At 40.0% G+C, this 1,147,654-nt stretch overlaps 1 protein-coding gene and 1 non-coding gene across 5 annotated transcripts; one reads left to right on the top strand and one right to left on the bottom strand.

The window, feature by feature from the left end:
* Positions 1 to 203,965: 203,965 nt before the first annotated feature.
* CTNND2 (catenin delta 2) lies at positions 203,966 to 1,132,158 on the bottom strand. Of its 4 annotated transcripts, none has more exons than XM_007961217.3 (23): positions 1,131,527 to 1,131,673; positions 958,866 to 959,002; positions 794,459 to 794,571; positions 639,446 to 639,480; positions 638,945 to 639,061; positions 624,141 to 624,313; positions 611,432 to 612,002; positions 592,428 to 592,622; positions 573,576 to 573,831; positions 467,094 to 467,226; positions 429,148 to 429,361; positions 388,792 to 388,975; positions 348,519 to 348,636; positions 342,262 to 342,447; positions 329,451 to 329,624; positions 314,747 to 314,821; positions 313,563 to 313,713; positions 254,205 to 254,415; positions 249,453 to 249,537; positions 223,952 to 224,078; positions 219,484 to 219,615; positions 213,195 to 213,268; positions 203,966 to 205,170 (listed from the first exon to the last, which is right to left on the bottom strand). In XM_007961217.3, exons 1-23 carry the CDS (start codon positions 1,131,561 to 1,131,563, stop codon positions 204,910 to 204,912), a joined length of 3,759 nt encoding a protein of 1,252 aa, XP_007959408.2. In that variant the 5' UTR covers positions 1,131,564 to 1,131,673; the 3' UTR covers positions 203,966 to 204,909. The 4 variants fall into 4 exon arrangements, with proteins under 4 accessions (XP_007959408.2, XP_007959410.2, XP_007959411.2 ...); XM_007961219.3 differs by lacking the exon at positions 1,131,527 to 1,131,673 and adding an exon at positions 1,130,875 to 1,131,043; XM_007961220.3 differs by lacking the exon at positions 314,747 to 314,821 and having other exon boundaries at positions 1,131,527 to 1,132,158.
* On the top strand, positions 258,619 to 258,726 carry LOC119620833 (U6 spliceosomal RNA). The gene has a single exon (XR_005237400.2). It is a non-coding gene; the product is annotated as a U6 spliceosomal RNA (small nuclear RNA).
* Positions 1,132,159 to 1,147,654: the final 15,496 nt, after the last annotated feature.

Raw genomic sequence — 1,147,654 nt, 5'->3', positions numbered from 1 at the left:
GCATGAGTGTCCTTGTTCACTACAAAGAGTACTTTTCTTGATGAAAATCTTAAATAAGAACGTCTACCTTTAGAACAATTATCATTCACTGAGAGGTGTGGAGTCAGCCTGGAGCACCTCTAAAAATAAAAGATGTATGAAATTCAGAGACGTATAAAGTTCAAGCATATTCCTTTTTCCTAGCAGGCAGTAAAATGACAGCCATGCCCAAACACGTGATTACAGTGAAGAAAGGAATAGAACGGAGGTCCCATTTGATCACTTTAGACCTGTCAGAAGATGCACGCTCTGGAAAAAGAAGCCAATGAAGAGAGCAAAAGGGCCGAGCAACCAGCATTGTTGCTGTTTATGTCTTTGTTGATCTACCCATCCATAATCATATATTTTGAGCACCAGCTTTGCACAAGGCATCACCTTAGAGGTAAAAAAGAAAAAAAATGAAATACAAATAAGTCTTCCTCTAGGCTTATCATAGTTCTGTGAGGTCTCCGGTCTTTGGGGAGGACAGAGAGACCCCAGCCCCAGTGTTCACATCACTTTGCCAATGCCTGCGCTTACGTGGGTATCTATCTGCAGCTCCACCATGCCGTGGAATGATTCTAAGACTTGCTTCTGTGCTTCTTGCTGCAGCTCCTCCCAGTGGCCAACAGCAATGATCTGTCCCCATCTAGGGGCTCCCATGCACCCACTCTCCACCCGCCAGCAGAGCCTAGTCTGCACCCTCACGTGGAGGGATGAACAGGAGATGGGCCTGAGCCGGGTTGGCGGAGCCTGAATCCAGCATTCTACCTTGATGAATCTCCCACTCTCTCAGCTTTTGATTCCCCCTGGGTACAGCAAGGGGCTGTGTTCAGAGATGGATGGCTCCTCCAGCTTTAACCTGCTGAGTCTGCACAGGGAGCCATCTCCTGGTTGCAACCAAGTCAAGACATAGAGTGGAGCAAGAGTTAGAGGCCCCACAGCAGGAGTGGACTCCACACCAAGATCCCCAGTCTAGCCTGGGAAGTTTGGATTTCTGTGGTTACATTTAAGACACAAAACTGATTGAAGAGACATTCACATTAGAGATTACAGAAACTAACCAATAAACGGAAATATTGCTTCTGGCCCTTGAGTGGCAGATTAGAGATTTAGCTGAGAACCTGGAACTTTGGCTTCCAATTCTGCTTCTGCCACTTGCTGGCTGTAAGATTTGGGGCAAGTTACTTCACCTATTCATACCTCAGTTTCTGCAAGAGTGAAATGGGAATATGAGGGGCCTGCTTCAGTGGGCGCTTGTTTAAAGAAGCTATTATGTCGAAAGACTATAGAACAATACAGCAAACTGTGAGCACATGTCAGGGCACAGAGAAAAGGCCAGGGCTCTGGCCCTCATCTCTAACTCTGAGTGGTGACTCAGGCTGCTGCCCCTAATGGGCTCAACAGTAGCTGCAGAGTCCTGACAAAACCCGAGAGCTATTACAAAGGCTTAGGTCCTGGAGATCAGTCTAGGTTTTCACTGGTGAGAAGGGAGAAGCCCTTCAGAAGATCCTAGATTAGCCCCCAGACTCTGACATCCATGGCCAGTCTACAAACTCTCTACCACTGCTAGGCAAACAGGCAGCAATGGCTTTCCCTCCTTCCTCATTCCCACAAGCTTCCCAGTCCAGGCATCTTTTTCTCTTTAAAGATTCCCAAATGTGAATTTGAAAGGTAACGAAGGAGAGGCAGACAAGAGAAGGGAAAAGATGTGGTAGGAGTTGCTCCTGATTCTCATGTTCTTCTAGAGAGAACCATTCCTCAGGCTTCCACTGTATGCAAGGCTCTGAGCAGCTGATTGCCCAGGCTAGTGAATGCTTAGCTCTGTTCTGATGGGCTGAGGTGGAAGGGAAAGATGTGTTAGGCAGAAAGAAAAAATGTGTGGCAGAGGACAGAGGCTGCTTCAGACAATTGCTTGCAGGAGCTACAGGGCATGCATGCACACACACATGCACACATGTAGGTATACATGCACACATATAGGTACACACATGCACACACATGGGCACACAGAGGCATACACCTGCACACATGCATGCAGTCACATGCCTGAATCCACACATAAACACAGGCACACACACAGGCCTTCCGCATAAATACACACACAGGTATACACACACTCAGGCAGAGCTACTTACAGCTGCATGGTGGCAGGCAGAGGCAGTGACAGTAGGAATGCTCAGCTTACTTATCTGCTGGTGAAGACCCAGATCAATTTCCTGGCTGGTGACTTTCTGTCCAACACTAGTCCTCTGTCTTCTAGGGTTTGAGGCATTGAGAATTGACTGCCAGGGGCACTGGGGGTCTGTAATTGTTTAGCAATTGGCTCTCTGGGGGTCAGGGATACGGGGGAGAGCCCTGATTTGTAGAGTTTGCCAATTTCTGTGGTGTAAACACTCCACTCATAAATGATTTTGGGCTATCAAAATGATGTCACTGAAAACAGTGTTGGTAAAGGCACTAGTAGTAGTAACTCTTGTAAACAATACAGCTAGCGTAGGTACTAAGGAATCACAAGTTGGGTAAAGTGAAGGAATGGTTTTCCATATCAAAGACCACCATGATACCAAACACCAACAAGAAACAGAACTGACACATCATCTCATCTACTAGCCAAAATCTACTGGTTCAATTGATAATATGTGCTCCAGTCAACTAAAACAAGGGAGAAATCTCATAAAGAAAACACCCGCTTTTGATTTATGACACCATGTATAGTTAACAAATGTAGAATTTTTTCCCGTCCAGAAATTGGCAAAATGATAAATATTACTGTATAAGCTCCGGGAGACATCTACTCTGATGAGATTTTCAGTTGTTTTGTTTTGGTTTTGTTTATAATAATTTTGAACAGCTTTATATCACACTGAGTTAGGGGAAAGGAAAATTTACTAGAAATGCACCCAAAGTGAGGCCCGTGTAGAAGGATGTGCCACCTCACCTGTGTGGGATAGTTTTGCAAGAGGAATTAATGGTCATCTGAACCCTCAGAAATGACTGACTGTAGTGGGCAGGAGCAAACTCCTCTTTCCTGAGAAATTGCTAAGTCCTTCTGTAAGCAACAGCCTTGTGCCATCATTCTGCAAAATCCTCATCAAACAACTTCTTTCATTCCTCTGCTTCCACCCAGTTGTTTGCAGCTCAAATTTTTATTAGGTTCTCTGGATGTAGACTTGAGATGGCTCTCAATGCAAACAGAGAAAGCTCCTGTTACAGTCCATTTAAAACACTGCCCACTTGAATAGGGGAAGAGAAAACACATTCTGTATTTATTCAAAAGCAATGGAGCCTCAAACAATAAGTTAAGATTATAATATTCTTGAGGGAGGCAAAATCTTCAGTTTCAATATAAACTCTACAACTGGTTATCTCTATACCATTCAGAAAGTATCCCAGCCAAATGAGTGAAATATGCTCTGGACAGCCAAGATCCTTTACAGAAGAGCAATCAAAACAAAGGAAAAAAAAAAAGATATAAATAGAACATCTCCCCCCTGACACTAGCCCCCAAGCAGAAAGCTATAAACCTATCAGAAGTGTAGGTTTATCATCTCATCCTTCAGGAAAATATTAATGAAGCTATAAGATGATCAGAGCTTGAATTTATGAGGCATCAGCTTCTTTCCAACTCCAGATAAACATTAAACTCCAGCTTCTAAGAAGAAAGGAGTTGATGAGTCTGGGTATAATCACTTTAAGTAAATGTAGTATCCAAAGTCTCAAAAACAAACAACTCAAAAAACAAATACATAAGAAAGGGGCAGCAAACAGCAGGCTACTTTACATGTAATCTGGTCAAGCTTCACACACCTTCACCTGCAAGAGGCTCCTGAGGGAGGAAACCAGGATTCACAAAGGTAAACTTCTACCCACGTTCTCACAGCTGGTCAGTGGAAGAGACAGAATCAAACCTAAGGCTCTTCTGCCTTTTGCCATGTAAATAGCATATGGGTCCAAAGGAGATAAGAAATTCTTGGAGCAGGAATAGGGCACCCAGAACTTGCCTCCTCCACAAAGAAGGACCAAAACAGCAAATAGATAACCACATATCAAACAGTGCATCTAGGATAATACGCTGGAACTCAGCAGGGAAGTGGCAGAGACACTTTGAGGCATGGAGGTGGGGAAAGCAAAACAGCCGGCCCACTTAAGATTGGTATAAAGCCAGAAGGAACTCCCCATTGTGGGGAAAAGATAAGCAAGAGATTCCCAACAGAGCCCCTTGGCCCTCACAGGCCCTGAGACTTGTACAGGGAGCTGCCTGGAGTATGCATGACTGCATTGTCCTCTAGAGGAAATGCTGGGTCCTCCTCACCCCCTAAGCCCCAAGCTGCTATGCCGTGGCATCATTTTGAGAGTCCAGCCTCCACCAGCCTACATTCTACCCTGGAGCTCAATATCCCCTGCATTTCCACATCCATGGAGCCCCGCCATGAGCTGACCCCATGTCCACCCAGAGGTCTTTAGCATTGCAACACCATCTGGATCCAGTGGTTTGGCTGGATCCTCAGCACTCTAGCCCATGCAGTGTCCTATTGCCACACAGACAACAGGCAGTGCAGCACACCAGGAAGGCTACTGTCAGAACAAAGGGAGCCCAAGTGCATGCTCTCCAGAGCCTGGGGGTCACCTGCCCAGGGCTGCTGCCACCAGCAGCATCCCACTCCTCAAGTAGTCGGGCCACTGCACACCTGCATGCTGTCCAGCTCCAGTCTACAGCTCCCAGCATGAACGATGCAGAAGACGGGTGATTTCTGCATTTCCAACTGAGGTGCGGGGTTCATCTCACTGGGGCTTGTTGGACAGCAGGTGCAGCCCACAGAGTGTGAATCAAAGCAGGGCGGGGCATCACCTCACCCAGGAAGTGCAAGGGGTCTGGAAATTCCCTTTCCTAGTCAAGGGAAGCTGTGACAGATGGTACTTGGAAAACTGGGATACTCTCACCCCAATACTGTTTTCCAATAGTCTTAGCAAATGGCACACCAGGAGATTATATCCCGCACCTGGCTCAGAGGGTCCCACACCCTCGGAGCCTTGCTCACTGCTAGCACAGCAGTCTGAGATCCAACTGCAAGGTGGCAGTGAGGCTGGAGGAGGGGCATATGCCATTGCTGAGGCTTGAGTAAGTAAACAGAGTGGCCGAGAAGCTCGAACTGGGTGGAGCCCACTGCAGCTGAAGGAGTCCTGCCTGCCTCTGTAGACTCCATCTCTGGGGGCAGGGCATAGCTGAACAAAAGGCAGCAGAAACTTCTGCAGACTTAAATGTCCCTGTCTGACAGCTTTGAAGAGAGTAGTGATTCTACCAGCATGAAGTTTGAGACCTGAGAATGGACAGACTGCCTCCTCAATAGGGTCCCTGAACCCTGAGTAGCCTAACTGGGGGACACTTCCCAGTAGGGGCAGACTGACACCTCATACAGCTGGGGGCCCCTCTGAGATGAAGTTTCCAGAGGAAGGATCAGGCAGCAACATTTGCTGTTCTGCAATGTTTGCTGTTCTGCAGCCTCCACTGGTGATACCCAGGCAAACAGGGTCTGGAGTGGACCTCCAGCAAACTCTAACAGACCTGCAGCTGAGGGTCCCGACTGTTAGAAGGAAAACTAACAAACAGAAAGGACATCCACACCAAAACCCCATGTGTACGTCACCATCATCAAAGACCAAAGGTAGATAAAACCACAAAGATGGGGAAAAAGCAGAGCAGAAAAGCTGAAAATTTAAAAAATCAGAGTGCCTCTTCTCCTCCAAAGGAATGCAGCTCCTTGCCAGCAATGGAACAAAGCTGGATAGAGAATGACTTTGACGAGATGAGAGAAGGCTTCAGATGATAAGTAATAACAAACTTCTCTGAGCTAAAGGAGGAAGTTCGAACCCACGCAAACAAGCTAAAAACCTTGAAAAAAGATTAGATGAATGGCTAACTGGAATAAACAAGCATATAGAAGACCTTAAATGACCTTCCTCAAGGTTCTTAGCTTTCTTGTATTGGGTTAGAACATGCTCCTTTAGCTCAGAGGAGTTTGTTATTACCAACCTTCTGAAGCCTACTTCTGTCAATTTGTCAATCTCATTCTCTGTCCAGTTTTGTGCCCTTGCTGGAGAGGAGTTGCGATCATTTGGAGGAGAAGAGGCATTCTGGCTTTTGGAATTTTTGGCATTTTTCACTTGTTTTTCCTCATCTTTGTAGATTTATCTACCTTTGATTTTCGAGGCTGATGACTTTTGCATGGGGTTTTTGTGTGGGAGTCTTTACTGTTGATGTTGATGTTGTTGCTTTCTGTTTGTTAGTTTTTCTTCTAACAGTCAGGCTCCTCTTCTGCAGATCTCCTGCAGTTGGCTAGAGGTCCACTCTAGACCCTGTTCACCTGGGTATCACCAGTGGAGCCTGTAGAACAGCAAATATTGCTGCCTGTTCATTCCTCTGGAAGCTTTGTCCCAGAGGAGCACTGGTCTAATGCCATCTGGAGCTCTCCTGTATGAGGTGTCTGCAGACCCCTGTTGGGAGGTCTCTCCCAGTCAGGAGGCATGGAGGTCAGGGACCCACTTGAGAAGGCAGTCTGTCCCTTAGCAGAGCTTGAGCACTGTGCTGGGAGAATCCTCCTTGTCAGGATCAAGTGATTTTTTTCAGAGCCATCAGGCAGGAATGAGTCCACTGAAGCTGCACCCACAACCCCCCTTCCCCCAGGTGCTCTGTCTCAGAGAGTTGGGAGTTCTATCCATAAGCCCATGACTGGGGTTGCTGTCTTTCTTTCAGAGATGCTATGCCCAGTGAGGAGAAATCCAGAGAGGCAGTCTGGTCACAGCCACTTTGCCATGCTGTGATGAATTCCACCCAGTCCAAACCTCCCAACCTCCTTAGCACTGCCAGGGAAAAACAGTCTACTGAAGTTTCAGTAATGGCAGATACCCCTCCCCGCACCAAGCTTGTTCATCCCAGATCAACTTCAGACTGCTGTGCTGGCAGTGAACATTTCAAGCCAGTGGTTCTTAGCTTGCTGGGCTCTGTGGGAGTGGGGCCCACTGAGCGAGACCACTTGGCTTCCTGGCTTCAGCTCCCTTTCCAGGGGAGTGAATGGTTCTGTCTTGCTGGGGTTCCAGGTGCCACTGAGGTACAAAAAAAGCTCCTGCAGCTAACTTGGTGCCTGCCCAAATAGCTGCCGAGTTTTGTATTTGAAACCCAGGGCCCTGGTGGTATGGGCACACGAGGGAATCTCCTGATCTGCGGATTGCAAAAACCATGGGAAAAGTGTAGTATCTGGGCCAGACAGCACAGCCCCTCAAGGCTTCCCTTGATTAGAGAAGGGAGGTCCCCTGGCTCCTTGCACTTCCTAGGTGAGGTGATACCCCACCATGCTTCTGCTTGCCCTCTGTGGTCTGCGCCCACTGCCTTACCAGTCCCAATGAGACGAACTGGGTACCTCAGTTGGAAATACAGAAATCACCCACCTTCTACATCGGTCTCGCTGGGAGCTGCAGACCAGAGCTGTTACTGTTCAACCATCTTGCCACTGCCTCCCTGAATGGGTTTTAAAAAAACAAGATTCAGCTGTATGCTGCATACAATAAAGAAATATCACCCATAAAGACACACATAGACAAAAGTAAAGGGATGGGAAAAAAATATTCCATGCAAATGAAAAGCAAAAGTTTGCAGGAGTAGCTGCTGTACTTATATTAGACAAAAAAGATTTTAAGTCATAAAACATAAAAAAGACAAAGAAGGGAGGGTGGTTCCAAGATGGCCAAATAGGAACAGCTCCAGACTACAGCTCCTAGCGTGAGCGACACAGAAGACGGGTGATTTCTGCATTTCCAACTGAGGTACCAGGTTCATCTCAATGGGGCATGTTGGACAGTGGGTGCAGGACAGTGGGTGCAGCCAATTGAGTGAGAGCCGAAGCAGGGTGAGGCTTCACCTCACCTGGGAAGCACAAGGGGTAAGGGAATTCCCTTTCCTAGCCAGGGGAAACTGTGACACACAGCACCTGGAAAATCGGGTCGCTCCTACCCTAATACTGTGCTTTTCCAAGGGTCTTAGCAAATGACACACCAGGAGATTATATCCTGCGCCTGGCTTGGAGGGTCCCATGCCAACAGGGACCCTCTCATTGCTAGCACAGCAATCTGAGATCTAACTGCAAGGCGGCAGTGAGGCTGGGGGAGGGGCACTGCCATTGCTGAGGCTTGAGTAGGTAAACAAAGTGGCTGGGAAGTTCGAACTAGGTGGAGCCCACTGTAACTCAAGGAGGCCTGCCTGCCTCTGTGGACTCCACCTCTGGAGGCAGGGCATAGCCAAACAAAAGATAGCAGAAACCTCTGCAGATTTAAATGTCCCTGTCTGACACGTTTTGAAGAGAGTAGTGGTTCTCCCAGCACGGAGTTTGAGATCTAAGAACGGACAGACTGCCTCTTCAAGTGGGTCCCTGACCCCCAAGTAGCCTAACTGGGAGGCACCCCCCAGTGGGGGCAGACTGACACCTCACACAGCTGGGTACCGCTCTGAGACAAAGCTTCCAGAGGAATGATCAGGAAGCAACATTTGCTGTTCAGCAATATTCACTCTTCTGCAGCCCTCGCTGCTGATACCCGGGCAAACAGGGTCTGGAGTCCATCTCCAGCAAACTCTAACAGACCTGCAGCTGAGGGTCCTGACTGTTAGAAGGAAAACTAACAAACAGAAAGGACATCCACACCAAAACCCCATGTGTACGTCACCATCATCAAAGACCAAAGGTAGATAAAACCACAAAGATGGGGAAAAAACAGAGCAGAAAAGCTGAAAATCCTAAAAATCAGAGCACTTCTCCCATTCCAAAGGGATGCAGCTCCTCACCAGCAATGGAACAAAGCTGGATGGAGAATGACTTTGACGAGTTGAGAGAAGAAGGCTTCAGACGATCAAACTTGTCTGAGCTAAAGAAAGAAGATCAAACCCATTGCAAAGAAGCTAAAAACCTTGAAAAAAGATTAGACAAATGCTAACTAGAATAACCAATGTAGAGAAGTCCTTCAATGACCTCATGGAGCTGAAAACCATGACATGAGAACTACAGGATGTACGAACAAGCTTCAGTAGCCGATTCGATCAACTGGAAGAAAGGGTATCAGTGATTGAAGATCAAATGAATGAAATGAAATGAGAAGAGAAGTTTAGAGAAAAAAGAGCAAAAAGAAATGAACAAAACCTCCAAGAAATATGGGACTATGTGAAAAGACCAAATCTACATCTGATTGGTGTACCTGAAAGTGATGTGGAGAATGGAACCAAGTTGGAAAACACCACAGGATATTATCCAGGAGAACTTCCCCAACCTAGCAAGGCAGGACAACATTCAAATTCAGGAAATACAGAGAATGACACAGAGATACTCCTCGAGAAGAGCAACTCCATGACACATAATTGTCAGATTCACCAAAGTTGAAATGAAGGGAAAAACGTTAAGAGCAGCCAGAGAGAAGGGTCAGTTACCCACAAAGGGAAGCCCATCAGACTAACAGCAGATCTCTGGGCAGAAACTCTATAAGCCAGAAGAGAGTGGGGGCCAATATTCAACATTCTTAAAGAAAAGAATTTTAAACCCAGAATTTCATATCCAGCCAAACTAAGTTTCATAAGTGAAGGAGAAATAAAATCCTTTACAGATAAGCAAATGCTGAGAGATTTTGTCACCACCGGGCCTGCCCTACAAGAGATCCTGAAGGAAGCACTAAACATGGAAAGGAACAACTGGTACCAGCCACTGCAAAAACATGTCAAAATGTAAAGACCGTTGATGCTAGAAAGAAATTGCATCAACCAGCGAGCAAAATAACCAGCTAACATTGTAATGACAAGATCAAATTCTCACATAACAATATTAACCTTAAATGTAAATGGGCTAAATGCTCCAATTAAAAGACACAGACTGGCAAATTGGATAAAGAGTCAAGACCCATCAGTGTGCTGTATTCAGGAGACCCATCTCACGTGCAGAGACACACATAGGCTCAAAATAAAGGGATGGAGGAAGATGTACCAAGCAAATGGAAAACAAAAAAAGGCAGGGGTTGCAATCCTAGTCTCTGATAAAACAGACTTTAAACCAAAAAAGATCAAAAGAGACAATGAAGGCCATCACATAATGGTAAAGGGATCAATTCAACAAGAAGAGCTAACTAACCTAAATATACATGCACTCAATACAGGAGCACCCAGATTCATAAAGCAAGTCCTTAGAGACTTACAAAGAGATTTAGACTCCCACGCAATAATAATGGGAGACTTTAACACCCCACTGTCAACATTAGACAGATCAACGAGACAGAAAGTTAACAAGGATATCCAGGAATTGAACTGAGCTCTGCAACAGGTGGACCTAATAGACATCTACAGAACTCTTCACTCCAAATCAACAGAATATACATTCTTCTCAGCACCACATCGCACTTATTCCAAAATTGACTACATAGTTGGAAGTAAAGCACTCCTCAGCAAATGTAAAAGAACAGAAATTACAAGAAACTGTCTCTCACACCACAGTGCAATCAAACTCAGGATTAAGAAACTCACTCAAAACTGCTCAACTACATGGAAACTGAACAACCTGTTCCTGAATGACTACTGAGTACATAACAAAATGAAGGCAGAAATAAAGATGTTCTTTGAAACCAATGAGAACAAAGACACAACATACCAGAATCTCTGGGACACATTTAAAGCAGTGTGTAGAGGGAAATTTATAGCACTAAACGCTCACAAGAGAAAGCAGGAGAGATCTAAAATTGATGCCCTAACATCACAAATAAAAGAACTAGAGAAGCAAGAGCAAACACACTCAAAAGTTAGCAGAAGGCAAGAAATAACTAAGATCAGAGCAGAACTGAAGGTGATAGAGACACAAAAAACCATTCAAAAAAATCAATGAATCCAGGAGCTGTTTTTTTTTTTTTTTAAAGATCAACAAAATTGATAGACTGCTAGCAAGACTAATAAAGAAGAAAAGAGAGAAGAATCAAATAGACACAATAAAAAATGATAAAGGGGATATCACCACCAACCTCACAGAAATACAAACTACCATCAGAGAATACTATAAACACCTCTACGCAAATAAACTAGAAAATCTAGAAGAAGTGGATGAATTCCTGGACACATACACCTCCCCAAGACTAAACCAGGAAGAAGTTGAATCCCTGAATCAACAAATAACAGGCTCTGAAATTTAGGCAATAATTAATAGCCTACCAAAAAAAAAAGTCCAGGACCAGATGGATTCACAGTTGAATTCTACCAGAGGTACAAGGAGGAGCTGGTAGCATTCCTTCTGAAACTATTCCAATCAATAGAAAAAGAGGGAATCCTCCCTAACTCATTTTATGAGGCCAACATCATCTTGATATGAAAGCCTAGCAGAGACACACACATAAAAAAGAGAATTTTAGACCAATATCCCTGACAAACATCGATGCAAAAATTCTCAATAAAATACTGGCCAACTGAATCCAGCAGCACATCAAAAAGCTTATCCACCATGATCAAGTGGGCTTCATCCCTGGGATGCAAGGCTGGTTTAACATATGCAAACCAAGAAACATAATCCAGCATATAAACAGAACCAAAGACAAAAACCACACGATTATCTCAATATATGCAGAAAAGACCTTTGACAAAATTCAACAGCCCTTCATGCTAAAAACTCTCAATAAATTCGGTATTGATGGAATGTATCTCAAAATAATAAGAGCTATTTATGATAAACCCACAGCCAATATCATACTGAATGGGCAAACCTGGAAGCATTCTCTTTGAAAACTGGCACAAGACAGGGATGGCCTCTCTCACCGCTCCTATTCAACATAGTGTTGGAAGTTCTAGCCAGGGCAATCAGGCAGAAAAAAGAAATAAAGGTATTCAATTAGGGAAAGAGGAAGTCAGATTGTCCCTGTTTGCAGATGACATGATTGAATATTTAGAAAACCCCATTGTCTCAGCCCAAAATCTCCTTAAGCTGATAAGCAACTTCAGCAAAGTCTTGGGATACAAAATCAATGTGCAAAAATCACAAGCATTCTTATATACCAATAACAAACAGAGAGCCAAATCATGAGTGAACTCCCATTCACAGTTGCTTCAAAGAGAATAAAATACCTAGGAATCCAACTTACAAGGGATGTGAAGGACCTCTTCAAGGAGAACTACAAACCACTGCTCAATGAAATAAAAGAGGACACAAACAAATGGAAGAACATTCCATGCTCATGGATAGGAAGAATCAATATCGTGAAAATGGCCATACTGCCCAAGGTAATTTATAGATTCAATGCCATCCCTATTAAGCTACCAATGACTTTCTTCACAGAATTGGAAAAAACTACTTTAAAGTTCGTATGGAACCAAAAAAGAGCCCGCATTGCCAAGACAATCCTCAGCCAAAAGAACAAAGCTGGAGGCATCACACTACCTGACTTCAAACTGTACTACACGGCTACAGTAACCAGAACAGCATGGTACTGGTACCAAAACAGAGATATAGACCAATGGGTCAGAACAGAGCCCCACAGAAATAATACCACACCTCTACAACCATCTACAAATATGTGCAAACTTCACGTTGTGCACATGTACCCTAGAACTTAAAGTGTGTGTGTGTGTGTATATATATATACACATATATATATATGAAATCATACCATTATCACAAAAGAAAAATAAAAAATAATAAAAAAAGACAAAGAAGGTAATTATATAATGATAAAGGGATCAATTCAGCAAGAGGATATGACAATTATAAGGATATATGCACCCAACACCAGAGCACCCAGATTTATGAAGTAAATGTTATTAGAGCTAAAGAAAGAGATAGACTCAATACAATAATAGTTGGGGATTTCAACACCCTGGTTTCAGCACTGGACAAATTATCTAGATCAAGATTGTCCAACACGTGGCCTGTGGGCAGGAGGCAGCCCAGGATGGCTTTGAATGTGGCCCAACACAAATTCATAAAGTTTCTTAAAACATGAGATTTATGCATGGACATTTTCTTTTTCTGAGCTCATCAGCAATCATTAGTGTTAGTGAATTTTATGTGTGGCCCAAGACAATTCTTCTTCTTTTAGTGTGGCCCAGGGAAGTCAAAATATTGGATACCCCTGATGTAGACAGAAAAATCAACAACAAAACATTGGACTTAATCTACACTACAGACCAATGGACCTAAAAAACATTCATAGACATTTCATCCAACAGCTGCAGAATACACAATCTTCCTCAACACATAGTCTATGTGTTCTCAACACATAGACATTCTCTAAAATAAACCATATGTTAGCCTACAAAACAAGTCTCAACAAATGTGTAAAATCTGAAATCATATCAAGCATTTTCCCTGACCACAATGGAATAAAACTAGAGATCAATAACAAGGTGAACTTGGGAAACTGGAACAATACATGAAAATTAAACAACATGATTCTGATTGACCACTGGGTCATTGAAGAAATTTAAAAGGAAATTTTAAAATTTTGTGAAACAAATGAAAATGAAAACGTAATATACCAAAACCTAATGGATACAACAAAAGCAGTGCTCAGAGGAAAGTTTATAACAATAAGTGCCTGCATCAAAAAGTAAAAATATTTCAAATAAACAACCTAATGATGCCCCAAAAGGAACTAGAAAAGAAGCAACCAAACCCCAAATTATTAGAAAGAAAGAAAGAAATAATAAATGTCAGAGGAGAACTAAATGAAAGGGACTTTAAAAATAGAAAGAATTCAACAAAATGAAAAGTTAGTTTCTTGAAAAGATAAAGAAAATCAATAAACTGCTAGCCAGGCTAACTAAGAAGAAAGAGGCAAGATCTAAATAAAGAAAATCAGAAACAGAAAAGAGACATTACAGCTCTCAAACAAAAAGAGACATACACAGAAATACAGAGAATTACTAGGGACTGCTATGAACAACAATGCATCTACAAACTGGAAAACCTAGAAAAAATGGATAAATTCCTGAACTCATAACCTACAAAGATTGAGCCAGGAAGACACAGAAAGCTGAATAGATCAACAACAAGTAACAAGATAGAATTGGTAACAAAAAGCCTCCCAACAAAGAAAACCCCAAGACTGGATGGTTTTACTACTGAATTCTACTGAATTTTTAAAGAAGAATTAATACCAATTTCCAAACTATTCTAAAAAGCTGAAAAACAGGGAATTCTCCATAATTCTTTCTATAAAGGCCAGTATTGTTCTGATACTAAAGCCAGACAAGGACACAACAAAAAAACCAAAACTATAAGCTAGTCTCTTTAATAAACAGAGATGTAAAAATCCTGAACAAAACACTAGCAAACTGAATCCAACACCACATCCAAAAGATGATATGCCATGGTCAAGTGAGATTTATCCCAGGGATGCAATCATAGCTCAACGTTTGTAAATCGATAAAGGTGGTCTACCACATCAATAGAATAAACAAAAACCATATGATCACAACAGATGCAAAGAGAACATTTGATAAAATTCAACATCCCTTTGTTATTAAAAACTCTGAACAAATTAGGCATAAAAGGAACATTCCTCAACACACTAAAGGTCATATACAACAAACACACAGCAACATCATTTCCCACTGAGCGGGAAAAAGCTGATAGCCCCTCCTTTAAGAACTGGAACAAGACAAGGATGCCCAGTTTCACCACTCTTTTCACCACTCTTATTTGATATAGTACTGGAAGCCTTAGTAGAGCAATTAGGCAAGAGAAATTTTAAAAAAGGCCTCCAAATTGGAAAAGAAGAAGCCAAATTGTCCATTTTTGCAGATGACATGATCTTATATAACCAAAAGGCTGCACCAGAAAATTCAGAACTGACAAATACATTCGGTAAAGTTGCATGATACAAAATCAACATTAAAAATCATTAGTATTTTTATATGAGAATAATGAACTAGCTGAAAGAGAAATCAAGAAAGCAATCCTATTCATGATAGCTACAAAAAAATAAAATAAAATACCTATTAATAAATGTAACCAAGGATGTGAAAGACTTCTATAAGGAAAACTACAAAACACTGATGAAAGAAATTGAAGAGGACACACACAAATGAAAATACACTTCATGCTCATGGATTGAAAACATTAATATTGTTACAATGACCATACTACCCAAAGCAATCTACAGATTCAATGCAATCCTTATCAATACACTAATGACATTCTTCATAGAAATAGAAAAAAAATCCTAAAACTTATATGAAACCACAAAAGACCCCAAGCACCCAAAGTAATACTGATCAAAAACAATAAAGCTAGAGGCATTAGACTATCTGACTTCAAAATATACTATAAAACTATAGTAACCAAAATAGCACAGTATTGGTATAAAAACAGACACATAGGCCAATGGAACAAAATCCAGAAATAAATCCACATATTTACAATCAACTGATTTTCAACAAAGGTGCCAAGAGCATACATTGAAGAAAGGGCACCCTCTTCAATAAACGGTGCTGGGAAAACTGGATATCTATATGCAGAAAAATGAAACTAGACCCCTATCTATTGTCATATACAAAAATGAACTCAAAATGGGTTACAAACTTAAATGAAAGACCTGAAACTACCCAACTACGAGAAGAAAACAATGTCCAGAGTTTCAGGACATTGATCTAGGTTAAGATCTTATGGTTGAGACTTCAAAAGAACAAGCAACAAAAACAAAATAAACAAATAGGACTACATTAAACTAAAAAGCTTCTACACAGCAAAGAAAACCACTGAGAGTGAAATGACATCCTGCAAAATGGGAGAAAATATTTGCAAACTATTCATGCAACAAAGGACTAATATCCAGAATCTACAAGGAACTCAAATAACTCAACAGCACAAAAACAAAACAAATAATCTGATTAAAAAGTGGGCAAAGGATCTGAATAGATATTTCTCAAAAGACGACATATAAATGGGTAGCAAATATATGCAAAAATGTTAAATATCACTAATTATGGGGAAAATGCAAATCAAAACCACAACGACATATCATCTCTCCCCAGGTAGAATAGCTGTTATCAAAAAACCAAAAAATAATAAAAGCTGGTGAGGATTCAGAGGAGAGGGAATTCTTATACACTGTTGGTGGGAATGCAAATTAGTATAGCCATTATAGAAAACAGTGTGGGGATATCAAAAAAACAAGAACAGAACTACCATACAATCTAGCAATCCTACTACTGGGTGTTTATCCAAAAGAAAAAAATCACAGATTGCTTGAGTTCAGGAGTTCGAGATCAGCCTGGGCAACATGGCAAAACCCTGTATCTACAAAGAATACAAAAATTAAGCAGGTGTGGCGGCATGCGCCTGTAGTTCCAACTACTTGGGGGGCTGAGGTGGGAGGATTGCTTTAGCCTAGGAGGTCAAGGCTGCAGTGATCCATATTATGCCACTGCACTCCAGCCTGGGTGACAGTGAGATTGGTCTTTAAACACACACACACACACACACACACACACACACACACTCTAAAGGAAATTAGCATATCAAAGGTATCTTAACTGCATCCCCATGTTTACTGCAGCACTATTTGCAATAGCAAAGATATAGAATCAACCTAAGTGTCCATCAACAGACAATTGGATAAAGAAAATCTGTATATATACACAATGGAATATTATCCAGCCATTTAAAAAGAATAAAATCTTGTAATTCATGGTAAATGGATGAGCTTGGGCACCATAATGTTAAGTGAAATGTCAGGCACAGGAAGATATGCACCACATGTTCTCACTTATATGTGGAGTTCATAAAAAATTTGAGTTCATGGAAGTAGAGAGTAGAATTGTGAGTATCAGAGGTTGGGAAGGGTAATGGGGAGAGGGAAATAGGGAGGGTCTGGTTAATGGATACAAAATTACAGCTAGATAGAATACGTTCTAGTGTTCTATATTGCTGTAGGGTGACTATAGTTAACAAAAATTTACTGTATATTTTCAAATTAGTAGAAGCAAGGATTTTGAATGTTCATGATATGAAGAAATGATAAATGTTCGAGATAATGGATATGCTAATTACACTGATGTGATCATTACATACTGTATACATGTATTGAAATATTTCTCTGTATCCCATAAAGATGTACAATTATTATATATAGAATAAAAAAAGAATCAAACCCAAGTCTTCCTGGCTCAAGATTACTTAACTTTTCACCATGTCAGGAGGGTGCCCCATTATCAAAAGTATTATTTATATAACAACCTTTTAAAAAACTAACTTCCCCCTCATCAATTTAAACGCTATAAGCATTTCATTTTGTGCACTTTCTAGAATCTTGTACCTTAGAAGCACTGAGGTGAATTTTATTTTCTAAGTAGCAGGGGAAACAGAACAGGGGTAGAGAAAGCTACAACCTTGTGTTCACCAGAAGGTTGAGACATTAGGATCCTGAGGCCTTCAAGTTGAGTCCTTCCTCCACCATTTTGAAGCTATGCAATCTTCTGCAAGTTAGTAAACCTCTCTGAATCTCAGCTGCCCTCCTTTGTAAACTGGAGTTAATAATAGATATCGCTGCATGTAATAGGCATCACTGTTTAAAATGTTTGATTAGATAAACTAGGTCTTGCTTGGCACATAGAGAAGGCTGTGATTTTCAGCTATTAATTCTGTATTCATCAATCCTAAGATGCATTTTTTTTCTACAATTTAACATTTCTTCAGTGCATCTGACTGCCTATGGCATCTGTGTCAAATTTTAATGTGTCATTGTGTCAAATTTTAATGATGCATCTTACAATCAGTGGAGTCTTGATTTGATGAATTGTGGTCTTGTAATTATCAGTACTATTATTACCAAAGAGATCTGGCCATAAAATAATAATGAGACTGTTTCCACAAGCTGTAGACAATAAGCACCTTATTATTTTATAATAGCATGGCACAAATTTCCTGCTGGAAGACTCTCCTGGGGGCCTCCATGTCATGGCTAAGATGGATGAATATTGCCTTCTGGCAGTAATGGACTTTCTGTAGATCTGTCTTACGTTAAGCAAGCACAATATGTGAAAATCCAGATTTCTGTTTTAAAAATTAATCAGAAGGTGACACTTCAAAATAGAAGAGCTTCACAAAAGTGTCCATTTGGAGTAGTATTTCTCAATATTTCTTTCCTCATTACTTCCCTCCCCAATAGCAAGGCTTTTTAGACATTTTTGTCCTAATCACTCCCCCAATGAAATTTTAATATTGATGACATACTGTGTACCTATTTATGTATTGTTTGTATATTTTTTACTAATACATGAAATGATATACAAAAGATATATAAAAGAGTACCATTTGTTGCACACACCCTCTCATTCAAATTCTCACCCCCTTGAGTACAATAACTCCTCTTTTAGAATGCATACATTAGAGACAGACCTTAAAGGACATTTAAAATACCATATGGCTTTGGAAATTTTTATTTGCACTCAATTTTCCTAGGACATGTCAACTACAGATAGGAAGGCATACAAGTATCATATTAGATAAAATGTCACCATGGGGTGTCCACTCCATGTTGATTACAGGCTAATGTCTGCCTAGTTGTTTTTTAGGCCATGCTACCCAACCAAAACACCAGAAGGAAGGGACAGGTATGAGCCATTTATAATTCCTATAATGGAAGAAAACTTGTCTCAAAGTTAAGTTGACTTTTTAAAATGTGCCTAAGTGTTATTCAATCGCAGCATTTCATTTATTAACATCATTTCTACAATGGCTCCCCAATATTTTTTCTTTTCTCACATTACTATTTAATACCAGAAATCAACACCCTGATCAACAGTTTCCAGAAATATTCTCTACAGTTGAACCCCAAGGGAAGGGTTCTTTATATCCATCATCTTAAGGGCCATGGCCAGACGAAAGTTCCCTGGGCCCTCACCCATCCTCCAGGCCCTGGGCCTTAGAGGAAGGACTCTTGAAGCAACACAAAAAGCTGCTTCCTGTTTCCCACTTCCCACTTCCTGCTTCTGGCTTCTCACTTCCTGCTTCCTGCTTCTGGCTTTGACTGAGCATCTGAGGGAGGAACAATGCTGGGTTCCTGGGCTACAGTGCTTTTGCCTCAGAGTGGATGGGGGAAACCCTGGCAGAGGCTTGGTCCCAAAGATGGGCAGAGGTACTCAGGGGGCCAGGCTCAGAGCAGCACCCCCACCCCACCCCATTGCCCAGGAGACAGGCAGTTTAGTTTGATGTTTGAAATACCATTTAAAGAGGCCTTCCACTCCATTATGAGGTAAATACCTAAAATGTTAAAAATAAAACAAACATCTCCACTAAAAATACAAAAATTAGCCAGGCACACATCTGTAATCCCAGCTACTGAGGAGGCTGAGGCAGGAGAATTACTTGAACCCAGGAGGCGGAGGTTGTAGTGAGCAGAGATTGTGCCATTGCACTTCAGCCTGGGCAAGAGAGTGAACCTCTGTCTCAAAAAAATAAATAAAAAATAAAATAAAATAAAAAATAAAAACAAAAATAAAATAACAAAACAAACAAACGAAAAACACAGCCTGTGAGAATTTTTACCTAGTTTTAGCTTAGTACAAGGACTCTGGAAGACTCTGGAGCATTCACCATGGCTATCATCTGTGTCTTTCTGAGCACTGGGAAAAACAAGGGACCTGCTTAGAGCCTTTTCTTCTTTCTGGGGCTTGATGGCCTTGTGTCACCCTTCCATGCAGTGGAAGGACTATTCCACTATGATGTGTTTACTCTGTTATGTACCCCAAACCTGGCTACCTCCATGCCTCACTGAAGCAGGCAGGGCCAGGGCTGTCCTTGACCTTCCTTTTTCCTTGTGCAATGCTGTGTTGAGGTCTCTGACTTGGAAGGAGGTTGGCCAAGTTCTAGGTTCACAAGGATGCCTGTGAAAAGCCATCCTGCCAGCGGACTGCAGACACATGAGCGAGCCAAGCTGAGAACCCCAAGCCTGGCCTAGGTCAGAAGAACCTCCCCAGCCAGCTCAGAAATGACACACTGACACATGGGGGTGTGTGTGTGTGTGTGTGTGTTTTTTTCAGAGTCTTGCTCTGTTGCCCAGGCTGGAATGCAGTGGCATGATCTCAGCTCATTGCAACCTCTATCTCCCAGGTTCAAGCAATTCTCCTGCCTCAGCCTCCTGAGTAGCCAGGATTACAGGCATGTGCCACCACGCCTGGCTAATTTTTGTATTTTTAGTAGTGACAGGGTTTCACCATGTTGGCCAGGCTGGTCTTGAACTCCTGACCTCAGGTGATCCACCCGCTTCGGTCTCTCAAAGTGCTGGATTACAGGCATGAGCCACTGCGCCCGGCCGGTTGTGATTTTAAGGCACTATATTTGGGGGTATTGTGTTGCTCATTGATAACTAACTGGAACACCTGGAGCACAATAAACATTGGGTAAATGTAGCTAGTATCTTCAGTTTTTTATTCAGCTCTCCACATAAGTATTGGTTTCTCCGTGGTGAGCCTTTGCCCCTTCCTGCGTGACTGTCCTCGCTGGTCCCTGCTGGCCTCTGCTGTCCGTGCTGAGCACAGGCATTGCCCAGCTTCATAGGCACTGAACATCCTCTGCATCCTGCTTTTCATTCCTGACACACAGTTCAAGGAAAAACAAACCCAAAGTGGCTTTTCCAAATAGAAGAAAGCATAGAATATATAAATTCCCGGAATCACATTAAATTCACATAACCAAGGCAAGGTGAGAGGCTCCTTGATTCCAGCCACTGCTGTTTGATGTCAGTTTGGCTTCCTTCTATTTCTTTTAAGCAGGGAAATGAACATTAATCCTCACCCTCCACAATTGTCTCAGGCAAGCCCCAAAGTGCTGAGCACAAGGGGAAGGCTGGTTAAGTATGTGTGGAGTGGAATTGGATTAGATGGGGAGAAACTCTGGTTAACTCTGAACTTGATTTCTACTTGGGCCAGCTATCTGCCGTTTGACCTTGGCCCAACCAGCTCTTCTCTCTATCTGTGCTTCTTCTTCTGTAAAATAGGAATAAGTATGTCTGCTCTACTTATCTCATCCATTGTTGCAAGGAGTAAATTAGATGGCATGTGTGAAAATGCTCTGTAAACTATTGAGAAATATGTAATGCAATGTAAGGCATTGTCATGATTGCTACTATTTCAAGTCCATTGGGGGAGATTGGATCGAAGAATGGCAGACAGCCCAGGGTTGTGGGGCAGTGAGGCTGACTTGTTTCTTTTATCAGTAGAAAAAACATTCTGACTCATCTCAGAAAAGAATCTTGGCAAGCACAAAGAAAATAGTCTGGAGAAAGCTGATGAGCCCACAGTTGGAATTCTGTATTGGGGTTTAGAAATGTGAACACCAGGATGCTGAAAACATGAGCACCAGGATGCTGAAAACATTGAAAAGACTCCAAGCAAAAGCAGTGCAGTTACGAGAGAACAGAAGGCTTAACTTGGGAAGAATTCAGTGTGAAACACATGGGCTTTGGCCACCAGGAAATTCTACTTGTTTGCCCAAGTTTTTTCCTGGAGGAAGATGCTTCAGGGATATGTAACATGCTCTTGTGGGAAGAATGCTGGTTTATAGGCCCCTGCACAGGGGCTTCCCTAAAACTCTACCCCAAGTCTGGATGAAGAAAACAGTGAGAGGTGCACCAGATGAGGAGCCAAAACTTTTCACAAGAACCAAACAATGTTTTGCCAGTTAGGGTGCTTTTGGATGTAAGTAATAGACCAGGTAAAAAGAAACTAAGGTCATTCATTATTTCCTTAACAAGAAGTTCAGAGATCGGCCCGTACCAGGCTTGGTTAACTCAGCAGTTCAACAAAATCCTCTAAACCTCAGTTCCTCCCCCTCCTCTCTCTGCGATCCTTGTTGGCTTGATTTATCCTTTTAGGGCTGGCTTCCCTCATGATGCAGAGATGGCTACCACAAATTCCAGGCATGCCATGTAGATGACAACATCTCTGTCCCTTTTTAAGAGCAAGGGATAATTTCCCAGAGGTTCCCTGGCAGATTCTCACTTCCACTGCCCTTGACCATGACTGTGACCTCTTTTCAAGCTGTATTAGTCTGGGTTCTCCCGAGAAACCGAACCAATAGGAGATGGATATATTTATATACATACATGTGAAAGAGTGTGTGTGTGTGTGTGTGTGTGTGTGTAAAATAAGGAATTGGCTTACATGATTATAGAGGCTGAAATTTCCCCAGATCTGCAGTGCAAAGACCTGAGATTCAGGAGAGCTAATGATATTAAGTTCTAGCATGAGTCCAAAGGCAGAAGAGAGACATCCCAGCCCAAAGTCAGGCAGGCAGAGAGAGCAAATTCCCTCTTGCTCAGTCTTTTGTTCTAATCAGGCCTTCAACAGATTGGATGAGGCCCATCCACATTGGAGAGGGCAATCTGCTTCACTCTACCAATTTCCATGCTAATCTTACCTGGAAACACCATCATAGACATAGACCAGAAATAAAGTTTACCCAAATATCCGGATGCCTCATGGCACGGTCAAGTTGACACGTAACAGTAACCATCACACAATCTTAAACTAGCCACCAATAAGAGCAGTTAAATGACTATGACTGGCGAGACCAATCCCAATTCACCCTGGGGCTAGACGGGGAGCTCAGACCCCAGAAGCTCAAGGCCTTCCAGTCCCTGGACATAGCTGAGGTTCTGCTGGTAAGTAATATGGGGAAGAGCTGTGGGGCAGTGACCAAGAATGGCTGCACCCTCTGCTCCATGTAACTCACCGAGGAGGTCCCCAAAATGTAATGCATGACAGGACTTTATTAGTGCCACAACAGTAGCTAACACTTGCTGGGCACGTTCTCTGCACTAGGTGTGGTGCTAAGCACTTTGTAGGAGTCATCTCATTCAATCAGTTTAACAATCCGAAGCCCCTTGTAGTGGGCTTTGTTGGGAGGTGAGATGGACCTCAATAACTGAATCTTCCTGGAAGAGCCCAGGGTTAATCCTCTTTATATCAAATTGCTCTCCATAAATAACTGTTTTGCTGTGGTTCCCATGAATTTCTACTTCTTTTCTTTCTAGCAGTTGACCTCACCTTAGACAACTGCAATTTCTACTCTGGCATGATTTCTCAGATGGGGTCCTCAACAAACATGCCTAGGGTTTAGGGAGAGAGTCCAGTGACATGAAAAACTAGCCCAGAATGGCAAACCCCTTGAAGTTCCACAATTATTTATTATTTCTTATTTTGGTTTTGATTTTTGAATTGAATTTGGTTTTTTGAATAAATTCAAGCAATACCAAAGTACTGTTGAGAGCTAGTGTGCTTCCCACCTAGTCCCTGCCCAAGTCAGATCTCCCATGGATCCATTCATCCTTCCCTTCCTATTTATTGATAAACTATTGTTCTGCAAAAGTCTGTGCCAGGTTCAAGCTGACTTGTGGAGTTCCAATGGAGTTATCTTTAGTTCTTCCCTCCCACACCCGAAGCACCCATCAGGTGCTGAGTTCTAAACATCCATCTTCACAAAATCTCTGAAGTCCTCATTCTCTGTTTGTTTATTGCTTCTTCTTGGACTCATCGTGCCAGACTCCACTGGACTCCGTGGCGCCATTGCCTCCTTCTCTGTTGTCTGCATCTTCTTTAAGTGCATTTTTAAAAAATATACACTATATTATAGGTGGAATTGTGTCCCTCCAAATGCATTTGTTGACTTTCTAACCCAGTAACTCAGAATGTCACTGTAGTTGCAGGTAGGGTCTTTAAAGAGGTAGTTAAATTTAAATGAGGTCTTTGGGGTGGGCCCTAATCCAATCTGACCGGTGTCCTTAATAGTAAGAGGTGATTAGGACACAGACACACACAGGGATAGACCATGGAAAGATACAGGGAGAAGATGGCTATCTACAGGCCGAGGACAGAGGCCTCAGAAGAAACAAGACCTAGTGATGCTTCGATATTAGACTTCCAGCCTCCAGAACTGTGAGAAAATAAATTTGTGTTTGAGCCACATGGTCTGTGGCACTTTGTTAAGGAAGGCCTCACAGCCAAACACAGACTACCTATAGTCCAGCCACTCTCTGGCTGAACGCTCTGTAGTGGCTCCTGGATGTTTAACAGTGGCAGCACTGGCCCACCTCTCAGGACTCTTCTGATCTGGTGTGGACCTGCCTCTACTGTCCTGCTTGCTTACCATTCATGCTCTGGGCTTGAGTTCACACTGGGCTAATTTCCATCCAGGGAACACGGCCATTCTTCCCTGACTTTCGCCTTTGCACAGGCTGTTCCCTCTGCAAAAGACATTTCCCACCATGCCCTTCCCATTTCTACCTGTTGAAATCACGTCCATCATTCAAACCCGCCACAGTGCCATCTCCCTTATCAAGGCATATGCTTTCCCAAAGCTACAATCTAGTGGGGTCACTCTTTTTCACCTCCTCCATAATCAGATGGCATGAGCAGGGCAGAAGAGGGCTCTCCCATCCACTGGGAATGTTGGGTAATGGTTCAGCAATGATCACATTGCCTCTCTGAAAGTGACAAATTGGTCGCCTGTGCCAGGGAGAGGCCATTTCCTGCTGGCCCACACCTGTTGCACTAAAGTATTCATTGAATGCAGACACCAGGGAGAAACAACTTCTCCTGGGCATGTGCATTGAGACAAAATGGCAGAGTATGACCTTCCGAGGGCACCCCACAGGAAAAGGGAAGAAAGCCTCAGATGGGCATGTGCACAGCTTCCTAAACACACTGCGGGTGCTCACTTCCCAAGGGCAAGGGGGGCACTGCGTGTGCGGGCAGCCCCCCCTAAGGGAAGAATTGTGGGAAAGGGATCGGCCTATAAGGCCCTAGGATCAAGGTTAAACACCGCACTTGTTCTTCAAGTCACCTGCTTGGGTTTCTTCCAAGCTACTTTCCTGTCTTTCCTGTTCTAAAACCTTTTTAAATAAACTTCCACTCCTGCTCTGAAACTTCCTTGGTTTCTTTTACTACCTTATGCCTCTCAGTCAAATTCTTTCTTTCTTTTCTTTTCTTTCTTTCTTTCTTTTTTTTTTTTTTTTTTTGAGACAGAGTCTCGCTCTATCACCCAGGCTGGAGTGCAGTGGTGCGATCTCAGCTCACTGCAACCTCTGCCTCCCAGATTTAAGAGATTCTCCTGCCTCAACCTCCTAAGTACCTGGGACTACAGGCGTGTGCCACCACGTCCAGCTAATTTTTGTATTTTTAGTAGAGACGGGGTTTCACCATGTTGGCCAGGATGGTCTCGATCTCCTGACCTCATGATCTGCCCTCCTTGACCTCCCAAAGTGCTAGGATTACAGGTGTGAGCCACTGCGCTTGGCCAAATTCTTTCTTCTGAGGAGGCAAGAATTGAGGTTGCTGCAGACCCATATGGATTCCCCGGTAACTCAGACACCTTCCACCAGGGTAACACCATCATCCATGGTAAAAGTCTCATGTCGGAATCAGGCCTGCCTGTGTTCTATCCGGGTGTGCACTCAGTTGCCTTCCTATTTGACTTGCTCACCTTTCAGCGTGTCATCTAGGAGGACTAGACAAGCAGCACATTTTCACAAACACGAATGGAATGAACATGACAGGCCAGATTAGAAAATAGGATCAAAAATAGGTCAAAAAATGAAAACTGTGTCCATAGAAAATAAGAAATAGGAAACACGACTCAAATTGTGTCAACCCTAGGATGACCTGCAGGAAGTTGAAACCCTGGGTGGGACAAGTACTAAATAGAAGAGAGAATGCTGCTTCCCTGACACTGCAGCTATATTGGAAAATGCATTCTAAGTCTACTTAAGATAGAGTTCTGGTTGAATATTCTGAAATATGTTCTTATATGGAAGACATTTGACCCCCGGAGACAACTCGAAGCTTCGCCTTGGAAAGCTGGTTGGATAGAGAGGTTTTATGAGGTCCTTTTACTCTGGAATCCAAGATGCCTCATAGAACTTGAGCAGCAGTGTTCAGCAGAGAGCAGGCCTCCAAGAGCGCACATATACCCTTAAAAACCATCTGCTCTGCAAACATGCAGAAATCATTAATACATTGCAAGCGTGGTTTTGCCCAGACGTGCTGCAAAATGATCAAAGGTAAAGTGGTTTGCGTACTCTCCCCCTCACTGATGACTCTTTGGGCCATCAGTTGAGCAAGGAACCCACACAGAGCTAAAACGTACAAACCACCAATAAAATGTTGCTTCTCTCTCCAGACTCTCACAAAATAAGGAAAAAAGCAAAAAACAAAAAAACACCTTTCTTTCCATTTCTCCAAGAGCGAAATGAGAGCTAAAACTGTTAGCCATGTGAAATCTAGTGGGGAAACATTTTTTTTTTTCCTGTGAGTCTTAAAGCAGTAATAATTTTTTCCCTTTCTTTTCCTTTCTTTTTTCTCTGCTCTGCCACATTAGAGAGGCTTGCTGACAAGGACTTGAGTAGGTTCTATAATGATCCCCAGGCATCCCCAGACACAGTGCACATTGAGATGGATGGAGAAGTTGTGTATGGCGGAGGAAAGGAGGAGTGCAGCAGGAAAGAAATCCACTGGGAATAAGACAGGTCGGTGTCCCTCTGGAATCTGTGTTGCTGCCACTGCTTGGTAGAGAAGGGTAGGTGGAGTCATGTCCCTGGAACCTGCCTGACAGTGTTGCCAGTTCTCTTGCTTCACTTCTGGGGCTGCCCCCGTGTCCCTGATGTCAAAACCACGAAGTGACTTCTGGGAGGGGAGAAGTCAAGCTGGAGACCCTGAGACAGGGGTGAAATCAGAACCTGCTGCACTGGTGGAATTTGGCAGATGCCTCCATGCTGTGAAGGGGCCGTGGGCACCAAAAGATCTCCCAACCCCTGCGCCCTCTCACTCTGATGCCAGGGCCTTAAGTTTAGTTCCCCAGAAGCAGAACTGGAGCTGGGGAAGACTACATGAGGGATTCATGAAGGCAGAACTCTCAGGAGGAGGAGGGATCAGGAAGACACACGGTGGAAGGCGCGGGGCTAGGTGGGGATGTGGCCTCTGCTGGAGACCAGCTTCTGTCGGATCCCATGGCAGCTCCATGGCAGGAATCCTGCCACATTGTGGGTCCCTTTTGAGGTGAGGACATCGTCCTTTTGTATCTCTATGTTTTGTCTTTGACCACTGGCCATGGTGATGGTGTTGGGTGACTGACAAGGTAGCTCTGTGCTGGGCTGCACGTCCTTCCACTGAAAGTCATTAGGATGCCTCGCAGCTCCTTGTGAGGTTGGACCTGGCGGGTGAGCACTGAAGATGGCAGGATGCTTTGGTACAGAGCCAGATGGTAGATATTCTGGTTTTTCAGGCCATCTGAGATGGTTAGGCTTTGTGTCCCCACTCAGATCTCATCTGGAATTGCAATCCCCATAATGCCCACGTGTTCAGGGAGAGACCAGGTGGAAGTAATTGAATAGTGAGGGTGGTTCCCCCATGCTCTTCTCATGATAGTGAGTGAGCTCTCACGAGAATTGATGGTTTTATAAGGGGCTCTTCCTCGCTTCACTCAGCATTCTGCTTCCTGCCACCTTGTGAAGAGGGTGCCTTGAGTCCCTGTTGCCTTCCACCATGATTGTAAGTTTCCTGAGGCCTCCCCAGCCATGCAGAACTGTGAGTCAATTAAACCTCTTTTCTTTATGAATTACCCAGTCTCAGGCAGTTCTTATAGCAGTGTGAGAATGAACTAATACACCACCTGTGGTCTCTGTTGTGTATTCTTTTTTGTTTTATTTCACCACTCTTTAAAAACAGAAATTCCATTGTTGGCCTGAGAGCCACAGAGAAACAATCCCTGATTGACTAAATCCATTAATTTATAAGGGACTGCAAAATGGTGATGGCCTAACTCTTCACGCTTCATTCACTAGCTGAATTATTTCCATAAAGAAAAAGGTTCCGCCAGTCACCTATTTAATACCCTCCAGGACAGTTCATTTAGGAAAGGCACAATAAACGCTTGGATTTTTCTGTTTACTTACTATCTTAGCCCATTCCAGGCTGCTATAACAAAACACGTGAGACTGGGTGATTGATAAAGAACAGACACTCATTTCTCACCGTTTTGGATGCTGGAAGTCCAGGATCAAGGCACCTGCAGTTTTGATGTTTGATGAGGACCTGTTTTCTGCTTCTAAGATAGAGCCTTGTTGCTAGAGGTGACCGATACTATATTTTCATGTGGCAGGAGAGACGGAAGGGCCAAAGGCCTGGCTAGTTCCCCAGAGCCCTTTCATAAGGGTTCTAATCCCATTCATGAGGGCAGAGCCCTCACGATCTAATCACCTCCCAAAGGCCAACTTCTTAATACTGTTATCACACTAGGTCTTAGGTTCCCATGTATGCATTTTGAGGGATACCTATGTTCAAATCATAGCATGTACTGATTTTAATAATGAGTTTGTTTCTAGACATTCTCTAAAGATAATCAGGATTTTTCTCTTTTAGTATAATTGTGAACTTAGGGATGTAAGCATATTTGACATGTTCAGGATCAAATTTGCCATCTTTGGGCAGGTTGGCCCCTGAATATTTTTCAACAGTTTTATTGAGATATATAATTCACATACAGTACAAACACTCATTTAAAGGGCACAATTCAGTGGTTTTTGGTATATTCAGAGTTGTACAGCCATCACCTCAATTAATTTTAGAACATTTTTGTCATCCCCAAAAGAAACCTTGTACCCACCAGCAGTCATTCCCCATTTCCCTCCACCTACCTCTTCCATTCCTGCACCCCACCCCCAGACCTAGGCAACCACTAATCCACTTTCTAGCTCCACAGACGAGCCTGTTCTGGATAATTCATATACATTGAATAATATAATATGTGGTCTTTTGTGCCTGGCTGCTTTCATTTAGTAAAATGTTTTCAAGGGTCCTCTACATTGTAGCATGTATCAATATTTCATTTCTTCTCATTTCCAGTTAATATTCCATTCTGTGGATGTACCACTTTTTATTTATCCATCCATTGGTTGATGGATATTTGGTTGTTTCCTCTTGCTCCTGTGTCTTTTTGATAGATCCCTAGCAGTTTTTAATGGCTTCCTTCCTTTCTGGCATAACACGAAGTTCCAGACTCTTCTTATACATGTCTACCCCAGGCCTGGAAGAGCTCATTCTCCAAGGAGCACATATTTGTTTTAATGGGAAATGCAATGTCAAGACAAAACCTAGATGTTAGAGATGTTTATTGCTACTGGGCTGGTCATTGATTCTAGGACTTGCAACAGAGAGAGACAAAACATTTTTTTGGTTGGTTGTTTGTTTATTTGCTGTTTAAGATAAACTTTATCTGGTGTATATCCTGAAGCTTACAGTTCAAAGTTAGGACCACAGAGTTTTTACTTAGCTTCATCAATCTTACAATTGTATTTTTTTCTATGCTAAAATTTCAGGTTCTCAGTGACACCAAAGTAATGACTCATTTGAATTATCCCATAAGACACACAGACATAAGTTTCGTGTCGCAATATCAAAACTTGTGGGAGCAATATGTTTACTGAAAACAGTTTAAAATGTGTTCAAAGTTATTTTTGCCTTACAGATTTGTCGCTGGAGATGTACAGTTGGAAATGTGTTTTAACGGCATTTGGAATAGTTCCTCTTTGTGGTTTTGCTATCAACTGGATGCCACTTAAGTTCATTTAGTTCACTTTATCTTTGATTTTTAGAGATTGCTTTTTTAGAAATTAATTCTGTTTTCTAATTATGTTCTAAAGTTAAAACTACAAGATAAGATTTATTCAAAGAAGTCCAGCTTCTATTCCTGTCCCTTCTATTTTATTCCCTTTTCTTTCGATAAGGCAACCACTAAAAAAATTATCTTCTTTTACTTTAAATTTTAAGCAAATTCTATATAAATGTTCAATCCCCCTTCTGTCTTAGACTACTGTATTTACTATTCTCCATCTTGCTTTTCTCATTTGACCGTAAATCTTGGAGATCACTTCATAATGGAAATCTTTCTTAGTCTTTTTTAACAGCTGCATACTACCCTAATACTTTGTATATGCACCCCAGTTAATTCACCTTGTACCTGATTGACAGACATTTGGATTGTTCCAAGTTTTATGCAGTCTCACAAATAGTGCTGCAATGAATTGCCTATATATTTCCAGATTTTTAGCAGTGTATCATTGGATAAGAGCATAGAAGTGGGATAGCCAAGCTAAAGCAGCATACATTGTGTAATTTGGGCTTTTCTAAGGCATGAATTCCGTTAGGGGCTGCAAAACGGTGATAGGTATTTTAATTTTATCATTCTTTATTTATTAGCTGGAACAGCTCTATAAAAAGAAAGCTCCCCTTACCACCTCTTTGACTACACTGAGGGACAGTCCATTTAGGAAAGGCACGACAAGTGCTTGATTCTTTTTACTTACGATTTTCACAATATGAATGGTTCTCAAGCAACCTCCAAAGTTGATCAGTGAAGATTTTTTTGCCCGTATGTATCATTATGAACATATAAATTCAATCATATTTGATGTGTTTAAATCCAGTGGCATCTTAGTATAATATTAATTTCCTTTATTATAAGTGAGGTTGAGCACCATTTCATTTGTCTAAAATCAGTCACATTAATTCTTATAATAAACTATTTGTTCATGTTTCTAGACTACTGTTGGTCAAGTTGTGAACCTTTTTTCTCTTTTTAGAATCTCTTTTATGTTGTTTATTGACTTTTGATACATGTGTTTTTTCTTTGTTTATTATTTCCCTTTTCTACTTCACTTATGCTGTTTCTTTTTCATACAAAAGGTTTTTTGGTGATCAAATTAATCAAGTGTTATACTTAATGCTTCAGATTTCAAGTCATAATTAGGAAAGTTTTCCTCATTCACAGGATAAAGAGGAATTCAGCCACATTTCCTTCTAGTGCCTTATGGTTTGGTTTTGTTTTTACATTTAAATATATACCATTTGAAATTTATCCTATCATACAGCACGAGTAAAGATTCCATTTTATTTTCTTCCATATGGCTATCCAGTTATCCTGACATCACCTGTGAAAGAGTCTATCTTTTCTCTGCTGACTTAAGATGTTGACTTTATTGTATACTACATTTTAACAATCACGTAAGTCTGTTTCTAGATTTTATATTCTGAATCATGTGTACGTATTTAAGCACTAATATAAAGCTTTTGAAATGATGGCAGCTTTGTAGGATGTTTTAACATCTGAGAGGTCTTTCCACAACTCTCCCTGCCATTCCTCTCCTTTCTTAAGCTGCTATACTTACTTGTATGTTAATCCAAATAAATTCTATATAATTGGCCTGTCTGGCCCAGGTAAAAACCTGGGAATATTTCAACTTTGTATTACTATTACATTTATATATTAGCTTAGTGAATGCTGATTTTTTTTTTTTTTTTTTTTTTTTTTAAGGCTGAGTCTTCCTATCTAAGGACATAGAGTATCTTTCCATTTGTTCAAGTCTACTTTTCTGCCACTCTCATGAGTGTTTTTTGGTTTTCTTCATGTAGGTTTTGGGTACTTCTTTGTAAGATTCATACCTAAGTATTTCCTTCTCATTTTTGCTACCACAGATGTGGTCTTCTATCTTCTTACTGGTTTTTGTTTACAACATATGATGAGCATTTATTTTTCTCTGTTAATTCTAAAAATTGCTCCCTTACTAAATTCTCTCAGTGTTATAGTATCTTTTCCTTTGATTCTTTTGAATTTTCCAGATATATAATCATAAAGAGAAAATTTTTTTATATTAGAAACTCCAAGGGAATGTTTGAAATATGAATCTCTGAGAAAGTAGGTCTCTTACGACCCATGGGAATGAAGTCAAGGCAGTTGCCACAATTTGTTGGCAACATGCTAGGAAAAAAATATATGCAAGGAAAGGAAAGATAGCTTTTTAAGTACTCTAATTACAGTCTCAAAGCTATAAGGTTGGAGACAACATTGCAAAAATATATAATTAATTATTAATTGTCTTTGTCTCTCTCCTCTTTCTCTGACATCCCTTCCTTCTCTATGTCCTTTACTCCTTTGTTTTATATATTGCTACAGCATCCAGAAATGTTCTGCCCTCACAGATCCTACATCTTTCTACCTTCTTAGCTTCTTCTTTTTGCTCCTCTTTGCTGTTTTGCCTACATCCTCTATTCCTTTTATTCCTCTATTTTTTTTGTCATATGTATTTGTTTATTTCCCATTGGTAAGGACATTGGAGTATAATTAGCATTAAGCAAAAAAAAAAAAAAAAAAAAAAAAAAAAAAAAAAAAAAAAGTCAAGTCCAGAAAATGTCTTGAAATGTTATTATAAAATATTACACTATACATGTCTTTAATATTGTTCCTAGAAAAACTTATTTTTGTGTAAAATACATAGTACATAGTACAGCTTATCCTAAAGATTGTAGATAATAAGAATAACAGTGAAAATCTCCATTTAGTGGGCAATTCATAAGTGCCAGGTACAGTGCTGGATATTATACTAAAAACTCATCTATTCATTCTATAAATATTGATTGAGTTCCAGGTACTATTCATTCTGCTGTGAATAAAATAGATGAAATCTCTGCCCCCATTGAACTTACATTCTAGGAAGAAGACATAAAATAATGAAATATTACAAATCAATAAGATACGATCAATGCTAGCTCTACTCTTTAGGAGGAAGAGGTTGAAGCAAGGATTTGGGAGGTGCAAGGCTGGACTTGGAGAATATAGAAAGAAGAGGAGAGAGACAAGAGATGTGAGGCTGGGAGACTGAGGCAGAATTGCTTGAACCCGGGAGGTGGAGGTTGCAGTGAGATGAGATCGCGCCACTGCACTCTAGCCTGGGTGACGGAGCAAGACTCCATGTAAAAAAAAAAAAAAAAAAAAAAAAAAGAGAGAGAGAGAGATGTAAAGCAATGTGATGTATATTGAGTTGGCTGCAGCATCATAAGCTGCCAATAGGCACAGCAGGTTGCATCTTCTTTGGCTTGTCAGAGTCCTAGGGAAGGATGGCAAGGAGGAACTGCATCTTGGTATATTCACAAAAGGCAGGGGTTTATCAGCCTGGCTCCCTCCCATATTCTCTTTTGCATTGGTGAAAGGCCACCTTATGTGGAATTAACTTCCTCACATTGCCAGATTGTACCTTCTCAACCTCTGGTGGTCTACCAGAAAGCCACACCCAACCCAAGTCTATTGGTAGATGGGTGACCCAGCAGAAGTAGGGTACTGACCAAGAGAAAGGAAGAAGGGTGAAGTCGAGGTGAACAAAATGTGCTGGCTTGTGCCCCAATGTGGCTGACACAGTCCTCAGGAGGGAGAGACACAACAGATGAAGTCAGAGAGGTAAGGAGGGTGGGGAGTGGACAGATCCTGTGGAACCTTCTAAGTTCTTGCAAGGACATTGCTTTTTACTTTACATGAGCTGGGAAGCCATTGAAGGGAGGTGTTGGAGCAGAGGAGTTACATGATCTGACTCCTGCTTTCAGAGGATCATGATAACCCTGAAAAGTTAATAATTCAGGCTTAAGAACTGAAATAATTTCCTGATGATCACAGAGAGAGGTAGTAGAGTCAGGATTTGAACCCAGGTCCTCTTACTCTAAAGTCCTTGCACTATCTAGTAGGGGCATTTCCTTTCTAATATATTGGCTGCAAACTTTTTATTTACTTATAAATTTATATATTGATTTTATGCCTCCTTTTTGGGCCTGTACATTTCTGCTTGATGGAGAGTTGAGTGGTGTTAGGTCTGTATTTCTTCATTCTTTCCAAAACTATGCGTTCATTCCCCGCTGTGTGCATGGCATCATAAATTGTGCTACAAAGAATAAAAAGGTGGACAAGGTCCCTTCTCTCAATAAATGTATAGACTAGCTATAAAGAGAAGACAGGATTTGTATTTAAATTATTTAAGTCCGATGATTTTCACTTTTGAGGGGGTTCTTGCTTATTTCATAGAATTCCCTAAAAGAAAATTGCTATTGCTTTTAAAGAACAGCCCTATCTGAGAGCTGGCAGCAGACAAAATATGGGATTCCCTCTTCGAGTTTTATAGATTTTGACTTCCAGCTTGACTGTTCAGTTAGCACATTAAAAGATGACTCCCTCCCTCCCCAAGCCTAAGCCTCGCAAACCCAACCTGTGATCAGAAAATCCAGCTGTGCACTTTCTATTTCTCGCCTCATTGCCAGGAATAAAGATTCAGCAATCTCTGCCTAACTGACAATGTTGTCAGTGACACCTGAGGCAAAGTAAAAACCAGCTCAGCAGTTCTGCAGCCGCTGAGCCGCTGTGGCATTGCATTAGCCAAAGCAAGGATTCCTAGGCTGCCCCCTCCTCCCTCCCATCTCTCACTGGGGGCAGCTTCTGCTGCAGTGGGCAAGAATATTCAGTATCAGAATCTGCTCCTCTCATTTCGATGAGGAACTGTGACAGGGATAAATGACAAATCTTGATCCAAAGACTGTTCTGTTTGCCTTCAGCCAGTATTTCAATTATTTTCAGGACTTGAGTCGTACAGTCGTGCCCTTGGTTTTCCTGCAGAAGACTCAGGCAAGCAACACATTTTAGGACAACAGCCCTGGATAAGGATTCAGGACACATGGGCTTCAGATCTGCCTCTGGCACCATCTGCCTGTGGACTGCACACTCTTCAAGGAGTACACCATGAAAGCCTCTTAAGTCCCTGTACCCTACATGAGCTTTGTTTGGGTCTTACAGAATTCCCAGCGGGAGGCCAACAGAATCATACCTGGCCTTTGCAGCTCTGAAAATTCCCACACGAGAAAGCACATCCGTATTCTGCTTGAGTTTGCCTTCCTTTTCTGTGTGAACATGCAAACTCTGTCTGGCTCTCCAGATTAGAATAAGCCCGCTCATGACCCTTACCAGAAATACACAACGACTTTCATCTTAGCCACTTTGTTCTCAGCTAATACATCCTTTCGAGCCCCCCCCTTTTTTTTTTGTCTTCATATGCATTTGTTTATTTTCCTTTGGTAGGAACATTGGAGTATAATTAGGACTAAGCTGTGGTTTTGTATAGCTACCCTCAACATTCTATATCCTGGACTTGTTATCCTTTGCTTATGACTGTTATCCACAGCTTCTCCTTACATGGCTGTGCAAGTCACTTATTCATTCGTTTATTTAATTAATATGTTTATTAAGAGTTTATTACATGCCAGGTGCTATGAAACCCAGCATCCACCCTGCCTCTCTTGGGAGGCTGATCGTTCTGGGGTTTATATATATGCTATTCGAGTATCTTTCCTATTTGAATACCTTCCTATCAAATAGATACTATTTGAGTATCACAGGAATAGGCATATATATAAACCTATAATGCCTATTTGAGCATCTATTCCTATTTGAGTATCTTTCTGTGATAACTTTACAAAAAAAGACAACTTTCAGAGAACTACAACTTTTTTTTTGTTTTGTTTTTTTACTGATCAAGTTTCTATACCTTAAAAATTCTTCAAGTTTCAGTATTAGAAGTTATTACAAATTCTTCATTTATTTGTATGGAAAAATCTACTTAGCAATGGTGAACTTTTTTTTTTATCCCCAAAGTACCAAAAATGATAGAAATGATTTAAAGAAAGATTACTTTTAATTTAGTTTTGTTGTTGTTGTTGTTATGACAGAGTTTCACTCTTGTTGCCTAGGCTGGAGTACAATGGCATGATCTCGGCTCACTGCAACCTCTGCTTCCTGGGTTCAAGCGATTCTCCTGCCTCAGCCTCCCGAGTAGCTGGGATTACAGGCATGTGCCACCACGCCTGGTTATTTTTGTATTTTTAGTAGAGATGGGGTTTCTCCATGTTGGTCAGGCTGGTCTTGAACTCCCTACCTCATGTGATCTGCCCGCCTTGGCCTCCCAAAGTGCTGGAATTATAGGCATGAGGCATTGTGCCCAGCCTTAATTCCATTTTTTAAAAAAAAAAGTTGTTTTGTCAAGTTCTTCTGAGCTGCAAAATCATAAACAATAGTGATAACAGTTTTGAAATAAAACTGAGGATTTCTACCTAGAATAAAATACACTTGAAGCATGCAGAACGTAGCCTGCCAACCAAGTGGTTTTGTACCGATTATGAAAAAAGCATCATTCTTTTTCCTGTGTAGCAACTGAATTTACTTATGTGTCTGCCGAGTCACATATAAGCATAAACATTTCGCTGTCAATTCTCATATCATTTCACTTTATTTGTCATTAAAAATGTATTTTTACTGTCAATTCCCATTCAAATTAAATTGTGCATGTGTGCGAAGCATGTATGCAAGTGAAGGTGATACAGTATATTGTGGTAGGAGAAGGATACTGAGGCTTGGGATGGAGAGTTTAACGGGTAGTCTAGACTACCACATTTCTTCTGATGGAAACTGTCCCACTTCTATCCTAAACCATCAGGCACTTTCAGATTTCTTCTTTCTTTTCTACGTGTGACTCAGCAGCAGTGTAGTGATGACAGAAGTAAGAGCAGAGCAGAACTAAATGCAGGGAGTGTTAACAATACAGGCATACTTGTTCTCCTCCACCTCACTGTGCTTTTAGATCGTGCGTTTTTTGCAAATGGAAGGTTGGTGGTAACTAGGCATGAAGCAACTCTCTTGGTAACATTTTTTTCCCAACAACACGTGTCTCTGTATCACATTTTGGTAATTCTTCCAGTATGTCAGGCTTTTTCATTATCATTATACCTGTTATGGTGATCTGTCATCATTGATTTTGATGTTACTATTGCAATTCTGTTGGGTTACCATAAACCATACCCATATGACAGTGAACTTAGTAACTCAAAATCAATAACTCAAAAACAAATAACTCTTGTGTGTTCTGACTGCTCCACTCACTGGCTGTTCCCCTATCTCTCTCCCTTTCTTTGAGCCTCCCTATTCCCTAAGACACAAAAATATTGAAATTAGGTCAGTTAATAACTCTACAGTGGCCTATAAGTGTTCAAATGAAAGGGAGAGTTGCACATCTGTCACTTTCAATCAAAAGCCAGAAATGATGGTGCTTAGTGAGGAAGGCATGTCAGAAACTCAGGCCAAAAACTGGGCCTCTTGCACCAAATAGCCAAGTAGTGAATGCAAAGGAAGAGTTCTTGGAGGAAATTGAAAGTGCTACTGCAGTGAGCACATGAATGACAAGAAAACGAAACAGCCTTATTGCTGAGATGGAGAAAGTTTGAGTGGTCTGGATAGAAGATCCAAGCAGCCACCATGTTCCCTTAAGCCAGAATCTAATCCAGAGCAAGGCCATTATTCTCTTCAGTTCTACAAAGGCTGAGACAGTTGAGGAAGCTGCAGAACAAAAGTTGGAAGGTGGCAGAGATTGGCTTATGAGGTTTAAGGAAAGAAACCATCCCCAGAACATAAATGTGCAAGGTGAAGCAGGAAGAGCTGATGGAAAAGCTGCAGCAAGTTATCTAGATCTAGCTAAGACAATTGGTGAAGGTGGTTACACTAAACAACAGATTTTCTTTTCTTTTGTTTAAAATTTATTATTATTATTATACTTTAAGTTCTAGGGTACATGTGTATAACGTGCAGGTTTGTTACATATGTATACTTGTGCCATGTTGCTGTTCTGCACCCATCAACTTGTCAGCACCCATCAACTCGTCATTTACATCAGGTATAACTCCTTATGCAATCCCTCCCCCCTCCCCCCTCCCCATGATAGGCCCTGGTGTGTGATGTTCCCCTTCCCGAGTCCAAGTGATCTCATTGTTCAGTTCCCGCGATTCCTCAAGGATCTAGAACTAGATGTACCATATGACCCAGCCATCTCATTACTGGGTATATACCCAAAGGATTATAAATCATGCTGCTATAAAGACACATGCACACGTATGTTTATTGCGGCACTATTCACAATAGCAAAGACTTGGAATCAACCCAAATGTCTATCAGTGACAGACTGGATTAAGAAAATGTGGCACATATACACCATGGAATACTATGCAGCCATCAAAAAGGATGAGTTTGTGTCCTTTGTAGGGACATGGATGCAGCTGGAAACCATCATTCTTAGCAAACTATCACAAGAACAGATTTTCAATGTAGATGAAATAGCCTTCTATTGGAGGAAGATGCCATCTTGGATTTTCACAACTAGAGAAGTCAGTGCCTGGTTTCAAACCTTCAAAGGACAGGCTGACTTTTTTGTTAGGGGCTAATGCAGCTGGTGACTTTGGGTTGAAGCCAATGTTTATTTACCATTTGGAACATCGTAGAGCCCTTAAGAATTGTGCTAAAACCTATTCTGCCTGTGCTTCATAAATGGAACAAGAAAGCCTGGATGACAACTCATCTGTTTACAGCATGATTTACTGTTGAGACCTACACCCACTGTTGAGACCTACTTCTCAAAAACAAAGATTTCTTTCAAAATATTACTGCAGATTTACAATGCACCTGGTCACCCAAGAGCTCTGATGGGGATATAGAAGAAGATAATGTTGTTTTCATGCCCGTGAAGATAATATTCATTCTGCAGCCCATGGATCAAGGAGTAACTTTGCCTCTTGAGTATTATTATTTAAGAAATACATTTCATAAAATTATAAGTAGGAATCTTACTGCTTGTTGATTGGTTAATTGTGATGATGCCTGTTTCAGCTTGGAATCTCCACCATCTCTAGTATATTGCCTAACACACACGTGGTAGATTCTCAAATATTTGTCACTGAAGGCAAATATTGATAAAATATAGGTGAATAATACTGAATTATTAATAACTTTAGAGAATGGTGCTAGCGAATTTAATTAGTTAGAATGGAGGACTGTCTGTCTAGGTTAGGTTAATAGTCTCATTTGAATACTTTTGAATCCATTTATGTGGTATCAACTTGTGGTCTCTGCTTCGGTCAGTGAATTAAATATACCCATTAAAACGTTTTCCACTTCCCTTAAATCTGAAAGTCTTAGAGATATTACTTTTGGGCCTCCAGAGCATTCTAGGTATGATGATTCCTGAGAAGTCAGCTGAGTTTTAGGATCAGCTGACAGTGAGAAGATACCTGAAGTCTACCTAGGATGGAGATGACTCCTAGGGGTGTTCAGTTAGCCCTCAAACAAAACAAAACAAACAAAACAAAACAAAAACACCTTTTGTGTGCCTCTCATGTGCATTGGGATACAGTGGTGAGCAAGACAGGTGAGGTCTGTGTTCTGGTGGAAGTGCAGTCCTAGAATGTTGGCATAATATATGCAAACACACCAGCGCAATGCTCACCATTCAGTAGGTACGCCGTGGGTGTTAGTTTCTTTGTTCTAGATAGAGTTTCCAAGCGGAAAATAGCAGGGAAACCAGCTTCTCCCCATCTATATTCTCAACTGGTTCTTCAGTCCCAGGGTACTGTTTTCTTGTGGCAAGACTTTTGCTTTGGTACTCTGGAAAAGACACGTGCCCGCTGCTGACGACAGCCTGGTGGGAAGAAGCTGCCGCAGACATCTGTACACATTAGAGTCTAAGAAAGTGCTCCTAATCCTTTAGGAAAACCATTACTTGGCTCACTGCAAGCTAATTGCATTTGTTCAGTCATTGTGAAAATGGATGCAGATGGAATAAGCTAAGAAATACCCTACTGTTAAATCACAAAATAGAGCCGCTTGTTCAGGAGACATCATGGCCTGAGATGAGGCTTTCTCCAAGAAGTGGGAAATTGATTGGTAACGTTCTCTTTTCTGCTTAAGTAACTCTTTTAATTAATTTTTACTGACCTACTCCTCCTCTGACATAAAGGGTGTGGGCATATAAAGAATTGGGCTTTGCTGGCAGCACCTTCCAGAGTAAAAAGTGAAGATAAGGGAGATGAATTTGCTCTTTCAATTTGAAACAGAGCTCTGGTGTGTTAGGATCTGCAACTTTGTTAATTAGCCACGATGGACACAATGTTGTTTTATTATCTTATTTCTGCAATCGTCTGATAAGAGCTTACTTTTGAAATAAAATGCTAGGATGCAGTAACAATCACATGTTAATGGAAAGAAGTACACAACATTAAGATAAAAATACTTGAGGTATCTCTATTTAAAGGAGAGGGGTTAAAGCACGTACATATGATTCACAGTCTGACCTTGAAAAGTGAGCCACCTTGTTAGCCTCAGGGATACTCTATTGTGAAAAGATTGCAAAAGTCCGGCTAAAACCTTGTTCAAAGTTTGCCCATATATAAAAACATGTATTATAATTTAAAACTGATGATAGTTTTGTACTGCTGACCAAATGAGACATACGGCACTGAAGTTTATGGACTTTATAATTATTTATGCTTTTCAGAGTTTTAATGATTCAGTAAAGGGTGAGGACAGTCTCTCCAAATCACAGCGGGTCTAACAATTCTCCTTTTTCCTGGGTAGCAAAGCCCATCTGTTTTTAAACTGTGAGGGAGCTGCTGACACTTTATTAAGCTGTTGTTTTGCTTAAATTGCAGTTATCTAAAGTGACACTTCCCCTCCACTCCTGCTTTTCAAAGTGCAGCAACCATAACATACACACACATACGTGGCTGTCCCTCCTGTTGATTAATATGGAGTCAATATTTTTGCTTTATTTTCAAGCATCACAGCATGTGGCTGTGTTTCTTGGATATTTACTTTTTCTACCTCTCTTTTCTCTTTTTTTCCTCTCACTCCTGACATAAGAGTGGATACACAGAATATTCTATTTCCAGCAAGAGGAAGTCTTGTTTGTTGTTTAGGTAAACACTTATGCTAATTACAACCTCCAGAGTCCTTAGACATATTCACCGTTGCAGGTCTCAAAATGATATAGAACAACGGACTTCTAGACTCAGTGACTTACCTTCTTAGTGAAGAAACCTCTTCCTGAAATTCCAGCTTCTCTCTTTTTCTTCTGACTTTGTGGTTTTCCTGCAGATTAATTTACGTTGATCTGGTCTGTGGACCTGTGCCTCTCTTCTTCAGAGATACCTTGCTGACCCATGTGGATGGACATTTCATGCACAAAGAGAGGTGCTTTAAGTGCTACAGTCTGGCCGAGCCACTGCATCTAAAAAGCATCTGCTAGGAACAGTTTTCAAAGGAATCATCAGATTCTAGAGATGCAGTCTCAGTTGCATGCTCTTGACACTTATTTGTATGTTTTTGATTTATAGATTTCTTCTTTCTTTCTTTCTTTCTTTCTTTCTTTCTTTCTTTCTTTCTCTCTCTCTCTCTCTCTCTTTTTTTTTTTTTTTTATGGAATCTCACTCTGTCACCCAGGCTGGAGTTCAGTGGCGCGACCTTGGCTCAATGCAACCTCCCAGGTTCAGGCTATTCTCCTGTCTCAGCCTCCTGAGTAGCTGAGATTACAGGGGCATATGACCACACCCGGCTGATTTTTGTATTTTTAGTAGAGATGAGGTTTCACCATGTTGGTCAGGCTTGTCTCGAACTCCTGACCTCAGGTGATCCACCCACCACCTCAGCCTCCCAAAGTGTTGGGATTATAAGATTTCTTCAGTCAACTTTCAGTCATTGTTTGCCGAAGAAAAACGAAAGCCATAAAATAAAATGAGGATAAGTACAATGGTCTTAGAAGAATCAGAGAAGATAAACACTCTGCATTCCAAATGTTTGGAATTTCCCTTTTCATTTACTTACTGGTCAAAGCCCACAGTCACTGTGCTGGTGGCAGAGAACCTAACTTAGATGGTTTTCAGTCTTCAGGTAAGAGGATTAACAGGAAAGATACATGGACAGGGTTCTGGGGACTTGGGTGTGTGAGAGGCAGGACTTGGCAGTCCAGGGAAGAACCTGGAAAATCTCATGGAGCCTGAGAAGCAGACTTTCAAGAGAAGGAAACTCCTGCGGCATGGCGTTAAATCCCCCAAGTGTGTTTGCAGATGTAGAAGTGTGTGTGAGTGAGATACTAGAATTAAATCATGCAAAAGAGTAGGCAAACTGTCCACAGAAGAAACCAGGGCACCAGCAAAGTGGGAATCCAAAAAATGAGCACACCCTTATTCCTAGCTATTGTGAAACCAAAATAATCCTTAGATATTGTACATCAGAATTACATTGCAAAAATTTATTTTTGCCTGCAATAATGCATTCTACACTAGTCTAGCTCCTGCATTTTAGAAAGGCACAGTCCCTTAGATGTGTGGACATCAAGGATGATATACTTTGCAGGTTCAGGCTCCAATGGCAAGAAGATTCTTCTCACATCCTGGTTCTCAGAATTCTTCCCACACTTCCTATCCTCCCAGGCCTCCCTTTCAGAAGGAATGGGGTTAATAGACAAGAGAAAGGGCAGGGAATTAGAGAGGTGGCAATCCTTCCCTCCACATTTCCTCTTTTGACCTAGCCCCACAGACTTTCTGAAATGATCCCAGTCAGGTTACCCACAGGGCAAGTCTTAGCAAGAGCTAAAAGGTAGTTCTTGTGCCTCTGCTGCTGTACATCAAGTCGCTACTCTTAGCTTTGGCAGAAACTCCATTCATCAGGATAAATGTAGACTTCAAGGCTTGCTCTATAAATATAATGGGAGACAGCAGGTTGGCATAAAAGGCTTTCCACCAAAGTACACATTATAGAATCAGATTCTATCCTGTTTTATAAAAATAAACTGTCTAGACAAAAAAAGGAGAAAAGAAAAGCTAGATTCTAGAGATCTTGGTTAAACCTAGGGACTTAACTATTTTCTTTTTATCAGGTTTGATTTATTGAAGGTCAGGGCAAAAACTGACCTTAAAGGTCAGCTAGTTCAATCCCATCATTTTACAAGTGGGGACAGTGTGCCCCTGTCTCAGGTTAGTACCTTTTATAGAACATTAGGACAGTGAGGTTAGTACCTTGCTAAGGATCATTGAGCTGGTCAATTGCAGAGGTGGGTCTAGGACCAGGTCCTCTGATTAGCAGTCCTGTTTGTTTGTTTGTTTGTTTTTTCATTGTAACATATTTCCAATGTCCCCAAAGATGAAATGAAAACCATGGGTTATCTTTCCTGCCCAAGCTCTTCACAGAGAGTTCCTAAATGGGGATCAGAGTGGGGAGGGTAATGAATTGGGAAACCTAAGAAAGAATTGCAGAGCAAACCCATCAGCCACTCCCCAACTACCTCTTTCTATAAATCCTCTCCAGGAGCCTGCATCTACCACTCAGCTGGGGCTTCATGGGACTATATTTGATGCTCTGATACCTATCTGAATTTGATAACTTTAAAGTTCTCAATGCTTTAATATCTGTCTAAATTTGATTAATTTGGGGCTATCTGTTCTCATTGGATTGGATTTTTAAAAAAAATTCTGACTTTGAACCATTGTGTTATACCTTGTCTTCCCCATCCTTCTTTTTTTCTCTTAGGTTCTTTGTTTTCAAACTCAGAAACCATGCAGAAACCCACAGATCTTTGCAACCCCACAGGTTAGAAGATCCTCTTGTGAGCCCTCACCACCAGGGCCTTGGGTCTGATACACAGAGCTGTGTGGAGTCTTAGCAGATCAGTCACTTGGGCTCAAACAGAGACCCAAGAGTGTTATAGACTCCGGCCCCAGGGATCCTGGCAAGGCCAGAGTTCCACCTGTACATTCTCCTAAGAAGAGGGCTGAATCCAGGGAGCCAAGCAGCCTTGTTCTGTAGGCCCTACTTCTATGGCACCCCACAAGTTAGGATCCACTGGCTTGAAATTACAGCCCACCAGTGCAGCAGACTGGAGACTCCTTGAGATGAATCAGGTCCATGGGGAAGGGGTGGCCACCATTTTTATGGTTAGGTCAACTCAGCTATTCTAGCCTGCTGGGTCTGGGGAGTCTGGGTGGTCCTGATGATGAGAAATCCCCCACAATGCAGCACAGCTGCTGTGCCAGATTGTGGCCAGACTGCTTCTTTAAGTGGGACCCCAATCCATCCCTCCTCACTGGGTGGGGCCTCCCTGTGGGAATTTCAGCAAGTCTAGTCAGGGTTATATGGACAGAATTTTGGTATCTCCTTGGGATGGAGGTCCTGGGAGGAGGGGTGGTTGAGGTCCATGCAGTCCAATTGACTCAATCTTTCCAGCCTGCTGGCTGTTAAGAGTCCAGGCAGACTATATTAGAAAGGGTTCTCCACAACACAGCACACCTACTCTACCAATAATCAGGCAGGCTGCTTCTTTAAGTGGTTTCCTAATCCCATCCCTCCTGGCTGAGTGAGACCTCCAAATAGGAGTCTCCAGACACCTCCTACAGAAGTGTCTAAGCCCACAACAGGTCAGTCCCTCCCTGGGATGGAGCCCCAAGAGAAAGGAGCAGGATGCTATCTTTACTATTTCACAGTCTTCACTGGTGATACCTCCAGGTAAGGGTAAACTGAGGCAACTAGGGTCTGAAGCAATCCCCCAGCAAACCACAGCAGCCCTACAGAAGAGTGGCTTGACTATTAAATGAGAAACAAACAAACAGAAAACAACAACAACATCAAAAAAGACTCCACAAAAACCTCATTCAAAGGTCAGCAACCTCAAAAATCTAAGGTAGAGAAGCCCACAAAGACAAGAAAGAATCAACACAAAACTGCTGAAAACTCAAAAAGCCAGAATGGTTCTTCTCCAGATGACTACAACACCTCTCCAGCAAGGGCACAGACCTGGTCTGAGGCTGAGATGGCTGAATTGACAGGATTAGGCATCAGAAGGCGGGTAATAGTGAACTTCACTGAGCTAAAGGATCATGTTGTAACCTAATGCAAAGAAGTTAAGAATCATGACAGGAGCTGATAATCAGAATAGCCAGTTTAGAGAGATGGGGAGAATGGACCAAATTATAAAACATACTTCAGGATATCATCCAGGAGAACTTCTCCAACCTAGCAAGACAGGCCAACACTCAAATTCATGAAATGCAGACAACCCCCATAAGATACTCCACAAGAAGATGAGCCCCAAGACACATAATCATCAGATTCTCCAAGGTTGAAATGAAAGAAAAAGACAGAGAGAAAGACCAGGTCACTTATAAAGAGAAACCCATCAGACTAACAGTGGACCTCTCAGTGGAAACCCTACAAACCAGAAAAGACTGGGGGATGAATTTCATATCTGGTCAAACTGAGCTTCATAAATGAAGGAGAAATAAGAATCTTTTCAGACAAGCAAATATTGAGAGTTCATCACCACCAGGCCTGCCTTGCAAGAGCTCCTGAAGGAAGCAGTAAATATGGAAAGAAAAAACTGTTACCAGGCACTACAAAAATACATTGAAGTACTCAGACAAGGGACACTATGAAGCAACCACATAAACAAGTCTACAAAACAACCAACTAGCATCACAATGATAGGATCAAATTCACACATAACACTACTAACCTTAAATGTAAATTGGCTAAATGCCCCAATTAAAAGACACAGTATGGCAAGCTGCATAAAGAGTTAAGACCCATAGGTATGCTGTCTTCAGGAGACCCATCTCATATGCAAAGACACACATAGGTTCAAAATAAAGAGATAAAGGAAAACTTACCAAGCAAATGAAAAACAGAAAAAAGCAGGGATTACAATCCTAGTTTCTGAAAAAAACAGACTTTAAACCAACAAAGATTAAAAAAAACAGGAAGATGAGCATTACACAATGGCAAAAGGTTCAATGCAACAAGAAGAGCTAACTGTCCTAAATATATAAGCACCCAATACAGGAGCACCCAGATTCATGAAGCAAGATCTTAGAGACCTACAAAGAGACTTAGACTCACACCCAATAATAGTGAGAGACTTTAACACCCCACTGACAATGTTAGACAGATTATTGAGACAGAAAATTAACAAAGATATTCAGGACCTGAGCTCAGCTCTGGATCAAGCAGACCTGATAGATATCTACAGAACTCCCTACCCCAAAACAACAGAATATACATTCTTCTCATCATCACGTGGCACTTACTGTGAAACTGATCACATAATTAGAAGTAAAACACTCCTCAGTAAATACAAAAGAACTGAAATTATAACAGTTTCACAGACCACAGTGCAATCAAATTAGAACTCAAGACTAAGAAATTCACTCAAAACCACAAAACTACATGGAAATTGAAAAACTTGCTCCTGAATGACTCTTGGGTAAATAATGAAATTAAGGCACAAATCAAGAAGTTCTTTGAAACCAGTGAGAACAGAGAAAATATACTGTAATATCTGGGATGCAGCCAAATCAGTGTTAAGAGGTAAATTTATAGCACTAAATGCCCACATCAAAAAGCTAGGAAGATCTTAAATTAACCTAACAACACAACCAAAAGAACTAGAGAACCAAGAACAAACAAACCTCAAAGATAGCAGAAGACAAGAAATAACCAAGATCAGAGCAGAACTGAAGGAGATAGACATGAAAACCCCTTCAAAAATCAATGAATCCAGAAGCTGCTTTTTTGGAATTTTCTTCTTTCAAAAAATGACCACTAGCTAGACTAATAAATAAGAAAAAGAGAAGAATCAAACAGACACAGTCAAAAATGATAAATGAGATATCACTATTGATGCCACAGACATACAGACAACCATCAGAGAACACTATAAATACCGCTATGCACATAAACTAGAAAATCAAGAAGAAACTGATAAATTCCTGAATACATACACGCTCCCAACACTGAACCAGGAAGAAAACGAATCCCTGAATAGATCAATAACAAGTTCTGAAATTGAGGTAGTAATAAATAGTCTACCAACAAAAAAAAAAAAAAAAAAAAAAAAAAAGGCCCAGGACCAGATTCACAGCTAAATTATACCAGAGGAAAAAAAGAACTGGTACCATTTCTACTGTAACTATTCCAAAAACTGAAAAAGGAGGGACTCGTTCCTAACTCTTTTTTTTTTTTTTTGAGATGGAGTCTCGCTCTGTTGCCTAGGCTGGAATGCAGTGGCACGATCTTGGTTCACTGCAAGCTCCGCCTCCTGGGTTCATGCCATTCTCCTGCCTCAGTTTCCTCAGTAGCTGGGACTACAGGCACCCACCACCATGCCCGGCTAATTTTTTTGTCTTTTTTAGTAGAGACGGGGTTTCACTGTGTTAGCCAGGATGGTCTCGATCTCCTGACCTTGTGATCCGCCCACCTCGGTCTCCCAAAGTACTGGGATTACAGGTGTGAGACACTGCACCTGGCCTCCTAACTCATTTTATGAGGCCAACGTCATCCTGATACCAAAACCTGGCAGAGATACAACAAAGAAAGAAAACTTCAGGCCAACATCCCTGATAAACATTGATGCAAAAATCTTCAATAAAATACTGGCAAACCAAATCCAGCAGCACATCAAAAAGCTTATCCATCACAATCAAGTTGGTTTCATCCCTGGGATGCAAGGTTGCCTCAACATATGCAAATCAATAAATGTGATTCATCACATGAACAGAACTAAAGACAAAAACCACGTGATTATCTCAATAGAAGCAGAAAAGGCCTTTGATAAAATTCAACATCCTTTCATGTTAAAAACTGTCAATAAATTAGGTATTGAAGGAACACACCTCAAAATAATAAGGGCCATATATGACAACCCCACAGCCAATATCATACTGAATGGAAAAAAGCTGGAAGCATTCCCCTTGAAAACTGGCACAAGACAAGGATGCCCTCTCTCACTACTCCTATTCAACATAGTACTGGAAGTCATGGCCAGGGCAATCAGGCAATGGAAAGAAATAAGCATATTCAAATAGGCAGAGAGGAAGTCAAATTGTCTTTGTTTGCAGATGACATAATCTTGTTTTTAGAAAATCCCATTGTCTCAGCCCAAAAGCTTCTTAAGCTGGTAAGCAAACTCTCAGGATACAAAATCAATGCTCAAAAATTGCTAGCATTCCTATAAACCAACAACAGGCAAGCAGGGAGCCAAATTATGAATAAACTCACATTCACAGTCACTACAAAAAGAATAAAATACCTAGGAATACAGCTAACGAGGCAAGTAAAGAACCTCTTCAAGGAGAAATATAAACCACTGCTCAAGGAAATCAGAGAGGACATAAACAAATGGAAAAACATTTCATGCACGTGGATGGGAAGAATCAATATCATGAAAATGGCCATACTGCTAAAAGTAATTTGTAGATTCCATGCTGTTCTTATTAAATTACCATTGACACTCTTCATGGAATTAGAAGAAACTATTTAAAAATTCATATGGAACAACAACAACAAAAAATTCCTATAGACAAGACAATCCTAAGCAAAAAGAACAAAGCTGGAGGCATTATACTACCCAACTTTACACTATTCTGCAAGGCTACAGTAACCAAAATAGCATGGTACTTGTACAAAAACAGACACAGAGACCAATGGAACAGAATAGAGAACTCAGAATTAAGACCACACACCTACAACCATCTGATCTTTGACAAATCTGACAAAAAGAAAGTATGGGGAAAGGATTCCCTATTTAACAAATGGTGCTGGGAGAACTGGCTAGCCATATGCAGAAAATTGAAACTGGACACCTTCCTCACATATACAAAAATTAACTTAAGATGGATTAGAGACTTAAATGTAAAACCCAAAACTATAAAAACTCTGGAAGACAACCTAGGCTATATGCCATTCAGGACATAGGCCCAGGCAAAGATTTCATGACTAAATTTTGCTTTTGTTGCAATTGCTTTTGGCATTTTATCATTTCAGACAAGATCTAATTAAACTAAAGAGTTTCTGCATAGCAAGAAAAAACCAAAAAACTATCATCAGAGTGAACAGACAACCTACAGAATGGGATAAAGGTTTTTTTTTTTTTTTTTTTTTTTTTTTTTTTTTTTTTTTCAATCTATCCATCTGACAAAGGTCTAATATCCAGAGTCTGCAAGGAACTTGAACAAATTTACAAGAAAAAAACAAACAACCCTATTAAAAACTGGGCAAAGGACATGAACAAACACTTCTCAAAAGAAGACATTCATGTGGCCAACAAACAAAAGAAAGCTCAACATCAGTGATCATTGGAGAAATGCAAATAAAAATCACAATGAGATATCATCTCATGCCAGTCAGAATGGCAATTATTACAAAGTCGAGAAACAACACATGCTGGCGAGGTTGCTGGGAAAAAGGAACACTTTTACACTGTTGGTGGAGGTGTAAATTAGTTCAACCATTGTGGAAGACAGTGTGGTGATTTCTCAAAGATATAAAGGCAGAAATACCATTTGACCCAGCAATCCCATTACAGTTATATATCCAAATGAATATAAATCATTCTATTATAAAGATACCTGCATGTGTATATTTATTGCAGCACTATTCACAATACCAAAGACATGGAATCAACTCAAATGGCCACCAATGATAGACTGGTACATATACACCGTGTAATATTATGCAGCCATAAAAAGCCAAAAAAGGGAAGAGATAGCGTCCTTTGCCAGCACAAGGATGGAGCTGGAAGCCTTTATCCTCAGCAAACTAACACAGGAACAGAAAACCAAACACTGCATGTTCTCACTTATAAGTGGGAACTGAATGAAGAGAACACATGGGCACATGGGGGGAACAACACACACTGGGGCCTGTCAGAGGTGGGGGTAGTGGGAAGGAGATCATCAGGAGGAATAGCCAAGGGATGCTGGGCTTAATACCTAGGTTATGGGTTGATAGGTGCAACAAACCACCATGGCACATGTATACCTATGTAACAAACCCACACATCCTGAACATGTACCCCTGAGCTTAAAAGTTGAAGGAAAAATAGAAAAAGAGCTGTGAAAGTATTAGATTCGGCATAACTGTGCCCTACATTTTCATTCATTGAGAGTCTCAAAGGTCTGTTGAAAAAACTTAAATTTAACAAAGGTTTTATTTGGGAAAACAAGTTAATTTTTGTAAGAACTAATAATGTTAAAGAAAAAAAACTATCATTTCAAGCAAAGGGGAATGGTTTTCTGTTTCAGAATTTTCTAGTACTTCTCTCCCTCTTGGAGTACAATCAAGTGTCATAATACTGTTAATTTCTCACTGTTCTTCTGGGTGCTGCAGTATATTGAGTAAAATGTTAGAATGTTATGGAGTCGATTACTAGTTTACTTGACTACAAATGAGAAGATGAACAAGCTGCTTTTTGTCTTTACTAACCATTTGTTCCAGGAGCTCCCATTTTCAGGTCATTTTAATGAGTCAGTCAAACCAGGGGGCATGGTGAAAGGAATAGGCAGCTGCACCTTGTGCCTGGGAAACATGGTAATTTTGGAACGTGGATCTCCACACTCAAAAATACTTCCATGTTATATGGGAATCATGGGATTTCTGAACTGACCGAATCCTCAGATTCTATCTGATCCTCTTTCATTTTAAAGCCGAGATTCTGAAGGTGTAGAGTGACTGCAAGTCCAACACAGACTATGAATCCGGAGCCCATTTCCTGACCTCTGTTCTGCTGATTGAAGGAGAGGGCTGTTGCCTTTAGTGTGGGGACAGGAAGGACACCCAGAACAGTGTCTTCCTATCTCCAGACTAAATGGAAGTGCTAGTGAGCTAATAAAACGCCAGTGGGCTTTTGAGATGTCTGGAGACAGTTTTTATTTGTTACAGCTGGGCAAGGTGCTACTGGCGTCCAGTAGGTAGAGGACAACGATGCCAATAAACATCCTCACCAGCACAGGAAAACCTCGAAGGCCAGAAGACCAGTAGTGCCCAAGTTGAGAAACCCTGCCCAGGGGGAGTTGTTGAACTTTGGAGTTGACAAGACTTGGGTTCAAACCCTGAATCTGCTGGTTGCTGGCTTTCTGGGTAGGCTAATCCATTTCTCTGTATCTCAGTTCCTCCTCTATAAAATGGGCACCACCATAGCACCAATTGCACAGGACTGTCAGGAGGGTTAAATAAGCTGCTGCACATAAGGCGCGGGGATTTGCACACAGCTGGTGCTAAATCAGTGTTACTTACTGATGTTATTAAAACCTGCAGAAATGAATTTTCAGATTCAGGTAACGAGATGTATGTCAGTAAAATCAAATAATGCCTCTACCCTCCCCTTCACAGTGTTGTAGGGCAGACAGACCCCTAAATTCTGGCTTCCACCACCCTGAGAGATGGCAGCCCAATTGTTTTGTAAGCCCTTTGGGTTTGTCTTTTTTCTTTCCCTGTCCCCAGGATCTAGCCCAGGGCCTCAATAATTAGCACATGAGTAACTGACTGAATGGAGGAATAAGGAAGCTTGTAGAAAGGGTGGCTTCTTGCTCAGATCAGGGAAATAAGAATTAACTGGGTGAACAGGAAACAGTGGCTTGGGCAGGAGCACAGCCCCTGTGACTTTCTGAGGGACAGAAAGGGCTGGAACCTTCAGGGAGCCTCAGAAGGTGCTTGAAGTATGAGCTTTCAGCCCTTGAACTTTCATAGATATAGACAAAATTACTCCCAGAAGAAAATGCCTCTGCTGTGCTAGCCGTTGACAGGTGGTGCTAACAGTCATTTGCTCAATGACTTCAGACAGGTGGATATAGGAATACGCACCTTTGGAACCTAATCTGTTTTTAAGGGGAGAGCCCTTGACCAGGTAGTCCATTAAGGCTGAAGGGTACTTGTGTGGGAATCTGGGGAGTTAGAGCCAAATGGGAGGACAGACGGAGTAAAAGATGGAAGGACAGATAAGCTGCTCAATTACACACTTCCACCAGGACAAGACTGTCTATAGTAAGGTCTTTTAAACATACTGTGGAGATACATTTTAGCCCATGGTTGTTACTTTCTAAAGACAAGTTTATTGTTTATTGGGGAATTACATCACCGAGTTTTTGACATGCGCAGTTTACATTTTTATGATGTCAGCTCTATTGATCATATTGTTGAAAGTTCTTCAGTTGCTTTTATGTTGATCAAAAAGACATTCTCCACACACAGGTTAATTTTTCTCATATTTATTTTATTTAATTTTTTCATATCCCTTTCTGCATTTAATTCTTGAAAGCATCAGAAATTATTTTGGGGTATGGTATGATTGTTTTTGTACCTTGACGCCCAGCTAATTTTTGTATTTTTAGTAGAGATGGGGTTTTACCATGTTAGCCAGGATGGTCTCCATCTCTTGACCTCATGATCCACCCACCTTGGCCTCCCAAAGTGCTGGGATTGTAGGCATGTGCCATCTCGTTTGGCCTCAATAGCTTTTTATATATTTCAGAATCGGTTTCAGATCCGCTTCTCTTTTTCCAGTAATCTGTTTAATTCTTGCACCAATACCATGCATTGTAATTATTACAGTTTTAAAATGTTTTAAGATTTATTGATGAAAATTTCCCTTCCTTCTTTTGTTTTTAAAAATTTAATTAATAATTCTCATCCTATTGAATTTCCATTTTTAAATTATTTATAAATATATAATGTTACTTATAAAACATATAACTAGGTAGATTTCAAAATCTCATAACTGCTTGGCTGTGGTGGGTGGATGAAGAGTAGTAGTCCAGAGTTTCTCCCAGGCCATCCCTCTGACATCCCTGGGAGGATGGTAGCACCCTTTCATGTGATAGAGAACAGAAAAGAGGAATTTAGGGGCAGAGTGGATGCTGCATAGGAAGGTGTGGGAAGGTGGTTGGGGTGGGAGATTGATATGGTCAGTTCTTGATGAGGAGAAATTTGTTGGAGAGCCCTAGACAGACATGTTTATTTGGAAGGCATCAGCATTAAGTGATAGTCGAAGCCATGGATTTGTGTGGGATTCATCCACAGAGTGCAGACGGCTCAGGGGTGGAGCTCTGAGAAACACTCATGTTCAAGAGGCCAATGGAGGACAAGGATCCCAGTAAGTAGATTGTGGAGAGGCAGGGTGGAAGTGGAAAGACAGAGGTGGCCCACAGAGGAGACAGGAAGGTGAATGGCCAGCCTTCACTGAGAGGGCAGATAAGAGGAGGAAGGAAGAATGGCTGTTTTATTCAACAATATCGAGGCCATTGGTGTGGAGTTTCAGGGGAGTGTTGTGCACGAAAACAGATTGAAGCATTGCAGATCAAGAGAAGGCAGTAGAGAGACCTGGCTGTGACAGAGGAGACAGAGGAGCTTGGCAGTTAGATGGCTTGGCGGCCATGTGTCTCTAGGCCACAGCAAACACTTACCAGGTTAAAAACTGGGAATATTTCCACTTCCTGGGGCTCAATGTCTTCACGATAGAACTATCTACTTCATTGCTACTTTTTTGATATTTACACTACCACTCCAACTTCCTTTTTCTTGTTTTTAGCCTGTGTGTCTTCTCTACCCCTCCATTTTCAAACCTTCTGTTATATCATGTCATGTTATGTATTTTGTAATATATTAAACTTTCTGTATGTCCAGGATTTTTCCTCACAAGTTCAGCAATAATCTAAACCTAGCAAACCAATGGTTCTTTCTTAGGACTCCTCTGACTTGACCTTTCCACAGATTTCAATATTTTTTGTAGTTGCTCAGGCCTTTATACTTGAAACACTGCCCAGGATTCTGAGTGAGAAAGAAGAAAAATAAAGATTTCCTGGAAGAGAGCAAATCTTTCTCCAAAAGTGGCATGGAGTCTGAATATAGACTGTCCATGTGGTTTAGGAATTCTAAGCCAAGAGATGAGCTTAAAATATGTCCCAGGTCAGCGAATCTGTTGGGATGCTCAGCAGAAGCCAATGCTAAACCACTCGGTAGGACATTTCCATAACCCAAAAAAGATAGAAGTCCCATTGAAGACGAGTTCACAATTAAATAAAGTGCAAAACGCAGGGAAAATGATGTACTATAATATGTATATTTAACTTTATCTGGCTTCAGACTTGGAGAGCTTCTTTAATCTAGACAGCATGTATTTCCTCAAAGCCGCAAAATGCGTAACCAGTCTTCTAAAATATTGTCCCTCTTCCATTTTCTCTCTTTCTCCTTTTGAAACTAGTTTTTTGGACATGTTGGACCTTCCTGTTTTATTTTACATGTCTTTTCATGAGATATATATATACACACACACTCACACACACATACATATATGTAGTTTTAATTTATTTTTATTGACGTAATACATATGTAATGTTTAAAAGCCAAATATCTCTATAAAACTTACAAGAGTAGTTCTTGACTCACGCCTAATTCCAACTCCTAAGCACAACCATTTTTAACATATTTTTTCTTCTGATATTTACCTCCATATTTACTACAATATGCTGATGCTATTGTAGGTTTTTCAGGTTTGGATATCAGCTATTTATTTCTTTTTTTAACTTTTAAGTGCAGGGGTACATATGCAGGTTTGTTAATAGGTAAATTTGTGTCATGGGGGTTTGTTGGACAGATTATTTCATCACCCAGGGATTGAGCATAGTACCTATTAGTTATTTTTCCTGATCCTCTCTCTATTCCCAACCTCCACCCTCCAACAGGCCCCAGTGTCTGTTGTTCCCCTCTATGTGTCCATGTGTTTTCATCATTTAGCTCTCACTTATAAGTGAGAACATGAAGTATTTGGTTTTCTGTTCCTGTGTAAGTTTGCTGAGAATAATGGCTTCCAGCTCCATCTATGTTTCTGCCAAGGATATGATCTTATTCTTGTTTATGACTGCATAGTACTCCATGGTGTATATGTACACATTTTATCTAGTCTACTGTTGATGGGCATTTGGGTTGATTTCATGTCTCTGCTATTGTGAATAGTGCTGCAATGAACATGCATGCATGTGTCTTTATGCTTGATATGTATTCCTTTCGGTATATATGCAGTAATGGGATTGTTGGGTTGAATGGTATTTGTTTTTAGGTCTTTGAGGAATCACCACACTCTTTTCCACAATGGTTGAACTAATTTACACTCTCAATCAATGGTCTATAAGCATTCCTTTTTCTCTGAAAACTCACCAGCACCTATTGTTTTTTAATTTTTTAACAATATCCATTCTGACTGGTGTGAGACGGTATCTCATTATGGTTTTGATTTGTGTTTCTCTATCAGTGATGCTGAGCTTTTTATCATATGCTTTCACTTTTTTTTAAAAGTATCTGTTCATATCCTTTGCCCACATTTTAATAGGGTTGTTTTTTTCCTTGTAAATTTGTTTAAGTTCCTTACAGACGCTGGATATTAGATCTTTGTCAGATGCATAGTTTGCAAAAATTTTCTCCCATTTTGTAGGTTGTCTGTTCACTCTATTGATAGTTTCTTTTGCTGTGCAGAAGCTCTTTAATTAGATTCCATTTGTCAATTTTTGCTTGTTGCAATTGCTTTTGGCATCTTCATAATAAAATCTTTGCCCATTCCTATGTCCTGAATGGTACTACCTAGGTTGTCTTCCAGGATATTTACAGTTTTGGGTTTTACATTTAGGTCTTTAATCCATGTTGAATTAACTTTTGTGTATAGTGTAAGGAAGGAGTCCAGTTTCAATCTTCTGCATATGGCTGGTCAGTAATCCCAGCAGCTTTTATTGAATAGAAAGTCCTTTTTCCATTGTCTGTTTTTGTGAATTTTGTTGAAGATCAGATGGTTGTAGGTGTCCAGTCTTATTTATGGGCTCTCTATTCTGTTCCATTGGTCCAGCTGTCTGTTTTTTGTATCAGTACCATGCTGTTTTGGTTACTGTAGCCCTGTAGTGTAGTTTGAAGTCAGGTAGCATAATGCCTTCAGCTTTGTTCTTTTTGCTTAAGATTGCTTTGCCTATTCAGGCTCTTTTTTTTTTAATTCTATATGAATTTTAAAATAGATTTTTCTAGTTCTGTGAAGAATGTCATTGGTAGTTTAATAGTAATAGCACTGAATCTATAAATCACTTTAGGCAGTACAACCATTTTAATGATTTTGAATTTTCCTATCCATGAACACAGAATATTTTTCCATTTGTTTGTGTCATCTCTGATTTCTTTGAGCAGTGTTTTGTAGTTCTCCTTGTCAAGATCTTTCACCTCATTGGTTAGCTGTATTCCTAGGTATTTTATTCTTTTTATGGCAATTGTGAATGGGACTGCATTCCTGATTTAGCTCTTGGCTTGACTGTTGTTGTTGTTGTTGTATAAAAATGTTAGTGGTCTTTGTACATTGATTTTGTATCCTGAGACTTTGCTGAAGTTATTTATCAGCTTAGGGAGCTTGTGAGCTGAGGTGATAGGATTTTCTAGAAATAGGATCAGGTTGTCTGCAGACAGGAATAGTCTGAATTTCCCTCTTTTTATTTGAATGCCCTTTATTTCTTTCTCTTACCTGATTGCTCTGGCCATGACTTCCAATACTATATTGAATAGGAGTGGTGAGAGAGGGCATCCTTGTCTTGTGCCGGTTTTCAAGGGGAATGCTTCTAGCTTTTGCCCATTCAGTATGATGTTGGCCATGCGTTTGTCATAAATGGCTTTTATTATTTTGAGGTATGCTCATTCAATACCTAGTTTATTAAGATGGTATGTTCATTTTGAGGTATGTTCATTCAATTCCTAGTTCATTCAATACCTAGTTTTTTTTAACATGAAGGGGTGTTGAGTTTTATTGAAAGCCTTTTCTGCATCTAGTGAGATAATCATGTGGCTTTTGTCTTTAGTTCTGTTTATGTGATGACATTTATTGATTTGCACATGTTGAGCCAACCTTGCATCCCAGTGAAAAGCCTACTTGATCATGGTGAGTAAGCTTTTTGGTATGCTACTGGATTCTGTTTGCCAGTATTTTGTTGAGGATTTCTGCGTCAATGTTCATCAAAGATACTGGCCTGAAGTTTTCTTTTTTGTGTTGTGTCTTTGCCAGGTTTTAGTATTAGGATGATGCTGAACTCATAGAATGAATTAGGGAGGAATCCTTCCTCCCCAATTTTTTGGAATAGTTTCAACAGGTATGGTACCAGCTCTTCTTTGTACATCTGGTACAATTAAGGTGTGAATCCGTCCAGTCCTGGGCTTTTTTTTGGTTGGTAGGCTGTTTATTACTGATTCAATTTCAGAGTTTGTTATTGGTCTTTTCAGGGGTTCACTTTCTTCCTGATTCAGTCTTGGGAGGGTGTATGTTTCCAGGAATTGATCCATTTCTTCTAGATTTTCTAGTTTGTGTTCATAGAGGTATTCATAATATTCTCTGATGATTGTATTTCTGTGGGATCATTGGTAGTATCCCCTTTGTCATTTCTAATTGTGTTCATTTGGATTCTTTCTCGTTTCTTACTAGTCTAGCTAGCAGTCTATTTTTATTAATTTTTTTTCAAAAAAAAGCAACTCCTGGATTTGTTGATCTTTTGAGTGGTTTTTCCATATCTCAGTCTCCTTCTTCAGCTCTGATTTTGGTTATTTCTTATCTTCTGCTAGCTTTGGGGTTTGTTTGCTCTTGGTTCTCTAGTTTTTTTAGTTGTGATGTTAGGCTGTTAAATTGAGATCTTTCCAACTTTCTGATATGGAAATTTAGTGCTATAAATTTCCCTCACAATCCTGCCTTAGCTGTGTCCCAGAGATTCTGGTATGTTATATTTTTGTTCTCATTAGTTTCAAATAACTTCCTGATTTCTGCCTTAATTTAATTATTTACCCAAAAGTCATTTAAGAGCTGGTTGTTCAGTTTCCATGTAATTGTATGGTTTGAGTGAATTTCTTAGTCTTGATTTCTAATTTGATTGAGTTATGGTCTGAGAGAGTGGTTGTTATTATTTCAGTTCTTTTGCATTTGCCAAGGAGTGTTTTGTGTTCAATTATGTGGTTGATTTTATAGTATGTGCCATGTGGCAATGAGAAGAATGTATATTCTGCTGTTTTTGGGTTCTGTAGGTGTCTATCAGGTCCATTTGATCCAGTCCTGAGTTCAGGTCCTGAATATCTTGGTTAATTTTCTGTCTCAATGATCTAATACTGTCAGTGGGGTGTTGAAGCCTCTCACTATTATTGTGTGGGAGTCTAAGTCTCTTTGAACCTCTCTAAGAACTTGCTTTGGGTGTTCCTGTGTTAGGTGCTTATATATTTAAGATAGTTAGGTCTTCTTGTTTAATTGAATCCTTTACCATTATGTAATGCCCTTCTTTGTCTTTTTTGATCTTTGTTGGTTTAAATTCTGTTTTGTCAAAAATTAGGATTGCAGCCACTGCATTTTTCTGTTTTACATCTACTTGGTAGATACTTATCCATGTCTTTAATTTGAGCCTGTGTGTGTCATTGCATGTGACATGGGTCTCTTGAAGATAGCATACCAATGGGTATTGGTTCTTTATTCAGCTTGTCATTCTGTGCCTTTTAATTGGGGGCATTTAACCTGTTTGCATTGAAGGTTAGTATTGATATGTGTGGATTTGATCCTGTCGTCATGATGTTAACTGGTTATTATGCAGATTTTATTTGTGTGGTTGCTTTATAGTCACTGGTCTGTGTACTTCAGTGTGTTTTAGTAGTAGTTGGTAGTAGTCTTTCCTTTCCATAGTCAGTGGAGCTCTTGTAAGACAGATCTGATGGTAATGAATTCCCTCAGCATTTGCTTGTCTGAAAAATATTTTATTTTTTCTTTGCTTATGAAACTTAATTTGGTCAGATATGAAATTCTGAGTTGGAAATTCTTTTCTTTAAGAATGTTGAATATTGGCCTCCAATTTCTTCTGGCTTGTAGGGTTTCTGCTGAGATGTCTTTTGTTAGGCTGATGAGCTTCCCTTTGTAGGTGACCTGACCTTTCTCTCTAGCTGCCTTTAACACGTTTCCTTTCATTTTGACATGGAGAATCTGATGATTATGTGTCTTGGGGATGATCTGAAATATCTTACTGGGGTTCTCTAGGTCTCATAAATTTGAATGTTGGCCTCTCTGGCTAAATTGGGGAAGTTCTCATGGATGATATCCTAAAATATGTTTTCCAAGTTGCTTACACTCTCCCCATCCCTTTCAGGGACACCAATGAGTCATAGATTTGGTGTCTTTACATAATCCTATATTTCTCAGATGTTTTGTTTGTTCCTTTTCATTCTTTTTTCTCTATTCTTGTCCTATTGTTTATTTTTCAGAAAGCCAGTTTTCAATCTCCAAGAATCTTTCCTCTGCTTGGTCTATTCTGCTACAAACACTTGTGATTGCATTATGCAATTGTTGTATTTTTTTTTTTTTTTTTCCCAGCTCTATCAGATTGGTTCCATCCCTTTCCATACTGGCTGTTTTGTCAGTTAGCTCCTATATTGTTTTATTGTGATTGGGTTTCAGTGTACTCCTGTATGTTAATAATTTTTTTCCTATCCATATTCAGAATTCTATTTCTGTTATTTAAGCCATCTCAGCCCAGTTCAAAACCCTTGCTGGAGAGGTGGTGCAATTACTTGGAAGAAAGAAGGCATTCTTTTTTTTAAGGTTTCAGAGTTCTTGCATTGGTTCTTTTTCATCTCTGTGGGCTGATGTTTCTTCAATCTTTAAAGTTGCTAACCTTTGGATGGCTTTTCTTTTCTTTTATCCTATTTGATGACCTTGAGGGTTTGATTATGGTATAAGGTAGATTCAGCTGACTGGCTTCATATCTGGAAAACTTTTAGGATCCAGTGCTCAGCTCCCAACTCCTGGACTGTGTGATCTAAGTCTGAGGAATGTGTATCAGGCCTGATTTTGTTCTCTGGCTTCTCGAGGTTTGAAATTCACTGCACTGGGGCGGGGCAGGGGTGGGGTGGAAAGGAAGTGCTGTCTGATCACTGGTCACTACACTCTCATGAGTGGTGTCTGCCAAAGCATTTCATAGTGTTGTGGGAATAGGATCCTTTTGTGTTCTCATACGCCAGTAGCAGCAGCAGCAGCAGCAACAGGATTGCAGAGAGGTGTACTCTTGTCAGTTGTGGCAGGGTGCTATTGGGTGCCTGGGTACCTGCCTCTGTGTGGGCATTTACCACAGTGGTGGAGCCATCATGGCTGAACAAGGCAGAGGGGCCCCTGCTAGTGACTGTGTATGTATTCAGGCTGGTGGTGGTGGTGACAGAGGGGTGAAAGGGACAGGTCTGTGTGTGTTCTCTGTGAGCCAGAGGCAGGGGTGGTGGCTCAGGGTAGGGGAGGGTCTGCTATTCTCTGTGCCTAGTTTTACTTCTGCAGCAGTGTTGGTGCAAGGGAAGAACACTGGAAGGTGCAGAACACTGCCTGCCAAGGCTCCGTCTGCAATGGCCACCCGGCATTGGGAGTGGGAGCAGGCTGCACTCCTGCTGCAGCAATGGCAGAGCAGGGTGCGTGTACCCATGTATGCTGGAGGGGCAAGGAAGGTAAAACTCACCTGCCCACGCATGCACCAGCAAAGTGATATGGGAGGTTAGTGTGGGCCTGGGAGGAAGCTGCAGTGTGGGGAGGGAGGGAGTGGGCTGGTGTGTGGCTATGGGGTCCACCACGCTGGAGCTCTCCACTGGTCAGGCATGGCCCATCAGTGCAGGAGCTATGATGTGGCCCCCAGGGCACCCTAGGTTGCCCTGCAAGCAGGCACAATGAGGCTGGGGTCCTGAGAGAGGCCAGCAGACCCAGGGGTGCTCAGGTTGGACCAGGCCCATCTGATGGAAAAGACCGCCAGGCAGAGTTCAGGTCTGACAGTTATCCTAGGGCTAAAGCCTCCTATGGGAGCAAGTTGAGCCTAGGGGGATGGTCATCCCTGGCTATGCTCTGCACCAGCTGCTCCCACACCAAACCCTCTGGGCCCCACGTCATCTGGCGTGCTGTTCCTACCACTTCTCTAAGCAGCTCTCGCTGCCAACTCCAGTGTCCACGGTGGTCGAGGAGTTTCCTCCTGCTGGGGTTCTATAGGCCCCGGGAGAGAGAGGGTTGCTCCTTGCCAGTTCAGCTCACTTGTTTCCCTGGAGTCACTGGGGGCCAAGAAAGAGTCCCAGGGCATGGTAGCCCCGTGCAGAGTTCTCCGCTTCCTCTCTCTTCAGCCCAGCTTCTGTGGTCTTCCCTCCATCCACTCTCAGTTCCTTCTCTCTGAAGATCTGTTAGGAGTGTGCCAGTCGTCTTGGTCCCTTGTCATGGCTGTTCTGCCTAGTTCCATCTACTTGGCCATCTTGCCCTGTCCCAGATTTCTTACTATAGAAACCTTAGCTCTTTTTTACACTTTTTTTGACAGCACTCCTCTTCCCTCTGTTATCTTTTGAACTGTTTCAGTTTGTCTTTCTATTGTCATATTCTTATTTTCTAGGAGATTGTTTTTGTTCTCACATTGTTTCTTTTTAAATTATCTCCTGTTTTTGTTTCATGCATGTGCTGTCCTTTCTCATAACTCTGAAGATATTATAGTTGTTTTTTGCTTCTTTTTCTGTTTCTTCTGCTTCTGTGCATCGCTTGTTTCCTCAGAATTGTTTTACTTTCTTTAGACACACAGAGTCTCTAATTAGCTTTTTAAATCTCACTTTAAAATATGCACCCCAAATTAACAGACATTTGAAGAATGTGTTTTTATATTTAAAAAAAGAGTAGATAAAACTATAGAACACTAAGAAAAGAAATTGAAGAGGACACCAAAAATGGAAAGATATTCCATGTTCATGGATTGGAAGAATCAATATTGTTAAAATGTCTATATTGCCTAAAGCAATCTACAGAGTCAATGAAATCCCTATTAAAATACCAAATAAATTCTTCACAGAAATAGGAAAAACAATCCCAAAATTTATACAGAACCACAAAAGACCCAGAATAACCCAAACTATCCTGAGAAAAAAGAACAAAACTGGAGGAATCACATTACCTGACTTAAAATTATACTACTAGCTATAGTAATCAAAACAGCATGGTACTGGCGTAAAAACAGACACATAGACAAATGCAACAAAATAGAAAACCCAGAAACAAATACACACACCTACAGTGAACTTATTTTCAACAAGGTGACAAGAACGTATATTAGGAAAAAGACAGTCTGTGATAAATGGTGCTAGGCAAACTAGATATCCACATGAAGAAAAATGAAACTAGACCCATATCTCTTGCCATATACAAAAATCAAATCAAAATTGATTAAAGACTTAAATTGAGGACATCAAACTATGAAATTACTAAAAGAAAATACTGGAAAAACTCTAGGAATTGGTCGAGGCAAAAATTTCTTGAATAATACCCCAGAAAGCACAGGCAACCAAAGTAAATACGGACAAATGAGATTACATCAAGTTAAAAAGCTTCTGCACAGCAAAGGAAACAATCAACAAAGTGAAGAGACACAGAGTGGAAGAAAATATTTTAAAACTACCTATCTGACAAGGGATTAATAACAAGACTATATAAGGAGCTCAAATAACTCTATAGAAAAATTCTAACAATTCAATTCAAAAATGTGCAAAAGATTTGAATAGATATTTCTCAAAAGAAGGCATGCAAATGGCAAACAAGTATATGAAAAGGTGCTCAGCATTACTCCTTACAGAGTGTTTTTGCATCTGTCTTTGCCGGTAACCACAGTTTCACTTCTCTGAGATTGTTGTTGTTGTTGTTGTTGTTATTTTTTGAGATTCCTGCACTATTTGAATAGTGTACATTTAGACTGCACACCTATACTGTGTACAAAATTACTGTTTTGATTTCTTAAACTTGAGACTTTAAAATTATTTTTCACCCACATCCACAGGCAGAGATAAGCCTCCTTTACACTTTCTTGCGTGGTTAGGAAGATATTTCTCATTACTTTTTGTGCTGATTATTAAGCTACGGGCCCTCAACTTTAGCCCCTCCTTCCACACTCTGTCTTATGATGCCAGGGCTGCGATTCTACAAAACACATTTCCCCTTTGCCATGTGGCTGTCTTTTAGCTTTTGCCAATAGGGGGTTCCACATGAAGGGGGAAGACAGGAGCGAGAAAGGACTTGCCACTTCCTGTTCGTTTGCTATTCCTGAAGCATCACCCTGATGATGGTCCACCGGTCCAACAATGGCAATGGTTCCAGTTCTTGGCTTCTTTACACCATCAGTGCCAGCCTCATTTCACCCCATCTCCAGAGACAGCAGTACCAGCCATGCAGCACTCCCTCCTTAGAGGTCTGGGTCTTAGTTCTGTGGGGACCCTCCTCCAAGGTTCTCATGACTACACGCCTGGGCAAGAACACATAGGTCCAGACCAATAACTCTGTGGTAGGCAGCTTCTAAAATGGCCCCAAATCATCTCTGTCTCTGGGTATTTACGCTCTTGTATAATTCCCACCCCTTGAGTGTGGCTAGACCTAACAAAAAATAAAATATGGCACAACTGATGGGATGCTACTTCTGAGATTAGGTTACAGAAGGACTCTGGCTTAAAACTTGCCCTCTCTTGGCTCTTGCTTGCTCTGATGGAAACCACCTGCCATGTTGCAAGATGCCTTATGGAGAGGCCCAGTGGTGAGAAGCCGAGGGAAGCGTCTGGCCAATACCTAGAAATGAATTGAGGCCCTCAGGCCAACAGCTTGTGAGGAACTGAATCCGGCCAACAGCCCCACGAGTGGGCTTGGAAGTAGATGCACCCCCATAGGACACCTGAGTGCAGCCTTGTGAGAGACTCTGAGTCTGAGGACCCAGCTAAGCCACACGAGGATGCTTCACCCACAGAAACTGTGAGATAATAAATGTTTGTGGTTTAAAACTGTAAAGTTTTGGAATAAGTTTTACACAGCCCTAGATAACAATACAACCTCATTCCTGAAAACAGAATAACTTTTGAATGGAGGCAGAAGATCTTCAAAGGTGCTGACTTTATGTGAGGCTGGCAGCTCTCTCTAGCTCCCACGGGTCTAAGACCTCATCACCTCTCCCAACATGGCCAATAAAACCCTGGCCCTGAGCTGTTGGTGCTTTTGTCTAACATCTGTATCTCCAGGGCGTCATCTCCCTGCAAGCTCCCTCTTAGTTTCTGGCCGTACCTGAAAATTTCCCTGACTTTTGAACTTAACTGTGTACTTTTAAACATTTTGTAATATTTATCCAGAATTTATCTGTGTTTTAGGAAGACATGGATGTCCCCATCAGCTCAGTTCTCCCCGTTGCCAGAAATCCAAAGGCAAGCAGAAGTCTCTGGACAGTCATACACAGGATAATTAAACCCAGGGAGTCTCTGTATTTTAATTCTCAGTATTGAAATGGATTGATCTTTACCAGTTGTTAAAACACAAACTTTAGTCCATAATATAAATGATCTCCCTGGGTGAATGCCATTAGGGCAATCGGGTAGCTTAATTGCTTCCTCCCTGATGACTTACAGCTTGGAACAGATAGGAAAGTAGGGTATCAAAACAAATACTTGAAGGCCAAAGATAAAAAATGTTAATAATTAGTAACAGCTAGAAGCAAAGTTGAGTCTCAGTGGGCCCATAATGCCAGCTATTTAATGCAAATCAATAAATGGCATTTTAATGTAAAGGACTTGAAAGCTAATATTCTAATTTTCCAAGTAAGATCAATAATTCAACAAACAATAATGTATTTGAGGAAGGAATTTAGAATTAGAACAATAACTTTATTTCAGAGATAAGTGAAATGCTATGTGAAGTTTATATTTGTGGATCCAAAATTAGACTAAATTAGAGTCAGGTGCCACATGCATTGGAAAGAAGGCCTCATAAAAATGAAAAGTGTGAGCATTAGTTGAACACAGAGTGATAAAATTTTGTGATATAACACTAGATAATGAGATGCTCTTATTTCTTTGATAGATTATGAAGGATAATTCTGAATTAAAGTGGTGTTGTTTTGAATTCTTGGATCTTGTGTTTCAAATAAAAGTTTAGTCAATGAATAATGAAATAGCATTCCAACTTCTGACGCTAGGTTGCTCTGGAAGAATAATTTTGACTTTAAGTATAAAAACACACCACTATATCCAGACTGTAAAATCACTGTGGCCAGGAATGACATGATTTTAGCATCTAGTTTATACAAGGTGCTAAATAAAACCACACAAAGTTGATAACTTCCATTTGTGTAGGACCTTGCAGTGGACAAACACATTCTCATACTTTCTCTCCTTTGATCCTTAAAACAAGCCTGCATGATAGATGCTCTTAGCCTCATTGGATAGGTGAGGGAATTGAGAAATTATTATTTACCAGAGTCATACAATTTGCAAATGAAGAATTCCTCCCTGGACCTTTGCAGTGTGTTGCTGTATGTGGAGTAATTTTTTAAAAATTATTTGTACAAATTTATGGGGTACAGGTGCAATTTTGCTGCATGCATAGATTGTGTAGTAGTGAAGTCAGGGCTTTTAGGGTACCGATTACCTGAATAATATACATCGTACCCATTCACTAATTTATCATCCTCTCCCTTCCAAGTTTCCATGATCTATTATTCCACTCTGTATGTCCACGTGAACACATTTTTTAGCACCCACTTAGGAGTGAGAACATGTGATATTTGTCTTTCTGTGCTTGGCCGCAAATAATGACCTCCAGTTCCAACCATGTTGCTGCAGAAGACTCGATTTCATTCTTTTTTATGGCTTTTCACTCCATAGTGTGTATTTACCACATTTTCTTTAATCATTCATCTGCTGATGGACCTTAGGTTGATTCCATGTCTTTGCTTTTGTGACTAGCATTGCAATAAACACACGAGTGCAGGTATCTTTTTTAATACAATGATTTCTTTTCTTTTGGGTAGATACCCCATAGTGAGATTGCTGGGTCGAATGGTAGTCCAACTTTTAGTTCTTTGAGAAACCTCCACACTGTTATCCACAGAGGCTGTACTAATTTACATTCCCACCAGCAGTGTATACGAGTGACTTCTACTGCCATAGACACTCAGTTCCTCCAGCTGTGTCTGTGCATTTGATCTCCATAATGGCTGGCAAAGCCAGATGAGTGCCCCCCTTTATCATCTTCACTGCTGTCAAGTGTGTTTGGTCCTGCAGCTGCCCTAGCACTGGTTTATAGTCTTTTGTTTTGAATGTGTTATTTATCAGACAGAATTCGTATCCAACTTCAATCACGGTGGACTACAAATACCTTCTTTTGTGGCACGTTCTCTACCCTCCTCCCACCCTGGTATTATTTTCTTACTCTAGTTAAAAAAAGAAAAACTTTGTATTGAAGTACACCATGCACACAGAAAAGCTCTATGCAATAAATAAATTTTCAGCAATGGAACATGCCCATATATTCAGGGCCCAGAGCAAGAAAAAAGTTACTAACACTTCAGAAACACCCCTGTATCCCTTCTGTTAGCACCTGCTCTAAAGGTAATGGTTGGTCTAACTTCTAATGGTCTATATTAATTTGGCCTATTTACATAGTTTATATAAATGAAATCTTTCCTGTCTGGCTTTTTTTGTTCAACAATATGTTTGAGAGACTCGTCCATGTCGTAGAATGTAGTTGTACGATGTTTGTTTGTTCTCAATGCTGCATAATATTCCATTGTGTGGACTCTATGATTTTATTAAAATGTTATTACATATAAAATATTATAATATACAAGAGAGTAGACATATATTCTAGAATAACTGTATTTATCCATTTTATAGTTGATGGGTATTTGGGTGGTCTCTTATATTTGGCTATTATTCGTAGTACTGATCTGAACATTCTAGTACAGGTTTTTCGATGAACTTAAATATGTAGTTTTTTGTGGTAAGAATGGCTCAACTTTTGTATCCTGACATTCTTCCACTGGCAGAAACAAAAATATAAAAAGAGCATAATTTTTCCTTGATACATTTTATGTTAATGTTAATAACCTAAATCATATTTTCTGGAAAGTTAAGATTGCTAATAACAAACATGCCTCATTTGTTTAAAATTTGCAACAATTCAGACTGAAGCTCAACTGATGTCTCCTATTTAGTAAACATTTTCTTTAAAAATAACATCAATTAATATTTTAATATAAAGCATATAGACCGGGCAAGGTAGCTAATGCCTATAATCCCAGCACTTTAGTAGGCAGAGGCAGGCAGATCACCTGAGGGCAGGAGTTCGAGAACAATCTGGTCAATATGGTGAAATCTGTCTCTACTAAAAATACAAAAATTAACCAGGTGTGGTGGTGCACACCTGTAATCCTAGCTACTCAGGAGGCTGAGGCAGGAGAATCACTTGAACCTGGGAAGTGGAGGTTGCAGTGAGCCCAGATTGTGCTACTGCACTCCAGCCTGGGTGACAGAGCGAGATGCCGTGTCAAAAAATATATATTAATATATAAGTAATATATAATATATAATACATAATATATTATATATAAAATATATAATATATAATATATTACATAGAATATATTATGTATTATAATATATAAAATATATAATATAATATATATCTGGTCATGAAATGCTTTAGAAACTACATTTACATATATATCTCACAAGATAATTACAAATGGATCTTATTTAAATATGAAAACTAGGTATCCAAGGAAGCATCGTTTATAATAAACTTGTTAGTCAACCTGAATTTGCCATACTTAAAAATGGACAATTTATTTTATTTGACACAGTCTTGCTCTGTCACCCAGGCTGGAGTGCAGTGGCGCTATCTCAGCTCCTCCATTTGACGACAACCTCCATTTCCTGGGTTCAAGTGATTCTCCTGCTTCAGCCTCCCAAGTAGCTGGGATTACAGGCATGCACCACCACGCCTGGCTAGTTTTTGCATTTTTAGTAGAGACGGGGTTTTGACATGTTGGCCAGGCTGCTCTTGAACTCCTGACCTCACGTGATCCGCCTGCCTCGGCCTCCCAAAGTACTGGGATTACAGGTGTGAGCCACTGGGCCTGGCCAAATAAACGGACAATTTCTTTTACAAGTTATGCTATAGTCCGTTCATTTCAAATCATCTGGATTTAGATGTGGCCCTGGTATTAATCTAGCTTGCACAGAACACTGATCTGAATGTAGAACTTTCCCGCCAATTAATCAGGAAGAATACAGTAGTAAAATAATCCTCATCATATTTAAACGTTCATGGAGCAGTTTGTACACGGAAGCATGGCACTGGCTGTAAAGGACTCTGGTCAGGGAAAGTATGTGTGATCAGGGCATGCATGTCCTCTCTCCTCCCTCCACCCAATGCTTCCGCAGACTTACAAACATGGATTTATAAATATGTCATTCCAAACCCTTTTCTCACTAAGCATCCCCTCCCACTTTATTATCTAGCCCTGTGGTTTAGTAGAGTTTTTTAACTAAACCAGCCTCTCTTTTCAAATAATTCTCTCACCACCTCCTAAAAATAAAGTTTTTTCCCTCTGCTACACAATGAATTGGAAGAGTCGGGTGCCCTGGGAGCCCAGGAGAAGAGCATTATCCTAGCTCTGGGAGGTGGGGAGATAGAGGAGAGAGGGCCTCAGGGAAGATGCTTCCAGGGGAGGTGAGCTTTAGATGGAGAACTTGAGCATGAGTACTCGTGCCGTGGGGGTGGGGTTTGGGTCAGAATGAGCTGTGTGTGGGAAACAGCAGGGTCCTTTTGACGAGCCAGTGGCCTTCCCCTCACAGCAGTGGACATGAGCATTGGTTGTCCATGTAGCTGACATTGTTGGAGAGGTGGCTCTGTGAGATATATATTTAGTAAAATTAATCATATTCTGATAAACTCTTGTGTACAATCAAGGAATGCAAATCTTAAAGGTGACACAGCAGTGGGGAGAAGGCCAGCTGTGGAGTCCACACACTTAAGTATGAAACCTGGGTTGTCACATCCTAGATGTGTGGTCCTGGGAAGGGTAGTTATATACTTCTTTACCTGTAAAATGGGAATAAAAATAACACATATCTCAGAGAATCATCCTGAAGGTTATACTGAAATTACATGTGCAAAAAGCTGTGCACAGCCCCTGGTCCACAGTTAGTACCCAGCAAATGGTGAACTTAAGTAATCAATTAAAAGTGAAACTTTTTTTTTTTTGAGACGGAGTCTCGCTCTGTCGCCCAGGCTGGAGTGCCGTGGCGCGGTCTCGGCTCACTGCGAGCTCTGCCTCCCGGGTTCAAGCCATTCTCCTGTCTCAGCCTCCGAGTGGCTGGGACTACAGGCACCCGCCACCACGCCCAGCTAAATTTTTTGTATTTTTAGTAGAGACGGGGTTTCACCATGTTAGCCAGGATGGTCTCGATTTTCTGACCTCGTGATCCACTCTCCTCAGCCTCCCAAAGTGCTGGGATTACAAGCGTGAGAAAAGTGAAACTCTTAACGGCACTTTATTAAGTTTTTCTCTGTTAAGTTCTTCAGAGAACTGATTCCTGAGAACAACACTGATGTCCCTCAGTCAGTTCAGGCTATCACAGAATACTGTAGACTGGATGACTTAAATAACAAACATTTCTTTCTCATAGTTCTGGAGGCTGGAAATCTAAGATCAGGGTGCCAGCATGGCTAGGTTCTGGTGAGAGCCTTCTTCCTGGTTATATCCTCCTCTGGCCTTCTTTGGTGTGGGTGGAGAGAGAGAGAGACAGAGAGAGAGAGAGAGAGAGAGAGAGAGAGAGAGAGAGAGAGAGAGAGAGAGAGAGAGAGAGAGATCCTGTGTCTTTTTATAAGGTTATTTCATCTCGCCTTCATGACTTAATCTAACTCTAATTGTCTCCCAAAGGGCCCACCTCCAAATACTATCCCATTGGAGATTTTCTGGTTTCAACATAGAAATTTAGTGGGTGGGGGGAGGCGGACACAAATATTCTGTCTGTAGCAACCCATAACATGTATAAAGTGTATTAAAATTCATAAAATGCTTTCATATACCTTCTTTGAGCCACAAAATAGGCAGAAAATAGGGATGAAGAAATTGAGGTTCAGAAATGTTAAACGTTTCCAGCGAGGTTATTCAGCCAACAAAGCTCACAGACGTCATCCATCTCTGGTGGGAATAGAACCATGCTGCAGATGCTCAGACTGGAAGTTTACAGTCAGGCCCCACAGATGCCCTTTCGAACTTTACCTTTCAAATTCCCCACAGAAGAGCATAAGGCGAACTGGGCTCACGCCCAACTGCCTCCTGAGCGTTTCAGAAGATGAAAGGAGATAGCGTGTGGAGAATCTCTTTCTGGAGTGTAGTATGCCACGTTTTTAGCTGTTTTTAGTTGCAGTCCTCTTTTGTTTAGTAGCAACTTAGCCTACCAATGTGATATGGCTCAGACAGCAACTTTTAACTCCTTAAAGTTTTGCAAAGAAAATTTGAATTTTCATATGTAAAGGCAGACATTATTAATAGCACGTCCACAAATATTTGGAATGAGTGGTTTTTCTGGCTTCACGTGCCAGAAAAACGACTGGTTTAATTTCACCATGACAAGTGTTTACCATAGTGATTTCACATCATGCCATTTTAGGTTGGGATCAGGGTTGGTCCAATTAAAACTTCACATCTTAAAGGAAGGTTTCCTTTCTTTCCTGAATTACTGATGAAGAAAGTTTGTGTGTGTGCATTCATGCAAGGATATGCACATGTGTGCAAATGTGTGGTGGAGCGTGGGAATAAAGAGATGATAGAGGAAGAGACCTGTTCACCTTTTCAGATATTCTGTGCTCTATCTTTTCAGCTCTCTGGTCTTTCTGATACAAGCTTCCTCTTTCTATCAAATGCTTGATTGGAAGGGGAATTTTCTGGATTCAGAATACCGGCTGTTCCCTCCCTGTGCCCTGATATGTCTCAAGGGCACACTTTTCTGTGGCTTTACCTGTTCTTTGCCTCAAAGGGGTAAAATAGCTGAGCCCTCCTTTCCACGTCACTGAATTCTAGCCTTCCTGCCAATGGAAGCTCCAGTCCTGCCTGCTCTGTCTCACCTCCTCTATCCACCAGAGCTAGAAAGGATCTTTTCTCCCTAATGAAGCCTGTAATTGCCTAGTGGCCCTTAGCTGCCAGCATAGGCAGTCTGCATTGTAGTTTTGTTTGTTTGTTATTTTAGAGACAGAGTCTTGTTCTGTCATCCAGGCTGCAGTGCAACAGTGCAATCAGAACTCCTGGGCTCAAGTGATCCTCCTGCCTTAGCCTCCTGAGTAGCTAGGACGACAGGCACGCAGCACCATGCCCAGCTAATTAAAAAAATATATATTTTATAGAGTGAGGGTCTCACTAAGTTACCCAGGCTGGTCTAGAACTCCTGGCTTCAAGTGATTCTCCCACCTTGGCCTCCCAAAGAACTTGGATTACAGGTGTGAGCCATGACACCTGATCTGCATTGTGTTTTAGATAATAATAGTCACATCAGCCAGCTTGTATTGAGGACTTGCATTTTGCCACACTCCATCCTAGGTGCCTTACTCAAAATAGCTCATTTAACTCTGAAAATAAGTGGACAAAATTTGTAGATGGCAAAGGGACTATTTTTGCTCCCTAGCAATATTTTAAAGGATACTGAGACTTACTATGTTTTTTGGGGTGGTGGATGGGGGAGTGATGAGATGAACCTTGGATGTGATAGGAACAGAATAATTTACCAGCAGGAGAAAATCTTCCACATCTTTCTCATCCCTTTTCCTCCTGAATTTTTCTTAATTATAACTTTGTTCAAATATACAGAAATATGGGATAATAGTAAGATAAATAGCTAAATCCTAAGCTCAACAATATTTAGTATTATACGTGTGCAATTTATACATATACATATATGTTATAAATATTTTTTTGTGGAATCATTCTAAAATGAATTGCTGATATCTTTGCATTCATCCCTAAGAAGTATAGCATGCATCTCCTTAGAATAAGAGCAGTCTCTTACATAGCCATGATACTGTTATCACACCTAGGAAGGTTAACAATAAAATTGAACGTGGATTGTCTTTGTCTCTTCATCCTTATTTGATCAATAAAAAGGCAATAGAACAAAACAAACTTTGGATTTCTAACAATCTAGCATTCCACATTCTTTGGTTACCTGTACGTGGTACAGTCAATCTTTCTATTTGCTTGGAAAGCACTTGCTACTTTGATGAGGAAGAGATACTATCTTTTAATACTTTGAAAATTTGATTTCACCTTGTTAATATGGTAAATATGGACATGCCCATGGTATGATTGGGAAAATTAACAATGAATGTTGTAGATTAATAATTTCAGCCCCTATAGATTGGAACTCTAGATTTTTCCCCCAAAAAATCCAGTTAAATTTAGGGATAATCAATAATTCATAGATACAACCTCTAACCAACGATTTAACAGTTTAATGAACAGGAAACCATACATGGGTGCAAAATTTAACAGTTAACAGATAGGACTTCAACCTCCATTTCCAAGAGTGTGCACCAACTGGGGATTCAATTACATTCGTGAGCTAGTGACCGATTATGGCTCTTTCCACTGATGAAAGAAATCACTGTTTTTGCTGACCCTAGAAAAAATATAACTTTAAAAATATTGAAGAAATAGGCCAGATGCAGTAGCTCATGCCTGTAATCTCAGCACTTTGGGAGGCTGAAGCAGGCGGATCACCTAAGGTCGGGAGTTCGAGACTAGCCTGACCAACATGGTGAAACCCCATCTCTACTAAAAATACAAAATTAGTCGGGCGTGGTGACACATGCCTGTAGTCCCAGCTACTAGGGAGGCTGAGGCAGGAGAATCGGTTGAACCTGGGAGGCGAAGGCTTCAGTGAGCTGAGAGCACACCATTGCACTCCAGCCTGGGCAACAAGAGCGAAACTCTGTCTCAAAAAAAAAAAAAAAATTGAAGAAATAATGTGTAAACTTTGCTTCATATTTATTTCCTGCAAGCCAACTAGTATCTCAAGACTTTTCATATTGGATATAGTTCTCTAACACAGTATATTATCTTCCAAGTATTCAATTATACTTGATTAATTTGCCTGAAAATTTTTTTCTGTGAATGACATTTGTGATTACTTTGACAATAATGATTGATATTAGCTTGTCTCTGGCAGAGACGATATTTGCTATTTGCTTCTTCCTTTCCAGGTTTGGAACTATGCTTGGTCATTCCTAGTACTAGTGGAAAGAGGTAAATATTATATCATATAAGTGAATATCCAAGTAACTAAGAAATATTCAATGATCATAGTGTGCTAACCTGGGAGGAAATACTAGTTTTTGCTTTTGAGAAGAGCCTGTACTTTTTGTGGTAGCACGAAGTGTTCCAGAAAGACATATGGTCTTTGCTAAGAAGCTTCTGAAACTTGTGAATTTTAGGGAACACCAACTGTGTGTTAAGTGCACATAAACTATCTGATATGACACCTTTCTAAAATGAAATCAAGCTTTTATGGGTTGAATTGTGTCCCTGCCAAAGGTATGTTAAAGTCCCAACCCCCAGGACCTTAGAATGTGACCTTATTTGGAGATAGTGTCTTTTCAGATCAAGTTAAAACAAGTCATTAGGGAGGGCCTTAATCCAGCATGACTGGTTTCTTTATAAAAAGGGGAAATTTAGATACAGAGATCAGGATAGCGTTTCTCCAGGCCAAGGAACACAAAGAGTTCCAGCGAACCACCCAAGACTAAGGGAGAGGCCTAGAACAGATTCTTCCTCACAGCCTCGGAAGGGACCAACCCTGCCAACGCTTTGATCTTGGACTTCTAGCTTCCAGAACTGTAAGCCAATTTCCACTGTTTAAGCCTCGCAGTTGTGGTGCTTTGTTACGGCAGCCCTAGCAAATGAACACCTAGGTCAACTACTTGAGCTCATGTATGCGGATGTGAGGTGTAATAGTTTCTCAGTGGCTGGGTTGCAACTAATGTTAGTATATAATTTCCTCTGGGGAATTAGGTAGTGTTCTTTATATTTACTTAAGATGCTCTTTTTCTTATAGTTCTACAAAGTAAAATTATTTTAAAGTGAATCATGTGGATATCCACATACACAACTAATTAGCTATTGATTGACCATTGAAATATTAGTAATGGTGATATCTTTCCCCTTGGGGTGGGGAAGCTGAATGTTTTAGTCTGCTCCACATCTCCTTATCTGGGAAACATTCTTGAGCCACTGTCTAGTCCCTACTCTGCCCATGTGGTATAATTAAAACTATGTATTCTAGCTGGTCCCAGGGAGAGCCAATAAAACGTATCCATTTCTCTGGTCACTGCAATTGGTTCAGCAATGAGAATACGACCCAAGGTAGACCAATCAGAGTATTTCCCAGGCATTTTGCTGGCATGATCAGGAAAAATGTTATTTTTATCACTAATTAGAAGTCCTAAGGTCAGTGAAGACTTCTGTTTTAGGATGGGATCCTCACTGAAAATGATGGACCCAAGCTGGGTCAGCAGGAATAGGGTCAGTCAGAATTCTTAATCCATGAATCAAACCCTTCCTGAAATTAGAAATATTCCTTGGACTTTCCACTTATACGAACCAATATCTTTTGTGCTTTAAGCCAGTTTGAGTTAGGCACTTACAAGGAAAAGTGTTTTAATGCATCTGTGATGTGTAATCTTTACTAATTTTTTGCCCCTTTATATCCTCTGGAAGCCTTGAATTGTTCCAGTGTCTGGAGCACAGTACACTGAGTTGGTTGAAATTTTTATCCTACATTGTCAGAATAAAATTAATATCCAAATTAAACAAAATGACACTGTGATGATTTTCCCTGTAATATGCAATGACGTCAAGCACTACTCACTATTGTCATTGTGGCAGGTGAGTTTTCCAGTGATGGCTACATGAATAGTATGTCCATATTTCGCCTCATATGCTCTTATTTCAATGCAATTGTCTATCTTCCCACAGAGAAGTCATGCCTGTGTTTCTTTTCCATGAATGTGAGACTTGTGACTGCTCCAATCATGAGAAAATGGTGGAAGTGATAGTATGTGACCAAAGCTAAGTCATATAAAGGGTACAACGTCCCTTTATATGGACCTGGCCCTCTCTCAGATGTTTACCCTTGGAACCACTTGCAGCACTGGGAGGAAGGACAAACAAGGAGAAGTCAACATGAAGAGGAGTTGGACTCCCAGACTCCACTAGCATCACCTACCAGACAAGTGAGTGAACGAGCCTTCAGATCACTTCTGCCTCCAGCGTTCAAGGTCCTAGATATCGCGGAGCAGAGATGAGTCATGGTCATGTTGTGTTATTTCAACTTCTAAACCCCTGAATGTTTGAGCATAACAGATACCTTTACATCACTGCTAGGGTAATTTATTATGCAGCCATCCTGAGATCATTCATTTGTCATGTGTCGTGTTGACTAGACTGAACTACGTTTCTCAGAATTCCCTTATGTTTTGGTCAGGGCAGGCCTCAGGAGAGAGTCTTATGGGAGATTTGGAAGGTGAAAGTGAAGTGGCAGCTTTCTTTTTTTGGCTCACACGCATGGTTGCTGGTCCACTTGGCTGACTGGCATTAGGCAGCACCCTGACCTGCAGCCTGTAGCTCTCCTGCACTAGTGTGTGCTTAGCTCCCTGACAAAGGCCCAAACTTCTTCAGGACTCCTGCATCATAAAGCTTAGAAGCAATAAAAACTGATATGTTATGAGATCCATTTTGTCCTCTGGGTACCCCCTTGCCCATGCCCCTCTTCTAGTTTACAGCCATCTTCTCTTCCCACTTGCCTGCCTTGTAGACTTCAAGCATCATCATCAGACTCCAGGACAACAGCTTTGCAGATGCCACTTAACCAGCTCCTGCAATTATGTAAGGTCAAATCCCTGTTTATAGGAGAGAGAGGCAGAGGAACATGGCCAAATAGAAGCTCACCGATTGTCCTCCCTGTAGGAACACCAAATTGGACAACTATCCACACCAAAAAGCACCTTTATAAGAACCAAAAATCAGGTGATTGATCACAGTATCTTGTTTTAATTTATATTACTGAAAAAGGCACTGAAGAGGGTAGGAAAGGCAGTCCTGAATTGCTGGTGCCACCCCTTCCCCATCCTCCAGCAGTGACCTTGTGGCATGGAGAATCTGTGCACTTAGGGGAAGAAGAGTGTAGTGATCATGAGACTTTGCGTTGGGACACTCAGTGCTTCCCTGTCAGAGCAGAAAGCAACATCTGGCAGAACTCAACTGGTGCCCACTAAAGAAACATTTAGACCAGCTCAAACCAGAGAGTAATCGCCCAATCTGAATTCAGGGAAGACTCATCACCGTGGGCTCAAGTGCTCTCGGGTCGTAAATAAACTTGAAATACAGTCTAGGCCACAAGGACTGCAATTGCTGGGCAAGTCCTGCTGCTGTGCTGGGCTCAAAGCCAGGGGACTTGGGGGACACGTGACCCAGTGAGATACTGAGTGGAGTGCTTACATCACCTTTAATCCAATTCCAGTCATTACAGCTCAAAACTCCAGGAGAGACTCCTTCCCTCCACTTGACCAGAGAAAAGAGAAGAGAAAAGAGGATTTATCTTGAAACTTGGATACCAGCTCAGCCACAGTAGGATAGGGTACCAGGCACAGTAGGGTAGAGTCCTGAGGTCCCTATTCCAGTATCTGGCTCCTGGATGACATTTCCAGACACACTCTGGGCCAGAAGAGAATCCACTGTCTTGAAAGGCAGGACCCAGTCTTGGCGGGATTTATCACCTGCTAACTGAAGAGCCCTTGTGCCCTGAATAACCAGTGGCAATACTCAGGTACTATGTCGAGGACCCTGGGTGAATTGCTGAGACTTGCTGGCTTCAGCCGAGACTCAGCATATTCCCAGTTGTGGTGGCTATGGGGTAAAACTCCTGCTTGATTGAGAAAAGTAAAGGGAAAAACACAGGGGGCTCTGTCTTGCACCTTAGGTACCAGCTTGGCTACAGTGGTGTAGATCACCAAGTGGATTCTTGGGGTGCCTGATTCCAGGACTTAACTTTTGGATAACATTTCTGGACCTGCCTGGGGTCAGTGGGGATGCCACCGTCCTGAAGGGTGAGTCCCAAGCCAGGCAGCATTCACCACAAGTTTATTTAAGAGCCCTTGGGCCTTATGGGAACATCAGTGATAGTCTGGCAATGCTCCCTGTGGCCTGTGGTGCTGGTGGCTACAGGGTGAGGCGCCTCTGCCTTTGGAAAGTGGAGGGAAGAAGCACTGCATCTTGTGGTTTGAGTGCCAGCTCAGCTGCAGTACAATAGAATGCCAGGTAGACTTCTAAAGATTCTGACTCAAGACACTGGCTCCTGGATGGCATCTCTGGATCTACCCAGGGCTGGGGGGAACTAGTTGCCCTGAAGAGAAGGACATGAGCCTAGCTGGCTTTGCCACCTGTTGATTGTAGAGCCGTAGGGCCTTGAGTGAACATAGGAGGTAGCCAGGCAGTGGATACCACAGGCCTTGGGTGAGACACAGTACCATGCTGGCTTCAGATCTGAACCAATGCAGTCCCAGTGGTGGTGACCATGGAGGTGCTTGTGTCATCCCTCCCCCAGCTCCGGGCAGTTCAGCACAGAAAGAGAGAGACTCTGTTTGTTTGGGAGAAAATAAGGGGAAAGAACAAGAGTCTCTGCCTGGTAATCCAGAGAATTCTTCCAGATCTTATCCAAGTCACCAAGACAGCACCTCTATGAGTCTGCAAGAGCCACAGTATTACTGGGTGTGGGATGCCTCCTAATGCAAATAAGGCTGCAATGACCAAAAAATAGATTTAAACACCCAAGTCACTTCAAATATCTGGAATGCCTTCCCAAGAAGGATGGGTACAAATACACCCAGACTGCAAAGGCTACAATAAATACTTAACTCTTCAATGTCCAGACACCAGTGAACACACACAAGCATCAAGACTATCCAGGAAAACATGACCTCACCAAATGAACTAAATAGTTACCAGGAACCAATCCCAGAGAGACAGATATCTGACCTTTCAAACAGAGAATTTAAAATAGCTGTTTTGAGGAAATGCAAAGAAATTCAAGATAGCACAGGGAAGGAATTCAGAATTCTATTACATAAAATTTAACAAAGAGATGGAAATAATTAAAAAGAATCAAGCAGAAATTCTGGAGTTGAGAAATGCAATTGCAACACTGAAGACTGCATCACAGTCTTTTACAAGTGGAATTGATCAAGTAGAAGAAAAACTGAGTAAACTTGAAGGCAGACTACTTGAAAATACACAGTCAGAGAAGACAAAAGGAAAGAGAATTTAAAAAATAAAGCATGCCAACAAGTTTTAGAAAATAGGCTCAAAGGGGCAAATCTAAGAGTTATTGGCCGTAAAGAGGAGGTACAGAGAGAGATAGAGGTAGAAACTCTATGCAAAGGGATAATAACAGAGAACTCCCCAAACTTAGAGAAAGATATCAATATTCAAGTACCAGATGGTTATAGAACATTAAGCAGGTTTAGCCCAAAGAAGACTCACTGAAGACACTTAATAATCAAACTCCCAGAGGTCAGGGATAAAGAAAGGATCCTAAAAGCATCAAGAGAAAAGAAATAAATAACATATAATTGAGTTCTAATATGTTTGGTAGCAGACTTTTCAGTGGAAACCTGACAGGCCAGGAGAGAGTGACATGACACATTCAAAGTGATGAAGGAAAAATCCTTTAACCTCAGAATAGCATATCTGGCAAAAAAAAAACCCAAAAAAAACAAAACAAAAAACAAACAACAAAAAACAAAAAACAACAACCCTCAAACATGAAGGAGAAACAAAGACTTTTCCAGACAAACAAAAGCTGAGGTATTTCATCAACACCAGACCTGTCCTACAAAAAATGCTATGGAGAGTTCTTCGATTAGAAACAAAAGAACAGTAATGAGCAACATGAAATCATCTGAAGGTGCAAAATTCACTGGTAATAGTAAGTACATAGAAAAACACAGAATATTCTAACATTGTAATTGGGGTGTGTAAACCACCCATATCCTGAGTAGAAAGACTAAAAGATGAACTGATAAAAAACAATAACTACCACAACTTTTCAAGACATAGTACAATAAAATATAAATAGAAACAACAAATCGTTAAAATATGGGGGGGCAAAGTTAAAGTGTAGAGTTTTTATTAGTTTTCTCTTTGCTTGTTTGTTAACTTCTTTGCTTATGAGGTCAGTGTTAAGTTGTCCTCAGTTTAAAATAATGAGTCATAAGATATTACTTGTAAGCATTATGGTAACTTCAAATAAAAAATATACAACAGATATACCAAAAATAAAAGCAAGGAATTGCCAAGCAATAAAAACATACCACCAGGGAAAATCACCTTCACTAAAAGGAAGACAGGAAGGAAGGATAGAAGGAAGAGAAGACAACAAAACAACCAGAAAACAAATAACAAATTGGCAGGAGTAAGTCCTTACTTATCAATAATAATATGTGAATGGACGAAACTCTCCAACCAAAATACAAGGTAGTTGAATGGATTAAAAAAAAAGACCCAATGATCTGTTGCTACAAGAAACACACTCCACCTATAAAGACTCACATAGACTGAAAATAAAGGGATGAAAAAGATATTCCATGCTAATGGAAACAAAAAAAAATAGTAAAAGAGGAGTAGCTATATTTATAACAGATGAAATTGATTTCAAGGGGAAAAAAAAGACAAAGAAGGTTATTATATAGTAATAAAGGAGTCAATTCAGCTAGTGGAGGTAACAACTATAAATATATATGTACTCAGCACTGAAGCACTCAGATATATAAAGCAAATATTATTAGAACTAAGGAGATAAACCCCAATAAAATAATAGCTGGAGACTTCAACACCCTACTTTCAGCATTGGATAGATCCTCCAGACAGAAAATCAACAAAGAAAATTAGACTTAATCTGCACTGTAGACCAAATGAACCTAATAGGTATTTACAGAACATTTCATCCAATGGTTGCAGTATACACATTCTTCTCCTCACCACTTGGATCATTAACAAGGTTAGGCCACTGTATTAGTCCATTTTCACACTGCTGATAAAGACATACCTAAGATTAGGCAATTTACCAAAGAAAGAGCTTTATTGGACTTACAATTCCACATGGCTGGGGAGGCCTCTCAATCATGGTGGAAGGCGAGGAGGAGCAAGTCACATCTTACATGGATGGCAGCAGGCAAAGAGAGAGCTTATGCAGAAAAACTCCTGTTTTTAAAACCATCAGATCTCATGAGACCTATTTACTATCATGAGAACAGCACTGGAAAGACCCACCTCCGTAATTCAATAATCTCCCATTGGGTCCTTCCCACAACACATGGGAATTATGGGATCTACAAGATGAGATTTGGGTGGGGACACGGAGCCAAACCATATCATTCCACCCTCAGCCCCTCCCAAATCTCATATCTTTACATTTCAAAATGAATCATGCCTTTCCAACAGTCCCTCAAAGTCTCAATTCATTTCAGCATTAACTCCAAAGTCCACAGTTCAGTCTCATCAAGACAAGGTGTATTCTTTCTGCATATGAGCCTGTAAAATCAAAAGCAAATTAGTTACTTCCTAGATACAATGTGGGTGCAGGCATTGGGTAAATACTGCCATTCCAAATGAGAGAAATTGGCCAAAACAAAGGGGCTACAGGCCTTATTCAAGTCCAAAATCCAGCGAGGCAGTCAAATCTTAAAGCTTCAAAATGTTCTCCTTTGATTCCATGTCTCATATCCAGTTCACACTGATGCAAGAGGTGGCTTCCCATGGTCTTGGGCAGCTCCACCCCTGTGGCTCTGCAGGATACATCTCCCTCCCAGCTGCTTTCATGGGCTGGCATAGAGTGTCTGTGGCTTTTCTAGGCAAATGGTGAAAGCTGTTAGTGGATCTACCATTCTGGGGTCTGGAGGATGGTGGTCTTCTTCTCACAGCTCCACTAGGCGGTACCCTTGTAGGGACTCTGTGTGGCGGCTCTGACTACACATTTCCCTTCCACATTGCCCTAGCAGAGGTTATCCATGAGGGCCTCACCCCTGCAGCAAACTTCTGCCTGGGCATCCAGGCATTTCCATACATCTTCTGAAATCTAGGCAGAGGTTCCCAAACCTCAATTCTTGGCTTCTCGGCACTTGTAGGCTCAACACCACATGGAAGCTGCTAAGGCTTGGGGCTTGCACTCTCTGAAGCCATGGCCCAAGTTCTACATTGGCCCCTTTCAGCCACGGCTGGAGTGACTAGGACACAGGGCACCAAGTCCCTAGGCTGCACAAAGCTCGGGGACCCTGGGCCCAGCCCATGAAACCATTTTCTCCTAGGCCTCTGAGCCTGTGATGGGAGGGGATGTGAAGACCTCTGATATGTCCTGGAGACATTTTCCCCATTGTCTTGGGGATTAACACATAGCTCCTGTTACTTAGGCAAATTTCCACAGCCTGCTTGAATTTCTCCTCAGAAAATGGGTTTTTCTTTTCTATCTATCACGTTGTCAGGCTGCAAATCTTCTAAACTGTTATGTTCTGCTTCCCTTATAAAACTGAATGCCATTAACAGCACCCAAGTTACCTCTTGAATGCTTTGCTGCTTAGAAATTTCTTCTGCCAGATACCCTCAATCATCTCTCTCAAGTTCAAAGTTCCACAAATCTCTAGGGCAGGGGCAAAATGCTGCCAGTCTCTTTGCTAAAACATAACAAGAATCACCTTTGCTCCAGTTCCCAACAAGTTCCTCATCTCCATCTGAGACCACCTCATCCTGAACCTTATTGTTCATATTGCTATCAGGTTTTTGGTCAGAGTTGTTCAACAAGTCTTTAGGAAGTTCCAAACTCTCCCATGTTTTCCTCCCTTCTTCTGAGACCTCCAAACTGTTCCAACCTCTGCCTGTTACCCAGTTCCAAAGTTGCTCCCACATTTTCAGTTGTCTTTTTTTCAGCAATGCCCTACTCTACTGGTACCAATTTAGTGTACTAGCCCATTTTCACACTGCTTATAAAGATATACCTGATACTGGGCGATTTACAAAAGAAAGAGGTTTATTGGACTTACAGTTTCACATGGCTGGGCAGGACTCACAATCATGGCAGTAGGCAAGCAGGAGCAAGTCACATCTTACGTGGATGGCAGCAGGCAAAGAGAGAGCATGTACACAGAAATTCCTGGCTTTAAAAACATCAGATCTCATGAGACCCATTCACTATCATGAGAACAGAACTGGAAAGATCCACCTCCATAATTCAATCATCTCTCCCTGGGTCCCTGCCATAATACATGGGAGTTATGGGAGCTACAAGATGAGATTTTGGTGGGGACACAGAGCCAAACCATATCAGCCACAAAACATGTCTTAAAAATCGAAGTTATACCAAACATCTTCTCAGACCACAATGGAATAAAACTAGAAATTATTAACAAAAGAAATTTTGGAAACTATTCAAACACATGGAAATTAAACAGTGTACTGCTGAATGACCAGTATGTCAATGAAGAAACTAGAAGGAAATTGAAAAAATTTTCTTGAAACAAGTGTTAATGGGAACACAATGTACCAAAACCTATGGGATAAAGCAAAAGTAGTACTAAGAGGAAAGTTTATAAGTATAAGCACCTACATCAAAAAATAGAAATACTTTAAGTAATCCACCTAATAATGCATCTTTAAGAACTAGAATAGCAAGAGTAAACCAAATCCAAAGTTAGTAGAAGAAATGATAAAGATTAAAGCAGAAATAAATGAAATGAAGAAAATACAAAAGATCAATGAAATAAAAAGTTGGTTTTGAAGACATAAACAAAATGGACAAAACTTTAGCTGACTAAGAAAAATGGAGAGCAGACCCAATAAATAAAATCAGAGAAGAATAGGGAGACACTTCAAATGATACTGCAGAAATTCCAGGATTATTAGAAGCTACTATGAGTAACTATATGCCAATAAATTGGAAAACCTACAAGAAGTAGATAAATTCCTACACACATAAAACCTCCCAAGATTAAACTATGAAGAAATTCAAAACCTGAACAGACCAATAACAAATAACAAGATTTAAACTGTAATATAAATTCTGTCATCCAAGAAAAGCCTGAGATGTGATGGCTTCACTGCTGAATTTTATCAGCATTTAAAAAAGAACTAATATGAATCCTACTCAAACTATTTCACAAAATAGAGGGAACACATTCAAACTCATTCTATGAGGCCAGTATTACCCTGATACCAAAACCAGAAAAAGACACACCAAAAAAAGAAAACTACAGACCAGTGTCCCCAATGAACATTGATGCAAAAATCCTCAACAAAACACTAGCAAACTGAGTTCAACAACACATTGAAAAGATAATTCATCACGACCAAGTGGGATTTATTCCAATGAAGCAAGGATGGTTCAATATATGCAAATCAATGTGATATATCATATCAACAGAATGAAGGACCAAAACCATATAATTATTTCAATTGATGCTGAAAAAGCATTTCATAAAATTCAACATCCCTTTGCAATAAAAACTCTGTGAGGGAACACATCGCAACAAAGTAAAGGCCATATGTGACCACATATGACAGACCCACAGATAGTACCATATTAAATGGGGAAGAACTGAAACCTTTTCCCTAAGATCTGAAGCATGACAAGGATGCCCACTTTCACCACTGTTATTTGACATAGTACTGGAAATCCAAGCTAGAGCAATTAGATAAGAGAAAGAAATAAAGGGCATCCAAACTGGAAAGGAAGGAGTGAAATTATCCTTGTTTGCAGATGATATAATATTACATTTGGAAAAACTTAAAGACTCCACCACAAACTGTTAGAACTGATAAAACAAATTTGGTAAACTTGCAGGATAGAAAATCACCATACAAAAGTCAGTAGCATTTTTATATGCCAAGAGCAAACAATCTGAGAAAGAAATCAAGAAAGTAATCTCATTTATACTATTTACAATAGCTACAAATAAAATAAAACACTTGAAAACTACCTTAACAAAAGAAGTGAAAGATCTCTACAATCAAAAGTATAAACGTTGATGAAAGAAATTGAAGAGGACACAAAAATAAGAAAGATATTCTATGCTCATGAATTGGAAGAATCAATATTGTTAAAATGTCCATACTGCCTAAAGCAACCTACAGATTCAATGTAATCCCTTTTTAAGTACCCCAGACATTCTTCACAGAAATAGAAAAAACAATTCTAAAATTCCTAAAGTTTATATTGAACACAAAGGACCCAGAATAACCAGAGCTATCCTGAAAAAAAAAAAAAGGAACAAAACTGGAGGAATCACATTACCTGACTCCAAATTATACTACAAATCTATAGTAACCAAAACAGCATGGTACTAGCATAAAAACAGACACATATACCAATGAAACAGAATAGAGCACCCAGAAATAAATGCATACATCTACAATGAACTCATTTTTGACAAAGGTGCCAAGAACATACATTGGGGAAAAGACAATCTCTTCAATAAATGGTGCTGGGAAAACTGTATATCCATATGCAGAAGAATGAAACTAGACCTCTGTCTCTCACCATATACAAAAATCAAATCAAAATGGATTAAAGACTTAAATCTAAGACCTCAAACCATGAAACTATTGAAAGAAAACTCTCCAGGACATTGAACCAGGCAAAAATGTCTTGAGTAATACCCTACAAGTTCAAACAATCAAAGAAAAAATGGACAGATGAGGATCATATCTAGTTAAAAAGCTTCTGCACAGCAAACACCAAAGTGAAGAGACAACCCACAGAATGGGGGAAAATGTTTGCAAACTATCCACCTGACAAGGGATTAATAACTGGAATATATAAGAAGTTCAAATAATGCTATAGGAAAAAAGCTAATAATCTAATTTAAAAATAATCAAAGGATCTAAATAGGCATTTCTCAAAAGACATATGAATGGCAAACAGATATATATGAAAAGGTGCTCAACATCACTGATCATCAAGAAATGCAAATCAAACTACAATGAGATATCATCTCACCTCAGTTAAAATGGCTTTTTATCCAAAAGATAGGCAATAACAAATACTGGCAAGAATGTGGAGACAAGTAGACCCTTGTGCACTGTTGGTGGGAATGTTAATTACTATTAATACTACTTAACTACCAATTAGTTACTTTTGTGGATACTACAACTGTGGAGAACAGTTTGAAGGTCCCTGAAAAACTAAAAATGGAGCTACTATATGATTCAGCAATCCCACTGCTGGGTATATACCCAAAAGTAAGAAAATCAGTATATTAAAGAGATTTCTGCACTCCTGTGTTCAGCTGCACTTCTCAAAATAGCCAAGATTTGGAAGCAATCTAAGTGTCCATCAACAGACGAATGGATTAAAAGAATGTGGTACATATACACAATGGGAGTACTATTTAGTCATAAAAAAGAATGAGATCATGTTATTTGCAACAACATGGATGGAACTGGGGGTCGTTATGTTGTGAAATATGTCAGGCACAGAACTTTGCATGTTTTCACTTCTTTGTGGGAGCTAAAAATTAAAGCAGTTGACTCATGGAGTTAGAGAGTAGAACAATGGCTACCAGAAGTGGAGCATGAAAGGGGGGATGATTTGTGTGTACAGAGATACAGTTAGATAGAATGAATAAGACTTAGTATTTGATAACACAACAGGGTTACTACAGTCAACAGTAATTTATTGTACATTTAAAAATAACTAGAAGAGTATAACTGGACTTTTATAACACAAAGAAAGGATAAATACTTGAAGTGATGGATACTCCACTTACCCTAATGTGATTATTATGCATTGTATGCCTGTATCAAAATATCTCATGTACCCCATAACGATATACACCTGCTATGGTACTCACGAAAATGAAAAATTTTGAAAACCCTATTTATATTATATAATGCCTAATATATAATATTCAATTATAAACTATATTGCAATATATAATTTAAAATATACATGACCACAAGATATTATATATAATATGTAACATATAATAGATACCCTCATATCCATATTATATACATGTATGTATGCCTATATATCTCCGGGGTTCTGCTTCTTTGATTGAACCCTGATTGATACACATAGTAATTGGTTACACATAGTATTCAATAAATGGCTTTCTTCTGTTTCATTTTATTCCCCTTTTATTCGTCACTCAATATTGCAAAGTCACTTGCTTCTGGCTATTGCTCACAGCATCCTGCACCTGTTCCCTGTTTACATGAGTACTGCCGCAATCCTCACTAATTTGCAAGTCTGAAAGCATTTTGATGATGTAAATAACCCTTGAATGCAAGCTGTGTCTGAGAAAAACTTTCCTGCGTGTATAAGAATAGATTTATATCCACATTGGACTCAAATATCCACATGAGGATAAAGGCTTCCTTCTCCCTCATTTCCTGGATGACTCTTCATCCAACTTTTTAGATCAAGATGTCTTAGTCTGCTCAGGCTGCTATTACAAAATACTATAAACTGGTGACTTAATCAACAGATGTTTACTTCTTACCTTTTGGAAGCCAGAAGTCTAACACCAGGGTGCCAGCATGGTCAGTGTCTGTTGAGAGCCCTCTTCCTGGCTTTCAGAGAGCCTCCTTCTTACTGTGTCCTCGCGTGATGGAGACAGTGTCTGGTCTCTTTTTATTACTAGGATACTAAGCCCATCATGGGCTTACCTCGTGACCTCATCTAAACCTAATTACCACCCGAAGTTCCTCCTCCAAATATCATCACAATAGGGTTTAAGGTTTCATTATATGAACTTAAGGGGGACACAAACATTAAGATAAGAAATAAATCCAATTAACCTATAAAGACTTCTGAAGGATTTAAGCATTTGCTCATTGCTGGCTATGTTTGGAAGTTGGCTACTGAAAGGTATACTCTGCACACTAGACATATATTGGGAGGGGTAGACTTGAGGAAGACGGTCTTCAGTTCCTCTAACAGTGTTAAGGCTGATGTACGTCACTCCCCCACCAGTATTTAGTTGTACATTGTCCCCATCATGTGCTAATTGTGAAGCTTCCTCAGTAAAGAGAAAACCACTGCAGCCAGGGACACTGGTGGAGAATATGCTGATGACTCAGAGTGAAGCATGGCAACTCTTAGAAAAATGACAACCATATTCTCTGCTAGTGGAGGTACCCTCAAAGAGAAATGTCCTGTACAGCCCAATATATTACATTCTTAGTCTTAGATGTAGTGAGATGCATCAACACACTGAGAATATAAACCAAGTAGGTGGAATTATTGCTTTCATTCCAGGATCAGGAAAGGCACCTAAGCATCAAACACACTGGGATAAATCGCATATGGCAATATGTCTCCTGGCTCTGAGTGATGCCCCTTCCTCCTGCTCACACAAACCTCCTTGGTCACAGTTCGTTGGACTGAGTATTGACACGTGGCCCACGCTGGGCCAGGTAGATTTTTTCCTGGGAACTTGGATTTTCACCAAGAAATACTATGTGTTACTTAAATGGCAACATATCAATATGGTATATCAGAATTATTTCAGGTGTAAGTGACTGACATCTAGTGTAAGTGTCTTAAACAGAAGAGGATTTTTTGACTCCATGACTGAAAAGTCTAAAGGTAAAACTCAGCGGAGGTTTAGATTGATCCAAAGATCTAAAAATTACAACAAGACTAAGATTCTTTTTCCATTTCCTGATTCCTGTTTCTTCTGGGTTGGTGTAATCTCAGATTGTGGTATCAAGAGGGCTATAGGAGCTCCAGTTTACAACTCCCAAGTTCCAGTCCAGGGGGAAGAGCGCATCCTTCATCACCCAAAGTCCTAGCAAGAGTCTCTTTGCATCTCACTGACTCCGATTGAATCACATGCCTATAGCCGAACCACTCCCCACAGGTGCGAAAATGTGACGCTCTGACTGTGGCTCACCCAGAGCCAGAGGTAAAAGTCAAGGATTTAGAAAAATAGGGAAAACAAAAGGACAATCTCAAGCTAGCAAATACTCATTACCTCAATGTCTGGAGCCATGGGGCAGCTGCGTTCCACCATGGAGACAGAGAAGCAGAGGGAGCTCTGACTACAATGAGAGAAAAGACTGGCATAGACGTTATAGCGTCCAAGGGGTAGGTTTCCCTTGGCCCCTTGAAGGTTCACTGAAAAATTAATTCACAAAAGACAAATTAACAGGAAAAAGTTATATATATTGACTTAATGTGTATACATGGGAGCCTTCAGAATGAGACCCCCTTTAGGAGAAATTGTCCATTTTTATGTTTAGGTTCAACAAAGTATGGACAGCCATGTAGAAATATGACTGGAGAAAAAGGGTATGACCTAATGCTGATAGACTGAGTGGGAAAACCCAACAAAGCCTGTCTGTGTGGATTCTTCTTGGCCTCTCTGAGCACTGTTGCTTCCTTCTGGGGATGGGGCAGGACCTTCTCTGGAATAGGCATCTTATGATCTACAGTCAGACAACGTAAGTCGCACAATTTCTTTATGGCCAGTTTTTATTCGGAATGGCAAAGGGAAAGCTAGTGTAATAATTTTAGGCTTTACGGATAGCTTTCAGGAAAGGAGGCTGTGGTTTCTATGATTTGCCTTGGGGAAGAGGGATTCTGGTTTCTGTGGCTAGCCTCAGGGGAAATTGAGTCTGAGAGACAGGATGGCAGGAGGAGGTCAGAGAAACTCTTTGCTTCTGAGGCCTTCATGTTGGGGTATTGTTTTCTGAGCCCCAATGCCATGCAGAAGGAACAAGAGACAGAAAATAGAAAGGGCATTTCCCAGGTCCCTGTGGTTTTACAGGGCATGTTTCCATCGCTTCCTGAGGCTTGAGGCAAACCTGTTCTTAGGATCTGTGAGACTCCTCTGTGGCTTGATAGTATGTCCTCTTTTCTTTCCTTCTTTTTTTCTTTTGTTCCTCTAAAGGTAACTCGTATTGGTTTCTATTACTTACAGGCAGTGACATTAATCCTAGGAGCCCATCAGAGTCTTTACATAGCTCTGTGATGGGAAAACAAATGGAGCATATCCCGGGCCTAAGAATAGTCTGTCTGTCTTGGAAGGAAAAGTAACCAAACTGTGTGCCAGAATGTGAGAGAGAATGCTGGACATTTGTTGTTTTTCCCACCAACATCTTCTCCTTGCCCCATGGGGAACCATTGCTCCACAGTTCTCCAGGGATGCATTTTGGGGAAAATTGACTCCATGTTTAAGTCAACCAGCACGTTCCATACATCTGCCAGAGTGATTGACTTCCTGGTGGTCAGATGATAAGAATCCTGCCCATGACAGCTAAGGAGATTCAGTTCTCATGCTTTTGTTGGAACTATCGGTGAAATGCATTCTCCTTTCCTATTGGCATGAATGTGAAAGGATCGTGGGGCTGGAATTATGGCAGATAGTTTGTCAACACATGAGTCCTGTGCATGAACTGAACACCAGGAAAGCATAGTTGAGAAATGTAGACAGGAGCTCCAACCCAGTGAAGTCATTTGAGCCCTGGATCAAGCTGTACCTGAAACTGGGGCTCCCTCTGGATTCTTTACTTTTGTGAGTTAATAAATTCTTTTTTCTTTTCTTAATCTGATTTGAGTTAGAGTTTTGTCACTTGCAGCAGAAAGAATCATAACTAATACAGTTATGGGAAATTGTGTTTGAGGAAAGGTGTCAGGTAATCTATAAGATGGAGAGGCTGAACTATAAACAGAGACAGGTTCTAAAACTCCAGTAGGCACGCTTTCTCCTTTTTTTGAAATCATAAAACACTTGGCTTCTACAACTGATATGGCATATATCACACATTGCCTTGAATTGCAATTACAGTTCTTGTATGGTAGGTACAAATTTCACAACCATAAAACTCCAGTGTGCAGAAATGTAACTTTCTTTATCGTTTTGTAATTGGGCTTAATTTAGCTCACAAACCCTCATTTCTGCTAATGGTGGGGAAGTTAATCTTGCCAATTTCAGGCAATTCTGTCAGTCCTGGTTTAAAGCTCTGTATCTTTCAATTAGTTCAGGATTCCAAGTTCCTCTACGCCTTTCTCTTTCCCTAGGGTGATCTGTGTTCTAGCAAACATGGCAAGGAGGCAAATGTCTGGTCTGGGAGTTGACCTGTGGCCAGTGGGCAACAGGCTGTAATTGGTCCAGGAGAGCCGGGCACTCATCCCTGTTGGCTCTATCCCCACTCAGCTTCTGCACATTCAGCCATGGCTTTGTGTAGATCCTAGCTTGGGCTTCTTACATGGTCCCTGGCCTCACGGCATGGTCACCTCCCCACCAGGCACACCAGCCCTCAATTGTCAGCTCCCTTTGGCATTCGAATCCAACATTTGGGGACTTCTGGGTTTCCACATCCTGCAGGAGTGAGGGTGGTGGGAGGATGGGTCCTCTCGGCATCCTGTCTGCCTAAATCAGCTCTGCTCCCATTTCTGCATTAGAGGAACCAACTGTGATGGTTAATTTTATGTGACAACTTGATTGGGCCAAGGGACGTCCAGATATCTCACCAAACATTGTTTCTCCACAGTCTGTGAGGGTGTTTCCGGAAGAGATCGGCATTTGAATTGGTGGACCCAGTCAAGCAGATGGCTCTCTCCAATGTGGGTGCAGGCCACCCCATCTGTTGCAGGCCTGAGTAGAATAAAATGTAGAGGAAGGGAGGGTTCTTTCCTGTGTCTCCTCCTGACTGCTTGATCTGGGACATCGATCTTCCATCCTCAGCACTCGTGGTTCTCAGCCTTCAGACTTGAATTGGAAATCACAGTATCAGCTCTGTGCTTCTCAGGCCTTAACCTATACCATTGCCTCCTGGGTCTCTATAGCCTGTAGGTTAATGGGACTTCTCAGTCTCCACAATTGAATGAGTCAATACCATATCATCTATCTATCTATCTATCTATCTATCTATCTATCTATCTATCTATCAATCAATCAGTCAATCATCTGTGTGTATGTATATCCCCCATCTGCTTCTCTGGAGGGCCTGCCTAATATAATACACCACCATATATAGATCAGGACGCTCGGGAGGCAGCTTCCTCCTGGATATTCAGGCAAGTTGACTCTGCTTTTGGACCTTTGAGCCCTCAAACCTGCTGGGTGTGATCTCAAGGGAGGGTGCAGGCCTCCCTCTCACCTCGCTTGCTTCCCTCCTGTGAGGTCTGCAGCTCCCACCCAGAAGGGCTCTTGTCCTCACCATGTGCCGTGGTTTGTTGAGCTCTTTGCTCTGAGACCCTCCTGGCTGACTCTTGATGTTTCTTGAAATACCACACAAGATCTTTTTCCTCTCACCTGTCTGGATTTTACAAATGAAAGTCATGGTCTCCCAGACCATGCCTCCAAGACCAATTAAGACCATGTTCTTAATTGCCAGAAATTCACTCCAAAAGTCCAAGTTCCCAAGTTTAAATACATGTACTTGCTACCTCATTGGGTCAGCTCTTCCCTGCTGCCACAGGCCTCAGCCTTGCAGTTTTGCTTTATTGGAGGAAGGGCTGCAGGGCAAACAGACAAGGAAACGACGTCCAGAGAAGGAAAGCCACTTGCGACTATTTCACAACAGGATATGGCTCAGTGAGACACAGCTACTCCTCCAACCACAGAACCGCCTCCAGTCTTGCTCCCCATGTGGGATGGCCATTACTGCTGGGTTTGCAGGTTGCTTGACACCTTTATGGTGCCAAACTCCACCAATGCTACTGAGAAGTGCAGCTAGTAGAAGGAACTGTCCCTTCCAGAGTGACTGTCCTTTTTCTTTTGGCCCCGGGTGATCTTTGTTCTTTTAGCCTCTAAAAGTTGGCCTTAGTGTTTTATTTCAGTAGCTTCTTGCCAATAAACCAACACTGAGTTCCCTGCAGTGTTGGCCTAGGCTGTGGTGACCCCTGTGGGACTCCTAAGTCATCCTCAGCGCTGTGGGTTTGAACTGTCCACCATAAAGCTATGTTGAAATTCTAGCCCCTGGTAGCAGTGAATGTGACCTTGTTTAGAAACAGTTTTTGCAGATGTGATTAGTCAAGGATCAAGATGAGCTCTTGCTGGATTAGGGTGTTGCCTGCATGTAATGACTGGTGTCCTTATAAAAAAAGGAGAGGACACACAGAGACCCACACACACAGGGAGAAAGCCACGCAGTGATGGAGGCAGAGCAGGCAGTGAGGCATCCACCGGCCAAGGGACACCAGGGACTGCTGGGAGCTGCCAGGACCTGGAAGAGGCAGGGAGGATCCTTCCCCCGAGCCTTTGGAGGAGGGTGGCTCTGCTGACACTTTGACTTTGGACTTCTGACCTCCAGAACTAACAGAGAATAAGTTTCTCTTGTTTTACACAGAAATGTTTGTTTCTTTAGTGCGACTTTGTTCCAGCAGCCCTAGGAAACACTCAGGAACCTCAATCCTGACCCATTTCTCTGCACCCAGTCCTAGGGTCAGACACCCTAAACGCTTGAGACATTGCAGGGATCCAGAGGCTGCTAAATAGAGTGAGGACTCCTCCTAGGTCCCCTTTCATGGGCTGGGGTCCCCAGCTGCTGTGAGTCTGGGCTGCTGACAGCTCAGACTGCTGTCCTCTTTTTTTTGAGACGGAGGCTCGCTCTGTTGCCCAGGCTGGAGTGCAGTGGCGCGATCTCGGCTCACTGCAAGCTCTGCCTCAGGGGTTCACACCATTCTCCTGCCTCAGCCTCCCGAGTAGCTGGGACTACAGGCGCCTGCCTCTATGCCCGGCTAATTTTTTTTTTTTTTTTTTTGTATTTTCACTAGAGACAGGGTTTCACCGTGGTCTCGATCTCCTGACCTCGTGATCTGTCCATCTCAGCCTCCCAAAATGCTGGGATTACAGGCGTGAGCCACCACGCCCGGCCAACTGCTGTCCTCTTTAAGAAGTGTGCCCTGTGGAATGGGAGCTGCCTCACCCAGAAGGCTTCGCGGCAGCCCTGGTGGGGTGGAGAGCCACAGCCAATGACTGGCTGGCATGGGACAAAGGCTGCTCTCCGTGTGCAAATGGGGTGCAGTTCCTTGCTCCTGAGCTCTCCGTGGAGTCAGGCTGAGGGTCCTGGCTACCCTCTCCCTTCCAGTGGGTACAGTGCTCCATCCTCTCGGTGCCTCCGGGTCCTGGCTCAGGTTTGGCCTCTAGGGAAGCTGACTTGTCATCATCAGATTGGAACTCCCTGAGGGCAGGGCCTATGTGTTTAGCGGCCCTCTCCTTTGCTGGGTAAGGCATGGCCTGAGGCAGGGATTCTTAATCTTTAATGTGTAAATGGAGAGCTTGTTTAAATGCTGCTTCCTGGGCCTAACTGCAGAGAGTCTGGTCCTGAGAACTGGCATTTCTAACCAGCTCCCAGGTGCTGCTGCTGCATTTTGAGACCACTGGCCTAAGCTCTGTGGATTAATGGGATCTTGTCGGGTTGGGGCAGGCCCGATGGCTGAGAGGACAGGCATGTCAGGAGAAGTCCGCAGACAATTCATTTGCATGTGGGATTTTTGAGGCTGGGCGGAGAATGTAAGGAGTGCATGTGCTGTGTTGGGGGTTGGTAGGAGATGAAGAATCTGATGTGGTGTTTTCAAAGGTGGATTCCTGCGCTCAGTCCCCTGGCCTGTGTCTAAGCTCTTAGGAGTGAATAGTGGTGGGTAGAAGCCTAAGGAATTATCTGGAGATCTTTTTGAGATGAAGGGGTCCCAAAAGCCATTCCATTAGGCAGAAGAGGCAAAGCTTGACTAAGAGAAGAAAATTCTCACGTGTGCGTGCCTGCACCTGTGTCACTGCATGTATGTGTGCGTATGCAGTCACGTACATACGTGCACCTGCATACATGCACCAAAGCACATGCGTGTGTGGCCCCAGGCTTGTTGAGTGCTTTCTCCTTTACTTGGGCAAAGCAGAGCCACCATCAGCTGCAGTGGCTTCCCACACAAAAGCTGAGACAGCCCCACCCTGACACACACATGTGAGTCGTTTCTATTTGAATTCTTCCCTCTGGTGTGCAGCAATCTATTTTTGTGTGACAGCCCTGGACTCCTCATTTGTGGTTTCCGAAAATTTGGGGTTTGCTGTTTCCAGCCTTCCTCTCCTGCAGCGCAGCCCCTCTGCCAGTGTTTCCTCTCTCTCTGCCTTTGCCCTGCGGAGGGAATGCTTAGAATTCTCCCTGCTTTGTGGTTCTATTCACCTCTGTGATCAGTTGTTTTGTGGCTATAGTTCCTCTACTTTGCAGAGAGGGGATTTGAATTCTTCGGATTCTTTGTTCACAGACAAACCAGGGCCAGAGCCACCGCCTCTTTGCTGCCTGCACATGGTGCTGCGCTGTCTGCCAGCAGGGGGCAGGGGTTCATCCTCCTTTCTATCAGATTCCCGAACACGCTGGAAGCTCTGGTCCGTCCCCGTGTGTGCCTTCCTCTTTCATACAAGTCACAAAGGAGGGGCTTAGGTTCAGGGTCCACTTGCATTCCTGTCCCTGGCACATCCCCATTAGCCCTCTGTCTGAGATGCTGCTCCCGCTACCTTTTCTGTAGTTTTGTCCTTCCCTGCAGCCCCCTCTCCATGTCCCCATCCTCCATAGGTACCTACTTAAACATATTCAACAAGTGTTTGCACCTGCGGGAGATGGACATGGAGCCCCATCTGGACCCCCTTGCCAGGTGGTGAACCTGACACTCTGCGGCCCTGAGCGTTGGCAGCAGACAGCAGACAACTCACAGCTCACAGCTCACAGCAGCAGAGGCTGGGGATGGTGACGGTCACTCTTGCTGAAGGGAGCTGCCTGGCTGAGACTTTGCACACCGCTGGGTGGGGGGAATCCTGGAACCAGTGCTTGTCTGATAGAGGCGACAAAAGGCCAGTCCCCTTGCTTGAAGGCGAAGTCCAGGCTGGGATGTGTCAGAGCTCCAGGGGATCTTTCTAGACTTTCTCCAAACCTTTGTTCTCGCTGAGTGACAGCCTTGCCCTATTCTGGGTCCCTCGCTTACCTACCTTCTCCTGGAAGCCCCCCTTAGCGCATCACACACACCCAAATCCCATCTCAGACGGTGTCTCTGGGGACTTGCATGAAGATGGGCTCTATGTAGAATGTGTAGACTTGTGTATGTGCACTTGTGCCCATGTGTGCTTAACACAGCCCCCCATGGACTGTGGATGCCTACTGGAATGGTGTCCTGGGCGCTCACACTCTTCCCTTAAGCACCCCCTGTCTAGACTCTATCCCTGGCACTATCCATTCATCCAGCCCACTGCCTCTTCCCACCCATATGTATTCCAGAGTGTGCTACCACGTCCTATGCAGCCGCTTCTCTAGTGACGACCACTTAGGTGACCTCTTCCTCTACATCCTCAATGGGCATCCTTGTGCATGGACCCTTGGACTCACGTGACAGAATCTCCAGATGGTCCCTGGGAGTGGGTCTGAGTGATGGGCATGTGCAAACTTAGCTTCATGAGGTCCTGCAGATTGCTTCCCAGGGCGCACTCACAGCCCGACAACAGCACACAAGTGTCTAGTCCCCCCACATCCTCTCCTGTGTCAGGGAGGGGCCTGCCTTCCCCTGTGTTCCATTCTGATGTTGGTTTTTCATTCTGATTTTTTTCTGTTCATTGCTAGTGACTTTTAGCCTCTCTGCATGTTGGGTGTTGGCACTTCCTCTTTTGCAAACCATCTACTGACTTTTTGTAAAAACAATTTATTAATTTTAGATGCTAAGTTTACTCTAGACATGAATCCCTGGTTTTATACAACGGAAATATCTTTTTTGAGCAGGATGTCGCTTTCCTTGTTGATGGCATTCTCATTCAGCAGAAATCCTTCAGAGCTGCTGCCTTATGCGCTGATTGTTGTACAGAGTTTCTGATAAGACAGCTCATTTCTATTTCACCTGCCTTTTGCTGCAGTCCTCCAGCCAGGACTCAGGTATGAGTCCATAGGGGGCTGTGTTAAGGGACACTGAGTTACGAGACCATCTTCACACAAAATCATGCTTCCCTTTCATCCCAACCCATAAACCCTACTTTTGCTCCCTGGCCTCTCTTCTACGAGTGGGAGTGCTTTTTCTAGAGCTTTTCCATTTCTCATGCACAGAGACCCCAGATGGCCCATCTCGCTAAACCCCGGAGGTTCCGAGACTCATTTGAGCTGCACGGAAAACACATGTCAGCATGCCACGCGCGTCCCCTGCCACACTGTAAGCCACAGGAGTCTAGTTCCTCCGTAGCCTCTCTCGAGAGGAACTTTTCATCTTTGTGCATCTCAGTAGGTCCCCAGTCATGCATTGCTGCTCTTATAGTGAGCAAACAATATTCCAGAAAATGCCCAGATGCATACATAGTGCCGAGTAGCACAAGAAGGAAAGTTTTTATTTAGTGGGGTCCTCTGGGGACACCTGGTGGGCTGTCCCTGAGGGTTGGATGCACGGGTAGGTTGATTGTTTGAGGAAGAGACTTGAGGGGCTGGCCATGGTTTCCCACATGAATGACTGTGAGGGGCCTGCAGACTGGGATCCCAGGGTAGTGGGCACGGACGGCAGGGCTGGCACTGCTGGCAAGACTGGCTCCCAGCCTGACAATTGCCTAGGCCTGGCTTCAGCAGGCTGCTTCTGCAAAGGGCCAGTGAATAAATTCTTGGGTTTTGCTGGCCATATGGTTTCTGCTGCAGCTATCCCACTCTGCCAATGTAGTATACGAGCAGGAATGGGCACTGTGTGAATGAATGAATGTGCTGGGTTTCAATAAAACTTTATTTACAAAAACAGGCCAGATTTGATCTATGGGTCACTGTTGGCTAACTGCCAGCCTGTGCTGTTGAATATGCCTTTAGTGGAGCTGTGAGCTGATATTTTCACAAGGTTTCAAACTTTCACGGTTGCTTTGGATTGCCTTGAATAAGGCTAAAATCACAAAAACTAGATGTAGCAGATTTCTGATAACGTTTTCACTATAATAATTATATCTGATATATAATGGCATGCCCAGGGCAAGATTTAAAATGGGGAGGGGTATGGGCAGCTCACCAGGATGAAAGCAGTTTGTGTTTAAGCTTGCTCTGACCCATGGCCCCAGGGCCGGCTCTACTGCCACCAACTCAAGTAAGATTTTTCTTACGGGTTAGTCAGAGAACATAGAACAGATCGGTGTTATCTTCAGTACCCTATATCAACACCAGTGTAAATGAGTTACAGGAAAGTCCTGGAGCCAAGGTCAGTGAATTTTGGCTCACGGGTCGAATCCAGAGCACTGCCTGTATTTGTGAGTAAAGTTGTGTTGGAACGCAGCTATTTTAGTCCACTCATGTTGTGCTGCAAAAACCAAATAACGGGGACTAGGTAATTTATAAAGAATAGAAATGTATTTCTCACCGTTCTGGAGGTTGGGGAGTCCTAGAAGAACGTGCCTGCATCTGGTGTCTGGTGATGGACTTCTTGTTGAGTGTCCCGTGTTGCAAGGTGGAAGGGCAAGAGGAACAAAGGTTGTATCCTCACCCGGCTCTCCTTGCAGAACTGTAAGCTGGCCAAATGCTGCCGGAAGCTTCTTTTTTAAAGGTCTTAATCCCACCTAAGGAGGAGGAGCTCCCATAGCCTAATCATCTCTTAAAGACCTCACCTCTGAATTCCATCACGTTGGCAACACCTGAATTTTGGAGGAGACACATTTGAATCGCAGCAACGGCTGTGGCCACTCATTTGCACGTTGCCTATGGCTGCCCTTGCGGGAGAACCGCAGAGCTAAGCAGTTGCAGCAGAGACTGTAAGGCCCTTGAAGCCTAAAATATTTGCTGCCTGGCCCTCTACGGAAACATCGGATGATCCCTGCGCTAGAGCCCCAGAGAGGAAAAGAATTGTCATTAAGATCTGCTGTCTCTCCTTTCTGATAGTGTGGTGTAGATTTAGCTGTGACTGAGAACCTGAAATAACAGTGACGGGTGTGGCCCCTGCTGCACTCAGCGCTGGGCCTGTCTGTGGTGAACACCATCTGTGCCTCTCATTTTGCTGTCACCACTGTGGGGCTGCCACCAGGCTCTGGTGCTCTGGTTGCCTGCAGCTGTGGGGTGGCGGCTTACCAATGCGCTAGGTAGAGAGCCGGGCAGCTATCCTGCCCATCGCTCACATCCACGGCTCCCATCTTCTCTTCCTGTGGGTGCTGACTTGGGAGGGAGATGTTTTCTTCAGCATGCATGAGTCAGTTAGGATTCAACTCAGCTGTGAATAATGGAAAAGCCAAATAACAATGATGTAAGCAAGATGGAATTTAAAAAGAAAGCTCGTAGTGGTCTGGAAACTCCACAATCATCAGAGATCTGACTCTTTCTCCTTCTCTCTCTTTCTCTCCCGCTTTTTGTGTCCTCAGCATATGTTTTCTCTTCCCAAGTTTGCCTCATGGTAGCAAGATGGTTGCTAAAGATCAGTAGTCACACTTCAATCCCAGGTGGTATTGATTTTCAGGGCCACGGAAAGGAGGAGGGTACATGGGGGAAGTAGGGCACATCTATAAACAGAGGCAGTTCTATTTAAAGAACTTTTCCGGAAGCTCCATCAACAACTTCTGCTTGTATCTTGTTATAGATTAAATTGTGTCTACCCCACCCCACCTAAAAAAGATATGTTGAGTCCTAAACCCCCAGTATCTCAGAATGTGACCTTATTTGGAAATAGGGTCATTGTAGATGTAATTAAGATGAGGTTATCCTGGTGTCAGGTGGGCTCCTGGTGCAATATGACTGGTGTCCTTGTAAGAAGATGGCATGTGAGGACAGAGACACAGAGGAAGAACACCAGGTGACAAGGGAGGCTGAGATTGGAATGATGCAGCTACAAGCCAAGGGACTCAGCAACTGTCTGCAAACCACGAAAGGCTAGCAAGTGTCACGGAAGGATTTCCTTATGGGTTTCACAGGCAGCATAGCCCTGCCATCACCTTGATGTTGGACTTCTAGGCTCCAGAACTGTGAGACAATACAATTCGGTTGTTTTAAGTCACTGCATTGCTATGGCAGCCCCAGGAATAAATACCTAACTCAGTGGCTGGAGGCACCTGAAAGGAAGCCTGAGAAATGTCATTTTTCTGGCCCATTTCCACTGTAGGGAAGAATTGGAAGATGGTCCTGGGGATGGCAGTGCAGTCTCTGCTACAGGTGCTCTGGAACGAGGCTTCAGTGGAAACTTCTCATCTCTTGAGTGCTTCTCCAAACCATCTTTCCCCCGGAAACACAGGTGGGGATGGTAGATTTTACTGTGGTGCTCTTCTATTTGGAAGAGAGTTTAGTTTTGTCTTCTACCAATTTGTGATCTCTGGCTTCATTTCCAGACCTTCCTGATATCCACCCCGTTCCATAAAAGAAACATTGCTGACCTCGTAATTCTTATGGCTTAAGTTCATGGTCCTCAGATGACTTTTGGTGGTGTGGGTGGGAGACAGCTCCTGTCCCTGACTCTGGCAGCCAGCCTTGGCCACTGTCTTAGCTCCCTGTGGACACGTCCAGACTACCTGAGGCCACTGACCTTCCTACTATGCCTCTTTTTCTCTTTGAGCATGTAATTCCTGTAAGGCTTAAACCTAAGGAGATTTCCAAAATGTCGCTAAACTCTGCACTCCTAAGTCGAAAGGACAGCCTCTATAAGTAGGGCATCTAAGGTCATGGAGAGGACCTTTTTGCAGTTAATTTTGACTAAAACGGCCAATAGAATGTGATGTCATCAACCTGTTGACATGAAATTAAAGCTTTCTTCTATTCTTCAGTCCCATTTTCTCTTTTAGGTGGCTGTCTCTGGTCCTGCATGTCTGATCTCTAGCTAATTCCTGTCCCACCACCTTCTGGTCCCAGTTTGCTGCCCCAGTACCTTCTTGGTTTTTGATTATTATGGCGAATCCAAGGAGATGTAGAAATTCAAAGTGTGGTTGTTTGAATGAAGGCAGGAGTTGGATTACCCACATTAGAATGAGAATTGAGTGATGTCTACAAAGAAACGTCTGCAGCTCCTAGATTGTCCCTTCGTTGCTCAGATTCATTGAAACATTTATTCTCTTTGATTCAATATGAAAAAAATGACAATTTGGTGCTAGTGCAATACTCCAAATAACTGGGTACCAATCTGTTAGTTTTATGGAATTCTTCATGAGAGTAACAGTTGTTTGTTAGATTTTTGTCTTTTGTTTTGTTTTGTTTTGTTTTTTTGAGACAGAGTCTTGCTCTGTTGCCCAGGCGGAGTACCGTGGCATGATCTCGGCTCACTGCAACCTCCGCCAGCCAGGTTCAAGTGATTCTCGTGCCTCAGCCTCCCGAGTAGCTGGGATTACAGGTGAGCATCACCACGCCTGGTCAAATTTTGTATTCTTAGTAGAGACTGGGTTTTACCATGTTGGCCAGGCTGGTCTTGAACTCCTGGCCTCAAGTGATTCCCTGAACCTTGCCTCTCAAAAGGTTTGGATTACAGGCCTGAGCCACTAAGACCAGCCATACTTCTTTTTTTTTTTTTTTTTTTAAACCCATCAGTTTTGCTGGTCTCAGGTATATTATATGTCTTAGTCTGTTCAGGATGCTATAACAAAATATCATAGATGGGGTTGCTTTTAAGCAACAAAACTTTACTTCTTACAGTTTTAGAGGCTGAGAAAGTCCAAGATCAAAGCACTGGCAGGTTCAATGTCTGGCTAGGGCCTGTTTCCTGGTTTGTAGACGGTACCTTCTTTCTGTGTCCCACCTGTTCCACACGGTGGAAGGACTGAGGGATCTCTATCAATCCTTTTTTATAAGGGCATTAATCCCATTCATGAGGGCTCCCAATCACCTCCCAAAGTCCCCACCTTTTAGTACCATTACCTTGGGGGTGAAGATTTCAGCATATTAATTTTGGGGGACACAAACATTTGGACCATAGCATTACATCTACCTTTACTCTAAATGCATTAAATCTGGTAAAGGATATTAGCATGTCATGACTCTTTCTTTCCAAAGCCACGTTGTTTTTTTCTTCTACTTTTCTAGGTCGTTGCAAACTGAATTGCTAGTGATTCTTCTCCCAAGCCCATCTCAGCAAAGAAAGTAAATATATTGGCCGGGCGCAGTGGCTTACGCCTGTAATCCCAGTACTTCGGGAGGCCAAGATGGGCGGATCACGAGGTCAGGAGATCGAGACCAGACTGACTAACACTGTGAAACCCCGTGTCTACTAAAAAATACAAAAACAAACAAACAAACAAAAAACCTAAACAAACAAACAAACAAAAAAACTAGCCGGGCGAGGTTGCAGGCGCCTGTAGTCCCAGCTACTGGAGAATGGTATGAACCCGGGAGGCGGAGCTTGCAGTGAGCCGAGATCGCGCCACTGCACTCCAGCCTGGGCGACAGAGCGAGACTCCGTCTCAAAAAGAAAAAAAAAGAAAAAGCAAAAAAAAGAAAGTAAATGTATCCGTACAACAACAACGCAGGCCGCTGGGTCGGCTTAGTAGCAATGACCACGGGGGTTAGGGAGAACCCGGGGCTTCCTAATGTAGTTCTCGGCATAACCACCAGGGGGCACTGCTAAAGTGCTGTCTCCTGGTCCTGGGCCTCCTAAATTGGGGATGATGTGATCCGCTGTGTAATGAGCATCTCGGGCACAATTTGAGTGCAATTAGATTAAAATGCATTAATTATCGGCTGTGTTCCAGGTGTTTTTCTGTGTTATTTAATTCCATTACTTCCCTGTGTGGGAGGTATTTCGAACTTCATTTTATAGGTTGGCAACTAAAGTTTTTGCCATGAGCTATCTCACATCCTAGGAGATTGTAAGAGGTGAAACAAGTTTTTTTGTTTTTGTTTTTGTTTTTGTTTTTGAGACGGAGTTTTGCTCTTTTGCCCAGGTTAGAGTGAAGTGGCGTGATCTCGGCTTACTGCAATCTCCGTCCCTCGGGTTCAAGTGTTTCTCCAGCCTCAGCCTCCCAAGTAGCTGGGATTACAGGTGCCCGCTACCATGCCCAACTAATTTTTTTTTTTTTTTTTTTTGGTATTTTTAGTAGAGATGGGGTTTCACTGTGTTAGCCAGGATGGTCTCGATCTCCTGACCTTGTGATCCGCCTGCCTCGGCCTCCCAAAGTGCTGGGATTATAGGCGTGAGCCACTGAACCTGGCCTAATTTTTGTATTTTTAGTAGAGACAGGATTTCGCCATGTTGGCCAAGCTGTTCTTGAACTCCTGACCTCAAGTGATCCACCTGCCTTGGCCTCTCAGAGTGCTAAGATTACAGGCTTGAGCCACTGTACCCAACTGAAATAAGTTTTTAAAGTCTCTAATTGTCCATCTACAAAGCTCTCAGTCTTAAGAATAAAATCTACTGGAAATTAGGGAAGGAGAGATGCAGCAGCTTGCTCTTTCTAGGCAAGAAGTTCCAGCTGTAAGACTGGATGCTGGGGAGGGCTTTCTTTCACTTGAGAAACCGAGGATTTCCACAGTGCAAACCTTGCTTAATGTGTGTATCAGTCAGTCAGGAGAGGCTCAGCTGCTGTAACAGATACTCCCCAGAAACTAGGTGGCTTGAAATAGCAAAGGCTTATTCCTTACTCAGCCTCCTTGCCCATAGTGGCTTTCTAGAGAGTTTCTGCTCACCCTAGGTGTGCAGGTTCCTGGCCAATACAATGCTGCTGGTCTGGAAATTTGCCAGTTGCTGTAAATGAGAGAAAAAGAGAAAAGTTTAGGAGGGTCTTGAACTGGCAGCTACATGTTCCTGCCCGGAGGTGACACTCATCACTTCTGTTTGCAATGTGTTGATCAGTACTAGTCACGTGGCCCCACTTATGTCCACGAGGGAGCCAGGAATTCTATCACATTCCCAGGAGCACTAAGGACTACTGATGACCACCACAGAGCCCCTATCAGGGCTGAATAATTACAATTTGGAGTTTTATTTTTATTTTATTGATTGATTGATTTTTTTTAGATGGAGTTTCACTCTTATTGCCCAGGCTGGAGTGCAATGGCACTGTCTCAGCTTACTGCAACCTCCACCTCCCGGGTTTAAGCGATTCTCCTGCCTTGGCCTCCTGAGTAGCTGGGATTACAGGCACCCAACACCACACCCAGTTAATTTTTTGTGTTTTTAGTAAAGACGGGGTTTCACCATGTTGGTCAGGCTGGTCTCGAACTCCTGACCTCAGGTGATCCACCCACCTCGGCCTCCCAAAGTGGGAGGCCTGATTACAGGCATGAGCCACCATGCCCAGTCACAATTTGGATATTTTATTAATCATGAGTTCTTTTTTTAACATTCGTTTTTATTTTTAAAAATATTGCATTAAGACATTCTTTATTTTGATTTCTGAGTTTCTGGCTCTCCCGCAAATTTTGCATCCAAGACCCCTGCTTACTGCAAACAGAGGGACGATAAAAAATAACAATTTTGACTGAAATTTTGTTTTCATGAGATAGCCCTAGAGAAAAGCAGTACTTACAGAGAGGTAAGAATATAGTTGACATCTACATAAATATTGACAGAAAAAGAAAATGATGAGAAACACACCATAACAGAAAAGAAAAAACAAAAAGGAGGTCAATTTGAGATTGAGACTGCTGAGGCACAGGCTGTTCGGGCTCCTTATTTAGTCAGCACATCATGTAGGAAACCTTTTGTGTTCAATTTCCCCAGTGACCTTCCAAGTACATTATGAAGACAATTAAAACCTGTATCCCAGAACCACAAAGTTTTCAGCGATTGGGCTAAGGTTAATCAGTGTGAATTGAATGAAACAGCTTGTTCAAGTAAAATCGATTGAAATCTTGATGAGCAAAAATGGAAATTTCTTTGCAAGTGTTTACTTTCTTTTTGTAGGAACACTGTTGTGTAAGATTTTTAAAAGTAGAACTTATTGGAAGCCCACAGATGCTTCTGTAAGACGCCAAAGAAATTAATTTTGGTAAAGATCTAGGATGTTTTCAATGTATTGAACTGTAAATATATAGCAATTTAACTTATTTTGATACTTGGTATGATTTTTCTTTTAACCAATGTCTTGAATTTTGTTCTCGTGTGGATTTCATTTGAGTGTGAATCTATAAAATTGACCTAGATTCTTTCTCAGCAGTAGAATTGATCTCCCTTTCCTCCCGATTTGCCTTGTAAAATGCATCTGTGAACTTGCCTGATAAAGTGGAAAAGAGAACTTCTTCAAAGATCAAAATTATTTGCTAAATGTGTTTCTATACTTGGAACACCAGTGAAACGTACACCTAAATATGGGGTGAAAGTGAGATAAACTTCTCAACCATGACATTGCTTTAATCTTGGGGACTTTACGTTCCTTAGAAAATCCCAACATCCCGATAGCAACCTCACAAAGGATATGATCACTACGGAAGTATCTAGGAAAATAAAAACAGCTTGAGTTTTTGAGGAACTCTCTTTTTAAAACTCTTGAAGTACCATGTATTGTGCTCTGAAGGGTGCTGCTGAGTACTAGAAATCAACTTTTCTTAGGGGTTTGTTCACATGGTCCCCTTCAGAAGAACGACTTGGCAAACAAACTTGGCTATCACTGGGAGTCTTTTAGCACCACATTAGTAAATCACAGCCAGTGGGCTCGCCTTCCCCATTGCCTCCCTGGGGAAAATTAAGGTCTTAAGAGAGAAGCATGAATATCTGGGAGAGGTTGGTTAATGGGTACAAAAATACAATTAGAAGGAGTAAGTTGTAGTATTTGACAGTACAGTAGAGAAATTGTAGTTGAAATAATCCATTGTATTTCAAAAGAGCTAGAAGAGAATTGTAATGTCCCCAATACAAAGAAAAGATAAATGTTTGAAGTGATGAATATTTCAATTACCCTGACTTGATCATTACTCACTGTGTACAGGTATCAATATATCACATGTGCTCCCCCAATATGTACAACTATAATATAGTAGTTATATAATACAACTACAATAAAGACAATAGAATAATGTCTGTTCCCTGGGATCAAGTTTACTAGGAGAAGAGGGCCCGGAGGCAGGGAACCTAAGGACTTCCCAGAACTAAATCAAGTGGAACCACTTCGGCTATGACAGAAAATATCCTCTTCATTTACATAAGGCGTGCACCAAGTAAATGACTTTGTGACTTTACTTCATCCTCTCCATTTACATAGGGCATACACCAAGTAACCAATGGAAACCTCTAGAGGGTATTGAAACCCCAGAACATTCTGTAACTGGGCTCTAGAGCCCCTATACTCAGGCCCGCTCCCACACTGTGGAGTGAACTTCACTTTCAACACATCCCTGCGTTTCTTGCTTCATTCTTTCCTTGCTTTGTTTGCGTGTTTTGTCCAATTCTTGGGAACCTGGACGCCCTCCACCAGTAACACTGTGGCTCTTGGGGAACGAGTCATTACAACTTGAACGACAAGTGCAGCTCTTAGAAGGATATTCCAGGCAAAGGAAAAGCATCAAAGAAGAGGTTTTGTGCTTGGGTTACTGGCAATCAAAGAATGTGTCACTAGCACCTGGATGGGGTTTTGAAGGATGAGCAGGAGTTCCTCAGGTTCACAGGGGAGTGCTGTGAGGGAGGACAGCCAAGGTACGTGGAGCAGGTGCAGACAGGGGGAGGCACATGGAGCAGAGGGCCTTGGTGCCTCTCCAGGGCTCTTTTCCAGCTCTGTGAACCAACCTCAACTTTCTTGCAGGAGATGGAAGGGCCTGGATGTTTAGGTTACCCTCGCCTCCCACAAGAGTCGCCCGTGGTTCAAAAGCCAATTGTCCCTGTTGCTAAGAGGTGGGACAGAATCCAAGGTGCAACCTACACTCTAGGGCCCGCTTGGGATGAAGCTAAGTCGGTCGCCCCTGAAATTGCGCCGTTGCCGGCTTCTCTTCCTCCCTACTTGGCTCTGCCCACCCCTTTCTGTCCCTGCGGGAGAACATCCTCAGGAAATTCCCCAGGGCCTGTGTCCTTCCTCAGGGCCTCCTAGGAGAACCCAGCCTCAGAGGGTGCGTTTCGGGACAGGAACTCCCAGAGTTGTGTGTTTGGAAATTGTAAATATAAGATCAAACGAATGGATAGGGCCGGCGAAAATACTTTGTAAACTACAAGTGCTTTACCCTATTAGCAGTAATTGTTTTCCATTTACAACCGTCTTTTCCAACAGGCCTTGGGAATACTGCCTCGGGTCAGTTCATCCTCCTCCTTCCGCTGTTCCCAGCGCCCTTTATAACATTCTATGCGGTGAGTGCGCCTGCTACCTGGGGAGGTGGGTGGGGCGAATGGAGGTGGATTACTTAAATCTGGATGACAAATGCCCTACCTTTACTCCCTTGGATTCAAAGCTTTTATTTGGCCCAATGGAGCTTTCCCGGGGCTTCATCTCTTAGCACATTGCTTACTATCGCAGAGCTATTTGTTTCATAAACTCAACTCCTTAAACCTAATTAAAAGCAATTGCTTCAAAGCAGCTTTTTCCATTCTGTGAATACAGGAAAAAAAAACAAAAGCAGTAAGTCAGAAACTTCTCATCCGAGACAGTTACTTTATCTTTTTGGCACTGACCTTTAGAGAGCAGGGGTAGAATTGGCTCGAGCCCCTCGTCTCTCCGCGGAGTCTTCCACAACGTGGGTAACATCCTGGCCACTACAGAACGTGGGTGGCCGAGGCCAGCCCTGGCTTGATTTAACGCTCTCCATAGCTGAGTTTCTTTGCCCCAGGCTCAATAAGCCGTAAAGAATAGAGCCGCTGACAATTTGACAACTTTTGCTTCAGAGATGTAAAGCCGATGGGAAAACCCACAACAGGGCAATTCTCTTTTTATTCAGTTGATTTGGAGAAATAATCATCAGAATAATGATCTATTTTAGGCAAAGGTGGATAGAAACTTAGGCTATTTGTAGAATTTTCTCCTAGGTTTAAAATAACATTATCCTAAACTCTTCCTTTCCTTCCTTCCTCCCTCCCCGCCTTCCTTCCTCTCTACCTTGAACTTGACTACAGCCTTATACTTTGTGTGAGTTTCAGTGTGAATTCAGAAAAGAACTTATAAAACATCTATAAAATTAAAAGAAATCAATTGGCACTGCAACCCTATAAACTCTTCTTCCATAAAAGCCAATCTGTGCCACTTCTCATCTCCTGGGAGGTGAGAGTGGTAAAGCCTCACACTTCCAGGAGAGAGCAAGTTCAATGGCAAGCTATCTGACTTTGGGCGACTATAATCCTATGAATCTTGGTTTGCTGAGGTGCAAAAAGGCGATAATTACGCCTCCTGTTCTGGGTAATAGGAAATAAAATGATAATGCCTTCCATGGAAACTAGCACACACTAAGAGTTAATCAAAGATAGGCATTATTATTCTTGCTACACAAACTTGGATAAACAAAGCAAGGGCTGGAAACAGGAAAGGAAAGAGAAAGCGTAAGGAAAAATGAGATTTAAAAAGAAATACAGCCTTGGAAGAGCTATTTAAATGGTTTATTTAAGTCTGTTGTGGAGAGAAAACCGCATGTGTGGGTGGGTGCAGAGGGTGGGGGTTGATGGACAAGAGCATCAGGATGTTGGACCCCTTCAGATACATGAGGATTCCCCTTGGCAATGTCTAAAGTGGACCAGAAGGTGGGAGTCAACATTAACAGCAATAATTTTTATTTATTTATTTATTTTTGTTAGAGACGGAGTCTTACTCTGTCTCCCAGGTTGGAGTGCAGTGGCGTGATGTCGGCTTACTGCAACCTCTGTCTCCCAGGTTCCAGCGATTCTCCTGCCGCAGCCTCACAAGTAGCTGGGATTACAGGTGCCCACCACCAAGCCCAGCTAATTTTTGTTTTTTTGTTTTTTTGTTTTTTTTTTATCAGTAGAGACGGAGTTTCACTGTGTTGGCCAGGCTAGACTCAAACTCCTGACCTTTGTGATCCACATGCCTTGGCCTCCCAAAGTGCTGGGATTATAGGCGTGAGCCACTGCGCCCGGCCAGCAGCAACTATTTTAATCTCAAACACAGCTTCCTTCGCCATCTTCTACCTTCTTCTTCTACCCACTCCTCCTTCTCCTCCTCCTCTCTTCTTTTTTGTATAAACCTCTATATTTCATCAGAAATATAGTCAAGAAGGGTTCATTGGAGCATGATAAGCAAACAATCTTCACAGTCGCCACAGGGCCAGGATGTAGTTTTGTCGTTGTTTTGTTTCTTTTTTCCATGATTTTATATTCCACCATGTCTGCAGTCAGAAATTGGTATTTGAAAATGCAGTTTATGTGGTCCTGTTTAGAAAGTTAGGGTGAGGCTTGCTTTTTTGAGCTGGCAAGAACAATAAAGACCCAGGAAGATGAAAGGATTTAGGAAGAGGAGCTTCGTTAGATGTGCGAGGTGCCGACGGTTTTGGAAGCTGCGTTGAAATTGAATTTCTCGCACAAACGTCGTCGACACATGCACTTTCCCGTCCTCATGGCAGATGTCATAAGAGAATTATCGGTGTAGTGAATTCTTGGCCAATTTCTCCCACTTTAATCCCATTTTACACATACTTCTTGGCTTCCCTGTTATAAAAGCCAGAGCCTTTTTGAAAGCGAATGCCCTAAAAATTCACACATTCTCATTCCACAAGGAGACATCGCCAAATGCTAAAATACCCAGGAAAAGGAGAGATGATGCATAAATTAATCACCAAGAAAACGATAAAAATTCATCACTAGAAAGTCTGGCTTTTTAAGCGTCCTTTTCCAGATTCAATTTTTTAAAAACGAGGTCAAAACCCGACACTTTGAAAGGAAGACCTTACAAATTACGCTGGAAAATCCTAGAGTGTTTATGTATTACCCTCATTGCACCTGAGAAAAATCTTTTGAATAAATGTATGTAGGTACTATATCTGTGAATAATTTTTTGTTAGGGCAAAAGATCAATTAAGGTAAATACCATCAATCGGACAATTATAAATATTCAAAATGATTGATTCTATCAAATTAAGAGTGATTTCAGGGATATGAAACTCCTTAATTCACACATTAAAAAATTTTACCACTCATTTCCCATTCATGTACAGTAAAAATGATAATAAACTAAGGAGATCTCAGTTTGAACACAGAGGTGATTGTAGTTGACACTTAAAAATAGCCTCATTAAGACTCATGTTTATTAATGATCTACCCCATCACACATACTGGCCAAAGTTTGATCTGGAGTCTTGGCGTGTATGTATTGATTTATGAACCTGCTGGATTATTTCCCAAGCAGAGAAATTGTATTCAGCCACAGAATTCAGTCTTTGAATTCTGAAACTTTCTATCCAGGGTCCAGTAAATGTCAGCGTGGAAGGTAATGGGCCAGGCAGATAAATCCCCGTCATGATAACGCAGGCGGGATGATCTCGCTGTAGCCTGACCTGGGTGAGTTAGTTCACGTGAAGCTGCTGCCTGGATTCTCTATGTGGCCAGGCCTTGCCAACGTATTCAGAGTAGGAAGCGTGGACATTTCCTTTCCAGTGTTTGAAAATCTTCTCTTGTGTGTGAGTTTCCTAAGAATGCCATAACAGATTGCCACAAAGCTGGTGGCTTAAAATAACACAAAGGTATTCTCTCACAGCTCTGGAGGCCAGAAGTCTGAAATCACTGGGCTGAAATCAAGGCTTTGGTGGGGCCACACGCCCTACTGGAAGCTCCAGGTAAGATTCGTTTCTTTGCTTTTTCCAGCTTGTTGTGGCCGCCTTTGTTCCTTGGTTTGCAGCTCCTTCCTCCATCCACAAAGTACATCACCTTATCCTCTGCCTCTGTCTCTGCAGTCACTTTCACCTTAGAAGGTCACATTCACAGTTCCAGAGATAGCAACTTGGCTATTTTTGGGGGCCTTTATTCAGCCGACCCCATGTTAGAATACAAACTATGAAATGTGACCATGTCCTTATTAAAAACAAGTAATTCTAGGTCGGGCATGGTGTCTTATGCCTCTGATCCCAGCACTTTGGGAGGCCGAGGCAGGCGGATCAACTGAGGTCAGGAGATCGAGACCAGCCTGGCCAACATGATGAAACACCATCTCTACTGAAAACCCAAAAATTAGCTGGGCGTGGTGGCGGGCGCCTGTAATCCCAACTACTCAGGAGGCTGAGGCACAAGAATCGCTTGAACCCAGGAGGCGGAGGTTGTAGCGAGCCGAGATCATGCCACTGCACTCCAACCTGGGCAACAGAGCGAGACTGTGTCTAAAAAAAAAAAAAAAAAACAAGTAATTCTAGAGTAGTTTACATTTTATTTAAATTTCTTAAAGTAAGAAAATAATATGCATGTGGTAAAACAAAACAAAACAAAAAACAAGCAGTACAAATGATGGAGAATGAAAAGTGAGTGGACCTTTCACTCCTGAAGGTGTTCTGTGGATGGGAACTGCCCTGGCTTTACAACTGAAGGCCCCACATCGCAGGAGGCCCCTCAGTCCCAGACAAACCAGACAGTAGCTCACCCTGTTCCAGTTCCACACCCTACCCCAGAGCTTGCCATAGTTACTTGTTTTTTGTGTATCCTTCTGAAAGTGTTCACATACATAACACAGATTTTTAACTCAATTAGAAAATATCTTTTCAATTATCTTGGCATTTTTTTCCTTATCAGCACATCTAGTTTTATCTCTCTCCCTCTTTTTTTTTTTTTTTTAACCCCTTATGTGGTATTTCACTGAATGAATGTACCCTTGATTCATTTAAACATTCCTTTTTAACAGTAAACATGTGAATTATTTTTCAGGACTTTCTTTGCCACTACAGTGTAATTTACATCATCATATGTGTATTTCTTTCCCTATATATCGTTAGTTTATTGCTGAACATCATTCCATTGTATAAATACAGTATGATTTGCTTCCTTTTCCCTTGGTAATAGACATTTTATTGTTTCCAGATTTTGGCTATGAATAAAGCTGCTGCATTTATTTTAAATCTTTGTATGCACATACATTTTCATTTCTCTTCAATAAATACCAAGAGTAGAGTGACTGGGTCATGGAGCTTTTGCATGGTCAGCTTTACAAGACCCTGCCAGATACTTTTCAAAGGTATTTGTATACAGTTTCTCACCTGCTAGCACTGTACGAGAGTCCAGTTGCTCTGCATTCTCATCAACACATGATATTGTCAGTCTTTTCCACAAGCCATTCTGATGGATGTGTAATAGTATTGCACTCTGGTTGTAATTTGCATTTTTTGATCACGAATGAGTTTAAATGACTCTTCATTGGTGTATTGGCCATCTGGTTGTCTTCTTAAGGAGTTGCCCGTTCACATTTTCTTCCTATTGTTCTGTCGGGTTGCCTGTCATGTTCTTAGTGACTTGAAGGAGTTCTTTTCATATTCTGGATACAAATCTTTTATCAGATTGCAATGGACAAATATTTGTGCCTCCCCCAAATTCATATGTTGAAATCCTAACTGTGTGTGATATCCTAATGTGATAGAATTAGTAGGAGAGGACTTTGGGAGGAAATTAGATCATGAGGGTGGTACCTTCATAAATGGAATCAGTGCCCTTATTATAGGCACCCCAGAGAGTTCTGCCTGCTCTCGCCATGTGAGGACACAATGAGAAGAAGGTCATCTGTACCAGCAAGCAGGCCTTCAGCAGACATGAATCTTCCAGTGCCTTAATCTTAAACTTCTCAGCCTCCAGAATAAGTGTGAGAAATAAATTTCTGTCGTTTATTGACCACCCAGTCTATGGTATTGTGTTATAACCGCCTGAACTGCCTAGGACATAGATGTATGGACTGAAAAGGCTATTTCTCCCTGGGTTCCCATTCGCTTTCTTACTGGTGTCTTTTATTGAACAGAGGTTCTTCATTATAACCTCTTTCACTTCATCAAACATTTTTCATGGTCAATGCCCTTTTAGGTCCTTCTGGATCATTTTTTGAAATCTTTGGCTATTCCAAGGTCATACCAATGCTCTCCTATGTGATCTAGGAATATAAACCACCTGGAATTAATTACTGTGCTTGTCGTGAGGGACTAAGACTCATTTCAAAAAATATAACTATTTAATTGACTCGGCACCATTTATTGGAGGGACCTTCTTTTCCACACCACTCTGTAGTGCCTTCATCATAAATCAAGTGAATGTATACCTGTGGGTCTTTTTCTGGACTCTCTATTCTGTTTCACCAGATGTAATTTGATTTGGGAAAAATAAAGAATTCTGACCTTTCTTGCATCTGCGTGCCTTAAAGCATATTTATACCATCTGGATAACATTGTTTTGATCAGAATATGCCCAAAGAATGTTCTGAGTGCTTTAACTTGTTCCCTTCAGTAAGATAAAGTGCTTCAGTTTGTCCTAATTAGCTTCTCTATCCTTTTTCCAGGTTTGAGGAGGAAATAAGCCAGTGACAGCTTTGGGGACGATGTCTCCGGAAAGCTTCCACTGGAGAGCACTGCGGGCTGGGCCCGCTGAAGTCAGGGGCTCCGCCAGGGCATTGGCCTATTTCTCCTGCATTCCTCTTCTTATCATGCACCAGCTTATTTCTTCCTGGCTCCAGGTAACCTTGATGTTTCTCCAAGTGGTCAAAACCCTGTCTGTTCATTTTCACCTTTGCTCATCCTGGGTGCCTCTCCCAGCAGGGCCTCTCCCCTGCTTTGAGTCTACATAAAGTTTATCCCCCAGTCTGATGTCTTCTAGAAAGCCTCTTCTAGTCATGTCAGCGCTTATTGATCTTTCTCTCCTCAGAACCCTACAGCTACTGTTATTTCTGAATCGCCTGTTCTGGCCTTTGTATCATTATTAAATATTTCACAAGTGCTTGTCTTGTCTTTCAGGCTAAGCCCAGCTCTGCAGGAGGTCAAAGCCCCTCTCTTAAAGCAGTTGCTCAATAAATATTTCATCCAGGATGAAGGAAAGCGTGGGCAGGGTGTGGACAGCGGGGAGTGATGTGCTTTAGGGTGCTGAGGTGCAGAGGAAGGGCCTGCTCTCAGTGGGGAATTCAGACAGGACCCCACACGCCCCACATGCCCGGCGTTCATATGGTGTCGGCTTATGGAGAACTGCCCTGAAGCCCTCAGTTCATGTTTCCAAGTGTGTGACTCAGAAAAGACACCAGCTCTTCCATGGGGCAGAGGGTGGCATAACGTGGGGTGAGAAGACAACTCAGTTCTAAGTCAGAACTTTCATTTCAGTGGACAATGGAAGCAACGCTGACATTCTCCTTCCACCTGAGAGCAAGCCTGCCACCAAGAAAGCTGTGGGAATAGGAGGGACAGGCCCAGACACCACCATCTCCAAATTGCTCAAGATGTGTCATCTGCATAGATAAACTGGCACACCTGTGGATGGGACATCCTTTAAATAGATGTTAAACAAGATCCAAGATTGGTGTAATGCGCCTTCAGTGGACTATCATGATTAACTGTGCGTGCTGGCTGGCATGCCAGAGAGAGCTGTTGCGTTGTAGGTAAAGCGAGACAAATATGGAAAGACATTCCAGTTGTTTGGGGGATTTTTGTCACTTCCTCCAGATGGATGATTTTGGGTTTGTGTCCCTGGGTCTTGACAGATGTTCTCCACTTAACTTCCCCGAGGTTTCTGGCAGGATGGAGGGAAGTGATCTGTAGTCTGTTTCGCTCTTAAAAACCATTTCCCCAGACTTGAAAAGTTGCCAACTCAGTCGTCTCTGATTTACTGATTTCTAACGAGTGTGCAGTGTAAAAATAAAGCCCCTGGTCGGTTTTTGGGGCGACTTGCATCATTCGTAGTTACCCGACGACGGGTTTGCTGTTTGCTGTGGGAACATCCCAAGGAACTCATTAATCATTTCCTCCTAAATATCCCTTAGGTCCCAAGCAGAGATGAATGGAAATAGAATTAGATGGCATAATGCATTTCCGGTAACAATAGCTCAAGACTCATGGCTTAACAGCTTGAACCTTAAACTCCCCCCAGTGTTCCCTAAGTGGAGAGATGTTTCACCCCACAGGGGTCCTAGACTGTGCAGAGCTTCTCTTTCTGCCCAGAGTGGGTGCTTAGCTCATCAGGGACTGCAGAGGGAAGCTCAGCCAAGAGGAAGTATGAGTATGTTAATGGGAAAGTGAGCCCTCACCGCGTGCTGCCTGGCCCTAAAAACTGAGAAAGAGGAAGTATTATGTCTTGGGTTTAGGAGCACTGGGCTCCCAGCTCCTGGTTTTTCATGCAGTCCCAGGCTTGGGACCCCCTCCCTGGTCCTGGCTCAGAGCCCAACTCTTAGTCTGGACTAAGGGAACGAACGCCACATACCCCGCCCCACAACATGAACTCCCCCCAGTGGCGCCGAATATGCACGATGGGAATGTATTCGTCTCAGATGATTTTGAGAAGCTCTGGTTATTTATGGCCTTTAGTTATAAATCAAGCAAAGGAGGTATCTGATAACAATCCTACCTTGAAGAAGGAAAGGCAGGATTATGGTGTGGAGTCCCTCATTCACTTCTCCCGAGGTTAGAGACCAGAGAAGCCTGGCTTACTCATAGCAACCATTCCTGTATGGATAGGGAATGTCAGCTCCTAGAAAGGGCCATTGTATTCACCTGGTGATCAAGCAAAACACTGTGTGTTGCTGTAAGAGTCAGGGTTCTCCAGAGGGACAGACCTAATAGGATAGATGTGTATATGAAAGGGAGTTTATTAAGGAGAATTGGCTCACATGATCACAAGGTGAACTCCTACAATAGGCCGCCTGCAAACTGAGGAGCAAGGAAGCCAGTAATGAGACTGTCCGAGTCCCAAAAACCTCAAAAGTAGGGAAGCCGACAGGGCAGCCTTCAGTCTGTGGCCAAAGGCCTGAGAGCCCCCGGCAAACCACTGGTGTAAGTCCCAGAGTCTGAAGCCAGAAAAACCTGGAGTTTGATGTCCAAGGGCACGAAGCATCCAGCATGGGAGAAAGAAGAAAATCAGAAACCTCAGCAAGCCAGCTTATCCCACCTTCTTCCACCTGCTCTGTTCTAGCCGTGCTGGCACTGGATTGGATGGTGCCCACGCACACTGAGGGAGGGTCTTCCTCTCCCAGTCCACTGACTCAAAGGTTAATCTTCTCTGGCAACACCCTCATGGACACACCCAGAAACAATACTTTGCCAGTCATCTAGGCCTTCAATCCAATAAAATTGACACTCACTCAACGTTAACCGTCATAGTTGCTTACCCCAGTAGCAAGATCGTTATATCAACAGTTTTAGTCCTATCTCAAAAAAGGTGGGGTAGGGGCTGAGGGGCAAGGGCGGATTATTTGTAAAGTTTTTAGGGTTAGTTTAAGGTAGTTCTTTGAATGCAGGGAAGGGAGATGCTGATTGGGATCAGGCAAAATTTGTGATGGAATAGTTCAGGCATGGTGGGCACAGCAAGACAAGAGTTTCAAGGCAGACTTGAGGATTAAATAGATGTGTCATAAACCCAGCAGAGAGATCTATTTTTCCAAGAAATGGATTACTACCCTGATGAGGGCTAGTTGAGTAGTCTATTGTTTGGATAATAGATTTTCAAGAAGTTCTTAAAACAAAACAATAAAGTAAGTCTTCCTCAGCAAGAATTCCCTGGAAAAGTCATGTTAACATAGCCTGTTGGAGTAAAGTGGTGTCAATGTAAGCAAGAAGCTGTGTAGCTAAAGATGGTTTTACTATTCTACTCTTTGCTCATAATTTTAGCATCTGTGTGGAGGGAGGGAAGGTTTATGTGGTTCTCAGCTACCTAATAAATGTGGGGGATATTTCTCAAATGTGATAAGCTGAAGGCAAGAGTAGATCAATCCTGATGAAACCATGTTTTTTTCAAAGAGAGATGTAGGAAGGAGAGGCAAGAAAAGAATCTCTTGAATACTTCTCATGTGATGGGCACTGTGTTCACAAGGATTTTCTCATTTTAATTGTTACAGTAATCTTATAAAGTTGATATTATTCCCATTCATTGGTTGGGAAGACTGAGGCTTGAAGAAGATATGTACCTTATGTCAAAGACTCCCTTTAACCTAACTCCAGACAGGCTCTTCTAAGCCCTCAAATCTCCAACCTTGGGTTCTATCCTTGGCCTTTTTATTCCAGTTTTAGCAAAAATTCTGCTGGGTCAGTTTAGTGAAAATCTCCCACCCTTGAAACTTGATCCAATTCCTCATCCCCCATCCTGGCCTGCCTTTAGCAGTAATCCTGTTGAGTCAGCCTAACAAGAATCCTTTAGCTTTGATGTTTCCTCTTAGTAATTTTTTACCCACTGACCCTCACTTTTCTCCTTGGCTACCAATTCTCACTTGGCCTTGTTGCGTGTAGAGTTGAGCGCCATCTCTGTCTCCTACTGCAAAGCCCCTCTATAGGGTCCCCTTGAATAAAGCCTGCCTTCCCATTATTAACATATGTTATAACAATTTTTCTTAAATAGTTACACAGTCAGGAAGTGGAGAAGCTGCTGGGATTGGAACCTGTCTGTAGGTGTCCAATCTTGTGCTAGGTACTGTGCTGTCGCTATGCTGGTGCAATGGAGGCCACCCTTGCGGGCTACACTCCCATCCTGCATCCTCACAACACCTGCCATGTAGGCCTTCCCTTGGCTACTCTTGGGAGAAACCAAGTGTCAGGCCTGGATAAATGCCTTGCTCTCCAGGGTAATTGCATCCTGCTTCTGCGTGTGCTGGTCTTCCCATAGTGACTGCTGCTAGAGTTCTCAATGTCCTGCTTTAAAGTCCTGAAGGACTTCAAACCCCTGCTTTAAAGTCCTGAAGGACCTACCCTCACCAGTAGGGCAAAATCTAAATTCCTCTGTGACAAGAATCATCACTAGCCCAATTTTGGAATGGTAGAGGAGCCACACAAAGGATACAGAAGAAAACCCAAAATCCAATGGAATATTATTACAATTATAATACAGCTGTGTTTAGGGGTAAAGAAACACAGAATTCATTGAAGTAGTGATGAAAACAGCTTGCAAATAATCTTTTCCTGCACAAATCCTCATCTGCTCTGTTCCCTCACATTCTTTGCCACCACCTTGAATATACCTTGGACTACTTTTTTTTCTCATAGGTCCCTCACCTCTAAAATCTCCAAACCTTTCTGCTAAGTTATCTCCTTCTGATAACATTTAAAGGCTTTATCCTGAAGTCTCCCACATCTGGATAACCTTCTACTAGACAGAATTAAGCTCTCCTGTCTGTGTCCCCTTCACAATGTAACCATGTGATTTCCCCAGCCCTGTGTCCTACCCATCTCCATCCATCTATTTAGCCATCTCACCACTCTTTAATGCATCCATTTGTCAATTCATTTGTTTATTTTTTCATTCATTCATCCTTGCATCTCCTACTCCTTCCATTTATCCATGGAGGAAATGTTTGTTTGTTTAAAACCCTATATGTGCATAATCCTGGGTTTCATCTTCATTTGGATCAGATTGGCCTCATTCTGTTCCAAGGCCACAGAGTCAAGGGACAATTCCAGAAAACCATCTCAGGAGAGTGGCTGTCAATCTCTTGTTGCATTTTATGTTGGATTGGTCCAGCCTCTCCTCAGTACAGCACTGTTACTTGTTTTCTCAACCAAGGGAGATCCAAGACAGTAATGTTCAGTCTGATTTTAGACAAAGAATCCAAGACTTCTGCCATGGTCATTGAAGCATTACTCAAAATTGCCAAGATATGGAATCAATCACATCTTGATGATATGCTCATCAGTGGATGAATGGATAAAGAAATATGTACATACACAATGGAATCCTATTTAGCCATAAAAGGAAGGAATTCTGTGGTTTACAATGTGGATGAGCCTAAAGGACATCATGTTAAGTGAAATAAGCCAGACATAGAAAGATAACTACTATATGATCTCACTTATATGTGGACTCTAGAAGGTGAACTCAGAAACAGGGAGTAGAATGGTGGTTACCAGGGGTTGTGGCAGCGTGGGGCAGAAGGGGCGAGATGTTGGTCAAAGAATACAAAACTTCGGGTGGACGGGAGGAATAAATTGAAGAGATCTGGTGACTATAGTTTAAAAAGCATTGTTTTGCATACTCAAAAATTTCTAACAGAGTGTTTTCGCTACAAAGAAATAAGTATGTGAGGCAATGTATATGCCAATTAGCTTGATTTAGCCATGCCACAATGTGTGCATATATCAAAAGACACCATAAATAGATACAATTTTTACCTGTCGATTAAAAAAATGAATAAAAACAAGAAAAAAAAGAATCCAGGTTTGCTAGGTCCTGCTTCTTCTGACCTAGAGAATGCCCAGAATAATTGCAGTGGTTCCAAGGACCAAACAGGTAAAGTTGGTGCAGCTACACCCATTAATTTTAGCTTTAGGATGGTTATAAATATGGAGAATCATGCATATTTCACCATCAAACCGATACTCAGTTACTCTTTTTTTTTTTTTTTTTTTTTTTTTTGTCGTCTCAAGAGCAAATGAACTCTGGTAAATGGACTGAGAAGAGAAACTTTGGAAAGTGACACCAAGCAATCAGACACAGAAAAATACGACCCCAATGTTTGGAGATTTCTAACTGATCATTGTTTCTTAGATGCCTGCTGTCGTGGGAATAGAAAAGAGCGGGGGATAGTTTTTGACTCTGCTTTAAAATGTTCTTAATAGGAAAAGGCTCCCATTCTAACTCAAGAGGTGACACCTTAACAACCGTGCTCCTCATAAAACATTCCCTGGGTCCTGCTGGCTTTTGTGTAACCAGGAGGGTCCTGCCATGAAACAGAACTGGAGTTTCTTCCCCACTCATAGCCACACTTCCCACGGGACCTGGATGTCTGTGGTGGTTATGAATTAAAGGCTCAGTCTTCATTGCATCAGTGTCAGCCTGTATGAACAGATCTCAACATTTTCTCTAAAGGCAGGTATTTTTATTTGTCGAGGAATCAGGACTCTCTTCTCTAATTCTGATACCCATCACATACAGCCTGCAAATCCAGTGTGCACGGCTCATTTTTTTTTTTTTTTTTCCTTCTCCACTGAGATTGGCTCGTTTGACTATTCCATTCATCAGGCGCAGAGTGAGGGAAAAGCACACTTCATTTGCTTTGTGGCCACTGCCTTATTTTCCCTCTTTTTGTCTGAAGAGAACCAATAAACCTTCTATCTTCAGATTTTCAGAGAAGTACTTTCCATCTAGCTGGTTCTTGAATGCTTTAAAATGGAAAAAAAGAACAGAAAACAGGCCACTGTTTGGGTGATTTGCAAGTGCTCCGAAATTACTGTTTTTCTGCTTCACAGACTCGGTGATTGACAGTGCCTTCCCCCAGATAGCCAGTGGCACTGGCCATGATGGTGCTGCTCCAAATTGAGTATATATTTTTTAAACGCCAGTGTCTACTGAATGAAATCTAGAATTAATTTTTCTTGGGCTAATAGTTGTGCATAGCCACAGTGTACCTGCTGAATGTATGGGCTTTGCAAATAACATTTAGTCTTCTTCTTTTTTTTTTTTTTTTCTTTTTGTCATCCCTGGTCTCCGGAGAATTTTACTTTCCAATGGTTTTAGCCCTTCCTCATATCTGGCTGATTTTGATAAGAGCAGATGAATTACCCAGCGTGGAATATGAGAAAATTCTTTGGAGAGGGTATCCAGTGGTCATGGGTACATTTGACTGGGGCTCCAGTTTGTGCACAGCCCCCTTGTGCCCCAGCTGTGTCCGGGGTGAGAAGCCACTGGCCTGAGGTCACTGTAAGACACCTTTCCTCCCTATAGACCAAGGTTTCTCCCTCTTGGCACTATTAACATTTGGTTTGTGGGGCTAACCTGTGCGTTGTTGGATGTTTAGCGGCACCCCTGGCTTCTATGCATTAGACAGCAGTAGCACTGTTTCCTCAGGCGGTGACAACCAAAGCTGTTTTCAGACATTGCCAAATGCCTCCTGTGGTGCTGATGGGGAATGGTCCCCAGATGAAGACGTTCTCCCTCTGGGCTCCTTGAGTCCCAGGTGAAAGTTGGGATGAATGCAGAAAGAGGAGGAAGGGAGGGCAGGAAATCAGGAAAAAGATGGACTCTGGGGCGCGTCGGCCTCTCCTGAGATCCGGATGAACAAATTCGCTGGTTACCTACTCTGGCTGCGTGTTAGAATTACCTGGGGAGCTTTAAAACAATCCACCTTCTGAGCCTGGCCCAAGGATCCTGAATTAATTGGTTTGAGGAGGTTCCCTGCTATCAGCATTTTCTTCCCAACCGTGGCGGCTGCAATGTGCGGCCAGGGTTGAGGACCAAGGTCAGGAGCAGAGTCGCTCACCGTGAGGCCGGGCTAGTCCTGCCGCCGGCTGCGCGATGCCGGGAGCTGTGCTGTTGAGGCATTCACTGTACCTTCCTGAGTTTTTCTCACCAAGTGTCTTCCAGCTCTCGAAGCTGAGACCCTGCGCTTTACTAATGTCACCTGGGCTGCTCAAGTAGCTCCTTCGACTAACCACCAAAAGAACTCAACCCCAGAGATCCCGTCTCTACTAAAAATACAAAAAATTGGCTGGGTGCGGTGGCGCATGCCTGTAATCCGAGCTACTCGGGAGGCTGAGGTAGGAGAATCGCTTGAACGCAGGAGGCGGAGGTTACGGTGAGCCGGGATGGTGCCACTGCACTCCAGCATGGGCAGCAAGAGCGAAACTCTGTCTCGGGGGAAAAAAAAAAAAGGAACTCAACCAGTGAAAAAAGCAGGCGCCGCCTCAAAGTCATACTTAGACTTCTGCTGCATTTCTCAGAAAATGCTCCTTTACCTTCTTTTGCAAGCAGGTAAGTGCAAGCACTTGTCTAAGCAACAGAGAAGGGCCGAGCAGGTGGAGAGGGATGAAGAAATGCGAGCCACCCGCGATGCTCTGTATCTCTCTGTAGGGATGGCAGCAGCTAAAGAATGGCGAGAACCAGGACACCAGAGACAGGGAGGGAGAGATGAACAACCAGGGAGTCATCTAGCATCATAAACAGCAAATACTACTAAGTACTCAATTAACCCCAATGGAAATAGAAAAGGAGGGGCAGAGAAACCAAAAATAGATGGGATGAACAGGAAACAAGTAGTAAAATAGTAGATCTGAATCCCACCTTATCTTTCCAATGTAAATGTAAGAGGCCATCATATGTAAATGGACTAAACACTCTAAGAAGCAGAGATAGCCTGGATGGATAAAAAAGCAAGGCCCAACTCAAGAAAGCAAGATGTGCTTTAAATACGCAGATATAGATAGGTTGAAAGATATACAGGTAAATAAGTGTTAAAAGACGTACCATGCACATAGCGTAAAAATACTGGGGTAGCTATACATTAATATCAGATAATACACATCACAACAAAAAATATTACCAGAGATAAAGAGGGACATTTTAAAAAGATAAAGGGTCAATTAATCAGGAAGTTAAAACAATCATAGATGTATATGTCCCAAATCACAGATCTCCAAATAAAAATACACATGACTGATTTAAAGCAAACATTATACCATGACATGTGGAGTTTATAATAGATATGATAGCTACAGCATCTAGGATGGAAGACAGATCAAGTGACCAGGAAGGCTGCAAGTTTCATTATGTTATATGAAGTGGTACATTAGAAATAAGTAGACTGTGCACTATTTACCATGGCAAAGACTGGGAACCAACCCAAATGCCCAGCAATGATAGACTGGATAAAGAAAATGTGGCACATATTCACCATGGAATACTATGCAGCCGTAAAAAAGGATGAGTTCACGTCCTTTGCAGGGATATGGGTGAAGCTGGAAACCATCATTTTCAGCAAACTAACTCAAGAACAGAAAACCAAACACCACATGTTCTCACTCATAAGTGGGAGCTGAACAATGAGAACACATGGACAAAGGGAGGGGAACATTACACACTGGGGCCTATCAAGGGGTGGGGGGCTGGGGGAGGGATAGCATTAGGAGAAATACCTAATGTAGATGGTGGGTTGATGGGTGCAGCAAACGACCATGGCACGTGTATACCTATGTAACAAACCTGCACGTTCTGCACATGTATCCCAGAACTTAAAGTATAATTAAAAAAAAAAAAAAAGTAGGCTGTGAAAAGATAAAGATATATGTTCTATATATACATCTTTATACATCTTAGATATAGTGGTATATCTAAGAATGACCACTTAAAGTGCAAAGATAAATAGTTAAAAAATCAATAGCTGTATTACAATGGAATTCTAAAAAATGTTCATTCAACACACCAGTGCACACATATTCCCACTCCTCACATACCTCTTTCTTTTGGATGATGGAATCTACCAAACAGATAGTAACATAGTGGATTTTTCATGAAGGCAAGTACTTCCTTAGCTTTTCTAATAGAAAGTAGCTTCATAATTCGTTGTAATTTCGGTAAATTATTGCCCATTATAAACTGCTAATTTGATACATGTGCATTCCTTTCTGTAGCTAATTAGAAAGTCTTCACAGTGGGGTCGATTCTGGTTTGTGGATTTTGTGCGTCTGGTTTTGTCAAGTAGAAGCATCCAACTTTCAGATCCAGGCCGTAGTAGAAAGTAAGCCACGTAGTCTCACTTTCCTGAGGATCTTCATTAAAGTTCCTAGAAGATGTAACTCTGAGATTTCCTGAATGCTGAGTTCTGCCAGGGAGAGGTGTAATCACCGTTTACTTTCCTGATGTTAATAGAGAAAAATGAGGCAAGCCCACTGGGGAACTCACACAGGAATAGACCATGATTTAATGCATAACAGTGTGATCGTGGCTTTGGGTCTGGTCACTGTTTCTGTAAGCATGTGCCAAGATGGTATGAGCTGTCCTTGCAGCAAGATGGAACGTGCATTCCACTACCGCCCTTAGACCTTCTCGCATGGATTGTGGTTCCCTGTGGGCCCCCACATCCTGTATTCATTTGATTGACGTCTCAGTCAAGTCTCTACATTTGTTTTGTTAATGTCACTTTGAAATCTTGTCAAGAAGCGGGCACAGTGTCTCATGCCTGTAATCCCAGCACTTTGGGAGGCCAAGGCGGGTGAATCACCTGAGGTCAAGAGTTCGAGACCAGGCTGACCAATATGGTGAAACCCCATCTCTACTGAAAATACAAAAATTAGCTGCGTGTGGTGGTGGGCGCCTGTAATCCCAGCTACTTGGGAGGCTGAGACAGGAGAATCACTTGAACCTGTGAGGCAGAGGTTGCAGTGAGCTGATATTGTGCCATTGCATTCCAGCCTGGGCAACAAGAGCAAAACTCTGTCCCCCCTCCCCCAAAAAAGAGTTAATTGGATTAAAATGAATGAGAAACACAGTACATAGGGAGGGTAGGTGAGCGCTCTACAGGATAGTTAGTCATTGAAGAATGGGTAAACTGTTAACAGAGGTAGATGAATGAAGTGGAGAAAACAGTGTAATTAAAGACATAGAGGTGAGAACTCACTGGAAAGCGATCCAGGTTCAGGAAGCAGTGGAGCTGGCCGGCATGTAGAGGTCGCATTGGAGATCTGTGGTCAGGCCAGAGAGGTGGATAGGAGCCAGATTCTGGAGGGCTTTGAACACAAAGTCCAAACTTTTCTGACATAATTTGACACACAGTTTTAAAAAGCACTTTTTTTAAGCTAGAAGGTGCCTTGTTTGGGGCTAGGCTTTAGGAAGATGCACCTTGCACCAGTTTGTGTTGGAGGAATTAGAGAGAGAGAAGGGGTTGACGTGTGACCTGGATCCTCTTTTGTCTACATGAAAGGATTTCTGGAGAGAGTAGGGCAATCACTTTCCTTTCTCCCCTGCCTCTTTTATTTATTTATTTATTTATTTATTTATTTATTTATTTATTTATTTATTTTTACAAGTGGATGGCTGCCTTGAATGAAACACCTTGAAAACTCAAAATGTCAGACTCAGAGTCCTCTCCACATTGAGAGCTGTAGAGAGCTGGTGACAGGCTCTCAGAAAAGAGAGCCCAAGTGGCCTGCTTCAGCAAAGGGATGCTTGAATTGTTAATTCCTAAAAACACCCATGATCTGTGTATACAGTTGCTCCCATGCCCTCTCAGCGCTGAAATGGAACTTCCCATTATTCCTCAAGTCTTCTCTCTTCCCTCTTTAATTCACAAAAGGTTTTCTGAGAGCTTACCCTGTGTCAGGCACTGTTAGGACTTGGAATATTCTATTTAGTTCTTTTTCTAAAACCATCCATTGCTGTGATGATGATTATTACATATGTGATATACTTCTTCTTATTATCCTCACTTCAGTTTACTTATGAGAAAACAGAGACTCAGAGAGGTTAAGTAACTTTCTCAATGTCACACAGCCAGAAGGAAGCCAAGATCTGGTTTCCAATGTCTTGTCTGGACAAATTAAATATTACACGAAGAACATCATAACAAAAAATATCATCAGAGACAAAGAGGGACACTGTATTAGTCTGTTCTTATGCTGTTAATAAAGGTATACCCAAGACTGGGTAATTTATAAAGGAAAGAGGTTTAATTGACTCACAGTTCCACATGGCTGGGGCGGCCTCACAATCATGGTGGAAAGTGAATGAAGAGCAAAGTCACATCCTACATGGAAGCAGGCAGGAGAGCTTGTGCAGGGGGACTCCCACTTATAAAACCATCCTATCTCATGGGACTTATGCAGTAGCACAAGAACAGTGTGGAGGAATCCACCCCCATGATTCATTATCTCCACCTGGCCCTGCCCTTGACACATGGGGATTATTGCAATTCAAGGTGAGATTTGGGTGGGGACACAGCTAAACCATATCAGATACTTTATAATGATAAAGGGTCAATTAATCAGGAAGTTAAGACAATCCTAAGTGTATATCTCCCAAATTATAGGTCTTCAAATAAAAATACATGTGACTAATTTAAAGTGAACATGATACCATGACATGTGAGATTTATAACATATGTAAATACAAACATTATAAATAGTAACATGTATATTAGTAATATGTGTAATACATTTACATACAATTACTATACTATTTAATATCTTTTGATTATCAAGTGGTTACTATGTCCCAGCACTTCAGACACATACATTAATTCTCACAACCCCATTATAAGGTATTACCCCAAAATGTGGCAGAGAGAGCTAAGATTACTTGCCTAAGTTCTATTAGCTAGTAACATTAGCTAGTGATTGAGCTAATTGAGTGAGCTGGATTGAACTCTTAGTAAGTGGTGTGGGGTGTAGACACTGGAATTTGGGTCTATCCGACCGAAAATCTGTGGTTAAATTTGTTCGAAGAAGAGTCTAATGATCATCTAACTCTTCCACCATTTACCTAAGGTTTTCTGAGCACCTACAATGTTCTAGACGCTTTACATGTGATCACATTTAGACCTGAACCCTGTGAAGTGGGTATTCTTCTCCTTTCAAAGAATGGGAATCCAAGTCTCCGAGCAGCAAAATTATTCACCAGGATCATTTGCCACTAAGTGGGTGATGAGAGATTAAAATCCAAGTGCATCAGATATTAGATACTGCTTCATACAAAAACCTGTTTTTCCCCAAGAAAACCCATGCTTCAACAGAGTTACATAGTTCTCCATTTTGTTCCCACAGGCTAGACTAGGAGGGAGGAGCTGCCCCGAAGTCTTGACTTTCTTCGTAGACCCTCTCAGGCCAGGCTCAGGGGATAGCATTTCTCTCTGGCTGAGAACTACTATAGAGTTTCCACATTTAATATACCATACAGTGATGTTAAAAAACACAATTTCAATTTGACTTTTGTTAGCAACTCATGAATTGGGCAGCCTCTCATCTAAAAATGGAGAGGTACTCCATTAGACACGGCCAAACAGTGGATTTTTATAGAGTAGCTTGAGTAGGAACAAGGAAATGGTATAATCTAAATAGGGGATTGGGAAACACCAGGTTACTTTACTTGTAAGGGGTAAAGTAGAGGAGGCTTCCTTATCATGCTGCCTAACACTGGACTGTTTGTGGATTTGGCCACCATCTCTCTCCTGATTTCTCAGAAGGTCAGATAAACAACTTAGTTTTGGTTTGGTGATGTGGAACTTTAGCATAAGTGAGTCCATTTTGGTTTGGTCTGCTGAGGCCTAGTGTAGAAGCTTAGTCCATATCAATAGGCTCTCATAAATTTTATTTAACAGTGATTAAAATGGGAAACCATTAAAATTAAAATTAAAGCAACTGACTTATGAAAAAATGTTTATTATATAATGTTAAGTGGGGAAAAGCAGGATGCAACAAAGATCTGCATGAAATAGAAATGCATATCCATAGAATCTGGAATGAAGGACACAAATGTGAAGAGTGAGAAAGGTGGTATTATGGGTGATTTTTTTGGTGGAGGGGGCGCCATTTTTGAAATTGTCTTTAGTGTTCCTTCTTAGTGTGGGTTTTTATGTAGGGAAGGGGATTTGTATTGGAGAGTCACATATTAAAACCATATAAATCACAAGTCATATTAGTCCATTTTCATGCTTCTGATAAAGATATACCTGAGACTGGGCATTTACAAAATAAGGAGGTTTATTGGTCTTACGGTTCCACATGGCGGGGGAGGCCTCACAATCATTGTGGAAGGCAAGGGGGAGCAAGTCACACCTTATGTGGATGGCAGCAAGTAAAAAGAGAGAGCATGTGCAGGGAAACTCCCATTTTTAAAACCATCAGATCTCACGAGACTATTCACTATCATGAAAACAGTGCAGGAAAGACCTGCCCCCTTGATTCAATTACCTCCCACCAGCTTCTTCCCATGACATGTGGGGATTGTGGGAGTTACAATTCAAGATAAGATTTGGGTGGAGTCACAACCAAACCATATCACAAGTATTCATAGCTCTCAGAATTTTCCCTGACTGAACACCCTGTGTACTAAGCACCCAGATCAAGAAACAGAGCATTGTTAGGATCCAGAAACCTCGCATCCTCCACTCCCATCATTCTTAGTGTGAAATTAGGAAAACCAATTCTCTGAACATAGAATGGATTGTCCTTAAGTATGCAAAAAGAAGATCTTGGCCAGAAAGCCAAGGAAGAAGAGGCTGATCACTTGAGTCAGTAAGGATTGAGCCTTCCTGGGGCTTCCTATTCATCATTCATTCTTACTCTGGAAATAGCAGAGGTGGGGTGGGCCGTTTTCAGAACAGGAACTTGGTTATGCACCTAACTGGAAACAAGAAGAGAAAGGGGCTAGTGTCTGTTTGGGAGATGTGAAGTGGTGCTGAGGACTAGCCCAGAAACACCATCCCCTACTGAAGTCACAGGCCCAGTGAAGCCGGAACTCCAGAGCCTGGGGAGAACAAACACTGATGGACCTTCCATCAGGTCTCTTTCTGACCTTCATCAGAAAGAGAGACAAGGCTCAAGAGCATAATTCAGAGAAATGAACAGACCAAGTAGACATAGTTCAAAAATAAGGGCACAGCAGCCAAGGGCCTGGAGCCAGGGAAGAAGGGGTCGACACCCAGAAGTTGGGCCCTGGAGTTACACAGAAAAGTGCCTCCAGCCTTCCTTCAGTGCTCATGGAGCCCCTGTTGCCTGGATGCAGTGGTGAATGAGACAGAATGAGACAGATGCTGTGGCTGCCCTCATGGGCCTGATATCCACGGAGGGATGACAGCTACGATGGGGGAGCCAGGCAGGGGAAGGGCTGTGTGTTCAAGGCTGTAGGAATGCACAGGTGAAGCCCCACCTGAAGGCCAGGTAAAGTGCACATGTTGAGTTTGGGGAACAGAAAGTCCAACTCATGGCAGGAACAGAGCAAACTGGGAGAGATGGATTGAACTGGAGTTAGAGCCAGCTCCTAGGGACCGTTGCAGGGAGCAGAAGCACAACATCCCAACATAGCTCCAATTAGTTAGAAAGCCAGGCCCGGCGCAGTGACTCACGCCTGTAATCCCAGCACTTTGGGAGGCCGAGGTGGGCAGATCACGAGGTCAAGAGATGGAAACCATCCTGGTCAACATGGCGAAACCCCATCTCTACTAAAAATACAAAAATCAGCTGGGCATGGTGATAGGCGCCTGTAGTCCCAGCTGCTCAGGAAGCTGAGACAGGAGAATCACTTGAACCTGGGAGGCGGAGGTTGCAGTGAGCTGAGATCACACCACTGCACTCCAGCCTGGCAACAGAGAGACTCCGTCTCAAACAAACAAACAAAAAGCCAGTGACGTTGCACACTCAGTAACACTGCAAATGTAACAATTTGCAAACATATTCAGAAATGCCAAGTAAAATGTAAATTTATAAAACTATAAATGTTAAAAATATGTGATCATTGCCACATAAATTCTCTGTAGATTAAATGAATACAAATAAAACATTAGTCAAAAAGTAACTATTGACCCAAAGTGAAACTAATTTAAGTAACCATGAATTTTGATTCATGATTATAAAATACAATGTAATCTTTCTTTTAAAATGCCATATAAAAATATAAAATTGTCTCAACAGTTCATTTATGAGTTTTGAGGGCAAATTCTTCCAGCTACTGAAGAATGTCTTTTTAATCTATATGCAATGAGTTGAAGAAACAGTGGTGGACTAATTCTAAGTTAATTCCAAATAGTTCTTTCTGACTCCAGAATAATTCGAATAATTCTCTTTCTTGTTTGATAATTTTAAAGATATATGATTGAACACTCTTTTTTCAGGAACTGCACTGTCATTGCTGAAGAGCTGCTATGGGCTGAATTCTGCCTCCTCCAAAACTCGTATGTTGAAGCCCTAACTTCCAATGTCACTGCATTTGGGGACAGGGCCTCTAAGAGGTAATTAAGGTTAAATGGGGTCATAAGGATGGGATATCAGTCCAATATGACTCACGTCTGGTAAGAAGACGAAGAGACACCAGGGATGTGCACACACAGAGAAAAGCCCATGCCAGGCAGACACAGGGAGAAGGCAGCTATCTGTAAACCAAGGAGAGAGGCCTCAGGGGAAAGCAGCCCTGCTGCCACCTTGATCTTGGACTTCCAGCCTCTAGACCTGTGTAAAGATAAATTTCTGTTGGTTAAGTTATCCAGTCTTTGGTTATTTTGTTATGGTAGCTCCAGTTGACTAATCCATGAGTTATTTGTATATTTTGTTGTCATTTCTAAGAGAGTATGTTATTTGATTTTTGTTCGCTTTGCTTTCATCAGGTGTAGATGATGAATCCGGTGCAGGATGACTGTACCAATTTTCAAACTATCATTTTTTTATCCAGTTTGTTTGGAAATTATAAAAACCAAAGGAAGATTTGTTCTTGGAATGGAAACTTTGCCAATACCACAACATGATTGCTTGCCCTGGCTTACTCCAGCAGAGATGTGTTTAGACTTGCAGTTTGGTTATACTTTTGTTGTTGTTGTTGTTGTTATTGTTGTTTATCTTAATTGAATAATTGAGTCATTGATCTTGAGCAAAAAACAAATGATTCGGGGTTCATTTATGATTTAAAATTATAAAAATAATCGTTTTATATCAAATGCATTCACTTCTTAGTACTTGAAAATAGCCTAGTTATTAAAATACTAAAATACCTAAAACCCACTTACTGGATGTATATTTGGGAGAAGTCACTCTAAATTTCTCTGAAATTCACTTTTCTTAGCTATGAAATTATATATATATATCAAATATATACATACACATATATACACGTATGTGGAATAGGGCTGTGCTCAAGATGAGAATCATGTATGTAAAATGTTGGACAAAGAGCCCATTGGTAGAAGACATTGGGTAAATGGCTACTGCCGCTGTCTCAAGACAGCACAAGGCACAGGTGTTCTGGGACCCTGGGTGCATGGGATGTATCCAGGGCTTTGTCATAGAGCCAGAAAAGCAGAATTGAGGTTGACTGGAGCTGCCTCTGGCAACTCTGGGAAATGATCATAACCACTATAACCAGGGCTGTTACTTAGGCTATTATTTGGTTTGTCAGGGACCCAAAGGCCAAGAACCCAGCTGTTCATACAACTAAATGTGAAACGCAACGTTGACACAGAGGAGGACGCTCAAACAATTGTGCGCCAAGCTAATGTTTCCACTAAGAAGCCTGTCATTGTGCATGAGTTTGGTTCCGTGCCAACTTTATCTGCCCAAGAAATGAAGGCAGAACGGTTGGGTTAGGGTGCTTTTGAGATGGGTCCAGGAAGGGGCGAGTCGGCCCGCCTTGCCTGCAGATGAGCATGGGTTTGTGTCTGCCTTCCATCAGGGCAGGGTTGCTGGGAGAAAAATGTTCCTCTCCACATGTTGACCAACATAGCAAGGCTGTCTATAGTGTCAGACTGTTCCTAGGCCAAACCTAGGAGTGCAAAGTAGGTATTGCCAGTTTTGAGCCCTTTATTCATAATATTGGGGCCCAAAAGCCCAGCTGCTCCCTTGGGTGTCCCCAGACCCCTTCCGTGATTGTCCTTTCACTAATTGGAGTCCTATTGGGTCCTTCCACCAACTCCTGCCTACAGTCTTGTCTCCTTTCTGTCATTAAAACTTTCCCGCAGAGCATTCCCTTAGCACAATGCTCCCCATCTTGCCAATGCCTCCCAGTCCTGACTGCACGAGGAATCACCCAGAGAGCTCATTTAAAATGTCAACACCTGAGCCCTGCCTGGAGGACCTGTTGATCTAGTTCTTGGAAGCAGAGCTTGGGAGCCCATATGTCACCCACTGCTTGGCTGGTTCTGGTTTGTAATCGGGTCTGGGGACTCAGCTCTAGCAGACCAGGGAGATAACAAGCTCCAGTTAAGTCAGCCAATCCCAGAGACTGCACTAGCTGACTCAGCAGCACCCTTCCTAGAAAACAGAAGTCTTGTGCCAGTTAAAATCTCGGAGGACCTTCCAGAGTAGGGTCATTGGAGATCTCAGCATGGTGGTCTGGGCAGTGTAGGAGGGACACATGGACGGACTGGAAAAGCTTGGCTCTTTCTCAAATCAATGCTGATTAAGGGATTCATCTGTGGGGTATAGATGGCAAACAAGTGGGGACGTTGTGATGTCATTTCTGTGTGTGTGTATCCATCTCCCTCCCTTCAGTGACCTAGAGTACCATGAAGTGGAAACTCAAAGAATTCTGGTGTCTGCTGGGTGTGGGATAGGATGAGGGATTGGTCACATTTGAGGTACTGATTCATTTTGGACAGAAATGGGAGTTGAGAGACACTCCTTTAGGAATAACTTGAAAAATTCTCATTAAGATTAATGATGATGATAATGAAACAACTTAGTGCTTTCCACTTGGCTTTGTGTACTGGATGATTTAATGCAACAATGATGCAGCCGGGCATGGCTGGCCAGTGCTGGCCGCCCCCACCCCACCCCACCCCAAAACAACTCCTGACTAGCCTAACTAGCCATTCGATGCACCCAATACTTTCATTTGCACCTTCTATTCATTCACTCCTAACCTGGTGACACCCCCTAGATTACTGATCTCTGCAGTTCCATTTCTTCATCTCCATAAACCATAGAAATGCCTAGGGAATCCCAGTGTGTGAGAATTCCATCTCTCTCTCTCTCTCTCTCGCTTTCCACCTGGCACCTGGAAATAGCCCAGATGTGATGATCGCAAAATGATACAGAACAGAATATATTTTTCTAGACTTCACTTCCTAGCACAAAACGAGTAGTGAAACGAGTCTCTGAAGTTGTGTCTCTCTGACAGGGCAGAGTCGGAATGCATGCTCTGTGGCTGTCTTATTTGTGTTTCCAGGCGGCCAGCCTGTTTGTATTCTATATAACATATATGGCACTCTCCCTTCCTTAACTCCATTCTCCACATTTCCCACACACTAGCTTTTTATTTATTTTTTTTTAGTTAAAAAGAGTGCTGTGTTTCTTGCTGTTTTCGTGTTCGCATTAGAGGAACAGCAGCATGCTGTCAGGCAGGGGTGGCTGGTAATAGACTCTGGATAACAAGCACCCAGCTCATCCTGGGGCTCCCTCGGGAAACAGAATTGGATGATGGAAGAAAAGAATGTCAGGGTTCAGAGAGGAATGTCTCAGCTAGCCCATCACATAAACATTAAAAATAAAATTAGAATATATACCTTATGATTCCTCAGCTGGAGAAGCAAAATAAATGGAAAAAATTATCCCCAAGCCATAATAGTTTGACTCCAAAGAATGACTTCTTTCCTCTCACTGGGTGGCAGCTTCCTTCCCAAACATTGCCCTCGTAAGTGTCCAGGAACCGGGACCTGGAGGCCCTCAGGCTCTCTCCCTCAGGCCAAGGCAGGCAATTACATCAGCCCAGGGGTTTGGTTTCAAGTTGTCAGGGGTCAGTGATGCAGGTCACTCAGTTCCCAGGGTCCTTCCTGAGAATTGGTGCTGGGAATAAGTAGGATGGATAGAACATCCACTTGGGATGTCTAGCACTGATTTGGACGTTGGCACCAGGAGCCAAGTCACCTAGTTTCAAAGTCCAGCCCTACAACTTCCTAGCACTCTGAATTACATAACGTCTTGGTGCCTCAACTTGCTTATCTGTGGAATAGGAGTAAGATAGAATCCACTGGATAGATGCATTGGGAAGCATAACAAACTTAATGAATGTAAACTCTTTTTTTTTTTTTTTTAAGCGGAGATTGGGTTTTGCCATGTTGGCCAGCCTGGTCTTAAATGCCTGACCTCAGGTGATCCACCCACCTTGGGCTCCCAAATTGCTGGGATCACAGGCATGAGCCACCGTGCCTGGCCCCACTTTTCTTTTTTTTTCTTTTCTTTTCTTTTCTTTTTTTTTAGACAGAGTGTTGCTCTGTCGCCCAAGCTCTAGAGTGCAGTGGAGTGATCTTGGCTCACTGCAACTTCCACATACCAGGTTTAAGTGATTCTCTTGTCTCAATCTCCTAAGTAGCTGGGATTGCAGGCACATGCCAACATGCCCAGCTAATTTTTTTTTTTTTTTTGTATTTATAGTAGAGATGGGGTTTCACTATGTTGGCCAGGCTGGTCTCAAACTCCTGACCTTGTGATCCGCCCACCTCGGCCTCCCAAAGTGCTGGGATTACAGGCTTGAGCCACTGCATCTGACCTAATGCATGTAAATTCTTGTAACAGTGCTGAGCACAGATACGTAACCCTGTTAGTCGCTAATAGTATGTTTAGCATTTTAGAGACTCGGCACCCCATTTTATTAAGAAGCAACTTTCTATAATCTGCCAGGGGTTGGCAGCCCAGAGTCCACTCTGCTCCCGTGTTCTGTGTGAGCACAGGTGTGTGCCTCGGTCTTCCGGATCCCACACTGTTGATCTGTAAACTGGGAAAAAAAATGCCCGGCTTACGTATGGGTTTCCTTAGATTGCCATGAAGATAACATTAGACGCAAAATGCCCATAGTTTTAAGCAGATCTCACAAGTTATAATTTTTCTGCTCTGGGTCTCTGATACATCTTTTTTTCCTCTGGCCAAGGGGATCAAATCCCATTTTGTTATTCAGCCATCAGATTGGATTGCAGAAGCTCAGATACTGAGATGTTAACTCTTTGGACTGCACCATCATTCAGCTCACCAGGCACTGTATTATTTGGGCAATTAGAAATCTCTTGAGTTTATTATAGAATCCCATCTTAAATACATGGGTCTAGACGTGGTGTCTCTGCTGTGATGTATAACAAATAGCAAATACATCACCTCTCACCATCTGACATGGTGCAGAGTTACCTGCTAGTTGTTGGTATATTGTGCACCTCCTAGCTCTTAACACTTCGTTTATTCCAGGGACTGGTTTAATTCACTCCTGTGTCTACAGCACCTAGCAAGTGGCCTGACACATAATCCTCTCTCAAATAGCTATTGAATGAACAGATGACTCACAACTCAACTGAAGCACAAGCACCTTTTCATTGACAGGTTGAAAGCTTCAAGGAGAAGAAACAGTGTTGCTTTAGTTGAGAATGTAAACAGTTAGATACTTAGATAATTATCATAGTGAAAGAGCTACATCCTGTAGGGGCACAAGGAGGCCCGGGACCTGGGTCCTATTTGCAGACAGTTGAAAATCTAGTTGGGGAAATGAGTGAAAGGAAAACCGGGATAAAATGGGGAAACAGTAAATGCCAAATCAGAGCTCTCTGAGTGGAGTTAGGTCAAAGAGGAAAAGCAGATGGAAGAGGAAAGGGGAGAAAGGACATAGACACACTGGGTAAGGCTTTGCGTAGCAGTGGGGTGGGCTTCTGTCCGTAAAGGATGAGTGTGATTTCAATAAGAAAAAAGGGACAAGCAGCCCAGAAGGGGAAACATGGAGCGATGTGTGTTCAGCCCCACCTGAGCAGGGCATGCGGCCTGACAACATCAAACCTTGTTGCACCTGGGGGAAGAGGAAGAAGGCAGGGGACTTGCAGCCAGACCAGGGAGCATCTCTGTGGGGCTGGCCAAGGTGTTTGATTGATGTTGCCCAGACTTGCTGATGGTAAGAATCACTTGTCCAAAAAATACAAAAAACAAGGCATTTAAAAAAAACTTCTTGGGCACTCATGGAGTCTGATGTTCAAGGGCAGGAAGCATTCAGCATGGGAGAAAGACGAAGACAGGAGGACTCAGCCAGCCTGCTCATTCCACTTTCTTCTGCCTGCTTTGTTCTAGCCATGCTGGCAGCTGCTTAGATGGTGCCCACCCAGGCTGGATGCAGTGACTCACGCCTGTAATCCCAGCAGTTTGGGAGGCCAAGGTGGGCGAATCACTTGAGGTCAGGAGTTTGAGGCCAGCCTGGCCCGCAGTGAAACTCTGTCTCTACCAAAAATTAGCTGGGGATGGTGGCACGCACCTGTAATCCCAGCTACTCTGGAGGCTGAGGCAGGAGAATGACTTGAACCCAGGAGGCGGAGGCTGCAGTGAGCTGAGATCGTGCCACTGCACTACAGCCTGGGTGACAAAGCAAGACTCTGTCTCAAAAAAAAAAAAAAAAAAAAAAAAAAAAAAGATGGTGCCCACCCAGATTGAGGATGGGTCTGCCTCTCCCAGTTCACTGACTCAAGTGTTAATCTCCTTTGGCAATACCCTCACAGACATACCCAGGAACAATGCTTTGCGTCCTTCAATCCAATCAAGTTGACACTCAATATTAATCATCATAGGGACTATTCCAGGCTTATTGAACCAGAATCTTCAGGATTCTCCTTTGAAAAATTCAACCAGTCAGTCAATCAAGACAAATAGCCCAGGCAAGTTTGGGAAGTACACGGCATAGGTGATGAACAGACATGGACAGCTTGGAGCGGAGATACGACTTGACAAATGTTGCGTCTTAGGAAGAGTAGTAGGGAGGCGATTTGGAGGTGGGGATTGGTGGAGGAGACTGGAGATTGGAAATCAGTTACAAGGCTACTGAGAAAATCTAAGTGGGTAGAAGTAAGGGCTGAAGCTATGGAAGCTGCCGCGAGTCTAAAGTCAACGGGATGCTGTGAGTGAGACCCAATATGCAACGGACAACTAGTGGGACGCAACAGAAGAGAGAGAGACAGGAAGTCATTTAATGACTGGGAGGCTGCAGGAAGGGTGGAAGCATACATAGAAAGAGTAAATTTCAGGCAGGGCATGAACTATACAGCAAGGTGATGGCCTTGGTCTCAGAGAAGTTGTGGTTCTTATAATAATGGGTGTTTCTTTGGAAGACTAAGAAATTGAATTTGTGGGACTGGGGTGTTGGAGAGAGTCAGGCCTGGAGATTAGAAATGACCATTTTTTGGAGATGGGGTAGGATAGTATAGTTTACCTACAAACCATGCTGGGGTTTGGGCACCGTTCCTGCAGTTTAAAATCCACGTATAGCTTTTGACTACCCCAAAACCTAACTAACTATTAATAGCCTCCTGTTGACTGAAAGCTTTATTGATAACATAAACAGTCACTTATTACATCTTTTCTATGTTATATGTATTATATACTGCATTCTTACAATAGAATAAATTAGAGAAGAGAAAATGTTATTAAGAAAAGATATTTACTATGTATTAGGTGGAAGTGGATCATAATAAGGGTCTTCATCCTCATCATCTTCCCATAGAGTCTCAGTGGGGGCAGAGGTGGAGGAGGTGGAAGGGGAGGCAAGCGAGGCAGGCACATTGGGTACAACTTTTATTGAAAAAAATTCACATATAAGTGTGCAGTTTAAACCCATGTTGTTCAAGGGTCAACTGAATATTTGCAACAAAACTGTCAGCCAAGCTGAGAAAAATGAAGAAAGAAAAAGGTAAAGTGCTACTCAGGCTGCAGTTTACACTAACCCTGTGCAGGAAAGGAAAGCATCTAAAACTGCTGATCCAGCCCAAATCATGCTGTGCCCACAGCGGAGTCATATATATTTAGAGGCAGGCTGGTTTGACTTCATCTGGTGAGGATTACACCCCCCACTAGGGCTGGCATTGTGCCTTCATTCTCTCATTCATCAGCTAATTCCCTACAGGTTCTGTGTCCTGGACTTGTTTTGTTCAAAATACATCTTTTTTTCCCCCTCAGCAAAATAGAGCAGAGTTGACAAGAAGTTCTGATAATTACTCCCTAAACAATAAATCACTATGCTGTTGAACTGTGTTAACTCTACGTGGGACATGAATGCGTTTCAAGGGAAACCCTCTCAAGACAAATGGCACCAAGTGCTGTGATTATAGCTTCAACAGACATGCAGACAGGGCTGCTTCAGGCCCTGTGCTGACTGCCAGGCTGGCAGGAACTTTCAGAAACGGCCACAGTAGGAATGCTGGAGAAAGGGAGCCTTGCTCCTCAATCTGCTGTTCTTTGTCCTTAGAAGAAGTGGAGAAGATGACCACAGGAAGGGAGGGTGCTCAGTTTTCACCCACTTGTTCATTCATTCATTCCTCAGGCCCAGGATGGCACCCAGTTGTCACAAGCCCTTGTGGGTGACCTGTATTCCCAGCCATCATCTCGGTCCGCCCTGACCACTGTTTCCTTTGCTATTCAGGATGCTAATTCTTGCAAATATCACCCTTTCACTCAAATTTTATTGAGCACCTACTATTCTATAGGTGCAATGGAAAGTGCTGGAATATGAAAATGACTATCTTGGTGCTTGTCCTCAAGGAATATACAAACTAGTGGGAGAGATAGCTGCTTATATAAATAAATTTTTTTAAAAAAACTCTCATCTGATCTAAGTAGAAGCAGCACCAAGGTCCAACGTTTGAAGAATCAAGGGAGGCTTCCTAGAGCAGAACGTAGTGAATGGGACTTTGAGGGAGGGCAGGAGGCATAGCACCACAAGCATGGTCCACTGGGGAAACAGTAGTTGTTTAGCGGATAAATGAATAGATACCAGTGGCATGGTTTTATTATTTTATTTTATTTTTAAATTGTATTCCCTTCTGTATGCGGTTTTACCATTCTTGTTGTCACTTTGCCATTAAATGGCTTCTTCTCCTGCCTATGCTGGGTCCCACCAGTTATCCATTTTATGTTGGGTTTTGTTCACAGCACCCTGGGAATTAATGTAGGGGGTACTAGAGTTGGGAAGCAGCAGAGAGCATGAGAGTTTGAATGGATTCTTGCAATTCTCTTGCTAAAATCTTTAAGCAGCAGACTGAAAAGATCATATGTGCAACTTAGAGAGATCTCTCTAGCATGAGAATGAAATAACAGTAACAAGAGGCGAGAGAGAGAGAGAGAACCATTCAAAAACACCATTTGTTCACACATTCATTCAACAAATATTTTTTGAAGGCCTACTCTGTGCCAGGAGACAGGCTAGGTGCTGGGGATATAGCTGTGACCAAAACAGTTTACAAGTTAGTGGGAAAGTTGGGTTTAAATAAATAGACACTGAAGCAAATATATATTTATAATCTGTGGAGTGAATGGAATTCCACGATGCTATAAACAAGTATGGCAGGGTGTTTCATTTCAATGGGTGATCAGGGCAAGGCCTTTTTAAGGAAATGGCATTTATCTGAGACCAAAAGAATAAGTAGAATTTAACCTGCTGTCTTTCAAAGAAAGACTGGAAGCAGAGAAGCTAATTGGGAAGCTAGTTCAGTTATCGCTGGTGAAGGAGAGGGAATGACATTGGAAATGTGGGGAAGACAGCTGATTGGAGAGGTCTTTTTGGAGATGCAGAGTTGGCAAGCCTGCTGCAATCTGTTGAGAAGAGATGAGGCTATGAATCAATTCGAGGAAGATAGCATGGATTTCAAAGAGGTTTGGAAAGGAAAATCCATAGCACTGCATGAAGAATAGTGTGGAGACTGTGTCAGGGAGGGTGAAGCCTAGGATGATTTCTGGTTTTCTGGCTCAGTAACTTGGACAGACAGAGGCACAAGGAACCATAGGTGGTGGTAGGAGTTGATGACTGTTTCAGTTTTGAGATGTGTCTGAGATGCCTGTGGCACATCCAGGGAGATATGTCTACACAGCATACAGGTGTGGCCTGGGCTGGGTAGCATATAGGAACCAATCAAAGTACAAAAGTGGATGAGTCCAGAATGTGTGTAGGATCCAACAAAACCATTGCCAAGCCATGCACCTGAAATGTGAACTGATCCTATGTTACTGAGTGACACTCTTCCATCAGACATGAAGCCAAGAGATAGACAAGAATGGTGGCAAATTAATAATTGCATCTCAATGCCTTTTTTTAATGCCCCAAATCACTCGAAGTCTCAATTTAATGCAATTTCATTCTGTTCATTTAAAGTCCATTATCCAATTAGCAATGATTCTCTCTGGGGCTTGAGACTGGGAAGAGGTGATTGAGGGGAACATTTCACTTATGTTATAAACTTTTTGTTTTCAAAAAAATTTATTTTGCGGCAACCAAATATTCCTTATATAAGCAACAGATAAACAGGGTACTTTAAAATATTTGTTTACAATAAAACTGGGCTTCCCTTCGTATGTTAAATAAAACTTATGTGCCAGAAAAGTGTGAAAGGAAAATAGGATCTTGGGACCCCAAACTCACTATGCCAAAGGAAAAGTTAAGCTTGGGAATGAGTCATTCAAAAACTGCCTTCTTTCTGTCCCCAGATAGCTGTACTTTCACATGTTTACTTTCTCTTATGTAAAATGTAGATTTATTGAGCATGAGAGGAATGCATAATTGACTTTTTGCTCTACTCCCTTTCTTTTCAAATACAAAATGTAGATTCATGGAGTGCTAATCAGAGCCTCACAAGAATGGAACCAGTTGCCTCATTACCTTCTCTGCCTTCTTATTATTTTTTTCTTTTTTCTTCCCCTCCTTTTTGCTCTTTCCCCTTTAAATATTGAAATTTTCAAAACCCTTTTTGGAAAAAGCAAAGGATACGGGTCCTACCACGACTTGTGTTTCTTTTTCCCAGGTGCATCCTCAACATGGGCAAAATAAACCTATAAGTCGATTGAGATCTGCCTGAGTCACTTTTTGGTTTACAAAAGTGTGTACTGTTATAGACTTTTTGCACACTTTTTTTCTTTAAAAAAAAAAAAGTTACTCCTCCTCACCCCATCAAATGTTCCACCCTTGACCTGGCCACTGTAAATGAGTTCTGGAGAAGTGGAGGTGGCTGGGGAAGCAAGGACTGAAGATGCTCAAACACTGGGCTGCAAGCACACCAGGGTCTTGCTCACAGCTAAGTCCTCGGTCAGGTCCATCCTTCTCTTCAAAAACAGACTGAAACACATGGAGAGTTTTCTCTAAAGTCACAGGTTGTAGAAGTCCTTGGGTGACAGGTGATTGACTGGAAGTAGAGGGGTGTAGGAGATCCTGAAAGTGGTGAGTGTTGCACAGATTCCATCTTTTCTCAAACCCATGAGTGTCTGCTACACATTGACGATGACTTTGCAAATAACACTTCTCGGTTGTCTCTGTGTGTTTAAGTGGCACATTGAAAAACAAGACAAAGGCTCGTGAAAGTGCATGTAATAATTTCTTTTCTAATGAACTCTGGAGAACATCCAGACTTTTTCTTCTTTAACTGTGACTTATTGATCCATTTATGACTCAGGAAAATTTACCCACTGGATTCAGTTCCCTGACTCTGCTCGTGTTGGTCATTGTCTTCTTCCTGGGGTCAAGGATTGCTTTGATGATCTCACTCCTTCTACAAACTCAGGGGGGCTATTACAAGATCACGGCTGATTACAGAGTTCCTTTTGCTGTGACTAGCATTCAGTCACATTCTTAGGAAAAGACCAAAATGTGCTAATGAGATTTTTCAAATAAGCAAGATAAAAGGAGTTTTTGCAGAGAGGAAGTTAAGAGTTAGATTTAATTGAATAAAAGGGATAGGAGAAGCAGGGGGTGATCAGCTCTGGATTCACTGTGAGTCCAGGATTCTCAGATGTGACAGTTAACAGTGCCCTGTTTTAGTTCAATAGCACATTTTAAACGAAGATAAATGAAAGAAACCTCTTTAAAAGAAGATCAGGCTAAGAAAAAGGTATTCATTCTAATGAAAGCTGACTGTTCTGTTTGAGACATCTGCTTATTTGGTGTCATCTTGCTGTACAGGGCCACAGTATGAGGCATGTAGGTCAGTAGTGGGAGGAGCAGTTGATGAGCTAAATGAGGCAAAAGCAAAGCCAGGCAACGGATTAACTGATTATTTGGGCTTGTGTGCATCAGGCATTTAATTCAACATACCTTAAATGTACATTAATCAGTTAGCAACATCATCGGTGTGACACTGCTCTGGAAAACCAAGGCAGAGAGAGAAAAAATAAATCAAAGAATGAGCTACTTCTTTATCTACTAGAGAGATAAATTCACTCAAAATGACTTTTAGCCATTTCTAGAACTATTTCAAGTGAAGTGGGCTGCTTAGGAATTGAAGTAGATCAATTTAGAAGACTAGAAAAGGAGAAACTTGGACACTCTGTATTTTACCATCGCATGTAGGAGTCGAAGTCTCACTCCTGAGAGACAGGCAGGTTGTGTTGAATAAGGTCAACGACATGGGTAAACAACTAATTATCTCTTTCTGATGATCCTGAATTTCTGTCACCTTCAATGATTCTGAATCCACATAGTTACTCTGGCACGTAGTTGGTTCAGGAACTTCAAGGTCTGGGTCTTACCGCCGAGGTCTTAGCAGCCTGGGGAAGTGCAGGTCTACTCAGTGCTGCAGACACTGGATGTTTCCATCTGCAAACTGTCTATTAGATGCTTCTTTTTCCCTCATGTAAAGTCACAAGGCCACATCAATTTTCCAAATTACAATCACTTGAACCCTCATCCTGCTCAGCTGCAGGACAAATTCTGCTCTCTAAGGATATCTGGGAACCTTCAAGAATTTCTTAAATGTTCCCCTACTGGGGGAACCCACCCCCAATAATTCAATGTGAGTCCTTTTCTATTTTCCCCAAGTGTCAGCCGGTCTGAGAAATAAAGGGAAAGAGTACAAAAGAGAGAAATTTTAAAGCTGGGTGTCTGGGGGAGACATCACATGTCAGCAGGTTCCGTGATGCTCCCTGAGCCGCAAAACCAGCAAGTTTTTATTAGTGATTTTCAAAAGGGGAAGGAGTGCACGAACAGGGTGTGAGTCACAGAGATCACATGCTTCGCAAGGTAATAAAATATCACAAGGCAAATGGAGGCAGGGTGAGATCACAGGACTGGGGCAAAATTAAAATTCCTAATGAAGTTTTGGGCATGCATTGTTGTTGATAACATCTTATCAAAAGACAGGGTTTGAGAGCAGACAACTGGTCTGACCAAAATTTATTAGGCAGGAATTTTCTTGTCCTAATAAGCCTGGGAGCGCTATGGGAAACCAAGGCTTATTTCATCCCTTATCTACAACTGTAAAAGACAGACGTCCCTAGAGCAGCCATTTTAGAGACCTCCCCCTAGGAAAGCATTCTCTTTCTCAGGGCTGTTCCTTGCTGAGAAAAAGAATTCAGCAATATTTCTCCTACCTGCTCTCGAAAGAAGAGAAATACGGCTCTGTCCTGCCCGACTCTCAGGCAGCCAGACCTAATGGTTATCTCCCTTGTTCCCTAAACATCGCTGTTGTCCTGTTCTTTTTTCAAGGTGCCCAGATTTCATATGGTTTAAACAATTTGTGCAGTTAATGCAATCATCACAGGGTCCTGAGGCGACATTCATCCTCTGCTTACGAAGATGATGGGATTAAGAGATTAAAGACAGGTATATGAAATCACAAAAGCATTGATTGGAGAAGTGATAAATGTCCATGAAATCTTCACAATTTATGTTCAGAGATTGTAGTAAAGACAGGTGTAAGAAATTATAAAAGTATTAATTTGGGGAACTAATAAATGTCCATGAAATCTTCACAATTTATATTCTTCTGCCATGGCTTCAGCCAGTCCCTCCATTTGGGGTCCCTGACTTCCTGCAACGTTCCCCAGTCTCTCTTGGTTGCCAGGCCAGCTGCCACCTAGTTCAGGACCACTGCTCAATCTGCTCTGCCTGTGGTTCACACCAGCTCTTCTGCAAGTTGCCTCCTGCAGAGAAAGCATTTCTGTGGTTGTTGTAGATTTTTCCTTTTTCTCAGTCTTCCACAGGTTGAGTGTCAATCTCTACTCCTCCAGAAAATATTGCCAAGTCTCTCTCCTTGAGCCCCTTTCTGTTCTGCTTTGGGGAATCATCACACTAATAGCCCCGGGGGTCACAGACAAATCTTGGCTTTGACTAGGGGTGACATGGGTGCTCTTGCAGGCACCTTGCTTACCCATTGTCATCATCTTGACCAAGTGCAGACACTGTCTGGGCACTTGGCCTCTGCTGCTGCTGGCACCAGACCCTCTTTTGACCTTGTTGTTGTGCCATTGTAGCCACCTGCACAGGACGAGGCAGGGCTGCCTCTTGCCCAGTTCAAGATGCACCTGCTCTTCTGGGCTCCCCCTTCTCTCCACCAGAGTAAGTTACAAAGGTTGTCTTCCTCCATTTTAGTGATTGCCCATCTGACCTCCCAGGAACTGAGGTGTAGGGCAGTCTGTGCTCTGAGTCTAAGCAGGCAGATCTCATCCCTCTCCTTTGGAGCCTTTTACTACATATATTTAGAGAATTAGGAAAATGCCAGCATAGAGCCAAGTGGTGGTTCAAGCTGTTCCCATGTTGTATGCCTCATGAGCCAAGATACCAATTTCTGCCTCTTTCAAAGCATATTGTAGTGTTCCATTTTTGGCAAGATTCTCTCCAGAGTCCTGTGTCATTTCCAAACAGTCTCATGAATCACCTGTGGCTTTAATCCACAAAGCAGCATATGCTAATTGCTACAGTCTCTGATAAGTGTAGGGTACAGTATCTGGGTCTTTAGCCTACGTTTATTCATCCCAGAGACATCAATTTATGCATTTATGCATCCATTGAAGAAGCATTTATTGTGAACTCTACTATGGACTAGGCCAAGTGGTAAAGGAGGTGCAAATAGATTTGAGACACGGGTCATATCTTCCAGTAGCTTTCAATCCAGATGGCCAAGTTCACCTGTGAAACATCTGAAACTGTTTCTGCTTCCATCCTCACTAGAGTGGCCTTAGGCAAATCTTTTAAGTCCTCTGGGTCTCAGTTTCCTCATAGAAAAAAGGGAATTAAAAACACCTGTCATGTATGTCTCTTTGAACTCTTGTGCAGAATAGGTTCAGATTGTTTAATACCAGAAAACAGAATTGGATCAAATGGCACAAAATGGCAGATTCTCCAATATAATCTCAGAAGAGATTAACTAACCATCCAAAGTAACCACCATAAGTGTGCTGCCTGCTTTACAGTGAGCTCTTTGTGCTTGCAGGCATTCACACACAGTTGAGGTGGGTGCTTGCTAGAGATGCTGCAGTTGTGTTCGAAACTCAGCTTCATCCCCCAAGATGCTGTGAAACACGTGAACGGATGTAACAATGCAGGGTGGTCTTGGTCTTTGGTTGAGTTTCTTTTTATTTAAAAGACATTCATTGGGCACCTACTATGTGCAAAACTCTGTGTGCTCTGCCCAGAGGGGATGAATAGGCAATGGTGGTGGAGTCTCTGTCCTTACAGAGGCAAACATTTTATGAGGAGATGGATGCACAAGGTGTGAAAGAGTGAATCAAGTCAAAGAAAAGTGCAGAGAATGTGAGTGAGGACACCTGGAGCTCAAAACCTTGGGCTTTTACCTTGGAGTGTGAGTGCTGTGTTCTTCCCCATTATTCTGGAATCAAGGTTTATGAGAGGAGAAAGAATTCTACTAGGTTTTGGAGAAGGAAGGACATTGTAAGTACCAAAGTCAGTGAGCTAGACATGAAATGTGTTCTCAGATTGGAGACATATGGACACTATAAAAATATTTTGACCCTCTAAAATGGACATAAACTTTTTTTATCATAAAGCTATTTAAATACAGACAAAACTAAGGATAAATTTCTTAGGATTATGGTATAGCATATTTATAAATTATATATATGCTAACCAATGAAACCAAGAACATTCATGTTTTATTTAATTTGATTTGATGGGCGTTGTTTTTCTGAACCTAAATTGCTAATAATAGACTTAAGAATGAGGTTTAGACATCAATTTGCCAAGTGTTGTTGAAGTAAATGGAAGAACCAAGATTCTTCAGGTTATTGGCCTGCAAAACCCTGTTCTTGCTCATCAAGGCAAGGACTAGTAAAAGAAGCAACCACTCAAGTGAAATAGGAGAATAATCCCGGTGTTAAGGAGTGTGGCAAACCTGTTGCCTCCTGCCATCCTTGGCATGTGCCTACTAGCAGGTAAGTCATGAGGCTCATCCACAGAATTAGTCAGATAAAAGCTAAACTCCCATATCTGGGTTACAGCAAAGCAGGGAGGGGAAGCTGATTAGTTTAATGCAATCATGAACACATCCAATATTAATGTGGGCTTGAAGAGGTTTGCCGTTAGTATTGCAGAAATACATATTGAAAAAGAATAATGAACCTCTAATTACGTAAGGCTTGGGTCTTATTTCTTAGAATAACAAAAGTGATCAGATGAGGAATTTTAGTGAATATTGACTGGCAATGTTTACAAAATAATAACAACCATTGTAATCACTGTGAATGAAGGCTATCTTGAATCCATTGAAAAACAATATGAGGCTACTCTTAAAAAGTTATAAGTTATTTAGAATATTTTTCTGCTATTGCACAGAATATCATTGTTGAGAGTTTTCTACAGGTTGACTTTGACTCTGACACTAAGACAGATAATGGAGCTTTTACTCTTCTGCCTAAAACTTTTCCAACCAATAATCTTAGTTGACCTCTACTGTCTACCTCATGGCAGGAACGTGTCAACATTAAGAAAGAAATACAAGGCTTATTATGATTGTCCTCTTAAAATCTTGCTGCAAAGAACACTATCTTTTCTTTATTGTTTTTTTGTCCAAATTTCTTTGTTTTCCTTTCTTAGTAAGAGGGGCGGCTAGTCACTCCAATGTTTTGTGGCTGGCTGAAAATGTACTGTGAGCCATATTGAGGTTGTCATAACTTGGATAAAACATTGGCAATATCCCCTATTCAGCTCTTTAACTTGGATAATCATATGAGGATAGACTGAAGGAAGTGGCTTTGTTTTATTTGCAAAGGGAAGTCTGAAAAAAGAAAAAATGCAGTTCTCACAAACAAAACACAGATTGTATAGGTGGTAGTAAAATATGTCTTTAGTCTACACAAGAATCATTTTACCTGCAGCAGGAGAAACAAGTAAGGCTAGGAGACATCATAACTGCAGTGGTTGTAAAATAAAGCTAGCTTTGGATTTCATTACTAAAGATGAAAAGAAATTCGTAGAGGTGTAAAAATTGAGAAAACTATCAAAAAAAAAAAAAAAAAAAAAAAAAAAAAAAAAAAACCTCCACACCTCTCATCTTAAAATCCATGATTTCTTTAGAAAGTTCTTCCATTTCTTCAAGGAACTGATAAATCCTAGGCCCTGTAAACTATTCCAGAACAGAAAGAAGTAAGCTTTCCTCTTCTAACCTGATGTCCGCTTAACCCTCTTGCCAACAAGGCAAACACAAATGGGAAAACTACCCAATCCAATCCACCTTGAAACATAAAAGCAAACGTCTTTAATACAGTGGCAGCAGATAAATAGGTGTATATTTTTAAAAGTAACATTCAAAGGTCAGTTTCCAGGAATGTAAGGATGGTTTAACATGAAAAAATCTATTAATATAGTATGTTCTTTTAATAGATCAAATGATGAAAAATTATATGATTGTCTTTATATATGAAAAGATAGTATTTAACACATATGCAAGGCTAACAATTCTTATTAAAACAGATGGAAAGATGCCTTGTAGTAAGATATGAGATAAAATCACAATACATTTATGTTATATGTATGTCTGTCACATGTATGCATACATCATACTCCATATGTACTCCATATGTATCATAAACAATCTTACGTGTCATAAGACACATATGTCTTATCACTGCATTGAAACAATGGCCAATGTCATGTTTGATGGCGCAATATGAGAATAGAGGACTTTTCTCAACATCATCTAACATTGTTCTGGAAATGCTTTAATAAAATTAGGAAAAATTCAGAATCAGAGTGCTATACCCTGGTAAGACAAAGACAGTTTATATTTTCAGATACTATGTTTACTACCAGGAAAACCCGACACAATCTAGTGGAAAAACTCTTAGAAACAACAGAAAAACTAAGTAAGCCATCTGGTTACAATATGAGTATACAAAAAGCAAAAATGTTTTTACTTATAAATTAGTATAAAATATCTCAGACATATAGAACAAAAAAGAAAACCATAGAAACACTTGTGGACCCACCATCCAGTTTAAGAAATTAAACATTGCCAATGTGGTTGAAGCCCTGCATGTTCCTCTCCTGATTACATTCTTCCCTTAGAGGTAATCCTTATTATGAATTTGGTGTTGATCATTTTCATGCACTTTTTAATACATTTTAAAATATGGGCTAGACATGGTGGCTCACACCTGTAATCCCAGCATTTTGGGGGGCAGAGGTGGTAGGATCACTTGAGGCCAGGAGTTTGAGACCATTCCTGGTGATATGGTTTGGCTGTGTCTTCACCCAAATCTCTTCTTGAATTGTAGCTCCCATAATACCCACATGTTGTGGGAGGCACCCAGTGGGAGGTAATTGAATCATGGGGGCAGTTTCCCCCATACTGTTCTCACGGTAGTGAATAAATCTCTCGAGATCTGATGGATTTATAAGGGGAAACCCCTCTTGCTTAGCTCTCATTCTCTCTTGCCTGCCCCCATGTAAGACGTGCCTTACCCAGTCTCAGGTATGTCTTTATCAGCAGCCTGAAAACAGACTAATACACCCAGCAACATAGTGAGGCCCTGTCTCTACAAAAATACAAAAGTACAAAAACCGCAAAATTAGCCAGAAGTGATGGACCACATCCGGGAGGCTGAAGCCAGAGGATCACTTGAGCCCAGAAGTTTGGAGTTGCAGTGAGCTGTGATCATGCTGCTGCATTCCAGCCTGGGTGACAGAGTGAGACCCTATCTCAGAAAAATAATAAATAAAAATTTTTAAAAATGTATGTCTTCTTAAATTTCATTGGCTGTTTGGTTGCTGTCTCATGGAAATGGCATTCTACTGGAAGGATTCTTCCTTGGCCTGCCTGTTTCAATCAGCGCTGAATTTGTGGGATTCACCTGAGTGGGTGCAGGGGACTCTAGCACATCATTGCCTTACTATGAATTATTATAGTGCATGAATAGAGCTCTATTTATCCCATTATTTGCTGTCATGAGCATTCATGTATACATCTCTTTGTCACAAGTTTTTCTCCAGATCCCAGGGATCTAGAGTATGTACCAGGGACTAAGAAGAATTCCATATCTTCCCTTTTCTAGACAGAGCCCACAACTCTGAGTTCATGTTCCAACCAGCAGTGCACACAAGCTCTCACAGCCTCACACTCTCCCCCAAACACTTGCTCTTGACAATCAACATTTTACGATATCAACAATAAATATGCAGGAAGTACAATGAAAATAGAAGATTCCATTTGCAATCGCAGTGATAAAAGTTTTAGAAATAAAATTAGCAAATGTGGCATAGAATTTATGTGAAGAAAACAAAAACGTTTCTTTAAAGAGTATGAACAAAGACTTGAGGAAATAAAAAGTGATACATTTTCCTTAGGCACAAAGACTCTAAATTGAAAACAAAAAATTTTAAATCTTAAACAATCATGGCTACTTTCCCATATATATTTTTTTCTGTTATACTTATGAAAAGTATAACAGAAAAAAGTATGTTCCCATATATTTTTTTCTGTTATACTTATGAAAAGTATAACAGAAAAAAGTATGCATATGGGAAAGTAGCCATGATTGTTAAAGAAATGGGAAAGAGGGTGAAACAAGTACTACCAGATACTAAGTTATTTTATTACACACTTAGTACAGTGCTCATGCAAGAAAATGAGACTGGCCACTGAAACCAAGCGTGGTGGCTCTCACCTGTAGTCACAGCTATTCTGAAGGCTGAGGAGGGAGGATTGCTTGCACCCAGGTGTTTGAGGCCAGCCTGGGCAACATAGAGAGATGCCCCATCTCTAATTTAAAAAAAAAAAAAAAAAAAAAGATTGGTCACTGAAGTGGTGGCTCTAGAAAAAACCTCAAGCTTAATACAAATAAAAAAAGTGGCATCTCAAATCATTGGGAAAAAGACATATTTTATAAATGTATTGGGTTTTTGGCTAATAAATTAGAAATAAACAAATCTGAATTCTTACTTCACAATGTATACACACACTATTCAGGGTAATTAAATACTTTAATTTAAAAAATAAAATTAAAATGATTGAATAAACTTCTTGGTGATCATGTCTATGATATTGGGCACAAAACCAGAAACCAGTAAGGAGAGATTTGACTACACCAAAATGCAAATCTTTGGCTCAATGACTCTCTATATATATGACTATATTTATATACTCTTGCTACCTCAGGATCAAGAGTGCTGGCCAGTAGCTACTTAATGTAAATTTGTGTAAATGGTCACATAAGTTTTGTAGTTAAAAACAAACAAGAAGAAAGGAATGTATATCTTGAAGATTGAAAGAAAATCTTTTGAGAAATTTTATATTTTATCCTTAGCAAACTTTAAGGTTATGACTAAGTACTAATTATTAAAATAAATGCATAATAAACTCTGTTGATCAAAATATGTATGAACAACAACTATTAAGCACCTACTGTGTGCAGGCACTTTGCAGATACTGAGGACAGCACAGAATGAACAAAATAAAGGCTTACTCATGTGGAACTCAGTTTCTAGAGGGGAAGACAGATGAAGCAAATCAACAGAGGTAAGTGCTTGAGGCACTGTAGATGCAGGTGAAGAATATTGAGAGCTGGTGGGAAGGGATGCGCTCTCTGAGGGGGAAGCAGAGGGAGGACCTTTGGGAAGTGGGGGTAGATCCCTAGGGGAAGAGAGCTCTAGGCACAGGGAACAAGTGGTGCAAAGACCATGAGCCAGGGTCATGCCTGACGTGTTTGAGGAACAGCAGCAGGGCCCATAAGGCTGGACCAGAGCTATGGAGACAAACAGGAACATGCACAGCAAACTGAGGAGCCTGCAAGGAGAGGCAAGTCAAGAGGATTGGTCAACTGGACACCAAGTGGAAGAAGCATTTCGGGAAGCAGAGAGATAAGTTAATGCTGAGAGGTCAAATCCACAAGGACTGAGAAAGACCATTGCACTGGCAGCCTGGAAGTCATCCTGGAGGTCATTGGACAAGGGCAGCTTCCCTGGAGAGGTGACAAAGAAAGCGTTCATGCAGTGAGAGAGGACTTGGCGACAAGAGCAGATGATTCGCTTAATGAGCTTTCCCATCAAGAGCAGCAGATAAATGAGAAAGAAGGTAAGGATCAGAGTGGGTTAAGAAAAGGGTTCTTATTTGGATATTGGAGAAATGGCAGCCTGTTTGAGTGACAGTGAAGGGAATGATCTGGTAGAGAAGGAAATGGATGAAGTCAGAAGAGAACAGGGCTGGAGTCATGGCCCAGGAGCAGCGAGAGGGATCAGATCCAGGGACCAATGTCGGCTGGCCTTGGCATCAACAGTTCACCTACCTACCACATTCCTCCCACCCTGGGCTTTACATTACAACAGGTGATAAAATAGGACCCCAATAGGCCCCGTTGGGGGACCTGAAAAACTTTGATTGCCCAGGCCATGCCACGGATCATTCAAATAAGTGCATCGCCTTAATGAAGGTCATCTTTTGACAAATTTCCAGTTTTCCTTTAGTGTCAATTTATATTTTATTTGACTCTTTCACCATCAGTGAGAGACTACCTAGCAAAGATTCTCAATTTATGGATAGCATTCATTGGGGAGGGAGGCTCAGTGAGCACCCCTCTCTCTCTCTTCTCTCTCTCCCACCTTCTTTCTTATAACTATGATTTACTGAAATAACATAAAAGTTTCTAACACATGGCAGACATTTAATACATTTACTAAATCAAAATAAAACAAATGCAAAAGTGGTTGGAGATGGCTAAACTTAAAAAGACACTTCTCTTCCCTTCCGGGCATCCATGGATGTGTCCCAAACCAAAGTGGTGGAAATAAACCAGACTTCAAACTCGGGATATTCTTGATGATTCCAGCGAAGATAACAAAACCCAGACTTTGGCATCAGTTTTTAGTTCAGGAGTCCAAGGTCCAGGCACCAATAGATTCACTGTCTGGGGAGGGCCCATTCCTCAGAGACAATGGCTTCTATGTGTCCTCATGTGGCAGAAAGCAGTGATTATTTGCATACTTAATGCCCAGCTATTTTCACATGGTAGAAAGCACTGACAGTGGGCATCTCCTTAGCTGATTTTGTTGTTATTGACAGTTATGATATTTGCTTTCTTTCAAAATGCTGATTATAAGCACTCAGGTAATAACCTAGCAAAAAAATACATATGAAGTCTAGAAGGCAATATACTACATTAACTTTTTTTATTTAGCCTAAAAAAAAAGGAATTTCTGATCCATGCTACAATGTGGATAAACTTTGAGGATATTACATTAGATGAAATGAGTCAGTCACAAAAAGAAAAATACTAGATGATTCCGTCTATATGAAGTATCCAGAGTGGTCAAACTCATAGAAACAGAAAGGAAAATTGTGATTGCCAGAGACTGGGGGAGAGAGAAATGGGGATTGTGTTTAATGGGTGTAAAGTTTCAGATTTAAGATGGAAAAGTGCTGGAGATTGGTTGCCCAGCAATATGAATACATTCAACGCTACTTAACACTTAGGATAAATTTTATGTGTATTTTATTACAATAAAAAAATTTAAAAAGAAGGAAAATATGAAATAAAGAGAGAAGGAAAGAGAGAGAGAAAGAAAGAGACAGAGAGAGAGAAAGAGAGAGAGAAAGAAAGAAAGAAAGAAAGAAAGAAAGAAAGAAAGAAAGAAAGAAAGAAAAGAAAGAAAGAAAAAGAGAGAAAGAAAGAGAAAGAGGAAGAAAGAAAGGGAAAGGAAGGAAGGGAGGGAGGGAGAGCAGAAAAGAAAAAGGAAGGAGGGAAGGAAAGAAAGAAGGAAGGAGAGAAAAAGAAAAGAAAGAAAGAGAGAAAGAGAGAGAGAGGGAGGGAGGGAAAGAAGGAAGGAAGGAAGGCAGGGAGTGAGGGAGGGAGACTGTTACTGGCTTTGTTTCAGGGCTGTGAGAGCTTGACGATTGTGTGGAGATTGGAATGAGGGGATACCATGTCCTCTGAAAGTCATGTTTAGTTCTGTGGATCTGTAAAACGTTAGGATTCTTTCCTCACACTTGCAAAGAGTTAATGAAAAGGGGTTTTATAACATGATTTGTAGCCTCTGTTTTGCATTTAGACCAAGAGTACTATGAAAGCTTCATATAAATACAAGTGTTAACAATTTGGCTAGCTGAGTCTGAGGAAAAAAATGATTTTTTTGGATTCACTTTCAATATAATCTATTTTTCCAGTCTCTAGTGTATAGTGTGATTCATTTCAAAAGGGATCTATTTAAGGCAATGGGGCTTTAAGTAGGACTTGCATAAAATGAAGCCGCTGCTTCTAATTCATCATTCAGGAACCCAAACTTTGTAATTATGCGGCCAACCGTTTCCAATCATGACTCAGTCGTGAATCTAAATAGAATGGCACACCCACTGCAATTACGTAAGTTCCTCTTATCAGGCAGGTTGACAGTCCTCGCTGCTGGCTCTCTGTCAACTTTTAGAGGAGACTTCTCTTTGAGATGTGCAGCTGTACCTCCCGCCTCCCTAGTCAGCTTGATAACTCCGTTAAGGACAGGGGGGTCACCTCAGGACTGGAATCCCGGGGGTCTCTTCATCTAGGCATGAGGATGAGACTCCAACTGCTCCACCCTCCTCACCCCACATCATGATACTCGAAGTATAGACATTATTCAGCCACTGCTCTTTGATCTCAAGAGGCCACATCTTCAGTGTGGTATATATCTGAATTACGTACTAGTCACTCCTGTTATGCATTACAGGTTCGTGGCTTTAAAAAAAAGTCAGTCATTGGAACTTCAGAAGTAATGTGTGCTCCTGGTAAAAATTCAAACGCTGCTGAAGAATCTGAAGTCAAATTTAAAATGCTCCCATCCCTCCTTCTAAGTCTACCCCGATGAGGCATTTTGGTACATTTTCTTCCATACTCTTTTCTTGTATGAATGTATGCATGCATGAATGTGTGTATGCATGCATGTGTGTATGCATGTGAATGCATCATGCATGAATGTGTATAAGCATGTATGCATGTGTGTGTGCATGTGAATATATCATGCATGTGTATAAGCATGTGTGCATGTGTGTGCATGTGATTATATCATGCATGAATGTGTACAAGCATGTATGCATGCGTGTGTGCATGTGAATATATCATGCATGAAAGTGTATAAGCATGTATGCATGTGTGTATGCATGTGAGTGTATGCATGCATGTGTATGCATATATATTCTTTTTAGGTTGACCATATCATACTAAACACTGTATTCATTAATTTGATGTTTTTCACTCAACCATTTTATAGGCATCTTTTAAACATATTTTGTCAACCTCATTCTTGCAAATTGCAGAATAGCACATGGCAGTCAGTCATCTAGGATATGAGGGCAGTTTGCCATTTCAGACCAAGTTGTGACAATCACTTATTTGCCTACATTCCTGAGCATTGATTCTTTTATTTCTAACAGATGATGTCCAGAAGTGGTAATGCTGACCCAATAATATGTGAACTTTTTTTTGTTTTTGGCAAATTTTGTGATCTTGATGTGGGCAAATAAAGGAAAACTGAGGGCATTTGTGGGAATAGAATCTCTATCGACCCAAGCTAATTGATAAATGTTCCCAAACACGATGCTAAGGTTTAAGAAAATGCAAGCTATGTAAGACGTGATTAATCTGCATGTACCTCTAAGTTTCCTGATTCACTGTATAATGTAACTGCTAAACTGCAAGAACTCTTTACTGGGAGTTTAGAGAGATAAAGACAGACAAGCACTGCATGGGTAGGTGCTGATAATAATGATGAAGATGACGGTAATAGTAACAGCCTGGGCTGACCTTCATCCAGGATGTGCTTGGCTGCTTATGGCTGCTGTTCATTCTGATCAGTCAGTGCCTATGCTAATCTGGTTGTAAAATATGTTTAATATCACTGCTGAAAATACTACCTTCCATTTATTTTAACTGAGCACAACGATCTCTTTTAAGACTCACAATTCTAGATGGAAGCTATGGTTATCACCCCCATCACCTCAAGGAAACTGAGGCTTAGAGATGAATTTGCTCAAGGCAAGCAGCTAGGAGGTAACGGGGCTGGGATTCGAGCCTGGGCTGGCTGGCTGGCCATATGCTATTGCTCCCCACAGTGGCATCTGAGTTGGTGTAGGCAGAAAAGACTCCACAGTGCAAGGTGACTTAGAGAAAGTGTTCACGATCTAATAGGACACGAGGAGGAGAGGAGAGCATCCTGGGCATGGTCTGGGCAAAGCCCCTGAGCTGGGAATGAGAGAGTGCTGGCCACTGATTTCCTTCTGTCTGAAGACAACTGTGAGGATCTTGGGGATTTAGCCCAAACCTTCCTCCCCAGTCTTGTCACTCCCCATTGTTCTTGCCATTGTGTTCAGCCTAGTTGGGCTATAGAACTCACTACTCCGCAAACAGGCGTTAACACTTTAGTGTTATAGGTTACTCTGGCTCTCTTTCCTAATCTGTGTCTGCCCATGTTGGTCACCCTTCTAAGCATATTCAATCCATGATATCCCTCACAGAATCACCTTCATCCTCAAGGCCAGAAAGGCGGTCACTTGCGGAGCCCTCTTGGCCTGATTTTGCACCTCTCCTAAAGTGCGATTTTTTAAAATCTTAGAGCTATTCATGTGCATGGTTTTTGGCACTTATTCTACTGTAGGCTCTGTCATTCATCGTAGGATCACTCATAGTAGGTAGCACCTAGCACACACTGCACACGCACAATAACAACCAATCTGAATATTTTAGAGTCAAGAAAAAGGTTTTCAAAGGAAAGCTTGGGCATAAAATGAAGGGTTGAGGCCCCCAATCTTATTACCCATATGATAATTATTGGAAATCATTGTTTATCTTGACACAAGTTTGACAAGTGCAGGCTTTGGTGAGATTAATTTGAGTGAGGCATAGGGTGAATTCAAACAGAGAATTCTGTGGCTTCACTAAAGTGGTGTAATGGGATGGCAAAGAATGTTCTATAGTGTCAGGAAGTATTTAGAGGATATATGGTTTAGAGACAGGATATATGGTTAATGAGGAAAGTTGGGCAGAGAGACGGCCTCAAGGCAGGAGGTGCAGCAGAATCAAAGGCTGGATTCAGAAGTGGGCTGGAAAGAAAAGGGAGGATGGAAGCAAAGGCAGCAGCTTGAAGGATCTCAGACCAGAGATGTTGGGTTTAGAGAAAGGAGGAAGATCAATAACTGAATGTCCTAATTTTTTGTGCTTTTAAAGCTCTGGCTGTCCCCGCCTTGGCATTGTGCAAAGACGTATAAAGTTACACATCTCTGGAAAATTCCTTTTGGACAAAGTTTGTGAAAGATACATTATTTTTATGTTAAAATCACACATATATTAGAAGCAGGAAATGTTGATATAAAAAAGTAAACTACCAACAATTTTATTTTAGAGTTGGGTTTTTCTGTATTCCAAACTCAGACTACCCAGGCTATACATTCGCTGTATCTGCCGTAAAGACCTAGTGGGGGCAGCGTTTGAGAAATGCTATGCTGAGGTCAAGGTGCTGCTGAGACGTCAGGTGAACATGTCCAGAGTCAGGGAAATAAGGGAGGTAGTAAGAGGCCTGTACAAGCCCCTTTCCCAAGGTGGGGGGCAGAAGAGGCTTCCCCAGATAAAACCCCCACATGCTGTGCCTGTCTAGATATCAGTATCTCAGAGAACTTGAGCACACCATGTTTTTTTTAGTTTCCCCAAGTCTCATCTTGCTAGGAAAGGAGGTCTAATTCCTTCTACAATTCCTCACATTTATTCCTAATGCATTCAGTCATTCAACAGATATTTATTTCATTCCTGATGTGCCTGGCATGGTCTGAATGGCGTCTTTAACTTGCTTACTTTCTTCTGAAAGCCTCTTATCATCTCTATATTGCTCTTAAAACAAGGACCTCGAAGTGCACTGAGTCATCAGCTGTAGTTTGGTCACATCACGTTAGAAATGAACTCTCCCTTTCCTTGTTCAGGATGTAGGACTTTTATTCAGGAAGGCTAAGGCTGTATGGGCCTGCAGGGAACCCCCTCTCACTATGTACTTACTGTAGATTTGAAATCCCAGATTATTTTCCTGCTACTCCTGCAGACTCATATCTTCCTATCCATACCTGCTCTTTTGGAGAGCTGGAGCTCTGATTTATCCACATAGTGGTTCATCCCGCTAGCCCAGGCTGTGGTTAAGATTGCGGTTTCATCCTGATGTGGTCCCTCGGGTCCTGACAGAGATATGAGATATATTTGTCCACACCATGGGCTGCTGAGCTGGCCTTGCACCTCCACATCCCTAGACCGACTTGGTGAAAGGTAGCAGGTAAGATGAACAGGGAGCACAGTCAGATTTATCTTTTTTCTCCTAAATTTTAACTCTCTATAGGAAACTTTTGCTTTTCAGTGAACTTAGAACACAACGATTATAAATAGATTCTGTGTATGCTACTAGTAACAATGGGAATGGTTAAAAGTGCTGCTAGCAAAATGTATGCAGTGAGCTCACTGAATTTTTATGGGAACAGTGACTTCTTTTTAAAAACCAACTAATTTTTAATTGACAATAAAACATTATATAGATTGATGGTATACAATATAATGTTTTGATATTTGCATCCATTGTGGACTGGCTAAATCAAGTTAGTTAACATATATAGATTACCTCACATATGTTTTTGTGGAGAGAACACTTAAAATCGACTCTCTTAGCAGTTTTCAAGTATACATTGCTAGTAACTGTGGTCCCTATGTTGTACAATAGATCTCCTGAATGGATTCCTCCTCTAACTAAAGTTTTGTATCTTTCTCCTTACTCCCCCTGCTCCCCAGCCTCTGGCAACCACCATTTTCCTCTCTGTTTCTATGGGTTTGCCTTTTTTAAGAGACAATGACTTTCTGATAAGGCTGTAGATACAGCACTGGTGAAATGTGTTATTTCACAAATGACTGACTCTAACGCTCGCGCGCGCGCGCGTGTGTGTGTTTAAAATAAATTGAAGTTTAATTTGGTTTTTTATCTGAGCAAATTTTTGTGCATTACCCAAAAGAGGAAGTTTTTAGGTTCAGGGACAGCAAAATAAAGATCCTTGATATAGTAATTTATAGATCCTCTCTGTCTTTGCTCCTGGCCTTCAGGAGGGTGTCATTAAACAGCAGCCAATGAGTTGCCATTCAATCCTGCCTTCCAATGCTGGGAGACTGGCATAGCAGGAATGGCAGCAGGTAAAGGAGCTGTCAGGAATCTAGTGGATCCTGGACAAACATACCCAGGACTCAGTTTCCCAGTGATCTCCTTGTCTATTTCATAGGGTTGTGAGAAGCAAATAACACATTCAGTGTGAAAGTACTTTACAAACTGGAAGTTGCTGTTCAAATGTCAAGCATCATCATTTAGTAACTCCAGGATTACCTAAATTTACACTGAGACATCACCCCTCACATGGTTAACACCTTAGTTCACACAAGAGCATTTTAAATGGTTGATATGTTCAGTTCGGGTAATACAGATGAAGAAAAATTCAAATAGAGAACAAAAAGAAGTTGGCCATTGAAAAAAACAAAATTACAGCGTTTGAACATAGAGACAAGCCAGCCATAAGAAACCCTTGGATTGATAAGTTTATGGTGTCAGGAAATTGACTGTTGGAAGGTGTCTTCAATGACATTTCATTGAGACAAAGAGGAAGAGCATTGTTAGTCAGGACATAGCTAGGCTTGATAGTTCCCTTCCTGATGCTGAAATAGACTCTGCTGTTTTCTCTTTGCTTTGTACGTGTTGGGGTATCGTCCCCAAAGCTCACTAATTTAGTTCACTCTTTCACTACGTGTCCCTGAAACACCTACACAGACTTTCAACAACGAAAGTGCTTGCCCAGCAAAGGAGTCCGACGAAAGGGGATAGGCAGAGGGTCAATGTGAACAAGAGCAGAGAGCTGAAGCTACCACCTAAAAACTGATCAGAGCCCCAGGAGTGGTCGCCGGCAGGCCACTGGCACCAGTTTTCTTTCAGTGTTTGCTCACACGGCACGCAGTGACTGTCTGTCCCTGGACCTATTCTCTTTGACTCTCTAGACCCTGAGTCCCTGAGGAAGGCACAGGAAAAGCACACATCCAATCCAAACTGTGAAAGGTGTCATTTAAGCGTGTTTCTCCCCTCTTTAACTTCAGGGAGAATGGAAGAAAAGTGGGACAGATTGAATGAGAAATATACTCACAAAGTAAATGCCTCTCTCAGGACACATATCATATTTGGACAAGTTTTGTCAGCCTCAAGCTAAATGATAGCATAAGGATCTCATTGTGTTTTTCATTGTATTGACTTTAATTGGCTCACAAGTTTGACAATTTACTGCTGTAATTGTATTATTTTTTAAACCCAATAGTCTTAACAGTTAAGTTTGCCTGAACTCACCCAGTTCAACTTCACAAATTTTAAGATACAGGCATATATATTTTTTGACAGTTTCTAGTACCAAGTCCACAGTGTGGCCATAATAAGATATAGTAGAGCAATAACATATAAAAAGGTTCTTTATAAATGGAGCTTTCAGAAGTTCATAAAACAGTTGAAAATGAGCCAAAAGTTTTTACACTACAGAGAAAGTGAGAGATTGCTCCAAAAAAATGCATTTCAGCATAAATTGGTGGACGTAAATGAGTGGACCACAAAATCTTAGTCATTTGTCCTATTTGCAAAGGGGCTAAAATTTGTCTGCTAGTTATGTTAATGAATATCATTTGTATTTGCTTGGATTTCTGGTTTCCTCCCCAATCTGTGTGCAGATGATGGTATTTTTAAAGCAAAGGCCCATGTATAAAAGGTGTAGTGGTTCGATGTGGGAAAGGCCATCTCAGTCTTCCAACACTTTCTCTTTCTGCACAACTCCAAATTATAGATTTGAAGGTGCCTCTGGTGGTAACTCAGAACCTACAGAAATTGTAGACACATTTAAAGGAGCTTTTCTTGGCCAGGGAGGTACCTGGCTTTCTGGGCAGCTACTTGAGTTCCCAAAGACATCATTGAAAGTTTGGAAATATCCCAGGCAAAATATCCCAGCCATCTTATTTGACCTAAGCAATTTATAATTTCTGTATTTTAGTTTTGATTCAGTACTTAGTTGGTTCCTTACTTGGGAAGAATTCTAGAAGAGGCAATTGTCCATCGTTGGCTGGCTTTACTTCTCTTTGTTTTTGAAAGGCTCTGGTTTTTTTGTATGGGATACAAATAATATTAGGAGGTAAATTAGGAGCATGACATTTCTTTAGATGATGTGAAAAAACAATTCAGCCTTACCGCTTTCATGTGCTAGTAGGGCTGACAGAGAGAATGGAAAGAAAATGTCGTAGACATCTCCTATAGAAGAAGTAATCTGATCATTGGCAAACATGACAGGTTGCTGAGAGGAAAGTAAGCCTTCTTTCAAATGCTTGCAGACGCTCACTGGAAAGAGATGCCAGCAGAGTTAAGCTTCCTTAGCCTGTACTCTATTTCATGTCGCATTATTAATACATTGTCTTCCAAGGGGACCAAATGAGACCTACTAATCTCTCTTACTCTGAACTGGAGTCTAGCTTTACATCCTTGTCTGGAATAAGGGCTGATAAACAAAACATGTGTAATTTACTTCTCTGGGGACCCCAGAAGAGAGAGAGGTGTGTGCTCCTCTGAGGACAAGAGAAGGAATGAGCATAGTCTCTGAGGAGACAGAACTCTTAGGATTCATCATGGTGTGGGACCAGCCACATTTTTATCAACTCAAAGATCTCAATTAGGTTAGCTGATTAGGAAAAGATATTTTCTGTACAGCCGTTTGATTTTTCATCATGAGACAATACCTGCAAAAAAATTACTTTTATCAATACACAAGGAGCATATAGTAGCTCATTGTTCAGCTGAAGTAGCCAGTGGCCAACATGGTGAGGCGTGAGGCATCCTGCTGATCTCAAGCCTCCTGTCTGGTCCAGAACAGCTCTGCAATTGCCTTCGTTCTCACTCCCTTGGGATAAGTGGTGATTTCCAAACCTTGGCTATACTTAGAGTCATCTGGAGTGGATTGTAAAAAATTACTGATATCTGGGTTCCACTCCAGACCTACAAAATCAGAATATTTATGGGTGGGCCTGGGCATTTGGTATTTTTTAAAGTGCTCCAGGTGATTCTAGTGTTCAGGTACCAGAGAACTAGAGGGCGAGGACTATTCAGTGACTCCATCAGTTCTGTTAAACAGACAGGTTTTCTGGCAGAAGGAACACATGACATCACCATAAGTTATCAAAACTATTTACACTGGCTGGGTGCGGTGGCTCACACCTGTAATCCCAGCACTTTGGGAGGCCAAGGCGGGCAGGAGTTCGAGACCAGCCTGGCCAATGTGATGAAACCCCGGTCTCTACTAAAAGTACAAAAATTAGACACCCACTGGTGTGTGCCTGTAATCCCAGCTGCTTGGGAGGCTGAGGCAAGAGAATCACTTGAACCCAGGAGGCAGAGGTTGCAGTGAGCTGAAGTCGTGCCATTGCATTCCAGCCTGGGCAACAAGAGTGAAACTGACACACACACACACACACACACACACACACACACACAACCACACCTTTGCTGGAAGCATCCAGCAGGAGATGAGTCTAGTGTTGGAAGAGGTGGGTTGACACTGATGAGAAGTGAGAAGGAAAGGATTAGAGGAAAATGCCAATGACTCTGGGATGTCAGAGGGCCTAGATAACCAAGGTGAAAATCATGCCAAAGGAGGTTTGAAAAAAGAGAATGAGAAGGCACATGAAGACAAAATTAATTTAGTTTCCAATTTTGCCAGGGCCAGTCAATTACTGGAACAGCAGGTGGTGGGTGAGGGATGCAGAGAGGGGAATTAACTTAGAACTTTCCAGTTTGGAGGTCAGATGGTGTAATTCATTATGGAAGCTGTAAAGGACATGAGCAAATTTTTACCCTCAAAATTCATTTGGCTGCAGGCATACCGCCCAGGGAAAACCCCCAGGATCTTTTTTTATGTTTAAGGGAATGAGTAGTCATCATTAGTCTACTGTAGTACAGGAGCAAGAATTCCCTTTTGGAATGTGGCTCTCAATTTTACACTTGTGTGTAGCTAACTCAACCTTTCCATGGGTAATTCAATGCAGGTTGACAATTTATTTCCTAAAATTTAACAGTGCCCCATTTTCATGCCCAGTTGATGTGAGGGTCTCTGTAGATCCTGCTAATGGCTGAAAAATCACAAACAGCCATCATAAGCAGCATGAGGCAAAAATCAAAAACCAAAAGTGCCTCGCCTCTCCTGATGAGAAATTTTTGGAAGTCAGGGCTGTGCATGTCAATAGTATGGTTGTTGGTGGAAAAATTTTCTTTACATTAATATCATCTCAATTAGTCCTTGGTTTTAATTTGCCTTTATTTTACCAAAATATAGGTTAGGCCATGGAAAACAGTGATTTAAATATGTATTTTTTATCACCTGAGCCCAAGAAGTCGAGGCTGCAGTGAGTTGTGGAGGGCCACTGCACTCCAGCAGGGGTGACAGAGTGAGACCCCGTCTCAAAAACAAAGAAAAAGATGCGTGTAAAAGAAATTACCATCTCTGAAATCTGAATGTCTTAAAATAGGTAAGGTCTTATATTAGGAGAAATAAGGTTGCTCTCCCAGCGTTTACCAATCTCCTCTTTCTTCCATGTTCAGGACCCATTATTTCCAAAAGCTGTGACATTTCCTATATATTGGCTTATCCCTCATGGCAGTGTTTCTCAGATGCATGAATGCTTGACTCCACTCCTCAGAGAATAGCAGCTGCCTGGGGTCCTGGGCTTTGTCTGGATACATCCCCATCAGTCAGTCTTTAAACCAAGTGCCACTGAGGAGCCTCCCTGGATGTCCCCAGGTAACAGCAGGGAGAGAACTGAATGGCTTTGTCATGGAAGTTCTCCTCAAAGCATGCAGTTGACCTATTTTTATATTCCGGAAACACTTTTCTATGCTTCAGTTCAAAAGCATAGAATTCTGTTAATGCTCGGCTTGTAGCTCTAACAGCTCTAACAGGCTTACTTGGGAAATCTCCCCCTGGAAGCAGAAATCCTTCCTCAGCATCTGTCATCACCAGCTTCTGCTTGGTCCTCATGATGGGAACCTGACGCTTGCTGAGGCAGTCTGTCCACTATTTGATAGAAAGTTCTCTCAAAGAAAGTTCCCACAACATTCAGTCCAAGAGGAGCCCAACTGATTCCGAGTTCTTCAGGCTCCCAGGGGCCACTGCTGCCTGTAGTAAGCGAATGCCCAGAACCCAAGGCTCCATCTCGCATGACTACAGGAGTCTAGTCCCTTCCTGAGGAATCCTGGGAGTGCTCACCTGTTGGTTTCACTCCTCACTCCTGCTCCACATGCCTGCTTCAGATATATTCGCCATGGTCCATGCACCATCTTGGTACACTTCTCCGCGCTGGTGGAGCTCTCATGGTCTCATAACACCTCATGTCTGAACTCACACTTGACTCCTCTCTTAATCCCCAAGGCATAGCAGCATCAAGACAGTGGTGTTTAAAATACTTTAATGAAGATCTGACAGTAGTATAAGGGAATTAGCATTCAGGAAAAGGCTACTTTAATTTGAATGCAGTGGTTCATGACACCCCATCAGGCCCACACAGCTGTCTCCCTCCTTAGCCTGTGTGTGCCAACATTTTGCTGAGCCCATCTTTCTCCTCTTTAGTGTCCACTTTGTCATTTCCTCTTCTCCAGCGAGTCCCAGGGGCTCCAGTTACCCCTTTCTGCCCTTCCACCCATCTCCATTATAAAAATCTCTCAAAGATGCCCATGATGAAAATAGCCTTTTCTATTAATGAGATGAAAATTTAACATCTCAGTTTTAAGCATTTACATTGGGAATATTTCCCAAAGTTCAAGGACAACAAAAACTTTCTTGTTTTAAAACTTTCAGAATATAATTACTCACAAAAGTGAAATAGAGTCTTTCCCAAGGGCAAACCCATCATTTACCCCCATCATTTACCTCTAGAGCCATAGGGCATATATTTCTGTCATTCTAACAAATAGCAGTTTGTTCCCAATTCAGACTGTCAAAGGTTCGGAAACACTGTGGTTCGGTCACAGAGCCTGCCACTATGAAGTTTATAAATGCATACCAACTACAGGTGTGTGAAAATACAGGTTGTACAGGCAAATGAAGACATAAAACAAGTGTTATGCCATTGCAGTGAAATTTGGAGTGCATATTGTCTAACATTTCCCTTTACAATATCTAAAAATTAGTTTAATGTTACATTAAAATGAAAAGAAACTCATTTTAGCCTGAAATCTTCCCAATATTTACTTCCTCTGATTCTAGTTTTTTCCTATGAAATTAGGATTAGAACAAGTCTAATCTCTTCCACATCATTCAAATACAAAGAATGCACTCTTGTCTCATCAAGTCTTCTCAATTTTTAAAAAGAAATTTAAGCTTATGTTGTCATGTGGGGTTAGCATGAGGTTTAGTATTTAATATTTTTTGGTCATTAATTAAGCAAATGGAACCAGAAACCAGAGCAGACAAGGGGAAAATTCTGAAAACCAGAGCGCCTCTTCTCCTCCAAAGGATTGCAGCTCCTTGCCAGCAATGGAACAAAGCTGGATGGAGAATAACAGACAAGCTGACCAAAGGCTTCAGGAGGTCGGTAATAACAAACTTCTCTGAGCTAAAGGAGGATGTTCAAACCCATTGCAAGGAAGTTAAAAACCTTGAAAAAAGATTAGACGAATGTCTAACTAGAATAAACAGTGTAGAGAAGACCTTAAATGACCTGATGGGGATGAAAACCATGGCATGAGAACTACATGCTTTGGAAGAACATTCCATGCTCATGGACAGGAAGAATCAATATCATGAAAATAGCCATACTGCCCAAAGTAATTTATAGATTCAATACCATCCCCATCAAGCTACCAATGACTTTCTTCATGGCAGCACATGTCTACCCAAAAGGGAAATTTCAGATCACAGCCCCTCAACATCCAGACCCCTGGGGTCTGGGAAATGTGAGGGAACACATGAATATCCAATGAGCCACAGGTTCTCTGCCCCGGGTCCCCATTCACATTTCATCTTGATCTAACTTCATCCCAGTTTTGTATTTTCCCAATAGGTTAAGCTCCTTTTTCTTTTCTCTCCTCCTTTTCCCCCTTTTCTTCCATTCCTTCATCTCCCTTTCCTAATCTTTGCTTGATGCCATTATGGCTTCCCATTCACAAAATCAGTCTCCACTCTAGGGGGTGTAGACGGAGGGGTCAATTAAGGCTGCACTGATCACCACATTCAACAAGTGAGTTCCGTCAAGTGGCATCACCTTTTCAGAACTGTTCACTTAAACGGATGGTTCTCACATGGGAGTGTACATCAGCCTCCTCCAAAGGGCTTGTGAAACTGCGTAATTCTGGTTCAGTAGGTTTGGGGGGGCTGGAGAATTTATTTTTTAAACAGGTTCTCAGGTGATTTTAATTCTGTTGGCCTGCTCAATACGTTTTGAAAAACAGTTAAACCTGCATTTGGGAGGCAGACTATTTCCATTTTCATGGATTTATTGTCATTTAGAAACCCACATTTTCTTCATACTTACACAGCTGGAGCAGTGTGGTTGGACTGGGAAGTGTGGGAGCACAAATATCTGTTATCTGGTCTGAAAGATTAAGGGGTAAAGTTTTGTGGTCAATTCTAAGGGGTGCCTGAACTTGCTGGAAGCAGCTTTTCCCATTCCTTTTGGGCTGCCAGCTGGGGACTGTTCTCTTAGCCCAGGGCTTTGTCAATGGGAACCTTTCCCTGGCGCAGATGGGAAAAACTTCCCTCAGCCTGCACTGAGCGGGGTCCCTTCTGTGCAATGTATGATGTAGGTTTGGGACTGGCTTTTTGGTTTGATGGCCAGGTTTACTAACAACATTTTGTCCAAATCTAATTCAAAGAAAACAAGGTGCGAGAATAAAAATGTGGAGTGAGGCATCCCAACATTACTGTCTTCTCACTTCAGACCCAGTTAATGAGATGTGGTCAGTAAAAGTGGCTGAACTAACGTGTGACCCACTGGTTGTTTCCCGCTGATCTCATGCATAGCCCATCCTTACTTCCTGCTGTGCCTGCCTCTTGCGTAGGGAATCATAACTTGTAATCACCCCTTTCTCTTTCAGGGAACACAGAACATAATTGAGATCTGACTTATTGTTAGATATCTCTGTGAACAGATGAGTCCTTTCTGTTCCTCTTTTATCTCCACACTTCTTTCTCTATTCCAAATTTGGGAAGCCCTCAGTTTGATAGACATCTTGAGTCTGACTGCCTTTCACCTCCCTGGGGACAGAATTGAATTGAGCGAGTGTGAGGATGCCAGATGGGGTGGCAGAGTAGGGGGCTGCCTTCTGATGGGAGCAGGATTGAGGGACAGGGCTCTCACTAATGGTGTGTAATATGATTATACTCACGCTCTGATAGAACCTTCAGTAAAACTTCCTCGCTCACTAATGCCTTGTGCAATCCTTTTATGGGGATTGGGGGTATGAGCACTAAGAACTCTTAAGTTGGCATCAGATGACCCCATCAGATGACAGCCACATCTGACCCACAGGTCCACACCCAGCTTTAGGGGTCCTCTTGGGCACAGACCAATGCTGTAGGTTGGCAACGCTGACATTATGGGGACTCAGTATTTTAGGTTTATCATTCTTGTGAAATATTTCCCTTGGGTCTTTTCTATTTGCCCGTATTTAAATTCATTCAGCAGACATTTACTGAATCCTTGCTATGCATTACAGACTGAAGGAACAAGAAAAGTAAAAGTAAAGGTAGCTAATGTTTATATTCTTCTTCAGAGCTTAAAAATGCTGTTTCCTGTGTCAGTCTCTTGGATCCGATACGGACTCTGCTTTCAAATTATGGTGACATCATAAATATTCCTTGTTTAACTGAAATCAGGTGTTGGAGAAAAAGGAAACAGTGTTGAGAGGTACAAGTGTTAACCTTACAATGAGAGCAGGGTTTTAAATGAAGAGAAGACAATTCTTAAAAATGGCAAGATGGATTAGACCTAATGCCTCACATTAATGAAGGGATTTCAAGTCAGTGGCCATGTATTTTTTAATAGATCATGAAAAAAATTCTATGTAGAAAACTGAAGAATTAAAATGGTCGACAGCTTTCCTTGCTTGTTTTTGTCCTTTTCTAAATTTACTCCTTATGGAGAGAAGAGTGGTGACGACAGCCCACAGAAGTGACGAGTGCTTGGGGTCAAATGGGTTTGCTTTGGGGCTGCTGGGAAAGCTTCTGTTTGGATTTGCTGCCATGGCCTGCAGCAAAGGAAGCCTGCAATTTTAGCTCTGGAAATAGCATTCCGCTTAAGGTAAGTTAAAAAAAAATAAGCACCTGTCTCTTCTGAAGACACGTTGTCTTAGACAAATCATTCTTGACTTTCTTGTTGAGATGGGCCTTAGGTTGCCTGGAACTACATAAAGATCCTTGGTGTTCATTCTTCCATTGAACCTCTCAGGAAAAAAAAAAAAAAAAAAAAAGAATGTCCATTCTGTGCTACTTAGGGAACAAAAAAGATAATTTTGGTAATATGAATGAGATAGAATATACCATGGCACTACATGATAATGGTATTTCCCTGGAATGATGATGGTGGTGATTTTGATTTTGAAATCTGCATGAGATTCTGATCTCATATTCCAAGGAGAGCTTTGGAACGGCTTGGCTGCCTTGTATTCCCCCAATAAATCTTCACTACAATCAGCTCTGGCAATTTGTAGAAGACTCTTCAAATTCTGAGAACTGTAGTCTGTTGAGTATAAAAAAGAAGGAACAAAACCAATCCCTCTGAGGAGGGGCTACCTGTCATATTTACAATGAAAAGGAAATGCCATTTGCGCAGTTTAGGTTGAACTTTAGAATTCTTCCAGCTCCACTATACGAGGCAAAAGAAATAATTGGTTTGTAGCCAGTAATAAAGGCAATCAACCATAAGGTTTGCTTTGCTAAGGTGTCCCTCCTGTCACATATATGTGCAGTTACACGCCAGGAAAGGGACAGTGCCAGGTTCCTCATTAGCCACTGTGTTTGTTTATGCTGGGGAAGGAGCTGACCACCTACCAAGAGCCAGCTGTGCATGTGCTGGCCTCACCGTGGTGCCCATGAAGACTGCAGCCCCTGCCTGCACAGAATCTATGGAACGATACTGTTTATCTCACCTACATTGGTTAATTACACAGTTTCATTCTGTGTGATAAATTCTATGATGGGGAGGAGCAGAAGCACATGTGAGGAGCACCTGCTCCCCTCAGGAGTCAGAGGAATGAGGTTGCTCTGTGAGTGTGCCAGCACCAGATTGGAAGGTGCTCTAGACACTGATCTCCACCTCTGAAGCCACCAGGTGGAGTATGGAGTGGCGGGTGGGGTGGGGTCTGATCCTCCCGCCAGAGAAGTCTCAGCTGGCCTCTCGGTTCCCCTCAATCTACTGATTACTTGGTGCCATTCAAATATGATTTCTCTGGATGTCATTAAATGAACAATATTGGCAATCACCACGCTGGAAGATAGGTCCTTCGAGAAGATGGCTAATCCAAGGCTTCCAGTTCAAGCAAGAGAATCCTAGGCAGAAATTAAGCATATGAAAAAGATCAGAGATAACCAGTACCATGACACTCAGGGTGACAGTGTTTGATTCAGCTGCAGAGAAGGCAGAAGGGATAGGCAAAGGGCCAGGAGTGGAGAGCCTTTAAGGCCCTTTAACCTCCCCCTAAATCTGAGCAGAGCCATTGAAAGACTATAAGCAGGCTGATCATTCCATCTGTTCCGGTTAGAGAGGGCTGGAGCATCGGAACCTGGCAGCATGCAAACTGAGTGAGCAGCTTGGGATGGTTTGCGGGGAAACCTGATCGAGGGCTCAACCAAGGCCATGACAATTGTTAAAGCAATCTTTTGCAAATTGTGCAGTGAATCACAAATGTGGATTTTAAAATATACCTAAACAGATTGCCTATATGAATTGAAGACAAGTTCTGTAACTACCAGTTAGGGCAGCTGAATGGATTATTGATTCTTTAATTTCAGGCCACAAAGAAATCACTACATGGAGTTATGAGAGTTTAGGTTAAATTAAAAAAATTAAATATTTTTAGCAGAGTACATTTTGCTTGCCTAGGGAGATTGCTTCTCTAGAGCCACTTAGAAATGGCTTATACAGTCACCATCAAGGTGGCTGGGACAGTCGAACAAGAAGGTCAGAGAAAAAAAAGAGGTGCCCTCCTGGGTATCCCTAGTCTTAGGGGAATTTTTTTTTTTTTAATTTTAATTTTTTTTTGAGATGGAGTCTCACTCTGTCGCCCAGGCTGGAGTGCAGTGGCGCAATCTCAGCTCACTACAAGCTCTGCCTCCCGGGTTCACGCCATTCTCCTGCCTCAGCCTCCCGAGTAGCTGGGACTACAGGCGCCCACCACCTCGCCTGGCTAGGTTTTTGTATTTTTTAGTAGAGACGGGGTTTCACCAGGTTAGCAAGGACGGTTTCGATCTCCTGACCTCGAGATCCGCACGTCTCGGCCTCCCAAAGTGCTGGGATTACAGGCTTGAGTCACCGCGCCCGGCCACAGATTTTATTCATAGAGTACGATGTTAATCTTACATCTGGGGATTTGTGCATCAGCCACCAGGCTCCATGCTATTTCCCCTTCAGTCTCTGGTAACCAATGATTCTACTATGAATGACTGACATTTATGCATTCCCACTGAGACCCTGATGTGTGGATGTGTGTAATGGTGTTACATTAGGACTGTTCTAGTACTTTCATGTTTTGGATGTTGGGGCATGGGTTCAGAATACTTTATCCTATTCCAAGCCATGTTGTAGTGGAATTTGCTGAGCGGTGATGGGTGTCTTAAATATATGAGAATGAATCTCCAGTTTGCTAGCATTTGGAGTTTCCTGAAGTGTAACCAGTTATGTTGCCTAAACAAGAGGGGATGTCTGGGCTTGACTTTGTTAGTAGAAACACTGCCCTAACTGCAAAAGCACCTGCAGGGCATGATGGCGTGTTCTCCTCTGAAGGTCTTTAAGAATAGCATGGAGTCAAGCTGGGCACAGTGGCTCACATCAGTAATCCAAGCATTCTGGAAGGCCGAGGTGGGTGGATCACATGAGGTCAGGAGTTCGAGACCAGCCTGGCCAACATGGTGAAACCCCATCTCTACTAAAAATACAAAAATTATCCAGGTGTGGTGTTGGGTGCCTGTAATCCCAGCTACCCGGGGGGCTGAGGCAGGAGCATTGCTTGAACCTAGGAGGCAGAGGTTGCAGTGAGCCGAGATCGTACCACTGCACTCCAGCCTGGCACCCTGGGCAACAGAGGGAGACTCCATCTCAAAAACAAAACCAAACCAAAAAAGAATAACAGAGTCAATTCCTTTGCTCAGAGTGACTAAAACAGTTCCCACCTGAAGAAAACAGAAGTGGATCTCATGACGTCTTGAGTATTTTGCAGTCTCATTATTCCATTTCAAAAACAAGCCTTTTATTCAGCCTAACACTGCATCTAATAAAATAAGATTTTTGAAAGTGAGCTTTTGAAATTATGTTGGGATGTTGTTAGATGCTCTTTGATGAGATTTTAATTTTGAAAACCAGCAGTGAAACACTCACCAACATGTTCCTTCTAGGTGAAGCTGCAACTGCTAGACAGTCGTTACTCTTTCGATCACTCGGAGGCAGTTTTAATTATTCACTAATTAGGGTGGAAATAGAGGCTTGTCATTTTCATTATTCTCATGGCACACATTGTTAATAATTTTCTGGCTTTTGGCATAATGATTTAGGGCACTTCAGTTATGGTTTAAAACAGGGGAGGAGGGCACATTTTGGAGGTAGATTAAATCAAAATTTAGCTTCTTTGTCTCAGGATTGATATGTGTCATTTTAAAGCAAGGCTCATGAGATCTCTGGATCAAGAGGTCAGTACTAAATATAGGAATGAAAATGCTGCAGGCTCTGGGGAAGGAAGGTGGTTAATTCTGCCCTGGGAGAAAGGGTTCATAACAGAGCAATTTCACATGGGCTTTGAAGAAATCAAAATGGGGTAAGGGATGGGATCTGGGAGAGAGAATATATGACGAAGAGAACCAGAGGGAAAAGGACGTGGATGTGAGGCTGTTGAGCATTTATTCAACCAACAAATATTTATTGCAGTCTACTATATGCCAGGTACATTCTAAGCTCTGGGCACAGCAGAAAATTAAATGGGCATGTTTCTACTTTCCTGGAGGTCCTAGTCAAGTGACAATGCTCCAAGGATTTTAAGCAGCATGGTAAAGTTGGTGTCAGACATGCGGCAGGTGTTACAGCGTCCAGTGGTGAAGACCATGCCATGTTGGGTCAAGGAACTCAGGCTCCACTCTGTAGTCTCAAGGCAGCCCCTTTGCTAAGTGGCTCTATGGCTCCAGATTTTACGTTAAGAGGACCCCAGCCACCCTTCCAAATATCCCCAGTTATTTCTGGGAGCTAGTCCCTTGATGTGCCTCTCATGCATCTGCACAGGTTTTCAACAACAGTCTTCTTGCACTGTTCGCCCCGTCTTTCCTTTCCTGCCCTGGCTCAGGCTCCCAGCTGTCCGTGGCATGGCCCAGGTTTCAAACCCTGAGAAAAACCTCATCGTGCTGGCACTAGCTCATAGGAACAGGAGAGATCCTTGGGTAAGTGAGGAGATTTTCTGTCCTAATTGGAGTAATGGTTACATGAGTGAATACTTTTGTTGGAAGGTACTATATTGTATCCTTAAAATAGGTCCATTTTATTTTATAAATTATTTTATAATTATATCACAATAAATTTAATTTTAAAAGAAAATAAAAATTGTGGTGTCTATCTTTTTAGTAACCTCAAGTCTTTTTACTTATTAAAGAGAGCTATAACTTATTTGTTTACTATGTATTGAATGCCATGTGTTTTACATTATTCCATATACCTAGGATGAAAATACCACTATCGTACCCAACTTGTGGCTGGGGAAACTGAGGCTTCTGGAGGCAAAGTAATGGAGGAGCTAAACTGGTATCCCTGTAGTGAGGGCTGGAGACAGGATTGGAGCACAGCCTTTCTGAATTCAAGTCCTTGCCCTTATCCATTCTGTGAAGCAGCCTCTTTTGTCACGAAGGTTACAATTTTATGTCCTTAGTAAAATAAAAAAGAAGTCACCTGCTTAGCATCTGAGCTTTGGGGTGCTGGTGTGGGAGCTCAGAGCTTTACACAGGGTGCCACGGTAGTGGCCTGCACATCTCAGGTCCTGTCTCCCTATTACCAGCCCTTCCTCTCGAGCAACAATGCTGGAGTCAGCAGGCAGGAGGCTGTGAACTCAGCACTTAATGACTCAGTCCTGTTGCTCCCTGAGCCAGCTGGAGAAGCCTGGCTCACACAACCCAAGAGATCTCTCAGGCATGGAGCTCAGGTAGCCTTCTCCACCTACATCCTTTTTTTTTTTTTTTTTTTTTTTTGAGACAGAGTCTCATTCTGTCACCTGGGCTGGAGTGCAGTGGCGCCATCTCAGCTCACTGCAACCTCTGCCTCTCGGGTTCACACCATTCTCCTGCCTTGGCCTCCTGAGTAGCTCAGACTACAGGCGCCCGCCACCACACCTGGCTAATTTTTTGTATTTTTAGTAGAGACGGGGTTTCACTGTGTTAGCCAGGATGGTCTCGAGCTCCTGACCTTGTGATCCGCCCGCCTTGGCCTCCCAAAGTGCTGGGATTACAGGCCTGAGCCACCACGCCCAGTCCTTCTCTTTCCACTTAGTGGCATCATTCTTCATCTGTGGCCAATGCTATCCTAGACCATCACTCAAGGTGAAGCCAGGGTTGGACTGCTCTGTTTATAGACTGCTCAGTTTAGTCTTTGTAGGCTCTGTTCACTTTATAGATCACCCAGGGAGGGCATGAGCCAGTGGGCCATTCTCACCACTGAGGACGGAACTAGACCTGGGGAAATCCACACCTCCACTGCCCCAACTCCTGTCTCTGAGTTCATCTGTCTCCAAGATGGATTAGAGGAGAACAGTGATGTCCCGTAGCCTAAAGACTGAAGCCTCCCCTTTGTCCCATGCCCCATGAGGAATCAAGGGGCACTTGGAAGAGAAACTGAATTGAAACTAGTTCCAGTTATTGAACACCTGAGCTAATGGACTGAGGTCATCCATCTCTATGTACACAGTCTGGAGTGTGAGTTTTGGGGATTTGGGTGGACCATGGAGGGCCAGGCCTTCTACAGGGCATTGTCCTTCTAGGTTCTTGGAGAGAAAATGGGAGAGGAGGGTGTTGGCCCCATGGGCAGGTTACACTATGGACTCTTGCATGGTTATTTGCAATAGCTCTGAGCCCCACCCAGGGGAGAGAGGGGATATCTAGAGGAGGCTCTGGGGCTAGCGAGAGAAGACGAAAACTTCTTTAGCAAAGATTACTTCTTGAGAGAGGGAAAAGGAGGGGCCCAGGGACCTCCAGATTGTAAAGGGATTGTGTATTCTCCTGAACCCATCAGCTTTCCTAGCACCTAACCAAATGGAGACACACAGACATACCTCATGAATGGGGATCTAGGAGGATTTCAGACAATATTCAAATGTCTTTTCTATGAGCTTTCTGCATCCAACCTAATTTCAATTCAAAACACAAGCTGCTTCATACACGGTGAGAGAGAACTGCTTCTCTCAGGATGTCACCTCACTCAAACTGTTACTGTCTCTCAAGGCAACATTAACATAGGAAAACCCACAGTACAGACCTCCACACCCTGTCTCCCAATGTTACAATCTGTATCACAAACAGTGATGGAAGAAGAAAGAGAATAAAGAATAAATTAAGGGGATAGATGAATATGAAAGTGAAGATTAGAAAGATGGAGTGAAAGAACAGAGAGGTTTTTCTGGGGATGGAGGGACCCCGAAGAAGAGGAGCTGCTGGTTTCAGAAGAACAAAATTGTGGTCACCTCACCTCAAAAAGGGTCATCTATTTCCTTTACGGGTCCCTTCCTGCCACCCCTTCTGTGTTAAACTCATTTTCATGTTATCCTTTTGTCCTTCCTTCTGTAAACTAAAAATAAAGACCCAAGCAACAATGCTCCACCCCCCACACCACCCACAGACTGGGTCCACTTATGGCCAAGAGGACTCCAGAAAATCCTTAAAAGTGAGTTCCTTGCATTTATACTGTTGGTTGGAGTGTAAATTAGTTCGACTATTGTGGAAGACAGTGTGGTGATTCCTCAAGGATCTAGGACCAGAAATACCATTTGACCTAGCAATCCCATTACTGGGTACATACCCAAAGGATTACATATCATTCTATTATAAAGACACATGCACACGTATGTTTATTGCAGCACTGTTCACAATAGCAAAGACTTGGAACGAACCCAAGTACCCATCAATGATAGACTGGATAAAGAAAATGTGGCACATAGACACTGTGGAATACTATGCATCCATAAAAAAGAATGAATTCATGTCCTTTGCAGGGCATGGATGAAGCTGGAAACCATCATTCTCAGCAAACTAACAGGAACAGAAAACCAAACACTGCATGTTCTCACTTGTAAGTGGGAGTTGAACAATGAGAGCACATGGGCACAGAGAGGGGAACATCACACATCAGGACCTGTAGCGGGGTGGGTGGGGGGCAAAGGAAGGGAGAGCATTAGGACAAATACCTAATGCATGCTGGGCTTAAAACCTAGATGGGTTGATGGGTGCAGCAAACCACCATGGCACATGTATACCTATGTAAGAAACCTGCACGTTCTGCATATGTATCCCGGAACTTAAAAAAAAAAAAAGAAAAAAAAAAAAACAAAACTGAGTTCCTGGCCATGATGGGATGCGAGATCAGAGGCCTCGTTACATCCACCTGCTTTGGTGGCTCAGACACAACAACTGACTGGCATTACTGTTAAAATAGAGATCATAAGACAGAACAGATGCTTTGTGGCAACAGGGTACCAAACTACAAACAGGGCCCAAGGCCATGCCAGGCAAGGGTTAAATCACACACCCTTACACTTAATCAGCTACATTCTAACTGCCAGGAGGTTACTCTTTTACTCCAGCAGCTAAACAAGCACTGTCCCTGAGATAAGCAATGTGGAAGTAATTGCAGCTCAGCCAGCTTCAGACTCTGACTAAGCCCTGCTGTTCCACCAGCCGTAACTACAGCTTTGATTGGACAAGAGACTGATTTCAGTAACTTTCTCCACTAAGACGAACACCAACTGTGGACTGGATCTGGGCAGTTTACAGAGGGTGTACACTTGCCTGCGTTACTGTCCTGAAAAGACCTTTTGACATATAGGGCCTCATTGTAATACATTTAAATGTTAAGTCTCCACCCCAGACTGAACATGGGTCATATGTTACATATTTATTCAATATACATGTCTCAGGACCACCCTCATGAATATTTGTAGTTCTTCCTGTAACCTGTTGAGTATGTATGTTTAGCCAGTCTGTTCAGCATAGCTCCCACCCCAACCCTTTCTCCTTCAAAGTGCCTGTCTCTAGGTTTCAACCAAGGCCTGTGCTGCCCAGCCCTTGGGGTGGCCACCTTACAGGTGGAAACCCTTTACAAGAAATAAAATCTCCTCTCCTTTTCCAAACTTGGTGAGTTTTATTATTGTTAACTTTTCCTTCTTTCCTTCCTTTTCCTTCCCTCTCCTCTTTTTCTTTTTCCTTCCCTCACTTACTTCCTTCATTCCTTCCTTTTTTGCTTTCTTTTTTGAGAAGTGCCAAACTCCTGTAATGGTAGAGAAAAAGGATCACTTAGAAGTTTTGATTGTTTAATTTCCGGGCTACTTCAGGTATGTCAATGTTTTTAGTGTTAGCAGTACTGAGGACATTTTGCTTTTTTCACTAGAAGCTGTTTTTTAATTAAGTTAAAGTTGTCTACTGTCTCACTGTTGATTTTCATTTTTTTTTTTAATCACGCAAGACCTTCCTGTAAGCAACTTCAGAATATCCTCTTTTCACATTGAAGGCTGTAGTAATTAGACCCAGATTTGCTGAGCCTGTGGGAATCCTACAACCAAAGTGATCTTAATGGCATTTTAATGTTTGAACTCTTCTGTTCCTCTGTACGAGGTTGCCAAGTAGATAGAAGAAATGGCTTTGACATCCTGGTGCTTATTGGAGTTTAGAAAATGCCCCTTAAGGGTGAAAGGTTTGTGAGTTTTTCTTTACTAAATGGGAAACAGGGGAACCACCAGACCTGTATCAGTACTCACAATGTATTTGGGGTTTTTGGTCTCTTTATACTTCAGATACTTTGAGATATTCTTGGGTAAATGCTTATGTAAGACAAACTGAAGATTTTATGAATGACAACACCTTGTAAATCAGGAAACAGTAAAAAAAAAAAAAAAAAAGTGTTCAATGGTTTGTAATAGGAGAGATTTTGTGTCTTCAAAGGAAAGGTATGTATTTTGCAAATTAAAGACATGGTGGTATTTGGGGTTTATTTGAAAAGACTTTGCATGAGATTTATTACTTTATAGAGCCTTATAAAACACTCAGTTCACAGATGCTAATTTTATTGGTATTACCTCCATATATGATTTCTGATAGATGACCAAATGAAGAAAAAGCTAAAACAAATTAACCAAAGCATGAAATCATTATTGTCTCAGACTGTTACCTCACTTAAATTTTCTCCAATTTTAGGGGTCCAAGAACTGCCACCTGGACTACCCCTGGAGGATATGTCCTATTCCCCAAATCCTACAAATTTCACTTTCAATTCAATAATAAAATTCTTTGCTGGTTGTTTCCTTTGACCCATCCAAGTCTTTTCTACGTGCGAGATAATTTTTAAGCAGAGACCCACTTTGTTATTCTTGTAGAACCAGTCCATTAGCTCAGTAATGGTTCCCTCCTGATAATTACACACATGTTTATGTCACTGCATTCATGGAGTGCTCATTGTGTGCAAAGCATTATGCCAGGACCGTCGGACTTCAAGATACCCAGGACAGTCCTTGAGTTGCGGTTCTCTTTTGGAAAGTCTGCAAAGTGAACCAATGAGTGATTACAATACAATGGTGTGATAGGGATGTAACAGATTCCTGGGGAAGCTTCAAGGGCAGACTCACAGTTGAGTTGGGACCTTAGAATGCAGGTCTTGACTGGTGTATTAGTCTGTTCTCATGCTGCTCATAAAGCCCTACCCAAGACTAGGTAATTTATAAAGGAAAGATGTTTAATTGACTCACTGTTCCACGTGGCTGGGGAAGGCCTCATAATCATGGCAGAAGGCGAATGAGGAGCAAAATCACTTCTTATATGGCAGCAGGCAAAAGATGCTGGGCAGGGGAACTCCTATTTATAAAACTATCAGATCTCATGAGGCGTATTCACTACCACGAGAACAGTATAGGGAAAACTGCCGCCATGATTCAATTATCTCCACCTGGTCCTGCCCTTGACACACGGGGATTATCATAATATACGGTGAGATTTGACGCAGCCAAACCATATCAACTGGAAATACGACTGCGGGTATCAGTCAACAGCTGAAGGTTGTGATCACTGATTTACATGAGGGTAGGGCGCAGAGCATGAAGAAGAGAGGTTTGGGGAAGATCAACATCGCGCGAGTGAATGAAGGAAGAAGAATATCGGGAAGCTCCAGGAAAGAAGTTGTCAGGGAGATGGAGGAAGGACTAGAGTTGTTCCAGAGTCTTCACTTCCCATCCCAGATTCATCCACATGGAGCTGATGTGCCTCTCCTTACTGCTGCCATTCTACCTCCTTTCCTCTTGTGAATTCTTCAAGAAGAATGGAAATGTTTGCTTCCACTGCGCAAGTCCCCAGATTGGTTAACATTCTCTGTAATGAAGGACTCTGTCTTGAGTGGCCTCATGAGTATGAAGCACTGTATATCATTGTGTCTTTTGGGTCCATGCCCTTAAGAAAGGTAATTTTTTGTTACATGTGGGATATCATTACAAGTACCTTCTACAAAAACTAGGGTTGCTCATTTCTGATTACCAATAAATATCTTAAAGCATGGTGCACGGTTTGGAGAAAATTTGAACAAGTAAACATACCTGTGAACAGGGAGATAGCTTTCCTACTTAACTTACAACTTTCTCAGCCACTGCTCAATGTGATACTCATTTTCACACCCGTTTATGAAGAATTAATTCATTCTCATATGGTGTTACTCCTCAGTTGTTTTTTTTTTATTAAATAATCCTAAACCATTTTTTCCAGGTGTTAATGCCCTTGTAACTTTTCTTTTGCTTTCATTTGCCCCAGTTATCACGGTATAGGGAAGGTCTGACTACATCATATTGTAAACTCTTTGAGAATTGGTACCCTTCTTTTAATTCTTTGTACTAACTTAATCCTCTCTTTGGAAAATGATCAATAAATAAATCTTGATAAAACAATTGCTTACAACTTGTCAGTGAAATGAATAGTTAGCATTCCCAAGATCCCGAATTTTTCTCGGCCTGCTGCTCCGTTTTTAGACCCAACAGAAATGGAATAACAAAATCATATTCTAAGATATGCTGATTAGTGTGAACATCCTGAGAAGGTCTTTTTCCAGTAAGAAAAGAACCTCATACAAACTTTACCAGTCGCTGTAAGGTTTACACCCCATTGGGTGTGTTAAAAAAAACTGCACAATGTTGGCCTTCATCATTGAAATTCACTGTTTTTGGATATGAAGAGAACTAACTGAGTTGAAAGGTTGTCTCATTTTAAAGACAGCCCACCCTTTTCAGAAAACTTACCCTTTAAACTTATTTAACCCAAACAGAGTGGGTTAAATAAAATTTGAAATAGAGATGTAGACATATTTCCCACTACTAACTAGTGTGTGTTAATATCCCCTAAGTAAATTCTTCATTAACCTAGGCATACATGGGAACCGGAGTCCAGGGAGCCCAGAGCGGGTGGTGTCTGTGTGTGTCTCCTATTGCTGCTGTCACAAACTACCACCAGCATTGAGTCTGAAGACAACACACATTGATTATCCTACAGTTCTGAACATCAGAAGCCACAATGAAGTCGTAAGGGGGAAGAAATGTGTTGGCAAGGCTGCGCTCCTCCTGCAGGCCCTAGGGGAGAATTCATTTCCTTTCCTTTTCCAGTCCTAGAGGCTGGCTCCATTCCTTCATTCATATCCCCGTCCAGTCAACAATCACAGCACGCCCAGCTCTGCAGTCATCACTGCATCTCCATCTCTGACTCTGGCCCTCCTCACTCCCTCTCAGAAGGACACTTGTGGTCTCATTTGGCCCATTGGCTAATCAGGATTACACCCTCATCTCAAGATCCCTAATTTAATGACATCTGCAAAGCCCCTTTGCCAGATAAGGTCAGGTAGTCAAAGGTTGTGGAGACTAGGGTGTGGCATCTTTGAGGAGCTGTTATTCAACCTTTAGCACAAAGGGTGTCTGGCTCGCAGAAGGTCCTCTGCAGCCCAGAGGGTCTGGCTGACTCTATTCTCCCTTTCCCCACTTTTCTTTCACATGTGCCACATTTCTTCATCTCTGTCCTCTCCTACCTTTTATTTTGTGTGTGCCCTGTTCTTAGTCATTGCAAAAGCACCAAGGCAGGAGTAATGAGTATATACCTTTAATACATCAAGGGGATATACAGCCCGTACATGATAACGTGAGCTCTCAATTCTGGATGAGTTATGAAACGAGATAGGGGAAGATACAAGGGATTGTGGCAGCCTGAAATATGCCCCATTGTGCACTCAGCAGCGAGCATGATAAGTAGCTCAACGCCACGTCTTCATCACAGTCCCAGAGTAAATGCATTTTATTGATTTTTATGTTTAAAAGGCTCATCTGCTCAAGTAGTGTGTTTAATGCTACAAGTACAACAGAAATAAGTTAAAACTCTTAACAGGCAAAACAAGTCCTACAATATATTGAAAAAGCTGCAGCAATTTGTTTAACTATTTGCAAGTTTATTTATACAGTAGTTGACTTTTCAGTTACCCTTTTGGTTTCTCCAACCTTTTAGTAAACAATATAAATGCTCTTGTCCGATTTAAGGATGATCACTTTGAAAATCATGCAAAGGTTTGCTGCTGGGAGAATTTCTTCTCACAGTGATCACTTGAAGATGTGAGTTTGTATTGGAAGGTGAAAGACCACTGTTGATAAAAGTTTAAAAAAATCATTTACATTTAAATTGAGAGATGCTTGTCCCATTAGCAATAATTTTTATAGAGCAAGTAAATCTTCATTTATCTATCATCCCCAAAGATTGTTTTAAGCAAAATTGTAAAGCATTTCCTGGATGATTGCAGTGGCTTACGCCTGTAATCCTAGCACTTTGGAAGGCGGAGGCAGGCAGATCAACTTGAGAGCAAGAATTCAAGACCAGCCTGGCCAACATGGTGAAACACCATCTCTACTAAAAATACAAAAAGTTAGCTGGGTGTGGTGGTGCACGCCTGTAATCCCAGCTACTTGGGAAACTGAGGCATGAGAATTGCTTGAGCCTGGAAAGCAGAGGCTGTAGCGAGCCAAGATTGTGCCACTGCACTCCAGCTGGGTGACAGAGTGCGACTCTGTTTCAAAGAAACAAAGCATTTTCCCACCTGCCTTTTCCTGTTCTTCCGGCCTCCTCGTTTACCCCTAATTCACACTTTGCTGGTACCTAGTGCTATTGTGCAGTTCCCAGTCTCTCCAGAGACTCCTGGTGCAGAGCCTCAGCTGGCCTAGCCCTCCTTTCCCCCTGCTCACTTCCAGAATCTCCCATGAAACTTCAAAGATCTTTTCTTCGGAGGATTGTTATCAGGTCCCTGCCAGTTATCCCACGTCAGACAACCGGATTCTTGTGAAGGCACTGGTATGCTTCTGTCATCGTCTCTGGAATGACTGGAAATACAGGACTTTAACTAGAATTCCCAATGTGAATTCTTTAGAACCCAAGTTTCCCAGCAAGTGAACAGTTGCCACATAAAAAATAGGTTCAGTTGCCAAATAAATATTAGAAATTTGTAGTGTGCATTGGCACATGTGAGAATAAAATACCCCAAATAATTTACTTAAGGTCACTTAACACAATATTTCCCATCATACCATCTACAGGACCAGGGTACCTGAGACCTGGTCAAGAATAAAGGATCTTTAAAGACGAACTGTCATCCTCAGTAATGGACAGGAAACCATTTTGGAAAAGCATCAGCACAAAGCGAAGCCGAGAAGTTACTCAGATGGTGTTTGGGATGGAAGGCCTTCAACAGCAAGGGCGAGAACACTCAACTCAAACGCAGGTGGAAGAAGGGAAACCATTGGTTCATTTATTATGCAACGTTAAGAGTACATTTGCTTCAGCTGGGGCTTGGCCTACACTAACAAATATTAGGAAAGTCAACTCAAACTTTAGCAGAAAAAGGAAAATTCTTGCGTAGTTAACTAAAAATCTCAAAATGAGGATTGGCCGAGGCGTTCTAACATAGTCATTGGGGACTGGTGTTTTTCTATCTCCTGGCTCTGACTTCCGCCTCTTTGATTTCATTCTCAGGACCCCAGGTGGTGTCTTTGCCAGCTCTGAACTCACATCTTCCTCACTGCAAGGGAGAAGTCAGAAAAGTCATCTTGCATTTCACTGATTCTGCTGACTGGATGACATGATCCTCTCTGAACCCATCATAGTGGCCAGGGAGATGCCATACTCTGATTGGTCAAGTCTGAGTCCTGGGACCAGGGCAAGGGCCCAACTCCACCCAATGCACATGGTCAGAATTTAGGCAAGATAGTGGTTTGCCAGAGAAAAATTGTGGCAATATTACCAGAAGTAGAGTGAATGGGTTTTTGGTGGCCGGAATACAACTGCAGCTGACAGGAAACCATTAGCCAGCATGTGTCTTGGTCTTTATGTATTCAAAGCAATTCAGTTTTACAAGATTAAAGGATTAGCAGGTTAGTGGTGCAGATAATAAAGATGCCTGCAGTTTTTATAGAAAATCCTAGAGAAGGAAGATGTCCCCAGAATATGAAGCAAAGGTTAGCCTCTGAAAATGCGACCATCCAAAATTCACTTCACAGAGTGTTAATCAGTGCTCTGTTCCTTAGTAACTGGGTTTCCTTATCTCCACCTCCCTGTTACTCAGCATAATACTTTGTGCTGAAGAACTTGTTAGAAGACCATTCTTGGCTGAATTAATGAATAAATTTGCAGATACAATTTAAGATGATATTTTTAAAATGTATGTCCTGGGGTTCTTGGAAAACACCCCTGTCTAGTCAAAAAGTGAACTGTTTTTGGACCATATTGTGCTAACAGAGAAAATCTGTAACCTAATAAGTTGTTCTGAACGTGTCTAAAGACTATGAGAAAGCATGAGTCTTGGTCTAGGAGAAGTCTAGGAAGGGAGAACAAAGAGCTGGGGCTTTTCAAAATCAATGTGAGAGGGACCCTGTGTAGCTGTCTAAGTCTGGTCAGCTTGCTATAGACTGGAAGGCTCATAAACAATAGAAATTTACTTCTCACAGCTCTGGAGGCTGGAAGTCCAAGGCCAGGATGCCAGCATGGTTGAGTTCTGGTGAGGGTGCTCTTCTGGGCTGCGGACTGCTGACTTCTCACTATAACCTCACATGGCAGTGGGAGTGAGGGGCTTCCCATTGGTGTGTATATATATATATGTGTGTGTGTGTGTGTGTGTGTATATATACATATATATATACTGATGCTATTCACTAGGGCTCTGCTCCTGTGACCTATTGGTGTATGTATACATATGTGTGTATATAAATGTGTATATGTATATATGTGTGTATATATATTATATATATTGTATATATATTACATATATATTATATATATATAATATATGTAATATATATATACTGATGCCATTCACTAGGGCTCTGCTCCTGTGACCTAATCACCCTCCAAAGGCTTCACCTCTTAACACCATCACCTTGGGATTTCAACGTATAGATTTTGGGGGCACACAAACTCAAACTAGCTTAACTCTGTGTAGCTTTCTTCTCTCCTGTATCTGACCCACAAATTCAAGCCTCCTTGGTCTCCCCAAACTCTGGGTTCTCTCTCTCTTCAACTCAGCAAGGTACTGTGTGGGGTTCCCTCCCTGTCCCCCATGTAGTGTGCTGTCGAGACCACAAAGCTCGGCTCATCTTGTTTCCTTCCACTCAAGGACCACAGTCCTGTGCAGCCCTTTGTGCAAACCCTTTTACTGCATCCATTTTCTCCAGTTCTCTGTGTGTTTGAAGTGAGAGAGGAAATCTGGCTTCTGCTACTCTATCTTGACCTTTGACACGTGCAGGGAATATATTATGCCTGGCCAGGAGTGCAGGCCTAAGGAGGACACGTGGAATGAACAGAGGAAGGAGAGAAGATACAACTGGCTCCAGAGTTCTGACTGCTGGACACCATCCTCACAGCTTCTCCTGGTTCTCTGATGAATGACAATGGCTAAATGTAATTTGAATCCCCAAGATGTCCTGCTGGACATTTATCACATTTTCTGGAGGTGGGGCATTGATAGGACACATTTGCTTTAGTGTAAGTCCAGTCTTCCCAAGGCAGAGACCAGAACATTTGGATCCTGAGTGGTCACTGAGTCATCGACGCAGGCCTGTGACCTGGGCTCCAACCATCAGCTTCCGCCCTGAGGCCTTTCAGTTGAGTGACTTGAGGAACGTGGCTCTGGGCAGAATCCATTCTCTCAGAACAAGTAGTGGCACAGCTGTGTGGCAAGACCCTCTGTCTTAATCCATTTGTGTTGCTATAAAGAAATACCTGAGGCTGAGGAATTTATAAAGAGGAGGTTCATTTGGCTCACGGTTCTTCAGGCTGTACAAGAAGCACAGTGCCAGCATCTGCTTCCGGTGAAGTCTTTAGGCTACTTCCACTCATGGTGGAAGGCGAGGGGGAGCCAGTGTATGCAGAGATCATATGGCGAGATAGAAAGCGAGAGAGGTGGGCAAGGGAACTAATAGAGCAAGAACTCACTCACTCTCCTCACCCCAGGGAAGACATTAATGTATTCCTGAGGAATCTGCCCACGACCCGAACACTTCCCATTAGGTGATGCCTTCAACATTAGAGATCAGATTTCAACATGAGATTTGGAAGGGTCAAGCAAACCAAATTACAGTACCCTCCCTGGGCAAAAGTGGGTTGATGTGGACTGAGGCTATCACGCTGTTTCCTTTGGCACCCAGAAGGCAACACCAGAGGCTTGGCTCCCTGGCCAGGCAGCTCACGGCTGGATTTTAGCCACTGTGCCCAGAACCTTAGCTTTTGGTCTGTTTCACCAGCCATCCCAACAATTCTGTAAAAGTACCTCCTTTTTCTTCCTCATCAACCAGAGTGGGCTGAATTCCACTCTTATTTGGAAGACTCACTGTCTTGATTGTATTGTTATTTGACTAAGTAGCAAATGATTGGCAAAGAGGTAACTGAAAAGTAGGATGCCATTTTATCAAATAAAGAAAGGCTACATTTAAATAGCTGCTTCCAAGTAGATGTAAGTCCTTATTTATAAGCCATCTGTGTACATCATAGACCAATGCTGAAGACCAGAAGAGAGCAAAGACATTAATTATTCCAAGACTTATCTCTTTCTATTGTCAACTGTAACATTTTTCCACTTGAAATAAAATCTTGATTAGTCTAGAATCATTTCTGAATATTTTAATGACCTGTGTCAGCACTATATAAACCATATATTTTCTCAACAAGTTTCTAGGCTTTACAAGCATTTCTGGAGATGGACATTAGTAATCAAGGTATAGGATGTATTAAGCTGACAAATGGTTTTCTCTAATAGAAGACTTGGAAATAGCATCTGGTTTCATTAATTTTATAACTTCTCATTCATTCACATTTGTAAGCTGAACATGTACCCGCTATGCTTCAATTCATTCTTTTGAAAGAAATGCACAGACCAGAGTCATTGTTATGGATAAATGTGCACCTTTTAAAAACAGCATGGGTAGTTGTGGCTTAGAGTGGAAATTATGATGTCAACTGAGCCACCAGGATGATGCATCCCCCAGGAGTCAATTAGATAAGATGTGGTCATGGAAGATAGGAAATGCTATCTTAATAAAGCACCATCAAGTCCTTGTCTTTTAAACATAAAATAACTTTATTCCTGGTCAGTGATGAAAGCAAATCACTTGGAGTTTCTGGTAGGAGTTGTTTTAGAGTGGAAGTATATATTCAAATGTTTGAAAGGTATACTTCGCTCCTCACCAAGATTACTTGGTGAGATTTGTATGGACAGGCAAGAAGCTACTTTGTTATGCAAACCTTTGAAAGGGGATGAGAGAGAATTAAAAAATCAACAACCAAATAAATGAATGGGCTATGAACATAATAGGTGAGACATTACTAGCTGTTTTTTATCCTGCCAAGAAGTTGAGAGTATTTTTTAAATAGTATCTAAATCCAAAACCAAGCCATTGTAACAAGAAAGAAAAGCCTCATTGGGCTTTTTGTAGTGTGTGAAGCAAAACTATAGATATAGAGAATAAATTCACTAAAAGAAACCTTAGAAGTGCATTTAGTTCAACGCTCTCATTTTGTCAATGGGGGAAACTGAGGCCCAGCCAAGAAAGTGATCTACCCAAAGTCACTTATTAGGTAGTGGGAAAGCGCTATAGACTTAATGTTTGTGTCCCTCTGAAATTCATATGTTGAAATCCTAATTCCTGAGGTGATGGTATTAGAAGGTGGTACCAACCACTGGGGGATGAATAAGTCATGAAGGTGGAGGCCTCTTGCATGACAGTAGTGCCCTCATAAAAGAGACCACAGAGAGCTCTCTCTTCCCTTTCTGCCATGTGAAGGTAGAGTGAGAAGATGGCCATCTATGAATCAGGAAGCAGGTCGTCGTCAGACTCCAAAACTGCCATGGTCTTGATCTGGGACTTCCCAGCCTCTAGAACTGTGGGAAATAAATGCTGTTTAAGCCATCCAGTCTATGTCATTTTTGTTATAGCAACCCAAACAGGTTAAGACAGAGAATGTAAGTTTAGAAGACTGTGTCAAAGGACAGAGCACTGTGAAAACTTTTGATCCAGCAATCCCACTACCCGGTATCTACTCAGAGGAAAAGAAGCCATTATTCAAAAAAGATACTTGCACATGCATGTTTATAGCAGCAAAATTCGCAACTGCAAAAACGTGGAACCAACCCAAATGTCCATCAATCAACTAGTGGACAAAGAAACTGTGGTATATATGATGGAATACTACTCAGCCATAAAAAAGAATGAATTAATGTCATTCGCAGCAACCTGGATGATTGTAGACTATTATTCTAAGTGAAGTAACTCAGGAATGAAAAACCAAGTATCTTATGTTCTCACTCATGAGTTGGAGATAAACTATGAGGATGCAAAGGCATAAGAATGACACAATGAACTTTGGGGACCCGGGGGGTAAGGGTAGGAAGGGTGTGTAAGATAAAAGACTACAAATTGCGTGCAATGCATACTGCTTGGGTAATGGGTGCACCAAAATCTCACAAGTCACCACTAAAGAACTTACTCATGTAACCGACACTACCTCTTCGCCAAGAACCTATGGAAATAAACTTTTTTAAATAAATAAGAGTTAGTTACATGAAAAAAAGAGATGCTAATACCTACACAATGTGCCCATCGTGATGAATAAAAGTCTGGGGAATATTTGCAAAGTAAGGAGCTCCTGGTTCCTCCATGCTGTAGGCAGCAAGGTGAGCAATATTCTCCATGGATAAAACTGTTTTAATATGAAAAGTTGCCTGGGTTTCCATAGACCTGAATGGGCACTCTCCTATTGAACACAGGACCTGAATAAAACCCTATAATGATAGGCTTACTGCACTGACAGCCCCCTCCATGCTGGATCAAGATGCAAAAAGGCATGGCTGAAATGAGATGAAATCCAAACGCAATTAAAAAGATCAAAGGCATAGATGCAAGAAGAGAGTGCCTGATAATAATAATTTTTATTTGCAGAACCAAAAACAACACCCTCCCTGACCCCCCAAAAAAAGACCTAGAATTTTAGTCGATTCAAGCTTAGGATGCACCACGGGTGTGATGTGATTGTCATATAAACTGGAAGAAAACTTAGGCTGAATTAATCAGGCTTGGTGTCCAAAAGCCCTAGAGGAAGTAACAAATAGGTGGATTCAAGTTCAACATAACAGAGAACTTTCTTGCTAATTATTGTGGTGTTAGATTGGGCTGACAATTTGGTGTGCATTTCTGGAAGGTTGTGAACAGCTGGGTGAACATCTGTCAAGGATGCTGTAAACTTGATTCTGCTTTTGACAAGATGCCCCCCCAGCTCCACTCTAACTCAAGGGTGTAAGTCTAAAGTCCAGCTTTACTCTTCAAGTCCCACTACATACTGTGTGACCTTAGCCAAGTTATGAAACCTCTCTGAGTCTCTTTTCCTTGGCTTTAAGATCAGGAAGATTAAATACATCCCTCAGAAATTGTTTTTAAAAATCAATTTAAGAAGTGTAAAGCAAAGCCCCTAGTATAGTGCTTGGTACATAATAATTTTAAAAAAGGTTTGTGTTGTCAGAACTGTCCATTCTTCCATTTATAACAACTCATTCAGGGATGAGCGTGTGACCTCATAACAATTAATGAGCTAGACTGAGATTTCCGCCAAGTCTTCGTGGAGTTCTTCTTGCTTAATGGATTTAAGGCTGAGATGATACTTCCTGGAGATCCTATTATATCTGAACTCTGAGATTAGGACCAGGACAGCTGGAGACAAAGGCAAGAGTCACAGAGAAACAAGCCTGTGAGGACTTTGGTCCACCATGCCTGAAGCTTGATGACTTCTAGGCTTCTCATGTACATGTGTCAATCCCAGTTTGCTTCCTGCAGGGTTTCAGACAAATGTTAACTAAAGAATTGTGATGGATGCAGTCCTGGAGAAAGACATTCCTGTATGCTTATAGTTTTTTGCTCCATGCAAAGCCCCAACCTGGCAACAACTTTTCCTTTCTTCCATGCATGGAGCTATGAAGCCACCATGGGCACTACTTTTCTTAATTATCTACCTCTTCTTACAGCCCAGGGCAGCCAAGCTTGACACATTGAGGACACATTGACCTGAGAAGTCTATTGTTGTTTTTGGCAGCTCCCGGTTTATAGATCATAGCTTTAAAACCACAGCTGTGTCTTCTTTAGTTCACCCTTGAGGTGCCAAAAGCCTAATCAATAATGAATAGCCATGATGTCTTCAAACTGACTTTAGCATCTGGCCTGAGGAGGGGCACACCGAGTCTGGGTCTCGTGGCAAGCAAAAGTTGGAACGAAAATAGAAATGCTGAGACAAGCTCAGTCACAATGTAGATTCACCAGAGGTTGTCTTCTTTGAATGTTACATTTCTGCCATCACCTGCTTGCTAGTTAAATTAACTGTCAAAACCTGCTACAAATTGTGTTAAGGCTGAAGTGAACTAATATAGATCTCCATGACCATCACTGAACAAGGCTGTTGAAGTCACTGCTCTGATACTTTCTGATGTCAGCTTATCTGAATGACTCCTGGAGATTCTTCTGACAACCTCCAAGGAGGCCATGGGACTATTGATGGACACAAATCTGAATTTTAGTGGCCGAGCTGCTGGAGGAAGAGCTTTAAGAGCCTACTGGTTTTCATATACACGAGTCATTCAATGCTGGCATTTTTTCCGGAGGTGCCTCTTTCTTCTGTTAGTGTTGTATAGTCCCCTTGCAAAAGCAGCAGGGACCCTTACCCCAAATTTGGTTCAAGTACGGAGGCTGATGACTCTCCATGCACAAGAGTGTTTGAGAGACGGTTTATTACTCACACAAGGGACTCTCTGGTAGAGCTGAGCAGGTGCCAGCAGGCCTAGGGTTGGCTCAGGCAGAGCAGAAGAATGGGCTCGGGCCTTCAAATAAGTGGCTAAGAGCCCAGGACATGCTCACTGGATTTAGAGCCCAGTGAAATCCAGTTTGACCTCATCTCTCACCTTGATTACATCTGCAGAGATCAATTCCTAAATGAGGTCACATTCTGAGCTTCTGGGTAGATGTGAATTCTTGGGAGAAACAGTTCAACCCAGTCCACAGAGTGAAAACACTTCGTTATCGCTTCTGTAAAAATCATCTTTATCACACTTACCATATTGCTGAATTTCTGCTTCCCCAAATGGGACCGGAAAGAACCTTCACAGGCTCGTGGGGTTCCCAGGAAAGTTTGACCGTTGAAGAGGATTGAGAGCTAAAGAATGGATTTGCTACAGAGCTGAGAGGGGGAAGCAGTGGAACAGGGATGCCACCTGTTCAGCCCTCACCTGAGGGCAACACTGGCTGGGGGTGGAGAACCTTAGAGTCCCATGATGGCCTGTTTTCCCAGCAGAGACACAGCTGAGTCAGCAACAGTGAGTGAGCCATTTGGAAGCGTCATGGCCTCAGGATGAGTGTGGTCACCATTGCTATTAAATATAGTTCTCATGGCTGGTGCCCCATTAAGACAGATTTGATGCTTGGTGATACATTCAATTTGAAAATTTCCCACAGCTCGGCTGGATTTGGTGGCATCCCCCTTTGATTCCTGTGGGGCTGCCATAACAAAGTACCACAGGCTGGGTGCTTAAACAACAGAAATGTATTTTCTCACAGTTCTGGAGGCTGGAAATCCAAGGTCAAGGCGCTGTCAGTGTTGATTTCACTCTGAGGCCTCTCTTTTTGGCTTGCAGATGGCCGTCTTCTCACTGTGTCCTCACGTGGGTTTCCCTTTGTCCCTATGTGTTCAAGTGTTTTTTTCTTATAAAAACACCAGTCCTGTTGTTGGATTAGGGCTCCCTCTAATTCCTTTGCTTTAACTTAATTACCCTCTTAGAGGTAATTTAATTGGGTCACATTCTGAACTACTGTGGCCTGGGACTTCAACATATGAATTTGCAAGAGACATGGTTAAGCCCGTAACAATCCCTTCCACACATTTGTTCTGAGTGAGCAAAGTGTGTGCCTTTCTTTGTTATACATTTCTCTCTCTGAAAGTTATGACTGTCAAGGAAGGGCCTAGACTTTAGATGGCAGGGCCATGAGGCACAGCCAGGCTGAGAGCTCAGAATCGTGATTCAGTTCAGAGTGTGGGGTGCAAGAATGCTGAGGGGTCTGAGCTGAGGTCCTGCACTGACAGTTTCTTGACTTTTCCCTTAGAGAATCCCAGTCTTCAGGGAGCTTTTTCAAGACTTTTATACCTTGACTTCCAACCATGCTGGAAACGTTTATCCACTTCTGCAATCAGCAGGCCAGGTTGCAAATAAACCTATTTCTAAGCATGGGACTTAAAAATATGAGGGACTTTGTTATAACTGTAATCCCAGTTACATAGAAGAACTCAATATGAGATAGATTACTTGAGGGCCTTGTTCTAGGAATGTATATACAGCAAGAAGCTATTTTAATCCCAGCACTTTGGGAGGCCGAGGCGGGTAGATCACCTGCGGTCAGGAGTTCAAGACAAACCTGGCCAACATGGCGAAACCCTGTCTCTACTAAAAGTATAAAAATTAGCTAGGTGTGGTGGTGGGTGCCTGTAATCCCAGCTACTCAGGAGGCTGAGGCAGGAGAATCACTTGAACCTGGGAGGCGGTGAGGGTGTTGCCATGAGCCGAGATCACCACTGCTCTCTAGCCTGGGCGACAAGAGTGAAACTCTGTCTCAAAAAAAAAAAAAAAAAAAAAGAGAGAGTGTTTTGTTGTTGTTGCTGTTTTCTATAGACTCTGATGATGATGCTATTGCAAAAGCCAGGTGTGGAAGACAGAATAATAGTCCTTCAAAGATGTCCACGTTCTAGTCTCCAGAACCTGTATGTTATCTTACATGGCAAGAGGGGCTTTGCAGATGGGATTAAAGCACATGAGGTGGGGAAATTATCCTGGATTATCTGGGTGGACCTAATGTAATCAGAAGGGTTCTTACAAAGGAGAGAGAGAAAAAGGAGACAGGGATGGGGGAGTAGAAGAGAGGAGGAGTTTTAGCCATGCTACATGACTGGATTTGAAGATGGAGCCAAGGAAAACAGGCAGCTTGGAAAAGACAAGGAAACAGATTCTTCCTTAAGGCCCCCATAGGAGCACGGCCACACAGCCTTGCCATCCCATCTTGGACCTCCAGAACTGGAAAATAACACGTTTCTGTTTTAAGCCATGAAATCTGTAGTAATTTGTTACAGCAGCAATAGGTCACTAAAACCTCAGGGTAATTAGGCTACTGTATCTTGAGCAGCCAGAAGTAACTGGGTAACTTTATAACTGAACAATTGCCTCAGCATCTTCAAGGTGTAAACAGTGGCCTACTTTTTTTATTTTTCTAAAACAAGACATGTGCCATCTGTCAATTTAATGGCTATCTTTCCCTCATCTGAGTTGATCCAGCATCTGAGGCTTACAGAGTCCAGCAGAAACGGGGTCTCAGGTTCATAATCTACCCTTGTTCTAACTGTTGCTGTCCCTGGGCTGAGTTGGGCAGGGTGTTACACTGCCCACCCCTTTACAAATCCCTCTTCTACACATCACCTTTCCTCAATTTCTTCTAAAATGGTTCACCTTGGAGACCTCCCTCCTTTCTCCACATCCCCTGCAACACACTGACTGCTCTTTTCCCTGCTCCAAGAGCCTACTACTGGCATCCTTCTAAAGCCCACCTCTCCCTCTAGGTATGGCATCTGGCCCCATCTCATATCTCCTCTTGCATTGATGACAGCCATCACTTCCCTCCATCCAGAAAACAGTCTCCTTTAGGTACTAGAATGTATCCAACTTGGAAAGCTTTTGGTGGTTATTAACAACACTGGTTTTCTCATTATATTTGTTTCCAAAAACTTTTATATAATGCCTCTCACATGGTAACTTCAGTAATTGTGGGCTAACTGAATGAATGTTAATAATATACATTAGATGTGGCCGTTTGAGGTCTTTCATCATTCCATATGAATTTTAGAACTATTTTTTCTATTTCTGTGAAAAATGTCATTGAGATTTTGATAGGAATTTCATTGAATCTGTAGGTTGCTTTCTTGAAAAGTAACAAAACTGGAGGCATCAAACGTCCTGATTTCAAAATATATTACAAAGCTACAGTAATTAAAACAGTATGGTACTGGAATAAAGACAAGCTTATGGTACCAATGGAACAGAATAGAAAGCTGAGAAATCAACCCACAAATATACAATCAATTATCCTTTCATAAGGGTGATAAGGGTGCCAAGAACAGACAGTGGGAAAAGAATCATCTCTTCAAAAAATGGTGTTGGGAAAAGTGGATGTTCACATGCAAAAGGATAAAACTGGACCCTTATTTTACTCCATGCACAAAGTAAACTGAAAATGACTCATAGACTTAAACATAAGTTCTGCAACTATAAGATTCCTAGGAGAAAACAGGAATAGCATCATGACATTGGTCCTGGCAATGATTTAATGGGTCTGACAGTAAAAGCAAAGTTCAGCACAGACAAAATTAGAAAAATGGAGCTGCATGAAACTGACAAGCTTCTGCACAGCAAAGGAAACAATCAACAGAGTGAAAAGGCAATTTACAGAATAGGAGAAAATATTTGCAAACCATCAATTAAGGGGTTAATTTCTACAATATATAAAGAACTCCTACAACTCCATAGCAACACAACTAATAACCTGATTTAAGACAGGGTAAATACTTAAATAGACATTTCTCCCAAGAAGCCATACAAATGGCCAACAGGTACATGAAAACATGCTTGACATTACAAATCATCAGGGAAATGCAAATCAATGTCACAATGAAATATCACTCACACCTATTCAAAAAGATGAACAATAACAAGTGTTGGCCAGGATGTGAAGAAGAGGGAGCCCTTATACACTATTGATGGGAATGCAAAATGGTACAGCTGCTATGGAAAACAGTATGGAGTTTCCTCAAAAAATAAAAAAAATAAAAATACCATATCAATATGGTTTGGCTGTGTCCCCATCTAAATCTCATCTTGAATTCCCATGTGTTGTGAGAGGGACCTGGCGGGAGGTAATTGAATCATGGGGGCAGGTCTTTCCCATCCTATTCTTGTGATAGTGAATAAGTCTCACGAGATATGATGGGTTTATAACAGGGAGTTTCCCTGCCGAATCTTTTTTTTTTTTTTTTTTTGCCTGCTGCCATCCATGTAAGATGTGACTTGTTCTTCCTTGCCTTCTGCCATGACTGTGAGGCCTCCCCAGCCTCATAGAACTGTGAATCCAATTAAACCTCTTTCTTTTGTAAATTGGCCAGTTTCAGGTATGTTTTTATCAGCAGCATGAGAATGGACTAATACACATATCATCTAGCAATCCTACTTCTGGGTACTTATCTGAAAGTATTGAAACAGGATCTTGAAGAGATACTAGCATTCTAACATAGTTTGTGACACTATTGACAATAGTCAAAATGTGGAAACAACTTGTGTTCAGTGACAGATGAATGGATAAAGAAACTGTGGTATATACATACAAAAATACTATTCAGTCTTAACCAGGTGTGGTGGTACACGCCTGTAATCCCAGCTGAGGCAGGAGATTGCTTAAGTCCGGGAGTTTGAGGCTGCACTGTTACCTGATTGTGACTGTGAATAGCTGCTACACTCCAGCCTGGGCAACATAGCAAGACCCTCTCTCTAAAAATATATATATATATTTTTTAAAAAAGGAAATCCTGCAGTAAGAGATAACTTGAATGAAACTTGAGGGTATTATGGTAAGATAAATAAGCAGTCACAGAAGGATGAGTACTGCGTGATTCCACTTAAACGAAGTATTTAAAATAGTCAAATTCAAAAAATCGGAATAGAATAGTGGTTGTCATGGGCTGGGGGAAGGGGAAATGGGGAATTGCCAGTCAAAGGGTGTAAAGTTTCAGTTAAGCAAGATGAACAAGTTCTAGAGATCGGCTGTGCAATGTTGTCCCTACAGTTAAAAATACTGTATTGTACACTTAAGAGGGTGGATCTCATGTTAAGTATTCTTACCATCACCACCACCACAACAAAACAAAACCAAACCCAAAAAAGGTTGCACACTTGTATAGTAGTTAAAGAAGTTATGGGCAATGGTATGTAGAGCTGGCCTGTAATGGCTCACAAGAGCTGATGGTTAAATTTTCAGGAACTTTGCATGCTGGTTAAATATAGCCATTATTAAGTGTTACATGGTATAAATTTATAATTAAACAAATTAAATTGAAAATAAAGGTAATAAATATTCAGAATCCATCACAACCTAATTATTTCAGTACATTTTACTATTATCTATGTTCTAGAGGTTACCTACGTTATCTATTTTTTCTGTTTCCTGGAGAGTACATATAGGTTTACTACCAACCACCACTTCCAACTCTGCATTCAGTGACATCATATTGGTAGGTTGAAATTGGTCATGGTATGTGAAGTTACACCACAGAAACTGGCAAATGCTATAAATCCAATATTTTTTTGAGTCAGTTGTTAAATGTTCACCGGACACCACTGTTCCTAAGCCAGTTCTTCACAAAAGACTTCACAAAGACTCCAAAATGGGAGCAGAACCGATATTACCACCAATTTACTAATACAGAAAGAGAGACCCAGACATTAATTAGCTTGTCCAAGAAGGTTTTGGATGTACTCCATATTTTTACCATTATATAATTTTTAAATCATTTATTAATAATTGAAATAGTCTCAATTATCTATGGTTATGATAATTGAAATTAATTATTAAATTACATTTATTTTACTTTTTCCTACAAAGCATAATACATTAGAAAAATAATGGTAGAAATATAGATGAAACTAGGGCTGCCAGGTAAAATACAGGATATCCGGATAAATTTTAACTTCAGATAAACGATGAAAACATTTTTTAGTATATTACAAATATTGCATGGGACATATTTATACTAAAAAAAAAAGTTGTGGGGGCTCACTCCTGTAATCCAGCACTTTGGGAGGCCAAGGTGGGTGGATCACAAGATCAGGAGTTCGAGACCAGCCTGGCCAACATGGCGAAACCCCATCTCTACTAAAAATACAACATTAGCTGGGCGTGGTGACGCATGCCTGTAATCCCAGCTACTCAGGAGGCTGAGGCAGGAGAATTGCTTGAACCAGGGAGGCAGAGGTTGTGGTGAGCCAAGATCGTGCCATTGCACTCCAACCTGGGCAACAAGAGCAAAACTCCGTCTCAAAAAAAAAAAAAAAAAATTGGGGTTATTTCACTCAAATTCAGTGAAACACTAACTATGCTTTCATATTAACAGGACAGGAAGTTTTCTTACTCTATTTCTATTAAGTTATTTTTTAAAATCTGTAATGTACATGGATGTGCTTTGGTCAAGAATTAGGCCGAGGCAGACATCCAGGCCTGCATGACTCAGCGGGACTGGTGTGCAGGCGCACACCTCCAATTGTTATATAAGCTGTTTGTGTAAACTCATGCTTGGCTCTATGCTATTATTGCCTTTTTTTTTTTTTTTTTTAGATGGAGTTTCACTTTCTCATTGCCCAGGCTGGAGTGCAATGGTGCAGTCTTAGCTCACTGCAACCTCTGCCTCCTGGGTTCAAGCGATTCTCCTGCCTCAGCCTCCTGAGGAGCTGGAACTACAGGTGTGTGCCACCACGCCCATCTAATTTTTTGCATTTTTAGCAGAGATGGGGTTTCACTATGTTGGTCAGGCTGGTCTCAAACTCCTGACCTCAGGAGATCTACCTGCCTCGGCCTCCCAAAGTGCTGGGATTACAGGCATGAGCCACAGGCATGTGCCCAGCCGTATGCCACTATTGTTTGTAAAAGGTATAACTGCCCTGCTGATGCTGATACATGGTGCTTGGCTCTCATACCCAGAGAGAGAGAGAAATACTACTGACGCTTGTAAGGGAGAGCTAGCCCTGTAGGTCAAGGAGTGCAGCTGTAGGCATGGGGGTGGCAGGGGCCGTGGAGCCAGCTGCTGAGAGGAGCCACAGAGTCGGAGCAGACGGCCAAGATAAAGGCAGACGGTGTGACACAGCTAGAGTGAGTAAGCTGCTGATGAGAAAGCTGCTGAATAAAATTATATTTCACCTGCCTACGGCCCCCCAAATGTTCTTTCAGCTATCTGCCACCTACCCACTCCTCTCGGACCTCAGCATGGGCTAGAACCTGACCCTGGGCCTGACATTTGGTGTAGGAGAGGACCTGACAAAATTTGACTTTCTTTACCACTTCCTCTAGTCAGTTCTACCTTTTAAACCTTTGCTAGGTCAAAGTTAATTGCATAAAAAAATTGCTTACAATTACCTAGTGCGGGTACAATAACCTAGTGACTTTGAATTTCTACCTAAAAGGGACTGCCAATCTCCTTTCCGATGTTTTAGACATCTCTGGAACAGTCTAAAACAAAATAGAAGCATTTAAAAACACCATTTCCTTTTCCATTCATGGCCATTTCGTGCCACAGTTTGCACAGTCATCTCCTTCTGGGGGAACAGTCTCCTTGTCATTAGCACACTCTGGGGTCAGCTGTGTCTTGGCCAGTGGCTTTAGTGTTTTAGGATTAGAAATTCTTAGGAAAGTAAGTAAAGCTGCCCTTCAGAATCTTGGATCTTGGGTGAACAGAAAATCTGATTGGGACACCTCTCTAACGGAGCTCAGGAGTGTGCCTGGACCAGTGAAGCAGTTATTGGCAGGTTGATTATTGCACCTGTAATGTCGAGTATCTGGCTATCGAAAGCTGGCGCCATTCATCTGGGCCGTGTTTCATTTGCTATGAATGCTCTTTATTTTCTTCTTTCTTTTTTTTTTTTCAGATGGAGTCTCGCTCTGTCACCCAGGCACTCCGCCTCCCGGGTTCATGCCATTCTCCTGCCTCAGTCTCCTGAGGAGCTGGGACTACCGGCACCCGCCACTATACCCGGCTAATTTTTTGTATTTTTGGTAGAGATGGGGGTTTCACCGTGTTAGCCAGGATGGTCTCGATCTCCTGACCTCATGATCTGCCCGCCTCAGCCTCCCAAAATCCTGGGATTACAGGCTTAAGCCACCACGCCCGGCCGAATGCTGTTTATTTTCAACAGGGCCCAATGATTAGTGGCAAAGAGCTCCCCTCAGAAGGTATGGGACTGGGAGTTGTGGAAACGGAGCAGGCAATTACATTGCATTGGTAATTTAGGTGGTGTGTATTAGCAGAAAAGGACGTGATAAAGGGCCATGCAATTTGGAAGCATTCCCATTTGGAAACAGTATTCTCAAAGCCGGACTCAGAAGAAAGATGTATCATTTGTATCACTGCTCAGTTTCCTAGCCTGTGTTATTCCTTATTGTTTCAATGATTTGATTATCTTTCAGTGATTGTTCTCATTGGTTATAGATTGTGAACACATGAAGAACACAATTACTTAAGAACCTGAAATTGCTCTTAATAGTGTATTGAGGTCGGGCACGATGCCTCACGCCTGTAATCCCAGCACTTTGGGAGGTCAAGGCAGGCGGATCACAAGGTCAGGAGATCGAGACCATCCTGGCTAACACGGTGAAACCCCATCTCTACTAAAAATACAAAAAATTAGCCGGGCGTGGTGGCGGGCGCCTGTAGTCCCAGCTACTCAGGAGGTTGAGGCAGGAGAATGGAGTGAACCTGGGAGGCGGAGCTTGCAGTGAGGCGAGATCGCGCCACTGCACTCCAGCCTGGGGGACAGAGCGAGACTCCGTCTCAAAAAATACATAAATAAATAAATAGTGTATTGAGGCAATAATACAATTTCAAATGCTTTCAGTTGTAAATCTGCAGCATATTTTACTGGTGGTTGAAAGAATAAATTAGGATGGCGACTACAGAAAGTGTCTATGGAACACTTTTCTGCTTACGAAAATTGGCATTGAGTTTTAAAAAAGTAATTGTATTTGCCTAACTTTTCAGAAAAGTATGTTCTTTTTATAATAAAATGACAATATGAATACTTACCTGGACTTTGTGTTGTGATTGCTTCCATCCGTCCAGCCTTCTGTTACTTCCTAGGAGTGGGCAGGGAGGGTCTCTACAATGCGATTGTGAGTACTTGACCATCGCCTGTTGTGGAATATTCTTGTGATTGGTGCTTTTTGAGTGCTCTTATAAGGAGCCAGGTTATTTCTATCTCCTGTTCTGCTCTCCTCCACTTTGGCTTGAGCCTAATTGGGCTCCTCGTGGTCATAAGATGGCTGCCAGGAACAACAGTTGCTGACTGCTTCCTTCTCATTCAGCTGGAGGAAAATAAAAACTCAAGATCCAAAACCTTTTCTTCTGCCATAATGGCATGACTTTTTCTCACATTTATGTTAGTTACATTATTTGTTTTTCACTTCTTCTAGTAAAACTCATCATTTTTGCCGTTATTAAGAAATATCGGCTAAATGTTTGAAAGAGGCAGCTGAACCTATTGCTGCAAAATGTTACAAGCTTTGTGGTAGATTGTACCAAAAAGGCCGCTGCAGTATTTCTATCCCACAGGCTCTTTCAGAATCTTGCCACTCTTCCGTCAAGAAACACAGTCTGTTTCCCACCCCGTCCCCTGAAACTGAGCATTATGTTGCCGCTGCGTTGACTGATGGAATGCATCCCGACTTTCGTGCCTTTTTCCCTTGGGAAATGGATTTTGGGAGCTTTGAGATAAATATGTAAGAAGTTTGGCTGCCCTGAAGCATCCCTGCTGGAGAGACCCTGTGGAGAGAGCTCAGAGGACGCCCGAGGAGCCACAGCTGTCCCTGTCCCAGCTACTTGAGTCTTCCCAGCCCAAGTGCCAGACAGCTAAGTGATTGAGCCTTTAAGTGATTCCAGCTTTCAGCCCCGGTGCCTCCACAGCTGACTCTGAGTGCAGCACAGCTGAGCGTCCCCATGGAGTACAATCCAGGTTACAAATTCTTGAACAAAGTAAGTGTTTCTCTTTTTCTTTTTTAAAACCACAACTTTTGAAGCAGCTTGTTACAGAGCAATAGAAAATCAGAATTAGTCTAGTTCAAATTGTGTATGTATATGATTTTCAACTCTGTCTTTGATAATTAAGAGTTGGCTGTACATTCAGATAGAATTGGGATAGTGTTTCCACTGATGACAGGTTAGCTCAGGTGTGCACATGCAGTCTTAACACGGCCAAAGATTTGGGTGTAATTCCCACAAAGGCCAGTTCACTTTCCCCTGCTTCGTGACTTAATTATGTGATTATCTCGCAGATGTCTGCTTGCAATTATGAGGCATGAAGAATCCTTGCAGCCCTTAGGAAATGGGCACCTGGCTTCTCTGCTGAGTATGGGAGTAATGGAAGCTGTGATGAGAATTCTCTGAACAAAAACATAGTGTTGGTTCCATCAAGGGCCAGGCCCCTGGTAGACTGGTCATACGAGAAATGAGGATAAGTAGCCTGGAGCAGATGGGGTTGTGATGGGGTAGTAAGGACGAAAGTCTGGAAGAGAGATCAATGGCAATAGTAATTGATGTGGCAGGCATTGGTTGTGTCAGGTGTATGGTGAACAGCAGTAGACAACCAAACTCACTGATAAGTCTAAGGATCAGACTTATTCCATGTTGCCCTGTATGGATGTCATGGTGCTGAGTAAAGGCTGGACCCTGGAGAATTAGACTTTTTCCTCTTTATGGCCCCTTTGCTTGGCACACTCGTAATCATCTCTTGAGCAGAAAAGTCCCAGTTTAATATCCAGCTGCAAAATTTTATATTCAGCTGGCTATCACAGCATCTTATTCCTCCCCCTGCCCACACTCCCTGCCCTTTTTTGTTTGACACAGAGTTTTGCTGTGTTGCCAGGCTGGAGTGCAATGGCACAATCTTGGCTCACCGCAACATCCGCCTCCTGGGTTCAAGTGATTCTCCTGCCTCAGCCTCCCGAGTAGCTGGGATTACAGGCATGCTCCACCATGCCCACTAATTTTGTAGTTTTAGTAGAGATGGGGTTTCTCCATGTTGGTCAGGCTGGTCTCGAACTCCCGACCTCAGGTGATCTGCCTGCCTTGGCCTCCCAAAGTGCTGGGATTATAGGCGTGAGCCACTGCGCCTGGCCCTTATTCCCCTTTGCTAAAAGAAAGCAAGACTGAGGATACTAGTAGTGAGCAGGACAAGGAGAATAAATGTTAAAACACAATGAAGGCAATACAATATCGTACAAATAGAAGGGGTTATTTCTAAACCATTTCCACGAGTGTGAGTTACCTTTGCCTTGGTTTAAAAGTTTATTTTGCTGTCCTAAAATAGTTCTCCATTCCATCTGTGATTGTTCCAGCCCAGGGTCTCATCTCAACTGCTAGCCCATTCCCAAACTTTTCACTGCTTCGGCCTCCTACCTCCCGTTCACTAACCCTCACCTGCTTCCAGAGGTACTCTGCGCAGTCTGCACATTGCGATATGCAAAGGTTTATTCTCAGCCGTCTTTCTCCTAGTCATCCTCTGTGCCCGCCAGTGGCATTTGCTGCTGTCTGCACGTGAAATGCTCTCCTACTCTGGTTTGGACAAAGTACGCTGGTCTCATTCTTCCCGCCTCCACCCCACTTGGCTTTCTCCTCAGTCCTCTTTTCTGCCTTATGCTGCTCCCCCAAATGTTCTCATCATTCTGGGACTCTCTTTTCTCCAAATCTTCTTCTTCATGGATGCTCTGTCCACACCCACTTTCCAGCTTTTAACCTTAAAGAGACGCCCAATTCCACATCTCTAGTTCAAAGTACCATCTGGACATCCCACCGCCCTCTGTAATTACCATCAGCATGGGCAACTTCATGTGTCCAAAACCAAGTGGATTTTCCTTGCTGGAAAAGATTTTCCTCCTTCTCATGGATGAGTTTCCACTGCTGGACTTCTGGTTACCTAGGCTCACACCTCGGAGGGATCTTTGGGTGCCTCCATCCTTCATTGAGCAGTAGCCAAGGGCTACTAATTTTTTTATCTACAATATTTCACATTAGTTTTATTTCTCTTGCGTGTCATTCTCTTAGCTCAGACGCTTATGTGTTTTTTGGATCATGGCTGTCAAACCTAATGTTCCTAAAAATCACCTTTTGATAATGCAGATTCTGCACTGGGTGTGGGACCCAGTGTTCTGTATTTCTAGTGAGCTACCAGAGATGCTGATGCTGCTAATCCCCGGACTACACTTTGAGTAACGAGGTTCTAGGTTAATTATTACAACAGTCTCAGAAGTGATTCTCCCTAAACCAGTGGTTCTCAACATATGATCCTCAGACAAGCAACTTTAACATCACTTGGAAACTTCTTGGAAATGCAAATTCTTGGCCAGTTCCAGCCCTACCCAATCAGAAACTCTCTGAATAAGCCATCCAGGTGATGTCCTCCAGATGATTCTAATGCATGCTGAGTCTGAGACTCACTTATCTAGATCTTACCTTTATAGCCATCATACACACCCACACCCCAGAATCTTTGCAACAATGTTGTGAATGCTTTTTTAGTGTTTCCGCAATATGGCTTTCTTCTTTTTGTCTGTTTGTTTGTTCATTTATTTACAGACAAGATCTCACTATGTTGCTTAGGCTCCTCTCCACCTCCTGGACTCAAGTGATTCTCTCACCTCAGCCTCCCCAGTAGCTGGGACTACAGGCATGTGCCACCACACCTGTCACAATACAGCTTTCAAGGGCCTCAAGCTTTGTCCCTAGTGGACTTCTCTCTCTCTCCATCCTCCTCCTCTTCCTAATTTTGGAGTGAAATTTATTGCATCTTGTTGTCTGTTCATTCCCTGTCCTTCCTCCATCTTCTCCTTCACTTGTTTCTTTTTCCTGAAGCACCCCCATGATTGCTCATTGGAAGCCTCTCCACTCCTTACGTCTTGCCAGACACCATCTCTGCTGTCTCATATTCCTCAGGTCACTCAGCTAGGAGTGCATCTTTTCCCTTCCTTCCACTCAGTTGTGGTTAGCATATTGTGCATTGCACTAGACTAGTGGTTTTCAACTGGGGCCGATTTTGCCCCAGGGGACATTTGCTTATACCTGGAGATGGGCTTGAATGTCACAGCTGCAGGTGGTGATTCTGTAAGCAACAAGGGGGTAGAGGCCAAGGATGTTGATAAATATCCTAAAATGCATAGGAAAGCATTTCACACCACCCCCAAACAATTATTCAGCCCAAAAAGTCAGTAATGCATTGGTCGAGAAGCCCTGCAGTAGAGCGATAGGTGTATGTTGTATTTTCTCTGAGACTGTTGTCAGCACCACCCTGGGGTTATGTCTTTGTCATGCATGCAAGTTCCAGTACAGAGAACCAGGTACTTCATAATGTCTTCATTTTCTTGAGAAACTGAGCAATCAAATATTGTAAAGTTTAAAAATGTGTGATTTTTATGTGGTTATTGTTGAAGATTATGTCAAGAATTCTATTGTCTTACTAAGGCCCGAACTTGACTTAAAACTCCACTTTCGTTATTACCTAGTGTGCTTAGGGAGTTGGGGATGGGTCTTATTTCTTCTTTATCCTTCGTGGCTGATGAGGCTTTAGGTGCAGACAAGTTACTCTTGATGGAACTGATGAAGAGACGGACGATCAAGTGCCTGCTTTGCTAGTTCGGAACTGGGTATTACAACAGGGGTTGCATTAGAAAGCTTCTGTCTGGAAAAAACATGCATGGGCCCCCTGGTTGGGCATGTTCTAGCTGTTGTTTGCAAGCAACTGGAGGTCTTGTTCTCTTTGCTTTGTACAGCCAAGCACTGTCACGGACACCCAGAAGTCTCATTCCTACGTATCTACAGGTTACAAAGCGATATGCTGCCTTGCGATGAGGTGGTGTGCACGAGGCTCTCTTGCCCACAGGGACCTCTCTGCAGGATGGAGACCAGCACACTTTAATGTAGATTCTGATCTGAAATGCACCACAGGAAGGGAACTGGTTCTGAGAGCCGAACCAAGCTTTAATAACTCACAAGTCCAGTTCTCTTATTAAGCACTTGGGTACAAGTTCGTCTGTGTGAATCCCTTGGGGCAAACTGAACTCAGAAATTTTCAGATTTTAGAAGGTAATCTGGGTGTGCACCACACATTCCATAACACGCACAGCAGAGTCTAGGCAGGACCTGGTAGTCAATGCACCATGTGTGAGAAATATCAGAGGAGTCTCATGAGGTCAGAGAAGCGAAGACCATTCATAGCTTGGAGTTTGTTCAGGTCAGGCTTTGCTACCAAGTGCACTACAAGGTGGTTTTTTTTTTTTTTTTGGTTTCGGAGATTTGGGGATTTTAGAGAGACCCAGGGATACAAGGCTGCTGGTAAGAAGATCAGGTTGGTCTTGATGAGATGGTTGCCCAGCATGAGTTTCTATTATAATCTCGTTTCGACCACAGTGTAGAAATGAAATGTCAGGTGCGGAGTGGAGCTATGGGGCCTTAGGGGAAATGCTGCCGTGGAAAATCCTGCTACATTGCAGCAGTCTCCGGCATGTCAGCAGCCTCTGGCCTGCGATGCACAGATCTCTAAAGCACCCCCTGGGCTCCCCTGATTGCTGGCTTATTTTCTCTCTCTTTGTCACACAGAGGTTCCTTTGGTCTTGAGATAAAGGTCAGGTTTCTGTGAACCGACTGGCTGCAGCCTTTCTTCTTCTGCCGTCGGAGGTGGAGGTGGGCTGAGGTGTCTGGAGTGCCCTATTTCATGGGTAAGAGACCCCAACAGCCTGGATGAACACTTTTATAAACAGCATTTTGTCAGACAAGAGCCATATTCATTTCCCTGTTGCTGTGTGAGTGAGAATACTGTGTCTTCAGACAGTCAGACCTCACTTCTCAGGGGCACAGTTCTCAGAGACGAAGTGGACAGTATCAGACATTAAAAAGGAGCTGAAGAGAAACAAGACATACCAAATACATGGAGGTTTTTTGTTTTTTTCTACTGAGTTTAAACACTGCTTTCTTTAAACAGCAGCTTTCCATAATGCACGAGTCTTATTAATATGAACCAGGTCATTGTTGGTTAACCTTCACCTAGGTTAGCTCCAAATACGATGTGACATCTTATGTCACCCTGATTCTTCTAAACCTGATATTTTATTGCCTAATGCATGCCTCTTAATGAGGAGCATAGCATAAATGTGTGATAATACAAAGATCTTATTTTTAAATGCTACTGTTATCCATAATGGTACAAGGGTATACGGACTGTTCCTTAATGAGTCCCTGGTGACCATCACTCTCAAGTAAAAAAAAAGAGTGGGGGGGACTGGATTGTACATCCTATTAAGTGCATTGGGTTTTTATGGTCTACCACAGGGACTGAACAGAAAAAGAAATATCCTCGCTTCCCCCCTTTCCTCTGAAAAACACCATTCCCATCTCTGTAGGAAAATTCAGGGTCTGGAGGCTCTTGTAGATGCAAGACACAGCCACTTGTGGGAGGGGGCCTTACTTTCAGGACAATGAAAGCCAAAACAAAGGTTTCTTGTCACTTGGGGCTTTTATCCAGTACATCCCATGTTACAAACAATAAATCACTGGCTGACCAACCTTCTTTGCCAAGGGAACCTGGGGGGGGGGGGGGGGCTTTAGGCTATTTCATAGTTCAAGTAAGACCCCATCTATCGACTTATCTACCTTCATCTACCTATCCATCCACCATCTATCATCTATCTATAGCTATCTATCATCTATTTGTCATCTCTCTCTCTGTCTACATCTATCCTCAATCTATTTGTATATGTGCATAAAAAGGAAAAAAGGACTGGCTTGAATAACTGCGAACACTTCTAAATTTTTCCCGCTATCTCTACTTCTGATGCTGGAGGCTCCTAGCTGAGTCAGCTACTCACAGCCTGGCACAATGTGCTCTCAAAGAATTATGGGATGCAAAGACATCCATGCTCTTCAAGAGTCGCAAATGTAGGGCACGCATTGAGACTCAAAAATCATAAAGAAAATATAAAGTTTGTACTAGGAGGAGGAATTTCATAGCACATTAATTCTGTGGCACAACTCCAACCAGAGAATGAGTCCTATTGCTTCCTTCTGGAAAGGTTAAGCCAGCCCTTACGTTATAGGGAAGTCATGTCCATATCACATTCTCTTTACTGTTGCATCGTATGATACAGATGAAGTGGAAACCTTGTCTTCGATGCGCCATGTTTCTGTCTCTCTAGAGAGGCTGAAGCATTCCTGTGAGGGAACCCAGAAATGTTGAGTCCTGTATGTCCAACTAGTACATAAGTCATACATACATTTCTGTCTACTGCTCTATTCTGAAAGTTAACTTTTCATTTCCAAAACTATGCGTGAATCTAGTATCATTTGATTGTTGTTAAATTTGGAGAAAGAACCATTTACTTGAGACTTGGAGCTGAATTAAACTATGTAGAGTGAAGGGAAGCCAGTTTTAAAGGACGATGGCAGCCAATTTCTTTTGTTACTTATGTTTTTATTTTTTCCAAGAACAGTTAACATTTACTAGGCACCTATTGGCCTCAGTCACTTGCATCTAAAGAGCAAAGCTAATTTACCCACGGCCCGTGTTCTTTTAAATGGTTAGCCTTATTTCTTAGCTCTGTTAACCACTATTCTAACGTTAGCTTCAAGTTCAATTTTAATTATCTATTCCATAGTTGTCTACTGCTCCCTGCCACATGAACAAAAAGTTTGGGGGAATAAGGCGAGCAGTTTACATTTTCTGTGGATACTTCAAGTAATTGGCCCCAAAGTGAAATTGAGTTGGCCATGGTTTATTGTGTTCTGAGGGGATAAAATGTGTAAGGAAACGGACCTGTAGAAAGGGTTGATATCCAAGTATGTGTGAATGTGTGAAAATCCTATAACTCCACTTCAACTGGCCTAATATCCTGAGTCACTAGATGGTCAGAAGAATAGATACAGTACAAAAGGAACAAAACAATGTACATTTATACTAAAAACCAAAAACAAAGTTTGTACAAGATGAACAGCAAATGAAATAGCTTCTATCAAAACAAAATCTCACACAGGTCATTTTTTTAGTATGTGGACATACATACACCCACACACACACAGACACACAAGCAAGAATGTGTATTTTATAAGATATAGGTCCTTGGAAATAGACATTCTTAGCAAATATGGATGACAGATCAATTGTAATTTATTTTCTTTTAACACTGTATCATCATAAAGAAAACTGGTATAAATGAAAAAATCTATTTCAAATATCTACATCTAAAATTTTAGGCAGTGAAAAAGCACTTTGTTGACAAGGAGTGTGGAATGATGTATGTTAATTGTCAGAAACTGCTGAATGCCTTGTTTAGTTGCCACAAACAAATTCACATATCAGAACGAACAATACTGCTAAATACTCCTTTTTTCCTGCTTTTTTTTTTTTTTTTTTTTTTTTTTTTTGTTAAAACATACTGGGAGAAAGTAAAGAAAAGAAAAACTGGAAATCCATACATCTTTCAAAAGTTTGAAATTGAAGCAATATTTAGAACCATAGATGAGGAAACACGGCGGCATTGGTGTAATATACACAACGCGCTTTTCTTCTTTAATCTGTAATGTACATCAAATACTTTACAACAATGCATTAACAAAAGGCAAGAAACATCTTGCTGTACAGAGGAACCCCAATGCAACTTGAAGCCTAGAGTCACAACGGATGAAGAGAGTAAACAAAGCGTGAGAAGCCGTCCCCCATACAGTGTGTAAACTATTCTGTGTCTTGTGCTTAACGATCACCCTCACGCCCCACCGGCCCGAATGCCTCGTCTCTCCTCCCATCAGCCACGTTCAGTATAAAGCACTTCTCGTTACTCTACAGCTCACACTAGAAAGGTGCTGCCCACTGTCATATTTAGGATCACTTTAGCTTTCTACTGATTTCCAAGTTAACTTGCGATTCATTTAGCTTTCTAAAATAGCTCTTAATATTTTCTTACTGGTTATCACAGCCTTCCTACGGAACAGGCTTTAACAAACTAAATTTGCAGAAGAAAAAAAAATGAAACAGAAAGAAATGTCTTGTGGTATGCATGCACATGCACTGTTCCCGGAGCGCCTGTGCCCGGCTCCTCACACCCAGGAGTCGGGGGAGGCTGGGTAGTGGCTCGTTTCATAGTTCAGTTCACTGTAGGGACGGGCAGCTGAGTAGAAGTCAACGTAGTTGCCGGTGGACTTGAGACCCAGGTGCATGGTGTACTCGCTGGCGGGAGGGCGATGGTGGACCTGGTCCTCGAAGAAGGACTCGTCGTAATTTCTCGTGGAATTCTGAAATGGCTGGTAGGTCTCGTAATCTTTTCTGCTGGGCTCCTGTGGGACTGGCTGTGCTGAAACCTGAACGGGAAAGAAGAGCCACACTGGGTTACTTGGTTTCCCTTGACTCAGCCTCCCTCTTGCCCCGGCACCCAACTCTCCTTCAAAGAAGAGGCTGTGTACATCCAGGCATTCACCACTGCGGCGCTGCTCCTCCAAAACTGCCAACTGGCATTGGCTTTCTTTTTGAAAACTGACTCCTAGGTCCACGTGCTATCATTCTGCATGATCTTTATCATGGCAAAATATACGTAACATAAAACTGCCTGCTTTAAGAAATGTGGAAGTGTAAGATTAACTAGGTGGCATTAAGAACATTCACAGTGTTATGCAACCATCACCACCATCCATTTCCACCACTTTTAAAATCATCCCAAACAGAAACTCTGTGCCCATTAAATGTAATTCCTCATCCCCTCTCTCTGGGCCCATGGCAAGCACCATTCTACTTTCTGTCTCTAGAAATCTGCCTAATGTAGGCACTGCATAGAGTACTTGTCCTTGTGTGACTGGCTTCTTTCACTTAGCATAAAGTTTACATGGTCCATCCATGGTGTTGCATATGTCAGACCTTGATCCGTTTTTGTGGCTGAATAATATTCCACTGTGATGTGCACTGCTCCACTGATGAATGCACTGAAAGCCATGACTTCACCTCAATGCAATGTATCAATGTAGCAGAACTGCACTTGCACCCCATGATTGTATCCCTATAAAAATAAAACAGTCCATGGTAGGCACAGACCACATTTTACTTATCCATTCATCTGTTGATGGACACTTGGGTTATTTTTACCTTTCAGCTGCTGTAAATAATGTTGCAATAAACATTGGTGCATTAGTATCTGTTCTAGTCCCTGGGGTCCCTTTTCAAGCACCTGTTCCTGAAATGAGCAGAACCTCCCAAGGTGAAGGGTGAGGGTAACCCTATAGCAAGTACATACCGGGATGCACGAAGCTCTGCTAATGGGCAGTAATTGGGGAGGAAGTCTGGTGTGAATTATTAAACACTCTTAAAGAAATACTGTTTGATCACTTTTGGGCGGACTCTGTGACTCCCTATTAATTTAACTAAAGTTCAGCACGGAAATGTCCTCTAGAAATTGGTCTTAGTTAATAGATAATGATTTGTAATTAGCACGTTGTGTGTAAATGAATGCTTTTAATGGCTTACACATAATTCTTCTCTCGAGTAAGTGAAACTCCCTCTTATATATGTCATTGATTTATACTAGTAATCGACCTGATCTTCAAAGAAGTGGTGAACTTCATCACAGCAGCTGTCTAGGATGTCCCACGTGTCTAGTTAGTGGTGGCTGAATGAATGAGGTTTCTATCTACCTACAGAAGTCCAAAAGTCCATACAGCATAAACCTTTGTTAGCCTGTGAGCTAATAAAGGATGAGAGGAACATTTGGAATGAATGTGCAACATCTGCAATTAAATACTGCTAAGTCCAGCAATTAAATACTGCTAAGTCTACTGGACTGCGTTGCTAGGTTGGGGTGCCCTTTTCTATTCTTTGAAGAGCTCTGCTTGTGCTCTGCTGAACTCCACTCCGACACAAGGCTGCTTTCTAACTGCAAGACATGCAAAGGCTCAGAATCTAGAAGTCTGGAAAAATTACACAGGGAGGGAGCTAGATTTGCTGTGTTTCTAGTTCAGCAGGGCACCCTATTCAACATTTAGCAAATTCTTTAATACTCCAGTAGTCATAAATATTTATGTGTGTTTGTGTCTGTCTACATCAATATCTATAATCTATCATCTGTCTGTTTTCCTGTCCACCCACCAATCCATCCATCCATACATCCCTCCAGCAAACTCCCATCTTATAGATAAGAAAACTTAAGCACAGAGAAGTTAAGAAACTTCCCCAAAATATCATAGCTAGTGGTGGTGTGAGCTGGAACTGGAACATATGGCTGGCTGACTCTAGAACCCAGGTGTTCTATCAACCTAGCCCAGTCCCATCAGAGCCAAGGCGGCCAAACGTTGGAGGACAGGCCTCAAGGAGCTGACTCCAGGCTCCAAGAAAGAAAGTCGGTGGACAAAAGAGACCCAGAAACAGTGTGTTTTCTGATGCCTATTTCGGGGGCCAGGGGAGGCAGTGCAGGGGACAGGAATGTCTTCAGGGGGAGTCACTCACAAGGGTTATGGGTTTCCTCCAAAGTGGCTTCTGCTTTCATTTTTTTTTTTTTTTTCTTTTGCACAACCTTGTTCAAATTGCTTTGAGACTGTTGTCATGTTCTCTCTGGTTGGTGAACATTTTGGAGCTGGGTATCAGCTTTTTGAGCCTCTTACCCCAGAGAATTAACTTCTTCCATTCATCTGCACTGTTCATAACCCACACCAATCACTTCTGAGGTTTGGTGCCCAGTCCCAAGAGTGTGTAGAAATGGATTGTCATAGGTGGCATGTGACACTGCTGCACCCGGAGAGACTGAATTTGCTCACCGGTCTTGTGGTATGGATGTCTGCTGGTGAAACACATCTGTGGTGGAGGAATACTGGCTGCATTTTAAACTTTAAGAGAATATCTGACAGTGTTGAAAATCTGGCTGATGAAATGACCCCTCCCAAAGCCCTCCCCACATAAGAGCTAAAAATAAATGCATTAAAAATTGCACAGTTTGCATCAGCCAGATTTGGATGAGGGAAGTAGAATGATGCCCCAATAGAGCAGTGGGGATTTCTGAATCTGGGTGTCTGTTATGGCCTAGAGAAGCCCAGGAACACGCAAGCCTGAAGCTTTTGGCTTCTTTGCCTTAACGCTGCATCTTGTTTTGGAAAAGAGCTATGACCAGCAGCTCACTCCAGGGTCAATGTGCCCACACTCTCTGCACTCCGTTCCATGGCTTCTGTTTCCACCAAGTTATCTTTGCTGAATTTTTTCCTCAACAGTAGAATGTTCACTCTAAATTATGGATAGTGTCACGACATCTTCCAACTCTGTTAGCATAATGACAAAAGACTTATATGGGTTTATTCCTTAACAAATTTGCCAGGAAACTGGATTTATTTTGAACACAAGGTGAACAGTAGCCCAGTACAGATCTTCAAACTTTTCCATGTCTCAGAGTGTTCATAGAAAGACTCAGAGTGTTCACAGAAAATGAAGGAGGCCAGATATTAAGTATCAGTGGTTCTCAAAGCATGATCCCAAGACCAGCAGCATCAGCATCACCTGGGAACTTGTTAGAAATGCAGATTACTGGGCCCCACTCCAGAGCTACTGAATCAGGGCCTCTGGGGATGGGCTCCAGCAATCTGTGCTTTAACAACCCTTTGGGGAATTCTGGCTCATGCTCCAATTTGAGAACCACTGGCACAGAGGTGAAAAAAATGGGACAGGATGACAGAAGAACCAGGATGAGTGTTTGCCTCTTCCTGGCTGGGGGACTGAAGGAAACACATATGCTCCTGGGATCTCATCTTCCTCCTTTCTGCGGACAGTTACAACTGGCCTGCTCACGTGACAGTAGAACTAAGGACACCAGGAAGGAACTCAAGATTCTGGTTTTGTTATCATTTAAATATTGGTCATCAAAACAGCAAGGCTCTTTGTTTCTAGTTCCTGAACAAAAATCCTGTCAGCTAGATAGATACCGTTCAATATGATATTTCTCTTTATAAGTATGGGGTGGACTGGTAGAAGCTCAAAAGGGTTTTTGGAAAGTATGCATAGTTAAGACTTTTTTGTTTTTTTTTTCTTTGAGACAGGGTCTCACTTTGTCACCCAGGCTGGAGTGCAGTGGCACACTCATGGCTCACTGCAGCCTCCACCTTCCAGGTTCAAGCCATCCTCCTGCCTTAGCATCCCAGGTAGCTGGGACTACAGGCACACACCACCATGCCCAGCTAATTTTTGTATTTTTTGTAGACACACGGTTTTGCTATGTTGCCCAAGCTGGTCTTGAACTACTGAACTCAAGCGATCTGCCTGCCTCGGCCTCCCAAAATGCTAGGATTACAGGCATTAGCCACGGCGCCCAGTCAGTGAAGTCTAAAGTGATGTCTGTAACCCACTGACCTCAGACATTCAAACCAAAGATCACAAACTGTGTTTTATACTACTGAGGGTTTCTTCTAGGAGGGCTTTAAGCTCAGAGTTCGCTGAAAATGTGCCTGAGTCCCAGGTAGTCACAGGAGCAGCACCCATGTGTGGCCATGTGTCTGCTGCAGGCGTCTCTTTCTCAGTTCTCACTATCTTTTGCCTTATCTTGGAGATCCACTTGAAACTGATTTCCCTCCATGAATCGCTTCCCCATAAGCTCAGTCGCTGTCCAGTGTGAAGCCTGTGAGACCCGGCCGGTGACTGAGCCACCTGGGAGACAGGAGCGCTCAGCAGAGGACAAGCTTCGATGCTGAAACTGACCAAACCCTGGAGCATCCCTCCTGGTGAAACTGTTCCAGGTGCGAAGTTCTGGGGCAACTTTTGGCCCAGGGAAGCTCCCGACATGGAAGCATTCCACCTAGAATGGTTGGCTACACCTCTATGGCCAGAGAATCCAAGTCAGGGATACTGTTTATGAGTCCTCTCTAGGACTTCCAACCGGAAGAGAGTGAAAACGTGTCTTTTGAAGGGTTAGGATGGTTGCACTTTATTGAGTCCCCAAGAGAGAAAGCTGCAAGTCAAGACAAGGTTTATTCCTATAACTTAGTCCAAAATAAGTAAAATGCTTTCCTTCCTCCTCTCCAGGTTCATTGGAGTATCATTATGATCTCTTTGGAAATTTTTTTTTTTTGGGGGGAACCCTCTCTTCGTTGGACATTTAAAAATGTTGTTGGATGTTAGGCTAAGATAGAATGATCCAATCATCCATTTCCCTTGGCTGGTGCCTCACAGGGAATGATGGGGGTCCTGAGCTGTGAAGACAGGACTCAGCTCTGCCAGGGGCCTGCCTGCAATGCCTCGGTCCTGACGAGAGGGGTGGAGCTTGCTCTCCATTCAGGGTGGATTTTAGCAACATTTGCCTGAAGCTCAGCGGCCTTGGTGTTCCACTCTGAGACTGAGTCAAGCACATTCTGGGGACCTCTGGGAGAAAGGCTATGGCTAGGTGGTGTTCACACTCATGGCAAGGATGCCATCTTAGCATATTAATTCTCATTTGCTTACATGCTCAAGATATGCTTAGGTAAAAGAATATGCCCCTTAGAGCCATTATGGACTGTCCTCTAAACCTAGATGGCAAGCAGTCTTTTGGAACCTACTGCAGCCACTCTGTGAGATGTCAAAGACCCCTGGCCATGTCAGGGCATTTCTTCAATGCCAACTCCTGGGAGAGGAAGGTTGGTGCAGAGGGAGCTGGTTCTGGTGAGGAGCTTCTCTCTACCTGGGGGAACTCAAGATGAATCTTACATTCTTGGCGGCAAAATCATGGTCCTATTACAACCTGACAAGAATTGGTAATAAGTGGCAATAGTCTGCTTACTGTACATCCAGAATTTCATAATATTTGCTGCAAGAAGCATGGTTGATTTCCATAAATGAAGTTGGGATTTCTAATTCATTTTGTTTCTGTTTGCCTTTACGGAGGCAGGTTGGCAAGTGAACAGTTGGGGCCTCCCTGGTGACCTGGTGTCTACAACTCATGACCCTATTTATTTAGGCATTGGTTTCTTTGCTTTTAGCAAATACTAGAACTGAGAGTAGGCTGACTAGATGTTAGCAACACATCAAATAGGCCATGACGGCCAAGTCGTTCACCAGGGGGTCACAGACAACACCATATGTTTTCCAGAGTGCTGCACATGGAGTGGGCTGATGCTCACCGTGGGAAGGAGAGATGTATGAAGTTTCTGATCAACGAGGGAGAACAGACTGTGTCTTTTGGCTTTTATAGTTTCTGCAGAGCCAGAGAAAATGAACCTTCAATAAATGTTTGCTGAATAACACACACTCTCTCTTTCTCTCTCTCAGATTGGTTCCTTCAGAATCTACTGTTCAGATATATAGAGTAAAGGAACAGAACAGAGGCCTTAGAAATAACACTACACATCTACAACCATCTGATCTTTGACAAACCTGACACAAACAAGCAATGGGGAAAAGATTCCCTGTTTAATAAATGTTGTTGGGAAAACTGGCTAGCCATATGCAGAAAACTGAAACTGGACCCCTTTCTTACACCTTATACAAAAGTCAACTCAAGATATATCAAAGACTTAAACATAAAACCTAGGACCATAAAAAATCCTACAAGAAAACCTGGGCAATACCATTCAGGATGTAGGCATGGGCAAAGACTTCATGTATAAAACACCAAAAGCAATGGCAACAAAAGCCAATATTGACAAATGGGATTTAATTAAATTAAAGAGCTTCTGCACAGCAAAATAAACTATCATCAAAGTGAACAGGCAACCTACACAATGGGAGAAAATTTTTGCAATCTATCCATCTGACAAAGGGCTAATATCCAGAATCTACAAAGAACTTAAACAAATTTACAAGAAAAAAACAACCCCATCAAAAGCGGGCAAAGAATATGAACAGACACTTTTCAAAAGAAGGCATTTATGCAGCTAACAGATGTATGAATAAAGCTCATCATCACTGGTCATTAGAGAAATGCAAATCAAAACCACAGTGAGATACCATCTCACACCAGTTAGAATGTCAATCATTAAAAAGTCAGGAAACAACAGACGCTGGAGAGGATGTGGAAAAATAGGAACACTTTTACACTGTTGGTGGGAGTATAAACTAGTTCAACCATCGTGGAAGACAGTGTGTCGATTCCTCAAGGATCTAGAACTAGAAATACCATTTGACCCAGCGATCCCATTACTGGGTATATACCCCAAGGGTTATTAAATCATTCTACTATAAAGACACATGTACGTGTATGTTTATTGCAGCACTATTCACAATAGCAAAGACTTGGAACCAACCCAAATGTCCATCAATGATAGACTGGATAAAGAAAATGTGGCACATATATACCATGGAATACTATGCAGCCATAAAAAAGGATGAGGTCATGTCCTTTGCAGGGACATGGATGAAGCGGAAAACCATGATTCTTAGGAAACTATCACAAGAATAGAAAACCAAACACCACATGTTCTCACTCATAAGTGGGAGTCGAACAATGAGAACACATGGACATAGGGGAACATCACACACTGGAGCCTGTCTGGGGGTGGGGGGCTAGGGGAGGGATAACATTAGGAGAAATACCTAATTTGGATGTTGGGTTGATGGGTGCAGCAAACCACCATGGCACGTGTATACCTATGTAACAAAACTGCATGTTCTGCACATGTATCCCAGAACTTAAAGTATAATAATAAAAATAAAACAATAACAATAATAAAAAGAATCTACTGTTCAGTGCTCCTCAAACCTGAATGTGCACACAAGGCCATCTAATTAGAATGCATCTGTGCTGTAGAAAATCTTGAACGGGTTAGGGTTAGGAGCCAGAGGAAGAATCTCTCCTGTATTTCTAACAAGATTCCGGGTAACATTGACACTGCTGGTTCCCCAACTAGACTTTGAGTAGCAAGACACTACAATGCATTTAATGTATTGCAGAATAATAGAACTTATTTATGTATTCTGTCTTTTTCAAGTTCTCTACTGAATTTGCTGTGTCTCCTTTATTGGTAGTGATCATGTATAATGAATGCTTCCTTCCTAACGCATTTGCAGGGTTACAGGAGCTACTCGATCTCTGTCCAGTAATTCTTGTCCAGACAATTCCTATTTAGTAACAACATCCTACACTCGTCCATTTGGGGGTTTCTTTTAGTTTTGCACCATAGGAGAATACTTGCTTTCTGCATCAGATGAAGCACAAGGTTCAAAGGCCATTTGCAAATTTGAGGCTGCTCTGCCGAGTCCACCACACACACACACACCAGACACACACACACACACACACCCCCGTGCTGCAACAGGAGTGAGGAGGGCCTCAGGGGACACTGCCTCCTCTTTCAGTTCTTTATGTTAGTTGGATGAAATTTATGTTTAAAATTCCAGGTTATTTCACGAGTCACATTGAAAAAGACATACAAACGTGGTGCATTTCCTTTACCTGGTTGTGTTTGATGTCTTCAGCAGGCGCACCATATGAATTCCTATACAAAGTTGAAATTCCAGTGTTTTGAGCTAAAATTAAAAGGAAAACAAAAGTTTAGCGAAGAAAACAACATCACAAATGAGGAATAGTGGTTACTGGAGCAAGTTCTTGCCCTAACAAAGCTTGTTTTCTTGGGGACCAATCCAAGTAGAAGATATTCTTTGGAACTGAACACTTCATTTTACATACAGATATTAAAAAAGGAGAACAGTTATTCTAGAAAATCCCCATAGCATGTCAGCCGCTTGCAATAACGCTCACATCGCAGACAGGGTCAGGGCAGGTGCTGCAAACAGATGGTCATTTTGTAAGTTTTATGGCCTTCTTTTCTGGTGAAAACTGGCGGGTAATAAAGGCTTGTCACCTGCACTGAAGCATGCAGGAGTCTGTATTAGCAGCTTAGCTTTTAGCCGGAGAGTGACAAGAATAAAATTTCTAATTTGAGCTCACAGAAGTGCTTGATCATCTTTCAGACAGTTCATTTCTTACAGGCCCAAAAGATGGGCAGGGAGCATCGCTGCATGTCCCCCACGCATCTGGAAGCCTGTGGCTTTCGAATCAAACTAGATGCAGAGGGAGGATCCCGCTCTGTTGTCTGACTTGCCCGTGGTCTAGATGAAAGAGATGAAGGTCTCCTCTAGTTGCTATCAGCTTCTGAAGGCCCAGAAAGGGGGCCTGTTAGCCCACTTCCTTATGGCAAACCCTTGAAGCTCAAGCCATCCACTCAGACGAAGGGCACAGGCCACCACTCCCTTCACAGCTGCTGAAGGGTCATGGTTCAAGAAATCTTTGGTAGAATGACCATATCACCTAGCAATCCCATTGCTGGGTGTATATTCCAAAGAAAGGAAATCAGTATACCAAAAGATATCTGTACTCCCATGTTTATTGCAGCACTGTTCACAATAGCCTAGATGTCAAAGTAACCCAAGTGTCCACCAACAGATGAATGGGTAAAGAAAAGGTGGTATATGTACACAACAGTGTTTGGCCATAAAAAGAATGAAATCCTGTCACTCGCAGCAACACGGATGGAATTGGAGGTGATTCATGTTAAGTGAAACAAGCCAGGCACAGAAAGACAAACATCATATGTTCTTGCGCATATGTAGAAGCTAAAAAAAAAAATGATCTCATGAAGATGGACAGTAGAATCATGGTTACCAGAGACTCAGAAGCGGAGTTGGGAGAGAGGAATAAGAGGGGATGGTTAATGGGTAAAAAAATAGTTACAAGAGAAAAGATCTAGTGTTTCATAGCACAATGGGGCAACCATAATTCACAATAATTTATTGTATATTACAGAACAACTAGAATAATGGGATTGGAATGTTCCTAATATAAACAATAAATGTTTAAGGTGACGGTATCTTAATTATCCTTATTTGATTATTATACGCTGTATGAAAATCATGATACTTGTATGAAAAAATCACATGTACCCCTTAAGTACAACTATTATGTATTCATAAATTAAAAAAAAAAAAAGCTTTGGAAAATGCTGTCTGTCTAGTGTCAGTGGGGTATAAAACACTCTAAAACTAGGAAGGGCTTGTTTGCTTCCAGTATTTCGGGGATAATGAAGTAGGATCACTCCACCTACAGGCCACAAGAGAAAGGTCAGTATAGCCTTTCAAGGTCTAAGTTCACTCCACCCATGATTTTTTACCTAAGAGTTCGTTACAGCTGTGCAATAAAATTCCTCCTGGAGAGTTCGGCTTAGAAAGTGAGGGCCGAGAGCCCATTTTTCCATTTTAAAGACCATTCTGCTATCCTCTCTGTTGAATGCATGTCACTCCTGTCTCTGTATTATGGTGCAAACCATTGTCTCTCTCGGGACCATTGCTACCGAATCCTCCTTGAAGACACAACTTCCACTCTGCCCAGCCCGATTCCTCCATCCATCCTGTTACCAACAGCCAGAATGCTGTCTTTGTAACCCAAGTTGGCTTCTGTCTCTTTCTCTGCTTGGAACACTCCAATGCTCTTCACCCCGAGATGGCTCTCCGCTACGGCCATGAGGCCCTGTAAGGTTTGTTTTCTGTCTAACCTCCCAATCGTTTCTCCCTCCTCTCCTCCTGTTAAAGGAGCCCCAGCTTTGCTGACCCTCCTTCCTCAGATCGGGGAAAACTTGTTTAGCTTCAGCTGGGTTGTCTTTGCTGATCTTTCTCCCTGGAACTTGCATCCCTCAGACTTTCAATGTTTCCTCCTCCCACGTCAAGTGAAGTAACCCCCTCTGCCTGCACCCCCATCTCATTACCCTGTTTCTTCTTCCTACTCAACACAGTGCAGTACCATCTTGCTGGGAACTTGTTCTATTGTTTACCTTATGTACTGTCTGCCTTCTTCTTCCAGAGCAGAAGGCCCATGAGACAGAAACAGTCCGTCCTGCTGCTACCTCTGTATGTATCCTCAGAGCCTGGCACAGTGCCTGGCCTCAGTGGACACCCATAGAGTAAGTGCCCCATTTGCTGAATGAATAAATGAGTAAACCTTAGATAAATCTGCCTTCAGAGCTATAATTTGCTATAGAAAATGTCACTTCAGGGATAAGGTGAAATTTTGTTTTTTCTGTTGCTCAGAATTAAATGCACATATTTTTTAGAACATTTGCACTATTGTAGTCTTGGCCTCCCTCCCTGCTGTGAAATCATAAACAGATTTAAGATTCCTCTTATCAGAGGAATCTTAAAAGCATGAGGCAGAGTTTGTGGCTTCTGAGTCTAGGATGTTAATACTGGAAGTTCTTCCCCTCACCCATTTAAACGAGACCATAGCTGAGACTGAACTACCTTTATGGACGCTTGAGGCAGAGGAATTCACAGAGGCTCCACCCTCATATGACCCAGCTAATAGTGGACCCACAGAAGGATGCCTTTCTATTTTTCTATCAGCCCTCAAATACCCAATTTCCAACTGAATCAACACCCTGAAGACTAGAATGACTTTCAAAGGCATAAGAGGCCGGGTGTGGTGGCTCACACCTGTAATCCCAGCAGTTTGAGAGGCTGACGGGGGAAGATCACTTGATGTCAGGAGTTCAAGACCAGCCTGGCCAACATGGTGAAACCCTGTCTCTACTAAAAATATAAAAATTAGCCAGGCGTGGTGGCAGGCACCTATAATCCCAGCTACTTGAAACGCTGGTGCAGGAGAATTGCTTGAACTCGGGAGGTGGAGGTTATAGTGCGCTGAGATTGCGCCACTGCACTCCAGCCTGGGCGACGGAGCGAAACTCCATCTCAAAAATAAATAAATAAATAAATAAATAAATAAATAAATAAATAAATGGCATAAGAAAGACACTGGCAAAAACAAACAGATCATTGGATGAAAGGGTATGTGGGAAGCTCAGATGGGAGGGAAAAACCTCCAGGTGAATTTAAAGGTCAGGCGGTGGAGCTGCTGGGATGATGCAGCCCTTTCTTGAGATGAACTGAACATGTGAGGTTCCCAGGCATCCAGGGCTGCAAGAACTCGCTGCTGAAGCCGGCATGCCTGAATGAACAGCCGACTGGGTTTCTCAGGGCTCCCCAGTGGCAGAGAAACACTTAGGAGAGAAGAATTTCAAGAAGCTTCATCCAAGCTAGAAAATGAATCCACAAAAGGAGGGTGGGGGAAGCCTGGAAAAAACACCTAGATGGATCTGAACTTCTAAGAGCTCAGAAGAAGAGATGACAGCTCCATCAAAGAGATGTTTCCACTTCCAGCCCTCACAGGCTGCATTTTGAGGGTGAAGCTTCCCTTGTTTTCATATCAGAAGGAACGTTTTCTTGGCAGGGAATGAAACAAGGAAGATGGCAGTTTTTCAGGTTATCTTTCAATGCACGGAACTTTCGGTGTCCTGTGGATTTGTTCTTGAACAAGAAAAAGCATTGCTTTTGATGTGGAGGCCACGAGAAATCTGATTTTGCAAGTAAACCCTGGAATGATAAGCATTTGCTAACATCTTGCAGGGTGGGGGTTGGAAACTCAATCTCCCCATCTCTATGTGAAAGACTGGCTTCCACTCGGCTTGGCTGGGGACTTACTGATACCACTATTGAAAGTGGCAAACCACCACCATCCTCATTTCTGCTATCCCACCGTCACCTCCATCACTCTCACTACCACCACCACCACCATCATTGTTGTGATAATAACAACCGGCATTTACACAGCACTCATTGGCTTTAGAGGAACTTCCCTATATACACATATTATTCAATAAAGATCTCAATGTTCTTTCTGGCTTGCTACATGATTGATAGTGTACTCCTGAATTGCATTTTTAAGTAAGTTAGAGCAAAGCTGTTTTAGCCTCTAAATAAGTTTGAAGAATTACATATACTGAAATTGTCAAGATCCCTGCCATTTTCTAAGAAGATTAAATCTCACAAACATAGTAAATTTTAGGCTTCATTTTATTTTGAGTCCAGGGCACAATCATGTGCCATTGGAACTGTTTTGACATAAACACGCACACCCACACCCACACCCACACCTGAAGTCCTTTTGAATGATTCTCTTGGGCAAGAGAGTTAAAGAGAAACACTAAACTTAATAATAATGCAGTCGATATCACAACGATTCTTTAATCTCAGTGTATCATGCCAGACAGCTGGTGGTGTGGCTACCCAGGGCAATGCTAACTGCACATGGAATTTGGTGTCACGACTAGTTTAGCATAATCAGTACAAATTGGATCCTCTGCCCAATATCTAGACTCCAGGGACTCAGAATTCAGATTCACAGCTTTCTTGGTTCCTGTTCATCTATGCGGCACCATGTAACGGGGGGAAGAAGTGACTGTGAATAATAACCTGGAGTCCATGTAATGAGTTAAGTTTTCCCATTCAGGAAACATCTCAGGAACAGCACTGAGGTGTTCCCTTGTAGGGTCTGCACATGGAGGCAGAATGTGGTCCTGGGGGCAGGGATAAGAAACATCTGTTTATTATACTTTTCTTCATGCAGCTGAGCAGAGTTAACATGGAAAACACTGCCGCTCGGGTAAATGCATTTGCTATTAGGAAAATTTATCTTCACTGTCCTGGTTTGGAAGGCATTTTAATAAATCATCCAATTTGTCTGCTCTGCTTCCCTGCCGGTCTACACCGAAACACTACTGGAGAACTGCCTCCTGCTCTTCACATTCCTCTCCTAAGAGGGTCTCGGTGTATGCACAGCACCTTTGCGCCCGGCTTTATGAATGATCTAACCTGGCCTTGTTCTATTAAAGGCTCTTCTTCATAGCCTATTTTCAGCAGAGACCCATCTCCACGCCCATGTGGTAAAGAGGGTGTGGGGTCCCCGTTGAAAGGTCCTCGGGGTTCCAGCGACTCTGCTTTTAAGGTATAACTCCTTCCACAGCCAGAGCCCACGTAGTGCTTCTTGGAGGAGGGCCATCCAGGGAGAGGGTGAAGTATAGAGAGTTCGGAGGGGGCTGTGAGTGCCTCAAAAGAGGCATATACAGAGTGTACAATGTGTACAGAATATACAGTGATTTAAGGGTAAGCCCTGTTATCAGATGGGCTGGGCACAGCACGGTGGAGGGGGCAGAGACGGGCACTCATTGTACCAATTCTGGCCTCCATAGAGTCTTGGCTGATGAGAAAGGAAGGCAATGGGTGTGACTGAGATAGTGAGGGATGATGAGTGTGAAAGATGAATGCCTCCCCAGAGAATATGCAGTCATCAGCTCTAAGGAAGCTTCTTGGGGGTATGTCATGGTAAGAGGTTGTATCATGGCAAGAGGGGAAAATATCTTAACAGTAGTTTCATGGGGTTCCCCTTAAATCCTCCTCCTGCCCTTCCTCTTTCCGTCCCCACCCTCAGCTCCCCCCTCCCCACTCCCTGCTCCCCTCCCCTTTCCTTCCACCTTCTTTTCAGTTCCCTCCATTCCTAACGCACAGGGCCTGTCTACACTGCCTCCACTGAGTCCCCTCCCCAGTGGGTGATGTCAGTGAGGAAGAAATATATGGGACTCTTCTCTCTAATTTGAAAGATCATTATGAGCTGGGCAAACCAGAGGAAAGGACTGAGAAAAAACACGGGTAGAAAACATTTTCTCTTAGTTATGCTTCTAATCTTAGTACCAATTCTTGGGAATCATCATTATCAAGTTCTCAAGTGACCAGACAGCTGCTAAGTCCTGCTGAGCAGCCGGGCGCTGCCAGCCCCGTGAAGCCTGAAGCCCCATCCTTCTGCCCTGTTGCAGGTCAAGCCACCGAGTCCCAGGAGGGGGCACGCGAGGGCCGCTCACCTGTCATGGCGTCTTTCCTGGAAGTGTGTTCGCCTTTAGCTCCGTGGTAGGTGGCGTTGCCGCCGGTGCACTCATAGTCTGTTTTCCTTTCTTTGAGGCTGATCATTTCCCGAGGTGAAGCTGGGGCACTTGCTACATAAAGAAATCAAAAGGGTGACTTTCTGCGTCTCATTCCACAGCGTGTGTACCTTCCACACAGTCAGGGTCCTCCCTGTGCATGGTCCCGCATCTCTCAATGCCTACGTGAGGACCTCATGGGTTTTCTTTTTAATTTTTATTTTTTTGGCAGTTTTGGCTCTTGTCCCTACCCCATTCCTTCAACTGTGACAACTGGTGCTTTATAGTTTAGGGGGCACAGGACTTGGAGGCTGGCAACTGGGGACTACATCCTGGGGCCATTTTCCTCAGAGAGACAGATCATGAAGGGGACATGACCTGCCCAAGGTGTGTGGGGCAGTTTAGCAATGAAACTGCTCTTGGTTTCTTCCTTTCTCTTCTCTTTTCCTTCCCTTTCCTTCCCACGCTCCCTTCCTTAATTAGATGTGTTTCAGAAGATCTATTACTGATATTGACTAATCCTTGATTAAAATAAATGCAGTTTTAATTAAACACTGAGTCACCTAGAAACTGCCTTGAAAAAAGTCAGAGGAAACAGCTCTCTACATAGGATGATTTGTGGGGCAGAAATAACCAAGCCCACAAAGACCTTTGTCTGTGGCTGCGGTGGGTTGGGGAGGGGGATGGAGGCAGCTCTAGTTCCTGCTAGGGCGTTCTTGCTCCAGCTCTTTGCATAAACACCCCAATAATCTCTGAGGCCTTCCTTACACCTCGGCCACTCACTGCCTGTCCTACTGGGAGGCTGAGCCCTGCCGTTCCTCTTGCACCAATTTCTAAAGTGCTGGGTTGTAACTGGAGCATCCTCCTGGGAGTCCTTAACAAACTGTACTAGAAGAGAGGAAAAGCTGAACTCAGAGACAAGGAAGTCAATAAAAGGAGGTTGAATTTTCATGAGTGATTGAATGGATTGGCAGCAACTCAACCTTCCTGCCAGTGCAGAGGTGCACTGGGAGAGGTGGGGAGGAGCCGTGCATCTGGGTGAGGGGGCAGCTGGTCGCGCACCCCACCCTGTGGGCATCTGCAGCTGTGTCCAGCTCCACAGGAGCTCAGGCGCCATGTCCTTCTGTCAGGAAGCTCTCTCCAGCTCCCGTAGCCGAGGGCAGTGCTTCAGAGCCTTGTTTACCCTCAACACTCACTTGAGAATTTATGGATGCCCAGAGCCCATCCTGGACCTTTTGAGTCTGAATTTTCAGTGACGGGCTTCAGAATCCATATTTACCGAGCCTACCTGATGACTATTAAGGCTAGGAATCCCTAGAGCACTCTGATTTTTAGGATAAACCCCTCTTTCCTTTGCTAGTCTCAAAGTGCCTCTCCAGCCAAACCTCAGTTTACCTTCCAGTTTATCATTCACACCCTCTGTAGGGTCCCTTTGCTCCCTGGGTCTGTGGTCCCCCTAAGGTATCTCTCATGTCACTGTCTGAGTCATGTGATTCAGTTTGTCACCCTTAGTATCTTCTATGTACAAATTCCTGTGCTAGCCACTGTGCAAGGCGGACACACAGATCATGTGGCTCTTCCCGAACTTGTGCAGCTCTCAATCGAGTGAGGAAATGGATGTCCAAGTAAACTAGAATGAGATGCACAAGTGCCCAACAGACATCACAACGAAGTGCTGGGAAGGTAAACACAGCAGGTTGTGGCCACCCTCTCAAACCTGTCAAAATAAAATCATGCCTCAATGCTCAGCTCTTGAAGTCCTCAGGGGTTTTGGATCCTGGATGCCTATTAGAATTCATTACCTGGAATCCTTTAAAAAATACTGAGGCTTGAACCCCACTTGATGCCGGCTGGCCAGAAGTCCTGGGTACAAACTCAGTGGCAGACAGGGAAGAAAACCACGCACCTCGGACAGCTGCAGCACCCTCATCACTTATAGGACAAGCTTAGAGCTGCAATGACTTGATCAAAGACTGAACCTCCCCGATCCACGACGACCCTGTGCAGGTGCAGAGAATGCCCAGACTCTGCTGTGAGGGAACAGAGGCCCCAGGGGAGGGGACTGACAAAGGCTGGGACATGGGCCATCTCCGTCCTGAATGTGAATCTGGGGAGACGTGAGGGGCAGCCATTGTGTCTTATGAAGATTGGGGTTCTGTTGCTTGGAGAGGGGAACCTCTGCAAGAACAACTGAGTCCTTAGCAAGCCCTGTCACTCAACTGGGCTCTGCATCCAGTTCCTGTCTGCTCGCTGGTGCCTTGCTCACCTCTTCCACCTCCTGCTGCTCCCTTCTCTTCTGTTCACCATCTTTTTCTTCCAGGAAAGTCTCTCTTCCTGCCTTTGCCCTTTTGCCTCTGGGTCTTCCCTAATAAAGGTTAGCCTTTTATGAATTACTGCCACACAATCACGAAGGGACAATATTTTAAAGGCTGTTGACCAAAACTTTTAAAATTAGAATCCAATATTGCCCAGATGGTGGTGTTTATTAAACTACATCAAGTGTGTAATTATCTCCTGAGACCTCATACGCAGCAGTCCTTCAAGTCTCCGGTAAATCAGGATTAAGTTCTGGGAAAAATCAAATCACGCAAACAAGTGTTTATTAGGTGTCTGGATGTGCCTTGCCTAGGAAATCCTGAGGCAGCGCACTGGCCGCATGGCTGGGTGAACACAGCCCTGCCTGCTCGCCAGAAAGGGCTACTTCTCTCTCCCAGCCCTTGCCGATCCATCATGTCGTTTCATTCTCATAACACTGATTGGCTCACTGTAATTCTTAATAATTACAGCTTTCCAAAAGACACGGTCCATATGCTTCCCACACTCCATGCACTTTATCTTTTTCAGCCTGCTGGAATTATGGAAATAAGAGGCCTAAGAGGCCACCCCCGTGCTTCTGAGATAGGTGGACATTTCCACAGGTACAGGGGGTTCCTGATCATCATCAAGGGTTGGACTAAATGTGATAAGCAACGACAGTACACTAAAGGGACCAGCTTTCACAGGGCTGGGAGCGGGCCATTTATTTCAGTCAGATATTGGCCATTCATTTCTCATCATGTTGACAGTACAGTCTGGTATGGAGTTATGCAACCATCATTCTTGGGGGTAGGAAGACCACTTTGCTGGGCAATGCTGTCCACCAGGTCCTCCCAGGTGCCATTTCAGAGAATAGGAGTTCCTTAGCAGGAACAGGGCAAAGATGAGTAGGAAGAAAGCTTTCATAAATTAAAGCCTACATTGCTGTGTCTGTGTGGGTGCATACAACTTGTTATCCATCTTTCATTCTCAGAACAAAATCAAAACGCAGAAATCAAAATAAAAGTTTTAAAAACTTAAACTGTGAGGAAAACAGCAAATTTGTGCCATTTATATTACTAAATGGTGTGTTCACATTTGCCTGTCATCTTTCCTCTGATTTTTGGCATTCCTTAACGTGAATTAAAAACAGTATAAAATAAAGTATTTTTATAAATAAAAGAAGTTCAAAATGTAAGCAATAGGAATGTGACAAAATTAGAAAAAAGTAAATGGAATGACTTAGAAGTTGTAGTTGGCTATGATAAGAATGTGCTGGTTTATTGTTAATAATAACAATAAACCATGGCATCTGCTGGTTTATGGTTAATTAAAAAAAGCTAATTAGATATGGAAGAGTTATGAAACCATCAGTGATATGTGTCAAATGTATATCACACTGAAGGAAGAAAGCACATTTGGTCTCCTCTACTTTTTATCCCAATTATGACAAAATGCAACTCAAACTATTTTTATTTTATTTTATTTATTTATTTCTTTTTGAGATGGAGTCTCACTCTGTCACCCAGGCTGGGATGCAGTGGCGTGATGTTGGCTCACTGCAACCTTGGCCTCCCGGGTTCAAGTGATTCTCCTGCCTCAGCCTCCCAAGTAGCTGGGATTACAGGTGGGCGTCACCACACCTGGCTAATTTTTGTATTATTAGTAGAGATGGGGTTTTGCCATGTTGCCCAGGATGGTTTCGAACTCCTGAGCTTAGGCAATCCGCCCACCTCGGCCTCCCAATGTGCTGGGATTACAGGCATGAGCCACCGTGCCCGGCCAACTCAAACTATTTTAAGTTAGAAAAATTGTCCACAGAAACCCCTGATTTGCAGACACATGACAGTTTTCTTTATATTCGTTCCTCATGAATTCAGGTCCATTACATTCATGTCATGCATAGGAACTTGTTAGAGAAGGAGATTTGCTCTGAGTCTGTGTATACAAAACACAGAGCGGCCACCACAGTACAAAGAACAGATTCATTTCCTACTTCCAGCAAAAGTCTGGATGGAAGGCTCTCCTCTGTGTAGGGGCTGGCTCTGGGACTGGGAAGGAGGGTCTTTGCTCAAAGAGAAATAAAGCCTGGCTGGCTAGTGCGGCAGCCTCTTACCTGAGCGGTTGTTGGGAGACACGCGCACGGGGGAGATGGAGGGCGTGCGGGAGGAGGAGTAGGGCCTTTGCCGGTCCCTCTCGATGGTTGAAGACGAGGCTACGAAGTGGTATTGTGACCATCCATCCTGCAAAACACAGCATGCTCCTGTTAGATGGGCAAGACAGAATGATTCTTCACCTCCAGACATTTTTAAGTGCCAAGTATCTGGATTTGCATAATATTTCTATACTGTGTCAAAAGAGGTTCTTGAAGCTCTGCGCCCTCATCGAGGTGAACAGAGCCAAATGTGAATGAAGACACACCTCCTTCCCTCCAGACAGCCTGGCGGGTAGGGCCTGCTTTCCTTCATGAATGTTGAATAAATGGTTTCTTTACAAACCTGCTCTGGTCAGAAGCTTTTACTTTGATGAAAATACGATGCTCAGAATGTTAGGGGACCCGGAAAGTGTCTATTTTTTGCCTACCTGGTTCCAGCTCTGCCTGGCTCCCTCTTCCACTGCCTCAATATTTTCCACAAGGGTTTAGCCCTTTGCTCCCAGGACCTATCTGTTGGAAACCAGAATCTAGGGCAGCGTCCTCCCTTCCCGTTTACCTCCCTATGTCCTTTCCAGCCCAAAATGCCCCACCCTGCCTGTCTCCAAGCTGGTTTGCTCCAGGAATGATATTTTTCAATATAGAGCATACTCAAAATGCATCCTACCAAGCCTCTATTAGGCTTCTGATATCTAGTTAATATACAGAAAGCATCTATACTATTTTTCCTTATAAAAAGCACATAAATATATCACAGATTATTTTGTGAATTTACGAAGCATAAAGAAGAAAATAAAAATAGCCGGTAATTCCACTCTCTCCACCTGAGAGAACTTCTGTTAACATGTCATGGTATTTCCTTCCTGTCTTTTTTTCTTTTTTAAATAGATTTTATTTTTCTTCAAGTAACATGTTAAATAGTACTAACATTATAGCAAAGAAAAGCAGTCACCTGCTCCACCCCCAAATCCTCCTTTACAGAGGCCATTGCTTTCAATTCTTTTAGATATTTTATTTTTTTCCCTGATAACATTTAGACTTTTAGGGGGCTCAATGCTTTGTTCTCTTGGGATTGTTCAGAGAATCTTGCCACACAGTTAGCACCTAGTAAGTAAGCTGGGGAGCATCTTTTAAAATCACGCACCTCTCATTCTGGCTTTATCCTATCAGTCAAGTAGAACAGGAATAATGGGAATTAGATACATAAAGATTAGTCCTGGTGTATCTAATAAGAATTAGACAGGAAAGTGGAAATGAGTATGCATTTTGTTTTTTATTAACTCATCTATTTATGTTTTCAACGATTTTTGATAGAGCTTTGAGCCCTTAAAAGTCTAAATATTATCAGAATAAAAAGTTAAAGAATTGAAAACAAGTGCCAATGTAAAGTGGGAAGGGGGGGGCGGTGCGGGCGACAGTGTCTGCTTTCCTTTGCTATAATGTCAGTAACATTGGACGTATTACTCTAATGGAAATGAAACCAAACTAATGGATACTATAATCCGCATTCCACAGGAGGAATTTGAGCCTTCGAAAGTCAAACAATGCAGAAGTTACAAAAAACATATTCATACGAACGTATTCTAACAAGAGCTTGGAAGGAAAAACCAAGCAGGATTAGGGGATAGATGAGCAGGGGTGGGGATAGAGGAGCGGGGTGGAGGGGGATGGAGGAGCGGGGGCGGGGATGGAGGAGCAGGGTCAGGGATAGAGGAAGGGGGGCAGGGATGGAGGAAGGGAGCGGGGATGGAGGGGGAAAGGAGGAAGGGGGCCAGGAAGGAAGAAGGGGGGCGGGGATGGAGGAGTGGGGGCGGGGATGGAGGAGTCAGGGCGGGGAAGGAAGAGCGGGGCGGGGATGGAGGAGCGGGGTGGGGATGAAGGAGTGATGTGGGGATAGAGTGGGTGGGGATAGAAAAGTAGGGGTGAGGATGCTGGCATCTCTATTTTGTGGAGTGGGGTCAGGGAGGTGTTGTCGGGAACCTTAACATTGCAGCAGGACCTGGAGATGACAATTGAACCAGACCCTGGGGACACAGATCTGGGCTTCCCAGCCAAGGGAAGAACAGATGTGAAGGCCCTGGGTGGCAACGGCTTCACTGGTGTGAGAACAGGCTCCTGGGACTGAAGAGGAGTGAGCAGTGGGACAGGAGGACAGGAAAGCTCTGGGTGTCCAGGACAGGTTGGGGAGGAGTAGCCACAGCAAAGTCGTTTGGGAGAGCTGCTGGACAGAGGAGAGATGGTCCAGGCTTGGAGGGTGCTGGTAGTGGGCAGCGTGCAGATCTGGTATCCACACTGGAGGGTTTGCTGGTGGCATGGCTATTGGTGTGGGAAAGAGGAATCAATGCTTCTGGTGTGAACCACAGTGGCCTGAGGTACCCTTCACTGAGCCAGGAACAATGGGAGGGAGGGAAGTAGCTTTAGGGAGTGGAACCAGGACTGCCTCATGGGGACGTATATGGTTACCGAAGAGGGACAGAGAACGAAGCAGGATCTGCAAACTGGGATCTCAGGGCTGGAGGCAGAATTTTGGACCTTAGCACATAGATATTATTTAAAGCAAAGAGAATGGATGCAAACCTATAAGCGAATGCAAATAAAGAAAAGCAGAAGGCAGACTGAGTGAGCCTGGTGACATTCCAATACTGAGAGGGCGCAAAGGGTAGGGGAGGCTTCAAAGGAGACCAAGAAGGAACCCAGGGAACCACAGGGAGCATCAGGAGGGTGTGACCGTGGTGTCAGGCAAGACCAGGAGAGCAATGTGTGAGGAGAAGGAGACCAACAGAATACCGAGGAGGACCAATACCTGCCTGGCGTTCTGGGAGGAAGGAAGTCCTCGTGCCGGGGACAAAAGTGCTTTCTTTGGTCAGGTTGGTAAATGTCTAACTCCAGCAGGCCCAAAAGATAATGAGAATTGGTGAAGGGGAGACAGTGAGTACAGACAAGCCTTTGGCAAAGTTTTATTATAAAGGGAAATGGAGAAATGGGCTTGAAGAGAGTGAGGGTTGGAGAGAGGTTTTTCATAGACCACCCAGAAGATATTGCAGTATTTCATGTGGTGATGGGAATGACTCAATGCAGAGAAGGAAAAACCTGGGGACATAGGAGGGAAAGGGAAAAATGGCAGGAAGAACATTCTCAAGACAGGAAAGGTGAATAAAAGCAATGGGATCATTGGCCACAGAAACAGTCAGACTGTGGCCATGGACATGGGGAAGAGACAGGTAGCTGGGGTGACAGGAGGATAAGGATATTCACTGTTGATTTTTTTTTTTTTTTTTTTTTTTTTTTGCATTTTCTCAGGGAAAATAAGAAGTGAGGTCATCTGCTAAGACTGAGGAAGAGTTGCAGCTTAGAGAACAGAGAGGAGAGAGGAAGGGAAGGGAGGAAGGAAGGGGATGGGAATGTGGAGCGGTTCTTGAGTTGGGTGGGGAGTGAGCTGACTGGCCAGGGCAAGTGGTTGGGGTGCTGGGCAGGGCTGGAGGCCGTGGCGATGAACCGAAAAGGAGCTAACTGGTCAGCATCCATGTGTGCCTCTCTCCAGTCACAGTCAGCTGCCCTAGGGCAGGTGTGGAGTGGATAGAGTTGATGGGTCATCAGGCAACTTAGAGAGAGAGACAAGGGAACGTCACGGAAGCCCACAGAAGCTAAGCCTAGTGGGGAGGAAAATGTAGGTGCTAGAGATGATATGGAGAGTGTAAATTGATCAGGGCACTGGTGGGCTTATGAAGGCTACAGGCTGTTGGGAGGATACTTCACAGGTGCCGGGGGTTTGCTTGAGGGAGGAGAGCAGAGATCTTTCTTGAAAGAGCAGTGAGGAGGGGGCAAGAAGGACAACTGTTCCAAGAAGGACGTCTGCTCCACCTCCAGGGACACAAGGGAGGGAGGCTGGGTGGGAAATGAAACAGCCCTTGAGGAGGAGGCTTGGGGGCCAGTGTCCTCAGAGCTGGCAGGAGATGAGCAGAAGAAGGGTTGTGAAACGGACACAGGGGATTTTGCTGATTTTTTTTTTTCTTTTGAGACGGAGTCTCACTCTGTCACCAGGCTGGAGTGCAGTGGCGTGATCTCGCCTCGCTGCAAACTCCACTTCCTGGGTTCAAGCAATTCTCATGCCTCAGCCTTCCGAGTTGGGATTACCGGCATGTGCCTCCATGCCCGGCTAATTTTTGTATTTTTAGTAGAGACGGAGTTTCACCATGTTGGCCAGGATGGTCTTGATCTCCTGACCTCATGATCTGCCTGCCTCGGCCTCCCGAAGTGCTGGGATTACAGGCGTGAGCCACTGAGCCCGGCCAATTTTGCTGATCTTTAACCACAGGTTAAAGAGGGAAAAGAAATGGGAGGTGGACAGAAGACAGGTGGAATATATGGGGGATAACTGGCTGTTCAGAGCCTTCGACCAGGTAATGATAGTCGTCCTGGGAGGCTTGGGTGGTTGTGACAGCTGAGGTGATGAGAGATGAAAGGTATAAGGTACAAATAAGTGCCTCCTTAGGGAAGGGTGGGGGCGTGTCAGGGAACGGTAGGTATCATGGTAGGAGAAAATGTCTCCACCGGAGTTCTGAGGTGTTCTCTGAAATCCTCTGGAGGGTGGCAGCAAACTCAGAGGAGGAGCAGTCTTACAAAAAACACGTGCAGGGTGGAAGATATTTCAAAACTGTATGTGACCGTTACTTATGTATGGGAACGATTAAAAAAAATATTTTTTTAATCCCTGTCTTTTTGAAGGAAATGCTTTATAGACGCCAAAAATCCTAAATATGACCAAATGGGGACAGATCATTTTATGTTTGTCTCATTGCAATGTAGAAGGTATGCTTTGGGATTCCAACTAGTGGCTAGGGACAGTCCTTTAGCCAAGACCTTGGCTTCTTTGGTTATGAATGTGATGATAATCTGTATGGTATTAAAGATGAACAAGGTACTTTACAAATGAATGTTGGCTAAATATTATGTTCTAAGTCCTAAGGACACACTAGGCCTAAATGTGGCACAGCTATAGGACTGGTTTCACTTGGTGAGACATCAGTATGTTTGTTAGCATTGCTCTCTTAATGCAGGTGATTGGAGATATGTGTTGTTCAGCAATTCAGATTTCATAATGTTTAGACTATACTGCAACCATTTAAGTATTTACATTTCTGGAAATATCAGAAAACTGAATGTAATAACAAAATTGCTTACAAAGGAACTCTTATATGGATGCACCCAAAAAATTCAAATCCTTTATAAAATCCAGTATGGAAAATGCGAATGCCTGGCAGAAATGTGGTCCCGCAGGTAACTTGTCTGTAGGTGATGGGGTTAGTATACACCTGAGGGTGATGAGAGTGGAGTGCGGTGGGAGAAACAGAGAAGCAACCCCTGACTCAGACCCCTCTGAGGATGGCCAGGGACTGCACGTCTGTGGGTACAGGCACTTTGAATGGAGGGAAGAAGGGAGCTTAAGGAATGGGGCAGAGTAAAAACCCAATAAAGGTCTTCGTTAGAGCTGTTTCCTGACCCACAGCTCAGGAGCCCCAGGAGGAACAGAATACCTTCTACATTGCAATGAGACAAACACAAAATTTGTGTGCTGTGAGAAGAGGTGACCTTCTCTATCTCCCCTCTCTCATTCATCGATGCAGAGTGAAGGCTACAGTGACGAAACTGCACAACTTCAACACTGCTATGCTCAACAATGCCCAGAAAGGACTTTTAAAATGTTAGTTCCGACGCCACATCCAGTTAGCCCTCTGTATCTGTGGTTCCACATCCATGCATTTCACCAACCTAGGGTGGAAAATATTGCAAAAAATATGGTCTGCACTGAACATGTGCATGTTGTTTTTTCTTGTCATCCTTCCCTAAACAGTTCAATTATTTACATAGCACATTGTATTAACATTACATATTATAAGTAATCTAGAAATGATTGAAGTTTACAGGAAAATGTGCGAAGGTTATAAGCAAATACTGCACCATTTTATTAATACAACAGGGACTTGAGCACCTATAAATTTTGGTATCCTTGGGAAGTCCTGTAACCAATTTCCCACAGATATAGAGGAGCAGCTGCCAAATGTCATGGAAACTCATGGAACACTAGATGCTAGAGACTAGGGCGCAGCTGGCCCATGGTATATATCAATCAACACCCATTACAAACACTGTGATGAGGAATAATTAGCTACTTGAGAACAAATCTCATGGTCTTCCTCATCTTTTATTGTATAAAATCTTTAGTCATTCAATTAAAATAATGTTTTGCTTTTTAAATAAGAAGGGGAATGAAGATATTCTTTGGGAAAGTTATTGCTAAGCTGACATTCCTTCTATTCCACTAACCATGTACTTTTTTGTTATCTAGCCAGTTAGCAACCCATCTATTATTCATTTACTTCCCACTGTCACTCAGAAAGGCTTGGAGGTGGTTCACATAAGTACATACAACTCGGGCACATATCTTTTCAATCAATATTTGCCTCTTTAGTCACTGTTTTTTCTTGTTAAAATATTAACTTATTGTAGGCCAGAGACTTCTTTTGTGAATTCTGTTGTATTGGGTATTTCACCTTAGCTCTTCTTTGCGCCACCTGCACAACTCATAGGGGTTAGATAAGAAAGCTCAGGGAAGAGCAGGGAGAGTGAAGAATCGCCACGGTAACCGGGAAAGGGCCGCGAATCCTTCCTACTGACGATAAAGAACTCTTTTACTATCTGTCGTTCACCTTCAACAGAATGACCCAGAAGTTGTGCCCTTCAGCTGAAGACCCAGCTAAGCTGTCAAAAATGTGATATGATATCTGTGCCTCAAATTGGTTTTTATTTTTAACACATTACACTTAAAACTGGAGGTTGTTAAATTGTTCCAAGTATATAGAGATAGAAATCCAAGAAAGAAGACGAGTTCAAAGTCACTGAACTTTAAATTGCCACCAGGAACAATCTGATTTTCTTTATCTTACACCCTTTGCTGTCCTTCCACCACTTTCAGCCTCTGTGCTCAAGTTTCCAATGTTTTTCTTATGAAACTGTATTATCCCCCAAAGCTACAATCATCCATATGGGCATTTCCAATGGTTCAGAGTGCACAAGAATCGGGCAATGTTCATCCCCACAGTCCCGCTACCATTGGTCTTCACGGTATTTCTAGGACGTGGTCAGTCTGTTTAGTTGATACAGGTCTTCTTTTTATGTATTTTGAGGACCCTGAATTTATAATGCTCTCCATTTTATATTTTTGAACATCTTGTAAACATCGCCAAGAAGAATGTATTACTAGAGAGACTTCTACTAACAGTTTGAATGAGGGGACTAAGTAGCTTTCATTTGGACTGGTCTACAGGCAGTTAGGACAACACACACTCGAGCCATAGCTTCTTATTCTAGAAATTGTGTGACCGAGCGCAGTGGCTCATGCCTGTAATCCCAGCACTTTGGGAAGCCAAGGCGGGCAGATCACAAAGTCAGCAGTTCGAGACCAGCCTGACCAACAGGGTGAAACCCTGTCTCTACTGAAAACACAAAAATTAGCCAGGCGTCATGGCGGGCGCCTGTAATACCAGCTACTCCAGATGTTGAGGCAGGAGAATCACTTGAAACCGGAAGGCAGAAGTTGCAGTGAGCCGAGATCATGCCACTGCACTCCAGCCTGGGCGAAAGAGTGAAACTCCACCTCAAATAAATAAATAAATAAATAAGTAAATAAACAAACAAACAATAAATAAAGTGCATGACATTCAGTTCAGATGAGCACAGGAGTTTGTTAGGTTTGTATGCAGGGGATGAGCTAGAACTGTCTGGCAAGGCTCAAAACTGTTCTCATGAATATCTTTTCACTACTTGACTTGCTAACCCTGGATGTCTCCGCAGATAGAGAGGTGGAATTAGAGAGCTGTCAGGAGTATGCCCTTCTCTTCCAATTACTGGCAAGCTCTGTCTCAGCTTCTTTTCTATACATTAAGGGCGATGTGACTTATCAGCCTGGGGAGTTTTAAAAATAGTAATGACTGGGCCCCAGTCCTGAGGTTCTCTTTAGGTTATTCTGGGTAGGGCCTGTGTATCCTTATTTTCAAAAGCTCCACTCCTCCCCCAAATGGATGCTAATGAACAGCCAGGGCTGTGAACCACTGGCTTGGGGTTTCTTTGCACATGTTATCATGACAAGTTGGGGCACATTTTTTAAAGTGCTAAATCCCAGGAGGCCCTTCAGTCTCCATTCCCAAGGTTGACTTACTATGGCAACAAAACAGGTCAAAACCTCAGGCCAGAGAGGTGCCACACACACTGAACCCCAATCACACCTGATCACCCAGCATGCACGGCTTATGAGACTCAATTTCAAACATCCCCACCTTTGATCAGGCAGTTCTATGACGTGGCAGGGCACTTTGTCTTTTTCTGCCTGTTAAATCTTATCCTGCTTGGTTCTGTATGAGGCAAACAGGAGGCAAGCAGTGCATGTTCATTCAGTTACTAATGCCAAATAAATTATGCCACTCTGGTTTGGGGGGAGCATTCAGTAATGCAACCAGTTTTCTTTCCATTATACTAATAAAATGCTTCTACATCACACTACAGACTTTTGCAATCCAGTCTGTCTCCCTAGCTGTGAGGTAGCAAGGGTGCTTCATTTGTTTCTGAAGCCCTGGTATCTAGCATAGTACCTGGAACAAAGAGGTGCCTAATAAATGCTAGCTGGAGTCAATGATTTAAGATGACAGCATTAATTATTGTAAAATGAAATAATCAATTACACATGTTTTATAGCTAGCATCCGCAGTTCTTACACTCTATTCTATAACAAATAAATACAATCAGAACCTCAGAACCTTTCTCTTTTAATCGTAGCTCAGAGTAACTTCATCAGAATCATCTTCTGCTGTTGGTAGATCTGTCTTTTATGACATTCTCGCAACTGTGCTGAAGGTAGTGTTAGCTTAGGTAAAATAGTACCTAACGACAATCACAAAAAAAGTGGCTTTTGGCTTGCCTGCTCTATTTTAAATGGAAATTTCTCTCCACTGACCATGTTTAAATGGTAATTTCTCTCCACTGACCATGAGGTATATACAATTGCCTCCTCTTTAACCAGTCTGGAAAATAATTTTGAAGCATCATTATCTCTGCCACCTCTGGTCCCTGGGTGGGTGCTGACTCAGTTGGGGCACCCAGCTTGTCCCTCCACCTCCAGTGCTTCTTGCCCCATGGAGCTCAGAAGATAGATGTACTTGCTCATGGCAAATGCATTCAGTTCCCCTCAAACACAGATCCTTAGGAGAATCAGGAAACTGGATAAAAAGGGAGAGTATATTACCTTTCTCATTAGCTATGCCCCAATTTCTTTTAGGGCTGGGTACAGCAGTCCACACCTGCTTCCAGAATGTGCCTACTAAACTGAAGGGGTTGGTTTCTGGATGGGTCACCTTGTGGGAATATTACTGGGCAGGGAACAGTGATGACCAGTCGGTGCTCCAGAAAGCATGCAGAGTATGTCGACAAGAGGGTGGAGAAAATTTAGATGTGATGGAATGAGAATGACCCATGTGTTCCAAGGCTCCCACCTCCCTCTGACTATCAAGGGACATCCTGCCATTGTGAGTTGAGCAGGTGAGAGCACCCTACTTTTGCTGAATCACAGAAAGGATGGAGAACGATACTCCTTGATGGAGGTGGAGGAAAGGGGATTAGAGAGAGAAGTTGGCTCATTCCATGTGATAGAGTTTACAGAGAAGGTGGGAGGGGAGAGTAAATATTTCAAGGGCTGCTAAAATGAAGGTTGAGTGGATTTGGTGATTACGGGGGAAAGAAAATAGGCTGAATACCAAATCCTTATTAATGTGTTTCAACAGATAAGATTTAGCAGAAAATGGAATTTTGAGTTACGTGCATGGTGGCCTCTGATCCTGCTCCTGGAAGACAACTTTTAGAAACTTGACCCCAGTGGGATGGAGGGTGACCCAGTGAATAGCCACAGCTGTGATGATATGGTCAATGTCGATGTTTCTATTGATAATTTTGTTTCCAAAGAGAGTTTTGGAAACTTTGTCTTCTATCCTTAGAAGTTAGATTCATCAACTATTTTCTTATAAGAGACTTCTCTGACCCAGGAGCTTCAATAAACAATTAACTTTGAAAATGAACAATGCTTGTTTATTTCTACTGGGGATATTAATTGGAATGCAAAATAATGACTAGGATACTGTTGGCCCGTTTATGGCCTTTTTCTCCTTGGTTTTTAAACAGTTCTGGAACTTTTTTAATCTAGCAAGATTTATTTGGCCTCTAAGCAAGGATTCCTCAGTGGCTATGTACAGATTATTTGGTACCGAAGTCACAAACCCAAGCCTTTCACCTTAGCTGTCTTTGGAGGCTCTACAGCCCATAAAGCTTGTCAATTCTAATTTTTTTTTTTTTTAAGTGACTTGAGATATAAAGGAAAGTGTGGTAAAAATCTGTTGGGCTTTTAGCAACCCAAGCTCACCCATGCATCAGCCTGTAACACTCAGGGCTTGGTACTTACATTCATAAGCAAGACTACTTCGCTGGGGACCTACTTTTCAAACGAAAGTCAAAACAGAAGTCGTTGCCTTAGGTAACCAGCTAAGATATTAATGCTCACGTATCAAAAGCTTGATTGTTCAGAATTGTACCAGTTTTCCAGTCATTTTTGAGTGGAACAAACCTGTTAATGTAATCACATTAAGCAGAGAATAAAAATATTTCAAATTAGTGGTATTTATATATATACATCCTTATTTCAAGAAAAGGTATTAAATACAATAAATGGGAGGCAGAATATTCTGATGCACTGTCTGTGTGACTAAAGACCAAGCCAGATTTTGGTTAACTACAAAACTTTCCGCTCATCTCTGCTGTAATAAAACAAGCTTCCATCTATTTTTAAGGTAAACTGTTTGTTAAAGATTCATTAAAACTAATTCCATCAACAATTCCAAAAGCTATTAGAGTTAAATATTTAAACTAAATTTTAAGGGCCAAAAGGGAGTATTTGCGGCTTAATGTACAAATAAATACCACGTGACATACCAGTAGCTTTCATTAGTTTGTTTCAGCTCTGTTGCTTCTAATGAAATTTAATTAAATTGATTTGGATACTTAAAGGTACAGTACATATAAGCATAAGGATCTGTGCAACACCATCTTTTAAAAGCAAATACTGTGTAAATCTGTTTTAGGAATTCAATTTACTGCTACTGGGCTAATTCTAAAGAACCAGTGTAACCAAGAAGATTTGAAAACTTGGAAAAAATGTATATGATTTAGTAGAAGAAAGTATACCACTGTTAACCGCTAGGAGTTAATAGGGACCAATGGATGCAAAAAACCAAAACAAACAAAGAAATGAAAACACCTAGGAAATTGAAATAAGACCAAACCAGTCCTCTTACCTCCCTGGCTTTGCTTTTGAGGCCTTAAAACAAAGATTTGACTTGGATGAGTTTTAACAATGTCCTCTGTGTTTCAATTAGTACTGCAAAGTTAAGTTCGGGATAAAACTAAACAGTCCAGTCTTCAGATTTAGGAATCCAAATGTCTAGTTTATAATATATCATTTGAATAGTCAGCTATTTTACATATATACTTATCACTGGTGAACAAATTCGATGTTTACCCTGGGTCTCAACTTCAGGTTCTCTGTATTCTAGTCTACTTCAAAATGCTTCTGACAGGCTGGGCGCAGTGGCTAATGCCTGTAATTCCAGCACTTTGAGAGGCCAAGGTGGGCAGATCACCTGAGATCGGGAGTTCGAGATCAGCCTGAGAAACATGGAGAAACCCTGTCTCTAGTAAAAATACAAAATTACCCGGGCATGGTGGCACATGCCTGTAATCCCAGCTACTCAGGAGGCTGAGGCAGGAGAATTGTTTGAACTAGGGAGGCAGAGGTTGCAGTAAGCTGAGATCAAGCCATTACACTCCAGTCTGGGCAACAAGAGCGAAACTCCTTCTCAAAAAAAAAAAAAAAAAAAGCTTCTGAAAATGTGAATGGAAGCAGAGTCATTGAACATGCCCTCTGCTACTCTGCTAGGCTTACACTCTGGGGTAGCTTTTATTCAATAACAATTAGTAAGTAGCTAGCACCATGCTGGGCACAGGACAAGAACAGAGAAAGACTGGCATGGCTGTTGAGGGGAAGATGAAGGAGAAACAGGTGTTCAAAGCATGATCACATCATGCTTCATACAGCCAGGTTGTAAGAGCCATGAAGGAAAAGTACAGGTTATTGGGAAGGACTGCTATTAGCCTTAGAGAGCTGGAGAAAGTCAGGGAAGTTTTCTGGAAAGGTTATAGTTACACTGGGGCAGCAATAACCAGGCTTGGAGGGAGAGAAGGGGAGGCATTCCTGGGGGAGGAACTGACTTGTGTCCAGGCAATGCCGAGGCTCTGAGGTGGAAACAGCTTTGTGCCTGAAAAGGAAGAGCCAGGGGAAGCAAGAACAGTGTGGGTTGAGGCAAAGCGATCACAGGCAGGGTGGAGGGAAGTCAGCGCAGGGAGGTGAGCAGGACTTTGTGAGAAACTGGAAGGTACTGAAGAGTTTTAATCAGGAGAAAGGCCAGGTCAGATTGGGACTTTTAAACGTATATTCTGAATGCTTAATGGAAAATAGACTGAAGATGGTAACATTGATTCCAGAAAACCAATTAGGCAGTAATATTGTACCAGGACCAGGGACAGATGATGATGGAAGAAAGGATGGGAGACATAGTTGGGTATGGGAGATATTTGGGAAATATATCATCAGGGTTTGCGAAAGATAGAGTGGAGATAAGAAAGAAGGAAGTATTAGTTGGATAACTCTCAGATTTCTGAAAAGAACAACAAGGTGGGTTAGGTGCTATTTACTGAGATGGGCAACCACGGAAGAAGAATAGATTTGGGGAATATACTGAGAGCTAAGCACTGGATGTATGGACAGTTAGAGCTGATGAGCTACCTAAGTGCAGATGTCATAGGGGTAGTTGTATGGGTGGGTTTAGTGTTCAATAGTTAAGACCAGATAGAGAAATAAATGTGGATACAACTAGTCCTCAAATGCATTTAAAAACCATGGGAGGGTGCAGCAAACCACCATGGCATGTGTATACTTATGTAACAAACCCGCACTTTCTGCACATGTATCCCAGAACTCAAAGTATAATTAAAAAACAATAGTCTTAAGATGGTAATGCTTTGTGAAGGGATCTTGCCTATATGCTGTGAGGTTCTCATGAGACAGGTTCTGTGAAAACAAAAACAAAAACAACAACAAAAACAAAACAAAAGAAAACAAAATGTGAGAGCAGATGAGATCATCTACATTAGCAGATATAGGGTCCCAAACAAGGATGCTGCAGGGAAGACCAGGACTAGGGTGTTGGCAAAAAAGACTGAGAAGGGGCGGCTTGCCAGGTAGATAAAAATAAAAGTAGTGACAAAGCAGCCCGAGAGGAGGCTGTTTAACAGAGGAAGATGTGTCAGGGCCTCCCCAGTCCATGGCCTTTTCTTCCTGGATACCCATCTAGACCACACGTCCCAGCCTCTCCTGCCATGTGGCAGCCTTTCACACCCATGCGATGGAGATCTAGCCAACGGAGGTGGGGCAGTGGGCATGTGTGTTGCCAGGGATAGCTGCAGGTCTTACGGCGTGCCAGAGCCACAGATGGAAGGAGGAGTCTGGGTCCTGAGTGACCACATGGAGAAGAGCTGACCTGTCTACTTGAACACCTGTCCCGGATGACTACAGAAGCAAGAAAATAAACTTTCGTGTAGTTGGATCATTAGATGTTTCGATCTGCGTGTTACAGTGGGGAGCCCTCCCTAAGTCACACAGGCAATGAGACTCGTCGAACGCTGCAGTTAGGAGCCCTTTCCATGGAGGCATGAGGACTGACTGCTAGGGGTTGATGAGTACAACGGAAAGTGAGAAAGGCACCATGAATGAACTCCAGCCTTCCTAGAAACCTCATTGTGAAAGCTGGACCATGGGAGAGCAGAAAGTGAAGAAGATGGAAAAGGCAGAAGATGGAAAAGGATGGGGAGAGGACATTTTTCAAACATTGTAAGATAGAAGCATGAAGAGCATATGTATCTCTAGGGGAAGAATGACCAGAGGGAGAGGATGAAGAAACAGGAAGGAGGAAAACTGACAATATCAGGAGAAAATAAGCATAAAGTGAAACTATCAAGAAATAATTGTTAAAATGCATGCCACTATGTAATTGGGGAAAGCTAACCCAATATGGGTGCATCCACTTCGGAATTTCCAGAACCTAGAAGGGAGCGGAGGATCTAGCAGGTACTCAGTAAATATGCATTGAATGAATGAATGAATGTAAGTTACTAGGAGTGGCCATTTGCTTGTAGGATTGACAGGACTGCTCTAAGAGAAATCACATGGTATTAAGGAGAATAAGAAAATGGGGGTACGGCCGGGCGCGGTGGCTCACGCCTGTAATCCCAGCACTTTGGGAGGCCGAGGCGGGCGGATCACAAGGTCAGGAGATCGAGACCATGGTGAAACCCCGTCTCTACTAAAAATACAAAAAATTAGCCGGGCGCAGTGGCGGGCGCCTGTAGTCCCAGCTACTCGGGAGGCTGAGGCAGGAGAATGGCGTGAACCCGGGAGGCGGAGCTTGCAGTGAGCTGAGATTGCGCCACTGCACTCCAGCCTGGGTGACAGAGCGAGACTCCGTCTCCAAAAAAAAAAAAAAAAAAAAAAAAAAAAAAAAAAGAAAATGGGGGTACTATCGCATTGACTGGCATAGAGAAAAACCCAACTGCTGCATACTTTTATTTTATGCTACATATCTTACCAGTGGTCAATATGTCATCCAGTTAAATGGAGCACTGGCGGTGAGGATGCCATGAACAGCTCTCTCAGAGCAGTATATGGGAACTGTAAGTTCACCCAGCTTTAACCTCAGGAACTACTGGCAGCCTGTCATGGGCATGGGGTTATGACAGGACACGTGGCAACAGCAAGAATCATATGAGGCAGTTCCACGTTCTGTGACCTCACTTCTTCCCTTGGTTGTTGCTAATGTTCTTATATTGTTCCAGCTACAAAACAGAGTCTGAAAACGTACAGTTCTCTTTGCATTGAACTAGCTGGCCTCCCTGCATAGGGCAAAGGAGTCATGGACTTGGGGCCGTTTTCAAGGTTAAAGCCAATTGGTAATTACTGTAGAAGTATTTCCAGTGAAATGACAGCACTGTGGGATCTCCCAAGAATGTGGCTTTTATAAAAACTGGGCACAGATACTCAAAAGGAGCACAGGTGCTGGTGCACACATAGCATGGATGTCCAGGGAATGAACATCTCCGTAGCCTTTTCTTCACTTTCGCACCCTGTAATAGAAACTCTGCTTTTCAGTGAAGCCCCTAGACAGGGAGACGTAGGTGGCCACTTGATTAAGAACTGGAAGTATTTACAAAGGCATGTCTCTAAAAGAAAAACGCATGCCCTCCCCGGCTCTTTTCCATTCCAGTTGTTTTCAATGTGGGCAGACTGATAGTCAATGTGGATAATACAGATGAGGGCAACACTCCAGAGGTGGTAAGCATGGAGTCAGGAGGAGCCAAACCCCTGGCTCTGGCAGGCGTTATATCAGACTTTGACCATTATACTCAGGTTTTTACGTGAGAGGGAGTGGGAGGCTGAATAATGCTGTCTGCCCCATAGAAGATGTAACCATCCTAATTCCCAGAACCAGTGAATATGCAACCTTAAATGGCCAAAGGGACTTTGCAGATGTGATGAAGTTAAAGACCTTGAAAGGGAGAGATCATTGTGAATATCCCAGGAGGCCCGATGTAATCTCAAGGGTTGTTTCTTATACGAGAGACTCGGGCGGTCACAGAGCAGGCAGTACGACGACGGAAGTAAAGAAATTTCAAAGATGCTGCACTGCTGCCTCTGATGGTGGAGGAGGAGGCCACCAGCCAAGGAATGCAGGCAGCCTTTAGAAGCTGGAAAAGGCAAGGAAACAGATTCTCTAGAGAACTTGTAGATAATTAAATACTGGTGATAAGGTACTATGCCAGGATATTAATGTAATTTCCTTATTGTCTCTGTTCTGGCTAAGGTCTCAAGCAAGGCAAAGAATAATAGATGCCCCCTTGCCCCACTTTCTCGAAATGTTAGACCCTCCACTTGGAGCTGCAAAAGTGGTGGACAAAATAGGGTTCTGCAGTATTAGCATATGACTCAACTCCAGATTGTATATTAGGCTGAGGGTGGAAGTGGCTGGTGGTGAAAACTTCCTTGGAAGTAATCAATTGGTTGGGGATTCCTCACCCTCCCTCTCCAGAAGCCCAGAAAGTGGACTATGTAAAGAGTTTCACCATGAGCTCCCTGAAGTTTGGGGGTGGCAGGGCCTGGTGTCTTCAGTGGCATTAGCAGGATGATACAGAGATTCAGCACCAGAGATGAATTGACCGTGGAGCCATGAACTTTCATGCCCACCCACTGCATGGGCCCCTTCCAGGGTCTGTACCTAATTTTATATTCATAAAGTGTACTCTTCTTCTTAAATAGACTTCCAAAACAACAAAAGCTACAGGGGCACAAAATTGGTGTCTTCCCTGGCCTGTGTGTAGTCTGAGGCCAACTGAGATTCTGAGGCAGATGGCTGAGGAGGTCAGGCATCCCCAGTTGGGAGGTCCTTGGTTGCATGGTGGTACTTCTGAGCAACCCACCCCACTGCCCCCATGAGAGATGGAGTTAGCCAGGAGACATCTCCTATGGGCAGAGTGTACCAGAGCCAGGATGGAACCAAGATGGTCAGGTTCTGCTCTCCTCCTCTTGAGTCTCCTTTCTCACTTACCTCAACCTTGTTGGGAGGCATTGAGACATGGAAGCCGCAGCTTATGAGAAGGGGAGGGAGAGGAGACGGAGCTGGGAAGAGAGAAGAAACTGATCGTGCTGTCTCTCAAGCACACTGAGTTCTCATAGACGTGATATCACCCAGTCTACTGGATCCACCAGAAAACGAGGGAGTAAGTTTGAGTTAACTGCCCTAAAGTAAGTAAGAAGAATGGATGTAGACTTACATTAAACTTACCGAGTTTACTAGCTCCTGATCTGGTCCTTTGATTCTGCCTTTTGTCTCTGGGGTATTTTTGTAGGTTTTGATTCAAAATGTTATGAGTGAAGCCTTGTAAAAGGGTGGAATTACAGAGGAAGTGTTTAGTTTGGGTACTGCTATATGGGATTTCCCCTGACTTGGGGATCTATCCCAGCAACAGCTGTAAGTTAGTCACTTCTTGTTTAGCAACTGCCATGTGCATTGATTTCCACTTTTGCACAATTGATTTTTGCTTCTGTTCCCATTTGTGCCTTTGCTTTTGGACAGATATCATATGATGAGTGTCTGAGAATTGTCTCAGAGAGGTCAGGAGACTTCGTGAAGAAAGACCTTCTTTGTCAATACCAAACATCAACAAGCAAATGTCCAGATTTATGGAGGAGGCAGTATGGTAGCTGAGTTTAACCTTAGCCTTTTTGTTTTCTACCCTAACTTGACATCAAGTGATTTAGAAAAGAAAGAACTTGAGGAGCTACAATTGCGAACCTTGTGGACACCAGCCTTGGGTTGTTTTAAAATCTGGCTGAAAGTCCTTATGTTCTTCCAATAATCTGTTGTTGAAGAATTTTCCAGCACAGTAGGAAGATTAATAAATTCCCGTTAAGCAATTTCCTTGATAAAATGACAGCTCTACATTTAGTAGTTTAATTTATTTCTATAGAGGATTTACTACTTTTTCATCCCTATCTTAGATACCCAGAAAGTAGAATCTATTAATTCTCAAAATGGCAACATATTGGAAGACATATTAAAGCCCTTCAATATTCCTCACTCTTCATACTGCAAAGCTTAAACATCAAAATTTTGAATTTTGACTATATTGTGTTTTTCCTCGACATTATTTCAAAGTATCTTTCTAATTCTCACTGGAATATGGTATTGTTTTTCAAATGTCCAGCAGATGAGGGTACTGGAGTGATGTTAAACATGAGAACATCACTTCCGCTTGCAGGGCCATGGGCTACTGGCTCATCTATGTAGAGTGATCAGTCTCCCATAAGCAAGCTGTGAAAGATGACAAAAGGCTGTATTCACTCCTTCATCCACTCTGGTTTGGACATTTGAGGAAATCTACAGGCATTCCCTTACCCATCTATAATTACTTATTGATTTCTTGTTTTGTGAGTGCAATGGTGGCAAGAGCTAATGAAATGAATCCAAGAGAGGTAAGGAAAGAGAGCCTGGTGTGAGACAGGCCATGAAGGGCATGACTCCACTCCCATCAAAGCTCATTCTTCACTTGCTGTGCAACCTGAGAGTCTATCTTCTCTGACAATAAAAGGAAGGATATTGAAAGATTAGTTTTACGTTTTCTTTCTCTCATCATAAAGGCAAGAGCAGATACAGTATCTGTATTCAGAGAAATATGATCTTACTCTGTTTCAAGCACAGGCAGTTTGGTATTTTTCAAGACATGAGCTCACTGTGCAAGATACCAACATTGTATGTGCGGTGGAGTAGAGGGTGGCACAACCATAAAAACACCAGGCCATCAATATTAGGAGGTTTCTAACCCCACTGCTTGCCAACAAGAGGTTGGGTCTGACATCTGATCTACCTGTGAGATTTGATCCATACACTTAGGAACTATGGATTTTATTTATTATTTATTTTTATTTTTTGAGACAGGGCCTTACTCTGTCACCCAGGCTGGAGTGCAGTGGCGTGATCTCTGCTCACTGCGGCCTCTACCTCCTGGGTTCAAGCGATTCTCCTACCTCTGCCTCCTGAGTAGCTAGGATTACAGGCGTGCACTGCCTGTAATTTTTGTATTTTTAGTAAAGATGGGGTTTTAGCATGTTGGCCAGGCTGGTCTCAAACTCCTGACCTCAAGTGATCCACCTACCTCGGCCTCCCAAAGTGGGAGGGCTGGGATCCATGGGATTACATGGGATTACAGGCGTGAGCCACCATGCCCTACCTGAACTATGGATTTTAATTCACTCGGAGAGATACTGAGTGGATACTGGTCTCTCTGAAGCACTTGAGATTCTTAGAGCAAAATGAGCTTCAGGACCATAAGCTGAACATTGGAAAAATCATCTATCACTTTAACAACAGGGACTGCCCTGACCCTTTCCATAGTAACTTTACAGGGTCTGTTTGAACGGCCTGGCTTGTCTTCCAGGCAAGCAGTGCACGGAGAGGCAAGGGCATGGAAGCATGGAGGTAGCAACCCCTCAATTCCGATCGCCAGCTTTCAGCACCTAGCACTCTCAGTTGTAAACATGGGACTCTGTTTCCTATAGAAATATTGCCAGCAGGCAGAGCTGCGTGGGAGAAAGGAGAAAGACTGCGGGAAGCAGACACTGGATAGGCCTCTAGGGACTAGAGGAGACACAGTAGAGAGACCAGGGAGAAAGGAGCTGTAAGAATGTAGGCAGAGGTGAATAGTGATGATGATGATGACAGAATGAAATCCTCGGATCCAAACCTTCAGCTGCCTGTGGACAGGATGGCAGAGATGGCACTTGCCAATCAAACAACTTGGAAAAATGTTGTAGAACTAATGGCAGCAACTCCCATGGATATGTTACTTTCCATTTTACAAAGCGCTGTGATGACTTCTGTTCTATTTGAGACATCAGCAATCCACTGTGGCAAGTATTATGGCTTTCCCGTCGTGGATGGGAAAACCAAGGGAGGGGGTGGGTGGGATTGAGGGAGAGATGCCCGCAGTCTTCATGAAAGGCTGTGAAGGTTCTTTGATGCAAAGGTCAAGGAAAGATACAGACTTGGATACACAAAGTGGAAGGAAGGCACCATGGCGACCCAGGCTTCCAAACCTCCAGAGACCCGAGGGTTTGTCCCGCTGCCTCCAGAGAACATGCTGCCAGGTACAACAACAGTCAAAGACCATTTTAAGAGGTCGTTTACTTTTCTGGCGGCTCTGCATCAGGAATGGCTGCTCATCAGGTACAGATAACCGGCTGCCAAGCAACCCTAGCGCATCTGAAACCTGGTAAATCAGAGGGCTACTCTTTGTGTTCCACCCTTCAGCAGAAGGACTGCCCGAAGTCAGTTCTTACACTGATGGGCAGAGGGTCTCAAGTCACCTGCCCAAGGTCATGCTGCTGGTAAGTGGCAGGGTTGTGCCATGAACCCCTGGCCATACACTCTTTGTATTTCACCAAATTGTAGGATGAGCCTTTCAGACACCAATGTGATCTCCAGTTTTAGGAGTACAAGTTGAGTGTCCCGCATCAGGAAAGCATAGTCTGTTCTATTCTCCTCTGCTTCAAACAAGCTTGGAGGAATACATTCATTTTGGGGTGCTATATTACCAAAGGGACACCAACAAACTTACATGCATTTGGCAAAAAAGGACAGCATGGTGAAGGTTGTGGAAAGGCTGACATATTAGAATTTAGCATGTGATGGGATTTAGGACATGCTAACCCCAAATATGGCACCTTGGCATTTGGGAAAACAACAAAGGCAGAAAGGTTCCTCTCACCTTTCTCTCAGGCTTCTTCCCTTAGGCAGGTCATAAAACCCTCATTCGAGAGGTGCCTCCTTACACTGGAGCAAAGGAACATCCTTATCTCTGAACTCACAGGGGCACAGAGAGGAATCTGGAAGATCCCCCCGTTTATCACCATTAGATCATACCCTTTTGTCCTCCAATCAGACTTCTCCATGGGTGTCCACTCTCCATCAGACTTAAGCATAAAAACACACAAGTTTACCTGTTTCTTTGGGCCTTTATTTTCTTATAGAGGTTCTCATGCAATTAATTGGCATGTAACTATCTCATGTAATTATCTAATTATACAGATAATTTTGTATGCCTTCTCTCTTGTTACTATAATTTGCTTTTCATTAGGGGGGGCTTCAGTCATGAACCTAGCGCTGGGTGAGGGAGGATATTTCTATTCCTCTCCTACACATTTTAGACCTAGAAAAGAAATGACCTTGTAGATAAAGATGGCTAGCTTCAAATCCAGGAAGGCTATTACAGAGAAGAGAGATTAGACTTTTCCAGTACAGATTTCGGAGTACAGAAGTTGCAAATAATAAGATTGTTGCTTAATACAAGTAAGAAGTTTTGGATGATCACAGTTACCCCAAAATGGGATAACATGCCTCATTAGGTTGTGATTACAGCTGACATTAAAGCCATTTGAGAAGAAAACGACTTTTGGAATGGTACGGCCTTTCTTCTCCTGCCACAAACCCCTTGCAGCGGTTATGCTGCCCCCCGTCCCCATCCTCCCTGGTAGGGGGCTGTGGTGATGGGACTGAGTTCTCACCCCAGGGTGTGAGCCCGAGACTGGCAACTTCTGTGCCACTTGCCTTCCCCTCTCCCCTCTCTCACCCTATGGGCTGGAATGAGAAGTGGGCAGAGCCAGGGTGCTTTGCTTAAACAGGCAGGAATGACGTTTCTTTTGCAAGGCAAAGCAATGCGACAGGTATCAGGGTCACCTGCTGGCCTTGGGCCACCTGCCTGAGCACGTATGGCTCCATAAGAGGGAAAGGGATCCCTGTGTAGTCTCAGCTCCTACAGTTTTGGGTCTCTCTGTTAGACACTTAGCCTGTGTCCCAACCAATGCAAGTACTTCTTGGAGATGTTGTGCAGATTATTAAGGTATCATCTAAGAATTTATACATGATGATTTCTATAATATTTTAATTCTATGTCCTCCCCCTCACCCATCTTCTGTCCTTCAAAACCAGCCATGCTGACAGTTCCCCAACCATAGTCAAACATAAGCACCCCATTATTTCGGTCACTTCATTTCTTTTTAAGTCCCAAGGTTCAAAAAAGACAAGAACTTTCCATCTCCTGCTTCTCTTGTACCCTGACATCCAGTCTCTTCCTATGGCACATCCTCTTTTCCTTTAGAAAATATCCTCTGCAATGACGCAGAACATTGAAGTTCTCTTTGTGGTTATCTAAAGACTGGTTTTAAAAGGGTGATGCATTCTTTAGCCTGCAAGTGATCACATTCTCCTACACCTGTTGATGTTTCTTTAGGGGAAAATAACGCAAAAGGCCAAGCTTCACAAAAGTCAAAGGTTCCGATGATATAAATATGCTTTGGTTCCAAATGCAGCATGAATCAAGCATAGTTCTATATCAATCAATACACCCAGCTAGAAGAATATTCTGATTTGAATCAGAATGTGTCTCTCTAGGTAACATAAAGTAGGTGAGCTAATGAAATGACATCCTGGCCTCTGTGCCTGGGTTTGACAAGAAAATGAGCATGACAGATGGCGCTGAATTCTGTTCCACGGACATGTAACTCTCAATCCAATTTCCATCTCTCCCCTCACGCTTTCCCTTTTATCCATAATGTCCTTATCTCTTACCTCCTAATTGTGCAAACTCCATAAACGCCTCTCAAGACTTGGTCTACAAGTTTCTTTCCCTTAATTCATGCTTTAAAATCTGTAGTATGTAATTCAAAACTGAATGAAGTTGCCAATTATAGTTTCATATTTCATCTTTACCCCTAGTACCTTCTTCCCATATCTTATGTTTTCCTTTGGAACTCTTCCTTTGCTAAGCCCACAATAGATGTTTAATAAATAGATTTGAAGCATGGATAATTAAAAGATATGGATCAGACATTTTTTTCAATGATATGCAAATTGTCAGTGAAGAACAAAATAGAAATCTATTTCACCACTGATTAAAAACAATTCATAAAGATGAATGAATTTGGTTTTCTCACAAAGGAGCTTTTCAAAAGAAAAGCTTTTTTTGAATTTTGAGCTTTGCTATTAGCGGCACTTATGATACTGGGTACAAAGATCTTCCTTTCATTTCACAACTGCATAATTTGGAAATTATTAAGAACAGCTCTTTCTCAACATTTTTAAATCATGGGTCAACTAAAACATCACCATTCATTTGTTCAGCCCATCCTTCTTGAATCTCTTCAAATGAAACATATTTTATAGCATCTTCAGCTCTTGAGTTTTAGCTCCATGAAATTCCTGTCAACACATCCTTTTTTTTTCATGGAAACAGACAGACAATTATGCTTTTTGAACTCTACTAACAACAATGAAAAACATTAAGATGGAAGACTCATATGACTATTCAAGAAAGAGTCTGGAAAGTCTCTAAAAGCTGCTTCCCTACAATGCACAGAAGTATCAGAAGGTATATTTCAGCAAACAGGAAACGTTCAGGATCTAAAGGAAAGAGGGTTTTACTTCATGCAGCAATATTTCATTGAGCTTCTGGAGCCATTGATTCAGAATGGCCAGTTCCTTTCTAATTTATACCATGTTCCTTATTTCTGGCTGCCTGTTTAACTGAAGGACTCTTTCCTGGGCGAGACTTCATTTGTCTCCTGGAGGAATTCAAGAAGGAATTAACTAAGGATGCTGGGATAGGAATTTCAAACAAAATAGAATGGAAGCCAAAACACTGTAGATAAATGGCTTATGCTAACCTGTTATATAAAATGCTTCGGGAAGGACTTAACAGTTGTCCCCTGAGCCATATGGGTTTACACTGCATGGGTCCACTAATATGCAGATTTTTTTTCAACCAAATGCCCATAAAAAGTACAGCATTTGTGAGATGCAAAACCCATGTATAAGGAAGGCTGACTAATTTCCGCAGGGCCTTGAATATTCACGGATTTTGCTATCTGCGACAGTCCTGGAACCAATCCCCTGTGTATACTGAGGGATGACTCTCATTGATCTAGAACCTCCACTTCATTTTGCACTCTGTTTCAACTTAAACACAATTGCTCTTAGGGAACACAAAAATTTTGAAAGAAAAATATATAGGGTACACCTTATAAAACTTAAAGTGCAAAGTAATGAATACTTAAGGGAAGTTAGAAAGGCCTTGGGGGAAGTCTAGAAATAGACTCTAACTTAGTAGAGACAGCTATTAAATATTTATTTTTTTCCCCATTGCTTAGAAAAAGACAAATTTTCCCTCTGGCAAGATGGGTCTCGTTCCCTATGATGCAAGCCCCTTACTGTGGGCCCATGTCCTTGGCCAGTGAGTGGCTGGTGACCTGGGGGATGGGGGCTGTAGATGGGGATGGAGGCAGCAATGATCTTGGCTTTCCCACTCCCTGCAAGTGGCCAGGGGGCTGCAGGTGGGTGCTGTGGGCAGTTGCTGATGGAAGCCCAGGCACCCTTCTGCAGTCCTGTCTGTGCTTCCTGAATCCCTGCATGGAGACCAATGCCTAAGCCATTCTCCCTGCTTATTGGTGATGTCCTCTACCCTCTCTCTCTATATATTTTTTTGAGATGGAGTCTCGCTATGTTGCCCAGGCGATAGTCCAGTAGTGCGATCTCAGCTTACCTCAACCTCTGTCTCCTGGGTTCAAGCAATTCTCCTGCCTCAGCCTCCTAAGTGGCTGAGATTATATGCACTGCTACCACGCCCAGGCTTTTTTTTTTTTTTTTTTTTTTTTTGTATTATTAGTAGAGACTGGGTTTCACCATGTTGGCCAGGCTGGTCTCAAACTCCTGACCTCAGGTGATCTGCCCACCTCAGCCTCCCAAAATGCTGGGATTACAGGTGTGAGCCACTGTGCATGGCCTTCTACCCCTATTTGTTAACTCGGATTTAAACTCCCATGCTTGTGGGGCTTGTCACAATAAAACAACAACTTTTGGGAAACGTCAAAAAGAAATTCTCCCCTCCTAAACAAAAGAGTAAAGTTTGGCATTCCTTATTGAGAAGATTTTGGAAATGAGGCCTTGAATGGAACTTTCTAGACGTGACTTTTTTCTCTTAAGGCATTTTTGAGCCACGTTGGGGGTGAAGACTCTTTGGAAGTGTGTGATATGAATTCCTGCCTGCCTTGCGAGAGTGCAGTGAACAAATGCCGAGCATCGTGGTGATCCACATTTGTCACCGGAAGCACCGTCTTCTTCCCTCTGGCCAGTAACACCGCGAGGTTCTCAGGGGCGGAGTGACATGGGTCAGACAGTTGAGTCTCCTATTCAGTGTTCCTAGTCTGCAATGGTTCTTGATTCCCTGAATGATGTGCTCTGCATCTCTCTTTTTATATATATATATCTTTCCATATATATATCTCTTTCCATATATTTTTTTTCCAAAATTACTTGTTAACATTTGTTGATGCTTCCACCCCCCCAAATCCCTCTGTCATTACTTTGTAGTCTACTGTAGAATACTGAAGCTCAGGAAAACGAGCTTATTTTCTTTTCTGTAAGATGATTTAGGGTAACACCCTGCGAGCATGGGTCTGTCCAGTCCAGAAAGTTCACGGATCTTAGGAGCTACTCAGGGGACATATCACCTCTTTTCTGGCTTCTTGACTGATTCTCGTTTCAGTTGTGTTTCAATGACTGAGGCTGTGGGAAAGTGCCCTCCACGTCTGTGACGCGTCTCAGGGCCCCGCGATGAGTGTTTGGGCTCAGGGCCCAGGTGAAGCCAGCCTTACCTTTTTGTAGAGACTCCTCAGATCTCGATACTGCCACATGCTGTTGAGGACCTGAGATGCGGCCTTGACCACTTTTGGAGAGTGTCTGATGAAGGAAAGACAGGAAAGGCAAGATGTGAGTGGGACAGCTGTGTCACATTGCTATAATTCTTGTAGTATTTCAAACTTCTTCATTATTATTATATCTATCATGGTGATCTGTGATCAGTGGTCTCTCATGTTATTACCATTATTGTTTTGGAGTACCACGAACTGCGCCCACCTCAGACAGCAACCGTAATCAATAAATGTTGTTCCTTCCGCCTGTTCCACAGACTGGCCCTTCCTCCTCTCTCTCCTCAGGCCTCCCTCTTCCGTGAGACAAAACAATGTAGAAATTAGGCTAATTAATAACCCTACAATGGCTCCCAAGTGTTCACATGAAAGAAAGGGTTGCACATCTCTCACTTTAAATCAAAAGCAAGAGATGATTAAGCTTAGTGAGGAAGGCATGCCAGAACCCAAGACGGGCCAAAAGCTGGGCCTCTTGTGGCAAAAAGTGAGCCAAGTTGTGAATGCAGAGGAAACGTTCTTGAAGAAATTTAAAAGTGCTACCCCAGTGAACACACGAATAATAAGAAAGTAAAACAGGCTTATTGCTGATATGGAGAAAGTTTGAGTGGTTTGGATAAATTAGCCACAACATTCCCTTTAGCTAAAACCTAATCCACAGCAAGGCCCTAACTCTCCTATTTTTTTTTATTTTTTTATATTGAGTCTTGCTCTGTTGCCCAGGCTGGAGTGCAGTGGCGAGATCTTGGCTCACTGCAATCTCTGCCTCCCAGGTTCTAGTGATTCTCCTTCCTCAGCCTCCCGAGTAGCTGGGATTACAGTACGTGCTACCACGCCCAGCTAATTTTTGTATTTTTAGTAGAGATGGGGTTTCACCATGTTGATCAGGCTGGTCTCAAACTCCTGACCTCGTGATCCACCCACCTCAGCCTCCCAAAGAGCTGGGATTACAGGCGTGATCCACCATGCCCAGCCAACTCTCTTAATTTTATGAAGGCTTGGTGAGGTAAAAAAGCTACGGGAGAAAAGTTTAAAGCTAGCAGAAGTTAATTCATGACTTTTAAGGAAAGAAGATATTTCTATAACACAAACCAAAAAATTTGTGTGATTTGCTTTATTGAGATATTTGTTTATTGTAGTAGCGTGGAACCCAACCTACAATATCTCTAAGGTATGCCTATAATTCCTTTGACTTAAAGACAGAGAATTTTAGATCTTTTCATTAATCCAGATGAAACTGCATTTCATTCTCATATAGTCAATGCTGAACAAAGATTAAATGTGATGTTTTGTTGTATTTTATCATTTAGCTAAATATTTGTTCATGACAATAGCCAAGCAACTCTAGAAAAACATATATTAATATTCAGGTCATGATAGTGTAGTTGAAACATAATTAGTATGCAAAAATGCCTCTGAGTAGAAACAAAAGTGTAGTCTTTTGTTTCTATCTTTTGCATAGTTACAAAACCAAAAGAGACTGTCAATGTGTAATGAACAGCAGGTTTTAACCTCTCAATTAAAATGCCAATACATCACAGTGTTACACTAACATGTGAAGGTCAAAGAAACTTTGCTTTCTTTTTAGACTTTAATTTTGATGCATTCACTAGACGGGTGCCATAGAAATTTCTACCTGAAAAACTCTTCTGAAAAGTATGGATTGAAGGGCTTGGACAACTGAGTGTTTCTAATGTGACAAGTGATTATAACCCAAGCCACAATACACAGTTCTTTACTGACAGTAACAGTTGAGACTGTTAATAGCTTTTCCATCTTATGACAAAATACAGTGACACATTCAACACTACTTCCCATATAACTGTTAAAATTGGGGGGAAAAAACACAAATGTATTCTTGAGACAGATGAACATGATAGAATGTCCATAATGGATGTTTAAAATGATGTGGAAAGAATAAATAATCAAGATTTCAAAATGGCGGGTACAAGGCTACTATAAGAGTTAATAACAATTACACAACTGGAGTTTGATCTTCAGCAGAGCTGTCACGTCAGGGGTAGTGAGGACTTCAGTTGGTGCAGTTCATTGTGGCTGTCAACACAGCTGTGCCAGCGGCCAGATCACAGAACACCAGCCCCCTTGGTTGTGTCCGCCAGACACTGTGAGTTGTGCCGTTCTGATAGACTGTGACTGGCAACTCGCCAGTCTGACTCATTAACATCACTGCATATTTAAGCTTGTATATATATATAAAGAACATGTATAAATACATAAAAATAGAGCATCATAGCAAGGCACGTTTCTTCCATCTGTGTTTTCCCATACTATCACAAACAAAAATCAGGTTTGAACTGAACTTATTTCTAGAAATAAGTTTTTAAGGAATAATTTAGGGTGGGCAGATTAGCAATCATTTTATAAATAAGCTATTCCATATTTGTATTCCTACTGTTCCTAATTATTAAATTATCCTCAGTTCCAAAAATTTGATTTTCAATAAAGAAATTCTATTTCCTTACAATTTGTCTAGAAGTCCACGGGAACCTCCATGCCTACTATCATAATAGAATTGAGTCAGAAATGGTGAGTTTCATGCTCAAATTTGGAGCAATTCTGAATTCATTTTGTTTTAAGAGCAGTGAAAAGCAATAATAAAACTGAAGTGTAGGTAGGAGACGAGGATAAATGTAGTTATAAAAACCTTGTTTTGATCTCCAAATTAGTCAGTATATATACTAAAAAAGAGATAAACTACATGAAACAGTGAATGAGACTGACTGAGCGGGAGAACTGTAACCAGGAAGATGCTTGATTCAATCCAATTTAACACTTCTTATTAAACTCGTACATCTAGACTGTTGGCATTGGAAAAAGAGATAAAGGAACAACAAGATAGAATGAGCACCTATTCTATAAGGAAATTTTCAGCAAAATTAAAGGGCATTTATGGGATCATCTTTAGTGAAAAAAATCTTTCCATGAACAATAATCAAGATTGGACCCGGCTTATCAGGACCTTAGCAGCATGGATATGTATCATTTCACAGACGGTTTCTTCAAGTGATTTTTAAATTCGTTTCACCAAAAAATTTTCTTTGACCATAGGTCTCAATAAAACCTTTTTTTTTTCTCTTTAGGCCCATTTAGTGATGCTTATTGCTGTAGGAATGCTTATACAGTTGGAGAGAATTAATATATGCCAAACCACTCCTCAAAGCTCTCTAACTGTATAATTCAGAGGAAATACTTTAATCTTTGAATGTCTCATGAATATAGACAAAAATATATCAGATTGTTTTGTAGATTATGGTTTTATTATGTGTGTAGGTGTGTATGCTCAAAAAAAAAGCATTACCATATTAAGCTCTTAATGCTCAAAACAGGTAAGCGCTTCAATTAGAGATTCCAAAGGTCTATTGAAGCTAAATAAAAAATAAAATCATATGGTTTCCTACCTACGTAGTATAGTGCTTAATTGTAAAGTACAATATCATAAGATATAGTTCAAGCCGACAATCTCCACTGTGCAATTATTATATGAGTCCAGTGGGGCTTTTCTACTTGATATGAGAAAACATTCAAATCCAAATGCAAAATTGTTGATTGAGCGAGCCTGTTTGGAGGTCTCTGGGTGCTTAAACAGGAACTCTGAATCTTCTATAATACATTGGTACTATCCTGAATTAAGTGGAATAATGAGAAAGAATTTCCAGAAAGTCTCAAAGTGTGTCCCTCAAGTGTTTAATAACAAAAGAAAAATGACTTAACATTTATAGGTAAAAGCATGGGGGGTGAGGGTGGCTTGGCAGGGAATGAAAAGTCAAGAAACAGACTCTTGATAACAAAATGTTTACCCTTTTAATCTTATTTAATTACATCGAGGGACTTCCAAGGGGCAAAATTTAATTAAGGTTAGTGAAAGTTTCTGTGAAATTGACACCTTGCTGATACACCGATGCGCTGGCTGGTGAATCTATTCTCTGGCTGTATATAGTAAGATACTGTTGGTTCTTAAAAACTGGGAGGCATTCTTATTCAAGGAGGTGCAGTTGCTTTGACACTAAGTCTCATCTCTTTTTGTTCTATCTGCACGAAGGCCCTCCTTTCTCACCACTATCCGCACTGCCTGGGAAATTTCCACTCATTCTTTAAGATTTGATTAACACCTCTTCCAGCTAGCATATTGTGACAGCCTCTCCCTTAGGTTTAGACTGGAAAGTATAGGCATAGTGACTTGTTAAATTAAATATTTGCCCCACAACTCATAGCTTGTAAGGGAGGGTACTGGATTAGAACTGAGTTCTCTGATTCCATCACGCCCTGTCTCCTCCCCCATCCTGCACGGTGACTTGCTATGACTTGGTGGCTACTGTGATGTTGGTAAGGTGGACCTGACTTGGTTGCAGAGCTGAAGAGGCACAGAGCAGAAGGATGTAGAGACATCATCAACACACTGACTTCTCACCACAGAGGAACAACAACAAAATGCCTTCACGTATCCAGGTTGAACTCGTGCTGCTGCCATGTGGAAGGAGCACAAGGGTGTGCTGGATCGTCAAATCCATTTTACCAACAGTAAGAGAGAAGACTGGAAACCATGTTCCATTTTCCTTCTCTTGATTCTCAGAGACAAATGCTTTCCAGTGACAGTCATAGTACTACCCGTAATTGGAGTTGAAAGGCATGCTCAGAATCAATTTTACCAGGACAGAGATATGGCGTCACCAAGTAACTTACTTATCTCCTTTGCTTTTGGAGATGCCGACCAACTTCTCGATGCCACCGGCATCCCGTAAGGCCTTGGCATTCTCCATATTCTTGGTTATCACTTCGTGCAGCGTGCAGCAGACTGCTGTCACTGTGTCATCCGACATGGCCTTGCTTGCCGTGTTGTTGCTGTTGTTCCCTCCTGGAAGCCTGTGGACTAGGTCTCGCATGGCGTATTTGCCTGGCAAAGAAAATAAAGAGAAGAGTTGAAAGGAGGTCAAGGTGAAGGCAGAGATAGTGGCAGAGGTGGGTATGGGGGAGAAGAGAATACAAGAGACCACGTTTATGCAATATTGTTTGTTTCCCATCACTGAATGTTCTCTATTGGGTAGTTCAGGACACATCTACAGAGAAAAGCAGTCATTCCTCATGGCAGTGCATCCACTCTGCTGCTAGATTGACCTGGGAGCAAATCACTGGCCAAGTTATTTCATGCTTCTGAAGCCTCAGTTTTTTCAATCTCTAAAGTAAGACAATAATGGTACCTGCCATACAAGGTTGCTATAAAGCATAAATGACTGAATGTATGGAAATGAACAAGGACACAGGACTCAATAGGTATTAGCTATTATTATGTTCTCGCTTGATGTTTATAGAAGTCAAGAAAAATGTATGGGAATTCTAACATAACTCTCAAAAATAACTTAATGAAAGCTATGTCGGGACCTGCATTTTTTAAAAACAGTCAAAGCAAAAACATGTGGGGAACATGATCACATATGTGAGTACTGAGTTTCGATTCATTTACAGCAAAGGAAAACACTGAAAGCAGGAGAGGTACTTGACAATCTATAACTGTGTGTCCTTTGAACTACAGTAACCCGAAGCTGTTTGTCTCTCTGATGGAATTTTATTGTGCAGTTCTACCGTGTAACACTTACTAATTTGGTGTGTTTTTGTGTGAAAAATATAATACAATCTAATTCTGCTTCCTTAATTCACTTTAGCATTATTAATCTTACTATTCCCAGTGATAAAGGTGCTTATAATGACATATTTATGGAGTACTTTTCGTTTACAAAGCACTTTAGGCATTACCAGTAACCCAGCAAGACAATTAATTTATCCCACCTGCAGCTTCCATTTCTGCTCCTTTAATTGACTTCTGGAAGTAAGTAAATGAGTGCCTGTAGCAAAGCTGGCCGTTCTCACATTTTTCAGACGGAACTGGCAAGTGCTCAAAGTTAGATCCCTTCCTTGTCTCCCATGCCCCAATTAGGCATACTTAGCTAGCTCCTAAAGGCTATTTGAAATATTTCACCTCCATATATATCTATAAATAATGTCTTCTTCTGCTATTTAATTCTCTGGCGCATGGTGCCTGGCAGCAGGAAGGGAACCTTGTGAGAGTAGGCGATGATATCTTAATTCCAGGCAAACACAGGCCCTTGTAATTTTGGTATCTGCTCTTATCCTATGTTTAGGTGGCTTATTTTAGCTTAGAGAGAAAATGCTGATGCTTAAATTACTGAAATAGAAAAGTGTGTTCATTCACTTGATGATAGCTGAGGAAGTGTCTGACAAAAATGGTTTGCCTGCAAACCCCCAAACGTAGCATACTTATTTTCTAATGACAGCACCCAAAATAGTTTATCTGTTTATCATTAAATCAGCCTTAACTCTGGTTAAGAGTTTACTTTTGTAGGGCTCACCATGCTGGAGATTCTATCAGGTTATTAACCCCCACAAATCATTAGAATACACATTTGAACTCCATACACATGAGATGATCAATGTGTTCCTTCTTCTTTTTCCTTATAAGGAAAGTGATGAAGGAATGGCAAAATCACTGAAAAAATACTCCAGTCACTGTATATACAGGGACATTTACACCCTTGACTGTGTATGGAGAACTGGTTTTGTGACCTTGGGCACTGTCAAGGTTAAAACCAAAAATGAAGAGAGGGTAAGAATTTGACTGTAGTATGTTTTAGTTTTGTTGGTATTATCATTTTGAAAATTACGTCAGATAAATATGAAGATGTAGTCTCATCCTCCATGACTTTCCAACCCTTGAGTCCTGATTAAGATGCAGGTGTCCCTGTAATGTTAGTTTACTTACAGAGAATAAGCAGATGGCAGGGTACCCAACCCCTGCAGAGCAGCCTCTTCTGCTTACCCCAGTGTGCCATTGAAGTGCTATTGTTTTCCACGTGCCCCATGATATGGAAAAGATCAGGAGCAACTGTTATATTTAACCTACCCCAACTTTACTGTCAAGGAAACTCATTGGAATTATTTTATTTCTAGTATTTCCAGTATAAGTCACTGACATTTTACTAGGGAATTGGAGATTTTTCATGAAGTCTATTTATCAGTCTATCTGGAGGGATATATTTTAGTCTATATTTTTGATCATCCAAGTAAAGAAACAAACCAGGTAATATTATTCCATGGAGAAGGAAACCTCGGGGCAAAGTTTGTTAATTATTTTAAAAGGTTACAATTCTTTTTTAGCCTTTGATTATGTGTTGAAAATGCTGTCTTTTTACAGTGAAATTTAACTCCTATCTTCACAAGAAATTTGGGTAGCAAGATTTTTAGCTTTTTCAAGTGTTTAGAAACTTTGAAGCTGATTAGGGAAATAATAAAATATGCGACATAGAATAATTACAGACGCAAGTGACCTTGTGTTGTATGTTTATAACAGTAGTTCAGGGAAGACACAAGTTAGATAGGACTGGAGTTGTTTGTTATGGAAGGCTTGATTCAGGAGGTGTACATTTAGGATTTTTTCTGGTATGTCAAGGGGGCAACAAGAACAACTTGATATTTTACAAAAAGAATTCTGGTGCATTAAGAAGGAAGGTTTCAGAATAGTAAAACTGAAGGTGGAAGAAACATACAGTCTTTTTCTTGACAATAATACTTCCTTCTTCTAGACTTCTAGTGAAATTATAAACACTACAACTCAAGGGAGTGTGTTTCTATAACTGTTCCATATCTTGTATTTTCTTTTTAACCTAAGTTTCTAAACACCTGAAAGAGCCAAAAAGTTATTCTTGCTACCTAGTAGGAGGAATCTTGACTCTTCTCCTTCTACTGTTCAGGTAGACTTTTGGGTCTTTGAGGTCTGAGATTTCTTCAGAGGGTAAAAGAAGTGAATTCCCTTTTTTGGGGGATCATATTGGCAACAGGAAACTGCAAAGTGGGTGGTTCAAACTTTTTTTATAGTTTGACACCATTAAGGTGATCAAATTGTTTCCTTTTCTTTTTAGAGAGAGAAATGGATGGAGGTAGGGTTCTTTTAGGACTGGGGAAGAAAGAGGCTGGATCACTAGGTGGAGGTTGTGGGCAGTTCTTCACAGTCCCAGGGACAGAAAGGGCACCCGGAGCCCAGCTGTGGTCCTGTGGTGCACGGAGATTCTCTGTGGATGCAGAGCATAAGCTTCCCCCTGTGTTTGAGCCTGGCATGGGGCAGAGGAGGTACCTGTCTTGGAATGACCTGCTTAGGCCCTGAAAAGGAGCAGGCACCAGTAACCACTGCAGATGGCTGCTCCAGCTGACTGTACCTTCTTCTTCTTCTTCTTTGTCTTTTTTTTTTTTTTTTTTTTTTAAAGACAGAGTCTTACTCTGTTGTACAGGCTGGAGTACAGTGGCATGATCTCAGCTCACTGCAACCTCCATCTCCTGGGTTCAAGTGATTCTCCTGCCTCAGCCTCCCGAGTAGCTAGGACTACAGGCACATGCCACCACACCTGGCTAACTTTTGAATTTTAGTATAGATGGGATTTCACCATGTTGGCCAGGCTGGTCTCCAAATCCTGACCTCAAGTGATCTGCCTGCCTCAGCCTCCCAAAGTGCTGGGATTACAGGTGTGAGCCACCATGCACAGCTGACTCTACCTTCTTCTAGATTTAATTTGGTTAAGTAAAAGGTATGACACAGACTGAAAATAATAGAGTGATTCATTCATTTGTCAGGAAACTATAATATTTCAGGAAGAAAGAAGAACCTGTGACTACAAAAAGGTGGTCATGGGGAGATCAAGGGATTGAGAGCAGCCATGATGGAAATTCTTAAGAAGTAACTGACAGGGCTTGGAGCCCATGGAAATGTTGAGGTAATGTAGGGAAACATGATTCAGAGATTTCACGTGGGAATAACACAGAGGGTAGTAAGAACCAAGTGAATTTTAAAGCTTAATATTAATGGATAAGTTGAATCTTATTTTTCCACACAAAGAAAAACATGCAAAATTATATTACTTATATGAGAGAATCACATACCAAAATCTCATCAGAGAGACAAGCAGGTCATCAGGTTCAAAGAATATTTAGATTTATGAAAGCATAGTGGATACCTTGCCTTGCTTCTATTTTGAATAAATGTGCTACCAATGATCCACTATCATGGAATCACATCTGAAAAAGGGAAATCATGGTACTCGCTTTGGCAGCACATATACTAAAATTGGAATGATACAGAGAAAGATTAGCATGGCCCCTGTGCAAAGATAATACATAAATTTGTGAGGCGTTCCATATTTTGTTTTTTAAAAAAGAAAAGCTTGTTGCTCTGTCAGATCAAAACAGTACAAAACAAGACTCTACCACCATCACTATCACAAACAAAATCACTCTTTCTTGCTAAAGTTCCCAATAGAAATGAATCCTTGGGCCATTTCTTTTAAGTTACTTAGTCTCTAATAACAATGACTATATCTCTGATTTTTGCAATACTGGTAAGAGACGACCCCTGGTGATAATATAATTGTGTGGAAAAAAGACTATATTTTCATCAGTGATGGACTAACTGCAACTTTGGAACTTTGCTACCCTTTCCACTGTGTGTGTGTTTCCTTCAAATACCTGTATTTTATATTTGGTGAACCAGTTTTCTAAATCCAGATTTTCTTGAAAAACTGCAAGTAAAGATTATTTTCTCTTTGCAATGCTTCATTCTCAAAATCTTCTGTTAAGCGTTGTTGGGCACACCAAGGTACCCTGAGGGACTCAGGAGACCTAACAAACCGTGTTGCCAAGAAAGGCACTCCTTGCAGAGCGCTTGTGAAGAAAGGAGCTGGTGGGGATTTCATGATGAGGTAACGGCCTTGCTCTCGTTGACTGCTTCTGTTTCCATGTTGTGTTTATGACCTTCTATTTCCATTTCTGAAGTAAGCCTGTGTTTGTTACTGATGTGCATACTACCACTTGGTTTTCGCTTTGGTGGCAGGAATGTTGAGTGGTGGTCCTGTGTTTGTTACTGATGTGCATGCTACCATTTGGTTTTCGCTTTGGTGGCAGGAATGTTGAGTGGTGGTCTTACGGTCTAAAGACCTGCATTCTCTAAGGCAGCAGGCAACAGGGAAGTCAGTTGAGTCCCTTCCGACACTTACTATAGATCTCTTCTGATCACTGATGGAGTCCTATGTGTAGATGGTCTTTGTTGTGCACCATTATAAACTTAAATGTCTCAAACTGATTAGAGAAAATATATTTTTCCAGAAGGTCAGCTGGCTAGAGAGCAACCCTGGATGAGAATCCTCACAACTCCTTTGTCTTCGAGGTCTTAGTAGTTCTATGGCCCTCTTGTTTCTGGAGTTGCTAAAACTGACTTGTGGGTTTCTGTTGAGGTGCTCTGAGTTTATTTTTTTCCAAAAAGCTTCTTTATTGCAGTAAAAGACTTATAAAATTTGCCATTTTATCCATTCTAACTATATAGTTTGTTGATATTATGTCAACTCATATCATTCTACAATCAGACATCTGTAGAACTCTTTTCATCTTGCAAAACTGAAACTTTAAAAGCATTTAAACAACTTTCCAACCCCTCCCTTTAGCCCCTGGAAACCCCCATTCTACTTTCCGTCTCTATGGATTTGACAACCAGGTACCTCATATAAATGGCATCATAAAGGATTTGTCTTTTTGTGACTGGATTATTTCACTTAGCATAATGTTCTTAAGGTTCATCCATATTGTAGTGTAAGTCAGAATGTACAATCCTCCTTTTTTTTTTTTTTTCCAGACAGGGTCTCACTCTGTCATCCAGGGTGTAGTGCAGTGGTGCAATTTCAGCTGACTGCAATCTCTGCTTCCTGGGTTCAAGCAATTCTTGTGCCTCAGCCTCCTGGGTAGCTGAGATTACAGGTATGTGCCACCACACCCAGCTAGTTTTTTGTATGTTTAGTATGTACAGGGTTTTACTATGTTGGCCAGGCTGGTCTTGAACTCCTGGCCTCAAGTGATCTGCCCACCTTGGCCTGCCAAAGCGTTGGCATTACAGACATGAGCCGCTGCACCCAGCCAGAACTTTCTTTTCAAGACTGAATAATATTTCATTGTGTATATATACCATATTTTGCTATTCTTCTGTTGATGAAGAATTAGCTTATACTTCATTTTCACTATTGAGAATAATGGTGTGAACATGGATGTACAAATATCCTTTTACTTTCAGTCTATTTCTGTCTTTGAATCTAAAGTAAGTTTTTTGTAGGCAACATATAATTGGAGACTATTTTTTATTGCACTCTGTCAATCTCTGTCTTTGATTAGAGAATTTATCCATGTATATTTAAAGTAATTACTCATAAAGAGGGTCTTGTTTCTAGCGTTTTGCTGTTTTCTATATGCCTTATAGCTGTTTTTGTCCCTAATTTCCTGCATTACTATCTCCTTTGTGTTGTTTTTTGTAGTTAAATGTTTTAATTTCCTTATTTTCTTTTGTGTATATAGTTTAATGATTTTCTTTGTGGTTACTACAGGGATTACATTTAACATTATACCATTATAATTTGAATTTATACCAGCTTAACTTTAATAACATACAAACACTTTGTTCATTTACAGTTCCATCCTACACTTTTCAGTTATTGATGTCACACAATTACATCTTTGAACATTGTGTGTCCAAAACATAATTGTTTTTTTTTTTACAATGAATTAGTCTCTTAAATTATGTAGAAAAAAATGTAGAGTTATGAAACAAAGTCACAATAATGTTAGCTTGTAAACTAGTAATTGTTTTTTCTTAAATGTACTGAATTACATAGAAAACAAAAGTAGCATTATAAACCATTGTTAAAACAATACGAGCTTTATAATTGTCCATGTATTTATCTTTACTAAGATCTTTATTTCTTCTTATACCTTTGAATTACTGTTTAGTGTTCTTGCATTTCAACAAGCAGGACTCCCTTTAGGATTTCTTACAGAGCAGGTCTAGTGGTAATGAACTCTCTTGGTTTGTGTTTATCTAGGAATGTCTTAAGTTTTCCCTCACTTCTGCTGGACATAGGATTCTTGACTGACAGTTTTTTTGCTTTCAGCACCATTACTATATCAACCTCTGGCCTTCAAAATTTTGATTTAAAAATCAGCTGATAACCTTATTTTGGATTTCTTGTGTGTGATGAGTCACTTCTCCCTGCTTTCAAGATTCTTTATCTTTGTCTTTCAACAATTTGATTCTAATGTGTTTCAGTCTGGGTATATTTGAGCTTATCCTATTTGAATCTCACTGAGTTCTTGAATGTTTATATTTATGCCTTTCATTAAATTTGGTAAGTTTTCAGCCATTATTTCCTCTAATAATCTCTCTATCCGTTTCTCACTTTTTTTCTCCTGAGTCTTTTGTAGTGCGTATTTGATCCTCTTGATGATGTACACAGAACCCTTAATCTCTGTTCCTTTTCTTTGATCTTTCTTCTTTCCGTTCTCCAAAGTCAATAATTTCAATTTTCCTAACTTCAAGTTTGCTGATTCTTTCTTCTGCCTGCTCAAATCTACCTTTGCAATTCTTTAGTGAATTTTTCATTTCAATTATTGTACTTTTCAGCTCTAAATTTTCTTTGTATCTTTTTAGGTTTTCTATGACTTTATGTTTCCATTTTGTTCACACATCATGTTCTTGACTTGACTTTCTCCATATCTTCCTTTAATTCTTTGAACATCTCTAAAACAGTTGTTTTAAAGTCTTTGTCTAGTAGCTCTGCTTTTGTGCCATTTTTCAGCTATGGCTTCTGGTTGTTGTTGTTGTTGTTGTTTTTCCCTTTAAACTGGTCATACTTCCCTGTTTCATTGTGTGCCTTCTGGTTTTTTGTTGTTGTTGAAACTTAAAATTGGAATGTAATAATGGGTTATCTGGAAATCAGATTCTTCCTCTTTTTCAGGGTTTGTTATTTTTTTGTTTTTGTTTTGTTTTTGACTGTTTTAGGCTGTCTCTGTGCTAAGAATTAGCCGTAAGATCTTCACAGATGTTTTCTGAGCATGAGAGTTTCCCTGATCAAGCACAATGGCTCTCTTATTTCTCTTGTATATGCAGTTGCTTTTGAATATGCTAGTCTTTAATGACTGCCTCCCAAAAAGGGAAAAGAAAAAAACAAAGTGGATGAGGAGGGTGAGTGTGTCAGCTCTTTAAATCCTCTGAAAATAACTTCAGCCAAAGATGGAGGGGCTTGCAATCATGGTATGTGTGTGTGCAACAATGGCTGCTTGCCTCTGTGTTTGTATCTCTGTAGTGAGAAGCAGCAATCAGCAGAAAGAACAGATCCCCAATATTTACAGGACACAGTATTTTGTGCCAACTCTGGCTTCTGCCAGCTGCAAGTAAGCTGCTCTAGGAACATGTGCACAGCTACCTGCCACAGGGCTGAGGGGTGGGGGATGGGTAGCTACTGCTGAGCTAAGCTGATTGACCAAATAAACTGCACTTTACTGTCCAAATCTTCTGAAATTTTTAAGCCTTCAATAGACTCCAGAGTTTCAAAACAGTTACATTCAGTGTGATGGTTAATATTAGGTGCCAGATTGATTGGACTGAAGGATGCCTAGGTGGCTTGTAAAGCACTGTTTCTGGGTATGTCTGTGAGGGTGTTGTTAGGGGAGATTAACATTTGAGTCAGTGGATTGGGGGAGAGACAGTGGGTGGGCACTATCCAATCTGCTGCTATAATGGCTAGAACAAAAGCAGGTGGAAAAAGGTGTGATAAGATGGCTTGCTGAGCCTTCTGGCTTTCACCTTTCCCCTATGCTGGATGCTTCTAGCCCTTGAACATCAGACTCCAGGTTCTTTGGCATCTAGACTCTTGGACTTACACCATTGGTTTGACAGGAGCTTTTGGGCCATCAGCCATAGACTGAAGCCTGCACTGTTGTCTTCCCTACTTCTGAGGCTTTTGGCATCAGACTGAGCCACTGATGGCTTCTTTCTTCATCAGCTTGCAGATGGCCTATCATAGGACTTCCCCTTGTGGTCATGTGAGCCAATTCTCCTTAATAAACTCCCTTTCATATATACATATATCCTATTAGTCCTCTCCCTCTGGAGAACCCTGACTAATAGACAGATTCTGCCAATGTGATTGTGTCTAGGTGGGGAGACAGATTCCTGGTGCTTCCTACTTCTCCATCAGCCTAGAATCCTCTCCCCTCTCTGAATTTACTTTTCAGCAATAATTGATGATATAAACGTGACAAGCTGATTTCCGTGTGATTGGATGTCTGTAAGCTAGTATGAAAGAGTTTTTTTCCTTCTGTATATAAAAGGTTGTTTGATGTTTAGAATGCTGGAATGTTTTGTCTCTCATTTCTCTTTTGGGAAATATTTGGAGCTTAATTTACAGAAATCTGTCATCTGCACACTATAAATATATCCAATTTAAACACAGTCTATCATCAAAGGGGAAAAATACACGTAAAAATAATATATTTTAAAACTGGTTAATGTGGCTTATAGACCAAATTGGTGAAGCATTCAAAATGGTATTGCTTAGTTACTGAAAATGTCTGAATGCTTGTTAACATGGGAAAGGTCCGGAGATCTCTGACCTCTGGAAACATCTGGAAGGTTCTGAGTGCTTATCTTTTTTTTTCCCCTAAAATAAAACACATGGAATACTACTTAGCAATCAAAAGGAACACTACATGCTATCATCTGAAAATATTTGAATGATATTATGCTAAGTGAAAAAAGTCAATCTCAAAAGGTTATATATTGTAAGATACCACTTATATAACATTCTTGAAATAACAAAATTATAGAGATGGAGAACAAATTAATGGTTGCTAGGAGTTTAGGATAGTTAGGAAGAGTGTGACTATGACAAGATGGTACAACAAATATCACTGGGCTGAGAGAATAATTCTGTATCTTGATAACCTTGATGGTTATACAAATCCACACAGGTGATGACACTGTACACACATATTATAATGTTAATTTCCTGATTTATTGCGTTACAATTACATAAGATATAGCCATTGCTGGAAACTGGCTGAGGGATACATAGGACCCTCCCTTACTATCTTTATAATTTCCTGTGAATCTATAATTTTTTTCAAGTTAAAAGTTAGAAAAGTCACACAGAAATATAGAAATATACCAATAAACATGTGCTGACAAAAAGGTGTTAATAAATCTTAACATGTATCCCCTGGTTCAACCCACAATGGATTTGACAAGGATTACAAAAAAAATAGCACATATGAGATAAGAAATTCAGTTATAAGTTCCTGAATCCTCCAGCTTATCCAAGAGTTTGCTGGGATTCTTCTGTTGTATGTGTATAAACATTTTCTCTGTCTAGAAATTGGTATAACTTTTCTATTCTCTGGATGAGACTGATAAATGGGACTCCTAATTTGATGGGCTTATGTAAACAAGTAAGTCCTTATATATGTAATTACAACAAGAAAACTAAAAAATTGCCAATGAAAAAACACTCTCAGAATGCTTTAAGCTGCTGGTCCTTTAAGAAAAAAATAAAAATTTGGCCAGGTGCGGTGGCTCATGCCTGTCATCTCAGCACTTTGAGAAGCCGAAGTGGGTGAATCATGAGGTCAGGAGTTCGAGACCAGCTTGGCCAATGTGGTGAAACCTTGTCTCTACTAAAAATACAAAAAAATTAGCTGGGTGCAGTGGTGGGAGCCTGTAATCCAAGCTACTTGGGAGTCTGAGGCAGAAGAATCGCTTGAACCTGGGAGGCGGAGGTTGCAGTGAGCCGAGATCATGCCACTGCACTCCAGCCTGGGTGACAGAGTAAGACTCTGTCTCAAACAAAACAAAACAAAACAAAACAAAACAAAACAAAACAAAACAAAAATATATATATACACACACACACACATACACACACACACACACACACATATATATCTTTCACAAAAGCTTATTTCAAGGAAAGACACAAAGAAATTTCACAATGAATTACATTAACAGCCTTGGTAGCTAGGTTAAAAAATTTAAAGCAAAGAAATAACAGTTGATACCAGGTTAGCAAAGACAAGGGAAAAAATAGTACCAAGACACTTCAGGACCTTTGAGGATATTTGAAGAGGTTTCAATATTTAGTATCTAAGGTAAAAAGAGTTGATGCAGTATTTTTAGCTAAAGCAAATCTTTGCAAAATTAGACTGGTTTGATAATATTAGGGGAAAAACAGAGGTATTTTTCCCCTGGTCTTATCATTTCATAAATCTTTGGTTAGCATGATCTGTTTTATAAAAGAGTAGGTTATTTCCTCAATTTTTAATAATATGAATTTTTAAGATTTCCAATTCTAGGTTTATTAAACAGATAGGCTAACATTATTATTTGAAAATTTAAAAAGGTTAATAAGTGTTCAGCTAGATTGAATTTCAATAACTCCTGTTTCATGAAGGAGTTGCTCTTCTTCACCTTAGAGAATTCTACAACAATCTGTTACTGAGTTACTCCATTAAATTCCCCTGAGTAAAATTTTTAATGTCCTCTTTTTGAAAAAACACTGTCCACTAAACACATAGGCATACACATATATGTGCTTCAAATATCTGCAGATGTACAAATGTCCTGGACTTGTTCGTCTTGCTAATTCATGAAATAGAAAACAATATTATCAAACTGTTGGAGGAAGTACATTGTGAGGAACCACAGGCAGCTTTCTGGAATCTCAGCTGATCTCAAGTACACACAGGTAACTGTCTCCCAGCCTTCTCTATGTCTGTGAGGAAACAACTCAGTTACACGGTTTCAAAGTTATAACTAATATGAAAAGTTGATGCTGTATGTGTTAGTTTTCTAATGCTGCTATACTAAATCACCACAGGTTCAGTGCTTTAAAACTAGATACATTTATTATTTCACAGTTCTGCAGGTTAGAAGTACAACAGCGGTCTTACTAGGCTACAATTAGGGTGTGGGCAGGACTGCATTCTGGGAGCTCTAGGAGAGAATAATTTTCTTGCCTTTTCCAGTTCCTAGAGGCTACCTGACTTCCTTGGCATGTAACCCTCTGTTTCTAACTTTAAACCTAGCAACAACGGGCCTTTCTTGTGTCACATCGCTCTGACCCTCTCATTTGTTCCCAACTGCTCCCTTTTCCACTTTAAGGACCTTTGTGATTACATCGGGTCCACTGGGATAATCCAGGGTCTTCTTGCTTTTTCAAGGTTAGCTGATTGTCAACCTTAATTCCCCTTGGCCATGTAAGGTGGCACAGTCACAGGTTTGGGGGAATAGGCTCTGGACATGTTTGGGAGGACGTTATTCTGCCCACTACACTACACTAGATACAATAGTTGTAAAATAATATGAATGTGTCTCTAAGATAATGGAATGCAGTTTTGTTTATCAAGGAAGAAAGTGTATCTCAGGTTAAAAAGTCTGGCTGTGTGTTAATATGTAAAATTAAGCCATATTTGAGGATGTGCAGTAAGTTATGGAAAGTTTGAGAAGAAGTGAATCTTATTTGCGTTGGTTTATAGTGCCTGGAAATAATGAACTTGAAAAAAAAAACAATGAAAGGTGTTACTGTCTTTATAAAGTTTGTGTAATTTTGATGAGTTTACTTACAAGATAGAGTAAAGGCTTGTGAACTCTCTACTGCAAATGTTACATGAGTAGGGTACGAAAATAATAAACTTACAGTTGGGTTTTCTCTCTGAGTGTATCTGAGTATATACTCTGTTTTCAGTAAGAAATTGTGAAGAATAGTCTGTGCCCAAAGAACAAAAGCTTTCTTTATCACTAAAATCCTCCTACTTGATATCCTGTTAATTTTTTTGTGCTTTTGTTAATCTCTTGAGTCACTTTTAGCAAAATTTCCTCACTTGTGGAAATGCTGGAGTTCAATCTTTCAAATCAATATTTAGTAAAAGATCCTTGCTCATGAAAATGCTAGCGTTCCTAATAACTTCTTTAACCACTTTATTATAAATATTATCATGCTGAGCCAAGCTGAAGTTACGTCTTGTCTTTAGCCACTCCAGATTTACACTCACATCTTGCATCCCCAGATAACTCTTTGAAATTGCCCTCCACAAATCTGCACCCCCACAGTCAAACTAATACAACTTTTTTTTTTTTTTTTTTGGACAGAGCTTCACTCTTGTTACCCAGGCTGGAGTGCAATGGCATGATCTCGGCTCACTGCAACCTCTGCCTCCTGGGTTCAAGCAATTCTCCTTCCTCATCCTCCCAAGTAGCTGGGATTACAGGTGCCCACCACCACACCTGGCTAATTTTTTATATTTTTTGGTAGAAATGGGATTTCACCATGTTGACCAGGCTGGTCTCGAACTCCTCATCTCAGGTGATCCATGCACCTCGGCCTCCCAAAGTGCTGATAAAGATTACAGGTGTGAGCCAGCGCACCTGGCCTCAAACTAATACAACTTTTAGAAGTATCTTCTACATCTAAACCATCTCTGGGGTTTCTCACAAAGCTTCTGGTGACGCTAAAGATTTTTCTTCTTCACCTTATGAGAAAAGGGATCCTAGAAATAATTAGCTATGTTCAGCATTTTGTAGATTTTTATTTGATTTAATATTATGGTGAGAGCTGTCCTGTTCATCAAGAATCCAATACAAAAAGACCTGCCAAATGAAAACATGAAAAGCTCAACCACCACTTAATTATGATGAGTAAAATATGAGCATCATGATTATGATTCAGCAGGGATGACCTTTTCATTGTGGAGAGAGGCACACTCTTTTTCGTGTTAAAGAATGGCACAATAATGGTCAACAATTTTTTAAAAGAAGATCCCATTTTCACATTTAAAATAGACTTTTCAGTTGGTGGTAATCCAAATACACATTGGATGGAATAAATTAAAAGGCCGTGGAGATTGTTCTGCGCCCTCACCACTCTCATGGCAGTCACTGACTAGCTCTTTATGAAACAAACTGGCCTCAATTTGGATATTAGTGGTTATAATGAGTTAACAACCAGATCTATTCAGCCTTAGCACCAACAGGTGGTTTCTGATTTTTTGTCACACTATCCTAACTACCCCTGCCAAAGCCATGGGTCAGTAATGATGTCTGCTGGAAGAAACATCACAAAAGCTCGATTAAAGGACTCTAAAATTGGACCTTAGTTACACGCACCCCTATATCAGCTGATATCACCACCACAAATGAAGACTACCAAGGGACTGAGTCAGGAGTTCCGGAACTTGTTTGCATTGGAGGCAGAAAACTTTGAGAGACTGGAGTGCCTACTAATCCAAGATCAACAAAACAAGGATTAATTACCTCAAAAAAATGACACAAATTTCACTGTGATTACTGTCCTGATTTGAATCAGGCATGTTATAGAAGCCTTCTTTCTATTTCCTCTGTCTCCAGTGCTTGATCCAACAGGTTAAGCTTATAAAGACTAGAATAAAACATTCCTTAAATGGTATCTTCTAATTAATCCCTCAAAATTCATTTTAAAAATCCTTTAAAAATTTTAAAACAGAAGACATTATCAGGAAAAGCTACTAATTATAATAGTCCTGCAAATATGACATATATTGATTGGTCTGAAACTATACAACAACTGAAAGCAATAGTTACATTAGTATTTAACTATTATTATTACTAATCTGGGTGTTTTCTTTAGCCATAGGCTCTCATATTTACCTAGAATCTGTCCTCCTTCCTACCAGAATGTAATTGAGTAAATCAAATCTGTAATAATGACCATGCCAGAGATGTTACATTTAAAGGGAAATATAATCTAATTGGACACAACAAGCTCATTTAAAATGACTGCATTTCATATGTGGAGTTAACGCCTATACCATCCTCCCAGGACACTGGCTTGGTTCATGTTGTGTAGCTTACGGCAGAGGTTCCCCAAGCCCTGGGCCATGAAATACTGGTCCATGGTCTGTTAGGAACCAGGCCACACAGCAGGAGGTGAGCGGCAGGTGAGCAAGCATTATAGCCTGAGCGTCGCCTCCTGTCAGATCAGTGGTGTCATTAGATTCTCACAGGAGTGTGAGCCTTATTGTGAACAGTGCATGCGAGGGATCTAGGTTGCACACTCCTTATGAGAATCTAATTAATGCCCAATGATCTGAGGTGGACACTTTCATCCTGAAACCATCTTCCCCACTGACCTCAGTCCATGGAAAAATGGTCTTCCATGAAACTGGTCCCTGCTGCCAACAAGGTGGGGGAACGTTGGCTTAGGGAATCCCAACCCTACAGGTAGTATGGGCAAGAGCACTGAAAACTTGGAGCTCAGAGAGATGGAATAATCTTTGAGACACAGGTAATGGGAGTGAAACCTGGAAGAGGCGAACTTTGAATCTGAAAGTTCTGGATTACTGATTTCAGCAATCCAAAATATTTCTGCCACAGATATAAAAGTGACCACAAAACAAAAGTTAACCCTAAAGATTTAACATCATATAGCTCTCATTTTTATAACCATGCCAAGGGGTCTTTGTGAATGAATCAACAATGCTCGCTATACCTATGTCTATACAACTGGTTTGATAAGACAACATATCAAATGAATGATCACAAATAAGAAAACTGCGAACCAAATACCTGTGGCTAAATCTATTTTAGGGGCAGAACATCAGCATTAGGAAGAACTGTAAGGGCAAACCAGTACCCAGCTCTGCCCTGGTCATGGCAGTGTGCACATCATGTGCTTGTCACAGTCCCCATTCAGGGAAATAGAATGAAGCCAAGCTCAGGGAAACGAACCCACAGCAAACAAGCAAACAAACCAAACACACAACCGCCTTTCTACTGTAGTCCCAAATAATGAATCTTTGACCCATTTCCTAACAGTTGCAGACTCCCTAATTAACATCATCTCTGACATTGGCAATACCAATATGTGACAATGTGATTAACTTGTGAGAAAACTGCTGTTTGCCCAGCATGCCCTGACTAAATGTAACCTTACAAACCAGGGTCATTTTGAACTTAGTTTTAAATGTAGAGGGCTGGTCTTAATTCTGACTCTCCTGCCATAATCCATAAGAAAACCCCTTTCTCATCTTGATGCTTTTCCTTTGTCTTCCTTTCACACAGTGGAAGATGGTTGTGGCAACACCAAGCCTCTGGATTGATCATACCAGTCCCCTTTTCCCAGAAAGGGACCTGTGCATCTCCACATCTGCCCCTTTGCTCTTGCTGGATTCAAATAAATATTTCACGAGATGCCTTGATTTTTTTAAAACATGAATCTTCTTTTGTAATCTGCCTGTTGTTTTAATTGATTAGAGATTTATTCAAATAGAAAAGGAGAGAGAGAAGGAATAGTAAGAAGGGACCATCTGGAGCCAGGGGATCAAATAGTTGCTATGGGCAGATGATAAGACAAATTCTAGAAGGCACACTAAAGTTCCTTACTTTTTTTTCTGATAACCATTATTTTAAAAAACAAATACAGGCCAGGCACGCTGGCTCACACCTGTACTCCCAGCACTTTGGGAGACCGAGGCTGGTGAATTACATGAGGTCAGGAATTCGAGACCAGCTTGTCCAACATGACGAAACCCCATCTCTACTAAAAATGCAAAAAGTAGCCAGGCATGGTGGCACGTGCCTGTAGTCCCAGCTACTTGGGAGGCTGAGGCAGAAGAATCGTTGAACCTGGGAGGCAGAGGGTGCAATGAGCCAAGATCACACCACTGCACTCCAGCCTGGGCAACAAAGTGAACTCTGTCTCAAAAAAGCAAACAAACAAAAAAATCCCAAAAAATTAGCTGGGCATGGTGGTGGGTGCCTGTAATCCCAGCTACTTGGGAGGCTGAGGCAGGAGAATTGTTTGAACCCGGGAGGTGGAGGTTGCAGTGAGCTGAGATCATGCCATTGCACTCTAGCCTGGGCGACAGGGTGAGACTCAGTATCAAAAAAACAAAAACAAAAACAAAAACAAGAACAGACCTGTAACACATATAAGATCCTATTTCACATGCCCGAGTTGGGAAGCAGTTGGTCTGAGAAAATGATTCAAAGAGTAACTCAATCCTCTGAAAAGAAATAACATTGAATGAGGCAGAATCTTATAGGTTTATGGCATACGGTATGCAGTTCTTTCAAGAGTTATTACACTCAAATAAATAACCTATTCCATCTGTTTGGAAGACAAAAGGAATTGTATGTTTCAGCACCTTGTCTCATCCAGGGGAATTCACTGAATTAGATTCGGAGAAATTCTCACACTGTTGAAGTGTGAAGAACTAAGAAAATGAGTAAAACTATGGGCAAGAAGGTGGCTGAGATATGCATATTTAACTAGTATAAGAATGATTCTAAAAATAAAAATGGCAGTTAATTAACAAGAGATTTGCTGAAGTTCCTTTTTGAACTAGAAATAAATTGATTTTTGAGAAATATTGAAAATGAGGCAACCAACTAATATGATACATTTTAACAGGATTTAAATAATTTGATTAACTATTAAGCATAATAGCCATAAAAATAATTATCTCAATTCATTGACTAATTTTAGCACAAAGGAATGATGAAAATTTAAACTTACTGATTCTAGCTTCAGGGGAGAAACCTATGAAGGGTATTTTATTTTTAGGTCAAGATTGCTATCTAGCAAAACCCAAGAACTCTCCTAAGATGAAAATTTCAGAAGACAATTGTCTGTCTGAGACAGATGAGATCAGTGTTTCTCTAAAGAAAAGTTTGTTTTCAGGAATAGAATCTGAAATTAGTCCTCCAACCTGAGTGACACTGGAATAGCAGTCATTCATTGATTACTGCAGTGGCTTAATGATGAATTAAAAAATCACATTCCCTCATTCTTGCTTTTCCAAATTGATTTACACCTCTGCCAAAATAAAAATCAGACCCAGTTAAGGATATGGACAGAGGGAATCATCTGTTGGTTTTCTTCATATGCTATTAATCATAGATGACATTATGTAGTGTTCTAACTTTTTCAAGAACATTCATATTCATTATTTCCATTTGTGTCTTACATTACCCTAGGGATATAAAAATGGCAGGTGTAATTTCCAATTTATCCAGAAGACAAATAGAAGTTAAATGGTATGGGAAAGGTCACAGAGCTGTCACCTGAGCTTTGGTGACCATAAGTGTCTTAGGCAGAAGCTCTTCTCTCCAGCCTAACCCTCCTGATTCCTTCCTCTGAGCTCTTTTCACATGGATAGACTGCCTTTACCAGCTGTGTGACACCTTCCCTATCATGCGTTTATTCAGCCAGTCACTCCAAAAACATTCATTGAAGTTGCATCTAGTTTGCTGATATATATAGTTTATCCTTCTATCATATAAACTGAGGATAGGATGACAGCTAACAAACCTATGTCTACTGATAAATTAATAAATTGCATGAGGCTTTTGATCACACAAGGTAAGAAGGTGCAATAGTACTTTGATAATTGAAAATTGCATTCACATTTATCCTGTTGCAGTTGCTATTTACGTCTATGCAGGTCTGGGGAATACTAGTTTTATAAGATGCTATGTTATAAATAGGGTTTCACTGCAACATAAATGCAGGAAATACTGTACTTCATACTCATCTCAGAGATTTATAATGTATTGGTAAATTTACTTTGAATTAGCAAAGTAAAGGCTCTGAGCAGACCAACAGACACAATGAAGCCAAGTGTTCAACTTTGTTTAAGCACAGGTTTTGCCAAACTTATCAGAATAGAGAAATTTATCAGAATAGAGAAAGCCGTCTTGGGCATGGTATCCATTCCCTTTCCAGAGAAGTGGGTGTCTGAGGGCTCAGTCTGGGGCCCCGCTGTTACTGTTCTTGTTCCTTCTATTAAGTTTTCATGTCATCAAGTGCACACAGATCTTTACACCACAGAAGCTGTAATTTCACAACTTAGATTAATGTTGACGAAAACCACAACTGAAAGAAAAACTCTTACTATGAAAAAGGGATAGTCAGAGAAGACGTGTGTTAGTCTGTTTTTAGTGTTGGCTGATGGGAGCAGTTCACCTCAATATACTTTATTCCTAAATGCACCTGTCTTGTTCTTATATTATACGTGCACACCTTGTTCACAGAGGACTTCATAAACTAGAGAGATACATGGCATTAAAGAAGGATATATAATTATTTGCTTAAAATTTCATCTTCCTTATTAACCAATGAGAAGTTTATGGATGAATTCCAAGATGGCTCTCAAATGGAGGAAGTTCACTGTATGAAACTTATATAATTGTGTTGCCCACGTCGATTTTTGTCCTGGGACCTACCAGCCAAGCCAAGTGCTGGTTTCCACATGGCAATAAATTATGGAATTGAACTTTGGATACCAGGAAGTCTTAGGTGGCTTTAGGTCACTGGTTCACCAGGGTCTGATTTGGCTTATAAAAAACCTGTACATCTAGGATTTACTCCAGAGCTGAAATACAGCTAAGAAGGCAGCAAGCCTACTGTGGCTTTGGGTGGTTGGACCATCACTTTATCTCTTTTTCTAACACATATAATGGGGCCCTAATTACATGCCAGGCGCCTGAACTTTTCCAGATCTTATAAATAAAAGACTCGTCCTTCTTATGTTTAGGAGGTAATCTTCTTTCCTAGATACAAGATAGTTTAGATGGTTCTAACCAACAAAAGAAATAGTATCGTTTCTTAAAAAATGCTTCCAATCCCTTGTCCTCACTTCGAGATTGATCTTTAATAGTGTTAGCTTAAAAAACTTTTGATATCTGGGTCAGAGCTTATTTTTTATTTTTTATTTTTTTTTTGGATAAAGGAATTGGGCCTCTTTTGTATTTTTATAGTACACAGAATTTCTATTTCAAGAAAAATAACATGAGAACCCAAAGATACTTAAAATGTATTTTAGTAAAATTGGTTTGTGCTTTAGATATTTCTCCAAATTTCCTAGCTGGTGAAAACACTATTCCTATGAACTGCAAGAATGTCTCAGGCTATATAATATTGACTGTATCTTTGTTAATTAACCACAGTAGACATTTTTAATGAAACTGTTAGCATTACTATTAATCTACCCAGGATTCCAGCATTTATATTGTAGGCTTATGTTGAATGCATAAAACATACAGGATTTATATTTGATGACTGTAAAACTTTGGTGGTTGTATTTGTGCTAAACTAAAAAAAAATCAGTAACTATGTGTTGTAATTGTATGAACTATTCACAAGTAGATAGGTAGAAAAAACACAAGGCATGATGAAATGAATAAAAAGAGACCAAGTAGATATAAAAACAGAAGCAAAAAATGAACTTAGAAGACCAAAAATGGACCAAAGTTTATTTTCACTAATTTCACTCAATTAAAATGACTTATTGCTATATCTGAGCCAAGCTGATGACCCACTTTTTACAAGCAATATTAATGCTGTAAAATTTCAGGAAAAGAAAAGAAGCTGCAGTGCTGTGGCAATTTCTTTATTGGGATGGGATTTCACTTGTAGCAAAGGGAGAAAGATTTGATGAGTACAAGAGATTGCATGGAAGATTTAAAAAGCAGGAAAACACTAGACACAGGGCTTCTGTACATCAATTGGCTCAAACCTCAGGAAAGTGTTCAGTGTTTGAGTTTTCTCTTCTGAAATTGCAATTTTTGGAAAACTTTAACTATCTATTTGTCTCCCTCACTAGGGAGCCCAGGCAGGGGATAGAGGCTGTCATTCACACTTGGCTGAGAGTAACTGGCCCACAGGCACAGGCCCTGCATCTTCCAGCAGGTTGTACAGCGGGGTAGCAGCCTCTGCCCAGCAGGACTCTGATGTTCCTGGCTGTCTGCTCTCATTCTGCAATGAGGTACCGTGACAGGAGGTCCTTTCCCTTGGTAAGAATGACTTCTTAGCAGTGTCACCTTCCGAAATGCAGGCACCAAGCATGCCCTGCACACTGCCCTGCCACTCTGTCAAGCCCATTTGGCATGATCTGACAGATGACAGTGAGTTGAGTGATCATCTGCTAGGATTGCAGGAGCCTACACGTTGGTTGACAAGTAGCTTAATTATTATTACACAGTGACTATGGTCAGCCTCATCAAACCAACCCAAACCACACAAATCCACACAACCATCCAGCAAAGAGCGGTCTTCATATTACAGAACGATATTTTCTATGTACATTTCATAATCCAATATGAGCAGTCCCTCCTACCCTATTTTCAAATGCAGGCAGTGTGTGCATAGATCTTATGGGGAGAGAAGGATGCAAGAGGGAGTGGGGGAAGGTGCCAGGCTCTGTTTATAATAACAATCAGATCTTGCAATATTGAATAGAGTGATACTCACTCATTACTCACTCACTCAACTCACACTTGCAAAAAAAAGTATGGGTTGTTGACTTCTTTGTAAGTCTGAAGATTCAGTGATGTTTGTTTGGTTTAACATAATTCCATTGGTTAAACAGAGCATATGCAGCAACTGTTTTCCTTCCAGTGTCACATTGCTAAGGTCAAGTTCGGGTGAGCATGGGTCTGAATACAGATCCAGGAGGAGAGCGGTGGACAGGGAAGGGATAGGTGCTGGTGCTCAAAGGAAACTGTCGCTTGAGACAGCACAGGATCAGCTGGTGGTTCTGCTATTCCTCACGTGAGTCAGGGCACAGCAGAGCTGGAGAAAAATGTAGGACTTTAGGGGTTTCAGGGTAGTGCCCCTTTGGGCCACCACTAGGGACCCTAAGGGCCCCTCAAAATGGCACTTCTTTCTTTTCCTTTGCATTAGTTTCTTGTGACTGCTTCAATGGATTACTACAAACAGGGTGGCTTAAAAAATCAGAAATGTATCTCTCACAGTTCTGGAAGTCACAAGTCTGAAATCAAGGTATCAGCAGACAGGGCCATGCTCCCTCCTAAGGCTCTAGGGGAGGCCTGGCATTTATTCTGGTGGCTCCTGGATTGGGGCTGTGTCTTAGTCCATTTGCATGGCTATAAAAGAATACCTGAGACTAGGCAATTCATACGGAAAATAAATTTATTTGGATCATGGATCTGCAGGCTGTACAAAAAGCATGGTGCCAGCATCTGCTTTTGGTGAGGGCTTCAGAAAGCTTCCACTCATGGCAGAAGGCGAAGGGGAGTCAGTGGTGAGTGAACAGATCGTATGGGGAGAGAAGGATACAAGAGGGGGGAGGGGAAGGTGCCAGGCTCTGTTTGTAATAACAATCAGATCTTGCAATATTGAATAGAGTGATAGTCACTCATTACTCACTCATTAAGGCGCTAAGCCATTCCTGAAGGATCTGCCCTGTGACCCACATACCTCCCACTGGGTCCCATCTCCCACACTGGGGACTGCATTCCAACATGAGATTTGGAGGGGACAAACATCCCAACCAAATCAGGCTGCATTGCTCCCATCTCTGCCTCCGCCCTCACATGCCTTCTCTGTGTCTATGTCATCTCCTCTAGTGTCTCTTACAAGGACACTTAGCTTTGGATTTACAGCCTACTTGGGTAATCGAGGATGATCTCATCTCAAGACCCTTAACTGAACTGTATCTGCAAATACTCTTTTTCCAGATAAGGTCACACTCACAGATTCTGGGGACTTGGATGGATTTTGGGGGGCCCACCATCTCACCCACTACGCTTTCCTCATCTCCTCTCCATTCCCCCTTTTTCTTAAAAGAATGCTCCCTTCCCTTCTCTGTCCTCTCTTCCTTTCTTCCACTGATTAGTTGGAGACTCAGGACCTTCCTCCTTGCTGTTTGAACCACAGATATTAAGTGGCTGACCCCCCACCTGTGCTGCAGGGCAGAGCGGCTGCTGGCTCAGCAGCTGATGGGGCTGCTTGGTGTGGGATGGGGTGGAAACAGGAATGCCGCCGGTGCTGGGCTGAATTGCTATCCCCTCACCAAAAGTCATATGTTGACATCCTAACCCCCAGTCCCTCAGAATGTGGCCTTATGCAGCAACAGGGTCATTGCAGATATAGTTGAGATGAGGTCATACTGGAGTAGGGTGGGCTCCTAATCCAATACGACAGAGGTCCTCACATAAAGGGGAAATTTGGATCCAGAGATAGAGGCACACGAGGAAACCATCATGTGAAGATGAAGCAGAGATTGAGGCGATGCTTCCATAAGCCAAGGAACGCCATCTATTGACAGCAAATCACCAGAAGCGAGGGTAGGGGCCTGGGACAGATTGTCCCTTACAGCCTTCCAAGGCAATAGACCCTGTGACAACCTGATCTCAAACTTTCTGCCTCCAGCACATTTGACCCATGCAGTTAGGGGCACCTTGTTACAGGAACTCTAGCAAACCAAAACACACTGCTTGACATTTGGGTTTAGGTATGTTTCAGAGCTGCTACTTTGAAGAAGACACCACAAAGAACAGTTCTATTTTGTTTTATTTGACAAATAATCATGTCTCATCAGTTATACGGAATCCCACAGAATTTGTCATTTCACTTTTAACGCTGTCTGAAATCTCATTGAATGTTATCTCAACTTGGTATTTAAGACCAAATAAGCAAAAGCAAATAAATAAAATAAATAAAAACAATGCTTCAGTTCATCACATTGGCTGCCATCATCACTGTCTATCACTATCATTAGATTCTGTTTTGTCCAAATCTGTTTAAAAAAACAAACAAACAAAAAAACAGGCTTCGAGCTCCCTGGAGTTAATGAAGCACAGAGCCAGCACTGACAAAATGGCAAGCTCAAGGCCAATTTCTCTAGAAAGTCCTTGACAGCCACAGAAAGCCCATGCGTTTTCATGGGGATAATCACCAACATTATTGGGGACGGAAAATAAAGTTTAAAATTCTGTCATCAGTGACTCTTCTCAGCAGAGCCTCCTCATGAATTTCAGGAGGGTTAATGAGCTGGGTTTCAGGACCATGAGTACCTCTGTGAAAACCATGCTTCTCTCAGGGAGATGAGTGTGTACACAGGCTCTTTGTCTTGGAAATGAACGATTACTTGCACGTGGCACTCCGGTTGCTTCAGAAAGCAGGAGAAGCTGCCAGTACACACCTCTGCCTGTCCAGGAGGATGATGTCACAGGAAGCAGGACTGGGCAACTGGTTCTACTGGAGCACACAGACTCAATCACATCACACACAGTTCACCACCAACAGCAATGGCAAAAATGCCTTTTGCATTTTTTTCCCACATAAAAGGCATTGTTTTGGGGTCTGAGTTTAAAACAAAGAGACACAATTATCCACCAAGGGGTGGGCTGGCTAGGTGAGGGAGGGAGAGAGGGACATGATATGTGTATATTGAGGGGTATAAAGAGTATGGCTCCCTGTCTGCATACACACGATGCACAGATACAGGCATACATGTGTGCCGTGACTTTTGTTCATCAGCAGGTCAATAAAAACATAGAAAGATCAACGCATTCCATTGCTTGCTGCCCTGGTATAGGTCCAGCATCACCCTAATAAGTACAAATCACATATTTTAATCCCAGCAGAAGTAGCCTGGGGGCATGAGACTGTGTGTGCCACTTTTTTCTGTTGTCCATGTCATATCGCTAGCTCCCTCTTGCTTACTGGGTAAAACACCAGCTCTTGGGACTGGCCAACAGGACCACCGCAGGTGTGGCGAGCTGCTGTGTTCCTAGCAGGTGGCCCTGCTTGTAATTTTGTAAATATGCTCCAGGAGATGTGACTCTCAGGTTTAAGTCCTGTTGTTCTTGCTTCCTGCATTGTTTGCTCCTTTGTTTGGTTAACTTCAACTTCTCCGGGCTCAGCTCAGGGGTTCCATCATTTAGGGAGGCTTTCCCAAATCGCTCCTTCCAAAGCTGCTTCTGCTGCCCGCTTCACCATCCTGGCAATCCTCTAGCATAGCACAAGGGTCCATTCACCTCAGTACTCTCCTTGAGGCAAGGGATACAGGCTCTTCATCACCTGAGTTCCCAGAACTTGGAGCTGGCCTGGATCAAGGTCCATATTCTACAAACACTGCCCTGAATGATGTGGCATCTAATCTCTGCATCTACTCAGCCATGAACAAACAAAACAGGGCCCCATCCCAACCAAACCACGGCAAACCCTGTCAGGTATCCCAAGGTAGTTTCTAAGACTGAAGTGTAAGCTATACCCTGAGTGAGGGTAGCTGCCTTCAGAGATTTACATGATCTCAAATATTAGTCAGTCCTAAATTTAATGTGATATTGTTTTATTTCCCCATAAAAATCTTGCATGCATGTATTTTTAGGTACTGCATTTAGTTGCCTGGGAAACAGCAGGGTCTGTGCAGAGAGAGGGAAACATTTCAGAAAGAGTTAGCCACAGAAGTGTTTCTAGAATATTCTCTAATGGTACAACCATCCACCCCATGGATGTATAACTTATACAGTTGAGCCATGGAACATCCCTGCCCCACACTGCCCCTGTGGTGAGCTGACAGGTAGAGTCATCTATGGCAACTCAAGCACAGATTTGTAGAGGGTCACAGCAGTGCTATATCCAGCTAGTGTCATTTGGCTGGATTGCATACTACACTTCATTAGATTTCCCAGTTGTGATTTTCACATACATGTAGACATAATCTATACCTACTGAAAAAGATAGGAATAGTTCTTTTGGAGAAAGACAGAATTTGCCAGGGTTCCAGGGTTCCTTGAGAGACGTCTGTACAAGACCTGGAGCTGGGTTCCTCCAGCTTGGCACTGTTGATATTTTGGGCTGGACCATGCTGTGCTGTGAGGCTGTCCCATAGCCTGCAGGATGGATTGCAGCAGCTCTGGCCTCCACCCAACAGGTGCGAGTAGCACCCTCCCATCCACACCAGTTGTGACAACTAAAAATGTTTTCTGATATTGCCAGATATCTCCTGGGGGACAAAACTGTGCCCTGTTGAAAGCTATTGCTCTACAGATTCCCAGGTAAGATGAGGTCACTGCTGGAAATGGGGGAAGGTAAGTCACCTTCTGAAAGTCACAGGATGGGCCTTTCAAGGAGGTAAAGGGAGGATCCTTTTTGCTAAAGCCTCCTGATATCGAGTCCGTACTTTTCACGTTGCCTCAATAACCTCCTAAGCTCCTGGAACTTCATGCCTCATGGGCTTTTGGAGGCTTTTGTGAGATTAGAGGGGAGGACAAGGGTGTGATCTGGTATAACTGACATAATACAAATTGCTTGTCAAATTTCCTCTCACTTGTCTGCAGAATGCAATACTAGGAACATTTGCACAGAGAAAAATAAATGTCTAAACATGCACTGGCACAGACAGTGCACTAACTTTCAGCCTAATGAAAGAAACCTAACGAATGAAAATGTAAGGCTTGTCAAATGTGTTATGATAACTCTCCAGTGCCAAGGAAATATCACCCTCCCCACGGATACCCTGGCACGCCTGTGAGTTTACCCCTGTCCAGATGTGTACTGACCATCTCCCCTGCGTTGTAGCTGACTGTGTCTACCCCTCATTACAAAGCTTCTTGAAATTCCTTCTGAACTTTCCTCCTGGAAATGCTATCCATTCTCCAGGCACCCAAAGCCACCCCTTTGTGCATGGAATGTGTCCAATAAATAACTGGGTTTCACACCACTTGTGCAAAAGCAACATAAAAAGTGTTTTTCCTTAAGGAGAAATATCTCACCATTTATACCTCCTGGGAGTTAGGAGTTTCATTTAAACACTAACTTTGTAAACCACAAGCAATTCACTGTCTTAGTGGAGAGATATACTGTTCTGCCCATGTTGCTACATACAGACACCTGTTAACAAATAAGAATGGAGACATTTCCAGTGCCAGGCTCATAGTACTGCCCAACAAATTTCCATGAAGGAGTCTAGCCAGTTGAACAAAGTGCTACTTCAATCATCTATTCCTGAAAACTTGTTTTTAACCTGGTTTAGAGGACACAATTGTATATGTATATTTTAGCCTATGGAATTTTAACTGGATGCTCTTTCTTCTTCCCTTTCTACCAATTTCTGGTATATTTCTTTCCACTTTCAAGCCATGTTCTTTTTCCACCCAGGTCTATTGGTCCCTAGGCCTTGAGACCCAGAGTCCACAACACCTTCCCTGCAACCACACCCAGAAGCGTCCACCACCTCAGGTCCCAGTGAAAACAGGTCCAAGGAGATACCAAGTTACTTTCAATGTTTCCCTTTGGTTAACTCCCTGGTTCTTACATTTCCATAATGATTTCCTTGACAATTTGTATCTACTGCTACAAATGACTTATAGATGTAGTACCAGAAGGAGAAAAACCAATAATAGATAATTTACTCAAAATTACCTGGCTATATTTAGTTTCATGACAATTAACTAAAAATAAAATAAAGTATATTTTGGAAGCAGAGCTCTGTTACGTTATAACTCTCACATATGTCCCCACGGAGAGACTGAATATGCAAATGGACAATGGCCAGAAAATACATAAAAACAGAACTTTGACCCACAACCTGAGCATCCTGCCCAGGAAACCAACCCCTTATCTATAATAACCAACTCAGGAAGCAAGCCTGCTGTAGGTTAGTCTCACAGAAAGACAGATTGCTACCTCCATTCAGAACTTCTGTAATATTTGGCCCCAAATGGCCAGGACATGATCGATAAATGAAAGCTTCCATAGTTTTTGTCTCTGCTTCCAAATGAGGACAACCAGCGAAGGCCAGGCATACACCCCAACCAGTCACCTGGGATGCTCCACTTCTGGTTGGCTCATGACATCTCTGTGCTATTGGCTTCCAATTAGGGCACACCTGAAGCTTCCCTCTTCTCCACTATAATATTTACCACTCTTCTGCCTTTGAGTCTCTGCCAAAACACAAGTGATGATGGTCAACTCCCTTGCTATAGCAAGCTCAGAATAGATAGCCTTTGCTTTTCTCCTTTGGTTGTTTGTTTATTTCCACAAAGCCTGCCCTACCAGAACAAAAGCACATTCATTCTTAAGTAAATTTCTCAGACTGGCTAGTCGATTTCCTTCTCAAGGGTCTCAAAGAGGCTCTTTATTAAAAAATATTGCCATCTCTAGGATGCAGTACATTTGCCCAATGACCAGAGCTCTAGTGGGTACCTATGAAGCTTAGATCATGCAGAGAGATATAACATTTAACTAAAATAGAAGAGAATTTTGGGTGGGGGACAAGCAATTAGCTATACCAGAATTTGGTCAGGGCAATAAGCATATAAAAATGGAGACACAGCTCCCTGGTTAATTTTAGTAGCCTTGTAGGAATTTGAGATAAACTGACAAGAACCTTGGCCTTCATTGACAAGAGCTTTAGCTGCATTGTAAGCCACTGGTTCAATCTCAAGCATTTGGAACTTCTCTTGATTGTATCTACATCTCTTAGGAAAGAAGTGAGGAACAGAAAAATATAGACATTTGAGACTAATAAAGAAGTCTGAAAGATATGAAAATTCTTCTAATAACTGAGAAATCAGAATTGCAAAAGGTTTTTCATGAGAGTTGAGTCATTTCCTCTAATTTTTAGAACTAGGTTTCTTCTTTTAAAGCTATAGATATCTTGTAATACCTGTTCTCTATAAACTTAAAGCATGGATATCAACCAACTGTTCATTAAACAAATATATACTGATAGTCTGACATTTTGTTGGTCTTGGTCTTAATCAAAAGGCAAATAAGAGTGGCATGATCAGATCTTGTGTCCCAAAGCAACTGAGAATAAACTTCAAAATAAAATTTGATTTTAAAAATACTAAATTTTTGTTTATTGCTTCTTCACTATGTAAAGTTGTACATTTAATAAGCATTGTCTGCCTGCCATGTTTATCTTCTATGAGTTCCCACAGCACTTAAAGCATGCACGGTAATCCCAGTGTTTGTGACTATGTAAATGTGGTTTCAAGTAGGCTGGGGCTTGGTCCTTGAGAGCAGAGAGTCCATCATACTTTCTGTACCAAGCTGGGGCGGAGGAATTGAAGAGAGTGTATAGGTGTGGACTCAGGAGCCAAAGGGCTGTTAAATGGAACTACACTTTAGATCACTGATGGTTTTGTACTACCTGTGCTTCTATTTCTTCTCGATATCATCTGGCTTTTTTTTTTCCATGATGAAACAGAGCAGTTTTTGAGATGCGCATACACTTTCAGTTCATGGGGAGCTAAAACCACGTACCCACTCTCCTAACTCAACTTCCGCTCAGTACTCCCCTGACACACATACACAGCTGGACAACAAATTTATATGCAGATAGAAATGGTTTTATTACCACCATTTAACTACCCCCGTCCTCATTAATGTCACTTACTATTCCAAGAGGTTCTTGCCAATGCAAATAACTTGATTGTTCAATCCAGAAACTTGTAGAAAAACTTACTGACTCTTTCATGGAAAGTATCAAAAGACAGTTTGTGCCCTAAGACGTATTGAATTCCTGTTTCTACCAATCCTGAATGGTGGCAAGTCTTAGCATTGGAAGATTCACCTTAAACCAGGCTTCAAATTCTCCACAAAATCTCGTCTCCCTCCTCCAAGGCACTGCCAAAGCTCCCTTGAGTGCTGTCCCCCTGTCCCCCTTACCAGGGTAACAAATCAATTCAGCTTTGTTTCAGCAACAGGTTGTGTTGATGATCTTTAGGGTGGCGGCCCTGGGCATCACGGAGGACCACTTTTTTCACAGGAAACTCAAGCAGATAAGGGCATCTGAGGCAGCTGCTAGTTGGTAACACTTAGTTAACACTAGAAAAATTACCGAATAACACTTCGGGTTTGTATATTTTTATTAGTAAGGCTTATTTTTGGTCTTTGTTCATAATGCTTTTTTTCCCCCATGAGTTGATTTATTTCTTTGTATTAGAACAAATAAGACTTATATAGAGCAGTGGCTAGTTCAGCTTTAGATTTAATCAGAGTCTCTTAAAGATATGACAATGTAGGCAATTTACTTAAAGTTTCAAAGAGAAATTACAATAAGAAAAGGATGACGGACATGATTTGCTGTAAGCTCACTGCTAGGCTGAGTTAATCTCAGATGACTAATCAATTTGGTCTCATTTGAAGCTTAAACTAACGGTGCTTTTCTCTTTTCTTCTCTAATAATTTTTCCCCGCAGGCTTTGATGTTTTTGTATGCAAAGGCAAGCTTATCAGAGAAGTTTAAGACAAAAATAAAAAGTTCACGTGGTGCTATGAATGAAACAGATGAATTTCAATGTCTATAGGAAGAGGTTGAGCTCTTTGGAATAAAGCAAAGCATATTCAATACTGAAGAGGGAATTCAACTACATTGCATAATGCACTAAAATCCTTCCTGAGAATCCTCATCTCAAAGGATTTGCTGAAAAATATATTAATACATTTTCCCTGAGATTTTTCATGGTTCATTGAGACACCTAGAGACCATTTAGACGGTGTAGCGCTAATGGATATTAAAGACACAACACCGTTACCTTGAAGATACAAGCCCATGGAGGATATATGTGCACGGGGCCACAAAATGCATTTGATCTTCTACTTTGTGTTCATGTGTTTGAATTTGTTTAAAGCAAGATTATTTTGGTAATTAAAGCTTAAGAATTCTTGGCAGTTTTTTCCTCTTAAAGGAATAACAAAACTGGCTCTCTCTTATCAAACTCTGCACATGTGTAGGAGAATATAATGACAGGTACTTGGGATTCCAGCTCCTGTGTGGTTGCAGATTGCTCTTTAGTGGCCGCACTTTGCTTCATTGTTCCACTATTTACCAGTGGGCTTCTTGGAAGAATGAAGATGTGATGCCCAAATAGAAAACCTTGTTGAAAGGAGTAAGTTGCTTTCTGGGAAAAATTAAGCATCTGTATAAAAAAGATTTTTGCCTACAATAAAATGATAAGAAAAAGTGGGGGGGTTTGGAGAAAAGGCATCATCACAATAGGCTGGAGATAACTTCAAATATACTGAAAATGCTTAATCTCTTTTTCACAGAACAGAGGCGCTGAATAACCTTTGCTTGGGAGCCTCCATGGAACCAAAAGAAGCCCACAAAAGAGCTGAGGCTAAGACGAGCACCACAGCTACTGCTATAAAGCACGAGGGCAATGACAGCAGTGAATCCACTCAGGGCCTGCCAAATTCCAAATATTATTCTAAGTACTCTGTGTCTTCAGTGATTTCTAACAACAGCCCTAGGAGGTCAACACTGCAGTTCTTTCCATTTTAAACATGAAGACACAAAGGCACAGAGACGGAAAGTAACTTGCCCAAGGGAGTCATGCCAGAAAATGTATGACAATGCCCAACACTTAGCCAGAAATAAACGGGTATGCAAGAGGAAAAGAACTAAGAGGAGTATTAGAGAGGGCAAGGGAAGAGTAAGAAGCACATTTCCTACTACCTTCATCAGAGGCTCCCTGCAAGTCCCAACTTGTAGTTTGGGTCCACTGGGATCCCCTCCACTGCTCCCGCCTTCCCGCCAGTCCCCACACTTGCCTCCTATCGCTCATCATCTCCCAGCTCCGCCTTCAAGACAGCACTTGCTCTTTGCTGGGTGCTGCTGTAATTGAAGTTTTTGAGCATTTTCTCTGCGAAAGTTGAAGGCTTGCTGTAGAGTCAGCGTGATTTAACATTTTCCGAATGACTCCGGGACTTCCGGGAGCATCATTGGTTTTTCTATATTGTATTAATATTCTCACAAAGAGCTTCTGCCCCACACTAAGTGGTCCTAGATAGTTCCACGCTTGTGTTTATACAAAGAGTCTTTACATTTCCATCCTCTCCTATTGCCTATGGATTTCTGGCTGATTTAAATATTCTCTACTGTTCAGTGTTTGACTGAAAGCCTTAACGTGTTTTCTGAGAGCAGTGTATGGGCTCCCGGGCAGCTCTGTCCCTGGCTGAAGCTGAGCAATACCAACGGTCCCATTTTCCACCTGGCATGGGAATGCTGGCTTGAAGTGTGGCAGGACTGAGTTCTTTTCTTGACACCACAGGCTTGATGGAGGAACGAATAAAGTAAAACGGTTGGAGAAGGTAGGGTTAAAGGCGTAGGTACTGAATGAGCCAGGCTACCTAAACAGGTTGTGTGGAAGTCTTAAAGAACCCATCAGAATGGCATAAAGATTACTTTAAACTTAAAAGAAGCCTTTTCTGAGCTTCCTTCATTGACTAAAGGCTGAGCTTTCTGAGAATGCAGCTGCCATAAATCCCCTCTGAGGAGGCTCCAGCCAAGAAGGAGAGACTGACCCTTAGCCCTGGGGTGAGAAATGGCATAAACCAAACTTTATCAGAAGTGCCATACCCCCATTTATTTCCCCTCGAAGTCCATTTGTTTCAACAGAGGCCCTATCTATCCACCCGTCCCCTATTAAGCTGGAATATAAACCATTACCCATACCTGTTCAGTGAGTTTCTCATTACTGAGTACTCCCACACACAGGTAAATAAACCTTGTCTTGTCTCCTGTTAATGTGTCTATTGTCAATTTATTTGCAGTCTCTCACCTCTACCTCCCCCATTAGGACCTAAGTTAGTAGAGGGATGGCCTGGAGTCTGGAGCTGGGTATGCTGGGGCATGTGCTGTCTGAGGTAGCCAGTGCTGTGGAGGTCGGCTGTGATTGGGGGTACGGGATTAGGTGGTCTTTGGCTCAGGTAGGGAGGAGCAAGAGACAGAGAGAATGAGCTGCTACTGGCCTACAACCTAGGTCCTTGTGGATGGCGGGTACTGCCACAAGCCACAGGCAGGGTTGGCTCATGGTGGGATGTCTGTGTATGCTGAGGACACAGGAGGTCAACCTGCAATAAAGTTGGGCTTGAGCTGATTTCCTGGCTGCAGAACAAAATCTAATGGTCACGGCACACATGGTAGTGCAGGTTCTCAGATACACTCACTCATGAGTACTGAATTCCAACATGAGTAATTGCAACATGCAGTGACCTGGATCATGGAGATGGGGCGGTGTGTCTCCTACCATCAGGCTTTTGCTAAGTACATGCTTGAATAAAAATTAGATGTTTAAACAATGACTTATTTCTGAGAACAAATCTTTCACATTTCAATACTATTAGTGAATCTTTCTCAAACGGAGAATCTAAATAAATGCCTGGCCTTGAGTCACAATATGCAGTGATGCCTTGAACACAGAATCACTTAGTTAATGTTCATTGACTGATTATCTTGGATCTCTGCTAATCAGGAAATATTGAAAAATGAGATGTAGAAAACAAATGGAAATGAATCTGGGAAAACGTTTTAGTGTTTAGTATATATTAAAACCTGATGTGATGCATATAGCTGTTTTCAAAATAATGATATATTTGCCGCTCCAATTTGCTAGTGTATTTTAAAAATTATTTTATTGTTAAAATTTTTAGAAACAGGGCTCTCACTGTCTTTCCCAGGCTGGCCTACAACTCCTGGGCTCAAGCGATCCTCCTGTCTTAGCCTCCCGAGCAGCTGGGACTATAGGCATGTGTTATTGTGCCCAGCTTGCTTAAGTATTTTAAATTCATGGGTTCACTGCACAATCTTAATAGCACTTGACTTGAGTTTTAAAGGTCCTAAGAACTTTTGTAAGTAATAATTTAGAGCTTAGTGAGAAGCAGCTTCATATGAGTGGAAAGGGCAGTGCCATTCATAAGAGGAAATGGCTGAATGAGCTAGGGCTAACAGTGCGATGCAGATACGTGATGCTCAGCCTGGGCTGTGTATCAGAATCCTCTGGAGGGCTTCTGGAGATAGAGAGAAGCTCAGGCCACATGCCAGAGACTCAGATTCAGGAGGCTTCAGGTCGGGTCAGGGCAGTGCCACTCTTCATGTCAGATGATTTCACACTGAGTACCTTTCATTCAGTCATTTGTGTGTGGAATCCAGTCTTGTGCCACACTGGTGTGAGATCCATCTATCATCACTATCATTGTCCCTTGATCTGCACTATAGAAAAATCACATGCTTTCGCCAAAATCTCTCCTCCAGCTCAGGTCTCCAAGTACAGGACAACTATCTCAAGGTCAACATTCTGGGTTGTCAAAACCAGAAAATGGTTTCACTGATAAAGTAAGTAGGAAACAAGAGAAAACAGGAAGTTTAATGAGGAGTATATTCATCTAACGGGGTGGGTTGTGGATATGGTTTGGCTGTGTCCCCTTTCAAATCTCATCTTGAATTGTAACTCCCACGATTCCTACATGTTGTTGGAGGGACCCAGTGGAAAGTAACTGAATCATGGGGGCAGGTTTTTCTCGTGCTGTTCTCACGACAGTGAATAAGTCTCATGAGATCTGATCATTTTAAAAAGAGGAATTCCCTGCACAAACTCTCTCTTTTTGCCTGCTTCCATCCACGTAAGATGTGACTTGCTCCTCCTTGCCTTCCACCATGATTGTCAGGCCTCCCCAGCTATGTGGAGCTGTAAATTCAATAAACCTCTTTGTTTTATAGATTGCCCAGTCTTGGGTATGTCTTTATCAGCAGTGACAAAATGGACCAGCAGGGTAGGGTGCTACTGAAAAGATACCTGAAAATGTGGAAGTGACTTTGGAACTGGGTAACAAGTAGAGGTTGGAACAATTTGGAGGCTCAGAATAAGACAGAAAAATGTGAGAAAGTTTGGAACTTCCTAGAGACTTGTTGAATGTTTTTGCCCACAGTAATGACAGTGATATGGACAATAAAGTCCAGGCTGAGGTGGTCTCAGATGGAAATAAGGAACTTGTTGGGAACTAGAGCAAAGGTAACTCTTGTTATATTTTAGAAAAGAGACTGGCAGGATTTTGCCCCTGCCCTAGAGATTTGTGGAACTTTGAACTTAAGAGAAATGATTTAAGGTATCTGGTGGAAGAAATTTCTAAGCAGCAAAGTATTCAAAAGGTGAGTTGGGTGCTGTTCAAGGCTTTTGGTTTTATAAGACAAACAGAGCATAAAGTTTGGAAAACTTGTAGCCTGACAATGTAATAGAAAATAAAATTCTATTTTCTGGGGAGAAATTCAAGCCAGTTGCAGAAATTTGCATACATAATGAGGAGCCAAATGTTAATCCCCAAGACAATGGGGAAAATGTCTCCAGGGCATGTCAGAGGTCTTCATAGCAGCCCCTCCCACCACAGGCGTGGAGGCCTAGGAGGAAAGAGTGATTTCCTGGACTGGGTCCAGGGTCCTCATACTTTGTACAGCCTAGGGACTTGGTGTCCTGCATCCCAGCTGCTCCAGCCGTGGCTGAAAGGGGCCAGTGGAGAGCACAGGCCATGGCTTCAGAGGGTGCAAGCCCCAAGTCTTGGCAGCTCTCATGCGGTGTTGAGACTGTGGGTGCACAGAAGTCAAGAATTGAGGTTTGGGAACCTCTGCCTAGATTTCAGAAGATGCATGGAAATGCCTGGATGCCCAGGCAGAAGTTTGCTGTAAGGACAGGGTCCTCATGGAGAACCTCTGCTCGGGCAGTGTGAAGGGAAATGTGGGATGGGAGCCCCACACAGAATCCCTACTGGGGCACCACCTAGTGGAGCTGTTAGAAGAGGGCTACCACTCTCCAGACCCCAGAATGGTAGATCCACTGACAGCTTGCATCGTGAAGCTGGAAAAGTCACAGACACTCAATACTAGTCCATGAAGGCAGCTGGGAGGGAGACTATCCCCTGCAAAGCCACAGGGGTGAAGCTGCCCAAGACTATGGAAACCTACCTCTCACATCAGCATGACCTGGATGTGAGACATGGAATCAAAGCAGGTCATTTTGGAGCTTTAAGATTTGACTTCCATGCTGGATTTCAGACTTGCATGGGCCCTGTAGCCCCTTTGTTTTGGCCAATTTCTCCCATTTGGAATGGCTATATTTACCCAATACCTCTACCCCACTGTATCTAGGAAGTAACTTGTTTGCTTTTGATTTTACAGGCTCATAGGCAGAAGGGACTTGTCTTGTCTCAGATGAGACTTTGGACTGTGGACTTTTGAGTTAATGCTGAAATGAGTTAAGACTTTGGGGGACTGTTGGGAAGGCATGACCAGTTTTGAAATGTGAGGATATGATTGTTTTTGAAATGCGAGGATATGAGATTTAGGAGGGGCCAGTCACGGAATGATATGGTTTGGCTGTGTCCACACCCAAATCTCAAGTTGAATTGTAACTCCCACAATTCCCATGTGTTGTGGGAGGAACCTGGTGGGAGGTAATTGAATCATGAGGGCAGGTCTTTCTTGTGCTGTTCTCACAACAGTGAATAAGTCTCACGAGATCTGATGGTTTTAAAAGGAGGAGTTCCCCTGCACAAACTCTCTCTCTTTGCCTGTTGCCATCCACATAAGATATGACTTGCTCCTCCTTGCTTTCCACCATGATTGTGAGTCCTCCCCAGCCATGTGGTACTGTAAGTCCAATAAACCTCTTTCTTTTCTAAATTACCCAGTCTCAGGTATGTCTTTATCAGCAGCGTGAAAATGAACTAATACAGTCTTATAGAGTATCCGTACTACAGAGCTGGGTTTCAGCTACAAGCACACAAGCATCATGAATCTGTTGGAAATTTGAAGGCAGAATCACCATGATTTCCCATTTCATGTCAGTCACAGAAATTTCTGAAAATAGTTTGGGACAAAAATCACATTGTTTATAAAAACTCCTGTGGCATACAGAGCTACAAATAAGATTAAAAAAATCATTCACCTACTGCCAACTAAGATTCTTATGAATGAAAAAAAGTATTCAATTTATAAGAAAAAGTATCACAGAAACTCTTTTTGAAATACGTGTGTGTATATATATAGATATACCCATACGCATGAATATATACATTCACATCATATTTATATATAAAATGGTAATTTTGTTGAGCCTTATCTAGGATTTTGAAGAAAAAGGAAGAAGTAAAATATTTTTTTCCTGCAAAATAAGGAGAGCTTGACTACAAGGTGTCTAATGGTCCTCTATCGATTAGATTTATATCTTCTGGGAGCATTTGCCTCCCTGCAGGCTATTCTCACTTCTAAATGTTTGACAGAGTCTCCTGCCAAGCCATGCACACAGCTGAAAAATGGAAGATAAGTTCACAACGACAGCATTTGCAGGGATGGCTGAAGGGGTGGGAGCTAGCCCACTGCATTTATAAAGGTACTAGCAAAGAAGCATTTCCATTCATTTTCATTATAATATATTCCATGGATAAATAACTTGGCACTGCACATATGGGCCCCTAAAACAATTTCCTCCACATGGAAAACTGATCAAGACAGAATGTCTAGGTATGTGGTCCTGTGCACAGGGATTCATCAAGTCCCAGAAGCCATATAGTAAAGGATGACTACAAACACACACACACAAATTACTTGACAAATAAAAATTTCAGCAGTAAAATGTGACCATCCAGAATAATGAGCCTAAAGAGATAAAAGTAAGACAAATAATACCCAACATGAGAGTCTAGACTAGTGGATGGAAATTCAGACTTCTCATCAGTCTCAACTGATTGGCCCTCTCCTCACGTCCCATATTTTTTCTTGGGTTGGATAAATAGCCAAGATGCCTCAACAGTAGTGGCATGAATAAATCTGTTTAAGTTTTGTTCTTAAACAAGTAAGAGGAACTTAAAATGGCTTCATACGATGGCCTACAGTCAACCTAAAATAATCTGAACATGTGCGGTCTTATAATTTTCAGTATCAGCCACACAAAGAAACAACATTACCTCTTGTCTTCTTTATTCCAAAGTAAAAATGAAGACAATTACGTAAGAAACCTGTCTTTGGTTAATAAGCCAAGAAATGCTTGTCTACCTGTGGATAGGCATTTTATTTTAAGATGAGACTTCCTGTAGATGTTTCCGTACTCAGAGAATTAACATAACTGGACCATGACTTTACCTTTTTTTTAATTTTTTTACCCTGATGACACACAGATTAATATCTCAGTCCTGAGCTCAAAATGAATATTGTTGGCTTTCTACTTGGCATCTCCCCTTTCATGTCTCACAGATATTTCAAACTTGCAGTCCAAAATCAAAGTTGTGATCTACCATCCCCTCCCCTGCTCTGTCTTTTTTCCCACTTACGGCATTTTGTATTTCATCCATCAGCAAACCTTGCTGGTTCCACCTTCAAAATACTTTTTCCGTCCCTGTGCTACAGCTCTGGTCCTGGACGGCATGATCTCTTTCCCAGACTCCTGAATCCAAGCCCTCACTGCTCTTCCATCTTGCCTACTGTCTAGTGTTCAACCAGCAGCCAGAGAGGACTTTCAGTAATATTCATCTGATCATGCTTTCACGAGCCAAAACTCTCAGAGAAAAATCCAAATTCCTTATCTAGGCTGAAAGGCATCCCACACTCACCATCAGTATCTCTGACCTTTCCCTGCCTCCTTTACCAGCTACGACAACATTGACCTTGTTCCTATTTTTGCCACCTGCCAACCTCTCTCCTGCACCAGGGGTTTTGCTCTTGCTGCTCCCTTGCCCAGATGGTGTAAGGTCTGGCTCCTGTTCGTCTCTTAGGATTTACCTCTTCATAGACTTCTTTTCTGACCACTCCATTCAACATTCCCTTCCCCTTGTCACTCTCTAAACCCTTACCCTATTTCATTCATGTCTGAAGTGGAAAGTAGATATTCTTTTTTTTTTTTTTAGACAAACTTTTGCTCTTGTCACCTAGACTAGAGTACAGTGGTACAATCTCAGCTCTCTGCAACCTCCTCCTCCTGGGTTCAAGCAATTGTCCTGCCTCAGCCTCTGGAGTAGCTGGGACTATGGGCACCTGCTACTACACCCGTCTAATTTTTGTATTTTTAGTAGAGATGGGGTTTCACCATGTTGGGCAGGCTGCTCTCGAACTCCTGACCTCAGGTGATCTGCCTGCCTCCGCCTCCCAAAGAGCTGGGATTACAGGAGTGAGCCACTGTGCAGGGTCTGTTTGCTTATTTTTGAGACTGTTTTCACCACTAGGCTGTGAGCTCTGCAAAGCAGAAACTTTGATGTACTGTGACTGGTACATAGTAGGCACTCAATAAATATTGGTCAAATGAATGAATGAGGAGATAAATTAATTCCACATCTTGGATGTTGGTATACAAGGATAAAATTACACTAAACCCTTGAAATATCCAACTATGTATTACCATATCTTGGCAACTGTATTAAACAATCACATTAGACTTTTATGGTACGAAAAATGAATTGTGGTACTTCTAATTTGAAAGCTGGACTTCTTTATATTTAATTAGTCCCTGGGAATTTTTAAATACTGTACTCATTGTCCCAATAATGATACTCTATATGAAAATAAGAAATTATGATCTAGCATAAAATTCTTACTGTAGTCTTAATTAGCTTAAAACGCAACCCCTAAATCTTGCCTGGTGTTTCATACCACCCAGTTGGCCGCTTTTCTCTTTGTGTAAGCTCCCTCTGGGGAACTGCAGCTCAAAAATGGCATTTGTGGAAATGACTTGGGAAAGCCAGAGCTAATTCAGCAGAGAAGCACATTCTTCTAATGTTAACCCTTGACTATGTGGGAACAACGCCAAGGTCATAGCTATAGTTCCACTGGGGGCAGGCTCCCCTGGGGCAGACTCCAAAAGGAGCCCTGTGTGCCCTGGTGGTCGCAAAAAGGCTTGCCAAGGGGATGCAGGGTTTGGGGTTTTAAGGGAATCCATTTTCAGATTCTCGACTTCCTTATTCACTCTGAACAAAACTGATCTGCCTGAAAAACATGCTTGCATGTTCTTTCACAGGTTCCCTTCTCTTGTTTTACAACACCAGGTCAATTTTCTCCCTGCTGCAGATTGGCAAACATTCTCTGAGATGAAGCCAAGGGTATTGCTTAATGCCAGTGTCTGGGTTGAGGAGGAACAACCATGATGACGGACAGTTCATCGTTTTCTTCAATGAGGCAGTTTCTAGTTCTTTACCTTCCACAAGATTGAAGGAAGACTGAATGAAGTTGACAGTTAATAGATCATTAAAAATAACGTGATGATGGATCCCAATGAGATTTTTAAACATCAATGCATAAGAAGTTCAAAGAATCAAGTAGCATTACTATAAGGAAAGACAGTCTATTCTCTTTACCTTATATATATGAACAATGTTTCTCAGTATTTAAATCTATAAAAAACAAACAAAAAAAGAGAATAAAATGAGACTGCATCTTGTTCAATCAAGCAATAAGTAATATTATTTTTACATATGTGAATGGATTGGGGAAAAAGGCTCATCCATCTGGTGACTACATTTCCAATACAATTTTACATTTTATATTGAATAATTTCAATCAAGATAAATGACATATTATTTTGATCAATGTTATTCTGCTAATAACTACAGTAATAATCTATAAGAAAGTTTTAATGTAAAGCCCAATACCATAAGAAATATTTAAAATATATCTTAATTTGTATAAATTTTGTTAGCAAAGAGAATAGGAGAATAAGCAATAAGAGACTTTAAAGCATAAAATACATTAATCAGGGTAAAACTTTTGGGGGATATACAAAGCTTGTATGTTTAAGGAGGAAAAGGAATGATGCAGAGTTTCTAATGTTGATAAATAATCTGCTCACATATTGCTGATGAACATGACGTTGGGTACTAAACCACGGTGGTATCCAGATTTTTAAAGACATATTTAAAAGATGGATGTGTCAGTTTTATTTTTAAAATGCCACCTGGGAAACTAAACTATATTTCTGGCAACAATTTAAATCTAAAAACGTGAGGGGATTGGGGTTAACAAGGAAAAATAAATTGCACACCCCTACTCTTAAACATTCTGTTAATGATTTGCAATCACTGATTCTATCAATAAACTGACATAGGCATCCTCCAGCCTGTGTGTGGTCAGGCCACGCTGGGGAAGCACAGGGATCCTCCGTAAGAACAGGGCATCTTCTCTCAAGGAGATTACCAGGGTGGGTCATCCAGACCCAGGAGATGCCAGCAACAGGTAAGATGACTTCAGAACTTCAGGGAACTTGGGGGTGGGGAGGGCTGGAAGAAATGGAGTCCTCTTAGGCATTTATAGGAAGGTCAAGATGAAGGCAAGGTGCGTTCCCTTGCATTTCTTTCCATTTCTTTTCTCCAAGTAAAGATACCAGCTTGTTTCAGCCAATTGTGGGGCTATTTTTATGCACATATTTAAGCTCCTTCTTTTCTGTGTTTAAAATAAGGAATCCCACATGCCTTGGAATTTAGAAAGAAAACTAGGCAGAGACTAGCATCTAGTCACCGCATAACTGAGCAGAGACTACACAACAATCGTATAGACTGTGAAAAGTCCTGAATCTGGAGACTTCATAACCAACCAGAGGCTGATTCCCACTATCCGGGAGGAAGAACAGGGCTCAGAGTGGAAGGATGAGAAGAGAGGAGTCTGCAGAAGATGTGCCTTCGAGATAGACAATGTTCCATGTGCTCCCTCCCCTCCTTCTCCGGTAACTGTCCCCACTCTTCACATGCAGTAAGGGTCACTTAGGATTGCTCATTTACCCTGCAGAAAACAAAACCAGGGTTGGCCTACAGCTGTTTAAACCCCTACCCCATGCCTGGGTCTACCAGCCCTGTCAGCTCTACCATCTAATCTCATCCCTTTCTCTCTTGCTAAAGCAAAAAGGAGATAGAGTTATTTTTCCTAAAAGTTCATCAGAATGCTTAAAGGAAAGTCATAAAGTAAACAAATGTATAGGAAAGTCTGCGTACCTGTCAATCACGCTGTTGCTATCTAGACTGATTCCTCGTCTAATTAGACTAACTGGGATTTTAGGCAGTGGTGGCTTGTTTTTTCTGCACCCCGTTCAAGCTGGTTGCTCAGCTTCCTTCAAGCCACCTAGCAGCCCGTGGGTTACAGATTAACTAGTTGGAGTGGTGGTTGTGGTTGTTCTTGTTACTGCTAGTTATTGTCTAGGTTGCAGTTTTCCTGCATTTCATTTTTATTTCAAACATTTCTACATCTTCCATTCCATCTCTGCCTTGAGTTCATGAGGGATGGAGGTGGCCTTTGGAGACAACTGAGAAGCTAAAATGCAGGTTTACTAGAAGTCCCGCCTTAAGCCAAGCTGGGAGGATGATATAACCTGATTCAGTCACCTGGGCCTTTCCCACGGGTGCCTAGTAACTGTGGATGCAGTCATGATTACAAGTATGAGGTCACTCACCTATTTAAGATAGTTCTTTTGCAAATTGTACTTAGTTACGGAATGCTCAATATTGTTTGTTGCTCATGGAACTTTACCTCTTGATCCAGTAGCACAGTCACACACGTGTGTATAATTTAAATATTTATCCTGAGGAGCCCTGATACTTTGTCATTCGAATTCTTTTAGCAAGTGCTAGTCCTTTGCCTAACAGAAAGAAGCTAACTGTATAATTCCTCTATTTTCCCCTATGAAGATGCTTTAGAAAAAAATACTCCCCTTTCTTCAACAAACATCCTTGCCAATATTCATCACCCACTCTCTCTCTTTTTATCTGTTACCTCTTCCCTCTGAGGACTAAGCTCTGATTTTTTTTATCTTGCCCAAATTCCTATCTAAGGGGTTTGGGAAGTCACGCCCTACAAACCATAAATTCTCATCAGATGGGTTTATTTAGCCCTATATATCGTGATTTACTTTCCAATTTGACTCTGGCGTAACATTACGTGACAAAGAAGAAAGTCAAAATATTTTACCCCAAAACATGTTTCTTTGCCATATTTTGAAATCCCGCAGAGCTGTCCTTTGTGAGGGAAAATTTGCATCTGTAAAGAATCTCTGCTAACATAACTGGACTTTTTATTGCAGGCCCTCCCAATCCTGAAGCGATTAACTGAGAGTCTAGCACCTTTTAAAGGTCTGAATAGGAAACATTTGTCATCTATTGTCTCTAAGGGCAGCCATTATAAGACTTCAAAGGAACCTTGGCCTCCACAATCTTTTACCTTCTTTTATTTATCTATTTATTTTTAGATGGGGTCTCACTCTGTCACCAGGCTGGAGTGCAGTGGCGTGATCTCGGCTCACTGGAACCTCCGCCTCCTGGGTTCAAGAGATTGTCCTGCCTCAGCCTCCCAAGTAGCTGGGACTACAGGTGCACGCCACCATGCCCAGGTAATTTTTGTATTTTCAGTAGAGATGGGGTTCCACCATGTTGGCCAGGCTGATCTCAATCTCTTGACCTCATTATCCACCCACTTTGGCCTCCCAAAGTGCTGGGATTACAGGTGTGTGCCACCGTGCCCAGCCTTTCATAATCTTTTATCGTAACCTGAACATTTCCTTTCTATTGATCCCAGGTCTTTATACAAACTCAATCAATTGTCAACCAGAAAATGTTTAAATTTACCTACAGCCCCCCTCACTCCCTTCTCCTCCCCCTTGCCCCCCACCGCCCCACCTCACCACCTCTGCACTTTGAGCTGTTCCACCTTTCTGGACCAAACCAATGTATGTGATTGATGTCTCATGCCTCTCTGAACTGTATAAAACCAAGTGCACCCTGACAACTTTGGGCACATATTCTGAAGACCTCCTGAGAGCTGTGTCATGGGCCATGGTCACTCATATTTGGCTCAGAATAAATCTCTTCAAATATTCTACAGAGTTTGACTCTTTTCGTAGACACCTCCAAGACCAACCAACCGTGAGACTCAGTGAGAGTGAAATACAACTGCAATAGGTGTTCTGATGGGTTCAGCAAGTTGTCACAGAAGAAGGCGATGCTAATGCCAGGATGTGGTCTCAGCTCAATTAAGGAATATTCAGAGCAGACCACAGAATTTCTCCTTGAGTCTCCCACTGTCTATGTTTCCTTAGTTCAGCAGATTAGCAATCTGACCAAAAAGCAAGACCAAAGGTTTGATCTTCAAGGGGACTGATTAGCTCCTCCCAGTACCCGATGCAGCCATATACCAACCCCAGAGCCACTCTGCACACAACACATGCTGTCAGTCAGGGCCTGGGGAAGGGACAAGAGGGAAGAGCTTATGAAAAATCCTGTTGCCATGATTCAAAAGCAATTCAAAGCAAGCACTGCCTCACATCCCCTCTATATATCAAAGAGAACACATTTTAAAAATCATCCAGGTATTGGTATACGGTACAGGAGAGGATAAGCAGAGAATAGCGTTTAAGAAGTGATACGTAGCTTTAATTCAAGAAAAGTAGTTCACCAAAACGCAGTGGTAATACTCTAGCATTTTTGGAGAATGGCCAAGGCAGGGTTATAGCTCTAAGTATTAATTTACATATTTTCTGTTTATTTTTCTTCTCCTTTGCTTGCTCACTGAAATGCTGAAGAAATTCTTTCCTTACTCAACCCACAACTAAACAGAGACACAGCCTCAAAGAAACTATGGGCCGAAGTGCAAGAGGGAATATCTGGATGTTGCCTGAAGGATCAGGTTTTCAGGTCCCAGAGGTTAGCCAAGACTGGAGCTGGGAAAAGGTGGTGGGGGGACGTCAGGGGGTGGGGGGGAAGCAGCACCTCCAACCCTGTGGTCTAACCAGCTTGGTCACATGTAGGCATCCTGAATGGTGAGGAATTTACACACCTTGAGTAGGGCAGGAAACCCTGCCCCCATTGAAGACTTGAGAGAGTCCCTGGAGGCTTCCCAGACCCCTATACAATTGTCAATGTTATATTTGCATTTTACTGTTTTCAAGGAGCTCTTTAAACCCATCCTCTTGATTAAATTGGTCTTTAAACATAAGGGGCTTTATTAAGTGGAAAGGTAGAGTCTTTTGCTGAACTGAAGAGGCTCATGATATCTTCATCGAAGTGTGTGTCGTGAAAGATTATATTAAAAGAATACCCACTTGATATTCCTACTCTCTCTATATACCGTATTTGCAACAATTTAAGCTGCGTTTTCACTCTAGGGATCAATGACATTAGTGGCAATGTTGGCTGAAGTTGGCTATTCCATTAGCAGCAACTATCTATTACACAAATAATATCAAGAGGGAGTTTGGGTCAGCAATTTCTGGAACAAATTTTTTGTCTTCTCTAATCAGAGAACGGAATATCTCAGAGGAAAAATACTCTTAGGTTTGAACTTTAATAATTATAAAATATTTCAAAACTGGAAGAAGACAGTTTTTCAAAAGATTAGCAGGCGATTTTTATTTATGGTGGGTTTCACAGAATCAAATCAGTGGTTCTCAACCTCAGCTATACTTCAGCATCCCTCAGGGAGCCTTAAAACAAGTACTCATATCTAGGCGGCTCTGGGTCAGTCTCAGGTGATTCCAGTGTTCATCCAACTTTAAGAATGGTGGTCTTTAAAAAGGACTTTTTGTCTGCTTCAGTTTGCATAGTAAAAATAAAGCATGTAGTTCTGTTTTTATAAGTTTGTGGTAGTGGTGTGTTCAAGTTAGGGAAAAAGAGTGAGGGTAAGTAGGTCTCAGCTATAAAAGATGCTCTGGTATAGGTTATAATGGCAAACTGATTTAAATTACTTAGGAAATCTATGTATGACAATAAAAACTTTGGTTTATAAAACCACAATATTATGACTGCGAACTATTATGCATTCAAACATAACTTAATAAGAATCTGCCAGATGACAGAACAGATCAGTTCTGGGGGTTATAGTAGCAAAGAAGGAAGACGCTGTCTGTGTTCCCACAGAGCTCATATTCTAGCAGAACAGTAACTCTGCAACGAGTATCTTCATCACAACATTAACACAATGCTAGGCATAATGGGGCTTTCAAAAGAAGCACAAAAAGTAAAAGTAAAAATCGAGAAAGGTATTGTTCTTATTCCTAAAGAGTGACCAGGTTAGATGAGGAGATGACACTACTCACTTGAATCATCGTGAACTTACATGAGTGTTGTACACAGCATTCCTTAAATCCCTTATGTGCCAAACTTGGGGGGTATACAGATCAACACAAAAAAGTGTAAATAGGGCAAAAATAAATAAATCCAGAGTACTCACAGAAGCTTGTAAAAAGGGTAGGGCCTGAATGTGTCTTGGAAGATAGGTTAGGAGTAGATAGGAAAGGAGGTGAAAGAGCCATCAGGGTGGGGAAATGCCTGCCGTGAGCCATCTAAGTGAGTTACAATGAAAATGTTATCAGTAGGGACAGAGGAGAGAGTGTCCAATTGGAAAGGAGGCTGTGAACTCAGAAATGGTACATATTGAGGATAGATAAAGACAGTGGATGTAAAATTATACAAAGCCTGAAAAATATAGGTAGTGCAATGATCCAAAAAGCTGGCAGCTGAGCTTCACAGCAGAGAGGGAAAAAAAGGAGAGAGAGAGAGAGAGAGAGAGAGAGAGAGAGAGAGAGAGAGAGACAGAGAAACAGAGAGAGAGAGAGAGAGAGAGAGAGAGAGAGAGAGAGAGAAAGAGATCTTATATGGCTCAGAAAACTGATAACTGGGCAATAGTATACAGAGTATAGAGAAATCTTTGGAATCTATAGGTGCTCACCTTCTGAGCCTAATTGCAGATTAAATACTGATCATGCTCTTGAAACATTTGAACTCAGTGGCAAACTGAATTTAAATGAAGCTACAACTGGGCTGAGTTTAATTAAAGTCCAGACATAGTTAAAGCACGCATTAGATTGACTCAGCCCTCTACCTTAGCAAACCCATGGATGAAATGAGGTGCTTTTTAGGAGGAAGGAATTACCGACTTCAGTCTATTCAAATCTTTCAACATAAAACATCTGGCATACAATAACAAATCACAAGACTTGCAAAGAAGTAAGACAATATGACCAAAAATTAAGAGAAACTAAATTTATCATAGGCAAATCCACAATAATATAGATGTTAGAATATGTAGATAGGGACTTTATCTGTGATGTATTTGTTAAATTATCTAGTGAGATAATGGACAACATGCATGAAAAAAATTAGTTAAATTCAGCAGAGAAATGGAAACTAAAAGAAATAACCAAATCGAAATTCTAGAATTGGAAAATACAGTATCAGACAGGAAGGATTTACATAATGGCCTTTATAAAGGATTGAAAATAGCACATGGAAGGACCAGTGAGCTTAAAGATAGATTACTAGAAATTATCAAAACTAAAGCACAAAGTGAAAAAGAAGAATAAAAAAATCTTAAGCTGAGGCTATAAGACCTACCTGCAGGATAGTATCATGTAGTGTAATATACATGTAATTGAATTCCCAGAAAGACAGGGAAGTGAGATAGGGGTAGAGGAAATATAAGAATTAATAATGACCAAGTATCTTAAAAGCAGGTAGTATAAAAACACATACTCAGGAAACAACAGTAACAACTGACTTCTCATCAAAAGCAATGGAAACCGTAAGACAATAGAATAATATCTTTGAAGTGCTGAAAAAAAAATATTCTCAGAATTCTACTAAGCAGAGATATCCTTTGTGGATGGAGGCAACTAAAGACATTTTCAAAATGACACAAAGCTGAGAGAATTTATCTTCAGCAGACCTGCACTATAAAAAGTGCTGAATGGGTTTCTTCAGGCAGAAGGGAAATTATATCAGATGTATACAAGTTTATCTTGGATTGCAGGAAGAAATGAAGAGGACCTGAAATAAAATGGAGGAGAGGTCTTAGATATAGTGTGTGTATGGAGAGGGAAAAGGAGGAGTGCACAGGGGAGGGGAAGGAGGAAGAAGGGAAGGAAGGGGAGAGAAGAGGAGAGGGGGAGAAGACAAAAAGACCCAGGACACAGCAGTGATGTAAAGTGGAGAAGACAAGGGCAAAGAGGGGAGAAAAATGGAGAAGGAAAAGAGTAGGAAGAACACTAGGAAAGTTTTATCCTAGGAACCAAAATACGTGAATGTGCCAAATGCTGCTGGAAGTTTCCAGCAAGTTTGGAAGAGAGACATACCTAATGCACTAAGAAGCACAAAGGCTCTTGGGGGCCTCAATAAAAATTTTCATTAAGAAAAAAATCTGGGCTGGGCACAGTGGCTCACACCTGTAATCCCAGCACTTTGGGAGGTTGAGGCGGGCAGATGGCTTAAGGTTGGGAGTTCAAGACCAGTCTGGCCAGCATGGCAACACCTTGTCTCTACTATGAATATAAAAATTAGCCGGGCATGGTGGCCCAGATACCCAGGTGGCTGAGGCATGAGAATCGTTTGAATCCCGGAGGCTGAGGTTGCAGTGAGCTGAGATTGCACTACTGTACTCCTGAGTGACAGAGCTTGAGTGACAGAGTGAGACCCTGTCTCAAAAATTTTTTTCTAAAAAAAGAAAAAAAATTGAGGCAGCAGAGTTCATTTTATGTCATTCACATCAGGAAACACTGACTAGTCTGTAACTGGAGCACCTTGCAAAGGTAAGCGTGGCAGCAGTGATGTGGGAGAGGGGAGTGCAGACTGGGTAAAAAGGGACAGAGGGCAGGAACCCCCATAGGGTGCTATGCGTGTGTCCTGGGCTTGTCATGCTATGGGCTAAAACTGAAAAGTAAAATGCCGAGGGGTAGTAAAGAGAACTCAAGAAACTCCTTGGCAAAGTATCAGTTAAGAGACTATACTTGGTTTACTCACTTGGGATAAAGAAAAGGAAGAAAAGACGGCAATACAAGTTTCTGTTCATTTCTATCACTGGGACAAGAAGGCCAAGTACAAAGCGGGGTTTGTGTTCGGATCTGAGGAAGAAAGGAGGTGGTGACTTGAAAATTAAACTTGCTGAGTTTCTGACATTTGAAGAGGAATAAGGTCACTCACATAGACACTGGGGGTATTAGTCTGTGGAGTTAATAGTCAATTAAAATGTAATACCACCAGCTTCTATTCCATCACTATAACTTTCCTTTCTGACCAATAAATTAGACCAATAAATTGAGACTGTTCAAGTCTCAAGGTGAGGGCCACAGGGATTTGTATCTTTTGATCTGTCTTGAGCTTTGAATAACCTCTAATGTTAATGTTGCAATATTAGTGAGTTTTAATTAAAAGTAACACACTGCACATTAACACATACGTGCAGCAGCCCAGGCTATACTGCCTCCAGTTCAGCTGCCTCTATCAAATGAAAAGAAAGATACACTTTGGAAGTGAAGGCTATTACATGCTTAGGAAATAAGCCACCTATGCTTCAAATCCATTCATTTTACCTGACATTGCTTAAATACATTATAATACAAGAAATTGAATAGGAAAATTTTGTTTTAAGTTAAAAAAACCAAGTTTCCCAAATGGACACTACATTGTTATGGACTTTCTGGTTATGAGAGAAACAACGTCTGAATTTCAGCTAATTTTCTTGAATGAACTTTCAGGACATTTTCATGAGGAGCTGTTGGGAATTGCTTGATTCTCTCACTCAATGTCCCTTTGACTGGAGTCTGGCAGGATGAACAACATGAGCTTTTTTCTTCTTCAGGCAATCGGTTTGGGAGCAGAATCTGTGCCTACTGCTTGTGCCAGGTCACAGACCAGCATCCCTCATCCGGCCTCAGGCTGCCCAGACATTGGCGGGGCTGCATCTCCGGGCTTCTGTCTCCTTCCTGGTTCCCTGGTGTATGCCCGGGGGGCTTGCGGTGCCCTTCCTGCTAGACTGGTGTCCCCTCCCTGCTGTCTGCCTCCTTCTCTTCTGCCTTATGTGCCCCCCAGGGCAGCACCACTGGCCCATCTGATTGATGGCACCAGCCTGGAGCCTTCCTTTTAGCTGAAACCCAATTACAGCCGTCCTTGTCTGCTCCGTAATTTTTTGAGATCCAGTATAATAAATATAATCAAAAATCAGCCAGGATGGGTTAAAGAGAATTCATCTTTAAACTTTTAAACTCTTTTCTAATCCATTACTTTTTAGTATTCAAGAGTAAAAATAATAATTTCTTTCCACCTGATTGAGACTTTGTTTTCAACAAGGAGAGAAGATAGCTGTGCACACATAGAAGGGAATTCAATGTAAAAACATTATCCTGTGAAAGTCTCTTTTCTATTTTTATATTCTCAAGATTTGGTTGTGGTATTTGAGGAGAGCCATTTCATTTCTCATGCATCCTGTTCTCTAAAGCTTTTCTTCGGAAACTGTTTGGCCAGGCATAAAATGAATACCTAAACAGTCCAGATAAAGTTTGGTCAGCTCTCCCCGTCTTGCTCTCTTTCTTTGAGATCTCTAAGCCTTTGGGCAGAAGTCCTGAATTTGAATCAACTGGAAATGTTTCAATTTTGCCTTTTTTTCCCACATGGAGTATATCCAAGGGACAAATCATTAATTCTTATTTAATAAAATAATTATTGGCTCTTCAATTTATTTACAAGTTCTCTTTTAAGGAATTCTTATCTTCCAGACCCAGCTGCCACAATTCCCCAACAGGTGTCCCAAGTTAATTAACAAAGAACCCATGGCTTCACCGAAAAGGGAGGCAGCCTTCATGAAATTAGGTTCTGGGGTTTAGGAGATGGGAGCTGCAACAGGCACCTAATCTGAAGATACAACGTTTGAGCCAAGGTACAGAGCTTGCCTTCTGCCTAAAATGTGGCTTGTGAAATCAAGTTATTAAAACAGTCCAGCAGAGAGAGCTCCAACAAATAACCTTGCCTAAGAAATCAAGTTTCTTTTTAAAATACTAATTGAAATTGCAAGTGTTCTAATTAAAACGGCATCTGTCTGGGTCTGAAGAAACATGTTTCAAAAAGCAGAGAAGATGTGTCTCTAAAATTTCCTCACATCTACTTAATAAAGTGAACTTACATATTTCCAGTACTAAAAACAGCATGTTGCCTTCCTGGGTTGCATTGGCGTTTCCACAGCCTTGTATCTTTCCCTGGATGGAGGTGGGATTCGTCCAGGCTCAAGAACGCAAGTAAAGTGCCTATGGTGCCTATGGTGATCAGTGACCCTCAAGAGTCTGTTCCCCTGAATGGAGCGCCCACATCCCAGAGCATTTTGTCACGTGCCAGCCATTAGCATGAGATGCAAAATAATAAAACACACGGGTAACTATTTTAAGTGATAGGAGTCTAAATGTTTCTTAGAGCCCTCTGTTTTTCAGTTTTGCCAGCAGACAATGGGGGTGCAAGGCGATACTCTGAGCACGGAGAGAATACTGACTTGGGTGCGTTTCAATCCTAGATTGCGGAATTTAGACCGACTTTGAGGAATGATGTCCTGAGTATCATTTGTAACCGTTTGTCATGGAAGTGGAGACATGGCTGTCGGGATCTGTTCATTCCCCAGCTCATGCTCTGGTCATCGAGGGTTTGGTTAACAAGGTATCTCAAAGCTTCGATGAAGAGCAGTGTTTCCAGGTTTAGAATTCCCAGGTTCCGTTGCGAGATGAGTAAATAAAAGAAAATCTTTATAAAGCTTTATATGTAATATTCAGGACAGTATTGATATAAGGAAGATTTTCCCTGTTCTCCCCACCCCTCACTCCAATTCTCCAAAGGAAAAAACATTTCTCACTAAGTGAAGACCTGGCATGGAGGAAGGAGTATTGTAATTCTATGGGTATCACCATTTTCTTTATTCTGTCTATTTTCACTCAAAGACAGACCATTTTTATATTGTCCTTTAAATATCACCAGGAATCTTTGTCCAGAAGCAGTCTTTACAATGTGCAGATCAAATCTTTTATTTGAATATTTAAAACATTTTGGCAAGTAAAGGAAGCTTGAAAGGATGGCCCTAATTCCCTGTGCCTACTCCTGACTTCCTTAACCCCCAGAATGAACGAAAAGGATGAGCTAAAGACCTATGTGGGGAAAGGAATAGCAATGATTTTTACTACTTAAAAAATAATAAATTTCCAGGCAAGAAACTACCCTTATTTTGTTCCTCATTTCATTCACGTGGGAAATCATGAGTTGTGTACTGCTCGCTACACAGAGGGGCGCTGTGTAGCTCCCTTCCTTTCCATCTCGCCTGTGTTTGGGAAGCAGCAGATTGCCCCTAGGAAATGGTCCTATCCTTACTCCAGAGAAAGTCAGATCCTATCTTGTGCTCCTTTTGAGGTTGGAATGGGGAGAGAGGGCATTGCCTGGACAGAAGCTCAGCTAGTTGGTAAAGTGAAAAGAAAGCCCAATGTGAAAAGTGGATTACAGAATAGGAACATATGGGGGCGTCAGTCAAAGGAAGATTCTTACACATCCTCCCCAATGTGGTGAAGCAGCCATCCCAATGGGAGCAGAATGTAGGGAAACAGTCCTGCAAAGCACGGAAGGATGAGGCCAAAGGATGATGGCAAACTGGGAAAGGGCCAGGCTCACGACACAGAGGATAGGCCCTTCTCTTCAGCCTCAGGAGGGTGCTGGGAGGATGCTCGCAGCATCCCAGCCCTGGCTCGCCTGCTGGAAACTGTGGCAAGCCGCCACCACCAGGGCAGCCAGGGGAAGGGCTCTGCGAGCTCTGCCAGTACCCGCAGGGATGCAGTGCCCCGCCAACACGAAGCTTTGGCAGTGATTGAATCGCACACAGAAAGCATTACTATTTCCTTCCCAATCTCAAGCCTCTTTCACAGTGGCAGCAGAATGAGTTTGATTAGAGTCTGGATTTGAGAGAGCATCTAAGCTGTATTTCTTTCCTCTGTTCCCTGGACACCGTAGAAAGAGACAGACACAGACTTCCCCCTACCCCTTCCTCTATTTGGATTCCCCAGACCTCCTCCAGATCTGCTCTTTGAATAAATACACTGTGTTATTTATCCACCAGTTTATTCATTCATCAACTACACACCGAGTGCTTGTTATGAGCATAGCAAAGTGCTAGACACTCTCGAACATAAAAATAAATACATCACCTGATGCCTGCTTATTGTTTCCTTTGGGGAAGACATGCATACACAAAAAACATAAGAGACAATGTGAGGATAAAATTCACACAATGGAAATCCAAAATAAGCGAGAAGGTTTCTTATCAAATAGGTGCTGCCCACTTCATCTCTGGGTGCAGGGAGCAGCCTTTATCAGGAAAGGACACTGCAAGGTAGGCTTTGAGTGGTGATGGCAGGTAGTAAATGCAGGCTCATGTATGCTTTAAGTGTTTGGTTTCTTTGAGTTTGTTTGTTGGCAGAGAGGATGGGATTTGCCTAAAATAAATGTCTGCCATCTACATCAGGAACTGTCCACGTGCTGAAATGGGTGGCATTTTGGCTAAACTTTTTGTTGAAGCAATACAATATTGTTTGCTCTTTTCACTGAAGCTAATTATTACCATTCCTTTTTTAAACCTTCCACACTCAGAAGGATAATTAACATTTTTTGAAGGTTGCAAAGAAATGTATGGATGTGCATTAACCTTGGCTACTATTCTATGCCAGTAGGAAGAAAACAAAGATCTATCTATAGCATACTTATCGCTGGTTCCCAGAGACAGACACGTAACTGTGGAAATAGCCCAAATACAAAGCCAAGGGAGAGGCAAAGCGTGTTACATTCTGCTAGTGCTACTGTATGATTCTCATTAGACCTCATGGGATAGCGTAATTATTGTTCAATAGCCTATTTAGAGTTTCCCTGATAATGGAGTCCAAGAAAGATGAACAATTCCTTAGTTGCGATTGTGGTAGCCTGTCTCCCCCCAACCTCTAACTAAAAGAATGATCTAAGAAGAATTCTATTTTAAACTGAAAATCCAGAACCAATGATGGAAAAGAACTGGATTCTTTCTGAAATCCTGAATGTCTGCATACATCTAGTAAATTTATGGAGAAAACAAACTGCCTGTTTAATTCTTGACTTTTTTTAAATAGAAAATCCCTTTTTTAAAGTTAATGTTTTATTTAATTTCCTTAATGTTTGGCTGACTTGGAGGTCATTTTAAGATGATGACCAGGCAGGAAATATTTGCTTCAGTCATTTTTTTTCCAGCAAATATTTATTAAGTCCCTACTATGGATTAGACATTGTTCTAGGCACATGAGATATGCCAGCAAAGAAATGAGAACACTTTGCTCTTAACAGGCTTACCTTACAGTGGGGAAAGATGGAAAAAAAAAACAAGATGAATAAGTAATACGTTAGATATTAGAAGGTAATTGGGGCTGTGGAGAAAATTAAGCAGGGAAAGGAACTGAGGGTAAGATTTTAAGTATGGTGGCCAGAAAAGCTTCTCTGGGAAAGACGTGAGTGAAGTGAGGACTGAGCTGCATGAACGGAAAGAGGATGAGACTCCAGGTAAAGGAAGCAGCAAGTTTAAATTCCCTGAGGCACGATCTCAGAGCATGTAATACAGGAATCACAGTCAACCAGTGACCGAAGAAAATTTATTGATTTTAAGAGGACTAGGTGGGGTTGGAGAGGTCATAGGGAGCTTTCACATCTGCCCTGGAAAGACTTGATTTTACACTAAGATGAGGAGGGTTTGGTGTGGAGGAGTAACATGCTCTGACTAAGGTTTCAACAGGATGACTCTGGTTGCCACTGCAATAGGAGACCATCTAAGATGAAGGAAGCATAGGGAGACTAGGTAAGGGGGGGCACAGGAATAAGCCAGGAGAGAGATGATGGGAGTTTTGGACCAGAGAGAAAGCAATGAAGATGAAGAGAAGTGTCGGAGTCTGGGAAAACTCAGAAGGACAACCAGATTTGTCGACAGATTATGTATGAGGTGGATTGCATGAGTCAAAGAGTGTGCCAGTGTGTCTGTCCTGGGCCCCTGCAAGAATAACTGGTCATTTTCTGGGGGAAGACTGTGGAAGGGTCAGGTCTGGGAGAGACCTTGGTTGTGGACATGCTATATTTAAGACACTCATAAGACATCCAGTGGAGAGGATGAGCAGACAGACATTGGACACAGGATCTGAGGTTCATGATGGAGATACCTGTTTGGAGTAACCAGAATACAGATGATCTTCAATGTCATGAAACCATATGATGTCACCCTAGCCTTCTGTGAGAGGTGACAGACAGGAGAGGAGAGGAGGTCCAAGATTAACCTTTCATTGTTCTTCATTCAAAGTCACTGCAGCTTTCTTCTGTGTATGAAGTTCTGTATACCATCTTCCTACAAAAACCACTTGGGTACAGTATTTAAGGTAAAATAGTCAGCAAAAGTCACATTTCCTCTCTCTTAAATACAACTCAATGTTGTTCTTGTTAAATTCTGCTCTTCTCAGTGAGGAAAAAAAAGTATTGATTTCATAAACTTGTGACTTAGATATTTTCCCTTCTACTTTTAAATGACTGGCTTCGTTTCCTGTCTGGTGACATTTGATAGTAAAGGTTTGGTTGAACACAGGCAGTATAGTGGTCTAAATGTTCCTGTCTCTGAGAGAAGACTAGATAACTGGCTTTTGAGAAAGAAGAGATGCCTAGGAGCTGGCAAACCAATCAACAGTTCACTATTTTGTTATATTGTAATCCACCAAAAGAAAAACACACACACAAACACACAATACCTAGTAGTTAGTATCCAGGCAGTAGACTGATTAGTTATTGATTTTTTTCCTCCATTTTTTTGAGAAAGGATAGGATTTTATTGGGAATCCCAGTGCTGTCCTGTCTGAAACAACTGTGCAATGAAAAAAAAAAAAAAGTATATGGGAAGAGTACCTTGACCTTTGGAGCTAACGACCTACTTTAGATATACCAAATCTACAAAATTCACAGATAACACTTACATTCAATGCAAACTAAGTGTCAATAGCAAGTTGCAAGCTTATTTCCTGCTGTATAATGTATTACACGTAAGGTGAATCTATTAGACACCGATTTGCAGTCTGGCCTTGCAGTGAATAAATAAATGGCTGAAGACCTGCAAATACTATGGTTATTCTTGGAGGATATGATGGCTATTATGAAATGGCAGGAGAAAAAGTGGCTGCTTCCCAGGTCATAAAAGGCTTAATATACCACTCTCTGTAATTTGCATAGGGGAAAAACAACTATGTAACTAACATTTTGTCTGCAACTTGGAGCCACACTTGGTCTTCCAGTTGTCCCAGGAACAGAATCTTGAGCTCTCTGTCTATTGTCACCTAATTTCTCCCAGTTCCCAAGATCACCTGCACCTTTGCCACGGGGGTTGGTACAGCTCTCTTCTGCTGAGCCTCTGGATGCTGCCTACTGACACCTGTTCCCTGTATTCAGGCTGCCAGATTTCATGCTGTCATTGGACTAGTGACCCTACGTAAATCATATCTTTAATACCATGATTCTGGCTGGTAGGCAGAACAATGGCCTGCGGGGACTGTGTCATCCTCTGAGAGGTTTCAGTAGATTCATCTTTCTCCAGGAGATCAGTCAGCCTTGGCCTTAGCACCTTCCCACCTACAGAGGAAGGCATCAGAAGGCCTCTCTGACCTTGGTTCCTACCACTCACCCTGCCAGGTACACAAGGCCCCTTGAAGGCCTGGAGCCCACTGGCCTGCTCCCAGTTCCCTCTCCAGGGGCTGTGTGCAAAGGCTGCCCCTTTAACTTGGATTCTTTTCCCCCCAAATACCTGCATGGCTTCCTGTCTCACCTCCTTTGAGTCTCTAGTGTTACTTTCCCAACCACCCCTATCTTCACCTGCCATTGAAAATCACAACCCTAAACTGGATATCCACATATGGAAGAATGAAACCAGACTTTTACATACAAAAATCAACTAAAAATGGATTCAAGACTTAAACATAAGACTTAAACTATAAAAATTCTAGGAGAAAACATAGGGGAAAACTGTATGACACTGGTCTGGGCAATAATGTTTTTGGATTTGACTCCAAAAGCTCATGCAACAAAATAAAAGACGAATGGGATTACATCAAACTAAAAAGCTTCTGCACAGAAAAAAAAAATAATGGAATGAAGAGACAACCTACAGATGGGGAGAAAATATTATTAGTAACTAAAAATATAATTATGGGTTGATATCGAACATATATAAAGAATTTAAACCATTCAACAGCAAGAAAACAAATAACCTGATTAAAACATGGGCAAAGGATATGAATAGACATTACTGAAAAGAAGAAATACAAATGGCTAGCAGATAAATGAAGAAAGGTTCAATATCACTAAGCAATGCAAATTCAAAACACAATAAGCAATCACCTCACACCTATCAGAACGGTTATTATAAAAAAGATAAAAGATAGCAAGTGTTGGTGAGGATGAAGAGAAAGAGAAACCCCTGTATGTTATTAGTGGGAATGTAAATTAGTATAGCCGTTACTGTACTGATTAGGAAAACTGTATATAGGTTCTACAAAAAGCTAAATATAGAATTACTGTGTGATCCAGTAATCCCACTTCTGGGTATATATTCAGAGGATCTGGTATCAGTATGTCACAGAACCATTTATAGCCCTCATGTTCTTTGCAGCATTATTCACAATAGTTTATGTATAGAAGCAACCTAAGTGTCCATCAACAGATAAATGAATAAACAAAATATGGTATATACACAAGGGAATACTACTCAGCCATAGAAAGGAAGGGAATCCTGTACCTTACAACAACATAGATGAACCTGGAGGACATTATGCTAAGTGAAATGAGTCACTTACATATGTACACATACCACATGATCTCACTTAAATGTAGAACCTAAAACAAAGGAATTAATAGAAGCATAGGCTGGGCGCCGATGGCTCATGCCTGTAATTCTAGCACTTTGGGAGGCCAAGGTGGGTGGATTACCTGAGGTCAGGAGTTCGAGACCATCCTGGCCAACATGGTGAGACCCCGCCTCTACTAAAAAATACACAAATTAGTTGGGCATGGTGGCACGTGCCTGTAATTCCAGCTACTCGAGAGGCTGAGGCAGGAGAATTGTTTGAACTTGGGAGGCAGAGGCTACAGTAAGTCAAGATTATGCCACTGCACTCGAGCCTAGGCAACACAGTGAGACCCCGTCTCTCTCTCTCTCACACACACACACACAAATGCTTTGTAGAAGCAGAGGGTAGAATGGTGGTTTTGAGAGACTGAAGGTAAGAGGAATGGGGAGATGTTGCTGGAAGGGTGCAAAGTTTCACTTAAGAAGAATATGTTTAAATACGATACTTATTATGCAACAAGGTGACTAGAGTTAATGTATTTTATATTTCAAAATTGTTAAGAGTAAGTTTTCAAATGTTCTCACCAAAGAAAAGATAATTATTTCAGGAGATGAATATGTTAACCAGCTTGATTTAATTAGTTCGCATTGTATGCATTCAGGTTGAGGATCCCTTATCCAAAATGCTTAGAACCAGAAGTGTTTTCCGATTTCTGATGTTTTCAGATTTGGGAACATTTGCAGAATACACACCAGTTAAGAATACTGGTTGAACATCCCTGATCTAAAAATTCAAAATTGGAAATGCTCATTGGAGCAAATTGTTGGCATTCAAAAAATTATGGATTCTGCAACATTTCAGATTTTAGACTTCTGGATTAGGGACCCTCAGCCAGTATATCATAGTATCACTTTGTGGCCTATGAATGTCTATGATTATAACTTAACTAGTTTACCATTAAAGCAACACAATCCTTATGCTAAGTGAAAAAAGTCAGACACAAAGGTCATATGTTCTATGATTCCATTTATACCAGATACCCAGAATAGGAAAATCCATAGACAGAGAGAAGACTGATGGTTGCCAGGGGCTGGAGAAGGGGGATGGAGAGTGATTGCTAATGGGTACAGGGTTTGCCTTTGGGGTGATGAAAATGTTTTGAAACTTGATACAGGTGGTGATTGTACAACATTACGAATATACTAAATGCCACTAAAATGCTAGACTTTAAAGTGGTCAATATGTTATATGAATATCATGTCAATTAAAAATAAACTTGCAATCTCACTCATTACCCTTTACTCAGCTCCATTGTGTGATTCATTTGTTTAGTTTGCTTCTTGAACATCTCCTTCTCTTGAATGTAAACTCCACAAGGGCAGGCAGGGCTTCCTGTCTATTTTGCTTATTGATTTAATGTCTGGGCCTAGAACAGGCCTGGAACAAAGCAGGCCATGAGCTTTGTTGAATAGACAGGTGAATGTATTACCTCTTTTGTGCCTTGTTAATAAAAGATCCTCTGTATTTCTTGAATACCAAATTAAAGAGAGATTAATTTCTTAAACGAATAGGATTAAAGGGCTAGTATGGTCTCATCCAAAATAAATTTAAAATAGAGAGGGGAAGAAAAGTAATCTTATCAGAATTCCTCAGTTTGCTGCATGGGAAACAAACAAACAGCCTGGTAGAGGTTCAGAGGATTGAGAAAACGGTATCAAGGGCTGAGCACTGAGGTCCTTTTTAATTTGCAAGGATTAGAAATGTCAACAAGCATGGCATTTTCCTCTAAATTCTAGAAGATGAATCAGTGCAGTGGATTTAAACTAGAAGGACAGCAGAAAAAATGAGGCTGCTAATAAATGCACGGCTTCTGTATAAGCATAGGCTGTGCATATGGGTTCAACCACACCTACCCCGAGAGAAAATATTTTCACTTAACACCTGCGACACTGTGAATCAGGGAGAACATACCGATGAGCTCCTTATTTCTGACGTCCAAGGCCATGTTCCGCAGCGCCGTGGCCACCGCGCACACCACGCGGTCATTGTCTATTCGGAGCAGCTCCACGAGGATGGGCAGGCCTTTCTCTTTTCGGACAGCGGCTCGGATATATACTGACCACTGCAAAAACAGGGAAGGCGAAGGGCGTTAGAGACAGGGAGAAAACCCTACATGCAAATAGTACATTTGCGTTTTCAGATGGATGCTTACAGGAGCCACAAAGGTTGAATTACCAAGACCTATTATAGAATGCGTTGAATCTGTTAGACATGCATTTAAACTTTTTAACTGTATTTTTTGCCTTCAACTTGGGGACAAAGATTTCAGGGTTAATCAGTGAACCACACTAGGTTTCTTTTGTGACACTGTTTTCAGTATTTGAAGTTGAAAGCCATTTGCGTGATGTGTATACTTGATGCTTCAAGATACAGAGCTTTGGGACAAGCGGATGTGGCCAGTCACATTCAGAGAGATAAAATAAGAACCCCGAAAAAGTAGAAAATGAGAATGGGTTGTGTGGGAGTGATTTCTAAAGACAGCTTTGAATTTGGAGATGGGGCACACAGGTGAGTTGCTGAACGTGCTGTCAATAAGTCGTTTGCTGAACAATAAAGAGCCCACCAGTCAGAAGCAGGCCGGGCTGGATAAATGTAAGTATGACATTGAAAAGCAAGAGTGCACATGGTAAAATGTTTTTTAAAAAACATTAAGGTCAAACTGTATAATGTTAAGGGCCATAATTCAATGTCTTCTTTATAAAGTAGGACATGAAATTTGTTTTGGGTTGGTGGTCGTCAGCCTTAATGGAACCCAGGTAATGCTTCATATTAAAATGTCCTTGCAATATCTAGATGATAAAGCATTCCGATTCACCTAACAGAATGCAGGCCCAGATTTTCAGACATTTGTATGAATGATGTATACTCTTCTACAGTGTCCTGGAGAAGAGAGTACAATATAAAAATTCACAAATGTAAGGGTTTTACCTGTTGCAATTTCATTTTGATTTGAGAAAATTACATTCACGCAATGAGGTTGTGGATTCTGTGGTAGGGTCCTCCTGGGGACCAGTCCTTTCCCACCCAGTCCCCCCACCAGGCCCCCTCCACCCCCCTTCCCCCATGGGGGCAGGCACCCCAGAGCTGGCTCTCACCTGTGGCAGGCAGGGAGCCCCCTCTGGCAGTGAACGTAGGGCATATGCCATGCCTGCCACATCCTCAGCCCAGCCCTGCATGAAATATGAGATCAAAAAAACAACTTCATCCTGTCCTACATTAGAAGTCACATTCACATAGTTTCTTATCACCATCAACTCACACTGTATGCTTTTCTCGCACCCCTACTTTGTGCCTCAAGCTCTAGGAAGCCTTGAGAGGTTAGGGGAGCAGGTAAAACTCAATAAAGCATCTCTTGGCTGTGGCGATCTATTTGACAGCTCCACTCTTAGGGAGCAAAGAAGTGGAAGGTCAGGAAGTGTCAGACATGACAAAACATTGAGGTTTGCAAACTGCTTCTTGGGATGTGGGAATCTGGAACTGACATCCCTTCCCAGCAAGGAAGCCCTTTCTCCTGGTACAATGCCAATTTCCATCGATGCATTCAACCAGCATGCTGAAACATGACTTCCTCTGGACACATCTGCCTCCCCTACTTCTTGTGCCCTGCTGAGTCTCCAGTCCCCCAGCTTGGAAAAGCCTGGAAATTTGAGTTTATGCAGCCCACTTAATCCTGGGATCTTCCCTAAAACTAAGAAGAGAAGCTAGAAAAAGGAAGAGAATGCAAATCAGGGTGTGGGGTCAACACTGACATATTGCAAAAGGAACATCAACAACAACATTGGGGAGATATTCTTGACCTTCTGGGAGATGGCAAGGGTATTCCTGGCAACTTAGGCAGGCTGATGCATGTGCCCTCAGCCTGGTAGGGAAGAGATGAACTGAGGAAGGTGAGTTCATCTCTTCCCCAGCACCACTTCTTTGCATGCCCCATGCGACTGGCTTGTATATTTGAGATCTCTTCTAATTCTTGAAACTCCAGGGAGGTCAGCATTTTTATTTTATACACGGGGAAATTTAGGCACAAAGATATTCAATAACCTGCAGAGTCACCTGCACTCGACTCTGGGTCCTGTTATTCCATATCTGTCTTTTTTCATGCTGCTGACATTATACCCCCTCTACCATCATCTCATCCCCTCTCCTGTAATCCTTCATGCTTAGTCTCCCAGACATGACCTAGCCTTTTCCTCCATCCTTCCAGACACAGACAGAGGAGAACCTGGCCATATCTGAAATGAGCCAAGAATACATGGACATAACTTTGTCCTTCTTAGAAGTCCAGCTACTAGCCATACCCCCCAGTGTTGGATGAAAAGGTGATTTGGTATTTGGAGAACAATGGGAATCCTTCAGCTTTGCTGGGAATTGATTTGAGAGCAATAACAACAAAAAGAGGCTACTTAGGACCAAAAATGTGTATGAGATATAGAAACACATTTTTGATATGAGAAATTGGTGAGCAGTAGTGTGTTTTCCCTAAGAGAGAAAGGATAACCAGACAATAGATTTGATATTTTTATTATTGAGGCATAGAAAATAGCTTTCATTTTGAAAGGTTAGTTATGTGTATGTTTGTGTATACAGAAGATTTCCAATATTGTCACAGCAAATGAGACCAATTTGCCCAGATTTAGTAGGTCCAATACAAGAAGTCATGTCTAATTGGAATTTCTCACTTGCGTCAGGAAAGGATCCCTTCTCCTTGCAGGTGATGAGACAAAGCTTTTGCACTCTTCTTCCTGGGGAGAGGCTCAGGCCACTATTTGACCCAAAGAAGTGTTGTCAGCATGGGACAGAGAAGAAGCAGCAAGCATGTATTGTCTAAGGCTAGAGGGCACAGATCCAGGTAAAAGATGGAATATATTTGAAAGATAATTAGAACAGGGAGAAAATAATTTGCCCTCTCCCTAGTCAATACAGAGCCTCCATGCTGGGGAAATAAAGGATGCAGTTTGGAGAGGAAGCAAGAGATGCGGCAGCACTGTGGGGGCTGCAACCTGATCCCTGGAGTCCTCCTGGACAAGCCCCCTCCATGGATAAGGGAACTGAGTATGACATCCCCCTTGAAGATGGGAGAATGGAAAGTCCACAGCTCGGCTGCCCTTCCTGGAGGACAGCAGTGGCTGAGCAAGACTCAGCCAAGTGTCCTGTACCATCCCAGGATGGGGGCCACAGGGTAGGAACAGTGACGTTGCTTGCTGGGCTGGGAAGGGCTGGGAGGATTCGTGTAGCCCCAGGGTGGCAAGGGGTAGCTGCTGAGGGTGGTCTTGAATGGGCGGGGTGTGTAGGTTAGCTGAGGAGGAGAAATGAAGAACTCAGGGCTGCAGAGGGGTTACTTGGCCAGGAGGGAGGAGACACATCAGTGGAGCACATGGTGGGAGCAGACGGTGCCTCTCTGGATTAAGGAGAGGAGGTGGTTGCATCTCAGGGGAGCTCAAAACAGATGGAGGCAGGTGTGGGCCAAGAGAGGACCCTGGACCGGAGATGGTCCAATCACCAATCACCACATCCTGGAGAAGAGGCCGCATAGAACAGAGTCGATTCCACACGGAGAAAATGGACACCGCACCCTCATCCTCTGTGCAGGACTATACTGGTAAGACCCCCAAGTTTAGCATCAACTGCAGGGGCAGGAGAGGATGAAGGTGAGGAACATAAATGTGGCCACGCTTGAAGCCTGACGGGACTGGGAAACAGCTGAATTTGACTGGGTTTGCCTAGAAATGTTGAGATTCACATTTCTTTCCTTTCTATTTTTGGCATCGGGCAAATGAGGGCTCAGAGATGAACCTGAAGAGAATTAACAAAGACACTTGCACACAAGTTTGTGTCCCATGAAATTCGTAGTTGTATGTATTGAGAATTTGGTAACAAAGAGAAGTCAATAACTTTTAACCCTTTAAGGCCAGGCTGCCTCATTCTAATGTGGATTTCCAGGGACTTGACTTTTACAAATTCCAGCCCAGTTATAAATACAACTGATGGCTGTAATTTTTCCAAAGAGTTCCTCCTTGCTGAAACTGAGGTGATTCTATGAAGACTGATTTGTTCCTGAAGGGAGATTAATACTATAATTTAACTTTTCCTCATTGAAATCCTAATAATTTGCTAAGTTACAATGACAGTGTTTTCCTTTAAGTACTAAATATTCTCATCTGAGGCTGAACCCATTATAGTGCTAAAATTCTGAATTTGTTGATTAATTCTCTATATTCTAAAAGTACTCTTGTGTTAGAAGTACAGTCTGCAATTAAATGACTGTCAGTTAAACGATCATTTGTCCATTAACTTTCTTTATCAAATTAGCCATTTCCTCACTTTTTCTTTTAACAAGGTAAAGTCAAATTTTAAAATCAAACTCTTCCAATGAAAAATACAGACAATGAAATTTGGTACAAATGGCATGTAATTCCTAAATTTGTTTCTGAATTTATTTACGATACCAAGGTGTCTCATTCCCATGACAAGAGGGTAGGAAACACCTCCTGCACTGAAAAACTTATTTAATTAGTCTTATTTTTACCAGTTTACTATAAAAACAATGCACAAAATATTAGGCAATGACATGGCTTTTGCTGTATGCCCCAGATTATTGTCTCTAGACTGGATTAGTATTTGAATTATCAGATTCTCCCAGCTGCAAAAGAACTCTGCTTGGTTCCTGCTCTACGATTTATGAAATAATGGGGTGGTATTAGCACAAGGTCCTTCAAACGATGGGGTTACTCTGCAATGGACACAGAAGTCAGGTGTTGGCTCTTCACATCCAGAGTTACATTATAGATTTACATATCTTTGTTTTCAAAATTTCAAAATCTATTTTGAAAACTGGTATCTCTAGTCAAGATGACTAGTGAAGAATTCCAATCTGTTAGTAAAGAAATAAATCAATTTAATAAATACAAATTTTGGTTAAGGCAATGGCAACTATTGCATGTTTACTGTTTTTTGTTGTTGTTTCTTTGTCTGAATTTTAAAAATGTAAGTCAAGTGAGGGCAAAGACTGAATTTTAGCCCATGTGTTAATGCAATGCTCAAAATACTAATGTACAGGCAAGATAATTTTCTGGGGGGGAAAAGCATTTAGATGTGCTTTTGTAGTAAGAACAAACAAAGAAGGTCAAGCTCAAGTAAAAGTGACCCAGAGGAAGCATTCACTGAAGAGACTGGAAGAAGCATTCCCCAACTCTCAAGCTATCTCAAGGACCAGTAATTTTCAATTAAAAAATTTCTTTTAAAAAGGCAACTTTCTGAACATGAAAAGGTTTTTTCTTCGTTTGTTTTCACTGTGAATGTAATCAAACATTAGAGATGTCATCCTTGTGTGCAACTGGCATCTAGAAATGCCTTCTGGGGAACTAAATACAACTCCGTTAAATGATAGACAGTGCATGGTATGAGACTCAGGCTGCCTCAGACTTATTCAGAGGCCCCTGTGTGTTCCTTAGTAACAGTGATGCATGAATACACCATTGAGAAGGGGGAACTGACCACAGTGGAGGTCCAAAATGAAACTGCTCACACTGCTACCCTCTAAGCAAGAGTGGTGGTTGAGAGGTGCAGGCTCTGAGCCACTGCATTCACAGACATGGAAGATTTGGTGATTGTTTATCCAATTTAGGAAAATAAAATTAATTCAGTTGTCTCTTGTTCTAAGTCAATAGGCACTAAGTCAGAAAACTTTTCCTCTACATAGTTTTTTTTTTTTTTTCCTCTTTAAACATAATGTCTCACAGGTGAAGTGATCTGGACTTCATGTTTTTCTTTTGGAACCAGAAAACATGCCCTTTTTGGAATATTAAGCAATTTCTTTCTTTTGGTTAGGGGGAGGGAGAAATCTGAAATTTATCTTTAGGGCACAGTTTGGAGGGGCGCTGTTGATAAGCCTTTCAGTCTTGCAACTATAAGGCAAATTTTTTGCTGAAGTCTTAGGTAGTAAGTTAACTACAGTGCAATTTTTTTTTACTAAGACAGTGTGTTTTATTTTCTAACAGTATAGTATAAATCAAACATATTAGCGAATTATTTAGGAGACAGAATTTTGTTTTTCTTGGATCTGAATTTAGATGACCTTACTGCAAATTATTACTGATTGTTGGTAGGGGATGAGTTTATGAAGACATTTGTGTATTAAAGGCTAGGAGCTGAGCCCAGACTATGAGAAGGGACATAGACCTGTGATCCTGACTTTCATAAGAGAACATATGTTGTTATGAACTTGTGTTTTTACTGCTGTTTTTTTTTGTTTTTTTTTTTTTGCTTCCTGCTGGTGGATAGTGATGACAACAGCAGTCTTCTAAGTCACAAAATGAAGATGGCAGAACAGCTATCAGCATGGGTGAATTAATTCGTGGAGGAGAACTTCTGCCTTAACCTGCTCTTAACTGTGACATCAGGAGAAAATAACTTACCTCGTTTGGGTATTTGCATATTTGGGAGTCTCTTTGTTACAGCAGTTAGCACTCTCCTAAATAATACTATGCTAGTGTACTAAAATAAACTCTCAATCATGGAATCCTAGCCCTAAGGCTTTAACAAGCAATGCTGGAAGTGTGCTTCCTCACCTCCGCCACGTCGTTGAAAAAATAACCTCATGGATGGCCCTGTGCCAGCATGTACTCCTATAGCTGCATCTGTAATGGATTTTGTAGATGCTTTGTTTACATGTTTATCATATTGTAAGGGAAGAGACCAAGTCATCTTCATCCATTTATCTCAACTGTCTTGTCTTTTTTGGTCCACAGTTGGAGATTTTAAAATGTTTAATTGATGAAAAAAGATGTTGGGTTGATTTACAGCATCAAGTCTGATGATTTTACAACAGCATTCTGCACGGAGGGGAACTATGCAAAAAGGATCAGAGCCACTGAAATTACTAAGGAGGCCAAAAAATTCGAACCACCTCCACAAAACTACTGCTAGGGTTTACAATGGTCACACAGCTGGGCACAGTGGCTCATGCCTGTAATCCTAGCACTTTTGGAGGCCAAGGTGGGTGGATCACTTGAGGCCAGGAGTTGGAGACCAGCCTGGCCAATATGGCAAAACTCTATCTTTACTAAAAATACAAAAATCAGCTGGGCACGGTTTCAGGCTCCTGTAATATCAGCTCCTTGGGAGGCTGAGGCAGGAGAATCCCTTGAATGAGGGAGGCGGAGGTTGCAGTGAGCCAAGATCCCACCACCGCACACAAGCCTGGGTGACAGAACAAACCTCTGTCTCTAAATAAATAAATAAATAAAATGGTTATATGCCCCTTTGGGAGTGATAAATAAATAAATAAATAAAATGGTTATATGCCCCTTTGGGAGTGTGTTCTAAAGTCAGAAAAATCCCTTCATTCTGGGGCCCCTGGTGTGGTGCTAGAACCTTTGACTCAGGGCTTATGAATACTTGTTTGTCTCCAGGACTGAAGCACAGAATATCGAGGTGGCATGTCTTGAGCCACCATAGTGCTGATCATGCTATGTCAATTCATCTAAGTTCTTATGTTAGAATTTCTCTGTGAAGTGACTGCTCAGGTGACAGGTTAGCCCACGTCTTCAACTGGGCTGAAAAAGGGTTTCATGTACAGGTAGTTTTACAAGTGCTCTCAGTGCAATTGGTGGACTAGGACTTCCCATTAGGGCAGGAGTCCACAACCCCTGGAGTTCCTAACTCCTGTTAGGAACTGGGCCGCACAGTAGGAGGTGAGCAGTGGGTGAGTGAGCATTACCGCCTGAGCTCCACCTCCTGTCAGATCTGCAGCAGCATTCGATTCTCATAGGAGCACAAACCCTATTGTGAACTGTGCATATGAAAGATCTAGGTTGCACGCTCCTTATGAGACTCTTATGCCTGATGATCTGAGGTGGAACAGTTTCATTTCAAAACTATTCCTCACCCCATCAGACCCATGGAAAAGTTGTCTTCCATGAAACTGGTTACCAGTGCCAAAATGTTAGGGACCACTGCTTTAGGGATAGTCTGTGTCTGCTAGACACCAAACTAATAATCAGCTTAATATAATTTAAGATATGATTGAGCCCAATAGGTTCAGCGGTTTTTTTTTTTTTTTTTTTTTTTTAATAGATAATGCCTCCCTGTCTTCTCGCTGGCATTGTTGCTGATGAGAAATCTGCCGTCTTCCTTATCTTGTATGGAACATGTCTTTTCTTCCTCTGGATGCTTTGAAGATCTTTTTATGCTGACTTTGAGCAATCTGATTCTGATGCACCTTGGTTTTGTTTCTTCATGTTCCTTGTGCTTGAGGTTAAGCTGCTTTGATCTGTGAATGTATGAGTTTCATTAAATTTGGGAAATTTTCAATCATTATTTTTTCAAAACTTTTTTTCCGTTCTCTTCCTCCTTTCTCTGTCCTCTCATTGGGGTACTCAAACTACATCTATATCAGGCCAGTCGACACCCACAGATGAGCTGTATCTTTCTTTTTTCTTTCTGCGTTTCATTCTGGATAGCTTCTATTGTCTTTGTGTTCACTGATCTTTTCTTCTGTAATGTTTAATGTGCTGTTAATCACATCCTATGCATTTTTCCTTTCAGACACTGCATTTCAGACTCCAGAGGGTTTATTTGAGTCTTTTATACATTTTCCATGTGTAACTTTTTAAATGTTTTGAACACATGGAATACAGTTATAATAACTGCCTATTTGATAATTTTAACATCTGTCAGTTCTGAGTTAGCTTTCATTGATTTTTCTCCTTTTTATGGATTGCATTTGCTATTTACTTGCAGGATAGTTTTCAGATGTATGCCAGACATTCTCGATTTTAATTTGTTGGGTGCTGAATATTTTTGTATTCCTATGGATATCTTAAAACTTTGTCCTAGGATGCAGTTAGTTTACCTGGAAACTGTTGATCCTTTTGGGTCTAAGTTAAGATTTGATAGGAAAGACTAGAGCACGGTTAGTCCAGGGCTAATGATTCCTCTGTATTGAGGCAAGGCTCCACTGAGTATTCTCCCCAGTGGTCCATGGATTATGAGATTTTCTTCTCTGGCTCTTGGGAACATGCACTATATGCACCCCCATGTGAGTGTCCAATTTCATTCTCCCTAACAATTTCAGGTGCTTCTTTCCCAGACTTGGGTATTTGCCTCACACACATGTGCTAAGAGTTCTCTGTTGATGTTTAAGGGGAGTCCTCTGCACATCTCTAGGGTTCTGTGTGTGAGTCTCTCCTCTTTGATACCTTGTCCTATGAACTCTGATCACTTTGATATCTCCAGATTCCCAGATCCATCTCCTCAACATAGTGAGTCTATCGAGATCCCCCTGGTCCCTCAATCTTCGTGCCATGGCTTGGAAACTCTCTCTCCAGGTGGTGAGCTGAGACAATCAGAGGACTCACCTTCTTTTGTTTCCTGTCTTTCAGAGATCATTGTCCTTTGTTGACTAATGTCTAGTGTCTTACTAAAAACCCCAGTGTTTCACATATGTCTTTTCTTTGTTGTTGTTTTTCCTTGAAGAAAGGTAAATTTGAACCTTGTCATTCCATCTTGGCATCTTGGCTGGAAGTGGAAATCCCTCTGGTTCAGCTGTTTCTACAACTTTAAAGTTCTGTAATTTAGAACTTTAGAAATCAGATCATCCAATGATAGTACTAAAATTAATGCAAAACTATTAAAAATGGGTTTTCTCCATTTATCAATTTGGATGCATATGACATTTGCAACATAGATGAGATCTTTGTTATCAGTACTGCTTCTCGGGTCTTGTAGGGAAGAAATCACTGAGTCCTGTGATTAGGACCAGTGACTTGGTTGTGGCCGTGCTCCTCCCGTCTCCTGCTCCATAGAGTGGGTCTGTTGTCCTGCAACAGACTGGTCATTGCCTGTGTCTGAGTGTTCCGTCTCCAGGACACTGCTGATTGGACAGGGTGCTCTGATCACCTCTGTGTTTATACTGGCCTAGTTTCTAATTGATTAGGCATGATGCTTCGTATTCCATTTTCATCAGTCTTTCAAAACTCTGTTTCTTTACATTTAAATCTAAAGCTTGGCATCACACCATTAACTAGAACAAAGACAAGTCACTTTGTCTTACACGATAAAGCATGATTCTCAACTTGCATTTGATGGACTCCACTAATCTGCCCTGGTTCACTTTTACGTGATACACTACCTACTAAGTTACATTCAGGGTCTTTCTCAAGGCTGTTATCTCTCTCTCTCTAAGGACAAGTCTCCAATTTCCCAGTTCTCCTACATTTTTTATTCATTTGGGGCACACGGCCAGAGATTCTGTTTCCTTCTTCACTAAGTCCATGTTGCTATTACATTAGCTCATTAAATATTAATAGATTAACATCCAAGTATCTCTTGTTCTGTCTTATTTTTTAAATAAATGGCAAATAACAGATGCTTTGAAAAGAGTCACACTTTAGGAGGAAAACTGAGTGTACAAAGATTTTAAAATGTTTGACTTCATAGCAAGTACAGATATATCTTTCTACAGTTCAAATCCTGGGTTTCCATAAAGCTCAAGTACAATAGAAATAATCCATAAATGGGAGTCAAAAGAACATTCGTTCACATTTTGGAAATCTTCAAAGCACTATATCCAATTGTTTTAATATTCTGCAACAAACAAAATCATTATACTATAAATGAGAAAAAGGTAACTGAAGCCCATGTCGGCAATGAAAAACATGTATCACTTTGCTTCTGCCATAATAACATTATGTTTTTCTGATGCTCATAAACCAAGTAATGAGTGTTTTAAAGTTTAAAAAGTGTTTGGGGCCATTATGAATATCTAGTTTGCTAGTCAATTTGTCACAGAAAAAGAGTGTGCATGATCTTCCTATAAAGAGAAATTATTGTTTTAGATGATGAGGTCTATAAAAAGCCATCTCCGTGCAAAATTAAAGTATTTTACCTCTACATTTCTGTTTTTGTTGGGTCATAAAAAGTTAAGAACACTAAAGAAATACCACTAAATTTTAACAGTTGCTATAAAAATGCATTCTTTGAATTCTAGAGTTCAGATGGTAACACTATATGCTGTTGTGTATCCTAACTCAATCTTTTAATAATTCAAGATTTTTTTTCTGAAATCATCTTTTTAAAAGTAAGCATTTATCTGCTTGGTTTCTGGACAAGTCATCCTTTGTCTTCTTGAAATTATAATAATTTATCATTGCTTGGCTTAATGACAATCTTCTCAAATCTTCCTTGAGAATTGTCCACTTGCTTGTCCCATGAAATATGGAAAATTAGTAAATTATGCAAAAGATGATGATGTGACTGATCCCCATGTGCGTATCTGTATTTTGATATGAAATTTCTTATGCATGTGTGTGTATATATATATATATATTTAAAACTACTCCCAAATATTCCTTAGCAGCCCCTTGTCATGCCTGAGAACTATTCCATTATCTAGAATTATTAGGGAAGCAGTGCTTCTCATAAGCAAGACTGACATCCTAAGAGGCAAAATTCTACTTTAACCATTGGGATGGAAATCTTTCGCAAATGCTTTCTGTCTTCTAAAATTACTAGTAATAACAGTTTCTTGATGAGAGAGGGCCAACTTTATGACTCTCAGAATAGATGGAACAGCCATGACATTAAATGGTCTCTGACAGTTTTTCTTTCTTGCATTCTTTAACTCAGTTTTTCTAACTCCTCTGTCTTTTCTCTTTGCCACCACAGTATCTACTCTCCCTCCTTATGATGGTCTATGTGTCTGCTTACAAGAGTTCTTCCTTTTTTTTTTTTTTTTGAGATAGAGTCTCACTCTGTCACCAAGCTGGAGTGCAGTGGCGTGATCTCAGCTCACTGCAATCTCCACCTCCCAGGTTTAAGCGATTCTCCTGCCTCAGCCTCCTGAGTAGCTGGGACTACAGGCACGTGCCACCATGCTCAGCTATTTAATAGAGACAGGGCCAGGATGATCTTGATCTCTTGACCTCGTGATCCATCCACCTCGGCCTCCCAAACTGCTGGGATTACAGGTGTGAGCCACTGCAACTGGCCAGTTCTTGCATTTTTCAACATGTTGACTGAAGTCCAGTATGGACTGGGAAATCTATGGTCGTCATTGTTAAGCTTTGTCTAAGACAGAACAGCTTCTGTTATGCTGACTTTGACTATTCTAGACCCTTCTGCCTTTTTCCTAGTAGTCTCCACTCTCTTAGCAGTAGAGAAATTTACCAAAGAAATGCCCTCCGGATATGTGGGATAACTGTGCTGAACTAATGCAGATTAATTGTGCTAGAAACAGTAAGATGCTATTGCCAGAAAATTTTAAGAATTATCATGCTTCTTCCATAATTCCCATTATGTAAAGTAGAAGAGAATCTTAAAATATAAAAATAGTAAACTCTTTTTAAACTCGTCATTTTCTTACTCTACACACCTAAAGACCCACACATATCTAAGCAGTTCTTGCAGCTGATCTGGGTGCCCCTGAGATACAGAACTTGGAAACTTAGAAATCTCAGCACAGTAGGAACTGCAGAACTGGCCCTTTGCTACTGAACTCTGCAACTTGCAAAACACTGTTCAGTCTGAACACTGAAAAGAAAATGGTTCTCTCATAACTTCTTTCTACCAGTTTTACATTGTATTGACAGTATATTGCCAGCTGAACCAAAGAATCAAAATATCATAAAATGTGACCATCTGAGGATGGCCTGGAACATAATATGCGCTACTAAATTCTTATTGACTAGTAGACATTAACAAATAGAAAACACTGCGATCCTCAAGGAAGACATGTAGACATAGATAGCAGTTGAGATAAATGCTCACATTTGAATTATTTCTCTCAGCCAAGCACCGGGGTAGGCAGTGGGCTCGAAAGAGATAAATGGGGCTCGGTCTGCCCATAAGGGGCGTACAGACCAAATTCTCTTCCAGAGGACAGTCTTAGCAGCTCAGAAGGAATCATTGTATGAAAGAAAGATTAGTGTTACTGATCCTTAAATTTGGTGTTTAGATGTGGTACAGTTCTTTGTACTTTAACATGTCTTTTTATCTGTCTGCTTTTAGGATATTTTTTCTTTGTTACTAATTTTGAGCAATATGATTAAAAGACACCTTGGTATTGTTTCTTCATGTTTTCTGTGCCGGGGGCTCCTTGAGCTGCTTAGATCTGTGAGTTCATAGTTTTCATTAGATTTGGAAAATTCTCAACCATTATTTTTTAAAATATTTTTTCTGTTCTCTTTCTCTTCTCATTTGAGGACTCCATTTACACACATATGAGGTCACTTGAAGCTCACTGATGCACTATACCTCTTTTCTTCTTTTTTCTTTGTGTTTCATTTTGGATCATTCCTACTGCTGTCTTCAAGTTCACTAATCTTTTATTCTGTAATCTTATAATCTAATGTTAATCCCATTCCACATAGTTTTTGTTCAGGCATATTATATTATATTATATTTATTATACTTTAAGTTCTGGGATACATGTGCAGAAAGTGCAGGTTTGTTACATAGGTATACACATACCATGGTGGTTTGCTGCACCATCAACCGATATCTACATTAGGTATTTCTCCTAATGCTATCCCTCTCCTAGCCCCAGACCCCCACCGACAGGTCCCAGTGTGTGATGTTCCCCTCCCTGTGTCCATGTGCTCTCATTGTTCAATTCCCACTTATGAGTGAGTACATGTGGTATTTGGTTTTCTGTTCCTGTGTTAGTTTGCTGAGAATGATGGTTTCCAGCTCCATCCACGTCCCTGCAGAGGTAATGAACTCATCCTTTTTTATGGCTGCATAGTATTCCATGGTATATATGAGGCATTATATTTTAATTCTAGAAGCTTGAGTTTGTTCTTTTGTATATTTTTCTTATTTCTACTTTTTGAACATATGGAATATGGAGTTTAAAGGTTGAAGTCTTATACTCAAAATCTTCTAGAGCCCAAAGATATTTCTCCACTTTTAAGTTGTTATGATTACATGATAATGACATAAGTATTTCTCAAGGAAAGTGATAATTGATAAAAAAAAAAAAAAGTAAAGGAAGAGAGAAAGAAGAGAGAGATGGGGTGGGCGGGGAGAGGGGGAGAGAGAGAGAGAGAGAGACAGAGAGAAACAACATCTTAAGATGACACACCTGATTTGCCACCATCTAGATCTTTGTGTCTTAGCCAGGCTGATGCCTGAAGCCCAGAGCCCATTTCCCTGTACCCGTCTAGTTAGTGCTGCATGGCAGGGGAGCTGGGTAGGGTCTTTTAGCTCATGAGCATGTGAGTGCTCATGGGCCATACAGTGTTTTGGCCTATGACATCTCGCTACCATCGTTGCATCCAGTGTTCTGATTGATGTACATGATGTAGAGTGAGGCAGCCCTGATTTTCTCTGCAGATGACACATCTGAGACACAGTGACGTGCTGTAGTTTGCCCAGGCTCACCATGCTCAGAAAAGGTAGAGCCTCAGTTTGAATTACGATGTGAATCAAAGCTTCCTAGATCACGCTAAATTTGGAGAGACATAAGATGTAAGGCCTCGTTCCAGGAAGTGATTTCCATTAGTATCTCTTCTCCTCCTTTAAGACTACGCTCCGGATGTCTACCGGGTGCAACTCTGCTTTTGAAGCTTTTCTCTACCAATCTCTGGTTGCAAGCAAGAGATGTGTACAACTCTAGGGCTGCCTATGGGCAGGGTGTAGAAAAGGGCTAATTATGTCCATTCCTAAGACTCTTCGGAGAAGAAGTGGGTCTGGCCATAGGGCAGCGGCCAGCTCTGTAGGAAGAATTGTCAGGGCCTGGGGCCCATGAGCTGGGATGGCACTTGAGAAAGAAGGAAGTCCTGTAGCTTGGACTGCAGCAATGGAAACAAAGGATGACAGAGAGAGAATGACAAGGCGGCAGACATCCAAAGGAATAAGCAAAGGGAAGGGTGTAGTTACATAATGTTGAGACCAGGGTGTGGTGTGTGTGTCACATCTACAGCTTTGAGCTTCTGAACGTTATCTGTATCTGTGTGTATATGTTCACATGGTTTGGATGAAAATAAATGTCAAGGAAAGGAGTGATTGATGAATATGCCACACCCCAGGATTTGGTATGAAATGAATGGATCATGCATGACAGAAGTGCAAACTTTCTCTCTTGGTATTCTCCCCACCCGTCCTCATTCTTCTAAGAGGTCACACTTTTTTATGCAACAAAGCAAGTTAGCGCACTGGTGACCAGACTCAGGAATTGCTTACTAAGCTGAATCTCTTTTTGCCCAAAATGAGTGTTATGAAAATCAATCAGGAACAGTGTCAGTTTATAAGGACTCAGAGAAAAAGGCCATTCTAATCTCCTCTCCAATAATCTATTTAACACTTTTGCCAAAGTCAACCAACAATACTATTCTTCTCCGTAAGCCCATGCTTTAAAAACATAAGGGGCTCTTTTCTTTTCTTTTGGGACTGGGACCCGGTACATTCGAAGTGTTCACATGGGGTTTGACAGTTGTTTGAGTATTAACTCCCTTTCCCGTTAATGATAGTGCTTTGAAAAAATGTTAACCTGTCACAATCTCCACTGAAAACAAAGTAGCTCAGCTACACGAATAGAATGAAAAACATTTCACAGCATTTTCAGTGACTATCATCACATCTAGTTCTCTCTGTTTGTAGCGATCTTTAAGGACCCCTGAGCCTTTCAGACGAATTTTTAAAAGGAATACATTTCCAAGTAAAACAGTTCAATATAAATGATTTTTTCTCTAACATCCTAGAAATCTTTATTAGAATTGCGTTTCTCAAAACTGGACTTGTATTGATATCTGAGGAGCTGCTCATAACTCCAGAATTCTTTTTATTGTAATGAACTGGCCATACCTTCCAGCTCCCTGCAGCCAAGTTCTGCAGGGCGCCTGCCGCCCCTTCCAGCGTGTCTGGATTTGAGCACTCAGAGAGCAGTGTGAGGTAGGGTTTGACTATTGATGGGTGCCACAGCATCTGGATCCCTTTTGGTGGTTCAGCACAGTCTGGAAGAGGTCCTACTCCATCCCACTGGTGGAAGAAAAACAAGAGAGCAAACATCTTTAACATCTTTATGCTTCCCAACATTGCCTTCCTCAAGCATTACAGGTGAAAACAAAAGCAGAGCATTATCACATTTGCCGAACATAGACTGCATGGAGGCTACTGCATCAGCAGTCCAGGGATCACTAAAAGTGGAAGCCATTCCTGCCCAGCGAGAGCTTGGGATCGAGGGTGGAGGGCGGGTTGGCGTATGCACACAAGAGAATGTAACTGGCAGAAGAAGTGGATAAGCTCTCCAAGAATGATTCTAACATGTTGCTGTAGGAAGGAAGGGGAAGACATGAATTAATTTTAATTTTGATTGAGCAGTTTGGAAGAAGGATAAAGATCAAAGTAGCATATTTTATAGTAAGCATACTACAGGTGTTGCGTAACAGTTACCGACAATCAAATGCCCTTACTTCTTGTGCATAATCGTTAATGTGATAAACTCCTATATAATTTGTTACATACATACAAACTGGGTTCTATTGTTGCATCTAACAAATGACAAAATTGATAAAAGAGAGAAAACTGCTATGGTTTATTAGACACATTGACATGAGCTATAGGCAAATCTAGATCTTAGAGCAATCATGATAGTTTAGTTTGCTTTGATTTGAATCTAATGAATAACAGGATAATGTGTAATTCAAAATTAATTACCCATAATTTAGAAATTATGGCTTACATGCACAAAGGAATACCAGTCAACCATTAAGAATGATACTTATGAAGACTATGTAACAACTTGGACAAATTATAACAATAAAAGTTAAATGATCAAAGCAGGATGCAAAGTAGTATGGGATTTGCACATTATACCAAGTAAAATGCATCATAAAACACCTGTAATTATCATAAAAATTTATTAATACAATGTCTTTTTCTCTACATTTCAAACTTCCTGTTCTATTACTCTTACAATTTAAAACATACTAAAAATTAAAATAATGATTCTGATCTTTGATTACACAAAGGCTTTGTCTTTTGTGAAAATAAAGAGTATAATAAAGTTAGAAATGAAAGATGCTATGCTTGTAGAAAAAAATACACATATTCAGTTCTGAGAAAAATCACAGTAAAATAAAACAATTTCTTTATAATTTTAGTGTGAGAAAATGAAGATATTTAGCTCATTAGTGTTTATGAATGATTACTTAAAAATACACTATAAATGACACATGCTAAACATACTTGCAGATATTTTATGTACATACATATATGTGCATGTATATATATGTGTGTGTATAAATATGAAAAACAAAACCATATTTCTGAATGTAAGTTCCTTAATTCTGAAAGTTTTACTGCAAGAAAATACATGCTTACTTTGCATCCTTGCAATATAAAAACAGAAAAGTGGATAGAGATGGCTGTTGATACAAATAGTTTCAAAAACTTCATTATTTATTTCCTGAAATAAGCTAAACTGCATGTCTTCTTTTCATCAATAATGATACAGCTTAGTTTAAATCAAGGGTCAAGCTCAGAGATGAACGACATCCCATTAAAGGTCATTTTCAATGAACATGTCACTCAATTTTAACTTTGTAACAAGGACACTCAGCGTGGGAAGCTTCCTGTCCTTTTAACCAAAGCCACTTCCTAACTATTCAAAGATGACTTTGCACCTGTGAACAGCCTATCAATAAAACCAATACATCTCCTTTAAATTAAAAAAAGAAGGAAGTGAACTAGCCTTGTCACATTGCTCCTAGTTCATTATTTGATCCTGGCTTGCTGCACTGAATAGAAAGTGGGCACTAGAAAAAGACAGCAGTCATTCTGTAGGTTTGCCAGTTTCAATGACAAAGCAGTAGCAATATTGGCCTCTCAAAGGAGACCAGCTTGGGGTAGTGAATCTATCTGCTAGAGTAACAAGAAATGGCAAATTATTTCTTTTATTTCATTTTATATCTTGCTATCTCCTTAAAAATTTAAAGCAATATTTTCATATAAAAATTTGATAAAATTCAGAAAAATAAAAATGTGAAACTTCCGACTAAACATGGATAGATTTTCCTCTCATGCAAGAGCTAACCTAACAGCGAGAGGTACAGAGAAGTAATATTTGCATGCTCATTACAAAAAGAGGAAAAAGTAGCCATGTTACGTTTTGCTGGGTTTCATCTTGTTCTCCTTTTCTAACTTCTGTGCAATAAAGCGGGATAAATGGTTAAGTCAGTAGAAAATTTTCTTCAGGCTCTGACATGTCATCTCTGTATCTCTTAAATACCTTTTATTACAATCCTTTCTTAATAGCTACAGAGAAAATCTGAAGGAAATAAAAGGACAACTGATGTGAACACACATAATCTTTGATGGCAACTGGAGATGGAGTTCAAAGGGGATTCTTGGCTATTTTAGCACGTTGATATTGAAGAAAAAGGACTATCTCAAAGCCAGTAAATGTATCTGCCAGACCTTTATCTGGGTACTTTATTCGAACTTTTATTAAGTTAACAGGGAGAAAAGTATCATAAGTTAATAGGGGGAAAAACCCATTAAAATAGATTTCTATGAGCTGTAAAATGACTGGAACTATTCTGTAAGACTTCGGTTAACATGCTTGACACTATTTTGTCTAGCTCATCAACATCAACAAGGCAGCAGGGCAATGGTAAAGTTATGATCAGACTGATGCAGGTGAGACAGTTCTGCACATGCAAACTTTTGAGGCTCGAATGTGAAGATTCATGAAAAATCATGGGATATACAACTCTTTCACCAAAGTAGAAATACTTTATTTACAAATTTAAATATAAGGTGCTTCTATCCAAAAATATCTACAAAAATGGGACATTATCTGAAGGCAAGCAAATGGCTTTAATCTGTAACATAATTGAAGCAGGGACCACACAGTGATTTAGCCCTGAAGAACACAAGACTAAACTTACAAATCTGGTGCAAACTGTGTTTGTTTTGGAAAATATCTTGAGAACCTACCACCAAAAACTCTTTAAGAGCTTGAAATACGCAAAATGTCATCAAGTCGGGAGAGAGAACTTTCCATATAATAAAGAAAGAGCACACGAAGACAAAGTATTTCCAGGACAGCAGTGGTGGCAATGCCAGAAAAGGATTTTTTTGCATGATGACCACATATAGGGGTGTGTGTGTGTGTGTGTGTGTGTGTGTGTCTTCATTCCTCAGGATGCAGTTTAAAAGTTAAGCAGAATAGAGAAAGTGAAAGAAATAGCATGAGGAGAGAGGCATTTGTGGTTTTAAACAAGTTTTTTTGCTGGGTTTCATCTTGTTCCAGCTTGGGGGAAATTTTCAATGAAAACATCCCTTCCTTCTCAGAATTTTACTGCTTATGTTTAAGAGTTACATAAATGTTCCACAATCCTGTGTAACAAGTTAATTTTCATCTATTATATTTTAACAAATAAATTTTGCAAAAGTTCTAGCATCCCTTGAGTCTTACAGATATTACTTAAATGTTCAAATTACACTTTGTGCAAGTCATTCACATGTTGTTGAATAGGAAAATAGACAAAAGAATATATTACTAGCATAATATTAAACCTCCTCTTATGAATCGTCTTGCTTATAGAAATTTCTAATTTTACACACATATTTAGAGTACATAAAGCTAAGGATTAAGGTGGCTATAACAAGAGTGTTTGAAAACTGAGTAATTGAGAATTAGAGCTCTGTTGGAGACAGGCTGGCAGCAAAGCAGTGAGTGTCTATAGATCATAGAACAAACCAATAGATTCACTTTTTGCCACCCCAAATAGTGCCTCACTCAATAACGTATCAGCACTTTTCTTTACTGGCTTCAAATATACGCCTGCATGACTAATTTCCATAAAAAAACAGCCAACAGATTCTGTCATTCCATTTCTAAAACTGTATAGAATTGAAAATATGTATGCTCTCATTAAGAAGGTAATGCTCAAAAATTTTTGGAAAAAAAAAAAAAGAGGATATCAAGCTTCCCAAGATAGAAGGTCAAGGGACTGCTGAAATTTACACATGATGCTTTTTGACATCAGCACAGAGTATACATAACGGCCCCTGTAAAAAAGGTCTGCTTAGGAAGAAATTAACATATGCATTGGGATGTGCGCAATGTGTATGTTAAAAAGAAGGAAAAGGAAAGAGCCTTTCTTTGGATTTGCCTTAAATACTTTTGCTTCTATGCAGGGCTTAAATTATATTTAAAAGATTTTTTTTTTTTTTTTTTTGAGAGAGAGTCTCACTCTGTTGCCCAGGCTGGAGTGCAGTGGTACGATCTTGGCTCACTGCAACCTCTGGCTCCTGGGTTGGAGCAATTCTCCTGCTTCAGCCTCCTGAGTGGCTGGGATTACAGGTGTGCTCCATCGCGCCCAGCTAATTTTTGTAATTTTAGTAGAGACGGGGTTTCGCCATGTTGGCCAGGCCGGTCTTGAACTGCTGACATCAGGTGATCCACCCACTTTGGCCTCCCAGAGTGCTGGGATTACAGGCATGAGCCACCGCCCTGGGCCTATTTAAAAGATTTCTATCTCAGTTGGGTTTTAGACTGAAAGACTGGAAGCCATTTGCTCCTTAGATGAAGAGAAAGATGTAACTTAGGGATAAAAACCTGAAAGTAGGCTGGGCACAGTGGCTCATGCCCATAATCCCACCATTTTAGGAGGCCGAGGCAGGTGGGTCGCTTGAGGTCAGGAGTTTGAGACCAGCCTGGCCAACATGGTGAAACCCTGTCTCTACAAAAATACAAAAATTAGCTGGGTGTCATGGTGCACACCTGTAAGTCCAGCTACTCAGGAGACTGAGGCAGGAGAATCACTTGAACCCCGGGAAGTGGAGTTTGCAGTGAGCTGAGATGGCACCATAGCACTCCAGCCTGGGTGACAGAGCGAGACTCTGTCTCAAAAACAAAAAACAAACAACAACAACAAAAAACCCTGAAAGCAAAGATGTTACATACTATATTAAAAACAAAGAGACTTTGTAAACATGAGGTTCTTTAAATTAGGGAGAGTCACAGGAGTACTCTAATTATCACATTCATAAAAGCCCCCTAATGAATGAGAAGAATTATAAGACAATTTACAAGGCTTTGTGAGCCATCCTACAGCTGCCCTAGTCTCTGATCTCCAATGCACTGGGCTGGGTACTGAGGAGACACCAACAAGCAGCAGTCAGAGAGTATGGAGAAGGATTTTCATTTCAGGAGGAGTGCTAAAATACACAGCTCCTCTTCCCACTGTCACAGGCGTCATTCAGTCTCAGCCAATCAAGTTTGTGCGCAGAAAAGACCTTTTACTGTTGAGTCGTAGCTTCAGAACATAAGCAGAAAAGGCTGTCTTCACCAGCGGAATGCATCTCTATTACCTAGATTTGTCTACCAATTAGGGAGCATCACAGTCATTACATATGTGCAGGCTCACTTTCATTTTTTAAGAGATTTCGGTGAAATAAACAACAGACCAGAGATGCTGCAAGATAAAAGGAGCAGAGCTGCAGCATTAGGGAAATGCTCTGATTTTAAGATCCCACTCTTTCCTCTCAGGGGAAGTCACACATTGCAAAATGTAGGAAGAGAAGATGGCTCTAAGTAGGTAAACTGTCAGAGAATGTTCTCTCAAGCAGGGTTTGGTTTAATTAAGCTGCAGCCAGCACTAGGTACTTTAAAAAGCAACATTCAAAACCCAAGTCCGTCCACCGTCTGCCACTCCTGCTTGGCTTGCTTTGAACAGCAGAGTTATTACATAATTTGCCTTTATAGTGTTTCATGGCCACTTCCAGCTTTTGGGGGGTTAAAGGCGGAAGGATAGAGGTGATGGGTATTCAAAAACTCCAGTTAACTGTAAAAAGCCAGAAAGAAATGATTCTTTGTGTCGATTCTTAGGAATTTCAAAGAAAACGGTAGTGCGGGTGTCTGAATCCCCCAGGAGCTGTTCAGAAGACTTCAGCTGCGGCTGAGGCTGAGGCTGTGCAAAGAGGGGATAGAGTTGATGGCTAATTAGCTGTACTTATGTGGCACTGCATTGTTTCCAGGCTCTCCTCACAAGAGACAGGAGGGGCTTTGCATTTGAGAGATTAGAAACCCGCATTAAAGAGGCAGGATGAGGAGCTGTCTGAACAAAGCGTTAGGGCAAAAGAGATTCAGGAATAGCCTTGCTGATGCCCCTCCTTCTGTGGGGGGCCACGGGGCCAGGTGGGCACACACCCCTCAGGAGCCAAGCTGGTGATGCTGCCTACTCCACAGACTGGCATCACGAGGCCGGCCACTGTGCTGTGCCCCACAGAGGACAGCTGTCAGGGATGCTCCATATGACTGGGCCTACCCGTCCCTTCCCCAAGTCACTGTGATAGAACCAACTGGGGCATCACTGATGCTCATCTAGAATTCTCTCTGCTCCTAATTTGCCATCCACATCTCGGGAAACCTGGGACATGGCTGTTCCTGTTACGACCTTCTAAAGGGGCTTTGTCCCTGACGTGCCAATCTCCTTCAGACAATCCTGTGGTCTTGGTTATTTATTTATATGTTCAGAAATATGTCCTTCAAAGGACAATCTAGTTCAATGGTCTCAAGCAGGGCAATTTTAACACCCGGGGGACAAAGGGCAATGTCTGGGGACATTTTTGGTTGTCGTGGCTGTGGCAGAAGGTGCTACTGGCATCCAGTGGGTTGAGTCCAGGGAGGCTGGAAAATACCCTGCAATGCACAGGCCAGCTCCCCGGAACAGAGAGGTATGCTGCCCCACATGTGACCAGTGCCAAGGCCGAGAGGCCCCGGTCAAGTTGTAAAACAGTATTCATAGACACACGCACACGTATGTTTATTGCGGCACTACTCACAACAGCAAAGACTTGGAACCAACCCAAATGCCCATCAGTGACAGACTGGATTAAGAAAATGTGGCACATATACACCATGGAATACTATGCAGCCATAAAAAAGGATGAGTTCATGTCCTTTGTAGGGACGTGGATGAAGCTGGAAACCGTCATTCTCAGCAAACTACTGCAAGAACAGAAAACCAAACACTGTTGTTCTCACTCATAGGTGGGAATTGAACAATGAGAACACTTGGACACAGGAAGGGGAACATCACACACTGGGGCCTGTTGTGGGGTGGTGGGAGGGGGGAGGGATAGCATTTGGAGATATATCTAATGTAAATGACGAGTTAATGGGTGCAGCACACCAACATGGCACATGTATACATATGTAACAAGCCTGTACATTGTGCACATGTACCCTAGAACTTAAAGTATAATAATAATAAAAGAAAACTAAACAAGACACCTGAAACAGAGTTTTAAGTCTATAAACTCACTGAAACTAAAATAGCAGCACTTTTAGGTGATGGGCTATATTTTCTACTAGAAGTGAGAAAGAAGTAGAAGAATCGGGTTCATCCACGGATAATGGCAGAGGAGAGTCACTGCACAGAAATGCACAGCCGTGATCTTTGCAGGCTCATGAGATAGGTTGCTTCCAGGACATGAAATATCATGCCTTGAGTCAACAAGTTCCCAGCGTATGGTGAGGTGAAGGCTGAGGGAGACTGTACTCGAACCAGCCAAGAGGAACAGGCGGTAGCTGAAAGAAGCAGATGGTTAGAAAGGAAATGGTATTAAGAGGCAAAAGAAAGAGTATGGTTACTAATGAGAAAATGAAAACTGTCTGGAAAGAAAGAAAAACCACCCGTGATATTAGGAAATGGAAGCCTAGGAGCATCGAAATGTCGTGAGGAGCAGATCCGTGAAGTGATAATAAAAAATCAAGTCCATGAACAGAAACTGTCACTGACATTTAGAGTGATTAAGATAAATTCCGGTTTGTGTATTGAAAGTCTTAAAAGCATGCATTTGGTCTAGCTATTTCACTTCTAAGAATTCATTCTTAAGAAGTGATTAAGGGGGTAGGTGAGATTTAACTACACAGATGTTGATTACAGTTTACATTAGTACAAACTTGGAAGCAACCTGATCTTCTAGGAATAGGGGATTGGTTCGCCACATCGTGGTATTCCTCTACCATGGAATTCACAGTAGCTCTTCCGCATTCCAGTGTGAAGAACTGCTTACTGGCAAGGAAAAATGTCAGTCTGTGTCAAATGATAAGCTGTCATAAAGCGGTCAGCAAAGTGACACAGAGCAGACTTGTGTCTACATCTTCCTGCCCATCAGTGGTGTGCCAAGGTGGGCAGTGGGGGCTGTCACCCGGGGGCAGGTAGTAAGAGACTGCAGTCTTTGCAGGGAATGTACAGGCAATGAAATGAATACAAGTTGGGTTTTTGTTCATTACCATGTGTAGACAATGCTACACGATTTCACTGGTAAGAGACTCCTCCCCACAAGGATAGAGAGTCCCCGACTCCCTGCACACCCTGAATAGGCCACTACATGCCTTTTTTCTTTATTAAGAGAATGCCCAAGGTTCACCTAGGGTCATGGTTGTCACAAACCACTACAATTCCCAGCCTCCCTCACAGCTCTGGTGCCACTACGGAGTCAGTCGCGGCCACAGGGATGTAACAGTGATGTGTGCAGCTTCTGGGTGGGGCCCTAAAGGAAAGGGTACTCCTGTCTTCTTTCCCCCATTTCCACTCCTGAACTATGGATGTGAAGAGCCAGACTCTTGACCATGAGGAGGAAGGCAGCACCCTGAAGATGAAAGCCCCATAAAATACAAGGAGCCTGACTTCTGAAGACTCAAGAGACTAGAGTTCTGTATCAGTGAAAATACACTTACTGACTATAAGACCTTATGAATTTTGCTGTCTGATACGGCCTCTAACAGAAAAACATCTGAAAGGATATATTCCAAGATATAAGCTGTAATTGTGAATCTCTCCAGGAGGAGGCATGCTGAAGGTGTGGGTATTATTTTCTTCTTGGAGCTTAGTGCTATTTTACTCACATATTATTTACATGTTAAGTGTGTACATGTATAACTAGATATTTATCATTAATATCTATTTTGTCTGAAATGAGAAGAAACTGTTTAAAAAATTTAAAGTTCAAATCTCCATTGTGGTCATTTTAACTACTAATAAAATTCATGTTTGTGCTTTGGGACATGCACGCTGTTTGTTTAGCGATAGAGTCTCACTTTTGGGTCAAGAGCATCCAAATGACACAGCAAGCAACGTGTGAGGCTGTTGAAGAAGTGGTGGCCAATACCGATATCCTGAAAATCCAAGAAAACCTTGTAGGTGATGGCATTTCATGATATCTCATAATACCTTCAGTACGAATAATTTGTTTAGTCTGGCAGGATCAAAAGTCCTGCTTCTCCTGGGATACTGTGACACATATGCATATACTTTTGTTGCATATTAACGTAAGTTCTTAGATGATAATAGTAATTTAGATGGTGCATTCGTTTTGGTGGTGATTGCAGATTCAGAATACCGACTAACAATAAGATAAATGCAGCACTGTCATGAGAGACTGGGGAACAGCTCAAAACACAGAGAGGGAGGACTGTAGAAGACGTTTGGCTCACGGCGGCCCTTAGGGGCAAAGTCTCACCAGGAAAGAAACGATGAGTCTGGGAAAAGTCACATTTATGCGCACCCACCCACAATGAAACCCACAGCAAGAGCTAGGGGCCACCACAGGCCACAGTGTAATTGGGGCCAGGCAATGGGCTAGAAGTCACAGACTGAAATAAGACCCACACAGTCCTTTGCCCCAGAAAATTCGCTGTCTTTGGGGATCAGTTGCTATACTTAACCCATAATATGATAATAACTAGCAGAGAAGTTTAAATAAAATTATGGAGAAGTAGATTAGGGAGCAATTGTTTACTTGAAAGAAGATTTGGAAAGACGGAGGGGATGTTTAATCTGCTCTTGAAAGATTATTCTCCAAGTAGTGAGTGGGGAAAGGGAGGAAAGGGAGGGCCAGGCAGCGGAACAGCATGAACAGAAGCCTAGAGGCTGGTCTGTGGGATCCTCAGACAGGCCAGGAAAGTGTGAAGACAAGAGGCCTTGAAAGCTCTTCCAAGACATATCTTTCATCATGGGGAAAATAAGGGAGCATTGAAGTTTTACACAGAATCCCATTCCTATTGCTTTTATGCATAAAATAGCACCCTGTATATCACAGGTGAATCTCCCAGTCATCTATGCATTTGGCATCTACAATTTAAGAAAGACGTGGAAAAGAGCAAACATATTTCCTCTTAAATTGACTACAGCATACTCAGTTGTGAAACAAAGATTATCATGAAAGAAGACCTACCAGATAAAAAGAGTGGGTCAGAATCCTGTTTGAATGGATAGGTTTGTCTCCTCACCCATGTGGATAGATACATATTTTTTACCCATTTGAATTAAATAACTTTAAATTAATTTATAAGCTAAAAAGGGAGGTTTTGAATTCCAGCAGATCCTGCTTATTTAGTTTTTGTTTTTCTCAGTGGCCCTCTGCACACGGTCAATCTCACACCACGAGCATCTTGAAGAAGGTCTGACCTGGCCAGCAGCTGGTGGAGGACAATGTCCCGTCACCTCCAAACCACGTCGAAACAGTACCCACTTCAGGACACGATCACAGGATCGCTGGCCATAGACCAAGGTGAAAAACCAAAAAATGCTTATTGCTACAAAAGGTGCAAAATGTAAGTGAATCCATTTTGTTTCCTCCTATTTCCCTGGACCCCAATCTTCGGATTCCCCCCACCAACGCTGCAGTGACAGGCTGCTGGCACAAAGCCCTCCTGAGGGCAGGGAGGGTCCTGCTGGGGGAGATGCACCTTCTTGGCAGATGACATGCAGACTGTTTCATGGGAGGTTTTGACCAAAATGGATTAGAGAAACTAGCAATTCCTTAGAATTCAGCAACAGGCACAGAGCAGATTCAGAAGTGGATGAGTTGGCAAGGACCTCTTAGACCAGAATATGAAGCACAGAGTGTCAAACACTTCTGCACACGAGAGCTCACAGTCTGGTACTTCTAGACTAGAATGGCCTAGAAGTCTGATACTTCTCGTATGGTTCAAGAGGAACCATTTCTTGAACTAAGAGCATGCATGCAACATATTTTTGTATCATATATTTTATTGAATTATCCCTATGGGGATTTTTTTAAAAAAGTTTCTGAGATTTTTCTTACAGGTAAATTTGACATGCAGAATATTATAGTGTCTTTTAAAGGTCAAGATACCAATGCCGAAGTCAAGGGTCAACATAAATTTCTGGGCTAGAAAAAGCTCTAGAGGCCATCATTAAACCCATGATTATTTGTGTCACTTTTATTCTTGTTATAATATTTGGCTACTCTGTCCTGGAAGGTCTGTGTTGTAGACTAGATAACCTTTCATTTTCCAAAATCTCTTAACGCCTTTCAGTGAGGGATAAATTTCTCTGAAAAAAACCATACACTTTTATAAGCATACATGAACTTTATGCCTTTACGAAAATTAGTTTTTAAAGGCCATTTGCAAAGATTACAAATGTAATTTCCATTGTAGAAAATTTATAAATACAGAAGTACAAAAAGAATCGATCATTACCTTCTCCTGGATCTTACTCTGCTTTTTCAAGAAACACACACATTTTGTACACTCAGATAGCATTTTGTATTTGCATAAGAGACATGTCATACAAAACTGGCCAGACTATATCTGTACCATCTATACCTATATTTATGTACACACCTGTTTCTATATTGCTTTTTTCCACTTTACTTGTATTACATATTTTCTCTAATCTCTAAATACTCTTTAAAAACCTGACTTGATATGTAGTAGAGATTCCAGGGGACAAATGATATCCACCATCTTTACAACTGCAAACCTAGAACTCTCTGTAAGCTCCTTGATGAGATAAATCAGTTTCCAGGCCCTGAAGTTAACCTCTGTTCCAGTGTTAGCAAAGGTGGGGATGCTTTGTCTTCCCATCGCTCCCTGTCCTGGTGGGGCCTGTGGTGAGGGGTTTGTTCTCTCAGGAGCAGCCCAGGACAGGGGCAGAGGCTGTTCTGATGCATCAGGGTTGTGAGTTGCTGCCTAGCGGTCTTCGTTTCGCTGCAGAACCTACTACCAGTTGCAGCAGGTGAGGGCCATTCTGTTCTCAAGAGGCCTCCGGCTCCGGCTGAATACTGTTCTGAATTCATCTGAATTGTCCCCCATGGCCAAGCTTCTAATGCCATCCTGTGGAAGGGCTGTGAATTCTCTGTTACCCCCATTTCCAGTGGGACGTGTGAGACTGAAAATCCAAACGCTTCAAAACCAGCGATTACATACACGTTGGATCTTTGGCTTCCCTGTCTCTCTCTCTGTTTCCCTTCTTTTACCACATCTCCTATTCCACCCATCCCTGTCACCTGGATGGCGCCAAACCCAGCTCCGACAATGCCCTAAGTAAATGTGTGAATTAACACAGCGCCTGCTCAGAGGTGGAATGTCAGAGTCTGCTAGGGCCTCGGGTGTCTTTTTTTCTTTTTTAAGTAATTTCCTATCTTGGCTCAACTGCGAGATGTGGGGGAAGTCATTTCATGTCCCACCGTCTTAGCTGTGAAATTCCCACAGGAAAACTGTGCAGATGCATTAGTGATTATACCTCCTGATGAAAATGCACGGCCCATTCTCTATATATTGAGGAAATATTAAAGTTGCAATTAGGGAAGGGGATAATTGCATGCAGCTGCAAGCAGCCCGCATCACCTGATCTTGGGATTTCTTTTTCTTCTTCTTCTTGCCCCAGCAACCAGAGCTCTCAGCGTCCTTGCCATTGGCCTCGCCACAGAGTAGCCCGTCCAGCTCGTCCGTGCCCATGTGCTGTCCCTGAGACGTTTCTGCCGCCAGCCGGTACGAGAGGTTCCTTAAAATGCACACACAGTTTTCAACGGTCTGCAGAACCCAAAAAGAAAAGGGGGAAACAGAGGAAGGAATGAATAAAACTAGCACTCAGCACTCCATCCTTCCACCTGGAAAGGCATCTTTCTCCACGGACACATTTCTGTTTGGAAGTGTTTAGCTGACAGCTGCTGAAAGCTCCCCTGACAGCCACAGTGGAAAACAGTTAGAGAAATTTGGAAAGGTCTTAGGACCTTTTCTCCCCCACAAAGAAATGACTTATCAGCAATAGTTACTTCTATAAACATCTGTTATTGTTGAGTGAAATTCACTTGTGAGAAGGGAAGAATGTACAACCATGAGAGATCCCAAATATCATCCACTAACACACAGTGCCCCACCTCTGACTCCCCGGCTGGGGATTGGGGATCAGATAAAGAGGAGTCAAAGACTTAGAATTTCGGTCAGCTCTGGTGGGGGACACATTTACTGCCCACCAGAGCATTTTCTGAGTGTCAAGGCCACAGGTGCAAACCAGGGTTATACCAGGAAAGTGAGGGGCTGTGATCATCTGGGGGCATAAATATTTTTAGTCTACGTTTTTTTGAGATGCCTGACACTCATGTTTTCTTAGCCAAAAGGTTAAACAGTGGTTAAGGCCACCTGTTGTGGAGCTGCACACCTGTAGAGCCCTAGGTGTCCGATTTAGATGTGGGACTTTGGACAATGCACTGGACATCTCTGGGACATGGTGTACCCCTCTGAAAAATGGTCATAACGGGACCCACATCTTAGGTTGCTTGTGCATTAGGTGAGCTAAAGTATGTGTGTGGTAGGCAGAATAATGGCCCTCCCACAAGGTCTACATCTTAATCTCTGGAACCTGCGAATATGTTAGGTCACGCGGTTGGGAGGAGGTGGGAGTTGTTAAGCTAATCAGCTGCTTGTCACATGGGGAGGTTATCTGGATTGTTTGGGTGGGCCTGTGTCATCACAAGGGGCCTGTACATTAAAGAGGAAAGCAGGAGAGTCACAGTGATGTGATGTGAGAAGGATGTGGCTGGCCATGGCCGGATCTGAAGATGGTGGAAGGCGCCACAAGCCAAAGTATGTGGGCAGGGTCTAGATACTGGAAGGAAATAAATTCTCCCCAAGAGCCTCAAGAAGGAACGCAGACCTTACCACATTTTAAGTTTTTCCCAGTGAGACCCATTTCAGACCCCTGGTCTCTAGAGCTATAAGATCATAAACCTGCATTGGGTTCAGCCACCAAGTTTGTGGTCATTGGTTAAAACAGCAGCAGGAAAGTAACACACTGGGAAGAAAGCAGGGGCACAGCAAATGCTCTTCAAAGGTTTGTATCATTAACAATGGCAGGAGACAGCACAGTGCAGAGGTCCAGAGCATGTGATCTAGGGCTACTGGCTTGGCTTATGATCCTGGACCCACCATTTCACAAGCTGTGGGGCCTTGGGCAAAGTGCTTAATCTTTCTGTGCTTCTATTTTCTTATTTGTAAATAGAGGGTCATATTAACAGTATCACGTACAGGCTGAGCGCAGTGGCTCACACCTGTAATCCTAGCACTTTGGGAGGCCGAGGCAGGCGGATCACGAGGTCAGGAGATTGAGACCATCCTGGCTAACCAGGTGAAACCCCGTCTCTACTAAAAATACAAAAATTAGCCAGGTGTGGTGGCGGGTGCCGGTAGTCCCAGCTACTTGGGAGGCTGAGGCAGGAGAACGGTGTGAACCCAGGAGGCGCAGCTTGCAGTGAGCCGAGATTGTGCCACTGCACTCCGGTCTGCGTGACAGAGCGAGACTCCTTCTTGAGAAAAACAACAACAACAAAAACAGTATCATGTCCAGGGCAACAGTGAGGGTTAATAAGCTCATAGATACAACTCTTTGAATAGTGTCTGCTCAAAAGTATTTGCTAAAACACCAGCTGTAATCACTTGTGATTGCTGAGAAGAGGGGTGAGCAAACTGCCGCCCAGGGGCCTGATGCAGCCCACAGTTGGTTGTGCATGACAGGTTGTTTTCCTGGAGGACACCCAGACCCATTTGTTTATGAATGATCTGTAGCTGCTTTCATAGTACAATGCAGAATTACATGGCTGTGACTGAGACAGTATGGCCCACAACACTAGGAATATTTATTCTCTGACCTTTTGCAGAAAACGTTTGCTGGTTAAGACAAAGCTGACCTTTTGACTCCAGGAACCATGGAAAGAGGGGAAAATATCCAATTTTTAAAAGCGGCAAAATTATCACAGGAAAAAACAATAAACTGAGCCAAGTTTTATTTGGAGAATCTTACCAAGTTGGCTATCATTTTTTCAGGCACCTGCTACGTAACAGCCAGTCGCGAAGGCACATAATACAATTCCATTGTACAGGTGAAGGCGAGGACAGCTAAAGCTGTGAGTACCTCCCACCAGACTGAGCTGCTTCTCTGCAGTCCTGGGGTGGGACTGGAATGGGCCAGGGCTGCTGGGATTGCAGTCCTGCACAGCTTCCCTCCACTGGCTGGAATCTGGTGAAAGGCAGCGGGTGTCCCGTACTTATTACCGAGGGCGTGAAAATCTCCGAGGAAAACCAGTTTTCAGAAAATATCACTGGAGCCTCTGCCATTCCAGACCTTTCTTGTCAGCTTTTCAAGGTGTCATGGGCTGTTAATCCCACGGGCTCTGAGTCAACCTGATTTTCTATTCCAAGCATCCTCTCAGCATCAAAAAGTGGATTGGCATGAAAGCAGGTAAACTCAGGGCAATGCATGAAAGAGAGAAACGACTCTCATTGAAAGGAAAATGTTATGGCATAAGTCAGAATGATTTTTAAATCAGCTCAAACTGATTTTTCTTACATCAAAGACTTGGGAGAATAAACTTCTTTCTCATCCCACTGTTCGTCTTCCCCGGAGGCATCGCTGTTCCTCTGTTTAACAAATGACTACTGGGGAATAAATCTGCAGTTGTGAAAAATGCTTTATAATCGAGCTGCAGCTGGGGAGATGATCTGGGAAGAAGCTAGAAAGAGGAGAGAAAGTAGGGATGGGGTTGGGTGAGGAGGGAGGAATGGGGGAAGGAAGGTCACAGAGACCACATTTATCTTTCATTTAAGCCTCCTGGAGTTTTGCAGTCTGGGTTGGTTTGGGAGAGTTACTTAATTCAAGAGCTTTTCTCTAAGCGGATGAGAAGAAAGAGAAGACAAAAGACTTGGGAGCCTAGCAGGAGGGTGGCAGCCGGTAGCTTTGCTTGGGACGTCCATTGCTGTCAGCAGCGCTTTCAGCAGTTGTTTTTGGTTACCAGGGTCATTTTGGTTCCTTATTTTCTCTTAGAAAGGGTTAATCTGGAAGTTGTAGAGTGCTCTACCATATGTCATCCTGTCAACACACTGGACCAGTTATAGGATCAGACACACAAGCTTGTATGGAATCCAGGCTCTTTTATGTTTTAACTTCTCGGGCCTTAAAAAGATGTACTCATTCGGCCCCCTCACCCTCAAGTTGTTATTATGAAAGCTGAAAAGCGGCCAAGCAGAGGGCTGAGTGGAAAATGACGGTACCATAATAATATGTTAAAACTCAACAGCACAATCCAGCCAAAGAATCGCCTACTGAGTAGCTGATCACATCTGATCCTTTCGACAGCCTTGGCATTCAGCTATGAGTATGCTCCTTGTCACAGAGTTGAAGTCACTTGGATATGGTGCTCCAGCCAGTGGGAGGTGGAGATGGCATAGTCCACTGGCACTGTCTTGATGCCAGCTCAGGGCTCTTCTTACTCCACCAGGGATATCTGGGTTTTCTGACTCCGGCCCTGAATACTCCCAATTATTTCAACTTCCTCTTTGGGGGAAAATGTGGACATTAGAAAAGATGACGTACAAGGTCTCCCAGCGTTTTACGAATCTGGTCATCTGACAGAAAGAAGATGTTTGTGCCATGTTGGTTCTTGAACCACGGCTTCTGAAGGATGCCTTAACCTTTGGTGCTGGTGACCGCACTTAACCGAAGCATGAGGCTGTTGACTCTTATTTTCAGCTGCACGGTCCAGCTAGTATCAAAGCTCTTTTCGTAGCCATCACAGTAAAAGGTATAGTCTCCTAGTGACTCACTCTTTCACCACTCTGAATATGACGATGCTGAGCATTGCCGCTTCAGTGATTTACTTTCAGGAGCCCTTTGAAAATGCACGTGTCTGTTATGCTAACAAGCATTTCTAAATATTCAGGACATTTTGACTGGACATTTGTTTAGGAATTTAATTTTCCTGTCGATGATACTAAATGGTCTGAAATGGTCATGTAAGGGCTCTGTGAAAGGGGAATGCTTACTCTTTGTTACATTATGTTAATCTCTGAAACTAAAAACACACAGTCAGGGAATGGATGTGAACCCAGCTAAGCAGAAGTTAAAAGATGAGAAGCGGTGCTCACGATGGGGGTGAACTAGTACTCAAAGGGCTGACGTCCCAGAGGCACCTTGTGTTCAGATCTTCGGGGAGTACGGCTCAGGCATCAGTGATTTACTAAATTTCTTGGTAACTCTAATGTGTAGTCAGGGTTGGGAAGTGCTATGCTAACTTTCAGACACAACCAATTAATGACTACATGGATAGAAACACTTTTATCTGCTCTTTATCTAACTTTGTAACTAAATTACATTATACCAGATTCCCAATTAGAGAGTCATATTAAAGCTCTATCTACCATGGCAGGTTCTTAATCTAAGATGTATATCAAATTGCCTGATGAACTTTTAAAGGTACAAAAATTTGTGACCAGAGTTAGACAGTTGGGTTCAGAGGACTGCAATAGGGTCTGGGCAGATGTATTTACATGAACACTTCAAAGGCAATTCTAATAAAGAATCAGAATGAGAACCATAGGATTAAGGCCACGGTTCATAACCAGGGCCAATTTTGCTCCCTGCAGGACACGTGGCAATGTCTGGAGACGTTGTTGTTTGTTACTGGGGAGGGGATGGGGGCTGCTACTGGTATCCAGTGGGCAGAAGCCAGGGAGGCTGCTACGCACCCTGCAGTGCACAAGACAGTCCCATGACAAAGAATAATTCACACCAAAATGTCAATAAGGGTGGCTCTTGAGAAATCCTTATTAATAAATCACATTTATTACCTGCATTACTTTATGACTATTGGTAAAGTTTGTGTTTATAACAGCATATTATGAAATTACAAACTTATATGAATGAATCAAACTTATTGAAGACTAAATAAAATAGCTCAAACACTGGAGAAGCCCACCCAATTCTATTCTGGCTTGTGAACTAAAACACTGAATAGACTTCAGTGACTTACTTTGTTGGGAAGCCCCATTTATTTAGCACTGTGACATTTATTTAGACCTTGCAGGCCTTTTAAAATGGCACTTAATGTAATCAACAGTTGTTAAAAAGTAAGTTTATAAGAATATGGGATTATTCAAATCCCAAGGTTGGGCGCGGCAGCTCACGCCTGTAATCCCAGCACTTTAGGAGGCTGAGGTGGGTGGATCACTTGAGGTCAGGTGTTTGAGACCAGCCTGGCCAATGTGGTAAAACCCTATCTCTACTAAAAATAAAAAAAATAGCCGGGCGTGGTGGCACATGCCTGTAATCTTAGCTACTCAGGAGGCTGAGGCAGGAGAATCACTTAATCCCAGGAGGTGGAGGTTGCAGTGAGCCTTGATTGCACCACTGCGCTCCTGGGTGACAGAGCTTGGGTGACAGAGCGAGACTGTCGCAAAAAAAAAAAAAAAAAAAAAAAAAAAAAAACAGGCAGTTTTAACATCTTGTCTTTTCTTTTGAAAGTGGATTACATTAAATAAAAACTAGAAGCTTGTGGTATTCAAGTTTATACACTCATCTGGAATACCTGTGGTTTGAGTAACTTAGAACAATCTGCATATTTACTCATGGCTAATCAGAAGTTAGGTATCTAGTTCCATGCTAGAATTAGAAGCCCAGTCTAAAAAGTGTTGGATTCTCATAAGGAACCCAGGAGAGAGTTCAGAAGGAAAGTCTGAATTACTGCATCGGCTCTCCAGGGTTGTTAGCTATTGTTGAGTCCTGTGGGAGTATTTATTCTCGAACATGCTTAATCTATGCAAACACAACCAACCTTGCTATCGATCTCACTGCTCCCCAGCGCAGACTGGATCACGTACAGCAAGGCATCCGTAAGTCCATCACACTCTCTCATCCTTCTGCGGGCCTCCTCTCCGGCCGAACTAACATTCCTGCAAAGCAAAAGGACACGTCAGCAGTCTTTACGGCTGTCACCAAAAGAATGTCTTTCCATGCCCATCTGCTCTCATAGTTTGAAAGGAAATGCTTTTTTCCCCACTTTTTTGGAATGCTTATCAAAAATATATCTTTAATGAATAGGGGTGGCTTCCACAAAACACATCCCAGAGTTGGGTAAGTCACAGATGTCTGTAATGCCATTCCTGGAATAGACAATGAAGAATTCCTAATATTGGATGTGAGTCCCATGAGCGCGGAGGGTGGGGGACTTTCAGAAAGTCTTCTAGGTTTACTTCATGTACAATCAGAAGCTTTTTGATTCAAAGGATTCTTCTTTGAGAGGTCTGAAACACTTTCAAAGACAGAGCTTGTAACTTCTGAAATATTTTAGACATCTAAATTTGTCTGCCGCAAAGATACCTACCTTGGCCCAGTCAGAAGTAGACTTCTAGGAATTTATTCTAAGGACATAGAGGTTTCTGTGACAGTTTAGTCACTGGGATGTGCATAATACCTCTTATGGGAAGGAGCTGCTCCAAGCTCTTTTCTGTGCTAGCACATGCTGAGCTAATGGTAACAGACAGGGCCTACTGTAATGAAATGTGTGGCTGCGAAGCAGAGAGATCTTCTAGTCCTACAAGAGACAGAGATAATCGGAAGGAAAATCTTGGCGTGCTTTTAGGTATTCTACCACCTGAGAGTATGTTGTTCTTCTCCTACCCACGGTTAGCGTATGGTTCCAGTAGAGAATTTCTGCAATGACTTACTACAGGCAACACAACCTGTAAAAGGGAGGCTGGCGGAGTTGAGTTAGTGGGTGGTACAAAGGGATTGAAAGAATTTAAGGACCTTGGGGACAGTGGTAGAAAAAGAAGGATGATTCTCAAACTTTGGGAGCATCAGAATCCTCTGGAGGGTGCGTGCAGTACAGACTGCTGGCTCCATGCTGGAGTCTCTGACTCAGAACGTCCAGGGTAGAGTCAGATAAGCTGCATATACTTGGTGATGCTGATGTTGAGAACTCAAAGTTCTCTACAGAGGGTCTGGCTGGGAGGAGGGTCGTGTTCTTTACTGACTTTTGGGGCAGCCATGAGGCAGATCCCAAGGATCCAGAAGCCTGGACAGAGTCTGGAGAAGTTGAAGCAGTTGAATGAAATGAATCTCCAGCCTACTATAATTGACCCAGGTAGTCTCATTTTATATTCACAACATCTTTTGCTGTTGTAGTAAATTCTGTTTTACAGATGATACAACCAAGCCTCAGAGGTTGTCCAAGGCCATGCAGTAAGTGTGTCTCTGCTTCAGATGGCCAGGATACTGGAGCTCAAACCCAGAGAAGACCAAGGACGGAGATTTTGAGGAATCAATCTATTTGCAATTAGCCTCTCCTTTCACACTCTCTTGGCTCTTTGAACCTCCTTTACTGATCACCATTGATTTCGTATTGGAATTATTTGGCTGTGACCTCATTACTGCACTGGGACTTTCTGCAGGATAGAAGGCATGTCAGTCCTATGTCTCTACCTAGCATTCGGCTGAGGAGGAGCTGGAACAAAACCCGTGAAGATGGGAAAGGAAGGGGTTCAGGCCTGATGTCAAATATGAATGCAGAATATGGTTTTTTTAAGATTTAAAATAAAATAGGTTTCATGTTAAAATGCCACTGAACATAAATCTTTTTTTTTTTTTTTTTTTGATACCTAAAAAGTTCCACAGATGTATTAAGTGTCAGCGGCACTTCTGTGTAACACAGGGAAAGGTTATACAATTCAAATTAGTATTTCTGGCATTTGCTGATCTTCAAATATAAACAAAATTTCTCAGCTTCTTAGATAATATAACTAGGCAAATATTGCCAGCATTTTTATGTAAAATTTTATAAATTCCATCCTGTGACGGTCAACTTTTGTTTCTGACACAATCCGTGCTGCGGGCCAGAGAGGAACTAACTTTCTGCTAGGGAAAAGGTGGTGGGAGGCATTTGGATATTATTTTAAACTAAAAGAATGGCCCTTTTAAAGGAGCATTTTAGCTCATTCCTTCTTGAAATGATTTTCACCAGGTTGAGCTGTGAAGCTGTTAAAATAATAAGTTTGTCAAAGATTCCGAATCAGACCTCTTTGGCCAGAAGAACATTGCGTGGCAATGTGTGATTATGTTTGGCTCTTTAGTGTAGCGAGTTATTATTTCCAAATAGAATTAATGAAATTCAGGCTGGCAAGCAACTTAGGGTAGCGTGTATACACCCTGATCTGAAAAAACCCTCTGCAGCTCTTCTTTGACTAATGTGCTCAGTCTTTCCTTCGAGTATCCTTTCTTTGGAGGCAGGTTGCCTCCTGATTCACTGATAAACTTTCTAATGATCAGCCCTAATTTCACTGGTAATCATTAAATGTACGGGACCAACCAATAGGAAATAATCAAAATGAACAATTTAACATCAGAAGCTGTTAATACTAATCTTAGCATTTTTCTTTATTCTAGTTTCTATTCCATTCTAGTCCAGTCTCCTCCAAAATTTAAAAAGTTATTAATTGGCTACTATATTACAATATGTAAGATATTGAAAAATGAGACAGATTAATAACTTAAGGTCTCAGCAGAGAAGGGGAGTGACTGAGATACACTCATACCCACACAGCACCTAAGATATAGACTTCAAGAGGGGGTTTCATACTGTCTGCAGGCACGATGAGGCTCAGTATACATTTTTATATGAACTGTCTCTTTTCAATGGATAATGGTTTCCTACAGGTCTTTGGGCTTGGGTTTCCACTTTTAATCAACTATACCTCAGTGCATGAAACATATCTTAAGAGAATCTTTGATTTTCACATTGGTGGTAAGGAGGGTTTCCTCTTCCTCCCTCTTCCCCACAAACACAAGTGCTACTCTTTCAACTACAAATTTCAGTTTTTTATTGTTGTTGGTTAAGACTTTTGATCAACGTGTTAAGGTAAAGTCATGTCAGCTTATGACTGAAACATGATAATCGTGTTAACCATACATGATAAAGCTGTAAGCATCACAACTTGAACACAGCACAAATTTTTGTCTCTACACCTTTACTATGAAATTAACAAGATGTTTCACTGTTTAAAAATAAACACCCTGATAACCTTCTGTGATGCTCACTACATGGTTAATTGTAATCAGGGTCCTTAGTGTTTGACAATTAATCAATGTCCAATCTAGAAAGTTCCTCCCTCCCATTGTACTTAAACCACCTTCTGCCCATCACGAGGAAGGTGATTTCTATGTCTGGTTAGATATGGGTATGGAAAAATTCTATGCATAAACATAGCATTAAAACAAATACCTCTAGATTATTTGTTAGAAGCACAAAAATGTGCATAATATCTCATCCTTATTAGTAATCTTTACAATCGTGACTGAATCGTCAGTTGCTATGTCATTGGGAAGTTCCTGCAAAAAGTGAATTCTATAATCTTTTTACCTAATAGATAAAAAATGAAACAATTCATTTTTATGTCTTCCAATTAAAAGACCAATCTTTCTTTTATTTTAATGCAACTAAACTGCTTCTTTTCCCCTGTTTTCTGTGCTGCTTGACATCTCATTTCTTTGCATTTCCATCACTCAGTGCTCTCCTAGGACCCAACGTGGAACTCAGACCAAATGTTCACCTGTATGACTATGGCATTTTGCATGAAAGATGTGTCTGTTTCAGATGGCCAGGATACTGAAGATCAAACCACAGAGAAAACCAAGGAATGAGATATTGGGTAATCAATGTGTTTGTAATTAGCCTCTCCCTTCACACACTCTTAGCTCTTTGAACCTCCTTTACTGATATCATTGATTTTGTATTGGTATTATTTAGGCTGTGACCTAATTACTGCACTGGGAGTTTCTGGAGAGTCGAAAGCATGTCATTCTTATGTTTATACCTAGGATTCAGCTGAGTGTGTGACACATAGTTGGTTCTTATTCAGAATTCAGCCCTTCCATCGGATTGGAATTCAGGAAAGCAGGGGCATGTTTACTCTGTGACTGACTGTGCTCCGTGCTTACAGAATAAATATCAGATGTTTGTTCCGCCATTTGAATACTGGCTTCTTAAACTGTACCTTGTGTTACAAGCCCCATCCTGAGTTATTCGAGGCCGTTTCAATTTGCAAAAATAGAAAATGCAGTTGAAGATAGCATACAGCATTGAGAGTAAAATTAGCTCGAGATATAAACTTCCTTATGATTGTTCATAATATTGATTGAGTGTTGAAGAGAACTGCACAGTTTTGTCGCCTGGAGACAGTCAGATATTTCCCAGTTTCTCACCTGTCTACAACCTCAGGCTTGGAGGAAGAGCTTTCACGGCCTGGCTCAAGGCTAGGTTGTCTTCTATGTCTGTTTCCTCCTCTCCTCTCTCCCTCACCTTCTCCTTGGCCTTCAGGGTCTGGACTCCATTGGAGTTGTCTCATACCAAGCCCATTCACATGTCCTTGAGCCCTGGGTCCAGCCCTGCTATAATCACCATCCATCAGGTGGCCCAACCCTTCACATCCCTGGGCAGGCACTCCCTGAGTTCCTTCATCTCATCTTCCAATTCATAACCAGCAGAGCCCAGATGCTGGGTCTCTGCAGGATCTGGCCTGGGTTCCTGAGACCATACACCAGTTTGAGGAGTGGGGTAGGCTGTCTGGGGGTTGCTAGAGAATAGAGCTGAGTTTAAGTGATACAGAGAGTCCCAAGGCAAAGTCGAAATATGAAGCCACGTACGTAGTACAGCCTCAATGCAACCCAGCAAGGCAGGCCGGGGAGGCAGAAGACACCAGAGATGATGGCATGGACCACAGACCAGACCCGACCCCGGGGATATCTGGGAGCCCCAGGGCAGAGCTGAGAGCCTCTGGATGCATGGCCAAGGATACGGAGAGGCTGTCTGGGGTTCCCAGGCCCATTGATTCCTCCCCTTGGAATGTTCTTCCTTCCACCTTGAAGCCATTGACTCTGACAGTTGCAGTTGCCAGGGCTCAATCCAAGCACAGCCTTTTCTATCTTCTAAGCCTTGCCTCAGCCCTGCTACTCCTTCCTTCATAGCTCCAGGCACAAGCTTCTCGTAGAGCACCTGTAACACGCGATGTTTGAGTCTGGTCCCACAAGGCATTAGGAGGTAGGGGAGCATCATTTTATTTGGTTGTTTGTGTTCCCCACCATGCAGCACACAGTATGAACTCATTGGATATTGACTGGATGAAAGAGTATATGGTTCTTTGTAGGACTCTTTCTAGACCAGTGGTTCCTAACTAGGGTGACTGTGCCACCAGGGAATATTTTTGGTTGTCACCGCTGGGTGAGTGTTGGGGGCATTACAGGTATCTCATGGGTAGAGGAGGCCAGGGCTGCTGCTAACCATCCCACAATGCTCAGGACTGCCCCCGCCACAAAGCATACCAATTGTTTCCAGGCTGAGAGGCCTGCTCTGGATATCTGGGCTCCATGAGGAACTAATCTGCGTATGTGCTTCCCCAGCACCTAACCTGTGCTCGGCCTGTGGCTTCTCAAACCTACGCTCCTCTGCTGCATCAGAATCAGCTTTGGAACTTGATTAAAATACAAAGGTGCAGGCCCTTCCCCTATACTTCCATTAGCCCAGTTCTCAGTGTGTTCCACTGGTCTCCAGGTGATGAGAACACACTCCACAGGTGAGAACCATGACCTTAGCCCACGGTAGGAAATTCAACGTAGAAAGGTAAAGTACTTCTTGAATGGCCATGAAGCCATGTGGTTGTCTGCTGTGTGCTACGTGATGTAGAGACTCTGAACAACACTCTCCAGGCTCTTCCTAACAGGATGGGACCATGGCCCCCACACCCACCAGTGATGGCCTTTGGACCAATGGCCATCAGCTTCTAACAGTCAACCAGCAAATGATAGGAAATAACACTAAACGTGTGAGGGGGAATCTCACAAGTAGAGTGTAAATACAGAGCGTCTTAATTTTTTGACCATGTAATGACCTACTCAAAAATGGATGGAATTTTTTTAACTCATGACAATCTTTTAATTCAACAGCACAGCCACCCCCACTAACAAGATCTCCAGAACTCCCAGCCTCTCCTGCCTGCTCTCTCTTGCTTAGTTAGGCAGAGACTGAACAGACCTAATAGCCACCCCTTCAAAGAGCCATATTATTAGCAGCCAGATCGATTATCGAGTATTAATTACACGTAAAAATGCAAAAAATTGGCTCTTTGCAGTTTGATGCCTATACTTAGCTCCTTTCTATGGAGAACATCCTGACATTCTCGATGGCTTGAATTTATCATAAATTACCTGATCTGAGTAAGTGTGAGAATGAGAAATTATGCCAATCATGCTTTTCTTGATTCCACAAAGTGCACTCGCTTTTGCTTTAAAAACATTAAATTTTAAAGAGATCTTCTATCCGTGAACACCTAAATCAGGAGTTAAAAACTCTCTGTAAAGGATCAGAGAATAAATATTTTAGGCTTTGCGGGCCACACAGGGTTTCTGCCACTTTTTCTTCTCTCCTTCTCTTCCTCTTTCTTTCAACAACCTTTTAAAAACTGTAAAACCTATTCTTACTTGAGGCCATATAGAAACGGGTCTCTGGCATGATCAACCCCTGACCTAGATTCTCATCTGAAGCTCAGACATAGGATTCGGGAGAGTGACTGTGAACTCCTGATATTTTGTTCCAAGTTTTATACATTTTTATATGAACATTATGCATGTTTTTTATTTGTTTGTTTTCTGTGCTAGAGGTACAGAACTTGCAGCATATTGTGAGGCTGGGATCGTAAACTGTCTAAAAACATCTCACCAAGATAAGTGGTCTGAGCAGCCCCTGCTTGGAGCAGCAGGCTGCTCTCCTCAATCTAGAGTCTGGGTTTCAGAAATCCAATGTATTTGCCTCCTCGGGGAAACAGCAGCTCTGCCTCGTGTCCTCCCACAAGGCCTTGGGAGACTTTGTCTGTGCTTTCCAAAATTATTGTCCAAAAAGCCCATCCTTTTCCTCTGTGCGGGAAGATTGTCCTCTTCGTTGAGTGCCCGGGGCGGGGAAGGAAGGGGTGTCATTGCCCAGTCACTGGGTCTGCTGACTCCACCTGGCCTTTAATGCAGTGACAGTAATCCAGCCAGAGCCTCTCTCTCTAGGTGCAGAGGGTGCAGGGCTGGGGACAGCATGAGACCCTCCAAGTCTGTCCATCCCCTTCATTCTTCCCACAAAATCCGCGAGGGCTCATCCCTTTGATTTGTAGCTCCTTTGCAAAAAGGGAGTGGTTGGCTTTCTTACTATTCAAAATGTTCACAAAGGTGGCTTCTCCTGCACCTGGTGCGGTGCACACAGCTGCGCTACTTAGCTGTGAAGGCACTTTGTTGGCTTTGGCCTCCTCATCCGGGAGGTGCCGCTGGGAATGGTGTGGACATCACAGGGGATCTGCAGTGACACAGGGCAGCTGCTCAGGGTCGGGCTGGTTTCTTCTCAGTAAATGTTGGCTGAGCAGCTGCTCCACCAGAGACCTTCCAGCCCAGAGGGGAGAAACACACCAGGCGGGTTACCAGCACCCCACAGGAAATGTGTCTTCCAGAAACGTGCGAGAGGAAAGAACAGAAGGTTTCACAGCAGCGTTGGCAATTTTAGTCATTTATTTTTTAAAACTCTAAAACTACTGTAAAAATATTAAGAGACTGGGGGAAATGTAGAACTGAAAGTGATGTCCACACTCTTTGCTTTCCCTTAAGGTAATCACTGTGACCATTTGGTATTTATCATTCAAGATTATTTTCCACTTGTATTAATAAACCGTGTAGGTAACATTCTGTTTTTTTACTATAATAATTCCTCAGGCAACTGGCTTTTATGTCTCCCAAGTTTATCACCGTCTCTGTTCATGATGTAGCAACAATCATTGAATGACTTTTGGTATCTCATGGTATAAACAGATCGGCCGGACACAGTGGCTCATGCCTGTAATCCCAGCACTTTGGGAGGCTGAGGCGAGTGGATCACCTGAGGTCGGGAGTTCGAGACTGGCCTGACCAACATGGAGAAACCCCGTCTCTACTAAAAATACAAAATTATCTGGGCGTTGTGGCGCAGGCCTGTAATCCCAGTTACTCGGGAGGCTGAGGCAGGAAAATCGCTTGAACCCAGAGGCGGAGGTTGTGGCGAGCTGAGATCGCGTCATTGCACTCCAGCCTGGGCAACAAGAGTGAAACTCTGTCTCAAAAACAACAACAAAAAAATAGATCACAATTCATAATTTTTCAAATTAATACTCTGTTAATGAATATCCAGATTATTTCTAATTTTTTACTCTATTATGTAATGTTTGGTACAATTTTGGAGGAGATATGGGCTTTAGAGGAATCATTCTAGGAAGATAAAATAGCAGAGATAAATAATTTCAAATCTACCAAGCAGTCAACCTTGACTGGATGCCTGCTTTCTTCCATACGCAATGATAAGTCCTGGGATAAACTGATGAGAGTATCTGACTTTTGACCTTTAGAAGGTCACAGTCTAGCAAGGTAAACAGACATATTTGATGTGAGTAATCATGATATCATCAGCATGTAACTAGCAGTGTGAAGAATTTGGCAACCAATCTTTGGAAGTGACATCTGGATATACAACAGAAAACAAATATAGGCTGAAATGGATGAAAATTTTACTCTTCATCTATTTTAGTAAAATATTTCCTTAAGTTGTAATTCTGTAAATTTATTTTCCTTCACGCTTATAGCAGCAAGTCATGGGTTGTAACTTAAAAAATAAGGACACGGAACATAATAAACACGTTTCCAGCAAAAAAGCAGCTCATGCAACGTAAATGGAAAGTATTAAAAATGCATACTTTTAAATGCGAAGGGCAAGGCTTAAAGTTCAGGCACAGGCTTGGGCTAAGTTCCAGGTGAACAGCCTGTGCAAATACCATACATGCACATCCGTGCAGGGGTGGGGTCTGCAGGCTCCAACCAAGGACAGGACCCAGCAGGGAGCCATGGCATTCTGTGGCAAATGTTAATTTGGGCACATAATTTTCCATTTTTACTAAGCCTGGCATCTTCAGTCAGTGCAACATGTCTACTAAAACTGTGGCTGGCTCATGGTAGACCAAGGGCAAATCTTGTTAATGCCCTTTTACCTAACCACATTCCCTGTGCTAAGTCCTTCCTGAGATCTGGCCACAGGACAGCCCAGGTGGATTGCTACAAATCCTGGGCCATTCCTCACCAGAGGTTCCACTCCTGCCTCTTGTAGTTCCGCAGCAGGTGGAAATGCAGTTCTGTTCTTGTAGTTCTCTGCAGGTGGAAATGTAGGACGTTTGCACGATACTCAAAAGTGGACTGAGGCAGGGCTTCTTCCCCCACCAGCTTACAAGAGGCATTTCCAGTGTTATCTTTTTCTGACATCTGACCCGGAGGGCAAAGCTGAGGCTGCAATTGGGTAAGCTCTGGCCTGGAAACCCAATGGCGTTTGCTGGGCTGGGTTTCCAAGCTGTTCTGGAGCAATGACTCCATTTTATTTTCAATTACCCCTTTTAGAATGTCTATAATTGTTATCCTATGTCGTCCCATCACTGCATGTTGGGAGCAGAAATGTTGCTTCTTTATTTTCACAGGTTCACAGACGGAGAGAAGTTCTTCCCCAGGAGCTGTACTTAACAGATTACTCATCCAGTTCTGATTAGGATGATTCAGATTTTGGACTTTTGAGCTGAAGAGATTTAAGACTTTGCATTGATGCTGTAATGGCATGAAACCTTTGGGGACTCTGGGATGGAATGAAAGTATGTGGGATGAATGTGACTCTTCGGAGGCCAGAGGGTGGACTGTGGTAGGCCGGAGAACAGCCCCTCCAAGATGTCTATAACTTAATCCTTGGAATCTGTGAACAGGTTACTTTATATGGGGAGGTGGGGAGACATTGCAGATGGAATTAAGGTTACAAAGTTTAAAATACGGAGACTTTCCCTATTTTGTCCCTGGAAAATCTCCCTATTTTATTCTCTGCTTTTCCTGGCTGGGATCAGAGAGGTGCAGCAGAAGGGATGACAGAGATCCCAAGAGGAAAGGTTCAGCTCCCAGCTGCTGGCTTGGACATACGGGGTAGCCACAGGCAAAGGGGAGAGAGAGACCACTAGGAGGGCAGCAGCTGAGGGCAGCTGTCAACTGGCCACCACCAAGCAAGTGGAGATCTCAGTCCCATGGCCATAAGGAACTGGATTCTGCCAACAACCTGCAGTAGCTTGGATTCTTCCCCAGAGCTGCTAGTAAGGAGGACGATTGTACCAGCACCTTGATTTTAAAACAGTGAGACCAGTGTCTGAAGTTCTGGGAAATTGCAGGATAATATATTTGTGTTGTTTTAAGTCATGAAATTTCTGGCAATTTGTTAACAGCAGCAAGAGGAAACTCACAGGGAGCCTGCAGCTCATTTTGCTCCAGGGTAAACAGGTTCTGCTCAGCACTGTCTCTGATGCCTCATGTCCCACTCCCTCCCAGGAAAACTGCTCAGCCTGCAGTGGGCACATGCAAGTTTCAAGAAGAGATTTCCAGATAATCAAACAACTGGATTGCTTAGATCAAGAACAAAATGCCATATACATATACACATGTGGAGGGGCGTGAGGTGGTGGCATAGAAAATACCTGCCCTCAACGCTGTAAGGCTGGGCCACTGTTCGATGGGACCCAGGGCACGCTGAGGCCCTCTGCATGGGCAACACTGATGTGATGTTGTGATGATGCACTTTTTGAGGCTGAACGACATGCTTCAATATATTCTGCCCTATCTCTGATCTCATCAGCTACAAGAGTGCCACCAAATTTGCAGCCATCAGCTTGGTCCAGACTGCTCTTTTGCCTGGTTGGTATCTTCCACTTCTGCCAGAAGAGGCCCCTGAAAACTGGAGCCTTCAGAGCTTGCAGAGAACAGATAGTGCTACAATTGGCATTCTGTATCAGTCTAGGACATGAGTACACTGGATTATAAGACAGAAAACTGAGGCAGCTTCCTAGCCCCGCAGAAGTGAAGTCTGCAGTGTGGTCTCGTTATTTTTAATGAATTCCCAGAATATTATTTGAAGCACCAACCGTAAGTACCAGGCAGTATTACCAGCATTAGGATTAGCCACACCTCTGTAAACTTTTATTGGCTGCAAATAATGTAAGGCTGAATTTACTTGAAAAGCTCTTGAATTCTCTCTCTCCATATGTGTTTTGAAAGCTGGTCCCTCATCACAGCCACATCAGAATAATTTCCAAAAAAATAAGTTTCCCTAATTTTTTTTTAAAGATTAGCACAGTCTTGCTGTTCAAATTACTATGCACCTTACTGTCTTCTCCCAAGGAAGGCAATTTCTTTATAAATCAGGACAATGATGGCTTGGTAATTGCTTTGCTGAGCTGCAGGGACAGAATGCTTCAGTGGCTAAAGACCAACTACCTACTGGGACTGGCCGCAAACACTGCTGTTGTTCTGTACCCAAAGTGGTGCTTGCTAGGTTCATATCACACCCCCCCCAACATCCACCTATAAACGTAAGCCATCAGAAAGGGATGGAGGGCTCCTCTTTTGGTGACGATTAAACACAGCACCGTTGTAAGACTGCCTGGATCTGTGCCTTCTGCAGTTAGCCATGCACCAGGGAACATTGTTCCAGAGAAGCCCAGAGCGGAACCAGAAATACCTGAATTAAAAGACACCCTCTTGCTGTCAAGTACTACCTAGGGTTTTAGCTACATGATTCCAATTAAAACTGATGGTCGCCACAGAGTTAACTGCTCTATGAAATGTCTGCTGAAAGTTTCCCATTGGGCTAAATTACAAGGAAATCTGAGGGAAGAAAAGCGTGGATGCTGTGTGGCTAAAACCATTAACTGTGAGCCTAATTGTGCGGGTGGCCCTTTGTGCTCCACAAACACTCACGTGCCGCTCACAGTTGTTCTTTCCTAACTCACAGTATTTGGGGAGTGAGCTGTACTCACCAGGCCTTGATTTTTTTCATGACCGGACTACGTCTCAAGCTTGGAGTATGCCATATGGTCCATCCCCTGGGTCAGTGCCCGCCCTCCTTGTATTCTACCAACTCCCACAATGTTTTACTCTGGCACATTCGTGGTAGGCTCAGAAATTCAGGGTGCGCTATACATTGAAAGCCTCCCATATCTAACCTTCATTCTGGCACCTTGACTTCCCATCAAGGGGGCCTCTGTTAAGTCCACCCACCACACACCATTGCAGCAAGCATTTCCATGCTTGCTAAATGATTTGCCAGCCATGGCCAGTTGCAAACACAGCGAAAAGAAAATGTCATGGGTCAAAACACAAATTAGATTAACAAATGAATACTAGCTAGTTGTTTTCTTCTTTCTTTGTTAAACCGAATTACTTATGGTCAACCAGGTGTGACTTATATGACAAGTCACAAAACCTAAGTCTTAAAATATATATAATAAATGAATATGCTAGGAAACACTGCAGAAGAGAGATGCAATATTCACTTCACCAAGTGGGTGGCTTCCAGGAAAATGAACACCATGTGACTAAATAAATAATCGGCAATACCAGTGTGATCCAATTCCTTGCATTTTGAGTCCCCTATCTTCCAGGAAGTAGGGGAACAGAACTTGACTAATAAGGGATTATAGATTATTAGCTACCTGCCTTTTTAAATGTCAGATTGTGGGCTTTAAGATTTTCAAGATTTGGCATTACGTCCTGGATGATTAACAGCTACTATTAAAACAACCTTTCTAACTTTCATTTCAATTCATTCCCTAATTCCGCATATGCAGGCATGCAATCTTTTGGTTTATTTACTTGCAGGATATTTTAACAAATCATACTTCAAAGACTTATTAAAGCTGAGAATCAATGTGATTTTTATAAGCTCACTTATCTAGATGGTAAGTTTTCCTTAGGTCTATTTCTTGTTTTTGTGATTGCTTTGATCACTGACTGATAGCTTATTGAATACCAATAACCATCATCAAAACACTGACAGAGGCAAAGAACTGCATATACTCTCACATACTCTTGGGTCTTAACCCTTTGTTTTGTGCAATTCTCTACCCCTTTAAAATATTGTTTTATTCTGGGGAGCCACCCCATTATTTCTGTAAGCTGACTGCTCACTGTGGGGATAAATAATTGGAAGAGGGAGTCACTCAGTAGGGAAGGAAGGGCAGAAGCCCCTGTTATTCTGTGGGGTCCAGGCCTGCCGCCTGCGGGTATCTAGCCCTCTCTGCTTTCTATGTTTATGGACTGAATGTTTGTGTCCTCCAACAAGTTCACATGTTGAAATTCTAACCCCCATGTCACAGTATTAATGAGGACTTTGGGAGATGATTAGGTCATAAGGATGAGAGCCTTCACGAATGAAATCAATGCCCTTATAAAAGGGGACTCTGAGAGCTCTTTGCCCTCTTTCTGCCGTGTGAAGACACAGAAGTCGGCTGTCTGCAACCCAGGAGAGAGTCCTCACTGGAACCCAACTAACTGTGAGGGCCCCCTGATCTCGGACTTCCAGCCCCCCAAACTGTGAGAAATACATTTCTGCTGTTTGTAAGCTACCTTGTCTCTTGCATTTCATTATGGCAGGCCAGACTGACTAAGACAGTCTTCTTACATATTTCCCCTGGAAACCAACTCCTGAATTTGTGGCAAAAATGCTAATAGAAACATTCCTTGGATCAAAATAGCTTAATCCCCACGTTTAAATTGGAATGAAGTGATTGAAAATAAAAACCACCTTTCCTATAACCTCTTAGAAATGTGCCCATCTCTGCTAATTGCTATCTCATAAATTGAGAAGTTTTGACAACTCATTTAGTGGTTTTTTGCTTGAGGCAAAGAACATGACAAATGTTAGAAAATCCGGACTCCAGTTAACTTGACCAGATATTACTGTATAGCTCTAGCTAGGTGAATACCGTATTAAAAACAAACCAAGTTTTTGGCTAATGGCCACTTAAGACTGCCAAGAATTCTAAGGACCACTCTCCTTGTTTCAGAATGAAAATATTTCATATGGAGGTTATGGGAGATCGGGAGAAGAAAGATTACAAGAACACATATATATTTCATATAAGAAAAAAATATACAGAAAACAATAAAAGTTAAGATTATTTAGCCTTTTTTTTTCCTGAAAGCGAAATATTAGCACAGTCTTGCTGTTCAAATTACTATGCACCTTACTGTCTTCTTCCAGTAATCAGTAATTTAATCTTAATTACTAAAATATATTCTGAAATTTCTTTCTTCTTTCTTTCTTTTTTTTTTTTGAGATGGAGTTTCGCTCTTGTTGCCCAGGCTGGAGTGCAATGGCATGATCTTGGCTCACCACAACTTCTGCCTCTCAGGTTCAAGCAATTCTCCCACCTCAGCCTCCCGAGTAGCTGGGATTCCAGGCGTGCACCACCACGCCTGGCTAATTTTGTATTCTTAGTATAGACAAGGTTTCTCCATGTTGGTCAGGCTGGTCTCAAACTCCCAACCTCAGGTGATCCACCTGCCTTGGCCTCCCAAAGTGTTGGGATTAAAGGCATGAGCTACCACGCCTGGTCTATTCTTAAATTTCTGAAAGAAATTTCTGGAAGGCTTATTAAAAGAAAGAAGGAATTATTTCTGTAAAGAGAAGTATCAATGAGATCTTGCAAGTTTATGCATAGGTCTTAATCACTAGTTAGGAATAATGTTGGAAAACGCAGTAACAGAGCAGCTCGAAGATTCTGCATTTTAAAAGCAAGGCTGCCATAGCACCGATATAGTCTGTTTGCTTCCATTATTGTCATGACTGCACTTTTCCCCTTGACTGCGGTAGGGAGAATTCTAAAGACATCCCTCCAAGATTCCTACCCTTTGGTCGCTCAACCAAATACTAACTGGGGAAAGGGCTTTGCAGGTGGAATCAAGGTTGCTAATCAGCTGACCTTAGGACAGGGAAATGATCCTGGATTATCCTGCTGGGCTCAATGTAATCACAGGAGCCCTTCAAAGCAGAAGAGGAAGGCAGAAGGGTCAGACTGAGAGATGTGGCTGAGGAGGGAGCAGGAGAAAGGGAGAAAGATAAAGGTAGGGGACCTACTCTAGTGACTTTGAGGATGAAGGAAGGGAGCAATGAGCCAGGGAATATGATGGCCTCTAGAACTGAGAACAACTCCTGGCTGACACCCCACAAGGAAATGCAGCCCTTAGTCTACTGCATGGGTCTGAATATAGCCAGCAACCTGAACGATCCTGGATACAGGCTCTTCTGGGAGTTTTGCAAAAATAGCCCAATGGCCGACACCTTGATTTCAGACTTGAGAGGCTCCAAACAGAGAAACCAGCCAAGATCCCTGCACTTCTAGGGTACAGGACTCTGCAGTAATCAATTAGTAATGTTCTCAGCCATTATGTTTATGGTAATTTGTTAGGGTAGCAATGGAAAACTACTATATTCACGTAAGATAAAACAAAAAGAAACTCACCATTATAATTTTCACAAATGTTCATTTTAACATTTCTGCTAACTTATTTCAAAAGTTTTAGATAAACATTGTGTCTTCAGACAGTGGCATTTCACATGCTTTGAATGACAAGACGAGATGTAGTCATTAGGATTTTTAGATGCCTCTTGTTGCAGGAAGAACAGTAAGCTAAATGAGTTTCTCACCAACTCTAGGTAGCACCTAAGAGTGACTTTTCTTGCTTTACTACTACCAGATGGCTTGCACACAATATGAGTGTAGGATAATGGCACCACTGGGTGCGCAATTTCCTTTTACTGCTTTAGTTGTGAAAGGAGTAATGTTTCAAAAATCCAAGAATTATAAAGCTGCACAAAAAGGTCAAATAGCAATGACACTTTGAGGAGCTACAGAGCATCATTAAAAACAGGTCACAAGTTGGCCATGAAGAGTTTAGTTCCATTGTCTATCTTCACTGCACTAAGTGCTGCAATCAAAGGACTTTTAATCTTTTACAGTACATGTGTCAGTCTTTTGCTTTCGAGCAAGTGTTAAGGTCTGATTTAAAAATTGTGCACTCAACCAGCTTGGTGGCCACCCTGAGAATAACTAGAAAACAAAAGAGAAGGCTTGTGCCCTCCACTATCAGCCCAGGGCACATTTGTCATTCAGGTTTTACTGCTTTTCATAAATAATAATGGTTCTTAGAACTCTGGCACAAACTATATAAAATGACTTCATGGGAGAAAATGTCAAGGCAACAATACTCCATAGAAATAATCTGGAAAACAGAATCTAGAAACTCAAGGTTTTTCTAAAGTTCATCTTAATAAAATTACTCTTATTATCCATCATTTTATATATGCTGAAATGAAAAGGTTTTAGAGATCTGTCAATCAGTAAAGAAAAAAGTTACAGAAAAAACAGAGGATTCAACTTTTGACAAAATAGATGCAGAGAGAGGATCCTTCTATATCATACAAATGTACATCAGTAGATTCAGTGATTGAATGACTTCATTTAACCCAATAATTGGCTAAAATTCTCTAAGACATACATGGTATTATTTTAATTTGAATCACAAGTACTCATCATGGAACATTTTTACAGACTATGTTGAAAATCAAATACATAGTGTTAGGTGATTCCAGCTCCAAAGAAAATTAGGATCACTGAAGTCTCTGAGTAGTCATTTCCCACCTTTATTTTCCACCCGGACACACCTCAAAGATAGTGTGCCCACGACTGACACTCTCCTACATGCACTGGCCCCTCACCATGCAGCAAGATGCAGTGGGCTGTGGGTTACATGAAGTTGCAAACAAGCTAGCCACAACTTTGCCCCTGCTCTCCATCTGGTCCATATCATGGTGGTAGGTGGAGATATCCAATTCTAAATTAGTGTTGGCTATGGCTATCATCTGAATATTTGTGTCCCTCCCAAAATTTATATGTTGAAACCTAACCCCCAAGGTGATGGTATTAAGAAGTGAGACACTCATGAATAGGATGAGTGGCCGTATAAAAGACGCCTGAGGGAGTTTGTTAGCCTCTTCCACCATCTGAGGATGCAGGAAGTTATCATCTTTGAAGCAGAGAGCAGCCCTCAGCAGACCTTGAAGCTGCTGATGCCTTGATCTTGGACTTCCCAGTCTCTAGAACTGTGAGCAATAAATTTCTGTTGTTTGTGAATTACCTGGTCTAAGGTGTTGTGTTACTGAAGACTGAACAGACAGAGATTGCCAGCCTTTTTTGCTTGCTTGTTTGTTTTTTAGTTCTGAATTTTCTTCATCTTAGAGGTCATGAATTAAATTAGTGATGAATAAAATAGAAATAATAAGAGTGAGAAAGGACTTTATAAAGTATATTTGTTGCCACAGTGACCAAGAGATGCAAAAGAAGATAAAATGAAAAAGGCAAGAAGGAAAAAAGGAGATAAAAATGAAATGGGGAAAAAGAACAATGGTGCTAACTGGGGCCTATTTTGAAGGTTTTCTTAATGGTTATGTTGTTATGCACCAACAGTGCTACGCTTGCTGGATAGATATGTGTGTCACTCATCTGTGACTCTCCTCTTTCCCACACCTACATTCAATCAGGCAGCACACCAAGTCAGTTCCAACTTGAAAGCATTTCCAGAAGCATTCTCCATGGTCATCACCTGTCTCTTATATGTTCTCTCTGCTTCTGTCCTCATCTTCTCTACCTTCTAGGGAAGTCTGATGTAGCGGCTGCAGTGATTCTTCAAAAATATATATCGAAGCGCAAGTCCTCCACTCCAGGGTCATTTCACTGAGTCAAACTCAAAGGCACATGCCTGAATACTCACTCCTCTTCTAACTCCTACTTATCATTCAAATCTTTTCCTCAGGAGGGTTTTCCCCGATCCCCTGACCAGACTAAATTCACTGGTTCTATGCTCATTCAAGGCTCCCTTTCAGAATTCCCACCCCACTGATGTTACTTGCTTACTGCCTCCTTCCTGCAAAGCTCATGAAAATAGAACCTGTACCTTTCTTGTCACTCATATGTCACCAGCAGCTAATACAGTGCCTGGCATCAAGTAGGCACGCAATAAATAGTTGTTGAACTGAAAAGACTTACTAATGTATCTCTAATCAAATTCCATAAATAATACACTTATTCCAGATTGGTCTGGAGGAGCTGAATGACAGAAAAGCCATATGAGGAATTAATCCACTCATTAGTTCATTTCTTATTTATTAATATGTTATCTCAATTTTAATGGGAGCATGTTTATCTAAAGGCAGGAACTTTATTAATTTTCCTATTCAGAATCCAGAAATTTGATTTTTTTCAGGCCACTTTAGTCAAGAAGCTGTATCTAGTCGTCTAGTTAATTATGATTTGGAAAATACTATAAATAGTACATACACCCCAAAGTGTCCAGGAATTTCCTTGTTTTTCCTTGCTTGTTATATTCAAGAACAAGGTTAATCCTCATAAACTTAATAGGGTAATACTCTAAGCCTTGGTTTACTATTTCCACGTAGTTGTAGATAAGCTCCTGCAAAATAACTTGGGAAGAAGACAAGTAGCAGCAGGTCTAAGTCGGGTGTGGGGATGAAGAATGCTTTTGTTATGGAAAGCAGGTGACTGATGACTGCCAGGTCTTCTTGCAAACATGCAAAACACAGACCTCCTAGCAAACAAAACAATAATATTTACTAGCAGGCGAATCCTTATTTATATGGAATGTTTTCTTTAGAATATTCCTGATGTCTAGGATTGCTCATGGGAAATATCTAAGTTAGGTATCTATCTGGATATGAAATTGGAGGTATTTAATGACCAAAATGACCCTGTATTAGCTTTTTGTTACTGCCATAAGTTACCTCAAATTTAGCAGATTAAAATAACATACATTTTTTACCTCACAGTTATCTCTTATTACAGGTTGAAAGTCCAGTATGGGTCTCCAGAACTAACATCAAAGTATCAGCAGGGCTGCATTACCTTTTGGAGGTGCTAGGGGAAAATCTGTTTCCTTGCTTATTCAGCTTACTTGTAGAATTGAGTTCATTATGGTTATAGGACTGAAGCCCCTGTTTCCTGACTGGTTATCAGCTGAGGTTCTTTCCCAGCTTCTAGCAACTGTGCATATTTCTTGGCATGTGGCCTCCTTTCTTCATCTTCAGAGCCAGCCATGATCTTTCATTCTGCTGCATCTCCCTGACTCCAGCCAAAGAACATTCTCTGCTTTTAAGGGCTCATGTGATCAGATTGAGCTCACCAGGAAAATCACAACAATTTCCCCATCTCATGGTTCTTAACCCTATTCACGTCTGCAAAGTGTCTTTTGCCAGGTAACAGTCTCAGGTTGCTGGGATTAGGATGTAGACATCTTTGGGGGCCACTATTCTGCCATTCCCAGACTCCCTATTTGTAAGTGTTGGCAATGCACACCATTCTGTGAGGACATATATTAAACTGGGTCAGTGCGTGTCCTGACATAGTAGGAAGGACCTGGTAGTGGCATTGGTGGTGCCATCCTCTCCCTGCCCAACCTGTGCCCTGTGGTTACCTGTGTCCTTGATATTTTTAGAAAAGCTTGATACCTTGTAGGGTCTATGATTGGTGTGAGTTCGGCTCAATATTCTAAACCTTGTGACGTCACACAAATTTAATGGGTGGTCCAGATTCTGTTCTATTTGTAGCTACTGATTAATTATTTTTCCTAGAAAAGTTAGTTTTTCTAGGAGCTACACAACAGGACCAAGGTTGATGTCTTGGCTTATAATTTGGGTCATGAGAGCTCTGCTCTGTACATGTCTCTGGTGGGGAGTGAATGAAGTGGTACTGCTGCATCGATTAGTCATGAGGAGGTTCCTTCCTGCATGTCCATGCAGAACTAAAGCATTGGAATCATCTCCCCAAGAAGCTGGCATTGAGTTTTCTTTCCCTGTCTTCAGAGGAGTCACAAAGTAAAAGGAAACGTTTTTTAATTTTAATTTTATTTTTATTTTTTCTGAGGCTGGAGTAAAATGGCATGATCTTGGCTCACTGCAACCTCTACCTCTGGGGTTCAGTGATTCTCGTGCTTCAGCCTCCTGAGAAGCTGGGATTACAGCTGCACACCACCATGCCAGGCTAATTTTAGTATTTTCAGTAGAGGCAGTGTTTTGCCATGTTGCCCAGGCTGGTCTCAAACTCCTGGCCTCAAGTGATTGGCTCACCTCAGCCTCCGAAAGTGCTGGGATGACAGGCATGAGTGACCACACCCAGCCAGAAACCATTTTTGATCCGGAAATCATAACTACCAAAAGAAGGGGAAAGCATCTTGTTACCCAAGGAGGCTGTCAGCATCCCAGCATACCGCATGTTAGAGTTCAGTGCTGTGTGAAACACGCTGACAGTGGCTGCATTTCATCTCGCATTTGTTCTCTCACACCTAGAACTGGACCAGCTGATGAATCCCTGTCTTACTTGAATCTTTGCTCACCTCCCTGGGGTAACGACTGCATCATCATGGGTGTGATGTTTATGGAATCTTGGATGATAGAAGAGCCTGGGTTGAAAGGGAGAAAGGAAAACAAATCCCATCTTCTATCTGTTTGCTGCCAGACCTCGTGTCCTGCTGGCCAGCTGCCCGTGCAGCTCTGCTCCCTGAGTGCTGAGTGCTGCTGACCTGCCTGGTGGTGTGGCTTCCTGGTGCTCCATAGGAATGCAACAGCTGCCTGAGGGCACCTGCTAGGCTCCTCCTGCTGCTGTAACAAATTAACACAAACTTAGGGGCATAAAATGCCAATTTATTCTTATACATCTGGAGAACAGAAGTCAGCAATGGGCGTGCAGGCTGAAATCAAGGTGTTGGCTGTGTTCCTTCTGGCGGTTCCAGGGGAGAATGTTTCCCTGCCTTTCCCAGCTTCTACAGGCACCTTGGCTCATGGCTGCTTCCTCTGTCTTCAGAGCCAGTGGAGACTTTCTCACGTGGCATCACTCTGACACTCTTCTGCCTCCCTCTTTCACATGTAAGAATCCTTGAGATTATAAGGATCCACGCAAATAATCCAGCATAATCTCCCTATTTTAAGGTCAGGTGTTAGCAACCGTAATTCCATCTGCAACCTTAATTTTCCCTTGCCATGTAATTTAAGGTGTTCACAGGTTTTTGGGGATTAGCACATGGACATCATTGGGGGTCTGGCCTACCACCGGAGGTCAGACTGCTTTTTCATCACAGTTGGGCACACATTGGTACCCAAAGAAAATACGACAAACTCCTGCCCCCTTCAACCTGTCCAGGGCAAAGGAACAGGTTCAGGAAGTGTATTCACAAGACTGTCCTCAAAGTACTCCTAGGCTCTTCTTTTAATACTTTTATCTCAAAAGGAAAAACGGGTAAAAACATTATCTGGTCAATTTATCGGTCTTCTATTGATTAATTGGAATGCAATGCTATCTGACTACATTCAAACGATTGTTTTTGCAAGCCAAGTGCTGAAGTTGTTTTCAAACATTATGTATGCTAATAAAGTTCAAGCTTATTTGTAACAATCTAGTAATGATTCTCTACAACTACCTATTGAGGGAAGACATCTGTATCTATATTTACCAGTGCTACCAGTTCCTACTGTGATGTCAAGCACATGGGAAGAGGGGGCAGGAGGAGAGCCCATTCACCCCCAGCTACAAAACAGTTACTGGGGCCATTCAGGATGTGCAATGGAAAGAAGGATCTGGGAAAACACAGTCTTTTCCAAAAGCTCATCCAATGTATAGGAGAAGCCATCTGTGTATAGTATTGGAGAGAAAATGTACACATATTTAAGTTGTTATACACTGGATTTACAAAAAAAAAATTATGTAAATATATATGGAGAATAATTAACTGGTTTGGCTCTGGGTTGGAAGGTGAGGTAAGAGAGAATTACTAATACTATTTTTATTCCTTTTGTATTGCCTGATTGCTTTAAAAATTATTTTTATTTTTATTTTTTTGTGACAGGGTCTCACTCTGTTGCCCAGGCTGGAATGCAGTGGTATAATCAGGGCTCAATGCGGCCTCCACTTCCCAGCCTCAAGTGATCCTCCGATCTCAGACTTCCGAGTAGCTGGAACTACAGTTGCATGCCACTGAACCCAGCTAATTTTTAATTTTTTTGTAGATACAGGGTCTCCCTATGTTGCCTGGGCTGGTCTTGAGCTCTTGGGCTCAAGCAATCCTTTTGTCTTGACCTCCCAAAGTGCTGGGATTAGAGGCATGAGACATCATGCCCAGCTGTTTGATTACTTTCTAAAACACATGCATACAAGACTGTCATTTTTTTTTATTGTGTAACATGTTGGTGAACACAATAACAGAAAAGGTCAGAGTAATTAGTGACAATTCCATGACGAAAGTGATTGGCTTTACCTGTTTCTTTTGTGCTCAGAGTACCCTCTTGATGCTCTTGGCGAATAAAGGAGCCAAAGCTAGAAGTTAGAGGCTCCAGTCTTTGGAAGGCGCCTTCAGTAAAAATATCCTTCAGGGATGCTTAGTTATTCTAAGAATAGTTATAGATCTAATAAATATTGCCTTTGAATGGGTTAAGTTTGGATATGCAAGAAGGCCAGATGTGAGAAGTACAGGCAGCCGTGCAAGCTGGCAAAGGGAGAAAAAACTCTTTAGGGATAGGAAAAACCAGACAGATGCCCTAGGCCAGCTGTGTCTGCACTCAGGAGTCCAGGTTGGCAGCAGACAGCCCTCAAAGGTTCTGCATCTTCATCTATGGCCAATTTTGGTCTGGGAATGAATATGAATGGCTGCTTGTGATTGATTTCTTTGCCTGTTGCTATAGTTTGAAGGTGTTCTCCAAATTCATGTGTTGGAAACTTAATCCCAATGTAACAGTGTTGATAAGTGGGAACTTGAGGAGGTGATTAGATCCTGAGGGCTCTCAATGGATTAACATTGTTATCATGGGAGTAGGTTCCTTATTGCAAGAGTGCGTTTGTTATAAAACTGAGCCTGGCCCCCACTCACCCTCTGGCTCTCTCTTTAGCTTCCACCTTCTGCCCTCAACCATGATGGAGCAAGAAGGCCCTCACCATATGCCAGTCCCTTGACCTTGTACTTCCCAGCCTCCAGATATGTAAGAAATAAATCTCTGTTCTTTATAAATTACCTAGACTGTGGTATTCTGTTATAGCAGCATCAAATGGACTAAGACACCTGTCAAATAGATGTTAACTTGCTTGAATGAAAAGGAGACAGAATGACTAAACGATGCCAACACTAATGTACTCTAGCCACAGAAAGGACATAAAATTGAAAGCCAGCAAGAGAGCAGCTTCCTACTGTCTGCTTCTTCTTTAGCCCTATTCCACAGAGAAATTAGAAACAGACCAGATAACATTCTTATCTCAAACATGTTAAAGGAATTTCAAGCAAGAGAGTGTGAAGTTGAATGCAAGAGGGATTCTTGAAGAGCCAGGGAGAAGGGTGTGAACAGTGAGAGGAACACACCAGGAACACTTCCATACCCCTGCCTTGGCAGGTCCTCCTTTTTATAGTTCACTTGTAAGAAATGGAAGTATTTTATTCTCCATAAGACAGGCTGTGGTACTGGAAAAGGTTTGGTGTCAAATTTAAACTCTTTTAGTAGCCTCCTGGTCTTGGGCAACACACTTAACATCTTACCCTCAGTTTCTACATCTATAAAGTGGGCTGATGTTTAGAAGGATTAGATGAGGCAGTGTGTGATGCACGTGGGAGCCAGATCTGTTTCCTCTTTCCCCCTTGACTTCTGCTCACTCAGGCATATGTGCCCGAGCAAAGGGCAGAGGAACCTATTTAACAAAGAGAAAATAAGAACAATACATGTAAAGAACCTAATGCCATGCACAGAGGGCTATCCTATTAGTCAGCTAATATCCCATTAGCTCTGGGAAAGCTGAACCTCTTTTCCTCGCTTTATTTTCCCATGAAACTCTCCAGGACTTCCCCTACCCTTCCTATACACTTGCTCCCCTGTACTAGTTTGCTAGAGCTGCTGTAAAACATTACCACAAGCTGGGAGGCTTAAGCAACAGAAACGTATCATTTCACAGTTCAAGATCAAGGTGTCTGCAGGGTTGGTTCTTTTCGAGGGTTGTGAAAAAAGAAACTCTGCTCTGTGCCTCTCTCTTAGCTTCTGCTGGTTTGCTGGCAGTCTTTGATGCTCTTTTGGCTTGCAGGAGCAGGACCCTGATCTCTGCCTTCATCTTCACGTGATGTTCTCCCTGTGAGTATGTGTGTTTGTGCCCACATTTCCCATTGTTGTAATGACCAGTCACACCGGATTGGAACCCATCCTAATGACTTCATCTAAACTAACTTTATCAGCAATGACCCTACTTCCAAATAAGGTCACATTTTTTCAGTAGCTGGGATTAGGACTGCAAAATGTGGATTTTGGAGGGAGGCATAATTTTACCCAAAAAAGCCCCCAATAAGGAGAGTGAATCGTTTGACTGGTGAGTGATGAAGCTCTGGCATTGGCTGAGATTTTGCACTTGTTGGAGCTACGCTATAACACAGCACCAGGGACTGTGGGAGGCAGTGATGTTGGGTGGGTTTGTCAGCTTTTCAAATCCCAGGTTTTCCATAGGGGCGGTCCTCAGGTCTACACCAGCTAGGGCTTCCTATGAGCAGATCCTTAGCCTGCCATTTGGTGGCAGTTACAAAGTCATGATCTCCATCCAGTGTTCTCACCAGTAAACAGACTGTTTACTTTCCATGTGTCTGTTTTCGTTGTCTTATTTTTCAATTAGTCCTAAACTTGGGAGAGGAAAAGGGTGTGTTTATTAGGCCCCTGGGTCCTAATATACAGATTTTAAGGAGGCATCAGGGAAGCAACAGAGGCTTGGGGAGCTCCGGAAGGTTTGGGAAGTGGCCTGAGCTCCCACCACCTCCGGTCCACGTGCAGGCTGCCCGACCAGAGCCTGGTCTCCCTACTTGGAGTCCCCTGCTGCTTCCTCTGAGGACCCATCACGTGCTCTCCTTGTATCCTGGGGCACAAAAGGCTGAGTGAGTCAGGGTAAGGGTTACTGTGGCCACAGACAGAGGAGATGTCAAGGCCTTGGGGCTCTTCTTTTTTGTCCACAGAAATGGAGGCAGAGAATGAGGTCTTAGGGGACAACAGGTATCCTTTGAGTTGGTGGAAAGAAGCTGTATTTCTCTCAAGGGACCGCTGTCTCACCCCTCTTCTGGAGGAAGGGCCTTCACCCAAAATGAGATGATCTAGGAGACAAATGTTGTTTTATTGGATGGGGTTCCTAGCTGCTGTTGGTGGACAACTTTTCCTAAGGAAATAGATGTGTGCAGGATGCTATGCCCAAGATGCAGAATGGGACCCAGTGCTCAGCCCCTGACTCTCCCTTTATCATTCCCAACAGCTCCCAAGACTTTCATTACAATTGCACGATGGCTGCCTCACCAGAGACAGTGGACTAGAGCCAGCAGCCATCAGTTTCTGACTGGTCAGACCCTATGCCAAGCAATTTATGTGCATGACTGCAGGGCCAGGATTTAGATGAGGAATATGAGGCTCTCACCTCGGTGCAACATTTAAAGGAGTGCTAAAAAAAAAAAACCTTACTAATTATGATAAACAATATATATATTTTTATAATAAAATATGTATTGTATAAAATTATCTTAACCATTTTTTTTTTTTTTTTTTTTGAGACGGAGTCTCACTCTGTCGCCCAGGCTGGAGTGCAGTGGCCGGATCTCAGCTCACTGCAAGCTCTGCCTCCCGGGTTTACACCATTCTCCTGCCCTCAGCCTCCCGAGTAGCTGGGACTACAGGCACCCGCCACCTCGCCCAGCTAGTCTTTTTTGTATTTTTTAGTAGAGACGGGGTTTCACCGCGGTAGCCAGGATGGTCTCGATCTCCTGACCTCGTGATCCACCCATCTCGGCCTCCCAAAGTGCTGGGATTACAGGCTTGAGCCACCGTGCCTGGCCTATCTTAACCATTTTTAAAAGTTCAGTAGGGCTAAGTACATTCACATTGTCGTGCTGAAGAATATTTTAATGCAATATTTTTTCATCTAAGTCAAAGCAAAAAAATTCAGGATGAAAATATTACCAAAAATGTAAACTGAAGGTGGGGTCTGACCCTGCATTGCTCAGCCTTCCTTGCCTCACCGGCTCCCAGCCCTACGTGACTGGCCCATCCCTCTTTAGATGGAGAAACTGAGGCACAGAGCGGCTACCTCAGTGACCCAAGATTACACAACCTGTGGTTTCCATTCAGATGCAGATGTGGACGCCTGCTCCTCTGAGCTTGGATTTTACGCCTGTCCACATAACACTCATCTCAAAGACAGTGGCAACTAACTGAGGTTCCCAGTGCAACACCTAGGACACAGTCCAGGATCTGCAAATGGGGCTACTGCTATCATGGGTCCGCTCGTCCTTCTGCCAGCTCCACTCTCTTCTCCCCCTTGTCCCTGCCCCGCCTCTCTAATCTTCTCTCCACCCTATGGGAATGGCTACATTTGTATAGCAAGAGGAGCCCCGTGTCTCTTCCAATCACACTTCCATGGTCTACGAAAATCAAGACACCTCCTCCAAATGACCCTCCTTCACAGACAGTCTTAACAATCAGCTCCCAATAGGCCTTTCCCCTCTCCATTCCTCCCCGCAAACCACGCCCTGGCGGGCCACACTGAGCCACCTGATGTCCCCAGACATGCATCGTCTTCCTCCTACAGGTGGATCTTCTGGCCTGGAGCATCTCTCTGCACCTTCACCGGCAAACTCTCCTTCTTCCCCAGGACATACTCTGGGTGGGTTCCTAGAGTTCTTCAGGTGGAGTCCATGGTTCCCTCCCAAGGAGCTGTCCGGCAATTTGGCATGGACTGTTTTAATGACACTAAGTATCCCCACGAGGCACCACAGTTCAAACTTCCTCCTCTTCTGTTACACCACAACTGTCACGTCTTCCTCATCTTTGTTCCTATAATGCCTGGCAAAGTCCTGGGCACATACTAGAAATTCATGATATGTTTGTGTGGAATAAGAGCTGTGATCCATTTTATCTAAGCTGTTGATTTAACACTGGGCCAAGAAGGAGAGGCTGAGATGGCTACGGCCGCTCCAGTTATCTAGAGGAGGGGCAGACTGGCTGCAGAGTTCCGGGCTGACAGGCTGACTCTAAGGCAGCAGCGTCTTGGGGAAAGCATTCTGTCCAGATCCGGAAAGCCCAGCTTTGCATGTTAGTTTGTGGCTTTCTACCAAGGGCTCCAGGGTAAACTCCTAAACCTCTCCAAGCTTCAGTTTTTTCTTATTTAAAATTGGGAAAAAAAACCCCATAACATATCATTTATGATGTTATCCTGAGAATTACGTGATGATTAGAGGTATTAAAGAGTTATTTTGTCCACAAAGCATGAGAGTGACATTACTATTTATTGATTTCTTAATGGTGCTGATAAGCACAATCTAATGGCTTCCTTCAGATGAGGTGGTTGAGGAATTCAGAATCATAAAAACCAAGGGCAACATGAGCACCTCAAGAGGACAAAATGTACTAAGCAGATCAATGAGGCTGCCCCAAGGAAAAGATATCCTGCTGTTTGATAAAACTAATTGATGCGGTGGTTTCATTTAGCAGAATCATCAGCAACGTACACGCTGGAAAACAAGTAGTTATGTGTCTCTACCCAAGAAATTAATCTAATCTGGAAACTGGGGATGACAAAAATGAAGTCAGTTCTCTCTCCAACTGGGAAGATTTTACGAACAACCAGGAGAGTGAAAGGTTCCTTGCTTAGATTAGTGCAGGACAGTTACTAGGCAGCTGGCACAGCAGAAAAAGAAGGGCCATTCATCAATTCGGTCATTTACTCATTCATTTAGGTAGGAGCTATTTATTCAGGATCTACAAGGTGCCAGATGTTGTTTTGGGGAAAGACAAAACTGATACTGATCAAAGACATGATTGTCATGTACATGAGAATGTCGCTTGTGAAGTGATGGGCATTAAATACACAAGCACACAGGCAAGAACATCCCTCCAAATTGTGAGAAGTTCTGAATCAAAAGCCCAGAACGTTTTGACAAGCCATACAGAAGGCCAAATGTATATGGAATGGACGTGTCAAGGAGGGCCTCTTACAACAAGAGACATTTAAGCTGGGATACAAAGGTAAAACGTCCTCCAGATGCTGGTAGTCACATGTAAAGGTCCTGAGACAGAAAAGACCTCAACGTATAGAACAACGGAAAAGAGGCTAGTACTGCAAACATGGCAAATGAGGAGCAGAGGGGCCCCACACGAGGCAGGAGACTTGCAGAGCACTATGTCCACACAGCTGAGATGGGCTGACACCAGTTCTCAGATGCTTAAAATAAAATGGTGAAATCTGTGTAGAACCTTTCTCTTAAGGACTCAGGAAGAGTGATACAAGACAGATGGCCATAATAATCCAGCAGTTGAAGAAAAAACTTTTGTAGAATGAGGAGACAACATAAAAGGAAGGTAATGTGAGAAAAAGAGAAGAATATGGCCCAGAAAATGTGATGGAGGTGAACATACAGAGAAAAAAAAAGGAAGAGCTGTGAAAAGCAGTTGGTAGTTTTCAAAAAGTGATACAGAGTTACCATGCAATCCATCAATTCTGCTCCTAGGTATATACCCCAAAGAATTGAAATGGGTACGTAAACAAATACAATAGCTGAAGAGTGAACACAGCTCACGTGTCCATCAATGGATGAGTGGATACACCAAATGTGCTATATCCATGCAGCGGCTTATTATTCAGCCACATAAAGCAATGAAGTTCTAAAACATGCTACAACATGGATGAACCCTGAACACGTCATGCTAAGTGAAGGAAGCCAGTCATAAAAGCCATCTATTGTAGGATCCTATATATATGGAATATGCAGAAAAGATAATTCATAGAGAAAGAGCACAGGTTGGTAATTGCCAGGGCCTGGGCAAGGCAGAATGGGAGTAACTGCTTAATGAATATGGGGTTTTCTTTCCGGGTGACGAAAATATTTTGGAACTAGGTAGATGTGATTTTCACCACACTCTGAAAGTACTAAATGCTGCTGAGTTGTTCAGTTTTAAATGGTTAATTTGATGTTATGTAAATTTCTTTTAAATTAGTTGGAATGAAAGGGATAGAAAGGATAGGGGAGGAAATGCCTGGGAGGTTGGAGGGTCATAATCTGGTCACAAATAGAAGGTGTTGCTGGTTGGAGGGGCTCGTTCTGCTGCTGGTTGGATCTGCCTGCAGGCAGGTGCACCTGGGTTTGGTGGTCTATGGCACTCCTTGGCCTTTGTCTTCACCTGAATTAAAGTCTTCATAGCTCAGTAAGTTTTAATGACACAGGAGGGAGCTTCCAGGCCCAATGAGGTGAGAATTGAGGGAAGCCCTTTCTCCAGCAGTGTCCCCGCCTCGTGGTGCTTTGGTGCTGCCTGTCTGGGCTGCTGTCCCCTTCCATCCCTGTGGGAGTGGGAAGCTGCTAGGACAGGCAGCTCCACCTTCCCAAGGCCTCTGTGTTAGCTCTGGGGATCCCAGCTTGGTGCTTAAGAGGAAACAGGAGGCTATTCTGCCTCAATGATTTCCCCTCAAACAGGAATGATCCCTGGGAAATCCTAATAAGCCCTGGCATCATTTCTTTTGTGAGCCTGTTACTGCAGGAGCTGGCAGAGGATGCTCTGCTTCATCTGACTTTTAATCTATTTCAGCTGCTTAGGAGTGACAGGGGTCAAGGACAAATGACATTTAATCATGTGTGGTAGCCAGGATGGCAGTGCTGCCCGCAGAGGAGAAATCAGTAAAGTTCTTTTGTGTTCTAGGAAGAAACTCAGCGCTGCTTCCATGCACATTAAGGAGAAACGCTGCCCTTCAAGCCCCATCAGATTCTGAGCAATGCGACAGGCCACACACCACGCCTCCTGGCAGGCCTCAAAAGGACACGATGCTTTTGCTTACCTGAAACCATTATTTTTTGCAGTAAGCTTCATTTCCTCCAACCACCTGACTCTAACTTGTGCAAAATAGCTCCGTGAGCAGTAAGTACCCATCAGGGTGATGCTTTCCTTTGGCAGACCCTCATGTGTTTATATAAATTAGTCCGCAATTAGCAATTACATTGTTGTTCCAAAATAAGGGCAGGCAACATGTAACCCTGGGAAGAACAATGGTCTGGACATGGAAGTCCAGACAGGACTATTATGGAGAATTATGGGGGATGATTCATCAGCTGGCCTCTTCCTGGGCACGGCCATGCTCACATACAATCTTTGTGCTAACGCAGCTACTTTCTGGTAATAAGTTACCGTAAGAGAAGTGTAATTAGCTGTTGGGATTCATTAGCTCCAGTGAGTGCATCACCGGTACAACATCTTCCTTGCCAGTTTACTGCTTGTTAATGGGGAGTGATGATGTATTTGTACCTCTACCGAACGACAAGGAAGGACACAGGGCTAATCTGAAGTCCTGGCGGTCTGTCCTTTTAGGTAGCAGACTGAAAAACTGAAAATGAGTGTATGACACAGAGGAAGAGCCCAGGGTCCTGAAAAGCCAGTGTGGAAGGCTGTCATCCCGTTCACACGTATTACTAAATATCGCTTCTTCGGTTAATCCTGTTGGAGGCAAGAACATGTCGACCAAGCACGAAACCTGGACAGGGCTGTCTTCCCTTTAGCTTTTGCCTGCTTTAGAAAATTTTGTAGTGGGTACTTCTAGAAGCTTCTGTCAGTTTAGAACAAGAACTAACAAGACTTAAGGCATATTGACTTTTACTTTCAATTGCTTCTCAATTCTGTTTCCAGAATAAGCAATTGGCTTTCTGTGACATGATGAAGATCCCACCCCAGAGAGGCAGACGGGGGCCCCACGAGGCTGTGCAGGAAGGCAAGTGCTGATTCTCTCTGCTCACCCCAAAGGCACCTCTGCTTCCTATGAGACCCCCACACTGCCAGTGAGTCAGTGTTCGGAGACCCCACCTCTCACTTCCACAGCACAGCTGCACAGGGCAATGGAAAAGAACCCAGGGAACCAGACCTCCTGCTGAACCTCCATCCCACAGCGATTGTCAAGCATCCCTGAGTAAATCCGGTGGACTTCTCCACTGGCCAGCACAGTGACAGGACAAAGTTGTTATCCTAGGCAAAGGGGCTCGAGAGCACAGAACGGCACATGGAGACTTTTCTACTCACTTACTTGAAATAGTCTTGGTCAACTAGAGGGAAACTGAAATTTATTTCAAACATTCTTGGTTAATTAAGGACCAACCAAACTCAAGAAAAAGAGGATGTGGGGCCAGCAGAATGTGGAGATACGCGGTGCAGCACAAAGAGTATCCAGCTCTGCACGCTGACATCAGGTGGCGGCAGGTGGTGAGGCCTCTGAACTGCTGTCTTCATTTTTTCTTTCTTTTTTTTTTTTTTTGAGGGGGAGTTTTGCTCTTGTCGCCTAGGTTGGAGTGCAGGAGCATGATCTCAGCTCACTGCAACCTCTGCTTCTGGGTTCAAGAGATTCTCTGCCTCAGACTCCTGAGTAGCTGGGATTACAGGTTCCCGCCACCACACCTGGCTAATGTTTGTATTTTCAGTAGAGACGGGGTTTCCCCATGTTGGCCAAGCTGGTCTTGAACTCCTGACCTTGTGATCCACCCACCTCAGCCTCCCAAAGTGCTGGCATGACAGGCATGAGCCACCGTGTCTGGCCTAAACTGCTGCCTTCTAAGTGCCTTTCATGCTTCTCATTGCTGGTGTTTTTCTTCCTCCAAAAGGATAACATCTACAAGCTGGAGATCTTCACTTAAGGTTCGTCAACAGGGGCATGGCCCCATGTGGACTCTGCTTGTTCTGTGAGCTGCACTAACTCACTGGTTGTTTAGCCCAACTTTGGTATATGTCAGTTTTATTTATTTTCAAATAATGCCACTTTGAAAAGGGAAGGAATAAACTGCATGAAAATAGATGTGTTAAAGTGCTGGAGAGGCTGGGTATGTAAGCAGTAAATGATAGTGTTTGGTGTGCTCTTTCTTCTTCAATTTACGGTTAATAGATTTGTTTGCTTCTCCTCCAGGGAAGTTACTTCTTATGCAATGTAATATAATTTGGGAGGCAGCAGGAAGAAAAATTATATTTTTAATATCAAGAAGTTATGAAGGATTTAAAGAATGAACTAGCTTTTTATTTATCAGGGAGCTAATACCCTGTACTACTGTTTTATAGAAATATCTATTAAACACCATTTTAAACCAATTGAAAATTCACTAGACTTTCTCACTGAATTTCTTTTAAAGTGAGTAATTTGTTCATATTAATGGAAGAATCCAAATATTCATGTCTTCATAGGAAGAATGACTAGTCATTCACACTGAAAAGATAAAATTAAATATTTGCTTGTCCATTTAAAAGAAGACCATATTTGCAACCAAATTATAGGATACATAATTTAAAACAACTTTTAGTTGCAGTGTGCCAATTTTCATAATTAAGTAGATCAAACTTTGCAGAAATAAGTGATGAAAACTTTAAAAGGGAATAGCATGATGTGGGATTTTATATTAATCATTTGTATTTAAGGAGAAATCATTATACTCTCACTTTTTCTAGCTTAGAAAACAAAATAGTGTTTGGGAAGAAATCATCCCCAATACTATTTCATGGAACAAAAATGCCAGGAAGAACTTTGGACAACGATACTCCTTTTGGGGAAGAAAGGCCTCTGAAAGCAATGAAAAATGAAGCTTTTTCAAACTTTTCCTAATGGAAAAGACAGGGCACATGCAAAATCCCGAAGAGATACAAAGCTCAGGGGCTACAAGATAGAAACTTTAAGCCAGCTTCAAGTAAAAAGCTTTTATATGTAAAGAATGAATGTGTTAGTAAGAGAGAGGTGGATCAGCCACGGAGATACTGAAAAAAGGAATATTGTCTTCTGAGGCATTAATTATGGAAAACATATCCCAGCTTGTCCAGCCTGGGGCATATACTGTGGACCTAGATGCATCAGACTGTCTTGTCTTAATGATATTATGCAGGAATTTCAACTACAGACTCCACAAATTCTTCTATTTGCAACTAAGTGCAAAGTATTACCTTTTCTACGTATGGATATGTTTAGATAGACACATACTATTTTGTTACAACTGTCTACAGTATTCAGGACAGTGTCCTGCTACACAGGCCTGTAGCCTAGGAACAATAGACATATTATACAGACTAGGGTGTGTCATAAGCTAAAATGTCTAGGTTTATGTAAGTGCACCCTATGGTGTCTACAGCATTTCTGTAAGAATGAAATGGACTCAAGATGCATTTCTCAGAACATGTTCCTGTTGTTAAGCCGTGCATGACTGTATAAAGCACACCTCCTTCTGACTAGGGGGGAGGAAGTGATCTGGCCGTATTGGGTTGCACCACAGGAGACCTGAGCCCTCATCCCTGGTGGAGCTGCTGAGATGGACAGCCGACTGTCTTTTCTAAAGAGCTCCTAAGATCACCTTACTCCTCCCCACTCCACTGAACTCTGTCCCCTCCCATTGAAGAGGACTGTCACTGCAAAGCCCTGACTCAATAAAACCACTTCACATCTTTACTAGACACACTGATCAGGAGTAAGCTGCCTGGGCAAGAGCTTCCTCTGCTCTAGGACCAGGTGTGGGGAAAAATGGGGTGGAGTGGGGTGAGTGGCGTGTCTCATCTGTTCCCATGTCCAGACACAGTCCTTCTCATTTTCAAGAACATGGATTAAGAGTGCTGAATTCAGGCTGGGTGTATTGGCTCATGCCTGTTAATCCCAGCACTTTGGGAGGTTGAGGCGGGAGGATCACTTGAGGTCAGGAGTTCAAGACCAGCCTGTCCAACATGGTGAAACTCCATCTCTACTAAAAATACAAAAATTAGCTGGGTGTGGTGGTATGTATGTAGTCCCAGTCACTGGGGAGGCTGAGGCAGGAGAATCACTTGAACCCAGGAGGTGGAGGTTGTAGTGAGCCGAGATCGCGCCACTGCACTCTAGCCTGGGCAACAGAGCAAGACTCCGTCTCAAAAGAAAAAAAAAAAGGGTGCTGAATTCAGCTGACACATGCCCCTCATCCTTGGCCAAGACCGGGATGAGCTAGTTTGGGGCTTATGATACAACACTTTAAAAATACTTTCTCAAAAAGATTCTCTTTAATAGATGAACAATATTGGCAGCCAACTGAACCTAACATAAAACATAAATAATTCCTCTTCTTACCTGTGGCTAATGCAAGAGTAGACCACAGAAAATAAACGTCCTTGGAGCTTTGTAGCCAGAGTGTGATTATCATTAACATTACTTTGTGAAGGGGCTTTTCTCAAGGTCACTCTAGAATTAGAGGCACTGTGGGACCAAGCGCTCATCCATTATATGGGTTAAAATGACTAATTGAGGGTCTGAGTTTAATTATAATCGCAAGTAAAGGCACAGTGCAGATACTTTGATGGGCTTAATAACATTCTTATGTACACAAAGATAGATGGAAAAAATTAGGGTTGTATATTGTTGTCCCTTAGGACAAGATACTGAAGTGGGAACAGAATAATAAAAATAAATAAACGACTCAGCGGCACCAGGAAATGAGCTGTGGAAGTTAGCCAGCCAGCCTCATGCACATACTTCAGCTGGAGATAAAGTCCTAAGTATCCATGACTAAATATAATGTGACTATACAGGAGTGTAGATCACAGTTGTTTCATTGAGCTAGCTGCTAGATTAAAAGGTAAAAAAGAATGCTCTGCAAGCTTTTACCCACAGTTCACCCTGAAATGATGACAACGGCCACGACGGGATCTTTAGGATATTGACTGGTGATATTTTAAATGGGAAATGCAGTCATGTTTCACAGAAAAATCCAGAAAGCATCAGGTCTGTATGCAGCTGCTAGAGTCAACATCCTTAAATGATACTGATATGGTGTCACATCCCTTGCTTAAGAACCGCAAATGACTTCTGGCCGTCCATAGTATCAGAAAAATCCATGCAATGTTCAGAAGTTAGTTCGATGTCGGGAGGAAAAGGAAAGGTTGGCTCATAAATGAGAGCAGAACACACAGAAATCAGATCCGTGTGTGGGGAGACCCTCATTTCATGGCCATCCAGTCAAGAGGTTAGATTTGAACCTTTTTTGGCTGAGACAGCCACATCTTGGCTTGTAGAACTCAATCCTGCTACAGGTAGTGTTTGGTTTTGTAGCTAAGCTACAGAGGGGAATGGCCTTGTGCACACAGAAAAACAGAAAAACATCTCCCATCTGGGTTGTTTGTTGAGTGTGTGGGCACTGTTTGGGGACAGGCAGCATCTCTGGGTTGTCTACTTCCTCCTCTTTTCAGTGCTGCATCCTCAGGTGGCTCCCTGGCTTCCTAGCTTAGCAGCCCCTCTCTTATTTTCTTATTGGAGCAACCATAATAGATTCCTAGGCTGTCAGAACAGAGTACCACAAACTGGGTTGCTTAAAACAAGAGAAATTTATTACCTCACAGTTCTAGAGGCCAGCAGTCTAAAATCAAGGTGCCAGCAGGGCTGTGCTCTCTCTGAAGGCTCTCGGGAAAATTCCTTCCCTGCCTCTTCCTAGCTCCTGGTGTTGCAGCAATTCTTAGTTATCCCTGACTTGTGGCTGCAACACTCCAATCTCTGCCTTTGTCTTCACAAGGCCTTCTTCCCTGTGTGTCTCTCTGTGCATATGTCCTCTTTTTATAAGATGCCATTCACTGGATTTAGGGCCCACCCTTATCTAGTATGACCTGATCTTCATTAACTAATTATATCTGCAAAGATCCTATTTCCAAATAAGGTCACATTCTGAGGTTCTGGGTAGATAAGAATTTTGGCGGAAGATTTATTCAACACACCACAGTGACTTCAGCCACCATGAGCTTGTCCAGAGTGGAGCCAGCTCCATGTTCCCTGGTTAGCGTTCAGGCCATGGTCCCTCAACACATTTTGGTTGAAGGTGATGATTATAGCGGCCATGGGTTAAGAGATGGATTTGATCACACGATGTGCAAGGAAAGAACAATGAGTGCAAAACTGAACTGATTTCAAGGTCTGAACCGCAGTTTATATGAAATTCTTTTCCCTGGAGGACTCCTTAACCATAAAGTGAAACAGAGATGACTAACAAAATAACCTCACTTATTCTTACCTCCTAAGCCTCTCCAACATTTTGTCACATTTGTTTGGGGCCATATTTTAAAACTTTTTCGTTAAAAATGGATGCTTGAATCTGGCAGAATTGGAGGAAAAGGAACAACTAGCAAACGGGAAGAAATGAAGAAGGGAGTGTTAGTGTGCCTGGGAATGGGGGTGGTGGGAAAGAGGCAGCGGAGGCAGAGTTTAGAGATGAAGCCCTTCCCTTCTGATCACACACAGCTCTAACCCCCGCAACCCCACCTCCCCATGCCATCGGGCCTCTCACAATCTAGCTGCCATCATCCTTATCAACTCAGGCCTCCAACAAAATGTAAGACTTTTTTTTTCCCATTTCTATCCTTTTTCCTCAGTGACAGAAAGATACTCCAGGAACACATAGATAGATCTGCTTTTTAAAAATTCAATTTCTTGTCTCCAAATGAATTTCAAATGAAAAAGGACTAAGGGAATTAACTTTTCATTTTATATTTCACATGTTCTTAAATTTTTGCTATGTCAACATGATATAGCTTCCCATGAAGATTTTCCATTCTTTTCTAGAGAAGGCAAAGCAAGTGTCTCCTCTCTTTAGAATGTTCCTTGTGTATGTGCCTCCTTCACTAGTCTGGGACCTGGAGGTGGTAGGGAATGGGGTGGCATTGGGGCATGAAGTGGGAACAGCCACAATATCCACTGCCTAGAGGAAAGCCTGAGAAACCGGACAGAGCCTACTAAGCCTGCATGAAATTGTCTAAAGACAGAATAGTGTCAGCTTGTCAGGTTCTGGCTAAGACTTAGGCATATTTTACTGACTTAAATTTATCTCTAATAAGCTTTTGGACATTTACAAGCAATATAATTTGCATTCATAATTTTTTTTCCAAAAAATGAAAAGATGACCTCTTTAAAAATAGTAATTCCTTAAATTCTTAACCTTGGCTCCCCACCCTGAAACCACATAAACAAGTCTGAATCCTGCTAGGAACAAAAATCAAGAGTAATGATTTTCAATAATGACCTGATGAATTCAGTTTTACCTACCGCATGCTCCTTCTGCCGGATTTCCAGGCTACACTAATTTAGGAAATAGTATTCTAGGAAGAGTTTTATTTTCTTGGACATTTTATTTTCTTTATATTTTCCTGAAACAATAGCTACAGAAGCAAACCAAAAATATCGACTCATCTTAAAGTCATTGGCAAAAGAAGAAAGGAGTCTGAATACTGGAAAAACAATGTCAACATTATTATCTAGAATATGCCTTAAAATATAGTTTATCTTAAAATACAAGAAGGCGCCCATAGCTCTAGTTGTTTACGTGAACATTAAAAGTGGAGGTCAAGAGAAGAGACTCGCGTTGGGCTGAGTGGCTAACACTATTGAAGGTACCCAAGCACTCCGTAGGCCCTAGCAGGGAAGAATTTGAAGTAAGAAAGAAGGGAGAGGGAGAAGACCACTGGCATTTAAAAACCAAATGATGTTGGCCACGTGGATGCCACTCTGTTTATCTCTGGAAGCAAACTTAAGGAACCAACAGAGAGGCAAGTGTTGCCCTGTCAGCAGTTGGTGGTGGTTGTGTATTGTTTTAAGCACAGATCTGTTAGCAGTCTCCTATCCTCTAACTTTGTATTTAATCTCTGTGTGGCACGGTGGGGATGGTCTGAAACCATAGTCAGGATGTGGCTCAAGTCCTGGCTTCACGACTTACTACAGATGAGCTCACTGGGCTTACGATGCATATGAGAATCAACAATGTATCTGAAGTGGAACTTTCAGGCTGCTGGGAGACAGGGATTTTATGAATAATAACAGTTACTTTAATTTTACTTTAAAATCTAGTCTTTATTGATGTTGCATCTCAAACTCCCTTACAGGACTCCTTTCAGCACTGGGTAGCCAGTGCTGGCCACTACTGCCGTCCGTGATGGTATCCCAGTGCATCATTTCTATGCTCAGCCCAATCTCACCTGACCCTTCAAGCCTTTTTCCACCACACCTGGCTGTCAGTCACTTTCTCACCAGTTTTTCCTCCCGTACTGCCATGATCACAACACTAAATTGCCACTAAGCAGTTATGCTGGGGCTGAGTTTCTGCAGGGCAGAGGCTGCCCTCTCTCGGCCTCCTTAGCCCTCCCCAGCACACGGCAGGTGATCAGCAAACACTCCTGGGATAAAACAGCTGCAAGGCAGAAGCAGCACAGGAAGTCATTTCTTTAATGTGAATAACAATCTTGGCTTTGTTGGAAGAATGAAGAATGTAAATCTAAAGCCTTCTATCATGATATGGACGGCATCATTTTTTGCTTCCTATTATGTGGTCACTCCCGGCCAGCAGCAGAAGCAGCAGCAAGTGTCAAGCTACTGTAGGTGGGAATAGACAGGGATGGGGAGGCATTCTGGTCTCACCAAACTGTGCTCTGGCACCACAACCCAGACCCTAAACTCAGCCAGACGATGTGTAAAGGGGACTCGTGAGCCTACACCGGTCTAGCTTCTTCATCTACTTTTTCATCAAAGGATGTCAAATGCACTTTCATAAAAGTGGTAGCCTACCTCCTTTCAAACACTATGAAGACATACTTATGCTACTATATTAATCAGAGAGCATTTTAACAGACAGAGCTAGCCAGGTCCTTCTTGATTACACTTCTACAATCGCTTCTGAGACAGTTCCTTCCGCAGTCTTCACTATGGGCCCTGACACTCTGAAAGTAGGGAATGCTAGCAAGGGAAAAACACTTTTAAATAGTAGCGAATAAGTGACATTGAAAAAAATCAGGCATGGGAGTTCAGAAGTGCCTACAATTTTAGCTTTGGGGGAGTTATATCTCTGCTGGTGGGACAGACATTTTCTAAAGGATAACAGAATTTAAGGGGTTATGAAATGGATGCCTCAGTAGAGGGTTTCAGAGTACTGTATATTTGGCATATGGTAGCACCTATCCAGAGAAATCATGTCAGATGTTCATGATTTCGTGACTCGGATGAAAAGCAGAATTGTCAGAGGATTCCCACTCCTGCCCAGGAGGGCTTGTAGATATTCGTGGAGGCCGGCTCTTATCTTGCTCTGTGCACACACATTCACACAAACACACACCGCCTCTTAAGACTGGAGGCTGAGAGCATTGTGATGAATATTCATGAGATGATGATTATTAATACCACTGAGGTGATTTTGTTCCTTCTCAGTAGAGACCGGTTGTTATACCTAGAAACTGATCAACTGTAAGAGAAATGGCAGCTTTGAACCATTCCAACTAAAGCAAACTTGTATGTTTTACTTTCAAAATACAGATTATTTGGCGAGGTGTTTTTAATCACCCCTTGTACCCCTATCCCAGCAACTTCATCCAGCAGAGATTTGCAACTTTGGTACAAAATACACTTTGGGGAGCAGAGTTTCTAGAGTTTAGAAGAATTATATCTTGATAACTACTTTCCTTCCTAAGAGCAAAAATTAAGCAAGACATAAAGTTGATTTTAAGAAATCTCAATAGATTCCTGGGGGATGATTTTTGTGAAAAATGTATCAGGAGAGAATTACAACACATTTGCTACTTTTATTATTTAAAAAACCATTTAATATAACAGGCCTTATTAAAGAGCTATTTCTAAGAATTATAGATTCTTACAAACAGAGAATTTTTAAAAGAAGAATATTTTTAAAAATAGCTACTTGCGACAGTTAACCAGATCCCTATGTATCTGTTATGAACTCTGCCCAACCAGTCAGCCTGCCTGGTTGTGCTATATGCATGACATAATGTGAAATTACCGAGAACTACTGTTTTCAGCCAAAAAAAAATGACTTATTTGGGGTTGGAATAAAAATGTTTGTTTTTCACTTTAGATCGAAGAAATCATGTGAAATAAATCTAACATTGATTAGGTAAAGATACCTATATGTCTTTATTACCTGGTTAGAAACTTTTAAAATCAACTTCTTATACTTCGTTGCCACATAAACATTCATCTTTTCAGAATGGTCTGATCCTCAGTAAAAGAGCCATTAAAGCTATGGAAAGAGACAGTGTCTGGCCAGGGGAAGATGGTGGGAGGAGGCACTCATGACACAGGACTGACCTTAGGCACCCGGTGGCGTTACGCAGCACCTGTGATGAATGCAGCTGTATTTTCCGATCATCCTGAAGAGGCGAATTTTCCCAGCCTGAGTGAGGGATAATCACTGCGTTGGTCAGTACTGCCAGGGCATCCTGGATGATTGGCATTTTGAGTGCATCGCATGAGGAGAGGTTCCAAAGGACTCCTGCAAGAGACACACAAAAAGAGCTTTTGGGTGGCCACGAGTTTCTCTCATCTCAAAACTGTCTTCCTTATTTGAGTTAATGGCACTGGCAGGAAGGATAAAGAGACTGTGGACGCACATCCTAGAGCATGCCCTTGATTTTAGAACATTTGTGTGAACCCATTAACAGCACTCTGTGAAAAATCTGATAAGTGAGCAGAGGAATTGTGATGCGAGTATGTTTATTTCTTCATGGTGCATAATCAAGGTTGAGAGGTCTGATTGAACTGAGGCTACCAACAACGCTTTTGTTCCATTTTAATACAATGGACCCAAGTTGCTAAATTCTAACCAAGACCAAAGAGATGTGAAAGTTATTTGAAATGGACTAGTAGAACATCTTTGTTTTACCGAAGACCTCAGTGTGCACATGTGGTTGCCATGAAAGCTAAGTGCTTTCATAAACAACCAGCTACCATGGGTAGGACCTTATCAGAATCCAGCATCACATCAGATGACAACTGGCTCAACAAGCAATTTAAACTGTTGCCCCCTGTGACAGTTTTGTCAGCTTTTCTCTGAAAGCAATGCTCATGGAGGACCTACAGAATGTTCCTCCCTCAGTAATGACAAAGGGAGAGGTGAGAAGAAGAGGGCATGTCCACAATGGACAGAGCATCACAGTAATTCATGCAGGCAGAGCAATGCAAAACGTTAAGGACAAATAGAATGCTTTAGGCTTTTAAATATTTTTTAAAAGGAGATATTCTAGAAAAGGTCATAAACATTGCATATATATTATAACATCATTTGAAAATGCTTTTAAATAATTATTCTTTTTTTGTTAGAACAGTATACATAAAGAAAAAAAGAAACAGAGAATAACATTCTATTTTTCTTTGAAAGAAAGCCTGTATACACCCTCAACCTAAACAGGTACCATCACTGCAGATATTGGAAATAAAACACATAGTTGTCTTTAGAAATAGAACTTCTAGCTTATATTTTTAACGAGCTTTCAATATATTTTAATGAAATGGGATTTTATTCCATCTACTGTGTTAAGAATAGAACAAACAGAACATATTTATTTCTAAAATTTATTTTATTGGTTCCTTGCATCGCACATGTTGAACTATCCAAGGACATTAATAATACAAATCTGACTGTTAATAACTAAGTGACTCTAAAAATAAAGTGACTATAAAGTTCAATAAAAATGTGACTACAGAGGCAAACTCAACTGTCTTTAGAAATAACATTTACTGGAAATTTTATTTAAGTGAATGCAAAGAAAACAAAATGTTTTTAGTGCCTGGCATGCATAAAACAATCCTTCGGTACAGGGGGTTAACGTGAAGGCAAATCTAGCTTGTCTTTTTTTATGAATAAATTTTTATTGAAGCACAGCCATGTCTGTTCATTTCTAAATTTTTACATCTGCTTTTGTCCTATGAAGGAATTACTGGGTATTAGTAACAGAGACTGTACAGTCCACAAACTATAAACAATTTACAAACTGTCCCCTTACAGAAAAATTTTGTCCACCCGTGCTGTAGTGAATTTGACCATTTTATATACACTTTTGCTTGTGCTTGTATTGCCATTAGTATCCTAAATCGAGTACACAAAAAATGCTCAATGGTACACAGAAGGTGCTCAGAATATATTCTGATTTGGACTGATTTGAAATACTAGGAATATTAACATATACATTTATCTTGTTTTAAATAAAATACAAAGCTGCTTATTCATCCATTGAGAAACATTTTACCAAATTTTGGTAATCTAAATAATCAAAATAACTTCCTTCAATCATTTCCAGCCTCACAAAAATGTTATTTTTAGAGTAAAATAATTGATTTTGCAGTATTAAATAGTATATTAAAAAGAAATTAGTATCTACCCCAGTATTTGAGGATAACTTTCAGGAATATCATGCTAACGCATTTGTGTCTGCTCTTCTAAATATACAATGCAAAAATACAGGAACAAAATGTGCATTTTTTTCATTCCCAAATCCAGACTTAAAATATCAATATCTAAAAATTGAGGCTTGTAAATGTTTTAAAATATGGGTGACATATTTTGCTGTACAGTATATACCCTTTAAAAACTAAATGGCAGGCCGGGCATGGTGGCTCACGCCTGTAATCCCAGCACTTTGGGAGGCCAGGCAGGTGGATCACGAGGTCAGAGTTCGAGACCAGCCTGGCCAACATGGCAAAACTCCATCTCTACTAAAAATACAAAAAGTAGCTGGGCATGGTGGCGTGTGCCTGCAATCCCAGCTACTCGGGAGTCTGGGGCAGGAGAATTGCTTGAACCCGGGAGATGAGGGTTGTAGTAAGCCAAGATCATGCCACTGCACTCCAGCCTGGGTGACAGAGCAAGACTGTCTCAGGAAAACAAACAAACAAACAAAATAGCAAAGAGAAATCTTTGCGTTTTTACATGCAATGAATATGAGAATCTAAAGGCTTTCTATGAGAATACAGCTATTTTTACTGTTTTCTTACAAACAGAAAACACAGGGCAAAGGAGGAACGAAATCCAAGAAAACCTAAAGGCCAAATCTAGTATCTGAGAAGAAGTGAAGGAATAGAAAGGCAAATGCAGTCTGGGTTATCTTTTTATAGGCTGTTCTATCTCCTTCACCTTTCCCATTAATTCATTAATTAGTATAACCTAATTCAGAATCACGCACAAACAGAAGTTCACATTCATTCCACCTTTCCAGGCTGTCTCCATCTGCGAGTCACATTCCAGTGAACTGATCACAGTACTTGATCCATATCTCTGAACCTTCTATCTTAATTTATAACTGCAATGCACGATGCTTCCTGAACTCATTACAACTGCAATGAATCTCTATCGAACCACTTTATCACCTCTGGATGAAGTCTTGGTAAAGTGGATGTAACGTGGCAGATTTTCTTGAGGGGGAATTCAGCAAACCAGCTGCAGAGGGTCCTCAAAATTTTGAGTTTCGGTTAGATTATCTGGACATGAGACAGGTTTAAGTATAGAAGCAGCAGTTTCTGGAGACAACTGAGATGAAGACTTACATCGTCCGGCAGAAAGAAAAGCGGGAAACAACTGGGAATTCCACATCTTTCCTGCTACACACACACACACGCACGCACGCACACATGCACACACACACACGTCTTGACTGATGGGAGAGAGATTAGTGGAGAGAACTGGACGTATCTAGGCATCTTCTGAACAAAGGGAAAATAAATTTTTTGCTCCAACTTTTACTTCACTCCTCCCTCCCCTTTTCCATACAGGTTTAAAATATGTCCACAAATTCTTGGACATTTCCTTCAAATGGTGGAGCCTAATCCTTCTCTCCATGCGTGGGGATTCGATTTAGTGACTCATTTGTGATCAATGAAACATGGTGGAAGTGACTGTGACTTGAGAGTAGGTCATTAAAAAGGCCTTGTGGCTCCCTCCAAGCCCTCTCTCACATTGTTATTTGAGGGGAAGCCAACTGTCATGCCATCATGACCCTCAGGCAGCCTTATATAAAGAACCAGGGCTTTCAGCCAAAATTTTGGAAGTGGATTTTCCAGCCCCAATCAAGCCTTCGAATGACTGCAGCCTCATGAGAGACCCCGAGCCAGGACCACAAAATCCACGGCTCCTGCTTGCACTCCTCGCACTTACACAGTGGGTGACGTAAATGTTGGTTGTTTTAAGCTGCTAAATTGTGGAGGAATTTGTTATGCAGCAATAGACAATATAGCGTCCCTTTCCTATGAAGCCCCTACTCTCTCTGTTGCTTTCTTCTCTCGGCTTCACTTTCCTATCCCTTTGCCTTTCTACAATGGATGGACTCATTTTTCCCTCTTGCCTTTCCACTACACTTTAATTCTTACTCCTCTCTTACCTAAATCCACTTGTTCCCTTATTCCTTCCAAATTCCAATGTGAGAGTATACAAGATATAGCAAGGATGATCCAGCTACACTTTGTAACTAAATTTAAAATGCATTTTAAGTGACAAGTATTTAATTTTTAAAAGTGTATCATTCTTCATGTTTGCAATTCAATAAGTGACCCAACACTTTCTTTAATTTGGAATAATCCTGCTCTTATTTCCAATTGCTGCCTTAACAAATCTCTACACAGGGGCTTGAAAAACACAAATTTCTAGGTTCTGGAGGTCTGGAGTCTGAAGTGGGCTGGCAGGGCTGGCTCCTTCCCGAGGAGCCTGGGGAGGATGTGTTTCCTCATCTTGTCAAGCTCCTGGGGGCTGCCTGCATCGCATCCCTTGGCTTGAGATCTTACATCCCTCTGACTTTGACTTCCATCATCACATCTCCTTCCTGGATTCTGACCCTCCCACCTCCCTCTCATAAGGGCACCCTGATCACATTGAGCCCACCTGGATAATCCAGGACAATCTCCCCATATGAAGCCCTCCTACGTTAATCGTACCTGCAAAGTCCCTTTCACCATGAAAAGTAACATTTATAGGCTCTGGGAATTAGGGCGTGGGATTTTCTTGGAGGGTAGGGGCATTATTCAGTCTACTACATATCCCTTCAAAAATAACCTGTTATGCTCAAAATAAATTTAAACTTCTTATGGTAGGCTCATGATCCGGCCTTTCTCTAAATCTCTAAATTCATCTTGAATCACATTTATTCATTCATTTATCCACTCCATAATACTGAGGACCTACTACATGCACATGGTTCTGTTGGACAAGGAATGGAGACATCAGTGAAGACAACAAAAATTCCCTGTGCTGGTGGCCCAGGTACCACACAGCTCTAGTCACTATGCTCCAGCCAAAATAGCCTGTTTCTTCTTGAACACATAAGCTCCTTTGTGTCCCAGATGCCTGGACTTGCTGCTGCCTCATTCTGGAACATTCTTTCCTAGATCTTTCCATGGCTAATCCCTCTTCCATTCACGTCACCTTAAATGTGCTAAACTCAGAGAGCCTTTTCTGGATCAGTCTAATCTACCTTCCTAGATGCTTGCTGTCAGATCTCCTATTTCATTTCAGCAGCAACCTCAACACTAACTCATTCTGTCATTTGCTCACAGTTCCATCCTCCAACAGGGTCCCAGGCACAAAATGAAAGCAGACACTTTATGAATGCCCATCGTATGCAGAACACACAGAGCTACAGAATCCCTGGCATACAAAATACGCCCTGACACACACGAGTGTTCACCAAACAGGCACTAAAGAAAAGTAAAAAATAACAGCTGGATGGTGTGACCTTATAGGATGCCATGTGCTCTAAGCATCGAATGTTCTGTAAGTATTATAGTGTTAGCAAAATGACGTCATGCCTAGAAAAAATAAAACAGCAGATGCAAGATGTAATTTCGCAAATAATACCTCCAAACGAGAATAGAAAAATGTTATTTCAGTGGGATTATTTACTTTGAATCTACAGAAATTCTACTTTTAGCTAGTAGAGAAAAATTTATAGCACTGAAACATATTAATCTGTTTTGTATTAAAAGGCTTATCTCTGGTGTTTCACTTGGGTAATTTTCTTATATTAACTCCCTGATAATTCTAAATTAACCCAGGTAATACTAAACTTTCAATTTGAGGAAAAACTATAAAACTGATTGAATTCACACCAGTTTTTCAGCATCCATAACAAATTACCCTGTTTGTTTATATCTGAGGATAATATGAAAAATGGTTTAATATTTTGGTTGATGGTCACTAGAAAATTTAAATTTACCTGATGAAAATATGCTAATTCCTTCCAGATTAAAATCTGTGATAAATTTGTTTTATTAGCATCTTTCATTATTTCCATCCAATAGCTTTCCTTCATCAGTGTAAAATTATTGCTGTTCCAAACATAATTTTGAAAGTTTAATTGAGAAGACATTTACATACACTAAAGATATTTAAAATATAGTTTATTTTCATTTCAGGCACAGAATGGCTCTTTTCCTTGATATTATCCATATTCATGAGCAATGATTGGTTTAATAAAAATTCCTTAATAAAACCTTAATTACTTTCATTTGCTCCTTTATAATGCTTTAATAGAGGGTAATTGTAGTTTCTTTTTACTGAAAGAGATGAAGACTATCTTGGTTAAAAAAAATCCAGATGAACAAAAAGCATGTTTTAATAAAAGCAAGTTTTAAATGATGGTAAAATCAAACGCTGCCTGGTGGCTCTGTAGGACTGTACGACAGCCCACTGGCTTGCTTTTAGCTCTTCAGACCTAGCACGAATCCCCTCATGTGGACGAGGCTCAAACCAAGCCCAAAGGAAAGCTGGGCTTCATTCATTTTAAATAAATGTTTATCAAAATGTATTTAAAATTAGTGAATTAAGCATCTACTTAGTGTATTTATGAGGATTTATTTTAAACAAATTTGTTATTTCTTTTGGGAGTGATAGTTTGTGTACCTGGGGAGAGGGGAGGAAAAAGGAGAAGAATGGGGACACGAGTTCATTTTTTAAAAAAAGCCAGAGTTGAACGGGCCCGATGGCTCATGCCTGTAATCTCAGCACTCTGGGAGTCTGAGACGGGCCTGGAGATCGAGACCATCCTGGCTAACACAGTGAAACCCACTCTCTACTAAAAATCCAAAAAAAAAAAAAAAAAAAAAAAATTCGCCGGGTGTGGTTGAGGGTGAGAGTACACGGGGAGGGGTAAACTCTGATTATGATTAGGGGCCCTCACCACTACCTCCTCCACCCCCACCCATTCACACTTTGAGTCCCTAGTGTGTGGAGGTTGAATGATTGAAATATAGAGGCCCAGAACACCCTGAAGTCCTGTTATACTATTGTGTGTGTGCATCTGCCATATAAATGAGTATTTGGATGTGTGTAAACTCTCAATATGGCCCCGAGAAGCAATAACCCTCTGGAGTGGCTGCTAATTGAGATCATTTTGAGTCCTTCTAGATGGAAAAGATTCACATACCACACTCAGTGAATGCTTTTAAAAAATTAAAGCATTTATTTTGAGTCAATGTTAGATAGAGTTTACCAAATGTTGCTCTAATAACAGCTCCTTAGGCCAAGGCTTCTTGTAGGAGTCCCAGGGGTTGGTTGACCAGAACAAATGACCTCTACATTTTCCTCCTTAATATTCCAGAAGAGGAACCTGCTGTGGCCTTTGCAGTGGGGATTACACAAAGGTTGATCCTTTTAGAATTTCAACAGGCTGAATCATCATTCTAGGCTGAGTCTCACAGAGCCGGCAATGGGAAGAAAGGGTCTCTGAGGCCGATAGGTGTGGGAGACGAAGAGGGAAAATTGGAGTGCCATGGTCCATAGCTGTAAACTCTCAAATTCTACAATTGCCACATAATGCTTCAGGTCCAAATACAGAATTTTTAAAAGATAATCACTTAAGCACAAATACTGAGCATTAAGTAGAACTATTCTTGCTCATTTTCAAAATACATACAAAATTTATTTAGCCCCAGAATGGATGAAGAATGAGTTGTCCTTGATATTTGAAAGTAATTCAGATCTTGGCTGTTGCATACAAGGCAGATTCTGGCTTAAACTGACTAAATTTACCTGGGTCTCCATGCAATGTTTTAAATCCGCAGATTTTTAAACAATTTTATTATAAGATACAGCCATCAATACTAAGGTACTGTCTCATTCTAAGCCAAAACTGATGCCAGCAACATTCTGATGTTCAAATTTCAGTACCAGAAGCATACATTAAAAGTTTAGATCAAGATGATAAACATTTAGATGGCAAGAAGCCAGAAGCCATATTCATTTTTTTTTTTTCAGACAGAAAAAAAAAAAATTTCTGTTGCCCAGGCTAGAGAGGAGTGGCATGATCATGGCTCACTGCAGCCTCAACCTCCTGAGCTCAAGTGATCCCCCAACCTCTGCACTTGAGTAGTTGGGACTTCATGCACGTGCCACCATACCTGACTTCTTTTTTTTTTTTTTTTTTTTTTTTTTTTTTTTTTGTAGAGACAAGGTCTCACTATGTTACCCAGCCTGGTCTAGAATTCCTGGACTCAAGTGACCCTCCAGCCTCAGCCTCCCAAAGTGCTAGGATTACAGGCAGGAGCCACTATGCCTGAATCTCACCTAAATTTTTGATTAGTTTAAAAAATAACCTTCACTTTTGTTTTCAGAGCCTGAATTAATTCTACCTAAAATTAGGTAATGTTACAGACAAAAGATTATAATTGACTGATTTTTTAAAAATGAAAATAATCAAAACTCAGATGTATCTATGATTTCTCTTTTCATTCCAAAATAGAGTATGCATATCCTAGTTTCTTTAGAATTCTTCTATTAAACGTTTACCAAAAAGGCACAACAGATCAGGCTCTATTAATGTTAGAAAATGATGCCTGTCCCAAAATGGATGCCTGTCTGCAACTGGCAATGCAGATACTACAAGAAGTAGAAAGCTCTCCGCACAGTAGTTTTTTAAAGTAATGATAATTGAAAATAATTTGTATGTCAATGTCTGGTAGTAGCCATCTGCGAAAGTCATGGGTTCATCTTTGATCACAGCATTTTATAAATGAACCATAGAATTTCGTATTTCTCAATCCCCAAGAGACCAACAGTTAGGAATACAAAATTAGGTTTGCTTAGAACTATAGCCTTCCTCAATGACCTTGGGTGTGCCAGAACTTTGAAAAGAGGTTACCAAAGCACCAAGGCTGAGTTGTACAATCTCTGGAAAGTGGTCCTGGAACTCTTTTCCTATAAGTTATGACAGTTAAAGATCATACTCCTTTATCTGACAGCTGTCATATTCTTCTATGTGTTGATAAAATGATTTCTTACTTTGTTTTGTTTCTTGATAGTTTGGTGCCCTAAATTACATACATTAAATAAAGTAACTTAAGTTTGACTTTTCAATAAATAGCATAATGAGGAAGAGGAGAGAGAGAAAGTGAAAGAGAGACAGAGATTTAAAGACAAAATACCCCCACTATCTGATTAAAAGAAAGTAAAGGCAGGAGGTGAAATCACCGTAATTTTTGGCCCTGGGTTAAATGATACTGGGACAGACATATTTTCCTATCCTTGTGTTAGACCATGCTGAGACTGATCAAAAATAATTTAAGTGCTTGCTCTAGGAAATACTTGCCTGCGAATTTTTAGGCTGTGAACTAGAGAACTAGCTAATCAAGAGTAATAGTTTGCTCATCATGACCCATTTCAAGACTCTCCCTTCACTGTGCTACTAGTCAAAACTCTGCCTAACCCCAGTGGTTCCCCACCTTGCAATACCCACCTTAAAATCTCCCAGTCAAGGACCTACAGCCTTATAAATACCCTGCCTTCATTTTCCCTTTGACACTAAGACTCTTTCAAGGGAGCATTTTAGACCCACTGCCGTGAGGAAGGATACTTATTGCAGTAAGTCTAACAAACCCAACTTTGCTGAGTTGGGATTTTACAGTATTCTTTGGGGATCTGACAGCTGACAAACCATATAAATTACTGAAAATGGGTGGATGGCTAATGTCATCTTTGGTAAAAACGGAGTCTGGCAAATTCTTGAATATTCAGGGGATCCATTATCCATAAAGTCATCACCATTATCCATAAAGTCATGGAACAAAGGGTATTGGGTTGTTTACAGTTCCATTAAGTACCATAACCCAGAAGTTACACAGCCAGTGCACATCTTGGCAAGGCCCCTAGCTGTCATTCCAAACTCTCTGGGTCTCGAGTGAGCAGGCATATATAACCTCTTACAAAGACAGAGATGGCTATTGCCTTGGGGTTTCCTTTTTTATACTATAGGTAACACATCTACCTCATAGGTCCTGTTGATGTCAACAAAAAGGCTCTAATTGAATTTGTGGGAGCTTGCTTACCCAAGAATCCCTGGATTGGAGACACTGTTCTGCACTGGGGCCACTTTAAAGAGCACCCTTGGGTTCCATGACTTTCAAAGAGAAGCAAAGCAACCTTGATGAAGATATGGTGGCAGAGTAAAAAGAGTGACAGCTTTTCCACAGAGCATCGCTGAACTACATGTCCAAAACAAGACCATAATTGGAAAAAAACACAACACAAATCGTAGCCCAAAATATCTAACATCTTTGAGTTCTTGTCATGCACTAGGGTTTTTGTTAATCAACTTGCATGTATTAACTCATGCAAACCTTCAACCAAGTCCATTTTACAGATGAGGAAACTGAGACACAGAGAAGTTGAGTTACCTGTCAAAGTCATTCAACTTTTGGGGAAAATGAAGGTCAGATAAGAGTCTGACTGTGATGCATATGAACAATCATACAAATGTCAGACACATAAATTTGCTATTTGAAATGGGAGGAAAGTGATGTGGCGTGCTATCCTTTGAAGCAGAATACATGAACACAGGAGAATGTTCTGCTTTTCATCTTTTGCCAGTTCCCTTTTTGCCCCAGGTAATGTAGCTTGAGAAATTTAAAGAAGGCATTTGAGTTCACAGAAGGAAGAACATTCAGTTTTATATGTTTTTAATTGACGGATAAAATTGTATGTATGTATCTTTACACAACATGATATTTGAAGTGTATATACATTGTGTAAGGATTAACTGTAGTTAATTAAAAAGAACTTTCAGCGTTGAAACTACTTTTACAACTAATTTTTCTTGCAAGCATTTAATTCTGCTGACCTCTACTAAAACAGACACATACACACACACGCGCACACACACACAAAGCTACAACCTTCTGTGGGAAGCATGGAAGAAACATCAGATTGAGATTTGGGGTAATTCAAAAACCCAATTGTTCGTCTATTCAGCACACTAATTTCACGACTAGATCTTTTTTGTTAGTTAAATCGAAATTGTCTGGTACTGTATTAGTCTACTTTCATACTGCTATGAAGAAATACCTGAGACTGGGTAATGTATAAAAAAACAGAGGTTTAATGGACTTACAGTTCCACATGGCTGAGGAGGCCTCACAATCATGGCAGAAGACGAAGGAGGAGCAAAGGGTCATCTTACATGGTGGTGGGCAAGAGAACCACATGCAGGGGAACTGCCCTTTATAAAACCATCAGATCTTGGGAGACTTATTCACTATCATGAGAACAGTATGGGAAAAACCTGCTCCCATGATTCAATTACCTCCCATCAGGTCCCTCCCATGACACGTGGGGATTCTGGGAGCTACACTTCAAGAAGAGATTTGGGTGGGGACACCGCCAAACTGTATCAGATACTGTTGCTCTGTCATAATAATGCCAGTGATGATCATGAGTCCTCATTTCCTGAGCCATTACCATGTCATATGCACTAGTTAATTAAATCCTGACCACAACCTTAGAAGAGGGGCACTGATCTGTGAAGGAAACCAAAGACTAAAGTGGTTACAGAAATCTCCCATGGACAGGTAATGAATGAGAGAGAGAGCTGGGGTATCAACACAGGCTCTCACACTTCCAATTATATTGCTTCTTCCAGATATTCTAATAAGAGGTTATTTTTCATGGAAAATGTGCTATCATTGAATAATAACATTAACACTCATCTATAATTTCTGCTGATCATGCTCAAATTTATATTTCTGAGTTTCATTTCTATAATTTTGAATGTGAACATTTACTACTGCATATTTTCCTCCAAACACATTCTCTTCTTCCTTTTAGTTTTTCAGCAGATATTTTGTGAATGCCTGTTGAGACAAGGCATTGCTAGGTACCCTAAGGAATATACAGTAAATTAATAAAAGTCCACTTGGGGAGACCAAATTACACTTGCCCAGGGAAAAATAAAACACACTTTATAGAGTTGTAGATCCTAAAAGTGCATCAACTGTCAGAGGTGGTGTGTCATGAAAATTCTGGCAGCGAAAAGTCACCATGAGAGGGCATCACAGAAGGTTCTATGGGAGAGGGAGGTCTTCAACTGGCCCATGAAGGACGAGTAGAATTAGCCAGAATGAGAGAAGACATTCAGGTATCAAGAAAAAGTGAGCAAAGCCTTGCAGATAAGAAAGGGTGATGGATAACAATCCTAAAGACTATGGGCCTAACTGTATAGTAGATGCCACCTAAAATATTAATTGAGTAAAAAATTCAACAACAAAATGATACTTACATTTGGACAATTGTGGTCTTACACTAGAATAGTATTAGGTTGCTGCCAAAGTAATTAAAAACAATGACAAAAATGGCAATTACTTTTACACCATAATATTTCTCATGTGATCCACCTGGCGGGCATTAAGAAACATACCTATGCACTGGCTTCATCTCTGGAAAATCTGGAAGGTGATCTGGGGTGGGTCCTGCCACATAAGAATTTTTTTAAAAAGTAGAGGGAGGGACCACTGAGGCCGGGCGTTATTTTATCTTAGTTCTGGTGACTTTAACTGACTTCACAAACATCAGCTTCCTCCACTGACTTCCTCTTGAGAAAAAGGAAAAAACGTCATAAGTTATGACGTTTATATGACATTATGACGTTTCCTTTATAAGGAAAAAGTCATAAGTTATGACTATAGGAAAGTGACTACTGAGTTTCCTATGTGAGATCTTCACATACTTTAGCCTCATCGTGACTGAACAACTTCATTCTTTTATTTGTTCCTTTGTCTCATTATCCATCCATTCAGCTGACAGAATGTTCTTTGGGTCCAGAACTGTTTCAAGGCTTAGAGCAAGCAAATCACTAAAGAATTCAATCTCGCAAACATTCAGCAATTTTGGTTCAGTTCTTCTGCAGAGCTGGGAAGATAATGACAGGAAAATGAAAGAAGTGGTCTCAAGCCTCAAGGAGCTTCAGTGGGTGATAGAGGCTAAAACAAGAAAGCAAACACCTGTGGTATGTGGTTAAGGATGGAGAGCACCACTGGGGAGGAAATAACAAAGGTTGACGTTGAGAGAAGGTGCAGGGGGAGCTTCTTGGCACTACCAAGACCGAGATATCACAAAGCTCATAATATCAGTTAGGCAGAGAGAATGTCCTCTTTGGAAATAAAACGAAGGTCTGTGTGGAGAGAGAGTGTTGGAGGAGGTATGACGGACACTGAATTCATTCCCTGTGACCACAGCTAGGTTTCCAGCAAGGACTATGCAGTTGAAGTGAAGACTCCAGGAAGAGAATGGGACATACGTATTGTATATTTTGGAACTAAGGGAAATCACTGTGCTTTTGTTTTTTAGTGTCTGGATGGCGAAACTGATGTTCAACGATCAAATTCAAGGCATTTGATTTGCAGCTTCCTACCGGCTCCATATCTACAACACTGTAATGCCTGGCACTGTGTACAGTCACGACTCACACTGTCATAAAAGATGTCAACTTTGCCCACATGCCGAACCTCCCGGGTACCCGTGTCCTCCGGCTTGCAGCCAACCACAGGGTTCAGCTAATGGAAGAATAAGTAGGCAGTCAGAGGGCAGGAGGAGAGAGAGAGCTGGGGAATGTTATGTCCACTCCTCTGTTGTTCCCCTGGAGCTGGGAAGCCTTGTGGCTAGAGCAGCCTCTCTTCATGACTCCCACTTTTCCTGAGTTCTGGAGACTGTGTTTGCTTCTACTGCTGCCCACTGCTGAGTCACCAGCTGCTGACCACCCTCTAGACCCATATACTAGCCCTGCCCACTCCTTGGAAGAGGCCCTGCATTGAACTCTGTAGAGAATCCCGGCTGAGTGTTCTTTTCATGTCCTGCAGGAACCTTGATGAGAGCCGATGTGCAGGAGGCACTTTCCAAAAAGGGCCTCAGAGGCCACTATCGGAAGTTTCAATTTTATCCAACAAGTGTAGTGGGAGGGATATCATTAAGCAGGTAACTGTCATAATTGGGTTTTTGTGTTTGTTTTATAATGTTTCATTCCTTCTTGGTGGATCAATAGCATTAAATAACACAGTACGAGATAAATTCCCAATTGGAGCTACAGGGTTAGGCTTTGAAAAATCTTTTATTAAAACTTAAGATGAAATTCCCATAACATACAGTTAATAGCTTTACCATGCACAATTCAGAGTTGTTTAGTGCATTCACGGTGAGGTGCAGCCATCGTCTCCACCTACTTCCCAAACATTTCCGTCACCCCAAAAGGATGGTTGGTTTTTAGACACCGTTCTGGAGGCGTGCAGCAGAGAACAGCCTGAAGTGCGGTGAAAAGAAGTGGGCAAGCAAGTGAGGAGGCCACTTCAGAACCCCACGGGAGAAATGGCCAGCAGAGATGGACGTGGTTGAGTCTGAGACATAATTCAGACGTAACACTGGCTGGCTGGCAGCTCGGCTGGATGTGGGGATGCAGGGAGATGGAGATGTCCTTGAGCACAGAGGTGAGGAACACTGGAAGAAGGACAGGTCTGGTGGGAAGTCACGGGCTCCAGTTTGGGATGTGTTATGTTTGAGATGCCAATGAGACATCACTATCAAGAGGCAGCTGGATACATGAGTTGAGCGCTGCACAAAGGTAGAAATGTAGAGCCCTCAGCATTTAAATGGTATTTAAAGGCACGGGACTGGATGAAGTCACAGAAGTTAAGAAATAAAGGGTTCAAATTAAGAACCATCAGCCCAGGGCTGGTCCTAGGCATGCCTGCATTGAAGAGTCTGGTGGTGAAGGTAATTTGGCATAAAGAAGAAAAAGCAGTGTAAAAAAATGTAGTTGCACAAACTGTTAATCTTGGGATGGTCTGCTACTCTTGAATGTCAGTGGACACCTTCTTCTGTTAGTTGCTGACTTATTTTTTTTTTTTAATATCACAAGTAATTTGAAAATGTCTCTCTTTTATTGTGCATATTTGTAAAAAATACTGAGCCACAGTTCTCATTTAAAAGCATATGTTTCAGGACTATCAGAGGGTTGATTGAGAACAAATAAAAACGCATTAGCCAGTTGATCATTATGGCATGTATTCAGTGATTATACACAGAACACGTGACAAAAGGGGATAAAATCACTTATTTTAGGAATTTCCTGAGTCAAGGCAGGAGCAACATCAGCAGAGCGTGGCAAAGCACGCAGAGCGGCGCAGCCTCTATTATGATTGGAATGTAAAGTGTAATAGGATTTTCAGAAAACAATTTAGAAAATGTGACAATCTTGCTTATTTAAATGCTATGTGACATTCAGCACTACTCCTTCAGGTAAAATTACAAAACTGATAAACTGGTTTTTCAAGATATTGTTGAATACGCTGAACACATGTAATGCATTTATCTATTTACTAACCCTAAGGTTAGTATAAAACTACATTGTTTCCTGAGAATTGAAGGTGACTTTCCTGAGTCATTATGCCAAAACTTTGGAATTTCTATGCTTGTCTATTTCAAACCAAATTTTAGATTGCTTCTATGTTTGTACACAGTAATTTCTCTGTATGGATATATATGGTGTAAAATAAATTCCATTTTACATTACAATTAATCTTTATCAGATCTTAGGTTCAGAAAAAGTGCATGTTTTTGGTATATATTTTCAAGTTTTCTAGATGAAAATAATAGTTATTATTTTCTATGATTATAAAATACACATGGTAACATAAAAATCTTCAGCCTATTAAAACGGGATAAAGAATAAAGTAAGAATAAAATCCACCCAGAGATAATGAGATTTGGGAGACATGCTCTTGTTTATCGCTCTATTCTTATCATATTCACATGACACTTCACAGAAATAGAATCCCAGTACACACGCTGTTCGTTAACTTGCCTTTTGCATTCAACACATGTTACGGATATATTGTGATATCAACATCTAGCCACATCTTAATTTTTAAAGCCTGGTAATGCTCTATTTGATGGTCCATTTTTATCTAATTGTGTATTGATGGACATTTAAGGTGTTTCTTTCTTTTCTTTCTTTTTTCTGACATTGGTTCTTACTATGTACTAGAGTGTTTGAAATGCTTTCCATATATTAACTCATCTGCTTTAAAGATGCTTCTTAATCGTCTCTCAGTATAAACTCCTAAAACATGGATCACTGGGTGGAGTATACACATTTTAAATACTGAGGTATATTGCCAAAATGCTCTCCAGAAAGATTACCCTCTTGACACTGTCACCCAATAGTGTGTGTTGCTGCCCCTCACCAACCCCTGGGTGCCAGCAATCATTCTCATCTTTGGAGATCTACTAGCAGACATGGCATCTCCTTCCCATGGGCATTCCTTTTAATTAAGCTTCTTCTTATGAGCATATTAGCTGCTTGCATGTTGTTTTTTGAAATGCCAGTTCATATCTTTTGTTATTTTATTTCCCAGTTGGGTCATGCATGGGAATGAACACATAAGTAAGCTACTAAAAGTTGCAGAGCTGTAGAGATGCTAAAGAATTGAGAAGTTATCAGAACTAGTATTGATGCCCACAATAATTATTTTTCCTTTTTCTTGTCTTTCTTGTGACCCTTAGTCTGTTGACACCTATATTTCTCTTTTCATGGTATCTTTTCATTTATTTGTTTTCTACAATGAATCCTATATTTAAAAATCCAGGGGACATTTGTCTTGTTTCCCACAACATGATTCCCTCGTCTTCTGTCTTGGTGAGAGCAAGCTTTAACAATTATAAACACAATGTGTAAGAAGGCTTTGAAAACATGTAGCCACTGGACATGTTCATTGTTGACAATGGACATTAGTATTCACACACTGTTTCCATGGCAAACTCTTGTCTCTGTTGCTAGTGTAAGGATACAAAGCTCTAGGCACTCACTTTACTAAATATATCCATTTTACTGTGTTTGTAGGTTGAGAGTGTAAGCACTGATATAGTTGAAAACAAGATGAATTCCTTCATGGAGTGAGATCCTATTGATCTATCTAGTAATTTCTACCTCTTCCTCCAAACCACCTTACTCTGTGAAGACTGGTTTCCTTATCCTAACTTGCAATAATGGGAACTCAAGATCCAGCGACATCCCAGTTGGGCTCTACTATCATGACTGATTCATAATTTCTAGCTAAAAATCCAACCATAACCTGACTGTTCTCACCCCCTCTGTTTATCTCAACTGGCTATTTATTCCAATCTATCATGTCATTGCTCTCAGATTAATATTCCTACCCTACAGGAGGGATTCATGGCACTGCCCTACTCAACAACCATCTGTTTGTCCCATCCTCCACAGATTTAACAATGACATAACAGACAGCATCTAAAAGGCCAAGTTTGTAGGATCTGCTGATTTGTTTTTCATATAAGTTTCTTACCTAAACTCTTAATAAGAGTAAGAGTAATAACATTAAAATATAACCTCTCCTCTGGGAGCTGAGCTAATGAGGTCCAGGTACATAATCTTGTGATTGAATGTTATAAACAGATGGGAGTTTATAAACTCCTGCAAAGATGCACAAGTATTACATCCCTTATTTCACCTCGACAACTTCCAGTGCACTCAGGTTCTCAGCAGGGACTATATAAGAAGAGAGTGAGGTTTAGACATTCTGTGTTTTACCCTCAAGGGAAACCCTGGTGCTTTTGTTTCTAGGTGTCTAGATAGGAAAACTGATATTCAATGATAAAATTCAAGACATTTGGTTTTTAGTTTCTTACTATGTATCTACAACATGGTGATACCTAACACTGTCTATCGTCAGGACACCTATTGTTCTGAAACAGAAAAAAAGGACAAAAAACAGCTAAAAAAGTATTGGCCTACACAAGAATCTAAGGCACTCCTTATTTGTGATTCCAGATTTTTTTAATATAGAAAAATTAATTGAAACATACGTATAAAATATATGTATTGCAAGTTATTAAGAGAAGCTTTTACCTATCACTTCCTGGAGACTAAAAAAATATTAAGGGGAAGTGAAATTTTGAGGAACATTATTTTTTTGATCTTGTTCACAGATAATTAGATCTACAAAATACTCTCACTAAACTACATGGATCAAATTACATGGAAATTTATATCATCCATCTAAATTCTGAATAATACATTGCAAAAACAACCTTTGTCATTTTGATATTAAGTTGTTCTGTATGGCAATAATTAGATAGTAATGCCATTTATTTCCTTAGGTGAATTATGATTTGTGATAAAATCATATCGTCCAGTAAAAAGTATCCTCAATTCCATTGCAAGAAAACATGTATCAATTAATTTAAATACTATAGCAAGTTGTTTATACCAGAGAAATGTATATAAGATGATACTTGTTGGCTCCTGGTAGCTACTGATATTCTGGCAGTGGTGCTGGTGAAGGCAAATAAATAGAAAAGGAAGAGTTGAAGAAGACACAAAGTTGGCTTAGGATTCAAGCTGGTTTTATATTGTTTAGGATAGAAATGGGATCTCTCAATGCCCATTTCTTCTCCTGCAATAGCATTCAGGTATCCTTTATAGATGTGTTAACATACTGTCACCCATGACGACTCACACATTAAGCAAGTCTTACTATGAAATCAAAGATGGATGAGCATCATTGAATACCAATAAGTCTGCTACTGACCTAAGTCTTTTTCTCAGTAGGTTAAAAGGAGAACACAACAATGGTTACTAGCTGAGGAATAGTCTTGAAGCCCAGGAATGCAGCTCAATGTGGGGAAAATTGGAATATAGTTTCCACAAATTTAATCCAAGAGGGATTTATTGAACTCCTATGATATACTGGGTTGAACATCATGGAAACAACCATGACTATGAAACTTCCCTAACTCTTAAGGAGCTTATAGGTTATGCTGGTGACAGAGAGACAGAGATGATACAATTTGAATGGAAAATCTGTCATATGAGCCCTGGTGGGAGGAGTATGATTAACAATGCCTTGTAATGGAAGATGATGTTAGCAAAATGAGGCAAATGGTGGTTACGGAAGTCTGGGAAATTTGAGATATAAGACATCAGTAGAGCCTAGCAGAATTTTACTCTTCAAAAAGTATATATATATAATTGGAAATTTATGGTATATAAATATTTTTGTTACAATTAATTAGTCTCAGGGCACTCACAACATTGAATCATTTTAAGTTGGCAAAGAATGTAATGATGATTATCAATTTAGTGTACAAGGAAGACATATACAATACATTCTTCGCCTTATACTGAAATTTAACTCTTAGAAAGACATATGTCCTACTGATCTTTATGATACTGTGGAACTACAACAGCTTATAGCTAGAAAACTCTTATTTAAAATTACCCCACTGAGATGACAGTGCATATATTTTACAACTGTTTCTTAATTATGAAGATGGTATGTTCAGCAATGAGCAGATAATTTTTCATAGCTTGACTAAATTTTCTCAATCTCAGTTGCCTACATTCTCTTGGATGGACACATTTCAAGGCAAATCACATGGGCATTTATTCTTAAAGATAGAGCAGAGCAATTAGTTGGGCGTGGTGGGAGGTGCCCTGTAGTCTCAGCTTCTGGGGAGGCTGAAGCAGGAGAATCACTTGAACCTGGGAGGCAGAAGTTGCAGTGAACCGAGATGGCGCCACTGCACTCCAGCCCAGGCGACAGAGCGAGACTCCATCTCAAAAAAAAACAAAAAAACAAAAAATAAAAAACAAAAGATAAAGCAGAGCACCGTACTATATTCCTAAAACAAGGTTATCATATAAAATATGAACCATGCCTTTAAATATACATATTTATCTTGAACTCCTGACCTCAGATGATCCACCTACCTTGGCCTCCCAAAGTGCTGGGATTACAGGCATGAGCCACCATGCCTGGACTAAAAATATATATATAAATAAAATATATTATATAATAATAAATATATATATTATATAATAATAAATATATATATTTATGTGTGTGTATATATATATTTATCTATACCTAACCCTGACATTCTATAATGTCTCCATTTTTAGTTATCTTCACAAAGGAGATAGGAGATATATTTGTTATAAGAGATGTGGTTTTAAAAAATCATATTCTGACCTCCACTTCTAAAAGTTAGTAAATTTGAGGGCTGAGGACCTATTGGCACCTCAGTTGTGTTATTAAAGGCTTAAATTACTCTCAGAATAGATAACCCTGGATATTATATAATATTTAAAAAATATGTAACTGGTTTGGAGAAAGCAGATGTTTATATTCCAAAATGATGATGTGTAAACATGGAAGAACTTTTGGTTTGGTACTTATTACATTAACCTTTTAATATTTCCTTCTCATCCTAACATGGGGATAACAATGACACACTTTTTATTTGCTGCAAATAATAAACTAAGGGCTCTGCTCCTGGAAGAAATAACTCACAGTAATGACCTTCGCTGAGGGATTGCTGAGGCTAGGGCACTAATTCTGTAACTAGCAATAAAAGTAGGGTTGATATGGTTTGCTCTGTGTCCCCACCCAAATCTCATCTCAAATTGTAATCCCCATGTGTTGAGGGAGGGACCTGGTAAGAGGTGACTGGATCATGGGGGGCGGTTTCCCCATGCTGTTCTTGTGATAGTGAGTGAATTCTCTTGAGATGTGATGGTTTCAAAGTGGGGCACTTCCCCCTATTGCTCTCTCTCTCTCCTCCCCCATGCTTCCTCTTGGCCTTCTGCTATGAGTGTCAGTTTCCTGAGGACTACCCAGCCATGTGGAACTGTGAGTCAACTAAACCTCTTACCTTTATAAATTACCCAGTCTCAGGAAGTTCTTTATAGCAGTGTGGAAATAGACTAATACAAGGGTCATGTGGCCTTAAATGTAATATGTTATTTTGGAAGCAGAATCCTACGTTAATAATTAAAGCGTTTAAAGAAAGAAAGGTAATAGCAATTGGGTGAGAACTCACTTTTAAATTTCACACACTGAAAGCACAAGGAAGGCTTATGTGCCTCACATATTGCAGAATCTCAGCATCACAGTCCCTGCAAGCAGATGGGCTCCTCTGTTCATGTTCCTGACCTCGAAGGCAGGATGTAGGGTGAAGAAGGACCTCACCTATCCTGCTGGGGACAGGGCTTGTCACACTGATCCTTTTTCCATATTTGCCCTGGGACTTAGCTGAGCAACACTCTCTACCTCCTGCTACCTTGTAGAAAACAGTGAAAATGTGACCTGGCTCTTTAGAGAACCAAACTGAAATACATCACTCCTAATGACGCCAACTGGCAACTCCTATAAAGAATTCCCATGTAGCAGGGATGCCGGCTCCCATCTGAGTTGATGTCTCTGTCCTTTGCAGAGTTCAGACAGGGCTGAGCACTGCCGGTTGCCTGAGGATGTGGAGCTGACAGAGTCTACTAGTATGTGGTCCCGGAGGTTCTGGGGAAGAACCAAGGGTGTGCACTTGAGGTCTGGGATGTGTTTAGGCAGGTCAGGCAGGCTGGGCAGAGGCTGATTGGTGGGGCAGGAAAAGCTCCTAGGAGGGAACTGATATGAATGTAAACCAGCCAGCGGGTACCACGAGCAGGGTGCAGTGGCAGGGAGGGTGGACCCAAGGACTGGAGTGGGAGCCATTATTTGACTCGTCCTTAGCCTAGCAACAGAGAGGCACATCTCAATTCCTGGGAAAGAGGCTAAGGTGGTAAAAGCTCTTTCTACAATGCCTGGGGCATAAGAAGTGTTCTTCAGGGATTCTAGTACAAATCGTAATGCAAAGGGCAGTGAGCCATTCTTTCTCTCTGGTTTACCTACTACCTCATAGCCACAGTCTCCTGGGGGCTCAGGGCAGACACCTGTGGGGCCACTTTGCCCGGGGAGCAGCAGGTGAGATGGTGACAACCAGCAGAGCAGCACAGGCCATGCCCCGGGGAGCCACAGTGACCAGCCTGGAGAACTGCAAGCTCTAAAAGCACTGTGGAAGCTTCTGCCAAGTCCAGTGGATAGAACAGATACACAAAGAAGTCGAAGATAGTAGTGCTTCCAGTGTGGAACTGCATCTGGTAGAGCAGGATGGCAGGGGGAGCTGTGTGAGGGCCGAAAATCCAGGAGCCCTCGTGTGTGTGTGTGTGTGTGTGTGTGTGTGTCTGTGTGGTGTGTGATGTATGTGTGGTGTGTGTGTGTGGTATGTGTGTGGTATGTATGTGGGGGTATGTGGTGTGTGTGTGGTGTGTGTGTAGTATGTGTGGTATATGTGTGGTGTGTGGGTGTGTGTGGTGTCTGTGATGTGTATGTGGTGTGTGTGTAGGCGTATATGTGTGGCATGTGTGGGGGGTTGTGTGTGGTGTGTGTGGGGGTGTGTGTGTGGTGTGTGGGTGTGTGTGTGGTGTGTTAGTATGTGTGGGGTGTGTGTGGGTGTGTGGGTGTGTGTGAGTGGTGTGTGGGTGGGGTGTGTGTGGGTGTGGTGTGTGGTGTGTGTGTGTGTGGGGTATGTGTGTGGGTGTGTATGTGTGTAGTGTGTGTGTGTGGTCTGTGTGGTGTGTGTGTGTGTGGGGTATGTGTGTGGGTGTGTATGTGTGTAGTGTGTGGTATGTGTGTGTGGTGTGTATGTGTGTAGTGTGTGCATGCACACACCCAGGCATGTATGTTCATGCCTGCATGTGCTGGTCTGTGTGGGTATGCCTACATTGCACAGGCATGTTTGCATGCACCCACATTGGTGTGCACATCTAAGAGTGTGCACACCTGTGTATACATATCTGTGTGTGCAAGTAAAGTTAGTGACTTAGTTTTTGGAGGAGAGGGATGGATGTGAGATCGTTGGTTTTAAGTAAATTTACCCCAGCTTCAACCTCTCTCTTCCCCCATCCATGTCTAGGTAGCTTTTCCACCACCCACAATGGCTTCAAAACTCTTAATTGCAGGTGATTGCCCTCAACTTCCCACCTGCAGCTCTTACTACTGGCCATGTCCCCAAAGGATTGGGTAATGCTATCTTTGCATAAAAGAGATACAGCAAAAGAAACTGGGGACAGCCAATGGGGAGAAGCAATGCCAAGGGTAGCTGTGGGCTGTTGTCCTTGCAAATTTCATATGACTGACAGACTTTCTGTGGCCTAATGATTTTTTAAAAGGTAATTTGCATATATATAGCTGTTTCCATAGCAACTCAGGTTGTGTTTCATTACACTGCAGCCCTAATGGCAGCTTTAGCAAAGCTACCTAGAGATGGTGAGGGAGCCCCCTGGAGGTAAAGGGAATTTTAGTAAGATCCTGGTATTTGGAGGTTGATCAGCAAATCTTAGAGATATTCCTTTCCATTCACTAAGCGTGTGGCTTATCTAATCAGACTTAGTGTTTGTTTTTGGGAGAGTTGCCCTTCTGAGATCATGTGATCATTTCCTTCTTTTCAATGCCATTTTCATTAGATTTAAATTAAAAATACCTATCCATGCTCAATGTGAAGTTTATACATGACAATAAAATTTCACATCTGTGTTTACACACTTCGATAACTAAGTTAATAGCAAGGGCAGTTTTGCAGAAAATTATTAAATTGATAGACTGCTTGAAAATTCTAAATGATCCATGTTCACCTCATAACCACAACTGTGTGTTAAATACAAATTTCTATCTCCTGTTAATTTAACAAAGCCTTAGGAAGTCTCCCGAAAAAGGCATGGAAAGTAAGGCATATTAACATGCCCCTCCACCCATACATGTCCTTAATAAAGGATGCATGTGATTGGGTGTGCGTAAGTGATTACACATATCAGAAAATACCGCAAGGTTAAAAGTAGAGAGGATGGCATCACCACTCTCCAGCTAGCTGGGAAAGATACCCAGCAGCTAAGGCCCCACTGCCAAAGAGCAAATCAATTTAGTTTTGTTTGTTTTCTTTTTTTGAGACCAAGTTTTGCTCTTGTTGCCCAGGCTAGAGTGCAGTGGTGCGATCTCAGCTCAATGCAACCTCCGCCTCCTGGGTTCAAGTGATTTTCCTGCCTCAGTCTCCCGAGTAGCTGGGATTACAGGTGCCTGCCACTGTGCCTTCCTAATTTTTTGTATTTTTAGTACAGACAGGGTTTCACCATGTTGGCCAGGCTGGTCTCGAACTCCTGACCTCAAATGATCCAACTGCCTCGGCCTCCCAAAGTGCTGGGATTACAGGCATGAGCCACCGCACCTGGCCTAGATCCAGTTTTGTGTACTCTCTCTCTTTCTTGCTCGCTCATGCTGTCTCTCTCTGTCCCTCCCTCTTTCTCTTTTTCTCAAACTCTTTTCTTTCATTACCATAAGCATCCATAGAACCAATATAAAATTAAACATCTGCTTCAAAACTGCAAACTCACTTAAAAGGCAAAGACAGAAACAAAACAAAAACTGCTAAGTTAATGTCCAACATTTCTTTTTGTTAATAAAAGTGTTTCTTCATGCTGTGAAATCAGTATTTTGCAGCCTATTACTGCCTCTCACTAACGAAGAATTTTAAAGAATAAAGGATGGAGGACGGTTCTTTCTAATCTAAAAAGAATCACTTGACATAAAATGTGAGATATGGAAGGAGCCTTTTTTCTACTGATACCTGTGAATGCAAATGTGGTTCACTGTTAAGTATATCTGGAAACCAGATAAGAGCGCATGTTCATGTTTGCTTTTAATTAACTGCACAGATAAGCCTCAGAAAATATATTTGTGAACAGAGCAGGTGTGCCACTTGAAAACAGAATTGCACTTATGAATTAAAATCAATTTTCTCTAAAAAAAAAAAAAAAACATGCATGAAAGTCAAATAATATGTAGGGCAAGTGGCTCTTTTAACTAATATGTATCATAATTTTAAGTGCTAACTGTGCTTGCTATAGACTGCTGTACTTGAAGTACTGAATACTTTTATGTTCAAGGTTCCATGGTTTTTAAATTGCTTGAAAATATGTCCTAACTTTTAAGTTGGCCGACTGTCATTTGCACAGTAGATTAATCCTTGTTCACTATTGTGAACTAATAGTCTGTGGAATTTTTTTTCTCATCAACGAGGACACAGCTGACTCTGGGTGTGCCCCTAGCAATTTTTGTGTGAAGTGAATCAAGTTATGTAGAAACTTATCAAGTACGTTCCTCATTATTCCTTCCACCTAAAGGCCCTTAACTTCTAGAAGAATCATAGATTAAAAGGCAAATATGGATGGAAGAAGAAGACCAGACTGTTTGAAGCAGACAGCACTAGGACTCAATGCAAGAAGAGTGGCAAGCGGATATGCAGAAGGAAGCTGGTTTGTGCAGGAGCGCTTGTGCCTGAGTCTGAGCAGGTGTGCAAGAACAAACATGCCCACCCCTGCATGCACACGAATGACTCAATTCTCAATCCATTCTTACTAAAGGAGCATGCATGGGAGAGTTTGCCCTGCAACCTTCGTGGCCCATGTTTTATTCTCCTGCTCCCATTACCTGCAAGCCAAACCCATATGCACCTTTAAAACCCATTTCAAAGGTTGCTTTCTTCATAAAGCCTTGATCTCTTCAACTGAAGTTTCTCTTTCCTCCTTTAAGCTCCACTGGCCCTCTCTCCAAGCTTATCTTGTAGAACAGTTCTCCATCTCCCTCTCCCTAACTCTATGGACTGCTCCTAGAGAACAGAGCTCACATCTACATCATTTTCACAGGCTCTCATCTACCTTGACTGAGCAACCTTGTAGTGTTGCTCAGATATCTATTGTGAACAAGTGAAGACAGAAGGAAGACAAGAAGGTCACCTTCTAAGCAGTCCCATTTCCTGACTTCCCTGGGATTATAGGCCTCATGATAAAGGCTCCTATTTTAGGAAACCACTTCACAGAGATTCTTCTTCTGGGCATTCCCTGGGGAGGGCACACAGTTGATGTACACAGCTGCCGTGACGGCAAACACAACATCCATCATTAAGGAAGAGCGAATCGCTAAGTGCAAAGAGTTTTGCATGTGCAAAACTGAAGCTTCTCCTCCACTAGGCTGAGTTTCATCCTCTAAGGGACAACCAGAAAGGAAGTTTATTTCAAAGGTGTCTTCAGGAATGGCAAACAAAAGCATCTGTTGGAAAGGAAACCAGGTGTTGGGCAAGCGATGTAGACATTCTATAATTTGGTGCTCTCCTCCAGGATCCAGTGGGGATTGCTATGTTGTGTTCGTTAACACTAGTTAATGTAATTTTTGTGATAATTGTAGAGCAAATAGAGCAAACTCTCAAATATAATTAGGGAAAAGTGTTTCTAATTAACTTGTAACTCGTGAGTTGCAAAGTAAAGCCACAAATCAGTTATGCATTGTCAGACCTAACAAGTGGAAATGTGCTGTACATTTCAATCTTGGCAAATACAAAACAAGACGCAAAGACCCAGAAAAACTTTCCTTTAAGCCCTTATACAATTTTGGCATGCTCTGAAATGTAATTAGAGATAAGCACAGATACATCTCACGTCACCAGCCCTAATGATCATGGAGGTGAAAACTGAAGGCAACTTCAGACGGGGTTCAAAAACATCCAACATTTTACCGCTGCAGTACGTAAAATGGAGCATGCTCACGAAACACTCGCTGATCAGTGTACAGAAGGTTCTGATGACACTTCAAAATACAGTAATATTAATTACAATATTACTGTAATTAATACATTACAGTACTGTAATATCTTCAAAGGTTTTGTAGGGAAGTAAAGGACTATAATATTTGCAAGCTCCACCTCAGTTAACACTGCCATCAGTAACAGTTGCTTACTGCTGGCTTTAAGTCAGGGGGCGGTACAGGCAATTTCTTCTATATCCGGTGGAAGCAATTCCACTTATTTTCTCTCTCACTTGAGGAAGCACACTGTAATATCAGGTAACCTAATTCTAATTTGAAATGCATTCATTCTAATTTGAGAAAAGTGAAAAATGGGCCATATATTTTCATTGGATAATGTAGTTACTATTAGCATCAAATTATTTTGGCATCTCTCAAAACACATCCGTGTCTCCTAATCCTCCACCCCTCCACTGTCCGCTGTAATTGTTGGTCTTGTGAAAGTAGAAAGTGGTGTTTCTCAAACATGCATGATCCTAAGAACCACAAGAGGGTACTGCTAAATGTGTGGATTCCCAGGCTATTATCATGGAAATTTAGGATCCAGAAATATGTATTGTTTTATCAAGTGGCCCCAAAGAAACTCTTACGATTGGATAAACTGGAAAATCACTGGTGTAAAGCAGACTGGCTTTGGAAATCAAGGACTGCAAAAGTACCACAGACGAGCTGTGACTTTCAGCATGCCCCTTGCATCCAACCTCACAAGACCTCAGGAATATTCAAGGCAATGATAGACAGGAAGGTACTAGCACTATGATTGGTAAGTGCGGGTGTTCAGACATGTTCGTTTCTCTCTTCTTGGTCCACAAGAAATAAATGCAGAGAATACCTGGATTCTCAACAATAAGAATGTAAAACACAGGAAATAATGTGACATATTGGACAACAATAAGAATGTAAAACACAGGAAATAATGTGACATATTGGCTCTAGGGGCATCTGCAATGTCCTACTCTGTGACACAGGTAATAAAAAAGGGATATAAGCTTGACTTACCCAGATATAAATGTTAGCAGTCTAACCTTAACATAGGACAAGTAACTACAGCTCCCTTAAAAAGACGATTTATGACAAACATAGACAAATGGGACAGAATAAATAACTCAGAAATAAGACTGCACGTCCACATCCATCTGATCTTTGACATACCTGACAAAAACAAGCAATGGGGAAAGGATTCCCTATTTAACAAATGGTGCTGGGAGAACAGGCTAGATATATGCAAAAAATTAAAACTGGACCTCTTCCTTACACTTTATACAAAAATTAATTCAGGATGGATTAAAGACTTAAATGTAAAACCCAAAACTATAAAAACCCTAGAAGAAAACCTAGGCAATACCATTCAGGACACAGGCACGGTCAAAGATTTCATGATGAAAAAATCAAAAGTAATTGCCACAAAAGCAAAAATTGACAAATGGGATCTAATTAAACTAAAGAGCTTATGCATAGCAAAAGAAGCTATCATCAGAGTGAACAGGCAACCTATAGAATGGGAGAAAATTTATGCAATGTATCCATCTACAAAGGTCTAGTATCCAGAGTTTACAAAAACACGTAAACACATTTATAAGAAAAAAACCAACCCCATTAAAAAGTGGGCAAAGGACACGAACAGACACTTCTCAAAAGAAGACATTCATGCAGTCAACAAATGTATGAAAAAAAGCTCAACATCAATGATCACTAGAGAAATGCACATCAAAACCACAATGAGATACCTTCTCATACCAGTTAGAATGGTGATTATTAAAAAGTCAAAAAACAACAGATGCTAGTGAGGCTGCAGAGAAACAGCAATGCTTTTATACTGTTGTTGGGAATGTAAATTAGTTTAACCATTGTGGAAGACAGTGTGGTGATTCCTCGAAGACCTGGAACCAGAAATATCATTTGACCCAGCAATCCCATTACTAAGTACATACCCAAAGGAATAAAAATCATTGTATTATAAAGATACATCCACAAGTATGTTCATTGCAGTACTATTCACAATAGCAAAGACATGAAATCAACTCAAATGCCCATCAATGATAGACTGGATAAAGAAAATGTGGTGTATACCATAGAATACTATACAGACATAAAAAGGAGTGAGATCATGTCTTTGCAGAAACATGGATGGAGCTGGAAGCCATTAATCCTCAGCAAACTAACACAAGAACAGAAAACCAAACACTGCATGTTCTCACTTAACTTAAAAGCAGGAGCTGAACAATGGGAGCACATGGACACAGAGAGGGGAACAACCCACACTGGGGCCAGTCAGGGAGTTGGGGGAGGGAGAGCATCAGGAAAAACAGCTAATGCATGCTGGGCTTAATACCTAAATGGTGGGTTGATAGGTGCAGCAAGCCACCATGGCACACGTGTACCTGTTTAACAAACTGCACATCCTGTACATGTACCCCAGAACTTTAAAATAAATAAAATTAAAAAATGAAAACAAATACTGTATATGGAAATATCTTATTCATTGAGACATTGGTGCTGCCATCCTGGTCACTGGTAAGAGAGCCATCCCATAAGGAAGGGAGAGCTATGGCTGGAAGAAGCCATATGGCTAGAAGGGTTTCTGAAGACTCTATGGGATAGAGTTGCATTATCACCCTGGAACACTTACCTGCAGATTTCACGTATGGGAAACAAAACTTCTCTAGTTTAACAGATCATTATCTGGGGATTTTCCTTTCTTCAGACTTCATTCTAAGTAGTAAATTTCCAACCCTTTCTAATCTCCTTAGCCTGCTTGGTTTTTCTCCACAACACTTATCACATGCTGAAGTTACAGATTTATTTGTCTCAGTTTATTGTCTGACTTGTCCACTACAACACAAGCTTTAGGAGGGCAGGTCTATGAGTTCTAAGCTTCTAACAGCCCACAATGGTTCTGTTAATAGATTATGAAATTTCACGTATTGTCTTGACATAGTTCACTTCTTTACATATGAATCAACGGAACTACCAAGACTCCTCTCAACGGTGCTCCTTTTTTTCTCCCTTCCTCCATCTGGCTCCTTGAAAAACAGGTGCCATGATCTTGACCATTAGGAAGAAAGCCATAACATAAGGAAGGCTGGTCTATGGCTAGAAGGTGCTTGTATCTCAAGCACCTAAACTTCACTTCCATATACATTTGACTCTGAACAACATGGTTTGAACTGTGCAGGTACACTTACATACAGATTTTCTTCCACTTCTGCCACCCCTAGACAGCAAGACCAACCTCTCTGCTTCCTCCTCCTCAGCCTACTCAATGCAAAGATGATGAGAATGAAGACTTTAGGAGGATCCACTCTTTTTTTTTTTTTTTTTTTTTTTTTTTTTTTTTTTTGAGACGGAGTCTCACTCTGTCGCCCAGGCTGGAGTGTAGTGGCTGGATCTCAGCTCACTGCAAGCTCCGCCTCCCGGGTTTACGCCATTCTCCTGCCTCAGCCTCCCGAGTAGCTGGGACTACAGGCGCCCGCCACCTCGCCCGGCTAGTTTTTTTTGTATTTTTTAGTAGAGACGGGGTTTCACTGTGTTAGCCAGGATGGTTTCGATCTCCTGACCTCGTGATCCGCCTGTCTCGGCCTCCCAAAGTGCTGGGATTACAGGCTTGAGCCACCGCGCCCGGCCAGATCCACTCTTACTTAATATAGTACATACATATTTTCCTCTTCCTTCTAATTTTCTTAATAACATTTTCTTTTCTTTAGCTTATATTGTTGTAAGAATAGAGTATATAATATGTACATAAAATACATGTTAACTGACTTTTTATATTACTGGTAAGGTGTCCAGTCAACAGTAAGCTATTAGTAATTAAGTTCTGGGGAGCCAAATTGTATGCAAATTTTCAGCTCTAGGGGTTGTCAGCCTCCCTAACTCTTGGGTTGTTCAAAGGTCAACTATAGTAGGCACTCAAGAGCAATCTGTTTAATGAATGAGGGAACGAGACTCACAGTCTACAGAATGGCTTCCGTCTCTAGGACTGAGAGTGGAGCATGCAGAAAGTTAAAGATGTGGATTTCCTAATTGGATTACAGTCAGTCTGTTTGGGGGAGCAATTAGGAATCAGAACAGTGCTGAGGGTTGTACGTTTTTACCCTCTGCCGGTGCATATGATTTGGGCTAGCCTCTGTGAAGAGATAATCCTAAAATGGTCAAAATGACAGGAGACAAGAACAGGCAATGTCTCAGCAGAGAATGCACGAGATACAAAGCTGGTTAGGAGACGACTTGCCATCAAAAGGTAAATCAAATACTTATCTCCTCTCCCCATCATTGATCCATCAGAATTAATAGCAATGTATCGAGAAGGATTCTTCCCCAGGCCTGATGTTTCCTTACTGAGAATGGAGGACAATTACTGTAACACTGGACTCTCCCAGCTCCTCACTTGCTCTTCCCCTGAGAGAGAGAGGAACTTGTCCAAGGCACTAGTGAGTGTGCAGGGCTTGGCCCAGCTCTGAGTTTCTTCCACTTTGGCATGAAAGGCCATGAGGAACTCTGCTTCCCCTGGTCTCCATGAGATGTGCCCTAGTGGCTGGTAGAGGAGAAGGGAAGCTGCCCTGGCCCAACGGCTGCCTGTGCCATGATAGGTAAGTCTACCTAATTCTGGCATTCTGTGTGAGCAAACCAGTCTGGCTAAAAAGCCTGGAGTCTGGCCTCCAACCCAACCCCTAGCAGTAATGAGGTGATAATGTGGCCTCCTTTTTTATTCTGTTAGAACTTGGTTGCAGAAGACAGTATGCAATAGAAGGTTCTATAAACTACGGCCTGAGCTACCTGCTTGCATAAATACAGTTTAATACACAGCCATACACATTTGTTGATGTATTACCTACGGTGCTTTCATCCTGCACAGGTAGAGCTGAGGAGTTGTAAGAGAGACCTAGGGCCTACAAGCTAAAATATTTTCTATCTGTCCTTTTACTGAAAAAGCTTGCCAACTCCTGTTTGAGAATCTAGAAGAGAATGGTAGAAAAGCGTATTGCCTCTAGTACAATGCTTTCGGGTTCAAGAACAAAGGAAAAGTAAAAGGCAGGCAGGATGCAATTTCAGCAAACACTGCTACATTTCCACATGCTAAAAAGCAAAGTGCCCAACTTGGGAAGCAGGTTCAAGAGAACTGAGCCTTCCTGAGATGTGCAGAAGGAAAGCAGAGGAAAATGAATCACAGAAGGACACCCCATCCCAGCAGTAAAAAGAAGTGCTAGAAAAATGCATTTCTCAGGGCCCAGAGCAGGAGCAAGCAGAGACAGTGGCCTGCAGTGCACCCAGCAGAGGTCCGGGCTGGAAGGTGCAGCAGGTTCCCGCAATGGCAAGAGCAGCTTCAACAGGAGTCTGTTGAGGGTGATTTTGCAATCTTCGTAGGGCCAAGGGAGCAAATCAATTCCATCATAAAAAGCAGAAAAATCACTGTTGCACCATAGGATTGAGGAAAAGCTGCCAACAAACCATAGGACAGTGGAAGGCTTGTTACGGGACAGCACACACTCATGGGACACTGGACCAAGACACCTGACTCCCAAAGAGGAAATCCAAAATCAAAGGTTTGCAGTATGCAGGAAGGGAAAGAAACCACCTCATATAAGACCTGGAGTGGTGGGTTTGTACTGTGTCACCCCAGCTGAACTGCAACTGTGCTTCCCAGGATTTCCTTCCCTGCTTGGTTGCAGGTTGAGGCAGTCCATGGAGACATCTGCAGGATGCCTGGCTGGTGCAAGTGAAGCACAGAGCTGAACTCTGAGGGCTGCGGGCAGAGGGCATCAGGGCTGCTACAGTGTGTGCACGTCCCCTCTGCTGCTACTCCACCTTTTAGGCCACAGCTCTGACAGCTCCCACCACATCCCCTCTTTCCACTTCCCTAGGTCCTGGCCAGGAAGAATCATGCAGGGCTCTGTGGCAAAGAGCGGCAGTTTTGTGTATCACTCATGTGGCAGATTTGCAGGCAGCGAGAGGCAAAAGAGGGGTGCCATTTGTCCCTGTGAGTGGCAGCTGGCTCTGGCTTCCCCTGCTTCACATCCTGCTGTTCTTTCTGACTGCTGCCTGCTGGCCTGTGTCAACTGCAGGCTCATCATCGGACAGAGCAGCAAAGCCTTCCACAGGCGTTTTCACCAGCTCTCACCGTGGTGTCAGGTCTAATCCTTATAACAAGTCCCCCTTTCCATGTCATCTACAGTGCTTCTGCCTCCCTGGTCAAACCATGATGCACCTGGAGACAGGTGCTGCCTCTGCTGCCAGTATCTAAATGCTGCAAGGTGGCAACAATGTCTAGGATTTCAGTTCCCCAAAGAAGAGACAATGGGAATGGTGGAATCTCCCTTCAAGCAGGAAGTGCATCATGCCAGAATGAACCTTTGCCTGGACTTCTTTCTCCTGATTCATGTTAAGTCCACAGATGATGGACTCTCAAAGCCACACAACACCAGGCTGGCATCCCCTGACTAAATCCAAGGGGTCTCCATGCGCTCACTTCCTCAGACACTGTGGTCAGCAGAATAATCACTCTCCAAAAATGTCCACATTTGACGCCTCAGGACCTATGAATGGGCTCCTTTACATGGCAAAAGGGACTTGCAGATGGGATGAAGACAAAGCATCTAAAATGGGGAGACTAACACGGAGCGAATCCTGGATCAGCCAGGTGGGCACAATCTAATCACATGCGGCTTTCAAAGCAGAGAATCATTTCTGGCAGTGATCAGACGAAAATGTGACCATGGAAGACTCATCAGAGATGCAACGTTGCTGGCTCTGAAGGCAGTGGAAAGGGGGTCATGAGTCAAAGAACGTGGGTAGCATTGGAAGCTGGAAAAGGCAAAGAAATGGACTGTCCCCTAGAGTCTCCTGAAAGCAACACAGCCCCGGTGACAGTTGGATTGAAGCCAGGAGAGTCTGTGTCAGGCCTGTAACCCCTAGAACCATAAGAAAATCAATCTGCCTTGTGTTAAGCTGCTAAATGTGTGGTGAACTGTCACAGCAGCCACAGATGACCAATACAGACTCCACTGATGCCCTGCGGCACCCCTGGTGAGGGCTGGCTTCTGGGAACATGCCTGCCTGGGATACTTTCCCTTAAAGGCTCACAAAGGCTTGCTTGCTACATTTGATGGCCAGGGGCCATTGCTCACACCTTTGAACAGAGAGAGGAGGGAGAGCTGACAATGCAATCATGCATCGCCTGAGGCCCGGAAAGTATGTGGCCAATTCCAGTGTGAGGCAGTCCCGAATTCAGGTTGCTGGAGGACCCAGGCCCCATAGAGGCACAAGAATCCCCCTGACTGAGACTGTGCAAAATAAAAAATTAGGAGAAGATGATTTTTACACATTAGCTAACTTAAGAATTGTGGATTTTGAACTTTAACACACAATGGCAAGAGGTATTGATTTTTTGACTTTAATTCCTTTGAACCTTAATGTCTTCGGACTTCAACATGAAAGTGGATTTAAACTTTGATTTTTAATTTCTCCATGGGAATTTGATATTTGGTGGGGTTCATATTAAAATTCGAAGCATCTCTACATTGCTGGCATTTCATTAATGAAATGTCTCTATTCATTTTTATCTTTGGGATGTTGTTTAATCTTCTCACAGAACCTCTAATGTGCTATGTTGGACAACATACCTGGACAATATTTGGAATAAGAAATAAAACTGGACTTAATTTTAAATCTTGGGAACATAGTAACCCTCAATTTGATTTAAATAATTTGCTCCTCTGATCCCTTTTGGTGCCTCTTGGTGTAATATACAAATTTCCCACCAGGAATTCCAGGTGATCCCCAAAAAGTGCCATCAAGACAGAAGAAGAGCTTTCTTGACAAACTGCTTAGCTCCTGCTCCAGGGAGGGGGCTACACCTCTGGCTGATCATAACAAAGAGGGTGAAAGAAAAATAGGCTGGGGATGTTAGTGGGAGAAATGCATTCCCTCTGTTCCAGTGTCTCCTTCCCCGCAGGTGCTTCATTAATGTTATACTCGAATTTCTGTTACATTAGCAAGGCCACTTGGCTAACAGACCTTAAAGAAGGCCTCCAGCCTGGCTTCTATCAGCAACAAAGATAATATCCGTAAACATATTTACACTTTGTTTTATCTTCAAAACTGTTTAGAGTTCACTGTATGAGTTCAGAACTGTATGAGTTCAGAACTCATACAGGACAGAAGATATTATTTATCATGGACATAATGGAATAGAGAAGAGAATGGAAGGAGTAATTCAGACAAGAAATTTCATCACATTTCTGTAAGATACAAAACAGCCAGAGGTGAGCTGACAGATGGAGCTGAGGGAGAAGCCAGCATAGCCCAAGATACACACCTAGGGGATCCTATCCCAGGGAGGTGGCTGACTGTCCTGGTGGAACCCTAGGAAAGATTTGTACTCAAGAGATGGCAGGAACCTGGGGTACAGAAATGGGAAGACAAGCTAGAAAGGGATGATTGAAAGGAAGTAGTCACTTTTCATTCTCCACTTCCACCTAGGTTGAAACAATAGCCAGCAGACAGGAAAGTACTGCTCCCTTCCTCCAGGCCACACAAACAAAATAAACAACTCAGAAGAATCTCCAAATAGACGGATTGCACTGGGGAGAACGAAAAAGGTACTGCGGATATCTGGGCCTTAGAGAAAAACCCTCCTCTTTAAAACACTTACAAGACTCCCCACTACAACAGTTCCCTCCCACCCACTCACCCTGAAGTGAAGCTTCACTGTGAATAAGCTTCATCGACATGCACAGAGCTCAGAGAAACTCTATTCCACTATTTTAAAAATAAGCAGAAGATTGAGGACCACCACAGATTTGAAGTAAGCCTGCAAAATCCATGAAAAAGCCCACCATAAAAAAAGAAAAGCTGACAATGAAAAAAAAAATTGAGATAATTTATACTAAAGAGATAAAAACAAACTTAAGTTCTAAATAATATCCTTAGAGAAATTCAAAAATATTTTACATTCATAAAACAAAAATAGGAGCTATTAAAAAAACACAAAAGAGAATTATTAGATTTTTTCTTTTCAAAAGATGATACCCTCTTGGGCCCCTGGTAGTGGGAGCATGGAAGTCACAGAAAAATTGGGCGAAAACAAATGTTGGATACTAGAGAATTCTTTCAGAACATATGATAAAAAGGCAAAGGGCTCCAAATTATATAAGAAAATACAAGGGAAATAATCCAAGAGGCTCAAAATCTGACTAATTTCAGAAAAAGAGGACAGAGGAAATGAAGACAAAGTAATTATTTTAAAAAAGAAGAAGAAAATTTTCTAGCACTGAACAAGGTCATGTCTCCTTAAACTGAAAATGTTCCATGATTTTTTTTTTTAAAAGGCAACACCGCATATATCATGAGAGAATTTAATAGTATTAAGTCTAAAATTAAATTATAGAAAATATTCCTGAGAAAAATAATTTTCCATCTAGAATTGTGTATCTAGTAACCATCACGCATGTGTGAGGGTTAAAGACTTATTTTTTCAGAATTTAATCTCCTGGCCAGGCACAGTGGCTCAAGCCTGTAATCCCAGCACTTTGGGAGGCCGAGACGGGTGGATCACGAGGTCAGGAGATCGAGACCATCCTGGCTAACACGGTGAAACCCCGTCTCTACTAAAAAAAAAATACAAAAAACTAGCCAGGCGAGGTGGCGGGCGCCTGTAGTCCCAGCTACTCGGGAGGCTGAGGCAGGAGAATGGCGTGAACCCGGGAGGCGGAGCTTGCAGTGAGCTGAGATCCGGCCACTGCACTCCCGCCTGGGCGAGAGAGCGAGACTCCGTCTCAAAAAAAAAAAAAAAAAAAAAAAGAATTTAATCTCCTAAGCATTCCTTTTCAGGAACATAATTATAAGAGAAAAACAAGAGAGAAGAGGGCACAGGATCTTGGAAACAGAAGTTCTAATCCAGGATAGCCGTGCAGGTCTAGAGAGCAAAATCCAAATCTGTCCCGAAGACAGAGGATTCTGGAAGGGACTTTTATGGAGAAAGGAGGGAATTAATGATGCCCAAAATGAAGGACAAGGTTGGGTCCTCAGCCTGACTCCTTAACTAAAAGGAAAGACCATCTGGATATGCGAAGCATCAGATGGACGAACACACTCTTCTCCCGGAGAAGCACAGTTCTCAAGACATGTGCTTTCACCAAAATAACACTTATTTACTAAGTTCTATAGTTTAATAAAAACCATTTTATTATAATTTGTAAAGCATTCTGGGCATACTCAAAATTTTGGTCCATTATTTCCACATTTAGAGAGAGAAAAATTACATGAGTCAGGCCCAAAGGACGTGAAGCATTTCTAATGAAAGTTTATTTGCTTAGGAGCTTTTCAAGCAATGGCTAGCATACAATAGCTTCGACTGGATTTAAAAAAAAATTCTCATCATCATCTCATAGTAATTATTGCATAGGAAGAAAATTATTTATTGCAAGATATAGCAGGCAGCAAAATATATTCTGCTGTGAAGAGACACTGCAGTGAAAACAGGCAGCCGTTTTTTTCAGCATGCATGTTTATGTGTTGGATGTAAATGTATGTAAACATTTCAGTTTCAACACTTTATCATGGTTTGAATAGTTTGCCGAGCAATATTCAACACATAATTTAAAGCTTTGCGAGATCATTTCTTTCTTATTTATAATTTGGCACTCTTGACATCATAGATTCTTCAGGACATATAGCTGGGTCTAATCTAAAATCTGGCTTATAAACTATGCTTTAGTTTTTTAAAAATCACTAAAATTGTTCTTTTGAATATTTGTTTATAATACACCCTAGTCTACAAATAAGTAAGAAATTCAAAGGAAGACCTCACCCTGCCTTCCCATGTAATTTTTTGTTCAACATTTGTTCTCATCCATGAGATAATAGGCAGGAAAGTGATCAGAAAAACTCCCCTGTATGGTGGGGCTCCTATAACATACTGAGTCGTTATTCTTCGCTGAGTTCTGTATTAGATCCACGGGAGAATTGCAAAGGAAGTAAGGGGTATAGTTGTTACACTTAGATAATCGTTTTGTTTAATTCATGCATGGATATCTGACCTAATTCCTAAACAGATTTGCAGCGGCTCCTTGTGACAACAGACGTGAAGCCAGCCTTTCTTCTTGCACACCCTACTCCACCTCTCAGAGTCATCCACTCCCTTGCTGCTCATCCAGCATGCTCCTAAAACTTGGTCTTGTTTGTCAGGCCCATCGCTTTAAATATTTAGCAGCCAGTACTGCACATACCTGACCATTCAGATCAGAGCCTCACCCTGCAGTGGGCACTGGTGTAGGCATCTCCATGGTGGCACTATGTGGTCAACTGAGGGCATCCCAGGCTTGGTCAACAGAATCCAAGCTTTGTCTGAGGTGAATTCCTTTTGCCTCATTTTACTTTTGCTTTCGGCGGTGAAGCTGGCTTTGGCTTGATTTACATCATTGAGGCAACGTCTGTGCAGAAGTTAGCTGAGTCCTGCAGGTTTCCAGGCCCCCTCAGGTTTCTGTCAGTAAGGAAACTCAAAAGGCTTTGTCTAGAGCCAATCACTAGACTGGCTTACAGGAGCAATTACTTCCACACTAGAATGTTCTCCCAGATACTCTCTTCCAATTTCCTTTACTAGAGTGGAAGCTTGGCCAAGGGGCTTGTGGATTTTCTCAAGAATCCATGATGGCAAGTTCAGAAACCATGAACTTCAGCTTGTCAACTTGTTCTGATATGTTTTTCTTTGAAAAAGGTGAAACTGATGCCTGACGTTCAGCCAAGCACAATATGAACATGCTTCTGGAACGGCAGAAAACATCTACTGAAGTAACAACCACTGTCCTTCTTAATGGATGTGGCTATCACGGCATTTCTTCTAGGAGGAGACACAGAGAGAGCCTCAAACTCCCAGCACATGCTGATGAAAACACAGTGGGTCCAAACATGACAGTGGGTGCAAACCTCCTCCTTCTTAAAAGAAGTGGAGTAAGAGTGTATCCTCTCCGTACATCAAGCAAGCATCATTCCTACAGCCCGTGTTTCACCAGGAAAAGAAACAAGAGGTTATGCCTTTGGTTTTCCAAATGGGGCTCACATAGGAATTTCTGATGTTGCCCTGGCACATGTGAACGGCTGACACCCAGAAGCTGTCAGAAGCAATGTCGAAGGCAATGGAGTAGACAGCGGTCAGTTCTTTATAGCTGCTTCAAATGGCAGCACAGGATAAGATATATACTGCAGAAGATGTCATGTGTCAGGGGTATGGCATTTCCATTCTGTTCTAAGCCATCATTCATCTCAACCTTTGGCACATGGCTGAGTTTCTTTGGCAATCAGGGAAGCCACCACAGAGGTGTTCTTCAAGACAATGAATTTTGTGTTGGAGCAAATTCAAATTTTAGTCAAATCCAATTCTTCTCAAATCATAAATGAATCCATACAGTATACACAGAAGGTGCTCTGCTGGTCTTCATTTCTCATGGCTTCATGTATCTGTTGGTGGAGTCTTACTGCACAGAACCCTCCTGTCCCCATCACACGCACTGAGCTCTTCCTTTTGCAGGCAGTCCCCACTTAAGCACAACCCACAAATATAAGGATGGTTGTTCATAACCATAATGGTAGGAAATACTTTCAGTTACATAACTCACCCCTAAACTATCATAGACATCATACTGCGTAGATAAAAATACTTTTACTTTCCCTGACTCATGTCTTCTCACATTAGTTTGGTGTGAAATATTGCTTTAGTAGTACAGTAATTCTTAACAATTATTATTTTTTCCACAAAGACGATTTTCTACTTACGGAAAGACAAAACAAAAGAAAAAAAAAAAACAATTTGCATCTAGTTCTAATGTAACTAAGAGTGAGAATGAAATGTGACAATAATCTCAAAGAGTGTACATTTAAGAAAATACACGAAAGTTGGGAGTCTTGACCCAGAACTGGACAAATATTTGTGACTCTCTAGCTTGAATAATGTATTTTCTTAAAAAATACATTTTCATCTGCTTCATCAGCATAGCTACAAGGAAATTTTAGAGTTAAGACAGAAGGTCGATTGGATCACAGATAATTAAAAGATCTTTTTAGACAGTCAACTATGCAATCCATTTGCTAAATACTTGCTGATGGGGTACTTTTTGATGAACTGAAAACCAAATATCACCTCAAACGGTAGTGAGCATGATTAAGATGAGTAAGTGGCAGAGTAATTTGAAATGCTGTATTGAGGCCACCTGGGCCATTAGTACTCCAAGTAGCACTGCATATTTAAAAGGGAAGGATGACAGTTCATGGCTAACACTGACTGTGTTCACATGTATCCCACATACGTGCCAAATGTTTTACACGGTCTCATTTCTTAAACCCTCATGACCATAGTGTGGCTACTATAATTATCTCCATTTTACAAAACCCAAAAGTCCTACAATCATGAAAAAGCTTTCATGTTCACTTTTTAAAAATTCCTTAATATGTAATAATTGTGACTTTTAATAGACATGAATATTTCATTCAAAAAATTAACTGCTAAGTAGGATAAGCTGTCTGTTAACCACACTAGAAACCAGAATATATACCTTATTAGCAAAAACTGACACGCCTTGTCCTTTGATCAATTATTATTAATGCTATTCTAACAAAGAGCCCTGGGTATTGTACGACGCTCAACTACTTCTAAATCCACTGACAAAAACTGATTACGATCACAGAATTTTAGTGAGGCTTACATTTACTGGATTATCGAATATGATCAATCCATGCGTGTCACATCTGATACCATTTTCTTCAGTTGTTTACTCATTTGAAAACACATATTGAGACTGCCTACGTTATTAGAACACCACAATATTTATTTGATTAGTACATTTGCCTCTGTGTTGGATAATGGAAAGTTTACCTTGAGATAAAGTATAATAATTTAATAATGATTCTAACCTGTGACCAGCTCCCGGATCTCCAGGTCAGTCGTCTTGCGGAGTAACCTCACCAGTGCTGGGATGCCACCACAGTTTTTCAGGGCAATTTTGTTATCATCGTTAGCCTTCCCATATACCAGGTTTCTCAGAGCTCCACAGGCACTACGGTGGACTTCGGTCATCCGATGATCCAACAGGTCCACCAGGAGCTGGATGCCTCCTTGTCTCCTTATCTGAAAGAGCAAAGGACACCACTTTTGCTTTATAGTGTAAGGTTTCCCTACCTACCCCAAAACATGTTTTTCATATAAAGTATCTGCTAACAATTAATTGCACCAAACTGAATTAAGGCATGCAAAAGGAAACGGAAAAAAATGTAAGTGTTTGTTTTATATTTGATTGCCTGTATTTGCTTTAATACCCTACCAATAAAGATCCAAATGTATTTCTTTCAAACCACAGAATTTGGGAAAGGTGATTTCAACTTCATAATGAGTGCCTTAGACATTTCTCTATAAAAATATGCCACATCCTTATGGATGAAGCACATGAAGAAATAAAAGGCATTAGAGTGATCCTCATTCCCTAGACTTATTAAATTTAACCACTGTCTTAAAGGGCTGCAGGAATGATGTACAAAATGTTAAAATTATGCTTAATAGGGATATGCTCTAAACATTTCAAAGGAACCAGAAGTGAAATGAGAGACTGGAAGAACTGACACGAGGCGTTTTATCTCAGATGACCCGCGGAAACAAGAACATTTCTTACATGAGAGACAGAACATGTGAGGCCAAGGGACGTTACGCTTAATTTAGGTATTTGATTCAATGACAACAAAACCACTGTACATTTTACTCTTCTTTTTATGAAAAGAAAATTTTAATCTTTTATAAGTAAATGCAAAATATTTTTGCTGTGTATTTCGAGATGCATGTTCTCCTGGTTGCCCTTTGATTTGGGGAACAATTTCAAATTTAAATTAGAAACGAAATAAAGTGGCTACTTAACACACAGGCTATTTCACAGGGTTTTCATTAGCAAAGCTGCATCTGAAAACTTTTGCATGTATACGGAAAAAGAGCATGATTCATTCAGGAATACTCTTCTCCTATACTGTATGCTTCAGCGTTCTTCAGGGATAGAAGGATTGGCATCTTCTCTACTTAATTTTTTGATTACAGAAAAACTCATTCATGTCACAGACGTGCCGGGACACCTGGCTACATCCCCAGCCTCTTTCTTTTCCCTTTCTTTTTTCTATTGAGACAGGCTGGAGTGCAGTGGTGCGATCTCGGCTCACTGCAAGCTCCGCCTCCCGGGTTCACACCATTCTCCTGCCTCAGCCTCCCGAGTAGCTGGGACTACAGGTGCCCGCCGCCACGCCTGGCTATTATTATTATTATTATTTTTTGTATTTTTAGATGGTTTCACCGTGTTAGCCAGGATGATCTCAATCTCCTGACTTCGTGATCTGCCCACCTCGGCCTCTCAAGGTGCTGGGATTACAGGCGTGAGTCACCCTGCCCGGCCATCCCCAGGCTCTTTCAATAGTGCCCAAGTGCTGCTCTCTGTCAGGTGACTCTAACACAGTTTAAAACTGCACTTGGAACCACACCCTCACCCCAAGCCAGCATTCTTGTTTATCTTCAAGTGATATTGAATTCTTCATAGGACTTGTCATGTTCTAACTTATTTGTTATGTTTATCATTATCCTCTGTCTTTTCCTATAAGGATGCGTGCACTGGGAGGAAAAGTGTTATATATCCCTATCCCTAAAACCAGTGCAATGCCAGACACATCATAAATATTCATGAAATATTTGTCAAATGAATGGAGAGGGTTAATATATTACTTGCTGTGTTGGTGTTTCTCAGCTTTGCTAAAATAGTGTTTTCAAAATGAAGAAATATCCCTCTTTAAAGATAAAAAACAAACACCTCTTTTGTGAACAGCCAGGGATGTATCCAGAGGCGTCAGCCCTGCAGCTCTTCCAACCCAGCTTACAAACAAAATAGAGCATGCTTCATTCATACAGGGTGGCCTCTGATGATTCCGAATATGCCTACAGGAATTATTTTCATTCGTCAGCAAATGAAAGCAGAAAAAGGGGAAATCCTCAGAGCACTCTTGGACTCCAAATCCCTCACTTGGAAACCATGAATGCAGCGTTTCACATACAGCACCTCCATAGGAACATGATAGGGAAGGAAAAGGGAGGGATGTAGAGGGACAGTGTGGTTGAGGGGGTTATGGTTGCCCAGCCTGAGGGTGGTGACAGCACCTGGGTAAGAGAGACTCAAGGATCTCTTGGGTCAACTAAGGAAAGAGAGAAAGAAGTGGGAAACAACTCTGCCCAACTTACAGTTCTACCCACAGCTTGCTTGACACCTGCCCAAGAGAGATGATGTCTGTATTCCTATACAGGTGTGTCTTGTTCATGCACCCAGATTATAAGCACACTCACTTTATTCCAGTGCTTGAGAAGGGATATTCCACTTGTACAAAAAAGGTTAAACTACGAGTGTCACTTTCTCTTTGTGTGTATATTTGCCCACCTGTGATTTAGTTCAAAGTTCTCTGAGTTTAGTTATTTAAACAATAATGAAACCATTGAAAAGAGATCATAAATCCATTCTTACAGTGAATCTATTAGTTATATATGAAAAACAGATGGCATCATCAATCAATCTATGCATTTTATTCATATTTATATATTTTAGCAATACTGGATGTTATAATTAATATGCCTAATTTATTATAATATATTTCCAATTCATATGATTTAATGAATTAAGTGATTAAAGTATTCCAAAACATTAAAGGGAAAATGAATTCAAACTGAATGCAGCATGAATTCTTAATGCTAAAATGAAAACACAATGTTTTCGGTATGGCCCTAATGCCATATGCCCAAATTTATAGTGAGATTTTCGGTACGATTTTAATCTATTTAGGTAAACATAAATAAGTCAATTAACCTTTTTCTTTTGCTCTTATTTGGGGTCACCAGATACTCTATATTAAAACTTGTTTTCTTGGGATTGAATTTTATCTAAGAATGTGAGAATCCTACTTCCATTTTCTGAAGCCAAACATTACTCAAGTTAAAATGTAAATGGCCACATGTGTGAAACAGGATGGCCAGGTCCTTGGTTCTCCCTCCTCCTGCTGCAGCCTCCCCTCTCCCATCAGGACCAGAAGGGAGGCCCTCACATGGATTCCAGTCCTCTTGCTTCTGGTGGCTGTGCATGGCTCTGATGCTGTCCTCTTCACTTTCCCTCTATTTTGCTTTTCTCCAGGACCCTTCCTTCCTCCAATTTCCTTCCTTCCTTCCTTCCTTCCTTCCTTCCTTCCTTCCTTCCTTCCTTCCTTCCTTCCTTCCTTCCTTCCTTCTTTCTTTCCTTCTTTCTTTTCTTTTCTTTTCCTCTCTCTCTCTCTCTCTCTCTCTCTCTCTCTCTCTCTCTCTCTCTCTCTCTCTTTCTTTCTTTCTTTCTGATGGAGTTTCCCTCTTGTTGCCCAGCCTGGAGTGCAATGGCATGATCTCGGCTCACTGAAACCTCTGCCTCCCGGGTTTAAGCAATTCTCTTTTCTCAGCCTCCTGAGTAGCTGGGATTATAGGCGCATGCCACCATGTCTGGCTAATTTTTGTAGTTTTACTAGAGACGGGGTTTCATCATATTGGTCAGGCTGATCTCGAACTCCTGACCTCAGGTGATCTGCCCACCTTGGCCTCCCAAAGTGATGGGATTACAGGCATGAGGCACCGCACTCGGCCCCTTCCTCCAATTTCTTGCACCCAATCCATCTACCAGTTTCTTCTGGTACCTAACATGAAATCTTTCCAAGCTTCCAAACAAACCTATTTTAAACTCTTAAAATGTACAACTTTCTGAAAACCTATCAGAAGGAACTTGTCTTATTAGAAATGGCACCTTTATTTATTCTCCCCAAAAATGACGAGCTGTCTAGTTCCAATTTATCCCCCTAGTCGATCACTCCACATCCAGCAAGCTGAGCCCAGGTTTTTGTTAACATACGATCATTGCAGGTCAGTTTACCCTCTCCTCACATTATTTCTTTAATCATCTTCCTGCAGAATTGTTTTTGTTTTGTTTTTCTTTCAGACAGAGTTGCGCTCTGTCACCCAGGCTGGAGTGCAGCGGCGCGATCTCGGCTCACTGAAACCTCTGCCTCCAGGGTTCAAGCGATTTGCTTAGTAGAGATGAGGTTTCACCATGTTGCCCAGGCTGGTCTTCAACTCCTGGGCTCAAGCGATTTATCCACCTCAGTCTCCCAAAGTGCTGGGATTACAGACGTGAGCCACCATGCCAGGCCTCATGCAGAATTCTTTAAAAGTCAAATCTTGAAAGATTTTAGGTTTCACAGCATTAAAATAAAGTCAATAAAATGCTAGTTAATGTATATCTTATATTTATATATAATTCAACAATAAAATAAGATGCACTCAAAGAGTGCCTGTCACAAGGTAGTAAGTGAATAAGTATTTATCAGATGAATGGTGCAGCTGGTTGTCAGGTATTTGTTTCTCTCTCTCTCTCTCTTTCCTTCTCTCTCTCCTTTTTAGAGCAGGTTTAGGTTCACAGCAAAATTGAGCAGAAAGGGCAAAATTCTCATGTACTCCCTTTCCCCACACAGGCACAGCCTCCCCTACTATCAAAGTTCTGCACCCTAAAGGTACATTTGTTACAGTGGATGAATCTACATTGACACATTGTTATCACCCACATTCTACAGAGTTCAATAGTCCAAAAACAATAGGGTTCATTTCTGGGCTGCACCCTCTATTCTTAATAAATGTACAATGACATGTATCCTCCACTATAGTTTCATACAGAATAGTCTCACTGCCCTAAAAAATCCTCTGTGCTTTGCCTATTTATCCCTCCTTCTCCACTGACCCTTGGCAACCACTGATCTTTTTACTGTTTTCATGACTTTGCCTTTTCTAGAATTTCAAATAGTTGGAATCACATAGGATGTAGCCTTTTCAGATGGTCTTCTATTAGTAATATACATTTAAGGTTTCTCCATGTCTTTGACAGATATCTCATTTCTTTTTAGTGTTGAATGTTGAATAATATTCTATTTTCTGGATGTACCACAGTTTATTTATTCATTCATCTACTGAAGGACATCTTGGTTGCTTCCAAGTTTTGGCAATGTTGTATAACATTGCTATAAACATTTGCGTGCAGGTTTTTGAGTAGACGTATGTTTTAAATTTCTTTAGTAATACCAAGATGTGCCATTGCTGGATCACATGATAAAAGTATGTTTAGTTTGTAAGAAACTGCTATATATTCTTTCAAAATGGCTGTTCCACATTCCCACCAGCAGTGAATGGGAGTTCCTGTTGCTCCACATCCTCCCTAGCCATTTGGTGCTGTCGCCTTTTGCATTCATTCTGGTCATTCTGATAGGTGTATAGTGGTGCTTCATTGTGTCTCCTTCTCTTTTAAGACTACCTGTGTGATTCAGATTTATTTACATTTATACAAATGATTAAAATTGAAACAATGAATGTTGAAATACATATGGGGAAATGATAGCTTCATTTGAATCTGGACTGAACAATTCTCATGTCTGCTACTTTCCTGGACCTGATAAAATTGGACAGTGATCAGAAGGGACCTTTCATACATGACCTGAATAGACAGTCTTAAACTCATTTATTAAGTGGTTCTTTGATAGATGATTGACTTTAGTCAGCTGTTCCTGTGTCAATGCCTCACATTTATTTTTCTGCTTAGGTGTGCACTTCAGGAATCTAGATGGCAAGAGAAATCTATAAGGAGTAAGGGAGGTGGAGGCTGGTAAACCCCATCCCCAGGGGAAACAAAAGATGAATTAACCAATCAAATAAGACAAAACTATGCCCTACTGCCTGTCTTTTGTTTGGTTTGGTTTTGTTTTTAGGTTGTTTACAGTGAGGGCATTGTTAAGCCTGATGCAGATAATCTCTGGGAAATGAATACTAGAATGCATTCCCAGTTTGCACCAGGGAAGAATAAAAATGGCTTTCATACCTTTGCCCTAAAATCCACTGCTTCAAAGTATGTTTACAATTTGAACTCAGAGCATCTAAGGAACGGAGAGTATCTAAGAATCATGCAAGAGAAGGATGCAGTGGGTTTCTTCTTTGCCTTTTCCTTACAAGGTAGAATATATCTAAGGCTTTTAAATCAGAAAACAAATGGATAGGTAATTAAACTATACACAAGAGAAATGCAAGTAATGCAATAGTACCTATTGCAAAAATAGGGCCTCATCACCAAAGGATTTGTTACTCTTAACATAATCTGCATAGAGTGACAATAGCATATATTTGCCAATGAATTAGCTATTATCATTCAACTGATATCAACATCAATGAATAATGTATAGCATATTCAATTACAGCAGTGTTCAGATATTTATGACAGTCTTCATAAAAATGTAATGATAATGATGATGTATAGTGGATAAAAAATACTTTAAACAGCTTGCAACAGAATTCTTCTCGGGAGGTATCTGTCTTTATTTAAAAGAAAAAATACTATGACAAGTTGCTTAGAGGATAGTGAGACCCTGAGGGCATGGCCTACCAGGCATTCAGGGCAACAGAAGAGACTGCTCACCTGCTCTGCATTTGCAAAAGGGAGGGGTTTGGAGCTGGAGACAGAAGACAGAAAAGGCTGGAGTAGCTTTTGTCAACCTATTATTTGGTGAGACAAGGACCTCAAAACAGGTAAGGACCTGAGTGTGTGCTGCTATTCCTCTCAGGAATCTTTCATTTTAATAAAATGGATATATCTTTGGGCTTCCGGGTTCATGTTGAAAGGAACCAGGCTGTGCCTGAGACTCAAAGTAAAATTTAATGATAGTATGCATGATTATCACTACATACTATATATACATATAGTATATCATAAACACATATACACACACACATATAGAGAGTATATATATACACCCACACAAACTATGGATACTATGTACTATGGTACTTATTTTCTTTAGATACTTATGAAAACTCAAATCCCAATGTCTGAGAACGGGTTTATAGAAAGAGCTGATTAAAAAGAAGGGAATGCAGTGATTTTTTAACTAAATTTTCAATTAACTGTTACTTTTCCATGGTGCAGGTTTTGAAAAAGCTTCCTTAAGTGATATAATTATTACACATTCCTTTTTAATATTAAGAATTTCAATAATTTTCTCAGCTTATAAGCTAATGGAAGATACAAAGTTTGTGGATCCCAAACCAGATGATTAACCAGATGTATGTAGAAAGTGCAAAGTTATCAGTTTGTAAAACGCACATTTTACCTCACTGAGTTTCAACCCTTACTTTTATTACAAAGCCAGTTAAACAATCAATGTTTCCATAAAATCTGAACTGAGGTATATCCATGCAGCTGTCTCTGAGTAATACAGAAGTATATTTCATAGAGGTCATCATTTTTTAGTAGAAATTATTTTCGAGAATCTCTCTCCCTCCAGTTGTATGAAACGGCCTGTGTTCTCCATTCGATAGGTGAACCAAGATGAGTCATGTTTCTTTCTCGATTGTGTTTTCGAGAGAAAGCATGTTGCAGTGATTGGAGGTGCTACCTCAGACCTAGGTTCAAATCAAATCTTAAAACCGATGTCCCCCAGGTAAGTTACTTAAATGCCTGTGAAGCATGAACTAAGTGTGAACCTACCTCATAGGTTGTTTTCAGGATTAAATGAGATTTCAAAAGTCAATTGATTAACAAAGTGCTTAGAAAACATTATATATCACAGAACTACCTACTAGATCAACTTTTTAAATGATATTCTTAATTGCTTTCTTACCTGGCCAAAATATAAATTAATTTAATAAAATGTTGATACGTGATAGTGAAAGGAATACAATTTAGGGTTTAACTTTATAAATTGGATTTAGGATGTAAACCGTATATATCCAATAGATCTCTTGCTAACTGTGAGATGAGCAGTGAAGTCTTCTGGGAATGAAGCAGGCTTGGAGGTCAAATGCACCTCAAAGATGTTTTTTTTCTGGCAACTGTTTTTCTGAGAGCAGACGCCCTCCAAAAACACACTTGGGAGTCCTCAGAATTGCTGAATACTGTAAGTGAGTTTCAACTTTACTCTTTAAGTGCACCCAGGAAAGACCTCTGCGTTTTTTTTTAAACACGAAAAATTTCAAGTGATTCGAGTTTCTTTTCTAAAGACACCACTCAGGAAATGTGATCTTGATAAGTCTAACGGCTTCTATCACTTGGTGTAAATTTTGAGCTGTCCTTGCAGATACTGAATGCAAAAAATCACAAAGCACTGACAATTACGAAGAAAGCCTCCAGTAACTCTTACTGCATTCTAACTAAACTCCAACGTGACTTTTTATTTCCACATTTAGATATTTCATGATGCTAATATCCCATGATTTTCTCTAAATTACAAAGTGTTGATGAACCCAGATTAGAAAGCACCTAAGAAATTCTAGGGCCTCGAATAACTTGAATAACTGCTTTCCTTGAATAACTTTGTAACATCATCAGTCAGATGCAAATATCGTGTGTGAGTACAGGGTGGATTTCTCCTCCCAAGACCATGCTCCCAGGTTTAAAGGCTACACTTACACTTATTCTCTCTCTCTCTGACTGCTATCCTATCTCTGTAGATCTGTACACACAGTCTATTCAAGCAGATGTATGCTCTACTTCACAGTAGGAGATTTAATCTATTGGATGTTTCATAAGAATATATGCTGCATATATGCCATGGAATACTATGCAGTCATATAAAAGGATGAGTTCATGTCCTTTGCAGGGACATGGATGAAGCTGGAAACCATCATTCTCAGCAACCTAACACAGGAACAGAAAACTAAACACTGCATGTTCTCACTCATAAGTGGGAGTTGAAGAATGAGAACACATGGACACAGGGAGGGGAGCATCACACACCGGGGCCTGTTGGGGTGTTGGGGGCTAGGGGAGGGATAGCATTAGGAGAAATACTTAATGTAGATGATGGGTTGATGGGTGCAGAAAACCAACATGGCACGTGTATACCTATGTAACAGACCTGCACGTTCTGCACCATGTATCCCAGAACTTCAAGTATTTTTTTTTAAAAAAAAGAATACATTCAAGGCCTCATATTATTTGAGTTTATTACATTAATTACATATAGTTAGTACCATATCCTAAAACAAATATTCACTATTTATAAAGATGGACATTGTTTAAAATATTTAAAGATGGATGGTGAGGGCTGACACATTCTTTCTCTATCACTTCTCTGAATTCTGATCTTTTGGCTTCTTTTATGTGTTGCTGGACAGCTCTCATCCTCCCCAACTGATTAAGCAGAGGTCTCTCCTTTGGGGCCTGGACTAGATTTCCTTGCCTGGACTCCAAATCCACCACTAGCCTTTGTTACTGGCTTTAGCTTTGTAAGTCCTTGCTTCACAGCTAACTGAGCAGACTATGTGAGCTTGAACTTGACTCTGAGAAAACCTGCCACTACTATGGCATTTAAGCCACTTAACATTAGAATGATCTTCATTTTTAATCCATAATAAAGTGAAGACACTGGTTACCAGCCTTATTATTTAACTTTGTTGTGGATGTGATGGTCAATAGAGTAAAACTGAAAAACTGAAATAAGGAGGTGAGTCATTTGGAAAAAAGACTCATGATTATCAAGATTGATGAAAAAACCTTTTGGAATTAATTAGAAAATTCAGTAAAATACTAGCTTAAAATTTTAAAAGTGAAAGCTTCCTCATGGATATATATAAAAATTCATAATTTTCTTATATACTAAAAATAATTGGTCAGAATATTAAGAGAAAATTATTCCATTCAGAAAAGCAACTTGATATAGAAAATACTTAGGAAATAAATATATTATGAATTGGGAAGTTTCTGTATGAAGAAAACGACATGTATTGACTGAAATACATAAAAGCAGATGTGAATAAATGTAAATGGACTATCACATTCCTTCAGTATTATAAAGATTTCCATTGGTCTCTAGATTAATTTAAATATTAAAGCAGTTCAAAGCCAAAGCCCAGTAAATTTTAAAGTTGTTTTTGGACACAGTGACACTAAAGCTCATCTGGAAGAATGAACATAGGAAAAAAAATCACAGGAAAAATAAAGAATTATGGAAAGACGAACATATTCTAAAGCACCAATATACAGAACAATATGAAATGACCTCAGAATCAATAGATAACAATGGGAGAGAAGAAAAAAACTCCAGAAAAGATACACATGTTTACAAGACTTTAGGATTTCATCAGAAAGCAGTATGGATTCGATACCTAGAATTAGTAAAAACAGGCTCACCACATAAGGGATGACATAGCATTTGATTTCTTCACAATGACAAAAAGTAAATTCCAGATGGATTAGAAATGTAAATGTGAAACATATAACAAAAAAGCACTAGGGGGATGTACAAATGGATATTTATATACTACTGGGAAGATCTAAGGTTGATACAAAAGCCAGGAGCCACAATGAAAAGGACTGACACACACATATTATAAGCAAACTTAAGTCGTGAGTAAAGAACTCAACAAAATATTGGCTACGAATATGATAGACAAGAAGTTTAGATACTTAGCATTGTTAAAGTCTTCCTTGAATTTAACCAATCTATTGGATGTAAAGTGATATCTCTTTTTAGTTTTAATTTGTGTTTTCCTAATTACTAGTGAGGTTGAGTCTTTGAATACATTCTTTATCAAAGAGGTAAATAATCAACATGAATAAAATTAAAGTACTTTACTGAACAATATAAACACAAACATTAAGAAGTATAAGGAAATGCTCTGTTCATGAATGAAAGAGTGGATATTGAAAAGGCTATAAATTCTCCAAAATTTATTTATACTTTTAACACAATTTCAATCAAAATTCAAGGGATTTTCTGGAACATGACAAAATGATTCCAACTTTCATCTGGAATCTTAAGCAAGCAATAAAAAGTAAGACTATTTCAATAAGGAGGACTACAAGGGAGAAATTATTTTATCTTATTTATAAATGCTACATAAAGCCTCAATAGTTAAAATGTTGTGGTACTGATGTAGTAGTCAAGATGGCTTAGCGGAACAGAGTGGATAACCAGGAAATAAAGCCCACTGTATTTAGGAGCTAACGTGTGATACAAAGAATTACAAGCCAATGTTAAAGGCCTGAATCATACCTAAAGGTCTTAGGGAAGCTGACTATAGATCATGTACATTCCAAGAATTTAAGAATTAAATAAACCAAATAAGGGCAAAAATAAGTTAAAGGAATATCTATGAGATTTCAAGAATGAATGAGGAGTCCTGAACACAAACAAGAATGGAAGCAATTTAACTTCAAAAGTAGTAATTGTATGCAGATATATGATACTGCTTCAGCTTTAGTATCCTAGTGATACTGATTTTAAAAGTTTAAATATAATTTTAATATATCCGCATAGGGAAGCATACTATCCATACTAAAGTTAGGATCATCTTCAGATGGTTCGGGTATTCACTTCCTTTTCTTTCTCCTCCTCCACCCAGTCAATACAATAAGGATAGAGTGTGACACTTGGTAGTTTTATAGAGATAATTTAAATAAAGATGTAAGATTGTCTGGGTGTGGTGGCTCACACCAGTACTTTGGGAGGCCAAAATGTGCAGATCACTTGAGGTCAGGAGTTTGAGATCAGCCTTGTCAACCTCGCGAAACCCTGTCTCTATTAAAAATACCAACAATTAGCCAGGTATAGTGGTTCACGCCTGTAATCCCAGCTACTCAGGAGCCTGAGGCTTGGGGACCATTTAAACCTGGGAGGTGGAGGCTGCAGTGAACCTAGATCTTGTCACTGCACTCCAGCCTGGATGACAGAGGAAGACTCTGTCTGAAAATAAATAAATAAAAATAAAATAAATAAGAATTAAAGATCTAAGACTGACTGATAACAAATACTCTTCAAATTCCAGTCTTACTTTTGAAAAGAAATAATCAGTCATCTCCTTTGAGCATAAATATCTACCTTTTAGGTGAACGATTACTAATCTAATTATCTCTTCATTTGGAGAGGACAAGATCTAACATATTTATTTGTATGTGGCAAAGCTAAAGTCACACATTGTTCAACATCTCAAAGAGAATTTCGGATGACCTCATACACATTTTGAAAACACACACCTCAAAAGCTAGATAGGTAACTTAACTATTTGAAAATCATTAAAACACCTAAGAATGTGAATATAAGAAGCCTACAAATACTACCCGCAAAGCTTTCATTGTATAAGGCCTGGACAGTTGCTTGTTTGGCAAATGTTTCCTGTGGGCCTTGTCTGCTCAAGGTGCTGGGGCTTAGAGGAGGTGTGATGGGCCCCGGTCCCTGCTGGAAGGAGTCAAGGAACCTGTGGAGTCAGGAATTAAGTAAAGAAACCAACAAGGGAGCAAATACGACCCTTGCAATAACGAAAACTGGAGGCGGCTTTACTAAAAGAGGACCTCGCAATTTTCTAGTCATTATTTTGTATTCTTCTGCTTAAAGAAGATCCGCTAAACTGGACAAGTTTTAGGTCCATCAACACCTGGGTTCTTCTGGGTGATAAGAACCAAAAAGAAGTCAGAGAAGGAAGAAAGGATGAATAGTGTGTGATGGTGTTGCCAGGCAGTGGGTCGGGGACACTTGAGCAAAGACTCGGTGACATGGAGTGACAGAGGCCCCAAAGAGAGGAGGACCTGGAAGGCCTGTGTGCTAGTGCTGAGCGAAAGACAGGCAGTGGGGCCGGGGGAGGCGAGACGAGGCTGCAGGGCCCTGGGTTTACTCTGAGGAAGACTGGAATTTGAATTGCCTTAACTGATTGTTTTAAACACCACGTGCCACGTGAGGACAGACTGACCACCAGCTAGGGCCACTCCCGTTGTCCAGGTGAGAGAATCACAGCAGCTTTCGACTGATTGATGGGAGTACAAGCACTAAAAAATGGCCAAATTCTAGGTTGTCTTACAGGTAGGATGGTAAATATCAAGTCGTCAGTGACCGAAAGAAAGGAATCACGCATGACTATGATTTGGGGCCCTGGGCTTTTAATAAACGAGTGTGTTGATAATCATCACAGCAGTAGTTTTTGGTTGACTGACAGATGGCAAAGCAGTTTGGAAAGACAGAGCCCCTCATTTAAATTTCTATGTTAGTGGCATGACAAAAGCACACATTTTAAAAATTGCTATTCTTTTGTTTATGCAAAATGGAAAATAACATCTTTCTAAAATATCATATGCTAAGTATACATGCAGAAATAATAGAGAAATTGTTTTGTGTCTTAGCCTATGGTTATAACAAATGAGAAGTAAAGTAAAAGTAATATAGTCCACCAAAAGAAGTTATGATAGAAATGTCGAGAAAATTTTCTTATGTATTTATTTTAATTTTAAATTAAAAATATCCTGACTTTAAAAAATTTAAGTCACCTCAAGGCTTTCATTAAGCCAGTAAAAATTGTACAGAATGTAATTTGCTTTATTATATGTATTACATGATAGAAAGTATTTTTTGTTATGCATGTATTTTTTTTCTTTCTATTTTTAGGTGACAAAGTCTCCCATATGTTTTGAAGATATATTTTTGTAGTAGTAAAAGCCAATGCTTAACCACACTAAACTGTGGTTGAGAAAATAATTCCGGTTTTGTTCAGTTCAGTTGATATTTATTAAGCATCGGTCCACATTCCCTGGGGTAGTCATGGTTTAGTGAAGGGGATACACACAGGAACAAATACAGTGTATGAAGCCCACAGGAAAGTCACAAAACCAGCCTCCTTAGGAAATGGGGTAGGGTAGTTGTTTCTGGAAGAAATATCAGCTGAACTGATTTCTTGGGAGTTGAAAAACTGGTGACCTATACAATGTAGTACATGATTAAACTCTCAAATGCTTGGAGTGTAGTAGGTCAACGCTTTTTAAAGTCGAGGGCACATATGGTAGGGTTCAGGCAAAGGACAGGCATCAGTATGCCAGACAATGATACCTCTTTTTGGCCCTTAAATTCACCCAAAGACTGGGGGGCATTCTTTTTCACACTAATAAAGACTTGGAGACTTTACGAAGTAGAATACAAGATGTATGGGAATTTTAAAGCCAAAGCACAGAATGTAAGAGCGTGGCATGTTTCTAGAGAGCTGCTCTGGTCAACAGGCCCTGATTCCTGGAGCCCACATGGCTGAGGCCTGGCTCCACAGAGAGACCAGAAGCGGAAGGTTGGAGAACGGAAGCCGGTCTCGGTAAGGGCCCCGACCTGCACAGAGCCCTTCCCAGAGGTAAGAGACAGGGAGTGTGGGGGATGCTGGGAAGAGACCAGACTGGAGCCAGCATTGAAAACCACACAAAGGAGGAAATAACCACATAAATGAGGTGATAGAACCCACACATGGTTTCTGGGCAGGAATGACAAGGGAGGTTGTGGCCAGGAAGACATGAGAACAAATTGGAGAGCTGGTTCAAAAGAAGGAATTATCCATCATGTAAAAGGGTATCTTAGCCATTCAACAGTTTGACCGTTTTCCTGACACCTAGAAATTTATAGTATAGCACACATGTGGCGGGTTCTACATCTCTCAACCGTTTTTGTTTCAATCAACTTAAATGTTTTTACTCCAGTAACTCTGTGTTCTGAGCCCGAGCAAGGTAATTGGTGGAGCCATCTTGCGTTTCTGCGTTTAGCTCTGCCTCCACAATCAGAGGGTGGAGGCTGCTGGGATCCCAGAGGCTGAGCAAAAGGGAAAAGCGTAAGTTTCACCACTCAGAGCTCCCCCAGGAGTCTGCTGGATTTGACCACTATGATTCGCTCTTTTGAGACTCCACAAACTGAACAATGTCAACCTTATTTTCTCACATTTCTATTGAACACAAAGAAAGGTGTTACCAGGGAAATCTGTTTGCAACAAGGCAAACTGAAATATGATTTACTGAATGGTGCTGCTCAGCTGATTAAATATTATTCACTCTTCATTTTATCCTTCAGTCCAAGCAGAACAATGATATGACACTTGGATCTTGGTATAAGAAAATACACATTTGGTGTATCTGTGACCTTTGAAATTTATAAAATTATGTACCAAAAAATCCCATCAAGTGCAATGCAGTGCATCCCACACTGATGTGTCATCCTAATGGAGAAGGAGACCTTCTCCTAGGCATTCCATGGAAGGTCGCTGCAGAAATTCTGAAGGCATCACAACTCTCCTAGCAGTTTGGGGGTTAGTACTGCTATATTACATGCATGCCAATAGTTTTACATACACACATATATAGTATAATGTCATACATATATAACAATGTATAACATATGTCTATAAGTAAATGTATACATTTAAAAGAGAAAATCGTTCAGAAAGGTCTTCTCCTCCTTCCCTCACCAAAATGGGATTCATTCAGTTCTTTATACTATTTTATTCCAATTTAAAGCTTGTAGCATTAATTTTCTTTTTTTCTTTAACCCACCACTTGTGGGTTCAGAGGACCTGCCTGTAGGTACTCTCCTTTCCAATAATTCAAGTAGCTACAGACATTGAGAAGGCTGTTTTTTCTTTAATAATTTCCGTTCAAAGATTTTCAGCTCTGGAGTGTGCCAGATTCAATGGCTATAACCTCAATAATAAATAGTAAAATGCTCTGATTTTCATCGATTTTCAGAGGTTAGTTCTTAGCAGTAAACTCTTTAAAAATCTTTAATGCATGAAATCTCAGGTTCACAAAAATCAAGTTTCTTTCTTCTCTGTTTTATTTACTGATTTTCTAATTTTGCATTTAAAAGAATACAGGCTACATAAATACCTTGGTTCGTATTTTTAATTCTTTAAAAATTTTCAGATGAGTTATTTGTTTTATTGCACACAATTTTTCTCCAGACTGGAAGGAAGGCAATGATTATATTCTCAGTTTTCAATAGGCTGGTAGATGCTGAGGACTAATAATGGAGCAGGGCCTTAGGGAAGGATTTTTTTGTCTTTTATTTCTAAATTCTGCACACACAGTAGTCAAAGTTGTCTTTTCAAAAGACATATGTAACCAATCAGATCATGTTAATCGCTGCTCAAAATCCTTTAATGATTCCCACCACATTCAGAAGATCGTTAATCTTGGCCTTCAGTCCTGCCTGACCTGCCTGTGTCTTCTCTCTGCTTCCATCTCTCATCATTGTTTCTTACTCACTTCGGCTTCCATTGCCCTGGGCTTCTGGAAATTTCTGAGCAGGTTGTTCTCCCAGAGTCTGCAGAGTGGCTTCTCTTCCATCATGCAGGTGTCCCCTAAACCTGATTAGCCATCAAAAATGATGGTATGACCACCCCTTCCCCTTCATCCTCAATCTTCCCCTTCTCTAGGTTCTGTCTTAGCTCCATTTACCACCTGATAGATTTCACGTACTTATTAGTTCATTTTCTGCTTCCATCCTCACACAGAGAGACATCAGTGCTGCGACAGCAGAGATCTTGCCCGACTTGCTCAAGGTCGTGTCCGCAGGGCTGAGAGAAGTGCCTGGCACCCAGCAGGCATTCCATATATCCATGTTATCTTTTGACTGAGCGCAGTTTTGACTACTGACTTTGAACTTCTGCAATATGTCTAATTGGAACGTCTGCCCATCAGGAGAAATATCATCTATCAAGCAGATTCACACTTGGGAACAAGGACTTCCAGTGCCTGAGAAGATATCTCAGAAACTCAGAATATTATACAACCATGAATATCATGACACTGGTCTGGCAAACATCATGCACCTCTAAAAATGTTTTTTTTTTATAGCTTTATCTTTTTATTTCATGAAGTGAAAGTAATTTTCCCACAAGTACATGACAGTGCTATGTATAAAATGCCTCTGCACTATGTACACCTGCATCTTGTTTGTAGGAGCCAGTGCTGAATATATCAGCTAATTATAGATATGCAGATGCCTTGTTTGCTTTAATGCAAAAATATGTAAAAGCATGTGAAATAGTGTAGCACTCGGGTCCATGGTTGAATATCCAATTTCCATTAGATGAACTTGGGTTAAATGGTAAAGAGACAGATAAAGTCAGAACAATAAGGAAGATTATTCATAATTCAAAATCTTCACATTCTGCTGTCACTCTTCAGGATTTAAGACACTAAAATGGGAAAAATATCTAAATTGCAAAACAAATTATCATCCATTGATTCACTTCTTTGGATGTTCATCACAGAGAAATTAAATCTAGAGCCTGGAAGACTACCAAAAGGGGAAAAAATGTTACCTTCGGGAACTCTGAGAGCTAATATGAAAAACTGTTAGGTATTTATTAATACAGATATGTTTTAATACAGATATTAATATAGATATGTTTACAGGGGTGATAGAAATGGTGATTTTGAATGACAAATTAAGGAAACTGTGATTTACATTGAAATTTTCAAAAAGGGATTTTCATAACGAGAGTTGGGACTCATTCAACATATAATCGATACATTTGCTTTCAAGACCATGTAGTCATAAAGATGGAATGGATTGATGTGAGTAGCCAACCAACTAGTCAAAGGAATAATGCTCTGTTAAGTGGCAAAAAATCCTGAACCTTATCTGAAGGAAGATAGCTCCACAGAGCAGGATGTAATGTGGCATCCTGCAGGCAGATGTGCAGCTGCGCAGGGTTCCTCTAAGAGCTGAGAGAGCATTTTCCTCACTCTAATACATGGTGGTAGGCAGAATGATGCCCCCCACCGCCACCCTATAAGATGTCAATGTCTCAATGCCTGAAACCTGTGAATATGTCATGTTACATGGAAAAGAGGAATTAAGGATGAAGATGGAATGAAGGCTGCTAATTAGCTGATCTTAAAGAGTCTAACATTAACTATAGGGGTGAGCTCCATGTAATCACAAAGTTCCTTCAAAAGCCGAAGAGAGGGGCAGGAGAGTCTGAACAGAAGGACAAGAGTGTGAGACAGACTCAACCAGCCATTGCTGGCTTTGAAGAGCGAAGGGGCCATCGACCAAGGAATGCAGGAAGCCTCTAGAAGCTGGAAAATGAGAGAAAACAGATTTCACCCTAGAGCCTCCAGAAAGGAATACAAACCTGCCAACACCTGGATGTTAGCCCAGTGAGACCAATTTTGCACTTCTGAGCCCCAGAGCTACCAGATAGTAAGTGTATGTCATATGAAGTCACTAAGGGTGTGGTAATTTGTTACAGCAGCAATACAGTGCTCATACATAGGTGGAAAATCTGATGCCAAGTTATATGCTCATGAGGAACACTTCAGGCTTCACTGGAAAAGAAGTGGCTGCTTTGATCAGCACACCTGCAAACAGCAGAGGGTTGCTGTGCCCACTCATTCCCAGAATCCAAGCTGCTCCCTCCAAGGTCGTAACCAATAGATCATCCTCCTCCTATAACCACCAGGGCTCATTCTTTGGCTGCTAGAGGAGGTGCCTGCTGAAGGAGGTGGATCTATATTGCCTGGCCAAATATAAGTCTGATAGGACCAAGGCAATCTCAGTGTGTGCTGTGCACATATTGCACTTCTATGTACCAAGAAGTACCAAGTGTGAAGTACTCTTTGTCCATTTTCTTGACTCAATGGCCAACTCATTGGCCATTGTCCACAAGCCACTGTTAAATGACTCTCTTTTCAGATAATTTCAATGAGGGAAGACAGAAAAGTCTTCCCAAGGTGGCAGATTGCACAATGGATGGCTAATCCTGTCTATACAGGTAAGAAATGGTTCATTGTAACTAGTATCTTTTCAGATGAGTCATTCAAGAGAATACAACCTGGTCAACTGGGAAGATGTGCTCTGGTATTTTGGTTTTGGTTTTTGTCCTGTTAACATTAACTTTCCCAAAAACTAGGGAGGAAGGAGGTAGCTTTTCAAAAGTGTTCTCCATCATCTTGTGTCTGCAACTCCTGTTATTAATATTTATCATTGGTCTTGTTCTGATAGAGTCATAAGCAGTGCCTATGATTTCACTGTGGAAAAGAATGAAGTATCAGAAAGGATGCAGAGAAGCCTGAATTCTGAGGCTTCCTGCTCATGCATTTAGTGGACATCTCTGACATAATACAGGTCATTCTTAAGGAATTCCTTACATTTAATTAGACAGTTTTGGGGGCAGACCGTTTTTATGTCTGTATTTGAAATTTTCCAGGGTCTCACAGGAATTTCAGGGCAAAAATGTCCTCTAGGGATGCAAGCATTCTCTACCAGTGCCCAAGAGCAAGCCACTAATCACTTTTCAAAAGGTAAATATTTAATGGTGGACTCTGGTGGTCAGTATGCTCAAAAGCTTAAGGTTGTCTTTCTGCTGCCCCTACTAGCTTTTGCCATGAACTCCAATCTCTTTGGGTATTTGTTGCTATTTGGGTAAAGCAGCTTGTGGATTTTAGGCACCCAAAGTTGTGGCTCGTATTCTTATCCACTGAAGACCTTGAGAGCTTCTTGTTATTTGGGATCTCCTTAAAAAATAAATCCCTCCCTCCCTCCCTCCTTCCCGTCCTTTCTCCCATCCATCTTCCCTCCCTCCCTCCCTTCCTTCCTTCTTTCTTCCCTTCCTCCCTCCCTTCTTCCTCCTTCTTCCCTCCCTTCTTCCTCCTTCCTTCCTTTTCCTCTTCACGTGTCTTTTTTTCTTTTTTCCCTTTCTTTTTTCTAATGGGACTTAACAATATCCCCAAATATAAGATAGGATTTCTTATCTAGTATCCTTAGATAGTATCCAAGGAGTTGTACCATGTGTTACTCATTTCAGGGTAGCATCAGTGAAACATTTTTTCATCACTTGACAAATATCCCTGATTCTTCAAATTTTCCCTGTTGGGTCGTCCTCATAATTCTCCAGAATTGACAAGCCAGCCTCATCTTGCCATAGGAGTCGTGCTGGTGCCAATTCTGACAGCCTTCTTATTTGTAAGCCTGATAATCATTATACCAGTAAAGTTGCATATCAAAGTATCTTTTATCATTAGTAAGTCTGGATCTCTACATAAAAGTTTTGGGACATGGGTAAGGGAATAAGCATATCTTTGTGTGGAAACTGTTGAAGTAGATTGTGTGCAGTCTCTCAAATAAAGGCAAATTGAGATTGGCTTTTTCTCAGAAACTAGGATTGAAAAAAAAAAAAGGATTTTTTCAGATGGATGACAGTATTGTAAGCCCCTGGTGCCTACCAAGCTTTCTTTTTAGCTTGAACTATATTGAATACTGTCAAAGCTACAGAAAGCACCACTTTATTTAGACCTTAATAATCTATAAAGTCAACCAAGAAAAGCTGACTGCTTTGGTCAAATAAGCCATCTGTATAGAGAGGTGTTGCGAGCCAGGAGACCAGCCTCTGTGACATCCTTAGTTAATACAGATGTCGCCAGTCCCTTCCCAGGAAATCCATCTTGTTTTTGTTTGGGGATTGCTGGGTCTTTCTGGCAGAGAGGTACTCAGTCAATGTGCACAATTACAATGGGTATACCCACCATTTTCACCACACCTGTCCCCTCATGTGGAAGCTCACCCTGGCCTGCACATAGGGTGTGGCTGGGCCAGCTGGATATGAAATGAGACCCTTCGTTTTGAACAGCCACCTTTCCCTACTCTCTCTGAGCAGCCTCCACTTCTTTAGTATGATGGCCAGGTATAATTACATTGATTAAGCTCAGTGTAAAATGTGGCTTCCCAACCAATGGCCATAAAACTAGCTTCAACATGTGGTCCCAGATCTCTTGGTAGAAGTGGTGGAAGAGTAGACCAGCCCTCCCCATGCAGTGGGGTCACCTAGCTGGTCCCCCTCACCCACCTCCACTATTAATCCTCCCACCATCACAAGAATGGAATCAAAATCTTTCTTCACGAACACCACGCTTCATCCCTTCCTGAACCTCCATCAGGGAATTTTTCAAATCAGCTAACTTAAGCATAAGTACTCAAATTTCCTATTAAGCATAAGTACTCTAAATTTCCTAGAATCTTATAGTAGAGAGAAGAACATCAATTTTTCTTTTTTCTTCAAAGGTATTTAGGTTATACTTATTGGTGGACAAGGACTTCTATGATAGGCTGAGTAATTCTCCTCCCTGAAGATGTCCAGGTCTTAATCCCTGTGAATATATGACCTTACATAGCAAAAGGGACTTTGCTGCTGTGATTAAGAAACTTGAGATGGGACAATTGTTCTGGATTATCTGGATGGTCCCAATGTCATCACAAGAGTGCTTATAAGAAGAAAGCAGGGAGAGGGGATGTGATGTTAGAGCCAGAGGTCAGAATGATGAAATCTGAAGTTGAAGGAAGGGGCCAGAAGTCAAGGAATGCAGCCAGCCTTCAGAAGCCAAAAAAGTCAAAGGATCAGAATCTCCCCTCAGGACACCTTGACTTTGGCCCAGGAAAAGAACTTTGGAAACTATTCAGCTCTGAAATTTTAGATCTCTGTTGATAGAGTTCTTTCTTCTGTGGTCTAATTTCAGTATCTCTTAGGATAGGGTAGAGTTATTCCAGCCTGTGAATAGGGGGCCTAGTTCTCACTCCACCTCCCCAGCTCCATTGACCAGTAATCGTCAAACAGCTCCATCTTGAAAGGGGAGCTCTGTAAGACAATCGAAGGGAAGTGTTCTGCTCAACTGTCCATGTCACCCTTTTATCATTTGTACACGATATTATTATTAGTGTCTTCACAACAGGAAAGAAAAACAGAAGAGGGACACACAGGAAGGAAACATTTAATTCCTGGTATGCTTCTCCATCACCTGTGAAGACGGTAAAAATCCATTAAAAAAACCATCAAAATTGAGAGTGTGTTTGCATTACATAGAAAAGAATAAGGAACAGCCAGGAGGTTGTGTCTTATTCCCCAGCGGACAGGAAAGAGGGAAACTGGCTTAAAAGCCCCATAGGTGGTGGCAACAGAAAGAATAGTAGTTAGGTTAAGTAGAATTAAATGAAGGGAGTGCCAGGCAGTTGGTGAAGTCTGAGAAGTTCTCTTGGGATTTAAGGGAAATGCAGACAGGAGCTTCTACTCCTGACACCTCCGTCATTCAGTTCATACTTGGAGTCCCAAAGCTCACCCAGCCCTCCTAACAATGGCAATGTCATTGTGTCTGTGCTCCTTTTCATTTGTCTCCATTTTTCCAGGACCCCTGCTCCAGACAACAGATCTGATAACCTGGGGTCAGTAGCAAGGATAGTTCCCACTTCCATTCCAAAGCTTGAAAGGAAACTGTGCAGCGAACATACCCTTCTATGCAAGGGTATGTTGTGCTGGGATGAGTCCCGAGCATCCCACTGGAATGCTCTTTGATCGTCTCCATAAATACTTAGAGATTGGATATGCCAGTATTATTCACCCACTGCTAGAGTTCAGAGACGTTTTGGCTTAACAAAGCTTGTGTGGGCCTAATCTCCTAATATATCACAGTGTTTCCAGGGAACATACATTTCAATTGCAAGATTCTTTTAAACAATCTTTGGAAGTTGAAGAGAGCCTGTATAGATCCACAGGAAACACAGAAATCATCCTGTAAGCACAATTAAATACAAATAACAAAAGAGTTAATGCCAACTCAGTGTTCTACTTGTCATGCAAGAGGCAAATTAATTAAGAAGGATTGTAAGTACAGAAGAGCAATGTGAATTTTGAAGAGCTCTTAGCAAAGCAGATTTTTTTTTTTCCTTACATTTGGAGTGTGGTTAAAAAGTGCACTAGGGCTAACAAAGTAGAATAGTCATATAATGAGCACCTATAGCTTTCCTTGAAACATTTAAAAATCATTTGTAATGCTGAAGTGCATCTAATAAGAAGACACAGATCTTCCAATCAGCATCTGATATGAAATGACTGAAACGTGGTCAAGCCAGAAATGTGCATACATTTAAAGTCAGTCAACTGGGGCACCTGTTCAAGGCAGGGAGGCTCTTCCCCTCCATTGTGTTAACTATTTCCAAGATGGCACATGTAGGTGCCCAGAGGGCATGGTTATTATGCATCTGTAGTTCCACCAGGTTGAGGAGGTCTAAATCTTTAGATTTAGAATGAACTGGAACAATAACCTTGGGAGATAAGGTTGGAAGAGTAGTCAGAGGCTCAAAAGGAGTAAGTCTAAGATCATTTACATAGGGTGGATTAATGAAACAGAGACTACAAAAATATAGGAAAGCTCGTAACTGCAATGAAATCTTAGGAGATGATGGTTCCTTATAATCTATGCATGGACATCACATGATACAAAGCCTTCTTGTATTGTCTCTCTCGGTATTTTGATAAAATGTTCTCTCCAGTTCTGTGAGCCAGAAAAACCTGGAGAACGTCTGGAGGGGAAAAATCAAGAAAATGACAGATAAACAAGATGCCTCTTCCTCGGTTCAATGATTTAGAGATTTTCACTTGGAAACAAGGCCTGAGGGTGCTGAGTTGGTAGCAATAAGAAGCCGAGTGTCACCAGGAGGAGAAAGGCCAGAGTTTTGCTGCCACTTCCCCTACAGACTAAAGCAAAAGAAATGACCAGAATGCCAGTGAAGAAGTTTATGGTGGATATAAAGTTGAACTATGTCCCTGAAAAAGCAACTAGTTCTTCAGGTACAGGTCTTCTTCTCTAAACAATGACATATCAGAAATGTTTCAAAACAGCAAAGCACAGTGAGAAATCCCTCAGTGAGTGCTGAGTCCTTCACCTGTGATGCAAATGTGAATGGACTGACATTCACGCAGGTCATCTGTTTCTTCTGCTCATTATTGCAAAGACTACAAACCTTTTGTGGGCGGGTGGAGAGGCGGGTGGAAGATAAAAAGAAGACCCATTAAAATAGAAGGGAAGCGTGGCCCAAAGAAGAAATGGAGTTAAAATAACCCAAAGTGAAATTTAGCAAACCCAGAAAGGAAACTTCAAAGAGGTCTGAAAAATACCTGCTGCATCATTGTTCGCAAGTCATGACCCACTTTCAGAGACTGCTCTCTGACTCATGTCTGTTTTGCAAAGAGAACTTAGTGTACCTGGTGGATTTAATCAGGAGTCTCGCCTTGCTGCAGGGTAGCTACATTTCATCACGATATTGGTCTGATTCCTTAACTTCATTCACTTTGGGCTATTAAAATGGTCTCCTCCTGGTTATAAAGAAAAAGCCTGTGGGGCGTGGTGGCTCACAGCTGTACTCTCAGCACTTTGGGAGGCAAAGGCTGGAGGATCACTTGAGTCTAGGAGTTCAAGATCATCCTGGGCAACATAGGGAGACCCTGTCTCTACAAAAAATTTAAAAAAAAATTAGCATGGCATGGTGGCCATTGTCTGGAGTCCCAGCTACTTGGGTGGCCAAAGCAGGAGGATTTCTTGAGTTCAGGAGGTCAAGGCTGCAGTGAAAACTGATCACACCACTGCACTCCAGCCTGGGAGATAGTGAGACCCTGTCTTAAAAAAATTAAAAGGAATAAGCCTGTCCATTTTACCACTTCCATCCTTTCCCCCTCCCCATCTCCAGCATCCCACCTCCTGAAGCAGGCTGGACGTGAGCTCCAGCCCCCTGGTGTGCCCTCCCCACCCATCTCCTTCCACCCTGTTCTTTCTCCTTTCTCACTGGAGGTGGGAGGGAGAAGGAAGAGGTGTTTCCTTACATAAAGGCAGGCCATGAGGCTACCAGGCCACTGCCTATGTCTGTGGGCCATCTCTGCCAAGGTGACTCCTGGGCTCCAGCAGGGGCCAGTTAGGTGGCTGGAGCTCTCTGCCGCCCCACATCTTTGCACTTCTGGCTCTGCATCTTTGATGCCTACACCTTGCTTCGCCCCTTCTGCCATACTCCTGCAGGAACACATCTAAATCCCTCCATCGCTAGTCTCTTCTCTCCCCTGCGACCCTGCCCTTATCCATCTTCCTTGAAGAAACCTTTAAGCATAGAGGAACACGGTCCTTGCTCAAAGTCTGGCTGAATCCCTGTGTGATCTCCCCACTGTACTCCAGCAGCCCAAGGCAAGTCACCAGCTCAGAAGCTGAGTTGACAGCCAGTTGGGGAAGAAGATGCCAGTTTTCCTTTCTTGCTGCCTCCTGCAAACTTTAAGGGCTATTCCCATCCTTAGGCTCCATCTTCCCCAAGTGTAGTTTCCTTTCCTCTCCTAGTTCTCCTGTTAAACTTCTAAATGGAAAAGATCACCAAACCAGTGAGGTCTCTACTGCCCCTAGAGAGATGAGCAATTCTATCAAGAACTAGGCCCTTCAACTTGGTCCTGGGGGAGCCATATCTACTGAAGTCTCTGCTTAGTGACCTCTAGAGTCAGGAGAGATGCTCATTTGGCACCTCACACAGAACGGTCACGCTGACATCTGATGCTTCCCTGACACTGGGGAGGAGAGGCCTTTGTTGGAGGAGCCCTAAAGTCTCTTTAGCCTGCAGGGAAAATCTCCAAGGTCAGGACAAGCCTCTTGATGGCTACAGGATGCTAGAACCACCTTAGGTTTAGGAGGAAAAGGAGGAGAAAGGAGAGGTAAAAGGAGCAGGCAGTGGAGACAGGAGGGTAGAGAGGTATACAATGTGCAAAAAAGAGATGCATATGGCAGGGAGCAGCAGTGGGCCACCTGGCCTGGGATCACCTGGCCTGGGATCACCTGTGTCTCATCTGTCCCATCTGTTGCTAAGTAAAAACACGATTGAATCACCATGATTTGGTGTCTCTGGGGGCCTTCTTACTAGGCTTTTCCCCCTGTATTCTGAGTCTATGATTCTGCCTTACCCTCCAAGTTGATCTATACCTCCATGCAGTGGTATTTGTCCTCTTTAGTTGTAATTCTGTCCCAGGCTGTTAGCAATATTGCCTTCTTATTATCTCCTCCACTGAGGATGACTCATGGTCCTTTCCACTCAAAGCACTGGCTCAATAATTCCTGAGTGTGCCTCGTCCATCATCCTTCATGTGTGAAGGACCAAGCCTTCATGAAAATGGAAAAAATATATTGGTCTCTGGCTGCAGTAGTGCTCACTGTGGATCACATATCACATCTCTCTTGTGTTCATAAAGGTTGTAGATCTTGAGAAGCTTTAACTTCTCCACAGAGCTAACCCCGCCACCAAGGCCTGGTACACTGACCCTCAGCACATTCCTCGCTCTCTTCTTCCTCCTTCCCTGGCTGTATTTAAACATGACAAGAGTCCATATCTTTTTGAAATAGGAATTACACCTCTGTTTGTTAAAGTCACTGCCTTCCTTCTTTTCCTTTGTGCTGACCTAACTTCTCACATGTCACCCAGCTGTTTCCTGCAGGCTGTGTGCACAGCCGCTAGTATCCTGGTGGCCAGCCTCACAGGAGAGCTTCATCTTGCCTCGTGGCTCCTGGACTATTCCACAGTGTTGTTCTGGAAGGTTCTTAGTCAAATACCCCTCCACTTTCTCACACTTACTAACGTTCTCTTATTTCTGAGTCTTTCTGGTTTACTTCCTAATTACAGATTACATGCCCTATCATAAATCACTCACATCTCCTTCAGATCCAATAAACCACTTTGTTTTTATGACACTTTGTGTCATTTTTGGATGATTACAAGTGGCTACTGTAGGTTACTGGGCAGCCCTTTTTGGCTTCTTTTACATCTTCCTGGGTAATCCCGCTGTGAAGTGTGATAGATGAGATGCTGTCTCTGGTTCAGAGCTCTAAACTGGAGTCAGACAGTCATTGTGAGAAGGACAGCCTATGTTTCTTGCTAACTGGCAAAACAAACAAACAAACAAACAAACAAACAAAAAACAACTAAAAAAACCATGAAAAACCAGGAACTTGTCTGGAACCTTTGAAGTGGGTCAAACTGCAGTGACCATCACATTCTGGAAAACAGCTGAATTTCTCCAGCACTGCAACCCTTGAACAGTGACCACCAGTAAACTACGGACGCATGTTCTAGGTCAGCCACCTCTACCAGTAATAATTCTCCAAAACAATTTGTGTAATCGCTCTGAGCTTCCTTTTAGTTTTCTCTTAAAATCCCCTACTCCCCTCTGTCTCTTCAGAAGCCAAATTGTCTCCTGAATTACAATTTCTAAGATTAAGACCCCAATAAACGCCTTGTCTTCTTGCATTACAGTTTGGTCTCTCACCTCTTCTTGGCTGACACTACCCAGTGAATTTACCCATTTCCCTTCTTCTTTAGAGCTTCTCTTCCTCTCCTTTTATACCACCAGCTACCCCTCCTTTGACCATTTCATAGATTCCACAATCTGGTGAAGCACTGTTTCTTATGATGCATTACTTTCCAAACCACCCTGCCAAAAAGCATACCCAGCTCTCTCTCCTCTGATATTAATAACAGGGCACTGGCCTACGTGGTTTACGTGATCCAACCCTGGGATATTACTTGTCTGCTCTCACCTCCTACCCCTCGCCACCTCACTTTCTAGGTTCCAGCTACACTCTTTGTTACTCCTTGTTATCGGCTGAATATCGTCCCCCGCAAAAGATATATTGAAACCCTAGCATGTAGGACCTACAAACATGGCTTTGTTTGGAAATAGGGTCTACACAGATGTAATCAAGTTAAGATCATGTCATTAGGATAGGTCCTAATCCAGTACAACGTAAGCCCTTATAAGAAGAGGAGAAAAGATATAGAAAGAAACACGTCTGGAGGAGATGGCCACATGAAGACAGAGACAGAGATTAGAGTGATGCATCCATAAAGCCAAAGAATGCTGAGTACTGGTGGCCACCAGCAGAAGCTAGGCAGAGGCAAGGAAGGATTCCACCCTGAGTCTCAGAGTGACCATGGCCCTGCCCCTTCTCAGTCTTGGACTTCTAGCCTCCAGCATCGTGGGAGAACATATTTCCATTGTTCCACATCTCTCAGTGTGTGGTACTTGGTTCCCACAGCCCTTGGAAGCACACTCCTGGAGCACATGCCTTAGAGACCTAGCTCTGAGGTTCTCTCTCTGACTGCCTTCAAGCTCTGCTCTGAGGCTGCTTCTCAGAGATCTTCTCAGAGAGGGCTTTCCTGACCATTTGCTACAGAATGGCGGCTGCCTCTCTCCACCCACTCCTTACCACTGTCCACCCGCTTTACTGTGTTGTATTTTCTCCATGGCCCATATTACCATCTCACCCATGATCAATGCATGCCTGTGTATTAGTCCTTTTTCACACGTCTGATAAAGACACACTCGAGACTGGATAATTTATAAAGGAAAGAGGTTTAATTGACTCATAGTTCCACATGGCTGAGGAGGCCTCACCATCATGGCGGAAGATGAAGAAAGAGCAAAGGGACATCTTACATGGCATCTGACAAAGAGAGAATTTGTGCTGGGAAACTCCCCTTTACAAAACCATCAAATCTTGTGAGACTTACTATCACAAGAACAGCAGAAGAAAGACCTGACCTCATGATTCAATTACCTCCCAACTGGGTCCCTCCCACGACATGTGGGAATTATGGGAGCTACAATTCAAGATTTGTGTGGGGACATGGCCAAACGATATCAGCCTATATGTGTTTATTGTTGCTTCCCCTTACTCATGGGGGTCTATTTTGTTCACTGCTGGATTATTGAGGTCAAAAACAGAGCCTGGAACTTTAAAGCCGCTCAATGATTATCTGTTGAATATGAATTAGTTCCACTTTCACATATCAATATATCAAGTATTTGGGTCTATATGTTGCTTTATGTTGGTATGTGCAGACGGCTCTTTGATTCTAACTTCCTAGAGGGCAGTAGTTGAATCTAGTTGTGTAAACAGTGGCTTAGCACAGAGTCACACACAACGTGTGTGTGCATTCAGCTTCCCTTGCCGACAACAGCAGATCTCAAAATGTGGATGATGAACAGTACAAGTATTCTGTCTATAAAACTATGGAATTGGTTTTACATTTAACTGTTGGAAAGAGATTTCCTTTTTATTTTGCAGCCCATACTATGAATAACTCACACTCCTTTGCCACCTGCTCTGTGCTGGCAGTCTACGTGTGTTCTCTCTGCCATGATATGGAGTCTCAACGCAGTTTCATAGTCTGGGAGATGGAGTCTCAGAGAGGTAAAGCAACTTGCTCAAGGTCATGGAGCTAGAAAGTAGCATGGCAGCCAGGGTTCAAATGCAGGCAGCCTGGCTCCAGAGCCCTTGCTATAAGCTCAGTGGTATCCTCTCTACTGATATTTAATCAAAGAAATACAGGCTCTTTTCCAAAAATGTGAAACAATTTACGATGAAAGAAAGAGAAGAAATGATTTAAAGGTAGTCGACTGAAAAGATGAATAGCACATTCGCTTGAACTATATGAGGTAGAAAGAACTAAGAATAAAATAGAAATTATGAAGCACTTTAAGTCTAGTAGACAGGAACAAGTCTCAATTTTTTTTAACACATGTAATAGTCTACATTTGTTGGAATAAAAAGTTATGGGGGAGGGGAAACGTATGCATATTTTATACACAGAAATCAGTTTCTATGTTCTATACTTAAAGTCAATATGAATTTCGACAAAATATTAGTATAAATGATATAAATATATTGAAACTATCTAGTCCAGACACACCGACACACACACACACAAACAGACAACTGCAAATATGATGGCTGTCTTCCATCAGTTCTAAGTGGGTATGCCTTAGGTTATATTTTTCTGGCAACTTCTAATTTAAAACTTAGTGTAGCCATCAGTGTAGGAAGCAGGCGGCTTTCCCTGACTCCACAAGGCTGGGATGTAAGCATTCTGTAAGGACTCTCGCCAGTTATGGCGTCATCTCTTCATCACGCCTAACACATGGTATTAGAATGCCCTGTTGACTGGGTGTGATGGTTCACACCTGTAATCCCAGCACTTTGGGAGGCCAAGGCTGGTGGATCTCCTGAGGTCAGGGGTTCATGACCAGCCTGGCCAACATGGTGAAAACCCATCTCTACTAAAAATACAAAAATTAGCCTGGTGTGGTGGTGAATGCTTATAATCCTAGCTGCTTGGGAGGCTGAGGCAGGAGAATCACTTGTACCAGGGGGCAGAGGTTGCAGTGAGCCAATATCATGCCACTGCACTCCAGCCTGGGCAACAGAGGAGACTCTGTGTCTCTTTAAAAAAAAAAAAAAATGCGAATGCGAATGCCCAGTTTACTGCTGTGGCTTCACCTCTCCATCATGCGTAACACATGGTATTAGAAGGCCCTTCTAATATCTAATTAGATATTCTAATATTTACTTATTTTCTCTCCCGCAGGTTGTGGATTCTTTTTTTTTTTTTTTTTTTTTTTTTTTGAGACAGAGTCTCACTCTGTCACCCAGGCTGGCGTGCAGTGGCCTGATCTCCACTCACTGCAGCCTCATCCTCCCAGGCTCAAGAGATCCTCCTGCCTCAGCCTCCCAAGTAGCAGGGACTACAGGGGGGCACCACCATGCCCAGCTAATTTTTGCATTTTTTGTAGAGACAAGCTCTGGCTATGTCGCTGATGCTGGTCTTGAACTCCTGAGCTTAAGCAATCCTCCCACCTTGGCCTCCCAAAGTGCTCGGATTACAGGCATGAGCCACCACACCCAGCCAGATTCCTTAAAGATAGGATCTATATGCTGTTGATATTTGGACCCTCCCACTAACACAAAGCTAGCTATCAATATACTCTTTTGCGTTCCACTAGGACTGAAAATTTCATTTTTTTAAAAATGAAAATGCTTTATAGCAGTTAGGATGATAAGGTAATTGGAAAGATCGTTGGGAGTTAAAAAAATAAAATCAAGATTGATTTCCTAGAGCAAGAGTTCTTATCTTGGGTCTGTGTAAGTTTACTACATAAGATCTGTGTGTGTGTGTGTGTATGTCATATATATATATGAATGACAGCTGAAGCTACTTTTTGATATAGCAAGAAGTAATCAGGTCAAAACCTGAAATTACATCTTTATCAGTGCGGCTCACCAGATATTTCTAACAAAAAGAAAGGAGTACTACAAGTCAATCCTTCTCACACATAAAGTCACATAATAAAGTTTGAATTTTTGTAATAAGGCATGTTGTTTAAAAATGAGGCATGCTAATAAGGATGGTCTATGTTTAAAAGAAAATACATTTTCCAATTATTTGAACATTTGTAATTTTTGTTAGCTTAACATACATTTTTAAAAGTTAATTGATTTATTAACTTATAACAAAATTAAATATGTAGCTGGGCATGGTGGTGCACACTTACAATCCCAGATACTTGAGAGGTTAAGGCTGAGGACCGCATGTGCCCAGGAGTTCAAGGCTACAGTGTGCTATGATTGCACACCACTGCACTCCAGCCTGGGTGACAGAAAGAGACCTTATCTCTAAAAATAAATATATAAACAGAAGTATTTAAACATTTAAAAATAATCCCTATTTGCCACTTGAAAATGTGCAAACACTTGTAAATCACTAAGATACATATTACCTTGAATGAAGCCATATAGTGTGTACTTATATATACATATATACACTCCTCATTTTGTATAACTGTCTATATATGAAAGGGGGTGCCACCTGCATGCCAACTCTGGTGTGTGCGTTGGAAGAAATGGAGAAAAGTGCAGGCAGGAGGAACATAAATAAACTGCAATCCTCACAACCCATGAAATGTACTTAGTATCCCCAAATCAACGGGATAATCACAATATTCTTAGCTGAGGGGAGTTTCCAAAAAGAATGAAGAAAAGATTTATAAAAAATGCTCAAAAGTTAGCAGCATTTAGACACCTCCTAAAAGATGCTTATAGTCCGTACACCTGAGGGAGTATCCATGTTTAATAATTCCTCTGTCTAGAGGCTTAATTTATGCTGACTTTCCCAACAATCTAGGAGACAGTGTAGATGACAGACATCGTTCAAGGAATACTGCCATCCATCCACACTAATCATGCCTGTGCCCTTGAAAATGCGAGGATCCACTTCCATCTCAGATATTCATTAGCCCATGAATATGAACCACACAAACTGTGTTTGCAGCAATCACCTGAACCCTCACTTTATTCCTTCTCCTTCTCCCATCCTCTTTAATTTTTCCTCGACTGCTTTTCTTCTGATCTTATCTCAATCTGGCTCTGACTACTGCCTATGTGACTACACTCCTATCTCAGTTTTTAAACACTTGCTGATCTACAAAGTATTTAAAGCTAAATGTCCTACCCTGGATCAGAGAACCCAGTGGAATTCAAACTCTGCCTTAGTCACTGGAGATTGCTGAGCTAGACCCCACCCAGCCCTCCCTCCTCAGTTTCACCTCACTGATGGGAGGGTGATATGGTTTGGTTCTGTGTCCCCACCCAAATCTCACTTTGAATTGTAAAAATCCCCATGTGTCAAAGGCAGGACCAGGTGAAGGTAATCAGATCATGGGGGTGGTTTCCTCCATGCTGTTCTTGTGATAATGAGTGAGTCTCATGAGATCTGAGCATCTGACATTTCCCCTGCTTGAACACATTCTCTCCCCTGCCACCCTGTGAAAAGGTGCCTTCTGCCATGATTGCAGGTTTCCTGAGGCCTCCCCAATGCCATGAGTCAATTAAACTTCTTTCTTTTATAAATTACCCAGTCTTGAGTAAATTGGTACCAGGAGTGGGCTGTCATTGTAAAGACACTTGAAAATATGGAAGCGTCTTTGAAACTAGGTAATGGGCAGAGGTTGGAACAGTTTGGAGGTCTCAGAAGAAGACACGTAGATGTGCGAAAGTTTGGAACTTCCTAGAGACTTGTTAAATGGCTTTGACCAAAATGCTGATAGTGATATGGACAATGAAGTCCAGGCTGAGGTGATCTCAGATAGATATGAGGAACTTCTTGGGAACTGGAGCAAAGGTGACTCTTGCTATGCTTTAGCAAAGAGACTGGCAGCATTTTGCTCCTGCCCCAGAGATCTGTGGAACTTTGAAACTGAGAGAGATGATTTAGGGTATGTGGCAGAAGAAATATCTAAGTCATAAACCATTCAAGAGAAAGCAGAGCATAAAAGTTTGAAAAATTTGAGGCCTGATAATGTGATAGAAAAGGAAAACTCATTTTCTGGGGAGAAATTCAAGCTTGCTGCAGAAATCTGCATAAGTAACAAGAAGCCGAATGAATGCTAATCACCAAGACAATGGGGAAAATATCTCCAGGGCATGTCAGAGACCTTCACTTCCCCTCTCTTCACAGGCATGGAGGCCTAGGAGGGAAAAATGGTTTTGTGGGCTTGGCCCAGGGCCTCCCTGCTCTGTGCAGCCTCAGGACATGGTGCCCTGTGTCTCAGATACGTTGGCTCCAGTCGGGCTAAAAGGAGCCAAGGTACAGCTCAGGCCATTGCTTCAGAGGGTGCAAGCCCCAAGCCTTGGTGGCTTCCACGTTGTGTTGAGCCTGTGGGTGCACAAAAGTCAAGAATTAAGGTTTGAGAATCTCTGCCTAGATTTCATAGGATGGGTGGAAATGCCCTGAATGTCCAGGCAGAGGTTTGTTGCAGGGGTGGAGCACTCATGGGGAACCTCTGCTAGTGCAGTGAGGAAGAGAAACAAGGGGCTGGAGCCCCCACACAGAGTCCCCACTGGGGCACTGCCTAGTGGAGCTGTGAGTAGAGGGTCACCATCCTCCAGAACCCAGAATGGTAGATCCACTGACAGCTTGCGCCATGTGCCTGGAAAAGCTGCAGACACTCAACATCAGACTGTGCAAGCAGCTGGGAGTGGGGCTGTTCCCTGCAAAGCCATAGGGCAGAGCTGCCCAAGGCCATGGGAGCCCATGTTTTGCATCAGCATGACCCACAAGTGAGACATGGAGTCAAAGGAGATCATTTTGGAACTTTAAGGTTTAATGATTGCCCTATTGGATTTTAAGCTTGCATGGGGCCTGTAGCCCCCTTGTTTTGGCCAGTTTCTCCCACTTGGAATAGGTATATTTACCCATTGGCTGTACCCCCATTGCACCTTGGAAGGAACTAACTTGTGTTTGATTTTACAGGCTCATAGGGAAAAGAGACTTGCCTTGTCTCAGATGAGACTTTGGACTTGGACTCTTGGGTTAATGCTGAAATGAATTAAGACTTTGGGGATTGTTGGGAAAGCATGATTGTGATTTAAAATATGAGGACATGAGACTTGGGAGGGGCCAGGGCAGAATGATATGGTTTGGCTCTGTGTCCCCACCCAAATCTCATTTTGAATTGTAATAATCCCCAGATGTCAAGGGTGGGACCAGATAGAGGTAACTGGATCATGGGGGTGGTTCCCCCTACTGCTGCTCTCATGATAGTGAGTGAGTTCTCATGAGATCTGATGGTTTTATAAGTGTCTGACATTTCCCCTGCTTGTACTCATTCTCTCTCCTGCTGCTCTGTGAAGAGGTGCCTTCTGCCATGATTATAAGTTTCCTGAGGCCTCCCCAGCCATGCAGAACCATGAGTCCATTAAACCTCTGTTCTTTATAAATTACCCAGTCTTGGGTATTTCTTCATAGCAGCATGAGAATGGACTAATACAGAGGAGAACTGAGGAGATGGTCTTAAATCCAAGTTCACTAGAGCAGTAGGAAAAGCTAGGGATGAGGATTTTTATCTGCTGACTTACGGAAGCAAATTCTCATCATTGCACATATAAGATCTAGTATCATTTTGGAAAAAAACTGATGTTCTTGGCTTTATTATATTACCACTGTACAAATCACAGGAATAAGGAACAAGAAGGGAATGATTTATGACCCCCTGCATATAGAAGATGTAGTTCTGCCTTTTTTTCAATGGCCTACGCATTGTGTGAGCAAAGTCAATACCAATAATGAAATGTAGACTGAAGGGCTAAATCAGTTCAATAAAATGCAATAGAAAGACTAGAGGACTGAGTAAATTTGGAAAGGCTAGTGCCTGCAAGATTAGTATTTGGACAACAGGTAATTACAAAAATCAATGTCTGTATATGAAAACACAACAGGCAGCCATCTGTCACAAAGGGAGAACCAATTACTAGTAGTTTGGACTTGCAGTTAGAATGAGAGAACAAAATAGATCTGTGTAGAATCCTTATTAGAGTTTATGTACGTGTATGTTTGTGTGTGTGTGTGTGTGTGTGTGTGTGTGTGTGTGCATGCAAATATGCATGCCTCCCTATGTGACTGAATGGGAGAAAGAAAGGGAAACTCTGGAAGCTCACTTTGTGTTTTATTTAAGTCTTTTGTACTTCCCATGTTCCTTTGGCTAACACTTGCTAACTTCAATCTCATTTTGTCAACTCAGGATCAGGGTGTACACTCAGTCATACATCACTCTTCCCTTCCTTCTCATTCCAGCCTCCCAGGTCTCCTGGGAACATTATCATGGGTCCTGGCAGTGTTTGCAGCCTTTAGAAGGTAGTATGGAGGGTTGCCATCGATAACATGAACTGCTGCTAGGAGTGCCAGCTGCTGGGGCCCACTCCAAACAATGAGAAGTGATACAAGCAACCTTGAGGGCACCCATAGCAAAATAAAAACAAAATAAGCAGAAGCACACACATGTACACACACACACACACACACAGACATACACACACAGACACACTAAGACACACAGATACACACACAGAGACACAGGCATACACACAAACACAGACACGTGTACACACAGAGACACATGTACACACCGACACATAGAAATATACATGAAATAAAACAGTAACTTTAGTGTCTTTACTGTTCCTGGCCAAAACGAAGGAGGATGAATGCACATTTCGCCACTAAGCAGTTTGCATATGTTAAGTCATTTGATTCTTACAAAGACTCTACAGAGAAGGTATCAGCATCTTCATTTTAAAGATTAGAAAAGAGGCCCCAGTATAATCAGGTAGTTCGAGGTGACTGAGCTGGTAAGCAGGAAAGCCAGCCCGGGAAGCTCATCCATTCGCCATGACTTGTGCTGGTCGCCCCTTCATTGGAAGGCCTGTGTTCACTACAGTGCACTAGGGGTCATTCTGATGTAGCCAGAAACAAGTCTACAGCTGCTGTCACTACAGCTTCTGTCAGGTGGCATCGCCACTGAGAGGCCCCAAGGCTGGCCCATGGATCATGTTTACGGAGCCAGTTAGACCATGACTTCAGACTTCCCTGGGCCATGAAGCCTGCACTGCCTGGCCGGGTGACTCCCTGTGATAGAGTCTGACTCTATCTCTTGATGTTCGACTTCTGACAGCTTTGAAGCCTCACCCTTCCCTCCTCTACCCCACATCTGAGCAAGCTGATAAAACTCAAGAGCTTCCTTTTCTGGTACCCGCAGGAGTTTCAACCCGTACAAGGCCCAGTCTGCATGTGAGAACCCACTTCCTACAACCATAACAACTCCATGCCAATTTCCTTTCCAAAAGCTTTCTCAAGCCAATTTTGGACCTGCCTAGGATCCACTGTGCTTGACCCAGAGATCCTCACTGTGTAAGTGATACCTTTTCAGGCCCTCTTGGTGTGTGAGTCATGCCAGCAACCTTGGCATCAGAACAACCAAATTTTGGGTGGGAGTCCATCCCACTTTGGCAGGGCACCATAACACTCTTGAATCAATTCATGCTAACAGTGAAATGAAATACTTTCATGACCTTTGGAGAAACTCTCGAAGTTATAGTCTTCAAAAAAGAGAAAACTTATGGTCTTCAAAAAAGGACAATATATGATGATGGTATGCGATCCCCCAGTCAGAAATCTGTCCTTAATTTTGCATGGCCATTTTTTTTTCTATTAAAAATAGAGAATGACTAAGTTAACATCTGTTTGGGACAACAGTCACACATAACTTTAATGCTTTTTTAGGTCAATGTAACTGATCTCATTTTTTTTTTTTCACATTTAAAATATTTTCACATTTAAAATTTTTCTCAGATGGACAATATTTCTCTGTATCTAAACTTTGGCACTGCTGACATTTCGGGCTGGGTGATTCTCTTTGGAGGGCTGCCCTGCACTTTCTGGGATGTTTTGCAGCATCCCTGATTTCTACGAGTGATACCCACAGCCTCCTCCAGCTAGGACAACCAAAGATGTCTCCAGATGTCAAATGTACCTTGGGACAAAGTGACACCTGGTTGAGAACCATTGCTCTATATTCATTCCACAAAGAAACAGCACTTTCCTGATAAGCATGAGCATGGACCATGTTCCCTGCAGTCCCAGGGGAAGAGAGATGGAAAAATATAAAAAGCCATGAGGCTATGTATATCCCAATGCAAGCAAGCAAAATCTATAATAAATTGCAATTATATCTTCAAGTCTCTTTCCACTCTTAAACTAATTTAGATTCATCCCCAGAATTGCTTACATGCCATAAAGATGACTCGTTATAGTTTACAAAATCTTTTTTAAAAAATTGATTACTCAGTTCCTTATATGCAAATGCTTGTCCCTTGTCTCAAAAAGTTAGATTTGGCTGCAGCAACCACTGTGATTTTCCAAAAATACCACACAGCAGAATATATGCACTTTATGTATTCCAAAAACACACAGCATGTTAACAGCTGTTTACATGATGGACATGGACAATAGTCTCCTTAATGGAACGCATATCCACATTTAATCCACTACTCCTTTGTAAATAGCGCCAAACACGTGGTTATAACACAAAACCAATTTAGTGCCTAGAGTCCTTATCCTATCAATGAGTTCTTTAGGAAAGCCAGGTCATAGCTTATACTGACTATAATAATTTTATTGTAATTTAAGGAGATAACAATTGATACTTAGTATGTCTTTAGGATTTAGGGGCAGAGAAAACTCCCAGAGTCGGAATCAGGAAGAGAAAGACAAATCAAATTCCAAGTATGGCATTTGACAATCCAGCCTCTATTAATAACTAGCATACACTATTGGTCCTCCGTTCCTCGGTATCCAAATACTAAAAGTGACGAATGCATGAAAGGCCTGCTAATCAATTACATGAAACATGCCATGTTTTAGTCGTAAATATAGATCTAAATTTTAAGAGTGTAACTTCAGTTCTAATTCCTTTCCCCGCCACATTAAGAAGATCTGAGGGCTTATGAATCTGACACCAATCATTTCAGACTCCAAGGAGCACTTACCTCGGCTTTAATTTTGTTGTCTCCAAAACAGAGGTGTTGCAAGTAGGCTGCCGCGTTAGACTGGACTGAGGGAAACTGGTGCTGCAGCATCTGAATCACTTCTGGCAGTTCTGGGTCTCTCCATCCAAACTCTCTGAACAAAAGGAAAGAACAGGGGAAAATATGAGAGAGAAATACTACCACACTGTTAACATATGGTTAGCTCATGTATGAAATGTACCTGAGTTTATAAGAAGATATTTCACAGATGACTGTTCTGGTTTTCTTACATGCAGACCCATTTAAGAGGATTTGGAAGAGATTTCCTAAATAGTTTTCTTTTTCTTTTACTTTTTTTATTTTTTTTGAGACGGAGTCTCACTCTGTCGCCAGGCTGGAGTGCAGTGGTGTGATCTCGGCTCACTGCAAGCTCCGCCTCCCAGGTTCACGCCATTCTCCCGCCTCAGCCTCCTGAGTAGCTGAGACTACAGGCGCCCGCCACCACGCCGGGCTAACTTTTCATATTTTTAGTAGAGACGGGGTTTCACCGTGTTAGCCAGGATAGTATCGATCTCCTGACCTCGTGATCCGCCTGCCTTGGCCTCCCAAAGTGCTGGGATTACAGGCGTGAGCCATCGTGCCTGGCCTAGTAAATAGTTTTCAAGTGCAAACATGTGCATACTACATATATTGATTATATAGATTATATATACAGATCAATCTATCAACTGAAGTTACATGTTAATGAAGGTTATGAAAAATAATCTAAAATAGCATATGATTTTAATATACACATTTTCATTTGAGCTTAAGTGGATTATTCATTTATTTATTTTTAACTTTTTTAAGAGATGGGGTCTTACTGTGTCACCCAGGCTAGAGTGCAGTGGCGTAATTATAGTTCCCTATAGCCTCAAACTCCTGGGCTCAAGCCATCCTCCCACCTCAGCCTCCCAAATAGCTAGGGTTACAGGTATGTGTCACCATGTCCATCTTCAATGGATCAGGTATAGAGGTCATATCTATTTTAGCATATTGTTTCAATAGTCTGATTCAGGCACAGGATTAAGCTAAATTATCAGACAAGAGAAAACAGAATTGGATGAGTCCAATCCAAAACATTGTGACAGCAGCCAATGTTTCTATCATTATTATTTTTATTACTGTTGTTTTTTTCACAATCTCCTCTTTAAAAATAGACAGGGGCCCTATACAATCCTCTGGAGATAAAAATATAATAACATAATGACTTTATAAAAGGAAATTATTTATTTAAAAAGCTAGGCTTATTTGCAGAACGTTAATACATTTTATGCATTGCACATTTTCCTGTCTCCTCCTTTTTACATCTGAGCTACTCCAAAAAGCTGGTTGTCATCTTAAGCAATATGCTCTAAAATATTTAAGTCCATTCTAAAACATTATCTTGATTGTACTGTCATACAAAGAAATATTCTTTTATTAAATCTCTCCGCTCAACCAGTTAGACCATGCTGCTAACAGGACCAACTGTATGAATTCTATCCCTGCAGCAGGGAACCAATTTTTAACAGAGAAATAAAATAGCAACCTCCAAGACCACAGGTAAAAACTTGACCCCACAAGCCACCAAAGGGCACTATTTATCCAAAGGACAGGCTAGAAGAGAAATGAGCCAGTTTTGCAGCCACCTCTATTCCTCACGAAACAACTCAAAAGCATACATCCTATCAATGCCAGGTCGATGCTGTCATCTGGGAAAAGAAGACATGAAAAATGGGATAGAGAAGGAACAGACAAAGGTTAAAAGTGTTCTCAAAGATTTTAACCTCGTCTCTTTATCTTTCCTTTATCACAACTGGTAGAGGTTGTCAGGCAAACCTTGAAACATGTTGGTGCTTCCTTTACAGCAAGTGAATACAATATGAAATAGAATACCTCTTGAAGTGGCTTAGTTTTTATTGGAAGGATAAAGCATTCTATTTAATGTGCATTTAGCATTTTATAAATTTACATACAGTCAGACAGATTATATACATATATACACACAGACACACATACTCAGAAAGACATACAGTATAATAATATATGTGTCAAGAAACCTAATCAAGTGATTGCTGATAATGAACAAACTATTGAGTCCTTCTTGGCTATGTGATCACAGTAGAAAACATAGAATTAAAAATGTAAAGCCTGTTTTATTTTAAATTTAATTGCTTTTGTTTTATAATTCTAAACCACGTCTGCAACGCTCAGATAGCACAGTCCTTCTTATAAGAGTAGCCCTCTAGAATTATATTCTTTATGCAAATTAAATCAAAATCTACTAAATACCTGTTAATTAAAATTAGAAGTGTAGAGACACTGGATGGTTAAGATGAATTCAGGTAAAACTATGCTTTTGGAAAGTGATTAATAAATAATTCATTTCAATCTATTTTATTAACCAGTCAGTAATTGCTCTATTAGGCGACAGCTTACACGGCATATGCCAAATGCACCTTTTGAACAAGAACTCTAGGGAACAGACTTAGGGGCTCTTTACACACATGCATGCACCTGTGCACACGTACTTGCACACACCCTCCCCAAACTCAGACAGGATGGATGAACATTCCAAAGACTCATGAGTGCAGAAGGGATCCACGTCCCTCACACTAGGTCAAAAGAAAGGCTGTTGCCAGCTCTGCCCTGTCCCCAACCCCAAAACCTCTGGAATCCCAAGCATCCCTTCCCTCCCCACTTCTGCTCTCCCAGACCTCGTTACTTACCTTCATTCTGCTGATCTGCAAATGTCCTCCCACCTCCCAATCACCACTCTTCCCACTTGAGGCATTTAAACACACAGACACGCACACGTGATTGTGCCACTTTCCTGCTCCACACTCCACAATGGCTCCCACTGTCCTTGAGAGTCTAAGACACTCCCATAACCTTGGAGGCCTTGCTGGGCTCACCCACTCCTGCCTCACTGGCTCCTGCTTGGCCCTGGCCTGCCTCTGCTCCTGTCCTCCTGTCACCTGGCCTAGTGGCCTCTCACTCAAATGCGGGGCCTCAGGCTCTTTACGACTTCCTCAGGGAATCCCATCCCAACTCCTATCCATGCAATGCCCAGTGGAGGATGACACAGTCATGCTGTGGGCCATGAGGTGACCATCTCTTGCTTCACTCTGGTAGGCTTTGAAGCCAGGGTCGCAACTCTGTTGGTCATCTTTATCAGCTGGTTCCTACAGTTCTCCCTGACATCAGATGGACTCCACATAAATGCGTTTTGAAAGAATGAAGGTACCAAGGAATGAAGAAAGGGCTTGGACAGAGACACTGTTTCCACAGTTCTACTGGTGACTCTCAGAAGAGCAAGAGTCATTTCTAGATTAGACACCCAACACACACACACACACCCAACACACACACACCCACCACACACATACACTCAGCACATATACCCCAACCTACACACACCAAATACACATATACACTCAGCACACACACTCCCAACCCACACACACCCAACACACACATACACTCAGCACACACACTCCCAACCCACACACACCCAAGACACATACACTAAGCACACACACTCCCAACCCACACACACCCAAGACACATACACTAAGCACACACACTCCCAACCCACACACACCCAACACACACATACACTCAGCACACACACTCCCAACCCACACACACCCAACACACACATACACTAAGCACACACACTCCCAACCCACACACAGCCAACACACACATACACTCAGCACACACATTCCCAACCCACACACACCCAACAGACACATACACTCAGCACACACATTCCCAACCCACACACACCCAACACACCCATACACTAAGCACACACACTCCCAACCCACACACACCCAACACACACATACACTCAGCACACACACCCCAACCCATGCACACCCAATACACACACATACACTCAGCACACACACACCCAACACACCCCCAACACACACATACACTCAGCAGACACCCTCAACACACACCCAACACATACACTCAGTACACACGCCCCCAGCACACACACACTCAACACACACACAGCACACACACCCCAACACACACATACCCAACACACACTGAGCACACATACAACACACACAAACACACATACACACACCCACATCACGCACACACTCAACACACACACCCAACACACACACAGCCAACACACACACCCACCCCTAACACATATGCACACACACCAAACACACACCCAACACCCAACACACATACACCCAATACACACACTCAACATGCACACACATACACAACATGCTCACACACACCGACACACACAGAGGAGTCCCTGTCCATGCTGCTAACCTGAGCAGCCTTCTCTATGCCTCCATCACATCTCACAATTCTATGGCTTAGACTCACCAGTGGCTTCCCACTGCGCTTAGACAACAATCTGTGAGGGAGACATGAAGGTGCAACATTTATGGGGGGCAACTCTGGGGCACAGTGAAAGGGGGTGAAGGAGAAAAAGCCCAGATCACAAAGCCAGACAAGACTGGAAGGTGAATGTAAAGTTAGTGTTCAAATCCTCTGGCCTTAAACCAGCTTCCCAGAAATTGGGTTGGAGTTGATTGTGTCTTCAGGCAGTTGACTTCTGGTTTATTCTAATTGGCAGTCCCTCAGGACTCAGTCACTGCAGCAGTTACCCACTAAGAAAAGACTAATCTTTTCAAATGTTCTCCTCAATTTCACAAAATAGATGCTAAAAGAGCACCCTCCAGCAGAAAGTCTGGGGGAATGATTTATCTCCAAGGCTCTTTTTCCATAACAGTTTCGTTTCGCTTAGATGAGATTCTGTTTAGTTTTCTTTTTGCTGATCATGGAGATATACCCCAGAGAAATAGCAGCAGGCCCGGAGAAAATAAGTCTGTCCAAATCATTTTGGCCAGAATTCACTGTATAGTATGGTTTCTTCACATAAGGTCTTAATCCTTAAGGACAAAGAGGATCTTGTAAGACAAAAAAGTTCTGGAAAGAACAAATATCAGAGGAGGGAACACACCAAAGTGTGAAGTCACAGGAGGGGTTATTTGGGAAAGGTGAGCGATTTAGCATGTCTGGGGCATAGCTGTGAAGGGGATGGGGGCCTCCAGAGAGGAGGGCTGTCTAGGAACAGGGGGAGTTGGAGCAGGGACTGGAAAGCAAGTTTGAGATGAGATCATGAAAGATCATTCATTCCAATACAAAAAAATCTGGACTTGGTCTGTGGATAGTATTGTGAAAAAGAAATCAAGAAAGATTTGTTTAGAATTACAGAACAGGAAGAATAATAATCTCCAGTAATAATGTGAGCACAAACTAAAAGTCAGTTGCCAAGGTTCTCTGCTCCCACACTTTAATGTTCTAAACCTTAATGAACATTGTGTGGTTTATTTTCATCTTACAGAAGAGGCAACTTCAGGTGTTACTGAACTTAAGTGATGAAGCTGGAATAAAATGCTAGTTGTCTCCTCTCAAATTCATAAATGTAGCCATAAAACTATGTTGCCTGCTATAATCATTCTCTTGAAATAATGTCTAAAACAGTGATTTTTTTAAAGACAACGTCTAAAGAATAACGTCTAAAACAGTGTCCCTCCGAGGACATTTGGCAAAGCCTGAAGACAGTTTCGGTTGTCACCCGTGGAAGGCGCTGCTGGCATCCAGTGGGTAGAGGCCAGGGAAGCAGCCAACCTAGGGCAGTGCACAGGACAGTCCCCACAACAAAGAATTATTGGTCCCCAAATGCCACAAGAGCCCGAGTTGAGACGCTCTGGTCTCAGCATGTACTGTATTTGATCAGTTTTGTTGGGCAAGGATGTTGTAAATCTTTCCCTCTTGACTGTTGTTCTAGAATGAGCACAGGATTTGGCATCAGAATACCTGTCAAGAAGTTCAGAATTTGAGCATCTGGCTCTGTCCCTTTTATCCCATAAATACAGGACAGTCCCTTAGACCTTGCTGGCCTTAGTTTCCATGGATCAATATATAAAGAATAATACCATCTATTTTACTGCATTTCTCTTAAAATGCCCAAATAAAATAATATATGAAAGTGCTTGATAAACTACTAAGAGCTAGATATTTTCTAGTAATTTTTTACTTTAAGACTGCCAAAAGGGATACATTTCTCTTTAAAATCTATGTAATACCACTTAAGGTTTTATAAACCTTATAACCTTTCACTGATGTGTATTCATTTAGATATTATACTTATTTGAAGAACTCTACATGTAAAGGGGGACACTGCTTTGGCTAGTAGTAAAATTTGCCCTTTCAAAACAATTTCCTTTCTTCCTAACTCCCCCTGGGAGGTAGTGTGCTACAGTGGGAAATGGTCTTTGGATGCAGCCAGACCTGGTTGGAATCCTGCTCCACCGTTAACTGTCTCTGCAGCCTTGGGCTTGGGTCTGAGTCTTGCTGGCTGGCAGGGAGGTGCTCACTGTGTAGATGAATATCGAATCCATCTGTCCCACTGAGATAAAAATTCCTACCTGGGAGTATTACTGGGATGATTAGAAATAATATATGTGAACCCCTTAGAGCAGTTGCTGGCACCCAGCTTGGGCTCTCCAGAAATGTCAGGTATTGTATGTAACTAAGAAGAGGAGAAATGAGAACCCTCTACAATTTCCCACAGTAGCCAAACTCGTAACTCTCATTTGTGACTGGGCTTCACTTTAGAAATGTTAATGGAACTGGGGATATGCAAATGTAACCTTTTCTCCATTAAAACTTGTCACACAGGCCCACAATATTGTGACTAAATCCTCACTCTTACATGGACTATCTGAGTTGTTAAAATCACAACGCTCAGTACAGCTAAGCAGCCAACAGTTCATGACTATGTTCACCAGTTCATGACTGTTCTGCTGGTACGGAAACCAAAAAGTGGATGCCTTGTCACAATGTCTTATCAAGTTTCCCCATTGGAAAGAGTCCCAGGACAACTAGAATCCTCACAATTTCAAACTATTTTCAGCAAAGCTTTATGGTGGTGGACATGGCTCACTTTGATTGCAATCTAAACTATTTCCATTGAGGGCAGGGCTGTGTGGACATTATTAAAATGGATGATAATTGTAATCCTTCGGAAACTCTAAACTCAAAATGTTTTGAAGACCGTACCGATTTTGACTTTCATATTTGGAGTCATGAGGAAGTAGGCGATTTTGTTTTTCATTTGGTCTTGTTGATGTAGTTGGGAAGGGTGCAGGGGTGATGGTCATAAGAAAGTTAGATAGATTTTTTAAAGAACAAAATGGAGATATTTACATTCTTGTTGACCAAAGAGAACTTATTCTACAATTAACATACAAAAGTATTAATATCTTAATTCTCATTCTTGGATAGTCTGTAACCAAAAACAAAAATCTGCCGTATACAATTTTTTTTTTTTTTTTTTGAGACAGTCTCACTCTGTTGCCCACGCTGGAGTGCAGTGGCGTGGTCTCAGCTCACTGCAAACTCCGCCTCCTGAGTTCAAGTGATTCTCCTGCCTCAGCCTCCCCAGTAGCTGGGATTACAGACACCCACCACCACACCTGGCTAATTTTTGTATTTTTAGCAGAGACAAGGTTTCGCCATATTGGCCAGACTGGTCTTGAACTCCCAACTTCAAGTGATCCACCCACCTTGGCCTCCCTAAGTGCTGCGATTATAGGCATGAACCATGGCGCCCGGCCTGCCCTATACAATTAATCATATTTTTTCAAAATGCCAACTTGGCTTTTATATAAACAACAGCACTAGAATTATGACTATCTGGAAAGCAAGTTCAATGGTTATACCATTTTTAAGGAAGAAATGGCCTTAGCTAAGAAAAATTAATTCCCCAAACTGTATCATAAACATTTATTCATTCAACCAGGATTTCTGGTCCTGGCCTCATGATGCAGCAGCCACAGATCTCCCTGGAGATGTGCTCAGCTCGTGGGGAACTAGAAGGCTGGGACCACCCAGCCAGCAGCTCCTTCCTCCAATCAGATATTCCCTTTTCATATGAAAGTTGTATTATTAATTATACCCACGTTTCCACAAAAGATTGAGGCAACTCAAACAAACTGCATATGAGATAAGATGATAACACGGAAATGAAAAATCAAGTACACAAAAGAGAGATAATTCAAATGTTATAAACACAGGGTCAGCATTCAAGCCTAATTTGCATCAAATTTGATTCTTTCCTTACCAGTAGCCCTGACAACAGAAGAGAAATGAACAAAGGCGAGAAGGGGCTATTCCTGTTTGTTCAGTGAAAGGACAGAATCCCCACTGGGAAATCAGGCGGCAGGGATCTGAGACCTTTTCTACCTGCCCCCATATTTGTGATAAAGACTCTGGTTAGGACACTAGGAAAGACTGAAGAGTAGCCCCCAATGTTGTCCAGGTCCAACTCCCTGGAACCTGCTAACGCTGACTTCTATGGTCAAATGAGATGGGAGATGATTCTTGGTTATCCGGTGGGCCATTATAAGTGTCCAAAGAAGAGGGAGGCAGAGGGAGACTGTAACAGTGACACACGAGGCCATGCTGCTGTGTTGAACATGGAGGAGAGGGCCACAAGCCAAGGGGTGCAAGGAATGCAGCTCTACAAGCTGAAAAACGCCAGGACAGTTTTCCCGAGAACCTCTAAAGGGAGCCTGGCAGTACAGACACCTTGACTGCAACAAGTCAAGACTGCAACACCTTGACTGCAACTCGATGTTGGACTTCTGGCCTCCAGAACTGTATAAGAATAAATGTGTGTTGTTTTAAGCCACCAGTTTTGTGTTCATCTGTATTAGCAGCAGCAGGAATCTAATATAGAAGCCCATCTGACCCCAGGACATGGGCCTTTTAAGCCTGGAAAGAGACCACCCCACTAGCGCAAGAAGGTGAGAGAGGCCAAGAAGCACCACCTCTGATTCCAGTTTGGAGAGTCTTCGATGTGACTTTCGATTATGAGGCCAACTCTTCCATTGATTTACTCTGACTTTATGACCACCTCTCGTTCATCTAAGAGTTGGAAATGCAATTTCCCTGAGCTTCAGCTTATTTCAGTAGCTTTCACCTCTTGCTATGTTCCTGCAGGCTGGCTACCTGCCTGCTTTGTCTAAGGATTCAGTTAGGAACCCTCTCACTTCTCCAACCAATGTTTAATGGCCACTGTGTTTGTCTAATGGAATATAGCATTGAACAGAGCAAAGGGTCCTATTCTTGGGGAGCTGACTTTCGATTGGTCACTGGTCATTCAAATTATTAAAAGCGCAGAATGTATCATTTGTCAGATAGTGATGCATGTGTAGTGGGTTGAAGAGTGTCTCCCAGAATTCATGTCCTCCTGGAACCTTAGAACGTGACCTTATTTGGAAATAGGGTCTTTGCAGATGTAATTGAGGTAAGGATGGAAATGAGATCAGACTGGATTGGGGTGGCCCCTGAGTCAAAAGAGAGTGTCCTCATAAGAGACAAAAGAAGACACAGACACAGAGAGAGGCAATATGAAGATGAAGGCAGGGGCTGGAGCGATGCAGCCACAAGCCCAGGAACACCAAGGATTCCGGACACCACCAGAAGCAAGAAGAGAGGCAGGACTCTCCCTCGGCGCCTCTGGAGAGACGCCACACTGCTCACACTGTGATTTTGGTCTTCAGGCCTCCTGAACGCTGGCAGAATCCATTTCTGTTGTTTTGGGCCACCCAGTTGGTGGTGCTTTGTTATGGCCACCACCAGGAAACTCATACAAGTGGGATGGGAAAATAAAGCCAAGTAGAGATAGGGACAGGACAGTCTGTGTGTCTGTAGGTGGGCGGGGAGTGGTGGGTGGTTATTATAAATACAAAGGCCAGGGGAGACTGCTCCGAGAAGGTGACACCGGAGCTGAGTGGAGGGAATATTCCCGAACAGGAAAACGGGAGTAACAAGCCTCTGAGGCAGGAGTGTGCCTGGCATGTCAGACAAGAGGTAAGAAGGTCAGGGGGTGAAGAGAAGTGAGCTCCAGGCCCTGCTGGGAGACCAACAGGGGGCCCCGATGTGTCCGCCATTGCAGGCCTCTCTGGCTTCTGCTCCAAGACATAGGGAAGCCACTGGAACGCTGGGATCTGACTCATATTCTTAAAGGATCCCTTTGACGGTGGCTGTCTGGATGTGTGCATCTGTTGACTCTCATAAACTGCAGGCCTCAAATCGTGCATTTCTTGGGTATCAATTATACCAGGATGACGCTGAGTTCTGGAAAAGGCCCCCGCTGGATGCTGGGCGCAAGAATAGATTCTGAGGGGCAGGGCAGGAGCAGAGAGCAGTGGGGGGGCAGATGGTGGCTCAGTGCCAGCAGGGACAGAGGGTGCCGAGAAGCGCGGGCAGTCTGCATGCCCTTTGAAGGTAGAGCCTGCAGGAATTCCTGAAGGGGTGCATTTGAGTGTAAGAAAAGAAAGAGGCCCTCCATGAGCCCCTATGCGAAGCCTACTCTACCCCTTCCACCCACATCACTGGGGGCCTGGGATCACTGCGCAGGTTAGGCAAGGCCACCTTGTGGGGACTGGGAGCTCTTGTTTTACAATTAGGAGGAACAGTTTCAACTAGCAAGTTTTCTACTGGCTGGTAAAGTGAAGACAGAAAAACAGTAAAATGATGAGAAAATTGGTTATGTCTGAACTATTATGGGTACTAAGTGCCTTACATTAATCTTAGGCAATGGGCTTCTTCTCTGAATTCAATGTATTAGAAGTTAGGGGTGAGGAATGATGTAAAATGATTAGCCCCAATTTATGCTATTATTTATCATATTCAATTACATGTAGCTTAAATATTAACACATTTCTGCTTCTGTATAGAATATTTAGGTCCTTTAGAAGACATATTCTCCAAGACCATTAGATTACAAAGGATATCATCAATTATGTCATAATACCCATGCAATACCCAATTAACTTTAAAACAACATTTATTCATTCATTCATGCAACTAGACTTTTTCAGTAAAAATACGCTACAAAATTAAAAAATAACCTCAAACATGTAAGAATTTAGTTGCCCTGGAAATTCTAACAGGTTCTGTCTGGTGGTAACAGCCCAAGGGAAACAAGTACAAATTAGTTTCCATAAACTTTACTTTGTAAAGCATGATGACTTTATAGAAAATGTTTATGTTCACCACTATGTATCTATTTTAAAATTAACAGCCCATGATGTTTCTTAGAAAATCACCTGGACCTGTGAACCTGGAGTGGAAATAAGAGGGAAGGGATTTGATGCCCAAAATACTTGGATTAGGAGTGTGTGATTTAAGAACATTTGAGCAGTGGTTTTTACTTTGTTGATAGCAGGGTAAGATCAGAATTTTGCCTCAGGATTAGATTAAGAATTTGGGAAAACCACAAAGGCCTTGGTCACCCTCAAAATGTTTTATTATACATACATATATATGTGTGCATGTGGGCACATGTGTATGTATATGTGCAGATATATGTGTATAAAATATAGTGTGTGGATATTATATATGTATAATACATATAGTATGTGGGTATGTTTGTATGTATGCACACATATAATGCATATATACACATATAATATACATATTATAGGAAACTTGATATATAGATTAAAATATATTGTGTATAAACCATAGACTAGAGCACACTTTCTTATAAATTAGGTAACCATACCACTTGACAATTGTCACTGAAAAAATACAAATGGCGCACTTAATGAATCTCTTTATGAAAACTTAACTTCTGATAGAAGCCACAATGATACAGGTAGATGCATTCTAATAACAAGAACACCATCTCTTGAGATTCCACACTAAGCTCTGTGCTTCTGGAAGTGAGAACCTGTCCCGAAGCACCTGTCACAGTGTCTTTACAATGTGAATCATGAACACATACTTTGGGGCTGACGGTTTACTAGAGTCTAGCCTTGGCTAGAACATGATTTAACAATATCCATTTTTAGTTTTCATCATCATTACCTTATCTTAGTTCTTTGAAGAATGACAACTTAATTTATCTCAGATAATATTGAGCAGAGATATTTCCTCTAAAGAAAATCTCAGTAGAATCTAACAAAATGTGGTCTAATTTGGTCTAACATGTGGTTGCTGTGCTCTCCAAAACTCTCATCCTCTAGTACCATGTTTGGTTCCTGCCCTCAGATTGTAGTGGGCAACACAGTGGGAGCAGAGTCATCTACCAGAAAAAGCCTGTTATCTAAGAAGGAAGAGGGTACTCCTTGTTCTTGTTTTATGGGTTCACTTCCTGATAGGCCATGTGGCATAGCATTCAGGGAAGAGTGTCCTTCAGAAACAAGCTGCTAGCAATGTCACTGCCACCCAACTGAGGGCATCAGGATCACACCTGTGTTTGAACCAAGTTGGGCTTATTGCTCATAATAAGAAAGAACTCACACTATGGGGAACCGTGGGACATTTCAGTAAGAGGGTGTTGAATAGACTGACAAAATTGGACTTGTGTTGGGTGTTTTGGGGAAGATTCAAAGGAGCAAGGCTTTGTTCTGGAGTGGGTGCTACCAGGATGTAGGGGAAATTTCCTGGTTGGGGGGCTTGGAGCATCTTATCTAGAAAGAGAAAAAAACAGAGTAATGCTCAACCTCTGACTGGCCAAGAATGAGCAGTCATTCATATCAGCCGGGCTACTGTGAGTTGTGTGGTCGTTTCTGTGGTTTGGGGGCCATGGTATGTTATATTCATATTTACCATTCGTACTCATATTTGACACTTCAGTATAATTTTTGAGGAATGACTTCATGGATTACATTAGATTGTTTTAACCTGAAACACATTAGGAATGGGAGGAAAGCTTTTGAATGTGGTTGTTTAGCTGCTAGAATAATACAAAAACAACAACAACAACAAAAAAACACGAAAATCTAAAGCCATTTAATTAGATCTACAGTTATTAGTATCCATGTCAAACAACAACCAAAACACACTCATCTATGTGTATTGCTTCACTTTGTCCTTAAAGAAATCCTAAAGAACATATGAATATTTGGGTATATTCTTAACATGAGGATAAAAAATGCTGCAGTGTCCAAGTGTCCATTCATAATTATTTCTCATTACTAGACATTAAAAGCAAAGCAATTCCATAGGCATTTTCTTTGATCATATTTCAGAGTACTTTGCTATAAAACTTTTAACTTACCTCCATTTCCAGAGTCTGCATTTCTTTAAATATAAAATGTGGAGAATATTTTCACCCTTCCATTTCAATAAAATGACCAACAATGGACCATGGGTGAAAAGGCTGTGGAAAGGCCCAACTATAGGTCATTGTCTTGGATCACTGTCTTGGATGATTCTATATCTGTACAACTGAATACATAAGCAAGTTTTGTTTTCAAGTGCAACAATAATAAAAAATAATATTGATTTCAATATAATGGTACCCAATTGCCTTTCATTTCTACCCACTGATAAAGTCTTAGACTAGCCTTTTTCTTACCTCTGTGTATGCTCAACTCTAAGTAGAATGTGTGTAATTAATTTGAAAATTAATTGAAAGTTTGCAGTGAAGTTAAAGGGTGTTACCTTTCATTGCTGCCATAGATCTCTATAATTTTTTTGTTTGTTTGTTTTAGAGACAGGGTCTTGCTCTGTTGCCCAGGTTGGGGTGTGGTGGTGTGATCCTAGCTCACTGTAGCCTTCAATTCCTGAGCTCAACTGATCCTCCTGTCTCAGTCTCCAAAGTACCTAGTACTACAGGCACGCACCAACACACACAGCTAGTTTTTAAATTTTTTGTACAGACAGGGTCTCACTAGGTTGCCTAGGCTGGTCTCCAACTCCTAGGCTCAAGTGATCCTTCTGCCTCAGCCTCCCAAAGTGCTGGGATTACAGGCATGACTTTACCGCACCCAGCTCATAGACCTATATAATTTAAAATGAGGTAGAGGGGTACACAAGGCAGATGGAAGATGTTTGACTACACCATAAAGACTAAGTGGTAGAGACACATAGTTTTGTTCATACAAATAATAAATGCATCTATGATCTTTTTCACTAATTATAAATGATGGTTTTTTTAATTAAACATTTTTAAAGTTCTATTTCCATAGCAGCAAACTGAAGCCACTAGGAAAAAAAAGAACTTGGGTCTTTAAGAATGTTGGTTTATTATTTAAGTGTTGTACAGATTTATTTTTTATAAATCAAATATTTTTTCTTTATGAGAAGTGATTGAACACAATCATTGGCTGGACTGTTTCGGCTGCTTGACTTTATAGAACTTGAGTTTCCCAAACTTTATTGGTTCACAAACTTCTTCATGTTTCACAGGGTGCCCCCTGGGCCAAAATAAATGCCTGACAGTTCCATTTAGTAAGTCTTTAGGTCTGAGCAACTTGAAACACCTACACATCCCAACATGTCTGTGCTTTAGGGCACTGCACAACTTCTCAAAACTTGGAAGCAGACAATGCCATCTTCACACCCTCTCCTATGCTGATTGTCACTAGCATTTGCTTCATATCACAGAAACCTCTGAAAATCCAGGTATGCAAGGTGATGACATCATCGAAAGGAATGTGGCACAACTGGATTTTGAAAGGAACTAAACTAACAGGAGCTCATGTTTCATCCTGGTTTCAAGATACTGTATTTATCTTGAAAATTTAAAATATCCCTCGGAATCCCTCAAGTTTCCTGTGTTGCCCTGGGACACGTTGGCACATAATTTGGTAACAGAGCAAATAAATGGTCCTTATGATAGCCATGACCTAACCATTAATGAAAAACTTTACCAAAATGAACAGTTATTGGGGGAAAGGCAAATTATGTGCATATGAATAGGAAGTTCATCTTGTAAAGTTTATACTCAGAATTTCAGAATTTCAATTAAGTGACACAGTAACTAAGTCAAATAAATAAACACTTGTCATTTGGGAAAATAGACTTTCACTCATTTCTAAAAATTTGCTTATGTAAATGTTTTGAAATGTATCATTTTATGACTTTGAAAGTCCTAAATCACAGCTTTCCTTAACAATTCTTTATATATTAAAAAATATTATAAATTTGGGGAAAAATATCAGCATTTAGAATTGCTTTATCTTTTTTACGTTAGCAAGAGTCAGTAGAATGAGATCATGCAATGTTCATGACTAAAACACCATTTTAGTGGCAGTTGCATTACTGAAAATGCTTTATTATATTCGGCTTGTTCTTCACTGCATTAAATTGCTCTTAATGTCTTCAATCTTGTACGTGAACTTAAGGGACCTCCTTCACACCCATTTGTTGCCCTTTCTCCAGATCCTTTATTGGGCTGATATGGACTTAGACTGCAGAATGAGAAATCACATGAGAGACTTGAGAGCCAGAGAAAGCAAACAAACTCAGTGATGTGAAAACTGCTGTCAGGTCAGTGTAACAAGCAGCTCTTTCTAGATTCCACTGCACTGCAGTGGTCAGAAACTGGGTGTGGGGGCGGGGAGATTATACCTTAGTCCTATGTCTATTGAAAACTATATATTTAATAATTAGAGAGATTATCTTCTGTACATAACATTATTCTACAATAAGCACTGGCATACGTTCATTTCTTGCAAGTAGAAGTCAACATAATGCAAGCTTACATTTAAGAAGCATGTTCTGTGTTGCTAAGAACTGTTCTTATGCCTTCCTCACTTAATGTTCACCACATTCTCATCAGGGTGGTGCCATAAATATTCCATTTTATAGATGTAACAGCTGCAATATAGACAGCTTCAGCTGCTTGCTAGGAGTCTCAGAGATGATCAGGTGATAGAGGCAGAATTAACCACAGGCTCTCTTCAAAGCCCACAGTCTTACCCAGGTGGCTCACTGTCTCATCAAACACTTTTTGTTACTATTCTTATAAGCCGCTGCAAGTTGGGCACCAAAATGAATGTACACCCCTCGGTAATTTCATTACGATAAAGAAAAATTCATCTACTGTAGGACTAACACCATGTTTCTTATGGATCTTTCAATTATAATTGCCTTCTCCCCTCTAAATCAAGAGTTGTGTAATTTAAAAATAGCAGTATCTCACACAAATATATTTTATGTTGCTGACTTTTATAAAGCAATGAACTGTTTGCAAATAAATATCTCTGCTATGCTTTCTCCATTTATAATCTCAGGCAACCTCAGTCTGAGGTTATTCTAGGGCCCAGGGTCAGGAGATGGAACACAGAATAAAAGGTTATACCTGAAGAAAAACATCATCAATGCCCTCAACCAGTTCTTACACCTCTCCTTTTCGTTTCTTTCATGATCTGTCTCTAAATTTTATTTGGTTTCTCATTGGGCCCCATTTGCTCAAATTCCTCCCAGATTTGTCATATCCTGCCTTTCTCTGGCTTTTGTGGGTTACCTATGATTTCTTCAATTAAGGACTATTGATATGGTTTGGCTGTGTCCTCACTCAAATCTTGTCTTGAATTGTAGCTCCCATAATTCCCGAGTTTGTGGGATGGATCTGGTGGGAAATAACTGAATCATGGGGCTGCTTCCCCCATACTATTCTCATGCTAGCGAATAAGTCTCACAAGATCTGATGATTTTATAGCAGTTTTCTCCTTTTTCTTGGCTCTTATTCTCTCTTGCCTGCCACCATGTAAGACGTGGCTTTCACCTTCCACCATGATTGTGAGGCCTCCCCAGCCACATGGAACTGTGAGTCCATTAAACCTCTTTTTTTTTATAAGTTACCCAGTCGTGGGTATGTCTTTATCAGCAGCGTGAAAACAGACTAACATAACGATGATGTACAAATACAATAGACCATCTAGATATCTATGTCCATAAAGAGTTACGCTATTTGTTGGTGCAATAAATAAAACCTTCTGGATAAAATACTTTTTCCTAATTTGTATTACTCTACTCACCTTAGTGTTCCCCTGGCTTAAATCTCCCAAAAGAGATTTGCTAAGCTAATCAAAATCTACTGGTTTGATTTGAAACAGATATTTTCTTTAAACAAGGTCTGATACAAAACACCTATCTTTCTGTACACTCAGTATATTTAATTTTTTATGTTTACTTACTTGGTGTAATCTATTGCCTTGTCCCAAAACTATTTAGTACTTTTTGTTACAATCCATTATGACTAAAAAAAATGTTTTACATCGAGTGGCTACTTAGAAAATGATGACTTTCTAGTCATCAAATTTAGTTACTTGAAACACTGACTGGATTTGTAAAATTTACATAAATTACTGCAATTTTAACACACTCAGTTTAGTAGAGTGATGGGCTTTACTAGTTGCTCAATAAACATTAGTAGTCAATTCACTTTTCTTCCCAGAGCCTGATTTTCAGACATCTTAAATGAATTGTGCAAAGGTGGTAAAAGAAGCTCCCATCACTTCAAGTTTCCCTGAATACACACCCTCTGCTCAATGCATGAAGCAAAGCCCATCCTATCCTGGCTGTGGTTCTCAGGAATAGTAAAGGAAGCTGGATATGATATCTGAATGTGTCTGGGCACAAAAGAATAATTTAAATCATAGGCAGAGGAAAGAACGTGGTTCCTACCTTGCATAATAGAACTGGGAACTCTCAAAATTTCTGGTGCTCTTCAGGGAATGTTTTTGACCCCATTTGAATAGGTATCAGAGGCGCAGGCTGTGGTCAGAGGCAAGATCTCCAAGAAGGCTTTCTTCTACTAGGTCAGAAGAAATGCCCATTTCCTAGGTTCTGAGAACATTCAGATTCACTGTACAACAGTGCATGTCAAAATTATGAAGTGGAAGATGGTCTAGAAATGTTTTTTACACTTCAGGAAGTATGAAATGTATAAAATACTTTTCTGAGCTAGGAGAAGCAGGTATCACCCTTACTTTTAGGCTTGCAAATTATAATGCAGGGCAGCCCTCCCTTCCCAATTAAGAATTATCTGGCTCCAAATCTCAGTAGTGCTGAGGATGAGAAACCCTGGCATATACTGATATTATGCACATTTTGATAGCCCGGAACATAAACTGTAAGAGGCACTACATTAGGTCAAAACACTGTCAATTCAGCCCAACATCTTTCTCTGAATAGGACCAAGGTTTTGAGTTGCTGTTGTCATTTAAAATTTGTCTTTGGAGTCATGCCAGAGCTAAAGGTTTAGGGATGCATTTCAAAACAATTTCCCTCCATCTCCTCTTCTGTTTGTGTCATCTATGAGTTTTTTCCTAAATATCCCTTGACTTGTTTATGTTTTAAGACTTTACAACACGAGACTTTAAATTTACTGCCCATTATATGATTTAATACTTCTTTGTGGTAAATAGAAGAAGGAAAAAAGGTCGGAATTAACAATTCCAGGGGAGAAAAAACTCACTTCATGAAAAATGTCTATGCATCTCAGTTGCAGTGAGGACTTGTCACGTTGGCCCATTTCTGCAACAGTTGGGCCTCCAGCTGTCTCTACACTTCATTCCTGGACAGCGGACTTTATCTGCGCTGGTTTTGCACAGAGGCCAACGAGAACTTTCGACAGGCAAGTGTGTGACGCAGAAGCACCTTGAAATCCTAGCATTTTTCCTGTTCATTTAACAGCTAGGGAGGTTTCAAACATCTTTCAAAAAATACTTTCTTAGAACTAAAATCACCATAATATTGTGACATAAAGAAAAATTCAATCTTGTCTCATGCTCTCATTTTCTTTGAAACACAAAATCCATACTTGGCTGCGACCGCAAAGGTTATGCATTCTATCTAGTAGGATGCAGATGAAGGAAGGCACAGGCACGGTTATCATGGAGGAACACAAATATTTAACAGAGTCTGTTTCTTCAGTAACTATTGGGGAAAAAAATAGTGGGAATAAAAAATTGGTTTCTAAGCTCCTCCCAGCATCAATCAGTCACAAGAGCTCGAAACTCACTTTCCATAATATTCCCATTACTGGAGCCACGGCCCAGGGCCTCATTACCTCTTGCTTTGAAAACTGTGATGGTTTCCTAATAGGCTCTGTAGCTCTAGGCTGTAGCCTGTACAGTTTATCCTGCATACCTCCATCCTTGTGAGGCTTCGACAGGCAAACCCCAGCATTTTGCAGACCTTCTAGCAACCCTCCATTGTGCTCTGTTATGGGACTTTGCTCCAGAAGAGCCCTGCGTTCTGGTTGCTGCCTCCTCCCCGGCTGTACTTGTGCCTGTATGTCCTTTGCTGCATGCCCTGTGCTCCAGGCCGAACCATCTGTAGTTCCCTACTCATGCCAAGCTGTGTCAATTCCTCCTCAGCTAACTTGGCCCCATCTCCTACCTGGCAATGCTGGTCCTGCTCCAGCATTAGCACCTGTAAAGCTCCTTTCCTAATGGCAGAAACGTTGATAATATTCCTAGGTCGTATTTGTTGATATAGATACATAAAATGCATTTGTGCGTCACACTACTCTGAAAAAAATGCTGTCTGGTTTTTGACCCCATGAAAATTTCCCCAGCCTCTCTGTGGCAGCCAAGGAGAACATGTAGCACTCGTCACGTTGAAACTTGATACTTATTTGTGTAATTTTGTAATGATAATTTCCTCCACTCAACAGTAAACTCCAGAGAGCAGGGTTCATGCTAAGTTTAACTCATCATTATCTTCCCAGTACCTGGCATACTTCTTTGCAGATAGTAGATACTCAATGAACAAATGAAACTATTCTAAGATAAAGTCATCTCAAAGATAAAAATAAGAATGATGACAGAAAGAGTATATATGCTATATTACATATGTACTAACTTATCAGTCGCTTGCTCTCTGGCTTACTATACCTCCTCCTTAACCCCATTCATTAATTCAGCAAACATTTACTGGATACCAATGAGGCATAGTGAATAATATAAGATCACTGGCCCCCAGGGGCTATGGACGAGGAGGTCAAGGTGGGATAAAAGAGTGGGTAACATCAGTGTACGCCAGGGTTTCTCAACTTCAGCACCACTGAGATTTGGGGCCAGATAATTCTTGGTTGGCAAGAGAGGCTGCCCTGCCTTATAAGATAATTTATGCAACATGCCTGGTCTCTACCAATTAAATGCCAATAGCACCCTTTCCCCCCAAGTTGTGACAACTAAAAAAAGTCCAGACATGGCCAAATGTCCCCTGGGGAGCAAAATTATCTCTGGTTGAGAATTACTGGTGTAAGGTAATATTTCTGAAAACAGCAAGAGAAAGGTCAGAGGCAATTAATCTCTATATGACCTCTGGTCATATTACATAGACCTCTGTTGACTTATTTCTTGCTAATAATATTGCCAAATGGTACTGCAAGAGGTTTTCTCCACTGAATCTCAGGGACTTTTGGTCCGGAATTGTGTTGTGAAGGAAAGAAAGAATGGGAAATGGTGTGTAGTAATTACCTCTTGTTTCCTTGATTCAAGCACCTACGTGAATGATTAGCCATTGGCACATGTGATAAGGCTGCAGGAGTCATGGGAATATTCTCAGAGTTCATCACCATGTACCAATTTACTGTATTAGTCCATTCTCACACTGCTATGAAGAAATAACCGAGACTGGGTAATTTACAAAGAAAAGAGATTTAAGAACCAGTTTTGCATGGCTGGGGAGGCCTCAGGAAACTTACAGTCATGGTGGAAGGCACCCCTTTGCAGGGAAGCAGGAGAGAGAATAAGTGCCAGCAGGAGAAATGCCAGATGCTTATAAAACCATCAGATCTCCTAAGAACTCACTCACTTTCAATGAGAATAGCATGTGGGAAACCACCTCCATGATTCAATTACCTCCCACCAGTTTTCTCCCACGACCCATGGGGAATATGAGGTTATAATTCAAGATGAGATTTGGGTAGGGACACAAAGCCAAACTGTGTCACCCACCCTAACAAAAGCCTGATGATTGTTGGGCTTTCTACAGCATGTCCTGCCTCTCAGTGCCCCATGAACCTTGCCAGGCAAACAAATGACTATTTTCTGCTGGCTCCTCATAGCTCTGCAGTACTGCACTTATTCAGATGGAAAGGCACCTGACAGTCTCCGTGCTAAGTAACTCTTCTCATGCATTTCAACATCACCATCATTCTCCTACTACTCTTCCAAGACTTCTTCCATTGGGGAATAGAGCTGGTGCAGCGCCTTCAGTTCACTGTACTCCTGGGGGAGAATAATGCTCTTCAACTGATCTGGTGTCTTAGTCAAACTCAGATCTCTCTGAAAGTCAGATATTTTCAGCACAGCATCCATGAGTGCTGTGTTGGCAGGAAGCGAGACTCGTACCTTAGGCTGAATGGATTTATTCTAACCAATCACAGATATCAGAGTAGTGCAAAGTCCTGCCCGTTAGGGAACCGAAATATGCTGTATCTTCACAATGTCCACAGGCCAGGGAGGCAGCAGACATATGGCCCAAAGAGGGACTGGAGGGCCGGCCAGGCCCAAAGCATTTGGAGGGGCTGGTTGGGCCCCTGTTCTCCTTTCTTTTCTCTCCCTGGCAGCATCATGGCTTCCATCTGGTCATCCAAAAATCTTTTAAAACACTCACTCATCAACATTGCTATTACTGTTCACAAGCTTATGCTCAGGCACCAACCCGTTCAGTGAATTATTCAGGGTCACACAGAAACACCTTACAAAAGCTGAAAAAGACTTCCATGTCCCTCCCAGGCAAGCTAATCTGGTGACCACTTCATCCTTACTAGATTAAAATTATCTAATCTTGGTAACTTTTGCTTTGTCTACTCTTTTCATTTTGCACAGAAAAGGATTATGTGTGTGTTTGTTTTTTCTTTTCAATTTGGCAGATTACGAAAAACACTCGTGAGAGGTTTCTTCACCTCTGAAATGGAAGAGAGTGAGTTTTTCTGGGATTGCAGAATTTAAAAAATGATCAAAACCTAAGGATTTTAGGTCATTATTAACAGAACTCCTATGTTTAGATTTCATGAAGTCTTGTCTGAGGTGCATTTTAACAGAAAAATTCTGTACATTCTCCCTATCTTTTCTCTTTCTTCTCATTTCCCTCTGCACAGAAAAGATCGGCTAATTAGGAGATTCTTACATGTCCTTCCTATTCTTCATCTATCCCCAATATATGAATCAGTGTATCCCTTTTGTAGGTCATGCTCTTTTTGGCTAGGCTACAGTTGCCAGTGATTTAATCAAACACAAATCCACGAGTTTCCCTGAAGGTATTTTGTAGCTAGGATTACCATCTACAATCAGTTGACTTCAAGTCTAGGAGGTTACCCTTAATAATATGGGTGAGCCTTGTACCATCAGTTGAAAAACGAAAACTCAAGACTTCAGCAGTAACTCCTGCCTGAGGTTCCAGCCTGATGGTCTGCCCTGCAGATTTCAGACTTGTTAACTCCCACAACTGCATGAGCCAATTCTTTAAAATCAATCTGTCTCTCCCCCTCTATGTGTATATGTGGGTCTCTTGGGATGTTTATTCTTGGGATATACCCTTTTAGATCTCAGCCACCATGCCAAAAAAAGATGGTGCCACGTAGAGAAGACGTTTGGTCATTTGCCCCTGCTGGGCTCCCAGTTGACAGCAGCTTCACCTGCCTGCACGAGATTGTGCCATCCTGGACATCCAGCCCTATGGGACTATTACAAGATGCAGCCCACTGACATCTCACTGCATGCTCATGAGACTGCTCAAGTGAGAACCGCCCAGCTAAGCCCAGTCTACAGAGAGAATCATGAGAGGTGAAGATTCACTGTTCTTTTAGACACTACGGGTTGGGGTGGCTGGTTATGCAGCAAATGACAATGACATGCAGGAAGAGCTTTTGCTATGTTGTTGTCAAGTCATGTTTGTATTTGAAAAGGAGCTTCTTCAAATAATCCAAGAAGATAATGCAATTTGTCCAAACAGCACCTGGATTTTGCTGAATTACTTCTCATCAGATAGGAATAAAAGATCTGAAAAGAACTACTTTGTTAGGTCATAAGTTTGTTGTTAGCAACCCTCAAAGTCAGCCTGGAATGGATTTAGTTCACTGTATCAAGACTGTGGACCCAGAGAGCTGTTCATCTGCTATGTTTTTTCACTAATATTTTTTAAAGGGATAAACACATTTTAAGCCACTTAAAAATTGTCCTCAAATGGAGATACTGCAAATACTACCTAATTTTTCCAACTCGTTTATGACTTTCCTATGCAGCTTTGCATATGGTGAGTGAAATAATATATCAGTCTGTTTTGTTACATGCTGAGATGGCCTTGCCTTGAATGATGTGTTCATATCTAATACTTACTGTTGTGAAGTGATGTAGATAGGAAGGAGGAGTAGAACAGACCACAGGAATGAGAAGAAACAGAGCAGGCAAGCAAGTATATTTTAAATAGACAAAGACTCATGCAGAGAGGATAAATGGACAAAATGTTGTTTCCTGGTGTTTAGACCTCTTTGGAAGACCCTGTCTATAAGATGCTATTAAATTACAAATTGCCACTGTAATATATAAAATAATGACATATTTTATACATTAATGACATTTTAAATTTGTTACTTCTTCCAAAGACCTTTATTTACACACTAAGAAAAAAGGCTTAAAAGCACAAGGTCTCACACGAAAACACAATGAAAAAAAAAGTAAAATTATTTTTTATAATATCAAAATATTTTAAAATTTCATGTAATATATGTAAAAAGAGGACAATCAATGTCCTAATCTGTTTTGTGTGGCTATAACAGAAAATGCATCTGCGAGGGCCTTCTTGCTACATCATCCCACAGTCGAAGGGGAAAAGGCAAGAGAGCACACACAAGTGAGAACCTATTCTCACAATAATATACCTGCTCCAGAAATAATGACATTAATCTACAAGCCAGTCACCTCTCGAAGGTCCTACCTCTCAACAAGATTGCACTGAGGATTAAGTTTCCAACACACGAACTTTGAGGGATACATTCAAACCTTAGCAATCAATAAATTGAAAAAAATTCAAGGTGACAAGGACAACCATCTTATTGGCAATCATTAAGGGGGTAACATAAAATTTACTATTATAGGGAAGTATAATAGATGAGTTGGTGGGTAAAGACTGAATCCATACAAAGGTTATTAAATTAATTCTGACATATCCGTAATCACGACGGGCCTGAGAGCAGGACTCTCAAGGTTTTAGCTGTCATTGGCTCACACATCTTGGAGGGATGGGTCTGGCTCTGTGCATGCAGGTTGATGCCAGGCAGGGCCCTGACATTTTCAAGATGACACCCAGCCACAGTCACACGAATGCTTGCGTGGATTTATACTTCACCTTGGCCCAGAAAGGACTTGGTGGGGGTTTCCTCCACTCTAACAAAAATTTAAAAATTAAAATTATGGCTCTTCACATAGAGGCAAATGACACAGATAGCATTAGTGACAGTGATATCGGGCTGGCCGTCTGTCCCAGTCTCTCATCGGTCTAGGCCAGATCTCTTGGTCTTGCCCCAAGACAAGGGGCATGGGCTTGAGCCTCTTTATATTCTGGGAGTTCCTTCCTCCAGAACTCGCTGAGAGAATACTTTATCTGTTATTTGTTGCACGCTGACACTGTGCTTAGGATCTGGCAAGCTACCCAATGTCCTCCCGGGTGCTCTGCAATTGAGACTGACAAATACCCAATTATAAAATCCACCAGTGGAAAAGGCAGTTAACTCTGCAAAGGACAGACTCACTTAGCATTTTTATTTGGCTTCCATCTCAGACACTAAAGCAGCCTCAGTATCCTGCTGAACAAACCAAGGGTCATGCGTTTCTCCAGCTCTGGATGGTGGGATGCCCTAAGGGCAAAACATCCTTGTGTCTGACCCACCCAAGGTAGATACAGGGGGTCTTCCAACACTGCAAACCTTAGTCTTTCTAACTGAAGTTAGAATACTATAGTATAACCAACTAGTACTGGTAAATGGGAAAGAAAGGGAGATCATGGGAAATAATGGATTTTGCAGCTTTTATTTGTGAGTGAATGGGCCCACAATTCTCCATTCTTGAAAGTCAACTTGAAGTTGAAATAATGGGGTGATACACCGTGAAACAACGACTACTCGGCCCAGTAGTGTTAGATAAATATTTAAAGTTAAAAATATCATGTAGAACGTCTAAGTTAATCATCAAATCAAGGTGAGTCAAAATATATCCATGCCTTAGTTATTTATTTTATAATTTATCTATCATAGAGATCAAGAGTTTCACAGGCACCTGTTAAAAAAGATAGCAGGCTCCAGGTGGAGTCACTCATGCTGAAGTTCCACGTTACCAATCGAAAGGTAAGTTGTTTACGTGGAAGATCTGACCTTCCCAGAAGCCAGGAGAGAAATGAGGGCCACATTTCCAAACAAACCTTTCAAAACCAAAACCAAGAGATTTCACAGCAACCGACCCACCAAAAGGGCCCAGTCAACCTGAGCAACATAATAGGGAAGTCTCCTCTGCTTAAACCCACACCAGACTGAGGGTAACCATGTGCTTTTTGCACTCTGCTGTCTCCTTGTTCCTACTAAAGCTGCCTTACTGAAGACAATTGTTCTAAGATGCCTGGTGCAGCTCCGTACTATTTTCTAGACTGGATGTTGCCCAGTTCACGAATCATTAATAAAAGCCAATTCAATCTTTAAAACTAAATTTGTTGAGATTGTGTTCTTTGCCACATATTTTCCATTCACAGGCTGAACTTCTGATTTCCCTGACTCTTTTCTTTTTTCTTTTTTTTTTTTTTTAAACTTTTTCTGACCTTTACTGTTGTGTGTGAAAAGGAAAAATAAGTACAGAGAGAGAAAGAGGGAGGGAGGGAGGGAGGGAGGGAGGGAGAGAGGGAAACTGGGCATATAAACAGGGTAAATTTTGCTTAGTGTTATAGGAATTCAGCCAGCTTTTTGTTCATTCCTGGAGGGTGATCACTGCTAAAGCCTGGTCCTGTGTTCCCAAAGCTGCCCATTATGAAGTCTGGAGTGTTACTTTTGCTTTCTATTGCTTCAGACATGATGAGAAACCCCAAGTAAACCTTGAAATGGTGGTATACAAGAGAGAGTTTGGTGCAGAGATAATTTGAGACTCCCTTCTCCAGATTACCTAGATGAAATCTTGATGGACATACCTGGAAAGTTTTAACAAATGTAGTTGTAATTATTGCCCCCAATGAAGAGTTTGTCTATTTCTGAAATTTCTGGAAATATTTTAAAACAATTCATGTTTAGATTTAAAAACTGACCACTTATTTTTCTTGTAATCTTTTCTATGTGGAGCTCTTCTGTTGTCAGTGAATATGATCCCTATGGTGGAGTCAGGAGGAATTCCATGAAAGGCCAACGTGGGTAAGATTCATGATATGAGCCAGTTGATGGAGCATCGGTAATTCAAATTTGCTAGGCTGGATTGATAGAATGACTCTTTTCAACAACACAGGCTTCTAGAAACTTCAAAAAAGACTTTTCCTGTCGGAGAATCGTTTAGTTTTTTTACATACAGCCTGACATGCTCTAGAACGAATTTCCGATGGCTCTCACAAAAGCATAACATTTCAGAGGTGAAAGAAACCTTGATGCCTGCATAAGTGCAAGTTTGACCTGAAATGTGACCTTGGATTGTAGAGACATCCTCTGTGTGTATGACAAGAGAACATCTCTTCCAGCTGGCCCATTTCCATTCAAAGATGACTTGATCCTAAATTTTCTTTTTCCATTGACCCAACGTCGATATCTCAACCCACTTGGCTTTATTGCTGACATCTGAAACCTTTCAAGATAACTAAAAATCTCTTTTGTATAATGGTCCATTTCGTATTTCAAATATGAAATCCATTTCAGTATTTAATTTAAATGCATTTTAAATACAGCAACCAAGGAAATGATTAAAGGATACTATAACCATAGAGTAGCATATTTAAAGCCAGTAAAAAATGATGTGTTGAAAATATACTTTATAACATACAAAAATGCTCATGAAATGAGAAATGATAGTCAATAAAAAAGATATAAATCTATATTGGAACTATGATTACAAATGTGTGTGTGTGTATGTGTAAGGTGGAGAAAGAGTGAAGACAGAGGAAAAGAATGAATAAGAAAATTAAGAGAATTTAAAAAGCCTGGGAGAGAATAAATGTGAATAGTGTTATCAGTGGTGGCACCGTGAACTACTTATAAAATATGTCTTTGTATTTTCCAATATGAGCCTTGAATTCATGCCTTTACAGTTACTGTGTGTATCTCTGCACTCACACCCACCCTATACTCTTTACAGTTAATTTCATCAAATACCAAGTATTCCTCAGCTGATGATTTTGAGTCTTTTGTCCTGTACTCTAAACACACTCCAGTTTGTGCATGTGTCTCTTTCTAGAACTGCCAATAACTAGACACAGTGTCCCAGGTGTGGTGTGAATAGCTCAGATGCAGTGGATTAGGGTCTCCTTTGCCCTGGACAAGGTCTTTCTTTCCATGCGTTTGACATAGTCTTCCCTCTGGTGGCACGTCATCTGTAATCTCACGTTCACCTTCGAATCAACTAACATAGATGTTCTTTTAAAACATGTTTTGCTAACAGCATTTTAATAAGTCTTTTTTCTTAGTTCTGCCCACCAGAATGACCAATTCACTGAAATACTTATTTCAATTATTTGGTCTGATCTAATATCTAGTTTAAAATATAAGGAGAATTGTCAATTTTCCAAAGGCTGGTCATTCAATATTTTGGGTTGACTCGTGTCCTTCAAAACACTATACTGAACCAGTGAATCCAGAACCTGTGAACGTGACCTTATTTGGAAATAGGTCCAATGGGTCTTTGCAGATGTAAGCAAGTTATGAGGTCATACTGGATTAGGGTACGCTGTGGCAGTGGGCATGGCTATGTGTCAATAAAACTTTATTTTCAGAAACAGACAGTGGGCCACATTTGGCCCATGGGATACAGTTTGCTGATGACTGCTGAAACTGTTTGAGGAAGATAATGGTTTTACTGGGTTCACTGGTGAGGGAAATGAGGCCGAAAGTTAAAAATCTTGTAGATAATCTCATAGTGAATACAGGGTAGTCCTGGAGTTTCAACTGACACCACATCTCCAGAAGCCGCCATTGTAATCAGTCGGTTACACTATCTTAGAGGCAAGAACAATTCTGCACTTTTGTTAAAAGTGTATTAATTGGCTGGGCATGGTGGCTCATGCCTATAATACCAGCACTTTGGGAGGGCGAGGCGGGCGGCTGGCCTGAGCTCAGGAGTTCAAGACCAGCCTGGGCAACATGGGGAAACCCTGTCTGTACTAAAAATACAAAAATTTAGTGGTGGAGTGTGTCTGTGGTCCCAATTACTCAGGAGGCTGAAGTGGGAGGATCACTTGAGCCTGGGAGGTGGAGGTTGCAGTGAGCCGAGATTATGCCACTGCACTCCAGCCTGGGTGACAGAATAAGACATCGTCTCATTAAAAAAAATAAATAAATAAATAAATAGCAAGCTTTTCCAATATCTATATTATCTTGGCAAAAGAAATATATCAACAAGTTCGAAGCCAAACAAAGACAGGCTAAATTTTATTATATCAAAAAAACTGCCATAAATTATATATTTTAGAACTATATTATCGTGGCAAAAGAAAGATATCAAGTTCGAAGCAAAACAAACACAGGCTAAATTTTATTAAATAAAAAAAACTGCCATGAATGTTCTAAAGAAGTTACATATGTTAGAAGATTCAGGAAATTAAAATTCAGAGTTATTGAACATTAGTGTCTCAAACAATCTGTGTATGGGACTGGAAAACACAATGTACATGAGAGAAAAGAGAAAACAAAAACCTTAGGGAATCGGTGAAAGCTTGATGTACATTTCAAAGCTTCTGTTGGTTTTCCTAGGTGAAACCCCAATTAAAGGGATTTCTTTCAAGTTTCTGGGGCACACAGAAGAAACCATGAGGATTGTGATATCCCACAACACAAGCCCTTCTTTTGCAGGATGGTCTCACCCTCTGCAAAGCCCCTCTCCACACTGCAGAGGGGCCTTTTACTTGCCTCCAAACCATACTCCTATATTACTCAGTAGTGTTTTGCTGAATCTTTTACTTCCCTAATACAAAAGTACTCCAAACTCTCTAGTAGTGTTTGACTGAATGTTAAACTGTTCTGCTCAGAAGACATATAACATTAAGTTGTCCAAAATTAGTTGCAAATCACTCAGCATCGCTGTATGTATTCTCTCTCTCTCTCTTTTTTGTTTTTTTTGAGACGGAGTCTCACTCTGTAGCCCAGGCTGGAGCGCAGTGGTACCATGTCGGCTCACTGCGACCTCCACCTCCTGAGTCCCAGTTCAAGCAATTCTCCTGCCTCAGCCTCCCGAGTAGCTGGGATTACAGGATTGCACCACCATGCTCAGGTAATGTTTAAATTTTTAGTAGAGATGGGGTTTCCCCATGTTAGCCAGGCTGGTCTTGAACTCCTGACTTGTGATCCACCCGCTTCGGCCTCCCAAAGTGCTGGGATTACAGGCGTAAGCCACCATGCCTGGTCATCTCTCTCTGTTTTTTAAAGTACCTTTTCATTTACTGGTTCAGGTAGTTTTGATCCATAAACACGAAAATCCACATTACTAACAGAATTTAGAGATCTTTAGTTAATAGAATAAAATAACTTTTTCATCACCTAACTACAGCATGATGTTGATGTCTCTCAGATCCTTCGAATTAATAACAGACTCAAAAGGTATTGCTACCACTTGGGTTTTGTTTGAATTCTAAGTAAAAATAATTTATTTCCCAGAATACAGCTTTAGTTGAGCATGGCAAAATCACATTGGGCCAATGGAATCCTGCCTCATTTCCATAATTATCATAAATACACACAAAAGCATAAATAAAGAATAAAGAATTAACTTCACAAATATACTTGGAACAAGACATAAGGCTGCAGAGTGTCACCACATTTAACTCTCTGCTGTAATAAATGCCACAGACAAATAGAGTCAAATGGGTTAATTAGTCACCGGTGGTTATTTTAATTGCAGTATTGAAAATCAGGCACAAATGCTAGAAGAATTCTCATTACAGGGTTACCTGGGCTTTAATGGGAGGGTTCGCCTGGGAGAGTAGCATCTCTAAAACATTGTGGAACTGATTACATCTCTTCCTCCCCTTTACCTTTCATAATTAGCTGTACACTATTAAGTTAATGCACATTTATCTACAACAATTCAATTCAGACTGCAAGAGAGAATCTTTCTAGTCTATAATTACACTCCAGCTTAATTAGCATAATTTCCACTGCACATATTTTAATAAAGAAGCTGCCATTATGGGTTGGCTTCCCATGTGGAAACTCTTCCAGGGAGATACAAATGCTTCCTACTCTCTAACCGACACAAATGCAGGGACGACCTAAAGCTGACTTTCTTTTCTTTTCTTTTTTGAGACAGAGTCCAACTCTGTTGCCTAGGCTGGAATGGAATGGCACGATCTCTGCTCACTGCAACCTCCGTATCCAGGGTTCAAGCAATTCTCCTCAGCCTCCCGAGTAGCTGGGACTACAGGCACCTACCACCATGCCTGGCTAGTTTTTGTATTTTTAACAGAGACGGGTTTTCGCCATGTTGGCCAAGCTGGTCTTGAACTTCTAACCTCAGGTAATCCACCCACCTCGGCCTCCCAAAGTGCTGCAATTACAGGTGTGAGCCACCGTGCCCGACCTGAAGCTGTCTTTCCTTGAGATAGGACTGTTGGGAAGGGCAAGTTTCTGCAGGAGGGGACCTGATGGACTCTCCCCACTTGGAGCTAACGGCTAATCCTCCGTGATGGCTGAGGGCTGGTGATGGGGGATTTGGCAATGGTGCCACGTGATGATGGGGTGTGACCTCATCAGTCTGCAAATGTCTCATCTGAGAGGCTTGAAAAACATTTCTACAGTTTATTTTGGATCTAGCTCTCCAGGGGAAAGTCATTTGAGTGCCTGAAATCCAGCTACCACTAGATGTCACCAGTCATTAACTGGGACACAGATAAATGAGCCCTTTAAGATGTTTTTATTAACTTGAAAGACCCTAAGCAACTGGTAGTCTTCTCTGCAGCTCCCTTGTGTAGGAGCCTGTTAACAACGAGGGAGCCAATCTATTTGTCCAGCCCTGAAATGGCAAATGCCTACCATGTGATTTAAAAGGACTGCACACACTTTTCAAGTGTTAGAAATCTGTCCTGATAATAACCAGAATTGTCTGATATAATATAAGGAAAATCTTCAGTTCTAGTAGCTCATTATATTTTGCACAAACATCTGGCTATTCAAATAAAGTTTGCAAAAAAGATTTTGCCAATGGCATTCATGTTCTTGCCAGATCCCTTAGAGAGAAGAATGAGAGGCATTTTGCCTCCTCTGAATTTCCTGATGTTGAACGGGAAGTCACAGTATGATGCACAAGAAGATGAGCTTCGAAAAAGAGTAGGAAATCATCGCTGTCATCCAGAAAAACTTTAATGAGAAAACTAGAAAGGAGGCAGATGCAACAAACCAATGATTGTTGTGAATTCCCAAAAAAACGGTTTCAAATCCAAAAGTGGCAAAGGTAGAAGGTGAGATTCTACCAATGGTTGAAGAGTCCTTGAAAGAAGTAGGGGTTTTTAGAGATGCTAGACACCAGCATCATTTCTGGAAAGTCCAGGTAGGTGCCATGAGGCATGGCACATGTGTCAAACATTTCCTTTTCTGCATGGGTATTTTAAAATGTAAACATTTTTAAACACCTATTTTGAGTGAATTTAAAGAGTAATTTCAGTAAGGTATCTATTTACTTTCTCAGTCACCAAGGGTTCAATTTAAAAATAACGTAACAGCCCGGGCGCGGTAGCTCATGCCTGCAATTCCTGCATTGTGGGAGGCTGAGGTGGGCGGACAACTTGAGGCCAGGAGTTCAAGATCAGCCTGGAAAACATGATGAAATCCCATCTCTACTAAAAAGTACAAAAAATTAGCTGGGCATGGTGGCATGCACCTGTAGCCTCAGCTACTCGGTTTCAGGGGCTGAGGCAAGAGAATTGCTTGAACCTGAGAGATGGAGGTTGCAGTGAGCCAAGATCACACCACTGCACTCCAGTCTGGGTGACAGAGTAAGACTCTGATACACAACAAATTAAAAGTAACATAAAAATAACATAGCAAATATGTACAAAGCACTATCACACTATACTGAATGGATTAAAAAATGATGTAATGAATACTCATTTATGCCATCACAATCTGCATTTTTTTCACCGCAACACTAACTAACCATTTAGAGCTTATGTGCCTGCAGACAGTTACTTAAATTTGTACTTATGTCTTCAAAATTACGGGTAAATTTCTTTTCTTTTAAAAGAAGATGTCCATTGCAGGGAGCAAGGTGCACACTGACTCTTAAACTCTGCCACAGTTACAAAGGTTTTCCAATACTATTCTCATAGATGTCTGAAGAGATAGGGAATGTTAGTTAACAAAACTGAACTGTCCTCATTTCAAATGTGCATAAATGCTCACTCAGTTCCTTTTCTTCATCAAAACTTTTCATTTAGAAACACAACAACAGAGCTAAGAGCGTGGCCTCTGGAGGCTACCTGCCTTGGGTTGAGTCCAACTTCTCTGCTTACTGACTGTGAGACTGTGGGCAAGCTACATTAGCTCCCTGGGATTTAGTTTGCTCAGTTGTAAAATGGAAAAATCACAGCAGCCAGCTTATAGAATTGAAGAGGAATGAATGGGGGAAAGCGAAGCAGTGAGCTTTGAGCAGCGCTTACCCCAAGCAAGTGATAACTGAATCACTCATCTTTATTTGCTCCTTCAAAAACGTAAGAAAACAGCTTTATAACACTTTGGGGCCCTTGATCTGCAAAACTTCTCTTTGAAATCTACTCTGGTTTATTACAATAGAAATGCTAGAAAATAGTTTCCTCTGATTTACTGATCTTACCAAAATAGACATAGTCTTTAAAAACAGTACACTGTCTCTTCACTTCAGAAGGACCTAGATTTTAGCCTACATTTACATTATATTCATACCTAATATTCAACTGGACCATAGCACATATTTAACTCATTGTACTGTAATGGGATTGAATGAACTGACATAGATTTCCACATTTAATATAAAGAAATCAGTGCTTCTGGCTTCACAAAGACCACATGAATAGGAAGTTCATAATAGATGGTTGGCATAAATGCCAATATTCACAAAAAAGGTGGCTCTCTTTGAAACTGCTGCCAGAGTTCCTCTCCAGACTTGCACTTTGGACCCCTGCAGAATGATTTTCACAGGAGTAAGCTCTCCCCGCTCAGAATATGCAGGACATCATCTGTATTTACTTTAATATAACATAAACCAAAAGGCAGACCTGGTCAGAAAGTTAGATATTGCTCTGGAAAAATTATGCTAGTGATTGAAAATGAAAAAACATGGGGCCTTGAATTGCATGATTATGTCAACCTTGGAAATATTAATCACATGACAATTATTTTTCAAAAATTTACATATGTATAAAACAACATTCACAAACATTATATTTCATCAATTCTTAACTTCAAATGGGAAACAAAAGTTTGTGGCAAACTTCAATTAAATTTGTATCTAAATCCTCAATGTTGAGTCCACTTCTCATTAATTTTGAAATTTACTAGAATTAGTTCCTTCTAGAAGAACTTCCCCAAAGTGGGGCTGTTGTTATTTTTATTTCACTCACAAAATATGTGAGCATGGTAGGATTTTTCCCTTTACATTATTTCTAAAGTTCTAACATGTAACCTATATATATATATCTATATATAGATATATAACTATATATAACTATATAGTTATATATGTTACATAGTTATATAAGTTATATATATGTTATATAGTTACATATATAGTTATATATATAGTTATATAGCTTATATAACCAGAGACACACACGTTAAGCAATGCATTTATATGTAATTAATATACATTGTCTAATAACAATTGGTGAAATACCACACATAACAACTATGCAACTTATCAGGAACATGATTGTGTTTCTATAAGCCTATTAGTATACATTCAAAGGAAAACAATGTGGTACAAAAAGAAAAAAAAAAGATCCATTCACTGTAATATTTAGCCTGTGGGAATTTTCATGCTTTTCAGTGTCCGATTTCTGTCTGAATTAATTTTTACTCAACAGGGAGACAATAGATTATGCAATGCTCATAAAAAATACAGGATCCTTGCTTCAACACGTGGTACCATGAGAAGCAGCATTAGAAAGGATCAGGCTCTTTTCTCCCTAAATCAGTGTTCAACATTATACTTCTAGGCTATGTCTCTTAATACTTCCTTTGGTTGGTATTATTGGATTACTGCAACCCAATCCTTAGGCTTATTATTGCAAGAAAGCTTAAAATAGCAGATAAGAAACTTTCAATAACCAGCAGATAGAAAAAGCTAACCAAATAATAGTTAGTTCACGTGAATGCCATGTGGAACCAAACATGAAAGGATTTATTGAAGTTAGATTATATGAAGAAACATACTAATTAGCACCCTTTAGCATTTGGCAATAAAATACAAACTACCTAGAAGAATAAAAGAAACATGTTAATCATTACTGTCACTATGACTTTAGCACTACTTTTAAAAATGTTTAATGAGCCACAATATAAAATAATTACACGGCAAGCCAGTTCACATATACCCAAACACACACATACGTGTATGCATAATTAAGTGAAAAACAAGTTATCCTTGCAAAGGTAGATGCATTTGAATAGGCTCTGCTCTTTTCTAGTCTGTTCTGTTCTATTCCATTACATTATTATTCTACAAACACTGTTCAAGACCAATAAGAGTATTTTACCACCCACTAATGGATCACAACCTGTAGTTAAAAAGTGACTATACAAACATATGTACATGTGTAAACTAATGTATGAGAACTAGATAATCATGCATACTCATATCACATAAAGTTTGCATATACAATATTAGCAGTTTGGCAATTTGGGTAATACTTAGCTTTAAAAGCTAAAAGTAAACCAAGGAAAAAAAGAGCTTTCTTTCATGATTTTAATTTTATTTAATTTCCTGGTTTATTGGGTATTTCCTTCCTTCCCTTCCTCCAAAGATATGGTCTGCTTTTCAAAGATATGTGCACATGATGAGAATGACAGCAATGTTGAGAATATTGCCCCCTGCCACCTGGATACTCATCTCAATTGTCAGAATGGGTTCCACTGCCATTATGACATATTTTATATTCAGATAAAGAGGGAATGATGGGCTTAGATGATACACTGCAAATGATTATATTGTACCTTTAAATATATCATATCATCTGCAAATCTGGCTCCAATTACCGAGTGGGTCCTCACCAAGGACTGACTGAATGAGAAATGAGCGGGAGGTTGAAATGGGGGTGTCTGGGGACGTGTCGGTGAAGGCTTCATTCTAAGATATTCTTCATCTCACTTAATATAAGGAGAAAACAACTTTTACTGGGTAGGATACAAATTGTACCTCTTAAGCTACAATTCCCAAACTGTTTTGGGAATTGTACAAATGAAAATATAAATGAAATATAAATATAAATAAACTGTTTTGGGAATAATACAAATGAAAATATAAAAATATTTTATAGAATATTACAAAATTATTTCCTTTTACAAGAATAATTTCCACTTTTCTAAAAAAAATACAGTCTATTATTTTTTAAAATACCAATTCCTGACAAACGAGTTTAGATAATTTTTACACCAAAATTTGTGGATTAATTCAGAAAACAATTATAGCAATGTGAGATTATTTTTGTGATAGAATTCTGTCCTTTCTTCATCTGATCGCTCACCACCCACCGTGAATCTGTGAATCACACCACTCTACAGCCACTCAGATTATTTTATATCCATCAATTATGACATATTCGTTAGTCTTAAATAGCTAGAGGCATTTGACAACGTTGTTCCTCTGTCAGAGTCTAGGAAATATTTTTTTAAATACATTATTTTAGGAAAGATAAATGTTTCTCAATCAATGTTTTGCATGTATTTTAAATCAAGGCCCACAATAAAATGCTTCGATCCACCCATGCCATACTCACAAATCTGACTCTTTCCTAAAATGTCAAACAAAACTCAATCTTTCCTTACTATGGTTATTATAATCTATTCCATCCTATTCAGTCTTCTAAATACTACAACTCCATCGTAGGTGGTCCCCAGGTGGAAAACAAAATTGTACTAATTCAATCAGGTCATGGACTCTTGAGCTGCAGTACAACTATGCCATAAAGATATCATCATCAAATTTTCATTTGCACCACGTAGACTCAAAGGGCAAAATATATTAGGGCAAAGTATCTACTTTTATAACTCAGAGAAAGACATTAGAATTTTAGCCATGAGTATATAAAATTAATGATATATTAGAGTAGGTGTCAAAATCTGGCCCTTGGGACAAATCTGGACCACCTTCTTTTATTGTACAACCTGTAAGCTAAAAATGGCTTCTACAGTTGCACATTTATAATCTATCTGATGATAGGGAACACTAACTTTGAAGACCAGCTAGTCATTCTCACAAAAATTCTTACTGGCAGACCTGTGTTACAAAACATGATTATTATTGATATTACGAATTGTTTTCGAATTTCTTTACTAATAATTTTGTGGAAATTTGTTTTCTCTCCTGTTATATAAGTACCTACATACAATATTTTCAATTTTGCCTCTCAGCCCATGAAGCCTAGAATATTTGCCATGTGGCCCTTCACAGAACATTTGCTGACCGAAGTATTTGAGCTGAATGAAAAATAATTGTCATAATTATTATTATATATACCTGTCAAATCAGAAAGTGATCTGGCTACAACCTCAACATACCCTCAGGCTCAAGTGGACACATGGGTAATACGCACACCAGGTGTGTAACTGGCCAAGTGTATGAGTCACATGGCTGTCGGTGAGCCAGGTGCAAAACTGTCCCCTTGGTTATAGGGAGAAGCGTCTCACTAAAGAGAAGTCCCTCTCTTTAGCCAAGGAAACTCAGATGCCTTCATTAAAAATAACTTAGCATTTATTTTATTAAGTGCCATAAGCTTGAAGGAAAATTGGGCTTTTCGGTCACTGAAATTTCTGTTCACTTAATTCCTTCCATATCACGGGACTGTGCGCAGCTCTACAGCGGGAGACATTCTACTTAATCAGCACTGCGGTGAGATGAGCTGTTCGCATCTCCTTGTAACAGCAACTGCGTTTGGAATAACTGACACTTATCGGCCTAGATAAATGGCATTATTGGGCAACCTCAGGTTTATTGCACTCGGGAAATTCACATTTGTTTCTAGGTTGACATGAAGCAGCGTGGGTTCACTCCCTCTGTGTGTATTTTCCACTAGAAGAAAAAAGTTGTGCACCATCTTGATACACAGTAAGTTTTCCTAACAAGACGTTTCGCTCTTCCGGATATTAAGATTTTATTTTTATTTATTTATTTATTTATTTATTTATTTATTTATTTATTTTTGAGACGGAGTCTCGCTCTGTCGCCCAGGCTGGAGTGCAGTGGCCGGATCTCTGCTCACTGCAAGCTCCGCCTCCCGGGTTCACGCCATTCTCCTGCCTCAGCCTCCCGAGTAGCTGGGACTACAGGCGCCCGCCACCGCGCCCGGCTAGTTTTTTGTATTTTTTATTTATTTATTTATTTATTTATTATTATTAAACTTCAAGTTGTAGGGTACATGTGCACAACGTGCAGGTTTGCTACATATGTATACTTGTGCCATGTTGGTGTGCTGCACCCCTCAACTCGTCGTTTTTGTATTTTTTTAGTAGAGACGGGGTTTCACCGTGTTAGCCAGGATGGTCTCGATCTCCTGACCTCGTGGATCCGCCCGTCTCGGCCTCCCAAAGTGCCGGATATTAAGATTTTAAAGTTTAGCACTGGAAAAACACAATTTGAGTGAATACATAGATTTCCTCATGGTGGGGGGGGGGGGGGGTGGTTATTTATGTTTTCGCTTTTCATTTTTCCCATGTTTTACCTGGACTGCTCCTGCTTCACGCTTTCCTTTCCTCCTGCTCTCCTAAATATGTACCTTGAGAACACGCTGAACTGAAAACCTTAAACAACAGTCCATGCCAACATTCATCACTTCTTCTCATTCTAACTAGGGGCTGAGCCAAGGTACTTTCTATTGGCAAAATCCCTGACAGCTAGTTGTACTCATCCTAGAAGTAATATTTTACAACTTTATGAAAATCTTACTTAATTTTTATGACATGTATTCATCAAAGCCTCATTTCTTAAAGCCTTTGGGCTAAAGAATGCATGGAGGTTTTTATGACTGCTTTGAGTGCTGATTAAATATTTTTGGCCATATATCTATTTTAGCAATAACTAATAACTTTTTCATATGAAAGGACCATCGCATTAAATCCTCATTTCATGTGAACAAAGAATGGTAAATAACTGTCTCAGCAAAAGTGTGAGACAAGCCCCAGACAGAAAAAAACATGTTCAATATCACATTGAAAACACATTTGGGACAGTAATTAGAAAACAAACAAAACAAAGAAAATAATTTTCACAGAAAGTTGATTTTTTTTTTTTTTTAAAAAGACAACACCAAAACACAAAACACTTAAAAATTTCCCTGGAGCAAGATTTAATCTATTGGAATTAGATTATAAAACAATCAAGTCTGACAATTAATTATCTTCTCCCTGCATATAATATTATAGTTTATTTTTGCTTGTTAACCTCTAATGAAAACAATGTTTTTCTTCTAAGCAAAGGTTTGTTGTTGTTGTTGTTGTTGAACAAAGAAGTTTTCCAAGGAAAAAGAGTGAGGCAGGTCTAGAACTAGCGATCTACAAGAGAGTTCTAAAAATATATTAAATATTTCTTTGTCATTAATGAACATCCTAAAAATCTTTGTGTTGCAAGAAAAACAGGAAATCTGGGGCTTAACTAGTACTTGGTCTTCCTCGGGCGTTTCACCAACGTTACTAACCTAATTATGGGTGTAGAGTTGGTAGGAAGCTGGAAGAGCTGATTCAAATTCTCTCCAAAGATAAACTTATGCAGGCTAATACCTGGGTGGGAACAAGTGTCCTCAACAGGCCTTACAAAGTGCCAGGCACCATTACAAGCGATTTATGTATAAATCACTTTATTTAATTCTCACACAATGCTATGGGGTAGGGGCTATTAATACCCCCACTTTACAGATGGGGAAACTGAGTCACAAAGGCACAAGTAAGTGGCCCAAGGTCACACAGCTAACAAGCAGCAGAGGCAGGATTCAAACCCAGAGCATCTGGTGCCTTTTAATCCCTGCTCAGAATCAACAGCTGGTTAGTGGTGATGTCATGACTGGAAGCCAGCTCTCCCAGCTTTTGCTCCAAGTGTCCTGACAGCAGCCAGTGAGGTGAGCACTGAGAGAGAAGGATGCAACATAGGACACACTGGGTTCCAATTCTGACCCGTGGATTCCCAGCAGGCCCACTGATACACACATTTGCTTCTCAGTCTCTTCCACAATAAGAGGGGTAGGATCCTATCCACCACTCTGGGTTGCTCTGTTAATGAACGAGCACTCATTGCAAGAGCACTCTTTTTTTTTTGAGACGGACTCTTGCTCTGTTCCCAGGCTGGAGTGCAGTGGTGCAATCTCGGCTCACTGCAAGCTCCGCCTCCCAGGTTCACGCCATTCTCCTGCCTCAGCCTCCCGAGTAGCTGGGGCCACTACTGGGATTACACTACACTACCGCCACGCCCGGCTAATTTTTTGTATTTTTAGTAGAGATGGGGTTTCACCGTGTTAGCCAGGATGGTCTCGATCTCCTGACCTTGTGATCTGCCCACCTCGGCCTCCCAAAGTGCTGAGATTACAGGCGTGAGCCACTGCGCCCGGCCGCAAAAGCACTTTTAATCAAGGAGATACTTAATAAACATCATTTCTCTCTCTTACACTACACACATTCTCTCCCTTAAACCTTTCTTGGTTCCCTGCTTATTTATAAATTCCTACAGCTCTATATTCAAGGGAAACGGGACTTTGAAACAGCTAGAATTAAAGTTGGACATGACTTCAGATTAATCAGGATTCTATTTTGTGCCAATCCATGGGGGAATTTATTGAGTAGAATGTGTTTCTTCAAAAGACATTTTACTAATTGTGTTTTCTAGACAATTTAAGGCCAGCCAGAGAAACACACGATTTGTAGATTGCTGAATATCTGATTTTAATTCCCAACTCATTCATTACTTGCACATGATCTAAAAAATACAATTAAAACATGGTCTTAGTTGTTTCTTAGAAACTCAAAACAACTTTATTTCTTTAGATAATTAAGTGATGTGACTTTTCCAGAACACAAATAATGATGTATTGATTTAAAACAAATAAATCATACATCTCAAATTACAAAACTGTGCATAGTGGGTTGCAAAGTGGCCCCCAAAAAGATACATCCAAGTGCTAATCCCCAGTATCTGTTAATGTGACCTTATTTGAAAGCAGTGTGTTTGCGAATGTAATTGAGTTTAAGGATCTCAAGAGGAAATCAGCCTGGATTCAGGGTGGGCACAAAATCCAATGACTGGTGTCCTTATAAGAGAAAGAAGAAGGATATTTGAGACATGAACACACAGAGAGGAAGGCCATGTGAAGATGGAGGCAGAGATTGGAGTGATGAGGCCACAAACCAAGGAAAGCCAGGGGCCACTGGAAACTGAAAGAACCCTGAAATGATTATCCCTAGAGCTTTCCAAGGGCGTGGGCCTGCTGATTTCTTGATTTTAGACCTCTGGCCTCCAGAACTGTGAAAGAATACATTTCTGTTGCTTTAAACCACATATTTAGTAGTAATTGGTCACAGCAGCCCAAGGAAACTAATCCACTATATTTTTGAAGAGAAAAAGAAATGCCATCTAATGAAAATTCCCCCTTACTATGTAGAAAACTTGAAAATGATTCCCCCTTGCCTTTTTTTTTTTCTTTCCTAGAGCAGTGAGAGAAAATATCTTTAAAGTAATCCTCAGAGCATAATCAGAGGATATAACTCAATAGATGTTTTGGTTCTTTAACATTATTTAAGAAAATGTAAGCTTTTGAAACTCTCACTTTTATTGAGAACAACACAAATTACAGATTTTTCCAATTTTATAATTCACATCATCAATGAAGAGGAAATAATTGCTTTAGAAAAAATATTTTGAACTCACTTGTTAATTAAAAAAATAAAATAACTTCAGAACAGCTTAAGTCCCAGAAAGAAACTTCAAGGGCCAGTCTTCAAGAACTGCTTTTGAATGTTATGGGCTGCTGTGGTGCTTTAGGCATTTTAAAAATTATTTATTTATTTATTTGTTTGTTTATTTATTTATTTATTTATTTATTTATTTTTTAGATGGAGTCTCTCTTTTACCCAGGCTGGAATGCAGTGGCATGATCTTGGCTCACTGCAGCCTCAACCTCCCAGGTTCAAGTGATCCTCCCACCTCAGCCTCCGGAGTAGCTGGAATTACAGATGTGCGCAACCACACTTGGCTAATTTTTGTATTTTTAGTTGAGTTGGGGTTTCACCGTGTTGGCCAGGCTGGTCTCGAACTCCCGACCTCAAGCCATCCGCCCACCTCGGCCTCCCAAAGTGCTGGGATTACAGGTGTGAGCCACTGCATCCAGACTGCTGTAGTCTTTTATGCTGTCTGACTTGGGAGACAAGAGTACCCAAGTGTACTTCCCTTTCCAGACGTCCAACCTCCCCATAGCTCCTCTCTCTCAGACAACCAGCGCATCTACAACTTTGCTGCAAAACCTCTTGTCTCCACTTTTCTGTACCCCACAGTAGTTACTTCTTTTCTTAGGGACTTTATCTTGGCTCCAACACCTCTGTCCTGCTCCAACACATTCTCTAAAAATCCCAGTATCCCTCCAACTAGGATGTTCTTCTTAATTTGTTATAAGCTCAGTTCTCCTTGTGCCTCCCCACCAGCTATCTCCATCGAAGGTCACAAGGGACACGCCAATCCAATGCTTCTCTACAGTTGCCATTCTACTCAACCTCTATGCACAATGGATAAGCTTTCCCTCTCCTGCATGTCTGGCCTTGCCCTTGAACTATCTTTATCTCTCTCCTGCCTCTGCTTCCTCACTGGGCTTCCTTTAGAGGTCCTATTTCCTTGTCTTTCATTTATTTATTCAACAAATATTCGTGGAGCATGTCTTATGTGCCAGGCACTGGAAAGCATGAAGAACAATTTCTTCCTCCACAGAGCTTGATTCCACGGAGAAGGAAAACAGGAAGGAAGGCATCAAAGCTTGTTGGGCAGTTCCAGGAGCTAGAGGGGACAAGTACAAAAATGATATAGGAAAAGGGGGAGTGGGAAAAGCTAGTGACCAGGAAAGACCTCAGTGAGGAGGTGACATTTGAGAAAATGCCTCCCTGGCTTCTGACATGAGAGGAGACAGGAGCAGGGTATGTGGCTTGAAGACGGTGGCCAGTTAGTAAGCTCAGGATATACATATGTGTGCATCATTGCAATACAGATGATAATCAAAGCCTTGAGTCTAGATGAAGGAGGGAAATGGATGAAGATGGGCAGAGAAGATATGTGAGCACTATGTCTGGGGCATCCCAAAATCAGTCACTCCTCCTTGAAGCACTCTTTTCTGGAGACCCACTTCTCCTGGTTTCCTCCTACTTCACAGGCTCCTTCTTTGTTTCTTTCCACAATTGTCCCTCATTGGTTGATTTCTAAGTGATGGCAGTCCCTAGGGCTCATCCTGGTCCTCTTCTCTTTAACTTCACTCACTCCCATGGTGTTCCCATCTAGTCTCATGACTTTAATTAGAGTAGGGTATAGACTAGGGTGACAATATAATTTGCTGTCAAAACCCGATGCTTCTGGGACTGAAATGGGGTGATGTAAATATTTACACTGAGGAAAAGGCTTCCATGCAACTGCCTTGGGCAGATGAGAATACATGATTACTCGGTTCTATAGACAAATACCTGTTGATTTTATACCACCAATCCAGAACCGTCCCTGTCTTCCATACTGTGATGTCCACTCAATACTTGAGACATTTGAAACAAAATATGACCAAAATTATGATACCCCCTCCAAAACTGTCCCTCTCACCATTTCCAGCAGCACAATTAATGGCAACCCATCTCTGCCTAAAGCCTGTAATCAACCCATCAACACTTTCTGTCATCTCTACCTTGAAAATATGCTTATAATCGGACCACTTCTCATTCTCATCCCTGCACCCCTCTGGTGCAAACCCCATCATCTCTGTTCCAGATTACTTCAATAGCGTCCCAATTGGTCTTCCTGCTTCTGATCTTACCACCCCCTGGAGTATACTTTCAAGAGAGCAGGAATAGCCAATCCACTTCAAAGCTAAGGAAATTCATGTCACCCCTCTTAAAGAGGCTGAATCCCTCTGGTGCCTTGCATTGGATGATTCATCCATTGTTATAAAAAAATACCTGAGACTGGGTAATTTATAAGAAAAGCAGTTTAACTGGCTCATGGTTCTGCAGGCTGTACAGGAAGCATAGTGGCATCTGCTTCTGGGGAGACCTCAGGAAGCTTCCAATCATGGCGGAAGGTGAAGGGGGAGCAGACACATCACATGGTGAAAGCAGGAGCAAGAGAGAGCCAGCGTGGTATGGGGGTGGGATGCCACATAGTTTTAAATGTCCAGATCTTGCAAGAACTCACTCACTATTGCGAGGTCAGCACCAAGAGGATGGTGCTAAACCATTCATGAGAAATTTACCCCCATGATCCAGTCACCTCCCATCAGGCCCCATCTCCAATACTAGGGATTACAATTCAACCTGAAATTTGGGAGGGGGCAGATATACAAACTATATCATGTTTCCTCATCTTACTTGCAATAGAGTCAAAGTCCATACCCCAACCATACTCAATTTTAAAAGTCTGATGTCTTAAATTATGTAATTTGTTTCTGCTTCCCCCAACCCATTTCTATAAGCAGCATTTATTATAAAGCTCAGAACATTTAAAATCCAGCAACGTCTTAACTCAAATGAAAAGGGACACAGGATAGCAAGTGTTAACACCAACCTACTAAAAGAAGATCAAATATTAATGTGGTGGAATAATAAAGGAATAATAATAATAATAATAATGTTTTAGACTTCTCTGCTGCCACACAGAATACCACAGACTGGATGGCTTTAACAACAGAAATATATTTTCTCATAGTTCTGGAGGCTGGTAAGTCCACAGTCAAGGTTCCAGCAGGTTTTGGTTTCTGATGAGGGCTCTCTTCCTGGGTTGCAGGTGGCAACCTTCCTGTTGTACCCTCACATGATGGAAAGAGATCAAGCCCTATTTCCTCCTCTTTCATAAGAACATTAGTTCTGTGATATCAGAGCTCCACCTTTGTGACTTCATTTAATCTTAATCACCTCTTCGAAGTCCCCTCCAATACAATCATATGGAGGGGAGTTAGGGCTTCAACATATACATTTTTTGGAAGGGAAACACAATTCAGTCCACAGAAACAGATGGACGCATTTACAGTCATGTTTCTCTCTTACACACACACTTGGCAATCCCTGAGCACTTTCGCTTTTGTCCTGGGGGCCTCTTCCTTCCACTAGTTTTTCTCTGAAGCTTGCATGCTACTCCAGCCCTGAAGACTCTATTATCCAGCCCTGTCTCTTCTTCCCACAGACCCCTCCTCAGCTGTGTGTCCTTCAACTCCTTAGATCAAGGAGCAAACTGAGGGTAAGGAGTGTGGGCGGTATAAGAAATGATGGCCCTGGGATGGGAGAAAGTCTCATTTCAGATCAAGGTGGGGAAGAAAAAAGCAAAAGAAAAAAAGATCAGACTTCAGCTTCTTTGACTCAGTGTGTAACATGTTCACTACATGTGAAATCCTCCAGACAAATTAACGACCATGTAGCTAGTGTACTGCAAGAAATATTATATCAAACAATTTATGTTTTTGGCCTTTTAATGGCAGATGTTTGCTCCTTGGGTAAATGGTTTCTTCACCTTTAGGAAATAATTGCAGAAGCCCAGTAAATCCCAGAGAGGATAAGGTCACTGAGGGAAAGGAAAGGCCAAGTATGTTTACATTATTGACTAAAACAGCCTTGGGGAAGCTACGTTTCTGGAAATGTTCATGAACTCCATCAGTTTTTCTAAAATGTTCCTTTCGGTGACTAAAGCTGCTACCTCATGAAAGGTGTTAGTGCTACTGAAAGCAAACAAATAAAGGAAATAGGATTTCATGAAGCAACAGCAAATAGCCATAGAATTCCATGAAGCAATGGCCAATGGCAAAAACTTGAAAGAGTATGCAAAATAAAGTCAACATTTGTAGACTGAATCTGTTTTCCTATCATGTATATTAGTTTGCTAGGGCTAGCATAACAAAATATCACAGACTAGGTGGCATAAACAACATAGATTTGTTTCCTCACATTTCTGGAAACTTGAGATCACAGTGTCAAATGGTTTGGTTTCTTTGAGGCCTCTCCCTTGGCTTGCAGCTGACTGCCTCCTCCCCATGCATTGACATGGTTGTTCTCCTGTGTACATGCATCCTTGACATCTCTTTCACATCTAAATTTCCTCTTGTTATAAGGACACTAGGCAGACTGGGTGACGGCCAATTTTCACAGCTTCATTTTAACTTAATCACCTCTTTAAATGCCCCATCTCTAATTATAGTCATATTCTGAGGTACTGGAGGTTGAAGCTTTAACATATGAATTTTGGCTTAACACAGGTCAGCCCAAAACATAGTGCTGAACAAACTATCCTAAAACTTAGTAGCTTAAAACAATAGTCACTTATTTTGCTCACAAATCTAATTTGGGCAGGGCTCAGCAGGGACAGCTTATCTCTGCTCCAGGCAGTATAACATGAAGAGACTTAAGTGGCATTGGAAAATCCAATCTCATAGTGGTTCGCTACCATGGCTGACAAGTCAGTGTTGGTTGGTTGTCAATGGGGCATTCAGGGGCAGAGCCATGGGCTAAAAACTCAGAATATCAGCACGATCAGTCAGTGTTGTTGGGTGTTGAAAAAAAAGCAATTCATGTTTCTCATCTGACATTTCTAAGCTTCCTACCTGAGCACCCAGGAGTGACTGGCATGAAGTAGGTGCTAAATAATTACTAGTTTTTAAGCGCCCAGAGAAGATGTACTCAACAGGGAGAGTTAAGAGGTTGCAGACTTGATACCCTCTCTCTCCTAGCATGCTGCATCAGCATCTGATTTCAAGCATGATGTCAGGAAGAGAATCACGTGTTGTTTTGAAAATCACTACAAAGTGGTTCTGATAAGCTCCAACCCCCCATAAAGATGAACAAAGTGGTTCTGATAAGCTCCAACCCCCCATAAAGATGAACGCGACAGCCTCGATTTACAAAAGGCCAGCAGCTCCTGCTAGAGATCCTCCTCTGATGCACACACTGTTAGGGAATGACTGTTTTGTCTTTCTGTAGATGCCAGGCAATTAACATTACTTAGATTACCTAGGAGGGTATGATTTACGTATCTTTTTTGAAACAATTAATTGTGATGAAAAGTGGGCTTTCATATGTAAACTTAAATCTTGCATTGAATATTTATAGAACAATAAGCCATGAATAAGTGCAATGCTTTTAAATTATTCCTTTTTATCTTCAATTGTTTATACAGGTTTAACTGCAACAATCTTAACTAACAAGTAATGCCCTGGCTATTGTACCATCGCACACCGATATATCTTTGCCAGATAATGTTTACTCAAAACTCAGGAAACTCGCGTTAAAACTTGCCTCGTTCTAACACTCCCTCTTCCTCAGACCTTTTTAAGATGAAAGATTGACAAATGAAGACCCTTCAGCTGACCCAGTAAGCTCAGCCTGATTTAATCCTCAATAGCCAGTCTTACAAAATTCTCCTAAAATGCTTTGACACCCTTACCACTGTTATTTGCTTGCTTTTACCCCAACCCCTATGCTTTACCATGTTTACTGAAGAAATTCTGAGTAGTTTTTATCCAGGCTGCTTAATCCATGAGTTAACTCTCAGGTAAGTCCTGTGGTTTTAGTAAGACAAAATAAAGACTTTTTTTCCTGTACTGAATGGGAATTGAAATCACTTGCCCATGCCCAGTGTACAAATGAAGACTTTTTTGGGTATTTTTCTATGGTATAAGGAGTGTCATGATACTAAAGAGATACGTCAACTTCCTTGCTACTGTTAACATGGGAGGAAAAAAAGAGACAAGAATCGGCCAGGTGCAGTGGCTTATGCCTATAATCCCAACACTTTGGGAGGCCAAGGTGGACAGATCATGAAGTCAGGAGTTGAGACCAGCCTGGCCAACACAGTGAAACCCCCTCTCTACTAAAAATACAAAAATTAGCCAGGTGTGGCAGCACACACCTGTAGTCCCAGCTACTTGGGAGGCTGAGGTGGGAGAATCGCTTGAACCCAGGAGGTGGAGGTTGCAGTGAGCCAAGACCACGCCATTGCACTCCAGCCTGGGTGACAGAGTTCTCATAAAAAACAAAACAAAACAAAACAAAACAAAACAAAACCAAGACGGGAATCTATATATTTGGAATTCAAAATGAAGAAGCTAATTTTTATAAACAAATATATGTTAGATTATTCATACATTTTTAGAAAATAAATAAATCACACATTAAAAATTTTAGTACTGACGAAATTCTTGTAAACCTTAGAAAAAGTAATTCCTTAAGTTAAACAGCGGCAGCCATGCAATGCAGACCTTGTGGTTCTGTTCACGTCCTCTGACGGGTATTGTGTTTTTCCCTTGTCCAGTGTGCCTCTAATACAGTCTTTAACACGTGGGCTGTTAGCAACCACCACCATAAAACTGTTTCTGTAATACTGAGAAAGCCCCTTTACTGAGGAAAGCCCAGCAGATTCCCGCTGCTGCCTGGTGTGGGCTCCATGCTCTTCTCCGTTAGGAGAATGTGGTTCTGAACCACATCAGGTGTTCTGGTCATGTGAATTCTTCAGCCACACAGAGAGCATGAGGCACCATCTGACAGCACTCCAGGGTAGTGCAGAGCTGTCAGTACCAAGCTCCTGTTGTGGGGAGGTGAAGGTTATGCAGGGATGATCTCACTATTTTTTTATTTTTATTTTTTAAGTTCCAGGGTGCATGTGCAGGTTTGTTACATAGGTAAATGTGTGCCACGGTGGTTTGCTTCACCTATCAACCCATCACCTAGGTATTAGGCCCAACATGCATTAGCTCTTTATCCTAATGCTCTCCCTGCCCTGCCCCCTGGACAGGCCCCAGTGTGTGTTGTTCCCCTCCCTGTGTCCATGTGTTCTCATTGTTCAGTTCCCACTTAGAGGAGAGAACATGAGGTGTTTGGTTTTCTGTTCCTGTGTTAGTTTACTGAGGCTAATGACTTCCAGCTTCATTCAAGTCCCTGCAAAGGACGTGATCTTTTTTCTTTTTATGGCTGCATAGTATTCTATGGTGTATATGTACCACATTTTCTTTATCCAGTCTATCATCGATGGACATTTGGGTTGATTCCATGTCTTTGCTATTGCGAATAGCGCTGCAACGAACATAGATGTGCATGTGTCTTTATAACAGAACGATTTATATTCCTTTGTGTATGTACCCAGTAATAGGATTGTTGGGTCAAATTGATCTCATCATTAACTTTGCCTTCTAAGCATGTATGTGTTCTAGGCTGGAACTTTGCCTCTCTCACTGTCTGGACTGAGAATGGAAGCTGAGTGATAGCAGAAACCAGAAATCTGCTTCTTTTGTGTCACAGGGGTCTGGTGGTCTGACAGAGCCCCTCTCCTTGACAAAGCTTTAGTCAGGTTCCTATGAACCTTCTCAATGAGACCTCAATCTTGGCTCTGTCTTTGCTAAGACCAGTTTTGGCAAGAATCCTAATAATTTAGTTTAGAGAGAATTCCCATCCTTGATATCTGATTCCCCTTAATGTCTGATCAAATTCCTCATCCTTCACAATACTCCCGGTTATATCTGGTCCCCCAGCAAGAATCTTGTTAGATTAGCAAAGAACCATCTCCCCTTGAGGCTCCCTCTTGGTAATTTTTCATCCACTGACCCCACCTACCACCGTGTTCCTCCTTAGCTTTAAGTCCCCACTTTTCCTTGTTGTATTCAGAATGAAGCCCAGTTCTAGAGTGAAATCTCTCTTCCTCTATTGCAATAGTTTCTGAATAAAATCTGATTTTGCTGCTTTAACTACTGTCCAGCTCTGGTTCTCTTTCACAAGTCCCAGTCTAAAAGTTTTCCTGAAAAAGAGAAGATCAAAGACAAGGGAGAAGAGTTCTGGAAAAGACTAGAGGATAAACACAAGAGTGTATGAATACTAGTGAGAGCTGCTGATCAATATTTACTACCCCTTAAATATGGAGACCCAAAAATTTGGAGAATGAGGGGGATTTTTCCCACTTCCCTCCAGAAAATAGACAGCTGGCCTCTCTGCAACAACCTCTTGTGACTGCAGTAGAATGAAACAAAAGAATGGCAGGTTTGGGAACAGGGAGCCTGAGATACCATTCCTTCCTTTTGCTCCAATTCTTCCCTCTGCTTCCCTCTCAACCAGAATCCTCCTTACCTCCTATAAGCCCAGGAGGCCTTTCCTGCTACCCACAGGAACTAAGGAGGTGGTTGAGAGTTAAAAGCAAGGGGGTTTATTTTCAGGAACTGCGGGGAGGTGCACACATGCACGTTAAATCCAAAGTGATTTTTAAATACATTAACAATACACAGTGTAATATAAGTGTTAATAAGAGAAAATAGATGGACGCAGATAAATAATGATGCCACAGCATAAATGTAGGAGTAATATTACAAATTAGAGGACAAAGATACTAGAAAAATAAGTGCTTTTCTAGCAATTGATATCCGTGTGAAAAATAAAAAAACAGATCTCTGCCTCACACTACACACAAGAAGTTGAAGACACACTTGAGAACAAATGTGAAAGGTCAAACTATGATGCTGTGACAAATAATCTTATGTGTCAATTTGACTAGGCCACAGTATACAGATACAGTATTTGGTCAAACATTATGACAGATGTTTTTGTGAAGGCATTCTCTTAGATGAGATTAACGTTTAAATCAGTCAACTTTAAGGAAGGCAGATAACCCAAAATGTGCGCAGGCGTCATCCAATCAGTTGAAGCCCTTAAGAGAAAAACACTGCCCACCTTAGAAGTAAAGGGGATTCTGGCTGCAGACTTGAACTCTGCCTTGAGTCTCCAGCCCTGCTGACCCACCCTGCAGATTTTGGACTTGCCAAGCCTCCACTAATGCAGAGGCCAATTCCTTAAAATAAATCTCTCTCTTTTTATGTAGACATCTTTTTGTTGGTTGTATTTCTTTGGAGAACACTGAGTAATACAGATGTCAAAGGTGCCAATATTTAAAACACACAAAGCAGTTCATGGGCAAACACATATGTGAATGGCATCCTTAGAAGTATTCAAGGTAGTGTCCTGCTTAATTCTCAATATGCAGGAATAACAGTCCATATATGACCTTTACAGTACTATAAAGGGATGATTTGAAAAGTTTTATTAACATGCAAGAAGTGCAGGGGACAGGGTTTGACAATTCTGAGAGCTGCATTTAGAGTAAATTTCATATTTCTAGAAAGTGAATATGCCTCGTTTTCTAGCGTAAGAAGATGAGTTGATTTTCCTCAATTATAATTTGAATCACTGGACCAGTTCCAAAAAACTACACAAAAATGTTACACCAAAATAAAAACTCCACATCAGTTGATATAATAAATGCAAATTATCCATTTTCCTCAGCTGTAGTTTTTTTATTTTTATTTTGTAACAGCAAATAATTTATTTTCTTATGTGTATTATAATTTACAATGTGTTTTTCTCTTATGATTTTGGGGAAAATATGCTGTACTGATTTCTGGACCATGTCAGACATCATTCAAGTATGACACTTACATAACTCAATGCATTCTAAGTTATTAAACTACTGTAGGCAGATGCATTGCTGGAGGTTATTTGTTTTTGCATAAAATATGCCAATATTTTAAGGTGAGGTGGCATGGGAGCCACCTGCTATATATTTAAAGTCCTATGAGATTAGGATTCCAAAAGTAACACAAACACTAAATGACACTGATGTACTGACAATCATCTACATTCATGTTCTTCTTTTTGTGCAGAAACTGCTTCTAAAATGTTCTCCAGTATGCCTTCAAGTATTTTTTTTTTAATATGACTTGGGAAAAACAACTGCTAATTAATTTTAACACCATGTCAATTATGCTAACAAAATTCTAACTGAATTCCTTGTGATGCAGATCAGTCTTTCTTTGTGTGTTGTGTGAGTGCTTGCATGGGTGTAATTATTATATAGGCTCTCAGGTGTCAGACACTTATTAACTGTATCATAAACCTGTACTGAGGGCTTGTTTGTCCACAGATCTTTTGACATATTTAGCTCTGTCTTCCATAGCTTTGGACAAATTAATGGAGAGAGCACAATTCTTAAGGTACCACAGAGGTAAACCCATAGATTCTCATAATGGAAATGCAGCATTCTAGAAAGAAGGAAGAGACTGACTGTTCCGAATTGACTTTTTTAAAGAAATAAGAGAACAGTGGATGGGATTTATGTTACAAGGAATTCAGTTAGTTTCTTACTTCAGGCTGATTATAAGAGATTGTATGATGAGAAAAAAAAAAGAAAAGAAAGAAAAAGAAAACCAAAAAAGATTGTGTGCTGCAAGATATAAGAGGAGGCACCTTTAGGGGTGCCAAGGATGTTGTAACTTCAATTGCTGTCAAACATGGAAACCCTGGCAGAGCACGTGTGGACATTTCAGTCCCTCAGCATACAGAACCCCCACGTGGCCTTTACCACCGACGTGATCAGTCTCAGTTCTGCTGTGGCCATCTCCCTGCAAGCCTTCTGCAGCCTGCCAGCCCTACCACCTGTGCTTCCAGGCCGCTGTCTGCACCCCTTAGTGCAGATCTCATCAGATCCTCATGCTGTCCTCTGCGTGCATGCCTCTGAGTGCCTCAAGAAGTGCCTGTTTTCTCTTCCCAGTGTCCAGAGCATTTGACACAGTATGTGACCCAATGCAGGTGACTATGGGAACAAAATAATTCTGTCTTGTAAATTTTCACTCAGATGCTCTTAAGTACTCCCAGTCTGACCTCAGGCTTAGACTCCATATCCCAGTGGAGGAACAGCTATCGAGTAGCACAAGGGAAAACATTATATGCTTTCTAACTAGACTGCGTATGGCATCTTCTCTTATCAAATTGGATTTGGCCAAAAGAACAACAGCTGAGCACTGGGAAAGTTATTCTTAGTATGCTCACAAAAGAGCAACTCCTCGCCTTCAAAATAGTCCTCTGCATCATGAGTACAGATGCACTCTCCTGCAGAGCCAACTGCTCAGACATCCCTATGGTATCAGTCAGACGCCTTTGGATACAAGTGACAACAACCCGAAAGATTAAACCATCAAACAGACAACAGCAGCAACTGCTCTCTAGGCCCAGGGGACCTTAATCATCAGGCTTCTGTAACCTCTAAAAGAGAGGCTCAGAATGAGTCTCAGAGATCCTCTTTCCATGGTTCCCATCTAAGCTTCTCTTTTAATGTCACCTCTCATCTCTTCTAAGGCCACCTGTGGCTCCAGTTCCTCATTATTCACCACCAGAGATAAATGCAGATCATCCTTTTTGGTTCCAAGCCCAAAAGTTCCAGGGAAGAGCTCCCATGAGCTCAGTTGGGGCAAGGTGCTGAATTCTGGAGAGTTACTGCCACCAGAAAGTGGGGCACTACGGTTGGTGACCTCTGGAAAAATCACGAGGATCACGCAGCAACAGAAAATGGCTCCCTTTGCAACTACATGGATCCAGCATGGAGCAACACATTTTCCGGAAGACAAGGAGGTAGGATTCTGGACACATAAACTAAGGAATGTTTACTGCATGCTCCTAGAGTGGAGAATAGCAGCATTTTTATGTGGTTTTACAATAATGATGTGTAGCCATTTCCACTTCCCTCCCTCACCATTAGCAAAGACCCACTCTCTTACTATGTAAGTCTCTAAGTAATTTAAAAGCCTTTGCATTCTCTCTTGAACTAGATTATAAACCATGTGAGAACAAAATAGGTTTTTAATTATGTGTATAACTACCTATGAGTACCTGATGGGATGTTCATTGCATAATAAGAGCTAAACCTAGCACACATATGATTGTGGGTTCCTATTTGTAGCTCACACAATGATAGTGCATTTTGTACCCACTTTCAGTTCCAACAATAATAGCAATTGCTTGCCTTTGACCATTTCTACCTCTACCATGACTTTTCCTCCTTTAAATACCATTTTTATATTGAGAATTACATTTCATCCATAAATGAGTGACCTCATATGAATAAACACCCATCATTTCATGGAATCTGCTGAACAAATGACCCTGAATGCAACTATAATTTACCTTCAGAGAGAGCTTTTATAAAGCTACAAAAGAATTATATGAAAAGGTACATTTCATAGAGAACATCTGTTTTACCCATGATTGGTCCTTTTAAACGATCTCTGAAGTCAATTTGGTGCTTCGGCCTAAGTCTTGTGCTCAGATCCCTCTATCACATTAAAAGAGATGAAGCAAAATCTGAGTCTTTCTAAAAAAACCCTGATGGTTTTAACATAAAGTAACCTTAGTTGTTTATTTAATGTCATATAGTCAAGCAGGACACACTGAGCCCCTAAGAAGGGACGTGTGCTGGCAGCTGGCTTTGTGAAGTTTAATTAAACTGTTGATTTTAGCAGAGTCCTACGGAGTTAACATGCCACCTATATTGGAGTCTTCACAGATGAAATCATGCTACTGGGGAGAGAGGGAAGTCAGATACATGAAGAGAAGTGAAGAGAAGTGACGTGGATTAACCGTCTTCAAGGAATGGCGTGTCTCCTGGCTACTGTAGCCTGGTGCTGTCCTGCCTCTCCTGTGCTCCTGACTGGGGTCCATGTCTACCCGGGGGATTCATCCACCCATTGGTGCTGTGAACTAAAGGCAACGGCCTAACCTGGGAGCCACTTCTTTCCACAAATCCATTTTCCTTCGAAAGTCTCTTTTCTTATTTTTGTTCATTAATATTAAATACATTTTCCCATCATTCTAGGCTAGAAAACTTGAAGTAAATCTGAATTTCCCTCTCATTGTTTAGATTGAGTCTCCAAATGCCATTGGATTTTTCTCTGCAGTTCTTCTCCTATTCATTGGTCCCAAGTTTGATCCCGTTCCTTCATTAACATGAAGTGAATCATTTTCCCAGTTCACCGTGCCAATGTCTGCCACTTTCAATTCCTTACACAATTATTCTCAGATGAGCCTCCCTCATACACACACTTGCACATGACACTCTCCTGCTCCAAGCTCTCAGTGGTTTCCTGTTGCTTTTTGGGGGTAGGGAACTAAATTTAAAGAAAAGAAACTCTGGTCCTTTCTCTCTGGTACTGACCTATCTCTCCAGATTCTCTTGCCAAACTAGCCTATTCACTTTTCTCCAAACATATCTCTAGCTTTATGACTTAGCTCCCCAAATCTCCCCAGTGCCTGATAACATGGAACAAAAAAAAATACCTGAAACCTGGTACAAAATAGACAGGCAATAAATGTCTGTGGAATGAATAAAAACATACAGACAAAACATTTACTTCCTGATGTCTTGCAAAACTGTATCTTAGCCACATTTCTCTTCAGGTTTGCATTTACCATAAATTTTTGCTTGCTATATCAACCAGCTATACAAAGTTTCCCTAAATTAAAAAAAAATCCACATCCTGACCTATCCGCCCCATAGACCCTGCTCCTTCTTTTGAGTTTCTAGCTCAGCTCAAGGCAGCACTATGTACCAATCTGCCTATGAAAAATAGAGACCTCAGAATAATCCTTAGTTCCAAGTTCTCCTGCTTATGATTGAAGAGTTATCTGCATTGCCATGCAATAACAACAATAAAACAACAATAACAAACCTTACATTTATTGAGGATCTACTAAATTATGAGTTGTGTTGTATCTTTGCCCTGCTAAAATTCGTATATTGAAGTTCTAGTGCCCAATATCTCAGAATGTGGCCCTTTTTGGACACAGGGCCATAGTAGATGTATTTAGTTAAGATAAGGTCATACTGGAGTAGGGTGGGCTCCCAATCCAATATTACTGGCTGGAGTCCTTCTAAAAGGAGGGAATTTGGGCCCAGACATTGATATGGTTTGGCTGTGTGTCCCCACCAAAATCTCATCTCCAATTGTAATCCCCATAATCCCCATGTGTGGAGGGTGGGATGCGGTGGGAGATGATTGGATCATGGGGGTGGTTTCTCCCATGCTGTTGTCATGATAGTGAGTGAATTCTCACAAGATTTGATGGTTTTACAAGTGTTTGACAGTTCCTCCTCCACACACTCTCTTGCCTGCCACCATGTAAGACGTATCTGCTTCCCCTTCTGCCACGATTGTAAGTTTCCTGAAGCCTCCCCAGTCGTGCAGAACTGTGAGTCAATTAAAGCTCTGTTCTTTATAAATCACCCAGTTTGGGGCAGTTCTTTATAGCAGTGTGAAAACGGACTAATACAGACATACTCAGGGAGAATACTGTGTGAAGGCTGAGTGATGTTGCCACAGCCCAGGAACTTCCAGAAGCCAGGAGAGGCCTGGAATAAACCATTTCCTGGAGCCTTCAGAGGGAATCTGGCCTTGCCAACACCTTGATCTCAGACTTCCAGCATCCAGAGCTGTGAGACAATCAATTTCTATTGTTTAAATCCTTTGGCAGCCCTTAGAAACTCATACACTAAGCACCAGCCAATGTGCTAAAATCCTTTGCAAACTTATTTAATGCTCACAATGACCCTGAAGTCATCTAGAGTTAGAGATTCATATAATTATTGTGCCATTATACAGCTGTGCAAACAAAGGCTTAGAAGTTAAGTACCTAGATCAAGGTCACTCAGATAAGCTCAGCTATTTATCAATAGCACAGCAAACCAAAACATCTGTGATTCGAAATCCCAAGTTCATATGCAATAAACTCCAGGCCTCTCTCGATACATTTCCAAGCTGAGACAATGTTATACAGGTGACCCTCATACAATTCCGGTGCATTATACTATAGAATTTCCACCTAAGATATTCCTTGAGGTGCTCCTTGGAAATAGAAACTTGAACATAATTCATTTTATTTTAGGTGAGATTGTGTTCATAAAAAGATCTCCAAGGGGAACTTATTTTTTATCTAATTTATCAGATGTGACATTTAAAATAAAATAACTCATAAACAAAGCTAACATGCTCCACTGCACATTTTTACTGTTTCTTTTATAATGCAAACATGGTATTACCCTTGTTAAAAGAAATTAAAATTGTAGCATCACACAGTGCACAAATAACAAAAACGACATTCTAAAAACATTTCATTCAAAGTTTATATTTATTCTTAATATGTGTAGAGCAACTGAATGGAAAAAGCATTCAACAGCCCTGACATTCCTTCGCTATTTCAAACAGTGGACTTATGTAAACTAATAAACACAGAATACAACCACCTTTTGTTTAAGCATTAACCACAGGCCAAAAAAGACTCAAAGAAATGTGCCCATATTTCTTTGAGTCTTTTTTGGCCTGTGGTAAACGCTTAAATATATATGTATATATATTTCCTAAGGCAGAGTTGTGAGTTGTGAATTGTTTTACTAAATTATGTCTGTGTATTGGAAGCAATAATAGAACCGGCACAGATGAGGGCTGGTCTAGAGCAACAGTTCTCAGAGTCTCAAAGTTTGGTCCAGGAACCCCAGGACTGCCTTCCGGGAACCCACAAGGTGAGGCCATTTTGCATAATTACACTAAGTCATTATTTGCTCTTTCAACTTTCTTGACATTTGCACTGAAGCTGCAGGAGCACTGGTGGGTAAAACTGGTGCTTGAGCATGAATCCAGCCAGTGACATCAACTCGTAAATGTAGTCATTTTACTCTTCACTGTTACACAATCTCAAAAAAAAAAAGCCAGTTCCAATTAAGAATATCCTTGATGTAGCAGTAAAAAGGATTAGTTTTATGAAATCTTGATCCTCAAATGCATGCCTTTTCAGTATTTGGGTGATAAAATGGAACACGCATAAAGCCCATCTGTTTCTGAAGGTTCTCTCCTAGAAAAACGCTAATGTGCTGAGTTGTGAAATGAACTAGCCACTTTTTCATGGGACATGGTTATTCAGTCTTGGGTATTTGCAAGTCTTTTTCTTGAAAAGGGAAAAAGCAAGCTCCTTGCTTCATGGAAAACAACTGACCATATTTGTTGCCACGGATAAAGTTCGAGCTTTCATGAAAATATAGAAAGTTGGAAAACTTACATCCAACACTTTAAGCTTGAAAGTTTCTCAGTAAAGACTTTCTGATGTGATCATTAATAATATTAAGAAATATGACTTCAAAATACATTGTATAATGAACTATGTCAACATTTAGAAGATCTGCAAGAAAGTCAGTCCAGTACATCCCAACATCACAGACGGTCATAAGAGATAAATTTACAACATTCAAGGTCCGTTCAAGGATTTGAAGTTCCACAGTACAAAAAAGTTTATTGCTATATTTTAAAATTCCATATTTCAACTAACCTTTAAGGAACTAAAACTTGTAGAGTTTTGGTGTAGTATCAAATAATAACCACAATTGTCTAAAAAGTTTAGAAAATATTTCTCCCTTTTCCAACTTTGCAACTGTGTATAGCCAGATCTTCTTCATATACTTCAAACGAAACATATTACAACAGACAGAATACAGAGACAGATATGAGAATGTGACTGTCTTCCACAGAGTCCGTCATTAAAGACATTTGCAAAATTATAAAATAATGTTATTCTTCTTATATTGGAAAAACATAGTCATTTAAAATAAAATATTTACATCAATACATAAATGGTTTATGATCATGATTCTAAATGAATACTTAAAGGAGATATTAAATTAAGCATTTAAACATTTTTAAATTTTACTATTAAGTACAGTAAATATTAAGAGATGTAACACATAGTAAAAAGCTCTTTGAGGACTTCCATAATTTTTAAGAGTGTAAGGGGAGGTCAGGAGGCAAAAAAGGTCAAGAACCTCTATCTTAGAGAGTTTGGATAGGAGGAGTGGGGATGACTAAGCTATGAACCAACATATTCCTGAGTTTGGATTTTATCCCAGGATGCAGAAATCTATTCCACCCACCATTGTCTAACAAATTTCCATATCTTCAGTTATTTTCACCTCAAAAAAGTGACAATAAGACAATGAAAATACCATCACCCTAATGTTGAAGTAAAAATTAGCCCCTTCAACATTGGGCTGATAGAGTACAACAGGGGTGAGCACAGCCCTGAAATGTCCTATGTCCTGTTTCTCTGCTTTCTCTTAATGACATCACATTTCAAAGTCAGTAAATTGTATATAAAGAACCATGCCACTGTAACTGCACCTAGACATTAAAACTTCATGCCCTACGAAAATGGTGACAATTTGTAAGTTACAGCAAAATCCTCAGGAAATAAATGGCTGTCTTTTGTTTAGTTGTTTCATTTTTCTTTTGAGACAGGGTCTTGCTCTGTCACCTAGGCTGGAGGCACAATCATAGCTCACTGCAACCTCAAACTCCTGGGCTCAAGAGATCCTTCCACCTCAGCCCCCTGAGTAACTGGGACTAGAGGGATGCACCACCATGCTGGGCCATTTTATGTACTTTTTGTAGAGATGGGGCCTTGCTATGTTGCTCAGGCTGGTCTTGAACTCCTGGTCTCAAGTGATCCTCCTACCTTGGCCTCCCAAAGTTCTGGAATTACAGGTGTGAGCTGCTGCTCCAGCCATCTTTTGTTTTATAAACAATGCTAAAGTTTAGGAATGAATATGTGTTAATCTGAACAGTAAAATTCCTTTTATCCTAAACCCTTTCTATTTTGCTTTTAAAATGTCTAAATAATTGGATTGTCTCTCATTTAGTTATGTCTTTCATTGAGCTAGTTCTATTACTTCAATGATCTTGCTTTCTGACGATTGCATCTACAAACATGTTTCCTAAGAATTTAAGTTGTTCATGCACTGCCTGTATAGAAATGCACAGTCAGTATACAAATGTGGCTTGTAGCACGGGCTATAGCTACAATCCCAGACTCCACCATTCACAGTCTTAGGATGCTGAGCAGGTTACATATGTCAGTTTGCCTCAGTTTCCTTAGATACAAAATGGGACTAGTGATAGTACCTCAGAGGGTTTTTGTTAGAATTAAAATTATTTATATTTGGTAAACACTTTAGAACACTACCTAGTGATTGGTGGTGAATTATTATTATTATAATACAGCTGGTACATATATTTACTTGGGTCACCTTTTTATTCCACTGTATAGAAACTCTTGTGGTACAAACGTATAAATGCTCACTCTGGATATGAGTTGCACAGAAGCTATTTGGAGAACTACTTTATTAGATAATAAAATGATAGTGACGCATATCAGTCACCTCTTTAGGCTGCCTTCCCACTCGCCTCTCTTGTTAACTTTAGTGAGGATCTGTTTTGTTTTCCTAGCTGTTCTTTGGGTTTGGACTGACTTTTCTTCACTGTTTGGTCTAAATTTACCACTTCGATGTCCCACTTGTGGAGGTTTAGCTACCATTTGTGTATTTGTCATAGGCAAACCATATGTCAAACTCTTTGGTATATACTCTCTCAACAAGCTGAGACCTTGTTACTGCCAGTGCCTTTTACCAGAAGAAACAAACTCTTAGAAGAGTCTCACCCAAAGTCACAAAGCTCAAAGTAGCAGAGTCAAGAGAGGAGTGGAGCTCTTGACTCTCAATTTCACATGTGCCAAGTAGGCGTGTTTGCATGAGGTACCCCCAAAGAGCGGCAGCCTCTCCCATTCCCACCTCTCACAGGCCCTCTGAGGGTGTTTCTGTTCTATCGCTCATCACCTTGAGAGAAACCTCGGGAGAAGCTATGGTCATCTACTAGCAGGATCTGTGGGTTGTCTGGGGTAGAAACGCGTAGAATGGCCATGTTATTCCTCCCCTCTGTGAAACTTTCCTGCTAAGATGGATCTGATTTTTGCTGAGTGTGTTCCCAGGCTAAGGGTGCTGAGAACAACAAGTGCAAAACCATAACAGGATGCTGGAAGCCTTGGCCAGCCATGAAGAAGGCCTTGACATTTGCAGATGTGAAGTCTCAGACCTTCAGACTTTTCGGATCCTTAAATAACCAGGGGCTGGTAAGGGAGATCTGGCAAAGGCAGGTAGCGCCAGTGTCCCTCAGTGCTCTGATGCACCATGTAGAAACGTGGCCACTTATGTGTGCTAATCGACGGGCATGAAACATACATGTGAATACATTACACATGATCTTCTCAAAGAAATGGGCAGCTTTCCGGGCTGTTGTATTCATTTATATACATTTAAGTTTGAAGATCATAAGAGCCTCTGGGAGGTCATGGACTCCATTTCAGGAGAGACATCTCAATTGCCCACATCCATGACACCATCAATCTTCTGGTTAACTCTCAGATCCCTTCCATGGGGAACGGATAGGATTTCCTGCCCTTGGGAGAAGAGACTGGGTTTGGTCTCCAGCAGAAAACAGCTAGGAGAGTGTCCTGAAGAAGGGAATGAGGATGAGAACCAACCCCTCCTCCACCGAAAAGCAGCGTAGGCAGAGGACACCCAAGGGAACTTCACAGCCTGGAAGGTCTAAGCAGAGGAAGCTATTCTGTTGGCCCTCTGGTCCTCGATGGGCCTGGTCACACCAGAAATGCCCATCATTCAGGCCCTTGCAATCCCTCAAGTCTGGTCCAGCTTCCTTGTCAGGGCTCCTTGTCTCCCCCGGATGTGCTACCACCTCCACCTCCTAGTGTGAACACCAGGCCTGGGGCCCCAGTGACTACAGATCCGAAGTCCTTCCCACCCTCCCCACACACAGTTCCCAGATTTAGCAAGTAATACAGGACACGCAGTTAAATTTGCATTTTAGACAAACAACTTTTTTTTTTTTTTTAAGTGAAAGTATGTTCCAGGCAATATTTGGAACATATATACTTATACTAAAATTTTATCTGTTGTTTATCTTAAGTTCAAATGTGGCTGGACATCTTGTATTTTATCTGGCTACCCTAGCCCTTCCCCACGGCAGGCTAAGCCTCTACCCTTTAGAGGACCCCCAGTTCCCACTCTCATCTCTTCGAGGGTGCCACCTTTTGGAAACAGGAAGTAGAAAGGGAAGATGGCTTCAGAAAACACCGGCCTGCGGCACAGCCTTCTCCTGGGATTAGAAGGCACAATCTGATACTGATGGGGAAGATACTGATGGGGAAGAAAATAAAACAGAATGAAACAGGAACTGGTATCTCAGTGTGTGGTCTCCCCTTTTGTTTTCTTGTTTTTTCTTTTTTTTTTTTTTTTGAGATGGAGTCTGGGTTGTTGCCTGGGCTGGGCTGGAGCTCAGTGGCCCTATCTCTGCCTCTGGGGTTCAAGTGATTCTCCTACATCAGCCTCCCAAGTAGTTGAGATTACAGGCACCCACCACCATGCTCAGCTAATTTTTTATATTTTTAGTAGAGACAGGGTTTCACTATGTTGGCCAGGCTGGTCTTGAACTCCTGACCTCGTGATTTGCCCACATCTGCCTCCCAAAGTGCTGGGATTACAGTCATGAGCCACTGTGCCCAGCCCCCATCTGCTTTCTTACTCTAGGATCCAGCAGACAGGAAACATCTGGGATGTCCTCAGCTGGAGTCGCTGAAATGAACTAGGGAAAAACAAAGTAGATTCCAATGTGTGTGTGTGGTTCCAATACTATATGGCAGGGTGTGCCACCAAGGAACTGTATCATGTTTTAGACTTAATACGAACAACCATACATAGTGCGTTTTTGGAGAACTTCCTCACGCTTTACAATCTTTCTTTTTGTTTCTCTCCAATGACCCCCAAAATATCAAACATTGTTTTCTTGCCCTGAAGTTTCACTGTTGAGAGAGAAGAAATTACATTTTAAAATTCTTATTCTTCACTCAGCACTGCAATATAAGGACAGTTTGCAAGCAAGCAGGGAGTGGGTGAAAACATATTTTGTGTTTTAATCTTAAGACATACATTTTTATACTAAAGTCACATACTGCATTTCCATCACAAGCGTGGAAATTCTGCTGTTTTTTGCCCCCTCCTACCCCGGGGGAAAAATAGATTCAAATTTTTGGAGATTTAATTGCCCTAAACTTTCATCTTTACGATGGAAAGGACACTGTTCCTGGAAGACGGAACACAGCCCTTCACTGCTCCGTGACTTTCTCAGAGTGGTGTGTCCTCGAGGAAGAGGGAGTGGGTAAATCAGGGGAGGGGTCGGTGTCCCGAGAAGGAATGTGGGCAACTGGGAGTTAGATCCTTGGCACACTAGGAGCTGGAGTTGAAAGGTAACTGTCACATCAGAAACCTGTGCCAAATTTGCTTTCCTCGACTTGTGCTTCTGGCTTTTTCTTTGTAATTAATTGATATCTGCCCTCTGTGCTTTTGAATACAATTCTTCCCCTAAGGTTAGCTCAGCCCATCAGTCCTGAGAGGAAGGGAAGCTGGCTTGTGTTTTTCAGAGTAAGTAGTGCTCTCTGGGCAGCTGAGAATGAGAGCCACTCCCAATCAGGAAGACCACGGGGACAGGGAGAGATCCAGGGAATCAGAGGGGATGTTCCTCCAGAGCCTTGCACACCTGGAGACACTTCTTGTTGGGGAATCCTCTTAGCTGAAGGCCTGGGGGGATGTGTGTCATCTTTCAACAAAGGAAGTTATTCTCTTATATCCCCCAGTCTGCTCCTTCTGCTATTTCCTTACAAGGGGCCATGGAAGACAGAAAAGGGGCGATGCCAAAGGAATGCAACAAACCCCGTAAATGCCACATGTGGGATTAAGAATAGAGCACCTCAGTTTAGATGTGGTTTAGAGAAAGGCAGTGAAGAGAGAAAGATGGCCCCAGGTCTCCAATGATCCTTCACCTATTCTCCACTGTCAGGTAATGCAGAAGAAACCACGCTGAGGAGTCACAGGATGATTTCAGATGTGACCACGGCTTCCCAGCTCTGAGAGGCTGCCTCTGACTAGTGACAGCAGCTGGAGGGAAAATGATCTCCTGGGAAATGGAGGATGTAAACGTGCAGTAAGTCACCCATTGGCTTTGGCTTTGGTTATGAGGGATCACCTGGTAGGTTTCACAATGCAGAGGGAAGTTAGGAGGAGGAGGACCATTTCAGATGCCCTTTCTCCTTTAAGAAACCTCATGTCCTTCAACCTTTCTGCCTACTGCCCCAAAGAGTTATCCCCAAGTGTTCAGACCCACAGGCATAGGTAGACTTTGAGCCCTGGGTTAACTTGCTGTCTTAATCACTCACTCCTCAGCACATGGTACCTCCTATATGTAATATAATGTTCCATGTGTGTCTTTTCTCCTTAAGACTGTGAACATAATCAAGCCACGGGCTGCCCCCAGAAACTTCTTTTCTCTTCCACTCAAAGCTTAGTCCAGTAACTGGCATTTAGCAGCTTCTCAAAAATACAGTTAAACTGAATGCTAGCTTGGTGTTTGGGATACAAATTCAGTCTATGATGAGAAAAAGACAATGCTCTTGACCTTAGGAAAAAGTGAATTCCTAATTATTCGTTTCTGTCGGTACAGGTTGCTCATGGAACCCATAAGGGGCAGCCTAACGTGGTAGTTATGCTATGGTTTCTGCACGCAGATGGCCTTGCTGAATTCAGACCTCCTCCCACTTGCTCTATGGCCCTGGATAAGTCACCCATTGGCTTTGGCCTCAGTTTCCTCCTTCTATAAAACATAGATGATACTATGACTACTTTCACTGGGTTGCTGAGGACTTAAGTGATGTAATGGATGCAAATTGCTGAAGGGGATGCCTGGCACAGACTTCACCTTCAATGAATGTCAGCCATCGGTATTTATCTGCTGACCACAATGACATGATCTACTACTCCTTCATTCAGAAAGAGCTCCAAGACATAGATTTCTCCTGGTGCTTTCGATTCCATGAGGAAGTATGTGGTAATGGGAAACCAACCCAGCTGTTTCCACTTTGTTCAGTAGCCTTGGTTAGTTACTGAGGGTATCCTGAATCTCAGTCTTCATTCTAAAATGAAGATAACGTTGATATGGTTTGGCTGTGTCCTCACCCACATCTCATCTTGAATTGTAGCTCCCACCATGTAGACCTGGTGGGAGATAACTGAATCATGGGGGCGGTTTCCCCCATACTGTTCTCATGATAGTGAATAAGTCTCAGGAGATCTGATGGTTTTATAAGGAGAAACCCCTTTCACTTGGTTCTCATTCTCTCTTGCCTGCCATCACGTAAGATGTGGCTTTCACCTTCCACCATGATTGTGAGGCCTCCCCAGCCACGTGGAATTGTAAGTCCATTAAATCTCTTTTTCTTTATAAATTACCCAATCTTGAGTATGTCTTTATCAGCAGCATGAAAACAGACTAATACAAATGGTATCTGACTTATTGGTTGTTGAGGATTAATACTGTATTAAAATCCTTTGCCAAGTGTTGCACAAACTGTTTATTTTTTATTTGGCCTTTTGTATACATAAATGCATTACACACAGGCACACACCTCTCTCTCTCTCTCTCTCTCTCTCTCTCTCTCTCTCTCTCTCCCCCCCCCACCCCCTTGCATAACACTACTTCTTCCCTCAATGGTGCCCAGCAATGCATTTCATCCCTAGATGTATCCAGGTTTTTGCAGACCTGAAACTTGTATAATAATTTTTGGTCCGTCTAAAAAATATAAACTACAAATATAAAATCAGTTTTTTAAAGAGTGCTATTTATTTAAACTGAGATCAGGGACAAGGAACAGTGGTGGGAGGGATTATGTTCCTTGCAGGAGCGGGGCCAGGGGTTTCCGCTCTCAGTCTAGCCTCATGGCAGCCCACTTGGTTGTACCACCCTTTTCTTCCAACCACCTTGTCCTGACTCAACTGTGCTCCCAGCAGAGAGTCTGTTTCTTCCTGGCCACTGTGCTCAGAGATCAGTTAGCTTCTTTTCCCCCTTTTCCAACATGTTTTGTGCATCCATCTGTTCTCTCCATCTGCTGGGTACCTCCATGTGTTTTCCACTAGCCTGAACTCAATGTGGAAAAGAACTGAGTTAAGAAGCACATTATCCCGAGTTCCTTGCAGCATGGTGGGTTTATTTGTTTGCTGAATGAACGAATGAATGGATGCACTGCATCCACTCAGCCACCAGACAGCAGTCTGAGAAGTGCCTGTGGTCGCGCTTGCATCCTCCAGTCACCGCTCTCACTGCCTTGCTCCCTTCAGAGGACGTGTCATACCATGTGCTAATGTAGCTCTTACTACACACAAAACATGGTTCTGAGCGCCTTTCAAACACAGACTCCTTTCATCTTAAGCACCACCTGACAGGGCAGGTACTACTACCATCTCCATTTGACAGATGAGGAACCTGGCACAGGAAGCATTTGCATGGATTCCCCAAGATCGCCCCACTGTCAGGAGCAGAGTCAGAATGGGCCTCAGCGTCAGGCTCCCAATCCTTGCTTCTAACCACTGTGCTCTGCCCTTCTCTCTCCCCACCTCCCCACTTCAGTGCCTTTGGTCATGCCACTGCAGCTTTCAGGCCAATACTGTATTAGCCTCTTAGTGTTCCCCCAACACCTTCCCTGCAGCCATCTCCCCAGGCAGCAATTTCTTGTGCCCTCACTGATGTAGGTGGCTCTCATGTCATTTGTCACATCCTATTGAATTGTTTGTTTATGCATCTTGTTCACACAGCACCCTCCCTCTCACACGTCCTCTTTCTAAAAATGTCCGTCACTGTCTGCTGTGAGCCAGGTGCAGACTTAGGTGATAGGGCTGCTACAGGAAATAAAAAATTAACAAGGAGCACCTGCATCTTAATGCACAGAAACAAACTATGTAAAGTGTCGGGAAGGAAAGGTTAAGGATGCCAGGAGGGCTTTTAATAAATAACCTGACTTAGATGGGCAGGTGGTGCTGAGGATTAAGAACGTGCTCTTCTCGAGCACATCTGAGAGAGGAGCAGGGTTGGCCAAGCGAGAAACATGGGGGAATGTCCTAGGCAGAGGGATGGCTCCCTAGGAAGGCCCTTGCAGTGGAAACAAGTTTGGCCCATTGAAGGCCTGCACAAATGGCTCAAATATGCAAGAGAAAGAGTGATGGGACATCGGGGGTGGGGGGTGGTGCTAGACCTATCCAAGGTCTCAAGAGAGATTTTTTTGAAGATATACTTGTTCTTAAATGTAACAGGAAGACAATGAAGAATGTGAGCAGGGGAGCAGCACTCTGATTTCCACAAATGAAGTATTTGTATTCTCTTTGCTATGAGAAGAATTGATTAGAGGAGAGCAAGACTGAAAGAACAGACAAGCCAGTTAGGAGGCTCTGACAATAGAAGAGGCGAGAGATGATGCTGGCTTAGGATGCGCGTGTGGAGGTACAGGCTGAAGAGAAACAAATAGATTCATGATATTTTTTGGGGGGATATTTGAAAATACAGTTGTTCTTAATAAATATTTGTCATGTGAATTAATAGTCTATTTGCCTCACCTCTCCCTTCTTTCTTTGCAACAAATTAAAAGTTGCAAGCTGCTTCCATCAACGTTGTTAGAATATCTTTTGGGACAACTTAGGAAAACAGGCTCCAGGAGCTATCGTGGGGTGGATCCAAGGATGTCTGCTTTTCTATAGCCATTTCCAGTTGAAAAGATACTGAAATCATCTTATCATCCATTCAACTAAGAGTCAAGTTATTTGTCATTCTGTTGCCTTGGAAACAAAAAGACTTTTGCTTTCTTGATCTGCTATTTTTTCAAAACTCACAGGTTGACCTTGGGGACTGTTATGCAAGGCCCAACTATCTTCAACCTTTATGGATGTGCTTTTATCCACACATATGCATAGGAATGTCTGATGCTTTGATCTTTCACCATGTTGTTGAGTCAAGATGCCAAAATGCCTCAAAGGTTTGGCTTGCACTGTGCCCAAATGAAAAGGCAGAGAGAATGAAGTGTGATCTCAAATTCATACAATTTAGTGTGCTGTCCTTAGTGACAACTCCCTCATTCTGCCTCAAAACAGAGGAGTGACACCTCTGCTCACACCGGGTTTCCCTTTTGTGTGTCTCTGCGGGAGCGTGCTCATGGTCTCAGTGCAGGGCTCCTCTCCGCAACCTGGGGTTGTTACCAGCGTCTTAGGGGTGCAGGTTGAAGGGACCTCTTTCAGAGTGGCCCCCTGAGGTGGCCATGGGCATAGTTAAATGAGGCTAAAGTGTGATCCCAAAGCCTTTTTTTTTTTTTTTTTTTTTTTTCTGAATTACCTTCAGAGTCATTTATCAGTCTCTAAGAACAAGTTAGTTTTACTGCTATAGTAATTATTTCCATATCCCATACCCAGAAGTTTTCATCCCTTCTTTCTCTGATCCTGAATCAGTGATGAAGCGAGGGTAGATCAGGCTACGTCTGTGAGATAATACCCAAACCACAAAGGTAGAGGGGTGTGTGTGTGTGTGTGTGTGTGTGTGTACACAAGGGCATCGGCACAGGGCGCAATGCACAGGGGTACCAGGAGAAGCAACCTGGTGGGAGGAAGCCTTCTATTCTCAGCAGGAGACAGCAAAGCAAGGCCTGCTTTGGAGACTTGTAAAAACATGACAGGGGCCAAGGGGCTGAAGAAAGTTTCACTTGCTGAACAATGCCTATATTTTAAAATAACCTCTCACTAGTAATAATTTGTACCATATTATCTTGTTATGTAAAGGGATCATCTTATGCTCATTTTAACTGAGGCTCATGAAACAATTTTCTATAAGAAAAACTTGGTTTCATAAGAAAATATTAGTCTAATGATGAAAAAAGTATCAATTATAGAAGATTTTCAAGATAAATGAAATGTATTACTTTTAAGGGCAAATACGCATTATATTAAACTCATAGTGCTGCCTGTTAAAAGTCCTGCTTTAGTTACTGCATAATTACTGATTGTTATGGACTGAATGTTGGCGTCCCTGCTCAAATTCATTGTTGAAATCCTAATTCCTAAGGGGATGGTGTGAGAAGATGAGGACTTTGGGAGGTGCTTAGGTCATGAGAGTAGACCTCTCATGAAGGTAGACAGTGCCGTTCTAAAACAGATCTGAGAGAGTTAGCCATCCTCTTTCCACCATGCGAGGACGCAGCAAAGACTGCTGTCCCTGAGCCAGTACACTGGCCCTCACCACACAGTGAACTTGCTGCTGCCTTGCTCTCAGACTTCCCAGCCTCCAGAACTGTAAAAAATACATTTATCTTGTTTGTAAGGCACCCAGTTTGTGGCATTGTGTTATAGCAGCCCAAATGGGCTAAGACAGTGTTTTAAATTGTACGCCTAAGCACGGTCAGCCTCTGCTTAGATTATAATTACTTTTTTTTTTTTTTTTAAAGCAAGCTATCTATTCAATTTGCAAACAGGCTCTTAATGTATCACATAGCGATTTAGAAACAAGGTCCAGCAAACTTTTTCTGTAAATCACCAGATAGTAAATATTTCAGGCTTTAGAAACAGTCTCTCACAACTAGCCAACTCTGCAGTTACACTGCTGCAAAAGCAGCCATAGAATAACAAATAGCATGGCAATAAAACTTTATTTACAAAAGAAACAAAACAAACAAACAAAAAAACGGTTGTGGACCAGATTTGTCCGGTGGTCTGTAGCTTACCAATCCTGATTTAGGGAAAGTAGTGGTTTCACTTCCCCTTAGGCTCCACTAATCACAAACTCAAAATTAGTGATGAACTACACAAAACCTGAAGTCTATGAATTGTTTAAAAGTGTTTTGGCTTAATTTTTATTTTTAAACATAAACTTAGCTTCATTCAGGGCAAAAGTAATCAGAAGCAATGAATACTGATGCAAATCCAGATAACATTTTTAATGGCTTGGACCTTTCCATTCAGATGTACCACAGTCTATCTGTATTAGTCCTTTCTCACACTGATATAAAGAACTACCTGACAATGGGTAATTTATAAAAAAGAGGTTTACTCAGCTCACGGTTCCATAGAGTATACAGGAAGCATAACTGGGGAGGCCTCGGAAAACTTACGATCATGGCAGAAGGTGAAGGGGAAGCAGGCACGTCTTACACGGTAGGAGCACAAGGAAGAGGGCAAAGGGGAAGGTGGCATACACTTCTAAACAACCAGGTCTTGTGAAAACTCACTCACTGTCATGAGAACAGCAAGGGGGAATCCACACCCACGATCCAATCACCTCTCACCAGGCTTGTCCTCCAACATTGGGGATTAGAATTTGACATGAGATTTGGGCAGGGACGCAAACTGAAACCATATCATTAGCCCGCACACAGAGTTCTCAATGGGGCACTGCCTAGTGGAGCTGTGAAAAGAAGGCCATTGTCCTCCACACCACAGAATGGTAGTTTGCACTGTGCACCTGGAAAAGCCACAGGCATTCAATGGCAGCCCATGAAAGGAGCTGAGGGGGCTGTACCCTGCAGAGCTACAGGGGCAGAGTTCCCCAAGGCCTTGGGAGTCCACCCCTTGTTATCAGTGTGGCCTGGATGTGAGACATGGAGTCAAAGGAGATACTTTTGGAGCTTTAAGACTTAATGACTCCCCTGCTGGGTTGCAAGCTTGAATGGAGCCTGTAGCCCTTTAGTTTAGGCTGATTTCTCCCTTTTGAAACAGGTGTATTTACCCAACACCTGTACCTGCATTGGATCTTGGAAGTAACTAACTTGGTTTTGATTTTACAGGCTCAAGGACTTGCATTGAGCATTTCCATCCTTTCGGTGGAAAGGACTTGCATTGTCTCAAATGAGACTCTGGATTGTGGACTTTTGAGTAAATACTGAAGTGAGTTAAGACTTGGGGAACTGTTGAGACGGGATGATTGTATTTTGCAATGTGAGAACGACATGAGGTTTGGGAGGGATCAGGGGCAGAATGATATGGTTTGGATTTGTGTCCTTGCTCAAAATCTTGTGTCAAATTGTAATTCACAGTGTTGGAGGAGGGGCTGGCTGGGAGGTGACTGGATCATGGGGGCAGATTTCTCCCCTGCTTCTCTAGTGGTAATCAATGAGTTCTCATGTGTGGCACCTTCCCCTTTGCCCTTTTCCTTCTGTTCTTGCTATGTAAGATGTGCCTACTTTCCCTCTGCCGTCTGTCATTATTGTAAGTTTCCTGGGGCCTCCCAGCCCTGCTTCCTGTACAGCCTGCAGAACTGTAAGCCAATTAAATTTCTTAGCTTTATAAGTTACTCTGTCTCAGGTAGTTTTTTATTTTTTTTAGCAATGCGAGAATGGACTAACATACTATCTATATATGTCTTTATTATTTAACAAATATTTGGGCCCTTCCAATGGGCTAGGTCCTGGGCTAGGCAGTGGCTAGGGAGAAATCAATCAAACCAACCTCTCACAGAGTTCCTGCTCATGGGGTCTGACAGCTTTTAGTGTGTTGTTCATTACATTCTCAGTGTTGCACACAGGCCTGGCACTTAGTAGGTGTTCACAAAAATCCTTGTTGACTGAGAGAACTGCCATATCCTATTTGACACAATTAAAGTGAGCCCTTATCTTCCTCTCAAACTTAGTTTCTCCTTCTGCCTTCATCACTTCTATTTATAACTCTGTTCTCTAAGGTTTAAAATCCCAAAGTCATCTTTTGTGACAGCTCACAGATCTATCCCTTCACTGCATCCTACACTTTAAAATCACTGTAATCCTCCTGCAACTCAGCTCTGATTCTGTCAATCCTCATTCATAACACCTGGGGAGTTGTCCTTTACCTTCAAAAACAAAGGCCATGATGTTTCTCAAAGTGGAGACACACAGAGGACCCGGATTTGCCCACCTCATCTTTCTCTGCCTTTCCCCAGTGGCCTCTCAGTAGACGCCTCTCTCAAGTGCCTCCTCCCTGTGAGACATTCACCCTTGCACACTCCCCATGCACTCTCACCTCACACACACACACTCACACACACACACTCCCCATGCACCCTCACCCGCATGCACTCACACTCCCCTTCCACCCTCACCCCGCATGCACTCACACTCCCCATGCACCCTCACCTCACACACATACACACACACTCCCACCCTCACCCCGCATGCACTCACACTCCCCATACACCCTCACCTCACACACATACACACACACTCCCCTTGCACCCTCACCCCGCATGCACATATACTCCCACACACACTCCCCATGCACCCTCACCCCACACACACACACTCACACACACTCCCCTTGCACCGTCACCCCGCATGCACTCACACTCCCCATGCGTCCGCACCCCACACGCACATACACTCTCTCTCTCCATGTGCCCTCACCTCACATGCACATACACTGTCACACACACCCTCACCCCACAGGCCCTCACACTCCCCATGCACCCTCACCTCACACACATACACACACACTCCCACCCTCACCCCGCATGCACTCACACTCCCCATGCACCCTCACCCCACACGCACATATACTCCCACACACACTCCCCATGCATCCGCACCCCACACGCACATACACTCTCTCTCTCTCTCCATGTGCCCTCACCTCACATGCACATACACTGTCACACACACCCTCACCCCACAGGCCCTCACACTCCCCATGCACCCTCACCCCACACATACATACACTCCCCATGCACCCTCACCTCACATCCACTCACACCCCATGCACCCTCCATACATACATACACTCTCACACACTTGCTCCCCATGCAGCCTCACCCCACACACACATACACTCCCCATGCACCCTCACCTCACATGCACATACACTCTCACACACTCCCCATGCATTCTCACCCCACATGCACTCACACTCCCCATGCACCCTAAATTCACACGTACATACACTCTCACACTCTCTCCAGGCACCCTCACCTCACACGCACATACACTCACACACACCCTCACCACACAGGCCCTCACACTCCCCATGCACCCTAAATCCACGCACATACACACACTCTCCATATATACACCCCCCCACACACACACTCGCCATACACCCTCACCCCCCCACACACATTCACCATACACTCTTACCCCGCACATTCACATACACCCCACAGGCACACTCACACAAACTCCCCATACATCCTCTCCCCCCCACACGCACACTCCCCATACACCCTCATCCACCCCCCCACACACTCCCCATATACCCTCATTCTCCACACACTCCCCATGGTCACCCCCCACGCACACTCACACACACTCCCCATACATCCTCTGCTCCCACCCCCCACACACATACTCCCTGTATTAGTCTGTTTTCACGTTGCTGATAAGACATACCCAGGACTGGGAAGAAAAAGGGGTTTAATTGGACTTACAGTTCCACATGGCTGGGGAGCCCTCAGAATCAAGGCAGGAGGTGAAAGGCACTTCTTACATGGCAGTGGCAAGAGAAAATGAGGAAGCAGCAAAAGCGGAAACCCCATCAGATCTCGTGAGACTTATTCACTATCACGAGAATAGCACGGGAAAGACTGGCCCCCATGATTCAATTACTTCCCCCTGGGTCCCTCTCACAATATGTGGGAATTCTGGGAGATACAATTCAAATTGAGATTTGGTGGGGACACAGCCAAACCATATCACGCCCCATCCACCACCATCCCACACGCACACTCACACGCACTCCCCATATACCCTCACCCTCACCTCCCACAGTCTTAAACATTCACACCCACCCCGTACTCTCACAGAAACACGCTTACACAGTCTTTCACACACACTTGAAGCCAGTCATACATCCCTGGACAACTTCTCCTTGTCACATATCTGTATATTTTCTAAATGAGATTTTGCTTGTGGCATTTTACCCTTCCAGAACACTTTTCTCTCTGTTTCAAAACATCATTAAAATCAATTTAAACTGTACTTCCTCCGTGGAGAATTAGGGGCCTAGAGAATGCCTGTGGGTTGCAGTTCCTTTGGCTCTGAGCACATCCATTGGAGCAGGTCAGAATCTGAACATTACTCATCTTTGGTGCAGAAAGGTGACTTTGTTTTTCTCTCTAAACTCCTGTTCCACAGCTTCTGTGTGCTTAGACAGACACTTTCCTTCATCCCCGTCAGAACCCAGTGACATTCCAATTAGAGTCAACTTGTACAGATAGGTCTGCTTTTCAACTCCATCACAAGAAGAGCTGTTCAGATTTCTTCCTGTCCCTCCTCCTTCTCCTCCCTGAGCAGGATTTGGGGCAGCAGCAGGAAACAGGGCTAGGGTCTTACAGGCCTGTGCAGGATCTCCAGCCTCAGTACAGCTGCTTGGGGTGCTCAGGGACAAGGTTTTTCCAAGACTCAGTGACAAGTTTTGCACTTTCTCTGACTTCCAGTCCCGAGATCTTCTTCCAAGCCCCCGACACTCTGGGCCCTTCTTCAGGGACCTGTGGGAACAACTGGAATTCCTGCCTGTGAGGTGCAGTGAAAGGGAAGTGGAGGAATTCCTGAGTCCTGTTTCACCTGCTGCCTTTCTCCTCAACCATGTTGGTGCTGGTGACCTGGGAGGACAGGTCTTCTTAGAATCCTGAGCAGAGAGCAGTCATGTGTTAGTCTGTTCTCACACTGCTATAAAGAAATAGCTGAAACTGGGTAATTTACAAAGAAAAGAGGTTTAATTGGCTCATGGTTGCACAGGCTGTACAGGAAGCATGGCTGGGAGACTTCAGGAAACTTACACTCATGGCGGAAGGTGAATGGGGAAGCAGGAATGTCTTACGTGGCAGGAGCAGGAGGAAGAGCAAGCGAAGGGGGAAGTGCCATATACGTTTAAATAACCAGATCTCATGAGAACTCACTATTACTAGAATAGCAAGAGGGAAATCCACCCCATGATCCAATCATCTCCCACCAAGCCCCTCCTCCAAATAGGGAATTACAATTCGACATGAGATTTGGGTGGGGACACAGAGTCAAACCATATCAAGCCACCAGCCCCTTTCTGGCTATCCGACCTGGCTCAATCTTAGGAGGCAGGGTCTGCAGATACCTTCCTGGGATCTCACACAGCAGCTGAACTGTGGACTAGTCCCCTGTGAATTTCCTGACTTTCTGATTCCTGCTTGATCATTTCTCTTCTTTTCTAAAGTCCAGAAATGTGCTCTGTGTTGTATCTGGATTCTTGTCTGCTCCCAAGTCAGACTCAAAGTTATGTTTTGGGCACCCCAAAAGTCTTCTTCCCCTAGAGACAGGGTCTCACTCTGTCACCCAGGCTGGAGTGTGGTGGTGTGATCACAGCTCACTGCAGCCTCTACCTCCAGGGATCAGGCAATCCTATCCTCCTGGCTCAGTCTCCTAAGGAGCTGGGACCACAAGCATGCATACCACGATGCCTAGCTAGTTTATTATCATTATTATTACTACTACTATTTGTAGAGATGGGGTCTCCCTTTATTGCCCAGGCCGGTCTTGAACTCCTAGGCTCAAGGGATCCTCCCGTCTCAGCCTCGAAGAGTGCTGGGATTACTGGCATGAGCCACTGTGCCTGGCCCAGACTGACTTTTTAAAATCAAAGAATCTTGCATTCCTACCAAAATTTGGCTAACCATTTAAAAATGTCTGTTTGAACCTCAAAGCTGAGCAATGAGTTCTGACTCCTGGCTCCCACTACCCCTGAAGAAATGAATGTCTTAGCTGAAATGGGGACATGATTGGGGGAGGTATGGGGTAGCCAGGGGTGGCTGGTAGGGTGGCCAGGGAAAATAGAGAGTGCCCAGTTACCATTGAATTTCAGCTAAACAATGCATATATATATTTTAGAATATGTTGCAAATATTGCAAGAAACATTCTATACTAAAAACTTTTCATTGTTTATTTAAAATTCAATTATAACTGGGTATCAAGTCTTTTAATTTGTTAACAAAAATAATCATTAATTATAATTTTCCAGTTTTTTTATTAGGCTATGCAAGCAATAACAACTTTAAATAAAAACAGGAAACCCTAGTAGCAGAGGGTTCACCAGGAATGAAATCCATCAGTTTAGAGTTTTCAAAGCTATGATCCTCTCCATACAACCGTGTACTAGAAAGAGTAGAGCAGTTAAAGGGGTAATTTAATATGGCAACTGATGTAATGCAGAGTACAGCCTTTGCTATCATTTTATTAAAGGTGATACAGTCTTAGAGAGAGTGAAGATCTCAAATTCTTTTATACTCCACATCTGAACAATATTGAAACAATGTATAAACAATTCCGTACTGTTGATTCCATTGTTCTATCCCATTTCTCTAACTTTCGCCAGTAGAAACTGACTTCACAGCACTTTTTATTTTAGAGTTTTATTTGTTCACACAACCTAGTACAATAACTGGGAAATTGTAAACAATGATATTTTATTTAGGGTAAATTATTAACATACAAATATATGTGGATAGATGTTTACGTTAAATAAAAAACTGAGGGATGAATTTGGTTTTTGAAGCTGGATAATTAAAACATACAAGTTTTCAACTTTTCCTGTTAATAATTCTGAGAGCTAATTAACTTTGCAGAACATGTTAGAGTTTTGTTTTGAAAAACTCCAGTTTTCAATGTTTCATTTCAGTGCCATAGTGAAGGGTCTGCCGGCTTTATCTTAGCTATGGAAGTGGATGGCTACAGTTCTTTATCTTCTTTGGTTGGTCCTACACAGTAAGCTTGATGAAGAGTTTGACTTTTATGAAAATATAAATAACATTGTTTTGGAATACTCTGATTGTCTTATCACCAGTAGATAGAAATTAATTTCTTATAATACCCTAGGCAGCAACTAAAACGGACAACTTTTGGCCATTACCAACCTGGATTAAAATGCTTGTTGAGACCAAGAGGAAAAGAGCATTTATCCTGTTAATTATGATTTCTTTCACAATACATTTTATTAACAAGGTTTCTAAATGTTAATTTGATTCCAGACCCAATTAAAAGGCTACAGCTAAGAAAACACACACACACACACACACACACACACACACACAAAAAACACAAAAAATCTAAATTATTGCTGGAGCATATAATTAGGGTAAATCAGGACTGACACTCACCATTTATTGAACAATTACTAGCTGCCAGGTATATTCTAAGCACTTTATTATTTATTTGTTTTTTTTTTTGAGACAGAGTCTCGCTCTGTTCCTCAGGGTGGAATGTAGTGGTGTGACCTTGGCTCACTGCAACCTCTGCCTCCCGGGTTCAAACAATTCTCATGCCTCAGCCTCCCGAGTAGCTGGTACTACCTGCACCCACCACCACACCCGGCTAATCTAAGCACTTTAGGTGCATCATCTCTTTTAATCTTTTGGGGGCTCCATGAGGTAGGTACTCTTATCCACTATTATTGTATCTGCATCTTACAGGTTAAGAAACTGAGGCTCAATGAGATTTATTACCAAGCCCAGGGTCACACAGCTAGTTAGTGGAAAACTAGGGTTTGAACTCAGTCTTACCCTAGATACCATCATGTTAACTGCCATACACCATATACTATGCCCTCTCTTCATTGATAACACCATTTTGGTGGCTATGGTAGCATAGTTAGCTGAACAAATAATACTTTAATGCCCAGAAAACACACTGAGGTCAGTGCATTCTTGCATGATTTCTAAGTATCAGTTCTTCCCATTTTGCTTTCTCTCTATAAGAAACTCCCAATTATCCACTGTTTGGAATGCTGAATATCTTATAAACCTTTATGTGTCCCTCTATGGTACTTTGTCCACTGAAAGTATATTTTGTGTGTTAATTATAAGTACTTTTTAATTATTTTTATATTTTGATTGGCTCCTTTGAGCGAAGAGAGTATCTTTCAGGGAAAGTATTTTCCAGTTATAAATATGATTATTTCTTTAATTCAAATTATTATTTTTTATAATTGACATATGTAATGCAGACTTTTAAAGCCTTGATCCTTAATCTGAGGTTCCTAGGTCCACAGACAGGATTCTCTCATGCCCAATTAACCCTGAAATTAATTGCAGAATTCTACAAGTATGGATCTATGCAAAGATGGAAATGTGAAGATGCCCAGAGCTTCCATCAGATGTTTGAAAGGGTGCAGGACTTCAAATGTAGCACCACATGGATTATGGCACTAAAATATTATCAGAATTTTTATGCTTCTTTATACTGGAGCCCCTGCCGCACTGAGCAGAGTTCCAGAGTTAGGAGTTGAACCATATCCTTGCCCTACTGCCAGTGAGCACGCATGGCATGCTCAGAGGTGCTCAGGGAACCCTCGGTCCCTCTGGTGAAGTACAGGATTGAGCTGCATTCTACTGACTTTGGTAGACTCAAGGAATCTGAATTCTTTCTTTATGAACCCAAAAGAAACTCCAGTACATGGACCCACCACCTTCCCACTGTCCATCACTCGCTCATTCTCTGGTTCTCCTCACCAGGCTAGACCCAAAGTCCAGCTGCTATCACCCCTTCTTCCTGTACCTCCATGGTGTTCATCTGGCAACCTCAGAGGAGGCCTGACTCACTGCCTCCTTTGTCCCAGCTCCTGAACATGACCAAAGACAAACATCAAGCCACGCTGAAGGTTGTCCTCTGAATTTATAACCACTCCCTTCAAGTGGACACTCAGCCCTGCGTGGCAGGCGGTTCCACCTCCCTCTCCAGTCCATGCCCCCTCCCATGTACAGGAAGGGCACCCCAATCCTAACCCTCAATCCTTAGCTCCCTAGGCCCCTCCTCAGGCTCAAGCAAGAACTTGATTTCTTTTCTCAGTCAGAAAACAAAAAGTCACCCTCTCCTCACCAGATCCTTCAACCCAACTGGATTTGTTCTCAGCTACTGTGCCTTTGCTTTTGTGAAAATGTAGACAAATCGTCCCCTTTCCCTTTGACACCACTAAAACCATTCCTTCTGCCATAGGTAAGATCCTTCCTTACAACGATGGCCTCTTCTCCTGGGGCACCAAGTTTTATCCTTCTTTGGTGGCATTCCCAACCACATAAAAACATGCTGTAAACCTCTTATCTTAAATAAAACAAAGCAAACAGTCACAACACATGCAACCACTCTAGGTGCTGCCCCATTTTTCTCTCTCTACCCACCCATAGAAAAAATATATAGAAATGTCTATAATAATATCAATAATGAAAAGATGTATTAATAATGAAAGAACATACCTATATAACATCAGGCAGTGTTTTAAGCATTTTGTACATTTAACTCAAATTATTCCACACAGCAATCTTGTAATTGTTAACAAAGGGCTGTTATTATCCTCATTTTACTCTTGAGCAAACTGAGTCACAAACTCACTTTCATGGCTTTTCCTGACCACCTCATGTAAAGTGGCACATCTTTCATTCTCAGTCTCCTTACCTTGCCTCATTTTCTGCAGAACCTTCTATCTACTTAAGATTATGTTTATTTGTTGCATGTCTCTTTCTTTTGACTACTATGTAGGCTTCAACAGAACAGAAACTGTGCCTGTTTTCCAATACCTGGAACAGAGCCAAGCCCATGGTTGATACTCAGTATTTGTTGAATAAAGAGTGTTAAAGACCTACACAATAATTTTATGTAATTAGAGAGTTTTAAGAATATGCAAAATAAATATTTATAAATTAAAATGTCTATTTAATGGACATTCTATTTAAAATCATCCTGTGAAGTCATTTGCAAAGTTTTAGTGTGTGACAAACCACAGAATTCTATAGTGTTTTAATTTATTTATTCATTTATTTTTGAGACAGAGTCTCACTTTGTCACCCAGGCTGGAGTGCAATGGCGCAATCTCAGCTCACCACAACTTCCACCTCTCCTGTTCAAGCGATCCTCCTGCCTTAGTCTCCCAAGCAGCTGGGATTACAGGCTCCTGCCACCACATCCGGCTAATTTTTGTATTTTTAGTAGAGACAGGGTTTCACCATGTTGGCCATGCTGGTCTCGAACTCCTGACCTCAGGTGATCCACCAGCCTCGGCATCCCAAAGTGCTGGGATTACACGCATGAGCCACTGCGCACGGCCTGAAGAAGTCTATAGTTATCTGTATTTTTTAATGTATTTTTTTTTTTGGATTTTCTTTAGCTGATGATCAGAATACTTTAGCCCATCATATTTTAGTGCGAAATGCATAACGTGTTTCCTGTTTCCATGAAGTTGTCAGGCCTGCCTTGGCAGGCTCACAAATGGATGCTGCATATGCACAGGCAGTGAACTGAACTCTGAGAACACTAATCACATGTGAAATGGAAACGATGCCCAGTGGTTCTGACCATTCTACACGGAGTTTACATTCCAGTTCCTTAGTCACAGGCACTGCTCAATTGCATTCAACTGGCATAGTTCACTTACAACACAGGTAAATATCAAAAGGAAATTAAATCGATGCACAAATACAATATTTTGTGTAACTCTCTTTTTTTCTTTTGTTTCTGTAAATTTGGTTGGCAGGTTTTGGCAGGAAAAAAGTTGTTCTTCATAAACATTAATATATTTCACTTTCACTCACATAAGTAAAGTTGCTTTTTTTTTTTTTTTTCTCCACTAGGTTTCTTGTTTATCTAAACACTGGTATCCTCAGACAAACCAGCCACTATGTCATGGTTTTAAAAATCCTATGTGGGTGAGAAAATAGTACAGCATACCAAACACCCAATCAGCTGAAGAACTGAAAAGGAAAACGTATTGTATTAGTCCATTTTCATGCTGCTGATAAAGACATACCTGAGACTGGGGAAAGAGGTTAATTGGACTTGCAGTTTCACATGGCTGGGGGGCGCCTCACAACCATGGTGGAAGGCAAGGAAAAGCAAGTCACATCTCATGTCGATGGCAAGAGGCAAAGAGGGAGCTTGTGCATACAGACTCCCATTTTAAAAACCATCAGATCCCTTTCACTATCATGAGAATGGCATGGGAAAGACCCGCCCGCGTCATGTAATCATCTCCCTCCGGATCCCTCCCACAACACCTGGGAGATATGGGAGCTATAAGATGAGATTTGAGTGGGGACACAAAGCCAAACATATCAAGTATCTTAAAGCAAAATTCTCAAGTAGGCCCTGGTTAATCTTAGAAAACTATGAAAGTGACACCAATTCCTAAGATTAAAGAAACAGAATTTAACATAGCTTCACATGATCTATTTTTTTGAGTTTGATAAACATGAAGATGTTTTCAAAACGTTATGCAATAAGTAGTATTTTCTAAGTTGAAAATGTATGCATATGACCTCTTTTTTTCTCAAATAAATGCAGAGCTAACTAACATATTCTAAAGATCAGTTTTATCATCTTTCTAATGTACATAACATAAAACTGAAATGGTAATGGATCTACCATCGAGCAAAAGAAAATTAAAACAGTTTAAGTGATCGGGAAAATTGACATAAAAATGAACAATGTTTTATACAACAGTGAGTTTCTACATATGTGTGTTGCTGCATTAAAAAGGAATTTGATTTTCCATTCTTGTCACTTGCGGATATTGTGTAGATAATAAGATTATTATGTCAAATCAACATTATACTGTGTTCTTTACCATGGATGCTGCCCCCTGCTCTGGGATTACCTCCATGCTTTGCTTGGATGACGGTGATAACTGAACAAGGCTGGGAGGTTTAAACAGTAGCCACCAAGCCAGGGACAAATAGCTCTGACTTACTGCCAACATTACAACCTTCTTCATCATGCCTGCACATATTGCTATTTAAGAAAGTCCTGTAATAGCTGCAAAAGTCATCCTTATCAACCCAAGGCATCTTGAGAATGATGTACTAAAAATGTGAAGTAGGGATTGTGAGAGGTTCGTAAAAGATGGAAAGTAATACAGTTGCAAGAGAAAGATGGGAAACTTGTGAGGGACAGTCCGTGTTTCAAAGACTGGAGAAATAAATAACTCCCCCAATGCACATATGCACCACACACACACATGCATGCACACACACCACACACACACAAACACACAAATGTAATTAACATGGTTCTTGGTGATTCTTCCCTAGAGATTTTCAGCATGAAGCTTGGCTTTTAGCACTGTCCTCCCATGTCTGATTCTAAAGCAGAGGTGAACTTCCTAAAGCTCAACCCCATCTCCCCACTCCTTATGGCCATGATTCCAAGCACAATAAATACATCTAGTTATGTTATCTCCTGGCTCCAAGCCCCTGGAACAGTGGAAGGCCCTGGTGAGCCCTGTTGGGAACTGGGCCTGCCACACGACGCCTCTGGTGGTGTCCTGTTCTGTTCCTCCCTCCACACGTCTGCAACTCCCACGCTGGTAACTTTTGCTTCTCTATACGTATCATACTCTTCCTTTTGCAAGTAACTCATCATGAACCTCACTTAAGTAGCCTCTTCTTCAGTCACCTCATGCAGCTTGCTGTAGAAAGCGTCTCCCTTCCTGCCCGTGCTAACTGCTCCTGCTCAGCCTCCCATGATAGCAGTGCCCACCATTTTCACTTCATGTGTTGCAGTACGGAAACTGCAGGTCCGTCATTTTCCCGCAGACATCCCAAAGTTTCTTGAAGATGCAGACATATCTTACTCATCGTGGTAATTTTCATGTTACCACAGTGCTTGCCACAGAGAATCTCTGTTGACATAATGAAGGCATAGTTGCATAATAATATTATGCAATAAGCATTTATGAATTGCCTCCAAAAAGACTGGTGATATAAATGCACGATCCCACACAAGAGTTCCACTGAAGTGTCATTTCACTCTATATATAAAAGCAGCAAAGCTACACTGGGTTGATTCATTTTTCAATATTTTATGAAATTGTTCTATATTATGAAATTGTTCTATAATATGTATTTTGAGTGGCTTCTTGGATACATTTATTATGTAAGCTTTTTTTTTATTTTGACAGCTATAGGATAAAAAGTGCCTTATCACAAGTGAGATACTTTAAAATGTGCACAGTATAGGACAAAATATATATTCAAAGTCAACATATGTTTTTACAAAACTATGGGTGTTCTCCTTCAGCAGGTAACAAAGCACATGCATGTGCTTTTTAAAAATAAATACATTTAAAGAGATTGTATGTACACTTGCTCTGTGTATGGAGATACCTGCTCTAAAGGGAAGGCTACAGGGCAATTTGTTGAAAGAAACAGATGTAAATTTAGAGATCAGAGGCAAAAAGTAACATGATCTTTAGTTCTGTGGGCAGATGTGGTTATCTGACAAATTATGTCTGTGACATAGCTTATTGCATGAATATGTGAGGCACAGCTTTACCACACATTTGTTTGTTTGTCTGAGTCAGGATCTTGCTGTCTTGCTCAAGGTTGAGTACAGTGGCACAGTCACAGCTCACTGCAGCCTTGAACTCCTGGGGTTAAGTGATCCTCCTATCTCAGCTTCCTGAACAGCCGGGACTACAGTGTGCACCACCACTGCCCAGCAAACTAAAAAACAAAAAAATTTAGAGATGGGGGGGTCTCACTATATTGCCCAGGCTGGTCTTGAACTCCTGGCCTCATATGATCTTCCTGCCTTAGCCTCCTGAGTAGCTGAGAATACAGGCACGAGACACTGCATCCAGGGTATTTCTGACTTTTTTTCAACATTCTCTGGCTATTAAATTCAAAGCATCCGGAAAGTCAATGAGTCACAGGATCTATGATGATGAACTAAGTTGGGACATAGTGAGGAGTGGGCAACTGAGCAACTCACTGGGGTCTTATCCTTCCCTCCAAGCATCACCATTCCGAAAGGATTCTGGAAGCATCTGCCCCTCCCCAGGAAAGAAAACATCACATCGCGACAATTTACTGAGAGCAACTAAGGAGGCTCAGAGATGATACCTTAATTTCATTCAAATATGACATGCTTCATGTTGATTCTTCCCTTGCCTTCAGGATAGTTTTAAAAGATGTTAGACAGCAAAGATAACTCTCTGATCCAAAGCTTTTAAAATCACCAGTCTATTTTTGCTCTGTAATAGAAACGAATGTTTCAGAAAGGTACTCTTTGTCAATTTTGAGTATGAGATTCTTCAATGCCCTCTGACCTATCCATGTCTAGTAAACCATGGTGCACTTCAAGAAAAAAATCATGCTTTATACATACTATTCTATCATTAAAATTATGAATGCTGTTAAATGAAAGATGAATAAATGTAAAGTAAGCAAAAAACTATAAAGCTGCCTGCACCATTAGGAAATGAACTGAAACAGTGACAAGGAATAACTTCTTGTCAGAGACAGGGGTAAAAGTATATAACATAGACTCTTGAGTTATCTAACTAGGTAATCAATCAGTTTATCAACAATATTTACAAAAACAGAATAAACTTTTTCAAGGGCCTTTTGAAATAAATATGTGGGATGTCTATGAATATTGTCTAAGGTTTAAATACTAATAACTTCATTAAAAACCTAAATGGCATTAGCTTGTCATTAGTCAACTGCACTAAAATATGTTTTTATGGTCCTTATTTTCTTTTCAATGTTCTGATATTTTAGTTAATACTTTCTCGTTTTTTTTCCCTAAAAGATATAAATTTCAAACATTTATTTCCAGTCTCCAGAAAAATTGGGATTTGCAATTTGTAATGCCATTCCTCTGGCACATCTTTGCACTTCAAGATTTCTCAAATTATATCAGCTCCACATTTTTTCTTTCCCTCTCCCACTCCCTGCTTCCACTAAGCTACTCTGTCTTAGATATTTTCTGACTATGGTCTGGCTTGACTCCAAACCTGCAGAGGTTGAACCACGTGGTGAGGGCAGCAGGGACCCTGGGTAGGCCCCAGTTACCCTTTTCTCATGTTTATATGCCAAACAGCAAAATGACCCAAAACAACTAGAAAGAATAATGCCCACACCATTTTACAGGTAATCTTCCCCATGAGACTGAAACCCTGCTGAAATGTTCACTCCCTGTACACAGAACATTTTCTAAGTCACACCTTTGCATATCATTCTCCAAGTGTTGCCACTTGAAACAGCAGAGAAAACCTTCAAGGGTACATTTTAGTAAGTCATCATATGCTCATTTTTTGTTGTTGTTGTTGTTGTTGAAAGTTACCAAAGAAACTTTCCCTATCAATTCCAATGACCATCTAAAGAAAGCATGACTTCTCTTGTATTAACAATCTGGGAAGTATTTGAGACTATTTCCCTTGGCTTCTCTTTGTGTAATAATAACGATGAAACTAAATGGTGTCTATCCTAATAAGGTCGGGGGCACATCAGGTTATTGGCAGGGCAGAATTCTGGCTTTCTTGAAAAGATGAAATGCCTGTCTTCTGAGCCAAGGGCAGCCTGCCACCTCCACCACAGTGTGCCATTGAACGTGGAGAGGGTAACAGGATGGGAAAGTGTACAGTTGACCTATTGTTTAAAAGCGACTCCAGACATCCTTATTTGCTGTGTGTTAATTGAAAGAAACCATTTGTTTGGTGGCTAAGTTTGCTTCTGAAATTTGCTAAGAACTGAGTGCTGATTTCTCAGAAAACTGAAGGCCAAGTTTAATTTTTCCAGCTTTCAACCTAATGCAGTATCCTTTTTTGTTTTCTAAAGAGTGAAAGCCTTAAATGGAAATCAAAGTCTGTAGCACAAGAATGAACCCTCTTTGCCTGAACTGGTGTTTAAGGAGAGCTGAAACTCTTCATTTCCTTTCTTGTTTCTGAGAAACTGGTTCAAAGGTCAAGCCTAATGGAATGTTTCAGAAGTTTTATTTTCCTTTGCAGGCTTAACGAAAGGCTTAGAGCTGACCCAATAAAATTCAGAGTATGAAGGGTTCAGTTGTTAAAGGAATTTCCATGGTTTTTCCCTTTAAAATAAATCCTATACAGATCAAAAGACAGTGCCTTGATATTTCATTAAACCAACATATATATATATACACACATATATATCCCTTTTTCCCTCTGACCATAAAGCTGTAACTGTTAATTTTTCTTTTGGATTGAGTTATCATCATGTGGACATCATTAGTACACAACTGATCAAGACATATACAATTATTATATACAATTATTAAAGCATACAAATTATGATATGCAATTATGAATCTTTAACATTATTCTATTGAAAGAAGCATCGCTTAATGAGTAGAGACAGGGTTTTAAAAAATTAATTTATGTATCCATGAATGAATGCTATTTATTGCTAGAATAGGACAGCTCCATATCAATCTGTAAACCTAAGATAAAATTCTAAGCCCCCCAACTGACTGAACTAATCCCTCTTGGCCAAGGGGACCCTAGAGAAGCCTTGAAAATGGAATTCCTGGACTCATTATAGCCCTTCCCTAGCTAAACACCATTAGTCTTTCTTTCCCAAGGGCTAAAGAGAAACCAGCACTTTGCAAAGACTCACTCCACCATTCTATCAACCAACCACCCGATGCTGCCCTTCCCTTTTGTGCTTTTGACAAAGCAACTGGCCAGCATTCCTTCAACATAGGAGACCACTGGCCATGGAGTGCTTCTCGCCAGTCTATGAGGACCATGCACAAATGGCTTTATGTCCTCTGCTTCATCTTCTGATGTCCAGAGTCTAACTGTAGTACATTTAAATGTTGACTCTCCACGACAAGGTGAACATGGGATGCATGCTGCATATATGTTAGCCTATTATGCATGCCAGCAACAATTCTTGTTCCCTTTACCCCTCCCTTGAAGTGCTTGCTTTTTGGTTTCAACAGGATGCTCTGCTTCTGGCCTGCAGGTTGTGGTACCTTCTTTCAGAAATAAAGCCTTCCTTGCCAAGTATACAGATGTGTGACTTCTTTGGTCAACAAATCTATTTCTATCTTTGGTTTTTACAGATGCAAGAGTTGAGGTTTGTCCATAGTAATATGCAGTGAGGTTACTGGGGAGTCAGAGGCTGGCCTTTATTTGAGAAGAGGGTGGGATTAGTGTGAGAGGGACATGGAAAAGAGACTCAGGGAAGAGCTGGTAGACACTGGATGTCTTGAAACTGATTGGTAGAACCCCTCACCAATGGGATACACCATCTCAGCCTGAAAGCCACTGATCTACAATTTAAAGGGTCCAATTCCTATTGCTAACCCTGTGAAAGCATCCTGAACGGAGTTTGCAGTACTGCGGCCTTCTAGGTGTACCTTTCTCTCTTCTCCCTCACAAGGCCTGTAATGAGCTGTGTGCCTCCACACCCTCATCCCTTTGCTCCCTGACAGCTCAGCCCCAGGTTAGGGTGCCAAACTCCATGACAATGTGTAACAAATGGGAAGGCCTTTTTCAATGAGGCAGAAGGAAAAGAGCCAGGCAACAGCGACCTCCAGATCGGATCCTCTTTAACGCTGATGTGAAATGAATCACAACTAGGGGGTCTTGTTAATGCAGATTCAGATCAATAGGTGCGTGGGGGCGCGGCTGTGATTCTGCATTTCAAACAATGAACTCGAAGTTTCAAGGTGATGCAGAGGCATCTCCTGGGACACATGCTGCCTGTAAAGACTGGTCTTACATCTGTCTGTGCATTGGTGACTTCTGATGACCGTCCACCTAAATGGTAAGGAGCACACACAAGGCACCATCCGATTCCTTGATGACAATCACACAGCATGAAGTGCCTATGTCCATGGTCCACATTGAGGTATCTCAAGCTAGAGAGTATGATACAGGCTGAAGTTAACCAGAGAAGACAGCCTGGATGTGGCTACTGCATTGAATCAGATGGAGGTCAAGGGTCCGTGGGAAAGGACAAAGAAAGGTGAGTCAAGCAAGGGAAAGAATAAAGCTTTGAGCTAGTGTGATTCTGGGACAATCAGTCTAGATCCCCCAGCAAACTGACAAAGGCTCAGTGGGAGAAAAAAAGAGACCTTAGGGGGATTTGGCCCGGGCTGGAAAAGGTGCAAGCATTGTCTGAAACTGTTGAAAGCCAAGCTGAAAATTTCGACTTTTTAAAGGGAATAGTTGCTGTGAGAAAAATCTAGAAGGTAAATTGTCTTCACAAACTATATTGCACCCTTCTAAAAAGTGAGTGTAAAATTTGTTGATCACGTTATCAACTATATTACACACTTGGATTCTCAAATCCAGACTTCTGATCAAATAAACGAAAACTCTTAAGACTGCCAAGGTCAAGTGATCCTGGGGCCTTATGATGCCACTGAGGTTATAATTAAAAGTAGATTTACAAGGTCAAACAGGAGCAGCATCGTAACGTCATAGCTTGGTTTTTAATTTCTGCAATAAACGAGACGTGGTTGTTAAGAGACGTTTCTGATGATAAAAATTAGTGATTCAGACGTTAATGCATGCAGAAATCATCTGGGGATCTTGTTAAAAAGGAGATTCTGATGCAGCAAATGTGAGGCAGGGCCTGGGATTCCGCATTTCTAACCAGCACCCAGCTCTCAGGACCTTATTTCAGACAGTAAGGATCCCGAGAAGGTGTTAACAAGTTTAAGTTTTGGTCAGTCTAGTGTTTGTAATTTTTTAAGTACAATAACATATGTTATGGAAAAATTCAAGATGTAGTAGGCTAAAGATTTCATTTCTGTGATTTTAAAACCAAAGGAATAAAATGGAAATGACAGTGATACTTATTTTGTAGAAACCATTTCATTCTCATAAGTGAGTATGTTCAATTTATCAAAGCACTAGTGATTTACTACATTAGGTTGATTTATACATATGTTTAATGGTCTAAATGGAAAATTACAAAAACGACTTTTTTCCAAATCTCATTTTCTATAACCCACACAAACCTTTTCAAATTTAGAGCAGATAAATGTATATGTGTTGAACTGCATGTTAAATTTTAAACACTACACAAAATTCTGTCATTTTTTTTTAGAGACAGTATCTCATTCTGTTACCCAAGCTGGAATGCAGTGGCGTCATCATGGCTCACAGCAGCCTTGACCTCCCCAGGTTCAGGTGATCCTCCTACCTCGGCCTCTAGAGTATCTGGGACTACAGGTGCTTGCCACGACACCTGACTATTTTTTTTTTTTTTTTTGTATTTTTGGTAGAGATGGTGTTTGTGATGTTGCCCAGGCTGGTCTCAAAATTCCTGGGCTCAAGCAATCTGCCCTTCTTGGCCTCCCGAAGTGCTAGGATTACAGGTGTGAGGCATTGCATCCAACCCAAAATTCATCTTCAGAAAAGATACATCTATATGAGCAAAATGAAGGGCCACTTAATCTGCCTCCTTCTGGGCTTTCTCTCAGTGGCTACCATACTCCCAATAGCCCCCCTTTGAAGATACACGTGCAGATTATTGCAAAATCCCACTTCAGCTGAATGTTATGGAAATTCCCACTGACCCACGGACGACTCTGCCAAGAGTGGGTGAGCTGTGTCCAGCGTGTTTCATACTGGACACCCACTCATGGCTCCAGACTGAGCCTCTTGTATTAGTTTACTGGGCCTGCCATGCAAAATATTCTAGATTGGGTGCTTAAACAGGAGTTTATTTTCTCCGAGTTCTGGAGTCTAGAAGCCCAAGATCAAAGTGCTGGCAGCTTACATGCTGCCTGAGGCCTCTTTCCTTGGCTTATAGATGACCAAATTCCCACTGGCCTCATGAAGTCTTTCCGTATAACCACATCTCTGACACCTCTTCCTCTTATTATAAGGACACCAATCCTATTGGATTGGGGCTCACCCTAATGGTTTCATTTTGAGTTAATCATCCTTCTTTAAAATTTTTTGAGACAGAGTCTTGCTCTGTCGCCCAGGCTGGAGTACAGTGGCGCAATCTTGGCTCACTGCAACCTCCGCCTCCTGGGTTCAAGCGATGCACCTGCCTCAGCCTCTGAGTATCTGGGACTACAGGCATGCACCACCACACTCAACTAATATTTATATTTTTAGTAGAGATGGCGTTTCACCATGTTGGCCAGGCTGATCTCAAACTCCTGACCTCAGGTGATCTGCCTCCCTCGGCCTCCCAAAGTGCTAGGATTACAGGTGTGAGCCGCCATGCCTGGCCAAAGTTAATCATCTCCTTAAAGGCTTATCTCCAAATGCAGTCACATTCTGAGGTACTGGGCGGTTGGGATTTCAACATATACATTTGGGGACAGAATTCAGCCTATAACACCTTTCTTAAGCAAGTCTGAATTCAGGGTGCTACAGAGTTACCCACACTGGAGAGATGCAGAGAGAGGGCAGAGGCAGAAGTCCTGTGCGATAGCAGCCCGGGAAGCCAGAGCTTGGAGACCAGGAGGGAAGAAGGTGGTCAGAGGGACGTGGCAGGGTGGCAGGGTCATGAGTGCAGAGGCAGAAATCCACACTGCCAGGTTCTGCAAAGGGGCTCAGCAAATGCCCGATTCTTAGCACCATCCTCAAGGCTCCAGCCATGATCCCAGAGCAGCCTTGGTATCCAGCACCGTGATCTGTTTTTCAATGAGACTCGTCTGGCTAAGGTTGCTGAAACAGCTTCCTGTCTCTTTCATACCCCTCTGGAAACTTACAACAAGCTCCTATTGACTGAGATAACCAGAGTCTATTTCATTCCTTGCAGTCTGTAAGTGATTACTGCAGTGAATGAGCTAATGCAGCATGTTACATACAGGGGCTTCAGCAGACAGTATGGGTCTGAATGATACACACATCACGCGCGGATGTACGTAAGGGTCCTGTTGTACGTTGCCTGTGTTGCCTTGATTTTTATTAAAGCAATAGGGAAGGATAATCAGAAAGAAACTCGTTTCCTTTTTAAACATGAAAATTTATGGTTATAAAGAGTTCAGGCTGCGCGTGGTGGCTCATGCCTGTAATCCTAGCACTGTGGGAGGGCGAGGCGGGTGGATCACTTGAGGTCAGGAGTTCGAGTCCAATCTGACCAACATGATGAACCCCCACCATCCCTGCCCGTCTCTACTAAAAATACAAAAAATTAGCTGGACTTGCTCGCTGGAACTGAGGAGGCAGAGGTTGCAGTGGGTCACGGTAGCATCACTGCACTCTAGGCTGGGCAAGAGAGAAAATGCTGCATCAAAAAAAAAAGAAAAAAAAAAAAAAAAGGAAAGAGTTGAACTTATACAGAGCAAGTCCAGCCTGTGTGTGTGTCTATGTGTAAGTATAAGTGTATGGACACTGTTTAGCAAACACACACAGTGTTTGAGTTCCTAGAGGCCAATTTTACAGTATTAGCAATATTGTCTGTTACTTTCAAGCTGATTTATAATAAATTTAAGTCTGTTAATACTTCAGTCATCTTCAAAACAAAGGAATAGCAAATACATAGCAAGGCACCCTGCAGAAACGCTTCCGTTTATCTAAAAAATCCCATGCTTTGTATTTTCTTCTTTAATGTCAAAAGCACTTTTACTGCAGTATAGATGTTAATTGCCACTTATCTTAATGAGTTCTTTTCTAATATAACAGAGCCTGACTTGAAATATAGTAGACTTCTTTGTCAAGAAGAGATAGGAACAAGAGTACTGTCGGTTCCTGGAAGACAGGGGATGCTTATTTTTAATCTGCTTTCTTTGTGTTGGTTGAAAGCCTTCTGATTTAGCATTTTTGAGGTATGAGTTACTGCTTTCATCCTCAGCGTGAGGGGAAATTAACCCCTGTAGAAGTCAGGAAATAGAACTTTGGTTCTAAATGCAAAAGGCACTGTAGGAACTCCTGAGGTTATTAAAATATTAATAGAATTATGTGGTAGCTCACATAATCAGTTACTAAGGGTAATTTTTAATAAAACTATGGCAAGTCGCTTTCATTTAAATGTGATCTATTTTTAAGTTGATATAATTTTAAATATGATTATTTTTTATTTCCTAGTTAACATTCCTACCTCATCTTCCCTATGGAAAAGTTTCCAGGGTCCAGATCAGTACCTGACTATTTGTACGTAGAACATATTTGTTGAGTGAATGAATGAAGAAAATATCTAAAACCCCAAGGCGAGATTTCCCAAATAGTATACATGACTATTTTTATTTTATAGAATAATATTATGTCATTTAATTTAAAAGCTACTTCAGTGGGGAGGAGGGATGGGCAGAAATTGGTCAATGAGTACAAAATTACAGATAAGAGGAATAGGTTCTGGTGTTCTACTGCACACTGGGGTGACTACAGTTAACAATGGTATATGGTATATTTCAAAATAACTAGAAGATTTCAAATGTTTTCACTACAAATAAATCATAAATGCTTGAGGCAATAGGTAAGCTAAGTACCCTGATTTAAGAATAATGTAGGCCAGGCGTGGTGGCTCATGCCTGTAATCCCAGCACTCTGGGAGGCCAAGGCGGGCGGATCACCTGATGTCGGGAGTTTGAGACCAACCTGACCAACATGGAGAAACCCTGTCTCTACAAAAAATACAAAATTTGCTGGGCATGGTGGTAGGTGCCTGTAATCCCAGCTACTTGGGAGGCTGAGGGAGGAGAATCGCTTGAACCTGGGAGGCGGACGTTTTGGTAAGTGGAGATTGCATCATTGCACTCCACCCTGGGCAACAAGAGCAAAACTCGGTCTCAAAATAAAAAATAAAAAAAAAAGGTGGTCTTTTGAGCTTCCTACACGGTAGGGGGAGGCACTGTTTTGAAAGGATCAAGATCCATGAGGCCTGGGTCTTCATCTCCTGCTCCTCCATGCAGCCTTGGTTTCTGTCTATAAGAGACAGTTCCTGACCAGTCTGTACTTGTTTCCTTCCTTCTATTTATGATGGTAAAATGTACATAACATAAAATTTACAGTTTTAACTATTTTTAAGTGTACAGTTCAGTGGCATTAAGTACATTCACACTGTTGTACAACCATCAACACTAACCATCTCCAAAACTACTTCATCATCCAAATTGAAATTCTATGCCCATTACACACTTCTCATTTTTCCTTCCCACATTCCCAGGAAAACCGCTATTCTACTTTTGGTCTCTTAGATTTGACTATTCTAGGTACTTCATGTAATTGGAGCATACAGTGATATAATTAAGCTGTGTCCCCACCCAAATCTCATCTTGAATTGTAGCTCCCGTAATTCTCACATGTCATGGGAGGGACCTGGTGGGAGATAATTGAATTCCCTACACTGTTCTTGTGGTAGTGAACAAGGCTCATGAGATCTGATGGTTTTATAAGGGGAAACCCCTTTCACTCATTCTGTCTTGCCTGCCGCCATGTAACACATGCCTTTCACCTTCTGTCATGATGGTGAGGTCTCCCCACTCACGTGGAACTGAGTCCATTAAACTTGTTTTTCTTTATAAATCACCCAGTCCTGGGTATGCCTTTATCAGCAGTATGAAAATGGACTAATACACACAGTATTCATCCTTTTGTATCTACTTTATTTCACTTAGTATGATGTCTTCATGATTCGTCCCTGTTGTAGCATGTATCAGAATTTCCTCCCTTCTTACAGCTGAATAATACTCCATCATACGTATACCGTATACTACATTTTGCAATGGACATTTAGATTGTTTCAACCTTTTGACTTTTTCTTTTCTTTTCTTTTCTTTTTTTGAGGCAGGGTCTCACTCTGTTGCCCAGGCTGGAGTGCAGTAGTGCAACCACAGCTCATTGCTGCCTCGACCTCCTGGGCTCATATGACCCTCCTGCCTTAGTCTCCAGAGTAGATAGGACCACAGTTATGTGCCACCATGCCCAGCTAATTTTTGTATTATTTTGTAGAGACAGGGTTTTGCCATATTTTCCAGGCTGCCTCTTTTTATTTCAATAAGCAAAGGTAGAGGGAATTCCCCAGATGATATCAGAAGGAAAGATGGATAGTTTTGTGAGATGATCAGTCAGATCAGATATAACAAATCATCATCCCACAAGGCTGGAAACAGCAATCTTCATTTATGACACCTCACAGGTTCATAGGAACACCAGATAGGGAACAGGAGGGATGACCTTGTCTGCTTCACCATGTCTGGGAGCTGACCTGGAAGATCCAAAGGCTCTACTGACCCTGGGGAATTTGCTTGAAAGGGTTCGCTCACATGGCGGGCAGGCTGATCCCTCACCATGGGCTGCTTGGGTGTCCTTAGTATGTCGGCCTGGCTCCCTCACCTTCAGAAGCCACACACTGCCACTCTTATAGCATCCTAGTGGCCACACAGGCCAGCTCTGCTTCATTGTGGGCGGGAAGACAGAAAGGTGTGAACCCCAGGAGACTGGGGTCATTGCGGCCACCCTACCACACACTTTATTACTTTAATTGGATGCTAGGTATTGGGAGATTTTTCAGAAATTATTAAGATTTTAAATATTATTGCTACTTTGAAAAACTTGAAAATATTGAGATTATTATAATCCTAGTCACTCATTCATTTAGCAAACACATTCAAAATGGTATATATAGGTAAGGTAAAGAAGAAAAATGGCCAGGATTTCTTTTTCATGCTCACTGGGACACAAATTTGGAATGTTTCCACTGCAAAGAAATCATACACATTTGAGGTGATGGATAAGCTAAGTATCCTAATTTAACAATGATGTAATATATAGGTATAGAAACATCACACTATAACCCATAAATATATACAGTTATTCTATGGCACATGAGTATCTTAAGGTAATTTTACATCACTCCCTCAGAAAAATAAAGGCTCCATCATTGTGGGTTTCTAAGTCAGTGGTTCCAACCATCTGCCTGCATACTACTTTCATTTTTTTCATAAGACCTCTTTTATTCAGTTGAAAAGACAACATTCCAGGGTGATTTCATATCTGTCTTTCCAGTATATTAAGAAGTACTGGAAGAGATCCTTTGTCAAGTGAAAGACTGGATACCCTCTGCCAGCATCTCACCTATCATTTGATATGTAACTAACTCGTGTCTGAATTCCAAAAATGTTGGGAACCACTGGGCTATATTTCAAAGGTGGGGGAGCCACCCTAGGGTCTCACTGTAGCATCCTTCAAGAGCACATGGACAGGGTAGATGGAAGCCCTCACTCTGGGGGCTTCCTGCAAATGTCTCAGTTAACAAACACAATCCAAACTCCATTCACGTGGAGCTTCATCTCTAAAGAGGCCCCCAAACTGGGGCCCCTCCAGTAGGAAATTTTACACAATTAACACATTCAAAGAACAACGCATATATTGAAGTGTCCCTAGAATACTGAGAAGGTAAAATAATGAAAAAGTGAGGGTACTTCTGTCTTCTTACTCTTCAATGCACTTTAGTACATAAAGCACTGTGTGTGTCAGAGTATAGCTTGCTGAATTTCCCACTGGTATCTTCTTCTCTTTCTTACCTTTCCTCCTTTCCTCCTCCTTCTTGTCTTCTTAGTAGAATTAAGTGCCTTCTAAAGCACACTTGGTTGAGCAACCCAGTTATAGTCGCTGGACATGTTCTTCAGTAGATCCAAGAATTTAAGTTACTAAGATTGTCAAACTTGAAATGCACCATGAGCAACGGGATTTCTGTTTAAAATATATTTTTTTACTATACAATGCTAATCTTCTCCTTATCAAGGTCAGTACCTCCAAATTAATGAGCACTATTAGCTGCAAAACATCTTAAGAAGCAATGGAAATTAATTTCTATTAGTTAAACACTGACAGTCAACTACAACCTGCTTTGTAAGACAATAAATATTTTGAATGCTCCACTTTTGTCCTCAAATGTTCAAAGTCAGATGGTGAAGGAAAATGACTTATGACAGCAAGCTAAATATCAAAACTGGTTTGCACATGAAATGACCAAAGGGGATTTCAGAATTTCACTTGTGGTGGAATAAATAAGGACTTTGAGGATGGATTAATTGAGATATGCTAAAAATAAAACACGTTTCCCATAGTAGTACATACTGAGGAATAAGGGAAGGAAGCTCTTTTAGGAACTGAGGCAGGAGAATAGGGTGTGGCAGCAGGCAACCTAAGGCTGATTCACATTGACTTTCTAGAACTAAATCAAAAGAAAAATCCCAACTTTCCACACCTAAGTAACAAAAGGACCAGAGCCTACTCCCTTTGCAAACTCCCACTCCCTTTTCTGCCTGGCAGATGGAAAACGGAAAATACGTCTGATTGGTTGCTTTCCACAACCAATCAGACTGATTGTGGGCCAAGTCTTTGTTTGCATAGAGATGTAACTTTGTAACTTCACTTTAGCTTCTGATTGGTTGCTCTCTACAACCAATCAGACATTTGCATAGGACGTAAAGTTACAAAGATTACAGTCAGATTTTGGGCCACTATTTCATTTGCATTGGGTGTACACCAAGTGGCCGATGGGAAACCTCTAGAGGTTGAACCTCTGTTCAACCCCAGAAAATTCCGGAACTGGGCTCTTGAGCCCCTGTGCTCAGCCCTGCTCTCACCCTGTGGAGAATACTTTCATTTTCAAAAATCTCTGCTTTTGTTGCTCATTCTTTCCTTGCTTTGTTTGTGAGTTTTGTCCAATTCTTTGTTCAACATGCCAATAACCTGGACGTTCTCCACTGGTAACAGAACTGGCAAGCTCTCTGAAAGGAATAGTGTCCTTTGAACAGAACATGAGTTCAAAAGGTTGAACAGAGCTGTGTGGATGCTTATTAAATACATAAATACACAACCAGAATGGGCTTTTCAAAAATTTTATAGCTACTATGACTTATCCATACTTCGATAAGGAAAACATGTCTTGTGTCTAAGTCTGTGAATTTATACTTTGAGTTTTCAACACCTTATCAACACTGATAAATAGAAAAGACAGAAAATCAACACTTAGTTACTGTGTATCCTTTGTAGCATTAACAACCATGTGCTTACGCAAGGTTTGTATATTTTATCTCTGGATAAATGCATGCAGAGCCAATAAACAGATGGATTACATGTATATATATATAAATACACATATTTATACACATGTGTACACATACTACATGGATACATATACACACATTATTTGTCATATGTATGCCACATAGACAAATTATGTGTGTACATGTATGCATACAAATAGTGTATCTACATATAACTTTTGTGTACATACATATTCTCCTATTACACAAATACACTCATAATCTATGTGGCACACACACACACAAACATATACACACACAACTTTATTTAGTAAAATAAAAGTCTAAGGATGTCAAGATTATCCCTAGAGGAAGACAGTCCCTGAGGAATGATTGATCCAATGAGCCAATTCTGTTGCCTGAATTTTCTTGGTTTCCCTCTTTCTGGTGAGGGTGCCCCCTCGTGGGAACCAACTTTGGGTAGCAAGGGTGCTGTTCTCCATTTTCACAATCTCGTTCAAGACTAGACCCACAAAATCTTCCTTTGATACCGTTTGAAGCACAGAACCTTCCTTGCATTCCTTCGAGACTACTTCCCAGAACTCTAAAAGATATCAAGCAGGAAATGAGTGGGAAGCACACGGATTTTAAATAGAATCTGTGTATCCAACTGGAGTGTTTAGATTTAGATTTCAGAACTTCCTCTCTGGAATTACAAGCCGCTCTAATTCTCCATGAGATTCCAGGGAAAGAGGCTCCCTTGTTTTTGGTTCTCAGCTGACTTCCAAGAGGTGACATTTTTAATATTCACACTCCTTTTGTGCTCTTAAACATTCTGACCATTTTTTTTCAAATGCAGATGAAGAGAGAGATTTACTTCCCCTACCTACCAAGGACCTTTCTTCTCATTTGCAGTCTTTGATATCCGCTTCATCACAAAATGGTACAAGGAACAATTCCACCTGCAAGACCCCATTCTCCTTCCAGTATGAGAATATCTATATCCCCATAGGTGACACATGCATATCACATATACGTCATATAAAAGATCATCAGTAAAATGACAGAGATTAACCACGAAAGAGGAAGTAATACGAATTACTGGTAAAGTTATAGACTTAAAGCATAACAACAACATTGCAGATAATTATTTGAGAATTCAGTATGTTATTCCCTTAAAACACTACCCGCTTTTACTTATATGTGTGATCACTGTACTAAGCATTATTAAGGACCTTAAAATTCATTAAGTTCTGACTTCTACTGATCCAAGACGCCCTTGATACTGGACATTATCATCAGATTTAGCTTCTCCAATAAGCTTATTTTGTAAAAATTGCTTGATAGTTTAATTATTGCATGGCACTTCTCAGTTGCTTTAAATTGGGGGAAAGATAATATATCTGTTCCTGGAACAGGGGGTATAGTTGACTTTAGGTAGAAACATTAAAAAAGAAAGTTCTGGAAAGATGGAATAAGTATATATGATGGATCCACTTGTAATTCATTAGAGATACAAGTTAAGTGAACCAGGACATCTTAGTTCCTAGCTTTTTAATGGAGACCAAATATAAGAAACACAACCACAGCCACATCCAAAGACGATGGGTAGGGAGTGAACAAGGTGTGTGGCAGGGGTGTCAGGGAGGGTAAACTACACTGAGAAGGAGGCGAACATGCGAAAGTCGCTTTGGCTGCTGTATGTTGGCTTTAGCTAGCTTGGATTTGGCTTTTTGCCCCAAGTGATGTAGGGAGGCCCAGAATGCCTGGAGCCCACTTTAGAGAACTGGAACGTGGGTCTCACAGACCTCTCCACACTCCTCGAGGCCCTGGCTAGTGAGTGGGGGCCCCATGGGTTGTCAGCTCCTGGGCCAAGTATGAGCTCCACACTCACCTTCTGAACTTGTGGTACAGTCTGTTTTACTGATAGCACATGGATTGGGAAGAGAAGGGGCTCCTTCTCTAGAGGAAGGTCTGTATACCAGAGCAGCACAAAACAGATTTCCACCATTGCAGTGGATGACGTATCTGCTAACGAGGAATTAAGTAACTAGTACTTTGAGTAGGAATATGCGTCAGCCATGACTGCCGGTCTCTCATTACTCTTGACCACATGGTATCATGGAGGCCCCTATGCCAGAACCTGCCTTAGTATAAATTAGGTGGGTATATATAGGTAGCATTAGAAATGAGTTGTTATTTTGGAATGCAATTGTTTATTCTAAGTACAGAAAAAAATCAATATTACCATAGACAAATATTGTGTGTGAACATTACTTTCTTTTAAACTGATAGAACTCTCGAAAAGGAGGTTTTTATAAGACAAAAAGGTCCTTTTGCATTGGAGTCTTCTCTCCCTTCTTCCTGTCCTCCCTCTTGGCTATGAGGGTTGAGTACACAGTTCCTTCCTCTCTTTGGTCCCCCTGCCCTGCTCAGGCCTCAGTGGACCCCTCCTACTCACACTCCCCACTTCCCACCAGGAAGGCCCCGGGAACTGCTCCTGGGCTTCTTTCAGTCTTTTCAACAAGACAGCTTGTGGCCTCTACACCTTCACTCATTTCTTCCACGTTTCTGGCTCCCAAGGCCACTCTCAGACCACACCTCTGTCCTAAGCTGCTCCGAGGGCAGGAGTGGTGGCTGCCAGCAGTGGTGGGGGTGACTGAAGCCGCAGGTAAATACAGACCGCTCAACCAAGGCGGTATTCCAAGGACCTTAAGGTTTGAATATATTCCATCTTCACAACAACTAAATAAGGAAGGTGCTTTCCTTATTTTCATTTTACATCCATGGCCACCGGGCAGGGGGTAGTGCCAACAAGATCATGCCCAGAATCAACGATTTGCTAAGAATCCCTTTCCCCCTTGTATTTGATGCCCTTCACAAGACAGGCCGCCACCTCTATTCCCATGTGTGAGGGATGGCATGCACCTCAGGGCTGAGCAACATCAGCTACCATTTAGGGAGAAAGGTTAAAAAAGAAAGTTCTGGAAAGATGGAATAAGCACATATGATAGATCTAGTAATACTTGTAAGTCATCAGAGACACAAGTTAAGTAATCAACGACATCTTAGTTCCTGGATTCATAATGGAGACTATGAAAGACTATGGGTGGGAGGAGAGAACTCTTGAATTTCAAATGCATTTAGCTAAAGAAAATAAAGCAACGACGCACTGTGGCATTTACTCTCTGGGACAGCCCCAGCTGCAGTGGAGGGTGTGGACTGGTGGCAGCCACACAGGGAAGGTTGCCAGCGACGCCCTTGCTTGTGACGTATTTCCAGAGAGCTCCCTGTTGCTGCCGGGTGTGATGGTGCATGAGGGATTTGGGATTATATTATCTCCTTTTATGCTCTCAAAGTGGCCAAGAGAGCACTGCAGTGCCCATTCAAAAGCTCATGCCTGTAATCCCAGCACTTTGGAAGGCTGAGACAGGTGGATCACCTGAGGTCAGGAGTTTGAGATCAGCCTGATCAACATGGTGAAACCCCATCTCTACTACAAATACAAAACAATTAGCTGGGTATGGTGGCATGCACCTGTAACCCCAGCTACTCAGGAGGCTGAGGCAGGAGAATTGCTTGAACCTGGGAAGTGGAGGTTGCGGTGAGCCAAGATCGCGCAATTGCACTCCAGCTTGGGCAACAAGAGTGAAACTCCGTCTCAAAAAAAAAAAAAAAAAAAAAAAAAAAGGCCAAGACAGCAATCACCTTTATCCATTTTCCTATACTTGTTGTCGGGTATGCTAGCCACATTAATCAGTAAAAAAAAGCAGCATAATGTACACAGACAAAGCATGTTTAACCAAATTGTTCTTTCTAAAGAACGGTTTTTACGATTAAAATGTAAAATAAAATAAAAACTTTGAAATATGACTTATATTGTATGTATGCTGTTTAGAAACATCTGTACTATAGTGTACATGGTATACTCCTAAAATATGTGGAGTCAGTAGAATAGTGTTCCTCCCAAAATCAGCATCTACCTCAGTACTTCGGAATGTATCTTATTAGGAAACAGGGTCTCTGAAGATGTAGTTAAAATGAGATCATATTGGATTAGGGTGGATCCTAAATCCAATGACTGGTGTCATAAGAAGACAGGAGGAGACAAGGAGACAGAAAGACAAAAATAAAGGCCAAGTGAAGAGAGAGGCAGAGACTGGAGTGATGCAGGCACAAGCCAAAGAATGTCTGGGGCCACCAGAAGCTGGGACAGGCAAGGCTGGATTTTCCCTTAGAGACTTTGAAGGGAAATGGTCCTGCTGACACCTTGATTTCAGACTTCCAGCCTCCAGAACTGAGATGATACCTTTCTGCTGGCTTATGCCACCCACTTTGTGGCGATCTATTATGGCAGCCACTGTGGTCTGAATGTTTGTGACCCCCTAGATTCACAGGCTGAAACCTAATCACAAATGTGATGCCATTAGGAGGTGGAGATGTTGGGAGGTGATTAGGTTATGGGGGTAGAGCTCTGATTGATGGGATTAGTGCCCTTTTAAAAGAGACCCCATTTTGTGAGGACACAGAGGGAAGGCACCATCTCTGCAGAAAGAGCCCTCACTAGACATAGAGTCGGCTGGCACCTTGATCTTGGACTTCTCAGACTCTGAAACTGTAAGAAATGAATTCTTTTCACATTGAGCTACTCAGTCAATGGTGTTTTTCCGATGGTAGCCCAAATGCCCTAAGAAAGTAATACACTATGGTTATAATTTATAACTTAAACAAATCCACATATTGGACGTGCAAGCTATCAAGTTACCATTTTGTCCTGATTTGGGTGGGTGGACAGGGCATTCAGAGACAGCTGCCCTCTGTAGCCCCACATCCCAACTGAACCAGGCCTGAGTGTTCCAACTGGCTTCCCCCTCCACTTCCAGACCTCTTTTCCTTTTAGCTGTCCTGTTTACCTGGAAAGCTTTATCTCAGTTTTTCCTCTGGAAATACCATCTGTTCCTCACCGTGTACCAGCCCTCACCTCCTCCCACGCTGCTGCTTTTGTCACATCTGTGTTATTTCCCCATAGCATGACGGTCATTTGTAGATGTCCCTTTCCCTCTCACACAACTTTGAAAGCTCATTAAAAAATGAGGCTGTTTTCAGGCTCTTATCAGATCTGCAGAGTCCACCCTAGAATCTTCCATAGAAAAGTCACCTAGAAGATAGTAATGCCTTCAGATGGATTCAGGGGGAGAGGTCCTGAGGAGTGAGGGCTGCAGGCTCCATCCTAGGTCCAGCTCTGGTTGTACCTGGATGCAACCTCACTGATGACACATATGTCTGATTTTCCCATTTCAAGGGATGTGGAGCAGTGTTTACAATAATTATACTGGATAACAAAATTGGGACGCAAAAAAGATTTCTGTCGTATCAAATAATGGAATCACCCTACAAGAAGTGAATGTAAAGTTCTTCATTTATGTTAAAAACAAAATTTAAAATTCCAGATAAGATCACTGATTCACGGTTTTGCAGAAGTCACCTGTGAAAAGACTTGGCATTTTGTTTGATTCTACAGCTCAAATCGGTACGAATGTCCATTGCAATTAGAAACATGAGATTGAAAGTCAGATTTGGGTTCTGTTTCCAGCTCTCTGAGCCTCAGTTTCCCTATATGTAAAAGAGGCATTATAAAAAGTCATGTGATAAGAGATTTGGGGATGATTAAATTAAATAATGAATATAAAATGTTCAACACTCAGCATGGAACTTAATAATTAACTTTCATCATCATTGTTATCATCAACACTGCTATAAACGTTGTCATCTTACTGTCAAGAAACCCTAAAGTGAGCCCAGGTTTGCCCAAGGTAACACTTGTTCTCTTTCTATACTTGCTGGTGAGATGAGAAGCATAATTTGGAGGGACATCAATCACTGTTGGGTCCTGAAGTGACAGCTCATGGAACAATGGCAGCTAGCACAGGGGCAGGAGCCTTGGGCATGAAAGCGAGGTGCGGGAACTGTCTCCCAAGGCCACTCTTTGAAAAAGGGATAGGTGTATTCTCAAATGATTTCAAAGGTCAGAAACAAGATCAATGAAGGAACTTACAAAAGATGCAGATTTCTGTATCAATATAAACTAGTGCATAAGGCTTGGATTATTCAAAGAAAAATAAAATGGTTCAAGAGACGGTCAGGGGCCTTTCGCTCAAGGCATCCAAGCAGGGGATGAATGGCGAGGTGTTGGGATTCCTATCAGCTTAACTGATAAACAATCTCCAGTGCTCTTCAAACTCCAGAAGTCTTTAAATTGCGAATCCAGTATTTCTCCCTTTGGACATTTCCTCAGTTAAATAAATAATTATTGAGCATTTGAAGTTAAAAGCAAACTACCCAGAGATTCATCACCTGAGAGAACTGGACTCTGAAAATATGATATGTGATTTACCGCAAACATTTCAGTCATGTTATTTGAGTTACATGGTAACACGTTACATAATACTGTTTAAACTTTAATATTTAAAAAATATTCTTCAAGTCTTCATCTTTTTAAAAGCATTTTTATGCCAGGCACTATAGCTCATGCTTGTAATTCCAACCCTATGGGAGGCTAAGGCAGGAGAATCACTTGAGCCCAGGAGTTCAAGACCAGCCTGGGCAGCATAGCAAGACCCCTTCTCTGAAAAAAATAATAAAAACAATAAAGGCTTGTGGCCAGCCTGTAGTCTCACCTACTTGGGAGGCTGAGGTGGGAGGATCATTTGAGCCTGGAAGTTTGAGCCTGCAATGAGCTATGATCGTACCACTGCACTCTAGCCTGGGTGACAGAGCAAAAAGTTGTCTCAAAAAATAAAAGCATTTTTATAGTACATTGTGTTTCCTGAGCATTCAATTCACTATATATGTGTGCACATACATGTGTGTGTCCACATGTGCACATGTGTCGTGAACAGGTAAAAAAAGAAAAAGCAGCATTCGGAAAACATTCTTTACCAAGGTTTACCTAGTAATAAAATATTTATAACTAATATTCATTAATGAGATTTAATAATATAACGTCCAACAATAAGATAAATTTTGTTACTATTTCAAAATAGCACATAAAATATAGTGGAAATGTATAAATAATTCCTTAAAAGTGCATATTGTCATATTATTAGTCAAATTTTGTGGTTTGAAATGGAACAAATCCACGGAGTGAGTTTGATAGAGCCGACTGAAAGTGCAGCTGCTAATTTGGGCCCAATATCAGCATTAAAAATGTGCCATTGTATGCATTCCTGTTATGATGAATGACTAAATAGAAGATAGTGTTCTATTGTAAATCACATTCACAAAAAGTGAGATTCTTTTAGCATGTTTGAAAAATTGCTTTTGAGATAGTGTACACCAAGGATTACAACCTCCCAAAAAGGGATTAATCAAACATGATTAAAAGTTGTTGCTACTGCTACAAGTTACACATTATGTCAGTAAGATGTCTTAACCATGACTTTTGTTATTTGATAGACAAGACATTTATAATACCCTTAGTATATCTGGGTGTATCAGTCTTGGCGTCTTTTTTATCCATTTGTTTCATCAATCAAATTTTCAAAATAAGAATGCTTTTGTGACTTATCACTACCAACATGACCGACACTTCTTTCATATAATTTAACAGTTATATTTGACTTTCATGTTTAAAAACAACAGTATATAGAACTCAATATTTGGGGCAGTACCTACAAATACATTAGCTATGATAACAATCCTTTAAGAGATTCACATTTTATAGAAAATAACATACAATCACCAAATAAAATCTTCTTAGCAAATGGGGCTATACAGTGAATTTTTTATGTCTAATAAGTGATCTTCTCAGTGACTGCTGGCTTTACAAAGAAAATTGGATCAGACATTTCTGCGGGTTTTTTGTTGGAGTATAGGATGACTAGTCAAAAGAGAAAAGACCAAAGCTTTGCCACAATCCAAATGACTGAGCCAACCATCAACAAGAAAATCCCAGCCCCTCAGAACCAATCCTTTTGTATCCTATGACTTAGAGTAACAGAAAGCCAACACGGCTTCTCTGGTTTCAACTCTAATGATGAAGTGGAACTGCCCTGACTTCAAATTATTATTTCAAAATGCAGTATTTGCTTAAACACTTCTCACTGAATAATACTAAAACTCTTAAACAGAGAAGAGATACTGGTCTACAATAAGAAAAATAAGGTAGATGCCAGAAACGAAAAATACAACAGAGACCACACATCCAATAAGCAATGGATCTGGGATGCCAGAGTTACTGAGACAATTTCCTTCATTCTTCCCAACTCCTACACAGATACTGGTACCACCATTCATCCTCTGAAAAAATCATAAATAAACTCTTTCTTTTACCTTTTCATTTTTTTGCAAAGAAATAAAAATATTCGTGCCAACATGTTCTGCAGTGTGGATTCAATCTGTGCTAACAACGTAGATGGAGGTCCGCAAACTCACCTGGCACCAATGTATTTTCAAGAAGTCATGTAATATTCTCAGTCTGCATTTATGTAAGGCATTAAATAACGGATATCAGTTTCTGTTCACAAAGGAGGATTACATCAAAGATGTAAGTAAGCCTACTTTGAAGATTGTAATGTGCTATAAACATATGTTTATAACGATAAAGAGGCTTATATAGTCTGGTGTTTAGTGGTAAATAAAATGTTAACAAATTCTCCTAACCGTATGTAAATATATTTCAAAAGCTTGAAAAGATTGAAAAGGTTTAAATAATAAGCCATAACGCCAAGATAAATAAATGTGAGCCCTAGAAGTTAAATATATTAGTTCTGGTAATATTCACCTACGAGGAAACAGATGATAATATTTAAGGGAAAATGCAAAAATCTTGTCTTGAAAGAAGTACTATATTTTGGACTTGAAGTTTAAATTAGGCATGTCTGTTCATTAAATAAAAACATTTTGAGACATTCCTTCATTTTAGGAAAACCTGACAAGAAAACCATTAGTACACTTTATGCTCCATACATTTTGCATGATGCCAGATAATGAGTTCCTTTGATAATAAACCACAATAGTTGGGTTCCGGTTCTAGATTTGTTTTTTCTTTTCTTTTTTTCTTTTTCTTTTTTGGTCTGTAGGTCTGAGCTCAGGATGAATTTATAATTCATATAGCACTAATTTGCATACAAATTTGACGCATACAAAAGCTTAGTGGTCAATATTCTCTCATTCATTCTAACCCTTCTTATTGGTGTTTTTCTTTTTTGGTTTATAGCAGGCACTCAATAAATATAAGTGACATAATCCATAACTTGAAAAGGTAAGAGCTGTGTCAATATATTGAGAGAAGAAGAAAAAAGGCTGTAAAAATGACAGTAACATAAAATGGAAAGGATACGCCATTTAATAAAATAAAGTGCATTTAATAAAATAAAATGCATTTAATGCATTTAATAAAATACAGAAGCTATGCTGCAGCTAGAGAAATATAATTTGGTTTCTTATTAAGCTGAATTCCCTAATGTAAAAATGTAAAGTATTTCCATTGGAGATAAAATGTTCATTGTCAATTCAAACCTACGATGTTAAATATAAACAATGTCAATTCAATTATATAATTTTGTCTTTTAGCATTTCTTATGGGCTCACTATTATGCTATTCCTATACATCTTCAGTAGCATATCAAGAAAGACTATTTTAAAATAGGGAATATGTTGAGGTATTTTCTGATGAATATGCTTGCCATACATGCCAAGAATACTTCAGATCTGGGGCAGGTTTCAGGACCAAGACTAGAAAGAGTGCTGCTGAGACTGAAAATCTAGATAACCATGCCACTGAACATAGTAAACGAAAGAATGCTTCTGATTTCTAGTAGATAACAGTAAGCCTGTATTACAATTCACTTTTACAATGGTGTTATACCAAATACAATATTTAACATGGATCTTCCAAGCAGGTTTGAATTGTGCTAAAGTAGCTATCTCAACAAAAACCATAAAACGATCCCATTCTGCCTTTTATATTTGCAGAAGTGATTTCTTTTTGCAAAAGAATCTATGCCAACCCCTCAGTACAGTACACAGGAACTTGTGTGCTCCACCAGTGAAAATTTGTTGAGATGAATTTTAAGTACGACACCAGAGTCAAGCCACCTGCCCTGCCATAAAGAAATACCAGCAATCTGACATATCAATAGTATTCACAGATGCAGATATATATTTATGGAACTCTATCAGCATAAATCCAATGGCTATGAATAAAACATCATTTAAGTCTCCTGGGACTCAAATCCAACTTTATAAGCAGAGCATTGCTAAACCCCTTGCCACTGATGGAAAAAAGAAAGAAAGAAAAAAAAACCCAGCAACAACAACCACAAAAACAATACCTCCATAACAACAATTTCTCTAATATATTATGCTCCAGTTTTTATCAGTCTTTAAACAACTTCATCCTAATGTTTATTTTCAGTCATGTAAAATTTCTAAAATTTCAATTTTACTACAACTGGGAAGGTGTATCCCTTTGCAATCTGATAAACAGAAATACACATGATGACAAAACATACTTCCACTGAGACAATAAAACATGTGGGCCATGCTATCTGAAGTCAAATGACATAGCCTCCAGTCCCCAGTTTCCCCTGCATTAAAGACCGCTGTTTACATCTCATCAAGTAGCTAAATGTCAAGCACATATAGATACTCTGATCAAAAGATCATCTTTGTTTTTGGTGGTGAAACACCAAAGATACTAGGGATCCATTGCAAACACACACATTCCAAGTCAAACAAAAGAAAACCCAAGAAAAGCCAACACTTTAATAGTCAATGACATAAATGCAACATGACGGGAAATAAATTACAGTACCCGGTTACAAAACCTCTTTAGACATCATAGGGAAAGAAAAAGGTTTTTACCCACCTGGGATCTTTCTGAATGCTATCAATGGACGGGGACCTGGCCAAGGTGCCTTCGGGCGGGAGAGCAGGGCCGGATTTGCTGTATGGAGACTCAACAGAGGGACAGTACTGCAGCTGTCGGTAGGGGTCCGCGTAATTGGAGGCCGGGCCGGCGGCATAGCTGGCCCTCTGGAAGGTGGCCGCGGCGGCATTCTGCGGGCCGTGCTGGCTGCCTGTGCGCTGCAAGGGGACGGAGTCGACACCAGGGGAAGATGGGGCTACGACAGGAAAGTAGGGACAAAGTAAAAAATTGAGGACCTGCTCACAGAAACGGTTAACCAGGTCTAGGCAGGGGCAGGGGAAGTTACACACATAAAAAATAGGGGATTCGAAAGAATAAAAAAAAATTAATCCATCATATTTGAACCAATACATTCAATGTTATCCAGTCAAATGATAATCAGCATGCCTAAGAGACAAACCTTTCAGGTATAGGGGAACGCATCTGTTGTGTGTATATTGCTTACCCACATCCGAGAGAAGGTGTGTTCAGCTGCAATATAAACTTTGTGCAAAAGTAAAACTCAGGAGAAATATAGAGAATACTTTCTAAGGAGGCATGAGAAGTTAATTCTTTATTGTTCAAGTTGAGAAAATTCAGAATGTGTTCAGGTAATGTTATATTAACTTTATTAAGGATGTAAAACAAATTTAGCAATGTAGTTAATTTTCTTGAATCAAAGAAAATAAGAATAAATGAGAGGGAGTGTATGAATGGGGGTGGAGATGGGGAGAGGTGGGGTTCACATTTCCATAATTAGCACAAGAACATTCAATACAGGACTGCTCTAGTTTCTGTAAAGTAACTCCCGAAAGATTTTTATATGCTTCTTTTTCAAGTGAAGCTGTCACAGGAACAAACACATTTGGTGAAGGGAGAATAAGGCAAAAACCAACCCAACTGCAAGACAGACAAAATAAAGGAGCTGACTTAGCTTTTCTGAAAGTATTTGCATCTTCTCAATGCGTCTAAATTGTTTTGAGAAGATTTTACACTGGTTACTAAAATCAGTTTGACTATTTTCAAACTGAATTTCAATTTTTTGTTTCCCTCTTGGATTCTTTTTAGATCCTTTCATGTCATTATTTTTATCCAGTTCTCAAAATATATTTGACATCTAAGGTTTGGTTGATATATACAATGAAAATAGCATCTTTCATTTCAGTAGAATATGACCAGTTATGAACTGCTTTAATGACTGCTAGTCATGATCCACAGTAGACAACCCACTTGCTTTCTGGTGCTGTAGAGCAGACTTCATATCCAAAATACAGCCAGTGGCCAGATAGGACCATTTATGACATGGGTGCTCTAGGGAATTGCTCTAAGGAATTAGGTTCTAATTATCAATTACACTTCTCTGACTTCCTAACCATTTTTTAGTGAACAATGAGAGAGCTTATTTTATCCTCTTTTACATTAGGGGACATATGCCAAAACAGAGACAAAGGAAATTATGTCATGCTATGAAAATAATTATTTAAAAAGGTAAGGAAATTGTGTTGAAATGATGAAAAGCTGCAAAGTGAAGGGGAGGAATATACTCGAATACTAAGGATTGACTTAAGAGTTCAGGCTCTTCTTTCCCAATGAACTTTGAAGACTTCATCTTAGAATTACAACAATGTAGGAAAGTAGGTTCTGCGACATGACAAAAATGGCAAAAATATTTAAGAGAAACTTTATAAACAAAAAGTGCATATATTCCCAGAGGGACAATATTTTGAAATAATGAAGGTTGTCCTGATGTGTTAAGTCTCAAAATAATCAGATTAGGCTAATAAACATTAATTGCACAATCAGAAAATCTGCTTTATGTCTTTATGCAAGTCCTTGAGGATTTATCATTTCTCCAAAGTATTATCAGCATGTGTAATTAAAATCCACATTTTAAAATTTATGCATAATGTGCCTTATATTATGGTAAAAGGGGTTTAACATAGACAAGTCATAAACTTGCCCTTGGATGTACAAATGTACAGAGGTAAACAAAATTTCATTTTCTCCGAGTTGTGATAAGCTAGCCACAAAATCAAGGACAAAAAAATAAAACTAAGTATATCTGGCATTTTTCATAGATGTGCATTTTTTTTCCATTCAGAAACTAAGTATCAACATTTAATCTTGCTGAAAATGGTCTTCAGAAAAGAAATACTTTTCTATGCAAAATCATTTGCTATTAATGTGTTCAATACAATGATTAAAGTGTCAGAGATCAGGAAATAATATTGAAATCTAAAGAAATCTTTTTGTTAAAAAAACAACAGAGTAGGTAAGGAGAACAATTTGACTACCCACACAAAAAACTCTCAAAGGACCATGAGTTAAAAGAAAATATAACAAGAAAGAGTTTAGGACAAACTCTGCCAAGCAGCAGACAATAAATTATGAATAATATAAGAGGGACTGGTTCAAAATGTGAAAATAGGGTGGGAAATTCCATTAATTAAGCAGAAACAGGAAGGCAACATTTTGGTATGTATGGAGGAAGAAAAGGTAGAAAAAGGTTTATGAATGTTATTGGGTTCCTATTTATATTTCACTTTAGCCCCTTTCAGGGAAATGTCCTGGAGCTCTTTCAGAGCTTGGCTGCTAAAGGTGGAGAACTGGTTCCTATCCTGGCCTTTTGGTCAGTTCTTGGCACTGGACAGGTTCACTGAGCTCTCCAAGCTCCAGTTTCAATGTTATTGAAGAGAAAAAATGGCTTCATGGGATCATTGATTTCAGCCCAGGAAAAGTGTTAAATAACTGATATGGAGAAAATATTAAACAAATGAATTATTAATATTACCACCATTAACGATGTTGAAATCAAGTGACAGTAGAAAAGGGGATTGTACACTTGGTACTGGGAGAAAGGCCCTTTCACTGGGTGTCAGACTATATAGCTCCTTCTGAGTGCTGGACTCTGTTACAAGTGCTTGATTTGTATAAATTCATGTTTTCTCCAACAATCCTTACAAGAGAGTATACACATCATTTTCACCTTACAGACAGGAAACTGAGGCTCAGAGACATTAAGAACTTGCCAGAAGTCAGCTGATAAAAACAAAAAAGGAACTGAAGTCCTTGGAGTTGGTTTCTAGAGTTTATGCTTACAGACACCATGGCTACCAGGGCAGGTTTAAAACCTCAAAGCTGTAGATTATCGAATTACCTAATACGGTCAGAAAACTTAGAAAAATGGTGAGGCCTAAAATGAAGGGAAATGTCTACTATAGGTACAGAGAAGAGATGGGTTCATTAAGGAATTAACAACCTGAATATTATATTAAGAAATATTACAAATTGGTAAGCTAACTAATTTATACTATTTCTCATTAAATTTACACTATTTCTCTACTAAAGGTACAGATAAAAGACGGGTTCATTAAGGAATTAACAACCTGAACATTATGTTGAAAAACATACTACAAATTGGTATGTTAACTAATTTACACTATTTCTCATTAAATTTACACTGTTTCACTTTGGGAGGCTGAGGTGGGCAGATCATGAGGTCAAGGAGTTCGAGACCAGCCTGGTCAACATGGTGAAACCCCATCTCTACTAAAGATACAACAAATTAGTCGGGCGTGATGGCACGCACCTGTAATCCCAGCTGCTAGGGAGACTGAGGCAGGAGAATTGCTTGAACCCAGGAGGCGGAGGTTGCACTGAGCTGAGATCGTGCCATTGCACTCCAGCCTGGGTGGCAGAGTGAGACTCCGTCTCAAAAGAAAAAAAAATTTACACTATTTCTCTACTAAAGATACAGAGAGGAGTGGGTTCATTAAAGAATTAATAACCTGAACATTATATTGAAAAACATATTACAAGTTGGTATGTTAACTTACACCATTTCTCAAATTGAATTTATTGAGATATGCAAAAAAGTACAAAAATTATGCCAAATAAACCTAACTTTGTTCATTCCTTGGAAAATCAAAAAATAACAATATATATTAATATCTCAATTTTATTTTAAAGTGTTTTACATCTTAGTTTAACCAGTGATATCACTATTATGAAAAGAGGCTGGGATACGAAATCTAAGATGAGAAACAACTTTCAAAAAAATTATGTATTTAAAAAAATCACAATCATGTGTAGTTTCAGCCTTGTCAAATGGTCTTTTAGAAGTGTCATTCCCAAATCCATGCTTTAAACTTCTTTTAGGTCATAATAAAAAAAACAGTGGATGAGAATTTCAAAATATAAAACCTCAATCCAGATTGGTGCTGTTATAGTAAAATAAGTTGGAGGCTAATCAATGCAATGAAAATAATGTAAAATACCAGTACAATTGGAGAGAAAACACACCGTATTATAAAGGGCAGGTTATATAATCATACAGAAGAAAATGTATGAGAATCTAACGGATCTCAAACCAACCATTAGTAATGTAACAATGTAATACCTTACTTTGTAAAAGTATATAGATAAAAACAATTACTTTAAATGAATGAAAATCGTTAAAGATCTAATATGTAGAGAATATTAAATAAATGAGCTATTATTATTACCATTAAGAACTCTTAAATCAATCAATATTAGAAAACAGAAAGGTGCGTATGGCATTGGGTAAAATGTCATAAAGATTCAGGATTCAAGTCTCCCATCTGGCCCCAACTATTTAGACATTGATGTGGCTTATGCAATCCTTGGCTCTTCATTACTATGGATAAATTAATATCGGTCACACTATTAAAACACTTTCCTTTAATACATTTTTTTCCCTTAATTTCTGGACTATTGAACACTTTTCCTTATTTGCGTTTTAAAGCTCAGTTGACCAAACCATTCTCCTTGTAGGATTACTCTATCCAATTGAACCTACTCAGGGCAAACACTGGAGAGGGAAGGTGCTTCATCAGCTTTGTAAACACACTCCTCTCTCGCCTCACCTGCTCTGCAAACAGCCCTTTCTCCCCTCAATAAGCTCTTAGAATTCAATGAACTGTATCACTGGGTCTCTTTGGGAGATTTCACAAGTAGCCACTTCAGCAGCTGACTTGATACTTCAATAAATACCTATGCTTTCATGAAATTATCTGTTTGTTTTCTGCAGAGCTGCACAAATAAAGGCCTAGTTTATAAAGGAAAAATATAGAGATGTTTTATGTTTATGTGCTATATTTGTTTGGAAAAGGGGAAGAGGCATCCTTTTTAATAAAGTGAAATATTCTGCTTTATGATAGATAATTGCAAGCATTATTTGCAGACAAAGGAAAAAAGAAGAACAGAATAAAATACAAGAATCTGGGCACACAGTTATAGAAACTTGGTGGGGGGAATATAAGGTAATGCTCAATAAGGAGGAAGAAAAAAAGCACTACTTTTTGGATTATTTATCTTTGCCTTTAAGTATATCTGCATACACAGAAAAACATGAAAACATAAAGCACATTTACATGTTATGTAAATACAAAATAAGCATATAATAAAGTAATTAAAGAATGTCCCTCTGAAGGTTCAGAAAATAAGAATAGATGAGGTGACAATGGGTCCAAGAAAATGACCTACATACTCTTAAAAGAAATTCAACTCCATTTCTTTAGGGATAGGGAAACTTTAGCGCCCAATCTGGCATATATCCAAGAGTGTCATCATTAAGAACTGAAGTATAAATATTTCGCAATTTTCTGTACTCAGCACAATTTGATCCATCTAAATTCAATGAAAGAATACTCAAGGATAAATTTAAACATCTAAAATTTAAAATAATTTCATATATTACTATCTCTGTGGGGAGAGGCATTAAATGCATGATTCTTAGTAGTAACGGAATAATCGTCATTGGTGTTAATCTTGTTTTCCCCACTTTTATTGGAAAAGAAGACATTAAAAACACCAGAACAGGCCAAACATGCCTATCACATTGGTTATCAAACTGAATGTGGGAACATGTGTATGAATATATTGTAGATATATTTGAAAGAGAATATGATGTAAAACCCTATCCTTAAACAGCTTTCATAGTTTCCTTCTTGTTATATCCTTGAAAGAATTTAAAAATGCAAGCTCTTCATCTGGACAGATGGCTAACGCATGTGGGGTTTAATACCTAGGTGTTGGGTTGATGGGTGCAGCAAACCACTATGGCACATGTTTATCTACATAACAAACCTGCATGTCCTGCACATGTATCCTGAAACTTAAAAAAAAAAAAAATCAAGATGAGATACGAGGTACTATGACCATGTTGGAACTTTGAATAACATTTTTGTGATGGTGGTGACTATACTTATCTTAACCAACAGCCTTGAAGTGAGCAGATAGATTTCTATGTAAGTACAATTTTCAAAAAATGCAAGCTCCTCATTAGGTCTTCATGATATAAATTAGCAGGAAAAAAAAAAAAAAAACAAATGATTAACAGAGAGGATCCTGTTCAATCACTGGCAATAGCTACTACTATTTCTAAGAATGTTATTGTGATATACAGCATAATGGACTCCAGTAGATTTGTAGAACTTGGTATAAAAATTAAAAATGTAAATAAATGAATTAATAAAAAGGAAAGAAAACTAATCCCATGTTTAATCCTATATATGTATGTATTTGCATCCATTTAAATGTACATTTAGCACTGCGTGTTTCAATTTTCCTCTAATTTATAGTGTGCGCAACTGGAGACACAATGAATGATGATACACTTTTTTTTTTTTTTTAAACCATTCCAAGCACATTTTCAGCCATCAATGGGAAAGGATAATAATAAATGCTACATGTATTTAGAGCTTCCTATGGTGCCAACTACCATATTAGGGGCTTCTACACATGACCTCATTTAATGCTCTCAACAGCCTACATGGCAGGTACTACTATCACTAACATCACCCTCATTAGGTCACAGAAGAGCAGTGACAGGACAGTGGGCAGGGTTGGGGCTGAAATGTAGCAGCGGACTCCAGGGTCTGCGTGTTTTACCCTCTCTCCTCCACTGTTGGGCACTAGAGGTGAGGGCATGCTTGGTTAATAAAACCTACACATTTTGAAGTGCAGTATGTTTGGCAGAAATACCAAAAAAAAGAAAAAAAAAAAAGACTAAAATTTAATGTGACATAGAGTGTAACTGATTAAATCCCTATGACCTAGATAATTGGCCTCATCATAATATTCCTTGGGCCAGGCACGGTGGCTCATGCTTGTAATCCCAGCACTTTGGGAGGCCAAGGTGGGTGGATCATGAGGTCAGGAGTTCGAGACCAGCCTGGCCAACATGGAGAAACCCTGTCTCTACTAAAAATACAAAAATTAGCTGGGTGTGGTGGCAGACACCTGTAATCGAAGCTATTTGGGAGGCTGAGGCAGGAGAACCGTTTGAACCCAGGAGATGGAGGTTGCAGTGATCCGAGATCATGCCATTGCATTCCAGCCTGGGCGAAAAGAGCAAGACTCCATTTCAAAAAAAAAAAAGAAAAAAGAAAAAAAAATTGTATTGTCATTTTCTTTGGAGTCTTCTTCGGAAAGAAATGTAGAAGAATCTCCTTTAATTGAAGACAGAAAGGGCTTAGGGGAAGGTCAATGAATAGAATTTTCCATAAAAATGGAAATAGGGCGGTTGGGTGGAGAATGCTAATGTATCCACAGTGGACTTATTTCTTTACCTTGAGTGAGATGAGGGGACCGAGCAAACTCATCACAGGACAGAGAGAGGCAGGCCAGAAGGAGAGGCTGCATGGGGCAACCTGAGTAGGTTTCCTAGCTGCCAATCTCCAGAGAGCCAGACGAGATGAGATGCATTATTCATGTGGTTTTACAGGAGGTTCAACAATGTGGTGATAGAGCTGGGTTTGCTCTCAAACATGAACTAGTTTGCTGAGAACAGAATTAGCTGTGGAAAAAATTTGCTCTGCCATCTTAAGCACTAAATGATTTTACATCAAGTACTTGGCAATATGTGGTTATGGCATAAAAGATACATTATATTCTCTATGCATCCAAATGTCCACCGCTGAATAAGAGGCTCAAAAAGAAACTCCAAGGAAGCTTAAGTGTTCCAACAAAATACCTCAGCTGGCTAAGGGCCTTAAATTAGGGATATAGCTTGGAATCTGGTGGATTTAAAACCACAGGTGCTGTGACCCTTTTTATTTTGTAAAAATAAGCATTTCCATGTCAAGTGTATTCCATGCTGATCTTGATCTATTCATTTGTCTATACACTTGCAACATTTCGAGAACATTTCCGACAACACTTCCAAGAACACTCATAAAAATACATTTTAGAATAAAGAAAATTATTATTAGACCTAAAGGAAGAGATAGACTATAATATATGAACAGTAGGGAACTTCAACCCCACTTTCAAGTATGGACAAATTATCCAGAGAGAAATCAGTAAGGAAACATCAGACTTAAACTACACTCCAGACCAAAGGTACCTAACAGACATTTATAGAACATTCCATCCAACAGCTTCAGAATACACATTCTTCTCAAGTGCACATGGAATATTCGCCAGGATAGATCATATGTGGTCACAAACAAGTCTTAACAAATTTAAGAAGACAGAGTCAACATCAAGTATCTTTTCTGACAAAAACGCTATTGAATTAGAAATCAACAAGAAAAACTTTGGAAACTTTACAAGTATATGGAAATTAACATGCTCCTGAACCAATCAATCAACAATTTAATGAAATTAAAGGGCAAATTAAAAATTTCCTTGTGACAAATGAGGATGGAAACACATCCCACCAAAACCTATGGAACACAACAAAAGCAGTTATAAGAAGGAGTTTATAGCAATAAACACCCATATCCAAAAAGAAGAAAGATTTCTAATAAACAACCTAACAGTGTACGTCAAGGAACTAGAAAAACAAAAACAACCTAAACTCAAAATTGGGAGAAAGAAGAAAACAATAAAGGTAAGAACAGAAATAAACAACACAGAGACTAAACACCAATTCCAAAGATCAACAAAATGAAAAGTTTGTTTTTTAAAACAATACACAAATCAATAAATCTTCAGCAAGACTAAGAACAAAAGAGAGAAGACTTAATTAAATAAAATCAGAAACAAAAAAGAGACAAACCCGTAAGAGATGACTGGGAACAATTACACGCCAACAGATTTGATAACAGAAGAAACAGATAAATGCCTAGACACATACGACCTACCTGGATTAAATTAGGAAGACAGATAAAATCTCAACAGACCAATAATTAGTGATAAAATTGAATCAGTAATAAGAAGTCTCCTATCAAAAAAAAAAAAAAAAAAAAAAGGCCCCGGATTTTGCTGCTGATTTCTACCAAATGTCTAAAGAACTAATACCAATTCTCCTCCAACTAGTCCACAAAATTAAAGAAGGAACACTTCCAAATTCACTTTACTAGGCCAGCAAAACTGGACAAGAACACAACAACAAAAGAAAGCGGCCCACATCCCCGATGAACATAGATATCAAAATTCTCAACAAGATACTAGAAATACAACAGCACATTAAAAAGATCATTCACTATGATCAAATAGGATTCATCCCAGGGATGGAAGAATGATTTAACACATGGAAATAAATAAATGTGATATATCACATTAATAGAATCAAGGATGAAAACCATATAATCATTTCAATAGATTCTGCAAAGAATTTGGTAAAATTCAACATCCCTGCATGATAAAACAAAAAAACTCCCAACAAATTAGGTATAGGAAGTATGTACCACAACACAATAAAAGCCATACACGACAAACCCACAACTCCACAGCTAATATCATACTGAACAAAAGGAAAGCTAATAGCTTTTACTCTAAGGTCGGGAACAAGACAAGGATGCCCACTTTCACCACTTCTATTCAACACAGTACTGGACGTCCTAGTCAGAGTGATTAGGCAAGAAACAAAAACAAAAGCATTTAAACTGGAAAGGAGAAAGTCAAATTGTCTCTGTTTGCAGATGGCATGATCACATAAATGGGGAGCCCTAAAGACTCCACACATAAAACGAAGCCTGTTAGAATTAATAAATGAATTCAATAATATGGCAGGACACCAAATCAACACACAAAAATCTGTAGCACTTCTATACACTATCTGAACAGAAATGTACTTGCTGAAAAATCAAGAAAATAATTTTATGTATCATATTAATAGCTACAAAAAATTAGATAGGTAGAAATAAACTTAACTAAGGAGATAAAAGGTCTTTACACTGAAAACCATCAACCTTCAATTAGAGAAACAGAAGAGGACACAAATAAATGAAAATATATCTCATGCTCATGGGTTATGATAATTAATATTGTTAAAATGGTCATACTACCCAAAGTGATCTACAGATTTACTACAATCCCTACCAAAATACCAAAGATATTCTTCACAGAAATAGAAAACCTATACTAAGATTTGTACGAAAACAAACAAAAAAAGGCCCTTAATAGCCAAAGCAATCTTGAGTAAACAGAACAAAACTGAAGGCATCACACTATGTCACTTCAAAATATATGACAAAGCTAGAGTAACCAAAACAGCACAGCACTAGCAGAAAAACAGACACTAGACTAATGGAACAGACTAGAGAGTTCAGAAAAAAATCCATGCACCCACAGCCAACTTATTTTCAACAAAGGTACCAAGAACTTACATTGGGGAAAAGACGATCTTTTCAATAGACAGTGTTGAGAAAATTGATATCCAAATGCAGAGGAATGAGACTACACCCCTAATTCTCAGCATATACAAAAATCGTCTCAAAATGGGTTAAAGACTTAAATGTAAAACCAGAAACTTTGAAACAACTAGAAGAAAACATAGGTAAAATGCTTCACAACACTGGGCTAGGCAAGAATTTTTAAAATAAGACCTCAAATGCACAGGTAATATTAATATTAATAAGCAAGCTATTAATAGACTGAGGAGACAATCTATAGAATGGGAAACGATATTTAAAAATGATACATCTGACAAGTGATGAACATCCAGAATGTATCAGAAACTGCAACAACTCAATAGCAAAACAAAACAAAACAAAAACCCTAAATAACCTGATTTTAAAATGTGCAAAAGACCTTACTTGACATTTCTCAACACAAGACATACAAATGACCAACAGGTATATAAAATGGGCTAAACATAATTAATCATCAGGGGAATGTGAATCAACACCACAAAAACTACCTCACTCCAGTTAGAATGGCTACTGTCAAAAAGAAAAAAGTGTTGGCAAGGATGTGGAGAAAAGGGTTCACTTACATACTGCTCATGGCATTATAAACTAGTTCAGCCACTATGGAAAACAATATGTTGGTTCCTCAAAAAATTAAAAATAGAGTTACCATGTGATCCAGCAATCTCACTCCTACGTACATACCCAAAGAAAATTAAATCAGCATGTTAAAGAGATACCTGCACACTCACATGTTTATTGTAGCACTATTTACAATAACCAAGATATGGAATCAAACTAAGTGTCCAACAGTGGGTGAACGGATAAATAAAATGTAACACATATACAAAACAGAACGTTATTCAGCCATTTAAGAAAAATGAAATCCTGTCATTTGTGATAACATGGATGGGCCTGGAGGACATCATGCTAAGTAAACTAATCCAGGCACAGAAAGAGAAATACCACATCATCTCACTCAAACATGGAATCTAAAAAAGAAGCTGATATCATAGAAGCAGAGATTAGAATAGTGGTTACCAGAGACTGGGGAGGGGAGGAGGATGAACAGGGGAGAGAATGGCCAATGGGTACAAAGTTATGATGAGACAGGAAAAGTAAATTCTGGTGCTTCTATTGCATAGTAGGGAGACTATAGTTAACAGTAAAATACTGCATATTACAAAATAGCTAGAAGGGAGGCTTTTGAATGTTCTCACCACAAAGACACGACAAACACATGAGGTGATGGACACACACACTGCCCTGACTGGATCCTTAGTATACAGCATACATATGTATCAAAACATCCAATTGTATCCCATGAACATGTACATGTGTCATTACAATGTGTCAATTAAAAAAATTAAATGAGTAATTTTTAAAAATTTGAGAGCTTTTTCTATTATAATTTTAACTGATAGAGCATGTCTGGTGTTGAGGGCAGAATCTGCCAGTGTGTAACTATGGTTCCATAGTGCTGTGTCTTCTGGTAATGTCTTAATTATTCTTAAGTTCCAGCTTTTGGTATTATATTATATGAAGCTCCATTCTATGTGCAGGTGAAATCTAATACTTGGCTTCTATTCTTTTCAACATTGCTATGCTTAATGACATAATTCCACGTATGAGGTGGCACATCTTGCAGTAATTGGGGTGCATCATCCAGGTCAAGGCCAGCTTTGTAATTTTCAGTATGTGTATCCCTAGTTGATGTGACATTAATAAACATGGTTTCATGATCTATCTGTACAAAGGGACGACAGTTACGATATTTTTGAATTTTACCAATAAACTGTTCTCCCATCAAACGCTCTGTCTTCCTTCAACTAAACAATTAGACTTCTTATTTACACCTTTTTAAGTGAATCCACACGGGTAAGCATCTGAAATTTCTCTTTCGTTCTAAGATGACATTTATCGTTGGGTTGATTTAAAATTTCTGACCAGGACCTTAACTTTTTAGCCAAAAAAAAGTGAAAATTTTAACTAATAGGTTATGGAGTATCTTATTCGACTTGCTCCAATAGGGAGCACTTGATTTAAAAATTTTAAGTAACAGCACTTAATAAGTAATAAACTACTGATAATTCACGTATTTGTGAACTCAAATAATTTTAATTAAAATATTTTTGATACTGACTATTATTTATATCATAATGAATAACAGTAATACAATTTTATGAACATGCAGGTCCTACGTAATCCCTCTATCACTTCATTAGACACTGGGCTCTTCTTGCAGAGGATTCAGTTTTTTTTAAAGACTATTTTCTCCACTTGTGTAACTATTTTCACCACATTCTTTTTTCCTTTTATGTTGCAGTACTTGTCATGTTCATGAAGATATTTAGCAGGTTTGCTCCTTGCAACATATCTATGATAATTCTTTCTTTATTACAAGCTGACACATACATCACAGAAAGCTTGTTTTCAACACTCACTTCAAATAGCATTTATCCAAAAGAAAATCCATCTGACTATCATCACAGCAGACGCTGGCCATTTTCACTGGTTTATAAAAATGCGTTTAAGGGGTTGTCAGAGTCAAGTGTTTGTGTTGATCAAATAACTCCTAATTTGACAGTCATTCATACGTTTGAGTTTGAAATAAAAATTCATGTTATTTATTTCTGCTTAATAGACTTTACCACAAACAAATTCATGAGGCCCACACATTCCTTGTTTCACTGTACTCCTTATTTTATAAGCTCTGGTTTTAACAAGCCTCATCGCAGATGAAATGTATATTTTATCTAAATAGATGCCTTAGTTAAACTTGTGCCTCTTTACATTTTCATCATGCAGGACATAAATGCCCAAATATTGGGGGGATGGTCATGTAAAAGTAAGTCTGTCATTTCTGCTGCAGTTCACACAATTCTGCTTCCTCATCTAGGGAAAGGACACTGGTGGCCTTCCTCTCTGTTATACTACCCCCTCCCCCTGTTAATAGTCCTGCAAGAAAGATGTGGCTGTCATGTCTGGTGATAGGTACTCTCCGGGAGTTCTGTGAACCAGGGACCACTCTGTGGTACAAAGTGACCCTTTCACCTTTTCCTAGGCTGCCAGATCTCTGGAGCCACCACGCTGGCTCTTTCTCCCTCTTGGAGTCCTCAGGCAGGTGGGCCCTGCTGTACTTTCTATCTGCCTCCCTATTCCAAGCCTGGGACCAGGGATGCAGGCAGTGTTGTTCCCAGAGCCCACATCCTTCTGCTGGACCTAGGTGAGGGACAAAGGTCTTTGGCTCTTATCTTGCAATGGCTGGCAGAGTTAGGTCTGGGGCGGGAGGATGGGGACCCCCTTTAGACCATGTTCTCTAACACAGCCTTGGGTGATGGCATGCCTGTTCAGCTTCATGAAATCCTATTTATTTCCTGTGTCAATAGTGAAATTTGTTTCTGTCACCATCCACAAGCCCGGAGTACAGGAGAGGTGTGGAGTAGGACTTGGACACCCTGCTCCTTGAACATTACATAGATGTTCCTATATTCATGCTTAGGAGGTCTCTAACATTATGGGTAGGTAGCTTTTTTGGTTAGGAAAGCCTGGAGGACCTGTTTGACTATGAAAAGTTAGACAGTAGTCCTCATCTGAGCTGGTACCCAAGATTTAAATTAGTCTTCATAATAAAGTAACAGGCGTGGATGGATTACTTATGACAGCTAAGAAGAAAGGAGAGATGAAGAAGGAAGGTCTAGAGGAGAGATGGGAAAAGATGGCGGTAGGTGAAATCTTAGGGGAAAAGCTAACTGAGAAATCCCCTTTGGTGGGAAAGTTAAGGGATCTAACATGTCTTATCTTCCATCTCTGAAGTTTTTTTCTGGTCTTCTCTGTGCAGTTATCTCCCTGCCTATCTCTCAGCCCTAGAATGGTTTCTTACTCAGGATAACCTTAGTGGTGTTTTGAGTAAGGAAAGCCCAGGGGTGAGGTCAGCATGGGGCAGAGCAGGGCAGAAAGAGTAGATTGGCCACCAGAGCCAGAGTCACGCCCATGAACCCGAGCTGGTAGAGAGGACAGCTGTAGCACCGAATGAGGAGTGATCACACTCATACTTTCCCTTGGTGTGATTCCATTCACATCCATACCTTTCCATGCCCCCACTTGCTACCCATAAAAGAGAGGAAGGCCACTTTAGTGGGGACATGAGTAGGAGAGTGAGGGGCAACTCAATCCCTCATTTCAATGTCTGTTTTTTTTTTTTTTAAATATGCAGGTAGCCTGTATGACATTACCTTCCAATACCGGTTACTTTTTCAGATGTTTATGTCTTTATCTGAAACAAAATTGAACAGGCTTAAGGACAAGGAGTAGATTTTAAGCCTCTTTGAATCTGCCAGTACATCTAGCACACAGAGTATCTTCAACAGATATTATTTAACAGGATATAGAAGACCATGAAGCTCCAGAGATGAAAATAAATGTCTATTTTGTTTTTAAATGATGATTTTTACAAATGTAGTCAATGAAGCCCCGGATCTAAGGTAAGACTGCCTAAGTATGAAAGTTTATTTTATTTGTTTGTTTATTTATTTATTTATTTAGATGGCGTTTCGCTCTTGTTGCCCAGGCTGGAGGGTAGTGGCATGATCTCGGCTCACTGCAACCTCCACCTCCCGGCTTCAAGCGATTCTCCTGCCTCAGCATCCCGAGTAGCTGGGATTACCGGTGCCTGTCATCACGCCCGGCTAATTTTTGTACTTTTAGTAGAGACAAGGTTTCACCATGTTGGCCAAGCTGGTCTGAAACTCCTGACCTCAAGTGATCCACCTGCCTTGGCCTCCCAAAGTGCTGGGATGACAAGTGGGAGCTACTGCACCTGGCCTATTTGTTTATTTTTAGTAGAGATGGGGTCTGACTATGTTGCCCAGTCTGGTCTTGAACTCCTAGGCTCAAGCAATTCTCTCATCTAGGCCTCCCAAAGTGTTCAAATGATAAGTGTGAGCCACCATGCCCAGCCTCTATGAAGGTTTAAAGGCTGGTTCCACACAACCTGTGTGACCTTGGCATATCACTCAACATCTCTGTGCCTTGGTTTTCTGATCCAAAAAGCAAGCATTTAGTATCGTAACAGCATCTCCTTCCAAGGACTGTTCTGGGGGTTGGTAAAATACCCAAAGCATTTGGCATACTCCCTGGAAGCAGTTACAAGCTACATGCGTCCCCACCAAAGGGGATTACTCAGTTAGCGTCTCCTTTTAGGCTCCACCTACCACCATCTTTTTCCATCTCTCCTCCAGCCCTTTCTTCTTCATCTTGCCATTGTTTGTCCAGCCTCGCATGCTTGTTTCTACGACACCATCTAATAATTCCCTAATTGTTGAGGCATGTCGACTTTTCTTCATTCCCAAGTGTTGACCCCTGGAAGGGAAGCAACTGGCCTTCGATCTTCCTGCCCCACTTCTCTTGCAGTATCATCTGGAAATGCTTTACAAATTGTACTGAAAGACCTCCAGCTGGTGGTCTATTCTTAAGGGCAGAAAGATAAGGCCAGTTGCTCCAGTCCCCTCAGCCACCCATCTGAGCTAAGAGCCAGAGGCCATGAACATTTTAAGTCTGGTAGGCCTCATAAGAACCTGCCCTCTTCTTTGAAGGAATTAGGGTATCTGCTTTAGGCCTGCAAGCCTCTTAGAGGTCTGTACCAGTGGTCTCCATGGTGGGGGTATGTACAACACAGATGACCCCCACAAAGATACTTAGAAGCAAACTTAGAATGTTTTTTTATGGCTACTGGATAACTATATTTAATCTTTACTTCTTTGTAATCTCCATTTTTATGGGTGTTATACTAGACAGAATTTAATATATATGATGTTTTTAATATCTAAATAAAAAGACATATACACATATTAAAGGCACTGTCTCATACATTCAGGTTGTGACACAGTTTCTGTGGCTGTGAAAATGTGAAGACATGAAATTATGTGAATCAGGTATAGACACAGGGGTAACCTTGGTGGATGCAGGGAAGAGAGAGTTTGTGGCTTTATGCTTAGGAGCTGGAGAGAGGTAGCTTCTCCTCCTCCACTTGTGGTCCTAAGAGGTCATCCAGGCACTTCTGGAAATTTCCATTGTATTATGTCAATCAACATGTTTTCTCAAAATTGCCTTAAGTTCAAAGGTGCAGGCTGGGTTGGGGTTTTGGACATCTGAATGTCACAATCGTAGCACATCTCTGCCACAGCTATTACCAGGAAAAGCCCCCAGCAAATGGGTTTCACCTTTGAAGCAGTTAAATGGTACTACTGCCTTCCTCATAGGCGGTAGGAAAAAAACAGTTGTTCATTCTGGATAGCTCTCCATTGATGGCTTGGAGCAGGGGACAGCAAATTTTTCCTGTCAAGGGCCAGAGAGCAAATATTCTTGGTTTTGCCAACCATATGGTCTCTGTCACGAGCACTCCACTCTGTCCCTGCAAGGTCCAAGCCACCGTGGATGATAAATAAATGAATGGGTATGGCTGCATCCCAATAACTTTATTTATGGATACTGAAGTTTGAATTTCATATAATTTTAACATATTACAGAACATTAATCATCTTTTGATTTCCCTCCCCAACCATTTAAAAATGCAATCATCATTCTTAGCTCATGGGCACTACTAAAACAGATGGTGATCTACAACTGGCCCATGGACCATTGTTTGCTGACGCTGACTCAGAGAAAACACTATCACACTAGAGTTGTTGTTTTTTTTTTTTTTTTTAAGTGTGGGTATCTTCCCTGTGTTTAATGTGACATAGATGAATTAAGGTGTTTTTTTTTTCTTATGTAGCTAATTTTTCATTAAGTTCCTGGAAGTTTATTAATAAGGGATAATTCTAAGAGCATATGAATATGGAACAGAGAATCAACATAATCTCTTTTGTTGTCAGTTTTTATTCAAATTAGATATTGAATGTCACTGTGGTTATCTTCTTCTTTTATAAGATGTGCATAAAAATAAAATTACCTTACTTAATAACAGGCAAAACTAAATGCTAAAGTAGCCCAACTCCAGGCAGGAGTGGATCTAACAGGCTAAAGGTGAAAAAAAATCTGACAGAAGAATAAATGGGCATTCTTTTTCATCAAAACCAAGATATGTATTATTAATATGGGGTGGCATTTATGATGTCAAAAATAAATAAAGAGTATTTTCTGCCTTTCTCCCTATGATTCAGTGAAATACTGAAATGTAAATATCAATAATCAACTATAAAAGCAGCTTGGCTCGCCTTGATTTCAAAGCATGTAATTTAGCATCATAATGCAGTTTAAGAAAATTGCCATGCTCTACTTAGCGGTCACTAGAAATTCCAATAGTCTGAGGATGTAGAGATCTGCGTGCCAGGTTCCGAAGCAGAGAGCTAGCTCTGCCAGCCTCAGTCTCTGCTGGCGCTCAGACATATCATTAGGAAAGAAGGAGAGAGCTGTACTGTCTGCAGAGCAGCAACACAGTCATTCCAGTTTACTTAGCAATGTGCAGCTTGATAATAAATGCAATTCTCAACCTGTTTTTAATTACATCGATTTTAGAGTTAAGATAAGTGTTCTCTAGCAATCTAATTATGACATTTGACAGATTATGTTGCCAATGGCTCCAGATACTGGAAAACACTTGCATTTTGTCATGTGACCTGTGGCTGTATTCAATTGAAAATATATATTTAATCTAGGAGAGCTATATAATTGATTGAACCATTTGCAATTGCCAACATCCAACCTTCACACAATAATTCTGTGATTCAATCTATTAGTACGTATGAAATAAATTGTCTGCCTTTCAAAATATGCTACATGTTTAGCAAATATGTTTTTGTTCCACGCTTGTCAAATAGGTAGACAATATCATGAAAAAAAACTCTTACCATCATCAAGCACATGTCTTTCTCGTCCTACGAATGACTACGTCCTCGGGGTACTTATATTCATTATATAAGTGAATAATGATCTGATAAACATTAGTATTGCTTCTTTCAATTTTTCTCTTTGACAAAATGAGCTTACAATCGCCATTTGCCTCCTTTCGTTCAGATTATAACAAGGTAGCCTGAATTAAAGTCATATTCTGTTTCCACCATTATCATTACAGACATTGACAGAAGCAGGTCACAGTGCTTGTGGGGCCAGTGGACACACAGACACACACCTTTCATTTGGGAGTGTTACTGAAGCTCCCATGCAGAGCCCACCCCCTGTGGACAGGCCACCCAGTGGTGTCCTGATTACACACCTGTGCTCGTGCGGTAGGTGCCGGTGTGTGCTGGCGGCAGAGGGTCCCCCTGGCTCTGGCTGAGACTCCTCATAGGGGGCTTCTGATAGACGCGGTCTTCGTAGATGGGATCTATGTGGTGTTCTGGGGACTGCAGGGCCCGCAGCTCCGGGCCCAGGTGCCCATGCTGGCTGCTGTATGAGGCTCGAGACCCAGCTGAAATAAATTAACAGAGAGGCATCAAGGCTCAGGCGACCTCCAAACAGAACTTGATTAATCAAAGACACATTCAAATTTTTTGGACAAAATTGAAATTCTCAGGAAATCAAATGAATAACATGAAATGGCAGCAATACGTCAATCTAATCAGCTTATCGGCATCACCCAGCTGCCTGGCTTTGCGACCAAACATGATCTCACTCTAAAAATGATGTTTCTGAGATAAACCCACATGGAACAAGACCGGTGAAATGTTATTTTTCTCAAAACCTAATGAATGTAGCTAGGTTCTTCACTAACGGAATCAGGTAGATAGTCAATCCTAAAAATCTCTTATTAGCCCATAGTCCTTGCAGCTTAAATCGTACAAGAGAAATCATTTTAAACAATGAGCTACAATGGCAAAGCCATCTTGACGTTGTTCCTGAAAAATGAACTAGAATTTATTCCCATCAGCAGTATTTCCCTGGGAAAAGGATAAACCAAAATGTTTGAACTTACAACAGCTTAAATCCCCGAGAGAAGCAGATATTAAAGAAAAAGGTTTCAAGTTATATTTTCCTTTACTCTGACCCTCTTAAGTTGAAGCATTTACATTTAGCCTGCCTCTCTCTGAAAAAGTTAGGAATGATTGCCACTAACTGGTTTCATGTATAAATTGCGGCTACACATCACTCTGTAGTATTTATAAATCCTTATTTGTGTCACTTCATTGCATGGTATGGGAAGAGGTGTTGATGTGAGGCAATGCTATGGACCAGAGAACCATGACAAGGTCTCGGAAGAAAGGAAGCCTCTGTACATCAGGAAATAAGACTTTAGGGTGGGCGAAGAGGCTGGCTTGACAGACAGGAAAGAGGACGCTGACTGAGGGCCAATATTTTATCTGAGGTACAGTCAGAACCACTGGAGCAGAAACGTCAGGGGAATCATTTGCATTGGGGCAATGAGATGGCCTTGGGGCATCAAGGGGAGGTGGCGTCTTCCATGCTGAATACAGAACACAGACAGGAACCAAAGGAGACAACGGCTGATTTTGGGAATGAGCCTTCAGCTACATCCTACAACTAATCCCCACATGGAGCACTGGGATTTAACCGGCAACTGTCTTTCAGCAGCCCTAGTTCAGCCCCTCCATTCTGGATTAACATGTCAGGGTGCTGGGATTCCTCGATCTTGGCCATATCTCTGCAGCTCTCCTTCCATTTTGCCTTCCTCAGGGAGCACTTCAAAGCCAAAGTCTTCAAATGCTCGATGTTAGGTCTAGTTTCGGCAGGAACATATAAACTCAAAATTGTAATATTCTTGTCTAGAATATTTGAGAAAAAAAAGCCATTGTAGTTTTTTAAATTGCCAATAGAAAAATGTTTTACTGGTATATTTAACATGGGTTACTTTAAGTGCACAGAAAACAGCATTTCTGAATAATTGGAGAAGTGGTGAGAACCTTATGAATTCAGTGTTAACAAAAACCACTGAGTATTCTGAGGAGGAGAAAGGGACAGGGCAGGCAAGTTCCTTACTTTTCTCTTTGCTGGTAATTAAATTCCGATTTAGATAGCGCTCCGATGAATGATAGATTCAAAATAACTGTTTTGCATAATTAGGTTCACTGCATCTGATTTATCAAATGCCAACATCACTCTGAATATTATCTCAGGCTTATATTTTCCAGAAATATATTTAAGTACAATATACTTTCCGTTCCTGTTGGCAATTCTTATTCCTGAAGGTTTTGAAAATATTGCTAAGGATTTAAAAATGTAAAAACTAAAAAAAAAAAAAACAAAACAAAAGCAGTCATCACATCCAAATGCAGAGATAAATAAAAGTTATCCATCATTGGTACATTTAGAGTTGTTACTTTATCATTACTCCTTTATTCTAAGCATCAAAAAACATCCAGTGATGACCAATGAGAGGATCTGCTGAACTTTTAACTGGTAACATGGTCTTAGGGTATATGTAAAAATCTTCTTATTACATGCATTTATTTGGCATTCAGAAATTTTCATTAGTGCCATTAATCAAATTGATGACCAAGGGTGCTAGGCAAGGAGGAAGAATCTTAAAGTAAAGTCTATCTATGTGGATATCCATCTTTTGATGTGCTGATATTATTACAAATATAATAATCAAAGTAACTATCTGAATAGGACACTATACTTTTTTACATATTAGAGTGCTCTGAGTAAAACTATAAGCCCATGGTGTTTCTCTGTGTAAATGCTTGTGCAAAATACAGTTACATATGTAAGCATTATGCATAGTTCCGAATCAGATAAGGCATTTTAAAAAGAACATGATTTACACTTCTTTTTATCCACTGTGATCAAGTTTCGATTGCTCAAGGGTGGGCACAGTTATTGGTAAGAGAGACACAGAGAACTAGGGGAAAAAAAAGAGCCAAGGAAACAAAGGTTAAAGATGTCACTGCTGGAATTCATGTGTTCTACCACCCGTGTTCAAGAAAGAACATGTTAGATGCATACGAACAAGGCCTATTTTATTTGGGGCCATTTCAAGGAAAAAATTCTCACACAATGTTTTCTGGGAATCTGCTACAAAATGTCATTAGATGGTGTATATATTTGCTGATTCAACTAAAATGTCCTTTTGTTTAGTAGCAATTTTCTTTCATCATTATGGTCTACTTGAAAGTGAATCGCAAGCATCACACTGGACTCAAAACGTCATTCATGGGAATTTACATCTTTGCTGGACTCAAAACGTCATTCATGGGAATTTACGTCTTTGCCAGGGACTGGAACTCTGTTATTATCACAAGAAAAAATGCTGGAGAAAATTCAACTTTGTCTAAAATGTTACAGATGTCAAGGCCAAATGTTCTTGCCCATTATGCTGGTGGAGAACAATCCTGGGAACCTGGCCTTGACCAAGACCCTGCAAGATGGCAAAGTGCAACCAAAACATGGATGAGCCAAAGAGAAAAGGGGAAGTAGAGCCACAAACCAGACCAACTGCCCTGATGGTTTCCCCTGCCATGACAGACTTCATGTCATGCAATCATAATACCTGTGTCTATAAAGCATTTGATCAACTACTGCAACAATTCCTACATCATCCAGCATTGATGTCTCAATTTTATAATAGGGTTTTGCTCTTCCTATTTCTTCTCTTCACAGGACAAAATTGGGGCCTAGAGAGCTCAGGCACTGGCAGTTTTTCATATACATGCATTTCTGAAAGTGAGCCTGAAGACTCACAGCTGAAACATGGGTACTCGGCTTACAGGCTAAGGAAGATTTCATGATGCAGGAGGGCTAACAGGTATTGGAATTTCCCTACATATATTCTGTGGTGGTTGCTGCTCCTATAGGTTCAGAGAGCCCCCCCAAAACTGGGAAGGGCTTTCAAGCTGATCTAGGACTAAGCCTGAGGCATTTGCTGTTTAAGAACTACCACATATTCTGCCATGGCACCTCACAGCCATCTCTTCTTCCCCACAGCAACAGGTGACCTGAATGGATGCTTACACAGCTCAGAACCTACATGACTACTGACCACTTGGCTGTGGGGTTGGTGTCGGGGCAGAGAGGAAAGGGTTCAGTCCGATGGCAGGGAGGGAGGTATGGACTCCAGGGACTCATAGAGAGGTGGGCAGAAGGGACCACTGGAGAATGAAGGGGCACAAGACCTCAGACATCGCCTGCTTCTGTGTTGACACATTTATTCCTTGGTTCTCATTTCCATGTACAACTACCATGAGGAATCGTGACAACATGGCTCAGCCTCAAATTCTACACGTGAAAGGTGGCCTTGGGGTGTCGGTGTTCAACAGCTTGAGGGAAACAGAAATCATATTTAAAATAGTAATTTTACTGCTGTTTCCTGTGTCACTTTTGCCTAAAGAACTCGAAATAAGAATATGTGAATTCTGTCCCAGATCTGTCTCTAACTAGGTGGATAAACCCAGGAAACTCACCAAACTCTTTGATCCCCGGTTTCCTCAAGTGTAAAAACAGAGATAATAATATAAGTGGTATTGTTGGAGGATCAGATGAGAGAGATTAAGTGTGAAAGTGCTGTGCAATTGATAAAGCAACATCAAAATAGGTGTCCTCAAGCCACTGAATCTTTGAATCAATAAATTATGTCATCACATGCAAATATATCTTTTGATTTAACAAAATAGTTGAATAGCTGTGTCCATAAACTACCCAAATTTCAAAAACAACTTGAAGATTTCAATTTGAAATAATCTAAGTAACACTTTTTCAGATAATTTCGTGAAGCATTATTGCAAAATGCGAATGTTATAGTTTTATCTTTTCTTAAAAATATGTGTGCTTTCTAATGGATTATTTTAAAAATAATGCAGGAATGAATGAAGTTCCTAAGGAAACACCGAAATGACCACAAAAAGGTGCCATCCTTTTTAGAAAGGAAGAGGGCATAATTAAATCTCCAAATTGAAAATAACAAACACCTGCTAATTCAGTAGGAAGCCAGTGACAGATCTCAGGGGGTTCTTGACACAGAAAATAATTAATTTAACGGGCACAGAAATTGCCCAGAAATTGCACAGCTGAAAAGGGCTACATATGGCTCACAGCCTTGTGTCTTGCCTGTTCCTGTTCCACACCATGTTTTTCCTTGGGTCAACAAGGCTCTGTTTTCATTTGGCCAACAAAACAATGTATTTATTATTTTTGCAATGATTTGCAACTACATTTCCATGTACTAGATTTTACATCTATCATTTATAAGTACTAGTTAATCCCTATGGAGGTATATATTCATTCAACACATTCCCCGAGTGCCTGGGAACCTCCAGGAGTTGAGGATGTCCTAGTGCTCAAGACAGACAAGGTTCCTGGCTTTGAAAATAAGTTATTACATGCAGGAGGATGGAGGCAAAGGTGTTGAAGAAAAATGAGGCAGGGCAGTGAGAAGAGAGACAAAGTGTCAGGAGGTTGTGGTGCTTGGATGGCGGATCAAGAAAGTTCTTTCTGAGCATCTGACATTTTAGCAGAGAGCTGCAGAGAGTAAGAGAATGAGCCTCACTAGAGAAAGAGCTGTGTGGTTCTCAGGCAGAGGGAACCAGCAGCAGACACGAAGCGTCCCTCCAGGATTTCAGAATATACAGAGAAGTGATTTTATGTGTACTGAAACAACATTGACTTTAAAAGAAACACCACTAAGTATATGAAATTTTTATGAGTACATACTACAATTGCTTGTACGAACAAAATGATTTTTTTAACTCAAAATTTCAAAATTTTGAAATTTCATGGCAAACACAGTTTTATCAGAAGGATTTGCAGCATTCAATGGGAGATCACACAACCTTGGGAGAACTGCACAGCTGAAAATTCAGCTCCAACTACTTGGGTTTTTTTTTTTTTTTTTTTTTTTTTTTTTTTGGCATTTCAATTTTCATTCCTTAGAATAGGATTAATTCTCAAATCTTAGTTTATTCCTCAAAGAATCGTCTAGAAAACCTGCTGAAGATGCTGACTTCTGAATACAACCCCCAAGAGATTCCGATTAGGTCAGCCACGTGGGATGCATCAATGTACATTTTAATGGGCACCCCCAAGCCTCCTGGTTCTAAAGCAGGGATCACACCGTCAGCCATCCTGTCCCAAATAAAGGAGAAAAAGAGGAGATGGGCATATTTATTTTCAAAAACTAAGCATCTAATGTGTTACACCTTCCATTGATCATTTGTTGCTTTATTCAAACAATTCCACTTAATACAGGTGATGCCAATTACTTTACGACATTAATAAAACAGGTCCAAGCTGGGTTTTTAAAATTGGAATTCATTCATATTATTTTATTTACATACTCTATCATTTATGACTCTCTAATTTAATGCAAATTCACCTGCCTTTACAAAGAAATATATTTTTGCGTGTTTTCATTTTGCAGTATCAGTATAGTTTATAAGGACATACTGCCATTTAACTGGTCTCTTCAAATTTAGCACTCAGTTTCAAATGCTCATTTGCAAAGAGATGGAGGGAGAAAAAGAAGGATCTAAACGACATAGTATTCACATGGCCAGAGTGAGCAGGCTTCATGTGTTTGGGAACAGTTTTTCATTACTGAGATGAAGTGCTGTTGTATGGAGAAAAAAAGTAAATTTCTGATGATATGAAGAGAAGTCCAAAATAAAATTGAGGTTTTAAAAATTGTGTAATCAGTTAATGCGTTGATAATTATTAATGAGACTACAACTTTGAAGGGCAAAAAGAAACTTCTATAGAGAAGGGTGGGGCCTGGACCAGATGCCAGTTTTTCCCTTGGAAATCTACACTGCTGTTGTTCCTTTGTGGACACCCTGACTTTACGGGTCTGGCCCATGATGACAGGTCAGCATCGCTAGGCAACATGGCTTTGCAGGTAGTCAGCCTGTACTCTGTGATAGTTGATGGCTTTGAAAGAGCTCTTTTCTGGACTTCAAACCTCTTAAAATGTTTGGCTTGATATCCGTTATCATGAAATCCAGGGGGAAAAAGTGGTATCGGCACATAAACACTTTGAGATATACAAAAACTAACATAACTTTGGTTAACATTAGCTCAGAAATGTGTACTAGGTAAATTGTTGAGAGGTGCAAATATTACATCTTAGATCTGAGGAATACCTCATCATAATAAAACTTATCTCAAAGAAGGCACATCAAGAAAGGTGTGCCTCAAATGCTACTTCGGGAGTATCCATGAGGAACTGGGCACATTCACATTCTTCCTTCTGAACTCTGTTTACTGAGACTGACTTATTTTATTCTTGATTTTTGCTTTTGACCCAAAACTCCAAAATCTCCTTCCTACTCCTATGTTAATTCAAAAATTAAACCTGCTATTTCAAGGACCCCAAAATATTTCCCTATGTATTCTGAATCAAGCCTATCAAGTGATTTTCATTTGCAAATGATCACTAATTTGTTGTAATTCATTTGACATCTTATATCATGTTGGTATCAATGTAAAGATATAAGGACCCATTTCTCATATAGGTTAAGAGTCGTATTTCTGACTTAGGTTTAGAAGGAGCATTATTAATTCATATGATTTCAAAGATAAAATTGCACTGAAACCAAATAATTTCAGTGTAACAGGCCATCTGATAATATAAAATGATCCTATTATAAATCTGTTTTCAGAAAGAAAAAAATTCTCTTCATCATATTTCATAAATGCTAGATTTTCTTATATTGTACTAACTTAGTACAGCTTTGCTGCTATCACTAATAACTTGAATACTATGCAGTCTCTGGCAGCGTACAAAACACACAGAATTTGTTCCTGTGACTTTCCTGATGAGGTTTTCCAATACAATTTATTGTCATGATTAAACCTCATCACACCTTTTACAAAATGAACACTGTAAACTATTGGGACTCAAATCCTTTCCAGCAAAAATAATTTAAAAGCCATAGTCACTGCCCAGGACACCATGGTAAGCATGTCCATGTGATCTCATCCCTATAAAAGTATATGCCCCTTGTTCCTGAACTTTCTTTTTAACCACAAGCATTTATTCCCAAACGGTTAGGGAAACAGGCTTCTTTTGTTCAGTTCTTTCTGCGACAGGCAGGCATCTGGAACATAATGATAGTGGTAACGGAGTATAATGAGTAATGTGGCGTCCTGTATCAAGCTTTGCATTTTTACTTTCAGTGGATGGTTGTTCTTCCTCTCTAGTGAAATGGATGGAGTGTAATACCCCACCCCTCATGCACGGCTCCAACTTAATGAAGAACCAGTAGGAACCTATGGCTAAGCTGGTATTGGTAATAGTGAAACATACGAAGTACACGGGGATGGTTTGACACGTGTAACCAATATCTGTTTTGGGTTTCCTATCTCACGGGAAATAGGAAGTAGCACCAAATTTACTAGCCATGTATTTTGGTGTTTTTCAAAACGCCGCATGCATATCAATGCCCTAATTGGAATGCAGGTTCTGGCTCAGTGGGTTTGAGGAAGGGCCTGAGGTTCTTCATTTCCAGCAAGTTCTCTGGCAATGCTGGCGCTGCTGGTCCACGGACCACCCTTTGAGAAGCCAGGACATATTTGTCTAGCTATGAATACATACCTGGTCACTAGGAGCCCCGGAGACAGACCATCAATGCCATGGTCCTCTCCTGCCTCAGTGCTAGGATTATGAATGTGATCCACTGTGCCCAGCACCCCTGCTTTGTTAGGCAAACACAAGTGGCTTCAAGAAAGGCACAGGTCAAGAGTATAGACACTAGCAATGCAGGTGCTCATGAGCCTGAGCTCTGCAAGCACAAGCTGTGCTGGCCATGACAACTGTGACCATTCTATCAGCTGCTGCAGAGCCACTGATCTGAGCTACAGTTGGCCAGGCCCCACACCGGGGGGACTTCAAAGGCCTTAATGAGCAGGATAGCTGGGGCAAGAGTCACTTCTAGTGGGGAAAGAGCATCTTTCCATTTCCAGGGTGGACTTTTTTTAAGACAGTACATTGTTGCCCCTTGTTCCTGTACTTTCTTTTTAACCACAAGCATTTGTTCCCAAACTGTCAGGAAAATGGCTTCTCACTACGTTGTCCAAGCTGGTCTCAAACTCCTGAGCTCAAGTGATCCTCACAGTTCAGTCTCTCCCATAGCTGGGACTACAGGGGACTGACCACCATGTCTGGGTCAGGGTGGATTTTTTAGACATGGGTGGGCTGGAACATTTTTGCTATGATTATGGTGTTTCTTGGGTGATTCTGGAGAGGCAAGTGTCTAGGTTCCCTGCATTGCCACAATACACACATAGGTAAGGATAGCGCAGGGCCTCTCAACCCTGAAAGAACATGCATGGCATTTGTCTGGGAGACTTTTTAAAGAGGAGCAATGCTGTGGGTGCACTCCAGACCAGGACCTCAGGGGAGGGGCCCAGGGCATGGAATAGCTCAAACATTCTCCAGGCGTCTCCAAGAAGCACCCAAGCTCTGGATGGCTAGGGGTCAAACTAGTAGATCTGGGGCCAGAAGTAGGATCTTGAGGAGTGTGTGTCACGGTTTGGTCCTCAACAGACCAAAGCTCCTTTAAGCTGGAGCTTCAGAATATCCCCAGAAATATCACCTCCTGAAAGTGAAGGAAGGAAGAAACCTCTTCTTAGATGAGGTTTCAGTGTCGGAAGTTTGCGGGTATCTTTAAAAGTAGAGGCTGCTTTTTGCCCCTAGCACGCTGCACCTAGGGGCATGCCCCTAGCATGCCTCCTGCTGGGAAGTCCCTGGGAGGTCACAGGTTGTGGCCAGGCACAGATGGCAGGACATTTCCTGCCTCTGCCTTTTCCCTTTCCTTCTGCAGGTCTCTGGGCTGGATCAAGTGTGATGTCTGAGGAGGGTGGGGTCAGTGCTGTGACAACCATGTGTGTCTTGTGAACTCCTGCTATAAAGAACTACTGTAGCCATACCCTTCGAGTGAGAGACAGTCCTGACAGAAAATAGGGAAAAGACCCCTAGAAAGACTCTACCCAGGCACCCTAAACCCTTCTCAGCTGAGACCAGGTAGAATAGGAAACTATGGAGTGATCAAAATTTGGAATTTGTAATATCTTTGTACAGAAGAGCAACATGATTTGACTTCAGAATTGTAACAGAAGTCTTTTGACATAAGCATGTAAAGAAATTTAATCTGTGAAGGTTAATTTTTACCTGAGAGAAGTCTTGTATTTAAGATTTGTTTCAAACTACCTCTCATCCCTGGGAGTAGCTTTTGGCAGTTACTGGGAGGAGTGGGTCCAGAGTCTTCATCACCATGAACTTCTGATTGTCCTGATGAACTACAGATGCAGGGCAATCTATGACTTGGTACTTTATTAACGAGTCACTTACCAGAGTTTTAATGGCCATATTCACACAGATATTCTTCCTTACCAATGAGTGGCATTTTATTTCTCAACAGCTGCATCTCAATAGCCCATCAGTGCAATCTTCCAACAGTGCATCTGGAGTCTGGCTTCCAGACCTCATTATTATGGATCATTATGAATATTTCCATGGAAATAATCCAGAACAAGGTGCTCCCAATCTACTTTTGTTGTTGTTGTTGTTGTTACATTAAGATGCAAAGCAGGCCAGACCTGTGGGCTGAAGCTTCAGGGAGCCCAGAAGTCTCCATTCTGCTTTCCAGAGTGCTGACTGCTGTGGGAACTAAGCTTCATAACTAAGTGTTCATTTTTGATTATGTGGCTTTTGCCCATCAACGGGGTACAGATGAACTTTTCAAGTATGAACAAGAATAAGCTTAACAGGCAAGAATAGGATTAAACATGCAGTTATCTTTGTAAATGGGTTCAAATATTTTGAAAAACATGTAAACTAAGATGTTTTACATCTCAACATCCTAAACAGAGGCCTTTTTCCTCAGATTGTGTAAGATAGGTCATAGGTAGGCTGTACGAATTCCCTTTAAACAATTAGACATTTAGCTTCTAAAATGCAAATTTAAAATGTACTCTCCCCATATCATTTTTCTACTGCTTTGTATCTTTCACCAGCACTCACAGAGTGACCTCTGTCATAACTCCAGAAGAAAAAGACACCCTAACTCTCAGCATAATTTAAAGGGAGGAAATGACAAACAGTCTCACAGATCAGTAATTCTCTGTACTTACATTTTATAACCTCTCTATATCAACATTTTATTAATTTTTATTATTTTATTCAACATAATATTCAGCATATATAAAACGAGTTGGAGAAGAGAGGAAGTCTGTTGTGTAATAAACAGTTCTAAGGAGAACTAAAATTTTCCTTTGATTCTTTTCCTCTCAAAAGCTTTAATATGTGTGTGTGCACTTAGATTTTAAAGTTCAATTATGTATTGGGTTATGTACATATAATGATCATTTGACTAGCAGTTGTATTCATTAAAACATTAACTTTCTAATTCAATACAAAACTGATGAAACCAACCTATAGCTAAAATTCTCCCATCTCCTTTTTCAAATGTTGTCATTATCCAGAGAATATACTGTTAAACAATCAACTGCTATGGTACCCTAGTGATGTTAGTGATGCTTTCTAGTACAGAAAGTCAATTTGTTTTGACTACATACAGTAAATATTACATATCTGAAAAAAGCTTCCAAGTTGGGAGAAGAGGACTGTTTTTGGTCATGTGAATAACAGCAAGCGAACTGACTACTAGGGCCTAAATGTTTGTGCTCTCCTCGCCCCCCAATTCTTAATGAAAGCTAACACCCAATGTGATGGTGTTAGGAGGTGGGGCCTGTGGGAGGTGATGAGGTCATGAGGGTGGAGCTGCCATGAGTGGAATGAGTGCCCTTACACCCCAGAGAGAGCCAGGTGAGGACGCAGCAAGAAAGGGCTATCTATGAGCTGAAAAGTGGGCTCTCATGGGACAATGAATCTGCCAGCACCTTGATTTTGGACTTTCTAGCCTCCAGAAGTAGGAGAAATAAATCTCTGTTGTTTGTAAGTTACACAATTTATGATATTTTTTATAGCAACCCAAACAGACCCTGACTCAGCCATAGAAAAAACTGTGGCATTATCTGCTTCTAACCAGCTGAGCTTAAGACCTGAATGATGAATGCCTTTGTGTGTGTGTGTGCGTGTGTGTGTGTGTTCATATATCTGTGTGTGTGTGTGTGTGTGTGTATTTCTTATTCTAAAGAGAAATAAACACTGACTTCCGTTTTCTACATCAATTTTCTATTTTGGTCTCTCTTTTTCATGCCACTAATTCTTTCCAATTCCTCAGTAATCTCTGATAATTTGTCATATTTGAGAAAGAAAAACCCAGTGACAGTTTCTTTCCACAGTATCAAGGGCAGTATTTGCCACTGTACATTCTTGAGTTAGAATTTCTGGAGGGGAAGGCAGGGCATTCAGACTGGCAGTCTTCCTTCAGAATGAGTGGTGGGGGTTGGGGGAGCAGTCCCGACTTCCTTACCACTCCATACGCCTGTACTATCTAATGTAAACCAGTATCTATAACAGAAGTCTCGAAGTTTCTTCAAGAGAACACCTCTTAGAGTAAGCACTGGCTACAGGGTCACCATTTTGGTAGGAGAGATGTTTGTCAGGGGGTGCCAACTTAGAACTGTCTTGAACACTGACTTCCAAGTAATCCCTCTATCTTCAGCCCATCTCTCTCCAGCCCCACCCCCTCAAGCTTGGCTCTGACCCTTGGGCCTGTCCAGGAATTCACAGAAGACAGCCAACCCACCTCCAAAGTCCAGACAGCTCATCCTCAAAAGACAACACTCCTATATTTTAATTGCTTGTCACTCTACTTTCTAGAAATTCTTCACTTGGCTTGCTTGTTGGCGACACTCAAACCCTGGTCTCTGTGGTTTTGTCTTTCTCTTTCTCTCTCTCTCTCTCTTTGTTTTGAGAAGGAGACTTGTTCTGTTGCCCAGGTTGGAGTGCAATGACATGATCTCGGCTCACTGCAACCTCTGCCTCCTGGGTTCAAGCAATGCTCCTGCCTCAGCCTCCTGAGTAGCTGGGATTACAGGTATGTGCCACCACACCTGGCTAATTTTTTGTATTTTAGTAGAGACAGGGTTTCACCATGTTGGTTAGGCTGGTCTCGAACTCCTGACCTCATGATCTGCCACCCCCCCCCACCCCCCAGCCTCCCAAAGTGCTGGGATTACAGGTGTGAGCCACTGTGCCCAGCCTCTGTGTTTTTGTCTCTTTTGTGACTTCATTCCCTATTGTATTCCTGTACTTTTATTTTCTGAGGTGTCTGGGAAATAGCGGAAACAACGAGTGGGCAGAGGATGCCATCTTGAACAATTATCTTAGGTAGTTTTCATTTTTTTAGGGCATGTTTTCTCAGTTAAAGCATAATCAAAATCATATAAATATCAATTATATTAGAAAAGCTTTCACAGAATTCTATACAAAGATGGCACTTTCCTACCAAAGAACAAAAAAAGGGTCTGTTTACCGCCATTTGATTTACAAGGCTGCTATGAGGTAGGAGAAGAAGGGTAGGTATTAACTTCTGTGAAGGAAACAAAAATGAAAGATACCAGGAAGACCTTTTGGGCCACCTAGCCATCCCAACTCTTAGGTCTGGGCTTAGGCACTCACTTGCCATATGGGAGTGTTAAAATTGCACTGTTTCCACTTCAGTTTGACCTGGACATCAGTTGGATAGAAATTGGATATGAAGGTAAGTTGAATAGAGGTGCTACATCAAATGAATGTACAAAAGAAATGTTTGATTACCATTTCTGTGAGTTCCAGACCTGTAGGCCGATGAACGCTATTAGACTGGGCTTAGCATGTACAGAGGATGGAAGGTTTGCTGAAGAGGTTTCATGTCTGCCTTCCTGGGAGGTGAGGAATTCCAGAGAGATGAGCTTGCACGAAGCCACTGAGGTATGGATTCCCTACTATAACATGGGGTCCCAGAATTCCAGAGGGTAAGTGGCTGGCTGAAAAACTGCTTTGTTGGTGGAAGCAGGAGATGGTTGGTGTGTGGAAATCAGCCTGCACTCCCCAAGTGTGTGGGGGTGCAGGATGCAAGAATGCACCATGCAGAAGGGAGACCCATATTACATTGATTCTAAAGACAGCCGGCGCAGGCACTGGGTTCCTAATGCTTATGAGGAAGGGGCTGGAGCCCCGAGGCATGGCCAGAAGGGAAGGCAATGAGTCGCTGTCATTAGGAGAGTGCCCAGTTAGGTCTAGTTCGAAAGAACCCCTGGAAGCTCCAGTTGAGAGCAAGTCAGCCTTAACCACCTTTAAAAGGTTAAAGTTGATTGACATCACAGGTTGATCGTATTCTAATTAGTAAATCTACACTGGAATTTTTTTTTTAACTTTAAGTGATGGTGGGAAAATCGAAATATCTAGCACTAGAGTGAGCAGAATGTTCATGAGAACTGCGCAATGCTTGTCCACGGCACAGGAAGATGAGCTTTCCAAAATGAATTGAAAGGAGCAGCAGGAGCCACATACCAAGTTGCATGTTGACCCCATCCCAGGAGCCCTGGCCTAAACAAACTCGCTCATTACCCTAGTAGACTTCACATCTCCTTTGAGAACCTCACTGCAGAGACTGCAAAGCTTTCATCTAGGACTAGACCTTTTTTTTCTTTTTTCTTCCTTATACAAAGTGTACCTGGAAGCCTTAACTAGTCAGGGAATGGGTCTGAAATCTCTAAACAGTAAAGATTCAGCATTTACAGTGCATGATCCACTCTAAATACTGAGTTTTAGGTCCATTTGAATGGGGGGGGGGGGGGACAAGTTAGACATGCCTTGACCAAATTCCTCTCCATATTAGGTCAATTTTGATTAAAATCATTGGTTAAGAGTCTCCGTTTCATTCATTTCAATTTTACCTCAAAATAAGTTTCTGATGTTTGACTTAACTTTAATGCATATTTACAACTCGTATTTCTTTTCAAAACAGGATTTAGCTATAAATCCCCAAAGTGAAAGGATTATGTTATTTTCTTTGTAAAAGTGAACAAAAATTGGTACTGATGAAGTTACAGTCACACATTCAATAGGATGTTGACAATTTTTTTTAGATATTATTACTTTCTTTAAAATCATGAGTCACTTAAATAAGTTGAAAACTTATATTGCATTTCTACATCCTTTGTGTTTTTCTCTACTGACACAAAAATATACTACCTCTAACTATGCATCACGTACATTTAAGACTACAGAGATTCTGGGGTCAAAGCGACGTAGGTTCAAATCACATCCCTGTCATTTCTAGACAAGTAACTTTGGGCAAGGGTACTGTTTGGGCAAACATTCTCGTTTTCAAATCTGTAGAATGGGGGTAAAAATCATGTCTGCCTCATTACGTTGCTGGAGACTACATGAGATTTCTTAAAATAATACATTTAATTCTTAATTTATAAAAAATTAAATCAAACTTTGGGTTAGGAAAAAATAGAAAAAGTAGGTTATGTCGCTGACTAGCCTTTTTTCTCAACCATTTATAAGTGATAATTTTTGTATTGTCCCATTTCAAAACAAACGAGAACGAGCTTTAAGAAGCAGTGGAGGACTATTTCAGTGGCTTCCAAAGTGATTCCCTGCCCATTTTTTCTTCGTAATTCCAGCCTCCACATACTTCCCAGAACAAAGTTTCTAACAAGCAAAGATGACCATGTCAGTTGTCTGCTGGACGGATACAATGCTAAGCCCGTTACGGTGGGATGCAGCACCTTACCTCCCTCTGCACCTTCATGTCGCACCACTCCTACCACTCTGTCTGTGCTCAAGAAACACTGAGCTGCCGGTTATCTCCCCCTGCCTCCCTGCACCCCACACACACCCTCTCAACTCTGACTTTTTTCCGGCTACTGTTCTTTCTAGTTGCCTCCTTGCACCCCACACACACCCTCTCAACTCTGACTTTGTTCTGGCTACTGTTCTTTCTAGTTGCCTCCCTGCACCCCACACACACCCTCTCAACTCTGACTTTGTTCTGGCTACTGTTCTTTCTAGTTGCTCCTTTACAGCTTTGCTCTGGGACCACCTCATCGAGGAAGCATGCCGGGTGCACACTGAACCCCACTGCAAGATGCTCCGCTAGCATGCTCCCATAGTAACTAGCTTGTATTTCACTCTGCACTGGGTTTAAAACTGACCAGTCCTGTGTCTAGTCTGAAACTAGGTCTCTTGAAACCAGGGGTTATGCCTCACTTATCTGCATATGCCCAACACAGACACTGACATGTTTTGGGATTCAATAAACCTGCTCTATGTCTGAAGCAAAGATGAATGACTTCTTCCTTGCACACCCAAGGTAGTATGGTAGGTATTACTTAGGTTAATACGAGTTAACTCCTATTGAGCCAGAAAACGTGCTGGTACTTTACGTATGTTACATTATTTATGTAACATACGTAAAGTACATTATTTATGTAACATATGTAAAGTACAAGGCCTCTCAGACTTGGCCTTCCACTCCCACCTCGCTGACCTCAAGTCACGTGTTTGCTCTTATTCTCTCTGATTAACCCCCCTGGTCTCCTTGCTACTCAGCAAATATATCAGACACACCCCCATTTATAAGCCCTTGAACCTGCTGTTCCTCCTGCTTAGAAAACCTTCTCCCAGATAGTCATAGGGCCAGCTCACTCACCTATGTGAGGACAGATTCAAAGTTACCTTCTGTATAAGCACTGTGTACTAACTAATGGCATCACTGGAAACCAAAAAACAAACTACTGGGTACTATGCTCAGTACCTGGGTGACAGGATCAACCGTACCCCAAAACTCAGCATCATGCAATATACCCAGCTAACAAACCCAGAGAGGTACCCCCTGAATCTAAAATAAAAGTTGGAAATTATATATTAAAATGTCACTTCCTAATTAGAGCCTTCCCTGGCCATCTATCAAAAGTATTTTGATAATTTTCTGTCTTCCTCATTTGAAACAAGGCCAGGGATTTGGTCTGATACTTCATCCCTGGGATCTAAATCAGTGGCAGTACATAAAAGGTGCTTAAAGGTAATTATCGAAGGTGGCCACGTGCAGTGGCTCAGGCCTATAATCCTAGCACTTTGGGAGGCCAAAGCGGGCAGATCACTTCAGGTCAGGAGGTTGAGACTGGCCTGGCCAACATGGTGAAACTCAGTCTCTACAAAACATACAAAAATTAGCTAGGTATAGGGGCAGGCACCTTTAATCCCAGCTATTGGGAGGCTGAGGCAGGAGAATTGCTTGAACCCAGGAGGTGGATGTTGCAGTGAGCCAAGAATGCACCACTGCACTCCAGCCTGGGCAACGAACAGAGTGAGACTCTGTGTGTGTGTGTGTGTGTGTGTGTGTGTGTGTGTGTGTACAGAAGGATAAATTAGTGAAAGTCACTAATTATCCTGCATCCACCCTTCCTAGTCATCAGTGACAAATCTCTAAAATCACAACCCCGAAATTCCAAAAGCTGTTTTGCCATCATGACCTAACTGTGCTCTTTCAACTAGCAAACCAAGTAGCTCCCAACTTCACAACACCTCAAATGGTACCAAGCAAACCAAATAAGGCATGGGGGTCTCGGAGTTCCAATATTTCTAATATCTCAGAAGCATAGGGTTTGTCCCTTATACCTTACCTGGGCCACAATGTAACCCAAGTGCAACACAAGCTATTTTTACAATGTACTTTTACAGCCCCTTCTTAGACACAATGATAGGAGCTGTTGGCTCTATTCAGCTCCATTCACCCTCCCCTAACCTCTCCACAGGTATCTTCAGCCATGTGGCCCCCCTCTCGATTGCTACTGAAATGATAGAGTAGAACATGCAAAATCTACACATATCACCTGTGTGAGAAAGAACTGGAAGCTAAGACTCCTGATTTCTTTCATGAGGTAAGTATAAGAAATGAAATGGCCTGTAGTAGGCCACCTGGACTCCCGGTGCCTCAGTCTGCTCTTCTCTGTGGTGGTGGGCATGGCTGAGAAGGGTGTCATGGAGTCTCACAAGAACTCCACCCATCTCCCATTTCTTGACATGATCTGGTAACTTATTTTACAGAATCATATACATGAAGTTTCAGTACATGTTCCCCCGCCCCCCTTTTCTAAGCAGATCGCTACTCCTGAGTCTCTATAGCATAAATATTTTGGTACTTACACTTGATTGGCACTAATAATTGTCTACCTCAAAAATTCTATTTAAGAGAGAGAGGCAGTGAGTGAGAGAATATTTTCATTCAGTAAATGTAGCTAGCATAATTTTGTGGGCAGCGGCACTCCAGCTTGAATCCTGTTAGGCCAGGCCAGTCCACACTGGCAATTAACTGTGCTGAATTAAAGAAGCCCTTGGCCACCTGCCTTGTGCATGCAACAAGTTCCTTTTTTTAATCCTATTTATCTTCACAGTCATCTATTTGTCTCAAGAAAGGAAGCATATGAGCACAGCATCTGTTACTAGAGTGACACAATTACCAAATACTTCTATAAGGAAAAAAAATTCACAATAAATCCGGGTTAGTTGTCAGGTGTTTCAGAAGACAAAACATTAGTCTTTCAATCATGGTGTCTTGTTTAAGCTGAGCATATGGTGCTAACAGCAGAGAGGCACCAGCTCAGCCTGGTCGCTGACGGGCATAACGACCACAGAAATGTCACCTCCTCTAAATTGGCAGAGGAAAGTAGGTTTGTCTCCCCCAACCCAGCCCCTCCCTCTCTGTAATAAAGCAGGTACAAATTCAAGGGACTTCATCATTGCCAACTTTGTTCCAAGTGTTAGGACCCAAGTACATCCAATGGCAGGTATGGAAGAGTCCGTTAGTTTTCCCAATAACTAATTTAGCAAAGATGTAAATAAATTCAAGCCAAAACAAAAGGGTAATAATTCAAGGCAATTCATTATTCGTTATATCCCCACTACCATTGAAAACTATCTAAGCTGAACGTCTAATTTGGGAAAATCCCTTACTTTTTCCACAATGAAATGTAGACAACTAAAGGTGACCCTGTCAATATTGCAAATGTTACTTGTTTTGCTTTTTTCTGGATACTATCAACAGGTCTATGGAATGCTTTCCTAAGTGTGTATTACTTTCATGATTTAGTCTTTACACTGGGGAGAGGGCAGAGAGAGAAGAGAGGAGAGAAGAGAGTGAGACAGGTGTTAGAGATTGAGACACCACATTACTCCCCAAGAGAAGTCACTGACAAACTGTAGGCAAGATACTGACTTGTTCCAGGGGAGCCCTGGCGTTCTCTATCTCCTGTCACTACTGCAACCTGGCCGACAGCGCTTCCGGCTTCACTTCTGCTCTAGCCGGCTGCTGCCTCCGCGCCCCCGCCACGCGCCCAGGTGAGCCGCGCCAGGTGGCAGCGAGCCTTTACCTGCCAGGCTGCCCGGCCTCTGGAGGGTGGCCGTGGCATACAGCTCCTGCGAGTGCTTGCTGTACTGCTCGGACGCGTGGACCAGGCGCTTGGTGGGCGACAGGGTGGCGTACGTGCCGATGGTGGAGCTCAGCTGGTGGATGGGCGAGGAGGAGATGGTGGACTGCACGGTGGGGGGCGAGGTCACGCGGATCGGGGACAGGCCGGCCGAGGACACGACGATGTTGATGGGCGAGCTGGTGCTGTAGGACTTGGCCAGGCGGCTGGGCGACTGCTTGGGCGAGGAGCCGCGCGGCGCGGCGTAGGTGGCGCCCTCGGGGGCCGAGCCGCCGCGCTGCAGCTTGGTGGGCGAGCCGCCCTGGGGCGCGGCCAGTGGGGAGCCCCCGCGCGGCGGCGCGGGCAGCGTGGAGCTGGAGTAGTAGAGCGCGGCGGCGGCGGCGGCGGCGGTAGGCGGCGCGTCAGGCAGGTGGAAGGCGCTGCCCAGGCTGGGCGCGAACGGCTCCCGCGGCGGTGGCGGCGGCGGCGGCGTGGGCTCGGGCCCCGCCAGGTGGCCGGCGCGGCTGGTCGTGCCCTGTGCCCGGGAGAGGAGAGAACACGCGCACTTAGCGAGGCAGAAGCACACGGCCCACCCGGCCCAGCCCGGCCCCGAGAGTAGGGGCACACCGGGGATGCCGCGGGTGCCCGGTGGCTCTGCGAGCCCAGCTGTGCTCAGGACTGGACGTGAACCTGCGCCCCAAACTCTCCTGGGGCGGATTTCTTGTCCCGACACTGGCACAGGCCAGCTGACTACTGGAGGGAAGTCACGTTTGACAAATGAGACCTGTGTTTGCTTACATGTCGATGTTATTTCGGGAATAGCAGAAGCATCGGATTTGTCAGATAAAGATTTTTAAAGGCCCCCTGACAGGGCAATCATGATCTCCCTGGTCGCAATCACGATCTGTTAGTTTTAATGAGAAATTCGGGCAGTAAATCTTTTTCTGTCCCCCCACTCCCCACCCTTGCCCCAGGTCATTTCATTGGATACGCTTTCTACCTCCGAGATTGGCCGAGTTACAAACTTATCTGGAGAGCATCAAGAATAAACATACTTCTTACAGTTTATTCTGTTGCGATTGTCGCGTAGATTCTTCTTTTTGGACAACAAAAAGTTAAACGGAGGGAAAAATATTAAGTCAGAATGAATTCGCTTCGTCTTCTCAGCATTAAAAAAATTCTAGAGGAATTAGAGCAATTGGAAATGAGAACACTAAAAAAGCCTCCCTTTTCTAGATTTTAACACTGGGCGCCCAATCTTTCAGCATCTTTCTCTCTCTAGCTCCCTTTAAGAGCCCCCTGCAGCTGTGTCTTCAAATTGAAAGCCATTCGCCTCTCATTTATTTACAAGAACACAAAAGACAACAAGGGCTGGGGAGGAGCTGGAGAGACAGTTGGAGGGGAAAGCACTTTCCTTGAATCTTGTCCAGAGACAAATTTGCATTCGAATGAAAACACTACATTGTCAACCACTTCTGGGCAGGAGGTCTCAGATCTTCCAGGCTTTCCCGGGGGAGCAGAGGGGATTTTGAGAGCCTGCTGGTGTGAAAAGGGAATAGGATTGTACACAGGGTTGGAGAGAAGCTAGGAAGGAGGGTTTTGAAACAAGGCGTGGGAGGTGGGTGGGGAGGAGGACTCGAGAGAGATGGAGGGAAGGGAGGAAGAGAAGATTGAACAGATGCTAGCCATTAAAAGTTTCAATTATGCCTCTCTACTCGTTTTGGAATGGCAATTGGCAAATAATAGACTGGGCACTTTGGGTGCACATACACAGGCATTCCAAATTTCATCTGGGATGTCAAGTTCATATGCAGATCTGAGGGAGTTGAGCAACATCAAAATTCTCTATTAGGAGTAGCCTGGCATAGGAGGTAGATAAACACTTTGGTGAGACACATTCTCTATGCAGAGTGTGTGTATGTGTATGCATATGTATTTATACACGGTGCATATATTTTAAATATTCGCATACACACATGCAACCCATAAAGCAATTATTTTAACTTTAAGAGTAAAAGTAAAATGTAAGTTCCATGAGTTTATTCAATGATGTGTCCCCAGCAACTAGAACAGGGCCTGATTCCTAGCAGGGACTCCAGGAATATTTGTGGAATGGTTCCTCAAGCTAGTCTCAAGGCTGTGAAGGTCTTACATGTGGAGGATGGGGGACGAACACTACAGATGTGGGTGTGCTTACTCTGAACCCCAGAGAAATAGTCCAGCTTCATCCAGAGTCATCCAGGGGGTGGCTGTGATGCAATTTTGCTTCTCTCCCAGTGGCAGCTCTGAGCATGAAACATGTATTAAATAGATTGGGTTTCTCAAATCTAGCTGTATATTATAATCTCCAGGGGAGCTTTAAAAAAAAATCTCAATACTCATGACTTATCATTGCCATTTAATTCAGTATCCCTGAGGTGTTTTTTGGGAAGCTCAGCAGGTGATTTCACTGTCCATCCAAGTATGAGTCCCAGGTCCCCCCTAGAGCAGAGGTTTTCAAAGGGAGGTCCCTGTTCCCGCAGCTGCAGCATCATTGTGGATGGTCTTCTCAGCATTAACAAACAAAATTCTAGAGGAATCAGAGCAATCGGAATCATACCCCATCGTAAACTGAACAAACTCTGCAGGAGGGGCCAAGGGATCTGGGTTTTAACCAGTACTCTGGGTGATGATGGTGCTGGTCAAAGTTTGCCAACGCTGCTTCCGAAGACACTTGGATTTGGAGGGTGAGGAGTGGGCCTCAGAGTCTGCATTTCTAACAGATGCTGCTGCTTTGAGAATTACCACTAAGCTGCAGACACTTTTCTTCTGAAGCTCTACCGGGGTTCCCTATCAACTGGGGCCTGAGCAACACTCAGCCATGCAGAACGCAGCCGGCAAGTGATGGAAAAGCGTCCGACAAAAATTTCCGAAAACCCTTCCCACAGGAACACGATGAGAAGAAAGAACCCTTTCTCTAAGGTTTCAGGAGCACTCTCTGCTCCCTGTTTACAACAAAACAAAAACTTTTTGTTATATCTTGGATATGTAACGTTAATAAAACAACCTTAGAGTACGCTAATGATGCCATTACCAAATAGCATAATTTTAAAGAAATACTAACTAAAGCATACCAATGTAAATGAGAATATTAAGTCAGGATTCATTCTAATATCTAAATATTAGAACAACATGTATCCTGTGAAAACCTTAATACTTTTTACAAATATTTTATTTTTCTTGTAATCTGTCTAAACATCTAGTCTCAGGAGTACTAAGTGCTGAATACAACTGTCTCCTATGTTTTCTTAAACGGACCCCAAATCTGTAGAAGTCTTGAGAACCGCCACACGAGCTGTAGACATTTTGAAAAGCTATAGCAACCAATTTGAAAGTCTTTTAGATATTATAGGATCTTGGTAAAATTGTGCTAACAATTTTGGCATGAAAAAAGGAAAACTCTAAACAATACAATTTTATATACTGTTTAACATAGTAAGTGGTATTGTCCACCATGTACTAAAATGCAATTCCAAAAAAGCCTCCCGAATCCATTTGTGTAAGAAGCCATCGGCAATTAGAGCGCCTTCTCAGGAGCACCAGCTACACTGGTTGAGTTAGCAGAAGTGCTTTCTACAATGTAGAGAATGTTCTCAATCTGTACTGCTCAATATGGCACCGCTGAACACACTGGCCGATTGACAGCTTGAAATGTGGCTAATCAGCTGAGGAACTTTAGTACACACTTGACTTTAATTAAGTTAAACATCCACACATAACTAGCGGCCACCTTCTTGGACAGCACAGTTGTCTAGCCCCTCTGCAGTTTACAAGAAATAATCCAGAGGTGCTATACTCCATTCCAACAACTTTTAGAGTAATAAATGCCTAAGAATTAGTCTTTGGCTAAACAGAGGAATTTGTTTTGTAGCATCATTTAAATAAAAACAAAATTTAGGGGAGCCTCTTTTCACCCTTGTGGCTTATGTTTTCTTTCATTACCAAATTTGATTTAGTAACTCTGTCAGTTAAGGATACCTGAGGCTGTCATTCAAGCCTGTTGTACAATCATAGGATAGTTTATTACTATCCATCGTTGCATTAGAAATAATCGAAATACATTTCAACACATATAGAATTATATTCTTTGTCACTCACTAGTGTCGTTCATTAGTGTCACGAAAGTTCAATTCTACCATAAAAGTATGTTAGCACTATAAAGCTGCAAATCTGATTTAAAAGTTAGAATTCAAATAAAGTTTCATTTTCCTTTTTTAAACTAAAAACACACTGCTTCTTTGGGGGATATTTGGAAATGTGTGTACATGCAAAGACAGTTGAAATAATTTTTTATTGATGTGTGACTCTGAAAATAAAAATAACGATATAACAAATTTAGATATACTTGCAATAGATTGGACCCCATCCTTGGTCACACAATCTAGGCTGTTGGCAGAGACAATTCTTGACTCTGTCTTCATTCTCAGCTCTTTGGATCAGTCTCAGACTGGTGGGCAACTTTATCTTTCCCACTCCTTCAAAATGAGGAACCCATTTATAAGAAATGGACAAGGAAGCAGGATGTTCACAGACAAAGAACCCCATCAAGGAGATGTTCTGATTAAACAGTTTCTGATAGGCAGAGTGTGGTGTACATTAAGTGTAGTTCAGTTCTTGTTTCCCTTATGGGAAACTTTTCAAGAAAAATATGGAACATTAACTCATCAAAGCTATTACAAACTATTTTATCTGTATACATATGTTTAAGATGGGTCAGATTTAGGATATATTGGAGGTCACAATTTTTACATTACATGGGGGTGTGTGTGTGTGTGTGTGTGTGTACTTAGTGGTATATTGAGGCCTCTTGTGTAATTGTAGATGCATTTATACTTATTTTATAGAACTGTTTAAGGGGAGGATGTATTTACAAAGTACAGTAGAAAAAATATTGAAATGGGAAGTTAGGGAATATGTACGTTATTCCAACAGCCATTAATTAACAGTACTCAAGTTTGATGTATTAATTTACTCACTGACTCAATAAACCATTAACAAGAGCCTACTACAGTCTGGGCATCCCTACTCTGAAAATCCAAAATCTGAAATCCAAAAATCCCAAACATTTTGAGCACTGACATGAATGTCACAGTAGAAAATTCTATACCAGACACCTCTGCTTCCTGACGGTACATAAACTTTGTTTCACGTACAACATTATTTAAAATGTCATATAAATTAACCTTCAGGCTACGAGTTATGTATGAAATACAAATGTAATTTCGTCTTTAGACTGGGGGGGGGGTCCCATCCCCAAGATATCTCATTATGGATATTCAGGTATTCTAAAATCGCCCCCCAAATATCTGAAATCCAAAACACTTCTGATCCCCTGCATTTCAAACAAGGGATGCTCGACCTGTCTATACCATGTCCAAATGAGGAGTTTGTTTTTGAAGAGCGCTCAACAATTCCCTTATATGGAGTATTTTTACTTTGATGTGATTTTGGAGATCTATCGATGACGTATTTTTGTTGTACAGGATACTGTCTGGCTCACAATGAAGACGCTGTTCTTTGGGGGAGTAGGAGCCCCTGAGAATATGGCACTTTTCAACCACAAAGTGGCACTGGTCTTAGTGCCGAGGACATTTGCTTCCAGATTCTTTCAGCTGAATCTTCTACGGAGGGAGTTGGAATGGCAGAGGAGTCATAAGGGGACAATTCTCAGAACTTGAAAATTTATTCAGTTCTCATTCTCTGGGGATCTGGCAGTGGAAACAAAACAAAACAAATCCCCCCAATGCTTATATCCAGTTAACAAGAGACTTGACAGCCTGTAATCTCTAAGGAATCTTGACTTTCAATCATGAGTAAGCCCTGTCACTAAGCAAAAGCACATTTTATAAAGCAGGCCCATGATTTATAAGCAGTCCTGTGAAGATGCATTTAGACCTGCCAAGTTTTCTTAAATTGTCAGCAAGGCCCCCAGTTCTGGGACAGGAGGCATATTTGCCCAGGATGCTGGGCAGCCGGGCCGACAGTGTCAGGAATGGAGAACTGGAGCCCTTGTTTTGTGGCTTCCCTGAGTCCAGCTTTATGGGATCAGCAGTCTGCTCCCCCATTCACTGTATTCATCCCTTTCTGTTTTCCTGGGATTACAATTGGACTGGCAAACCTAGTTGCTAATGATGTCTTCTTTTTCCAGATAATATTGGCTGGTGGCACCTAAGGTCACCGCAGGGAGCAGTGTGCCCAGGCAAGCACAGGGCTATGACAGGTGCAGCTGGGGAGCACATTCAGAGGAAGGCACAGGCCACAGGGCCAGGGCCACAGAGGAGTCAAAACATGAATGTGGCCATGGACTGTGATGTGAGAGGAAGACACTGGAGCTTGTGTGTGAGGAAGATGTCTCAATGCAGAGTGGTTTAAGTTGTGACAGGACCATGAGAAAGTAAAAGCAATGACAAAGTGTAATCCTTCAGTGAGTTAAGAAAGGCAGGATCAATCCTGCATAATAAAAAACAGGGCGTGGCTTAAAGATGACATCTTCAAAGAAGTCCGTTTCTACTGAGAGCACTCTGGTAAGGTAACTGAGTCACACCAGCTCTGTGCTGCTGATTAACAGTTTTCAGAAATTGTTGCACTTTCCTAGTGTAAGTTTGTCTAGAGCTTTGGGCTTATGCACAAAGACAGACAAGGCGATTTACTCTCACAACTTTGAAACATGAAGAAATCACCAACTCCAAAATGCAAACAATCATATTTAGGACTATATGAAATGTTCCTATAATACAGCGCAGTTAAAACAAATCTACCTCCCCAAATAAGTTGTGTGCCTTGAACTTACTCCCTGGGATGTGATGAATTTGCCTGAGCACGTGCACCATTGCTCAAAAAATGTTGACAAGTTTTCTTTTCAAATCATCTTCCAAAGGAATGGCATTCTTTAATTCCAAAGGAAGAAAACTCTGGTACTGTGAGAAAAGTTTGATTTTGGCAATAACTAAATAAAATCATCCAGGGCCTTGTCTGATGATTCTCTTGAGGGGTGCTGGTTTTGGTAAAAGCTAGTATGTAACATAAGAGAAGAGACAGCTTCTATGCAGTTTATCCACCTTCCCCGAAGTCATCACCACTGGCATCATTACTGTTGGTGAGGAAAGAAGGGCTGGGTTTACCTGGTGGTGATATCCCACTGACACTGAAAGGTGGTGTCCACAACAAACTGAACTTAAGTAACTAAAAACCCAAGGTTCTTGGAAGAAATTCCTTTCCTCAGATGGGAACATCCCAATCCAAAAGACCATAAAAGCAACTATCTCCCTGGAAACAATAATAGAAACCACACTCACTGCTTTCTTTCTGCCCAAGGGTCCCAACATTATGGAGGATGGGGAGGGAACGAACAAGAGAGAAAGCGAGAGAGAGAAATTTTGCAAATTATTTTGTCTTGGCCAGTGCAGTTAGAAGGCGGTGGCCATGGATTCGTTTTCCCCAGGTCTCTAAGTCACAAGTGCAAACATGGTGATGTAGATTTTTGCATCCTTGAGTACTGATTTTTCCTTCCCTTTGACCTCCCTTTAATGAAAGTTGATTAGGATCATTATGAGTAAATGTTCTGAAAAGTATTTCATATGGTCATTTCTGTGGTCTACCAGTGGAAAGAAAATAGAAGAGAAATAAACAATGACTTAAGGATCTTATAAATTTATCTTAAAGAATATGTAAGGAGAGATTTCTTGATGGAAACTCTTAAAACCTACATGAGCACTGGCAAAAATATACTACACAGAACTGTAATTCAGCAAGAGGCTCATTTAATATAACTGCAATAGCCCAAATATTTGCTCAGAAGAGAAAACGTTACAGCAAAACACATATACACCCTCCCTGCCATGAGAAATGTTTCCATTATTGAAACCAAACTAAATATACTTATCTTCAAAGAGAAAATGGAGAGAAAAGATTTGAAAGCAAAGCAAGGAATAGGGATGCACAACAGATAGACATCCTAAAACTATCTTAAAAACAAATATTCTGCCACTTTCCTGCAAATATGCCAAGGAAAATATGTGAAACAATAAGAATTCTCTTCTAAATGTTGCATAATGTATACACTTACGTTAAAAATATCTCTGCAATTTTTGTGTTTTCCAAATTTATTGGTAACTTTTCTCTGCAGGTTTTACCTAACAACAACTTATTTCATAATTAAGCAGACGGGAGTGAAATTATACTAGCTGTCTTTACCACCCTCTTTATTCAACATTCAAGACAGAGGTGTTTAAAGGAAACTTGCTCCTCCTTCAACTTCCCCATCCCCTCAGCCTTCACATCCACCTGCATGAGTGTGTACAAATAAGCAATGTTCCAAACACAATGAACCCATTTCCTTCTGAAAGAAGTGAGCAGATGTTGTATTTACGATTATGATATAGCATTAACGAGGACTTTTAAGACATAAAAGTCAGCACAACATTAAATAGATAAGCCACATCAAAAAGAAATGGAAATTTTGTTTCTCAAAAAGGGTATTGCTTTTCTAGAACACTTACCACTATTCAGTTTTACTTCAGAGATCTATCATTCAATTCTTAATTTCTCACAGCAAGCAGGCCATTTCCCTAAGATTGCGGTTGTGTACCTTGTTCAATTCTATTGGAGAATATGCAAAGATTTTGAAATCTTTAGGCTTGTGTACTCTGTTGCCAGTGCTCTGTCTACAGATGTATATTTTTATATTTCTTGTATAGTTTTTTTGCTTGAGGGACAAAATGCTTGGTGAAACTATTTTATGTGTGGACATGGGGCAAAACCAACATGTTTAGAGTTGGTTTTTGGCTTCTGTTTGCCAGAAGTTTTGTATTTAGCATCTGATATAATCCAATGGAAATTGTATGTGAGTGGAAGAAGGAAGAACCTGGAGGATAGCCAACTTCTTTATCTTCTAGCCCACCCACAAACCTGCACAGAATAATTACAAAACAACAGGCTGGTGCTGGCAGAACCTGATGGATATCTGGTGAACCTTGGGTCAATTGTGAGGGATATGAAGGCAAGTCTTGTATCATTCTCACTCTTGCAGCAGGGCAATCTAATTGGAAGAAACACACTTAAATGCAACTAACAATAGGATATCACTTATCATATGACAGAGTAATGTTTCTAACACATAAGGTAGATCATGCTGTTCCTCTGCTTGAAATTCTCTACTGGCTCCTTACTTCACTCCCGGTAAAAAATGGAATCCTACCAATGACTGCGGGGTTTCCCATCACCTCACAACTCCTGCAGCCCACGGTAGCCACCCTGGCATACCTGCTGCTCTGTCAGCATGCCAGGCTGCCCCATTCTGGGGCCACTGCATTTGCTGTGCAGAGGGAGCCATGTAGCTTCCTTCCTCTTCTCCATGTCTTTGCCCAAAAGTCTCCTCGCGGTCCCTATCATGCTGCACTCCCCCATGCACTTTGGATCTTGCTGACCCTAGTCTGTATCCATTTCCTTTCCATAGAAACCACCACTTTCTAATGTACTGTGCAATTTACTTATTTGCTGTGCTGATTTTCTGAGTCTCCATCCCTGCTGCTAGAATAGAAGTTCCTTGAGGACTGGGATCGTGTCTACTTTCTTTACTTCTCCATCCCACGCACATAGGCTTATGGCATCAACTGGCACATGATAAACGTCTTGAACGCATCAAAGAATAACCTGGAAACACAAAGGTGAAGGTTGACCTCGAAGAAGGGGTCTGTGGAGGGGTGACCTACACAACTTGTTTAGAGGTTCGGGCAGGAGCTTGCAGCATAGCTGAGCAGAGTGCTGGCAGTGGGGAAAGGATATCTGTAACTTAGCTCAGGTCACTTTCTAGAATGGCCTTGAGGTCCTGATGGGAAGGGTAGTCCACTCTCTCTCCTGGGACCAGCTCCATGAACTCATCCTAAGTCTCAGAAGAATGATGTTAAAGAATTTGCCGGGCGCGGTGGCTCAAGCCTGTAATCCCAGCACTTTGGGAGGCCGAGACGGGCGGATCACGAGGTCAGGAGATCAAGACCATCCTGGCTAACACGGTGAAACCCCGTCTCTACTAAAAAATACAAAAATCTAGCCGGGCGAGGTGGCGGGCGCCTGTAGTCCCAGCTACTCGGGAGGCTGAGGCAGGAGAATGGCCGGAACCCGGAAGGCGGAGCTTGCAGTGAGCTGAGATCCGGCCACTGCCCTCCAGCCTGGGAGACAGAGCGAGACTCCGTCTCAAAAAAAAAAAAAAAAAAAAAAAAAAAAAAAAAAAAAAAAAGAATTTTAGCTGGGGTGACGTCAGAGAACAAATATTTTATGGCAATTTGGGTGGCTTACAGCTTGACTTTTGGGCTGATGAATTGGGGCAATGAACATTACGCATATATCATCAGGGCCTGTTGTAGATCCTGGTGACGATCACTGAATAAGCATTTATTATGCTGAATAGAGATTTTTAAATACTGAAATTAGAATCTTTGAGTGTGTATAATACTCCTTTGAAATTACATTTAAATTTATGAACCAGATAAAAAGATCATTGCTTTGCTTTAGAATTACATAGTTTTTTAGACAAAAAAATAGAATATTTTTGTTTTGATTGATTATTGACCATACTCACTTGGCCTGACATCTGTTAGCCATAGTTTGAATTATATTAAGCCTTGTAGCAATTTATTGTTACAGGATATTGTAAAAATTAACCTAGGCTTGAAGGAGTAAGATTCAACACTGATCAGAATTTTGAAAAGAAAAGTATCACATCACTCAAATAGAGGGATCTGAACAATAGTGTCATTATTGGAATGGACTGTGGCCTCCCTTCTCTCAAGGCTATAACACTAAAAGCAGAGTGAAAACGCTGGCTTATTTGTTGAACGTTTCTCTGACATTACATTGAAGTCACAGGCGCTACAGAATATTCAATAAGCATGTCTTTCATACTTCAGCACACAGCTAAAGCAAATTATAGCAGCAATATCTACCACTGAGCTAAATAAATGAGATATTCCACAATGGTTTCCCTTCTGTTACTGGAGTGAATTAGAACATTTCAACTCCTGGTTTGATTATTCAGACTTGTGCATCCTACCCACTGCCACGGAAGTGAATCTACCAGTAACAATTGCCTCAAACTTAAGTTATATCTTTGAACATTTACATTTATTGATGTCTTCAAACTATAACTCTGATGACTTCAGATACAGAGCTTTGATGTCTTTATGACTTAGTAACCCTTTCTGATTAAACTTTAAAGCAACTTTGAATGTGGATGGAGGGACAGGCCCTTTATCTCAGTGGAATGTTTTATCAGTTCGTCTCACCCACATTCCTATCATTCAGCAGTGTGAGAAGGTAAAACTTACAAAGCCACTGATGAACAAAGATATTTCTTGAAGAAGGTAATCATATTTTAAAAATTGTTTCTGGCACAATAATTTACCGTTAGTAGTGGAAATCCAAATAAACTTTCAGCTCCTGCTTCAATAATGTGAATGTCACATAAATGAGCACGTAGTAATGCCTGCACCGGGCTGTCAACCCTCTTTGCCTCTCACTTCTGCATTCATTTCTTGAAGCCATGTGGCCGGCCAGGTGCTTCTGATACAAAGATGAAAAAAGTCCTGTCCTCAAGTAGCTTTCAGTTTAGTTAGTGAAATGCATGGATGGATAACATCAATAAATTGGTAAAAGAGATGGGTTCAGGGGTCACAGAGCCAATGGTGTATAATGAGCATTTCAGAGGAAGGGTTCCTAGAAGAGACAGTGCCCAATAAATGCAAAAGGGCTGAAACTAACTTTGTCAGCTGAAAACGGTGTGGGGCTTTCAGTTCTTCACTCCAGAAGCAAAAGCACAGAAATTAAAAGGGCTTATGTTGTTGAAAATAAGCTTAAAACAAGATAGGCTTCCAATAAATCAACTCTGGTGGGATGATCAAAATTATACTCTGGTGGGTACCTCAAAATTATAAAAACTAAAATATTAGCATGCTCTTTCTCCTCTCTTCTATATAACAACATTTGCATCTTTCTTGAAAAAAAAAATTATTTCCAGATTGGTAGCTGCTTCTTTTTACCAAGAGTTGGTTTTAACTGCAGCTAATGTATTTGTGCAGTGAAACTGTAAGATCAAGCACATGCCTTAAAGAAACAATTGAGAGCACATTTAAAAATCCGACTTCACAAAATGTAGCTATGCCTAAACTCATCACAATTATTTTCCAAACATAATCTGTTTACCTGATTACACATTTATAGTATGTTTCTTTATATTTATATCAAAAACCCAAAGAGGAATCCCATGCTTTTTTTTAGGAGACACAATACTCTATTTTTTTCGGAGTACACTCACAAACTCAGAATGTATATCAATTGATATCACATATAGACATAGAGGGAGTAACTAGATGGACACTGACAGTCACACAGGGAAACACATATAAGACAGGTACAGCATGAACAACACATAGATATTTCTAAAGAAAATGTTTGTAACTTAGCATTACTCCATAATTGCAATTTATTATTTCTTTCCTTCATTCACAGCACCAAAGGGCATTTCCCTTAAGTTAAGGAACACACCGACAAAAAGGCAGGCTGGGCCTCCACATCCACTGCATGCCCGTTCCCCACCTGTCCCCTTGGAGTCCACTGACACCATACAGCAGTGGGTACCTACCTGGCTGAAGCTCTGGCCCGCAGCTCGGGCTTGTGTGCCTCGGGCCGGGAGCTGTGAAGGGGTGGTTTCCCCCAAGGCCAGGGTCTGGTTGCTATGGTAGCTGGCCGGATACTGGAAAGACCCTTCAGGTTTGGAATTGAGCTGAAGTGCACTCTGGGAGAGCAGGCTGGGCCCTGCATTGAAAGTCATTTAGAACAGTCAGTGACAGTCTCAGTGAAGCAGAAATGACATGTATTATTTATTGAGAGTAGCCTAGAATTATCACATGCACATGATTCCAGCCATCCACGCTTAAAATTCTGAGAACTAAAATGACCATATAATTTGACTCCAGCTCTCAAATGAGATTTTTTTTTTTTTTTTTTTTTGGTGATGGTTTAAAAGTTCTCAAAGGAGTAGACTTTTCAAATGATCTCATCCTGACCTACATAGAGACATTTCTTATGAGACAAATCAGTTAATCAAGTAGTTATTTTGGGATCAGACAATATCAGAAACATTTGAAATAATGTAAAACTCTACTTTTCGGTACCTGTTAATTTCGCTGATATAATTATATCTCCTACTTAATGATTGAGATGCTAAAACACTCGAAACCTTCCAATCACTGACAAATTCTATTGTATAAATAGTGATATAATACCTCAGTGCCTGAAGGGTAGACAGTGTTTAAAATATTAATAGCTCTTTGTACAATGTGGAATTCACCGTCGCCTCACATAATCCCTGATGACTGGTTACCTTTACCATTACAGCAGTGCACAGTAGGAGAACAAAGAGAACATACAGTGTTCAAATTCGTGCCACAAATGTAGCTGATATTACAAGGGATGAAGAATCAGTTTCTGGTCTTATTTAATTATACATTGCATATGAAATTGTGTTTTGTTTTCTTATATCCTATTTAGATGAGATCCTTGCATTTTCCCATTTTTGTTTTAAGCAAATTTTCTTTGATCAAATTTAATACTCTCTTTGGGGATCAAATAAGTATGGAGGAGAGTAAATGTGCTTGCTGTTTTCCATTGTGTGTGTTTGAGAGGGGCTGGGGTAAGAGGAGTGTATTAGTGGCCAAAACCTGGCAAAACAAGTTTTCTCCTGTCTCTTTGCACCATAGTACAAAGTCATATATTCGAGTGTAATAATACACATCTAGACTATAGCATAACCATTAAATTATTCTTGATCCCCCTCTTTGGCTATTTTAGACAATAGTATCACTTCTGATAACTATAAGCAGATTTCAAGTTCCTTATTATTTTCTTTTTAAGAATGGAACATGACTTTATATTTTGAAAGAGACATGATGTGGATTGCCTTTCATAAAAATAATGCATCCTCTTTTAAATAACATTGGTTCATAAAATCTTTGGCACTTAAATCCTTCCCAACTCCTCTGATTTTCTGATAGAACTTTGAAACAACAAGGTATTTTTCCATCAGTATTTGAAACAACATGAAGATAAATTTTCATCAACATTTTATATTGAATAATATGCCAATTAGCTAGTACAGTTATTTTGGAATCTATGCAGTTTCTGGAAAAAAGGTAAGCAAGGAAATAAAAGTTTTCATCCAGTCACAACTTCATCATGAAGGGTATAACAAAAGTACAATTGCAATCCCTTTATTTTTAATTTAAGAAACCCAGTCCTGAGAAAACAGTATATACCAGATGGTAATGTTTCCAATAGCCTGGAAAAAAATCATTTATTCCATCCTAATGGTATTAAATCACTGAATATAAAGAAGCCTCCGAGGGGAGATGCATTTAGAGTTTGATTCTGGGTGCCAGTAACATATTGTCACCATCACTGCTATGGAAGCTGCCAGGCCCAGCGGAGTCAAAGAATAATGTCTGGGTCCAAGTGACAGGCAGGCTGAGATATGGGAGAGCCTCTGGAGGCTGGGCAAGTGGAAACTAACCAGAGACTAACCGTAAAGCAGAGGAGGAAGTGGGCACTGGGAAGGCAGTGACAACTGTGGCTAAGGGCTTTACCCTTGGTCCCTCCGAAGGTCACATCTTAATGGTGGAAGTGAGCTATGGTGGAAAAGCAAAGGCCCTTTCAGCTGGGTGGTCACCATTCTATCTGACAATGGGGGGCTGCCTGCTGAGGCTTTCTTGGCTATTTCTTTTTTGTACAGTCTACCTGGGCATAATGGCTTGCACTGGCTATACTCTCCTCCCCCTTGAGATAGTAATGCATCCTAAAGTTAAAAGAAGTTACAGCAGGTAAGACAGTGCACAGACCTTTGGAAATATCAATAGAATGAGGTAAATAAAATAAACATAATATTTGATTTCATATCAAACACATAAAATATTTAATTTCATGGAAGTAGTTTAGCATCATCTCAAAACAGATAGTTGCATTCCTCATTAATTGTCTTTCAAAGAGAATGCGGGAATTGCTCTTAAGAACTTTTTTGAATATGTAGTTAAATAACTTTGTATATTCTGAATAGACTCATACAATTTTCTCCAGAAACCTACAAATGCTGTCTATACAGGATCTTCTAATGACAATGTAAAGTCCCTTTTCAAAAGAATTTCAATTAAAAATATGGTTTACTTGCTCCCAGAATATATATGATAGAATAATGAAATCTATTCACCTTTTATACAATCAGTTGTGTATTTGATCAGTACTCAATGAAAACTAACCAGGATTTTCTGTCTCATTACTGTATTCATACATCTCAAGCACTGAAACCTAGATGTACTCTGATAAAAGTAATTGCAACAATGAGCAATATATCAGAATATTACAACACTGACATATCACCTGGCAAGGACAGAACAGTCAAGACAATAGCCAAAACCGTGTACGCATTTTAGAATGATGTTTTTCCACTGCTCACTAGGTTTTAAATCAGTCTCATTTATTCATTCCAATTTTGGAGAGCACAGACATATGAATATACGAAACAGGTGAAAATTTTAGGACAATTCTTAATTACTTTATAGTGAAAGTACAATTTAAATGTAACTAACTTTCGATTAGCTTTATTAATATTACTGTGCAATGAGGTAGAAAATACAAATTTGTTGAGGATTTAAAAAGCATTTATAGTTTTGGGCTTTAAATTATGACTTTTTTCTCTCCGGAACTTTTGACTTTACATCAAGCCTTGCTTGGGCTAGAGGTAAAATGAGGCTGTGCTGAATCTATGGAATCTATGACCTGAAGGACACAGGTAATATGGAAAGAAATGGTAGAGGAAGAGAAAGAAGCTGGGTCCTAACATTTCACCCAGGGAAATTGCATCTTTAATGCAATACATTAAATTGCATGCTTTAGCAGAACATCTGCTTCAAAAATTGCATCTTTAATGCAATGATTTCCAGAAGACATCTGAACGGTGGGCAGCAGTGGATCATCATGTCCTTCTTGGCCACAGAGAGCGGAAGCCATGCTCCCGTTTGCCTTCGAGACACTGACCTGAGGGGTCACAGTGGCTTCTTTGACCATTCTGACCCTTCTCCATGATGGAACAGTCCTCAGAACTGAGCCCAAGGGTTTTCCCAAAATGAGTCACCACGTGAGCCAGGAAGAGAAGGTGAAACCATTTCCTGATAAACTGATAATGCTTAAGACAGTTTTCTGTCTTTGTTCTGAACAAAACCCACTAGTCTTAACTGGATAGAGAGAAGAAATTCCAAGGGAACTACAAAGTTGATCCCATTAACCCTAAGAAGATATATGAAGCAAGGATCTTTAGTGTAACACCAATGTCTCAATATGTTTTCACATGTATGAATTGGTTAGAGACTACACAGCAACCTGTGGGAAAAAAAAAAACTGCATGATCTTCATTTTTGTCCTAGAAGTACAAGCAGAGGCAGAGAGAGGTTAAATTGTTAGCCAGCGTCACCCATATGGTAACATGAAGAGGCTTGGATCTTTATCTTCTGTCTCCAAGTCCAAAAGTTGCTGTTGTTTAACATCAAAGCACTGTTTCTTTAAGTCATATATACATATCAGCAGTTTAAGGTTGAAAAAGTCCTGTGTAAACAGAAATCCACTTGTTTCCAGGAGAAAGCTTCATGCCTCAGATTTTGTTGCTTCTCCAGTGAATTGCTGCTGACAGATTCCAGGTGCTGGCTACAGGAAACTCGCTGTCCACTACTCGTGGGACAAAATCAATCTCAGAAGATGTAGAGGTTGAAATGTTACTTTTCTGCATAAAAACTCAGACCCACTTACAGGTCATATCAACACAGACATATATAACACAGACACAATATGGCCAGCTTCTTCTGATCAGATTAACTGAGTATTTTAGAGTTTCCATGATTATGTGCACTTGTTCTGTTTGCATAGTGTTAAAGAGACTTTATGCGGAATTGCTAATATTGGCCTGCTTTAGCTGAACATCTGCTTCAGAATACAGTAGACCTTCAATTAAAGAATATACTTTGTAATAATACAGAAGAGGCCAGAGGTCTACAATGTGGCATTCCCGAGTTATTCTATAAGTCACAACCACACTAATGGAGTATCTGAACGTGTACTGAAAAAAATCCAGGACTGGACGTCCACAGACCTGGGCCCTAGCCCATCTTCATATTTATTTGACCACAGATGATGATGACAAAGATGATGATGACAGTGACAGTAATGACCAGTTAACCTTTTTTGAGTATTTAGGAAGCTCCAAGGATTGTCCTGAGCAGTTTCCATCTACTAACCCATTGAATTTTAATGACATCTAAGCGAGGAAAGTACAACCATTCCTACTGATGTCGAGGGAACTGAGGGATCCATTAACTGAGCCCTCACAGTTACTGGTGGGCCTGAGGTTAAAACAAAATAGCAGATTGGCTTCAGAATGTGTGTTCTTAAACACACTTCAGGATTCTGTCACGACAAATTTTAATCTTTCCAAATTTGAACACCTAAGCAGATAATGGATGTGCAAGTGCTTGGAAAAATTTTAACTGCTATACAAATATCAGTTATTCTTATCTGATTATCTAATTGCATAGCCACATGGTCTGATAATAATAAAACCTTCAATGGGATATTTTTGGTCTTGAAAATCTTATTGCAGGACTGTCCCACACATCATTTATGTTTTCTTTCAACAACCTGCAAGCTTTCATCTTACAAACAAGACATACACGGCACAGTTCGTTAAAATGGCCTGTATGCAATAAAACAACAACAACAAAATTAATATCAGAGCAAATAGATGAGAAGCTAAAATCTTTTGGCACTTAGAGACAGTTCTCCATTTCCTCAGTCTGAAATTCTTTTTTCCATCAACCGCAAAACTCATTATCCAACTTCAGCTTAAAAGTCACCTCCTGATATTTTAATAGAAAATATTAAGTAAGAACAAAGGAAACAGACGGTAGAATTTATATACAAAAGGGTTATTGGAGATTACAAAATCAATGAGAAAAATTGTTGATTATTTCTAAAGTTACTGAACTGATTTAAATAGGTTCAAAGCACTTTGATCAGACTTAACTCTGCAGAGTAAAAATAATTCTGTTTAAATTTCACTACTAATGATTTCATTTGTAGCAGCAGTTTCACCTTTATGGGTTCCGGAAGAACCTGCCCATTTACAAATGTACTTAGAGTAAGAGGTAGCTACTGGTGATAAAGTGGTTGTTTTTTCCTGATCTTCATTAGTAACTTATAAAGCTCATTTGGAGGAGTTTCTCTGAGGAGGTCCCCTAAAAATAGTGGTTCAGCGCATCTACCATTCCAAAAATCAACTGAGAGAAAAAGCCCAAGGGGCTCGTTATGCAAGAAAGCTTCAGAGTTGATGCAGTTGTTCTATGGGCAGGTGTGTTTTTAAATTTCATTCCTAAGCCTCTGTCTCCAGAACATCTATTTCGTCTGGTCAGTTGCTTTCAATGTGTAATGCTTTATGTGAAAATGAAAACGTTAATGATCCTAGGAATCTAGAAGTACCCATTCAGTTTTTAAACTGATTTAGACTTAACCAATGTCCTTGGCTTAATTAGTATGCTTTTCCAAGTTTGACTACTGTGGATGGATACATATCGGATTGGTGACAGTAAGTCACTCACTTTCTTTTCCTTTTTTTAAAATTTTATTTTACTGGGATACATGTGCAGAATGTGCAGGTTTGTTACATAGGTATACATGTGCCATGGTGGTTTGCTGCACCCATCAACCTGTCATCTAGATTTTAAGCCCTGCATGCTTTAGGTATTTGTCCTGATGTTCTCCCTTCCCTTCCCTCCCAGCCTCCAATGGGCCCCGGTGTGTGATGTTCCCCTCCCTGGGTCCATGTGTTCTCATTGTTCAACTCCCACTTATGAGTGAGAACATGCGGTGTTTGGTTTTCTGTTCCTGTGTTAGTTTGCTGAGAATGATGGTTTCCAGCCTCATCCATGTCCCTGCAAAGGACATAAACTCATTCTTTTTTATGGCTGCAAGGTCACTCGATTTCTTTACAATGGTGTAAAATGGAAGACATGAACAAACTGACATTTATCATAAAAATAACTCTCAAATATATAACTTTAGTTTGAAATGTATACCCAAAGAATTTTATCATGAGTGGGATTGCACATGATATTGTAATCACAGAAGTGTACTTTTCCTCACTCACTCCAATTCCCTACTATACCTTACCAAGTTTTGTCTTTATTTGCCATTAAAAATTAATGTAGCACATAGAGAAGAAAAACATTATATATTTCTTCATAAATTGTCTAAAGAGGATCTGATATATTTGTATTTCTCACTATCAATACTTGTGAAAAGAAATAAAACATTAATACAAATCGGTTTTGAAGAAAATAAAATGAAAAAGTGAAACTCAGAAAACACTACAGTTTGTGAATGGGAACACAGGAGTTTAAATAATCAGTCTTTGATTTCCCACACATCACACTTTCCCCCCGTGATCTGCATTCCTTGCTGGTGGATTTCTTTCAGGTCTCTGATTCAATGTCTTCTCACAATAGAGGATTTCCTGGCCTTCTATCATTCTTTATTCTAGTGGTTCTCAAAACCCTTGGTCTCTTAACCCTCAAAATTACAGAGGACTCCAAAGAACTTTATTTCATCTGGGTTATATATGATGCTAGTCGCTCACAATGTTTCCAACAGAAGAATACGCAGCACACATTCCCAGACCTGTCAGGGACATGACATTGTTACCTGCCACGTCGTCTCTGGAAATCTTCAACAACATTCGTGTGAGAAAAAGCATGGGAAAGCAAGTATCTCTTAGTGTTATTATGAAAACCTTTTGACTTTGAAAGTCCCCATCAGGGGCCACGAAGACCCTGGAATTCCCAAGTATACTTTGAGAACAGGTGCTCTACTCCACTGTTGACCTGGCTTTGTCCTTCTGCAAAGCCATTATCGATCTGGCCCTTCAGTATTGAAAAGGTTGATTTTGGCCTTTTCTGACTAGAATGTAAATGCCACAAGGACAGGGGCTCTTTGTTCCCGCCATTAATAAGTGGTTAATATATACATTTAACAAAATAAATGACTGGAACATTCACCTGTGCCTACAGTGATATAATAAAAACCCAGTACATTAAGAGTTGGGTACATCAATGACTGTTCAAGTGCCTTAGTGTTTGATCAGTATCAATATTCTTTTTTCTTTTTCTTCTTTTTTTTTTTTTTAGACAGAGTCTGGCTCTATTGCCTGAGCTGGAGTGCAGTGAGGCAATCTCGGCTCACTGCAACCTCTACTTCCCAGGTTCAAGCGATTCTCCTGCCTCAGCCTCCCAAGTAGCTGGGATTACAGGCATGCCCGACCATGCCCGGCTAATTTTTTGTAGAGACAGGGTTTCGCCATGTTGGCCAGGCTGGTCTCGAACTACTGACCTCAAGTGATATGCCCACCTTGGCCTCCCAAAGTGCTGGGATTGCAGGCATGAACCACTGTGCCTGGCCAGTACTCAATGTTTTAACTTTTGGGGGAATCCTTCAATACATTTTCATAATGTGTTACCAGGCGAGTGCTCTCCTTCCACTGCTTATTCTAAGGCTTATTCTAAGGCTTTCTCACTGGGGCTGGCAGCCTCTTTGCTTTTTCTCATACCGATGGCAGCTCTGAAACTGTCCTTACTTCCTGCAGCTTTCATCTAATCTTCAAATTTGTGTTTTGGGACTCTACAATGCATTGACAATTTCAAGACCAGGAAATTCCCACCAGGTTCTACACACATTGTGCTTGATCCCAGAAGATCCTGATAACTCAAGTGTGAATGGGGTCTTTAATGAGAAATCTGCATTGTTTTCTCTTATTAAGTATATGGTTAAAGAGCTCTTCTTACTTGATGCCTTTGCCTATTCCTTAAATTCTTAGGTTTTCCTCTCAGCTGGTGACCTTGTTAGAGAAGGTATAACATGCTTCTGAAACATCTACATGGTAGAAGGAAATCTAACAAAAAGAAATTAGGCCAGGCACGGTGGCTCATGCCTGTAATTCCAGCCACTCAGAAGGCTGAGGCAGGAGAATCACTCGAACCCAGGAGACAGAGGTTGCAGTGAGATGAGATTGCACTACTGCACTCCAGCCTGGTAACAGAGCAGGACTCCCCGTCCAAAAAAAAAAAAGGCTGGGCATGGTGGCTCAAGCCTGTAATCACAGTGCTTTGGGAGGCCGAGGCGGGCGGATCACGAGGTCAGGAGATCGAGACCATTCTGGCTAACACGGTGAAACCCTGTCTATACTAAAAATACAAAAAGAAATTAGCCGGGCATGGTGGCGGGCTCCTGTAGTCTCAGCTACTAGGGAAGCTGAGGCAGGAGAATGGCGTGAACCCGGGAAGCCGAGTTTGCAGTGAGCCGAGATCGTGCCACTGCACTCCAGCCTGGGTGACAGAGCAAGACTTCGTCTCAAAAAAAAAAAAAAAAAAAGAAAAAAAAAAAAAGAAAAAGAAAAAGAAATTAAACACCAGCTGAGAAACAGATAGAAATACTTTCTGGAAGGGAGGATAGTTACAGCTTCCTGAAGGATTTTATTATTTCCTGTGGGCCACCTAGGTGTTTTTTTGCCCTCACCTTCCATTTTTGTCACTGCTAACCTCCCATTACTTTCATACACCCAAGGTAGGGGGGAAAGTGAGTGTAAGTGAATTTCAAAAGGAATGGTAGCATCAGCCAACTTTAGACCTGGACACCATGACAAACCTCTGGAAAGGACAGTCTTGTTTGTATTTTAAAAACTTGGACCTCCCAGCACTTTGGGAGGCCAAGGCGTGCACATCACTGGAGTTCAGGAGCTCAACACCAGCCTGACTAACATGGTGAAACTCCATCTCTACTAAAAATACAAAAATGAGCCAGGTGTAGTGGGGCACGCTTGTAATCCCAGCTACTTGGGAGGCTGAGGCAGGAGAATCGCTTGAACCTAGGAGGCAGATGTTACAGTGAGCTGAGATTGCACCATTGCACTCCAGCCTGGGCAACAAAAGCAAAACTCCGTCTCAAAAATAAAGAAATAAGCAAACAAACAAGCCTGGACCAAAGAGTATATGATAAAGTGATTTCATAGAGAATGAACAATTTGGATAGCTCAATTGACTCAAATAGACACATTTTCAGGATGTGGGGTCTCTTAGGCCGGGTGACAGTCCTTGGGCACCTCTGGGATGAGGGAGGTTTTCTATCCTATTGGGTCTATCGGAGGACCTGGTTTCCACTCTAATAGAGAGCAAAACAAAGAAAACAGCCCCTTTTCACTGACCATGACTTTCATTTCTGTAGCCACTTTGATTAATGGCTTTATCATTTTGATTATTAAAATCTTCATGAAAAATTTACTCTCCTAAGACGTCTTCTGCATCTTTTGGTGTCATGCTTACAGGAATTATGAAAACATTCACTTCACAAGGATGCCTCTCACCTTGGTTATTATTATTACATGAGAACATAGGGAATTAGGTTTTATAGCTTTTAAATAACCTGATCTCTCAAACTTCTCTTGTGAATTAAGTATATTCACAGTAATTAAAATAAAATGACAAGACTATAAGTCAACATTGAATAATATATTCACCTCTGTTAAACTATATATGATTACTCTATTTTAATTCCACCTGCTTAGAATGATGATAACATATATGATTGATTCCTGAGTTTTAAAAATATATTCAGATTTGAAAACTTAGAATAATGTGTACCTTTTAACCTAACACTCAGAATATATTAGCTCTGAAGATTTTCTTCCTACTGAATAATGGAATTTTCTAAAATATGACAGAACTTCAATTCACTAATATGCCACAGAAAAAATAATTACTGTTGCAAAATACAATGCTTAAACAAATTAACAATCTGTGGTTAAACATACAAGTTATTTTTTTCCAGGCTGTCCTTTCTATTTCTTATTTTGACTGACAACATTTTTGTGAACTACTAGCTAAGATATAATCACCCTTATTTCTGAGTTTGTATCTAACAGGATGCAGAGATTAAATAAAGTACTTGGTCCTAGGCAATTCAAGTCACATTATTCATTATGTAGAAAGCCAATGGCCCCAAGCTTCTGTTGGTAAATTATTTTTTGTTGTTTTGTTTTGTTCCACTGAAGCAACAGCAATCTCTGAAGCAATTCTCCTAGTGACTCAGAGACACTTATTTGTTAAAATTGAAATTATACAGCCAGTAGTCACAAAAAAGAGGCAGGGTGGCAAAGGTTGTGCATACAGTTTACCAAGTGTTTCAGATAGCACTGTTGAAAATACACAAAGTGTTGGAAAACATTGGTAACTGTATGACCCAATAAAATCAGCATAGCAGAGCAGTTACTGCTTGTCTTGAGGTCAAGAAGATGCAGACTATGATTCAGATTTTATTTTAATCAGACCTTTGAAAGACAAATAGCAAAAAGCTTTAAATAAAACAAATTAAGAACTATGCGCTTGTGGGGTGAGACTGCTTTCCATTTTAGAACTTTTCCAGACTGAGTTTAGACAGTATTTAGCCTTGTTTTAGTCCCTTTTGAGTGAGGATTAAGAGACTGGTTCTCAAGGGCAGGGTGCCAGGTCCAATTTAGCATTAGCTGGTTCATAGCTAATGAATCCATTGATTGAATAATCACTGACTGCCAGAATCTGATGGGCTTTTCCTAATTAGATGAAATCTGTCAATGTGCCACTGCATATCTATTTGCTATGTTTCTATATGGGAGAGATAAATACGGTATACGGTCGTTCCACTATCGAGGAGGATGCTGTGCTGCCAAGTGCTGTACACTCATTCTCTGCTAGTCCTCCGCATAGACAAGGATGTCTTGCAGCTTGGCTTCTGGTTGGGTTTGGCCAATGGGAGGCAGGAGAAGGAGATCGGAGGCAGGAGGAAAAAGAGATTATATCATTGATTCCCTCCTTGCTGCCAGACTCTGCCAGGGCTAGTTCCTCGATTTCCCTTAGGGTCTAAGGGTGAAAAGGGCGTCTGTCTTCTACTGACTGAATACCACAACATGCACTCTTTGTTCCCTTAATCTTGCCCACCTCTTCATAAATAGTCCCTGAATTAAATTCTGTTCAGTTAAACTCTTTTGAATAGAATCTATATCTCATCTGGAACCTAACTAATACAGATAAACATAGAGCAATGTAGATTTTTATTCTATGATCCTCTGAACACTTAAAATTAGCAATACTGATCCCCAAAATGATAGTTATCTACCCAATATGTTAAAATGATTTTCCTAAATTTTACTCAGTTACTTCAGTTTCAAGGTGACTCTGAAGATGTTAAGGGCAAATGGTTCTTAAGAATAATAATATTCTTTATGTGACTATGGTTCAGAATCCTTCGGCACATAACTTTTGAATGGTACTTTTTTCACCTGCTTCCTTTTTGTTTTGTTTCTTTTCCTTTCTTCAAAGCAGGATACAGGAGCTTTCAAAAGAAATTATCAACTAAAACCCTAAGAGTCTTCAATAAGATAATACAGTACATGACAATATAAACTGACTAATCTTTCTGAAAAATAAATATTTGGTGGCTACCAAATGTATTTGGAAAGACTATATGGGAGCATTTAATTTCCCTATTATAAACCATTTGTAGGTAATTTTTGAATACATATTGCACGCTAACTAAAGTGAAAGCTAAAACATTTTCTTTCCATTTTCCTTGTGTGTAACAGAGTTTCTCAACTAAGAGAGCTCAGTGCTATTATTTGACTTACAGAAAAAAAAATCATCTATTTATCCCCGCTATTGCTTCTGACATTTATCTTTGACTATTTTACTTTATATTACTTAATCTCTGCATTACTTTTATCATGTCCATCTTACTAGTTTCTTGCTATTTATTTAGCTCTTTTAAGGTTTTCCCCAAATAAGTACAACATTATTTTGTTTTCTATTTTTAATAATGAAGTTAAGATGTCCTCTGAATGTGTTTTTTCCCCCATACTTCTGTTTTCACTAAAAAATGTTCCTGTTTTATTTGCTTGGTAAATTCTATGCAATTTTCTTTATTATTTCCATTTGATTCAGTAAATATCCAGAAGTATTTTTCTTAGTTTTAATATTATTACATTTTGCTTACAATTTTATTATTTACTTTTAAAGTTGGTAGATTTTTATCCAAGAATATGGCCCTCCATACTTCTTAACTTTTATAATTGCCTTTATCTTCCAGTAGCTGTCCAATTTTTATACATTTTCCTTGGACATATGTAACAAACATATACTATCATGCAATAAATAAAACCTCTAAAATTTATTTAATCCATGGTTTTCTTAATTTGTTATTTCAACATTTTGTGGCTTTGCCTTCTAGCATGCTGTCTGATTCATGAGACGTGCATTAAAATGTTCACAATAACATTTTTCATTAATTTCTTTTATTTTTAGTAACATTTGTTTTAATATTCACACACTATGCTGTTTGGTGCACACATGTTCATTAGATCTGAGTATGAGCTTAACACATCTTTATAAGACAGCTCACTACATAACTCCCATCTTTGGCCCTGCTAAGCGATTCTGTACTAAATTCCAATTTATCTCACGTGACTCTTCCAATCCCACTCTTTGCATTGGTTATATTTGCTGGCAATACTTTGACTATTCCTTTAATTTCAACACTGATTTCATTAAATGTTATGAATAACTCATAACTGCTTTATCTTTGTTTACTGCAAATTTGAACTTTAATTCTTTTCAGAGGAGAATTTAGAATGCTTACATGCAGCATTAGATTGATATACCTAAATTATCCCTTCTATTTTAATTTGTTTACTTTTTATTTAACTCATTCATTACTTTATTTTCTGTACTTTCCATCTATTAAATGTTACTCCTCCTAAACTCATAATCAAATATATTATTATGTAAAAAATGAGATTTCCACTATCATCTCTCCCTTCCCCAACAAGGCAAACTATTCTGTTGCTGCTCTCCTTACTCTCTAATAAGATGAGTGCATGTGTTTCAAATATTCATTAAATGTGTTCTAACTAGAGCTGTCCCTACAACAATGAGTGAAAAGAGGTAACAATTACACACTTTTCAATATAAAATACAGAGAAGAAGGATAATACCAACCAATCTTTCTTTACGAATTCTATTGAGAGGATGCATACGGGTATAAATAAATCTGTTATCCTAACAGTAATGGTATTACAAAGATTATAGAGAAAATGAGCTAATCTGTAAATTAAATGGTTTTCAAGACCAGTTTGTCATCTTATCCTTATGTCTTCCTTTTGCATGACAAAGCTTAGTGGGTACTGGAGGAAATTTTATTTTTTAAATTAAGGAATAAAATGCTTCACTGGTTTTTGATGTATTACCAGGATAACACCTATTTTAATGATGAAATTTTTAGCCTTTTGTGGAATTTTATTAAGATAAGTAAAAAGAATTTTATGATTTATTTAAAGAAGGTTCATTTCAACTCCTAAGACGCAACCATTCTGGTTGAAAAATATGTCATTAAGTGGAGAGAAAGTGATCTTTAAATATTCTATGGAATTAATACAGCAATGCAAGATGGTTAAATACAGAAATGTAAGAATTTATTGCATAGTACCTTAGCATAGTACTAAATAGAAAATACTAAGAGTACACAAATTTTTTTCCTATTTTGTCATATAATTGCTGCTTTTTATGATTTCTATCAACAGTGATCTGTATGAGTAAAGCATTGATAGGTAATTTTTTTTTTTTTGAGATGGAGTCTCCTTCTGTTGCCCAGGATGGAGTGCAGTGGCACAATCTCAGCTCAGTGCAACCTCTGCCTCCCGGGTTCAAGTGATTCTCCTGCCTCAGCCTCTCGAATAGCTAGGACTACAGGCATGCTCCACCACACCTCGCTAGTTTTTTTGTAGTTTTAGTTTTAGTAGTGACAGGATGTCACCATATTGGCTACGCTGGTCTCAAACTCTTGACCTCATGATCTGCCCACCTCGGTTTCCCAAAGTGCTGGGATTACAGGCATAATCCCAGGCACCGCGCCCAGCCAACATTGACAGTTAATTTTAAGGCAGACATTGTGTTGACTACAAAATATACGACGAGTTCATAAAATGCAGTACTGTAGATACTGAAAAGGATATCAGACAACAGTGAGAATCACCAGTATGTCAGTAATTAGTGCGAAAACTAGATGCCAACTACTGACTTAAAAGAGTTTATACTCTAATGTGAACTGAGGTGGGATAATGTGGGAAGGGAATAGACGAGACGGAGTGAAATGGATAAAACAAGCATAAAAATATCCTGCAATCCTCATTTTATATGGCTCATAACAGTAATGATATTAGAAATAATGACATAATACTCCTATATTTCAACTGTCTTCAAGCATAACTGCCAGGTGACTTACTTTCACCTGTAGAATAATCCTGTGGGTCAAGTATTCCTGATTCCTGTAGTGACCTAATACAGGAGTCCACCAGCTCGAGACCTGTTGTAAGCTCATCTTCGATATCTTTTTGACCATCTGAAATAAAATATTTTAAAGTGATGAACAAACACTTGGTATATTATTCTTCAAGATTTAGGTTATCATTTAATCATGGAAAATATCCTAGTCAAATATATTACCTCTATGAAGTTTTCATTAGCTATTCCATCGTAATTTTTGGTCAACCAGCATTAAAGCCAAGGTCAGCAATTTTATGTACCCTTGAAGAACCATAGTTACTACAGAATTGAAAGACTTAACTTCCAATAAATTGTGAGCTGTCGTAACAACTTCATCTAATTTTTACTATCGGGATGTTTTCCTATTACTTTTCTAAGTCTCATTCTAAAGTTCATAAGAAAAGTCATCAGTAGAGATATGTGTAGAAGTGTAAGTGTTCATCAATAAGATAGACGTTACCTTGTGACTGCCAATGAAACTGCTCTTCTGCTGAACTGTAAAAAAAGAATACAGAGATATAATGCATTGATTAGAAAAGAAGAAAACCCTAAAATCTAAGACACAAAGGCACATTAGGGTTAAGTAACAGTGGCTCCGTGGCATTTCCTTTCATTTCTTACTGTGAAAAGGGATTCCACTTTTATACAGTTTTAATTTTAATCCATTTGCTGTATATTCCTTTTGATTCACAAGTATTAGCATGTTTTAAATGGACATTGTTCAGTAATTATCAGAAGAGCTCATTTTTTACAAAGCCCAACCTGTTAGACTCATTCTTTACAACAGCTTCTATATAGATGCAGTTTTACTCAATTTTAGCTATTTTAGAATAGGATCACGTAGACTTTGTAAGGTAGCCTAATATGGAAATAACTATCTCTTTTCTTATTAGAGAGAAGAAATAAATCTTTGCCTCCATTTAGCCATATATTAAAATTTCCATTTAGTTGATTATTAAGAGTTTAATTTAAAAATCATAACACTTTACCACCAACTAAATACACATTTCCAAAAGTCTCAATAATACATCTTATAAAATGACCCAGACGGAAAGGTTTTTCCATATACATATGCCAAAGATACTGTATAGAGTGGCTCTATATAGGTAACAGAGATTTATTTTGAAGGATTAAATACAAAATAGTTTCTAAATACGAGCAACTCTTCCATTGTGTATGCAAACACTTCCTACATGCCCCCTTTTTATATGTAAATAATTGGTGAGAAATCTACATGTTAATTCCTGAAAGACATCGTTTTGAGAATGATTTTGTACACTTATTTCATGATATTTTACTCTGTTCAAGCAGCTTCTATGAATAGCTCATTAGTTTCACAAGAGCATGTGGATTGTAGACCTTTTGTCTGTACCTTAGAGGTGGGTTCTGAACACATTTATGGAGAAAAAGGGAATGCTGGATATAAATCAATGTTCAGAAAAGCCATGACTGGCATAAATGAAAACAAGAGTAGTCCATTAAGAGACATGTGACTGTTACAGAGTATCTTCCCCCTGAGTCAATCCATACTAGGAAACTGGACAATGGTTTCATAATGATGAGAGCTGTAGACAATATTGATACCTGAAATGATAATATTTCAAATTCAGTCCAATGCAACTCTTTCTTGCATCAAAAAGATGTGGCATTATATAATAGTAACATCTGACTACAAAGTTTAGCCCTTAAAATAGAAACGTAATCCTAAAATCATTTTTAAAATGATTTTAAAAATTATAAAAACATTTAAAAAATTATGGGACAGGTTCACTTAGTAAGTGGAATTTAATATATAGTCGTCCCATCTTATTATTCAAGAATCACCAATTAAAAAATCAGAACCATAGTTATCCTGGTTATTTTAATCCTCTAAGTCTATGGATCGTTACTTTTCAAGAATCTGAATACCAAAATACTAGTGTTTAAAGATCAGTCCCATTGGTCATTTGCAGAAGCTAGACTAGAACTCAGGCATATGGGTTCTGAGTAATTCCGAATGCTTACTTGTGTCAGAATCACCTGTCGCACTTCTTAAGTATATGTATTTTGTGGCCCTACCATAGACCTACAAGATGAAAAAGTCTACAGATTAGGCTGGGAGCCTGCACTGCGTAACAAGCTTCTGTGACGATCCTTGCGTACTTCTAACTTTGAAAAATACTAGATATTATGTTCATTAATCATCCATTATTAATTCAGGGCTCCCCAGAACTTCATTCTTCTATATTTTAAAGTTGGACAAATTCTCAAGGTGGCATAATATACAGATAGAAAACACTTCCATATTGATAGTGGGTTGAACAGAGGGCCCCCCTCTCTCAAAATATATGTCCTCATCAAAACCCTAAGACCTGTGAATGGTAACATATTTGGGAAAAGTGTTTTTGCAGGTGTAATTAAGTTAATAATCTTCAGAGGAGGTCATCCTGGATCATCTAGGCGGGCCCTAAATCCAATCACAGATGTGCTTTTAAGAGATAGAAGAGAGACAAAAACGGAGAAGGGCAGGCCATGTGAAAACGGGGGCAGAGACTGGAGTGATGCAGGCACAAGTCAAGGAATGCCTGAAGTCATCAGAACTTGAAAGAGGTAGGGAAGGAAACTCCCCTGGAGTCTTTGCAGGAAACACAGCCCTGCTGACACCTTGATTTTGAACTTTTGGTCTCCAAAACCAGGAGAGAATAAATTTCTATTGTTTTAAGTCACCCGGTTGTGGTAATTTGTTATGACAGTGCCAGGAAACAGATCCAACAAAAAAGTTCTCGTGTTATGTCCTCCAGGATTTGCTGCTATTTCTATACTAGTACTTTCCTTCACCAGTACAGCCATTTACTAAGTGGTTCCTGTATACCAAGGTCCAGTTAATTCACAACAATCACAAATCTCTTCTTTATAGATGGGGAATAACAGATGTAGTAATGTTGAAAAACTTGGCCAAACAGTTCCTAAGGATCCCAGCAGGGATTTAAACTGATCTGTGAACTCCTAAACTCAAATTCTTTTCTTAAAACCTTTATTTCTGTGATACATGTGAAGGTTTGTTACATAGGTAAACTCATGTCATGGGAGTTTGTTGTACAGATTATTTCATCACCCAGGAATTAAGCCCAGAACCCAATAGTGATCTCTTCTGCTTCTCCACCTCCTCCCACCCCCACCCTCAAATAGACCCCAGTGTCAGTTGTTTGCTTCTTTGTGTTCATAATTTCTCATCATTTAGCTCCCACTTGTAAGTGAGAACATGCAGTCTTTGGTTTTCTGTCTCTGCATTAGTTTGCTAAGGATAATGGCCTCCAGCTCCGTCCATATTCCTGCAAAGGACATGATCTCATTCTTTTTTACGGCTGCATAGTATTCCATGGTGTATATGTATCATGTCTTCTTTAATCAACCTATCATTGATGGGCATTTAGGTTGATTCCATGTCTTTGCTATTGTAAATAGTGCTGCAATGAACATTTGTGTGCATGTGTGTCTTTATGGTAGAATAATGAATATTCCTCTGTAATGGGATTGTTGGGTTCAATGGTAGTTCTGCTTTTAGCTCTTTGAGGAATCATCACACTGCTTTCTACAATGGTTGCACTAATTTATATTCCCACCAACAGTGTGTAAGTGTTCACTTTTCTCCTCAACCTCTCCAGCATCTATTATTTTTTGACTTTTTAGTAACAGCCACTCTTTCAAAATCAAAAGTCATGGAGGGGCTAGGCATGGTGCCTCTTGCCTCTAACCCCGGCTCATGTTTATAATCCCAGTGATTTGGGAGGGTGAAGCAGGGGGATGGTTTGAGGTCAGGAGTTCCAGACTAGCCTGGGCAACATAGCAAGACCTCATCTCTACAAAATCTTTTTAAAAATTAGCAAGGCATGTTGGCACGTGTCTCTATTTCTAGCTAATTGGGAGGTCAACAAGGGAAGATTCTTTGAGTCCAGGAGTTTGAGGCTGTGGTGAGCTGAGGTTGCACCACTGTCCCTCATCACCCCAACCTAGGCAACAGAGTAAGACCCCTGCCTCTAAAAAATTAAAAAATAAATTTAAAAAATTTGTGCAAGGAAACATGCTTAGGTTGCCACCCATTTTAAGTGATATGAGTGAGGGTGTCAATGGAAGTAATTCCCAGTGCTCAGTAAAGTCCAGCACTTCTCTCCTTGTAGGCATTTTGAGGAACACATTCTGCTCAGCTCCCTTGCACATGGATGGGGTCACAAAAGCCTATGAGAGGAAGTGACAAGTGCCACTTTATGTCCAAGCACAGACGAATAAGCATGAGGTCTTCACGCTTTCTCTCTCTCCTAAGCCCTGTGTTGAGATGCATGCCTGAGTATGTGGAATGGAGACCTCTGCCAACCCACAGAGAACACAGAGCAGCAGTGAGAAATAAACCATTGTTGTGTTAAAACTCTGTAATTAGAGGGTTGTTTGATCCCAAAGAATAAATGTCACACTGACCAATACAAAAAGGTGAATTCCTAAGGCATTTCTTGCTCTTGATCTTCAATTTCTGCAGTGCAGAGTTGGAAAAAAATGTCCAAGGTAATCCTAGTACAAATAAGGTGGTGCCAATTTTATGTACAGGTGTTGATTTTATGTTTAGGACTACACAACATGCTATTAGATATTTATTTTTCTGTTCATCTCTTTCAAATGTGTTTCAATTTTATGATGCAACAGAAAAAAGAAGAAACTCTTTTTATTATAATTTTAAAAATATAATTGGAAGTGAATATAAAACTGTCTAAAACACAGGCAACTTCCTTTTGGGCAGACAAAAAGCATTAATCATTTCAATGGTTTCCCTGATTTCTTTGGCACGGTTAAAATGCATTAAAAGTATGACTGATCATAGAGAATGGAAGTCTCAAGAGAAAGCTGGTTTGGATTTTATTTCCTTTAAGTGCACACTTTAATCTCTTAGCTAGGAGATTGTATGCAATTGCCTATTTATGTATTTGATTCCTTGTTTTAAAAATTGCTCTAAGGTAGATGCTTTCTAAAAAGCAAACAAACTATGTATTTATTCAATAAACATGGATTATGCCTGGCTCTGAGACATTCTCATATCAGGTGTCTAGGAATCACCTGTGGTAAATTTTCTCTCAATTATATAATTCAATTTAATATAATAGAAAAGTCATTTTTGAAGGTGTTATAACTTAAATGCATGTTCAATTTCAGGAAATAAAGTTTGCTTTTACTGTTGAAATGCTATTTTATGAAATAGAAATCACCTCTGAAGAAATAAATGTAAAAACGACTATAGACATAATTTTGATCAGTCCATATGTGTTTGAATATACCTAAATATAAGATCCAGAACCTACTGACTGTGAGAAAAACATGTATTTAAGACAAAGACAACCATAAATAACACTTAGCCTTTAAATACATAAAGATATCAGTGATGCTAGGAAAGAAATTTTGAAACAATATATTAAAAGCAAAAATCCTAATAGCTAATATTTATACAGGTCTCATTTGGCAGCAGACAACAGTCTAACTGATTGATAGTTAATCTTCATATTAAAACTTTTGAGAGAGGTAATATTTTCCCATTTTAGAGACAATAAAACCAAGGTAAAAAGATGCCAGGGAAGTTGCTGGAGGTTCCTCAGTCAGTTAGTAGTGGAGGCACGGTTATGACCTTGGTTTTCTGGTTCCAGAGTCAACAGAAATGTGTGACCCACTATTCCAGTCATACATTTGGCTACATCGAAAATAAAATCTTATGTGGCTAAAAAACTCCTACCAGAAACCAAGTTGTAAAACAAGCCATATCCTAGGAGAAAATATTTGCAAGGCATATAACTTACAAAGGCTTACTTTCCAGAATATATAATGAACTCCAATGAATCAATAAGATAGAGATTTAAAAATCAAATAGAAGAGAGGTCATCAGACATGTATAATAGCTGATGCATAGCCAAAAAAAAAAAAAAAAAAAAAAAAAAAAAAAGGTATGGCCACTGAACGAACACATTAAAAGTATTTGAGGGATAAATATTAAACACAAGATACCTCCTCAGACACCATAAACTGTCCAAAAATTTGAAAGTCTGACAACATTAAGTGTTGGGGAAGAAATGCGGAAGTAACGCATACATTGTAGGTGGGAGACTAAATTAGTGAAACACACAGGTGACTTATGGGATAGTACTTGGTAATTTTGTACATGTAATACCTAATCACCCAGGAATATTGCTTCTATGTAGAGACTCCAGGAAAACATCTGCACCTTTGCCCAGGAGACTTGTACAAGATTGTTCATGCCTACGTTGTTGCAATAGCAAGACAATGGAAACAGCCTATGTGTTCCAGCAATAGAAAAACAGACAAATATATTAATATGATTACATATTGTACATGAAGGGTATTCAAAAAGTTTATGGAAAATGCATATTATGAAAAATTTATGTGTAGATTTCAAAAATTTGTGGCACCCAAATAAACTGATATTACCTGGTTATAACATGTCTGAACATGATCTAGTTTGACGCACTAACGAGGGTAAGACATCAGTCTGAAAACAGCTCTTGTGGGCCAGGCGTGGTGGCTCACACCTATAATCCCAGCACTTTGTGAGGCTGAGGCAGGCGAATCACCTGAGGTTGGGAGTTTGAGACCAGCCTTACCATCATGGAGAAACCCCGTCTCTACTAAAAATACAAAAGTAGCTGGGTGTGGTGGCACATGCCTGTAATCCCAGCTACTTGGGAGACTGAGGCAGGAGAAGCGCTTGAACTTAGGAGGTAGAGGTTTCGGTGAGTCAAGATCAGGCCATTGCACTCCAACATGGGCAACAAGAGTAAAACTCCGTCTCAAAAAATAAAAAAAGAAAGAAAGAAAGAAAAGAGCTCTTATTAGAGCAACATGAATTCTGCTAAAATTGAAGCAAGAATAAATATCAAATTTACAGGAAGCTTGGTTGGAAGAATGGCAAAATCACTGATGCCTTACAAAAACTTTATGGGAATAACGCCACCAAAGAAATCAGCATTTTACAAATGGAAACTTGTTTTAAGAAGGGACAAGATGATGATGAAGATGAAGCTTGCAATGGCAGACCATCCACATCAATTTGTAAGGAGCAGGGTCGGGCCTGGTTAGTACTTGGATATTGGGAGAAATAGAGTTTCATTTTTCCACAAACTTTTTGAAATCCCCTCATATGACATACTTATGGAATAAATACTATTTGGCAGGTAAACTAAATTAGCCAGATACATATGTAGTTCTTAAAAAGAAAATACAGAGAAAAAAATGGAAGTTGTCAATAAGATATGTAATGCAGGATCCCAATTATGTGAATTTTAGAAACACTGAATAAATAATATTTTTTATAAATATACACATTAATATATACACACGTGCCTGTCTCTCTATATATATCTATATAGATATAGCTATATATAGAGAAAGAAAGAGAAAATAAAAATATATGAACTGAAAAGGTATCAAATTCAAGATGGTGGTGGTGGCTCTACAGGGGTCAGGAGGGTGAAGAAAATTGAGTCTAAGGAAAGATAACTTCCCTCTCTCTTTTTATCTCCAACGTTGTATTTATGAAAAGATGACAAAATGACCTGAAATTATTATGACAAAATGTTAACATTATTTTAAAAATATCTTTGATACTTGGAAGAGAAAAAATTCCCCATGATTAGTGCACTTAGAAATATGCTTAGTTAAATGCTTAGATAAACCCCCGTGATTGCAACCTTTATAATATTCTTATCACTGTTAGAATCACTCCCAGTTTAAACTCAAATGACGCCAAACAACTCTGAAATATATAATTACAAATAATAATGGCATCAACTGTTTAGAGATATATTAACTTCTTTTTCTATTTCATATGTGAGACAAATGACAGTGTCATTTTTATAATGTTTCAAGTTTGATTTAGTTTGAACATTTCAAGTAAGCAACCAATAACTTTCAAGTTCAGAGGGCATGAAACAGGAAGTACCCTGTTGTAAACCCAAAGATAACCTTTGAGTTCCTTGAGAAGTGATTTCCACCTCATCATTCCAACATCATAGCCTTAGTAACCATCTGCAGGCCATTTCTAATAAAAATATATATATGAAAGTTCAAAGCATTTTCTTAATGCCACGAAAAGACACAAAGCAAACCATTACTAGAGATATTCCATCTGTTACGAACCTGCTCCAATATACTTTTATTGTCGTTTTCAACTTTTTGATGCCCAAAGCATCAATCTCTACATTGTATCATGTGGTGTATTATTGCTTACAATATCTTTCAAAATGAAATAAAGGTACAGAAGTATGAGTTTTTTTGTTAGTCTGCTTTTGAGTTAAGCAATGTACCTAAAACATAAGCCATAGAAAACTACTGGGAAATAAATTGCTTCAAAACTGATCCTTGGCCAGGAGCAGTGGCTCATGCCTGTAATCCCAGCACTTTGGGAGGCCGAGGTGGGCGAATCACAAGGTCAGGAGTTTGAGATCAGCCTGGCCCACATAGTGAAACCTCATCTCTGCTAAAAATACAAAAAATTAGCTGGGCGTGGTGTCGGGCGCCTGTAATCCCAGCTACTTGGGAGGCTGAGGCAGGAGAATCACTTGAAACTGGGGAGGTGGAGGTTGTGGTGAGCTGAGATCGCGCCACTGCACTCCAGCCTGGGTGATAGTGTGAGACTTTGTCTCAAAAACACAAACTAAAACTAAAACAAAAAAACCTGACATTTGATTCTAACCTATAGGAAAAAAGATCTTTATATTGATGATGTCCATATGACTTGACCTTGTATTTGGACAGCAAAACATTTTTAATACATAGTTTTGCATGCAGCACCTCACAAGAATAGCCATGGGTTGCAAAATAAAATGCCCATAGTCAAAAGCCTCAAGTACTGTGAAAATGTAACGTATTTAGTTAAAAATGGGGAGGAGTGTTCCCCCACTGAGCTTGGCTCTAGGCTGCTGTTGCCCTTATCCATTAGCACACTATGTCCAGAGTCACTGGTTTAGGTTGCTGAATAACACCACTCTCCGCAGAACGTTTTGTGGAACTGATTTCCCTTTGGTCGGCTGCCTGTGGTCTCTACACTTGTTTGTGATATAATCCCAAATGAATTCTCTAATATTTCTGTCATGCAATTAGAATGTCTTTTTTCTTTCTTAGATTGTACATCTTCTTTTTGCTTTAACTATTGCCATCAAAAACACAACTTGACGGCTATTATGAACATTTTTACAGGCTATAATGGATAGCTACAGAATCTCAAAACCCGGTATATCTTGATGAAGTATGGAATTGCTTCCTCTTTTATGAGATTGTTACCCAGTGTCATGCCTACGTGAATTCTGACCCCACCTTAAATCTGCTTATCTTTAGGAAACTAGATCCCTGAGGTCAGGAGCTCCCCCTTCTGACCAAACTGGCTAAGACTGGTGGGAACCAATACAGCAGCTCATCTGACCTCTGAAGAACCTCTAACTACATTATAATCTGATTTCCATGCTAAATGATGCTCCCACTAGCACAATGACCATTGGCAATCACCATGACAACAACTGGAAGAAACCATAAAAGGACAAAAGGAAAGTGGCACCTCCAGTTCTGAGAACCTCCTCCAGTTCTGTCCCTTCCCAGAAAAGACATGAATGTTCTTCCCCTTGCTTTTCACGTCCAGCCCCTTCATTCAAGATACCCTACATCTGTGACTTTCCAGCAGTCACCCCAGTCACACACCCACTTCTTGATTTCATGGCCACTGAATAAAGCTTGCTCTGCTTGATGCTTACTTTTGGTTTTGCATATTGGCTTCGAGGCACCAAACAGGAAAACATCTCACTTTGAGGGCGACTGGCTTTGTTGGTTAACCTGTTGTTAAAATGGCTTTTATGACTTATTGACTACGGCTTACTCTAATCTATTTCATCACTTGGAGTACACTGTGGTCCACTGGGGGAGGGCCAAAATGGGGCCAATATGGGGAAACGGGAAGAGTGGACATTAAAAAAATACCCAAGCATGGTGGTGTCTGCATCTAAGCAGCCAGACACAACGAGTTCCAGAGAAAAAGGTAACACAGTCACCACAAACTCTTGGTGAGCGCTCACTGTGGCTCTGAGGATAAGAAAGAGAGGTGTAGTGCCAGCTGTCTATGACTTTGTGGACTGGTAGGGGCATGGATAGGTAAACACACAGAACTGGGGGTTTGTTGCCTAACGGGGTATGATCAAGATGCTTCTGCCTTACGCTCTCTAAGTCTCTGTTTCCTCATTTGTAAAATAGGGATATCACTAGAATTTTCCCCATAGTGATCTTACAAAAGTTAAGGGTATAAAATACAAAAAAATCCATAGAACATTTCCAGGAACACAGGATGCAGGACGGCCCCCCGCTTTACCCACCCTCCAAAAGTTAAGCTACCATTATCACATAGAGAAGAACAGAGGCCTGTGAGAGTGCAGCAAATTCACAGAATTGAAAGACGAACCTAAGCCAACCATATGGTGTTCAACTTGTCTATACCTGGGGACCAATAAATATTATCAAAAATATAAGTTACAGGCTCTGCAGAATTTATATTGTCTACCTTTTTTTCCCCCACACTAAAATGGAGAAGAAACAAAGCAGTCTGTGATGTATAAAGAAAGATGACTTGCTTTAAAGCCATAAGTTTTTAAATCTCAGGATTCTTTCCTGGCAACTGCTACCGTTCTGGCCATAGTAAAAGCCATAAAGACTATTCGCTATTTTCAAGACCACAGGAGAAAATAAATCAGAACTAAATTGCCACTATTAATTTCTTGTTAGTTTGAGGCAGGGGAAATTCATATTCTTAAGCTAATTTTGTTGGCACCGGTGACTGACAATTGTCCAAGCAACTGACACTGCAACGTGGTAATAGCTCCCACGCCATGGCCTGGACACACACGACTCCTGTGTTTATCACAGAGTATCACAACATTGTCCCGTCTGCGGGCCAGCCAGCTAGAGCCAAACCAGGGAGAATTCACATAAATTCTGTTTTAATTCCTTCAAAATAAATATTCTAGTTTCTAACAGCCACAAAGAATTAGCCAGAGGCTCAGTCACCCTAAATGTTCTGTCTACACACAAGCCAAGCTGTCACTGTGGGAAAGAAATGCATTCATATTTTTCTTCTTCAAATTCTTTTACAGCTTCAAAGTTGATTGTACTTATATTACAACAGACAGATTATGCGTAAAATTCAATATCAGAAGCAGCAACAAAGGGTGCATTATAGAGTAGAAAATTCTCACACTGTAGCTCCTTCTATAGTATTCTGGGAAGCTTCTCATGCATGGGGCTAGGTATTATTTTTCAAATGCTCCTAACAGTACATGAGAAATTTACAGCAAAGTAACATTTCCAAACACCAACTATGTTAGAAAATAATGTATCACAGTATCTTTGCCAGTGGGCATTCCATAAATTGGAATGTAGTAAGTTGAAATTCCGGCTGACCAGGGGTACTGTTCACCAGTTGACTGTTAAGTCTCATAATACAGTGTTTTGAAGTGCTTTCAAACCATCAAACTGAACAGTTGGTGTAGTTTGTGTGCTTGGTGTATACTGCGGCATTCTATATGCTGCAATGATACTTCTGTTTTGGTGACATTATACCTCACAGTCAGATGCTGATTAACTCGAACACTTCACTCCCTGATCCTGAGAGTGAAGAGGGAGCTCACTGTATCTTTCAGGTGAATGATCCATAACTGAGATTTCTGCAGGAGAAGAGTACTTAGTTTGTTTGCTGATGGAAGTGGCATGTGTATCAAGGTTCCCAGACATTTCAAGTTTCAGTCTTTTGTATTCAATGTATTCTTGTTCCCAGAATTATCCCTGTTGTCAGATCATCTCAGTTAAGGCAGCTCCTTAATTTTGGAGACCTCTCTGAGCAAACAGATGGGGTCAAGCTTATGTTTTCCTGGCTTCCTGTGATCCTGTGTGTGATATTATGTGCAGGAGTGTGTGAATGTGTGTTGTTGCATACGTGTGTGAACTCATTCTGTTCCTCTAAAATGCACTGGCGTGCTCATAGCTTTTCTTTCCTCTGTTGTTGCTTCCTACATATGTCATCTACTATAGGTATATCAAACCCTGAATATTGGATTTGACTGCATTTGCTATGATTTTATTAATAAAAGCAAAGCTAACACGTCTTAGACATGTAATGAAAATACATGTGAATAACCATTGCCGATTTCACAAGAAAGAAAAAAAATTTTTTTTGTGGTTTCTTTTTGAGGATCAACAGAAGATTGGTAAAAATAAGTTTCAATCTTAGTGCCTTTATAGAGCAGAAACCATGTTTAATAGTCACGTACAACAATGTTTTGTGGTGTTACAGATCTATACTTCCTTAAGGGCAATAGTGGCCTTTTGACCACATGAGTCATCTGAAACCATCTGAACATTTCGTTAAAAAGTTTAATGGGTGCACAAATGTTCATTAGAGTTCTATTCATAATTCTCAAAAACTACAAATAACAAATGTTCTACAAGTGAACAGTTACACACACTGATATATCCACACCAAGGAAATGTATGTGTAACATGCAACAACTCTCAAGGGAATTGTGCTGAGTGAAAAAGAGGAATAACATTCTTGAAATACAAAATTGGGGATCTGGAGAACAGATGAGTGATTGCCAGGGCATAGGGACGGAGAAGGGGGTGTGTGGGTACAAAGGGGTAGCATGGGGAAGCTTTGCAGTCATGGAATAGTTTTAAATCTTGATTGTGGCATGGTTACATACAGCTACTGACACGATAAAACTGCATGGAACTAAACACGCATATGCACACATACCCACATACACACACATTAGTGCATATAAAACTGGGGAAATCTGTTGGTTGTAGCAATGTTGATTCTGGTTGTCATATTGTACTACTTATGCAAGATGTGACTATCGGAGGGGCTAGGTGAAGTTAGAAGAGACGTGTGTGTGTGTGTGTGTGGGGGGGGGGCATGTCATAAAAATCTATAGTTATTTCAAAATAAAAAAGCAAAAAAAAAAAAAAAAATGAGAGGAATGTGGTTTTACACCACTGTGTTTTCTTTCCCCAGACTGGTTCTTTTATGCGGAATTTGCTACACAATTATTTCCACGTAATAATTAAACTAGAATTTTTTAAAAAAAACATTGGGAATAGTGAAGTAACAAGAAAGAAAAGAAGGAAGGAAGATGGAATAAAGTAAGAAAAGAGAAAAAAGAAACCATTGTTGACTTCTGATTATCCCTTTGTTCTTCCTTCTTCTGCCAGAGCTCAGGTGACCCTGCCCTGGACTCATCTCTGCTTTGTTCTGTGAATGAAGGAGTTATCCCTGGAGCATAATACACCAATCATACTGCCCACTGCCAATCAGAGACAAGAAATTGTGCTGCTACTGAAGGAAAACTCATCCATTATATGTAAGATTCCCTGCTCATCAGGATCCTGTATTCGCTTCCATTGCCATATGTTCTCAGGGAAAATTAAAAATGATATTTTGGCTTTCAATACGGGAGCAGAGTACATGTCTTAATGCATACTACGTGAGTTCAGGAGATCTCACACAATATACTTAATTGGCTCTCTGGAAGCATATTTACTATGATTTGCAGGGTAACTACTGCAGCGCCAGTCTGCTTCCACTCCCCTATCCTAATGCCTGGAAAGGGGTCTCCTTGATTGATTACGTGTCTGTTGCCTTCCATATTTATTGTTGTGAAAAAAAATTACACATTAAAAAATTACTTTGTTTCCAGCATTTAGCATGGATACTTGAAACGGGAAAGATGGAGCAGCCTCCCCATCTTCTCCAGGTACACAGCAGCTGCATGTGTCCTGAAATTCTTCTTTCAAGAAAGAATGAGGATTTGAATGAGAGGTCTGATGAAACAACCGCACTGCCAGTCGAATGTATAAAGTCATTTTAAAAGCCATGAATTGAAATTCCTACTAATGTTCTTAACATATTTAAAGCATATCTTTAATCATTCTTGAGATTCTTTATATCCATCTATCCATTTTCCATTGGAAATGTCCCTTAAAATCCACTCCCCTTAACTGCCTTGGTTGGGGATTTTTATCATCTCTTGCCTGGTGGTATAAAGAGCTCTGTGCCTGGGTGGTATGAATAACCTCTCACTGACAAAGATTCTCTCCTTGACCAAATGTTCGTTGGGCTCTTCTGAGCTCTCTGACTTCCATGATCTTCCCTAGAGAGTGCAGTTCTAGCATCAACCCTGCCAAGTCAGTTTCACCCACCCTCCATGTCTGATCAGGTTCCTACACCTCCATCAGCCTCCAGGTGATGTTGGATCCCCTCAGCTTGCCTTTAGCAAAAATCCTGTTAGGTCAGGTTAGCCAGAATCCTTCTTGCTCCTGATGCTTCCTCTCAGTAATTTTCTGTCCATTGACCCCCATCCTCCTCCTCGGTTATAAATTCCCACTTTTCCATGTTGTATTTGAAGTTGAGCCTAATCTCTCTCCTCCACTATCAAACTCTACTGTTGTAGCCCCCCTTGAAAAACACAAGTCATCCTTCCTATTCTTCATCAAGTGTCATTGAATACTTTTTTATTGCCACCATCACAGCTTCCTTACTGCTCAAGAGAAATGTGAAGGAAGTCATATCTTATCCATAGCCTGAGTCTACACATATGTACTCAGATAACATTATGAGGGCTGGCTTCATGGGCCTGAGATCTCTGCAGCTGCACACAGTGCCACACTCAGAAGGCCCCATGCTCAGCTTAATGCTCTGCTATTGCCCTCTTAAAACTCTGGACGACTCTATCTTTGAGCTTATGTTTTGCAAGTGAAATCTGACAGGTCAATGGAGCATGTGCAGAAGGAAGGAGATATGCACAATCCACATTCCTCTGTTCCTTGCTGCCTCGTTCACATAGAGCATTTGCAATGCCCTGATGGACTCATGATGTGTTGTGGGAGTTGAGTGAGACTCAAGCCATTACAAGGTAAATGTGTTACGTTTATGGCAGAGTAAGCAGGAGTGCTGTCAGCTCCAAAAGACCATGCTTTCCCTTCAAGCCAGAACTTGCTTTGAATGAAGAAGGCAATGACCTTCTGAAATACATGAACAATTGAGGAGCCCTGTCATCTCCCTTCTTACTCAGGTCAGCCAATCAGTTAAGTTGAAAATGATAACTTGGAAACGAAAAGTCAGGGCCATTCATAGTTCCATCTGCTTTCATTCATTTCTAACTCACCAGTAAGAGAATGTTGGTGGAATATGTGCATATTAAGAAATGAAAGAGACCCAGTTGAGGCGGTTTTGCACAGTGTTTCTCCTGTTGCAGTAAGAACAAGCACACAGAAATGTATGAGCTACGAAATATGAACTGTAAAAGTTCAGTGATTCTGCAAACAAGTTAAATGCTCTTATATTTGCGTTTAAATCTGGAATAGCACAATACACAGATAAATAGTAAAATCTGTGCTAACAACTTAAAATTTTAAGTTTTCTTTACTTATAATTATACTAAATAGTATGTAAAAAACAACACTATGACAAGTTGAGAGCAAGACAGTGGAAGAAAGCATTTTCCCATATGATTTTTTTTTTTTTTTTTTTTTTTTTTTTGAGACAGTCTCACTCTGTTGCCTAGGCTGAAGTGCAATGGTGCCATTTCGGCTCACTGCAACCTTTGCCTCCCGGGTTCAAGTGATTTTCCTGCATCAGCCTCCAGAGTAGCTGGGACTACAGGCATGCACTGCCATGCCCAGCTATTTTTTTTTTTTTTTTTGTATTTTTATTAGAGATGAGGTTTGACCATGTTGGCTAGACTGGTCTTGGACTCCTGACTTCAAGTGATCCACCGGCCTCAGCCTCTCAAACTGCTGAGATTACAGGTATGAGCCACTATGCCCAGCCCCCATCTGCTTTTTGAACAACAGATCCCAAATTTGCATTTTGCATTGGGCATTGTGAAATATGTGAACATGACTGACCTCAAATGGCCACTGTGGTGATTCAATAATAAGGTACATGAAGGTCTCAGGCACAAACAGGACATCAAGACATCCTCCCCTGCCTCTCCCAGGCTTCATTCCGCCCCACTATCTCTTTCTCATTGTTCATGCCTGCAGTCTTTCTGCTCCCATCAATTATCTCCACTGTCAATGAAATCCACATCCTTGTATTAGCCTGTTTTCATGCTGCTGATAAAGACATACTCAAGACTGGGAGGAAAAAGAGCTTTAACTAGACTCACAGTTCCACATGGCTGGGGAGGTCTCAGAATCATGAGGGGAGGTGAAAGGTACTTCTTAACATGGTGACAGCAAGAGAAAATGAGAAAGAAGCATAAGCAGGAGCCCCCGATAAACCCATCAGTTCTCACGAGACTCACTCACCACCATGAGAGCAGCATGAAAAACACCACCCCCATGATTCAATTACCTCCCCTGGGTCCCTCCTACAACACGTGGGAATTCTGGAAGACACAAATCAAGTTGAGATTTGGTGGGGACACAGCCAAACCATATCAATCCTAAAGACAAAATCTGACCATCAGCAATCCCCAGTTCAAAAGCCTTCAGTGGTTGTCCATCACCTATGAGATCAAGTCCCAGCTCCTTGGAAAGCATGTTCCAACTGTGAAGACCTCCGTGACCTAACTTGAGGACCCCGTCTCAGCCACCTGCCTTAGATGAGGCCGACTGAGTGAAGCTCTGTATCCTCTGAGACTCCACAGTAGCTTTAACCCTTATCAAAACAGGCTAGGATTCTTTGTCTTTCAGCATTTGTCTTTCTGGACTGGGAGCTCCTTGAGAACAGAGACTAAACAACATTCTTCCTTTCTTGTTGCATTGGGAAGCTCTGTTCCTGGTACTCATAAAACAGGTGTTCACAAATGGAGGTCACCACAGTTAGTAAAGTGCAGGACTTCTTCTTAATATTCTAAGTGTGCTCTGCATTTACTTCGTTGAATCTTGCCTTTAGAATTGTGCCGTGACAAAAAGGGACTACAACACTTTTATTCAACTTTCATCATAAAGCATCACTGGAAGAAGTGAGCAATCTATTGAGTGAATATTTTGATTTGTATAACCTCATTCAGAATGAGAACATTCACGAATCAGTTCCTGAGCTACAGTCATGCTCCTTTGTCCTCATCCTGTATATTAATATTAAATGCTTTAAGAACACATCATGGCAAATCCTTTTACAAAAACAATGAAACTTTAACTTATATTTTTATATCCCTAAATTTACATATGGTCTTCCCCCCCCCACCCCCTCTAAACGTAGGATATACCTTGATTTAAGAGAAAGCTACAGGGACTAACTTATTCCTCTGTAGGGAAGGGGATGGGGGTGGTGTTTACATATACAAGGAAAATCCACCCTTTTCAAGTGCCACTGCATGTGACGGCACTTCAGAGTCATCTTGATGCTTTTCAGCTGTTAAACTCCATCCATCCTATAAACTTGAGCAAACTAATTTCCTTTTCCCTAATTAAGCCCAATGCCATATTTCATTCACCCAAGCTTTCTATTAAATGAAACATTATTTTCACTTATAAATGTTCCATGATGTGTTCCCAGTGGCTTCTAATTGGGGACAATTATAAAAAGATAAATCAGAACTCATCAGCAGCAGCTGTCATGAGCATGTCCCTGTTCTGCCTCTGGTGCCCACGTGTTTGTTTAAGGCACCCGGGCAGAGCAGGACCCGGAGTGAGCCCTGATGAAGCAGCTCGGGAAATTCGCAGGCCGCCAGGACATTCTTCATTTTTAATTTGTTGATTTAATCTGGCTAGAGAGGAACTGACAAAACCCTCATCACCTAATGTGCTTAATGGTCTAAATGAAATGAGTTGGTGGTGTTGGTTTAGTTCCTCTTGGACCCATTTCTAAGTCATACAAGCCATCGATAAATTGCTCTAATGAGCCCTTCTCTCAGAAAATGCACCACAGAAGATTAGACTTTGGCATTTTGTATAGATTTTCCAAAAGCATTGGAAAAACGAAGTGATGAAAGAGTCTCTAGGAAGCGGGTTCTCGCACCCCTCAAAGCACAGGCCATTATCAACCTACGGGAAAACGATACCCTAACTGCAACTGAGTTTTCTTTCATTTTCTTTTCCTATTCAGGAAGAAACAACTAGAAAAACAAATGTAATTTTTGTTTTGTTTTAGCTGTAATTGCTACAGTTAGTCTTCATTTTCACTACTAGAAAATAAAGGGGCCGGGCACGGTGGCTCACACCTGTAATCCCAACACTTTGGGAGGCTGAGGTGGGCAGATCATGAGGTCAGGAGTTTGAGACCAACCTGGCCAATATGGTGAAAACCAGTCTCTACTAAAAATACAAAAATTAACCAGGTGTGGTGGCACGTGCCTGTAGTCCCAGATACTCGGGAGGCTGAGGCAGGAGAATTGCTTGAAACCCAGAGTGGAGGTTGCAGTGAACCGAGACTGTGCCACAGCACTCCAGCCTGGGCGACAGGGTTAGACTCCATCTCAAAAACGAGATTTTTTTTTTTTTCTTTTTACCATTAAGAGTTAGTATAAAAAACATAGACAGGGCCAGGTGCGGTGGCTTACGCCTGTAATCCCAGCACTTTGGGAGGCCGAGGAGGGCGGATCACAAGGTCAGGAGATCAAGATCAGCCTGGTTAACATGGTGAAACCCCGTCTCTACTAAAAAATACAAAAAATTAGCCAGGCGAGGTGGCGGGTGCCTGTAGTCCGAGTTAATCGGGAGGCTGAGGCATGAGAATGGCGTAAACCCGGGAGGCGGAGCTTGCAGTGAGCTGAGATCACACCACTGCACTCCAGCCTGGGCGACAGAGCGAGACTCTGTGTCAAAACAAAGCAAAACAAAACAAAAAAAAAACACAGATAGAAAGGAGTAAAATGTTGGAATGGGACATAAAACAAACAAACAAAAATAATAATAATTCTTCCAAAGTCAGGTTAGTTAAAAAATAATGATGTAGGTGAGGATGACTTGATTACAAAAAAAAAAAAAAAAAGCTTACAGAGAATAAAAACCATACTTCCTTTCCTTTGTCTCCTTTGATCTTCAAAACACAGGAAAATTCCCAAAACAACAAATCCTCCTGAAATTTAGAATTTTAATTAATTCACTATCCTGGGAAATGACTCCATTTTCCCCCATAGTGAATAGACAAACTGGACTCAGAATGTCAATGTAGTAAACGGATGAAAACATGTGTTTCTTTATTTGGTCATCATCTACTGTTTAATTAACATATTCATACATGTGTATACACATTCACACACCACCATCACCACCACCACCATTATTCCTTTTGTCCTACTTTGGAAGTTGGGACAGTGTTTTGTGTCAGGGAAGAGAGAGCAGAAATGCCAGTATTTAACCTTAGGGTTAATATATGGAAAATGCAATCTTATGTGGTTTGAGCCAGATTTTGAAAGAAATGATAGGATAAAATTAGATGGCAGAATGGAGGGAAATCCCATGGGAGCGTCAACATGGCTGATTTCTAACATGAGATAAAGATGAAAGGAGAATCAAAATCAATAACTTACTTAATTCAGTTTAACATTTCTAAAACCACTATCCAGTTTATCTGGATAATCTGAACTATGCAAAGGGGTCATACTTTATATCTGTCTTTTTTTTTGTTTTTCAAAGATTCAATTCAGAAACCATCATGCTAAAATATGGCTTGTTTATTTCAATGGGATCGAGCAGTTTAATGTGTCTGAATCTTTAAAGGATATCATAACTATTTGAAAGAAACAATGAATCTACACTATCTATGGAGAATTAGTCAGTAGAACTATCATCATATAAAATAAATCATATTGGACAGCTATTCTTTACTGAGGTTATATAATTTAGTAGAGGATTTTTATGGACTTTCTTCTTTTTCCTGACCCTCTTTTGGTGGAAGGCATTCTATTGCTTGTATGCCCTGAACCGGTATTCTACAACTTAAGGTAAAAGGTGACATGAAACTCTTGGAGGTGAACTCAGCTAAAAGCCCATTCAGTCCACAGAGGTCAGGAAAGCAACCTGCTTGGTTAAACAGGTCTAGTCAGTTAACCTAGACACACTTAGGTCAGCAATGCATATGATGGATTAAAGTTAGCCACATATCCTTGCCATTTCATCCATTAAGAAGGGATGCCAATTGTTTCCCCTCGTCTTGTCTCTGGACTTGCCAGTGATCTATTGAGACATAAACTACAACTGAAGTGATGCTGTGAAACTTTCTAACATCTTAAGGCAAGGTTTAAGAGACCAACAGCTGTAGATTCCCTTCACATGACCGAATGCTGCTTCTTGGAAGCTAGCTTCCATATAAAGACTTTGGCTACTCTGCTGACAACCATGCTGTGGGGAAGCCCGCGTTAGCAAGGTGGAGAGAGGGGCCACACAGAGAAGCACTGAGGTGACAGACCCGTGAGTGAAGCCCTCTGAAACCTTCCTCTAGCCCTACCACCAGAATAAATTGCCTCAGTTATTGCCACATGGAGTAAAAGAACCACCCAGACACGCCCTGCTTGCATTCTAGACCCAGAGGTTCTGGGCAAGTAACATGGTGTTGTTAAAGCTGTAAGGTTTGGGCTAGTTTGTTAAAGAATGGCAGATAAACAAAATAATATGCACAGCACAGAAACGCTCCTTGGCCATCAACAGTAGCAAAGCGACTTGTAAATCTGCATGGTATATTATATGTCTGCATTTTATTTTGAAGAAAAGATACTTGTAGAAATGCAGGGTTAGACATTTACCTATCTGCTTCATTGCATTCTGGGTAAATATTCTATTTTATTTAATTGTTAAATAAAATGCTCAACGGACTAGATGGGCATTCTGTCAGTTTCTGAGGTTGAGGGTTTTTTTTTTTTTTTTTTTTTTTTTTTTGTTACGTTAAGGGCTTAAGGACTGTTACTTTGAGAAAAATTACAGTTTGAAATGGAAATGATATATAAATTATAAATGAATACCTGACAACATAGAAAGTGTTGCAAGTTAGCATAAATTGGCCATATGAGGACATGGGCGGAAAAAAAAAAAAAAAGATCCAAACTGTGTGAAATTTACCAGGGAAGACATCTGGGCAGAAATGGGGTTTGAGCCAGATTTTGAAAGAAATGTCGGGATAAAATTAGATGGCAGAATGGAGGGAAATCTCATGGGAGCGTCGACATGGCCGATTTCTAACATGAGATAAAGATGAAAGGAGAATCAAAATCAATAACTTACTTAATTCAGTTTAACACTTCTAAAACCACTACAGCTAGGTGGGTGTGGCTCTGCAGAATAGAATCCAGCCTGTGAAATACTTCTTTTAGTTCTGCTGTGGTGGTGAAGCGGGGAGGGGATGAGGGTGACGACGTCAACTGAACAGTGATATTTGAGCCTCTTTCAGAGAGAATATCTTTGAGAGGATAAGCCAAATAAAATGATAAGCAAAAGAATAAAAATTACAAGGAAATGAGAAAGTATTGCTGGGGTACTTTGTTTTGGATTCATTACTATAACTGTGTATGTGCATTTTTTGCAACAACAAATATCTTAATATCTTAGGTTTCTCTAAAGGGGTTGAAATCTGTGATTTAATGGAATTTTATAGGGAAAAAAATCTGTAAAACAGACACAAAGTGGGAGTATATTTACTCCACATCAAGTTTTTCAGAGACGTCATTTTAAGACCACCGATCTATGTTAAAATGATTTACTACAACATAAAGTGCTCTATATCACTGATCATTAAGGAGATGCACATTAAAGCCAAAATGAGATGCTGATGCACAACCACTTGAATGACTGTTTTTAAAACAATTGACACCATCAAATGTCAGCAAGGCTGTTGTATCAGGCTATTCTTGCACTGTTAAAAGGAAATACCTGAGGGTGGGTAATTTATTAAAAAGATAGAGATTTAATTGGTTCATGGTTCTGCAGGATGTAGGACGCGTGGTTGTGTCTGCTTCTGGGGAGGTCTTAGGAAGCTTCCAGTCATGGCAGAAGGAAAAGGGGAAGCAGGCGCATCAATGGTGAGAATGGGAGCCAGAGAGTGAGAAAGGGGTGTGGGTAGGTACCACACACTTTTAAACAACCAGACCTTCTGTGAACGAAGAGTGAAAGCTCAGTCACTATCACAAAGACAGCACCAAGCCATGAGGGATCTGCCCCCCTGACACAAATACCTCTCACCAGACCCCACCTCCTGCATTGGGAATTACAATTCAACATGAGATCGGGGTAGGAACAAATATCCAAACTATATCCGTTGTAGAGCTGCCAAGTTCAAATAGGTGGTTGTGTAAAATTGTCCAGCTACTTTGGGGAAAAGTCAGGAAGTTTATTTAAGAACTAAACATATACCTACCCAAAGTGCCAGTGGTTCCAATCCAAGATATCTCCCCAAGAAACATAAAGCATATATTTACAAAAAGACTTGTAAAAGAATGTACTTAGCAGTTTTATTCATAATTGTCCCAAATTGGAATAAGTCCAGTAACTAATCAATAAGAGAATGAATCAACAATTTGTGGTATATTTATACAATAGAAAGCTCCTCAGCTATGTACAGGATGGAACTGCCAATACATGCAGCAGCATGGAGGAATCCCAATGCTTCCTGCTCAGTGAAAGAAGACTTACACAAAATAAAACAAGTCATTGATTCCACTCAATACGGAATGCTTAAACGAGCAAAACTAATCCATGGTAGGAAACAAAACAAAACAAAACAGAGCAGTGGTTGCCTTAGAGAGAATAAGGTGGGGATTTACTGGAAGGGACATGAACCAACTTCCTGGGAAGATAGCATAATATTCTATATCTTGATGAGGTTTAGGTTACACATCTGCATGCATTTGTCAAAATCTGTTGAGTGGTACCCCTAAGACTGGTGCATTTCCTTGTGTGTAAATTGTACCTCAAAGGAAAAAATTGGGGCTGAAAGTAAAGATTAAAATCGAGTTACTAATATGCACAATAAACTATGTAGGGGGAAGTGTACTGATGTCTGTGACTTTCTATGAAATGTGTCAACAAATAAAATGGATAAGCATTTGGAAAGAGAGATGGGTAGAAAAAGGGATATGTGATAAATCAAGTATATTAAACTGTTAATGGTAGAATGTAGTAGTAGAAGTCTTCCCCTTGTTAGATTCTTTCAACTTTTCTGTATGTTTTTTATATCATTAAATGTTAGAAAGAAATACCTCCTATATTAACAGTATAGGAAAAGAATGAATCCCATATCCCAGGCTCAAACATATTGTGTAGTATGCCAGAAAGAAAAAGCCAAATTCTCCAAGCAAACAGATTATGTAATCAAATCAAACTGGATAACTGCAAAGAAAATATAGTATGCACAAGTGTAACATACACACAAACATTAATTGACAAAATGCATGAGGTTATTTTTCTCCAATGATAATCCAAATAAGACATTTTACTTTATTACAGAAATAGAGATATCCAGTGTCACGAGATAAACGGCTACATTGACTGATATTCTATTTACAGATTAGCAAACTTTTCCTTTTTTATTTATTTATTTATTTTTTATTTATTTATTTATTTTTGAGACAGAGTCTCACTCTGTTGCCCAGGATGGAGTGCAGTGGCACGATCTTGGTTCACTGCAAGCTCTGCCTGCTGGGTTCATGCCATTCTCCCGCCTCAGCCTCCCAAGTCGCTGGGACTACAGGCAGGCACCTGCCACCACGCCTGGCTTTTTTTTTTTTTTTTTTTTTTTGTACTTTTAGTAGAGACGGGGTTTCACTATGTTAGCCAGGATGGTCTCGATCTCCTGACCTCGTGATCTGCCCACCTCGGCCTCCCAAAGTACAGGGATTACAAGCGTGAGCCACCGTGCCCCGCTGTCTGGCAAATGTTTTCTGTAAAGGCACAGCTATTTCAGGCTTTACAAGCCCTAGGTCTCCACTGTAGTTACTGAACTCTGGTGTCATAGGGCAAAAGCAGCCATAGAAACAACGTAGGCAAATGGATGCTGCCGTGTTCCCATACATTTTTATACAAAAACAGACCAACTCCTATTCTATTTGACTGAAGAACATTCATATTAAATTTCTCTTCAACCTCACATCACAGATTTTATAGTATTTATAATGCAAATACTGGTTTCAGATAGTATAATTCAACTGGGATGTCAAACCTCAAGTCTTCCAATTCAAGAGACTTTAGGAGGCCCGGCGCGGTGGCTCAAGCCTGTAATCCCAGCACTTTGGGAGGCCGAGACGGGTGGATCACGAGGTCAGGAGATCGAGACCATCCTGGGGGAACACGGTGAAACCCCGTCTCTATTAAAAAATACAAAAAAACTAGCTGGGCGAGGTGGCAGGCGCCTGTAGTCCCAGCTACTCGGGAGGCTGAGGCAGGAGAATGGCGTGAACCCAGGAGGCGGAGCTTGCAGTGAGCTGAGATCCGGCCACTGCACTCCAGCCTGGGTAGAGCGAGACTCCGTCTCAAAAAAAAAAAAAAAAAAAAAAAAAGAGACTTTAGGAACACAGTTCTATTATCTGAAGGCTTTTTACAGGATGGTTTTTGGGTTGGGGTTTGCTTTGGAGCCCAGCTCTTGCTTTCAAATTCACTGGGTGTCAAACGTTCACATTTCTTGGTTGTTTGAGTGCTTACTCATGGGGACTTCAGGGTTCACATATAATGGCGAAGATAAAATAAGTTGTGAATATAACTAGGAGTGTTCAGATAACCGGAATAGGAGAACAATGACGGCAGGGCAGAGTTAGGTGCCTGTGAGTCCTACAGGCAAAAGTAGACTCCGTTTCCTTCCTGAGCACCAACTCTCGGGTGCTGGCACAGTGGGAGAAGCAATCACTACCAAGGCACAATCCCTATCCTTCAGGAATATACACTGTTGGTTGGAAGAGCACCAGTGGGCAACAGACGAGTAGGAGAAAGATTCACCCATTATAAAGACCTTTTCACAGTCAGAGCTGTCTGAGTTGAATTTTATACCTGAAGAGAGAAAAAGCTCACTATCCCTGGAAGCACTCAAGGAGAGGCAGAAAGATCTCCAACCAGGCTATTCATTAGAGCAATTTCTCAATGAGGAAGAACCTTCTAAATCCAGAATATGATGTATAAGGTCACAACTTACAAATTCAATTTGATATTGGAAGAGAGAAAATACAAGATTTTATAGATTATTCTGACTGACAGGGCCTTCTTCCTCATCATGCACAGTATTTTAAAGTATTTTTACATGTATCTGCTTTTTTCTTTATCCAGAATTCAGCAAACTGCCATGGTCAGTGTCTTCCCAAAGATGTTCGTTACTCTTTCCTTGGTTTTGACTGATTCAAAAAGAATGAAACATTTGTAAACATCCATCCTTGTATCTCAAATTAGAAGCTAAAGCATACGCTATTTTATTTAGAACAAAGGATTTCAAAAATTTCACCCACGATATTTGCTGACAGTTTTAAAATGACACAAATGGCACTGATTACTTTCAAGCTCTTTTAGTTTCCTAATATTTCTCTTTTGAATTGAAAGATAAATTCAATGAAAATGAAATAACTACAGCACCTCAGTTTATTGACATTTTGGTATTTTATTAATTAGTCACGCCTTAAAATGTTAACTTACAAATGGAAAGGATGTGTATCTAAAAATACAGGCCAGCCTATTCCACTAAATCTAAGTATGCTAAAGACATATTTTCCCAATATTGAAATAAATTCACTAGTTTCCTTGAAATATTCCAGAGTACCAACTGGAAATATAAAAGCACTCTAAAAACCCAATAATATGCTTTTTCGGTGTATGCATTTGTCACTCAACGGTAAAGTTTACTTAATTATTGTTATGTATTTCCATCTTTTTAAGACCGAGCCAATTAGGTTACCTCCTTATGTGTGTGAGTTACTGAGCTTCAGAAACCCTGCATATTCATGACAGCAATTCTCAAATTCTTGTAAAAGAAATAAAGTTGGATTTAAGATATTCATAACTTTCCCAAGAGAGCATTTTCTGACAAGGGAACAAGTAAGAGTTTGGATAATCTGTCATCACCTTTATGCGCCTAATCTGTGCTCACCACTGTGCCCGGAATTGGAGGAGAAAAGAAAACGAACAGCGTTCCTGCCTTCCAGATACATGAGAATCCAGTAAGTGGGCACCAAGTCTAAGATTTGACACTATCAGAAAGAGTGTCAGGAATGATTTTGTGTAAGGGAGGAAATGGCAGACATGCCAACGGAGACATGATGTGAGAACTAAACTGTGAAGACTGAGGGGAGTAAATAAGGAATAGGGATGTGGTTTGAGCTTGAATTGGGCATAATAAGGGAAAGAGCATTTGGGGTTGAAGGTACACATGAGTGTGAACCCAAAGAGTGAGTCTGGGACAGAGACAATATCCTCAAATGCCTGGAGCAAAGGAGGTGCCTTCAAGAAGGAAGAGGAGAGGACTATAATAGGAGATGGTCCCAGATGATAAACTGGGGAACCCAAATGCCAATATTTGGCATTTATTCTGGAAAGACTTGAGTGTCTTTGGAGGTTTCCGTGTACTAGGCTGCCCTGCTTATAGAAGGTAGTGAGAAGAATTTCCCACAAGCACCCTCACACAAGCACTGCAAGTTCAGGGGTGACTAGGCCTCTTCTGAAGTACAAGATCTCAAAATTAGCACCTTGGGGGTTCCCTGCAGGGTCAGTATAGGCTGTTACGTGTTATCTCAACTCAGCATTCTCAGGGTGTGTGTGACAACATGTGAGAAGAACCTGATGATCTAACCTCAACTCATGCTGATGAGAGTCTTGGTTGGAAAGAAATATTAAGAGGATCTTGAACATACACAAAATGGCCCGTTGTGCATTTTGGACTGGATATACATAACTAGGAGAAGAGGATCATCATCTTCAAAGGACTTTCAATATGGTAAAGGCATACCAATTACAAAACTACAACCACAAATGCAGATTCAATTATATGCTTCCATTTCTTTCGTTCATTCATTCAATCAACAGATACACATGCATTCATGTCCACAATGTACCAGGCATTCTTTTAAATGCTGAGGATTCAATGTCAGCAATACAAGCAGGCACAATCGTGATTATAGAATCAACGCGGTGAACAGGATGGGCTGTCTGGGAAGCAGTTGTTAGGGAGCTTCCAAATTCTAATACATGAACTACATGTGGTGATGAGAAAAGCATATGGTTCAATATTAAAAATCTGTACCTAATTTCAGAGTCACACTTGATAAAGGGTCTGAGTTTTTAAAGGTGATTAAGTTGACTGCCATCTTTGGAATTAGATTTAAAGAATGTAAGAAGCAGCAAATGACTAGGAATGAACACGATTCTTAATCTTCATGATCTACAGTTTACGAAAGGAGGTTATTTGGATGTTAATCTTGTCCACATACAAGATTAACATGTTCTCTGCAATAACAACAATGTCCTAATTACTTAGGCCAGTTGAGATTAGATAATTTAATCAGTATCTGGAAAAACATGATTTAATCCCTTCCGAAAGACATGCTTCAATTTTAACTTTATTAGCAATAGCAGGACAGTCCTCCCTAAGGGACTTACTTCTTTTATGGAAAATCTAAACTACATGGCATTCTGTCCTTCATTATTTATCCCTTTCCCCAGGGCAAGTCAACATAGCTACTAAAACGTGGCTGCTTTAAAAGTTACATGTGTTCAATGTCTTAAAGTACCTTGGAGTTAAATATCCAAATGTTAGTTTTGAGATGTAAATTATGCTAGTACCACTGGTGTGTACCTAAAACAAGCAGCAGACACGCATTTTCCCACATATCACACTTACGTGGCAGAGAGGGCAGGTAGCTCAGTAACCTCTCAGTTCCTGAACAGGCCAAAACCATAGTCCAATGCATGGATGCATGGGCTTCTCAGGCCTCTCCAACTAACACCACGTTTTCACATCTTTTAACGTGAAAGTGAAGCCCTGTCACTGTTCAGCATGCTTGAATTGTCATCAAATGAATTCCTTAGGGGCAGGCCTAGACAGCAGAGGGGATGCATTGGTCAGGGAGAGGGGATCCCTGTAGATAGTAATGGCTGCAGAGGGTGGATCTTCTGTCCACGATTTGGCCAGAAATTCTGGGATACCCTCGTTAGTCATAAAGGGGAAGTCACTCTTCCCCTTTCATTCCTTTAGTTTTCTATTAATGGAAGAAGATGTGATAAATAAATGTGAATTGCTTCTTATTAACAGTTGGAGTTATAGTCCAAACCAGGACTTTTTTCTTTTTGAAACAAGGGTCTCACTCTGTTGCTTGGACTGGAGTGCAGTGGCACAATCACAGATCACTGCAGCTTGTAACTCCTGGGCTCAAAGAATCTTCCTACCTCAGATTCCCCAGTAGCTAGGGATACAAAACTATGATTTTGGCCTGTTCAGGAACTGGGATGTTACTGAGCTAGCTGCCTTCCTGCTGGCTCTATCTATCTTATATATAATATATGATACATATTATATATATAATATATATAAATATAATACATATTTTTATAAAAAATATATATATATGTGTATATATATATTTTAGAGACAGGGTCTTGCTATGTTGCCCAGGCTGGTCTTGAATACCTGGTCTCAACTGATCCTCCCTCCCCGGTCTCCCAAATTGCTGGGATTATAGGCATGAGCCACCACCATATCTGGTCCACACTGGGACATTTCTTAAGAGAGACAGACAAAGGAGGGGAATTTCTGCCAATAGTTATGCAGGTACAACTTGCAGAAGCCAGGACAGTTCTGAGAAAATCAGACATGGGTCCCCTCCCTGTAATTAACACATTTTTAACCCAGAAGATCTCATTCTTAATATTTCAGTAAAAATATTTAGATGATAAAATTTGCCCAACCTAACATATTCCTTTTCATCTCCACCTATTATCTCATTAACTTTAATGTACACTAAACAGTGTCTAGCTGATGTGTGAACTCGCTCATGGCATCAAAATTCTCTGTGATCCATGTTTCATCTTATCTTAAACTCAGAAATAAATTATGATGCTTTCATTCTCCTCAAGTTCAACATCTACTTTCCTAGTCAACTGGCTGTAGAGGGCTTATATTGTGATATGCTATGACCCTGGCGTGTGAGTTTTAGAAAACTATTTTAATAAGACAGGCAATTTGCCTTGAGAATATTGGAATTCTTCTGAAAAGCTCCAGGCAAATAAAATGTATCTCCAAATTCTTAGGTATGATTATTGGGTAAGAACAGATTGACTATAAAGAATCCCCAAATGAGAAATACTGGGAAATAGTAGACTTGTATTCAGAAATTGAGGAGACTAAAGTGTATTTTGATTTCCTACTACTGTTTGAAAATTCTCACAATACCAGCATTATAAAATATATGTATCAATGTTCATTGCTAGAAGAATGCTAGAGGGCCAACGTATATATTTGTGCATATTTATGATAAGGTAGTTATATGTTAGAAAAATCTAATGTATAAAAAAAATGCTCCTTCCCCAAATTAAAGTTTAACTTCCAGATGGCATGGATAGAGTTATCGCTGAAGCTCTATTATCTATAAAATTGTCAAACTACACTTTCGCTTTTATATGCTGAGTTTACACATAACGTGAATATAATCACGCAAAGGGAGAATATTTATTTGTTGCTATCTTAGTATCTTTCACGAAAAGATGTAAAGTATATAGAGGACATTCATAGTTGCCAGAAATACAGAGTTTTGGATTTAGAAGAATCTACTTTTGCTATCTAAAGAGCTGAAAACGTAATGTATTACCATTACATTGATTTTTTTAAAGAATGATAGTTTTGATGTGAGGCAACATTTAAAAATTACATCAGGATCATATTTGGTAATTATTTTTGTTACTGAAATGTGTGTCACAGCATTAGTACCAAATATACTCATGATATTTTAGAATTTTTCTTACCACTGTCTATAATTTTGCAATGTACAATTTCACTTGCACCGAACAGAGATGATATAAAAACTGCTCATCAGGCCATTTTATTGAGCTTATGTTCATAATTTTTAAAAGAAGAAAAGTGTTCAAATGTCCAGTGTGGGATTAACACCCTTTCTCACTGAACTTGGAAGCTCCTGGGCAGTTTCTCAGCTCATTACCCTGTCTGGAGGGAAGTGCATCCATCACACTGTCTTCTCCTTAATCATCAGTTATGTGACTATTAACAAGATATTTTCGCCAATATGAGCTTCCATTAGCATAAACCTGTGCCCTAATTAACTTATGCTTTTTTTTCCATCTCTAACTATCTGACATAAAAATTACAGTAGCAAACAGGCCTGTGTGGCTTTCTCATTTTTTCCAAACTTGTCAGAAATGACATTCTTTGATGTGCCTTTAAATCCAGTTCTTTTTATTACTTCTTAACACTTTTTTAAAAAAGCACAAAATATATATTTATGGAAAAAAATTTAGAAATTCCATAAAGTTTAAAAAATTCAAATCACTTATAATTCTGAAAGTCAGAAATAATCCCTGTGGGCATTTCATTGCATTTTATTCCATTATTATCTGTTAACATATATTTATTTTGCATCTTATTATTTTATAAAAATGAAAGCATACTACTTTTCTTACTAGCCACTGTTTTGTTAGTATTTCCTCCTGTCTTTACTGAAGAAAAAATTTATGATGGCTACATATCAGGCCATTAGGGATCTATTATATTATACCGTTTTTTTTTTTTTTTTTTTTTTGAGACGGAGTCTTGCTCTGTCACCCAGGCTGGAGTGCAGTGACCGGATCTCAGCTCACTGCAAGCTCCGCCTCCCGGGTTTACGCCATTCTCCTGCCTCAGCCTCCCAAGTAGCTGGGACTACAGGCGCCTGCCACCTCGCCCGGCTAGTTTTTTGTATTTTTTAGTAGAGACGGGGTTTCACCGGGTTAGGCAGGATGGTCTCGATCTCCTGACCTTGTGATCCACCCGTCTCGGCCTCCCAAAGTGCTGGGATTACAGGCTTGAGCCACCGCGCCCGGCCTATTATACCGTTTTTAAAGTTACCATATCTTTTATTATTTAGTTTATTTCAAATGTATTTAATTTAGTAAATGATGTATATCAGTATATATTAGATTATATATGTACATACATTACTGTAATAAATTATCTTTGTAAAACTTTCATTTTCTTTGAACAAATTTCTACAGGTGGCTTTTCTGGAACAAACAATGAAATAATTTAGTGTTTTTCACTAATTTTACAAATTCCTTTCCAAAAAAATAGTTTATAAGTAGTTGTCCAAAGTTCAAGTATAAGTCATTTAAAGTTTTTTAATGACTGAATTTAATATTAAGATTTGTAATGAATCAAATACAAACTTGAAATTCTCAATAAATCTACTTCCTAATTGTATAAGATATATGACTATATAAGATTAATAAATTCTACACAGATTAGGTCCAAACATATTAGAATGTTGGGAAAACACACTGCTCTTTACAAAGCACACAATAAATTTATTTTTTATCCCCATTTACAGCAGCCTTACTAAATATTAAAAAAGGCATATGAATATAATTGACTTAATTTGTCTTATTCTGATCAAATTAAATATAATTTCGCAAGAAAGAATAACTGAATTTTTTCAGTGTGCTATTGTTTCCTTCTTTATAATAATTCTTATAGGTAAACATTTGACACAATGCCATTAATTGTTCAGATCTTTACTTTTTATATGATCTTTGCGATCTAAATATCTCAAATCTGAATCTAGATTATATGAGTGGAAAAACCCTATCAATTATATATTTTGTTTAATAATAGCTCAATTTCTCTTTATTTTAATGAATAGATATCCATTCAACATTCCCCTATACTTTCAAGAAATAACCATGAAAAAGATAAGTGTATATCTACCAAACAGATACATTCTATTTAGGCACCAATACTTTTTTTTTCACAGAATGTGGAAACAATGTGTGAATGTTATTAAAACAGTTTGTGTATTGGGGCTTTTTTCTGTGACTCAGTTTTCAATAAAATAGTACATAGATACAGATATCGATACATTTTTAATAGATTAAATTAGAATCCCTTGAGAATACACCAAAGGTATCTAGTTTGTTGCAGAATTTCGCTTAGTGTTTCAGTATTATGAAAATACAACTAACACTGACATAGAACAAATAAGCATATAAAATTCACTGTGCTAATGCTGATTGGAAACATTTTATACAATCACTAAAAAGCATTCATTTATGGAGAGTTCATTTGAAGCAACTTTTACTTTATTCTGGGTACTGAAAAAGTAGTTTTGGGAAATAGGATTATCTTTACCGAAGGCTTTCTCAGTGCTCTGAGGGTAAATATGGGGTACAAATCAGATGCATTCATTGGGTTCTGCTTTGAATCCAAGTTATTACTGAAGTGTAAGGAAAGAGACTTTAATCAGCATGATCTTGAGGGCACAGTGGGACAGCCAACCACTATCGATACAAAATTCCATTTTATGAGATTGCAATCATTATATATATACGATTATATTATAATATTATAAATATTATATATAATATTTTATATATTAGTGAAAAACACTGAAATAATATATTAATAATAATATATAAATAATAATAATAAAATACAATAATTATATATAAAATATATAACAGTTATATATAAAATATATATAATAGCTACATATAAAATAAATATATAATAGTTATATATAAAATAAACATATATAATATATATTACATACGCCATGAAGAATATATTTAAAGAGCATATTGGTTTATATTGGCATTTTACCACAATGAGTACACCTCAACAAAACCCACTGATACGACCCAATGAAAAGGCATCAGTTCTATGAAACTGGTATACAACACAGGTTACTTTTGTTTATTACAACAAATCCAGACTTTGATTTTGACTTTAAATATGTTTGTGTGGTGTGTGGTGTGTGTGTGTGTGTGGTATGTGTGTGTGTGGTATGTGTGGTGTGTGTCGGGTGTGTGTGGGGTGTGTGTGGTGCGTGTGCATGTGTGTGTGGTGTGTGTGTGGGGGGGCAAATGTGTGGTGTGTGTGTGCATGTGTGTGGTGTGTGTAGGTGTGTGTGGGGGTGTGTGGGTGTGTGTGTGGTGTGTGTGCATACATATATATGTGCATATATCTTTATACAAGCATGTGTAGATACAGGTTGTGTGTATGTGTGGTGTGTGTGTGGTGTGTGTGTGTGGTGTATGTGCATACATATATATGTGCATATGTCTTTATGTGTGGTGTATGTGGTGTATGTGCATACATATATATGTGCATATGTCTTTATACAAGCATGTGTAGATACAGGTCGTGTGTGTGTGTGGTGTGTGTGTGCATATATATATGTGCATACGTCCTTATGTGTGGTGTGTGTATGCACATACATACATGTGTGCATATGTCTTTATACATGCAAGTGCAGCTAGATACAGGTTGTGTGTGGTGTGTGTTTGGTGTACGTGTGTGCACGCATACATATATATGTGCATATATCTTTATACAAGCATGTGCAGATAGATACAGGTTGTGTGTGGTGTGTGTGTGTGTGTGGTGTGTGGTGTCTGTGTGTGTGTGTTGTATGTGTGTGCATACATATATATGTGCATATGTCTTTATGTGTGGTGTGTGGTGTGTGTGGCATGTGTGTGTGGTGTGTGTGTACATACATATATGTGCAAATGTCTTTATGTGTGGTGTGTGAGGTGTGTGGTGTGTGTGTGCGTGCATACATATATATGTGCGTATGTCTTTATACAAGCATGTGCAGATAGATACAGGTTGTGTGTTGTGTGTATTTGTGTGGTGTGTGCGGGTGTGGTGTGTGTGTGCACACATATATATGTGTATATGTCTTTACACAAGCATGTGCAGATACAGGGTGTGTGTGTGTGTACATACATGTGTATAGGTCTTTATACAAGCATGCGCAGATAGATACAGGTTGTGTGTTGTATTTGTGTGGTGTGTGTGTATGTGGGTGTGGTGTGTGTGTGTGCACACATATATATGTGTATATGTCTTTACACAAGCATGTGCAGATATAGGGTGTGTGTGTGTGTGTGTACATACATGTGTATAGGTCTTTATACAAGCATGCGCAGATAGATACAGGTTGTGTGTGTGTGGTGTGTGTGCGCGCATACATATATATTATATATGTGTATATGTCTTTATACAAGCATGTGCAGATAGATACAGGTTAAGTTCTCTAGTTAAAAATTCTTTCAAAATGTTATCTTTACTTCTCTATTTTGATGTTCTTACTCTCTTAATGTTTACATTCCCTTAAGGTAATGTACTGCTACCCTAAGAAGAAATAAACCAAATGTGACATTTACCAGCACTCTAAATAATGAAACAACAACAAAATACCCTGATATAGAAGAAATATTTTTTCATTTGGAAATCACATGAAATCAGGTCCAAATTCAATCTTTGCTCTCTCTCAACAGGGTGAACTTGAGTAAGATTTTAAAACACTCTGTGAGTTTCAGGTTTCTTCTGCAAGATGGCATTATAATATCAAACTTATTGGGTGGCATAACAAAAACGAGGCATTGGATAATAGTAATTTCCTTCCACTTAATCCTTTTATTTCTTACTGACACCAACTGTTATTTGGCTGCTTACCAATGGCACAATTTTATTTGTACATGTGGATGAATAAAGTCATTAATTACTCTCCATCAGCAGTGCAGAAGGTTGGCTTTCTTTAATTTAGTTCAGAAACAGTCACTGGGAAGAAGCTAAGTGGGCTACCTTGGCATCGACTTAATGCCAAAATTCAGGAGCATTAAGATACTTAGAAGTAAGTAACAGATAACTCAACTGACTGAATGCACTGTGGAAGTGATACAGGTACTAAATAAATATTACCGGACTGTTGGAGAACGTGCGTCATCAGATCATTTTTGGAACTGACGTAGCGAATACACAAAGCATTTTATCTTCTTCAGATATTCATACTCCAAAAAGTGCTAACAAAAACACGAATTAGTTCCACAACTGCAGCCTTCAAAGAGCCACAAAAAAACAAATGTGTAAGCTCACATAGAGAAAGAAATTCTCTAAAAATCTGGTCATTCAAATGCTCAACAAGTATAAATTCACTGGTTCTTAGGCATTGGTGGCTGTTAAGAGGAATGCAAAAACAAGGAAGTATAAGGTGAAGGTCAGTCTGACCAATATGGCAAAACCTTGTCTCTACTAAAAATACAAAAATTAGCTTGGTGTGGTGGTGCACACCTGAAATCCCAGCTACTCGGGAGGCTGAGGCACAAGAATTTCTTGAACCCAGGAGGCAGAGGTTGCAGTGAGCTGAGATCGTGCCACTGCACTCCAGCTTGGGTAACGGAGTGAGACTCTGTCTAAAAAAATAAAAATAAATAAAAAAGATGAAGGGTAGTCAATGTATTTGAAGCATAGTAAAGACAAATAATTGACCAGTTCTGGGCACTTGCTGGCCTCTAGGACCCGTGGACAGGAAAGTGTGGATAGAGCCTTGAGCTGCACTGAGGTCCTGTGGCCAGCACTGGCACCCAGGGGCCTGGACTGGGGTATGTGATCGGGGCAGCATAGCCATGTGGGGATCAGCTGAGGGCAGAGGTGAGTGTGAGGGCCTTGCTTGTCCTGAAAGCCAAGAAGAAACCGCCTCAGTTTCCTAGGACTGCAGTACCAAAGTAACATAAACTGGGTGCTTCATAACAGCAGAAATATATTTTTCTCAGCATTCTGGAGGCTTGAAGTCTGAAGTGAGGATGCTGGCAGGACCATGTTCTTTCTGAGGGCTCCATAGGAGGATCCTTCCTTTTCCCTGTTGGCTTCTGCTGGCTGCCAGTAATCTTTGGCATTCTTTGGCTTACAGATGCATCTCTTTAATTTCTACCTCCTGTCATTACCTGGTGTTCTCCTCTGTGAGTCCAGGTGTCCATACCCCCATCTTCTTATAAGGACATTAGTCACATTGGATTAGGGATACCTCATTCTAACTTGATTACATCTGCAAAGTCTCTATTTTCATTTAAGGTCACACACGGTTTCCCGAGATTAGAACTTTTAACATGTAGTTCTACGGGACACAATCTGACCCGTAACTGGCACTAAACGGTGGGTTGAGTGTCCCCTTCTCCTGCAACTGTGAGAGTATCAGGAGTCTCCAAAGCAAAGTGGCTCCTGCCAGGTGCCTCGACAGGGACTGGAAGCCTGGCTTTGCCACCAGCTCTATGTGCTTCTCCTCACCCATGCCTGGGATTTCCACCTTGGAAATTCCCAAAATAAGACTGCATCCCAGTGAACCAGCAGAAAATATTTACACCAATAAAAGCCCACCTATGGAGGCTTTCAGTCAGAGGGAGGACATTTTGACAAAACAATCGTATGGCGGGGCTGGTGAGGTCAAACTGCTGGAAGTCAGTAGTGAGTATTCTACAGTGCATGCAGAGTTTCATTAAGCAGTAAGTTCTACAAATAATACGGAAACCATTTTTTTTTTTTTTTTTTTTTTTTTTTTTTTTTTGAGACGGAGTTTCTCTCTGTCGCCCAGCCTGGAGTTCAGTGGCACGATCTCAGCTAACTGCAAGCTCCGCCTCCCGGGTTCACACCATTCTCCTGCCTCAGCCTCCTGAGTAGTTGGGACTACAGGTGCCCGCCACCGCGGCCGACTAATTTTTTCTATTTTTAGTAAAGACAGGGTTTCACTGTGTTAACCAGGATGGTCTCGATCTCCTGACCTCGTGATCCGCCCACCTTGGCCTCCCAAAGTGCTGGGATAACAGGCGTGAGACACTGTGGCCGGCAGGAAACCAATTTTCTAAAGTAAAATGTCGGTTTGAAATGCAGTCATTCTCAACAATTAAATGTAAATGTAACAGAGTATTTAAATAGATATTTGGACACAGACAGGTAGCATGGATCAGATACCAAAATAAGGTGCAAACCTAATACAATTTTTGTTTGTTTGTTTTTTGTTTTGAGATGGAGTCTCACTCTGTCACCCACGGTGGAGTGCAGTGCCATGATCTTGGCTCACTGCAGCCTCCGCCTCCTGGGTTCAAGAGATTCTCATGATTCAGCCTCCTGAGTAGTTGGGACCACAGATGTGCACCACCAAACATGGATAATTTGTGTATCTTTTAGTAGAGATGGGGTTTCATCATGTTGCCCAGGCTGGTCTCGAACTCCTGACCTCAAGTGATCCACCTGCCTTGGCCTCCCAAAGTGCTGGGATTACAGGTGTGAGTCACCGTGCCCAGTCCTACATGCAACATTTTAATGAAACCAGTAGCTTGACTTACAGTAGTCATTAGTGATGCTAGCAATGACTCCAGTTCTTCTCCCAGGTTCATAGGAGGGTCGGGATCTCCTACTCCAAAAGCGTGAAGAGTGGTCAGGTGACATCCTCTGAGCCATGGCATGTGGGTAGGGCTGTTGTATATCACAGGACGCTCTAAGAGCCAGCCTATGATTTGCTATGCTCAGAGTTCCTCTGGGAGATGTCTTCACATGTCTTCACGAGTGTGGAGACTACTTGAGGTGACACAGGGGTCTCAGATTCTGACTTGGAACTGTAAAAACTAAAGGTTGCACAAGATAGGTTGCCTGCATGCTGCCTGAAGCCCTGAAGGAGAAGTGTCTGGGCTGGGTTCAGTCTGTATGCCACAGCTGTGGGGAAAGGCATGTGAATCTCTGGAGATCAAGGGAGTGATTCAGGGGTAAGACGCCCCTGGGCCGGCCCCTGCGGAGAGAGGCTGAGTTACAGAAGGAGCAGGTGGCAGGCTGGGAGACAGCACGCCACTTGAGCAAGCAAGTTGTGGATAAAAGTTTCTCAAAGATGGTGGTTGCAGCACTAGGAGCAGGGGAGTGTTCCTCCTGGGTGCGCAGCTTACAATAGTGCCAGCTGTTCTGGAACTTTACTGCTCCTTGCAACTCTCTGGTGTCTTTTCTTCCCTATCCCCCTACCACAATCCTCAATGACTCTAACATACACACACACACATACACACATATCTCTGGAGGGTTCTTTAAGCCCCTTCCCAGGTAACAACGACAACAAAAGTCCCTTCTATAAGACACCTTATCTGTCAGGAGGCTAAGGCGGACGGATCCGTTGTGGCCAGGAGTTTGAGACCAGCCTGGCCAACGTGGTGAAATCCCATCTCTACAAAAACACAAAAATCAGCCAGATAGGGCAGTAAGCGCCTGTAATCCCAGCTCCTTGGGAGGCTGGGGCAGGAGAATTGCTTGAGCCCAGGAGGCGGAGGTTGCAATGAGCTGAGATCCTGTCACTGCACTTCAGCCTGAGCAAAGGAGGGAGACATCATTTTTATATTTATATATATATATATATATATATATATATATATATATATATATATATATAAACACCTTATCTGGAGGGAGTGTAAATAGCTGTAACTTTGAATGAAATCAGCAGCTTTGACTATGATAAGGGAATACGAATGATAAGTATCAAATTAAGACAATGCTTTAAAAATTAAAGTAACTTTAAAAAGTATTTATTACCCAAATATTCAAAATAGTGAACAACCTGTGTGGCATGGGCACCAGTCAACAGCAACAGACATCAGCAATGTTAGAGATGTCCCTGGAGGCCACCTGCTGTGCCTTTTAGTTGCTGAAACTTAGAGAGGTGGGAGGCTCAGAGCATAAGGGAGAATCCGGATGGCCTGTCCCTGAGGGTGGATGGGGGCTATGTACACAGGGCACGTGGCTACTGTCCACCCAGACAGAAGCGCGTTGCTATTTCAACAACTCAAGTGGTTGTTATGACCTGAATAGCAGGGGCCAAAGAAGGCGTTTCTCCCACTGAATATATTTCAAAGAATAGTAGGAACTGAAGAAAACTGCTTTGTGATCACATCCCATGAATATGAATCTTGACTGCCTGATGTACTAGTTGTGTGTATCAACAATGTAAGCTGCTTAGAGACGGTTTGATCTACACTAATATATCACATTCAGTTTTCCTGAGAATGAAGTTATAGAAACTGGGAGTTGAAACTGGCCCCTAAATCAAGGCTTGGGCAAGTGTTCTGAGAAGGTAGACGGAGAATCTTCCGAGTGGAGGAAATGAAGGTGAAGGATCAGTCGGTGTGCAGATTCACAAAATTGTGGTTTATCCCCAACTGTGCACATCTGAGGACTAGTCGTGCTGTTCAATTGTTACTGCTGATATTGGTTATACCAAACAATTTACACAAAACTAATGAGAATGTGTAACTTTAATAATGATATGAGATGTACAATATTAGTTTGGAATACTGAGGTTATGAATTTTTGTGCTAAATTTGTTATATAATTAAATTATTTTAAAAATTAGTTAAAAATTACTTTAAAAAATTCAGTAGCCAAAAAAGAAAAAAAAAATTCAGTAGCCAATAAATGTGCTATATCCATCCTTACCCACAAGCCAAGAAAAAAACGACAGAGTATTATTGTGATATTTCAAGCCTTTCAGGGAGGTTAGGTTTCATTGTTTTATTAACATTTTATTGTCTCTGTGCATGTGTGTGTGTGTGTTTTGTTGCTGTTTTTAAATAAAATAATTTTGTTACGGCCCAAGGGCTACTATACCAATATAAGCAAAAGATCTCATTTTGGTTTTTCAGGTTTTAATTACATATATTAAGGTATTGAAAATGCTTGTGTTTACATTATTCTCTTGCCTGAAATGTATATATTTTTTGAATAGGATCTCACTCTGTTGCCCAGGGTGGAGTGCAATGGTGCGATCTCAGCTCACTGCAACCTCCGACTCCTGGGCTCAAGTGCTCCTCCCACCTCAGCCTCCCAAGTAGCTGGAACTACAGGCATGCACCACCAAGCCTGGTTTTTTATGTTTTTTGTTTGTTTGTTTTGTAGAGATGGGGTTTCACTATGTTGTCCAGGCTGGTCTTGAACTCCTGAGCTCAAGTGATCCTCCCCCTCTCAGTCTCCCAAAGTGCTGGGATTACAGGCATGAGCCACTACACCTGGCCTCATAATTTTTCTTTTTTTTTAATCCTAGAGCTTGGGCTCAGTTGTGAGTAAACTCTAAGAATGAACAAACAAAAAAGAAACACAATTATCTAGCTATCTAAAATTTTCAATTGCTGTAAATTCCAATCAAAACACAATTTATTTTTCTTGCTAATTTTGAGGTCATATATATAAATGTTTGCATTGTTGTCTAAAAATACCATTCCTTTATTTCAAGGTTATTTACAGATATAAATGTCTATAAGAGAAACCTATGCTTTTGTCTCACTAGCATTTCATTGTCCCTGTATTTGAAAGCAAATTAATTGATCAACTGTTTCAAATGAATAGTGAATTCATGGCAGAATTCAACATCGTTAGGCTTTGACAATAAGCACATGTGGCTGCATTATCCTAGCCAAAAACCACATTGTTATTGGCTGCTCTGCTGTCCAACAAGATCTGGATCAGCCTTTCATCAAGATGCTAGTGTCTCCTACCTAACACGAACGCTTAGCAGGTGGCCCTACCAATGCTGGCAGCCATCTGAGGATCACAGGGATGGAGGTAGGGGTTGCACATTATGGAGTAATGACAGCAGGGAGCACACTCAAAAAGCCCCCCGTCCACGTTGTCCCCTCAAAAGAAGACAAATTAATTACTTGTATTCGTTTCTCTGTTACTTGAAGATGAAAGAATTCTGATTTCTTTTTTAGATGTCCCTTATTTCTATATGAACTTTTATAATTTGTTGCTCAGCCACCTATAATCTGCCTCCTTAACTAGAATGTAATCTCGTTCAGAGTGAAGATAGTTTCTCTCTTGTTGACTGCTGTACTCACAGCATCTACTGCCGTGTCTGGCACACAGACATTCAGTAAATGTTGCACTGTACATAAGAAAGCTTTCCCTGAATCTTCTCAATAAAATGTCAGTCCAAGGAATTCATCATCTGTACAGTTGCTAGACACTGTGATCTGTTACCGTTTCATTCCAAGAAGTTCTGAAAAAGCCCTACTTTTTTTAGAATTAGAATAAATTGAGGGTAAGAAAAGCCCTTTTCGGACTTAGCAAGGGCTGGCTTGTCTACACTGAACTGTCCACATTCCTCACCTTTCTCAGATCTTGGCTTCAATGGCTCTCAACCTACGTATCATTCGTGTAAAATGGGTTGCTTCTGACATTTCTCTACCATGTAGTAAATCCCACTGCTGAGATCTCCTTGGGCTCCTCCCCATGTGAAACCGGGATCTGTCAAAGGTGCTATTGGTAGGTTCTATCATAAAATCTATATAAGCTGTTATTCCACATGTCACCATAAACATTCCTAGGACTCGAGTGTTGAGCTGTATGTCACACCATGCAACAGAACAGTCGTGCCTTCAGTGAGGGCGCCAATGGGTAAACTTAAGTTTCTTAAAAATGAGTCACATTGATGAAGGGTGTTGTATTGTCAATTATCACGTCCATTCACCCAGTGTCTTAGGACAGGGGAAGTGAGGCCGGCAGATCCTCAGCTTTGTCCCACTACTACTCAGTGCACAGCAGGCTTCCTTGCAAGGCCTCATCTAGCTTTAAGACCAAACAGGAGTTTCTGGAAAGAGACTGATTTCAATCTTAAAAGTGTGTTCCAAAGCAGCCATTTCATGGGCAGGTTCCTTCACAGTTTTGGACAAAAAATATGTTCAATCATTTATCAATTATAGAGAGTGAATTTGCTTTAGGCAATCTCTTTTGGTCTGACTATCAAATCATAACATGCAAGTGTAGAAATTTTAAAAATTCTAAATTTATATTTTATATAAAAATTAACCATATGTCACAACCAAAGGTATAAATATGAAATATGAATATAAAAATTAACCAGAGACACTGTTTTTCATGTGTGTATTGTTGGTGTATGTAGTATTTGTCCCTTAACATTTTTGTCAATATTTTTTCCCATATAATCACATATTTAAAAAGTTATATTTAACATAAGAGTTAAAAGTTTCTAGGCATTACATTACCCCAACATTACCCTATTGTTGTACCAGAGCCCTACCTAGAACCAAGAGCTCTAAAACCAAACCAACCACAATATAATTATTCACCTCCAACTATGTCTGCCCAAAGACACAAATGCACAACTATCCTAGCAATAGTAAATAATACAGATTGAGCATCTTCATCCCAAAATCCAAAATCTGAAATGCTCCAAAATTTGAAATGATGTTCAAAGGAAATGCTCCTTGGAGCATTTTGGATTTCTGGATTTCCAATGCTCTACCGGTAAGTATAGTGTCAATATTCCAAAATCCAAATAAATCTGAAACGTGAAACACTTCTGGTACCAAGCATATCGGATAAATGATACTCAACCTGGATTACAATAACATTAGACTAAAATATTAAATTCTAATGACATATTCTTCATTATGAAAGGCAGTTTCAATATTATTTTTATTTACATAATTCACACATTCCAGATCTGTTTGCTAAATCCTATAACATGCCTATTTTTAATTTGAGAGAGAAAATTGACTAAGACATTCATACTGAACAACACATGTGAATAACACATTCTTTCATTAACAAACAATAAATGTAGTGGCATATGCTTCTACTTAGCATTATCCTTTACTTGTTTATACCCAAATAAGCTCAACTGGCAACCATGGAATTCCAAAGACCACTTTCCTTTGCTGTTTTCCCCAACAGTGGTACATACATTGCACGGTGATTACAAGAATCAACCAAGGCATAATTGTAAATTTTAAGGCTAAACATGCTTCAGGAAGAAACTTTTTGAAAATGGATTAGCTTACTTTAATAATGTCACATGTCTGCACAGATAAGAATTACTACAGCTCTGTGGGCTAAATATCTAGATAGGTGGATAGGTTGAAAAGTCAGGCTATTGAACATCAATAAAAAGGGCAAATGCAATTCAATATTGGCTTTTTTTTAAAATCCTGGTTTTTCAACTACTATGGTTGATGTAGTTTTATCACAAGCCCCTGAATTAATGAAGAGACTCCACTGGTAAACAGAAATGAATTTCATGCTCCACAAAGAGAAACTGAGTTGCTATGGAAAATACACCCCAAAGTAAGACTAAAATTTTATAATTTCTCTTAAAAATGTCGCAGAAACAATTTTAAAAAATGTGACTGGAAACCCTGATGTCCAGAGAAGAGCTAAATATGTGTAAAGGTGCTCCTTCCTCCCAGGAAATCCACTTTCTGCAGCTCAGTTCTTTTAAAACACACAGAGCTCTCTGGATTTCAGGGATGAATACCATTACCTCACAATGTTTGATTTATAAATTTTTAAAAATCAAAATACAGATAGATGCTGAATGACACTGAGATTGTTCAAGATTCTTTTCATTCTAACTATTCATTCTAGGTAGCCTGTTCACAAACAGGCATTCGAATCTTCACCCAGTAATTTATAAAATATAGGTTGATTTCAGAAAGAAAAAAATACTTCAGCATAGAATCTAAACTTCTTTGGATGTAGTCAATTTAAAATTGAAGAATTTTGGAATCTGAAACACACATAATATGTGCACAAATTTGTTTGAAGTACATATGTTTGAGATCTATCCTAATATATGTATATGACACTGATCAATTTTAGGGTGAAGAAAAACTTCACCCTAAGAAAAAAACCTTACATCACACTAATCAATGTTACTCAATGATGGCTACAGTGATGAGTTCCTGTTGTGTTTGAAGTACAGTATATATGCCTCTCAAACTTTCTTGGCTATCCTGACAAGCAAGTGGCATCATCTTCATGTCACTCTTCAGGGAACTAACGTGACTCACTGAAGACCACAGAGCTAGAAGGTGGCAAAGGCAGCTGAAGTTTAAAACCAAATTTGAGGGACTTCAAAACCTGTGCCCTCCGCAAGATGCCTCTCTCCTAAAACACAGCTTCTAATTCTTAACAGACACAACTGCTCTATTAATAAATCATTCGCACCATCCCATTGAATGTGAGATGGTGGCGATAGCTAATATCAGAGGCTGATTTCTAAGACTAAAATCCATGTTATCAACAATAACATATATGGCTGCAGCACTAGAAGCTGTCCCAATGTTTGGCAAAACACATCAGCTCTTGTGGAGTCAGGGTATTTTAAGAAAGTGAAATTATGTCATTTCCAGAGTTATTGAGACCTAGTCAAAATTTCTTTTCCATTTTCCCACAATAATCCAATCACTGGAAAATTTTTCATTGCTTATCGTAAATCATAGGAGGTTTCAGCCGAAATATCAGAGACTCAGAGTATCAGATTATCAGGAAGCCCAGAATCATTAATGACAAATAAGAAGAGATTTCCATCTGAAAGGCTCCATTTCGGTTTGAGTATATTCAAAGAATATATAACCTAGTATTATCAGCCATGATATATTCTCCAAAAAGAAAACCCTTATTAAAAACAAACTCAGAATTGCATTTGTACTTTAGGCATTTTGTTTTGCATCAGATAAAGATGTAACACGAATCTCTTTTTTTTTTTCATGCATGTATACTTGCACTCTTCCTTTTGAAAATTATTCTATTAGTTTCTCCAGGATTTATACTACTCTTCTTGAAAGTCATTTAATACACAATACCATAACTTTTTAACAGAAATTGGATTGTCTTATGAAGATTTGAAACTCATTCTCTTACGGAGTGTTACAGAAATACAAATTTATTCTATCAATATTAACACTTTATAGGATTTCACATATTTAAAAAGACCAACAGGCAGAATTAACTGTTCTTAGCAGCAAATTATTTACTTTGTTCCTCTCCACATGAGTTTTCCTATATTTTCTATAATACTTCTTAGATGATATTAGGATTCTACTTATGAAAACATAATAGGGCAGGTGCGGTGGTTCACACCTGTAATTCCAGCACTTTGGGAGGCCAAGGCGGGTGAATCATGAGGTCAAGAGATCGAGACCATCCTGGCCAACATGGTGAAACCCCATCTCTACTAGAAATATAAAAATTAGCTGGGCGTGGTGGTGTGTGCCTGTAGTCCCAGCTACTTGGGAGGCTGAGGCAGGAGAATTGCTTGAACCCGGGAGGCAGAGGTTGCAGTGAGTCAAAATTGCGCCACTGCACTTCAGCCTGGTGACACAGTGAGACTTCATGTCAAAAAAAAAAAAAGAGTAAATAATAAAAAAAAAATTCATTAACATAATATTTGTATATTTTCAAAAATAATTTTATTGATAGAAATCAAATATTTGTTTAGAGGGATTTTTTGATTGGTCTGTGCTATGCACTCACAAGACATAATGTAATAGGATATTCATAACAGAAAGTTTTTTTTTTTTTTTTGAGATAGAGTCTTGCTCTGTTGCCCAGGCTGCAGTGCAGTAGCACGATCTCAGCTCACTGCAATCTCTGCCTCCTGGTTCCAAGCAATCCTGTCCTGTGCCTCAGCCTTCCAAGTAGCTGGGACTACAGGTGCACACCACCATGCCCGGCTAATTTTTTGTATTTTACTAGAGACGAGGGCTTCACTATATTGCCCAGGCTGGTCTCGAATTTCTGAGCTCAGGCAGACCGCTCACCTCAGCCTCCCAAAGTGCTAGTGCTAGGATTACAGGTGTAAGCCACTGCACCTGACTTTATTTTTCTTTCTTTCCAGAAGAGAAATCATTTGGATTCTTTCTTAAAAATCGGAAAAAAATATGTCTGAGTATTGGAAAATGGAATGCTGGGCCGGGCGCAGTGGCTCACACCTGTAATCCCAGCACTTTGGGAGGCCGAGGTGGGCAGATCACGAGGTCAGGCTATCGAGACCATCCTGGCTAACATGGTGAAACCCTGTCTCTACTAAAAATACAAAAAATTAGCCGGGCGAGGTGGCGGGCACCTGTAGTCCCAGCTACTCGGGAGGTTGAGGCAGGAGAATGGCGTGAACCTGGGAGGCGGAGCTTGCAGTGAGTCGAGATCGCGCCACTGCACTCCAGCCTGGGCGACAGAGCAAGAGTCCGTCTCAAAAAAAAAAAAAAAGAAAAAGAAAAAATTAAAAAGAAAACATTAAAAAAAAGAGAAAATGGAATGCTGACAAATAATTTAACTCTTTTTTTTTTTTTTGCAATGTAACATTGAAGTTGGAAGTACTCGTTTAAGGTCTAAGGCTGGACGGGACAGATAGGAACTTCTGGGTTTTTGGTTGTTTCTTTGGGTTGCTTTAGGAAGAATGCATAGCACTAGATCCTTTAAACCATTCAAAGACTGAGAGTAAAAAAGGCCAAACATAGGACTGAAAAATGGAACTGAAGTAGGTACAGAAAGCTACTTTATTCAGATGGAGAGTCGTAAGAGAAAATCAGTACCATTTTCCATTTGTGTTGCCAAGGTGATGCATAGCGCAAACAACCATAGTTATTTTGCCAAGTATAGTGAAAATACTATTATCTGGGTCCCAACTTAATGTTTTTCAGATTCACATAATCGCATGGTGCATACACTATGATCATAATCTTTCCATTGCGGGTGGAAATAATTTGTTTAATCCATGTGTATCTATGTGAAGCACAATGCCTGAAACAGAGCTGGCGCGTCCCTACCCTCTCATTATGGGACTCATATTGACTTTGATTTCAAAGCATACACCAGAAATTTCAGATTAAATGGCAAGAGATGACCTTTTATGTCTCTTTTCAGAGACAGCTTAGAAAGTTCTCTGGGAGTCAATTCCTCCTGCTTCCTGCCTTCTGCCTTTTAGTTGTTGAGGTGTTGGTTTAAAATCAATCATTTTGTCATTCAAGAAGTGATCATACCTTCCTAACAGGAGAGAAAATAAGTGGATGAAAAAAGATGACATTTTACTTTAGATAATGGTAACTAATGCTTATAAAAGAAGGTTTTTTTTTTTTTTTTTTTGCTCGGAATTAAAGTAATCATATATAATAAGAGCATTTTGTTTTCCATCCAAACCAAGAATGCTTGCTCAGGCGCCTTTGAGAAATAACACAAGATTACTTATGCTGTTAGATTCTGGGAGCATAAATCTTCCCCAATGGGGATGGGAATGCATATATTTATTTATTTATTTAGGAAAAATGAAGTCTTTCATATACCATGAGAAGGAGTACTCCTAAATTAACACAATTAAAGGCAGCAGAACTTTTATCCATTTCTACAAATGACTATGTGCACTGCAGAGCATGCCCAACACTGCACATTACATTTCAGTATCTCCTCACTTGGACCAATCTCTGCATATTACCGTCACTCATTTATCATCTAATTGAATCATCTGGGCAATAGACTGTTATGGGTTCTGCTACTTCTTGATGTGCCTCAAGGGAAGAAGGATTGTGTTTGGTTTTCCTCCCTGCATCAAGGAGACAATGTTGGTTTGACCCACATATAAACTTTTGTGTGTTTTTTTTGCCTTTTTGATGCCTTTTTTTTTGCTGTGCAAGAGGGCATAATGGAGACGGAATAGAGAATCATTTAAAAATCGCCCTCTAGTTTTATCTGATATTTCATTTACAGCAACATGAGTTACGTGTAGATTTCTAGTTTCACATCTGTGTCCAGACACAGGTGCTGTGACCCAGCAGAAAACTACATCACGTGAGTTGAGGAGATTCTTCTCATGTCCTCAGTTGCACACATCTACATTTCAACCCCAATACCTGGGAAGGTTGCCTCAAACATGTTCTGTTATTCAAAAATTCTATCATAAATTATATTTTCCAAAAGTATATCCAGGGAGAAGGTATGGGAACTATCACCTTATTTGGTGCTTTTGTTCTTGGCTTTAAAAAGGAGAAAAATTGTTAAAAAGATTAAAAAATAATAAAAGATAGAGCTTTCAATATATTGTGTTTTTCCATTGAATGCTGCCAAGTAGAATTTATTATAATGGAGTTTTAATATGAAGGCACTACTTATTTTTCTACATAAAGTGGCAAATTTAAGACTGCCACATTGTTTATAGAGGTAAGATCTAAATGAAAATCTAGAATTCTGGTCTTCGTATTCTGAAGACCGTGATTTTTATCACCAGCAGCATAATTGTACTAACCTGTCTAAACTTGTTCACTTTGTAAACTGTAAAATAACAACAATAATAAAATTAAAAACTTGTAATGGCCACTTAATTGGTGTCAAGCACTCTGCGAAGCACTTTCTGTGTATTGTCTCATTTAATTTTCACCTTATTTATTTCTTTTTTATAACAAATCTTTGAGAGTGAGGTGAGGTGGCTCATGTCTGTAATCCTTGCACTTTGAGAGGCTGAAGTGGGAAGACCGCTTGAGTCCAGGAGTTTAAGACCAGCCTGGGCAACATAGTGAGACCCTGTCTCTACCTAATTTTTTTTTTAATTGTCAGGCATGGTGGTGCATGCTCCTAGTCCCAGCTACTCAGAGGCTGAGGCAGAAGGATCGCATGAGCCCAGGTAATCTCAAAACTTGGAATTTTCTGGAAGTAGAATTGCTATATATATCAGCAGCATGATGGAGAAACAATATTAATGAAACATTACATTTCTATGACAATTGACTTAAGTCATCACATTAACCCATGACATCCTCTGTAGTATTATACTATTTTTAAAGATAATAAGAGGTGACTTCATTTGTTCAATGTCACAGAGCTAGAGAGTGGCAGGGCCAGGACTCTTCACTCTGTAGTTGGCATTTTTTTCTACTTCATAGTCTTAAAAAATCTGTATACTCCTTGAGTCTTCATTGACAGAAATCGAGATAAATTATCAGTAGCTCCTCAGGATTGTGCTGGATTATTCTCAAAAGGCAGGATTTTTGACCATCTCTCAGGACACTGTTGTGTGGGATCCGACAGAGCGGATTTCTGCTATCATCATGGGTGACTTCAAGACCCAACAACATGGCCCATCAGTTCTTTGCCTGCTTCCAACTCATTCCACGACAGCTGTCGACTGCAGTCCATGGGCTCTCCTCTGATTGCAACCCCTTCTATTCCTAACTCCCTTAGAAACTCAACAGCTGTGATGGCTGATGAGACGCAAGAGACTGCAGTCTTACTTGCATGGGCTCTGAAGTCTGACCCTTGGACTTCAGCTCAGTTCCAGCTCTGCTACTTACTAGCTGAGCATGTTTTCATGACATGATAACAGTATGGATCTAAAGATGTTATTAAGATTAAATGAGTTCATATGTGCAAAGAGCCAAAACAGTCTCTAGCATTTAACTACCGCCTACGAAATAGTATCTTACTAAGTCATTCGACTCCTCATCTCTCCATTCTCTCTAGTCCTCACCAGTGGGTCTACTCAGGAAATGCCCTGAGATTTGCTCACTTAAAAGCTAAAATATATGAGTGTGGATATGTAAGAGGAAGACAGGCCCAGGAGGAACATGCAGGGCAACTTCCATGACAGTTGTTCCATAACCCCCTGAGGTATGGATTGGGTAGTTTACATACACAGGATGGGAGTGAAGTCCACACCAACTGATGGATTCAGAGTAAGTGTGCCATGAGAAAACTATGAACACGGCAATCCTGGAAAATAGAAGCAGGAATGAGTTGTCCAAAGTCCATTTCCGCATGAGCCTCATGGCCGGGCAACTTTCAGGTGGACCCTTAAGGATGTGAAATCTCCTAATGGAAACTTTAGTGTCCGAGCAGACACAGTTGGGAAGGCAGAGGTGGAAACCAGGAAGAGAGCAAATCCTGCATCTCTAGTTCATTATTTTTTCTGAATGAGACCGGGGGAACAGAAGTTCTACAAGATGTTAATAGTTGCACCCTGTTGGTTCTTCAGTTCTACTTCCCTCTTGGAGATTCATAAGGCACAACTTTAGCAGAGGTTATGGTGCTGGTCTAACTCAAAGATTTGTTTTTGTTTTATTTTATCTTATTTTTTTGAGACGGAGTCTCGCTGTGTCGCCCAGGCTGGAGTGTGGGGGCCAGATCTCTGCTCACTGCAAGCTCCGCCTCCCGGGTTCACGCCATTCTCCTGCCTCAGCCTCCCGAGTAGCTGGGACTACAGGTGCCTGCCACTGCGCCCGGCTAATTTTTTGTATATATATATTTTTTATTAGAGACGGGGTTTCACCATGTCAGCCAGGATGGTCTCGATCTGCTGACCTCATAATCCACCCGTATCGGCCTCCCAAAGTGCTGGGATTACAGGCGTGAGCCACAGTGCCCAGCCTTGTTTTATTTTTTGAGACAAGGTATCACTGTTGCCCAGGCTGGAGTGCAGTGGTGCAATCACGGCTCACTGCAGCCTGCAGTCCCTGGGCTCAAGCAATAGAGCAAACAGATCCTCCTGCCTCAGCCTCTGGATTAGCTGGGACTATAGGCACGCACCACCACACTTGTTTCTTTTCTTTTCTTTTTTTTTTTGGTAGAGATGGTGTTCTGCCATGTTCCCCATCCTGGTCTTAAACTTCTGGGCTCAGGCAATTTTCCCACCTCAGCCTCCCAAAGTGTTGCAATTACAGACACGAGCCACCATGCCTGGCCCTCAATGACTTCTTATAAGGAATCAATAAATAAGGTGAAAATTTAATGAGGCAATACACAGAAATTGCTTAGCAGAGTGCTTGACACCAATTAAGTGGCTATTACAAGTTTTTGTTGTTATTGTTGTTATATTACAGTTTACACAGTTAAAGAGTTTAAAGGATTTAGTACAACAATGCTGCTGATGACGAAAATCATTCTATCTTTAGAATATGAAGACAAGAGTTCTAGATTTTCATTTAGATCTTACTTCTGTAAACAATGTGGCAGTCTGAAATTTGCCAGTTTATGTAGAAAAACAAGTAGAGTCTTCATTAAAACCCCAGCATAGGAGACTCTACTCGGAAGAATTCAATGGAAAGGTATTGTTTTGTCTTATTAAATATAATACACTGAAAGATAAAGATAATTGCTTTTTCGGCCCCCTTTTAAAGACAGGAACAAAAGCACCACGTAAGGGGACAGACTTAAAGTTGCCTGACTTTTCATGCTGCTAAGTACGTCCGTTCTAAGAATACAAAATGTTTCCAGGTAGTTCCTTTATGTGTCTAGCAGGCAAAGAAACTATGTCTTCCCTATATATCATGAATTCCAAAAATCTGCAGAAGGACATTTAAAAATATACTTTATTTAAAACTTTAAAACTAATGACAATAAAACCTTGGTATATTTCTACATGGAAGGAGTTGTAGGTACACTTGGCAGAGTGCATTTAGTCAAGATTGTATTTGTTTAATATTTTATGATTTTATAAGTACACTTAGATCAATGTCAAGTTCTAAGTACCTACAAATGAATTCAGAACCTACATTCTTCTCACATCTCACGAACTTGTGGTCAATGTACTGATAGTGTTTGATGGTTAATGCCTCAAGTAATCTGATTAAATGACTATTCTTACGTTGCAAAATTCATACTTACTATTTTGATGAAGCTGAACCTTTCTCACACAATAATATTTGCCTATCGTGTTGACAAGACCACCTGACTGGAATGGAAAGAGCTCTTAAACCCCTTTGGTAACAGATTTAATGGTCTTGTCTTCAACACATGCTGTCCTCAACAATCCGATCTACAAATACACTCATAGGGAGCCTCCAACATAGGCGAGACCATGGCAGTGTGTGCCCACAACCCCACAAAAATCTTACATCTCACCGAGATTACAGGACTATTGACAGAATTCAAACTATCTCAGAAAAAATTAACCAAGAACAAAGAGAAAACAGATGCCCTATGAGAGAAAGCCAATGGAAGAGATGCAAGGAATAAAGCTTGGAATTAACATCTAATATCTGGTATTGATGGTAATTGTCCAGCCAATTTCTAAATTTGATGTATATCTGAATAACCTAAATGCTGAGACACTAGACGTCACTCATATTTTAATACTGAGAAGTGTGTTTACATATGAGGACCAAAAACATGCACTTTCTACTGTTCTCTACTATGCTGTCCCCACTAACTGAGAGATGTTCTACCCCCACTGGGGGCCCCTGTGCATTTCTCTGCTTCTTTGGCCCTCGCTCAGGCTATTCTAGTCTGGGTGATCTCCTTCTAGTAACCCAGGGCCTTTGCGCTGGCCACCCTACTACTTTGTCTTAGATACAGCTCACTCCCTTTCTTCTCCCTAGAGTGCTCTGCTCAAATATCACTTTACCTTAGCTGACTACTGCATATAAAATTGCACGCTGGCCAGGCACTGTGGCTTATGCCTGTAATCTCAGCCCTTTGGGAGGCTGAGGTGAGTGGATCACAAGGTCAAGAAATCAAGATCATACTGGCCAACGTGGTGAAACCGATTTCTACTAAAAATACAAAAATTAGCTGGACGTGGTGGCATGCATCTGTAATCCCATCTACTCGGGAGGCTGAGGCAAGAGAATTGCTTTAACTCGGGAGGTGGAGGTTGCAGTGAGCCAAGATCGCACCACTGCATTCTGACGACAAAGCGAGACTCTGTCTGGAAAAATAAATAAATAAATAAATGAACCCTCCCTTCACTTTCCCCCCTAGTCCTGCTTCATTGTTCTTTCTGGTTCTTTATTTTCTGTCTCCCCTTACTAGGTGTAACCCTCATGAAGGCAGGGACTATGTTGTTGTTTTTACTGGTGAATCTTGAGCCTCTAAAAGTTTGTGGAACAAATGTGCGCTGAAGGGACAGGCACACACAGATAAGTGAAGCACTGTCCCATCTCAGGTGCATGTGGAACTGGAAATGCATGCAGAATGCCGAGAGATCACAGTGCAACTCGGTCCAAACCCAGCCCTTTCACAAAAACCCGCGAGTAAATGTAACTGCAAACCCAGGGAATGAAAATTAGGCCAGGGAGGATGCAGAGATTTAGTAGAGTTTCATGAACTCCGTGGTAGACCTTTGCTCGCGGTGGTCTAAGGCCAGAGACCCCAGGTGAAGCTTGGTGTGGATGTGTCACCTCTGTCCCTTCAGTGTGGTTGACCTAATGCATCTTGAGCATGTTGTAGCTCGAATGAGCAAAAATCATAAACTCATGGACAATTCAAAGCTGGAATGGATTTTAGGCATTGTTCAGCCAACATATCTGGTAAAGAAAGAAACAAAAGAGTGACATTTAAGAAAATTTCAAACATTTGCACTCACATTCAGGGAAACTACTATCCAATAAGTAATTTAAGATTAGAAAGAAATAAGGATTGAGACACTGATTCTCAGAGATACTGCGCAGCATCTAGGTAAATTCTGGGTAAAGCTTAAAAAATCTACACAAGAATAAAATTTTGTTCATACTGCAGTTTCACTATTAGATTTTAGTTGGCATTTGATAACCCAGGTTATCAAATTGAGTCTTAGAGTCTGTTCTGAACTGACAAAATACCACTGAGGAGGAAAACAAGGGTAGGAGGTGACTGACACTCCAGGTGGTAACCAGATCATGGTGGTTTCAGGGCCTTCACAGAGGGTTCCTGAGATTTGGTCTCAGTGCTCAGAAATGAATGCCCCCCACCACTATCATCCAGGGATATCTAAACACACTTCTGTGGGTTTTGCCCAGCACACCAAGCAGAGGGCATCATTCCTGGCCAAGAGCAAAGACTGAGGATCGGAAAGGTCACGGTTCCCATTTTACGGTCTAGGTTCTTTCTTCTTTGATTTCAATGACCTCGTGGGCACAGGACTTAGAAGAGCTGCCCTCTCTCCTATAGGCCTGGCCTGGCTTTCTGGCCTTCACTGTGCATTTGACCTACTGTAAAGCACTGATACATCCCTGACCTCTCCCCTCAACTTGAGCCCTGGCCTTGGTCTCTTCAGTCTCCCTACCTTTGCTGTTATGGCAGCAGAGAGGAGTTCGATAGTGACATTAGTGGCGTCAGGCTTTAGTCTTAGATATTATGGGTACATCTATAGAAGAAAGATTCTATTATTGTTTTTTCTCCAGAGTAACAGCAGAATACAGAAACAGGTTATGATGAAGAGAAAGCATCAATATGAACTCTAAAGCTAAAAAGCATAAAAAATAAAAAGTAATTTAAAAAATATAAATGGGAAATAAATTCCATTAGTTGAGGTCCACGAAAGTAACTTACTTTTATGGTATGTGCTGTTGTTCCTGTTTTTAATAATTACAAATGCCAACTAAGAAATGAGCCACTATCATTCTAATCTATGTGTTTCTTAACACCTGTCTGCAGCAAATAAACAACCACCAGGAAAAGAAACAAGAAACAAGACAACAAAATGACCTATCAGAAGCTGCCTCTGCCTCATGTGGACTTGGCACATGTGGACTTGGCACATGTGGACTTGGCACACCTGCCCTGTCCCACATCTGCAGACTCCTCAGTCTTCATATTGAATGTGGACCATCCATCAATCTTAGTCTTGCATTTAAAACTCATTAAAAATCTGTTTGCCATTCCTCTCAAAGATTAATCACACAAGTCCAACGTAATAGCCTTGACAATTTAAATGCTCCCATTTTAGCATTTCATTTCAAGTGTACTGTAATTATATTATATTGCTTCTGGCCAACTTAGAAAATATATTCAAATAATAAGCCTACTTTTGGTATATGATACATTCTTAACACTATTCCTCACATTCATTATGTAGAAAACTAGAAAATGTACTTTTCAGTGTCTTCAGAAGTAAGAGTAATCTATTCATCCATCCATCCATCTATCTCTTAAATTGCACAGTTATATAAATACACAAACATTCCTACAGGGAGATAATTATTCTTTGAGCACTTTGGATTTTTGTACAATAACTTCTTTATTTTTAGTTTGTGTTTCTATTGAGAAATTTACACCAAAGATGTCAGCCATTTGCTGTCTCAGGCTTATGAGCACATATATGATGGTGATGTGCTTCTCAGTTATGTGGTCATTAAGCAGGACCCTTGTTTGTGGTTACTGGATCCTAGTACATTAGAGAGGAAAATGCTGCCTGCCCTAATAGTCCATGCCCCCATGTTCTGGCTCACTCCTTGCCAAGAGTAGGATATGATAAATTCAAAGCACAAACCCTTTTGCATGGATATACAGATACACGAAGAGCACACATGGGTGTGCTTCATTAAAAAAAAAACAAACTTTCAGGATTCTTTTTATCATGATGCAAAAAGCAAACCTACTGACTCAATTTCTTATACAATTTTAATGACTTGGAAAAGCACTGGGCAAAGGAGGCAGGAGTCTATGAACTACAGGTCCAGCTAAGCTTTGATAGCTGAGGAAAGTGCCCCTTATTTAAAAAAAAAAAAAAAAAAAAAAAAAAAAAAAAAAAAAGATTTCATTTGAAAATGAGAAAGACAAGTTTCTGGTTTCTTTTTCATTCTCAAATGATTAGTGAGGCAGGTTATAGAGACAGCCAAAGTAAGTGTTAGTTTCAAAGCAATTTTCATTGATTATTTTGTGTTAACTTCTGTTAACTGATGTTGAACCAGAACCAAAATTTACTTCCAAGACTTCATCTAAGTGATATGAATAAAAGTTAAATTCTAAGTATGTAGGAGATCTTTTTCATTCATTCATCTGGTATTTATTAAGTTCCTACAAGTGCCTCGTCCTCTTTAGGCATTGGGGAATTCAGCTGTGAGCCAAACAGACAAAAATTCTTCCATTTGCAGTTGGGTGAGACAGATAAACAAAATAAACAAGCACATAATTCTGTAGCATGTTAGAAGGTGATGGAAAAGAAAATAGGGACAGAAAGTGTCAAGGGTCCAGCTCTGCATAAAGTATTATGAGGGGTTTCACTGAGAGGTACTAAGGATGGTGATCACTGGGAGAGAGTCCCGGACAGAAAAAAGGGAGCTTGCAATGTTCTCCAGGAAGAAAGCACCCAAGGTTAGAGAGGCTGCAGCCCTGGGGCGCCAGGCAGCAGGACTTAGACTTAGTGGGGGCAACAGGGCTCCAGACAACTAGGGCATGGTCATTGTAAGAGCTTCCATATTTACTCTGAGTATCCTCAAAGGCCTTGGGAAGTAGGGAGTGAAGTGATCAGACTTGTGTTTTTAATTATTATGCTGATGCTTGTGCTGAGAACACTTTGCTGGAGAACTGAAGCCAGAAGGCCAGCCATGACGCAGAGATATCCAGGTGAGAGCGTGGTGGGACCAGGCAGGAGAGAAGGTGGTGAGAAGTGGTTGATCCTAACTAGATTATGAAAATGTGGGTGACAAGATTGGCTATCAGGTAGAATATGGGGTTTAAGAGATAAAAGGAGCTAAGCTTGGCTCACGTACTTTATTAACTAAAATTCTAGCAATGTGCCATGATGGATTTGATGTGGGTTTGATGTGGGTTGTTCAATCATTGCGATCATATTTATTTTAAATTCATAACCACATGGAAGAGGAAATGCCTTCCTCAGTTATTGTGAGTACAGGCTGAGATCCCGAAATGATCTCTGCTTGCAGGCTTTGTTTCTCCTAGCTTAAAGGATATTTCTCGCTTCTTCCCCTTCCCCTAGCCCCCAATTTTCTCTTTAGACTTTCTAATCTTCATAACTGATTTCTGTCTTTTGGAAGGCACATTTTCCTTAAACAATCATTTTAAGAATAACTAAGATATTTTACATTTTTGCAGTAATTGTTCACATTGTTAATAATCTGCATAACTTTTCCTATTATGCAGTATTAAAATACTTTCTGAAAAACCCCGGTCTTTTACTAGGCATACCTATCAAGAGTTTTCCTTGAAATAGCACAGAATATCCAAAACTGAACTTTTTTTTTTTTTTCTGCATTCTCTTCCTGTCCCTATTGTTATTTTCACAAGTTGAGCACAGTTAATGGGTTGCTCCGAATTATTGTGGATAGAGATGCAATGTTTGGGCAACTGGTAAAAATTTGAAACATAATAAATGCAGCAACTGTATACCTGGGCATTCTCACATGACTGATGTCCCAGTTTTGAAATGCTAGAATTAGGCAGACAAACAAAAGTGACACAGCTTTCCTGTCACCTTTATTTTTGCTAGACCGACTCGAATTAAGATCACTATTGACTGTGGTGTTCCTGATGGGTAATTATTTCAGCAGCAGCTACTGAAAAACTCATAGCTATAACTCAACATCTGCTTCCCCTTGCAAAAGGGCTGAGACCCTGAAAATATTAAAACCATCATGGTGACTAAATAATCTCAGCAAGCTGGTCCAGTTTAGATTCTCCAAATATACTGGCAGAAAGATGACCAATTCCAGCTGGAGTTTGCTATTGTTTCTAGGAATTTCATTGTAAAATTGAGGGTGTTGCAGTAATTTACATGGCTTCCTCACCGCAGAATGCAGCTGAAGACAACAGTCAACTTCCATCTCCAAGGCGCAGATGGCCAGTTCTGGAGAACCTTTCCTAATGGCAGACTTCACGGAAACAGACCAGTGGTACAACTAAAAATGAACTTCATGAAATTTTTATTTTCTAACTTAAAAAAATAAAACTATTTCTTGAAGATATGGGGTTTTCACTTTGTCACCCAGACTGGAGTACAGTAGTACGATTATAGCTCACTGCAACCTTGTACTCAAGCAAACCTCCCACCTCAGCCTCCCAAGTAGCTGGGACTTCAGGCACATACCACCATGCCTGGCTAATTTTTAAATTCTTTGTAGAGACAGGGGCTTGCTATGTTGCCCAAGTTAGTCTTGAACTCCTAGCCTCAAGTGATCCTCCTGCCTTGGCCTCCCAAAGGACATAAAATCATTTTTAAGCAGAAGAGACTGTTCCATTGTACAGTCATTCACCTGAAAAGTAGCTCATTTGTAACAACTACTAATCACCACTGAGTTCTAAGTCTTTTTTCAGTATCCTGGAACTTATCTGTCATTTTACTAGTAAGTTCCTTCTGATCCATTTTCTTTGAAAAAAAATGAAAAATAGACTAGTGTCCTCCAAATTCTATAATCAAATCCACATTAGACTGTGATATATAACAGAGGAACATCTAAAAACTGAATTGTTAATGAAAAATTAATAACAAGAAAATTTAATCTCTTCTCCTTTTTTAAAAAGTTAAATATTGTCAGGAATCCTCTTCCATTCCATTTTAAGTACTTTAAGAAATCATGTCTCTAAAAATGACAGTCAACAGGAGGGCATACCTCTCCTCTGACTCCTGAGATATTGACAAGATGACATCTGCAAGGCCCACATTAGTGGGGGTTCTGTAGGACCATCAGTGGGAAAGTCACTGTTGCCATCTCGTGCCTTTATCTTCCCCTCCAAGACCAAATCAATTGCTTTTGACAAACTCATATTCTGGGAAAATGATGTTCTATGTGATGGTCAGCTTTCCACATATGCGTGTACTGTGGCAACAACATCACACAGGTACAATTCACCATGAGAGAAATCTGTGCTATGCCAGTCTTCCCAGGGTAACAAGTATTGTGAAGTGTGGGCTGGACACAGCAAAAGCCCTGAGCCAGGACAGATCAGGACATCGAAATACCCAGGCCCAAAGGTGGTATTGCTCACCAGGGCACTCACTGAAGCCATACAAAAAGCTCCTTCCTAAGTCAGTGCACCAGGCTGGCGCCTCTACCATTCTCTGTAGGAGATCCACAGCGTGGCCCTGGATGTGCAGAAAGTATCTGCAGAGCCAGCACAGGCTGTACACTGGATCAAGGGCCCTGGGAAGCTCAGCTCTACCAGGCTAGCCTGTCTGATCCCAGATGTGATGGGAAAGCTCCGCTATGCACTCGCTTCATCCCTCCCCTTCCACTTCCTGAGGGTTTCTGCTCGTCCTGGCTGTATCTGGAATGGGCTGGCTCTGAGATGCTCTCTGTCCTTCTCCCACACTGAGGCAAGGCTTTGCTTATGTCAGAGGCTGAGAAGGGCCCTGCCATTTTTGAGGGTCCTGGAGATGAATGGTTATAATCCAAGTGCCTGCTGTTTACATTGGGCCTGATTCTACCCAGAATATTCAATGGGGGTCAAGAATTTGTGACATGTTCTGGCCTTTGAAATATAATTTTGTTAGTTTTCTCTAGGGTTGTGTGTGTGAGTCAAAATAAGTAAGTAGACTTAACAAATAAATATGTTTTTACAACATTTTAAAAGAAAAAGTTGACTTGGGCTTCTGGGGGTATCATTTCACTTAGAGAAATTTTAATGTCATTTAAGCAGCAGTTTTGGGTATTTATTCCCAGTGATAAGAGTGGAAGTCCAAAAATGAATGATAACCAATTAGCTATGTTGTGTAACTAACATTCCTATTTTTCTTATACATGCAGAACTATTTAAAACTTCCAGTAAATGTATTTAACTAACACATACATAGTACTTTAGGGGGCATAAAGATAAATACAAGTAACTTTCTGCCTTTAAATTTAGTTCAAAAAAATAATAGGATAAAATATATGCATTAGCTTTTAGAGATACCGTGCTGTTCTTCCTCTTTTGACTAAAGGGTTTGTAAATTTCTTCTTCTTTTGCTAATTTCAACTGGGGAGTTAAATGTGCATCTGTGTGAAGTCCCAATCTGGAAGCATTACTGTAATCTACATCAAAAACTGCAAAGGTAGCAGGGCAAATGACACTCAAGTACAAATAACAGAAAAACTGTATTACTGCAGAATTTCCAGGGAGCCAATCCTAAGATTAAAGTAGTCCTTAGCCCATGGAACAGGGAATCATAGAAACTCAAGAGGTAGTAACCCTTGGTATCACAGTCCTTAAGCATCCAGTCAGTACTTACGGCCAATGGAGATGAAAGCAAGAGGACAAAAGTGACTTTAAAAACTTTTTGTAATCATAAAACAGAAAATCATTAAGATGAATAGTAAACTCATTTAGGACATTTTTGGTTTTAAAAATGTCAGCTATAGGATACTTTTCAATCAAAGCAAACGTACTCAGGATAAAAATTCAGGGAACCATTTCAAGAGTGCCATGGTGTCAGCCCCCCGAAGCCACAGCCCATCCACAGAGCAGCAGGTTTTCAGATTTCTCTGTAGATACAGTATCCAATATGTCTGTCAGGTCCTGAAACATCCAAAGGGTGCTTGGACAATACTGGAGATACTCAAACCCTCCTGCGAGGCTTTAACATTAATGACTATACTTGTTCATTTCTAGAAATTCTATTTTTTCCTTTTTCAAATTTTAGAGTCTCTTATTTTCTCCTTTCATTCAGTTTCCTCTAGTAACTTCAATTCCTGGGTTGCTAATCACTCTGTTTGTTGAAACTGCTGATTCTTCATGGTGACTCACTCATCTTGTCACCTGGAATTTTTAAATCTGAGCTCATTTTCAGTGGGGTTTTCTCTTCCTTCCTGTGGGATTCTTGCATGATCAACTTTGCGGAAGGGCCTGGAGAGAAGAGTCACATTTGCCTGTGCGGTGGCCCTAAGGGTTTCTACATAAGTCTCCAGTTTAACTTTTTCAGCTCAGGTTTCTGCAGGTCATACATAAATCTGGACTCTACTCTCAAGAAGGTCTAGAATTTGAGTTTCTCATGGGAGAACATTTTCCTCACCCAAGACCCCTGAGATGGCAAGTTGCTCTGCTGATCTCAAACAAGTGGTCAGGGAGTTTCTAGCTCTTTCCACAGCTGGGGCTGCCCTTTGCCTCCAGGCTTTGTGCAGGGATGCCATGCCAACTTCCCCTACATCCAGCCTAAGGATGTAAAACAAAGTTGCATTCGATTTCTCCATGTCTGGTGCCTGGAGATTTCCTTTTTTCCCCCTGGAAATATGTATTAATATTTTTGTGTGCCGGTTGTATGTTATTACTGATTTCTGAAGAGTTTCTGGTGTGCAGGAAGAAGGTCAGCCAATATCAGTTCAGTCACCCACATTGTTGGGAGTTGCATAAATCGATATGGAAAAGTACACTAAATCCACAATCCTCTTAAAGTCACTTTCAGCCTAGAAAGGTGTACACTGCTGCATTTATTGGAGCACCAGGGCCCTGAAACCTGGATGCACTTTCAGAGAAGTCAGTCCACCATCTGACACTGCTTGTTACAAAAAGATGATGATCACATCACAGGGGTTGACAAAGAAAGGCTCTAAGTATTATCTGCTCAAGACCAGAACACCCACAGTCATACAGTCAAGGCCAGTTTCTCAGAAAATTCTCCACCCTTTTAGATGCTCATTCAACACTTTCTCAACAGAATTTATTTTTCTTAGATAATCTTAAATACTCAAGTCTTTTTCCTTCCTTCTATAAACCTTTACCAATGCTCCATTTTCATCTTGAAAGCCATCATCGTAGACTTTTCCCTCCTTTCACCACCTGGCCCAATTTAATCAGGGATTAAGTGCTATTAACACCACTGCTTTGCACCTTGCCTCCTGCCTCCATTCAGTCTCACTGCTGTTGCCTTCATTCAAGCCCTTGACCATGCCTCCTCTGGCCTGGTCTGAGTCTTCACAGGGCTACTGGAGTGCATATCTTGCAACTCAATACTTTAGAGGCCCCAAACATAACTGAAATATGTTTTAAATTGCTTAGTACAGCATATAATAATTCTGTGCTATCCAACTCCACTCTTGCTCTCTTCTTCTTTATGAAACATACTACATTATTAGGATAGTTTTAGATTTAAAGAAAAATTGAGAAGATAGGCCAGGTGCGGTGGCTCATGCCTGTAATCCCAGCACTTTGGGAGGCAGAGGCAGGCAGATCACTCCTGAAGTCAGGAGGTTGAGACCAGGCTGACTAACATAAAGAAGCTCCATCTCTACCAAAATACAAACTTAGCCAGGGATGGTGGTGCATGTCTGTAATCCCCGCTACTAGAGAGGCTGAGGCAGGAAGATCGCTTGAACTAGGGAGGCAGAGATGTGGTGAGCCGAGATCGCGCCACTGCACTCCAGCCCAGGCAACAAGAATGAAACTCCGTCTCAAAAGAAAAAATAAAAATGGAGAAGATAGTACAGAGAGTTTTGATTGTCCCATACCTAGTTGATGCCCTATTATAAACATCTTATATTAATATGGTTCATTTGTCACAATTATTCAATCAAGAATATGATCATTGACTAAAGTCCTTGGTTTATTTAGATTTCCTTCATTTGTAATCTAACGTCCTTTTTCTGTCCCATGACCCCCTCGAGGATTCCACATTGCATTTAGTCATCCTGTCTCCTTAGGCTCTCCTTGGCTGTGACAGTTCCTCAAGCTTTCCTTATTTTCAATGACCCTGATGGTTTTGATGAGTACGGGTCAAATGTTTTGTAGAATGTCCCACTATTAGGATTCATCTGAGATTTTTCTCATGATCTCATGATTAAACTGGGAGGACAGGATTTGGAGAGGAAGACCACAGAAGTGAAATCACATTTCCATCACAATATGGGCAAAGCTGGGTTTCAACCAATATGTCTAAATATCTAAGTCCTTTTATGTTAACTATTATTTGATACAAAGTCTATCTTTTTTTTTTATTATTATTTAGATGGAGTCTCACTCTGTCACCTAGGCTGGAGTGCAGTGGTGCGATCTCGGCTCACTGCAACCTTTGCCTCCCAGGTTCAGGCCATTCTCCTGCCTCAGCCTCCTGAGTAGCTGGGACTACAGGTGCCCGTCAACACGCTTGGCTAATTTTTGCATTTTTAGTAGAGACAGGGTTTCTCAGTGTTAGCCATGATGGTCTTGATCTCCTGACCTCACGATATAGGCCTGAGCCACTGCGCCCAGCCCAAAGTCTATAATTTTAATTCATTTTCTATCTTTTAACGCTGTTTTTAATTTTCTTGTTATACATACAGATTCTAGTCTGAAAAATGAGAGTAAACACATTTGAATGTTTTTCTTCTGAATTAAAAAACTTTCAGCAATTTTGTTTCTTTAACAAGGAGAATCAAGGACTGATTATGCTCAGAATACACTCTTTCCTACTTTAAAAAAAATCACAGTAGGGGATGTTATCAACATTTGTAAATAACAAATTCTAGTAACAGAATAATGGTTTTGATAAAGGTATTTACCGACAGTAAATGCTAAACAAATCGAGAGCATATGATACTAATTAGTGTGTCCTCTCTATCTGGCAGTCATATATTGACTATGACTTTTAAGAGCTCGGGAAGTACATTCTATAAAGGCCAAAAAGTGGTCTGTTAAATATCATGACAAAATCATTCTGAGAAAAATTGATACAGAAGCTTGCTGTCCTTGTCAAGACTTCATTTCCAAATAGGAGTTACCAATGCCAAAAAGAATAAAGATCACTCTCCAGAAGAATAGGAATTAGGTTTAATATGGCATTGATTCCCAAAGTGAAGCCAAAAAGAACTTGAATTTGGTACCTTTAAAATATTACTATTGTTAAAGTGAAGAAATCTATGTCCGGTTTCATTTTGTCTGTAATACAAGCTGGCAAAACTTCTTGTCCTCCTTGTTATCATATATAGAAGAATTCAGCCTTTGGTTTCAGAAGTGAGCACTGTCATATTCAAAGGTATCCTAAAAAACAGTTCAATTTCTTGCCTTTAAAATTAAGTATTTAAGAAGCAAGTGGTGTCATCGTATGAGTCTTTTATTTTATATAAGTACTTGTTCATCTTATTTTTAAAATTTTTTGTGAGGGTTTCTCATTTAATCCTTATAACTGTTGGACAACTTTACACATAAAAGAATCTCAACTATTGTAAATTCTTCTTTTATAGTCAATGAGATAACCACAAATATCTTTCAATAAAATTATCTCAAGCCTTGCCATAGCTTTGTATAACATTCCTGGCATTGGTACCATATAGGTCTAATTATTTTATCACTTTACTTTTATAACTGAAATAATTTTACTTCTTATTAATCTTATCCTAAAATATTTTCATTTTACCCATTGATTTTTCCAGACAAAATTCAGATTAATTTTCTTCCCAGATTCTTGCCTCATCCCTAATTAATTGCCTTTAAATGTGAATTTTATTCAATCTATAAGTGGATTTGGGGAGAACTTTCATCTTTTCCATATTTAGTATTTACATTTTTGTCTTTTTACTCAATTCTGTAAGTTTCTGCATTTCAATCTTAGGAAATTTTCGTTGAAATAAGTTCTAAGAATGTTACAGTCTTGAGATCTTCACACTGTTGAGTTCTTAGAATTTATATCATTAAACTTTCTAAAAGGTTCCTATGCATTGTTAGAACTGATATTTTTATATTACAGCATATTTTCTAATTTGAAAAAGATGTATAGTATGAAGGTGTTAGACTGACCAGCAATTATGTGACATCAAGTTCGGCACAGAGAGTGAAATGCATAAAACCAAAATGCTTCCTAGTCTCATCTAAGAGGAGAGACCTTTACTAATTAAATTTGAGTAGTGTCATCTGTCTTCAAAAAATTAGCTGGGCACGGTGGTGCATGCCTGTAGTTCTAGCTCAGGAGTCTGAGGCAGGAGAATCGCTTGAACCTGGAGGAGGAGGTTGCAGTGAGCCGAGATCACACCACTGCACTCCAGCTTGGGTGACAGAGCAAAACTCCATCTCAAAGAAAGAAAGAAAAAGAAAATTAGTGGCAGGTCCAAATATTCTGTAGAAAATACAAATCGGACTGGTAGTCCTCAAGAGCTAAACTCATGGAATTCATTTTATAGCCCAAAGCTTTGACTGTAAGACTTAAGGAGAATGGATGACAATTACATTCTCAAAGATTTAATGGCACCCAACTGAAGAAGGCCAACTGGGAGTGGGGAGAGAGAAAATGCAAAATCAGTAAGATGCAAGTGTGGCTAGCAGCATCTTCTAGTCCATTCCTGGCATTGAATGCTCATGTTGTTTATTATAAGTATTAGGCTTTCCCTAGGCCAAATAATAAAGACATAAGCAACACATGGCATATAAGGGTATCCAGTTGGCTGAGAAGGGGATACTGAGTGAGAAGGGAATACTGAATTTTAGATGCAGCAGCACTGTCAATGGTTTCCAGACCAATAAAAAAGGCCTAAGCAAGTTTTCTCTCACTGGTGCTGAGAAGTCACTGAAACACTCAACATACACTCAACAACTACCGGAAATGGCTCCATCACCATTCCCAGAAAAAATGCTCATATCAAGGAAAAGTTAAAAACCCGTTCTAAAGCACACTGAGAGAAGGACACAGCAGGTATGTCCACAGGCAAAGCACTGCAAACAGACCAACAGGTAAGCCAGGAACTGAGGAGACAGTTAGCAAGGTACCACTGGAAATCCTAGGATAGGATCTGAGACCAGAGCATCCGAGAAGAGCTTCTGTAGGACCCCTGCTATTACAATGGGGATGCCAGACCTAAACTGCAGTGTGCAAAGAAGCTGTGGGTCTTAGTTAAACAAGTGTGATGAATTTGAACACTCTCCTTCCTCTCAAATATTTTTAAACTTCCGCATGATCTTGTGACCAAGTTTGGCTGGGATTTAAAGAACTCTTTCTTTCTTAATAAGCAGTAATCGAGAGCCTGAAGCATGGCATCTATGCTGTTTGGAAGAGAAGGCCCACAAAAGGAATACCTGTATATGATCATTATTTGGTTTACATTGACATTTGTCTGGCGAAAAACCTCCAACTCTTTTAACCACAGATTTTTGCATTCCACCCATGTGAGATTAGCAAAAAGAATCCAATATGGTTTATACAATTATAACTTCAATTAATTGTTCAAGTAGATAATAATTTATTTATTTAACAACTTAACTATTTGTTCGGCCCACCACCATGCACTGGACAAGACCTTGTGACCCCTTCTCCCAACTCTCCCAAAATGAGCAAGGCTTAGCAAAGATCTTCTAATCTAGTTAGGGGCAACAGAAAAGCACTTAAATATTGTAATACAGAAACAATATTTTTTTATAACAATAAGAATCAAGGTTTAAAAATGATACTATGAGAGCCCAGGGAAAAGATATAATAATAGCTAATTGGAGAAGAGAGAAGCAAACAAGCACATAAGAGAAGGTACTTTGACTCGGGTAGCTTTCAAAAGGCAGAAGGAACTGGGGTTTTCTTTAAGGGTAAATCAGAAAGAGGGTACCAAGACAGAAGCCACCAACGTGGGTGTCTCCTTAGGGACAGCAACAGCCATGGTTTTCCTTGAAGCATCATTGTGAATACTGGATGGGAAAAAATATATTTTTCGCTTATGAAATACTTTTGAAAACCATGATAACTGAAATTTCTCAAGCCTGATGTCATTATATGCATTCAAACTGAGCCCCTTAGATTGAGTCCCATTAGCACAGCAAGTTGGCTCTTGCTATTTTGCAGTGGTTGTCGTCATTATTACCAATTACCTCCCATGGTGCCCTTGAAGTTCTAAGCACTCGCCCTGTGTACACCTGCCCTTCATTGGTTCACTGTGCTAGAGCCATACTTCTGTGACACCTCATGGTCACCCATTTTCACACCTACCCCACAAAGCTGAGGTGTAATCAGCAGAACTGTGCTGCCTCTGCAGAGATAATTTTCTGAACTACCAATCTGACTTCTCTAGAAAGTCCTTTTAGCTAGAGGTTATAAGTCAAGCATGTCTCAGGTATTACCGTCATTCTCTTCATACTGCAGGCAAGTCAATTTGACTCACAAGCTTTATTTCACATTTATAGCCCATGAACTACACTGAATGTTGGCAGAAAGTGAGAGCAATTAGAATTGATGATGGTTGTTTCTGACCAGCAAGATCGAGGGGCTAAATGACTTGTCAAAGCTTGCTCAAGTAGCTAGATTGCTAGGAATTTAATTCAGGAGTTTGGATACTCAAGGAGCAGTAACTAATTTTTTCTCCCTTTTATTCACCTAACTCCCTAAAAGTGAACAATTAATGGCATAAGTGTTAAACATTTCTAGTATGCCATTTTGAATCAGTTTGGGTTCAATAGCATTTATTATGTACCTAGTTTGGGTGTGCAAAATACTTCATTAGACTCTTGTTCTCAAGGAACTTAGGGAAGTCACACATATAAAGGATGAACTCTAATCAAGACAAAAGGAATGTCCAAACTTGGACGTGCTGACTGCCCAGTGTTAGTGAAGTAAATGGTAAACTTGAGACACAGAAGTCAAGTTAGTTTTATATCAGGGTGCAGTTCTCAAAGAGAGTCAGCTGATGTGAGAATGCAGAGACTGGCACAATGAAACCTTTATACGCTACTTTTATATTTAAATATAGGGTGACTTTAGATATTTTACATCCTATATTCACATAAAGAAAAGAAATAGATGACTTCACGTTGGTAAACCCGAATGGACTCTAACCCGATGATTTCTGGGGACTAATTTACTAGTTTTTTTGTTTTTGTTTTTGTTTTTGAGACTGGATCTTACTTGGTAACCCAGGCTGGAGTGTGTGGTCCCATCATCGCTCACTGCAGCCTTGATCTCCCCAGGCTGAGGTGATCCTCCCACCTTAGCCTCCTGAGTAGCTGGGACTACAGGTGTGCACCACCATGCCTGGCTAATTTTTCTTTTTTTTTTTTTCTTTTTTTTTTTTTTTTGTAGAGATGGGACTTCACCATGTTGCCTAGGCTGGTCTGGAACTCCTTGACTCAAGGTATCCGCCCACCTCGGCCTCACAAGGTGCTGGGATTACAGGCACGAAACACTGCAGCCAGCCAGGACTAATTAACTTGGAAAACCCACTGAAGAACTTGTAACTCTATGAGTAGACTCACATTATTAATGATTTTTTCAGAACCTCAGAGTGTCTTTAAATTGCCACTGTACCATTCTGTGTTCACCTATAATTATCAATGAGGGTTATTACTTGGACAATGTACTAGGTGCCAGGCAACTTGCTAGATGAGTTATATGCACAATTTCACTCAAACCTCTCAGTAACAATGCAAGATAGGTATTATTATTCACATTTGTAGATGAGGAAATGGAGGTCCAGAAGGCTTAGGAAAAATTTCAGTGACTCTATGGCCAGGTAGAGTCAAAAGTGAACACAAACCTGGCTGATTCCATATTAAAAACTCCATACACTCACACGCCCAACAATCTTCCCCATACAATCAGCTTCCTACAAGTTTCTCTTGCAGTAATAACAATATTTATTTGCTATTCAGTATGGAAATATGTCCAGAGAAAATTATTTCTGGATACAGCAAGAATCATATACTAAATGTACATGATTATTATTAGAATGAAATTAATATATAGCCCAAAACACTTAAAAGTGTAAAGTGCTACACAAATGAAAAGTATTTTAACACTCCTTATAAAAAATAATACTTGACAGCTGCGTACTATTGAAATCATGGTTGTGGGATTAGAGTGATTTTTTGTTTCCTGTTTCCCTCCAATTTATTTGTAATATTGCACAGAAAGGGAGTAGGTCTCTGTTTTCTTAGAATTATTTGCCGGAAGTAAAACACCTCCCTTTTTATACAAAGATCCCATTTTAACATAAAAAACTGGGGATTCACAGTTAAGAACACTTGACAAAGAAAATAATAGGCTCTCAGTCATGTTTTTCTGAGTTTACTGGAACAGGCTGAATGTCAAGAAGAATGAGACTGTGTTGAATGTCTATTTTGTGGATTCAGTTCCATAGCTTTACAGGCAGGCGTTTTATAGCTCACTGTTTTATTAGCAGGTCATGATTTATCCCACAATTATCATGGCAATTAACTCCCATGAACTATTTATTATTAACTCTCAATTCTACAGGGTCTATTCTTAGAAAAGCAAGTTTTTTGGGTTTCTGTTTTTTTAACAACCATATAATGGTAATGTTGGACAGGACAGACATATGCCTGTCAGGGAGACTCAACCCAAGGAAAAATGTTTATGAATAGACATCGCCTATCTTTTTTTGGTGTTTTTGTTTTTGTTTTGTTTTGTTTAAGATCTAGGATCTTTATCTGTCGCCCAGGTTGAAGTGCGGTGGCTTGATCATGGCTCACTGTAATCTTAAACTCCTTGGCTCAAGTGATCCTCCCACCTCAGCTGCCTGAGTAGCTGGAACTGCAAGTTCACACCACAACACCTGGCTAATTTTTGAATTGTTTATTGTAGACACAGGGTTTCACTATGTTGCCCAGACTGGTCTCAAACTCCTGGGCTGAAGCAATCCTCCTGACTTGGCCTCCAAAAGCTCTGTGGCGTTTGACAACACACTCGATCCACCTTGCCCATCTTGACCCTATGACAAAACTACTCTTTCCAAATGTGTCCCTTTGCTATGGTTACAGGAATATATGAGGGGTTCCTTTTCATGGTGATGGCATCCATGTCTCCTTAGAAAAGTTGAGTGGTAAAGAAGAGAATGTTGGTAGGAATAGTGGACCAATGGAAATGATCTCCTGTACTGTCCATCTGATTTTTAGGGATTTAAGATCAAGCAAGCAAATAAATATGGCTGATGTCAAACAGTGAGAAGTTGTTGGAAGTCATCCAGCTTAGGGCAGTAGAGTTTAACCTCAAATTCACTCAGCCAAAAACAACAACAACATGACTTTGGTAAAAATTCTTTGTTGTTAACCAGTCTACCGGAATTATTTTTCGTCATCTACTAACACTAGACTCTCACTCTAGACTTCTTCTCTCATATATATGCATGGATGGATATATGTATGTGTGTGTGCATATTTTTTCCTCTATTTTTGGGAGACTGCAACTTTTTTTAAAATTTCTCCCACTTTATTTTATTAATTTGTAGCCATTTGATCATGGGCCCACTGCTTTTGCTGTGCTTGGAGGACCTATGAATTTGATATCAATTTTTCCAAAGCAGTTTTTATAACACAGCTGATTGAATGTAAAATCCTGTAGTTTACCCATGGCTCTGAAATTGCTCATGCCCCTTGCACTTTCATAAACTACTTTCATTTCCTGCATGAGACCTGTGAAATCTGGCAGTGTGGCTCTCAGAAGACGGGAATTGCTGGAGCGGTGGGTTTTCAGCCTTTTAAGCACCGTGTCTTTAAAGCACTTTGTCAAAACACATCATACCAGCCACATCTGCTCGTTTATTTGAACCAGAGAAAACAGCTTTTCTTTTAAGATCTTCTTCAATCATGCATATTGCTGCTTAACTATTTCCCAAAGGTAGATGCCACTGTCCCCTTGGCAGCCTGAACTTATCAGTGACCTATAATAATTATGCCTTTTATTTCAGCCTTGTGAAATTTGCACTGGTCTTTGAGTATTTTAGCTCCCGAAAGCAATGTTAGTCATCAATGCAATTAATTTTGAACTTGGAACTGCTTCACCCAATCTGGTAAACTTAAATCTGAATATAAAGAAATGCATCGATTAGATTTAAGGTTAAAAGACATCAGATGGCCACTGTACATCCCATGTTTACTTCACTTAAAATTTCACTGTTATCAGAACAAATTTAACAATAGCAACATTTAGAAACTACTAGAAAGGGTTTTATTATATTAAACACCAGAGAGGAAAACATAATTGAACTTAAAAATTAGGTTTGGGGTACATGTGTAGGTTTCTTATATAGGTACACTCGTGTCATGGGGTTTGCTGTTCAGATTATTTTGTTACCCAAGTACTAAGACATGTACCTATTACTCATTTTCCTGATCCTCTACCTCCTCCTACCCTTCACCCTCAAGAGTGTCCCAGTGTCCCTTTCTTCCCCTCTTCGAGCCCATGTGTTCTCATCATTTAGCTCCCACTTACAAATGAGAACATGTGGTAACTGGTTTTCTATTCCTGCATTAGTTTGTTAAGGATGATGACCTCCAGCTCCATCCATGTTCTGGCAAAGGATATGATCTCGTTCTTTTTTATGGCTGTGTGCTATTCCGTGGTATATATGTACCACATTTTCTTTATCCAATGTACCTTTGATGGGCATTTAGGTTGATAACATGTCTTTGTTATTATGAATGGTGCTGCAATGAACATACACATGCATGTATCTTTATGACAGACCAATTTATATTCCTTTGGGTATATACCTAGTAATGAGACTGCTGCATCAAATGGTAGTTCTATTTTTAGCTCTTTGATGAATTGCTACAGTGCTTTCCACAATGGCTGAACTAGTTTACATTCCCACCAACAGTGTATAAACATTCCCATTTCTCTAAAACCTGACCAGCATCTGTTATTTTTTGATGTTTTTTTTTTTTTCTTTTTTTTTTTTTAGACGGAGTCTCACTATGTCGCCCAGGCTGGAGTGTGGTGGCGCCATCTCGGCTCACTGCAAGCTCCGTCTCCCGGGTTCACACCATTCTCCTTCCTCAGCCTCCCGAGTAGCTGGGACTACAGGTGCCCACCACCTCGCCCGGTTAGTTTTTTGTATTTTTTGTAGAGATGAGGTTTCACCGTGTTAGCCAGGATGGTCTCCATCTCCTGACCTCGTGATTCACCCACCTCGGCCTCCCAAAGTGCTGGGATTACAGGCGTGAGCCACCGCACCCGGCCTATTTTTTGATTTTTTAATCATAGCCATCCTGACTGGTGTGAGATGGTATCTCATTGTGGTTTTGATTTGCATTTCTCTACTGATCAGTGATACTGAGCTTTTTTTTTTTCATATGGTAGTTGGCTGTATGTATGTATTCTTTTGAAAAGTGTTCATGTCCTTTGCCCACTTTTTAATGTTTTTTCTTATAAATTGGTTTAAGTTCTTATAAACTGGTTAAGTTCTTTATAGATGTTGAATATTAGATCTTTGTCAGGTATGTAATTTGTAAATATTTTCTCCCATTCTGTAGGTTATCTGTTTATTCTGCTGATAGCTTCTTTTGCTGTGCAGAAGCTCTTAAGTTTAATTAGACCCCATTTGCCAGTTTTTGTTTTTGTTGATTGCTTTTGGAGTCTTCATCATGAAACCTTTGCCAGTTCCTATGTCCAGGATGGTATTGCCTAGGTTGTGTTCCAGGGTTTTTATTGCTTGGGGTTTACATTTAAGTATTTAATCCATCTCGAGTTGATTTTTGCATGTGGTGTAAGGAAGGGGTCCAGATTCAATCTTCTGCATATGGCTTGCCAGTTATTCCAGCACCAAATATTGAACAGGGAGTCCCTTCCCCAGTGCTTGTTTTTTGTCAGCTTTCATGTTTGAACTTTTAATTCACAAACGCCACTTGGAGCAGCCTTGGGTAATCACCTCTGCATGACTGAAGGTTTCCAGCAGTAAAACACAGACTGCACTAAGTGTGTATCTCCTGTGTGATCATTTTAAGTAGTTCATTATGGGACTTTTTTCTCCCACATGCTTCTCCCATGATGTAAGCTAGGTGCTTAAAGAAGAACACAGATTACTCCCCTCAAACTCCCAGTGTATTCTTGTCTAAGGCTGATTCAGTAATAGCTCTCTGTTCTGAAATTACTTTGACATTTTTCTGTTACCTAACTCCCCCCACCAAACATCCTTATTCTATGATTTGAAAAAAAAAAAAAAAATATATATATATATATGTGTGTGTGTATGTGTTTGTGTAAGTGCATATAATTAGAGGTTATAAAAGAGGTTTTCTTTCTGTAGAAAAAGAGTTGCACAGAGACCCAGGCAGGTGGGTGCAGTGCCTAGAAGGCAGGCAGGAAGAAGTGTTGATGTCAGGTGAGCTGCACATGCTGGCAAAACCTACAGGATATAGAAAGGCCGGGAACCATCTTGTGTTGTTTCTTTCCAACTGTTACTACGGAAAATGAGTGTAGAGGGTACTCACCCAAGAGTGCCCTGCCAAGCCCTGCTAGAGCTTGAGACAAAAGGGGAAATGGGCTCCTATATACACTCATTGAAGCACATGCGGATATTTTGAATCAACTGGAAAAAGTCAAAAAAGAAAACAGCTCTACAATGAAAGAGAGAGAGACAGACAGAGACAGAGACAGAGAGAGAGAGAGAGAGCCAGAGAGAGAGAGAGAACCTAAAAGGAATTATCTGGGTGCCTCACACGCAAAAGAAGGTTGAGTATTATTTATTTGTAATAATAGTATTTGTGTGAACGGGGTTGGGAAAGAAAATTGATTCCTATCTGTAGGTGAAAAACAGAAAGAGTTAGAAAGTCAGTGGCCCAAAGAGTCCAAAATCAGACATAGGAATCATCAACACAGGCAGCCTGTGCAGGCCCCAGAAGGCCCCATTTGAGAAGTTTTTAATTTTGCTGTTTATTTCTTAATTCCTTTGCACAATCTTTTGCAAAGAACAGCACACAGCCTTGGGTTTGGAGGAAGGTGCCTGATTTTCTGCTACTGCCTCTCTGAGTTTTAGGTCCACATCTTTGTACCAGTTCAAAAGGTATTCTAAAGTCTAATTCTCTCCCATCATTGAAGCCGGACTCATATCTGAACTTCATTATGCCCTGGACTCTAAGGCACTGACCTCAATACTGCAGGAATCGGTGTTTTGCAGTTTCCCAGGGTCCTTCCTAAGCACACTGCCATTCATGGCATGTTTCCCGTAGCTCCCCAGTCTGGAAGGTTTACATCCCTGGTAAACGATGTCTCTATGGATAGGAATCTGGATAGTGAGGTCTCCTGGTGAAGTGCCCTCTACCACCTACACATACAAAATGAATGGCAAATATTCTGTACTCTTCCCCAGAAATATTCAGGATTCAGTGAATAGAGGTCTTCCTGAATGCATTAGTATATTCATTCATTGAACAAAGAATGACTGAGTGACGTTTATGTGCAGCCACTATTCTAGGTGTTGGGAATGAAGCAGTGAATAAAAACATCAAAAATCGCCATCCTCAAGGTGCTAACATTCCAGTGAGGAAGCGGCCAGTAAGGAGACGCCTGAGAAGTACACACAGCACATCAGAGAGCAGCGTGCTAGAGAGGAAAACAAGTGGGAAGGGCAGTAGAGATGGCCGGGAGGAGGGGGATGTGGTTTTAAATTGGTTGGTGGTAAAACATTGTCTCCCTGAGAAGCAGACATTTGAACAAAGACTTGAAAGAGGTGAGGGAGTGAGTCGAGAACCAGGAGAGTGTTCTAGCAAATGAGAAGTCTGTGATGCTGGAACTAGGCTGGAAGGTTCAGTATCAGCAAGGAGACCAAGGTGCTGGTGCAGAACCAGGGTGCAAAGCAGGGAGTGGAGGAGGGAGCAGGGGGCAAGGAGTAGGTGTGAGAGGGTCAGCAGGCAAAGGGGAGGAGAAAGAAGACCGCATGTATGGAGCCTTTGGGGCACTGAGAGGAACTGGGCTTTTCTCTGAGATGGAAAACCACAGAGAGGTGCTGGTCAGAACAATAAAATGGCTTTGGTTTTCATTGCCACCCTCCTTCTGGCTGCTACTGAGGTGATTTTGCTCTTGTCAAAGGCAGAAGTGGATGGAGGACAGCAGTGGTGGCAGCAGAGGAAGCAGAAGGAATTGGCTGAATTCTGGGTAATTTTTTATGTCGGAGCCAATGGGGTGGATGAATTGAACACACATGTGATAACAGGTGACAGTCAAAGATAATACCTGATTTTCACACCTGAGCACCTGGAAGCTTGGAATTACCATTTCCTGACCTGGAGAAGGTCACCCAGAAAGAGTGGATTGGCAGTGGGTGAGGTTGAAAGTTCACTTTTGGCTATGAGGAGTGTGACATGCCTGTGAGACTTCAGAGCATCCATGTGAGTTGGGTGCTGGATAGGGCTGTGGAGTTCAAAGGAGAATTGTGGGCTACACACCTGGCCATTGGCAAAGAACAGATGGCATTTAAAGTTAGAGGGGACCCAACTGGCACAAGTGTTTCACATTGTTGCTCAGGGTTTTAAAAGAAGAGATTTCTGTTGTAGCTTTAAATGGAGCATATGACCTCCAGTTGTCTACACTGGCCATTGATCTGTTTTGGTTTACTCCTATCCTACTTTACTCACTTGCGAAGCCTGCAGTCTTGTAAGCTTCTGGAGAGTAAGGATCGTGAACTTCATGGTTCAGTGATGCGTGTTTTTGGCACCGAGTCTGTTCTCAGAAAGTGACGAATGAATGAATGGTTTCTGGTACAGAAAATGCAATGTGCTCAAGAAAGTTGAAAGGAAACTGAACTCCCAGGAGCACACTGGAAGATCAGAGAGTGACGCAGGCAACAGACTCAGGAGAAAGAAGTGTACCAGAATCATCCTTTTACTGCCACCAGACCCAAGGGATGGAGAAAACTGGATTGGGATAGACAAGTGACTCAGGTAGGAGAAACTGAGAATGACAACTGAAAGCAGGCATAGCCATCGATATTAGAATCAGTCCCAGTCAACACAGAGGCACAAATTTGTTGGCATCACAAGCTGGTTCCCCGCAGCCAGGCTGTCCAGCTGCACACCCTCAAGGTTCTAGTAGCCCAAATAAGGACCACTCCACATTACACAAATGAATGTTCTTTCACACATCCTTAACTGTGACTGAGCTCTGCTCCAGTACCTGTCTGTCCACTTCAGCCCATGGACTCTCACTCAGTATTCAATGATCTAGCCAAGTGTTCTGCTTCTGTAACACCACCTCCCATCACCACGTCATACAAATGCAGAGTCTGTCCATCATGTTAGGTGTAGTTGAATTTGGCTCCGAATCTGCCCTCTGGCTTCCGCAGCACTAGGACAATGCATAGGTAAGAGCTAGTAAATGTGGGTTGTACTTGATGTTGCACAGGATCTAAACACAGAGACCTCACAAATAAGAAAGGGTCATTCTGTCACATAAATGTGCTGCATCCAAATATCCCTTTAGAGACAGCACATTTCTGTACTAAGGAAAACATTTACATTTACTAAGAACAGTGTTTACATTCATGCACTAAGAAAGGCGGCATCTATATCCCGTGGGAAGCCGTCCCAGCATCCCAAATATACCCCCCATATATACTCAAGACAACTATTTCTTCACAGTTATCAATTAAAATGCTACGTACTACATTCTGTGATTTTAACTATTCTAGAATATAAAGAACGGCAGAAAGTTTCCATATGCATCATATGGAGCAAGTATGAACTCATTAAGCCATACAATTATTCTATTTATGAAAAGAAAAGCAAAGATTCTACGTAAAATAGCAAACAAGACAGAAGAGTACACAAAAAGAGCTCAGTGTGTGCTGGAGGAATGCTCATGAAGTTGGCAATCTTGACCTGGTGGACCTGCCAAAACTTTCTAAAAGAGGTGAAAGTGAGAAAAATGTAAAACCCTCACTATTTATTTATACCTGATTATACCATATACTTAGGAAAGTCCAAATAATCAACTGAAAAAAAATATTTAAGAGCAAATTTTCTGAAAAAAGAAATGCGGTTTCATGGCAGGTTACATAATATACACTGAAAATCAATAGTTTTTCTGTAAACTGGCAAAAAATGTACAACAGCGTTGGGGGAAAATTCATGCTAGCATCAAATATTATAATATGCCTAGCATAGATTTAACAGAAAAGGTGAAGGAAATATAAAAACAAAATGTAGAAGTGTTATTGGAAGAGTGAAAACAAAAGGAAAACATTTTATGCAATTGATGGAAAAAATCATGTTTCTAGATGGGAAGACACAGTATTTTTTAAATGCCACTTCTTAACTCTGTGTGTGCGTGTGTGTGTGCGCACGTGCACACATTCAATGAAATCCCCCCAAAATGTCTATTTTAATTCTTTTTCTACTTGAAAATTCAAGCCTAAATTAATCTCAAAGACTACCTGAAGAAAACCATTTTTGAAAAAGAAAATCAGCTATCAAAATATACTCTAAAATAAATAGCTCGTTAGTAGTACAGATATAAACAAATATATCAATGGAACACAAGGTGTCCAGATAAACTCATAGGCATATGACTGCTCAGTAAAAACCATTATTTGGTAAACAATAATATTTAATAAATGATGTTAGGAAAATTATGTACTCATTTTGGAAAATATAGGTCTGTGTCTCATATGATATCGTAAACTTTTCCAGCAAGATCAACATATTTGGGAGAAACAAACTCTAAACAAGAAAACAAATAGCTATGAAAGTAGGTAAAACGTATAAGGCCATTGTTTTTATTTTATAATCTTTCATTGAGAAAGGTCTTTCTAAAAAAGATGCGAAAGGCAAAAGTTATAAAGAAGACTAAATCAAATTAAAATTTCAGTAATCCAAAGATATCATAAACAATTTAAAATACAAAAGGAGTCTGAACAATTTTGCAAAGTATATAATTAAGAGTTGATAAAAAATAGTATAATAAGAAGCCCTGTAAATAAAGAAGAAAATAACACCCAATTTGCAAAAATGGGCAAAATATATAAGCAAGCAACTCACTAAAGGAGAATTAATACAAACTGCTAAGGGATGGAAGGAAGCAGCCTCCATTTCAGAATGACCAGGGGAATGCACATTGCCAGGAGGATGAGATCGCACTAGGTGATAAAATCCAGTGCTCATTTGCATGGGGCCGGGATGGGGTCTTCTCACCTACAATACTGGTTCAAGTTGGCAGAAACTTTCAGAAAATCAATTTGCCAGTAACTATTGAAATGGAAAGTGCGTATAGTCTTTTTTCTCCCCCAAAATTCCTTATCCAGGAAGGAAGAAAGAAGGTAAGAAGAAAGAAGGAAGAAACAAAAGGAGGACATTAGAGGGAGAGACAGGGGAAGGAGGGAATCCAGGAGGAATGAAGGAAGAGCAGAGAAGATGGGGGAGAAACAGAGGGAGGAAGAAGGGGAGAAAGGAGAGACTGAGAAAAAAGCAATTCAGAAATCACCACTAGTTTATCTTCAGCAAGAATGAACCTAAATAGTCTTTATAGTATTATTACAATGTGAAGCTATCTTTCTTCATCTCTAATTTGGGAAAATTTTACCAAAGCTATATACGAAATAATTTAAAATTGATAATATAAATAACCATCTACTGAGTAGTTATGTTTTATCCTACTTGTTGCTGCTGAATAGTTTGAAATATAGTTTATATCACACATAGTATATCTGAAAGCAGCTTACATATATAGTAATAACCCAAAGCTTTGGACGTATGTAAAATGTTTATTTTAATGTCTGTACTTATGTTCACATAAAATGATGTTTTACTTGGTTCACTGAAAATATAAAATGAGTTACATATTTTTTATTCACTTCTGTGTTAGTAAGATTTTATTTTCTTTGCCGAAACCTCCATGACCAAATACTGACTAGAAGATATAAATGATCATGTCAGAATTAATTATAAATAGATCAACTAAGGCAAAATTTTATTTAAATTCCCTCTTACTACACTATTAGTTTCTACTAAACAAAATGCAAAACGAGGTTTCCCTTGCATGTTCTGCACCTTAGAGTCTTCTTAATAATACATACACACAGAGACACAAAGTGGTTATTTAAACAATGCAAATTCTTGGTGTCATGCTTTCCTTTACGTCGAGAAATATACCACCATTTTTATGATAATTTAAAAATCTGACCATACGGTCATTTTTTTTTAAACACTACCCTAGTAGAGTTTACGTCTTGTAGGGGCAAAAAATATTAAGTTCCAAATCACGTGAATAGCCCAGTGATAACCTGATAACCACAATGCAGGAAATGCACAGAGACCCAGGAAGGTGGCATGTGGCAGTCAGAGTGCAGTGTGCTCGTCAGAGGGCACAGTCACATTTCCAGAGATGTTGTGAGTCTTTAAATGCAGATACTATTAAAAATTAAATTATATATGCTTACAATTAAATCATTCATATTACAAATAAGATAAATATTGTACGTTTTATTATGATTTACATTTTTGAGGTGATTTTTACCTTTCGTGTCTATGGTGGAAATACTATAGACTAATGTGTTACTCTGCTTTTCTTTCCAACTCCACGTGACATCATGTTGGTAACTTGAAATTGACCGTGGTGGGAGTATTTCGACTACAGATGCAAAGACTACAGATCAGTGGCTTTTTTTTGTCCCAGACAGCTAGCTGTTAAACATTTTCCAGCACACCGTTGCAAGAGGCTGTATATCAGGGAGCAGAGATCTAACCTGCAGATAGCAGGTATGCCGAGATGAACAGGGAAGACGCAGCAGATGCCGCCAGTTGCCACCCACACTCATTCTCAGCTTGTCCTAACACAGCCACTGTTTTGTTTGTGGTGGCAATTTGCACAGCTACAAAACCTCATATCCCAGCCTACTGCCTATGATCTAAAAAATCTGATTATCTAAGAAAATACGGACTTCCTTAGGATTTCTTAAACTTCAATAGATTTCCCATTATTTATATACTTTCAAAAACTGCCTTTAGATTTTTAAATAATGTTTAGAGTTAGCCTACTTTAAAGTAATAATATCCATGAATTTATGGATCAGATGTATTATGAATGGCTTTTAAATACCCACTAAAATATATAATTGTTGAGCCAGGGGCCACTAGCCACCATGTCATATCTCACTACTTCTCTTGCCCCACTTGAGAAAACACTATCTAAACACAGTTATTATTAAATATCTTTCACATCATAAAGAACATGTTAACCAAAAATGCGGTTCCATTACCTATTTTATGTTTTTGAAATTGCTATTGGCTTCATCTTTTTCATGTAGAAGTTTAGCTTCTTAAGCAGTTTAAGTAAAAACATGATTGCAAAGAATGTTTAAAAATTACCAACCAATTTGGTAATTTTGGTATATGGTTTTGTGAATTTTACCACATACATATATTCATGTAACTAGCAGCATAATCAAAATAGAGAAGAGTTCAGTTACCTAAAAACTTCCCTCATGCAATCCTTCAGATACACCCTGCCAGCACCCAAATCCCTAGCAAACTACTGATCTATTGGCCCACTTTCCATCATTACGACTGTCCTCGGACAATGCCGTACTAATAAATTGTCATATACTACATAATCTTTTCCAAACATCTTTTCTCACCCAGCATAATGTCTGTGTGATTCCTTGAAGCTGTTGTGTACATCAACAGTTTGTTCTTTTACAATGCCGAGTAGTATTCCAGAACATGGATGTGTAGAGTTTAAACATTCACTAGTTGAGGTACATTCAGGTTATTTCCAGTTTTTGGCTCTCACAAATAAAGCTAGTATAAATACTTGTGTGCAGTTTTGGTGTAGATATAAGTTTCCATTTCTCTACGGTTAATACCTAGAAGTTGGATTCTGGGTCACAGGGTAAGTATATGTTTATACGAAATTGCCAAACTGTTTACCACAGTCCATAGTATTTTGCATTCCCTCGAGCCACGTATAGGAATTCTATTTGCTCCACATTCTCTCCAGAACCTAGTATTGTTGCTGTTTTTAACATTAGCCACTGTGATAAGTATATAGTGATCTCTTGGGGGTTTTCATTTGCATTTCCCTAATGGTTAATGATATTCAACATCCATGTGCTTAGCTGATATCCTTATACCCTCTGAGATTCATTGTCTATTCAAGTCCTTCCATTTTAAAGTGCAGACCTACTTCTTTTTGACCATACTCCTAGATAAAATTTGTAAGATATAAAAATATGGCTGGATTCCACAGTTTGCTAGAATTTCTTATGCTGTCAATTCATTTTCCTTTCAAAAAATCAATAAATATGGTCTGAAAATTATTGAATAGGAAAAAAAACCATGACTAGAGGAGCTTTCCACCACACAGTTTTACTTCCTTGGAGTGAAATGAAAGCAGAATGGGTTGGGAGATGCATTTTCTAGATAATGTAACCAAATATGCAGAGAAGTTAATGAGTAATAACACAGTGATTGGCACACAGCTGCCCACATGACATTTACATTCACATAAATGTATTCGCCATGCTTGCTTAATGAGGTATCCTAATTCACATGTGATTGTTATTCATTTTACTTATACTTTTTAAACTAGATTTGTTATTAGGAAAGCATTTATCATCTGCAGGCACAGCTGTGTGTGAAACAACAACTTAGTGAATGCGTATGAGATTGTCTCTGTGAATTTCGTTCTAGGTTTATTGTATTTATTCCAATGCCTCTTGCCTCCACCTGCTCCAGTAATCAGATTCATATTCTAGAAAGAGCTCTGCAGCCAGCCCAGTATCTCCCCTAGCCCACAATGGCAGAGGGTAAAAGCCCTGATGTGAATTCATGCTGATAGGTGGTGCAGACAAACCTCAAGATAAAACAAAATCTCAGCTTCGCCCGAGGGCCTAACTTTCTGTCTCTATTGTTTTAACATTTGACTTTCTGCTACACAGAGCTTGCAACAGCATTTTTAAGAACTCCAGTCAATGAGGTTTTTTTTTTTTAATTTTCGTATGAAAATAACCACACACATATTTTTGAAGCCAGACTTCAACAGTCGAAGAATCAGAAAATGGTTCACAATTGTGTTTTACCTACTAAAAATGATAATATATTTTGAGATATATGCTGAGCTAAATTTATCCTTTATGTGCTATTTATAAAACATAATGTTAAAATAAAATTAAAATGTAGTTTCCAAATTTATTTCATAGCTTTTGAAGGTAAATGTGTATTTATCACACATTTACTCTTTGGCAAATATGGACTAGGCACTAAATAAAAGATCTAAAAGATCCACGAAATGCCAGGCAGATGTAATGAGGACTACTCAAGTACTTCAAGCCATTTCATTATGAATTTTATATTGAAATTCTTGTGCCTGACTATAAATGTTGGCCTTAAAAAATAAACAAACAAAAGAACATGCACCTGTTCAGACACATGCACACATGCACACACACACGCAGAAACACTCTATGTTTTAATTTTGGTTTTTCATTGCTTAGGTAATCTGCTTAGATAATCTGACATTCTTAAATTGTTTTTTTGAGACAGAGACTTGCTCTGTCACCAGGCTGGAGTGCTGTAGCGCAATCTCGGCTCACTGCAACCTCCAACTCCCTGGTTCGAGCGATTCTCCTGCCTCAGCCTCCCGAGTAGATGGGATTACAGGCACGCGCAACCGTGCCCAGCTAATTTTTGTATTTTTAGTAGAGATCGGGTTTCACCATGTTGGCCAGGATAGTCTCGATCTCCTGACCTCATGATCCTTCCACCTCAGCCTCCCAAAGTGCTGGGATTACAGGAGTGAGCCACCACGCCCGGCGACATTCTTAAATATTAATGAATATATCAGGATTGACCACAGTTCATCAAAAGCCTTCAATAATCTATAGTATACTTAAACTCTCGAATGAGATGAAATATGCCAAATAATTACTCATCAGAATAAAAGCAGAAGGCTTGGCATAGTGGCTCACACCTGTAATCCCAACACTTTGGGAGGCTGAGGTGGGAGGATCACTTGAGCTCAGGAGGTTGAGGCTACAGTGAGACATGATTGCACTACCACAGTCTAGCCTGGGTGACACAGCAAGACCTTGTCAAAAAAAATAAAATTAAAAATAATAAACAAATAAAATCATGAGACTGTTTAGGAGGGGAATTGTAACCATAATTAAGAAATCAAAAAGCAAGATGAATGTGACCATCAACTTCCAGATTTTTGAAAAGGCAGAGTGAATTTTTAGAAAGTCTGAAGCTTTCAAAATTCCATGACACTACAGTTATGACACGGATCATTATTATCACCTAGTATCCTCCTGTCCTGGTTCCAGCTGCTTTCCCAGGGACACATATCCACCTCCAGGCTCTCTTGCGGAGGTCTCCATTAATGATGGGGTTTTGGATGTTTACTGGAAAGGCCCATTTATTTTAAGAAGTGCAAACAGTTCAGTAGTGCTTCCATGGTACCACACACTAAGTGCTTTCTTTTTTCTATGTGTTATCTCATTCATTCCTCTCATTCACACCAACAGGTAGGTACCATTCTTGACATCATCCCCATTTTACAGAAGAGTAAACTAATGTGTTGAGAAGTTAAATCATTTATTCCGGGTCCCAGTGCTAGGAAGGGGGAACAGCTGGGATTCCAACCCAGGCAGTCTGGCTCCAGAGCTTAAAATCTTAACCCCACCCTACCTCCTGGGAAGACAGAAATGCAGAGCATCTCATATGCAGAGCAGAATGTCAAGTTCTACTTCTACAAAGGATGTTCTAGAATGACTGAAGGCTCACGCCCGTCATCACAGTTATATCTCCTCTGTGCAAGTGCTCTGGTTCCTTGTCGGCGAGTGGGACCCTTGAAGCAGTCATTGGTGCCAAAATGAAGAGATGCTAACGTGACAAGTCTGATTTCTAAGCCGATACCCAGTCAATGTTTTAAATAACATATCTGAGACAGAACCCAGTGACTCAGCAACTACTTGTGACGCATTCTCTCTAATTACCATTGAACATTTGGTTCTCTCTAGACATTCTGCTGTCACCAAAACACTGCTATTTCATGCATGAAAACTTGCTTAGCAAAAATATTTTCAAGAAGAACAAGGACAGCTGTCAAAAATCATCATAACCTTTGCAATGTGAGGAATCATAAAATAAGCTGCTGGGTAATCTTTAAGTGTGAGATGGAAAACGGGTATAGCATTCAAAGCTCGTAACATAGAATACTATCGTGCACGCACCCCATATATCGCTTTATGATGCTAATAAACCACACATGCCCATGTGGCTTCACATGAACTCTGCAACTACCACGTGGGGCAGGTAAACAGGCATTTTACTGGTGTGTTCTCAGAAAAGGTAAAAGCATCAATCCATGGTTACTACTCTGTGGCAAAGGAGCTTTTAGACTGGTGCTCCCGCCTTTACAAGATGGGCAGCATTCTTCATTTCCTGAGGTCTTGTTAAAAGGAAGGTTTCATTCAGTGGTGTGGGTGTGTCTTTCACATATTTGTAAGTATGTGTAAATATCAGAAAATGCATATGTAGATATCTGTACATATGTCTATATATATGCTTTCTGTGAATGATTTTCAGATTATCTCTTTCTATAGCTATATATATATATATACACACACACACACACACATACATACATACATATATATCTGGACTTTCTTTCTCCTACCAGCCACTATTATATGAAAAAGAAATAAACTAATACAGAGTAGTAAAATTAAAATGTATATACATATTAATAGATATATGTCTTTATTCACTGATATAAACATCTTTCATTAATAAAGATATATATCATTAATAAAATATATATTCATTGATAGATATATACATACTTATATTTATTCATGAAATTATTCTTTATATATATTAAGAATAGGCTGGGTGTGGTGGCTCACACCTGTAATCCCAGCACTTTGGGAGGCTGAGCGGGGGCAGATCACTTGAGGCTAGGAGTGTGAGACCAGTATGGCCAACATGGTGAAACCCTGTCTCTACTAAAAATACAAAAATTAGCTGGGTAGGGTTACGGGTGCCTGTAATCCCAGCTACTCAGGAGGCTGAGGCATGAGAATCGCTTGAACCTGGGAAGTTGAGGCCACATCGTGCCACTACACTCCAGCCTGGATGACAGAGCTGCAGTGAGCCCAATCGTGCCACCACACTCCAGCCTGGATGACAGAGAGAGACGCTGTCTCAAAATAATAATAATTAATCTTTATTCACACAATTATTCTAACAATTACTGAGTTTGAATGAGTGACCTGCATGGCCTTGCTTAAATGACCACATCCTGGTCTGCTGTGTGGAAAGCAAAGGGATGGGGTTATGATTACATCAGTACCTTCTAGTCTCATCTGCAGAATCCCTGAGTTTGAAGTATCAGGGATAACTGAGGTAGAGGGGAAGGAACTGAGATTTCAGGCTCCACAACTTGAAGCAACTAAAACTCCATCTCTCTCTGGGTTAAACTATAGGCTGCACTTCCGAGAAATATTTCACTAGGATTTCCCCATCAAAGCAGACATGAAAATCATTGATCCTGAAGGCTCCTTAGAGTTGTACACTTTTGTCATTGAATCGCCTTAATGTTTAAATGTATTGTAATCTTATAAAGAATGGCATCTTCTTATCTATATATCTGTGCAAAACACAGGCAAGCACAATATTGCTGCTTTAATGGATATATATAGTTGTCTAGAAGTCATGGATACTGGGCTGTGGTTTATATATCAATGCAAGACTTTGACAAGAGCTGTTGCCCTACTTAGATTAATTTCAGTTAACTGTCAGCACTTCACAATAGTTAAATTCCATTTAGCAGAATTCTAACCTTCAGACTTCATTTTATCAGAATCAATGAGGTTTTACTTAATGTCTTATTCCAGAAGAACATGCTGTTCTTTTAAGAAAAATTTTGAATGTGGCTTTACTAATTTTCTCTGTAAATATTTTCAGCATAGGAAAAAGGTTAAGGATATGAAAAAGGTTATTTTAATATTATTGTAGATTTGTAGGTGCAATAATTTAGAATTATGAATTAATTTTAAATGTAAATTTTTAGATATATAACATTAAAGAGATGTCAAATATTACAGCGATTTAAAAATCCTTTTATTAAAAAATGGTAGAATTGGGGCATAAGGAAAATTATTTAGATTTAAAGGATTGTTAATTCAATATCCATTCCTCAGGAACAAAAGATCTATTTGTGGTCCTTAAGAATATAGTAGTTGTCACAATATCCTGACCAGCAGGTTTCTAAACCTTCCAGTGAATAATTACTACAATCACTGCTAATAGATTAGGTGACTTCATGAACATTTTCTCACTGTGATTATAGGGTAAATTTATTGTTATATAATCAAACATGATGGACCATTTGGTCTCACATGACCAAAGAGAAGGACAATTTTCACCAGTAACAGACAGTTTTTGAAGTTCAGTTTTATCAATCACTTACTGCATTCGTCTGTTTACAAAGAAAGAGCGATTTCTCCTCTATAAATACCTATTATAATATGGCTCAAGTACCAAACATGTGTGAGTGGTATTTGAAAGAAAAAAAAAAATTGAAACAAAATAAGTATGAATAATTTTCAAAGAGGTGCTGCCACCTTTTGGTTGAACTTCCCTGAAGCATTCGCTCATTTCTGAAAATTTGCAATAAAAACGAGAACTGCTTGATGAAAGGACTGTGAAAATATCAGACTAATAAGCAATTCCATTATGTCAGTATTTCTTATTTGGATGGCTCCCAATACTTCCGATAGGTTTCAGAAAAGAATCCTTGATATGAAGTGGTTTTCCAGATGTTAATATGGCAGTAGAAAGATCCATTTCAGAAATGGAGAAATGTTCCTTGTTTTATTGAGGCGGCCATATTAATGCTATGCCTCTGATACCAATAGAGTCAATAAAAAAGTAATTTTTATTGTACTGAACAAAAGACCACAAAAGATCACTTATGCTTGCTTGTCTCAGCCTTCCATTCAGACTCAATCTTTCATTTCATCATTTATTATTTCTCATATCTGTGAATATCTTTTTACCAATGCCATTCTCTAAATATAGGAGGGGTCAAGTTTCTCCTCACTGCTTGACTTACAAATTCCTTAAAATGGCTTTCCTTCCTAAGGAATCAATTTGCCTTAATGTTGAAAGAGCAGAAGCCCCTTAGGAAATCATTTTGCCACAGTGTGGCTAATTTAGTTGCCATCTGATAAATAATTACAATAAGAGTGTGTTCCATGATTCTTAACAACTGTATTTAACTGACCCTGACTTGAAATTGGAAGTCTTTTTTGAGTCAATGGTCATCTTTATTAATTATCAAAATGTGTGAAACCAACAGAAAGATTGGTAATCATTTACTAAATGCCAAATATTTAACTTTAAAACCCTGCCTTAAGGAATATTTAGTAGCATCGCTGATACTTACAATATTTCTTCTATCCCCTTTAAAATAATTATTTATTCAAATTAACAACTTAAAAAACAAAAGCTTGCAGTTTCCAAAATGCACCTGTAGCCTAAAAGAATCGAAGCTAACTATGTGAGCCACAGGCTAATTCCAAAGGATTCAAGGCAACCGAGATTTATCCAGTTTTTGTACTGGCATCAACCTTGAACTGCCCTTGAGTCCAGATACAAGCTGAGACCATCACTTCCCCTTGAGATCTGCATATGGGGACTTTGGACTCTTGGCTTATTCTGAGCATCTTCACATTTCAGGAGGCAGAGCAGGGCTTCCATCCATGACTCCTCTTCCTCTTGAACTTCTGCATTCCCACCCCTTCCTCTTTCCTGCCTCTAGCAGAACAGGGCTTGAAGCTCAGCTCTTAAGTGACTTTTGCAACAGAAACTCACCCAAGTTCTGACTCCAGCAGCCCTTGCTGACATCTGAGGAGGGTGGGGACACATAGGATCAATTTCCCAGCTCCTCTCTGTTCCCACTCCCCCCAGTGACTTCTTCACAACCTCTCAAGCCAATGGCCCGAAAGATGCTTTTCTCATAAGAGGACCTGTACATCTGGCAGTACCTCCAGTCATTGCCATGATGTTGTTATAATTCCTCTCCTTTCCTCACCCCATGCTGCCTCAGGTCTTTTCCGTATTTCCTCACTTGATATCCTTTAACATGCTTATTCCGAATCGGGCTACACTAAATATAGGTGAACACAATCCCCCCATTACCTTCCCTTTTGTCTCTCCTTACCTGGATAAAACAGTACCATGAATACTCTGCCAAGGATATTTCTAAAGTGCATTCATCTATTGTTGTTGTAAGGCATGAACAAACAGCAGAACCCATTGAAAGCCTGTATCTTGACCTTGGAACACTCAGGAATGGTTAGTTTCAGGTGCGCCAGGCCAGGGCTGGAACCTCACTGCCTGTCAGCACGTGCTGTGCAGCTCTGCTACCATTCAGAACTGTCACACTGAGAACACATTTGGCTTCCATCCTAAAGATCATTTAGGTCATCAATGTCTTATTGTAAGATTTCTTCATGGGACTAGTCCAATTAGAGCTGCTCTTTATGCACATGATGCAGAAAATAGGGGTGTCCAGGGCAGCAGCGCTGGTTATATTGCATTCCATCAGAAAATGTACTTGGGGTTGTGGAGTCCCCTCCACCCTAAGGTAGGAATGTATATGAAATATTACACATGTACGTGATGAACTTGGGAAGGTTCTACATAATCAGGGAGGCAAAGAATCCTTCATTACTGTCAGTAAAGGGAATTTGCCACAAATCTGGCAAATTTTGCATCTATTTGCATCTATTGATGCACTATATTCTGAAAGCCCTGCACTCAGCCAGTTGTTCTGAATTCCAAATTCATTTTCCCATAGAAACAGTGGCATATGTTAGCTCCAAGTTCTGCTCATAAGGTTCTTCAACATCTAAGAACACTACTTGGATTACACTAGGCATAAAGCAGGGCTGGTGATGTGGTGTGAGAGTGGGACGGGGCCTTACATCTGGGAGAAGAAAGAGAGCCAGTACCTCCTGAGTTCCTCAGTTTTGCCTGCCTGATATCAGCATATTACTGGGCTAGGTATTGTGCATCCATTATCTCCTCAAAAATGTGATCATAATTAGGGAGCACAGGGTTAGTAAACAGAAGCTCAGACAAGCTAGGTCCCTTGAAGAAGGAAGAATGAAGGCCTGACCAACCACTAGAGTTGGCGCTCAGACTCATGTGGTCTGTGTGTCTCTAAAGTGAACAACTCAGTCCATGTGAACAGAGGAAGTTCTTCCTCCAGGGTTCTAATCGTATTCATTCACTCATGTGACTACTGTTTTTTTGTTTGTTTTTTTTTTTTTCATACCAGACCAGGTATTTCCAATATAAATAGAAACAAGGATGTCACTTCTGAGTCAATGACATTTGAAGTCTAATGTGAAAGGTGGATGTAATCTACCCACATAAAGAATGAGGCAAATAGAAATTAAGATGGGTGCTGCAGGAAGCAGTAGGGAGCTGTGAGCACAGAGGAGGCTGTTAGATTAGGTGGCCATGAAGACCACTTTGAGAGTGGCACTTTAGCTAAGACAGGAATGATATGTTGCCATCCATGAGGCAAAGAATGATGTGCAGAGTGGAGGGGACAATATATACAAAGGCCCTGAGGCACAAAAGAGCATGATGCCTTTTAAAGAACTGAAATATCTGCTGGGAGATACTGCAAGGGAGTGGCGAGAGGAGAATTAGTAGACACAGGCAAAGGTGAAATAAGAAGGCTTATTTTCTAGACATTGACTTGTGCTTGTGAATCATCCACGAATCTAGTGTGTATAAGTCAGAAATTACTCATAAATTGGGCAAGAAAAATTAAGAAGATAATTAATTATATGATGTAAGGAAATGGTTTTGTGAAGAACTGTACTATCATGTAGCAAATCTGTACTCCTCCATGGCCCACTGCCATGGAACAGGCTTCGTGCCCCCCCGATTGTGGACTTCGCCAGGTAACGTGATTCAGCCAATGGGATGCGAGAGGATGTGATGCGAGGCATCAGATTTTCTAGCCAGGCAGCACATACTCCTTTATCCTGGGCCCAGAACAACCACACATCAAAGGGGCCTGAACCCTGTCTGCAAAGTGGAGTCAAACCCAGTGAATGAAGTGCCTGTAATCAGGACTCTACAGCCAAGAACTGGCAAATTGGAGCTCAGGAACAATGTGCATGATTCTGAGTGTGCAAATAAGTGTCTGGCATTATAGGCTACTGAGTTTTAGGGTGGTTTCTTGCCCAATTTTATTGCCACAACAACAGACTAATGAAAAATTTTAACATTAAAACTAGTCATCACTCTCCCCTTACCTGTCAAACACACATACACATATGCATTTGTAAACAAGCACACACACACATCGACTCTGCCCAGCTCATCACCAGGTTCGACAAAACAACAGGAAAATGATGATTAGGAGTCAACGCAGCACAGGAACCTTGATCATGAACTTTAACACCACTAGAAGATGGCTTGTTAGGCCATGACCTTTTAATTGAATGAAAACTAGGCTGCTACTACCAATGGCACTGCTCTAGACTTCCTCATAAACCAATTATTCAGAATATTTTCAATGTTCTGCAAAATTATTTTACTTACAACAACGTAGGGTACAAGCAAAGCATGATGGCAAAAAAGACCTTCATTAACCAGCTACTATATCCATGAGCTCAGGTTTCCGCTTATGGATGCTTCCATCTTTTCTAGCACCTTTCCTTCCATACAACCAATAAAATGCTGGCAGTTAAAGCTGCTGCTTTGGCCCTTTGCTTATAGCTAGAGAGAATTTTTGTGTTGCAAAAATGCTTCCCACTTCTTAAGTGTTTTTTTTCCTTTGCTTGAAACAAATCTTTTAAAGCACACCTTTTAACAGTGAGGATTTCCTACATAAGACTCTAGGATGACAATGAAGGGCATCTAAGAGAAAGAAAATTGCAATGATATATTTGGTCATTGCGTAAGTGGCTCAAGCAGTCTAAGATCTAGATGTGATTTTTTAAAAATGCATTTGATGGCTTTTGAACATTCTCATCTCCTAAGAATCTGAACACATTAAAATGCAGACTTCATGAGATCTGGAATCCTTTCTACTGTGCAGGGTGTTTTAAAAATAGGACAATTAAATTTCTTGTTCTTAGATATATAGGTTTATAGAATTTTCCAGCTAAAGAGGCTTCAGAACTCCTGTGTTCTACTATATCTCAAGTTCTGAGGGTCATAAATACCTTTGAAAATCTAGTAAAGCCTATGGACTACTTGAACAGAAAAAATTTCAAGTTAAAATTTGGTATATATTTACAGGGAGCAAAGCCCTCCTGAAACCCATCTATGGATATGTTACCAGTTCATGATCCTCTGAAAAATAGCTCTGATCTTGTCCACATTCTAGATGAGAATCACTTTTCCTGTCCTGTCCATCTAATTCAGCATTGCCCTGTAGACTTAGTGGCAGCCAAAAGCCTGATAAGAAGCCAGACAATGGCATGATTACTGTTTGCCAACTTGCTTCTGGTTTATCTGAAGCATTTCATGAATATAAAGAGAATTACCGAACCTTGGTATATCAATTACCAGGCACCAATATTTGTTAACATATTTGCCACCTTGTTTCAACTATCCTCCATTTTTGGCTGAAGTATTTTAAAACAAATCCAAGGCATCCTGCCATTTCATTCATGCATACTGCAATGTGTATTCCCAAATGATAAGAATATGCCATTATCCCAATTAATAGCAATTCTCAGGCCAATTAACATAAGCCCTTCTATCACCTGATTTCAAATTCATATAAAAATTTATCTTGTCTCAAAGATTTTTTTAATAGTTGGTTTGTTTAAGTCAGAATCAAAAAAAAAATCTGTATACTTAATTTTTAAATTCATCTTAAGGCTCTTTTACCTAATAGTACTTTCCTAAATTCTCTTTTTATTGATTTGTTCTAAAAAGAATTATTTTTTTTTTTCTTGAAGAATCTCCCACATTCTGGGTTTGGCCAATTACTTCCTTATACTTTCATTTAGTTTGTTTCTTCATCCCATGACTGCCCTAAAACTTGGCAGGTAGAGATAAGTGATCTTTATTTTTTGCTCAATTCTATTTAATATAAAAAGGGAGTGAGGGCCTGTGAGAATCCCCTTATGAAAAGTATCATCAATGAAGGGCATGTTTTTATGTTTCAATCTGGATTTCCCTCATCTCTGCTGTAAGATGCTGTTTCACTAATTCTCTGATAAGAAACAGGACTTTCCTGATATAGACACCCTCTTTGCCTGCATATTATCCTATTCTGAAAAGCAGGTAGGCCGTAATAAAACATATTCCAAATCTTGCACTGAGACAATATGCATGGGAGTGTCTGGCACAATCCCTAACACATGGCAAGCTCTTAAATGTTAGCTGAAGCTTAAAATAAAGCTCATTTCTCACTCAAAATAACTATACATTAGTTATTAAAATAAATAATCCCTTTCTGAATTGAGGTAAAGAAAATTCTTCACAATCCATCACAATATAAAGCAAGATGTTCTCTGCATTGAAATGGAATAAGAACACCTCTTCCTATTCACCATCATGGATGACGTTGACTTCTAGCCAATTTTGTGCTTATCTGATATCCAAAGACTGATAATCAAAACAAACTAATGACAGCCCCAAAAATACCTAATCAAAAGGCAGCAGACCCAGAATACAACTTAGGAAGACAAAATCAGTATTTTAGCCAGTTTGCATATTATTGTTGCCGAAAAATGAATATTCCAGGTAATCATCACCACTGTCATTCCACACATTGACCAGTTTATTACTCCAATAGCTACATATTCTAAAATACATATACTGAACACCACGTTGTGAAGTATGCATGCTAAATGTATCTCAGAGTAGATTACGTTTTTATGTAAAGAACATAAATAGAATTGATTTTTTTGTATTCTTTCAGAATCAAAATCTGCTGCTCAGAAAAAAACTAAGGATTATTATTACTATACAGACGAAACCTAATGAACCCTGATGTAAAGACTGCATTAGCCAGAACATTAGCATGTCAACTATAAGTATCTCTTACTTTGCAATTAATCAAAAACTGCTTTATAGTATCTCTTTTATTGAATTTTCGTGATGTTTAACTTTTTGTGCATCTCAAGCATATTTTAACACTCCTTGAAAACAGAGACTACTCTAGTGGAGTCACTTCAAGAGGACAGGGTTTATCTAATTGTTCATTCTCTCATTAGATAGCTTGTAAAAACAATATGGTTATAAAGTCAGCAAATGCTAGAGAAATAAACAAAAAGGCACGGTTCTTGTCTTCAACAGACTTACTTCTTTGAATCTCTCTTCTGCCCATTCCTAGGAGCCAAGGGGGAAGCCCCAGAGTTTCACATGCTCCAAGAACAAGACACGAGCCTTCAGGATTATCTCTCTCCAGATATGACCCCATACTCCCCTAAGAATGAGAATGACATTCCAGAACTATGTACTCCTGGCAAGAGTTCCCGTACTACAAATGGGAAGTAACTACTGGGTCTCTCACCTGACCAGTGACCACCCAAGCTCAACAAAAGCAGAAGCCACTGAAACCCTGCATCTCAACACTGGGAGGTCCTTATCACATAAATGGAAAGTCAGTGTTCAATCCACTTCAACAAATACTTATTGCAATGGACTGCATGTTTATGTTGTCCCTCCCCAAATTCATCTCTTGAAACCCTAATCCCAATGCGACAGTTATTGGAGGTGGGAACATTCGGAGATAATTAGGTCATGAGGGTGGAGCCCTCATGAATGGGATTAGTGCCCTTATAAGAAGGGGCAGGAGTGCGTTCTTTTTGCATATGAGGACACAACAAGAAGGCAGCTGTCTATAAACCAGGAGAGTTTACCAAGAACTCATTCCTGCCAGCACTGACGTCACACTTCAAACCTCCAGAACTGTGAGAAATAAATGTTTGTTGTTGAAGCCACCCATTTTGTGAACATTTGCTATAGAAGTCCAAGCTGACTAAGGCATTTATTATACAACCACTATGTGCTGTGCGTTTTTCTAGGTACTGGCTGTATAGCAGATATACAAGATGTTACCTTTCTTCATGGAAATTCAATTCAAGGAGTGTCGTGTGGAAAACAGAATCCTACATAATCCTTACGATTTGTACCTGCTGATGGTTGCTTCGAGTTGGGAGATAAAAGACTGGTCAAGGAATTTAATATCAGCACATGGTTGAGACCATTCATGTCTGTGAATTAATTATAAATAAAAAAGATGCTTAAATTATTAATATATGTGTATACAGTGAGACTCTTGGAAAACATCTTCCACAGCAGCCCTCACCACTACCATCTGTCTTGAGCTCCTTGAGCATAACTTCTCTATGCTTTTTATCCCTGTTCATATCAATCACCACAAAGAGCACAGGAACGCTGGGTACCCCAGACTATCATCCTCATAGGGTTTTGCACATCCCTTTGTCTAAGATTTTCCACCCTCACCAACTCCTGAAACCCTTCCCCTGTGTCTTCATGGAAAGATGAAGGAGGAAGCTGTCAACACCAAAAGAATTTATTAAAGAAAACACTGTGAAAGAAGGGACCTAGAAATACATGTAAAAATTGAGGCCAAGTGTACTTCACACTATGAGAATACAATAAGCAGAGTAGTGGAAATGTAAGTACGTATACAAGGATATGATTTGTATTTACCATCAAATAGGAGTTCTAATGAACGTTTTCACAATATCCACGATCAGCACATACAAATTAAATTGATGTGTGGATTATTATATTCACATTAGAAACTATCAATGAATGAAACTGTATGTAGCAACAGAAATAAGGCTAAACATTGCAGTGATGGAGTCTTGATTTCATAGGGGCCAGCTTGCATCTGCCCTTTCCACATCTTCAGATTGCATCTCCCCTTTGCAGCCACATGAAGACAGCCTGCAAACACATTTGCCAAGCAGGGGATACACAGCTTATCAAAGCTCCTTCACTATTAAGTGTCTGAACAAAGTAAGGGTATGTTGTTATGCTTAGTGAGGGCTGAAAGTCTTAGTTTCTTTTCATATACTGCTTGGATGAAAACAAACTATGACTCTGAACTCTTACATCTTCTAGGCTGTTATATTTCACTTGGGAATCTTGTTTTCAATTGAAAGATCAACAGTGTATGTGACCCTCAAACGTCTCCATTGACTAAGGTTTTCTTATTATTTAAACTTCTGCTTTCAGCTTTTATTTTGAAAGAATTCCGTGAGCTGTCAATTATGTGGTAATAAGCTTTAATCAATTAATCAATCAATGCATCTTCATAAGGAGGTATCTTATGATATTGTTGATATTGTTTGTATTTAAAAGTAGTGGGTTTGTGTAGGTTTATTACCATTGCCTAAGGACAACTTTAGTCATGATGGTGCAAACACATCACACATTCACTCAAACTCCAGAGTGATTTAAAGGGCGCCATGAATTTTGCCATTGGATTGGGCATTATAATCTTTTCTTTCTGTAAACTGGTTTGTTCAGACTTCTATACATTATGATGCCTTGTACATACCCTGTGATGATTACTTATGGAACAAAATAAGGATGTTATAAAGAAGAAGAGGTAGCAGAAAACATCTAAACCTAAGTATATTGTCCTATGCCTCCTTTCCTATCTCTGATCTTGGAAGAATGAGCCATTCAGAATGAAGGACAACATAGAAATCATTTACAAAGAAAAAAACTCTGCATGAAATATATTAAATCAGTACTTCCATTTAAATGGCTTTACTGCTACCTCACTCTGAAAGATAATTATCAAAGTACAAAAGATAGAGAGTGCTAAAGAATTGTTATATTTATCATCGACATTCTCTGGAAGCTAGACTGAATTTGGCCATTATTTGTAGCTTTTACATGTGAATAAGATAACCATGAAGAGTGCAGACAGGGAACTTGATCCTCCTCTCCTAACCCCACCCTCTCTGGGGAACCAAATCTACTCCTTGGATAAAGGCATGGTCAGGTCTAATGCCGCCGCTGCTGCTGCTGCTGACTCAGTATAATTTTAGAAATAATTATTAATCATAAAAGCAAGATAATTTCAGTAACTAAAATGTTGGTTTTTTTAAGAGTTAAGAGCTCAGTCTTTAAAAATGTTGTATTTGTATATAAAATTTCATCATGTCCCTGTACCAGCTAGGACCTGCTTCAGTTGAGAATCTTCCTATGGTAACGAAGAGGCATGGCTGGCTTCCAGTTGATTTCCTTACCTGACAATTCTTTCCCTTCACACTCTGAGCTGGCATCCATGAGGGCTTCCCACTCCTTCAGGGCCAAGGTGGTTGGGGCCAGGCCAGCGATTGGGCATGGAAAAGTCTTCCTGGAGGAACAGTGTCACGGCCCGGCTTTGGTGCTTGTGGATGGCTGTGGGGAGCTGATGCTTCCGTTTTTTGGATACATTTCATGGGTTTCCTTGAGAGGCCCCACAGGGACCATCTGACAGCCACTGCCTGAGCCTGAGACTAGGGCAACACCTCTCTGTTATTTCTTCCCCAAGTCCCACTCCCAAGTGCAGCATTAGCGTGTTGAAAGTGGCCCTGTAGACTTCCTTGCTGAAGATTCCTGCTATTGGCAGGTCTCTTGAATAGGCTCCTTTTCCTGAGAACATGGTAAGCCTCCCATCCACAGAGCCCCCACATGGCCTCCTTTTTGTCCTGGAGTCTGAAGAGCCATTCTCTCCCCTGGGGCCCTCTGCTGCACGTCCACATCAGCTAGTCTCCTGCCTGGAGGCTGCTGCTGGCATGAGTCATAGTGTGAACTGGTGAAATATTTCTGTTAAAAGAGTTGGTGCTTTCATAAAAACTAGTTCTAATGCTTTGGAAAGGCACTATCAAAAACTGTTAACATTTAAGAAAAAATACGACAAATGATGAGTAAAATCATTAAAAAAAATTTCAGGAAAGTCTCTGATGCAAATTGCTTCACAAGTTAACTCCAAGATACCCTGCTCTTTAAAGAAGCCAAAACTAGAAATGGCTGAGGCCATATCATGGGTGCAGTTTGCCTAGGAGAGAAGGTGAGAAAATGCAGTCAGCAGGGCCACATGCTTAGAAAAGGCACGGGCTCCTCAGCAAAATGCTGGTAAATAAATCAACACACTTACAGGGTTTATGTTGAAGTAAATCGCTTATATGTTTGCATGTAACACATTTATAATTTTGTCTGAAACAAGTTTTCCAGCTAATTGACAGTCTACCCACCATTCCTCACTCTATAAGAACAAGTGCTTCTGTTTTATCATGTTGTCTCCTACTGTCAGGTTGTAGAGCCAGAAAACAAAAAGGAAAACCAAAAATCCTAAGGCAGAAAACAAAAAAACAGCCCCCTCCTCCATTTGGTTTCTCCCATCTGCCCATATCTGTTTTTTCATTCGCACCCCAAGTTCTAAATATCTTAGTCTACTTATAGCTCCATGCTTGCACTTCAAAATCCCTCAAAATGTCACCAGAGGCCAGTTTCCATGAAGCTAATAAATTATCCCCCAAATTATACAACTCAGCAGCTCATCATGATCCTCTTTGATTGACTTATTTTCTGGAGCTATGACACAGGCCCCTGTTATTTTCCCATGGTTCCTGTGCTAGCTGCATTGGGTTTTCCTCTCTTCGATGGCATCCATTCATTGCTAAACCACAAGATCCTTCCCTGAAGCCTCTTCTCTTCCTCTTGCTCATAACACCTTGATTAAAGACCACTGTTTCAACTCACATTTCTAGGGTGGTACTCATGGTGTCTGTGTGCATGGTATCATGGCTTGGGGCACTGCACTTGGCCACTGACGGAGGCTCGGGAAAGGTTTGTAGGATAAATTGTGAACTTCCCAACCTATATTGTTAGCCTTGACTCCTCCCCAAGCTCCAGACCTACATATTAGGGGGCTATCATAGGGGAGTGGCCAATAGGGCAGGCTACAGCATCAGACCACCTCAGTTCACACTCTGTCTCCAGCACTAGCAAACTGGAAGGCTTTGGGAAAGTTACTCAACCTAAGATACTTTTTCTTACCTACGATACAGGGATAATAAAATAGAGATTAAAAAAAATAAGCGGTATATTGTTTTGTTTACTTTTTATGCCAAAAGCTTTATTATTATTAATATTCTTAGCAATCCTTCAACACAGGTCAGAGGATACAAAATAGCCAAAATGTAGGAAGAACAAATCTGAAGAGGACAGCATGAGGACTATGATGTATAAAATTATACTATATTTGGAATTTTTGCTAAATGAGTATATTTTAGCTGCTCTTGCTACAAAAAATAAAGGTAACTATATGAGGTGAGGCATCTGTATTGGTTCCACTATAATAACCATTTTAGTATACATATGTGTCCCATAACATCATGTTATATACCTTAAACATACACAATTCATTTTTTTAAAAGATAAACATTTACTGTAAACAATCTGAGGCATGCCCAGGGCTTGGCAAAGTGCCTGATGGCCAGCAAGCCTTCCATAAAAGGCAGCTTTTCTTAACCACTTGCTAGATACCAGTTCACTCATATCACTCTAACACCTCAAATGTGTCCAAAACTTAATCCATTACCTTAAAATCAAACAGCATCTTCCCTTCCTTCACTAATAAAATCAACGCAGCTTTAGCCATGCGACTGGTATTCAAGTTCTGAATCATTTTCTACTTCCCCCTCAACCCTTACATCGAATCAGTTGTCAAGCTTTACCTCTCCACATACTCTCCCATATCTACATATTAAATCGTATACATGATCCTTTCTTTTCATAGTCTCCGACCTACTTTAGACCTCATCACCTTCCATAGTGACCACTACAATAGGCTCGTACCTGGGACAGTATACAAGGATTGCCTGCAGAGTGCTTGCCCATAATACTTCTCTTTTACCTGCAAATACATCCTTAGTGTGGCTAAGGATGTTCCTACATAATAATGGCTTTAAATGGCAGAGAAACATTCAATGGCTCTTTACTGCATGAAGAAGCAAGTCCAGGCTTCTAGTCCCATGTGGAGTAAGCTAAGAGAACAGGCCAAATGGAAAATACCACCATGCATGATGATGGTCTTATTTAAGCCATACAATCAAGAGCATACCTTGTAGAGATAAGGCAGGGAATGCCTTCTGAGAGAAGTAAATGCCCCTCCTCCATCACCCAGAGGCAGAAAGGAACTGGGCTTTTGAGTGGCGAAGGGATTTCCTCCTTCCTCCATTGCATAAGGTTAGTATCATGTGGGCTTCTAGGTGTGGTGATGAAACACAAGGGGCCCTCACCATCAGGCTGCTGAGAAGTCTGGAATGGGATCACGAGCAGCAAGCAGCCAGCTCTGAGAGCAGGTGTAAGCCATTTCCTCCACGGGTTTCCTCCTGGTTTTTATAACACCCAGCTTTTAGTGATCTGTGCTGTGGGAAACCAGACGGTGCAGGGTCCTGTCCCCCAGCCTGCAGTTGGAGGACAACTGGCTATGAACAGCAGAAGAAATACGGTTGTGTACAGATCACAGCAGGAGCAGCCACAGATGGTGGGGACCCAAGGAGTCTAAGGACAAAAATGGAGTGGCATGTTCCACAGTCCTGGCGAGGAGGCCCCAGTCACAGTGTTCCAAAATGCTCAGTTGGAAAACTCTTTGAATGGGCTGAACTCCAGCAAATAGGACAAAAAAGGCTCATGTTGTGAGGCTTTGGACATACAAAGAAGTGGAGTTTTATTTATTTATTTATTTTTTGGTTGGCATTAGCTACAGAGAAAGACAGCAGTTACATGATTCACTATATATTGCATCTTTGTCCTAAGGTCCGGGATTTTACGCTGTGGTTGTTAGGATTAGAATTACTTTAATGAAACAATATTCTCCGATTTCTAAGGAATTATTCCACAGAAATAATTCAGCTACTGTAAACAGCTGGTCTCTTCTCTGGCCAAAATAATTTTGCTTGTAAATATTTCCTTTTCTTATGGACAAAACCAGAAATCTCTTTTGTAGTAAAGGTTCTCTCTTCAACACACTGCATTTGAAGACAATGTTTCAGGCTGACGCGGGATCTGACTTTTTCCCTTGCTGTTCTGATGATGTTCTGCTGAGCCAACAATTGCCATGTTCCCGAGATTTCAGGTTAAAACAATAGATGTAGAGGTAGAGAGGCGAAGTGTCTTCCTTCTGCTTCTCACACGATAATGCAAATGAGAAAATTCATTTCCTTTAATGTAGCCCCCAAACCCATATATCAATACATCATTAAGCGAGATAATCTCTTTTATGTTGCACTCTGAAAAACTTCTAATATTCATGTGAAGATAATACTTGGAGTTAGAAAAAAATAAATGTAACATAGAAAATATTCCCAGGGCCGGGCGCAGTGGCTCACACTTGTAATCCCAGCACTATGGGAGGCCAAGGCAGGTGAATCACCTGAGATCAGGAGTACCAGACCAGACTGGCCAATACGGTGAAACCCCGTCACTACTAAAAATACAAAATTAGCCAAGCGTGGTGGCGAATGCCTGTAATCTCAGCTACTTGGGAGGCTGAAGCAAGAGAGTCACTTGAACCCGGGAAGCAGAGGTTGCGGTGAGCTGAGATTGCACCACTGCACTCCAGCCTGACCAACAGAGTGAGACTCCATTTTCAAAAAAAAAAAAAAAAAAAAAAAAAATCCCAGGAAACAACACAGTTTTCAAGTCATCAAATTACAGGGCAGGTAATATTAATGTTTGCATGGAAGAGAATAAGTAGACTTACAATTAAGTTGCAGAGACTTTAATAAGATGTTAACATGATTTAACTTTGAAATAGGTAACTTTCTGATACGTTTGAATTTTGTAAGGACAAAACCCAATCAACTGCTTTAAAATACAGAAGAGTACTATGAAGAGCATATAACCAAGTTTTAATAAAAAGGAACATGTTTCCAGAAATGCTAAGGTCTAGCATTCTTGCAGTTCCCCTAAGGCATTGCATCAGTGAACAGATTTGGGTTTTATTGGCTAAAGGGAACAATTCTCTGTAAATACAGGCATTTAGACTTATAAAAGGTGCTTATAAAACAGATAGAAGATGCTGGAAATTATACATATTGTGGAACTATAAAAAAAACTATTTAAAAGCCATCCCATAGGATGTTTTATAACGTTTATCTAGTTCAAAACAGCTTTATATTTCCCATTTTTCCTGTATAATAGTAGACTTTTAGGGCAAAAAAGGAAAACAAAGTGAATAACGTAAAAAAGGAAAGTGGGAGGGTTAAAGAGTGGATCATATACGAGAAGCTTGAAAGCAGGAGAATATTTACATTTATAGGATACAGAAATTGAGCATCAGGGAAGAGACCACAAAGTAAAACAAGTGAGAAATTTAAACAAATAAATAAAAGGTAAATAAGAAATGAGTATTCTTTTTTTATACATGTATAACTCATAAAATCTCTGAACTAGGAAATATCTTGAAACTGGATCTAGTCTCTTTACTTCTCTTTAGGCAGAAATGTGGTTAAATTTCAACACAGACACAGCTGTGCCAAACAGGTGCTGTGGAGGAATGCGTTCGGATTTCTCACCTTTTCTAGAGAGAGTTTCCCCTCCCCACAAAGGCAGAAATGCTTATTGTAACTTTTAAGAACAGAATCAAAGCTTCACAAGGGAGGAAAAAGCAAAAAACCAAATTATTATTTTTCTTTCAGAGACAGGGTCTTGCTCTGTTGCTCAGGCTGGAGGACAATGGTGCGGTCATGGCTCATTGAAATCTCAACCTCCTGGGCTCAAGCGATCCTCCCTCCTCAGCCTCTGAGTAGCTGGGACTACAGACGCATGCCAGCACACTTGGCAAATTTTTTATTTCTTTTTTTTTTTATAGAGATGATATCCCCCTAATTTGCCCAGGGTGGTCTTGAACTCCTGGCCTCAAGCAAAAATCCTCCTGCTTTGGCCTCCCAAACTGTTGGGATTACAGGAATAAGCCACTGTACCATACGCATTTTTTTAAGCCCTAAATTTTACTCTAAGATCTAAACTCTTGGCAACTAAAAAACAGGATCTTTGATTACAGAAATAAAGGCATCACCTAAAATCTTGTTAAATTATGGAATCTCGGGCCCCTTCCCAAGCTACTCAGCCCAAATCTGCATTTAACAAGATTTCTTATTCCTACACTTATTAAATTTTGAGAAGTACAGTGAGTTTGTCTAGGTATCACTTCTGGCAACATCTACCTTGTGGTTTTATTTGTGCAACTGAATAACCTTAATTTATACCTTTCTTTTATTAACTATTACTAGGACTCTCTATAATTACACATATTTGTAGGTAGCATTAAAATTACATAAGAAACATAATTCAAAGTAACAAAAAAGCAAACACACTCAAATTTTAAATGAATTTGAGTCGGGCACAATGGCTCATGCCTATAATTCCAGCACTTTGGGAGGCCAAGGCGGGTGGATCACTTGAGGCCAGGCGTTCAAGACCAGCCTGGCCAACATGGTGAAACCCCATCTCTACAAAAATACAAAAAAATTAGCTGGGCATTGTAGCACACACATGTAGTCCCAGCTACCTGGGAGGCTGAGACACGAGTATTGCTTGAACCAAAGAGGTGGAGGTTGCAGTGAGCTGAGACTGAGCTACTGCACCCTTGCCTGGGCAACAGGGAGAGACTCTGTCTCAAAAAGAAAAAATGAGTTTGAATAGAAATTATTTCTCTAGCTGTCATCACCGTATCCTGAAAGAGGTACATACAGCAAAGACTCTACATGACAAAATAGGGAACTTCCATAATGCGGTACTATGTCCAAGATTTTGAACTGTATGCTAATGAGGCCTTGCACAGTAAAAGCCCTGTGGCATTTCATGTTGTCTTGCTGAGAGCTGATTGGGGTAATTCTTTCAAGGAATCATTACTCCCAGCATTTCTGTCATGTTTTCTCAGAAAATGTTAAAGGTCATTTCATTTTCTTAAGAAAAAATATCTAACATTTAATGAGTCACAGACATATCATTCTATTTGGTTTCTATCTGTAGTAGGCAAAGATCAAAATCAAAGTTTTAACCCGGATGTGTCCAGAAATTAGAGTAATTGATCTAGAGTCCTGGCTCTGGGGAGGATGAGCGATGGCAGGGATCCATCCACCTTGGTGGTAACAAAGAGGAAGCCAGGGCTGGGAGGGGAGAAGGATATGGCCAAGGTTAGTGAGTGGGCCACGGTTTGTCCTGGCTCAGGACAAAACCCAGGACCCCTCACATCAACCATTCCCATTCCATCTCCCCCTCATTTGAGAGTGATATGCCCATTTTGGGACATATGGTGGATGGATCATCTAATTTCTAGCTATGCACTGAAAACATGCATCTTATCCCAAATAATTATTTTATCTTTTATTTTATCCTACCTGTTAATTTCTCCTTTATATGTCAAGCTCTGAACTTGAGGCAGGAATATTGAGAAGAAAAGACATCTGAAGAAATCCTGCCCCATTCTGAATTCTGCTGTTCCACAGGTTTCTGTCCGTGGCTGCCTTTACTCTCATTATATATCCTCACACAGTTTTCGCTCAGGTGTCATATACCACCTATACACTGCAAACACTCGCCTTGGTATTTCAAGATCTTGCCTCTCTTTTGTGCCCCAGATTCATATTTCTGACTGCCCTTGGACAATACCAAAGAATTTTTTTTCAGCTAAAAATCATCAGAACAAATCTAGTTTGCACTCTCATGAACCAGATTTTCTTTCTGAATTCCATTCTCATGCAATGGGACAAAGACTCCTTTATTCATTCAAATTCATTCAAACATAAACACAGAAGGATCCTGGATTGATCTCACTTCTCTCCCTCATTCCCCAACCAATATAGCTTCTTGGGCATATGACCTGTGCAGTCTCAATGGGTCCCACACTTAGAAGAAAAACACGGTGTTTGCTTTAATGCTCTGCTGTCCCCATCTTAAAATTTCTAATATTTTTGAACAAAGGGCTCCACAATATTCATTTTGAACTAGACCCTGCAAATTGTATCACTGGTTCAGTCTTCAAATCCTATTAATTGTGCTGTTAGTCCTGCTTCTCTATAATCTGTCCCTACACATTGCTGCTGGAATTCTTCTAAATCTAGGCAGTTAGGATGTCCATTAACAAAATTTGTTAAAGGCAAAAATTCTGTGGCTTATCAATTTCCCACAAAGTGTTTTTGAGCCTTTGCTGCAATGGATTTTCCAGCATAAATTCCCATACATCTTTATTTTCACCTGTAAAGGGTAGCCTGCCCTGGTTATCATGTATTTGTGCCAATATTACAAGGACTGAAAGTCACCACCGCCTTTCTATATCTGACACACTCTATTTATCCTTCAAGCTTCAATTTCCGCAATGTGGCGTATAACTCTTCTCTGCCTTCCATCACTCTCCTAGGTAGGTCCATCACCTGTGGTCAACACTATTAGCATGGTAAGTGATTTCTAGCTGATTTACATAGGGCTCCAGGGGAATGAGGGAAGACCTCCTTTCAGTCCAGGATTTCTTCTGGCAACATCTTCGATAGGGGAACAGCTGAGACAACATGCGTGTGTGACTGCATGGTACATTCATTACACTGGCTTTGAGCAAAGTCTGCAGGAGAAAAGACAGATGCTCCCAAACTACACATCCACTCAAGTATACATGTTCAAGTCAGCTTTTCAAACAAATCCCAAGTCCTTCCTTTGTTGACTTGATTTCTTCTCTGCACCATGAAACTCGCCCATACTCCTTTCCATATCTCCATGAAGGTGGTAGGAACTCACTTCAAATCACGGCTGACTTCACTTTCATTGCTGTTTTTCTTCAAAAACATGTTAGTCTGCATCAGAGCCCCATTGCCAGGCACCCAGGAGTGGGTACACAGGGCACATGCAGACCAGGGTCAGGAGTAGCCCAGGCCCATTCAGCTGCATTTCAGCTGTGTGCAGAATTCAACGCATCCCTTCCATGAGCTGCGAGACTGTGCAGGGGCCACAAGTACCTCTCCTTGATTTGCTTTTCTCTCTAAGAAATCAGGGAGCTGAATTCCTGGCCTAATACCATGCTTGTTTTGCAAACCAGTCTCAACTAATAATAAACAATGTTGTCCTTGAGAGCAGGACCATTATTGCTGTTTCCAAATACCCTCAAGATCCTCCCACATCCGTTTCATTAGACAGGCTGCAAAAGGTTTGATCAATGTGATCAAGAAAGGATTAGCATTTACTTCTATTCTCAGGTTCCTATTCTCACCTACTTTCACCTAATTTTTCTTCATTTCTCCATTTCACTTTACAAATTTTGATTTTCACTAATAAAAATTATTTATATTATAGAAAAATAGAAGATGGGCAAAAATATGTAATTGAAGAACCCTAAATATGTACTGATGACTTAAATATCTTTTTGAGTTTGATTTTCTAGCAATTCAGTTGTGCGGTTGTTAAAAAAAAAAATCTCTTTAAATATGTCTTAATTTGCAAATGTGCCTAACTACAAGTGAACCACTCATTTGACAGACATTTAATGAGTCTATACTATATAGTATTTGTGGTCTAGAGACACACAGCCACACCTCAATAATCTAATGAGAGAGAGAGAAAATATTGACGCATATTTGTATAACAATAGAAAGCATGTATAAGTATCAAATGCACTGAAGACAAACATGCCTTTGACTCTGCAATTCCATTTCCATATATTTATAATTAAAAAAAAAATGTAACTTAAGAAATGGGCCAGCCTGGGCAACATAGTGAGACTTCGTCTCTACAAAAATTAAAAAAAAGAATTAGCCAAATATGGTGGCACGTGGCTGTGGTCCTCCCAGCTACTCAGGAGGCTGAGCGGGGAGGACTGCTTGAGCCCAGGCAGTTGAGGCTTCAGTGAGCTAGGACCATGCCACTGCATTGCAGCCTGGGCAACAGAGCAAGACCCTATCTCAAAAAAGAAAATAAAAATAAAAATAATGTATGAACATTTAAGTGCAATAGTTTCAATATATGCATATATATCTCCATATATATGACATTTATATGCACTATATAAATAAAGATTTAAAATAAAGCCTAATACCTGCTAAATATCCAAGGTAATCCAGGTTTTAAAAAATAATGTTTTATAGATATATGTCATATTCTGGAAAGAAGCCAGTTGTGTTCTTTTCCTGACAGCTGGCTGTATTCACTTGATGGATTTCGAGTTACTAATATGTTTAAGAGCATGAATGTAATACAAATATTTAAAAATCATTTTCTCTATGTATAATTGCACAACACATTTCACGGGTGATCAGCCGTCAAGCTTATTTTACTGTGTCCTTTAAGCTGTCCAAAATATAAAAATTTCTTCATCTTTAAATGTCATAGTGCGACCTCAAAAAGCAACGCTGCATGAATGTGCAGGGACAGTTGACACACAGGAGTTGGCATTTTAGGCATCTGCACGGGAAGTACAAAAACATACCTTTAAAGTACCCATTTGGTTAGACTTGGAACTTTTCCATAAGATGCAAATATGCATGTGCATGCACCCCATTCCCCCCAAAAATCACACGCAGTGATATTTCTTTTTTGAGACTTAGTCCCGCTCTGTCGCCCAAGCTGGAGTGCAGTGGTGCGATCTCGGCTTACTGCAACTTCCAACTCCCAGGTTCAAGCAATTGTCTTGCCTCAGTCTCTTAAGTAGCTGGGATTACAGGTGCACACCACATTTCTATAAAAACATGCAAGTACTTTTTTGCATCACAATAATGAAAAGAATGTGTTCTAATGTTTGTGTCACATAGTGGGAACATGAAATGGAATCAATCAAATATTCTTAAAGGCAGGGCAAACAAACCAACCAAAACACGCATCCCATCAATGCACACCAAAAAGAAAAAAAAAATGAATTTCCTAATGAATGGGAGACGCTTTTCTCTGCAGAAGCATCATGGTCATCAGACTCTGAGTGTGTATTTTCTCAGCACGGTGAATACTGCAGTGATTCTCCTCAAATATTAGTCCATTCATTTCCCTCTATAATAAAAGTGACACTGGAAGGTTAATGATGTGAAACTCTGCAGACAAAATGAAGCTACTATCCTCTTTCTGCTGACAAGACCACAGTAATGCAATGTGACAAATTAGAAAGAGAGGAATAAAATCTTAGGTGGAAATTCCGTTTAGGATGTATTTTTCCCAGCAGTGTCTCCACTTGACCAGGTAGTATGTAAATGTGCATAAACTTTTTAAATTGGTTAAGAAGGTTCACGATGTTATAATCAAGGGACAAACTGGGTCGAGTTATAACATTCTATACCATCCCATAGCATGTCCTTCTTGAGTTTCTTTGTATTTAGTAATCTTTGAAATGGAAGCAAATCACAAAGTATGTGATTACATGATTTTTGCAACACTGCAAACTATTCTTTCTATGAACCTCAACATAGCACCACATTAGGCTTTAAAATAGCACTCATGTTTGAATTTCAGCAGAAGTTCATAGAAAATTTAAATATTCAAAGGTACAATTTTCTGTTAAAAGGCTCAAAAACAGTTATAAAATCTTTCATAAAGTCTTTAGTGTAGTTAATGAAAAATGTGTTAATAGTTCAATTTAGTCAAAAAATATTTACCTCTTTGGGAAGCTGAGGGAGGAAGATTGCTTAAGCTCAAGAGTTCGAAACCAGCCTGGGCAACATGGCAAGAACCCATCTCTACTAAAAAGAAACTTTAAAAAATTAGCCAGGCATGGTAGTATGCACCTGCAGTCCTAGCTATTGGGGAGGCTGCATTGAGCTTGGGAGATTGAGGCTGCAGTGTGCCATTAATGCACACTGCACTCCAGCCTGGGCAACAGAGCAAAACACTGCCTCAAAAAAATGAACTTAGCTTAAGTGCAATAATTGCATTATTATCAAATATGAAATAGGGCAAGAGTGACTAAATTGTCAGAATCACCACAAGTTTTTTTTTTTTAATTATCTAATTATAAGAAATAACATCTTGAAACCAATCATAGCAACTAAGATTGAGAATAAGACAAGGATGTCCACTCTCAACACTTCTACTCAACAGGGTGAAGGAAGTCCTGGACAAGGCAATTAGGCAAAATAAATAAATAAAAATAAAAGGCATCCATATAGGAAATGAAAAAGTAAGACAATCTCTATTTGCAGATGATATGATCTTGCATATAGAAATTGCTGAGAATTCAGAAAACAATTTGTTGAACTGATAATCAACTTAAGTAAAATTGCAAGGTACAAGATCACTATTTTAAAAATTGTTTGCATTTGTATATACTAGAAATAGACAATCCAAAAATGAAATTAAAAATACAATTTCACTTACAATAGCATCGAAAAATTAAAGCAAAAGAAACACATAATGCATGCCATGAAAATAAAGAAAAAGAAGGAAATTTTAAAGATCTAAATAAATATAAAAATGGTATATGTTTATGGACAGGAAAACTTAATATTGTTAAGATGGCAATACTTGCCCAATTAATCTACAGATTTAATATGATCTCTATCAAGATCTCAGGTGTCCTTTTGTTGGTTTGTTTGTTTGCAGAAGTTAACATGCTTATCCAAAAATTCATTTGGAAATGCAAGGACCTGGAAAAGCTTAATAATCTTAAAAAAGACTAAATTTTGAGAACTCATACTTCTCAATTTCAAAATTTATAGTTGTTTATGTGGTTACTACCATATAAATTGAATTCTGCATACAAAATACATATTTCTTAGGCAAACATATTATAGAATTACTTTCCAATATCAATATAAATTCCAATATTCCAGATTTCAGGAAGTTCTAGTTGCTGGATAAGCAACACGTAACCATTGTGCTTATGTTCCATATGTGATATGCGAAATACACACTGCTAAATACCAAGCACAAAATACACTCGAATCATGCAAATATCCTCCTATCTCTTAAATCACTGGCTTAATTTGGCCTTCCATAATTTTACATCTATTTTAACTACTCTGCTACAACTTGCACTTATTAATTAATGTAAGAGAAAATATAAAAAAGCTAAGCTTTAATATCTGTCCCCAACAAAATCACATTACTTGCATACAAAAAGGTTAAGGTAATTCTCAAACTATCAAAAATTCTCTCTACAATAGGGTAACACTAATTCAGTGCTTCTGCTACTTAAGTAATTTTTAACAGCTTTGTTAAAGTATAATTGAAAACTTAAAATTGTACATATTTAAGGTATACAATGTGATGCTTCGATGTATGTATACATTGTGAAATGACCACCGTAAACTAACATATCCATCACCTCACATAGTTAACATTTTCTTATTTCTTAAGAACATCACACACCGGGGCCTGTTGGGGGTGTGGGGGGCAAGGGGAGGGAGAACATCGGACAAATATCTAATGTATGTGGGGTATAAAACTTAGATGGTGGGTTGACAGGTGCAGCAAACCACCATGGCACACGTATACCTATGTAACAAACCTGCACATTCTGCATATGTATCCCAGAACTTAAAGTAAAATAAAAATAAAATAATAAAAAACAAATAAAAATAAAATACATGAGAAAAAAAGATCTCTCCTTTTAGCAAAGTTGAAGTACACGATGCAGTATTATTAACTATAGTCGTCATGCTATATATCAGATCTTCAGACACAGACAAATACTGCAGGATGATGCTTACATGTGGAATCTAAAAGAGTCAAATTTATAGAAGCAGAGAGTAGAAACGTGGTTACCGGGCACTGGTGGAACCGGGCAATGGGGTGATGTTGCTAAAGAGTACAAAGTTTTAGTTACAGTCACGTGATGTCACATAACAACATTTTGGTTAACAATGGGCTGCATATAAGATGGTGGTCCCATAGGATTGTAATGAAGCTGAAAATGTCCTGTCGCCTAGTGATATCGCCTTGTCCATCCTGACCCTATGTAGGCCTAGGCTAATAATGGGTGTGTTTGTGCCTTAGTTTTTAATGAAAACATTTTAAAGGTTTAAAAAAATTAGAAGAAAAAAGCTTATAGAATAAGGATAGAAAGAAATATTTTTGTACTGCTGTACAGTGTATGTTTTAAACTAAGTGCTATTAGAAAAGAGTCAAAAAGTGAAAATTAAACATTTCTAAAGTAAAAAGTTACACTAGGCTTAATTACGGTAACATTAATTATTGAAGAAAGTTTTTTCAATTAATTGAGTGTAGCCTAAGTATACAGTGTTTCTTGAGTCCATAGTAGTGCACGGTAATGTGCTAGGCCTTCACATTCACTCACCACTCACTGACTCACCCAAGGCGACTTCCAGTCCTGCAAGCTCCATTCATGGTAAGTGTCCTATACAGGTGTACCTTTTAAAAAAATCTTTTATACTGTATTTTTACTATACCTCTACTATGTTTAGATACACAAAAACTTACGACTGTGTTACGACTGCCTGAAGCATTCAGTACAGTAACCTGCTGTATAGGTTTATAGCCGAGGTGCAGTAGACTATACCATATAACCCAGTGTGTAGTTGGCTAGACCACTAGGTTTGTGTAGGTACACTCTATGATGTTCACACAATGACAGAATTGCCTAAGGACACATTTCTCAGAACTCAGGACCGATCTCTGTCATTGAGTGACACATGACTATACTTAAGTGATGCAAAGGTAATAGAACTTCAACACAAGTACGTCCCCTGGCTCTCCTTTTTTTCCCTAGTCCCTCTCCCTATCTCAAAACACACACACACAAGTTTAAGTATATGGAGGAAGAAATGAAAAAAAAAAAAAAAATAGCTCCATGTGTTCTCCCTTAACTGTATTGCTAAAATCATCATTGCATGGATGAAGTTAATGGAGGTGCAGTAAGGTTAAGTGACTAGTTCATCTCAACATGGCTAGCAAACAAAGAATTCAAACTCAGCCTAATTTTGTAGACTACACACTTGACCATTCTTAATAGCAACAATTTACAGCTTCTTTTCAAAGCAAAACTTTTCAAAAAAGCTTTCACTTCTTTGAGGACCATTTACCTACTTTAATTGGACTTTTGACCCCTTCATTTCATTGAAATTGACTTTGCTAAAGTCAATAATGGCTTCCATGTTACCACTTACAATACGTATTAGTCTTGATTCATCTTACACATCTTCAAAGCAGCACTGAACCCAGCCGACAGCCTTATCTTTGAAGTTCTCTATTCCCAGCCACTGTGACTTAAAGGCTCTACGGTTTACTTTTCATTCTCTTTTGTGGGGTTTGGTGTTTTTTCTTTTTTTTTTGGTCAACTGCCAAATATTAGAGTGCTTTAGGCCTAGACGATCAGCATCTTGTCTTCTGCATCTCTAGTTTCCAAAACAAAACAAGATACTGTTTAATAATATATGGATTTTATTTCCTTATTCATTGGTTTATTTATTTTTCATCTCCTCACACTACTGTATAAACTTTATGAGTCACAACAGATAGGAAGTATTTAATAAGAGTCTGTTGGATGGATAAATGGAAAGAAGGAAGGAAGGAAGGAAGATAAATTTTTATCCCTCCTTTCTGAGAAAACTGTGATTTGACCCAATAAAGAGTGACTGTTGAAAATATCTCTATCTGGCCAGGTGCGGTGGCTCACACCTGTAATCCCAGCACTTTGGGAGGCTGAGGCAGGTGGATCACCTAAGGTCAGGAGTTCAAGACCAGCCTGGCCAACATAGTGAAACCCAATCTCTACTAAAAGTACAAAAAAAAAAAAAAAAAAAATAGCTGGGCATGGTTGTGGGCGCCTGTAATCCCAGCTACTCAGGAGGCTGAGGCAGGAGAATCACTTGAATCCAGGAGGCAGAGGTTGCAGTGAGCCGAGATTGTGCCATTGCACTCTAGCCTGGGAAACAAAACTGAAACTCTGTCTTGGGAAAAAAAAAAAAAAAAAGACAGAAAAAAAAAGAAAAAGAAAATATCTCTATCTTAGGGCTCTCTTTTCCAGTAAGGCTTGGGTCTGCTTTGTCTGCATGCTGTACCCCTCAGTATTCCACATCCTAGGCCAACTGCATCAGAATGGTTGACTCCAAGTTATTATCATGGCCCTGCCACCATGAAATCCTAAAATCAACCCAGATTAAAGAGAAAGGCCTGGTCAGCTGTGATACTTGCTATGAGTGCAAATGTTCCATAGAGGAACTAGGTCATGCTGGATTCAGGCACTCTCTCACTGAGCAGGAATGCCAAAACTCATGGGGGCAGAGTGAGGTGTGTACCAGGCCTAAAGTGATTGCGTTCTCAGTAGAGGATCCCTTTTACGAGTGTTTCTGAGAAGCCCACGGTTTAGCATCAGACCTTGATCTCAATCACTGCAACTTGTTGCCCATGAGACATGCCCAGCCCTCATCTCATTTCTTGTGAGTCCTCTAGGATGCTGTCTAGATTGGCCTTGAATTGTGGCCCTCATCCAGGCATTTGGCTGCCTTCACCCAGTACCAGCCCATCACCTGTCATGCCTCCTGCTTTCCCCAGCCAGATGGGCAGCCCCAATTTCTTAGCAGCTCTTGTGGGGAAGCTGTGTTATTTCAACAACCATATGCCAGAGCTTAGCACCTAGCAGTTTGTGATAAATAGACTTAATATAGTCAGCATCTCTGTTTAAGGAAAATGCTAATGATGATAAAGATTTACATTTTGCAATACAACAATGTGATTATATAAACCTAAGGAAACAAATGAAAATAAATTACTTGGTGCTATTTGTTTTATAGTTTACTTGATACAATTTTCATTGTTTTCCAGTTTTCTCTATTTTGTATTTTAAGTCATAGGAAAGTAGAGGGGTAATTTGAATTTTCAAGTTGAAGATGCACTTATTACCATTTTAGAAATACAATCAACATTCGTATCAAAGGGAAATTTGGCGTCTCAGAAAAATGACACAAAATTTTTGTTTCAAAATGTGGCCATATATTTCTTAATATTACTTACCTTTTAATAGCACCTTCAATTCTACCTTCTCCCCTGGCAATCACAAAGTCAAAAACATCCTACTGTAACACCAAGGCACATATCTGAGGACTCTTCTCTCTTACTAAGCCTTCTTTATTATTCTTGGGCAAATTATTTAATCTATTTTAGCCTCTTTGCTCATCATCCTTCTCAAAAAAAGGTCAGTGATAGCTCTTACATTAGAAAGCTGTTCTGAAAACTGATTGAAATAAACCAGGTGAAATATTTAGCTGCTTGGTTAGCGAATGCTCAATGCATGTTTGTCATCATCATTCTCACCACCATCATTAAACATATGTACACAGTCAACATTTAACTAGGAATTTTCTTAGCATTCTTCAAAATAGTTTACCATACATATTAGTATTCTGGTTCTAATACAGTATCAGGCACAAATTAGGCATTTAGTACATGTATATTAAGTGCTGGTCACATATTATCTTCTTTTGTAGCTTCACTGAGGCAAAGACCATGTTGCATTCCATCTGAGGCTAGACAAAGTATCAGGAGCAGCAAACACAATGGATGCTCCTTGAGTGAATGGTGCCTAGCCGATGATAAACATCCATTAGGAAATAACACAGAGAGCTTTGCATTCCATTACAATGACAAGTGACAACGGATGCACTCCCAACGAGAACATTTTATAACCTCTCCTTTCTTGCCTTTTGCTGATAACTGATTACATATTTGAAGATCATTGCTGCAGTCTATAGAGTCTATCCAGCTGTATGAGATCAGCCTCACAGAGCAAACTTAAAGCATAGTGAAGGGAGAGATCTCTCCTAAATCAAGCAGACACAGTGCATGATTATTGGCTATTAATTCTGTGGACATGCAGTGTGAGAATTTAAAATCATAAACATTAAATAGACAGGTAACTGTTAAATAGAGAGTAACTTATTTAATGTGGTCACTTAACATACTTTCTGAATCTCTATGTGTTAGAAGAAAGATTGTAAATTTTCCACAACAAATGTGATCGAAGTATAATTTATTTCTCAATTTCTGTACTGTGTGGTTTAGTAGAAAGGGCCTGGGCTGGAAAACCCAGGAATACAGTCATAGCCTTGCCTCTGCAATTTTCACAAGTCACCTTACATTACGGCTTTAGTTTTCAACTGAAACCTGTCAGTTCCCTTCCAGCTGTAAAACCCTAAGTTTCTAATAATAACCCCATCATCAAAATCTGGTGTTCTGTTAGTATCATTCTCCCAAAGCATTGCCGCAGACTACAATCAACTCTATTATCCATGTTAGATTTTAACATTATACCCAGGCTCTATCTACAGGGAGACAATATCAAATCAGTGCTCACACTGATGATTTGCTATACCCAGCCAACTCTTTCTCCATGCGAATGAGACTTTCTCTGAGCAAACTGAAATTGCACATAGTCCAGAGATATCATCAGCGAGTATTTCCCATTCATTCTAATCACAGTCGACTCATAACAAGATGGCAGACAGGGCCATAGTAGGTATCAGACTGCATTACTCAGGACCAATTAAGCCCAGTTATTCCATATAGACACAGGTTTTTTTCTTGGATTATGAAGGGGAAGACAGAAATTTTTGGCCACAGAAAAATTTACTATGATAAAGACTGCCTCAACAAGCTACACATACACATGTATTTTTGTAGAGAAGCACACATGCATTTGAATTACTGTTAAAGTCAAGTTGCTGTGTGAAAACTGGGACATTTTCAGCATACATTCTCCAACATTTCTGATATCAAGTTACGGTGGAGCTATTTGGCATGGTTGGATGCGATGGGCTGGCTTCCCTATGCCATATGCTATTGAATATGTAGGTTTTTCTTCAAAAGGTTCCATAACTGATACTAATTTCACACTTAATCTACATATACTAGCTATGTTGAAAGTTTAATCCATAATATAATTAAGGAGGAAACAATCAGGCTTTTTCCAAGGCTTGTTCCAGCCCTAAAGCAAATCATTCTACATTATCTGTGGTAATATGTGGAAGCACAATAATCTTATTTTCAAGAAACATGAGTTGTTTTTTTTTTTTAAGATTCTACAGTTTCTGATATGGAGTTGTTTCTATGCTTTTAAAAACTTCATATTTTTAACACAAAAACACAAATGTAACATAAGGTTATGGTATCATATGTATCAAATGTAACAGAAGGTATGGTATACTGAGGCACACTTGCATAACCATCAAGTCCCGCAACAAGGAATGATCCTAAATGCCCGTACTCAGAACAGAAACCTCCAATGACATCTTTGTATTTTATGATTCTACACTGGAATAATCACAAACCTACAAAGGGGCAATTCTCAGCTGTGCACAGGTTTGGTGGTTCAGTGCAGAGTCCTAGATGCTGGAGTCCACGTTTCTTGAGAGAAGAACTTTTCATGAATTTACTACAGTGACAATCTCAGGTCATCTCCAAGTAGAACATAACAAGAAAGACAAGTCCATTCACTGGGGTATGAAAAGATCTAATGCACTGGGGACTTCCTGTACCTGCTCTTATGGTTCTCTTTTCTCTGGTTGGATTGCCTCCTCTTCCCTTATTAAAACCCCAACCCCTTCTCAGCCAGGCCTACTCACTGGTGCCCTTGACCAGGCTGCTCTGGCCAGGGCTGGCAAGAATGAGTCCACGTTGCTGGGAAGGGGGTGCAGGTGGCCTGCGCGTCTCATTCTCTCCATCTATGGCCTTCGGTCCTGGTACTTTATCTGTGTTGCTGTCACAGTGATTCCTCAGCTAATTAATCCCCTGGTTATACAAACCTAACCATGTTTAAAAAGTGATCCTCATAAATCATCATGGGCAGAAACGCTTGTTAAGGAAAAAGGTCGTTCTAGGGCCAGCTCCTTTTGGAACTGTCTCAGATAAAGGTAAGAGGGTGGGCAGGAGGTGGGCTGTGAGGCCCTAAAGCCTGGGGCTGGAATCTCTGATCCCCTCACCGCACCTCGCACGTACCCCACCTGTGACCTCCACCTTTCCACGTCCCCTCCACAGGACTCTTCAGCCTTTGCAGACACTAGGACAGCATGTGCCCTTTCACCTCCTAACAAAACAGTCATCTGAATTGTTTCTCTGACTTATGATACCCTGACTCAAACACAATCACACACTAACGCATGAAATTCAAAAGTATTTTTGTTGTAAGTTGCAGAATGAAATGCTTTTGTTCTTTGGCTAATGGAATTTCAAGCATCAGCAAACAGTGGATTTTTATTGTTCTTTTGTGTCTAGAAGGACCAATGAAGAGACCCTCCAGTCCTCCCTGGGTTAATGGAGTCCCAGTGAGGACGCTCCTGGTGACACAGGGAACCCTGCACTAACACAGTTTCTTTCCCCAACAAAGCCCTGCTCAAAAGAATTTTAGGCAATTTGAAAATGGATGCTAGAGGCCTAAGGAAGGAGACAAGCTTCTGTCTGTTCCCTTCCATGAGTTGCTGTCTAAAAGAGCCCACCTTTCCTTGTTTTAACAAAGTACCTACATACTTTAACAAAATGATTGCCATAACAAAATTAATGCAGTTCCAATGTTTACTGGTGATAATATACACTAGAGTTTGTAACATACATCAAACTGTGTATGCATAATCACTTTGTTTTGCAAAACGTATTTTGTTTCCCATCATGCAAAGGAAGCAAACCTTAAAAAAAAAAAAAGACTACAATGTTATCCTTTTACTTGACATAGCATATAAAAATATGCCATGTTCATCGATCCATAGCTTACGCACAATTCTCAAAATTCTTTGTCTGATAGATTTGACAAGGAATTTAAATGGAATATTTAACTAACTTTTACTAATTTAGAAAAGCAGGCTGTCTGAAGAAGCCGAAAGTCGTTTTTGTGTTTGTTGTAAGATAACCTTTCCCCAGTGGCAGCGAGCAACACGTCTGCATTCCTAACTTCCTCATGACACACACACTATGGAGAGCTCTAGGGCTTTTTAGCTACAGCCAAACATCCACGCTTGAGTTACATATCAAAGGAGATTTTTCATCCTTAGCCCAGCTCACAGCACTTAGAGCACAATGTGCTGAATTTTTAACAGGAAACCGCCTCTTTGTGTAGTCCCTTCCCCAGGAGGCTCTTGTCAAAACATGCAATATTTCAGAGCTAAACTTCCCGGCTGCACAAACTGATACATTGTCTTTTTGTACTATGAGTAACATTTTCACATTAAAAACACATAATCATATTTCATGTCCTCAAAGAATTTAGGAAGAGGTTAAATTTAAACATTTTGATTCAGCTCTCAGTCTTTGTAAATAAGGATCCATGACATTCCATCACCTACCTATGAGACCAAGGAAATATCAAAAGCCAGGACAAGAACAGCAGTACTGTGAACCACACACAGGTAAAAAGCGTTGATTGTTCAACACCACAAGTAAGTTCAGCAGTTCTCATATAGCGTCCACCCCTGTCCACGGCCGCTGTCTGTATGTTTTCCCATTCTCCGCAAGTCTGCAGAATCCCAAAAATGTGCACAGGAGGTTAACCGGCACACCTACACAGTCATAGTGTGTGTGTGGGTGGGTGTGTGTGAGTGGCCCAGCAATGGGATGGCGCCCTGTTCAGGGCTTGGTGGCCACCTGGTACCCCAAGCTGCTAGGATAGGCTCTGGGCCACCCAAGTCCTTGAACAGAAATAAGTAGGTAAATCAATATCTTACTTGTTTTTTGTTCGTTTGTTCATTTTGAGGCGGAGTCTCGCTCTGTCACCCAGACTGGAGTATAGTGGCAGGATCTTGGCTCACTACAACTTCCGCCTCCCAGGTTCAAGGATTCTCCTGCCTCAGCCTTACATGTAGCTGGAATTGCAGGTGCGTGCCACCACACATGGCTAATTTTTGTATTTTGGGTAGACACAGGGTTTCACCATGTTGGCCAGGTTGGTCTTGAACTCCTGGCCTCAAGTGATCGACTCGCCTCGGCTTCCCAAAGTGCTGGGATTACAGACATGAGTGACCATGCCCAGTCTATCTTATTTGTTTTTATTAAACTTTCCTAAATGTATGGATAACACACATTCATTTCGTGTTGAATATTAGAAGCGTTTTGGTCTTTATTCAGAAGTTCGGTGATGATTCTTCACGACATGCTAAGTGAAGTAAGCCAGACACAGAAGGACAAATACTGTGTGAATCTACTTACATAACGTACCTAGAGTAGCCAAATTCATAGAGACAAAAGAAGAAGTAGGTTGGGTTTGGGGAGGGCAGTTGGGGAGTTACAGTTTATAGTTTCAGTTTTGGAACATGAAAAAGTTCTGGAAATGGACAGAGTGATGGTTGCACACCATTGTAAATATATTTAATAACACTGAATTTTATACTTAAAAATTATTAAAATGGTACATTTTAGGTATTTTTTACCACAATAAAAAAAAAAGAAAAAAACTAAGATGCAAAGAAGTGGAATACAGTTCTCCAAATTATCAGGCCTACAAATGGCAGAGTGTGGCTTAGAACTCAGGCAGGCTGGCGCCAGAGGCCTCGTCCTTCCCTACACATGCAGAGACACACTGTGCCCCACGGTACCTCTTCCAAGTCTCTAGTGCATCCCGCACAAGGCCTTCTGGGAGCCTGCCCTGGAATCCTACCCCCTGTACCCTTCCCACCCATCCACCTCAAGGTAGGACTCAGGCTCAAGGCCTCCCCACCTTTGCTCCATCTTGGCCGCTTCCCTTTATCTCCAAGCTCCAAAGCTCCCCTTAGAAGCAAAGGTGGAGTCAATGGCAGTTCCAGGCATCTCTGAGACTTTTCATCAGTTGTTCCTCTAGTGATAGTTTCTCACCAAGAACTCGGCCATAGGATGACACTCCTCTAAGCTGCTGTGTCATTATATTTAATATTTCATATAAACCTGTCTTCTAAATTTTACAGTCTACTCTTAACGAGAAAGGGTGATCTTATGCTTTATGTTTCCCTGGGCACTTAACAGAGAACAACGGACATATAGGCGTGCAATAAACATTGTGTAATAAATGTCTTCCTAACAGGTTACCCTAGGGTGTCGTCAACATAATGGCAATGGTTTATGACTTGGATACTGGCCTGCATTAAGGGTGTTTTTCCAAACAGATTTAAACAGATTTCTTTGGAAAAGTAAATAAACTAGAATAATATCATAATAACATAACAATATTAATAGAGTCAATTTAAAAAACCCATGCAGTATGAGCACTCATATAAAGACAGCCACATTTAAAAGCTCACGGGGGACTTATCAATCAATGTCATTTTCACAGTAGGTCCCTAAGCCTGGGAATCTCACACAGGGTTCAGAAAGAATGAACATATTGTTACTACTGCAATTGTACTTGGTGTCAAATGACAAGATCATCCATCAAGGAGGCGTCACTGTAACTTGGAGCCAGGCCGCACAGGTCACAGGCACAGAGGCCTTTGGAATTGAGATAATTTTCACAGTCTTGAAGCTGTGCTCTTAAATAATGGCTTTCTGGCTTTTCATCTGTATACTCACTTTGTGTCAACAAGCAAAACACAGCAACTCATGAAATGAAGAGTTCTTATTCCCAGCAGTTCATGTAAAAAAAAAAAAAAATGAAATTTCTTATTAGATATATTCAGGAGTTCGTCCTCCATGTCATGGAGTTTTCAAAAGTCAAAGTAATTGAAATATATCAGAGGGACTGGGACAGCCTTGAACACAGTGGGAAACAACATCCCTTGGAAAATACCAAAAGGAAGGTGCAGAGTCTGGGGCTGGTGTCAGGTCCTCAGGGGACTCTACCTCCAATGTCCAGCTTCACATTGGTGCCAAGCCCTGCCCAACCCAGTGTAAGCCTGCATCAGAGAGTATGGCCTCGGGGAGTTGGCCACGCTGGCCATTCTGAGATGCATACCTTAGACCCTGGAGTCTGAACCAGGAGCCACAAAGGAAATGAGCAGCGACCTAGCTCTGAACAGAAGAAGGCCTTCCAGTGGGGCAGGCACCTGCCCTGACCTCAGCGGACTCTTTAGACTCCCCTTTTCATCAGTGGCCAGGTGGCCCCAGAGGCTGCTGGGATGGAGCAGAGCTGTCTGGGCTTGGCAATCCATGTTGTCGGCTTCAAGAGACACACTTGAGTATCTGATCTGCCGACAGGGGCCAGCGTTGACAGCAATGGAGTGATGAAAAGATTTGGAAAGAGAACCCCAGGATCGCAGTGTGCTAACCAGGACAGACTGGTGCTGGCAGGAAATAGCAATGCGGAAAACAGGGACACAAGACGATGTTTTTCCATCAATGGCTGTGAAGATCTAGGAAATAAGGGTTGCTTGCTACTGACCAAAAGGAAACTGAAATGAAGTCTTGACCGAAAGGCAGCACTGTCTCCATCCTACTTAGCATAATGCTCTATTAGCTGTGCAAAAAACTGGCAAAAAAAGGAAAAGAAGAAAAGAAAAGAAAAGAAAAAAAACAGACATATTTTGTTTGGGAATGATACTAAATGGATTATTTAATTTCAGTTAAAAAATTCAAATGCTTTAAAAAGCCAGAGCCTCTTCCAATGAAGTACATTTTATTTGCAGATATTCAGAAAACGAAACAAAATTCTTCCATAGTTCATAAATAAGAAATACACGCCATGGCTCTATATAATTTGAGCCATCTTTGATCTATTTTTAACTCTGCTTTGGCACTGAAGAAAAACTCACAGGGAAAAAAAATGATTCAATAAAAAGCAATATCCTCATGGGAAGATAATCAAATAAAGCTTAGTTTGGAAACTGGTTTTGTAGTTTCCTAAATACAAAGCATGCAGTGGATTTACTAGATCTTTAGCATAACTATGAATATGAATGGGGTCTCCAGAGCTAACCCAAGATTATGTAGATAGTTTAAGCTTTACTCCAGGCAAAATTTCAACTAGATTTAGAAATATTTTCATAAAAAAGGGCTGTAAAGAGATTAATGGTATTTTCAAACAATCTAAAATCGTGGATTTGAGAGATCTTGCCTTGGTTTATTGTCTTTAAAATTACCCAGAACAATATGCACTTGGGTATCTAAAACAGAATTATCAAAATCCTTTTGTACCAATAACCCCATAATTCCTATATTATTTAGAAAAAGTAATTTATCTTGAAAATTACATACTATATGCTATAAGATGCTATAAGATTGCTTTTTAAAGCTGGACTTTTTCTGAGCTTCAACCAATACCGTACCCTGCAGTAAGCTTAGTTTCTGATACCAAAAATATTTCTATGGACTTGGCATCCTAGATTCTCCTCGACTGCAATAGTTCCTTTGATTTTAACTCCGTAAGTGCTCACCTCAAAGTCTTCATTATCAAAACAGTTGGCACAACACTACTAGGGAAGCAAGGATATGATGAGGATTCCAGGATGTAATATCTCAATACGTAATTAGTATACCAACTGAAAGCTCCCTTTAGTAAATAGCAACAATGTCAGATGGTTAGAAATGGGTAGGAGTTGAATAATCCGGCCCCTATAACCATCACGTGGCTTCAAAGAATGGACTTATAGATGCAGTTTGGCCTCCCAATCAATTATTCATCACCCAGCAAATACAAAAGGTCACATGGCCTGTGTGTGTGATTTGGGGAAGTCCCCCTCCCTGTTTTCCGGGACATCTCCTTAGTCACTTTTCAGGAGGGGGAAGAGGCTTACTCCAAGGTGGATGTGGCAGTGTTTTGGGGACAGGCACAGCCAGTCTTCAAGTCAGTTCAGGACACCAAGTTCTCTGGCATTGGGTGTTGTGGCACCCATAGGGCTTCAGACCTCCAGGCCTCAGCACTGCACTCAAAATACAAGCATGTGGTATTTTCTGGAATCTGACATTCCAGTCACATAAGAAAGACAGAGCCTTAACAATATTTCTGATCACATAGGTACCTTGACACCACTCGTTTCATCAACAACTACGTGTTTCTAGCTTCCTTTTTACACTTAGCAAACGTAATGGTGTGGATTTTGGTACAAATTTTTGAAGGGCCCAGGGATCATACTTAGATTATGAACTCTTGACTGGGGTTTTTTAACTGCTGATTATCCAAGCCTACAGTAAAATATAATGCGAACTTACAAACGCACACATAAAGCAGCACCCTGTTTACACTGTAGCATCTTTAAAGTCAGTTGCTCTGCAGACAATATAACACACGGCTTTCTCTCCTGCAAGAAATGAAAATAACATCCTGCAGACATAACTGTCATTAGAAGTTTACACCACTGGCAAGAGAGGCAGTAATGGAAAATGTTGATAACCTTGATAGAACTGATCATTCTGAATTTACAAAAGGTGTGCTCAGGTAAGGGTGGCTGGTACAAGTGTCTCCAGAAAAGGACGCCTGGCCAAGGAACATGGGAATACGACCATGAAAACATGTCAAATAGAGGAATAAAAGCCAGCAGCAAATAACTAAATAAAGGACCCTACACAAGTGAGGGAAGAGGGAGTCGGGGATGGGAAGGAAACATGGCCCCCACATAGTGAGCTAAAAAAGACAGCTGGGCACAGTGGCTCAGACCTGTAATTCCAGCAATTTGGGAGGTGGAGGAGGGTGGATAACCTGAGATCAGGACTTCGAGGCAAGCCTGGCCAACATGGTAAAACCCCATCTCTACTAAAAATACAAAAATTAGCCATGTGTGGTGGCAGGCACCTGTAGTCCCAGCTACCCAGGAGGCTGAGGCAGGAGAATCACTTGAACCTAGAAGGCAGAGATTGCAGTAAGCTGAGATCATGCCACTGCACTGCAGCCTGGAGGACAGAGCAAGATTCTGCCAAAAAAAAAAAATAAAGACAGGGAGAGCCACTGCCATGGAGGATTGTTATCATAAGGTAATAAACATTAATTACTAAAATGAGACAGCTCAGGAAAGAGTAAAGGATGAAATAAAAACACTCAAAGATAAGACTCACCATTTTGATATATGCTTTTTCAGCCTTCCTTCCTACGAATACTTCATGGGCGATATGCGGCACATAGAAATTTACATTCTGCTGTCTTCACCAAACATTACAATTAATATCACATAAAAGCACTTTTTAGATTTTATTTGGCTTATCTACCAAATAAAGTCTAGTCACATTATTTCAAGATACATTAACCGCAGTGCGCACTGCCACGTGCCTCCCAAACTGTTCCCCCAGCTGCTGAGTGTGCAGCTGCCTCTGGACAACACTCAGCTGTCAACCGCTTCAGGAAGAGCCAGACATTATGCTCCCCTCCAGGAATGGCTGACATCTGTAACTGGCTGGCTGTGGACATAGAAAGGCGCAGCCCCCTTGCACCACCTCCAAACAATCCTGAAGGGCTCTCCCAGCTCCAGAGCCTCCCTACAGGACCGCTGTGGCCTTGGCTGTGACTACACCACAGCCCAACTTCTCCCTCTGCCAGGTTTGCAGGCTCTTTCCCTCCCCATCCCTCGCCCCTCTCCCTCTTCTCCCTCCTTTTTCTCCAAACCCACCCCCACCCCTCCTCCAGTGTTGGCCTCAAGAACATCCCCACTAAACTATTCTCCATATATTAGTCAGTTTCCCAGGGAACTGACTGGTATTGGAAACATAAGATTTTATTGGAAACATAAGATATTTAATTTCCAACATTTTTGAGAGAACATTCTTCAAGCCAACTTCAATTCCAAAATTTTAAAATACTCTCTCAACCAAAAGGATACTAAAGACCTTTGAACTATAAAGGAACTTTTTATTGAGCTATTGGGCACCTACTGTAGTTCATCCACCTTGCCAGGGGCTGAAAATTTATGAATAAATCAGGCAACTCACCCACTAAGAGTGGTGGAATTAAGAGAAAGTAAGAAAATGGTGTACAAAAATAGTTTGTTCTGTCATTTCAAATTATTTCTATAGGTTCAAAATTGCAAAACAAAATCAAGAAGGGGCTTAAAGAAAAAGGACATTTGCTAGTCAGGAAATAGACTTTAATCAATATTTCACTGAATAAATTTTTACATGATCGAGGATCCGGATCAGATGTTACAGCAAGTGACTTCCTATGGCCTCCAGAGAAGGGTTGCTTGTTATTTCTCCAATGACAGGAGAAAAAGAAAGAGGGAGCTGGGAAAGAGTTTGAAGTAGTCACTTTGCATAAAAGAAGTATGCAATTCAGAGGAGAATGTGAAATTATGTTAGCAATTAATGCCTCTTTATGAGATAATAAAGCAATTAGTGGAAACTTGAAAACCAGTCACTAGTGTTCCCATGAAGTGGCAGCCCAGAGAAGGGGGAAAAGTGGAAACACAAGTTCACAGAGACTCTCACTCTGGGCTAAGAGGAGTCAAGAGGAGCTCACATTCATATGCATAAAAGGTCAGCCATCTTCTCAAAAATATTGAATTTCTGTTCATTCTTCTGTCAAACCAAGGCTTCCAATGCAAATATATAAGCATATTTTCTAGGAAACAACATCACAGCCTGTACTTATCTTTCCGAGCCATCAGTTAATAGGCTTCAACAGCCCTTTAATGTAAATTATACTCAGGAATGGTCCTTGAAGTGCTAAGGGGACATCACCTCATGGCTCCTTCCACCTAGGGTGGGACTCAGAGCTCACAGATGCCCCAGCAGAAAATGTTCTCCGGGCTGGCTTCATTGTGAAGAATAAGCCAAAGTCACTGGACCTTGGGCAGCAAGGACCCCGTAGCCTTGGCCATGGCACAGAGGTCCAGCGTGAGCCAACAGATGTGGGATAGCACAGCCCTAGCTAAGCCCAACACCCAGCACAACTCTTCCTTTCCATGGTGGCCCGTGAAGCTTCTTGTCCTTGGCAAAAGACTCTGCTCCGGACATCAGCATTCTCACTTAAGGAAACTTCATCTCTGGCTTCATGGAGGCACCAGTTTTTACAACCAATGGACCACTCAGAGTAGCTTTTCTCAAAACCTGATATGTACTGATGTGGCTTCACGGTCTTGCCAACATGAAGATTGTGACCCAGGAGTTCTGGGATGGACCTGAGATTCCGCACGTCTAACAAGATTCTGACGTCCATGTTCCTAGGCCTGGGACTTCACTTTGAGGTGCTAGGGCTTAGTGATCGGGACTGTAGAGGGTGGCGAAGCTCACACATTATTCTGTAGAGCATTCTGCATTCACACTGCCTGTAAGAATGGATGCCTTCACAACATGCAGGCTTCTGTATAGCAGTGAACTTTGGAGGACCACCTCATGTAAAGAGTTTGTACTTTACTTCCCCTCACCAATACAAAAATTACCATCCATCCTTTTATTCTTAAATGGCAGGAATATAAAAACAGCCTCCTACCGCTTTTATACTGTTTATATTTTGTAAGCCACTTCACCTTCCTTAATTTGATGTGTAGAAACACCCTGAAGAAAAATTGAAAACCCCAAGTGTGTTGTAAATAACTGCTGACTCCCACAGTCACATCAGCTTGTTGTAGGCACTAAAATCTCATATTCTTAGAGGAACATCTAGGGAACCGTGTAGCCCATAAGAGCAGGGGACAGAAATCCTGAGGGTGGGCCAGGCGACGGTAGCTGACCCCTGTAATCCCAGCACTTTGGGATGCCAAGGCAGACAGATATCACCTGAGGTCAGGAGTTCGAGACCAGCCTAGCTAACATGGTGAAACTCCGTTTCTACTAAAAGTACAAAACAATAGCTAGGCATGGTGGTGCATGCCTGTAGTGCTAGCCACTCGGGAGGCTAAGGCAGGAGAATTGCTTGAACCCAGGAGGCGGAGGTTGCAGTAAGCCAAGATAGCTCCATTGCACTCCAGCTTGAACAAGAAGAGCGAAACTCCGTCTCGGGGGGGCGGGGGGGGGGGGGAAATCCTGAGGGTGATTCTATGCGATGAGACCTGGTGACCTCTATTTAAAATCTGAATTCCTGGTTTCATGATTGAAAACAGGAGTGATGCCTTCCTCTTTAGAAGGTTGTCATCCAAATAAAATGAAGCCTGAGAGCTGTCTGTGAGCTAAATATTCTAAGAAATATGTAAGTTAGCTTTTCCTCAAAGACTTTGCTGACAATCCATTCTCTCTGCTCTAACTTTTGTTCTGAAGTGAACTTGGACAAGGATTAAACATTTTAAAAAAAGATTCCTTGGCCGGGAGCTATGGCTCACACCTGTAATCCCAGCACTTTGGGAGGCTGAGGCAGGTGGATCACCTGAGGTCAGGAGTTCAAGAACAGCCTGGCCAACATAGTGAAACACGGTCTCTACTAAAAATACATAAAATTAGCCAGGCATGGTGGCAGGTGCCTGTAATCCCAACTACTTGGGAGGCTGAGGCAGGAGAATGGCTTGAACCTGGGAGGCAGAGGTTGCAGTGAGTCGAGATCACGCCACTGCACTACAGCCTGGGCAATAGAGCAACACTCAAGATCTTAAAAAAAAAAAAAAAAAAAAGCCGTATGTGGTGGCTCAAGCCTGTAATCCCCAGCACTTTGGGAGGCCGAGACGGGTGGATCACGAGGTCAGGAGATCGAGACTATCCTGGCTAACACGGTGAAACCCTATCTCTACTAAAAAATACCAAAAATTAGCCAGGCGTGGTGGCGGGCACCTGTAGTCCCAGCTACTCGGGAGGCTGAGGCAGGAGAATGGCGTGAACTTGGGAGGTGGAGCTTGCAGTGAGCCAGGATTGTGCCACTGCGCTCCAGCCTGGGCGACAGAGCGAGACTCCATCTCAAAAAAAAAAAAAAAAGACTTCTTATGGAACATTCACTTATCTGTACTGATTTAAAATGCAAAAGTAATTCTAATAAAATGATTCACTTTCTCACTCTACTCAAATATACTGCCTCCAGTTCTTGTCAAAGAAACAGCCTGCAATATGGTATAAAATGTGCTTCAAGATACCCCAAAATATTATATATCACTCTCTCGTGGATGTTAGCAGTATGGGATATTTACTTTTCAAGTTTGTTTGTTTCCATATATAATTTTTTCCTATAGGTAGCATCATGCTAACTACGAAATGTCTGGCCTTCTTTTCTTTACTCTCCATTATAACAAGAACATTTTTTTTACAAGTGTAATCTTATAAGTGGCAACTTTTTCCTTGTTTATTCCTGGAGTATTTATAGATTGAAGGAAAACTAAATGCATGACTCCATCTGCAATCACACAGAATATTATTAAAACTATGGTATTTTAAGCTTGACACAGCTCAGAAAAGTGGAATTGGTAAAATACAAAAAATGCATAGTGGGAAAATTATACAATCAGTAACTATATAAAAGGGTTAAGTTACAAAGATCTTTTTTTTTTTCCCCTGGTGTTACAAGCATGAGGCCCAAATCTACGTTACTAAGTTTAAATCCCAGATCTGTCACTTACAACTAATCAGGTGACTTAGAAAAGTGTCTTGAATGCTTTGTCTTTCCATTTTTCCAACTATAAAAAAGGGTCTAAAAACCAGAACTTTCCTCATCTGTAAACCATGGCTAAAACCAAAGCCAACCTCACAGGCTTGTTATAGAATTAAGTGCAGTTCTCTATGGAAAGTGTTTGAAAGAGCACTTAGTAAGTGCTTAATAAATGTTAGCTCTTTTATTTTATTTTTATTTTCTATTTTTCATTTTATAGAGACAAGTTCTCACTCTGTCACCCAGGCTGAAGCGCAGTGTCACTATCATAGCCCACTGCAACTTTGAACTAGTGGGCTCGAACAACGATTCGCCCACTTCAGTCTCCCATGTATCTAGGACTACAGGCTCAGCCACCACATTCAGCTGATTTTTTTTTTTTTTTTTTTTAAATTTTTGGGTAGTGATAGGGTCTCCCTATGTTACCCAGGCTGGTCTGGAACCCCTGGCCTCAAGCAATCCTCCCACCTAGGCCTCCCAAATTGCTGGGATTACAGGTGTGAGTCACTGCACCTGGCCAAGTTCCTAAGGTATCTACCCAGAGGAAAATAAGTCGTTGTATGAAAAAGATACTTGCACACACATTTATAGCAGCACAGATTGCAACTGCAAAAATATGGAACCAGTCCAAATGTCCATCAATCAACAAGTGGATAAAGAAAATGTGGTACATATTTACCATGAAATATTACTTAGCCATAAAAAGGAACAAAACAATGGTATTCGTAGCAACCTGGATGGTATTGGAGATTATTATTCTAAGTGAAGTAACTCAGGAACGGAAAACCAAACATTGTATATTCTGACTCGTAAGTTGGAGCTAAGCTTTGAGGACACAAAGGCAAAAGAACAATACATTGGACTTTGGGGACTAGGGGAAAAGGGTGGGAGGGGGGTGAGGGATAAAAGACTACACACTGGGTACAGTGTACACTGTTTGGGTGATGGGTGCACCAAAATCTCAGAAATCACCACTAAAGGACTTATTTATGTAACCAAACATCACCTGCTTCCTAGAAACCTATTGAAATAAAAAGTAACTCAAAAAAGTTTTAATAAATAAATAAAATGCATTTAACATGTTAGAGTAGTCATTCTCGAAGTGTGATTTCCAGATCTGCAGTACTGGTATCTGCCTGGGGACTTCGAATACAAGTTCCTGTGCCCCATCCAAGACCAAGTGGATCAGAAATTGGAGGCAGCAGGTGGGGGGAAGAAGACAGCAATTAGTCTTTACTAACCCCTCCAATCATTCTGCTGCACTCCCAATTTTACAAACCACTGGGATACAAGCAGAAGATACCATGGACTCTTTTTATAGGTATGAATTCCCAATGGATTTTCAGTTTTGTTTAATTCATTTGACAAATTTGGAAAAGGCTGGCTCACAGTTATAAAGCACCACTTAAAGATGATCCAAGCATCTTCAATGTTGGTTCATAATCTTTATAATATTTGGGCATTTTGAAACAAAATCCTTTGTCTGATTGATAAATAATATATCTGAAAAATAATGCTGAACTTATCCTTTTTGTTATGTAACTCCTTATACAACTGTGAAGAGAAATTAGTGTTAGAAAACTTATTTGAAAAAATATATGGGGTTGAATAGAATTTATATACATTGTTCAACTCATAGTTTTGAAAATCCATCTCGTCTCAGGTATTGTAGGATTCTTTTGTGTTGGGCATTAATATCCTACAGGCATAGTGTAAATAGTTACCTTAAAAATTATATTTCCTTTCTACCCTGCTTTTACATGGAAAAGGAATTCAATGATAAAATAAGAAAGACATTCACACTTAGGTTGGGGAGTTGGCACTTTTGTATGGTAGAATTCAGAAGCAGTGACTCTTCCCAAGAGTATGAAGAAAGCAGCATATATATTTAAAGTATAGTACCAGCTTTAGTAGAAATGATTAAGACAAACATATCTTAGCCTCACATATGAAAATACAAGAAAAGCAAACTGAATAAAATACCTATTCACAAACTACTTTATAAATGTTTTTTCATTATTTTCTCCTGGAAAATAATAATATGGAGTATGGACTCATAAGTGCTGCTTTTGAGCTCACTAATCACACTCACAATTCTCTTTATTCACCTACAGTGTTCCTAGGATATTCTGAAGCAGCATGAGAGCCTGCATACCCTTTGGTAGATTCACCATGGACTCAACCTAAAGAAACTCTTCCTGTGTGATTACAACTTTGGAGCTGACCATCCATTCCCTTACGATTATGACTTTATTCTTAAATAGCAAACTAGTATTTTTTCCATAAACCAACTGCTTCTCTAGGACTGCCTGATTGAGCACAGCCTTGAAGTCTACAGGAATAGTTAGGTTCCAATTTTATTAGAATAGTTTAGAAGTCAGAATTTTCATCTAATATAAGAGTGGGGAGAAGGAAGAATAATAAATAAGGTATGGATCTTTGCAGGACACTCAGCAAAGCATACCAACCTCTGCTTGTTGTGTAATAATTTTCTGTCAACAAGTAATGCCCATTAAAAGGAAGCACAGCTGTAACTTGAACTCATTCAACTCTTCTGTAACTAACACTTTCCTCATTTAACCAGTGACCACTAGGTATTCTTAGCATATCAAAGCAAAGAAAGTTGTATAAAGAGGGCAAAAGAAGATTTACTGTAGTAATTATTTTCCCAGGCTTAATCCCAAAGAGTAATTGTGGCTGCTTCTGCTATTTTCATAACACTCTCTAGATGCCCAGAAACCCAATAACATGGCAATTGAGAAACTTTATTTATAATATTCTATAGATTCCATCATTACTCAAAGACATTCTCCTTGAGATATAGATGATTAATGAAGAGAAATGTGAGTAATCGATTTCTTGGTGTCTTGTTATTTTTTTGTGAAGAGCTCTTTCCTAATCAGACTAGCTGTAACACTCAGGTAGTTTCTTTCTGTTTTGTAGAGCTCTCCACTATTCACAGGATGTTATTTTTAATGACAAAGTTCTCATAAACAATTCTCAATAGTTTTCCAGTACACTAATAGGATTTTTCACCTGGATATCTATAATAAGAGTTAAATGGAATCCAAAAAATCCATATATAATTCTTACAAAAATGATGTCTAGCACATATACTGAAATTTTAAAAATCTCTAAGTTATTGCTATTAAGATTCGTTAATATTATTGCCATTAATTGTTGCTCCCCAGATGCCTGGTGTTCATTTCAGGGCAATTCAACTCACCAGTGTACAATAATCACTGGTGTCCTATGTTCAGGCTGTAGGGAACTCAAAGACGAAAATGTCACGGGCTCCACTCTTCACGTGCTCCCCAAGGCCAAAATGTGAGATAGGAGATTTTTGAAACATCATATAAATGTCAAGTCAAGAGTGTTCTTTGATTTGGAAGTTACTTGGACTGGTGATAGAATGCATCCACATCTGACTTCCGGGTGATTGGCGTCTTCGGAAAGAACTTGCCCATCTCCAAGGCCCAGGGCCCCGACCACTTCTGCTTTGTGAGTTCAGTCCCATAAATCTTTCCCACAACCCACTGGAGCTACAGAGCTCTCGGCCCTAATTAAGTGTGGTGTCCACCTAGCTGCTTATCACCTATAATAACTTGCTGTTTACAAGTGGCTTGCTGATATTTCAGTCACTCTGTACTGTTGCTGTTTATGAAACCATTAGTACAGGTCCATGCATTAGATGAGCAAGTCACACAGTTGCAAGGATTGTCTTGTGACATTTATGCAAGCAGCAAACTATGGGTCCTGACAATGGTCAATGGAATTTGCAGCCTTTCTGCAGCCAATGTGAAGCCGTCAATGCCACTGGGGCTCCCATGGCACTGCCACATGCTTGTTCCTCCACCTGAAACATTTAAAATTACCATTGTGGGCCGGGTGTGATGCCTCATGCAGGTAATCCCAGCACTTTGGGAAGCCGAGGCAGGTGGATCACCTGAGGTCAGGAGTTCAAGACCAGCCTGGCCAACATGGCAAAACCCCATCTCTACTAAAAATACAAAAACTAGCTGGGCATGGTGGTGGGCATCTGTAATCCCAGCTACTTAGGAGTCTGAGGCAGGAGAATTGCTTGAACCCAGGAGGGGGAGTTTGCAGTGAGCTGACGTCACGCCACTATACTCCAGCCTGGGCAACAGAACATGACTCAGTCTCAAAAAGAAAAAAAATTTAAAATTAAAGTATAAATAAATAAATTAATTAATTACCATTGTGGTGCGTCAAATGGTTGGAAATGAACAATTCCATATAGTTCACCCGCTATTTCTACAAATCGGCGTCCTATACAACCTGACACAGTTTAAAATAAACTACATTCCAAGTGCGCCCTCCTGCTGCTCACTTCACTTAACAGGAATCTTTCTCTTTTCCAGAGTCCCTCTTCAGGGCAATTTTCAGTTGCCAGTATTGCCCTTCTTGACATGTACCTGCTGTTAGGTTGTGGAGTATGTGCCCTCCTGAGGTATGCACCTGTTCCCCTTCCCCTTTATATCTTGCAGATTCCCTTACTCCTTATAAATACTTAATCATTTTTTCCAAGAGTCACTGGGAATCCCACTGGGAATTGCTAAGAGGGAGTAGAAAAAATGGTTATGACACAGACTTAAGGTCATACTGTTCATGCTGCAATCTTTTATTGTTGTTTGTTTTTTGTTTTTTGAGAATAAGTCTTTCTCTGTCACCCAGGCTGGAGTGCAGTAGCAGGATCTTGGCTCACTGCCACCTCTGCCTCCCAGGTTCAAGCCAGGCTCTGCTTCCTGAGTAGCTGGGACTACAGGCACACATCACCATGCCTGGCTAATTTTTGTATTTTTAGTAGAGATGAGGTTTCACCATGTTGGCCAAGCTGGTTTCGAACTCCTGACCTCAGGTGATCTGCCCACCTCAGCCTCCCAATCATGATGCAGTCTTAACATAGTTCTTTCCTACTGGTTTATACCCACCCAATAACGGAAATAACAAGGGTTTATACTTACCTCTAGTATGACAGTTAAGTAAGTTAACTCATCAAGTGCTTTGAACAGGCAGGGGTTGAGTGAATACTGGCTGCTGTTGTTATTACTTAAAGGTGACAATTGCTGTAAATTTGTCTCATTTAGACTCAGGACTTAGCCCTTTGACAGAAATACCATGAATCAGACTGCAAAATACCACACCATTGTTCTGATCCAAAGCCCAGGGCTCACAGGCAGTGGATACCATCAACTGAGGAGTGCAGCAGCTTTAGAATATGGAGCTAGACACTGCCCCTGGTTGCATATTAAACTCACCAGAGCTGTAGACCCCTAGGCTCCCCCGACAGACCAATCAAATCAGGCTCCCTGAGGTTGGTCCCAGGGATGTGTTTTAGAAAGCTTCCTAGGTGATTCTAATATTATAGCATTGTCAGGAACCACTGGTGCAGAAAACTCTTGGAACACACTTAAAATTACTTTTAACAGTTTGGTACCAGTTTCTGGGACAAAGGTAAATAGCCATAAAGAAAAGTCATTCAGAGGAAAAGTTCTTTTCCAAGGTCATCATAATCTCAGTTAGGAAAGTATCACCAGTCCTGTTTCTTCTATCTCCTCACCTGTGGCCACCACTATAAAAGGACATAAGAGGAGAGAACACATTTTCTAAATTAAGCTGAAACTTAGTGAAAAGCCTGTAGGGATCAGAGGAAAAGCCTAACTAAGCTTCCAGTCTTAGAGAATGACAAACACACTCAAACCTGCATTTTTCTATACAGGGCTATAGATAAAGAACAAGAACCAGTTTTCTTGTCTTTGCTAAGGGAACATTTAGATAAGACATCTCAACTGAATTGAGTGTGTTATTTGCCCACGATAAGCCTTTCTCAGAGCATGTTAATCCAAATGCATATCAGAGCCCCGTGGTCTGTGTTCCATATGGCACAAGGCTCCTAATCCTCACGAGTCGGATTTGTCAACCTGTTATTCATTACTGAACCCCCAAAAGCCTTTTCCAACTTTTATTCCTAATTGCTTCCCTCACCTCAAGCAACTTTACCACCACAGATAATCTGTTTTCATACTGTGGCCTTTGGAGGTTCACAGACCACTATAATATCTAAACTTTTGTGCCCTCCCCAATAAAAAACAAACAAACAAACAAACAAAAAACTGTTTTTGTCCCCTTAGGGACATCATTACCCCTTTGCTGTTGAAAAAGCAGAATGTAATTATTAAAAAATGGCTCTGTCAGCCAAGAACATGACCTGCAGGGATTTACCTCAGAGGCAACACAAGAGGATATGCCCGCAAAGCTCAGGCCAGCAAACACAATCAATAACGAACTGTGTCAGATTCTAACCCTGATCCCTGCTTCATGCTGCAGGGACTCACTGCCTGTCTGGATAGAACGCCTTCTTTTGAGGGAAGGTTAGAATATAGAAAACTATAAAATAAAGAATGACTCTACCTATTCATTATTTCAAATGTCCTTTCAACTAATCATTCCAGGTTTTCCTGCTCATTTTCTGGGTAAATTCTCGAAATGAGAATTCTGAGTATTAATTTTGATTAGTTTTAAAATAAATGATTTGATGACTAGAGCAGCCAACGTAAGTTGGTGATATATAGCAGCCAGTAATGCAAAATGTTTTATTATTATACCAACTATAATTACTTCCATTTACATACTGCTTTACCATTTAAAAATATGTTCCCATACATTCTTATTTAAATAATGAGAAGGTGGTGAAATGATGTATGTATTTAATAATATACTTAGGAAGGCATATAATCCAGTCAAATTATTATAATTGTGCTTTTAAAAGAAATGAAAAGGTCATTATACACTCTTAATTCAGGCAATTTTTTGATAAACGTTAAAACAGTGACTTCCATTTTTACCCTTGTCTGTCAGTCAAAGCCCTATGCCACTTCTTGTTCATCACAAAGCCTTGATAAAGCATCACCCTGCTTTAAGTGGGTCCCCCAAAACCCACAGCAACAGGAAAGGGAGGCTACACTTTCGGGGAGGTCAGGATGGGGAGTGCACAGGATGTCCCTGTATCTCATTTCTGAATGTTATACTCATTTATTAACATCAAATCTTCACATCAAAATCTCAAGTCACATATATAAGTGCTCTGAATTGTCCGCCATGAGATAAACTTGCGTGCACCTCTTCTACCTCTGCTCCAGGAACAACAAACGAGAGTACTGCAAGTAAGTAGAATCAACTTTCATCTATGTGATTGCTCAATCAACTGCAGTCAAAATCATCTCATGTTTTTCAAGTCTAACTTTAAAAACTATTCAGGGACAACCCATATGGGCAGGGTCCTCTCATCATGTTCTACGTCGATGAAGTCTGCAAACAATCCAGGCTCTGTTATACTTTTTTGGGTTGAAATATAACAGGAACTAATCAGAAAGGTTATGGCAGTGTCCTCTCCACTTAAGGTAAGTGTTCTCCACAGATACAGGCATTCCTTCATTTAAGGGAGACTCTGCAAGGCTTCAGGGCAGAAGACATTCTTTCTGACTACACACAGGTATCTACAGATAAAAAGCAGCCTGATATAGCTTGTATAGTTTATGTTTGTGACAACCAAATAGTCTGATGGCTTCTTGTTGCCTTCTTTAGTTTTACTGCATTTTACCCATTCATTGATAATACAATGAATTATGTCAACTTCTGTTAAAAGCCATAAGTATGTATTGGAGCTACTAAAACCATTAAATTTTACACTTAAATGGATGAATTGCATGGCATATAAATTATATATCAGTAAAGCTGTTATTTTTTAAAAAACACCTGCAGCAGTTCTTTTAACAATAAAGATCAATGGAATTCCATTCAATTAATAGCTTAGTCAAAACATAAAGGAGATTCATAGATATTTCAAAACAGAAGAGTCCTTACTCATGGGGGTTTAATGCCCTGTTTACATTACGTATGATGCTCTACCCAACACGGACTAATAATTTAGTTCAAAGTGGTCCTAAGTCAGCAGGATGCCCTCATACTTGGCAGAATAAAAGATACAACTTTCTTGGAAGACCATACCTTAAAACTCTGACCTCCTGTAATTCCTGTAAATAAGTTACAAGGAACATGAATCCACAGTCAGAAATCTAACACACATGAGAAAAAATGCCTCAGTGAGCAGGCTGTCATTAAAAACAATAAATAGAAGAATCAAAGTGAAGGAGATTGAAGATTATAGAATTATCCGATGCAGAAAAAATATGGGAAAAGCCTATATAATTTACTTGAAAATATAAAGGGGACTTTAAAATTAAAATGAAGAGCTCTTCCAATATTCCAAGGCAGATGTGAATAAGAAAAAATGGAACTTCTAGAAAATGAAAAATAGAACTTAAAGTGGCATATTAGAAACAGCTTAATAGAACACTGATATGCTGCTGACAGGATTAGAAAATGGTACAACCACTTTGGGAAGTAATTTAAAAGGTTAAGTATATGCAAGCATATGACTCAATGATGCCACAACTAGGGATTTACTCAAGAAAAAGTAACTATTAAATCACACAAACACTTGTTCACAGCAGCTTTATTTGTAAGTAGCAACAACTATAAACAATTCAAGTGTGCAGCAACTGGTAAATGAATATGCAAATTGTGTTACATCCTCACAATGGAATACTACTTAAAAGGAATGAGCTATTGATATGTGCAATAACTAAAACTCAATCATTCTTTATGACGAAACACTTAGCAAATTAGCAATTAAAAGGAATGACCTGAGGGCTGGGCATGGCCGCCCATGCCTGTAATCCCAGAATTTTGGGAGGCTGAGGCAAGTGGATCACTTGAGGTCAGGAGTTCAAGACCAGCCTGGCCAACATGGTGAAATCCCCGTCTCCACTAAAAATACAATAATTAGCCAGGCATGGTGGCAGGTGCCTGTAATCCCAGCTACTAGGAGGGCTGTGGAAGGAGAAATGCTTGAACCTGGGAGGCGGAGGTTGCAGTGACCTGAGGTTGCACCACTGCACTCCAGCCTGGGTGAGAGTGAAACTCTATCTCAATCAGTCAATAAATCAGTCAATAGAATGACCTGAGCTAGATAAAATGAGCCTATAGAAAAGCTACATTTGGCCGGGAATGGTGGCTCACACCTGTAATCCCGGCACTTTGGGAGTCTGAGGTGGGTGGATCACCTGAGTTCAGGAGTTCCAGCAGCCTGGCCACACCCTGTCTCTACTAAAAATACAAAAAATTAGCTGGGTGTGGTGGTGGGTGCCAGTAATCCCAGGTACTCGGGAGGCTGAAGGCAGGAGAATTGCTTGAACCCAGGAGGCGGAGGACGCAGTGAGCTGAGATCGCGCCATTGCACTCCATCCAGCCTGGGTGACAGAGCAAGACTGTGTCTTAAAAAAAAAAAAAAAGAAAAAAAAGAAAAGCTACATTAAACATAAAGTGACCAAGCAATTCTGCTTGTCTAGCTATAAACCTAAGAGAAATGCAAACATGCGTGTCTACATATAAACTTGTACATGAATATTCATAGCAGAATTATTCATAATATCCAAAAAGTGGAAACAATACAAATGTCCACCAACTGACTAATGGATTTATATCATTAAAGCATAATTTATCCATACATACTAATCCATATATATCTATACATACTTATGTCATTAAGTATGGTTTATCCATACAATGGTATATTGTTTGGCAACTAAAAATAAAGTCCTTATATTTAGTACAACATCGATGAACCTTGAAAACATGATGCTAAATGAAAAGAGCCAATAATGAAAGATTGCATATTGTATGATTCCATGTACATGAAATGTCCAGAATGGGCACATAGACACAGAAAGTCTAGGGCTAGAAGAAGTTTGCGGTTTATTTTTGGGTGATGAAAATGTTCTAAAATGGACTGTGGTGATGGTTGTAAGAATCTAAGAATATATTAAAAAGCATTACATTTTATATTTAAATGATGAATTGCATGGCATTTGATTTATATCTCAATAAAGCTTTTTTTCCCCAAAAAAGCCCTGCAGCAGTTCTTTTAATGATAAAGATTAATGTAATTCCATTAAATAAAAAAGGTTGTCTGCTCTCCCCCATTTCTTATCAGTACACAAAGACAAAACAAAACAAAAATTGTAAGATTTTAGAAGAAGATATAATACAGTAATTTTCACAGATTGCTTATATAGAAACCCTAAAGAAGTCTACAAATTTCTAGAGGTAATTAGAAAGTTTAGTAACTTTGCTTGATATCAGATCAACATAAAAAATTCTACTGCACTTCTATATAAAACAGAAATTCTTAGAAGACGTCTCTTATGAAAAAAGATTATTTCCAAGAGCAACAAAAACTTTGTGTAGCCTAGCAATGAATGAAACAGCGAGCAGCACAAAACCTTTCTGGAAAAATGTTTAAATTTAATTGAATAACACTTGAAAAGAATGAAATAAATGGACATCAAGTTCATGAATGAGAACACTCAAAATCATAAAGCTGTTAATTCTTCCCCAATCATAAAGCTGTTAATTCTTCCCCAATCATTTCTCAGCAGCAGACTACACATATGTGAAAAAGGCAGATACGGCACTGCAGCACTGCAGCTTATGAGACAAAGGACAGTCTGCTCAATAGCAGGTATTAGGAGAGCTATTTCACATGAAAAATAAAATTGAATCTATGCATCCTAATATGCTAAAATTCAATGAAAAATAGATTACAGATTTTAATGTAGGTCAGGGGCAGTGGCTCATGCCTGTAATCCCAGCACTTTGGGAGGCCAAAGTGGGTGGATCATCTGAGGTCAGGAGTTTGAGACCAGCCTGGTCAATATGGTAAAACCCCATCTCTACTAAAAATACAAAAATTAGCTGCGCACGGTGGCAGGCACCTGTAATCTTGGCTACACGGGAGGCTGAGGTAGGAGAATTGCTTTAACCCTGGAGGCAGAGGTTGTAGTGAGCTAAGATCACGCCACCGCACTCTGGCTTGGGTGACAGTGTGAGATTCTGTCTCAAAAAAAAAAAAAAAAAAAAAAAAATTATGTAAAAGGATACAGCTTTACAATTCATAGAATAAATCATTGGAAATCATTTAAATGTTGTTTTAATTCTTAAAATTGTTTAAATATTTCTTAAACAATACTGATCAACCTCACATTAAAACTAAGCATCCTGTTTATTAAAGGACACTATAGTGCAAAAAAAGGAGACACAAACTGGGGGAACATGATTGTAATACATACAACTAACAGATTAGTATTCAAATATATTCAGAATTAAAATAACTAAAAGAAAAGACAAACCACCAATAGAAAAATATGCTGAAGACACGATTAGGCATTTAATCGAAGAATAGACAAGAGTAAGTGATAAGTGTATAGAAAGTGCCAATAATGCCTAAATCAGGGAAGTGCAAACTTCAAACTCACCAGATTTGCAACAACAGCACCAAAATAATTAGGAAAATGTTAAGTTTTGCTGAATATGTGGAGCAATGGATTACATATTGCCAGTGGGAATGTAAATTTGCACAAGTACTTTTGAAAGTTCTTTTGCATTATAGAGAGAAGTTGAGGATGTTCCAATCCCACAACTCAGACATTTCTCTTCTGTGCCCGCCCAACAAACCACTTGCGCGCCCACACAAGGAGACTCATATGACAATGTCTCTAGCTATATGTTTACAGAAGAAAACCCTGCAAACTCTGCAAATGTTCTCAGGAGAAAGTGTAAATGCCCTGTGGCATATTCAAATGATGGAGTAGGAGTCATCAGCGAAAGCCAAAAAAAAAAAAAGAACTGCATGAACTACCAGCACCCAGCACACCACGGGCAAATCTACGTAGAGTGTGGTAAAAAGCAAGGTGCAAAGAACACATAACATATTTATGTAAAATTCAAAGTCAGGCAAACCACGTAATACTTTACTTATTAGGATGCATATGTGTGAGAAAATATAAAGAACTTCAAGGGTACAAATAAACACAAAATTGAGAAAGCTGTTTATCTCTGACATAGTAGGAGAGAGACAATGAGGAAGGGGCCTAGAAGACTCTCCAACAATTACTGGTCAAATTGTACTTCTTCAACAGAGTTACAGCATTTTTTAAAACCATGAATTTGCAAATACTACATATTTGCAATTGTACATATCATAGATTTCATTACATTATGCATGCTACTATCTTAAAATATAAGATGTTTCTGAAAATCATATTTGTATAGCAAAATCTCAAACAAGTTCTCTTTGCTTTATAATTAGAGCCTTATTAATCAATGACAACATTTTAAAAATAGTCTGTGATGTACTTCAGTACAACATAATACTTTTATTTGGAAGTATCTTATCGTTGTGTCCAATTAACACCTCAGAGATATATTTGATTTTGTACTTTTCTGACATAAAATATAACAATTTTCCTCAGTAATAATGAAGGAAGTTAAATCTTCTGTGTAAAACGGCAAATCCAATCCTTTAACAGAAAAACCACTAGTTTCTTTACATTTTGTTTCTTAAAATTCCCTTATGCTGTAGTTGTCAATATTTCTTTAAATGTTTTAAATATTCTATGGAGCTTTATTTCTTTATTAGTTTATTATTTCTGTGTTCTGATTCTAAGATTTGCATATCAAATTCTGATTAATTTTCTCCCTCTGGAATGCTAGTTCACTAGCCAAACATAGTAACTGTTTGAAATGGTCCAGTTGAAGCTTAAAATGCACTTCTGCATCCCTGCCCCAAAAGGTAGTTTAACTAGAAGAGAGTTATTTTAAATTTAATTTCTTCTCTTGAATTTTGATCTTGCACTTGCTGTTTTATCTTAGTATTAATTGCCCTGTCATGCTCAGGAGGGTTAGCTTGATATACGTTTTGTTATAGATTCCTAGGAAGGCATTTTTAACCTGGGCAAGGTCTTGCTACCATCCCTGCTAAGGTATGCAGTTAAGGTAGCATAAAGACTATAGGTTGCTTGAGGGCAGGCAGTTTTTCTTATCCGGATCTATATACAGCGTCTGCAACATTGTGTAACACATAGTAAGTCCACAATTTAGGTGTTGAATAAACAAAGGAATGGATGGAGGAATGAGATTTGACCCTCCTTGCCATCAGAGCAGAGGATAGCACAAACTCATGTTCCTATAGATTTGTCCTTGATTGGCTGACCCCAGCATCCACTCACCTGCCACAGGCATATTCCAGATTTTAGATGTAAATCCTACAGAATGTCATACATTTCCATAATCCCCCAAATATCCACAGGCTTTAAACACATTCAAACAATTTCAATGGCTGGGTAACACTGAGGATTTTCTCTATTCCCACATTACTCTCCTAGGTAAAATTCTTTTCTAGTACCAGGTTACCAGGGAAATAAATGAAGCTTATTGGTAGTAGAACACAGACCAAAATGCGGGGGCCTTGAGCAGCTACCCACCTGAGGGCAATACCATTTTCAAGGTGATGAGACTGTGTCCCAAGGAGTGTGATACTCTCATGTATCACAGCTATGTTAGCATACACATATTACTACATATTAATTTAAGAACACTGCTGTACTCTGGTGTTCTTGGGCAATAGCTATAATACTTGTCTTTAGCTAACTAAAGACATCATTACCATCCACTAAATAAGAGACAGAAGGAAAGCCACAAGTGAATAATGTATCTGTAAAGATCAGGGCATTTCCTATCTACTCATGTGTGTAACATGTCATAAAGATGTTTATCTAAATCAATTAATTATTTAAGAAGAGGAAGAGCCCACATGTATGGAATACTTTCTCAGTGCCTAATACTAGCTAATTGTTTGAAAACACATCTACATTAATGCTTATAACAGATTTCTGAGGTAAGTGTTATTCTCCCAAATTTACAAATAGGTAAATGGGGTTTACCAGAATACTTTTCAATTACACATCATTAATAATATCCAGAGCTGAGATTCAAATCTCAAAGTCTATGGTTCCAAACTCCGTTGTCTTCACCACCATGCTAGCTACCTCCTTAAATTAGAGCTTCAGAATTTGTTGGACATTTATGACATGACAAACAATACGTGAGTCCAAAAGACAGAATTAAACTCTTTACCTTAAATGAGATATGTCAAAATGACAAGGAGTTCTCGGCAGGTGGATGCCATCATTCCCACATTAGGGAGAGAAGGTTAATTGCTAAATTCCGAGGAAAGTTGGCAGTCAATGCCTTGGACAGATCTTTTCAATAAAATCTTGCTGAGAATCCCATTTTCTAATAAGTGCATAAGACAAAGCAACAATGTGTGACAATTTTTAAACTTCCTCAGCTCTTGAGGTACTAAACAAACAGATGTGTGAGAAGACTGGGGCTTATGAATACAGCGTTACTGTCAACTAATTAGGCGACTTCTTCGCTGCCTGCTGCTAACACAGCAAACTCTGAAATATAAAATTCTATGACAGTTTCTCCTGGATAAAAGAGAATTAGAATACATTCACATAGGATGAAAATCATTTAAAAACCAAAGGGTTCTTGTTGAAAATGGGGAATGGTTGTGGTAAAAGTTAAGCCCACAATATTGGATTAGCCTACCAAATGTTTTGTTAAAGGTTGTTTTGAAGTAAGTAATAGCTTCCCAATCCTGCCCTGTGTCCTTTGACACAAGTGAGTCTCCAGATCTTCTCAGCCCTAGCTCTGCAGCCTCTGGAAGCACTCGTTACCTTGGGTGAAATTTTTCTGACCTACCTCCTGGGTAAGGCCACCCTCTCTAACTTGCACTGTGGACCAGCCTCCCTGGACTTCCATCCCTCCTTTGGACGCTCTATTGACTACTCAGCAACATGCAAAGTCTCTAGCTGGATGTGCAGCACATGGCCGCTCAAAGAATGGGTATACTCGGTCTCCATCCTTACCCAACACTGGCATACCCCATCGACTCCATTTCAACCACACTGATCTCAAATAGCGGCTTGTCTTTTGTGTCTTTTGACTGTCTTTCCCTCTGAGCAACACCTTTACCCCATTTCTTTCCCTGCCAATGTTTTGCATCCCTGACAAAGAAATATCCCTCTGTGAACCAACCCCAGTACCACTTACTGTTTTTTTTTTTCACAGCAGCAATATATTTTATCATGTTTTAGCATATTTATGCTTTTTTTTTCCCCCCGAGATGGGGTCTCACTCTGTTACCCAGGTTGGAGTGCAGTGGTGCAATTATAACTCACTGCAACCTCTTCCTCCCACCTCAGCCTCCAGAGTAGCTGGGAACCACTGGTGTATGCCACCACACCCAGGTATTTTTTGGTTTTGTTTGTTTTCGAGATGGAGTTTTGCTCTTGTTACACAGGCTGGAAGTGCAATGGCACAATCTTGGCTCACTGCAACCTCCGCCTCCCAGATTCAAGCAATTCTCCTGCCTCAGCCTCCCCAGTAGCTGGGATCACAGGCGCCCGCCTCCACACCCAGATAATTTTTTTTTGTATTTTTAGTAGACACAGGGTTTCATCATGTTGGTCAGGCTGGTCTCGAACTACCGGCCTCAAATATCTGCCCACCTCAGCCTCCCAAACTGCTGGGATTACAGGTGTGAGCCACCGTGCCGGGCGTTTTTCACATTTTGGATAGAGATGAGGTTTTGCTGTGTTGCCCAGGCTGGTCTTGAACTCTTGGCCTCGAGTGATCCCCTGGCCTCAAGTGATCCCCCTGAACTCAAGTGATCCTGGCCTCAGGTGATCCCCTGACCTTGGCCTCCCAATGTGCTGAACCTGAACCTGAGCCACCTTGCCCTGCTGCTTCTGTCTTAGATAGTGAAACCCCAGAGGGCAAGAGCCACCTCATAGTCATCCCTGAAGAACAAGGATAACTCTAACACATTAAGCCCTTGGGAATACTATATAAGCATATTTTCTTTTAATGGAACCAACCATTATTTCTTAAAAGGCCCACTCCAAGGTATCCCTCAGCGTGAAACACTATTCAAGTTCCTTATCTTTAGCTCATTTTAGTCAAACTGGAAAACATCCAGACCATACGAGGCAACTTACGATATACTTATAAACTTCTTTTAAATTGTGTTTGCCCTCATATAAAGTTCATGCCTTCACCTAACAGGAGATTTCTATATTTTAAAAAAGCTAAATAAATATATAGATAATTCATCTGCTTTCCTTGAAAGTACTAAATCTCATTACTGTTTTACTCAAGTTTAATTAATGTCCCCATCCTAAAATATTCAGATGAACAGCACCAGAGTGGGTCACTGGGAAAAACCAAGACTCTTCTTGCGTCCTAATTTACAGGTGAGCGAAACTAAGACACAGAAATCCAAATGACTGCCTTAAAGTCACACCTTAAATGTGCTGCTGCCAAGACCACAATCTTCTAGTACTCACTACAACAATCTTTCTGCTATACCCTCCTTTCTTTTCCATCCTAGTAACTTGAACACTTGGAATCATGTTCATTGACTAAAAGCTGTAGTCATGCCAAGATTGATGGCTGACATTTCAGCTGACTTTCCTCTTGAGTACATCAAATGCTCATTGTTATTTTTTTTTTGGTTGAAATATCACTGGTTTCCAATGTTCTATAATGACCATAAACAAACAAACAAATATGAACATGTATCTTGGCAAAAGCTTTTGGACTCTCAGCATCTGAAGGAAGATAGAGTGGAGACACAAATGCCTTTCTACTCCTCATCATATTTCTACACTTACAGCAGAGACAGGAATAAGTGTGCATGATTGGGGCAATCTGTTCATCTCTTGCTGTTTGCTGTTTGAAGAATATCTATTCAAAGAGTCACTGGCTTCTATATATTTATTTATTACGCATTTCCTATTATACATATGTTATTATTGCACTATCGCTCTTCTTTTTACTATCACACAATATTGAGAATCTCATCTTCAGTTCCAGCAGTGGGTATGGAGACTTATTAAGGTGGCCTGTGTGAAAGGGAAATTGATTTAAGCTTTCTTCCATCTCATCTTGTCAATTTCTGTGTGGTTGTCTAGTCTATATTATGAAGGAGACAAACATGGTACTACTGTGATACATCTTTTTAGCCCACAGTGAGAGGAACAATTTTATAATCTTCTGTAGAAAAATTAGAAAAGGGACTTCAATGAAAGATTTTCTGTGTATTCATCAAAAAGGGAAAATATATGTGATTCACTTGTAACAGTTGGTATGTGAGATGGTTTACTTACATTTCTCACTTAGTCATCGCAAATTTATAGAAGAGCATTATCCCCATTTTTATAGATGAAAGAAATAAATATAAGAGAAATTATGACTATATTTCAAGGCAAAGCTAGGAACTATCATAAAAACACAACAATGAGCCGGGCGCGATGGCTCAAGCCTGTAATCCCAGCACTTTGGGAGGCCGAGACGGGTGGATCACGAGGTCAGGAGATCGAGACCATCCTGGCTAACACGGTGAAACCCCGTCTCTACAAAAAGTACAAAAAACTAGCCGGGCGAGGTGACGGGCGCCTGTAGTCCCAGCTACTCGGGAGGCTGAGGCAGGAGAATGGCGTAAACTCGAGGGGCGGAGCTTGCAGTGAGCCGAGATCCGGCCACCGCACTCCAGCCTGGGCGGCAGAGCCAGACTCCGTCTCAAAAAAAAAAAAAAAAAAAAAAAACACAACGAGATTTAGCTATCATTTATGGAATTAGAAACTCCATGTTTTGGATCTACGAGTTTGAAAAAGCTCTAAGAATAAGAGAAAATATAAGGAATTTGCAACTCTAAATAAATTCATAAAGATTTCCAGTTCTACTGATCAGAATATTAAATTTCAAAATTCATTAGAGTTAGTTTTTATAAAACATCTGTTTATACTGCAATTCTTCTAAATAAAATTTGTTATACTGATTGTTTTTAGATGTAAAATTAATACTAGCTTTTTGAAGTAAGATGACATTTAGGAAGAAAGCACACTTCAAAATGGATATAAAAGCATTAAGATACAGTAATTGATATAAGAAATACATCAAATAATTATAACCATAAAGTATTCAACCTTTCTAAGGCCCCACATCAAATTCTTAAAACAGCTGACTATTTATTATTCTCAAATAAATTTAGAACAATCTTATGCTTAATATGATGATTGGTATTTTATAGACAAGAATATTAGTATAATTTGTCAACTGGCAATTTGCAAGAGTTAATATGAAGGTATTTATACTAATGATAACATATACTTTTAACCTCTTAATTTGCATAAAAATAAATCTGAGAAACATATTTTGATGAGGAATCTCAAAACAACTATAATCACTACAGTATATGGAAAGGAAAAGAAGCAGAATATCAGTTCAAGAATGTTTGCATCCCTAGGGTGAAAACAGACGAGACACATTTAGATGGCTATTTACAACACAATTCAAGATACTGTGTTAGACTGAATGGCAGTCTTGTGGTGTGACATTTTAATGCATGTGCTCAGGGAGTACAGATGCCTAGATTCAGAAATCAATGTCTAGACACCATTGAATTTGTAGAAAGTGATTCTTTTTCTCTATATCTCAATGTTCTTATCTACAAAATAAAAACAATAAGACCTGGCCGGGCGCGGTGGCTCAAGCTTGTAATCCCAGCACTTTGGGAGGCCGAGGCGGGTGGATCACGAGGTCAGGAGATTGAGACCATCCTGGCTAACACGGTGAAACCCCATCTCTACTAAAAAAAATACAAAAAATTAGCCGGGCGAGGTGGCGGGCGCCTGTAGTCCCAGCTACTCAGGAGGCTGAGGCAGGAGAATGGTGTAAATCCAGGAGGCAGAGCTTGCAGTGAGCTGAGATCTGGCCACTGCACTCCAGCCTGGGCGACAGAGGGAGACTCTGTCTCAAAAAAAAAAAAAAAAACAACAACAACAACAACAACCACAAAAAAAAACAAGAAGACCTAAAGGGTTCATGAGGATGACATGGCATAATCTATCCAACCCATTTAATTTTGTGCCTGGCCTAGGGAAACTGCTCAATAAACACTGAAATTGTTATTAAAATTATTACTGTCATTACTATTGTTAGAACTACTATCATCCTTTTCTTAAGATCAGAGTGAAAGTATGAGACTAAGTCAACCATAGTTCCACATTCAGAGGACATCAAGCTATCTGGCCCTGGAATCCATGATACCACATTAACAACTAGATATTTTCATGAAAATTAACTACAATGAATATCAAAATGTAATACTGTGATCTAGCAAGGTCAGAATAATATATACTATTTAATGTATTGCATAAATAAATTATATGTATAAAATACATCTAAATATATAATACATATAAAATGTATATGATATATAGAAAAATGAATAACACAATAGATAATATGTACTCTGGAATATATAAAGATAGAAATACTTAAGATTAATAAGACTGGTGATTTTGTCAAAACAATGCCAATGAGATAAGAACAGTAATAAAATTACTGTATTTTCATTGGTTTGTTCATTCATTTATTCACTCTGCACTGGTTGAACAGTTGCTATGTGCTGACCACTGGTTTGGCATATGCTTGTCGTCCCCGTCCTGGAGAAATTACTTATAGACTAGCCAAGGAAATGGAGGAGAAACAGGCCCCGAGTTCTAGCAGTTGACAAGGCTCAGCAAAGTCTAGTATAGGAGGCAGCAGCTTTAATCCAGTTCATACATTTTGGTTAAGGATTAGGAGATCAAAGAAAGCTGTGATACTATATGGACATGGCTCAGTAGAGTGACCTTGGACTCTTGGCTAGATGAGAAAGGCTCAGAGGGCTGATGACTACAAAAAAAGAGAAGTTTAGAGGAATAAGAGCTTCCCTGTTAAAGGAACAATGGCTGTAAATGCTCCTGCTATTTGGGAGGAGAAAGAGAATGAAAACCTGACCAGAAATTTGTTGGTGCTTGGGAAACAGGGAGATGAATCTTGAGGATCCAGAAAGTATTTTAGAATATCCCTCCTGCTTTGGGCGGAAAAAGGAAAAACTGTAAGAGGGAATCTTAGAGGAATAATTTCAGCAGTAAAAGGCAAATTACATGAGGTTAGAATTAAAATAAAATAAAAAAACAAATAATGTGAAAGAATAAAGGGGTTATGACAAGAAGAACAATGATTCATAAGCAGACTTTTGAATTAGGAATATTTGTGAGGGAAGGTTCTGCTTTGGAATTTAAATTGGAAGAAAACAAAGACAGAAAAACTTTTGGAAAAAAACAAAATTGGCAATGCTGAGAAGTCTCCAAAATATGTCTACAGTCCCTCTAATTTGTTCTTCTGGTTTTGTAGTGAAGCAGACATTCTCAAAGACTTTGGAAATGACTACTGCAATGTTAATTCTGAATGACAATTCAATAAGCTAATTGTCTTGTTTAAATAAATCAGTATAACTTTATTGGAGCAGTAATAATTCAGCCTCATGAGAAATGTTTTTTTCCTAGCATGGAAACTAACAGTTACTCCCTAACTTTAAAACAGAAATTATATTTAATAAAAAATTTCCAAAAAAAGGATCCAAAAGCAATCTAACTGTATTTTTTCCAACTGGCAAATGTGTACTCACTGTGGTAAGGATATAAATTCCTATAGCTATGGTTGGTAAACAGTAAAAAGCAGATTCTTCAATATATGTCTGGTTTCCAAAAATAAATATTTTGGCAAATTATTTATTTATTAAAAAATAAATTGAATTATTTCAATATTGCATCCTGCAGAAGATGAAACTACAAAATGTCTTACTTTGTGAAACAATTACATTCCTATATTATTTATTTTCTCATGAAAATTCACACTAATCACACTTTTGAAGAAATACATTTCATTCTTACAAAATGTATATGACCACCGGCTTCTGTTTGTTCACTAAATACTGTTAACTATTAATATATTAACTGGAAATCAGCATCTTCCCTAAAATAAGTTTGACATTTTTGCATATGTGGAAAAGATTTTTAGACTCTAGTTATAGAACTGTTGGCATTTGGGCTCTTGAAATTTAGCTAATAAGGAGAATGGCCTTTGATAGTATTTAGAACATGTATTCCTTTTGCACCCTAATCTTCAAAGTATGGCAGACTTTGGTGGAAACGTCTTTGCAAAAAAGTTCACTAGTTCAAAGGTGGGAAGGAAAGAAAGCAATTCCTTATGTAGAGCAAGCAACTGTTAATATTTATTATGTTTTATCTTTTTAGGTGTAGCTAGTAACAATCAACATCTTGTGAATCTATGTAGTAAGAACGGTGAGGCTAAAGATGATTGCTTTATTTAGTTGTCCTTATTCTACAGTAAACCATCACTCCACTCCAGATTCAAATTCTTCCACTTCTCAGAATCAAAGCTACAGATTAGCTTTTGAGTATAAATGCATGCATATATGCTTGAAAAATAGGGTATATATATTAAGCTTTTGAAGGGAATAAATATTGTCACAGAATAAAATTTATTTTCCCTCAAAAACTTTTATAATTCAGCTTTTTGTAATATATATCTAACATGATCGATTACAAAGCATTGTATTACTTTTCTGTCATTGCATAACCAATCACCAACAGCAACATTCATTGTTTTAGCTAACAGTTTTATAAGTTTTGTCAAGTCAGACTTGGCAGGGTACTCTGTTCAGTTTTACAAGGCTATCGTCAAAATTTCTACAGCGCTACTTTCTCTTCTGCAGGTTCTGGGGAATCATCCCCTTTCAAGTTCATGCAAGTTATTGCCTGAATTCAATTCTTTGGGCCATCGGACTGAGGTTCTGGTTTTCTTGTAGGCTGTGAGTTCAGGATCCTCCTCAGCATGTAGATGCCATCTGCACTGCTAGCCCACAAAGCCCCTCCATCTTCAAAGTCAGCACCAGAAAATTTATCTCATGTCAAAACTCTCTAGCTTCGAATGGAATTTCTTTGTCGCTGACCTCCAGACCCAGATTTAAAGAGTTTGTGTGATTAGGTCAGACCCACCCAGATAATCTACTTTCTTAAAGTCAACCGTGCTATTAAAATAACCTAATTAGGAGAGTGAGGCTCCTTCATATTTACATTCCTGGGATTATGCAGTCTCCGAAAACCAAGTGATGATGGGAACCTTGCTGGACACCTTAGAATTCTGCCTACCTCAAGCAGCAATGAATTTTTTTCCAGCTAATAATCTTTGAAACCATGCTGGGAATGAGGGAGTAACTGAACAGACATACACATTTGGAATCTCTTGATAATCCAGGATGGTACCAGCCTAGCTGAAAATTCCAAAGAACAGTTCATTTTCTTTAGGAAGGGCACAGGTTGCTGTCCATTGGCAAAAATATTAAGAGGTGATTTCCAAAAAAAAGACAGAGGAATTATTTCAATAATTAACAAAGGGGGAGGTGACTGAAATCCATAAATCTGGAAATCCATAGTGAAGTTGGTTACTTTCAGAAACAATGTTTAATGGAAAATGGTACAAATCTCAAGACTACATTTTGGAAATATTCAGTTATCATTTTGTCAATTAATAAGCATTTACTGAGGAAAAGTTCCATGGCAGGTACCATCTTGGTGCAGGGGATACAGGTATGAACATGTCAAGGTCACGTCCGGAAAGGGCTCACAGTCAAGGGAAAGAGACATTTACCTAAATGCAGATGCAGATAATGGCAACTGTTTGTCTGTGATAAACAAGTGTGTGTGTGTGTGTGTATGTGTGTGACAAGGTCTCACTCTGTCGCCCAGGCTGGAGTACAGCGGCGGCACAATCTTAGCTCACTGCAGCCTTGACCTCTCGGACTCAAGCGATCTTCCCAACTTAGCCTCCAGCATAGCTGGAACTACAGGAGAGCATCACCGCTCAAGGCTAATTTTTGAATTTTTTTTTTGTAGAGATGGAGTTTCACCATGTTGCCCAGGCTAGTCTTGACCTCCTGGGCTGAAGCAATCCACCTGTGTTGGTCTCCCAAAGTTTTGAGATCACAGGCATGAGCCACTGGCCTGTGAGAATATATTGGCAGGTATACACAGGTGCTGGGCGGGGCCCAGGTGGTCAGGATCAGGGTCAACCTATAGCTTAGAGTGGAAGAACATGGAGTTTGGAACCTGTGACTGAGGTCTCGATCCCAGCTATGCACTTGCGGCATTGGTGAAGTTATTTAACATCTAAGCCTGTTTCCTCATCTATGTGATGTGAGAATACTTACCTTGCAAGTGGTTGTGTAGACTAAATAGGTAATATGTAATTGGGAGCTATTAGGTTCTACACTAGCACCACTACCACCCTGTTTCCTGGCTACCAAATGTGTGATTTGGTTTGGGCATCATTGTGCAAAACCATTGCAGATGAGTCTGGAATTTACAAGATCCCCCAGGGTATGGCTGGCCATGTGAGGCCCTATGGGAAACATTTTTCATATATTTTCATATTATATATCATTAATTATATATTAATATACCATATAGCTCTATATGTGTATGTGTATATATTTATAAGTATGTGTGGGGTGGGGGATTGTGGGAGACACAGAGATAGGAGGTAAGTCCCTTCCCTCCTTTCCAGCTCTGCTTGCTTACAAGTGAGATCGTGGCGCCTTACAACCATCAGGTGAATGCTTGGGGACTCACAGAGAGGTTGACTTAGGGTCATGGCACCATTGAGACACCTAAAGAAAAGAACCCTGTCTACCTTCAGGCTTCATGTTAACTAAGGCTGAGACAATAAATGTCTCCACTGCTCAAGTCCATTTCAGTCCAATATTCTATGCTCTCCACTTATACCACATAAAATGAATTTAGCACGATGCTTTCAACTGTGATCCCCTGAATAACAACATGGTTGTTGTTCTATCTTCTATAGCCAGGTCTTATCTGGAGGAATCGCAAAGGTCAGAGCACCCCAAGTATCCATGCTATGATATCCTGTCTGCCTGCCCAGCCTCCTGAGATCCTTCTCTCCATCAGTGCCTTCCAGTAGTGGCTGAGGGTGCACAACGGCACGGTGCCTGTAATCAGAACTGCCACCTGCTTCTCTGCAGCTTGCCGTTGTCACCATCTCTCTCCTTCAGTGGGAGCTGTGCTCTGCTGTCCTTGGGCTACAGTCCGCATCCTCACTGCTGGACAACTGACAAGTAGAGCTAGCTCCCTCCCTGAATGGGATGCCCAGTGTCAGCTCTGCTAGAGAAGTCACCTCAGCAAAGCCCTGAGACTATCAGTGACCCAGCTGCAGAGACCATCTGCAGGGATGGTCACCCTCACGCTGGGTCTGATTCCCCTGTCCCTTGCAGCCTCCACCTGCTTTGTTCAATGTGGCCCACATTGCCAGACTCCTCCACGTCCTCGAAAGGACCCATTCTTCCCGTCTTGCTCTGCCGTGGCTTCCTCATAGACAAAGTGGAGAGGATGATGACACTTAACTGAAAGGTTTAACATAAGCATGAAATGAGGCAACATGTACAATTCTTCAAAGAGTGCTAGCCTGCAGGAAAAACTCAGGAACTGTTGGCCTCATTCTTTATAATTGTTGTTATTGTCATAAATCATCATCATTCTCATCAGCATAAGTGTTCTAAGAGTTACGTCTCATTTAGAAGAAGTACATAGATAGGTCTAACTGTTGGTCACACTCTTCATAATTGTTGCTATTGTCATAAATTACCCTGATTGTCAATCGTAAATCTTTCCAGAGTCAAGTCCCCTTTAGGAGATGCTCGTAAGAGGGGTCCAACTGTGATCTGAATTCCATTTCTCTACCATTATGTTACTGATGCCTATGGAAATCAAGGAATATGAATAGGCATCTATTTAGGTGCCCTGAAATTTTCATCAACACTTGGAGAAATTCCCACCCATTCTCTGACTGAAGGTTAAAATATCCTGTGGCAGAGCACTTACGGAAAAGTCAATGGAGTGTTAGCCCCAACCCTTCTCCAGCACTTTGTGAACTTGCAACCACTGCCGAAGAAGAGAAACAGTCCAGCCTGCGCTGATCAAGAAGACATTCAGAAGGACATGAGTCCTGAGCTGGGTCACTGGATCCACAGGCAGAGGTAACCATGCTAAAGAGGGAGGATATTCTAGGAAGAAAGTATCATAGGCTCTGAGATGAGAAATCATCATGCATTCAAAGAACTGCAGAAGGAAGGAAGGATCCTTCACAGATACGGTTCTGGTTTATGTGTCCTGCAGATCTATCTCACACCATGTAGAGGATGGACTTGGGCTGAATACAGACAGAGGGATGAGTCTGAATGCTGTTACAGGGTTAACAGAGAGTATGACAAGGACAGGGACTCAGACAGGTCTCCAGGGAGGGGCCTTAACCTGGATGAGGACTGGATGGCTCATTAAGCTGCCAGATAACACCTCACTGTCAGGCCTAGAGCCTCAGGAATGGGCCTTGGGCTGGGCATGAGCCAGATCTTTGTGCTGGCCAGAGGTCTGGTGTGGCTACTACCAAGAGGGATTTGATTATCATCTTAAATAAAGCAGGACTTGATCATGACCCTACATAAAAAAGCAACATGTGTATAATGTTCCTGCCTCAGGTCTGCATAGTTCTTGGGAATCACGGAGAAAATATGAAACCAAAATCTCTATTTGTAGGAAAGATGAAGAATCTAACAGCTTTTTGATCTGAAAATAGGTTTGGGGTGAAAAAGCCAAGACAGAAATGAGATAAGGTACAAGGTAAACCTTTTAGCTGTAATAAAAAGCACCAATAACTTCTTTCCAGATGACTCAGAACCCTTAGACAATCACTAAATGGTCTGAATTCTGGAAACTATGATAGGCATGTGGATGTTTAGGAAAGTCTGTGAAGAGATTAAGAGAACACAACGTTCCCATTTGCAGGGAGTTATAACCTAGAGAGGTGGATGCAGAGACTGATCTGCTGCAACAATAAAGATCTCCAGACTGTCTGTCCCCCAAACTCCTAGCACCCTCCTGTACTACTGGATGGACTGTTAGGAAATTGACTTGTATTACAAATGCATACTGATACTTTTTTAAAAGTTGAAATGTTGATGTGACTACCTGGAAACGGATCTTTAGCCGGGTGCAGCACTTTGGGGGGTCAAGGCGGTTGATCGCTTGAGGTCAGGAGTTCGAGACCAGCCTGGCCAACATGGTGAAACCCTGTCTCTACCAAAAATATTTTAAAAAATTAGCTGAGTGTGGTGGTGTACATCTGTAATCCCAGCTACTCGGGAGGCTGAGGCAGGAGTATCCCTTGAACCCAGGAAGGGGAGGTTGCGGTGAGCCGAGATCATGCCACAGTTGCATTCCAGCCTGAGCAACAGAGCAAGACTCCATCTCAACAAAAAAAAAAAAAAAAAAAGAGAGAGAGAGATCTTGGGAATCAGATGGCACAATTCCTACCATCATTAAAGTCAGAGTAAAACCCAAGTATATTTATTAGTCATTTCTACCTGTTATATAAAAATACGTCTGGTAATTGTGACTTGATTTTGTTTCATTTCCCCTAAGAAAATCTTTTACTCACTCCCTAGTGTCATTAAGAGGTATGAATCAACACCGAAATTAGCAGACTTTTAAAATAGCCCTCTTTTAAAAAAAATTGTTGATACTCTATTTTTGTTTAAATATCCCTTTTGATGTGCTAATTAGGGTAGTCTATCACCTTTAAGAAAACCTGAATTCCTAAAGCTGCATTTCTGAAGCCAAGTAAACAAGTAGGTTATGACAAACAAACAAACAGTGGAAGTTATGCTATGCATCAGCTGTTCTCTAGAGAAGTATCAGTAAATTGCTTGTATTATACAAATGCAGATTCATACATTAGAGATTTTCAAAATACAATATAATTAAGCTTGATGAAGACTGATATTGTATATGGCAAAGGGAAATAATTAGGCAGTGTCACCTTCACTCAACACTATTATTTAGCACAGATTTAAGACAGATTTGTTGATGATATATCATAAGCTGTGAGCTAGACATACAAGACACAGTGTAAAGAATCAAAAGTTGTCATGGTATCATTTTTCTGTCTACCTTGGAATTAACTGACGTATTTTATTCAAGACACTTTGGATGTAATAAATGAAACCAACTTGAGATGAATCAAATCAAATGAGGAAAGACGACAGTTTTTAAGAAGGTATCAGGTAATTTCATGAATGCAATATACAGGAAACATACATTAGGCAGCCGGCCTAATGAAAACTATATTGCTTTCATCGACTTTCAGGGCCATTGGCTTCTCCGTTGGGAGGCTCTGTTGGGAGGCTCACTGTTACCGCAGAGTCCTCCACTAGCACACAAGCCACTATGGCCACCATCGCCAAGCACCCACTATTTTATGTCACAGATTTTGGGTTGCTTATTTCATATCCTCCAGAGTAAGAGCCCTGATACTCACAGTCTGGTCAGGTCCATTTAGGATCCAATCAGGAATTGGAAATTGATGCACAGGTTACTACATAGTTCCCTAGACCTGTTCCTATCAGGGGATGGGGTTGGGTGAAACCACGTAAAAGGTGTACAACATGGAAAAACGTCACGCAGAAAGATTATGAACATGAATTGAAAAGGAAAATAGACCAATAGTGAAACAAGAGGCTTCAAAGCAAACTCGGTATCAGTTCAATGGTGTGTATGGACCTATAAAATTTGGCAGGCTTAGCTTTTCAGGAGATGTTCAGCTTTAACAGCAAGCTCTTCATATGTATAAAATTAGATGTAGTAAAGCAAAAATACACTTAAAATTATTATTTTTCTCTCTCCCTAAATTCACCATCTTCAATTAGTCCAACTTATAAAACCAACTTCAAGCGAACACAGTTTACTTTTCGTTTTCATTATCCATCCTGCTTTGGTTGGTCTGGATGTTTAAGGCAAGTCTGCGATGAGTTTAAAACACCACGATGTACTTACTTGCAGCAACATATACATTTGGATGCAGAGGCAGATGCTTCCACATATCCTAGATAAGGTTTTATAATAGAAAATAATATTCCATCCATGTGGTTAACCCTGCTTAACAACAGAGAGTGCAGTGTTTTCTACTTAAAGAAAAAAAAAAAAACAACTAAGCAATGTTCAAAGTTTAATAGTATGTGACTCCAATACAAAATGCTCCCATTACAAAGTTATACTCTTACAAAGATAAAGTATTTTGGAGCAATGAATACAAAGATATTTTTCTTTTGTGGCAGCAGGTGGCTAAGAGTCCACCAAACTCATGTTCCTGCTTCTGCAGAGTGGCTGCTGACCCCAGGACCCTGACCCGCTTCCATCGATGAGAGGTCATGTGACTGATATTCACTAACGGACTCTGAGTGCGGTGATGGAATTGACGATGCAATTCAGGATAGAGCCATAGGGGATGGCAAGGTCATCAAGTTAGAAAGAGGGCGTGAGTCACTATATGGAGAAGTAGCAGCCTCAGTCCGCTACCTTAGAGAGAAACAAACTACTATTGTGCTAAGTTCACTGCAGTGTTGGAGTTTATTTGCCATAGCAGCTTTGATTTCCTCCCTAAAAATGCAGTAGAGTGCCAAACACACACCATCGAACGAGAGTGTTTTTGAGAAATGGAAGTTAAGCCTTATGTCTCTTTCACACACACATGCACACATACACTTACATTTTCATATATGAAAGCCTGGTTCTAAGGAGGATAATTTATTTTGTGGTCAAGTGGCTAAAAAGTTATAGGTTTTAAAAACATATATTTCATTATCTCAAACTAATCACTAACTGAATAATCATTTATGTTTATGAATGAGTAAATATTTTTACACATGGGGAACTGCACACGTGGTTGATCCTCAAGGCACAATTTTGTAACTTAGCATTATGTATTAGCAAAAACAAGACTGGTTCCACCAGAATGTTCTCACTTTTATTTCAGGAACCTGGAACTCTGGATCATTTAGAAAAAAAAAAAAAAAAAAGACCCACACTGGGAGACTGTGACTTGGCATCTCCTGATTTCCAGCAAGCTGGCTGAATGCAAAGCCTTCCTTTGTGTAAAATTACGTATAATTTGCATTCAGGGCAGGCATTAATTTTGTTAAAAGAGTTTCAAGTACAAATCAGGACATTTTGGACACCTTTGGAACATCTTAAATCAGGTCAGTTACAATTTCTTTCCAACATTTGACTGAATGTTCCAATTCCACCACCGGGTTGGAAAGCAGAGAAACAGCACAATTTACTTGCAGTGGCAACTCAAAGCATAGACAATGAACAGAGCCGCACTGGTACCTGATGCTGCTCATGCTGCCGGTCTCGGATCCGAGCTTGCATCGCTCCAGCTGGCTGGCTACGATCTGCCGTTCAGCCTCCAGCTCTCGGGTCAGCCTTTCAAACTGTAATTCCTGAAAGAAACCCATGCACAAGATCAATTCAATCATCTACATGACAGGTGAAATTCAGGCCAAAATGATAGGACAGCTGAGGGGGGAAAATATGATTTTCCAAGATGTCAAATTTGAGAAATGTGCAATAAAACTAGGATTCGAAGGTTAGATGGGCTTGGGGCCCACTGGCCATGCAACTTTGAATAAGTTAATTCATGTAAGTATCAGTTTCTTCATTTGTAAAACAGACTTAAATACTTATTTAATAAGATGGAAATGAGGATTAAAGGAGACACTGTCATAAAAAATTATCCTGTGCTATCTTTGGCAGACGGTCAGCACCCGACAGATAGTGATACTCCTCATACCACAAGTAGAGCATTTAATTAGAAAAAAGTTCAGTTTTTAATTATCTTTTGGAGTATTGTGTTTATTCCCTACTGGCCTTCTGGTCAACTCTATAGTGTATACTGTTTTCTTCATATTACTTATATATTGTAGACTGAAGAAAATAATGCTTTATAACCCACACTCTTCATAACTTTGCATTCCAGCAGAATGACAATGACACCAATTCCATACAGCCTCATTACAAAGTACACAACCTTTGAGATATTTGATATATCGCCTTAAAAATAGACAATTGAACCAATGAAAATGTTTCTACAAAACTGCCTCAAATCCACTGTCGAAAACTTTAATGAATGATTCAATCAGAACTTCAAAAATCTCAGCTGTTCCAACAACAAGGCTTTGGTACCATATTTTAGTACTTATGTTTTCTTTTTCCACACACTTAAGTTTTTAAAAAAATAAAAATAACCAGAGCAAATCATGTATTTTAATAAGAAACGGCAGGAAAAGTTTTTACAATGTCACATTTAATGCCTTTTAAAAAGTACATTATCTAAACAGTTATGTTTTGGGGATAAGAAACAAGAAAAGAATGATTTCTCATACTGAAAAATAGCTCAGGAGTCAGTTTTGGAGAATTTAAACTCAGAAGGTTGCAGGAATATATCTTTCCAGAAAATAAGATTTTATTTACTTGCTATCCCAGGACACTCTTGCATAAGGTCTTTAAAAAGTAGAATCTGGTATGTCCCCTATATGCATTAAAAATATCCTCGCTCTTTTCCATAGGTGCAGATTTTCTTTAATATTGACATTATTTTGAGAATCGAAGTAAAAGACACTTTGTAAATGAGCGCTTAATTTTCCCTTTAAGGCGCTGAAACTGAGCGAGCATTCTGTTATTTAACCTCAAACTTTTATTCTTACATATTCTGAAGGGCATCAAATATTACAGGTAAGAAATTAATAAGACCTCAGCTGAATGTATTTTATGCATCTAACTTCTTCTTCTCTCTTAAAGTTCTACTGCATTTTTTCCTTCTGGAAATTCCTTTTCATAATATCCAACTTCTAGAAGATTTTTCACTTCTAGACTTCCTAACATATTGCATCTTAAATCTCTCTGTGTAACAGCAAACCCACCCACACTTTTAAGTTGACAACACCTTTAAAAACATAATACTTGAAGACCAAACAGAACTCCTCACATGTCGATGGAAATTCATTCTTTGTAGCATCTAAAGTACTTTAATTTGCTGCCCACTTTCCAGTGTTATAGAAGTTGAACATGGTGAAACAGTGCAGTAGTTGGAGTCAGAATTCATAAACCAGGGGCTTCTGCTAGGACGGATGTTGCTCTTGGTCATCCCTGCTTCAGGCTGTGACTTCTCCATGGTTTTACCTCTTGTCTGTCTCACAGGAGGGGTGACAATGGGAGATGACTTTCTCGTTTGCAAGCTTCCTTCCCAGCACGCAGTCAGATTTTCCAAGACTCTTCATCTGTTCATGTAGATCTGTATTTGTATCTGGCTTTATTTTCCCTCCCTCTGAAAAAACAACCTTACAGGTGTTCTTATGGTGCAGTTCTTTGGGTAAAGAAGTCTTCCAGCTTCACAGACCTTAAAAAGGTATGTATCTGGTTCTCATTTTGGAAGACATTTTTGCTGTATCGTCCTCTTCTTTGCACTGTTTCTAACAACAACAACAAAATACAATTACCCTTAAATTTATTTCTCTATATGTATATAGTGTTTCTTTATTATTTATTTATTTATTTATTTGTATTGAGACGGAGTCTCGCTCTGTCACTCAGGCTAGAGTGCAGTGGCGCGATCTCTGCTCAGTGTATCGTTTTTCTTTTCAATTTTTCTCTGCTTTTAAGATTTTCTCTTTACCAGAAGCACTGGGCAATTTGATGAATATGCTGCTTTGTGTAGCTTTCTTCGTGTTTCTTATGCCTGGGTTATTGAGTTTGGATCTCTGGTTTTATACATTCCATCATATCTGAACATTTTAGGCCATTATTTCTTTATGAATTGTTTTTCTCTTCTCCATTATTTCCTTTTCTTCAATGGCTCCAATTAAGTGCATTTTAGGCCACTTGGAATTGTCCCACAGTTCATGGATTCTCTTGCAATTAAATTTTTTTTCTTTTGTGTTTAATTTGGGTAGTTTCTATTGGTGTCTTCAAGTTAACTAAGCTTTACTTCTGCAATGCTTAACCAAGCATTTATCCCATCCAGTGTATTTTTATATCAGACATTGATGAATCAAACATCTCCAGAAATTTCATTTGGGTCTTTTTTGTATCATTCATGACTTTAACTTTTTGCACATGTGGATTATACCGATATTAATTCTTCTTTTTGTTAATTCTAACATCTGTGCTAGTTTCATCTGATTGACTTTTTTCTCCTCAATCTGGGTCATATCTTCTGCTCCTCTGGACATGTAATCATCTTTCAACACAAACATTTTCATTTTACCTTCTTGGGTTCTGGATAGGTTTGTATTCCTATAATTGTCTTCAGCTCTTTTATGAAGCACATTATGTTACGTGAAAGCAATTTGATACTTGTGAGCCTTGCTTTTCAAATTTGTTAGGGGGAGCATGTAGTCTAAACAGGACGTAGTCTAGGGCTAATCATCCTGCCCTACCATGGCAAGACACTTCTGAGACCCAACTCAATGCCCCAAGGACTATGGGGTCTCCCAGCTTGACTGGTTGGTGCTGGCAAACATTCCCACCTCTGTGTGAGTACCAGGCACAACTTCCTCACATCCTTTCACATGGTTCTTTCCCTGGTCTCTGCTAGTTTCCTTACACAGACACCAAATCTGCCTGCACCATGACCTTGTGTTTCCCAGTCTCCAGAACTGTGAGAAATGTTTCAGCTGTTTATAAGCAGTGCAATTTATGGTATTTGGTTATAGCAACCTAAACAGACTAAGACAAGATGCACATGCTATTTTTTCCACAGTTTCATTTCCATTCACGTACAACATTTTATTTTCCCTAATTTAAGAACTTGGAGTTTTTTGTTCCTTTGCTCAGTTGTCTATGGACTTATCAAATCCCAAACTCCTCCAATTTGTATAAAACTTCTCCCCACACAAACATGAAATAACATGTCAATATCAACTACTGAAGAAATCTCTCCTGGAGTTTTTGGAGCTGCTCCAATCTGGCCTGGCTGCCTTCTTTGCACAGCTATCTTCTGGGATCTCTCTCCCTCTTCAGGCAGGAGATTTCCTTCGTCCCTCTCTTCTGTGGATTCCTGTCTCCTCTAGGAGTTGTCTTCTTCATTTTCCTACTTTATTTCCTTTCCTGGTAGAAAATGTCTTACAAGATACACAGAGATAGAATGAATGGGAGGCATTATGTTTTGACACTTTGCAAATCTTTACATGTTTTTATTCTACTCTCACACTTAGTGAATAATAGGACTTGGTAAAGAAATAGAGAATTCCAGGTTGGAAATCAATTTCCTTCAGGGTTTTGAGACAGTCATTTTTTGCTTCATTATCTCCTACTCTCCAATATTGCTGTTGAGAAGTGTGAAATTTTTTAAATTTTTTTTTTTTCAATGAAATCTGCTTTTACTTTCTCCCAGAAAACATGTTGTATATGGTGACATGTCTTGATATATCTCTATTTTTAGACATTTTTGCTGTACATTTAGTGATCTATTTATTTAGGGATCTTTCAACCAAAAACCTATTGTTTATTCTAAGCAATTCTTTTCAAAATTTTTAATGCTTTTTCTTCTCCTTTTTAACACTTTTCTTGTTACTCTTGTTTTTTTCTTCAACTCTCATTATTCAGATGCTAAAATCTAGTCCTCAAGGTTTCTTCCGTTAGTCTTCTTCTCTTGTATTATTCTGTTTCTTTATCTTCTATTTTACTTTCTGAAAAGTTTTATCAATTTGATCATGTAAGTCTTTAATGAATAATTCATTGCTATTATTGTGCTTTTAGTTTCTCAGAGCTAGTTTTTATTCTCTGAATATTTCTTTTAATTTGCATCTGGTATTTATTTATTCTATGGATGTAAAATCATCTCTCTTCTTTCTCCACAATATTAATGTGGTCATGTTTGTTTTCTTCTCTCTGCATAGTTCCTAGTTTGTGGCTTTTCTGTTTGTTTTAAATATCTATTTTTGAAGGTATCTCAACTTCCCTGGCAGTCTGCTCCTATGTGGCTGTTGGCGTGAAAGAGCTGACACTTGTATGAGCACCTGCATGAGTGAAGCCTGTTAGCTGTGCCTTCCAGGAGAACCACTGTGTGCAGAACATCATGCAGCATCCCCTGAAAAGGCTCTTCCTAGCTCCAGCTTTGAGTGTCAACATTTGTCTGCTCTAAAAGCTGAACAAGGTTGAGGAGAAGGGTGGGTCTCAAAATTTAGCAAGTAAAACTGTATTCAATACCTCACTTTTAATACTTTTTCTTGTGGTCCCTGAGTCAAGACAATTAACTTCACCCCTTCCAGAGAATAAGCTTCCAGTTTTTGGCATGGTAGGGTAGGGGATTTGGAGGTCTAGCTGATATCTAGATGAGTGTTCAGCCAATCTCCAGGGCTTACCGCTACACTTCATGCCCCATGCACCCACACCCCGCACCTTTGAGAGATTTTCCTGTGTAAATTGGTCTACGATTTAACTCGTCCTCCTGCTTAGAACTGCATTCCCTTGGGTGTAAGAAATTTCCCACTTTGTCCATCTACCTTATTTCATCCATTCTAAGTCACACATTTCTCACACTTTAGTATCTCTGGGTTTACCAGCTCATGAATTGGGATGACTTGCATTTGATAGTGTGTGACTCTTTACTGGAAGTACTGTTGCTTTCTTCACCGTGCTTTAAGTAACTCTAAAAATTGATGGCCTCTCAAACTTGATGAAATATGGTTCTTTATTTACCCACTCTCTATGTTTAGGGGGTTATAACCCTTTCTAAAAGTCTTACTGCCATTTTGGCAAGGAAGCAGGGGTTAACAAAAGGGTTCAATGCATCTTCTTCATTTGGCAGTCAGATCATCTTCTAAAATAACTCGGCAAGCTAAGGGCAAAGAAGGACAGGTCAGAGTAGGAGTGAATCTAAAATGTCCCAGGTCTTTGTGCCATCTGCTGAACCCCTGAGCTGGAATATTCTAGTGGCATAGGTTGGTCCCTCTGCTCTCCTTCCAAGCATAACCATATCCCACACCAAGATGCTGGTCATGTTCCTGTTTAGAAAGATTTAAAGAATGTCTGAAGTCCTATACTTCAAGTTTCCATCAACTTTCCTGCTGTGTCCTCTATTTCTGAAATTTGGGTTCATACCTAATTCTATTTTGAGCAAATCCCTGGGTCAATAATACAGAGAGAAGTCCTTGTCTAGGCCTGGGCCTGTACAGAAGCGTTTTGTTGACTACTCAGCCTTCTTGGGGAGGATACTGTGCCTCTCCACACCTGTTCCTGCTGGTGGCTCCACTGCATGGTAGGCTCGGCCTGTCTGATGACATCCTCCTGATAGATCCCTCTGCTCCACTTCGACTTCTTCCCTCCTTCTTTCCTATGACTGACCACAAGCTAATATATCCACTGGCTCCTGCCAGAGTCTCAGCAAATTATCTATTTCTCCCAGTGGCCCGCTATAGCCCCCATACTTCATTCACTATCCCCATGTCTGGCCTATCCTGTCTGTAGATGAGACGTGGTTCTCAGATGCACAAATGCCACCACCATCGAGTTAGCTGCATGTAAAATAAGAGAATGAAACAGCAATTCTGTATTTCTTCTGCAGCTAAGATTAAATGGTTTTATGGAGTCTGACTTAGTGACAGTGTTTGCAATAACAGAGCAAAATAGAACAATAGAGACTGTTAAAGTGTTCTGAAGTATTTAATTAGAAAGCAGATTATGGTCATTATCATTGTCTAAACTTTTTCCTTAGATGTTCTACCTGGGAGAGGATCGGGGTACAGAACTGTGGTTTCTCTGTCCTACTTTGCCACTCTGTAGGTGAGTTCTTGCCGCCTGATGTCTCCCCTCTCTGCACTGACCAACAATTAATACCATTGAGTATGCCTGGGTGATCTTTTTTCTTATATCACTTTTAATTCCCATTTCACATGAACGAGTTGACTCTATAGCCACGCCTCTTGGCAATGTTAATTTTACCCCACTGAGACATGTTGCCAAGCCAAGTCTGAAAGGAAAGTGGCACAAATGACAGGGTAATAATTGGAAGCCTACAGCAGAGTGTTCAACAAATCTAGACAGAACAAGCCACAATGTCAAGATGGAATGGAACAAATCAATGTCAACTGTAAAGCCGTGTAGACCTCACTGGTGAGTCAGAAACTATGGCAAAGTGCTGTCTGTGAAAGTTTACAAAACTGACAGACTAATGTTTTAAACAATGACAGTGTCGTCCTGGGTTACCCAGCAAGGCAGCAGATGACAGGAATCAGGACTTGGAAACGGAATCATAAGCACCTTTCCAGAACACGTTCAATAAAATAAAAATATAACGAAACACCTCTTTCTCTCCAACTCCTTCACTCTGCAGTGTTCCATCTGCTTTTGCTCTGCCATTTTCTCTTGCCAAATGCCTTGTTAGCCTAATAAACTATGCTAATACAGTTCATTTAATTCTAGATGACAAGACTCCATGAAATTAACAAAGGCTACATTTCTTGGTATTTTAAGATGACGAACAATTCCATTATGTTTAAAAATTTAGTAGCAATATTATATGGGTGACTCTAAAGTCTATCACAGTAATCTCTAGAACTCTTTAAAAATGCCTGGTTCATTTCCCCAGAACTGAAGACATAAATGTGTAGGCAACAGAGCCCAGTATGTGCATTCTGAAAATGTCCTACTAGTGATTATCATGCCCATATCTGCTTGGGAATGACTATTTTACTTATGATAATAGCACATAATGGCAATCAATATTTTAAATATTTACTTATCATGTACCTTATTCTGCTAAGTGCTTGACATGTATTAACTTATTTATTCCAACTTTGACTCAATAAGGTAGGCATTTGATTGTCGGAGACATCTCAGACTCAAAGATGTTAAGTAGCTTCCCAAAGATTAGCTGGAACTGTAACAAGAAGTCTAACCCACATGCTAACAGTTCAGAAATCCATTGCTTCCAAACTCTAGGAATATTTATTTCCACTGTTTTAATGAAGGCTATATAATCAGGAACAATACAGCCAAAATAATGGCACAAATTTCTCTAATGAGGAAGAACTATAGCTCATCATTTCACATTCTCTTTTATTTTAGTTTTCCTCACCTGCCTAGAAATAAAATATTAGAATTATTATGTCCAACCATAGAAAGAATTATTCTTATTGTACTGTTCAAGTTCACACTGCAACTGAAATAATTCCTTCGAATAATGGCCCTTAACTTTTAAGAGGGACACTGCCAAACTCAGATATACCAAACAAGGGCAATGAAGACAGAAGGGGTGTGCACCAACATCTTTGCCTATACTGATATCATAGTAGAGAAAGCAGCCTTTCCATATTTAAAGAGTGAAAGAAGAAGTACCAGAACCCTAGGCTCAGCCAAAATCAATGACTTGCATTTCCTCAAATGGACTTTGCAAGTGGTCAATCTGGATTTATTCACTCATTGCTCCAAATATCCATTTCCTCTTCTCTATCCCTTCCTTATTCCTCAAGCCTAGCAAAAATGTCTTTGCCTTTCAATATTACAGTGGTGAATCACATTACTTCATTTAATTGTCATCTGTTCTATATATACGTACATTTCTGACCTCACCCTCAATCTCAGCACCTGAGAAGAATTGTCCTCCAGACTCATAGCACCAAAAACGCTTTCTTGAATTCTGTTAGTTACATTCCTGTCTCCTCTCCTGGACCATACATGCCTTGATGGCAGGGACCATGCTTTTGCATTATCACCTTCTTCTCATCTGCCATAGAGTGCTCTCAATACATGAGGAATAGATGGATGAGTAGATGGATGCCTTAGATGACCTCAACAAATAATGTTTGCATCCATATGAGAAAATGTGCAATAGTGAAGAGCAAACTCACAACATCAATCTGGGAAAATTTAAAGTATGACATTAAATCACTTTTATAGCAATTCCAATGCAGAATTTATTCAATGATCTTTTTCCATGAATTGCTCACTCGCTCTATCTCTCTCTCCCCTCTACTCTCTGTGTCATCATTGTACATCTTTTGTATAACTAACCTGTTTTAGGAATAATTTTTTCACAACAGAAATATTTGAGTGACAAAGGATGATGTTTATCCTTTCTTACTCAATGCTCTTTGTTGAAACTTAAATAGCTAAATATCCATATCAATGGAATAATTATACATGCTCTTATCACCAAACATCGTGTACTTGACTTGACCTGGTAACAGCATTTTACTTTGTTGGTCTCTTGTTCTTTCCCACACAAACTCTTCTGATGGTTTCTGACACACTATCTCTTGCTTGTTTTCTTTCACCTCTTTGGCTGACCCTCTCATTTTCCTCTGTGGCTGTCTCTTCCTCTCTTAAGCGACCATTCTCCTTGTGATTCTTATACTTTCTCTGAACAAGCTCATCCATTCCCAAAGACTCAATGACTAGTTCTTGGTGTTTATCCATTGACATTCATTCCCAAAACCAAGAGGTTTACATCCAAAACCCAAATCAACCAAATCCTACAAACCTACTCCCACTTCTTCATTTTCCTATCTCACAGAACGACAGCATCATTTGCCCAAGTTGCCTGATCCACAGATTTGCAAATCTTTCTAGACTCTGTCCTTTCCAGACATATATAACAAATCATCTCTAATCTGCCCATTGAGTGATGCACTAATACCATTTCAGGTTTGATTGACCACAAGTATCTCTTGCCCAGATTCCTAAACTCAGTATCCTAATTAGTCTCTTGCCCTGCTCATACTTGCTTTCCATCTGTTTTCCACAATACAGCCCAAACTTTTCATTAAAAACAACAAATGTGATATTACTCATTTATTTAGAATCTTTTAGTGGATCCCTATTTCCAAAGGATAAAAATTAATTTTTCTTAACATATTGTTATATAAAATGTAGTTAGATATAATATATGCAATAAGATGTAAAAATTATATATAAATATGTAATTAATTTTAAAAGGTTACTTATTACAGTACAGTTATATTAGAAGATGACAGCATCTTCAAAGATATGCTCCCTTTATTGGCCACCAAGAAATGTATGTAAAACTTTGCAGAGTGAGGAAGAACACTGTTCTGACTTTTCAGAAAAGCATCAGCAGATACTTGATTTCTATCAACCTCGCTGCAAAGTTCTCTGTCCAAATTGTGAAATCTACATTAAAAAAAAAAACTCAGTCATAAAACTGACACTTTCAGATATTTTTATACTACATAATTGCATGGCAGAACAATCCATTTTCTCATCATTTACTTCTTTTCTAGCAGAATAATCTGTTTTCTCATCATTTACCTTCTTCCTAACATAAAATGTTCTAATGAATTTCAGAGTTCAGTAGCTGTTTGAGAGTTTAATGTCTGTCAGTATTTCAAGACTATGAAAAGTTTCCAGTCTCTTTGGTGGCTGAAGAATTCCCAGTGAATTATCTAATTTGACCACTGGAAATCAACATTTGCCCCCAACAATGTGGTGGTACTACTGCTGAATTTCTCTTAAATACCCACAATATCAGAGTTTTCTGGTGCATACATGAAATGCCAAGAGAGTGCCACCTTTTCACTAACAACGACCACAGGTGTGTATTGAGCCTTTCACACTTTACCTGGCAGCTAATCGCAAGTTCCAATTATTTTTGACTTATCATTATGTTTTATTTCAAAGCAAGAATGACACTGTCTTCTTCATCGAAATCTCTAGTATCCTATCACATATTAGGTATCAAATCAACATGTATGGAATAAATAAGTAAAATAGCAGTACAGCAACAGACGCTTATGTGGAAAGCATTCTGCAAGGTGCTGAATGACGCAGTCAGGGAAGATATGAGCATAAAATTAATTCAGGTGTGGATCCTGTGGACAGTTCTAAGTCTAGTAAAATAGTTGAAATCGACGCATCATTAAATAGAATGCAAAGTAAAGCTAAATTGTAATGAGATACAAATGAATTTCAAAGATGACTTTCTCTTAGAAATGATGGAAGGGTGTGAGGAGAAGGAGGGCAACGTCACATGCAGGAACTAGTATTTGAGACGGACAATGGGAGGTTATTATTTGACCATGTGAAAGAGATGTCACTCCAGACTCAGCAGCAGGAATTTCAGCACAGACATTGACAAATACTGAATGTGTGTGGATGTGTTTCAGAGAGCAATTAGATTCCATCTGATGGGAGATTAGGGGCAAATTTACTATCAGACAAATTACGTTGGAAGTTTGACATAAGTAAAAGGTTGATATTCAACAATGATCCTGATTTTCCTCATTTACTGAATTTGATGCCCCGTCTCATCTATTTCCATATTCCAAATAAGAAACCCTTCGAAATTTTATGGAACTCATGTGTTTCACTGACAAGAAAATAGTTAATAAAATTTAACTACATTTTTGACATTTGAGGGTCAATAATGTAAACATGGATCTTGCACTATATTGCGCTGCAAGGATGTTAGTTTGCTGGTCCCTGTCAACTGTAGAGCTTTTTCATAATTAGGCGAACACAATAAAGTCCACTTGGGTTGCGGGCACCAGTAGATATGCGCTCTTAAGAGTCAAAAAAAAAAAAAAAATAGTCTCAGTTTTTTCTGCTTCATTTATGTTGCTGACATTTTTTTTCCACCCATTTCAAGTGTTACTTTTCATAGCTCCTGTTCCTCATTGCCTCTAGAGTGAATTTTAATTGTTGCTGACACATCCACTGTTGATTGAGGGGACGGAGGTTACCATAAGGCTGACATCAGGTAAGAGGGAGTTATTATTAAAATTGTACCCTAACGTAATACCATAATAGTTTTGTTATTTGCATAATAACAGTCATATTGTTACTCTATTTTTTCTTCACAATGACCCAATAACTGATTTAGGATATAAAGTATAATCCATTTGTGTAAAGAGTAGTGAACTGGGCCAGGCACAGTGGCTCACGCCTGTAATCCTAGCAGTTTGGGAGGCTGAGGAGGGCAGATCACAAGGTCAGGAGTTCAAGACCAGCCTGGCCAGCATGGTGAAACCCCGTCTCTACTAAAAATACCAAAATTAGCCAGTATGGTGGCAGGCCCCTGTAGTACCAGCTACTCGGGAGGCTGAGGCAGGAGAATCGCTTGAACCCAGGAGGCGGAAGTTGCAGTGAGCTGAGATTGTGCCACTGCACTCCAGCCTGGGTGACAGAGGGAGACTCCATCACAAAAAATAAATAAATAAGAAAAAGAGTAGTGAACTGGCAATCACACAGGTAAAGTGAACTGGCAGTCAGAGAGGTTAAGTGAATAATTCAGGATCACTCAGTTAGTGGGATAGCAGAGGCAATAAAGAGATAGCTGGCCCACTGGTCTTTCCTATTCTTGATAAGGCATGCAATATATGCATGCATGTCAACATTTTTGTTTCATTTGAGAAATATATTTTCCTGCTGCTTAGGAAGTAATATATTCAAAACATGAACATTCTCATATTAACTTGTTTAAATCCATTTGGGACAACAGGATTGATTTTACTGTTCATTTCTTACAATACTGTGCATTCAATTAAATACTCTCTTTACTAAAGCAGTTTAATGATTTGAACATTTCAGTGTGATCCGTTCTCAGATCAACTTCAAAAGACTGAATTTAAACCTGTCTTCAAGCTGTGAAGGTTTTAGTTCCTTTCCTTTTTTTTTTTTTTCTTTTTAAAATTCCTCTGCTGGGAAAGAATTAAGTACAGCCTAGCAAAGGATAGATCCATATTTGCATCCTGCTAATCAAACAAGAACTTGTAAGAATGTAGCTGTGATAAATGTACTGCCATTGAAATCGTTTATATAAGTTGGAGCAAAATGAACTGTGACCAGCGGATTCCTTCCACAGCCATCACCCATCTACATTGCTCCAATGTGCGGAAGTGTCTTAATGGATGTGCATTATCAAGTTTGCAGGCTTATTTTCAGTCATAAAGACGAGTGTACCAGATGCTCTTGGTACACTGAATTTGTCACACCGTAGACAAGCTAATATCATTATGTGAGACCACAGGGGAAAAAATAAAAGATTCACATTTAATCCATATTAACTACCAGGAGACCCATCAAGGCAGTTGGGCTGGCTCATGATACAGCAGCTTCTAGCAAATTAGCAGCCCATAACAACTTAGTTATAATGAGCTGCAAGATCTTACACCATAAGCTCAACTCCATTAAACCAAATTCAAGTACATGAATTCATGTACAAAGTATAACCTTAACATCTGTCTGTGCTTAGCCAACATTTTGTTTATGCCTTTTTAGGAACAACCAAATTATCTCTGTGTGTCCCCTGAAACTAGGGACTATAATTTCTATCAACTGCAGTTTTACCTGATAGGGCCGGGCTGATCACCACTGGCCTCCCTGGCTATGGTGTCCAGCAGCAAGCTATGTATCATCCTGGCAGCTGTTCCCTATATATTGGGCCAATTCTTTTCCCAAACAATTTTCCCTTGCTATTCAAGTGGGAAAAGCAATAGTCTACTCAGAAATTAGACAGTCAACAAAGCATGCATATCTAATAAATACTGTAGACCCTTGTATTTAGTTAACCCCAATGAGTTAAATCCTATCCTACTCTACTCAGCATGGAGAAGATGTTTTCATAAACTTAGGCCATTTTTTTTTCCCCCAAAAGCAATGTCCTCCTTCTTTTCCCATAGTGGATTGACTACTCTTTAGGGACTCAGGAAATAATATCACCATTATTATAATTGTTATTTCTGTTTTACAGATGGGGAAACAGAGAGATAGACTACCCATGGTTAACCAGTTGCTAAGTGAGGAAACAGATATTCAGTATATAATTTAAGGTATTTTCCATGGAGTTTTATGTAAAGAATGAATACATATTTATGGGAATAATCTAACTTTCTTATTATTTTTCTGTCTTAAACAACAAGGGTACATTATTCACTTCGGCAGTGTCTTCAAAATTCACATCTTACCTGCAGAAGCCTTAGCATGCAGAAAAATGGGTAATGCATATATCATTATGTCTTTTCTAGAATTTTACATATCAAAACCTGATCTAGTTCTTTAATCAATCTAGGTACAACGTCTTAAAGTCTCATAGAATTTTATATGTGAATGGGATCTAGAAAGTCATTTTATTTATCATCCTTCTCTTTCAAGAGCCAGCCTTTCCAGCAGTTTCTCACTGAAAGTTGACAAGAAAAGCAGTTCAAACCCCAATGCATACCATTCCATGGAAGGATAGCTCTGGTAATCAAATTCATAGTATGGTTTCTTATAAAAATAAAATGATTCTACCTTCTGTTCTAGTTCTGTCTTCTAATTTACCAAAGCATGAGACTGACTTTTTCACTGACATAGTAGACTTTGAAAAACCATATCTTCTCTTCTGTAATTCAAACAGGGGTAGTTTAGAGGTTACGTCATTGCTTTCAGAAGCCCCCTCCTCCTCCTCTGTCCACACCTTTGCATTACCCTCTTGTTTTCCATTGCCTCTTCCACAACTCAAAACACCCAACAGTTTATACATGATTTCACATATGGTCTAAAAGTATCTCTTTTCTTGTAACTTTGAAATCAAACTTCCAATAATATAATTTAAGGTTACAGTAGCTTTCTTCCCATTATGAAGCAGCTGTTTTATAGGAAACCTGAATTCAACTACAAGTAATTATTTTTCTTCTGAACCTCTGTCAAACCAGACTTACCTACATTAGACTCTTCAGATGATAACACTGAACCTGCAGACAAGGTGGGGCGTGTATCCCAAATTTTTATTTTTTTATCTCATATTTTTCAGCATTTTATGTTCTTCTTGAAACAGAATTCTGTATCAAACACATGCATATTTTCTTAGCCCTGTGTAACCTGAAAATTCTATAGCTTGCTATAAAGACATTAGTCCATCTTTGATTATAGCTTTGAATACAAAGTACAGAGCTCAATGATTTGCCACAGACTCTTTTTCAGGTTGATAGTGATCCATTAAACAGCATATCCAAAGGGATATATAAACATATGTCTACCGTATGTCATCAGCATACACAGATCAGTAAACACCTTGGATTGTTTTCTAGCCCCTGGATGGATTGCACTGTGATGCCAACATTATCTTATTGGCTCCCTATCTGCAGAATCGCTGGTGGTGACGGACTCATTTGCAAACCAACAGCAATCATTCGAAATTATACAACTGTCATCTTTGGTTGACCCCCAACTCCAGTAATAATCAAGACGGGGGTCTTACAAGGATAAATGTCTAAGCTTCATAAATTACCTATTTCTCATATCTCGGGTTTCAAATTTGATTGTTAACTTCCTTACAATATGCTCAGTGATGCAGCTTAGCTAGTAGGGCAGCAGTTGCCTCTGAAGAGGGGTATGGGAAGGGAAGGTTTGAACTTATGTTTAAATGTACTGTTCTCAGTTTTAGTTTTTATTATATTTTTCTAACATAAATGTCAGTAGAGTAGTATTTGTATTATGTATAAATAAATGAGCATATAATAGATGTTCTTACTCAGAAGACTTTTACTGAGCAAGGAGTGAGATTAACAAAGGATGGAAACCAGTGGATGAGACACTCACACAGAATAGGCCAGGGACACAAGTGAAGGTCCATTTCTGCTAATCTGGTCTGTATTACAGCTAGAGTCTACCCTAACCTGGCACTGGGAAGCCCCTGTATGAGAGACAATAAATTCCTACTCATTTGGAAGGGATCATAGAATTGAAGCTTTTAATTTTGCAGTTATGGATATTGAAGTGGAGAGAGATTAAGTGACTAAAATGAGCAGCTTTAAAGCCCTTTTGGGACATAACAGGGAAAAGAAAATGAAATGAAATAAAGTTCACATCAGAGTGGGACCTGATTCTATTCTATTGTTCTTTCTCAAAATATACGGCCCCAGTTAGGAAATAAACAAACCAAAAACTAAACAATGAAAGAAAAGAAAAAGAAGGAAACGGAGAATGAGAGTCACTGAACTACACCTTTTGGCACCTCACAAATGCTGACAGATGTTCTGGTGAGAGCATTAAGTAATGGCACACTGAAGTAACGGCAGTGCATTCCTCATGCAGAATATTCATCTTGTAACTTTAAATTCCTTCAGCATTCAGCCTTCAAAAATTGTGACTATCCACCTTTTCTAAGATAAATAATATCAACACATCTTCAAAATATAAAGGTTTACATATAGAAATATTCAGTCCTAATCTTGCTCCGGTAAAATATTCTACAGATGGAAGAGGAAGACATCACACACTTCATAGATAGCATTACATGGAGCCTGGACCACAGTGATAAGAAGGTTGCTACTGTTACTCTGAGAAAGTTATATTCAAAACACATGCATCTTTTCTTAGAATCATACAATTGCAATGCATTGGTATGAATTGCAATGCATTGGTATGCAATGCACAGAAAACAGCCTCTGACCACCAATCTCATATTATTTCCTCTACACTACAACGAAGGGGCCTATTTCATACCTGGTTAAATACACTAAGAATTTTGTATCTAGTGAAAACGTTTTCTCAAAGTTTCTCAAGACATGAATGCTATTTTTAAGCAAGGCTGATGAAGTTTTTCTGGCTTCCTTCTAAAAATGAATGTAAACAGTAAGCTCTTACATAAAATTGACAGGGATAAACTCACTTGCCCTCCTTAGGATGGGTGTAGCCTCTGTGCAACCATAATGCAACTGAGTGAGGAAGCTGCATTTTTAACAGTTGCCCTGGGAATTTGGACACCAGTAGTTCCCATGGTATCCACTATCATTCTGAGCTCCATGCTGCTCAGTGGGTCAAAAAGGTTTTCGTAAGGGAAAAGTGCCTGGACCACCTAAATGGAGGTAAATCACAAAACAAAACAGAAGGAGCGTATGCAGGGAGAGGGGTCTATGAACAGGCAGAAATCTAGGAGGGTTTTCTAAAATCTAAGTGAGATGCTTAAATTGAGCAATACCCATGGATAGAAGAAGGCTGAAGGAGGGAGGGTCAGCTTCAGTTAAGTACACGTGGGTGCAAAATCCTGTGCTCATTTAATTCTGTGATCTCAGAAATACCATGTAATGGAATAATTACTTAGTGAAATTTTCACATCAGTCATACTGGGATAATATCTAACACGTAGGGGCATTGTGAAGATTTAATGAGATAGGTAAATAATCAAGAGCACACTGGATGTGCAAAATAATTTTACTTATTTTTGTTTCAGAATAATAACAAAATTAATGGAGAGGTCAGGTTTATAAATTTTTAAATGAAGAAATGTTAATTTCCTATTTAATTCTACATACCCAGAGATAAAATAAGTTCCTAAATGGAATATGCAAGACATCTGGTCAGTATGTATGCACTCCATTTGCCGAATACCTGCCCAAACGTACCAGCGTCTACAAACTAAAGTCAGGGCCAGGGCAGCACCTCAGGGTTATGTCTGATTCTACAGACACAACCTCACAATTAACTGAAAGTCTCCCTTTTTAATTCTTTTTCATCTCCACCTCTGTTTTTACAGTTTCCAATTTTTGGAAGAAGTACTCCACGATAACGTGGGTGCAGTTAATCCCCCACCTCGGCAAGTAAATTTAATTACATTTAACATTTCAACACTGAATATAGTGTCTCTTGAAGAGACTATTAATGCTGATGAAAATTACCAGAAATTGGTTCAGAAGAGCATGGGGGCTTGAAATGAACTGAGGCAGATAAAATTCATGAAGAAGGAACGTGTGACTAATGCGAAAGCTATGTAATAAATAACCATCTTCAGAGTTGCTCTCGTTGTAGGAACACGTATGCAAATGTTACTCTATACATGCAAAACGGTAGTGGAGGCGGAACGGGTACAGAAAGACTCTAATAATCGTTTTGCCTTGTACTAAAACAACTAGACAGTTGACCAACACTTAAAATTAGTTTTTGTTCTCTCTCACTCTTTCTCTCTCTCTCTCTCTCTCTATTTTTTTTGGGTGGGGGCGGGGGAGAAGCTAGTACTGTTGAAAGTCACAGACTAACTCAGTATTTTTTCTTCCTAGAAGAAGGAACTCCCATAACGTTGAAAAATATTTACACACTGGAGAAGGTCACAATGTAATTAGCCACAATGCAGTATTTATTACATTCCTAGAGCTTACAGAGTTGATTTTTTAAATCATATGTGCTGAGTTTAATTAAACATGTCAAAGGTAGGATGAACTTCATGGGATAGAAGCAGGTAATTTGATTCAAAAATGACAAAAACACACCCACTTTTGCTCTGTTTTCCAGTAAGCTAGTATTAGATATGGCCAAATAATATCACCATGCACGTGATTAGTACTGATTGGTAATTCTTAGGACCCTAAAGATACATTTTGTTTTCTGAATAAAACTTGATCAGAGCTGCTGACTATGATTCCATAAAAAAAATCCAGGCCACTGAATCATTTTTCTCATGCTAATAGAGGATAGAAACATAACGAAATACATGATTTAGTATTTTAGAAATTATATATACTTCTTTATGTGTTCTTTGTTGAAAACATACTTTGGAGAAAATGCAGACAAATCACAAAACCTTAGGGAGAGCTGAGGCATTACAATAATGGCCATGCTTTTCACACTGGAAGGAAGGAGCAGGCAGAGCCCACAGAAGTCAAAGGCATTTGTGACATTTCCACAGCTGGAGGGTGGTAACAGGAGGCAAGATTTAAGGTTGTTTCACTTAGCGTCTGTCTGACATAATATACCATGCCATAGAAGGGAAATTCTCAGGTCTTATTCTGCTCCGATGCAGAATAAGAAGGGTGTTGGAACATAAGCAATTGTGAATCTGCTGCCTGTAACTGACCACTTCTCTCCTACTTAAGAGAGAATAAGTGGTTGCAAGTGATAACTTTCAATACTCTCTACTGTATCCATTTTACTTTTTTAATCAGGGGAAAAAGAACACTATATATTTGATGCTAGAAAAAAATGTATGTGTATACACACACACTATCTATATACATACACACGTATATATAATATATCTATATCAGATTCTCATTTGTTTGTTCAATACCAGGCACAGTCTAAGTGCTAGAAATGCATCCATGAAAAAAGTCAGACAAAAACCCCTGCCCTCATGAAGTTTACATTCTAATGGAGAAAACAGACAGTCAACCAAATAAACAGATTACACAGAGCTACCTGTGGTAAAGGCAATTAAAAAAAAAGTAATTCAGGAAAATAAGATGATGGGGAGACAATTTAAGTAGAATAATTGAGAACGACATCATTGACAAGGTGACATTACAGAAAAGATGGGAAAGAATGAGGAGGTGAGGCATATGTATGTCTGGGCTGGGAGGTGGGGAGAAAGGAGGGGCTAGGATGGTGTTTCAAGCAAAGTCAACAGAAAATGCAAAATCTAAGTTCTGGGGGCATGTTCTAGGAGAGGTGAGGAGTCCCCTGTGCAGGAGCAAAAAGTGAGAGGAGGAAACAATCTTGGGAGGCGTGGGAGGGCTGGGTGGCAGGTGGCAGAGCACAGCGGCCCTTGTTGGCTACCGTAGGGACTTCCACTCTGCATAGAGTAGTAACATGATAGGATTTACATTTTCATAGGATTCCTTTGCCTGCTATTCAAAAATAATCTTTATATTCATTTATTAAAGGTTATTTTGTGTGTCACTTAATATTTATTCATCTCAGATACATGGGGAGGACCTAATACATTTAAATGCATTATATAAGCTATCGCACTGTTCATGCTCTCCTTGGCCATGGCACCAGTACAGCGGTTCCTTTACTACATCCCAGGTACTAGTTCTCACATCTGCATCCCACCAGACTTTTTAGTTCTTGATCCCTAGGGAACGTCTCTTCCATTTTTATATGTGGTAATTCAATATTTAGAACAGAGGAAGGACTCAAAAAAAATTGTTGAATGCAAGATGTTTTGAATGCAAAATATAAGACTTCTAAAATAGCCACAAAACACAACTCTAAATCAGAATTCACATGTTAATAAGGTACTTGTGGAAACACAAACATACATCTTTGTTCCCACACCATTCCAACTGGAACTTTTGGTCAGACTTATTAGCTAGGATTCTCCAAGGTGGCCATTATCATCATATAAGAGTTGAACCAGATCTGGAATTGTCTGGACAAATGAATACACATATATTTAACAACGAAAATTCTTTTTTTCTTTATGGTGTGGATAAAATTTATGAGTAAAATGGGCAAATATATATTTTTAAACAATTGAAACTTATTTTTTGTTAATTATGTGGATACAATTCATGAGTAAAACACCCCAGAAAAGATTTTGTAACATGGCATTAGAAAATTCTCACAATTTTTTTTATCGCATGTTTGACTCTCTGCTTTTGTTTAAAATGCCACCTAGAGTCTACTTAGTACGTTTTCAGATATATCCACATAAAAAAAATTTTAAGTGTTCAAATTTAAAATACTTACATTCTGAAATATAAGGGAATGGGCAATCAGAATCATAGCATCCAATGAGTTAACTTAACTGTGTTTTTAAACTCTCTATTTGGATCACATGCAAATACTGTTTGAAGTCGAAGACTTAATGTCATGTAAATCTATTAGACTGATTTACAGAAAGTGTGAGCACCCAAACACTGTATTCCTAAGGTGAGACTTCATAGTCATTTACTTTTATAGTTCAGCAATATTATTAAATTACAGTCAATATGGAAGACACTTCCAAAGGTCAAAGTTTTCTTAAATCACTTTCCAAATCCATACCACTGAGACTGACTTTCACGCCTTAAAAATAAAAAGACTTCTTAGCTTTAAGACGATAAACATAAACTTTTACATTTATTTAATAATTAGTTGAAATGAAATATTTAATAAGAGATGCTCTCAGAGTAATATATGCCTTCCTTCATTAATTTCTTTAAAATAAAAATATCCATGGCTAGGCAATTAATATATTAAAACATGAAAATATGTTTCTGATAAAATTAAATCATTTTTAAGTTAACATGGTCATTCTTCTAATTAGTTTATAACTTAGTCATTCAAATTTCAAATAATATTAATCAAACAAAGTTTTTTCTGATGTTTGTCAAAATTAAGGTGAAAATCATTTTCTCTCACTATTATCATCCATTTGAAAAAACTTTAAAGATAAATACTTAAAGACTTTTTAATAAAGGCTTTATAAATACTAAAGAATCTCTGAGGCATTCCATTTTACTGCACTCACAATTCTACAAGGTACAGCTATCTTAAATATATAACAATCTAAAATACAATTCCATAGATTGTCATTTTATTCAATCGCTGGTTTCAAAACATCAATTTGTTTCTTTAATCTGTTGGGTATCTCAAATACAAATTTTTTAGCTACAGTGGTGGCACAGGTGAAATCTATGAAGTCATTGTAAATTTTGGGCAACAATTTTCTCAATGAGTTATTTGAATAAAAGCAATCGGGAAACACTTGGTAAAGGTTTTCTATAATTAAGGGGTGTGTGCATCTTATTTACACCTGCACCATTTAGAGTGATCAAAACATGTAATTATTGTATTCTAGTTCTAGTATAAACTTATCACTGAGAAGCAAATAATCTCTGCCAAAAAGAGAAAGCTATGCAACAAGTTAGTTGCCCAGTATATTGAATTTTTGGCTACTTTACATGGTGACGCCAGTTGGGTGATTTTTTTTTCCTTTACTCTCCATGAATAATTTCTTTCTGGATGGGGTTATTCCTTTAATTGTGCATCGAAGGGAAAAAAAAGACCTGCAATTTCCAAATTAACTCTTACTTAATTCTCACAGAATTGTAAGTGATTATTTACATGGATAATCATAACTTTCATAAAATCTAAAGTATATATCTATGACACATGAAGTCTCACTAAAAGCAATAATTAAATGGTTATAATGATTAGTTAATAGGGAAATGGCCCAGGAATTCTTACACCCACTTTCTGTTTAATTTGGTTATTTGGCTTTACAATTTCAATGTTCAGATGCTGAATAAATTGATAACTGTGAGGTCAGAAATAAATTCTTACCATATTTTCTACACATAACTTTAACCTGCATTTTTAAAACTTTAGTTAAAATTATCACAAAAACAACATTCATAATGAAAGCACTGAAAAACCAAATACAGTTAGTTTTCACTTTTTGTCTTTTACCTTTGCTGTATCTTTTGAAATAAATGGTCCTTAAATACTTGAAAACTGTAGTCTAGGCAAACAAGACGACTAGTCGCAAAGACGAAGGCTTACTCTTCCCTCCTTCCCCGGGCTGTGGAGCAGGCGGTTCCTGGCATCCTACCCACCTCCTCCTCCCTCCCTGCACCATGGCTAAAAGGAACCACAGAGCAGCTCAAAAACCGAGAAGGGAGTGAAGAACAGCCTCAAAAAAGTCAGGAGGCTGAATTATCCTATGGTAATTTCTGCTTTCACTGGCAAACAGTTTAAGAGAAAGCAAAGCAAGACATATCAGAGATACCACAAGCCCAGTGGTTGCTGTCTTAAAAGAGAAAAGAATAGAGTTCAGCCAGGCACAAAGGTCTCCATGGCAACAGTGAATTTAGACCCCCATTGGCATTATTTATGCAACATTTCATCACAAAAGGACCCTCCCACTAGCCTGCCTGGCAAATTCTAGTTTTCTAATCTTCCTTTGCCTTGAATGTATCTGGATTCTTAGCTAATCTGTATGTTCACATTAAAACACATACATACACACAGACAACAACAACAACAACAAAAGATCATGAAATGATTATCAAACTCAAAGCAGACTTTATTTCCTTGATTAATTCAAAAGCAAGAGGCAGATTCAAGATTGTTTAGAGTTTATATTCAAAGCCAGTCCACTTTTGGTTTCAAAGATGAACAGTTGTTCAAAAAATAAGTTTATTCAAATTATTTGGTTTTTTGAAACAGATTACAATTCAAAGAGAGTACAAAATGGCAAAATCTAACCAACCCAAAAGGCTCACAGGAAAAAGAACTTGCTAGATATGGACTTTGAAGCTAAATTTTATATAATGATATCCATCCCCACCCACTCCCAGCTATTATAGTACCTCAAACAACTCCTTTGAGTCTTTTACCTGATTCTTTCTATTATAGCCACAGCTTCCAAAAACATAAATTCCGCAAAGTATTTTAAGCACTTTTTATTGACCTGTGTACCAAATGGATCCCAGGTCCACATTTTATAATTAGATGACCTGGGACAAGTTATTTAACACAGAGGAAATGCCCCAGTGGAATTAGGTTGCTGTGAGTACTAACAAGATGATATCTGCAGAAGTACTTTCTTCAATTCTAAAAGAATATACAAATGTAAATGGTTAGGATAATATTTGATGGCATTGAAAGGAAACACTAGTCTACATTTGACAAGGGCTGTATTTAGTATTAGTTCAGATAAGAATTAAACAAGGTGACTTCTTAAAAATAAGATTTTGCAATTTTTTTTTTTTTTTTTTGAGACGGAGTCAGGCTGGAGTGCAGCGGTGCGCTCTCTGCTCACTGCAAGCTCCGCCTCCCGGGTTTACGCCATTCTCCTGCCTCAGCCTCCCGAGTAGCTGGGACTACAGGCGCCCGCCGCCACGCCCAGCTAATTTTTTTTTTGTATTTTTAGTAGAGACGGGGTTTCACTCTGTTAGCCAGGACGGTCTCTATCTTCTGAGCTCGTGATCCGCCCGCCTAGGCCTCCCAAAGTGCTGGGATTACAGGCGTGAGCCACCGCGCCCAGCCCTGTAAATTTTTAAAACATACAAGATTATTAAAAATTCAGAGTACATACTTTGTTAAAGTACAGGGTAGTCCTTATTCCATATACTTCCAGCATCAAATCCATTCTCCTTTTTGTAAGGTCCTCTGAGCTGGCTGCAGCATGGTCAGGCCATCATGACATCCCTCTGCCCTTGTGATAATGTACTTCGTGATATTCCCCCGCCCTTGTAAAAGTACTTTGTAGGATACACCCTCCCAGCCCTTGTGACAATACACCCTCCCGGCCCATGTGAATGTACTTTGTAGGATACATCCTCCACGCCCTTGAGAAAGTACTTTGTAACATCCACTCCCTGCCCTCAAAACAATTGCTCCTAACTCTGCCACCTATCCCAAACCTATAAACTAAAGATAATCCCACCACCCTTTGCTGACACCTTTCTCGGACTCAGCCCACTTGCACCCAAGTGAATAAACAGCCTTGTTGCTCACATTAAGCCTGCTCAGGTGGTCTCTTACAGGGACGCACTTAACACTTTTTATACGATTGCTTGTCTAGACCTAGAGTCTTTATTCACCTTTACTTAGGTATTGACACTATGTTGGCTTTAAGGTAATTTTGCAAGAAAGTTCACAGGTGCCTGTCTTTCCTGTTAATGCATGTTTAGGAGGATTTTCCATTACCTGTAAGGCACACAAATGTCCCCATTTACAATGGGGTTACAAAGGGTTACAATGTCCCCATGTAACCCTCAGAGGCATTTTTCACCTAGAATGGAATGTTCCTGGTACCTCCATTAGCACAACTCACCATCATTCTCTGTGAAGGTATCGCTGGAATTGTGCCCTACTTAGAAGGTTATACAACTTTGGGATCACACTTTTCCTCACTCACAATTCGGAAGAAATCATTCAGTTACCTCTGACACTGAAAACTGCAAAATAGAATTAAAAAGCCAGATTGATATATCGCTCTTGTAAGAAAATTACTTTCCCAGGTGAGAACTATTGTAAAAATAGCAACCCATACATTAGCTCCTGGTTATCTCTCTTCTACATCTATTGCCTTTTTTTTTTCTCTCTTCTGCTTTATTTCCTCACACCAGTTCTGTTTATTTCTGTACTGTCTGCTTCATGCTTCTGACATGGTTTCATTTCAGCAATAGTTTTCTTTTTCTTTTTTTCTTTATTTTTGAATAATCTTTGCCAGCTCATTTGTTACTCCTTTCAGGCCTCCTCTGTCGTATAATGATTTCTTTTTTTTCATTTTTGTTCATAATTTTAAACTTTTTTAAGATATAAAAAATGGTTAAATTTCTCTTACATCTCCTGAGGGTAATTTTATGTTTCTGCAGTTATACTTTCTCTGCCTTTTGTATATTATTTTTGTGTTCCTTTATTCTCTTTTTGATTTCTTTCTTACTTTTTTTGGACAATGTCAACCCACTATCTTACTTTAAACATTTCAGTTTATTACTTATTTTTGAATTATGGCAACCTTATCTTGGCCTGACTTTTGCTTGGTAACAGATTGGGGAGCGGAGCAATTCTAAGTATGAAAAAAAGTGAAAGCAGCTGGTAGCTGAAAATGTAGTTCTTATGCTACCCACCCCCCAAACCCTGACACTATTTTCTCCTGTTGGAGCTTGTCCTTCATAGAGTTCCCTGACTTTTCTGTGTCCCCTCATATCTTCAGAACTCAGTGCTTCAGTTGAGGATTATGACTCAGGAACCTATAAGGAAGGAATGCTTCCTTCCTGCCTTCCTGCCTTCCTTCCTGCCTTCCTTCCTTCCTTCCGGCCTTCCTGCCTGCCTGCCTTCCTTCCTGCCTGCCTGCCTTCCTTCCTGCCTTCCTGCCTGCCTTCCTGCCTTTCTGCCTTCCTTCTGGCCTTCCTGCCTGCCTGCCTTCCTTCCTGCCTGCCTGCCTTCCTTCCTGCCTGCCTTCCTTCCTGCCTGCCTTCCTTCCTGCCTTCCTGCCTTCCTTCCTGCCTTCCTTCCTTCCTTCCTGCCTGCCTGCCTGCCTTCCTGCCTTCCTGCCTTTCTGTCTGCCTTCCTTCTGCCTTCCTTACTTCCTTCTTCCTCTTTTTTCTAAAATGAAATATGCATACTGTATGGTATCTGGGAAGAGATGTCTAAACTCACATACCTCTTTCATATAAGTTTGTGGCTGATTTATTTCCTAGTATTATTGTAAATGGAATTTTATTCTCAATCCTCTTGTATTTTTGGTTCATTTTAGTGTTTCCAGGAAAGAAGTAGAATGAAATCAACATTGTGAGATAATCGTAATAGTGGTTTAAGGGAAATCCCAAAGATGCAAAAATATTTACTCTTGACAAAGTTCAACAGTATTAAGTAAAAAAACAAAACAAAACAAAACAACAACAAAAAAAAATATTTGTAGACCAGAAATAGTGGGGGAAAGCCCTCAATTTGATCAAAACAACAACCAAATATCTACCAAAAAATTATAATCAAAACCTCAGCATGCTTTTCTGGGGAGTAAGGGGCCTGAGTTAATGGACAGTGGATTCTAAAATTTATATAGAAATGCACAGAGCTAAGAAGACCAAGCAGTCTTAAAGGAAGAGAACAAATCTGGAAGACAGCCTACCAGGTAACATAGCGGACTAGAAAACTGCAGTCATAAAGACTGCATGGTATCCATGTAAGGAGAGACAAACAGAACAGTGGAGCAGAAGAGAAACCAGACGCCAAGCCACACATACACCTGATTTACAAGAAACATGACACTGCAGTGCAGAGGGAAAGATAGTGCCTTCAGCTGTTGAAAAAAAAATGCAACTTGACCCCAGTTGCAAAAAATAAAAAAAAATCAATTCCATCTGGAGTGAAGGGCTAGATGTGAAAGATTAAATGAAAATGCTTACATGCAGCACATGCATGACCTTGGAGTAGCCAAGGCTTTCTTAAGCAGGATGTAAAATGAGCTAACCATAACAGAATATTAAAAAGTTATAAATTGGGCCATATTAAAATTGAGAAAGTCTGTTTATCAAAGACACCATCAGGAAAGTGAAAGTATACTAATGGGATAAGATGTTTTCATTCTCTCTCTGTATATGCGTAAGTCTGAAATGCAATGTAATATGACATTAATGGACAACCCAATAGAAAAAGGGTAAAATACTTAACAAGCACTATAGAAAAGAAAACAACCATATGACCCATATGGCCAATAAATAAATGAAAAGACAATTGATATAGTTTGGCTCTGCCCCACCCAAATCTCATCTTGAATTGTAGCTCCCATAATTCCCATGTATCATGGGCGGGACCTAGTGGGATGTAACTGAATCATGGGGTTGGGTTTTCTCATGCTGTTCTCATGATAGCGAATAAGTCTTACTTGATCTACTGGTTTTATAAAGGGCAGTTCCCCCGCATATGCTCTCTGGCCTTCTGCCATGTAGGACATGTCTTTGTTCTTCCTTCAGTTTCCATCATGATTGTCAGGCCTCCCCACTCATGTGGAACTGTGAGTCCATTATAGCTTTTTTTCCTTTTAAATTACCCAGTCTCCAGTATTTCTTCATAACAGTATGAAAATGGACTAATACGACAATCAACTTCACGACTCACCAGGGTACAAAATTTTAACCACCATAGGATGCCACTAAGTACTCATTAGAATGATAAAAATTTAGAGAGCTTGATAATGCCCAAAATGGCAAGTACTGGGTGTTACTGGAACTTTCACAGAACTGTAAGTGGGACTATAAAATGTTAAATTAAATGTGATGGTTGTGAATTTCTTCTGAAATTCTAGATAAACATACTCTATTTGTCAGCAATTCTACTCGATAATGCCACAAACTAAAAAATGTGCACCTAAGTACACCAGAAGACATCTCCTATAATGTTCATATCAGTCCCAACTGAACACTACAGAAATGCCCAGTCACTAGAATGAATATAGTATAATATATGTACACAGTGAAATACTATTCAGCAAAGTAAACCATGTAAAACCGCACACACTATTAGGACTGAGTCTCACACACACAACAGTGAGCAAGCCGCATTTGCTGGAATATATTAGGTTGGTGCAAAAGTAATTGCAGTTTTTACCATTAGAGCAACAACCAACATTTTTCTGTATGTATATTCTACTTTTAAAAGGGTTCTAAATTATTTTAAATCCTAGATTTTTGAAAGCTATAACAGGTATGCATATATAAAAATAGGAATATTATTTACCTACTAACTGTTCTTGATTTTAAAAAATCAATTTCAAAGGTTTCTAGCAATATTGTTGCCAATTTTCTTCTTAACGAAAATGAAGGATTTTTACATTTTACAAAATAAAAGTAGAACTAAAGTGTAAAGGAATCACTATTTGCTGTGGTATCATTAACGTTAAAATAATTGACTATGTTGTGGCCCTTTGGACAAATAATCACAAAAAACAAACAAACAAACACACAGAAACAAAACCTACAAGATGTTCATGATGTTCATGTCCTGGCAATTTTTATCTACTCATATGGACAGAGGGGTGGAAGAATAAGTAGCATTAACACAGAAAAGCTTTAACATGAAATGGGTGACTTGGTAGTGATTTACAAATAAGTTAATATTAACAGTTAAAATGTTTATGCTAACAAAACTTGATATTTAGGAGAGACTTTAAAAGACATGACTCCTGAAATTGTGGCTTCTTATTTTCTGATAATCAGCATTTCAGTGTAAAACTCTGTAATTCTACTTATTATCCTTCCAGACGCTAAGGTATAAAATTACACACAATTGACAGCCAAATTACTGAGTCCGCCTTCCAAGGGACATGGGGAAGCTCCAACACAAAGATTCTTTTGCAATTAAATCCTTGCAAGGAGTAATATTTTTAGGGCCAACTCATCTTTTATTTGTAATCCAACAGTTATCGCCGCTGAAATGGATTGCAGGAGGTGGTTAAAAAAAATGGGGAAAAGGGATGAGGAAGGAAGTCAGACAAACAATGCTGGACTTTTGCCTAGGGCCCTTGTAGTGACAAGTACTCAGATACAACTGAAACCCCAGTGCTGCCTGCTGCTGCCCTAAACTCTTGAAACCAAGTGTCAGACAGACTCAAAAACAGGACTTTTGGTACTAAGAGACTAGATGTATATGTCGTCACACACACTAGCTAATATCCCTGAATCCAGTGTAAACTCAAAGTCTGTACTAGCAGTGTAGGGTATATTAAATCTATTAATAATATATATTCTGGTTATTATTTGCTTTAGCAGGGTATAAACCTCTTATTTGAGACCTCACATGCCTTCCTTCAATTGGTGCCTCAAACTAAAGCTCATGCAATGACAGATGAGGAAGACAAAATGATTTCAGAAGCAGCTCTCTATCGTGGCATGAAATTAATTTCACTGTATTCAAAATAGGGTTTCTCAAATGGAATGTATAGTTGACCATCTCGGTAATAGTTCAACTTTAAACCCACTGGCATACCTGATGTTGTAAATTATCAATCATGAAATTCACATGATTTTATATTTTTGGGATTAAAAAGCTTAAAGACAGCAATCTCCATCAAGTTATCAAATACACAACGACAATGATTGCCAGGAAATTAACTTAGAACACACTTTTAAAAATGCATTAATTAATTAGAGGTAAGGAAACACATCTGCTATATGGAATCAGCACCACTGCCTGCCTCCTAAAATGCCACGATGCACCAATTCTACTATAAATATATATTCTTTCTAAATAATATCAATAATAAATGCAGGATCTCACTTTTAAAGTAATCTTTTTCTCTGAGACACATTCATGCATGTACACATGCATGCGCGCCTGTGCAGAATGCAAAATTTTAAATTACAAATTGAGAGTCTCTTTATGGCAGAACTGGGAGTATTTTTTGTTTATTACCAGATGGAAAGCATCTATCATATTTTATCCTTTTCTAGATCTGAGGCATAAATTTAAGGCACTGTCTTCTAAGAAATAACTCGACTTGTTTGACTACTAAGAATACTGCATCCTAATCACCCAGCATTAAGAGTGGCATTTGTTTCAATTTTTTGCATATTTAGCTCATGTCTTTACTTGATATCCTTTAACATTTATGTAAAGTGGTGATCATGAATAATACTCTGTCAAGACAGAGTGGGCCCTGTTTCTTTGACTGGGCTTAGGTATTATGTCATTGCCCTTGGCTGAGGCACCTAAGGAATACCAATAAGGAAAGGCACATGACTAAGCATTTCAAGTTCTTCTCACAATGTGCTTGGCTAAGGCACGAGCCAAAGAGACTACTTTAAAAATATTTCTTTGCAAAGAGAAATAAAACAAATGCGTAATTTCTTGAAGACATATCACATTTCAATCCATCAAAGCATAACTATATACATGTTTTTGTATAACCATTCCCTGTAGGATATATTTGCCTTGGGTGTTATAAAAATCCCTTACATTTAGGCTGGGACATTTTGTCCTTTAAAGAGTTAACTTCCTACAGCCTTGGGAAGTTCAGATGTGTAGAGGATAGCAGTTAAAGGTGCTGCCTTGGAGGTGAAGGTTACAGGTGGACAAACAGGCTGAACATGACTGGCATTCCCCTGTTTCTAGGACTCCAGTGTTCTCTTTGTGCTTTTTGTTTGCTTATCAGCATTTTTTTAACTGATAGCAGTGCTTAAACAGTTAGCAATCAATCTTTCATGAATTCTAGTATATTTGTTCCATTTTTTCTTGACTGCCTGAGAAAAAGCTCTCATTTGTTCTTTGTACTATGGTGAGGTTTGGTGTGTGTGGAGCAGGACAGGCAGCGAGAACCCAAACAAGTCCAACGGAATCTCTAACGATAAAAGGATGCTGCTCACAGATATGGCAGCACTGTATATTAAACCGATGTGAATCACAACAGGCTCCGGGACTCATCATTTGTAGAAATAGCACGTTGTTCTTCTAGAATTTTGAAGACTTTTCTATAAGACTTGTTGAATACACCTCTATTTCTGAACAGTGCCTATATATCGGTATCTTAAAAAGGGAGCCCTTCCGTGTCTGTTACAGCCTAAGTTGGTTCTAGAACTGAGATTGCATTATTTCAAATCAATGTTTAGATGTCCACAGGCTTTGCTTACAGCTTTGTAAAGTTCTTAAATACTGAGTTTGCTCCCTTTATTACCCAGTCCATCTGGAATGAGAGGATTCCTTGGTATTTCAAAGCTGCTGACATATATGATGGACTGGATGAAAAATTTAAGGCTCATTTAGCTCTACAGATTTGTGTTATGTTCTCTATTTCTTGCTCTAAGCTTACAATTTGGCCTTAGCCAATAATGTGCTTTTCTTAATTCACAAATAAGCATTCCAAATTAGGGAATATTCTTTTTATGGAAACAGGGTGTCAGTCACCCAGGCTTCTGTGCAGTGGTGTGATCACTGCTGACTGCAACCTTAACCTCTCAGACTCGGGTGATGCTCCCACTGCAGCCTCCCAAGTAGATGAGACTACAGGTGTGCTCCACCGTGCTCAGATAATTTTTGTATTTTTTGTAGAAAAGGATTTCGCCATATTGCCCAAGCTGATCTCAAACACGTAGGCTCAAGTGATTCGTTTGCCTTGGCCTCCCAAAGTGCTGAGACTATGGGCATGAGCCACGAAGCCTGGCTGGGAATATTCTTTAAAAAGATAATAATAACAATGAAGATAAGTAGAGCCGGTATTTTACTGAGAAGGCAACTCACCGCGGGATAATGAGGAGAACTCATTTCCCATATCACTGAAATTACCCTTTTCCATATTCTCACATGATAAAAATAGCTGTATTTTTGCTGTTGTATCCAAAAAACAGTTTGGCCTTAAAGTAAAATGTTATCATTGTTTCTGTGTGCATCCAATGAGGCAAGCTATTACGATCTCATTTTATAAATGAGGAAACAGATTCAGAGAAGTTAAATAATTTGTCCAAAATCATGTTTGTGTTCTCAACCACTAGAGAGACCTATCTATAATCATTTACCAAGTTTTAAGTTTGTCTTCTAGGAGCCACGGCTAACAACCACCACATCATGTTCTTATTAGGTTCATATGATAATGATAAATCAGATTCTCCATCTATACCACAACCAAGGGAGATACGTGCTGATGAGGAGAAATTCCAGCTCCCTAGGAATCAGGTAAGTTCCTAGGGGTGACAGGACTCCAGGGGGGGTGTCCTACCCAGTAATCCCACTAAGCAATTCTTTACCACCATGGTTTTGTCAACTATTCTAAAGGTAATCAAGGTTGATATTGTATACACATTTTAAAATCCTTTATCTGATTATATTTAAATGGTATAGTGTTGCGCCTCCTTAAATAAGAGGAAACACATACCACCTTTATTTTCATTAAGCCTCCTATGGGAGGGCTTACAAGTTGAGGGAAAGGAGAAAGTGTCTATTTCTTATAGTCTTAATATACGAATTGAAGATGAAGAGCTGGGAAAATATATCTTCTCCATGAAAACTGATGAAAAATATAAGATTTAACCAAAAGATTTCACAAACAAGTGTAAATGTAAAACCTTAATATTTATTATAGTGAATATGCATTAACAGTTGGGTCAAAAAACATGAAAAGGAAGTAAGCATCTTGTATTAGTGCATTCTCATGCTGCTATCAAGAACTACCTGAGACTGGGTAATCCATTAAAAAGAAGATGTTTAACTGACTCACAGATCTACATGGCTGGAGAGCCTCAGGAAACTTACAATTATGTCAGAAGGTGAAGGGGAAGCAAGGCACATCTTACATGGCAGCAGGAGAAAGACAGCGAGCAAGCAGGGAACTGCCACACACCTTTAAACCATCAGATCTCATCAGATGTCATGAGAACTCTATCACAAGACAGCACCAGGAAGATGGTACTAAGCCATCTGAAAACCACCCCCATGATACAGTCACCTCCCACCAAGCCCTACCTTCAACACTTGGGGATCACAATTCCACACGAAATATGAGTGGGGATTCAGATCCAAATCATAACATCTACAGCAACATCAAAAATACATGGGGCAATCTACTCAAGGAGTTCATGATAACATAGCAGTATGTCCTGGAAAACTAAAAAAAAAAAAAATTATAATAAGTGTTATAGGAGAAAAGGTAACTGCCTTAGTAAACTTCATCTTGAACAGGTATTTTATTTCTAACAGATGTTTTTGGAAGCTTGTGTCTTCTAGAACTTTTCTGTAGTTATAAATACATTTACATATTTATTTAATGACCACATTTGGAGTTTTGAAAAAGTAACTCCTTTTGTGTATGAAACTTTGAAGTTGCCCACAATAGTTCTTGCCATATATAGCATTTCTTCTCAAATGTGACATCCATGACTGGCAGAGGATTTGGGTATTTTTGTTTGTTTTGCTTTTGCTAGTTCTTACAATCCCAAACAAGTAGAACTTGTAGTTATTCATGAGGTCCATGTAGATCAAAAGTTAGATTTACACCTGTGAGTACAATTCAGTGAAAAGTCAGAAAAATGAAAAAGTGATTACGAAAATGAAGTTTAGACTTTCTCTTGGGGTTGGCAGGCCAGGACGCTTGATATTCTGGTGATGAGACATGGAACACTGATTTGGCTATCTAATTTCTTGAGAGTCTTTTTGCATGCCCAGGAACCATAAAAGTGGAAGTTTTTTCTGCTCTTCTGATGGCATTCTATGGCCATAGAGTTAATACTTGGGTTACACTCAGAAGTACAAAGTTAAGAAGTGCCTCCAAAATGCATCAAGGTACCTACTTTTATCAAGTCCCAAATATTGAGACCACAAATGATTTTTATCCAATTATAAAGCAAAACTATAAATATGGATCTGGACCGGGTGCTGGGGCTCACAGCTGTAATCCCAGCACTTTGGGAGGCCGAGGCAGGCAGATCACGAGATCAGGAGATCAGGACCATCCTGGCTAACATAGTGAAACCTCGTTTCTACTAAAAAAAAAAAAAAATACAAAAAATTTAGCCAGGCGTGGAGGTGGGCGCTTATAGTCCCAGCTACTAGGGAGGCTGAGGCAGCAGAACGGCGTGAACCTGGGCGGCAGAGCTTGCAGTGAGCCCAGATCGCACCACTGTACTCCAGCCTGGGCGACAGAGTAAGACTCTGTCTCAAAAGAAAAAAAAAAAGGATCTGAATTTAAATTATCTATGATTAAAATATGTGACTTAAATTTCCATTCCTCCATCTAGCATCTAGAGTTTTCCTCAGCTGACACTGTCAATGTCCAAGGCAATCACTGATGTATTTACCTACTTACAGATGAATATACCTATGCTGACACAGCAAGTGTGTGGACACATTGTTGTGTCAAGTATGGGAAAAACATTTGCTGACACCTAAATTCTAAGCAATATGTGAGGTACACTAAAATTAAAACAAACAAACAAAAAAAACCAACAACAAAAAACTATGCATTATACCTATCAAATATTTTCCACAGATTTATTAAGTATATTATGTGTTGTAGGCAAATAATTGTGCCAATATGTGTGCAAATCTTTTATATGAAGACTAGGCCAGGCATGGTGGCTCACGCCTGTAATCCCAACACTTTGGGAGACTGAGGCAGGTGGCTCACTTGAAGTCAGGAGTTCACGACCAGCTTGCCCAACATAGTGAAACCCCATCTCTACTAAAAATGGAAAAATTAGCCAGTCGCGGTGGTGCACACCTGTAATTCCAGCTAGTCAGGAGGCTGAGGCAAGAGAATTGTTTGAACCTGGGAGGAGGAGGTTCCAGTGAGCTGAGATCACACCAATGCACTCCAGCCTGGGCAAAAGAGAAAGACTCTGTCTCAAAAAAAAAAAAAAGAAGAAGATGACAGTCCAGGAAATTGTATTTCAAAATTATTGGGCAGAACATTTCCTGACAATGATGTCAGTAAATTAGTGTAGTAGTAATAAATAGCACAGAAATCGGAAGGTAGCGAGAGCACTGGTGGTAAAAGTGCGGTGGGAAGAAGGTACCAGCAGACATTGTGAAGTCATCCATGAGAGCTTGCCTCCTGGTGACAAGGGAAGCTCACAGGTAAAGAGCTAAATTAAATGAATCCAAAGAATTCTAAATCTGACAAATACTCTAATTTGACTTGCATAAAACAGCAAGGACTTTTTTTTTATACATGATACTCTATTTTAGTAATACTATATACACAGATGTCGAAATATCTTAGGACGCCACATCTCTGAATGTACAACTAAGAACTATGTGAATAATGGGTTTGTATCCATAGATGTATGAACGAGAACATGCATACCCATAATTCACAAAAACATAATGTTGAACAGCAAAATATTTGAGAATGACAGGAAAGCTAGTATCACATTGTTTCTTTTTCCCATAGCATTATTTTCACCTGTTTTCTCTTTATGACCTAATTGGAATGATCAGGTTCCATCCTTCTCCATTTTGCATAGACTCTTTCTTGCAATTCTATGGAAAATGATGTATTGCTCTATAATAATTTTATATTTTTGTGAAAAAAATGAAAGGAAGACACATCATATTAAGCCATAAATAACTGGAACAGATTTAATTCCAGTTATTAAAAATAAAATTTAGATCTCTAAATTTTAATGTGGTCTATTTGAAAACGTTTAGTCATTTTAAATTTATTCAAATTATTTTATTAGATGTAATTGTTAATATTTAATTGTTCACTTCTCACAACTCATTAAGATTTTAATAACATATTTTTCTAAATGAGAATATATCATAATAATACATAAATGTATCTGCTGCCTTATAGTTTATAAAATGGATTTACATAAATTATCACTTTTGATCTTCTTAATAATCTTTTAAGTAGTTATTAAAATCTAAAACCAAAGAGATATTATGAATTTAATAACAGAAAGTTAATTTAGATCAAAATTCTTATTTGGGAAGTTAAATTGCCAAGCTAATTACTGAAAATACTCAGGCACACATTAAAATATGCTTCAGTGCTTAGGTACTGCTCATTAAAGAAAGCACCTAGATAGTAGTACTATGTATCAAAACATTCACCAGAACCTGTTCAACTCAAATCTGCTCCCGCCAAACACTCTAGAAGATTTTGCCAAGTGGGGAAAAGTGCCCTCCTCCCTACTACTCTGTGTTCCCAAGGCTCAGGCAGGCATTCCTCCAACAGGCTGTTAATTAAGTTCCCTTAATAATAAAGGGATGTAAAGCACTATGGGATACAATTTCTCCCCTCAAGAAGGTTAACAATATAATTTCTTTAAAAATATATTTGATTATTATAAAATACTCCATCATAATTTAATTTTTAATATTACAAGTGGCTCATAACAATGCAGTAGCATCACTTCAATATCAATATAATCATAATTAGGAAATTATAGATAGAAATCTATTAGAGTTTTACACTGTTGGTACCAAGAACTCAGTGATTTTTATCATCTGGGAAGATCTGAGAATCCAAAGCAACACAAATGAATATTTCTTTTCAGGCAAGTTCCCCACGGACATGTGTCAATATGCATAATCAACATGATGACATTAGATAATACTACTCAAACACCCTCTTGGCAGTTGAAGCAAGAAACAAGGGCACTGCCCTTTGGCCACAGAGACCAGAGCGTCTCCTCCAGTAATCTTTCCAGATGGCAGAGTGACACCCTGAACCACTGGGGACACTAATGGAATAACCTTACAATAGTCATGTTTGAAAAAGACAGAAACCAAGAGACAGCTTTGCTTTCTTTTTAAATATATATACATATAAAAATATATATTATAAATATGAAAAAATATATATTATATTATACATATTATATTATATATTATTTTAAAAATCATATATATATATTAAATCAACAGTCTGGAATACTGCTTTCCATTTTTCAAGCTAATATTGAAGTAATATTGATGTATGTTGATAGAATGAAGCAATCTTTGTTCTAAAATTCTCCTGTGCCTAAAATTGAAGAGGGAAAAAATCCAGCACATTACAACATAATAAATAATAATGATTTCTTTAAATATTTTTATAACAGAAATTAATAGGTTGGTAATTTAAAAGCCAAGATGCTTCTCAGATTATTCTCTACCCTATTAGAAAGAGGCATTTAGGAGAGGGTACTCCACAATGGGCATCTTAACAATAACAATCACAACAAACTGTTGGCCCTTTAGGCCTCTGCTTCCAAAATGCAACCCGTACTCATCATCATGATAGAAGCATAAATGTCACTGCTTCATAAATCTATTAAACAGATTCCATCTATATTTAGTATATTAAAAAGTTGGCCACCTACTTTTGCAATACGAACATCAACAGTTCTGGTTTCCAAAATCAATCCCACAATGAACCATCCCATGAAACAAACACAATTAGTTCATCCACATTATAATTTTATAATTTTAACATCACAGTTGCAGTGGGTCCTAATTTTCAACTTTGCTGCCCATTGCTGGTGTCACTGTCAGGACCTCATGTGCTACACCATCCCTCTCCAAACCTCTTGCTTGTCTGTAAGTATCCAAGATTACCCTGCCACATTCTTGCTTTGACAGTGAAATAGACTAGAGGCCTCAAAGGAATTCAGAGTAAATGGCTAATTATAGAGTTTGCTACATTCAGCCTTATTATCATATTATTTTAATGTAAAATGCAAAACCCAGGATGATTATTTTCCCTAAAAATAAAAGGCAAGGCTGTATGACAGCGCTTGAGATGATAATAAATAGTTCAGAGAAGTCTATTATACAGTCCAACAAATTACTAGAAGAATCTCATTTTTATTATCATTCATCCTTCATTCTACACATAGTTATTAAATATCTATTTTGTTCCAGGCACTCTTCTGAAGGGCAGCAACAGATGTGGTCCCACCCTCACACAGCTTACCATCCAGTTTTATTTTGGAAACACTCCATATTTGATATCTGCTTCTGCTTCTTCCAGTAGCTCAGTTTCATCTCTTTTAAACAAATCAGCATATATATTCCTAGTTACTTGCATATAGCAAACACTTAATCATTGCCTGACAGATTGAATTGGTATTTTCCTTTTTAATTAATAAGTGTATACTATTAAGGCATATTCTGAAATTTCAATATGATTGGCTACTTCACTGTCACAGAGGGTGAAAATAAGAACACAGAAGTTTACTATTTCATGTTTTGTGAGTATTCATATTCACAGGCTTCTTGTCCTTTTACTGTTGAAGTCTCAGTTTCTGGAATGTGGTTTATGGGGAGTGAGACTCTGGAATAAAAACAGTGTTTCATTTATGCAGCAATGAGCTGAGGCAACCTGTGGCCCATGTCTTCACAGCCATCCAGTTGGCATGAAAAATTTACAAACTCTCTACTAGTTGCCATGAGTTGGACAGTGTCCATGATCTAGACATAGTACAAAATTCTTTACATATTTACCATCAACAACATTCACCATGGTAAGGAAAGCACTATTGATCTATTTGAAAAATGAGGGAGATTCAAGAATGGGAGTGGCTCATGTCAAGCCCCACGGCTGATGTCTTGTGAAGCACGGGTCTGTGCACAGCTCTGCCTCCAAAGACTTGAGCTTCCTCCTGCAGCCTGTGAACCCCAAGCTTTGCAAGTCCCCTTGCCCTTCTGTATACAGTCCATATTCTTCCTCCATCTACCTTATGTCCTCTGGCTTTTCCCATCTTGGTTCTTCCTCTCTCTCCTAGAAAGTCTGATTCTCGCCTTCCCCAGATGATTCTAAGGCTCTGATATTACCTGGACCCAATTAACCACCCATGTCCCAAGATCTCAAAAAATATTCTGTTAAAACATTTGCTTTGGTATTTTCAGAAGCATTTATACTACCAAGTACATCAGAGGAGAAATGAGAGAGAGAGATTTATGGGCATTTGTGTTGGCTTTTGGTTTTAGAGATGGAAGACCTAGTTGAGCATTTGTCCAGTTACATTTGTGCAATTTATTTACCTGTGCTTTAAGAATGTTGAAAATAATTACAAGTTTGGTATGATGCAGAAAAGTTTTGTAGCAAGTAACAATAGCTCTGAGTTTTAGTTATAGCACCAGGATTCCTTGGGGAGGTTGCTGAACTCATCTTAAATAAAGTTCTTTAATTTATGAAATGAGAAAAACTCTTATACAGTATAGCCCAAGAGAATATTATAGGAATACAGTAAGATGAAACTACAAGTTCTTTGGGGTCAAGGACTTAGTCACACACACATTCATTCTCCTAACAGTGCCAAGGGGGACTCTAAGAAGAGGCACACTGGTGCCCACACAACAGACATGCTTACTAAATGAACATACACATATGAAAGCAACTTAAATTATACAGAATGACCACATGTTTATGTCAATGTGCTGAAGATTTGAGCTGTAGCAAACAGACAAGGGTCTTACACTCTAATGAAGCATCACAGACAAATTTAACATCCACACTAAATGAAGAGGATGGTTTCTCAAGGTGATAAGTCCTATAAAGAAAGTAAAACAGTCTGGTAAAAAGACAGAGCCTTTGCAGGAATAAAAAGCCCCTTACAGACCATATTAAGATTTGGATTTTATTCTAAGTACTAAAGAAAGCCATTAGAGGTATCTAAGTGGCCTGATCTTGCAGGTGCTGTTTTTAAAAAGATCAACTTAATGTATTATGTTACATTTAATGTGACCCTATCTAGAATAACAGGAGTCACAAAAAAATAGTCTTGTTTGGATCTGAAATGCCATGGTTCATAAAGATCATATACGGGACCAGTGAGGAGTCTTTTATAACTATGTAGGAACGGTGGTCACTAGAAATTTGGTGGTAGTGGTGGAGGGAAAGAAGAAAAGCCTGCTAAAATAGAGCTAAGAGGGCATGGCAGTTGTGAGAGGAAGAATTCTAAAGATGTCCCCCGCCCAAGTCCCTGGTCCTATAATTACTCAATCAAACATTCACCAAGGTTCTACTGTGAAGGGATTAAAGATAGACTTAAGGTTACAACTCAGTTGACCTAAAATAGGGAGGCTATCCTGGATTATCCAGGTTAACTCAATCTAATCACATGAGCTGGTAAAAGCAGATAATTCTCCAGCTATACCCAGAAGAGGTAAGAGATGAGTCAGAATAGAGGGTAAGAGAGATGCAAAGCCAAAGATGGAGGAATGAAGCCATGAGCCAAGGAATACAAGTGGACTCCGGAAGTCAAGAATGACCCTTGGCTACTAGACAGTAAGGAAATGGAGACTCTAACACAAGGATGGCATGGAACTGAATTTGGCCAAGAACCTAGATGCAGAAACTTCCCCAGAACCTCCGCAGCCCTGAAGACAGTCTGATGTCAGCCCAATGAAACCTACATCAGACTTCCAAGGCAGTGAGATACATAAACTGGTGTTGTCTTAAACCACTAAGTTTGTACCAATTCACTTTGGCAGAAGCAATACAAAACTAAAACAGCAGTGGAAAGTGTCAGAAGGCGGTAAGGGAAAGAGACTCATTGGGAAGGCTCGGCTCTTTGGACAGAGTTTGAGGGAATGGAGGAATCATTTACTGAGATGTGAAAACATGATGGAAGAACATTTGGGGAGAAAAATGGAAAACAAACACTTTGTTTTGAACATGTGAAGCTTGAGATGTCTTATCATTCATCCAGCTGGAGGTGACAGGAAGGCAGGAACAAACACAAGCTTGGAACTGAAGGAAGAGGTGAGGGCTGGAGACATGAGTCAGCTTTATGTGTGTCATAAACATATCAATGATGTTTTTAAATATGGACCTACATATGTGTTCCCAGGATACCTATATGGATAGATAAACGGAGAATGTCTTCAGGATTTGTTCATTAACGATGTCTAAGGAAAACGAGGAACATTAAGAAGGACAGGAGATTACACCCTGTTATGGGTGGAACTGTATTCCGTCCAGAAAGTATGTGAGCATCGCAATCCCCAGAACACGTGAATATGACTATATTTGAAGATAAGGTCTTTATAGACGTAATCAAGTTAAAATAAGATCAATAAGGTAAGCCCTAATCCAATATGACCAGCATTCTTGTAAAAAGGAGAAATTTAGACAGGCACACAGGAAGAATGATACATGAAGATGAAGTCGGAGGTCAGGAACCTGCTTCTGTAAGCCAGGGAACACCAAAGACTTCCAGCAAACCAGCAGGAGCTAGGGGAGTAGCTGGGGACAGATTCTGATGAAGAAACCAATCTGATGACACCTTGGTCTTGGACTTGTGGCCTTGAGAACTGTGAAACAACAATCTTCTGTTGTTTAAGCCACTTGGTTTCTGATAGCCTTTAATAGCAGCCCTAACAAACTAATTCACGCACACAATACTGTGAAGTCAATACCTAAGACAAGGCGTACAGAAATATTTGGAGTGGTATGGTCTCCTTATCTGACACATATAATATTATCTCCATCTTTAAAATAAAAAAAATGATTAAAATATGGCAAGAAAATAATTATATAATAGTAATAATATAGTTTTGATTGCTGAATTTTAAGAAACAGCAAACATATTTCTCAAGCACAAATCACTCAGAATTTAGTTTCTTTCATTAGACGATCTTAAAATCTATGGCAATTCAATTGACAGAAATGACTGTTATTTGAATATTAATCCTCTATTCAAAATTATGGAAGGGAAGGTGCTCAGCAGTCCGAGTTATGAATCCACTTCTGCATGATATTCCTTGTGTTTATTCAAATATTGTATTACTTAACTTAGACCTGTTAATAATGTCAAACTGTCAACTTCCCAAATGAAAGAAACTCAAAACTTGGGCTGAAAGTCTGTGAACACGGCAGGTATCAAACCCCAACCAACTTTAAAAGGAGCACGCCTTCTGCTGTGAGCAGAAATTGATACCTAATTAGGCCCCATGCAAGGAATGTGTTCACATGGACACTATGCATTAGAAGAAATTCTCAAGTTCATTATCAACCATAAAAAACCCAGGGGAAAATTCTCTTCTAAAATATAACATCTCTGAATTTTATCAACAATTCACAACAAATCTAGAAACAGATGCTACCGTCTTAAGGTATTATGCTGTGATGATTAATATTGAGTGTCAATTCCGTCCCTCTAGAGAACCCTGATGAACACATATACCAAATGCAATGTGAATCTACCCACAGCAGTGGAAGCTATGAAGAGTCCTGTTAAATTCTGAAACACTATGATTCATAGAAACCCAGAAAACACATAGTTGAAAGTAGAAAATTAATGCAGTGTTTTCTCAGCCAGGCCTAAGGCTTTAAACATCATCTATATGCTGATGATTTCCAAGGCTTTCATCTCCAACTCTGCCCTCCCCACTGAGCACCAGATTAATCTAGGCGACTGACTACTTCCCATCTCCACTGGGTATTTACTTACTAGACTTCTCTAAGTTCACATACCCAGAATAAAATCTGGTATTTCTCCCATTATTCCCACTCCACCACTCCACCTTTCCTCTCTCCCAGGCGCCCTTATCTTTGTAAACGGTACCACCAGCAACCCGGTTGTAGGGAACAAACATAGAGAAGAGATTCTAGAACAGCCTCTTTCCCCCTACCCCACAATAATACATCAGTGAGTTTCTGTTGGTTCTGCCTACAAAGTATATGCTGAGCTCCTCCACTTCACATCATCTCTACTGCTGCCAACTAGCCCATCATCTCTATTCTAAATTTCTGCAACAGCATCTTACTTGGTTTCTCTGCTTCCCGTCTTGTACCCCCTGCCACCCACCCACCACCTCCAGAGTCTTATTTTCCACAGAGCAAGCAGAGTTTTCCAACTGTTTAATCACATCATTTTACTCTTTTGCCTAAAATGTTCAAATTCCTTCCCATGAAATCATCGTCGTCATCATCAGTACCATTATCATTCCAAGGATACCTGAGGCTTCTGGATTTGATAGGACTCTGCCTACCTCTCTGATTTAATTTACTTTCATCCTTCCCATGTTTTACTAAGCCCCAACCATATGGCATTTTTTCTTCCTCAGATCCAAGAAGCGATTCCTGCCGCCTGGACCACGTTTTTGTCACATGGCTTCCTCTACTAGTCCTGTGAATTTGACCACAGGTGTTGCTCATCAGAGACACCTTCCCCTCAGCCAGCATTGCCCAAGTCTCTCTGGTTCACTCATAGTTTCTTTCTCCGTGTATTTTGTTTTATTCATCCACTCATCCCTATCTGAAACTCCACATATTACTTATTTATTTTTTCATCTTTTGTTGCTGTTTCTGCCTACATATTTATTACATGTGTCCCCTAGGAAGTCATGTGGTTTAAGAACTATGCCTTCCTATCTACTGTCCACTAAATCTGAGAGTGTTTTATTTATTTGTTTCTTTTTTATGAATTATGAGTAGTTGATCGAAAGTTTCAGCTTTTGGTTTCTACTGAACACAGAAAATGTGCCCTCTTTAAACGTATGACTTTCTTTCCAAATCAGTGACTCTCAATGGACCCTCTGTCACTGCAATGGTCAGTCTTACCTGATAAAGAATTATTCATCACTCAATGACACCCTCATGGGAGAATGACATTTCTTGAACTCTTGGGAGAACAATAGTCTATTTTATAGTACTATTGTATTAAGTTATAGTATTGGATAATAAACACAATACCAATACTTATTTTTTGGCTCAGTATAGACTGATAAGGCCCAACACTGACCAGTGAAACAACACAAAGGAATGCCTTGCCTGTGTGTGTGAGTGTGCTCCAGTCCTAGGAGGATGTGTCTTGGCAAAGCCTGGCTGGGACCCAGGTGGGTTTGAAGCCACTTGCTCCAGGGGAGGCTTGAACCTGGGGGCCTTCTGCATTCGCAGCTGTGGGATCTTGACCTCAAGACCAAGTGACAATAAACTTCTTCCACTTAGTCAGGCTCTGCTAACCTTTTACCATTATAGTTTGTCCCTAACAGAATCACATTGAGAATCTTTTAACTTACACAATGACCTCCTTTAAACATGAGGAGAAATTTAGTCCTGATTTATTTGACAGCAATTTGGTTTGAGTCCTAGTATTTATTATGTTGATTTATGATAACAATATAAGTGCCGATGACAAAGAGTTTTATGACTTGTTCCGGACACAAAGTTCCACTTTAGTTCCCCATACGCTGAGTTCTCTCTACATGCACAGATCAAAGTCGCCTGGCCATTCCCTGAGAATGGAGCCCAGTAAGACCTGGCCAGCTCAAGTATAGGAGTGACCCTCATAAATGGATCCTAAGCAAATACCCAGTGCCTTCTCTTGGCCAGGATCAATGTCATCAAGGAAATAACATTGAAAAGTTTCATCTTGCCTCATACACTGTAGCTTGAAATAGCAAACATTTCAAACTCTTTAGCTGAAAAGATGTCAAATAATTTATTTGTGAGAATAGCTGATTTTCACAACCCTGTACGGCATGCAACTCATAAAAGGCAGCAATAATATCCCCGTTTCAGTGGTGAGAAATTGAGGCCTAGAGAAGTGTGTGACTGGCATAGATTTATAAATCACTATGTTTTAGTGCCAGAAGGCTGCCTCGATTTTCACTCTCAGCCCAGGGAACCCACCGTCCAATAAGCCACTCTCCTCCACCTGCCTATGTTTGGGTTCTAGTTGGAAGTCCACAAATTTCAAGTAATAGAATGTTATTTCAATGAATGTTATTGCCTGAATGGATCATAGCAAAAATATAATGATGCAAAAATATCCACAGAGTTCTATTTATGTCTAAGCAGTGTGATCAATTCACATTTCTGCTATAAATGACATATTAGAGGTTTGCCTACACTATTGTCTTGATGGATGAATTGTAGCTGCATATTTGCTCAGGTAAAAAACAATATTTATCACAAGTGATCGAAAGAAGCTCTTGTTTGCTTAAATGAGAAGATATTATATTTTACTGAGGTCAGAAAGCTTAGAAACGGACCGTAATCTGGAGTCCAGATTTAGGATAAAATCTAACGTCTAAGTCAGTAGATGATATAGTTTGGCTTTGTCCCCACCCAAATCTCATCTTGAATTGTAGTTCTCATATTCTCCACCTGTCATGGGAGGGACCTGGTGGGAGGTAATTTAATCATGGGGGCAGTTACCCCTCATGCTGTTCTCATGATAGTGAGTTCTCATGAGATCTGATGGTTTTATAAGGGGCTCTTCCCCCTTTAGCTGGGCACTTCTCCTTGCTGACACCATGTGAAGAATGATGTGTTTTCTTCCTACTGCCATGATTGTAAGTTCCCTGAGGCCTCCCTAGCCAAGCTGAAGTGTGAGTCAATTAAACCTCTTTCCTTTATAAATTACCCAGTCTTGGGTATGTCTTTATTAGCAATACGAGAACAGACTAATACAGTAGAAATATTCTAACTGCAAAACCTGTCAAGTCTGCAGCCTTCAAAGTTTGCTTTAAGCAAGATTTAAGATTATCATGGTTTGTTGCCACTTAATCATGGAGTCTACGTATTTTCCCTTTACCAGGATGCGATGATCAAGATTTTTCTTGGGCCAGGTTCAGTGGCTCACGCCTGTAATCCTAGCACTTTGGGAAGCCGAGGCAGGTGGATTACACAAGGTCAGGAGTTCGAGACCAGCCTGGACAACATGGTGAAACACAATCTCTACTAAAAATACAAAAATTAGCTGGGCATGGTGGCACGTGCCTATAATCTCAGCTCCTTAGGAGGCTGAGGCAGGAGAATCGCTAGAACCTGGGAGGCAGAGGCTGCAGTGAGCCGAGATCTCGCCACTGCACCCCAGCCTGGGCAACAGAGAAAGACTCCATCTAAAAAAAAAAGTTTTCCTTGAACTCAGAACAGGTTAGATGAGCACACTATCTAGATATTTCCTTCTCTACTGCATCTCTCACTACAACATACTATCAACTTTTGTCTCTCTGACAACCGCTCCCACCAGACTCTGAGCTCTTTGAAGGCAATGATTCTGTTTCATTTCTAGTTGTGTTCCTAACACAAACAAGTGATCGAGAAATATTTCACATTAAAAGCAAAACATATCATATTCATTTCCATTTACAGAAATCCTAATATCAGGGGTTCACCAAGCCTACATTGTCATGGAAAGTCACAAAAGTTCAAGAATATGGTACCTTAAAACTAACAGTGTGTATATATGATCAGGCTGATAGATAGGAAATCCCAAACATCAGAAAGTGGACACTCCTTTCTATCACTTAAATGGCGTTGACTTGGGAAATTAAGAGATGTGACTTTACAAAAGGAACGTTTGAAGTGAAAAGTTTTGCTTAATTATAACTCCTATCAGTAAATCATTACTCACGCCTTCTGACTTGAGAGTTTTGTCTTTAAAGAAACCAAAGTGTTGCAGAAGTAAGAGTTAATTATTTTGAAAGACTACTATTAATTCAATATCCCTGAATTATATTTAAATTACTAATGGCCCAAATAAGCAGATTTATGCTAAGATACCTGGGATCTTAGCTATGTACCTTCTTCTTTCTTCAATGGTATACACATTAAGTAAATTTGATTGTAAAGGGAAAACTATTCACTGACAACATGGCTGATAGCAACAGCATTAAAAAGGCGTATTGCTTACTAATACTATGGTGCTTACTATTTCTAAAATGAAAAATAGGTTGGACACAGTGGCTCAGGCCTATAATTCCAGCATTTTGAAGGGCCAAGTTGGGAGGACTGCTTGAGCTCAGGAGTTTGAGACCAGCTAGGGCAACACAGTGAGATCCCCACCTCTACAAAAAATAAAAAATTAGTCAAGTGTGGTGGTGTAGGTCTGTAGTCCCAGCAACTTGGGAGGTTAAGCCAGGAGGATCACTTGATCCCTAGAGGTTGAGGCTGCAAAGAGCTATGATAGTTCTACTGCACTCCAGCCTAGGTAAAAAAGGGAGACCGTCTCAATATAAACAAATAAAATAAAATAGAAAAACATAGACTTTCATCATTCTCCAGGAGTAATTAACAATAGCTTAATTTCCATATTTAATAGAATCCAAAATTTGTCTCCTTGATAGTGGTATTTATTTCTTGAGTGCCTACGCTTGTGCTTTGGCTGAATAATGCTGCCAATGAGATACATGGCCAATACAAAACAGCTTCTTTGTGACATTTTCTAAGAAGTTTTTGCCAATGTCAAGATTTCTTAATCAAAATCCATTTTGCTTTGGGGTTTTTATTTTAATGTCAAGATGGTATTCATATGACAATTATCCTGTTGCAAGTAGCTTGTGTAAGTAATGAAATTGTGACTTACCTTGCTTCTTCTCCAAAATTTTGCAGATATACATGTATGTGTATGTGTATGACACTTATTGAAGCTGAAATTAAAATAATCTTTTTAAAGTGCTTCTTATTAAAACCACCGATGACATTTACGAGAGATGTAAGCAAACCCCGATGCTTCCTTCAAAACGGTAAGATAAAAATGTCACATGAACCAACATTTTGTGGTATTCAGAATTCATGAAAAACCACCACTAGAAGCTACGGAACTAGCCAAAGCTGCTGTCCAGTCAGGCATTCAAAGACATTAATGGACGCCTCTGAATTGAATTTTTATGTATTAACCTGTGTTTTCTGCTTCCGGCAACACATTGCTTCAGGGCTGAAATAAACGCTGGTGTGTATGCATTTCTTGGAGATAACCAGTGTAACCAGCCCATGGAATCAGACCCTGTTACCTGCTAAAGTCTCAGCACTTGGGTCATCTCTTTCTTACCAGCTCTCTTACTGTCCTCAAGCTGGGTAAAGCTAGGATTAGAATTAGGCCTTAATCTGTGTTTCCATGATGGTTAGTGCACGTCTGCAGCTTAGTACCACCCTACCAGGGACTGACAACTTTTGCTCCCCTGTCTCTAAATCTGACTCCTGGACAAAACCCCATGTCCACTTCATTCAATGCATCAATTGCTTTAAGTCCTTTAAGTCTTCTTTATTTTTTCATCTATAGTGGCATGACAGAATTGTATTTAAAATATGCATGTATTTGTGTAGTGAAGAGTAAAATGTCTGCCAATGGAAGAAGTTGAATATTTTCAATAAAAAATCTGGATAATTCTTTCTTGACAATGGTCATTTTTCCTATACTTCTTTTTTTAAACCAGTATAATTATTTTGAAGGTAACTTGCTTCTTATTAAGAGTATAATTATGCTTCTGTTGTATCCACATGTCCTTTACATTTTCAGTTAACTTACACTGATCACCTTTTATGTAGAGACTATGTTTAGCAGGTTAAATAAAATATCTTTAATTTACAAAGTTACATAATGATGTTCAGGAAGGTTAAAAAATGTGCCTGAGGTCTGTCTTCTGATAAGTCTGAAGAAACAAGATTTCTGCCTCCCTTTTTCCCACCTGATGAATTATTTCTGCTTCATTCTACCAAGATTAAAAACTTCAAGTGATGTAAAAAATGTGAATCTACAGAATCACCTCCACTGCTGATGGGAATACAATTAGACAACCATTTTGGAAAACAATTGGGCATTAGCGTATTAAGATGAATTTTAACTCTTGGGTATGTAACAAAGAGAAACTCCAGAAAAATGTAAAGGCAGAGACATGTGCAAGGCCGTTCATGGCAGAAATGTTTGTAACAGCAGAAACTCAGAGCAGTCCAAATGCTCACTGAGGAGAGAACGGATGGATTGTGGGTATAGTCACATGATGGAATATTCTAGGGCAGGGATAAACTACAGCGGGGCACAGCATACAGGCCTATCAACCTGTGTTTCATCACTGAGAGGGGCGGCATAGCATACACTGGAGAGTCCAGATGGAGAGCCAGACCTGCTGTAGCACCAGTATCAGTGTGGTCTTGGACAATTCTGAAACTCTTTCATCCCCATTTCCGCATCTCTAGAGTGGGGACAATAGTACCTACCTGATAGGGTCCTTGTGAGAACTAAATGAATATACATATAGCAATTAAAATGGGCAACGATGCAAAATATGTGTTTTCTCTCACCATTTAAACATCATTTACTGGAATCTAGTAGAATTTGAGTAGATATTCAAATTACTTATGCTTCATATTCATTAAGCACACGTAGAAGAGATCATTTCTATATCTTACGGTAGAACTATATTTGTTGTATTTAACATACTAAAAATTTTGACACATTAGGTTGGTGCAAAGGTAATTGCAAAAGTAACTACTTACTTCCTGAGACATCTCTTCTTTCCTATTTAATTGCAAAAGTAATTGGCATTACCTTTAACGGCAAAAGTCACAATTACTTTTGCAATTGCCTAATAACTGAAACCATGAACTACAGCGGTTATAACTTTGAAGGACATTATTTCTAATTATTTGTAAGCAGTCCCTTAAAGAAACACATAGACACTTAATATAAAGTATTTCCCCTATTAATTGAATTTATACTTAAAAAACTATGTTCTTAAAAATAAGGCAAGGTCTTTTATCAAATAAGCATTTTAGCATGACTATACATTTTTAAGTATTGAAATCAGAAATGACGGAGACAGATAATCTTAGAAATACAAATTAAAAAGTCCAAATTGAAGTAGTAGATCTTTGAAATCATCCACTCAAAACCCTTGATTTTTCAAATGAGGAAAGCGGAGAACCAGAGAAGTTAACAAAGAATAAAAGAATCACATGAGTTGGAGGGCAGGACAATATGTAGAAACTCTATATTCTGGCTGTTAGTTCTCCTTCTAGTGTGTCATGTAAGTGCATTCTAAATAAATATATCCTGTGACACAGAGCTATGTATGTGATGAGACCACAGGCATTTGATTCTACGGCCTGGGGCTATGTAGTGGACCATCAGAAGGCCCAAAGTTATCAAGGAAGGCCAAGTGGCTACTGAAAAACCACATGTATAACAATGGTATTCTCTCTTACACAAATATTCCTGTGTGGTGGACCATCAGAAGTCTCAAGGTCATTTTAGCACCATGAGATTGTCCTCTACCTCCATCATGGCCAAGTGGTTACTAAAAATCATACATATAACAATGATTTTTCTTCCTTAGACAAATGCTTCTATTTATGACTTATCTCTCTTGGTTTATGACATTACATTTTTCCTGTCACCCAAGTTTGAAACTGTGACATTGGTTTTAAGCTCTCTTGCTCCTTTGCTGACTACATTTGCCTGCTTACTTGCTGAGACGTCTTTTCTTTCCTATTTAATCTCCTTCTCTCCTCTGGGCCACTTTCTCACTACAAAAATGATCATTTTTTACAGTTTTCTTCAACTCCTTTTTGTCAAGGCACGATCTACTATGACTTTTTGTCAAGCACCTAAAAATATTTCCTTGTATTTTTCTCATGCATTTATATTTTAGTCCACTGCAAAAGAGTTTCTACCATTCCCACTCTATAGAAATGCCTTGTCACACATGGCCAATAGTTTCCTCCTTACTTTCACATCTGCAGTATCTGATGGTTAACTACACGTCCTTCTTAATGTGGTTCACATACCTTGGCCTTGGTTTTAACAGTATTCTAATTTCTACCTCTTTCTTTCTTTCTTTTCTTTCCTTTTTTTTTTTTTTTTTTTTTTTTAGATGTAGTCTCATTCTGTCATGTAGGCTGGAGTGAGTGGCGTGATCTTGGCTCACTGCACCCTCCACCTCCTGGGTTCAAGCAATTCTTCTGCCTCAACCTCCCAAGTAGCTGGGATTACAGGCATGTGCCACCATGCCCGGCTAATTTCTGTATTTTTAGTAGAGAGGGTTTCGCCATGTCAGCCAGACTTGTCCCAAACACCTGGCCTCAAGTGATCCGCCTGCCTCTGTCTCCCAAAGTGTTGGGATTACAGTCATGAGCCACTGCGCCCAGCCCTGTTTGCTGTTTCTTTTTGCCAATCTCTTTGTTCGGTTTTGTTTCCCTCAAAATGCAGCCATTGTCATAGGTATTGCCTGCAAGGATTTATTCCTCTGCATACATTTTCTTCCATTATTTGGTCTGTTCCTAAAGCGTCATCCATCATATCTACTTGTATCAGACCTGTGGCCATGTATGTGCCAAGATTTCTAGAAAATTCCAGGAATACATTTCTAATTGTCCATTACCTCCAAAGATAGCCAAATAGTTACTACAAACCATACACATAATAGTGTTTTTCTCCCTTATGCAAATGCTCCTATTTCTGAATTCTCTATCTTGGATTATAACACTGATGTTGGCTTCGAGTCATTGACCTCTACTGACATCATCTTCATAATTTCTCATCCCTGGAAGGAAATTCCTTGGACATTCCTCACTAGCTGGATCCCTGATATCCCATTTCATTCTCACCACATCTATCACTTGATGTCATAGTTTCTAGATCTGATTTATGTTTTGCCTTCTATGTTGCCATATTTTAGCTCATCCATCATTCATTCATCATATATTAACTATGTATACTGTAACAGGTACATACATGAGAAGTTTTTCTTCACGTGGTCATTTAACAAACATTTACTGAGCAGCTATTATTCTAAGCTCATTGTTAGGTCAGAAGCACATTCATACAAAAACGAATATTAAATGGCTCTTGACCTTAGTTCTGTGTAATATTGGTATACAGAGGAATATGAGCCACTTTGCAAAATGTCTTCAAGGGAACAATATTTCCACAAGTGTTAGAGAGAAATAAATAAGGGCACACACTGGGTCAAAGTTAAACAAGGGTCTTTATTATGGAATTATCAGAGCCATTTATATGTGAATACACATTTTCAATTTCCCAGAAAGGGAAGGGAATATAGAACCACCAATTTATTATACCACAGGCTTTTGCCTCTTTACTAGGTCAGATAAAGTAGGTGTGTCTGATTGCCCACATTTTATGGATGGAGAAACTGATGTTAAGCGAATTCAGGTAAATACAGTAATAGACTGCAATAGGCTGATGGCTAATATCTATGCTTCAAGGTCTGCTAAAAGTTTCAGCTCCTTTATTTTACACATATTTAGCACTTTAACAACATGCTCTACACCTTCATCATTCTCTGCCTCCTCTACCTAACCCTATCAGGCTTTTTTTTTTTCCCCAATTCATATCTGACCACACTAGCTACTTGTGTCATGATGTCCATTTCATATCATTTGAAAAATCTTAAAGGAAACTCTCCATCAATTATAGACCCACAATCCCTTCTGCAAAATACTTGGAGCTAGATGTGTTTCTGAATTCATAATGTCTGAATACAAATATATTACTATACCTATACTGTGGAATCAAAGGGAAGCACTCAGGATCAACACGTTAAAATTTCTGCAAAAATATGTGCAATTGTTCACAGTTAGTGAGATTAATAAAACTATAAATAGCTGCGAGCTCGTTCAGGTCAGGTTTGGATCCAAAAACAAAAAAGCTTTTGGCCACTTGTATCCTTAACACCTAGTGAGAACATGCTGCTAATTGTTCCTAGGAAACATCTTCACAACATTTCACTACACACTCATAAACCCACACACATGTCCACACAGGTGCATGCACATATATCCTATAGATTTTGGAGTCAAGTGATAATAAATGTAATTTGGTAAACATAATATTTAAGCCTCTCATTTTTCCATACCTGTGACTATCCGAAATTTTACCAAGAAATAACTACTGCTGCATGGTAAAATTTACCACAAATTGATTTTTTTTCATAGTCATGTCACTTTAGTCTATTCTAGTCAAAGCAAACACTTAACGATTATTATCCAATCAATCTTTCAGGAATTAGGTGAGCTTAATTTTACACATATTGAGCATCATTTGTATACTCATTTTATCACATTTTATCAGTAGATTATTGTATCCATGAGATATTCATTCTCAGCTAAATATAAAATACATTTGAGTAAACACAATTAGGTAACTAGAAACCATATTCTGTTTCCCTCCATTTTTAAAAAAATTACGCAACTTTGGAACTTGTGTGAATTCAATAAAGACATTTTGCAAAATTAATAGACAATCATTTTTAAAAGTTACTATGTTCTTTCTGAAGTTTTGTGGTATATGGCTTTTATTTATATGCACTAAAAACATAAGAGTCCTAAAAATAAAAACAAAAGTATTCTCAGGCCAGGCACAGTGGCTCATGCCTGTAATCCCAGCACTTTGGGAGGCCAAGACGGGAGGATCACCTGAGGTTGGGAGTTCGGGACCAGCCTGGCCAACATGGTGAAACCCCATCTCTACTAAAAATACAAAAATTAGCCAGGTGTGGTGGTGCATGCCTGTAATCCCAGCTACTCTGAAGGCTGAGGCATGAGAATCACTTGAACCCAGGAGGCAGAGGTTGCAGTGAGCCAACAACATGCCACTGCACTTCAGCCTAGGTGACAGAGTGAGACTCTGTCTCAAAACAAAAAAAAACAAAACAAAAAAACCCTCCAAAACCAAAGTTTATTCTCAGTGTCTTTTCTTTCCTTTATCTGGCACTGCATGCAGTCTGAGAGTACAGTTGATATGTAGTCCTAGTGGGTCACTCATTAATTAGTCTTTTTAAATCCTATGTACAGGAGTCTATTGATCAGAAGCCATATGCACTCTCTGCATGGGTTGTAATAAATATATTTTAAATTTTTGAACTTGTTTGCATGATGGCATAGAAAGAAGTTTAGATAAACATTCCAAACAGAAGGCATATGCATTTTGGCTTGGGTGAGTTTATAAAAATGACATGATCTAACATATTTCAGTTTCTTAATGCTGCACAAGTAGCTAGAAATCTCTCTCCCTGTGCTTATCCCAGCTACAGTCATAACCCTTCTCCATTAACTACTGGTGCCATCTGTTGGTATGATATGAATGGGCATCCAGATTGGTGGATATTTGAATCACTCGCAGAAGAAAAATCATGTGATTCACCTTATTATCTGACTTGTGAAGTTACCATCATACTTTAGTGATTAGATATTTTCAAATGTTTTCAATAAATGTTTAAAATAATGTATGAAATGCATTTCAATATCAACAAAATGCATTTTAATCAATGATATTTTACATTTCTTGATTTTAAAATATAAATCTTAAACAAAAACTTTGAAAACAGTAGCTTCATCATTATTTTTGGTATTCTTCACAACAAATGAATAATGGCTAATAGGTATCCTAATCATCCTTTTTTATCTTCTGTAATGCTGATGTTTTGACATCTTGCAACCTGGCTGACCTGGAAGGGACAGCTCCTGCCAGCGCTTGTGTACCCCTAGAGAGAGTATATGACCAGCCCAACAGCCTACCTTTCACATGCAAGGTAATGAATCCAGTGACCACTCATATCACCACCTCCTCTAAAGGGCTGTCACATTCAAGACTAATATTCCCCTGCCTAGTCATCCCAGGGGCAGAAAACACACATCCAGGACATTGCCTACACCCCACAGCTTGCTGAAATTATTCAAACCATCCAATCCTAAACCTGTTTACCCAGCCTTATCCTTCCTTCATACAGAAAGCACAATAAAGGTGCTTGCCCACATCTCCCCTTTGCTCTCTCTGCCTCCTGACTCACCCAGTGCTTCTCCGCATAGCCCAGAATATCTTGGAAGCCCCTCCTTTTGGGAACTGTGAGTAAAGAACTATCTTTTAATGGCAGTTGTCTCCGGGTCTGTTGGCCTCACAATGCCTGAGTAATAATAAAACCTACCTTTCAAAACAATAGATCACTGGGTCTATTATCTGTTTTGAAGTCCCCATGATTATGACCTGTGATATTCTGGGCTCTTTATATCTGGAGGCTGCAGTTGTTCTTCCTCGTTCCAGGCAAAAGTGCCAGGTGACACTTAGTCTAGTGGCTCCGAAGCCTACTCCCAGAATTTCTGGATGTCGAATACCTGAATAGTCTATTTAGTGCTCAGGGCATATGAACCTCAACATGGCCCTGATGGAACACTGACCTATTAGCCAAAATGTGGTCTACTTGACCCTGTCTGTCTCACGCCAGACATCAAGAATAGTTGTAGGTCCTGGTTCACTGCTGTTTACTCAGTCATTCTCAGGAGTCTCCTGAAAGAACTGTGTATGTGGATGAGTATCTGCATGTGTGTACACACACACCTACAAGCATCCATCTAAAATAATTCTGCCATATTTAAATACATAAAATCAACATCTAAAAAATTATGTAAAATAAATATCAAATTTTAGACGACCACACTTATACTTCTTAAAAAGTAATTCTGTAATATGGATACATTGGTGGATAATTACTGGTAATATTTTCGCAATGCAAAAAAATCTGTTCAGTGTAAATTTCATGTTGATTACATCAATCATTATATTTTATTTGTAAGTAGGTTTGAATTATCAAACATACAAAAATTTTACATTTCCAGTAGCATCTTTGCTGATTTCACCATTGAAAATTAATGCAGAGCTGACTCCAGATTTTTCATTTATATTATATTAGAGGTTTTTGTTAGATCACAGATTTCTTTAACTTTGGAATTTGTATTTTTGGTTGAGAAAAAATCATGTAAATGGCATGCATTTGTAGCTTATAGAAATACATTTAAATCATGTAAAAACATGAAAGAAATCAAATATAAATACATCACAAATATAATATGGTACAGCTTATTTTATTTAGACGTGTACAGATGATATATCAAAATGCACTTAGCCTCCTTCATGCAACAAAAGAGAATGTGGTAAAAAGGTGACGCTGGGTAGGAAGCAGCTTTACTCCCAACCTCTAGAGTTATCTTGGGAGGAGTAAATTAGCTTTGTTACATGTTTCCCATCCGAAAATTTTAAACACCTAAGCTCTCTCCTAATACTAAGGATTGCCTCATTAAGCATATGTAGGCGGCGCTGTCATAGTTGGCTGACTCTATAAGCTGCCTTGAAGCACTTTCCTTCCCTTGTCCTGAACTCTTTGCATCTTGCAGATATAATACACAAACAAAATACAGTATTTTTAGACGAAATATTCAGCATCACTTAAAATTAAAACTAAATTCAAATTTGTCAAATGGATGCTTAAAAATCCAAAAAGATCTAAATATGAGTAACTGGGACCCAGTATATGGTTTATCATAATGCTCACTAAGAAATAAGACAGAAGAACACCACCCCATGCCTTCTTTTGGATTTACAAACAATTACCCAACATAAATTTCTGGTAAAAAATCATACAACTTGTTCCTCAAGCTCTAAAAATACCTTAAAATGAGAATTTTCTATAGACGTTTATATTGAATAGATTCTATTTCCTAAGCTAAGATTTAATTTAAATGAAGACCAAAAAGTAAATGAACTTATGTTCTTGCCAGCATAAAACAAGATGACTGTACCCTTGATTGAGGGTAAGAAACTAGCCTGCTTAATATTAAACATCAATTGCATGCAACTACATATACTAAGTTTAGCAATAAACGCAGTAATAATGTAAGTGTTTTGACTATTTTCTGTAAGAGTTCTTATCAGAAATGGACATCACAGTTATATTCATATGGGTTCATAAACCATAGAGTTTTTGATGATGTGGTCTCCTTCCAAACCATCCTAAAAGGTGCAATTGATTGAACTGGCCATGCAGTTAAAATGGCTAAAATGATCAGATTGACTATAGCTCTGTCAGGTGCTTATCAGAAAAACATGATCTTACAGAGGCAAATCTGTCCCAACAAAAGCATGGCTCAGAAGCCTTTCCTACCTGCATACAAACCTGGACCCTCAAAAATATATTCTGAAGTATTCATTTATATCCTGTCTACTTCAAAATGGAGTTTAGACAATTATATCAAGGGAGAAAGAAGCCCTAAAAGCAAAGCAATTAACACTAATATCATTCATATTAATTTCAGAATGATTAAAACAACTGTTTTACTCCTTAAGCATGTAAGATTTCCACTTCTTAAATCCTTATTTTATGGTTGCTATTTTTAATCTACTATGACTATATCCTTCAAAGCAACATTAACAACATGACTGGTTTATTTTTGGTACCATAAGACTATTTACTGGCAAACTGTTCCCACTGAATGAGAATGAGAAACTTAATAATGCTGTTGGTCTTTGATATTTTTCCAGCAGAAATATTCCTTCCTCCATGTAGTACATGAGACTTTCAGCCTCCAGACAGGCTCTTTATTTTAGAGGAAAAAAAATGTCAAATCAGTAGAAGTGTTCTGATTTTGCTTTATTTTCATTTTCTTATAGGCTTGTTGATATGGTTTGACTGTGTCCTCCCCCAAATCTCATCTTGAATTGTAGCTCCCATAATTCCTACTCGTTGTGAGAGGGTCCTGGTGGGAGATAATTGGGAGTGGTTTCCAACAGTATGGGAGTGGTTTCCCCCATACTGTTCTCATGGCAGTGACTAAGTCTCAGACGATCTGATGATTTTATAAAAGGTTTCCCCTTTCACCTGGCTCTCATTCTCTCTTGTCTGCCGCCATGTAAGATGTGCCTTTCTCCTTGTGGCATGATTGTGAGACTCCTCAGCCACATGAAACTGGGAGTTCATTAAATCTTTTTCTTTATAAAGTACCCAGTCTTGGGTTTGCCTTTATCAGCAGCGTGAAAATGGACTAATACACCCATCTCACATGCAATGACACCCACAGGCTAAAAGTAAAGGGATGCAGAAAAATCTTCCAAGCAAATGGAAAACAGAAAAAAGCAGGGGTTAATATTTTAATTTCAGACAAAACAGACTTTAAACCAACACAGATCTTAAAAATACAAAGAAAGATATTACACAATGGTAAAGGGTTCAATTCAAGAAGACCTAACTACCCTAAATATACATATGCGCCCAACAAAGGAGCAGCCAGATTCATAAAAGCAAGTTCTTAGAGGCCTACAAAGAAACTTAGATAACCACACAATAATAATGAGAGATTTCAACACCCCACTGACATTATTAGAGCAATCATCGAAGCAGAAATCTAGCAAAGATATTCAGGACCCAAACTTGACACCTAACCACATAGGCTTGTTTTTCTTTATAAATTACCCAGTCTCTGGTATGTCTTTATTAGCAGTGTAAGAACAGACTAATAAACTCGTAAATAAGTGAAAAGTTAAGGGCATGTAAACTCCCATGCATTGAGTATTTCCGTGTTAGACAGAATGCAAAGGTTTTAAGGTAAAATCTCATTGGATCCTCGGGACAAATCTATTGTTCTCTAAATTTTAGAGATAAAGATACCAAAGCTTGTTAAATTTACATGTCTTGACCAAGATTGAACAGTAGCCATAGGAGAACTCTCAGGTCATCTCTTTTATTCTAAAGAAATACTTTACATCAGCTGGCTTGTTGAAAAGAAAGAACATGTGAAACGTGAATATCTCTATTTATGAATAAAAATGTTGAATAACCTTGCTGTTTTCATTTACAAAGGAGAGCACAGAATTTCTTTAATACTTGAGAATGGTGTTATTGTATTCATGGACGATGATCAGTCAAAATGTACTCTGTAGGTTGTATTTTATTAAACAGATTTAATTTTAGATGTAATTTTGTTAAACAGATGTAATTTCAAGCACAAAATTAAAAGGAGACCTAAATACAGCAGTGACATTCATAAAAATTAACTTTTATCAAGAGTATCTTCTTTTAAAAGCGGTTTTTGTGATTTTGTTTTATAAGAGGTTAGACAAATAAAATAAAATGATTCTGCTCCAGTTAAGGAAAATTAACACTTGGAACTCCCACAGTGATAATTCCTTTCCCTCCCCCAACATTAAGGAACTCCAAATTTTTACCAAACAACTACGACTGCTAAAACTGTACCTATCTATATATTGATTCTATATATATTTATTTAGCATCTACTGTATGCCAGTTACTATGCTTGAAGTTGCATGTAACCTAATGTAACTTGTGGTTTAAATTTTAGAGGCAGCTATCTGTAAAACTAAAACAAACAAAAAAATCCATTGACAACAGCAACCAAAAAACCCCAAAATATTTTCGAAAAACTAAACACACATCAACACTGTATGCACTGTACACACTGTAAACAACATACAAAGATATGACCACATGGCTGAAAATGTCAGAGCACAATAGCAGATAAAAATATTTAAACAATGACATTACATGAAATTGCTATAAATCAGTGTACCTTTTGTTTCTTGCTCTTAATCTTCACAGGAAAACGACTTGGTCCTCAAAAATTCATTCCACTAACTCTCTTGTTAGAATGATTGGGGGAAAATATTTTGTCTAAAAGTCTGAATATGATATACATGCAGAAACTGATTTTAAACAAGACGTCAACCAATCCCACAGGGAAAGAATAATGTTTTCAACAACTGATGCTGGAACAATTGGCTAATGCAAACAGAAAAATCTCAATCTCTCTCTCTCTCTCTCTCTCTCTCTCTGTCTGTCTCTCTCTCTCTCGCCTACTCTTATTTCACATCATTTACAAAAAATAACTTAAAATAGGTCATAGACTGAAGTGTAGGATGCAAAAGTATAAAACTTCTATAAGGAAATAAAGGAACAAAATCTTTGCAATCATTGGTTAAGAATTTCTTTAAAATAACATGAAAACACAAAATAAAAATGGATATACAGTATTAGAATCCATCAAAATTACAAAGTTATGCTCTTCAAATAACAGAAAAATTAAAAGGGAACCACAAACTGGATGAAAATAGTTTCATAATACCTGTCTGATACAGGACTTGTCTCCAATATACATGAAGAACTTTCATGACTCAACACTAAAAAGATAACTCAATTAAAAAGCTAGGTCAATTATTTGCATGAACTCTTCAATAAATAAGATCTAAGGGTGATAAGTAAGTATCTTAAAATTGGTCAGTATTATAATTTGTAAATATACCTTAATAAAGCCAATAAAAATTTAACGCCATCGGTGTTTGCTACAGTTTAACTACAGATTATACATAAATTTTTCACTGAAATTATGAATATATTCATTTCCCTCCAAACACACAATGTTTCTGCTGACAAGTATAGAATGGTATCGTCAGCCTCTTTCAAAGACCGAGTATAAAATAGTAGGTGTCGCAGATACCTAATGTGAAATAAAACATGAGGCCACAATGCAAAGGCAACCCAACTCAAATGCCAGAACTCATTTGGTCCCAGAGCTTTCCACTGTAAGCTCAGCAAAGGGCCAATTTTCTTCCACCCCAAGTCTTTCGTTGCACATTGATGCCAACTTGTCTACCTTCTCCTTAATGCTCAGCAGTTTTGCCTTTCACTCCATTTCATTGCATATGTAAGGCTGATTGCTTGTTGTGCTTACTGATTACCTCCTTTAAAGTTTTAAATTGCATTGTCTAAAAAATGAACACTATACTATGTGTGATATTTAGGAATGAGGTAAAACCTAAAACATAAAGTTGCAGGTAGGAAAGATTTGCATAATTCATTGAGATTATATGAAACACTATCATATTAGGAATGTACACATTGCTAATTGTAAAATTATATCCCATCAACCATCACAAATTGAAGAGTCAGAGTGTTTAAGTCACTTAAATTGTTAAGTGGTTGAGGCCTGGAATGTGTTTTCAGTTTTGCTAGACACTCTGACTTTGTCTCTGGTGGCTGCCACTGTGTAATTATGTTCTTTCTCCTTAGAGGAGCAAAGACAGCAAGATTAACTCGCTCAGATATAGGAAGCTATGACACCGCACGTCACATCCACAAAAATATACCTACTCATGCTTTTTCTAAAATGAAATATTTGCTCTACACAAAGCATTAAACGTCACACGCAAATCAGAAAAGTACAAGAAGAGTTTTACAAGTGTACAAGCACACACAGACACACACAAATGGAAGAACCCATTCATGTTTTAATTCTAAGTTTTAAAAATTGTGCCAAATTGTTCTTATTTCTTCTTTTTTGGTGTGCTGGAGGCTCCCTTACTCTTTCTGCTAAGCCAGGAACCTTATTTTATCTATTTTCGGCTGCCAGGTAGAGGACAGGTGATGAATAAAATTTGAGCTAATTTGCAGAGGTGTTTGGAAAGCATTTGAAAAACTGCTGGTGATCACTATGCTCCAAAATTGGGTCATGAGGAGCAAGTCCCATAATACAGCTCTTTTGTCTTTTGGATAGATTTATTAACACTGGAAGAACTAGGGAATTCTGTGAAAAAAAAAAAATGTTTCTGGACTTTGGACAAACATCTGAGAGGGCTAGCGGTAGTGTGCTGAAATGCCCTTCTAACTCTCATCACTTCTGATAATTCTTCAAGACTTATCTAGATGTCCCCAGTTGTGCAAAGCAGACCCTACACAATCCGGGTGGAGTCACCAGCAGCTCTTCAGTGGCTCCACAGAACAAATGCTCTCCATTGTGCCCTTTATCAGCTGTGTACCACGATGTTTTTAACAATTCGTTTTAACACAGCCTCCTCTATTGGACCATGATTCTATAGTATAACAAAATGTTCAGACTGCATGCAGGCATCAATAGATATTTGATGAAAGCTATGGTTGAAATCCTGCAGACAAAATGAAAAAAAATTACTATGGGTAACAGTAGATATAAATAGATAGTTAATGACAATGTGGAAATAGTATTTGCTATTTCAAAGGATTGGGAGTACCCTTATAGCAGTGGTCCCCAGCCTTTTCAGCACCAGGGACCAGTTTCATGGAAGACAATTTTTCCCCAGACTGGGTGGGGGGTGGGTCATGGTTTCGGGATGTTTCAAGTGTGTTACATTTATTGTGCACTTTATTTCTAGTACTACATGCTCAGCATTATGTAGAATCAGAGAACCCTGAGCCTGTTTTCTGGCAACTAGATGATCCCATCTTGGGGTGATGGGAGACAGTGACAGATCATCAGGCATTAGATTCTCATAAGGAGCAAGCGACCTAGATCCCTCACATACGAAGTTCACAATAGGGTTCACACTCTTATAAGAATCTCTTGCGGCAGCTCATCTGACAGGAGGTGAAGCTCAGCTTGGCTCACTCACCCACAACTCACCTCTTGCTGTGCAGTCAGGTTCCTAACAGGCCATGGAGTAGTACCAATCCATGGCCCAGGGGTTGGGGACCCCTGCTTTATAGAATACAACTAACTTTTTAATCAAATTCATGATGTGGATAGGGATACATATTATACGGATGACAGAAATAATTCCACATGTTTTCACCATGCTAGAACAATGGGTAAATCCAAAAAGACAGATTTTAAACAGGATACATCAAAAAGTCTTAATTTTATATTAAAATATGCAATGGTTCAGGATCAAGACACTGAGGCTTAAAAACCATAATATGCATATAAGACCACAAAATAATGGTAATGTTCATTAAGCTCTTGTTCTGCATTAGCTTAAGTGGGAAGTGCTTGACAAGTATCAGCTAACTCAATTCTCAAAACAGTACAATGTAGCAATATTAGAAGTTGCATGTAAAAGATGAGGCAATTGAAACTCAGAGGGTAGAAGGAACCTGCCCAAGGTCAGATCAAAGAGTATGTGACACAACATGAGTGTGATCCTCAGCTCTCCGGGGTTAAAATTCCCTATGCTCTTTTCCAGTCGATCACTGCTTCCAGCCTCAGCTATAAGCACCATGCTCTACTGATTCTTAAAGCGGTCTGGGAGTTACTTGGCCTCTAAAAAACCATAAGGCTCTATGTTTCATTAGTAGATGTATTACGACCAGACTAAGAGGGCTGATTGTTCTTCATCACTTTTTGTACTTCTTGTAAAATTATATTTGTCTCAATTATAGTATCCCCAGGATGGGAAAGTGTCAAAAAAAAAAAAAAAAAAAAAAGAATGGCTAAAGCTTTTGAGAAGACTTGGAAAAACACAAGGGCCAGCTTGGAATGCACAGAGAACTGCAGATGCAAATGGCACTTTCACTTTTTGCATGCCTCTGGGTGATGGGACAAAAGCTGGCAGGAAAGACTTTTTAGCAATTAGAAATGTCTAAAACTAAATAGACTAATCTGTGAGACAATCAATTCCTCTCTACTGGAAACCATTTTTGTGGAAGGTAGATGACACATAATTGGGAGTGGCATGGGGCTGGCAGATTTGACCAGGTGACTGCAAGTTCCTTTCCTGCTCTAGGGATCCGTACCTTTAGTGATCAATGACCTAGGTAGCAGAACAAATGAAAATGTTGGAGCTAAGCTTCAATAACTAATTTCCATGTCAATATTTTTAAGTAATGTATATCAAGCATTTCTTATAGTTACTGACGATTAGCCTTGTTGCCACTGCCTAACCTGGAAGAGTTAAACAACAACAACAACAAAAAACTCATGCAAGAGACAATAAGCCTCTTAAATAAGGGCAAAAGATACACCGGAGGTAGAACAGATTTATCTGGTGTCTGCTATCATAGCTGTTTTCTACAGGTGGTTCATAAACGCCACTCCCGACCCCTGGCATCTCGTTAAAATTCTCCAGGTCACTAAAAGTGATAACAGCATTTGTTTAGGAAGAATGTATTTTCACCCCTGAAACAGAAGAGTTTGAACATATCAAATAAAATCTACCAGCAATTAGAGGAGAGATCATGACATAAACAGCCAAAGATGGAGTAACACCACTGGTGAGTTTTCAGCATTTACAGTTTTATACATTTTATGTTTCATTTGTAGGTACATGTTGTTCGTATCTGAATACAAGTTCATTTCCTATTTTATTTTATTTTAGGTTTTTCAGAGACATGGTCTTGCTCTGTTGCCTAGGCTGGAGTGCCGTAGTGCCATCATAGCTCACTACAGCCTTCAACTCCTGGGCTCAAGCAATCCTCCCACCTCAGTCTCCCAAAGTGCTGGGATTACAGGCATGAACCACCTCATGGCCTCACTCATTATTTTAACATACCATTAGTCTCCAAATCAAACAGGCTATGATATGTCATGCTTTAATTGCTGAAAAAAATGCTAATTAAAAGTAATTGAAAGTTAAAATGCCTCATTTTATAGAGGGAAAAAAGTAAACTTTTTCCCCCAAATAGCAATGAACTCCAGCATATTTAATACGTTTCTTAAATGTTCCATATGGTTTTCTACTTATACGTGCATCTTTGAAAAAGACATACTGTGACTTTTATTTCTCATTCTATTTCCTATTTTTCTCACTCAACACTGTGCTTCTGAGTCCCTGCATCTGCAGAGAGACATAACTCATTACCTTGGGCCAATGTATAATTCCCCATGTGCTTCACTTTATTCCTTAAGGGATCTCCTAGCTCTTTCAATGCACACAGTGCTGTGATAAATGTTTGCTACACACATCTCCTTGTGATCCGTAGGAGGATGTCTCTAGTAATGCACACCAGAGTGGACTGTGGGTCACTGGGCAACACGCAGACTGAATCTCAATTCAGTCCACTGGCTTCCGGAGGGACTGACCAGCAAATGCTGCAACCGGGGATGCAGGTGTGTTTCTGGTTCCCCAATTCTTGACAGCATCTGGTATCTTTTGACCTTTGGCAAACCAATTGGTGTAAAGAGATCTTCTTTTTCTTAAACTGCATGCAGAAATTACTAAGAAGAATTCTACTTTGGTTTGGTAACTTAACCATTTATATGCTTTGCTCGGTTTTCCATTAGGATAAACTTTTCCTTTTTCCTTTATTGATACTGTTTCCTTATATATCCTAGTTCTTAGGATATCCTGCTGTCAAATAATCCTACTGTCAATAATCACACCTGTAATCCCAGCACTTTGGGAGGCCGAGGAAGATGGATCACCTGAGGTCAGGAGTTTGAGACCAGCCTGGCCAACATGGTGAAATGGCATCTCTACTAAAAATATTTAAAAAATTAGCCGGGTGTGGTGGTGGGTGTCTGTAATCCTAGCTACTCAGGAGGCTGAGACAGGGGAATCACTTGAACTCGGGAGGCAGAGGTTGCAGTGAGCCAAGGTCATGCCAAGAGTGAAACTCCATCTCAAAAAAAAAAAAAAAAAAACAACATAAATAATCACATCTTCTCCCAGTCACCTGTTTCATATATCTCTTAACTCTTCAGATTGGCCTTCACTAAACAGAAATATTAATTTTGATGTAGTAATAAAATGTTACTTTTTCCCCTTAGGATTTTCCTTCCTGGGGAAAAGAAAGTCCATTCAATAAAGCTTTTCCAATCTTGCTGTCATTAAGATATTCTCCAATATGTTATTCTAGACATTTCATAAGATTACTTTTCACATTTAGGTCCTTAAAACATTGAAAGTTTTATAGGATCTTTCCATGACAAGCCAGGTTTCTGTACAAGGTTATGCTACCTTTATCACACATCAAGTAAACATATATTCATGGGGATATTTTCTGGACTCCTCTGTAGCAAGGATCTATGCCTTATCCTAAAGACTATACACACACACTTTACTAGTATAAAAATTTTCTTATTATTTGGTAAGGAGAGGCCCTACTATATTACTTGTATATATGAAAGATAAGATACTTAAGTTTAAAATATTCTGTTCTATATTTTACAACATCCAATTAAAACATTAAGTTCTTGATAATATTCAACTAGATTATAGAACACATTATTAAGTTTGTCCAAAGGCATCCAAGTATTATTATGGATGAAGACTCTATTCACTATATTTGCTCTGAAAAATAAAGTTCTATTTTTAATATAAGGGAACATTTATAAGGCTAAAATTTTTTTACCATTAAAATCTGATGCCAAGACACAGGTTTCTCATTTTTAAAATAAAATGGATGGACAAGATGATGCTGAAGGTCTGTGTAAGCTCTAAAATTTTTATGAGCCTATAAAAATCACCCACATAGAAATTTCAGTGGAAAAAGGCCATTTCCATGTCTTTATTTTTGGACAAATTTCCTAGGAGGTAGGTTTTACTTGTACATTCACCTTCATGCTTTGTCTCAAACATCTGTGCACCAACTGAGAATACAGAAACATCCTTCACTGCCAAGTAGGTTACTTAAAAAATTAAACAGTAAAAATAACACAGAAGAAATTCTGTGTAAAATTAATACCTAAAAATGTTTCGAGACTGAGGTGAGCAATTTAATAAAATATGAGCTAAATGGATTGGATATATCTCATCAAACAAAATTAGTATTTCTAAGAGAATACTGTCATTTTTATTGCAAATAACTATTTTAATAATATTACGTATGATATCACTTAAAAATAATACTTGTATCTTAGAGTTATGCCAGCTTTTCCTTGAGACAAAACTGAGTTTCTTCAGATATTTTAGAGGAAATCTATTCCAAAATGTACATATTTTTTACAGGCAATTAAAAATACTATCTCATTATTACTATTCAAAAATAAGACCACATTACACACTCACTAGAACTGCTGCAATAAAGACAGATAATAACAAATGTTGCTCAGGATATAGAAAAATTAACACACATACATAACCGGTAGGAATGTAAAATGAGAGAGCCACTTCGAAAGACAGTCTGGTAATATCTTAGAAGTTAAACAGAAACTCACCATACCCAGAAAATATGCTCTTATGAATTAACCCATGAAAAGTGAAAATTTATGTCCCCACAAAGACATGGATGCTAACTTTCATAGAAGCATTATTCATAATAGCCTAAAACTAGAAAAATTAATGTTCACTGGGTAAATGAAATGTGGAATATCTATACAACGGGATATCATTCAGCGATGGAATGGAAGGAGCTATCGATACATGTGAACACATGGGTGTCTCTCACTAATATTATAAGGGCAAGAAGCCAGAGGCAAATGATTACCTATTGTATGACTCCACATTTATAAAATATGTAGGAGACGCAAACTTACAGAGTCAGAAAGCACGTCAGTGGTTGCTTAGAGCTGAGGTTGGGAGAGTGATTGACTGGAAAAGAGCATAGGGAACTTTTTAGGGTAATGCAAAGGCTCTGAAGCTGGATTCCGGTAAGGAAGCACCTAGAAAAATGGCAGTATGAGGAGATCCAAGGTTCCTTTTCCAATGAAACAATCATAATTGGTAAGAATCATTAAAAATTACTTAAAGTCTCTGGAAACTGCTTTAAGAACACATAGCAAATAGAGACACATTTACTCAAGATAACCAACTTAATCTTGGAGGGAAGAGAGTCTGTGGCATTTGAGCCACAGCACACTGCTCTTTTTGCTGATCAGTGTGAGAGAAGCTGTACTCTACTCTGAGTGGTTGGTTCAAGAACACAGGGCTCCTCTCTCACCACCTTCAAGTATAGAGCTATGCAGTTTTCCAGGAGGGGAAAACCACCAGAGTTTCTCATCCTCCACAGCTCCATGTTGTAGAAGCTCCCTTTCAGACAAATACGATTGAGAGATATAGGGCACCCTTCTTTCACCCAGGCCCTATGTGCGGTGGAAGCTCTCCCCTGCTGCAGCAAGCTGAGACTAATGACTCCGATTGGCCTTGCCCCAGGTTGCTCCTCAGGAGACTCTATACTGGGAGGAGGAAGTTTACCAGCCAGCCCCATCCCCACTTACAGAGCAGGAGGGCGAATCCAAGACATGGGCCATGTCCCAGCCCCCAGCTCCAGAGAAGTGGTGTAAATGTGTTGCCTGGGAGGACAGGCAAGGCATATAAACAGAGAGTTCCAGTGCTCTCCTTAATGGGAATGGCTATATTTAAAATAGAGCATACAGAACTTAAGTCCGAGGGTTTTTTAAAACAATGAAGCTCTTGGTGTCAAACAATTAAGAGAAGAATGGCAGCTCCATGATAGCAATAAATGAAATGACAAATGACCTAGAAGTTAGAAGTTTTCTAGAAGGATCTAAGAAAGAGATAGCTAACACGATCCCTCCTATAGTTGGAAGAATTCTCAGAGACTAGCAGTTTGTGAAGGTTAAGTGAGTGTGATAGCAACAGAGGTATACCAGCAAGAAGCTTCACAGGGCAATGAGAAATCAAAAGAGACGGTGATAGACAGTCCAGCTAAAACCAGTCAACCTGGGGTGCTGGAGTGAGGAGGACATTAAGGAAGACTGTGTACCCGCCTAAGGATGCAACCTCTGAGGAGTGACAGGAGAAGTGGAACAGAGAAAACAGACCTCAATAAACCATTCCAGTCAAGTTACCAAATAAACAACAGAAACAACAAGTGCAGGTTGGAGGGTAGTCAGTATTCAGAGTAGCTTCAATACGTTATCTAAAACATGCAGCTTTCAACCAAAAAATTATGAGTCACCCGATGAAACAGGAAAGTGTGACCCATATAAAGGAACAACAACAACAACAACAACAAAAACCAGACATTAGAAACTGCCTCTGAAGCAGCCTAGCTGGTAGATTTAGGAGATGAAGATTTCAAAGCAGCTTTTTAAATATGTTCCAAGAACTAAAGGAAACCATGCTTAAAGAATTAAAGGAATACATGATGATGACTTATCAAATATAGGATGTTAATAAAAACAGAAATTATTAAAACATAAATCAAAGGAAAATTCTGGAGTTGAGAAGTACGATAACTGAGATGAATAACTTACTAGAGGGAATCCACAGTAAAGTTAAGCTGGAATAAGAAAATCTCAGTGTACTTGAAGAAACACCAGTAGAGATTATGCAACCTGAACAATAGAAAGAAGAAAATAAATTGAACGGAGCCTCAGAGAAATGTGGGACACTATTTGGCACTCTAACATGCAGGTAATGGGACCACCAGAGAGACAGGAGAGAGAAGGAAGGCATGAAAATATCAAATGAATAATTGTTGTAAACTTTCCATATTTAATGGGAAACATCAACCTTCACATCCAAGAAGCTCAATAACTAAAAATAGAATGAACACAGAGATCCATATCCAGACACATCAGAGTTAAAACGTTGAAAGTGAAAGACAATGAAAAATCTTGAAGGCAGCAACAGAAAAATCACTCCTCCTTAACAAAAGAATGCCAACAAAATTAATAATTGACTTCTCACCAACATCAATGAAGGCAACGAGGGAGTGGGATGAAATATTCAAAGGAAACATACCTGAAACTAACTACAGAGCCCCAAATTAGATGAAGAAAAAAAATGAGAAAATTGAAGGAAGATACAGAAAATTCAGCAATATTAGTTGAAGATTTCAATATCCCATTTAAAATATTAGATAGGCCAGGCACGGTGGCTCACACCTGTAATCCCTGCACTTTCGGAGGCCAAGGTGGATGGATCACAAGGTCAGGAGTTTGAGACAACCCTGGCCAACATAGTGAAACCCCATCTCTACTAAAAATACAAAAATTAGCCAGGCATAGCGGCAGGTGCCTGTAATCCCAGCTTCTCTGGAGGCTGGGGCAGGATAATTTCTTGAACCTGGGAGGCACAGTTTGCAGTGAGCCACAAATGTGCAAATGTACTCCAGTCTGGGTGATAGAATGAGGCTCTGTCTCAAAAAAAAAAAAAAAAAAAAAAAAAAAATTAGTACAACTTGATAGAAACGTAGATCAGTAGACTAGAATGGAAGGTCCAGAAGTAAACCTGGACATCTTTCTTCTTCCAGTGTGAACTAGTATTTGAGGCTTCAGTGGTTTGGAGTGGATAGTGGTATAGTTCATCTTCTCATACCTGATGTTTTTTCTTGGGTGTCGTCCAAGGATAGAAGAAGAGAAAGATGTTTCCTTCTAAGGTTATCATTGAAAGAGGGTGATCTTCTCATTAACTGTAAACCCAGGAACAATTCCACCATGGGAAGTGGGAAGATGTGCTGGTTATCATGCACTTCCAAAAACTTGAGAAGGGTCTCTGTGTAAGTTGGTGGAAGCTGAGAACTCATGAGAGACATGGCCCCGAGCAGTACCCATTGGCTGATTTCCCCCCTCGTGACATCTGTTTCTATTTTCTGTCCAATACCCAGTTGACAGAATCAGGTTCATGCTTCTCATGCACACAGCTCTCTGTCCCATGAGTCAGCAGTGCCCATTTATCCAGCCACCCCAATTTCAACTATCCTTTTCCCCAATTCTTGAGCATTTGGTCACCATAAGTCAAGTCTTCTCTACATTCAAAGGACTATATACTCATCAGAAAGAGAGAACGTTACCCTTTTCTTTATCTGGTTATACATAATACCATATTTTCCCAGTATTCTTTTTCAGCCCCAGGGGAACGTGAGCAAGACGACAGGCACACACACAGCCATGGAGCAGGGTGGCTGTCTCCCCTTCCTGGAAAGCACCTCCACTTCAGAATTGATTCTCTTGAGGATTCACAGTTCAGAATTATAGAGAGCAGAAGTCAGAAAAATACTTTCTGCTCCACGGGGATATGAAGGGCATGGATGGGCTCTGGACTTTCTTCTCAATCTCAATCCCATGCACGATTTCTCCAGTTCTGCCTCTAGTTCTTGCTCTTGAGGATGAGGAGGTGACAAACCAGGAGACTCTCATTTAAAAACCAGAGTTCTCAATAGGGTGCTCTTTCTATGCAATCCCACACTGAGTTTTGAAAGTCAGATCAGGAAAGTTGAATATTTTACTGTTTTAAGTAGGTGGCAGTTACACAAAAGATAAGATGAAATAGCCCAGAAAGTATGTAAAAAGCAACACGAAGATTCAGAGTAGAACTCCAGCACATTGTAATATTTAAGGGAAAGGTGGAAGAAAATGAGCCAATGATGGAGAGCAGAAGAATCTTAGAAAAGAGGGAGCACAGAAAACATGATGCTAGAAAATCTGGAGTGAAAAACCATTTCCTAAAGGTGCAGCTTGTGGTATGAGATGGTGAGAATATGTCAAGTAGCTTCAGAAATGAAAATAGTCCATTATTTTTTGGCAGCCTGAAGATTATGAACCTTTAGAGCAATTTTAATGTCATCTACTGGGCAGAAGATATAGGCAATGGGTTGAAAGATCAATATAAAATGAGAAATTAGAGGCAGGGATTATACAGCACTCTTTTAGGACATTTGGTGTTAAGGCAAGGGAAGGATAGCTTCATAAAATATAAGCAAAGATTTTTTTTTTCTTCTGTAAACTGAGAATGGAAGAAATGACTTGGGCATGTTTTTAGGTAAAGAACATGGAGTAGTGCAAAGAGAGTTTTTAAAAAATTGAGAAACAAGATGGAATATAAAGCAAGATTTGGAAGAATATAGAACAAAAATGAGTGTGGGAGTTTGTGTGGTTAAATGTTATCTTTAGAAAGAAGAAGGCATCACCCATAAGAGGGGGGTAATAATCAGAGAGAACAGTGAGAAACTGGAGTCCTACTACTAAGCATGAGGAAGCAAAAAAGAATGGAAACTTAAAGGGAAGCAGAAGATGAAGGACAAGAAATGGAGCTCCTCAGGAGCAAGGACGTAATTTCACAGGAGTTTTAAGAGCAGACAAGACGGGAGTGGATGAACATTGATAACTTCTGAAGGGATGTTAGGGATAAGGCATTTCCATTCCTATTACTGTCCTCTAGAGCTCTCCATATTTCTCCAAATCCTTTTTTCAGATTTGCCACAACTTCTCAACCACATCTGTATATTCTAATTAAACATGCATGTCTTATTGCCAACATTCTAACATCTTTTTTCTCTGCCCTTTTATTTCTGTACTATAGTAAATCAGTCCTGAACATTCTACACAGGAAAGAATATCTGTTTTTTCCTTATAACATAGATGGGTTTTTCTTTAACCCCTTGTTTTCAGGCCCCCTTTCAGTCTTGCCTTGCAGACACACTGCCTGGGGAACCTGAAACCTTTATGTGTTCTATTAGCAGATTAGCTCCCACCCCTACTCCTTAATACCAGCTTCCACTCCTACTCTTTAATGCCAGCATGCATTTTGGAGTATCTTTTTTTTCTACCTTATATCACAACTGAAAGCTCTTACACTAATTTCCAGTCTTATAGAAATGTGTTCAAATGTCTTATCTCCTAAGGCCCTCCAAGCATCAATGGTTTAATTCCCCCCACCCTGCCCCCCCCACACACATTCATGATTCTACAGTAACTTGAATGGAATTCAAGAGAGAAAAAAATTAAAATGAGGAAAACTCACCCCCTTAAATAAGCACCATAAACAATCCTAGGAGACATGAGCTATTTATTTTGTATATCGTACTTCTAACGAGCACCAAACAAGCACACACCCACTTAAGCTGTTTCTATGTTGCCTATAGGATATAGCTGTAACTATTGCCAGTCTCAAACCTCTGCCTGCTCCAGAATCATTGTTCAGGTAACTGTACCTGGAAATAATCTTGTCTTCTCTTTCCTCTCATTCCAGGATAAAATATCTATTAAAATAGGAAGTAAATGCATGAAGAAATATAGTGCTTTGTTATATCTATCCAGATCCTGAATATAACAGATTTCATGTCCTTAGTAATTATGGAAATAAAACTTTTACTAGAAATAAAATATAAAATAAGGGGGAGGGGGGAAGTCATCCAGATGGCTAATATACACTAACCACAAGGAAGTTGTAACAGTGCAGGCAACTGAAGTGAGCATTTCCATCCTCTCTTGATGATTTTCCAACCTCTGCACAATCGGCAAGTTAACTCTGCCTGAAAATGTTTTTTTTCAGGCATTGTTGTTAATCAAAGGAAATGAAGTCCAATGTACATGTCTTGAAGACACTTCTGAAACATTAGAAAGTGTGTCATCTTGGCAGCCAGCTGAAGTGCAACCATTTGGAGCACATCTATTTATCAGTACACACAGAGAGCAAGTTTAAGACTTGCACATTGGAGTTGAATGGAGCATGAAGAAGGGGCAGTAGAGAACACATAAATATTGAGCAATGACCTTCCATTTGGAAGTTGGAGGCAATCCCTCATATGGGCTTTTATGCATTTAAAATTTATTTCTCTGGGTTCCAAGGTGCAGGTGGATTGTAATAGGAATAAATAATATCATGATGCAGGAAACCACAGGAAAAAAAAGGTTACCAGCATGAAAAGGAGTTACTACCTCAAGTAGATGGCAATTTCAGAAAGGCAATTATAATTTCTTTACAAGAAAAAAGCAAAATAGTCTTTTCATTTAGTAATTATAAAAGTTTATATATATATATGTGTATATATATATATACACATATATATATATTTCTTTTTAAAAAAAAACACCTTCGAAAAACAATCATGACCTTGGAAAAAGTTTACTTATTTTCTCTATTTCTAAGTGTCCACTGAGAGCTTAAATGCTAATAGAGGGACTGTGTATGCTCCCAAATAAGTTGAGTTCTTGCCAATGAACCATTTGAACAAAACACACAACTCAGAATTATAGAGATATATTAAAAGACCGTCTTGCTAACAGCTCCCTTGAAAAAATAAGTACACATGTCTCAATGCCAGTTGAGAAGTTGGCACCTGCAACCACAGAATGTAAGTTAAAAATAATTTCATCTTGTGAATATGGAAAATAATACCTTGCACTTAATTTCCCTCCAATTACATCTACTGCAAAATGTTATATGACAAAGTTACTTTTTAATTGCTTATATATTTATTACAATCTTAGTACAGAATTCCACCTCTTTAGCCTCAGAATAATGCTAGTGAAAATTAGACTAGCACACACATTCTGTAGCATCCATTCCTAACTCATTTTGAACATTATAATAATGACATTTATATTTTAGTAACATAAAAAACGTAGACCTTAAAAACCTGAGGAACATCAATCTTCTCAACAAATAACTGCTTGAAAAATACATACACTTATGCTTTTAAAATTATTTATTATTTATTTTTCAAATCCCATGTGATTTCTACTACCTCCACTCAAAACCTATTAAATATCTAGTGAAAGGGGAGGAGGTTTTAGACATCATCTCATCTAAGACTCACTTTATAGATGAAGACATTTGAGTTCTAGAGAAGTGATATTAATTGAACATAGGATAAATCTCCTTAAGAAAACTAATACCTTATCAGTCATCAGTAAAACCTAATGTAAAGAACCGGTCTCTCAAGTCTTTGATTTTAATGGGAAAAGATAACAGGCTCTCTTTTTTTCATCAAGTGAATTAGTTTCAAATTTATTAAAGTTTTGTTAATACATTCTTAGTACTTTACATTAGTTGCACCAGCTGAGGGAGGCAGTGTTTTCCTGTTACTAGCTGCCCCGCTGGGTAATTGATGGCTTGTGCCCATGCCTATGTGACCTCTCTTCTCCACTGATCTGTAATGCACCTGCCACGTGCCTGTGTTATCCATTCCCAAACATTCCGCCCATGGTTCTCTGGTTAGAGAATTCAGCTCCTCAGAAAGCCAGCAACACTTATTTTTGGTATCTTATTTTATGTTTGCCAATTTTTTATTTATGGTATAATTCTACTTTTATTGCTTTATAAAAAAATTAGCAAGAAGCACTAGCATTAGTCTAAGAAATAACTGGTACTGCAGTAATAGATGACATGTCTTAATTCTCCTTATCTCTGCAAGGCCCCTTAAATTCTCTGCAACATATTTCTTTCTCTGGTTCTAGAAATTCCCCTTAAATTAAAAAGATATTTCCTACACAAAAGTTGCTAAGTGCTCACTAGCTCTCCTTATAACTGTAGAGAACCATGGGCTCCCGCCCACCACTCTTGTTCTATCACCCAGGCTGAACTGCAGTGGTGCCATCTTGACTCAATGCAACCTCTGCCTCCCAGTTCAAGTGATTCTCCCGCCTCAGTCTCCCGAGTAGCTGGCACTACAGGTGCCTGCTGCCACACGTGGCTATTTTTTTGTATTTATAGTAGAGACATGGTTTCACAATGTTGGCTGGGCTGGTCTCAAACTTCTGACTTCAAGTGATCTGCCCGCCTCAGGCCCCCAAAAGTGCTAGGATTACAGGCGTGAGCTACCGCGCCCCGGCCATAACCTCTATTTTGGAACAAGGCAGGTTTCTTATTTCCTTATAAGCAAAAAGATTTCCATGATCTGTGACAATTTAAAGAATTCTGGTTTGGGCCAATCTTTTCCATCAGAACTGAGAAGGAACACTTGAGAAAATCAAAGAAACAGGACATTGCGATGCAAACTATCTACACTGGTAGTCTCCAAAAGGGGGTGATTTTGCCCCCCAGGGGACATTTGGCAATGTCTGGAGACATTTGGGGTTGTTACAATGGGGATGAGAAGGTGCTACGATCATCTAGTCACCTAGTGGGCAGAGGGCAGAAAGGCTGCCTACCATCCTACCACACGCAGGAAACCAAGTACAACAAGGAATGTGCCAGTCCACAAAGTCAATAATGCAAAGGCTGAGGACCTTGATTTCAGTTCTGGCTACTTAAAATGCTGTCTTCATACCAGCAGCTTTGGCCTTTCCTAGGAGCTTGCTGGAAACTTGGAACCCACCACAGACCTACTGAATCAATCTACAGTTAGCAAGATCCCCAGGTGACTCATACGGATAGTCCAATTTGAGAAGCACTGATTATACAACACTTAGGCAATTCCTACATATTCTAAAAGAGCATCTGTCTTATAGCACACAAGAATACCCTTAACTGAAATAACAGACTATTACAGCACCCTGTCTCTAATACGATATTAACATTAGTTCCACTGTGTTGCATATGAAAAAATTCCATTGCTTAGTAAGTATGGAAAATTCTGGTTAGGGGAAATGAACATACTAGAACCTCTAAGAGGCTAATGCATCTAAGAATCTCCAAGAAAGGGATATCATAGGTACCATTTCTCAAAATTATGTAACTCTAGAATCTATTTTTTTTTCAGAGCTTTTAATAAGTCTAAGTTTTCACAGAACAAATCTCCTTTTCTCAGCATGGAAACTAAACAGAAACTGATTAAGGTTGAGATCTTTCTCAACAGAGCCTTGAATCAGTTATTACTTATGATGCATGTTGCTTCAACGAAAGACAAAACCCAAGGCCTGTCTTAACAATGAAAGTCTGGCTGGAATCCCATAGAACCTCAACAAGAGAAAACATTTATCAAGTGTTAACCATGCCTAAGTAGAAACTTGCAGAGGAAGACTTCTGACATATACAAATCCAGGTGAAAAAAATATCTTAGGTATTGTTGCATGTTGAAAGAACAAAGCTTAGGACTGGAGATGAATTCTCTACATTCAGAAATCATATTAAAAAGACACACGCTTTTATCACATTATCTACTTTAGTGATAAAACATTTTATTATGTAATAGAAAAAATCTGTTAACAAGCAACTCTTGGGAACAATTGCAAAACAGAAGGAAACACACATAAGTAATTCAATGTCAATGGTGACTTTATTATGCACATAAATTACATGGAGTCGCAGACTGTCTCTTTTCATCACTAATTGCATTACTGGTTATGTAAGGTTCACTGAATGAATAGAATCGCCTTGGTATGGACAGCTTTGCAAAGCTGTGAACATTTCCTTAGCAATTAAGAATTCCCTAAGGCTGCCACACACTGGGTGCAAATCCTTGGCATGCAATGTTGATATGTGGGACATCTATAAATAGGTGTAATGTTATACTATCTAGAAAAAACAAACAACAATAGCAAAAAGCATATATTTGTAAGTATGATTAATTAATAAGACAACCGGACTGGTGTCACACATACCCAGGTTGAAATCTGCACGTGCCCTGTGCCCTGACTGCCTAGCAGCATCATGGGAGGGCCTGCATCTTCCTCATCAAGCACTTGAGTGGAATGTGGCATGAGCCACATGACACGCAAAAACAGAGAACACAGGGTCTCGGCATCACTCTGTTAGCAATCACCTTTGCTATATTTAAGATTTCCAATTTTAGGACTGCTTAGCTATTCAGACATTCTTGGATGAGAAAGAGTCATTTTGGTCCACCAGAATCATTCTTTTGGACAGAGCTTCTGAAGACATACTGAGCCCTATCAACTCTGCTGACCAATGGGAGTGGTGTAACCCAGATGGCATTAGGAGAGTACTCTAAAGTATTTAACTTTTACTGAGTATATCATTCATTCCACTAAAATAAAACCCAATATATCAGTGTTTACTGTGAGACACATGGTGGGTTCAAGGTGTCAGGAAGGTTTCTGCAAAGATAGCCATGCATGTATTCAAGGTCATTCTGAGCAAAGGATTTCTTTTTTCTTTTTTTTTTTTTTAGCATAGGATTTCAAAAAGGTGAGCCCTCCTCACTTTTTATGATTACATGTGAAGTTGTTAAATAACTTTGTTCATTTAACAGTGATTGAACTTTGCTTCTCTAGAAGCATCAAATAGGCACATTTTACCTCTCTCAGACATTCTGCTCTAAAGTGTGCAATGTGGGAGTTCCATGAACACAGTAGAAACATCACTGGCCCAGGAACAGGATAAACCACACTCTCATCTCAGTTTTACTAGAGTATCCACTTCCCATTGGAAAAGATACTTAATCTCTTTGAGCATCTATTTCCTTCTCAGAAGAGGAGTAAAAGGATATCTCTCTTTTTTTTTTTTTTTTTTTGCCACACTTGCAAGGTTATTAAAAGGATTCATTTAGGTAATACAAAACAATTTACATGTTTAAAATTGATAAAACTGTTCATTGATTCCATTCCCTTTTCTTTACAGCGCATAACAATTGTAGCTTTCTTTCATTAAGGTTTAGGGTAATTGTTTTTCTCAGTGAATATTATATTGTATGAGCTTGGCAGGTAAAAATAGCAACATCGTTTCTTAAAAGTGAAAAACAAAACCCCACAAAGTTTGGAGAATAGTTTTGTGTCCCAATTTACACCTACTACATACTGAGGTAGATCCATTCTATCAATATATATTGACCACCTATTTATGTCTCAGGTACAGCCCAAGTATTTGAAACATATCCATAATGAAAACACATCAAGATCCCCGTCCTTGTGTAGTTTCGATTCTAGCAGCAGGAGGCAGAACATAAAGAATATTATAATAATCATCAAATTATGTATTTTGTTGGAAGATGACAATCACATATTTTAAAAAGGAATCATAGAACAAGGGCGTTGTAATTTGAAGCAGCTGAGTCAAAGTAGGTGCTTTGAGAAGGTGGCACTGAACAAAGAATTGGAGGAGATGAGGAAGCCAGCAGCATGAACTCTGATGGATGAACTTTCCAGGCAGAGGAAGAGAAGGGCAAAGGCCCTGGGGTACATGCAAACTGCTATATTCAAGGCACAGGAAGCAGCAGTGGAGTTGGTCAAAGTGAGTCGAGGGTGGGGCTGGGAGGTGAAGGCCAAGTGGTGACAGGAGGCTAGCTGTCACCACCAGGCCTCAAAGGAAGAAGCAGGTTGCCCACAAATGTGATGTTGGGGCCACAGATCCTGGGCACAGACAATAAGAGTGAGTTTGTGAGGAATTTAATTATAATAAGAAACCAACTGGCATTCAGTCTGCTTTTCGTATGCCAGCAATTCTAAGCAATGTCACAGATCAAATACTCCTCAACCCCTGAATTCTTTTTCGGTCTAAGGGCTAAATAATTGTCATGGTTACTGCGAAGTTCTAATTGCGTGTAATATATGGAACTTCCTCCTATACGGTCAACCCCTAAAATATGGAGACTCAGGCTGCGTGGATTTGGGTCAGGAAGAAGTTAGTAGTGGTCCAGAATTGTGCGAGTGCTGTCTGTGTCTCCGATCCCTGTATCACCAGAGAGTCCTGAATTTAGATTCAAAATAACAAAACTACAGTAATAACAGCAAAGAAACAGATCTTCAGTTATAATCTATGTAAGCACTTGGCAGTTGAATTCTATTTCAAATTTAAAACAGTAAAATAGATCACAAACTGTAAGGTGTAATATTTTATGTGTGTATGCATGCATATTTTAGTTCATACATTTAATATTTTATGTTTAAGCACACCGTTATGATAGAAACTTGTTACTGTGAAATTGTTATTCTTATATAATTGTAATTTGTTATTAAACTTTGATGGGATTACTTATTATTGTGAGACCAAAAAATAATTATAATGTTTTTTCTTTATTCCCAAAAAATGCACTAATGTAATTAAAAAATGCTACATCATTACTTATTTCCTTTTATGTACTGTAATATTTGTTTGTTTCTATTGCTCTGAATACATATATGAAGCAAAATTAAAGAATTTCATTTTTTCACTTTTTGTTCCTGGTCATTATTATTATTCATTTGATGTCATATTTATTAATGAAAATAACTTTTTGAATAGAGGAAGAAACGTTAAAAAAAAGGACCTACTCCAGCTGTTGAATACATAAAGCAGATCAAAGATTGGAAGGAACTCATTGATTTTATTTCTTAAATATTTAGTGCATGAAGTACAATAAAATCACTTAGTCTAGAGGCCGACTTTATTACTTTTGGCTGTTCTTCTCCACAGTGGGAAAGTTTCATTAATAGTTGAATCAATAAATGAATCAATAAGAAAAAGTGGAAAAAAACCTAGATAATAGTATTTGAAAGGCTGACAGGAATGTGTCGGGTCAGATATAGGACACAGGTACCAATGTGGCACTTTATGTAGGATGTTTCACATTAAATTAGCTTATTTTCTTGCTTTAAACATCTCGAAGATGCTTAAACTTCTATAAGAGTTAAGCCCTGTACATGATACCAAGCAATATATATATTATTTAATTCTGCTGATTTTACAAAAACATAACAGCAAAGGAAATCAGTCATGACTTCCCACCATATGGTCATAAAATTGAACAACTGATGCTTGTCACCTATAAGTCAAACTGTGGATAACTATGAAAATAAAACTATTTTAATTGATCTTTTATCGGTTAGATAATTAGAGGTATGAAGAACTAATTCAGTTTGATGGCAAAAAAGTAGATATATTCTAAAATCATCAAATACATATATATACACTTTCACAGTTTTTTTTTTTTGTTTGTTTGTTTGTTTGTTTGTTTTAAAGAGACATGGTCTCACTCTGTCGCCCAGGCTAGACTGCAGCTGCATAACCATCATAGCTCACTGCAGGCTCAAACTCCTGGGTTCAAGGGATCCTCCTGCCACAGTATCCCAGATGGCTGGGGCTATAGGCATGTACTACCAAGTCCGGCTAATTTTTTAATTTTTTTCTAGAGATGGGGTTTCACTATGTTGCTCAAGTTGCTCTTGAACTCCTGGCCTCAATCAATCCTCCCACCTCAGTCTTCCCAAAATATTGGGATTACAGGCATGAGCCACCATGCCCGGTCTAATTTTTTTATATATAATTTCAAACTGCAAGCTATAATGGTTCCCTCCCCATATTTATTATATTATGACTCAACAGAATGTGACACAGGTCCATATAACACAGAATGCTATCCCAGAAATTTTGCTCATCATCACAACACTGTTTCAAAAAAGTGACATTAAAAACACTTCGTATTTGCCTAAAAAGGTACATGGTTAAAATAAATCACTTCTTCCTATAGTTATTTATACTAAATTCAATCGTACGTGAATGATTCTTTAACTAGATTTTTAAATTTTCCTTTTATAAAAATGTATTTTTATCCAGATATTTGAATAGGTTGGTAGTCATTGTAGTCTTTCAACAAACTGAGAATCACTGTTAGTGCAATAATTAAGAAAGGATTAATAGCACTTCCAGATAGTTTCACTGTATTTCTGTGCACTTGTAACTGTTTCATTTTTAGACCAGGGAAATAAAAATATCTTGTCCTTACTGCTTATCTAAGTATACGTCCTTATCATAAAATGCTTAGAAAAACAAACAGCATAAAGAATAAAATAACAATCACATTACCTATGAAAAAGTACAGTAGGAAATTTCATCTATATTAATATTTATTTTACGAAAATAATGTTCAACTTTTAAACATAAACAGTGTATTGTTTATCTAGCTTTATAGTTTTATGGGTTTTTTTTAAATTTAAAAACCTATCTTCCACCACGGTTCTTGCTAATACACATAAATATTCAATCTGCATAAAACATATGATTCCATTTTATGTATTTATTTCAGCAGTCCTCTGTGAATCTTTTTTCTTTCCTCTTCCTTTTCTTTTCTGTCCTTTTTTCCTTTTTCTGTTCTTCTCTCTGTTCTCTCAGTCTATAAGCCCATCGCCCCTCCTTCTAGCCTTCTGTTTTGTTTTGTTTTTCCTTCTTTATTACTGTGGATAAAATATGCTGAATATTTCCCATGTTATGTTTCAGCTGCTATGCTCAGAGTCTTATGTGTATCATCCTAGCTTCCCTCACAACTTTCTGAAGAGCCATTACTAGTGGTAATCATTTTATGATGAGGCAAAAATGAGGCTTAGAGAGATTAAGCAGTCCCCCAAGGTCAACAAGATGGCAGACTGCAAAGCTGGGATTCATATTCAACAGGGTCTGTTTCCAGCACCAGAGCCTTTCACAGTAACAGACAACGAAACACACATTCTCAAGTATGTGCCAGTGTCCTCTTGTCTGAACGCTTCCTTGGAATATATTTCCATCAATGGAACAACTCACAGGCTAACTTAAAATGTTGGATACATACTTCCAAATTATCTTCAAGAAATATTTTACCAATGATGCCTGAAAAAGTCCTGGCTTCCTATTTCTTAGGATCCAATTTTGTGTACTTGATATTTTAAAATATTTTTGGTTCGATTTGTCTTTTTGTTCCTATCTGCTAAGGTAGAAGCTTTTCTTCCCCTCCTCTCTAAGACCCTCTTCTTCCTGATCATGGCACAGGAGCAGGACAAATGACCCAGCCTCTTGAAGAATGTCTGCACATGGTGAGTTTCCTCAAGTTGCTGACCTCCTTCTGCAGTCAGGTGGAAAGGTGCACCCTGGTCTGTCAGTGCTCAGGAAGCTGTTGACACTTGGGGCATCTTGAGTCCCCATGCACACACGGTGCTTCCAGGACATCAAAGCAGCCACACATTCTCATTGGCATCCTTCTAAAACTGACCTTTATTTTTCTGTCTTCTATTCCGATTCAGCCGCCTCCTCTTCCAACACTTTCAGTACATCCTAACTAGTAAAATTATACTCGCACCTGTAGAGTACTCAGTCACTACTATCCCTGTCTCCATCACTCTTTCTGCTCATTGAGCAAACTCTACTGTTCTTTGCTCCCTTCTGCCTTCAGCTGGACTCCATGGTGTATTTAAAAACTCAGCCAGCTTTCCTCAAATACTGCCCCACCCCAATTCCTTTGTCAATTTTCTGGTCATTGCTAGTCTGGCAAAAAGTCCAAAACTGGATCAATAAAGCTGTCTGCCTTCTCCATGTCTAAGTTCCAACAAAATTAACTTCGGCTGCAAAAAGAGCACAAATGAACAGGATGCTGCTCAGGAGAATCCACGCTGTGAGGAATCCAGCATCAGCTGGTCCTCCTTCAGTGTTCCGCACAGCATTTCTTATTCCCTGCCGACCTGTCCCTCTCATCTCCACCCACTGAAGGGTGGCTTCCATGCAAGCCACTTTGCTGGTAGTAACCCCTCCAAATCCCTGCTATCTGCTTGTCAGTGAAATTGTACTTCACCTCTCTTCCATAATTGAAATAATTTTCTGCTAGTTTATGACAACTCACACCCCTAATGTTCTCCCAAACGACTCCTGCACCCCTCACTCTTCTTTCTGCGTTTCTCCACCTGTCCGATAACCGTTGGCAACCTTCTCAAGGCTGCATCAGGACCTGTGCTAACTCTACACTCTGTCCCTTGACAATTCAAGGGCATCCCATCACTAACTGCTTTCCTAAGGATACCTCCACATCTAGCCATGATCTTGCTCCAGAGTCCAAGTGTATGCATCTAATTGTGTATTTGCCTATTTCTTTAGAAATCCAGGTTTCTGTCTTCACCATCTGGATACAGTATAGTCATGTTCATGGACAGACAGAGACAAAGGAGCAGGCTTGCTTGGCTAAATCTTACTTAACTTTTGGGTTTTAGCTTAGATACTGCCTTCTGTATATGTTAAATCTGGATTTAGTATATTTCTATTCTATTGCATCCTGAACGTTTGTCATACCACTTAGCACATACACTTTCTTATATAATTTTCTGTCTCTTTCATTTATCTTTGTAAACTGGCTCCATCCATGAGGGCAGAGAGAACACTGACTTTTTTTTTTTTTTTTTTTTTTGACTATTATATTCCCGGCTTTATACAGTGCAACCAGCAGGTGTTCCTGTTACCAAGATAAACTAAACTCAATGGAATTTAATTCTGCCTGAGAATATAGGCCATGAAACCAAGGCTATTTGGTCCTGCCCTGTTAATCACCATGCCTCAGCTGTTACTTTCTAGGGATGGTGACGCAGACATTTTCCTCAAAAGCCCCTTTCTCCAACCTTATCAACTCTTGCTAATAGATGCCAAGTAAGCTACTGACCTATCCATTTTTTAGGGAAGAGGAATCTACAGACCCACTTGGGTTCAGTCTCACATCTTGCTGCACTTGGAAAGTCCTCCCCACAATTATTTTCCCCTAATTTATATTTTTTAACATGCTGCAATCTTTAGTCGACCTGATGCCTGTTTTGCTACATTTATTTTTTCCAATTAATAAGTTATCTTGGCACCAAATAATTCTTCAACTATTCTCTCATGATCTAAAATTTCAACTCTATAACTAGTAGAATCTTCTAGCACCCTGGCAAAGAGTGCAGACCCTAGAGCCAGGTGCTTGGATCCAATTCCACCTGACACTCAACAGACTTTGAGCAGATCACTTAATCTCATTGTGATTAATTTATAAGTAAAATGCTTAAAGTGGTACTGATATAGAGAAGATTTTTACGTACTACTGTGTACTGTTACTGTAATCTGATTTCATATTTTATCTTCAGCTCCATTTACTTTATTGAACTTGTGCCACATTTATTGCTGAAGATGGATAACACATTTTTGTGTCTAAGAGACTATTATTAATTGCCCTCCCTTTTATAAAAAATACTTTTCTACTCTTATGTAATTATTCCTATAGTAAAATTCTTTGCCCTCCAAACACTAATTTAAAAAGTCAACTACCACTTTTGTATTTATTTCTATGGGTCAAGGATTGTATTAAAAACTTTATTTACCTAGGTAATCAAATTTACTCATATGAGACAGGCTTTATTATTACATTTGCTTTATGAATTAGGGGAATAAATGTTGCAAACATTAAATAACTCAGGTTGTCTAAGTCTGAACTTTGTACCCTATATGACTATAACATATCACTTTCATTAAAGAAACAATTTTTTTTTTTTTTGAGACGGAGTCTTGCTCTGTCACCCAGGCTGGAGTGCAGTGGTGTTATCTTGGCTCACTGCAACCTCTGCCTCCTGGGTTCAAGTGATTCTCCTGCCTCAGCCTCCAGAGTAGCTGGGATTACAGGTGTGTACCACCACACCCAGCTAATTTTGCATTTCTAGTAGAGATGGGGTTTCACCATTTTGACCAGGCTGGTCTCAAACTCCTGACCTCAAGTGATCCACCCACCTCAGCCTCCCAAAGTTCAGAAATTACAGGCGTGAGCCACTGCACCTGGCCATAAAGAAACAAACTATGATGAGGTTGGGATAGGATTTGGGTTAAACACAGACTAATTTGGGAGGAACTGACATTGTTGAATACTGTCTTCTTGTTCAATATTGTGGTTACTGTTTTATCCAATTATTTATGCTCTTCATTAAAGTTTTCTATTATTAATATAACTAATGTTCACAGTTTTTACTATATTGTAGGCACTGTTAGAATGTTTTACAACAATTAACTCTTCTAAGTCTCACGATGACCATATGACTTTGGCATTATTATTTTTATAATTATTATTTTCATTTCACAGATAGAAAACCAAGGCACAGAGAGGTCCCTTTAAATTAAATGAGTGAATGACTTAATACAACCTAGCCAGTGAGTGACAAAACCAGTATTTTTGTTAAACACTCTTGGTTCCAGAACCCATGACTTTAGTCAGTGATATGATTTGAATTTGTGTTCCCACCCAAAACTCTTGTTGAATTGTAATCCCCGACGTTGGAGGAGAGGCCTGGTGGAAGGTGATTGGATCATGGGGGTGATTTCCCCTTTGCTGTTTTCCTGATAGTGGGTAAAATCCCATGAGATCTGGTTGTTTAAAAGTATGCAACCCCTCCTCCTTCACTCTCTTCCTACTGCTCCAGCCATGGAAGACATGCCTGCTTCACCTTCACCTTCAGTCATGATAGTGAGTTTCCTGAGGTCTCTGCAGCCATACTTCCTGTACAGCCTGCAGAACTGTGAGTCTTTTAAACCTCTTTTCTTTATAAATTACCCAATCTCAGTAGTTCTTTATAGCAATGCAAGAATGGACGAATACAGAAAATTGGTACTGAGAAGTGGGGCAATGCTATAAAGATACCTGAAAATGTGGAAGTGACTTTGGAACTGGGTAACAGGCAGAGGTTGAACTAGTTTGAAGGGGTCAGAAGGAGACAGGAAGTTGTGGGAAATCGTGGAACTTCCTAGAGATTTGTTATATTGTTGTGACCAAAATGCTGATAGTGATATGGACAATGAATTCCAGGCTGAGGTGGTCTCAGATGAAGATGAGGAACTTATTGGGAACTGAAGTGAAAGTCACTCTTGCTATGCTTTAGCAAACAGACTCGTGGCACCGTGTTTCTGCCCTGGAGAGCTGCAGAACTTTGAACTTGAGAGTGATGATATCTGGTGGAAGAAATTTCTAAGCAGCAAAGTGTCCAAGCTGTGGCCTGGCTGCTTCTATCAGCATATGGTCATATTCACGAGCAAATAGATGATCTGAAACTGGAACTTACATTTAAAAGGAGAGCAGAGTAAAAAGTTCCGAAAACTTGCAGCCTAACCATGTGGTAGAAAAGAAAAACCCATTTTCTGGGGAGAAATTCAAGCCAGCTGCAGAAATTTGCACAAGTAAAGAGAAGCCCAATGTTAATAGCCAAAACAACGGGGAAAATACCTTGAAGGCATTTCAGAGACCTTTGCAGTAGCCCCTCCCATTACAGGCCTGGAGGCATAGGCAGGAATAATGGTTTTAAGGCAGGCCCAGGGCCCCACTACTCTGTGCAACCTCAGGATACTGCTGCCTGTGTCCCAGACACTCCAGCTCTAGCCATGGCTAAAAGGGTCCCAGATACATCTCAGGTTGCTGCTCCAGAGGTTGCAAAACAGAAGCCATGGCAGTTTCCACATGGTATGAAGCCTGCAGGTGCACAGAGGGCAAGAATTGAGGCTTTGGAGCCACTGTCTAGATTTCAGAAGAAGTTTGGAAATACCTGGATATGCAGGCAAAAGTCTGCTGCAAGGGCAGAGCCCTCATGGAGAACCTCTACTACAGGAGTGTGGAAGGGAAATGTGGGGTTGGATACCCCAGACAGAGTCCCCACTGGGGCACTGCTTAGTGGAGCTGTGAGATAAGGGCTACCATCTTTCAGAACCCTGAACGGTAGATCTACTGACAGCTTGCACTGTGTGCCTTGAAAAGTCATAGGCAATGAATACCAGCCCATGAAAGTAGCCACAGAAGCTGTACCCTGCAAAGTCACAGGGGTGGAGATGCCCAAGGTATTAGGAGCCCAGCCCTTGTGGCCTGGATGTGAGAAACGGAATCAAAGCAGATTATTTTGAAGCTTTAAGATTTAATGACTGCCCTGCTGGGTTTCAGATTTGCATGAGGCCTGTAGCCTCTTTGTTTTGGCTGATTTCTCCCTTTTGGAATAGGGGTCTTTACCCAATGCCTGTACCCCCATTGTATCTTGGAAGTAAATAACTCTTTATTTTTTTTTCAGAGGCTCATAGGTAGAAGGAACTTGACTAGCCTCAAATGAGACTTTGGACTGTGACCTTTTAAGTTAATGCTGAAATGAGTTCAGACTTGGGGGACTGTTGAGAAGGGATGATTTTATTTTGCAATGTGAGAAGGACATGAGATTTGGGAGGGGTAGGGGCAGAGTGATATAGCTTGGATTTGTGTCCCTGCACAAATCTTATGTCAAATTGTAATCCCCAATGTTGGAGGTGGGGCTTGGTTGGGGGTAACTGGATCTTGGAATGGATTTCTCCCTTGTTATTTTTGTGATAGTGAGTGAGTTCTCACAAGATCTGGTTGTTTAAAAGCATGTAGCACCTCCCCGTTTGCTTTTTTCCTCCTCCTACAGCCACGTAAGACATGCCTGCTTCCCTTTTGCCTTCTGTCATAAGTTTCATGAGACCTCCTCAGTCATGCTTCTTGTACAGCCTGCAGAAGTGTGAATCAATTAAACCTCTTTTTGTTATATAAATAACCCAGTCTCAGGTGGTTCTTCAGAGCAATGCAAGAATGGACTAATACAGTCAGTGAGCTTTCAGACTGACTCTCAAATAATTTATACATTTCTAGCTATTTATATTGTATTGACATTGGCGAATGGCACCTTTTCTCACTGTATTGTTATTGTTAGTCTATAGGAAAGTATTGTTTCCTTATTTTCCTTTTTAAATTTTTATTTTCAAGATGTAGAGCAGAAATTTGTGTTACTGGATATTTTAGTGTTTTGATATACATAGACATTGTGAAGTAATCACCACAATTAAGCTAATTAACATATCCATTGCTTCATATAAGATGTTGTGTGTGTGATGGGAAGACTTATGACTGACTCAGCAAATTTCAAATATATACTAACTATGGTTACCATGCTGTACATTTAATCTCAAGAATTTATTAATCTTATAAATGAAAGTTTATACCCTTTGGCCTATGTCTTCCCATTTTCCCCACACCCAAACTCCTAGCAACCATCTTTCTAGCAACCATCTTTCTCCTCTTTTTCTAAGGGTCCAATTTCTTTCAATTACACATATAAGAGAGCTCATGTAGCATTTTTCTTTCTGTGTCTGGCTTATTTTACTTGGCATAATGTCCTCCATCTATGTTTTTGCAGATGGCAGGATTTCCTTCTTTTTTAAGGCTGAACAAAATTCATGTGTGCGCGTGCACACGTGTGTGTGTGGGTAACCTACAATTTCTTCATCCATTCATCCACTGACAGACATTTAGGTTGTATCCATATCTTGACTATTACTAACAATGCCACAAGGAATATGGGAATGCAGACATCTCTTTGGTATACTGATTTTAATTCCTTTTTAATAGTCCCACATATACCCATTATAGTGCAATTGCTGTGTGGTAGTTCCGTTCTTCATTTTTTGAGAAAATGCCATACCCTAATGGCTCTACCAATTTTCAGTCTCACGATGAGGGTCCTCTTTGCTCTTCACCTCATTAACAGTCATTATCATTTGGCTTTTTAATAAAAGCCATCCTAACAGATGTGAGGTGATATCTCACCAAGGTGTTCGTTTGCAGTTCCCTGATGATTAGTGTTATTTAGCCCTTTTTATATACCTGTTGGTCATTTGTATGTCTTCCTTGGAAAAATGACTGTTCAGTTCCTTTGGTCATTTTTAAATTGGGTTATGTGTGTTTTTCATAAATATTGAATTATATGAGTTTTGTTATATATTTTGGATATCAGCCTTCTAGCAGATACATGGTTTGCAAATATTTTCTCTCATTCCATAGGTTGCCTTTTCATTTTGTTCATTGTTTCCTCTGCTGTGCCAAAACATTTTAGTTTGATGTAGGCCTGCTTGCTTGGGTTTCTTCTTCCCCTTTGGTTGCCTGTTCTTTTGGAGTCATTCACAAAATCATTGCCAAGATCAATGTTAAGGAGCGTTTTCACTACGTGTTCTTCTAGAATTATTACATTTTTAGGGCTTACATTTAATTCTTACTCCATTTTAAGTTGATTTTTATGTATAGTTTAAGATAAGGGTTCAATTTTGTTATTTTGCATGCGGACATCATTTTTCCCAACACCGCTTATTGAAGACTGCCCTTTTCCCTTTGTTTGGTCTTGATGCCTTTGTCAAAGACTAGTTGACCGTATGTAGGTGAGTTTATTTCCGGGATCTCTATTCTGTTCCATTAGTCTTTGTGTCTGTTTTTATGCCAGTAACATATTATTTTAATTATTATCATAGCTTTTCATTACTCTTAAAAATCAGGTAGTATGATGCCTCCAGCTTTGTTCTTTTGCTCCAGATTGCTTTGTTCTTCATGGCATCATCAAATTTTAGAACTATTTTTCTAATTCTGTAAAGAATGCCATTGGGATTTCGGTACAGATTACATTCATTGAATCTGTAGATGACTTCGGGTAGTATGGACATTTTAACAATACTAATTCTTCCAACCCATGAGCATGGGTTATCTGTCAATTTGTGTCATCTTCAATGTCTTTCATCAATGTTATAGATCTTTTTCCTCTTTAAATTTATTCATTAGCATTTTTATTCCTTTTGATGTTATTGTAAATGAGATTTTTTAAAGATTTTCATTAAAGAAACTCACTGCTAATTCAATATTAGTGTATAGAAACATGAGTGATTTTTGTATGCTGCTTTTATGACCTACAACTTCACTGAATGCCTTAGTTCTAACCATTTTTTGGCAGCATCTTTCGGGTTTTTTTTTTTACATACAGGACCATGTCATCTTCAAATGGAGATAATTTTACTTCTTCCTTTTCAATATGGATGTCTTTTATTTCCTTCTCTTGCCTAATTGCTCTGGCTAGGACTTCTAGCCCTATGCTGCATAGAAGTGGCAACGGGCATCTTTGTCTTGTGTCTGATCTTAGAGGAAAAGCTTTTAGCTTTTCACTGTCGAGGATAATGTCAGCTGCAGCCTTGTCATATATGGCCTTTATTATGATTAGGTACATTTATTTTTTTCTCTACCTAATTGTTTGACACTTCTTAATCATGAATGTTTCAGATAAGACAGATAAAAAATTTTGTCAACTATGGGGAGCATTGGTTTACGTATATTATCTTGCTGCCCTGTTGGAAGATTATTAATTCTGATAATTTATCAGTTAGTTATACTGGGTTACATAAATCATTTAGTTTTTCAACATTCAGAATTTATCATTTCATATTGTTTTACAGAATGTTTTGATTAGCACTTCCTGAACAATTTTAAACAGATATATCACTAAATACAGTTGTCCATACTGTACCTTAATGGGAATGCCTCTAGTTTTTCACATGTAAGAGAGACTTAACTAATTTCTTTTTCAGGCAGATATTTAACCTGTTAAGAAAACATCGGGGATTAAGGTTCTTATATTCAGTCAGTTACTATTATTTCCTGAATCTTTCATTATTCAAGGTGCAACCACCACCTCCATTCTGCAAAACACAGCCATATATTTCCTTAAGAGAGCATTACATCAACCAGTAGGACTCTGCTCTCTATAACATGGACATCTCACAATTGGCATTTGTAAAGTAAAAGAACAGGATTGAGAAGAAACTCATTACTCTTATTCTTGTCATGATCAATCCTTTCAGGTTTACTTAAGATCATTCCATAATAAATTATATTAATAAATAATTTTTAAGGAAGAAGTCCATGCATTGTTCAGCTCAAGGTCATGTGTTTTTAGCTGAAATACATCACAATATAAATGGCAAAAAGGTTTGCTTATATTGATTGATTATTTTCATTCAGAACTTAGGAATCAAAGAAGATCAATCCAAATGTACTAGAAGCAGCCCTAAGTAGCTTTCATACATTTCATGTACGGTTACCCAGGAAGTAAATATCACACACACTGTGGTTTCAGTAATTGAAGCAGCTGCTAATGTGGCTCCAGGTTTCCCAGGTTGCTATTTTTTTTCCCTTTCAATGATGACACACACTCATTTGGTTTCTAATACAGGACGTACTGAGTCAACGATCTTTGACTTATTTCCATAATGGTGTCGTAAAGGTTGCACCTGCAGCAGATTATTCTTTGATTCGGTTAAAAAAAAAAAAAAATTCATTTCAGTTTTAAAGTAGCTCTGAATACTTCCATTCTAAATCGGTTTCAGGATTTCAGAATTCAGACATGGTTACATAAAAAGAGAACCATAAATTGTCATGAGACTATAAATTACAGTCAAAGAAGACCTACGTTTCAAACAAGATGCATCTGGATTTTAAAAATCTTTATGCATGCTTTTTCAGTTTTAATTCCTATATACGTTACCTAGAAATACAATCAATAAGTGGTTTCATGTCTCTCCTCTTTAATTCTGTGTGCAATGTTACCCTTTGCAATGGTCTTGTTAAACACTGCAGAAATTAGAGCCGTCTAAGCTGACTTTATAAAACCTCTACCTTTGCTCAGCCCAACCCTATACCATCCCTGCTTCTATACCCCTGCTGAACACTCCCAGAAAAAAAGAAATACTAATGTGAACCAGAGTCACTATGCAACCTCATTTTTGCCTTCAGTGTATTAGGTTCTTTGTTTTCCAGATTCTCTCTCTCAGTAACCACACGGGTTATTCCAAACACACATTGAACTGTTACCACCAATGACCCCACCACCCACCAATCTCAAAAGATAACTCTTGCTCCTACTGATCCACAAACAGTGGAAACTCATTGACAGGAAAGCCTTCACCCTCTCTCTTATGGCAGGTGCATGTTAAAGCAGAGCCACAAAAGATGCACAACTAACAACTTTGTAACTATGCAAGCTCCATAAAGGAAGGAACGGAACTTGCATAGTTCCTTCCTTTATGGAGGAAAGGAACTATGACGAAAGGAAGTCAATGATAAAACAGTCCATCTCAACAATTATGAGACGCACGTTTCTTCCATTTTAATGTTTCTGAAATCAGAATAAAGAGGACAGGCAGTGTCTTCTTAACAATCCCTTTTGGCCTTATGGTGGCCATGGCAGAATTCTCAAACCTAGCACAGGTGAGAACTTGGCCCTCTGTGTATCATTCAACAAACACTTTAAGGGCTTTGAGTTAGGAATATCCGTTGGGACTGTTGTCTGAAAACATTCCAGTGACATATTCTGATGAGACCAAGAAAATAAAACTCGAAGAATGTGTCTCAACAGCTTGTAAGTCAAGCACAGAAGGCAATCGTGAAACACTTCTTAAAAATGTCCTGCAGCCTCACCACTTTTCATGTCACAGAGGGTGGCAGTGTGGGGAAAACTAAGACGCTGATGGCTCAGCATCAAAAGTGAATCAGAAGAGAAAAGTGGAATATTTTTTCGGAATTCTTAGTCACCTTATTGAACTCTTATTTTCATTTTTTTAAAGAATGTGCAACAATAATATAATCATACATGATAAAAATTTATATCTAGATAAGTCTAAACCAGCTTTTCCAATAGGTATAAAATAAACTTGTGAAGTAACAAAAAAGCATCGTGTCCTACTTTGCAAGCTAACATATTTGTATTGGGTTTTCTCTCTCTCTCTCTCTTTCTGTTTCCTTCCTTTTTCTTTCTTCTCTTTGTCTCTCCTTCCTTCCTTCATTTCCTCCTCCCTTCATCCTTTTCTTCCTTTCTCTCTCAGCAGTACATAAAATAACCATATATATTAAATTCAAAGTGTCTCGGGTTTTATTTAAACATTTAAACACAAAAAATAATTTCATTTTAGTTTTAAAGTAGCTCTGAATACTCCCATTTAAGCAGTGCTAGTAATTCTGACCATTAGTCAAACAGTTTATGACAATCCCACTAAAGACTGACAATACAAATGGCAATTTTTCAGATTAATATGTTATTCAACAAGTACATTTTAAATAACTTCAATTGGCACATCAATCAAAATACTTTTTGAAAATCATTTTGATAAATCTATTGTGCATAAAACTCAAATACCTTTAAACTTAACCCCAAATCTCAGTATCATACAATATATGCATGTAACAAGGTTGCACATGTACCCCCTGAATTTAAAAGTTGAAATTATAAAAAGGAGGAAAAGAAAAAAACATAAACTTAATGCTTCATATTTTGAATGATATAAAAACCTAAGTTGCTTCTTATTAACTTTATGACTTTTGTTATATAGGTGGTTATAATTTTATTTAAAGTGGTTGAAAATCATTTTCTCCAAATCATCATCCAGAAGAACACTTTATTTTCATTACTAAACCAAATTTTTATTTTTCAAAAATTATATTTTAATTGATTACACAAGTATTTCCTGAATACCTATATTCAAATTATAGTAAGCTTCCTCTTCAAGTTTTATAAAGACTGTGAAACTTGCATTATTACATCTTTTTAACCAAGTGAGAATAAAAAAAAATTCTTGAAAATATCTTGTATGCATCTGTGTGTATTCCTATTGACTCACGATCCACTGTCTTCATTACATAAACCTAGTCCAAGTAACCTTTTGCAGGTGAGGAAAAATATAATTGCTAGCAGGTGAGAAGCAAGAGCAAGATGAAGAAATAAATCTGTGTTAATTTCCCTAATACATGTCACAGATATTGTGACTAGCTCGGTGGCAGTGATACATTCTGAATCTATCTGTTATTCTCCAGCAGATCAGATGCAGTCAAGTCAAATTACTGACAACCAAGGAATAAACAGAACCCATTATGGGAAAGCTCTTATTTCCTGACTTCCTGTTCTATCTGTATTGTTGTATTCCGTGGAAACTCACTAAACTGAAAAAAACTGACATCCCTCATCTTTGTCAAGGCCATAAAAACATTACAGTCAATGTCTTGAAGTCACTTAAGCCCCCTGGCTTCATGCACTCAGCTTGTAAGCTTTCCATAAACGACAGCTGATTGCTGAGGGGAGGAAGTGACAAATTAGTGAATTAAAAATTTACACTGCGCTATATGAATACATTTCCTGACAATCAGCATTACTGGCTGCTAAAATGAGTTTCAAAAAGATGTACAGACCTTGAAATTTTAAATCACAGTTTAATAACACAAATCACGTTTTTATTTAGTTTACAATGGATTACTGAAAAGAATTTAGAGATCAATTATGAATTAAATATTATCATAAAACAGAGCTTATAACCAGATCACATTTAGCAATCATTTGGTAGTTTAATAAAAACTTTTAAAAATTCATTTCACTTGATTGTGCTTTAATGGTAGATTATTTACTTGCAAATACGTTTCACCCTTTGTATCCATGGTTCCTCATCCACAGATTCAACCAATGGCAGATCAAAATTATTTAGAAAAAATTTTTTAAAATAATACAAATAATACAAGTAAAAAACAGTACACTATAACAACTATTTTCATAGCATTTACATGGTATTAGGTATTATAAGTAATATAGAGATGATTTGACATATATAGGAGACTGTGCATAGGTTATATGCAAATACCACATCATTTTATATAAGATATTTGGGTATCTGTGAATTTTGGTATCTGGGGGTCCTGGAACCAATCCTCCTCAGATACCAAGGGCGTATGCCAGTAAGACTGTATTCTCAATATAGTATATGCAATTAGAATGAATCCTTAACTCCTATAGAAGCATAAGTTCATGTGTGGACTGTAGACTTGAAGGCATCATTCTCTTGTCTGGTGCATTATAGCTTTCAAGTGTTAGCATGCACACTGATGCAAGGACATAGAGCTGGTACATGGCTCTACATCCAGAACTAGAACAAGGGAACATGGAACAAGGACTCCTGATGCCTGCTCAATAGACTCTCCCTACACAGGTGCAGTGGCTGCTCCATACCATTCAGCATGACACATTAAGGCCAAATGCAACTATGATCAGGGCCACTGTTTCCTGCATTAGGTCCTGGCATTTTAATACTCTTTTTACTCCTTGTCTCTTCAAGGACTCTCTTCAGTGGCCCAAAGCCTGAAAACAGTAGCTTCATATATTTGTCCAGTTTTATAATTGTTTATGTCATGAGTGTACATCAGCTACCAGTAACGTCTTTATGACCAGAAGCAGAATTCCAGGCAAATAAATGTCAAGAAGGGTTCTTACTGTAGTCGTAATAGTATATACCACTTTCAGGAGAATTGTAAACACTTAACAGGCTAGAATATTGGATACTTATCCTGAAGTAGTGAGAAGACAGGATGAAATCAGATTTTGAACTTCTTTAGCTGTCAATAAAGAGTCTTTATTAGATTAGCAATGGAGACACTTTAAAGAAATTTGAGCTGCTGGGATAAGCTCAGCAGTTTGTGCTTGAAGAAGTTTAACCTGGCTGCTGAATTTATCAGGCAATAGTAATAGAATGAGATCACCATAGGCAGACCAGTCAAGAAGCTGCTACCTGAGGTCACAAGGCCATGAAAAAGGATGGGGGAAGGAGAAATTTAATGAAAGAACAGGAATAAGCTACTTCATGAAGGTCTACTATTGGATGAGTATGGTACGAGAAAAGTCTGTCAAAAGTGTTGAGCCTGCCTGATTTAAGGAGAAAGAACAATCATTGGGCAGAAGAGATTTGGGAACAGTGTCTAACTCTGGGAACAATCATATGAATGATATCATTTTGACTATGAGGCTGGTAAGATGCCAGACGTTGAAAGAGGAGATGCCCAGATGTAAATGACCAGTAGATGCCTAAAAATATGGGTCTTGAGCCTCTGGAGTAGGTTCAGTTCCCCCCAAAAATCTGAAGATTTCATATACATGTAGGCAATGAGTGAGTCACACAAGGAAACAAATGGGTCATTAGTATAAAATAGAATTTGGGAGGAAAAACAAGTTGAGAAAGAGAAGATGGTGACATTTGAACGTGTTTCAGTTATTGATACTTGGCACCCTTACAAATTTCACATATTTAAATTAGTCTAGTTTGCATGTGTGCGGACATGCGTTGCAAGTTGATACAATAACCTTAAAAACGTCTTAGTTCTAATGGCATAAAATTATCCAGGTGATAAAGTAAAATAAAGTTAAAGTACACAAATCTATGTAGGATCAATATAATTAAAAGTAACATTTAATTTAAAAATCTTGAGAAAAACAACAAATGGAAACTTTTAAAAAAGGATGTAAGTGGGAGTTGAAAATGTGGTTTGATTTCTGAAACACGGCTACTCAGTTGCTAGATCAGAGAATTATTTGAGTAATATTTATCAAAAAACAATGATAATACTTGCTTTTAATGAAAATAGGCCTCTTTCCATTTTTGTAGCCACAGTGAGTTGCTTTCTGAATGGCCTAACATAGATACAGTTTATCACCCACTTTAGATATGTGCTTTTATAAAGCTCTCTTGTTTACATATTTTTAAAACTTTATTAATTTTGAGATAATCTAATTAGGTTTCACGATAATAAATGTTGAGAAATATAAACTTCTTAAATGATCAGATTAAGGAAAGTTACAGACTTGAAAAAAGTGTCATTTCAAGAGATATGTAGGTGATGGATTCCACAAGACATGATGCCTCATTTAAGAAATCAGGAATCTAAGTTCCTAGAAGGTCCCATAAGTTATTTATTACGAAAGTGTGACTATTTCAGTTCTGCTACTTTTTTATTGCAAACTTTCCCAACATCTACTTACCTTTCTGAACCTGTTTCTCATCTCTAGAATAAGCGATCTAAGATGTCTTCCAAGTAACATCATAGGATCTATGTCACAAAATAGCTTTTGTGCCTTTGTCTAGCACTCTTCCCAAACCTACAGGTTCATGCTTACATCTAACTCCTTATTATCATAAATACAGATCTTTAAAAAAAATCATCAACTTCCCAGTAACTTTTGTAACAACTGCTTTATTTGGGTTTAGCTAGAAAAAGAAATAAGCAATCATCATAGACATCTATTTCTGTTCCCTAATGACTATTTGTTTTTTAAATTTTTTTCCAATAAGCTGAATTAATTTTTCTTTTTAAGTTTTTCTTGTTTTTATATATGTCATGGACTGGTACTGGTTGGTAGCCTGTTAGGAACTGAGTGGCACAGAGGAGGTGAGTGGTAGGCAAATAAACATTACCATTCAAACTCTGCCTCCTGTCAGATCAGCAGCGGCATTAGATTCTGTATTAGGGTTCTCTAGAGGGACAGAACTAGTAGGATACATATATATGTGTGTGTGTGTGTGTATACACATATATATAGATATATATACACACATATATATGTATAAATACACACATATATATACACACACATATATATATATTTCTGAAACATGGCTACATAGTTCATATATACATATATGTACACATATTTATGTTTGTGTATATGTGTGTGTGTATGTGTGTGTATATATATATAAAGAGGAGTTTATTAAGTAGTATTAACTCACACAATCACGATCACAAGATCCCACAACAGGCCATCTGCAAGCTGAGGAGCAAGGAAGCCAGTCTGAGTCCCAAAGCTGAAGAACTTGGAGTCCAATGTCTGAGGGCAGGAAGCATCCAGCAATGGAGAAAGATGTACGCTGGGAGGCTAAGCCAGTCTAAGCTTTTCACCATTTTCTGCCTGCTTTATATTCTAGCCCTGTTGGCAGCTGATAAAATGGTGCCTGCCCAGATTAAGGGTGGGTCTGCCTTTCCCCACTGACTCAAATGCTAATCTCCTTTGGCAACACCCTCACAGACACACCCAGGATCAATAGCTTACATCCTTCAGTCCAACCAAGTCGACACTCAGTATTAACCATCATAGATGGATGCACAAACTCTACTGTGAACTGCACATGTAAGAGATCCAGGCGGTGCACTCTTTATGAGAGGGGACAGTTTCATCTCCAAAACATCCCCCTGCCTCCCCATCCCAAAACCCCATCCATGGAAAAACCGTCTCCCACAAAACTAGGCCATGGTGTCGAAAAGGTTGGAGATTGCTGGTCTACATAAAGCTGCCAGTAAACAGATAAAGCGGACAAAGTATTTCCAGTCTATACTCACTTGAGAAGGAGCACACCAGAGCATTATGTCAAGACCAGGATGGTATTAAGCCATGAGTTGTGAGAATGAGAAGTGAGGTAGGCACCAAATGATTCCTAGCTATTTTTAAGATTTTTGTTTTAAGAAATGCCTCTAGTCGGGGTCTAAGGAAATGCAAGACTCCAACACAGCACCCACAAAGTCACTACATTTGCACTTTCTGTAAAGTGGCCGTGACATCATAAAAAATATGTCCGCATAATTGATTTGAAATATAAGACTGATGAAAATTAGATCACCCTAATGTTCTCCACTTGCCTTTAGACTGATCTATATTACAAAGACAATCAAATTTTTCCATTAAAGAGAAGATATTCAATCATGAAACTGAGTTTTCCATTCCTATCTATTTTAACATATAGAGCCTGTCAATAAGTACAGTGGAAAACAGAGTTATATAACTATTAAGGTGCTTAATGAGCAGAACAGAAATATTCCCGGAAGAAAAAGATACCTATTCCTGGAAAACAACAATGGGGAAAACCATTAAAATATGATGTCTTCCTAACAGCATGAATTAAACTACGTGTGTGTGTATAAAATGCATGTGGTTTCAATTAACAAGATAAATTATTTTCTTAAATACCATCCCCAAATACTCTATTCCAAAGCAGTATTTAGAAACAAGAGACTAATAAAGCCAAATTTTAAACTTGTAAAAACCTTAAAATGCTTTTCCAGTACAAAGACTGTATAAATCAAAGATCATAATAATTAAAATAATCCAGAATAGAGTCATAATTTGACCTAGGAATAAGAAAATAAGTACAATAAGGTGTTTGATATGTATAACAATAATATTTAAAGATACTCTTTATCATTGTATTCATAGCTAATAGCATTAAGTAACTTACTATGCTTCTAAATTATATTAGTTTGTGAAATTAATTTTAATGATACTAAAAGGGATTTGATTGGCAACACTCCAAATTAGCATTTCTTAGCAAGCCAAGAAGATAGAAACCATCTCAAGACTAGATGCTATTCCTTCTTCAAATTCCATTAGTTGCCAACATACCTCAAAGCTACAGAGAACTTAATGTAAAAGGTTTAGTCTAGAAATTCATTCAGACCTGAATGTCTCAGATAAAGCTGCTAATGAAAATGTTATTACATAATAATATAAATTGGTTGCTAACTTTGATATCTTTATGCAAAATATCATATCTATCAAATAATTATGTACATACTACATTGTTATCAATAGAACATTTTTTGAAAGTTCATTTCTGTGTCATACCTTGACAAACATTAAGAGTTTTCAGGGCTGACTGTATTAAGATGACTTAAAATTTAAAATACAAGCTGGGTGCGGTGGCTCACTCCTGTAATCCCAGCACTTTGGGAGGCCAAGGTCAGCGGATCATGAGGTCAGGATATCAAGACCATCCTGGCCAACATGGTGAAACCCCATCTCTACTAAAAATACAAAAATTAGTTGGGTGTGGTGACGGCACCTGTAATCCCAGCTACTCGGCAGAAGAATTGCTTGAACCAGGGAGTGGGAGGTTGCAGTGAGCTGAGATCGTGCCACTGCACTCCAGCCTGGTGACAGAGTGAGACTACATCTCAAAAAAAAAAAAAAGAAAAAAGAAAGAAAGAAAATTAAAATATATAACTTACTTTAAATTTTGTAACATAAACTCATGAAAGTACCAAAATAATTTATCATAGAAGAAACATTTGCTTATTTCCTAAGTCTCAGATGGCCTTCGGGTTGAGATCCTTTTCATCCAAATTATTAACTCCAGTTCATTTCACTCACAATTTCCTCCATGGATACTTATCAGGGAAAGCTAGAATTGATAACGTAGTCTTCCATTCTCCACAGAATGAAGTGCTCCATCAGGTCTTGTTCAGGGAATGAAGTATGAAGTCACTCTTTATTGTTGGATTAAGTATGTAATTGTAAAATGAAAGCAAATTAATTGCATTGTGAAATCACTGCTTTGAAGAAAGAATCCTAGCGAAAGGAATGCCTCCCCAGAATGAAAATCATGAAATGTTAATATTTGGTGTCACGGGGTTTCCATTACTCGAGTTGCCAGCCTTCTTTTGATGGTGAGCAGTAGGATGAATTGAAATTCAATTTCCCAACCAGATTTCCTATGAATAAATAAACTCATGCTTGAGTTTACAGATAACTGGGTTAATATTTGCTATTGGTGCATAGCGCATCTCCGTTCAGAGCTTAATAGAGAAACTGTGTAGCTCTTATATACGTGGTGAATCCGTGGGCTACCTGGGAACCTTGCCTGTGACTCTCAGCTCCACTGCTTACCAGCTATGAGACAGTGAGCAAGTTATTCCAGCCAGCTGCTTCACTGAAAGAATGCAGATAGTGATAACCACGTTACAGAGTTGTGGTACTGGTTTAATAAGTGGTTCTGAAAAACATCTAGCTCTACCATATAACAGGCTAGTTCCTGAAAACAGAATGCCTGAACCTATGTATAAACCTATGTATAATTCTTGCCACATTTCGACAACCACAATGTTACCGTCTTTAGGGCTTTCACTTGAGGAGAAAATAGACTAAGTGACACAAGGGTTTTCTCTCGTTTCAGTAGTAATTTGGTTTTCTAGTTCAATGCTATACGGAATATCATCTTCAAGCACGGCTACTTCTCAGGGAGTTTTTCAGAATGACAGATTTACATAATGGCTTGTATATTCAATAAAAAATATCAACTTGCTCTTCTTCCATCATAATATTGATGTGAAACTGAGAACAAAGTGAGATGTGTATTCAGGGGCCAGTTGAATGACAGGAGAGAGAGGAAGTGAAGACCCTAACCCTTTCCTGTCTCACATTGTTTAAACACATTTGCTTTGTCCTTCCAAGTGGACGACAAGGGTTATCCTCCTGTTTCGTACATATAGTGTTATGCTTAAGATATGACAGCAGAAATATGTAGGGGAAAACAAAAGGCATCATATTTTTCTTAGATAATCATCGATCAGAAATCATATATATTATGAGCAAAGAAATATCATTTCCAAAGATCTAAGCTTGTACTAGACTTGTATGCAGTGACTATATGATTATTACATTTTTTAACCAAGTTGAATGTGTACTATAGAATGATAGCCAAGAAGGATGACATTTAAGCCCCAAACCTAACATTTAGGGGAATGAAGGCATGTACACAAATTGTAACCTGAAACAAAGTCACGGCCTGTGACATAACTGCAAAGTTTGTGCACTGCCAAAAAGCACCTGGAGAAAGAGGTAATTAGAGGCTGTAATTGGACCTCATTGAATTATCCAAGCTATGCACCTTGGTCTAGGGCTGTGTCTTCCAGGAGGAAGAAACATCCCAAGTCAGCAGACTTGTGTCAACCCAGAGGGGAAACCAAACTTTAGAAGCCCAGAATGAAATAAATACATTAAGAATGAAACAAAGATAAACGAAAGAATTATTTTCCCTTGAAAGATTATTGCACTCTTCAGAGAAGTTTTAGAGAGTTGTCATGGATGGGATTGTTTCGATAGTCAGACATTACAAAATTTAAAACAAGGTTTTCACAGATTAAGTTGAAGGAATATGTTTGGGTAAAAATAAAACTGTGCTATAATGCGGTCATAACATGGAACTAAGTCTGCCTCATCATTGGAATTGTTCTCTTTCTGCCACGGAGTCTTAGAGACGGAGCTTGTGGTTGGCCTGTTTCTGTAATGTATGAGGGAAGGAAACCATTTGAGATTGTTTAACTACTCTTTTGTAACGTAAAGTGAATGAATTCTTCTACACGCCAAATTGAGAGAATCTGATTTTTTTTATTTTTCTTAAGCTATACTTTAAGTTCTGGGGTGCATGTGCAGAATGTACAGGTTTGTTAAATACGTATACATGTGCCATGGTGGTTTACTGCACCATCAACCCGTCATCTACATTAGGTATTTCTCCTAATGCTATATTTCCTCCAGCCGCCAGCCCCGACAGGCCCCCAGTGTGTGATGCTCCCCCCGGCCCCGTGTCCATGTGTTCTCATCATTCAATGCCCACTTATGAGTGAGAAGATGCAGTGTTTGGTTTTCTGTTCTTGTGTTAAGTTTACTGAGAATGATGGTTTCCAACTTCATCCAAGTCCCTGCAAAGGACATGAACTCATCCTTTTTATGGTTCCATAGTATTCCATGTTGGATATGTGCCACATTTTATTTGACCAGTCTATCATTGATGGGCATTTGGATTGGTTCCAAGTTTTTGCTATTGTGAATAGTGCCACAATAAACATACATGTGCATGTGTCTTTATAGTAGAATGATTTACAATCCTTTGAGTATATACCCACTAATGGGATTGTTGGGTCAAATGGTATTTCTAGTTCTAGATCCTTGAGGAATTGCCACACTGTCTTACGCAACAGTTGAACTAATTTACACTCTCACCAACAGTGTAAAAGTGTTCCTATTTCTCCACGTCCTCTCCAGCATCTGCTGTTTCCTGACTTTTTAATGATCACCATTCTAACTGGTGTGAGATGGTATCTCATTGTGGTTTTGGTTTGCATTTCTCTGATGGCCAGTGATGATGAGCATTTTTTCATTTGTCTGATGGCTGCATAAATGTCTTCTTTTGAGAAGTGTCTGTTCCCATCCTTTGCCCACTTTTTGATGGGGTTCTTTACTTCTTGTAAATTTGTTTAAGTTATTTGTAGATTCTGAATATTAGCCCTTTGCCAGATGGATGGATTGCAGAAATTTTCTCCCATTCTCTAGGCTGTCTGTTCACTCTGAGGATAGTTTATTGTGCTGCATGGAAGTTCTTTAATTAGATCCCATTTTTCTATTTTGGCTTTTGTTGCCCCTGCTTTTGGTATTTTAGTCATGAAGTCTTTGCTCATGCCTATGTCCAGAATGGTATTGCCTAGGTTTTCTTCTAGGTTTTTATGGTTTTAGGTCTTACCTTTAAGTCTTTAATCCATCTCGAGTTAATTTTTGTATAAGGTGTAAGGAAGGGATCCAGTTCCAGCTTTCTGCATTTGGCTAGCCAGTTTTCCCAACACCATTTATTAAATAGAGAATCCTTACCCCATTGCTTGATTTTGTCAGGTTGTCAAAGAGCAGATGGTTGTAGATGTCTGGTGTTATTTCTGAGGTCTCTGTTCTGTTCCATTTGTCTATATCTGTTTTTGTACCAGTACCACGCTGTTTTGGTTACTGCAGCCTTGTAATATAGTTTGAAGTCAGGTAGTGTGATGCCCCAGATTTGCTCGTTTTGCTTAGGATTGTCTTGGCTATGTGGGCTCTTTTTTGGTTCCACATGAAATTTAAAGAAGTTTTTTCCAATTCTGTGAAGAAAGTCAATGGTAGCTTGATGGGGATAGCATTGAATCTATAAATTACTTTGGGCAGTATGGCCATTTTCACATTATTGATTCTTCCTATCCATGAGCATAGAATGTTTTTCCATTTGTGTCCTCTCTTATTTCCTTGAGCAGTGGTTTGTAGTCCTCCTTGAAGAGGTCCTTCATATCCCTAGTAAGTTGTATTCCTAGGTATTTCATTCTCTTTGTAGCAATTGTGAATGGGAGTTCACTCATGATTTGGCTCTCTGTCCGTTAATGGTGTATAGGAATGACTGTGATTTTTGCACATTGATTTTGTATCCTGAGACTTTGCTGAAGTTGCATATCAGCTTAAGGAGATTTGCAGCTGAGACGATGGGGTTTTCTAAATATACAATCAAGTCATCTGCAAAGAGAGACAATTTGACTTCCTCATTTCCTAATTGAATACCCTTTATTTACTTCTGTTGCCTGACTGCCCTGGCCAGAACTTCCAATACTATGTTGGACAGAAATGGTAAGAGACAACATCCTTATCTTGTGCCAGTTTTCTAAGGGAATGCTTCCAGGTTTTGACCATTCAGTATGATATTGGCTGTCGGATTACCATAAATAGCTCTTATTATTTTGAGATACGTTCCATCAATACCTAGCTTATTGAGAGTTTTAGTATGTGGAGTTGTGTCAAAAGTCTTTTCTGATCTGTTGAGATAATCATGTGGTTTTTGTCATTGGTTCTGTTTATTTTTTGCATATATTGAAGCAGCCTTGCATCCAGGTATGAAGCCAACTTGATCATGGTGGATACGCTTTTTTATGTGCTACTGGATTCAGTTTGCCAGTATTTTATTGAGAATTTTGGGAGTGATGTTCATCAGGGATATTGGCCTAAAATTTTCTTTTTTTGGTGTGTCTCTCCCAGGTTTTGGTATCAGGATGCTGCTGGCCTCATAAAATGAGTTGGGGAAGATTCCCTCTTTTTCTATTGTTTGGAATAGTTTCAGAAGGAATGATACTTTCTGCTCTTTGTACCTCTGGTAGAATTCAGCTGTGAGTATGTCTGGTCCTCGACTTTTTGTAGTTGGTAGGCTATTAATTGCCGCCTCAATTTCAGAACTTGTTATTGGTCTGTTCAGAGATTTGTTTTCTTCCCGGTTTAGTCTTTGGAGGGTATATGGTTCCACGAATTTATCCATTTCTTCTAGATTTTCTAGTTTATTTGCATACAGGTGTTTATACTATTCTCTGATGGTAGTCTGTAGTTCTGTGGGATCAGTGGTGATATCCCCGTTATCATTTTTTATTTCATCTATTTGATTCTTCTCTCTTTCCTCATTAGTCTGGCTGGCAGTCTATTTTGTTGATGTTTTTAAAAAACCAGCTGCTGGATTTTTTTTTTTTTTTTTTTTGGAAAGTATTTCACGTCTCTATCTCCTTCAGTTCTTCTCTGATCTTCTTTATTTCTTGTCTTCTGCTGGCTTTTGAATTTGTTTGCTCTTGTTTCTCCAGTTCTTGTAATTGTGATGTTAAGGTGTTGATTTTATATCTTTCCTGCTTTCTCTTGTGGGCATTTAGTGCTTTAAGTTTTCGTCTACAAACTGCTTTAAATGTGTCCCAGAGATTCTAGTACATTGTGTCTTTGTTCTCATTGGTTTCAAAGAACATCTTTATTTCTGCCTTCATTTTGTTATTTACCCAGTAGTTATTCAGGAGCAGGTTGTTCAGTTTCCATGCAGTTGTGTGGTTTTGAGTGAGTTTCTTCATCCTGAGTTCTAATTTGATTGCACTGTGGTCTGAGTGACAGTTTGTTATGATTTCCATTCTTTTGCATTTGCTGAGGTGTGTTTTACTTCCAATTATGTGTCAATTTTAGAATAAGCGTGATGTGGTGCTGAGAATAATGTATATTCTGTTGATTTAGGGTGCAGAGTTCTGTAAATGTTTATTAGGTCCACTTGGTGCAGAGCTGAGTTCAAGTCCTGAATATCCTTGTTAATTTTCTGTCTCATTGATCTGTCTAATATTGACATTCGGGTGTTTAAGTCTTTCATTATTATTGTATGGGAGTCTAAGTCTCGTTTTAGGTCTCTAAGAAATTGCTTTATGAATCTGGGTGCTCCTGTATTGGGTACATATATATTTAGGATAGTTAGCTCTTCTTGTTGCATGGATCGCTTTACCTTTATGTAATGCCCTCCTTTGCTCTTTTGATCTTTGTGGTTTGAAGTCTATTTTATCAGAGACGAGACTAGGATTACAACCTCTGCTTTCCTTTGCTTTTCATTTGCTTTGTAAATCTTCCTCTATCCCGTTATTTTGAGGCTATGTGTGTCTCTCCATGTGAGATGGGTCTCCTGAATACAGCACACAGATCGGTCTTGACTCTTTATCCGATTCGCCAGTCTGTGTCTTTTAATTGGGGGCATTTATCTTGTTTACATTTAAGGTTAATATTGTTATACATGAATTTGATCCTGTCATTATGATGTTAGCTGGTTATTTTGCTCATTAGTTGACGCAGTTTCTTCACAGTGTCAATGGTCTTTACAATTTGGTATGTTTTTGTAGTGGTTGGTACTGGTTGTTCTTTTCCACATTTAGTGCTTCCTTCAGGAGCTCTCCTAAGGCAGGTCTGGTGGTGACCAAATCTCTCAGCATTTGCTTGTCTGTAAAGGATTTTATTTCTCCTTAGTTTAGGAAGCTTAGTTTGGCTGCATATGAAATTCTGGTTTGAAAATTCTTTTCTGTAAGAATGTTGAATATTGGCCCCACTCTTTTTGGCTTGTAGAGTTTCTGCTGAGAGATCCACTGTTAGTCTGATGGGCTTCCCTTTATGGGTACCCTGACCTTTCTCTCTGGCTGCCCTTAACATTTTTTCCTTCATTTCAACCTTAGTGAATCTGACGATTATGTGTCTTGGGGTTGCTTTTCTTGAGGAATATCTTTGTGGTGTTCTCTGTATTTCCTGAATTTGAATGTTGGCCTGCCTTGCTAGGTTGGGTAAGTTCTCCCGGATAATAACCTGAACAGTGCTTTCTGACTTTGTTCTACTATCCCTGTCACTTTCAAGTACACCAATCAAACATAGATTTGGTCTTTTCACATAGTCCCATATTTCTTGGAGGCTTTGTTCGTTTCCTTTCACTCTTTTTTCTCTAATCTTGTCTTCTCACTTTATTTCACTGAATTGATCTTCAATCTCTGATATCCTTTCTTCTACTTGATTGATTCAGCTACTGATACTTGTGTATGCTTCACGAAGTTCTCGTGCTGTGTTTTTCAGCTCCATCAGGTCATTTATGTTCTTCTCTAAACTGGATATTCTAGTTAGCAATTCGTCTAACCTTTTTTCAAGGTTCTTAGCTTCCTTGCATTGGGTTAGAACATGCTCCTTTAGCTTGGAGGAGTTTGTTATTACCCACCTTCTGAAGCCCACTTCTGTCAATTCATCAAACTCATTCTCCACCCAGTTTTGTTCCCTTACTGGTGAGGAGTTACGATCATTTGGAGGAAAAGAGGCATTCTGATTTTTGGAATTTTCAGCATTTTTTGTGCTGATTTATCCCCATCTTCGTGGATTTATCTACCTTTGGTCTCTGAAGTCAGTGACCTGTGGAGGGGGTCTCTGAGCGGACGTCCTTTCAGTTGATGTTGGTACGATTCCTCTGTTTGTTAGTTTTCCTTCTATCAGCGAGGCCCCTCTGCTGCAGGTCTGCTGGAGTTTTCTGAAGGCCCACTCCAGACCCTGTTTGCCTGGGTATCACCAGCAGAGCCTGCACAACAGCAAACAGTCCTGCGTGTTCCTCTGGAAGCTTCGTCCCAGAGGGACACCTGCCAGATGCCAGCCAGAGCTCTCCTGCATGAGGTATCTGTTGGCTCCTACTGGGAGGTGTCTCCCATTCAGGATACACAGGGGTCAGGGACCCACTTGAGGAGGCAGTCTGTCCTTTATTAGAACTCGAATGTTGTGCTGGGAGAACTGTTGCTCTCTTCAGAGCTGTCAGGCAGGGACGTTTAAGTCTGCTAAAGCTGTGCCTGAAGCCATCCCTTCCCCCAGGTGCTCTGTCCCAGGGAGATAGGGGTTTTATCTATAAGTCCCTGACTGGGGCTGTTCCCTTTCTTTCAGAGATGCCTTACCCAGTGAGGAGAGATCTAGAGAGGTGGTTTGCCTTACTGAGCTGCAGAGGGCTCTGCCCAGTTCAAAATTTCTGGCAGCTTTGTTAACACTGTGAGGTTTTGTAAAACCACCTATTCAAGCCTCAGCAATGGCAGATGCCCCTCCCCCCACCAAGTTTGAGCATCCCAGGTAGAGCTCAGACTGCTGTGCTAGCAGTGAGACTTTTAAGCCAGTGGATCTTAGCTTGCTGGGCTCCATGGGGGTGGGACCCGCCGAGCCAGGCACTGGAGGGAGTCTCCTGGTCTGCTGGTTGTGAAAACCGTGGGAAAAGGGCAGTATCGGGCCGGAGAGTTACAGCTTCCCTTGGCTAGAAAAGGGAAATCCCCCAACCCCTTGCACTTCCTAGGTGAAGCAATACCCCACCCTGCTTCAGCTCGCCCTCCGTGGGCTGCACCCACTGTCCAACCAGTCACAGTGAGATGAACTGGGTACCTCAGTTGAAAATGCAGAAATCACTCACCTTCTGCATCAATCTCACTGGGCAATACAGACCGGAGCTGGTCTATGAAACTAATATAGAGTCCACACACCTGTACAAGCAAGGCCAAATTTCTTCTAATTTTCCTGTTTGTCACTTTAATATTCATGGGTTTTACAATCAGAACATGCAGGGCCTCTAGTTTGACAACCCATCACTGTCGAATTTTTCAGAAATTCTGGAACTTACACAGTCTTTTTATATAAGATAAATCACGTTTTCCCACCCAAGCAGGAGTAGTAGAGAAGACAGAAAGTAATTGCTGTAGATTTTCACTTCATATAGTTCTCTCTCTAAACAGTTCTCTCTCAATTAACTTACAGATATAGCTATCATTATACAGATAAATACCCTGATATAAATCCCACTATGTTATAAATGCATTTTGTGGTTTTTGTGGTCTTTTTAATTTTATTTTTTTAGAAAATCTGCTTTAATGGTTGAGCAAAGACTTATTTGAAATTGCAATAAATGATTATGCATAAGTTTTGGGTTTATGAGTTAAAATTAATTTGTGATATTGTTGCTTTACATTTGGAAATTCAGTCTCATCTTTTTCTCATGCTTTAAAATCTTATTCTGAAGGCTGTGTTTTATTGTTTTGTAAGTTTTGTAATGGCCTCAGGCCCAAAGCACCATAGATCTGAATTGGAATTACCATGCTGAATTATTTATTAAATATTAGAAAGGCAGCTAATTTTTACATGAAAAGCGAAGAGGGAATTTAGGCAAGACATTTATAACTTCAGATAACATATAAATATAAATACAAAACTGATTTAAAAAAAGTATATCTAAATGTTTGTTTGAGGCTCTATGATTGATCAGCATATGAGTCTTAAATCAGAGCCACAGAAAGAGAGAGTGAGGTGTCCAAGTGTTGGCTTAGGGGGGAGGGTTTTGATTTGTGCATGTCCTCTATACCATAACTATGACTAGATTGACAAGACCTGGGTATATTCAACCACATTTTAAAATGTGAAGCTGAATTTATTCACAGAGGTTTGGGAACCAGGTTAAGTTATTACCAGAAAAAGTCCTTCTTAAATTACAATAAGTAAACGTAGTGGGTTTTTGATTCCCAAGCAACTCTACAGTGTGGTTACTCTAAGTGTTGATCCTTTGAATCTCTTTTGAATTCCAAATACAAGGTACACCAGCAGACTTTAAAGTGAAACTGTATCTACAGCTTTTCCTCCTAAGAAAATAATCCACTGGCTTTCAAAATTATAGCAAGGTTAAAAGACAGTATATTAGATAAAACATATGCTATGTTCCATTATGGACTTTCTAAGCTATTTAATGAAAACAGATTTTTTTCACATATGCATATATTTTATCACTTAACTTAATAATTTTAGAGTAGTTTTAGGTTCACAGCAAAGCTAAAAGGAAGGTACTAAGATTTCCCCTTCCTACTCCCACACATATATAGCTTCCCCCATTATCAACATCCCCCACCAAAGTAGTACAATTGTTATAACTGATTAATCTACATTGACATAACATAATCACCCAAAGTTCACAGTCTACCTTAGGGTTCACTCTTGGTATTGTGCGTTCTATGGGTTTGAAGAAATGTATACCAACATGTGTAGTTAAACTCATGTACATGAATTTCTGTAGCGTTAGAAGTGTTTCATTAGAAGTGGGATTTCTGAGTCAAAAGGTAAATGCATATGTAGTTTGTTTGTTTGGTTGGTTGGTTTGTTTTGAGACAGACTCTTGCTGTGTCACCCAGGCTGGAGTTCAGTGGCGTGACTTCAGCTTACTGCAACCTCTGCCCCCGGGTTCAAGCAATTCTCCTGCCTCAACCTTCCGAGTAGCTGGGATTACAGGAACATGTCACCATGCCCGGCTCATTTTTGCATTTTTTAAGTAGAGACGGGGTTTCACCATGCTGGCCAGGCTGGTCTCAAATTCCTGACCTTGTGATCCACCTGCCTCAAGCATATGTAGTTTTGTCAGATATTGTCAGATATTGCTATATCCTTTCCAATGGGGTTACTGCAGCTTGCAATCCCCCCAGCAGTCTCTAAAGGCAGGCAGAATTTTTGAGGTGCCTAAAATATTTATTCAAACTAAGGTTGTCAATGAAAGTATTCTGAAAGGCACGGAACTGAAGAAAATATAAACATTTACTCAAAAGAGTAGAAAAAAGGCATTTGGTATGCAATACTCATACTTTAAATGGGAAATGAACCAATCAGGTAAACTAATGTATAGCAGAACAGAAACTCATTTTCCATAGCACCAGCCCAGTCCCTGTTTTAACCGTGATACCCAATTTTCAAACAGCCACTGGCACTGCCCATGGAGACTGATTTCCATAGACCCTGTGTTCTCCTGGCAAGTGCAACATTCTGAATCCAAGTAGAGATGAATGCCGTTTGTCAGCAAGTGCAGTGGGAGGGACAGAAGGCAACCGGAGCCCTCAGAGAAACCAGAGCAGGGCAGTTCTTGTTCCTCACAGAACCCCATCTTCTCTCACCACCTCTGTGTAACCTGACCCCCCTCCAACTTTTAACTCTTTTTATATTTTTGCCTTTTGCCCTTGTATGTTGCATTCACCAGTCCTTAAAATCACAGGGGACCCAGAAGAGATTTTAATGTAGAAACAATCAAAACATTTTTTTGTGAATGAAACACTCATAAATTCACTAAATATAAATGTAAAAAAAAACCTGTTACACCATATATATATATATATATATGGTGTAAGTATATATATATATATATATATATATACGCTATTACATCTATATGTGTGTGTATATATATGGGTGTGATTATATATATGTGTGTATATATATACACACACATATATAACATTTTCAATTGCTTATATACTATTGGCTTAACTTTACTGCCTTTTAGGTATAAAGACAGTTTTATAGAACAGCTATCCTTCTGAGAGACGGTCATTATTAGATTAGGTACTTAAATCCACATCACAGCTTCATATTGTCACCCTTTCTTTGCCACCCTCAACTCTGTCCCAAATACTAAAAAAAGAGGTGAGAAATTCTTAGCGTCATGGCAGTGATTTACACATATCATATATCTTTAGTATTGTCAATCTTGGGCTTTTAGCACCCAATTTATGGGGGCAGAGGTTAAGGAGGAGGCCAGTGGGGTAAAATCAGTGAGTTAATATAATGAGGAAGAGCTTGCAAAAGAGAGAAGCATTTATGAGTGACATAAATCTCTGAAGTTTAAGAACAGCACTTAGCATACCAAACTGTCCAAATAGTCCTTGAATGCTGACGAAAGTTTTGTAAAAAGTTAAAAGAAAGATGTACATTCTTCAGAGCTATTTTTTCAATACCTGAAAAAAAAATCCCGTAATCCCATATTGGTTTGTGATACATATTATCATTCCTTCATGGAGTTTTCAACTCAAGGTCAGAAGGTTCTTGAGTCATTCCTCTTTGGTGCAGAAAAGTTGTATTTTATGTTCTACTGCAGTTCTCTGCCACTCTTCTTGACTTCCAAATCTCAAGTTTAGAACATTTCTTATGAAACCTACGACTTTCATTAATATCAAATCTGTTTCCCTTTTGTGTAAATTAATATATTACCATTAAATTACATTTAAGTTTACCAAACATTTCTCAAAATTATCTCATTCTCTTTAAAAGATAATCCAAAACTTCATCCTCAGTTACTTTCTTCCATTGTAAACCCATCCTTCCTTTCTGAACTGGCTTGCTTAATTGACTGTATGCTTACTTTTTGATTCTGTTAAACTAACTTAAATTTGGCCTAATTCTGCTGCTGTATGTAGTTAACTGCAATCTAACCTAGTGTGTCAACCAAGAGAAAACCAACTTAACAGTTTATTCTTGCAATAAATAGCTGTGTCTCAGCCAATCACAGTAGCCAAGCTTCAGCCAATCACAAGTTGCCATCTGGTAAGACCTTGTCCATATAAGGCAAATGCCTCATCACATCTTGTCCAAATAGGGCAAATGCTGAGCTGTAACCAATCAGGCTGTTTGTATACCTCCTGTGCTTTTCTGATCTAAAAATACTATCTGCCCCTGAGTAGAGCTCCCTGAATCTCTTCTGGTTCTAAGAGCTGTGCAATTTATAAACTATTTTTGCTCAGATAAACTATGCTAAATTCGACTTGTCTGAAGTTTCCTTTCAATAGATCTGACTGATTTTCCAGTAAGGCGATACCAGATAGACTACTATAGCGATTATGCTTCCTTAGAAATGAATTAATATAAAACTAATGTGAAGTAGAGGAACAGGCTTTAAGCAATAATACTTAAAACTCTGATGGATAATAATGTGTTTATGAAATGTGAACAACACACGGTTATGAAACTCTTAAGGTAAAAACAGTACACAATGAAAGCCCATGTATTCGAGTTTTAAGTCATTCAAAACCTGTGAAAGGAAACACTACAAGTCCATTCTATTTTGATCACAGTTGTGTGTGGTTTCCACATAAAACACCTAGATTTCATCAGTGCTTGTCCAATATCATTACCAATGCTTCTAACAAGCGGTCCAGATTTGTGGCAAAGGTGACGTGAATCTGTTTCAGGAAGTATCAAGCAGAATACACTGCAGGGGTCCCACTCATACTGGAAATGCATTTTTGGCCTTGTTTTCTACTCCGTCAAAACTATTATTCTAGTTAGTATCCCATAAACAGATAGCGAACTAAAAAGAGGGTCAGAGACTTCCTGAGAGCAGGAAAAATATTCACTCTACCACAGACGGTGGATAGGTACACGGGTGAGACAGAACTCTGACAATAAGCAGTTAAACATTACTTGGTGTTGATAATACAAGAAAAAAAAAATGTCAGGATTCCCTTTACTATCAGGAAAATAATCTAGATAGGTATTTTAGAAAACTAATGTATCAGATCAATCCACTTCCTGCCAACTGAAGTTACGTCCTACTCTGATAGAAATGTGTACTTATTTATTATTCAAATGGTTGCAGCTTAACAAATCCGATTATCTATCAGGAGGAGACTAGGTTTTCTGAAGTAGTTACATCAGAACCCCTGACTAGTATTTTACATTAATAAAATTGGCTAGAGCTCTAGACCTGCTGAGTCAAGAGTTAAAATAAAACTCTCAAACCAGCAATCCATCACCTAGATAGTGCAAGCGGCCACAGTGCTGACGGTGGAGTCTTTGATAGGTGTCCATTGAAATAAGGAGGATTAATTAATGCTCTGACAATCATCAGCCTTCAATAGGAAATTAAATGTTATTAAGACAAAGCCCTCTAGCACTATTGATCATTGATACGAGCAGGGAACTGAGCTTAACATGAGGTGCTATGTCCATCTCACACAAATTAATCTAGCTAAAATACTGCAAACCACGCAGATCACGAACAAAATTAAGGTTAATCATCCTTTAGTGAAGAGTAACAAACCTTATTTTAAATACTATAATAAGAGTATGGCAAGTTACACATAAGCTTAAGGAAAAAAGTAAAACGTTCTGGCCTGTATATGAGAAAAATCCAGAGCACTGGAGTTTTTGGCTCATTGGCTCCAGGAACAAAGGACAGGTGTGTGTATGATCTTTTGCCACCCACTCCACATCTCTCACTTCCATTTCTTTACTTGCCTCTGCTTGGTCTTATTGATGGATATTTTTATTCTACATGGTGCTGGGATGGACACCAATGGTTCCGGAATTACATTATCTCAGAGGAGGGAAAAGACTTGTTTTTCAGCATTCCTTTTGTTTTCATGGGGGACTCTGACTGGCCGTTCCTGAAATGATGCCCATCCAGGAACCAATCAGTGTGATCAGGGAGATAAGATCCTAGATGGGCCAGTCATGAGGCACACCCCTATCCTGAAGAACTGAAATGAACAATCTCAATAGAATCACACAGAATGACTAGTTACCTAAAGGAAAGGGACTGCAAAAACCTATAACTCTACTACACACACATTATGTACTCAATCCATTCAGATGGTATTTACTGAGTACCTAGTATGGGCCAGGCCTTGTGCTAAACCCTACAATTCCAGAAACATGGAGATTAAAACTGATGCTTGTATCCCTATCAGAATTAAAATACTGTAATTCATTGAAGTTTCGGTTTTATACCATTTTTAGGCCCATGATGCTGGACTATCTTATTAGTAGTGTTTCTCTGAAACACAGTATGTAATAAAGTCTAGGAATTGTCAGCCAGGCTGCCTCTCATTCCCTTAGGTGTTAATAACTTTCACGACAACTCAAAGCTTTAGGGTTAGTCTCTGGTCATTGCTTCATTGGCTGCAATCAAGTGGGCTAATATGGTGGTCCCTGTCTTTCCCAACACTCAGGTGTTTCTTTACTTTTGGCACCCAAATATGTTCAAGCCTCTACCTAATTAAACATGCCAACCAACAGCATAATGATTTGTTGAATTCAACCAAAGAGTAAAATCCCACTAGTGGCTGCTAATGATATTAGTAACGTATCCTGTTGTAGGCACTCATAAAACTGAGGAATGACAACAACCAGCTCCCTGACCTCATGGAGGCAGCATTCCAGTGAGGGAGACACAAACCAAACAGCTAGTAACACATTCATTCATTATTGTGGTTATTGTGATGAACATTCTAAAGCACAATCACAGGAATTACAAAAGAGTATAATTCGAGTACATAACTTATTCTGGGAGACTAGATTAGGTTTCTCGAGAAAGGGATTTTGGAAGTGTAACGTGAAGGAAAGTCAAGAATTAACTAGGGGATGTGGGTGGCAGGAGTGAGGGAGAATGTTCCAGACAAATGGGACATTCTAAGGAAAAACTCTGAGGTGTAAAGACCACAGGATGCTGAGAAACAGGGAGAAGGCCAGAGCAAGAAAAAGTGAGAACAGCAGGTGGCTATCACCAACCCCTAAAGCAGCTCTTAGATAATGCAGGAACACAGACTTACCCTAATGGTAAGGAATTGGCTCTTCATCCCCAGAGCAGTGGTTTCCACACATAACAATTTTGCCCCCCACCCACACCCCCCACACCCCCACATTTGGCATTGAATGGAGACACTTTGGTTGTCACATTGCCACAACTGTGGTAGTAGGAGTGGGGAGGGGGTGTTACTGACACATTTAGTGGAAAGAGACCAGGGCAGCCGTAAACATCCCACCACGCACAGGACATCCCCCTACAACAAATGGAATCATGCTGGCCTGGATGGGAAGAATGCTGAGGTTAAAAAACCCTGTCTTAACACAGCACGAGGACCTAGAAAGGTTTTTAGCCGAGAAATTATCATATTAAAATGCACATCACATGCACTTAAAACAACCAAAATATTGTTCCTATCAGGAAAATGGATAGGAGGAGGAGAGTGAGTAGATGTGTGTGGGCTGAAAAAAGAAACAACCCAGGAAGTCAGGACAGAAATAACGACACAGAGCAGTAGGTGGACTGCAGAGGAGGTCAGGATGAACAGAGGCAAGACATGTCACAGACAACAAGCCAACAGGCTTGCTTATCACCAGCCATGGGAGCAAGAAAAGGGAAAGTCTCCAAGAACTACTTTTGTGGTTGTGGCCATTAGGTAAACAGAGCTCTATCACTCACTCACAATATGAATGCCGGTGGAGAGAAGGCCACACACTCGGTTCCAGACATGTTGAGCTTAGATGTCTGGGAAACAGGAGGGTGGAGATCTAGAGGATGAGATAGAGGGCTGGGCTGCTGATGCCAATTTAGAGATGTCCACCATGGCCATGAGTGATCTCATTCAGGAAGGATAGAATGAGATGCAAAGAAGATCTCCAGCTCAGTCTGGAGGAATTCTACTCCCAGTTGGGTGAGGAAGAATAAACTGGCTAAGAAAACAGAAGAACAGTCAGAATAGTATGAGGAAAAACAAAGGAGAATAACATTTTATACCCAAGAAAAATGTATTTCAAGAAGGATGGAGTGTTCAACGGTTTAGAAGAAAACCCAGATATAAATGAACACTGAACCGTGTCCATAGCTGACACTCCAGAAGTACTCGGATGAATCTAAAGGATGCAGATTAAAGTCTCCTGAACATAATAAAAGCATTCAAAAGAACATGAAGTCAAAAGCTTGTGTCTGCGCTGACATGTACCCTGACTTTTCAGGTTCCCTTCTCTTTCATGGTTCGTCTTCTTCAGCAGCCCTGATCTTGCTATTTATTCCACATGGCTTCTATTGTGCCCATACTGAAGTCTCTTAGAAATCCTGCTCTTGAGGGGAAAAAAAATTCTCTTTCCAGTCCCAACAGCGAAGTTAATGAAGGGATAATGAATGCAATAGAAAGCTTGAAGATTCATTTATTTGTGCAAGCCAACAATTTTTATAACTCACAATAATCTTAATTACAGCTATTTATCACAATGTAATTCCCACTGACCATGCCACATAGATACATTGAATAATTTTATGTGCACTTCCTAGAACAAATTGGTTTACACCTGTCAGAGAGGCTGTGCTTGCCAGCTCCCCGCAAGTTTACTAATTACCTGCTTTGAAAATCTACTGACCTATCAGGAAAGGGTTAATCTTTCTCAGTAGCATTCCTGTGGTCACCATTTGAAGTAATTATCACAATATAGTAAGAAACAGACAAGCTGTCTACACATGAGATGACTGGAGCAGCATGCTGGCCTTCTGTGCAGGGAAGTGCCTGCTTGGTTTTCCCCAGGTAACTGGGAGCAGCAACTGGCCTATTTGTAACGTCCTGCCATTGAGAGACAGTGCACAGTCATAGAGCATTTGAATTATCTCTGGTTTCTACAAAGAAGACGTGCATCAGCTGCACGCTGGTTTCACGTATCACAGTTTCATATGCTCTTACTAGACTCTCAGATCTTTATATGAAAGTTATTCTCTGTGCCTGAAGCCCTGGGCATTTCTATTGGGTTGGGGACAATATTTTTTAGAAACCAACAGATGCAAGCAAGATGACAGAGAAAGCCGAGGTGTTGAAAATTGCCCTTGCAGCTTAACATCCGGTGTTCCACAGGCGTTCCAAACACAACTCATTCAGAATCATTTGCACATTATCACAACATCTGGACAGATGCATAAAAATGTGAAAATGTCTACTTTGGTCAGCGAATGTGTTCTAAATAAAAGAATTATATCAAATGTATACTGGAATTATAAAAGAATTATATCTATAAAAGAATTATGTCTATAAAAAATTACATCAAATGATACTTTGGGTCAATTTAGAGAAAAAAAGTTCCCCCTTTAACTTCTTTCTTAATGGTCTTTTGCTGTACTTATAAAGATGCAACAGATTTGGAGCTACATAAATCATAATACATTTCATGATACATGGACAGTGAACAGTAGAACAGACACAGTTATTGTTCTTAATGGCAATACAGAAAATTACTGAACACCAAAAATTTACTCAGAACTGTGTGATGGGCAGGTAAAACAAGGGTCCTTGCTCTTGGATGGAAATGCAACGCATAACCCAACCAAGAGGCTTCACAGATTGGCATATGGTCTGCTGTTCCGATAGGATGAAAAACAGAAACAACTCAAAAACCCTACCACTGAAAATATTACAGAAATAGGCAACTATGAATGAGGAGGAAAAGGTGGAGGAATTAGAATCTGCAAACTCAATGTGTAGAAAACATAATTAAATAAAGATAATTACCAAATTTATTGGAACAGAATACATAGCCCCACAACACAATTTAAATCACATTTTCTACATCACTTATTTGCCAGTCAATGAAGCATCGATTTGTAATCTCTTCTGTATTTTCTGATGGTTCAGTTTGCACTGCTAATTTATCGTGCACTTCTGGGGTTTATCTATCTAACTAGTTTCTAACGTATTTTACCCTTCACTTAGAAATCCACAGACACGTAATGGAGACTCAAGACATTTAAATATTCTTTTAAAAGCAGTGTATTAAATAGAATATTAAGCTTCCATGTCAGAATGTAAACTCCAATGAGGTGATAAAAATTTCACTGAAAGAATTTTAAGTATTCTGAGCAATGCACAGACTATTTATCAAACAGCAGTAGAAAATAAACAGGTTTCATTACTCCAAACATTTAACTTCTCTTAAGTCACATATTTACACCTCAATTCATAGTCCATAATAAAACCATTAATAGAATACTCATGAACCAGTATAAAGACAATGATTTCTTTTTCTGAAATACAAATTAATCATTTTAAATAATCCATAGCACAACCTAAGTTAGTGATCCTGTAACCGTTGAAGAGTGTCTTTGCATTTAAACATGGTACTTTGCCAATAATTAGGATTCTTCATTTATTTTCTACTGAACTGCTCTTTATAAAGTACTCAAAGACAAAACTAATGTGTATCTTCTTAAACTTTTAAGTGAAGGCAAATATTCTCTGGAAAGTGAGTTTCTCATTGCTCTCCTTCAAAAAGTCACTTGGAATCATATAAACAAGAAATCTCTGTTGACACCCTACGGAGAAACAACATATACAGCTGCAGGCAGCATTACCACGTCTTTCCATTATGATGACTGGCAGACTTTAGGTCAGGGCCCTGAGTCCTGGCGCGCTGCCCATATTTCATTTTCTCGCTGTAACATGAAGGGTTTTGAGGACATAAACTCTCAGCTCCCAATAGTCCTAACATATCATGACAGTAAAAGTGCTAGGATTGCATGATTTCAGGGAAGAGAATAAAAAGGGTGTAGACCTAATAATATACCATTATGATGTCGGTCCACTTTTAATGAAGAAAGATAGCTACTATTAGGTTTTTACACATTATTTTTAATAGAAGAGAAACAGTGCAAATAATTAATGAGACATATTTTAAAGGATACTGTTTCATTGAAAAAACGAATTATTTTAAATTAGGGTAGAACATTCAATATACTTTTCTTTAAGTGCATATTTCATTCTCCAAACTCTATTTCTTCCAATAAGATCAAGTATATTAAGTCATATATCCAGTCAGAAAGTTGGTCATGGCACAGTTAGTACATGTACTGTGCCTCCCACCTTCTTAATTCCTAACATGAGTGTGAATGAGAGTTTGAAGTTTGATGCTGTAGTGCTTTTTTACTATAGTGCTCTGTTAGGTGATCTGTTGATTGTTCCTATAGTTACTGTGTGCTTGGTCAACCACTTTGGACAGTCATCTCAGCTGTACTTCTTGAGGAATTTATGCAAATCAGCTCCTTCTTCAACTGCTTTAAAATAGGAAGCTTTTCTCTATTTCTGAAACTCCTTAAACTTCCCTCCTTAGAATACTTCCCACTATAGTCAAACAAGTAGGAACAAAGAGAATGATCCAATCCTTCTTCCTTCTACTTGCTAATATAATAATCACTGTCGTGAAATCATTAGGCTGATGCTTCACAGCTTAGAACCTTCATCTTATTCATAGTGCAACCTAATAAAAGGGCCATCTTGTCATCTAAAACAGTGTAGTATCATCAATTCCTCATAGTTTAATGTAAGTGCATTGTTATTTTAGAAAGTAGATTATCCTAAAAAGAAAACAGAAAACAGTGTATGGAAATAGCAATACTATGCTGACTCTAAGACATTTTTCTTTGTCCATACCTAGCATCACAAGTTCAAATGAGGGGTAGCAGATGAAGTGTATGTGTGAATGTGCTGGGCATAAGAGCTAAGGGAGTCTTGGAGAAAAAGGTGAACACGCTGGGCGCGGTGGCTTATGCCTGTAATCCCAGCACTTTGGGAAGCCGAGGTGGGTGGATCACGAGGTCAGGAGATCGAGACCATCCTGGCTAACACGGTGAAACCCCGTCTCTACTAAAAATACAAAAAATTAGCCAGGTGTGGTGGCGGGCGCCTGTAGTCCCAGCTACTCGGGAGGCTGAGGCAGGACAATGGCGTGAACCCGGAAGGCGGAGCTTGCAGTGAGCCGAGATTGCACAACTGCACTCCAGCCTGAGTGACACAGGGAGACTCCATCTCATAAACAAACAAACAAACAAACAAAAACAACGGTGAATACATATTCAGTCAAAACTGGTCCAATTTCTTTAAAAATGAAAGCAAAGTGTCAGTCATCATATTAACCTACAGGCAGTTCACAATCTCATCTGTCATGAATTTCTTACAACAAATACATAATCACTTGAGCTTTCTGGTTATTTGAGTGCCAGGTAATATTTGATTGTATGTGAAGTAGGATCATAATGGCCTACTAGTTACTACAACATAGATTTAGGGATTGAGATATAGTAATTAATTCAAGTAAAACAAATTCTTCTAACTATGGCTTACTTTTCCAAACATAAGGATTATATTATTAAACTCTACCTTTTAATTTTTTAATACGCAAACTCTAAAGACAGCACACTTTGCATATATCCACTGAAAATATTTTTTAAGTTAAATTCCGTCAACAAATCATTCAGATGCTGATCCAATCCTACTACAATGAATTGCAATTTGATGAACACTTGCAACAAGTGCCTCAGGTAATTCCCTCATAGTAAACCTATGTGAGAATTATTTTCCCAGTCTAGAGGTGAGGAAATGAAGACCAGAAGTTCTTTATCCTTAATCTTCACATTCCCTAAGAAGAAGTCCCCTTAGCATTCAAATCTATTACATAAATAATCGTGAAGATTTAAGGAAGGCCTGGCACCGTGGCTTACGCCAGTAATCCAGCACTTTGGGAGGCCAAGGCAGGCGAACAGCTTTGAGTTCAGGAATTCAAAACTAGCCTGGGCAACATGGAGAAACCCCATCTCTACAAAAAATATAAAACTTAGCCGGGTGTGGTGGCATGTGCCTGTAGTCCCAGATATTCAGGAGGCAGAGGCTGGAGGACTTCTTGAGCTCAGGAAGTGGAGGGTGCAGTGAACCAAGATCGTGCCATTGCATACCAGACTGGGTGACAAAGTGAGACCATGTCTCAGAAAAAAAAAAAGAAAAAATATATATTTAAGGAAAAACTCATGTGAAGCACTACACTTTGGAAAATTCTACGGTACAAAAGATCAAGTATGTAACAAGAGGCCATGGGTAACTCTGTGAGGCATTACGAGAGCCCTGCCAATACCAGTCCACTTCATTTGCTGTTAGCCGCAATTGACCTTAATTTTCAGTCATCTTGTGCAGCAGTACTAGGAAGGCAATCAAACTTTTATAGGAGTGAACTTTTTAGGGGAGGGATGTACTATCAAATTATATAATAACAATGATAATACTATTTCTAGTGAATAAATTATATTTGTTTTTTATATTTGCCACATTCAAAGACTTCTCCCAGAAGCATGTTGGAGATCCAAAAAGGGGTTCTCAGTAGTCACTACCTCAGGTTCCACATCAAAGTATAGGTCTTGCTGATGAGTAGTGGAAGGAGAAGAAATGTAATAAATTTCTAAATGTAAGCATGTTAAAATATTTGACAATATAGTTTATTAATGGAAGTAATGCATATATAATATTTAACATCATGTTAAACGTATTATTCTTATACAGAAGTACATGTATATACAATGCACATATATAATATACATATATAGTATAAATATATATTTATATACTCTATGCATCTGTAATATACTATTCTACTATGAACATATATACATACTACATATACTATATGTCTATATAAATTACCTATAACATGTTTTTAAAATATAGAAAAAAATGGAAAATGTAGTTAAGAAGGTAAGAAAACGGTACTTTTCATCCCTCCTAGGGATATGTCTTCAAGAACTCGGTCTCACGTGCCCTTTATATTGACTTGTGCTATGATTCAGTCCATTTTGCCTTCCCAAAGTCTTTTAAACTCACCCTCTCTCCTCATTTTCACTACAATTCACCTGGTTAAGTTCTTTGTCAAACTTTTGCCTGGACTACTCCAACAACCTTCAAACTGGCTTCCCAAACACACTGATTCTCTCCCATTTATTCGTCATGCAAATGCCAGAGTGATCCACTCACCCTCTCTCCTCATTTTCACTACAATTCACCTGGTTAAGTTCTTTGTCAAACTTTTGCCTGGACTACTCCAACAACCTCCAAACTGGCTTCCCAAACACACTGATTCTCTCCCATTTATTCTTCACGCAATTGCCAGAGTGATCTGGCTAAATCACAGATCTGATCATGTCATACAATCTCATCCCTGACCTGTGACATTCTTCAATGACTGTCACATGTACCCAGCTGCATTGCAAAGGCAATAAGGTGCCATGTTCACTGGCCTCCTGCCCACCTCACTGGCCTCAATTCCTTGCACTGCCTCCCACAGTCATCACATCAATCACACGAAGCTATTTCCAGGGCCCCAGATACACTATGTTCTCTTTCCTACCTAGATTCTATGGTATGGATGAAGCATGTAGGTTCCAGCAGCAGTCCACCCAGATTCAAAATCTGCTGCTCCCACTTAGACGCTGAGGCCTGGGTAAGCTACTACCCCTGTTGAAACTGCAGCTTCTGCTGTGATACGGAGGAGGTAGCTGGACCTAACCTATGGCTTAGGTGTGAGGATCATCAGGTGTATGAGATCATTCCTGCAAAGTTTTCCATACAGTGCTTGGCTCACACACAGGTAATATCTGTGGACCTTCTTTCCAGAGCTAAAAATGCACTGCACTTCACAAGAGGGGACAAATCTTAGCCCCCATGGAGCACATGTTCCGGTGGAGACAGACACTAACAAGTATAACACACAGTGTGTTGGAAGTAAAAACTCCCGTGAAGAAACTAAAGCTGGCCAGGAGTGTCATTTTCATAAGGATGGGCAGAGAAAACATTAATGGGAAAGTGGCATTGGACCAAAGATTTGTAAGAGGTGAGAAGGTGAACCACACAGAAATCTGAGAAACATTCCAGGCAGAGAAAACCACAAGGCAAGGACCCTGAGGTGGGGAATATGCCTGGAGAGTTTGGAGAATAGAAAGGAGATCAGTGTCTGGAACCAAATTTTGCCTGGGCGAGTGATAATGAAATCAAAGAGAATGGTGGTGGTGATGCAGATCAGAGTGCTCTGGGGGCCATTTGAAGGGTATAGGCTTTTACTCTGAGCGCAGTGGAAAAGTATATGACTGCCACTGGCTATTACTACTTATTAATGCTTCTGGGAAGTTTCAGCCCAGTCTTCCAAGTTGGCTCAAGAGCTTCACGTCTCTGCCCCGACAGGACATCTGAAACCTCTATTATGGCACAGCAGTCCCCCATGTGACTCCTGGAAGACAAGGCTCAGGTATTCATCTAGGCGTCCCCAGCACTCTGTGGGTTACTCAGCATGCAGGAATGGCTTAATTAAGAACGACTTTGAGAAGACCCCCAAAAAGTGTCTGTTCTACACTGCACTAAATATACTCTGTATGATCCTAAAAATCGTGATGGGAAATAAGCATACGCCTTCCACTGACATCATGCTCGAATTCTCAGCACTTTCAGCAATACGACGCAGCGATGCTGGACTATTTTGCTGAGATTCTTTCATTTTACAATTTTGAAAAATTCTCGCATGGGTTATCTCAATCTGTTTCAAAAATAACCCTGTGCTTTTTGGATGTAAGTAACTCCATTCTCCAAATAAGGAAATTGAAGCTCAAAATATCAAGCGACGAGTGGAAAGTCTCAGTCCTATAATTCAGAAACCCACCACCCAGGAGAAGGGCCCTGACGCTTGTAAAGAATGCATGGCTGCTTATGACACAGAGAGCATCCCTATTAAAACGGCTGCAGCACAGTGAGCTGAAGCAAGGCAGAAAGAAGGAGACAACAGACTGAGATGATGCAGCAGCACTTGGCAGTGAGAGGAAACAACCAAAGCAGGAAGCATTCCATTCTGCATTCACTGATCACAGACGGAGTTGCCCTTTTGATGAATGGCACAGCAAGGGCCACAAAATCAGAGGTGCTGCCAACAGACACCAAGATGACTGGGAACGAACAGTATTGACACCAAAGTTACTACTGGTAGTGTCTCTTCTCTGTACTGTTCTTTTATTCTATTGCATTTTTGTCGGATTCTAATTCCACAGTAGCAGTACTGTCTGTGATATGGAGCGCAGGACAGCTGTAGCACTAATCAAAAACTAACCAGCACAGCACCTGCACCCAGGTAAAACTCTGTATCTGCTACTGATGGAGTCTTAGGCGGTGTTATTTTTTGTTTTTTGACTTCTGGGATCTGGTTGCTTAATCTGCAAAAATGGGAATGGCGATGTCTATTTTAAAGATTTGTTACAGAATGAATAATGTGGTAGACGATTAAAAATGATGAACTGTTCTATGATGGCAAACATAATTAAAATCTCTCTTCTCTCCACATTTATTTGTGAATTAGTTGTGTTGCCCTCAGATTAAATAATATTTTACTTTATAATGATTCTAAAATATCTATTAATTTTTCTGCCATCTAAACAATTATCGACACCTAAAAACAGAATCAGACTCTACACCCACATCTTAATGCCATTTTTCAGTAAATAAATCAATTTGTGAACACCATTGTACAGAATATTGTGACTTACTTTTTGTTTCACATACACTGTATCATAGTTTCATGAAGCTAATAATCACTGTACTGCAGAAATCGTCTAATAGGTCTTTTATTCACCACACTGCTTCTGTATTTTATTATGGTGATATTTTGATACTTGAGAAGCAAAAGTGGTGAGAGTGTACCTTCATAAAAAAAGGGATCAATTACATTGAATTGCCTTGAAAACTGAAGTAATGAAATTGATTTCCTTCAACTTAATACGAGACTGCTGATCCCATCGTCTCTTTCCAGTAGTGCACATCGTAACACAGCAGAAGCTATTTTGTTACAGCAGCATCACCACCCATGGCCTTGAGTCTAGGACAGTAAATGAGCAACATGAATGAATTGCCATTCTTCTTCCTTCCTACACAAAATTGTGAAGAATACAGAGCAACAGTCAGGCATCAGGGAAAATCTATCTCGTTCTTTCAAAAATAATAACCTGAGTTTATATTTTAAAAGATTATCATTCCAAGTTTGGAGACTTTCAAATTGCCTCAATTGTAAAATGACTTAAATGAAAGGGACAAAGTCAAAGAAAAGTGCACTGTGATGGGGAAATAAAATCAGTGCCAGGAATGGGATGGAACAGAATAGAACCCAATGTATCAACCGACTGGTGCAGGAATTCAAAATCATGTAACTGTTAACAAATATTTAAATAGCAACACATCAGCTTAACTGTACAACTAAAAATTAAAACAAAAGAAATCTGTCAAACAATATTACAAACAAGAAAGAATGCTATTGCAAATTGTATAGTCCTCAAGTGCTGCTTCATTTTTACAGTAACGCAGAGAAGTGAAGCAAAATGAAAAGCATATCAGGTTCTGTAGCCCCTTCCATCCACCTAAGATATTAGAGGCTCTCACTTAAGAAATCTACGCTTTCAGCAATATACTCCTTTACAAAACAAAAAAGTTGATTGCTTTTGATTATTATATAAAATACTGCTGCATGCCCTTTGGGTTTAATATGAAATTAATACTCCAAGTAGAAGGATCACAGCATATTAACCTGCAAACATGTTGAAAATGCAAAGTGAAATTTTAGTTAACAAAATGTAATGATTGTGACCATAATGAGAGCTGCACTGTTTTGTGTTTGTTTTTGTAGTCCATCTAACAGTGAGGCTCCCCAAGATAAGAATAAAAAATGTGAATAATGCAAATATCTTAAAAAGAAATGACATATCTTGCTAACAGAGCATGCAAAGTGGTCTCCGGTATGTTTTGAAAATTACCATTTCCCCCAATATAGAAGTATTCAACCAAAGCATCAACTTTTTGAAAAATTAGTTTCATCTAAAAGATACACAGTTCGGATAAAAATTATATGTATTTTAAAAGAAACTTTAAATATATAATAATGAAAAGTAAGAGGTAAGTTGGGGTGGCTCACACCTGTAATCTCTGTTACCTTGGGAGGCTGAGGTGGGAGGATTACTTCAGCTCAGGAGTTTAAGACCAGCCCTGGCAACACAGTGGTCTACTCTCTATAAAAATATTAGTCAGATGTGGTGGTGTGCACATGTAGCTATATGGCAGTTTGAGGTGGGAGATCATTAGAGACCCAGGAGTTACATGCTGTAGTAAGCTGTGATTGCACCACTGCACTTCAGTCTAAGTCAAAGTGAGACCTTGTATCAAAGAAAAACTTAGAAATGTTTTGGTTCCCAATTATGTAACTATATTTTTTTCATGGGCTCAGTGCTCATATTCTATGTTAAGATTTTTGTTTAACGGGTTCTATAAAATGTAAAGTTTACATAGCTAATTAACAAAAACTATATGAAACTGGTTTTTAAAAAAGTTTTCCTAATATCTAAGAAACACCATACATCTATTTTTTTTTTCTGAAAGACCATGCAATCATGAAAACACTATTTTGCAGCAGCTGAACATTTAATACTTTGAAAGCATGGCTGCAATATATTTTGCGAATTTTAATCCTGGTTAATTCTGGGCATGTAACTATTAGGGGTTTTTATTATGTCCCTTTTATCTTACCTTCTTTCAGAAATTTCAAACAAAAAAAATTTTTAAAAACAAAAGAATACGATTCCCAACTCATTATAAAAACATAAAAATAACACTGGAAAAACATTGGTAAACTACAGCTTGTAAAAACACAAGTAGTCAGATGCACAGTGAGACAGGCTGCTGTCTGTGTTTGGCTTCGTTGAAATTACATTGCTTAGAATTTGTTTCATTGGTTAGGCAGCAAAACAAACCTTGGCAAGAGGATATCAGAGGAGAGTCTGAGGATGTGGAATGGCTCAAGAGGCAGTTGGGTGTGTGCTGAGATGATAAATGCCATTAGGTGGAATTCAGAAAAATTTTATTTTTTGTATTGTATTGTATTGTATTGTATTGTATTGTATTGTATTGTATTGTATTGTATTGTATGTATCGCTCTGTTGCCCCGGCTGGAGTGCAGTGGCACGATCTCAGTTCACTGCAACCTCTATCTCCTGGGTTCAAGTGATTCTTCTGCCTCAGCTTCCTGAGTAGCTGCAAATTCAGGTGTCTGCCGCCATGCCTGGCTAATTTTTATATTTTTAGTAGAGACGGGGTTTCTCCATGTTGGCCAGACTGGTCTTGTACTCTAGACCTCAAGTGATCTGCCGGCCTTGGCCTCTTAAAGTGCTGGGATTACAGGCATGGGCCACTGCACCCAGCTGGGTCAACATTTTTAAAAGACTTAGAAAGTCTCACTGAGGTGTGTGACAAAAATCTCTTCTTATCTCCCCAAAATTCTATAAGAATTTCCGTATTTCTTCAAAGTTTAGTCCTAAAACATATCTGGGTTGCCCATTTTCATATATCGTACATGTAAATTCAGAGTCCAAAAACCAAGAACATTTTAAAAGTTACTCCAATGTTAAACTTTGGAGTAATTTAAAAATTCCTCGTATGGTGAAAGGGAGCATGTTCACTCTTTCCACCAGACGAGGACACAGGAAAAAAACACCATCTACTAATCAGAAAGCGGAGCTCCTCCAAACCCTGAATATGCCAGTACCTCAATCCAAGGTTTCCCAGTCCCCAGAACTCTGATAAATAAATTTCTGTGATCGATAAGCCACCTCGTATATGTTATTTTGTTATAGCAAACCAAATGGACAGACATGCAGGATTTAGAGTCAAGTCAACTTGGGTTTGAAATCCAGTTTTGGAAGACACTGCATTTTATTTTAGGGAAGTTATTTAAATTATTTGAATCACAGCTATTTTTTTTTTCTTTAAGAAGGAGTGGAAATACCTGCTTCATAGCACTGTTGAAAGGATTACATGGTACACATAAAATGCCTGGAACAGGCACTTAGGAATCAACAAATCTTCAATGCAGTGGAGGCTCAGTGAGGACAGGGCTGTTTCTGTCTTTTGATCACTGGTGCATAGATATCCTACAGAAAGGTTCCATAAGTATTTGGAGAGGGGGCCGGGCACGGTGGCTCAAGCCTGTAATCCCAGCACTTTGGGAGGCTGAGACGGGCGGATCACAAGGTCAGGAGATCGAGACCATCCTGGCTAACATGGTGAAACCCCGTCTCTACTAAAAAATACAAAAAACTAGCCGGTCAAGGTGGCAGGCGCCTGTAGTCCCAGCTACTCGGGAGGCTGAGGCAGGAGAATGGCATAAACCCGGGAGGCAGAGGTTGCAGTGAGCTGAGATCCAGCCACTGCACTCTAGCCTGGGCTACAGAGTGAGACTCTGTCTCAAAAAAAAAAAAAAAGTATTTGGAGAATGAGAGAACTAGTATTATCATCAATAATTATTTTAATAATTTCTCCTAAACTTAAGTAGCAGCCTAAACATAATACAACTGATTCTTGTTATGTGTGATAGTTTTGTTCAATAAAGTCAATAACACTGAATTAATGAATACTGAACTTTCATTCCTAGGAGAAATAAAGGGTTACGTTCCTGCAAGCCTTTGGTCACAATGTTTTCATCAACTGATTAATGTATAACCTTGTTTTATAGGGTGTTTCTATTTGAAGATATCTTAATTTTTATATATTGTTGATTCATTAACATTTAATTCATGGCCAATAGCTCTGTAACTCATGCGGAAACAAAGCTTATTGAACACATTTATTTTCTCCATAGGGCACACTGCAGCTTTCTTGTACTTACAAACATGAGATAACAAATCAGCATTACCATTGAGGGCTATTTTAAACAATGAAATCACCATGAAAATGAACAAACCGAAACCAAACTAAATGTGGCACCAACTGACTATGAAAAGCACATTTGTTTGCAAAGAAGAGCTGAAAGGAGAAAGCAGAGTATTATCTTATGAGGCCTCAGTTAGGAACATGTGTGCCCATGCATTGCACAGGACTGTGAATACCTTGTTTGTTAACTGGGGGGTTATAAATGCATTTTAACAAATACACAATCTCACAAACATGAAATGCTCAAATACTGAGGATGGATTGTATATCCAACAGGGAATCCATGGCACTCATGTAAGGATTACACCTTCTATTTCTGCATCTCTCTCCTCTCTCCTTCTATCTCTGTTCAACACCATCATAAATATTTTTTTCAAGCAGTACACACCCAATCAGTATGTGCTGAAAAGAAAAAAATGAACATATGCTTTGAGGATTTTCATTCCAATGGAGACTAAATACACAACAGGACTTGGAACCCCAATGTGTTGTCATCTTAAATGTATATGGTACAGTAGTCACGCAAAAGAATACTACATATAGCAGGTCATTTTCTAAAAACGTTACAGACAAACTTATGCCTTTCAGTGAATGTTGTTAGGGTTACAGAATAGTTAGAAGAAATGGAAATATGCTAGATGAGGTTAAGTAAATAGAAAGTAGATAGAAAACCACTAGCTTCCATCAGGGTCTAGAGTAGGTTATAACAAGAAAAAGGTCAGACCAGGAAGACACAGGTTGGAAGAAAAGGGATCACACAAAGGAGGAAATTGGTTTGTATAGAATGTTATTAAAAATGCTGATTTTTGTCATATCTTGTCACATTGCTTATTGTTCAAGACAAGTATCTAGCAACTGGACTGAGAGGAAATTAATATCCTATCAGAATCTCTCTGATCTACCGTTCAATGGCAAGCAATGAGGGGAAAATCTCTTTTGTTTTGAGGGCTGTGTGGCTTGTGTATTGGTTTATTACTTCTCATTCCACTGAAGCTCAAGAGTTGAATTATTCTCTACAGAATCACTAAGAAGTATAAACAGAATGCCCTACCACTTCCCTTTTCCTTGGTTATAATGGAATAGGTAAATAACAAGGTATTCAGAGACGTTTTCCTATTTATGTATTAAAATAATGCTTTTCTATTTCTTGAGAAAAACATGGAATATTTTTAGTCCATAACAATGTCACATTCACATTGATTTCACTAATGAAGAACACTACGCAGAGTTCCTTCTACTTAGCTCTGCATGAGTTTGATGGTCTTACGCTGTCTTATCATTTTAATACTTAAGCAGGCTTATTTAGAATTGTTAGGCAATAAATAAAAACAAAACCCATAATCCCTTAATCTATCCCATTTTTATCACACTATAAACAGATGTAATATTACACATATATTACATATTAAAATTGTGATATTATATATAAAGTCTTACACTATTTTTAATCCCTTATATTGTCCAGTTCTTCAGACAGTCTTCACTATCTAAAGTTCACACTGCCTGTAATGGATTAATTATTTAAACATTTGCCACTTTTATTATAAATATTTATATGCTTTTAATGAATATCTATAATTTAATTTAAAATAGCATGGATAGAGTGATATGGCCATGCAATTATTTAACTGTCAGCAGACTCTTTCTGAAAGGGGCCAGATAGTACATATATTTGGATTTGTGAGTAATCTCATCTCTTCTCCAATTATTCAGCACTGCCACGGTAGTGCCAAAGCAGTGACACACAATGTATAAAGGCATGAGTGTGCTGTGTTCCAATAAAACTTTATTCATAGGCCCTGTTAGAATTTCATCTAATTTTCACATGTCACGAAATCTTCTCTGGAATTTTTTCCAACTATTTAAAATACGTGAAAAATCATTCTTAGCTCATAGGCCATAGAGAAACAGGCAGCAGGTTGGAATCAGCCTTGGGCTCTAGTTTGCAGACCGTAGTTGAAGCCCCACTGCAGATTCAGTCAATTGCCCTAATGAGAATCTCTTGCTCCAGGACTGACCAACTCCCTTCCCAGTTAGAAGTCCCTTTCTCCAGAGGAGGGCTACCTTAAACTGTTTAGACTAATTTTACATCTGATCAACAGCAGATATTTTTAACAATTTGCATTAGAATGAGTTTCCATGGGTGAAATTAATGGCTTGTTAGCATAATGTAGATGTAAGACACGAGCGCTCACTGTTCAAATTCATGATATTTAGAGCCAGCATTTACCCATCTTTGGTGGTTTCCAGACTGAGCACCTACAGATCCTAAGGGAGGTCAGACACTCTGAAACCCAGACAGTAGTTACCTATCAACAGGTATGAACAACCAGTATTTAGCAGCTGACATGCTGCATAACAGCTGAAAATCAGCCCTGCCTAAATGGGCGTTACCTGATTTGACAGATAGCTGGATGAAATCTTTTGTGCTCGCTTAAAGATACATTTTGCCCCTTATAGAAAGAGTTGCTGACCCTTGCCTTAAACACCTGGGCAATATCACACTATCCATGCTGTTTTAAATTATAGATATTCAGAAAAAGTATCAAAATGTTTATAATAAAATGTTAAATGTTTAAATAATTCAGCCATTATAGGTAAAGTGAACTGTTTTTGAAGACTGTTTAAGGAACTGGACAAATATCATTATGTATGTAAGTGATTAAAAATAGTGCCAGAATAAATATATAAATGCCTGCAGGCATGGTAGATTTTGGTGTCAGAATTGCTCTCACTTTCAACTGTTATACAGAGGTTGTTGGAAAGTGTGCAAGCTGCACCTAATTCTAACCATTGGAAGCTGCCACTCCACTGCCCCCAAAAACGTTGGGCCTTAATAGTGTAGAAAAGTTTGATCTCAATTCAGAGTTCTTCGATAAAACACTTACTGAGTGTCTTTTATGTGTCAGGCATAGATACAGACACGGTAGTGGAATAAAGGCAGATATGGCCCCTGTGTCCTGATATTCATTGTTACTGCATAAGTGGAAATAAAAAATAAGCATTAACATGTATTACATATTCCTTTGTATTTGTAAGTCAGTAACAGAGTACTATATTAATCCCTAAAACAGGGATTTTTACGAGCCAGGACTGTCCCACGGGCATGGCATATATCAAATCTATTCAAGACCCCAGCCCTACAAGGTGATATTATGATGCCCACTTTTCAGACGAGGAAACTGAGGGACAGAAAGATTAAGGAATCTCTTGACGTAAGACAACTTGAAAGCGGTGGCTTGGGTTTTAACCCCGGCAGTTTGAGGCCATAGTCTATGCTCTTAGTCTCTGTTCTTCAAGGTTTGGTGAATGAATTTGGGTACAAAGTGGCAGTTACCTAGGTGGGCAGTCAGGGAAGGACTTTCTTAGCAGGGATAATTTAAACTGCAGCCTGAAGGATGGGAAGGCATCTATTATGAAAAAAGCCAAACACAGCACATCTAACACCCTATATCTGGGAGGAGATTTCTCTGTTCCTATAAGAGAAAGGAGGTTGACATGCCTCGAACCTGGGAAGCCACAGGTAGGACCTGCTTTTATTCTACGTCAGCAGAAAATAGGAGAGTTACAGTCAGATTTAATTTTAAAAATCAGTCTGGTTGCTGTGCAGAGATTGCATAATGGGGCTTGGGGAGACAAGAAAGTAAAAATGATGCTAGCTGGGGGCCACTGAAGATCAAGAACAAAGGTGGCTTAGACCACAGTAAATACTGCAGTGAAAGAAACTGATGTAGCCCATTGAAGAAACAGTTCAAAAGCTCCCAAACAATATTCCCCAACCAAACCCTCCATGAAATCTATCTGATGCTGAAGATACATAATTGTATTTCTTGTATTAAAGCAACATATTATTAATTATTAATATTATTATTTTGAGATGGAGTCTCCCTCTGTCGCCCAGGCTGGAGTGCAGTGGCGCAATCTCGGCTCCCTGAAACCTCCGCCTCCTGGGTTCAAGCGATTCTCCTGCCTCAGCCTCCCGAGTAGCTGGGATTACAGGCACCCACCACCAGGTCCAGCTAATTTTTGTATTTTTAGTAGAGACGGGGTTTCACCATGTTGGCTAGGATGGTCTCAATATCCTGACCTCGTGATGCCCCTGCCTCAGCCTCCCAAAGTGCTGGGATTACAGGTGTGAGTCACCACATCCCGCCCAAAGAACACATTATTCTAATGTAAATTACACACTTCCTTTTTTGTCTCCAGCTTACACCTTTCTCTCCATGAAGTAAATAAATCAGGGGCTAAATTTTCATATGATGAATTTTTTCTCTCTTATCCAACTAAGATACACTTAATTTCATTTGAAATGTTATGAAAGCAATGGGGCTAGTATCACAACAAAGTTTAAAGTAAGAACTGCCCAGTTCAATTCATTAAACAGGTGATTGACTTTTGGAAAACTAAAGCTTTAAATAATTTATAAACAAATTTGATCATTTATTCTAAATTGTAAATATATATTACAATAATTGAAGGATAATTAATATCAGTAGGCATATTTTCCATCTTTTACTTAATGCCATACTATTTTGTGCTACTATTAAATATTAAAATGTTATAATTTATGTATCAGTTAACTCTATATATCATATATATACATACATATCATTTGTACACACACACAGAGTTAGATTTAATCTACTTATACTTTTAAAAAGAGTTACTTTAAAAAAGTGTCACTACATATGTCAATTCTATCAAATAAGTAGCTATAGAACAAGTTTGCCACACTCAGTCAGAATCGTAAGCACGGGGACAAATGGTCAGGTTTACATTTCAGAATCATTGCCTGGTCGTTAGATAGGTTGGGTCAACTCAGGACAGAGGCCAAGAGTCCATGGGGAGACAAAGCGGAGAGAGTGGAATCACAGAAGCATGAAGGCAGTGGAGGTAGGAATGGCCTATTTCTTGGGACCTGGGAGGATGACTGAATCACCTGAGGATTCAATGAGGATGACAGTAAGAGGGATTGTGGATAAGAGGGAAATAAGATTATTTATAGGTGTGCAGAGTTCAATTTGCTCACGGGGGATGAGAAATTGAATAAAAAGTCTAAATAACTGAAGAGAGAAGTGGGCCAGACCTTTGCAAATTTTCAACATTTAAGTGAAAACAAGGGAGGAATAATATTTCTTGGCAATATTGTGAATTGCAGAGAAAAGGGCCGAGATGAAAGGAATATTTAAAGGACAAGAACATAAATAGAAGCCTCCAAAAACACTGTGGCCCAGCTCTCCAAATTAGCTAGGCATGGGGTCATACTGTAGTCCTAGCAACGGAGGAGGCTGAGGCAGGAGAATCGCTTGAACCCAGGAGGCAGAGGTTGCAGTGAGCCAAAATCATGCAACTGCGCTCCAGCCTGGGTGACAGAGTGAGACTCCATCTCAAAACAAACAGCAAACAAACAAACAAACAACAACAAAGATTTAATTATTGAAGGTGAGTGTCCCGACCTTGAGGAGCTTACAGTTTGCTGTGGGATCAATGACTTAAAGCATCAAAGCCGTATTTGGTTGTATTCAGCATGCTTGGGGAATAAGCCATGGTGAGAATGTACTTCGGGGTGATGCACATTTGTGAGCTCTTTTCATCGGTGCTGTGCGGTTGCATTCTCTGTCATCCTCTTGGGCTGCCATCCTTTTGTCTGTACCTATTCACTCACTGAAGCCTACGGTCAATAGAGCACTAGTTGAATAGAAGATTATTTTAGATAGAACGCTCTCAGATCTCGAGATATTTCTGAAAAAAGTAACAGCGCCAGGTAGCTGAGGAAAAGAAGAGATAAGACCTTGAAATAAGAATCTGATTGAACAACTGAACTAAAGAGAGAGAAAAGCCTTTGAAAAGCATGAGATCTACTTGAAATTTGAGGATTTGGGCTATAATATAAACCTGTCACGTTGAAAGAATACTTAGGAAGTTGGTGAAGACAGAAATGATTATCTTTATTTCATGAGTAGCATCAGATATAATCACACGGCAGTTATTTTATTAAACAGATGCTCACTTTGGTTAAATATTCTGTGACTACCTGAGACCCATTCTGTATATAATTGTCTTTCATGATGCCTAAAGAAATTGTCAATATTCTGAAAGGAGGCTTTTAACAAAACCATGGGCCACAGGTGGAGATTTCTCCTCTTTACTTCAGGACACAGCAGGCTTTCTGAGTATCTATTTCTACTTCAATAAGACCTAACCCCCATGAGGAACTCCCCCTAGGAAAATCCTAGCACTACCCCGTCAGCTAGGGACCTTCCACGCAGAGAATTCCATCGGACGTCAGAGATAACGGCTGCATTTCAACCAGTCTGCTGGATACCCAGGACAAAGGTGCATGAAGTATAAATAAATCCCAAGTGAACTTCATTGACAGCCTAATAATAATATCAAATTTCATCAACAGACATCTTTGACCAAGTGATTATTCAGACCTCTCAAAGAATTTCTAACATTCGATATTTGTATTTATTCTGAGTTAAACTGCTAGAATTATGAAATACAGAATTATTAATGAGTTTTCTACATTATATATGATGAATATGTATGAGGATACAATTTTACCCACTTCATTTACTATGACCTAGTCTATGTATTAAAACCCCAAAAGAACATATTTATACATACATAAGTATAAGAAAGAATAAGAAAGAATTATGGAATACTCCTTAATATAAGCTCCCTGTGGTATAAATATAGCATTTCTGTTAAAAAGTCTTATAAAATATATGAATTTCTTATTTGTATAATTTTTGTATTAGCTAGAACACAAAAATGATGCTGAGAAAATAGTTAAGGATTTTTATCACTCCAGACAGGTTGAGTTCTGCTGCAGTAAAAACCACCTAAAATCTCAGCAGCTTGAGTCAACGAAAGTTTAAAGAGAATGAATTCTGCAGTGCCTTCCCACTGTGTCTATAAACTCAGCCACATAACTCATCCTGGGAAGCAGGACACAAGCAAAGGCTTGGAAAGCACTCGTGCAGTTGGGTTTGTCCTCTTCCTCATGCCTCAACCATCACTCTGAAAAAATGCCAGGTCTACTGCAGGAAGAAACACAGCGCACAGAACCAGGGGGTCCAGTTGCTCCCCACATCTGGTTGAAACCTAGACACACACAGCCAAAATCAGCAGAATGGAGCTGACCACCCAGTCCTGTGAGCAAAAAAATGCTTTTTGGGTACCATGAGGGTTTGTGGTTGTTTGTTATATAGCATACTTGTGGCAAGACACAGCTGATACACTTTTCAAGGTCCCAGTATCTGATTTTAGCTCCCAGTTTATTTTTCTGTTGTGATGAACACTGTTTAATGTAGTTTCAAGTCCACATGTACATATTCGTTTTCCCAATCTATTGCCCTATAGTCACATGGAATACATGAAGGAGGTGCGCAGACAGTTCTTGTTTTATTGCATTTCCTGCCAAAAAGATGACACATGTTCATATTAGTTATTCCCCTTGATCAGTTCTGCTTCTCTTTTTCCTACAACAATTAGTGCTTCTATCTACAATTACTACTGTCCCTCTTCTCTTTCTCCTTCTACCCAGAACTGCAAAGACAATTACAAGTCACTGACTCCAAGCCACTCTCCAGGACAAAGATTGCTACACTGGATCCTAGGGTGGAAATCTAAGAGGAGAATCTTTTCTGGCTATCTGCTAATCCCTTCATATCTGGAGGGCTTCCCCTGGGTACTCTTCAAAAACACAGAGGTTGTTAGCATGGTTTAGGTCCCTATGCAGAGACTGAGCTCGGATTTGACTGGGATGCTTTCTTCCATTTCTCCTTGCTCTAATCTCTGTAGGTACAAACCAACCCTGACTTCCTGGACCCCAAACTGCATCAGAGAGCCAAGCTCCCTACTTAATTTGGAGGACAGGCCTAGTACCTGATCATGTCAACTCTTAACCAACATCCATAACACTCAGATGCTTTAGTGTTACTCCCAAAACACGGCAATGGGAGAACACCAAGACAGAAACATTCTAGGATGAAGTATTCAGGGATCACAAGGCAAATTCCTACAGGATCAGGCAGGTTACACACATGAATGCAGCGGGCTGGCTAGGGTAAGAGTTAGGTAGAGTCTGCAGGCTCCATCCAAATAGGCTAAGAGCAAGTCAACTGAAGTCAATTCGTTCCAAGAAGAATGGTGTTTCAATTTTTCAAATTTTCAAAAGAAATTAAAAATATATAGTTGGCAATTAATTTTTAAAGATTTATATTGTCCAAATGAAACATATATCTAGTTTACAGATACATGTTTATACATGCTATCAGGAGATAGCAACCACCATAGTGGTTTGATCTATTTGGTGGATTATTCCAGCAGGAAAACAGTGTTCTTACAGTCAGGATACATGCATGGTACCTGAATCATGTTGTTTACTGGAAGCAACAGGGTCTTGCTTTGCCTTTACCTGGGTTTTGCAGTCAGAATGGAACACAGAGAGGAGAGCCACACAGACAAATCTCCACTGCTGCTGTAGAGTCACACCTTCTGCCAACAGCAAGTATAATATGTAAAAGATCTTAACTTTCTAACATTTATTCAGCAAATGCTATGTTCAAGGTACTTCTTTAGTTATTGCAGGATTTAGAGTGGAATAAAATATTGTCTCTGCCCTCAGGGAGCAGACAATTTCACAGGATTACTATATTTAGTAAATACACAGATGGCTTTCAGTCTTGTGGGTCTCATAGAACGGATTTTTTAAAAGGGTGAATTTGAATTACTTATCTGGATACTTATCTGCCAAAGAATTAGATTTTGGAATAAAGATACAAAATATAATTTGATCAGACCCCCATATCTCTGATCAGAATCAATTAGTAACTAAAACAGTTAAGAAGGTGCAAAGGAATATTATCCTGGAGGAGGAAAATTAAAAGAAGTATCTTTTTCTGAGGGATTCTCAAGGAATCTTAAACGAGCATAGAGTGTCTTAACAATACATGTACTGGAATCCTCATCTCAAAGCACGCTACAATTTTTTTCATCTTTCATTCAGAGGATAGGGAAAAAGAAAGGAAATGATTTTTGATCAAAAATTTGAACATGCTGTTTTAATAGCAATGACTAGAAGAAGCCCAGATGTAGTCAAACTCATTTGAAATTAATTATCTAAGAAGCCTCAATAGTGCTCATCCCATCAATCTTGTTCGGGTCTGACCTCCGAGTACTACCTGCAAAGGTGTGAAGACAGCTCAGACTTCAGAACAATCCAATGCATGGCCTTGGCTGACATTCACTATAGGAAGACTAATTAAGAAGACTCCTCAGAATACAGATGCCTACCTAATGAGAGCTGAAGTAACACATACCATTTTTCACTTCGGTCAAGAAACAGATGACAGAGAGTAGCAGATGGTTCACTTTAACAGAAGCCTGATGAAAACATGAGTGAGTGCCTCTCAGCTGCCACCTGGTAGAGTGTTGAAAGCACCTCAGTCACAGAGAGGGATCCTGGACCCAAGTCCTGAGCATCAGGGATACAGTTCAAGTTCTAGTTTCCAGAGGATGTTCTAGCAAGCATTAGTGGAGGCCACTTAGATTCGGAACGGATTGTGTTGGTCCCGGAGGGCTCCTCTAATGGATGCATCCTAACCTTTAACCCAAAATAAGAGAAGTGTACTTAAGCCCACCTCTAACTGAATTTGTCTTCAGCTTGTTCCTTTGGAGGCCCTATGTCCAGACCAATTATGACACAGCTGTCACAGTTTAGTCGTGGCTCAGAGTTAGGAAAAAGGAAAAAGCTACCTACCGAAAGCATATTTACTTGGCTCCCTTCCCTGAACCCCACTGCAATGGAGGAAAACAACATAATCCCATGTAATAAAAATGGAAAATATCTACAATACAAATGCAAACCTAGTGAAACTAAACTAAGGACACACAAAGCCAATGTGTTTCTCTCCGGAGCTCAAGCAGAAGGCAGATTTTGCTAGAATTAAATGAGAGACTCTTGAGCATCTCAGCTCAAAATGATTCATTTTCTGACAATTAAATTAGGGAAACTGTCTGAAGATAAATCCAGAAGGGAAAGAAAAAATAGCCATAAGCTTTTGAAGAGCTGACATCTGTCAATGGTGCAGGCATAAGTCATCTCCAAATAGCCAACCAAATGCCTGAACAGGACAAATACCACATTGACCTTCTGCCAGGATGATCAGCTCCTCTGCTCAAAGATGTGTCTCCAACCCAAAGGAAGCTACACATTGTGTGTGGAGAAACAATGTATCTGAGCAGTACGCCAGCCAGAATTCTTCCCCCACCCAACTCCATTCCTGAGCAAATCATGGACCACACTTGAGAATAATTATTAGAAAGAGAAAAGGCTAAAGTAATACAAGTGGAAAAAGCAAAAGGCAGAGGAGAGAAATAATTCAACAAACTGCAAAACAGTATATACAGCCAGATCCTACTTATATGAAAATATGTGTATGTGGGCATATAAATGAAATGATACCTGGGATGAGACATCTGAAAATGTAAATAGTATATATCTGAGTAGTGAGAGAGGGGTTCATGTGATGCTTCTACTCTTTGTTTTATTCATATAGGAACATTTTAATTCTCTTGAAATATCATTTTGAAAAAAGAGCTGAGTTGAGCTTAGCCTCTGAAGACAGTGAACATCCCTTCAGGGAAGTAATGCTGTCAGAATTGAACCTTGATCCTTTGTCTTCTATCCCTTTTGTCTTCCCCTTGACTCTATGGTGAACAACTTTAGAGTGTCCACACCTTTATGCAGTCCCCCACATCTTGAGTGTGGATAGGACTAATGACTTGCTCCTAATCAAAAGAATATGGCATAGTGATGGGATGTCATACCTATGATTACACTCCACTATATACACATGCCATTATGTGAGGCTTTGTCTTGGGAACAGACTCACTCTAGAGGCTCCCCTGGCTGGCTAGAGGAAGCAGCAGCTGTACTGGGAAATTCCACATGGCTAGGAATTACGAGTAATCTTTAAGGACCACAGGTAGCCTCTAGGAACTGAGAGTAGCTTCCAGCCTTGAGCCAGACAGTAGCCCAGGCCTTCAGACCTGGAAGTCTGAACGAATTCTGCCAACAGCCTGAGTGAACTTGGAAGCAAATTCTTTTCCAGTAGAGCTTTCAACAAAACCCAACCCAGCCAACCCCTAATTGCAGTTGTGTGAGGTCCTGAGCAAGGGGTCCAGCTAATCTGTGCCTGGACATCTGACTCGCAGAAACTGAACTCATAAATGTGTGCTTTTTTAGGCTAAAGACAAAACAAAAGCAAAACTCTGAAACCATTTCCATTGGTGTGATCGCTGAATCATGGTGGTAAAATACGGGCAGAGCAGGGCATAGGGATGAGGCCTTCTCAACATCTGTGCTTTCCAAATATTTTTTGAAAGTCAAGTTTATTGTAGGAAAACTTACATTCAGTAAAATTTACCCTTCTTAGGTATAAAGTTTAACACATTTTGGCAAACTTATACAGGCAGGTAAGCACCACCAACTCAAGATACAGAGTGCTTCATCACACTAAAGAGTACTCTATTTCCCTTACTTGTCAGCCACCTGCCCTGGTCCACAGGCATCCACTGATAGGATTGTCTACAGTTATGTCTTTTTGTAAATATCACATCAGTAGAATCACACACAGTCTCTTGTGTTAGTCTCCTTTCACTTAACATAGCGTTTCTGAGATTTGCACAAATTGTTGTATGTATCAGTAATTAGGTGTTTTGATGATGAACTTTCCTACCAGGAAAGCTACTAAAATAAGAAAGTGAGAACTAGGTGTCCCAAAACTATGACTTCTGACAACGTGTGACTGCAGAAACACAGTGCTTCTGAGATTTGCACAAATTATCACATGTATCAGTAATTAGTTTTCTTTTGTTGATGAACTTTCTTACCAGGGAAGCTACTAAAATAAGGAAGTGAGAACTAGGTGTCCCATAAGCATGACTTTTGACAAGGTGTGACTGCAGAAACAGAGCCGGCCTGCCAGTCCCATCCTCCTCTCATGCACACAGACCTAATGATTCTTCTACAGAACATAGCCGTTGTCTCCATGCGGAGGCAGAATGATGACCTGCATCTGACTTCCGCCTTCTTTTTCTCATGCAAGTAATCCAAGTGGTAAGACCTCAAACAAATTCAGGACCCTAAATGAAAAGGAGTCTGGGAAATATATTTTTCCTTTCCAGTCTCTATAGTCCAGGAAGATACCACGGGAAAAAACTACAATAGGCGATGAGTGATAGTCCAAAATCCCCAAAACCAGGAACACAGGACACGCAAATGCCACAGTACATACTAAACGATAAATTTTCAACTATTTTTTAGAGTAAACCAAAATATAAATTAAAAATACAGTATCTTCTTCCTACTCTCTCTGTTATGAAAATCACTTTTGTAAGCCAGTATTTTAGACACACAACAATTTGCGATTACAAAGTCTGTTTAAAAACAAAAGAAGAAAAGCTTCAAAAAAGCTTCAAGGTCTTCAAACATCATCACTATAGACAGCTCTCACTGCATGACTCTATTAATCTCTTGGAGCCTCTATTTCTACATCTTCAGAGACAAAGTGAAATATTTCTAAAACTTTCCACTCCCAAATTTCTGCATTTTGCTGACTGTAGGACATTAGCTATTATGCTAAGTGGTAACTCACATATATTCAGAAGACATATATTGATGATTAAAAATATGTTACATATATTCAGAAGAAATATATTGATGATTAAAAATATGTTTTAAAGATGTTTGTTTTTTTTTTTTTTTTGAGATAGGGTCTCACTCTGTCACTCAGGTTGGAGTTCAGTGGTACGTTCTTGGCTCACTACACCCTCCTCATCCCAGGCTCAAGCAATGCTCCCACTTCAGCTTCCCAAGTAGCTGGGACTACAGGTGCATGCCACCACACCTGTCTATAAAGACGATTTGTTAAAACTTAATAGGTAAATAGATTTATCAGTGGTAAAATGTAACAATACCAATTGGAGAGTAATGTATTTAATTTTTACTATAATATATAATGTGCATCAGTTTACTAAGGAAAAAAGCAATTAAACATTACCAAAGGGGGCCAAGAAATCTGGTAAAGTGAAAAGCTTTAAGTAAGAAAACACGAAACCTTTCTTTAAGGGTTTAATCATGGTTATCTCTAGATATTGGAGAGATCGGCGTAGTTCTAAGAATGATAATAGCACTAGTAACAGGTCTTTTATTTACAGGATACTAATCTGCTAGGATGTATCCATTTGCACAACCTGAATAACAATGTCTTAAATATACAAGTTTATTTTTCTTGCTTGGCGAGTCTGGGATTGTCTAGGGCAGGCCTTCCGCAGTGCTGCTCAAGCATGATGAAGACACAGGCCCCATCATTCCGGATGCTTCCCCAGCCTGGGAGTGCTGTTTGTCAACTCAGGGCCATGAGCTCCGTTGCAGTCCCAGGCATCAGGCCACATTTAAGGCAGGGTAAGCACCACAACATCAAGATACAGAATGTTTCATCACCCTGAAGAGTACCCTCCTTCCCTTTGCTGTCAGTCCCCTCCCCTCACCCGCAGGTATCCACCGATGGGATCTGTCTCCAGTTATGTCTTTGTGAATATCACATAAGTAGAATCATACATAGCCTCTTGCGTCTGTCTCCTTTCACCTAACATAGTGCCTTTGAGATTCGCACAAATCGTCACATGCATCAGTAATTAGTTTTTTGATTATGAACTTTCCTACCAGGGAATCTACCACGATAAGAAAATGAAAACTAGGTGTCCTATAAGATTGAAGAATGGCAGTGCATCGACTGTTCCCAAGAAAGCAAGAACTGTTTCAAAAAACACAGTAGGTTTCTGCTTTTATGTGTCAGAGCTATGCCTTGTGACACACCCGGCTACAGAAGAGGCTGGGAAGAGAAAATCAGCTTTCCCATTGTTTACAGCAGAAGCCAGAAAAGGAGAAGGCAGTTTCACTCTGCCAGTGGACAGTATCTGGCCAAGATTTACAAGATGAAAGTCTTTCATAGCTGCTATTCTTTAGGAGCATCACCAGCTAGAGTTAACTCCAGGGCCCAGCTACACAGCAGTGTGAATGATCTCTTCTTCAATGACCACTGACTCTAGAAAAACTCTCAACTACACTGTGACATGGGTGTGTTTCCTCAAATAATTTAATCACGTAAAAGTATCTCTTCTTGGATCTGTTAAGGCACTTGTCAAAATGTCAGATAAAATAAGATGATGAACTAAACTGCATTATAAAATTGTACACAATAACCCCAAACACTTTATTTTTTTTCTGCTTGCTAAGAATACAGCATGACCTGCAAAAACAATGTAAAAAGTTAACAACTGTACAGAAAGCAATAAGAACAGTGCAGAGAGAACTGCTTCCATCATTTAAAAAACATAGACAAAGTATTCAGAAGCCTTAAAACAAATGCAAATGATGCTGTCAGTAAGTACTAGGTTCGGCTCTTTTTACTATGGAGAGATTTTGTACAGAACGTTCCTTTAATATTGAACTGTTTTCTCAGCTAAATTATCATACAGTGAAATTGTCCTTTAAGTACATTTTAAAAACAGAAATCATGTTCATTTAATAAAATTAAGTAAAGATATTACAAAAAAGCATATTTGTACATTAATAATGTAATAGTTATTTAGAAAAATGCCTTTAGTGTTCCATTTAAGATCCATGAATGATATGTATTCTGTGACATATGGTATATAAAAACATTTGTATTATAAGAGATTAACTTAAACCCACAGAGACATTTCAATGTAGTGAGGGAGAGGAGACTGCAGATAACTCTAATACCTGTTAGAAATGACTATGCATCCCAAGAGAGGGCAGGCAAAGGAAAGATGATTGTTCCTTCCTCGGCTTTTAAGGAGCCAAGAACAACTTATTTGGATTTTGACTGCTTCCCTTTGTCTCCATCTCCTAAATCAGGTGATGGTTTAAGAAATCCTCCAGTCTGGCCAGGTGCCCTGGCTCATGCTTGTAATCCCAGCACTTTGGGAGGCTGAGGCGGGCGGATCAAGAGGTCAAGAGATCGAGATCATTCTGGCCAACATGGTGAAATCTGTCTCTACTAAAAACACAAAAATTAGCTGGGCATGCTGGCGCGCACCTGTAGTCCCAGATACTCAGGAGGCTGAGGCAGGTGAATCGCTTGAACCCAGGAGGCAGAGGTTGCAGTGAGCTGAGAGCACACCACTGCACTCCAGCCTGGGCCAAAAAGCAAGACTCTGTCTCAAAAAAAACAAAAACAAAAACAAAAAACAAAAAAAAAAAGAAGAAAGAAAGAAAACTGATCTCAGATATAGCAAAAACAGCTTGAAGAATGTCTACGCTTTCTCCTTCACTGGCTTATTAGCAGAAATCCTTGAAGGTAGATCTACGAAACAGGAACTGATGAAAAACAAACACATACTTTAACTCTACGTCTCTATCTTTTCCCTAAATGCCTCAGCCTGTTGCCTTTGCCAGCAGTTACAGCTGAACGTCCAGGCAGTGCACCACTACAGTGGCATTTTCAGTGGAAGGGAGGTTAGGGTCGAGTTTGCTATGTGCATCAGAGTTTTTGCTATATTTCTCTTTTATCCTTTGTCATAGCAAAACAAAATACCAGGCAATCTGATCCTTTGCCTATTCAGTTTAAACATACGAAAAACAAGTTTAAACCCTTGTCATTCCACATCATTTGTACAGATAATACATTTAATTTCCTTCCAATGTGTTTCTTATTGACTTTAATTATCAAAGGGAAATCACTGAGATTCCCATTCTTCTTACCAATGATTGGCCAATTTGTTTTTTCTTTTTGGAGAGGAAGTCTCACTCTGTCACCCAGACTGACATGATCTTGGCTCACTGCAACCTCTGCCTCCTGGGTTCCAGTGATTCTCCTGCCTCAATCTCCAGAGTAGCTGGTATTACAGGCATGTGCCACCACACCAGGCTAATTTTTGTATTTTTAGCAGAGATGGGGTTTCATCATTTTGGCCGGGCTACTCTTGGAACTCCTGACCTCAGAAGACACGCCCGCCTTGGCCTCCCAAAGTGCTAGGATTACAGGCATGAGCCACTGTGCCTGGCCAACTGGCCTAATTTGATAGCATTTTTAAAATATCTATTTAATCAGCATAGTCCTAATTTTAACATGTAAGGCATGCTCATTACATGCCACTTACATATAGAAATGTACATTCAGGTTTCACTATTGTCTTTTATATTAAAAAATCAAGCAGATATTCTAATGCTAATGTCACAAAAAAGTAATAGCTAATGGTTATTTTGTCATTACTACATGTTATGCACTGTTTTAAGTTCTTTAGATATATTAACTTTGAAATTCTTACAATTCTGTAAGATAAATACGATTATTAACTTGACTTTAACAGATAAAACTAAAGCACAGAGAGGTTAAATAATGTAATAAAATATATTTACAACACTGCTGGTTATTGTTAAAATGAAGTATAGTTTCGTCTGTGGATAACCTTCACACCTTGGTCATTCATACTTTGTCACATACTAGCCACATGGCCTTAAGTATGCTAACTTATTCCATTAAGCCTCAGTTTCCTCATCTTTCAGATGGGCTGGGAATTGTATATGATTTTGGTAGGTGGGCAAATTAATAAGACAATGTGTGTGAGGCACGGTGCCTGGATCACAGTAAGTCCTCAATGATAATTAGTTAACATTACTATTACTACGAGTTCAAACACTGACTTCTAGTCTTGGATTGGGAGTTTATAATTTGTGTAATGTTGGATAAAAGACTTAAGATCTTTGCTTTCTGAATTTCTTTGCCTGTGAAGTGAGAGCTAAATGTCCCCAGCCAGCTCCATCATGTAGGGCAAGGTCAAATCAAACAATGTTTGCAGAACCAGTCGGTAAACTGTAAAGAACTAGACACATACAAACTACTACTTCTATTAAATCAACAGGGAGAAAAAGGCTTTGACCTTTGATTCCACAGTGACTACTTCTGAAAGTTGCAGGGACTCTGGGCTAACACAGATAAATGCTTTCATTACATTTTTTTTAAAGGCAAAGTGGTGGCTGATTTTTAAAGAGTTTTCAGAAATATTTTCAACAAAGTAACTCTCAGCAACTTTCTTAGGATACAGGCCTGTCTCTCTGAAGTTTCACAGTCCTTGCTTCTGTAACTATGGATGAAATGTAGTATTCCTACTAACAACACTGAGACATCAAGAAAATGCTGAAATGTTGGTAGTGTTCTGCTCTTTATTCAATAAAGGGCTAAAGCAATGTTAAAATAAAAATAATTTTATAAAGACAATTTAAATAGAAATATTAAAATACTTGTAAAGTTCAAACTCTAAATTCTTTTATTCGAAACTCATTTTTCCAACGATGCTGATTAAATAGGTATAATTGAAGTGATATTTTTATAAATTGGTGGGCGCAAGGATTGTTTTTACACATTAAAAAAAAGGTGTAAAATAAAACAAAAGAGTCATTCATCCTAGAAATCAGTTTAGTAACTTCCCACAGTTAGCATACTTAATAGCTTAAAATAAGTTTAAATTAGAACTAAATATACCAGTTGGAGAAGATGTTTCTATAATATTATTTTTTGATTAAGTATACACCATAATGAAAATGGGGAAATGCTATTGAACAGCAGCACAGGAAAGCAGAGGTATTTTTTGATAATACAGTCATTCATAGTATCCTCGGGGTCAGGCTAAAGATAAATAAAATAATGTTACAGCCCCATTCCTGCAAAAATGGTATGTACACAGTGCTGCAAACTGGGCAGAAGGAAGAAGTAATGAGAACATAGGATATTCCTCTCCCCTATATTGACTATGACCAGACAGAAACAGTAAATACTGTCAGCAATTTACTTCTTATTTTGGGATGAGAGAAATCAATGTGAATGGGTGACTTCACAAATAGCATTTGTTTTTGTTGTTAATATTACTATTGTTATAAGGTCTGAATTTAAAAACCATTCTTCGTGGAGACTATTAGCACCTACCTATATTAGAAATACAATATGTAGGCCAGGCACAGTGGCTTACGCCTGTAATCTCAGCATTTTGGGTGGCCGAGGCAGGCGGATCACAAGGTCAGGAGTCTGCGACCAGTCTGATCGACATGGTGAAACCCCGTCTCTAATAAACATATAAAAATTAGCCAGGCACGGTGGCATGCACCCTATAATTCCAGCTACTCAGGAGGCTGAGGGAGAATTGCTTGAACCCAGGAGGCAGAGGTTGCAGTGAGCCAAGATCGTGCTGTGTCACTGCACTCCAGTCTGGGTGACAGAGCGAGACTCTGTCTCAAAAACAAAACAAAACAAACAAAAAATAGAATATACACACACACATACACACACGCGACAGTTTTTCTCCTAGTATTTTCGTCACGAGGATAAGACTTCTGTAACAACCTGGATATCATTAGAATATTTAAATATCAGCTCCATTTCAATACAGAGAAATAAAATGTAACACAGAGCCTTAATTCTGCAACTTTTTTAGGGTGCAAATTGTAATGAAAAATGTGATGGATTTGAAGACTAAAATAAATGGTTTAAAACATTCATTAACACAATCTAAACTTGCCATCTTTAATGATCAAGGCTTCTGGACCTACTGTTCACCTGGAAGTATGGCATAGACACTGGGGACAGCATGGAGGAGGGACTCTAAGGACTCCATTCAAGTATGGCAGGTCCCTAACAAGACTGTAGCCTCGACAGCAAGTTCAATATTAGCTTAACTGTAAATTACATTCTATATTTAACTTTGTTACACAGGGAGTATATATTTGCTGTGAATGATGACTTAATTTATTTTTAAAGAGAAAGTGAAAGATAAGTCTTGTGATTGCTTCTGAAACATAGCGAATGAATTTGATGGAAGGAGTCCTCCTGTGGAGCTAAAATTGGTAGAAAATGAAAAAAAGGGAAACCTCATCAAAACCTGGCTGGAGTCGGCCTTCCAGACAGCAAAACAAATGTCTCCACAAATCTTTAAATGTTTTTATTTTCCTAGGGATAATGACGTATTTTCTTTTATGACCAGTTCCATATTTTTCTAAAGATTACTGCATGGATTTCTCTCTTCCCCTCTTAATACCTTACTCAGGTAAAGTTACAGAGCATAACACTGTTTGCCTTCATTTACATGCATTTACAGAGTAGATAGAAGTAAGCCCACTTGAAAGGTCGGAAAATTTAGGTTTGAATGCCATTCTCACATTTAATAGCATGTGACCCAGAGTAGGTTGTGAAATCTCTCTTAGCCTTATCTTCATTTTAACTTGGGGATGATGCAATCTTCCTTATATGTAAATTGTAAGAATTCAGGGGGCCTGGCACGGTGGTTCACGCATGTAATCCCAGCACTTTGGAAGGCCAAGGCGGGCAGATCATGAGGTCAGGAAATCGAGACCATCCTGGCTAACACAGTGAAACCCCATCTCTACTACAAATACCCAAAAATTAGCCAGGCATGGTGGCAGGCGCCTGTAGTCCCAGCTACTCAGGAGGCTGACGCAGGAGAATGGCGTGAACCTGGGAGGCGGAGCTTGCAGTGAGCCCAGATCCCAGATCGCAGCACTGCACTCCAGCCTGGGTGACAGACGGAGATTCCGTCCAAAAAAAAAAAAAAAATTCAGGAAGGTAAAGAATGAAAATGTATGTGTATTGTGACACATTATTATTAGCTATTATGTTTATGATTATCAGTAAAAGAAGCAATAATAGTTATGTACAAATAAAATACCTTAAGCTTTGGGAGATAGGGTGTCTGTCTTAGAGTGAATTTTTCTTCATGGCCCTAAGTTACCAGACACAATGATTGGGGTGATTGGATAATAAATGCCCCAATTTAATATCCAATACTCTCTGGGCAAGTTTAGTCCCATAGCCAGAGCAGATGTGAAAGATACTATCAAGCATGAACTCCTTATTCACTCATTTTTACACAAGAATATCATAAGAGACTGCCAAATGCTTTACTGAAATCATGAAGCATTACATCTTCAGGTTGTCACTGCTTTATCTGTATGGTAATCTGTTGGGGAAAAAAATAAAGGAAAACACACAAACATAAAACAAGGCAGTTTGTAACTGTTCCTTCTTAGTGAATCCAGACGGGCACATTCTGATGAATTTTTCAATGTATTCTCCAGTAACTGACTTAACTGTTAACTCCAAAACTCTCCTGTTAGTCAAGCCTTTTTAAGAAAGGAAAAGATCCTTAAAACATCTCCAGAACGTTGTCCAAATAACAGATACATGTGACAAGTAGATTTACCTTTCCTACTCTTTTCTGGAAATTCAGTTCTGGGAGGCCTTGCCAGGAGCCAATATTCTAGAATGCTTCAATTCATGCATAGCTTCTTAAAGGCATCTTACAAATGTCTTAAGATAGAAATGGAAATGTTATGGGCCTGCCTATAAGGAGATTACCCATCCCAGTCCCAAATACATTAATTAGTTAGAATTCATTTGGTCGCGACAGAAGGTCAATTTGAGCTAGTTTAAGCAAACCAAAAAAAAAAAAAAATGAAAATGACAAAAAACAAAATCAAACAACAACAAAAAACAATTTATTGTAAGAATACTGGGATCTCTCACGAATCCAAAAAGTTGAACAAGCAAGCATTCTAGCTTTCTTTACAGAGCAGAAAACAAGGGTTCCAATTATCCAAACTTTCTATCATAGACAAGCAGACTTCGTTCAATACATAATAATGCTGGGATGAAAGGACTCAGAAAAATGCACTGATGTGTCCGCATCTGTCCAAGTAACCACTGTGGGGCCACCAACCCTCTACGACCAGTATGAACATGGGGTATCTGGACTATCCACAAAGTGAGCAATTAGGGCAAGCTTGACAGCCACTCATAAGTGGTTTCCCATAGTAACTTCCATATTCCTTTATACCAGACCTGATGTGATACTACATCATTACCAAGTCGTAATGTTTCTTGAAAAAGGTAAACCCAACAACAAAAAGAATAGCAATTTAGTTATACACTTAACTAATTAGTTTAAATAATAAAATAAATGACAGAAGTTAACAAAGGATAACTGTAACTTCTTATTCATTTATTTATGTGTACGTCATCAAAAAGGTCAAATTCAAACATGTGCCCAGATAGCATTACTGTGAATAGGAGAGATTATTTAATTGGGTTAAATTCTTTTAAACTTAAATGTGAGGTATTACTGCTATTGAAATATTCACATCACAGCCTTGTAACCCTTGAATCTACCTAAATATATTAAATTTCATTTACTTATTTTCTCCATATATACAATTTCTAACAGTTGTTACTTATTTAATCATTCATTCATTCATTTAACCTAAAATTGAATCCCATCAGTTAAGAAATTGGAAAGTACTAGTCTTTTTATTTATTTATTTATGAGATGGAGTCTTGCTCTGTCACTGAGGCTGGAGTGCAGTGGTGCGATCTCAGCTTACCACAACCTCCTCCACCAATGTTCAAACAATTCTCCTGCCTCAGGCTCCCAAGTAGCTGGGATTACAGGTGCCCACCACGATGCCCAGCTAATTTTTGTGTTTTTTTTGTTTGTTTTGTTTTTTGTTTTTTGAGATGGAGTCTCACTCTGTCACCAGGCTGGAGTACAGTGGCGCAATCTTGGCTCACTGCAACCTCTGCCTCCCGGGTTCAAGCAATTCTCCTGCCTCAGCCTCCCGAGTAGCTGAGACTGCAGGTGTGTGCCACAATGCCCAGCTAATTTTTGTATTTTTAGTAGAGACAGGGTTTCGTCACATTGGCCACGCTGGTCTCAAACTCCTGACCTCAGGTGATCCACCCGCCTCGGCCTCCCAAAGTGCTGGGATTACAAGCGTGAGCCACCATGCCTGGCCAAAAGTACTAGTCTTGATACTAGAAATTATGTCATGAAATAGTGATTTTTTGAAAAGACAGAAAATGAGTTTCACCTTACTCACTGTATTAGTTCATTCTCAGGCTGCTAATAAAGATGTACCTGGTAGGGCACAGTGCCATTAGAACCCATTCCTACTGCAAATACAAATTTTTTTTTTTTTTTTTTTTTTTGCCAGGCATAATGGCAGGCAACTGTAATCCCAGCTACTTAGGAGGCTAAGTAGCTAAGCATTGCTAGAACCCTGGGGGCAGAGGTTGCAGTGAGCTGAGATCGTGCCACTGCACTTCAGCCCGGGTGACAGAGCAAGAGACTGTTTAAAAAAAAAAAAAAAAAAAAAAAGATGTACTTAAGACTGGGTAATTTATAAAGGAAAGAGGTTTAATGGACTCACAATTCTGCATGGCTAAAGAGGCCTCACAATCATAGCAGAAGGCAAAGGACAAGGAAAGTCACGTCTTACATGGGGGTAGGCAAAAGAGAGCTTGTGCTGGGGAATTCCCATTTATAAAGCCATCAGATCTCGTGAGACTTATTTACCACCATGGGAACAGTATGGGGGAAACTGCCCCCATGATTCAGTTATCTCCACCTGACCCCACTCTTGACACGTGGGGATTATTACAATTCAAGGTGAGATTTGGGTGGGGACACAGCCAAACCATATCACTCACTATTAATGCTATCAACACCTTCTTAAACATATTCCAACAATTTAAATAAAATAGACAGATTTATTTACTTCCATAAAATAGCCCAATGGCAATAAAACATCAGGACTCCTGAAGTGAATTTCACACATTCAATTCAATCTCGGTGGTTAAGTTTGAAATTTATTACTATTGTTACTCATTACCAATTAATAAAATAATTTCAACATTCATATTTGTAGCTACTATGCAAAGAGCAGCTTCCATATTCCAGGCACTATGACAGGCCCTTTCCATTGAATCCAAAAGAAGGAAGATGTCTCAAAGGGACACAGGGGCACTTTGCACAACCTAATTCAAATAGTGGCTAACATTCTTGAGATTTAATAAGGACTACCTAGAGTCTCCTACCCCACGTTTTGTGAGAATTTCGATTAGTCCAAGTTCTGGAAACCCCAGAACCTCATGTTCTACTGGTCATCTCTGGCTCTGAGCTCCTGCTTCTGTACGAAATATCTCCTTCTTCATTCACATATAATAACTACTCGATGTGCTGACCAAGATGAGCAACACAACTTGGTTCTCTTTGATTTCCCCAAAGCCTCTTGATGTCAGACACTGGCAGGTGCTGGGACTTGCAAACACTCTTGTGATCCAGACTCTTTAAGTCACAGCAACAAAAATGACCCAATTATCAAGAGTTCTAACACATATGTTTATTTTTCTTTACAAAAAAAAAAAAAAAAAGTAAGAAAAAATCTACAACTCCTCCCAGAACACTGAAATGTAACATGCTGAAGTGTAATCAAGGAGCTTTGAAACGCCTCACTCTCTCTCTCCAGCGTATTTATAGACCATCTCATGTAATAATCTGACAATAAGTAAAATTCTGAAAGCTAATTTATTATTATTTTTTTCTCTGCCAAATATCCTCTCCTCTCTCCCAATTACCTTAGTGATGAAAGAAACTTCAGATTCACCACTGGATTTCCTGATTTAATCCTAAGCTTGAGACTGCATATTCTTCACTGTCGAATTGTCAACGAGAGATGGCAAAGAGTGATTCGTTAAGCTGATATCGACTAAGGAGCATAGATTTCCATGGGCATCTTAATAAACTAATATGTGTTTTTAAAATATGTGTTATTATATACATACATTCCATCACAACACTGAGATCTAAGGGTCTTCATTTTATCAAAGAATTAAAATCAATTTCATAAATGTTACATAACTTAACTGAGGCCATTCAGTAAGAAAATGCTGGAGGAATCTGAAGTAAGTCTACTGATGCCAAATGTATCACTTTTTCCATCATGCAGAATATTAGCCCACACACCATGGCCACTTATGAATAAATCCTTAAAACAAGATGGCATACTTCTCCTTCAGAAGCACGTGTCATGTATCTCACTCTGTGTCATGGCAGAAGCCATGAAAATTGAACTGATCCTTAAAATAGATTACAGCCCAGTAGTACTGAGTGAATTTCCCCCTAATTAACAAAGGTGATCAGATGTCCTACCTCAAGTCTTGACCCAGACTTGTACTGGAGACAATGGTTTCTAATGCCACATAATAAATTGTCTGTTGTTAGATACTACATATTTACAAAGTATGAATATCTCAGACCACAGAGGAAAGATTCTTAGCAGGAACAACAACAACAACAACAACAACAACAAAACTATATTTAAATGTTGTCCATATTAAAAAATAATTTGCAATATTTATCCTTAGCGATGAAATACTAATAAGTAGATTCTACTAACAAGTTATATGTCAGAGTTTAACAATATCTACGATTTGGAGAAGTCCTTAGTTCATTTCCTTAAATCTTCTCTCTATTTTAAGTCCCTCGCAGATACTCATTCAGATTCTCCTTGCTTAATTCTAACAGCTAGGACTTCACTGCTTCTCTCTTTGAATTTGGGGGTAGCTCTGATATACATATATACATACATACATATATATATATATATATATGCGTGTTTGTGTGTGTGTATATATATACATATCTCAGAGATCCTTTCCAACTTTTTTCATATCCTAGTTTCATATGGTAGTTAGAAAATACACTTTGCGCACACTGTGCAATGCCATGGATGAAGCCAGTACGAAGAGCTTACCCAGCCACACCTGGGGCTAAAAAGAATTGCATCTTAGCACATTTACTGACAAGCTATGGCACATCTGTGTGCTGTCACCAACTGGTCAAAAGGTCTGTCATTGATGACTGCTTGTCAGCGAATTTCCCGAAGAGACAGCAGGAACTGGCAGCACTTGAGAGTACTTCCCTAAATTTGTCATTTGCTGGCATCGTTGACAACATTTTTTCCATTAAAAAAAAAAAAAAGTTTACCTTTTCAACACATCCCCAAGGCAGATCTACAGTAAAACTTGCCACTGTCACTTGCAGTGTAAACCCCAAACCTATTTGTTCCTTCCAAAGATATGGGGGGCTACCTAAATCTCTGAGTTATTCCTTTCAGCTTAAAATGCCTCAAATTTGTAACTAAGATTCATATCTGACACAAAACTGACACCTGCTTCTCCTAAATTTTGACCCTTTATCCTAATGCTCTTCTCAGTTGTACAACAGTTATTGAACAAAAGTTTGATTCTTCTTTTGCATAACCATGTTTGAAGACAGCTCCTACAGCCCCCCTTCCTGTCTCACCCCACCACCCACAGTTTGCAAGTCAAACATCATTGGTTTTCCCACCTGCAACACATGGAACTTGGCTTCTATATTCTTCACAGGCGTGGGTATGCTGCCACGACTCATGTTTGGGAACTTATTTTGTCTACTGACTAAATATATGGCTAATATTTTTTAATGTAATATTTACATATTTTAAAATGTATTGTTGTTCTGCCATTGAATTTTTTTTTTTTATGTCCTTAGGCTCTGGTCTAGCAGTTCATTTCAGTGTTACCTCAGCTCACTATTCTGCATATAGTCAAAAAAGTCAGAAAATATCAAGTGTTGGCAAAGATGTGAAGAAACTGTAATCCTCATAAAATACAGGAACAGCCTGGCAGTTTAGAATGTTAGCCTAGTGTTTTCATGTGGCCCAGCATTTCCACTCCTAGGTATGTACCCAAGGGAAATAAAAACATACGTCCACACAAACTTGTACACAAATACTCCTAGCAACACTATTCCAAATAGACAAGTAAACACAACCCAAATGGCCATCAATGAATGACTGCATAAATGAAATGAGGTATATCCATACAATGGATTATTTGGCAGTAAAAAGTAATGAAATCCTGATGCATGCTACAACATGAATGAAACCTGAAATATTATGATAATCAATAGAAGCCCTCTACAAAAGACCATATATTTCCAATTCCATTTACATGAAACAATCAGAATAAGAAAATCTACAGAAGCAGAAAGTATAATAGTGGTTTCCTGGAGTGACTGTGAATATAATGAAACCACATAAAGAAGGGAACAGTATGGTATGTGAGTAAATCTCAATAAGCTGCTTTTTTTTTTTTTTAATTCACTCCAGGCTACATAGAATCATAAGACTTAGAAGTAGAGAAAATTATCTAACATGACTGATTTTTCAAAAACATGGAAAAAAATGAGTGAATTGGTTATCTACTGCTGTGTAACAAACCACCTCAAGATTTACTGACTTAAAACTACAACCATCATTAACTTTGGTCATCTATCTCCAAATGTCAATGAAGACAGACAGCCTCTGCTTCACACAGCATTAGCTGGGGCTCAGGACTCCACTGCTGATGGCTCACTGGAAAGGCTGCCAAGTCGGTGCTGGCATCAGCCAGGAGTTCAGATGGTGCTGCATGCCTGGAGACTGCATACCTGTCCATATGGCCCCTTTACAAGGGTCTTGAACATGTTCACCTCATGGTGACTGGTTTTTAAGAATGAGCATCTCAGAAGAACCAGACAGGAGGTCTACTTCCCTGTAGCCCTAGTCACATGCATTCCCTTTCCACTATAGTCCTAAGCCTAACTGCAATGAAGAAGAGGAAATACAGAGCTCATCTATCAATGGGAGAGGATCAGATTCTCATCACAAGAAGGATGGGAGACATAGGAAATTACGATCTATTACTCTGAAACAAGACAACTTGCCATAGTGAGATTTAGGCTAAGTTTACTGTCACAATTCCCCTGTTTAATTCATCTTCCTGCAATCTTTATTTAGGGTCCACATTTCTAACATTTCTAAGAACACCACCTATTTACTCACTTCCTGTGCTGATGTAAAAATATATTCATATTTTACATTTTAGTGAAGTAGCTTTCAATAATAGACTACTTTAAGATACCATTTTCACAAAGAGTTTTCTCCTAAGAAGATGCTGAAAAGTAAACCCTCACATGAGCCAGGGACAAGAATAAAGAATTTTCTATAACAGCACTTATAATTTTTCAACACAAATCCTTCTAGCATTTTCTTCTATAAAGATTCTATTTCCCATAAACTGAAGACTGAAATTAATTGTTATACAGTTGCAGGTAAGTATGCCTTTTGTCTCTTTTGGAACCATCTACACAAATGTGCTCAAAAGGAAACATGCTAAAATAAAAAAATGCCAACAATAAAAGAACTACTCATATACAACACTATATAAGTCCATTATCATGCTGCTATGAAGAAATACTTGAGACTGGGTAATTAATAAAGGAAAGAGGTTTAATTGACTCCCAGTTCCACAGGGCCTGGGAGGCCTCAGAAAATTTACAATCATGGTAGAAGGGGAAGCAAACATGTCCTTCTTCACATGATGGTAGGAAGGAGAAGAATGACCAAAGGTAGGGGCAGAAAGCCCCGTATAAAACCATCAAATCTTGTAAGAACTCACTCACTATCACAAGAACAGCAGGCGGGTAATTGCCCCTAGGACTCAATTACCTCCCACCAGGTCCCTCCCATGACACACGGGGATTATGGGAACTACAATTCGAGATGAGATTTCAGTGGGGACACAGCCAAACCATGTCAAACACACATAACACACCACCATTAAACATAAAAATAAATAGTAAACACAAAAAATTACGTCAAAATCTGTAATGAATAGAACATTTTAACATGACAACATCAAGAGTTTCATCAAGCACAAATAAGTGAAAACTCTCCCAAACACAAAAAGCGTACAAAAAAAGCACTAGAACAAATAATTAGATTTTTCTGAGATTCTCGGGAAGAGTATGCTTTCAAACAGTAGTTAAAAAGCACTGAAGGAGATTGTCAACAAATACGATAAACTTGGCATAACTGTATACAAACAAAAATAATTAAGTGTATTTGTATTTTTTCATGTGTAAAGTTGCTGATTCATGTACTAACATGGTAGGTGTTTTTTTTTTTCCTTTTAACTAAAACAAGGCACACAGTCTAGTTTCAAGAAAAAGACAAAGACACATTTCACTAATGGAGGATATGGTTGAGTAAATAAGCTTCATATTAAACTGAAAATGTCTCATTCCACCTGATTAAATGAATTTCGACTGAGGTTGTTTATAGAAAAAATTGCAATTTGGGGGCCTAGGATTCATCAAAGTCAATGGGCACATTCTGAAGCGATAAGCAGGCAGCCCAAATGGAAGATCTAGATCCAATACAACCATTAAAATAAGGGAAAAAGCATATGATCAATGTAACACTGGAAATGAGACCCCTATACCACAAAAATAACTAAGGATTTTTACCACAATTAAGCAAAGCATTTACTTTTGTGCTAAAATAAAATGGAAACAGTAAGTTCATTCCTAAGTCATACTCTCAATACAAATACACTAAACACCTCCTCCGTGGCTGGCACTGCTCCAAGAGCTGTTGACATAACAGTAAGGGGGGGAGACAAGGCCACATCCCCAACCAACACACTTCGGTGAGAGTTGGAAAAACATTACAGTTATTGGGCCATGCACAGTGACTCACGCCTGTAATCTCAGCACTTTGGGAGGCCAAGGTGGGCAGATCACGGGGTTAGGAGATCGAGACCATCCTGGCTAGCACGGTGAAACCCTGTCTCTACTAAAGATACAAAAAATTAGCCGGGCATGGTGGCGGGCACCTGTAGTCCCAGCTGCCCGGGAGGCTGAGGCAGGAGAATGGTGTGAACCCGGGAGGTGGAGCTTGCAGTGAGCTGAGATGGCGCCACTGCACTCCAGCCTGGGCGACAAAGCGACGCTCCATTTAAAAAAAAAAAAAATACAGTTATTAACTATTACTACTAGTAAGAGTAATATGTCTGTTACTGAAATGTTTCATTTATAGTAAATCAGTTGACTATAGTTACCTATTGAAAGGTTTTCAATGTCAGTAAACAAACCAGTAAAGCTCCTAGTGTGATAATTTTTTATCTTGAGTCTCCATAAAGATAGAGTCATCATATCACCACAGCATTATTCAAGCCATATTCTTGGGGGGCATTCCAGTAGAGGGATGAGGTATTGTTTTAGATATGAGCAGAGCTCTCAAAAGTGAGAGGATTTCCATTCTAGATGATTCATTTTAAGAATAAATTGCCTCTGGCTTTTGACAGGAGGTCTCTAGTAGGCAATTTCAGGTCTCTGAAAGGTACATCAAATGCGTGGTATTATTTAATAAAATAATTTAATAAAAGTGGCTGCTTTGTTAATAGGTGGGCTGGACTCCAAGCTTATCTATTTGGGTGGATTTCTCCTCTCGTAGAGGTGGTGGGCATGGGTGCTGGCCAACAGGGCTATGATTGTATTTCAAAAGCTCTGAATCAAACAAAAGACTAAAACATCTTTGGTTGATATCCCAGAGTTCTACTTTTCAGAATAGAAGATATGGCGGTGTCAAAATTATATGTGGAATTGTTTGTGATTTCCTATAAAAACTATGGAATAGTTAGATAGACTTTTATGTAATTTTAATTTTTAATCTGAGCATGACTTCTTTATCATTCCAGGATGTATAACTTGCAAAAATGCATCCCCAAATGACTAAATCTATTGACTTGGGGAATGAAGCTATTTAGCACTGTCTCTCTAGATCCTGAAGATTACCTGTCAAAAGTGATTTTTTTTTTTTTTTTTTTTTTTTTTTGCCTTATTGAGTTGTTCTTTCTCACAGTAATTAGGCAAGTGGCCCAGCTGCTTCCTGAGGCTATGAGTAGAATGTGAAAGTCAGAACTTGTCCTTAGTGAAAAAGGAGGATGCTAATCTTCACTTTTCCATGCCAGGAGGCCACAGAGCTGGCTCATTTAGAGCCCAGGGCATGAACTTGCACATGCCTTTTATGATTGCAGCCCAGTGACAGCAACTTGAACATGATCGATGGGCTGCCTCGGGCATGTTTACCTGTGTCACTGATGCATGCTAGAGATAACTCCAGTCCCGGCCACTAATGCCCAGCAACAGAAATTTTCAGCTAAAGTAAGAATGTATCTAACCTACAGTATTCCCTTCCTGTTACATTTTCTCTACAGACACAATTAATTAAAAATAAGGCATAGTAGTTCCTTAAATTATTTGTAATTGGGTTCTTATTAGTGATTCCTTTTAAAAATTGTGTATCAAATTAAATATATCGCAGATCAAATTAATGTAGAAATTCCCCCATTCTCTTCTCCTAGTTATATAAGAGTTAGACTGGCAGAGAATACTATTTAAACTGACCTTAGCAAAACCTTGGTCATAGAAAAAACTTTTTCTTGGGAAAAATAGTAGACAACATATTCTAGGCCCCTTATGTTCTCGAAATGATGAGGTCATTTAGTGTAGTGGAGGGGGAAGCACTGAATTTGAAGTAAAACAAACTAATTTCTTATTTCAATTCTGCAGCAATTTCCTATATGACTTTTGGTGGGTACACTGAATACTTTTTAAAGTCTCAGTTTCTTGATCATAAAACATACTAAGCAAAATAATTATTAAAGGAAAAATTTATGATTTAATTCTATATCTGAGGAAATGTTTCACATGTATACTTCATAGAAATACATGTTTTACAAAAATATGTAAACTAAAGGAATTTATTATCTGTTCTTTTTAAAAAACGTTTTTATTTTGAAATACTATAGAACATTGTTTCCTTGCTCTATAATAATTCCTGTGTTTTTCTTAACTATTCCTACCATATCTGGTTCCATTCTTCTGAAAAAAATCAACATTTTTCCCATGAGCTCCTTCTAGAATATTCTATCGGTTAATTTCTTGCTTTGGGCAAACTCTGCACAGGGCACTGACTATTTTACCCCAGGAGCTCCTGCTTTGTTGACCTGCCAGTGGCCCTTGTCAGTAATTAATGATGACATATTTTCCAAGCGAATTTTTAAGAGTCTTGAAACTCTTTTTTTCAAGCCTTTGCTCCAGGCAATGTCTGTCAAAGCAGACCCAATGATTAATGTACAAGGAAGTGTGACATGTCACTTTTTTTCATACTGAGAAAACACAATCAATCTGAGATCAACAAAGGTAGAAATGTGAAATAAAATTATGATATTAAATAATTCACAATGAATCTATGTCACATACTCATTAGAAACTTGTTTGAAATAATATTAAATGATATGAAAAAATACTCCTCATAGAAGGTTAAATGTACAAAGAAGAATAAAATATTTATAAAGCAAAATGAAAATTTTGTATAGATCATCTTATATTCATATAAAAATCCTAGAAGGAAATCTCCCTAAATATTTGCAGCTACCTCTGTTTGTGGCACATTAAAAAAAAAAAAAAAACCCAATTCATTTGTTTTTCCTATCTAATGTTTTAAACTTTTACACAATATACATGAATTACCTTTATAGTGGAAAATTCATAAAAATTACCAAAGCACCATATTTACATATTCATTATGATTTTACATATGAATATTTAACAATGAATTGTAGTAATAAATATGACAGAGGCATTAGAAGCACTGTATTGTCATGTTACAAAACCCCACATACTAAAAGCTTATTATCTAATCTAGCATATAACACCATAGTCTATTTTTCTCCCATGATAGCCTCCAGTGCTCTGTAAACCCAACAACTAATACTATTAAAGAGAACAGAGCATAAAACAATCAAATGAGTTAATTCTTGGAATGGAGTCTGGAGTTATCAAAAGGACAGACAGATTTAATATAAGTGTCCTGAGAGGAGTTACAAGCTAAAACTAAAGAAAATATTAAGTTTTAGGGGGAAAAGTCAAAATAACTTACAGTAACTAACAAAATACTCATAAGAGAGCATCAGGAAGCAGGGGTGGAGAGACAGAGATGATCTATCCAGAGTTCTAGAATTATTCATCCATAACTGGAACTCCCAGCATACATTCCCAAGACCTGAATAAGTAATTTATGACTCTTTTCTCCTTGATTTATAGTTTGAATGATCATTTTTCTGATGCACAGGGTTAACAAAGAAACAAATACACTTCAAATGCAGGTGGTTGCATCAATCTCATGCTACTTGAGCATCCCTTTCCTTCATCTGTGAACTTCATAACTTTACATACACATTCATTTTCTTTCTTTACCCTCCCGGAAGTCGAAACACTCCATCTGGTCAATCTATCTATAATCCTCCCATCCTGTACGCATGAAACTCACAAGGCTTTCAGATCCTTGTTCTCCCTTCCTTGTTATGAGGAATATCATGTGTCATGACCCAGTTCTACAGACTCCTAGCTTGTGCCTTTATCTCTCAGTTCACAGCTTGAAACAGATGATCACTGTTCCTAATACAGCTGTGTTTCTGCAATAAAAATTAAAGGAAATTTATGTTTTGTTTTTTTCATTTCTAATCCACCCTGGTTTGAAACAAGAAATAAAAATTCAGCAATCACGTAATTCTCATTTAAATTTTGATGTGTGGCAAAAGTTCAACGGGTAGCACTATGCTGTGGATAATTCTTCCCTTCTCTGACTAAACGAATATAAACTTCTCTGGTCTTTGCAGATAATCTTCTATCTTCTTGACCTTTCCTAAGGTGTTTTAACTTCCACTTTTTCTTGGATGATAATTTTGTCATTAATTTCATAAAATGCTTTCCCAAAATACCATCTGAAAATTGATTAATAATTATAGGTCATTTCCCTAATAACACATCGTGTCATCAGAAATTATTGTTGCAAATGATAGTAATGCTAATAATGCTGAAAGATATAATAATGATATGTGGCATTGGAAGAAAACTAATTAAGGGAGTATTTTATAATGAACTTCTTCCAAATAGGATTCTTGTTATACAGAGGTAAGTTACTTCTAAAATTCTAAATGTACAAGTTGAATAAAAAGGAACGCATGTTATCCTCATAAGAGATGATGTAAAAGATCTAGTTTCTTTAGATTTTAAATGAATATTTTTAAAATTCTTCCTTGTAGCTTCATATGACACACATTTATAAAGTATTCAGTGTCATGGTTTGCCCCATGGTAAAAGCCCAGAAATGTCAGCTGGGTGCGGTGGCTCACGCCTGTAATCCCAGCACTTTGGGAGGCCGAGGCAGGCAGATCATGAGGTCAGGAGTTCGAGAACCAGCCTGACCAACATGGTGAAACCCCATCTATACTAAATATAAAAAAAAAATTAGCCAGGCATGGTGGCGCACACCAGTAATCCCAGCTACTCAGGAGGCTGAGGCAGGAGAATCGCTTGAAGCTGGGAGGTGGAGGTGGCAGAGGTTGCAGTGAGCCAAGATTGCGCCACTGCACTCTAGACTGTGCGACAGAGCAAGACTCCATCTCAAAAACAAAACAAACCCTCAGAAATGTCTTACTCTTACTTTCCTATATTTTGTGCCATAAGAAAAACAACTAAAAGGAAGAGAATGTCTGTTTTGCTACCTTTGAATATCCTAAATAATGCTACCAATATCCTAAATAATGGTACTCAAAAACTCCTCTAAAATCAAGAATACGGTTTATAATGATTGTGGAACTAAAAGAACCATGAAAATTAGTGTAACAATAGAGTATCTGGAGTTACAAATGCTCTCAATTTCAAGTTTCTTTTTAATTTGTAAAAATCATCTGGAGTTTGATAATATATTGACAGAAGAGTTTCCTGAAATTTTCATCTATAATTTTTTCTACCTTAAAACTCTTTACATATGGTTGTCTTATATTTTTAACTTCATTGCTAACTACTTGAGGGCCAATTCAGATAAAATTTTTAAGAAACAATTTAACTTTGCTTTCACTCCACAGATAATATTCTAGACTTGAGGAAAAAAAGAAGGAATCTTTAAGAATGATTTAGGATACAAATCCCCCAATGAAGGATAAGATTGGTTGTTCCCATCAGGCCATCCCCAAACAGCTCATGGAATCTGCTGCTTGTTGATTTATGCTTTTACCTAGGCAGATGTTGCACTTGGGGCCGAATTCCCAGCCTATGACTTGGGCACCTGGGGCTTCTCTATCTCAAGTTTCCAGAACACATTTGCATCCCTCCCCAAATTACTTACGTGCCACCAAAAAAAAAAAAAAAAAAAAAAAAAAAGTCATCTTTGCTGCCCAAAAATGAACAATACATTTTTTAATTACTCAGAAAAAAGCTTTTCACAGTGATATAGTTTGACTGTATCCCCACCCAAACTCCCAAAGTCTTCAGTCTGTTTCCACCTCCATCTAACTGTAAAACACATATGCTAGACAATGTTAATAGACTGATTTGTTTCCTTCTATACTTTTCTAGATGCTCATAAATATGTATAAACCAAAAACATATCTATGTTCTGAGTTTTTAAAAACAGGATAATACCATACTATGTAATTTCCTTTCTAAAATTCTCACGGATTTTTTTCCAAAGATTAAACATATAGCCCCAACTCATTCTTACTAATGACTGCATACCATTTATAGAAAAAATATAACATTTTCAACTCTTCACCAAGCCATCCATATTTTTGGCTATTTCAAATAATTTTATAATAAATTTCAATACACATAAAGTCTTATCTATTTAGTCACTAATTTCTACAGAATATATATCTAAATGAGTAAGCCAATGGTTATTGAACATTTTAAATGTCAATGCATAGAAACAAATCATTTTACCAAAAAACTACAGCAATTTATACTCCCATTTGGAATGAAAAAGAATGTGGATTTCTCCCAACCTTAACTCTTACCTAGCATACAATATAAGCTACTTTTCAACAACGGTCTACCTGGTAGATCAAAAATAAGTCATATTTTCACTTAAAATTGTGTGTCCCCAATGGGTATATTAGAGTGGACTTTATAAACATTCATTACTTGCTTGTATCTTTCTTCTGTTTATATCCTTTGCCTAGTTTTGTATTCCTTTATTTCTCTTTTTCTCACCAACATTAGGAACTCTTCATATATTAATTTTATCAACACTTCATTATACTTGTGGCACATATTTTCTCTTGTACTATTTTTCTTTTCTATTTTGAGTTGTGTCTTGCTATTACTAATTAGTATTCACACTGTGAAACTCATCAACCATTTATGTATGGCTTCTGGGCCTCCTCTCTTACCTAAAACCTTGCCTACCTTTAGTTTAAGAGGCTCTTTCCCCAAAGTTTCTTCTAATATGTCAATGGTTTTATTTTTACAGTTACCATTTTTTCCCTGTGAGATTTATTTCTCTTTATGCTGTAAGTTAACAGTTTTAATCTTCTTCCAGATGTTGAATCAGTTATGGCAACACCATGTAAGCCACTTCTTTGTAATGAACTGAAACACTAATTTTAAGTGAATAGGCAGATAAGTATACATGAATCTGTTTTGAACCCTTGTTTATGTTTTACGCAGAGACCATTCTTTTCTGAGCCCACTGGGCAGTATTGTGATCAGTATGGTTGTAAGATAAAACCTCTCAGAACTTTCCTTGCATTCTCATATATTTATACTTCCACTGGTCTTTAAAATAGTTTGATCCAGTTTGCCAAAGAAACAAACCACCAGCCACAGGATTCTGATTACAACCACCTAAATTTTATATCCTAATTTGGGAGACAGTAATATTGTGATGATACTAAGCTTTTCAACAGAGGACCATGCCATGCCTTTTTATTCATCCTGAATTACTTTATATCCTTGTGATAAAATAATTTTCAGCAAACAGGTCTTGTCGTTTTGTTTGTTTGTTTTGTTGTTGTTGTTACATTTAATCTTCCTGCTTTAAATTTTCTTACTACTCAGAAGTCAGTAGTCTAGCAAGACTTCCAGATCACACATGAATAAGAAAGCATGACATAACCCAACCACAACAAGGTAGTACTTTGAGGATGGGAGTGGTGTTAACTCCCTTGGTGGTCCCTTTTATCATTTCCCCTTAAACATAATCAGAAAAACTCTCAAGAGTAAGCTTTGGAAAGCAAAGTAATCAAGGAGCACAGCCTAAAGCTCAACCCAATTTCCTGATTCCTGACTATTTTCACGAACTAGGCTATCCACTCAATCTATTCAACTCTCCCTTGAGTACCTACTTAGCTGAACACTTCCTGACCAGATGGCACACTTTTGACTGATAGCATCATTGATCCTTTCTGTCAGTGGGCTGACTGTTTAGGTGGTTTCCCATTCTTACCTAAATCAGTTTCCACTCATGAAACAGAATCAGTGTCCTCTAGAGCCCTTCTTCTTTTTGAGTAGAGTTACTATTCTTAATTGCTCCCATTTTAGGCTCTTGCTCTGCTGAGATGTTCCTGGAGTCGGGTAAGTTGCTAATTCAGCATCACCAAATCACATAACCCAAACACAGCAGGCTTTTTAACTTAAAATTGTAAAAACTGATATATTTTCTAGCACATGTTTAGAAGAAGCAGTAAATAAAAGAATCTTGATCATCCAGCTCTCTTTATTCACTACTTGTTTATTTACAAGAAACATGACTTTTATAAAGTGACGTTTTAAATCTAAGGTTCAGGTTTTATTTACTTATGCATTTTTTGGCAAAGTAATATTGGAGGAAGAATCATTCAGACTTTCATTAGTTTGAGAGGGAAAGTTTTAGACTGTATCCTTCCAGATCCATCTCAGAAAACACTGGACAAACCAATTTGCCTTGACTTTGATGTGATATTCATTTACTGTCATACATATTTTTAACTTCCTGGATATATTTTAATTTTTTATTTGATGTTATGTTTTCTAAGACTAATTATTTCACTTTGTACGTTTAAAAGCATTAAATGTCAGGTCCATCAATGAATATGCCAAAGCTTCACTCATAGGAAATTTTGATTGCAAAGTTGTTTTTCTTCCCCTATAAAATATCTTTTCAAGGAAGGCTGCCCAAAACATGGAGTCCAAAGGAATTACAACCATATTATAATATTATTTATATAATAAATACCAACACTCTGCTAGATAAGTATGAGTTTCTTTCAACAGAATTTAATCTTTAACGTTCATCTAGAAAAAGTGTTTAAAATGTCCCCAAACGCATGTCACAGAAATGGAATGTTTCTACCTGTTCTTTGACTGAGGCGAGGATGGCAGAGGTGGTTTCTGTTTCAGAGCCATCCCCGTTGGAGGTGTTTAAGCCAGGGCTCAGGGAACTCGTTTTCTCTGAGGCTGATGAAGGCTGGTCTGGGACAGGCATAGCTCCTGCAAGGCAAGAGGACACGATCAATACAATCAGATGTTGACACTAAACAGGTACAACTATCAGACCACTCTAAAGATACATACAGAAAAAAAGTAAAACTATGAGCTGCTGAGAAAGACCAAGACATAATTATAGAAGGGGGGTAATACAGTAAATTAACAGTACAAGTAAATGGAATGCTTTAACCTTTTATCAACCCCAACCAAATTCCAGAACACACTCCCACCTTGTGTTTTGTCTTGAGGTAAATGGGGAAAGAAATGATGAGAAGGAAAGAGGAGAGATTGTAAGAGTAAAGCCATAAAGGAGTATTGAGTCTAAGAAGCTAGTCCAACTACAAATTTATGACTATTTTAGGTAAATTTATTACCTGCCTATTGGTATATGTGGTGTTATTATATGTTTCCTCCTTGGTTCCTGGCTCATATCTCCTATAGTCCCTGTTGTAGTCTTGTGATGCTGTTGGGTATGTCAGGTCTCAGGAGCAGGCCAGGCCTCAAAAGGAATCTCTCTGACCTTCCCCGCCCTCCTTTGACCTGCTCTAAGGCAGGACTCTAATCTTCACTGCCTCCTTTCTGGTTATGGGTCATAAGACCCTCATTCCACAGTAGGTCCTGCCCCTATACCCTGGGGGAAAAAATGCTGATGTCAAGAAGCCTCCATAAAACTGGAGGACTGGGCTCGTAGAGCTTCCAGAGAGCTGACCATGCGGAGGTTACTGGAAGGTGGCACGTCGGGAGGACCTGGAAGCTCTGCGCCTCTTTCCCCATAACTCGCCCTATGCAAATCTTCATCTGTATCCCTTGTGATATCCTCTGAAATACACGTGTAAACATATGTGTTTCCCTGAGTTCTCTGAGCTGCTCTAGCAAATTAATGGAATCCAACTCAGGGACTGTGGGACCCCCAACTGAAGCCTGTTGGTCAGAAGTTCTGAGGCTTGGACTTGCAGTTGGTGTCTGGGGGGATGAGACAGTCTTGGGGACTGAACCCTCAACCTGTGGGCTCTGACACTCTCTGAGAGTAGATAGTGTGGTAGATCGTGTCGGAGTGATAGAGTAGATAGTGTCAGAACTGAATTAAAGGACAGCCAGCTATGTCTGCTGCTTGGCATGTATGGGAAAAAAATCCACACATTTGGTCACAGAAGTCTTCTGTGTTTGTTGTCGCTGTGTGAGAGCAGAAGAAAAACAGAGTTTGAGAGGGTTTTCCCCAAAACAGTATATTTCCAACTCAAAAGAAAATCTATCAGACATTCCCCTTTGTAAGAAAACCATACAGAAGCCATGATTAATAATTTACCAATAATTAAAGAGATACCTGAATTAACATAAGAAGCTTAGTATTGTGAAATACAGTCAATAACTAATCTACTCCACAAATATTTACCAAGTTCCTAGTCTGTGACAGACAGCAGACAAAAACTGGCAAGGCCATTTGCCACAGTTGATTTTGTCTGAGTTTATTTATGAAAGAAAGCAGAAACGCAAATAACATTAGACCCAATGCATAAATGGATGCATATGTACAGGTTAAAAACAACATTCTCAAGAGTTGTTCCTATCATTCCTGCACAAACAAATGAGATTGCTGTGGTCTGAGTGTTGATGTCTCCCAAATTCACATGCTGAAATACTAATACCCAACATGATGGTACTAGGAGGAGGGGCCTTTGAGAGGGGAAGAGGTCAACATGGTGGAGCCCTCATAAATAGGATGAGTCCATATAAAAGAGGCCTGAGAGAGACTTCTCAACCCTCCCACGATGTGAGGGCACAGCAATAAGACATCATCTATAAACCTGAAAGCAAGCCCTCCCCAGACACCAAATCTGCCAGGCCTTAATCTTGTGTTTCCCAGCTCCAGAACTTCAAGTAAATTTCTTATAAGGTAATTTGCTTATAAGGACCCAATTTATGGTATTTGGTTACTCTGGTCCCCGAGAGAGCCGCCATGACCTTGTATTGCCACCTCTCTACATGTCCATGGGTTCACAGGGGACTCTATGCAAGGTGATACGGTTTGACTATGTCCCCCTAGAAATCTCATCTTGAATTGTAGCTCCCATAATCCCCACACGTAGTGAGAGAGACCAGGTGGGAGGTAATTAAATCATGGCAGCAGGTTTGCCCACCACTATCATGTTCTGACGATAGTGAATAAGTCTCATGAGATCTGTAGCTCAAATGAACCAAAAAAGGGACTGAAGTATTTATTACATGTATCATCTAGCAATGATCAACAGAGAAACCAATAGTTAACTGAGGGTGATATTTACCAAGGCATTACAAAACCCTCATCTCAATAAAAGGCTGAGAGTAAACAGAAATTATTTTCTTGCCTAAAGCTATTATATTAGACATCCCTCCAGGAACCAGGGTTGTGTAAATATTAAAAGGTATTTTCTATTATAGCATATCTAAGCATCCTGTGATTTCCACAGTAGCCTCTGCCCTATGTTTTTACCTATGTCTAGTTAATAATTTAGAGATATGCAAACCTAAAAAGGCCCCATTACAGAATTTTACTTAAAATATATGTTAAGGAAAGCAGTCATCCAAATTTCTTATTGAATATTTCATCTAATTTTTGATTTAATTTTATGAAGTACTTATAATAATATCACCAATGGGGATTGGAATAGCACTGGAAAAGTAAATCTGTTACAAACAGAATATGTGAAAAGGAATAATAATATCACCAATGGGGACTGGAATAGCACTGGAAAAGTAAATCTGTTATGAACAGAATATGTGAGAAGGTTTGGGGAAATAATATCAACAAGACAAAATCTGAGCAAAGAGTGAGAATCAGATTAAATATGATTTGGCAAAATGCAACCATAGCTAAAAAGTTTGAAGTATTGAAGGTGATGAATACCAACAGGATGAAAGAAAGAGATTTGCATAATTCTGGTGGTGTGTTAGGAAGAACATAATGAAGTATATTTATGTATTCAACATGCTTTCTCACATGGTTTTCTTATTTGATCAAATCTCTTAATTATGTAGAATGTAAACAAGCAGTTCAGCAAGTGTTGTGCCCAGATAGAGTGGAACCTATGAATTTCCACCTAGGGAAGGTTTCAGAGACGGTGGAAGACAGCAGAAAATAAGAATGAAGGACAACGTAGCTCTTGTGTGCAGTCACCTCTGGTCCCCGAGACAGCTGCCGTGACCTTCTATTGCCACCTCTCTCCATGTCCATGGGTTCACAGGGGACTCTATGCAAGGTGATATGGTTTGGCAATGTCCCCCCTCAAATCTCATCTTGAATGGTAGCTCCCATAATCTAAACATGTAGTGAGAGGGACCAGGTGGGAGGTAATTAAATCACGGAGGCAAGTTTTGCCCATGCTGTTCTCATGATAGTGAGTAAGTCTCACGAGATCTGATGGTTTCAGGAAGGGCAGTTCCCCTGCACATGCTCTCTTGCCTGCCACCATGCAAGACATGTCTTTGCTCCTCCTTCACCTTCTGCCATGATTGTGAGGCCTCCCCAGCCATGCAGAACTGTGAGTCCATGAAAACTCTTTTTCTCTATAAATGACTCAGTCTTGGGTATGTCTTTATTAGCAGCATGAGAATGGACTAATACACAAGGAGCACCTCATGCTGAAAAAGGGGGAGTCTTACATATTTTAAATTATCATTTTAATTTTTGTTTCCTTTACATTTTATTGGGCCCATGTTAATTCAGTCTCTGAGCCAGTATTATTATCAACATAGTTTTGCCAAAGAAATTGTTTAAGGGCCCAAAGTTATTAAGTTACATAAGTGGGCCCAGAACTCAGGCTTTCTACCTTTTAATTTCTATTTCAATGTCCTTTGATGTGTCAGCCTATTTCCCGTAACCTGTACTGCCTCCTAAATGCTACTCTACTAACTAATTTTTACAAAATGCAACTCTTTAAAAGCGTAACAGTGACCTGTCATAAAAAAAATATGGGATTTAATAGGCACCGAATCAAGGTTTCTCCTTGGGCACTTGACAAGTGTGACCCACACAGTATGGGGAATAATTAGGCCTGTTTATCTACCTCCTTTCTCCTTACAGCAATAACAGAAAGAAGTGGAATCTTCAAGGCTTATTCCACCACACAGAGCTACCGCTACCTAAGGCAACCTCCATTCCTGAATGCAAATGACTTGGAATAATTTCCATGATTCATAATTTTTTAAATCCAAATTTAATTTAACTATTGGTCCTCACTGTGTCTGGACAGAAAAGACAATCACCTTCCAATCACAATCTTGTAGCTCAGGGCACACAGAAGAGAGAGAGGAGATGGCAAAAGACCTGCCCCAGTGAATCCCTGGATGGCCTTAGGGTAAGTATAAAAAGTGTTAAGCCTCTACTTCGCAGTAATATAGCCAACTACTTCAGTCTTAATCACAGCTAATCTACTAAAAATTAGTATTTACTCTGTGCTAAATCCAGGAAATCTGGAAAGGATAGAGAAATAAAAAGCAAAAAACCAAGAACAAAGGAAGAGCAACCACCAAGAAATCTGCCATTCCAGATAAGTAAAATTACTTTGACTGGGATTTTGGTGATTTATTATTTCTAATATAACTTATTCTATACAATGATTTTTTACATAATAAGGTATTAATGCAAAGTTTTTGAATTTCTTTTGGCTCAGCAACATCTAATGAACAATTTCTTATATCAACAAACATTGCTCTACAGTTTAATTATAATGAATACTTAGTATTCAATAATCTGTATATGTTGAAAGTTATCTACCTGTGTTTTACATGTGATTTTTACCTCATTTTTACATTCAATACATGGGTTCCCAGCAGTAGAATTGGCAAAATAAGGAATCTGTGCATTTTTCGGCCTTTTGTTAGTCAAAGTCCTGCTGCCAGGCTGGTCCAGTCTACCCGCCCACTGGAAAGGTCATGAGAATGTGACCTCACCACAGTGTTAATCACATGATCTCCATTATCCTTTCGGGCTTTTGCTAACCTGATATAGGAAAATGCACCCCTTTGACTTTGTTTTTATTTGACTATGAGTATAGTGTACATTTTGCACAGATTTATTCATCCTGTACAGCACTTCTTGCTACCCTTGAAGTGGTTACCATGTAAGAAGTCTTCCTACACACAGTAGAATTATAATCTGCAAATACTCAAGCTGCATTTTGGACAGACCCATCTTCCACATGAGCAAAAGAGACAGCAGTGAGGTAAGAACAGCCCTAAATTTTGGGTGGGTTCTTCTAGCAGAACTTGGTACCAGCAAGTCCTATGTCCAGAAAATAATAAAACAACAATACTAGCAGTTTCAGGGTGCAAGTCACACTGCTCTATGCCCACACATGCATGAGCAGTGTTACGGACAGAACTGTGTTCCCCAAATTCATATGCTGAAGCCTTAATCCCTATGTAACTGTATTGAAGATGGAGCCTTTAGGAAAGTGATTAAGGTTAAATTAAGGTCACAGAGTGGTGGAGACCTAATATAACATGACTTGATGTGCTTATAAGAAGAGCAAGTAGCATCAGAGGTCTCTCTTCCCCTTTGCATACACATAGACAGAAAGCCATAAGTAGGCACAATGAGAAAGTACTGTCAACCAACCAGGAAGAGAGGTGGCCTCCTAGCACCTTGATCTTGGACTTCTGTTCTCCAGAAATACGAGAAAATAAATTTTTGTTATTTAAACCACTCAGTCTGCAGTATTGTGTTATGGCAGCACAAGCTGACCAACATGAGAAAGGTTCAATTTTCTCAACTTTCTTTCCCTTAATTCCCCTGTGGGCTGGGTGTAGAGTCTTGGGAACTGACAGAAGCAAGGTAAAACATCTCTTGGTATCATCTTCATCTAAAACGAATCACAGGTCTCAGGAGAAGGCATATGTCCCAACTCTGCTTCAAATCAGCATACCGGGATAAAGCAAAGCTTACAAAGGGATGTACCCCATTGTATGAAATAAGCCCACAGAATAAAACAGTATCTTAAATACATCCATAATACTACCACTTTCATAAATGATGCAATAAGAAATTCAGAAAAATTGGCCTGCATGACAATAACAGCAAAAGCAGGTAGGCCCTGCACGCCAAGCCTTCTTTCAGTTTGAACTCTTATAACCATAGGTAATAAAATGTTACGACATCCAAATGAATAGTCTAAACTTTTCTTTCCCAAATAGGAGTCTCTATAAATTTACATTACACTTGGCAACATGCTAGAATCTTAACTGCATTTTGGAAGGCCAAACTCTCTCGCCATCAATGCAGAGACAATATTCAATGTCATATTTTATTGACATCCATCACACACACACAAACACACATGCAAATTCTTACTTCATATTTGAACTTGTTCTTTCTTTAGTCACTTCTGCATCGCAACTGATGACTTACACATCAAGACACGGTCATCTTCAACAAAATAACTGATGATGTCTGTATCACACAACCATCCAATTAAGTGACACACCCAACATTCTTGTGTCACTGTTACTTGGTGGTCTCCTCTCCAATTTGCCAGTAAGTTCCTTTGGCCATTTATGGGTTTTGCTCCTTCTTAGCTGCCCTCCCCTCTCTGTAAGCCATGACTTCTTATCCTTCCAATTCTCCTCTCATTCTGTCACTCTTGGGGTCCTAGGGCCTTCAGGCTCTGAAGTCACATGCTTCAAATTCCAGCATTTCCAAACTCCAAGCATGCTGTAGGAAGCTAGATATTTCATTAGCTAGACTTGCACTATAGCAGCCCCAACCACACATGACTATCTACATTTTAATTAACATTAAAAACTCAACTATTCATATTTCAACTGCTCAATAGCTAGAGATGGCCAGTGGGAACACTATTAACCGTGAAAAGTGGAAGATCGCCATCACTGCAGAAAGTTCTACTGATGGCCCAAGTCTATGCCCAGTAGTAAACTCTCTGATGTAATCTTCTATTCGCAGCTGAAACCAGGCAGGAGAGGTCTTGAGTCGTGGTCAGATTACCAGGATAATTGGAAGGGAGAACTAGTGGGACACCTGAAAGACTCTATGTGGATGTGAGCCACAGAGAGAGGAGTCCAGGTGAGTCCAGCGGCTTGGCCTGAGTGACTGGCCATCAGCCAAGATGTGGGTGGAACAGACTTGGGGCAGGGAAAGGCAACCTTGCCTGCAAACTTTCAAACTGAAATCTACCTATGACTCTTCTGTGCTGCTGACATCTGGGCAGCTGAGCTCTCTGGCCAGAAACCACACTCTGATGTCAGTCAGGGAATGTAAAGATTGAGAGCTATTTATGACGAACTCACAGCTAATATCATACGGAATGGTCAAAAACTGGAAGCATTCCCTTTGAAAACCAGTACAAGACAAGGATGCCCTCTCTCACCACTTCTATTATAGTGTTAGAAGTTCTGGCCAGGGCAATCAGGCAAGAGAAAGAAATAAAGGGTATTCAATTAGGAAATAAGGAAGTCAAATTGTAACTATTCGTAGATAACATGATTGTATATTTAAAAAATCCCAATGTCTCAGCCCAAAATCTCTTAAGCTGATATGCAACTTCAGCAAAGTCTCAGGATACAAAATCAATGTGCAAAAATCACAAGCATTCCTATACACCAATAACAGACAAATAGAGAGCCAAATCATGAGTGAACTCCCATTCACAATTGCTACAAAGAGAATAAAATACCTAGGAATCCAACTTATAAAGGATGTGAAGGATCTCTTCAAGGAGAACTACAAACCACTGCTCAACGAAATAAAAGAGAACACAAACAAATGGAAGAACATTCCATGCTCATGGTAGGATGAATCAATATCATGAAAATGGTCATATTGCCCAAGGTAATTTACAGATTCAATGCCATCCCCATCAAGCTACCAATGACTTCTTGACAGAATTGGAAAAAATTACTTTAAAGTTCATATGGAACCAAAAAAGAGCCCACATGGTCAAGACAATCCTAAGCCAAAAGAACAAAGCTGGAGGCATCACACTACCTGACTTCAAACTATACTACAAGTCTACAGTAATCAAAACAGCATGGTACTGGTACCAAAACAGATATATAGACCAATGGAACAGAAAAGAGGCCTCAGAAATAACACCACACATCTACAACCATCTGATCTTTGACAAACCTGAAAAAAAACAAGCAATGGGGAAAGGATCCCCTATTTAATAAATGGTGCTGGGAAAACTGGCTAGCCATATTTAGAAAGCTGAAACTGGATCCCTTCCTTACACCTTATACAAAAATTAATTCAAGATGGATTAAAGACTTAGATATAAGACCTAAAACCATAAAAACCCTAGAAGAAAACCTAGGCAATACCATTCAGGACATAGGCATGGGCAAAGACTTCATGACTAAAACACCAAAAGCAATGGCAACAAAAGCCAAAATAGACAAATGGGATCTAATTAAAATAAAGAGCTCATGCACAGCAAAATAAACTACCATTAGCGTGAACAGGCAACCTACAGAATGCAAGAAAATTTTTGCAATCTACCCATCTGACAAAGGCCTAATATCCGGAATCTTCAAAGAATGTGAACAAATTTACCAGAAAAAAAAAAAAAAAAACTCCATCAAAAAGTGGGTAAAGGATATAAACAGACACTTTTCAATAAAAGACATTTATGCAGCCAATAGACACATGAAAAAATGCTCATCGTCACTGGTCATCAGAGAAATGCAAATCAAAACCACAATGAGATACCATCTTTGCTAACAACAGATGCTGGAGAGGATGTGGAGAAATAGGAATGCTTTTACACTGTTGGTGGAAGTGTAAATCAGTTCAACCATTGTGGAAGACAGTGTGGCGATTCCTCAAGGATCTAGAACTAGAAATACCATTTGACCAAGCAATCCCATTACTGGGTATATACCCAAAGGATTACAAATCATATTACTACAAAGACACATGCACATGTATGTTTACTGCAGCACTATTCACAATAGCAAAGACTTGGAACCAACCCATATGTCCATCAATGATAGACTGGATTAAGAAAATGTGGCATATATATACCATAGAATACTATGCAGACATAAAAAAGGATGAGTTCATGTCCTTTGCAGAGACATGGATGAAGCTGGAAACCATCATTCTAAGCAAACTATCACAAGGACAGAAAACCAAACACTGCATGCTCTCACTCATAGGTGGGAGTTGAACAATGAGAATGCATAGACACAGGGCTGGGAACATCACACACCAGGGCCTGTCAGGGGGTGGGGGGCTGGGGGAGAGAGAGCATTAGGAGAAATACCTAATGTAAATGTCGAGTTGATGGGTGTAGCAAACCAACGTGGCACATGTAACCTGCACATTGTCCACATGTACCCTAGAACTTAAAATATAAGAAAAAGAGTAATTGTCTTATATATATTATAGTATATATGTATATTTTATATAGTATATAGTACATATAGTAGTATTCATATGGATACCACTCAGCCATAAAAAGGAATGGCAGAATGGAATACTACTCAGCCATAAAAAGGAATGAAATAATGTCATTTGTAGCGACCTGGATGGAAACGGAGCCAATTATTCTAAGTGAAGTAACTCAGGAATGGAAAACCAAACATTGTATGTTCTCACGCATAAGTGGGAGCTATGCTATGAGGACACAAAGGCGTAAGAAGAATACAACTGACTTTGGGGACTAGGGGAAAAGGGTGGGAGGGGAGTGAGGGATGAAAGAGCACATATTGGGTACAGTGTATACTTCTTGGGTGATGGGTGCACCAATATTTCAGAAATCACCACTAAAGAACTTATTCATGTAACCAAACACCACCTGTTCCCCCAAAACTATGGAGGAAAAAAAAAAAAAGATTGATGACTTCTAAACATTGCTTGTCAAATCATGTTTTCCGTCCTGTTCCTTCTCTTCAGGAAGATCCTTTTTTATCTTTTACTTTCGAGTAGCTACAAACATTTATAACTCTTCTCTCACTTTCTTCTTTTACCTTCAGCCACAGACTTCAACTCCAGAGACTCTGATGTTAACTACCGTCACCTCCTGCGCCCCCTCACACCAAACAAACAAGCAAACCCTGTTACAGCCATACTTAGCCTTCTTTCCTTCTCTCATGTACATCAAAGAAATGTCTTCCATTTCTTCCAGAGAATACCCCCTTCCCTGTTCTTGATCCTATGTTCTAAAACACAAAAGTTTGCAAAATAGAATTACTTTTGGCTTTACTTCCATCATTAGGCATTACTTTCATAACTTGCCATTACCTTATACCCAAGTGAATAATGAAATAAGGCATTAGAACATCCCAAGTACTGTTATTTAAATATATAAAAATATTAGCTATTGAATGTTTTTAAAATTTGCATATTTTAACATATTTTATTTTTAAAATCTTCCACTAAACAGGTGACATTTTAAAGACTCCTACTACGTATAATTGAAGAATAAGCACAAACATATTTTTATGCATATTAGGGTACACAGAATGTGTGGATTAGTACAAATTAGCAACAGGAAGAACAGTATTGAGTACCTCATTTGTATAATCACTCACTTCATCGAAACTGCAATTCTCTATTTGTAACTAGTATGTCACTACCAAGAGAAAGAGGCATTACGTCATTCTCTCTCAGACGTGCTCTGCACACGTAAAAATATATTCATCCCCACTTCTCACTTTATAAAGAAAAATCTAAAGTTATCGCTTATCATAATATAAACAATATAATAATAGTTGTGAAAACTATAAACAATTAGGGCGGAAACTCAATCTGTCTTGGTCTATGTTCAATTTCTCACAGCTAACTCAGTATGTAATATATAGAAGCTAGTTAATAAATATTTGTTGAGCTAATATATGAATGATTAGAGTAAAATCAATAATAATTGCTTATGAGAGCATGTAACATAAATACAATGGGCTTTGCATTAGGAGAATTACTCTATGTGGCATTTGAAATGATACTCCTTTATTTCAACTCAAGATAGCTGCTTTTCAGTAAAAGCAGAAATAGAATTCAGAATCCTAGGACTAGTTTAAGACTTTTGCTTCAGTCGACTATCTGAGAATGATGTACACCTTGGGTAAGAGGCTTCCAAGGTAGAACCATTGATCAAGTAGGCTTCCAGAACCTGATATTTGCAACCAACAGCTTGCAAATAGGATCTGACCAAACATATAGAGAAGACCATGCAAGGATGGGAAGGAGCGCCTTTGAGCCATAGTCAGAACATGCAACCACAAGGGCATCAGCAGACAAAGGCAGGAGGCAGAGGAATGTTCAGTTCCACCCGAGAAGTTGGGGATGTGGCATCAGGTCTTATTCATGGAGTCGGCCACACAGGTCATTTGCTGCTGTAGTGGAAGATGTGATGGCTGGATGGTGGAGAGCTGGTGGGATCTCAGTGTTGAGCTCATGTGTCAAACACAAGGGGATGATCATTCTGCCTCTGCATTCAGAGAGGCAGGAGCAGTGGGAGAGTTATCATAGCTTGGTGGGTCAGGAAACTCATTCTGTATCCTTGCATGAGCTATTCATCATTGAGAAGAATGGGATCATCCTGAATATCACCACAGACTTAATGTCCACCTGAGTTATTATTCTTAGTGACATATATTACGTGCGAAGGTAAAAAGGAAGCTTCTGTGGTGACTTCCACAAAGCAAGATGGAATGGTGGTGCTCATACAGGGGAGACGCCTAAGCAGCCAGGCTCCAGCAAACTGTGGTCAGTGAAGATGGGAGTAGGTCTTCCTTTGGCTGTGTTTTGAATATCCCACCGTCCGGTTTCTAAAGCATGATCTCAGCCAACTTCATCTAATCTTAACAGGCATTACACTAACAACTTATCTATCTTAAAAATATTATTGAAAAGGTAGTGCTTTTAAGAACAAGCCAGTGGTTAAGGGTGAATCAATTGCTGCTGCTTCTGAGCTCTGCCCCAGGCAAGCTTGTGACTTCAGAGCCAGAGCCGACACCACAGGTGAAGCAAGGAAGATGCGCGTTGACTAAGCAACAGGTCAGGCTCTCAGGGCAGAGCTGACAGATCTCTCAACAGCAATCAGGGTCCCCTCAGACCTGAGGAGTGAGGGAAGAGCTAAATAAGGGTAGGAGATAGAGTGATTGACAGTGTAATGGCAGAGGGTTAGAACAGAGAGGAAGGGATCAGAATAAATGTATACAGGGAGACGTGAGGAGCAGGAAAGAGGAGCAACTGGGCTGAGATGCAGGGAGCACTGGCATGAGCCTCGAAACACTGCCAGAGAAGGAAAGTGGGGAGAGCAGCCATGCTGTTGGTAGATCCTTGAAGAGAATTTGTGTGTGTGTGTGTGTGTGTGTGTGTGTGTGTATGTGTGTTTATTTTTATTATTTTTTTGTTTGTTTTTTTTGAGACAGGGTCTCACTTTGTTGCCCAGGCTGGAGTGCAGTGGCACAATCTCGGCCCACTGCAACTTCCACCTCCCAGGCTCAGGTGATCCTTCCACTCAGCCTGGGACTACAGGCATGTGCCACCGCATCCAGCTAATTTTTGTGCTTTTAGTAGAGATGGGGTTTCACCATGTTGCCCAGGTGGGTCTCGAACTCCTGAGCTCAGACGATCCGCCCACCTCAGCCAAAGTACTGGGATTACAGGCATGAGCTGCCATGCCCAGCTATGGATTTTAAGAAATTGGATGATGACCTTGAATTTGTTAATGATCTTGACCTTGAACCTGCTAATTTCAGGAAATAACCAATATATAACGTACCATATTATCATTGTTTTTTAAACCGAATAAACATTGTATTTATGGATTTGCATTTTTTTGGAATTCTGTGTCATATCCCAATAATGGAAGTGTGGCACATACATTGCTGGCAATGTTGTCACCCTTCACATATGTTGGTTCCACCAAGGCATTCTCAGGAGTCTTTTTTAGATGGGCCCTTCATGGAGTGCTATATTATTATATCAACAAATGAAGTGAGCCGTTCTCTACAACTGCATGTGGAATCCTGCGGCGAGGCTAGTACCATGAGGCTGAAGGCCACGGGTGTACATACATGAGTTTCCAAGGGGTCCACACCTTCTATTTCCTCTCACTGAACACTGTCCAGACCTCTCTTTGGCAAAGCCATGAACATCCAAGATTGGATGTGCAAGTAATGACTCAGATATCTACCTCTAGCTGAGACCTCACAGTTGATATCCATACCTACACATTTGTAATAAGCCACAACCTATTACAAATGGCTCCATCAGATCCTGAGAAACACACCAAATTCAGCATGAGTCCTAGTCTCCTGCCTGGACACACAAAACCTTTCTAACCTGCCTCTCACATCTGCAATATTACCTCCTTCAATCAAGTCCATGCATTATTCATTAAAAGAGTCAATCTTCCTTACCAACCATCTGATGACATAATGCTTTTTCCCTAAATTTATTTGAGGGGATCTCAGCACCTAAACAGAGGTTTCCAAACTTTCTTTGACAGAAAATGTGTTTTAACTCACAGCCCAATGACACATAAGCATGTATTTTAACTGAAACAAGATTTCATGAAAAAAGAAGCTTTATAACATGTAATACACTGTATTTTCTATTTTATTCCATTTTATTTAAAATGCTAGTGTTACCCACTAAATCAATAGACACAAAACAGTTCGGAAACCACTGACACAGAGGATAGAGTTCAATCTGCTTTGCCTGACGTATGAGGCTGTTCTTGCCCTGGCCCACACGTCTCCATTCTTAAGACTGCTGCCTTTCCTCTCACACCTTACACTACACACACCAAGCCTCTTGCCGCTCCCAATACTTCTTATTAAACGGCGTTGTGAACACGCAGGGTTCTCTTCCTGCGTGTGCCAATTCAGTTTACCACAATTCAGTTTACCATCTTCTCTTTATCATCACCAAGACTTCTGTTGGCTGCAAAACTCCCTTTCTCTCTTCGCTTTCATAGTCCCATGGATGCATTTCTTCCTCTGTAAAGCCTTTTGGACAACTCCAGGCACTATGAATCACTTCACGTCCTCTTTACTGTTACATTTACAGCTTGAACTTTCCTCAAGTATTACATCATCACTAAGAACTGTGATGATCTTATCTCTTCTAGGATTACAAAAATCTTTTTATGTTTTTGAAATCGGGATGCCTCTTCATGTGACTATGGTCCCCTTTTCCTTTAAGTCATTCAGGATAAATTTTCTGTCATTTGCAACTAAAACTGTTACTAAATCAATGATATACTCAATATCTTAGATCTGTGGAAATACCATATATTTTACATTTTAAGTTTCCTAATTAGTTCATGAATTCTTTGAGCACAGAAATTGGGTCTTACTCATATTTATAACCTCAGTGCCGAGAATAATGCCTAGTAACGAGTTGGCATCATTAAATGCTTATTGAATAAGTCAAAATGAAAGAACATTTATAATTTTTGTCAGTCCTATTTTAAAATGTCAAAGAATTTTACACTTACAACACTGGCACATAAATGTCCTATAACTCTTCCCAGGTTTACAAACATAAATATTCAATATGTTAAGTTAAATCTATTAAGTATATATCTATAAAAATAGAAATATTCAAATTGATGACTTCGGTTGATACATAATATTAAAGTAGTCAAACCATATATATTTCTACCAATCACACCTATGTCTACATTTATCATGGAAATACATCTAGATAAAATTAATAATCATAATAAGTTCTAGGGTTCATCTCTACTACAAATTAGATAGTGACACATTTCTTGAATCAACAACCATCCTAGTTCCCCTAGACAACACAAATATATTTCAAAGCTGATTGATGGGTTTACCAAGCTACAGGGACACTTATCCTTATGCCAGAAAAATAAAGTCTGGGATTCTAAAATTACAAACCCATCAAACTAACAGAAGATTGAGCAGAAACTGAAATAGGCACTGCACTTTAAAATTTGACTCTTCCAGAATAAAAGAGGAAGTTCTAATGTATTTCACAAAAATGAAGCTCAGTGGTGAGTTGACTATTCTTTTGGCTGAAACTTCAAAGAAGCATGCTTAGCACAGCCCCTAATACGGTATTCATCACACACAGTGACTGTCCAGGATACACTGTCACTGCCAAATGTCTCAGGTGCTGGAGTTCCCCTCACACAGCTCCTGTAGACTTCGAATCCATCTCATACATTGTATCTGTGCAAGACACTGAACAAAAGCATCTAAGCTTATTAGTGAAACACAACCTGTTTTCCTAAATATTCTCCCTAGTAATATCCTAAACAAATATGCAGTTTTCCAGCTTAGATTCCCCATTTAATCATAGATTTACATCATAAAATCTGGTTAAAAAAAAAATGCTTAAGCCAGTCACAACAATTTTACCACTGTGAATTGCCAACTTTGACTGTCACAATCTATTAAACAGAAAGTCCCCAAATGCCAGCTACACAGTGGTTCGCAACATGTTCTTACTTCACAGTACTTGAAAGTGTCCACTCAAATTACGGCAATTTACCCTTCATATTGATTGCAAATATGTATCTGCCACTTCACAATTTCTCAAGATACCGAATCTCAATGACACATCTAGTTTTTCCAGAACTGCTATCAACGGACAGTCAAGGACAAAAATCTCACTCTGCAAACAGATATCTGCACTCAGCCCATATGTTTAACCTATTACAACAGAGACAGTATCAATCAGTATTTTAAAATTAACTATAAAACCGACTTTCAACTACTCTTATGCAACTTTAGTCACTACCATTGACTTAGTAGTTTTTTAAATAAATTATTGACCTTAAAAGAACAAATAGAAAACAAAGACTGAATAGAGCCATAATAATTTTATAGCTGCCAAGATACATTGACATTTTTTACCCACATATAACAAATTTTGAAATGTTATGTGATATAATCTGCCTATTACAACACATGACTTTAAAAGTAAGCTGTGCTTAGGAGTTAAATCTAAATTATATATATTTAAGAGGAATTGCTGTAATTGTAAAGGTTACATGGCAATGAAACTCTCATTTTTTGTATATAATCATTCAATATTATACTTTAGGGCTTCAAACACCCTGGTATGTGATCAATAACTAATTTTAAATGGACAAATAATTAGATATTATGAAAAGGTGATTATCAATTCCCAGCCTTACTTTTGCCAATTTGTTTTCTGTTTTCTTTTCATTTACAATTTGTACAAATCATTACCCTGTTAAGCAAAATTTATAGCATTTCTTTACTGCCAAATTCCCTTTTTCTCCAAATAAGACTCTCAGATATTGTTCCCTTTTTAAATTACCTCCAAATGAAAATATTTTCCCTCTCACCTGCATTTATATCTTATCTGCTTATTATTTGTTACTATCTCTGTTGGGTTGAGTTTGGGAGAATATGATAATTTTTAATTATGTCCACAGGTTCTTTCACACTCCTCTCTTCAGGAAGTAGAGCTTAATTCACCTCCCTTTGAGAGGGGGCTAGACTTAGTGACCCTTTACACAAATAATATGGTAGATGTGATGGTATATGATTCTGAGACAAGTTATGAAAGACACTTGGACTTCCCTATTGATCTCTCTTTCATCATTCACTTTGGGGAAGTCAGCTTCCAGGTAGACAGGATGTTCACGCAGCCCTATGGAGAAAGAGGTCCATGTAAGGAAAAACTAAAGCCACCTACCAACAACTGGCAAAGGACTGATACCTACAACCAATGGGCCATATGAGTAAGACATTTAGACAGCAGATCTTCCAGTCCCAGGCCTACCTTCAGGCGATATAGACCTGGCTCACATCTTGACTGAAACATTAGAGGAAATTCTGACTCAGAAATACTCAGCTAAGTGGCTCGTAGATTCTTGACTCACAGAATCCATGAGATAAATATTAGTTGTGTTAAGATCCTACATTCTAGGGCAATGTGTTATGCAGCAACAGATAACTAATACTGAGCATAGTGACAATCTTCAGGTGTTTCTGAGGGTCATTAACTAATGCTGAAGTTTCAGTGATTTCATTATAGCCTTTTGTTGACACCAGCACGTAGAATGAGTCAGAAAAAATGACAGGCCAGAGATTCTGCTCCATCCCCAAATTTTATTCTATATAGTCCCTCAGAGTTTATGACTTATCACAGATTCCTCAGGAGCCATCTCCAAGAAGGGTTCATAGCTAGGAAGAAATCAAGGAAAATAATGTATGAATGACTTAGCATGAGTGTAATCATGATTTCACAATACATTTTACATTTGTCTGTTTAAAGATTTCTAAAGATGTTCAAAGGTTTTACTAAATCGTATACATACACATTTAAAAAGTAATCATTTCACAATTATTGCTGAAGTTTAGGTTGATATTTTTGGACATGGATATTTTCTCCATGGTTTCCATAAAATACACATACAATAATAGTCTTAAATATGAATGATAATGAGGATATACAATGCTTTTATGTCAAAAGATGATCTAATCTTATTTACTGTACCTTATTTTTAAAAAATAGACCCTTGTATGTTTAGGTTTCAGGTACTTCCCTTAATGACTACGTATCATAATCTATAATTATATAGTTATGATTAGTGCTAAGTTTCCAATGACTAATTTTCTGGCAGGGTTTTTGCAGGATCCTCTGGGCAAGTTATTTTACTTTGTTATTATGCTCATACTGAAGCCAGTATTATGGCACTTGACTTTCTTCCTATTCTTCAACTAGTACCTTTCTGGTCTTGGTGTGAACCAATTGCATAATCTCCCAACTCAAGGTGCAGTGAGTTAATTTTACCTTGCTAGATACTAGCATTGCTGACTGATTTTCCATTTTTCTTCTTCATCTAGGACAGCATTCACCTAAAATCAGTCTTGCTGTTATGACTCGTTTTGGTCAACCAATTATAATTGAGTACAAGCATTTAAGATCCCATGTATGATTCTTCACCCTCTGTTTCTTCCTACTTTGAAAAACCCTGTGTGTGGTATTAGGGTGGCAGAGGCGTAAGAGATTGAAGAGCAGCTATGTGGAAGAAGAGGTTTCATCTACCCACAGAGGAGATGTTACTTGAGTGATTAAATAGACTGCTTGGATTAAGCCAGGGCGATTTTGGTATTGTTTGTTGCTTTGGCATACCCAGCCCATCCTGACTGATACGCTGTCCAGAATGCATGATGGGGGATACTTACAAAAGTTTCTGAGTTAAAAGAACGTGATAAGTCTAAATGTCTCTTGAAAAACAAATTTTGTTTTGCCCCCAAAGGGTTCAGCTTTAATTACAGTCCTATTGGAAAAATATTTCTCTGGATCTCAGTTTCCTAATTGGTACAGGTAACATTGGTATAGCTCTATATTCTAGGTTTGAGTCAAGATTCAAAAACAGTAATTTTTATTATATTTTAAAAATTACAAAGCTTGTTACTAGACATTAGAACATTAATACAAAATAGATTTTAATTCCTAAATTATCTTTGTTAACATATTTTAAATTATCTTACACACCAAGATGTAATCAGTAATAATTGATAAATGAACTATGACTACAAATACTTATACTACATTGTGACGCATGATTTAAGCAATGCATTTTTTAAAACCAAATGTATTTCTTAACTTCTTGGTATGATAAAATTAAGATTTCATGGACACTCACTTGTCAGGGTAAAATTTAGTAGACTTTTTTATATCAGGAATTTAAAGAAGCACTCCACTAAAGTGTAAACCTGAAATTTCTACTTACGGAAACCATTAAATAATTTAAAAGAGATTTATCAGTGAATGTTGTTGATGTGCTCACAATTTAATCAATATTAATCATCTTTTCCACCATTCATTCTGAAATTTCTCAAGTGTAAAGCAGAAGAAAAGACAGCTTGTTTTCAACTTTTATTTTCGGTTCAGGGGTACATAGGCATGTTTGTAATATAGGTAAATTGAGTGTCATGGGGGTCTGGCGTGCAGATTATTCCATCACCCAGGAAAGAAGCTTAGTAGCCAATAGGTAGTTGTTTGATCATCTCCCTTCTCCCACCCTATGCCCTCAAATAGACCCCAGTGTCTGTTGTTCCCTTCTTTGTGTCCACATGTATTCAGTATTTACCTTCCACTTATAAGTGAGAACATGAAGGTTGGCTTTCTGTTCCTGCTTTAGTTCACTTAGGACAATGGCCTCCAGCTCCATTCATGTTGCTTCAATAAACATGATCTTGTGCTTTGTAATGGCTGCATAATATTCTACAGTGTATATCTGCCACACTTTCTTTATCCAGTCTACTGCTAATGGCCATTTAGGTTGATTCCATGTTTTTGCTATGTGAACAGTGTTGTGACGAATATAGTGTAATGATTTACATTCCTTTGGGAATATACCCAATAATGGGATTGCTGGGTTGAATGGCACTTCTGTTTTAACTTCTTTGGGAAATCGCCACACTGCTTACTACAATGGCTGAAGTAATTTTCATCCCAACAAGCAGTGTATAACTTTCCTTTTTCTCCACAGCCTCACCAGCATCTGTTACTATTTGACTTCTTAATAACAGCCATTCAGACTGGTGTGAGATAGTGTCTCTCTGTGGTTTTGATTTGCATTGTTCTAATGATTCATGATGTTAAGTACTTTTTCATAAATTGTTGGCTGCACACACAGTCTTCTTTTGAAAAGTGTCTGTTCATGTCTTTGGGCCACATTTTAATGAGGTTGTTTTTTGCTTGCTACTTTAAGTTCCTTACAGATTCTCTATATTAGACCTTTGTCAGATGCGTAAGTTACAAATACTTTCTCCCATTCTGTATGCTGTCTGTTTACTCTGCTGATTATTTTCTTTTGCTGTGCAGAAACTCTTTAGTTTAATTAGGTGGTCCCATTTGTCAATTTTTGTTTTTGTTGCAATTGCTTTTGGTGTCTCCATCATGAAATCTTTACCAGGGCCTACGACTGGAATACAATTTCCTAGGTTATCATCAGGGTTTTTATAGTTTTATGCTTTCCATTTGTCTTTAATCTGTCTTGAGTTGATTTATGTAAGGAAGGGATCCAGTTTCAATCTTCTGCATACGGCTGGCCAGTTAGCCCAGCAGCATTTATTGAATAGGAAGTCTTTTTCTTACTGTTCATTGTCAGTTTTGTCAATTGGATGGTTGCAGGTGTCTGGCTTTATTTCTGGGCTCTCTATTCGGTTCCACTGGTCTATGTGTCTGTTCTTTTTTTCCCACTAACATGCTGTTTTCATTAGTGTAGGCTTATAGTATAGTTTAAAGTCAGGTAGTGCGATGCCTCCAGCTTTGTTCTTTTTACTTAGGATTTCTTGGGCTGTTGGGGCTTTTTTTGGTTCTATATGCATTATACAACAGGTATTTCTACTTCTGTGCAGAATGTCATTGGTAGTTTGGAATAGCATTCAATCTATAAGTTGGCTTGGGCAGTATGGCCACTTTAACAATATTTATTCTTCCTATCTATGAGCATGAAAGGTTCTTCCATTTTATCAGTCATCTCAGATTTCTTTCACCAGTATTTTGTAATTCCCATTGCAGAGATCTTTCACCTCCATGGTTAGCTGCATTCCTAGGTATTTTGTACTATTTGTGGCTATTGTGAATGGGATTGGTTTCTTCATTTGACCCTCAGCTTGGATGTTGTCAATGTATACAAATGCTACTGATTTTTGTGCACTAATTTTTTTTTATTATACTTTAAGTTCTAGGGTACATGTGCACAATGTGCAGGTTTGTTACATATGTATACATGTGCCATGTATACATGTGCCATCTACCCATTAACTCATCATTTACATTAGGTATATCTCCTAATTTACATTCTGAGACTTTTCTAAAGTTGTTTATAAGATCTAGGAGCTCTGGGGCAGAGACTATGGGTTTTCCAGGTATAGAATCATATTGTCTGCAAGCAGGGATAGCCTGACTTCCTCTCTTCCTATTTGGATGCCTTTTTTTTCTCCTTCCTAATCAGGAAGTCCTCTGGCTAGGACTTCCAGAACTGTGTTGAATGGAAGTGGTGAGAGTGGTCATCCTCGTCTTGTTCCAGTTCTCAAGGGGAATGTTTCCAGCTTTTACCTATTCACAATGATACGGCTATGGGTATGTTATAGATGGCTCTTACTGTTTTGAGGTATGTTCCTTCAGTGCTTAGTTTGCTGAAGGTTCATAACATGAAGTAATGTTTAATTTTATCAAAAGCTTTTCTGTATTTATTGAGATAATTAGGTTTCATGTTTTTAGTTATATTTATGTGATGAATCACATTTATTGATTTGCAAATGTTGAAACAAACCTGCATCCAGGAATAAAGTCTACTTCATCATGGTGGAATACCTTGTTCGTGTGCTGCTGGATTTGGTTTGTTTGAAATTTGTTGAGGACTTTTGACATCAATGTTCATCAAGGATATTGGCCCAAAGTTTTCTTTTTTTGTTGTGTCCCTACCAGGTTTTGGTATCAGGATGATGCTGTCCTCATAGAATGAGTTAGGGAGGAGTCTGTCCTCATTAATTTTTTGGAATAGTTTCAGTAGGATTGGTACCAGCTCTTCTTTATACATCTGGTAGAACTCAGATGTGAATCTATCTGGTCCTCGGCCTTTTCTAGTTCATAGTCTTTTTATTACTGGTTCAATTTTGGAGCTCATTATCAGTCTTTTCAGGATTGCAATTTCTTCCTTGTCTCACCTTGGGAGATTCTGTGTTTCCAGGAATTTATCAATTTCTTCTAGACTTTCTAGTGCACAAAGGTGTGCATAGAGGTATTTGTAGTAGTCTCCAAGGGATTATTGTATTTCTTGGGGGTGAGTGGTAATGTCCTCTTTGTTATTTCCAATTGTGTTTATTTGGATTCTCCCTCTTTTCTTATTAATCTAGCTAGTGGTATATCAATCTTATTTATTCTTTCAAATAACCAACTCCAAAATATTTTATCCTTTTTATAACAATTGTTTTCTCAGTTCCATTCATTTCAGGTTTGATTTTGGTTATTTCTTATCTTCTGCTACCTTTGTGGTTGATTTCCTCTTGATTTGCTACTTTTTCTAGGTGTGATGTTAGGTTGTGAATTTGAGATCTTTCTAACTTTTTTTTATGTGGGCATATAGTGTTATAAACGTTTCTCTTAACAATGCTTTAGGTAGGTCCCAGAAATTCTGATATGTTTTATCTTTGTTCTCATTACTTTCAAGGAATTTCCTTATTATTCTGTTGTGGCTTTTTCTGGTGAGGGGGCAGGGAGGTGGAGAGTTCTGTAGATGTTTGTCAGATCTATTTGGTCAAGTGTGGAGTTCAGGTCCCATATGACTTCATTATTTTCGGCTCTGATTATCTAATATTGTCAATGGGGTGTTGACATCTTCCTCTATTATTGTGTGGTTATCTGCATTTCTTTGTAAGCCTCTAAGAACTTGTTTTATGAATCTGGGTGCTCCTGTCTTGGGTGCATGTATATTTAGGATAGCTATGTTTTCTTGTTTAGTTGGTCCCTTTACCATTATGTAAAGCCTTTTTTGTGTTTTTTACTTGATGTTGGTTTAAAGTCTGTTTTGTCTGAAATTAGAATAGCAGCCCTTGCTTTTTTCTGTTTACTTAGTGGATTTTTTTTCCATCCCTTTATTGTGAGCCTGTGGGTTTCACTGCATGTGGGATGGGTATCTTAAAGAGAGTACGTCTTGCTTCTTTATACAATTTGCCACTTTGTGCCTTTTAAGTGGGGCATTTAGGCCATTTACATTCAATGTTACTACTGATATGTACAGATTTGATCATATTATCTTGTTATTAGCTGGTTATTATGTAGACTTGACTGCGTGGTTGCTGTATAGTATCACTGATTTATGTAGTTGTGTGTCTTTTTGTGGTGGCTAGTTGAACATTCTTTCCTTTCCATAATTAGCACTCCTTTCAGGACCTCTTGTAAAACAGGTCTGGTGGTAACAAATTCCCTTAGCATTTGCTTGTCTGAAAAGGATCTCATTTCTTCTTCATCTACGAAGTTTAGTTTGACTGGATATGAAATTCTCAGTTGCAATTTATTTTCTTTCATAATGCTTAGTATAGGCCCCCAATCTCTTCTGGTTTGTAGAGTTTCTGTGGAAAAGTCCACTGTTAGCCTGATGGGGTTCCCTTTGTGGGTGACCTGCCCCTTCTCTCTAGCTGCTTTTAACATTTTTTTCTTTCACTTCGATCCTAGAGAATCTGATGACTATGTGTCTTGTCAATGATGGTCATCTTGTAATACCTTGCAGGCATTTTCAGCATTTCCTGAATTTGAATGTCGGCCTCTCTAGCAAGGTTGGGAAAGTTTTCATGGACGATATCCTCAAATATGTTTTCCAAGTTGCTTGCTTACTCTCCTACTCTTTCAGGGACACCAGTGAGTTACACATTTGGTCTCTTTACATAATCCCGTATTTCTAGGAGTTTTTGTTCATTCCTCTGTATTCCTTTTTTTTTTTTTTTTTTTTTTTTTTTTTTTTTTTTTTTTTTTTTTTGGCTGATCGTTTTATTTTGGAGAACTGGTCTTTGAGCTCTGAGATTCTTTCCTCAGCTCGGTTTACTCTGCTGTTAATACTTGCAATTATATTATGAAATTCTTGAAGTGAGTTTTTCAGCTCTACCAGATCAGTTTGGTTCTTTCTTAAAATGGCTATTTCATCTTTCAGCTTCTGTATCGTTTTGTTTTATTCCTTATAGTTCCTGGATTGGGTTTCAACTTTCTCCTGAATCTTGATGATCTTTTTTCCTACCCTTTGTTCCTGTTCTGAATGTTATGTCTGTCACGTCAATCATTTTAGCCTGGTGAAGAACCATTGCTGAAGACCTAGTGTGGTCATGTGGAGGCAGAAGACACTCTGGCTTTTTGAGTTATCAGAGTTCTTGTCGTGGTCTTTCTCATCTGAGTAAGCTAATGTTCCTTCAAAAAGACTGCTTTTTAATGCTAAAATTATGCAAAAACGTTGTGCCTGGATTTAACACAAAATTCAGAAAAGAAAAGTAAAATAATTTTTAACAGTTATAAAGTCTAGGCTGTAAGCACTACAAAATTATTAACAAGTGGCTGAGCCAGAAATATGGAAATTTTTTTAAAAAATATTATAACTTCTATCTGATCTGAGTGAAAAAAATACAGTACTCAAAAACTGAACACTCGATAAAACAGTTGTTTAGTTGTTACGTGAAAAGTCAATAATCACCTCTAAGTATTTTAAAAATACATTTAAACTGATAAAGGAAATGTAACTCCAACATAAAATTAATAGTACCATTATAAAATGTTGCTTAACACATTGAAAAATTACACAGTATCTGGCTTTTAAATATTCAAACAACTTAAAACAATAAAACGGCCAGGCACGGTGGCTCACGCCTGTAAGCTCAGCACTTTGGGAGGCCGAGCCGGGCGGATCACGAGGTCAGGAGATCGAGACCATCCTGGCTAACACAGTGAAACCCCGTCTCTACTAAAAATGCAAAAAAGTAGCCAGGCGTGGTGGTGGGCACCTGTAGTCCCAGCTACTCGGGAGGCTGAGGCAGGAGAATGGCGTGAACCTGGGAGGCGGAGCTTGCAGTGAGCCGAGATCGCACCACTGCACTCCAGCCTGGGTGACTGAGCAAGACTCCATCTCAAAAAAAAAAAACAATAAAACAACATATAGACAAATTTCTCAGCAGTCCTATTTTATGGGTATTCTGCTAGTTTTCCCCTATCCATTTACATATATATGTAAAGGTATACACATATACATAAATACATCCACATATACACAAATCAATATATGCAGACATACACACAAACACTTAACAGAAATGTGATGATGCTATATATATTGTTCTGTAACTTTTTTTCCAATCAGTATGTCTTTGAGACCATTTCAGACCATTACTTATGAATTTATCATGTTGTTTAAATCTGTATGCAGCTATCCCATTGTACTATGTATCATTTTTAGTTCTCTCCTCTAGAAATGCTTTTTTTCATTTCTTTTTTTATTTTGCTCATATATATATGTTGAAATCAGGATCACTTTATAAGGGTGTATGTGTGTATGTGTGAGTATTATGTTAGAATAAATTCCTAGAAATGAATTTGCTGTGTCTAAGAATACAAACATCTTAACCTGTGACAGATACCGCTATCTTGTTCCCAACGCCTCTTCAATGGAGACTTCACCAACAACATAAAGGAATGCCAAATTACATGCACTTTGGCAAACAGAGATATAAGTGGTCATTTAAACTTTTAATAATCTGAATAGTTAAAATGTAATGTATAATTGTTTTCTTTTGTGTAAAATGACATTTTAAACTGTAGAGTCCGTTAGACAAAAAGCTGATTGTGTTAACAGAAAAACATGAGTCATCTTTCTATGACTTGTCAAGTTAGTGTTGTTATATTACTCTTATAGCACTTTACCCACTTTACTGCAATTACAGATAAAAATCTTCTGACCCTTATATCCAATGTATAAAGTCATTACTTTTAACTTCATTTCACAAATGGAGTAATATGGGACTCAAGAAAAATAAATAGCATGTACAGTCTCAGAAGTGTAGTTGGGGCAGATTTTAAGCTAAATTTCTGACATCCTGTCATGTCTTATTTTGATTAGACCCCAGAATAGTCAATGTTTGGATGTAATAGCTCTTTTGTATATACATCCTATTACAAAACAATACACATTAGTTTCAAGGAAGTTGTTTTTACAATTTTAGATAAATCCTTCAGCTGTGTCACTAAGATAGTAGTTACTTTTGAAATCCTGAATATAAGATGCCATCTTTTTAATTCCCTATGATACCAGTATCTATTTAAAATTTTTATTTTTAATTGATACATAATAGTTGTATACATTCCTGAGGGAGTACAATATGATGTTCTGATATATATTAACAGTGTGAAATAATTAAATAAGGACAGCTAACACATTTATCACTGCAAATTTTTTTTGATTAAAATAATTTCACTTCTCCTGTTTTATCAATATTGAAGTATGCAACACAGTTATTTTAGTCACTGTTCTATATAATTGATCAGGAAAGCTCATTCATCCTGTCTAACTGAAACTTTGTGCCTCTTGACCAACATTTCCCCTTTCCCCATCCACTCAGGCCTTAGCATCTGGTAACCATCATATAGTATCTTTTTAATGTGTTGTGAAGTCAGTTATCTTCCAAGAGACCATGCTTATTCAAAACTCCAAAGGCAAATTTCAGAAAAGTTGTAATTTCTCTGTGTTTACAATGATTTTATGTAATCATAGCATATTGTAAATCTTAGATTGAGTAAACAAGTTTGTTTAAATTATCATATTCCCAGTCTAACAATAATAATATTTAACATTTCAAAATTCATCTGTAGTATTCTCTACTGTACTTTTAAAAGTAATTTCCCTGACCAATTAAATTATTCTATGTTTAGGAAAACTCTCCTTATGGCAGCAGGCTTCACACGTTTTATTTTCTTTGTTCTTCCTTTTCAGTACATTTAGAATGTTTCATATCATCAGCAGTTACCACTCTCTAATACATAAATTATTCCTGAATAAAATGTCAAATATTTTAATATTTAATTGTTAGAAAATCAGTCAATTATAAGTGCTCAAAAATAGTAAACAAATTTAAAATAAAACATGAATAACCTGTAGAAAAATTAACTTTGGCTGTATGTCCAAAAACACAATTTCTGTAAATTAGGTAGGAAGCGCTTGCTTCTTTACATAGAAATATTTTAGCATGATGGTCTTTCTGGAGGGATAGGTCCAAGCATGAACCTGATGATCATCTATCTTTTCATGTCGCTGTTTTTTGACAAGCTTTCATCTCCAAAAGATAATTGGGAGATGAAATGTTAATCAATTAAAGATATTATTTACAAAGAGCAAAAATGGTTTTATGTTTAACTGTCTATTATGAAAACCTTAATAACCTGCAGGAGCTATTAAAAGCACACTAGCAAATGCTTAAAATCAGAATTTGCTTTGTATAAACATGTCCAAGGATCTTAAGGAAGATGATACATAAAGATAAATCAACATGATGTTTCTTTTTAAAATCTCAATTATGCAAACATGGTAGTTATTTAGATTTTTGTAAGACAAAGCATAAATATTCAATGACAAAAGTTTTTTTTCTATATTTACAATCAGGTTTCTTATCAATTGATTTCCCTGTGTCTCAGATAAAAAAGCATATCAGCATCATACTGATCTCAGCAGGTATGCCAAAGATTATCTGTACATGGTTTGTTATACATATGAGGTAATAAAATTCTAAGTTATAGTTAAAGGGAAATTTTTACAGGTAATAATAATACTAATTGTATATGTACTATGGACCAGGCATTATTCTAAGCTCTTCTCCAGTACTGACTCAGTTAATACAGCAATGCTATGCAGCACTTCTATTATTATCCTCTTTTCTAGATGATGGAACTGAGATATAGAGATGTTAATCTCCCCAAGGTGGCGAAGGAAAGGGCTACTGTTTAAACCCACATGGCCTATGGTTCAGTCACTACACTGTGCTGTTAATCTACTGGATGCCTCTTAATACTGATACCAATTTGGTAAATTATTAATTTAAAAATCATTCATGGACCACATACTTTGCCAGGTCCAGTACTCAATGCCGAGTACTGGAGCAAAAAAAAAAAAAAAATTCCAATTTATCCCTCCTTCCTACTTTGGAGGAGCCATAGGTAAAATAATTAATATAGCAATTGGATCTAAAGCATATATTTTGGTTATGAAGAAGGAAGGTTTCTAAGTAGGAAAGTCTTCAGAGGGCTTGCTTTGGTGTTCCAGTGCCTACCACAATGACCAAGTATTCTAGAAGCTCTTGTAAATGACTCCATTCCACAGTCCTTGTTACCGAGCCCCTCATTGCACCTGTGGTCATCTGTCTACTCCACAGGAGCCTGGGACCCTTCTGCCTCGGAGCTAGCTGCGTTGCTTCTAAACCCATTCATTCCAATTTTGTCAAATAATTATATTATGTGATTAAATATATATAAGACAATGAGACAAAACCGCATCAAGAATAGTTTTTGTTATTTTATGACTACTTGTTGAAATTCCTTTAAGATAAGTCATTGAAAAATGCCATGGTATTATAGATAAGGTAATTGTAAAAGGCAAAGGAAAAAATATAAACATCTAGGAGGATTCTTCTTTAAAATACTTCCCAAGTTTCTTCGATTCCTCCTAGGGGAAGGAAGGAAGAGTAGGGAGCGGAGCAGCAAGAATGCTCATTGGGTATTATTACGAGCAGACTCATATTTAAATAACTGACCTAGGTCCTATACAGTTAGTGAACACAGGTACAATTAAGTTAAAAATAAAACAAATAAAGCATTTATGTAGTGTTTTTTTTAATGATTCTCTATTTTAAATGACTCTTCTTAACTCAATCTCTCGATTGAAAGAGTTTTTACCAACCAGTGTCTCAATACTTATTGGCTGAATGAATGAAAGAATGCGCAGTAAGTGAATTGATAATGTTTAACCTATTCTGCCTGTTACGTGATTGTTTAGTTGGTCTTTTCATTGTATGAGTATTTGTTTTGCCTGGAATCATTTACTTACTGGATCAATTAGTCATCTATTAACTTAATTAAGAAACAAGTGGCTACTGGTACTTGATGATGTCAATAATTCCACCAAAGACGATACCGAGTGTTGAAGGGCTCTTTTGTTTCGCCTGGAATCTGCCTCTGCTCCCTTGTGACTGTGTCTGTGCACGGCACCCACATGAGGCAATGCACTTGGATAGACCAATTTCATGAAACTGTAATTACTCTGAGAACGATGCTAAATTTAAATTGTACAAGTGACTGAATTTCAATTTAGAATAACAAATCTACACATCATCTTATTGGAAAATCATTATCTAATTTCTGTATACCACACATATAATTTGCACAATTGGGAAAAAAAAGTCTCTCAATTAGCTATTTTAAAAAGTGAAACAGCTTTGTGAACTTTGAACAGAGGATTAAAGTTCCATTGATATTCTGAACAAAGTGAACTAAATAGGAAAAATAATGTTAATCAGAAAGTAATTTGTAGATTTTATATTCAAGATGGTACAATATCTAGTCACAATCTAATCACTTTTTCATCAAGGAAAAAGTAAATAATAAAGTATTGAATTTTAATTTCGTATATTTAAATTTGTATCATAATATGTCAATAAACTCAAGTTTTTAGAGTTGCCACCTACTGATTTAGAACAAACAACTGCAGGGCAGAAGATGAGCCTTGTGTGAATATAGGAAACTGTTTTGGCTGTAAAAGACTTCATCAGGTTTTCAAGTAGCATAGGACCTAACACTAATTATTTCTGATACACTGTACACTATTTCATACAAAAAATGTGTACCTTATATTGGTAACCAAGAAAACTTCCCATTTAAAATCTAATTTGATCACAATAGTGAATACAATGGGCAAATCTGGAAAACTAGATTCCACCATAATTAGAAAAAAATGTGGAAATTGAAAAATGAAGGGACCAGGTCACATATAAAGATTAAGTGATATTAGTCAAATCAGTAAGAGAAAAACCTGTGTTATCCGCAGGCATAGGTGACTTCTATTATATTTAGTTTCTATTATCTAGAAGATTAAATATACCTTTAAATATAAAAATATGCTTACTGATATAACTGGATGAAATTTCAATTTCACTTTGTAAATTCTAGAGTCCCCTACAAAAACGGCATCCATTCTATACATCTCCTCTTGGCACACAGCAAAAACTACAGATGCACATGAGTAGCCCTTGAGCAGCACAAGGGAGAGTAAGGACTCTTTGCCCAGACATCTTATAAATGGGAGAGTAATGAGGCATAAAGAAATTAAGTAATATTTTCAAGGTCATACCCTGAGTCTTTAATAGAGCAGAGAATAGAACCATAAGTTTTGGTTATTAGATCTATACTGCAATGTCTAGAGCATGCTTCCAATCTTGCAATCTTGTACAATAAACAAAAAGGAAGTACCTGGCACGAGACAAACCTCATACGTGCATATGAAACACCTGCTTATCCAAGAAACTAAATGATACAAAAAAGAATTATTTCGAAAAGTAAATCAAAGACAAAATAAAACTCCTTTACAATTTCCAAATGAAAGCTCGCTTTAAGATGGATGACAGCAATGAAGCACATGTGTCCTTTGTTTGCTTTTATTCATAACATATTTTGCAATGACCTTGTGAGTTTAACCCAGGCCTTCAGGAATAATAAGTTTATCAGTCCTGGAGTTGCCTGGAGCAGCTCTGTACAGCAAGTACATCTTCCAAATGGACTGGTCAAACCCCAGTACTGCCTTCTGTCTAGTTCTTTTCTCCTGTTCATATATGGATTTGGATCTGAAACCACACATTTGAGTTCACAAAAGAATGATAATTCACCAACTGAATTTTGCCTGGACAACGGTTCTTAATCTAAAATACAGAACTCCTTTCCACTTGCTATTAGTAAATGTTATGGTTTGGCTCTGGGTCCCCACCCAAATCTTATGTTCAATTGTAATCCCCAGTGTTGGGGAGGATCTGAGTAGTAGGTGAATGGCTCTTGGGGGCAGATTTCCCCCTTGCTGTTCTCATGATAGTGAGTTCTCAGGAGATTTGGTTGTTTAAAAATGTGTAACACTTCCCCCTTTACTCTCTCTCTCCTGCTAGCCATGTGAAGAAGGTACGTGCTTCTCCTTCACCTTTCGTCAAGATTATACATTTCCTGAGGCCTCCCCAGCCATGCTTCCTGTATACCTTGCAGAGCCATGAGCCAATTAATCCTCTTTTTTTATAAATTACCTAGTCTCAGGTAGTTCTTTATAGCAGTGTGAGAAAGAATGAATACAGTAAAGGCTTATATAGGAGAAACACACTATTTACTCAGCCATTGTGCTTTCTGCCCAACTACCCAAGCCCAGGTAACCCTATGACAGTAAGTCAATGGACTAAAAACTCCTGTAGGTCATTTCATTGTAGGATCATGACCCATTCTGCACAGGTTATTTGGCTTATTAATGTTCCACCTGCCTGTGCTTCAATTGACCAGAGAAACTCTTGTAGAAGAAACACTGACTAAGTTTTAACTGTCCTCCAAATTTGCTCCAATGAGCACTACAAGAGCTTCCAAAGTAAGTAATAAAGAATTCAGAGGAAATGGCTTCCCTGAATGCCACTTTAAACATTTCATATTAGCAAATTCACTGACCTAACTTCAGATATTCTCATTGAATGGAGAAACATCTTTACAAGGCACTTTTTAGTGTAAAAAATGGATGATGTGAACTTCAGTGTATACAGTGGAAATCAGTTGTTTTGGTTGATCTGGTTTCCCTGTTTTTGTTCATTGAATCTTGATTTTCCTTGACAGACTTACCCATTCTGACACTGAATGAAATTTTATGGACTCCCATTGAAGGGTCCACAACTCTGCAGTCAGAGTTGGCCCCCAAGGATATGCAAATTCCAATCCATGGAACTTGTGCATATATTATGTTAAATGGCAATGAAAATTAGTGCACATGAAAGTTAGGTTTCTAACTAGCTGGCTGTGAGATGTGGATATTATGCTGGATTATCTGGTTGAGCCCAGTGTAGTCACAGGGTCCTTATAAATGGAAGAGAGAGGCAGGAAAGTCAGAGTCAGGAAGGAGATGTGACAAAGAAAGAAGGAATGATGTAATTGCTGGCATTGAAGATGGAAGGGTCCATGAGCCAAGGAATGTAGGCAGCCTCTAGAAGTCAGAGAAGGCAGGGAAATGGGCTCTCCTCTAGAGCCTTCAGAAGCAGTGCAGCCCTACCAACACCTTGATGTTGGCCAAGTGAGGCCCATTTCAGACTCCTGGCCTCCAGAAGTAGAAAGTAATAGATTTATATTATTTTAAATCTCCACATTTGTGACAATCTGTTACAGTAGCCATAGGAAAATGTCTTTCCCTGGCCAATTGTGGGCGTGTCTCTGAGTGGATTTAAACCTTAAGAAAAGCAAAATAAGGATAGAAAATAGTTGAACTTGATTCTGCAGGTGAGGCCACCCCAAAGTCACTCTCTACTAGTCCCCGATATTCCTATCTCTGGAGTGCTCCTGGGTCCTGCCCTTCCTAACTCCTGGCTTTTGGACATTTCCCTTTCTTTTATGCCATGTTATATGGTTCCAACATGTGACTTTTCCTGTCCCCCTGGAAGCAAATCAGTGGTTTCTTCAACTTGTAACCAAAGATCATAACTGATACAGTTCAGTCAGCTCTTTAACCTGGTTCTAACAATGCCATTAGTTGATTGTGCTATTAAACATATCTTTTCTGTGGGCCAGATACTGTGCTCAGCACTGAGGATCAAATAATCAGCAACAAAAGCAGTTTCTACTACAAAGTGTTACTGAGTAGCCAACACTGCAGACCCAATTCACATGAATAAAAGTCAAACTTGCATGTATGAAAAAAAAAGTGTCCAGATAAAAAACAAAGAATATTATCTAACTCAGACTGCAAATTTATCAAGTTCTACTGGCCATGGGACAACATGAATATGGTAAAATCTATCCTCAAGGAGTGAGTCATTAATCCTGCTCCCCTACTCTCCGTTCCTTCCCTCCTCATAGAGAAAATGTTTATGAGCCCCTATTTGATGCATTGAGCACAGGGAATACCAGACCCATTTAAGGCAGACAAGCGAAGTCAGAGGATCTTGCAGTCCTGCGGTTCTAGGCTGGGGGCAGATGAATTAAGAGACAGTCTCTATGATGAAACAAATGTTAAAATGGTTAGACTGGGATGGCAAGGTCAGGATCCTGCCTGGGGAGCACACTGCTGGGCCAAATGCCCAGGGACAAGCAGAAGTCACTCAGTGGGAAGATGGTGAAGGGGCAGTCCCAATGACCGGGAGCTGTGACCTGGGCGGAGGCAGTCATACACACAGCAAGGTTCCAGGCTGCCAGGTGGATCAGAGAAGAGGAGCGAAGACCAGAAGACAAGAACCTTAGAAGATGAGACTGGAAAGAAAAGGAAAGCTAGGCCAGACAGGGTCTGTGTCCACTCTTCTGCATTCAAAAAAAAAAAAAAGAAGAAGAATAAAATAAAATAAAATAAAACTGATGATGAAGTAAAATATTTTGTATGTGAGGTATGAACTTCAAGATCAGATTTTAATATTTTGGAAATATTAAAAATACAGCTTGAAAATGAGCTGAAAATGGTGTCGAACTCTCGGCAGAGTTACTGGGGTCATCTGTGTATGCGACAGGCTCAAATGAGATGTAGAGAAGGGGATACATTGGAGATGCACCAGAGGCCTTTTGATAGACATAGGTTTTCCAAAATGACTCAACACAGCTTATGGTCAGAAAACAAATCAAATAATTTGTTAATAATAATGTTATAAATATTTCAATTAAAATGCTATATGTTCATTATATCAGAATAGATCTGTTATACATTGTGGATTCTGTATTATTTCTTAATAACTAGAGTCAGTATAGAGATAGAAAGCAAAAGCTTGGGTTTTCTAAAATACGTACCTTGAAACTAGCACTGTAATGTTAAATTTTGGGAAATCTCATGGCATATATAACCAGGCCTTTTAACTATTTCTCTTCTGTAATAAGGGTTTGTGTTAGACATGATTTTTATTTTTCCATTAAGTTTGCACTGAATAATTAAATCACATTCCAGGAATAATTTATTTACGTATACTTGTATTGTCAACATCCATTTGGCTAAGGGAATGCGGACCCCACAGGGAGAAGTAAAACATTCCATAGGGATAATAATGCAAGTTACAATGGTGTTAGTGTTGGTGGCTCAGAGCCACTTGATGTTCAAATGGGTGGTGATATGCTATGGCTGTGTCCCCACCCCAATCTCATCTTGAATTTCCAAGTGTTGTGGGAGGGACCCAGTGGGAGGTAACTGAATCATGAGCACAGGTCTTTCCCGTGCCGTTCTCATGAACGAATATAAGTCTCACGAGATCTGATGGTTTCAAAAAGAGGAGTTTTCCTGCACAAGCTGTCTCTCTCTTTTTGTCTGTTGTCATCCAAGTAAGACATGACTTGGCCTTCTGCCATGATTATGAGGCTTCCCCAGCCACATGGAACCATAAGTCCATTAAACCTCTTTCTTTTGTAAATTGCCCAGTCTCAGCTATGTCTTTATCAGGAGCGTGAAAACGAAGTAACACAGGTGGCTTGGGGCACTTCCCTGAGCCTCAGTTTAGACCAGGGTGGTGTTGGGAGTCTCAGTGAAGTCACAGAGGGAAGGCTTTCAGTCCTGTCTCACATAATAATAATACGCTGTGAATTCTCTTTCTCATCTCCTCTCCTCCCTCCTGACGTATGGTAACATAAACTTTCAAACCTGCCTTGAATTTCAGGGCAATATTTCTAAGTCAGAAATGTTCACGGTAATAAACACCTCAGGAAAAGAGAACCAGGAAACTGCCTGATCTCTGTACCATGCAGCTGTGGCCAGGGGTATGGCATCTCCTTGCAAGCCAGAGCTCAGCCTGGGACCTACCCCATCCCAGCACTCAACACTCCATCCACATTGTCATCTGGGTCTTCGTGACTCCATGTAGTTAGTACACCAGCAGCATTAGCTATCATCTGGGAGCTCATTAAAAATAATAAATCTCACCTTTCCCTGGACCTAATGAATCAGCATTGTAACAAGATGCTAAGCACACGTGAGGAGCACAGATGTAGATGAACAGCATCTCCTAGAATTGAGCAATGTACAACCTATGCAGCTGTACATGGTAGTTCTAATCCCATCAGTGCTTCAATAGTGTTTTGATGGCAGGAAAACCACTGGCTACACAATGCCCATTAATTACTAGCATGCCATCTGGCGGCAGGTGTGAGGTTGTGTGTGGGTATGTGTCTATGTCTCCATCTGTTCATATACACCCACTGCATCTCTCCAATTCCACTTCCAGAAATGCAGAACTCATGCCTGTGCACCTCTGTCTCTAAGACAAAAGATCACTGAGTATTTGCCACACTCAAGAAATGATTTAGAAATGAAACACGAACAAGAACTATATTCCCTTTGACAAGCAAGTCAGATGAATGCCCATTTTTATCTTAGGGTCTTTTGGAAAACCTCCAATATAATGCTCATTAGCCCCTCCTTAAGCATATTGAAAATGGATTCGTAGGATGCCTATTAAGGCAGACTGGCATACGGCACCATTCTGCTTGGGTCGATGCTAGGTTTTGACTGGCCAAGCACTGATGACCACTTTGAAGGAGAGGCAGAGGCAGTTGCGGTAAGCTCTGTATTTGCAAACATCAAATGAGCAGCACTGGGAGGTCTGTTGACAGAGCCTTCATCTCTTTTCCCCCTGGCTAGACCATTGTCCATTATCTGGATGATATATGTCAAATTCTGTAAAAATAAAAATGTATAGCAGATATAAATATTGTGTATATCTCATAGTTTTATTTGTCTGCTAAGAGAATATTCCAATAATGTATCACTAAATTCTTAACTGTAATACAAAAGTTCTAGGTTGAAACAACAGACTCCTTCATTTCCACTAATAATACAAAATGGGAGGTGACCTGCCTTATCACACTACTTTTTTTTCTAATTACAGCTTTCAGCATGAGAAAGCTCTTACATGCATCTCTATGAAACTAAATGGAGCAGGTTTTCTGTGGTCTCTTCATTAGTCTGTTGTCTTCCTGACAATCACTGCACAATATTAGGGCTGTATTATACTAAATCATGAGCAGTAAGGGGCACCCAGCACTCAGAGAGTCTCTTTCCCACTCAGGAGTTTTGTTTTGTTTTGTTTTGTTTTCTTTGTTTTGTTTTGTGACAGAGTCTCGCTGTGTCACCCAGATTGGGGTGCAGTGGTGCCATCTCAGCTCACTGCAACCTCCACCTCCCAGGTTCAAGTGATTCTCCTGCCTCAGCCTCCCCAGTAGCTGGGATTACAGGCACCCGCCACCATACTCAGTTAATGTTTTTGTATTTTCAGTAGAGACGGGTTTTCACCATGTTGGCCAGGCTGACCTTAAACTCCTAACCCCATGTGATCTGCCCACCTTGGCCTCCCAAAGTGCTGGGATTATAGGCGTGTGCCACCACACCTGGCCAGGATGTTATTAAACAGCCAAAACATCTGAGACGCTAAGAGACACTGCTGAAGTTCACATAACCCATGAGTAACTAAGTTCACATAACCCATGAGTAACTAAGCCAGACTCACGCTGCATCTTGTGATCATATCATATCCCATCCTCACTGAGAAAAACTACCTGCAATCACTTGTGAGGGCAAACCACTGCCAGACGCAAATCACTGAGAGATCCCAAGAGAAACGAAGCCTCCCTAAGGGCCCTGATGCCCAGGGTCTTCAGGATCCCAGTTCCTTCTCCATCCTTCAAACATTTGGGGAATTCGGTGACAAAACATTCCTGGGAGTTGTCTGGCCCAGACTTTTCTTTCAGTAGGAAAGAGCTCCCCTTAGCCAATGTAATCAAGCCAATTTCTCATAAAGGGGAAAGAAGATTGTTTTCATATTCTTTGTCTTTCATAGACTATAAAATAAGAGGCAATTCCCCTCAGAATCACATCAGTGGTTCTCAAATCTCAATATGCATCAGAATCTCCTGGGGACCTTGTTGAAAATGGAGAATTCTAGGCATCAGACTCAGAACTTATACTTTCTGGAATTCCTTCAGGGATCCAGTCCTGGGTCACCTGAGGGACTATCTGCTCTATGCCTTGCTTTGAAAATCCAGACACAGAAACCACAGTGAGGTTGAATCTCCGGAGGCAACTTCATGGGGTGCAAAGCTGGAGCCTCCAGAGGTCTCTCTGAAGGTGACGGCACCAGGTCCACAACAGTATTAGCAGAAATGATATGGATAACACACTTGAACTTGTAATTAACTACAATAAAACATATCAACAGAAGGCAATCGTTTCACATTTAAAATTGCGAAAACTAAATTCTTTAAGCAACTTTGTGGTTAATATGGTGTTTGAGCAATTCTCACGATGTACTTAAAGTGTATATTATACATGCATATAAAAGTAACTGTAAAACATACCATTCTTCTAGAGCTTAAAAATGGCAATTTATTCTACTAATAATTTTACATAATATCCATTTGCCTATATCACTGAAACAGATAATTCACTAGAAACTGAATTCCATTAATGAAGGTTTAAGTATAAAATGAGATGATAACTAGAGCTAACGTACAGTGGACAGTACATATATGCAAATGAACACACACATAAAATATATGCCCCAGAATAAGCCATTCAGTTGAAATCATTACAGTATAAGTGATTAATAATTATATTTTCAAATCTCAGTAATAAGATGATTTGGCCATTCATAAATATGTATAATTTTCCGTACCAACACTGTCGACACATAATTTGTTTTCCAACCCCACTGATTTTCTCCAGGCAGATGTATCATTTTCCAATTATAAAATTAAACATTCAACTTGAAAATATGTTAGCAGTCTAATTCCAGTTTCAATAACTTTCTGTATATTTTCAGAAGTATATTCTCGCAGAATTCAGGGGGAAAGCATGGAATTCAAAATGGCTGATTAATTTAAAAGACGTAATCAGCCTCTGAGAAATATTACCACCATGGACTAAGTTGTGAAGAGGAGTAGAAGCTTTTAGGGTAGGGGAAGTCACTGAAGAGAAAGAAACAGAAACTCCCCAGGGCTTAGGTGACCTCATCAGCATCACAGACGTAGGGACAGACAGAAGAGTCAAGGAAACCTGGTCTCTGTATTTTTCAAAACACAGAACTAGTATTTGTGGGTTTTGATAGTAACTGACTATCCTAACCTTAAAGTGAATACTCAGTACTGAACTAATAATACACGAAGTAAACAGAATCAGAATAGATAAGGATCCTGAAATACTACTGAAGATTCCGATTCGGCTTGTCACACATGGTATTAAAACAGAAAGAAAGGAAGAAAGAATGACTGTTCAATATGGTGGATATATTTTTAATTTGAATATTTCCAATCATGCAGGAACCTACTCATGCCTACACAGTGATCCACAAAAAGCAGAGCAGGCTGACATGTTCCTATACTTCCCTCACCCCTTCCCCTGAGGCAAATGTCTAGCCATCTGAATTTGACCATGCTAGGACAGACAGAACCTGTCCTGGGACTGGTGGATTTGGGGCCCAAAGGAGTCAACCAATCCTTCTTCAATGACTACAAATATGACATAAAGTTTGAGAGCAGTGAGTAGATCAGAAAAGCAGACACAGAAAGAGAGAGAGTATGTGTGTGAGAGAGAGACACAGAGACAGAGACAAAGAACCTGTCCTGGGACTGGGGGTGAGAAGAGAGCCAGAGACCGAACACCACAGTAGGTGCTCAAAAAGGAGTGGGGGGACTAGTTTCAGTTGCTTTCTGATACTCAGCTAGGTTTCTTTTCTTGGGTTATGAGAAACACGACTGTATCTTATAAAACAAAACAAAATCACTTCTTTTCTTAAATATATATATCCGTTGGATTCTGTCAGAATCAAATATTCCTAGTAACATACTCATAAAATCACGATATACATATGAAATGAAAAGCATTACATTATAAAAGGAAAGTGGTCCAAATTTCTTACCATCTTGGAAATAGCTCTATTTTTTTTCCACGAATCCACACTGTTAGCTTTTTTTTTTTTTTTTTTTTGAGACAGAGTCTCGCTCTGTCTCCCTGACTGGAGTGCAATGGCGCAATCTCAGCTCACTGCAACCTCCCACTTCCGGCTAATTTTTGTATTTTTAGTAGAGGCAGGGTTTCACCATGTTGTTCAGGCTGGCCTCAAACTCCTGACCTTGTGATCCGCCTGCCTCTGTTAGCCTAACCTTTAGAATTTGAACATTTTTCAATGTTTAAATTATCTAATTAGTGCAGATCTACAATATAAAATGAAAAATAAAGATAAGGAACATAAAAAAGAAGAGAGTTGAAATACTTAAAAACATTACCATTTAGAGAAAAGCCAATGTTAAAGTTTTTTTAAATGAGAGATATTTTTTCACAGACACAAACAAAATTCTACAATGTTGCTTTATAACTTGTAGTCTTTATCACTGTAGACCTCAATGAATAGCTTCTCCTGACCCCTTTCTATTTACATAATCATTTATGCAGTCACTTTAATAACTTTCTATTATCTGTTACTTGACGCCTTATAATTTAGCTACCTGATCTCCTGTTTTGAATATTTAAGTTTTCTCTAATTTCCACTATTAAAAGAGATTAGACTGGAAACCTTTGCGTGCTTTTTCACTTCCTTAAGGTAAATTATTTGGGTTAGGATCCTTGCCTTAAAGACCTATACCACGTGAGGGCTTTCGAAACACTGAAGATTTTCACTCTGCTTAGGTTGTTGGAGTTACGAGCTCAGCAGGCACACTGAAAAGCCATGTCAGGCACTAGGATTTTCTAGTCAAGTTTGCTGATCCAAAGGACAGTTACTTCATTGTTTTAATTATGAGGCAAAAATGAACATCTTCCCCCACATGTTGGCCATGTCTATTTATTTTACAATCAATTTGACCATGGTCTCTGCCTGGTCTTCTCCTATGGGGACAGCAGATTTTCTTATAAACTCTTCCTTAAATAGCAGAAATTGATTTTCTAACTAAATTAGAAGTTTTAACCTTAATGAAATCTTCAACTTTTTTCTTTATTATTTCTGCTTTTGTTTCCCTGCCATGATATAAATACCCTTTGTTTTATCTATTTCTAAAGTCTTACTGTTACACTTCACATGAGATTACAATTGCACTCATTTTGGAAAAGAGTTTAAAGTCCAGTGGTAGGGCTTTTTGTCTCAGGTTTTTCTGTGGGAAAATTAATAATAAAAACAACAGTATGAAACTCAGATAGGCATTCTTAACATGGAGTCCAGAGAAGAGCTCACAGAGGACTCTGAATATTTTAAACCGTCTCTGAAAAGTTGAATGTGTATGCATTTTTGGATTGTACTAAGAAGTCCTAAAGCTTATATGACATTCTCAAAGAGGTGTGTGAGCTCTTAATGGTGAAGAACTTTGATTTAAAGAGTAAACTATAGATTAAACACAGAGCAGTCCTTTCCTTTAAAAAGGTGGTAAATCCCTTTTAATTTCAGAGGAGCAGACAGAGTCCTATGATCTTTTGGCCACTGAGGTTTTTGATCCAATTGAATGTCACACAAAGCCCTACAGACACAAGCAGAGTTCTTCTGTTAAAGCCACGGTGGGGGAGTCTGGAAATCTGGGGCAGAATTTGAAAATATCACATCAGAATATGATTCAAGGTGGCAAGATGTTCCATGAATACATCTTCTACGTCTTCAAATAAAAGTTTTCAGAATGACTCATCATAACTCAAATTTGTTATGGTTGTGGAGACTGAAATAAACAATGCTGTGGATTAATTAGGAGAAATGAAGCTTTTTCTCAAAGAGCAGAAATATAAGATGACCCAGATCATCATCCAGTATCACACTGGCTGGTATTAGTGCAAAGCTGGAATGATGATATCACAAAAGAAGCTTTTGTGCTGAACAGTTACTGTCAGCCAGGAAATCAACCTCAAATGCCAGTGGAGCCCAATAAACACCGAAACTACCTCTCAATCATCTGACAGTGCACCTATTTTAGGAAGTGATAGGAAACAATGCATCCACAAGTAAATTCAAATATATCTATGAATCCATACAAATGAAATGATTTTTTTCCCAAGCAGTACAATCCAGGTCTCTCAGCTTTTCTGTTTTGTGCCATACAGGTATTACTATTAGGACTAATTTACACAATTAGTAATGGTGCAAATTACTAATAATATTGCTGAAAACAATTATTGTTTAATGAGTACAACAGTCAAATGAGTTGGACACTCCTGTGATACAGAATTAGTTACGCCAATGTAGCCTTAGCCCTAGACGCTACTGAAGAATAGAACTCTGAAACTTATTTTTTCTTTACAAGTTTCCATATATAAGGACTTAGTAAAAAAGCATACAACCGGGCTGGGCATGAACCCAAAAGCATACAACCGGGCTGGGCATGAACCCAAAAGCATACAACCGGGCTGGGCATGGTGGCTCATGCCTGTAATCCCAGCACTCTGGGAGGCTAAGGTGAGTGAATCACCTGAGGTCAGGAGTTAGAGACAAGCCTGGCCAACATGGTGAAACTCCACCTCTATTAAAAATACAAAAATCGGCCGGGCGCGGTGGCTCAAGCCTGTAATCCCAGCACTTTGGGAGGCCGAGACGGGCAGATCACGAGGTCAGGAGATCAAGACCATCCTGGCTAACATGGTGAAACCCCGTCTCTACCAAAAAATACAAAAAACTAGCCGGGCGAGGTGGCAGCTGCCTATAGTCCCAGCTACTCGGGAGGGTGAGGCAGGAGAATGACGTAAACCCGGGACGCGGAGCTTGCAGTGAGCTGAGATCCGGCCACTGCACTCCAGCCTGGGCGACAGAGCGAGACTCCATCTCAAAAAAAAAAAAAAAAAAAAAAAAAAAAACAGCCAGGTGTGGTGGCAGGTGCCTGTAATCCCAGATACTCGGGGAGGCTGAGGCAGAAGAAACGCATGAACCTGGGAGGCGGAGGTTGCAGTGAGCCAAGATCGTGCCACTGCACTCCAGCCTGGATGACAGAGCGAGGCTCCAGCTCAAAAAAAAAAAAAAAAAAAGGCATGCAACAAACATGCAAATTTATAACCAATCAATTTTAAAAGGAGATTACCATGTATTAATAGAAGTCATTAAATTCTTTTTTTACTATTAACAGAATGATCGATAGAAACTATCTTTTAATATCTGCACTTCCTGTTCAGAACAATTTCTTGGGACAGATAAAATTTACTAAACATGTTGTCAAGCAAGAAGTGATAATACATTAATCTGTAGAAAAGAATTGAAACTAGGTATCAAATAACGTTAAGCAGAAGGAAATTCAAGTAGTTGTTTTATAAAATAACTGAACTTTGACACTGTTGTGACAATTATTAAAAATACAAAGAAAAGTTCATAGAGAGATATTTCGTCACACATCAATTTGCCTATTTGTTGACAGAGAATAAAACAATGATGGCTTTCGTATAAAACACTGGTTGGTATGCTAGCCATGCTGATTATCAGATAGTCACATTGCCATTTGCAATATGGAAGTAATACGTATCTCAGTCTTGATTTCAGAAACGCATTTTTTCAATTGGAGAATACAATTTAATTTTGTGTTACCCCATGATGCCATTTAATTAGTATGATTTTCTTCAAGGACTGTGCATTAATCTGAGCATCCAGCTAACTGCACATTAGGGCAGTCCAACTAACTGAGCTTGTCTGCCTATGGAAGAGACATCCTTAACAACTAACGTCAAATACTGGCAAGGTTCTAACTACGTACAACACCGTTCAGCTGGAAGTGTAGTCACCAGCTTCTCACTTCTTACATCCAATCCCATCCTAGTTGTTCCTCTGTCTCTCAAAATGCACATCATGTCTGACTTTATAGTCACAGTCTCACAGTCATCAAAGACAGACAAACAGACTAGCGGGGCGGCAGGTGGGGGAGAAGAGAGGTGCAAGAACTAAACACCTCTTTCGAATGGCTGAGAAAAGTACAGTTTTTACCACATTGCCTTTTAGGAATTATTCTTCCATTCTGGTCTTACATAAAGGTGATAGAATTTCAATAGGCAGTTAAATAAAAGAGTGAAAGACATTTCCTAAATTCTAGGAGAACAAGAAAGGACTTGGGCATTTGAATTGAAGAAAATCGGACATAAAATTCTCTTCCGCCATACATTAGCTACAGGACCTTGGAGAAGTCATGCAACTTTCCCTGAAATCCATTTCCTCGAATATCCATTTCCTCATCTGTAAAATCGAGATAACACTAAGGACACTCCTGAGGATAAGAGGAGAGAATCACAGGAAGGTTCCGTAAGCATTCAATAACTGTCCAGCACGTCCCTCCATTGCACTGTCCCCAACTCCCCTGCTACTTGACATCACTTTATCTTGCCAAGTATCTCCCCTTGGAGTATTTACAGCTTTTCCCTAATCAATCCAAGTGTGTAATATCACAAGGAGAGCTTGGTTCTTCCCCTTCCTACAGAACTCAGGGAGGGCCGTGGTTGCTCTTATGGGTGCTGCCGCTTTCAGAGGAGTCAAAGGAGCAAAGCTCTGGGCCCTGGAAGGGACTCTGAATACAGCATATGTCTGCAGCCCTGGGGCACTGGGATGAATAATATACCCCCGAAATTTATGTCCTTTGGAATCTGTGAATGTGACCTTATTTGTAAATAGAGTCTTTGCAGATATAATCTAGTTAAAATGAGATCATATTGGATTAGAGTGGTGCTAATACAAAGACTAGGGTCCTTATAAGAAGAGGGGAATCTGGACACAGACGCACACACACAGAAGACAGCCATATGAAGATGGAGGCAGAGGGTGGAGTATCCTGCCACAAGCCAACTCCAAGGACTGCTGGCAATCAAGAGAAGCTGGAAGTGGCCAGGAAGGAATCTTTCCTAGGGCCTTCAGAGCGAGCATGGGTGGCCCTTCTGACATGGGTTTAGAACTTCCAGCCTCCAGAACTGAAAGAGAATACATTTCTAGTGTTGTACCCCATTCAGTTTGTGGTAATTGGTTACAACAGTGGTAGGAAACAAATACAGCTAGGGAACAATGGCGGGGGCAGAATCCTAGTTTTTCTGTAGTCACAGAGGACTTCAGACAGAAAACACTGGAAGCAGAGGGGGAGACCTCTCCCTCATCAGCCAGTGAGTGAGACAAAGGATGCTGAAGGAAAGGAGTTAAAATACCAACCTCCATAAGATACTCAACAATAATGCATTTAAAACAATATTTTCTGTTAATTGCATTTCTAATCATAAGCCTCTACTGTGAGCCCTAGTGTTTGTGGAAGGTCAGAGAAGGTGTTAAGTAATAGATGCAGTCTACAAGACCGTAAACAGCTATCATTACTTGAATAGATACTATTTGCTAGGCTTATTGCATAATTATTTTTATCCACAGAATGAGAAATGCAATATTATCAATCTCATTTATTTAATACATGGGAACACTGAGACTCAGAAATATTAATTAATAGCCTCAACCTCACAAAGAGCTGATGAGCGACTGATCAGGGATTTCCACCCAGAATATATCTGATTGTAGCTATTATCGATGCTTTATCACAGGTATATATCCCCAAGTTACTCATCTAGCAAATAAAAATTACTTTCAAAAAACAAAATTACTTTAAAAAAGCCATAATACTAGTCACCAGAAGATAGAAATGTTTTATTGTTAAACATTCTGTATTTACAAGTCCTTAGTAATAAGTGAAAAATTTTATAATCTCTTGAGAAGTAGGAAGCATCCCATAATAAATCATTAGGCAAGTTATACTACTGGACATCCACACTCCTAATAAAAACAGTATAAGAAAATCCAGATTTTCAAAAAAGATAATCTATGGGGTGACTACTTGTTAAAAAATACTCGTGTGAATTAATTAATTCTCAACAAATATATAACACTCATGATACTCTATTTCAAATAAATAACTGTATAAGCAAGTTCTCACTTTCAATTACTTTGTTTTAATATACTCCATAAATTGTTTAAGTATATTACCATAATTGACCCTCAAATGAGCAAAATATAATGAAATATCTCTTGGCATGTAAATCTGCCTTTCAGCTACAAATGAATCACTTAACCCTCAATCAACAGGACGTTTGTACGCAATTAACAATAGCCATCTATCATTCCTCCAAAGATGGCGTTTTGCCCATGACTAGAACCATCAGTTCATTGACTATTGGTTATAAAACACTTCTTGAGTCATATCTACCTTAGTATTTCATATGTCAACATTTAATTTATTGTGTTATTAGATTCAATGTTTATATTCATACTTTCCATTCATCTGCTTAACTTCAGTTAATGAGGCTGATTTTGTTCTTTCCAACCCTGGATCGAGTTCTGAGACCTGGAAAATGGAGGTGGTTGAGTGGTGAGGCTTGCGGAAAAGCCCCGCTCCTGAACCTTAGACAGAGGCCAGCACAAAATTCGGGGAATGGGGCAGGGGGCTTCTCTAATAAATATTGGGGACTGCGCCTGAAGCAGGGGAAATGGATGCTTGCTAGGCAAAAACAACAAGCATCTCCCTACAGCAAAATTCTTCCATATCCAACATCTTTATTTTTAGTTCTTGAACGTTGGTCCTGTCAAATTTCCCCTGGAAAATTGGTTAAAAAATACAACTCTCCAGGTCTGGCTCTCTACATAATCTCAGGTCCTTGCATTTTTTATTAGCTCTCCCAGGTGATTTTGAGATATCTAAATGTTTTTAAGAACTACTGATCTGGTCCACAAACGTTTAAGGTTTTGCACCTGGTATGTAGACCTAATGTAGTCCCAGAATAAAAGATTTTTTGGACCACTCAGTTTTAAGTATGTACTGTGTGCCGCTTCGTGCACGACTTGTCCCAAACTACCTGTGATCTCTTTTCATTTTAGAATCAAAATTTCCAGATCTCAGGTTTTGAACCGTGAACAAGTTCTCCAGGTGACTCAGATCAGCCACTCCAACCAGGTGACATCATCAGCATCATCAGAGATGAACCATGCCTAACAGGATGAGCCCATAATAGAAGAATGGTACTTTACTCTGTGGTCTCTTCCCCTAAACCTATAATCCCAATTGAATCACGTGGAAAACAGAAACATCCTAGCTGAGAGATATTCTACAATATACCAGACCAGTCAGTACTCCCCAAAACTGTCAAGGTCATCAAAAGCCAGCAAAGTCTGAGAAACGGTCACAGCCACGAAGGATCGTAGGGAGACATAACTAAATGTAATGTAGTATATCCTGAAAGCGATCTGGAAGAGGAAAAGGATACTAGAGAAACACTGAGGAAATATGATTGAACTATAGGCTACACTTAGTAATAATGTATCAATATTGGCTTATTAGTCATAGCAAATGTACCACGTGAATGCAAAACTTTAAGAATGGAGGAAAGTGGGTGTAAGTCATACAGGAATTCTCTGTACCATCTTTCCAATCATTCTGAAAATTTAAAACTGTTCTAAGATTTAAAGGTTTCCTTTAAAAAATCCCCCAAAATCAGTTTAAGCAAAAACACTGGCAAATATTGACACATCCTTTAAACATTTCTTTAAAATTAGAACATATTTCCAATGCCCCATCTTTTTATGACATGACAGGTCTTTTTTGGGTGTAAGTCTCCGGTCAGAAGGCCACATCGTCCTCATGCATGATGCATGGTGTATCCTCCATATGTTCATGTTTCAGTGAATTTAAAGAGGCAAGGAAAATCAGAAGACCCTGAAACATACTGAGTGCAAATCAATTTTGAATTTTTATCATTTTTTGCCATATATTTTTAATGTTTTCTCACACACCCTAATTCAACAGCTATTTTTGTCTTCTCACTCTCAAGTACTTATTATAGCTTTTACTAAAACAATAGCTGTCTTTCACACTTTATCCTCACATTCCATTGGTTTAGTGCTATTTACCTGAGTTATCTATTGATGATAACACAACAGGCACAAACAGACAAACAGGTATGGAAACAAGCACTGCTGACTCCAATCAACCTAGTAGGGGAAGAACTGCAGGCTGCCCTACAGAGAGAGGGTGCCCAGCAAGGTGCTGGCATCAGTTCCAAATGTAACATGGGTTATAGCATAGCCTGTAACAGGAATTATAACATGGGTTGGTAGACCTGGCATGTCACTTCGATGGAGATCAGCTGGTATTACAGCTTCTCCTGCACTTCAAATATCTACCTTGGTTATATGAGGAGTCACCACTTGTTGATGTATAAGTATCAAATGGTTTTATTTTTGTCCAATAACTGCTACCTCTTGTGATCTGTCAAACTTCCTTTTATGCTGGGTGGCTGGTTTCCTTAAAAATAGTCCAGTTCAATGTATTAAATTTTCAGCAAGTTTAGTCACTGAAACAGTGTCATTTAGTAAATAGGACTTAATGGTTGTCCATCGTAAGAGTCCATCATCATTCCTAATTCCATCTTCCCCTCTCTAGCACACAGGGTAAAGCAAGGACCTTTCCCTGTAACTGCTCTCTCTCTTCTCTCTTTTATCCCACTAGGATTGGGGGAAAGGCAAGAGAAAGATAAAAGCAGGGCCTCCATTTAACTTTTCCTGTTGAGTGTGATGGTCCCTTCCTGGGAGGGACCCCACTCATCCAGTTCCTGGAGAAAGGGAGGGGAGAAGCTGAGACCTGAGTATCTACTATGGACAGTAGTACTTTAGAGGCAGGGCCAGGTCCTGAAGCTGAACGCCTCTGTGATCTTCAAGTTACCCACCACATCATCCCCTAGAGTGCCAGCAGTCCTCATCTCCTCTGCTCTCAGCCACCCAATCCTGAGTCCCCAGGCACAGATTGGACCTATCTTTCTTACCTCTCAGAATCCAGGAATTCAATGCAATGCTGGCCACCTCACCACATCTTCTCCACAGCCAATTTCAGTAGGCCTGAGAAGTAGATGTCATCCTCTACTCCATGTGCTGTCTCCCAACTTTGCCAGTGACTGTCATGACCTTAGAAAGACTGGAGGGATGGCTGCTGCTCCCAGTGAACTTTGCCCACAGCCACCTCACATCCTCCTCTGCCCTCTCACCTGGAGAGTGCAGAGGCTATGGGGGACATGTTGAAAGAGCAGCTTTTATCTCCTCTGAGCTAGAATCCACAGCCAGGTTGCCTCTGAACTGGAATGGGATTGAAACCAGGGACCCCCATTCCCACATGCACCAACTAGACAATCCCTAGAGCCACACCCCAAGTCTCAGACATTTTTCTCACCGGATCCTACAAGGAGGGAGATGAGAAGGGTAGGAGGGGCTGGCCCAGGATTTTCTAGAGTAATAGAGGTGACACACAAAGCTGAAGATGCTTAAAATAGGTGATGCTTTTCCTGTGACTCCACCAAGGCCAGCCCTGAAGGAAATCCTGAGCCGTGACACAACACATGACTCAAGGAGCTGCTGTAAGCTGGCCATTGATGTCAGTGTTGGGTGCAGAATAAGTAAAATAGCCTGCCCAGGACCACGGATTTCTACAATAATTTCTTTATCCAATAAAGTGCCCTCTATATCCTTCAAATTTAAATGTTACAACCTCCTGAGCCTTTGTTCCAAACCAACTACTTTACTTCCCTTTTAAAGGCACTGCTTTAAAGAAACACACTGATAAACTGTTTTCAAGGTAGGCATGGAAGAGAAGAACTATCATTAACACACACCTGTTGCTGGCAGTCACTAGGGGTTTGGCAAATATTATCTCACTCCCCAGCAAGCAAATGAGAGAGAGAACACTAATCCAATCGACAGAGGAGGGATCTAAGGAGTGTTAGGTAGAATCAAGATTGAGCTCCAGCCCAGCTCAATTAAAAAATAAAATAAAAAATAAAGCTTATGCCTTTCCAATTCCATGCTGCAATTTTCCATGATGGAGTGCTAATCTATCAGTTCCCTAACACAATTGTTTTCTGAATGCTGAGTTTAACAAAGCCACAAAGAAGTATGAGGTTTCTGAGGACCATTTAGGAAGCTTATAATCAAACGTTGGGGATTTCGTTCCCCCAGGAGTCTGGCTTTTGCTTTTTATTGCCCTTCAACTGTCTTCTTGCAATACAATTTATAATTTGAAGAATATTTGATAAAACTGCATGATGTTCTTTGAACACAACCTCTGTTAAGACAGGTTTTGAAATGAAGAACCGTATATAAGAGCAAACCTCTGTTTTGTTGTTGTTGTTGTTGTTGTTGTTGTTACGGATAATTTACATAATACACAATTTATACGGTTACAAATGACTCCTCAACTCTGAACCAGGTAAAATAAACATTTCATTACTGATCTTCTTTTCTTTGAACTTCTCCACACTGAATTATACTCAAGTGCATCACAATTACCCATTTGATCTTCTCCTTGTGTATTCTGGACCTTGCATCTAATTTATAAATACTAATTACCTATAAGGGCACTACTTTTAAATTATAGCTACAATGACTTTTAAATGTGCCTGTACTTGGGCATCATCTAGGGTTTCTAAAAAATATATTGACACCTGAGCCCACCCAAATCTCATTTTGAATTGTAGCTCCCATAATCCCACTGCGTCATGGGAGGGACCTGGTGGGAGGTAATTGAATCATGGGTGGGGGTCTTTCCCCTGGTGTTCTTGTGATAGTAAGTCTCATGAGAGCTGATGTTTGTAAAAAGGGCAGTTTCCCTGCACACACTCTCTTGCCTGCCACCATTTAAGATGTGCCTTTTTTCCTCCTTTGCCTTCCATCATAATTGTGAGGCCTTGTCAGCCATGTGGATCTATGAGTCCTCTTTTTCTTTATAAATTACCCAGTCTCGGATATTTCTACGTAACAGTATGAAAATGAACTAATACAGTCCCCAAGAGACACTGATGCAATTGGGTTGGGGTATGGTTTAGGTTTAGGGAGATAATTTTAATATGCAACAATGTTTGAAAACCACTGCTCTACTAAACACTAAATACAAAAAAAAAAAAAAAAAAAAAAAAAAGCTGACCTTTTGTAAACTTACTACATTTGAAACTTTTAAGAAAATAAGATAGAAGGAGAACTAAACCTAAATTATCCAGATATGTGAATGCACACCCATGAGGGCAATAAAGGTCTGAGAAAAGGACCTATTACGTAAATTCCAACCATGTGTACCTGGCACCCACATGGAGGTATAAAATGAGCCTTCATAAATGTATGTTCCTCTTGTGAAGTCTCATCCTTTGTTAACTAGTGCTAAAATAGTTTAATAATGGTTACATTCCACTACCACGAATCTATTTCAATCAGCATTCCAAAAAAATCTACGTGCTTGTTCCTTAATTCAACCTCTTTTCTTTTTGAACCATCTGGGTTCACTGTGAAAACCTCAGTATCTTTCAAACAACCCATTATCCGATTCCATTACGAGATTCAGATTTCATTTCTCGTCTATATGTTGATCTTTCTTTTATATGGTTATAATCAAGTCCCCAAATCTTTGATGTGAATATTTTCAGGGACTGAGTAAATAATCACACTTATGTTTACTGCTCAAGTTAGAACCAAGTAAGAGATTCAGAAAGGATTCAGATGAAAGGGCATAACAAGTTCACTGTTGGTGCTGGTTTAGTGGACATTGGAGAACATGGCTTACAGCTGTGGCCCAGAGGGAATCGTGACATTGAAGCACATGCATGACCAGAACAACCTACTGGCGCTGCCTTTGGTCAACTTGACAAATTACGAAGGGGCTCATGCAGGGGCAGATCCCAAAGAGAAGAGAGAGGTTGAGATCATATGTGTCCAGTACCCTAAGGAGAGATGAGTGAGGGAGCCAAAAGAATGCAGGAGAATTTCCTAGTTGGTATGCCTCCATTGCATAGAGATATTCAGTATACTGCAGACTTGCTCATAACCTCCACTGACAACAGTCAAATATGCACTGTTATTTCATCTTGACAGCTCTTCCCATTTGCTACCTGCAATGACGTCAGTCATCTGCTCTATATCTAAAAACCATTCTCCTGCACCCTACTGCTCAGGAATCTGCCTCTCCATTGGCCCTCTTCATAACTTATTCAGTTAGCCAAAGGCAGCCTCAGTGGGTTGGTCTAGCCATGCCTGTGCTTCTGCATCGGGATTCCCTTTGGGCCACAGGTGCAAACCACATTCTCCAATGTCCACTAGACCAGCTTGGTTTTTCTTAATGGTTTTTAGGTATAGAGCAGATAACATAATTGCAGGTAGCAAATGGGAACAGCTGCCAAGATGAAATAATAGTGCATATTTAACAGTGGCCAGTGGAAATCATGAGCAAGTCTGCAGTATGCTGAATACCTGTATGCAATGGAGGAGAAACTTCTTTTGCCTACCTTCCTCTTTCCCCGTGGAGGCACATCAACTAGGAAATCTCTAGGGGAATAGCTTTTAGATACAGAGCAGATGGCATAATTCCTACTTCCTTCCCAGAGCTATCGGGGGAGGAGGCAAGGCCTTGACTACTTGTGCTATCTGTCTGTTCTTCAGAACAACACTGGTGATGTCTCTGGGTGAGATACCCTGGGTGAGAGATCACTTAGCAGAAAAGTGAGAAGACTCAGGGAGTAGACTTGTGAACCACCCTACAGAGCCAGTGACCCAGCCACGTTCAGTAGATGGACCACATACTATGTCCCCAAAAGTTGTTGCAAAACAAAGCTGAACAAAAACAACAACCACGTACAGAACACACTAGGGAATAAGCTGACTTTTCATTTTGATCAGTGGACAAATACAAGCTGGATACTATAAAAGAGCTATTGTTATCCTGCCGAAAATGGCATAAGCAATAGAAAATAACAGTGGTTGAAACACACAGACAGAACATCAAACTCATGTCTAAGGAATTCAAATGGACAATGGGAAAATATAAGAGAAATGAAAAAAGGTAACATTTTAAATTCTTGTGAAAAAGAACTTAAGTGATTAACAGGTGAAAATAATACAGGATCTGTCACATATTCATGACTCAAAGAATATCAGTGGTAACTGATTTTAGTAGGTTTTTCTTCGGGAGGGGGATGTGATAGGCAAAACTCTAAAACAACCCCCATGTAATCCATATCCTTTTATTATCCCCTCATCCACAGATATGGAAAAGATCTGCAAATATAATGGGATATCATTCCATTGATCAAACTAAGTTACATGACAGACACAAAGGGATTTTTCCAGGTAGAATTAAGGTTGCTAAGAAACTGACTTTCAGTTAATCAAAAGGAAATTTATCCTGGTTGAGCCTGATTTAATCAGGTGAACTAGTTTTTAAAAGTGTCTAGAGATGAAAGCCTCAAAGCAGCAGATGTTTCTATTGTTGGCTTAGAAGTAAACCGCGAACAGGAAAGGAATTGTGCCAACAATCTGAGACAGCTCGGATGTAAGTGGGTCACTACCCAGTTGAGCCTGCAGATGAGACCACAACTGGTCAATGCCTTGATTTCAGTCTAATGACACCCTAAGCAGAGGACCAACTGAGCCAAGCCCGGACTTCTAACCTTTGGAAATTGTGAGTTAACAGGCATTGTTTTAAGCCACTAACCTCGTGCTAATTTGTTATGCAGCAATAGATAATTAATATGAGGATAACTGGCACCACAGTTTACTTCTATTGTTCTTGCAACTTGACTGTACATATAACTATCTTGCTTATAAGTGCATACAATGAAAAAACAAAAAATTCCCCTTGATTAGAGTTCTTTATCATAATACCTTATACACAGGCTTTTTCCTCACATCAAAACATAAACTGTTATTCTGTGTATTGGTAATTATAATTCAGTGAAACATAGTTAATGTATCCCAACATTATAGTATTCACATTTACCTAGAAGATGAGGATGATAGTGTGTTGGTCAAAAATAGCCACAAGTTATTTTTTTATTTTTATTTTTTTATTATACTTTAAGTTCTAGGGTACATGTGTACAACCTGCAGGTTTGTTACATATGTATACATGTGCCATGTTGGTGTGCTGCACCCATTAACTCGTCATTTACATTAGGTATATCTCCTAATGCTATCCCTCCCCCCTCCCCACAATAGGACCCGGTGTGTGACGTTCCCCTTCCTGTGTCCAAGTGATCTCATTGTTCAATTCCCACCTATGCATGAGAACATGCGGTGTTTGGTTTTCTGTTCCTGCGATGGTTTGCTGAGAATGATGGTTCCCAGCTTCATCCATGTCCCTACAAAGGACACAAACTCATCCTTTTTTATGGCTGCATAGTATTCCATGGTGTATATGTGCCACATTTTCTTAATCCAGTCTGTCACTGATGGACATCTGGGTTGATTCCAAGTTTTTGCTATTGTGAATAGTGCTGCAATAAACATATATGTGCATGTGTCTTTATAGCAGCATGACTTATAATCCTTAGGGTATATCCTCAGTAATGGGATGGCTGGGTCAAATGATATTTCTAGTTTTAGATCCTTGAGGAATCGCTACACTGCTTTCCACAATAGTTGAACTAGTTTACAGTCCCACCAACAGTGTAAAAGTGTTCCTATTTCTCCACATCCTCTCCACAAGTTATTTTGCAAGCCATCTCTTTGGAAACAGGACAGATATAGATTTTAAAAGGAAATACCATGAATAATGATGGCTGGAGTAAAGAAGGGTTAATCTGGATTTTTGAACAAAATAACCATTTAGAAACACTTTTCAGTAACTTGAACATCAAATATAAAAAGTTATTTTTTTTTAAACTAAGTTTCAATTTAAAGTGAATAAAATATGAATTGGATGGATAATGTATGTTCCATCAAAATAAATATAAACTATTTAACATGGTAGGAAGCAAGCATGAGATGGAAATATGCTACTAATATACTGTTAACATGGGAAAAAAGGAAAGTGTAAAACAGAACGTATAAGAGTGTCCCAAACTTGCAGGTTAAATAGTGAAAAAAAAAAAAGTCTTAAAAATTAGTACCAAATTTTACCTTGCAGAAAGAAGTATGTTGGTAGAATGTCGGGGGTGGGCTACTAGCATCTTCCCCAACTTTATCAAAGAGGGTAACTGGGTAATTTCCTTCTCCACTTTTCTCCTCCATAGGGGAGGGAGTAACAAACACATCAGTAGTATCAGGACAGGGTGTTTGAACCTGAGCACCTTTTTGGGTCTGGATGCCAGCCATGGAGGGGAACTGCCCTGCTGCAGGAAGAGACTCTTCATGAGTCAGCCTCTTGGGCTGGACAGCCAGTGCCCGGGGCAATCATGGAGAGGGGTCACACTGCTGCTGCTGTCACTCTCACCACCTGCACCTGCAGCATGTCCTGGGCACCCAGACCAGCGCGGAGCACATGGCTCACCTCACCCTATTCAACCAGACCCCCATTCTGCAAGTGGGTACACGTAACAGCGCATCAGCAAGGCTGAACTCCGGGTACCCAGCCATCTCACAGCAACCACAGGAGCCTCTCAGAGGACCAGGCCAGCTGGCAGAGGACAAGGGCTGCTTTTTCTTTCTCAGTAATCACAATTCACTTCTACAACTGTCGTGATTCCATTTTAGAAAAGTAAAGTGTAAGATTGCCCTCTCAGAAGGGAATTCTTCAATTTGCATATTTCCTGGAGACTTCTTTCTGTTACTCTATTAATTTATTAACACTTCTTAAAGTGATGCAGTTTCCCAAGATGCTCTCTGTCTGATAAATCATTGAGGTGGTCATAAATAAAGCATTACACCTTAATTCCCTGGGTATCTAACCCAGAAAACTAGATGCTACTGATTTTCTACAGAGATGTTCTGAAAATTAATTGCTACTGATAATTCAATTCTTCCCTAAAATCAGGAAAGTCTGAAGCAAGATGGGCAGATAAAATGTTTTCAGATGCTAGACAGAACAAAAATGACAAAGACAATGTAAACCTATGCTAGGATAATTAAAGAAAGTTTGTAGCTTATTTAGGACTAAAGAAACTGAACTGAAGGAGAAAATGAACTTTTCCTGAAGATTCTTCTCCTTTAGTTTTTCCTTTTTTAATCATTTCCACGAATACACATTTATCTTGAATTATCCAAAGTTCTCACACCGTGCTAACTAACGTACTGAGCTTGTAGTTCCCAGAGAAATTTTAGGGTTTACCCCCACTTTTATTTTACTGTTGAACTAAAGTCACAACATTTTCTCGAATAGAGTTGAGGGACAGAAGTAAGCATATGAAAATGTCAGAGGAAGGGACTCTACCTTCCTAAAGCTTGGCCTCCGCAAACATGCGAAATTGTTTAAACAATAAGGTCATATCTTATCAGCAACTTAGGTTCCTCCAGACCCAGAGTCGCCAGTATGTTTGTGAGGCTATGGATGGAATGATCCCATGATCCTAATGTAAAAACTTCTGGACTACGCGATAGTGGACAAGTTATTAAAGTCCCTAAAATGTAGGGATTGGAGGAAAGCAAGTCTTTATTAGTACCAATAAATTTTCTTAATTTAAGCAATGGTATCTTTACATAGTATTCGGAACAACTAGAGCTAAGCACAATTGTTATGTGTGTGCACAACTAGATTGGACAGTCTGTTGATAATCAAGATATACTAAATGTCTCCAATTATGTTAACAACTCAGCAAGATTTGAAAGCGAACACAAATCATAGGTAAAAATAAATGCAACAACACTAATAACCGTAACACATGATTTACTAAAAACTATATTTCGGCCACTTTTCTAGAGAAACATTTACATGCCAACATATTTAGCCACCACAGCCACACCATGAAGTAGTCCCTTCAGTTATGACTACTCTACCTGCAATTGATGTACTTAATATGTAAAGCATTTGTAAAGTTAACTTTTTATTTCTTAAATAAAGAATTTTGAGCATTTTAAGATTTTTTAATTAACAAAAAGTATTATTGGAACTCCACTTGAAACACTTGGCTGGTTATATTCAAATCATTCAACTTTACACATTCCCCTAATTTAATAAAGGAAACTCTAAATGTATATGTCCATGTCTGTGCACACATTTGTGTACATTCATGCCTGAACAATATGGATTACTCTGTACAGTTATTCTTGAGCTTTTAGTAGGTAAAGATAAAATAGAGTTGCATTTTGTTAGGGGAATTTTTCTATTCCCTGGTGAGATTGTGTTCAGTTTTTAATGTACTTTTACTTGGAAGTACAAATAAATGAATATGAATTGACAGGATCCTATAAATTAATAACACTGACTTTCCAACAAAACACAGTAGACATTCATTTACAGAATATTGCTCCCTTTAAGTTTATTGCTTTGGAAGAATATATGCTTACAATCCAATGATACTTCATTGTTGAAATGATATTTGAAAGTGTTTTTTAAGAAGATTCCAAACCAACTCATTACCTAATAATCACATCTAATTTTTAATTCTAGTTAACGCTGCTCGGTTTGACCAACCGTAGCCTTAAATTAACTTTGGTTAAACTTTTTAAAATTGAAAATTCAAAAAAGATGTATCATAATATTCAGGACTCAAGACTTTCACAATTTGGCTCTTAAAGTTATTCCCACACATCAACATTAAATCAGTCTGATAACGTGTTGCACAAGACAGTGTGCTCAGGACCCCCAGTCCTGTCCTCAAATCTGTAAGAGGGCTGCCTTCACTCCAGCAAAGAGCAAGTTATCATAACTTTACCTCATATTTTATACTTTTTAAACATGTAGGTCCTTTAATCAACTTGGAATTTATGTGTTTAGTGGGAAGATGAAAGTCTAATATTACTTTATTTTCCCATATAGACAGCCAAAGATACCACATGAAGACAACAGCACTGGTTGAAAAAGTCTCCTCTTTTTCTCCCTCTTATATATGAAATTCTCACACATGTACAAGTCTATTTCTAGTTACACTATTGTTTTAAGAGCTTAATGACGCAATCCATATAAATAAAAACCAGCACAGTGCCGATGCATACTTTGTCTAATTATCTTATTAACATTATTATTTTGCAAATTATCTTGGATTATTTTGCTCACTTGCATTTTCATGTGACTTTCTGAATCAATTTTTTTTGCTACTCCTGAAAAATCTTGTTTGGATTTTGGAGTGGGAGAGCATTGAATTTGTTTATTAGGAGTTAACTCTCTCTTGCCTTCCCATTCACAAACCTTCTACTGTCTCCTTTCATCCTGATCTTCTTTATGGGCTTCCATGAAATTTATACTTATCTCCTAAAAAGTTTTGCATATTTTTGTTAGGATTTTATTTATGTATCTTACCATTTTATTATTTCTGCAAGTAAGAATACATTTTCTATTATATTTTCTAGTTATTTATGGCTGGTATAGAGGAAAGCTATTAATTTTTGTATTTTGAGATTTAATCTGAATATCTTAATGGACTCATTTTTATTAGTTATAATAGCTTCTCAGTTACTCCCTTGGGTTTTCTGGGTATATGGACTATAAAATCTACAAATAATGGCATAATTCTTGCTTCCATATCCTTTTACCCCTGCCATATTTAGAATTGCCGAGTATCTCAAATATAATGTCGAATATTGCAAGTGATAGAACCCATAACATTCCAGATTTTAATTAAAATACTTCTCATATTTTACTACTGAATATAATATTCTGATTGGTAACTCCTTTACAAGTTTAAGAACTTCCTTTTATTTTATTCTGCTATGAGATTTATTTTTTAACCAAGATTGGGTATTACACATTATCAAATGTATCTTGAACATCTGTTGAGATGATCACAAAGCCTTTCTTCTGACTAGTATTAATGTACTAGTTTTCATTCATGAGTGTTGTAATATTGAGCCATCCTTGCATATCTGCAATAAAACATGCTTTGCTATGATTAGTTTTTATGCTTAGAGGATTGAATTTGCTCCAGTGTTTAAAACTGAGCTGGACCTATCATTTCATTTACTGATTTCCATTTCTGGCTGAGGTACTGGGGTATCCTGTATTGCTTACCTAAAAATTCAATTTCTCAAAAATAAACTTTATTTGGTTAACCAATTTGAATTGCATCATGTCATTCATTTGTCAGTCTTTCCATTATCCCCTACTCCAGATGAAGTTTCAGCCACTTAGTGCCTGCCATATGCTTGTTGCCGTTCATTAGAAAAACATTTCAATATGAAGTCCTGGAGCCCTTTGAATTGACTGACAATGTCATAGAGATGTAGACTGAGCATGGGCTTTTGAGTCAGACCTGATATGTCCCCTTACTGTGTCAATTTAAACTTATGCTCTCTTCCTTCATAAAATGAACATAATTCCTACTTTATATGCTGCTGTAATGGCTGAATAAGGTAATGCTCACAGAGTACCTAGGGCACACAAGATTTTCTACAAGTAGTGATGTGCTGATTTTTCTTGATGAATGTGAATGTGAACATTTGCTTCTTTGAATATGTCAGCCTTGGTCTCTGCATGTTGACTGATGCACAGAGTTTACATAGGAAATCTACAAACATCACTCATAAAAGAAATACTTACAGGTAGTCCTTTGAAAATAAATTGGCATTTATTTACAAAATCAAAAGTTAGATATGGACCCTGGGACAATCTGACAGTGGAAGGAATGAACACCATGTGGTAGGGTCAGGAGCCCACATAGCAATTGTCACAGAATGAATTGTATTTCCCAGATAGATATGTTGGGGGCTTAATTCCCCAGTACCAGTGAATATGATCTTATTTAGACATGGGATTTTTGCAGACGTAACTTGTTCAAATAAGGTTACACTGGGGTGGGATGGGCCCAATCCAATAGGACTGGAGTCCTTAAAAAAAGAGAGAAGATGATGTGAAGACACTGGTACCCTGGGAGAACACCATGGGAAGACAGAGGCGGAGAGTGGAGCAACATATCTACAAGCAAGGAACACCTGGGGTTACCAGGCGCTGGAAGAGGCATGAATCCTCCTCTAGAGGCATCAGAGGGAACGTGGCTGTGCCAACACTCTGATTTCAGATTTCTAACCTGCAGAAGGGTAAGATAATACATTTCAGTTCTTTTAAACCACAGAGTTGGTCACACTTTGTTACAGCAGCCTGTGGGGTATGGGCAGGGGGTGTCTCATGGATCAGAGCCAAGAAATAACTTAGAGGTTCAGGTTGTAAAAGAAGCAAACCAAGAGGAAGACCGTGCAACAACAAAATGCTGATATTAAGTCAAATGTTATCTGAGCTAGTATGAAAGCAAGAACATGTTCTCAAGTGCACACCAGCCAGAACAAATGGAAGGAAATAGCCAAAAGGGTCAGAGAATAAATGGCATAAATGCCATGATGGCTACTTATGTTGAAGATTTATTAAAAGTGCATCTGATGCTCATCAATCCACTAGGTAAGAGGTGTGATTGTAACTGTTAAATATATTTGATAATGTATTTGTCAAACGTTGCCATAGAAACACAATTTCATGGAACAAAGAAACATCAGCATAATCTCCAACGTAATTTTGCTATGAAAGTGGTTCACGAAAATGAACCTTGGGCATAGAGGCTCTTTCTTGCCTCAGAATTAACATTTATCCTATCGATTCATTACTGTTAAACTTTGGGATCCATAATCTTTCCTAGGTAGTATCAATCTCAGTCTTCAGAATTTCACCCTCCCCATCTCTCCCTATTTTCCGAGTGCTGAGAGAAGTTATTCTAACTGATCAGATACTCTAGGCAAACCAAATGCAGTCATGCCGGTTTCACACTGGTCAAACAGGATCAAAGATGAGGACGCCATGCCAAGAAAGTGGGTGACTGCATTTAACATTCTCCAAATAGAATTAATTGACTTGCTCTCCAAGTCATATGATGAAGCTATTCTAACTCTGGGAATGAAACCAGAATTTCTCCCTATCAATTCTCTTTTCTCTTCTCTAGACCATGCGGTCTCAAAATTTTTATTCTCCAATGATAATCAGTTTAAATGAGAGAACGCCTGCCAAACCCAATGCTCTAATTACATAGTTAGGAAGAACTGATAATAATTATTGCAATGTTCTACCCTCAAAAACTGTCAGACGATGCTGACTGATTTAGATGCCGAGACACAATTTTCTTTAAAATACACACACACACACACACATATTTTAAAAACTGTCTAAATGTGTATATGCCACAAAAAATCCATCATTAATGATTGTTAGCACAAATTTGTAACTAGCAAAACTAGTTGTGAGGCTTATGTTTTGCTCTCCATTTTTAAATAATTCAAAAGTACTGGTTACATCAATGAATGCATGAATATTTTATTAACATGGTCTGCAAATATAAGAAAGAGAAAAAGTCCTGAGATGCTCCTTCCCCGTATATTTTTGTGCAAGCATGAATGCTTTCAAACATTTAAATACGAGTACAGCAGGGGTCTAAGAGGAAGCACATCAAGGCCAATGAATTGAGTGTTCAAGATATTATTCATGCCTGACATGGCTTTTTATAAATTACACTTCTTGTCACCTAGAATTTTACTGATTCTTTCTTTTAATTATCAAATTCCATGGTTACTTCCACCAATAAAACAGCAATGTCCTCTTAAAAGAAAAATATTCTAGCAGCGCACAATGCTTCTATTCTGCTTCCATTTCCTCTTTCCCTACGGAAAGCTTCCTTGCCAGATTCCATTCACAGCCAATAAACTCTTGCCAACAAAGGCTTAAAATGATAAACTAACTCGGGGATAAACGGCAGAAGCTACATTTATTTAGGGGGAAAAAAAAGTCCACATTTACAGAACTCTCTAATATATATCATGATTTCCCAGTGATGCATTTTAAGTAAAATTAGAAATGCTTTAGATGGCTAAAAATTCTAATGCAATCAAATTTCATAATTTTTTCCATACAATGGACACGAAGGTATTGATGTCGATTTCCAGAGATAAAAAATTTGATGAGTATTTCATGGTTTGCTGTGTTATTGGATTATGGCGCTCCTGACCCTTATCCACTCTTCATGTAGGCCCAACAGGTGGGTCTTTCTGAGGCCCCACCTCTGATCTGCTCTGACTCCTTGCTCCTCTCTATTTCCCTTTCTCAGGAAATGGCAATTCTGTTCCTCTAGTAATTCAGTCCAAAAAACCTGGATTCATCCTTGATGCCTTTCATAATGTCACACACGGTATTATTGGCTACAGGATAAACTGTGTCCCCCCAAAATTCATATGTTGCAGTCCTAACCCCCAATACCTCAGAATGTGACCCTATTTGGAAATGGGATTGTTGCAAATATAATTAGCTAAGATGACTCCGGTCATACCGGAGTAGGGTGAGCTCCTAAACCAACACAACAGATGTCCTCATGAACAAGGGAAATATGGACACAGACATGTGCACAGGCAGAACGCCATGGGAACACTGGAGTGATGCTGCCACCAGCCAAGGACCTACCAGAAGCTGGAGAAAGGCCTGGAATAGACCCTTCCCTAGCACCTGCTGAGAAAGCATGGCACAGCTGACACATTGATTTCGGACTTCTGACCTCGAGAACTGAAGGTAAATTTCTGTTGTTCTAAGTCACTCAGATTGTGGCAATTTGAAACAGCAGCCCTAGAAAACTCATAGAGTGATCAGTCCATCAACCAATCATATTGGCTTTTGATACCTATGAAATTACTTACAAATGTTTTTCTTCTAACACTAGGGTTATTTATTCCTAGATGTTATTCCTCATGTGACAGTTTTCATAGACACAGTATTATGTCTAGGTTGACTCCCATATTATGGCATATACTTATTCTAAATTTACTGAAAAGAAATGCTGTATGGTGTAAAGTGTGTTTTGTTGTTTTCTCCACCCTTGGTGACCAACTACAGGGACACTTGCTCACCCACTGCACGTCAGTGTACCATATCACACCCTGGGAGGGGCTGCCCCTGGCATTAGGCCAACTCCTGAAACTATCATAGTATTCTTCATTCACGGTCAAGCTTCCAATATTAATTCTCCTTCCTAGGGAATTTTATTTCTGGAAGAGGGATGAGTAAATGGCACCAACTGGCATCCTCAAAGTTACTAAGCACTATCTTCTGTCCTCGTATTTTAATACATCCATGGTGATTATATTATTTCCATCAGTCTGTTGAAAATTTAAACACTGATCTAAACTTAGAAAAACTGGCGTATGAACCTGAAACACAATAGCTACTGATAAAAGGTGCTATATAATTAGGTGATAAATTGTGCACACACATGCTACATGCTGTAAGAGATCAGAGCAGCGTTAGATCAATGAGAGCACACCCGAGGACTGGAGTCTTGCTGTGTGAATTTGTGTTTTTCTATTTGATTTGCTTTGTCATCTGTAGACTCTTCTTTGTTTTGAATATTTTTAAGTACTTAGAATTAATTTACAATACGAAAGCATAACTTATACATCTTTGTCCACAAGGAATGCTGATTTTTCAACAGGACTGAAAGATGATTACTTGCAAGCCAGTAGGGAGCAAGAATTATAAACATCAGTCATTTACAAAATTAGAATTTATACCATCTTTTCTCCCATGCATGAGTGATTGACAGGATATAAAATAAATGCTTAGGATCCAAGCAGATGGGTTTTCCCCATTTGCAAGGCTCCAAGTCTTTCTGGGTAAGGAATGTCTTCTTGGATGCTCTTTTCCATCTGGAATGGTTTAAACTTTCCTATTTATGATTTGTAGGCTCAACACAGAAAACTCAAGGTATTAGCTCCATACAAAATAAATGTACTATTATTATCTTCCCAAACACGACTATATTTGTATTTACCATATCTTCCCATGTATTTTTTACTTCCTTTTCACAAATCTTATACAATTGGATAACAAACAATAAATTAAAATGTTCTTCAGGGACCATAAATATTCATTTATTTACTTAACTCATTTAATTTAGAAACGAAGAGTCAGGGTTCCTCCTATGCTAGACAGTGTACTAGGTGCCCTGACTCCAATGGAGGGCGAGTAAGCCTTACTGCCCACCAGGGTGAGGCAGTAGCTATCATAAATGCCAAGAATGTCTTTACTGAGAAGGCCAAGGAAGGTCTCTGGAGGAAGTGACACTTCAGCTGAGCCATGACATGAAAAGAGGAGTGGGCAAACTAGCAGGTGAGGATACAAACTGCAGGGAAGGAATAAAAATCTGGAAGCGAGACTTAACATGGTTTAAGGAAATTCAGTGTATCCTATGGGTAATGAGAAACCACTGAAGAGTTTTCACTTTAGGGGACTGACTTCATCAAGTTCATTTTAGGATCCCACTCTATGACTCCAGATTTAATGATGGGAGAAGATAGGGGAGTAACTGGCTAAGCGAGATCGGTGAGGAGCCAGATTCCATAATCTTGGCTAAATGTAGAGTGGTAGGGATAGAAGGGGAAATGAAAGAACTGAACTGCTCTGAGACAGGTTTCGAATGTGGACCAGCCCAGACACAGTGGCTAATGGCCCATGATGGCTGATGAAGAAGACAAAGATTTCTTGGGAAGGAGAATATGATATCTTAAAATCCAAAATGTTATTCATGTATGAGAAACAGCCATTCAATATGGAAGATGTGACTCTTCCACCTTACTCAGTGAGGTTTCTATTGCTGGTAGAAAAAAGGTTACCACAGACTTAGTAACGTAAAACAACACGAAGTTAGTACATGACAGTTTTTAGGTCAGAATGTCCACACAGGCCTCAGCAGGCCATATCAAGACAGTAGCAGGTCTGTATTCTTTCCTGGATGATCTGACAGAGAATCTATTTCCTTGCCTTTTCCAGCTTCTAGAGGCCACCTGAATTCCTTGGCTCCTGGCCTCCTACCTCTATCTTCAAAGCCAGCAATGGCAGGTTGAGTCCTCCCCTGACCCTTCTCCATCATCACCCATCCATACAGCTACACCCAGGGAAAGTTCTCAGCATTTAGGAACTCATGGGATTCTATGTGGCCCGAGAGGATGAACTAATTCCTCTGCACCTCCCACATTAGCTGAGTAGCAACCTTAACTCCATTTGCCACACTAACCCCTCTCACCATGCAATGTCACATATTCACAGGTTCCAGGGATTAGGACATGGTCACCTTTCAGGGCCATTCTTCCACCAACCACACTGATGCAGCATTTCTGCCTACACATGCTAGTCCATATCCAGCCCAATTACTTCCCTAGAAACTACTTTTGCACTATTCTGTTCTGAACAAAGCATATTATGGGCCATGTTCCTCCCATAGAGCCTTATCTGATAGGCTTTCATTTGCAGTAGTATTTCAGCATAATCCTATCAAGAATGATTTCCAAATAAAGGGCATTTTGTCCTTTTGTACCTACAGCATTGCTAAAACCTTATCTCATCCTTTGTACTGCTTAATTTACTTCTTATAGCTTTCCTTCAAGGGCATATAACATTTTCAAACATAAGCATTTGCCCATTTTTAAGGTAATGAGCCCAATCTGTTTTGGAAAATGAAATAATATACTTAAAATCATATGACTGAGGGCTGTTTATAGGATGCCTTGATTTTTCAAATGGTTAAGTGTCACAAAAATCCATATAAAAACTAAACATCAATTTACACAATCCATTTCCTATAATTTTATAACAAAACAGTAGGAAAATATATTGCTGCTAAAAATTAATAGTTATAGAAATTGTGAAAAGCTCAAGAGAAGAACTACTTCTGGTGATAAAACTTAAAAAGCAAATTATCAAAGAAGAGTAGGCAACTATTATTTTTTTGTCTTTGATGTAGCACAAGAGTGAGGAATTTTACAGAACTATCGTCCATAAACACTGGATTGCGTTTATATTTATCTCATTGTGTTTATATGTATCTACTAGCAGTAAAAAGGCAAATATACCAGGAAAAGAGCCCTTACAGATCCTGAAAACAGCAAAATTCACTGAGGACAAAGGTTCCTCTGACATTGAGATTGGCTTTACAAATATTTTTCCTAAATGAGATTTCCTAATGAAACAACTAAGAAAAGACTTTCGAGGTCTCCTCCATTCACCACAATTGAATGAACGATCATTGATCATTTCGGTGTAACTCTGATACGGACACAGGGCAGTGGGGACACTGCATTCCTGTCATCCTCACAGCCCGGCACTTGCCTGAGTCTCACCACGGGCTGGAGAATATTCCTGGCCCCCGGCCAGGACTTCCAAAATGGGGCAAGGATAAGTGGAATTAATGTTCCCTCATTTTGGATGTATTCCAAGTTTCAGGGTTCAGTGCTATCATTATCACAGGATCAAATTGTGATCAAAGACAAAAATGCATAAATATTTTATAGAGTAACCAAGTGTAAGCTTACAAGTCCAAACTAATATGTTTAGTATTAAATGCTATTCTCAAATATTCACCTCTAAGCTCCCATCATCCTCATTATGTACTTAAGTAATTTAAATATAAATGATGTAGCTATATTTCTGAATGTGGAAATTTTATAGAAGTACAATTATGAAAATAATAAACGATTTTCAAACTTCTCAATAAATGTTTGCTAGTATCCTAGAAATTTAAGATAACATCATTTCTGGATTTGCATTATAATTATCTTCTTGTATCTACATATACAAACAGTTTAAATTTGTAGGATAGTTACTTGACTTTACTTATAAAAAGACAGTGCTATAAGTTTTCTTTGCCCCTCTGTAACAATGCATGCAATAAAGCATGTTTTCTATCTTAATAACTTTTTAAATGACTTTAGTTTAAAAGTACCACAGAGCAAAAGTTAACAGAAAAAGTGTCTTAATAGTTTGTGTTTTGGCTGGGCGTGCTGGCTCACACCTGTAAGCCTAGCACTTTGGGAGGCCAAGGTGGGCAGATCACCTGAGGTGAAGAGTTCAAGACCAGCCTGGCCAACATGATGAAACCCCGTCTCTACTAAAAATACAAAAAAAAAAATAGCCGGTCGTGGTGGTCCACGCCTGTAGTCCTGGTTACTCAAGAGGCTGAAACAGGAGAATCGCTGGAATCCAGGAGGCGGAGATTGCAGTGAGCTGAGATCGTGCCACTGCATTCCAGCCTGGGCGACAGAGTGAGACTCTGTTTCAAAAAAAAAAAAAAAAAGTTTGTGTGTCTTCAAACCAAGATACCAATTTACTTCTTTAAATTTTAAATATTGTAAATGCTGTTTTCTTTTAGTGGGGAACTATTTTCACGTATATTCGACTTTTTCTACTCTTCTTCTGGTAACCACTGATTATGCCAGTGTGCATGTGTGTGTATGAAGTGAGAGTCCACATGCTTTAATGTCATTTTCTACAAAAACAGAGGATTTCACGAGGCACGGTGGCTCAGGCCTGTAATCCCAGCACTTTGGGAGGTCAAGGCGGACACATCGCGTGGTCAGGAGATTGAGACTATCCTGGCCAACATGGTGAAACCCTGGCTTTACTAAAAATACAAATATTATCTGGGCCTGGTGGCATGTGCCTATAATCCCAGCTACTCGGGAGGTTGAGGCAGGAGAATCACTGGAATCAGGGAGTCGGAGTTTACAGTGAGCTGAGATCAAGCCACTGCACTCTAGCCTGGGGACAGAGCGAGACTCTGTCTAAAAAAAAAAAAAAAAAAAAAAAAAAAAAAAAGAGGATTTACATTGTTGCATTTATCTCCATATAACAAATATTTCAAGAAAAAAAAAGTAAGGTTTTGTGTTAAAACGTACTGTATACATTTTGTGGGCCATATAAAACACAGTATAAATCATGACTTTAAAATGTTTGTGCTCTTCTTCATATAAATAATCATTAGTTTAATCTGCAGAAATAAAGGGAGGTAACAGGCAGTTTCATTCATGTACAAGAGCACTATCTCAGGACTCTGAAATACCTGAGGCTGAATCCTGGTTTGTCAATATTTTTTCCTTGCTAAGTGATCCTTGAGTAAGCTAACCTCTATAAACCTCAATTCATTCATTTGTAAAAATCTTTAGTATGCTAGCATTTATATTTAGGTCTTAAATAATCCATCACATATTTGTTCACCATTTTAAAACCGTTCTACACACTCTACAGGTGCTTCATGACTATTTTCTACTTCACTGGTGTAGTTTCCCAATCTGTGATTTTATCTTAAATTCTAGGGTAGTTTTATGTCACTGGTGAGATTTTTAATCCTGTATTGTTTTTATTTACCACCTGCTTTTTTCCTTTTTATCTCAGAATATGGGTACCTTGGTGATTTCCAAGTCTTTGAGACAGAATTTCATGGCTTAGATTTCAATGTCTCCTGCTTCTTCCTCCCGTTGAGGTGTGTATGGTTTTCAAATATTTTATCTTCTCCTATGGCTTTTTATCAACTTCTACTCCCCCTTTTTATTTGTTACATCATTTTCAATGCACTTTTGTTCACTGAGACAATATACAGACTTTTTTTGTAGAATTTAATAGGAAAAGACATTAGCTATTACTACTATCGTATTATGAAATATCCCCCCTTGCTCTGTACATATCTCTACTTGAATAAAGAGGGAGATGTTTAATATTTTATCCATGCTAGCAATATTTTGAAACATAATGAAGCAGCGTTCTAACTGTATAGACAGTGATAGATACTATTAATGTGACACTTAAGTTGTGTCAGGCAAGCTACTGTCTATAGATAAAAAAATGAGGCATGAAAAGTTTATGTAGTTTAGTCAAAGTCACACATCACACAAAAAGGCATGCTAGATTCAGACTCATATCAAAACACTCCATGCATTTTCTACTATTCCAAACTCCCTCTTCAATTATTTTAAGAAGGAATAGACTAGGGTGGTAGAGTTTGACATTCCAGAATTTTGGACTAGCTGCCCACTTAGCCATTACTACTTTAAGGAACTAAATTCATTTCTCTTAGCCTCACTGTACTTCTTCTAAAATTTAAGCAATGACTATCAACTTCATGTGTTAATGATACAATGAAATGAAATTAAGTATACATTAAAAAGTCTGAAACATAATAAATGTTGAGGAAATATTTGTTGAATGGAATTTAAACCTTCAAAGAATTACTCCCATTATAGAGTATCAGTTTTGGCTTTCCCTCTATAGTCACCTGTCAGTAGCTAGGGAACTTTTGAGAAGAACAGAAAGCAAAGATGATTCAATATGATAAGGTTTGAAGATATTTGGGTTTCCAACACTGAAGAAAAGCTTAATGACATAAAATACCTGGAAACATACCTTTTAAAATTCAATATAGATAGGATCTAATCAGGATTGTGGTCATGAAATTATATAATACATTTAAAGATGTTATTGAGCCTGATGATCTAATTAGCAGAATAAACAGAAACTGACTAGCATAAGTTCCTTAATTTATTCACCGTATGTCAGACCTTTGTTGTGATACTACTGTGTGCCAGACACTCTACTGAGTACCAAGTGACGATGAAGGAAAAGGCATACCCTTCCGTCCATTAGAGAAACTTCTAAAAAAATTTTTCATTTGACTCTTCCACAGCATACAAACCAATGATTGATAAACATAAAATCAATTGAGATAATTAGGCAGAACAGTTTCTTTTAGTAGAATAACAGCACTGTCTCGTCACATTCTTGGCTATTGGGAAACCCGATCATTCTCACTTAGAATTGAGTATTATATTTGAAATCCAAAGATTAAGTAGTAGACACTTTATAAGTCATATTTATAAATCATAAAATACATTTTAGAATTCCCTTCTCTTGCTTTCATTACTTTCAGAAAAATACTGTTGTTAAGTAGCAGTAACATGCTAATTTTCTAATGAGAAGGTACATACAGAGTTTCATGACTGTTTTTCAAGAGGGTGTTCTTTGCATCTATCAAGGCTAAAAGAAAGAAGGTATTTAAGAAGCTAATTTCCTACAGGAATAATATAAGGTTTAAACACTTTCAGGACTGTTCTTCCATAATTATCTTTCACAATTTTATCTTGCAAAGTGAATACATTCTTTTGTCGTTGTTGTTCTGTGAGTTAAATAGCACGCTGGCAAAATGTCTTGTTAGCTGATAGGTACCAGTTAAGCACGGAGCTTTTTTGTAAGTTTGCACAGTGGTTTTAGTTTCTGAGCCAAAACAGAACAAATGTAATAATGAGCAAACTCTTACTCACCTAGGGTGAGTAACAGTGATAGCTACATTTACTAAGGGCAAAGCATCCACCTGATGATACAGTTGCTTCTGAATCTCTTTTAACTCTCACATCTGTTTTTGGCTCTGTGTTTAAGAACAAAACCTGGGCTTTTCCTCGATTGCAAATGAACTAATTTGAATAGGCACAGAGATGTGTAAAGGCAACACTGGTTTCTTCTTACCTATGATAATTCAACAATTATAGTTTCCATTTTTGCAATGCTTCTGGAGGGACACTGTAACTAAGAGCATTTGAAATGAGATAGCTGGCACCCTCCAGGTATGTAATTGGTAAAACTCCATAGGCAGCAACCATTTTTTTTTTTTCTTTTGTATATCCTTAAATGCCCTTAGTTATATTGTATTATTTGGAACTGGAAATTTTACTCTATGAGCATAAATATAAAACCAGCACCTTTTTACTTTAGTAAAGAGTAATTCTATAGCATCAAATAACTGGACAATAATCAGTAATTCTGAGTTGCATATAGTGATCTAAATAGCAAATGTGTATTTTACAGTGATTTGTTTAACAAAATAAGCAATTTCATTCTTGATCCTATAATATTTGGAAAATATCTTCTAAACATATAAAAAAAGAAATTATCACTCTGAGAATATGATACATTTTCCCCAAACTTTTCTGCAGGCTCAAGTGTGTATCTATTAAAAATCTTCTATTAGGCATAGTAGCTCATGCCTGTAATCCCAGCACTTTGGGAGGCCAAGGCAGGCAGATCACTTGAGCTCAGGAGTTTGAGACTAGCCTGGACAACATGGTGAAACCCCATCTCTACTAAAAAATACAAAAATTAGCTGGGTGTGGTGGTCATGCATGTAATGCTAGCTACTCAGTAGGCTGAGGCAGGAGAACTGTTTGAACTCGAGAGGCCGAAGTTGCAGAGAGCCGAGATTGCGCCACTGTACTCCAGCTTAGGCGACAGAGCAAGACTCTGTCTAAAAAAAAACAAGTCCAGGTGCAGAGGCTCATACCTATAATCCCAGCCCTTTGGGAAGCCAAGGCAGGAGGATCACCTAAGGTCAGGAGTTCGAGACCAGCCTGCCCAACATGGAGAAACCCGTCCCTACTAAAAGTACAAAATTAGCTGGGCATGGTGGTGCAAGCCTGTAATCCTAGCTACTCAGGAGGCTGAGGCAGGAGAATTGATTGAACCCAGAAGGCAGAGGTTGTGGTGAGCTGAGATTGCACCATTGCAATCTAGTCTGGGCAACAGGAGAGAAACTCCATCTCAAAAAATATATATATCTTCTAATCATACCATATAAGTATTTCAGTTTATTATGCCATGTTACCTTGTTACAATGTACACACATTACCAGGTCATATATAATAAAACCATGATATTAATTGCTATATAGTAGCCCACTATATAGCTGTTTAGTAATTTATTGAACAATTACCCATATTTTCTGAGTATTTTTTTATTACAAATAGCAATGTAATGAACATTGTTTTATCAAATACGTATTCATTCAACTAACAACTTTTGAGTCCCTTCTATGAGCATGTACCTAGGAAATACAATCTTTTTTCTTGAAAACTTATAGTAGCCCAGATGTCATAAACACCAAATATCAGTAACTCTAACATATTTCAAGATACCTAGATTGTGAAAAGAAGAGAGGGGAATATTCTCAAAGGTTTGTTAACCAAAGGTAAGTTCACGCAAGGCCTTTAATCCATATTAAGAAGTTCCAGGCCGGGCGCAGTGACTGACACCTGTCATCCTAGCTCTTTGGGAGGCCGAGGCAGGTGGATCATGAGGTCAGGAGCTGGAGACCCTCCTGGCTGACATGGTGAAACCCCGGCTCTACTAAAAATAGAAAAATTAGCTGGGCATGTTGGCGCGTGCCTGTAATCCCAGTGACTCAGGAGGCTGAGGCAGGAGAATCACTTGAACCAGGGAGTCAGAGGTTGCAGTGAGCCGAGATTGCACCACTGCACTCCAGCCTGGCAACAGAGCGAGACCCCGTCTCAAAAATAAATGAATAAATAATAAATAAAAAGAAGTTCCAATATGCACAAGAGGGGTCACTGAGAAATTCAACCTTTTGCTTTTGAAAGATCATTTTTGCTATTTTTGCTCCAAAGGGGAAAAGTAATCTGATTTGTATAAACTTGTGCAGAGCAGGCTACTGCCAGGAGCTACTTATGATTGGATGACATAAAGTAGGGCACCGAAAGGTATTTCAGAGGTAGACGCTATAGGATGTCCGGATCCACTGAATTGAAGATGAGAAAAAGAGTCATTGAACATTAAGGCTACCGAAATATTAAGGAAATGAATCCCCTGCCTGTCATATGTGACTCACACAGCTCACGTTCTAAGGTTTTACAGGCTGTAATTGTCTAATGCTATCCCACTGTGAGATGAGTTCACTTCCTATTCCACAAACTGCTTTTCTCACTGTTTCAAAGGGAGATCCTACGACCCATTGAATTTTATATCACTTGTCTTATAATTCACTGTTCTATCACCAGTGCTCATCCTCCCAGATATCTGGTCTGCAATATTGCTATACTTGAAATTTTTCTTTTTTCCCACTCATTTTTCTCCTCCAATCTACTCAGTAAAATATCTTACTAAATTCTGGCAATCTCCATTTTTTTAAGCTCATTTTTGCTCCAACCAAGTCAGCAAAAAGTCTTACCAAATTTTACCCACTGGCTTCTGTTCTGAAGACTCATATGAATTCTGTACTTCTATAAAGTCTTCATATTTTGGGGGGCAAGACTGATTCAGGGACTTCTAGCTAGATGCACTTTTAAATACAAGTCATGGTTTCTGTTTAACAATATATTACGCATTAAAACAACAATGAGATACACTATACAACTATTAGAATGGCTAACATCTAAAAAACCTGACAATAACAGTTACTGTCAAGGATACAGCACAACAGGCCCTCTCTCATTCGCTGCCGACGGGAATGCAAAATGGTATAGCCATTCTGGAAGACTGTTTGGCAGCTGCTTTAGTATACAACTAAATATAGCCTTACTATGCTATCCAGTCTTTATACTCCTAGGTATTTACCCAACTTATTTGAAAATATGTCGACACAAAAGCCTGCATGTGAATGTTTATAGTAGTTTTATTCATTACTGCCAAAACTGGAAGCAAACAAGATTGCCTTCAAAAGATGAATGGATAAATACACTGGTATAGCCATATAATGGAAGATTATTCAGCCCTAAAAATAAATGAGCTATCAAGGGATGAAAAGACATGGCTGAAACCCACATTACTAAGGCAAAGAAGACAATTTGCAAAGGGTGCATACCGAATGATTCCAATTATATGGTATTCTAGAATAGGAACAGTATAGAGATGGCAAAAAATAAAAATAAGAAGATGAGTGTTTACCAGGGGTTTGGAAGGAGGAGAAAAGGGTTGAAGAGGTGAAACACAGGGCAATTTTTAGGGCAGTGAAACTATTCTGCATGACACTACTCATTTGTCAAAACCCATGGAACTTTACAACACAAAGAATGAAGCTTAATGTATGTACATTTTAAAAAACATTTAGGAGAGCAAGGGATCTGAGGATGAAATGCCAAATGTGGCAAAGCAATCTAACTGTACAAAACAACCTCACTGAAGAAGGTGAGAAAAGAAAAGGTGATCTAAGTAACTTTGGAAATGAATGGCAGTTGCGAGAGTAAAGGGAAAATAATCATTTTAATCATTGTGATTTAATCAATGATGTTGTTTCCCATGGAAGTATGGGGTAATGACTGTGATCCTGCTATACTTCTCTATTGTCACTGAACAATTAAGTAAAAGGATGGCATGTTTCTTAAACTTGGAGTGGGAAGATATATTTAAGCAAGAGGAGAACAGAATGATCCAGGAGGTAACAGACTAGAGTTGGACACATCACTGTGAACTGATATATAGCTTTGTATAGATAGAGGCGGTTGAATATAGAAATATTCATAGGTAATGTATATACTCAGGTTAGTATATACACTCACGTATTTATTTGCTATATCAACTGACAGTCTAAAAACACAGACACTCCACTAGCAACAAGCACATCTGCCACCTTTGGTTTTTAATAGTATTCTTCAACAAAAGGAATCAGGGCTCCTAGAAGAAATGGCTGATCCTAGGACTGGATCACGGAACATGTAAGATGAGTTCAGAGAACCTCATAGTGCCAGAAAATAAGGAAGTACAAATAAATGAACAAACAATGAATGAATGAATGAATGAATGAATGGAATATGTCAAAGCCACACAGTAGCCCCTTTGAAGAAAACTAGAATAACTGGAACAACAAAATAAATATGGCAGCATTGGATCATAACATAAAGTATAAAATAAATATCCATGTGTCTATACTAATATAAATGTTTGAATAAATAAGCAAATAGGGAGAAAAGACAAATCTCACATGCAGGATTCCACATAACTCACATAGATCCACCAGCCTCAAAAAGTAGAGTATATTACTCCACACTCAAGTGGACGCTGTACGTTGTGACTTCCTTCCAATTAGTAGAGTATAGAAAGCAGGAGAGGGTAACTTTACAATGGAGAAATCTGACAAACACCGTCTCAGCTAAGTGAGCAAGGTCAACATCAATAATGGTCAGTCATGTCAATAGTATGTACACTAACCCTTTCCGATTCCAGGAGAGGGACATCCTATAATATGACTGACCAATACTCGTCAAAACTATCAAAGTCATTAAAACAAGGGAAGTTTGAGAATCTTCCAGAACCAAGAGGAGCATAAGGAGACACGATCAAGAAGAGACAAAAAGACATTAGCTAAAACCTAGGAAAACTGGAATGAAGTGTGGACTTTAGTTAATAATAATATACCAATACAATTTTGTAATTACAATAAATGTGACATAGTAATGCAAGATGTTCAAGATGTTCAGATGAGGGACAACTGGGAATGGGATATATGAGAACTCTGTGTTATCTTCTCAACTTTTCTGTAGATCTAAAACTGCACAAAAAATTATTTTAAAATGTATTTTACAATGCATTATATATCTAACAATTTAAAGCAAATAAAATCAATAGCAACTAATGTTCACTGCCCACATGTCACTCTAACTACAGAACACTACAAGAACCTTGAAGTGATCAAAGACGTCATAGTATCTAATCCACATTCCATAAGGCAGAATATATTCAATCAAAATTTGTTTGAAGATCTTTTGTCACTGCTGTGCACTCATTTCCAGGGTTCATTTCCTAAGCCAGCCATCTACAAGCAATGTGCAGATCTAAAACATAATACGGGCAATGTGGAAACATGGGTAAGTTCTTTAGCACTCTGGGTTTTGGTTGCCTCATCTATAACATCAGGGTTGTAATGGCACTTACGTGCACATCGGGGAAATCTAAAAAGTTAATATATATTTACATATAAAACACTGCGGAGGGTGCCTACAATAATGGACATAAACATTAGCTATCATTACAATGATTCTGATGATCATGAATAACTGATCTTATAAAATAGATGATCAGTAATTGCTCCCATAATTCCACTTTTATTAAGTAAAACCACGGCAAGGTTGGGGCCAGACAGTGCACTGCTAGTAGCAATTACATTTGAGTGGATGGATCAGAGGTGATTTTCTTTTTATGTTTTGCTGTTATTCTCAAGTTGCTAATGGGTATTCAGTTATAATAACATTCTGAGTTATATAAATATATAAAAGTGATCATATAAACATTCTGAGTTATTAAATAAATACTTAACATTCTGAGTCAATTTGCTACACAAGATCAATGGTTATATTGTCTCTGCTTAAATTTTATATTATTAAAATAATATATGCACATAGTTAACTGCTAAACAGTTCAGGAGGATTTCATATTGAAAAACAACTTGTCCCTTTATTTCCTTCCACATTTAATTCCTCTGTTACTACTGGCAACTTGAATACTTTTCTATTTGTGGTTTTCCCAGTGGTTACTGCCATAACTCTAAATAATAGACTTATATAAAGAATGTTTGTTGGGTCCAATTAAACATTATCATTTGACTTTAGACTACAATAAATGAGGATTCAGCTTGCTTAATCCCTACTACCTTTTGCCTCCCAGATTTTGGTATGTATATCATAACTCTAAGTCCTTGCATTGATTAGGTTTTTAATTTATGTAATATTCAAAAGGCTGTATGTCTTTTGCCCTTAGTGTTCCACAGTATTACATTAGCAAATGTGCTCCACACTCCCAGTGTCATCGAGTTCAAAGGAACAGGTGTATATAACACAGAGTTCAGAACCATGATCTACGGGGTAGAATTTATTGGCAATCTGAAAAAAATGTAGATTTATATCTAATACAACCTTAGAATTGTGAATTGTGTGATCATTACAGACCTAGGTTTTCAAAGCCCACTCTAAAACACTGTGTATTTCCTCTTAGTTCACCATCGCCATGCACTAAGACGCATGGACAGAGGCATAATGGTCCCGTCTGCATGTTCCCACAGGCCTACTTCACCAAAAGGAAATGCATGGCATGGTTTGCTTCTGAACACATATTAAAACAGCCATCTATTAGAACTGCTAAGCCTATAAATTAAGTTCTATTATAAATGATTGTGTTTGAGTAAATTATGTACCGTTTGTAACAGTGATTCTCACCCTCATTTTGTACTCCGTACAAAAGAAGTACAGGAAATACAGTCTATCAGTAATAGTGGCTCCCTACAATAGAACTTCCCATCAGATTGAGGGTACCACAAGACATATTAGAATTTGACTGGGATGGCATAAGCACTGAAACCTCAAAAAAAGTCCTGCTTCTCTATCCAAAGAGATTCTGCTACAACTTCTAAAAGCATATGGCCACTTCCTTCCCCGTCCTCAACTGTTTAAACCATAACGTGAAGACTTACAGTCATTGAACCATAACTAAACATACTTTATTCACTTATTGTCATATACTTAATGAACTCCTGCCACCTGGCAGATGACGGTCGAGGAGCTGAGAGCCCCTCCCTCAACAGCACAGACAGAAACTGCTATGTTCACAGAGCTGACAGTCTAGAGTGGAGAACAGAGATACAAACAGGCAGCGACAACACAGAGCCATGAGGACAAGATCAATCATTACTTAAACTAACCCTAACTTTCTCTGGGAATTCTTTAATTTAGAATCAGATCTTCTCAGGGCTTTTCTGCAGCTCTCAGTCTATAAGCAGTTTTATGCCAACTGCTCTGAAGTGCTTTTCATAGCTGCCAGAAGTTGATTTCTGTTACAACTACATGGTTTCTATTTTAATATTTTCCCCTTCTCGTTGGTCTCATCCATTGCCTCGGATTCTCCGGCATCTGCTTGCTTTCTTCTCTCTACCACAGGCAGAAACTCTGATAAAAATATAAATCATATTCACTAGAGACAGCAACACACACCAAACTTTCTACATTTTCCTAATCACAGTAATGTTTCCCTGAGCCTGTTTGTTCAGGACCCTACCATTTTCTTAGTAGAAACAACACAGTGATTACAAATAAGTTTTATTGTATTTATTATCTGAAAAGATGTTGAAAGTGGAAATGAGAATATTGACAACTACAGACCGAACATCCAAGATACTAAGAAAATTAACTTGAACTATTAATGGGACAAGTCCAGTTGAAATGGAAGGCTGTGAGAATTATCACCACTGAGGCTGCGTGGGGATACTTCAATATGGGCAGACTGGGAAGAAGATTATTGGGATATAATTCCTTGGTAATGCTGCAGGTTGAGCATCGTGCAAAATTCTAAATGTACAAAATGTGAAAGCAAAATTTCTCCTTGTGATAAGGATGACAAATGTGAATGTTTTCATAATCAGGTTTTAACTATTACTGCCTTATTTTAAGCTTCTTAGGAGAACTGAATATCAGATTCTAGTTGAGATATTCATTATTCTAGGATTCCATTGATTGCATCACTTTCAAAGTGATGTGAAGCTATGCATAATACAATAGGATATAAAAGATGAATTTTGGGAGACTCTTACAGAGTTTTCAAGCTCCAAATTCTAAAAGCATATGCGTGTAGCAATAGATTGGTGGGATTCTAACTTAGTCATCTTTACTTAGAATATATACCAAGAAGATTATTTTAAAAATCAAGACATGCTCATAATTTTATTACTTAACTCTGAATTTACTCACTGCCACAGGATAGCCATAAACCATGAATCTAACAAATGATCAAGAAAGAGTAAGTCATGGTGGAAATTCATATGTCACTCTCAAGGAGAGGAATAACTGAGTCAGGGTGGACCACAGGTCTCCAAATAGCAAATGGACTTCTTCATCATCGCCAAATATTGATTTATCACCAGGCATAAACAAGGGACCAGGTAAAGCTCTGTTCTATACCAAGACACAGAAATTGGTCACAGCTCATCAAAAGGTCACAGTTTGGTAGAGGAGAACAAAAAACAACTGTAAACATTGACTAGTCTCTTGTCAAATGCATGTTGCAGCCAGTAATGATGAAAAGGGTACAGGGCATGTGGGAAGTCACTGGGGCCCTATTGTAAATAATTATTCTACCAAGAGGGAGGACTTGCAACAGTTCTCAATGGAAGAGCAGAACTTAAGAAACAATCATGTCTATAAATGCTGGCCTTGAACAACCCAGGCTAAACATATCAAAGAAACTATCAGTCCCTGAAGCAAACATACAGAACCTGACAATACCTTACTTTTCAATTATTGAGAAAACTATGTCTCCTGACAAATACGACATCTTAAATATAAGAACTTATATGTAAGACTATACATGCCAACTAGAATGTGATATTCTTTAACATATTAAATATTAGCGTATACTATGCTACATATTTATAGGAAAAGTCCATATCTAGTATCTACTGTAGATACTAGATATGTATCTACAATGCTTTTAAGTTAATTTCCTAGCATTTGCTAAAGTTGCCATCTGAACTACCACGTTCAGTTAAATTGCTAAGATTATGACTTAAGCTTTAAAAGTAATTAACAATGACTATGACACAGACCTTGAAAGGGAAGAAAGGGCTTCATGAAGGATAGCTGTAGAATTTGGGATAATATTCATAATTTTTTCAAGGATTTACTATAGAAAATCACTTTTAAAGCTTAATCTTGAAAGCAATTTGATAAATTATAAGAAAACACTGAACATTGCCTCAAGCAATGTTGTGAAAATTAAATGTGCAATGCATTAAATGTTTAAATGTGGATTACTACCTTTTAACAAATGTTAATTTCTAAATTAAAAATGATCACATTTTCCTCCTACTATAAAAATTATTTGCAATTATATCAATTGTGGCATGTCAGAAAAATCATTAACTTGAAAAACAACTCTGTTTATAATGCTTCTTATAAGGCATGATTGTAATTTGAAAAGCAACCCAATTACTGGCATGTGTACATGGGTATATGTGTATACAGGTATGCTACTGATTAAAATGAGAAGCAATATGCCTCTCAAATTAGCTAATTAAGTATTGTCATACTACTTTAAATTTGAGTTTAAAATCCTAGGGTAAGTTAGGCAACACCTGGTGTCGGCACTTAAGGGCCAATTTTTTTAAAAAAGACATATTTTATGACACGCAACAGAGAAAATGGTTCTGTATCTGTTTCCATAATGTGATATTTTATACATATCATCTGAATTTACTATGGTTTGTGCCAAGAGTTAGACATACTTAATACACATTAAGCATAAGAAGTCGTCTTCAAAGTGAAATGTTTAGCTGGGCACAGTGGCTCATGCCTGGAATCCCAGCACTTTGAGAGGCTGAGGCAGGAGGATCACCTGAGGTCAGGAGTTCAAGACCAACCTGGCCAACATAGTGAAACCCCGTCTCTACTAAAAATACAAAAATTAGCCAGGCGTGGTGGCACAAGCCTGTAATCCCAGCTACTCTGGAGACTGAGGCAGGAGAATCACTTGAACCCAGGAGGCGGAGGTTGCAGTGAGCCAAGATCACACCACTGCACTCCAGCCTGGGTGACAGAGTGAGACTCGGTCTCAAAAAAAAAAAAAAAAAAAAAAAAGTGAAATGTTTGTATTCAAAAACCACTACTCTTCCTACATAGGATTTTATCTTCAGCCAACAAATATTCATTGAGTTTCATAGGAACCAGTCACTCAGGGTCTGTGAAAGATACTGAGGAAACTGAGGCCTGATGGAATTGACTGCACTGCTAAGCTAAAATCTGACTCCGACCATCCAACTCCAAAGACCAGGCTCTTTCTATAGCACCACCATACAGCTTCATGGAGAACTGGGCAGACAGAACAAAATACAGAGGATGTGGTTAAATACTGCTGCCTTGGGAACTTAAACCACCACCTCCAGTGCTCTGTAAAATGGGATAGTGAAATTTCATGGCCATTCTGATTTCCCTGATTGAGTGTGCCTACATCTAACACAACTTACCCATCCCACATGAGATTTCTTTAAAGATTATCACGAAATAAGAAGGTGTATTAACATAAATAAATCCAATAGGCTAGTATAAATTCTCTTGGATAAGGCATGAGACTGTAAAGGTGTCAAACATTTCCATTTTGTGCATTTAAAATTTAGATCCATCCAATTCCAACTTGTTTATACAGGGTCCAATTGATGCCCTAGTTTTCTATTACTCATTGCTTAAGTACTAGAGAGTGAATTAAGCTTCTGATCTATTTTCATTTTGATATTTAAGGATCAAGTGGAACAACTATACATGAAGTCACCATTTCCATAATGGGAGATCAGCAACATCACAGGATACTGAATTCTACGGCTGCTTTATCATGTCCAGCTTGGTAGCTCAGACTCTTCCTAGACACTAGATCTATAGGTAAGCTGTTTGTTCTTGAACAGTAAGAACCGGGCAATGTTTTAGAAGCGGTATCACATGGCATCCAGAGAAAAATATGTAAGTGCTTTATGATCTTTTTTAAAGATTTTTTAAAAATCATTATTAAAATGGCTATCCCCATAAACTTCAGGTGCCACTGTAACATAATAAAAGCATCCATGATAATGTAGCCCTCAAGTATTTATTAACATCCTACCAAAAGGAAGCACTATTTCATTCAAGGTTCCAGGAGTCAAAACTCCCTGTGCTTATGAAACTTATCTTTGAAAGGAAAGAAATAAGCCATAAACACAAATAAATTAGTAAAACACAGATGTCCTGTTGTGTGGGGAATATCAAAGCAGAGAGAGTGAATAGCAATTGCTGGGAGAGGTATACTTTTTCTTGCTTTTCCAGTTCTATTTTTATTCTTATGATGAATTGGAACATTTTTAATTCTGTGAAAATCATATTTTTGGCATAAGAGGTCAGCTTCAAAATAGGTCCAAATGCTCTCTATTCTTTCATAACTGCAAGCCTGGAAACCATCCTAAGGCTGACATGGCATGACCCCTATTTATCTTCTCATCTTCTTATTCCAAACTCTCCCCAGTAACAGACACTGTGGAGTTCTCCCAGCATCAATTCCTTTTGTCTCCCATTTGTCAATGGCCATGAGTGAGTTGATTAGTTGGCCACCACATTGGGGCAGTCATGAGGAAGTATCCCAGGTCTAAACAAATCCAAGCAGGTTGTTGGATTTCAGGAAACTAACAGTAAAGTTGAGCACTTTTGTTTAATGATTAAAGAAAAAAGGTTTCTTTCTCTAAACAATATATTTGAAAATGTGAGATCCAAACATAGTAGCCTTTGTTTTCTGATAAGGGAAGACAGCCTACGATCAAGCTGACTCTTAGGAGAGGACACAATGCAGGGAACCACACAAAAAAGTTACTGGAGCCCCCATCAAAGCATGACTGAAGCCCACGATGCCAGGACACGTTTCCATGTCAAACAAAAAATTCCCACCATTAATTCTGTTCTTTCCTGCTTTGTGTAACCAAAAGTAACCCAACTACCACCCGCCACACACATACTCATCTATACACCAATATCTATTCATATAATCGGGTGTGTTTTAGAATCTTATTTTATAGTCATGCACTGCATAAGGACATTTCAGTCAATGATGGACTGCCTATATCAAAGTAGTCCCATAAGATTAGAATACCATATTTTTACTGTACGTTTGCTAGGTTTAGATACACCAATACTCACCATTGTGTTACAATTGCCTATGGTATTCAGTACAGTAGTACACTGTATAGATTTGTAGCCTAGAAGCAATGGGCCATACAGGCTGTACCATCTACTTGCGTGTAAGTACACTCCGCAATGTTCGCATAACGACGAAGTGCCTCCTGATGCGTTTCTCAGAACGTATCCTGGTCATTAAGCAGGGCAGGCCTTATCACATCCTTCTGGAACAAAATGAAATAGTACAGCTGTGCCTCAGCCACCCGAATCTTGGAATGTTTTCACAATCTGAAGTGATCTCTGTTCATTTTTTTTTTTCCTTTTGGAAGCCTGAATAACAACTTCCCCCACCACTTGTTACAGAAATGTATCAAACCATTTCTGCTCCTAATTTGGTCTTGTAGGAACTGAAATGCACATCCAAATATCCTTAGCAACAGATATTTTTGGTGATACATGTATCTCATTCTATGTCAACATCAACTTTCTAAAAGAGTCCACATCTGTCTGAATACAAACACTTTTTAAAATTTTATTTATCTATTTATTTATTTAGAAATTTTTTGTAGAGACAGGGTCTCGCTATGTTGCATAGGCTGGGCGCAAACTCCTGGCCTCAAGCGATCCTTCGGCCTCGACCTCCCAAAGCACTGGGATTAAAGGCATGAGTCACCCCACTCGGCCTAGAACAAACATTTAAATCAGCATGCATGTAACTGACGAATGAACAAGACATTAAAATGAAGCTATAATTTTCATGCTTTACCACACAGCACTGATGGGCACACTTTGAAAACTCCAGGTAAATCCTGTAAGAATTTGCATAATGACTTGAGAAACATAATCTATTACAACTACCATGAAATTACTAATTGAATGAGGCTACTATTTTAATTTAGATGCTTTTTTCTTTAATGCGTATTTATGTACCTGACATATATTTTCATTATCTATTTAATTACATTTACTTTATGTATCTATTATTTCTAGCATATGTCATTTTAACAATAATGACAAGTCAAATATTCAGAGATCAATTAAGTTGTACCTAAAACATATTAAATCATGCCAATGTAGATTTTTTTACATGAATATAAAATGCATCTGTATTTTGAAATGGAATATATCTTTGTGTATCTAAAGAGAGCAATCAGGAATCTCACATACAAAAGTGAAGACATCTTGACATTACAGAACTTTCAGTCCCCAGTGGACAAAAGTCTATTTAAAAGATGTGGTAGAGGACAGCAGTTGAAGCCCACAGGAGTGGGATATCACTGATGGATGTATTAACACTGTAAAAGACTGCTGGTTTAAACAGTTCTGTAACACGAAGGCACATCTGTCTAAAATTTACTTTAAAGTTTGCAAGAAACGGTGACAGCACGTGGGCTGGCCAGGTTGGAGAGATGCAAAGCACACGTGGAAAAGGAAAGCGAGTGGCTCCTGGCCAGCTGAAAAGGGAAAGCCAGACAGCAAAGAGCCACTGTTGGTTAACGCTAAGCTACTTTCAATTATTTCCAAGCTGCAGTTTTTAACGGACAAATATCAACGATCTTGCTAGCAATCCCTAGGTTTCACTCTGAATAGGACTCTGCAATGTTGCCTAAAGATAAAGAAAGCTTTCCATACTTGACAAAATAAAATAAAACATCAAATGAAAGGATAGCAGAATAGCAATACATTTCCAGTTGTGAGACTACAATATAGATTGTTGTATGTAAGATTTCTAAACAAAATAACTGAGTTGATATTTCCATTATTATGATCAACAAGAGCTAAGTTATAATTGACCATAGCAGATTTAATAGGTTCCTATTTTAATCCCAGCACTTTGGGAGGCCGAGACGGGCGGATCACGAGGTCAGGAGATCGAGACCATCCTGGCTAACCCAGTGAAACCCCGTCTCTACTAAAAAAATACAAAAAACTAGCCGGGCGAGGTGGCGGGCGCCTGTAGTCCCAGCTACTCGGGAGGCTGAGGCAGGAGAATGGCGTGAACCCGGGAGGCGGAGCTTGCAGTGAGCAGAGATCCGGCCACTGCACTCCAGCCTGGGCGACAGAGCGAGACTCCGTCTCAAAAAAAAAAAAAAAAAAAAAAAAAAGAAGTAAATGCAATCTAAAGAACTTATTTTTAAGATATTTTATTTCATAAGATTCTCATTAGTGAGAATTTTGTGGATGCCAGGATCTTACTTGCTGAAGGAATTATATCTACAAATTATATCTAAACAAATCCCTACAAAATAGTTCATTAAGAGACAACAGATATCACTAAGAAGTAATATATAGGCAGATATAGAAATTATGTGAAAACGGCCAAGAATAAAATGAAAATAGGAGTTTAATTCAAAAACCATAGAGAAATTAGACGTTTCTATACCAATGAATTAGAATTAACATTAAATGTTAATTAAAATTAACGTTAATGTAGAATTTTCACCTATTTTACTTAACATATTGAACTTTTAGAAAATACTGCCATAATTATGCCTACTTTTAGAATTATAACAATAGCAAAAGCTTACGTGAAAAATGTCACTTAATAAGTTGTTTTAACCAATTGGCAGCTATTAATGAATTTTATCTTATAAAATCCTTAGGAGACTCAAACTCTGTCTTATGATTTATGATTATGATCAGTTGTTATCTACGCTACCTAAACAACATTAATGGATTATAACCCCAAGGGGTTTTTTTTTCCTATGTAATTCTATTAAGTAGTAAATACTACACACTGTTGCACAAAACCAGTGGTATTTCGTCATAGATTTCATCAAATCAAGTATGCCATTCAAGTAACAGCGCTTGTGCCAGCAGCTTGTTAATACAACAGGATGAAGAGTAGGGTTCTTGTTGTGTAGGCATTTCAGCAAAAGCCCAAAGAGGTTCACATTCTCAGGAATACAGCGGAGAGCAGAGATCATCAGCCTCCCCCAAGACTTGCTAACAGGTGGGGGATTCAGACACCCTCAAGACTTGCTAGCAAGCGGTGGATCTGTTCCAACTTTGTGGGAGCAAAGGCTCCTCATCATCATCTCATGTCACTGATAAGGTCTCCAAGATACCCACTGAGATACATGGGGGTGCCTGTGAGGAAGGAGACAGCATCTCCTTGTCCTCTGTTGCCAGCTGGGTCGTAGAGCCCATGAGTCCACCCCGGTATCCAGCAGAGAACACAGTTAGAGCACACCTGTGGCAGCCTGGCAAGAGGCCCCGGTCCTGGGAGCCACTCATGCACCTGGGGACTGGCACTGGCCTCCTATATGGAGAAACCTAAAAACACATGCAGTGTGGAGCAGCCACCATGCACAGGGTGAGGAGAGAGGATGAGAATAGATTAAGTAAGCTCCTTTCTTTGGTGAGATAAGTGAGTATAGAGTTCCCACTGGCTACCTGAACAACACAAAAGAGCACTGAGCTGGAACCTTTTCGGAGAGATCCTGTCCCCAAGGGCTACCTGCTGGGACAAAGAAACCACAGAAACAAGATGTGGTTGGGAGGTCTTTTGTGCACGGGAACAGTTTGAGAGAGGGAGTTCCAAGGCTGTGTGACCACGCAAACAACACGCATCGGGGTCTAAGGAGAACCTCAGAAAAACACATGGAGGGGCCTCGGTCAGCATCTGGGATGCCTGTGGTTGGCTGGTGTTAGTATAGCTGTTTTTCCCTAAGGCCATATCCTTGCTCCAGCACCAGAGAAGCCAAGTGGAGAGCAGATGGGGGAGGGAAGATGGAGGCAGGGAAGAAAGTGGCGGGGGGGGGGGCGGGGGGGGGAGGGAGAGGGAGAGGGGGAGAGAAAGAGGGAGAGAAAGAGAGAGAGAGAGAGAGAGAGAGAGAGAGAGAGAGAGAGAGAAAGGAAAACACCTGGCACATAATAAATGCTGAGTAATTGTCAGCAGCTGCTCAAACTACCGCTTGAGCAAGCCAAAGCCAGCGGGGTCAGCATAGCACCAACACAACTCCATTCCCCACAGGTCAGGCCAACAGGAGGGAAAAAGAAAGGTAGTGAGTGAAGGGGGGAAGGGGAGGGGACAGCTTTGAGGGGCAGCTGTGGTGGAAATTCTGAATCAGAAGAGATTTAATACATCAATGCCGTGTGGCTGTTAAAATGAGACTGTTTTTATATGTGGAAGGGCATCTCCGCGCTCTGTCTCTACAGGTTAGGAAGGGATGGGATGCGAGTCCACTCACGAAGTGGGAAACCATGGTTTAGCTCAATCAGGGCTCGGAATTTACGTTGAACAGCAGCAGAAGCATATTCTTAACACTTAAGTAAAACACGATTATAAAATAAGAAAATGAATGCTTGGGAAGAAGCACATAATCTGATTCGGAAATGGCAGACGCATACTCAATTACAACTCCACGCAAAACAATCTCAGGGGAGTTTCAAAATGCCACGAAGGGAAGATATATATTATGAGGTGTTTTTTTTTGTTTTTTTTCCCCCAGTTCTCCTCCATCCAATATCAAAGTCATACACTATATTTCTTTTCAGAGCATAGAAATGACATTCATTTGGTAGGTTCTATAACACATGCTTACTAATAAAACAGTGCGGAAATCAATTGTTAATAATCTTGAAAAATTAGGAAAGAAGGAAGGATATACAGATGGAAAGAAGGACATTTATTGATTATGACATGTCTAGACATTATCATAAGGGCTCTGACATTAATAAGGTAATGCCCATGAATTAATTCATCAACTAAATGCATCAACTCACATAGCAGTGATACCCGTGTTGCAGTGTTTACATCACACAGCTCATGACTGGAAGATTTCCTTTGACCCAAGCAGCCTGGCTCCTGTATATGCATTTTTTCTTTTCTTTTCTTTTCTTTTCTTTTCTTTTCTTTTCTTTTCTTTTCTTTTCTTTTCTTTTTCTCACCGTCACCCAAGCTGGAGTGCAGCGATGTGATCTCTGCTCACTGAAACCTCTGCCTCTCAGGTTCAAGCAATTCTCCTGCCTCAGCCTCCCAAGTAGCTGAAACTACAGGTGTCCAACAGCATGCCCAGCTACTTTATGTATACTGAGTAGAGACAGGGTTTCACCATGTTGGTCAGGCTGGTCCCAAACTCCTGGCCTCGAGTGATCCACCGACCTTGGCATCCCAAAGTGCTAGGATTACAGGCGTTAGCCACTGCTCACAGCCCTATATATGCTTTTTTCTTTCTTTCTTTTTTTTTTTTTTTTGAGAGGGAGTTTCACTCTGTTGCCCAGGCTGGAATGCAGTGGCGCCACCTCAGCTCACTGAAAGATCTGCCTCCCAGTTTCACGCCATTCTCCTGCCTCAGCCTCCCGAGTAGCTGGAACTACAGGCGCCCACCACCACACCTGGCTATTTTTTGTATTTTTAGTAGAGACGGGGTTTCACCATGTTAACTAGGATGGTCTCAATCTCCTGACCTTGTGATCCGCCCGCCTCGGCCTCCCAAAGTGCTGGGATTACAGGCGTGAGCCACCGTGCCCGGCTGTGTGTGCATTCTTAACCGATATGCCCTATTGTATCCAAGTGGCAAGGAAATACTAAATCAAGTCAATGAAATAAGAGTACGCCAAAGAGCCTACCTAAGAGAGCATATGTCACACATCCACAAGGAAAAGCTCCTCTGCCAGCTAACATGGAGCCCTCACTGTGAGTCACACGGTCAATTTCGGTTTTGGATTAGAGCGGGTTTCCTCTCCTCAGCAAAGAGCTGTGGCTGTGGAGGTGGAGAGTGAAGGGAAGTAGCACCATGTGTCTCAAAGACCTACTTGTTTTCCTTCTCAGAACCTGTTGAGAAGCTTGCAAGTAGGCTTTACCGTTTTTCTTTCCTCTTAGATTGCTGGTTCCTTGCAGGCAGGGGCTGTGCATTGCTCCTTGAAGATCTTACTTGAAACAGTATCTGCACAGTAGAAATTCAATAAATACTTCATTAATATTAAACCTGGCTTTGTAAATGTGACAGAAGGAGGCATATGGAATTTAGGCCAGGTGCGGTGGCTTACGCCTGTAATCCCAGCACTTTGGGAGGCTGAGGCAGGCGAATCACTGGAAGTCAGGAGTTTGAGACCAGCCTGGCCAATGTGGTGAAACCCCTTTTCTACTAAAAACACAAAAATTAGCCAGGAGTGGTGGTGGGGGCCTGTAATCCCAGCTACTCAGGAGGCTGAGGCAGGAGAATCACTTGAGCCCAGGAGGCAGAGGTTGCAGTAAGCTGAGATCACTCCACTGCATTTCAGCCTGGACGACAAGGCAAGACTCCATTAAAATATATATATATATATATTTTTTTTTCTTAATGAAGAAACCCCTGAAAAACCTTAGGTCAGTTTCTTTCCTGACACTTATGGGGCAGCAAGACTAGACACATGGATCCACCTCTGTTCAGGCTCAGTAGCTGTGACAGCAGCAACTAGGATGTCACTATTTTCCTGTCCTTTTGGGTCTTCCCAAAGACATACGTAGGAGTGGGAACAGGTGAAACAAGGAATTCAAACAGCTGTCGGCTAGGGAAAATTCACAGCCTCGCCTGTGTCTGCCATTAGTCAGGGTCAAGGCATCTTCCCTGCAGACTCCTTGAGACAAAAGGTGCTGTCAATCTTTGGTGGTTTGCAGAGTCTTGGCCAAAGGAACTTTTGCCGCCTCTTTTACTGTATAGCCCCGTTGCCAGGGACAAGGAAATACTCTTGGCAAACCCTCCAGGAATGGCCTCAGCAGAATCCTGGGCCCCATCCTGGAAGTTTATGGCATTCCATGCTACGGAGTTCTCAGGGTGGCACAGGAGCTGAACACAGGCCTCCACACTGCCTGCAACAGTCTCAGAAGGTGTGTTAGCGATTCTCTTCTTGCAAGGTGGCGTGCTAAGCAAGCTCTTCCCTGACTGCTAAAGGAAGAGCCCTCAGCAGCGCTCAGCCTTTGGCTTTCTCCTGTATGCCAATCCCCGTCCTTCAGGACTTGTGGTTGGAAGAGTAGACACAGGGTCACATGTCCGACTGCCTGCTTTCCCCGTGTTTGTCTCCCCTCTTTCCAACACTGTCAAGGAAAGAAAATGTGAGTTCCCTGGTACTTTCTGTCTGAGATGGCCTCAGATATGAAACTCCATAGCCTAACCTGTTAATTGTGGTTACTGACACAGTCTATGGGAGGCAAAGGAATATGGAAAATCCTGTTCTAACTGCACATCCCCTGCCATTTATGTATCTGTCATGTTAAAAGGTTAAGAATGTCAACTTGAGATCCAAGCCTGCCTCTTTACTTTGGGCAAGGTCTAATATTTCATTCCATGGGACCATAACCCTTAAGGCTCAAACTTAGAAGAATGGTGCTGGGGTACACGACTGGAGGTAAAAATTAAAATGCAAAACTTTAATACTTGGTAAATAGTACCTATATTGCATTAACTCCTATTCCAAAATTAATAGAATGCCCTGTATTCACAGTGCAGTTTATGGTGAATTAGTAAAATGACGATAGTCCCAGCTCACAAACTAAGAGGTGCTCATTAAGAGTTTTACATATTAAAATGAAATTCTCTTGACTGCTTATCCTACATTAAAGATTTCCTTTATGATAATTTACACAACTGCTCCAAATCAGATTTTCTTTTCCTATATGGACTGTAAATTGATGTGCTGCTTTGATAGGAGGTTGCCTGTTAATGGGGAACTCAGTAAGTGTTGCTCTATGTCCGTTAAACAAGTTGAATACAACTCTTTGGAACTTCAGGTACTGCAGGATGCGGGTTTTACAAGGTGCTTGTGTCTGCACTTGAAGTAATGAAAGGTTCATTTCATCCCACAAACTAATTGGTAATTGTCTGTTACTACTAGGATTATCCCGGTAATAGAAATTATTTTTAATGATAAATTAAGCTTTCAGAGGGATTGACAATTCACAAACTAGATGCCATTGGCCAAATTACTAACGTCCATGGTATTCTCTGATGATGTCTTCCACATATTATGAAACATCATATCTTTAATTCACATTGATTTTTTGGTAAAGAATACCACTTTCTCCAAATGTTAGTCAGTTATCAAAATACAATTATCTTTTCCTTAAACTCTGACTTTTAACATATAATATACCCACATATAAACTTAGGTCTAACGCTCATTTGTCAGAACTTTTTGAATATAAGCTTATTCCTGTCATCTTATGTAGATTTTTATTTTAAAAGAAACAGGGAAACACTGAGATTAGCTGATGTTATGTAAACTGAAGTGTTTAAATGTATAGTCTGTACAGTGTACTTCGCTTCGCAACTTACTCTGAAAGTACCAACAATGAATTGATGGAAGAGTAAAGAAATGGCAAAGTGTATCGATACACAAAAGAATTCATAGAGTAAATTGTTACCTGCAGTATCTAGGTGGCAGAATTCTTTCAACATTTCTGTAGCTTTAAGGTTTTCATAATAAAATGTAGGGAAATTTATTTCAAAACCTTCATGAAAATTAAAAGAGCAAAACCAAAAAATAAAATAAAATAAATTTCATCTGATCCTGAATTTTATCATCTCTTCAAATGACCTGTTGGTTGACCCCTGTGTCAGTTCTACACTGTTCTAACTACCCAGTCTTCTTTACAGGAAGACTTAGCATCTGGCAGGCAACGTTCTCCACTGTAAATCACTTTCAGAAATTACTTCTGAGAGAAGTGTCAATGGCAATGGCCTAGAATCAGCATGAGAGATATTTAAATTTGCTTTGTTTTATCAATTAGAAACACGAACACTTCTATTTAGTTGAGAAAAACCACATCAATTCAATTTCATTTACTAGTGTATTATTTTAACAGTTTAAGTTAGTACTCCACAGACTGAAACCATTTCCTAATAAACCATCAGTCCAGCAAATGTGTCCCCCAATTTAGTAAACTACACATTTAGTTCAGTAAGAATGCATTCAGAATTTTTCATCAATTCAACAGGATTCCTCATTATTTAAGTAATGATATGCATCATAATAATACATCCTATGTTGCAATTACTATGTAGTAGTACTATATTAAGTGGTTTATTTTCATTATATTAGGTAAATTGTAAAAACTATCAAATATAATGTCAATGTTATCTTCATTTGAAAAAGAAGAACTTGAGACTCAGAAATATAAAGTTAATGACAGAACAGGAATGCAAACAAACTCCTATCCTGACCTCTCTGTTATACCTCTTCCATTAATGAGGCAGTGACTGCCTACTGGTCTGTATCTCTACTGCTATGTTTTGGAGAGTTGGCATAAATTATGGCACAATAGTAATACCTTTGGTTGAGAAGAAGTTTTAGTGACATGGTAAAATCAATGAGCAGTGTATGAGTTTCTAATTCTTCAAAGCAATTTTAAGATAAAGAACTTCAGTGACTCCAACAATATATTCAAACAATATATGGTATGTGTACCAAATGAGTACTTTATTGTGGTAGGCAGTCTCAAAAACAGTCCCAAATAATTTCCCTATCCTAGTATTCATGGTCTTCTCCTTGAATAAATTCCCTCTAATCACACAACAACATTGATGGGATTATCATTAACATAAATAAGTTATAAAATATTGTGATTTCCATATTGATAGTAGTCCCTCTCTAGTGCTGTTTGACTTTCACACTTTGATAAAGTGAGCTGCCATATTGGAGAGACCAGCCTGGCAAGGAAATGAAGGAGGCCTCTGACCAAAAGTCAGTTAGGATATAAAGACCTGAGTCCAACGATTTATGAAAATCTCAATGCTGCTAACAACCACTAGGTGAGAATGGAAGTGGATCCTTCCCTACGCACGTTTTCAGATGAGACTGTAGATCTTGATTCAGGCCTTGTGAGAGATCGGGAAACAGAGAATCCATCTAAGCCATGTCCAGATTCATTACACACAGAAACCATAAGGTAATAAATGTATGTCACTACAGACCACTAAGTTTCAGAGCATTTTTGTTATGCAACAATAGATAATTAAAATATTCAATTGCCTGTGTTAAAATTACTCAATATTTGTAGCCATTGATAATTTACATTTAACTCCAAATTCCTTGAATCCATATTCAGTGCATACTTTTAATATTCATGTCAACAATTCAAATATATATTCAACAATAATGAGAATTATATTCAGAAGTAAAACACTCAATAAATGAGGATTCAAGACCTACACATGGTAAAGATTTCAAGTACTGACAATTCGTGTCTTCCAAAAGACTAATGAAAAGATGAAATTAAACAAAACCACTAATGATGCATGCAATTTTTTCCAATTAATGAGTTTGTGGATTTGTGCTGGGTGTGCATTGGGAGGATTACTACAGTCAATCATGAATTGTATTGACTCAAATTTGTACTCAAATGTTTTCAAAGAAAATGTCTCAGTATTTATTTTTTAGCTTGGTTCTGAAAGTGTTATAGCCACTGTTACAAAAACACACTGGTGGCCCATCCAAATAATTAATCACTGAGGATAATTTCATTGCTGTATAATGATAAAAATGTAAATATCAATCATTATAAAACATTCAGATTTTTAGCTGTTATGCAGCTCATTTTCATTAGCCAAATTGATGGTATATGCTATACTTTTTTACATAATATTTTATAAGGCAATGTTCTCACATTAGTAAATTTAAGGGAAAGGTATTATTCATACTATGTAAAAGGTTTCTGGGCCATTAGGTACCATGGTAATACCATATTGTACAGTAGTACTTTAAAAATCAAGTCTTGAGGAAATATGAATTTTATCCAGGGAAATGCTTATAATAAAAAGTATAATATAAAATGTGAAGCTCAGCTGGGCACAGTGGCTCACACCTATAATCCCATCACTTTTGGAGGCTGTAGCAGGCGGATTACTTGAGGTCAGGAGTTTGAGACCAGCCTGGCCAACATGGTGAAACGCCATCTCTACTAAAAATACAAAAGTTAGCTGGGCATGGTGGCGGGTGCCTGTAATTCCAGCTACTCGGAAGATAGGGGAATCGCCTGAACTGGGGTTACAGTGAGTCGTGATTGTGCCACTATACTCCAGCCTGGCAACACAGTGTCTCAAAAAAAAAAAAACATGGCAAAACTCAATTTAAATACTGATAAAAAAAAAAAATTAAACGTTTAAAAAAGTATTAGACTTTTTGTTGCCATGTCCCTCAGTATTCATCCAGGCTTAAAATAAGTGAGTTATACATAAATGCCGCATTGGCCAGTGAGAATCCATTTCATAAACATCCATAGTATTACAGTTAAAAATTCAATCAACAAGTGTAAAACACACCCCACTTCTCCACACCTTTGCTATAGAAAACAAAGGCATTAAAGGAGCGTCAGCAAATGTTTCACTTCAGGCCTGATGCAGGAGACAGCAGTGGCAGTGGTAGAAGCAAACAGTGTCCCTTCAGGAGGGAGATGGGGAGGAAATCCTCCAACTCACCACGAGGAAGCAGGAAAATATCCACTGCTTTTGGGTAAAGGGGAGAAGTAAAAGCAATCTGCCCCTAATTGAATAGAAATCTCTAGGGCTCTAAATTCCTCAGTGACAAAAAGCAGAAGTCAGTTACCATTAGGAGAGGTACAGGAAAGTCTCTCCTAAGAAAAATCGGAGATGCTGAAGAGGTCCTAAACCCTAGACCTAGGAGGATAGGTTCTGTAAGACTAAATCTAGACTTGGAGAATCCTGCTGGCACCCACCATGTCTAACACTGAATCATAAGCCACAACACTTTACCTCTGAGGAAAGACAAGAATGCAGAGAAAGACACCCCTCTGTGGAACACATAGGTACTGTGTAAGGCTGAGAATAGGGTGACAGAAGCTGAACAATCCTCTGTCACCCCAAACAGAGTAGGAGAACAATAATAGCCGCAAGATAATCAGAGTGCATCGCTGTACACATTTGAGACTGCAGTAAACTGAGGATAATACTAGCCACCACAAAACCCAACCCAGCTAAATTACTGGATTATTGACTTATCCTCCAACACTAAGAGACTCACAAAGATTCCCATATCCAGAGGTATGCAGTATTTACCTTTGATTTTGCTGTTCTTCCACAAACTCAAAAAGAAAACAGACTACCAAGAAATAAAATAATAAATAATCAGATTCAGAAATGATGCAGGTATTGAAACTATCACATAGGAATTTTAAAAGAACTACAATTAATATAGAAGAGGTGGAAACATGCAGGAAGTGATGGGGATATAAGCAAAGAAATATAACTGTAAGTAAAGAATGAAACACTTAGCAAAATGTGAAAAATGAAAATACAATATCAGAGCTGAAAAGCACCTTAAGCAGGTTTATCAGCAAAAAAAAGAGCTGAAAAAAGGACAGTGAATTTCAAGATAACTCAATACAGATTATCTTTAAAAAGAATTTTAAAAATTAAACAGAGCATCCAAGAATTGTGGGACAGTATCAAGAAGTTGAACCTATGGGTAACTAGACTCCCAGAAGAATGGGAGAGAATCAGGCAGAAGAATTATGTGAAGAAATAATTCCTGAGAATTTCCAAAATAAATCAAGAAGAGACAACAAATCAGAGACTATCAGAGAACATTAAAGAAAGTGAATAATAATGTAAAACTCCTGACCTATCATATTTATTTGCTTTTATCATTATTAATATTAGTATTATTCATTTGCTTTTGCTGAAAATCAAAGATAAAGATAGATGGCAGACAGAATAAAAAGAGAAAGAAACATGACCTCCAGAGGATCAAAGTCAAGGATTAAGCAGACTTTTCCCCTGAAATTATCAAACGCAAATAACAACGATGCAACGCTTTAAAGGGCTGAAAGGAAAATTATGTCAACTAGGAATTCTATACCTAGTGGAAATAAACAATAAAATAAATCAACAATAAAAATAAATTAAAACTTTTTCAGGAAACAGAGTCATTTTTCTTGCCAACTGACATGCAATGTAAGGCATAATAAGGGAAATTCTACAGAGCAAAAAATATGACAGGAGTAAATCTAGATACACATAAAGAAATGTAGACTAGTAAAAATAGTAAAAGTCAAGGTAAAGAAAAAAGTTTTAAAATTTTTTAATCATTTAAAAAGATAACATTGACATAAGCAAAAATAATAAATATTATGGATTTTACAACATACATAGGAAAAAATCATAGTTCAGATTCTGAGAGAGACAAAAAAACAGAATTATACTATTATAACTTCCTTACAATATATAAGCCACAGTGCAATATAATTGGCAGTAGACATAGTAAATTTTATATAAACCCATACACAGTCAATCCCATAACTACTAGATAAAAATAAAAGAAAGAGCTATGACTAATATGCCAACAGTGGAGATAACATAATACTTTAAAAGAAAACTCAATTAATCCAAAAGAAAGGAGAAACTTTGCGGGTAAATAAGAAACAGATGGGGAAAATATAACACAATGACCAAAATGGTTGATGTAAACCCAAAACACAATAATCACATGAAATGCACATGAATTAAATATCACCAAATAAAAGGCTGAGATTGTCATATTATATTTAAAAAGTGATATCCAATCTAATGTGGTTAACATAAAGCCAAATTTCAATATATTACAAAAAGATAAAACTAAAAGTAAAATGACAGAATATTATAATATCAAGTACTATTCAAAAGAAATCCACAGTAATTACATCAGACAAGACAGACTTCAAACTAAAAAACAATTATAAGGAGTAATGATAGAGGATTCAATCCATCAAGACATAAGAATCTAATATACATATTCATACAACATTATTCAAAATATGTAGTACAAAAATGTATATAATTCAAAGAAGAAAAAGACAAAATCCATAATTATTGTTGGAGAATTCAGTACTCCCCTCTCAACAGCTGATAAAAGCAGTAGACAGACCACTGGCAACAATAAAAGAATCCTACACAACTGTATCAATGAACATGATGTCATTGACATTAATAAAACATTCCACACAAAAAGAGCAGAATAACTATTATTTAAAGGACACTGGGACATTGATATAGATCATATTCAGTAACATAAATCAAATATCAATGCATTTACCAGAATTAAAATATTCCCTCTAAACAAAATGAAATTAAGTTCAGAATTAACAACATACAGACATCTGAAATATCCCTAAATATATGAAAATTTAAAACTCAGGTGTAAATAATTCACAGGCTATCAAAGAAGAAAGTCAGAGAGATTATAAAATATTTTTAAACTGAATAAAAACACAACATAGCATATGTGGAAATCAGTTAAACTGTTGCAATGAGCAAAATCTGCTTCATTAAATCCTTCTGTAATAAAACCAGAAAGATTGCAAGTCAAGAATCTACACTTCTACCCTTACAAAAGAAGAAAAAAATGAAATAAAATGCGAAGTAACAATAATGAATAAAACAAGGACAGAAATCAATGAAGTTGAGAAAAGGAAAATAATAGAAACAAATCCATGAAACAGAAAAGCCTGTTCTCTGAAAACAATAAAATTGATACATCATTAGACACATCAAGCAAGAAAAAGATAGAGAAAACAGAAAATACTAAACTCAGGAAAAAATAGAACATCACTACAAGAACTAAAGATATTAAAAGGAAAATAAGGAATTATTATTAACAATTTTATGCCAATTATCTGTGATAACATAGATAAAACTACAAACTCCTTGAGAGACACAAATATCTAAATCTCAGTCAAGGGGAATTACACAACAAGTGTAACTTTCTCCCTCTCATAGAAGATTTGATTCACAGGTAAAAATCCTTCACCCAAAGAAAATACAATTTGCTTCAAAGGTGAATACTGCCAAATATTTTAAAAGAAATTATTCCAATTGTATATAAGATTTTGCAAAATACAGAAGCAACTGAATACTTCTTAAATCATTTTATGAGACTCTTTACTCTGATACCAAATCTAGATATAGTCATTGCCAGAACAGTACAGTCCAAAATTATAAGTCAGAAGGGCCAAGATGGCTGACTAGATGCAGCCAGGAAGAGCTTCTCCTACCAAGAGACCAGCCAGCAAGAAAATTGACAGACTCTGATATGGTTTGGCTATGTTACCACCCAAATCTCATCTTGAATTCCCGTATGTTGTGGGAGGGACCCAGTAGGATGTAATTAAATCATGCAGGTAAGACTTTCCTGTGCTGTTCTCGTGATAGCGAATAAGTGTTGTGAGATGCGATGGTTTTAAAAAGGGGAGTTTCCCGGCCAGGCATGGTGGCTCATGCCTGTAATCCTAGCATTGGGAGGCCGAGGTGGGTGGATCACCTGAGGTCAGGAATTTAAGACCAGCCTGGCCAACATGGTCAAACCTCATCTCTATTAAAAATACAAAAATTAGCTGGACGTGGTGGGAGATGCCTGTAATCCCAGATACTTGGGAGGCTGAGGGAGGAGAATCGCTTGAACCTGGGAGGCAGAGGTTGCAGTGAGCCAAGATCGTGCCACTGGACTCCAGCCCAGGTGACAAGAGTGCAACTCTGACTAAAAATAGATAAATAAATAGAAAAAGGGGAGTTTCCCACACAAGGTGTCTCTTTGATTGCTGTCACCCATGTAAGACTTAAGTTGCTCCTCCTTGCCTTCTGCCATGATTGTGAGGCCTCCCTAGCCATGTGGAACTGTAAGTCCATTAAACCTTTTTTCTTGCATAAATTACCCAGTCTCACATGTGTCTTTATCAGCAGTGTGAAAATGGACTAACACAGTACATTGGTACAAGGAGTGGGGTGCTATGAAAATGTGGAAGTGACTTTGGAATGGGGAAACAGGCAGAGGCTGGAACCATTTGAAGGGCTCATTAGGCAGGAAAATTGGGAATGATTGGAACTTCCTAGAGACTTACTAAATGGCTTTGCCCAAAATGCTGATAGTGACATGGACAATAAAGTCCAGGCTGATGTGGTCTCAGATGGAGAGGAGGAACTTGTCGGGAACTGAAGCAACGGTGACACTTATGTTTTAGAAGAGATTGGTGGCATTTTGTCCCTGCTGTAGATATTTGTGGAATTTCAAACTTGAGAGAGAGATGATTTAGAGTATCTGGCAGAAGAAACTTATAAGCAGCAAAGCATTCAAGAGGTAACTTGGGTACTGTTAAAGGCATTCAGTTTTGAAAGGGAAACAGAGCATAAAAGTTTGAAAAACATGCAGCCTGACAATGTGAAAGAAAAGAAAAATCTCATTTTCTGAGAAGAAATCCAAGCTGCTTGCAGAAATTTATATAAGTAATGAAGAGCCAAATGCTAATCACCAATGGGGAAAATGTCTCCAGGGAATGTCAGAGGTCTTCACAGCAACCAGCCCCTCCCATCACAGGCAAGGAGGTCTAGGAGGAAAAAGTGGTTTTGTGGGCCAGGCCCAGGGTCCCCATGCTGTGTACAGCCTAGGGACTTGGTGCCCTGAGTCCCAGCACCTCTAGTCATGGCAGAAAGGGGCCAATATAGAGGTCAGGCCATGGCTTCAGAGGGTACAAGTCCCAAGTGTTGTCAGGTTCCATGTGGTGTTGAGCCTGCCTGTGCACAGAAGTCCAAGAATTGGGATTTGGGAACCTCCAACTAGATTTCAGATGATGTATGGAAATGCCTGGATGTCCAGGCAGTAGTTTGCTACAGGGGCAGGGATCTCATGGAGAACCTCTACTAGGGCAGTGCAGAAGGGAAATGTGTGGTTGGAGGCCACACACAGAGTCCCTATTGAGACACTGCCTCATGGAGCTGTGAGAAGAGAGCCACCATCCTCTAGACCCCAGAATAGTACATCCACCGACGGCTTGCACCACACACCTTGAAAAGCTGCAGACTCTCTACATAAGCCCGTGAAAGCAGCCAGGAGGGAGGCTTTACCCTGCAAAGCCACAGGGGCAGAGCTGTCCAAGACCATAGGAACCCACCTCTTGTATCAGCATGACCTGGATGTGAGAAATGGAGTCAAAGGAGATCATTTTGAAGCTTTAACATCTGACTGCCCTGCTGGATTTCGGACTTGCATAGGGCCTGTAGCCCCTTTGTTTTGGCCAATTTCTCCCATTTGGAATGGCTGTATTTACCCAATGCCTGTACCCACATTTCCTATTGCATCTAGGAAATAACGTAACTTGCTTTTCATCTTACAGGCTCACAGGCAGAAGGGACTTGCCTTGCCTCAGATGAGACTTTGAACTGTGGACTTTTGACTTGATGCTGAAATGTGTAGGGACTTCGGGGGACTGTTGAGAAGGCAAGATTGGTTTTGAAATGTGAGAATATGAGATCTGGGAGGGGCCAGGGGGAGAATGATATGGTTTGACTGTGTCCTCACCCAAAACTCATCTTGAATTCCCATGTGTTGTGGGAGGGACCCCATGGGAGGTAACTGAATCATGGGGGCAAGTCTTTCCCATGCTGTTTTCAGGATAGTTAGTAAGTCGAATAAGATCTGATGGTTTTTGAAAGGGGAGTTTCCCTGTACAACCTCGCTCTTTGCCTGCTGCCATCCATGTAAGATGGGACTTGTTCCTCCTTTCCTTCTGTCATGATTATTAGGGCTCCCCAGCCATGTGGAACTGTAAGTCCATTAAACCCTTTTTCTTGTATAAATTACCCAGTCTCGAGTATGTCTTTATCAGCAGCATGAAAACGGACTAGTACAGACTCCAAGCAGACTTCCTCTCCTACAGGAAGGCATTGAGAGGGGAGACGAAGCAGAACCTGGGCTGAAAATGGATGAAGCTGGGAACCCTGCAAGGAGCTGCGGAGCACCAGGACTCCTTATGCACCTCCAGTGGCTCCTAGGGAAGGAGTGAGTTAAATAGACCTGGTGTGGCCCTCTCGTTCCACAGACCTCTGGAATCTTCAATGTAGAAAAATCTATTTTTAAAATACATGCTTGCAAGTGACAATTGAAAATTGAAATAAAATAATACCATTTCTACCATCAAAGCATTAAATATATAGGGTTAAATGTAATAAAATATATTTGAAGTTTATTCTGTGAAAATTACAAGGCAATAATGCAATAAATTAAAGGAGAATGTGTGTTTGTGTGTGTGTGTTTGTGTGTGTCTACCGGAATGAAAGACTCAACATGAGTAAGTTGTTGTTTCTCTCCAAACTGTTGATCTTGAAATTAAACACAATCCTAATAAAAATTCCGGCATATACTTATATAGAAATTAACAAGTTGATATTATATTTTTGTGCCAAATTGAGGGACCTAGAATAGTATTAACAGAAAAAAAAAAAAAAAGCTCAAAAAAGAACAACAAAGTTGGAGGACTTATACTGCCTCATTCAAGACCCAGTACGAAGTAAGAGTAATCAAGACAGTATCTTTTTGACATAAAAACAGACATATAGAATGAGGAGGAAAAAAGAGTTCAGAAATATCTCCCCCGGGCCACTGACTTTTGACAAATGTATTAACGTAATTCACTGGAGATAGGAGAGTCTTCCTAACAACTGATGGTAAAACAACTGGACATATTTTTGTATATAACCATAAAAAGAACCTCATATAACTTCCAAAAACATCAAATTAATCATAGATCTAATGTAAACGTTAATATGTACAAGTTCTAGAAGACAATGCAAGGGTTAGGCAAAGATTTCGTATGTATGATGCAAAAGGGAAGCATCAAAGAAAAACTATAAAAACAAAACTTCACTAAGATACAAAAGCTCTGGCCAGGCGCGGTGGCTCACGCCTGTAATCCCAGCACTTTGGGAGCCCAAGACGGGTGGATCATGAGGTCAGGAGATCGAGACCATGCTGGCTAACATGGTGAAACCCCGTTTCTACTAAAAAATACAAAACAATTAGCTGATCGTGGTGGCGGGCACCTGTAGTCCCAGCTACTCCGGAGGCTGAGGCAGGAGAATGGCGTAAACCCGGGAGGCAGAGCTTGCAGTGAGCCGAGATCATGCCACTGCACTCCAGCCTGCGCGACAGAGTGAGATTCCATCTCAAAAAAAAAAAAAAAAAAATACGAAAGCTCTGTTCTTTGAAACGTATTGTCAAGAAAATGAAAAGATAAGGCACAGTCTGAAAGAAGGTATCTCCAAAGTACTTATCTAATAAAAGACTTGTATGCAGGAGCTAGGAAAAAACAGAGGAAATAAATAAACAAAATCCCTTACTACTCTAAGAAACAGAACAACCCAACTAAAAAAATTGGCAAAAGGTGTTAAAAAATACTTCACCAATGAAGAGAGATAGTTAGAAAAGAGAACACAAAAAGATATTCAACATCAATGGCTATTTGGGATTCTCTCCCAAAGCAAAACCAGAATGAAATGCTACTACCCACCTACTAAAATGGATAAAATAAAACCATATACCAGGCTGGGCGTGGTATTTCATGCCTGTAATCCCAGCACTTTGAGAAGCCAAGGCAGGCAAATCGCTTGAGCCCAGGAGTTCAAGACCAGTCTGAGCAATGTGGCGAAACCTTATCTCTACAAAAAATAGGATAATTAGTGGGTCATGGTGGTGCATGCCTGTAGTTCCCGCTACTCAGGAGGCTGAGGCAGGAGGACTGCTTGAGCCCAGAAGGTCAAGGCTGCTGTGAGCTGTGAGCTGTGATTGTGCCACTGCACTCTAGCCTGGGCAACAGAGTGAGACCCTGTCTCTAAATAAATAAGCACGAGAAAGAAAAAAAAAATTATATATATTCCACACAGTGCTACACAGAGCTAACAAAATTGTGGAGAAACTAGAACCTTTATACCTAGAATCATGGAAATGGAAAAGTGCATGGCAATTCTGTAAAAGAGTTTGGTGTTTTTAAAAAGTTAAGCATGCATTTAAGAATATCTATTCCATTCCTAGGCATTTACCTGAGAAACGAAAACATGTTTGATATTTTAAGCAAATGTTTGTAGCAAATGTATTCATAATAGCTAATGACTGAAAACAACGTCAAAGTCCATTAACTGGAGAGTGGATACACAAATTGTAATAAAGCCACAGTGAATGCTACTCAGTTTTTTTAAATGTGCTGTGACATATGATACAACATAGTTTAAGCTCAAATGCATTACGCTGAGTGAAAGAAGCCAGACACAAAAGACTACGTACAGCATCATTCTATTTATATGACATTCGGAAAAAGGCAAAATTACAGGGACAGAAGTCAGAGGGGGTTGCCAGGGCAGGGAGGGTAGAGGGGTGACCACAGTGGGGAAGGAGGGAGCTTAGAGGGATGGTGAAACTGTTTTGTTTTTGTTTTCATTTTTGTTTTGAGACAGTCTCACTCTGTCATCTAGGCTGGAGTGCAATGGCACAATCTCAGCTCACTGCAACCTCTGCCTCCCAGGGTCAAGTGATTCTCCTGCCTCAGCCTCCCGAGTAGCTAGGATTACAGGCACCTGCCACCACACCTCGCTAATTTTTATATTTTTAGTAGAGACAGGGTTTCATCAGGTTGGCCAGGCTCGTCTTAAACTCCTAACTTTAGGTGATCCACCCTCCTTGGTCTCCCAAAGTCCTGCGATTACAGACGTGAGCCTGAGCCAACGGGCTCAACTGCCACTGTTTTCTATCTCCCTTTTGGCTGTGGGCACATGACAGTACCCATTTGTCAAACTTCACTGAATGCTAAACCAAAACAATTGAGCCTTATAGTATGTATACGATACATCAAATTCTGAATATATCTTGAAACAAAATTGCATTAAAAACCTGTTCATCATATGACAGAAATCAAAAGGTCTAAGTCCACCAAAAAATAATCCGTTGTGGGAGAGGCAGGTGAGACCTAGGGGAGGGGATTGGGGTAGTTTGCCTTCTGAAGTAGTAGCTTGTAGTAAAATGCTAAGGAAAACAGGAGTTTGGGGAAATAAAATCAAAGCACACACCCAATGGCAAAGAGCTCGCACTCAATAATTGCACCATCAAATGCTCGTAAAAATATTAATAAAACTTCCATGGTAAATGTATGCATGTAAAAATAAATGCAAAATAACATCATGGCATCTTACCCTCTCTTCCTCTACCCATTTATCCAAGACACCTGTAACCAGCTGGTATCTACAGATCTTTTCTATGCATTCTAATTTTTCTTCACTAGATAACATAACATGCCAAAACAAGTATATGAACAATGTTGATTGTGAATATAAATACAAAAAAGTCTTCCTCATCAAAAAATGATATGTGAGGGTGATGAATATGTCAATTAGCTTGAATTAGTCATTCCACAATATATACATATATCAAAACATCATGGTGCACTACATAATATGCATAAGTTTTATTTGTCAAATTAAAAAATAAATACATATATAAATAAATAAGGTGCTTTAAAAGTACTCAGTTAAATTGAATACACAAACACCTATATTCTGCAGGATCTTGGGTTGAATATTATTGTGAATATACCTTTTATTAAATCATAGAATAATAAATTCTGACTCCTACGCTGAAGAAACTAGCACCACAAACAGAAGTAGCACCCACTTTCAAATCTCCTGATTCACGGGTCTTTGAATGTGCCTGCTTTCAACATGAGATCCCTCATAGAAAACAAAGGACTAAAGAACATTTAAAAGTGGATGGAACCGGGTTCAGTGGCTCCTGCCTGTAATTGTAGCACTTTGGGAGTCCAGAGCAGGAGGATCATTTGAGTCTGGGAGTTCAAGCAGCCTGACCAACATGGCAAAACTCCATTTCTACAAAAAATACAAAAAGAAGCCAGGTGTGCTGGCATGCAACTGTAGTCCCAGCTACTCAGGAGGCTGAGATGGGAGGATCACCTGAGCCTGGGAGGTCAAGGCTGCAGTAAGCTATGATCACACCACTGCACTCCAGCCTGAGCAACAGTGTGCAACTATCTCCAAGAATAAAAAATAAAGTAGATGAATGAGGAAAGGAAGAAAACAATTTTTTATATACTGTTGGATTTGATTTTATCATTTTTGAGGATTTCTGCATCTATATTTAGGAGGAATATATTGGCCTGTAGCTTTATTTTCTTCTATTGTTTTTGTCTGAGTTGGTATCAGGGTAATGTGGCCTCATGAAATGAGCTGGGAAATATTTCCTTCCTTCTGTTTTCTGCACAAAAGCATACACTATGCAGAATTGTTATTTCATCTGTAAATATTTTGTAGAATTCACCTCACCAGGAAACCATCTAGGCCTTTCTTTCTTTTTTTTGTTTTCTGGAAGGTTTTAAATTATGAGTTCAATTTTCTTAATAGCTGTAGAATTATTCAGGTTACCCATTTAATGTTAGTGTTCGTAGTCTGTGTTTCTTGAGGATTTTTTCCATCTCATCTAAATTGTCAAATATGTATGTAGAGTTGTACACAGTATTCCCTTACTATCATTTTAATAGCTGCTTAGTATGTAATGATATTCCCAGTCTTGTTGCTAGTGTTGGTAACCTGTGTCTTCTCTTTTTCTTTGTCAGTCTTTGTGAGAAGACTGTCAATTTTATTGATCAGTCCAATGATCCAGCTCTTTGTCCACTGATTTTCTCCAATATTTGTCTCTCTTTAATTCCATTGATTTCTACTATTATCTTTCTTATGTCCTCCTTTCTGTTTGCTTTGGTTTCATTTCCCATCCCTCTTTTTTTTCCTAGAGTCTTTAGCTGGGAGATTCGATTACTGTTTAGGACCTGTCCCCTTTTTTAATGCATACATTTAGTGCTATAAGTTCCCCTTTCAGCACTGCTCTGGTTATGTCCCCAAATTTCTGATATAATGCATTTTAATTTTCATTCACTTGAATGTACCTTTTTAAATTTCCTTTGAGCACTCCTCTTTGAGCCATGAATAATTTAGAAGTGTGTTGTTTAGTTTCCAAATGTTGGGAGATACCATCCCCCTTTAAATCAACAAATCACCACTCCACGTTGGTTGGGCCATGTCAAGAACAGAGGAAAATGCTGCATCAATGGAACACGTTTTTATACATAATTTATAAAGTACAACATAAAAAAGCATTGGAGACTAGAAGAGAGTGCTAAAATGATCATAATTTCCCTAGATTCTAAGAGAAAACAACTATAGAATGTGGAGAATATGCTTATCTGAGAAAACTTGAGAATTAGAGAACCCCATCCTACTCTTTGACAGTGACTAGTTAATCAGCAGGCCTGGTAAGGAAGACGTGAGCACGTGATCCTTCTGTAACACATTAGCTCCACTTTCATGACACTATGACTGATTCTGCAAAGTCTCATTCTGCTTTCGTTTTTAAATATTAGATAATACCACTAAAAGGAGTCAAATTACAATAAAAAAGATTCACCTATGATTTATATTTCCATTAGGCAAACAGATAATTTCAAATTCAAGCAAAGAAATGAAGTACCCAAAAAGAAATTCTCTACTTTGAAAAAGGAAATACATCATCTCCTATCATGTGCTGATTAGAAACAACAACAACAAAAAAAACCTCTACTTTGCTAAAAATTCCATAAAAGCACAAAATTCTTTTAAAGTAACCTATTTCTTTGCTACTCCGTATTTAGCTTTACCAAGGGTAGGTATATTGGCAATGGAAATATGTGAGACAGAAATTACAATCACAAGAGAGCTGACAAATGACCTATGGTGCCTCTGTTCCTGTTGTTTCAGGGGGATGGGAAGAAAGAAATCCAAGGAGAAAATATCCATCGCCACCAGTGGTCCAAGGCAAAAACTCCAAGCAGGGCCGCTCTGGGAAAGGAGGTCAGCAGCAGTAAAGGGAATTGCCATAGAGCTTAATTATTAGGATATGAGAACAGAACGGGATGTAGTTTTAAAGAACAATCAGGGAATCAGACGTGGATCTGCTATTTGTTAAGTTGTTTTCTGACTTTGGTTCAACCACCACAATTCTCAGGGTGACCATTTCTCTAGCTCTGAAGTACATAGGAGAGAACACATGTCTGTTAAAGTCCCCTTCCAGATGAAAAATATTTATGATTCCAACATTTATTACACATTTACCTCAAAGGACATGAAAAAATCTGGCAAATGGAGAGAAAGAATAAAGCACTGAATCAAAACAGGATCAGACCTTCACTTTACATTTTACAATCTGTGTGGCTTCAGAGAGTCACTGGAAGTATACGCAGTCTATCTTGTTCAACATTAATGATTATCTGAAAAATAAATGTGATGATGTGAATTAAAATGCTCTGTAAATTGTAAATGTACAATAGGACATATTGTCGGTGGTCAATATTTGAAGAACAGAATTGGTAAGGCCTTGTGAACCAAGGGCAGGAAAGACTAGTCATTGTAAGAGAAGGCGATCTCGAATCTCCATTCATAGCTGGACAATCACACCACTGCCCTAGCTACTGGGTTTTTAGAAGCTGGATCTGCAAACATTTCTAAGCTAAATTTACAGTATGGTATCTTTAGGAACAAATCAGATCCTCTGGACAAAAAGTGTGAAGTTTTTTATGTTTGTTTGTTTTCTTCCGCTTTCCCAGCTCAAAGACTTGTGAATCTGTTTTTTCTTTTGGAAAAAACAAAGGTGTTTTTTTTTTTTTTTCCCAGTTCGAAGACTCCTGAGTGTACCACAGAGGGAGACCATAATATACACAAGTTTTGGTCACTAATACCTACAATGTAGTTGGTTGTTGAACCTCCAGGTCATTTTCGGAGAAGAAATCAATTCTGAAAACAATCAAATGTATATATTTTCGCTCTTATTTTACTTCCAGGCCCTTTACTTGTCTCCATTACAGTAGCCACGACTCCATGACAAGCTCTCATTATCTTCAGCATGGGGCATCACTAGGCCCGTAGAATTGGATTCTCTGACTCCAGTCCTGTGCTCTGCCAGGACAACCAATTTTACACAAAGCTTCTGTTCTAGGAACACCAAACATTCTTTTACACTTTATATCCTAACATCTCCTTCTTAGAAAACATGCCCTTCCCAACATCTCACGGGAGTCTGAGATGTTTCTCTCTTTCTAAGGCAATTTCCTAATTCTCCACATTCAGGCCTTTTGTTTCCACCAAACTTCAGAATTCCTGAGATGAATCTTTATGCCTTATGGAGTTCCTTTCCTCCCAGCTCTGCATTTTTAGATTACCTAAGCTGTCCTTTAAAAATTTCAAACATACCAGGCACATTTATTTTGAACTTTCTCTGCCAGGTGTGAAGTAAGTATGTTCCAGAGTAGTGGTTCTCAAACTTTGGGCAATCTGAGAAAAAGACAGAGGTTCAGACTGTCTTCTTAAATGAATCCCAGCCTTTGTATGACTTAATAGCTCTCCAAGTAAGGACAGGGATAGACATGGACATTTGAAAGGTATTTGCTGGGGTTTGAGGTAATAGGATTCAGCTGTGACAGAAAGCTTCAGTTTCAAATAGCTGACTACTTAAGTTCTACATTTTAGAATGAAGGTCAGGCCCTGCATCAGCTTCACCCAACTTAATGATCCCTCCCTCAAGCCTGTCCTGAATTTCTGAGATATTCTTTGCTAGAGTACGAGACTATCGTTATTAAACATTACACTGCATCAATTTAAGAGATATATTTTTTCACAGTTTAATGTCTTTGATACTGGGTCATATCTTAAAATCTATGACATCTTAAAATTATTTGTCAGCATCTTTTCTTCCACATTAACACCTAACATAATTGTGCTTCTTACAATCAAGTTTTCTTAGATTTGGTGAAATACAATAGCAAAGACATCAAGATAAGAAAATTCCACTCTAACTAAAAATTAGAAGAAGTAACCCAATGGTTCAATAAATATTGTGGAAATTAAGTTGCAGAATGATGTAATATTATATGATTAATTGAATTCAGGCTAGGATGCTTAAATATGAAAGTTTCAAGGAGGAATTTGTCATCTGCACAATTCTGTAAAAACACGGAGGAGTCTAGCTCTCTCCTTAAATGAATCTCAGGCTTTTAATGATTTATGAGCTGTCCAAGTAAGGACAGTGATATACATGGACATCTGAAAAGTATTGCTGGGATCTGGGGTCATACGATTGATGATATAGTTAATTACCCAGGGAACTGAAACATATTCCATCCAATAGCCAATTTGGTCTGTTAGGGACCATTAAAGGATGGGGCATGGACCACATCTCAGTTCTGAACTGTCTCTCAGGTTGTGGGTCATCAAACTTAGGTTCATTCTGAGAACACTTCAAAAACCAGATGTGTCTATATCTGTGTAACAAACTACCCCAGATTTAGTGGCATGAAACAATGACTTTTTTTTTTAACTTATTGCTGCCTATCATGGCTCCAGGGGTTACCTGGACTTAACTAACTGGATTTCACTTGGGGATTTGCATATGGATGTATTAATGGCAAAATCATGAGTGGCTGGGGCTAGAGATGGCCCACATGTTGGGTGCCTGGGTGGGAAGACACAAACGGCTGGGAGCTGAAACAGAGGGACACCTTGGGCGCCTCTCCCAGTCTCCATGTGGCCTGTTTATGAGGTCTCTACAAGACCCTAGCTTCCGAGTAGTCATATCTCTTATATGCAGGCTCCTAGCTCCAAAGGTGAGTATCTCCCGAGAGAGAGAGAGAGAGAGAGAGAGAGAGAGAGAGAGAGAGAGAGAAAGAATCATTCTCTGAATCCAAAATTCGAGTCTTGCATTTTAAATAATCTGAAAGTTAATTAACACAAAATCTTTTTTCATTCTTAAAAAATTACAAAAGTTACTGCAATATATTCATTAGGAAAAAAAAACTGTAACTACATCTGAGTAGTCTGCTGAGTCAAACAGAACTCTAAGCAACCTATAAACATAGAAAAACCCACACACAACCTACAAAAACAGAAAAACCCACCCACCAAAATTCACGATGCCTGTCTTTCCAAAACACAAACTGGATCAACACAAAACCTCTCATCAAAGATGCTTAAAGTAGCATAAATAATGTTTCTTTGTGAAACATTAATTGTTTACTATTATGTATTGAACATAATTTTTAAAGTATATTATAAAGTAACTTGTGTCCCTCAAAATTAATTATCTCAGGTTAGTGGTTGATTTTATTTCTTATCTATGAACTGCCCCAGAGAGATGTGAAGCCTAGAGGTCTGAATAATCACGACAATAAATATCCTCTATGTTTTTATATTTTTCAGAGAAATAAATATTAAATGGGAAGATGCCCATTGTTTGTGATTTTGACTCAACTTTTAAAACTTGCACATTTTGATCTGAATGCTACAAACTGGACCCACCAAAATAACTCGTATCACTTCACGCTATTTAAGAATCACGAGTGTTTACATGTCGGAATCCAAGCTGAGTAAAATAAAGTCTCCAGAATCAGCATTCTGGCACTTATTTTCAATGTAATGTAGGCACAGTGGGAAGCTGTAGGTTTAACAGGGGGCAATACTGGTAATTAATGTATTAAATTTTAAAATAAGAAATACTCAAAATCTGACTGTCCATGTATCTACACATTCAGGTAATTTGGAAACTCCACTTTTTAATGAGCATATCTCCCCTAACAAGGCAGCCACTGACAAACTTGAAATGGGTAATATAAAATATCTAAAATATTTTTATGTTGATAATACTACTATAACAAACTTCCATGCTGAATGCCAGGAATACACTATTTCATTGTATTCTCACCAGAAACCTATAAGGCCAATAATATCCCATTTTATATCTGAGACATCTACTGTATAAATCACCCAATTTTATACAAATGGTTCAAGGAATCATTGGAATTCCTTACAACAAACAACAATGAACCAAAAAAACTAAGGTACCCTTCCAACATGCACTCTTTACCCTCTCGTTTCTCATTAATCCATTTTAGAGACACTTTTATGTGTCATGTCAGCCCCTTGTTGAATTTCAGCATTGCTACTAGCCTTATAAGATGTCTAAAGGTCAGCATTTAATCTCAGAACAAGAACCAAAAACACAAACAAAAAGTTAATGAGCCCTCATCCCCACCCCTGCCCCATAAGTCATTACAGTTACATAATTATCTAAACTTGGAATATGGATCACTGTGTTTAGGCCATAAGTTGACTAAGTCTGTAAAACATGACTTCTAATCACATACTCTTTGCCAGGCAACAGGACAAAACTGTTAAAACAAAATTATGGAACTTTTATTCTAGATTGAAGTTGAGAGAGACAAAATACAAATAATAAAATAGATATAATAGACACACCACAATAACAGCTGGTGGTGAGAAAGAAAAATGAAGCAGGCCAGGAGATGGAAAGAGCAGGCTCTCTGGGGTGGTGGCATTTCAGCAGGGGTGACATTAGAGCTTCTCTAGACAAATCACATAACCTCTGTATGTCCATGTTTCCTGATCTGTAAAATGAGGAACTGGACTAGAATGCCATTTAATGGACCTCCAAGCCTTGAAGTTCTATGACCCTGAGCCCTTTCATTCACAAGAAAGCCTCCCAAAGAAGAGTTTGCTCTAACAGCTCATCTAGTATCCATCCAATTCCAATGGAACCAACAGTATCAATCAATCACACTCCCTTATGAATAGTACCTTTCACCCCTAGAGGTGAAGGTCTGCTCTCTTCTTTTTAATCTGATAAAGCTTTCTGGTAAATATTGCAATATAAGAGAAACAATATTTCTGAGCATCAGCAAGGAATGTGTCATGACTCCACACTGGCTGATCTTGTGGACTAGACAGGGAGAGAGGTGTCGTTTGGTGAATTATTTACCGCTCAAATTCTCACAATCTAAAAACAAAAAACAAAAAATCAGTGAATCAAGTTCAACACAGAGAACCCAGTCCACTTTTTTTTCCTCTGACATGAAGGATAGTATTATGTAAACAGTGTCAGGATGTAGGGATCACTTAAAGGGAGGCAGCAATTCTGAAAACACAGATTAAAGAACAAGGATGCACAATGACATCTGAAGCTCCGTTTGATGGGCTGAATGTAGTAAAATGTACCAGTAACACAAGCAAAATTCTATATTAGGGTTTAGAAAACCAATGCGCATGAATAATATGGAAAGCCAAATCTTGGTAGCAACATACATTGGACAAAATATCCTTAAATATGTTGGCAATCAGTTTAAGTTGGAATAATCAATACTAAGAAGTTCCGCCAAAACTGTCACCCTAGGCTCTTGCTACCTAAAGTGTGGTCCCTGGAGCAGCTAAATCAGTGTCACCAAGAGCTTTCAGAAATGCAGCATCTTGAGGTCCACTCCAGACTTACAGAATCAGACTCCGCATGTCAAAAAGACTCCCAGGTGATTTAGTATACTCATTCAAGGTTGTCACTCACATCAGACCAAGTAAAGCCCTAGTCTATCCTAGACAGACCACAACTGCAAGACAGGATCAGCACATATTAACGAGATGCAAATCAACTGGACCAGGGCATGGACAAACTCAAATCTCTAAAACTATCAAGGCTATTCCGAGGCTGGGAAGATTTGGTTTGGAATGTGTTATTCGGTAAGGTTGCCACTAGCCACACGTGGCTATTTAGCTAATAATATAAGGCTAGTCCAAAATAAAAAGTGCCATAAGCATAAAATACACTTCAGACTGCCGAGGCTTAGTAGTAATAAGAAAAAAAAAGTAAACTGTCTCTTTTATAATTTTTATACTGAAAATGTCAAAATAATATGTTGGTGTATTGGTTTAACTCAAATATATTATTAACATTAATTTCACCTGTTTCTATTTGCATTTTTTCATGTGGCTACTAGAAACTTTAACTTGCTTATGTGGCAAACATTTTATTTCTCCTGGCATTGTTGCTTTAGAGACAATCAGGAACAGGTACAGTAGTTCTTTTCAAACATGTGAAGCGCTGTTATATAGAAGAAACATTAACTTGGCTCAGTCCAGAAACAATAATTAGAACCCTGCTTTAATATTGCTTGATCAGCAAAGGCAGGTAACAAATCTTTCTTTCCCAGCAATGCCCAGTAGGGAATGTCATCATTCTGACAGATCCATCTTCGAATCGGACTCTCACGAAAAGGTTGCACTTCTTGTCTTACCAAAAGATGTGAAAATATGGCAATAAAAATAAAACAAGAAAACCAAACTACCTGTCAAAAAGCACTGTCTCATTAGTAGTTCCCAGTACACGCTCCTTTTGCCTGCAGAGAATAATTACATAAATCATTTTATTTTCTCTTTAGAGAATGACAGGTGGACACCCATGCAGGCAAGAACATCATCAGAGGGATTCACATTCAGGTTTGCAAATGAACATTTTTCTGAAGATGACACTTACTTTTGTTAAACTTCCTCGTGGATACATTACAGATCATCTACTGGAAGAAATATTTGCTGTCTTGAGACTGTCAGAATTCCCAGACAGCCTGTATCATCAGTATCAGAGGAGGAAAAAATAAGTAATTTGTAAAACCACCCTGTGTCCATAAACCTGATCTCATCAAAGTATTAAGACTGTCAACAGAGTTTAGCAAAAAATGTCTGTCTCACCACTATGATATTTGAGATAATACTCAAGAAAATATCTTACCTTTATTACAAGTTAAAGCTACAATAATGTAGCTATTTCACTAGTTCTACATAGTTCGCTTTCTGTATATTAGAAATGCTAAATACTTATTTATGATCCTAGGAGATTGATTCTTTGACTCCATTTGGATCAATAAAATCAGAAAAAAAACTCATTTTTTTTTTCCAGGGGTGGTTTCTTTGATTTTCTTTAACAGAACCAGATTTTTAAAGGAAAAATAAAATACTATATCGTCTGTACTAGCACAGAAAATCTTAACAATGGTTTGATCGACCTTCAAATTATAAAATATCAGTACCCCAAAGTGTTTCAAACACTGTTGTCTTTAAGATAACAATTTAGATTCAAGAGAATTCAGTCTGAGTCCCAGTTCTCATCAAGCTCAATCTGTTTATAAGACTTTAGTTCACTCATCATTTACCAAGCCATTGGCTGTTGTACTCATTCCTCCAGCTTTAACTTCCCATATTCCACATTTCTATGTAAATAGAAGGGAAAAAATGACTTCCCATTTAACTAACTAAAGCCCATGCATATTTATTTTAATAAAATAGGTGTAATTCAGGGATGAAAATCTTTACAGAAACTTTTAACACAGGTTTCTAAGAAGTCTGTGTGATAGCTCCCTGAAGACTTTTTAAAGTTTATAAAGCAATCTAAAGTGAGTGCATTGTGAATATCTTGAAGGGATGGATAGACTGAAATACATACACACATACACACACACTCTGCTTGCTAGATTTTGAAGACTAATAATGCAACCTCTGAAGCCAAATTAGGATTCACGTTTGTAGATTCCCATTAAAATGAAAGCAATCATCAGTTATACTTACTTAATCCCATTCTGAAAATTGGAAAATATTTTATAGCATAAAATAGCTCTGGCATTAGTTTTACAAAAAGTTACACAGGGCCGGGTGCGGTGGCTCAAGCCTGTAATCCCAGCACTTTGGGAGGCCGAGAAGGGCAGACCACAAGGTCAGGTGATCGAGACCATCCTGGCTAACACGGCGAAACCCCTTCTCTACTAAAAAATACAAAAGAAAAACTAGCTGGGCGAGGTGGCAGGTGCCTGTAGTCCCAGCTACTCGGGAGGCTGAGGCAGGAGAATGGCATGAACCTGGGAGGTGGAGCTTGCAGTGAGCCGAGATCGCGCCACTGCACTCCAGCCTGGGTGACAGAGCAAGACTCCGTCTCAAAAAAAAAAAAAAAAAACATTTACACGGAAGTTCTGGCATATCACAGAACTTTGTTTCTAATCACAAAATAATGAATTCATGCAGCACCTATTGTTTAATTTAAACTCTTTTATAGGTACCATGTATATTCTGTTGCCAGCCTTTTGATGAATTGATTTTTAAAAATCTCAATAACTAGCTCATTTTTCTAATCAATCACTATATGTGGCTGGCAAACTACTTTCTTCCTAGCAAACTTCATATATAGTAAGTCACGTTAATATTTTTAACCAAGCTTCAGAGCAAGTGTCTGAGTTGAATCTGGATGTCCTGAGGTTGGCTATACATAAAGGCAGGAAGGTGAAGATCAGGGAGTTAGCCTCTTAATTGACTGGGGGAGGAGGGACAGGGGGTCAGGGAGCCATCATTTTCATGAACAGGAGCTAGCGTGTGACTGTAACTAGAGTCCCTTACTGTATCATGGCAAGAAACCTGACTCTCCAGTGGCTACTACCCGAGGGCGCGTTAGGAAGCCACAGCTATGTTAAGACAGTAGCTTCAACGTGGAAATCAGGTTTCTACCATCAACGTTTAGGATGTGAAATAGCCAGGACCTGAATGCTTGTCTTAGCACGATTTTGAATGTGATCTGTCAGTCAACTTTATAAAATCAGGGTCTAAACATGTTGTTTTCTTTTTTTTATTAACTACTATATCACTCACCCCCAGCACAATACTTTAATAACTATTTTTAAATGAAAAAGTAAATCTCACATACTCCATGATGATGGATATGGACTATATTATAATGGCCTCCCAAAATTCATAGCATCATAACCCCCAGTACATCAGAATGTGACCTTATTTGGAAACAGAGGCATTGCAGATGTAGTTACTTAAGGTCATACTGGAGTAGTGAAGGCTTCTAGTCCAATATGACTAGTGTCCTTGAGAAAAGGAGCACCACGTGAAGATGAAAACAGAGCTTAGAGTGAAGACACAAAAGCCAAGAAACAGAAAAGGGAGCTGCTAGGGAACTACCAGAAACCTGGAAGAACAGATTCTCCCTCACAGCCCTTAAAGAGACACCTTGGTCTTTGACTTCCATCTCCAAAACTATGTTTCCATTAATTAATCCACTCAGTATGCGATGCTTTGTTACAGAAGGCCTAGCATTCTAATACAATCGTCAAGACGATCTATAGTTTGATATTACACACAAGTCATGGAAAGTTTAAATCTGAATAAAATCAATAAAATATCAAGGCTAAGAAAGGATTTTTTCAAGGGATGGGTCGCACTATATTTAATGTTTGAGTCCGTGATAAATTGTGACTCATCTATATTTAGAAAAGCATAAATGCATAAAATAAATCAAATCAAGACATCTAAAATGTAACCCCTGTGAGAAAGAGAAACTTTGATTTATACTTTGACACATCCCTGGAACATAAATCACACCTTAGCACATTATGGCCACAAACCATAATGATTTTTAAATGAATGAATGGCTAATGCAGAGAAGAAATATTCCAAATACAGGAGCAAATTGGAGAACTTGCTTAATGAAATATTAAAAACTCAAAATCCAAACCAGAAATAAGGTATAAAAAATATTTTCTAACTATTTCTATTTGGACAATTTTCTCATTGTTGTATTGTTGTACAGTGAATGTCAGCCAATTAAAACAGAAATATTAATGGAAAAATTAGAAATATGGCATATAGGTTGTCAGTTTGATAAAAATGCAAGTACAATAACATTTTCAACATTTCAACAAACTATCAATTTTTGGCTTCATACTGTACAGATGGCAAAGGTGCTGTGTTTTTAAGCATCAATTAGAAGTAACTGTATATCCACATATAGAAGAATGAAACCAGACCCCGTCACCATATACAAAAATCAACTCTAAATAGATGAAAGACTTAAATGTAAGACCAAAAACTATGAAATTAGTTGAAGAAATCATAGTGGATCAATGCTTCATGAATTTCAACTAGACAATCTTTTTTTGTAATAAGATCTCCAAAGCAGAGACAATAAAAGCAAAAATAGACTAACGGGATTACATCAAACTCAAAAGCTTCTGAACAGCAAAGTAAACAATAAAATGAAGAGACACCCTACAGAACAGGAGAAAGTATTTGCAAAATATGCGTCTGACAAGGGGCTGATATCCAGAACTTATAAGGAACTCAAACAATTCAATAGCAAAAAGAAGCAAATAATCTGATTTTAAAATGGTCAAAAGACCCAAATAGACATTTTGCAAAACAAGATATGAAAATGGTTAATAGACATACAAAAAAAATCAACATCACTAATCACCAGATAAATGCAAATCAAAATCACAATGAGGTATCACCTCACCCCAGTTAGAATGGCTATTATCAGAAAGACAAAAAAATAACAAATGCTGGCAAGAATGCAGAGAAAGCGAACTCAGTACATTGTTGGTAGGAATGTAAATTAGTTCAGCTATTACAGAAAACAGTATGAAGGTTCCTCAAAAAATTAAAAATAGAACTATGGTATGATGTAGCACTCTCATTACTGGGTGTATATCCAAAGGAAATAAAATCAGTATGTCAAAGATTACATGTGTGTGTGTATATATATATACACATGAACAGATAAAGAAAATGTGATATATACACATATGCACAATGGAATACTATTCAGCCATAAAACTGAATGAAATCCTGTTCTTTGCAGCAACACAGATGAGTCTGGAGGACATTACGTTAAGTGAACCAATCCAGGCACAATAAAACAAATACGGCATGATCTCTCACTCGTTTGTAGAATCTAAAAATGTAGACTTCATAGAAGTAGAGAGTAAAATAGTAGTTGCCGGAGGCTGGGAAGGAGGAGGCAGGTATCAGGAGAGATTGGTCAGTAGTTATAAAATTATAGTTAGACAAGAAGAATAAGTGTTGTGTTCTACTGCACAGTAGGGTGACCACAGCAAGTAACAATGTAGTATATATTTCAAAATACTAGAAGACTTCGAATGCTGTCGCCATAAAGAAATGATAAATGTTTAAGGTGCTGAATATAATTACTCTGCTTTGTTCATTACACTATGTATACATGCATTGAGACATCACAGTATACCCCATGAATATGTATAATTATATGTGTCAATTATAAATTTTTAAAAACTAAATTTAAAAAGAAATTAACTATGTGAAACAATGTGGAAATAGATATTGAAATTTTTAAATAAGAAGCATAATTACGACAACATATCTATATATACTTTCACTAATGAATTACTTGTGGATTATATTGTCAAGTATCAAATAGAAAAATCTTTCAATTACAATAGCAATTATGCTAAAAACCGGACATTGTTTAGAATTATGTTAAAAAGTTATTTAATGCTTATTTTCATATATTTTAAAATACCAATGAGAATCCTAAATTCCTATAGTAACAATTATCCATACTTCCACACATAATTTTCATAGACTTTTCTCCCTTGCAAGGCAAAAGTTTGCCCCCATTCTTTCAACTTTAATTTGTTTTATTCAACAATGAATATTAAAATATTTACCAAATTACTTCCTTGTGTTTACGGGAGAAAAACTATAACCTGGTCTAAAAAAGTATGTCTTTCAAGAAAAAAAAAAATAAAGACATCCAGTTTCAAATTAATTTTATTATAGTTAGGCATGGACAAATACAAGTAGGCTAGAAGTCCTTAAGTTTACAGAAACTACACACTTATAAAATGCAAAATTATAAAATAAATGTAAAAAAATAGTAAAATAAATAAAATTCAAAATAACAGCATTAAGATAGTGTGTTGGATGTTGTAGCTTGGGAAAGTTACCAGGCCTAACGTGAATTTGGGGCTGACTGGTAATGGTATATATCTTTTGAAATCTGGTGTGTCACAAAATGGCTCAATTTTCCCCCTACCTGATTCACACAATGGCACTGTTTACTTCCTGAGGACACGTTGGCCTTCACTTTGCACAAACCCTTCATGAATGTCCTAAGCCTACATCATGCTGTGCTCCACACTGTTGGTTCAGGCTATGTCTTCCACACACAAAGCTTCTGGTAAAGAGCTTCTATACACATAGCTCCACCTGTAATGACTCTAGGTGCTCGGGGAGGCATATGGTATACATGGATGATGTATCATGTGAGTCAAATCCTGACCCAAACCTGCTAGGTCAGAATATTTCATTCTCTTGTCCAGAATGATTTCCATGAGATCCAGGCTAGATCAGGCTGAGTGAATCCTTAACAGTCTTTTGGAACCATCAGGAAAGAGTACATTCTTCCCTATGGTTGCTCAACTCCTAGCATATAAACTTGGAGCTCCCACTGACGTATTGACACTACTTGTAAAGAGCCTGCTAAAGATGAAGGTAGTAAAGAAGAAAGCAGAACTAATAGACAGTGTATTGATCCATTTTCATAAAGACATACCTGAGACTAGGTAATTTATAAAGAAACAGAGGTTTAATGGACTCACAGTTCCACATGGCTGGGGAGGGCTCACAATCATGGCAGATGGCAAAAGGCACGTCTTATAACGCAGCAGGCATGAGAGAGAAAGAACCAAGTGAAGGGGTTTCCCCTTATAAAACCATCCGATCTTGTGAGACTTACTACCATGAGAATGGTATGGGGGAAACTGCCCACATGACTCAATTATCTCCCACCAGGTCCCTCCCACAACATGTGGGAATTATGGGAGCTACAATTCAAGATGAGATTTGGATAGGGACATGGCCATATCAGACAGAAAGAGAAAAAATGAGCTATGACCAGTGGAACGTGGGGACAGAGCAAACCTCTAGCATTTTTACTTAGGAGAGTCTGTAAATTCCACATTTTCTATTACTCCAGGTTAAGCTCATTTTCCATGATTTGTAAAGGGAGTCCCAACTAATCAGAAAACTTCCACTGGCTGTCAGTGATATGTCCAGATTAAAGAACTGGTTCATCTGGGAGTATGGTTTAGGTAGTGAGCATACTGCCCTTGACTGGAAAGGTAGGTATTCACTATCTGTTAAGAAAGTGGCTGTCAAACTCCTGTCTATGTATTTCAGACCACAGGCTGGAAGGTTTCAGGACTTGACGAAGTGTGCCAGATGATTCTCATGGCCTTTTGTAAATTTCTCCAAAGAACAGGCAGTCTTACATCCAGACTGGCACAGTGAGAAACAGAGAGAAAAGAAAATAAATATCTAACCACAGTGGCACATTCTGCCCATGGCCAGGAACCCAGAATGGCTGAGTAGGAAAACCATGAACCTGGCAGGGTTGAAAGCCAAATCTACTCCAAGGCTCAGACGTCCCTTTCCAGCAATCTGCCTATAAGATAGGAGGTTTAAAATACACCCAGCACTCCACTGATGGGTGGAGCAAACCACCATAGCATGTGTATACCTATGTAACAAACCTGCATGTTCTGCACCTGTATCCCAAAACTTAAAGTATAATAAAAAAATAAATACAATAATAATAAATAAAATTACTATAAAAAAGGAAGTACAGCCAGTGGCTGAGGAGAAGGGATATAGGTGGAAGATGAGCTGAGGTGCTAATACAGAGCTCTCATACATCCTCTAAGTCCAAAGGCACGTGAACACCATCGTGGAAACATGTTCCACTCCACCCCACCCAAAACTCCATGGAAATGAGAAATATAAGTGAAAAAAGTAGGCTAAAATTTTGTGGCAAATTAAAAATGATGAACGTATTTTGTTTTGTAAAGACAAATACATTCCCTAGATATGAAATTCCAAGGTAATAGGTAATAAAGCAGCTACTAACAAACAATCAACTTCACATTGATATAGAAAGTATGGACTTATCTGCATTATTTATACTAAATATATAGCTTTATTTCTTTTATGAATACTAGTATTATTTCTACTGCCCATTTTCAATAAATTATTAAATTGGCAGGAGACATTGTATTGGGGAATGAGAAAAAAGGCAATTATGATTAATAAAAAATATTTCTTAAAAAAATAATGGGAGTTCTTTTCTTCATTTATTTTCAAATCCATTCGCTACTGAGTTAAACAAAGATAATAACACCCAGAGTGCCTATCCAAAATCACAGCATACACTCACACATATTTGCATCTCATTAATGAAAAACAAAAGTTTCTATTTGAAGTACATTTTGTACTATCCAATATAAACTTCCCTGTAGTTCGAACATAGTATTAATTTATAAAGTAAATAAATATCGGAAGCTTCCACATTTACTGTGATAGGGAACTTCATGTGTCTACTTGGCTAGGGCATGGAGCCCAGCTGCTTGGTCAAGCACATGTTTAGATATTGCTGTGAAGGTGTTTGTGAATTTGATTAATATTTACAATCAGCTAACTTTAAGTAAAGCAGATCGTCAGGCATAACGTTGTGGGCCTCATCCAATCAGCTAAAGAACTTAAGAGAAAAGACAGAGGTTCCCCAAATCAGAATTCTCCTCAAGACTACAACATAAATGCCCTGTTTGAGTTCCCAACCTACTGGCCTGTCCAGCAGATTTCAGATTTCCTACAGCAGCAGCATCCCTACCTGAATTTCCTGCCTGTCAGCTTGCCCTACAGATTTTGGACTTTCCAGGCCCCATAGCTATATGAACCAATTTCTTAAAATAATATTCATATTATCTCTCTCTCCAATGTGCGTGCGTGCGTGCGTGCGTGTGTGTGTGTGTGTGTTGTTTCCCTAGAATGAATTTCTCTTATTAGAATAACATTTAAATGCCCCCAAAATGATCTTGGCTGAAACACTACCTTTCAGAAGAAAGGTCTTTACTCTGCATGATTGAAAGAAATGGTACAGAGTCTGTTTTCTCAGCCCTAGTTATTTCCTAGAGGAATTTGCTGACTTTACTCTGTGGCCTGAAGGGAACTGGTCTCACCCATGTGCAGTACACAGGAGCAGCGGGCTTCACGCAGCTTTGTTCATTAACACAGGGCCTGTTTGGAAATCCTACTTTTAAATTCATTAAACCACGCCTACCCAGGGCTTCTTCACAGAAGTGCTGGATTCTGCCTGTAGTACTGAGTCACAGGCAATCATGTTTGTATTTTGGAGAGTTTGCTTGGCCTGTGTGCTGCTGCCAAGGCTCTACATTGGCAATGGCCAATTCCATTTGTGATTTTGGTAAACACAGTATGTTTCATAAGGTGCTGGTGGTAAAAGTAAATCCAAAATTCTAAGCTTTGATATTCAAAATCCTAGCCAGAACCAGTTATTTATATTTTAATCAGCAGTTAGGGCAGAGGGCAGCTAAATGCAGTCGATGCTTTCTAGAAAAGGCAAATAAAAGATTTTGAGTATAATTGCTAGTCATTCAGTCATGGAATACTTTCTCCTCCTACCTCAAGTCAGCTACAAGCTTACCTTCACCTTCTATCTCCTGTTTCCTGTTACACATTTACAATTAACTTACGTCTCTTAACCACGCCACCTCTTCAGTCACACCCAACGGCATTTATTGTTTCTTCCCCCTTGTTCCTACCTTTCAGACTCTTCAGCTTTCATCGGATATTTTCCAGCTCCCACTGTAGGCCATGATATCACACTCAGCCCCAAGAATGCCACAGGAATGTCACCCAGAGACTGACCTCAAAATGCTCACAGTAAAGCCATTCATTTTAACCAAAGGTGATTATTCTAAGTCTGAGATTTTTTTAAGTGCATTCTTAAAATTAGAAAAAAAAATCCACAATCCTTGCTTAATTAATCATAGATGAAACATGGTCAGCACAATGCCAAATCACTATATTCCTACCTTGACCCTAAGTGATGGTCTAATGGCAGTAAGGAACAAATGGCAAGAAACAGGAGAGAACTAAGGAAGATACTGCGAGAAAACTTGACTAAACATAACATTTGGGGACACTTCTATATGATGTGAAGGAAATCCCAACTGTGACAGTATCACTGGCCAAAGAAATAGGTACCAGTCAGGGTGATCCAAACAGTATCCAGTTCGAAAATACACATTTCATGAAAAGATACTGTACACTCACAGTGAAAACCTCAAAGTTTCTGTTTACATGCAGTGGGACACAGTCTCCTAGCTCCTGGAATGATACTGACTGACCCTTTAGAAACAGAAACAAGCAGGTAAGAAATGTAATAGAGCAACCAAATATATGCATTTGAATTACTTGTTCATAGAAGACCCAATTAATTATTCAGCAAAAAGAAAAGAGGCAGCTGGAAATGAACAATAGGAAACCAATTTGATAATGGGTTTGCCCTTATGTGTGCACTTTACCAGCTATAATGTCCAAGTGATCTCTCTGAGAATTACTCTTTCTCTCTCCTTTGACTGTCTTTTACTTACCCGTTTCTCTGTGTCTCTCTTTTGATGTTTTTCTCTCTTTCTTTTTAAACCTCTTCCAAATAAAAGAATCACATTCAAACCTCGGAAGATTAATCAAAACTTGTCAACATTGGAAAACACACACATTTCTGGGAAGACTCTACTTAGTTGCAGATGGCTCCCCATCTTCTCACCAGGTCTCTTGCGCTAGGAAAACTCGCTCTTTCTCTCTCATCACTCTGCCAAAACTGCTTTACTCAAGCTCCCCAAGGACCATCCTCTTTCTAAAGCTGGGGACAATTTTTAGGCCTTCTTTTCTTCACCTTCCTGCAGCATTTGACAGGTGTAGGCACAGCCAAGCTCTTCCTGGGTCTTTGTGTTTGGCTTCATGAACAGCATTCTCTGCACGTTTTCTTCCTACTTCACTGGCCACTTCTCACTCTTCTGTTGTTTCCCCCTCTGCCTGACATCCCAATCACGTTCACCCCAGGGCTCAGTGGTCTTACCTCCTCCTCTGTATTTACATTCACTTTCTCAGAGATCTCACCCAGTCTGATGACTTTAAATATCACCCATACACTGATGAATCTCAGGTCACTTCCCCCACCCGGACCTTGACTCCTAGATCCGCCTGCCTACTGAGCCCCTGCCACCTAAATCCACTGACAGCTGGATGCCCCATAGGCCTTGGTGAACTTGAAATTCATCTCAAGTTGATCCACCTCTCAGACCTGCCCCACTCACCTCCTTCTCCTACTCATTTGGTGCCAATTGCATCCCTCAGAGTTTCTGAGGCCGAAAATCTTGGCAGTCATTCTTAACTCAGCCTTTTCTCTCCCATTATACACCTAATCCACCAGGTAACTCCGTTGATTCTACCTTCTGGATAGGTACAGCGTTGAGTCACTTCTTGCCACCTCCATTGCTCTCTCCTCCTCGTCTGAGCCGCTATCATGTGTCATTTGGATTGACAACACTATCACTGAACTGGTCTCCCCGTGTCCATCACTGCTCTCCTGCAGTCTGTTCTCTACAGATTCATCAGACTGATCCAAGTCTACGTCAGATCATGTCACTTCTTGGCTCAAAACCATCCATGATAAACAAGGTCCTGGAAAACATGGTTGAGCATTCATTCTCCTAAGCATCCTCCCACTATTCTCCTTCCAGCCACACTGTCCTCCTTGTTGTTCCCAAAGCACACTCAGCACACTGCCACGGGTGGCCCGTTGTGCCCACTGCTCTCTGGGCCTGGACCTGTCTTTTCAAAACCAGCATCACGGCTAACTCCCTCACCTCCTTTACTTCTTAAGTGTCAGTTCTACATAACTATCCAACATAAAAGTTCAACTGCATTACTTTTGCCTGGAATCCTTTCTCCCCAACCTTCCTCTACTTTTATTTTGTTTTCCATGGCACTTATCAACAACTAACACACAATTTACTCATTTCTGTTTGCTGTTTATTGTCACCCGCCTGAACAGCTGGGCACTGAATCCTTGTCAAGCAGATACTTAAAATTACGTATCACAGTAAATGTGGAAGCTTCCGATATTTATTTACTTTATAAATTAATAGTATGTTTGAACTACAGGGAAGTTTATATTTGTTCTGTGATATATTCCAAGCATCCAGAAGAATGCCTGGCTCAAAGAAAGAGCACAGTAAAAACTTGTTGAGTAAGTGAATACTCAAAACTCTAATTTGAGAACTGTATCCAATATTTGCAAAATCTCTCCTACAGCTTATAGAAGGTATATATTCCATCTTAATACAAGTATCGAACATGCAGTAAAATCAACTCTGAACTGGGAATTCAAACCCTGGGTTTGAACCTGGATTTTGTTCTAACGATTCGGCCCTGAAGTAGTTCTTCGACCTTCCTGAGACTCAGTTCTTTACCTGTAAAATCAGGATAATGTTTAGCAGTTTTTGTTGTTGTTTTGGTTTTTAAAACCAAATATGATGATGCATGTAAAACTATAAATTCAGAAAAGCAAGATCATCTGATAAGAGGCCCCACTATTCTCTTCTAAACTGGGCCATTTGTGGTGCGCTGTCATTTTTCATAAAGCAAGTGATAAAAATATTCTGTAACTCTAATGTGCAGCTGCACTCACAGACCAAAATAAATCTGATTAAGACACAGTTCCTTAAAGAGTGATGGTTACTTGGGTTTTTGCAATCAAGCATAAAAAACCTGTAATGCCGGAGGGCAGCCTTAAACCAGGGATTAGCTGGAGATGCCAAAAGGATCTGTGGAAAAGGCATCAACCCACAGGTTGAAACAAGGACAGCAGCATCTTATGTTACCTAGGGAGATACCAAAGGACGGTCGGTGGTGAAGTGTGTGAGCTCCTGAGCCAGACTCACCAAGTTTGAATCCTAGTTCCCCTACCTTTTCTGTGCGTATAACCTTGGACCAGTGAACTAACCTCCCCTCATTGGAAAAACAGAGACACATTGTAGGATTAGCATGAGGATTAACGGAGCTACCATCTAGGATGCGCTATGATGTGTGTTCAACAGAAATTCCTTTGGGCAAACTAGGGTGGGAAAATTCAAGAAGAGTTTAGTGTGTACATCCAACAGGTGAAAGCATTTTCCCTTTCAATTAAATACAGACCAATGGAGAGGAGATCTGTAAGCACCTTACTGGTGAAAAACAAAATCTCAAGATAAAAAGGTATATGAAATACACACAACTAAAAGCCACTTTTAACTCATCTTGAGATTATTCAGAGATTAAGTGTTCTTGAACTCAGTCACTTTAGAATAGTCAGAGACTTCTGGTCACCCTGCATAGAGGTTCCCTAAATGAGGTTCTGATGCAGAGACATTCACATCACATCACCTGGCAACCTCTCAGACACGTGCATTCTTAGGCCTCACCACAGACCTAATAAATCAGAAACTCTGGACCCCAGACCTAGAATTTTTTTTTTTTTTTTTTTTTTTTTTTTTTTTTGAGACGGAGTCTCGCTCTGTCGCCCAGGCTGGAGTGCAGTGGCCGGATCTCAGCTCACTGCTAGCTCCGCCTCCCGGGTTTACACCATTCTCCTGCCTCAGCCTCCCGAGTAGCTGGGACTACAGGCGCCCACCACCTCGCCCGGCTAGTTTTTTGTACTTTTTAGTAGAGACGGGGTTTCACCGTGTTAGCCAGGGTGGTCTAGATCTCCTGACCTCGTGATCCGCCCGCCTCGGCCTCCCAAAGTGCTGGGATTACAGGCTTGAGCCACCGCGCCCAGCCCAGACCTAGAATTTTAACAAGCTTTCTAGATGATGGGGATGGAGGTCAAAGTCTGCAAACCACTGCCCTAAGCCATCAACTCCAAGAGAGAATAAAGGATATTGCCAGATAATTGAACTTGACTCTTCACTGCTTTATCTATGTTACTCGTTTATAAAGTGTGGTTGCAAGAAAAGGCTTTGAGAAAGCACTGAATGAATACTATGTGCATTAAGAAACTGTGGTTAGCTTAGTAGGGCACAAAATCTTCAACTCACAAATATCTATTCAGCATTTATTATGTATAAGCCACCATGCCATAAACTGGGAGAGGCAGAAAGAATAAAACATGGACCTTGCCCCCGGGAGTTTATAATATTATAAGGTATTCAGGTAAAGAAAGAATGAACAGAAATACAAAGCAAATTATATTTTCTGCTTTCCCAACTAAGACATGGAGCAAAGTTCTGGAATACTGACTACACAAGGCAAGATCAGAACAGCAGCTCATCCGGCATGGCCAGAGGGAACAAGGTAAGAAGGGATGCTGTGGAAGGGGAGGCTGATGGGAAATTGGGAGTGAGTGTCATCTGAAGGAGTGTGGCCTTTATCACTTTTTCAGCACCAAGTTGCTGAAGGCTTTTGCAAAAGGCTGTGTTTCTCTGTATTTGACAAATTCGGCTCAGGATGATAGTTTAGTATAAATCTGAGTGTCAAAGTTAGAAAGAAGCTAGACACAGGAAGAAAAGGTAACTGTCCAGAAAAGGGAGGTGGCAGGGAAGAAATGGAAGTAAAAAGTGCAAAACAGAGGACAGAATATGAAAGGGCATCAGGAACTACAGTGGCAGAATGAATTACCAGATAAGTCAAATAGCGCCCCAGGTTTAAAACTAAAAAGAACACCAGAAAATGCATCTCCCTTCAACATGAATGTGGTTTGTGATATGATTCACTTACTGGTAACATGGCTGAATCTGAGCTATCTATAATATTTTAAAAAAACGTACTTGGACCAAAATAAATCTGAATCTTACGTGATGAGTTCCTGGCACAAGAAATAAAACCGAAATCACAGCAGTCTAGAGTGTGAAAGCAATATGCGTGGTTTTGGAAATCCCTTTAATAATTACGTAAGATTATTTATTTTCAAAATTATCAAATTCCCAAACAACACACTTAAATAGTTGAAATTAGTGCATGCAGACATATCAATGTCCAATAAGCTGATTTGAGACCATACATTTAAAAAAATTCACATACTTCACATTAGATATCCGAACTTAAAATCCATTCTTACACCACTGACATCAGGATTAGATTCCTAAATTATACAGTCCATACTAAATAATAAAAACATTGGTTTTCACAGTTCAATTTCCCCTACTCTCACATGGTTAATTTGAATCCAATACAAGAAAAGAGACAGAGGAATGGTGCTCCCTGTGGAGCAAACCTTTGAAAAGCATCCGGGATGAGGAGGATGTGCCAGCCATATCAAGGTACAAAGCTCTGGCAAAGACGTTTGCAGGAGGAATGTGTGGTGAAACAAAGGCACTGAGGCAGGAACAAGCCTTGTCTGTACAAGAAACAAAAACGGCAATGAGGCTGGAGCACAGCAGTCAATGAGGGTGTGTTAGCAGGCCATGGTAAAGATGAGCTCCCTCCTGCACGAGAGCCGGACAGGCTGTGAGCAAGAGGACAATATGATCTGACGGCCCTTCGCTGATGAGTTTATACCTGTGTCCTAATGAGGCCTGCCAATCTTGTCATCTGGACCCAGAATAATGCTCAAAGCTCTTGACTCATAAGGGTATCTATGATCTTTGGGGTCAATAAACAGAAGAGTTGACATATATTAAGTATGGGTTAACCTAGTTAGTGTCATATTTAATAAATTTGAGCTGAGCTACAAATGTGCATATTTGATCAGGGACTATCTATGCTATTAAAGAAAAATATCTTCTCTATGAAAGAAATTATGCCTCCCTGCTCTATAATGTGTTTTGTGAACGTGCTTGAGCATAGAAGAAAAGGAAGAATATACAACATGATATATTATGATTTCAACATGAACCTTCCAGCCAGGATCCACAAGAGGCTGACAAGGTCTGCCCACGATCAGGATGGCCATGAAATAGAAAAGAGAACTTTTCAGATAGGAAGCACAGAAACTGTGGGTTCCTTAGGGGCCTATAGCTAAGCTGGCACTCCTTACGGCATATGTGTGGAGGTTGGACTTAACTACCTCAATATGACTGTGATCAAATGAAATTACAGATGATGTGGCTTCAACCCAGCCATGGACCATTTTTTTAAAATAACTTTATACGGGGATTGCTTGTGCTTATTTTTCACTCTTGTTTCCCTCCAGTTTTAATTTGATGTTTCTTCTGATCAATCCCTAGACACCTTCTTAAACACTTTCCACAACATTGGGTTCTATTGAGTTAATAACAAAAATAGCTGGCTAAGTTGGTTTTATATAATATTCCCTTATAAATGGTGTCAATATACATGCACACAAAGAAACTCCCAAAATTTTACAGGCAAATATCCAGTTGATAGGAATGGGGTGAGGGGGTCAAAGGTTGGATGACAGAAAGAACTTTAAGTGTTTGTAAGGTAACTAAACCCAAAATTGCTGTCTGCAAATGTATGGTTATAATATAATCAATAAAATACCAATATCTGTCCTATTCCTTGTAGTTTCACCAACTATATTGCTCTACAAGAACCCTGCAGAGAACTTAACTGATATATGTATCATGGATGCATATTCTTAGCCCCAGAGCATTAATTATTCTGTTACTATTCACGTTTAATCAAATAATAGCACAACAACAAGAATAAGTAAGAATAGGCCGGGCGCGGTGGCTCACACCTGTAATCCCAGCACTTTGGGAGGCTGAGGCAGGCGGATCACGAGGTCAGGAGATGGATACCATCCTGGCTACAACGGTGAAACCCTGTCTCTACTAAAAATACAAAAAATTAGCCAGGCATGGTGGCGGGCTCCTGTAGTCCCAGCTACTTGGGAGGCTGAGGCAGGAGAATGGTGTGAACCTGGGAGGCAGAGCTTGCAGTGAGCCAAGATCGCGCCACTGCACTCCAGTCTGGGCAACAGAGCAAGACTCCATCTCAAAAAAAAAGAAAATAATAAAAATAATAAGTAAGAATAAAACAACAATAAAACTAGCTAATATGTCACAAACTTATATACGCTTTCCCCAAGTTAAATGCTTTACATGTGTTATCTTGTTAATTGGAAAAACCCAGTGAAGTAGGTTCTATGATGGTCAAGTCACAAAGCTAATGGCTGGAATCAAGCCTGAACTCAGACCCACACTGAACCACTGCAAAAGCATCTCCTTTGGGACTGTCTGCTAAGACACGGCTCATGCTCCCTTCCTGTATGGAGTCTTCACTCTCCTTTAACACTGACATCTCCTTCCTATGAATGACTGAAGCAGTTCCTTTCTGTGCCATTATGTGTTATGCTTAACACGTGGTGCCTTGTTTCATAATTTGCACTATCACCACAGGTGTTAAATTCCACATGCAGACTTTCATATGGTCACAGATCTAGAAGAACAAAACAAAATACAGTAAATGACAACGAAAATAGAAATTAAAATATCTTCCCATCAATCACCAGCGCTGATGATTACAAAATTCTTGTAGGAAGAATAAATATCCAGTTCTTGGAAGAAAACAAGTTCACGCATCATCACGTGACATCACGCAACATCACACAACATCACGCAGCTGTGTACCCCTATATGTCTACACAGCTCTGGGGGACCTCTATCAGTCATCTTCCTGCTGCCCACTACTTGCTTTCAATACAGGGAAGGCCCTAGAGACTTTGAACATGATTTCCACAGAACAGTCTCCTATTCTTACCCTTAATAACTGCTGTTCACCTATGAGAGCCACCTACATGACTGTAACTCGCACAAACCTCACACAACATTAGCCTTTGTCTCAATGCTCTCTCCTCCAGATTCTGCTTTCTTCCCACTTAACCTTTTTCTCAGTAGCAAAATTTATTCATTAATGGGGTGAAACCAGTGTCCCCAGAAAACTCTGAGCACCACAAGGGCAGGTACCATACCTATTTTGTATTCAGCACTCTTTCCTTAACACCTATACTTACCACAGTATGAGCACAGTATAGGGACTACCAGATATAGATTGAAAGATCCCTCCCCATCCCTTTATTTGCCATTTATTTAAAGAACTGGCAAAATAAGGGAGAAACAATAATACAGTTGAATTGTTACTGTACTTTTTACAACTGTCAATCATACATTCATTCATCATAACAACTGTGATCAATCAGATTATCTAAAATATTTAAGGTTCAATTGGTTTATGCTATAATTAAACATGTGAAAACTCAAAAATTTTATCAGACAATAAATTTGAAGTACAACTCCATTCAAAAGCTAGATCTGAGCTAGATCTGCCTTGTAAGTTGTGAGTTTCTATTCTGCCAGTAAATGCCAGGGGAAGAGTGATTCTATCAGTGTTTTAGCATTTCCACTTCAATTTTCCATGAAAGTAGAAATTGCAGAAGCACCAAAAATAAAGAAGAACTGCTACTTCTTACAACCAATTATTGTTCTAAAGCGTATTTACATAAGCAGTGTTCTTACTCTATTTTACTTGCTCACTCACACTGAAATTAACTAGCAATTGATTTTATTAAGTATTATATGCTATTGTGATGTTTTTGAGTCCTTGGATGACATGAATGTATAGACAGCATATGTATAATAAACAAAGCATTTTCAAAATAGAGATGTTTTGTAACTGGGATTTACTGGCCATAAAAATATTTTAATCTCATGATGAATTTGTCTATTGAGAGGTATTACATCTTTTAAGCAAAATAGCACCCACACTTTCCATACACAATGCTTTTTACAGATTTACTAATGTTTCAACCACTGAACAATTCTGTAATCACATTTGCTGGACAACTCCCTTCTTAGTAAACTGTAAAGCTCAGTTGTAAATGCTGTTGTTTTAATAATATTTTGTAGCATTTTAAAAGATACATAATCCCTAATGTTTAACACAGAGGTTTAGAACCAGTTCTCTATTAGAGCTAAGTACTGTAAATTTTACTGTTTTAGTATCTTAATTGGATTTCTGGCAATTATAGCTAAGATTCTATAAGGCACATAAGAAGTGTTTCAGCTACAAAACAGGAAAAATTTAAAATATACACACGTCTTTACTGCTTATAAAAATTACAAGCCAGAGGCTGTTTGTTTTTATGAAAGTGCTATAATTTACCTTACAACAGATATGTAAAGAAGCTAAACCAGGTAATTTAGGTACCAATTAAAACTTTTAATTCACTTTTATTCAAGCAGTGACCTAGTCTACCACAGTCGTAGCATTTAAATACAATAGTTTTTGAAGAAGGTTGGCACATCTCCATTACTCCAGGGTCTTGCATAAAACATGTCAACTCCATAAATATTGCAAATATAGAGTATTGTCCCAAGTCTGCCTAAACTGCCATCTACACATTACTGTATCAGTAAAGGTTTTCTCTCAATAAAACATAATTCCTTTTGTTGCTCAAAGGTAAATAATGTTTTCAGAAATCTTTCTATTGTAAGTATTTTGAAGTGATCTTGTTCTAAAAGGTACTGGAATGCTCTTCCTGTTATTGCCCTCTAAGATGTAAACTATAGAAAATGACTTGAACAGAAACAACCCCCCCACATACATGTTCCGATATACATAAGTCCATTTTTTATGTCTGTACAGCATGATCACCAATATATGTGATGGTTTCGAGTTTTTGAGTTTTATGTTTCAGAAAGTCTTAGAGTCCCATTCAGTCTTCTCTGCTCAATTCTAGACATGTATCATCTACTGTCTATTGGACCCTTCCACTCAGACATCTGATAAACCTCTGCCACATGACAGAGCATAATACCACATAACAGAACTGCAAAATACAAACAAAACAAACATGATCTACTGAACCTCTCCCAACTCAAACTTCATTTTCTCCTCTTTCAATGAATAGAACGCCATCCTTCCAGTTGGTATGCCAAAAACTCGGAGTCATCTTTTATCCATCTATTTCTTATACCCCATCCAATCTGTCAGCAAATTCTTTGACCTTCAGATCATAACCAGAAGATGATCACCTCTCTTGCCATCTCTCCTCTGAATGCCATTGTCCAAACTGATGTCACCTTTTGTTCAGGCCCTCTGCAAGTGCCTGCTATCTGAGCTACCATCCTCACCTCACAATTGGGCAGGGTAGTCAGAAGAATCCTTGCAAGACATGAGCTGGATCACGTCCCTTCTCTTCTCAAAACTCTGCAGTGTGAAAGCCAAAGGGCCCTCACAGTGGCCTACAGAGTCCACTTGATGTGCTCTCCCATCATCTCTCTGAAGTGATGACTGCATTTCCTATGATTTGTCTTTGTGCCTGTGTACCAGCCATGATTGGACTCCTCGGCATTTCTTGAGTATATTCGGCATTCTCACACCTTACGGATCCAATTTACTGTATCTACAAGGCTACCATCCCTATCTTGTTGAAATATTAGCTCAAATGATGTCTTATCAATGTAACCCACCCTATTAATTAACAGAACTTCCAACAACGCCCCTACCATTTTGTGCCCAATCCCTTTAAACTTACTCTGTGGTTTTCTATAGCACTTGTTGCCTCATTAGATACTCTATACGCAAATTGGGTAAATGGAATTAAATGGGAAATAGAAATTAAGACTTCTTTCAACCACTGATTTAAACGAATTTCCACATTTACATTATCTAAATATGGACCAATTCTTAGGAAACTTTTCTCAAAGATTGTCCTGTTTAAACCAACTTACTACTAGACATTTTCCATTAAAATTTAAATATTCCATTTAAAATCAATAATTTATGGAAAATAAAAATTTTCCATTAAAATGAAGGCTTTTTTTTATAGTAATTCATGTTTACTGTAGTATTTTCAGGACAGCTGGTTAAATATTGGGAAGGTTCCCTCTCAAATCTTGGAATTTGTTCAAGGATGCACTAACAACATGACATCTTCTTACTTTGAAGGCACCATGGTTTTGAAAAAATTTATTCCGTCTATTCAAAGACTTCTTCACAAAAGTATTCCATTTAAATGTTTAAAATATTCCATTTAAAATCAATAATTTATGGAAAATAAAAAATTTTCCATTAAAATGAAGGCATTTGTTATAGTAATTCATGTTTAGTATTTTCAGGACAGTTGGTCAAATTTTGGGAAGGTTCCCTCTCAAATCTTGGAATTTGTTCAAGTATGCACTAACAACATGACGTTTTCTTACTTTGAAGGCACCATGGTTTTGAAAAAATTTATTCCATTCATTCAAAGACTTCTTCACAAAAGTACATCCAAGGAGTATGGTATTAGGAAACCGGAAAACCTGATGCATTTCTTACCATTAGTTCTAAAACAGACATTTCCATGCCTTACCCTATAATCCTAAGAAGTTAGTATTTTGAAGAGTCACTCAAAAAATAACGATCACATTACTACCATTACACCTGCTTTCTCATTCCCCAGCCCTTCCTTCAAAAAGGAGTCTTCATTTTGCCATAATTATTAGAACATTGTTTCTTGGCTATACGACAATTTATCTCCTTTGAGACATTGGCCAGCTCTTCTGTTTTCAGCCTCTTGAGAGTTCTCAAACTGCTTTATATTTATTGTCAGTGCACATGAGAAAAACAAGCACTATATTAAATTGAATGTGAATAAAATAGAATGAATATCATTTGAATACATAAGATAAACAGTTTTCTGTATCCCCTTCAAGAGAAAATTTCAGGCTAACATGAAATATAAAGAATAGTGAGACTTCAAAACTCATTGTACACAGCTCAGAATTAGATTTGGAGTCTCTGTACTGCTTAGCTGCCCCTAGTTTAGCAATGCAACCTGAGTACATCTATTTTCTCGTATTTCATTTAACCTTTGATCTTACATGAAAACGTCCACGTGTTTAAATTGTGTTTTCCTAAGAAAGCTTAAAGCTTTTTCTTTATGAAAAGAAATTATGTATTGATATTCATCTGTATTCTCCATGGTACAGAGCACACTGTTATGCAAATAGATGTTCAATAATAAAACTGCTGATTGCCAAACAATTGTTGTTTCTTAGTGTAAATGGTATATACCGAAAATATTCTCTGTCAGGACTTGAGGGCTGTAGGTCTCAAAGGATTTTACTCAATGGGAATAAATCAAATTATGGGACCAGATATATCACACCAGGACCTCATGCACAATAGCTTCCTTAGCTTAGGAACCAATTATTTTTGATTGGTGTAAGCATTACATGGACAGCTGCTACCAGGACAATAAAATTATTAATAACTTCCAGCAGTAAATTCAATTATTGTGATTATAGATGCTTGGATATGTGTTACACAGGCAAACCAGGAAGTGAAAGACCCTCCTTTTTAATGCTGATTTTCACAAAAAAAAATCAAATCTGAGCACTGGAAGGCCAACTTAACAATTGCTTGGCAAATTCATGTGCTACAATCAGCATAAAATGATAATCACTATCCATACTTTGCCTCTTCTATCAAAGTACCACTTCTGTCTAAACCAAATTTGAGAATAATATAATCGCATACTGGAAGCAACATATTTAACACAAGATTATAGGCAATTCAACAGGCTGATGCAGGGTTGTCTGACAGAAAGAGATGGTTTTACACCCCCAAATTCTACAATTCTATTCAACATTCTCTACAAAATAGATGTAATAGATAAGTGAAATCAGCAGAAGTACACCTAGAACTAAGCGCTCCTGATGTCAGGTTTTATTTAGGGGACATCTAAAGCAGAACTCCAAGATCTTTCAGCAGTTTGGGTCTGCTCTGCTGATTCACCACTGCCGGATCAGGAATTGATCAGGCTCATGAACGTCATGTTCCTCTGCATGGCTCAGGTCAGTGTGTCCACTTTCTAATTACTGCTTGACTTGCTTCGTCTTCCTCAATCACAGGAAGCCACTCCCCACAACGAAAGGCAGGCTTCCAAGAGCTCACCTGAGGGATGCCACCAGCAAAGGCCTTGACCAACTTCCACGGCCTGAAAAAAGGGGTCAGGTCCCAGAGACAAATCATTCTTCAATTTTCAAGGCAGACAAATGATGCTGTTCTTCCTAGAAAGTTCTATTGCCAGTATTTAGTAGAAATCATTATTGTACTACTTAGAAATGTGGATGCCACAATAAGCAGATGCAAAAATGTGACATTTTGAGTATTCACAAATCTTCTGACCATGATTCTTGCAAAACAAATATGATCATCTTATAACCAAGAGGAGTTAAAATTGTATCTAAAAGTCTCACCTTTCTCCTCTAGAAAGGCCACTCAGCTTACTGGTCCCAGCACTGGGCTGACTCTCCAGCAGCCCTAGGATTAGCTCTCCCACTGCCTTTCCTGGATCCACTATCTAGCTGTCTAGTGTAAGGAAGGCTTTCTCAGCTACAGGACTGCTAACATCACAGGACAGATAACTCTGTTGTAGGGGGGCTCTCCTTTCTCCTTTGCATTGTAAGAGGTGAGTGGCATCCCCGAACTTTACAGCCTAACTTAAGAGCTGCCCTGCCACACCTCCTCCACCAGTTGTGATATGCGAAATGCCTCCTGTCAGTGCTCCGTGTCCCTCAGGTGTCAGAACTGTCCCCACTTGAGAGCTACTAGTCTACAGTGAATCACAAACCTGTCTGGCCTCAATTCTTCTTCTTCTTCCTCTTCTTCTCCTTTTTTTGAGACAAGAGTTTCGCTCTTGTTGCCCAGGCTGGAGTGCAATGGCACGATCTCGGCTCACTGCAACCTCTGCCTCCCGGGTTCTGGCGATCCTCCTGCCTCAGCCTCCCAAGTAGCTGGGATTACAGGCATGTACCACCACACCTGGCTAATTTGGTGTTTTTAGTAGAGATGGGGTTTCTCCATGTTGGTCAGGCTGGTCTCAAACTCCTGACCTCAGGTGATCTGCCCACCTCAGCCTCCCAAATGTTGGGATTACAGGCATGAGCCACCGTGCCCAGCCTGTTCTTGTTTTTGAATGTGTAAAATGGGCTGATATAAGAATATGAGATGGAGAAAAGTATATTTACAAGCATATTCACAAAAGTTCCTTTTAGAACTAGGATTATATTGCTTGGAAGTTCTCTTTTTTGTTTGGCAGCCTATTGTTACTGAAAGGAAAAAATTTCAAAGAGCCTGATATGGGAAGAACTATGTATTTTGAGAAAGGGAGAGAATTTATCAATAACTTCAAAAAGAAAGGGAAAAGAGAGAAAGGAGTTACTGAAGGGGAATAACTGTCAACCTCTTCAGGCATCAATTAACTAAATAAACTCTTGATATAATTCAGATTTATTAATAGAGACCAGAAAAGGAGACAGATTTTCACTTCTAAGCTGGATCAGTGAGGGAAGCAGAACAATACCCTCCAAATACATACATGTTCTAATTCCGAGAACCAGTGAATATGTTATGTTCAACACAAAAGAGAATTGAGGTTGCAGATAGAATTAAGGTCTCTAATCAGCTGAATTTAAAATTGGGAGATCATCCTGGATTATTTAGGTGGGCTTACAATAATCATAAGGGTTCTGAGAAGTGGACAAAGCAAGAAGAGGAGAACATATGGATGTAAAGTGGAAAGGACTCAATCTGTTGTTATGGTCTTTGAGGATGGAGGAAGGAGCCACAAGCCAAGGAATGTGGGCAACATTTAGAAGCTGGAAGAGACAAAAAAAAAAAAAAGAGTTCTCCTCCTCTAGAGCCTCCAGAAAGGAATACAGCCCTGCTGACACCTTGATTTTAGCCAAGTGACACCCACACAGAGCTTCAAACATAAAGAACTTTAAGAGGAACAGGTGTAGTGGCTCACACCTGTAATCCCAACACTATGGGAGGCCAAGGTGGGAGGATCTCTTGCAGTCATTAGTTTGAGACCAGCCTGGGCAACACAGAAAGACCTTGTCTCTACAAAAAATTTAAAAGTTAGTCAGGAGCAGTGGCACATGCCTATAAACCTAGCTACTTGGGAGGTGGGAGGATTGCTTGAACCCAGGAGTTTAAGGCTGTATTGAGCTATGATTTTGCCATTGCACTCCAGTCAGGATGATAATGCAAGACCTTGTCTCTAAAAAAACTTTTAAGAAAATGCATTTGTGATATTTTAGGCCACTAAATTTATGGTGATTTGTTACAGCAGTATCAGAAAACGAATGCAGTCAGGTATAACCAATGCATCATGTGAGGACACAGGACTTGGTTAAAAAGAAGCCTAAGCAGGAGGTTCAAATCTCAGTTGCCCTGTAAATGGAAGTATGGGCCAAGGTTAACCATCTACAAAAATCAGGAGGTCCTCACTGGCAGCTCTGATACAGGAAATTTAAAAACAAATACATTCAGAGACTGGGAGAATTGAAGGAGATTTTTGTATCTGAAGTGTGCAACACTGTGCCTGGCACATCCTCCGTGCTAAATAAACATTTATCATGGATCTCCTACTGCATTTTTCCTACAAGCAGAAAAGCTTTTGCCACAATGTAATTGCCTTTCCCATGTCGTCCTAATAACAAACTACACTACCGCTCATGCAAAATAACGCACAGGGAGAAAGAGAAATCACATGCCATTAGGCTTCTCTTGGAATCCTTCGCATGATCAATAATGCATTCTCTTCTGTGTGGTCCCAGTCAATACATGATTCTAGTTATCATGAACTCACTCCGAGTCACTGCCTCCCTGACACCTTATCACGAGCAGTAGATAAGCTGTAACAATTTTTCTAGATATCTGCAAGCACATCTATCACTGTGACAAATGCATGATGTGGCATTATATCTTCTCTTCTTAGCCTTGTTTTAATATCACAAGTCTGTATGCAATACCACAGGATTCTGATCCAAGCTCACATTTTAATGCTTTCCAGACTGCCAATGCATAATGACCTTTCTTGACTATCCAGCTGGTTGGCTGGTACGAAATATTGTGAAGCCAGGGACAGTTTCAACAAGTTGAGTTATTCCAGAGAAGGATGAACTTGCTAGAGGCTGTGGTACTAATTTTATTGCATGTTAATTCTAGCCAGGAAAATTGCCCTTTGCTCAGACTTTGGACTGATTTCAGAGAAAAGTCCAATAATTATTTGAGGCAAGAAATAATTGTTGTTTTTGTTTTTATTTGGGGGAAGAAAATACAAAATCACAGAAAACATTACAGGGAAGGAATAAGATCTCAGATTATTATAATCAGTCAGTCAGAACTTTAACGAGCTGTTTAAGATTTTCTCTCTCTTCCATGTGGAGATGCCAGTTCTGTTTCATTAACAGGATACTCAGTCACACTGGCAGAAAATTCTGTGGCTACTGTTTGAGAATGAGTGATCATTATGTTTAGAATTATTGTGTATTAGACCAGAAAGTAACTCAAAAGACCCACCAGTTTTGCCATTAGTTATAGATAGTGAGACCATTGATTCATTCATTCATTCATTCAATAGTATCTATGCTCTATAAAACCTGTGCTGGCCTCAACTAGTCAAAGACACTGACCCTAAATCAACTAGCAAATCAGTGCTAAAGCTGTGATTCTAAGCCAAGAACTTTGGCAGATCATTGCAATCAATACACCTAGTAAAACACCAACTTACATTGTGACTTCATTAAAATAATGTACTATTTATAAATTTTAAGCATGTATGAAAACCGAAACAATGTAAGCAGTGCTGAACATGTAGAATGCCTGTTTTGTGATCTAAGGCACATCGGATTGTTTTTCCCAATTATCATGGAGTTAGTTCCTTACACTTTGCTTCAGGGCTCTTTTGCCAACCAAGGTAAACCAATGATGGAGAAGCAGGGGTGGGAGAGACAGAGAGTCCCCAGGTGGAGTACTAGCACTAATGCTTACCATTATGCACGACCTCTGACAGGTCACTTCACCTGCAGGCACTGCTAGAGCAAGCAGTGAAGCATGCACAGGGGTGTCCCTGACCTCCAATGCACCCACCATCCGTGCTGTGGTGCTTAGGATCACACTAGCCCCAATTAAGACCTGCAGCTGGACTCCTGCCTCTGCTCTGTCAGGACAGTCTTTGGGTGCCCCGGGATGGTGATTTGAGTGTGAATTCCACCTCAGGGCAGTCTGATGTGGGAAACAATAATGATAGACCCAAGTTACCAGCTTGAACATCATGTTACCTTCAAATGAGGTACAAAACTCACTGAAACTAAATGAATCAAACTAATGATCTTTGGTGTTAAATGACTGAATATTCAGAATCAAGGGGATCATGGAGTTCACCTGTTCTTTAAAAGTATCCAACTCAACTAGAAGAAGAAGAAAATGTAAAAGGGGCAAATGACTTGAACAGACATTACTCCTAAGAAGACTGCTATGGTTTCAATATTTGTCCCCTCCAAAATGCATGTTGAAACTTAATCCTCAACGTGGCAGTACTGAGAGACAGGGCCTTTAAGAGGTAATTGGCTCATGAGGGATCTAAGTTCATCAATAAATTTATTCATTAACAGATGAATGAGAACCATGGGAGTGGGACTGATCGCTTTGTAAGAAGAGGAGAAAAGACCTGAGCTAGCGCACTCAGCCCCCTTGCCATGGGAGGCCCTCCACAGCCTAGCGACCCTGCAGAGTCCCAAACAGCAACAAAGCCTTCACAAGATACAGCCCCTGGACCTTAGACTTCTCAGCCTCAATAAATGGAAGAACTACATTCCCTTTCTTTATAAATTACCCAGTTGTACATTTTCAGTTATAAGCAACCAAACACAGACTAAGACAAAGGCACCCAAATGGCCAATAAGCACAAGAAAAAGACATCCAACATCAACAGTCATTAGGGAAACGCAAATCAAAATTAAGAGTGAAATACCACTTCATATCCATTAGAATGGCCATACTTTAAAAAATGGAAAATACATGTTGGTGAAAATGTGGACAAACTGTAACCCTCATGCATTGCTAACAGGCATGTAAAATGGTACCGCCTGTTCACTCCTCCAACAGGTAAACACAGAATTGCCATATGATGCACCAATCCCGCTCTTAGGTATATACCCAAAAGAACTGAAAACAAAGACTCAGATACTTGCACACCAATGTTCACAGCAGCATTATTCACAATGGCCAAAAGGTGAAAGCAACTTGAATGTCAATTGATGGATGAATGGGCAAACAAAATGTGGTTTATTCATACAATGGAATATTATTCTGACAGAAGAAGGTGCCAACTTCTGACACATGCCACAACATGGATTAACCTTGAAAGCATCACGCTGAGTGAAATAAGCCTGACACAGAAGGTCAAATACTATGTGATTCCAGCTATATGAAATACTAAGAATAGCCAAATTCATAAAGACAGGAAGTAGACTGATGTTGGCTATGGGCTGCGAGAATGGAAAGGTGGAGAATTACTGTTTAATTGGTACAGAGCTTCTATCTGAAATAATGCAAAAGTTCTGGAAATGATAATAACGGTTGCACAGCATCATCAATGTATATAATGCCACTTACTTCTATACTTAAAAATGGCTAAGATGGCAAATTCTATGTATGTTTTTTTTTTCTTTGAGACGGAGTCTTGCTCTGTCGCCCAGGCAGGAGTGCAGTGGCGCGATCTCCTCTCACTGCAAGCTCCGCCTCCCGAGTTCAGGCCATTCTCCTGCCTCAGCATCCCAAGTAGCTGGGACTACAGGCGCCTGCCACCACGCCTGTCTAATTTTTTGTATTGTTAGTAGAGACGGAGTTTCACCGTGTTAGCCAGGATGGTCTCGATCTCCTGACGTCGTGATCTGCCCGCCTCGGCCTCCCAAAAAGTGCTGGGATTACAGGCGTGAGCCACCGTGGCCAGCCTATGTATGTTTTAATGCAATAAAAACATATCTATTTTTCAAAAGTATTTTGTCCAAGAGGTACACTAGAAAGTGAGGAGACAAGTCAATTTAGTCCAAATATGTGTATTTCCTTTTCCTGTGCCAGAAGGGGGGCACTAAGGTGTTAGGAACAAAATTCAAGAAAATAAGGAAGCAAGAAATATTCTAATTCCCCTGGCACAACCGTAATTGGTAGTAGGACGAAAATCTCAAAATGTCTGCACCTTGAGAACACTAGAGAGGCCTTGAAGAAGCATGAAACCACCTGGCAAATACTTACACGTAGACTGACCTCGAGTGGAAAAATGGTCATATTGCATCCATGACCACAATGCTTAGCAAAAGTGCCCAATGGAGAAATCAGAAGGGAGAATATAGGACTGCAGTAGGGGCTGGATCCATGGAAAGCCTCTGCAAATCTACATCAGTGGTTCTCATTCATAGGCAATTCTGTCCCCCAGGAGGCATCTGGCAATCCCTAGAGACATTATTGGTTGTTACAGCTGGGTGGTGGAGTTCTGCAGGCATCTAGCAGAGGCTTGCGATGCTGCTCAACAGCCTGTAATGCAAAGGACAGCCCATGGCAACAGTGATCCAGTCCATAATGCCAATAGTGCTGAAATGGAGAACTGTCAGCTACATGAAAGCTGAGCCTTCTATGTAGCTGGTCAATCAGTTAAGATGGAATGACAGGGACACTCATGATAGAGCTGTACAGTCAGAAAACTTGGAGAAGAATTTGCTTACAAAGAACATGCTTTTGCAGAATTCCGTGACTTAAGTAAGCTCCAGGATAAACAGAATCTCCCTTGGCTCAATTCCCTGTAAAGGAAGTGAAAAAATGTATCAAGTGCCTAGTCGGCTTTTACTGGGCAAAGCAAGAAAACCTGTCTTCTCCACATCTCCTGAAGAGCAGACAAAGGTTTGGTCCTTGCTGTTGCTACCTTCTGCTCACTCAGTTCAGTCATGAAGAGTTGGCCCCAGCATGCGCTAGTGCAAGAATTGGCCAGAAAATGGAAGTTAATGCCTGGAGGGAAACTTCCACAAATTTAAACAGTCAGGTGCAGAGGACAAACTTACTACCTACTGATCAAGACCTAACTCTGTAACCTCGATTTATGGAAAACTAACCTTTGGTGGAGACACAGGAGTAACGTTTCTGCAACAGAATGAAGGGTTGTGTTCCCAAAAAATTCAAATGGTGAAATCCTAATTCCCAGCGTAATGGTATTTGGAGACAGGGGTCTTTGGCAGGTAATTAGGTTTAGGTAAGGTCATGAGGGTAGAGCTTCTGTGAATGGAATTTGGCATAAACTGACTTAAGACAGCGTTCCTCTAAGCCATCTCTCGTGTTTACATGGCTTAGTCAGTAGATGATACCACACAGAGACAGAGAAGTTTGCTAACTTATCTATGTCATAATTTCCTCATCTGTAAAACAAGGATAAAAACAGTCCCTGTCCAATAGGATTATTAGGGGGACTCAGGGAGTTAATATTCGTAAATGACTTGGAATGATAAAAAAGTGCTACATATGTATGTATAAAATAAAGACTGTAAAGAGCTATCATATTAGAGGCAGCCTTTCTGATTAGCATCATTTCTTTAAGAACGATCAGACTTACAAGAATTTGTATTTTAAAGAAGAAAAGATGATAAAATCTTTAGGAATTTAACTGAGAGTTTACCAAGATTTCATCAGTATACCAAAGAAAGACTTTCTGGCACCCTCTAGCGATTTTATTTTTGTCTCTAAATAATCTTCATAATGTTGTTCATATTTTAGTATCTTCAAATGAAACAACTATTCACAACTTATTGTGAGACTTGAGATTGGATCAGCCCGAGACACAAATATACTAGTAAGAGTTTTCACTGTCAAATTTCTTATTCTAATATTGGGAGGAAGAAATGATTACATACTTTCAGGGGGAGGGGTAAAAATGCAGAATTACTTTATGTGATCATTTCTGGATATTTCCTGCAGAAAAAAATCTATTCATTCTTTTTTATTATTATTGTAAGTTCTGGGACACATGTGCAGAATACACGTGCCATGGTGGTTTGCTGCATCCATCAACCTGTCATCTACATTAGGTATTTCTCCTAATGTTATCCCTCCCCTATCCGCCCCCCACCCCTTGACAGGCCCTGGTGTGTGACGTTCCCGTGTCCATGTGTTCTCATTGTTCAACTCCCACGTATGAGTGAGAACATGCGAGATTTGGTTTTACGGTTTCTAGCTTCATCCATGTCCCTGCAAAGGACAGGAATTCATCCTTTTTTAGGGCTGCATAGTGTTCCATGGTGTATATGGGCCACATTTTCTTTATCCAGTCTGTCATTGATGGGCATTTGGGCTGGTTCCAAGTCTTTGCTATTGTGAATGGTGCTGCAATAAACACATGTGTGCCTGTGTCTTTATAGTAGAATGATTTACAATCCTTTGAGTATATACCCAGTAATGGGATGGCTGCATCAAATGGTATTTTTGTTTCTAGATCCTTGAGGAATCACCATACTGTCTTCCACAATGGTTCTACTAATTGACACTCCCATCAACAGTGCAAAAGCGTTCCTATTTCTCCACATCCTCTCCAGTATCTGTTGTTTCCTGACTTTTTAATGATCGCCATTCTAACTGGCGTGAGATGGTATGACACTGTGGTTTTGATTTGCATTTCTCAAATGACCAGTGATCATGAACTTTTTTTCATATGTTTGTTGGCTGCAAAAATGTCTTCTTTTGAGAAGTGTCTGTTCATATCCTTTGCCCACTTTTTGACGGGGTTGTTTTTTCTTGTAAATTTGTTTAAGGACCTTGCGGATTCTGGATAGTTGTTGGGAAAACTGGTTAGCCATATTCAGAAAACTGAAACTGGACCCCTTCCTTACACCTTATACAAAAATTAAGACGGGTTAAAGACTTCAATATAAATCCTAAAACCATAAAAACCCTATCAGAAAACCTAGGCAATACCATACAGGACATAGGCATGGACACAGACTTTATGACTAAAACACCAAAAGCAGGGGCAACAAAAGCCAAAATTGACAAATGGGATCCAATTAAACTAAAGAGCTTCTGCACAGCGAAAGAAACTATCATCAGAGTGAACAGGCAACCTACAGAATGGGAGAAAATTTTTGCAGTCTATCCATCTGACAAAGGGCGATTCATTCTTAAATTTGTAGAAAACTAACATTTGTTGGAAACACAGGAATTCAATAGTGTTATGCTTATCTGTCTGAAACCCACATATAACAACAACAACAACAAAAAAAAAGCAAAAGGTAGTTCCAAGATGTTTACAGTGTTTACGGCAGAGCACATTTATGCGCAAGTATTTAAAAGTTAATACAATGATATGACTCAAAATGACCCGAACTGATACTAAAAGATGAAACAGTTATCCCAAAACATAACTCTATTTTGCACATAAATAAGGCAGCATGCAGAAGTTAAAGTACAGCAAACCTGCTCCCAAGCCTAGTTAGTGGATATACAGAGACACATTCTGGCAGGGCTGAGGTTACCTGTCACCAGCCCCTTAATATTTATCTTTCAAGGTGAATTGGATCACAAAGAGATTTTATTGACCGTCTGTGAGTTTACCACTTTATCATAACGTCAAAATCGATAAAAACATGTTGTGTATAAGTCACCTCTCCATTCTGAACCAATTAAGAAATATCAGATGGAATTAAAAAGATAGCATCCGCTTTATTGCTAGTGGAGCTGAATTATCCCCTTGGGCTGGATGCCAAAGCAGCTACCCTGCTACTTCACTTTCCACATGGCACTTTCCCAACTGGATAAGGGGCTGGAATGGAGGCCGCCCCTTTGACACCTGCCCAAGTTGGAGGTGACAAGGAGAAAATGTGCAGGTTCACCGCAGCTTTGCATGGTGCACTGACCTTCAACACACCCATTCCATGCAAAAGCGGGACCAGCTGGTGACACACGCCCCCACTGGTGACAAGGAAGTAAAAGCAATAGAGAGGGAGCCTAGAAAAGGCAATCTAATATTACTACCTGCAGGGGAATGGCGGGGATGGGGAAATCGAGTGCCCTCACAACACAGACATCCAAGCCCTAACATTCAGCAGTGAATGAAATGTGAGGTATATTTACAGCCTTAGTTTGAGAGCCAAGACAAATAAATTGAAACACTGGAATTGATTAATCATGCATTGAAGTCCTATCCCAGTTTTAAGTTAAAACAGTAACTTTTAATGATAAAATTCTCTCACTCTTATGACCTCTTTGTGAGAAATTTTAAATAAGCTCTTCACTGCAAAAAAACCACAGCAGTAATATCAAATATCATTGAACTAGTAAACATAAGACAGCAGTCCGAGGGGAGTATGTACCAGAACCCCCAGAAGATCCCCCAAACTGCAGAAAGTACCAAATCCTCTATACACTATGTTTTTTCCTACACATGCATACCTATGATAAAGTACAATTTATAGTTAGGCACAGTAGGAGATTAACAATAACTAATAATACAATAGGACGATTATTACAGTATACCAGCTTCGCTACTCTTGTGCACTAGAGTCATTATTAAGTAAAATAAGGGTGATGTGAAGACAAGCACTGCCATACCGAGACAGGGGACCCCATCACCAAGACAGTTAAGTGACTACTGGGTTGCAGGGAGCACAGATAGCATGCATTCCCTGGAGAAAGGGGCAATTCACATCCCAGGTGGGAAGGAGTGGGACAGAGAGATTTCAGCATGCTACTCAGAATGGCACGCAAGTTAAAATTTACGAATTGCTTATTTGTGTAATTTTCTGTTTAATAGTTTTAGACCACAGTTGACTGTGGATAACTGAAACCCAAAATCTGAGGATAAGAGAGGACTACTGTAATGTTTAACTCAGGAAATTGATACCACAATCCCTTACCTGGATAGCCTGTACTATGCCCAGGTAAACCTCATCATTAATTTTCAAAGGAAAATATAACCTAGACATCTTTTAAGTTAAATATAAAAGAATGGACACGTACCAGTGATGACTTGATTCTTTCAAACAATTGTGAAAAAAATATATAAACAATCTAATCACAAATTGGTTTGCCCACGTAGAAAACAAACAAGAATTCTGACCTCATATACCTCATATAGTAATCATGACTATATCCTTTCACTTAAGTTGATAGCTTAAAAATAATTTTCCTATGGAATCACAAAACCTTTGTCCCTTCAGAAGCAAAGGTTTCTAAATTGTTCAATCATTCTGCTAGAAACCTTTGTTGTTCAGGGTTTCAAACTCTAAGTACAAGCTAGCTGTTAGACTACTGTACGTAGTTCTTCAACTTCAAAACTACCTCCCTTTTCCTACAACCTCAATTTTTGCTTCCTAACCCCTAATTCACTATTGAATTTGTGTAAGAACATGGCTATTTATGGTTGCTTTTCTGAGAATACATAATTCAATTCGAAATATTCATCCCCTGGGAAAGAAAACTGCTGCCCAAAGCATTTTAAGCATTTGGGATTAATGACTATAATGGACTGAATCTTTGTGCCTCTCTCCCACAACCAAATTCATATGTTGAAGCCCTAACTTCCAATGTAACAGTATTTAAAGCCAGGGGTCTTTGAGAGAAAATTATGTTTAGATGAGGTCACGAGGGTTGGGTCTTCATGATGGGATTTTACTGTCCGTATAGAAGGGGAAGAGAAGCAAAAACTCTCTGTCATGTGAGGGAATAGTGAGAAAGCAACTGTCTGCAAGTCATCAAGAACTCAACCCTGCTAGCAGCCTGATTTTGGACTTCCCAGCTTTCAGAACTGTGGAGAATAAATACTGCTGTTTACAAGTCACCCAGTCTATGGTATTTTGTTACAGCAGCCCCAGCAAACTAATACAGTGACCTTGAAGAGACTCGAGATTACACTAGGAAGATTCAATAGCTCATGGAGTTTCCCATCCATAAATGAAGACCAGAAAGTAATCAAGGTTACCAAGACCAAATGTTGGTTCACCAGCAAGTTTGCTTTTGCTTCCACACAATCTCACAAGGAACATCCTTGATAAGGAACAAAACAGATGAAATTGTGAAGAAAGTGTATAAATTCTCTAATTTTGTAACAGCTTGACTGAATAACATTCCTGAATGACTCCCATTTATAAGATCTTCAGCCTGGTGCTATTCATACAAAGAAGTGGAAGACATGATCATTCCCTATCCACAGTCCCTTAGATATGGGCAGAACCTGTCATGGTATGATTCCAGATAGACAGGTAGAAAAAGAGGAGAAGAGGAGGAGGGAGGAGGGAGGAGACAGGAGGCAGGAGAGGGCAGGAAACAGAGGGGAAGGGAGAAGGCAGAGGGAAGGGGAAGGGAGGGGGGAGGGGAGGGGAGGAGAGAAGAGGAAAAGAGAAAAGAAGGAAAAAAAAAAAAAGATTGTATATATAATCTTTCAACTTGAGTCAAAGGTGACTTGGGTCAAAACACAATTCATGGAGAAGAATTCCATCTAAGAGTCAGCAAGTTTAACATTTAATCATAAAGTTAAAATCAATATAATCATATTTGCAACAAATTGTGTATGTACACACATGCACATGTAATTAAAAAGCACATAAATATTTAAACAAAAGAGAAGGATTACTTTGCGTGGGAAATAAAGCTGGGAGAAACAGTCCAGTAGCCTGGATTGGATAAAATACTATTTTGAAAAAACACACCACATATTTAAGAGCATTTAATAATGACGCAGATTGAAAAGGTGTTCAAAGATAGCATTGTTTAAGTTTATACATTAGGTGCTTTAATTGGCACTGAGTTATAAACAGTTTCTAAATTTCGCTATGATATCTCAATGTTAACTTTTAAAAGTAATTTTAAATTATTATTATAAATCAAACATGAAAGAAATAAGCCACACTTATCATGATACTTCGTCCAGCAAACTTGCTGAATTCCCTTAATTATGACAGTTAAAACCTTAGAGTCCCTTGAGATTTGTAAGTATATATTATCTGCACATAGTTTTAAGCTTTTCTTCTTGTTCCTGCCTATACTTCTTATGTCTATTCTTGTTTTATAGTAATTACTGAGGTTAAAGAAGTGATGTTAGCAGATATTCTTTCATTTTTGTGTCTGAAATGGGACTATACACCTTAGATTTCAGTATTAGTTAGACTAAGAATGTTTTAATTCCTGGTTCACTAAGAGATACTAATTATGTGTGATACTGAAATTTATCATTTTTAAATGTAAAATATGCACATTTGTAATAGCTGGTTTTCATCTTTCTTTCATTTTACTCCATTGCCATTATTTTCCTAATTTCTTGAGATGAGTACTTAGCTCACTAATTATCAGTTATTCTTTTCTAATAAATTTCCCTCTGTGTACTAAACTAGCTATATTCTTTGAGTTTTGCTATTTGCTGTTTTAATTGGCATCCAGTTATAAACAGTTTCTAAAATTCATTATGATGTCTCGAAGTTAATTTCTAAAAGTAAACTTCCTAGAATCATCATTATAAATCAAGCCTATAAGAAATAAGCATATGTAATTTTTAAAAGGACCATATTTTGAAAGATAAGCAAATAATTTTTAAGCTGTGTTACAAATATTTGAATATGCTTGAAGATTAACCCTAATATGTAAAATATCTATTATTGAGAAGCTTTCATTTCATATTACTATCTAATTCACAGCAAGAAAATCAATGTTTGAAATAAAAATTCCCACTTTCAATACTGATAGTTGTCAAGAGCACCACCACCACCACCACCATCATCATCAGATTCTATCAAGAGGTATTTCTCTTTAAGACAAAGATATAAAACTCTCAAAATCTGAAGGACAAAAAGACTTTTCTTTCATTTGGGAAGAACTGCTATAGAACAAAGAGAGGAAAAATACAATTTTAAATTATTAACATCAAATTTCATTAAACTATATATAAATTTCTCTAATATATAAAAATATTTAAGTACCAAAGAGCAGCATGCAAACTTCTGAGACTTTGTATACGGCAGAAACAAATAAATATATCTTGTGTATAAGAAAAGAAATGTAGAAGGCAATTATCTTCTACTCAAGCTTTCTTCTTTTGAAAGTGTGGTACAGAATAGCTTAACAATTTTGTACACACAGACACACAAATGAACAGAAATTGTAAAAGCAGTCTGAAACACTAAAAAATGTGATTATATCCTTTCTAGTTTTTCATTTTATATTTGAAAAACTACAGTGGTGTATATTAACAAATGTGGTATACAATTTTATATATAAATAACTCCATTATAAATATTACACATTTTCTGGCTCTGGTCCCTAAAGAATTTCTTCTATCTCTTCTTTACTCTCTCTCCTCACCGAGATGTGTTATTTCATATGAAAGTTTGCTGGCTTTTCTCTGGGATGAGCTCCCAAGAGACAAGGTCAGGCCCAAGTAAGGTAGGGTTCACAGGAGCCCAAGAAACAAATCGCATTTGTACTTTTGGTTTACTTCAAATCTTTAGGATAGATCAATGCATAGAGAAAACAGATGCAAATGTTTGGCAGTGTTCTATACCCCGGATCTCAAACTGAGTACAATTGCACCAGAAACCTGCTCTAAGGCTTGAACAGCTGGGAAAGTGACTAGATGTTATTTTCAGAATCCTGAGCTGAAGTTTGTAGTGTAAGATCCACTGACCGCGAACTTCTGTGTCTACACCTTTTCAGGTTATTACTTGCTAAGAGTCCTTGCTGTTTCATGCATGTTAGCACTCACCCACTGCGGAGACTCACTCTCGCCCAGCCTCAAACCTGCCCACACCATATTTCCTGAGACACCAACAGAGAAAAAGCAGCCAAAGAGAGAAGGAAGCATGTGGACATTGGGGCACCATCATTTGCAAGGTAGGGAAGGGAGATGGGGCCTCCTGGGAGTTTCGCCGCTAGCCTGGATGTCTCAAATTAATAACATTTTTCATTTCTGTCTCTGCAATTGCACTGGAAGCTTTTCCAGGGTTCTTCAAGGCCTCCTCGCTCTTTGATTGCCTCTGCCAGCTCCAGCCGCCCCACATGGCAGAGCTGCCTGCAGTGCAGCCTGTGGTTACCATGGAGACAGTACCCCACGGAAGAGGAAGGGTGAAGCAGATGCCAAGTGGCACCGCAGAATATGACTGCGGCATCACGGAGCCCCAAGTACTCGGGACAGACGTGTCTATGAAAGGAGAGGAAGGTGGGGGGATGACAGAGCAGCACGGCTGTGGGGCAGACAGGATATGGGAGAGACAGGGAGATACAGTTAAAATTGTCAAGTGTTTCTGGGTATGATTCACTGTTTCTACCAAAATGAAATATAAAAATCAGACCTTCAAGTTTATTAAAAAAATTAAATGTATGTATATATACACACAAACTTATACATACACACACATATGCCTGTGCATGTGTATATATAAAACACAAGAAAAGTTTGATTTGCCTTTTCTTAACATCTGGGAACAGCATTTATAGAAAGGTTAATTTCCATGGAAATATCAAAAACCAGCAAGATGGCTCTGGAGCATGCTACCATTTTATTTGACCACATTATTGTAATAATGTTTCCAATCACAATTCACATCCTATTCTGTGCCGTTCATAAGCTTTTGACATTCGTTTTCTCTTATACAAAAATCTCGTTTCTATTTCATGTACAAGAATTACGAAACAAGACTTGTTTTACTAATAAAAACTATAGGTCCGCAAAGAGTAGCTCTCAAAATTAAAGTGTATGTATGCTATCCAATTCTCAAAAGTACACAAAAGGCTTTTTCTCTGATGCGGTTAGGGCTGTTCTCCAGGATTTCAGTTCTTCATCATCTGGGCATATGGAAGGACTGGACTTCCCTCTCCCTTCAGAGCCGGGCATGGTCACATGGCCCACTCTGCCTGATGAAACAGGAGTCAGTGACACATGACTCAATCTTCCATGTTATTTCCCTACCTCCATGGCTATGGAAGATTGTGCTGAGATGGAGGATCCACTAGCCTGGGTTCTGGAGTCACCAGGACTGTCAAACTCTCCATTCAACTCTTGCCAATCCATGCCCAAAATGTATCAATTTTTACTCTTGTGGGCTGCTGAAACCGGGAATTATTTGTTAAAGCAGCCTAACTTAGTTCCTCCTGATACACAACCCCCCTTATTCAATTATAAAATATTTTCATTAAAACATTATGCTCATTTGTAAGAGGGGCCCAGAAATGTATAACATATTCTCTTTTCAAGGTCTGCCAAGTTAGGAAAAGATTACTATAAAAGGTAATATATGAAATATTCCATAATAAATGGAAAACAAAAGTTCTGTAAGAGTTCACTTTGGGCAGAGGTTAAGACTAGAATTATTAACACAACAAAGTGCATTTAAGACAGTAATTTTAAAGAGTTAATAAGCCAAGAAGAAGGCCTTCTATCACAAGTCAGATGTGGGGGTCTACGATATGGAATGAAGGCTCAACTACTACTACTACCACTACTACTGCTACCACTACTACTACTACTGCTACTACTACCGCTACTACTGCTACCACTACTACTACTGCTACTACTACTACTGCTACTACTGCTACCACTACCACTACTACTACCACTACTACTGCTACCACTACTACTACTGCTGCTACTACTACTACTACCACTACTACTGCTACCACTACTACTCCTACTGCTACTACTACTACCGCTACTACTGCTACCACTACTACTACTACTGCTACTACTACCACTACCACCACTACTACTACTACCGCTACTACTGCTACCACTACTACTACTACTGCTACCACTACTACTACCACTACTACTGCTGCTACTACTACTACTGCTACTACTGCTACCACTACTACTACTGCTACTACTACTGCTACCACTACTACTACTGCTACTACTACTATCGCTACTACTGCTACCACTACTACTACTGCTACTACTACCACTACCACCACTACTACTACTACCGCTACTACTGCTACCACTACTACTACCACTACTACTGCTACTACTACTACTACCGCTACTACTGCTACCACTACTACTACTGCTACTACTACTGCTACTACTGCTACCACTACTACTACTACTGCTACTACTACTACCGCTACTACTGCTACCACTACTACTACTGCTGCTGCTACTACTACTACTATTATTATTATTATTAAAGGGAATGAATTGTAGATCCCCTTGTGCCCAAGAAACTCTGCATGGATAAATTAACTTGAATTTTTCATTTAATTTTTAATTGCCACATAAGAATTACACATATTTATGGGATACATGTTATATTTCAATACATGTATACAATGTGTAGTGATCAAATTAGAATAATTGGCATGTCCACCACTTCAAACATTTATTCTTTGTGTTGTGAACATGCAAAATCCTCTCATCTGGCTATTATTGCTAACTATAGTCACCCTACTATGTTACAGAACACTAGAACTTATCCTTCATATCTAAATGTAATGTTGCACTCATTAACCAACCTCCTGTATCCCTCCCTCTCCACTATCCTTCTCATCCTCTGGTAACCACTATTCTACTCTCTACTTCCATGAGATGAAATTTTTTAGCTCCCACATATGAGTAAGAATATGTGGTGTTTGTCTTTCTATGCCTGGCTTATTTCATTTAACATAAGGTCCTCCAGGCTTTTCCATGTTGCTGCAAAACATAAGATTTCGTTCTTTTTTAAATTTATTCATTCATCCATCAATAGACATTTAGGCTGATTTCATATATTGTTTATTGTGAATAGTGTTACAATAAACGTTGAGAGCATAGATACCTCTTTAACATACTGATTTCCTTTCCTTTGTATAGATACCCAAAAGATTGCAGGACCATATGGTATTTTTATCTGTAGTTTTTTGAAGAACTGTCCTACTTTCATAATGGCTGTACTAATTTACATTTCCACCAACAGCGTAAAAGAGTTTCATTGTCTCCACATTCTTGCCAGCATTTGTTATATTTTTTTCTTTTTTATTATATCCATTTTAACTGGGTTGAAACAATATCTCATTGTGGGTTCAACTTGAATGCCCCCAATGATCAGAGCTGTAGATCGTTTATTCATGTACCTGTTAAGACATCTCTATGTATTTTTGATTATTTGCCTATTTATACTTGGATTATTATTATCATTATTATTATAACTGCTGTTGAAATTCTTATATATTCAGGATATTTACTCCTTGCCAGATGGATACTTTGCAAATATTTTCTTCCATTCTGTATGCTGTCTCTTCATTCTATTGTTTCCTTTACTATACAGAAGTTTCTTAGTTTAATATTAATATGATCCCATTTATGTATTTTTGCTTTTGTTTCCTGTGCTTTTGAAATCCTATCCAAAAAATCTTTGCCCAGACCAAAACCATACAGCATTTCACCAATGTTTTCTTTTAGTAGCTTCATAGTTTCAGGTATTACAGTTAAGTCTTTAATCAATGTTTGAGTTGATTTTTGTACATGTTGAGAGACAGAGTTCTAGTTTTATTCTTCTGTAGGATAAAGAAGAAGGGTCTAGTTTATTCCGAAGAATATCTCTCAACATACACAAATAAATATATATATCTAATTTTCCCAGCAGCATTTATTAAAAAGATTGTATTTTCCCCCACTGTGTGTTCTTGGAGCCTTTGTCAAAAATCAGTTAACCAGAAATACATGGATTTATTTTGCTGTTGTTTCATTGGTATGTGTCTGATTTTATAACAGTACTACAGCTTACTACAGCACTGGTTACTATAGGTTTACAATATATTTTAGAGTCAGGTAGTGTGATGCCTCCAGCTCTGTTCTTGCTCAGGATTGCTTTGGCTACTTAGAGTCTTTATTGGTTCCATAAAAATGTTTTAATTGTTGTTTCTATTTCTGTGAAGAATGTTATTGGCATTTTCAGCATGACTGCATTGAATCTGTAGATTTCTTGAGTAGAATGGACATATTAATTTTAACATAAGGTGGCGGGCGCCTGTAGTCCCAGCTACTCGGGAGGCTGAGGCAGGAGAATGGCGTGAACCCGGGAGGCGGAGCTTGCAGGGAGCTGAGATCCGGCCACTGTACTCCAGCCTGGGCGACAGAGCGAGACTCCGTCTCAAAAAAAAAAAAAAAAAAAAGAATTATTCCAATCCACAAACATGAGATATTTTTCTATTTTTGTATCCTCTTCAGTTTCTTTCATCAATGTTTTATAGTTTTAACTGTTGAACTATTTCATCTCCTTTGTCAAATGTATTCCTAAGATGGGGGGTTTGGTAACTATTGCAAACGGGATTACTTTCTTCATTTCTTTTCCTGATTGCTCACTGTTGGGCAGATAAAAATGCTATGATTTTTCTATGGTGATTTTGTATCTTGAAACTTTACTGCATTTATCATTTATTTTATTATACTTCAAGTTCTGGGATACATGTGCAGAACGTGCAGTTTTGTTACATAGGTATAAACGTACCATCAACTGCACTTATCAACCTGTCATCTACATTAGGTATTTCTCCTAATGCTATCCCTCCCCTAGTTCCCCACCCCCCGACAGGCCCCAGTGTGTGACGTTCCTCTCCCTGTGTCCATGTGTTCGCATTATTCAACTCCCACTTATGAATTAGAACATATGGTGTTTGGTTTTCTGTTCCTGTGTTAGTTTGCTGGGAATGATGGTTTCCAGCTTCATCCATGCCCCTGCAACGGACACGAACTCATCCTTTTTTATAGCTGTATAGTATTCCATGGTGTATATGTGCCACATTTTCTTTATCCAGTCTATCATTGATGAGCATTTGAGTTGGTGCCAAGTCTTTGCTATTGTGAATAGTGCTGCAATAAACATACGTGTGCATGTGTCTTTATAATAGAATTTACTATATATAGTATGATTTACAATCCTTTGGGTATATACCCAGTAATGGGATTGCTGGGTCAAATCTAGATCCTTGAGGAATCGCCACACTGTCTTCCACAATGGTTGAACTAATTTACACTTCCACCCACGGTGTAAAAGCATTCCTATTTCTCCACATCCTCTCCAGCATCTGTTGTTTCCAGACTTTTTAATGATTGCCATGTTAACTGGTATCCCATTGTGGTTTTGATTTGCATTTCTCTAATGAACAGTGATGTCGAGCTTTTCTCATATGTTTGTTGGCCGTATAAATGTCTTCTTCTGAGAAGTGTCTGTTCATTTCCTTTACACACTTTTTGATTGGACTGTTTGTTTTTTCTTGTACATTTAAGTTCCTTGTAGATTCCGGATATTAGCCCTTTGTCAGATGGATAGACTGCAAAAATTTTCTCCCATTCTGTAGGTTGCCTGCTCACTCTGATGATAGTTTCTTTCGCTGTGCAGAAGCTCTTTAGTTTAATTGGATCCCATTTGTCAATTTTGGCTTTTGTTGCCCCTGCTTTTGGTGTTTTAGTCATGAAGTCTTTGTCCATGCCTATGTCCTGTATGGGACTGCCTAGGTTTTCTGATAGGGTTTTTATGGTTTTAGGATTTATATTGAAGTCTTTAACCCGTCTTAATTTTTGTATAAAGTATAAGGAAGAGGTCCAGTTTCAGTTTTCTACATATGGCTAGCCAGTTTTCCCAACACCATTTATTAAACAGGGAATCATTTTCCCTTTGCTTGTTTTTGCCAGGTTTGTCGAAGATCAGATGGTTGTAGATTTGTGGCATTATTTCTGAGGCCTCTGTTCTATTCCATTGCTCTATATAACTGTTTTGGTACCTTTTTGGTGGTGTCTTTAAATTTTTCTAAATATAAGATCATGTCATCTGCAAACAGTGGATAATCTGACTTCCTCCTTTCCAATCTGGATGCACTTTATTTTTTTCCCTAGTCTAATCACTCTGGGTAGAAGTGTCAGTACTATCTTGAAAAAAGGTAGAGAAAGTGGGTATCCTCATCTTACTCCAGATATTAAATAAAGACTTTCAACTTTAGCCCATTTGCTATGATGTTAGCTGTGGATTTGTCACATATGGCCTTTATTGTTTTGAGGAACGTTCCTTCTACCACTAATTTGTTGAAAGTTTTTATCATGAAGGATGTTGAGTTTTATCAAAATGTTTTTCTTCATCTATTGAGATAATCATATAGTGTTTTGTCCATTCTGTTGATGTGATGCATCATAATCATTGATTTGCATATGTTAACCCATCTTTGCATTTTGGGATAAATCTCACTTGATCATGGTGTACAAAAGCACTTTTGGATGTGCTTCTGAATTCAGTATGCTAGTATTCTGTTGAGGATTTTTATATCTATGTTAATCAGAGATAATGGCCTGTAGTGTTATTTTTTGTTGTTGTTTCCTTGTCTGGTTTTCATATCCAAGTAATGCTGACTTCATAGAATGAGCTTAGAAAAATTCCTTCCCCTTCAATTTTTTTGGACTAGTTTAAAACTAATTGGTATTAGTGTTTTAAACATTTGAATTCATCCATGAAGTCATCCAGCCCTTAACTTTTCTCTTTTGGGAGACTTTCTATTACTGATGTACTCTCATTACTTGTTATTGGTCTGTTCAGGTTTTCCATGCAAATGGAAACCACAAAAGAGCAGAAGCAGCTACATTTATTTCAAAGAGATACACTTTAAGTCAAAAACTATAAAAAAAGAGACTAACAAGATCCTTACATAATGATCTTTGGGTCAATTCAGCAAGAGGATATAATAATTGTAAATATATATGCACCCAACAGGAAAGTGCCCACTTACATAAAGCAAATATTAATAGATCTAAAAGGAGAAATAGGCTGCAGTAGAATTCAACAGTCTAGTTTCAACAATGGACAGACAGAAATTCAACAAAGAAACACTGGAGTTAAACTACCCTCTGAACCAAATAGACCTAACTGACATTTACTGAACATTTCATCCAACAGCTTCAGAATACACATTTTTTCTCATCAGCACGTGGAACATTCTTCAGAACAGACCATATGTTAGGCCACTGAACAGGTATCAACAAATTTTTTAAATCATATCAAGTACATTTTCTGACCACAATGAAATAAAGCTAGAAATCAATAAAAGAGGAACTTTGAAAACTACAAATACTTGGAAATTAAGCAACACACTTCTGAATAACCAATGGGTCAATACAGACAATAAGAAAAAAATTTTTAAATTTATTGAAGTAAATAAAAATGGAAACACAACACAATATACCAAAACCTATGGAATACAAAAAAAGCAGTACAAAGAGGAAGTTTATAGCAATAGATGCCTACATCAAAAATGTAGAAATATTTCAAATAAATAACCTAAAAATGTACCTCAAGGAACCAGAAAAGCAGGAATAAACCAACACAAAATTAGTATAAGAAAAAAATAATGTTGGAGCAGAAATAAATGAAACTGAGACAAAAATATAAAATATCAATGAAACAAAAAGTTGAGTTCTTTTCAAAAGATAAATAAAATGACAAATATTTTGCTAGACCAAACAAGACAAAAAGAGAAGAACCAAATAGTAATTTATTTGGTTATTTAATAACCAAATAAAACCAGAAATTAAAAAGGAGACATTACAACTGATACCACAGAAATATAAAAGGTCATTCAAGACTACTATGAATAACTATATGCCAAAAAATTGGAAAACTTTAAAAGAAATAGAAAAATTCCTAGATGCACGTAATCTACCAAGATTGAACCATGAACAAATCAAGTTCAATTTGGTTTTCTGAAAAGCAACAAATAATTGTTTAGTACAAGTGTGTGCCATGCAATATTTGGAACATAATCGCACCAAAAAAAAAAAGTATGGTTTATATGAAATTCAAAGTAAAGTAGGCATCTTGTATTTACATTTGCTAAATCTAGCAACCCTAACTATGTATACTTTCTAAGGATTACATGAGTTGGGTAAAAGGGCTGGTGAGGAGGCATTAAAAGTTTATCTTCAGATTATCAGTAAGATGATTCTTAAAGAGTAATTACATTTTTTGGCCTTGTAAATGGAAAGAAGATAGCATTCCCCACTCATTTGTTAAAGTAATTTCAAAACATGATGAAAATGCTCTTTGCTTCTATAAAAAGCCATACTCTAAACAAAATACCTGAGCAATTTTACAAATATCAAGTTATCTGTTTCTTTTTATTCCAAGCCACCATCAAATAAGATATTTTCCATTCTATTGCTTTTTCAAAATAATTTTGAGTACTTACTCTCTTTCCCCTCACCTTTGCCAAAAAATCCATGACGTAACTGATAAAAATATTTTAGGCTGACTTACTATTTAATTAGAAATCAATTTGAATAATAATTCTAAAATATTGGGACATAGTCTAACCCCACTAAAATCAAACAAAAACATCTTTCCCCTTACAGAGGTATTTAAAAAGTTTGAGCAAGTATATAAAAAAAAAATTCTAGTGTTAAAAATTAGGTTGTAAAAAAGAAATAAATTTTACCTTTTAGGACCTCATTTCTTCTATTATAAGCATCTTAGATTAGTATGGCACATTTGTTAAAATTAATGAACCAGTATTGATACATTATTATTAACTAAAGTTCTTACTTAATTCAGATTTATGTAATTTTCCCTAATGTTCTTTTACTGTCCCAGGGCCCCATCCAAAACACCACACCACATTTAGTCATTGTGTCTCCTTGGGCTCCTCTTGGTTCTCAGTTTCTTTCCTTGTATTTGATGCCTTTGACAGTTTTGAGGCATACAGGTCAAGCATTCTGTAGAATGTTTTCCACATGATTAGACTGAGGTTATGGGCTTTGTGAAGGAAGTCACAAAAGTAAAGTACTATTTTCAACACATTATATCAAGGTATGTATAAAAGAGATTTTTTTAAATTGACAGTTTTCATGAATTGCTTACTCATCCCCTTGGATGCTAAATTATATTTTAATGCTTTCAACCTGGTATTACCAGCATATTCAATTTGAAGTAAACATTTGGACAAGACTTGAGGGCTTCAATTTTATAAATGAATGGCATTCTTAAATTAATTCTAACCTCACTTAGAATAATCATATGACATTTCAAAGTACAAAAACAAAATGTTGCTGAAACTTAGAAAATAGAATATTGTAAATATTAGAACATTGCATCTGTCCTTTAATTAAACCTACTATAGCTTAGAGGCCAAAGTTACAACCTTTCGGCTAGGCTAAAAGACCCAGAAAAGGTAGAAGGTTGACGAAGATAAGAATATTTGCCTGTGGCAGAGAGTGACTGCATGCACCCCATTGCCCGGGGCCAAACATACTAGCCCACAGTTCTTTAAATTGCTCAGGGACTTAAGCTAATTCTTTCCAGCCTTGCCAACCTTAATCCAATCAATGGTTTCCCCCATGACCTAAGAGTTGGCACATCTCCCTTAGTACTTGAAAACACAAGAGAATTCAAATCTCTTATTTGTCAAGCCACCAAATGAAGAATTTCAGGGGGAAGAAAGGAATACATGTTATTTTTCAATTGTTAATTAGCTTCTCCATTGAGGAGAATGAAAATAATTAGAACATTTTTATAGGTCAAACATAGTTACCTGTCAGAAACTTCACATGATGCTACCTACTACTTGCAACACAGCAATGTAGGCCTGGTTGTGTATTCTTCAAATTCCCAGAATGACTTTTTTTTTTTTTTTTTTTTTTTTTAGATGGAGTCTCGCTCTGTCACCCAGGCTGGAGTGAGGTGGTGCAATCTCAGCTCACTGCAACCACCACCCCTCAGTCACGGTTCAAGCAATTCTCCTGCCTCAGCCTCCCAAGTAACTGGGATTACAGCCAGGTGCCCACCACACCCAGCTAATTTTTCTATCTTTAGTAGAGACAGGGTTTCACTACATTGGCCAGGCTGGTCTTGAACTCCTGATCTCATGATCAGCCCGCCTCATCCTCCCAAAGTGCTGGGATTATAGACCTGAGCCAACACTCCCAGCCCCTAGAATGACCCTTAAATAGAAAACTTCACAAGGCATGTACCACCCTTGGTAAATAATCAGATGAAGGCTGTTCTCCTTCTTTCTGTAAGACTCAAAGCCAAAAGCTGGAATTACCAGACAGCAGGCAGAATGTCAATCATGCAGCTGAAGATAGGGAGAAGGGACCAGAATGCCACCTTCCACCGAGACTTGAGATGACCTGCACCCAGACACACCACAGGTGACACATTTTCAGTTACAAACCTTCAAATGTCTCTCCAGGACAAAATTGAGTTAGTGATTTTAAGACATAATTTAGAGCAGATTCAAACACTAAAGATGCACAGCTATGTAGCCAATTCAATGCTCCAAGAGAGAAACAACTCAATCTAAATTAGTGTTTGAGTAGGTAGCCACAATGTAAACATCAAAGGGGAACTACCTTAAAATACCCTTGTTAGGCCAAAGGAACCTCCCCAATCTAATGACACATTTGATACCTTCAAGCATTTCTACGTGCAGGTTTATATTTCAAAGACATAATTCGCTAAAGGCACAGCTAATTTAAATAAGCAGGGGATTTTGTGACAGTGGAGTCCAAACAAGAAATATTAAAGTTTATAAAAGCAAATACTTCATTTTGTATTAATTCTCAGACACAGACATTTCTTATATGGGATGAAAAAAAGTAAACATGGAATTACTAAAATATCACTCTTGAAGTCACAAGAATTCACTTCTAACATTTTATTACATTGCAATTTTTAAAACTCCATATCCCAAACACATTAAAATTTCTTCTTTATAAAGGGCATCACAATGTTTTCAAGCTTTATCACTTTGGTCTTATGCCAAAATTAGCATCTGAATATTTTATAGTCTTTTAAAATACTTTTCTTTTAGTTGACAATATTCCAAGTCATAGATATTACCTTCAATTTAAAGATAAGGAAAAATATAAATTCAATCTGAGAAAATGAATCTATTTTTATAATTATATATTTGTACTTCCAATTTTGCCATTATTCATCTACACTTTCTCATTATAATGTCTTGAAAACGTAGCCTGAAATTTCCCATCAGAATCAACTTTTTCCTGCAGTTCATAGTCCACTACTTTTTGTTTGTTTGTTTGTTTGTTTTTTGAGATGCTGATTACTGGTCCCCGAAAACACAAACTTGGTACCATTCTATTTTTTGTTTCTATATTGGTTCATATTAAAATCATGAACCAAAAGTATATTCTCATATATTTAACATATCCTCCTGCCACAAAAACCTGTCATAGCTGTATTTATCATGAGATAACCTGCCTTTGAAAGACAACCTGCTCTATCTGAGGATGCCAGGAAATCCATGGCAGCTGACCTGAGAGGCAAAAAGCACTATATTACATCTGCACATGGAAAGGCAGGCAGCTCTTACAAACTCATCTTCATATTGATCACTCACATCCCTTCAGATAGACTATCTGTCTTCTGTCTTGTCTTCTGATTTCAACATCTATTATATGACTTGATGACCATATATTAAAATTTTATCCTTCATAAGGCAGCTACTTAGAAGCCAGGTATACATTAATGCTTGTGAGTTCCATGTATACTATATCAGTAACTGATCAATTTTAAAGTCATTTTAATGACCAACCTTCAAGGAGGTTGCAGTCTAATGGAAGGAAACAAGGAAATAAGCCCATAAACCAACAAATAAATAAATAAAACAAATAAATGAGATGATTTCTATCACTAATATGTTATGAAAAGGATAACTATTAGGACAGAAACATTTGCTTTAGCAGGATGATGGGCAGAGACAGGCGGCCAAAGTGGCTGCAGCCTAATAAACCCAGGAACAGAGAGGAGATAAGATAAAACAGAAAGAAGCTGGACCTTTTGCCGGTTGTCACTGCTAGGGTTATAAACAAAGGCAAGATGTGAGTGAATTAGAAGGAGCCCTAGGACAGCTGTAGGAATGATGAGCTCACAGTGGGGTGGCCAGGCAGGAGCCTGCTGCAGAAACCCTGGTGAGCAATGAGACAGCTGGATCAGCCTCTTAAGACTGAAGGTGGCAAGAAGTGGGAGGTTCAACCAAGATGAGAAGCATCCATGCAATTTTGAAAAATACACAAAAAAAGGAACTCTGGAATGCCATATGTTAATAAATATAGACTTGTGGGTCTAGGTACTCTATATACCATATTGTTCTGTGTATCACATTCCAAATTTTATAAATCAAAGCTAAACATTTAAAGTGAGCTGAATAATCACTTATTTATAAAACAGCTCAAAGAGCTTCATATTATCCATCAGGAATTATCATTCATTTAGGGAATAATTCAATACCAAAGTTCCAAAATCTGCCACCAGAGGTTGGCCTTCCTTGACACTGGGTACCTTGCTGGTTTCATCCTGTGGTCTCTGTTATGGATTGAATGTTTGCGTCTTCTCCCCACCCACCACCAAAGTAATATGATGCAGCCCTAGCCCCCGCTGTGATGGCATTTGGAAATGGGGCCTTTGGAAGGTAATTAGTGTTAGATTAGGTCATGGGGATGGGGTCCTCACGAAGGGATCAGTAGCTTTCTAAGAAAATAGATGAGAGTTCTACAAAATGCCATGTGAGGAAAGAGCAGGAAGGCGGCCATCTGCACATCAGGAGGAGAGCCCTCACCTGGAATCGAAGCTGCCAGCATCTTGATCATAGACATTCCAGCCTCTCAAACTGTGAGAAATAAATGTTGCTTAAGCCACACAATTTGTGGTACTAGGGCAGCCTGAGCCAACTGTGACAGTCTTGGAAAAATTTGGTGGAATCCCTCCAAAGACAGGATGCACTATCACTTGACATTGGACAAGTTTTCCTCAGCTTCTGAGATGAAAGGGGATATAGTATGTTAATAAATTTGGAAATATTTGTGCCCTTAGGAAATATTTATGCCCTTCCATGTGGTACTCAATTATCCACTCAGTGCTACAGCCCAGTCTGTAGATCTGTTGTCAAAACGTTCTACCATCTTCTCCTGGTGATTCATGAACAGCTTCACAAATTCTTCTGACATCATAATATTCTCTATAACATCACACATCTGCACATCAGAAAACCTGACATCTACAGTGTATCTATATTTTTAAGCCTAGTATGCACACACAGCTTGTTGATGATGGCGAACTTTTCCACATGCCAATGGTTTCATGCAAAGAGTATAGATAGCACCACGTGCTGATATTAGATGACTAGCCTACCTTATTTGTCTTCTCAGTGCCTTCTAATCAATGTATGAACAGTCCTACATTTCTCCAAATAACCAGAAATCTCTATCTTCAAATCTATGCTGACAGTAAACATGTAAGTAACAATGCTCTACTAATAGGAAAACTATTCAGCAGAAAAACTGAAATCACTTCTGTAGAAGTAACAATTTAACATAAGTCCTGGGTATACATATTGGAAATTAATAAGCTACAGAAAAGAAGAAATATCTTCCCTCATAATCCACAAAGCAATTTGCTTTGAAGAATAAAAAGAAAAAGGAAAGGCAATGGACAACAAACACAATTGTGTAAGCATCAAAGACCTTGAGAGAAACTGCAAAAAAAAAAAAAAAAAAAAGAAAAAGAAAACAATCTTTGGAGTTAGATAGCACCTTCTTTCTAAAAAAGAATTCACATAGCCACCAAATCCCAGCCCACCACATCTCAATTAGCTAAAATGATAAATAACTGTAAGGAACAGCATGTATATTTAAAATCAGATGAATATCACCTAAGGATATTCCAAGAGTCAGTGAACACGACGAAATCTACTACTGGTCCAAAAATCTGTTACATTGCTTTCAAAATTCTTATCCTCCCTTTCAAGAGATAAAATATGAGAAAGCACTTGTAAAGACTAACATGCTATAAAATTCTACGGAATAACTTTGCTTATATTTCCTCCCACACTCTGTTCAACTTAAGACAGCACTTTATCCAGCCCTGTCACCAGCTCTCCCACTTGCGGCTCTGCACCGCCTGCCATTCTGTAGGTCTGACTGCACTATTGTAAAATGCACAATTTATCAGGCCACGAGGAAGCCATATAAACTCATATTATTACAATGTAAACATAAAGTATTTATGCTTACTACTGAAAGATCTTGAATCCTAGTAGCAATTAATGCATTTTAAGAGAATCGGCACATGGAGAAAAGGAAGGATTTCAGAGATGTGACGGAATTAAGGCTGCACAGCCATCTCAGTTGGAAATCTATGTTTGAAAAGGATAGAAATAGCTACCCTTCAACTAGAAAAATACCATTCCGAGAGGGACAGATTATGTGGCGTTGGAGGTATATACATCCAGAGCTTGCTGCTGGCTACTATTTATAACTTCTTGTTTCTTTTAAAATTAAATTTGTCCAGTTTGTTGAATGAATGCATAAATCAATAAACAGTGGACTTGCCCATTATAATAGTTCTGTTTCCAAAACGTTTAAGCTACCTTGCACCTTCCCAGTTCTTGAAATTCCTGCACTTGCCAGGTGTTACCAAACTCCCAGCTCCTATCTCATGAGAACATCCTCAGCCTTCCACATCCATCGACTATATTTGCAGAGGAAGAAGGATGATGCCTGAACATTAATTTCCTCCAGCCATCATCTTAGTTCTATCCTCTGACACTCTACTTCTTTCCTATGTCCACAAGTACAAGCTAAGTACACTCCATGAGTCCCCTCAACTGCGGCAACAGGAATTAAGGTGTCACGGTACAATTTATCACACAACCTGTGCTAAACTGCTGAAAGAAGACTTTTGATTTATAAGGAAAGGAGGTCATATCTGAAATTGCTATAGGCAGTCAGCAAAACGAAGATTGGCATCCCCTCTCAAGTACCTAAAACTTTGTAACTCACTAAGTAACATACTCATGGAGGAATGTTTAACTTGACTTCTTTACTTCCTTCGAAAGTTTTGGGAATCGAGAATAAATTAGATTTCTGTAACTTACACATGATTTCTTCCTATTGGCAGGCTAGAGTTAGAGCGATAAGAATTCTGTGCAATTTTGTTCAAAGTATTTAAGGAAATATGCTCAAAAAATGGAAGCCAACTATGGTTCACACTTCTAAAACTGTTCTGATAAAGCCTCACAGGTGCCAGACTCGGCAGTCCACCAACACAGAAAATAATATTCTGGAGACATTTCTACAGACTTCACTCTTGAGGGACAATAGGGCTTCATTCAACTCCCATCTTTAAGCAGCAAATATCTGTGCCACAAGAAAAAAACACAAGAAACTTTTTGGGCCAATTTTGTATAACTTACAATATTTGAAGCAGTATGAAGAAATAACAAGAATTACTTCTACAGATGGATAAAGGAGAATTCTTCCTTTAGGGAATACCCAGTAGCATGAAATGTAGCAATATCTTTACAACCATTATGGAAGTGGGCATTTTATAATGATATTAGTAATGAAATTCAGAGATTTAGTTTTATAGGCAAGAAAATCTTTTGACTCAAACTCTTACCCCCACCATTACTGTACTTTTGAAGTGCATCAAAAGTTCCAGAGAATATATTTTATACTTAAATGTTCGTTATGATTAAGCTTCGCAAAGCATTTTCACCTAAATTATCACAGCACATTCACCAAAGCCCTGTGAGTTGTTATCCCAATGAACACATGACAAAATAGGCAAAGATTCAAAGTCACAAGAGAAGGCAAGTGCCGAGCACGATTTAGATCCCAGAACTTTGCATCCTAAGGCAGCGGTCCTTCCAGGGTGCTGCAGTGTCTAGTACCCAAAACCAACTCAGAGCAAGCAAAGAAACCTTGGTTCAGGAACCATTTTTGCCCCAAATGATTAACTGATTCTTTGTTACGTGCCTACTACTATCCGATGATTTGTGGATCAATTATTTTAAAAGACAGATTACCAGTATGGAGTGGGGCTGGGGAGAAGCATGGTCCTATGTGAGCAGAGAGAAGGAGTGTGTGCCTGGGAGCAGGGGGAGAAGGTAGAAAATCCTGTGTTTGCCTAAAAACAGTGTCCTGACTCTTCCCAAGGAACTTGAACTTGAGAAGTGAGGCATCCCTGAAGAATACACAGTAAACTACCAGAACCACACACAAAGCACTTGCACCCATGAGCCCCAGACTGCCACAAACATCTTGCCTTTTCACACGGTGGTCCTGGAGTCTGTGCAGGTACGTAACTATGCCTCGTCTGGGAAAAGCAAAGGCCAGAATTACAGAAAAGCATCTGGCATCTGTGTTATTTCACAGCGCAAAGAGCTAGTGTGTGTTGTAATAGTGAATACACCACATACTCTGCTATGTATTTTAAGTCCATGGTCTCTTAATTCACCCTCACAACAACCTGAAGACACAGGAATTATTGTTTCCCCTGTGTTAACAATGACACTTAGTGGTAAAATATCCACTCACTAAGAAAATGATAAAGTTGGGATATGAACTCAGTCAGTTGGGGTACAGCTTTGAAGCTATTTTCTCAACCATTTGCTCCACTGCTGTATTTACTACTGAGACACATGAAATCAGCAAGCAGTAAAATGTTTCCTCAAAGAAGAACTTCTGTAGGACAAGTAAATAAGTTTAACTTCAAGCTTTAGAATTATGCTCCCAAAATAGGAACAAATAAAATGATATATAAGCTGTTAAGACATGACAAAGAGTGACATAATTACTATAGACAAACAATATAAATCAATTTTTAAAATGGAACATAGATAAATTGAGAAATGTGTATAAGATATAAAAAGATAATTCACAAAAAATTAGATGTGGACAAAATTATAAAATATTTAACCTCAGAAATATTAATAGAGAAGCTAATGAATTAGAGGAAAACACAATATTTCCCCTATGTAACTGGAAGTTTTTTTTTCTCATTACAACACCCAATGTTGTTGAAATCACGGGAAAATTGGCACACTCCTGCGTTGCTGACAGAAATACAAATTATATAATCTTTCTGGAAGACAAATGAACAACATATATCAACAACCTTGAAAACATCCATTTCTAGGAAGTAATCTAGAGTAAATAATCTGATGATGACTATTTAGTTATTAGGATCTTAATTATAGCATTAAATATAACTACCAAAAATGAAAATGTCATCAATCTCCAAAACAGACTGATGTAAGTAAATAATGTTACATAAAGCTATGGGGGAAAAAAAACAGTAAAAATGCTAATTATATGAGATGTTAATAGGTAACTAAACAGAATATGAAAAATTTTTTCTAAACTTAAAAATGTGTATCGCCTGACATTTCTGCTAAAAATATAGTCATTTTGGGGGCTTGCAACCATGCATGAATTTTAACTTCTTTTAATCATTTCTGTATTTTTGAATTTTCAATGAGCATGCATTACTTTTGAAAACAAATCTCAAATTTAAAGGAGAGAAAACATAAATATGGCTGAACAAAATCTGTGTAATCTACATTCCATGATGAATGACTTTTGTTAACTTTAAGTCATGCATTCAGCTAATTAATGAACTTCACCCCAAAATAAATATATACTATTCTTTTCGAGAATGGAAAGGCATGCTTTTCTTCTGCATAATGCTATATATATATATATATAACTATGATATATTTAGTGGAAAAGTAATATATAATGAATACAACTCTTGAAACCCTGACATAAACACTGTGTTCTCACATTTGTGAGTGGGTATATGTGCTGGGTATCACATTCAATATAGTTATTTGCCTTGATTATCTTCTTAGCTTTAGTATTATGAACAGTTCTCATATAATTAGCTACTCTGAAAATGTAATTCATAATTGTGTATTTCTTTGACTAGAGGTGCCATAATATATCTATGCACCTGCTATGAATTTAACATTACCCTTTTTCAACCCAAGTTAAGCAACATGAATAATCCGATTCAGATGCTACAAGCCCCAGCCTTTCTGCATCAACCTTCCATGTCCTGCGTTAATGAGATAATTTTTATTATCTCTGAGACTTTTTATATAAGACCTCTCTGTCTTTCTGGAGGATTCCTCTTCCTCCTTATTCAGTTTCTCCATGACCCCAAGAACAAGGCTCCACACCAGTGAAGATTTTGTTCGAGATGAGAGATTGAACTGTGGCTCTTTTACATTTGGAGCTACCAAAAAGGTTGTTCTTTCTGGAAATTACATTATTCCATGCTGCTGAAGGTAATGACGGCTATATTGCTCTAATATTTGAAAGTCCAAATAAAATATGTGATAGAGAATAAAATTTATTTTTAAAAGTGAGCATTTTTAGGTTGAGTAGTCATGCTTAGAGTCAAATCGTATCTATTTAGAAATGCAATCTTTCTCTTCTTTCTTTGCTGTGTCCATGATTCCTCCTATTAGTTGCGAAACATCAAACAGCCACCAAAATATAATCATTTACACTAAGGTAGAAAAAGCTGTGAATAATAGCTAGCCTGGATCACTTATATATGGTTTGGGAAGTCAGATTTTGACATTGTCTTTTTTTGTGTCTAATACTCACCACTTACAAAGTGATCCAATTATTGGCAGTTAAAGAATAACATGAGAAATAGGGGAAGAATGTCAAGGGTAAGTTATTTTAAAGTTGGCTATACATAAATCTGCTGAATTTCATGGACCATACTTGTTATAAATCAACCAGGGCATTAGACACTACCTTGATAATTCTTGATGTGGTGTCAAAATACCATGAAATATTTAAAGAGCTCAACTACCAAGCAAAGCACTGTGAAAGCTACTATATCCAGAATTCTATCAACTAGAATTCTTTATAAACCATGCCAATGGGGAACACTTCTTCTCTATTCTGATATTTCCTTTCAGGCGAAGGGAACTTAATTAATGTAACACTGCTGGCCTCTCTCCAGCTTTTCACTTTCTCTGCCTCTGAAGAATAAAGGAGCAGCTTGCCTTGCTTCTTCTCTCTTCCTCTGGAGATCATCTTCCCTGCAGAGAGCAAGGCTTGGTTCTGCCAGCTCAGAAAAAGCTCTGTCCCTGTGGGGAGGGAGGAGGGAAAGAAGGCCGACGACTTGGGATATCATTCAACTGCCACATCAAGCTATGTCTAATCAAAACTGATGTTTTTGCCCATGGCAGTCACTTACTTATCTTTTTCCCTTCCAATATCCCAACTTGCTCAGATGGGCAGTGGGGAGGAGGAGAGCTAGATATTTATTTGATTCCTTAAGGACACCAACAACCCACATTCCTGCACATTTTATAACTCTTAAAGTAAATATATACCTTTCTGTGCTTTATGTTATTGCATATTTAAATACAAAGAGATAATACAATAAAGTATTTTTACATTATAAGGAGGTTCCTAAACCAAAAGAACGAACTGCATAAAACATGCACAAAATGCAGTTTTCTTTATACATATCTACTGGACAAAATTTCTAATGACAGTTGCGATAATCACATGTGTCAAACCAAAAATGTTACCAATGAGAAAACTCTTGTCTTTACCTAAGAGAAGTGTATCAATATCAATGATCGAATTAATTGTTCCCCCATCATCTAGTGTTATAAACATCCTATTCAGTAACATTTCTGTATCATTCAAAACTTGTAGAAATGTTACATATATTTATTTAACCCAATATAATTGGCTCACCTGCTTACTTTTATCCAAAAACAAACCAACCAACCAGTAAGGTCTTTTATCGTAACATGTATTTTGCTCTGGTAATTTATAATTGGCAGTTCCCAACACATAACATTGAATACAAATAACTACATTTATTGTCAAAATGTTTTTCTGAGTGAAGATAAATTTGTCCCCCGTTATACATTCTGAAACAAATTCCAAGATACACTGAATTGTGATTATCCTAAAAATTATGTTGCTGAAGATCACAGTTCTAAATCAAGCCCCTCTGGGTTTGATCATCCCAAGGACCTGGGCATCTTCAAACCTGGAAGAGCTGGGCACTTTTTTGTCTTCACTGCAGCTCTTAAGAGTGAAACGAAAGCGAAAATGACCATCTATTGTCAAAGAGGTACCAATTCACACACTTTTAATTTCTCTTCAAGCACTTGAGTTTAATTGGGGAGGGGGTCTTCCCTTTATGTAATACATTCACTGTTTGTTTCTTTTCTCTCTGTCATAATATGACATTATGATGAGATTCATGCTCTGTGGTTCTCAACAGAGCAGATGTGTAATATCTGACCTCACAGAGAGTGATGCTTATTAAACTGTCTATGACAGTCTTTATACAACATTAATCTTTGTAGAAAATTTGATCTTAATCAGGTGACTAATATAACACTAATAGAGAATATCAAAGTTTTACAATTTCTACTAGATTAGAATCTTTTTTAATAATGGTGTTGGGAGACATAAGTTACTCCTCCTTTAGCTTAACTGTTATATACTTTAATATATAAAGGGCTGGTATGTTTCAGAACAGAAAGTTTAGCATATTGTATATGCAAATCTGCATAATGAAGCAATATTACAATAGGGGTAGGGGTAGGGAAATTATAGCCATTTAATACCCTTTGTTAGAGAGGATGGTAACCTAGATAACCTATTTAATTATATATATAAAAAATATTAGTACCTGTCTTAAAATGTATATATTGATTTCTTGTGTTTACATAAATGTTACAATTTACAAGCCACTTATCCATGCTCTTACTCACTTTATCCTCAAAAAAATCTTTTAAGATATTCTGTCTTATTGTACCCATTTTACAGCTGAAGAAACTGAGTTAACAACCGAGGATCACATAAATGGTGAGGGATACACAGCTAAGAAGAGATAGGGCTGGAATCCACCAAAAGCCAGTGTTCTCTCCACATCTCTGTACCCACCAGAGGAAAATGCAAAACAGTATTACACTATGCAAACTTATTTTTCCAATAATTGTCATTTTAGATCACAAATATATTTCTAGAGAAATAGTTGGACTCTGACATACAACGTGTGTGTGTGTGTGTATGTAACTTTATTACAAAATATTGTAATATATAATATATAGGAACCTAATAAAATAAGTTTCAATGTATGTAATTCATTTTGCAAGTAATGTGCCAAGAGAGACAGGTGAAAATTTATCTAAGATGGAAGTTTCTAGGAAGCATTGTTTCACTTACTTAATGATTATTTCCAATTTGTCAAAAACAAATAGATACAGAGTACAACTTCGATATCCTAACATAGCTAAGACACTTCCTACAAATCAATTAACCATGATTCAGAGCTTGGAATTGCACTTAACTGCTATGTGATCAAAAGATAAACAACTGGAGGTGTCATAACTGCAGATTTTTGTTATGAGTCTTAACATTTAATGGACTAAAAAGCACAGTATGATAAAATATTTCTGTGAGTTCCCTGTGTGGAGGTACTGTTTGTGACTATAACTGAGTTCATTAAACCCAACCAGGCAGTTTGTTAATCAGTAGGCTGGATTGGCAGACAATGTGATAGAAACTATTTACTGATGACAAGTTTAATATTTTATATTAATATAAAAAGCTGTTGCTTTGGCATATAATCAGATAACTTCAAGCTAGCAACAAGTATCATGAACTGTTCCCACTCAAATTAACTTTTCACACACCAGAAAGCTATCAAAGTACTGTGGACAGGAGAACACCTTCAGAAGATGAATGAGGAAAACCATCATGGAAGCCAATAATGAATTTGGCTTGGCGGTGTATTTCTGACTTGCAAATCACCAAGGAAAGAACCACACCTTCGGCTGAAGTACTGGACTTGAAAATGATTGGCAGTCCATGCTTCGTTTTTGTTCATTGCCTGAATTATGGCATCCAAGCTGACGTACTCCCAACTATGTTAAGTATTTTAAAAACAAAAACTCTGTTAGGAAGAGTAAGACTAGCATCAAGGATTTCCCTCTAAGGAAGTGAAAATAATGTTCACACAGAGAAAAAACAAAAATGGGTGTTCCCATTTTCTGTGGCTAATCATAAAGAAAAAAAATTGGAAGTTCAAAATGTCACGGTTTCTATTTTAATTCAATTGACTCGTTACAACTGTATACACTAGTCCATACATAGTGTACTGACCTTATCAACAAATTACAATACATTATTTCAAATGTAACTTTAATGTTTTCTTAAAGACAACCTGATGAAATTACTCTGAAAACTCCTTCAACAAGTCCACATAAATGTATACCACACAAAAAAGAAGTTTGATAAGACAAAACGGAAAAGAGCAAGTTCTGTAACATTTTCTGCAAACGTACTGCATATTCAACTAAATACCAAAGTAATATTATATTTGAGAATATCATAACTTCATTTTTAATTTTACAAGCCATTATGAAAGCAATATTATCCTTAGATATTATTTAACAAAACTATAAATTGCATTTTCAAACTAATATTTGAATTTCATTTTTGTCTCTGATGAACAATTTCACCAGGAGAAAGAATTGGCTTGTATTCTATTGTGAAAGATGTAAAGTGGATAGAAATACTGTAATGTGACAGTGCATGACTTTTATCACAAACAATGAAAACATTAGTGACACCTATAATGATTGGGTTATACAACTATACAAACGTACACCAAATTAAATAACTCCTAAGACTATGACAATTTTATTAGAGCAACAACCTCATGTACTTACTACAATTGCCATTCAATCAGGTAATATCATTTGCAATCCACAATATAACATAAAACCCACATATACAGTACATGCAGTTTTTCTCATGCCCATTGGCCGCTCTGGGTGCACACACAGGCAAAGAGCAATACTAACTAGTCCTTTAAGAATCATGTTTAAGACTGAAACACTAGGCTCGAAAGGAAAAAAGAAAAGGAAATGAGAAATGTATGCTACTTCATCTATTGCTTCTTTTTTGAAAAAAAATTTATATTAAAACAATGCAATGGGCACGGTGTGTTCAAAGTGCTCTCGGAAAGTTCCCCGAATGTGAATAAGGTGAAACTAAGGCGATATTGCTAAAAACTAATCACAGTATTCAATTAACTTGAGCCGTACAGACCTTGCCAGTCCTTCTGCAACACTGACTTGTGATGAGTATAATCAAAGGCCTCCCAAATTTCAACACTTAACTTGGAATGTAATCGTCTTCCTTCAAGCCCTGAGCCCTTGTAACCCACAGATCAGTAACGATACCACTTAACATTTTCCCCCAACAACACTAGGAACAGATTCTGCGTATGGCAACGATATGTTAATAAAAGACAGCTGAGGGTAGTTTAAAGCATCTAGTTCATATTTGAGGATACTCGCCCCTATATGTCACACTTCTCGTAGCACAAATCCCCAAAATAATGCACAGGTTCACCGCCATAACTTGATACGAGTCACAGCAAACACTTCTCCATGGGATTTTAGAAGTGGTGCAGCCCCGAAGCCCTGTCATTATGTAGGTGAACGACCAGCAGCAGAGAAGAGCTGGACTCCCCTCGGTAGCTTCAGCCCCTGATGAAGTATGCACAATGAGATAACTCCCAGGGAGTTTCAGCACCTCCCTATTTTCATGGAAGTCACTGCAGAAAATCCCAAGCCTCTTAAATATTGGTCACATAATTCTTAAAAGTGAAAATTTACACCTGTCAGGCCTAATACTATGCTTATAACATTCTCTGTTTTCTAAATAAACGTATTTGCTTGAGCACAGTAAAAATACATCTTAATAACACCTTCCAGAGCTAAGGCGAACCAGAGAAGCTCAAATGAGGCACACAAGAAAAGAAAAAAACACCTTGGAACCACAACCTGCCCCGCTCTCTCTCATCTCCCACACCCTTCATACCCCCACGGTGACAGCAAAATACAACTTTGGGCATTTTGGAAGTAACTGTTCTCTGTGACACATACATACACACACACACACACACACACACACACACACACCCCAAAAATTCCCAAGTCTGTTTTCCTACCACACACACCAGGAAGGCTGCATCACCTTTCTAGTGACTTAATTCTGAACGTAAAGGCTCAAACCTGCCGAGTGGCAATCGAAGAAAACACATTACACACCAGAATAAGATGAGGGTCGGGAAAAAAGAAAAAAGCAGCTTCGCTTTCAGCCATTAATTACGGATCACCCCAATTTCGCATCGCTTATCTCCCATACACACGCACAGCCTTCCAAACCTGGCTTTCAGGCGGCGCTTTCCAGAGCCTGGCTGTCTATTGTCAGCACGCAGAAGCCCCCGAAACCTGTGAAGCCGGCTGCAAAGGCTTGCTCGGAAGCCGCTAAATATAGACCAAGGGGGCTCTGGGTCTGGCAAGCCGCGGGAGCCTGAAGACATGGCCATGGACGCATATGACTAAGTCTTTCCATTTTGTTCTAGCCAAACATCGTAATGACATTGAACATAAGGGCAAAAGACTGGAGGGAAGTCCTCCCCACCCCCACCCCGTCTCTTCCCGTATATTAGGGACGTCATGAATGCACCGGGTATGTTCTCTGGGTGGCGGGGAGCAGCATTGTCGGTGTTGCCCTAAATACGCTTCCTCCCGGGGAGATGGGTGGCAGGGAGGGGGAGCACGCAGGGCAGCCACTTGGTAACAGCTCCAAGAAAGGCACTAACCCCGGACCCCCTTCCAGGCACAGCGGCTTCCGAGGGGGACCTGGCGCGATCGCGGTCCTTCCCGAGGCAGGCAGGACCCCCGCAGCAGCAGCCGCCGCCGCCGCCCGCCCGCCAGCCGGGAGCCCGGGACCACCTCCACCGGCGGCAGGAGGAGGAGGACGGCGCCGGGAAGAGGCTCTGCCCGGCCCCGGCCGCCCAGCCCCGCAACTCACCCAACGGCGTGGCGCCCGGCGGCTTCCTCGCAAACATGCACCCACCGCCGGCGACAGCTCCTCAGTCCGGGGAGAGGCGTACGCGGCGCCGCCCGGCTTCAGGGCAAGGTCCTGACCTTGCCCAACTGCAGCATCTTCCGCTTTTGTTGTCTGAGCGCGGCCGCGGGACAAGGGATGCTGGCGGGTGGCGGGGCGAGCGCCGCGGGCGAGAGGCGGCTCCCGACGCGAGTGCGCGGCGCCCGGCCCGGCGGCCCCTCCGAGCGCGGCGAGCGCAGCGCCCCCTGCCCGGCTCCGCGGGCTCCGCGGGCTCCTGCGGGCTCCTCGGGACTCCGGGCGCCGCCGCCAGCCGGCCGGGCTGAGAGAGTAGCCGCCGCGCCCGCCGCTCCGCTCGGCCGGCTGTAGCTGCGGGCGCGAGCCTGGGGCCGCCGCGGCGCCAGGCGCCGAGCGCTCCCGAGCTGCGCCCCGCGCGCGGCCCGCGCCACCTGTGCCGCCGCCGCCGCCGCCGCCGCCGAGGGCGAGGCTCCTCCCGCGGCGCGCGGCAGCCTCAGCCTCCACCTAAGCCTCGGCGGCCGGCCCGGGCGCCCGGCTAGTGAGGAAGCGTCCGCCCCGCCGCCGAAACCGGCCCCGGGTGCGGAGCATGCCCAGTGCCGCCGCGAGAGCGGCGCTTCGCCGCGCGCATTCCAGTTCTCCTGGTTTTCGCGGCAGCAGCGGCAGCCGCGGGAGAGAGGGGAGGAGGCCGCGTGTTGGGAGAGGGCCGAGCATCCTTGGGAACGCACGCCCTGGACCTGAGATGGTTGGATGCTCCGGAGCTAGGCGAAAGCTGGAAGGGACCCGGGAAGGGATGGAACCCCAGGTTAACACCGCTTCCCTCATTCACGTGCAAGGCGCTGACAGTTGACTCTGCTGGGGCAGATGTCAGCCTGTAACAAAGGGCCAGGGGTGCGAGGGGTCCTACAGTGGCCAGGTGGGTTGGGGAAGGGAGGCCGGCGGAACGTGCTGCTGGGCGAAGGTGGATGCTCTTGCAGATCCTGTGATTGCAGAGCTAAAAAGGCACGACGTCCAGCAGAGGTCTTCTCCACAGCACCTGCCCAATCTTGCCATCACCTTCCCTGTTCAGATGGTATGTTTTTGGAGGGTAGTGAGAGTTTCTCCTTAGGCAAAATCACTTCAGATTTGAATCTGGAATGTCTGCAAACTTCCTGCAAGAAAGACCCTTGCCCAGTTTGAAACTTGAACAGATTAAGTTCTCTCTCCTCCCCCTCTTGTGCCACCTTATCCTCCTCTCTTGGCCTCTTCTGCTGCACCTCTGCCACCTTCTCTTTCTCCTTTTCTTCCTTCTTTCCTGGGCAAAAGTGAACCACTCCCCTAATCCTTCCTCACAGTTTTCCAATGCATCTCGCATTGCCTTCTTCAAGTTCAGATCGGTTTTCCATATCACCTCCTGGCTTGACTGCTCCTTGACCCCATCGGGACTTCTCCTTGCGTGTCCTGCTGTGAAATACAGCAAGTAGAATCACCGTATTCAAAGTATTGTTGAAAAACGAAACCCAAATCATGTTCCAAGGAAGACCTCTGGGCCTTCGACCCTGTCCCTCTGACTCAGGAGTCAGGAGGGGGCTCACTCGTGCTGCATTCACAAGCCAAGCCAAGCAGAGCACAGCCTGCCCAGGGGCCAGGGCGAATGTTCCTCCTAATTATGCCACAGGCATGACCCTGAACACCGCAGACTGTCTGAGGTTGCGATCTCCTCCACCCCACCCCTCCGCAGAGCTTGTTTCTGAAACGCAAATAAGCATGACAGAACGTAGGAAATTGTAATAAGAGGGATTTGGTGCTTATGATTCTCAGTAACATTGTGCTTCTAATTTGTGTTGAAAGAGATTATCCAACAAACTTAAATGATTTGAATATTCAAGTCTATTCTTTATTATACTTGGGAGTAAGTTGAAATATAAATGGAAGAGTAAAGGAGAAAAGTCACACAGAGGTTAAATAGGTAACAAATAATTGCTAGGAGGAGCAGATTAAGCATAGACTATTGACAACAGTACAAATATTCGCTTTTATTCCTGCTACCCCGGTGTGGACATGCACACACAGGCTTGGTCTCACCTGCAAAAACAGTTCTCCAAGCTGACTCCAAGTGTGTTAAAGCCAGTTTGATATTAAAATATCCTGAGTCCTGTGAGGGAAGACATGAAAGACCTTTTTTATTTTTTTATTTTTTTTATTTTTATTTTTTTTTTGCAGCACACGTTTAACTGTAATTTTTATCTTAGTTCTCAGAAAGGCAGTTCAATTACACTGAGTACTTGGTACAAGACAAATTAGCAGCACCATATCCATTAGACCACATTATATTTCAAGAGATGTTCTTAGTTCTTACCCGAGCTTCTGTCAGTCTGCTATTGTTTGGTTTTCCCGTTGCATCTTCTAACTCAAGAAGTCAGTGGGGGAGGTGGTAAGGGAGATGAGGGGACATCAGTTACTCTTTAGATTAAAATGGAGGTAGATGTGTAGACACTATCAAGAGGTAATATAGGTATCTTTTATGCCTAGTAGAGATCTAAGTAAAGAAAGTAATTTTCTAACGTTTTTTAGTTATTTTTGAGATGAGCAATGACAAATTCTATCAACTAATTGTGTGTCTGGGAAATGACCTGCAGGCAGTCCCTACAGACACTGTTGGGGCTGGGGCTGGTGTGATGTGGTTATTTAGGAAGCAGAGTGGTAATGTCCAATGTCCTGGATTGCTTTGATTTAATTTGCTCAGTGCCCCATTTCATTGAAACATTTATGATTTTTATTCTTCTAGAATAATTTGTAACTTAAGATCTAATTCAATTCACAATTAGATAATACTGAAAAATAAAGCAAAATGAACATGTATAATGTTAGGTCTTGGAGCGACTCACTGCTGCCATCTTTTGCCTCCTGCTTCTGATAGTTCCTATATAAAGGAATATTCTAAATCCTCAAATTCACTATGAGACCAGAACGTTATTACTTTATTATTTTCAAATTACAGCACTCAACGCACAGTGAAAAACCTTCATTGTATTTCTTCTGTCTGTGCATTAATAGAGTTATGTGATACAGAAATCACATATAGGGAAATACTAAGTGCTATATCTCGATTTTTGAACTCACTTTTCAAAATTTGAAGCAAACATACTTTTATATGGAAGTGTAACTTAATTTTAGAAATAGAATCTAATAATTCAAAATAATTTTTATAAATGTATATGTCTTATTTTGTAATTGAAAGTATGTCAATTTTAGGAGAATGACAGTCTCATTTAAGTCACAGCTGTTTCAATAGGGCATTGTTCGTTGCTATTGAGATTCAAATAGAAGATAATATTTTTGTAATTTTTTAAGTGAATTACCCATTGATAAACAATTGAGAAATTTTCAAATTGGGAAATGAAATCAGGTAAGTGATTATTGTTGCTGTTCAGCATTTAAATAGGGAGAGTAATGATACTTATTTAAATTCATAATTTAAATTTTAAAGCAAATTATCTGAAATAGCCAATAGTGTCATCATGAGTACATGTGTATGTATATTTGGGAGGCTAATACACACTGTTTTCTCTCAATCATAAAAGATATGATATTTGTTACCTGAAAGTGTCTCTATGTTTTTGAAGACTGTAAAGTAGTTAACTAATTTAAACAAACCATTTTAGTTAAGATCAACGTGTGGGTCATTTCACTATTTGATTGCAAAGCTCACGTATGCACTCAAATTGCCTTTCATTATTGCTGCAACTCCTCTGACAGTGTTATTCATTCATTCAGCAAATGTTTATTGAGCATCCATCCACTGTGGTTCAGTATTGGCCAAAATTTGGAGAATTAGTAGCAAACAATAGAGAATATGACAAATTTCTTATCCTCCTGGAGTTTAATTATAAATTGGGGTTATTGGGGGTAGCAGAAATTGAACCACTGCAAAGAGGTAATCACCACCAGAAGCTGAAATGAGGCACACAAATGTCCTCATTTCTTCCTAATTGTCTATGTGCCTCAGTCTATTGTCTTCCTGTTATGGGAGGAAAGCTCAATCATTGGATTAAGCCGTGGTGGTTGTATTCTGTTACCTGCACCAAATTCAAACTCAAATTGAAATATATGTTATCTGTAGTGTCTCCCCTCTGCTCACTATAGCTGTTATTATTTTAAGTATTTCCCCCACAATATATTTTCTCCAAAAATTAAAACATTTTTTCAACAAAGTGAGTAAATGAATATGGTCTGAAATCGTATGTATTAGAAGATAAATGAAGGAATAATATAAGATGAGGTTTTTATTGTCATTGACCAATACATTCACATTCAGAGCATTGCACAATGAGTCCACCTCAATGATTTTTATACTATCTCCCAAAATGAAATACCCCATTTTCAATCTTCCTTCTCCTTAATGTTCTCTACCCGCTCCAGTGTTACTCTCAAGGTTATACAGAATACACGTTCTGAAATCGATTTACTCATTAAAATGAAATCCTTGATGCTCTCATTTTATTACCCATAAATAAGCCAAATCTTGCCTCTTGCTTTGTTGTGAAAATTAAATGAATGAATCAGTCTATGATAAGCAAATGGCTCTATGCCTGGCAAATAGTGAGCAATTAGTAAATGATGGCGAACATGAGTCATGACATTACAATATCCCTTTCACCTCTACTGTTTCGTTGGCTTGCTATATCAAAACACACTTATTATCTGATTGCGCATATCTTATTCAGTCATCAAGACACCTAGAAGATACCATTTTGCCAGTGAACTTTTTAATATTCATTTGTTTCAAATAAGCATTAACTAAATTTCTCCCACATGCAGGTAATTATATCATGCAGACTAATCATGAGAGTTTACAGGGATCTCCATTGTGTAAACTGGTTGTGTTTCATGCTTTCACTGAATTTTTAGGAATTCAAAAATACATCACTTTTTGTCATATTTTATCATGTCTATATATTTATGTGCTTTCTCTACTCCATACAATGTGTTGCTTTAGTTTATATGTTGATAATAGTGTTATTTAACATTATTTTCCATATTCTCTGAGATTGTGTCTATGTACATAAAATATGTATGTGAGCAGTTAGATTTTCTATTTATGAAGTATATTATACTTCTACAATAAGCAAAAATAAATGTTTCACAAAATATTTACACAAATATACTCTAACATGAAATATTCAGTTATTTGAAAAAATCATTTTCCTTACAATTCTGCAAAGATAGGAACTTAATAAATTTTTCAAATAATTGAGCATTTCATGTAAGAGTATGTTTGTGTAAATATTTTGTTAAACATTTATTTTTGCTTATTAGAGAAGTAACAAGTTCTCATTTAAAAAGTTTTGAAAATCAGAAAATTATGAAAAACCTCATAATTCTACCACCTAGAAAAAATAGAGCATACAAATGCCTATCCTCTTGTTTACTTAAAATTATATTCCTATACTTTCCTATTCCATTTCGCAAATTTTTCTAAGGTTAGATTATTCTTTATATAATGAATTTTCTATTTTATACATTTTGACTGTTATCACATGACATCTCCCGAGGTAAATAAAGGTTCAATGAAGGTTGTTTTCTCAAATTGTTTGAAAAGAAAAACACTCCAATTATATCTATTTCTGAGTAGGATGAAATAGCTTATGGGACCTCCATGCCTCTGGTAAGAATAATTAGAATTTTTGAATGAAAAACAAAAATATTTATCTTATGTATCAGAAACCAGATGAAGCAAAAAGGACTGGAGGAGCCAAGATTCCAGACAGGCAAGAATGTGGACGCCGAGCTAATGTGGTATGTCTGCTTCTTCCCCTGATAACTTCTGCCGGTTCTGGATACAGTGAAAGGCTGGGTTCTGAGGCTTTTCCTGGGTAGGGGCCACTGTTTGAGACAGAGATATCAGCAGAGTCTTTGTTAGCTTACAGGGCTTTAAACTGAAGCCCAAGGGATCAAGATCCCGGTAAGAAGAAAGGATCAGAGAACATGGCTGGTATTCCCTTCAAAACTTTTGATAACTTATGACGCTGCACAGGACTAAAGAGCTAAACAAAAAGCCTCTGAAAACCAGATATAATTTTAACAGTCCTGCTGTGCAGAGAAGAAAAGCATTCACATCCAGGACCAGGCCCACCTTGGGAGATATTTCAAGTTATCAGTTAAAACTCCTAGAGTGTTGCACCCTGAGAGCTAGAGAAAACAGAGGTAGAATAGAACGTAACAATACTGTAATTCCTCTTCAATTCAGTGAAGTTGCTCATTGGAATAGTGGTTACCAGGTGATCTGTCTGCCTAGCAGAGGAAGGGGTGAAACCTTTTAGGCAAACCTCTGCAATTTTTAAATATTCATTGTCCAGCCTTCAGTAAAATCTGTTATTCAGAGTTAGGAGCAAATGACCAAAAAACAATTAACAAATGTAGAATTGGAAAAGACCCATAAGTGATCTACATACTAGAATTAACAGACAAAATATCTAGAATGATAATGATCAATATGTTCAACAGAATATAGGACTGTAGAAAAAGATGAAAAAGAAAAAAAAAAAACATGAAAAGGAAAAGATGGAGAAATTCACTGAAGAATTGAAAACTGTGAGAAGAATGAATTCACTGGGAATCCTAGAACTTAAAAATATGGCAAATTAATTTAGTAGCAAATTTGATTTGATCCATCACATATAAAATTGTATCAATCCACATGTAACATTTGACAAAATCAGCCATGTGCTGGATTGTAAAGCAAGTCACAAGTGTGAAATGATTGTATTCATTCAGAGAATATTCTCAGAGAACAGTGTCATTAAGCCAGAAATCAATAACTATAAAAAGAAAATCTTCCTATGCATAATTTAATCTGCACTACTTCAAAATAAATCTACTTGAGAAAGTTGAATTATTTTAACATAAATGATAAATAACATGTGTACAATAAAAATTGCAAGATGCAACAAAAACAGTCTTTACAATATCTATAAAATATATTATGTACTAAATAAATAAAAACAAGTTGCAAACATCTGACAGCAGCCAATGTAAGGCTGCTATTCTTGAGCTATTCTGGAGAGAGAAAGCATTCAAAAGTCACTCCACTTTTGCACTGCCTTTCTCCCTAGGTACATTTTCTGGGGTGTGGTACAAGCGAGATCTGGATTTCCATTGAACAGAGAAGGCAAGGATTAAATCTGGGTTTATTAAAGTGTCTTTGATGTGGAAGAGACAGTGCTGGAAAAGAAAGAGTCATAGAGAGGGAAATCCAGAAGTTTATATAGAAATGCCCCTTGAGGCCGGGTGCAGTGGTTCACACCTATAATCCCAACACTTTGGGAGGCTGAGTTGGGTGGATCACCTGAGGTTAGGAGTTCAAGACCAGCCTGGCCAACATGGCAAAACCCCCTCTCTACTAAAATTACAAAAATTAGTTGGGTGTGGTATGTGCACCTATAACCCCAGCTACTCAGGAGACTGAGGCAGGAGAATTGCTTGAACCCGGGAGGTGGAGGTTGCAGTGAGGCAAGATCGTTCCACTGTACTCCAGCCTGGATGACACAGTGAGACTTCATCTCAAAAACAAATAAATAAATAAATAAAATAAAACCCCCTTGAGCCTTGAGTAACTTGACGAAGTCATGGATTCATGAGAGTAGAACAAGACTCCAAGAAGCTAGATAGAGAACTGCTGGGAAGCAAAGAACTGAGGAAAGATTTCACAGCTTCTTCAGTGGTATGGATTTTGGTGGTCAGGCCCAACTGAAGTGAAGAATGTTTAGAACAAGTCAAAGATGGAGTTGAGTTGTCAGACACACCATCAGATACAGGTGTTATAAATAGAATCATGTTCCCCTCCCAATTCATATGTTGAAGCCCTAACTCCCAGTGCACCCGTATTTGGAGATGAGGCCTTTAAAGACATAATTAAGGTTAAACAAGGTCGTAAAAATGGGCCCTAGGCCGGGTGTGGTGGCTCACACCTGTAATCCTAGCAGTTTGGTAGGCCAAAGTGGGTGGATCACCTGAGGTCAGGGGTTCAAGACCAGCCTGGCCAACGTGGTGAAACCCTGTCTCTACTAAAAATACAAAAATTAGCCTGGCATGGTGGCGGGTGCCTGCAATCCCAACTACTGGGGAGGCTGAGGCAGGAGAATCGCTTGAACCAAGGTGGATGTTGCAGTGAGCCAAGATCACGCCATTGCACTCCAGCCTGGGCGAGAGAGTGAGACTCCATCTCAAAAATAAATAAATAAATAAATAAATAAATAAAATTAAATAAAACAGAAAAGAAAGAAAAAGTGCCATAATCCAGTACAGCTGGTGTCCTTATAAGAAAGGAAGACACCAGGGATGCCTGTGCACAGAGGAAAGGCCACATGAAGATGCAAGGAGAAGATGGTCCTCTGCAAGCCAAGGGGAGAGACCTCAGAGAAACCTACCCTGCCAGCATCTTGATCTTGGACTTCTAGCCTCCAGAGCAGTGAGACAATAAATCTCTGCTGTTTAAGCACCCACTCTGTGGCGATTTGTTATGGCAACCCTAGTAAACTAATGAAAAAAGTAAACATAAGCACACTTTAGAATTGAGGTCTACAACGTAGAAATATAGGGGGAAAATGTGATAGATCTCTTTGAAGAGAGTGTAAAACCATTGCTTAACAGCTCAATTTATTTCATTAGTACTTTGTTGCCAACATAAAACTCAATACTTCTTCATGGAAATAAATGTAATCCAGTGCCTTTTCAAGATGTTATCAAAAAATTGACAAACATAATTTTTAAAATCGGGTATGGAAAAGGAAAAATAAATAACCAAGTTGTACAAGGAAAAAAAAATATATCACAATGAAGTTGTTGACAACCAAAGATTGAAAAAAAGTTCTTGAAAGCAGCTAGAGAAAAAGGACACATTACACACAGAAATACAATTGTTACATACATTGGTTACTCAAAAGAATTTATGGAGACCAGGAAACAATGAAACAAAATCTTTTAAATACAGGAAAAAAGAATATAAGTGAAAGAAAAAAAAGAATTCATTGCTAGCCCTCTTGTTCTAACAGAAATGTAAAAGGAAGTTCATCAGGCTAATAGGAAAAGAGAGCAGAGGAAAACTTGGAACTTTAGAAATTAAAAAAGAGCGACAGAAATAGTAAATATCTGGGTCGATATAAAAGACTATGTTTTCCTCTTCAAGTCAGTTACATATATATGACTGTTAGATGTTAAAATTTTAACACTTTCCAATATGGCTTTTGATATTCATTGAAATAACACATTTAGAAACTGTAACAAAATGTCAGTTGGTAGTAGTTGGTGGTAGGGACTAGTTCAGTAGTTCAATTGTAAATTAATTTTTAAATTAAAATGTAAATTATATTTGTTTTTTAGTTGATTTAATTTTAAAATTAAATTTAAACTCTCATTCCAAAAGCAGTAGAAAATATGAGGCATATGTATATATATATATACACACACATATATATATTACATAAATTGGATCCATAATTCAAAACCTTTTTACAAAGAAACTCAAGACAAGATAGCTTTAATAGTAAATTATGTTTCAAATACTTAAGGAAGAAAATTATTCTGGTCTTATACAAATTCACCAGAGAAGAGAAAAAAAAGGAGAGTACCTTTATACTCATGGTATGAGGCCACCATAAACTTGACACCAAAGTCTAATATGGACTTTACAGAGAAGCAAAAATATGAGTTTCATCTCATAAATGTAAATACGAACTCCTTAAGAAAATAATTAAGTTCCAGTTGAGTTAATGGATACATTTTAAAAATACATTATAAACGAGTGAATTTTATCTTAGGAAAGTAAAGCCTTTTTAAACATCTGAATATCAACTGCCATATTTACCACATTAACAGAATAAAGGAGAAAAATCATAGATTCAGAGAAAAGCTTTTAGTAGCATCCAATAGCCATCTAAGGTAAAGAAAGGAAAAGCAATTTAGCAAACTAGGATGAGAAGGAAACATCACTAATCTGATAAAGGTTAACTGGGAAAAAAGCACCTATAGATTTTCCTCCGAGTTCTAGAAAATAAGACAAAGATGTCTACAATCACCCCTTCTTTTCAACATTTTACTGTAAATGTTGGCCAGTGAAATGAGGCAGTAAAGAGAAATAAAGGTTATAAAAATAGAAAGCATGGAGAACAGGATGATACTCCCCCAAAGATCTCTACATCCGAGTCATCGTAACATAAAAATATGTTCTTATGTGGCAAAAAGGACTTTTCAGATGTGATTAAATTAAGAATTTTGAGAGGGGGGGTTATCATGGACTGTCCAGGTGGGCTCAGTGTGATCACAAGGGTCACTGTAAGTGGAGAGGGAGGCAGAAGAGAGTGAGAAAGAGATTTGAAGATCTTCTGGTGCTGACTTTGAAGATGAGAGGAGGAAGGGACCTGAGCCAAGGAATAAAAGTGGCCCCCAGAAGCTGGAAAGGCAAAGAAAATAAATTTTCCACTAGAGTCTCCACAAAGGAGCAGCATCCTGCCAACATCTTGGCTTTAGCCCACTGCGAACCATTTCGTATTTCTGATCTTCCGAATTGTAAGATAGTGAATATGTGTTGTTTGAAGCCACTAAGTTAGGGAGTTATGGGTAATTTATCACAGCAATAATAAGAAATAGATACAGAAGAGATTGTATGTGTACAAAATCCAAGAGTCTGCTATCAAAGTCAATATGTGAATTCATCAAGAACACTGGATTCATATTCAAGATACATCCATTGTATTTCGGTAAACTTGCAGCAAAATACTGGAAAACAAAACACAATTTTTAACAAACACCATTCGCAAAAACATATTAAATACCTATGTTGCATCTAACAAGGATAGGCAAGATCTTAACAATGAAAAGTATAAAATTTGCTGAGAATAATGAGAGAATTTCTACATAAATATAAAGATATTCATAGTTATGAATTAGAACACTCAAAATCGTTCAGATAAAATTCTTCATAAATGTATCTATACATTCAGTGCAACACTCATAAAAATCCATGGTGTTTTCAAACATTGATACGTTGATTCTAATATTTGTACAGGAGTGAAACGCTCGCAGGATAACCAAGTCAATTTTGGATTTGAAGAATAAATTTATAGGATATACACTACCACATGCAAAATTTATTATAAAAATCTATAGTAATTAAGACAGTGTGATATTTGCACAAGGATAGAAAAAAAGACAAAGGAGTAAGATAGAGTTCAGAAATTAACATACATGGATGGTCACTTGACTCATGCCAGAACTGTGAGTGAACAGCAGTTAACAATCCCAACAGCAAGTTGAAGACTGTATGAGTGAAATGCCTTTCCTCTGTGAAGTTGGAAAAGAGGAAATTTTGAAAGGGGACTAGGGAAGGAAATTATGCTCTTATATCACAAATATGTTGTTGAGAAAACAAACTTGACAGAAGAAAACGTATTTGGATGTTGATCACTTGAAAAGTGACTTCTTTAAACTGAATGGTACCCTAGGAATGTCAGTGTGTGTCACCACGATGATCTCAGGTGGGGACTGCTGGTTTGTAATGGAGATTCAGGAACGTTTGTCAGGTCTCAGTCACTAAGCTGAGTGGTGAGTAAATGGATGTTCTTATTTTACTCTTTTTAACTTATGAATAGCCGTACTTTGATTTAATTTTAAAATTATGTATAATGCATTTGGTTCTGGAAGATTTATAATACATAAATATAAACAAAACATATAAAGATAAAAACACAAAATATAATTACAGAAATAAATCATAGTAATGATAGATGTAATTAAAATAGCTTTGAAATATCAATATTCCTTTATCAAATTTGCAAAGTCTTCTTCACTTGTAATATTCAGTGTTGGTTAGAAGGGAGAGATGCCAATGAAATGCATATCATCACCACAGTTTTAGGGGATAGTTTGCAATACATGTTGCAATTCTGAAGAACTTAATCTACTTTATGGAAAGTGATTTTGAAGTTCTCATTACGAAGTAGAGTATGGAAAACTGAAGTAAACCTTTCATTGATAACTCAGACCAATAATATAGATGTTAGTGTACTATGACACCATGCTAGCCTCAGGTGTCATTGCAGTATCTCTTGACCTGTATTAAACAACCCTAATCTTTGAGCATTTAGCTATCACTAAGCAAGCACTTACCTATACAGGCCATTGGAGTGCCTCTGCTTTCAGGATTCCCTTCCCTGCATACACACACATGTGTAGTGTGACGGGTTCCCCATCAGGTTACTTAAGGATGTATACCCACTGCTTGAACCCAAAGGCTGGGCATTAAGCCAAGGCCCTGATGCCCAGCAGAGGAGCAAGTGTCCCTGAGAACTTAAACATCCCCGGACTATATGAGAACCTACCAAGAAAAACAGTCTCATCACTTAAACACAGTAGGCAAAGAGCCAGAAATTCAGCTTAAAAGTAGTTTAGAGACAAGAGGCAGCGTGGATCTCTAGAGCTATCCTGCTGTTATCCAGGAGCGCCCTGTATGTAAGTCCTAATAGCTTTATGTAATTGTCAAGTTGGACTTTCCCAAGTAATTATTTGGTCTCTCAACACCTTCCTCATTGCAGAGGTAGAGGTGGCTGTGGGTGTTATAGTCCCAAGTTTTTCTCTTAACAATATGCAACATCAAGATTCCTATCTGCTTTTGTAACAGAGTCCTGCTGTAGTAGAGATCAAGGTACTTCTCTGGGACTTTTCTAGCTTTATTTTTGCAGGATATATAAATACAATATTTTGCAAAACACTTGAAGACAAAAAAGAATGTAAAGTAAGAAAGCAGGATGATTTTGCAGTGCAATGGATAGGCAGGTTGTTTAATGGATAAAAATCAACCTGAAAAGGGGACTCAGTAATTTGTAAGTAGCCTTTCCTGGCTTTGTATTTTAAGCCTATACATTTAAAAGGAGGCACATGATCTCAGTTAGGGAAAAGAAAGTTGAAGAATTGAAAGACAACATAAAGTCTCAAAACATATTTCAGGAGATGAGCGCAGTGGTCTAAAATTAACAAGATGAAATTCAATGGAGAGAAATGCAAAGTCCTTCCCTCAGGGTAAAACAATAGTGTAATAAATCTAGGTTAGGAGGCTGTGGATTCTGAACTGGGATCCATGTACCAGAGCTGCACTGGCCGCGCCCAGGCCTTGGGAACGTGGGTGTTCCTGGAATCAATTGCTTCCCACACGGTTCAATCTGTTCAGGGAAATTTCCTTCAGTGCCTACAAGGGAAGATTGGCCTTTCTAACTACTGCAAGCTGCTGCTAATTTTATTCGAAGGCGAATCTCAGAGACACCAGCAGATTCCCCACCTGCCTGGAAAGCTGCCTTCATCTTAGTATCATGGAACGAGAAGCCAAAGCACCAATTAAGGTCTGCTGTGTCAATAAGACCTCTGACACCACCTGGAACCTCATTTGGAATCTTCCTCATTGTGACTCAGCACTACCATCCTCAGCTGCACCAAAAATTCAAGCCCTCTGGTCACTTTGCTTTTCATTATTTGTTACCATCTCACAGCCCTGTGTACTTCTCTGGAAATTTTGGCTTAACATAATTAAATACCCCTAAATTACTTTTTGAACAAGTTAGTTTTAATTTTATTCTTAAAAATTCACGACTTTGTACAAATTATTAAGAGATCTCTGTTCAGGTTGACATCTATTCATTAAACCCAAGTTTCATAGTTTTTACTCTTTTTATATGACATATTGTTTTTCATTAAGCATAAATCACTTTTATTTACCTACATTGTTTATTCCTCAGTATACTAAAGACATGGAAATGAAGTTAAATTTCAACTTTAATAAATAAATTTACAATAATTATTGCTCTAAATCATCAATAGTCAACCACAACCAAGTGGTGTTTATTTAATTCAGTTCCCTTTATTTAAAGCTAAAATCTTAAGCCTAGGAGTTCAAGATCGGCCTGGGCAACCTAGTGAGACCCCATATCTACAAAAAATTACAAAAAAATGAGCGGGGCATGGTGGCATGTGCCTGTAGTCCCAGCTACCTGGGAGGCTGAGGTGGGAGAATTGCCTGAGCCTAGGAATTTGAGACTGCAGTGAGCCAAGATCACACCACTACACTCCAGCCTGGGTGACAGGGTGAGACCTTGTGTTAAAAAACAAACAAACAAACAAACAAAAAGCTAAACTCTATTCTACCTCCCAACAAAAATTTAACAATAGGTAATTCATAGGCCTCTTACTTGAAATTAATATTATATGTATTTCCTGACAAAATTTTATCAGAACTTTGGTTTCTCTAATTTATGAGTTGGTTTTTTGCCTATATTTTAGATTTCAGGTCATTTAGCTTACTGTGCAAGAAAACTCATTCCTGCATCTGCTTTTACTGTGTTCACCTCTGTATTTCTAGATTAGGTTCTTGTCTAATTCTTGGTTTATCCAGTGTAGCTGCCAGGTTAGTTTTCTGGGGCTGCCACAACGAAACACCACAGACTGGGTGGCTTAAACAACAGAAATGTGTTTCTCACAGTTCTGGAGGCTGGAAGTCCAAGATCAAGATGTTGGCAGGTCTGATTACCTTTATAATTCAGGTAATTATCAGGTAATTATCGGCCAGGTTGCCCAGGCCCATCTTGAACTCCTAGGCTTAAGATTTTAGCTTTAAATAAAGGGAACTGAATTAATCAAGGTAATATAAATAAATGATAAATAAACGGAACTGATTACCCGATGCCTCACTCCTTGGTTTGCAGAGGAGTCTTCTCCACAGGTCCTTCCATGGTCTTCCTTCTAGGCATATGCATCCCTGGTGTCTCTGTGCCTCCAAGCTTTCTTTTTCTAGAACACTGGTCTTACTGGATTAGGGCCCACATTCACAGCTTTAATTTAATTATCTATGTAAAGGCTTTGTCTCCAAACACAATCACATTCTGAGGTACCAGTGCTTAGGATTTTAACCTATGAATTTGGCGGGACACATCTCAGCCCAAAATAGCTACTATCTATTGTTTGTACTGGTATTTGAGAATTTCGTTCTCCTTTAGTCGGCCACCCTACAGTTTTACTCCCCTTGCCGGGTGCTGGCTGATTTATTGTTCATTCCTTCATTCACTTGCTCATTAAATGCCTTCTCAGGGGCAGGCCATGCTCCAGGGTATGAGGGTGGGGAAGTGTCACTGCCCTTGTGGCACTGACATTCTGGAGGAGGACAAAGACAGTAAGCACAGAAACCAACCTTTCCTTCTTGTGGTGCCAGGTTGTAAGTGGTAAGGTCTCTGAGGAAAAATAAAGAAGGAAATGGGGCTAGAGATCTAAGAGCGCTGTTTTTGATGAAGTGTTCAGGAGACACTTCTCTAAGTACATGTCATTTGAATAGTGATTGGAACAAAGTGAGACAGAACACTTTAGGAATATCTTGGAGATGTGTCTTCGAGGCAGAGGGCACAGCAACTGCAAATGCCTGGAGTCAGATGATTCTTAGCAAATTTAAAGAATGGAAAAAGGAAAACCAATGGGACAGCCGAGGGGCGGATAATGTAGAGCATTCGAGTTACAGAAAAGTCTTTTTTGTATTATAAGTCGGGGGAAAGACTTCGGAGAGTTTTGACCAGGGGCAAGTTTTGACCTAAGTTACCCAACTTAGAACCTCAATGCAGAGTTCTGGATGCTGTGTGGAGGACAGGTGACAGGTCACAGGAAGGCAAGAATGGCAGTGGGCTGCTCCCCTGTCAGACCAGGACAAAGATGATAGCAACACAGGGGAAATTCTTACCTGATATGGTTTGGCTGCGTCCCCACCCACATCTCATCTTGAATTGTAGCTCCCATAATTCCCACGTGTTGTGGGACGGAGCTAGTGGTAGATAATTGAATCACGGGAGTAGTTTCCCCACACTGCTCTTGTGGTAGTAAATAAGTCTCATGAGATCTGATGGTTTCATAAGGGGTCTCCCCTTTGGTTTGGCTCTCATTCTCTCTTCCCCACCACTATGTAAGATGTGCCTTTTACCTTCCACCGTGATGGTGAGGCCTCCCCAGCCACATGGAACTGTGAGTCCGTGAAGCCTCTTTTTCTTTGTGATACACCCAGTCTTGGATATGTCTTAA

This window comes from Chlorocebus sabaeus, chromosome 4, assembly GCF_047675955.1.
Source record: "Chlorocebus sabaeus isolate Y175 chromosome 4, mChlSab1.0.hap1, whole genome shotgun sequence".
In the NCBI taxonomy this organism is placed as follows: Eukaryota; Metazoa; Chordata; class Mammalia; order Primates; family Cercopithecidae; genus Chlorocebus; species Chlorocebus sabaeus.
Note: the sequence above shows the minus strand (reverse complement) of the source record. Positions and strands in the feature narration are given on the sequence as shown.

Bases quoted from the DNA above. Each gene is read 5' to 3' on its own strand.
- CTNND2 (XM_007961217.3), bottom strand. From the start codon at position 1,131,563: ATGTTTGCGAGGAAGCCGCCGGGCGCCACGCCGTTGG. The intron at 794,572-958,865 runs GTAGAAACATTC...GGTTTCTTTCAG, and splicing joins TCGCCTCAGTCAAAGAACAG to GAATTACAGTTTGAAAGGCT. The intron at 573,832-592,427 runs GTGTGTAATCAG...TTCCTGTCGTAG, and splicing joins CACCTACCGCACGAGCACAG to CCCCATCTTCCCCTGGTGTC.